Genomic DNA, 1093613 nt, shown 5'->3' with positions numbered 1-1093613 from the left:
GGTTTGGTATGGGCTAAATTCACTTCCCCGCATTAGTTTGTAACCTGTATTCAAGAAGGGTCAATCTGCGAATGCTTACTCATCTAATGTGGCTGTATGTGTTTGATGCGGCTGATTCTTCTACAGGTTTGGCTACACAAAATTGTGGAAACGGAGCAGAGCTCTCCTGGCTGTGATCCAAACTACCGAGGTGCAAAGCGGCTCTGGTCCAGAACCGGGGTAACTCAGTGCAGCGCTGCCCATGAGCCAACAAGATCTATGTAGGGTCTGGACTAGTAAACCACTCTAACTACTTAGTTTCCTGGTCAGAACTGATGACTTGTGTTTGACTGCTTAACTCGAAGACAATACAACTCTGTAAACTTGTCTTTGGCTTTTTTATGTGGTTAGATCAAGGACTTTGTATCCTTGTCTGTCTTTGGAAAGATTTCTGACATGTTTTGCACAAAGCGTCTTTTGCACGATTTTGACACCTAGACATCAGATAAAGGACAGCATTTGTTGTCCTTTGAAATCTAGACATGAAATAAAGGAGAGCATTTATTGTCCTTTGGAGTCCTATGGAGTTATCCATACTTATTTATTAAAAAGAAAATTGCCAGAACTGCAAGGATAACCCTAGATAACGATATGACCCTGTTCCTAGCTCTTCAGGAAATTGGTTTCCAACATGGTCTCATATTTTCTGAAGTGACATCTTATGTAAGATCAAGTATTGCAGGAGAGAACTGAAGGCTTAAATCTGCCATGGTACAAAAACATCTAAATGATGATGTAGACTTGAAACAAATGCTAGTCATGCTTGATCAAAGTGCTTTAGAGCACACTTGAGATTTCTTAGGGTTTTTTCTCCTAAAATTTTCATTTTCTTACAACGTCTTTCATTCTTTTCCAGGTTATTTGTTTCCCCTTTACTTCTCAGTACCCAGATTCGAAGCCTTTGGAAACAGTTGTTGTTTTCTGTTATGTTTTGGTAGAGTACCTAGGTCAAATGTGGTTGCAGCCTCCCCAGGTCTGTACACTGGTACAGCAGGCTTCTGGATCATATGAGCTGAAGCATAAACCAGACAAAGTGTCAGTAATGTCGGAAAGAGAGAAATGCATTCCTTTGCCCCTTTCCTCTGCCTCCTCCTACTTAAACTTGTAATTCCCACTCATTTACTATTTTATGGACATTACAATAATATGTTATCTATGTCATCACCATCTACAGATATGAATGTACGATTCACATCAGAAATTAACTAGAGGCATATGCACACTTGGATGCACTCATGGCTTATAATTTGGTATGGTCAGCCAAGTCTGCATCACTTAATTTCAAAGACGGCTGTCCATCTTCTTCAATGCTATAATAGATCAGACTTCTCAGGGATGATATTTCCTAATTCAAAGCAGAGTTAGTAGCAGAGATTAACAACAAATTCTTAAGATTTTAACTTCACATTGAAAAAGAAAAGTTTGGTATTAAAAGCAGTAGCAAAAATAGCAGTTTAAAAATAATTTTCTACACAGATTGAACAAATGGTGGGGACTTTGCAATGCTTCTCTGTAGGCAGAAATCCTATTCCCGATCTACCACTCTCTTTTCCTGCTTTCATTTTGTTTTCACTAGAGAAGCAGCATTAGTGGGTAGTGCTAGTGACAACACTGTCTAGTTCTGCCACTTATCCTCTTCAGGTTCTTCCAGTTTAAACATGGAAACCACATGCTCTGCTTCTGGGTCCTGTGCTGGGCAAACAGAACGTGTGTTGTGGTGGTTTTCATTTAACACAATTGAAAAGCTGTAGCATGCTGCAGGCTATCATCTTTGAAGACACCTTGAGGAGATCATCAAAAATGATAGCCCGGAGCTTAATTGTGCTTTTTAATTAAGACAATTTGAGTGAGCCAATGTGATAGATTGCAACCACACCTTTGGCATGCCAACACATACTTCTGAGGGAGCACTCTATATGTGCAATGAACAGCACTATGATAGTTTGCATGCTATCATTTTCAGCGCATGTGATGGGCTCAGGAAAGCAATAGCCCATCACCCAGAACAGTTGTCCCTCATGCCTGTAACACAGGAGCAGGACCACTGGCCGTGGCAGTTTCTAGACAGCTAGCACTGTTTAGTTCTACTTTGCACCTGAAAGGCATTTGAAGTATAAGGATAGAGGATGAGGGAAATGCCTAATGGACTATATTTCTAACTTCATAACTTTGTCAGTGATTAAGGGGAAGGAAGTGATTCATATCCTCATGGCATTATAGACATATCCATCAGTTCCTCCTCATATTGCTTCCAAACTTCAATCAAGGATGTGACACCTTCTGCTGCTCTGTCCATGATCTCCCACAAGTCTGGGTTCTGTGACTGCTGACAGGTTCCCACATAGTAGGTAAACCAGTTTTCCCTTATCTAGCTCTTCGCCTTTGTCCTTCGTAACCAAAGCACCTTTTGCAGGAGAAAACATGGCTATCCAGCACAGTGCTGAACTAACAACCCTCAATCTTTTCTCTAAGCCTAATGTCCACACCCTGACAGCAGCAATGCTCCTGAGAAGGACGGCTCTTTTGAGCCTTAATGCATAGTTAGGCCTCTGCCCATGGATGCTGGCCTCCTAGCTGTGATGGGAATGATAGTACACGTACTAATGACTGAGTGCATCTTATTCTGCCTGCACCACAGCTTGTCTGAAGAGGCCGTCAGTCAGCCTCAGTTTGACGGACCAGCTACCACCTGCTTTTACCTTCCAGCTAAGGCATGAGTGTTCCCCAGTCTGTTTAATGCAAAATGAGATGTGTAGCACTTAGGCAGTTTAAATAATGTTTTTGCTAATCTGGTCATTTTGGCTGGCATTAGGTCAGTGATGAGGGCAGGAATCTTTTCCACTGGAAGAAACCTTGTGTCTAACCCTTAGGAAACAGGTTATTATAGTTGTTGTGTACGCGCTGCTGAGGCACATGCAGCAAAGCAGATGCCATTTCACCAGTCAGAACAGGTTTGAACTTGTGTATGTGAAGAAGAGCCTAATAGTTTCTGGCCACCAAGGGCAGTTGGTCTAGGAAACAGAAACTGCAGGGCAGGGAGAACAAGGAAATACTGGCAAAGGCCAGCTGATGGGATCAGAGGGCTTTTCTGTGAATTTTGATAATGAGCAAATGAGCACTTTTTCATGCATGCTTATGATGAATCAGGTAAGACACAAGGATTATCTAAATTAATAACGTCTTAAGGATGAATTCCAAGAGTGGGTAATTGCTCTTTATCCACTCATAGAGAGCATTCCAAATATCCAGGGGTGAGAGGAAGCACTGCCCCCGTTGCTTCCCTGTCTCCCAGCAGCAGTCTGGGAAGCAGAGCTGAGTGGCCTAAGTGTCAGATTGCTCCCTTTCTCTTTCCTTCAGGTGAGATTAAAGTTAGAGCAGTGTGGGAGGAGAAAGCACATCAATCATCTTTCCAGATGAAATTTAGAAATCCACTCTAAGATTAAACTTTTCCCTTGATTACCTCCTGTTTCCTCTAAAGCTTGACAAAGTCGTATTTCTTTTTATTTCAGTGGGGATGTTTTGCAGGCAACTTGTGAAATCAGTGATTTTAAAGATAACTAAAAATTTTAGTCTTTTAAGAAATGTCAAAGGATGGGAGGCAAGCATTGCTTGAAATGTCTAATCCTGATTATTAGTGGTTATTAACTCCAAAGTACATTACGCTTCTTTATAAAACCAAACAATCTTTTATGTTTACTTTGTATCCAACAGTAAAATACTTCACTTTACAAAGAGAACATTGCTTTTTTTTAACATAGAGAGCATTTTATGTGACTATACAGTGACTATATATTTTTGTCATTTTGTGAATTACTAGTTTCACAATGGGATTGCAACAGTTATTACAGGAACTATGAAGAAGAGGGGAATGTAAAAATAATGTATAGATATATCCAAAGGACTATAGCTAATGTCTATTTTTATTCTGAATGTTTATTCAGAACACCTGTGTGCCTATACAGCCAGAGGGTGATTTCAAGCAGTGGCTCCCTTTGAGTTTACAATGTGGTAGCTGACGAAATCTTCAGCAAATAACAGCTATTTGGCCACGCTACCAAATGTGGTAGCCCTCCAAAACACTTCTGTTCCCTATAACAGTCACAAAGAAAATGAGGAACCTGATTTGGATGGTCAGATATTGATGAACTGTCATGGCTTGACTGCCTCTTTTACAGAGCACATAAGAATACAGTTACCTGTGCTAGTTCTCCAAGAAGTGTAAGGACCCGGTATGCTTCATAAATCCTGGCACCATCAAGAGACTTCTGCAATTTGTAGCTTATTTTTGAGAATACATCTAGTTATAAAGCATACATTTCCTGTGACGCACTGAACGCGAAAAGCGCAGAACCTTTAGTCAGCTGATCAGAATTAAAGAACGATCATTAAAATCAGGGTCAGAAGAATATATCCTACCTCTCACTGGTGTTTCCTACCCATGTCACCTACAGTTGTAGCAGTTGCTTGTCTGAGGTAGGGAAGAGCAAGGGAACAATTTTCAGTCCTGTATGATTTTTTACTTAACGATAATGTGAGGCTTTATTGGTGTCGTGGTTTAACCCGAGCTAGCAATACAACCATGATAGCTGCTCACTCACCCCCTCCCCCAGCCCCCCAATAGGGAAGAGAATTGAAAGGGAAGGGAGAAACTTGGATTGAGATAAACACAGTTTAATAAAATAACAAAATACTAATATACTACTAGGAAATATATACAAAATAGAAATAAAAGATACTCAAGGCAATTCCCCACAAACTCCATCCACACTAAGCAGCCAGTCCCAGGAAGCGATACCCCAGCCCTGAACAGCCAATCCAGAAGAGAGGGGGAAAAGAAAAGGAAAAGAGGCCTCTGCAAAATGGCAAAACACCAGACTAAACATCCCAAACCAAATTCCCCCACCTGCACCCAAGGGCAAACAAGAGTGTGAGAGAGAGAAGAGCAATCCAGAAGGTCCTGATTCTTCTTAAATAATTAGCATAATGCTAATGGGATGGAATACTCTTATTGATCGGTCTGAATGTCAGTCAAGCTCTGTCCCATCCATGCCCCTCTTCTTCAATGCCTCACACCTGTGGGCAGAGCACTCAGAGTGTCCTTGGCTCTCAGGCCAGAGCAATTAAAAACGTTAGCTCTGTGCTGGGGTGTTAGCTCTTGTTCTCAAACTAAGTCCAAATAATGAGCGTGCTAGCTATGGAAAAGGAAGTTTGCTAACTGCATGAAGAAAAATAACCCATTTTCAGTCAAACCAGCACAATTGGCAAGGAAAGATCTACACCAATGTATAGCGATAGAATCACCCAAGACTTTCCATTCTTACAATGCTTTTGGTTATATATGAATATGATGAACTTCAAAACTTCGGTGTGGGTCTCCAACATGTTTATCTCAGAATGATTTGTTCTTTTATTTTTCAGAAGAAATTGCATAGGTTTATCTAAAAAAAAGTGAGATTACAGCAAAAAAGGGCATTTGTCAAAACTGAACAATCCTTACCATTGTTTTGCTAAGAAGATCCAGGCTGACTCACAGAGGTGAAATTTAATGACATGTATGTAAATGCGATGGGACGGTCAGACAAACACCTTTTGTAGTATTTGGAACAGTTTTCCTAAATTTATCTGAAGAATGCATTTCTGAAAACTTATTTTTTTGAGAATTTATTTGTAGACTAACAAATACATTTTTCTGAAATCTCCACATACATTGAGCGGGACTGTTTTTTGTAAGCCTAGTATAGGGGCCAAATGTAAGGAATAGGAATAAATGAGGAAGGGGCAGGCTGAAGGAGAGCACAGCAAGTGATGTGAGAAGAAGGGCCAAGTTGTGAGGGAGACGTGTAAGAGGAAGGAAGTACTGAGATTTCAGTATTCTCCACCTGCAGGAACTACCATTACAAGGTCTTGTCTGTGTGAGAGGCAGGGACTTGTGACATTTGCACAGGTATGACATGCTGCAGAAGAAGCTGAAGCTATTCTGTAATCAAGCCTGGTACTTTTTCCTGTATTTAGAGTTTCCTTGTGCTGTCCTTTAATAAATACTACTGGTATAAGCATGAGTCGAACACTTACTGATGTTAGTGTGACAGCTTTTGGAGGTGAAAAGTCTCATCAGTCTAGCTTCAGCTGAGAATTTGGCCTTATTTCAAAACGAACATCTGAAAAATACAGTTTCATCTTGAACTGTTAGTAGGAATTAACATGCAGTTTTATAAAATCATACCCTCGGAATGGTACAGTACAGGACCTTTTCAGACTAACACTATGTAGATTTATTGATGTGTTAAGATACTCTTCAAAACTCTCAGAGCTGCTGTGATATATCAGGCAAAACTAAACTAGATGATCAGTTCCTAGATCGTAAGCAATAATTTGAGCTTTTTTCCATTCAGTCTGTGAAGTTCTTCTTTCAAATATGTATATTTTTCATAGGACTATGGCTGAGGGTTATTCATTACATCTAGGACCCTGTTCTAAACAGAGCTAGCACACTAGTGTTAGAAGAAGCATGAGCAGCCTCGCAATATGCAGATACATGATAATCATCCCTCATGAAAGTTTTAAACTGACCTGTGGTTAGGGATGGGATTAAGCTTTGATGCCGAATATTTTATCTTTGAAATCTATCATCCTAGCACTGAGTGGGGTTTTTTTAAACAATTCCTATGGGTTATAAAATAAATATGGAGGATTAAAGGGTTGAAGAAATCTCTAGCCTGCAAAATCTTTAAGAGCATTTGCCACCTAGCAACAGCCAGGAACGTGTGTCTCCTTCGAACAATCTGCAATTGTGTGATTCAGAAGAAACCTCCACAGTGTTTATAACTGCAATTGTGACTTATGTGGGAGGGGAAAATGCAGCAAAAGGCTCTGGTTACATCACTGACAAAAGGATTTCATTACCATAAGAAGTCCCTAACAGGGTGACAAATAATCAAGATTTAAAAGAATGTGTGAGACCAGCAGAAATGGAAACAATGATGTTCCTATTATAGCTGCGGCCTTTACAATAAATGATATGTCAGCTTTTTCATTTTGAATTGTGCCTGAATAACTTGGTGATTTTAATTCATCAGCAATTGAATACTTAGATCAGAAGCTATTTTCTTTTCAAATTTGCATTTGCTAGCTTAGTCATGCAATAAATACCACATTCCTTGAAAAGTTTGAATTTTCTGTGTATTATTTTTAAATATACTGTTTATAGATGTTAATGATTTAAAAATGCTGACAGATACTCTGTTAGTTTGCACAGATATGTGAGGAAAGTATGGGAATTATATGAGAGGAAGGGTAATTGCAACATGCATGAGCTGGCTGACAATCAAAATCCCATTGTTCTGCATTTTGTGATGCTAATAAGATAGTAGGAAAAAATTACACAGATGGTAGTGCACATGGGTTCTATTTATATTGCTCTTACGTATAAGACTTTGCAACATCTACAAAGATGTTTTACTGGGTATCAGTTACCCTAGTTGATCTATTTGCCTCCTTTTTTATTCACCTCCTTAAAGGAAAGAAACTGGGGATATCCAAGGACACAATGTCTTCTGTACCTCCCAGACCTCCAAACTGTTGACACTTGTTGTGGAATTTTACCCATGTGACATTGCTAAATTAACCTCAATCTGTTCTGGAAAAAATGGACAACTTCTGGACTTCTGGTCATACCATTACTTAAAATGCCCTAGTAACAGGGTGCTAAGAATTACTTTGTTTCAATATTTGTTCTTTTTAAAAACATGGATCCTAGTTTTTCAGTTAACAAACCAACTTAAACCCATCAAGGGCATTACTAACAAAATATTCTTAATGCTAAAATGTAGATGGTGTATTGTTGCTAAATTAGACTACTTGTACTATTTGGAGAAATCATTAGCCTAACCTCTTACAGGCAGCTGGTAGGATACAGTTCTGTTTCTGGCAGCAGGAGAGTACATGCTGGAGTATCAGAATTGGAGCAGAAAATTGTAAGTGCAGCTGAAATTGAAAGGGAAGCAGCAAGCTATTGCTGAGGGAACACAAGGATTTTTGTAGTAAGTACATTCAGTGAGTTTATATTGAATACAAAAAGTTCCAGAAAACATAATATAAATAACTGAAAATTTAGAAACCTATCTTTTTCAGTCGTGTTCAAAGTACTAAAAGTATTTCTTAGAACTTGACATTTGTACTGAATTGCCAGTGTAATATCAACCTTTTTTTCTTTTTGAAATATCATAACATAGGCAGGCCCTAATATGCAAAAGATTTGAAAGCAAAATGAAGTGTTGGAGTGCAAGGAGTATGTTGATAGATTATTTTTTGCTGCATTTACTAAACGTAATGGTAGTCCTGACTTGGCAACACTTTCATCAATGTAAATTGGTGTGGTTGCAAACAAGGGCTGCACATTTAGATGTGCTCAGGACACTCCAACAGGAACAAGCTTGCAAATCACAGGTGGACAACACTTCAGAGTCCAAGCTTTCTTTTTTCACAGTTAGTGTCTTCTAGCAATCAGAATGTGAAGTCTAATTGTGTGCTTTGGATAAGGAGAAAATAATTTCCTAATCAAATGTTTCTTTGTCGCTTCGATTATAAAGAATGGCAAAGTCCTACTTCTCCAAAGACAAGAGAAACCAATCAGTAAGAGACAATTTGTGTTTTCAGAGTTTCAGGCTTCTTGTCAGCTATTTAGCCCACAAGTGGCTTCAGGGTTCCTGGGACCTCATTTAGTGTCTATACCTATACATGTACCCATTTTGATTTCTTACAATACTATGTATCTTAACAGAGCAGCATAATTAGAAAAAGTCACTCTATTTCAAAACAGTGGGGTTTTTAAAAGTTTCAGCTGTCACAGAGTAGTATGTGTCAATGATTATGTCCTGCTGGAATCGCTCCCTACGCTGCATGTCATTTTCAAATACTAATACACATTGGGTAGGGAATCTCAGCTCTTTCAGCAGGAACTGTGCAACAACTGTATTTTATCTACTTCTCTGTCCTTCTCAAAAGTTATGATTAAGGTGCTGAGGGAATACAGCAAATGATAGTATTCTTTTAGCTCTAGCAGAGCTTGTGCTTGACTTTGAAAGATAGCTGATTAGGATTCATATCTTTTAAAAAAATGGTCGTGGCAGAGACAAGATGGAAAGTGAAAATCCACATAGATCAGTGCAGCCTGGTGTTCAGGTCACACATGTAGCACACAGAACCTGATTAAAATCTCTGCTCAGCCAGCTTTAGACCATGGTCTTGAAACTAAATTCCCAATTCCCATGGGCATGTTCAGCTGTGGATGTTTCAGGTTGGTGTCTTTTTTTGAAGAAGTATCAGATAGGCTTTGTCTTCATCCTGATACAAAAGAGAAACTGCTTTGTTCCCCTCACAATTAATTCTTACCTAAATCTAGGAGAAAAATAATAGATTCAATAGCAGATTTGCAGTCTTAGGATTTTACTAATGGACTTACAATTTCCTGCCCTTTTAACTTAAAGATAGAATTGAAACTATAAAGTGTGTTCTGGAACAGCTCATCTTACATGTAGCAATGTTCCTGCAGGTTTTCCTTTCGTCCAAAACAACTGATGCTAGAGTCCACATATGAATTTAAGCATAAATGTTTCATTCTTCACTCCTAATGTTCTTTTCGATATCTGAAGATGCTTTAAGACACTTCCCCCCAACACATTCCTAATGGAAACTGAATGAATACTTTTGTCTGCGAAGTCATGCATCATTTTGGTTCTTCCTCTTAAAGCCTTCTTAAAAAAAGTTATATCTGAAATGACAGTTTCAGAGAAAGTTCAGCATTCCAAGGGCACCTTATAAAAGGTGTCAGCACCTGTCTTCAGACAGGGATTTTGTGTATATAGGTTGATCCCAACAGACTTAACAGGCATGATGAAATTGCACTATAGCCATGCAGTTTGTATCTCTGTATTTCATGTCTGTTACCATTACTCTTTTCCAGTTAACATTCTCCTCATTTACATCTTGAGTTTGTTATCCCTTGGGGGATGTTTTACCCCATCTTTTACAGACCAAAACATTCATATGATTAGAATTAGATTATTAGATTATAATAGATTATATAATAATTATATCATTAGATTATTAGATTATAATAGTTTGTCGTATTCCTCATTTTAGTATAGCAAACCTGCTTATAGTTGGTTCTGCCATACTTGGTTGCAATCCTCTTAGCAGAGAAGAATAAAACCCAACCAAGGTTGCAATCCTCTTAGCAGAGAAGAATAAAACCCAACCAACTGTCTTGGTACCTTATACTTCTCCCACTAGGATTCCACTGAAGGAAATTCTTCGCTGACAGTCAAAACCCTTCAGACTCCAGCTTAAAACTGTTCCCAGGGAAGTCAGCTGTCATCTCCTGAGTGCTCTGGGTCAGGCCCAGGACAATGAAAGGCACTTTTGTGAATCGCCGCTTCCCGTAGCCCATCTCCTAGCGATCTCAGGCTCTGTCCTTCAGATACTGCTGTAGTCTGGCTTCCTACCACCTGATAACATTTCTTACTTGTTGAGGTATCCTCTGTTCAGCACTATGGAAGCTCTCGGTTTTTGGCAGGCTAATGTGGAAAGATTGCTAGAAGAAATGAGGCGCAGGCAACGTGCACCTACTGAACCCTACAATATTGATAGTCATTGTGCCTCTACTTTTGTCCTGTGCTTCTAGAGTTGGTAATAAGAGACATTTCATCCCTGTTTACTCAACTTTTTATATATTAATTCTGTTTCTAATGAGATGGATGTGAATCTGGGGGCATGAAGGAAAATCTTCCCTGCTCTCTGCTGATTATGTGGCACAGCTGCTCACCCTGGATACTGCTGATCATCAGGTGCCCCAGTAGCTAAAGGAACTGACTTCACCTTCTAATGATGAATATCAGTTTTTCATCTCTGCTTTTCAGAGATACAGACTCTTCTAGTCAAAGATCAATGACAACCTCCAACAGAGGGGAAGTAGATTTGCTCCTGGTAGATTTGCTCCCTCTTGTCCTCTCTTGGCGGTGTTGCTTCAGAAGAATTGGTCACAGATTATCTGGGGATTTTTTTTTTAAGAGCTTTTCCTTGGATCCTATGAATGCACTGGAAGCTGATGCAATCATAGTGTTCTCTTTTCTGGATTATTTATATGAGACTGCTGGGAGAAGTGATGTCTTCAATTCCCTGGATTTTACTTTCTATAGATCCCAACCCTGCAGAACATCCTAGGTCAGAAGTAGCCAATGGTGTTATTGTCCCACAGGACTTCATACTACTCCGAAAAGAAGAGAAAGGATACACACAGTTTAGCTGGGTGTTTAATGATTTCTACTTAAGGCATGCTGCTGTGTGCACTTTTATCCTTTTCCAATGGATAACAGACAAAATTTTGAAACTGTTGATTAAAGAGAAACTTAGAAGAGTTTGTTAGGTGAGAAAGTAAGACTGTATTAAGTTCAGACCTGGCAGGAGACAATAGAGGGAACTATGAACAAGGATAAAAGGCTAAATTTAGCCCATTCCTGTCAATTTTTTATCTGAGGTCAAGGTCTTGTTGTTAATAGCTGCCTTTCTTTGTGCTAAGTCATGTAATTTAGGTTATGTGCCTCCATATCAAAAAATGATCAGTATGATCCAACATGGACATTTAAACCCTTCATACTTTTCCAATCATGCAGCTGTTAAGCACCAACCAGTTCATCATAACCATTCAATCTGAGAAGGCATTCTTCAGCCAACTTGAATATTATTTCATGGAAGAGTTAGTATTTTCAGAGGCACATTTAAAATCTAGGCAAACAGAGACAGCCAAGCCTTCTCTGTTCCACAGCACTACAGCACAAAGGACAGGAAAGGCAGGCAGACTAAACAGGTTTAATAGATAAAGCTTTATTTTTAGAACAGTTTCTCTAATGTATTTTGCTGAGCTCTAGGTTGAATACACACGGAATTTTTTACTCCAGTATAAGGCAGAGCAAGGAACCTTCAGCTATCACCATTTCTGACTTGGAATTTAAATACTTGGAGAAAACTGTGAATCACCAAATCTGAAATTCAAACAAGAATCTGGACTCCTATAACAAACTAGGTTCCCAGATACTCTGTGAACATGAATCTGAATGTTTATATGTATGTAACACATCTTAGTTCAGCAAAATAAAGGAATACTGGATTAAGTTACAGTATCTAGTACTAAGTTACAAAGCTGGTTTTTCCTGAAAATGCTTTTGCATCTGAAACACTCAGGAACTATGTACCGGTTGTGGTAAGAAAATCTTGAAAAACTTTAAATTTGAAGTGTCTTCATGCAGCAGCATCTACTTGTATACCAGTACTATGTTCCAGACACTTGTGGTATCTTAGAGAAGACTATGAAGAGCATTAGCATTGTTTGCTGACAGTCTATGATATAATTTATAACAGCCCAGTGCAATGAATATCACTTCTTTCAAACTTTTTTCCAGTGTAGGCTTTACTGGGAAATATTGAACAACATTTTATGTAATTTCTTATATGCTGCTGCTTGCTATTTAAAAGCCAAAAATGAGGCTAACATTCATTATGGATTCCCTGGTAATTTCTTTTACTTGGTTGAACATAGAGCTTTTATCAGTTTTCTACAGTGAATATTTTCCAAAGTAAATTCAGAATTACTTTGAACAAATATGTCATAGTGAGACTGAAATTCATTTTATGCAAACATACCACAGATGGTACCATTCAAATGAATGAGTGTGGAAAATAACACATCAAATCGATGCATCAAAGGAATTTAAATATTTATTGAGAAAATGTATCCGATACTCTTTTCAACAGATTTTGTATCCTCTCATAAAAAATTGCCAGTCCCACAAACTTTTCTGGCTAGAGATTGGAGGTCCCTTCCAGCCCAAACTATTCTATGATTCCATGGAGTGATGTTCTCAAAGAAACATGTGTTTATGTCATGAAGTGTAGCCCTGCAGATCCTAAGCTTGCCTTCCCTATTAATTTCTCCTAAATATGTTTTTTAAAAGCCTCTGAGCTTATTTTCTTTCATCAACTAATGTGTCTAACCTGTATTTCTTCTCTGTAATTATTTTCTATATTTGCCCCATAATCATTTTCTATGTCGTTTATCTCAAGGGAATTTAAATGATGCAAACAAATAGACTCTATTTTGTCATTCTAATGATATTATTTTGATAATTTCTTTATCATTTACAATATGGTTTTATGGATCCTGTCATCCAATAATGCAGCCCACAATAACCACAAGCCTGCTGATGAAATCTCCCTACTTAGATTAGTTCTCTGACGTTTGTCACTTTTTCCATTAAATGATATTTACCCAGCGGTGTTGAGATATCACCCGATGCAGAAAGGTTGCCGGAGGACCTGTCTCTGCGGTGCTTCCGTCACCTGCCGTTGCTCGGATCATCAGGTGAGCGGCAGATCCATCACCTGTAGCAGATGGGTGGTGCTGCTGCCTTTGGAAGGGAGAGACCTGGGGAGGACCTTACCTGCAAAGGGCTGTTTACACCCACAGGGTTGGACTGATTCCCCTACGCACCCTCTTTCAGGCACAGCTTGTGACTTCCAGCTCAGTTTTTAATAAAACCATTACTCAAGTTCTAAATATTCCTAAACTGATGCTAGTTCTGTTTATTAACAGGTGCAGTATGTTCACTTATAACTGTCAGGTTACAAAAGATGATTATTTATTCATGGTAAGAAAACTGAGGTGGCTTTTGTATACTTTAAATATGCAAAATCCATGAGTACTTGCAATCGATACTGCATCCTATATTTTCCAGTTAAACTCTGCTTGACGGCATTTCAATCTCGACACAGTTCAACTTTTCAGTTACCTTTCACGTCCTGATTCTGCCGAAGTAATGCTGCTTTTTTTTTTTATTCTAGTGTGAGAAAAAACCCATAGCTTTCAGTTTTAGCTAGAATTATTGTTAACCAAAATAACAGTTTGTCATGCCTTTCAAATTAATTTCTCAGGCTGCAATGTGGTCTGTGCAGCTGAAAATGTGGCAATAAAACAAATAGACTTATAAATTCATGTACAAGATGTTCCAAGAAAGCAGTCAGAAGAGAAGCAGACAAAGAGGACTGGTGAAGGATAAAACACTGTGCAGACTCATTTGCAGTTCTACAGTGAATGCCTTTATGTGGCTGATGCCTTTCCTTTCCTCTCCTTCTCAAAATCAAGAGACTTTCAGGAGAGGCTGAACTTTAAATTCGTTTGGCATTTCTACAGGGAGGAATTTACTAGGAACTACAGCAAAAAGAGGGAGTGATTTAGGACTAACTTCAACATATTTGCTTTTCCTTTATCTCCTTAAAGGCAAGACTTTTCTTTTACAACGTAACTACACATTTTTTTTCTTTCTGTAGTTTGCAGACCAAGTTATGGGAACATAAAGAGTTCAATTTGCTTTGACATCTGCAGCGAATCTGTAGCTAAGTCAGAAACAGATGCCTGAATTCTTCTGTCCCCTGCTCTAACCATGAGGCTTACCATGGGCTTCTGCTGATACATACGTGATAGCTCATGGTTTTTGAACCGATAGCATTCTGAATAGTTAGGAAGCTGCCCAAGTAGAAGCTGAGTCATTGGTGGATTATATTTTTAACTGGTGTCATCATCTCACCATCCACTCTAGCCGGCATCAGTTTGGCTGTGTATTTCCTTGCAGCCCATCCATTTGCTTCTACTCCATTCCTGCCAGAGAGGGTTTCTCAGCTGCTCTGCAGTATGATCCACTACTTATCAAAATCTCTTAAGATACTATAATATCCTGCTTAAGAGAAGCTAGCAACTGAGAAGCTACATGAGAGGCAGTTAGGCATCATTTGTATCTATAATATAATTCTGATTATAGAAGCAAAATACGCCAAACATTATATACTCTCGAAGATAGTAGATGGCTCCTTAATAGCCGTATTTATTGTAGTAAAGCCCGAGGATGCTTCAGGCTTACTTTAACACTGACAATTGTTGCCATTAATGCAGTGAGAAACTATACCAGCCAAAAAACTGGAGAAGTTACCAGTTCCAAGACATTTTATAAAGTTTCACCATTACAGAAGGATCACCACAGAGACAGATAACAGCAAGGAAAGAAGCGCAGAGGCTGAGTCAAATCGCCGGGTTTTTCAGTTGTCAAGCAAATTGGAAAGCTGACTAATATAACAGTTACACTTCATTGTAACACAGTGCTAAATAGAAAAACACCCTTCAAACACTGGTATTGTTGAATCTCATGGGGAACCACTCCAATCCTTGTATAATACAATGAAGCAGATTTACCACCCTAAAACAAAGGAAACCCAGAGCAGATACTTTTAACAAAAGGATTTAACTGTTTCTTTCTAAAAACAAAAAGAAACAAAACAAAAACCAAATACCCAAACCCAGAACATTGGCTTTCCACCAAGCAATTCAACCTATCTAAAGGAGAATCGTAGCTAAACCTCCCTGGGAACTCTGACTCACAGTGTCGGTCGTCCTCCGTGTTGCAGAGGGGAAACAGCTTGCACCACCCTTTTTCCTGGCACGGCCCGTTTCCTCCTCTCCCACTCCGGGATGCAGCCCAGCTCACTGACCCATGAGCTTTACGTGCTCGGCCCTCCTCAAAAAGAGGGTAAATCAGTCCACCAACAGGTCCTTGCAGTCTCATACAGGACAGCAGGTAGTCCTTGCTCTTCTGTGCAGGTATTCAAAAGGCCTCACAAAAAGGCAATGTTGACAATTTGGAGTGATGCTTTTAACTTCATAAAATAAATCAAAATGCTACTAATCCGACTAATACCTTAGTGAATTTACTATTACTTTTTGGCACATTTTCAGCAATTTCAATATGGTGAGAACTATTGTTCTGCTTATCTCAAACATACTCTGTTAAGGGTGCCAGAAAAGGTGCACAAATTACTTAAATGCATCAAATATGGTTGCTGAGTCTGAGTGTATGGACAAAATTTTATGCTAGCCTTCCCAAAACTGACCTTCAGTTCTGGGTTACTGGCCTCCTCTCCTGCCCATTCATGGAACAAATTAAATTGAAGGGTACACTCTCAGTTCTGCTGTAATTAATTTTTAAGTAGAGCATCGTGAGTTCAGCTACTGATGTGGTATTGGTACTTTGTGGCACAAACTTCACTGTCAGCCCCTCTTCTCAGTCACACAAACTATATCCACGTCTGCAGCAGATCCCTGTAGTTCTGTAAGTTCTGGGAGCTGGACTAGGTGATCCTTGTGGGTCCCTTACAACTCAAGATGTTCTATGATCCTAAGTTGGACTGCCACCTCTGCAAATTGCATCCCTTTCTTCCTGTTTTCCTCAAACTCACAGTACTGGGAAAAGTGCTGCAGGTAGACCTAGATCCCATGGTTCTCTGGAATAGCACTCTCTTTCCAAAACTACTTTCAAACATGACATAACTGTCCTCCAGCCTCTTGCTCAGCAAAGAATCTACTCCACTCCCTTCTACCCTACTGCTTTAGGAGTCCTCCCAAGTGAGATCTAACTTTCTGCTCTCCTATCTGCTGGTTTAGGTACGGAATCAAACTGGGGACAGATCAAATGACGATGGTGATCCCCTCCAGCAAATATCCACATGTTGCCTGTTCACCCCACAGCTACGGCAACAACCCAGTTGTGACTGAGTTTCCAACCCACTGGGAGTCTGAGATTGTTACAAGATCGGTAGCTTCATTAAGTGGGATATTTTACTCTGAGCAAGGGTACTATTGCTTTCTGCTCCGCAACGGTTGGATGAGGATTATGGTTGGGGATTCAGAAGTGTTGCTTTAAATATGTAAATCTCTAGCTGGCCCATTACTTATTTTTATGAGACTGTATTTTCTCCTGTACTGTGATTCCTCACAACCGACGTGTTCAAGTTAGAGACTCAAGGGATCTAGTGGCAGTGCTCTTTCTGCTTTTGCTATTTGTTTGGAAGTGGATTTCAAAGCATGGAGGATACTCATTAGTTCCATCATTGTATTATAGGTCCTTTTTATCTACGTCTACATACCAAAGGAGATAGCAAGCAATGAATCAATTCCTTCAGCAATATTCCATTGCTATTATGTTTACAGGGAGTTGGAATCAGTGGTAGTCTCCAAATCTCAGAATCTAATTTCTGTTGCTTTTTGAGAAGGGAAAAGTATCTTTAATATTTTTTAAAATCCTTTTTCTTAGATCTTACGCATCTTGTGGACAGATGACTAAAATATACCATGGATTTGGCAATGACTTTACTGTTACTGCTTCCCAGTTTAAATTGTAAAACCTCTGACGTGCTCCATAAAAATATCTTGTAAGTTTTTCTCTTATGGTGAATTTTCATTATAAACTGCTTTATAAATTCATAATGAACATAAAAAGAAAAAATTCATGAAAGCTGAGCACACTATAAGCTGTACTTGGCAGCTGCACTGGGTAATATACATGACAGAAAAATGGAAACAGAAAAATTAATAGAGGGTGGATATGAATATGAACTATGTCAGACTTGTTCTAAATCACTAATGTTGAACAAAAAATTCATTTTCCAAACATAACTTTAATTTATTGGATTTCCGTCACTTTAGTATAAATGATCATTCCCTTTGAATATCTTTTTGAAAAAAAGAAAAAGCAGATATTAAAGGAAAATTATCAGATTTACTTTCCAGTTAAACTCCAATAATGAAACACCTATCTCTAGAGATGCATTTCTTTCTCGATGTAGGCCAGGCTAGTAAAAAAAATTTACATGATTTCTTAATAAAAAAAATCCAGGCAAAAATTGACACTTATTTCATTAGGAGATTTTAGGGGTGGCTGACTCAAATTGAGACAGCTTGGTTTGAAAGGTTTTTATTCCTTAGTTCAAATTAGTCTCAGCCAGGCAGTCTCCCCTATCATTAACCTGATAGATTGCACTGTGGGGGCCATGAGCAATGGCAAAGGCAACCTGTCTGGGAAGCCCAAACCCTTGAGACGAATGGAAATATGAGTCACATCTGAGGTGCCAAGGGCAGGCTTAGGACAAGTCAGTTTCAAACCAAGACAAAATTACATGGTTTTACATTTCTTAACTGAAATTTGCGAACTGAAAATGAAGAAATCAATCTTTTGGCTTTTGGTTATCATCTGTTTTTCAAAGATGGAATTCCCAGGAACTACAAATTCTCATTTTTAATAAATACTACTAGAAACTAAAGTATACGGTGGACCTCTTAAATACCTTTTACACAAACAGCTACCTAAGAAGATCCTCTCATTAAGACTTCAGCTCTACAGGTCACAAGGGAACAAGAGTAATAGCTCTCCAAATTGCTAGTGCTGTTTCAGAGGATTTATATCAGATTTGTGAAAGCTCTGGGTCCTGAGCAGCTGGGCTGTCCTGTGAGTCCCAAGCCAATGCTGTGGGGATTGGGATGGGTTAAGAACCTAGTCTGAGATAAAATGGCAGGTCACGGTGCAAAGCGCTGGACTAAGATTTAGAGGATCTGGATTCCAGTTTTGTCTTCCTAGGCTTGGCTGCTTGCTGGCTTCCTAAGCCTGTATGTCATTTGTAGAAAGATAAATGTCGTATCCATGACTGTGACAGCCAGCATTCCTTGTCTGTTGGAACAAGCTAGCAGTACTCCATATACAGCAGTCCCCAGAGGGTCTGAGGTTGTTTAGGAATGGTGCCTTGGCAAAGTGCTCTCATTTCTACAAGCAAAAGAATCTCATCAGAATAATTTTTCTGTTCAACATATTTTTATTCATAATACAGATTGCTTTTTATTGCCTTTTTTTTTTTTTTTTTCCTTCTGCCAGGGCCTTCCAATTTCTACATTTTCCCATGCTGGTGTAGTTAGACTTTGTGTTATTCCACAGCACCTGCTTTTTGGTGTGACGACTTGCATTCTTCTGTTGATAAAGAAGGAGAACGTGCCTGCAATATAAAGAAGAACTTTAATATATACATATAAAATCCTATTCTGAAGAATTTTACTTTTTACCTGTTTGATAATTCTGAGTATTTCACTTTTTAATATGTATGACAATAGAAGCTCGTATTCATAGACATTGCTATTAAAGACTACTGGCTGAACCCTTGCTGAACATTTTATTTTCCTTGTTTCCACTCAGCATGTGTCTTTGGATTCCTCTTTTAAAGCATTATCACACTCGCTATTAAGAATTACCACATGGCCATCACTGTCTTTCATAGAGTCTCCACAAAGACAAACTCCTGCCCAATGCAAACCAGCATGTTTTGCTTCCAAGGCCAATGATTTCTGTTTCTGTTTAAGAGAGGAAGCTCTTTTGTTCTTGGACATGAGATACTGACTTCCTTTTTCTTTGGATTATCTGTGTTTTTCATAGGACTGAGGTGGTGAGGAGAGGTGAAAGGACAATTGGGTATGGACTAGCTGAGAGGATGGCTGGGCTAAGTCTCAGGAAGGTCCTATGGCAGCAAGAGCATTGTGTAGGTGATGGGTGAAGATGAGGTACAAGCTGTTGGAGAAGCAAACGCGAGGTACTAGGGAAGAAGGAGCAAGAGAGAGATCAGAGAGAGGAGGAAAATGAAGAGTGAGATGAAGGGAAAGGAATGGAAGGGAAAAGATAGGTGTGGCTCTTCACTCAGCTCTCATCAAATTTTGGCTTAACACACAGCTCATGCTAAAGCCTGACGTATGCTTGGGAGCAGTGCGATCAGGTGAAAGTGAGAGCAACATATATGCCAGACATAATGGACAGGAAGAGATAAGGGCTGTCCTGTAGCCATTATCACCTGCAGCTGTTATCTCCTGCAGCCAACATCTCCTGCATTTTTGCAACAGTCCTTGTGGGCGGTTTTCACAGAGTCTGCTGGCTTACAGAGCCGATATAGAGCAAACTTCCAAGCTGGGAGGTATAAGTGTGTTGACTCACCCAAAAAACTTCCAGAGTGGATCCGAGAGCAGCAGGTCTGCTGAAGCTGTCATGCTCCCTGGTGTGATATCGTGAGAGAGGAGGAAAGAGGAGCACTCTCACTCTTGGCTGGGGACCTGTCTTGCACATAAGTGTGCAACGACATGTGAATTGGTACGTTTGTGAGTTAGGGAATTTGTGAATTAACGAAGTAGTGAATTAGAAACTTAACAAGTTAGGATAGTCTATTAAAAGTGGATTGATTCCTAGTTTGATTTTTACCTAATGAGCTCATGAACTCAAGGTTGGTTTGCAGAGTATGTTGTCCTGTAAATTTGAGAGTTCAGAACAAACCATGACATTAGACTGGCACAGTGTGTTGGGGGAAGACAAGCTGCCTTTGTATGCATGCTTGGGGATGCTATTGGTTGAGTGGTTTAATTTGACACTGACTGTCCTTGCCATTTTTCTTTTTGCTAGTGTCCAACAGCATTTTTTACAGGCATTTTGGACTTTGTAACTTCACAGAGCATGGGGGGACAGAATAGGAAATAATCCGACCTTACAGCAGGCAGCCAGAACTATCTTTTTTTTTTTTTTCCAAAATATTTCTTCGTACTATCTAAGATGGTGGAGATGATATCAGATATTTCATATTTCTGGGAAATGAGTCCGTATTTATGTTTGAAATTAGCTTCAACTGGTCAGAGGCCTGAGGCTCATGTAAAGGCGGCTGGAGGTTTTATTTTGCTGAATACTTATTCTCAGTTCTCATTGACATTAAAATACAGCTACTTATACTTGGAAGATTAAAGACTAAATAAACTACCCAAATGGAAGATATTCAGCGTTATAATGACAGAGAGAGGATGCAAACACAGGTCTCCTGGTTCTTTGGGGATAAGGCACCCGGACACTTAGGAGAAGCACAATTGTTTTCCAAGCACCCACTAGTTTATGCATTCAGATAATTTTCCCTATTGTGCATGTTTTTGGTTTTTTTGCATATTTGGTCTCAGACTGCCATTTCAAAGCATTCTTGTCCCCTTCTAGCATTTTTATCTACTGTAGCATTTGAAAATCATTACAGTAGAGTAGAATCATATAAGTAGTATTTTTTTGGTGTTTCATCAGTGGAGATTCTTAAGATCAAGTCTGATATGTTTCTATACAATTCCAACATACCTTCTCTTACAATTTAATAGTTAATCATAAATCTAAATTAATGAAACATGGCAGTTTTAGTAATGATAAGCATCAATTCTTAAGGAGCATTTGAGTGTCCGCTTTAACTCGTAATCTTTTTTAGCACTGTTCTTAAGAATCTTGGATTTTTTTCCTCAAAGGCCTTTCACTAATGTCTTTTTTTGTGTCATACTGTCGCCATTCTCATTTTACAGAAATAAATAATCTTCCTGTAACTGGCTTTTGGTATGACACTGACAAAGTTCAAAGCATTGCTGGTGATCATTATCCCTTCCCCTGATGATTGATACTGCTGATTAGTTAAATGGATGGCATAACTATTCAAAGCACCAAGAATAGTAAGTGTAAAATCACTCATCCCACATGAGACGAGCAGCTACTACTCCCATCCCATACTGATTCGTCTGAGGCATGTGAAGCTAGGATGCCTGCAGGAACCGGTCAGCTGAGAGAATTTTGTGGTCCTCCACTCCATGTTAGTTGCTGCTGAACTGTATTCAGATTTTTCCTCCAACCTGAGTTGTCTGAAGGGCTGCCATCCATCAGAGTATGGAAAGTGCAATGTTTATGTCACGGCGGAGGGGCTTTAGCTGCACTATTGCCTCATATGCTCGGTGCTCTGGGTTATGCTGCTGCAGTTGCATTGAACTTCGAGTACAGCTCTCTTCATGGCAAATTCCAGGTGATTTTAGAAAGCCTTCCCAGGATTTAGGAGACTGTGGATTAAATCCCCCAGAAGCTGGTGTCATGTACTTCTGCAACTGGAAATAAGAATGAAATTGTGATTTCCTTATAGGGTAAAACAGCTTCTGTTGGAGATTTGGAAATCTGCCATCAGGTCTTCGCAGCAGCTGTTGTGAAGTAGGGGGAAATGGTAAAGAGCTGGGAACTGAGACCAACAGCTGCAGAATTAATTTTTACAGCTGTCCTGTGCTCTTTCCCTTTGATGTGTATCTTTTGTTTTTGTGGTATTTGAGAACAGTTTCTCGTGACAAATCCCCATTTCTGGGTCTGGCATGTAGGGTGAGCACGCCTGAGTAACAAGAAGGTTCCCTGCTTTTTTTTAATGAGCTGCCTGGAGAGCACGTCCACTGGGTTGAGTGAAAACAACATTTTTTTTTCTGTGGAGAAGATGTGCAAGAAATAGTCATTGCACTTTTGGAGAACCCCGGTAGGTGATATTACCGAGGAAGACTGCCCAGTAAGAAATGAAGTGCAGCCTCCCCTGTCCTGTATCTGAATATGTACGATGTTCAATGAGATACTAATGGAAAGCTATCAACTCCTGAGCTGCCCTTGTAAAGTTGTTGCCCTCACTTCCCAAGTAACACCTAATTAAGGTACCAACTATGCCATGACAGAAATATTTAGACCCCTCAGATCTCCAGGTTTTGCAGGGAGGCATCAGTGGAGCCCAAATGTCCTTTCTGTGTGCCACCTCTAATCTCTTCCCAAAGTCCAAAGTACCAGAAACATATTGCGTTTCACAGGAATGATGTAGTAACTCATCATGGTGGTTCTTTGAGGATGTAGACAGAATTGCCAGACAAAATTTAAAAACTCTGAACTTTACAAGAGTAATTGAAATGGTGTGGTCACCTGTGAATGGAAGGAAAGAGGATAACTATGCAAAAACATCAGAAAATATTTTAAGCAGGAACTCTGTAAGCTTTAAGTATATGTTCACAGTTCCCTCAGATACATAATTCTCTACTGAATCTCTCAACAGATATTGTTCCTTATACATATTATTGTAAAAGAACCCAATTCCAGCCTTTTGTCACATTTCAGCCCTTCAATCATACTTCTGACATGTTGAAAATTGATATTTTTTCCACAGGAGGTGACTGAAAATTTGTTTACTGATACAAAAATATGAACTTGGGTTTCTGAAAGCTGAGATATGTTACCGCATTAGTCCCTTCTCACACCTTGTGTTTTGCTCTGATGTATTTCTTAGATAAAAGTTACCTCTATGACAAAAGAATTTGTCATCAGTTCTTTGTCATAATGCTCTCTGCAGAGAATGCATCATTTCAGAATGAAGCTGCTCTAAGATTACACCATAAAAAGACCTTTAGGACACTGTAAAAGAAACGTTAGTAGCATTCAGTTACCAAAAGTGGTTTTCCATCATCCACACCTTCATCACCTTTAACCAATTTAAAGATTGCTTGTGACAAATACTCACCTAACATACCGAGATGACATAGAAGCTGGAAAAGCTTTTGAGTTCCTTTCAATGGTGTTACAGATAACCACTTCTGCTGAATAAGCCTCCGAATATTTGTGTGTTCTGCTGACAAAATGAAACATATCCTGAAATTCCTGGACTTTCTGGCATATGACAGGGATTAGAAAGCTTTTTTGCGTAACTTACAAATAAAGAATTTCCAGTCACATATGTCATTATTTTATGCAGCACATGATCTGAGCAGTTAGATAGAAGCAAATATTCTTGAATTTATTCAGACAGATACTAGAATATTGCCCTTGTAAACCTATGATAATATGACTATGATAACTATATCATTCCAATTATCTAAAGTATTAGAGGTCACTGAGAAAAGCATGTCCTTTTCATCAAAGTCTTTAATTATTTTCTACTTTTAAAAAAAGAGCTATTATATTTTTTGAAATACAGAAAGCTTTTTTCCCTCCAAATTATAGGTGAGTCACCCACTTCAGATTAAATAATCTACTGTCACAATCATGATTTCTTTGCTTTTTATTGCTTCTGTAGAATTCGATTCTGCCTTTTTTTCTTTCTTACCAACGAAATAAGTTGTTTGTTAGGAGAAATGCTGGAATCGATTTTATCATTTTTTCTTTTACTATGCTGTCCTATGTGTGATAATGCAGCATGAAAAACTGGAGAGCTCTTATCTGTTTTGATCTACGTAGAATTCTACAGTGAAGGGGTATCTCCTGGCTTGCTTATGCGATGTTTTAGTCATCTTCGAAGTCATGGGCATCATGTATATAGGTACAGAATTAAATAAAAGTAGAAGTATATGAGCGACACAGCCAACTCTAACTCACAATCATTTTCATCTCTTTAGAGCCTGTGTACATATCCATTAGATAAGACAGCCATCATATATGACTGTACATGACATTATAAGCAGGTAGGATACCACAATCCTACAGAGGATTATTATAGAGGGTAATTTTAGCTGAAGACCTTGGAGGTAGACTAGAGCTTTCCTGGAAGATACCCAATATATGTTCTTACACTTCAGCAGCAGCTGAAGCTTTCCATATGAAGTTTATGCACAAACATACGAAATTTGGGGTTCAAGTTCAATCACTGACAAGTCTCAGTAGGAGTGAGCACTCACCATACTTTTCTCAACTGTTTCTAGTCTTTAGAAAACAGAAAGAGTTTCCATTTCATGTTTTTTTGAGGGACGTGGTCCACCTCTGCTGTCTCTGGAATGCTCATGTGGTCTTTATCGTAAGCTCAGAAGGGTCCCAGGTCACTTTCCAGTTCTCTCAAAAAGCCAAAACTCTTCTTTGTGATAGTGTATGTGGGAGAATACATCAGTGACACAGCAGAACCCCCAGTTGCTGAAATTCTCCTTTATTTATAGGATGCTGAGCCTGTTATGAAACTTCCATAAAGGTCTGGTAAAGCTGCTAAATGAAGAAATGAGAAATATAAAAACCAGAAGGGCTGGGTTTTTTTCATGTTTCTGCCCTTCCCACAGTACTCACTAAACATGTGCAATAAAACATATTAGACTTCAAATAACATTACGTATTTTCTGTTCATATAGTCCTACATGAAGACTTCAAAAAGTTTCTTTTTTTGCATGCCATTTCCCTAACTGGGTTAGAAATGCAGAAATAAAAGCATGAGGGAATATGAGTCTTCAATAGCCAACGACTCAAATACAACTCCACACCCATGACTTCATATTTCAAGTCTGTAATTCAGGGTAGTCACAGAATAGCAGAAAATTATATTTTTTCCTAGGCTTTGTCTTTAGATTTTTTGGAAAGATTTCATTTTCTCAGGCTGAACTCCAGCCTGAAACCAGTTTTAGTCAGCAATTAGATCTGTTGGTGTTGCCTGGCAAAACTCATGCCAGTAGCATTTGACTGACTGGTCCAGCCTTCTCCATATCCTTCCAACAAGTAAATAAATAAATAAATAAAGTGTCCCTTAAAGGTGGAGTGCACCCATGGTGAAAAAGATTCTTCTGCCAGCAGGGAGTGCTGACCCTCGTGGGGTCTCATCAGTCTTTACAGACTTGAGTGCATCAGAATCTGCTCATTTTTTACTTTGTCCTTAGAACCTACCTCTTGCCTTGCTAAGCCCAGGCAGATGGTGGCTCACTCAGAATGTGTTGTCATTAACGATGTAGTTCAGATCAGAATTATGCTTTTGAAGTGATCCTCCTGATTGTTTCCACTTACTGAGCTTTGGTTTGCATCACAGAGAGGTCTTGGCATGTGTGAATGAAGTCTTCCTAAGGTCTTTAAAACAAACCTCCTTTCGGATGAAATCAAACCATAAGTTTGGTTTGGTTTCATCAAACAGTGTGCTTCAGGACCGCACTAACTGTACTCCAGCCACTACTGGGCAGTCAGTCCAGGTGACCAGACAAAAGCTGAAACATGTCTGCTGTCAATGTTGGATTATCGCCACAACCTCAGATTGTGGTCCTCAAAGTCAGATTCGCTCAAATTGAATCACACGGTTTTCTGATGTAGATGTAGCCTTGGCAGGATAGCGCTGTCGGGATGTTTGCTTTTAGAGGTCAGGGGAAAACCCCTTTTGGGTCACAGCATCCTGTGTTCAGAGTTCATGGTTCTAATCATCATGCTTCCTGCATTTGCATTAATAGATTTTGAAATCAAAGAGGCTTTTGGACATACTAAACAGGGAAGACACTCTACAGTGTCAAGGTGGCCAAAAGACCCAAGCTGCTGTCTCTGACTCATGATGTCTACAGGCACATGCTTTCAGACTGGATGCTGGGAACTCATGGAAGACCTGCAAATAAAAATTTTATTTTTAAAAATGGGTCACTTCACCACCCCGTTAAAAGAGAGCAGCAGTGTGTGCATTGGACCCAACTTGAATGAAGTGGGAGGTCACTGCTGGCATATGTTTGCACCTGCACACCTTTGCTCTGAAATATTGTCCTCGCTTGGAAACAAGAGCACAGCTGACCTTCCAGGAATGGGATAAAAACCTACCTTCTGGGCTGCAATGTTACCATCATTAACAGTTTTGTGTGCCCCTCATTGGCCAAGTTTTAAGTAAAGAGTTCAGTGTCAGTGTTGTGTTGTCGAAGTTTTGATTTTCCCTTCTGCTGCAATTTGGTTTTGCTGCTGCACTGCCACAAGGAGCTTTGAAGCCAGTGATGGGCTGCAAGAAAATTTTATCATAGGGGAGGGAACGTGATGGGAAACAGATATTTAGCATAAAACCATGCGGCATCTTTTTGTCCCCATGGATACTCAGGTCATCCCTGATAAAATAAAGAGCCGGATATGTGCAGCAGCTATTTTTTGCTTCTGGAACAATCGTATTGGATTAGAGGAAGCTAGGTGCAAATTAGAGACCTATAACTATCTTAAATTTTCGAGGATTAATGACTCGTCTGTTAGCCCTAAGAAGGGTGAGCAGGAAGATGGAAGATAATCTGTTTTAGCAGAATTTGTGAGCTGCATTGTCGCCAGCATTTGCCCAGAAGGAACATTCAGTCACATCATGTTTACAGCAGCTGCTCTGAAGTCTGAACAATCAAAACACAGATTTCTCCCAGCACCCTGAAACTGAAGCAGGCCACACTTAAGCTCCAGTGCTCAGACAAAAAACCCCACGAACTCCCACCTATTATTTTCTGTTTACTTAATGTGCCTGTGGAACAAACCGTGCCAGCCCCCCGGTGACTTCCAGCCCGTCCCACTGTGCCTGCATGGGCAGAAGCACCACGGTCCCTCGCAGCGGTGGGAGGCAGCCAGGCTGCCAGCAAAGGCAATGTGGAACAGGGTGCTGGGTCTGTCACCCTGCAGAGCTCACACTGCCCGCAGCGAGAGCCAGGATTTCCAACCCGTGATGTTCATCAGGACGTTGTTTCCCATAGCAATCCTTCCCCAGGATGAGTGATAAGGGGGAGATTAAATTCGCAGTGTGATCCTGCTTTTGGAAACTTTTGAAGAGGCTGTGACGGTGATCGCTTATAAGACCTAGGAGATTAAAACCGGCTTCACTTATTTTAAAACGCAGAGCCACCACTCTGGTTATGGTGGACATGAGACCCGCCTGGTTACAGAAGAGGATAAGAGCTCACTTGGACTTAATTTAGTCCAGCGATAGAGAGAAGTATGATGAAATCAAGCATTTAAAAAACTAATTATGCCAGAAACAGTAAGCTGTGCCCAAAGGATAAATTCTGCACCAAAATTTCAAACCCTGCCTGTTTATGTGCATTCAAGAACAATTTAACATCAAAGCAATTTTATTTTTTTTAATGCTGTCTGAGTCAGAAGGCAGTGGGATTTTCTCTGTAGAGAGCTGTACAGCTTTTTCTTTAGAGAAGCAAGCATGGTTGTCATCTGAGTGGGAACTGGGAGAGCTGCCGGACCAACAGTCAGAAAAAGTGGGATTTCTCATCCAGATAAACCTGATTGTGTTAAAACCTACCAAGAAGCTCTAGTAGAGCAGTGGGCTACAAAACAATTTACCCTCTTATAGCTCTTCCAGAACTACAGCAGGTAGCTCCCACCCTGACAGTGAAATTAAAGGGCATGTTTCAGCCCTCAGTGCCATGAACAGGGAGTTAGAGCTCCTGCATCTCCTGGATGGCATTTTACAAAACCTCCTCTGTTTCTTTTGGATGTTTGAGTAACTAGACTAGCACTCCCAATCCATTAAAAGCCCAAGACTGTTCCATGGGCCACATGTAAGGTCCCTTGCCCTTGGTTTGCAGCTCAGGTTTAATATGACTGCAAAGACACTGCAAAGACTTAATATGTTTGTTCCTTGAGCAGGAATATCCACGAGTCAGTCTAGTTTCCTAATAACTAATGACCTTCTTATCTGGCTTACTTTCCTAAAGTAAATTTTCAAAGGCAAACTCTTAATTGTTTTTTGTTCTTCCATTGATTTGCCCTGTTCACAGGCCTGAAGGCTTACAAACCCTCTCTGATCATATGCTAATGAGTCATTAGTACTGACTGTCTGTTAATGTGAATAAATCACTCCTTCTTAGTCACTCTTTGTCCAAATAAAGAAGTCTATTCTGATGACAAAAACGTTACAACCAGCAGAGAATCAGCGAGATAAAATTAGAACAGCTCTTCCTCAGGGCTGGCAGGAGCAAGGCTCAGCTGGCTCTGCCTCTGCCTGGCTGGTCCTCACTGCCACCACCCCCTTGTTTTATTTATCCCCTTGTTTTATTTAAGCATACGTGTTCACTTAACTACACTGAGTCTAACATTGCATAATCGTGGCTAAGGAAGATTTTAACATCTTTAGATGGCTAAGAACAAAAGGTCAACACTGTGTTTAGCTGTGTAGCTTTACTGAAGTGTGACTTTTCACCATAAAACAGGCACAAGGTCATTTTAAGATATTTTTACACTTTCGTTAGCAAAGGGGAATTACCCATTCACTTCTGGCCAAGGTTAAATAGCTCACAACAGCTACAGGTTAAATATTAAGCCATTGGGCTTTCATTTCAAGTAAGAAACTGCGGTTGTCTTCAAAAACCCTTGAAAGTTCAGGCAGCATCTTGGAACTGGTACAAGGAAAAAACACTTTTCAAAGGAACTGTACAGATTTTGAGCCACACTCTACCGTCTCTCACGTTCATGCAACCCTGTAAGAGTAACAAAGGCCATATATTGCTGTTTGAAAGACTCAGCATATTGTTTCAAGTACCACCAGTGTTTGCTTGTGTTATATTCAGCAGGACTGAAGTTACAATCAGATGAGATGGCTAAGCTGACTTCACAGCTTGCTAATGCTAAAAAATAGTTATCTTTCTTATTTATTTTTCTTTTTCCTTTCCTGTGTTAATTTCTACCACTTTCATGAGCTTGGCTGCCTTCTTGAAAGGTCAGTTTGCACCAAATTAGCACAGGGAAGAGCTGCAGACCACTGGGGTGAGTGTAAGAATGAGGGCACCGATGACAAAAAGGAGGAGGAAGTGGAGAGAGTGAAGGACTGCTCCTTTTAGCAGCCCTGAGCTGCTGTTTCACCCTGTTTGGTCTGACAGGACCCTGGGGGTCCTACAGTAGATTTGCAATAGCCCAAAGTCTCTGCAGTTCAAACATTTAGACCCAGGTTCAATAAAATGTTTAGGCTCCTGGTATTTTACTAGACTTGTAATTTCCTTTTGATTTGCTTTTCAAAGAGTTTGGTAATAGCTAGGATCTATACCTTATTGTGTTTGGGTCTGTGGAATTATGATTATGGTGATAACTTTGAAAATCTAAACTGAGTTCAAGCCACCCGTTTGCTCAAAGCTTGCAGTAATAACTACCATAGGGGGTAAAAAGCTGTCTTCATTTCAGACAGGGGCTGTGTGCTTCTAGAGTGCATGATTTTGGCATTTTTTTCTAGAATGTTACTGAATTTAATATTCATACTCTAAAATGCACCAGCTCATTGCATTTGGCCACCAGCCATTTCTCAACCCATTGCATGGTCAGAACGTGCTTGCAGCTCAATTTTCCTTCCTTGTTTTCCTCACATGGCTTTCCAGGCTGCCTGAATTACATACAGCACATGATGCCTGAACTACTAAACCTTTACCTGACTAAAAGCATATGCCCTCATTTACTGTCCAACCATACTATCAGCCCTGGACTATAGTGTGATCCAGCTTAGCTCTTGAAATCTCCTTGGGGATGTGATTCAGAGGCAGTATTTCTAGAGGTGGCCACGACCAATGTTCTGCATGATGTGTGGCTTGAATGAGTAAGTCAGGCAGAAAGAGAGGCTAAAAAGGTGGCAGTCTGTAGCTGTTTAGAAATAGGGATTTTTTTTTTTTTTTAGCTGCACCAAACATGTGAAGGCTCCTATTTCATAACATTTAGAAGTCAAACTTATTGCATTGTTGCAGTTGTGTTTAAAAATTGCCTTGAAAAGAATCAGAAAAACTTAAGTGTCCTAGGATGGACCTGAGGAGGAATAACCCCAGGTACAGGTCAGGGGCGGACCTGCTGGAAAGCCCCACTGCAGAGAAGGACTTGAGAGTTCTGATCAACAATGGGTTGACCATGAGTCAACAATGTGCTCTTGTGACCAAGAAGACCAACGGTACCTGGGGTGCATGAAGAAGAGTGTGACCAGCAGGTTGAGGGAAGTTATCCTCCCCGTCTACTCTGCCCTGGTGGGGCCGCACCTGGAGTACTGCATCCAGTTCTGGGCTCCCCAGTTTAAGAAGGACAAGGAATTACTGGAGAGAGTCCAGCGGTGGGCTACGAAAGTGATTAGGGGCCTAGAGCACCTTTCTTGTGAGGAGAGACTGAGAGAGCTGGGTCTGTTCAGCCTGGAGAAGAGAAGGCTGAGAGGGGATCTCATCAATGCTTATCAATATCTCAAGGGCAGATGTCAAGAGGATGGGACCAGAGTCCTTTCAGTGGTGCCCAGTGATAGGATGAGGGGCAACAGGCACAGACTGAAGCAAAGGAGGTTCCATCTAATATGAGGAAAAACTTCTTCACTTTGAGAGTGCCAGAGCACTGGTTGTGGAGTCTCCTTCTCTGGAGACATTCAAGACCCACCTGGACACATTCCTGTGTGATCTGCTCTGGGTGAACCTGCTTTAGCAGGTGGGTTGGACTAGATGATCTCCAGAGGTCCCTTCCAACCGCAACCATTCTGTGATTTTGTGGTGGCCAGGAGGCTTAAATGGCCTCCTGAAGGTGACGTGCCTCAGCTCAATTTCGTGGTCTCCTAAAACACACCTGGTATTGACTGTGAGTCCTAGTTTCTTTTAGTTTAAACTAAAAAAGATGCTTTCCACATACGTACTTAAACTTGTGCTGAGATGAAGAGGGAACTTCCCAGAGATGAGATGGCTGTGTAAAGATCACTTAAAAGCTTTTCCTGATTGCACCTCAAATGCAGGTTGTTCCTGGCTGGCTGAGCGGTGCCTGGCCATGCTGATGGGCTCAGGGCAGCAGTGGGTTGGGCAGTGCACCGGGAGAGACGTCTGTGGTAACGCTGGATGTAGATGTGTTTCGATGGTGCTGCAGGCTTCGTGCAGTGGTAAAAAAATGAAACCTCCCTCTTGTAATGTTTTATAAGCAGCATCTACTGTTGCTTTGCTTTTAATAACGCGTACTTGGTAATTGTAGTAATTATTGTATTTGTTATTGTATTTATTATTATTTATATGTTAATTTACAGACTCTAGTGCAAGTTTGATTAACTCTGACAGATGACTGAGGATGTATCTCTTTCCAAATGGTGAGAGGTGCCCTGAAACATTGGATGGCTGCACTAGCCTAGGTTTGGGGGTGGTGATCACAGCTATGGGAGCGCTTTTTCTTAAGAAATACTCTAATTCATTTAATAATGCAAACGTGGTCCCAGCAGTGCAGCTTTACTGCATAATGACTAATTTCTGTCACAGCAGGATGCCAAGAATGAGTTTCTCTGGGAAGCTGTGGGTATGCATAATGAACAGCTATGCCTAATAAAGTCTTTTTAATCAGGATTCTTTCTCAGATCAATTGAGTTAAATATGTTTGCACTTTGTAAACACAAGGGTCCAAGTCTCTGACTTGAGTAAAACACCGCATCTACTCTGAAGTCAGTGAACATGTAAATAAATTGACGTCCTAGCCCTAAAAGTTAACTTTTATGCTCACATGTGTGAAAAAGAAAGCCCATGTAACTCTATACTGCCCCCAGTCAATGTACATAGAGTATGTGATACTGCTTTGTATGCATGTATTTGTCTTTCCAACAACCTTTGAACACAAGTCACAGCCAAGGATGTTGTATCTGTCAGTAAATTTCAACCAAACATATTTAAAAAAAAAAAAAAAGGATGTTTCCAAGGTGAGAGTTTCCTGTACGTTTGAAGAAAGTGAGAAAGGAGACAGACTGTATGTATGGCTAGTACTCTGAATACTTTTTTGAGTACTAATGTTTAAGCAAATTTCCATTTTCCCACTCTTACTGTGTGCCATTTTGTGTCATGGGGTGGTCTCAGTGTGTACAAATGGGTTTCCTTTCAGATGAAACTGAACTGGGACATGCTCTCTGGGACTGTCTTTAATGTACTTCACATGTCACATATGGGCATATAGTCCATGAAATGAGGCAAGGGATGCTCAAAAATCCCTGAAACGAAGATGGCAGAGACTGTGATGTCCTGTTCCCCTCTACAGACCTGGTCCTATTAGTCTGAACTTGCTTGCTAAGACAGACCCGGCCATCAGGTTCCTGCTCAAGGCCTCCCATCCTGGTTGACATCAAACAGTCTGTCAGATGATAAGTGCTCCAATTTCAGGAAAGCTTCATCTGTACTTCGTGCCTTACTAGGTGCTGGGGAGCCCAGTCTTTCATCAAAGTGTGTCTCTCTTGATTGCACCTCAGCAGGGAGATCCCACGGAAAGCAAGCAGGCTCCCTGAGGTCTGGTGTTCACAGGACTACCAGTTTAATAGAAAGAGCTCTGCTTCCAGTTCGGGATTGATACAAGTATAACCACTAGAAAAATCTGGCCCAGGAGTCTGGATCACTGCAGTTGTTCTTATGCATTAAAAAATCATTTCAGCAACACATTTCGTGTTTGCAAGGCTGTATTCCCTCAAGGATTTGCAATTGAATGTCACAGCATTATAATTAGACATGAGAATTGGTAAGTAAAAATGACAAGTTTGCCTGTGATGGCCATCCTGAGTGTCAAGACCCATAACCTTTTAAAAATACAGGCATAACAGACTGATCTTTTATTCTTAGCATCACCACCAAGGAAATGAATCTGTGTTTCTTAATATGACCATTGACTTGACAAGATTTTGCAGGTTTACCCCAAATTTGGGTGTATCTTTTCCTTATTTCTCTTGTTAAAGAGAAGGTAAGTCTGCCTTGTGCTCCAATAAGTGTAATAATCTAAATTCCCAGTACAGACAGACCCGGGAAAGTAAGACATTCTTCTTTTTCCTTGACTGTTTCCATGTTGACTACAGAGGTCAGAGCAGCCAGTCATAAAAATTCAGATGCTATTGTGGCTAAAATGACTTCATAAAAGAGGCTGGAAGCATCTTTTTTTTTTTTATTTTTTTCTTTAACTTTTTGTAGTAGTTGTTGTTGTTACTTATTTAATGAAGTAAGAAAGATAAGTTATTTTCATGCCAAAGACGCAAAGTAGAAAAGCAAGGTTGGTTAATAATTTCTGCCTACTTACAACACCATTTGCAAATACTGTCCCCCTAGAATTTCACACCGAACAGGTTTTATAAAAATTTAAGCTTCTAAATCCCATTGCTTAATTTTTTATCACAGATGAAGTGTCTGGCAGAGGAAAAGCCCATAGCCCACCCAGGGACATCACACTGGCTCTGCAGTTGTGCCGTATAAGCACAGCAGCTACTGCTCCCACTTTCTGATGGAAACATTCCCATCTTCTCACAGAAATCCAGCACAGCAAATCTACTTCTTCTGTTAAAAGTGGGTTTTGCCTTTATTTTCTGCTATGACAACAATTCATTTTTTCTCACATATTTGTCCAGTTAAAATTGTAATTATTACAAAGCCATGTCTGGCTTCTCTGGCTCTGGAATTTTACAAAGCAATTCACCACTAGGATGGGAAACCCAGGATGGTCTACTGAAGAGCTTATAAAAAGATGTCTAAATTTGGTTACACATAGAGTCAGAAAAGAAAAACAAAGGGAACCTCCCTGGGTTATCTTCTGTGTTCCTTCTTCCTGTGCTTGATGGCTAGCATAAACCTGAGGACTGTTTCAGAAGGCCAGATGTTTTTGCCTGAATTTTCGATAAAGTCATCTGGACCTAGAGATCCTTCCTGTCATGCTATGCGAGAGTCCATATAAGAACTATAGCAATGTGTCACCTAGTATAATGCTCTGCCAGTGAGGAGAAAGGAAATCTGGGAGGGACTACTAAATAAGGCTCAGAGAAAAATTCAACATAGATTATAAACCTGGTTTTTGGGCTTGTTGTAAAATTGGATGTGGGATATTCATGAGAGGGAAATTTAGCTCATGAATAGTATTTGAATTTTTCCATTTAAGCACAACCACTATCCGTTTATTTAAATGTTTAAAAAGGAGAGAGAGAGCAAGAAATTATTTCCGGTTCCCTTATTCAAACTTTTAGTTCACCCTATCTGAGAGACGTTCAAGGGAAAATGGACTTGAATCTACTCTTTTGTAAAAGCGATAATTGATAAACTGGTTTGAACTTCACAGCCATTCTCAGGAGCTATCTGAATACTGTCTGAAAATGAAATAAGACATTAAGGATATTTCTTATAAAGAGAACACCTGAATTTTGTCACTGAAGTTATGTAACCTAAATTAATTTGCTTGGCAAGGTGTTAGCTAACATAGGATCACTTGTAATGTTGATATTTTTATCTTCACAAACCTACATAAATCTACAATCCATGTAGCTTAAATTGTCACTTCAGCAGAAATCAAAGGTGTTAGTATATCCCTTCTGAGGATGGTGTATATGTTAAATGTCTATACTCATACTCTAGATTAAATTTCATAATCAGCAAGAGGCAAGAAGTTTTAAGAAATAGACTTGATGAGGAGGGTGACCAGAAGCTTTTAAAAAATTATGTTCTTTATTAATATGTTTAAAGACTGTCACCATGAGCAAAAAAGCACAGACACAGAAGTTTAAAATAAATTCTGTCTCTGCCCTGTAAAGACCAGCCTGTTCACAGCATGGCCAGGACAGGAGATGTGCCCGAGGTGGCTGATGATCACAGGTGAGTGTCTCTGGCAGGAAAACTGCACCTGAAGAGGGATATTTGAGCCCCAGTCTTGATGTGAGGCAAGGACCCGAGTGCTCCAGTTGCAAATCTGGCATGAGGAATAGTGGTGAGAGAAAAAACAGGAAAACAAACAGCAATTGGCTGGTTGCTGAGGGATGCTCTTCACAGGGAAATTCTTAAGTCCTCTTGATGCCTTCATAAAGACGATGTCTTTACAGTGCTTCAGGAGTCTCAGAGGTTGTTGGGGAAACTGCCCTGCTTCCACTTTCAGCACTTTCAGGAACCGGTAATGCTGTATTCCTTGGCAAAAAGCTTTTTTTTTTTTTTTTTTTTTTTTCCCCTCCTAGGGGCTCAAACAGATGCCATTTTGGATCCCAGAGATTCACAAACCCTAACTTCCATCATTTCTGTAGATTGCTAACACTGTTTACCATTACAACCAGGGTGGGAATTTTAGAGAGAATGCTCAGGCAGTACCAAACAAGAGCAACAAGAAATTGTAAAAATCTGTGCTGCAAGCATCTCACAAAGCAGTAAAGGTTGGTGGTAGTTAAGTGCCTTGCTCACTGCTGGCTGCAAGACTCTGAGCTCTGCCTCTGCACAGCCTGGCTCTTAGTTGCTGTGTTTTTTTAATTTAGAATTTATTTTCTTGGGCTGGGCTCTTGTCCAGGTTCTTTAAAATAATCTCTTTTGGATAATCTGATTGCTAAAATGATCTGAAATGCATTAGTCAAAGACAGTGTAAAGAAGAGAGCGCAAGCACAGTAGTTCTGCATGTTGTTTAGTAAAATGAGAAAAGAGACCTACGTTGCTAGAATATCCACATTATTTGAAAAAGGGTTCTCAAAGTACCTTAATCTCAAGAGATATAACATGGTGGTTCCATTTTACCCCTGGGCTACCACGAACTAGTGCCACACCTGACCTACCTTTATCATGGGTCTCTGTATTATGGATGTAGGAATGTCAATATTTTAAAATTGCCACTCCTCAGCAAAGTGAACACTGTCAGCCCCAGCTTTTATCAGGTCACAGTAATAGCATGTGTTTGCTGGATGCAATATAGTCCTAGGTTTTAGATGAAGTGTACCCACTGTGTCAGAGAACGCATAACAACAACAGCTTTAGATGGGCAATGGTGTTTGGCTTTGAAATATTCCAGACTTTGTCCAGCTTTTTCAAATTGTATTGTGAAAGCAAATAAATATTCACACTTAAAAATACCTTCACCTCTTTATTGCCACAACTCATTCTCACTGTACTCTTTTTTGTTGGAGATGAATTGTATAATTTATATAGAAAGCTGTGCTCTTCAGGAGAGGAAGCAATTTCCAATTACATATTCCTCAGAAGAGAAATATTAGAGTGATAGTGGTTCCTATGTTTAAATTTTCAAATTAATTGCATTGTGAGATTAAAACAAAACAAAACAAAACAAAAAACAACAAACCCAACCCAAACCAAACCAAACCAAAGCCAACAACAACAAAACAACAAACACAACAATAACGAAGTCAGAACATTTCCAAAGAGTCTCTCCATTAACCTGTCTGTAAAATTGAGGGGTGCTGACACTTGATGGTTATCTCAGGCTGGGATGTGTAGAGCCTTTGTTCACAATAAGCAATAAAGACAAACCTGAACATGTGCTCTTAAGTTTCCAATTCTCTCCATGTTGTAGAGGGTTGAGTGTTCATAGTGGGACTCTCCCCGTTTCTCATATAGTTATACCCAAAGTACTCCAGAACACAGTCCGGAATGTGTAACACTTCAGTAATTGCATTTACGTTGCATATTGTGGGCAGTGGTGGTGGGTGGTGACACAGGCTCAACCCCAATCACACACCCCACTAACTGTCTTCTGCTCCTACAGTCCCAAAGTTTTCTCCTGTGTCTGTAGGCAACTGTTTTGGCTGCTTTCTTCTTCCATCAAGTACATTCTTCCAAAGATGTAATACCTATTTTAGGTAATAATACTAAGAAAAGGACGAAGACACAGCTTTAGAAGTTCTTCTGGTTTTCCTGGTGTTAATAGTAGCACATGGTAGAAATAAATTTGCTATTAATTTACTTTCATGTCAAACACTCAATATAATAAAGCAAAGTGCCATTTCTACTCGATTACTTACTTTAAAATTAAGATGATGTGTAAACCAGACTCCTAATTATCATGCTAATACCTGTGAAAAGCTGTTTTTAGATTTCAAGCTTCACAGGCTTTTTAGTATCAGACTTCAAAGGCTCCTGACAGGAATTATGGGTAGGAAGGTCAAGACTTAAAGATAGGTTTGTTTAATGTTATCCTTTATGTGGGAGCGCTCGTTTCAGTTGTTAATTCCCTTTGCTAAATTTCACACATGCAACAAAGCATGACTATCGGTGTTATACTCGGGTACCATTTGCTCCACCTGCACAAATAAAGAAAAAGTAGTGTTCTCCCTGATACCAGCAGCAATTATCCAAGTGCATCACAAGAGTGATTTAAAACCTTAATACAGTTATCTGTGCTTATATTCAGAAAAAACCCTATTTGTGTTAGTATTAATTAAAGGCAAATTAGAAGAACAGAAAAATGAATCTGACTGAGGAAAACATCATCATGCATGCCATTTGCTTTGTAATTGTGCACATATGAAATTACCCTTCCATAGAGATGAAACATCAGAAAGGACTCTCAAAGCCATTTTGTTTATTATCTGCTTTAGTACAACGTTTTTCATCTATAAGCTATTGCATCCAACTTGTTTTCAATGTTTCAAGCTACTGAAAATTCTTTTTTTTTTTTTTTTCTCTCCTGGGGAAAACTCTGTTTAATCTTTTACAGACTGACCAAGAAAATGTTTCCAGATACTCATACAGCCTTTTTATTCCTCTGAGTCATCCAATCCCTCCTATATCTGCTGCTAGACTTCAAAACAGGATTATTATATGTGGCTTACAGCCTGCAAACTGGATATAGGATTAGCCATTTTAGCTTGATCCTACCTGATAAACTGTGAAATAGTAGTGGGAGAAGAAATATTTTTCCATGTAATAATTTTTCCACAAATAATGTCTCTTTAGAAATATTGTTGCCTCAAATAACAGGAGAAAATTCTAACAATCATTGTGAGTGGGAGGGAGGATGATCCATGCAAAAATTCTTTTTCATTAAAATGTCTTGAAAAGGTTTGAAAATCAGCCTCAGCTGAACAACAAGGAAGAAAATCAAGGAGTGGGGCAAAGATCAGCAAGGCTTCATCATACTGCATTAGCAGAGAATACGTGTGCCTTTGTAGCACAGCTAAAAGCAACCTAAAAAGCAGAAGCTCTTTTCAACAAGGGAAGGAAATAAGGAGATCCATTTGCCCAGTTTTAAGAAAACTTGCGATATAGCGCTTTGACCAGCCTGCTAGTGGGAGGCTGAAGACAGCCTGTGTAGACGGTACAAAAGCAGCTCTGGGAAGTTTCTAGAACATCTCATACAGTGTTGGGTGACTTGCTTTCATACAGCAAATAAAACCCAGGACTCACGACACTCCTACATTTAAACAAGAAAAAGGACTCAGCTTCTACTTTGCCGATTAAATTAATCTAAGATTTGTGATTAGCAAAGTTACAACTTCAGTGTACGGTGGTACAAGCCATGCTGAAGGCTGCACAGCTCCCACCATGCACCCTGTACATAGTGCAGCTCGCACAGGGGCCACATCAGCAGATGCAGGGCTCAGCGTGCAGCACATTCCAACATCTCCATTACCTCCTTCCAGGCTCGTACAAATGATGCTCAGCAAAATAAAACAAGTTTATTTTAAACCAACCTATACTCAAAGAAGAATAAAATAAAACCTGCACTTCTTAAGTGCCACCAAAATGATGAGTGTAAAGACAATGCTTTCTATGAGAGGTGCTAACATTAAATGTTACAATATTTACTAGACTCAGGAACAGGACCAAAATACCTCAGTGTCAGAACAATAGGTTTCCAGGTAGTGAAGACGAGCATCACATCCCTCACTTGGCTTTGCATGGGAGGGCAATTGCTCAAACAAATCAAATGGATCACACTGCTCAGAAGTGGAGAACATCGGGGTCATAAGTATTACCTAAATGATGTAGAATTACTGGAATCAATGACTATTTGAAACTAAATGACCCCATCCCTAGAAACATTCAAGGCCAGGCTGGATGGGGCTCTGAGCAACCTGATCTTGTTGCAGATGTCCCTGCTCATTGCAGGAGGGTTGGACTAGATGGGCTTTGAAGGTCCCTTCCAACCCAAACTATTCTATGAGTCTATGAAAAGATGGATATGCTTTTGAGAGCTAGATGTGCTTGTGCAAATTTGTGTTATGTCTGAGAAGCTATGCAGGCACTGAGGCACAGTGGCCCTGCCTACCTAGCAGTGGTACTCAAATACCTGACTATTGAATACAAACTGGATAAATCTATATTCTTCACCTCCAATGTCTGTGGATGAGATGGGAATGGAAACAAATGTATAACATTGTGCTTTAATTGAAAACATAACTGTACACTCCTTGAAGGAACTCTGTTAGCTAGTAAATGAAGAAATATCACATCTCATGATAAAAGATGCCAGTTCTGAAAATCTGTCTTATCATGTGGCTGCTGAAAAAGGAAACAGTACAGAAAATAATGTTTCTGACAGATAAGAAGCGTCCCCATTTGTGAATGTTGTGTCTTGGCTGGTTATTATATTTGCTCTATGGTTTGAGGGAATTGATGAAAAATCTCAGACAAGACTCCTGCAGCAATTTAGGAAATAACAAAAGGCACCAATGCACTCTGCACCTTGGCTGCAGGTAACAGCCCTCTCATGCAGAGCTGGTGGGACAGATGTGTCTGTTTGCTCAGAATTGCCGTGCAAAGCCTGACATCGTAAGCTGCATTCAGGTTCCTGGACTTCTGATCACCTTTGTTCTTGCGGGTTAGTATATGTGTCCCTGGCTTCACAGTCAGACAGGATTGATGCAGTGGGGTAAGGTGGAAGGGAAGAATGTGTTACCTTCCACTGTGCTCCTCTGTCTAGACAAGAGGCACCGGGATTGGAAGGATGGGCGGTGGCCCACCAGATATACAACTAGGGGACATTATACCTGTTGCTGAAATCCCTAACAGGTATAATATTGAAAAAGGAACATGAAGAACTTGTAAGAGTTGCAACGGTTGGCCTCTGAGATAAGCAAGAAGAGGAACCAGTTTCCCTGGTTGGAGCTGGAGAATGTAGATCTAATTAATGCTGCTACCATGAATCACAGAAACACAGAATCACAGAGTGTTAGGGATTGGAAGGGACCTCGAAAGATCATCTAGTCCAATCCCCTTGCCAGAACACCCAGATGAGGTTACACAGGAAGGCGTCCAGGTGGGTTTTGAATGTCTCCAGAGAAGGAGACTCCACAACCTCCCTGGGCAGCCTGTTCCAGTGCTCTGACACCCTCACTGGGAAGAAGATTCTTCTCATATTTAAGTGGAACCTCCTGTGTTCCAGTTTGTGTCCATTGCCTGTTGTCCTATCATTGGTCGTCAATGAAAAGAGCCTGGCTCCATCCTCGTGACACTCACCCTTTACATATTTATAAACATTAATGAGGTCACCCCTCAGTCTCCTCCAAGCTAAAGAGCCCCAGCTCCCTCAGCCTTTCCTCATAAGGGAGATGCTCCGCTCCCTTCATCATCTTTGTTGCCCTGCGCTGGACTCTCTCCAGCAGTTCCCTGTCCTTCTTGAGCTGAGGGGGCCAGAACTGGACACAATATTCCAGATGTGGTCTCACCAGGGCAGAGTAGAGGGGAAGGAGAGCTTCTCTCAACCTACCCTCGGTAGGGTGTTATTCAACACAGTTCTACAGAGTAGTTCTCCTTTTAAAAATATTTCACAGTGACCTTTTCTTCTCTTGGTAAATACGAAGTGTAATTTGGTCTAAGAAAGTTGTAGGTCACCAACTTGCCACTGACTCCATAATGGAAGAACTGCAAATGACCAAACTCAACCAGATTTACAGGATGGTGAGGAATTGTCATGCACAGGCCAAATCTTAACTAAGTATATGCTCAGACACAAAAAGCTTTCATTATCTGGAATGAATTACTGTCTGTGAACAAGGCAAAATGGCGAATCTCTTTATAGAAACACAATAATCTAAATCTCTAAATGGGGAAAGATCAGGGGAAATAATGCACCATGGGAAAAATGTAGGCTATGGGAGAACAGAATATGAAGAAGAGGTCAGGTCAAGTTTTACTCAGTGCTTTGCCTTTTAAAATTCTGTATGGAATTAAAAATTATTTATAAGGATACACAGAGTTTTGTTGAAAGGGTTTAAGGAGAAGAGAGGTTTGAGGTCAAAATTTAGGGGAAGGGAACTAGGTAAGGAATGCATGATTAAATAAGACATCATATGTAACAGAGAGCAGACAGAACAAGCTGAGGATTTCGGTGGAATAATGTGATGAGTGAGAACAGCTCATGTCCACACCCGCTGGGAGTTAGCACCTTTGCAAGGCAGGACACCTCTGTTTTGTGATGCTTAACTTGGATTTGGAGCCCAACTTCATGCTCCAAGGATGCGAAAACTTTAATTTTTTTTAATCTTCTTGTCCTGTAACTCAAAAGACACTTTATTGGATACTGTCTTGTCAAAGGAGGCATAAACCAACAGAGCAATCACAAAATAAACCCTACACCAGATTATCTCAGGCTCCAATGTTCAAGAGGGCTTTTGAGGTAAAATGTGATTCTCCCTTTATGGCTATTATAGATACAAAAACTAAATGTTGCCATATTATTCAGTTCTGTAGGTTAATACATTTTGTAGCTGTGTATAATATTTGGTTTGCTGCTAGATCTTATTAGAATTCAATCATACCAGAATGAAGCAGATCACTTAGCAAAACAAAATGCATGTTAACACATTTAAGTCCCTTAGACACAAAAATAATTTCTAAAGTTTTGTGAGGCCAAAATATATATAAGCTAAAAGCAGAAGGAAGTTCACAGACTAAAAAGTAAAATATTCGTGTGATAATGTGCTTGTAAGAATCAAAGAGGACATAAAGTAACGAGAAAGAAAGGGAACTACTCTGTGAGAAAATATGAACAAAAGGACAAATTATAGCCCTACGCTGTTTATTTGAACAAACCAGTAGGCTGTTCATACAAATAACTTCCTTAAAAATGTAGGTTGATGTTTTCACTTGGAAGTGAACAGTGAAATAATGGTAGCCCCCCGATTAGTCATTCTTTACTTATTAAAACTTCTTCCATCATATTGTCAAATTGCATCTAATGATCTCTTTTGAAAAAAAGAATAACTTTCTGGACAAATGGAAATAACAATAGGTGGAATAATAGTGATGCAGAAAACAGGAAAAAAAAAAAGGTGTTTTACAAAGATACAGGAAGATGAGCTTTTTTTAATATCTGGAAAGATTTGGATGCAATTATCTGTGATAAAAATAGGGAAGGTAGATCTTTTTTTTTATGCCATAAAAGCAAAACAAAACAAAACAAAAAAACAACAGAAAGGAAAAATACTGCCCAGGAGGCCTCTGATCCTTTTTTTCAATTTCATGAACACCCACCTAAAATTTATTCAATTTGTTTTTAAACTGGAGCACTGAAAAAGGCAGATCAAATTTCCAATATTCAGAAGAGGATTTTTATACTGTACTATGGCTACAACAAGATAGCAAAATTGATTGAGATCATAGTTTACCAGGAATATTGAACACTTCCTAAAGCAAAGAATAAAATACCACTTTCTCACAGCCTAGGTGCAAGCCCTCAGAAGATGCAAAAAAAATCAAAGATTTGCTCCAATAGAAGCACAACAATTTATACCAGCTTGGGATAACTCCTGTAATGTTTTGCATGTCTAGAGAGAGATTAGGTTTATTTTAGGAATTCTGTGAATCATGAATTGATTAAATAAAGGAAAATAAATTTTTCCTGTATGTGATGGAAATAGCAAGAAGGAAAACATTCTCTTCACAGATCTCATAAAAGTAGGATCATGTTTAAAACGTTTTCTCATCATTTTCTAGAACATCAACATCTTTCATACAATACAAGGAAATCTGTGTTTACTTCCTAACAGATGCTACATATTTGAAAGTGGATTAAAAATACTTTTAGGTATAAAGTTTGATATAGAAGGTGACAAACATACAAGATAGAAATCATGATGACTTTTACGTATCCTAGTGCTAATCACTACCTTCTGCCATAATTTTGGTTCTATGGTTTTAGAGCTTACCCGCTAATATTTTGGTTGTTTCTGTACTGTATTGTAAAGTAAGAATGTTGGTTTTGTCATAATTAAGTTAGTAATTTCTTCTACTAAAATTTGTATGAAGATGACTAATGTTTGATGCAGTTGGATGCAGGCTGTAATAAAGTCCAAGAAAATAACACTTATTTTTTTGTCCCCAGCACAAATGCACCAGCTTCTTTTTCACTTTTCCTCGAGGCTAAAGGTGTTGTTTGGTTTTGGTTTTGGTTTTTTTTCCCCTCCTTGTTATTATGCTCCAGTGTTCAAAAGGTAGAACTGTGCTAGGCGTAATAACATCTATTAAGCTCATGGTGTGTGCAGACTGTTACTAACCACCCCAGGGCTCCTGCTTTTCCCTGATATCCACCTGAGGTTGTCCTACCGCAGTGACCTTGGGTTCGCTGCAGGCTTAGTGAGCATTCTCTTGCTGGAGACTTGTGGTGGAACAACTTCTCATTAAGAATAAAGTTCTGCCATCTGTCACAAGCCTCATGTAAACAGCTGAACCAAAACATCTTGGCTTCCCCAGATCCTGAGTGCTTCCAACAAAAGTCAGGTCATGACCAATGACAGACAGGAAAAAAAACTAATAGGCAAAAGGCCATTGAAAACAGAATAATTTAAGGCATCCTCACAAAGTGCTAAACAAGAAGCAGAAAAGTGGGTGGATAGAAGTAATCTCAGCAGCTTCCCTTTTTCTTTGTTGCTTGATATACATTTTTGTGTGACTTGGTAGTATTTATCAAGCACAAGAAAGACCTGACAAAAAATGGCTTAATAGAATAGCAAGTTTTGTAAGATAGGATAAGAAGAGGAATACAGACAGTGAGTACATCTCACATCCCTTCAGACGTTGGGCACCCCGCGTGTGTGCAGCATCAGACGGGGCCCAGATGGATTTCCCCACAGCACGCTGCACAGAGCAGATCCTGTCCATGGAGAGATGATCTCCCTTGTTTGGACATTTTTGCTACCACAGGATTTCCTCATAAGAAAACAACCCTGTTCCTAAAGGACATTCACAAGAGAAGTTCTTGCTGCACGGTTAGATAAAGGCAAGGACACTCAGGAGGTGAAATTGTCAGTATGGTGCGGGATCTGCCCTCAGGTGGCTCTGTGACCATGCTGTGGTTGAGGTGACCCCACGGCCAGGGGACTAAGCAGCCCGGCACCGCTGTGCCCGCTCAGGGTAACAGCAAGGGGGGTCATAGAATCATAGAATCATTTTGGTTGGAAGAGACCCTCAGGATCATTGAGTCCAACCATAACCCAACTCTAGCACTAAACTATTTCCCAAAGAACCTCATCTAAACACCTTTTAAACCCCTCCAGGGATGGTGACTCCACCACTGCCCTGGGCAGCCTGTTCCAATGTCTGACAACCCTTTCCATGAAGAGTTTTTTCCTAATGTCCAATCTAAACCTCCCCTGGCTCAACTTGAGGCCATTTCCTCTCGTCCTATCACTTGCTACTTTGGAGAAGAGACCAACCCCCTCCATGCTACAACCTCCTTTCAGGTAGTTGCAGACAGCGATCAGGTCTCCCCTCAGCCTCCTTTTCTCCAGGCCAAACAGCCCCAGTTCCCTCAGCCGTTCCTCATCAGACTTGTGCTCCAGGCCCCTCACCAGCTTCGTTGCCTCCTCTGCACTCTCTCCAGCACCTCAATGTCTTTCTTTTGATGAGGGGCCCAAAACTGAACACAGGATTCAAGGTGGGGCCTCACCAGCACCGAGTACCGTGGCACGATCACTTCTCTAGTCCTGCTGGCCACACTATTCCTGACACAAGCCAGGATGCTGTTGGCCTTCTTGGCCACCTGGGCACACTGCTGGCTCATGTTCAGCCGGCTGTCATTCAGCATTCCCCCCCACCCCCCCAGTCCCTTTCTGCCAGACAGCTTTCCAGCCACTCTTCCCCAAGCCTGTAGCATTGAATGGGGTTGTTGTGACCCAAGTTGCTTGCTCCTCCATGGGCAGCCCTCTGCATCCAATTTACCTTTCTCAATGGTATTATAAGTTATGGATTACACGAATAGGCTGGCCAGTGAACAGGTGGTTATCCAACAGGATGGAAGGTCATCTCTGCCCTAGCACCCACCAGTGCAGCTCAGGCTCACGTGAGGCAGCAAGTTCCTACACAGCAGCTGCTCATGCTAACGAATGGGCTGCTTGAGCCCACATACGAGGCCTGGTGGAACAGCCATGTTCAGGATCGCGACTGCCTGGGAATGCAATGTCTCCTGCAAAGTGCCCCATGCAGAGGTCAGGGCAACAGAGAAGGGAATAGGAGAGAGGAAAAGCAGACGGGAGGGAAAAAAAGTTTGTAGAAAGTAAGGACAGACTAGGAATAGAGAGGGATATCTGTAGGGAGAAGATGGAGTAGCAGAGCTGAACAGACTCAGAATTCAATGGCTACAGAAAATACACTCAGCTATTAGAACAACTGTGAGAATTATGCAATCGTTTAAGCCGGATGTGATCTTTGAAGGTCCAACTCCTGCTATCGAAAGAATGTCTGCTGAAAGAAAGGATAAATTGCAGAGTCAGGAAAACATTTCATAAAGCAGGTGACAAGCAGCAAACAGATATGACAGTTTGTGCAGCAGTTTGTGCAGAAGGGCACACAGTGACTCTGCTCTGGACAGCATCCATGTCCTCAGCAAAGGTGGTGATGTACTGCAGTCCCCAGCAGACACTGGAGCAATTTCCTTGTAGCAGAATCACAGCATAGCTGAGTTTGGAAGGGACCTCTGGAGGTCATCTGGTCCAACCTTCCTGCTCAAGCAGGGCCAGAAGCCTCAGCACAGACAGAGCTCCAGGAGGATGCAGCTCTCCACGTCTTGGGCTGCAGGAAATGCCTAAGGCCTCTCATGGAGGCTGGCGCATGAGGAGATGGTTTTCTAGCCTGTAGGACATGTGTGCTCGTCCAGGATCTGTGTCAGCAAGCTAAGGACCTGTATGAGGTCAGCAGACTGTGCAGCATCAGACGTGACAAGAAAGAGAAGGACTGGATCTTCTCTGAGACCCCACAGCTTCAAGAAACTGAAGTAAGAGATTGGAATAGAGTGGGTGGATGCAGGTTTCTTCATCTGTAGAATATGGTCTGAAGCAAAATAAAAGTATTACTCTTGCTGATTACATGGGAGGTGGTCTTTTTGGATGGAAGAAATGGGAGAACTGAGGAAGGAACGATGATGAATGTTGCAATTCACCATGCCAGTATTCCTTAGTGAAATGACAATATTTCATTTACTCAAAATGAGGTAAAAATCCACTCTAGCCTTGTGTAAGCTTAGTTTTGTCGGCAGTTAATGCAGCATGAAAGGTAAACATCTACTCTCTCTCTTTTACTGCTGACTGTGCAGAATTTTGCTGCTCATGAGTGAATTTCAGCAAGCACTGCAGGCTTTTTAGTATATGCCCCTTCCGCTTGGTTCTTTCCGGAGAAGCTCTTTGCAGAATGTCCTGCAGGGCTCACGAGTGCAGCGATTGCTTCTGCCCTCAGCCTCTAGACATCTCTGCTTCAGTATTTTACTTCTTTAGATGGTTATATTCGTGACTGGAAATGTAAACAAAAATGAAACAAAATAACTCACCTCAAAACACATTAGCACAGTAAAGACCCAAGTGCTTGGAAATGCCAACTTATGTTGTATGTGATTGTCCAGATGATTAAACTGATGCAGTTTTTGTTGTTTCTATAACACGATCTTTCATATTTTTGAAGTTTCATGGTGTTTTCCCAATGCACTCATTTTAATTTCTTCTATCTCATCCAGTGACTCAAAGTATGTCACAGATTAAGATAAACAATGTAGGCACGCACCCTCAGAAGCATTTAGGCAATTGAATAGAAATTGGGTTCCTGAGTCACGTTGGTGATTTGGACCTTGATCTTAACATTTCCCTTCATTTCTTCAACAGTTACTTTGACAAACTTGGCAGGTTTCATCTCATGTGGTGGCTTTCTGCATTTAGGAGGTAGGAAACAAGAATGGTAAAAAAAAAAAAAGTATTGATCTATATCTTTGTTCAATGATTATTTCAGATATTTTTGGGTCTACTGTGTGGCTGATTACTGTTTAAAGTTCTTTTGGTTGCTTTGGCTGTATATTTTCCTATGTGAAAAGTATCTGTGTCATCTAATAAATAAAGTAATTTTGCATAATGAAAAGAACAATGGAGATACGAAATTTATTGACAGATGTCTTATTAAGTATCAAAATATTTACCCAGTGTCCAAAGAGTATGCTTTTTAGAATTATGAATCAGAACAAGAATGAACTCCAGCTTTAGGTGCAAAGCAGAACTTGCTACCTTAAATCTGAAGATGTAATGAAAGTTCCCATTCAGTACACCACAGCTTCCTGTATCTGGTATACATAGACTGATTTACCACTCATACTTTTTTCATGTTCAGTCAATATTTTTCTCTTCTAAATTTCTTTCCAATCAACTGTTATTCAGTTTTATGTCTCTGTAATAAAATGCCTTTCTTGTTAACAATGTTTTCTTAATGCCAATGTAGAATGAATTCTGCTTCTAAGCCGCTTATTTAAGGTGAGCCACGTTAAATAGAAAGCACCTTTTCCCCTCTTCAAAATATAATTATTTCCTCTCTGTTGCCCGTGGCATCTGTTCAGGCTGCATCCATTTGTGGGTGACAGAGAGGAAAATAATACCAGTCCCCTGCGATGCCAACTCCAACTTGAATGGCACAGGGTGCTTTGTGGCCATGTTTCTTACAACTTCATTTATAACAGCTGGTAGAGCAGTCCATTAAATTCTCTAGATAAATCGTTGGCTACTACAGAAACTTTGTGCACCAATATACTCCAATATTCACATTTAAAAAAAGAAAAAAGGTAATTTTAAAAAGTAAACTGTATTGTGACAGAAATTAGAGAGTTTTTCATTACCTTTCCCAGGAAACGAAGTTTTACATACCACGAAGAGGCCACTGTACCACCATTGAATACCCTGTGCCATATTCCCCTTCTTTCCCCTGCAGCTCTTGAGACTCAGCAGATGTTTGTGTTTGCACACTTGGCATTGGGAACGGGCATTTCCTCGTACAAACCTGCAACGCTGTTTGTATTTCCACCAACCCGAACCCCCTGACAGCTCCAGACTGGCAGGCCAGAAGGTTATTGCTGTCCATCCCTGTGCTCACCAAGTTACTGGACCTGACATAGTGACACAAAACAGGGAAGAGTGACATCATCAAACACATAAAAAAGGCTGCCAGCTCCCAGTGTCAGTGACTGGACCCCTGATGCAAAGCCTTATCAAATACTGGGAATCCCTTTGACCACCAAAGGCTTTGGATCAGGCTTATCCTTCTGGAGATTATTAAATAACATAGAGCTTGTGCAACAAACCCCTTTGTGCTCAAACTCATTATAAATATATATAATAGTGGATGTGGTAGCATTCATATACATATGTGTGTGTATCAAAAAAAATCACCCAATGATGTAATAGATACAATATTAATCAAACAAGTTAGGTGTGGTTTGTTTTGTTTGTGTTTTTGGCTTGTTTTGTTTTGTTTTTTGTTTGTTTGGTTTTGTTGTGTTTTTGTTGTCGTTGTGGTTTGGTTTTTTTTTTAATAAGCATGAAGAGATGTGTCAGGAGACTATTATACAACTTATTTTTTATTTTTTGCAATATGTTATTCTATGATGTGGAACAATATCCAATACAAGCCATACAAGAACTGCTACTAATACAGAATTTAAGTGTAAAACAGGGTTTTAACTATTCCAGATGGTGTTTCCAAGTACTCTTTCTTTTTTGTGTGTGTGTACATACGCCCTCTGAAATGCATGCCTATTATCATGTCTCCTTTTAGAACTTCTGCTTCAAAAATATACTGCATAATCAGTTTGATTATGTGACAAGCTGTTTCATCCTTTTCATTTTTTTTCCTCACGCAATTTTCTAGGTCGTTTGCACTAGGTCTTCCTTTAAAGAAAAAAAACAACAGTGATTTTCGGTGGAATTTCTTTCATCAAGCAATTACAGTTATTGTTTGGAGAGCTAATTTTGGTGATATTTCTAAATAATTAGTTTATTTTTTCTGTGGAAAATCAGAAATCCATTTAGGCAGTGGAAATGTAAGCCATTCATGGAATACTTAAAATACAGCCTTCAAGAAAAATGGAAATAGCTGTACTTAAGATTTATTCAGTTCAACTTCTTTCACCAGCATCATTCAAGTTTCAGTCTTCAGTGAGATGAATTAGAGAAATTGTCTCTAAAAACTTATTCTAAACATTTTAAATTAAATCTATTAAAGTGACAACGTCTGCTTTTTTTTTTTTATCTTAAGAAAGGTATTTTAAAAGAATGCCAGAGGCTTACATTATGCTCAAGATATACTGGAAATCCTGTTATTGAACGCAGGACCAACAATTCCAGAATCAATTAGTGGCAGTTAACAACCAGTCTGACACTGAATTGTAACGAATCCAGTCAGTAACTTTGGGAATGACACTTGCCCTTGGTCAGCCCTTGTGGGATCTGCGGGATGCAGGCTCGAGGGAAGGAAAACCCAGCAAACCCAGGAGTCAGGATTCCTCACACACTGAAACACCTTCCAAAGTGGATCCCACAGCTGACAAAAAGGAAGAGGCTGGATTTGTACTCCAGACGTCACCAACAATGGAGTTGTTCCTACCTGTTGTGTGGCATACCCCCTGCGAAGCCAGCAAGTAATTTAAACTCATCTCTATGTTTTTGGTCACTATTGTTTGTTATTTAATTTCACAGTGCTCCAGCCCTGACCCCTCAGGTGAAATCCTGACCCTGGAGAAGCCACCAGAAGAGTCCCAGCTTTGGAATCGGATTTCCAAGGTTTGAACGCTTGCAATCCCAGCTGGAGGTGACAGGTGCTGCGGGTGGTCAGCCCCTCTTCTGAATGCTGTTCTGCAGCTGCCACATTGGGCACTTCGTCACTGAAGAACTATGGTGCTTCTGTTCTGAATTCTGGTATAGGAAGAAACCGTCACCCAGAAAATGAATATAATAATACCCCTCTGCCCAACAGTGATATTATAGAGAAAAATATAATTCATACATTTTTCTGAGACATTCGGACACTGTGGTAGTAGAAGTCACACACAAAAAAGAGTCCATTAGGAAAAGGATAATTCTGTGCTAAGAATACTGTACAGCAAATTAGGCCTAGGGCTATGATATAACTAATGAAGAGAAACTAAAATACTGAATAGCTGCCTCATTCACCTGGCACTATTCATCAAGGTTGCTATTAGAGGCAAGCAACCTGCAGTAAAAACAGCAGGCAGTAATTTGAATGCGAGGTAACTTCATTAATGATTACTTCATAAGGCATGTATACAACGGAGACAAATAAAGATAGGCAAAGTTCAACAATTTACAAGAATAAGGCCCCCGACCTTTGACTACTTGGCTTTGCTAGTTTAACAACTTTTAAACATTCTTCTATAGAATTAAACAGCATATAATTGAACTTTAAACCTAACATATGATTGCTGCTTTTCATTATATCACACAGAATGACTCATGTCTATTAATACATAATCCTTCACAGCAACAAGATCCCACCCAATAAAGGAAAGCATAAAACTTTGATTTAATCTATCGAAGACCAGATTTCTTCTCAATATGCATTCAATTAACAATACATGCCATATATATCCAACACTGCCTTTTCCTCATAAAACAAGAAAAGAAAGATGAGACTAAATACGCTGTGTAAGAGGTTGGAAACAATCTGTAGGAAGTGAAAACATATTTTCCACTTTATTATATTTTCATGTCATTATTTAGACAGATAAATATATTAAATACTATATATCATTTTTTACTACTGTTGTATATTCTTAGTCTCTATCTAAAAGCTTGCAAGCATAGCTGAGTTGGATAGGGAGCACATGACGATCACTAAGCCACCTCTGCCTGCAAAATCTGACTTGTAGACATGAGTTCACCATCAATATGACTACTTTCCTACTATTTTGCTATTGGAATAACAGAAGCCAATACCTAACTGGTGAATTTATTTTAAACTGAAGAAACCTTCTGACAGTATAAGCAGCATCTCCCTTGTTGGAATTTGTTGATCTAACTCCATTGGCAGAATCAAACTTGGACACATGAAGAAGGCTACGGAGTGACTTCTGAAGTCTACTTAGGCACCATCACAACCTTTTCTGATGTTCAATGAATTGAGTTCTTCCTGTGCCTCAGAAATTACACCAAAGGGGGAAAAAGAGGAAGATTATTTTTACATGTATTATATTCCTGAAAAGTGAAGAAGTTATTTTCTGGGAATATGAAGAAAAACAGCAAAGGCAGATTTGAATTCAGTAAGGACATTTGCTACAAATGAAGACTGGCAGTTGGTTACTAGCCCAGAATATGTCCTTTTCCATCCTTGTAACATTGGTGACCACTGCCATTACTTCCTTATAATGCATGTGTTCCTAAAAGCCATATTGGTTCTAATTATCCAATAGTCTCAATCTCTCATACACTATTCTCCAGATATTTCAGTTTTCAGACATGAGTAGATCCTATAATGTCTGAACTCACAAAAAAACCCCTTTATTGGGTTAGAGCAAAGGCCCAGCATTCCATGTGAATGAGGACTTTGTCAGATGTAATAATGATGAAAAGAAACTAGGCTCATCTAGGCTGATCTGTCTGGATACAGACCCAGCTTCCTGATCTTTTTGGCCACACCACTGTGGTCCTGTTACAGCATTCCCCACAGCACTTTCAAGGCCACATTCCCTGTTGATTTATCTCACTTCTCTTGGTGCTATGAGGTGTCAGGGTGGCATAGGGGTGACAGTGTCAAACCTTCATGGCAGCAGGTGGCAATCACTGGCAATACCTGATGCCAGCAGCCTCCTGCAATGTCCTCCCTCAAGTTGCCTGGGAAAGCACCAGCCCTGAGGTGGTGGCCTAAGGCTGCAAGGACCAGCCCCAAAAACCCAGCAGCACAGGCTGCACTGCCCTCACCCCCTCAGGCATGATGGGCATCTCCAAATCTCTCTGACATAAGCAGCAAGCAGGGCCCTCTTCGGGGGGGTTATCTACCAGATGAGTAAACTTGTGCCCCAGGGGAATCCCCCGTGCAAATTGATCCAGGAAAAGCCCACACTTTGCCTACAATCACAGTCAGAGCCAGCTCCGTTCCCACAGCAACAAATGCAACTCTTGCAATATGTGGCAGCTTTTTGGCAGTGCCCGACCTTCTCCTGCCAGAGCCCTGACTCCGACCCTGGCAGGGCACACTGAGAAGGGGGTTGCTGTGCAACCTGACCGCAGCGTAGCATCTCCCAGGACAGCACTCTTCAGTTAAAGCATGCTTTGATGACTGGACCCGTGCATTTTTCTCCAAGGAGTCATTTGTTCCCTTAGCAGCTAACATTTCTGGCTGCATCTTGTATGCAATCAGGCACAGCTTCCTTCCTCTCATACCCACTGGAAAAAGCTGTGCTCAGCTGCAACGTTTTTGTGTCAGGTTACAGAGCTGCCAACAACCAGTATTAATGAATCTGCAGGCACATGAGGAAATAAAGGCCAGGCAGGAATGGTTTAGGGTCCAAGGTGTCCCCTGTGCTACGCAGAGTGCTTCCCCTGGATGCCTGCTTGCTTTCTGCTGCTTCTGTCCCTGATCCCAGTTCCCTGCACTCCCGTGTAGAGCTGTCTTCTCCCTCCACCACAGACTATCCAGCTTTTCAGTTCATCTTTGATATCCCAGGTGCAATCTGGCAGCAGGAAGCACAGGACAGCTGTAGGTACTCACAACTTTGTTTCCTCTCCCTTTCCACGCTTTCTGTCCCAGGGCAGTCCATTTATACTTCAGCCTGGCCTCTGCTTCAGGGCCTTCTGCGCGTGTGGGATTAAGCATCTGGAGGCAGAGTGGATGTCTTGAAGGTCCTGCTGAGACTCCTATGCAGCCTGTGGGACAGCAGGCGGCATTTGCATCCACCGCTAAGTGGCAAAATTCTTGAGCCTGTGAGGCCAAATGGCTGCGACAGTTCATAGCACATCCATATATTGTAATATCCTCTAAATGGTTTCATTCATTTTTCGGGCCAGTGACCATGCAAATAAAACCAGACTACTACTGCAGTATTTATCGTTCTTGATTTGATTTCAATCTCTTGTGTAGTGAGGGCAATAAATAGATCACTAAATAAATAAAAAAGCAACAGATGGAATTCTCTAATCCGCTATGATCTCGTCTTTTGTCCTGAAAAACAGAGGAACTTAAATATTTTCAGATCACCCCACTGGGGCCCTGGCCATTGCTCAGTTGCAAATTCGCATGATTTCTGTGACAGTTATTCCAGGACATCATAATAAACTGTAATATTAAACACAGCCTGAGCTCAGTGAGTTAAGAATGACTATCAGGGGGCTTTGCAGTGACAGAAACAGATCAGAAATGGGCAACAACAACATGATCTCTGATACTCAGTTCTGCTCTTTCCTAGTTCATGTGGAATCAACTTCTACACACACAAAAACCCATGAAAACCAAAACAAATAAACAAAACCAACCAAAACCCAAAACCCTGAGAAGTTTTGAATGTTTTATACCTCTGTTTGAAAAAAGGTGCAACAAAGATTAAACTCCCACCCCTGCAAAAACCCCTAGAACAACACTAATTCCCATCCCACTGATTTCTATGCCTCTTTTTAAGATCCTCGGCCGGCACGGGGCTGCTGCGCCCCTGAGGCCCGGCCGGGCCTTACATGGGTAAAGCACCGCGGAGCTCCCCGACTCCAGACCCAGCGGTGGAAGCCGAGAACCGGGCTCTCCCCACGGCCACTCGGGCTCACGCTGACTCTCTCTAACCCCACAGTCACCAAGCCAGGGACAGACCACCCCAGGCCGGGCCAGAGTGGGAGTGGAGCATCTCCCTTATGAGGAAAGGCTGAGGGAGCTGGGTCTCTTTAGCTTGGAGAAGAGGAGACTGAGGGGTGACCTCATCAATGTTTATAAATATATAAAGGGTGGGTGTCACGAGGATGGAGCCAGGCTCTTCTCGGTGACAACCAATGGTAAGACAAGGGGTAATGGGTCCAAACTGGAACACAGGAGGTTCCACTTAAATTTGAGAAGAAACTTCTCAGTGAGGGTGACGGAACACTGGAACAGGCTGCCCAGGGAGGTTGTGGAGTCTCCTTCTCTGGAGACATTCAAAACCCGCCTGCACACCTTCCTGTGTAACCTCATCTGGGTGTTCCTGCTCCGGCAGGGGGATTGGACTGGATGATCTTTCGAGGTCCCTTCCAATCCCTAACGTTCTATGATTGATTCTGTGATTCTGTGACCGGACCTGACCAGCCCAGCGCCCCCCCCGCCCAGCGGCCCCGCCCCTCGAGCCGCAGGCCCCGCCCCCTCGGGGGACCGCGCGTGGTTGTTGCTACGGGAGCCGCGCGAGGTCGCGCACGCGGCGGAGGGGAAGATGGCGGCGCCCGTGGAAATCTGTCATGTCGCTTGCTGCGCCAACCGGGCGGGCGGCGGGGCCGTGTCCTGGGGCCGGGGGGCGCTCCTCGCCTTCGGCAGCAGCCGGGATGTCGTACTTTACGAGCCGGCGGTGAGCTGGGGCGCTGTGGGGCGGGCCGGGGTCGGGGCCGGCAGCGCGGCCTGGCGCTCGATGCTTTCTTATAGAATCATAGAATGTCCCGAGTTGGAAGGGACCCACAAGGATCGAGTCCAACTCCTGTCCCTGCACAGGACAACCCCACAGGTCACACCATGTGTCTGAGGGCCTTGTCCAGTCTCATCTTGAACACTGTCAGGCTTGGGGCCGTGACACCCCCCTGGGGAGCCTGTTCCAGTGCTCCACCACCCTCTGGGGGAAGAACCTTTTCCTCATGTCCAACCTGAACCTCCCCTGGCACATCTTCCTGCCATTCCCTCGGGTTCTGTCACTGGTCACCAGAGAGAAGAGCTCAGCCCTGCCCCTCCTCCTCCCCTGGTGAGGAAGTTGCAGATCGTGATGAGGTCTCCCCTCAGTCTCCTCTTCTCCAGGCTGAACAAACCGAGTGTTTCTCTCTCCCGCAGGCCAGGCGGGTGGTCGCCGCCCTCCGCGGCCACGCCGGCCGGGTGAACTGCGTGCGCTGGGTCCGCCGGCGGGACGGCGGTGAGTAGCGCGGCTTTTCTTCTCCCCCTCGCCATCCCCTCGGGCCGGGGAGCCGCAGGCGGGGGCTGGGAGAGGTTCGCTGCGGCGGGGGCCGGGGCCCCTTCCCTGCGCTGCTGCTCTGCCCCTCGCTGGGGAAGGTGAAGCGAGAGGGTCGGCAGCAGAGGGGCTGCAATTTATACGACTGAAGGAAAGTCGGAGCTGCAGCAGCTCCTTCCTCTTTCCTATTGAGGATTTTAACAGGTGGGTCCGCAGGAATCTGACCCGCCACACTCAGGTGAGCGAGGAGATCCGGTCGGGCCGTCCACCCCGGGCCCCGCAGGCAGCGCCAGCCCGGGAGGCGGTTTTGCCTGGGGCTGCGGTGGCTCTGGGAGATCGGCAGCTGCGGTGCTTGTCATGCTACTGGGCTCTTTAGTAAGGGCTTGGAGTTCGGCACGATTTGACATTGTAAACTGCTTTGCAATGCCTTTTAAGAAATCTCTGACTGTAAAACTGTAAGTTGCTTAGAGGTCGTGTCCACGAAAACATCATCTTTCAAGATGGGAATGCTTGGAGACCCGTATGAGGCTTTTGGTAGTAACTCAAGAATTTGAAGTTGCTTAGTGCAGACTTTTCAAAGGCACATATTCTTGCCCTTAGGCATTTGTAGAAACTCACCGACAAAGAGAAACGGGGCTGTTGATTAGACTTGGTGCTTTTTTGGGAGAAAGTACTGAAATGAAAAGATTGCTTCTTAATAGTGTTATTACCTGCCAGCCTTTCAACTTGTTGCACTAAAACATTTTCTTCTTAAAATTGATTAAAAGTAATGATTTGTGGGGAACTTGGGAATTAAATTTTCATGTGAAAAGCTTTGAATTCTGCTTGATTGGATTTTTCTTGCTCTATTTTCCTGTCTTCCAAAAAGACCAAACAACAAAAAAAAAGAAAATATTTATTTACACTGTTGGATTTGAGAACATTTTTGGAAAGATATATTCATCACAATCATACAAAGCTTCAAATATTCCTGTGACTTTTCTTTTTATGTTGTCTTAGAGAATACCTTTGTTCTTAAGCTGTCTTGCACAGTGCAACTCATATTAGCCATCGTTTCTTTTGGTGAAAACTTTGCTTACAGTTGATACATGATATTTTGTGAGTAGTAACCTGTGTAACTGCTTATGTTGTTGGCTGCTGTAACAAAGTAAGTGTTTGCAAAACTTACCAAAATATACTGTTTAGCTTCTGAAACAGAGTTAATTTCTGGTGGATCTGATAAACAACTCATTCTTTGGGAACTGAATGGAACAGGAAAGTGGAATAATCAGGTAAGCAGGAAAAACCTCTTTTAAAATCTTCCCTCTCCGTGGTTTCTCCCATACCACAAATCATGTTTTTTCTGCATTTATTATTCATATCTCTGTGTTTAACTATTGAACCCTATGTGCATCTCTTTCAAATTGTTGGTAAACTGTCACGCTACGTTTTACTTTAAATGTTGTTTCTTCTTTTCTGTAGTTTATATTTTTTCAAATCAGCCTTCATTAAGAAATGAGCTAACCAGTCATCAGGTGGATTTTTCTAGCATGTCTAAAAGATCCCGTTTGTCTGTTCTTGAGTCATCAGCTTTCTGATGTCATGTAGCACTTCCCTTTAAACTGCCTTAAAATCTTCAAATAATGAGTTGACATTTCCTGTACCCTTCTTCCTTGTTTCTTTATATCGATTTCTAATGATTTCTGGTAAATCTCTGTGACAGCGTAGTGCTTGTGTGTAGGTGGTCTTACCAGGATGATATACAAGTTGGAGTAGGTGTTTAAAAAATAAGTAAATCTGTGCGACAATTTAATTTGTCAGAGAAATTGAGAAAAGGAGACATGATAATTTACTATTCATACTGTAAAATGTAAGGCAAAAGATGGAGTATGGTGTAAAAGAACCTTTAGAATGAACTGAGATGTAGATGAAAATATACTTTAATTTATTGTCTAACTTGAAAAATCTTACTTATTAGGCATTGGTTTGTGAATGGCTGTGTAGGTAACCCATTTCATAGGCTATCTCAAACTAGATTAGATTTGGTGTTTTAAAATGCATGACCCACCACACCATGTGTTGGAAAGAGATGTCAGGTGCATTTATGACAAAATTTGGATAAATACTGGACAACTTCTGGTTGCAGAATTAAAAGCTTCTAATTTTGCTCCTTGTGTTTATGAGGAACATATTACAAATGGAATCACCTGTTCATTAAGGAAGTAGGTACTAAAGTCTAAATTTAGAGTTTTTGTTTTTCATGTTGCTATTTTGAAGGATTAAAAAGCTGGTTTAACTTGTGAGAACACACTAAACATTGCTGCTACAGCTGCTGTAGCTGCTACTTATTCCATTGTGTTTTCTACTCTCCTTCACTAAGGTTCTCTAAACTTTTATGAGATATTCCTTAGGGTGAGGGGCAAGAGAAGGAGAAAAAAGAAGGAAAGTGCTCTTCCTAACTTTTCTACTATTTCCAGATTTCCTCAAGGAATGGTGAGGTTTGTGTAGTGTACACAGGAACATTTAATTCTGTTCATCTTTGAACAAAATCTTATCAAGTTAATATTCATCATGGCTGTATCCCTTCTCAGTGTTTTCCTGGAATATGCTGTAGCTTAAGCATAGCTTGGCAGATTCTCTGTCATTGCAGGCATACAACTTGTTTTCAGTATTAAATTGTTTTATTTCTTAAATGGCTTTAAAAATTCTCTTGGATAAGTTAGTGGAATTTAATGTTGTTTATTTGTATAACTTTGTAAAACTTTCTGATGTGTTCAGCTTGTGAAAAGCATTCCTCTCAAAGGCCATGCTGAAGCTGTTTGTGCTGTGGATGCTGTCTGCCAGTCAGATGAGCCTGATTCAAATCTGCTAGTAGCTTCTGCAGCTTCTGACTCTACTGTGAGAATTTGGTCTCGGCATGGTTCAGAAGGTAACTTTCTTTTAACATTAGGGACAACTTACTGGCTTAAAAAATGATCAATGCTTATCCATTGAAGTACTTGCCTAAATACTAACATCTTTTAATACAACTATATTGATTTCTCTTCAAACTGCGCAATGTGTTGGCTGAATTTACGTATTTCTTTTTAATATGTGTTCAGAATCTGATAATCTGAACCATCATTTTTGCTTGTAATGTGAGGGCAAACTAGCTGTATGTGTGCGTGAAGTAAAATTACTTAGTAAAATGATGAATGCTGGCATTAGAAAGGTGAGGTTAAACTAGTAACTTTTTTGTTACTATTGACTTGAGTCCAATGAAGTGTGGGGTAATAGGATCTTGACCCTCTGAACTAGGCCCTTGAATGGACACATGGGAGAACAGCTCTTTGAAATACATAGGAGATAAGTAGGACGGATAATCTAGATTTAAAGTGTTATTTGCTAGTTGAGTTGTACTGTCTGCATCTCTCAAGCTACTTTCTTCTTTATCTGGTGCACTCAAAGATTTCACATTGCCCTGCCTACAGGAGGGAAGTGAGAGTTGCCAGTCTTCAGTCCCATGTTCTGGAAGGCATTTCTCATGCTCCCAAAGAACACCATGAAGTCCCATCCTTTCCTTTTTGTCTTCCTGTTGTGGGTTCCGGTGGTAGAAGGACCACTTCTGCTTTTGTAGAGAGGTTTTTGTGCAATCCTGTTGGTTACTTTGATCTCGATGACTTATCAGTCCAGCCACTTCTAGGATTTCAGGGTATTTGCAGGAAGGTTGGTTTCTACTCATCTCTCTCTCCACTCTTGTAGAAAATGGATTCACTTTTAGCTTCCTGTGTAGTCAATGTTGTTGCCACAGGATATAATTTGCAATATTTATCGCTTCTGATGTGTTACCACAGTGAAGCTTTTATACAACTTTAATAATCAGTGGAGAATAGTGATTTATCTTCTAACTCAGCTAACTCTAGATGAATTTCTGTGGCCCCAGAGAAGATAACATTATTATTTAGGCTTCTGAAAAATGTAGAAGTTTTTCAGCTTCTTAAAATAAAATCGAATGGGAAATTTTAACTACATAATGTAGTAGGAAATGACAGCATAACTGTAATACTTATGATTAATGAGATCAATGCTGTCCTTGTTTTCCAGCTAAATGCATTGAAATTCTGCAGTTTGGAAATGGATTTGTTATGGATGTCTGCTTATCCTTCTTGCCTGGCAGCAATGGTAAGTACAGCTGCACATCTTGAATATCAATGCAGGAAATGTAAAATCTGAGAAATCCCCCGAATAGATTTTCATTTGACTAACTGCAGACCCTTGTGCCATATTTTTTGTTTTCTACAGAATCAACCTAAGCTGATTGTCACTGAACTCTTCTTAGTAATTATAATAGAAAATTACTGGCTGATTACAGTGTCTTCAAAATTATGCTCAAATTGAGTTTTTTAGTTGAACTCTTAAGACAGAGAACTTAAAAAGGGAGTAACAGGGCTATAAGTAAATGGGCTAGGATGATGCTTAGTTTCACCCGATCCTTGTGGTGCTTTTGTGTATGTTTGTTCTTGTTGTTTGGATTGAAGGACAAGATCTAGAAAAAGAATCTGCAAGCCTGCATCAAAAATTGCAGATTAATGGGCAGTCTTTATCACCTGTTCAGTCTTAAATGTGAAAAAAAAAGAGATGCTGAACAAGTTTAACCTGACTGTTCAGTATGGTTTATATAGTTTTCTATTAACAAAAAATGTCCATGTTTTGGAGCCTGCTACAGACACATTCTTCCATAGCAAATCTGTAGAAGCTTTTTTTTTTTTTTAAAAAAAAACCCCTAAATGTATCCTCAAGCCAGATACATATGTTGAATTAGGTTTGTGTTTAACCATCATTAGAGCCTTTCACCTGGATGGAGGAGTTCCGGACTCAAGTACTCAAGTTTCTCACCGTATCTGGAGTTTTCAACTGTTGGTTGCATGTGTTCCACACCGATATGTTGTTCAATTGTATGCCTCCAGAGCAATTATACAGAAGCTTATTTTATTCTTTGACTTGTGTTAATTCTGGGAGATATGAAAGCTCTATCAAGATGTGTTGTCCCATTTGGAAATGTTGATGTCCATTTCCAGAGTGTGTCTGATAACAAAAGCAGCATCTGCACCACTAAAGAACTTTAAACCTCTCTCTCTCTCTCTTTTTCCTGTAAATGTACTAACAGGTGGTTGTTGAGATGAAGTTAAAAGGCTTAAGGGTAAATTAAGATCATTACTTCCAGTGTCAATTTTCATTAGAAGTGAAGTTTCTGTGGTGCCAGTTTAATGAGTATAAAATTCATATTGCAAAGCAATAAATTATTTCTTCATGTATGATAGTGTACAGGTAAGAAATTTTCACTGTAACACTTTAGAGTAGTGCATCTTTTTAATGTTGAAATCACGTTGTATGTAAGAGAAGTGACCATTCATTTTGGAAAAAACCTTAAACAAAGATTATCATATTAATTCTTAAAACTAAATGCTTCTGAAAGCAAAATTGCTGGGAGTGCTTGAAGCTTCTTTAAATGGTGGCATAGCAAGCATTTCGTTTTGCTGTGAAAATTTCTGAGAGTCCCCAAAACCTGGTGTTACTTCAAGTTGCATTCAGAGCAGGATGATCCATTATTATGGCCTCTTCCCATCCCAATTCAAATTAGTTATTCAAAACCAACACAGTGCTCATAACCTGAAAAAGAGTACTTTTCTGAAGACCTGAAATTATTTTCAAATGAGAATTTATTTGCATAGGTTGTGTGCAGAAATTTTTTAAAAAGCCCTTTACATTTATGTTTTTAATGGCAGTTCCAATATGAATGATATGTACTGCTAAAATTGTCAAGAAACAGCTTGGATTTTGAGCCATAAATACATGGTTAGAAGTGTTTCCCCTAGAAATCTATAAAGGAGTTTCTAATATAGCATTGCCATATCCTGTGTTTTTTGCCTAAACCTGTTATAGTAGTCCTTTCAACTGAACTGTTTTTGTTCAGAGGGGTATGTTAATTCTGAAATAAAGTACCTTAAACTATATTTTAAAAAATCTCACTGCTGATCTTTTTGTCAGAAACATTAATCTGTAATGGCAATTTGGAATTTTAATGAGCTTCATGGAAAAATGATCTGTGATAATTTTAGGACTTGCTCTGAAATCTTTATGAAGGCTCTGTTGGTAACTGTATAAAGATTTAAAGAAGCTTCTCTCTTCAGGGCAATCTGCAGTCACGAATTAAAATACAGAATTACTTTTCTGAAAGTCATCAACTACTGTCCTGAACTAGAAGCACTTACAGTAACCTCTGATTTCACCAAGCAAAGAAATGTACAGCTTGCATTGAAAATAGATTAGTATGTAGTGGATGCTTTAACTTTCAAAAGACACCGAAGTTCACGATGCCCGACACCTTAACTGATTGTCTTTGAAAATAAATTATTAAAAAAAAAAGTTAACCATTTTTATGAAGAAGTCAGATGGGGAAGGCCAATAGACTGCTCATAAAAACCTGAACAATCATTTACAGCTGGAGTAGAGTGTAAGCGCTTTACTGGCAGCATCTTAGTGAAAGAGTTTCTTCACGGTTGTTTTCTGGGTCTGGAAGAAAAGCTTTGTACTGTTTTGTTTGGTTTGTTGCTTTTTGCCTTGCATTGTCTATAGAAACCCTGCTTCTAAAATGCTGGGAATAGGATTTACTATTTTATAGATCTTGGTCAGCTTTTTTGTCTTATACTCTGATTCTTCCTACCACCTGGAGAATCGTGGTGCCGTAGCTTTGTTTCTGACAAGTAAGAATCGTCTCCTCAGAACTGAATTGCAAGAGGTGGAAAAAAGTGAACAAACTTGAAAAAGCTTTGCCAATCACACTGTCCCCATTGCAAGTGGACCACAGTTTCCCACTAATTTTTTCAATTTCCTTTGCAGGACTTAATTCTAGCCCTTTATAGGGATGACATAAAGGTTTTTTAAATGAAGTAGCTGATTTTAGTGAAACTTAGTATTTTTTTTCTACCCAGTTTTGAGAAATATGAATGTCTAGCCCTGTTAACTTATTTCTTCATAATTTTCTAATTAATTCATTTTCTTTTGCTATTTCAGTCCCTAGCAGTACTACTTCATCCTTATGACCCAAAAAGAGTGGAGTAAGGGTTAACTGTTTTTCTCCATCATCTTCTGTGAGAGGGATGAACTAATACACTGCCTGATTTCTCTTGTTTTCCCTTTAAACAAAACTTTTTCTGGTTTGCTTCAATAGACTTATGTTTTTAGTGCACTTTCTAGATGGGTCATAGAAGTAAACTACTACTCAAGACTTGAGGAGGTGTGTAATAATGTTCATTGCTTTCATATCCTTATGTACAGTTGTTGGCGGTCTGTCTTCCTTTTTTGGTCTTTTTATTTGCTGTGTGATAATTATGCTGCCTCCATCTATATGCTTATTTCAGTTAATTTAGGACTTGAACTATATTAGTTCTGAGTAATTTTGTTTTGCTGCTTGCTCCTTCTGTATTTAGAGGAAGTGCCTGTTGATATCAATAAAATAAACAATGAATTAAAAATCTCTAATACTTGAACTTCCTACAGATACATGAGCTCGAAGGAAACTACTCTTAAGCATCTTAAGAATTTGTAGATACTATATACATGCCAAAATAACTTACGAGTTTTGTGTTCTTCAAATCCTAGTTTATTTCAAACAATATTAGGTGTCTAATTTGGAAAACAAAAAAGTGGTATCATGCTTGCCTGTCCGTTTGTATTAATATATTTATTGATGATATGTTCATTTTTATGTTATTTATATAATTTTTCATATTCTAGAATATTAGATTTTGTAACTTGAGCAATGAAGACTTTCCTTTTTTTTTTTTTTCCTTTCCAGTGCCAATACTGGCTTGTGGTGGTGATGACTGCAAAATACATTTGTTTATACAGCAGAATGACCAGGTAATTATCATTTTTGTCTCTTGCTCAGAACATTACTCAGTTCTTCTTCCCATAAGTACTGATGATTTTTTGAGGTTCTTCAATAACTAGTATCTGTTTTCAGAGAGTCGTCACATGCAACTATCTCAGTTCAAATAGTTCATTTTCTAGGTAATGATGAGGTGTACATACAGAATGTTGAAGTTGGATTCAGTGCATAAAAGTGTTAGGTTTTCTTATTTTTGCCCTGTGTGAAGATAGCCTGTGTTTTTGTTTTCAGTTACATAATGGGCACAACTGACCTTCTTTACTGAGCATATTACTTCTATCTGTAGAATTGTATTTTTGTTGCTAAGTATGGCCTTTGTGCTCAATGTTTCTGAATATTGGAAGAAATATTTGAAGGAGTGTCTGATCTTCTAAAACATGCACATTTTTCATGTATTATTTGAAAGCTGTCTCTATCTTTAGTTTTTCATACAGTTAAATGTTCCTTTGGCGCACTACAAAGAAATTCTGTCCTCTTTTTGATCGGTTCAGAAGTTTTATTAGACTCTAAAGCATGTTTTGAGTGACTGTCTTCCAAAACAGAAGTAAATGTCTTTTTTTTCTCTCTATTGCTCCCTGAAGAAAAACCTCAAACCACAAACACTGCCCCACAATGTACCAATGAACCTGAACATTCAGAACCCCCATTGAAACTAACGTATGTAGGAACCATGTTTCTGGATTTGTTCAGGTACAGTCTCCTTAGGGCTGAAGAACAGATTTTCTTTTTGGTTTTTGCAATAAAAGCTACTTTATTGATAATTTTGCCTGTTCATGCTGCAGCATACAACAATAAGGTTTCTTTTTTTGTTGTTGTTATTGTCCATAAAATAAATACTTCATCCTTTATCTGCTACGTTCAGTGTTTTCTCGACCACTAAGCAGGAAAGAAGGGTCACTTTCTTAGCTTTTTCTTTTTTTCTTTCTTTATGTAGCTCATGAGTTAAATCAGTTTAATGATGTTCTCTGGGAATTAGCCATGGCAGAATGCCACTCATGATTCTCAGTGTGCTAAAGAAAGACTTTTTTGTCAGGGGTTGTACAGTTGATTTTCCTCATTCAGAATCTGGAACTTGTTTTCTTGCATGGTTCAGATTAACAAATAATGTGCAGTTTCACTGCCGAGAGTGTTTCAGAAATCCATAACTTATTTTGCCAGTTGTTGACTAAACTTTTGAGTATAATAGCAGTCTTAGCCATTCTTAAATGCAGTCAGTCTGTGGAGAATAAAGGAAGATAATTGGAATAAACAAGCTCCATTTTCATCTTCATAAGCAAGTTTATTCTGCTGTCTTTTTTTGAAGGTAGCAAACTTTAATCATACAAGGGATGAATAATTTTCTCTTATTTTACATGTGTTATTTTTCACACATTTTCCTTCAATTTTAGGAAGTATTTTTACCAGCTGTCTTGGCAGAGTTTGGGTTCAGAGTCACTCTTTTTTTAAATGAGATGAGACGAGACTTCTGTTTGGTGTCTGTTGACTTTCCAGAACATCTCTTTTAACTAAGTAAACTGTACAGATCTCAAAGAGAAGAGCCCAAATTTAATTCCCTGTGGCTTAAAAGTGCCTGCATAGTGCATTACAGCTGTTAACAGAATGAAAACATTCTTGTGAGCCTTCTGACGTAAATTCCTTCCTAGCTGTGAAAGGGAGGTTCTCTTTAGTTGGCTTCTTTCAGATCTGCTGACACTTTTTTATGGCTTATGTAGCTCTACTTTTAGAGGTATTCGAAGGAAATATTAGTGTCATCCTGTCATTTTTTCACAAGAACTTTGTGCAGAAGAGCGATTAGAATCTAAACTTTTGCATCCTTCTTTAACTTGTAAAAGCCTGTAGCTCTGTACTGTAATTGTGACTCTTGGAAACGTCTTCCTTTAGTCAAAGTCCTGAAAAAGATTGTGTGGACCCCAAGGTAGAATATAAGTTAATAATGGGACATTCTAATCAAACTTGGAGCGGATTGTTACACTCTGAGGGAAGATGAGGCATCTTCAGTTAGCTGGAAAAAGCTGCCTTTTGGTAAGCTCATGAATTTTCCAGTTGAAATATATTTATTCATAAAAACTACTTAAAGGATTTGAAGCCTGCCCACTCAATTTCAAAAATTAAGACTCTCTACCCAGAGATCCCTTACTGTGTTAAGTAGTAGAGAGAAAATGATCTCTTTACTCTTCTGAGTTCTTGAAAGAGAGTATTGATTTATAAAAGTACCCAGGGAATATCTTTCAGAAACCATTACATGTCTTCCTGCTTGAAATATTACAGGCTTATGGAAGGGAAGTAAGTAAACCAGAAGATTAAAATAGAGCTTTAAAACAAAACATCTCTATGTTGAGCTTGGTTTCTGTGAGAAGATTTGCTGTTGCATGTTTGTTTCTCCCAAATAATTTGGCCTAATCGAAAAGCGGAATAAGAGACTCAAAGATAATTCGGGCTCTTTCTAATTCTACAAGACTAACAGCTGGATAGAGGAGAGATATCGCATTTAGTGTCCCCTGGAGAGAAACCGAGAAGATCTGAACATCTGTTACCTTATGTGAAAGTTGCCAAATTTGCTAAATAGCCTGATCCTGACAGACATGTACCCCAAGTGTGGGCAAAGTTAGTTGTGCAGAGTGTGCTGGGCATGGCCACAGACAACCAGGCTTCGTTAGTTCTGCCACCTGCAGAACATTTTTATTCTTTTCCTAAAAGAAAAGAGACCAGATTGCTGCTACATAAAAATGTTGAGAGATTAGTTAAGAGACATGGGAAAGCCTACCAAGTAGGTGACTCGGACCATGAGTTTTTGTTAGATTCAGCTGTTGGTACTGTAACTTCCAATAATCTTATGTATCCTGTAAGGACCAAGGGGAAAACTGAAATAAAGGAGAAAGCTGAGACTATAGAAACAAAATCTGTAAAAACGAGAAGAATGGCGGCTTAAAATACTTGCAAATATAACTTAGGCAATAATAAAAACTTTGAATAATTTAAAAATAATGACCACGTGCATCTGCAAGAATCTTTAAATTGATGCAGTTTTAGAATGGAATACATCTGAAGAAACTGAGTGTGTAACAAACACCAAGAGACACAGACTTCAAAGTAAACAGTAAAAACAATACAAAAATCTCAAGCTGAGGGGGCAGTTTCAGGGGACAATTTTTATTTTTATGGGAAACCGTATCTGGAAAATGTTGTGTGCTTTTCCTATAGCACAAAAGAACTACATGCTTGACTTAAGGCTCAGTAGTGCCTAGAAGCCTATTTGGGAAATTAATTAGAAACCTCAAAGTAATCAGTTTTACTCTCTTGAAGAGAAAACAAATATCTACTTTTCTTAATGGTACTCTTTGATGTGAAAAGATAAGGGTAATTAAAAAAAACCTTGAAATGAAAAATTACTAGATGTGTGTTTAGATTAATATTATAGTCAAATTTCACGAAATACGAACACTGTTCAATGTAAAAGGAACAAGCATGTTAGCAACAGTTCAACCTGAACCAGTCTTTCGGTTGGCAATAATTTTACTAAGTAACCGTGGCAAATGTAAAACACAGAGCATGATGTCAAAGATCATATAACTGAATGAATAAATAGATGTTTTTAATCTATTATCTGAAATGTGAAGTTCTAAAAAGATTTTTTTTTTTTTAAAGCATTGCCAGAAACACATAATGTTAAGAAGAACTTTTAGGTCACTGTTTGATCTTGTTTCTTGCACTGGTCCTGCCCTTATTTACACATAACCAGTTGGGTGTTTAACTCGAACAACTATCACACATGCAGAAGTGACAAGCCATATGAGACTTATGTGGCTGTGGGATCACATTTTTTATCAAAACCAAAACCTTCTGATTTTGAAGTTTCTGTTAAACTTTTCTGGTCACGTATCTCATATACGGATCATTCTGTAACATTACGAATGCAAATGTAGAACAAGGAAAGGCTGAGTAACATTTTTTGATGGGGAAGGTGATTTTGGGGAATGCTCAGGAAAGTATGGACCAAAGAGAAGAGGCGCTGAATTCTGAGTATGTTTAGTTAGCTGTAAAATTGTTTGGATGAATTACTGTGGCTGACTATCTTCTCTGAAGCTGAAAACAGAGATTTTGAGAGAACTTTTCTTATTGTGTTGCCTTTTTTTTAAAAAAAAATATTTTTTATTACAGATAGGGAAAGAAAACTCATTTGCAGTCTTGTGCTGACAGCAAAGACTGTTACTACTTATAAGATTACTTAACTGTTAGTAGGCCTAGGTAAGGGATTTAGCAAAACAGAATGCAAGAACTAATGTTATAATTACTCATTTGTACTAAACTACACTAGCATTTGAACTGTAATGGTTATTTTGGCCATTTAAGTCATCCTGGGATAAAAAATTGTCATGGAAGTAGAGCTTTTTCTGGGCAAAGAAAAATAGAAATGCTTTAAAAGCCAATTAAGCAGTAAACACTTCTACCATACTTGAATCAAAACAAGATAGTAATAAATGTTATGAATGAAAATATACTACTAATGAAAGCTCTTATAAGACGGTTTGGACTGTGTTTGCATTCCTGTGTGCTTGAGCCTGTGTTCATGTGTAGGTTTCCATCAGCAGATACAGTTCTTGATGTTTGCCTTCCTTAGAAACTTAGTTAATGAACTTAAGAAACACAGGGAATATTTCTGGCCCCATAAGTAATTCTTAGTAATAGTATTACATTACAAATTAATTATTGAAATAATTTCAAAACATCTACCCTTCTTTTTACACTCTGTTTTACCTCTTAATTTTTCACATCATCTGCAGTTGCATCTATTTCACACACGTAATAAAAATTATTTACCATCTCATAACCTGCATTACTTTATTTTTGTGTACCCCTATAAGCCTGATAAACTTAAAAAAAATTCATCTGTTACATAGACTGTAGCCTCTTGAAGGCGAGCACCTTAAATTCATTTTTTTTCCTGCTCATGTGTGGGAAGTGCCATGATGTGATGCATGTTTACCCAATGGTGGCAAAACCAAAAAGGCCTATTTAGAGTCTGTCAATAGATTACAATCCTTACTAGCAGCTTGTTTTTCCAGTTTCAAATAATAGAAGCTGTAAACATAAAAGACTTGAAAATCTAAAGCAAGTTGCTCATATGTGTGTGGTAATTAGGTGCGTTTCTATAACAGGAATTTTTATTTAGTTTCAGAAAACTTTAATACTCCCTGGCCATGAGGATTGGATAAGAGGCGTTGAATGGGCAGCCTGTGGTCAGTATCAAAGACGAATGAAATGGAATACTGGTGTAATGGCAGTACTGCTGTTTTACCCCTCCAACAGATGGGTTTGATGCACTGTAGTGCCTAAGCTCTTGTCGTCGTAATTTTTTTTCTGAGATGGTGGTAAAAATATTAAAGATCAAGATAGAACTTTGTCTTATTAAAACATAAGAATTGTTGAACCTGTACTACAGTTATATTTTAGTTATCATAGTTATGGATACAGTAGGATCGATGCAGAACACTTATACCTTATGTTTGCATCCCTCATTTTGTCTTGCTTGCTTCAAGTATGTTTACCTGACTGGTAGCTAAATGCAAACAAATAGGACTTTCAGCAACTTGTCCTTTTCAATATACAAATGTCTGTATCTGAGTGAGGAAGAGCTGGCTGCTTTTTCAAAGGGGAGATAGTAGGGGAAAATAGTACTTTTCTTCTCCCCACCCCTCTTTTTTTTTTTTTTTTTTTTTTTTAATTTTAAAGAATGAGAGATTAAGAGGAGAATCTATTCAGATGTTAACTAGTCAAATAGTTCTTGCAATGACAAAACTAAAATAGAATGAATTAGAGAGTACTACAATCCTGAAAGAAGAAAAGAAGGAAAGGAGTTATCGCTGCTGTCGGTTTTGAAAGTGGAGGCTATAGGTAGTAAGGAAGTATATGTACATTATGTACAGCATTTACCATGTCTTGTAAGTATAAAAATGTCTCTACTCAGTGTATTCTAAACTAGTGGAGAGTTTGAAATAGGAGAGTAAATTGATGTTGAAATAAAAAAACAGTTTATGATATTGCGTACAATAAGAAAAATTAGGATAAAGCTGTAGTACATTTGGACAGGTGGTAGGTTAGTCATGGCAGTGATTGCAATGAAAACATGGCCCTAAACTTTTTTTTTTTAAACCAAATAGATGAAGACCTTTTCTTAGCAAGCTGTGCTCAGGATTGTTTGATAAGAATTTGGAAAGTGTGTGCAAAATCAAAGGAACTTCTAGAAACTGAAGATGATTCCATAAGACTGAAAGAGAATGTTTTTACTGTCAAAGGTAGGTAACAGCTGTAAAATTCTCTTTCACAACTTCTCACTTGTGTATCTGTGGTTTCGGAGTGGCTAACAAGGTGGTTACCATTTAATTTGTTTTGTTTCTTGTATTAAAAGAATTTTAGAGCAGTTTGACTGCGTTATTTTTTATTCAGCTATTAGAAAAAGTGGAGTTATTGTTTTAAAGCTGTGACTATGTGAAGGTAATGATGTGTTAAAAAATGGTAAAGTGGTAAGAGACTTTAATATCAACATACCTTGTTACACTTACTGCAAATGCAGTACGTACTCAGGAGATAGATTTGTCTGTGGGAGGTAAGCTGTTGTGCAGTTATCCTTCAGTTTGATAACACACCTTTAGTTTTCTTTTGAAATTCAATGCATTAGGAGTTGCTACTATTACTTAAACCATTAAGTATGTGCAGGCTTACTTTTTGGTTAAACATACTGTTTGAGCACTGTAACATACGTAAAAAGTGCTCATGCTACTTGCTGCAAATCCTGATTCGTTGTTTGAAGTATCTTAATGGTTGTATTTACAGTCACTTGTAGATGTAAATACGCTGAAGTTAAGAGTACGGGTAGAACCAGTGTCAGAGAGTTTATTTCAAAATTGCTTGAGAGTTCGCCAGGAATTCCGTGATACCCCTCTGAAGCAATAGGCTGACCTGGTGTCAATCTGGTACTCGGGGCTTGCGGCAAAGTAGGTTTTCAAGGAGCTATTCAGTGTCAATAGACTATTGAGATACTGGTAGATAATGAAAGCCGTTGATTTTTTTCACTGAAGATATCAGAAACGACCTGGTCTGTCTTGGTTTTTAGAAAGAAATGCGCTTTTCTCTGTTTTGTGGTAGATACTGTTACAACATATGCAATTACTTTGGAGTCTGTGTTGGCTGGTCACGAAAACTGGGTGTATGCAGTTCACTGGCAACCTTCCTTTTCCAAAGGTAAAAAGATACCAAACACTTGGCTGTTATGTTAAGTGTTGTATACACAGAGTACAGTCAAATGTCTTTGAATTGTTTGCATGCTCACTTGTCACTGTGGACTACGAACATATTTAAATTCTGCAAATCATGTTTTGTAAGTAAATTAATGTTTTGGCTGAATGTGCCACAAAAGCACATCTTACAGCACAGGCTCTGTCTGTCATTGTGTATTGCATGATGCTCTGTCTTACTCAGGTTTTGATTAATGAATGAAATGAAATAACTGAGATATACTGGCTTTGTTGCAATTGATTTGCTGTTAGTGGAATAAAAATCGGTTTAATCAGTATGAATTAATAGTGCTAATATTTTACCTTGATACATGTATTTGAAATGTCTGTTCTTTGGAACATCAGCATTAACTCAAGAGCACTCCTTTCTTCTTCTTGGACTAGAAAAGAACAAATAGCAACATTCAGAAGATCAATCTTCAGTCATCCATGCATCAATGTAACATGCCAGGGATTCCTTGAGTGTCAGTTTTCTCTAGCTAGCATATAGCTTTAAGGCATTAATGCAGACTCTCACTGAAAAAATAATGTTCTTTACAGTTTAATTTTGCATCTTGCCCTAGTCTTTATCTTCCTTTTTAAATCCTTAAATTCTGACAGCCTTGTTTTTGGTACTGATTTGCTTGCATGTCTGCCTGGGGTGTAAGGGAAAGACGTTCTTGATTTGACATGCTTGTACCATCAGAATGCCCTTGGTATTTGTATTGACAAAGGATTTCTATTGACCTTTTTTTTTTCCTGAGATGTTTTAGAGTTACTGATGGCATGTGAGTTCACTAGTACAAAGCACAGCTTTTTTTCCAGTGTATATACAACATTTGAACAGTAGAGTGCAATTAAAATGTCAAAGAACCTGTAGTGAAAGCCACAGGACTTGCTTTAGAAATACTGGCTTAGTTATCTATTCTTTCACTTTTTTTTTTTTTTTTTAAATGCTAATAAAAGATTTTGCGTGTTAAGGCAAGGTTTAGGCAAAATAATCATGCAAGTCTTGCACTGCAATCTGAAAAGCTGTCCTGTTATGTCATGAAGTATTCCAGGTGTCTTACATTGCACTTCTGCATACGTGCAGCTGCTCGTATTCTGTGGCCTGCCCAATCTTGGGTTCCGCAAAATAGATTTTCTTCTTCGTTAGGGGCACGCTGCTCTGAGAGAGACATTCTCAGTGCAGAAGGTAGGAAGTTTGGTGTGACATAAGATACTGCCTCAGGAGGTGCCCACCAATGTGTCTGTTCTCAAGAAAGGTTTCCCAGCAGTTTTAGAGGTTTCCCAACTGGATGATGAACCAGATCCCTCTTCCCAGTTCTGGCTGTGTTGGGCAGTTGTCTGGAGTGTTTCACTGCATTTTGGGGAGCAGTTCTTCCTGCTCCTAGATGCTAGAGTCTGTTGAAGGCTGTAGCGAATGTAACACTTAATTTGCAAAAAATAACAGTGAATACTGGCATAGAGATTATTTTGTTTTAAACTGGAAATCTCTCTGTAAAAACTAATTTGAGGAATACAATTGCCAACTGCTATGCAAGCTCTCTGTGAAGCTCTAGCTTTTCGTCCAAATTACATTTGTTTCTATGTCAATTTGGAGTGACTAAACAGTAGAAGATGGTTGTTCTGGTTTATGTGTTTTACATTTCGTTTGAGAGATGATGCATGAAAAATACAATACCTCCTAATGAACACATAGTAAGAACATACAGCCTGTTAAGTCTGGCATTTAGGTACAGCATTCCATATCTCTGCTGAACAATTTTCTTAGTGTGTTTGGATTTCAGTATGACCAAATCATTGTAGAAAATATTCTCATAGGTTGTAATTGTTTTCCTTGTGCTGTAGATGGCAGCATGCAACAACCAATGAGGATATTGTCTGCATCAATGGACAAAACTGTGATCATCTGGGAACCTGATAAGGAATCTGGAGTTTGGCTGGAGCAGGCAAGTGTCAGTCTTTCTCACAAGACATACTGTATTCTGGTTGCTTTTCTACCATTGTGTGGTGCTGGAGGAAACAAAAACTCTAGAAAATTCTGGGAGAGAAAGGCAAAAGCATTTTCTTGCAAAAATACTCATTCTGATGCTGTGTTGCAAGTAAAACTATATTTTTCAAAAATCATGTGATGCAGTATGATTTTTATTGCATGTTTGTGCTCCCATCCTGAATTATTTGTAGTTAATCCTTGTGGGAATGTGCACCCAAACAGTTACTACAGAGCAGCTGACAGGCCATTCACAAGCCTGGTTTTACTCACAGTAACTTGTTTATGGGCTTTGTTGTTAGGTTTTAATTCCATTTGAGCTGGATACTCATGTTTCACTGTGATATTTTGAATACTGTTCTAATGTGGATCATCCTAAATGAACAAGTAGTACAACCAGATTTATCTAGTGCTTTGGTAGATGTCTTCGTTTTCAGCTGACCTGCTTTTCCAAATTGTAGTAGTTCAGCTGAAATTATTTGCGTTGGGTTATGCCAACCATTGTTTATTATCTTTCCTGTCACAAAGAAAGTTCTAATCCTCTCTTGGGAGAAAAAAAGATAATTACAGTAAGTGGATTTAATTTTTACCCTGTTGTATTGAAAAGTTTGTGTGCCCTTCTACTTGAAATAGAAATTAAATCATAATAGGGTGATCACAGAGAGATGCTATTTGTCACTAATTGTAATGCTTAGCTGTGGCAAAATATACAAGCTTCTAAAAATGGGTTGTGCAATAAAGCTTGTTGCAAGTTGTTACTCTTTCTTTTATGTTCCGTTTGCATTGGTTAGACCTCAAATGTGCAGCTTGCAGTTCAGATCAGACATTTTAACTGCAACAATCCTTTTTGCATTGAGGGAGGGAAACCTGAGCTGGAAGCCTGCAGCGAGGAAGGGCACAAGGGGAACATTTCATTTTCTCTCTCTTCCATTTTGAGATGATGAACAAGAAGTCTTCACAAAATCATTCCCCTGCTCAGAGGTGAGACTAGAATTCTGCCTCTAGCATGGTATATCAAAGTTACTTCCATATGAGTAGTATTTTTTGGAATAAGATGGACTTACTAGTCCACACTGCTGTTTAGAATGAGGTGTAGATTTATTTCATTGTGATCTTAAAAGTAGCTGTATAATAATGGAAGAATTGTTAAGAGTTCAGCTTGTAAGGACTTATGTTCTTATCTCCTGAATAAAACTTGAAAATGTAACTTTAGTAATCCTTTAATGTAATTAAAAACTTGGAAGAGCACTACAGCACCTATAAGGCATGTGTCTATTTATGCATATGTGTGTGCACAGTCACAATGGTGGCACAAAATAGAGGCCAAAATATCCCACAGAAGGAATGTGTAGCAAGTTGCAGGGATTCGTGGAGAAAGAGGAAAGTGGAAATATGGTAGTGACTCTTGGAAATTAAGGAAAAAAAAATAACTGGGTACCACTGTTCCTGTGGACCTTTTTTCCATTTTGTGCAAGAAAGCAATAGCAAGGCAACAGATGACAAATAGACCATTACATCTAACAGACTGGACCGAAACACAGAAAGATTAGGCTCTTATCTCATGTAATGTAGTGTTTTCTTGATTGAGCAAGATTGCATCCTTCTGTGTTTATGAGGGAGGCTCTATTAAAGTGGCATGCAGCTTTAATCCCCATAATATTTTAGTGCTTAACTTCACAATTAAAATACCCTTTAAATGTATTTTTATGTGTAACATGAACTCTTGCCTATAGCTAAATTTTAATCTCATGAGATTAGGATGAGTTTAAATGAATGGAAGGCCATTTTCGTGGATATTTCACTTCTGATCATTAATTCAGGTGCGGGTAGGTGAAGTGGGTGGCAATACCCTTGGATTCTTTGACTGCCAGTTTAGTCCAGATGGTTCAATGATCATTGCTCATGCTTTTCATGGAGCACTACACCTTTGGAAACAGGCTACAGTTAATAAGGTACGTTGTTGTGGTGTTGGGTTTTTAAATTACTATTAGTGCTTAAAATAATTAGACTTCTATGTCACTTGAATTAAGTTCTATTGTTAGTAGAAATGTGTAACAGTACAATTTAAAATTAATGACTGGGATTCTCTCAATATAGTGTTCTGTAGGAGTCTCGCTTGTGCGCAGAAGGGAGGTTGCAATCTCCCAGGCTCTAAAACCTGATGCTTCCCTGTGGGAACCATGAAGTCAGTGGAACAGGCTGAACTCCTTTGTGGTTATGCTTTGTTCAGAAGTGGTGGCTGAACTAATAACACAAGTTTCTTTTAGGCTGGATCAGTAAATCAGTATTTCTGTCTCTTTAGCCACTCAGAATGCTAATAATTTGCTGGTTTCAAATGTCTTTTTTTCTTTTTTTTTTTTTAATTTTTTTATTTCTTAGTAAGGGTGTTGATACTTCTGTTTTAGTTAGAATATGTCAGTTGGTCAGTTGAAAACTTCTTGCTTCTTTCGTGACTTTTTTAATAGAAAGAATGGACTCCAGAAGTTGTGATTTCAGGACATTTTAACAGTGTAGAGGATGTAAAGTGGGATCCAGAAGGAGAGTTCATCATCAGTGTCGGTTCTGATCAAACTACTAGACTCTTTGCTCCATGGAAGAGAAAAGAAGACACAGAGGTACAATCTTCAAAAATTTCGTGAGCTTGGTGGAGAGGGCTTGTCTGTCTTGAGTTTGGAAATAGTCACTTGAATAGAACTGAAAACTTAAATTTCCCCAAGCTATGATTTGTTCAAAACTGCTTGTGTAAATACTTGGTTTGGTCATTCAGTATGTGCTGTTTTAACTTTAAAAATACTAGTGGCAGAGTTTTAGCAATTACATAGCGTGACTGCTGTTTAATCCTGAGTTCACCTCTGGATTACCTTCAGGTAGTGTTCTCCCAGGGTTTTAAAACCAGGCTCTGCAGTAATGCACAAGGAGGAATACATGGCTGATTCTAATAACCATCTATTGCCCTTATTTAACACTTGGCTAAGTGCTGCTGCAGCTAATCATAAAGAGACTCAACTGGGGTTGTAGGGTTTTGGTGTTTGGTTTTTTTTTTTTTCACACAAGCTTTATCTAAGCAGAGTTCTCACTGTATTCTTTATGCTATTTTGTTTAGGACTGTGACCATTTTACCAGAATGATTATCTGAACTGCATGAGTACAGTTGGTACCTGCACAAGCAACTTTTCAGGAAGAGTTAATCCTGAACAACTTCACGTGTTCCAAAATAAGTCTAAATTTTGGTCTGAGAGACCCTGTGTAGGAATGCAAAAGTTCTGTTTCTAGTTGCATGTATGTTTTCCTCATCTACAAATACAGCTTTTTTCTGAGAGAACAGTGCTTATGTTCCATTCAGGAAACTGGCAGAAATGAGACTGATGGAAGTCACATAAGGCCCTGCGCAAGCTGTGCTATTTGTTGGGGAGGGCAAAGCATGGCCATTACAACTGTCTCATCAAAGCTGCCATAGTGTAGGCCAGCACAGGATGTCTGATGTTTTTGGGAGAGTGAATTTAGCATAAATTCCTTGATTTCCTTCTTCCAGGCCACACAAAAGTGGTGGCCGTCCCAGCTCAAGTGCTAAGCCTTGCTTGGTGTTATAGGAAGGACATCTTCAGTTTCCTTCCTTGCCTCTTCCCCTAATCTCCAGTCTGGAGGGTACAACAGCTCTGTGGAAAAGATAGTATGTTGGATTTGACATATGGAAACAAAGTCCATAACTAGCACATGATATAAGTTGGCAGCATTCAAAAGGGTTGTTGCTATCATGTTCTCTGTGACCTACTGAAGCACCTCTCTTCATTAGGTCTGAAGCGGTGTGATTTACCTGCACAGCTGTTCCTCTGTCCCAGAGACTTTTGAATTAATTGATTTAGCAGAGTGCTGGCAGTCTTTGCATCTCACTTTGGTGTGAACTGACTCACTGTACTTGCTGTTCTGACAAAGAGCAGCCACTTGACTGGTTTGACTAGGTGTCGATCCAAGTAGCGCTGATACTTGTTGCTGCGTGGGGTGTGGAACAAAGCTCTAGTATCCTGTCCGTGGGGTGAGGTGGAGAGTTGAGGTAGAAATGGGTCATTTGAGAGCCTGTGTTCAGGACTTCTGAACCCTGAAAATCTTAGGTGTTTAGTTCTGCTGCTCATGAGCTTAGAGAACACAGGTTTTAAAATGCCTTATTTTTCTTTACCATACTGAGTTTAACATCTGAAAAATTACAACAGGTGACATGATGTAATGATTTCATAGACTTTGGATATCTATGAAAAGTTAGCATTACAGCTCAGTATTCACATTTTTCTCTATAAAAATAGAACTGTTAAATGCAAATAATTATGCCTGCTTAAAATCCGAATTCTGATTCTGTACTGGGTTCAAATATTAGAAATAAGGAGTAATAGTCAGGTTCAATTTGTCATGCAAATTTACACCCTGATTTTTCTGGAAGGAGATTATTGCATGACTTATACAGCCCTCTCTTTTGTTTTGAGCTCTTAGTTTTTTTTGTTCCTGTTAAGTGCTGTGTTCTAAAGTATGCAAAGATGCACCTAGTAAAGGGTAAGGAGGGTCTATTGCACTGTTTGCTTGCTTGTTTGTTTGGGCGTGGGGTTTTTTTGGTTTTGTTTTTAGAATTAGGTTTTTTTTTCTCATTGGAAAATAAGCAAGCTGTTGTGAAAACATGAGATTTTGTAGGATCTCTCAAATACCCCCTTCAGGTTCTATTGGAAACTTTGATATTCAAATTTCAATTGAATTTTTAGTGTGATGTATGCAGTTTACAGTCAACATAATGCCTTTCCTTATGTTTCCTTATGATGCCTAATACAATGTAAAATCTGCCTTAGTTGCAGTTTTCCAGGCATTGTAATACTGAAGAAGCCTAAATTAATTCTAATTGATGAAATTAATTCTAATTCTGCCAGCTGTTAACTCAAAAGTGCACATCGTATTTTTCTAATCAAAGTATCATGTAGGAGTAGCAGCAAATGACACTTACTAAAAATCTTTTCATGAAAGTGTAGTTGCTAGAAAAATATTTTTTTGAAGAATCACTTTTTTCATGTGTAGAATGAATAAGATTTTTAAGAAAGCAATTGATAATTTTTTTTTGCTAATATTCTTTGCTTAGTGTGACTATAAAACTGACTTGTCTATCTAATTTCTGGTCAGCTGTTAATTGTGGCTTTCTTGGATTAATACTTGAAGTGTGGATATGAATATTTCAGGAAACTGGAAAAAAATAATACGTCAAATGAAAACACTTCTAAAATCAGCAGGGTTTTCCAGATGTTTTTGCTATAAGAAGCTATTTTGGTTTTGTCAGGTTTTTGCACAGCTCCTATTAAATGGTCTCACTAAAATCAAGAAAGGGAGGAAGTAGGAACCTGCAGCCTGCTGACAGCGGTGCTGTTGCTGTGCTTTGTGAAAGACAGATGAAGGAAGCAAAGTGATTATCACTACCTGTCTTACGTCTTTCAGAGCTACAGTTTTGAAAGTAGTGAGTAGCATGCAATCCTCTGTTTGCATAAGCAAATTCTGTCCTATTCCTGACTGTCTAGCATATAGAAGTCGCAGTAAGTGCTGTGTGCCCGTAATAACAAAGGTGAGCAAATGTATTAAACATACCTTTGCGGGGACACACTAATTACAGGAATTGTTTGGTGGAAAAACAGGATTTAACTGACATATGTGGGCATATATCAGTTTTATGACTGTCGGGAGAAGTTGCTATTAACATTCCTTTATGTTACTACAGTCCGCAAGGAAAGTATTAGTACCTTTTTGGAATTCAAAGTCTTGCTGCTTCTCTGGTTAAGAATTGTGTTTTAACTGTGTGTCTGTTCGTTTAGGTAACCTGGCATGAAATTGCAAGGCCTCAAGTACATGGGTACGACATGCGCTGTCTGGCAATGATCAGCCGGTTTCAGTTTGTGTCGGGAGCAGATGAAAAAGTGCTTCGAGTTTTTTGTGCACCCAAGAATTTTATAGAAAATTTCAGTAACATCACTGGTATTCCAATGGAGAAGCTGTGCTCCCATGTAAGTGTGCTAAAGCAATGCTAAATGCAGACGGTCCTCTTTCATGTAAATAAAATTAATGCTTTAGGAAATGTCAAGTTGCACTAAACTCCATGAAAATTCTTTTAATAGTTCTGAAACCTTAACCCTGTTTTTCCTTGCCCTTCTGTTTACTACCATGTATATTGTTTCATATGTATTTCTGCCGTGTTGTCTTATAAAACAGGTTGTGCTTGAAACTAAGCAAGACCTAATATATGAAGATTGCAGAGAGTATGCGCAAATTCTAAATAAGTCAGACCAAGTAGACTAATGTACACACTTGGTGATTAGAAAGCAAACAATAAAGCCCGTGAATGTGCTTCTCCGTAATTTGAGGGTGTAGTAGTCTTGTCTAGATGTAATTATTGTTGTGTGGTTATGTGTTGGGTTTTTTTAATTGTATGCTTGGAAATAGCGTAAAGCTTTCAGCACTGTTGTTAGTTGTTGCATATAAATATTTATAAATATGTAGTTGCTTATGCTTTAGATCCTCTTGGCACTGGAAATTTTCTTGTGAGGCCTTTACATCCCAGTTCTTAGTTGACAATAAATATATTTTCCTACACTGAGGAAAGATAAGATGGCAGAGTTGCTGTCCATTGCTCCCCATTCACTTTAAGATCTAATTTTGTTTTTCTCTGCATTTTGTAGAGCAGACCTCGTTCAGGACAGTTGCCTCTGTGCAGTGCCTTGCATGCTCTTTGCATTTCTGGCTCAAAAGTGCTGTTTTCTGTGCGGTTTCTCAGAAACAGATTAGCTTTTCCATTTCATTTAACAATTGAAATATCTGAGAAAAATCTACTCATTCTGGATACCAAGAAGTTACATAAGTAGCTGTTTAGCACTTTAATTCCGTAAGAGGTTATAAGCATTTTCGTTAATAACGTGCAAATAACACTATGCTTTTATAATGCTGGCAGATGTCATTATTTTACTTTTATGTAGACCTTCCTTATCAGCTCTTCCTCTGAGTGCTGTTTTTTGATCCATGATATCACAGTGTTTCACACAGGCATTGTTTGAAGGGGAAGGCTTTATGAGCTTTAACAATACAGCTACTCTTAAATAGCTTTATTGAATTTGTTTTCTTTGAATGCTTTTTTTCATTCAAGTGGCTCAGCTTTTTCTTTATTTAACTCAAATGCCTTCCCCAAAAAAGTACGTCAAACCGAAAAAGCCAGCTTTTTATTCAAAAAGGGTTGAATAGAATTATATTCAGTTCAAATCCATGAGATTGTCTTGTACTTTGGGTTATAGAATCACAAAACGATTTAGGTTGGAAAAGATCTTCTTAGATCATCAAGTCCAACCTTTACCTTTGCACAGCCAAGTCTACCACTAAACCATGTCCCTAAGTGCCACATCTACATGTCTTTTAAACACCTCCAAGAATGGTGACTCCACCACTTCCCTGGACAGCCTGTTCCAATGTCTGACAACACCTTCCGTGAAGAATTTTTTCCTAATATCCAATCTAAACTTCCCCTGCAACAACTGGAGGCCATTTCCTAGCACTTGCTGCTTGGGAGAAGAGACCAACACCCTCCATGCTACAACCTCCTTTCAGGCAGTTGCAGACAGCGATCAGGTCTCCCCTCAGCCTCCTTTTCTCCAGGCCAAACAGCCCCAGCTCCCTCAGCTGCTCCTCATCAGACATGTGCTCCAGACCCCTCACCAGCTTCATTCTGAACTCTCTCCAGCACCTCAATGTCTTTCTTGTAGTGAGGGGCCCAAAACTGAACACAGGATTCGAGGTGCAGCCTCACCAGTGCTGAGTATAGGGGGACGATCCCTTCCCTGGTCCTGCTGGCCACACTAGTTCTGATACAACTGATTGTAATGAAGAACCATTTTTGGTTTAGAGGCCTTAGACTTGTGTGTGTCTTTCATACATTTTCTCAACAAATTATATGAAGTGTAAGGAAGGGGTTTTACAGCTATTAAATCTAATCTTTTTCCACCTCTGCACAAAGGGCCTGAAGTTCACTTACCCTTTCTAAATTTTCGCTTCTTCTCCCATACTTTTGTGGAAGTATTTTTCCGTCTGTTGATTTGTCTTTCCTCTGTGCTGCTTTAAACAGCCGTGTACTCCAGTCACATGTCTGTGCTATGTACTGGGTTGCGTTTGATGTTGTGGGCACCGACATTCCCCCTCTGTCCCCGTTCCCAGAGTGCTGCTTTATTATTTCACCTCAGAACAGACTGTTTCCCTGTCCTGTTGTGTTAAAAAGTGCAGTGCTCTCAGTTGATTAATTATCATGTATATCCTAGAATAAATAAGATTGTGGAATAAAACCTGCAATTAGTGAAGATGCATGCTTTAGAGCAGAACACTTGAGCTGAAGCCTTAGAAAAGCTGTTTTTTTCTGGCAGAATACTGGTCTTTGTTCTGTCCAGGGTACGTTCTGGATGAGTTGGTAGTTTTTCAAAGTGCCTCCCTTCTCTTCTGTAGAAAAGTCTCTTTTTATCACATGGATTCCTTAAACTGTGGCCTTTGAAATCTGAACCTACGTGGCCATCTGTGTGTAACCTTTCGTGTTTTTTTTTTTTTTTTAATTCAGCAATCATCTGATCTTCCGGAAGGTGCAACTGTGCCAGCTTTGGGATTATCCAATAAAGCTGTTTTTGAAGGTACGGCTAATGAGAAATAATGGTGATGCAGCTTCATGTGGAAACTTTTTTTTAAATGATTGTTTTAGCGTATGGTTTTCGTTTTTTTTTTTTTTTTTTTTGTTAGGACCGTCCATTGTAAGCTTGACTGCAAGTTTAGAATCTAGAAGTAAAATTGTCCAAAGTGTTTGTTTCTCTGGCAGCACCTAAGTATGGTGCTTAAAAGAAAAAGCACTAGTGAGAATCTTTCCTCTGTTTCTCTGCATTTGGTTTCTCTCCTAAACATCCCTAATGTGTTGTGCAAACCCAAAATGCTCTTTCCTTGCCTCCCATACTTTGTCCCACAAGCCTGTAGGAAGTGACCCCACTCAGTCTGCAGAGTGCTCTTCATCTTGATGAGTTTCACGTGGATGCTGGTCTCATTGCTCTCCTGTGATGGGTCTGGGAGTAGCCAGGGCAGGATATTATCCAAATTCCTCCAGCTGCCTTAATTCCTCTGTTTTCTCCATCCCACTACCTGTGTCCCTGAGAAAGACTGGTGACTTTTAGCCAAAACAAAAATAGTGTTGAGTAGTGTACTGTGAAAACTAAGTTCAGAGTTGTTAAAGCAAGACTACCTGTTGCTGCTTGTGGTTGCTCTGTAAAATACCTTGACCTCTGAAGCTACATTCTGGAGTCCTTTTCATGCTCTTCTGAAATGTTAACATGCTTGTAGAGGCTTATAGAAGTAGTGCCGCTTTGAGAGGGATCAGTCACATTTTCTGTTCCAGAGAAAATAGCCATGAACCTTCTCCAGGTAAATGCTGCTTCATGAAAGTATTTAAGAAGGAAGGATTAGTTAGCCAACAGTAACTACTGTTCTGTCCATAAAGGCTGGTAAAGCACCAGATGAATTTCTTGGAGAGGTGGTGAGGATTGCATTGTGGGGGAACAGAGAAGGAGAGACAAGGATCTGTCTAGAAAGATAAAAATAACTGAGTAATGTCATGGTATTGGTGATCTGGTGTTTAATAAAGTCTGGTAAAATGCACTTACACTGCAATCTACAAATTAGGTCAGACCTGTTTTTTCTCTGTTTAAGGCTTTATCACAAGGTGCAAATTAAAAAAAAAAAAGAAGCATTTTAATAAGCTTTGTCTCCAGGGTTTTCAGTGGCGATAAAGCCAAATTTTCCTTAATCGTCTGTGAGAGAAAAGTAGATTTGTTGTTTGAAGTAACCAGTAAAATATATTTTGGCAAAAGCCTCTTTTTTCTGCTTTCTTGTGGGTCCTTCTGAGAGAGAGAAGGAAACTTCCTTTTCCTAGAGTATTACCACACACAGAATAACTAATTTTCATTGATTTCATGTGGCACACCCAGGAGTGGCACTATGAGTAGAAAAGCCATCAGATTTTCCAGTGTTGTCCAGCATTGCCCACCCAGTGCCATCAGCACCGATGGCTTAGGTTAAAGCCCCACAGACCTCTCTTCTTGCTGAATCTGCTTCATGGTGAGCGATGGTCTCAAGTTAGCTAAATGTTGCTAATTCCTTTTTCAAGGGGAGGGAAGACAGGATGAATGAGAAGACAGTCTTTCTGTTCTGCTTTTTCCGTATCTGCTTTTTTAAACTGCTGTATTTGAAATGTACATTTGGCAAAAAGTTAAATTCTGTCTGAGAGCAACTGTTCCCCAACTCTGTACCTTTTTCTTAAATAATGCCTTCAAAGTGAAGGACAGAGTTGAATTTTAACTTAAAATTAATGGAGTCATTTCAGTTAGTTCTGGTACTTTTGCCTCAAGCTAAGGACTGAGCCCTCAGCAGTTTTGCTGAAGTTTGCAAATTGTAGATGCACTTCTGCAAGTATGGCTTTTCATTTAGGAGTCTACATTAAATTTATGGATTCATCACTTGTATTTGACACTTTTGCCTTAAACATTTTCAAATACAAAAGGAAAGGTTTAATGTCGGGGAGGCACAAGTTCAGGTCCAGATTCTTTCAGACAAATCAAAGACTCTTCAGGAATCTCTAAAAGAGACTATGCTGATAGAGAGGTCAGTCTCAGAATGGAATTAGTCCTAAGATTAGATTTTTTTTTTTTTTTTGTCTCCTCTTAATTCCCATGTGTAGTAGAATAACTAGATTTTAATATTCATATTATTGTTACTCTGGAATATATTGTAAAAACAATATATGTTTTTCACTTGTATAATAAGTGCTCATATTTTCTCTCCTGTCAAGTATGTTCTCTCTAGCTAATGAAGTCCTTACTTTGAATAGGAGATATGGCTGTTCAACCAACTGAGGATGAAGAAACATTTAATTCCATTTCAAATCAGTATCCCGAGATTTATTTTCAACCCTTGATCCTTACAGGTATGAGATTAATTTCTCTTGTAGGAAATAGAGAAAGAGGTTAATTGAATATAAACTCGAAGCATTATTTAGCTGACTTTTAGATTATTTAGTTCTAAATTTGAATATGTTGTACAAATGTCTTTTAGCACCTCCTCCAGAGGATCACTTACTACAGAATACCTTGTGGCCTGAAATTCAGAAGTTGTAAGTTTTGTTTTTCTTTTTTATTTAATTTACAAAACTTCCAGAAAGGTACTGCCACATGTTGATGTAGTCTGGTCTTGTAACTCTTCCTGTTTTACTACCTGTTTTGACTGTGTACAGTGTCAAATAAATAAGGTGTATATAAAAATTAGGAAACAATGCAGAAAATGGCAGTTAGGACTGATGTCTCACAAAACGTTATTTCGCTAGTTGTTTCTATACCAGTGAAATATGTATGTGTTTCAGCACAAAGCTCTTAGTCTTTTGAGTTTGTAATGATCAAACTCTCATTGTCCCTTTGGATGTTTGTCTTTTGAAGGTCCGTTTAGGGCCCGGATCCCTGGGGTTTTTTGCCTCTTTGTTCCAAGGGAATAGTGAGGTTTCTGGTCTGCTGTAAGGAACTCTGGCATATTTTCATGGTCTTCTCTGTGCTGTGGAATGTGATACGCCTCTCTTTCCATGCTGCAGCTTTTGTTTATGTCTGCTCAGCACATCTGCTTAAAACCTTGCCTATGCTGAAGCTCTCTTTGTATAAGGAGTTCTCTGCCTCTTTCCAGTTCGTGCCACAGACTTGCAGATCAAGTTTGTCTTTCTGGTCTGGAAGTAAAGGCTGAGGCATCAAAGAAGGAGCTTCCCCCTAAATACTCACAGAGTTTTAAGATGCAATAAATGGAAGCAGCAGCCAAAATAGGATGTGTCTAGTGGTAGAGCAAAGTGAAGAATGTTGACTAAGATGGTTCCAAACCCAGTTTGGGTATTAAATGCTGACAAAGTGGGTTGTGGATTGCAAAGATAACAGGGTCACATGGTCATGACAATAATTGTTTTGAGGTCACAGGGTTTTAGAATTCTTCAGCCGTGTTTTGTACCCTCTTTTCTGAGATTCACAACAACTTGCAGCTTAAGGTTGTCACCTTATTTGTTCTCTAAGGATCCCAGTAACATTAGGCTACACTTTCGCAATTTTCAAAGTTTTAGTATCAATCTTCAAAGCATAGCACCAAGAAATCGATAGTCTCAAGCTCTTCTGGGTTTATTTATCCGAATCTCCTGAAGGAGTGGTCTGAGGCAGGAACAAGAAGAATGTTGAGCCTTTGCCGATGATTACAGCTGCCATTATACATTGCCAGTTTTGTGACTTTAGGTGGGGGGATGGGAAATAAAAAAACCTTAGGGAAAATAGTTTGCAGGTTGCTTTCATTTGGCCAAGTGGGAGATTTTGTGGGAGCTCATCTTCACCTTCAACTAGGCAGTTAATCTTTGTATGCTTTTAAGCTCTTTTACTGTGTTTGTACTCAAAAGTGCTTCTAAGAGGGAAGCTGGGGGGTATTAGACCATATCTGCACATTTAGTAATTTCTAACTGTTACATTAACTGCATCTCTTGCATTTGCTATGGCCGCTAATGCACCCACTCACATAAATAGTTTGATGAGGGATCCTTAAGTAGTGAAAAGGAACCAAGACCAAAATTTTCCTTCATTTGCCTTTGACATTTCTCAAAGTCTAGTGAGACGTTAACCTTTGATATTCTGCTATGGGAGTACTGCCTATCTGCTCTCATATCCTGCATTCATTAAAATAACCACGTTTTATGATGGTCTTCAGGTGGCTTATCTGAGCAATTTTCCTGGTTTTAGAGACACTGCTAATGATAGGGGTTCTTTTATGCAAGAGCAACAAGATGTAAGGCATTCATACATAGACTGTCAGTTTTTTGCTCAGGATAATCTTGAAAGAAAAAACATGAAATTGCATAATGTAGATTTAAGTTGCCATAGCAGCAGAAAAATGGTGTGAGGAACTGACTTGCTAAAAATAGCTTGTTTATCGTTGACATTTGCGTATTCCTAGCTCCAACTCGACATCAAATTTTGAAGAATTAGTGTTGCGTTTTGAAAACTGTTTGCCTCGAGTAGGTTTTATTATGAAGAACTTGCTGAATTTTTAACGTGATCTAATAACTTTAAAATAAAAATATGATAAATCCAGCAAAAGTATGCTAATCTTTATCCTTTTGGAAAATTACCATAGAGAGTTTATAAGCAGCAGGCTGCGATTAAAGCCTGAGTCTTGACATATATATTTGTGGTTATGTGTATGTACATTTCATGTAATACACTTGGAAGTCTTGATAAATTCTTTTTGACACTCGAAAATTACTGTAATCATTTGTCTGGACACTTTGAGAGTCCAGTCAGTTTGCCTGTGGATAAAAAATTGCTATGGATTGCACATTGCGAAGGCAAAATTGCTTGTGGTTATGTGGTGGGTTGACCCTGGCTGGATGCCAGGTGCCCAATAAAGCCACTCTGTCACCCCCCTCCTCGGCTGGACAGGGGAGAGAAAATATGACAAAAGGCTCATGGGTCGAGATGAGGACAGGGAGAGATCACTCACCAATTACCATCATGGGCAAAACAGACTCGACTTGGGGAAATTAATTTATTACAAATCAAATCAGAGTAGGTTAATGAGAAAGAAACCCAAATCTTAAAAACACCTTTCCCCCATTCCTCCCTTCTTTGCAACGCTGCTGAGCAAAGGAGTTTGTTAAGATAACTGCCCATCTCTTCAGAGCTCGGAGTCAAAGGACCACCCCTCCTTGCAACTAGTTATTTAGCTAATATTTGTCTACTGTTTATAAATTTCATCTCCAATTTTATTTCCAGTCTGTTTTGTGACCGATTTTAATTTGTGTTAGTCTGGTGGCATTTCCGCTTATTAATTAAATCCCTGTCTGGATATGTGAGCTTGAATTCCAGCAGAACTTGTGCAAAGACTGATTAGAAATGTATTTCTGGAGAAAACTAGAAGTTTATGCATATTTGGGTGGTTTTTTTCAGTGTTGTTTTCCTTTTCCAACATGATGATTGTCCTCTAGTTCAGGGTCTTTGGGTATTTCACAGAACAGATATCTTTAGACTGGGTTTTTGTGGTGTATGTTTTTGGTGATCTTCAAATATGTGGCTTCTGATTTTCGTTGGTACTATTAAAATTGCTTTACAAGCAAATAAGAGTACATTCAGTGCTGCTTTAGTCTCTTTGTTAATCATTAGTGTAGCTTCTGCAGTACTGATGCTTTAGAACTATGGCATGGGCTGGAGAGATTGTTCTGTAGACCATTCCTAAGTGTGAAAGCAATTATGCAAATATTTAAATTAAATGCTAAACATTAGGAATTATTTGTGATGTAATACTGAAACAATGGTGAGAAGTTCCTGGCAGGCGCCTTTCATTCTTGCAAAAGGATTTAAATTAACATCAGAACCTTGATATATACTGCAAAAATGACTGTGATGTGTTAAATATTTTTCACATTTATTTCAGGTATGGACACGGATATGAAATTTTTTGCATCGCTTGCAATAATTCTAACACCGTAATTGCCTCAGCATGTAAGGTAAGAAAAGATTCTAGCACCATCTAGTGAAAAGTGCCAGCAGATTTCTAGGGCTGACAGAGCAGGAGTCAGAATTCAGTTTGGGCTGAATCCTGTTCTTTCACTTAAAAGTGAAAGATTTTGTATAGGTGACAGTTGTTTTGCAAAGGTGAGAGTGAAGGCAGATAAGCTATTCTTTCTAAATTAGATATGATTCATTTGAAGATACTAGTAAGATGAATTCTAACAATTACAGGTATAAAACAGTTTCTTACTGATATGTTGTCAGCATTAGTAGAAAGTAGTGAAACAATCTTGAAACTTCCCAGAGGAAAGCTGATTCTAATTTGATTGCAAACCTTAGAACAAGCCTCCTAACATCTTAGGATTTTGAAACGTGTGACTTTTATATTTGCTTTCATTAATTCTCACTGATATTTTTTCTGTTGATATAGGCTTCCAAAAAAGAGCATGCAGCAATTATTTTGTGGAGCACTAGTTCCTGGAAGAAACTGCAGAGTTTGTCATTTCACAATCTGACTGTTACTCAACTGGCATTTTCTCCTAATGACAAATTTTTATTAGCGGTTTCTAGAGACAGGAATTGGTCACTATGGAGGAAACAAGACTCATCAGAGTCAGGTAAGATATGTGAAGTCGATATATACATTTGAAGACGTCATGGTTTGTTCATTATTTTTGGCTTCAAAATATTTGAAAGAGAATTGATAAAATATTTTAATGGACATTTTCCTTACAACTTTAAAGAATTAATAGTGTTGTAAACTCCTGTGGCTTTAAGAAGTGCAATTAATAGTGTATAGGAAAGCTAGAAAGGGAATTTAAAATATAGAGAAGAATATAGTCAGCCCTTAAATGCTGTTTAATTTATGGGTGTAATGAAGTCTGCTATTCTTTTTCCTGCCTTCTGCTTGTGATTTTATGTTTCAGATTTACTGAAATCAAGTATACATGCTACAGTGTAGTGCCTGAACATCAAACTGGTGTTCTGTGAAGGAACACCTTCATCTCGGTGTTCTGTGCAGGCAAGGCTGGAAGGTTCATCGTGACACCCATGGCCTGCATAGAGCTGTCTTGTCCCTGTTTGCAGGGCATCACACTTTGAGACTCTTGAGAGGATTAATCTCTATCTTTGGTGTGGCTTTCTGATAATCCTGCACAATTCATTAATTTGGCTAGGACTGGATCTGTCTGGAAAAAGAGCTGATAGTGAAGATTCAGTTGACTTTCTCATTAAGACTTTGAGCCTTGCAAAATCATGAGGAGGTTGCTGTTGAACACTAATGGATTCCAAGAACAGATGCTTGTGCTGAAAACAATTATCGTTGTACTGTTGGCTTAATAGCACATAAACACTACTGGGTTTTACAGAGTTTTCCTGGAGACCTGGCAGCGAGTTTTGGCCCCTTCAGACAGTGTCCGGTTCTATCCTGGCTTGAGATTTCTGTTCTATTCAGGCTTCTGTTCTAAGGCTTGGCATCTTGTCCGCAGTAGTTACACAATGTTTCAGGCTAAGGAGTGTGAGTTCTCATAGGATGCAGAGGAAATCCTCTTTTCATCTGCTCATCAACAACTTTTCTGTCTACAAAGAACATCATTATCAGTGTAAAGCAAAACTGCTGGTGTTGGCATCCAAAGAAGTGGTTATTTAAAGTCTATGCTCCAAACTGGCAGCCTTTTCTACTTAGGAAAACCATTTCTGTTTGCTGATCTGCTGATCAGGTTTATTGCCTGATGGTATGCATCTTGAAATGGCAGCCTGTCTCTTTGGGAACCTTTAGAATTAGATCATTATGGTTTGAGCTCTTGGGGCTTTACCGATAAATAGGAATGGTATTTTTGGGGATATGTGTACACATGGTAAATATTGCACTATGCTAAAAATTCTGAAGTTGTGTTCTTGTGAAAAACTTGTATAGAAAGAACCTGAAGGTCTTATACTTGGACTTAAGTTCTTCTGAAATAGATAGGTGTGTAAAAGATCAAACTATTACTACTGTTGTAGTGCTATAAGGGTGACTGATACAGTCTTGAACAGGTGCTAGTTATCATTGTGATAACTGTTGGAAAAAAATATTTAGGTGGTGCTAGGTATTCCCAATTGCTTTAAATATGAGTGGAATCATGTCCAAGTATTCCTGCAGTTCTTACATAGTTCACAGAATCACAGAGTGTTAGGGATTGGAAGGGACCTCAAAAGATCATCTAGTCCAATCCCCCTGCCAGAGCAGGAACACCCAGATGAGGTTACACAGGAAGGTGTGCAGGCAGGTTTTGAATGTCTCCAAAGAAGGAGACTCCACAACCTCCCTGGGCAGCCTGTTCCAGTGCTCTGGCACCCTCACTGTGAAGAAGTTTCTTCTCAAATTGAAGTGGAACCTCTTGTGTTCCAGTTTGTACCATTGCCCCTTGTTCTATCATTGGTTGTCACCGAGAAGAGCCTGGCTCCATCCTCGTGACACTCACCCTTTACATATTTATAAACATTAATGAGGTCACCTCTCAGTCTCCTCCAGGCTAAAGAGCCCCAGCTCCCTCAGCCTTTCCTCATGAGGGAGATGCTCCGCTCCCTTAATCATCTTTGTGGCCCTGCGCTGGACTCTCTCCAGCAGTTCCCTATCCTTCTAGTTAAGTAAGAGTAACAATTACTTTTAATATGTAAAGTAGTTGAAGCAAGAGTTTTCCTCTATATGTTTTATTCCAGGACTAGTCTTCAGTTGCTGTGCATACACAGACAAAAATACAGCTGTTCACAGTCGAATCATATGGTCTTGTGATTGGACACCGGATAGCAAGTATTTTATTACTGGCAGTCGAGACAAAAAGGTAATTAATATAAAAAGAATTTTAAAAGCCCAGAATTATTTTAAATGTATTTTACATTAGCAAGTGCTGTGTTCTAATGGGCCCATATTCTATAAATACAGAGAAAGCTCATTGTGTGTATTACCACACAAATCAGTGGTCTTTAATATGGGAAATAAAATGCTTGAATATGTGTGTACAAGACTGTAGTCTGACAGTGGGACTTCCTCCCTTCATTTTTCGTACAGTAAGACGAGCATATGTCACATAACGCTTGTGGGTCTCCAAGTTTTTCTTTATCTTTCATAACAGAGACTATTTTATTTGTCAGTATCTTTAATGCAATCAGACTCTCTAAAAAGTTGAATCTCTGTAGATAGACTTTTTTTTACTATTTTTGGGGTGTTACACTTTGTTCAGTGCCCTGTAAGTATTTTAACTAAGTTATTCCTTATGTTTTTGTAAATGCACTTACAAAAAAGATTAAAGTGAAAATTCCTGGATGATTCTCTCTCTTGCAGGTCATTATCTGGGGCCAGTGTGACTTATCTGTGACTAGTGAAGGGAATGTGTTGGATTCCATCAAGCCTTGTTCAACAGTACTGGATGCTGGGGATTCTGTTACTGCTGTCAGTATCAGCCATGTGCTTACTGCTGATGGAAGGTACTGCTGTGTCTCTGTAATGCCATTTTGTGTTTAATTAGAAGTTAGGATTTTTCCCCTTTAGTCAGTTTTCTGTGGCTAAAGAGCTCCTAAAATCTACCTGTCAAATATTTTGACCATTCTTTGAATGAATGAACTCTACCTTCTTTCTTTCCTAGCTGCCTTTTCAGGTGTATGGTGACTTCTGCAAACACTGTAACAAGATAAGAAAAAGGGGAGAGGGGGGCATGAACACACCTGAAATGCATTAGTTCTTCCAATAATATTGTCCTAAAAAAGAATCATAGAATGATTTGGATTGGAACGGTCCTTTAAAGACCATCTAGTCCAAACTCCCTGCCATGAGCAGGGACATCTTTAACTAGATCAGGTTGCTCAGAGCCCCGTCCAGCCTGGCCTTGAATGTCTCCAGGGATGGGGCATCTACCACCTCTCTGGGCAACCTGTGCCAGTGTTTCACCACCCTCATTGTAAAAAATTTCTTCCTTGTGTCTAGCCTGAATCTCCCCTCCTATTGCCTGATCCGATGTTGCAATAACCTTCTTATTTTTTTCCTAAACGAATATGTTTGCTCCTTTTTTATTGAAGAAGCTTTGATTTTAAAAGTGATTTTGTTTGTTTGTTTGTCATAGAAAAGTAAATATTGGTTCAAAGGGCGAGGTGCAACTCAGTGTTTGAGTGCTAGTTCTTTCTAGCTTGCATTAGAGCCAGCTTCCCTGAGCTGCCTACTGTAATCTCTTCAGAACTAATGAAGTTATTCTCTTGATAGATATATTGTTGCAGTAGGCTTAGAGAGTGGGAAGATCATCTTGTACACATGGAAGCAGAGTGGGCAAGAACCAGCACTAGCGGATTGGACCCTGTGTGTTGAGATGGATGACAGGTATGCCTTTTGGAATAAGTTGGGAGCAAGCGAGTATTATTCTTGAGACTAATAGTGTGTGAGTTCTGTTTGTATAGTAGAAAATGATACAAAACTAGTTTATTTGTATATCAGAAATTGTTATCCTTTTAGGAACAGAGTGATCCCTGAAAGTCTAAAGATGTCTTTAAGCAAAACCTGGAAATAAAAGTATTGCTTATTTAGATTTATTAAAAAGACAACACCACCACACACACACAAACAAAAACCGAGAACAAAAAACAACAAAACCAAACCCCGACGGAAACTGAAGGGGAGGGAGAGAAGTATTTGATGTGCCTGCTTAATGAAAAACAGCCAAACAAACAAAAAAACCTCCAACCTTTATTGCCTTTAGTCATAAGATGAGATGATAGAAAACACTGAAGAGTGGGGAAAAGAATCACTGCTGATATACATCAGCAAAACCTTTTGGAGTAGATGACAGCAAGTTTTCAAGAGCAGTTTCTAGCAGAAACCAAAGGAATGACAAGCTGTATGCAGTGCTGCTGCAGTGACAGCTCGAGAAGCTCTCTGTAGAGAGACACTGACTATTTCACTTGGAGCATTCTGCTGGATTCTTCCTTCACATACTGGCATTGGTAGTACCAGAAATGGAAGTTGATGGTGACTTTGGCCCATGTGTGCTTGAAGTGGATTGGAAAGAGACACCAGATAACAGGAAATCGCAGGCTAAAAGCCAGAAATCTGTCATATCTCAGTATCTGAGATGCTAGACCTGCAGCTTAATGGAGTAAAACTTGAAATCAATAGCTGTTTAAATTATTGATGAGTGAGAGGATAAAATGTCATTAGTGTTAATGGCCCTACTTATTTTAAGAACTTAATACCTGCTGGTTGTCACAAGTTGGTTTTTCCTCAGTTGGTAGTGTTAAAAGAAGAGTACTAATTATATAAATGTTGATGTTTACACTCACATGCCCAGCTGTGTTTGACATTTTGCAGTTATGTATGGATTTTTTTTTTTGTTGCAGCCGAAGTCACGCTCTTGCTGTGAAACGTTTATGTTGGAGACACCATGCAGGCAGAGCTGGACATAATGATCAGAACAGCAGTGAGTGGTTGCAGCTCGCAAGTTGTGGAGCTGATCACTGTGTTAAGATATTCAATGTCAACAGATTTGCTCTTTAGCAAAGGCAGCAGGCCTTTGAATCTGAAAAAACAGATTCACAACATTTTTTTTCTGCCTTTAGTCATTTTGATTGTTGGATTTTCTGTTTTCTGCTGTGGAAAGCGAAACATTTTACATGTAACTTATTAAAGCAACTTTTGTGCTAGTTTGAAATGTCAAATATTTTCCTAATTCTGCAGTTCCAGGAATACGAAGTACTTATACGTTTTGGTTGGTGAATATCCTGGAGGGATGGGAGGTGGGGCAGGGTGTGGGAGAAGGATAATGAGGTGGGTTTGTTCACCTGTGACTCCAAGGATAGGTGGGAAGCTGCTGGTACTTGGGTTCTTCCATGCTTGGGATTACAAATGGAGTACTGAATTGTTTTGAGCTCCTTACTCCTGTTAAACTCAACTGGAGCTGACCTGCCAGTGCTGACACTGCATGTCTAAGCATGTGCAGTTAACCAGAGGTCAGAGTTAAATATACAGCTTTCTCTGATCGCCTTCTGAACGTGTGTTACAGCCCTGATCCAAGTCTTAGACCAACTTACTTAAGAAGGAGTTGTTTGTGCCTGCGTGCTTGGGCAGGCCTGCTTGTTTGTTTTTCCTGCCCATGTTCCCCATTCTTCTGCTGTTCAGAGTGCTAGGCTCATGTCTCGTGGTCATGTGGGGCTTAATGCCCACCTCACAGACCACTTAAATCTTGTGGGATCTCCCCCATGAGCCATCTCTGACCAGAGTGCTATAGAAGAGTCACCTCTCACTCAGCTTGAGGGATGTCCTCTAGTTTGGACTGGAAGAGCTCACAAATATCAGTAGGTGGGAGCTGAAAGGTGGCAGCCATTCCTGAATCTGCCTTTGGACTCTTCCTGACTTTTGAGTGCTCCTTATCTATTCTGGTGACAAGTTTAACCAGTTAACTTATTTGTCTGATTCTTGTAATTTAAATAGGCTGATAGTAGACCTCAGCAGGCCTGTCTCTAGTTCCAAAATCTAATTGGAAATCAGTTAAACTTTGGGATTGAAATTATTTTTGTTCCAGAACCAATAACTACCCAAACTGACAGCGCAGAAATAACTGGAGTTGTGCTTAACTTTTTACTGTGTTACATCTTGAGCTAGAGAATATGGTTCATTCAGAATGGGCCAAATTCTTTTCAGAATAATTATAGATTATGTTTTAAAGGTTTTTATATTTTAGCTTTTTATTTTCAGTTCTGTTTTTCAGCATTAAAAAAAAATCTTTAAAACCTGTTAGGGGTATAAACCCCCAGCTTCTTAATAAAGATGCTTTGCTACGTTTTACTTGTACTTTACTTACATGTGTGTGTTAAGCATTTGATTAGTGTATTTTACTTGTCCAGGAATTTTTAAACAACCGTCGACTGTATCCTGGCAAAAGCAAGACATAACTTGTCATTCACGAGGCATCAAAGAGTTGTCAAAAGTGGAACTTTATTCTCTGTCACAACTGTAATTTGGTATCTTACCTACAATTTGATGATAATGTTGGAGAATACTTTCCAATACTAGTATGTCTTGCCATGCAGCCACTCTTGCCTATAGGCAAAAGTGAAATGTCATATTGTCCCTCTCTTTTTATTTTGTGACATGCTGTCATTAAACAAGCGTCAGCTATTACACGATTTAGTAATCCATTCCATTACTCCTGGGATTTTTGTGACTCAATCGCATTGAAAAATATACCTCATTGTTCCACCTTTGAATACATCAGATTAGTCTGTTGATCTCCCAAGTCTAAATGTTTGTAATAGACACGTTATTTTCAATGAAGTTAGAGGTTGTCAAGAGACACCTCAACACATGACTAATATATTTTTATGCATGATGTTATCTTTGTTCACATATCACTTTACTATGCATTTAGTGGGTGTGACTTTTACATACGCCTCAGTAAATCCACTGTTTTTTTCAAACCAGCATGTAAATCAGCATCAGGGTAACAAGTCAGATACTGATTTAATTGTCTTAACTAATATCAGAAAATTATTTGGATCAATGTAAGTGTGATACCAAGGAAAAATGAGTGTAATTATAGTGATCATTTTGGGGGTAGCATTGGCTACCTAATGAAGAACAGAGTTCTTTAAAGAACAAAGTAGTACCCTTAAAGATTATTTTTTCTCTTTTGTTTTGTTTCTTTTTTTAAAAAAAAATGGAGAAGAGCAAGGATTTGCCAGACGCTTACTATCTTCTTTCTACTTCATTATTCTTGTTTTATTGGTTTGATAAATCCTGCTGGAGTCAAGTGCCTTCTTGCTGTATTTCCTTTTTTCTTTTTCTTTCCCAAAAACTGTCTTAATTGGTTTTTCAATTGAAAGAATCTACTGTTTTTTATGCCTACTGAAGGGCTACTGCTTTTATTTTCTTCTATGTGCTTTTTTTTTTGTATATACTTACTCAGAGAGACTCTCTTTGTTTAGTTGTAGTGCACATGTTCATGTACTATTTCATACGTTAAAACAAAATAAAAAACTATGGCTTCAGTCTTATTTACCTGACTGACCTGAACATAGTCCTCTTTACCTACCAAGATGTATAACTGCTGTATGTGTCCATTTTTATTTCTACATTTTCTTTCCCTGGTGCTCTGTCATTGCTGTTCTCCCTTGTGAAGTGCCATGCCTCTTTCTATTCCTACCTATTATATTTTTCTAAAACTGTGATGATTTTTCATGGCCTCCCTTAAGTGAAATCTCTAGTTGTGCTCAAGAGTATTTTGGAAGATGGACTTAAGCTCTATACTTCGCATGTTTCTTGTACCACCCACTTTATAGAAGATAGTTCAGTGTCACACAATGAAAACCAAAGTCGAGGTAGGTGCAATATTACTTGTTTCTTCCCCTTCAAGACTATCAAATAAACCCTGCCAACTCCAGTCTTGGGAAGCTTCAACTTTTCACGACACAGCCTCTAATATTGCATTTGTTTTCCCTTAACAATGCGAGGCAAGATCATGTCCAGTGGTCAGAGGTAAAAACTCACTCTTTGGAATCATAATTGTCCCAGCTTTGTGCTGCCCTTTCCTGCCAGTCCTAAGGTCAGGCCTAAGGGCACAATTCCAGTGATGAAAGCCCGGAAGCAAATGGGACACGTCAAAATACACCCGTCTATAGCAGCCTAATCCTCTGCATGAATTTCTAACTCTAGTAGCATTACATATTTCTAAGTTTCTGGCTTAATTTCTCTTATCAGGTTGGCCAAGGGCAGTATGTTTACTTTAAACCTCTGAGATCTAGCAGAATGCCAAGCTGATGCAGCATCCCCTCTAAACTGATGCTCCTCTTAGTCTTATTTACATTTTACTCTCCCTTTTTTTAACTAACCTTTACATCCCAAATGCGCAGAACTGGGTCTGTGCAGGTTTAGAGAGTTAAGCTGCTTAGCGCCTCTGCAGCCCTCAAGTGCTACTTTCTGAAGTACCGTGGGCTGGTTGACATACGTGCTCGTGTACCTTGCCCCTAAAGAATAGCATACATTTAATTAAATGTTGCCATCAACACTGGCGCAGATGAGACCTTGTTTCCCACAGATTTGGGCGCTTTGCTGATTGTGAGTTTTCATTAGTTTTCCTGTGATTAGTTACTTTTTACTGCTTTCGGGTGTGGATTTTCATCTCCAGAGTGTGAGCTCAAGGTGCAGCTTCTTGTCTAGACACCGATGGAATTTTTTTCTTTTATCTCAAACCTGTAAAATCTATGGATTTTCACCTTTGAACACTCTACCTTTCAGACAGACCTGGGTTGAAATGATTCAGTTGATTAAAATAATGCATGAGGGTGTGTGCCCATATATGTAAACTGAGAAAAACAAGATTGGTGTACTCTCAAGAGACCAGGGTAAAAATCTAAACCAAATTTACAAATATGGAACTAAAGTTCTGACAGAATGCCAACACTTGCCTCATATTTTGCCTTTCTGCAATGAATGCTTTAATTGTCTTTTTTTAATGATGGTCTTTACCAAGAGATGTAAAGCTTGCATGGTACCAAAAGAAAAACACCACAGAGCATCTCTCTTTAAAACCAGTTTATTGTTTTGTCTGTATGGTTGCTATAGGAAAATATCACAATAGTGGTATCAGCTTTTATCCCAAGATCTCAATTCCAGGAAGCAAATTGCTTCCTACACTGCAGTTGGTGGGTAAGTTTCCCAATTTTTTTTTCCACTTTAAAATTATGAGCTGTTGCATCTTTCTGCATCAACTATCCCCATAAATGTATTTCAAAAGCCTGTAATCATCACAGTCTGAATCTCTGTGGCATCTGCTTTCAAATACTACACACCATAGTGTTTACTCCCACTCAAATTTTCATTGTAAAGTTATATTGCTGCTTTATCTCCCCTGCCTGATGCAAAGGCAATATGTTATAAATAAGCTGGTGCCAGTAGCATTTCCAAGACAGCCCCTTAAAGACCACCTGGCAAGAGCACCATTAGAGAGTGTCGTGTTCTGCAGGGGGAAATCTCGATTTTGACATCTTTATGTGGACAAAACAGTTCTTTTATCATAGCAAAGATGTTTAAACACTTCTTTAAACTCACAAGTTAAAGATCTAATATATAGGAAACGCAAAAGGAGAAAGCAATTTGTAGTTTCTCTGAGGCTTTTTCCTTTGTTTCAGTGAACATGTAAGAGCTTTTATGCATCTTCTGCTACTGGAAGCGAAGCTCTAGAGTTATTTAAAGGTCAAACTTAAAATACTTGACACTAGTCAAGTAGATAACTGAAAATTACTTTTTTACTGATGATAAAACATTATGCAGTAGAAGAAAGTGTAATAACTGTAGTGCTTTGGACTACTCTGAAATAATGCTTTAAGAAATTAACTGTTGGCAGTGTATGCACCGCTCTGAAATTCTCTGCTCATTGAGAATGGAGTTGAAAAAATTGATGGAATAAACGAAAGTTTCACAAAAAATACTCTAATACCTTTTGATATATTTGAGGTAAATTCATCCTGTCAATATTTTGGATGCACGCTATCAGAAGTATTTTACTGGCTTTATGCTTGTTCTGAGGAGGCTTCACGGCTGAGGATATGAACGAGGTGGTTGATGTAGTCAGACTTAAAGGAGGTAGGATTGTCTTGTCCTGCAGTAAAGGCTTCTGTGAAAAAGAAAGCAAGAAATGGTGTGATTATGGTGGTTTATAATCTGAGATCTATAACCAAAGTAAAATATTTATTGAGATTATCCAAAGCCATCTTAAATCTGTCAGACCAAAATGTAGGCATCCTCAAGCCTGTGTTGGACCGAAAAGGTGTGCTGACACTGACTTGGGGAGTGAGGACGCTGTGGAGTGCACTGGGACCTGAAGGACAAAAAACGAGCTGCTTGTGTAAACTGGGAAGGTGAGAGATGCCGACATTCAGCCCCAGGAACACCTGCCCAGGCTCCATGTGGCAGGCTCTCTAAACACCACTACGAGCAGCCAAGCTATCGATTGCGCCTGGTTTCCTATTATGAAATGGGAAAGAAGGAACAGGATCCACGTCATCCTAAGCCTTAACAAAAAAAAGAAGTATATTCTTCTGCTATCATCTGTCTTGTGGGCTGGGACTCCAGAAGTAACTAGAAGCTGGTGAAAATTTCAAGGAAGTCAATTACTGAGCTCTCAGCTATTGAAAACATCGCTTTGGTAACTCTGAGTAATCTCTGTTTTCCCAAATATTTAACGGGAAGAAATGAGGATGCTCTGAGGCCCACTGCCGATTGCTGCTACTGCGGAGATGAGGGAAGAGGAGGAAACAGCTGTGTCCTCGTTTAGACTTGAATTTCGCTTTAAAGAAGTGGCTTTTGCAAATAAGAAAACTTTAAAATAACTGAAATGGGAAGCAAAAATGTTGTTTGTTCTGTTCTAAGGAGCATCTGGAGCTGTACAAAGCCTGAGACAAAATCTCTGATGGTACAAAAATCAGAATTTGCCTTTAGTGCATTAGAAAGCTGTTGAAGGGGGGAGTTGTTGAGCACAGTTTAGCAATGCTCTACCACCGCTCTTTTACCAGCAGTACTTTATCAGGATCTACAGCGGTAATTTGGAGGTGGCAGGTCAGCTGTTCACCTCGTGTCTTTCCCAGCCCTTGACCCTCCAACCATTCCCACTTTTGCCCTGGATACCAGCACATCCTCATACGGTTGTGAGACCTTCCTTCAGACACTCCTGTTACCCAGCCAGGGGCCGCCTCCATGCCCATCCAACCACCAGATTCCCCTTATCGTGCTTCTACCTTTTCTGGCAGAAAGCCTGGAGGGCCATGGGCTCCATTTGTAAGTCCCTGATAGTTATGCTCAAGCACAGCTCTGGCTCTTACCTTGTGTCACCAGCTCTGGTGGCTGTATTTGTGTAGTGTGTGTTCAATGGCATTTTCAAACTTTGCTAGCATCATCATTTTATTTTCTGCAGTAGCTTATCTGTGCTGTAATGCAGTGATAAAACTAAAAATGATCTCTCACTTTGTCTGGAAGGAGTTTAGGGTAGACCACCTGACAAAGCCCGATGCCGTTCCGTAATAAGGGGGCTCGCTCTGGTACCCCAGGGTAACTGTACCAACCAGCCATGCCCTGGGCTTGAAGTCCTCCAAAGGAGCTGCTCCATGTAAATTGGTGCTTGCATGATTCAGCCAACATTACTGCTGTGCAGATGAAGAGGAGGTGTTACGCTTGAGGTAATTGCCACGTTATGGCAGTGTCACCCTTATATAGACTCTAGCTGATCCCAACTGAAATGACAAGGGATGCGGCAACCAAAATCTTTACTGCAAAGGAGCTATTTCCCCTTGAATCAAGAGCTTGTGCAAACAAGGATGCCTGATCTTTTGTTTTTTTCCTAAGCCTTTTCTCTGTTTATTCACCCATTCTTCTTCTAAGAAGGCATTTTGCCTTCTTAGTCCCGTCTCCATTCTTGCAGGCCCCTAAATCCTCATATAATCAATCCTTATTTTCTCAACATCCTCTTCTCTCTTGCTATTGTTCTAGTGAGATAATCCTATGCTTTTTAATACGTGGTCCTATAGGAGTTTATACATATCAAGCAGAACATCCTCTTGGTATTATTTTCCCTTCTGTCTCCTGTGTCTCTGATTCCTCCATTGCTGGGGTTTGGGCATATGATATTTACACAGCCTGTCCAGTGTCATTACCTCCTTTTTCCCTGACAGCAAATTACTGGTGTATGTGTGGGCAGCATACCCTTCCTACCTTGTTAGAGCATAAGTTGTCTACCTGTCACTGGGGGAAATTTTTCTCCTCTACAGAAATGAATTGACTGCAGTCTCCCCAAGGGAAGCTCTCCTAGTGCTTTTCAAGATAAAGCAATCGTTATGTTTGCCTGTCCATTTCATAATCTCGGAGAACCTCCATCCTAGGAGTTTTCATACAAAGGTGTACCTCTCTGAGAGAATATCTGTAATGCACATGCGTTCTTTTTAGAGCATAGGAGTTTTTGCTGTTTAAGGTCTTTGCTTTGACGTGGCAGGCAGTCTTATACAGGGCATGCTACAAGTCTTCACCACTGTCTGCAGAGAGCCCTGAGCTGTGCCACACGTTTCTTTGTCTCTGCAGAAGAGGCTCAGCCAGGGAGGCTGAAAAAGCTGCAGGGCAGGGAAGTGCCCGAGATGCCTGTGGGATGCTCTGTGTGGGTCTTCAGAGTGGGTCTGTCTGGCCTACGCAGGCGCTAAAGGTGCGAGGTAGGAACCTTCCATGGGTGCTCTGGTCTAACTTCTGCTTCTTTGGTGTGTGCCTACAGTCTGTCTGTACCACAAATGTTGCTGCACCTTCAGTGTGAGTTCCAGCTCGCTAAGCCCACTGGGATTAGTCAGAGTGGGAGCCCCTCTATGGCTGGTGAGCATCGATTCAGGGTGGTAGACGGCCCCTACAGTTATAGCTACACAAAATGTAGTCTGGTAAAGCTAATGAAAAAGTGAAAAGGCTGTGTTTGGTTAGCCACTACTAGGTGAGGGATAGCTGCAACTTTTTCTACCCATTAAAAAGAATTTGGGTATGTTTTATCATGCAAAAAGTACTATCGTATCTCCAAACAGGATTTATGTCTGGGATGTGAAATTCTGCAATTTGCATTAATTGATCAAGAGTGTATTTCTATAGGTTAGTAGTACTGAAAATGGTTAGCACAGAGCTTTTCTTAACTGACATAAAAATAGATTGTGGTTTACAAAGCAATAGGACATAGGATTATTAAAATTGGAAGGGAGCTCAGGAGGCCCCTAGTCCAAACTTTCGCTCCAGGCAGGGTCAGCTATGAGGTCAGACCAGGCTGCTCAGAGCTTCCTCCAGTCTGGTCTTGAAAATCTCAAAGGACGGAGACTCTGTGGCCCCTCTGAGCAACCTGTTTCATTGCTGTCTTCACGGTGAAAAAGTTTATTTTTATATCAGCTCTGAACCTCTCTTGTTTCAGCTTATGCCCTCTCTCTCATCTTCCTGCAACTCAACACTGTGAAGAGCTGGGTTCCATCTTCTTCACAGCCTTCTCCTAGGTGTCAGAGGGCTGCTACCGGGTGCCCTCAAAGCCCTCTCTCGCCCAGGCTGAACCAGCCATATCCCTCTGCCTCCCCTCACATGACTGCTCCTCCAGCTCCTTCACCACCTTGGTGGCCCTCTGCTGCGCTTGCTCCACTTTAACATCTTTCCTGTACTGGGGGACAAAAAGCTGGACCAGTACATATGGTCTTGTTACAGTAGACCAGTTTAAAGTCTATTATACAGTTTCCTCCCCTATGAAGTTCAAGTCTATAATGCTTTCTTCTTTAAACTAGCTGCAGATTTTAACACCTTCCCTGCACCTGCTGTGCAATGTACTCTGACATCTGCATTGATGATAACTTTCTGATGCAAATGGTGGAGGAGCCGACTAGGAGAGGTGCGCTGCCTGATCTCGTCCTCACTAACAAGGAGGATCTGGTTGAAGCAGTAAAGGTGGAGGGCTGCCTTGGTTGCAGTGACCATGAGATGGTGGAGTTCAGGATCTCATGTGGCGGGAGCAGAATAGCAAGCAGAATTGCAACCCTGGACTTCAGCAGGGCAAACTTTGGCCTGTTCAAACAATTGCTGGGGGAAATCCTGTGGGCAAGGCTGCTTGAAGGTAAAGGGGCCCAAGATAGTTGGTTAACATTCAGGGGCTGCTTCTACCAAGCTCAAGATCAGAGCATCCCGACGCACAGGAAGTCAAGGAAGGGAGCCAGGAGACCTGTGTGGTTATACAAGGAACTGCTGGGTAAGCTCAAGTGGAAGAGGAGGGTTTACAAATCGTGGAAGGAGGGGCTGGCCACTTGGGAAGAATATAAGGCTGTTGTTAAAGAATGTAGGGAGGCAACTAGGAAAGCTAAGGCCTCCTTAGAGTTAAACGTGGCAAAAGGGGTCAAGGACAACAGAAAGAGCTTCTTCCAACACATGGCAGATAAAACTAACACCAGAGGCAATGTAGGCCCACTGATGAATGGGGTGGGTGCCCTGGTGACAGAAGACACAGAGAAGGCAGAATTACTGAATGCCTTCTTTGTCTCTGTCTACTCTGCCGGAGGCTGTCCTGAGGAGCCCCGTACCCCTGAGGCCCCAGAGGAAGGCAGGGCAATGGAGGAGTTTGTCTTAATTGATGAGGACTGGGTTAGGGACCAGTTAAGCAATCTGGACATCCATAAATCCATGGGTCCAGATGGGATGCACCTGCGGGTGCTGAGGGAGCTGGCCGAAGTCATTGCTGGACCACTCTCCATCATCTTTGCCAAGTCTTGGGAAACGGGAGAGGTACCTGAGGACTGGAGGAAAGCAAATGTCACTCCGGTCTTCAAAAAGGGCAAGAAGGAGGACGCGGGCAACTATAGACCAGTCAGCCTCGCCTCCATCCCTGGGAAAGTGATGGAGCACCTTATCCTTGGTGCCATCTTAAGACATATCAAGGATAAGAGGGTCATCAGGGGCACTCAACATGGCTTCACCAAGGGGAAGTCATGCTTGACCAACCTCATAGCCTTTTATGAAGACATAACAAGGTGGATTGATGACGGCAGAGCAGTGGATGTGGTCTACCTTGACTTCAGTAAAGCATTTGATACCGTCTTCCACAGCATCCTCATGGCTAAACTGAGGAAGTGCGGACTGGACGATTGGGTAGTGAGGTGGACTGCAAACTGGCTGAAGGAAAGAAGCCAGAGAGTTGTGATCAATGGGGCGGAGTCTGGTTGGAGGCCTGTATCTAGTGGAGTGCCTCAGGGGTCGATGGTAAAACCAAACCAGCCCCTCACCCCTACGAATTCTATATTTAAAAAATACCCATCTTCTGTCTCGGGAGAAAAGAAATGGATGGTATTTTAAATGCTTAAACTGAGGTAATTTTACTGAAAAAATCAGTGTATTTGTTGCTTCCATATGCCTAGGACCACCAGGTGGCAATATAAGAAAAGGATAAATGAGCCTCTCCAGCACCTGCCATGTATAGCCCAAAAATCAAAATAAATTACAAATATATTCGAAGACAGGTATTTGGTCTCCTCTGAGTTGCTTAAATGCAATGTTTCGGTGGCAAGCATTTCTCATCAGGAAATACTGATTTTGAAAGCATTCTTTCTTCATCTTGGTCCTGCAGTTGGGAAACTGTACAACTTCAAAAAATTATGAGCCCCTCCTAATCACAGAAGGTCTTACTGTCTGTTATATACATTCCCCCTCACCCCAACATCTCCATCAGAAGAGGATTAAAAAAAAAGTTGTTTTCTTACTTCACATTGTTGAAGTGTAAAATGGAACTTATTTTCCTGCCTCTGTTTTACTGCTTCATCACAGGACTAATTGGGTTTTTTTTCACTGTCTCATTGTCATTACTGATTTTATAGACCTCTTGCATATTCCCCACTTGTGAATTTCTTTTCCAGTCTGAAGAGTCCCTTTTATGGCATCTTTCATAGAATCATAGAATGTTCTGGGTTGGAAGGGACCCACAAGGATCATCGAGTCCAACTCCTGTCCCTGCATGTGACAACCCCACAGGTCACACCATGTGTCTGAGGCCTTGTCCAGTCTCTGCTTGAACACTGTCAGGCTTGGGGCCGTGACACCTCCCTGGGGAGCCTGTTCCAGTGCTCCACCACCCTCTGGGGGAAGAACCTTTTCCTCATGTCCAACCTGAACCTCCCCTGGCACATCTTCCTGCCATTCCCTCGGGTTCTGTCACTGGTCACCAGAGAGAAGAGCTCAGCCCTGCCCCTCCTCCTCCCCTGGTGAGGAAGCTGGAGCCCCATGAGGTCTCCCCTCAGTCTCCTCTTCTCCAGGCTGAACAAACCAAGTGACTTTAGCTGCTCCTCATACGGCTTCCCCTCCAAACCCTTCACCAATTTCATAGCCCTCCTCTGGGCACTTTCCAGTAGCTTTATATCCCTTTTATCCTGTGGCACCCAGTGCTCCAGGTGAGGCCGCCCCAGTGCAGAGCAGAGCGGGACAATCCCCTCCCTGCCCGGCTGGCAACGCTGGGCTTGATGCACCCAGGACACAGGTGGCCCTCTTGGCTGCCAGGGACACTGTTGGCTCATGCTCAACTTGCTGTTGACCAGAACCCCTACATCCTTCTCCACAGAGCTGCTCTCCAGCATCTCCTTCTCCAGTTTGTATGTACAGCCAGGGTTGCAGTGTCCCAGATGCAAAATCCAGCACTTGCCCTTGTTGAACTTCATGCGGCTGGTGATTGCCCAGTTCTCCTGGAGAAAAAGAGGCAGTAAGTTCTCTTTCATCTCTTTCATTGAACTTACTGCCTCTTCCCCAGCCCTACAATATTTCTATCAAGAATAAGCATTTATTACTCTTTTTACACCTTTTAATTTATTAATATTTATCTGGGAGTGACTAGTAAACCAAACTGCTTATTTAAAGTACTGGCATTTGTTTGTTTGTTTGTTTTGAAACAAGTCAAAACTCACTTGTTTGAAGCATTTAAGGCATGCAATGTGAATTTAGAACTGTCTTTTGGGTATTTGCAACAGAGTGCAGCTTCTTGCCATTGGACCGTTTCTTTCCTCATTTAAGTCATAAATTGATTTTCCTAATATCGTTCTGGTCTGCAGTGTCAGAGGCCTCAGAATGGCTACATAGTGCTGAATGATTAACATTTTCTGTTAAAAAATAAATCGAATACTAAAATAACAGGGTAGCTGCAACCCAAAACTGAAGGTACTGGCAGCATGTTTGGGATATCTGCGCAACAGCTGACATTGTGTCTCCTGCATCTTTGCAGCTCCATCAAAGGATCAGTCAGTCACGGTGGTGAGAATTTCCTTTATTGATTCAGTAAAAATGGAGGAGGCTGGTGAGTGACTTCTCTGGTTCAGTGAGAGCCTTTGCAGCCATGTCAGGGATGGGTTTTCACACTGTGTGGAAGGCCTCCCAGCAGATGTGGCAGATGCCAGGAACCTTTCCCAGTTGACCTTGCCAACAAAATTAGCAGAGAGGAAAAAGTCTCTGTAGGATTTTACAGATTTAAAAACAAACAAATCATTGATTTTTTAAGTCCAGTGGAAAGTGCTGTAGATGTTCAGCTTGTCCTTTTGCATAACATAGGAGGGAATTATTGCACCCTGCCGAGTTACTGAGCAGTGCAGTGACTTGTGTTTTTTTTTTTTTTCTATGGCAGCCATTTGTTATCCAGGAAGATTGAAGTTTGAAACATCTCCTTGTTCCTCCGCAACTCCCTCGCTATAATGTGGGTAAAAGAGGTTCTCCAAAAGCAAGAAAGGGCTTGTGAGAATGTGCTGTTGGTCTTAGAGACTTGTTCTGTTACAGTGGTGGTGGAGTTGGCTGGTCATATATATGACACCAAAACATGGCCTACTAACCATCAAGAGAAGTCACGTGTAAAGGTACTAACCACTTGTCTCCACATGTCTTGAGGAAGCAGGAGAAAGTTTGGGTTTGATATGCCTCTAAGAAGAAACAAACATTAGCAAAACCTTGCCCAGAGTCACCCCTATCCCTTCCTCCCCCAATGGCTGTTTGGTTGAGGGTGAGAATTGGTATCCCAGACATAGGCAAAGAGCCAACCCAAGCCAGGCAAAAATGCTTGATTTCAGCCCAAGCACAACTTCAGTGTGTCAGAACCACAACAAAAGAAGACACCACAGAGTTTTGCGATGTGCCTAAGAACTCAGTGGTTGCAAAACCCCAGCCCCACCTGGGAGCAGACCGTGGTGATGACGTGTGCGTGGAGTCTGTTCTGCACCTTGTGCTTCTGTGTAGGTGTGGGAGAAAGGTGAACATATGCTTTTGAAGAAGCTCTCATATCCCTGTTTTCTTCTGAAGGTGCCATATGTGCTCTCTGAGTCACTGGGACGTAGTTTAACCCTGTGAGAGGAGTAGCTCTTGACGGTGCCACTGGTGCAGCAGGCACAGAGGTCAATATGGAGGCTGACGTGCTTTGGGATCTGAGATTCATATTCTGCACCGTCCCCTCAGCTAGTGCTGGTGACAAGCCTATTCTTCTTACAGCTGGGCAGCAGGGGCTTAGGGTCGTTCTTCTTTGGGGTCTTTTTCTTACAGATATCTTCCCACCTTGTACCTCGGCTGCTCACTCACTATTGTGACTGATGGAAACCCTTTTTTTAGGTATGTACAATATTTTGTCAACAGGATGGCATCTGAAACTGGCCAAGTTATGACTTGTAGTGTGACACCATTCCCATGTTTGAATCTCAAAGCAGTTTGACATGTCTCATGGCAGTGTGTCTGCAGACAACCAGTTCACCTCAGCTCCAGAAAGCACACTGTGTCCCAGGCAGACATTCTCTTTTTATATCATCAGCTGTTGGATAATATAAACAATATTCACTTCCCAAGTGGCACAGATATGCAAATGAACCTTTCATAGGATAATGGGCATATGAAGCTTTGCTAGCAGGCATTCACGACATGTGGAAGCATGCTGGTGCCAGATGCTGGCAGGGTTTTGGCTGTGCTATTCTCTTCTCCCATAGGATAGTCAGTACCAGGCTATTTTGGGAGATCTACTGCAGGCCTAGATCAATGATAGGTGCTTCTTTAAAAGCATCAGGCAATAACACTTTCCAGGTTGCCACACAGTGTCATTCTGTTTCCTAAATCCCCTGGCTTGCCTAGCTGCTATGAAATCTTTCTCATAACACCAAACCAATGCCATGTTGCAATGTCTCTGAGATGTGACAGTCTTTCATGACACAAACAGAATAATGCATCATTCTTAGTGAAACCTTCTGGAGAAATGTGATGTGATGAGCAAAGCTGTAGAAAATCATCAGATTATTTTCTCTTTTCAAACTAAGACAAAATCTTGTATCACTGTAAGTAGTCTTTTATAAGGAGGTAAAAGCCAGTCATACTGGTATACATGCAACTGTCCAATTTTTGCTTCTTTATTTATCAGGTTAAAAGACTGCCTGATATATTGAGGTCTGTTGCCTTATGAGATATGGGAGGAGATCAGTCTCCTTCCCCTTTTTCTTCTTTGAGGCTTAAAGCTCACCTAAAGTAGCTGAATTCAGTTTATAGCTTGGCCAGTGGCAGCTGTACAAATGAGACGGTTCTTTGCTTCCATTCAAGTTACTTCAGAAAGTGAGAAGGTGTCACCCTAATTGTGGAAACAGCACTTCCACTTCCATCCCACTCACTAAATGTTGCAGGGCAGCAGCTGTGGCAGGACGAGACAGTTCCATTGCTCTGGGAGTCCAGAAACTGGAACTGAATCCAAATGCCCACTGTACAGAAGATCTTCTCGTAATGCCCAGTATTGTGTACTGGGAGGGGAAAAGCAGTAGCTACTGCAATGCGGTGTGGTCCATACAGACTTCCTTGGGTGGGAGATGCACCCAAAGATCTCTCTGACTTTCAGCAAGTTTGTCATCAGGAGGACAGGTACAGGTCTTCTCATGAAGTGTCTTCTTGTTCGGGTGGCCACAAATGAGTTGTCCTGAGTTTCACCTTTTGCTCTGAGCAAAATAGAACTAACACAGACAGTGGGGACAGCAGGGGAGCCAAAATGTGTCATGATGGCACAGTGGTTTTCAGCATCCAAAGCTATCTGGAACTTTGGACTCTTCTCATTTCTGCTCACTGCAGAGCTAAGGCTTGCAGGATGAGGCTGCCAGAATTTTTTCATACATAGGAAAGGGATCTGTGCTACATCACCACCTCAGTGGAAAGATTCCTGTCCTAATACCTCTGCCCATGGAGCTGGAGGACCAGTGTTTTGCTTCCTTTTATGTGGGACTGTTGAGGGAAAGCAGAGCCCTGAGTGGTCTCTCCTACTCCACCCGCGTGTCCTGCTGTCAGGCACAGAATAATAGAATCATTTTGGTTGGAAGAGATCCTCAAGATCATAGAGTCCAAACATTAACCTAACACTGTCACTAAACCATGTCCCTAAGTGCCACATCTACTCATCTTTTAAACACCTTCAGGGATGGTGACTCCACCACTTCCCTGGGCAGCCTATTCCAATGCCTGACAACCCTTCCTGTGAAGAAATTTTTCCTAATATCAAATCTAAACTTCCCTTGGTTCCTGCTACTTCTTGTCTGACAGTCGAGTCCTTCACAAGTGCGCTGCTAATCATGCATCACAGAGCTGCTTTTCACTAGAACGTGTTTGCTCCATAGACATCTGTTTTAAATAGACTGGAGTTGACTTCAAGTAGACAGAATGTTTGAAGGGCCTTTACTTGTGTTTCTGACAATGCATGCAATTAATCCAGTGCCAGCACGACTGTTTTGTTTGCCAAATGCTGATCTGATTTATCTCTACATTAGCCTGAAAAGCAGTATAGCCAATGACAGTCAGCTCCAACATATTTTCATGATTGTCTATTATTGTCCTGAACCAGATTAATATTCTATTTTCTTTGTTAAAAATGTAAAAGGGGAAGAAGAGGTTGTTTTACTGATCAATATTGGACTACTGAGAATAGCCAGAATTCAATCTGCCATCAGGATGGCAGAACTACAGCTTTGCTTTTTGGTAGTGACTCACTACATGAATTAAGCAGGATGGTCCCCAAGGCTTAGACTTTTTATGCACTCTGCATCATGTTAGAAACATTAAAATATTAACAAACTTTGATCCCAGTGCAGCTGGATGCTCGCTCAGCTCTGTTTTCAAGCTAGAATGCGCTCCATCTTTGCAATCCGTAGTAAACTTCAGAAAACTTAGCCTGAGAGCCAGAGCGTCACCATTCAGCAGCATCTAAACTCCCTCTTCAATTATTTAAAAGCCATTCTGAGAGCCTCTTTAAAGTTGTGCTACAAATATTTGTTGATATTACATTTTTTCATTAAAAGACAGATCTCTCTGGCCATCACTAGTTCTTGTGAATGAGATTGTTACCATTTCTATGCAGCAATCCCACCATCTCCGTATCCTTAACACCTTGAAACTATCAGTATCCTTCTTGTATTTATGTCACAACGATGAAACCTTAATTATCTTAGAGGCATTACTAGGTAGCTAGTGGTTCTCACACATGAAAACCACTGAGGTCAAGTTTCGGGAAGTGGAAGAGAAGAGGCAGTTGAAGTAATATACCTTTTTCTTTCCCTGAATATTTCAACAGGAGCATCGGGTACTGGCCAGCTTGCAAAACCTTCTTCTTCCTCACACGTGCTTCTCCCTCACCGCCCCTCTTCCAGGGACCTCGGTGGTGGCTGCAGCGAGGAAGGGCCTCTGCGAGGAGGACAAATTAAATCCCTTCCAGCTTTGCCTCCTGCACCCATCTGTCCGTTCAGCACTGACAGTGTTTTCTTCACGGGCTCCTGCAGCTTCGCTGTGTAAGGGCCGTCATCCCAACCAGGCCGGGAGGGCCCAGCGAACATCGGCCGCTTGCAGTAGCAGCATTCTTAGCATTGCTGTTACCTGACAAGTGGGTAGTGACAAGCTAAAAAGCAAAGGGAGGGGTACAGGCCTGTGTTCCACTTTTTTTTTTAATTTTTTTTTTTTTTTTTTTAGTCTTCTCATCTCCCCACTCAAGGCTGATTGAGCTGTTCCTAAGGAATTTTAGAGTATTTCTGAAACTCATTTCATTTTGAAAAGGTCTTCTGAAAATCTTCCTCAGCTGCGGCCGTGTGAAATCACACATCAGAAAGAGCTCTGGTGTTGCAAAATGTCATGCCCATCATCTTTACATTTCTCTCTCTGAATGTCTTCCAGCACTTTGGCAATACCCTCGCCCAGTTTTAATTGTTGCTTCTCTTTGATCTTTGCACAGCAAATATTTTTTCAGATGGCCTCACCAGAGGAAGCTGACGTATCAGCTAAGGGTGATGGAGAAGGGGCTGAGGAATAAGTGCACATCTGGGACAGGAACTTAGGAGGAAATATCTCCCACTGGTATTTAGGGATCCTCAAGCAACTGGTAGCTCTGGACTTGTACGGCCTTCTGAGGGGCAGCTATTTTCACTCACTGGTGTGAATTTCCAGATCATCAGGCATTAAGAAGCCCTTGTCACTATGAACTGGCTGTGAGTTGAATGAAAATGAAACAATAATCAAATAGGCAATTCTGAGTCTTTTGTTGTCATTGGCAATCAGCTTACTAGCAAGTGTCTTTGAAGACCCTGGACTGAGAGCCGCTAAAGCTGGTGAGACAGTTAAGGAGGGAAGGAGATGTAGAGGACAACAGCTGCAGACCTCCTATGGGCTGAGTTGAATGCAGATCACAAGTTTTCCTTATTTGTATTTTTTTCCATCAGAAATCTTCAGTATGTCACTAAACCTCTGTTCCTCAGTTTCCTGCAGACAATGTCTCTGTTCATCCAACAAATTTCCACTTCACTCGAGGGACTAGCTGATTGCAATTTCAAAACACTTTATATATTTATTTTCCAAGTGATTACAAGATACCTTATTTAAAAATTATGACTTCCTTACTGTCTGTCTCGCAAAAAGGCTTGATTGTGTTCACAAAGGACATCTCTTACATTTAGAGGGATGAACAAGCAAGTTAAAGCTGCCTGAACAAAGCAAGTGACATTAATTAAAATATAAGACAGACCTTAGCAATTAGGCTAAGGAAAAAGCACCTGAAAGAATAAAATTGCTTTCTTGCTGGTTAAGCAGCTAGTCTCCATTCAATTCCCAGCCATGTGAAAAGGTGTATTTTCCAGCCTGGCTTGTATTTATTAGTAAATAAAATCTAAGACTGATCACAAGGTAGGCGACAATGTCACATTCTTGTCACAGGCAGAGTAATGCCAATGGCAGAAGCTGAATGTAAGCAAAGGACAGCAGTTCATCTGGCCCAGGCTGGCAGCATGGCTTGCTACATACATACCCCAATCTGCTGACAAGGGGCCTTGACATGTGGGTAACCCCAAAAAGGGCCAGGTGTATGTGTCTGATGGATGAGCAGTATGTGGAGCGTGTCAGGCACTGAAATGCAGAAGCAGGGTGATCAGAAAAGGTGTTGCAGAATCACAGTATGTCCTGAGCTGGAAGGGACCCACAAGGATCATCGAGTCCAACTCCTGTCCCTGCATGTGACAACCCCACAGGTCACACCATGTGTCTGAGGCCTTGTCCAGTCTCTTCTTGAACGTGTCAGGCTTGGGGCCGTGGCTGCCTGAGAAAGCTGTGAAGCAGAATGTGCACAAGGGTGGTGAGGGTGTCTCGCTGTGAGGATGCCAGCTACTACTTGTCCATGTTTGACAAGCAAGATGCCTGCCTGCCACCCACCTAGGTGAGGAAAACCTGAGGATGATTCAAGTGCTGAGCTGAAATCAGCAGGTCTGAGGATCCCTGGCTATGGGGAGAGGCAGAACACAGAGGAAAGAGAACAGATGTAGCTGCAACAAAACCTAACGCACGCCTTAAACATCTTCCCCAGGCTCAGCTTTTCACAAGGCTTTCCCCATAGGGCCTCTCTCTCTCTGGTGAAGTTGAGTTGCCTCCGCTCCCCACAAGACAGCAAGTGTCTGTGGGTTAATGAGTTGCACCTGCTGCTGAAATGAAGCTGTAATTATCCTGCATTTCTATGCAGAGTTGGGTTACCTGGCTGCAGGGTGGCTGTGGAGGTGTTGCTTTCCTGGAGAGGCTCTGAAGGCTGCTGTGGGTTTTGAAAGAAGAAAAGTGGTGGCTTACTCTGTGTAAGTGTTGACTGGAAAGTCTCTTGTGCATCTGAGAAACCCAATGGAAACTGTGAAATGAGATTTTGACAAGAACTCGATTTGAAAGGCAATGAATATGGACAATTCGGTGATTTCGAGAATGACAGAAGTGGACAGAAGGAATACATCATTGCACTTCTGTCTTATTGGTTTTGGAATTAGGATAGTTGTTTAAAGTCCATGGTATAGAGGGACAGACAGCAGAGATAACAGAAATTGGTGTGCGTTAGCAAATAATTTGAAAACCAATATAGTGTACCTTTCTGAAACATCTTTTATACAAACAGTGGCCCAAAGTGTTTTAAAAAAAATCAATATAACTGCAAAATTAAGTGACAAAGTTTACCGCTAGGAGAGTGTCCTATTTTTGGCTTAAAAGTTGATGCGCCTTGATTGCTGCTGCTGTGTAAGTGTTTAAGTTGTCCTTCGGAAACAGCAGATGAATGAGTGCTTCTGGAAACACTCTTAACTGTTTCATAGCCTCAATATTCAGCTTCTTTCCTCAACTACTGCTCTTGTCAGAAAGTACAAAAATGTTTTCATTTGGAGGATGAAACCAGTACATGTATTTTATTTGACTTAAACAGACATGTTGGGTGTGCACTGTTAAGTTCCTAGTAGCCCATGTTAGATGTGAAGCTGAAGTCCTGTGAACGTCGAGTGAAAAGCATTGGCTGCATTTCCACACTGCCCAGGAGAGGCTGTCTTTGCTTCTTCCCTTGTGTTTAGAGAGGGGAGAAATTGTCCTGGATCCCAGCCTGGGAGGGAAGTGTGAGGAAAGGGAAAGAAACCTGCCCATTGCGGGGGCAGCTGGTGACAAGAGACGGGAGCGGCAGGAGCATCACGGCGCAGGCGTTTCTGAGGGAAGGTGATGTGGAGGCAGAGGTGAATGGCTGGTGGGGCACTGGCTGTTCGTGGTGGGACTGAAGCCGATAGAAATCAGCTCGAGGTGAGGCTTTAAAATCCCTGAATGTGGCCACAGCAGGTTGGCATGAAGCTGAGCACAGGCTCCCTGTCCAGCAGGTGAGGAGAGCAGAAGCAACTTGGTGAGGGATCAGGCCCAGGACCAGTAAACACAGCCCTTTTACTTTTCAAAACAAGGCTTTCCTGACAAAATCTTGTTCTATGTAATTAAAATCCTTCACCTGAGGTTGGGCACTGATGGCTATTGTGGATGTACTGAGTTTAGCCATCAGCTGATCTTGGGGTCACGGGCAGTATCTCTATGCTTTGCTGCCCATGCTGTTGCCCAAGCACATGGACATGCAGAACTACGGATGCTATGTGGAACTGCTGTGCCTTTATCCATTCCCACCCTCAGCTGTGCTTCCTGGCAATGAAATTGTCTTACTCTTCAACGACAAAATCGATCAGCAGGCTCCTCTGGGGTCTCGTCGCCACCTTGACACACTACATAAACCAATTTTTAATATTCTTGCTTCTTTATTCTGCTTTGCTGCATTATATGTAACAATTCTGGTTAGTATTAAAAATGAAGAAAGAAGTAAAATGCCTTTACAGACCACCTAGACAGCTACAGAATCACCTATGATCCCATTTCTCCTCTGGTCAGCTATGCCACAGTAAAAGTCCTTGATAGTCGGTGTGAAATCACATCAGGATTTTCATCCAGGTGGCAAATCTATGTCCAATTAGGTGGAAACAAGTGTTTTCCTGAAAGACTGTAGAAATGCGGATTAGAATCCTGTATCTACACCACATTAATTGCTTTGTTTTTCTTTAAAAATATATAACCAGATGGAGTACACTGGGAATCTTGCTTCTGTAATCTGTAGCCAGGGATCAGAGTTGGCGATGGCTGTACCTTTGATACGAATGAATGAGAAACATAGCGGTTAAATTTTATTTGGGTCACTTGTAACATTCCGTTTTCACAGCCAGTTTGGTTGACATAATATTCGATTATATGTTTTTTGCATAATGAAGCAATGGAAATCCACAGCAGTTCTCCTCGATAAAAGGCAGTGGGATGATACATATTCTAAAACTCCGCATGGGCTTTCCTGTGTGAGGCTTGGGAAGAGAGGCTTTTTTCTTCTGTCAAAGCCAGTGGAATGGAGCTAGGCCTTTTCAAAGCTGTAATAGCCCTCCAAGGAAGAAGTGTAAGTTACAGTGATGTGACGGAGGCAGAAAAAAAATAATCCACCTTAAAATGCAGGTGTGTAAAGACATGTGAGAGCCAGTTCACTGAAACAGACATCAGGCAGTATCCACCTTCCTTTGCCACTGGAATAAGAACGGATTTAAATCTCATTTGTGCCATCCTCCAGGTCAGGAATCCAAGCTAAACGAAAGCATCTTCTGCACTATCGATGAAATCACAAGTGTTTTCCTTAACAGCTGCTTCGCTCTTAGGTAGACCTGCAATACAGAGGACTTGACTGCGCTGTGCCACCAGCCGGCAGCCTGCTCGGTCCGGGATGCGTGGCACCGGGGAGATGCAGCACCTGGCACCGACGCGCCTCGGCTGCTGGGGTCAGCTCCCAAAAGCACCTCGCTTGGCTCCTCGGAGTCTTCAGGGTGGGGGAAGCAGAAAGCAAGCAGGTTGCATAAATTCACAACAAAATGAGTATACTGAAATCCCAGCACTTCTATTTCTTCCTTCTGAGTGTGGGCATAAAAAAAGTCTACTTTTTCAGTAGGCAGGGGGTGGGTGTGTGAGAGCGCGGAGTGTTTGCTCCCCATTTCCACCATCTGGAAAAGGGTGGATGTTTCGGGGGAAAGGATCCTAACAGCAGAGTGTTAAGAGGCTGCAGAAGAGATTGTAGAAGGCATAGACGGAAAGAATATTACCAGATCACCAGGACTGGGAGATACTCGAGTCTCCTACAGAAACATAAGGCTGCAAGAACTGATCTGCATGTAGTGGTGTGCAACCTCTTTTTTAAAACTGGTTTGCTATTATAAAGCCTGGAGGTTATAACCATGATGCCAGTTTTTTAAAAACGCTTCCAAGGGAGAAAGGGGAAACGATAGGCTGAGAAACCTGACACCTGTGCTGGGAAAATTAATAGCAACTGTAAAAGTAAGAGAATTAGTGGGCAGGCAGTAAAAACGACAAACAGAAATGTTAGTGTGACTTTGTGCTGACGTCCTATCTCCCGAACATGTTGGAGATGTGTAAGGGTGGACTGATGAGTATAATCCCCTTGGAATTCTGAAAGACTTATAAGGAAACTAGGTTGCCTGGGAATAAGGAAAACTTCACGTCAGGTTTCCCAGAGCAGTGGTAAGAGATGGTGGGGCTGATGTGAGGGTGCAGCTAGGTCAGGAGGAGAGACTGTGCAGAGGGGTGAGTAGTAGGTGCGGGAAGTAAGGCGTCGCAGAGAGGGGACAGGTGCTGAGCGGGAATAATCCACGCAAAAGGACAAGGAAGGAAACCAGGGAAAGGAAAAACAGAAGTGGGGAGACAGTTGCTTGCCATTTTTTTTCTTTCTAATTAAGAGAAGTTGAAAGAGCAGGGGAGTGGTAGGAGCAGAGCTGACAGAGGCAGCCAGCAGAGTCTGCTGGGGGCTGTGTGCAGGTGTCACTCTGCAGGACACGGTCCCCTGCAGCAACTTGCGCAAGTATCCTTGGCACAGCTGAGGCCTTGACTCAACGTGACCTCCAGAGGGAGGATGCTGGTTCCCAGTGGAAGGATGAAAAGCAATGGGCATGAACTGAAATATGGGAAATTGTGTTTATACATCAGAAAAATCATCTTTGAGGTGAGGGTGGGTCAAACACAGGTGCAGGAGGACCCGAGGAGATTGTGGAGTCTCCCTCCTTGAAGATATTCAAAAACCATCTGGACATGGTCTTGAGAAACTGGCTCTGGGTGGCCCTGCTTGGGCAGGCAGGTTGGAGTAGATAACCTCCACTTCTGTGAACAGGAGGATGGGGCTACCTTCTGCTTGTGGGGAACAATGGGAAGAGAATAGCAATGGCGAGGGTAGGACCTTCCTTTTTCTGCATCTGTTGAAGTTTATTGTTTTGTTTTGGTTTTGTGTGTGGTTTGTTTTTTTTTTTTTTTTCCCTCAGGGGATGGGACAGAAAAAACAAGGACAGCATTTCCACTCTGCAGATGTGAGCAACTTTCACTGTAGAAAGGTCCTTGGAGTGCTTTGGTTTACTATGTCTGTGGTTTAATGACAGCTGAAAGAAGGGACAGGCAATGACTACAATGATGACAATGAAGGACAATGGGAAGTCAGCCACGGCTGCAATGGAGATGGGGTTACTTCTCCCCCAGTGCTGAGGGGATGGGTGGGGAAGGGGATGCAGAAGCCTTGTTGCTGAAGCAACAGCCCCCACCCACAGAAAGAGAGTGGGGTGCTGGCCCTGCCCCACTGAGAGACCAGGTCCTTGGGGAGACAGGTGGCAGGCTGACATCCTGAGGCCATTTTAAGTCCTTATTTCTGGGGTGGACATCTCAAAATCCTGATGTTCTTGTGACCATTTTCATTTACTCAGCTACCCAGTATGTACCTGTCCCCTTCCAGTTTGGGCTTGGATTTGGAACTGGTGTCTAATCCAACAACCAGTTAAGAGGGGTAATGAAAGAAGAAGAAAATATCCTTCTCTGTTAGGCAAACAGAGACGAGGGAAGAGATAGAGAGAGACTGCAGAGGTCCTGGGTGGGGTAGATGGAAACCACACCTGGCCAGTCTGTACAGCTTCACCAGGTGTCAGCAGGAAGAGGGTGTCGGTCAGAAACTCGATAGGGCTGATCCTGGCAGTTTTCCTTTATACATGCATAGAAGAATATATGGCGTTACTAAGTGGTAAGTGGCCTGCTGTTTCCACACGCGAAGCACTTGTGAGAGAAGCCACTTTGGTGGTGCCTCTTTCTGGTGAGGAAAGGAAACAGAATGCAGGTGGGTTGTCCTACCACAGATGGGCAGCCTAATGGGTGCAGGGGGGAAGCTAAACACCAGTAATCTGGCCCTTTTCACTCCCTGCAGCATCCTAACCCTTTCTGGATATCACCGCTCCCCTCTGTACTGGTGTCTTTGCCTAGGAGGCTGGGGCTGTTGGGGCTCGAGACTGCAGGGGTCTGTGTCCTCTGTTCAAGTCACTTCTTAGCCTACGTTGTGCCCAGTGTGCCTGGAGCTGGGCTAGGGTCTAGTGTTGGTTTTGTCAGTGACAGCAACCTGCTTGCTTGAGAGAAGAACCTGTAGGAAAATAAGTCCCTAAGAGGGATTTTTTTTTTTTTTTTTTTTTTTAAGGAAGAGTTTACACTCAGAGTCTCTGTGGCTTTCACAAAGAGCATACTACAACCAGTGAGAGCAGTGTAGGGGAAAGGGACCTGGGGGTCCTGGTGGACAGCAGGATGACCGTGAGCCAGCACTGTGCCCTTGTGGCCAGGAAGGCCAATGGCGTCCTGGGGTGTATTAGAAGGGGGGTGGTTAGTAGGTTGAGAGAAGCTCTCCTTCCCCTCTACTCTGCCCTGGTGAGACCTCATCTGGAATATTGTGCCCAGTTCTGGGCCCCTCAGTTCAAGAAGGACAGGGAACTGCTGGAGAGAGTCCAGCGCAGGGCAACAAAGATGATGAAGGGAGTGGAGCATCTCCCTTATGAGGAAAGGCTGAGGGAGCTGGGTCTCTTTAGCCTGGAGAAGAGGAGACTGAGGGGTGACCTCATTAATGTTTATAAATATATAAAGGGTGGGTGTCACGAGGATGGAGCCAGGCTCTTCTCGGTGACAACCAATGATAGGACAAGGGGCAATGGACACAAACTGGAACACAGGAGATTCCACTTAAATATGAGAAGAAACTTCTTCTCAGTGAGGGTGCCAGAGCACTGGAACAGGCTGCCCAGGGAGGTTGTGGAGTCTCCTCCTCTGGAGACATTCAAAACCCACCTGGACACCTTCCTGTGTAACCTCATCTAGATGTTCCTGCTCTGGTGGGGGATTGGATCTTTCAAGGTCCCTTCCAGTCCCTAACATTCTGTGATTCTGTAATTGGAATGAAACTTTTGTGGCACATGTGATTTGTAATAGCAGCAGATGAGGCCAAAGTAAGCCTAGCTAGTGATGGATAGATGAGTCAGATCATCAAGATTAGCAGCCTGGAGGACCAACTCTGATAAGGCTTCCTTACCTGTCTATGAAAGCAATTATTTCCTTTGGGCAACAGATTGATTTGTCCCTTATGTGGATTTCTTCATGTTTAGGCACCAAAGTGAGAGTATAATACAACCAGGGCTGAAAGAGGACACATTCAAGACTCTTACTGCTTCCCTCTAAGATATGAATGCTCTGGGTTTTAGGATTGATTCAGGTTTTCCGTATTGATGTGTTGTCGCCCCTGTTTTTCCTTTCTGATTGTTTAAAGTTCACCTATATAACACCAATTCTGCATTCAGCTTGTTCTTGAGCCCCTAGAAAGTACAATTTACTTCCAGATTTCTAGGTGGAAGCTTTTAGTGAAGACCTCTCAGAATAGAATCAGACATTTTTCTGCCAATCAGTACCCAATACAAGAGTTTTAGCCTTTCTAAAAGTCATTAGTTACCTTGTTTTTCCAAATGTACTTTTTTCCTTGTGTGAATGAGCCCATCAGTTAAATTGCAATTAACCCTATGTTCTGCATCACACTTTGACCTTGAGTTCATCTCTTGTTTGAAACTGAAGTAATCCAGAAAGCAGTTTAAGTTCTCAGATATCTTAAAGGCCAACTTTCTCTTGAGTCATTTGGTGACAACTACAATTGCTTGAAGCATTAAAACTGACATCTTACAGCTTAACTGAAGGAAGCCGAGATACATGGTATTTTCAACAAAAGAGACCTTCACCTCAGAAATAGCTTTTTATGCTTGTCTTCCAGGGACTGTGCTTGTGCATCTGAAGGTTTTGCTGCAAAATTTCCTGTGTGAGAAGAGTGGAATAGATCAGGAGAGCCTTATGGGTGAAATTTAGTGGGATTCATGAATGGTTGATGATGATGACATTGGCATATATGTGGTTATTTTTGTGTTTTAATGTATTTTACCTTTGAGCTCAGAGGTCTGGATGACTTTTTAAACACCTATTGTATGTGTAGTTTAAAAGCAGACAGCCTTGTCAGTAAGCCATTTAGCTAGAAACTTTCTTTAGTTTCCTACTTACAGATACCATGTGTTGTCTTTTTAGCCTAGACAGAGTTGATAAGAGCTAGGCAGGGCTGACAAACATCTTTGTATGAAGAGAACTTATTTTCCTAAATTAGAAAACTGTCTAGAGACAGCACATCCTCCCTTTCTTGAGAGGGAGACCTTAAGGTTTAAGAAATTCTAGGTGATTTTTAGATAGCTCTGTCTTGCACATCTGATTTCAGACTACTCTAAGGGTCAAGTGGTTTTGAAAACTGAAATCCCTTAAATACGGTGTTTCTCTTGCCTTAGGTTCACTGGCTGTTTCTCCTCATCCCCAACACAGTAGCTGAAATCATTGTGCTTTTCACCAGCAACTGTTGAAGGAATTAAACATATACACTGTTATATCCATTGTGGTAAGAATTCTTTTAAAATACGACAGGAGAAGACATCTGGGCTCACATATACCACAGCAAACATGAATGGATGTCTAAGGGAAAACTACTTCAGTAATTCATTCAACTTTCGCTGTGCAGTCAGACTGTTTGCTGGGGTCTGCCATCATGTAGAGCCCTCCCATCTGGCTCATCCTTTTGGTGTAGACTTCTGCTCTGTTCTCTGGATTTGGCTGCTCTAAGTATGTGTAGTGACAGAACCTAAAACCAGTGTTTTCATGTAATTTAGAAATCTTCCAGCTGCCTGACAGACTGTTACAGAGGTGAGGATATGTTACAGACCTACAAATACACAGTACTCTTGTAATAACAACAGAAAACCTATGTCAATTTTCTTCTCCCATTTGGCAAGACTCCAAGCATCTGCTGTCTAAGAATATCTGCTTCTTGTAGCAAACTGGTATACTGAAACAGAATAGGTTAAATTTTCTTTTTCCCTTAGTGACTGTAAAAAAAAAAAAGCAAAAAAACCCAAACCCAAGTTACTATCAGACAACAAAAGATAATGAGAACTATGAGGTCAGATTTATGTTCAGAGGTCAGGTCAGGTCAGAGATAACATGCTCTGGTAATAACACAGACATCACACTAGGTTTCATTAAAAAATAACAAAAAATAACAACAACAACAATCATTTTTTCCTCCTTTAAAGTAAGTGAAAATTGGGACAGGCAGGGAACAGAGCATCCATCTTACATTTTGGGACATGTTTGTTTGCTGGATTGTGCACACTCACTAGAGAAACTTGTATCTGATGTTGGGGCTGGAAAGGTCTTGAGCTTCAAGAAAGGACAAGCTTAAAACTCTTCGGGCATAGCTAGCTGTAGTCACCATCTGGTCACTTGGTCTCTGGTCCTCAGGCAAGTTACCTCTGCTTACTGCTGTCTCTCCAGATTTTCCTGATGCTGGGAAGCAGGGAGGGATCTGTGCCTCACAAATGAGTTGGGGAGGTCTGCTCTGCAGCCACCAGCATGGCAGGCAGGGGCAGTGAAGAGGTGGGTGGCTCCTGGTGGCACATTGTTCTCTGGGTGTTGGAGCAATCTCTGGAGTTGATTAAAGTGATTTCCCAAAAGTCTTCAGCAGCAGAGAGAAAACAAATCAAGCTGGAGCCTGGCTAGTGGGGCAGAGGAGGAAAAGGGGCAGAAATTATGTGAATTCTCCATGTGACAGCAGCTAAGTGGTTGAGGATAAAGAGAACCAAAGTCACGGCTGATCACTTAAATTGTGCCTTTTGGGGACTGCAGCTGAGGCCAATGATCTAAGTGAGAACCAGGCTTCACAAAGCAGGTAGTAACAACAGTGTTGCTGTTTATCCCGAGCTAGCAATCAAAACGACGATAGCCACTCACTCCCTGCTCCTCCTCGTCACTCCCCTCCCCATATAGAATCAAAAGGGAAGGGAGAAAACTCGTGGATTGAGATAAAGATAGTTTAATAAAATAATGAGATAATACTAATATAACACCACTACTACTAATACATATAAAATGGAAATAGAATATAGAAGATAAAATAAAAGATAATCAATGCAATTCCTCACGACCTCCATCCGCACTGAGCAGCTGGTATGGAGCTGGTTTTGGCTTCCTGGCTCCTCCAGCAGCCAGCTCTCAGACCTTCTGGTCTCCCTGCTATCCAGCCCAGACCCCAGCTGCTGCAATACCTGGCTCCCAGGTCCCTGCAGGCATGCCAGTTCCTCCAGTTGGTGGCATCACAAAAACATGGGCTCTGTGACTCATGGTCCCCAAACCCTGGTTGCTGGTGCTTGGGCCTCAATGCACACAGAGTAGAGAGACTCTCACCCCGGAAAATAGTTAGAAATTGAGCTTAATGAGAAGACAGGCCAGGCTGCAGCAATCAGGTACAGGGCATTGCCAGAGAAGTGTACTGATCGGTAACCTGTTTACACACAGTCACTCACATTTATCCCTTTTCCTGTCTTCTTTTCCATGCTTGTTCCTCCCAAACCACCTTGATTCCCCGCTGTCCCTGCCTCTGGTCCTTCATCTCCTGTAGTAAGTCTTGCACCATCCCTAAATGCTCTTCCCTTCAGGCAGTAAAGTCTGCAAGACATCCGGAAAGCCTCTCCTGCCAAAACCCATCTCAATGGGTTTCCCACCACAATGGTGGGCTGAGCATCCTCCCATAATGGGCCTGGGAGTAGTCAGGTCAGGGTGCTCCTCTCTGTCTGATTAGGACACTGGGGTTTAGCTGCCTGTCACCACTCCTTTGTGCTCCTTTCTGTTGATGGAGATGGACCTTCACTGAGCTGACAGCTGTCCGGGGATGCCTGGGCAGTGGCGATGTCAGGGCGCTCTGTTTCCCTCACCAGGTTGTCAGATTTTCCCTGCCTGTCATTGTGGGGCCGATTCTTCATTTCCATAATCTAACCAAAATGACACAAATATGGGCTCTCTTTTGGTAAACCAGTTCCAAAGTTGAGTTTTGATAGCAAAAAAAAAAAAAAAAAAATCTAGATAAGATAACATGCAGACCTCTACTTTTATAGGAAGGCTGCACATCCACAGCTGTCCTTGTAGTTAAGGGGAGGTGAAACTAATTAAAATTGCTTGGGGTTATTGCCAGCAAAATTACACAGAAACCCTGTGTTCATTATTTAGTAAGCTTTGTACTCTAAACTTTACCACATAACCTCACCATTATAAATCGTAGTACATTCAAAGAGTAGCTAAAAGGGCTTGGGTTTTGCCATATGGTTGTTTCTCATTCGTTTATTTCTTGACTCATGAAACTATTTTCGTTTCACACTCCTAAATTAAAAATGAATTGGCCCAAGGATGTCAATTGGAAGTTAATGATTAAAAAAACCACCACCAACAGAGTAAGGCAAATGTATAAAGGCAGGACAATGAAAGCTATTGACGAATTTAGCTCTTAATCTTGGCATGCTGTGTAGCAGCAATACAGGAAATCGTAACTGCTTGCTGGCATCGTTCACCCCACATTTCTGCTTTACCAGAATAGCAACAATTTATAAAAAATGTATGAGCCCGGAGCATCCTGTCAAAAATTCCTTATGTGATAAATCAAAATAATATTGATGTAATATTTCTTATCAGCTCATGTATATGGGTTGTATTAACTCTGTGTATAGAACTTCAATGTTCCAAATTTGACAGCAGGGAGGTTTAATTCTGCAGTATAAAATCAATGTGCTTGTACGCATGCAACTTGTCGATACGTCCAGACAACAGTTTCTGACGTAAAGCTTTGACTGGAAAATGTGTGGAAACCTATTCTATATTTCCTTATAATTTTCTGGAAGACTAACTGATATTCTAAACCTGCTTTTAATACATGCATCCATGCATATGTTTTCCCCTCTTTCCAGACTGTTTTGTTTTGCAGTAAACCCTCACCCTGCTTTATGGTTTTCCATCTGGGAAACCATATGAAATAACCATGGTTCAATATTGGATCGTCTTCTCCCTCTGCAAGTAACGTTTTCTGCCCAGTGACTGGCTTGACCAGGATAACAACTGGGAGAGGAGGGGTAAACAACTGGTGCAAAACTCACCGTTACCTTATTTTCTTGTAGTTTTTGTTTTGGTTTAGTTTTGCTGGTTTTGAGATGTTACTTGGGGTGATGTAAAAACTGAGTGTAAAAATGTTCTCTCCCAAGGAGAAAGAAGGGGGAAAGCATTCTTCTTCTTCTTCATGTATTCCCTAGTTATATATATATATTTTCCTTTGGTTTCTGGATACTTGCCCATGTTTAAAGTGTTGATTAAAAAATGACCATAATAAGGCAACAGTCTGCTCTCCCTTACAGACAAAATGAACTTGTTTCACTAGAGTAAACCTAAGATGAATTTACAGTGGCATAAACATTAGAAATAATGGTGAGTGCTCAGACAGAAGCAGGAAAGTACTTCTCATTGTTGTCAGCCTTTTTATGATGATTTCAGGGAGCATTGAATCATTCAGTTTATGTAACTCTGAGGATATAGACTTGTTTGTACAGAAAATACTTTGCATCTCACATGAGCTGGTGAAGTCCATGTTCTCTCACTCTCTGGTGCTAATGCTGGGGGATGAGAGAAGAGCAGCAGACACATGTTTTCTTTCAGGTGATTGAGCAACTTGAGATGAAAGAAATTTCACTTTTTGTTGGTGTTGTTATTTGTTGCGTTAGACCTCATGACATTTTTGTGGTTTTTTGCACTCATCTTTCTGGTGCCCTTCTGGGCCCTAAAGTCACCAGTGCCAGATTTCCTTTAGAAGAAAGAGTTCATGGTGAGCTACTGGTGACCCAAATTCTTCACCAGGAGGAGTTCGATGGTGGGAGTGGGCTCCCTTCCTCCAGTGCTGGGTTGGCTTAGGGGTGTTATCTTCCTATCTTTCTAAATAGTCTGTTTCGCCACTCTTGTTGGTGAGCTAGTGAGTTACATAATGGTCACTTTTAGGTTTTCTTAGACCTTTACCATATATAATTACACCTTTGGCAGTCACAGCCAGAGTTCTCAGCTGCCTGATCTACTGGTTTAAATCTTTGACAGGGGTTTTGTTGTTGGAATTCATGCCATTTCGTCTGCAAAAGACAGGCTAGCAAACTGTTAGGTGGCCAGATATGCTTGGCAGTTGTAACGAGCAGTTTTGGCTACCAAAGTAATCCAAAGGGATGAAAGTGAATAGCCAGAGAAATGCAGAGAAGACCTCTTAGGGTTTGAAGTTTGAAGCCAGAAACTCTCAGCAACAAGAGTGAAGAAAACAGAGGAGGATGCTAGGTAGGGAAAGAAGGAATAATGTAATTTATGGGTAGCCAAATGACTGCCTGACAAGTGCAAAAGCAAGTTAGCAGATTGTGGGATGTTTTTATGCAGAAAGGTCTGTCTTTGGGGAAGTGCAGCTCTGCCCACAACAATTGCATGGGGAACAGTGCCAGGGTGAAGGTAGGACTGTCATCAGCAAAGAGGCACTAAACCAGTGATCTGTGTATTAAACGTAAAGAAAACTACAGTGCACAAAGTGGTGTGTTGCTTGATGTACCACAAACGTCCAAATAAATCTTTGCCAATGAGGCAAATATGTCCCCGAAAAGGCACATGATAGGCTACTCTAACCTTTTTGTGAGATAACGCTACCTAACTGTGATGTGCAAGCTACCGATAGGAAATTTCTCTGTCACGGATCATAGAACCATAAAATCATAGAATAGTTTAAGTTGGAAAGGATCTTCAAAGGTCATCTAGTCCACCCCTCCCTGCAATGGGCAGGGACATCATGCAGGAACAGACACCTATCTTAGACCACTACAGTTCACACAGTGCAGCTTACAGCACATGTAGGTCAGGAAATATGCAGATGTATCTGAGAGAGTGGAGGAAGTTCCATAATGAATAAAATCCCCCCAGCCAAGGATGATTGTCCATTCAGCATGAGGAGTCTGAGGCTAAAACCAGCTTCAACATCTCACCGTGCCAGCTATGTCAGGAAAGAAGAGAGCAGTCTCATGTGGTGTAGCATCATGGGATTCAAGTGAGGTGGTGGAGTCTGAGGGAAGCACTTTTGAAATAAAAAGCTGTTGATTTACATTAACAAAGCTAAAAGATGACCTAAAGCTCTGGCATGAGGATCGCTGGTGACTGCTCATGTAATGAACTTCCTACTGCAGTGAGAGGCTGATGCTTTCCAAAGGGACACTTCAAGACTGGAATGGACTTTTGGAGCAAATAATGATCTTCATGAATCTCTCTCCCTTTGTTTTGGTGTTAAATACATTTTTGAACTTCCATGATAAATGTGAAGTCTGTAGTGTAAGTAAAAAAAAAGCAGCTCCTTTCTTCACTCCACCTTAGTTTTTCTTATACAAGTACAAACAGTATACTGTAAACACTGTTCCCCTGTAGGAATAGAAAAGGGGAAAAAGAAGATGAAGAGTCCCTATTTGCATCACTAGTGTAGTGCTAGTAGTTTAATGTCATCATAATGAAGGTAATATAACATCTATTTAGAACAGAGTAAAAGAACTGAATATCAGTAAAAGGAAAGCATTATTCCAAATAAGAGCGAAATTCATGAGAAACATCTTTTCATCATTTTAAATATACCCCATTAAATTAATTTGAGCAAGGCTGTCTAAATTCTGAATATGTTCATAAATGTTTCTACGCATACCAAGCTGAACTAGGTCCTGAAATCAAGAAAAGTGCCTTCCTAGACTCTCTGTGGATATGCAGCCAGAGCAGCAGGGTATTCATCAAAGCTGTAAGCAAAGTGCATAACCAAATATTTAATTCCTGAAACTGCATTTGTCTACAAAACTTTCAAAGCCTCGTGGAGAGGGCTTTTATGTAGAGTGTCTTACTGTAGCTTTAGAGTATGATGAAGTAAATTAATTCAAGGAATTTGTTATTGCTTGCAGTTTGCCTGTGAAGAGATCGGACTGCGTTTTCTTTTTGGAGCTTGGATTTTAATCTCTGTTAATATTCGCATCAACAGGGTAAGTTAATGAGGCCCAAGCTTGTTTTATTATCTTTTATCTGACTGCAGCTCTAAGCTTCTGCCCGCACAGCCTGAGATACGCACCCTGCATGCTGGATGAGGAAAGCAGCTTATACTCAAGCATTTGTCCTGCACAGACGTGAGTGCTCTGTGGTTGGTGTTCTCCATATGGGAAAGTTCATTTTGTTTCTGTCTTGCTTGAAAACAAACAAACAAGAAATCAGCAACATGACCATAAAAACAAAAAAGGCAGAAAATAAGGGGTATGTAAGCATGCCTACAAGGTCTGAAACAGAGCTGGGCGCACACTTTTTCTTTGTAGAACACAATGAGTGGTTTGTGATTGCTGACGTACACTGGGAAAAAATAGAGAACTTATTTAAAATAGGCACTTTTAAAATTCTTGAAACTATTTTTCTCACATTTAGGACTCCTGAAGTGAGTGTTTGCTCCTAATGATTTCTCAAGTAAGGGCTGACAGCCTTTTCAGAAGGATTTGAACATATCAGAGGTGCCAGTATTGGTAACTACACAAAGAACAAAGGGAGTGGCACATGGAGCTAAGCTGGTGAGGAAGAGGGGGGAAAGAGGAAGGAAAGAGGGAAGGGAGGGGAGGGGAGGGGAAGGGAAGGGAAGGGAAGGAAAAGGAAAGGAAAGGAAAGGAAAGGAAAGGAAAGGAAAGGAAAGGAAAGGAAAGGGAAAGAAAGAAACAATAAGGAGAGATGTGCAACAGTGCAGCCTTGCTGCACGTTGCATTGCAGGGAAATGTTGTTTGGAGCGGGTCTCTCCGGCTGCTGGACGTCCTGTCCCCTCTGCCCACCTGCGAGCGCACAGGATGCAGCAGCAGAGTCAAGCAGGTGCAGGAGGATGAAGATGTTTCACCTTTTTGGTATATTTAGAATGACTCAGCCAGGACGGTTTGTTAAAGTTTAGAAGCAGAGAGGAGGGTAGTCAGTTCTGCTGTGCTGGGATCAGGTTAGAATAAAACACGAAAACTTCTCTTGAGAGGAATCAATGGACATCTGATGTGACTGCTCCCGTGCCATGACAAATCAACCTAATGCTCAGCAGAGGGAGATACCTTTGGATTCATTAGTTTTCCATTCCTAATACTCTGCCACAGTCCAATTAAATACGTGTCTTTATATGTCTTTCCACTCTCATTACAGTTTTACTTGTCCCTAATAGGAGTAATTTTACATCAAATGTCAGTATCCTAAAAAGCACAATGGGATGGGAGTATCAGTGGGCTAACACAAAGCAAGTAAGGCCTGTGGATAATTCACATGTGCTAGTCTGAATTTCACAGTAAATCCGTTCACCTTCAAAAGTGTACAAGCCATTTTTTTGTGGAGCTGAGGGCAGCTTCAATAAGCAGTGAGCAAACAGGCCCCAGCAGGTGGAGAGTCAGGTTTGATCCCAGGTTGTGGCAACCTGAATCAGCTGCTCAAGGATAACTGAGAGCTGGCTTTGTCCATGGTCTGTTAAACCTGGGATAAATTTACTTGATTTTGTTTTGAAATTACTGTCATTTGTCCAAGGGAAATAGCTCTGAAAGTTTTGAACTGTAGCAAGGGCTCTTCTTATTTGTTTATGTGGATTATACTGGAACAACTCACGTGTTTTCCACTTTGCTGAGCTTCGCTCTTATCATGAATTGCTTATTTAAGCTCAAACATCAGTTAATTCTTAGGCAAATAAATTATTGGGTTTTAAAACTAAAAAAAAGTAGTAAATATCGAATATTAGCTGGGTGGAGGGGGAGGGCAAAGACTGAAAGGTCCTCAAATAATGGGGGTACTTCTTAGAGAAATATTCCCTATTACAACAGCAGTATAGCAGCTTTTCATCTGTGCTTTCATCTTGAAGTTGTAGAGTCTATAATCTCAAAGACAAATTCTGTGGAGACCTCTGAAAACAGTAAAATGTATATACGTACATAGGGAGAATAGTGAAATATGCCCTCTCCCCACACCCTAAGGCAGTCTAGTTAAAAGCATGTTTCTGTGTGTGTATAATAACCAGTTTCTGTAAAATTTTCCTAAGGACTGCTAATTTACGAACTTCACACTTTTGCAGCCCTTCAGTAATAATGAAAGCTTGGAAACAACCTAGGCTACCAAAGTATTGAATTGAATTTCAAACTTTGAGCCTACTACAAGCTGAGGTCAAAATCTGGAGGAAAGTTTCTCCCATTTTAGTTACTAGCAACACCGAGGCAGTCAGTGATGGTGTTGGCTTTGGTTCTGACAATTTTAACAGCTTCATTTGCACAGCTAGCTTTGTGGGATGGCAGCGACTATCTTTTGCTGGGGTGCTTGTATCCGATCCTGACATTGAAGTATCTTCTTCAGAAGCAATTGCAGCTGAGTCCCTTGTTCATTTGCATCTTTATGACTCTCAAGCCATCTCCTAGTATGTGTGTGTTGGTTGTTTCGGTATTTTTTTCCCTTTTTCTCCCACTAGTTCTGTTACTTTACTCAAATAGTGTCTTCCAGTGACCTAAGGATGGGTCAAGTAAAACCAAAGAGGATTTCTTTCCAGTTTTGAGAGTTGGGATGAGTTGTGGGGCTTATGGAATCGTTAACTTAAAGCCTTTAACCTTTTTCTCATCACCCTCCCTCCGCATGTCCAGTGTGAAGCTACTGTCCTTGCCCTCACTGTTATTGTCCTGTCCCATGTGCCTGCCCTCCACCTGCCATTCATCATGGTGAAGAGTCAATATCTTTGGAAATGTGACTGCCTTTAAGGTGAGCAACTAAGACTTTGCTTCCTTTTACCTCTCTTGAGGAAAAGCTGATCCATGCTCAGCAATTGGCTTCTCTGCAGCAGGTCTTTTAGAGGCACCTATACCTGCAGGTGCCCCTCAGAGCATGATGGGCAGGTGGTCCTAGAGCTGCTGCCTCACTCGGCTTTATCTCCTGAACTGCCAAGAGATGACTTTCATCTCTACTCTTTTGTCTGTGGCTCTTTGCTTCAGAGGCATCAGCTGTTGGGCACAGCTCTAGTAGGGGATAAAGTGAAGTGTTTGTCAGGTTGGAGGAGCAATGTTGTTGTCTGGGGTAGTAAGAGCTGTGCTGCTGCTGTTTTGTACAGAGGTGTCCGAAGAAATAGGAAGGCAACGTTTCCCAGAGAGAGATGTTCATTTGCTGGAGGGGAAAGCTTTCTTCTTGCAAGGCTTGTGCTGGTTTGTATCACCAGGTGATAGCCTACTTAATAAATACAAAATAATAATTATATCTACTAGCTTATTTGGTGAGGATGTGAGGTTGTTCCTTCCTACAGAACAGGTGTCTCTGTCCATCTGCCTGCTGGGAGGAGTTTCTGGTGTTTGGAAGCACTGAAGTAGCCTTAGACAGGACAGACTAGGAGCCACTCGGGTAACAGTGCAGCAGGGCACTTACTGTATGAGTACAAAGCTATGCACGTATTTCCTGCCTTCTCTTTTCTAGTTTTTCATTTTTGCTTCATGCTCCTTTTTCCTTAGGTCTGGACAAACAGGGTATGTTCAGCTGTGCAGTCCCAGGGTTTTGCACTGTGTAACAGAGCGGGCCAAGGAGAGTTAATTCTGAGCTGGGAACGACTTGTGTGTGTATATTCTTAGGATGGGTTTTGCTTTTAGATGCTTGACAAATTCCCAAAGCAGGAGGCACCATGGATGTCTCTGCCTTGGTCCTTATGGTGTTTTCCAGGCCATTAATGTTGGGCTGCTTGCTCTTGCTCAGTGTCCCACCAGTGCTCTCTGCAACATGCACAGCATTTTCCAGTCAAACTGACTTGCCAGAATGGACAGCTTCACATTTGTGGGTTGGTTTGCTACCAGTGGCAGCTCCCCTGCTCAAGCAGATATCCCACACTGCTGCCCGCAGTAGTAGGTAGGTGGGTGATGTGATCACTAAAGCAGCTACAGCTGTAGGTCATAAATTCAGCTGATACTTTTCTCAGCTTAAGTTACACATAGTGCACGTGGGTACAGGGCTCCTGCTGCATAACCTTTTGTCAGGAGATAAAAATCCTCTGCTCTAGTCAAAGCCTGTGTTTGCTGGCTCATGGAGAAGTTTGTCCTTTCTCCTTAAGCTCAAGGTCATATGAGCTCCTTTCTGCTCTGCTTCTGCTAGCGAGCCAGCCCAGAGGCTGCTTGCTGCTGGTACCTACAGCTGGCACTCCCACCTCCTGCTCCTGCCCTCAGATCCATTTGACCTCTACGGAATTTAGCCTCTAAAATTCAGTGATTTGTTTAAATGCTTGCGTGATGCTTGGCTCTGATGGTATCGGCAGCAGCCACTTTCTTGGGGGTGGTGAAGGACATGCTCAGTGATTGGAGATGCCCCTTGTTTCTCCTTCTGCCCGCCCTTCACTCTTTCCCTTCATTTGGCCCACATCAGCACCTCATCACCAGGGGAAAGAGCTTAAACCAGTTGCAGTTTGCAAAGCTGGTGGCTCGAAATGTCTGCAGGTGCGAGAGGTCTGTGGCAATGCCAACGTGCCAGCAGCTAAACACGGGCTCTGTCGTCTCCTCCTCACCTCTTCCAACGCAGCCCTAGACACGCTCGTGCTCCTCTGCAATGTCATTTAGTGCGTAGTGAGAAGTGCTGTAGAGCGCTGGCAGAATCCTGATGGGCTCGAGAGGCAGAATGCTCTTGAAAGTGTGCTCATGAAGAATGTTCATGCATATTAAAGTAATGGCCAGGTGATCTTTTAAAAGAAAGAGAAAACTGAAAAAGTGCCTCTCCTGCTCTTCTTACCACCCTTGATTTTTATTAATTATTTGAAAGAAGTGCTGCAACATTAGTAATTTCCCATTAATTCAATAGCAAGCTTACGATTTTATAGGAAGCGTATTTGCTGTGACTGTGGAAACTCAACAGGTCAAGTAAACTTGCTCCCCTGACATCTCCCTCTTATTTTTTTTCTTGACCTCTTAAAGCAATGTTTTGCTTTGTTCTGGTTTCCTATTATTCTTGAGCAACTTTAAGTTGCTCACATTCTACCACAATTTCTGGTTGAATATAGGTTTCATGATAAAGTCATTCCAGACTTTTTTTCCTTTCTTGAATGAGCTTTGATGTATCTGTTTGAGTTTCTCCTGCCATCTGCTACTCTGCGTTGAGATCCACAAGCCTTGCTGTTAACTCCTCACTAGTATTTTCTCTTTTGCATGTGTTTGGTAGGACTCCTAAGCTGCATCAGAAACCTACAGAAAACACATTTGTGATGTTGGTTCTGAATTCCCTCATCTTGGGCTTTATGTAATTTTGTGCTGGCTTGAGGATGCTCCTGTTGAAAAGCAAACAACTAAAAATGTTCTTTCTTCTTGCTGGCTCATTGCACTACATTCCCACCCTCCTCCTGTTCTGCCATCCAGAAGAACCTGGTTTAGAACACAAAAACTAGAAACTAGATGGAGAGGTTTAGTGTTAGCCTTCACGAAACTATTGGTGATTATTCCCAGAAACTTCCCATTTGCCGAAGCAGAGATTTTACTACAGAGCTAGAAGATGGGCTCAACTTCAATAATTTATGTGAAATAGTAAAATCTTTCTTTTCCTCCTGAATTCACACTCACTGTGGTGCAAGAGAGAATGGTGCATGTATTAAGTGTGGTTTGGATGTAAACATTCAGCATCGGTTTTTTATTTTCCCATTTGAAAAAGGGCTGAAATTTCACTTATGAGTATTGCAGTAATCGCAGTAATTATATTTCAGGGCAGAAACTTTTCTGTCTCTTTTCTCTAGATGTGAACCCTCCAACTACTAGGATGTGTATTTTGACTTTTTATTACAATGTGGTATTGTAATAGGATTCTTCCTCCTCCAGGGAGACTTTTATATTTCTATGCATGTTTATACACACACACACAGACACACATACACATATTAAAAATGGTTTTGCTATGGGATGAGGGCACTGAGTCCAAAAAGCTAGGTTTTATATATTTTATTCATAAAAACAGATTTGCAACAATTTATTAAAAATTGATCTCATGCAGTATAAGGTTATACAAGAAATTCTTCATTTACATTTTATTCTGGCAGTTCCAGTCTAGTTTAAAGCATTTGTGCACTAACATCATTGGAAAATGCCATTGGGGCACAGCCTCTTCATAAATTTACAGTACATTTTTGCTGCAGTATAAAAGAACAGAAACATTAAATAGCTATATTCACTTGGTTGGTCTTGTTATCTGCAGTAAAGTAAAAAAAATGTTATGGGAGAAACTACAGTATCATTGAGACAAAGAATGTACTGCATGGTTTAAACCTAATAAACGTCACACAGTCAGTATTCACAAAGTTACAGACACACACACACACTCACCTCCAATGGTCCGATACTTCTGATTTTTTTTCCTGCTAAATTGGAATAATATTTCTACAGAGATCTTTGTGTATACATTATATACAATATTGTAATTTTCTCTTTTTAAAAATTAACATTCCTTTTAAAATAAATCAGGCCCTGATGATATTAATAAAGCAAGAGAATACTGTCAACACACATTGAGTGACAAAGTCAGTGTTTAGTGCTTAAACAGAGTAGTAAGTTCTATTTTATCTGTGTTTATACTTACATATTTTTGTTCTAAAAGCTACAGGTATTTCCATAACCTCTCTTACTGTATGTGCCAAGTGAAATATTTTGTGATGCTCCTGATTGTAAGATTCAGATACATATTCACGTTGGTTTTGGCCACTATGAGGTGTCTTTTATTTTTAATGGAGATTTATGCTAGCTTGTCAAAGCTGCAGTTAAGTCCCTCAGCTAATGAATCTCTTCAGCTGTGCTTCAGTCATGGCTGATTTGTAAACCTTTGTAGGAACACCATTCCAAAGGTTTGGTCTGAGGTGCACAGGTGTTGGTTAAAGAAAACTGAGAGCCCAGTGGGTGCTTCATGTGGGTTTTGTATTTTTTTTCCCCCTGCTCTTAGCAAACAGCCCTGGCAGTGAGACGCCACATTTCCAGTCCCTTGGAAAAAGAAGCTGCAATGTGTATCTCACCTGTGCCTGAGGGTTTGGCTCCAGAGCTAGTCCAGACAGTGTGCCACTAGCATTCCTCCCAATTACTTTGGTTCAGGGGATGGAGCTAAAGTATAAAAACTGATGTTTTTTTCACAGTCCTTTTAGGATTCAGATAAAATATTCTATTGGTAAACTTGATTTGTCCTCTCTATTGTCCGCTACAACTGCCACACACGCGGGTACAAAGCAAACATAGTGTATATTCACATCTATGTGCTCTGCAGGCTTTGCCTGCAGCAGCAAAGTGCTGTGCCCCAGCCCCTCCCCCCCAAGTCCACTAAATTAATTTTATTGTAATTATGTGTGACATAATTCAAACAAACTATGAAAAACAATCCACTCTGTGACATTAAGACTTTACTACCCATCTGTCCTCAGCTTTTTGAGTTACCAGCCTTAGGACTTTTCCAGACAGTTTAGTACATTTTGGTTGGTGGTGTTTATTCTGAAATAGGTGCAGAAACTTTGCTAAAAATGAAACTCGGAACTGGAGCTTCAGCCTCTGCTTGGCTTTAATGTACAGCTGCAAGTTAGAGGTGACCCTGCTCACAGCACTGCAGAATCTCAATGACACCTGAGGAATCACTTCTCGCAATCCTTCTTTCCTATCGAACATCATCCCTGAAATGAAAACAAGCAAGACTAACCAGTGCAGAATGTTTCCAGCAATTTAACACAACTCTTGTAAAAATGAATGTATCTACTTCAATAAATATGGTATAGCTCAACCACTGTATTTTCCTTACATGGATACAGTATAGAATTGCATGTTCTCAGCAGCCACATAAAGCTCAGTGCCATTTGAGTATTTTGTTTTTCCCTAGTGTCTTTTTTGCAAGATCCGTATTTCCCAGCCTCCTTGTTGCTAGTAGAAATTTGGGAAGAAACATTTTTCAGTGACTTCTATGCGAAGAAATAAAAACTCCATGAATAAGGCTACAGATCAAACTCCTTGTGTCCTTCTCCTCTGCCTTCCCACACAAGTTACACGGGCACTCCTGTGATGACGGCCTCAGCAGTAGTTCCTCTGCGGTCAGAGCCAATGTTATATGTTTGTGGCAGAGTTCTAGGTCAGATGTTTAGTCCAGTCATTGAGTACTTAAAAGCAGTTCAGGAAGCACTGACGTCCCCTTCCTACAGCCCTGAAACCATTACTCGGAAGGAGGGCGGCACATGTCTGTGCCGAGGACTGGCGCTGGGGCTGACGCAGGGACTGGCACAGCTGGCGTCAACTCCTCCTATGGATGGCAAATAGGCATGGTGGAGAATGGGCAGCTGCAAGGACAGCCGGCGCTGTATGCTGCCAGAGAGACAGAGAGACACAAGCATTAGCCAAGAGCAAAATGTAATACGTATAGTCATAGAATCATAGAATCAAACCATAGAATAGTTTGGGTTGGAAGGGACCTTCAAAGGTCATCTAGTCCAGACCCCTGCCATGAGCAGGGACATCTGCAACTAGATCAGGTTGCTCAGAGCCCCGTCCAGCCTGGCCTGGAATGTTTCCAGGGATGGGGCATCTACCACCTCCCTGGGCAACCTGTGCCAGCGTTTCACCACCCCCACTGTAAAACATTTCTTCTTCATGTCTAGACTGAATCTCCCCTCTTTTAGTTTAAAACCATTACCCCTTGCCCTATTGCAACAGGCCCTGCTAAATAACAAGTCTGCTAACACATTACAGGCTTGATATGTTTGCAGGTTGCTACAAGGACATTTTCTGTACCTGCTGCTGTGACAGAGGGGGTTAATGCCAAGAGCATTACACTCAGTGCTGCTGAGTTACACCACCATGGTGTTATTTCCCCTTGAGGACTTTTCCTGCCATGCTAGACATGACAAAAGAATCTAAGGGTACGTTCTCATCATCCCACAACCTTTTGAAATTCCCAGGCACTTTCAGGTTGATCATTAGACTGCTGATACCAGAAAAAGGGAAAACCTTAACTTTGCAATGAGGACATATAGCTTTGCAACTCCCTGCCCCTTGCGAAGTGATCTATTGCACGCAGAGTCCCAGCTGACTGCATAGACATGCAAGAGCTCATGGGCTGAGTTTTAAGCCACGCATCATTTAGCGCAAGGATGTTAGAATTAAGGATGGCATTTTTGCAACTCCAGCTAAGGCAAACACAGGTGCACGGCGGGAAGGAATTCAGACTGACAGGTTTTGCCAAGTAGTTCCTCTTTGCAGTTTAGGTCTGTGCTTTTGAGGTGCTGGATGCTCTCCAGTTACCACAGTCAGTGCTGTAGGACTGAGGAGTTGGCACCCTAAATGCAGTCTAACCTTCCACCCACACCAAAATTGAGTATTTAGTAACCTGACATTCCATATCCAATAGTCCAAGCAGATTGACATCATGACAGCTGGTAGGTTATTGTGGTTTTTTGTTGTTGTTGTTGTTTTCTTTAAGGGATAGTAGATCATGCTCACAGATATCCTAACTAACCCCGCTCCGTGGAGAGGACAGTGCCATGCTGTGGATATACTGGCACCTTACACTAAATGAAAATCCAGTTGAGGTTTGTTAGTGCAAGAGATACTTTGATTAAGATGTTATCATACCAGGATTGCTTCTTCATTTGGAGACATTCACTCTCGAAACAGGGAGGAACTTTTTAAAGAGAAGACAGATGTCAAATTGACACAGCTGAACTGAAGACTGGCTTTTTTATTCCAGAAGAAAAATGGCCATACAAAGCATTGTATCAGTACAATGGAGTTTTAAATTTATATTTCCCTGTTATCTGATATAATGACTGGATATAGACAGGCCCTTGTAAGAAGTGTGTGTTTGAAAGCTTGTCTTTGTATGGCCTTTCTGATTCAAACGACATTTCATTTCTTTTTTTGCTTTGTGTTAGGAAGTGGAGACAGCTGCCAAGGCATCCATTGCACCGCTCAGGGACCAAGCGGTATAGCTTTCAAATTCAAATAGAAATGTAATGTTGCTTCTCTTTAGTTTCTTCACTACAAACTAAGGCTTGTTTATACAGAGATGAGGTGAAGACAGTTGTAGGCTGTCTAGCCAGGAAGACCTTTCTCATCTTTTCTACCCCCCCACAAACTCCTTTTAAAAGTTTGATGCGATATAAATCCACAGTGTCGAGCGTTGTAGTGCTGGCAATGCATCCCTGGGATTAGACAAAATCCATTCATTGTTATTTTGCTACTGTGCCCAACTCTTTCTGGTGGCATCAATGAAATCATGCCTTGTTCCCAAGCAGTGCAGAGGTGGCATGGCTCGCTGCTTCCATGCGCTGAATCCTTATGAGCCCCAGGCTGTGGATTGTCATTCTGTCTCTCCTTGCAGGGTCAAACGCAGAATTCCCCACGCTTATTTTCCCACCAGTGGAAATGCTTACTCTGTTCAACTGTTACAGACTTCTCATTAAAGAGCTTTCTGATGCTATTCCAAGGGAATCCAGTTGCATAATCAGGTGAATGGGATTTCTTTTTCACCCATTTAAGTGTTAGCCATACCATGGACAAAGCATGTTTATTTGGCTATGCCAAGAGTGGCTGCAGTGGGTGGCAAATTTTGCTTTAACTGTACTTCAAGTTTACTTTCACTTGAAAACTTGGTTTCTGGAACTGGGGCAGAGGACCGTAGCCTGGAGACTTGCACACACTTAACCGTTTATGCAAAACTCTTAGGGGAAAAACAAAACAAAGTAACAAAATCCAAACAAAACTGCTATTTTCTCCTTAAGTAAAAGCAAATCTTGTTCCTTGCCTTACTGCGTGGTTTTTCTTTTCCCCTCCAATATCAGTGCTTTTCTCCCTCCTACACCCCTGCCACATTTTGTCAATGCTTTTCAGGGTGGTGGCATATAATTTGTTTTGAGTTGTCCATACAATATAGATATGGCAAAGCATATCGTCAAGTATTTGGAGGAAGGAATGGTTAATATTAGTATTAGCGGTTTTCTACAACTGCCGAAGGAGTTGGAAAGGAAAGGTGGTGCCACACACAGAGCAGCCACTTATCAGAGTATTGTGTTAGAATAGGGCCGTATCCTCAGCTCTGTACAGAAATGCCATTTATTAGGGATAAATAAAATCAAGTAAAAGCTCGACTTCCAATGCCAATACACATAGGAACACAATGCATATGGGAACGCATGATGCTACAAAGAGGGCAGAGGCATTTGAAAAAATAATTTCTTTCTGCTATACAAAACCAGCGATGAGATCCATTGCTAAGTGGGGGGACTGGAACAACTCCTGCTAGAGTTGAATATCTGAAGAGCTGTGGGAGCATATAAAGCACGTCTAAACATTCAGGTACCTTTTCAGTTGATTCTCCAGCCCATTAATGTTGATTTTTAGCAACTGCTGGGAAACTGGAGATGTTCTAAGAGAGTACTGTAAAGCAAGATGTTGTACTAGCAAGTAAACTGAGCATTCTAAATCCACCTTATTTTAAGGACAGATTTGAGTAGGATTATAGACAGACTAATATGAACCACTGTTAGTGAAGAAACTCAGTAAAGGAGGCATGCTAATGCCAAGGCATATGGCTATAATGCAATAATCCAGTCATAACCAACTTTTTTTGATGAGAGTTTTTGGTTACTAAAATCAGCATAACTGGCTCCAGCAGGGTATTTGACTGTCTTTTAAATGTTGCTAAAAGCAGAGCTTTACCTCAAAAAAATATCAAGTTAGTTTCTCTAATAAAGGTTACACAGCAGTTAGCTGCTTTGAAGGTTAGAAAAATGACCACATACAGGAAATATCCTGCAAAAATTACAGGTTTTAGTGGGGTCCTGCAGAAATCTGTCATCACCTCTACTCAGAGATCTGGAAGACTGTTACATGTTCTTGCTGTTAAAATGAGGACAGTATAAACTTTAACGGTGCCAAAAACTAATTCACTGAATGTAGGTCACTGATGAGATGGGACAGCATGCAGGACTGAAGGTGCCCAGAAGAATGTCTTTAAGGGTCATGGAAGATCTCCTATTGAGTATATTCGTGTAGCCATCATGCAGATAAGCTGACTGATGCAATCTTTAGATAAGTAAGCAGGTCCCTATCAGGCTGGAATACAAATAGTATCCTGGTTAACATCTCAGCACACTGCACTGATAGAGCTGGTACTGAAATAACGTGTCCAGCTAAGGTACACCGATCTTATCAATGCTTATAAATATCTCCAGGGTGGATGTCAAGAGGATGGGACCAGACTCTTCAGTGGTGCCCAAGGACAGGATGAGGGACAATGGACACAGACTGTAGCATAGGAGGTTCCATCTGAATGTGAGGAGAAACTTCTTCACTTTGAAGGTGCCAGAGCACTGGAACAGGCTGCCCAGAGAGGTTGTGGAGTCTCCTTCTCTGGAGACATTCAAAACCTGCCTGGACACATTCTTGTGCTATCTGGTCTAGGCGAACCTGCTTTAGCAGGTGGGTTGGACTAGATGATCTCCAGAGGTCCTTTGCAAGCCCAACTATTCTGTAATTCTGTGATTCTGTGATCTTCTCCAGCAGGTCACACACCCACAGAAGAGGAGACACCCTGGCCTACTGGGAAATGAACTACTATATCTATTCTAAACTGGTTCGGGCTGCTTTCTGGACCTGAGATGAACTGGCATGGTGCAGCTCTCATCCATGCAGCTAAGCTCCCCACAAACAGGGTTTCCAAATACCAGACTGTGCCTCAGCATTACCTGGGAAAGCACAAGCTGATGCCACCGCGCTAGGAGGTACGCTGATAAGCACCACAGAAAATCAAAGTTCAGGGCTTGAGCCTGTGCACTGGCACTGCTTTGTCTCCTGTAGGAAGTGTTAATTTACACTGGGTAGCCAGTGTGAACAGGAGAGAAAGCAGCCAGCACTCGCTTTTTGCTCCTCATGTCTGATGGTCTGACTGGGTATGGCAAATTTTACATGGCATTATGGATAACCTACCAGGTCCTGCCCAGCAGGAAAGGGAGTAAGAGGCAAAGGGAATGTGAATCATCTATATTCATGCTCTAAGGCTGCTTTACAGTCATATAGACTGTATTTTCCTTAGGTGCGGGGTTTTAAATCTGAGCCAAGCACAAACCAAATGTTTATATAAACAACACCCCATGAACAAATGTGAAACAACTTCTTGCATGATTGAGCCTGAAGTGAGTGCATTCTGCTGTGCCTTCACTTTGGACACAACTGTAGGATAGGGGATCATACTTGCAGTTAGTCAAATGTATCACTAATGGGAAGAAAGAAGGAAAAAAATCCAAACTGAACTCTTTTCTGCATTCTACAAGAACTTTCATACTGGAAGATGTCAGCTCTCCTGAGTGCTGTCAATAACAGGAAGCTGGGATGCTTCTTTTTGCTATTGCCATTAAAGAGTTAACATTTTTGCATTATTATCTTAACGTCCTCCTTTCATAAGTTTGTGGCAAGGAGGAAACCTTTTTCAGACTAATGTCCTTGAGGTCTGTGTTCTTGAATAAGAAATAGGTTCAGCAGAGTGTGTGACTACCTCTCTTATCAGATGCCCTGTGTACACAGTAAGTGAGAAAGAGAGGGCACAAACCACAGCTTGTTTGTAACACTTTTTTTTTTTTCCCACAAAAATGATATATTTAATGACCACGGAAGGCCAGAAGTGCTGCCGAACAAATTGAAAAAAGCACATACTTGAGGAAGAATATTCTTAAAGAGCAAAAAGTTTGGCAAGAGGCAATCTTTGGTCAAACAGAGGGAATCACAAAGCCCTAGTCCTGAAGATGGCTACACTTCTCTCTGGCAGGTCCCCTGTGGTGGAGTGGTGAGGCTCTGGTACCCAAACTGCCAACACATCTTCAGGGCAGACATTGACTCTTGGACCTGGCACAGTCACAGCTGTGCAAGTGCTGAATGACACTGTTTTGATCTACCAGGACTTCATTAATTACTTTCCATAAATGTCAGTGACTATTCAGATTTGTACTGACTTGCTCTTTAAGACCTTCAGGAAATCTCAGTCTTCTCAACAGTTACTGCTAGCCTAGGGGAGGGTCTGTCACCACCAAATGTTTTTATTTTTTTTTTTTTTTTTCCTCTCTATTAAATCTATGTTGGGACAACTGGATTGCCTGAGTGTCTGTGTTTTTCTTAGCATCTCTCTTAATGTAAGGTGGCCATGTGCAGATGAGGCTGCATTCACACTACATTATTTCTGACAAATGGTGCTGGTAAAAGACAGACCTCTAATAGCTATGCATTAAAGCACTCTGCTGACCCCATAAAGTCACGAGAGCTTTCTCAGCAAGGGCCCTGCTTTTATGAAATAACTAGATACTTCAGCTACTGGGGGCTCTTTTTTTGGTGCATATGTGTGCATGTGTGTGTGGATCAGCTCCAGTGCAGGTTTGGGTTGAGGTTTTTTGGGGTGCAAAGACAGAGTTAGAAATCCACGTGCTTTCCTGCCCCAGGTAGTACAAGGCAGTAATTGCTATCTGAAATCAGGTTTGTTGTCACTGATGGAACATGTGACTCAGTCTAGTAATTTATTTAATTTATTCTGTTTTTAAATAAGCTTTTAAGTTGCCTGTGTACAAAACAGGAATCTGACAGCTATTAGCTCAAATCCTGATGAAGTGATGCCCGAGTAAGTTGGCTGCCTTGGGGAAAGGGCTGATCCAGGGACAAACAAGCACGGTGCTTCCCTGAGCTCTGGCCCACAGCAGGCTCTGCTGAGCTGGTACAGGACAGTACATGCATTTATTATATAGGTTCCTGGAGAGAAAAGCTGATACCATCAGACTCTTTCCCCTCCATCAATCCAGCAAGTGCTTTGTGCCATCCTCTCCTTGTAGCCGCAGCATTGTTTCTAAGGGAAACTACTCGGTGCAGGCTTTCCTATGCCAAAACTCAGGTCCAGCTGCTATGGTAACGCTGAAAAGCCCTAAGACTGTTTTTATTTCTCAGCTAGCTTAAGATCGAAAGAGAACAAAATGGCGATGTACACCATGAGCCCTTCTGGCTTGTGTGTGGAAGGACTTGGGCTGTTGACAACAGCCACAACACATGTATGCACATATGTACATCCTCTTCTCTCCTTAACATACATTGGTGGTTGGCCACAGCTTGTCCTGTAACTCTCTACAGAAACTTTAGACATCATGTTGTTTCTGACAAGATAAAAGAAATATGTTAGTTTGCCTTTGGGGCACCGTAGGACCTACTGCCCCTGATTTCCTCTAAATCTGGTGGGGATAGTGAGCTGGGGGCAGGGAGGCATCACAGTACAACGTTGCTGCCTAATGGTGCTTCAGGAGTTGGCTTTCATATCTTCTGTTGCTGATGGTCCAGGCTCCCTCTGTAGCTGGGGTTGGCAGAAGGGGTTTACAGTGAAGGTCTTCCATAAAAATGTATGAAAGAGAAATATGGGTTTTGATGAAATGTAATAATTTAAATTAATGTTTTGCCAGCAAGGCAGCTGGTGTCCAGGGTGGAATTTATGGATGAAACAGTAGAAAACATATGCACACAATCACATGCATACTCAAGAGAGCAGGGGTACCTCCTTCTCTACCAGTATGTAATGGTGTATACTTACTGTTCTGGTGAGTTGATGTCTTCTATAGGATCTTTGCTTGTTCTGGAAGGGTCTGATGAGCCCCATTGTGCTGGTGGATTTTGATCAAGATGATTTTTCAAAATGGCTTTCTCACCATCTAGATGGATAACACATTCAATTTTACTTTACTGTGACCAAGTGACCATTTTTACAATGTTTCATTTTAAAATTTCCCAGATGTTCTTAATGCCACAAAGTAAAGCCTTTCTGCCCATATTCCAATACAGTCTCAGGTTTCCCTGTGAGTCCTTGGTACTCTTACGCTTCGGTGATGTGCTCCTTCAGAGGAACTGCCATGAAGAAACAGAAAAGGGACAAAACCTCTTTTGTCCTTCCTTTGCTTCTGCCCCACCTTTAAAAAAACTTACACAAACCAAACCTTGTTTCCCACCTCTGTGTAGCCCTATCATACCCTCTTGCCTTATGCTCTGAAAAAATTAACGTAACTGCATCATCATGTTACCTTGCACTCAAAAATTGTCACCTTTTCATATGAATAAAACCTCTTATTTAAGCCTTTTCCTAGAAAAAACTATAATCTCATTGATGAATAAAACCTTGGTACTCTTGCAATCACACAAGCAATTAAGTGCCATCATTTAACTATTTTCTATCATTTAGCACAGAAATATGATTCATATCAGTCGCGCGGGTCCATAGGCTGTCTGCAGGAAGGACAGCTAATGATTTCATTAAGCTTTCTCCTGCAGTTTTCTTTTTTTGGATAGTGATAACGTAGAAGATGGTAATTTTCCCCGTAGGTAGCTTCACTTGTTTCCCCCAGGAGTCCTGGGAGTCCCTGGCAAGCTGTGCTGAAGCTGGTTGCATCGGTCCCCCTGAGAAATGCAGACAAACACAGCCATTTTAAGAAGGCTGTCTTCGCCGGGGATCCTTTCTGTTCCTGCCTGCTTTTCCAAAGTCTCCCTGCTGTGTTAAGCCAAATAAAATCACATGGAAAACATCCGAGTAATGAGGACAGCGCACAGTTTTCATAAATAATTACAGAGCCGCTCCAAATCCATCACCGGCAGTTGTTTGCCACACACACAGAGGAACAGTGATTGCTGCAGGCATTAAGGCAGCGTGGAACGGGACTTGAAGGTAAAAACTGGAAAAGAACACTGGAGGATTTGAATGTAAAAATGGGTATGAGGGAGAAAAGCAGGAAAATATTGAAGAGAAAATGAAAATAGCATGAAAATCCCAGTGCATATTGCAGGATTGAGATGCTTTTCTGTTCTACTAGTGCTCAGAAGCCCCAAATAATGCTCAGGTCCCAGCACACTAGGAATATCTACGTTATCAATGAGCGCAGTAAGGATACTGGTGGGCAGCAGAAACAGGAGTGACGAAAGAAGGTGAAAGCAGAAACAGGAATGTTTTGAGGGCAAACTCCAACACGCATAATTGACCCAGCGTGGTCAGCCCCGGCATTACTTTGTAGCATTCACTTTCTGCTGTGAAAAACCTAACAAGCAACTTGGGAAGAAGTGAATAGGTCAGGATGCAAAAAGGTGCAGGCATGGGGATCTCTACAGCTCAGAAGAGGAGGAAAGAAGATTTTTTCACTTATGTTGCACGGTACACAAAGGTCTGGGTGAGAAAGGGGGCAATCAGAACACATGAAGCTGCTTCTGTTGGGGCAAGAAAATGTCAGTAAAAGAGAGTTAAGGAATTCAGTTGCAAGAAGAATGCTTAAAAGGAAGATCTGACAGGATTCACTGGTGGTTTAGATGTGAAGGGAGGGCAGCAAATACTCAAATCTGACAGTGGCTAAAATAAGCAATGAAGTCTATAATCTCTGGGCAGCCTGAAGTTTGCTGGTGTGGCATTTGCTGTCACAAGAGTTCAGTTTTTCTTTTCCATATATTGCATTTCTATGTATATTGAGCTTGACATTTGCATAAAAGCCTTGTGACGTCTATAAACAGACACATAGAAAAGAACACTTTTTACTCCCATGATTAAAACCAGCATTCAGTCCTGAGCTGATCTGAGCTGACAATGAAAACTGCTGACTTTATGATAGAGACCAAAATTAAAATTTGAGTAATCCTTGTAATTAGGGATGGAAAAGGTGTATTATTTAACTATTTTAAGGTCCCAACTCCTTTGGCGAAAATAACCTTTTACAAAGCCACTGAGGATTACAATTCTTCATCAAATGACTGGAATATGCAACTGTTGGGCTTTGGAGTATGTGATTTAGTATATTAATCTGTGTTATATGCCCCTTAAGGGGTTTCTTGTGCTTTCAGTTGTGTTGTGAGAGAGAGAGAGAGAGAAGGAGGTGGTCCCTGTCAAAAAGGTGGGGGATTTAGTTTAAAGTAGACAGAAATTATGTATTCTCTGCCTACTCACCCCTCAACACTGACTGCCCATATCTCACTGTGTGTTATTCTTAATAGACCCTTCTCTATCACACTTGCAGATGACTCTCCCTTAACACACTGCATATATTTCTGTGTACAAGGTTACCATATACAAGTTTTAATGTACTAGGTTAAAAAAATACAGGCAAAATCCACCTAAAACTGCCACAATTTTGAGATTTTTCTTTTTCCATTGCTTCTTTCAAGATGCAAAATGTTGGGTAATTCTTATTTGTTAAGCTTTTTGGGAGAGGAGTTGTTGGGGTTTTATTCTGCAGCTATGGAAACTAGAATATATATATTTTTTTCATTTACCTTTCATTTAAATAATGAAGAGCAAGATTCTCACTTAGTCATACGCTTCCAGGAGCTGGAGCTTAAAAACACTATCACCATATGCACTTAAAAAACTGAAGGGTGGAGGAAACTGATTTTATATATGTGAACAACTGAAATAAAATAAATTAAGAGTAACGGTAAACATTTGAGTTCCCAGTTTCCCCTGGAAAGTGTAGCGCTGCTTTAAGTACTTCCCCATCTTTTCTTCCTCTGTCCATTAACTATACCACTTGAAAAATGCCCTTCATTCTCATTCAGCCTTAATAAGTTGCACCGGGATGATCTCACTACCTTCAAAATTGAATTTACATTAGCCAGAAGTACTTTGTAAGTAATTTTCACCTTCGCAGACCTCAAACCGGAACTCAGAAGTCTGGCTAAGTGACGCCTGAACACTTTCCGTTCAGAAAACCGCCGGGGAAAAAAAGACAAATAGGTCTCAAGGGCCTCGCGCGGTGCTCACTAATGGCTTCATTAGAAAACAAAATCCCGCTGCCCAGTGGTTGGTGAGAGCCAGAAGGCTTCAGCCCAGGACCTTTCCCTACCTGCAGCAGAGAAATGAGTTCCAATTTACAAAGCTCGGAGCTGGCAGATGCGGAGGGGCCGAGCGAGGGGGCGGCTGCTCCCAGCTGCTCTCCTCTCGCTCTGCCCTGTGTATGATCACTCTGCAACCCGGCGCTGCCAAAATTTCCTGGGCTGGCTTAAACGCATCATGCATTTTAATAACTCCTGTTCAGCTGCAGGTCGAAAGCACCAGGTGACTGCCACTGCTGCGGTTTCTTCCAAGATTTTTCGAAACTGTGTTTCTTTAACTAGAAGTTTGTTTCGTTGACGCTTGTACACTGCAGCTTTATTGAACATCTTCATCATTATGATTAAGTGGCAATATTCCTCCGATGGCTTACAACTTGATGGCAGAACCCACTGTTCATCTCATATCTTTCAATTCCACTGTTGTTTTCTCTTTACTAGAAAGCGTATTTTATGCTCCGCAAAGAAGCAAGTGTGGTTTAATAATGACTTAATAGAGCTGGCAGAGAGAACCTTGCTGATTTACTAAAGAATTCTGGAAACTGTAAAGCTAGCTAAAGGCGTATTTTTAAAAATCTACTGTAATTTTTCACACTTCTGTGGTTTGGACCATGAAACAACACTAGCTAGTTTCTGCTTTTTATGTGAACAGGATGAAAAGAAAGTAAAACGAAAGAAAAAATTAAAATGATCACGTTGCCTGCTGGGTATATCAGAAAAAGTTCTTCTGAACTTAGCTCACAGCACTAGGCAGTCTAAAACATGACTTCTGATAGTTTTGAAAGGAAGATTTTTTTTTAAAAAAGAAAAGCCAGCAAGATTCTCCTTTGATTTATACTACTTTAAATCAGAAGAAACTCCTTTTACTACAGATTTGTTTCTGTGCAAGGAAGGGCAGGCACTGAACCTCTGGTAGTTTGGTCTCCCTGTTGAAATAGAAACAATCTCCAATTTCAGGATTGGAATCCATTTGCTGGACTTCATAGAAACTAGTATACATATCTCTATATGCAAAGGATATAAAGAACTATACCCTTCCTTTAAAAAGAATTCGTTTAAAGTCTTGCACACCTATTTCTGAAAGCCTATCCTTTGAATCTGTGGTTTCAATCTCAAGTTTAGTGCTTGAATCGCGTCAACTTCATAGAAGTAATATTTCCTCCCTCTGTCACAAAGGAACACTGTTCTGCTTCGCATTTACAAACAACATGCTGAAATCTGTTTTCCTTTGAGCTGCTTTTACACGCAGAAAAACTAACACTAGGAAACATTGGAGTGGGGTGACAACTGACAGCATGTAGGCATATCTGACATGTAAATGAATGTTCCCGGTCCATTTACAGCAATGAACAAAGACTGTTTTCTGGCTCAGAACAGAAAAGGCTTTCTGCGCAAGCAAGAGCACCTGCACAGAGAGAGAACTCGCAAAAAGGGTTTGTCCATAAGTGGGGACTGTTGTAAGGCTGTCTCTTGCTTCTTATGTACTTTCCATAGTATGGCTGCCATTCATTCATTTTCCTAATGTGCTATTCAGAAATGTACCGGCAAAGGTAGGAATAAATGGAGATTCTCCTGCAAGATTTCTTCTGAGCTTGACTTTATATGAAGCTCTTGCGATCTATGAATCATTCATGTAGAAATAATTTCATGTAATAAAATATCAAATAGAAATCAAACAGAGTAAGATTGTAAGATTCCAAGTACAGCAAAATTAGCCAGCCCCCCCATACCACATAGTATCTTCTCTCTGTATTCTTCTCCTCAGTAACTTTTATCTCTGCAGGAACTTGCATGGTTGAAATAACTTCTACCTTCATGAAGTCTCTCCTGTTTCTGGCACATCGGCTGCATGGGTGAAGGGAGCCCTTTTGGGAAGCTCTGGTTTTGTGCCCGTGCCAGGGTGTTTCTTCCCTGGAGCTGTGCGACACAACCTTCCTCTTTACACAGCATCACAGCTGCAAGCATTTGTCCTCCTTTTTCCAAATGTCAGCCTGGAAAACTCAGCCCTGTCTCCAAGCTTGGCCCCCTTTGCTGAACGGCGCTGCCAGGAGCCGAGCGTGGGTCTCACCCACAGCCCGTCCCTGCCTTAAACCCCAGCTGAAATGCGGCCCTGCAGCTCCAGCAAGGTGAGCGGATCCCACAAACAGCAAGCTGGGGGAGAAGCAAATGTGGTGCTGTGCACAGAGCCGAGGTCGCTAAGCAGACACAGTGACTCAAAATCACCCCAGGAATGTATCAAACGAAGTTAAGGGGATGCCCTTTTAAATTCAACTGGAGAAGCCATTTCTAGAGCCATGGTCTATAAAGCACATTGGGAACTACTTGACCACACAAAGCTGTCTAGCAACACAGGCAAAAATGCATTAAAAGAAAAAAATCAATCAAGCCATAAACTACAAACCACATTTCCTGATTGCTTTTCTTACATAGCCAATTGCTGTAGATGTCTCAGGAACATTACACATTTCTGAACAAGAGATGAGTGTCTCAGATAACATCTCTCTTTAAATGAGACGTACTGAATTGAAATGTGCTGTAAAGAAGGAGTACAACAGGAGCTGCTGCTGTTAATAACTAACCAGGGATCCCAAAGTTATGAAACTTAGCCTGAAGTCAGGCAGTTACAGGAGTGCACAGTTGTGTCTATCTATTTCGGCTAAAGTAATTTAACTTTTGTGTCCTAAATCTGTACTTGGCATAAATGACAGTAGAGGGGAAGGAAGAGAAGAACCAAATAACCTCCTTTGGCATTTGGCTATAAGAGTTAGGAATTTTAACATGAGACAGTTTTTACAGATCAGAAAACTACTGAAGTGTGCTATGACATCAAAGTTTGATTAGGACTTGTTTGAGATGCATTGCATAAGTCCTGTGTTATTATCTGTTCTTTGAAGTGCAGTGCCCTGAGTTTGTGTACTCAATAGCAATGGGGATATATTACCTTGCATTCTCTATGTGAACTCCTTCAGAACAGCAACGTATAATATTTTATAAAGAGGATTGACACAGGATTCAGCCATGTCCACAATGGAAATGTGGCAAATGATCTGCTATGATTTTTCACTCCAAGTCATGCTATTTTTAGCATTCCTCTTTACTGTCCTACTCCTTCTCTCTCAGTTCACATTTTTTACAAGGTCCAAGGTAGGCAAAAACCTTGTCATCACCTTAAAAACAACATTAGACTGGCTTCCCCAGTTGCACGGTGGAGGTGAGAGACATAGTCACTTCTAGGTCATGCTAATAAATTATTTACAATCCAGAAGCTTCACTCAAGTACCATCGGGGACAGATAATTTCAAGGTTCTGTACTTTCATTTACAGATGAAATACATAGCTACAGAAAGCATAGTTATGTCAGTCAGGGTTAGCTTTCCTGCAGCCGTGAGGGCCAGAATTTTTTAAAATACCATTTAAGTGATGTCTGTTTGCATCTGCACGGAAGCAGCAGTGACTCAGCAGCATGAATTCTCCAAAACCTTGTTATTTTGATTGGGATGGCAAATTTAAATTAAGCACATAGGCTGACTATTGGGAATGAACACGGTGAGAGAAATAGAAAGGAGATTCAGACATGCAGCTAGGGGACAGGGAAATGTGGAAATAGAGAAAACAAGAGGAAGAAGAAACAGAAATGGAGGAACAGAAAAAGGCTAGCAAGGGTTGTTGAACATGGTGGCTCAGAGCCTGGAAGCAGGAATATTTGGTGCCATTAGGGTCAGAATCAGAATACTCCAGGATACTCATGCCTGGGGCATGTGCCACTGTGTCTGGAACCAAGCTTCAAACACCTGCTGCATATTGGGATCCAGGTATTCTCCATTCCCAGGTGAATGGATGCTCTAACCTATTCAATAGGTTATGGCCTCCCCCCCTGCCTTTTGTGTAGAGCTTGGTAGGTCCATTCAGAAAACTGTGCCCAGCAGCTTCAGTCTGCTGAAGAATATCTACCCTGTAGATCCCGGTAATACATAGTTCCGAGCTACTCTGAACATTAAGGCTCTGTACTTACAGGTGATTTTAAATACGTACCCCCCAGCAGAAATGTGGACATTGGGGAATTGTACTGGGGGAAAATTAGGAACACATACAATCTTGGATGCTCCTGCTTAAAGCAGCAGTTAAGCATTGATGTCTTTTGTAGATAGAGCCACAAGTAAGTGTGGAAAGGTTATATTTTTCTCCTTGATTTCTTTACCAGCATCCTACTGTTAATGGAGTGCAACCTACTGTGGAAAGCATCCCATCCTAAATTTATACCCAGCATATCTCTTGAGAATCATTTTTATTTCTCATACCCAAACTCAGATGGGCATTTGGCACAATGTAATGTTATCTTTTCTGCTTGAAATATTATTCATGATTTATCATTTCTCCTGGAGCATCTGACATGAGTGGAACATTCTATATGTTCCTTTCAAACACTTGGTAAAACTGCCTCATCCCACTCACTGATGTTAGTTCTTGCTGCTGATCTCAGGCCAATAATCACACGCCTCCAGCAGCTATTTGCGTTTTCCTTTTCCTCCTTTCCCCCCTTCTGTTTTTTTTAATTTTAAAAAGGACACTGGGAACTCTATGGAGCTCTTCTTTTTTTTTTTTTTTTTTTCTTTTTTTCTCTTCTCTCCACAAGTTACACAACCAAGTGTATACCCAGGCTAAAACAAAAGGCATATGAAAAAGTAACCTTATCCAACCAAAATTTCAATATACTTTAAAAGCATGTATGAGCTCTTGCTGTTCTAAAATTATTCTTCAACAACTATACTTGCAGAAATGGCTTCTGTTCCACTTAACCAAGATTATGCTGCCACATCAATAGGAATTCTGAGCCTAGTATTGCAATAAATATGCAAGGCTACAACTTCCCAACATGGGACAACTAGTTTTTCATATATTATAGTAGTATTCAGCTATACGAAGTTATTTGCCAAAAGTCACAAAGTAGATCAATTCTAGAGTCAGAAATGGAAGCTAGGTGTCCTAGCTTCCACTTTATTGCGCTATGCACCAAATCTTATTGCTTCCCAAAAGTGAAATAGATTTAATGGAAGCAATTGTTTCACATGCATTTCTTTGGGGAGAGATGCAAGAGACACAGTAGAAACAACTTAGGAATATTACAGTCGTCATGAAATCCTTTTTTATCAGTTCCTAGGGAAGAGTTTTCATACATGAGTGCCTTCAATTCTATATTTAGAGTCCAAATCAGCACTGAAATATTTACATGCTTCTCTTCTACGTGCTTGATAGCAGTGTCCAAAAAGCAGGATTTTAACATCCTGCTCAGAAGAGAACATATTAAACTGGGCTTCCTCCTGCTGAAGGCTGGCTCGATTAACTCTCACAAGATCTGAAATATTCTGTGACTTTCCTTCCTCCATATAGCACAGAAAACTTGACTTCTGAACACATGCATGCTTTTAAAAGTTTCCCACTTTACTATGTGTATTATAAAGAGAGGGCATACAATAGAAAACATAGGTACAGAGAAATAATTACTAAGTGGGTACCATGCAGCTTATTATATGAATCTGCATGCTTTCTGTAATGCAACCAAAATATTTAAAGCTCTATCTTACCCAGGTCCAAGTGCTCTGGAATCAATTCAGTGACATGATTGCTGTTCAAAATCTCGGTGGGTTAAGCTACTAATGGATTTTACTAACTCTCACCTTTGCTGTCTGTAAAGTTCCGTATACTAAGAATGTCATTAAGATCCTGATAGTGGTTCTGCTTAATGTATGTTGTTTTCTCAGGAGTGTCCTGAAGCTGCATTGTGACTTCCTCCAAGTCTTTGTCCAGCTGCAAAACGGAAAGAGTATGAATCTCTAAAAATTCAAGAGTCATTGCTTCAGGTTATCTGCAGTAACTGCATGGCTTTAATTAGACTAGAAGGCAGGTGGTAAAGCAATTGCCACTCTGTGACAAATACAGTTTTCCTATAGCACTACAACAATGCCTCTAAAAATCATGCTACAAGTTACAAACCACATTCAGCTGTGATACTGCGCACAGGGCATACAAGAAGAATAAGCTTTAGTAGTTTAAGCAATTCAGATGTACAGCTGAATGAGAAAGAGACAGGCATTAGAAAGCCCTCCTGAAGACCTCTCAACTGTTTATTATTTATGCATACAATTGTGGCATACATAGCTATAATCGCTTTCTTGAATCAATCAAGTTATCGATCATATACGAGAATATAAGGGAACTTTGGCATCAGGGGCATGTCCAGCCATGTGACTTACTGTGGTCAACTCCACCAGGAATGTTTTGTTTCCCTAAAGATTATTTTTTCTCCTTTTACCTTTCTTAGAGAGACAGATTCCTGTTAGACCTTTTGTTTGTACCTCTGTGTTTGTGAAATTTCAAAGAAAGTTCAACTCACAGTTTTTAGTTTTGGGGATGAGAACACTCCATACTTGCATGATTTGAAAATTACCTCCATGGTTATTATCTCTTGTGTCTTAAACTGTGCAATCTGATAGCTAGTAGTAAACTGCTATTGCAACCATAACTTTCTAAGAGGGGGAAGAAACAAAAATCCCAGTCCTGTCTCCTGAGAAGCGTCCTTTAAGACTAGCATGAGATGGAGAAAAGCACAGATGTTTTCTGACTGGAACAGCCACAGCATGAATGCTGGGTTGGTGCACCACTGGTTTTTGCACAGAGCTGAACAGAGGATGCTCTCCCCAGAGGCTAACTTGTATTCAATTAGCTACAGCCTCAGTACAAAATATGCAAATATAAGCATCTTAATGGTGATCTGGAATGGTCTCTGTGAACAGTTGTCCAGAATGCTGTGTCCAGAGTATGTCCCACTCACTACTGGCATAACTGAATTTTAAAAGTGCTGAATTTTGCTTTGCATTGTTTCCTTATAAAACGGAGACATAGCAACTCAAGGTAGATAAGCCGGAGATGTAGTTCATAGAATCATAGCATAGTTTGGGTTGGAAGGGACCTTCAAAGGTCATCTAGTCCAAGCCCCCCTGCAATGAGCAGAGACATTTTTGTGGCCTCCTCTGGCCCCCCTCCAACAGGTCCATGTCTGTCCTGTACTGAGTGCTCTGGAGCTGGACACAGGACTCCATGTAGTTGCTAGCCATGGCAGGGCATGCTCTAAATCACTTTGACAATGAAACTCTTATTTGGACCTAGTGGTTCTGGGTATTTAATCTATTTAAGCAAAAACTATAAAGAGCAGCCAGGCCCTGTGTGCACTAACATGGCTCAGTTGCCCAGACCAGCCTTACCTGTTACCACTGTCATGAGCCTTGTGAGGCACAGGCTGAGATCTTGTGATTTTGGAGGCTTAGTAGAAAAAACTGCAGTAGGATAAAAAACTGAGATAGCCAGTAGCCAGCTGAGCCTTCATTAAAAACTGCAATGCTGTCACGTAAAAGGGACCTGGCAAAGTTGAACTAAATTTCTTTAGCAAAGCAGAGATAACTTTTGGTTTTGGAATCTTTAGTAGTTTGAGTAAACACCTTTTGATTAACTAGGCAATTGTCATTAGTTGAGATCTGGATGAAGAAGTAATGGTTGCAATAGCTTTTCCTCAAGGCATATGACTACTTCACAGTCTAGGCAAGGAGAGGTTATTTTTTTTGTAAGAGATAGATCAGTTATGGTTATCTTGTCTCACAAAATGGGCAGTCTTCAAGGGTGATTTGTCATGGTTTGAGGTCTCCTGAGCAAGGATGGACATAACTAAAAATATAGATGATATAGCTCTAATGGAATTTATGGTCTCCATGCACTTAGACTTCCTCTTGGTGGAGACTGAAGAAACTTCACAGCCTTTGTGCCAAAAGGGTCAGCTTACATGATTGTAAAGGTCTTTTCTACCTCAAGAAAATACGTAATTCTATTTCATAGCAGATATAAAAATCTGTCTAGCAAGTTTTTGAGTGAACTCTCAGAGAGGTTAAGAAATAACAGCAACAGTCTCTGAACTCAGCCATGAACAGGAACAAAGAGAGCTCTTAAGTGCCCCTGGGGCTGTGGGTCTCTGTTACCTTGCATGTAAAGGTTGCACTTCTAGAGCTATTGCTCTATGGTGCTCAGCATGTCCATGTGAAGCAACAGGGTAATTTGGCTGTTACAAATAAATAAGGGAAGTTTCATTTAAATTTGCTAAGGCACATTTTCATTTTATCGCACCTGCTAAGTATTTACTGTATTAATTAGCTATTCATATAAATAACCTGTTTCCTATTATAAAATTTTTCTATGGGGAAAGCTATTTTTTTCCTCTAAAATGTGGTCAACATTTAAGCAGATTACAGAATTGCAACAAGAAAGAAATGCCTAGGCAGTGTATACAATAAACAATACCTCTGTAATTTTCATTCTCAAGCGGTGGTTCTCTGACTGCAGTCCTTCTAGTCGAGATGTGCTGGCCTGATTGACGCTGGTGACTGATGTTGATGTTTTTGAATCTTCTTTCTTTTGATTTTGAGTGAACTGAAATCGTCTGTTCTGTGTGGCTGCATCTGGATTTGTCCTCAGTGTGATGAGCTGAAAGGTTTAGAAGACTTAAGAAATCCCATAGATGGTTTTATTTTTGTATCTATTTCTTTTGTAGCTCAAAATATTGAAAGGCAAACCAAGAGCTCCTTTCTGGCTTTCAAGTACAAAATTCTGGAAAGTGAGCTCTGTTTGCTGTGTGCAGTACTTGAGAATAACTTTATAGAATAAGTTGAATCAAAACAATTTTGTAAAGGGAAGTGTTCAAAAAAATCAGGAAAAACTCATTTAAAATACATGTAACTGGATTTTAATTATGTTAAAAATAATTTTTAATATTTAATCAAACATATTTTTCTCCTTCATTTACATCTTTATACTATCAAAGGATGTATTCCTTCTTTAAGAAAAAAAAAAAAAAAAAGACCATCTCTTCCCAAGCAGTTTCATTTGAAATTTCCCCTTTCCTACTGTTACAAGTAACACTCAAGCAGAGAGAGGCATGAAGCAGGACTATTAACAGAAAGAACTCATGGGAGATTGCACTCTGGAGATAACAGAAACTTAATTAGGTTTTAGTGACCCAAAATAAAACAAATCTGTTCAAATAAATTAAATAAGCCACTTAAAAAAAAAAAGGTTAACCTTAAATATATTTAATTTAAGCAAATACAAGTAAGATTTAACACTCAGTGACAATGTGAAAATACTACCTCGATGTGAGGAGGGAAAGCTACTAGCTGTTTGGCAAGGGGGAGAGAGCATCTCAGATTACTCTAGAGAACACAGAATTTATGATTACTTGCCAAGCAGCATGCATATTTGTATATAGACAAAGCTGAAGGAGCTCCCTGCCCTGAGAGCATAGGCATGGCATTGTAAAGGGGCAATCATTTTGTAAGCACAGCACAGCCAGATTTTGTGGTATTGCCCCATTTTGGAATTGGTTCCTCTCGTTCTTCAGAGCATGAAGCTGTTCTGCAGCTGCAGTGGCATGAAGTAAGAACATGGCTTGATAGAGATCTGACTGATCAGACGCTGAAGCACTTGGTCCCTGGCATGTATTTACAGACCAAGTCTGCAGATCTGGCTGATGCCTGAAGACAATAAATTCCCTTTTTCAGGTGATAAAAGAGATTGAGAAGGCTGAGATATTCAATGCCTTCTTCACCTCAGTCTTTATTGGTAAAACTTGCTTTCAGAAATCCCAGACCCCTAGAGATGCCTACATCAATTGAACACAGGTTCATGTGACCTGAGGAGGTGCATCCCTGAGGACTAAGAGAGCTGCCCAATGTCACTGTGAGGCCACTCTCAATTACCTTTTGAAGGTGATGTTGAATGGGAGAGGTTCCTGAGGAGAGTGAGAAAGGAAATGTCACAGTTGTGTTCAAGAGAGGTGAGAAGGAGAACCTATGGATATACTGCCTGGTCACCTTCACGTCAGTTGAAGGAAGGTGCTGCAGCAAATCCTCCTGGGAACCATTTCAAAACATGTGAAGAGCAAGAAGGTGATTAGAAGCAGTCATCATTGATTTCTGAAGGGGAAATCCTGCCTGACCCACCTGATACCTTTCTTCAGTGAGATGGCTGGGCTGGTAGGTGGAGAGAGTTATTTTTCTTGACTTAAGCAAAGATTTCAACACTGTCTCCCATAATGTCTTCACAGTGAAACTACTGAAGTAGTGACTAGGCAAGTGTTCAGTGAGGTGGACTGAAAACTGAATGAAGTGCCAGGCTCAAAGGATTGTGGAAGCCAGCCACTAGTGCTATACCTCAGGGGTTCAGGCTAGGACCAGTTGGGTTTAACATCTTCATTAGTGACCAGGATGATGGGACAGAGCACACCCTCAGCAAGTTTGCAGATGATCCTCAAAGAGAAGGAAGGGTTGATACACCAGTTGACTGTACTGCTCTTCAGTGGGATGTCAAGAGACTGGAGATCTGGGCCAACAGGAATCTCCTGAAACCGAGCAAAGGGGAAATAACAAGTCCTGCTCTTGGGGAGAAAGAAAGCCCAAGAACCCACCCAAACAGGCTGAGGGGTGTTTCACTAGAAAGCAGCTTTTCAGTAAAGGTACTGGGTATTGTGGAGAACACCAAATGAAATATGAGACAGCAGCACCCTGGGCCAATAGAGATGATCCTTCCTTTCTACTTAGCCCTGGTGAGAGCAAACCTGGAGCATTGTGTCCAGGTTTGGGCTCCCCAGTACAAGAGAGACAAAGCTGTACTGAAGAAAGACCAGTGAAGGGCCACAAAGATGCCGAAAAGGATTGGAGTCTTTATGATACAAGCAGTGGCTGATGATTGTTTAGCATTGAGATGGAAGAGACCAAGGGGGACATTATTCATGTGTATGTATCCATGTGTGATGGGAGAGAGTAAAGAGGATGGAGGCAGATTCTTCTTGGTGGTGCCCAATGAAAGGAAGAGAAGCACAAACTGAAAACCAGGAAATTTCATTTAACACCCGAAAAACCTTTTTTTCTACTGTGAACATGGTCAAACACTGGTATAGGTTCTCAGAGAGGTTGGGGAGTATTCATCTCTGGAGATAATCAAGACCAAACTTCTCAAGGCCCTGAGTAACCTACTGTAGCTGAGTCTTCCTAGAGCTTCCTGCTTCTCTTCTCCCCCATTTCTCTGATTCTAATTAGGCTGGTTGTAGTGACTGGTATATCTAACTCCCAGAAAAAAAACTGCATTAAAATGAAGTTAAAGGTGAAGAACAGTAATTACACGGCTTCTTAAATTACCAGGGAAAAGTGTTACAACATAAAAGCTCTGCAATTTGATGTGGTCTAAGTTCAAACCGAATATAAGATAGGAGTATAGCCATCCATCAATTGACTCATCATCATCTGGGAGTTTATAGCTAAAGACTGGATGTTTTGCTACAAGGACATAGGCTCTAATGAATTCATTAACGTGATGTGGGTTAGATGGAAAAGTCCATGGGCAATATTGTTGGCTCACACTGTACAAGGAAAGGGGTTAGATTGGCTTTTTTCTTTTTTTTTTTTCTGACCATAAAGTCAGTTGAACTTGTGTCTTGCTGCCTCACTTACGTGCTGTTTCAGTTTCGACAGAGTCAATGCTGAATATCTACAAAGAATCAATGCTAAAAGACAAAAAATTCTACCAACACAGAAAATGAATATTTTAATCCTGGCCTCCTAGAACTGATTGTGCCTTGCTGCTCTACAGGAAACTGTATCAGAGTTAATGTATTAATGCCATTAATGTTCTGTCTCAAAAGGGATGGTGCAGAAAAAATGGAAGGATATGGAAGTTTGATAAACATTGATATGCAGCTTCATGAAGAGATAATATCTATTAGGATTGCTTCTTTTAAAGAAGTGATGAGTATGCTGAAAAATACTATGGACATACTGGCCCTTAAAAAGATAATTAGATATAGCAGTTAACAGCAAAGCCACACATAATTTATATTTGAATTCTTCAGATTTCTTCTACAAGATATCATTGAACCCAGAAATCTGTAGTAGTTTTAAAAATGTTTGGACATTTTTTGGTCGGATAACAAGAATGTCTACAGTTATTCTAAGTAGGATGCAGTATAATCGATATCAACACTTGTGTTTCAGGACAACTTTAAATGGAAAGAGTGATGAAAATTTTTTCTCTGATCTGTTTTACTCTACTATGGAGATTTTCCTTACATTTTTCTGAGGCACTTGGTGCTGAAAAAAATGGCAGTGGATGAGGTGGATATTTAACTGGAGAAATATAGTAATTGCCATGTTATAAGTAAATAAGATTAGTAGAGCTGACAAGAAGGGAAAAATATCATGTTTCATTCCCTAGTTCACCTACATTGTTGAATACTTGCCTGATTCAGATTCATAAAAGGGCTGTGGCCAAACTGAATTCCAGCACTGTTGGCCCAAGAGACTGCCAGTGATTAGTTTAAAGGAATGTATTTTACTCGGTATAGCTGAGAAGTAAATGTAGTAAACTGGTACAAACCCATGTTACTGTCTGGCCACAGTTAAATAAACAAAAAAGTGGAACCTTCCAAGTCTTCATTATCGCCTCCTGTGCTTGATGAGCCACAGGCTTTAGAATTTCACCAGCAATCCTCCTACGTCACCAAAATTGTACTAATTGACTACATATTTCTTAAGGGAAGGGGCTCAATGGCTGTCTCACACTGACACCTTACCTAGATGTACAAACTGGATGGCATTGTATTTAGTCTTCTGTGGGTTCCAGACAGGCTGTTGTGAAACCTGAGCTGGAGCAGGTTGCAGGAGAGAGCGCTTGCCAGCCGTCCTGCTGTAACGGTGGCACAGCACGGCGAGAAGAAATGTAGGGCAACATTACGAGAGCAAGAAGAACTCGCCAGCTGTGAAAGCACCCACGTTGACATTGGAAGCGCTGCTTTCCGGCTTCTGCTCCAACCCCCCCTTTTCTTTCTTTTTTTTTTTTAGTGCATTATCTAATGACCATTTTTAATGCAAAATACCCAAGCATTTGGAAACCTGATAATACGTGGAATGAGATGAAGTGCTTCATACTAGAAGGCTATGGTTCATGTTTGTATTTTGTGTAGAAAGAACTGAGAGGAAAAATGAGGGCAGGGTAATCAGGGTTTAAAAGAAGAGCAGGTGAAGGGGTTAAAAAAGGAAACAGAAAAGCCATTTCAAAGCCTGTGGTAGCGGAAGAGAAGGATGGGCAAAGGAGCATGAAAGCAAAGGGGCAGAAAAGCATGTCACAGCATTAATAATATTTTCTCTTTGAAGAGAGTTCTGACATTCTGTGGAGGTATTTTTGGCATCAGAGTTTTAATATGCATTTTCATACAGCTTACACGCTTAAATCTTGCAGCATTTCAAAGTACTCTCCGTTGCTATGTTTGTGAATGTTCCCTTAATTTAGAATGAAATTGTGATTCTTCCCTATGATCCAGAATAAAAATATGCTGATATATGTCTGCACAGTTTTTTAATATTTGAGAAGTGAATTACAGAACTTGTAAAAACATCCTGGTTAGGTGGTCCTAGAGAACAAATTACTTCATTTTTTTGCAGCTTCTATTGCCAACCTGTGCCTCTAATTTCTTCCAGAGGGAACACTTTGAGATAAATTTATTAGATTTTGCATTTTACACATATAGTTCTTGGTCCCCCTGTTAGAACCATCACCAGGGATGTCACTTAGCACCAGAACCTGTTCACTAAAATTTGCTCAATAACATTGATTGAACATGGAGCAGTAAAGAGTCACAAAATTTTTATCACTACTCATTTGAAAAGCCTAAGAACAGATTCCAGAGGTGAAAAGACCTGCATCTTGACTCTTGCCTTGCAAATGTTTCAGACATTCAACTGCATATGCATCCAATTTGGGATGATAAGCTATGTTTATGCAAGTCACTTAAAATGAATACAATTATACATTTTACTTCAAAATGTCAAATACATTCTCCAGAACTTGAGTCTTTGCTAAAGTAAGCTTATGCAGAAACCAGTTTTCCCTTCATTCAAGATCTGTCATGCTCAGGCCTAAAGCTTAACTCTGCAACTGAAATCATCAAGTTTCAGCCCTCTGTGGGTGTCTTCTCAGTTCTTCCAAAAATGCACAACAAGCACATTCTCAGAGCCCAAAAGAGGAAAACGAGATGAAAGCATATGCCTCCCAGTCTGTGCTTCACTCAGTCCATTAATATATCCATTAGCAAATATATCTTCAGTGTCAGCATTTTCAGCGTACATACAGTTTTCCTCTGATGTACCGATAAAGCCTGTCGTAACACCATACTTGAATACCTTAGAGGTTTCAACACAGTTGACCTTACAGCATGCTGGTGAACTAAGAAGGTGTTACTGTTTTGTAGGTAGAGAAGCAGAGATCCTGATTATCTTGCTTAGGGTACGTAAGAAACATGGCAGCATAGACAACTGGACCTTCCCCTCCTGAATCCATACTTATCACCCTTTCAAAAATGTTCCTAAAAGTTGGAAATGGAGACTGTTCCATATAAATTACAGAAAACGACTTTTGTTTCCCCAGTCACAGATTCAGTAAAAATATAGTAATTAGAAATGCATGAATTCACACTTCTGTAACTTTGCATATTCCATTTTCTCCAGAATCTCATGAAGCTTTGTTCTTCCTCTCAAGATCCAGAGACAAGAAACTATAGATGGGCTTGATTTAGGATTTACACACATCCATGTACTTGAAAAAGCAATGAACTTTCACATATTATATCATAATTACAAAACAGGAGGAAAAAAATCCAGACCCATGCTAAACAAATTCACCTACCTTAGGTACAAACACAAGGCAGAGAGTAATGGTGCTGCAGAATATTATGACTAAAGCAACGATGCAGAACTGCACATTGGGTTGGTCCCGAGTAAGGAATGAAACAGCAGCACCAATAATGCACATTATCCCCACGTTGTATACACTCATTCCGATGTACTTGCTATCATTCAAAGCAGGAATGCTGACATTTCGTGTCTCCCAGGCTAGGAAACACCCGAATAACTGAAATAGTAAAGGAAGAAAAAAAATATTATAAGAGGAATTGGCAGACATCCAGAAAAAGCACTAATTTAAAACTGGTATGTTTTCTAACTAGACAAATATAGGTGATATTACAATACAGAGATACACACCTACCTTTTACCCAATATCTAATTAACCTATGTGATTTGTTTTGCTCACTAGGACAGATTCTCATTTTCACAAGAAAAATATGAAACTTGGAATTAGTTGTGATGGGAACGAATTTCTCTGAATAACTATTTTATACTTATACTTTATAAAAGTATTTTATACTTTTAGTAATTTTTAAAGACAGTCCTTCCTGTTTGTTTTCAAGGATTCCAGTAAAGATAAAATGTGTGTTGTTCTTTTAGCTATTTTTAGCAGCTGTTCTCAGTATACTCTTATACAATCCAGTCATTCATTGTATGATTATCACCTGCATTAATAAACAGCAGTGCCAAGATGTGTCTCATGGGAGTCAAATATACCATGTAGAAAGTGTCACCCTAGTTGTTCAGACTGCGATTACAATGTATTTTATTATAGTGGGAGTTAGTAATGGCCTTTCAATTGCAGTTGTCTAATGATTTTGGGCTTCAACATTCTAGTGGCTTTTTTTTTCTTTGGTGTATTTTTAAGTTTTAGCCCCTTTGCTATTTGCAATATGCTCTTGCAATTTACTGGGTAAAGTCTTCAGTGTAAGTAAGCCATCCTCATGCCTTGAAATTTAATTAGATTCTTCTACAACATGAACTATAGCAAACGATTATTTTATTTCTTTTGCATTCCTCAGAGAAATTCTAGCAATGCAGCAAAACCATAAATGAACTCAAAACATTGTAAATATATAATCCAGTTTATGGCCTAGGCAAAGCCCAGTAAGAGTGTATGGTGCCATGGGAAGAATGGCAGATACCAGATGGTATTGGAGGGAAGGAAAGCACAGAGAGAGGAACCATCACTAAGACTCAAGACATGGTTTATGTGTTTTCTAGCTTTTTCTGACCACGCTGCAGGGACAGACAAGAAGGAGAAAGAGAAAAGGTGCTCTGCCATTGACCTTGGTACCCTTTCTCCCAGACCATCACATTTGTCCACTGCCATATCATGAAGATAATATTCTCCTTTATACAACTGTGATCAGTGAGGTAATCCAGGAAATTAGAGGTCTATGATTATGCCATTTGGGGATTAACTGCAGTTGCCTAGTAAAAATTTACCTTCTGCTTTTTTTCCTGTGTGAAAAATCATTTTAAAACAATAATAAAAAAAAATCACCTGGACTAGAAGAACACTGTCTGGTTGCCAGTCAAGCACAAGATAGTTGGGAAGTGACAGATTTATGTTTGTTGTACAAACTCAGTTGTGCCCTTACGTGCTTTCAACTGTAGTAACAACTGGGCACTATTAACTGCAAATTTCCTTGATTACTTACTTAGTTTTTTACATCAACTAACAATGGCAACAAACCCAGCCATTTGTGACTCAGCTGCTTTGCACTCCCACAGACACTAGCAGGCTGCAGCCACCTACCTACTCACCCAGGCACTTCAGGCCAGGATTTACTGCTGAAATATCAGCCCTGCCCGCCCGTTGCTGAGCTTGTCTGCTGGCTTATTTCATTCTCTTGCCTACAGCACTTATGTTTCCCTGCCACATGTTCATGAGCAGAGCCAGCTGGAGGGCTTTGGCGGATTAGGCATCTACTCTCAGCCCATGGAGTGTGGCAGGCTGGAGGTGCTGCCGGGTCCGGGGGAGATTCCTGCTCACCTGTTTTCCAGTGCTGCCATCACAATCTGAGTAAAGACATGTAGGTGGGGGTGGCCCTTCACAGGAACGGCACCAGCAGTTGCCCTTGCAATCCTTACCCAAGTCTTCCTCAGCACCGCCCCCACCCTACCCCCTCCACATACTGCTGCAGGACATGGTGCTCTCCAGGGCACTCACTCGCCTCCTTGTCACAGGCCTACCTCTTCTGTTTTGCTTCTTGTAGGACTAGAGCCCATACCTCATCTAGGTCCTTTGCCTCTTCCCCTGCCCTTCCCAGCAGCCTAAGAAGTGCAGGAAGAAAAGTAGTGGCTGCTGCAGGAGAATCACAGAATCACAGAATCACAGAATGTTAGGGATTGGAAGGGACCTCGAAAGATCATCTAGTCCAATCCCCCTGCCAGAGCAGGAACACCTAGGTGAGGTTACACAGGAAGGCGTCCAGGCGGGTTTTGAATGTCTCCAGAGAAAGAGACTCCACAACCCCCCTGGGCAGCCTGTTCCAGTGTTCCGTCACCCTCACTGAGAAGAAGTTTCTTCTCACATTTAAGTGGAACCTCTTGTGTTCCAGCTTGAACCCATTACCCCTTGTCTTACTGTTGGTTGTCACCGAGAAGAGCCTGGCTCCATCCTCGTGACACCCACCCTTTATATATTTATAAACATTGATGAGGTCACCCCTCAGTCTCCTCTTCTCCAAGCTAAAGAGCCCCAGCTCCCTCAGCCTTTCCTCATAAGGGAGATGCTCCCCCCATGGGAGGGGGCTGCTCTTGAGGGGTCGAGGTCAATGTAGACAGCTACCTGGAGGAGAGAGGGGTCTCCCAGCCACTCGAGTAGTGTAGCTGAGGTGGGTAAGCTGTTTATCGAGCTGGGTAGCTTTGTGCCAGAGAAGCAGCTCATCCCTTAATACATTTTGTAGAGCCCTTCAGGTAACCAAGATGATGCTTCCAATAAGGAAGCGTGCAGGCAGCACCCCTCTGGTTTTGGGTCTGGCACTGCGCACAGGTGGAGCAGGGAATGTACAGACTCCTTCACAGGCTCTGCAGAAGCAGATTGTCCAGCGTATTGACCTGGCTGCACTGAAGACATACACAGGTGAAACCTTTATTCAGGGTACAAACATGTTCCTCCCAAACACGCCACCGCCTCAGCTGTTGCCTGTTCTGCATTCCCTGCACTCTTGTTGCCGAGCAGCTCAGCTGTGCTGCAAATTTACACCTTGCCAGCCCCTGAACTGCCAAATAGGTTGGGCTGGGCTGGGCTGTTTTGAGGGGTAGAAGGAAACCTCCTGTGTGTGTGTGTGTCTATATCATGTTTTTAAAGGGAGGAGACCTCGATTAACTACGGAGACGATTTCTATCTTCTGCTGCTACAATTAATTATTAATGAGATATTTAGGGTTTTGGGTCATCCCTCACTCTCCCCCACTTCTCCTAACATGAACGGATTCCCTTCCAAAAGCATTATTCTGGGAATATGGCCAACACACTTAAATGAGGCGAGCACTTATTACAAATAATAGGCATGAATTTATAGCTGAGGCAGTTAGTGATCTAAAATATCAATTATAATGGAAAAAGATCATTTGAACAGTGTTGTAGGGATTATGGTTTGGCCCATTCTCATTTATAATTGAGAACAGCATGGAAAATGGTTAAGTATCTTCCAGATGAAAGGAAGATATATATTTATATGACAACTAAAGAAAGCAAGAGGTTCTTGCAGGAGTGGGTTTCCTCAGAATGATGCACTATAAATTTGAGAGCGTTGTTTTTAGTTTTTATTGGTATTTTGGGTAAAATGCTTGCCTCAGGAAGAGAGCTCTTCTTTTCTAGAAGTCACAGCTCATCTCTGAGCCTCAAACATGGGTAAAAGCTGAGAGTTTTCTACAGCCTGCTGCCACAATGGTGATTCCAGAGGCGCTCCTTGTTTGCCTGGTACAGGTACCTAAAGGGCTCCATAAAGTTGATAAGATTTCTCCTCCTGAGAGGAGAGCCTTCCTGAGGGAACATGACACTTTGCTTTCCCTTCATCTCCCCTTCTTACTGTCACCCTTCCTGAGGCTCAGCCAATCTGCACAAATTAAAGATTCGCTTTTATGACTGCAAAAATCCTGAAAATCCCTAAAATGGCTTGGTTGAGGAATGGGATGCAAATGTTGTCAGTGAAAGGTCCAGAGGATTCCTTGACAAGTTCTGAATATGAAACCTATGATCTCCAGTTAAAAACACGGACTCTCAGTAACCCAGTTCATCTGTTCTTTACTCCTGGTATCTAAACTTTAAACATTAATCTTCCCCAGCTATGTAAATCACGCTTCTCATTATGCTTGGGGGTACCCCAGTCTTGAGACTGTCATGCAATTTAAGCACTATTTGATATTTAAGGCCTCCTGCTGGGATTTGCAATGCAGCTGTCTCTCCTCCTATTTCTCCCAGAGGGCTCAAGCTGGTAAAGGCTTCTTAGGTCGTGTCTACTGGCTTGGGCCTCCCACAAAATACAGTGTCAGCCATCTTCATTGAAGACAACGATGCTGGTGATGACCAGCTTCATGTTTGGACAAGCCGGCACAATTCCAAATCTTGCCTGAGTAGTGCTCCCTAGCCCCAGACTAGAGGCTGTCTTCAGAAGGAGATCTCGAACTTCTTTCAGAGCTTTCAGATTTTATGTAATGAGACTGACTGCCTTAATTACTTGGGCACTTGCGTGGGATGTCAGTTCTGATCTCTGCTGAGAATTTTGATTAAACAGTGTTTAGAGAAGGCGTGCACAAACAAGGGGATGGAGGCAGGCAGCTCTTAGCAGTGCTAATGTGCTAGATTTGGAGAGGGGTAGGACATGTCTGTCCCCACTGTTTTATACCAACTTGCTTGCTGGCTGTTGCAGTTCCCGTCTCGAGGCTCCTGATGGATCCCGTGCATCACAGAAGGAGATTGAATATCTCAGGGCTATGCATTCCCCTATAGAAAGCAGTTATCTAAAACTTAAGGAGCACAATAGTCTACTGTCGGGTCTAATGGTCTAATTAAAGTCCCTTTAGAGATCTCAACCAAAGACACATTGAGAGTGCAACTAGGAAGGCTTCCTACATCATTAGTCACTAACTTAAAGCCTTGTCCCATTTTGGTCTACTAAATACACATTTTCCTGATGTAGAAGTGTCATAAAATGTTATTTTGGGCTTTCCCTGAAGATATGGGCAATACAGGCAAGACTGATTTGTTTCATCTTTTGTTTCAAGGTAGGCAGCTTCCATTTGACACTACATTGATTTAGAGTATTATCTTTGTAGCAGTTGATATGGTGGATTTAGACTGTGTTGTCAGTGCACCTAATAGCCTGTGAGACAATCATTGAATAAATCAGAGGAAAACAGTATCTGAAGACAACAGAATTATACCACTGTGACTGAAGATAGAATTCTGGTCACTTAGAGAAATCTATACTAAAGTCTTAGAGGAACAGCAGGACTATGAAGAATACAATATTTGTGTTTACAGAGTTTAACAGGCAAACTTCGATTTTTAAAGATCTTATACTGACTAAATAGCGATAGCTGGGAATATAATAAAAGTGTTTTAGCTGAAGTATTAGAAAACATTTAACACTGTTTTTCAAAACTCTGCTAGTTAGCTACTTTTAAATTTTGTTCGCCAGAATTCCTGCTAAACACAGTAACGATTGCTTACAGATCCACGACATATATTAATACAATCAAGTGTCTTATTTGCTATTGGACTGCATAGACTGGCAGATGACAGGCAGGAAATTATTTATACTCCCTTATTCCCCCCTTGCCCTGGACTGCCCTTAACTATTTTGTCTATATGTTTCATTTCAAAGTCATATCTGCTTATACTTTGAACATGGGTTAAAAGCAGTATTAGGAAAGAAAGATAAAGAGAATTACACTGAGGATATCAGACAGGAGAAAAGAAAACACAGAGGAAAAGCCTCCAATCTTGTCAGAAGTCATGCTTGCCAATAACCAGAGGGTATGGTTTTGGAAAGATTATGTATTGGACTAGGCTGCAGCTCTGCAGCTAATTACCGTATTGTAGTAGCACTTAGTGAGCTCACTTGTGGATCACAGCCCTGCTGTGCTGCATGAAAGAACAAAAGTAAGCTTTTACTTCAGAGATTTTACAGATGGCTTTTTTTTTTTTTTTTTTTTTTTTGTCTTTTCTGGCTAGAGTACTGGGAGATTTCCTCTCCTGCTGTCCTTTAAAATAAAGGCAGTTCTGGACTCTGGCCTGTGAATACCTCTCAGTCTGAAGTAACCATGATGCTGGAGTTGTGGGTTTTCCTATGCGTGTTCATTCATTAAATCCAGATCATCACACATCTAGGCACATTTTAATCTCAGTGAAACGGCTGCAGATTTTTTCAATGAAAATTTTCAAAACTAAAAAAGAAAAAAGATGCATTTTGATTTTCAGGTTTTCACGGAGAATTGAGGTGTAAAAACTACTGAGCAGTTTTCAGGAAGCCAGCACACCAAGGTTAACAAACTGAAAGACAAACTATACCCTTGTAGATCTCCTACCTTCACAGTAAGTAAAATCCGATATTAAACCATCACTCACTCCCCTGTTCCGGCATGAGTCTGCTCTGAATTTAGTTCATTTTCACAGAGGTGCTCTGGATAGACAGTCCTAAAGGGAAGCTTAATATTTCTATTGAGCGGTAGGACAATAGTTGAATATTTTTTAAATTGCAAGATATGGCATTTAGCTGTTCAGTTGATGGGCTTTCTTTGTGAAGGTCTTGGCAAAGTCTTTTATGCTGCAGGGTACTTTGTATGGTCCTGTCCAGGGCAAGATGGAAGAGCAGCTGCGCAAATGGACACTAACATGCATCCAGATACAATTTTCCACATTATACTCCAGCCTCCCAAATCAACAGGTTAATAAAATATTTTCCCTTCTTTCTATTGAGACTGTGTCTGACTTTCTTCTGTGAAAATCCTACTTAGTCATGAAACACATTATAGTAACAAAGTTGAAACAAATTTGCAACTGGTTATTAGTGAAATATCCATTTGGAATAGCTTTACATTGTCTCTGGCGTAAGGTTTCCACAGACAATCACAATACTGTAAAACAATCAAACATCTCTGATAATAACAAGTGTGTGGTACAGTTTAAATCTATTTCTGCTACATAAAAAGAGACATGTAAGGGAATACTGCAATATCTGCAGTATTTCAAGAATATATCTGAAGTTTATGGTCATAATAGGGAAAAATTTATCCTACAAAACCATATGGTAACTTATGTTTTGGATGTTAAAAAACCGTCAATGTTTTGTTAAAGATATAAGAAATATCTGGTACCACTACAAACTACCTTCCTCCACCATAAATCTTAACTATCTTCCTATCTAATGTTTGTAAGATGGGACAGATGGGTTGGTGCTAAACCCACCATAAATATGAGTTGGAATCATGCAAATTAATTGAGAAGGCAGCAGTCCCTTCTTCTGAGTACTCTTCTCAATCATGAACAGAATTAGGAAAGAATGCAAGTAAATGTCTTAAAAATCAAAGGTATTTTCAGAAAATAATTAGGAATTTTAACATAGTCTGGAGACTATTCAATTTTTCTACACATAAAAATCATTAATTTGATACAGAGATTGATTAAGAATCGACATATTGTTGATACACTGTCATAAGATAATCAGGAGGGATTTGAGGAGATCACCTAGTGCAACCTTCTGCTCAAAAAGCAGGCTCAGCTGTGAGGTCAGACCAGGCTGCTCATAGCTTTATCCAGTCTGCTCTTGAAACCTTCCAAGGATGGATGCTGATCAGCCTCTCTGGGCAACCTGCTCCACCGCTTCACTTTCCTAGGAATGACAAAGAAAGTATCTATATCCAGTCTACATTGAGTAAATACAGTGAAATGGTGAAAATGAGGAGTGCAGGTTGCACACCACAGCTCCTGGGTCTGATGTACAGAGAGGCCTTAAGCACCTGAAGTGGTCGTGAGAAGCTGCATCCAGCATCCAGCAAGGGCGGTCAGGCCATCCCTCAGTATCACCTGTAGGTGCCTGAATGCTGTTAGCACCCAAGTTCCTGCTTCTGTGCGCACTGAGGGCTGCCTGGCCTCTGGCTGGCTGTTTGCTTTCTGGTGCCTGTCACACAATCAGCCTCTGCTGGAGTTCAGAGAAGATGCATCTCAGGCTTGGGAGGTCCACGTACTCTGGCCAAGCTGCTCTTCCCTCCTGCCCAGCAAGGCAAGAGCACCAAGTGCTGACTGAACACTGCGCCACTGGGCACGGACTGCAGCCCAAACGCCAAACCCTGGTACCTAACTTCTTTTTGCAAATCTACTTCCAACTGCATGAAAACATTGGAAAAGTAATGTTTGTAGATCAGCCATCAAAGCGAAGGGAACTATCAGAGAAGGGAGCAGGGAAAGCAACCGGGATGTTTACAAACAGTCACTGAAAGATGTTCGGGTATTGCTGTAAACAATCTGCTCTAAACTTCATAAATGCAAAGAAGCTTTCCTTACCTTAAAAATTATTTGGGTTGTTGTGGAATTTAAAATAAACAAGCAATAAAATTGCCTGAAAACTAGACAGAATGTAACAAAGGTTTAAAAGAGGATATTCATAATAATGATTATGAATTAAAATTCTAAAATACAGATAGTGGAAAGGGAAGTTAAATATTTAGTAGAAAATGAATGGCTGGCAGCATTAACAGAATTCGTAAAGATTTCTAAAAATGTATGTGGAGAAAAAGGAATCCTAATAATGATTCATTCCTTGGAAGATGACGAATTTGATAGTAATGATGCATTATAAGCTATGCTTAATGAATATTTTTGTCCTATATTTACATAGAGATTGAACAATGCATTCACATCTTGCCAAAACAGTGAAATGCAGCTTATTCCAGCAGTAAGAGACCTCTTGAAAGTTCTGTCAAGACAAGGTGGTGTAACCAGATGCGGTAACTTGCATGCCGGAGTGTTAGGAATTGATTTAGAAGCTGTCTGGACTGCCGGACTTGATTGTTGATATTGGAATTCTGGCAAAGCTCCATTTAAGATATAAAGAGGCCATATGGGAAAAGAGGAAGTGGAACATCTTCAGTAATTACAGAGCTATTAAGGTAATTTCTATCCTAAGCAAATTAATGAAATGGCAGATACATGAACTCAAGCAATAAATGACAAAAAAAAAAAAGATAGTGATATAATTCAACATGCTATTATTTCTTTCAATGAGATTGCAAGACTGACTAAAGACAACCACATTTATGCAGCTTACTTGGATTTCTCAGTAGCATTTGTCTTAACTCGGTATTGTGATTTTAAAACGGTGTGTTACAAAATCAATACAACAAATTTAAACTGATCATAATCTAGGTGACAGATCTCAGTGCGTAACTATTAATGAGAAGCTACTGAAAAAAAGGATAGGTTTCCAAAAATTCCTAACGTAATGCTGTCCCTTATTTGTAATTTTGACTTGAAGGAGGCTACAACATCATGGCTGAAAATGATGCAGAGGCAGCAAAGGTGGACAATGGTAGAAAATTAAGAGATGTCATTTTTATAAAGCAACAAGATTTTTAGAAAAGTCACAGAAATTTGGCCAAACTGAGGGCAGTTTGCCTAGGAGTAAAAGCATCAGGTCATTTCAGAGAAAGACAGATAACATATATGCAAGACCCACCAAGGTTCAAGGTTTGGAAGTCAGAGCTAGACAAATTCAGCTTGGTGATTAGAGAGCCTCAGGAAGAAAAGGAATTCTCTCAAACTTGGAATTAAGATTGAACATTACACCAAAGATATATTTTACTTGAAATAATAGTTTCTTTGGTTCCATAAATCCATTATAGAGCTGTGCTGTGCAGTATGTCAAGTATAGTGACCAAAGTAGAATGCTGGAATATGAATCATCAGAAGGAATTAGATTTCTTATTCTTAGTAACCTTTCACAAGTCCCATGATGTATATGCATCAGTTTTTCCTATTTTCACCACAAAATACTGATGTTTTCATCCTTAGCAAGGTTAGATAAGGACGATCTGTTAAAAACTGTGTATCGGAAGTGGTCAGTAATATTAGTTATAGCTTAAAAACCTCTTAATTAACACTTACATGGTAAAAGTAGGAGTTGATATGCAGAGCAACAGCCAAACTGAAAATATACCTTGGCTTTGAAAGCCTGTTTCTCAGTAGATTAAGAATAGGTAACTGAAATAATACACCAGCAACACAATGAAACTTCCAACGTAAGTGCATCTTGAGTCTATTGTTAATTAAATGCATTACCAGGAAGAGGGGAATAAAACTGTAGACAAGTCTAGTGTGTGTGGTTACTAAGCAAAGTGCCCTAGAAGAGTCCAGTCCATCCTGAAGCTGATGGTGTTCTGGCTGAGATCAGAAAAATAATTTGTACGGCTTGGAAAGATATTGGTACACTCACTAATATTGCATCACTGGCAAGTTAAGATAATGTGATTTCTATCATCCTTTGGAATATATAAAATAAACGTACTTTTCAACCATGTCTACATCATCAGAAATCAAAAGCTAGACATACTGCAACTAATGGTAACCACATACACACAGACAGACCTTGAGCTTGTATGTAGCCTTTTAGGAGCTGAACCTGAGAAGGGAAATTAAACTGAGTCCCATATGTATGGTGGGACTTGGCCAAGGTCACCAAGAAGATCAGTACAACACAATACAAAGGCAAGATTTAGGATGGCTGTCTTCCTGTTATTCTCTGGTCACCAATCCTGAGGAGTGTGAGTCCAATAACTGGGAAGCCTTCGTGCAGTTAGGACGCATTTCCTCACACCCCTTCACAGGCAATGGAAGAATCGTGAATCCCACTTTTACTGTTTGCTTACTTTAATATACTCGCATCCTGGCGAGTAATGCCTTCCTTTATTTTGCCTTGCTTTGCCTTCTCTGCCCTCCTGTGCTCTGCCCTAGCCTGAGTGATTTATTCACTGCATCAGTGCAGTTAAGTAATCAGAATGATCAGTATTGCTCTACATCTTCAAGCCAAAAAAGAAAAGTACTTTTTAAGGTTAACTCATTTTTTTTGTATTCTCATTTTGAGACAGCAAGAAGTCATTGTAAATAATCTTGATCTGAGTAAATCCTTAAGCCATTAAACTTTAATTATTGCACAGTACTGTAATTAGCAGTACTAGCTCTTTAGTATAAAGTATGTTAAATTACAGATAAGTATTTTATTATTACAAACTGCACAATTTCATATTAGATAATCCTTTATAAAATGATACAGTAATATGCGAGGTTCTAGTTTTTGTTCTTAGGGCAAAGTATGTGTGGTGTACAGAAACATCTTTCACGATGAGATAAAATGCATCAATCCTGTTGTCCTCATATAATGCACCATACCCATTATTTAAGTGATTCAGAAAAATATCTTCCTTTTTCATAGGGATTTGTGTGTGCCACCGTGATAAAAGGGCACTGGAGTAATAAAAAGTGTATATTTCACTGGTGGTTATGAAACACTTCATGCCTGAAATAAGCATAGTGAGTAATGCCAAATGGCATTTGCAAACTTAAACAAGCTGAGTCACATATCTTATCAAAAACAGTCCAACATACATGCCAACAAACCAAACCAGGGCAAAGGACTAGTGAGAACCAATGCGGTTTGATTATTGTTGAGCACAACTCAAACTTGAAAGAAACTTCAAAGAAAATTACCTGAGAATGTATTTTTAAAATATATAATGTTATTTTCCCTCTTCAATAACAAATCATAGATTTTTACTGAAAACATTTTTGAAGTTATTTTTGCAAAATTATGCCACTATTTGTTTCAATCCTTCAGTATTTTTAAAGGAATTTTAATTTGATTTGTTGATTTACACAGCACTAAGTGAACCAAACATTTACTTGTTTACTTTTCAAACAGAACCACAGAGAAAAATGTCTTAAGTACTTGTATAAGGAACACTGGCAAATTCTATCTGGGAGAACACAAAATGAACTCTTCAAAATTTCTATACAAGGAGATTGGAAAGTAACAAAAGTATAGAGAACATTGTTCCTTTTAACAAATTATCTAAGAAAAATCTTGTAAAATGAAATACGCAATGTAAAAAATACTCTCCTAAGTGAAGAGCAGGAATTTATTGGCAGATATGTGAAACCAGTAATAAATTAATATACTAGACAAGGAATGAAAAATTAAGAACTTCATCCATTAAGATGAAGAAATGATCTAATGTATACAAACCATCACAAATATTGCAATAAAGTTAAATACCTTGTCAACAATTGGGTACTAAAGCTATGCTTTCCAGTTTAGCTGTGTCTCTTTGGAAGATTTGGCTTAAAAAAAGAGACAAAATCAGAAACCGGCACTATGCACATTAGGAAGAATCAAACAAAGAAATGTAAGTAGGAATTTCAGAAGCTCCCAGCTCCACATGGGGACTTGCAGACAGGCCCTGCTATGGTACCAGGGCTTTGACAGCCCGAAGGAGCCTTTGTTCCCTTTATTTGAGGTGATCTCTTTTGAGCTGGACTAGTTCATTCAGTGTGCAAAGATGATCCACATACAATGTACTGGTACAGTTTTGGGTCAAGTGCTGTGTTTTTGCATGATGTTTTATGCCAATGGACAGTTAAATCTTACGGTCAAACTGTGGCCCCGGTGCTGGTCAGTAGTCATGGCTCCTGACTTGTGGTGTCCTCGCCTTCAAAACAAAAATCCCTCAATGCTGTGCTATATGTTGAGGTTACTGTGAATCCAGAGACAGTCAGAGCTGCCCAGTAAAAAATGCTGAGTTATGGAATCTCTCCTAATTCCTGATCCCTTTGGGAGGATTGAGTATGTCTTAGCTCTTGGTTTCACAGCCTGCTTGGACATTGTCCAGAAAATAGGCACCTACACCTTAAAGTTGCTACTTCTTTTTTAAACAGGAAGGTGGGGAAACTTCCTTTTGGCTAGTAGCTCCAGGATCAGAACTTGCACCGAGGAACCAGAGAGACTTGGTGCTACTCCCTTCTCTGCTGCAGGCACTCCCCAGCAGACCAGTAGGACCACAAAGCTACTGACTACTTAGAATTGAAAAAAAAAAAAAAAAAAAAGAAGCTCTCATCCCTTCCTGTTGAACTTTGTATTGCATATTTAAATATCTTTCAGCCTGAGAAAAGCAGCAGGGCTCTGCAGCCCAGCAGAGCAGTCATTCGCTGTAGAGAGGGAAGACGTGTCCTCCAGGCACCAGCAGGTCCCTCTCCCCGGCTTCCCCCGGGGCAGCAGCACCAACTGGCCCAGCCCTTCACGGGTGTCCTGACGAACAGGCGTGCTACAAACACACAGAACAGACTGAACCCTGTGGGCAGTGTAAAATAATATTTATCTAGGTTTAGGATCCAGATGGGGCTCAGCTCAAGATAGGTGTCCAGCTGGTCAGTGCTGTCAAAATTGCATGTTTTTAAAACCTCGGGGCTTAGGAGCTTTTAATCACTAATAGTCACCTTTACAGTTTTGTTTGCCTTTTTTTTTTTTTTTTTTGACTGTCAAGGTTTAGGATTCCTTCTTCCTAATGTCCATTTTATAAATAAAATCTTTTTCTGGAGCTGGGCCTCAACAAAAGGGTTACTTTGATTCAGGCTCTGAATTCAACTTGCTTCTGCAGCTGTTCCTGAAGGAGGTTTGCGACTCAGAGGCAAACATCTAGAATACCCTAGTGCCACCTGTCTCATTCATAGACCCATCCTTTCACTATTGAATTTCTTGGTTTGTGGTATATCTGTAGTGTTCAGTTTAAGTTCTGTTAGTGTCTTGCTTATTTTATGTGTTCATATATCCACATACTACCACCTAATGAACTTTAGAACAGGTCCTATTATAAAATATGTATTCAAGGAAGATTTAACTAACTCCCAGCTACCAGGAAAGCAAAAAAAAAAAGCAAATATCAGCTTGCAATCAGTGTTGTGCAGAACGAGCTATGCTTACCATCAGCAGCCCTTTATAAGCGTAGACAATCCCAAGCCAAATTGTCATGTGAGTGTTTTCACAGTGCTCCAAGATGGGTCGGATGGAGATATCTCTGCCTGCAGGGTCCGGCTGCAAAAATAAAATGTGAAATATTTGGATTCATTTGTATTCACACCTCAGAGGTACTTAAATCTATTCTCAGTAGATTGAGGATGTGTAGAAATCAGAGTGGACAACTTTAAAGTAACTTGTGATGACTGCAGACCCAAGAACCTGCAAAGGAATACAGCAAAAGCAAATATCAGAGGAACCAACTGCACGATAACTACCACCACCTCTACTACAAACCAGAAGGGAAATGTCTGAAGTCACTCTGTTTTTAACAGTGTCAGTCACATTTTTCAGCTTTAGGACATCCAATTTTTCTACAAGGCAAACAGCTTGAATGCACAGGCATGAAAATAAATGTGCTTAAAGTCATCCTTCCTTTCACCTGCGGCTCTTGTGTCACTGGCAAATGGCTGATAAACAATGTATGAAACACTGCTGTGTTTCAGGTGTTTTTTTCGTTGATAATCATGAGCTAAATCAAAGACCATTCACTATGGTAACTATATCAGTAGCTTAGAAGAGAGTGTAAATCATCAAAAATCTGGAAAAAATGACCTTCAGAGCAAGTGAACCTCTACGCCAAATTTAATACTGCTGAAAGCTTTGTAACCTTCCATTTCTTTTGAAAAGGAGATTGTATTAAAGTGCAGAATGAAGAGGACTTGCAGACTACTAGCACTGTTTGTATGAAGGAGAATTATAACTAAGACTCAGAGAAACCTGCAAGAACAATCTCCCACAATCTCCCTCGCTTTTTTTTTTTTTACACAACAGGAAGAAAGAAAACAGTTGCCACAAAGAGCAAACAGGCATTAGCCACGATGTTTTCTACAATTAGAATATATATTAAAGTATGGCCCAACCGCTTTTTACTGGTGTACATTGCATAAGAACACAAGATGCCTCTTGTATGTGATTCTGAGAGATCCTGTTTTAGGTACTGCAGAACACTTCTGTTTGTAATTCTGAGATGTGTGTACTCACAATCTGTTTTGCTTTACAGAATACACTGAAATGATGAAAGCTATTTTTCCTTTCTACTTTGAAACACTGGATCTGAACTTCAGCTAAACTAAGATCACCCAGACGTAACATTGTCCCAGGGCTTTGAAATTTCCCCTTTCCCCGTGCAATTTTCCACGTATAAAAATCTATGCAGAAGAATAATGATTATTATATGAGCTAAGGAAAAAACACATTTTCGCCAACCGAAACATAGAATTATGTGTGTAAGGACTTTAGAGATGTCTGAATAATTTCCTAAAGCTTATCTTTTCCACCTCTGATGCCAATAAGAATTTTGCTATGGATTTCAGTGGCCACAGCATCAAACTGCAGCTTAGTTTCTTCCATCAGTCTTTTTATATGTGAGACTCTGCCCCTGATCTCATACACTGTCAAAAGATAATGTAAGAAACAAGAAGTTAGACACACAGAGGGAAAAAAGATCCAAACAACCTTCTGCTACGCACTGCACAAAGGATTCAGAAATTTCTTTGCAAATCTTTCAGAAGGCAAGACATTAACATTTAAAACCTTTTCTTCTCCTGAACTTGTGCAGAAACCCTGAACAAGGGAATAAAGATCTTTGAAAAAAGGTGCTCTAAAATAAAATAAGATAAAACCTGAGAAGGTGATATTAACTCTCCCAGAGAGCTTAAGTCTCCACCCTAACGGTTGCTGATGACAAGCAAACAACCATTAGATGAAGAATTGAAATGGCTGCAAAGATTAAGTGGCATCACAACGTTTAAGATGCTGCAGATGTTTGTCCGGGGATCAGTTGAACTACCGCATTCACTCTCACCAGTGACAAAAGGCTAATGCAAAAATTTAGGTGCACTGAAGGGAAAGTATCCTTTCATGCCAAAGTTTCCACCTGCAATGTGCAGCAACATTTTTGGTTAGTATGATGTAAACTTCACACGACAAATCACTCAAATATAGCTCTAAGTGTGTAACTGATTGTGAACAGGACTGTACTACAGAAATTCTGAAATTCTAATCTACATCTGAGACTGCTATAAAGATTTTTTTTCCATCTTCGATCTATAGTATGCTAACAGTCGCATCCCTCATGATCTGGAATTATGAAAATGACATCAAATTTAAGCTTGTGGCCATCAGAATGTGGTGGGGGTTTTTTGGTGTAGATTTTTTTTTGGTTGGTTGGTTTTGGTTTGGTTTTGTTTTTTTCCACTTTGGGGAATGAGTACAGGACTGTCTCTTCATTTCCCCAGCTCTAGGTCCTTTCTGCCAGGTATTCCATCTATTTCAGTTTCATTTGTTTGTAAAACAAGCAAGTTTATAAAGAATGTCGACTTCCACTTGGTGCAACAGACAATGTCATGTAGTTTTTTTCCCTTGTCCATGGGTTGAAACCTTCACTCACAGTGAGACTGAAGCATTCCACCACTTTTAACCAACTATGAACAATTGGAATCATTCCTTATTTCATAGAATATGACTGAAATGCAAACTCTTATTTGGTCAGTGGCAGGTTGTCTTTTTATTTTCACTATGTGGTTATTCTCTAATGCAAATTTGCTTCAAAATTGGAAAGCATACATCCATTCATTACTCAAAACTGAGAGACATGGGCAGAAAAACGATGAAACAGAAAACATAACTTGTGTTCAAATCTTACTAGAGAGGAAGAAGCTGCATAATTTCCTCAGTAGGAAGAGCGTCAGATTTTATAAGGCCATTGATAGCTTAAAATATATGTTAATTAAATAAAACAGTGTATTCAGATTTTCTATGTGAGAAAATTTTTGTGAAGTGCTCTAGGGGGAATAGGAAAAGAGAGAATACTGACTGCAGCATCAGCAAAAGTGTGCATGGAGCAGTACTTCTTTCAAAGCACTTTCTTGATCTGCAAGGTGGTAATATTTTCAACAAAATTTTGCTGAATACTTGTGCATGTGGAGTTAAGCACTGGCAGGTAGCAGTAATTTTACAGTAAACTGATTTTGATGATTACTTATCACTACTGTAAAATGGCATTCCTATTTTACCGCTTTTAATTTGCCATTCTGTTTCTTCACTGATTTTGCATGAATTAACTAATCAGCAAAAAGCTGGGTTAAAAAAACATACTTTCTGATGTCAAAAGAATTTTTAAAAACTCTACAATTACAGCTGAATGGAGCACTTTACTGACCTCTCTAATCATCCACCATTTGTGCACTTTGTTACTGCTTTAGAGAGAATGACAACATAAATGCTACCAGTGATTATGTGTGCACTGGAAATTTGCCCTTTCCTTTTATAGAAAACAATCTAAATGTCCTTCAGATGTCATTCTCAAAAGCCTGAAGACCTCCTGTCTTGTGATGAGGTTTCCTACATCTTCTGAAACCTAATAAGGTTTCCGACATTGACATCAATTTCTGGAGTGTTTTCAGCAGTTGAACATAAACAGTTTAATCTGTTCACTTCACACAAGAGTTTTGTATCATCACCAGTAAAATGCTTGTTTTACACAAGATTTGCTAGGTTTAGAAAGCAACCCAAACCAGTAACAATATTATCTGCAGAACATTTGTATCTCCTCTCTCTGCATGTTTATATTATTATTAGTCACTTTTATAGCTTTGTTGCCTTTCTTTGCTCTGCAGTCTGCGGGTGGGCTGACAGATCCTCGTTGTGACAGGTGAGTGACGGCTTAGGTGGGTACTGCCAGAGGGACGAGTGAAGCTTAGAACCACCTGGAACCAGAAGGAAAATTTGCAGGCCAGACCCTGGCATGGGCAATGGCCGAGACTGCCGAGTGCCTCCTGCCTTCCTAAACCTCTTCAAAACAACTGAGCAGCAACGGCACTTCACATATCCGTGGATTGCAATACAAAACCACAGGCCCAGTTTGAGCTGCTTTCCAGAGAGGCCCACATTAGGGAAGCAGAAAGGCAGTGCTTCAAGAGCAAGTGCAGTTTTTGTGGAACAATTATCTCAGTTCCTTTAAGATCTGGCTCTACCTGAGCAAATGAACATATGCAGTGTGATGGACAGCTTGCCCTATCTTGGGCTAAAGTGTGGGAAGATAGGGCAAACCGCCTAGAGGCACCTGTGCCTTCTGGGCATGATGTTATTTGATCCATATAAAGACAGCCCGTGTCTCCTTTTTAAATCTATAATTCTGATTTCTTAGTGGCTATTATATTAACCAAAATCCCTTTGGAAAAGACTCTGCACAGTGGGAAGATATTTGTATGGCGATTAATGTATCATTAACTTATTTTGTGTCTTTATTGCTATTCCTTCTCCGTAGCTCTGCACGGGTCTCAAGAGGAGGAAGGGTTCATGTTCCATGAGGCATTTCATACAGCAAATGTCTGTGAAGAACAGACTGGACCACTGCGCCGTATCCAAAAGTCCTTGACCTTCCTAGGGTACTCCTATGTGGTCACCTCTTCGGGTCCCATTGCCAGTACAGCCAATGATTCTTACTTGCAGAGTTGTGTTGCTGCTGCGTGACACAGCTCACGGGTAGACAATCTCAACAAGCTCTCTAAGAAACTTTGCAGCAAATTTTGCCATTCCTGCAGCTGCAGTTTCATCAGTAGGAAAATCAGAACATTGGGCCTCAGTCTTTTCCAAAGATGATTATGAAACATAAGGTAAATAGTTGCAGCTTCTGTTTACTAGCTTTAAAATAATCTGTGCGGTTCCCATAGTACAGGAAAATACAGGATCATACTCTCCTGTCACACTGTTGAAATGGTCTTCATATACCGTCCCACTCTTTGTTTTATCTTCCCTTTAAGTGGCTTCCATCTAACTAGCGTAATGACTGTATGCTATCACTAGTCTGCAGCATGAATTAGACATCTCTGGCATTTTTAATTTGGCACATTTAACAGTCATATGGAGCTCAAATGTGATTCCTTATCTGAAAATCCAGACTTTGCTAAATTAGAAGATCATCCTTACTTCTTTTTAAATTCACTTTTTTTTTTTCCCCAAGATAATTATAGTTAGTTTATACTATAAATTGTGTAAGAAATTGAATTTACTTGCACATTGTAACTGGCCCTGCTCTGTGCTAAACTGCATATCAATACGGAAAGGTGTTCCACAAAAGGATTTAAACAGTTTCCGCATGCAGTGTACTGTAGCCAGGCTCTCAACTACTGATGAAAAGAGAAAGGCTGTCTACTTTTCAATTACTTAATAATTTGAGCGTATTTTTATAGCAAAACAACTGTGATATGCAAAAGAGATTTACCAGGAAATAAATCCCTTTTGTTTAATATTTTACTTTGTGTAGTCATACCTTTGTTGAATGCAAAATAGCGAATGCAAAATAGAAAATGCAATACTAGGCTGGGGTAGCTCACTTGGAATGTCTTCCCATTTAAAATTTGGTGGGCAACCTAGAATAAAAACTTCTTTGTCTTTGCTCATGTTTGAGCTTGTGTTCAAATGCGTTACGAATCACATTGTAAGTTATAGAGCAGCTCAGCTGAGTACAAAACTGTTACTGGATTCTTGCAGTCCAGTGACCAATTTCATTTCTCTTCAAGATGAATTGAGAAATTTGGCCATTTCTGTAAGAGTCTGGTGATCCAGGACAGTGACTGATTGGAAGACTTTTTCTTCCTGTATTTTTGTTTGATTCAGATTCATGGGACAATTTGAGCATGGAAAATAAAACCAGCTTTTAATTGGTGAGCACAGTACTATTTCCTATAGTAAGGGCTGTTTTCCAGTATAGGAAAGCAGGATCCTGTTAATAAAAGCAGGCTTTACACCTGGCCACTCCATAACTTCTGCAAGACAAATGAGAAACACAAATCTTCTGACTTCAGTAGAAGGTAAGTATGAGGTTCTAAGCAACCACATCATCCATTGCATTCGGTGTGCATACTTGATGCTCTCTCATGGAGGCCCCAAGGAGAAAATGATTTGACACTAGAATTTAGACCATTAAAAAAAAAAGTTTAAATAATGTATTTATATTTGTAAAAACATTTACAGTTGATGACCATGAATACACAACTGCAGCAAGACAGCATGCTACATCAGTTCCTATCTGAATAGAAAAATTTCTCATAAGGATCAAAAGTTTAGGAAGGTTACTGATGATGATGATGACTATTATTGTTTTCCATAATCTGAGATGGAAGACAAAATTTTATTTCATGAAATAGTTGCGACTGCTTCAGCCTCTAATCTGTGGATGTACTTACTTTGTACTGGAACAATGGATTAATGCTCATGACACTATCAGAAAGGGAGCTGTTACCTCATTTCTGTAGATGAGGAGGAGTCATCATATGAAGGTTAAGCAAATTGCCTAAGAAATCTGAGAAGAATTCAGTCTATTGTGCCTTACTTCTTTGAGATAGAAAAAAACACCTTCTTTCTGATAACTATGATCAGTGTAAGAATTCTCACTCCAGTTTAGAAGCAGTTTTTGACAGTAAACTTCTAATTAGAAATTATAATTAGGATTTTCTAAAATTTGAATTCAAATTATAAATTTTAATTAGAAATTTACCAGAAAAAAGTTGAAGAAAAATGTTTCTATGTATCTTTTTTGTTTGAAAAAGGATCAATTTACATAAACTTAATGACTTGAAATTACATTTAAAATCAGGTTTGCAATTCTTTCAGATGTCCTGCTGCAGAGTTATTTATAATGAAAATGTGTGATTTTTAAATTGTCACTAACTTTTAAAACAGTATTTATAGCAATTATACAGATTAAAAATAAATTACTGGCATTTCAAATTGATGCAAAACAACAAAGAAATGGTTCTGTGTTTTGTGAAAGTTTAAGAAACCTGAAGTTTATCTTAGTTTGTAACTGAGAAGATTCCAGCAACTTCAAACATGTTAATGAATGAGGCTAAGGATTGGTCTTGAAGTTTCCAATGGTTTCACAGTGGTGATGAGTACTGCAGCAATGCAGTATTATTCCAAACTATAATCCCACTGTTTAGGCTTCGGTTAGAACTGTTTAGGACAGCAGTCAGCCTTAGGTCCCGTATGTCCCTTCTTCCCAAACCCACAACACGAGTGGCTCAGTGGAATCCTCCAGATGATTTGCCCAGAGCTGTGGTGTGATGTGTGTCAGGACACAAGGTTTCTCACCTAGATCTGAATACACACCCCTTCCCCCTGTGACATGAAGTAAATTATATCTTTACATTAAACAGGATGATTACAGGGTATTTTCTCCTTCATTCCTTTTCTTGTTATACTGAAATTCTGCTCCCCCATCCCACCTCGGTCAGTGGACCGGACTTAGGCATAATCTGGCTTCATGAAAACTTCAAACATTAAACTCTTCCATCAGATCAGAAGAAATCTTGTTTATGTTGTAACTCCTAAAAAACTCCATCCCAAGTGGTATTTTAGCATAGCATACATATGGGCCAGTAATCCTGTAATGGTTGTCTACCTAGAAATCATTACACAATAAAATGACATTTGCTGGAATGCCAATGTGTATATACCTTTTTTTTTTTCCCAGTTTTGTTTTCTAAAACACAAAAAAGATGTACCATACAAACCAAGGTAAAAAGTACTAACATATTTTGGGGCTTCAAGGATATTAATGTAGTTATTTTACATCACTCAGCTTGCTATAAATACAGAATCCAGGTCCAACTTTACAAGTGGATGGGAGTGAAGAAAGATAGAAAAAAGAAAAAAAAAGAAAATGTGTTAGAGGTAACCACTGTAATTCCTACTACTCCAAAACAATAAGGTTTAGTATTGCAGTCACAGTGATAGTCACACTGTGATATCTTTACAACAAGCCTACTTTCTAGCTCCCCATCTGTCTCTTGTACAAAAAATTCCAGAAAGCAGTAAGCATACGTACTGTAAGTTAGTGTGATTGAAAGATGATAAAATGCCAGAAGAGCTATTTATAAGCTCTTGTATTGTGAGTGTATCCATACATTTACTTGTAAATAAAATCTCTCAGCAGCATTATTTATAACATCACTTTACTTAATGATTTTTGTTTTGCTCTTGTAGTGCTTCATTTTTATTTAAAATGAAACTAGATTTTGAGAGCCAAAAGCTTCTCAGAGTTTTCTTGGTATTTTTATTAATACTATCCCCTAATCTGCACAATTTCATTTATTTGCATTAACATAAAATACAAAATAATAGATTAGACTGAGGAAAGAAAACCCTCTGATCCCTGCAAGCAAATGCAGACTGGCAATGAAAGGGAAAAGGCAAAATTCTCTTGTATCATTGAGTGTTTCAAACAACCATGACTAAGTCTCCCCACTCTGCATTCAGGAATCTCTTCAGTAGAAATTTTACATCATATTATTTCCTGAGAGAATGTTGCCCCAATTACATATCTAGGGACTGGATAATGAAATGTTTCTGCGTGTGTGCATGGAGGCAGCGGGACAAGTGTTACAAAGACTTAATAAAGCATTCTCAGCAGTAGAACGTGTGTTTTTCTTTGAAGGGAGGGCAGAAGGCCAAGAAAAGCAGGTTAGAGGAATGAAGACCTCCGTTACTATCCAGACCCTCCCGTGTTACACAGAATCTTCCAGAAATGCTCACTTCTTGGTATCAGCTTCACAAAGCGAGGAAGAATATTTCCCCCTTCTTTCCTGTGAAGCTGCCCAGAATCATGGCTGGCAAGATGGACTTTAAGTTTTTTCTGGGTTTTTTTGTTGGTTTTTTTTTTTTTTTTTTGTGTGTGTGTTTTTTTTTTTGTTTTGGTTTGGTTTGGGTTTTTTGTTTGTTTTTTGTTTTTGTTTTGTTTGTTGGTGTGGTTTTTTTTTCCTTTCCTAACTAGATTTTCTGCTACACTGGAGGCCATGCCATGATTTAGCACTTTTCCTGTAAATAAGCCAGATTTGCACCAAGCAGCTAACAAAATCCATCATTGATGGCTCCTTCCAAGAAGAAACACTCTCAGGTCCTTAATTGTCCCCAGCTATTTGGGCCAAGGAGGGCAACAATCTCACTTCAATAGTATCTTCTGTTTAGTGTTATAATTCCTTTAATGTATGGATTATAACAATATTTATTATCATGCCTATTTGCATTGTAGTGACAAGAACAACAAATGGACACTGTCTTCCTGCAGAAAGTGAAAAATCCATTCCCTTAGAGGATTTAAAAACATATATATGAGGTGTAGGAGGAGAGAGAAGCATAAAGTAAGGTTTTATGATGTTTTCAGAGACAAGTATCAGTGAAGACCAGTGTCCCTCTATGCAGGCACTGGGCTGCGGCAAATAAAAAGGGATTACTTCTCAACATGAAGGAGAGTTTAATTTCCTCCTTATTCTTTTATTTTCTCAAAAATGGCTAGCCACTACTGGAGGATTTTGCTGCTATTTTTATGACTGCATTTAAACAACATTCAGAAACTCTTGAATTAAGTGGAGGTCTTTCCTTTATCTAAGAAAAATGATAAAAATTTTGATTCATAAATGCTAAGACTACCTTAATAAGTATATTCTCATGATTTGATTGTAATAGTTGTAGCAGAAGCACCTACATGTCCTCCAAAGTCTTTCTAGAATTAGACAATTCAACTTCCCCATCAAAATAGTTGCTCTGCCTAAAATCAACTCCTAATTTCTTGTTGACAGTCAAATGTAAGATGCATCTTAACATATGCAAGTACAAGGAAACACTTGCCTCTCATAAAAATTTTGAATATTTAATTTTTTTTTCTCCTACCTTGCAAGACTAGTAATGTCTCAGATATAAAAATTTTACATACAACCATGCAAAACCTGAATGGATGAACAAATAAACAAACATCAGGTCAACAGAAAAATTTCAATTACTTCAGAAGATTTGATTTGTTCTTGACCTTTTAAAACCGTTAACCTTATTTTATATAAGCTAACTTCATTTTGAAAAGAAAGGTCACTTTGAATTAAAAAGAGATTTTCTTTAGCTAACAAAGGTCAACAAGAACATTTTAGCACTTTTCTATGAAAATAATTCTACATGGGGAAACTCACTGAGACCACCTTTTTCTTACAAGTATATCAATCTCATGACTACTCAATGTTTTCTGAGAAAATTATCTCAATACCTAAGTTAAGGAATATGAGCAGCAAAAAGATTGTAAATCCATGGTTTGGACAGATTACTTCTGAAGATTCACACTTGATAGCGTAACCGACAATGTATTACAGCATTGTGATACCAGTGATTGAATCACACATCTTTACAACTTTTACTGGCGTAATTATGCCAGCAAAGCCTGCAGACTGGAGGTGCACACAGGTGCACTAAAGGAACACAAAGTATGCCTTCAGCTTTGCTGGAGTTCTGCTTCAGCTGTGGAAGTTGTAGCCCTTCGCAAACTAAAATAACTTTTTGAGTCTCAAACTGATGCATTTCCTGCCTTGAAGAAGGAATCTGAAATGAGGCTTAGGATTCCATATTTAAATTGGTGTTACAGTTAAATGAGACTTTTGATGATTGTCTCATCTTCAGCAAAACGCGGGACGTAGATTTGACTTGCATTAGCTCCAGTTTGAAATAAAACATATATTTTAGAAAAAAAACATTAAGTGATGATGAACCTATAGAACTCTTGCTGAGTCGATTCTGTTGACTGAAAAAAACCCTGGTCCTCATTTGGCACCTCATTTCTAAAATGAATTTAGTGTCAGGTTCCCTCAGTTCTTACTATGTTTTGTCTAATGAATTGAAAAGCTATGTAACAAAATTTCATTCCTATGTTGGTATTTACAGATTTTGGCCAAGTAAACTCTTAATGTAGTCCTTGATAAGTTAAATATTGAGCTTCTAGTGTTTTTTGCTATGGATATGTTTTATCTTTCTTTAAGAAGTCTTATTACTCCTCATTGGACCATTGCACCAGCATGTTTCCCAAATTCTGAAGAGCGGAATGTAGCACACTATGCTGGTCACGGTTGCCCTGGAGCCATATCCAGGAATAATACCGTTGTACCATTCAAGATGAAGTTAGACCAAAGTATATATATAAAACCACAAACGCCATAAAATTTCCGTTTCCTCTATTCTAAATGAATAGACATATGTTAAGATAGTTTAAAAACTACAGAAAACAGATAATCTCGAAATCTTATTCACCACGTATTTCTTCTGATTTCATAGGAATACCTGACATGAGTAAGAACCAATAAGAGTTGCACTAAGCTACATGCCCCCAAAACACAAAAACAATAGCAGTTACACAGGTTTTTGATTTTTCCATTACGTCTTTCTTCTACAAATAGCTATTTCAGTGTTGCCACTTCTATTGACGCTAGTCAGAGCAAAGCAGCTAGTCATGGGAATTTTTCCTTTCTCTCGGTTCAGTAAAACTTTTATGCAACATTTTTCTTAAATAATTTATCTTCTTTCAGCATCTGTCAGACCAGATTTCATTTAACACAAGTCTACCACACCCTTCAAATGTTGCAGGTCCTTTGCTCTGGTATACAACAGAAGAATTTTCAGTTAATCAGAAAGAAAGTGAATGTGAGACAAAACCTAGCAACCATGAAATCTATTTTATATTTCCATAGAATTTTTTTTTTACATTGTTAAGCTCTACACCATATAGTTGATTTTTTTTTTGGCTTTTGAAGCATATGTTTGACATAGGTGTAGTACAAGTAGTACCTACTCTACCTTGCAATTCCTACATCTTCTTGACAAAAGTAGTACTTTTGCTTATTTCTAAGATTATGTTTCAGTGAATTCTTGTATTAAAGTATCTGGATGAGACAATGCCTATTTTCAAACTAAAGAATTGCAGGAAGCATTGATCTGTAACCGTCGTCTGATATAGTTTCATACTTTTTTCTATAACTAAACATACAGTGTATATCTATAGCTGTACGTTTTTTTCTCTTGTCATGTGATCTTCAAGTTGTCTTGGTAGATACAGGTGATCCTACCTACAAGCGTCTTCCCAGTACAGATGTGTCAGGCATCAGTATAAAAGGATTCTTTCAGGATCCTGTATTGGTAGCAAAGCTTGCAATTTTTGCTGGCCTTGAAGAATGCATTGAGGTGGTTATTTCTGAGGTAAAGTGCTTCCACTGTCCTCTGAATCTATCCGTCCATTGCTTGTTTTTTGTTTTTCTAATAGGGTATACTTAGGGATTTTATCATTCTTCCCGCTATATTTTAGGAGTGCCTATTACATAATTTTATTTTAGCAGATGAGCATATGCAGTTCTTCTCGAGCACTTCTAGAGCTGACATGAGAGCCCTCGAAAACTTTCTCAGCACAGTCCCTGACAGCTTACATTTACACCCAAGTTTTCATTGTTGAGATCAAGGCATCAAAAAGAAACAGTAAGCGGATCGGTGCCTTTGTTCTTCTGGACCATTTTTCACTGCTCACTGGAAGACAGGCAGAGGACGAGATAAGGACAGGCAGACAGGCAATACCCGCACGAGGGCAGAACAAACAGCGTATTTCTGAATGGTGATGGCTGGTATCAGCTGGGTTTGTCTGACTGGGCACTCACCTGCCTTGCGGTATTCACCTACAGCCGCTATCTTGTCACACGTTTCAGGACAAACCTCTCCTGTTTGAGCTACCTGAGCAATTATTACTCTGTCACGATATCCCCTTTAAGGTATTATAGCAGTGTGGCAAGACTTTGGGAGAGGCAGGAGCTGTGACCTTTTGGCTCTTTGCACTGGGCTGTGTGCTGCAGTGCTGGAGGACTTCCTTGGAGCAGGACCAGCCTAAATAACCGGGTAAGATTAAGCGGCAGCACAATGGCCCCAGGAAATCTCAATTTTATTGATATGCTTTGAGAAGATAAGGAAAATGCAGTGTTCTGCTACAGAGCTCTTAGTTGATCCTCCTCAAAGTAGACCTACAGTGGGGATCTCTGGAGCAGCTATGGCAAGAGCCAAATGATCCAGCTTGGCGAGGTTAGACATCTTAGCTCCTCTGTTGGAAGTTTTCCTTACCCATGAGAATCTGAAGCTTGAGCTTGTGTTCACAACTCATTCGAGGCTTGAAAAACTGTCAGTGGTGACAATTCTTGAATGACTTGATTCTCTATACAGCAGAGCAGACTTTTGTTAAATTAATCAGAAGATGACATAAAAGTCTCACAAATACATCAAGGATAGAAATAAACTTTGGGCCAGATGCTGAGATCTGATGGAACAAGGGGAATATTGAAAACTTTAGAAGACTGAAACATCAGATCATTTTAGTTCAAGATGACTGCGGGGAAGAAAGGAAATCGTGGTGAAAATATTCCCTTCTGCCTGCCAAACTAAGAACAAACAGAAGAAGGGGCTAAAGCAGAAAGTGGCCGGGTTCACATGCTCCCCCTGAATAGCATCTTCTTCTGCCACTGTCTGTGACAGTGAGTGGGGTATAAACTGACTCAGCATCAATCCCTTACATAGTCTCGCAGCTAACATACATTAAGAAAAAAATAGAAAATATTAATTTCTGTAACCTGATCAATATTAAAAAAATAGATCTTTTAATGAACCTTTATAAAAGTGATTTTTTCTTTTTGAAATGTGTTTGTGTAAGTGAATGTGTATTTCCATGGCAACAAGGCCCAATATTCCCACAATTACCTTGACATCATGAATACATCAGGCATTCAATACAACAAATTAAACAGTAGCAATTATTGGTTAGAAATGGAAAACAGCTTTCTCAGAAGGTGGTTGAATGCTGTGAAATTCACCTCTATACAAATCAGAAACTATATTATTATTTTAGAAACAGGAACTCCTATCAAGGCAAATACAAGTGCAGTATTTTGATCTTGACTTAAGAAAAACAGTATCTGTGAGCTTGAAAAATATCCATCCAGTGTTCCCATTCAGGGAAGAATGGGCAGGGAAAGACATATGACAGTTATTCATATGTTCCTATATTTATTAATAAAGAAGTGTATCCACCACTGAGCAGTGGTAAGATATCATCAATGGGATGAACAAATGTAAAAATTTGAGTAGACAGTCATTTAGCTAACTTGTTAAAACTCCAAGATTTATATGTTACATAGGGGGAATAAGTAGCATCATTTGTTTGCATACAGTTTAGAGATTAGAACAACTAATGTTCATCAAAAATTTTATAAGAAGCACCAAAGTAAAGTTGTTCCAAAGTACTCATAATATTATTTTCAGGGGAAAAAATCTCCACAAATTGTTACCTTAAACTTCAGAATATTAGAGTTTTCATGTTTTTACTGGGACTTTTTCATCAGAGTTAAAAATTATATGAAACCATTCCTTACAGACAGTTTATGATAGCCTTCCTCAATTAAATAGTACCATATTCCACAAATAGCTCTCTCTGTAGTAATTAGGGCAACATGTGGAATAAAGTATAAGCTAGAGCTTCAAAAGCAGATAGTTCCTGTTACCCAATTTGCATGTTAAATGGTACCTTAGTGCTGCATGAGCAAACTGTCACAATCTGGCCTTATGCATTTAGATTTTTATGGAAGCATATTAACTTCTTATTGTTCTTCAAATACTTTTTTTTTCCCCCCAAAGAAATAAAGTCTGTGGTATCTTGATTACCGTATCCGCTAATTATGACTAAATAAAAGGTTTTAATTTTCCATGAAGTATATTTAAATACACTGCTTTCAAGTATTGTACCAAATATGAGTCACAATATGTAATTTGGATTGAATCAAGTGACCATGAATCTAAACATTGACATACGTGAGAATCAAATGAAACCTGAGGACCAGTGTCTCTTGTGACAAACAACAGCTTCCTCCTGTACTCTCTGATCTATATTAGCTGTGTTTTTATGTTCTTTTTATTTAAAGAGTATATTCTCATAATGCAGATATTATAGTCTAATTTCCATTCCCAACATATTTTCACAAATATGGCTCCTGATTCTCTCTTTTAATAGGCTCTATGTTTGCCAAAATAGTCTCAAAAGAATCCACTGATGCTTAACTCTATGGTTAAAATCATTTGCCTATGATGCCACGGGTTACGAAGACACAGCACGTAGCTTACAGACTGACATAAAATTCACCAGGTACCATTTGTTGTTTCTGGATTTTTTTGCTAGAATATTTCACCTTGTCAAGAATTACTATAAATATATATGGAATCTTTACTGGCATCTCCTGGAAGAGGACGTGAGGTTATTTGCACATGTGAATGGCTGTCTTCAACCCCTAGCATCCCAGCATTATCTAAATGAAACAATAATAGTAATAATAAAAGAAATAATAAATACACAGATGAAGGACATGACTGAGTATACTTTTTTTTTACTATCATCATGCCACTTACTAACAAATGATGAACACTCACATCTGTACAAAATAGTGTTTAAAATGGCTGTAAAAGACAGGCAGATGCAGGTTGCATTAGCAGAGGAATTTATTTTGTGCATATGGACAGCAGCAAACAAACAAACTTCGATGTTATTAAAGCTATCCATTAATGTGACTGTCCAGCAAGGTTAATGTGTCTTTACTAAAGGGTGCAAAAGGGTGTATTTTTCTAGCTCTGCAGATAAATGCAGTTCAGATTATACTATGACTTTAGATCCAGTGGCCATATCTAAAAATCGATTGCTGTAGTTGTTCATTGTTGTCACCCAGCTGCCAGGGTGCGAAGAGTGCCTACTCTAGGTATAATACGCCTTCCCTAAAGTGAATGGAAATCTTGTTTTTCACTTTAGTATAGTCAGGATTATGCCTGCGATGTTCATTTTACAAGCTTGATGGGGTTCCTACAACTGCAACTACTTTGAATCACCATCTGTATCCCTTCGTAGGCTAGGCATGCCTATTCCAACGAAGTGCTGTGGTCTGAATATCCATCAGTGGATGGAGCACATCAGGCACACTTGAAGCACACCTGGTTCAGTTTCACTGAAAAGGACATCAGTTCTGGTCTTCCTCTCTGAGAATTATTCCAGAAGCATATTCCCAAATCAAAATGCTGACACAGACACCAAGTTCCCTGGGGAGGGAAGACATTCCATATCATAAGTCAAGACTTAGATCAAACTGAGTAACTTGTATCACCAAATGTATTTGTGTGTATGTGTCTATAGTTTCATATGACATTTCTTTAATATAGATCTTTTTAAAAGACGAAATTGACATTTAAGAAGCTGCAAGCTGAAGACTCAGAGTTTCTCTTTTAATTTGCATTAGAATACTGAACTATAATTTAACAAGAAGATCAAAACAGAAAACCAAACCACCTTACAAAGGCTGTCTTTCAAGCATGTAGAGACTCAGAATGTTCCTGAAAATTGCAGTCTTCAGGCTGATTAGACATTCGCCACAACAGCATCACCACAGACAGAAACCTGGAGGGTTTTTTTAGCTATACTCTCACTCTAGATCTCTATTTTTTAATGTATGTCAAAAGGTGATAGCATAGTATCTTGTATGATAAGACTGATTTGTGAGGGTAGCTCCCATGCACCATAATAAAGAACAGTAGTCATTCTTGGTAGTTTCTTAGAGGCTTTGCATCCATCCAGTCACTTGTGATACTGTGGTATGTGCAGGTACGCATGTGCATGTGCAACAAGTCCAGGACTTACTGAAGATGATCAGCAGAGAAGCCACAGTGTGCTGTCTTCTCCTTAGTGCATTGAACTTACACAGCTAATGGTTTGAACGCCTAGAAAGAGCATGACCCCCAAGGATTCCTTCTTATGGCCAAAGGAGCATCTTGTGAGGTAACTGGCAATATTTGGAGTATAATGCAAAGTGCTTACTTTCAAATATTCAGTCCATGCCAAATCCACAGTGCACAGAAAATGGGGTTAAGGGAGTGGAATTTAGCTCAGTGTGCTTTCCTGTCCTTTTCACTTTATATCTACATCTTATGAAGAACATGGGTAGCTCAGTGGACAGACTGTTGGAAGGGCAACACAATATCAGGCTATTCACATATCCCAGCTTCAGGGAACCAGAGAATAGCTGAAGTCATGAGGCACCTCTGGAAGTCATCTTGTCCCCTCTGCTCCACACAGGGTCAGCTATGGTCAACCACATACTGTGATCTTCTGTAGTGGTATGCAGGACCTTTCTAGAAGGGACTCCATATTCAGCTTGTTTGCCCAAAGCTGGCCAAGCTGTAGTGCTGAAAGCAAAGACAGAACACCTGGTGGCACAGTTAGCTCAGGCCCAAGTTTCTAGCTTGTCCCGAAGTTTGCATAGAAATAGTTCGGTATCCAAGTGTGGGCTGTGGTCTGCAGTCCAAATGAAGTATAGACATGCTAGTGGAATATTCCATACACGGATTTGCAGGAAAAAAACATCCCATGTCTTATCTTCTGCTTAGCGTTCATGTATATGGCTTTTCCCCTAACATATGTCCCCAATCTCAAAGTGCTGGGTATATTGAAAATTTATGCATGCTTTACATTTAATTTAAGCATTTCCATAGCAACTGCTAGATTTTGGGATGATTTACGTTTCTCCCAAGATACAGAATATATTCTTCTCAGAACAATTTCCCAGGTTGTGTTTAGCCACATTCATACGACTTTCTACAATTCAATTTTCAATGAAAATTACCATATCATCTACTAGAAGCAAGAGTTTCAATAAACAGATTTACTTTTATGACTTCTTCCATCTTACTCTGTGTTTAAACAAGTAGTTGTGCATCAAATGAGGATAATGAAGTCTGATTGCTCAGAATCATTGTTTTTGATTTATAGATGCAGGGGTTTAAGAAGGTCCAAGTCCCAACCGACATGTTCTTCACTCTTGGAATAGATCAAAGATGTGTTTCCTCCTGTCATTCTCTCTCCCTCTGCGTCTTTTACACAGATGTTTTACTGTCAGGAGAGCCTAAAGGATGAAGATGGCTACCAGAAGCCTGATGTTCAACCCGTGTTCATAATGACATGAAGATAAGTAAAACAAACGTATGATTGTCTGTGTGCTGAAGCCTGGAACAAAATTAAAGGGACTTGAGATGATACATGGTGCACCTAGCAGTAATGAAGTGATGACCCATACTTCTGTATGGGTGACCTTAAATCACTTCTAAAACATCAGAGATTCAAGTATGAATAAAAACTGCAATACAGGTAACAGACAAGACACATATACAAATAAAGGAAAACAGGGGAGGTATGGGAAAGAAGATCTTTCTTGTAAATATTCACTTCTTTCTCATCTGCATTTTGCCTTTCTAAATGTCACTTCTGAAAAGAATTCCACAGCTGCAAGCTATTCTTCCTGCCCCCTTGCTGTCACAATGGCAAACCTTCATCACACCTGACTCCTGTTCCAGGACCACAGCTGGTACAGCATGCATCTTTTATACTGGTACACCTCCATGAGCAGTCAGCATAAAGCGCAAATCTAATGGAGAGTAGGTGAATGAAGAATTTCATAATTCCCATCAGGTTATGCACACATCACCTTCATCTTGTGCAAGCAGCAATGCCTAAGCCAGGTGGCGAACGATCAGGCTTCCTACCCTGTCAGGCAGCAACCTGACGCTTTACTTGCCTGATATGTCACACAAACCTGAGCTGCTATGTAAACAGCAATAAATAACAGAGAAGTGGGTGGTGATACATTTGCATTTGCAACTTGCACATTTCTTCCAGTCCCATCACTTTCATACTAGGAAGCAAGAGAGGCAATAAACAGAGAGATACTCTCAGGATCCTGGCAGGCTCCAGGATATAACCATCAAATAAATCAATTAATTTAACTCTAATGTAATTATATGCTTTAGACGAAGGGTGATTTTAGCTTGCTGAATTCGCTTATAAGATCAAACAGTTATCCTAATAAGTTTATACTGTTCTGAAGATGGTAGTATTCTCAGTGGCCCTGGTACAACTCCAGTGGCTTGAGTAGAGATGCTATACACTTAAATAAATGAGAGCAGCTTTCAGTCAGGCAAAAAGGATTTGATTTCCAATTAAAAAATAAGTCTCTGAAAATAAAGCCCACCATTACAATTAAACTGTTGTTGGACCTACAATGTGTACCTCTAGCATTGAAATTATGCTCCATTTATGGATAGAAATTTCAATAAGAGATTCAAAATCAAAGCCATTTCCTCTGGTTTCCATGCCCAATCTGTTGTCAGTTGCAATGTCCTTGGGCAGAGGGACTGTGGGTGAGGTTCAGAGTAAGGACATAGGATATTAAACATTACAATCTAAAGATCTGCTGTTTATTTATTTGTAAAAATGGAGTAGTGAGGAGGAACAACGTCAGACAGGGATTCATAGACACTGACCACTTGGTTAAAAGGATGTGGTATTCTCAGCTCCTGATCATGCAAACAGAAAGGCCAAGGTACTTTTCCAAGAAATGTGCTAAAAGACAGCAGAAAAATGTATAAATGTGCATTCCCACAAGTTTTTAAAGAGACTACCACTGCTGTGGTCTCTATTTTGAGTCCTTTAATGCAGACAACGTGCTCCAGTGGTGCAAACAGAAGATGAGCTGGAGGAGTGCTCAGTCCATGAGCCCTGGCACAGCAGGGGAGCCCAGCTGCTCAACAGCAAACAAGGCTTCAGCAGTTCTCCCCTAGAAATGGCACTTGGGCATCTGAAAAGTCTAAGAGCTGGGATTTCAGAAGTCCACAAGGAGAAGTGGCAACTATACTGAGGTTGTGAGGGGGTTAATTTGCATTTAGGTGCCTATGAGGTATCTAAGCAGTCAAGGATTTAGATTCATTTGTGGTCCTGGCTCTGTATCCCCACACACCTCCTGATATGCTTTGGCTATTGCTGGCCTTCCATGAAGAGTGCAACTACCAAGCAACAAATATTGCCAACTCACAATCAAGGTGTGTGCCACCACCAGCTCCTTTTCTTCTGCTTCCCTTCTCACTGTTTATCTCCTCCTGTCCAAAGGAGATCACCTCCTTAGCTCTGAACATTCTCCAGGTAGATGATTCATTTAATTCCTTGCATCCCTAGTGTTTGTGGGCACATTCCCTGTTTCTGATTTCCTTCCTTTCTGGCGATGGAGGTGAGAGTGAAGCAGCCAGCTTGCTACAAGGTGGAGAAAACCTGGGAAATACCAGAGAAGCAGCCACATGGCCCACACGGTCCAGGGCAGCTCAGCCTATGGGAGGCTGGGTGACAGGCAATCCTTTACTTGTAGCATGTGAGAAAGGGAAAAAGATGTCTGAGGGAAGGCTGTTAACAGTAATAATTGCCCACTGCATCCAGAGCCCCCCAAGACAAACAGGAGCTATAATGTGTAACTTCAAAGCTACACCTGGTATACAAAGATGCCAGGTTATAAAGATTGGTCTCCAATCACAAAAAAATCTATTGAACGTGTAATACCAGAGGAAATAAATGGCAAGTGGAGCTAATAAACTGTTAATAAGGTATTATTTCAGCTACCCACACATAAACTGGTCAAAAGTCATGCTGGGACAAAGTTTAGAGAATAAATTTCTTTACAAATTAAATTACTGCCTCAGGCAAGACCTAGTTCTGAGTACTGAGTGGAAAGCATGAATCTCAACCAAAAAAATGACTTCAGCTAAAATGAATTTGGACATTATTATTCTGAAACTATAAAGGCTACGCAGATTAACAGTAAAATAATCAAAGGTAGCAATTGATTTAATTATTTCAGTTCATGTTTATTTGCAGCTCAGTTCTCAGTCCTAAAGCCAGAAGCAGAAGTTCATTTTAGCAGTAACTAGAGTTGAACCTTAAATAATAATTAAAAGCAATTTCCTTGGAGGAGAATAGATAAGGATACAATGCAAATCCTATTTATATCTATCATGAAAATTCAAACCCATCTCAAACACAGCCATTAGAACATAAAGAGCAAATGGGTATATAGACACAGGAATAAATAGCTGGCAATTCTATTAAATGTGTTAGATGGAGGACATTTTATGCGACCATTCTCACCAGGACCAAAGACAACAAAACAAAACGATTAAGGCGGGGAGAACTGTCACAAAGACGCTCAAGGCTGTATTTACAAAGAGGACAGGGGTGCTGGGTTTCAAGGATGCATGTCCATCATTTTGGTATCACTAGCACCTGTGGGGCAGGACAGCTCTGTAGGGACCTGATCCCTGTGACACCTGAGTTTCCTCTGCAAATATTTCTAGTAGGGACCTCCATTTCTGCAGCTAGGTGCACATATGGCACCTCAGGACAGACTTTTTAGCAGGGCGTGTTATGAGAGGGCAAGGGGCAATGATTTTAAACTAAAAGAGGGGCGATTCAGGCTAGACATGAGAAAGAAATTTTTTAAAATGAGGCTGGTAAAACACTGGCCCAGGTTGCCCAGAGAGGTGGTCGATGCCCCATCCCTGGAAACATTCCAGGCCAGGCTGGACGGGGCTCTGAGCAACCTGATCTAGTTGCAGATGTCCCTGCTCATTGCAGGAGGTTGGACTAGATGACCTTTGAAGGTCCCTTCCATCCTAAACTATTCTATGATGCTGTGATCCAGAACATCCATTCCCCTGTAGCCTGTCTCATAATCAGCCTTACCACAAAATGTTTCCCAGCTGGCTGACTTGTGGGTTCTGAGTTGGTTAAGCTGCTTGGGCAGCACCTATCCCTGTGCAAAACACAGCTTCTGGGAAGGAAGGGGAGGCATCCTTTCCCTCTTCCTTCCCCCCATCCTAACATCTTTCACTTGAATACTCTAACCTGCTGGAGCACAGTAGAGTTTACAACCTTGTACACAAATAGGGAAGAGAGGGCATGAGAGAAGCTACCACCTCCTTGGGTACCCCACACCTTGATGTAGAGCTGTCAGCTGGAGATGCAGAAACAAGGCACTTCAAAACCTGATTTGGAGACAGGAATTTTATTAACTGGTGGAAGTACTTGAAAATGGACCCGCTTCTCCATGTGGCTGAGCAGCAGTGGAGGAAATGGGAGGAAGGCGGCTAGCCAATGGCAGAGTATTAGGAAGGAGGTTAAGAAATTTTGAGATGGTGTACAGAAATACAGAAAACATTGGCCATTGAGTGTCTCTAATCCTCTTCTATTTTTGGTCTAATATTTCATTACACATGGCACAGAAATCAGCACTGACAGCTGTTTTGCTGGCTTAAAGAAGGACAAAACAAGCTCAAAACGTGGTAAAAGTCAAGGTAAGTTAAACATTTCTTGACAAAACATTGTATGAGTCCAATAACAAAGAAGGTAATAAAATAAAGAGACAGCATGGTCATCAACACTCTGAACTATCATCAACAGATCTCTGCATACTTTTAAAATAAAATTATCTTCAGTGCCTGCCTGCACACGGTAGACAAATAATTTATTCTAAATGGGAATAATGCTATCATACATTCATATACTAGTCATTTTTTGAAAAGATGGTGACAGGCAGATGCGTATGTACTATCTACATTGACTTTTTGAAATCATTCGTTCAATCAACAGTCAGTGCCTCTGATTTGTTTCCTGAGGATGAAGACAGCTTCTACACCTAATCCTGACTTTAATATTCTAATCCTTCTCATACACGGAGAACACTTGATTACAGGTAAGCTGCATTTGGTAGCATATCAAACTGCTCAGTTATCTGTGTCGTCACTCGACTGGCAAAAAAAAAAAAAAAAGAGGAGGACAACCATGTATTTTTCACAGGAATTTTGTAAGAATAACAAGAATTATCACAAAGACATTTTACCATTCATCTTATTATAAAGCAATAAAGAATAACACCTTTTTTTAACTCCCCTATAGAGTGAAGAAAATAGAAGTTTTTCTAGAAGAAATATATATTTTACTGAAATTTCTCCCCTCCTGATCCTGGCAGCAGAGTATCTCCAATAAATCTTGAAGAAAAGAATGATTGTCCCATATTAATGGTGGGAACTGTGAAAGTGAAAGGTTAAACAGAGTGTCCAAAGTCACAGAGGCAGTAACTACACTCCAGTAGATCTAACTGAAATCTGGAGTTAGTTATCAGACCATTATGCCAAACTACTACCCTGGTTATCAACATCTTCGAAGTATTTTGTACTGAGTATCATAAGATTCCACCTGCACCTTGCCGTAAAACACTTTATCCTGGCATAAATGATATTTTTTTTTCTATTTAAACTGAAAAATGGCAGATTTAGATTAGCTATAAGGAAGAAATTCTTCATTATGAAGGTGGCGAAGCACTGGAACAGGCTGCCCAGAGAAATTGTGGATGCCCCATCCCTTGAAGTGTTCAAGGTCAGGTTGGATGGGCCCTTGAGCAACCTGATCTAGTGCAAGGTGTCCCCGCTCATGGTAGAGGGGCTGGAATTAGACGATCTTTAAGTTCCCATCCAACCCAAACCATTCTACGATTCTATGATTATTGAATTAATATCAAGGACAAATCTAGTAGAAAATGAAGTTTCGGCCTTACACTTTGATATCTAAAGTGTTTCTGAGAACTGAGACGGGGAAGGAATGACCTACCAAGAAGTGTCATGACAACATTTAAGCAGCACAAACTGCTGCTGTGGTAGTAGAGTTGCTTCATTTACATAACAAATTGATTTATTGCTGCTAGTGAAGAGCATTTCATTTCATTTAAGTGGACTTTAAATAGAACACTACGGAAAAAGTCAGGTCTTCTCTTTTGCTATTGCTATTTTGAAGTAGTGCTCATGTTTCACGAAGACAGGTGTGAATGTGCACTTAAAGACATAATTTCTCTCAATGTTTTTGCATTTTTTAGGATAATTAATATATCTGCACAGCACCACAGCAAAGACAAAGGAACCGTCACTGTAGATATGACCACTATCCCAGGTAGCTGCTTCCAGAGGTGCTTTGCAAAGTGTGCAAACCTCACTAGCTAACTGTATGTCCAGGAAAAAAAAAAAAAACAGTCCTACCCTCGAGGTGCTGGAATTTTGTTCTTCTCTGAAGGAGTGGCAAAATCTTAATTACTTGTAAAAAGGGTAGACTCTTTTTTATTTTTTTCTACTGCACCTTTTTCTTCTGTATTTCTTACTGAAATGAGTTCAACAGGTTAATCACACATAGTTTGCAAAGTACACCCTTTATCTTTTAAAAATGTGTTGATAAAATTAAGGCTTCTGCTGTCAGTTTGCTTATGTCACATTAGAAAGAGTAAATACACTGTTTGGCCTTTTTGACCATTAATTATTTTATATATCGCTATCATATTAGCTCCTGTGTATTCTCTGAAATTTTAGAAAGCAAATTAACTAACCTATTTTAAGATTTCCATTGCCCACCTGTTGTTTTAAATTTCTCTTTCATCTCTCTGTTCTTGCCTTCCTTTGTTTTCCACTTGCATCACTGTGTACCACACATGTCTACCATTTTTATCAGCCAGAAAATTGCTCTCCAGAATGGAAACTCTTACATTATGCTTCTCTTCGCTGCACTTTCCTCAGCCCTTTTAAATTGTCTCACAACTTTCCTAAATTTAACCAAACCAATTAACTCATGGTCAGCTGTAAATTTTGCTACCTAAATATTCATGACAACTTTCATATCAACTTGTTAAGTAACTGTGATCTTCACACTGATTTTGAGGTATTTCATTGTTAGATCAAATCTATACATTTGCTTGTTTATTTCTAACCAACAGATGTATGAAGCCAGCCTTTACTGAACTGTTACGTGCTTTTTGAACTAAAGGAGCAGAAGAAATTAACCATCCTCTGACTGTCACTATTAAAATGTCAGGTAATAATACCACAATGCATTTTTGGTAACAAAGTAATGATTACCTGGATCCTCAGTTTATGAAAGTTCTTTTCTTGTGATATACTTACCACTTTTTGTCTTGCGGTAAAGAGATAGATACTGTAAGAAAACTTTTTGAAAATGTATGCAATTGCTCAAGTCTGTGTACATTCAAATTTTGCTGCTCTTCATACTTTTTCTCAGGTGTTGTTGAGAAGAGACTATTTCAGTATAATCTATGTACGTACAAAGTGCTGTAAAGAATACATAAAGGACAGGAACACTTTGCTGGTTTTGTGATGTCTGGAAGGAATGGTAATCTCGTATTATTACAAAACACCTAAAGAGTGTTTGAAAGCAGGCCATTCACTTTCTGCTGTACTTGAAAACTGGAACTCCAAAGGTATCCTCATTGACTACCACACATTTTATTTATTAGAATTAGATCTCTCTCTAGACTTTATACTTGAAAGTAGGAGGTTTGTCCTACAAAAATGTTTGAACATTTCTGCCTTCTCCATATATGTCTATTAGAGCATGTAGGTTATATTTAGTTTCTGTTTTTTCACAACTGGATGTAGTGACTCACACTTTGTGGCTGTTCTCTCCATTTTCATAGCAATTATTCCTGAAAAGGCTCATATACCAAGGCTGTCAGCTAAATACTTCTTATATGCCTGAAAAGAACGGGCATCTTTGCAGAAACCCATCATTTGATAATTTGCTGGAGTCTATGCTAGTGTTATATTTCACTGAATATTTCAATTTGGATTTTAATCATTTTTCTTCATAGGTACTAAGTTAATGACATAATAAATCCAGGATCAAAGTTGTCCCTGACAGAAGCATAGACTTACTACCTTAAAGCAAGTCTCTGTTTATTCACAAAAACAACATCAAGAACAAGAAGAAACCTTCAGGGAGCACTTCACTGAAATGAACTTTCCTGTACCAAGTACTTAAAGCATACAGAAAAGAGAAGTTACATTTAGAGCTTGTTCTGCAGTCACTACAAATAACCTATATTTTAAATATGTAACTCAAAAGTACATGAAATCTATAAGCACATATCATGCGGGTCTTTACCCTGCTGGCTGGGGAAGAAGAGAAAACTATGACTGCGAGAGCAAATTGTCTGGAAGAGTCCTTTCAGACCGAGCAGAAACAACTCCACTTAACATGAATCTTACATCTAAATAAAATTAAAATAACTCCATTAAAAGCTCCAGAAATCTTACAAAAACATATTATGAGCCTTAAAAATATTTGGTTTCTTTATGCGACATTTTTCGAAAAGAATGGTAGAGGCAGAAGCAACCCATTCTAGTGCATAGCCAGTGTTACAGCAGGACGAGACACTTCATGAGTTCCTCTTGTCAGAACTTTCTATTACTGTAATTATTCCTTCCCAATGTCGACCTTACTGTAGACATTTCCATGCCTGTGACAAGGAGAGGAAATGATATTCTCCTGTGGCTTTAGGGATCATTAGGTATAATCATGGCAAAGCTCCTTTATCAGAACAAATCCAGTTTAGCATGACATCTTTTGGAGATCTCTTGAGATGTCTAAACCTTAGAGGTATTCTCAAGTAACTCTTACTGTGTCAATATCGCATTTATGTTTCTGACATACTGTTAGACAGTTTTCCTTTAAAACAATGTATCATAGGTTCACCGGAAAATTCTAGTTGAAAGGGACCTCAAGGGCCTGTCTCTAGTTTAACCCACTGCTCAAAGGAGGGTCAGCTATGAAATCAGACCCGGTTACTCATCCTGTCCAATCTTAAAATGGACAGAGACTGTACAAACCTCTCACAGCGAAAAAGCTTCTCTTTGTGTCTAGTCAAAGCCTCTCATTTCAATTTGTGCCCATTGTTTCTCATCTTCCCACTATGCACTCCTGAGAAGCAGCTCACGCCATCTTCTCAATGACGTCCTTGTAGGTGTTGGAAGGCTGATGTTAAGCCACTCTCAAGCTTCCTCTTCCCGAGTCTGAACAAGACCCATTTCCCCAGCCCCTCCTGCTAGGTCAAGAACTCCAGCCACTACCATGCTGATGTCCCTCTGCTGAACCTGCTGAACCTGCATCCATAACAACCTTATGGATGTTTAGAATGTGGTAGTGCTTCGCTTTGATTTGATTCCTGCAATAGTACAGCTCTCTACAAGTCAAAGAAATGGTATTCCAAATAAAATAGCATTTTTTTTTAATCACCAGTGGTATAGGAGGCATGCGAATTGGAATTGTAATCGCATGAATTTTAGACATTAACAGCAGGAATTTTACAACCACAAACTGGCTCTGTCCTAGTTTCTCGCTTCATCAGACTTAAGATCACATGTGACCTAGCTCACAAAAGAATGTTAATTTTACAATCTCCGTTTAATGTGAATTATGGCTTTGACAGGTGGATGTGCATGTTTGTAAAATCAGCAACTCTTCTTGAATGCTCACAGTGAGTAGCTGATTCTGTAAGACAGAACTGCAATAAAAGGCTTCTGCATGCAACAAACTAGGTGAAAAGTACAAAGCAGTTAAGTTTTATTCTGAAGCATCTGCCATGGTTTATACTTTATCTGAGATAAGGATTTTTAAAGTTGATGTCTAACATAAGAAATTATCTATTTTATGCCCACAAACGCATTTTTTCATTGTGTTTACAGTGAAAATAGTTAGCAACAAGGTTATATAATAATTTGAAACATGATGAAAGGGCATAGTGAATTCTCTATCTTTTTTAAAAATTTTTTTCTGAGAAGATGATACATCTTGTTGAAAGAACTTCTAGACAAAACAGCAGCTCGTGTATGAAGTAGAGGAACTACAGCCACTGTTACTCTGATGTTCAGATTAGAAGTGCCTCTGACATAAAGTATATTAATCTGAGAATGTATTTTTAAAAATGAAGGAAAGCAAAATGAAACCACAAATACGAAAGAATTCTTTTGAAGGATCAGTATTTTAAAACCTGTAAAATTTGAAAAGGCTAGATGTTAACTCTGGACTGACTTTTGTTCTACAAGTTGGGTGTTTGGCCTGTGCTTCTGAGGCTGTGCGCACCCTGCCAGGACACTCACTCAGCCCATGGCTGCCCCAAGTGCTCCCAAGACCAACAAAGAAATGGGTCACAGAGCGAAAATATACTTTAGACCTTTATGGTGAATGAATCATAGAGTAATAGAACAGTTTGGGTTGGAAGGGACCTTCAAAGGTCATCTAGTCCAACCCCCCCCTGCCATGAGCAGGGACATCTGCAACTAGATCAGGTTGCTCAGAGCCCCGTCCAGCCTGGCCTGGAACGTCTCCAGGGATGGGGCATCGACCACCTCTCTGGGCAACCTGGGCCAGTGATTCACCACCCTCAGTGTAAACAATTTCTTATGTCTAGTCTGAATCTCCCCTCTTTTAGTTTAAAACCATTACCCCTTGTCCTGTTGCAACAGGCCCTGCTAAAAAGTCTGTCCCCATCTTTCTCATAGGCCCCTTTTAAGTACTGAAAGGCCGCAATAAGGTCTCCCTGGAGCAGCCAGGTCAGAGCAGCCAGACATGTGCAATGCAATTGATCCGAGGATTTGCAGTCCGCCCCACACTTGGGGAAAGCAGAGGGCAAGTTACGTAGGCCCAGACTGAGTTTAATGAACTGTGCTCTGAAGAAAGGGATGAGGTGAGCTGGGAAAAGGATGTGGTAAATAGCTCTCCCCAACAGTGCAAGAAAGGTGGATTAGCTTTCTTGAAGGCTATCAGAAGGATATAAATAAGCATTTTTTCCAACCTCTCTTCCAATGAAAGACCTACACTATCTAGCACACTCAACTCTCTCATAACAGTTTTGCACTGCTAATTTAATTAATTAGATAGAGGTGATAATTTAAAACAATAGAAAACAGAATAACTATACTTGCCATGGTTTTCTGCAAAGAGATAAAGCTTCCTAGGTGTTTCTCAGGCTAAATGATGCTTGAAATTCTGAAAGAAGCTTCTGTTTGCCTGCAAGACTTGGAAACTGGAAAATTTTACTGCCTGAATTTCCAAAACTCTCTTTAAATTCTGATGCAAAATATAGGTGGAGCACTTTCTGGATACTCTTTTTGAAATATCAGTAGGAATATGAGTATTTAATAAAATATATCTCACTTGGAATTAGGACTGTGAGGTTTTTTTAAACAGCTGAATTAAATGAGATTTGAATCAAACATGCACATTTGATGTGGATCATACAGATTCTTCCCACTTTTTCTCCTACTGTGCCTAAAAATAAAGCTCATTTTCTGTTAAAAACCAAAACAAATAATTTCCCCTTAGGGAAAACACTGTTTCAGAAACTTGTTAAAAGAACAATGTCAGAGAAAGCCTAGACTCACCAAACCAAGAAGAAAGGATGGGTTCGTTCAACCATTGAGGGATTTTCAGCTCAGGAGCTCCAAGCTCAGTTGTCTCCTTTGCTTGAGAGAATCTGAATTCCCAATTCCTACCTCCCCAGAAAGTGCCTTATCCTGCTGCTATAATGGGCACTGTGCTTTGCATTTCACCTGTTGATGTTCTTTCACTGTACTAATAGATACTAAGTGTATTAATAGATAGTAACTCATGTGAACACTGATGCATATACTTCCTACACAGCAAATGTCCCAGCCACATGGCTGGAGAATCAGTCTCAGACAGTACTCATTTTTTTTGGTAATTATATCAGTATTTAATAAAAAATGAAACAACCTCAACAGGGAAGAGTGAGGAAGCCTTTGTTTAGAATGTCATATAATCTGATTATCAGTACTTCCTCCTCAACCTGCATCCGTCAGTCTTGCAAAGGGTGGATTTTAAGAGACCCAAATCAAGCCCCTTCCAGTCTGCCACAGTGCTTGAACCCCCGAGCCAGCAGGCAGAGAGATACTAATTCCCCTTCTCTAGCTCAAGCATGCATCTGGCTGAAGGGTTTTTTTTTTTTGGTGTGTTTTGTTGTTGTTGTTTTGTTTGTTTGTTCATTTTTCTTTTTTGTTTTTGTTTTTTTGTTTTTCGCATGAAAATATTTGGTGAATTGGGTTTACATCTCTAAGATATTTCAGAGCAAGTTAATTTGCACTTCAGAGTGATCCCATTTCTCTGCCACATCAGTTTGTCCAGTGCTTTCATAACCATAAGCCTCATTAGTGAATACTGTTTGGCAAAGAATAAACACATTTCCATGCCTAAAAAACTAAACACAAAAACAAAACCAAGAAAAAACAGCATTAAGAAAAAATAGGAGGCCATGAAGATTTTGCAAACAGAAATCCTAAGAACAATAACCAAAGGAACATTGCAAATAGAGTATTTTGGGTTCTGCACATGAAGACAGCAACGCACTGCTGCTAATACCCACCAGGTGGCTCTCCCCTCTGGAGCACAGCAGGTTGTAAAAATCCCTCTTCGCAAGAGAAAAGGGCTTGCGGATATCCAAAATTACTAAGATTTGCTTTTGAATCTAAATAACCACCTCAGCTGCTGAACAGATGCTCAGCCTAGGATATGTTGTGAAAGCCTCACACTGAATTCTTCTGTTTATTTTAAGGTTGTTATTTTTGAATTATTGTTCTGGATCTGGAAGGGCTGTAACCCTGTGCTTACTCTACACCATATCCTGCAGTATATTCAAATGGAATGTATGTGTGAGTTTGCTGGATGCTTGTCTCCTCTGAAAAATAATACAGCTAAAGTCTTGTGCACCATTCATATCCTAATTAAAGGATCATGCAGTCTGACCTTTAAACTGTGGTTTTGCTTGCTGGCTGAAACTTGTATTTCACTTGAAATCTTTTCTATCTTCACACGTGACTACTTCAACTGTTTCCACGATTTCTCTGAAACAAAGTTCCCATTCCCTAATCATGGAATAACTTGCCACTTTATTATGGTGGCAGGTATTTATAAGATGTTGTTTTCTTCCCTGCCCCTGCATACCTGAGATAACAATGATTATCAAAGCCATCATGCTAAACTGAGATGTCATTACTGGGTTAGAGTCTGAAAAGGATGCAGCAGAGAAAATCATCTTTATGTGGACCCAAATCCTTCTTTGATTGAAGGGCATAACACAATGGCTCCTGTTTCACTAACTTTAAATGACCTCGGTCTTCTTCATCATTTTAGAGGACGACACAGTCCTAAACTCCAAGAGCTTCCTTTTTTCATACCCTACAGTATTACATAATTTTTTCCCCTCTGCCTGTTTAACAGCAAGGTTTTAATATTGAGAAACAAGCTTTGTTTGAGAGCAACAGCAGTGGAGACACAGTGTTGTTCATTTTCTTTCTCATCCTATTTTTTCTTTTTGTATTGATTCCTCATAACACTGGCATCCAGACAAAGAAAGAGCACTTTGCAGCCTGGCATTCCTTCTTTGTGGGGTTATCGCATCGTCCTCATTTCAATCTTTACAGAGCAGTTGCTTGTAATGTAAAATGTTATCACCAAACCAAGCTAACAAAAAGAGATTAATTTACTGAGAAACCAGAGCTTTTCTTACAAAAATAGGAATATTTACTGATATTATGGGATTGATGTGAAATAAGATGAAGTGGTGAGTATGTGAGGAGATAATCCCTGAACTAGCTCACAGGTGCTGCTCTTCTCAAAATTCAACCTCAAATTTCATAATACAGGGAAACCTGAATCTATCCTCTAGGTATAATGTGTTACATAATAACCACAAATTTAGAGAGAGTATGTATTTATAAATACATCTTTGTAATTAGTATTTTTTTCAAGTGAGAAGACTCCTAAATTCAATGCTAAAATGAGGAGCACAAACTGCTTGCAGCTGAAGACCAGGTTCTGATATCCCTGTTTCTATGGTCAAAGACTCATTAACTTGCTGTATTTTTTACTGGGTAGATCACCAAGAATTATCATTCTGGCACGTTGATGTTACACACAAGGAAGCAGAAAGTACATCGGCAATCTCCTGGGTGAGCAACACGATTGCACTCTTCTCCACTCAAGGATGCTGAGAGAGAGAATGTGGCCATGGCAACAGCAATGGGATGGATGGGGCCTGCCTCCTAGGAAATGCAGAGAAATCCCTCTGCCAAAGAGCAAGTATGTCTCAGATGGTAGTAGCATGGGCGACCCAGGGATACTTTCTGCCAGCAGCAACTGTGTTTCTACACATGCACCCCAGCCCACTTTGAGGAACTACAGCTGACAGGATTTTGAAGTACAAGATTTCTCTCCCAATACTCCATTCTACCTTAAGGTGCAAGGGCCAAAGCAAAATGTAGTACCAAAAAACTTAACTGATGTCCCTAGTTTATCCCTACTTTCAGCTTAGCTTATGTATTTGTAAAATATATACGGTATTGACTTCACAAGCACTTAAAAAAACTTTAAAAATATATATATTCATGAGAAGGCTACATATGCCATAAGGATAATTATGGGGACAATGAACAAAGCAGCAGTCCCACATTTTTTAAAATATGCAATGAAGAGCTGACTGTAATGTCAGGAATGAGTTCACTTCTAATTTCAAAGAACTATGGCCATGATAGATATGTTAATCATGAGAAGTATCCTGTTGAAATTAATAGGATAAAGAAACTATTTTGAATAAAGGCAAAATTTTTCAGGAGAGAAGATAAGAAAGCCAAGAAAACCCTCAAAAGCACAAAGCTCATGATAACATCATGAAAGCTGCAAGGCAATTGGCTGATCTTTCTTATTTTCTATTACTAAAACCCATCTGGACTTACAGATACATAACTAACCATCTTTAATATTATCTGGTATTATTTGTGAAGCTGGAATACTATTTCTTCACTTTCTACTTTTTTAGTGCTTTTAAATTTGTGATATGGATGTACTAATATAGTTTTTGCATTCGTTCTTCTTGTTCCTTTGCATTGCCATGAGGAAAAACAGAATAAGATAAAACTTTCTGCAATTCTAATTGTTACCAACTCAACAGCCCATGGGGTTGTGCTCACAAAAACCTCTGGATGTGGGTCAAGTTCAAACTTGTCTCATTTTGCCTTGAGGTATTTTCCTGCAAGGCTAATTCTATAGGGCAGAAGCGCATAACATTATACTCAGACAGACAACTATTTTTAGTGGTTAAAGACTGGGTTTTTTGTTTTTTGTTTTTTGATTTTTGATTTTTTTTTTTTAATAGAAACTCTGCCTTAAATACAGTCCCAGTGTTTTTCTGTAAAAGCAGTTCCAGCAGCAGCCTGATGTGGAAGTTCTTCTTACAATCAGGTCAAACACAAAGAATGCAATATTTTAATAGTGAGAAAGGCTAACCATGCAGGAAGCACTGTTTTGTAGCGTAAGTGCTATTAGGCAGTAAACATTACAGCAAATTACCACAAAGAATGAACAAAGCTGGGTTTTGAGCACTTATCAAGTGCTTTTTCCAGTCCCTGCTGCCATTCATTATATCTCTGGGAGATGCTCTTATAAAAAAATGGAGCTTGGGAATTTCATGTCTCCAGCCAGCAGAGGAGTATCAGAGGCTGATAACTGTCAATAAAACTGATATTTACAGCAGAATAAAACATGATGAAAACCAAGATACAGATGTGTCTGAATTACCCTTGGTATCCCCAACAAGGAGCTAGAATGGAGCTCTCCTACCAGACAAGACTTGCCTGCTGATCCAGGAGATAAGCATTTGAAAAGAGGCTATCAAAAGCCACTCATGAACAGTCTTTTCTTCCAAAGCAATTTTCCTTGAGGATACAGGAAATCAAGTGTTCATTGATAATATTTACCTTGTAAAGGAGTCATGTGGGCCAGATTATCAGATCTGCTTCACTTACTTTTCACAATTCAGCCACAGGTAGGGTTTAAAAATGAGGCACATTTTGCCAGCTAGGGATTCTTTTGGTACAAGACAGTTCATTATCATCACAAACACAGTAGTATCCCACTATTCCTAGCAAAGGAAACATGTTGGAAAGGGCTGCAGTGTTCTTGCCCTCTGCTTAGTTTGGAAAACAACTCCTTTAGGCCAGTTGCTAATTAGTAGTTTTCAGAACGGCACCAAATCCTGCAAACACCATAACCCACGCAGAACCATCCCCAGAATCAGGAACCAGGCAGTCTCAACCATGATCATCCTGAATGTGAAAACAAACTTGTTACAGGAAGTTGTTTTGTTAAAAAAAAAAAAAATTAGATGCTAATTCAGAACAAATGCAAATGTTAAAATACCTTACTTTTTTTCATGACAGTTTTTTTCCCCACAGCCTCAATTGAGATCCACAGCAGTGTTGTGCTTAATAAAGCTGTATAATTCTTCCCCTTGAATTGCAAAGGTGATCTATTTTTTTGTTTTGCATCAAGAGTATAACATACAGGTCATGCACGGATACAGATTTTGTGTTTGTGTGCGTCTCATCTATATCTTAATTATTGATTTTTAAAATAATTTGAATTTGGGCATATGGATTTTTCACCTCCAAGCATTTGTGTGACTGTTTTGGTCATAATAGTTGACTGGATATCAATCACCTTTTCAGTGCTATTGAAAGTCATTTTCAGACACCTCTGATTGTATTCTTGAAAAAATTATGCTGTTACCAAGAACAATTATGAGTGGCTGTTTCTTTTTCCTGTCATTCTACTATTTTCCTTTAGTCTCCTCTCCTTGCTGGATGAAAAGATGGAAATTACCCATGATCTCAATTAATTTTCTCACTCTGCAAATTAAACTTCCTGAAAATTGTTCCCTTAAAAAAGAATTTATTGCTTCTGCAACTACAATGAGTCTGCACCCAGATAATCTTACCTTCACTCTCTCACACAAATACCTACTTGGCCAGGATGGTTCCCCTTTGTTATGCCCAACTATGACACTAGGATGGTCATGCAGAAGTGGTCTCATTCAGAATAAGACGTCTTTTTTTTGTTTGTTTTGTTTTAAAATCTGATCCCTGTTACAAAGTAGGAATGTGCTGTTTGGAAGATACTGTTTGGCTATGTGGAGCTTCACAAGCATTCGTCAGATGCTAAAAGTTACAGTCTGCTTGATGTTGAGACAGAAAAGGGTGATATTTGACCGGCAAGATCACCAACATGAACAGAGCTTCTGCATTATGGACATGTAACCTCTGTCTACTATCCTAAACATAAAAAAAATGTTTTGCTTTTTTCTACAAAGGACTGGAAAATGCCTGAAACACAGTAATGTGTTTGGAAAGGGCCGTTGGTGGACTTGCTCCATCACCTTCACAGGGATTAAGGTGAAATTGTCTGGACCATAGTTTCCTCCATCCTTCTGCTTGCCCTTATTGAAGTCAGCAGTGATCTTTGTTTTTCCAGTCCTCTGGGACCTCCCCCAGTTACCATGATCTTCCAAAGACCATCAAGAGTGGCCTCACAATGACATCAACCAGCTCCCTCAGTCCTCATGGTGCATTCAGTCAGGTCCCACAGATTTGCGTATGTCCACTTGTTTTAATGTTCTCTAATGTGATCCTCCTAACTGAGCATAAAACTTGATTGCATCAGATTTTTCCACTGATCTCAGGAGCCTGCATTTCCTCAAGGCAAATTCTATCAGTAAAAACTGAGGTGAAGAAGGCATTGGGTACCTTAATCTTTTCCATTTCTTTTGTCACTAAGTCCCCTGCCCCATTCAATGTCAGGCCCTCATTTTCCCTAATCTCCCTTTTGCTGTGGAAAGACCTGTACAAGTCCTTCTTGTCTCCCAAGATTCAACTGCAGATGGCCTTTAGCCTTCCTAATTTTATTCCTGCACACTCAAGAAAGTGTCTCTATATTTCTCCTGGGTTGCCTTACCCTGCTTTCAGTTCTTGTATGATGCCTTTTTAAGTCTGTGCTGTGTAAAGAGCTCCTCCTTATTCATCCATGCAGACCTCCTGCCACTTTGGCTTGATTTCCTTCACATTGGCATAGACCACTCTTATGCTTGGAGGAGGTGATCCCTTAAAATCAGCCAGCTCTCCTGGTCAGCTCTTCTCTCCACAACCACCTCCTTCTAAGCAGATCTTTCAACAGGTCAAAGTCTGCTGTCCTGTACGCCAGAGCGGTGACCCTCTTATTTGCTTTCTTTTCTTCTCTCAGGACTGGGATCTCCATAATCTCACCGTCACTGCAGCCAAGACTGCCTTCAACTTTCATATCCTAAACATTTCCAAGTTTGCAAGCATCTGGTCAAATTGAACATCTGCCAGTGTCTGCTAGGAAGTTCTCGTCAATGCATTCCACATATCCCCAGGCCATGTTGTCACCTAGCTGTTATTAGGTTGCCGACAATAAACAGGACTTGTAAACATGAGGCTTCTTCCCCTTGTCTGAAGATGGCCACATCTTCTTCCTGACCAGGCAGTCTGTAGCAGACATTTTCCACAGCACAGTCCACAATGGTCTGCCTTCTAATCCTAACCCTTAAACTGTTGACTGGCTCGTCATCTGTCCCAGGGCAAGGCTCCATGAATACCTGCTAGTCTCTCACAAAAAGCTGAATGACCCCCCAGCCTTCCTCACCTGTCCTTCCTAAAGTGCCTGTATCCATCCACTGCAGCACGCTGGTTGCAGGAGCCTTCCCACCATGTCTCTACAAGGTCACAGTACTGCAACTGCACATGTGCTTTTGATTCCTCCTGGTGTTGCCCCATGCCACACATGTGCATTAGCATAAAGCCACTTCAGAGAGGTGCTCCAGCCTGCTGATTTCTCAGAAAGGATGACAACTCCCATCATGATGCTGTCCTCTTGGCACTTCCCTGTGTGTGTGCACGTGCTTGAAGCAGGCCTCCTTCACCCTGCTTTGTCATGCTCAAGCTCTGTCTTGTCTACCGTACCCTTCACACTTTCTTGCCAACGCAGCCCACCACTTCCTCAGTGGACTTTGGGTCATCGTCTCCCTTCGCCCTCTCATTCCTGGCTTCAAGGTCTCCTCAGCAGGCTTTGCTGCCTGTCTGTCGGCAGAGATGCTTTTGCCGGAATTCACCTAAGATCTTTTTTCTAGAATCCACCTAAGTACTAATTCCAGACATTTGCATTACTAAGTAGAAATCACACAAAAGAAGCCTCTCAGGCAGGATGAAGTATACCCAGCTCACTCTTGATGACACATTCATCTAGCGTGTCCTCAGAAATCTCCAGTGAAGCAGACTGCACAGTTAGCACGTTCCAGCACAATCTGTCCCTACATTTACTTTCACTTGGCATCTAGCTTAACTCTTTCCTGGGTAAATTCAGCTAACTACATCTGTCCTATCCTCAGTGGATAGGAAGAAATTCCGATTTCTCGTTGTTGTAATAATCTTAATATTTCACTGTTCTTTTTTATTACAAGATTTCTCATACTCATTTATTTTAGAGCAAAGAAGGCCCAACAAATTAACAAATTATCAAACCTCCCTCACAAGCCATTTTTTAAACCTCTTATACCTCTTCTAACTTTCCTCTGGACTCTTAGCAATTTGTTTACGTTTTCCTGAAATCCAAGCTTCCAGCATAGTGCTCTAGTTAAAATGTCACTTGTAAAAGAAAATACCTCCTATTTCTTGTGCTTTACCTACAAACACTGCAATTCATGTGCTCCTTTTTTGCAGCAGCAGCAGTATTAAACTGTAGTTTCAGATTTAGATTGTGATCTGCCCCTGCCTCTTTGTACACACTCATTAAAATGCCCAAATGGAAAAATTACATCTTCCTTAGTAAGTACAGCACTTCTTTCATGTCTACTGAATGTAATTGTATTGATTTCAGACCACTTCTTCAAACTGCCATGACTTCTGAATTTTAATCCTGTCCTCCAAAATATTCCCTTCTTTTCAGAGGGAAAAAAATCATAACTTTTTGATGAGCATTTTCTGTTCATTAATGAAACTAGAACACAACATAGGAAAAATCTGTTAAGTACGTTATATAAAACACCTTCCCAATTTCATAGTGCACTATCGTAACTGGTTTTTAGTACACTTCTGCAGCAAGTGGGTGCACTCACCAGATGGCAATTTCATCCAGAACATTTCCCTAAGTTGCTTATGACAATGTAACTGGTAGTGTGTCAAAAGCCTTATTAATGTCTCAAATATATCACATCCACTGCGTCCTTTTTATCCATTAGACCAGTTATACTGTCAAAAAGGAAAACAGATTGGTTTGACTTGATTTGTTCTTGACAAAGTGATGTTGGCTGTTTCATATCACTTTGTTATTTTGTTATCTATGTGCTTGTAAACTGATTATTTAACAATTGGTTTTGGTAACTTTTTGGCTATTGAAGGCAGGGTGACTGATCTACAATTTATATTTTGTCATTGGCAATATGTTATAAAATGATCATTTCTGTTGTAGTCAAAGCATTCTTGAATGCCCAAGTTCAAACTCAACAATTTATAATGTAATCGTAAATATTACACACTGTTTTAACTAAATTACAACTTCTAACAAGAATTTGCGTATCTCCGTCTCTCCTTTTAGATTGGGGTTATGTCTTCTGTTTCTTCTAGCATTGCTATTGTGCCTGCTCCAAGCCTGTTTCTTTACTCTGCAAGAAAAAGTAATGAGGACCCTACAGACACATTTCTGAATTCCTTCTCTGAATGGGACCACAAATCCATTTTCTTACCCTCCTTCAAAGTCCTCTTCAGGAAGATCTTTCTTCATTATCTTTACACAGAGTTAGCAAAAAAAAAGTAGTTTGCTATGGGCTTGTCTGCAAACTCCTAACAACAATTAGCAAAACCCACCGACTGTTGTTTTATCGTTCCTTGCCAATTGTCTTTGCACATCAGGAGCGTTCAGGAATCCAAACATCTCACTGTTTGGACAGTGCAGCCTGACAGGACTAAACAAGAAATTCAGCGGAATCTCTCTACAGCAATCTCTATTATAGATCTGCTTTTACCTCCAAACTTTTTCTTCATGTTTAGCCTGACTAAATAAACACAAAGTGAGAAATCTGTAACTTCTGAGGGCCAACAGTTTTAATTAGCTTGTAGTACAATACAGTGCAGCAAAGGATTGTTAAGAAACAACAAACTAGAAAGTGTTTCAACCTTGAGAAAACCTTGCTTACAGATGTTGATACAAAAACCTTCAGTAACAAAACACTTCAAGGTTGCTATAAAAAATCTGGATGCTTTGAATGACAAGTTAGACCATTATACTGTGGACTGCCTGGTTTTATCCATTATTCCTGTGGTACACAGTCCTACAGCTTCATCTCGTTTGAAGCTGCAGGACTAGCAGAAGTTATTATCCAATACCTGGATGAACATTGCACTCAGGTGCTGCACAGTTAGCCAAGTCTGAAATAGCATCTTTCCAATTTATATCAGCAACCTATTTTGAACAGGAGTAACTCCTTTTTGTAACCCAGGGCCTTCTTCTGGTTGGCCAGGCTGTTCCTGCACTCTAATGCAGAGACTAGTCCACTCTATGCTGTTTCATGTCCGCTGCAGGATTTGCCAAAATAAGGTCTCTGTAATACACTTTTCAGATAGAGCTTGCCTGGGATGCCTGGGATGTTGAAACCTGGTTACATGGAAAGATGAGTAGGAGTTAAGCCCATTACCCTCAGCACCACTGCACTGGCCTCCAGTGAGCTTCTGAGTGGAAAAGGGCAATTTAAATCAATAAAGCCCTAAATAGTCTGACAAGGATCTAAATAATAATGGCAAAATCCACAATCAAAATCATTATTCTGTACTGCACCCTCTGAGGGTACCAGAGAAGCAGTGTCTCTGCAGAAGATGTGACAGTCAGCTAGGATTTTGCCCTGAGACATCTTCAGTTTTACTCTCCTCACCCATGCCATTTGTTAACTTTTAGCATGCTCTAACAACCAATATTCTTGTATTTCAGAGGAAAAGGCAACATCAAAGTTAGAGAAGGTGGGGAATAATTGATATGAGTATACAACAGAGCGTAGAATTATGCATTACAATTTATACAGTCAGAGCACAGAGTATGTGGGCACCTGTAACTATTGAGTGAATCCATGTGCTCATGCTTTCCCATTCCAACATCTATGAAAACTATCTATCCAACTTACAGATAACAAAGTTCCAAATTTAATCCCAAACTTATTAAAATGAGCTAAATCACATTAATGCCAGTTCACAAGCATTTCCTCAGTCATGTTTCTCTCTCTTCAGATCTCAGACAAGCGATATAAAGACAAGACAGTTGATCAAAGTAAAATTTAACCGCCTGTGGCTGAGATTAGGGGAAAAAGTAATAATTGCTAAATGAGAGAAGGCACTTGCCTGTTAACAGACACACAAAAACCTCAGGTCTTTATTTGAAATGCTGTGGACTTCACAAGTTGGGGGAAGGCTCGCATGACATTAACTGTGTGCTTCTTGGCACCCAATGGGACAGAAATGCTGCAACAAGTAAGTATTGAAAAGGCTTTTTTGGTGACTTGAATTCAAAATTTCAGTTGCTGTTTTAATTACTGTGAGCGGACAGGAATTCCTATGAAACGGACTGCCAGGAAACTGGCTTGTTTTCAACACCCTTTGTGTTCCTGTCAAAACTGAAGTGGGATAACTCCATTTGTCAGTCATTTTGCATTTTATCAGCCCTTTCCTTTTGCTTTCTGCTTCTGCTATTTAGAGAAGTAAAAAAAAGAGCAGACAGAAAATATTTTTTTCTCTGTCATCACTCTACACTCCTTCTCATAAAAATCTGCAATTTTGAACATAATGCAATTTCCACAGAGAACAATATAATCTAGTAATTCTTCTAATGTATAATACTTCAAAATGTGTTTACCATGTGCTGATGCTATCACTTGTCACTCCACAGGGAATTGCAGGAATTCCAACACAGAACACTTGTGAAGTTGTTTTTGCATGGAAACGTAGCTTGTGCTGTTTCTGACCACTCAGAGCTGTTTAGCACTGACCTCCATTGCCAAAAGAAGAAACAAGTCTCAGTACCTCCTTCAATCCCTTAAATATACTGTTATAACATATAAACATACTTATGAATAGAAGACATGCATTTTCTTCATGCTTGTTTTAAGGCCAATGTATGCAAAGTTTGAGTCAGGTTTGCCAAGTTCATGTTTCTTTGCATACCATGTAATCCAGAACAACTCTACTGTGTTTCATAGACCATATTAGCATGAACAGACCACGTTTAGGAATCCAAATACACCTTGGAAAACAACGCACTCAATCAGTGTTAGAATAAATGCTCTCCTCTCCTCCAGCTCACGGTTTGCCTGTCTCTAAGATCCCAAGGAGAGGATATCAACAATGCAGACAGATGGAATTAGAGAAGTTTAAAAGGAACATGTTGCCTTTTGAGATAACTAGTACTGATACTTCTTACTTCTTTTTGACCTTTACACCATATTTTTTTTGGTACTGATTTTCTTTTGTAATGTTTGTAATGAACAAGCCAGGCCTGGGCTGCACAAGGCTGTGACAGTCATGTCAGTGTTTCTGAACGGAGGAGGAACAGCCTCTGGTCTCCCCGGGATTGTGATTCTGCTCTTCAGACTGCACCCTGGTGATGAAGAGTTTCCAATTAATGCAACTGAGGTGCCTGAATTAAGAGCATAGGGTTCAGATGTTGTCAGTGGAGGCTTTACAAAGTAACTGAGATGGCACAAATGCTCCTGCCTCATAAGAACTCTTTAAATACAGAAATTCAGATGACAGCTTGTATTCTTCTTTCATGCTTGCAGGTATGAGGCTTATTGTGAATCCACACATAATCCAGTCTTCTGACTTTGACATAAATACCTTGCTATTTGTACCATGGCTCTTCACTTATTTGATGATTAACAATGGATTTTCACGCGAACAGTATTTTTCTTGAGGAGTATTATGTTATAATGAAGATCGTGTTCCTTTTTTAAATCAACAATCCTGTTAGCATAAAACTGAAGAACTCAAGTTGTTAAAAGAGAATAATATTTTGGAGGATGAATATTAAGACTGTACATAACAAAAAACTGGCAAGCAGACTTCTCGTCAGAGCTTGATTTTTTTTTTTTTATTTTGCATTGATTTGCTAATCTGAAACTAACCAGAATATCAGTTCTTCTTACTGAACACTAGAAAATTAACATCTACAGATAATTGTTCTGCAGCTTGGCAATGCAATACATCAATCTGTAACCCAAGTTACACCAATTCCTTTGGTATTTCCTTATATTCTAAATAGAGGCCACATAAATGTATCACAATATTGTTATGATGGTGTAGATACATTACTTTTAACAGCATTCAGAACTGTATGGAGCTCATTTAGTATGTCTCCCCTTTACAGACGTCTGATAAGACATCCATGTTTATTGTTGTGTAGAGCTCTGAAATAAAACACTCATTCCGCTTCCAGAGTGCACATTTTTAACCTGATTTACCTCAGCAAAAATTAGCTGCCTTTTCTTTTAATAACTGTGCTCTTCTGAGGTCTGCCCTTTCATCTGGAAACATTACTAGTGTCTGTGTGTGCACACAACACATGCAAGGCAATACATGCCTGTGTATATGTATGAGTACTATGTAGCTGTAGGGTAGAACATAAGTAATCTGATAATTACTAAACACAATGAAGTTCAAGAAGAATGATAATATCAAAGAGGAGAAATTCTGTAGGCTGATCTGTAAATGGTATCTTGTGCCAGATATTACTCAAAACCTGTCCCTCAGTGCTCTGCTGAACCACTGGATGGCATCAACCTATAACATAATCAGTTGCTGCTGCTTTTATCTTTTTGCAGTTCTACTGATTATTCAACCATTTGAAACTGCTTTATACAATCTGTGCACTCTCCATCTAAAAGCCCAGTCCTGTGAGTACATCCCTTTGGGAAAAAAGTTAATACAGTTTATTATCTTAATAGAGATACTAACTGTGACCTTATCACCATTTCAATAACTGATTTTAATTATACTACAATATAGAGCACTGGCTGCACAATAACAGAATAGAAATATTTTGTTCTCATTTATACAGTTCACAGAGTCTAATAAACTCTTTAAGGACTCATGTTTCTTTTACGCTGAACAGACTTTAAAATAAAAATATAGTTTTAGAGTATGAAAGCATGTACTGCCAAATAAATTTATTGTTTTATATCTGGCAATATCTGCTGGTAAATCAGGAAAAATATATCTAGTCATATTCTATGAAGAAGAAATACTGCTTTTTAAAAATTTCTGAAATTCAAATACGGGAACTTTTACTGAATACTCATTTCTAATGGCTGTGAAAAGCCATGCATCTCATGTTCAAAAACCTCCCCTCTTGTCAAAGGTATTGATTTCACAAATCTGTACATCTGGCCATAAAGTTAATGCTGTCATTGGGAATCTTTGTAGGCTGAGTTATTCACATGCACATCACTCTTTGCAGAAATGGAGCCTTTATGGACTCAATTCTGCCTTCAAGTGTAGCTGAACAACTCCATTTCAAGCCAATGCAAATTACAAAGAAGAAGTGAGTGCTGTCTGTATAGTTCGGCTTCACTGATAGACTTCTAGTAAGGAGAGGAAAAGTGCTTGACTGGGACGGCCAGATTACTATAGATATATCTTGAAACTCACTAGCTCAGCTGTAATTCAGCACTGTCAAATCTGTACATGAATTTGTACATGCTATTCCAGCTAAGCTATGTACATCTGGCCTGTGGCACTTGCATGGATGGTCATTAAAAAAAAAAAAAAAGCAACAAGCAATCCAAAACCCCCAAACCAAACAACTACTAAATAGGACTGACAGTATGTCTTACATACTCCCTATAGAAATTACAAGCTTTTTCACTGCCCATACAGAGTCTACTAGCCAAGATCTACTGGTAGGAGCCTCCTAGTTCTACTTCATGTTCCCTATTGCAATCTCATGCCCATCAGTGTTTATTCCCTCATGCTGTTTCTGCTTCACTTGAGGGCAGGAGTTAGCTTCATTTATCTCTGAAATCTTCAACAATGAGCATCCAGTAACAGTGCCTATAATTCATTTTGGGCTGTCTTAATTAAAATGAGATTTATTAGAGAGAAGAATCAAATTAAACTTTAAGCAGAGTAAAAACATAGTCAGATTAATGTCATGGTAAATTTAACTCTGTAGGCCAGACTCCTCTTTTTTTTAAGGTTGCAATTTATTAGATAAGAAGGAGTTTAAAAAAGCTACATTTCATAAAGTTAATTTGCTGTTGCCCAACACCAATGCTCTCTCAAAGCTGGATCCAATAAATGATGATCCCAAAAGTAAGGATAGGGATGGCTATCTTTCCAGCATCTGCCTTCACAGGTTTGGTGGCTAGGTTCCGTATGTGGATGTAGATAGATATCCTCAAATAGGAAGCAGAACAATTAGTATCTTGAGTGGAAAGCTGCCTAGACTTAGGCAATAGGATAGCAGGATCATTAAATCTTGCCTTTTAGGCACATCATCTAGTTTTCTCTTTTTTTCTCCAGCACAAAATCCACTCATCAAACATAACTCTGAGCTCTTCTTTAAAAACAAAGCTAACAAAATAAGTGACTTTCCATTTCCACATAAGAATGACTATCTCAGAGCACTGATCAGGGACAGAGGAACCACTTCCTGGTTCATTGAATAAAATGCAAAAAAAAGTAACTTTGAGATTAGGAATCAATCATCTACAAATACAGTTTGTGTCTCCAATCCAATAATGCAAAGTGACATAATTTTCCAGGATACAGACAAATGTTCCTGCACAGAAGAGTCAATGCCTGGTGATTAGGGCATTGATTGATGAACTGGGAGCTTCAATGCTGAGAAGGAAATTTAAACTGGTGTCCCAGTTCTTGGGCAAACAAGCTCACCAGCATCTTGTGCTGTTTAAAGTGTTATGTTTTACAAGGAAGGGGCAACTGTCACAGAGGCTTTTTTTTTTTTGCTTTTTTTTTTTTTTTTTTTAAGTCTAAGTTTGTCAGAGTGAGTTAAACCTAAAGATGTCTGGATTAAGCTGCTCAAGCAGCTTCCCTCCCAAGTACTGTTGTAAAATAGGGTAAGAGTTCACTCCATTCTGCCAAGGCTGAGGAAACTCATTGTATTATAATTCTGAAGGATTTTAAAGCAATAAATGGAGTACTACTGGTTTAGGTGACATCTGCACAGTAGTTTTCAGCAGTTTGGATTTAATGATACAATTCTGCTCAAGTTCAAGTCCCAGTCAAGGTGCTTGAATTTTTTCTCTTTAATTTCTGTTTTTGTTGACCTTCTAGTTTGGTTGTGGTCTGTTTTGTTTTTTCTTTTTTTTTTTTTTTTTCTTCATACTGCATATCAACTCATCACTTCAAAACTAAGAACAAAAGAAGACAACCAGGATATTATTCTACAGGCCTAAACTTCTCTTCACAGAGACTCAAGTCTTAAAACAAAATTTACTCATCCTTAATATAACTCAGTCTGTGAAGTTGGTTGGGCTGATATTTATGCACAAGAATCCAAGGTATTTGGACTCACGAAGCATCAAACGGAGCAGCTTTAGCACTGGCTGAAATAGGTATCAGGGGAAGAGAGAACCTGGTCTTCCTGGCCCCAGAGATTGCTGGTGTGGAGGAAGAGAGTCCCACCTTCCGTTTCCTGCTACTTTTTTCCATCACAGCATGGAAAAGCCACTGCCCCTACTCGCAACTATTCAAATAAGACTAAGTAATGCCTGGAAGGATGCCTGGATATATCTACACCAATAAATTTCTGCAGATAAGTACTGCTGGAGCAGTGGTGTGCCTTTTGGTTTGAAAGGGAGTTATCTCTCAGAGAAAAAAAAAAAAAAAAAAAAAAGCTTTATAGTCTGTTTTGCTATGATGACTGACTTCAGATGATGCAGAAGAGGCCCATACTGCTAGTGTGCAACAAAATATCATGTGTGTCAGCTGGTAATGTGCTTCGTGGTCCAGAATTCCCACTATATTCACTTCTGCATAGCTGCCCTAATTGACTGCATATCAAGGTCCATATTGTTCTTTTTAATAACAGTACAGTTAAAGACATGGCCCTAACTACACTATGAGAGTACCAGAACATAGCATTGTGAGGTTTCTGGGAAAATCTTTTTTTGCCTCAAAAGTCAGGAAAATGCTTATCTCCATATGGTAAGGAACCCCTCTCCTCCATTTCCCCACAGGAGCTATCAGTAGGATGGAGGATGTGCAGCAGTTTTAGAAAGTGGCCTCAGAATTCAGGCATTCCATTTTTAGGCTGGATTTGAGACCATTAAGGAATTATGGCCTTGTATTTTCATCTCGGCTATGCAATCTTACTCCTATATTATTTATATTGGGCAAGGGAACACAGATTAAAAACAGATTTATACTGAATAGACAGAGACCAGATTAAAATAGCCTATCTGAATATTTTATCTAGTCTGACTCTCTTGAAGGCTCATCTAGATTGGTTTGGTTATATTGAATAAAAAAAATTACTTTTCTAAGAAAGCACTTTCTGCCCTTTGACCCTTTCAATCTCTCATGCTGTCAGTTACTTCTGGATTAAATCCACTTTTCTCCTCAAATCCCAGTCCTGTGAGTCCATGTCATTTGCTTGTAAAAATCTGACAGAATTCATCATCCTATCATCAGAGAAACTCATTGTAACTATCACCATTCCAGTGACTCAGTGTCTGATCGGGTGCTCTGTTTCAAGTAGGTAGAATAGTATTTTGTTCCTGGTAGATTAGCTGTGTCTCTCATTTCTGCTGACATACACGTCTAGCTCTAGTTGTACTCCCCAGTTCCATCAAAATTTAATATTTCAAATGCACCTGCCATGCAACTGGTATGTTGCTCAGCAAAAAGAGGTCAAGGTGCAGGGATCTTGCATGACATTTCAGTTATTCTTGCCTGAATACAAATCATGTGGTTTGTCTCTGTATCTTAAACTAAAGGGTCCATAACCCTTAGATTTCTGCCAGCATGTATTCTTCTCTTTATTAAATATGAATTATTTATAAATTTCATAGGTTTTAATCTGTCATAGTGTTGAGCAGTTTCATGTAAAATATTTCATTCCAACATCTGCTGAACAAATACGTATAAATGCCAGCACCTTCCCTCACACCAAAATAACCTAAAAACAAATAGCCAGTTACTTATCAAAACAACAAAGAAATTGTGTTTTCTTATTTATTGCCTACCACATGAGTACTGTTTGAATTTCCTGCATGGATGATTAATACTTTACAAACAGGAGAGCGACTAGTGGATAAGCACTGTGTTGGAAAAACAAATTTGCTCTATTAATACCTATTAATTGTCATAAAGTTCACAAAACTTTTAGATTTTAGAATTACTTTGCTAAGTATTTTAAACCTAAATCCAGTATAAATAAGGGCCTCAAAAATCGTAGAAATATATTCAGCTAGTTAGGGAAGGATTTTCTAACTAGTACAGTAACTAACCCATTATAATAATTATAATAACATCAACATTATAAATGTCTTTGTAGCAGTGGTATAGCTTGACAGGAGAGACACCAACAATCGCAAAGATAACATTCAGCTTTGCACACAGATAGACTCCAGAAAAGGGAGAGGACATCAAAAAGAAATCAAATAATCCAGGTTATTTCTGTACAACCCCTTCTCTCACTTAGCAAAGCAGCTGACACATTCAGATGTTCACTGAATTTACTATAACCATAGTTTTCTGAAATATTTGTCTCTATGTATCCCTCAAACATAGGGATACTTTCATATCCCTTATACTCTTTGGCTGGTGCGTACATCCAATGATTTCACATGTCTCAGAGATATCAGAAACTTGTATTCCATCTGCCGCTTTCAGTCACCCTAGAAGCATGGCAAGGTGATGCTGCAGAGATGAAGAAAAATTCCACATAGACAAAACGTTTTGAATGACTGTCATTTCTTTTAACATCAAATAGGTTTGGATTCTAGTAATAAACATTTTTTATAAGGATGCCAAAGGGCATCTCAGAGAGGGCCTGGAGTGTGGCCTCTTATGGTGCAAAACAGTATGTTTTCAACTCATTACTCATTCTCCTTCTTGTTTGGGCTGGATTGGCCTTTCACATTACCTGGCAGCCTGGGGATTGTTGACTGTTTAAAACAGTCTGGTGGGTGGTTGTTTACACCTGGTAACTGCTGTGCTGTGTGAGTTATTTCATGCTGAATGTGCAAGGTTGAAAATTTCTCCCTTACACAGTGAATACAGCCAATGTAACAAGCACGATACAGTTTGTCAGGATGTGAAGTGCCTCTTTTAGGAGAACAGAATCATTGCAGACAGACTGGATTATCTGAGTTCCAATACATTTTCAGGAAGACTGGACGACTTTGCCTTCTGTTTGCATGTGTTGAGGCATCTGCTAAGACCATACATAGAGAAATATGACACTGAGACTGTATGTTCACCACCCCTATGTGAAGATAGTGCTAGAGAAGTGATAGTTAAATGCCCATATGATGCTTCGGACTGGCAGCCTGCTCTGAAGTAACCTTAGGTGGAATCTTGCAAGTGAAGCCATGTGAGATGGTGATCATAATTACATTGTGATGCAAGGATTTATGGTGACCATGTTGATGATGTTGACCTGAAATCCTGTTGAAACTACTCAGAATGCCAGGGCTGCTTCTATGGAACAAAGAACAGAGCTGAATTCAAGAGTTGCAAAAAAATCCTGAGATTCCCAATGGGCACGAGCAAGGCCAATGTCACCATCCTGGGCTGAAGATCCACATGGGGAAACTGACTGAACTACTCTGGTTATAGCCTCCCATTTTCTTTCGGAGGTGCAGTAGGAAGCAATACAGCTGGCAACAGAAAGTTCATCTGAAGCTCTGAGATGGAAGTAAGTTATGTCATTTCTTCAAGAAGCGTTGGTTTACAAAATGTATTTGCAAATGATTTCAGGTGTTGGAGAAGAAGAAATGGCAACTGCAAAATGTGGGAAGCAAGAGGTAGGGCTCTTATTAACTTAGCTAAACATGTTCCTTTTTCTTAGAGGCTGAAAAGATCTCATGTCTTCTGTCTTGCCCTGTTTGCAGGATTCTCTTAGGATCACCATTACTGGTTTGTGTATCAAAAAAGGTTCCCTTTATCTGCTCCATTAATTGAAGTGCTGGCTTGAAGTCTATCAAATAATAAATGTTTAGCTGTCACAAAGAACTTTCAACCTTTCACTGACATCTGTCATTAACTGGAATGCTTCAACAACTTTTATCTATGAGCCATGATGCATTACACAATAACTACAGGGAGAGAAAGATGCATGCACATAGATGGAAAAAATAAGCGTGCATATTTTTTCATTATTTTCAGTACTTCAAAAAGGTTTCTTGAAAATGTTGGGGAAGTAAGCGTGACTTTGAGCTACATCAGAATAAAGCATTAAGGAAGAGGGACAGAGACACTAAATGCAGCAAAACATTCCACAGTAAAGATATAATATCAATGTGATTGACATTATCATGTCAATCCTGGGTCCAGAGAGATGTAAGCAACAGAACTGATAATAATTATCAGATATTGCAATGCTAAGGAATTCTGAATCCATCTCCTTTCTTTAGTTGTCTGATCTGTAACATATTTTCCAAGAAAACATCTCTATTTAATTGAAGCAGGATTTCCGTAGGGCAGAAAAATCCTACCTTACGGTAGCCATTATCCTTCTACACTGTCTGGATACAGTGAGATGTAGAAAGAGTCCTGATAACTGAATTGCTATACTGAAGGGAATTTTAATGGTAAATCAGAATATGCCTTTCACAGAGATTGAACTCTCTAAGGAGGAAGTTACAGAGCAATTAGAGATGCAATTACAGTAAGTCATCAGGACCAGATGGTATTTCATTCAAGGACTGAAAGGAATAATGTGAAAGAATGTACTGAAGAGGATATTTATTCTGCAGCTTCCAAAGAGGCAGGCTTCACTCTCTCAGCAGAACGACCAGTGTACTGAATAGTCACTGACAGTTGTCCACTGAGTCCCTGGTGACACAAGAGTGAGCTCCCAATTCTGGGTCCTTGCTGCTCCCTGAGTAAAGGAATGAGTCTTCCTCTGTAACTCTGAAAGTCAACACATCTGGACTCTGACAAAAATTTGACTTTCACAGAGAGTGATTTCTACTGAGAAAACAGGTTTCAAGATGTCAAGATGAGACTCAGCAACTTAACCGCCATCTCAGATAGCAGAATTAATACAAATGCAGAAGGTATTGCATTTGTTCCTTCCTGAAATAGGTAAGACATGGTTCAAGCTAGACTGGTTGCATCTATGAAGTCAAAACAAAACTCTAGCAAGTAAAAAATGTCCCAGTGCAAAGGACCAAACTGTGGCTGGCGTGTAACGTCCAAACAGGTGCAACACACCTCTTGTGGCAAAGGCATGGCACAGGATTGCAGGATTACCCAAAGAATATTGCCTCATCCCAGTGTAAACCATATGATTCTCCTTAGGTAAAACAACTGCTTCCCTGGGAGTTGACCCAGTTGAGCCTGAAACTCCCCTTGATTCAGTCAAGTGTTACACATTTTGTGGCTGTTGACCACAAAGAATTTTGTCGCATGTGGTCTGGAACCGGGCTGTTTTTTGTGCATTTGTTTTTTTGGCCACCCAAAGTTTAGCAGAAGCCTCTTGTCTGATGAAGAAGAAAACTTTAGCTGAATGTAAAGGAAATAAAAATAAATACATAAATGCATAAAGATATTCAGAAGTATCAGAACATTTCATGTGTCATACCTTATCTATCACAATAATCCTAGAGAGGGACACTTAGGGGGATGATATTTTAATTGGCATTGTACTAATGGTTAAGCAGTCTTGGGCTTATGATGGCAATAATGAAGTGGACCTAAGTCCAAACAGATAGCTGCATATGACACAATAGTTTTGTATTTAATACCAAAGACTCAAAAGGTTTATTGGCTAAAAGACAGAATAGATGAAACTGTTGTTAATGTCTGGCATGCAGGCCTTCAAGACGGGTAACAACTATTTCATTAGGTAGAATATATAGGATTTTACACTGAACGTGCATATATTTCAACTGTGCTATGCTGGACAATAAGAACTGATTAAAAATTGAAGATGAACTCAACCCCTAACGTTTAACAGTTAGAAAACATGTTTTCTTTCTTTTTCTGGGCACTTCTGCATATTGAGCTAGCTCTACCACATATGAAGAAAACACTGTGCATAATCCAGTGCAATTAAACCTACTGTTTATGCAAGTTATTCTTAAAAGCAGCAACTGTTTCTAAACATAGCAAAGCTGCTCTCAAAAAGAAAATCTTGGTAACTGTAGACAGAAGCAACTTAAATCAGAGTCAGGGAAACTGTCTGAGAATCTAGTTGATAAGTTAGCAAACCACTGCTAGATAAAATTTGAGATGATTAAATTATCATCTGATCTACCAGATAAAACAAAACAAAGCACAAACTTAGGCACATTTTGTCCTCCCTGAAGTGTGCTTATATGCGGGGTACTTTTCTTGTGTGAAGCATCTCTGCAGCAAGCCCCAGTAGTCTCTACCCAAAAAGCCAGTCCCACTCCTGGGTGTCCAAAGTATAGCTGATAAATCAATAAAGTGACAATGAGTGTGCACACAGTAGCAGAAAACTGCCATTTTCACACTATTCAGCAGGGTGAAAGGTCAAAAGTTTATATCCTTCAGAGCTAATATAGTACCTACTGTAGATATTTATATAAAGACAGAACGGAGCTTTGCATTAGTAAAGTTTGCCGATTGTCCTAAATGGTTTCAGGTATTAAAATACTACAAAGGACTTAAACCACAGAAGGATTTGCACAAATTGGGGGGATTGGACTGTCTTACACCAGATGTTACAGATGCCTTCTGAAATCACTGTGCCAACATTTACTTTGCTTTGGGTTGTGAAGGAGTATGAATACATAAGCTTTTGTCTCAGTTTTCCCACCTGTGTCATAAAAGTTATGCTGGCGAATACTGCAACAGATTTTTGATTCCACCCATCCATATCCCTCAAGAACACTATCCATATATTTGTAATGTTGAATGCATAGCTGAAACTACAAGATGGAGCTGCAAGGTGCACATAAACAAGTCTACATTTCTAAATGTATTAACAAGACCCAAATCTGTGGCCTGCTGGAAGGGAAATAAAACTTTGGAGTGGGCAATACATAGTTCACCAGCCATTCAAACTCTGAAGTCAAACTAAAAGCTGTGTACTGTTGGTATTCTATTAAAATCCTTCCTGTCTCCTCATAAAAAAATGCTGAATATAACCGGAAAAATTTCAGAACATCTGGGAAGGAGAACATGTTAGAAAATAAGTATACGTAACCAGTTTCATTTAACAATTTACCTCTGTTTACCTACGTGACCTGCAGAGGTGAGCAGCTGAATGCTTCTGTGCTTCGACAGTCAATTGGGATGAATCCTTTCCTTTCTGCAATACGTGGAAAGGCAGAGGCTGGCTCTGCCACTCTTTTTCCAGGCCTGTGATAGGCACAGCAGTTTCAAATTCCATCTGATGGAGGCTGAGCGTAGATTAGTACATCTGTTCTCTGGCTTAGTCCTTCCCTGTCTTTGTTCAGCTTTTTCAATTTATTGGCTGGTAGGATGGCCTTCAGTTCTCCAGGAGAGGTGGCTCATGGATAGTTTGTTATGCTGTTACCCTATATTGAGTAAGATTTCCTGAAACCGTGCTTCCTCAGTTATCATCCTCACAGTCTGTTCAGCTGGCGAAATATCACCAGCAGCCAGATGAGACAGAGTTATTTGAAAGGCTCGTTCCTGAGACAAGAGACTTCCACAGAAAGTACTGCAGGGAAAAGGCCATGAAATGACCACCCCAGGAAATGTTAGCGGCTCTAAAGGAAAGACTGTAATCCTGATATTGTCGACGCACAGTGAGGACTGCAATAGGATGCCTGAAGCTGTTGTATACCCATGCCAAAGGATGGTTGAACTGTACCTGAAGTAGTCCCTAAACTGCTGCAGAAAATGGTCTGACAGACACTATATTTTTTTTCCATCTTCTGGGCTGCAAACTTCATGTGTGGTTCAGCCACACCTGCTTTGGAAGGGGCAACACCTGGGGCTAGGGGTCGGAAAACTGCTAAAGGCAACATGCACATCTGCCGTATCTGTTAATTCACCCTGTGTCAACTCAACTGGATTAAAGCAGCAGGGAAGAACAGTAATCAGTGCGCCAGCCTGGATGAGGAGCTACACATTGTTTCTCTATTGCGTGAACTCGAATGCTGCAGGCTAGTTCATCAGTCTGTGAACTGGTGTAGGCAAAGCACATAAATAGATGTTTTGCCAGCTCTCTGCTCTTTTGCACAACAGGGCAGGGATCTTCTAATGTGATCAGCACTGTAACAGGCCTGTAAGGTGTTTTTAACTGAAAGCTAATAACATGTAAGGATGGTCAGCAGCATCTTTTTTTTTTAACATTCACAGTGTAATCTTCTGTTTGTAAATGACAAATATAAACGATAATATCTTTCTGTCCTACTGTAAAACACATAAAGCATTACAAATCTCTAAACAGTTTTGCAAACCTTGGCTCTAGGGGTGCTGTGGTATGGCAGAGGAGGATGTTGGTCTGTGTCAAACTATTTAATTCAGTCCTCATATTATGTTTCAGGGTGACACTCAAACCAGATGCAGAAATACACCTCACTGTAGCAGTCTTCATAGTGATTAGAGTAAAATTTCAGCTACAACAAAATTAAAATTGCTATTGTAAAGGAAGCTGTGAGTAGCTTCCAGAGTTTGGATGTTCATGTGTGCCCCTGGCATAAATAGAAACAATATTACTGCTTATCTTTCAGGAGTACTGGGAAACAAATAAGATGATTGTAATTCTCCTTGATTTTTTTTTTGTTTTTCCATAAGTCAAAAGTTAATTACTTCACAGATGGCGGAATGGCAAATAGAATGAATGCAGTCAGCTTGCCTGGAAAACTGGATTCCAGGACATGTGCGGTGAAATTGGAATGAAAAAAGGGCTCGCAAGCAATAAATATATATTTCTTTTTTTTACTTTAAATAGACTAAAAGGTCAAGAGAGATATATTACTGATATTTATCCAAGGAAATAGCAATTATATTACTAGTTATATTTGTCCGCAAGCAATCTCAGAAAGAGAGATGAGCACTAAATTGGCTAGTAAAAGATATCCTTCCATAATAATAGATTTCTTTCATATCCTTTAATCAGAATAGGTTGAGATAAATAGTCCTAAGGTTCACTGACATTCTGCCCTTATTGCTAACAGTGATAGAGATCAAGTTTTTATGACACATTTAAGGGATATAAACAAAATATTTTCATGGTTTTTAAGAGTATTATATGTAGGAACACTATAGATAGTAATTTGCAGCATTCATGATCTGTACACATGAAACACTTAGTACCTATAGCAAAAGATTTCCTTTTATTGTTTTGTGCCAAAGTTGTATTCTACCTCAATGAAAAACGATTTAACATTGACATCCTATTAGTAAACTATATTGATAATGAGAATGGCTAAGGCATCCCAGAATGAGCTAAGCTAAAATATTAGGGAGCTAACATTAGAGACAAGACTCTTAAATCTGCAAAATAATGTGTCAGTTTGGGCTAAATTTGTCAGGCTTGTCCACACAATTGCACTGGAAACAATGGATGCAAGTGAGCACCGGGTTCTTTTTAGACCTTAACTTAATTTGCTAGGGTTATGTTGAATACAATATTGTATGGTTTTATGCCATGGCCATCAGAGCATTCCCAAGGAAGTCTACCACTTCCCTCATGCATTGCTTGAGGTTAGGGAGAGAGTTTATTTAAAATCAGCTGTGTTCAAAAAGCCATACACAGGTGATGCAAAAGATGAATGAATGAATGAATGAATGAATGAATGAATGAATGAATGAATGAAAAAACATCTACGGTCTGAATCACACCACTTTATCATTAATTTTATTTAAATTTGTTCATTACCATCACAAGACTTCTTAATTTATGACCTGTAGGGAGCCCCAGCTCTGAACTGCTCTTGTATGAACTTGAATAGGCCGAGTCTTGCATCAAAAGCTTTGTGCTAAGATTTGTTAATGTACATGAAATATTTTCCACATCTACTTTGCAACAGCAACAGCATTTACATAGCCATCCGTGGATCTCTTACAGTACTGATGGAACAGTATGATCCACCATAAAGGGGTTTATTTTGATTTGATACTTTGGCAGCTGAAATGATGTGATTTACACTCATTTCTAGCAGTAAATTTTTTCATATGTGATAAAACATCCATTGGACTCTGAAGTATACGTACTGATTCTGTTGCGTTCAGCAAAACATCAGAATGAAGCAAAATGTCGATGCAATAACCAAGACCTACACACAAGTCAGTGAGAGTGACACATCCCTGCTTAGATGACCTCTCAGGTACGGCAGCACTTTCAGCACCTATGAAAACCTAATGGCAGGACATGGTGTGCTGAAGAGTAGGGAGATGAAACTGGCATAGTCCCGCAGGGACCCCAGGTACTCAGCTCAGGCTTCATGCTCTACAGTCAATCATTCTTCAGCAAACACCTCTTAAAACGGCAGATCACAGTTTTCATTTGTGTAATAGTCACCCTCAGTACAACAATTTGTAGCCTATTATGAAGTCTTTGTCCTGCTGGAATTTCACTGTGTATGTAAGACTACAAAAGAATCTGAGATAATTAAGTGCCTGATTCCCGTAGCTACCAACTGGAACTTCAGCGCACATTTTCTTCACATCCCTTAAATATTGTAGTCCGGGAAGAAAAGAGTCTGTTTTGGAAACAGATATACTTAAAAAGTAGTTACAAAAACCAAGTCCTATTTAAGCACAACCACAGTTATGCTTGTATTTTTAGAAACTCCAGGGCTTGATCTTGGCAATTCTGGGCCAATAAACCTCACATCTAAACCTGGCAAATGGGTTGAAATGATAAATTAAGCAGAATGAAAAGAGACCTGAGAGACCAGGCTTGCTGGCATGATCTAATTGGCATGGATTCTGCAAAGGAATTCTCTCTTACTGTTCTTTCACTGTAAATAAAATAGTGGCTAAGGAAGAAAAAGTTAATATATTTCATTTTAAAATTCAAGTTTCTACAAAAGAGGTTACTGCAAAGCTGTAAGGTGATGGGCAAAATACGTGCAAAACCAATGAACAGCAAAAAGATGATACCAATATGCACATGACACAAGAGGCTGACTGCAAAAAAACCCACCCAGTAGTGATGTGGGGTTTTTTGTGAGATCATAGAATCATAGAATGTTAGGGATTGGAAGGGACCTCAAAAGATCATCTGGTCCAATCCCCCTGCCAGAGCAGGAACACCTAGATGAGGTTACACAGGAAGGCATCCAGGCAGGTTTTGAATGTCTCCAGAGAAGGAGACTCCACAACCTCCCTGGGCAGCCTGTTCCAGTGCTCTGGCACCCTCACTGTGAGGAAGTTTCTTCTCATATCTAAGTGGAACCTCCTGTGTTCCAGTTTGTATCCATTACCCCTTGTCCTATCATTGGTTGTCACCGAGAAGAGCCTGGCTCCATCCTCGTGACACCCACCTTTTACATATTTATAAACATTAATGAGGTCACCCCTCAGGCTCCTCCAAGCTAAAGAGACCCAGCTCCCTCAGCCTTTCCTCATAAGGGAGATGCTCCACTCCCTTAACGATCTTCATGGCCCTGCGCTGGACTCTCTCCAGCAGTTCCCTGTCCTTCTTGAACTGAGGGGCCCAGAACTGGACACAATATTCCAGATGAGGTCTCACCAGGGCAGAGTAGAGGGGAAGGAGAACCTCTCTCGACCTACTAACCACCCCCCTTCTAATACACCCCAGGATGCCATTGGCCTTCTTGGCCAAAAGGGCACAGGGCTGGCTCATGGTCATCCTGCTGTCCACCAGGACCCCCAGGTCCCTTTCCCCTACAGTGCTCTCTAAATTTTTTTAGATTTTTTTTTGTTGCTATTTCAAAGAGAAAGTGAGACAAAGTACTTGAGTATTGAAGACTCTAAGTTAGAAATTTAAGTTCCCAGTGCAGTCAATGGCAGATTTACAGTCTCTCTGTGGTCTCTGGGAATTCATGACGATTCAGGAGGTTACCAACTTGAGCTGTTTACCTCTGGCACCTCTGGCACAGGTTATTGCCACTGTAGCAGACATGGCAGGATGGATGATATACTTGCTGCAATTCAGTGCTCACATCTTAAAATCACTGCTGACTTTCTTTTAGGTTAATAACTTATGTGGCACACTGTGGCAGCCAAAATGTCATTCTGTCACTTCTGTTAACAATCTGGAGAGCCCAGTAGATATCAGACTTGGATATCTGGTGGCACTAAATTGCCAAAAGACCATCTGCTAGAGCACAGCTGATGGTAACTGAGGTGCTTCTAAAAGGCATTTCAATGCTCTTCCGAAGTGGAAGCCACCCTAGAAGGAGTGCGAAGATGTGCCTGATCACTGACCCCTCCCAGGAGCTTCAGCTGGTGAATGAAGATTGCAAGGTAGGCACTTCAGTCTGCTCACATCCAGGACTGAGAATCCTCTTCTGCAGCTACCTGTGTCTCCTTTCAAACACGAGAAAGACTGCATATACTGTAGGCAACAGCACCGAGTAACAGCAAACTCTCCAAAAAGGAGGAATTCCTAGTATTCTTCTTGTTGACATGGACCTGTCTCCTCACAAACACCAAAGAAAGTAAAAATCCCCCGGTTAGCTAAAATCCAAGATGAAGAGAGCACAGCTGGATTTTGACCCTGCTCCCAGAAGTCACTCTGCTTTATATCATACAAATGGGCAATATAATATACAAAAAAATCTGATTTCATGAATGGATTATGTTAAATAGATTACCATAACACAATCTCATTCATCTGCTACAGTTACATATAAAGAATGCATATGCAAGAGAAGCAGCAAACAATGGTACATCCGAATCTAGCATCCGTGCAACAAACCCCTGGTTACTGTACCAAAACCTGGTATTACTCTGTCAGTCTTCACAGAACTCAAATATAATAGGTTTTCTCTGCAGAGGACTGGTAGAACTCTTCATCCAGACTTCTAGCTACATAGTGAAGACCATATAATTTGCTTGTGGTTGTATAGGGTCACGTTACATCAGCTTTGCCTCTAACCTCTCACACGTATATAGAAAGAAAACCCACAAAATGTAGCTTCATGCCTCACAGACAGGAAATGTGGAAATATGTCTGGTGTCCTGCTCTTCCTCACAGTGGAATATCAGCATTTTTTTGATATTCATGCTTTCCCAGCATGATTTTAGATCCAAATCTGGAAAAAAAAAAAACCCCACCACTTAACCATATGCTTCTCTCTAAGTATGAGTCACCTGTTGACTTCAGTGTGACTACCCACATGCTTAAGGTGTACAACATATTGAAATACTGTCTTGGTTTGGAACCAAAGTTGGTAACAAGACATCTCCTTCTTCTAGAGACCTGAAATGGTATGAGGTTCCCCATGTGAAACATTTACATATTGTATCAGGATAATGAAAACCAGAAAATAATTACCAGTGTAAATGGGAAGATGAAAAAGGAAGAGATTACAGAATGGCAAGGAACTTTCTATATTCTGAGATGACTAGAAGGAGATTAATTCACAGTAATACAAAATTGGATCACTATGTCTTCTATGGTTTGAATGCTACAGAACACTCTTATTTCAAGTTTCTTACCTTTTGCCCATAGTCAGTAAATAATTCTTCGAGACTGAAGACTCACCACAGTGAAAGTTCTTGGCAGATAAACATGGAAATTTAAGGTTATAATGGTATCCTCAAGGTTAATTCCTAATACATACCAAAACTCCCCAACCCCAAGGTCAATCCCTTCAGCTAAATCAGTACATGAAATTTGAAAAGCAAACAAGTAAAAGTTAAGACGTCAAATAATATTTGGAGTACAACTTCAATTCTTTCACACTGGTCATTTGAGATAAAGTCCTTTAGGGAGAATATAACTGAGTCACAGTACAGACTCATAGCAATAATGAATTACAGTTGCAAAGGTGTAACGGTAGAATGTTTCCTTCCCAATTTATTCTAAGATCAAGGTGACATATTGAAATGAATTCATTACTGTGAACTCTTATTAGCAATGAAATAGTCTGCAAAATCAGTAAATATGAAAAACATTGTATATGAGAGATTATAAAGTTCTAAATCATTTTATTAGCAGACAATATAATTTGTGTCAATTATGGAAATATCAGTTATGTTTGTTCTATGAGGAAAAACAGTAAAACACTTAGACTTACTTGAGTAAGCTAAATATCTTATATTTAGTCTAACAAAGAAAACTGTCAGATTCCTGTCTTTCTATAAATCATACCAATGTAGGCATTCATCTTCAACTTTAGTTAGGTAAGCTCTTGACTGTCTCATCAAAATAATGAACATAACAGGCAAATTCTGTGTATTAATCAGTACCTCCCTTTTACTGGGTTGATGAATGTTACGTTGATGCTCAAAGCACAGAAGCTATATATTTTCAGACCAAAAGAAAGCATTAGAGTTAAACAATCTGTCCTGTTGCATCAGTGAGACATCTTTTATCCAGTAATACCTTCACAGAAATAATTTTCTCTTTTATTATGCAAATGAAAATGACCTGCCTAAAATACATTTTGTAGAAAGCTATCTAGTTTTGAATTTAAGGTTGCAAAGAGAGAGGAATTTACTACATGACTAGGGTGGCCGGGTGGCTAATTACTGGTCTATTTAAAATGTTCTACCTTGCTTCTTAATGTGGGCATTGATAATTTTTATTGTCACTCAGTAAATCATGCCCTTTTTGTTTGCCAGATCAAAAGGTTAGATAACTTGTATATTTTCTCTGTATACAGGTATTTCTGAATTTGTCTTAATATTGTACTTGAAAATAAGCAATTCGGATTGCAGTAACTGGCAGAAAAGTTAGATCAGGCTCTAAAAAGCTCAAAAGCACTCGATAATGCAAGATAGCAGGGTTATGAATTGTGTGTATTTGGGCATTTAAAAATTGCATTTGATACCTTTTCCAAAAGCTATTTATAGCTCAGAGGAATTCTCACTGAGCTGTACAGCCCTGGCTCTCTCACTTACATATGGTAAGATTTCTGAACATTCAAACTCATTAGTGTCAGTCAAGGTCTCTTAGGGCTATTGTTCAGGAGTGAGTACAAACACTGTTTTCTTAAAAATAAGACAGGGTCTTATATTAATTTTTGCTGCAAAACTTATTACTTTTTTACATGTATAGCTGCCTGGACACTATTTAAATTGACTTTTTTAATGAACTGTAACTAGGCCTTATATTTTGAGCATCCTCAAAAATCCTGAAAAATCATGCTAGGACTTCGTTTTGGGGTAGGTCTTATTTTTGGGGAAACAAGGTATCATGCATTTTACTCATGAGGTTACATAAGGTTATTTTAGGCAGAGCTGAACATAACCCCCATTTTTTTAAATGAAACAGTTACAAGTATTTTCCCTTGCTAAACTGCACCACAGAACAAATTTCCTAAAGGATAAGCAATATTAGTGTTGTTCTAGCTCTAGTGGTTTAATCACATAAGAAAAGCAGGCCTTGTAGAAGAAGGTGATATATTTTGTTAGATTCACTGGAAAAAGGCAGATAAATCTATGGATTTATGAGCTCATCGTCAGGTCTGAAATGGAAGCAAAAATTTTAAACTAATGCAGGAAGAGAAAAAATTATCTGAGTTGAACTTAATTTTGTTATGTACTTAAGACAACTTGAGACAAATGGATAGTTAGCACTAATGGCTAAAACAGGTATTTTTATCGCTTGCTTGTTCCTGGATTGAGGAACACAAGCTAGGCATCAAATTTCTCATTTACAATCTCGGCATCATTTATGATTGTACTTCTTACTAGCCGCTGTGCTATGATTCTTCTTATGGCACCAAAGGAAAACATTTGTTCTGAATATCAGAGATCAGAAAGTGCAAAAACTATTTATGACCCAGGATATTAGACATAAATGCAACAAGATTGATCTAAGGAGTACCTTAGCTCAAGCACTGCTCTAGATTTTTATTAGCTGATGATATCTCCTGTAGTCTTTCAAAATTTACTTTATTTATAAGTGACACTAAACTAGCATTTTCTATTTTGGTCTCATTGGCAATAGAACATTTCCTCTGTATAATATCAACTGTACTGCAACCCAGTTCAGTAGGACGCTAGAGCCGTTCTTGCTTAAAAGACCCAGGAGGCGATGTCGTTGGCTGTTGGATTCAGCTCCCCTATCTATCAACATGGTCTGCGTGCTCACTGAAAAGCCAGAGCTGCACAAATCATGATGTTTTAATGCCTGTTACCTACAAAAGAAGTTCTTTCTCCCTCTTGGTTTTAGTTTGCTTGTAGACCACTGTAGGAGAAAAAATCACCTTAAACCCAACCAGTAGACACAGAGCTTCAGTCACCAAAACTACAAACTGGTACTCTTTCATCAGTACTAAATCTGTATGAAAGAAGGTAATCTTCAGAGAAATCTGCAAATTTTTAAAAAAATCTGTAAAAGAATTACTGGTTATTGCATAATGCAAGTCACAACTGTAGATAATAGAGAGAGCTGCTCTCATTACCTTGGGATTCTTTACGACAAAGGACATCATACTACCCCGCTTTCAGAGCACCACTAAAAAAAGATCTACCCTGTCATGTATCTGGAAAACATCCAGATCTCTGAAGGACTCAATTTCTGTTTCCAGCCTTCATCTCTGGTCCCCACTAAACTAGATTATTCAATATGGTTACACTGGCAGTATACACCTGACTGTCCTTCTCAGTGCAGCAACCAACCACAGTGAATGCTGAAAATCAGCCTGTTATGAAATTCCTTTCCCTTCCAAGATTCTTCCTTAATTCCCACTGACAACTTGCTCAGTCTCAGGAAGGGTGAATTTATATCTCCAGATTTTCTCAGAAATTGTCAGAAGTATGTGTGGGGAAGTAAACTTTCTCCTTTCTTAGAAACAGTCCAGATGATTTCTTTACATCTAACAGACAGATTTTAAACTTGTGAAAGCAACAAACCTCAGAAAAGCAGCTTTGAGAAGACTAATTAACTCATTCTACGAGATGAAGTTTGTGTTTTCTTAGTATATAATCTATTTTAATTAACCATGAAGTGGAATGTTAATTATTGTTGTCATTTCATTTTAGACAGTCACATCAGTTTCAGAATGGACTTCAGCGGATGTTATTGAAAACACATTTCAAAATCAAACATGTGACTAATTAAAGTGTATTAAATAAGCACCATCCAAATTCTATTCTGCAAGGAGGTGGAAAATAATTTTGGTCTGCAGCCTAGATCCTGGATGTCATGTCAGTGTAAGGAAAAGCCTCTGTGGCAAGGAGATTAACACACACAGTTCTTTACTTTTCCAGTTAACCAGGATTTTTTGCAGTAGACAGAGGCTGCATGGACACAGACTGGAAGGGCAAAAAGAAGAGGGGTATTTCTAGACAGAAAGCTTCCCTCAAGAATTTTGGAATATTTTCTTGTACTAGCACATGCATTTTCTTATCTTTACTTTGCAGCTGTCTAGCAGACACTAATGAGAGATTCCATGTTCATACCAATTACTTGAAATATTTAATGTCCTTCTTAAGGTGCATTTACACATCAAAGAAATTACTCGGTCCAAGCATCCCACAATTCTGCAGAGGGGAAAAAAAAAAAGTCCCCATTTAGTGCTGAAGAGAAATGACTTTGACTTCTCCTGTAGCTAAGGCTACATCATCAGTTTTATTTTAGACCTTCATTTTCAGAGGTTGATAAGCCAGGGCAAAAGCGCTGTATCCATACAATGCTGGGTAGGTAGTATATCAGGTAAACACTAAAGTCACAGCCTTCTTGGCCAGTTAGCGACAGTTTTAGTTGGGCAGCAGTCAGGATACCCAAAACAACTTGGTCTCAACAATAGTGAAAGACATAGTGTGTAACTAATAGGCAGGTGGACGCTGAAGCAAAATAACCCATCCTATGTTATGCAACTAGGGTCTTGGAGATCAATTTTTAAGGTCTGAGACAAATCACTAAATTTCTCTTTCTGTAAACACACCCTTCTGGGAATAATAAATTATCTTTCTGTATTGGTTTTGTCAGAACTCACTCAATGACATCCATAATTTGCTTTTATGAAGAACACTGGGTGCTAATTAACCTTTTACCATTTAAGGAGTTAGGTTTCAATTGCTGAGAAAACTATAAAACATGTAGGTTAGGTTGCTAGAGATGTGGTGCAGTGATCGTGGCCAGTAACTTTGGTAGCAAGTCTCAAATGTATAAGATTTTTAAGGTTTTTTTTAGCTTATTTCTTTGGTTGGTTTTTAACTGCTAGAAAATATATTCAGCCATCTCTACCATAATTTGCATGAAACCAAAGAAAACTGGGGTCGTTGAGTGAGAGGATACGATTAACTGTATATCAATGTCATTTTGTGTACTACTATCTTACTAAAAAATTCTGACCACGCAGCTCAGGGTGGTTGGTTACAGGTCACCATTGCCTACATGTGTATTAACCTGCCCCCTGCCTAAGCCTGTCTACACCTACAGCATTTCCCATTGGTGAGAAGGGATGTGATCCATACAGAAGGCAACAGATCAGCTGGGTGCTGAGTGGTGAACCCAGCAGTGTCTGAGTGAAACACCAGGCACAAGAGCACCATGAGGCTACCTCTGTCCTGCCATTTTCCATCCAAACAAATTGTTGTTATTGCCAGAGATTGTTGCTTACAAAGACATCTTAGCCTCAGTACATAAACATTATGTGAATTTAGCCTCACATCCGTTAAGGTCTTATTAGATCTGTCACTAGTAAGGAAACATCTTTAGATGTTAAATCAAATAACATTTTCCTAGCACACACATTTAAATGGCTCAGTTTGGTTCACACTCTACTGCTTCACTCTGTATATACTTCTGCCTTTTTAAGAAATACAAGTTGGCATTGGGAATACATTTTCAGCCTTAAAATAGCTGAAATTATAATTGTAATTATTTTTTGTTTAGAATACTAATACAAATAAATACAATCACAGACATGAAGTCTATTTTGCATATTAAGAGAATGTTTAAAGAATTTGAATATCTGTAATTGTCTCCCATTTTTCAGTGTATTTAAGAGAATTTAAAATCTTAAACTTATAAAAATTAAAAATGAAAGTGTTAATCTTTGAAAAACAATATAGTTCAAAGTATATAAAAATACTGCATTTTATTTTGATGGGAAAGAGTTACTATTCAAAACAGCCTAAGATTATCTTCTCTATACTAAGACTGACAGTTCTTTTTTTGAGCAAAATACATACTTGTCATTCCATTTAAAAAATATAGTTGCTGAATTTGGATGAGGAGATTTGTTAATATTAGTGTGGGCGGTCTTGCTGTGATTTGTAGGTCAGATAAAAAAAACAGTCCCTTTGACATTGTCACTTTCATGTTGAAGCCTCTTCTTCAGTTAGTTAGTACTCCCTCAGGCCAGAAACTATTAATCTTTGAGGCTTCTCATTCCCAAGAAAAATTAGCTGTTGGTACTTAACCTCCTTTTAAATAACCCTTATTTACTTTCTTGTGATGAAATACAGCTGAAATGGTTCAAAGGTGCCCTTTAACTTTTGTGACTGTGTGGTCAGCATGGTTCCAGGCAGAGAATAAAGAACATCCACAAGTTCCCCAGAAAACATCTGTATCTTCATTCAGAACCCAGATATTACTCTGTCAACATAACATTAACATTTCTACAGAAATGTGCAGCTGCAGAGGGAAACCAGACAATGATGTGTGTAATTTAACAAACAGGTGTGTGGGGTGGTGGAGTGGGTAGGAAGAAAAATCTACTAAAAGAGGTTACTGAAATTACAAAATCCTGAGACTTCAAAGGAACCAGGAACACAATTGTCTCTAGTCTTCAATAAGACCTGGGAACTAAATCCTTTAAGGTATCCCTTTTGCATATTCAGCTGGAATGGACACAGGACATGATGCATCCATAAGTCAGCCACAGACTGCTGTGGCAAAGAAATGAGCTCTCTGTATGGATACATAACAGCATGATTTGTGTGTGTGTGTAACTTTCACACCATCTTCTGAAGCATCTGACACTGCCTGTCACAGAAAATTAAAATGGATCATATTACTAGTGTAATTATAGGAAAATTTGTATGTACACCAAATCTGGAGTTGATACAAGACTGTGAAGCGTTGCTATACCCACAAAAGGAAAAAGAAAGCTGACCTAAGGTACATGCAGAGGATGATGAGGGACATGAAATACAAGGGAATAAAAAGGTAAAACTATCCACAGGATACCTGAAATACCAATGCCAATACAAATTCAGCAGGTCAAAACCTCATAATATTAAGAGGAGAATTATGGAGTCAACCAAGTGAATAAAAGTTTTTAGTGAAATGTTAACAAAATCTTCATCCCTCTGCTAGCTTTTAATGGGGAAACCACACTTCCTAGAAGAGCCATGATGGGATCATCAGTGTATGGCTTTCTTTGTTTGGAGACAGAACAGTTGATGAAATAGAAAGAGCAGTATAACAAAAAGAGAAATGATCATAAGATTGATAGGACTGTCTGCAAAAATTTAAAAGGAATCAACTTCAAGAAAGTATTTATTTATACTGATGTGAATAGTATCTCTAAAAAGCATTTACAAGTAAGCTAAACAAGACTCGAGGTAGCTAAAAGCAGATACTGTATGAAAACTGAGGTGCCTCCAGCTGTGGAATAGTCTTGGAGGTACGATGATGTTGGAGGACACTTTACACTATGTGAGTCTAGCATTGCTCTGTTTGATCCTTCCAAGCCCCAGCACGCAAAGGAAAGACCCGACACAGGGAGGGGGCAGAGGTGGGAAGTGATGATTAAGAAGTGCAGGTAATGTCTCGGTGACTCAACAAGAAGAGAGGACAGTCTCATCAGGGAATTTGGCATGCCTGGAGCCCATCAGGTTCTCCGAGTTGCTCACTGCAGCAGTCCATCCCTGCCTCCTGCCAGCCTGCCTGGTTACTGAGCCCATGGCAGGATGGGACTGCCTCAACCTGCTGTGCGCTGAAAGGGGCAGAGCAGAAGCATTTAGTGTGAAGCGCACTCCTGCAACGCACAGTAGATGAAAGAGATGACTCAAGCACCGTCTTTCAGCCTTCACTTTCTGTATGTCTCAGATTAAAGACATAGAGGTGTGTCATGCAAAAGGACACAGGCACAGTGTGAGACTCGGCATTGCAGTGCCTGGCTTTGAAACGGTTGGCATCTGCTTCTGAAGCGCAACCCACAGCCCCACGTTAGCCGCCTGTGCTCTCGGCAGTGCTCTTCCAAATGAGAACCAAAGCAGCAGCACCCTGAGCAGCGAGCCACAAACACTACTCCAAGGAAAAAGCTAATGAGAGAGGTGTGTCTGAAATTCCACCTTCCTTCAGCTTTGGACTCCCAGAACAGGATTAGCTGTGCTAGGGAGTCACACACTGGAGTCTCCCCAGTAGAGTAAACCATCTTCCTAGCTTTAGACAAAATCTGTGGAGAGTCTACTCCAAACATTTTAGACTGGGACACCCAGTCAGTGTAGCTGCAGTAATCCCCAGTTGTATAATACATGTCTTATTGAGGACACAGGGAACTGTAGACATCGAGAAGCTCAATCACCATCATACTTGCAGTCCCACCTGCAGAAACTGCTGTTGGTCCTAACAGAAACCATGCTGGATAAGTTCGGCCCCAAAAAGAAAGAAAAAAGTAGCACAGCACAAAAGGTTGGCTGATGGGAACAACCCAGTTTGGATGGCTGAACCAAGAACAGTTCCTCTACTTTTTCAACAAAAGCATCTGATACTGCTTTGTTTTCAGTGGACCTTCTTCTACTCATATTTATTAGACTTGCTCTGATGACATGCACTAGACTGAATGCCTGAAGAGACATATGTAGACGCAGGCCTGAGGCACAACATAGGTGCTGAACTTCTGCTTACATGCAGAATTTTACGTGTGAGGGAACTAACTGGTGAAGCTGAAGTGTCTGCAGACCAAGGGGCAGGGATTTCTAAGTGGAGTATAAATACTGCTAAAGCTCCCCAGAAAGGGTGCAAATCCTTTTGTCTTCTCAGAAGATGGAATTGAGAAACAGGAAAGGGCAGAACAGAAGGAAATACCAATCAAATAATGAAGGGTAGTTTTTTTGTTTGTTTGTTTTTTTAAATAAATACCAGAGATGCAAACTATGGTGTAACTTACACGTGAAGTGTGAGTCAGACAAATAGCTGCGCTGAGTACTGCAGGCCACCAGAGCCTGCCCTCAAAGGCTGCAAGGTAAATACGTAACATTAAACAGAATAAGACAAGACAGAAAAAAGCAAATGTAAACTCCTAAAATACAGTAATGGCAAAAAATCATCTCTATTTTGGCTATGAGAGCACTTCAGAAACTGATACAGGATCATATGCCACTGTGAAGAGTGCTCCGCACATGGGCAGAATTTTATTCTTGCTTTCTAAGAGTTAAGCCTATCAAAAAACCTAAATCATATACTGATACATATGTATTTTACAAAACGTAAGAATTCGCAAGTTGTAGATCTCATTCATTCACCTTTGCCAGTTACCATAACCATCAGCACCATTTCTGCTCTTCTTTGTCTATATTCTTCCTAGTCCTCACTTGCACGCTCCTGACAGCTGTCCTCCTTGTGCAATGAGGCATACAGATGTGCACCAGCAACCAGGAAGACACTTCTCATAATATTCCAGAATCTTAACGATAAAATAGAAATAAAAAGCTAAGGAAAGGAGTGAATCTTAACAGCAGAATAATAAAAGTGATATTTGGCAGATTCTACTTTAGTGCATGCACATAATGCTCCTACATTCACCTTATGTACAAAACATCCCTGCATTATAAAAGGCCAATAAAGTTGCAAAGTAGTATTTAAAGGATAGGACTTTTATCTCTGTGAAAGACTATGGGTGTGATTTGTGTTCCTACTATAGCTTGAATATTGTAGCAAACTTTGCTGTTACTGGTACAGCTTGTTCTGTGTTGAAAAGTCACAACTTAAAACCGAAATCCAAACACTGCTCAAAACCCCACTAATGAAATCAGGCGGATGCCTGATGATTAATTACTTCATGCAACAATGGTGTCAAGACAGAAGACACAAAACAAATACCCTAGAAGAATAAAGGAGAGCACGATTAACAAATCCAATTACATTTGCAACAGTAGGTGACAGGTCCTTTCCCTCACAGGTCAAGCTCCTAGGTCAGCAAGTGGTACTGTCTTTGGTAGGAGGCTTTTCATGTCGGGCTACTGAACAGTGCTGACACTGACCTTGCTTGACCATGGTCATTAACTGTGCTCACCACCATGAATTTAACAGCACTTCCATTTTATGCTACCTTCTCTCACCCGTTTCTTCTTGGCTTCTCACTCAGACCTGACTCATGATTCCTCTTTGCCAGGATGAAGCCTCAGTGTCAAGTTTTCCCAAATGTTTGTTTGCTTTTCAATCTATGACCTGGCCTGGATGGCTAAAGGGAAGAGGCTCAGCAGTCTGTCAGGTCTGACAGTTCCCCCAGGCTAGAGAAGCAGACATGGCTTTTTCAAAATGTATGAGAGTACCAAGGGGAGTATTAAAAACAGAAAAAGAAGAAGGGGAAACAGTCCACTGGGTCCTACTTTCTAAGCATGCCGTGTGGGAGAAAACAATTTGTGTCTTAAGTTTGAGAGACTAAACAGAGAAGCAAGCTCTCTATGGGAAAATAAAAATGTAGGTTTTCTTGCATTCATAATTACAAAGCATAATTATCCAGGTAGTTCAGCTTTTCACAATATACTTTTTTTTTAAAGTAAATTTCCTATGTTTCTCAACTCAACTACTAAATTATTAGATGCAGTCATGCAAAATTTCACACTAAAGAGAGCTAATTTGATACTGTCAGTGGTTAAGTTTGGTAGATGAAAAATACGAAGCAGTAAGAGAGGAGACTTGAGTAAAGTGAAGAAGATAAGCACCATGAAATGTCACCCCTTAAAATATCATTGGCTGAGAAATCTCTCTATTGTTGGGATGAGCTGATCACAGTGAGCAGCAGAAATTCCGTAATTCAGGAAAGGATAAACAGGTTTTTCCTTAAGTGTCAGCTGCTTGGACTCTAATAATAAACATGTATAGCTTAATGGAAAGAATGCAGCTAGAACTGTCAAAGGTGGTTGGCTCTACAATTTATAATCTGGGTGTTATTTCTAAAACTAGGAGGTTCTTGGAGCATAAAACAGTCTCCCTTGGTGCTCAGGAAAGCCTTGCCAGTGAAGAGTCTCAAGTGAATTATGACGTTCTCCCATTCAGCAGTGAGGATGAAATCAATAGCCCATTGTTCAATGTTAATCTTTATATAACATCAATTAAAAAAAAAAATGACAAGAATATTTATGAAAAAAATCTGATTTATCGCACATCAACAATATGCTTTGCCTGCAGCAGCCATCTGTCTATGCACTTCACAGCTCTGTTTTCTGTAGGAGACAGGCTGTCATATGAAACGTTTCTCTCTGCTGTTTATTTTGGGGTTCTTAGTTTGAAGATCAAGTATTTTGTATATTTTTTTCAGCACAAGAAGACATATTTGAAGGCTGACACATGAATCAAAGGCCCAGAGAAGGTGTTAAGCTTGTATAAAAGTTTAAGTGGAAGTGAAGATTAGGTCAGACAACTGTCAATGGCTGGAAAAGCTTTCAAGCAAAGTGCCTTAGAGAAGGATAATACCAGTGTTCAAATCTGAATGAACCACTGTACTGAGCAGTTCGGAAAAACAATCACACTGTCTGCTCCAACAGCAATATGACCCTTTCAACTTTGGACAGTGCATCTATGGCAGGAGTGCTCACTTAGAATTCTCTCCAAATAAGCATTTTTTGCATGTATGAACATTTATGATGGAGCTCTATGAAGAATGTGTATTGTGAGCTGTCTAAAGATGAATGCCTGCCCTTGGCTTTTTATTTCTATTTTGTTGTTAAGATTCTGGAATTTCGTGAGAAGGACAGTGTCTTCCCAGTTGTAGGTACACATCTGTATGCCTCATTGTTAACTATATCTATATATACATGAAAGGCAGTCCTTTGGAGAAAAAGGGGGGAAAAAAAGAATAGTTTCAGAGGTTGATAAAGATCTTATCTGTATTGGATTTAGATGTTTCAGGGAGAAAACGGGGGTTGTGCTTTTCAGCTTGTTTTGCAGCAATATAGTCAACTTCAAAACACCAGCAACAAAAAACCAATAGCAATGACCCTAACGCTTTTGCTGTCGAACCATATTATGGATCAGTCAGCTGGGCAGTACCAGTGCACACCTCTCTAGATACAGCGGTGGGGTAGCGGAAAAAGAAGTACTCTAGTTAACCAAAACCAGGTATGTCCTCAGCACAGGAGAGAAAGACGAACATTTTTCCTTGAAGGAGGAGTAAATGCAAGCTCTCAACAGCAAAAGCTGAGATAAGACATGCAGCAGGTTAAAAATGAATGAATAAAGAGGAAGGGAGTAATCTGGAAAGCAGGCAGCTAAAATAATGAAAAGATAAAATGAAAAATATACAGATAAAGAGAGAGAAAGCGTGCAGATGAAACCAAGGAATGAGGAGGAGAGAAGAACATTTCAATACTTAACTGGATTAGTCCAAAGCCACTGATTTCTGTAATATTTCTTCATCAGTTTCAACAGGCATTGGGTCGGAGTTATGACTTGAGTTTATATTTCTATTAGATGTGCAACTGCATGCAGCAAAAGGAAGAGAATTTGCAGGATCTGATTCCTTCAAGATAAACAGGAATGCTGGTCTGACAAGTCCAGGGGAAAATAATCCTGCCTAAATAAGCAATAAAATGTCTTAGAGCATGTCCTGGGTTTATGTCTGTTTTGCATGGGTTCAGTTGGAAAGACTGTGCAGATGTGGTGAGTACACACCTCACTGCTCCTCTGGTGGTTATGTTGTTTTGGAATAGAAGTTTGTTTAAGATGATTTGTATCTGGGAAGGAGGAACGTTCTGGTACAATTTTGTCAGATATTTGCAACATAAAAGAAGCACATTTATGTTGAGATGGAAATGGCCACTATAACTGTTACAAAGGGAAGAAGGACTTGGACGCTAATGCCTCCTCAGGGCTTAGGTACACAAAATCCATAGTTCCTTCGGTTTAGCAACATTTTAATTGTTTATTTGTTTGTTTGTCCTTTTATGCAAATAGGCAACCAAAATTCAAGACCCCTAATCTCAGGCGAGAAAGTCTCGGATTCCATCTTCCTTCAAGGTCAAATCAAATAATGAACCAAAAGGGCCAAATTCCTTTTTCTGAGAGTTTAAAGGAGACTCATTATGTTGCCTCACCAAAGTCCACAACTACCAAAAACCTAACTCAGGAGCAGATGTAGTTTATAGTGACAGTGATGGAGTCAAACTTTTCGTAAGTGGCAGCAGGGCTGCTTCTCCCCACACTCCACTGCCTGAAAAATGGATCCCACCTTTCTGCTCCTTCCTCCTGTCCTCTATCTGTGCAACAAGCCGAGGGACACGGTGTGTAGGAGGAAAACAGGAAAAAGAGGGAGATGGCAGCCTTCACGGGAGGCATCTGATCTGGAACTTGCCATGGTGCATAATTATTTGTTGAACTAGTGAATCAAAAATGAGTGTGGGAAGAGCACAAGCAGCCTAGACTTCTTATCATAAAAATACCCAGTGGAAAATTAAAATCTGTAGTATATGAATAACATGTGTAAGAAGATGAAAGTTTTCTATGAGTCACTTCAAAATATATTTTCTCAGGATGACAGTCTATTCTGGTTTTGGAAGAGCGACAGCACAGCCTGGGGACTGCTGGAAAGAGCATTGACCAGGCTGAGCTCCTGCACTGAGTGCCATTGTACTTGCTCTAAATTACAGGAGGCAATCCAGCAGGTACATCTGCAATCACATGAATTTTGAAGTAGAAGTCGTGTTCTCCAATCACCCTGTATGTTTTATGGCTAGGTAACATGTGATAACTACTTTAAGTTAGCAAAAATTTGTGTTAATCATCTTAGTGCCCCAGCCAGGCGAGTCACAGGCATTGCCATAATGCTAAACGAAAAGGAAAAAAAATATATACACTTTTTCGTGCCAAAACATGAATATGTGCCAAATGTTTTTCAAAATTTTAAAAAGTCAAAATACACAGAAGTGTATTTTTGTGTTTTCAAAATTGCTGGATATTGGGAAGAAGTCCTGATAACAGACATCTGTTGCATTAAAAAAACAAGCAGGAAAAGAAAAAGATGGATTTGGAGTTTGCCTAAACAAAAGTCTCTGATCATTTCTGTTACTCACAGCTCGTTCTTTCAGCAGGTGATATCACTTATGCTATAGCCCTTGTTCCATCAGAATTACCCCTGGGGCAAATACTGCAGCCTAGCGAGAGCCTGATAAATGGTGATCCCTGCATACCTAAGAGCTTCACTCTGCAAAACTAACAGAGAAGGTGATAAATCAGAGGGTCTGCAGCTGTTCAGCTATACCAGCCAAAACACAGAAAACAGGTCACATAAGGGGCTACAGCTATTCCGTAGCTTGAAGACCTTGGAGACATTCTCTTGGGATAATCCACTCTTTCTAGAACGATGAAGTGAATTGTTTTCACCCAAATTTCATGTAGGTCCATAACAAATCAGCAGAAGACTGGTTTTCACAGTCTATAATCGCTGTTTGATGATGCATGTAATTTACAGTGACTATGGTTCTCAGTGGTTTCTGAATTCCTGAGATATTCTGTTTATTAGAAATTCGTTAGAAAAAAGAATAAGTAATACAAAATATTTCAGCCTGCTTTTAAGTTTCCTAATGCTTTCCCTTACAACACACTAAAATTTTTGGTAAACAGCCTCTTACAAAATTTTCCCAGTAGTTACTGACTTTACAATATACCACCTTCATGGTTTTGCTCTCTGTAATTGCATTTCAGTCTTAAAGCCCTAAAGCAGCACTTTTTCACCTTGTCTGTCTCAAGTTAATATTTATTTTCCTTGATGAGAAGCAATACAAATAGTGAAAGAAAACAAACAAGCAAAAATAAATAAAAATGAAAAGGAAAAAAAGGAAAAGAAAAAACCCCACCACCTCTCCTTGAATAATCTTCAATTTCTTAATGCAGAATATAGTGGTAAAAGGAACACTGCATATGTTCAGAAAAGCCACCATTCAGCCAGTAAGCACATGCTGGTGGATGTGCAGAAAAGCTTGCTGAGTCAGGGCCTGAATCAGCAGTATAACTGGGAAGAAAAAAAGGCAGAGACCAAAAATCCACAACATATGCTACGAGGACCTGCTTCATGAGACACAGATGACAAAATACCACTCTGTACTCTTTGTGTTAAGGACAGGCACTTCTGCCAGTAGTTTTGCCCTATTCTTTGTTTGGTTTTTTGTTTGTTTTGAATACTAAACATTAGGTACAATATTAAAAAAATATGCAAAATACCAATCCAGACACTTTTGCATTCAAAGACATACTTCTGTTATTTTCTCAAGCATTCAATGAAGTGAGCAAGAGTTTTTGTTTTATTTATTATCAATTTACCTTATTCAGTCCCTTGTTCCCTTGAGAAACTACTTGTAGGCTTCATTACTTGATTTCTTCTGCTTCTCTGCCTTTGGTTCCATGGCAACCAAGGTAAAATTAGTAGCAGAGAGGAAATCCCAAGCAGCCCTGAGCAAGAATCTTAGGAAATTCACCTTTTTATTTCACAGAATCAAAGAGTCACGGAATGGTTGAGGTTGAAAGGGATCTCCAAAGGTGATCTGGTGCAACCCCCCTGCTGAAGCAGGGCCACTTAAAGCAGGTTTCCCATGACCATGGCCTTTGAATATCTCCAAGGATGGAGGCTCCTTCACCTCCCTGGGAAATGTGTGCCATTGCTCAGTCACCCTCACAGTGAAAAAGCGTTTCCTGATGTTCAGAGGGAACTTCCCACACTTCAGGTTGTGCCCACTGCCTCTAGTCCTGTCTCTGGGCACCACTGAAAAGTGCCTAGTTCCATCCTCTTTGCCCCCTCCCTTTATTCATTTATGTACATTGATAAGATCCCACTCAGTCCTAGCTACCTAAGCTTCTCCTCATAGGAGGGATGTTCCAGTTCCTCCTTCATTTTTGTGGCTCTTTGCTGGACTCCCTTCAGTATGCCCATGTCTCTCTTGCACTGGGCAGCCCAGAACTGGATCCAGTACTCTAGGCACAGCCTCACCAGTCCTGAAGAGAGGGGAGAGATCACCTCCCTTGACCTGTTGGCAATACTTTGCCTAATGCAGCCCAGGACACCAATACCTGCCTTTGCCGCAAGGGTACATTGCTGGCTCATGTTCAACTTTGTGTCCACCATGACCCCCAAGTCCTTTTCTGCCAAGCTGCTTTACAGTTGGTTGACCTCTGGCTTGTACTGGTGCCTGGGGTTGTTCCTCGCCAGGTGCAGGACTTCGCACTTTCTCTTGTTAAACTGCATGAGGCTCCTGTCAGCTCATTTATCCAGCCTGTCAAGGTCCCTCTGGATGGCAGTACAACTCCCTGGTATAACAGTCACCCTTCCCAGTTTTGTGTCACCAGTAACCGTGCTAAGGCAACACACTGCCTCGTCCTCCAGATCATTAATGAAGATGTTGAAACGGGCTGGACCCGGTTCTGACCCCTGGGGTACACCACTAGCTACTGGCCTCCAACCAGACTTGGTGCCACTGATCACCACCCTCCGGGACCAGTGATTCAGCCAGTTTTCAGTTCACCTCACTGTCTGCTCATCCAGCCCCTACGACCCCCCAGCTTGTCTATGGGGATATTATGGGAGACAGTGTAAAAAGTCTTGCTGAAGCCTAGGTAGACAATATCCACTGCACTCCCCTTATTTACCAAGCTGGGCAGTTCATAATCAAGTTTATTCTCCTTATATAAAAAGGGAGATGTTAAACTGAATTTGTGGTTTGATGAGATAACTAGTTACATATCAGGATTTATGTGGAGTGAAAATTACTAATACACCTTTAACAATGAGTCCTTAAAACACCACAGTGCTTGAAGAGCCACCGAAGCTAGCAGAGTATCAGGAGCTACAGTTTCAGGCCAGTAATTGTTGAAAGCACTTGGCCAGCACTCATTTGAAAAACCAAAGCAAAACTAAAAAATCAAAGCTGGAAGAAATAGAATTGTCACCATTTAAACAGGTTAGGATGGAAAACACATTTTAATCCAAAAATATCTGTAACTAGTTAGTTTTCTTTGAATTTCTCTGGCACATGAAGCCACCGTGAAAAGCTTTGCCATTGCCATGAGTATCACTGCCACATGACAAGATAAGATTAAAACTTTTAAGTATGCGGTTGCAGGGAACGGTTTGAAATTTCTGTCCTTTTCATTAATCAGGCCATGAGCTAATTAGTTGGAATAAGTAAGAAAACTTCCCTCATGGCATATTAATTCACAATGCATATTCATGGGGGTTCCTACTCATCCTCTCAGGAACCCTGGACTGCCTGCTGAGAGGCAGCATGGTTTGCCCTCCAGCACTGCCCTGCAGAAAAGTGGGTATAACACCACTTACTGTGTTTTGATGTCTAATTAGCTGTTTGCAAAAAAGAACTGAGGTCGGCAGATGAAAAGTGCTTCAGAAATGCAAAATATTATTATTACTATTATTAATAATAGTAAAGAACATGCACCAAGTAATTATCATAGCAAAACCACACTGATAATTTGATAAGGTTCCCAAACTGTATGAAATGGATGTTAAAGGGAAGTTAGGAAAATACCTTCTTTTCCTTCAGCAAAACCACTCAAATAACATTGTTTCTGGTTTTTAATAGATGATGTTAATAATACAACTGGCATTAAATGTTATGCATAAGCTAGGTCACTTCTCTAAATAGAGAAAATAATATGGCTAATGTTTTAAAAACAAGTCCATATTAGGTTAACAAATACTGAATGTTAATCAGGAGATTTTTCAGATTTTCAAGCACTGAATTGGCTGGTCTCTTGAAAAACATGACCTATTTTTAAACACTGATCTTCAAAATGCTCTACTTACAGTCTGATGTTCAAAGTATTAGGTTGCAAGGTTTGGAACAATCTTAATAATTGATGATCTTCTAATCAAAAGGGACATACATCAAAGAGAAAAAGCTACAGTTCTGTTCACTGAAAGACTTAGGCAAGCATGGAAAAAAGGAAAAGGAGGGTAGTGACCGAAAATGTGGGCAAAAAAATACCTAAATCACTACTGACTGTTTTTTTACAGACCACTCCTATCATAAATCACAAAAATTGTTTATGATGAATAATTCAGTTGACAATACCAAGAAAAACTGAATGCCAAAGCAAACTAAATTTTCACTTGATTTCCATAAGTCATACTTTTTATCCCTGTGTACACAAACTAGAAATAGATCCTAGTGCAAGTATTCAAATGTCTAATATTTCCAGACGCAGAGCCAGATCAGAGAACCAGATTCCAATCCTCCAACTTATTCCACCTAGAGTGAGTATGCCTTTGTGACAGGTTCCTTGGAAATTTGTGTTTTCCCTAGATAACAAGTATCACTGGCTTAATTTAAATCAGTTAAAAAATATTTCAGTTAAACTGGTGAAAAAAATTTACAGAATTAGAAATTTGTTTTACATTAATAGCTGTACACTGGCAAGAATTCTGATGTGAATTACATGGGTATAAGCCAGGTTGAAATCAATTTAGAGATGTCACAGAATATGTCCACTTTAGAACACACCTTTTCTTAAACCCTCCTAACTTCATATGTAAATCACATCCAGGGATACAGAGACATCTTAAATTTTTCATTACCAATGGAAGTAAATTTCCATGGATTCTAATTTTATACAAAAAGGAAATTAGTATCCATTTCACATAGGTGTGGGGTATTTCTAATACAGAATAAAAGATCCTTTAACGCAAGAGTGTTCTTTTTAATTAATGTTTAGTAACTGCACTAAACTACTCCTACTTCCAAAATACACTCCAAAACCTGCAATTTTAATGGCTAGACTTCATTAACCTTTTAAAAAGAACCTATTCAATTACTGGTTTGTATTCTGTGTCTGAGACAATAGAAAAATTATCTTAGTATTTTCTTTACAGATCTGTCTTGGGTATGTATGTCCAATCACAGTCATTTTCACTGGAAGCCACATATTTTTGCCATGTTTTCTTTTCTGGCTTCTGGGACTGTGATCCAAAGGAAGAACAGTCTGCTCCTCTTTTTTCCTTAGGTCACCCTCAGCTTCACTCCTGTTTCTCATGTTTTCGGTCCAGTAAGATCAATAGAAAAGGGTTTCTTGTTTTTCCGTATCACTTGTGTATATAGGCAACCTTATCATACAGAAAATTTTTAAAGATTCTGAATCATCCTAACATTAAATTATTTTAAAAATATTAATATGCAGTTTTCAATCTGTTTATGGGTTAACTCTACCATTACAAAAGTAACTAATTTTTTTGTCCTTTCTGGAGCTTTTGTGCAGAGCTTCAATAAGGCTATATTCTCAGTGAGCTGAATAGGGTGCAAATGTATGATGGAGAGTCTATGCCATGGGATGTAGAACTGCAATCAAATAAGTTTGCTTTGTATGAATAGCTACCAGACACCTGGTGAGCTACATGAAAACCAGAGAGAAGGAAGTCTTGATAGTACAATTCCTACACCCTAAGGCAACCACACCCATAATAATTAATACAGCAATTTGGAAAACAAACTTCTCCTGAGGAAAAAAAAAAAAAGATGAAATTAAATTTTGTCCTTTACAGGATACAAATACAGAATGCCTTGTAGAGTTTGGATACAAAGGCAAAATTTCCTGCAACTCTCCTGCGCCCACCACCAGCATAAAATATAAATGCAAATTTTCTTCTAACTAGAATATTTTACAGGGTGAAAAAAAAAAGTTCAGCACCTACACTTGGCACTTTCCCTGACACACACATACATGCTTTTCCCTTTTATCCCTCTAAATCACTGTCAAGCTTTGAACAGCATCAAAATAATGAGTGGCCACTTGCTCTAGCTGTCTTCCCTCTCAGAACTGGAAAATAAAGGAAGATAGCACAAAAATGACTAGTGAGTTATTAAGCTATTTTAGAATATGGGCTGAATGATAGATGCTAAAATCAGATTTCATTGCCAGACTTGAAAAAGGAAAGGTCTTGGGAATAGAGACTGGACAGTCTAATAGCTTGGTATATCCCACATCAGAATCGCACCCAAAGACTAAACTACAATCTTTCTTTGTAAAAAGAACAAGTCTAAAGATCCACGAAGTTGCCTTTTATCACATTCTTGACCCTTAATAATAATACACTGAAGGGAAAGTCAGAGCCAGACTTGATTTAAAAATGGCACACACTTTTGACTTTTCTCCAAATGGATCAGAATTGGATGTCTTAAATGAAATACTAGGGTTCTGTTGCCATCTGAAGCTGAACAGAGGGACCTAATTAAATTGCAAGATTTCCTTTCAATTCAGGATGTCAGCATGACACTGTAGTTAACAATGAGGCCTGTTGGAAGTGCAGAAATGCAAGATATAAGGGGAGGATGTTCATTTACAACTCAAGTCCCTTGGCTTGTAGCTCAGTCCATTTCCCATTAGATCTCAAGGGAGGCAATACTGTTCTTGTCTTCTCTACCTGCTCCAAAACATGCAAGATAAATTGCTTTGTCATGAAAGCAATTAGCTTAAAAATGATGCCATTTTCTATAAACTTGACAGTCATGAGAAGTCGCAGCAATATTTGGTTGTAAACATGAGGTTCGTTCGCCAATGTACCTACTAGTTTGCTTCGAACACAAGACTGCTAAAAAGAAAATGAAAATACTTTCCTTTAGCCCCTTCTCATGATTCATTTATGAAGTTCCTGACAAAAATTGGAGTACACTGCTTCTAGTTAAAAGGTGGCAGCTCTTTGCTGAAGAATTGGTTGCCACTAACTATTAAACACTTCTGTCACACAACTGGAAACATCTTAATTCTAAGTTTAGATGAGCATGCCTCTCTTTCACCAAAGGTTAGACAAAACTTGGGAACTTGTTGTGACAATTGTGAGAATTGACACAGGCCTGTCACATTTTAAGCCATATATTTTCTGTAATTTGCCTTGTCTAACTTTTTCTATTAGTTTCTACAATGCACTGTGACATTTTGATAGATTCAAAGCCCTAAACCAGGAGTGTCAAACTCATTTTCACCGGGGGCCACGTCAGCCTCGCGGTTGCCTTCAAAGGGCCGAATGTCATTTTAGGCCTGTACAAATATTATACAGTCCTAAAATGACATTCGGCCCTTTGAAGGCAACCGCGAGGCTGACGTGGCCCCCGGTGAAAATGAGTTTGACACTCCTGCCCTAAACTAATTCTTAGTGCCTTCTTAAGTAAATGAACTATTTCAAATAGGTTAAATATATTTACACATGCACATATACATATATAAAAGAGGTTTTGAGGTCCCCAGATGTGTATTATTCTATGTTGGGCTACTGAAAACTATCTGGGATCTAAAAGAAACTTTATTTAGCCGTGCTTTTATTTCTCCACATTTAGTACAGCCTTTTATTAATACTTCCCTAGTCAGCAGCATGCCACCTGCTCTTTCATTTCCTCAAAGTAGGTCAGCAGTCAGCCATCAATCTTTCATCTTCGTTACAGCTAAATCCTAAAGCCTGAGGCAAATGAACCATTTTAAAAGAGATGCACTGATAGCTGTGGTGTTCTCTCTCGTGTTAGTCATTTTTGGCTGAAAGAAATCGCAAAATCCAGATGAAGCTAGCCAGGCTTTAAGTGGAAAAGAACAGGAATGCAAGCAGTTTTCACAAGTTCCTAGTAAAAATCTGAGGCCCAGTTCATAAACACAGAAGCATGAGTCCAGTCTCCATATAATCTCCTTCATATGCTTACTAAACTCCGAATTTCAAATGTTATATAGTTATCCCCCTACAAAAAGACAATTCTAGATATTCAACTAATCTAGTGCCTTTAAAACATCTTATCACTTCCAGTTTCTGTTTATTCAAATCAATTTTTAGCTATTTTTTCATGAGTCAGCACTGACATACAGTTTGAATAGTTCATCTCCCCTTTTGGTATTTAATATTCCGTGAAATTTAGAAATAATAATCATATCTCCTCCTAGTACCAATTCTGCAAAATTAAGCAAACTGTAGTTTTTTAGAATTCTTTAGTAAGAGAGGTTTGCCATTTTTTTTAATTAAGCCAACATTTATTGCATGTACCTGCTCCTTTATGAGTTCATTTTTTTATCAGAGGTGACCACTTTTAAACAAAATACCATTATTCAGAATTTATTTACAAAGTTTGTGGAAATTAGCTTTTTGTCTAATAATTGTATATATTTGTATGTCAGGATGATGTTTTCCCATGAGTAGGTACTACTGTGTCAGGATCGCACAATCACCTGGCATTTACATTCAGCTTCTCCTATCATTTAATTTTCACTGAAAACAGAAATATTGCTTGGGATTTAAATTTATTAAATCAATGTCACAGCGAGCTGCGGAAATGACTTGTCAAAGTTCATCATTTTAACTGCTTAAATAATTACTTTGGTAATTTCTGATATGATTGTCAGGTCAGACTAATTAAAATTTTATCAATTTATTAAAATCCCCTCAAACAATGGCAAAATAGGAAAAATATCCAAATTGTTACACTCCTGTTCCCACAGTGATCTTTTCCATCTTGCTCCAACCTAATTCCTTTGTAAAGCTGTTTCTTATAATGTTGTTTGATGATCCCCCATCACACATATATTTCCACCCTGAATGTGTCTTCATAGTGCTTTAACTGTCTGTTCTTTCTTCTAGATTAGTACATGCAAATGAACAACATGAAAAAAACCCTTCACTTTAAAACTTTGCTCATAGCATTATTGTAAGATTAGACCCCAATGAAAACATTAAAGACATGTGTCTTCAACCTATATAACAAAGCTGAAGAACACCTCCACACTGGTAGTAAGAAATTTTCATTTTGCTTTCATCTGCTGCACAAAATTACGTGGTAGCTCAATGGTATTACAGCAAATAGAAAATTCCACAGTAAATTACTTTCTAACACTAGCTCTATAAATTATGATGTAGGTGTTCTGTTCTACTTTTATTTGCAACAGTCCAACAAGTGAGAGGGGTCTGATCAAAGCAGATCAAAATTCCTCTTCTGCAGAGAAGTAACCAGGACACAGAAATATATAACAGGGAATATCCGTTTTTTCACTTATCACAGTCAGAATCATGGGTTGTCTCAGTTATATTCCATAAGAGATTCTTGAAATTCACATTCAAGACTGCCAGAAAGCAAGAGAGAGTCCCTGGTCTTTCTCTGTGCCTCTTGGAAAAAATACATCTACATTGTTTTAGAAAATTAAAAGGGAAAAAAAATAAAGGCTTCTTTCTAGTGGGCATTTGTCCATCTGAGTTATCTCTGACCAGATACCAGAACTGAAACATTAACAGTCAAGATATTAAATACATATGTATATGTATATGTAAATATGCACACATTCATACATGTATATATACCTATATGCAACATACTGAAATTGAATATTTAGAGAACCATTTTTTTCACAAATACATGCCTTTTTGAGTACCAAATTTTGTAGTACACATCAGAAGAATTTCTTCTACGTGCTAAGAATTACACAAAACTTTATTTGTTAATGAGAAATTATGCAAAGGCAGGCATAATGATTTTGAAGTGTAAAAAGGGCATTTCCATAGAATGAAAACTCTAGCTTTGTAAGCCCTAACCTGACATAGTGATAGTACTAAAGGAACTATCAACTGCTTTAGAAAGATTCTCCGATCTCTAAAATTCTTACTTGGGTCAAAGATGCTGAAAGCAATAAAATATCTCAGAATGAATGGAAATTATTGAACAAAACAGCAAAACTAAAAAAATCGGTATACCACAACATTTAAATCTGGAATGCTATTTGAGATAATCAGTGCTCCCTTATAATATAATCATAAAAAGGAATTTGATACAAAAATATATTGGAGAAGAAATGATATGAGAAAAATTAAGATAGCTAATACAGTTTTTCAAGAGTGAGTAGCTAAAAGACAACACTGAGTTTCTTTAAACGTACCTGAAAAATCAAAAAATTGGATCCATGACATTGCTGGAATTGAGGTGAGATGACAGAAGAATGAAAACTCCATATTTTCGAGTGAGGAGAATGCTGGCAAAATTCTTATACCAGATCTTTCTTTTCAGGTAACAAATTAATTACTCCACTGAGATTCAGAAGATTTGAAATAAAGTGATATATTAAGTATTCATTATAAAATGTGTGCCCAGGTATAACATTGCTGTTTAACTGTCAAAAATAAGTTAACAAAAAATGTAGCTTGACAAAAACTAACAAAAATATATAGTCTTTTCATGCAAATTACTTTTAAGGCAGAAGGTTAAGCCAGTAAGTGCTGCTCCTACTTTTTAAAGGCTTTATGGGACATGGTAAGAGAATGATGTGTAGGAACACACAGAAGCACTCCTGTAAGGTGTGAAATGACTGCTCTCACACCGGGATGGACTTAGACCCAGATTTCATAAGCAGGGTGGCAGGACAGGTAGGCAGCTGCTACAGGTCACAGAACAACTCCTGTGAGGTGCAGTACTCTTGCTGCCTACCTAACCTATGCAAAGAGGAGACAACGTGTGCCGCATAGACTACCACCAAAAAGAAGGAGAAGGAAGGCTGCTAGGCAGCTACAGCTATGGGGAGTGGGTCTCCCCATTTATGAGGCACTTTTTCCACATCTCTCGGGCACACAATCAGTGACAGCGGCAAGCCCAGCTCTCCTCTGTCCCCTCCAAATCTCTTTGACTCTTCTTGCTTACCATTGGCCACAATCGCCTTCCCAAATTCTGCACGACCTTCACCTTACGCACCATCCCACCCTCCCCCACCAGGAACTCGCTCCACCACTTCCACATAATTAAATTAGTAAACATTTATACTTGCTTCTTACCCCAAACCATTAAATTAGGTCTTACTGGGAAGCCTTGAGTCAACTGTCCACAGGCATGTCAACATCAGCCTGGCAGTACCTAAGCCATGGCCACCTGCAGTCAGGTCCTTGCCAGTCTTTAACACAGGCAGTTTCTGATCTAAAACTGTGCTGACCACAAGTCTGCTGTCCTTTCACACAGCCAGTTTTATCACTGACCTGCAGGTTATGGTAGGGCCGTTTGGTGAGCCTTAGAGTTTATGAACACGGGTAGGAGGAAGCACGACAGGAGGGCAGAGAAGCACAGAAGGAAGGCATACACTTCTCAGAGTACAGATGCAGCTGCTGGCCATAGAAGAACAAAGTTTGGGAAGTGTACTTTAGGTCGATTCAGGCCGTTATTTAAAAAAAAGCCCCCAGTTCTATAGCTTTTAAGAATATATACGTCACTGAAGCATTGCTAAATGCATATTGGTCCCATTAACAATGTGATTAACAGCTACTACGTGTTTCTTGCCTTTTCTCCAGGGAGAGAAGAACATACAGCAGGATGTGTTAAAATAAAAGTACATACGCATAAACATATTCTGATGGATATTGATATTGGAGAGAGCTAATTCAAAAACAACCCTTGCTGTTGTAGGAGTGAGTAGATTTGTGATAATGCGCGATTTTTGTAGAAAAGTTCATTCTAGTGTTTGGCAGATCCCCAAAAAGCTTCTTCTCACTTACATATGAAATATATGCTTGAATTTTTAGAGTATGCTTATGAGAGAAGAAACAACTTTACCCTCTAAGGGGAAGCAATCTTTACATGCATAAAATATAGGCATTTACTACTGTATGGGAAACCCAAGTAAAGAAAGGCCTAAGGCACTTGCTGTAAATATCCTGTACTAGTACTAGGAGGTTTTTTAAAATGGTTTTCAAAATATCTATATTTTCATGTCCAAATATATTGTATTGGTGTTTTGCAGATGATAAGGTATAAACAACTATGACTGCATTGCTTTGCCAGGGTGGGACAGAGTCTTCAAGGTTTGGGTACAAATATCATACAGTATTACTTACGGGTGCTGCTCTGTAAGAGTGCTTAACAACAGTGAGGAATCCAGGAGAAATAAATACAGAAGTGAAATGACCTGCAGTGCATAGACATAAAGAGGATGGCTTTGTGCATGAAAGTTCTTCTTCAGGCCCTCTCCCCATCAGCATAAAGTCTGTTTTGCACAGGTTAAGTTTCCAGCACTTTGCTATCTGCTTTCCACCTATGTGTGTCCATGCTGTCTAGCTGGCTCACCAAGCATCTCCCTGTGTGTGCCAGAAACAGAATTCCTCCATGTGGCACTTTGTCTCTAAGTAAAAGTACATCAGTACCTTTGAAGTTTAAGCAGCACTGAAGTGGTTATAGTGCAAAGCCAAGGTGCATCTTTTAGATGAGAGAGCATTACTTCATGGTCAAGCACTGCATAAAGACCTTGTGGCAGGTGACTAGTGGCTTGCTTCTCCTCAATGACAGCAGGACTAATCCATCACTGCCATTAACATATTTCAGTACAATGTCTTGGCCATAACTCAGGACATTCCAGGTGAATGACACTGACTATAATCACTATAATATAAGCTGAGGCTTGCCTGCTCCATAAGATGGCTCATGACTAAAGATGCGGTTTTAAAGGAGTGCCAGGATGTCCAGGGTGTATCTTTTCAGTAGCAGTCTGTTAAACATTTGAAAGAACAAGGGAATATACTTCCCCCAAATAAACATTAATTACATTAGACAATTTGTTATCCTAAATAGCTATATTAATGCAGAATTTGCTATCTTCAGAGAAGTCTGGTAAAAGGAATCCATGGGTCTCTATTGCAGCCTCAACATATTCTTGGAGTAATTCATTATGTGTCATTTCATCTGCATCAGCATCTGTTTCCTGACATAAGCATTAAAGTCCGCCTTTGTCTATACAGTGGCGGTTGCTTCCAGAAAACAAAAGAGAAATGTTACAGGGCTAGAAAGGGCTGAGCATTGAATTCTCAGGATAGAATGCAATGAGGGACATTAATCAGTTCCTGGAGTCTGTCTTCTGGAAGTTTTTCACAAACAGGCTTTGGCATTTGATGGAGGGAGAATTTTCTTGCATTTCTTGCTTCTGTTACTAAAAACAATTCAAATCATTGACAAAAGAGTAAAAATGTTCCTGGCTGGCTTATAATGCCCCTAAACAAGGAAAGCGTGTGAGCGGATGAGCTCCTAAACCCTTGCAAGCGTGGCGCTGCTGAATGAATGCTGAAATATCCTAAAGCCAGGTATATTGCTATTTGGTAGTCAGTTCCTGACTGCCAAAAAGCATCAATGTTGTCCTAGAACAACTCTGTAGCTGTTTGTAGTCTTATAAGGGAGCATAAAATCAATGTTAACTTTGCCTCTGGCTTCAGCCTTTAGAGGAATAAATCTGCATGAATGTATCCTATGTATTTGAAGTCTAAAGTGAAGAAGTGCCACTGGGTCTATCATATACTGAGCCTCCTCAGTGAATGAACAAAATTGGCACAGTGCCTGCTGTGTGAACCAGCCAGCTATCACTGATAGATGATATATCTGTTGCTTTTTATAATGATTAGGTTGTGAATCATTTACTGGTAGTCTCACACTATACACAACAGTCTCATGAGTATTGTGACCGAAAGTGGTAAATGGGTGCTTCTAATCCACACATATGTAATGACTTTACTGGAGTTATGTACCTGCCATCTGATTTCCTTTCCTGCAATAGTCTATTTCTCTTAGGGGGGTTACACCTTGAAATCGCAAAGGGAGAACAATAGTCTGGATTGCCAAATGTGGTGGAAATTGGTTGGCTCTTGTTGGGTACCTCTGGTAGCTGAGTCCTCAGAACTGGAGCACCTACAGCACAGTGTTCACAAAGCAGCAGCAACATGCCAGAAGTGTGACTACATAACAGGAACACAAGTAAGAATAATTATACATTAAAAAACAACAACAACAACCCCCCTCAAAAAAACCCCAAACCAACAAAACAAAAAAAACCCCAAACAAACAGTATCATGCTTCCATGTTCCAGAGTAATACTTCCACTCTAAGAACCATAATCCCATACTAAAATCAGTGTTGCTCAACAGCACAAGAAGCAAAATATGCAGACAAAAATTTTGAGGCTTATCGAGTCTTTAGATTTGTGAGGAGAGTAACTGAGTAGGCCACACAATGACAAATGGAACTTGATTTCAGTAACTGTAAAGCCATTTTCACCTGAAAACAGTGGAACTATTAATACATTTTCTTGGGGTCTTAGTGCCTGGAAGTGACCTGGGAACCACTTTGGCAGTAAAGTCCTAAATTCTGTTTAATGGTGAACATCAGTGAAATACACTAAACATAAGGAACAGGACGAATAATAGATAAAACCATTACACAGATCTTCTAAAATATGCAACATTAGTCATCTTAACTATAAAAAGATGCTTTAGAGTTTCTATGTCATAGGAGAAAGTGCTTAATAAGATTGTGACTGTCTACCAAAGATAAGAGGAAAATAAGGTTTTATAGTAAACATACAGCTGTATAGTAATGCATGGTACTGCAAAAGTAGATATGGTAGATTCTTTTCCTTTCCTAAAAGAATAATGTATGTTTAGTGGGACTGAAAAGCAACATTTCCAAAACTGAAAACGGAAGTTCTTCACACAGTGCCTAACTAGAAGTTACACTGAACTGGGAAAACTTAGCAAGAGTCAAAAGCAACCGACGTTTATGGGAATAACAAAAGTATTCAAATAGTGAGTGTATAAAACAGTTCTCAGATATACACAACAGTACATTTGAAGTCACTAGTCAATTCGAACCATGGCTGAAAACTTAAGGGTGACAGGTGCACTATACGTTTCTAGGATCTACCTCTGAAAGTGTTTGTGCCATTGTGTCGTTTTTGCAAACAAGCGGCTGAACAAGATGAATTAGAAGTCTGGTCAACAACAGTGGTTCCTACGTTCCTGAGGTTGGGAAGTAGCATTTATTGGGAAGTGAATAATGGAGCCAGAACTAAAATCGGAATTGCTTACTGAAGAGGAATAAATACCAGCAAGCTTCATCTTTTTAAGTAGACGAAGCGGCAGCCATCCATCCTGCCATTTTGGAACTGACCCTGCCCTGTTTCTTTATTTTTGCCAGTTTGATATGTGTTTCCATGGGAACAGAAGCAGGACTAGCCACCAGCTGAGTCAATCTCAGCTGCTGGCTCCCAGTTCTCACGTTTTGTTCCGTTTCCTTGGAAACGGATGTCAAACGAGAATGAGAAGTAAACCGGCTTTTGGTCTTTAATATTTACCCTTTCTTCGGATCTGTTCTAGATCCTCTGTGCTGGCAGAAGGTTTAGAACTGACACTAATGGCCATTCATTTTCCTTCTCTCTGGCATGGCTGCCAGCCACCGGTGGGCCCCAGCAGATGCACATAAGAGTTCTCGGTTTCAGCTATTGCTGGTGGGCCACCTGCTGCGAGCTAGAATGGCAGGGTTTGAAAGCAGGCTACAGATTTCAGGAGACATTTGGCTCCCTCAGTCTGTAATATTTCAAATTGGAAGGAAAGAAATTAAATTTATTTAAAAAATAGTAGGGGAAACAGATGGGCGTAATGGTATTTAGAGAGCAAATTGACTAACAACCTCTAACCTGCATTAGTCTGAACACCCCCAGAAACTACTTCACCCAATTATAGTCTTCATTTCACAATGTATGTTTGACAAAGTTCCCTCTAATCCAGCTGTTAGCTGACTGAATAGCCTAACAACACAATATAAACAACACCCCCTAAATACATCTGTTTATGCATGTATACGTATGCAGAAAGAGAAAAGAATATGATCTGATTGTTTCAAAACAGCAAAGAATCTGCACAAATCTACGTAAGCAGTGAATTTGAGCCAGACATCTTTACTAATTCCAGACGTATGTTGCTTCTACATTTTTAGCATGTGTGTACAAACAAATATACACCCCCTTCCCTGTATATAATTTTGGACTAGAGTTTTTTCAAATTCTTACAGTGACTGTGTCATGACTGAAGATGCATATTAAAGAAAAAATGCAAAAAAATGTAAAAGAATATTAAAGAATATGAAATAGCCCTGGGAAAGCAGGCAGCCAACTAATCTTTATGAAAGGCAGGTCCTGCTTGACCAACCTGATCTTCTATAACAAGGTGACCCACTTAGTGGATGTGGGAAAGGCTGTGGATGGTGTCTACTTGGATGTTATACTAGTAAAGAGTTTGACACTGGTGCCCACAGCATTCTCCTGGAGAAACTGGCTGCTCATGGCCTGGACAGGCATACTCTTCACTGGGTAAAAAAACTGTATGAATGGCTGGGCCCAAAGAGTTGTGGTGAATGGAGTCAAATCCAGTCAGTGGCCAGGCACACGTAGGGTTCAGTATTGGGGCTGGTTCTGTTTAATATCTTTATAAATGATCTGCATGAGGGGATCGAGTGCACCCTCAGTAAGATTGCAGATCACACCAAGTTGGATGGGAGTGTTGATCTCCTGGAAGGTAGGAAGACTCCACAGAGGGATCTGGACCTGCTGCATCATTGGGCTGAGCCCAATTGTATGAGGTTCAACAAGGCCAGATGCCGGGTCCTGCACTTGGGTCACAACAACCCCAGACAGCGCTACAGGTTTGGGGAAGAGTGGCTGGAAAGCTGCCTGGTGGAAAAGGACCTGGGGGTGTTGATTGACAGCCGGCTGAATATGAGCCAGCAGTGTGCCCAGGTGGCCAAAAAGGCCAACAGCATCCTGGCTCGTACCAGGAATAGCATGGTCAGCAGGACTAGGGAATTCATCATCCCTCTGTATTCAGCACTGGTGAGGCTGCACCTCAAATCCTGTGTCCAGTTTTGGGCCCCTCTCTACAAGAAGGACATTGAGGTGCTGGAGTGTCTCCAGAAGCAATGAAGCTGGTGAAGGGTTTGGAGAAAAATCTGGTGAAGGGTCTAGAGGAAAAGTCTTAGGAGGAGAGGCTGAGGGAACTGGGGTTGTTTAGCCTAGAGAAAAGGAGGCTGAGGGGAGACCTTATTGCTCTTTACAACTATCTCAAAGGAGGTTGTAGTGAGGTCTCTTCTCTCAACTAAGAAGTGATAGGACAAGAGGAAATGGCCTCAAGTTGCACCAGTGGAGGTTTAGATTGGATATTAGGAAAAAAATTATTCGTTTTGGGTGTTGTCAACCACTGGAACAGGCTGCCCAGAGAAGTGGTAGAGTCACCATCCCTGGAGGTGTTTAAAAGACATGTAGATGTGGTGCTTAAAGACATAGTATAGTGGTGGACTTGGCAGTGCTAGGTTAATTGTTGGATTTGATGATCTTAAAGGTCTTTTCCAGTCTAAACAATTCTATGATTCTATGATTCCAATCTAGGACTTAAGTAAAATTTTCTATGAAAATGATACTTGATCTACATCTGTGCAGCTGAATCCCAATTTTCATGTATCTTTTGCTTAAAAATGTAGAGACAAATCCATTTCATGAGACAAAAGGCTGTCATAAAGAAAAGTTTTATATTTGGTGGCCTCTGGTTTTAGTTAACTAGTTTATTAGGCTACATAACCATACTCACCTTGGACAGGCTTTTACTCTTTTCTTTCACACCTAATATATGAACCCCTTCCTGAGTTTTATTTATATCACATCTTAGTTATGTTCACAGAACTCTTGCTTATCAGTGGCCTGACACTACTACTGTGAGAAACTTCTAGAATCATATATTTAGTTGAATTCACATACAGTCCAAATAATATCTCTGGAATATTCATTCCTTCAGGTACTACACTAGGAACAGTCTCACAGAAAAGACAATCAGATACCAGGAAGAACATTCATTTCTCCAGTCTTGTTGCAGTTGCATTCATCTACTTCAAATATACTCAACATCTCTGGGTGCTCAGAGTTGCGTCAAGCTAGCTAACATTGTGATTTTGTTCTTAGTTATGTGAATGATGAACTTAGGCAGATGTAATTTTTTTAAGTCAGGCTTATTCTGTCTTATTCAAAGAGATGTAAGACGTACTGAATTTACCTAGTCTATTTATGGGTTTCCTCCAGCAGACCTTAAAAACAAAATCTATAATCTCGCCTTCCTCTTTGTCAGCAAGACTTTGCATAGCAAAGAAGATGATAATCTCTAGGTTTCTTGTTGCAGCTGCAATCAGGAAGGACCATTTAACTTGATGTTGATCTTCACAGTGTTCCCCCTGAATTCTTCACAATCAGTCCTAATTTTTATTTTCTGAAATAACTTACTATAAACAATAAAATTCTGTCATCTTGTCATTCACTTTCTCTTCCATTGAACAACACTGGTCCCAGTACAGAGACTGGCACTTGTCCTGAAAGACTCTACAGGTTACATCCCTCTTTTGCAGAAAATGAACTTTTATTTATTCCTTAATTCTGTTTCCTTGTTCTAAGGAATTTTATATCCATTTCAGGGTTTCTCTCTTATTCCATGGCTATTTCATTTTCATGAGAGCATTTGATGAAAGAAATTGCTGAGTCCTTTTTGGAGAGCTAGCAGGCTGTGTCAGCTTCTGTTCACATGCCTGCTGGATTCTTCAAAGGAATTCACTGAGTTTTTGAATAATTTGTTCCCTCACAAGTGCCATGTCAACTCTCCCTCAGTGTAGCATATTTATTTCTAATTCCACTCCTGATTATAATTTTTTATAAATTGGCCTGCTACAGATATTAACTTACAAGTTTGATGTTTCCACTCTGTCTTGAAAACACGGCAAGACATTTGCAAATTTTCATGCAGATATCAAAGCAGTTCTGAGCTAATGATTACATACTGCTGTCAGTAGTCTGACTATTACTCCTTTGAATTGCTTTAGAAAGCCTAGGAGAATATAACCTGTTTCCACTGATTTATTTCTGATCAGTTTCTCTATTCCTGCTAGCAACTCCAGTCACTCCTCAGTCAGTTCATCAGAAGGGTTCTAGTGTAGTAATCTACACAAGCTCTTTTACAAAGAATTTTGCTGAACAAAGCAGCAAAGCAATCATTTAACCATTCTACACGGCTTTGTTTTCTGCAAGTAATGCTCTCATATTCTAATCAAATATTGTCCCCAAAGATTCCCTGGCAAACTTCCTGCTACTGATATTTAGAGAGAGATTTATTATTAATTCTTCTGCCTTTTGCAATATTTTTTTAGACTGCTTTATTGTGTTCTACATTTAACTTACCAGACTTTACGATCCTTTCAGTTTTCCTCATTTGGATACAACATTGGTTTTTTGAAGGATGGCCTCCTGCTGTTTTGTCATGCTGAGTCTCTTCTTTTTCAAGTCTTACTTGATGTGAGACATGCATTTACTCTCTGTCTCCAATACGATATTCTTAATACTGTCTAGACCACCTGCAAAGATTTAACACTCTACAGTGTCCTCTTCAGTGTCTCTTTAAGAGGCTTCCTCAGTTTCATGTTGTTCCCCTTTCTGAAGTTGAGTACCACTCTACTGATCTTTTTTGGTTGTTGCTTCTTCAAAGCTATCAAAGATAAGAATGATGTATTTGCAGCCACAGAAAAGTCCTTCAGCTATCAACACTTTTGAACAGATGTATGCTATTCAGAATGAAATCAAGGGTTAATTCTCTCTTTGTGGGTTCTCTGTTGAATTACAAAGCAGTCACCGCTCCTAAGTGAATTAGTCTGAGCAGCAGATTTGCCCAATTTGCACAGGCCTTTTTTGCTCTTGCAGTGTTTATGACTCCCTCAACGTATCAGTCAGAGCTGACTTTCTGGCTTGTTGCTTAGTAGTATGTGTCCAATAGCGCTTGGAATGCATAGGTATTCTGCCTCACTCATTGAAATGATTAATCTGTTAATCTGACTTCACTCCAAGTTTTCTTTAACAGACTGCACTACAATGCTACTGTCAGGCCTACTCAATCTTTCCTGCAAATTGATGTTTTTATTATAGCAATGTCCTCACATAAAGTTGGGCATTTTTAGTTTCCACATTTTATTTCTATATGGGTGCTAGAAGCTCAAATAGGATGCTGTCTCACTGGTCTGGTTTTTGGTATTCTCTTCTGTATCTTCTAAAATAGCACCTTTTTTTTTTTTTTTTTCCCCTCTTTTTCCTCCATTTTGTGTTTATTACCATTCCAGGACAATTCAGTGTAAAACTTTAAATACTGGTATACCAGATACCAGAATGAAGTCTATTTTTAAATACTGATAATGACATCATATGGTTGCACAAGAGGAAACATCACAAAGATAACTACATAACTGATACTAAGATATCAAGGAATGCAAAGGTTGCTGCCCTGGATAAGCAGGTTTTAAAATTCTAGAAGAGATATTGGCATCCAGTATGCTAAGTATTACTTTTCTTGAGTCTAACGCACCTTGGGAACTATAAAAACTAGTCCATTTCCCCTAGTCTACAAGTAATACATTTCATAAATATATTTATTAAACATTATTATTGGTTACCTTCCAAAGCCCCAGTGATGCAATCTGCATCACAGATATTTGTGTTGGGAGAAGACAAGCCAGTCAGAGGATTTCAAGCTAAAAGAATCATTACACCATTGTATTAGGAGGGAAAGGTGAGTTTGAATGTATATCTACAAACAGACTTACTGAACTGTAATAGGTACGTAATTGAATTATGACATGGCTATTGCACATGGAGAACAGATTCCACTTTGTAAAAGGATTTTGCTGTTTGAGATTGGTTTCCTTCCAGTGCAGGTGTATTGGTGAGCAACTGAAATTAGAGCAAGCTGTTTACTTATGTATTTTCGTCTTGTGGCTGGATTCTTTGTGTCTAATTAAGCATAGAACTCCCCTATAGCAGGTCATTTATAATGTTTGGTTTTAGGCAGAGGGGTAAACTCACTCTGACACCTTCTTCTTAGGAAGAGGCGAACTACCAGAGCTTCTCCTCCACACAGCCAGCTGTTTCCATCAAATCTGTAGCAGTGCTATGTCCTTGAGAGCTGTATCTGCTCGGTCAGGTTGGACTGAATCTGGCAAAGTTTATTATATTAGGCAGTAGTAAAAATCACACACGGCACTCTCACACATCAGCATTGCCTTCTTAAGAAACCAGGACAAAATCCAGATGGTTGGAAAAAGTGGTAGAGTGCTGCCACTGGGGCAAAAGCTCTTCCACAGCTGCATAGGCAGAAGCACTGTAATTCCTCATGGCCTGTCAAGCCCAAGAACCCGGTTAGTGGGACGGTGAGGGAGGATGTGCTCTGGTTCACACGACCTGGAGTAACTTAGTCTGGCACAAACCTTGTCGAGATCAGATCATATCCGCAGAGCATTTTGATTATGACAAAAAACCGTGAATTACAATGAAAAAAACGAATTCCAAATTCAGCCTAGGAAGAAGCTAGTGAGAAAAAAACATGACTGGTCTCTTCACTGGTCTGAAGCATCAGCAAAAGGAGAAACACTACACCCGATACAACATGCAAAACAGGTGAATAGAGGTAACTTTATGGATTAATTTACATTTTTTACACTGCTGCATGAATTTGAGAAGCATTTTATGTCAGAAAAAGCTTTTGCGTTATGTGAGAATCAAGCCTACAGTATCTGTATAAAGTGTACGTAGGAGGAACCTTAGTTTTCTCTCAGAGATCAGCATACAGCAAAGGAAATTTTAAAGTGGTTCCTGACTTTATCTGTAATCTATTTGCTTTTCTCCAATAATTTTGTTGCCTATATGTCATATACCAAAAACCTGCCCTATTGATGGTTGGAGGATCTGGATATTTTAGGGCCCAAGTCATTAAAACTTTTACCATGATGTCTTATAGGAGCCATAGATGTGCTTTTCACAAGGAAACCTGATATCTAGGGTCAGGATGCCAGAGACGAGTCTGAAAACTCGACAGACCAAACAACCCACCTGACTTCTTCCTTCTGTCAGAGGCAGAGAGTCACCATAAGCATCTTCACATCCCTTTGTGTTTTTAGACGTGGACTGCCTGTCCTCAGCTTTTAAGGCATGGATAGCTTGACTTTACAAACAATTCCAGGAAAGGAATCTGGATTTTTAAAAGGGCCTTGGTAATTTGCTGGTGTTGGTGTTCAAATGAACTATTTTGTGAATAATGCCAAACAGCAAAGGACACTGTCAGTTTTTAGGCTCCTCATCTTGGTTACTTTGATTGACATGTTTATGAAACATAGTTAACAGAGGACCACTCGATAGTGGCCAAATGCAGAACTTTCACATAGGAAGCTGATGAGTATTCATTGTTAAAACAGCACTCAAATGGTTCATTAGCTAGAATGACTGATTGTATTCATAAATTTGGAGCCTAGTCTCTCTCACTTGGATCAATTTTAACTGAGATGAAATATCTCTTTAAAATGATTTCATAGAAGCAAGTGGGTCAAGGAATATACGTGACACAATATTCTTGAAATAAAAGAGAAACTTGCTTCCAGTAGTGTTTACTTTGTGGTAAGTACTTTTTTAACACACAAAAGACAATACCTGCTGAGGCAAGCTCAACTAAAGAATTCACCACTACAGAATGCATTTAAAAACCCTATTTTTTTTAAAAAAAAGGCAAACTAAAATAATTTTTAAAAACAACAAACACAACTGTCATTTGCTTTTACAAAGGAGTTTTTGAGACCTGAAGAGGTCTGCTTCAGGAAAGCAAATTGCAGTTCACCTCACTGCTTATATAAGACAAAAACATATGTACAGTATTTTAATGACCAATTTCCTTGCATAATACTTTCATTTCCTTCCCTCCCCAAATCCATTAGCTTAAGAAAACATTCTGCATAACTTATAGTATTAGCAAAGAGCTCTAACAGCAAATTTAAGTCAATTCTATGAGTGTTCAAAATATTACACATTCACATGTGTGCATTCAGTGAATGTGAGTTTGCATGGGCTTACATAGTTCCCAGGGAATCCCAGTTCTGATACAAAGTTCAGGCAACTGGTGTGCAGCCCCATGGTCTACACAACACTCAGCATGGAACAGGCACACTAAGTTTTTAGTGGTATACATTACACAACCAAAGAATATTCACTGATAGGTTCATATGGAAACTGCAATAATTTAAAACTTGAATAAACATTATTTTTCAAACACCTGGTGTTTATGGTTTGATAACTTCACAGTTACTGCTGCTGTCTACAGAAATCTAACTTGAGTGATTCTGCGAAGATGAGATATCAGGATCTTTAGTTATGGCTTCTCTCTGATAAGGCAAAAAAGTAAAAATCCTTCTAACTCATTCACCCACAGCACTGAAATGAGCATTATTTCAGTTGGATTTTGTTATTACTCATCACATTATATTTGGTTTTATATGAGCAATGAAACAGTTAAGAACACTGATAAGTGAAATATCAGTTGCAGTGCAGTTGGAATGAAATGAAGTAAACAAGGCTATTGACAAGCTGCTATTGTTTCAAGCTCTACAAACATACAGCAGAAGTGTCTCCACAAGACAAATTTCAGTTACATTTTTCATTTTTTATTGACAATTGTAATAACTGCAGAGTCTCTTTAAAAAAAAAAAAAGGTTCAAACTCTAGAGAATGACCAAGAGGTATCTTTTCAGACTCTGAAGTGATTTCATGAAAGGCACCCTGTGCAGTTTAGGAGGCATCATTCTAAGATATCTCCTACAAATTACATTCAAATAGTAAAATCTTCTCCTAATAAAATTCCAGAGCTATACTGCAAAGTAAGAACAAGGTAAAACCAATGGAAAAAAAATCTTGTTTTCTTGCAAATGTTAACATCAGAAAACTACCATTCTGTTTCATACTGATTGCCAAGCATTGGAGAATAGAACAACAATTCTAGATTGTCCTCATATTATCTAGTTCTCAGATATCACCAGTTGCCAGGTTTGAGGTAACAAACTCTCAAACACTGCTAATCTGCATACAGATAGATTTTTTTTCTAGTTCTGCATTGTTACTGCCATGTTTCTTGCTGTCAGTTTGTCCAGAAACCTACCAGAATGCTGGAAAATTTCTACAAGAGACATTAAGCTATTACCTCCACCCTGTAAAAATGTCTGGCATGACCTTTCTGGGAATGACATTAAAATAGGAACCATCAGTATGTGTGTATGCACATGCTATTACTGAAAACAAATATAGCAGTAGGTAACATTATTTCTGAACATCTCCACGAAGAATGCGGTCTAAGCAGTGACCTCTCCTGAACTTATCTTGAATAAGCTCTTGCTGAAATCTGCTAATGGGTTTTGATAATCTATTATTTATTGCAACAGACTGCTAGAGAGTCTTAGCAGAGGACTCTCCTGTGTTTACAACACTTTCATCTAAAATCTCTCACAAGTGACACAAACATGGCACCTTCAACTACAGATACAATTTCTTTTGGTTGCAGTAATTTCGTTCCTATGTGCTTTTAAAAAACAGAAACTTTCTTCCTCCCAAATACACAGCTTGATCTGCTTTCATATAACCTAGTGCATCTTTAGCTTGGTCTTACAGAAAGCTGTAGATACTGATATGCAGCCAGAAGTACTACTTGGGCTTGAGGACATACCTCCATGTTATACTTTTCCACTGTCCTTCTCAAAGGATCCACAACCTGCCAGCAAATCAAGATGCAAAGATCAATCAGTAGCATCCCTCCAACTATCACCAGTAGCTTCTGGTCTTTAATGATCTGGAGAGACAAAAAAAACAAAAAAAAAGGGAGGAGATTCCCATGAGCCATAGATAGAACCCTGTACAGCTTTATTCCTATATAGGGAGAAAAACATAGGTTGCTAACAAAAAGGTTTTTTAACAAAGAACAAAGAAAAGTTTCAGAAATATCAAAAGGTGAAAGCAAGAAGACACAAAATTATTTTAGTTTGTTTCATGTTTATCAGAAGTATCTAAAGCGCATTCTGACTTCTAAAAGGAAACTGTGAGGACTCTTAAATATTAATATTGAAATCCAGGTCTAATGTTAACTCCTCGAAAATGAAAAAAATATATTCTGGAGTGCCACAATTGTGTTGCTGTATGCAAATGTGGAAAAACGTCCGTTGCATCTTGCAGAGCAGCAGGAGTTAAGAAGGAATTTAGTTTTTGTTAAGATTTACAGTGTTCACTTTTTCATAACCTTCTTGGATGTGGAAAACACAGTTGCAAGGTATTAAAAGATAAGTTAATTTTTGAGGGGTTTTGTGTGTGTTTGTTTAACATTTGCCTCTGTTACTCAGGGAGCAGAAAGGGACAATGTATTTTTTCTATATTACTGAAGTTAGAGGCTTTTATGCACATGCAACTTAAAACATGTTTTTAATTTTGTATGAATTTTAGGTTCAAAAAAAAGTTAGATTTGCTAATGAAAAGAACAGTCCAAACCATGTATTACAGTCTCATATAGCCGCATGCAATCTCTATATTATTTCTACTGTTACACAGATAGCAACACAGAAATAAATACACTGCAAATACATTATTTCAGTTGCAAAGTTGTAAACATGTTCAAGGATCAGGCTTCAATTAACTTTATGTCAGTCCTCTTGTGCCTATGTTCATGGTTTTTAAATTCATATATACCTCTATTACGAACGAACGCTCGCCCAGTATTCAAAAGAAATTACCAAATTGTTTTAACATGGACAAAACCACAGATTTTTCCCTAGCTTTGATTCTCAGAAACAGCTGGTTTAATCCAAATGAAATATTCAAAAATATTAAGCCTGAGCAGCTTAATAAAGTCGTGATTATTTCATTTCAATTTGATAAACTTGTTAGGATTTTGAAAATGCATTACAAAGCCAGAAGTGTCAGCTAATCTTAATACAGGCAAGGCTGGTACTCCTGCCTAGAATAAATTGTATTTGCATTGAATTCCTATTAAGCTTAAAGAAATGATAAAAATGAATACAATTTGAAATAATGTAAGAGGAACTTCAGAAAGTGTTTTTTTTTCATATTATTTTGTGAAACATTCTTTATTTTGAGAGACATTTCTGCAATATTGTGCACCACTCTAAGTTAGCCTGCCAATTTATTTTATATTATAAATCATTTGGAGTAAACTAAGTATAGAACTAAGGCTAGAAATCAGAATGACTTAAAGGACTTGATGCATTATTTTCATTTCCTGAGACTAGTTATTTAAATCTGTGCAACTCTCATCATCATAAAGGACCAGAAAATTATGAAAATGATGAAAAGGTGTCTTGGTGGGAGGTGCAGGGGGAACTGTTGCAATGTGTTTCCTCGTTAAGCCAAAAGGAAAGCAGATAATAAGCAGAGATTCTCAGAGACAGCTTGGTCCCTTGTCTTCTTTAGGAAAACAGAACTATGCCTAACCTTTTAGTCATTTACTGAGTTACAGTCAAAGCTGAAAAAGGACTGTTAATTACTGAGGTTGCTCTTTGTAGAAAAAACCCATGCATTTCTAATCTCTTTTTGAATGCCTCTAAACATGACTTGGGTGAAACACACCAAGTGCAGCTCCTAGCATGAGTAGAGACATAGGAGAGAAAAACACGGGGAATCAAGTCCAAAGACAAGAAATTTAGACACCTCAAGTCAAATTAATTTTTCTCCCTCTTAAGTGACTAGGCATTTCTTTTACTAGCATATTTTGGTTGATCTTTCTTTTTAATTGATGAGATATACTTTATTGAAGTTAGCTGTTTAAGCATTATGAGTCTAGCCTCTCTCAGCAGCCAGTGGGCAGAGACAGAAACCTTCAAAGGACAAATCATCCCACCTATCTTGGTTACAATTTAGTATCAGAGAAGTTAATGTTCTAAAATGTGTCCTTCCCTCCTGCCCTATACCCCCATGAGGGTGTGAAGACAATTAACTTAAGCTAAAAATATGCATTTGAGAAACTTAAAGCTATGTGAAAAGAATCTGCTGGAAATGTTTGCTCTACCTAACCATAACATTTCCTTGTAAAAAACACCAAAACCATCAGTCATGATGCCCTACCTTTCTAATGAAAATAGTGACTATTTTACCTGGGACAGATAAAACAGGAGACAATTAGCCACTGTATTCTAAATTTATACCGATTATATTGATATTGAAAGGAGGGTTGCATTAGATGCAACACCTGGCAAATATTAATGAAGCTGCTACAGCGACGTCAAAAGCAAAAGAGTGAAAGGATATTATTAAAAGCAGTAATACTGATAAACCACTCACTGACAGGGTCAAAAGCAAGCTCATTTTAACACTTCATATGCAGGATCATGTTGCTAACTGCCCTTCCTTGCACCTGACCTTGCACTACTGCAGGTCAACATCCATATTTTAGTTCACATATAAGTTGGGTAACCTCTTCTTTTGGGCAGGCAATTACTAGAACAAATAAAAGCAGAAATCCAGTGGACAGTGGAGCTCTTCCTTAGACGCCTCTTGGCGCGTTTTTTCCTGCGTTACATTGCGAATGGCCCTCTTCTGCACAGAAGGGGAGAGGTGCAAAACAGCAGCTGTCACTGGCAGCAGGTATTATTCATCCCTTACTCCTGCCAGACAGCCAGGGGGAAGGCAAGCAAGAGAAAGCCCGTAACATGACCCGAGGAAGGGATTGCACTGCTGCAATGAGCTCTGTAAAACACAGAGCTACTGACGCTGCGTGCAGGGTGAGCGGGTTAAACCAGGGCTCCTGAAGCTGCCTCGCACACCCATCGCGACCCTGCTGGGGTCTGTCCTTGGCAACACGGCAGCAACGCAGCTCTGAAGCAGAACTCTTCACCAAAGCACAAGCCTTTCCAAATGAGATGCTGAGATCCAATGAGTTTTCTGTCAGGTATTAGCAGTTTGTCCTAACATAAATCTACTCTGAGAAACGCTGCTCTTGTACCACCAGCAGCAACTCCAAAAGGCCTGCTGATCTGCCCCCCTCCCGCCCTGGGAAGCCCAGCTTTCCCTCTCTCCAGCCATCACTCCCACCCACCCGCACTCCTCGAGTTCAGTACGTTCACTCCCTGGGAAACACCAGATGCACTGAAGGAGTCTTGACTCAGATCTTGTGAATCCAACAATTTCTCGGTCTGACAAAAGAAAGTCATGAGCAACTGAGGATCCTTAAAATCAAATATATAATTCTTCCAGAGAAAGACTTTTATTTTTTCCCGTTTACATCCTCCTTCTAGCACACAGTAAATCAGCCTTGGGAGATATGCACAGTAGCTAATAAAATCCATTTCTGTGAGTGTTCCTGACTCCTCGCTAAAGCCAAGCTCTCATACAGCAGCATCTGTGAGTAATATTTTCTACCATCTGCGACTGGATAGGTGAATCCGTCTCATCCTGGCAGATCTGCCCACTGTTATAAATGCCATTGCTACCAGTCTGGACTATATATCTGGATATGAAACTGTCTGTCCTCAAAACAAATCCACTCAGAACAGAAACCGGTAGGGCATTTTCTTCTCAGCATCACTGTGTGAGTAAATAAATTTTTTTTCTCAAAACATGTGACCATGAAGACAACTTCAATATCAAGGTCCTTATCTTCCATGGACCTTGTGGTCTGATCATAGGAGATATAAAATCTTTCTAAAGCTCTGGGATGAAGTTTCTTCTCATGAAACTCTTGAGGATTTTCTGGAACTATCACAGGCTGTACTACCTGCCACAACAACTTCAACTGTCCATTTCGTTACCGTTTCACACACTTTTTTTTTTTTTTTTCATTTGCTTCTAATGCACATCCATTGTGCCCTGCAGAACCCTATCCTCAACCAGTTTATGGGATCACCTGGCAATTTGCCAAACAACAGTAATTAAACATTAGGTTTGCTTTTTGTAGTTAGGGCTAAGGCAAACTTTTTGTTATTTCTTACCTTATTAGAAACCCACTCTGAAAATGTATATGATATGGACCTTAAAGCTGAACTCTGTTCTTAACCAAGCACAAGGGGTCTTATGTATGACTTAACCCCTTCTCCAGAGTGCAACATCAGCTTTGTACTCTCTGAGTTCCACAAACAGCCTTCCAGCATGAATTGAATAGTTCGCTTCCTCCTGTGTTTTCTTGAGAGTTACTTTCTTTTTTAGCAGGAACTTAACCTTCCTTTGTCAAAATAAAATACCTTTTAAATTAAAGGAAGATAAGGAAGATCTATTAGCTAAATCTTGGTGTTGTTTGTTTTTTGTTGTTGTTGGTTGGTTGGTTTGGTTTGGGTTTGGGTTTGGGTTTGGTTTGTTTGTGTTTTGTTTTGGTTTTAGTTCATTGAATTCCTAGGAGCATAGAAAGGCTGGGAGTATTTTTGTACCCATTTATAGATTCTGAGATAAATATATGTTTCATTTTTTCCTTGAAAATTTTGATTTTTTTCTGTTTAAGATGGCAATTCTCTTTGTTTCTCTTATGTAGATCGATCCCTTCTAGTCTAGCTGACAGATCTGTCCCTTGCCTTCTGGCATTATCTGGAAAAACACTTAATGCTATTCGGTATCATTTTTTTTTCAGTTGTCCCTTCCCCAGAATCCTGGGACAGAATCTGTAGAAAGAAACTCTCTTTAAAGGATCCCTCTGTGAAGCTTCCTAGACCTTATTACCTTAAATGAATAACACTGACAGCAATTATTGAAGCCGTCAGAAATCTGAAACTCAATGTTCCTCTCACTGGTACATACAGAAATGATGCTGATAGGAGTCCTCCCTCTGAACTGGAGGGGAAAGAAAAAAAAATGTGGGGATAAAATGATAAAGTCTGCATAGCTGGAAAAAAGGACCATACAACTACTCCTAAACTTGCCTTCAGTATATTCTCTCGATTGCATAGACTACCCTTTTATTTCTCCCAGTATGATTAACTGGGAAACAACTTAGGGTTGATCGTCTACATTTAGTGGGGTAGCACAGGTAGGATGGTGCCATGAGGATGACGATGCAGAGTCAGATGTACATAGGTGAACTTTGTCATACGTGGGCCAAGGGTGATATCTATCTTTGATTCATTAAAGTCATTAATATTTTAGAGGACTATTCTGTAACACATTCTTAATTTCTATTGTGTAATGGAATGTGAAAAAAGGACTATTGAAAACACATTATGCACTTGTTCCCAATAACTCCACAATGTTTTTTCAACAGCTATTATGAGCATTTCCTATAATAGGTTTTATGATTAGTATTGGGAACACTTTTCATACTGCAATTACATTAGTTTTAATGAGTGAATGCCAACATTTAAAAAAGCATATTTTGTAGCAGCAAGCTCTTTTGACCAGTAAGTCAGTTCCAGTAAAAAGCTAAGCTTAAGACATTTTACCCTCTTAGAGGTACTTTGATAAAAGATTTGTATATCTACTTATAAATTAAAAAAATAAATTTGTCTATTGTAAGGATCTACTGTGACCTGTGCAGTCTGAGAACTTGATTTTTGCTGCTTTCCAGGATAATGGAGTGCGTGGTGCTATTCATAATAATGGGCAATTGCATACAACCAGAAAGTTTAGGTTTGAGAATTAAATAGCTACAGTCACTAGCCTGCTGAAGAACACATTTTGGAACATGTCCTCTTTGCTGACTCATGCTCAGAATAATCGTAGAGCATCTTTGGGCAGACTCACCCTCTCAGTAACTACACTGCAAATGTGGATGTGTTGACTCTACGTCTTGTTGCCAGGAGAAGCTATCCATTTAGAAACACCTTCCCCCTTTTCCAAGTCATATAAAAGACAGGTGGAACATCCTGGGGGAATGCTCCCTAGGGGGAGCAGAAGATAGAAATTTTACAGGGGTTAGAGAAGGGGCAGGAATCAGCAACAGCTTAAAGAAATTATAAAATTCCTCATCTTTGAAAGCCTGAGCCTCAATCATGGCTACAATGCGCTGGAGAATTGGAGAGATGATTGTTTTACTCACATTGCTAATTCAGCCTCAGGGAGCACACAGAGTGATATAACACGACTAGTTTCACAAAACTCTCTTGAAAGGACAGAAATGAAAAACACTGTAGTCTTAAAAACTAAAATAGCACTGAAGAACTCAAGCTTGACAGCGTTAGAACCAACCATTCTTGCTATACAATGTTTTGGAGAACAGTCTTAGGAATGGACCTCAGCATTGTGTTAGCTTCTACACTCTACTGTAAGTAAAGCTCGGTATGCTGCCTTGAGCTGGTTATCCCATCAACAAAGCAGGTCGCATTCACCTTTGAGAGAAAAGCATCTGCTGAGTCCATGATTGCATGGGCCATAAGAGTGGAGAAATTTCTACTAGGGATGTGAATTTTCATCTGTAGTGCTAAAAGGGATCCCAAAATGCGCACAAAGAATTTGAATGGTCTGGAAGAAATGTTCTGATTTTGTTTGAGATAACACTAAAATATCTAGAATTTAATATTTTCTTTAATGAACAATTCTGTGGGAAAGCACACTACATTGTTACCAAATAGCTGGAGACATCAATGCACTTGATTGCATTTACAATCTAATTTCAAGCTATTCAGGAATAAATTGCCTCATACTATATAGCGACATGTTCTTTATTTCTCTGTCATCCATTAGTCTCATAATACATAGAAATTATGGCTGTTTATGAGCAGTTACATTTCACACAGAGTTCTCATTGTTTCCGTCGCTACCGAGGTTTAGCCTTATCACACTGTACCATCCAGAAATTTACATACAGAAATGACTTCAAAAGCAGATTTTTCTCCTAGATGTACAGTTCATTAGCTCAACTTCTTTCTGTGACAGGAGCTTGAGATTTAGCTCCCCGATCCATATTTATATGAATGCAAATTTTAGAAATGTGATTCCTATTGTTCCCTGGCTGGCATTTTGGGTGATCAGCTCTAACAAAACACCAAGATGCTTATTTTACATCTAAATATGGATTCTAGGATTACACTGACTATTTTTGAAGCTTTGGACTTAAAATTTATAGTTACAGCTATTTGGGGAAAAAAGTAATAAAATAATTTGGTTTCTACTTATATTGCTTTAGGAAGTACTATATCTGTGTATTAATAACCCATGAAGCTATACCTGAATAATTTACACTGCACTGTAAGTATCATGGATTACTTGGTCCTGTGATAAATATTCATAATGAAAATAAAATAAATCCCAAACATAAGCAAATTTCACACTGCTGTCTTCTTTCTTACCGTCAAAGACTGAACAATAAAGCTGAACGTTTCTTTAGGTATCCATATGCTGGCTCATTTTCAGCAGATGGCCCCTAATAGATTGTTGTGCTGTTGGTATGGTTACCCAAAGCAAATTTTTGGATCCTGACAAATCTTTTCAGACTTACGATCTCTCATATATACTAAGTGAAATATGGGGAATCCAGCATATAGTTTTTTGTTATGCACACAAAAAGCACTCGCTAGATTGAAAAAAATGTCTTGGAAATGGATAAATATTTACAGTCTGAACCCTAACCTGGGAAAACATTTTATAGTAGCAGTTACAGAAATAAATAATTAGGTAATACGATCTACATTTATGCTAATACAGAAAGAACTACATCTATAAATGCATTTAAGTGAGTAAATAAGATGTGGCCTGTGAAGTTCTGATCCAAAACGTTTGCCAATATCATACGGAAGACTTTGCTTCATCCATTTTTAAACTATTAGGATCACGAGTATATTTTTTAAAACCTCTTTAGCACTTCTGTGAGAAAGACTGTAGATTACAGTAGATTCTAAATTCCATAAGTGACTTGAAAAACCTACAGAAAAGTTGAGATTACACTCATCCTATAAACTTTCTTGCAGAGATTTTCAAATGAGGCATGAGGATAGCAATGAACAGAGACTAGCTGTGCGAGGAGAAGGCGGCAGCACACCAGCTCATAAGCATGTGGAGTCCAGCTGGTTTCTTCTCTCTGTGTGGTGTTGGGGTTTTTTTCTTTGTTTTGTTTTGTTTTTTGTTTGTTTGTTTGTTTTTGTTTTTTGTTTTGTTTTCCCCACCAGGACACACAGCCAGCTGCTGCCCACCTCAACTGGAGGGGCTGGGACCAGGCGCTGCTCAGAGCAACCCACTGCCCCACTCCCCAGAAAGAGCATGGATGGTCTCTTACTCTTCCCCGTCTTCAGTGTGCCACAGTTTATAGACCATTAAGTATATGAATTAGGGAGGTAGGGTGGCCAAATTTGGGTTAAAAAATGGAGTGGCAAGGCAACAAGCTAAAAAGTTTGGGAATTCATGCTCTGCTTCACTCAGGGAATAAATTTGTTTCTTAAAAACAAGTGCTATCTTTTTTTCTGAAAACTGTGCTCAAAGAGTTTTCTAAAGCATAACAAATAATTCTGGCAATTAATTATTTTTCTTCATGTTAGCACTTAACTGTCTTATACATGAGACTACCTTTCTCTAAACTCCTACTGCCTTTTTTGTCATGTATTTTTTTCTGGTTTAAGTGAAAAAGACTGGAACAGAAAACTGGGTCTTTTATTACACAGTGCTATTGCATGCCCAGAGCAGACTCACTGTGTCTGCCATGACACTGGCGTCCTAATAATGCACATGGGGGAACAAATCTACATTGTAGACACTCCAGCAAGCTGTAGGTTTTCAATGATTGACTTTTTAGCCGCAATGTAAGCCTTTTAACATTTTCATGAGCCCATTCTTTTCAAAGAAAATGGAAAGACAGATAATTCAATTTTAGAGAGAGCTGCACATATCAGTAAAAGGAACATTTAGATCTTTTCATACCTCATCAGCTTGAGCTAAAAGAGTAACTAGAAGCTATCATGAGTTGTACAACAGCATAACAGTTAGACAAAGCACATATTTTACCTGTAGGTTTTACAGATACATAGTAATAGAAAAAAGAACAGTGAAACTCTAAAATCCTGTGTTTGGTTTTTATGCGCTGTCCATGCTTCCGCGCCACCATTCCAACCACTCCTAATTTCAACTTTTTCTTGCCTTTTACTCCTTTTCCACTCCAATGTTCCTTTCCCAGTCCATGTCCCCACCTTTCAGGCCTGCCAGACTACCTCTACATTTCAATCTTAATCTTATTTTAAACCAGATCTAGTAACTCAACTGGAGTTTGCCACTTGAATCTCAAACTTGGACTCTATATTCTCCCACATTCAGCTTTCTTCACCACTTCTTACATCCCTCCCTGCCCTATTCAACTATTTGCTGGCTCTCAATCTTATTTTAACTCCCAGGGAATTCTTATCCAAATTCAGCCTCCCTCCTCAACTCCTTCTCCCAGTTTATAATCCCAAGCTTTTCCCTATTATTTTTGTCTGGAGAGGCTCCCATTCCCTCTGAAGCCCTTAGAAACTAACCCAGTTTCTCACTCTCAGCCTCTCCCCTGCTCCCTACCTCTCAGCCTCACATATTTTCAGAAGTCTTTTAAGGATTTAGTAGGCTGAATATAAGAAAATGTTTGCCAGACTGCAGCCTAAGAGGCATAGCTAAGTCTTCTAAGTCTGGTAAGTCATTTTTCTCTGTTGTGGTTGGTTGTAGGTTTCTAACCTTGTGATATTACTGTTATCTTTTCTCAATACTTCTTAACCTCATTAACCCTTTGTCATCTGTGAAAACTCCACAGCCACACAGTAAACGTAGAACAGAGAAAAGCTTATGAAATATCATCAATGAGTAGAATGATGTTGGCAAAATGATAGCAGCGGAAGTCTTAAGAAAAGATGCTGTTATACATTCCTTCTGCAATTATATTCTGTATTTACCTTGTAACAACATTGTCAACATAAAGACATATGCCACCGGAAGCCTACAGTGGTAGTAATAACTGAGTACCCTGACAATATTTTCAGTGAAAGTTAAACATAAAACATCCCTCCCAGTTATAGGATTAAGTACAAATGGACAGAGCCAGAATGTACTGTTATGGGTAAGACAAGTCTATCCTAGCAATGTCAACCAAGAAGTATCGTACTTTCAAATATGAACTACAAAAAGCAACATTGTGACCCAAATCATCATGCTTTATTGGTATTCACCCACAGACAGTCAAATACTTGTCTTTGTAGGAGCAGAATATATAAGGTTTATGGAGGCTTTAAAAAACACTGCTTTAAATTTGTTACTATTCTGGTACTTGTCAAAAGTGAATGGTCCTTATTTTGGCACACTGGAGTGGTGCAGGAGCAGTCACTATGCAGGACTGCTTTGATGTCCCCTAAAATCTAAGACAATGCAGCTCCCATTAAAAAGGACAGCTTCACAACCTTCTAAATTTTGCCAGAAAGGCTCGCTTCTTCAAATGGTTCAGCTAACTAAAGCTTCCCTGGGACACCACCTGCTCTCCTGCCACATTCTTCTCTCCCTCCTCTCATCCACTGCCATTCCTCCTCTGCTGGCCAGGGAAACATAAAAGCCGTCCTCACCTCTCACAAAGCAGAAGATATCCTACTGCCCAAAACAATAGAAAGGAGACGTATCAGAACTGGATTTGCACCTCAATTATAAGTGTTCCAGTTGTTTTTAATACTAATTCTATTCTACTTTCCATTATCTCCGCTAACCTCTTTAAAACTCAAAAATAATTTATTTCTCCCTACAGATTTTCTAATTTCCATTTGACAAAAATTGATTCCCTTGCACCCCTCTGTTTCAGATCCAGCTAAAATTAATGCATTTTTAATTTGTTTCCTTTGAGCCCTATCAAGATCAAAGATGGTAACAGATCTTGCAAAATTTGTCAGTTAGCACCTTGATAGCAGGAGGAGTATATCTTGAATGTTATTGTTTATTTTTTCCAATAACAAAGGACTAGATATATAAATGGGTGAAAATAAGAGAATTGTGAGAGGTTTGTACACTAAAGTTAACAAAAATCTTCACATAATTCAAGACATCCTACATAATTTAGTTCCACTCTTCACTGCACTGAAATGGGGCTATATTCTATTATTATTTAAAATTCTATATATTTTCTCACAAGGAGAGAGAAATCCACTCGTCTTTTCACAAAGCTATGTTGTACAATTAAGATAGGTGTCCAGTAACATTTTGGATGAAGGTAAAGAGATTGACTCATTCTGTTCTCTCCCTTACTTAATACCCTCTTCAATGAACTGAATGCACCAATATTTTTCACCTTTTGGAAAATTTTTCTGATGAAAATATCCAGGATGAGAGGCAAAAGTGATATACCTAAATGTCAGTTTTTACTGTCATATGCAGGTGGAAAATGAAGCATCCACAGATGAATAGGATCCACAGTACTTAAATAATTTTGGAACTTTGTTCTTCTCGTATTGAAATGTCAGTCTGCTCTGTCATGGCACAGCTAATTTGAAAAACATTAATGTGCTTTTTCTTGCAGCACTACCTTTGTTTATTTGTCACTTTAGGTATTGTTTGCGAAAATTTCTACTATCTATGCTTCCATAGATACAAAATGCTTTGTCTGTAAACTACATCTACTGAAAATGGAAATGTTGTTCTATAAAGACATAAGTAAAGAATGCCACATTTTTCAGTTTTTCAATCAACTCTTAAAAAGAATTTTATCTGTCTGGGCAAATCAAAGGGGAAAATGTATGCCTAGTAAACATTTATCATGGATAGCTAATTTGTTTTGCTTTAAGAAAACTGTTGTCTTCTATGATTCATGCTTGTGCTTTGGAATGGGATATCCAAATAAAGCAATCCAAGATAATTCTGTGCAACAGCCGTCCTTTAAAGTTTACAGAGCAAAATGTGTTATTTACTCAATTCCAGAATATTGAATAAGATCCCCTAATAGCCTTGACATTTCCAGTATCATGTAGAGTGGCGCATCTCATTGGTCAGCATCCAGATGTCTGAAAGTTTATTGCCGTTATACTGATCAGTGTCTTTTTAACTGATCTTAAACCATTTTTAACATCCAGCTGTGAATAAGCAATTGCAATTTGCAGTTGTTGATGGGCCTGTTGGAGAAGAGACACTATATAGAATTTGAGGATTATTTTTAATTAATAGACTATGAAATTTCATATTGAGTAGCAACTTGAAGCCATAAAATGAAATGTTTTCTAAAAACCAATAAGGCAAATACCTAGTGACAGTCCATTGAAGTACCTGTTCATTTCTATTTAGAATAGTTTGTATTGTAGGAATGATAAAATTCTCAAGATAATAAAGGTTATTAAGTAAATACTTTCATATATTAACTAGTGTCACCTCGTGTAACTTCATTAATTTGTAGTTTTGTACCAATACAGCTGAAAACATCTTTGCAATATAAAACTTCATTTTTCAGGAAGGTAAAACACAGTCATTGAGTAAAAAGTCTAATATAGGAAGTCTAAGATCCTTTAAAAGTATTTAATGGATTCTGGTAGCATAAACTGATAAGTCATAGTGGGCTATTTGCACAGGTGCAGAAAGGATGGTCTCCACTTCTCTCCATCCAGAACGTCCCATTTCCGGTACAAAATTTCTTATAATTTTACTTGATTTTAAGAGATTTGTTATTTAGCATTCATTATTTTTTTTACATGTAATGATATTTGAGATTTAATTAACAAATATTTAAGCAAACCTGACATGGCTGAAAAGTAGAGGGAAGGACTAGGTGGCTGTAATGTTAAGGTGCCAGTGTTCCAGGTCCAATTCCAGCCATGGCATGTATTTCCTTCACAACCTAAGACAAAAGTCCTCTCAGAAACCAAGTTAACACAGTCTACCTAAAGCCCAAAACTTTTTAGGGATAGGTGTGTCATGTGATGACAGCAACTCCTTACATGTTGCAACTGTAGAAACAATAACATAGTTAAAAAACCAAAACCAACCGACCAACCAAAACAAAACAAACAAAACCCCCACAACCAACCAAACAAAAAACTCCAACAACACCACCACCAAACAAACAAACCAAGCAACCCCCCCAAACAAACAAACAAACAAACCCCACAAAAACCCCCAGCTCTTCCATGAGCCCACATAGAGGGAAAAAAACAGAGGAATCTGATGAAGGTTTGGAATATTGTTCTACTTATTTTGGGTGTAAATGACTCTTCCACTTATTAGAATAAACCTATTCAGCTGCATATAGGAACTGCATTTGGCACTGCTTCTCATTCTATAAATTTTTTTTTTCTCTTTCATGCACATTTATCTTAATGTTTTTTTCCACCAAAATTATTTCTATTCACCAGTTTTCCATTATAAAATAAAACCATCCGATTAAAAGCACTCGTGTGAAAGGAAGCTCCAATTGCTATACTACTCCTAAGCTGAGTCTAATTGTTTACAGAAAATGTTCCGTACCAAAAATGGCGGAGACGACCACTGTGGTTCAATTGCAATCAGTCTTGGGGTAAACTTATGCAATTTCAGTCCAAATTAGAAATAGAAACCTGTATAAGCAGCACTGTCTCTTGCTTCCTCCTACCAACCCATCAGAAACTTCTCTGTAATACCTGTATCCCAAACAGACGCATTGAGAAAACATTTCATAACAGCTGTGAATCTACCAGGAAGAGACCTCTGGATGCTGAAACAACATAATAAATAAGTGTGAGGATCCAAATACACTTCTACAGCCTTCTCCACTATGTCTCATTAAAAAGACTGAAGGACTGTTGCTTGACTCCAACTCTCAGAGACTGAGACCAAGAAAGCCTCTACATCAAACCATTCAAGATCTTTGAACAGAGTCAGCTCAAGTACGGCCATCCAGGAAAGGCAGCAAAACAGTTAGAAAATTATATTAACAGAGCAACAAAAAAATCGTTTACTTCCCCTCACCTTTTTCTTCATTTTTACATTTTTGAAAATTGCATGAACTCTCCATGTTTTTGCAAACATTGCTCCAAATGCAGTTGTGTATCCCACTATAAGAATCCATGTTCGAACCTAGAAATATATATATATAAAAAAAAGACAAAGCCATTTAATTTTAAGTAGACAATGTGGATATCATAATTTCACCCACTTTTTTTCTCAAGATCTTGAGAAAAAATATTCAAAGAACTTCACAAAAATGTTGACATTTCAGAATTGTCTCATTCATTGCTTTCTTGCCTTTTTTTCTCTTCCCTCTATCCCCTCTCCGAGTACAATAGATCTGGATGCTGAATTAACAATCTTTTCGATATATAAATACATAACACAGTTACAATATTGTTCATTTTTTTCACTTTTATTGTGTTCTGTGCAGGCAGAGGAAGGAACTAGTGGAGGAAAACAAGAGGCTGAGACAATAAAAACTACCCAGGGAACTAATATTAACAGCAACGTTTTGAACAGAAATTAACAGAGAAGTAGAGACATTACTCAGACTAATTGAGAGGAAATTGTACTACTTGAGGTATGCATCACTTAGTGCAGACCCTGAGCATTCTGGAAAGATAAGAAAAACTGACATTAAAATTATCATATAGGGAAAAATGGCAAGACAGGAACATAGCCTTGGTGGGCAGGCCTTGGGGACAAGACCTGAATCAAAGATAATACCCACAATATGGGTCTAAGAAAAAGGAGGTGGTCAGTTTACACAGAATGATGGAGCAATGGGACCTTGAGCTGGCCACAGCTCTGACACAGGCCCATGTAGACATTTTCTTGATAATGAGATTCCCAGAGAAAACCAAAAGATTTTTGAACTAAAAAAAGGCATTACATCTTTAGACTAAAAACTAGAATGACTTGTTTTGTAGTAGAAAAAACTCCTGTTGACCAGGGAGGAAAGACTACAAGTTACAAGAAGCTTTTTGTGCAATTCCCCACCTGCCCATAGCACCCTTGTCAGTAGGCCCTTGCTTTCAGACTTGGTTTCAGCCAAGCCTGTGACTTTCAGAGGTGTAGCAATCTCCACATGCCCCCTCTAATTCATTGGAAGTTTCCCTTTTCACCACCCTGGAGGTCTGGCTGTTTGAAATCTCGTGTGTCTTGCACAGGCTATTTTCTTTCCCAAAGAGGAAGTGGGGACTACAAAGTGTAGCAGGTGGAACACCACGCAAGAGGCACGGCAGGGAGCTGGAAGCCTACAGCTGAATCAGAGAGGCTGAGAAATCGCCAGGAGGAGGAACCAATCTCCTCCTCCCTCTAGAAACTCCACCTGGGCCAGCTGTCAGAAAGGGAGACTGCACAAACCCGAACAAAGAAGTAAAAATAATATGAACTGTATATTGCAGGTGGAAAATCTGGAAGAGAGATAATGGCTAAAGACAGGGAAGGCAAAGCTAGAAAAGGGGGAAACAAACCTTCTCTTGGCCTTGTGGACTATGCATCCTTGGTCGGTAGAGCTGATTTTTGATATTAAAAAAATCTGGTTTGTGGAAACCAGGACATTCTGAGAAAGGATTTAAAAAAAAAATCTTTAGATGGCCCAAAGGCAAATTTTTTCATTGGAAACCGGCCTGGTTTCACATCTGACTTCTGGACAGTTTGGGATTTTTAATTTGTAACTTTAGGACATGCATAATGATGAGAAACTAGATGCTGTGGTAAGAAGCAAAACTTGGGATCAAAGATCAATATTAGGAATAATCTAAATGCTTCACTTCTGAATACATGTTATCTAATTTTTACCTTTCCAAACCTGTTCAGAAATTCCATTTTTGTATTCAAAGTGTAATTTTTTCCCCCCAAATTTTCTGTAGAATAGAAATTCTGATTTTTAGTAAGCATTAATAACTGGGTATCAAGTTGGAAAAGAAAAATAAGATATGGCTCATTCAAAAAATACTGATAACACACTAAGAGACATAACATGACTACGGTTTCTTATATAAATAAATTGAGAAGATATGTATGGTCATTAAGGGTGAATTAATGAGAGAAAAGTACACATAGAATGACGGATAGTTAAAAAACCAGCCTGTTCCAGTGCTCCACCACCCTCTGGGGGAAGAACCTTTTCCTCATGTCCAACCTGAACCTCCCCTGGCACATCTTCCTGCCATTCCCTCGGGTTCTGTCACTGGTCACCAGAGAGAAGAGCTCAGCCCTGCCCCTCCTCCTCCCTTTGTGAGGAAGCTGTAGACCATGAGGAGGTCTCCTCCAGGCTGAATATACCAAGTGATTTTAGCCGCTCTTCATACTGCTTCCCCTCCAAACTCTTCAGGGTCTAAGAGGACATATGCCCCAAACCAGGTAACACTGTGGGACACACACTTCAAGTGTGCAAGTGTGAACTTGGAGGTTGCTGTCTCACTGGTGAGGGTATTACCAGGTAGGGAACCCACATCTCCTTAGAGGACGGGTGTGTATAGGGGAACCTGCAGCCCCAGAAGAAAGGTTGTGCTGGTAACCCAGGTGTCCTGTGAGCGGGAGGTGTCTCCATGGAATTTGGCATGTTCATTTATTAGAAAATGTTGCAATTATGTGTGGAAAACCGTTTAGATATTTGTATGTATATATTAACATTTTATTAGCATCTAATATTGTGGTTTATCTGTTGTATTGCTGACACTGAACACTGAACACTGGTGTTCACTGATTGCTGGTTAACCTTGCCAATAATAAAACCAGTAAACCAACTGCAATTAGATTCAAACCACTTTGTGACATTCTTGAATGTTGTATTGAAAAAGAAACCCGTAACAAAAAAAGGAAAAAAAAAAAAGATTAGATATTTAGGTCAGCAAAGTATTATTTTTAACTTATATACTTTATATAGTCTTTGATTGTTATCCATTACCATGCATTATGCTAATAACTTCAGTAAAACCACAGTTAGACCAATTCTGAGTGATTTGAAAAATACGTTTCATATCAACATGCTCATATTAGCCAGTTACTTCTTTTTTTGACTTCACATCAATTAGGTTGTGATAACCACACTTAGCATTCAATCTTTCTGCTGCTATTAATAAGTATTCAGCTCTTTTCTGTACCATTTAGTGATATATTTGGCAAACAGATACATGGTATTTCCATGTCTCTAATAAGACTCTGTTTTGTTCTCAATGAAACAGTAATTGGCTCTTGGGAATAGTAATAAATTCAATTATACTCATAATATGTTTGTAACCAGATATTCAGAAAAAATGTTATTTCTAGCACGTTTGGTTCAAAAAGTTTTATGCATTCCTGATCTGGATTGTGCAAATTAGAATAACATAACTATTTGTTATAGTGGAAGCATTCTAGCTTAAACATAGATTTTGCCAAAATGAGATCGCTGTTGCTAAGAATGAGATAGTAAGTTTCAGATGAAAATAAATTTTTAATTTTGAAGAAAATGACCTCGAATTTGTCTGCTATAATTCATTAATGCAGCCAGCAAAATGAAAAATTTAGAAAACGGCAAAAGCCTCTGAAATTCATATATCTGCCCATTTATATTCTTAAATGTATTATACCTCCAAATGCAACTCATTTGAAAGAACACGATAAAAATAACACTGATAATTGGTGAGCATGACCATGATGTTACACAATAAATTATTAATTCTTCCATGTTGGATGTTTTTAATGATGAATTTTGACAGAAGAAGCTGAGGAAGATCATACTCCTCCAGTACCCACCAAACAAACAGGAAAGGAGCCTCCTTAGAAGATGGGAAACTTGCATTCAAATCCCTACTCCAAACTAGACACAAAACCTGAAAACACTCCTATGCTCATATAGAAGGATAATTTGCAAAAGCTACAATTTACCTTTTTCTTAAAAGATTAGGTCATTAGGAAATTCCTCAAGCCTTCACCGAATTTTAGGATATACCTTCAATTATCTGCTTATATTTCTTGGTTACTTCTTTTTTTTGAATAAGCTATTTTGACTAATTGCATATCTCCTACAACTTTTTTGTTTTCTATCATTCAAAGACAATTCACAAGTGTTAAAGGAGACAATATTGTTTGGTATACAACAATCAAGTATATCTATGCAGATGCTAAAATGCAGTTTCTTAGTCGTCTTTTATTTCTACTTCCTACACTGTTTTGGTTTAGGGTCTGAAATTACTACATATGCACCCATTATTTGAATTTGTGCCTTTTATAAATTACTAAGTTACTTGATAGAAGCTTTTACAGGTGCATTACATGTGACAACTGAAAAAGCTATAAATCGTTTATTTAGTGGACAATGCAGTTGGCGACCACGAAACACTGAAAGTGTTTCCACAAAGAAACAGGCAATTCTGGGTCATTTTCCAGACTTGGAACAGATATGATGTTTATTTAAAACAAACGATCCCCCACCTTTGTTAAATATTAATGTAAATAAATGTTCTAAGGTGTTTAAACAAATGTTGTAAGGTTCAGCTAAAGAGTCACTGCATTTATGAAAAAGATTCTCCTTACATCTTGTAGGAGCATTTCTTTTCGACTTCCCTTTGCAACAAAATCCTCTGTGTTAAACATATCCATAAGGTGCTAAAGATCTTTTATTTTTTTTAATTAAGACTATTCTTCCATCATGTAATAAGCACTGATAGATGAACAGCCTTATATAAAGTTATTTCCATCTGAATCAAAGTTCCTCTCAACCATGAATTTTGGCTGGCTAACCTATGTTTTGAATGCTGCTATTTGATATCTTCTTCTATATAAAATTATAAAATAAGGTTATCTTGGAAAATGGACTGAATCAATGAATGGCAGAAAGTTTCACTTTTATAGAAGTTTCATCATTTTTCTGTATTTGACCACCATTGCTTATGCATTCAGAAGACCCCATAGTCATGAATTGATGATGAACGCCTGGAAAGGTCTTGAGCTCGTGAAAGCAATAACAAAAATTTCAAATGCAGTTGATCAGGAATATGATGTATTTTACTCTTCTGTTAAGTTGAAAGAAAAAAAATATTAACAACCATCTGAATACAGTGGACATTCACATTTTTGAGTTGCAGCTTTAAATTTGCTATACTAATCCAGTTTGCCCATATCAAGCAAACAACATGAAGACTTGGAAGGAAGAATAAGGAAAACCAAGTGTTAGCACAAGGAACTATGAGTTGCAAAAAAGCTATAAACTTCTTATCACCTCTCCAGTTATTTGAATAGAGTAGTGAAACAGCTTTATTCTTCAAAATATTTTGCTTCAGTTAGCAAAACATCTAGATGATGTTCTTGCAGAGGAATCGCTCAGGTTTAAGATTCCTGAAAAAACATAATTTTTACCATCTCAATACCTTAATTTTAATGGTGTCATTTTAAACAAAAACTTTCAAATATTTCTTTCGCAGGACTTGACACTCCAGACACTCTCCAGTTTAGTTGATAAGACTTAGACTGATTCATTTGGGGAATATAAAAAATTATCCAATTTTGCACATGCACTGGTTTGGAAGCTGTGGTGCTCACAGGGTTAGGCTGCAGCTGCACGTTAGTGCTGAGCAGCTTAGTGGCATCTTAGTATTAGACTACGGCACTTAAAAGTGATAAGCTCGAGAATAAACCATGCTGTGAGTTTAGCCCTGGAGAGAACAATTATCATTGAATAGACAATTCTGTTGATTTCTGTGGACTACTCATGAGTTGAAAATTGAGTACCTTCTATTTTTCTTGGCAAACTGGGGATATAAACAATAATTAGGATGAACAAAAGTGTGTCATGTCAACAATTTTTCGCTGGGGCTTCATCTTGCTTCTATTAACAATGGCAAAATCTCCAGTGCAGGTCGCAAAGAAAGAGTTCATCCATTTGAATTATACTTTTCTTATTTATGTCAAACATTTTCTGACATGCATTTATGACTTCTAACCCATTCTTTAGAATCTGTGTTGCACCGGCACAGTTCTTGTAAAATGTAAGCGGCAATAACATTAGAAAATTGAAACATGCTGTTTTCACATAAATTAAGTACAGTGGTTCTCCACATGCTGTGAGATCTCCTGTAGTGATTTCTTAATTTATTTCTGACCATGGGTAATGTAAGAGAATTGCTCCTGACTCTATTAGGGGGCTTTAAAATCTGGATGTTGTCCCACTGAAGGAGAGACAAAATGTTTTTAAAATATTACCTTAACAAATGTCTGGCAAGGCTGTGGTGTATTTGCTTCAGTATATGAAATAATTTTGTTTCAAGAATCTGTTCAGCCTTGCAACTTTTGTCTCTACTGGTTTTTTTTCTTTCTTTCTTTTCCCCAAGAAAATGTCATTTACTAAAATAGAAGCTGATCAGGCTTATGTTAAACTCAGTAACAGAATTGCCTTTGAATTAAATAGGATTGAGATCAGTCTCAGACTGAATGACAGTGAGGACAATTATGGAAGTGATTATATAGAAAAGGGAGATTAAAATTAACGGCTAAACAATTAAGAAGGAAATAAACTAAAGAATACACGCGGAATGAAAAGGGCCAGACTAAAAATACAAACAAAGGCTATAGTTTCCAGAGACAAAGAAATGGATTAGAGGTCCAAATCCTTTTGCAGTTCAGTATGAGCTGAGTGTCTATCTGTTGCTTTTAAATTCCTGGTCAAAATTAAACAATTTGAGGAAAAAAAATATGCAAATTTAAAGTCCAAAGGGGCAAAAAAAACCCCAAACCCAAAACCACAGCAGTGCCTGAAGAGCATATATGAATAAGAAGCACATCATCAACTACTAACCAAATATCAAGGCTAGCACAGAGTCTAGTCCAAGTAGGTCCTGCCCACAATACACCAAGACAGCCTCAGCTTCTAGGTAGCAGTTGCCCAGACATTTTCCTTTTAGTCAGTTCTCTCAAAAGTGGTTAAACAGAGAAAACTCAAAGTGACAAGGGAAGACGAAGTGGAAATAAATAAACAGACAGCAGGCAGAAGGTTCACACATCTGCTCCCTCTCCCTGTTTTACCATTAAAGGTAAGTCCTTCCTCCCAGAGCTGCTCTCAGCCAGGTCCACAACTTGGAGAGTTTTAGCAAATTTCCCAACATCCCACTTGCCCTGCAGTCTGTTCCCATCCCCAGGAACCTGTTCCATGATCTCTCATCCCTGGCTTTTCCTCCCTGCCCCTCACTGCAGCCTCTCAATCTCTGTTAGATGTAATTTTCAGGATATCTCCTCACTATTACACCACCCTGCATTCCTCACCTTGCCTAGGTTCAGGGTTTCCCAAGAAAAAGTCCAATGTGGACCATGGAGTTCCAACTTGCCTAGCTGTTCTCTCAGTGGGGCAGACATAAGATTATTAAAAATTAGTAAAAAGAAAAAAACTTGCCTTTCACATTGTTGCAAAACACAGAGTCAGAAGTGTTCATGATCCATCATTAATATCAGATGAAAAAAAACCCTAAGTGCTTTAGAAAATCTGGATACACTTAAAGGTCACATTTTAAAGTACATCTTTAAGAAGATAAGGTCTATAACGTCTATTGTTGCCATGAATGTACACGTACTCAGGATGTCTGATTGATGCAAACACAAAGTCTGGATAGTCACACACACTGCAGCAGGTGGCTGGATTTTATCAGTGATATCTCTGCTCTTCTGTCTTTCTGTGTTGCTACCCCACCCCACTGCTTGGTTCCTTCCTTCTTTCTAACAAAGCCTATTTCCAAACGCCTGCATCATGGCTGACAGCAATTGACTGAAATCCGAAAGCCTGAGCACATCCTGGGATGGATGAGGGCAGTGCTGGACACCATGGGTGTGGAAAATCTTCATGTGCCCTCCTTACTTTATCCAAGGCAAAACACTGATGGGGCTCAGTGAGATCGCCAGGAATCACAAAATATCTGCCTGGTTTTGACAATTCATATCAAGTATGCTAATTAATGAGATAAACAAGATAGAGCATGCTTAATTTTAGCGACTATGAGAATCGCATGACTGGACTGTAAAGGAGACTGGAAGACAACTGCTGTCTCCAGAACAAATCTCTCTCAGAACACCATGAATCCTACATTAAACTGTTCCAAACAGGTCATTTGCCCCTTTCTTGTTACTCCCATCACCCCGTGCAGCACAGTCTCTAAGAGAAAGTCCTGCTATCCATCAGGACGACCAGGACAGAGGAGAGGCAGAGTTGTTCAGTCTACTATTACCTAATGCACTAGACCTTTCTGGGTGGAGACTATGGGCATTTTATTGCAACCTAGAGTACTTAAAACAATCTTCTTTCAGCCTTAGCCATGTATCCGGAGAATATGAACACCATTTTATTTACCTACTTGAGGGAGATGCATAACAGAGAAGACACTATGCTCCTCCTTAGGGCCATTGTAACCTTTCATCCCATAGCAGTTCCAACTTGCAAAGACATTACTCATCTTAAATGTAAAGCATGAAATTCTCAGTAGAATGTATTACAGAAGTCTAAACGTTATGATCATATCTAATATTCTCTCTATTTTAAGTACCTCTATTTAGTATGTCAGCTTAAGCTCTATTCATAGGATATGTCACTGGCGTTGCTAATTTTTAGTCTCTCTCTTCCATATAATGAATGCTTTCAGTTATTCTTCCACTTGTTTGCATTTTCCCAGTTGGTATCACATCTAGTTTCACACCCTTACTTCTAACTTCTTTTTTGCTATGATACCATGGTAATTCTGAGATTAAAAACAAAGATAGAACATTCTCATTCCCTCTCATATCTGAAGCACTTTCTACTTTGGCATACATATGAATTTAATGAAATGTTGTATTGCTTTTCCTTTTTCTGTACAACCAATGAAGTTGCTATCGAGTAAGACATGATCCAATGGTCCTAACTGACCACTTTCTCAGAATTCACTGCTTTGGGTAGTTTTAATTCTATGTAATTAGAGTTTTACTAACCTCAAATTCTGACGTGGAACTAAACAACACTACATTTATGAATTCTTACCATTAGGAAATGAATTATTATGTATTTAAATATATGTGATTTCCTTTCCATAGAAAATGGGCATACCAAGGTAAAAAAGAGTTTGGGAACCAATTACCCACTTTAGCACAGAGTCAACACTATATAATTTCAAAAATCTATATAATACTCCTATTCAGCAAATTATTTGACGATATGTTTGAAGTGCTTTTCTGACTCTCAGATACATTTGACACTTGGTTCTGTGTTTCAGCATATTGACTTATACCACATGCTCCCACAACCAATGCCTTAGAGAGTGGAAAATGGTGGTACAACTTATCGATGAAAGCCTTTGAAATTTTGGGGTGTTGCTGGTGTAATTTTGGATCATGTTTCAGTGTCTTTTGAATATTACAGCAAAAAACGTATGCCATATGTAGAAGTCAAAAAGACCGGAGACTGCATAGCACTTCACCCTCCAAACAATGCTACAAACACTGTGCTGTAGAGGAAGCACACACAACAGATTTGGAATGTAATACCTACAATTTGGAAACCATTTTTCCTGAATTTTGTGCATAGATTAAGGAGTATTGAAGGACCTCCTGTTAGTGTTGTCAAAAAATTATCATAAAATTAAACAGAGACAATATATAACATAACTGATTAAATAATGTTGCTGTTGTGTATGTACTGCTATCCTGTGAGATCCAAGGGCTTTTGAAATATAGAAGACAAAGAGGGTGATTACTTGGCTTCGAGAGGGGCTAACACTAATGACAGCTTTTTAGTTTTGTATGTGCTTATAAAAGTTGAATCAAAAGTTTTACCTCCCCACAAAAAAAAAAATAAATCTCCCTTCATTGATGTGGCTCTACTCTGTGCCTGAGATATAGTTGTTATATCCACATGTTCTTGGCTCAATGACTTCTTATGATCACTCTCCATTGTAGCTGGTTCTTTTAAAGACTAAGCCACAGTCCTGCATAAAGTGGGAATTTCAAACTAATAAGTAATATGGTTAGAATGGGTAATCAAAATCATGCCTTTCCAGGGAAATGGACAATCAAGAGATTTGCACTGGCCTGATCCTATAAGAACTGATTTCTCTAAGTAGTCCTTATGAAACCACTAAGCATATTGCCCATATGGAAATATGGATGTTCGTGACATGGAGCCAAATGCACAGGCTGTACCCAGCACTTAGTGGTTATTTTGGGGAGAAAGGAGGTGACACAGAAGAGTTACTGAACAGAAAAGTGGGTTTATCTCCCATATTTATGAATTGTCTGGCATTAATTCAGAGTTTTCTAGATACAAGGAAAGTGTATTGCCACAGTCAATGGTGGCCATGTAAAGATGATTTCTAACAGAAGAATAAACTATCCCACTGAAAAAAATATAATTGGAGCAGCAGATTTTATAAGAATTGTTTTAATGAGCAGGAGGTTATAAAAACATTTCCTGATAGGTTGCTTCTGAAGGGTTTCTTGCATCTATGAGTGTAATACTAATCGCTGACAGAGCTGGGATCCATAAGATACATCAGTAGCCATGTGCAGGAAAATACACTCAGAAATGCCTCTGTAGTGAACTGAAAACCTGGAATGCCAAGACTGGGGAGAAATCTCACAGACTCTGCTCTGTTGATATAACATTAAACATTTAACTATGTTAAAAAAAAAATCTCTACATAAGGCATGTGGTGATATTTCTTAATCAAAGTTTGGCTTTAAGAACACATTCTTTTCCTCCACCCCTTTCTTTTATCAATCAGTTGGGTAGTTATCTTACTGAAGTGCCCATGCAGACCTTTCGCTCTATGGCAGACAGACAAACAAACTTAACAAAATGTGACAGATACAAATGGAAAAAAAAGAAGAGGTATGTAAGATAAGACAGAACAAAGCAGCCCTCACTTAAATTTTGTTGCATTTAGAATATGACAGTAGTGGTTACATTTTGAGAAGCAAAAAATCAAACAGCAGAAATATTCTGGCACAGAGGCACAGGATTTTGGATGTTGGTTAATTTTCCAGAGATAACACTGAGCTGTTTCTCATTTAAAGAGGGACTTAAATTTAGTTTTATACAGCTAAATCTGGATGGAAACCTGTTCCTAGAACAGCTCCGTGGTGATAAGTACCTCTGGTTCCCATTTTCTTTCCTTCTGTTCAGCAGTGCTTGGCTGCTTCAAGGGGAGGGCTGTAGCCTACTTGTACAAATGGCCTGAGCTCTGAATACAAACCCCTCAAGGCTGAGCAGACATCAGGACCTAAAATTTGCACCTCCTGACACTAGTTTCTTCTGCAACAGAGGATGAGAAAAGAATGGGGATTGACATCAATAACACTTCTGCTCCATTAGAAGCTGTTTCACAAATAAGGGCATAATTGCTAGGAAAAAAATGGATGCTGGCATCTTCCACTTCCTGTTGGCCCCTATGTATTCAAGGAGTTATATACTAGTTTGGGAGAGGTGAATAGGATTTTCCTTTGAAGTCTTTGAGGCACCTCTTTCTACTAGCTGTACAGAGAATTTGCACTCTACCTGTAGGAAGAATGGATATTGTCTCCTTCTTTCTTTTGCTGCTAATGGTTAGGTGTCTAAAATACAGCTGTGTCCAGGCCCACCTAAGGAAGCTGAGACTTTGCACAGAAAATCCTACATGTTCACCTATAGTACATCTTCTAATGCATCTTGGCACATACTAAAGAGGTCTCCAGCGTTTTGAAATGTTATAACTGAACAAGTCACATGATATTTCACTTCCGTAATTGTTCTAGTCAGTCTGGAGGATTTAAGTTTAAATATTGGGATGTGTATCCACCAACTGGCTTTAGGCATCCAACTTTCATGCTTTGAATTATTCTCTGGAAGTAAAGTTTGTCTCTCTCCAATGATGATGACAGAAATTCAGATTCCCCCCAAAAAGGTGCTGTGAACTGCATCTTTCTAGAGACCTGAAGAAGGATCAGAAACATAGTGAAGATAACTCCTGATGTTCTTAGGCAATAGGCTAAGCATAGTCTTAGGAATTTTTGAGGAGAAAGTAATTCATACATTTAAATGCTGTTTGTATTGGTTTTGGAAGGAATATTCTTGAAGTGAAATTCTTTCCCTTTCTTTGAAATGGCCTCTGTAAGTCAGGCTGCATATTACAGTAAGCAATTAAGACATTGCAGGCTTCTAGGTGGACACATTTAATTTTGTTTCAGAGTTGCTTGTTTTAATTTAACTAGAACATATTCTACATGGATCTAGGCTTTGTGAGCTTATAGTGTATTGTGCAAATAGTAGTAGAAATCTTTGGAGATTCAGCCAAAAAGACTTTACTCAGTCTTTTTACTCAAAGACCCGGACAAGCAGCAGTCATATGGAACCTGTAAAGAAAATATAGTAACTTCGTAGATAATACTAGCTGCCATGCTACGAACACAACCTTTTAATAATCATCTTCATATATATAATTTCAAAATAAGAAAGCACATCTACTCCTCTATTCTGAGGCCAAATCCCAATGCACCTGAAGCTTTCAGTAGTAATAATAACATAGCTTTGTGCATGTTTCAGAATTTAGTCCCAGAAAACATCCCAGGAAAGAACTAAGAGAATAAGTGATGAAATGGAATGAGACATCCAACTACTGAACTCTTCTGTTTGCATTTCTCACAGAGCTTCCTGCAAGACTATCTTCAACTAGAATATATGGAATTACTTACTGTGCAAAGTGTCTCAAATGTCTTTTCGGAGACAAAGGATCCATCAAGACCAAAAAGAAAAATAGATGCATAAGAAAGCATCCCTCCAAGGATAATAAGGTTGTTCATGTAGGGACTGGACATCTTTATTAGTCTATGGACAAAAGGTGATAGTGCATTAAACAGGAAAAGACTACTGCTAGGCTATTATAGCAGTAAAGAAGAGCTTTTTGTAACCTGGCAAACAGACATCCTTTCTTGTAGAACTCTACACCATCTATAGGCATGCACACTATTTGCTGTTTTATGAAGTCTAGCATTGTTTCAGGTTTTTGAATGTTTAGTAAAAAGACCTTCTATTTAACTGATGGATTAATTAGCTAGGGTTAATATTAAGAGTAGACATTCAAACATGAATAAAGAAATTACACTTTCTAGATAGTATAAAAGAAACTGTTTTAACAGATAGACAATCTGTTCCAATGTGAATATATTACACAGTGATTTCAATTAAATAGTTCTAAAATATCATCTTTCCACAGTTTTAACATTTTCCTTTTATATATATCTAGATAGGCGACAGACTCTACAAACATGGCATTCAAATACAAAAGATGTAGTGATAGAAGTAACATGAATGTCTTACTTCTGATTTCTGTTTTTGATGTTAAAGAACAAGAAAGCACTGGCCATTATCATTCCTAGGATGGTGAGGGCAGAGAGGATGCTGTAGAGAGGCAGGGAGATCTTGCGTAGTTCCTCTTGTATAATTGTTTTGTCCTTCGGAGGCTCAAGTCCTAGAATCACAAGAAGCAAAAAAAGGCTAAAGCTCAGCCAGATGCAGAATTTCTGTAAAAAGATTTGCCTCTCCTAAGTACTATACCTTGACTTAGCAACTGTGAACCACATCAGTAGCTGATGAAATAATTTACTTTGACAGACATATGTTAGTCACATTGATTGACAAGATGGCTTGCATTTCTGGAACACATAAATATCCTCTTTGGAAGAAAAACCACACCAAAACCCTAATGCAGAACCCCATGAAATGTATACTAACTATCCTCATTTTAAAGTACAAATAAACACTAAAATGCATACTATGACTCTAAATTTTACCAGGAGGTTATGCTTTCCTGAAACAAGTGACAGAGCAATAAGGAGAAAACAGAGAGCATCGTTCCGCTGCATACTGCTATTATTACCAGGGCAAATTCAAACAGCCTCTCTAGGTACTTACCACAGCCTTGGTGTGGCATCACTGGGGCAGGGACTGACAGCCCTGGGGGGCTGAAATGGGGTCCTGGGCTGTGGGCAGGGTGGGGGATGCCCCAGGAGGGGTGGGAGGCAGAGCTGCTGATGCCCTCAGGACTGTACAGAATGGAACAATATGGAAAAATGGATTGCAAAGGTTTTACAAGGACAGACCCACTTTGCTAATCCTTACAGACGTGGATTTGAATGTCTGAATTTAAAAACTATATTTGAAGCCATGTACTTGATTGACAGTCAGCTCTCATTAATTAAAGGCTTCTTGGTTTAATGAGAATTACTTTCCAACAACTGCAACAAAGCTCTGCATCCCTTACTTCCCACACTCCGTTTTACCCGCTTCCTACACTTTCTTGGTGCAGGGGATTGGCACAAGGCCTTTTGCATCGCTGCCTTCTTTCATTAAGAGATTTGCGTGCCCTGCAGTGCCTGGGCCTGCCCTTTCACACCAGCTCTCCGTGGGGCTGTGAGGATGACCCCACGCAGCCGAGCAGCTTCATTCCGCACCGTGGCTGCAGAGGCAGAGCTCTGTGCACCCGCTGGTCAGAGAGCTGTAAGTAAGGAGCTGACCTAGCGGCTGCCATAGCTCAATTTCACATCCACTCTGCTGCTTTTCAAGGATTTATAGAATAAAATAGCTTTATCTATACCAGTTATGCTGAACCAATTGAGACAATGGAAATTTGCTATCCTTTGGACTTTATGCCTGACATTTCTGCTAAAAAATTTCCTTTCAGGTGGTCACAATAAAGTGGTGGTCAAGGGAACTTTTGCCGATTTGGTATTGGAGAAAAGTACCTGAGATTTTAATCTTTTCCCCTTCCCACCTCAGAACGTGTGTTCACAGTGCATGATACTTCACAAAATTAGGCAAGAAGTAACAAGCTAAATACACAATAAAGCACATGCCTGTATTAAAAGAACTAATACTAAAGAAAAAAACCCCAACACCTTACTGTATCAAAAATATACAGAGTATATTCATGATTTGTATTTATTAAATATAAACAACCAGTGATTCTATATGTAATTCCCTATTTGTGCAATGGCCATTCAATTCTGTTGCTTCTAATATAATGAATTATTGTTCTCTTCTGTGCAATCTTAGGCCATGGGTTAAATGGGGCTACATTTACTACTCCTCATTTCAAACACTTAAAGTTACTAAGTCTTTTATACTACCTGCAAGACATAACAGCTATGTCCTCCACATTGAATATATGACTGCCTCAATGAAAATTTAAGGTGGGTAAATGGAGAAGGTTCACTCTGACTCACGTAATGCATCTTAAGACAAATATATGACAGGCTATGAGTGGAAAGAACACCAGATGTGGTTAGAATAAGAACTAGGAGTCTGATCCTGAAAAAGGCCTGAAGAGAGAATTTTCCCCATCATCTACTGTCCATAGAGGCATGGAGTTATGAACAAAACCTGTCTCCTGTTACTTGCTTTATCCTATATATGTTCTCTGGAAATTATGGTATTGAACTAGAATTCAACCACATCATCAGTTCCTCCTTGCAGCAAAAATAATCTGCTGGGACCCAGACTTCAGCAAATGGGACAGATTCTGCACTCTTCATTTCCAAAGCCTCATTTTCCAGACAGATGTAAGAAGAGCACATAGCTGTGCTCATGCAAACCTTGGGTGCTGGGACACTGAAGACGGGTGTGGTAGAGAAGAGGATGCAGCAGCTTGAAGTCATCCACCACTCCCAGAGAAGCCACAGAGATCTCATGAAGACAACTTTACTTTCCATTAATGAATTGCACTGTAGCAGAGCTTAAGATTAAATCTTAATTATTAGCTTTAAAAATAACGTATATGCCTAGATTCAACACGAGAGACACTTAAAACTAATTTCAGCTGACATATGTCTGCATTGATCATAGGTATGCTCAGAAAGCTGTGGGTATACTCATGTTCCAAGTGCTGTGAGGGCAGAGGAAGTCTCCATGTTAACTTTGGAGCAGCATGGGATAAAGAATGGGAAAAAGATACAGCAACACAGGCTGTTTGCCTGCTGTGGACCTTGGGAGTGCTGCTGGGCTGGACACCCTCTCTGGCCCTGTTTCAGATGGGCCACCTTAAAGCTAGCCTTGGTATTTTGAAATCCTATTTTCTAACTGCCTAACAGATACCTCCCAAAGGAAAACAAGCACCTCCTCCTCCTTTGTGCAAACACACCACCCAAGAGCATCACTCAGGTGAGATGAGCTGGGAGAGTGGGAAATGGGGACGAAATTAGAACATTATTGATCAGTAGAGATGAAATAGAAGGCATATCTTCATCTTGTTGAAGTATCAAAGAACATTTATGTACATACATGAATTTGAATTTATCCTGGTCATTGGAATGAAAAACAAGTATATGATATCGAAACACTGCAAATTTCTGTTCAGAATTCTCCTTCTATTTTTTTTGAGCACAGCTCAGTTCCCTTTCTCTTTATACAGTGTCATAGTTTTTTGATATTAAATATCCTAAACCAGCTCTTTAACAGCATGCAGTCTTACAAACTACATACAGCCATCCATGTCATTGCTGTACTTCTTTCCAGTTTTCTCTCCTACCTTGGAACCTGATGCTGTTGTTGATTATTTCCAGGGTGTCAGCCACAGCATTGTACTCTCCCACCTTCACTTCCTTTCTTTCTGCAGAGAAACAAACACGAGTGATTGTTTATGGCAGTTCACACATTCTCAATTATTTAACTGATTTTGCCTTCTTTTTTGACAGTACGTCAAAAGGAAAAGAAATGTGCCTGAAGTGCATGAATTATTAAAGCAGAATGCGAGACAGCACATGTCATCAAAAGAAATATTTCCGATTCTTTAAAAAAACGCAAAGTATTCTTAGGAATTAATTTACATAATTAAGGAATTGTTGTTACGGGGCACAGACATCTCCAGGTTAAAAATCACACATTTCCTTAGTGTCTCACACCATGCAGGACATTTTGCTGGGAGAACAGACATGGCTAAATCACACATTCCACTCTCATTTGAACAACTAGGACATCTTGCTTAGTGAAGTATTTCCCGGGGGAGTCATAGCAGCAGGCTCCAGCCAGTATGGAGTAGTCTGGCTAGTTAAGAGATACGCTGGGAATCTAATCTCTTATTCTGACTGGGAATAAGCAACTCATTAGTACCCTGACTGGAAAACATACTATGTTATGTAATTAAAGCCAACACGCACTTGAGCTAAAATGTTACTGTTACTCTCATCTGCTATTTTGGGACTATCGTCACATGTACGGCGTTTTTGTACCTAATGGACTAGAGTAGCGCAGATATAGGAATTTAATTTGTTTGGCTGCTGCTTTGGCCACTGTAGGGGGAACTCCAGCACATGCTTGTCCCACCCTTCTGATAACATCTGGCATCAGTTAATTTCTGCTGTTTCTGTTGGGGTTTTGGTACGTCTTAGAAGTGCTGGAACTTACTAAATTATCGCTTTCACACCAAAGATGAGAGATTTATAATCCACAGACACAGTGGCGAAAGTTTTCTTTGATAAGCTGGCTCAGCAGAGTAAAAAATTTCTTTTCCAGACTCTATGTCTGGGCATGCACAACCCAATTTATATTTAAATTCTGAGCTCATGACCCTATTTGTGACACTGATTTGGGGAGCTGATGATCTTGAACTAGATGGCAAATTTGAAAAGACTGTGTTTCATCCAACAGATCCACATTAACCTTTTCTCCTTTCTCACTCAAAGTGATTGAGCCTGTTCAGCTCTGCTGAATAGAGCAGCTAGCTCCATTTTAGCAAAATCTACAGCTGATTAATACTAATCTGAGAGCTCACAGGAGGCAAAAGTTTTCCTTACATAAACCACACTTCTTATTGTTAAAATTGTTTACACAGAATTGCAAACTGGGCTGAAAATCTGGCAGAGATACACATTTGCTATATCCACATCAAAAGCTGGAGTTTGCTGTTCTAAAAACTGATTTGCCTTTCACATGAGCAAGATCCGCTTGTGAGGCCCTAAGACTAGTTTGGAATAAAAGCACAATCCCCTGGTGTCCAGCAGCAGTTTCACAAAGCCCATCCACACAGCACTACAGACTCTTAGGAGTAAATATAAGCTTATACTTTCTGTCACTGGCTGAAAATTCTCTGTGAAATAGATATATGCATAAATCCTTGACAGTCTTAAACAATAAAATCCTCCCAGTAGTCATCTAAAAGCTAAAATGTTTACTGCTAAAAATCAAACCACTTCACTTCCATCTGTGTTTGTAGCATAACAGCTTTTACCTGTATATCTAAAACATCAAAACGCCATCTAGAGAGATGAAAGACAAACGCTAGTATGTGTATTGACATACAATTTGCACATTAGATGCCAGATAGTCCACAGCATCTACTTATCCAAGTGGGGAGGACACGTTCCTTGGTGTTGGTCTAGCCACAACTCTACAGCAACAGGCTAAGACCTGATAGCTCTGATGAACAATGAAGGGAAAAGAGTAATTGCTCCACAAACTTTTGTGTATAGAGCGCTTACTGGGACTATAGTAGGTGTGAGAGGCACATAATAGGTGGCAAAGCACACACAAAAGGGAACATCTGTGGTTTAGTTGATTAAGGTACTGCAACTAAAACTTTTTCTGTGGTTGCCTCACGTGACATACAATGCCATTCCTTTTCAATATTTATAAATTCTTACATGGCTTCCTTTGCAGATGAAGTAACACTGAGAATGTGCCTATGATGGCAAGTACAGCGTAGTCTAATACGGATGAGGTAGCCTGCCACTAGCTAGCCTGGGTACCAGGAGCTGGTCCTCATAGGAATGGAGCTCATTGAGAGAAACAAACCTCCACAGCAGACTGAGCTGAAGAGTGAGACTTTTTTTGGACTTAGAAAGGCAAGAGTCTGTGGAAAAAAGCATGTAGTAACTAGGAACCACATTATCAACGCCTCACCCTTTACAAATACGAAAGGACAGTTCATAGAGCACATGCCAATGTTTATCAAAGTCAAGAAAAGACATAAAGATATTTGATATCTCAAAGTAGTTACAACTGTGGAAAGTAGTCTATGAGGGAAATACATTATATTTTTATCAAGAGGAAGGATGTCGTATTCATTTCATAGTTTGATGATAGGGGTGCTGCAAGGGAGACGCAAACATTCTTTGTGATCTTTTGTCCTCCTGTTGTTTTTTCAGTTTCCCAAGCAGAAGTGCTGTTCAGCGACAAAGTCACCTCCAGATATTAATTAAAGAAAGCAGAGAGGCAGCACTATAGCTAAGGATGGGACTGCAGGCTCTGCTTCTCTATATGCCATTACCTCGAGTTCCCTTTGGAAATTCTGAATTATTCAAGTCAGTATACTGTTTGTATGATGTAGCTCATATCTGTCAAAATCTCTGTGTGTTCAACAACAAAAGGACAGGGGAAAATGGATCTCCTTCAAACAAGAATACCAACAAAATGCTTTGCACAATATTCAGAATATGATGTTGGCTTCTTTCTGTAGTGCTTTCATTATTTTTAACCTGATCTTTCCATACTCATGATAGAGAGATTGTATTGAAACCTTCCTGCTCAGGTTAAAATCCAGAAGCAAAATATGATGGAAAATATACTTGTTTTGGGAGACAATGCTTGCTAATACCATGACAGGAGTGGTAGCATTTTAGAACTTGAATCTGCAGCTGTTCTTTCACACAGGAAGAGAAAAGTATGAAAACTAACCAATCAAAGAAAACCGGACCAGAAATATGTGACTGAAAATTATGGCTAACAGAATTATAAACAACTAATCCTTGTCATTAATTGTCACATAATAGATTACTTATATTGCCAAGATGAAAGCCTTTTGCTAACAAAGAACTGAACTACTCTTAAAGGTGAATTAAAATGGTTACCTCTACATTATTTATTACAGAATTTTATAGCTCATTTTAAGCAACTCCTGACAAATTGACACACTACCGCTTAATTAATTGTGCCATATTTCATAAAGTTAATACAACAGATTTTTTAATTGCATATGAGGTAGTTACATGTTCTTGTTGAATGAAAGCGAAAATAAATCTGCATCTGACATCAGCTAAGTAAAACAAACTTACCAAATCACAACAGTATGGCTGTTACCCACATACACTGAGAATTTCCAGATGAGACTATGCTTAGTTTCAGTTCCTTTCACTATATGTCATAATACCCATTTCCACTACATTTTTATAAGTGTACTTATTCACATTTCATGAAGATAGTTTCTACTGAGAGATGTTTACAGATGAGAGAAAGCACTTGCAATGCAAAAGAGATGGGACAGATGATTTCCTTTGTTTTTCTCTATGTAGAGAATGCTGGCTAACTCCTAATGATGCTAAAACTTTGTCTGTAACTAAAGCTTGCAGCACCTTGCAGTATGTTAGTCTACTGAAATGGTACAAATAATCCTAGTGGTGATGCAGTTAAGCCAACATAAAAATGGTTACACCAGTATAATCACCAGTATAATTTATGCTTATAATAGTGATACAGGGAATTAACTAATTAACACTTAACTAATTAATATTTAGAGAACTAACACTTAAGGAGCTAACGCTTAGAAAGCAAACCCTTAACCCACAACACTTAGAACCCTTAACCCACATTACAATTGCCTAGCTTTGCTTAGCCTAGTGTAAGAGAAACAAAAGTTTATTGACGACTTTACAGGCCTTGCAGGGAGACAAAACCTTGGGTGCATCCTTGGTGCATCCTTGGGTGAATTAGATAACCGAAACTTGGGCGGGGGACAGGAGATACGCCAGTTCTAACCAACTCAGCAGTCTGAGTCCCAGCCAAATCAGCACACCAGGCAAGAGGTGAACGTGTACAGAGATGACCCCAGTTCACAATCACTGTGCAGGTGCAACCAGGAGCGGCCAAAGGTGGAGACTATGGAAATGATTTCCTGGAACTCATTGTAATAAGGACCACCTTCTCGGGGACAGGTTATGAATATGTATAGGCGTTCCTAGAACTTTCATGAATATGTAACACTTCACAGCATTTAACCAAGCTCACAGCTACTGGAAATTTGCACACGTCTTTGGTGGAAATTATTTCCCCGTGTGTCCAGTGCTGAAATAAACATACCTGCTTTACAGTCTCACAGGTTGTAAGGTCAATTACCGCGCCTCAATAGTAAGGGCACTCTGAAATAATGCAGTATCCTATGAAGTTCCAAAAAGATAAATATTGGTATGAGAATGGACTCATGATTTCCTACACATCCAGTTGGTTATACCAATGTAAAAAAACTATGCCTAGACCACCAGAACAAAGACAAATTAACGGTTCTGCCCTAACGTTACCATGATCCCCAAACTTCATGGCTGTAAATGAAAACTAAGGACCTCAAATCTCAGCTTACCGTAGCTTGACACTACTAATACTTTGTTATGTCACTGCAACTCTTTATAAAGTTAGAACTCCATGCAAACTACAAACACATGCAAGTGATGAGTTTTCACCTTCCAACATATTTTAAAGTAAATGTAATAAACTTACTATGTAATAAACTTACTATCTCCAGATAAGCTAAGGGTCACTGAGGTTACTAAGGACACTTAGGCTAGTCTCAACTTAGAAGTAGCAGAAAAAAGACAGAACCTATAGCTGAAAGTATACACAATATGTAGGTCTTAATTTGTCCTCAAAAAATATCCCTGCCTAAGGGGCTACCTCCATGTCTCTTTCTTCTTGAAAAGTTGTTTTTGTTTGTTGGTTTGGGTTTTTTTATGTAGCTCCTCCTGCTTCTCTACTCAGGACATTATCATTGTACTCCCTGAAAACATTCCTTTGGCATCAGTTTAACAATCCCTTCTCTCACTCTTCGTCAGCTGCCCTTCTTGCTTAACCATTGTGATTCGGTGGGAGTGATTAGACGCTTAGCACATTAAAAAAGTCTTGCTGCATATTCAGCACTTAGCAGCCTATCCCAGAATCCAGTATTATTAAACCTTATCCTACAAAAGAAACATTTAGCTCTTGCACATTGTTCCTCATCCATGCATCGCAGCCCCACAGAACTGCTGGCAGCTATGGGGAATATTTACTCATCAGATCTCAGAAGAACTTTGGAAAGTGGCCACCAGCAGGTGAAACTGAGCAGGGACCATCCACACCTGAAATGCTTCAAGATCCTTAGGAAGAGAATGACACTGTAATTTGGAAAGGCTTTAATTTCAAATTTCAAATCAATCTCCTAGATATGAACAAAAAAATCATTCCACTGCACGGGTAATCACTTTTTCAAAGACACAGCTAACCTATCTGGAAGTTCACCATTCACAAGCTATTGGCAACTCATGGACAAGGTTCAGTCCAGAGACAGGCCGAAGGATGCACGCACACACTACGCTACGGTGTCTTGAGGCCTGCCTTTCTCCAGTTTGGCTTCTGGCCACATTCCCTTCTTAAGGAAGGGAATGTGAATGTTTTCCTTTAGCACTTTAAACTGTCAGTCACCTAGCAATCATTTGGCACTGACAGGCCTTAGCTCTTCTTTCTCATTCCCTCTCTTGGCTACTGCGGTGGCTCCTGAAGAGCTTATGTGCCACACATTCTGCGGCCAAGGATATGCAGAGAACAAGTCCCAGGAAAGAAGATGGGCCAAACACAAGCAGTGAGAAACCTAAAAACTGCAAACTAACGGCAAGCTTGAAGACACTTCCCATATTTCAGTAAGTCCTGTGCAAACTGCCTGCAAAGTCTCTTCCAACCCATCTTACCATAGTCTCACTCATTTTGAAAGCTCTTTCACAAAATAAAGTCTACCACAAAAGCTGGAAATGCTGTTCTAAATGCCTTTACATCACTGAATTAAACCAAGCATCATGAAAGCTAATTTCCTTCCGAATAAATACAGAAACATTTCATGTTGTGGATCCTGTAGAAATTCTTAACAAATTAATGTAATCTTAACTTTCATAATATATCCGTGTCAAACAGGACCAGGAAGCTTTTCAGTTATCGCATACCAGCAATAACCAATACACGTTGAAAGCTTTCAAATTGAAAAAAAAACCCACAAGTGAAGTTCATAAATAATGAATGAGCAAAGCCTTTGTCATGAATTTCTATCCACTTGTAGGCAACAATTCCTTTGTTTAAAGACAGAAATGCTGAGATTAAGAATCACAGTTCAAATAAGGAAGAAAATGTCAGGTCAGATAGAAGATTATTCTTCAGCAGAAGCTGCCAGAAAAGAATGAATCGAGGAAGAAAAATATGTTACCTTTGCAAGGATTTTAACTACCACAGTTTTCAGCCCTTGTAATTAGAATTAAAAATCTGGTTTGCCCCAAGAAATATTACCTTCATCTTTTAACTCCTGTGTAACTATTTCCTTCATCTGAAGTTCTTGTCTAGTGCTTTATTTCTGAAATCCTGGATTCCAGTGCACACAACATGCAGGAAATCCTGAATTATGAAAGCAAATTATGAAAGCAAATGATAATTACTCTTCATTGCCAGTTCACAAGTCCTAGCTTTCATTCATCCACAAAGCAAAAGACAGAAAGGTTAAACCAGACAAAGGCCAAACAGTGTATGTCAGGAGTATGCAGCCAGGATAAAAGCTAAGAAATCTTAACCCTGGGCTTATTTCACTACGTTAGTAATGATATTTAGTCAACAGGACATATCAAGCAAGTAAGCAAGCAGCACATAAAATGTCATTAAGTATCCTGAACTCATAAAAAGTCAAGTCGTTTTATAGCCCAAGAAGATTTTTCCATAAAAAGTTCAAGCATCTCAATTTTTAATTAATTTTACAGATTCTTTTTAACCTTTGTTTTTACCTTCCTGATTTTATGTCTGTCTCCCATTTTGCTTGTTAGACTGGCATCTAACTTGACATAGAAGTTTAGTAATATCGTTCATGTGGATTTAATACCTACATTTCTTAGGTATCGATATATCAATTATATATCAAAAAGCTATACAATGAAACAAAAAATAATCATTTTGGGTTTACAATAATTATTTCTTAAAATCTGAATTGTTTAGATCATTATTTTACACCTTTCATTCAGGAACCTGAGAAAGATATAAACAATTATACAACAATGAAGGGAGATTATCTACGAAGTAGAATGACTGGTGTGATGAAACAAGTGTATAGAGCTTACATTAATTCCTCTAAAAAGAACTTTCTCTTTCTTAGGATGCTTAATAAATTCCTTGATAGTTTGAAATGAGTTTGCGTATGAGATCATACCTTTTTGGTTTTCATACTTCTAGCATAAAATCTTAACTTAAGAATCATAATCAGACTCTATAACCACTGATACATATGTCAGTAATTTGAATTACCTTTAACTCCATTAAGGAAGTTAACAGATACAAACATATTCAAACAGGTAAGGTATGATTCCATTTTAGGATACATGCATGTGCAACAACTGCAACATCTCAACCCAGCTACGGGATTTCCTATTCTATTGTTCATCCTCTTTTATGATTTGATTAACTTCTCAGAGAATGAAAATCCTCATCATTTTGAGAGTTCATTTGCCAAAGTAAATGATTCCTTGAAATCATACAGTACATCGGAGTGTAAGCATACCTATGAGTTTTTTTAATATTAATATTTATCTAAACATAACATGGTCTACAAATAAAAATTGGAATTGAATTCACTTATCACTTGGAATCACCTCTTTCTAGCAGAGTCCAAAACCAGTGAGCTTTTCTTGGCTCAGAATTTACAGTGGGAAATAGCACTGCATGTGTAAAACTACAGGCAGCCAACATGAGAAGAAATTTTCTCAATTATCAAATAATAACAGAACTGTATTAATTGTTGTGTGCCTTTAAGAACCTTTACTCTAACACACTAGTCCGTTTTCTACAGCAGGTATGCTAGGAAATCAACCTGTGCAGACACACAGGCTTGGGCTGGCTTCCCGGGAGACTTCCCAGGAGATTTTGGGGTTTGAAGGGCCATCCAGGCAGTGACAGGTTTGGATGCGGATGCCACTGATCTGCAGAGAAGTCCCCCTGGCAGCAGCCCAGGGCCCAGCAGCAGCTCCATCTGTCAGAGTCTCTCTGGGAGAGGAACAACTGAAGCCAGGACTGCGCAGGAGGTGGAGGTGCCAGTGAGAGAGGCCGTGGCCACGTTTTGTTGCCTCTTGAGCTCCATTTTGGAGTGCTGAAGCATCAGAGACCGTGAGGCACAATTCAAGATGTACCATGATACTGCACTAATTCAAAGACAAGGGCCAGCAAACCATAGGATGGCAGCGTATCCATTTTGACAGTTTATGACACTTCCAAAGAAACCCAAGCTGACAGGGCAGTAATGTTTCCAGATCTCTTATCCAAGGGGAATAAATGCAATTATTATCTTGCTGGTGCTCTGGAAACTGAGTCTCAGTAGGCACAGTGTGCACTATCAGGAGAGTCTGGCAAAAGAAAGATTTGAATCATTATCACATTACCAGAGAATGTTTTTTTTAGTTAACCCAAAGGTTACTCACGAACTTAAGTCAAATTCACCAAGCGGTGTCATTTAGGGAAGAAATGACTGGGAATAGAACTGCTGTCAGTCTGTTCTGATTCACCAGGTTAAAGTTCATCTGAAGCTGAAAAATGCATGACACCCAAGACAGTAGCCTAATCCTGGCTTCCATCTGCTGGCTCAGCATTTAGGTTTTCCATACAAACCTGATGGAAGATGTGGCTGGCCACGACCAGGGGATGTCCTGACAGGAAAGACAGCCCTGGAGACACGGATGACCCTGACTCCAACCCAGCTGCACCCTCTGGTTGAATCAGACAGAAGATCAGGGTGATATTTCCCTCCTCCCGTATGTTTAATATTGGAACATTTAATTTGATTTTCTCACGGATGGTCAAAAGAAATGTTTCACTACACTTACCTAAACATATTACTTATCTGAAATTTTACATTCTGTTTAAACTGGAGTATCGCTTATTTTTTGCAGCTGAGAAGACAAATTAAAAAAACCCAAACCAGTTACTTAGAAAACCCTGGATGGTTACCTCTTTACCAGAGAGGCTTTTCTTGTCAGCGTGGTGACGCACAGCACAACCCTTGACAGTAGCTCCAGTCTGTGGACAGCTTGAGCTGACCTGAACAGTGCTGCCAAGCCTCTGCCACCGTGCTTTTGGGGGGGTGCTCAGACATACAGAACAAGCTGCATGATGCAGTCCTCCTTGTGAGAGCTGGGTGGCCCTTCCTAATTTCTATGATAACCAAACTTAAATGCATAACATGACAGAAATAAAAATGTCCTCCGTGACAGAAGACGCCTGCTGGCCCAGAGGATAGGAGCGAAGTAGCACGCTAGCTATTGCATGGATGTGAAGAGGTGCCACTTAGCAAGGCAGTCTGCGCTTTCTGGTAGGCTCTCAGGAGGCAGGAACAAAACAAAGGCTCCGTTATTGCACATTTGGATGCATACCTATGACTACGTGCTGAGGGCCTTCCCTGGCCATGTGTCGGGGTTGTGCTTCCCCTTCCCGGGGAGGGCTCAGCACACCCTGAGCAGTGCCTTGCAAGATGCTGTGCCTGGTCTGCTCCAGCTGAGAGGTCAGAAAACGAGATGCTCTGGCTGCTTCCTTACGTACTGCATCCTTAAACTTTCTCAGAGTTAGGAGTGCATTATTTAGAGGTTGGAGTTTTACAGTTACCATGCCTGAGATGGGAGGAGAGCAGCAGCTGTTGTGCATATTACAAGTGTTGGATCTGAACTACTCACTATGTCCTTGGATATCAACTCTTGCCATTACACCAGGTGGCCTGTGAAAACACTGTAGCATATAAAGAGCTTTGAATATCTTCTTCATGATTCAGAGTCAAAGCCAAAGGCAGAATTCCCACTGCCCTCATCCTAAGATACAAAATAAGATAGCTGAGGCAGCACTGAGCACATTTATACAAAGCTGCAAACTCTATGCTCTTTTCTGTCTTGTAATTTGTGCAGTAACTGTCAGGGTTTTTTTCCTGTACAAAAAGAAAAAGCAACTTTTGACTCAGCCAGGCTGGCTTATTCTAGATACTTTATTCAGGAAGAGTAGGGGATGCGTTCTTGAAAAAAAATTAGAGCAACAAAGAGCCCACTTGTATAATAACCCACATCTGCAAGTAACCTCTCAATGAGATATAGGGGAGAGTATAAAGGCACTCAAGTAGTGATACTTCCCTAGATCACTCTTCCAGCTTCCACTGCTGAGGAGAACAAGAGAGCTGTCACTCAGAGAGCTGTCAAAAGCCACAGACACCGAGCCCTTCAAGCTCTGGCCCTCTCATGACAATCAGCTCCCCATGCAGTAGCCTGGCTGGAGGCTTGGAGCCACATGAGATGACAGATTGCATTTCCCTGTCCTCGGGGAGGTACACTCCCCATCAGAGACAGGCTCGTCACCACCACATTTAGGGATGACACACCAGAGAGCGAGAAACAAGAAATGTTACACAACCCCAGGACGCCCATCTAACCCAAAAATTGCGTGATTCAGAGGGTGAGAAAAGTGCGTTTGGGAGTGCTACTTCGGGTGTTTCTACAAGCAGAAGTTGCTGCTGAGAAGTTCCTCTTGGTAGTATTTGTCTCTTGCCTGTCTTTTTGACTCCCAAGAGGCTACCTGAGAAGTGCAAGTTTGGGGGACCCACCAAGAGGAGGGGTGCTGTGAGACCATAAGCACACAAGCGAGGAACCGAAAGCCTGGGGCTTTGGCCGAGGGGTGCAGGGGTAAGGCTGTGCAGCCCCATGGCCTGAGGGCCTGGAAGACGTGAATTCTCTGTGCGAAACAGAAAAAGTGCCCATGCCCTGCTCAGTTCTCACAGGCTTTAAGAGACAGATCCAAGAGAGGGATCCACTCACTGCTGATCTACAAAAGAAGAGGTGGGGTTTTAAAAAAACAGCATTTGAAAGGTTCTGTGTACCAGCCCAGCCCAACAGGCCCCTGCAGTGATACTTTTCACTTTATGAATTTCCATTTGACACCCTTTTTTTCTTGGTTTTTTTTTTAATGTAAGTGTATGTGCATTGTATGTCAGGATGAGGCCAAAACAGTTTTGGAATGTAAGATAGTCAAGAATAGCCAAATCAGAATTTGCCCTCCTCCACCCTGATACACATTTCTCATGTTGGTAGAGATGTTTGGCTTCCTTCATTTACTACCAGTAAATTTTAGTAGGATGCATTCTAGTCTTGAACTTCAATATTTACCATGACTAAACTTACAGGGAAGAAGACCAATAACATTTGCAAAAGAAAGCTCATTCAAGAAACTACTTCGGTTTGAGTTTGTGTGTGTGGTGGATTTTTTTTGTTTGTTTGTTTATTTGTTTTTTTAAACCTGTAAGCTGATCTTATATTCAAAAGGAAAGAAACATACTCCAATTGGAACTTGCTAAAAATCAAAGTTCCAGGGAAATACATAAGTTTTCCTGCTATTTCAGTGAATCTATGCTTGCTTTAACCTGTTTTGAATAATCTGTTTGTACTACTAATCCACTGGAAAAACCAGAAAGGACGAAAAAGAGCCAACACTAATCTCCTCTTACTATTAATTAGGAACAACACATATTTTACTGAGAGCAAAGAGAATGGTGTAGAGGACTGATTAAGATACAATGAAGAGTTTTGAAATGATAGTCCCTGATTTTATCTTTAATGATTGCTTCAAAATTTTCTTGAAATATGGTATACTTCATTGTTGTGCTAGTTTATTTAAAATTCTGATTTATTTTTCCTTTTATTTCTTCATCTGGAGTTTGAATAGCTACAGAAAACAGGCTGTATTAAGAGAAAAAAATCTCCCATTGAAAGCTACAGCTATGAAATTATAATTACTCTAAATAATAAAGGATTTAATAATTAATATAGAGCAGTTATATAATACACCTGATAGACAGCTCTGGAATAAAGTTGCCTGGCAAAGCACAGCCAGAGCACACAAGCATAGCTTTGTTTTTGTGCATAACATTAAATACACCCATCTAAGAGTTTCCAGAATCAAAACTGGTATTTTAGTTACTGAGAGAAACAGTTTGACAAAACAATCACAGTTTGAAAGAGTCTGTTCTGACCAGAAAACTGATAGCATACAGAAATGATAATTTTACTTTGAATGTTAAGTTGTTACAAGAGGACAGGATTTATGCCTATAGGAACGAAATATAATAGAAGGCAAAAATCCTTGAAAAGCTGATTAAAACTAAAAAAAACAGAAGTATGCATTTTTTTCTCACGTATCACTGTATTGCAGTATGACAGTGAAGAACAATAGAGACTTTACAATTGGCTGGGCTTAAAAGACTATATTAAATAAACTCCGTGGATTCACAAAACTCTGGAAAACCACTGTACAAAACTAATGTCATCAGTTTTTCATTACAACTGGAATCAAAACTTGAAAAAATCTAGTGTTTCAAATGTGAGGGGTATTTGTCTCCCTGTTCTAGCATAATGTTTTGCTTTTTGTCTAAGATGTTAAAATTGTAGATGTGTGAGTAAAGAAAGCTGAGGTTTGTTTGGAGTAGGAGAGCAAGAGGAATTCTGGAAGCAGGAAATGCCAAAAACAGTCTCAAGAAAAAAATATTTCGAAAAGCTTTCCCCTGAAACTGTTAGCAAAGTACTACTATAAGCTATCTATAAAAGTCAGTTGTCTCACAAACTTCAATTGTGACAAATCTGAAAGTAAAAAATAGAGTGATTAAACTGAAAAGGGGATTTAAATCTTACTTGAAGTGAGTATGTATCTCAGTGCACACGTATCTAAGCAACTGCTACCAACCTCTTGCTAGTTACAGCATTCACTGGAAATTTAAAGGACAGGATATCAGGAAGAAAAGAAAGATTGAATGGACCAGAATCACAATCTATGTCACATGTTTAGCAGAATTAGTTAGCAGAATTATGAAAATAAAGTACTTTATGGATTTGACCATAAATCTTTAACCCCTCAAATTTTAAGAAACTCAGTACAAAACTATGTCAGAAAAAGACTACTTAAACGTACAGTTTTTGTCTCTTCACCTTCTTTTACCCTATGGCTTCTTCTGCAATAGCTGTTACAGATCAATGGGAACTAGCAATGCAAGTCAAATGCTCTTATTAACTGCTTTTCAGTACAAGATGTAAAAATGTTGTCTTGCTTTCTTGTGGGTAGGTACAGAAAAAGTTAGCACCAATCTCTTGTTTCTAGACTTAATTAAGTTTGATTTAAGCAAGAACAATAGGATGTAAGAGAAAAAAGGTCAAAAGTCACAAGCACGTAGCAGCCAGAAACATGAAACTTGGCCTAGAGAGAGTCATGCTTCTTGTGTGAGACCAGTGCCTGGATCCTCACTTGCATATTTGGAAACCTGAGGCCCCCAACTTCCAGCTATAGTCCTTTCCTTATTCCTGATGCCCTCCTCACCTCAAACAGTGTTACCATCTCAGCATCTAGCACCTCCTGACGTTCTCGAAGGAACAGAGATGTCCCGGTCTTGGTCCTACACAGTCCTACAAGGACCAAGACCAGGAAAGAGAAGGGACAATGAAGGGGCCAGAATTTATAGAATATGTTGCATGCCACAAAATGCGCTAAGGCAGGGTTTGCTTGTGCCAAAAGCCCACCCTGCTTAAACCACTTTTTCACTCAGCTAGACCACATTACTCCTCATTGCATCAGTAGCATGTGTAAACACGGAGGAAAACACAGCTGCTGAAGAGAACAGCGCTCGTGTGGCATCTGTCTCTGCCCTGGCCTTGCTGCAAGAGGAGTCGATGACTCCTTTCCAATCACGCCATTCATGGGAGCGTGCTGATGTTTGGCAGCGCCTCTGTTTCCCACGTACGGCACAAACACTGAACTGTAGCTTGCTTCGCCTTGCTCTGCTGAGTAATTTGTGGAACCCAGCAGCGGATATATTCCTAGAAATGGAAGTTTCTTACTGAAGTGGAAAATATTCTGTAACTCCCATAGCCTGTTCTAGGAGACAGGCTGTTTCTGCAGATGCTTTTCATACCTGAGCTGTAGAGGATAATGGTGTTGCAACTCATACAGTCAGGGTGAAAGCAATTCTCACTTCTGCAACCGGTATTGAGAGCTTGTCAACTTGCTGTGTCACTTGGTTTTTTTCTTTCCTGTGTAGCGTGCCCTGAGTTGTTCTGGCAGACTTCAAAGCTGCTATTTTATTCAAAGATAGCACATCATGGGGTTTCTGGTATTTCTTGTGCAAGTATGTGGGAAGGACATTAGAGCTACCATGAAAATTTTATGGACTTTTCCGGACTAGCCATTAACTACACATTCCTTTCCAGTTCATGCTACTACCCTCAAAATACTGAATCCCTTAGTGGCTTTGACAATCCCCTCAGCCCCAATATAACCAAAAAATCATGTTTATATGGCAATATGCCTCAACTGTCCCTAACAAAGTCAACAAAAAACTTAACCTGTGGCAAAATTTCCTTGTTTTTCATGTTTTCTTTTTAAATTTCAGCAAGGTTATAGGGCTGACAGGGAGACCAGAGAAAGAACAGAGAACAGGCTATCACACGTAGAACTGCAGGAAAGACAGAGCTCAGTGGTCAGGCAGGGCAACCAGGCTAAGCACAGCGATCACAAGGCACAAGTGGTGGGAGGTGCAGAGAGATGGTGGAAGGACAAGGACACCACCTCACCATGCTTCATTTCCACTACTTATAGCAGCTGATCTTGGAGCCCTGAGAAACAGCCACGTAGATCCATAATCCTTGTATAACCCAAAAAGAAATATTATTTATGGGCCTATCATTAAGTCCTTATCTTTTCATATCTAGAGAGTCAAAGTTCCTTGAAACTAATCAAGTGCTTTGGGCATATCACTATCATTTTGAAGTTTTCCAGAAAAGAACCAAAGAGTCATAAGTCTCATTCAACCAGGTCCAGTTCAAAAGCATTAATTTACCACCAGAACGGGGTACCTGCTCAGTTTGTGATTTTTGTTTATAAATCTGTCCTATTGAGTTTCCTGATTTTGCCTATAAAAATGAAGCAATGAACAAGCAGATGGAAAACATAAACTGATGCTGCATTTTTTAAAATGTATAAAATCCATGATGACTTTTTAAACTAAGGGCCTGATGTCCTCAGATGTGTTTCTATTTCCTTCAGTGAGGCTTTCCATATCTTAGAGGGTTTTTACAAGAAATACTGTAAAACCTATACTGCTGAAAGATAACTGGATGCAACCGAAAGCAAAAACTACATCAGTTTTATGATCTAGCTTGTACATTTTCTGTTACCTTCAATAGTTAATACTGGTTTTGTGAAGACCTGCCCACTGATTTTAGTAAGAGAAATTGAGTAAGTCTATTTTGAAGTGGTCCAATTGCCTGCTCCTACTTTCTTAATAAAAGCCTCCTTCGTAACACCCCATCCAAACCTTTCATTGCACTTAAACACGAAATTACGTACTATCTGAAACCCAATAACATGCTTCTTAATTATCTAATTCTCATTCACTTAAAACAAATGATAATTATTTATTCTATACCTTGACCTAGCACAGAGTGTAATTTAAAAATCAAGAGAGCACTATACCTATAATTTGGTGAAAAAAGAAGTATCTTGAATTTCTCTCCCTCCTGCATAAGAGATTTTCTTAGAGGAATCTGTGTATGACTAATTTAGTTCTATATCGAAAAGAAAAGAAGCCTCTTGAAGAGCAAGTTGTACAAAATTATCACAACTAATTTTTGCTAAGAGCATGTCAGCTCAGATGATATTTATCATGAAATCAACTTATAGTTCTAATTACCGTATAAATGATAATATTTTTCTTTTCTTACTAAAATAATCTCTCAATTTATTTGATTTACAAGCAAAATCAAAAAGTGCAAAACATAACTTTAAAAATATTTAAATATTTTTCCCAGGCATTAAGCATTTAGCAAAATTTAGTAACTTTTAACAAATATTAAAAAAGAGAAAAATATTGCAGAAAATAAAAAAATTAAATTATATATTTACAGCAAAGCACAGCGTAAGTTTTTAGATTTTTAAAAATTTTTTTCCTCCACAGCTTTGATTGTTAAAATATTCTGTGTTGGTAACAAATTTGATCAGAGAGCGACACAGCAGTTAGCTCTGTCTGTACTCAGGCCACCAGATACCCAACTGGCTTACTGCACTGAACAGCAGGCAGCGTGGAGGGACAGAGTCAGGCACAGCTGTCCACCAAGTCCAAGGCAACAAGCCATCAGAGAGGTGCTTCAGGGAGCTCACAAAGTCTCCAAAACCCTGGTATGACACTAACGACTTCTGTGCTCTTAAAGTTCATCCCAGCACTGAACTCATCAGCCTGAGATGATGCATCCCACAAGATGGCTTGGACAAGGCAACCTTCTGCTGAAGACACACAAGCTACCACATCTGAGAAAGTCTCACCATTTCACAAGCTGTTGAGTCCTTAACTCAGCTACACTGTTCAGGTACAACTGAGCTTTGGCATCATAAATACACATTTGAAATAATTTCTCACAGCATTATCTACTACAAAACTGATCTGCTCAGTTTTTGAAAATAAATTCTTTTTCCCAACCACCTTTAAAGTCAGTCTAAAGGCTGAAACTTGACGTTAACAAAAGTCCTTTTCACTTGTGAATGGATCTTCCCGTTCAGAGTTCGACATGGAGGGAGTAAGTAGTGCAACAGAGCCTGGCATTAAAACTCTTCCTGAAAGCTTCCCAGTTTATGGATGGTGTAGCTGTTTGGAGTTTACCATGATTTGCATGTACAGGAAAATGTTATGCAGTATGTAAGAGAGGATGCTAAAGCCCCATTTTTTCCCTTTGTCCTGCTAGAATAAGTAATTCAAGGTGATATCCCTACCAGTCCTGCTCTGAGGAACTAGTGTTTAGATTTGCTTTGCTCTCCAAATTACTGTGTTGGGCAGCGGGAGGCGGGAGGATGGGGGGGCGGGAGGATGGGGGGATGGGCGGGCGGGCAGCATCTAAAATGAATTTAATCTTAATTTAATCTTAATTTAATCTTAATTGGCATTAGTTTGGACTTTCTCAGTAAGGATGCTGAGTTCTCAGATTTACAGATTTAATTTTGTTTGATTTACTCCTCAGCAGCACCAAAGTATTTTTGTGAGATCTAAAGCCAGTCAATAAGTGTCCGAAATTGGTTATTTAAACTTTACGAGAAGTGACTGCAGATTTCAAACCTACAGAACAGGCAACTGAACAGTGCTTGATTTTAGCTCATTATTACTGTTGTTAATTCCTCCCTTTCATAGCCACTACAAAGTTTATTAGTTAGAATAATATTTAGTGGGATTCATCTGTTATCTTCCCCCTCCACTCTGCCCTGGTGAGGCCACGTCTGGAGTACTGCATCCAGTTCTGGCCCCTCCAGTCTAAGAATACAAGGAATTACTGGAGGGACTCCAGTGATGGGCTATGAAGATGATTAGGGGTCTGGAGCATCTTTCTTATGAGGAGAGATTGAGAGAGCTGGGTCTGTTCAGCCTGGAGAGGAGAAGGCTGAGAGGGGATCTCATCAATGCTTATAAATATCTCAAGGGTGGATGTCAAGAGGATGGGACCAGACTCCTTTCAGTGGTGCCTAATGATAGGATGAGGGGCAACAGGCACAGACTGAAACACAGGAGGTTCCGTCTGAATATGAGGAAAAACTTCTTTACTTTGTGGGTGCCAGAGCACTGGAACAGGCTGCCCAGAGAGGCTGTGGAGTCTCCTTCTCTGGAGACATTCAAAACCTGCCTGGACACATTCTTGTGCGATCTACTCCAGGTGAACCTGCTTTAGCAGGTGGGTTGGACTAGATGATCTCCAGAGGTCCCTTCCAACCCCAACCATTCTGTGATTCTGTGATTCTGTGATCTGTTCAAACTTCAATGAGCATGGTGTAGACTTCCATATCTCATCCACCTTGTCCAGGCTCCCTGTCAAGATGTTGAAAGAAATGGGCACTTCCTGTAGAGTATGATTTGCTTGGTCTTAGGTACTGTAGACACGTACCTAAGGATAAGATTGAGTTTCATGCTGGAATTACCTGTATCTTTCTTTAAAGTGGACCAAGACAACTTGCCCAGGCATAAATATCCGGGTAAGTTATTTGACTTTACATGGATACCAGAGGTGAGACAGATTTCATCTTCTGAGATGACCATCTTACAAAAGAAAGATGAATGAAAACAAACATAGATCTAATAAATTATTCCCTTAATACACACAGATGCATCGCATGTAGTAGCATAGCTTTAAAAAGAATTACAGAACAAATGTTTGGAAGAAATATTTGTTAAAAGGCTGCTAAAGAAAACAATACCTGCTAACAAAACCAATTCCTGCTGTCAGCTGAACCTGTACAAAGAGAGCTGAGCACACAAACAACAGAAACTGGGTTCAGTCAAAGATGACTGCTGTTGCACTGATATGTTTGGGCTTAGGCTATTTCTTGAAATTTCCTATCGTTTTAACTAGTTTAAGATAATTGTTTAGCTTTTCTCAGTAATAAAGCACTTCAAAGGTCTATGACTGTTGAAATACAAGTTAGGGAATTTCCACTTCTATTTCCAGTTGTGTTGGCCAGGAGTTTTAATGAAAGGACTTATCACAAACCTAGGCACGCAGGTCAAACACAAATATAGGCATCATTAACAGTGCAAATATATCCCAGAACCAACCCAATACTTTTTTGTGACAAGAAAGAGGATTTCCTGTTAGTCCCATTTAGCCCCGCTAGGTCAGTCACAGGAACACTCCTCTGAGATACAGTAAAGATGAGTTTAAGTTCCTTGTCCAAACAATTTGGATGAGGGATCTAAACTCAGCTCTCCCCCGCTTTAGATGAATGCCCCAGCTCCTGGACTGTAATTTTGCATTTTCTTTGTGGTAAATTAATATTTTGTTATTTATACATAGCAAAAAAAATCCAGCATGAAAGACTAAGAAATTCACCCCAGATGTATCTCAGGATCAGTTCAGTAACTTCAAAATAAAGAGAGGTTTTGATGCAAATCCCTGCTCCACATCAAGCAGAGGATGGAATCAAATCTGAATTATGCACCTTTCCGGTGGGTGGTCTGCCTGTTAGGCACACAGATGTCTTGAGCAAAACTGCACCTGACAGGGTAATTTCTTGGACCTGCACACCACCCAGAAATGTAAGAAAACACCTAGTTTGTCCTGAGGTACTAGGGCTTAGATGTGCCATATTTTAGTGTGAGTCTGGAGCAGACAAATGCAGGTGTAAATATGGGCATGCAGGGAGTTCAAGACCAGGCAAATGTCTGAGGAACAGCTCTGAGGATCTACATGCTTTATCTTATTTAGCAGGGTAAAGCAATTAAAATCACTTGCAATGAAGTCTGAAATATGCAGTTACTGAATAAAAATTTATCATCCGAACCTAGAAGGTAATTTCCACCTGACAAGCACAGTCAGTTGGTGCACGTATCAAAACCAAACCAAAACATTAAAAATGACATGTGAATAACTGTTCAGGCACTTTTGCAAACATTAATTTCTGTGCACATCTTTTGTATTTGTACTCCTGTGAGAAGGCATAGCAGCAGACTTTCACATACCTAGTACATCTCAATATTTCTTCAAGGAAATAAGGATTTGTATTTCATATAACTCAATAACATATTTTCTGTAATTGGGTACCTATTATCAATATTGGTTCAGGTTTTTGATTATAGAATGAGATCAAAGTGGGCTGTGGAACAATACCTTAAAAATTAAAACCAGCTAGAGCCCTAGATGAATAGCTAAGATGTGTAAAACAAGGACTGACACATTGTCTGTCAGATTATAGGTTTGATTGCACGAGATGCTGAAAGTCCTGAATGTCTAATCAATTTAACGTTTCAGGATCTACTCAGAACTTTGCTGGATCAGGCTCAGAGTTTACAATGGTGCAACTACACCGTCTTCATAAAGCACGTGTTAATTAAAGTATTTATAAACACAGCAGTAATTCATCACACCATAAGCTATTGCTGATTAAAGCCAGTAAGCTGGTTTTAAAACCCTGTGCACTCATTATAATCAAGTACGGGAGGATTCCTGAAGGCTTGACCCAATTCCAATGCAATTTGACCCAATTCAGTATGATGCAGCTCCATTTATATTTTATCTGTTGATTGGGTTCTATCCATCTACCAGATCAGCTATTGATTTCTACAGAACAGCACAATGTGTAGAATAATTTCAGATGAAAAGGAGAAACATGTATTGTTCAGTTTTGTTTGTTCTTGGCCACTCCATCATCTTTATGAAAAAAAAGAAAGCTAGCCTGATCCGAAAAACGAAATGTGGATGCCATAACCTTCCTGGCAGCTTGTTCTACTGCCTGACTATTACACCCAATGATTTGGCTGACATTTAATCTAAACATTCCCTTACATCTTTATCTAGCCTCGTAATTATGGACTAGAGCAAAAATCCTATCCTTGAGAATGGCAGCTAAATTGTAGTATAGAAAGGGAAACCTACCACGTGTACAAGCCAGGAAGCTTTCACCTGTTTTAGATCTTTATGAGGAACACACAGCTTTTTGTTTAGGTAATCAGTGGCGATTTCTTGAACTGCAATTCACAAATCTCAGATGAGGACAATTCCCAGTAAACTCATATTATCTGAGAAAATGGAATTCACAGGAGAACGTTCTAGTCAAAGCACAAAGGAGTTTACCAATATTTGAGGGATTGATTGCTACCAGCCCTCTACAAAGATGGGAAAATACACACATGATGGTGACAGAGGGCATGCTGTATGTTGTTTATGCCGGGTCTGAGAGAACAGTACATGTACATCACTAATTTTTATACAAAATTTAACCAATTGTAAAGTTCTTAGCATTTGTACCAAAGGAAGAATTGAACCTAGTTTGCAAGGTCTAGTTTTCTAGCAGCCCTCTGCCCTGGGGCGATACTAACAAAGATCAATACAAAAGGATTGACAGAAGCGAAATTCAGAGAACCCTGTAGCTTGTATCTCCTTTCTGCCCATCTTGGGCAGCTTTCCTGTTTCTATATTAGTCAAGAAACTATTTGTAAATGCTAAGTGGCAAACCATTTGACTGAATTAGAGTAACTTTACGAAGCATTTCAACTCTGTGTTTCCATCTCCATCCTGAGCAACGTAAAACAGGGACAGAATTTCACTTTCATAATGCAAAGTGACTAAAAGCCACTCTATGACTTAATCTTTCACCTAGTTAAAATTGGGTCTGTCAGCATAGAGTATTCCCATTTCTTTATCAGGACCTCGAATGAGCTTACCTCAGCTGCTTGTGACTTTCCCAGTGCTAGAGATTTTCAGCATTAGTCATTTTATACTTGAGAATAGAAGGAAAAAAAATTGTGAGCTTTTACCTTTGATCTTTTAATTGCTGCCTTTCGAGTGCTTGATTTATGGCATGCAAATGCCACATTTCACTCCCTTATGCCCATCTCCCCCTTTTTTACTTGTTTTTAATAATAGTTGCAAAGCTAAAAAGATGAAAGGAAAGCAAGCAAATGGAACATACCTAGTCTTAAATAAAGCACTTCATAATATTCCAACCTAAATTTATCTAAAATGATGAGCATATAAATGCCACCTGGAATGCATACTGCTTGAATGAGTGTAAATTACAGAGAGTCATGAAATCAATTATATTGTAATGAAGGATACTGCTGAGCCACTTTTGCACCTGTTCTTTTAGTCTATACATTAATGAGGTGGTGAAAGCACAAAGCAACAGATATCATCTCTTCTCTCACCATCCTTTGCATCTGCAGCTTGCAGTTCTCTGGAGTTCAGGAAAAGCACTGCAAATTCTGGCGTTCAAATAAGCATAATTTTAATGCATGCCTGCCAGAAAAGAGGCAGCGCACATTTCTGCTGGTATCTGCTGTCCTGCACAGGGAGGTATGTATGCAGATTGTGAAGGTTCAAAGTTATTCTTCCAGTACATCTGCCCACAACCCTATGGAATACAAAGTCCTGGCAGAAATGCTAGCTGAATGGCTTTGTATGGCTGCATCTCTAGGCAGCAAAAATAACCTTTTCTTCCAACTTCTCTGGCCATGCAAGAGCAGCCAAGGCTTTGCTAAATGGGAGAGCCCCAGGCCAATTGCTGTAAATAAATGGAACCTGACAGATCATTTAAGATAAACTTTTATTCCTTTTAGAGTCTTATGCTGAGAAAGTCTCAGCACGAAATTCCACAAGGCAGACCTGAGGAACTACCTAGACTGTTTTTCTTTTTTAATTCAGTAAAAGAGCATGAAAACATTGCCACTATTCTGCGAGACCCCTTTTGTCAATCACAATGATGTCTAAAGGGAGAAAAGCTTGGAAAACTGCTTACATGCTCAAGTCTTCAGTTACAAAGCTGAGGGCAACACATTTATCTGTCTACTTTATCTTACAAAACAGGTTTCAGATTTGCTCATTTTTGGGAGAATCCATTTTTGGTAGCATTTTCAAAAATGCCTGAGTGATTTAGAAATATAAGTCTCATGACTCAGTTGCCTTTCCCCCTAACATTTTATCTTTTATATTTCTTACATTTAGACAGCCTTTTCCATACATGTAGATAGATCATAGAGGGCTAACAAAAAAATAAATTGAACTTTGGTTTTAAAAAAATATTGAAATATAAATCAATAAGAGAAAAAGAAAAATCAGTCTAACTGAAGCCCGGAGGAAGGATGGAATATTCTATGTACCTGCTGATCCATGGCATCAATAGGGCACTCTATACCCATAGGGCACATGTGTATATATTTATGACTTGTGAATCCAGAGTCCTTCCTAGAACTCTTGCTTCTGTGAATCCCACTAACTCCAAAGCCAGCCCACAGTTTGGGTTATGCGCACCACTGATTTTAGCTGTCAGTACATCATTGTCTGGCCTAAAGCTGCCTGAGTGTTGGGAGGCTTTCAGTGATTAAAATACGCCTAGAGTGCTGAAAAATGAACCTGTAACACACAGGCAATAATCTAGCATTTGGCTGCAGGTCATCGCTTAGATTGTCAACTGCATTTATCAAACCTGGATATGAGCAGTTAAAAAGCTTTTGATGATCTATAGCTTCTGTATACAACTGCAACCTTAAATCTAACTTAACATTTCTGGGTGTAAAAATTCATGAATGATTTTTCAAAACTTTCGCTCTCTTCTCTGAATTCAACAAACCCTTCATGTATTTATTGACCTTTGTGATTCACACTTCAGGGGCTTTTCGTAGTCTTTCCCTTTGAAGGGGGGAAGCACAGCCTAAATATGCAAACAACTCTCTCCTTTTTATCAGGCCCTCTGCCATTTACTAACACAACACTACGTTCGCCTGCTGTCACATCACAGTGCCACAGCCATGCTCCAAATGTCACATTAGCAAAGTCAGGTTAAAATCACTTTGTGTTATAACACTTTCTGCACTGACCTTTTGAAGGGCCTGAATGAGAGGAAGGCTTATTTCCCCTTGCTCTGTGCAGGGATCCTCTCCTTATTTTCTCTTCTAAATGCAAGAAGCATATGCTTTGTATTCAAGAGCCTGTTGGAGTTGCCAGCTTTTCCGAATGTGCAACATCCCTTCAATCCACTGAACGCTCTGCGGCTTCATCCTATAAACTATGTGGTACAAGCAGTCTTGTAAAAGAGTAAAATTGATTGCTCAAGGATTTGGGTCTCTGTGTATGTTAGACACCTTGTTCTTTCCAATATGCAGACTGAGGAGCACAGGAATCTGCTTCCCCAATGTGCTCAGCTTTTCATTTTAACATGTTCAGGGCAGAACATGGAGATATTTGCCTCACCAGGCTTACAAATAACCTGACCTTTTAAAACAGCCAGAACAGGGAATCTGTATTACTAATTTGGGACCTATAGCATACTTTTAATTGAGGCAAGGATCCACCATCTATCTATCCATATTCCAGTAATGATGTATCGAAACATTGTTTTTACAGCAACTAAAATGTCAGTTTAGAGAACCAGGTGCCAATACAATGACTGCCTGATCAGCTATGACTTGAAATTATACTAGCACTTGTAATGACAAAACAAAAAGAAACTATGATTAGGATGCAAAAAGGGGCACTAGTAAATATGAAAAGCAATTTGGTCTTTTGTGCCCTTAATAAGGAGGTACTATCTGGATTAAGATGGTTTCCATGCTGTCAAAGGTTTAGTACCATTGCCTGTATGAATTCTGCAGCACAGGATTCACAACTGCCTTTGGTCACCTACACTGTGATCAAACCCATCTTTGCTATTTTTTTAAAAATTGTTCCTTATTCATCTCCCTCATCTATGATAGGTCTTCCTGTCACCTTTGTTTTCTTGTAACACTGTAGTTAACATTGCCTACCATCCCAGAAGTGGTTGTTTAAAGGAAATTTTTAGTCAAATATTCTTCATTATGAAATTCCATTGACTTAGAGATCTGTCAGGCATTATAATCTTATCTTGGTATCTCTAGCCTACAACTACACAAACCTTTACATGCTGGCATGGTGTATTACTAAACAATATTCTGCTTTTGTCTGTTCAAATGCTGTAATGGCAGGTAATAAATCTATGTCATTTTAGTGACCCAGATACACTCCGTTTTCTTCTCTTCCATTCATCAAGAATTAAAGTTGTTCTCTTTCACTGGTTTGTACCTCTTGGGGAAATATTTGAACTACAGGTGGGGGATGATGTCATTCCAATAGACCACATTCTCTATTAATTGATAGAATCATAGAATATGAGGTTGGAAGGGACCACAAGGATCATCTGGTCCAACTTGTCTTGGCAAAAGCACAGTCTAGAAAAGATGGCCCAGCAGCCTGTCTAGCTGAATCTTAAAAGTGTCCAATGTTGGGGAACCCACCACTTCCCTGGGGAGATTATTCCAATGGCTGATTGTTCTCATTGTGAAAAATTTCCCTCTTGTGTCTAATCAGAATTTCCCCAGGAGTAACTTGTACCCATTGCCCCTCACCTTTTCTATGGGACTCCTTGTAAAATAGGACTCCTCATCTTTGTAGCCACCCTTTAAATACTGCAACATGGTGATGAGGTCTCCCCTAAGCCTTCTTTTCTCAAGGCTGAACAAACTCATTTCTCTCAGCCTTTCCTCATATGGCAGCTTCCCAATCCTTTGATCATCTTTGTGATCCTTCACTGGACCCTCTCCAGCCTGTCCATATATTGTTTAGAATCATAGAATCATTTTGGTTGGAAGAGACCTTCGGGATCACCGAGTCCAACCATAACCTAACCTAACTCTAGCACTAAACCATGTCCCTAAGAATCTCGTCTAAACGCCTTTTAAACCCCTCCAGGGATGGTGACTCCACCACTTCCCTGGACAGCCTGTTCCAATGCCTGACAACCCTTTCCGTAAACAAATGTTTCCTAATATCCAATCTAAACCTCCTCTGGTGCAACTTGAGGACATTTCCTCTTGCCCTGTCTCTTGCTGCTCGGGAGAAGAGACCAACACTCTCCATGCTACAGTGGACGGTATAGTGGAGACCAAAACTGAACATAGTATTCCAGGTGTGGCCTCACGAGCACTGAGTAGAGTGAGATACTGTTTTCTTTATCTCTGCTGGTGATGCCCTTGTTGATGCAACCCAGCATCCTGTGGCCATTCTTTGCTGCAGCAGCACACTGTCATCCACCAGGACCCCCAGGTCCCTTTCCATTGAGCTGCTCTTCAACCAGGTAGATCCCAGTCTGTGCTGCACTCCTGGATTATGTTTTCCCAGGTGCAAGACATTACACTTGTCCTTGCTGAACTTCATAAGGTTCTTGTTAGCACACTCTTTGGCTAACCCTGGCTGTTAGCCCACTCTCTAATTACATCAAATGAAATATTTTCCCACAATATATAACAGAATCTGATGGATTTCTCATAAGTCTTCTGGCTCCTTTCATCCCCCTGGAGAAACTGTATTACATGCTTTCCAGAAAAATAGCATCTTTCCAAGATGCCAGGGGGAGAAACTTGTAAGCACACAGCTCTGCAGAGAGCAGCAGGTCAGGGCAGCTCCGCAGCCCTTAAAAGAGACCCTGCCTCTCTTCAAAATGTGAGGAGGACGAGGTGGTAAAAAAGTGGGACAGCATTGCACACCACCTGAAATGAAACATCTGAGTGAGTTACCTCTAGTAGAGGTAGGATTCTGAATACTGGTTGCCAAAAAAAATTACGTATTTTTGAAGTTGTGGGAAAAGTAGGAGAACTCTGAAGGAGAGAGATGACAATTCTTTCAGGTCCTTCCCACATGTCACTTCTTTAGCAGGGTACTACTTTCTGTTAACTTTATGGAGCTGGATACTTCAAATATTAGTAGAGATTAATTATTGTAAAATTATTTTCTGTTGCTTTCCAACTTCTTTCTTTGCTGTTAATTTTGAAACTTGGTCCTTTTCCTTGGCATTTAAGACAGCCCCTAAGACATATTTGCACAAAATAGTGACAGAAACTTATCAGTTCCTTTGAAACACTTTGTGCCTCAGAGTATGCTGGATGACCTGAACTAGAAGCCTATAAAAACTGCAGCTATTTCTAAACCATGTGCACTTTTCCCAGTAATAATTATTTGCACAGGCCAAACCATCTCTCAGGGGATGAACTGCTCTATAAAACACAGGCACAGACACACAGCGACAAATAGGTCTCCTCTGCTCCTCACACCTGCCTGCTGCTCGTGCCTGGGGAAAAATAACTAATCCAGTTCTTCCCAATGATTCTGTCTTGCTTACTGCAAATTTGGGTGGCACGGAAGTACCTGGCTAGTCCTAAACTGGCTGGCTTGAACACTGATAGCTGCAAAGCTGTGCTCTCCCATAGCTGTGCTCCCATAGGAAAGGTTACCTACCAAAATGCTTATTTTGCTCCTGGGCAGATTTCCAGTTTAAAGTCTGCTCCATGTTATTGTTGCTACACTGCTAGCAGCAGCCCAGTTCACCAGTTTAAAGCTAACTCAGGTAAAACAAAATAAGCCGCTGTGACAAGCAGCAGCTGCAGAATCAGCGTGCCCTTTCAGTGCACCCTCCCTGGCCTTGCAATTTATATCCACACAATACGATTTGTTCCAAATGAGGCGACTCTAGCAACTCCACACACTTAATCCTGCTTGTCTTTCTTTATAAGTAATACCCTAAGACCCCAAACAATTTCTGTAGCTCTTATCTGTGCTTTCTCCAGTTTGACACCACATGTGCGCAACTTAGGTACCTGAATCTCAATACGTTATTCCATGTTCATTTATTAAAAAACAAAACTAAAAAACTAAAACAAACAAACCAACCCCACCCCCCCCAACACCAACAAAACAAACAAACAAACAAACTACCAAAAAAATCCAAACAACACTAACTACTAGCAAATCATACCAATAGGACAGATTACAAAAGAAATAACTGGCTCAGGGGAAAACACTGCTACTTGCTACTAGTAGGTAAGGAACAAAAAGAGAAATTGAACAAGAAATGTGTTCAAAATAATCTGACAATAAAAGGGGAAAATAGCTATAAATATATATAAAATATAAGCTTTGTGTTTTCATCTGACAGAGCACTCGTATAAAGGTGCCTGAGATACGGATAATGAAATGGCAGGTGACATTCAGTGATAGTAAGGTACAAAGTAAAATAAAAGAGAAAGATAATATCAAGTATACATAGTGGTTGGTACTAATTAATAGCATTCAGGATAAGACTCTGAATTTACTGTGGTGTGTTCTTTGAAAACATCAGTGCTATGTTCACTGGTGGCCAAAGAGGCAAGGAGAGGATGAATGTTATAGAACAGAATATTGGGAAAGTAGTTAAAATGACACAAAAAGGTCATTCAGCAGTGTGAGGTATGGAGGTGGATGTATCAATGCTACATGTGACTCTTATTATGCTCTTGCAAAAAGGGAATAAGAGTATCAGACAAGGTAGAGGATTATTAGAATTCTAGAGCAGTTTTATACGATAAAAAAACCAAACAGATGACAAGGACTTGCATTTCTAAAAGAGTCATTGATTATAGAAATCTGTAAAATATGAATGATATGAAGAAACTGAATAAGACACGATTATTCACTACTTGTCACATTATAACAAGCAGGACATGCTCAATGAAATTGTGAGATAGCTGATTTGAAACAAACAAACAAACAGATGGAAGGCCTTAAATCATTGCATGCATAATTATTTTGTTAAACCCATTGCCACTGGATGTGTTGGAGGCCAAAAGTGTAAATGGATCCATGAAAGGTATGACAAATTGGTAGAGGATAAATCCACACGCAACTGTTAAATCTGATGGTCCAAAGACATTTTCCAGCTCTAAAAGTCATGAAAACTTTGGGAACTGAGAGTATATAATTGAGATAAAACAATTCTGTATGTCCCTGTTCTGATACAGATACCCATAACTAGCATATGCCATGTCCTTCCCTCAGTATCCACTATCAAGCAGATACTGAGCTGGACAGAGCTTGTTATTTGACCCAATACTGTGATTCTTCATGCACTAGATATAGAAACAGTAATGGTCAGATCCAAACAGGTTATCAGGTGTTACACCATTAGGCACTGAAACACCAAAGTCTCTGCACTCCAGGTCCCAACACTTGGTACACAGACAATGAAGAAGTTTCACTTTTCTGTCTGGGGTTGTCAGGATGTATGTCTTGATAGATTTCCTAATTATCAGTGGTTTTTTTTAAATGTGTGTGTGTATGTGTGTCTGTTGTGGGGAGGAGGAATTACCCTTTTCTGTTAACCGACTGGGAGTCCCTTCTTTAATACACATCAGCAGAAGGGCAGATGCAGCACTTCCCGTTCATAAAGTACCTATTTAGATATAAATGGTTGGAAGAGTTGTCATATGCTTGGGAAATCCCAGATTTAGTTCACTTCATGCCTGAGGAGAACTGTAGTTTTTACCTCTTCCTGTTTATGACCAGCCTATACATATGTCTGGATAATGACTTTCACTATTTGCCTTGCTAAAAATCTTGTACAACACAGAAAAAAAATCAAGACCGATAGACCAGAAGATAAAGGGTCAGAGGGCCTGACACTATAACCCAGAGATGTCAAACTGATTTTCACTGGGGGCCACATCAGCCTCACCTTTGCCTTTGAAGGGCCGAATGTCATTTTAGGACTGTATAAATGTAACTACTCCTACATCCTGCTATAATCTATTTGTAATTATGATCCTCACTTGGATGAGGAATCCAAGCTCCCCACTTAAGCATTTTACACTCAAATAACAGGTTGGATTTAAAGGGAAAAAAACTGGTGAAACATAGAACTAGTGTTAGAAGAGGAACCAAAGTTAAGGTTTTTGGCTTATCTTATGTCTCCAACTAGAAACAATTCAAAGAAATAGAATACATGGTATTAGTAGAATACAGAAGACAGGTTTTTTTAAGTAGTGTCAGAATCACATAACATACACTGCAGAGGACTGACAGCTTAGAATTAAATACAGTTGATCCAGCAGAGACTTTAAGATGTAATAAAAGTCACCTGTTTGTCTCAAGGCACAGTGAATACATCCATGCCACTTCAGAGGTCTGTTTAACTCAAAACTTCCAGAGGTAGCAATTTTATGCACTTTCCAGTATTTAAATATCATTTTCATTTGAAAGTTTTTACTAATTTGTGGCTTAAATCTGCACTGCTACTATTTAAATCCCTTACTTCTCAGCCAGCTGATGAGGACAGGACAAGCAAATGTTCTGGTGACAATTGTCATGTATTTCAACTGTCTTCTCTAAGCAGTCTAGATCTCACGCTTCTCCTAATGAGGTATATTTTTAATCCTCTGTCATCTATACATGTTTTCCTTAAATCAGCACTAGACACAGAAGTTAGCTGTAGCCTTTTGGCACTGGGTAGATTAAAAGGATACTATTATTTATACATCATAGTACAGAATTTTTCTTTTTTTACCTCTTCATGTTTTTGCTTACTCATGTTCAGCCTGTGATCCACAGTAACCCCTAGCTCCTTTTATGTGTAACTATGGCCTGGTGAATTGTTCCCCATTTTGTATTTGCACAGCAGTTTATTCCCAATGTAGCACCAGTCACTTGACCTAAATAAACTGCATTCTGTTATCTCCTGATTACTTCTTCAATTTGTTAATATCTTTCTGAATTCTTGTCTAGTCCCCCTTGTGCTTGCTGGCTCCCTCAGAGACCATTGTGCACTTGATAATTACACATTCTAGTTTATCTTCTTAATCAGCAATGACAATATTCAGTGACTCTACATTTAAGGGACATCCTTTCAGGAGCCTACTTGGTATAGCTCTCCATATCAGAAGGCTATTCTTTTCATTGAGGAGGGACTCTAAGTCAGTTTTGTAGATACCTGGTAGTTTCATATAGATAATACTATCCCAAATTACTTAAGAAAACATCATTGCCAACAAAAGAGGGAAGTGGTACTCCACAGAGGTAGCGTGACTGAAATGCCATGCCTAAAAAATTTGTCGAATCAGTGTTCTACATGACAAGCTATAAGACAAGATAGTGCCAGTGGGTTTTTGTATACCACAATTCAGACTATCAGGATGAAATGGTGTTGAAACATCTGGTAGCATGTAGGAAACCATTATTTGGGGGGATTTCATGTGGGAGGGACCTATTAAAGGTTCCACGTAGTCACCACTAACTACCCTGGAGCTGAAAAAGCAGGTTTGGGGCAGTGCCAGGGAGGGGTTCATGTGTGTGGTGTGCTGGAAAATTGCTACAAACTACCATGGGTAGTGTTTGACAGACTGAATTCGAGAAGATGAATTGATCACTAAGCTAAAAAAAACAGAGGTTGTTAAGATATGAGTGGCTACAATCTAACTCTACTACTCACATGCAGATAAAATGGAGTGAATGAAGTACACCAAGAAGTCTACCACACACGTTTTTGTGATTGCAGTCAAGCACTCCCGTTAGGATGTGTCGGAAGTTAGATTTCTGACTCCTTAATTAATTCCCTTTTTTTGTGTGCTAGATCATAGTCTTTAATGACAGAGCAATCTTTTCCAGAAGAATCCCACTGCCCAGGATAAGCAGCACACAGTTTGTTTTACATATTTATTGTCCATTCCATGATACTATCGATTGTTTATTGTTCACTAATCAAATTCTGCTCAGCCAACAGAATTCTGTACTTCTTTATTTACTTTTCCCAGAATGTTAGGGATTGGAAGGGACCTCGAAAGATCATCTAGTCCAATCCCCCTGCCAGAGCAGGAAAACTTAGGTGAGGTTACACAGGAAGGCGTCCAGGCGGGTTTTGAATGTCTCCAGAGAAGGAGAATCCACAACCCCCCTGGGCAGCCTGTTCCAGTGTTCTGTCACCCTCACTGAGAAGAAGTTTCTTCTCACATTTAAGTGGAACCTCTTGTGTTCCAGCTTGAACCCATTACCCCTTGTCTTACTGTTGGTTGTCACCGAGAAGAGCCTAGCTCCATCCTCGTGACACCCACCCTTTATATATTTATAAACATTAATGAGGTCACCCCTCAGTCTCCTCTTCTCCAAGCTAAAGAGACCCAGCTCCCTCAGCCTTTCCTCATAAGGGAGATGCTCCACTCCCTTAATCATCTTTGTGGCATACCCAGCTCTTCAAAGGTACTCCTTAATCTGTGAAAAAAACCTTAATATTTATAAAGAGATTTTATTCTCACTTTGTAAGTATGCTGCAGAAGCAGAGAAATCTGAATCCACTGATTCTGGATATTTGACACCACAGATTCCAGATATATGACATGAGATATTTCAAATTTAAGTTTTCTGAGTTGTCACTATATATTTTCTGTTTATTGTATTGTATTCCTTCAATATTATCACAGAAAGAAAATCCACAAACTGGTCTGTAGGGTATATACTGGACAGATATTAAATTAAAAAAAAAAAATTCAAAGGCAATTAGTCTCATTATTTATATGAACCCTTATGGAAGCAAGAACCAAAAGTAGTTAAGAGTTTGCTGGATTATACTTACAATAATAGAAGGAAACTTTTCCAGGGTTGGATTGATGACCCTGGGGAACAAGATATTGTATCTGTAGGTGATTCAGGAAAATTGCTAATGTATCCTTCATTGAAGCAGTTGTGGACAGCAAACAAGTCAGAACTAAGTAGATGAACTGAGGTTCCAGGAAAGCAATCCTGGATTCTCATGTACCCTGCTCTTGACTGTAGAATAAACATTTGTTTGTCTATCTGTTGATTAAACTCAGAGAAGAATATCTGAGGCTTTTACCACAGAAATTCAGTAAGGCCTTTCCTAAGAAGACCAATGGTGTTACACTTGACGAGCCATGCTCCCGCTTGCTTTGTACCCAGATCAGCCTTCGACACTAACAAATGTTGTATCGTATTACCAGGCTAAATGAGTTGGAACTCCTAAATTCTTTGCAGAAAGACACAGCAGACAACCATCCACTTTCTTCAAGTTTTCTCAATATGCAGTACCACAGACATTTGTTCCTATCTACAAGCAGCATGATTCATGCACATTTCAGCTTCAATTTTCCTTTTTCACCTATTCCAGCACAGCAGTCTCTTAGGTTTTCTCTAATGCCTCACAGAAATAGGAATATGACTGAAAGCAAAACGCCTAAAGGCTCCAGCCAGATTAATCAAAAAAGATCTGCCAAAGTGAAACACTTTGAAGGACAGGTGTGTTACTCTACTTGCAACCTCCTGCATTACAGCAATCTACAATCTGTTTTGTTGCTGCTCTCCCTGCTCCCAGATATGTACACAACAGTTGCCAGGACCCTCTTTCAGCTCTTACTAGCCAAAAGATTTTGGCCATCTCCTTCAACTACTTGTTTGACAATGAGAATAGTCCTTTAATTAGCATCTGTGGAAAAATTGACATTCATTCGGAAGGATGCCAGCTTCAAACATCACTTGGATATTTGAGCTAGACTGACAGACTGCTCTTTATTTGCCAGTAAGGTAGGGGAAGAAAATGCTGTTACATGTGCTTTGTATCCCTTGCTGCATACTAAATCATTCCTGGGCGATATTCATGATCTATAAAGCAGTGAGTAGCTCGGTCACAGCTTTCTCTGATACCATCTGTTTGACCACTTGCAAAACTAACAGGCTGCACAGAAGCTGAAAAAGCAACACGACTAGCATGAGCTTGGGAAAAACTATATCTAGATTCAAAATTAAACCAGCTATTCAAAATTTTATCACAGCATGTCAGGCATAGTGCAGTTACCCTCTGAACCCTCGCAGGCTGGTTTTCCCTTGCCTCCGGCAGACACGGCTATCTGATTTTTCCATAGCCAAAATGTTTGCAGATAGTCTCATTAACACAACAGTTTCCATCAAAGAACAGAAAATGAAGGTCCTGAGTCTACCCAGATGATTTTCTACCCTGGCAAATGAGGAACAGTGGTTTTGGCCAAGGAATCCTACTTCTAATATCTGATTACCTATTTACCTGTTTTATTTTTCTGCACTGAATTATTTGTGATAACTGTACATTTTCACTCAAATTGTTAACAAAACCATAAACCAGTGTAGATGAAGAAATGACTCTTTAGGTATAGAACACTAAAACTGATGATTCCCAGTTATGATGTTTAGATAAAAACTACTACCACATTTGATACATGCTATAATCATAACTACAATTAATCACATAAAAGCATTTACAAGACTTCTTTGATGTGGTATTTCTTTCCAAGAAATCATCATTATTTGTAATATAGAGTAAACAAAAAAACCCAACCAAACAAACAAAAACAATGAGTTGTATATCTATCTCAAGCTTGATAGCACCTAACAGCTAAAACTACAAAGGAAAAGCCCCTTTACCATTTTAAGTAGTGGACTTAATTAACTTCTTTGCATTATTAGAAACTTACCCAATGGTACAAGATTTATTAAAAGTTAATGTGAATGTTTCAGAAAGCTTCCTAAATAATTTTGAACAAATTAATGATTTCTACAATTATACCACAATTATTGAATATAAAAGCCTTTCATAAAGACAATACCAATGCAAAAAGAACAGAAAAAAAATCATCCTAATGGTTAAAATATAATTTGTAGTTTAAAAAAAGATAGATTACTTTCACCTATGTTGTTTAACTGTTCCTTGTTTCAATTTCTTATACATTTTTGTACATGCTTTTCATTTCCAAAATTAGTAAGAAATTAAGCAAAACTTAAACCAGGCTTCAAATGTGTCGGCAGACTATTGCTTGCATGAGAGATAATCCAGCCCTTCTCCTGCATTTCTCCATAGGATGTTTGGGTTATTTTTTGCTGTAGGTCAACTGGAAACCTTTAACTGATTAGCAAAATCCCAAGTGTGTGCCTGAATCAGTTCTGAAATAGTAATTTTTCATTGCAAGGAATTATAAAATGGGCGACTGTCTCCTTATCTTCTTGTTGACCAAGCAGCACTTCAACTGATGATAAAACCGTTGGTGTTAAATAGCACCTGATGTGAAACTGGAAACACTGTAAAGAAACTCAATTTGAATTGTTGCAAACAGAAATCTCTATAAAATCAGCTATCCTGGACTTCTATCGCTCCTCCAGATCAGTTCAGAAGACACAAGTTGCACGTCCCCATGATCTCCAATCACATCCTTAATGCACAGAGGGAATCCTCCTCACTCAAATGCTCTAGAAGGGTCCATACAGCTGCCTTAGGCATAATGAGTAAGGGCTCCTTCAGACTTCTGAGGAATAAACACCTCTTGTAAAATCCCCTTACGATATTTTCTCATGGTTCTTTCAAGCGGCTGTAAACATTGCTACCATGAAAAAATGGGGCAGGAGGGGGAGAAGGGAAAGGAAGAAGAGGAAGCAATCAGTATTAATTATTAGTGTTGAGCAAGAATTTCTAAATTATATTATCGTGAGATGACGTCTGCAAAGTTTTAGTGGGTAGAAATGCTTCAAGGAACAGGAGTTAATAGCATCACTTCAGAGTTGTGAAGGCAAGAGCAATCCCAAAGATTGCTTCAGTAAATAAGAATGAGTAACAGATCCCCTCAAGTGTATTGCTGTTCATTAATAATAACGTCCACACAGCAGACAATTTCTGTTTAAAGGATGAGCCTTTGTAACATGGTCAGCAGGATTATGTTGAAAGTGATCTCCAGAAGACAAAGGGAGTGCAAGCCTCTTCCTCATGCATTGTCTGAAAAGGATTTGCCAGCTTTCTCACTACTACTCTCACGAGACCATCCAAATGCAATCGTCTGCAGTTTTATCGCAGCCTAGGAACAAAAAACATGAATCGCATTCTATAAACTGTAGAAGCAACTGTAGCACATCTTTTATGAATCACCATTTCTGCAGAAAACTCTCCCAAGCAAGTGCCTCATCCCAGCTGCAAATGACCCTTGACAAGTCCCCGTGGCTGCATTCGTGATCTCTGATGCTGAGATCATTCCCTGCAGGAGCAGCTCGGGCTGGGAGAGTTGCACGGTGGGGTGTCTTGCCTCCAAGGGACTGGGTTGGCAGCTTGTGTCCTCTGCACGCTGAGGGACCAACTCCAGAAGCAGCTTCTAGCAAACAGTTGCAGAATGTCAACAGCGAGTCTTCAGAGAGCACAAACACTAACTTGAAGGAGCTTAACAGCAAAAATCCTCTTTAAGTTCCTCTTCAGATTGAGCTTGCAGAAACAACTGTACTAAGAAGTGGATGCTTGGCTGACCTGTATGGTTTTTCCAACAGCTCCTGGGTGTTACAGATCAGTAGTACTTTCTACAAGTGTGTGGGTTTTCTTCTAGAAAAATTCTTGGAAATATCTAGGAATATCTCAGAGCACTCAGGATTCAAAACACAATTTTTTCAATAGGTAACAAAATTTTTTTAGTACCTTGATGCATCTTCCAAGCAGTTCCCTTTCAAAATAACTGTATATTTAAAACATCCTGAAACAAACACAGCTGATATAAAAGTTTGAAACTGCATACAGAATTATAATGAAAATTAAATTGTTTGCAACCTACCTTGGAATTGCGTAAATTTGATGGTTCCCATCCTCTCTCCATTTCTGAAAACAACTTGACCCTAAGTAAAATAAATAAATACCTTAAAAGTTTTATAAATCTCTCATAATATAATTTCATTAGCACTGCAATTAGTTTCCATTCACTATTAAAATTACCCAAGAAAGCTTTAAAATTAAAGTTTAAAATAACTCAGTAATATCTCCCTAAAGCTTTCTTCCACAGATTTCAAATGGCCTTAGAAACTTAACCAGTGTTATCACTCACTTTTCATGGACGGAAATGAAGGTACTTACTGAATCTCAGATGAAGACAGATATGCAAACAATTGATTTTACCTGTGTGACTTTTTATCGAGGATATGTAAAAGCTATCAAAGACCACACAAAGAAATTGTTCCCATTTCATTCATCATATGGTTCTCCAAATGGCTCTATTATCTTACATTAATGATTATGGATATCTGCAGTTTCTGTGGCTTGGTTTTGTACTACATCAACATCCATGTCCTAGTATTCCTCTTCAATGAAATGCCTTTAAGTCAGTACTATTCTTTCTTGTGCTACATGTTATTGCTCTTCAAAATAATGGTCACGTAATGCTGAAACCTCCTCACATATTCCTAGCAAATTACTCCCATCTTTCATCCCATTTTTCTGACTTAAATAAAGTTCCTGTTTAATTTCTTCCTTACTTCAGCTATTTCATGATTGAGTATGAAAGAAGAGGTTTTCATTCATTTATGCTAAGATGTAATTCTAATATTTTGAACCTGCAGTGGAGTGCTGAGTGCTGTCAATATAGATTGCTTTTTTATTGCGTCCCCAGTTTGGTTTTTTATTATTATCTCCATGAATCTTTGTTTTAGCAGACATCGGGATAAGAGAAACCAAACAATAAGCATGTAAGGCTATAAAACATTTCTCTGTGCAAGCCAGTCCCTTTTTGGATAATCCTTTTTGGTCACCAAGGGGATGCACTGAAGGCAACCATCTGAGTCAGCTCCCTGCAAAGAACTGTACAATGGATGTGCAGTACAGCACACTCACCCCACAGCCCCTGCAAGGCATAAGACACCATTTCGCCTCGATAAATAGATAAAGACACCCTTCAACAAGTGTAAGCTACCTTGTGCTAAGCCTTAAAAGCCAAAAGCCCCAGTCTGTGACAAAAAGAGCAAGGGGAATGAACACTGGTCATGCTAAGTCTCATCCAGTGGCAGCTGACACAACCCCAGGAGAGAATGTAAAACATTAGTAGGCAGAGCTTTGTGTGCACCTTAGCAGCCTTCATCCCGATCTCCTTTAGTTTGCAGAAGTAGTATTTACTATCCCTTCATTTGTTTGAAGATAATTATAATACACTTGGCTACTTGGTTTAAGTGAAAAATAGTAGAAAATATTAAAGAAGAGAGCTGTAAAGGTGCTATGCGAGTATCACTTGGTTCACATACATATATCTATGGTCAGTCCAGTCTTGACCTTACTAAATTCCTGGGTTTGTGACCTCTGTCAGAGATTTCTATGGATAAATTTTTCACTGTGTGGTAAAATTATTTTTTTCATTTGATTCTAAATTTACTGCCTTTTATTTTAACTCTGTCTCTTCTTAGTCTTTTATTACAAGATAATAGGACTGTAAGTTGTAGTCGACTAGAGTGCTATTTATAGATAAACATACAGCAAGAATTACCACTATCATCTATGATGACAGTCATCTATGATTGTCATCTATTATTAAAAACATAATATACTAGCTCACAAAATTTTCTATATTCTAAGTGCAACTGGTTTGCAATATTATCATTGCTTCTTGTGAAATCACCATTTTTATCACTCAGTAGTACAGACATAAACCATATGCATCTGCTGACTGTAGATAACTACATACAGTCTCATTTACACGTCCTGAAACTACAAACAAAACATAAATCAGGTCTGAATGCTCTGAATAAATGTAAAAATTTGGACAAAAAACTATAGAACAGAGTTATAGATTTAGAAGTATTCATTTTTATCAGCTTCCCTTTGTTAAGATTTATGGCTTACACTGATCTAAGTAGTAGGTACATAAAGATATGGATGATGGTGATGAATTATGGAGCAACTCATGTGAAAACATCCTTGTTATCTGCAAAATTTTTAAATCACAGTATTTTACTTTCATTAAAGCTTACTGGAAAATGCTAAAAAGTCAAATGGGTTATCAAAAGGAATAAAAATTTCTAAATACTATTTTATGAGTTCTGACATTGTCCTGGGTATTGCTCACAAACTACAGAGTCTGTATGTTACACACACAGATACGAAGAGGAAAAAACCCACACAATTTCGAGAAACTGAAATTGGCTATTTATGCCTTGTCTATTTCAAAGGTAAAATCAACAAAAAGCCATATCAGTTAGAAGTCGCAAAGCAGAAATCTGAAAGTGCAATCCACGACGATGACAGAACATATTTATTATCCAGGCATCAAAACCGCAACCGCAGCTGCAGTTACCGCTTCGGTCTTTGCTCCTTGGGAACACACCGCTTCATAATAACAGGTGTCAAGTAGCTACAGCATCTCAAGTACCTTAAACCCCTCAAGACTCTAAAATTCTTGTGTGCTGGGTAAGGAAACACTATTAGATTTTTACTGGGGCTTCAGGTAGCCCCAGCAGACATGGACATAATGTTCCTGCTGCAGTATTTGGTTCTGCCAGTGTGGAAGAAAGGAGCACTCCTCATGAACACCAAGAAATCGTGTAAATAGAGATACGTCTGTTTTGCTTTTACAAATATTAATTTAAAACAGGAACAGGAAGGAAACTAATGCGAGTCAGTGATTACTCTGTGCTTTATGAAAAAAAGACAATTACTTTTGAGTCCAAAAAAGTGATATAAATATACAAGAAAATGTGATCGTATTTAAATTTGTAAACTTAGAGGAATGCTAGTAAGAAGTAAGTCATTCAGTTTTTCAGAAACGTGTTTTGTAGAAATGGTGTGTTCATTTATGGCATGAGAAGAGAGTTATAATCTGATGATCTATGGCTCATTGTCATTTCTTTGCCACCAAGGTAACATACCATAAGAGATAGCTAGAGTTACCTTCTTTAGACTTGAGATTCATAAATTACTCAGTGTTTTTTCTTTATTTAAAGTTGAGGATGTTTGAACAATAGATATTCTTAATACATGCATTAGGCTCCGACATCACAAAAGCAAATCTTAGTACTACTTCATCCTTTATTTTTGCCTCACCACATACTCCAGCACATCTGCCAGTACAGGCTGCAGCTTATGGTATGATCCACCATAAAATCTAAATCTTATGAAATCCATGTGAATATAAGAACAGACAAAATCCCTTTTACCTTCCATTGTGTTTTGGTGACGTTGCATAGGCATGTTTAGATACTTATTAGCAAAAGGATCAGTTAATATACAGATGAGAAGTATTGTTTTAAAGAAAAACAATATATACTGTTCTAAACAAAAATACTAGAAGTAATGTCAATACTGTTAGTACTTCAGAACATGATTCTCAGATTCAAGCAATATTTCCTAGTCAAATAATTATTTTACTTTCAGAGACACAAAATATGATCTCTCTCCTTCGAATCAACTACAGAAGTGAATTACTTAGTTCAAACCACATATTTTACTATTTAAAATAGTTAATCAGCAAAGCTTTCCTCTTCTTTATATGGACACCATACCAATGGAGACCAATACAAACCACATTGGTATCTTAGTGTCTGTTTTATTTTCTTCAGTTTAACATCTACAGATTTTTTCTTCTTTCTTTTAATTTTTGCCATTTACAACAGTGATACTAGAATAAATACCGATTCTATAACCGATCTACCCAACTTTGAGCTGTGAACGGGCACCTTCACATCAGCAATTATCCTTGTAAAGCTGATCAGGAGGAAAAAGAAAGTATGTGGCTTGGAGTCCAATAGACAGGGACATGAACAGCGGGTAGAAGAGAAGCTGAATGAGCTCAGCCTGGCACAGCGTGGTACCCCCATATGTTGCTGCTGGGATGTACAGCCACTGCTGCACACAGCATCACAGCATCACAGCATCACAGAATCACAGAATGTTAGGGATTGGAAGGGACCTCAAAAGATCATCTAGTCCAATCCCCCTGCCAGAGCAGGAACACCTAGGTGAGGTTACACAGGAAGGCGTCCAGGCGGGTTTTGAATGTCTCCAGAGAAGAAGACTCCACAACCTCCCTGGGCAGCCTGTTCCAGTGTTCTGGCACCCTCACTGAGAAGAAGTTTCTTCTCAAATTTAAGTGGAACCTCTTGTGTTCCAGCTTGAACCCATTACCCCTTGTCTTACTGTTGGTTGTCACCGAGAAGAGCCTGGCTTCATCCTCGTGACACCCACCCTTTATATATTTATAAACATTAATGAGGTCACCCCTCAGTCTTCTCCAAGCTAAAGAGACCCAGCTCCCTCAGACTTTCCTCATAAGGGAGATGCTCCACTCCCTCCACTCGTGGCCCTGCGCTGGACTTTCTCCAGCAGTTCCCTGTCCTTCTTGAACTGAGGGGCCCAGAACTGGACACAATATCCCAGATGAGGTCTCACCAGGGCAGAGTAGAGGGGAAGGAGAACCTCTCTCGACCTACTAACCACCCCCCTTCTAATACACCCCAGGATGCCATTGGCCTTCTTGGCCACAAGGGCACAGTGCTGGCTCATGGTCATCCTGCTGTCCACCAGGACCCCCAGGTCCCTTTCCCCTACACTGCTCTCTAATAGGTCATTCCCCAACCTATACTGGAACCTGGGGTTGTTCCTGTCCAGATGTAAGACTCTACATTTTCCCTTATTTCATTAAATTTTTCCCCGCCCAACTCTCTAACCTGTCCAGATCTCACTGGATGACAGCACAGCCTTCTGGCGTGTCAGCCACTCCTCCCAGCTTGGTGTCATCAGCAAACTTGCTGATAGTACACTCAATTCCCTCATCCAAGTCGTTGATGAATATATTGAATAGTATTGGTCCCAGAACTGACCCTTGAGGCACTCCACTAGATACAGGCCTCCAACCAGACTCCGCCCCATTGATCACAACTCTCTGGCTTCTTTCCTTCAGCCGGTTTGCAGTCCACCTCACTACCCGATCGTCCAGTCCACAGTTCCTCAGTTTAGCCATGAGGATGCTGTGGGAGACGGTGTCAAATGCTTTGCTGAAGTCAAGGTAGACCACATCCACCGCTCTGCCATCATCAATCCACCTTGTTATGTCTTCATAAAATGCTATGAGGTTGGCCAAACACGACTTCCCCTTGGTGAAGCCATGTTGACTGTCCCTGATGACCCTCTTATCCTTGATATGTCTTAAGATGGCACCAAGGATAAGGTGTTCCATCACTTTCCCAGGGATGGAGGTGAGGCTGACCGGTCTATAGTTGCCCGGGTCCTCCTTCTTGCCCTTTTTGAAGACCGGAGTGACATTTGCTTTCCTCCAGTCCTCAGGCACCTCTCCCGTTTCCCAAGACTTGGCAAAGATGATGGAGAGTGGTCCGGCAATGACTTCAGCCAGCTCCCTCAGCACCCGCGGGTGCATCCCATCTGGACCCATGGATTTATGGATGTCCAGATTGCTTAACTGGTCCCTAACCCAGTCCTCATCAACTGAGGCAAACTCCTCCATTGCCCTGCCTTCCTCTGGGGCCTCAAGGGTACGGGGCTCCTCAGGACAGCCTCCGGCAGAGTAGACAGGGACAAAGAAGGCATTCAGTAACTCTGCCTTCTCTGTATCTTCTGTCACCAGGGCACCCACCCCATTCATCAGTGGGCCTACATTGCCTCTGGTGTTAGTTTTATCTGCCATGTATTTGAAGAAGCTCTTCCTGTTGTCCTTGACCCCTCTCGCCAGGTTTAACTCTAAGGAGGCCTTAGCTTTCCTAGTTGCCTCCCTACATTCTTTAACAACAGCCTTATATTCTTCCCAAGTGGCCAGCCCCTCCTTCCATGATCTGTAAACTCTCCTCTTCCACTTGAGCTTACCCAGCAGTTCCCTGTTTCACCACGCAGGTCTCCTGGCTCCCTTCCTTGACTTCCTACGTGTCGGGATGCACTAATCTTGAGCTTGGTAGAAGCAGTCCCTGAATGTTAACCAACTATCTTAAGCCCCTTTACCTACAAGCAGCCTTGCCCACTGGATTTCCCCCAGCAACTGTTTGAAAAGGCCAAAGTCGGCCCTGCTGAAGCCCAGGGTTGCAATTCTGCTTGCTATTCTGCTCCCGGCACACGAGATCCTGAACTCCACCATCTCATGGTCACTGCAACCAAGGCAGCCCTCCACCTTTACTGCTTCAACCAGACCCTCCTTGTTAGTGAGGACGAGATCCAGCAGCGCACCTCTCCTAGTCGGCTCCTCCACCATTTGCATCAGAAAGTTATCGTCAATGCACTGGAGGAACCTCCTAGACTGAGGCTGGCTGGCTGAGTAGTCCTTCCAGCAAACACCAGCATCTGGCATCCTGTGGGTCTTAGCTCTGCAGTTACTAAGCAGTGAAGAACTACAAGCTGTAACTCCCAACCTTTTCCACCCTCCAAACATCACGTCTAAGACAGCAGTGTTTATAGAGAAAGGGAATGTCGTTTAGTCTATCTAATGATATAGTTGAGAGTAACCCAACAGGCCTTTAGCTCTGCAAATCTAACCTCACTTCTGAAACAAAACAGCAAACTTCCAGCCATGGGCAGCTTGTGCACAACTCTTCAGATGAGGTTTCAACCCAGTTACATCACTCAATTAGCTGAAGACAAAGAGATGAGCACAGGAGATATGAGCACAGAGCAAGAGAGGATACTCAGGAGACAGCAATAAAGTTGTCACTCCCTGTGGGATGAAGAGGCAGTTGTTACCTTTGGGACAGTGAGAGGTGAGCAGAGGGCAGAGGGTCCCGAAAATTAAAATGCTTCGTAAAACCAAAAATGGTCCTGAATTCACTATTTTATATCCTTAGACCACTGTGGATAAAAATGTTTCTAGAACATTTGATCGAAGCAGATAAAGTGACTGCTGCTTTTCAGGCCTTGAAACTATTTTCAGAAAAGATGTTTCTGTCAAAATTTCAAGATTCAAATTTGAAATATTTTATGATCCAAAGGGATTTTTTTTCCCTTCCCATTTTGTCTCTGATGATATTTTCTAAAAGATTTGGGTAACTCAACAGTGGTGCCTGGAGAGTAGCAGCAGCAGCAGGGCAGGTATGAAACATAACTAAAAATCTGGTATTGGCTAACATTTTCTACATGAAGCAATACCACCATTCTCATCTAAACAAATACTTGTGTTCTAGCTATGACAGTTCAGATATAGAACAGTGGAAAAATGAACACGCTTACTTCTAAGCATTAAATATCTGTCTGCACCACAGGAATAATACCTGAAAAATATACTTACAAATAGGTAAGTTTCCCCAAACAGGAGAACATGGATTTTGGAGAAAGACAGCGGGCAAGAAGGAAGATCGATTGATGGAACAGAAGTGCCCAGAAAAAAAAAAAAAAATCTGGTAGTCATGACAGTGATGAAAAAGAAGAGTGAAGAACCAGCATTAATCAAATTCCATAATATTGGAACTAGGAGGCACTCATCAAAGCTATTTGTACATCGGTCTAAAACAGTTTTTCATGTTGTTCCTTTGTAGAGCAGGTAGTGAACTTCTGAAATTTTCATTGAGTGGGGATTGCTTCTTTATTTGTTCTGTTTATAAAGAGAGGACTGGGAGGTGAACCTGTCTACTGACCTCACGGGTCACCTCATATATTATCATGTAGCTTCTTCTCTGAACTCTTGGTAGGCAGAAAGGTAAATGGAAAATCAGCTTTATCTCAGAGTTCAGGAAACATACATGATTCTTTAAATAGGTTACAGAAACTGCTTCAACATGAGTGAAATATGAGATAAGCAGATGTACAGGTTAACATCAGAGGCCATTTGGGAATACCGAACACAGGGAAGAGACATACAAAAGTCACTTTTTAATTTTTTTTTTTTTTTAAGGTGAAAAACTGTTCGGGGAAAAATTATCCAGCCATTTTAATAAAAAAAAAGGGCTTGGTGCCTCATATTTGCCAAAAGAAGATTTCTGTTAATAACACCTGATACAAGTAGTCTCTGGCATTAGCCAGTGGTGCTCTTTGCTTTGGGACACATCTCCCTTAAAGGCCTACAGAATAAGTAACAGTTTCTAGAAATTAAAACAAATATACAAACTCCCTAGTTCCTTTAGTGTGAAACATCTTGAACTACAAGCATTTCCCAAAAACAAGTTTCGTCAAACAAAAGGCTACACAGTGTGTCTCTTAATATCATGACAGGAATGACAGAGCTGTATTGCCTTTCATAAACCCATGCTGGCTGGGCCTGATCACCTGGTTGTCCTGTATGTGCCGTGTGATGGCACTCAGGAGGATCTGCTCCATAACTGTCCCCTGAATTGAGGTCAGACTGACAAGCCCGTAGTTGCCCAGATCCTCCTTTCAGCCCTTCTTGTAGATACTGCCAACTAAGTCCCTTCTAAATAGAGTTTCAGTCCAGTCAGTCTCTTCTTCACAGGAGAGGCTTTTTTCTTTTTTTTTGCCTATCTATACTCTTTAATTCCCTTTTTTAATTTTCTTATTTGTTTCCTGAGGAATGCTATCCACAACTGAAATACAGCTGCTCTTGCTATGTAGCAGGGTGCCTCTATTTCTAACATTTTGTTCTCTGAACTTTACCACACATTGGGCAGAACTTCATGTCTTTTTTCAGGGAAGTGCAGGAATCAGATGGGGAATGGACGGAATTTCTTTGGATGAAATTTCTTCTCTCCATCTCAGCGGCATCCTCTGTCAGCAGCTGTCTTTGCAGAAAAGCATGCCGTTGACAGCACAATGACATGAGATAAACCCAGATTATGCTGTTCCATTAGATTAGCATTTAGATGCATATACACAATTTTGCACAGCTATGCTGAAATGAGACACTGCAATCATAGCATTTTTTTTCAGCAAAGCAAGCGAAAATATGATTAGTGAACATCTGACCTCTCTGTTTTACACACAAAAGCAAGTCTAGGGGAATAATGCTCCTGACAAGGTACCAGCAATTCATAAGCAGGTTAAGGTGTGGAAAAAGGATACTAGCCAGGAAATCATGCATCAAACAGTGTTGCACTTGCTGGCTACTGCAGGTGAAGAAAGATGAAACCTTTATTTTTGTCAGTCATTAATGTGCTTTTACACATTCACCAGACTTATGGTTTGCACCAGGCAGAGCAGTTAGGTGCTCTTTTTTGCCATTCTTTCTTGCCATATCATTTGTATCCCATGGGAGGGTTTTTCTGCTATGTGAGCCATTACCTCCAGTGCCCATGTAAGCTCTTTGCTGGCTGCCTAAAACATGTTCATCATTAGTGATCTTAAGTTTAAAAGCATGACAAGAAAGAAATTAAAATGAAAGATATACACTTGACAAACTTTTTTGCAAGTTTTTCTGAATACTTTGGAAACAACATGACAGGCACTGCAATTGTTTGCAACAAACGATTTCAAGTCTGGTGATACGTGTAATTGAGTGCTGACTACCAATATTTAGCCAGTTTCCTCATCTGTGGTTGGCTTCTGAAGCACAAGCAAAATAAGCCCTTTAACCTCGACTCAGTCTCTTTCAGATGTGTGTAAAAACACTGATGTAAACAACCTGTCTTTCAGGGTGGCAAGAGAAGAGGAAATAGGCTGAAGCACTGGGACTAGGAACTCAAGCCCTTTTCAGTGTGTATAAAAAAGTAAATATGAACTACTGAGGTGACATTCAGAATTGTTCTTTTGAGGATGAGTCCCTGATGATTTCAGTTTCTAGCTCTTTGTGCCTGTAGAAACAGCATAACAGCCTATTAGATTCCACCACCATGTTTGTTTGGTTTTTTGTTGTGTGTTTGTGGGGTTTTTTTTCCTACCGCTTTTGTAAGAATGACTCAGAATAGATGGCATAAAGCCTTCTAAGGACACTGTATTAAGCAGCAGTTCTATCTCTTCAACAGTGCAATTTCAGATGATGTTATGAAGTAATTTCTTCCATTTTCTTTAAACTACATTAATCCCAGCAGAGAGCACAACCACACAGGCTGCATTTCATTCGTTCTGATGATGACCTGAAAGATTGTACGAGCCACTACCTCTTCTCCGCACACTTCTTTCTGCTCAGGCTCTGTCACATTGGCTGGATGCAGGAGATTACTTTACTATATTCTTTCTAATGAGCAGACAGCCTATGTTATTAACAAGGTCTTTGTGTCCAAAGCAGAGCACTCTTGTGGTTTAACCCCAGATAGCAACTATGCACCACATGGCCACTCGCTCACTCCCCCACAGAAGAGCAAAAGTGAAAAAACTCATGGGTTGAAATAAAGGCAGTTTAATAGGTAAAGCAAAAGCCATGTGCACAAGCAAAGCAAAACAAGGGACTCATTCACTGCTTCCCGTGGGCAAGTAGGTGCTCAGCCACCTCCAGGAAAGCCAGGCTCTATCACATGTAATGGTTACTTAGGAAGACAAATGCCCTTACTCCAAACTTCACCACCTTCCTTCTTCTTCCCCCAGCTTTATATACTGAGCACGACATCATACGGTATGGTCAGCTGGGGTCAGCTGTCCCATCTGTGCCCCCTCCCAGATTCTTGTGCACCCTCGGCCTACTCTCCGGTGGAGTGGTGTGAGCAGAAGTGTGAGCTGACACCGGTCAGGAAAGAGTATTTGGAATCAGCTAAGGGACTGTCTTTTTGAGTGAAGAGCCACCCGTGCGTAGAACACAAACACTGATTTTCCTTCTTTACCCAGCAGGAGCTCTTACACAGGTTCTGAAACCCTTTTGTTCAATATTCATGAAATGTTTCTAGTGACAAGAAAATTTTAAATCTTTTTTTGGCAAATCAATTAAGGTAGCTCAAGGCACACAGGAACTGTCCAGGACATTCACTTTCTAATATGTATTTCCCAGTGACAGTCACTGAAATTGGCCAGTTTTCCATGTCATAACGGAATAACAATAATCGTTCATCTAAATTCACAGCAAGCTTCAAATAGCCTTTTATTTTAGCCTAGTTGTAGTTTTGGCTTTACTTGACAACTGTCAGAATTACTGTGATGTTTTAGGTGGCTATTTCTGCAAAGCTAAAAAGCGTAGGCTAAACTATTTCTAATCCTAGGACTCTTAGAATTACTTTTCTTGAAAATTTCAGATTTTGTCTATATTGCTTTCCATATCAGAAAGCACTCCTGAAGACAGCTATGTTTGATGATAATGAAGTGGATGTTTCATCCACTTCCAGTTCTTTAGCGCTGCATCCCTCCAGGTGATGCTTTCATCAGCATCAAATTCTGACTGAAAGCTGCAGAGAAGAGTGTTAGCATTGCTGGGCACAGAGATCTGAAAAGGCCTGGCAGTGTCAGGAAGGAGGTCTAACCAATATACTAGTCAGAAAATCAAATTCAGCCCTTTTCATTGTCCATTTTAATCCTTCAGGCTGTTCTAAACTGTGCCAACAGCAAGCAGAGAATCAGTGAGGTATAATTGGCATAGTTTTAAAACTTTAAAGATTCCCTATTTATATCCTTGCAGCAGTTCTACTGAGGAAAGACAGCAGTCTCCATGTTCTTCAGAAAACAGTCAGGTCCAAAGATATTGGAAGAGGCTCAGTTTGGTTTCTGAGCTGTGATTGATCAGTGTCATATATCCTTAGAACCTACACAGCAAAACAGCATCCAGCTGGCATATATCAGAAGTCTCAGATGTGTAGCTCTCTTCAGACTCTATAAAGCAATGCTTAGAGTAAGGATGTTACTTTGGGATCACTTTTCCTACATTTTCAGAACAGTAATGTTAAGGCTTACTGATATTTAAACATCTTCACACTGTGGTGGATGCTTTTAAAAAACATTTGTTAAATACTTTGTTGTTTCAAACACATTCTCTGCCTAAAATGAATTTCAAATCAGTGTCATACTAAAAATTTGAGACATATCTAGAATGCACACTCACTTAACAGAGAAATGGTGTATTTTTTAAAGAAAGATATTCTTTGTAAACTATTTGAAATTCCCTACAGACATGATGATGGAAATGAAAACAAGGCACCAGATAATATTTCACTGTCAGCCCCTAAGTCACACTAGCTAATTTGCAGAAATGAGAAGAAATGCAAGTTATTAATATTAGTAAAATGAGCTCTCTTTTTGCTTTTCTTCTTACTCAAGGCAGTGTGCAAAGTCCAATTAATGACATGAAATAGCTCAGGGGTAGGCATTTCTCTCTCTTTTCTTCTTCCCAACATTCTCATACCCAACATGGTATCTACACCATGTGCAGACTAATTCAGATGCACCCGGGAGAGTGAACTTGTAAATTTACATAGGAAAACACGATCAGGTTGAATCTGGAAGTACAGTCAGATTCCCAGACTACCAAGCTGGGTCTAATGAATCCCCTTTTCTCATCTCAGACACAATTAAACTTCTCCTGGACAAAATAAAATTCAAGAGGAGCACACGCAGAATCAGAGTCAGAAAATTTGGAACTGGAAGGGAATTACTTCCCATCAATGCATTTGCAAGGGGCTGTATTCATATCTAACCCCTTTCTTGGAGTTATAAAACTGAGCATGAGAAGTTTTTCACTTCCATTATTCACATCAGAAGGCTGCTTCTTTTCCTCTATCTAATAGGTTCCTCTTATTTTTGGCCATACACTTTAAGGCTCACAGTATGATTTGGAGTAAACATCTTTCCCCCGTGTGTTTTTGGCTAATATTTATGTAGAGAACAAGTAGTTCTCTCAGCATACTAAGTATTCTCTGCTGTCTGAACCTTGGACACGTACATTCTCTTTTAATGCCTCTGGTATGTGTAAAAGCAGATGGTTGCCTCTGTTGCCTTCCTTCCATTTTTTGCTTTTACTTCCTCCAGTGTCTCTTACTGGAACCATCAAGATTCTTTGGTTCTTCCTACATGGTATTTTAATTGTCCTCTCAAACCCAAGTTATCACAAGTTGCATCAATAGCACTCCTAATTTTAGTGTGAAGAAAAAATGCACATATTCAATAATATAAGTCCAAGAGCTAACACTGATGTCCTCTCTCCTAGCCCCTTCAGTCCAGCCTGGGGTCACCTCTCCTACAGCTTTATTCTAGCCGCCTTTTTCACTCATTTTTCTTGTGACCCTGCATCAAATAACTACATGAAAACTAGACAGAAATACTCTGCTACATTTCCCATGAGCTCAGACAGCCCTGCCCATGAGGTAGAGCTGCCTGTGTTTTGGGCACAGTTCAAAGAACAGAGACCCTGAACCTCTAGTCTTAGGTTTGATATAGTACATTTTACTAATATGTAGTTTAATTGATGTCTAAATGTGGGCATTACTAATTAAATTGTGTAGTGAAAAGTTGTGTCTTGTCACTTGCTCACTGAGTAATGAGGTTATCCTCTGCTAATCTGGCAGAATAACACACTTGAGTTATTTCATACTTCAGAGACTTTGAAATTGGTATATCACATACTTACACTTAGTTGCATAAAAAAGGGGAAAAAAATTAAAAGAGGTACAAAAAATGCTGGAAAACAGGAAAGAAACCACAGAATTTTCTCACATGGAAAAATGACTTAAAATCAACTTTCAGATGTTAAAAATACTTTACTTGAAAGGAGAATATGAAATGTTTTCTTTTGAAAATGTAAACCAAATTTTCTACATTTTTTAAGTATTGAAAATATTCAGATATTTAAATTTTGAAAAAAAAGTGTATATATCAGAGGACTGATAGTTGCAGAATATCACTCAAAAGAACAGCTGGTTTTTGATGGACTCATAATTGCACTCTCTAGAGAATAACATATACAAATGCACACTAATTTCCCTAACTTCTATTCAGAAAGGACTGCGCTCATTTGAATACAAGGTGAGGTTTCTTTTCTCCCTAATTAATGTTTTAACAGCAGGACCCCAGCTCCACAGCCCTGCACCATGCTGAGCTGTGCTGAGCTGTGCTGAGCTGCTACTGTCAGAGCCCCAGCAGGATGCTCTAGCAGCCCAGCAAGGCAACACCAGTGCAAATCCACTGGGACCAGTGCTGGCGGCGCTTCAGCTCGTGCTGAACTAAGTCCTGACGCTCTGTTCTGTGGAGGGTGCTGAACTGATTTCAGGATATGACCTTTGAAGACAAGTCCAGGGGCCCATCCTTTGCTTTTCCCATTTTCCTGTTCCCAGGGAAAGAGAAGGTTGCCTCATACTCAAAAGCCCCCTGGGTCGGTGCCAGAATAGAAACCTTTATCTCACCAGTTCGGCTGCTTTGTTCAGCCCTGTTTGAGACATTAGACCGTCAAGGTCTAGAAAGCATTATACTTGAAAAAGAACTCACTGTAAAACAAATTGTTGTTTAAAGATGCAGAATTCTTCATTTTCCTAGAAAAGATTCAACACTACAATTTCTGAATAAGTGCAATTTGTTGAAACTCACGCTGGCACTTCTGTAATTAAAGCATTCCGGCATCAGGCGCTTGACTTCTTAGAGGGGAGTACATGAAGAAAGACAGCAATAATATCTAAACAGCCTGAAGGAAGACAAATGACAGATTCCATTATTTTCTCTGGCTATCAGCAATATCGTAACCTTTTCCTTATCTCGGTCAACACACTCACACTGAATTGAATGGGACTAAATTTCTTTTTAATACTTTAACAAACTGCACTGCTCTGTACAATAGCAGCAAACCTTGTATTCACAGCTGCCCTTAAAAATCAGTTACTTCTATTTTTTTAATACTTGTCATCAATCATCTATGCTAATTGGCCAAGTTTGGCATTTCTATAGTGTATTAAATGTCCCAAAATAACTAATGAGAAGCCTTTTATTTCATCTGTCTCAAATGAAAGTGGTATTAGAATAAGAAAGTATTTCCTTCTCTGCCGCTGGCATGCAATGAATATTTATGATGTTTTTCACTATATTGCAGTGATCTGACAATGTTGAATTCCAGCTAGAATGAGGATATAGCACTTAAAAGGAGATTCTACTCTCTTTCTATCACTCATAAAGGGAATTAATAATTGCAAAACAACTAACACAAACAATTGCTTCTCAAATTAGATCATATTTTATCTTCATATTCTAAGCTGGAAAAGGAATCTCAATTTGTAGCAACAAATATCTTTAAAAACACTAATAACATAAACCCACTTATTAAATATTTGTAAAGCTATTTTATGCACGGTACTAATGCTGACTGATCAAAGTGTATGTAATTAATGGACAAGAAAGCAATCATTGCAATAATGGAAATCTCATTACCATCTAAATTATGTTGTTTTCAAAAGCTTAGATTAACCATATAAGGGAGATACCTCTTCTATCGGACTGTTTTTCTGAAGCCATTAAACCAAGTCAACTGTCCTGGAAGGGACATGTTGCTGAATCTCATGGTAACAGAACAAAAAAATTATCTTCTGGACAGGAACTCATAGGAAATCACTAAGAAGCTTCAGTGCAGGTCTGGGTACCAGGTGGTACTGTTGGGCTATGTTACTGCCCAAGTTAGATAGAGGAATTTATGCAGCACTTGTTTTCAATCCTATTTTTTTCTCTTCCATTACTAGCCATCAGATAATGTGCATTGGTAACCCCTGGAGACAGAGAGGGCTTTATTTATCAGCCTCTTCCTTTTTTCTCATCAGAAGTCTTCCCTCTGCAATGTGGCTGGGTGACTGTACAGGAATAGAAGAGGTGAGACATTTGCTGATGAGGATGTGACTTTTTCAGTCAATGTATTCAGGAGAAGGAATTTTACTTACTAAACGCTGAAAATAATTCCTGTGGCTTGAAGCCAGGAACAATTTCCACTGCTCTCTGATTTATCTCCCAGGGTGGACAGTCTGTCCTAAAGATGAAGACACAATGTTCATATTCTTGCCAGGGTATGTTCATGCTCTTGAAGGGAAACACAATGTTCAGAGTCTTACACTGTAAAGACTGAACTTTATTTTGCTTCCTATACAGTGATGTGCAAGTAGGGAGTAGTGGATCCAGTGATAAAGTTGTTCCTAGTTGCAAACCTTTCTATAAATAACTCCTAAGGGACTATCAATACCCTATTTAGAGGCAATGTCTGGGGTGAAAATTCATGTCTCCAGTCATTCTAATCCTTATTTGATCAACAGTATCATAGAAAATATCTGAAGTCTTCTACTGACGTGAATGAAGTTTAATTAATACAAATTTCTGTCTCGAGGCAGCATTTGTCTTTTCTTTTATGTCAAAATGTGTCCAAATGATTACTATTTTTACCCAGAACATGCACTACTTATTAGTAAAGACCATAATTTGGAGGTTTTCTGAGCCTCTGAACCTCTTTAAGATTCATTCTCAGAAGTTGAGCCACTATTCATTCCCCTGAGTTTTTATTCATGGAAGTATTCCCATGGAAAATAATGAGCTAAATATTCTAGAATACATGTAAGCAAGAGAAACTTTCTTGTTAACTGCACTCAGTGAGAAGGATGAGGCTTTTTATTTTGTTTGTGGACTACCATAGGCCATTGCAACCTCTTTGTCCAAACAAAATGCTTTTTACGTGAGGCCACATATTCCCACTGAAGTTACAGTAGAAGCCGGCTGCTGTCTTTATTCAACAGTGCCTAATTTATACAATTTACACATGCAATAGAGCACTATGATAACTCTTTATTCCCTCCTGGGTGAAAATGATGGTCAGGTGGTTACAAAATATTGCCATTTTAAAAACATCTAAGTTAAAATGCTTATAAAAAATCAGTATGTCACACATCACAAATATACTGAATATTACTTACAGGTTAGGAATAGGGAAATGGCAGAGAAAGTATTCTCCATTTTGACTGTTTATATTTAATGAAATAATTTTAAACTCCATGTTATGATAGTCTAGTAGTCCAGCACATAAAAATGATAAAAACTATTATGCTATTTTAGTGTTACAGAGTTTTCCTTCAGAATTTTCTTCTTGTCAGAAACAGTTTCCTAAAAGAATAGCTCCAATTATAGCTTGAGATGAACCATTTTTAGCTCAAATTTTATCTAAAGGAATCCATGGTAGGAAAAGCAAGTATGTTTCAAATGCACAATCTCCTACTGGAGTTTTATTTTAAAAGTTTCTGTACTTCAAATGCTAGAAACCTCTTTCTCCTGATTATCTTATTACAAGTAGATATTAGTTATAATAGAATCGTACCTTTTTTTCGCATGAGTATTAAGTTTAATCATGATTGTTTGGTCCCTGTATTCAACCAATCAAACTTGGTGTAACTCAGAGTGGGGCTAACTGGGGAGACGTTATCATTCCACAACTTTAGCCCACCCTGTAAAGTCCTAAGTGTGGTGTCGTAGCAAGCGCTTCACGATTCTTCGGGCATTTTGCCTTTTTCCCCTATTACTTATCTCTTTTACTCAACGATGTAAACAGAAAATCAGCCAAACAAAAATACTGTAGCTCACGGTTTGAAATAAACGGCAGAGGTACATTCAACAGAGCTAAAGTCTTGGGTTAGTTCTCTACTTCTTTCCCCATTTCACCCGTAACCAGTGCAGAACTTCAACAAGCATCAGATCCACCAAAAATTTTCAAGTTTTGTCAATTCTGGCTGCTCATTTCAATGTGCAACAAATGCAAGAAAAATTTTTTCTTGCAGACACACTGCATGAAGTACCATGCATTAGAAAGATAGATCATGCAGATAGTTGTCATAAGAATATGCATTCAAATTTTTGCTGGCTGCTGGCCACGCTTGTAACACACTCTACCACGCTTAGAGCTGATTCTTGTGTCTGACCTTTGGAAACAAGCCATCTCACCATACAGGTAAATTATCAGAGCCTATCACAGAATATCACCTCAGGCAAAGTTGGAAATGGTGTCCAATTCATAGCAACGTGATTCACATACTCCAGTCCAGGACCACTGCTGCTGGGTTACTCTACTGCTACACTGAGAAACAACCTTTTGAGAGGCAAGGGAGCAGGTTTTTTGTACCCTCGGTTTCCCATTTGCTGTCCAGCATAGCGGGTTTCCTGATTTCACAAAAGTCAAAAGGAAACAGTAAGACAAAATGGGGAGACAGCTGAAAAGCAGGCCTGAAACAAGAACATGAGACACTTTTCTTGAAGATGAATCATCTTTTTCTTGTTTCATATCCTGGATGGCTAATTTGAAGAGAATTATGAACCCTTCTGCTGAAGCAAAGAGTACCATCTGGTTTCTAAGCAGGTTTTATTTTCTCTTATTGTCACCTTTTTTAGCAGTGTGGGGATATATAGCCTCTGAAAAACTGATGGTTTGCAAGTTACATCATCTTTAAACTTAACCTTTGCTCTACAGTGAAATCAGGTGAGGTTTTGTTTCTTAAGTAGATTGTGAAAACAATATTTGCCAACAGCTTCCACAAAGTAGCACACAATATACAGCTTTCCTACGTAACTAATAAGAACAAGCTTCCCTGTTTCACCTGTTAGTTCATGATAAGTCTTGATAACCTATTTTCGGGTTCAGAGGGGTTTTTAAAGTGGTTTTCCCTTCACCCAGACAGACACAAGTAGAACACAAAAATGTCAACAATAGCATTTTCATTAGATTTGGGAAGAATTTTGACACATCCAAGTTTTGAAGAAATATTTAGTATTTTTAAAGTTAAATGTCTGCAGTCAGTGAGTAGAAATGCATGCTAATTACTGCACATTTTAGAAGTACTATATAGCAAATATCAGTTTCACTAAACGGCTTTGCGTTGCCTTTATTAACACTAGAGAGAGCCAAACTGGACATACTCTGTCAGTAAAGGCATCCTTGTCCTGTAGGCAAAGAGACCGCACAGAGGAAAGCCAGGGAGGATCCCACCTCTGTCAGTACTGCCCTCCTGCAGTTAATTACAAGATTAAACTAACAAAACATCCAGGCTTCAGGAATCTGGACAGCAAAGTACTCAGTGTTTACAATAAAATAAGGTAGATCTAAACAAAATAATATACAATCTAGAGGCAATGAAGAAAAATGGTGAGGAGGAGAAGTGAAAGTGCCCATGTCTGCCTGGAGTAAAATTTGCAATAACTCACATCAAGAAAACTCCTATCACTTACAAACACTGCGACTGCAGAAAGACATGAATCAATGAAGGGAAATTCAGAAAGCTGCAACACAAAAGCAGCTTTTGCCAGCATTGTGCGTGTCAAGTACTATTTCCCCTCTCAGATCACGGCATTCAAATCAACGGCCTGCTCACTGCCACATCACTTCTTAACGTGCATTGGTAGAGGAATTTAAATCAAATTAAGCACATAGGGATTAATTTCCTGGGGAGGATTAAGATCTTTCCATCTATACAGAATGGTTGAATAACAAGTAAAAAGAGATATTGCCACAAATATTTGAAGGAAGCAACCAGCGAAGAAAATGCTTTTTCATTTAGGTACTGCAAAGGTAATTAAAGAAGAACTATAGCAGGAGAAGCAGATTAGATATACAGCACAAAGAAGGCTAGGAGAGAGAAATGTGTCTTTAATATAGATTTCAAGCTTTGGTCATGACCAAGAGGATTCTGTTGCAAGTACAGAAATATAAGCAAAAGGCAGTGCCATCTTGGAGTGGAAAAGAGACAGTGGTGAAGAGCAAATTGTGGGTGCAGGGCTTCAAAGCTGTGCACCAAGTGTCTGCATTGTAGCTCTGTGAACCAAACCATGTGCATTTGATTAGCTACAATCAGTGTTTTAGTCAAACAGACAGTGTACTCTGAATTATTAATGTAAACTGTGCCTTATTTTGGGTGCCAGTTAACAAAGGTGAAAGGGACATGAACTTAAAGTTGCATTTACCTAAAAGTTTGTGGTTATTGCAAGTAACTTTTCTCATTGCTATAACTGAAAGATGACCGAAACAACAACAAAATCTTGTGAACGTAACAGAGGTTAAATATTTCCCACGATGAGTTCATTCTTTCTACAAAAATGTGGAAAATAATTTTACCTTGGCAGAGAAAGATAACCGTCCCTTTTTTCCCTTCCTAAAATCTCATTAAAGCATGAGGGAATTGCTGTGTTTCAAAATTTTTTAATTGTTCCCCTTCCTGTAGGACAGTCACTGCTGAATGAGATTATTCTAGTGACTCATGGGGCGTTTGGACCAGGTTCTACCCTGGCTACTGCCTCCTTTGTGCTGCCTGGCATTACTGGGTGTTGTGCAAAGCAGTCTGAGACATGGTTGGTACAAAAGACACAAGAGAAAATAAGGTTGCTGTATGGTATTTGGATTGCATCACATACAGCTGCGTTTTGTTGCTGAGAGGAGTTCATGATTTCTGTATTTTAAAAAGCATTTGCAGATGTCAAAGAATAAAACCAAGCTAACACTGAAGTTATTATTGTAATTTTATTATCTCCATTTGATATTCCTATTTATAAATTAAAATCACAAAATACATGCAGTCTCCAAAACCTAACATGGTAAATCTCTGCTAGCGTTGTAGTTTGGGTAGCGGCACTACCTTGCATGTCGCTCAGAGAAGTGAAAAGCATGTCACAAACTAGATTTTCAGCCATGACAAGCCCCAAGGGCTATGGCATGCATTTATTGAAAAACCTAAGTCTGACATGCCTTTAATTTCACTGAGATGCACATTAAAAATTGTATAATACTCACATTTTGTATAACAAGTTTATTCTCTCTAACTGATAGTATTTGTGATATTGTAAAACAGTTTCACAAAGAGAGGTTACCAAATGTTAACTCTATATGTTTCTTTAACTTAGATACAACCTATCTTGCAAAATAAAGAACTTACTCTTTTAAGACTTGATGCAATATAGACCTTCACCAGCCCATTTGGAATACACATGCTTAATATTCAGTGTTCTCTTAAGCACTTCACTTAATCTGAGCCTAAGAGAAATACCAGTATAAATAGTTTGAATACCTCAGCGAAAATATTTTTCAGAAATAAAATATGAAATTCAGCTATTCTGCCCCGCTATTTTTAAGTACATATATTTAGAAGCACAGAAAGAATATTCTAAGTTTTTAAACATTAGGTTACACATTACGTGTTCCCTGATTTACAGTGGAGAAATATGTAGTCTGACATTTGAAATAGGCAATAGTTATGTTCTTCAATCTTTATTTTATAATTATTATGGAGTTCTTTCTAATACACTCTTTTCCAGCACTCATCATTGGGTGAGCCTTTAACAAATTTACGCGTTCATCAAAATGCCTATCTAAAATGCCCTGAATGCATAAGGCAGATAATACGATTACCAAGATATACATAAAGTGCATCATTCACTTTCCTGTGGAAATAATCTACAGATTTATTTCAGGCAGAAATACAATACAGTATGCTTATGTTTAAATACATACTAAATAATAAGTTGCACAAGAAAATCAATATTCTAGGTGCTTAGTTGTATCTTTACTTGCCTGAACATTTTAAACAGCTGACATTTACTCACTGATGCACCATACAAATACAGAAATCTAAAATGCCCAGCTCTTAAAAACCCCAAATGCCTAAATATAAAAACCAGATCTGAAAAGAAATAATTGGCAAGGTAGTTACAACATTTTCCTTCCTTTTTTCCTTCCATGTGCATGCTATTTTCTGTAACAGCTACAGAAATTTATGAGCCCAGTGGCTCAGATACCACTACTAAGGTTTTAAGGAAAGGTATGCTTAATATTTCTGATCCATAACACTTACTACTTGTCCAAATGTTTTCTGAACCACATCTACAGAGACTTCTGTTCCCTTTGCCACAGCCTTTCCTGCATCCCAGGAGCAGCTGGCATGTGTGCAGAAGTGCCCTGGACCAGGTTCCCTCCACTCCCTCACTGGTGTGGCGTTGCCTCAAAGTGGGGAACCAGCCCTTACTATGTTCCTTGGGACTTAACAGCTGTGTTATGGAAAATAGACCTAATGCAGAGGAAAATCTTAATTTGGTCTACTGCACTGTTAGGAAATACCCACTAAAGGATATCTTTCTTCTCATAAACTTTCACCTTATTTCTGCATGAGGAGAAACTTGACACGAACATACACAGGTCTGAAACATTAGGCTGAAAACTGAGCACCAAATCTTTCCTAGAATACTAATTGTGGCCCTTTGACCTCTATAAAATAACCTGCATCTTCAACATGGAAACTAAGAGCAAATATCTTCTATATACAGAGAGATCAAAATTTCCACAGCACCACACTCTTTGCATTCAACGAATAGGGTATAGGATAAATCCAATTAAGTAGCTTTAAAATCACACAAAACTTTACAAAACAATAAACTTCAGAGTAAACAATGGAAAGGACTTTAAAATGGCTTTGAGATACATCTGAGGTCTACACAGAACTCACAACTACCAGTATATGACCCAATATTTAATGTTGTGTTGGTTTGCTTTGCACGCATCCAAAGGGACCAGCAAACAATTATTCCCCAGCTGAACGTGTAGCTTGATTGATTTACTCCTAGATGCAAATTAAATGATCTCTCTGCTCTTTAAGGTATCTGAGGCAATTCATATTTTTAATCCCCGATCAAATTTTGTGGTGTCATAATTTGTTTTTTAAAATTTTGCTTTTCTTCAATATCAATTAAACTGTCACAATGGAGAGGAAATTTTGCAGCAAGACACCAGGAAAAGATTTTCATTTAAAAAAATAAGAAAAAATAATAAATTAAATGACAAGATAGATATTTTGCACCTCAAATATCAAGCTTCAGGGTCATTCCTAACAAAAGCACCAATAAAAATATTTCTGAGATGTGAATGTGATCTCAGAAAACTCAATATTAAGAAAGTCTAACACTTCCAATTAGAAAATATCATTGCAGCATCTCTTGGAGATGCTCACATGCTTCTCTGGTATGCAGCAAACATCTGAGTTCAGCAGAACAAGAGCCTCTGGGTTACAGAAGTTTACCTCTGTCTCACAGAATTCACATTCAGCTGAGATGTGCACTTCTGATCACTGTAACTTCTCCCCTTTGTGACTCCTGAAGCACGTCTTAACTCCTGAAGAATATTTCAGCCAAAGCAGCAAAATATGAACATGCTGAAGCTGTAGCCCCACAGTCACCAGGCAGACGCAGCCCCATCACCTCCCTGCATCAGACAGCACGTCGAGCAGTGGCATTCAGGACTAGAAAGCCAGGTGAGGTCAGACTTTCAGTCCCTGAGACTCCACAAATGGTTCAACAAGCTTTGTCCTCCTAGAGGCACCATGTGGAGCAGGACCCTGCCCTTCATGGAGGGTGGCTGAGGGAGGGAGAATTGCCAGGCTCTCTGCTGCTGTCTCTTGCACCTGGGGCGATATTCTTTGCAGTCCCTAGCTGTGGGTTTTAGCTCTGCATATTTTGCAGCACTGATAATGATGACTGCTTATGCAGAACATCATTCTAATTACATGATCAAGCACAACTGAACCGCTGTCTAATACAGCAGCTAGAATGAATGAGGGAGAATTGAGATTGCACAGGCTGAAGAATTTCACCAGAAGTTTTTGAGGCACAATTTACAAGGTGTAAAATAATCTATAACTGTGTTTTTCAGTTTTCCCATTAAAGGACTTATTGATGCCTACTGATAATACATTCGACAAAAACCCATATGTCAGTCCACCATAGGTGGAAAAACACTATAGTTTCTGCTGATTTTGAAATACAGTATGTGGCCAACTCTTTCTCCTAATCATTCTCTATAATCTCTTGATTTGCATTGGTTTACTTTGGAATATTCTTCAGTTTTTCAGTATTACAGTGACTCTCAGAATTTTACATGTCACCACACAGCACATAGAGTGTTCTCTGTAGTGATAAGGAAATGTCAGCCTTGGACAGTTTTATTCACATGGTCTGCACTATTGTTTAACCATAAGTTCACTCTTTGGATTTCAGTTATGTTGTTTTGGTTAGAGCAGGGTTGTTTTCATCTAAATTACCTGTTATTACACCTACTGATACTACATGAGTGGCATGACACAGAAACTGTGCAGATTATGCTTCGAGTGAAGGGTCACTCAACCAAAAAGGTGTGATCCCACTTCAGCGAGAGAGCTGGGTAAAGGTTTGCTTATCTTAGTTGCATACACAAGATTTAGCATTATCAAAGCAGTCCAATAAGTTCTTGGATGAGAGGCAGAAAGATGTGTTACGAGAGACAATATGGTTTCTTTAAGCTTTGGCTAGATGTTGGAGGCTGAATATATCGAAATATAGATACTATTAAAAGGATCGACAACACAGATGCGTGAACTTCTCTACACCATTCTCTGAAAGAATAACCTGATCCTAACAGTGGTTAGTGGGTATGGTTATAATTTTCATGAAATCATTTTGGTTAGAAAAGATCTTTAAGATCATCAGGTCCAACTGTTAACCTGACACTGCCAAGTCCATCTCTAAACCATATCCCTGAGAACCTCATCTACATGTCTTTTAAATGCCTCCAGGGACGGTGACTCCACCACTTCCCTGGGCAGCCTGTTGAATGTCTGACGACACTTTCCTTTAAGAAGTTATTCCTAATAGCTAATCTAAACCTCCCCTGGTGCAAATTGAGGCCATTTCCTCTTGTCCTATCGCTTGTTGCTTGGGAGAAGAGACCAACCCCCTCCATGCTACACCCTCCTTTCAGGCAGTTGCAGACAGCGATCAGGTCTCCCCTCAGCCTCCTTTTCTCCAGGCCAAACAGCCCCAGTTCCCTCAGCCGCTCCTCATCAGACTTGTGCTCCAGACCCCTCAGCAGCTTCGTTGCCCTCCTCTGCACTCTCTCCAGCATCTCAATGTCTTTCTTGTAGTGAGGGGCCCAAAACTGAACACAGGATTTGAGGTGCGGCCTCAACAGTGCTGAGTACAGGGACAGTTTGAGGTCACTGAAAATTACAGAACTGGCAAAATTATTGTCACACAGAAATATTCAGCAAATGAAGCACGATGGGACCTAGATTTGACTAAAACAGCTTATACACTGACAACTTCAGTTGTCATTATGGAGCAGGTATAAAGTGCGTGGCAATGCAGAAGGTAGAATCCTGGGATTATTTTCCTAAAACTTCTAGAAATATTCACAAATTGTTCAAAAGAGGGGGTCAAGGAAAAAAAAAAAAAGGCAGCTGAATTTAATTTACAAAATGCTGCCTTTGGCCACTGCCTGTTTTGCCATGGCAGGGATGAAGCTGGGACTCAGCACAAGCAGAGCTCTCCTAGAAGGGGCCTGGTGGCTTTTTGTGCTTCCTCACCTGCCACAAGTTTCTTCATGTGAAGGACTCCACGGGAGAAGTCCTGCCATACCTCATACTCTACTGAAGTGCAAGATCTTTGATGCATTATGAAAGCTTAAAAAAAGAACACTATCTTAACATTCCTCTAACAGAGGCTAGATAATTTAAAAAAAACCCTAATCACCAGCAACTGCTAAGGCAACAACCTGCTGCAATGCTACGAGGAGATGGTGGGGAGAAAAGCAGAACATAACAAATACATAAGTCCTAAAAGTTCATTCCAAAACTACCAGGAAACTATTTAAAAACGTACTGTGCATTTGTCTACAATATACTTTCATTTTCCTGCGTTTCACTAAAATGCTCGCAGGCTCTAAGAATCCTATTTGCAACTGGAGCACCTCTCCAAGGAAGAAAACTAGTTCATCATAGAAACCATGACTGCCAGAAAAGAGGAGCAGTGATGTATGAAAATATAATCCATTGAACATCAGAACTGACAACCTCAGAGCATCTCCAGGCTAAGTCAGCTAGTAACACCATTTTTAATATTACAGGTGGATTCACACTCAGCAAAACGTTATATTCAAGTTAAGGAATATTTTTGCCTTGAGCTGTCATAAAGATTAACAACAGTGAAGAGCATGTTAATTGTTAAAGCCAAAATCTCAGAAGTACTGCAGTATGAACAGACAATTAAAATACAGTTTTAAATGTGGTTGGTTCTTTTTTTTTTTTTTTCTGCTGGTCAGAAAGTAAAAAATGTCACATTGCAAAATATTCCACAGGGAAAATTTTGCTCTAAGGTGCACAGAAAAATTCCCATCAGGCTAAATTCTAATACTTGTAACATCAATGTGGGTCAATTTCACTGAAGACAAAAAAGACTCCTGTTAAAAGCTTTTTAAAATTGACCATTGACAGTGTAACCTAGATGAAAACAGAACATAAATTAAAGTTTTCCATGCAACTACACAGCAATGAAGAGAAACAGTCCAATTAACCTAAATCAACAGATCTTTGTAAATATGACATAAAAATTGTCATAAAAATGCATTTCTCTTATTTATTTTCTTAAAGTATCCAAATCAGTGGTGTAAAGGATTAAAATAAGCAGTTTCGAACTAATTTTACACTTTATAATTTATTTCCTGAATGATTCTTCTTTAAGATTTTGGCATATTTAGAAATATTTTTATCATTTTTGAGCTTTAATCATTCTCTAAACTGTCAATACTTAATATAAAGCAAAAAAAGGAGGAGATTTTAGAGTAGTATGATAAAAGCTCTTCAAAGAGCAGTAGAAAACATGTTGAAATTTTCACAAGTGGTTTATGAATAGTTGTCAAGTCGCTTCAACCTTCATAATATTATCTGTACCCTCTATGAGATTTCTCCTTTATCTTTTTTCCATATTGCAATTTCATATTCCCAAATATCTGATACCCAGTTAAGGATTACACTGTTGTGCCAAAAGAATATATATAATGAGGACAACTGATCACTAAAATATTCAATGTTTCTTCGACTTACATGATCTGCATTAGAAGTTGCAGCCTTTTCTAGGCATCACTAGATGTTATTTTTTAAATTGCTAAAACACCACCACATTATTTCAATCGCTCAGAGTTATTTGACATCTGAGTCATTGAATTCCACACAGTACACTATCTAGAGGCATTCTCCAAATGTGCTTGAACGAGCTTGTGTCTAATCATTCCTTACTAACTTACAGCACTACAACAGATTAGCACGCTTAAAATATATTAATTTATTCTAGAAAGCATTTCAGAATCATTTTTTTTCTAAATTTACAGGGAGCAAAAAGGATTTTAGAATAACATTTGGCATTATATTCACAATTTATTAAAGCATTTACTAGGTAGGAACCTTCCCCTGCTCACAATGAAGTTAAAAGAGATTTTCCACTCATTGAAACAGGATCAAATCAGTTAAATCTTACTATACTTTGCCTGTACAGTGGAATAATAATAAAAAGCAATGTCTAATAAAAGAAGTGAGAAAAATAATACTAAAATTTTGCATTGGTTCCAGAAGAGTCCTGGTGTGAGGCTAGTAAATGATAACTTCCTTCTCCATCTGAAATTTCAGTGAGAGTTTTAGGTACACAGAGTGGCATTAGCAGAGCTGGATCCATCCCGAGGCAGCAGGCCTAACATCTGTTCACATGGAAAATAAAACAAGAACTGTAATACTCTCTCGCGCTCAGGAATTCCGTTTTATACCATTTCTAAAATACGTTATCTCTAAAATTATAGCGTTTTTTAACTACAGAGTCATGACTGAAAGGCATTCACATCTCAAACTTTAGGCTAATTCAGGCTCTTCTACAGGGCTCTCTTCTAGGACGGAAAGGAGATAAATCAGAGGAAGGTCTGAGGGAAGAGTTGGCAGACTGACGCTGGTGCAGAGTAACTAATCGTGCTACTTCAACCACTGCTCATATTGAGAGAATATATAGCATATGAAGGCTCTACTATGTTAGGTGAACTTCATCCTCAAACCCTGGGCAGCTGAGGGCTTGGAATATGAGCCAGCAGTGTGCCCAGGCAGCCAAAAAGGCCAACGGCATCCTGGCTTGTATCAGGAATAGCGTGGCCAGCAGGACTAGGGAAGTGATCATCCCCCTGTACTCAGCACTGTTGAGGCTGCACCTTGAATCCTGTGTTCAGTTTTGGGCCCCTCACTACAAGAAAGACATTGAGGTGCTGGAGAGAATGCAGAGGAGGGTGACGAAGCTGGTGAGGGGTCTGGAGCACAAGTCTGATGAGGAGCGGCTGAGGGAACTGGGGCTGTTTGGCCTGGAGAAAAGGAGGCTGAGGGGAGACCTGATCGCTGTCTGCAACTGCCTGAAAGGAGGTTGTAGCATGGAGGGGGTTGGTCTCTTCTCCCAAGTAGCAAGTGATACGACAAGAGGAAATGGCCTCAGGTTGCGCCAGGGGAGGTTTAGATTGGATATTACGAAAAACTTCTTAAGTGAAAGTGTTGTCAGGCATTGGAACAGGCTGCCCAGGGAAGTGGTGGAGTCACCATCCCTGGAGGCGTTTAAAAGATATTTAGATGAGGTTCTCAGGGATATGGTTTAGAGGTGGACTTGGTAGTGTCAGCTTAATGGTTGGACTTGATCTTAAAGGTCTTTTCTAACCTAAATGATTCTGTGATTCTATGATCTCTGAAAGATGTCTTTCTTTGTAATTTCCAACAGAGACATAGCAGATAGAAGCAGCGGCATCTTTTATTCTTCTCTTAGCAACATCAAATGCAGCAATAACTAGAACACTGAAAACCACTGTTACCCTGGAAGGTCCGTAATTCACAGATTTTTGCCGATACGTCATTGCGACATCTGCAAAAATTCTCCTGGAAGCATGGTTCAGCTGCGTCTGTGCCAGCCTGACCTTGTTGAATTCACACATCATCTGCCAAGTAACCATAAAAGAACCTAGCTGGTTCTTCAGGACCATCACTCTCCATGTGTGTAAACACTTACATGGCCTATCTAGTAAACACATAGCCCATGCATATATGTCTACACTGGACGTATTGCTATGAAATGAATATAATCTGTTAGTGATCTGCTCTTCGACAAGGACAGTAAAATCAGTTTCAAGAAAAGCACAGTCAGGTGAGAAGATGTTCATTAAGCTCTATGCACTATTAAACAAGTCAGAACAAGAGACACTGGAGACTGGAAACTCAGAACTGCTCAGTGATGCAGATTATATGAAAGCCTTCCAGGAAAACTTTTCTCATTATGTTCTCCTAAATACACCTTTTCCTGCAGTCTTACTTTCCAGACTCGTTGTTAGAAAAAGTTGTGTGGGGGCTAGGGACATAGCTATGGATTCACTTCTCTCAGGAACTCCCCATCTGGATCTCAGACCCTGCTGACTCTTTGTCCATCCTCTCTTCACTTAAGACATTTCTTTCTTGGGGAACATCTTCCTTTACAGGCAATAATACTTGAAAGGGGTTTGAAATAATTTTAATCTGTGCTACAGTTGTTTACTAGGCTACTGTATTAATTGACATATTATGTTCTATCACAGCTACCAGGAACTGCATCAGATCCCAGGACAACTAAAGCACCCTTGACCTTCTCTTCTCCATCATGCTTCACTTCCCACCCGCACCTCCCTTAACATCAATGTTCTAGTCCTTCCTCGGGAGGTTGCAGCCGCAGTTCCAGTGAAAGAAATAGCTAATTTTCACAAAGAGAAAATTAGAAATTGGCAACATTGTCAACACCACACACCTTGCACAGTTTCCATTTTGGATTATCATTGCACAAGAGGCTCTTGGCAAAACAGTTCTTATAGCATGCATTGCAAATCCTTACTATTTACCACAGGTTTGCATATAGAGAAGAGAGACGTGCATATTCTCTTGCTGATATGGGACCATCACCAGAGATCCACACTGATGTGTCATCAGCCTTTGATCATAGGATACTGACATGGTTTGAAGCCACAGTACAGGTGGATGGAGCTACTCCACGTTTTATAATACATTAATTTTCAGAGATGATATTTCATTGATGCACTTTCTGCAAGAGGGTCACTTCTCCATAAGTCTCTTTAAGATTTTATCCTATACTTCTTTTTCAACAGGCACATGAACACTATTACCTACCTCTTGTCAAAAAGAACTTGGGCAAGTGAGGGACAGGGCTTTACTGCAATCAAAGAAGGTATATAACATTTTTCCTTATTTTTCTACCACATGCTGGAGGGGTGGCAAAGGAATACCTTATCTATGTAGTACTTCAGTCTAAACAGCACACAAAATGGGATCTAGCCATCAGGGAAAAACATCTCCTACTTATGCAAGAGGTACCAGAACCTGTAATTCCTGTGTTGGTTGTCCAGCATTTATAGGCTCTCCCCTCTTTTGGTATACATATATATATATTTTTTTTTAAATGGCCCTCCATACCAACCTCAGATAAAACCAACTGGCAGAGGAAGAAACTGTTTTGAAAACTCTTTAAAACCACTGATAGCCTCTCTCAGCTTAACTGCTGATCTTGAGCAAGACAGAGCTTCCAAATTTGGTAAATTTTGTTTTTTCTTTAGTCTTTCAGCACTAAAGTTCAAAGAATACAGAAAAGCCAAACAAAAGAAACCATACCCAAAAAAGACAAAACAGAAGTGGATTGGAAGCAGGAAGCTACACATCAGAAAAACCAGGGTGATGGAACTACTGAAATGTGCTTTAATTCTTCAGAAGCCTAAAGGAGAACTACCTGGTGAAGCACAAACCCACACCACCAGTTAGCCAACGCAATCACCTTCAGTAGAGCTTTGTTTCTATATTATTTGTAGGGCCTTCCACTCTTTTACCTGAAGTAGCAACAAGGCAGTGTCTAGGGCATATTATGTATTATGGTAAACACTATCTAGATACAGAGAAAATTAAATATAGAGCAGAAGAAGCTAAGAGATGTTAGCCAGATCATCAAAAATGTTTCACTAGGTTTTCTGTAAATGTATGTTGTTCATTTATTTTCATCAAATATCCACCTATTAGAATGACAGAGTAATAAGTGTTCTACGAGTTCAGACTAAAGTCTTTTTTTTTTTTTGCCACCTACTATAACTATTAAATAGTCAACTGCTGATTAGCTTGAGGGCTAATCTTGAAATGTCACAGTTAATCTCAGTTCTCACTTCAAAAATTTAAGGTTTCCTTCCATACACAGTTTTACATTGTTGGCAGATGAAAACATTTGCACTGAATTTTCCCAATGAGCAAACATTGTTTATGACCCTATGCAGACTTGCTGATGGCTTACTTTAGCAGCTCTCTATTTTGAGGAGTCTCCTAAATGAACTGGCCATACAGAGAGCAAATTATTTCACCAGCCCTGTGTACCACTCTCAGTTGCTCATCTCTGTTGGATAATACACAGAAGTCAGGAGGGAGTAAGGAAGTAAGAGATTCACCACGTTTCCACCGAGGGAAGCTCAGATTCAAGATCCAGGCAAAGCAAAGAGATGTAGGAGGTCTTGCACACAGCCAGACCCCAAGTATTTTTCTTTTTTTTTTTGTGCTACACAAGAAACCCTGTAACAGGAAGCAAGTTCTGAAAAATCAAAAGGAAACACAAGGCATTCAGTTCAGAGTAAATCACACTCACAACCCATAGGAAAAGACTGACGTCTGACAATAGTCAAGTGGGGTTGTGACCACATGCATGTTTGTGCATACATATATACATATCTATAGTTTTCTGACTATGCATTTTGCTAGCTTATTGAACTCCTTCAAATCACCCAATTAGGGAGAATGGCCAAATGCAAATTCTTGAATGCTGAAAATGAAGACCAATCACATTTGATGGAACACTCAAACATATTTCTCAGGAACAGACATCTTTATAGTGTTAGGTATTCAACTACACACTAAACCTCCCCCCTGCCCCTTTATAAAATTAAATGTACTTTTAAAGCACTATCCTAGATTAACATGGAGTTACTTGATTAAAATTTCTGCCCTCCTCCTAATACTTTTACTATCTGCCCTACCCTAGCCATGCCAACAAAGAAAATTTGACTCCAGCTATGAACAGGTCTTGAGGCTTAATTCAGAACTGTTCATGCAAAATTAACTGCAATGATCAATGCCACTACAAAAATCTTTGTTAGTTTCCCATATTAAGCATAGGTTGGCTCTGCTGAAGTCCACCCTAATTCCATCTGATTTTTTGCCAAAGATGGACATATTCCCAAATTTAACAGTCTCAGGGTATGTTATTTTTCCAGGATGACAAGAAATAAATACTCAATCCCTGCTCCTATTCTGATGCTAAAAGCTTCTTTATTTCTGAGATTCCTGTACACCAGACTGGCTACTGAAGCCTGGGAAGTGGAAGCAAGCTGCTAAAATTGATCTTCAGAAATAATCAGCATCAAAATACAAAATGAACTTCATATCAATAAGCATTTTTCCAATTATGAAACGTGACTGGATCAATTCAAATGCAAGATGCCAGGGACAGACCTGAAAGCTATTTCATGGCTGTGGTTTCAATTGTGCAGCAGCTACCATGATAGAATTCTGTCCCACTGTGCTAGAGTCTCTGGCTGACATGAAAGACAACACTGTATTTAATTTTCTCCCTCCTCCACTGTAATTCTTTTTCCATTACACACAAATAATAGAAGACCATAAATAAATTAACAATTCTGAAGCCTGATTTATAATCACAGAAAATAGCAATAAACTCAAGCAGCAGAATACCCCACCACAACAGTTAACAAGCCTCCAGGCATAAACCAGGCAGAATGGTAACATTTATGACATCACATCAGTGACAAAGGTGAAGCGATTAAAAAATTAGAGGAAAGCATTTTTTAAAATAATGTCATGTTTTGCATAAAAAGTAAATTAAAAATTATCTCCAACACACATTGTGTTTTTTCCGCCACCTGGCTACCCCTTGGAACCAACATAAACTTCTACCATACTGAGAACAAATGTGGTGTTTAATGTCTTTTCAAGTATAACCAATTTTTGCTAACAAATATAAACATTGCTGTAGTTGTAGGGTACTATGTAACCATCCACAGCCTTTACAAAGAGAAAAACAAAGGAAAAAGATTACTAAAACAAAATCCTTCTATTTTCTAGATGGATTTTGATTCTGTATGCGCTAAATATGACTCATTATCCTGAGAAAACAGCACTAATTCTTCACCAATTATCAAGCATACAAGTTATGCTATGGTAATATTACACAAAATAGAGGTTTTGCCTTTTTTTTTTTTTTTTTAAATCCTTTAGGCGAACAATCTTGCTTTAGGAGAATTATTCTAGCTATATGGAGAATTCTCTTTGGTTTTCACACATACATGATGGGCGTGTTATAGGTAGTATGCTATAAACTGCTGTATAATTGAAATGCAGATACATAGATACCCTAGAAATATTTATTGTTTCCCATCACTTTATCACTCTGTACTGATTCAAAGTGGTAACACTGCAACAGAGACCTCCGTATTCTCCAACTCTAAATTATCTCCAGGGGCTCTACCAACGACATGAGAGGACTCCTTGGACATCTAAACTGTGTCGAAATAAAGAGTGTGAGTACTTCTTTTCTTTCATTTGCTGACACTTAGGTTATCAGAAAGAACGTGTTCTATATGAGAAGAGGGTTATATTTAGCAAGGAAACAGGCATCTGGCAGTTTACGAACCATTAGAGTGGCAGGGTTGCATTCAGTTTACAAAACTGGCTTTACCTGGATTAAGGAAAGTGGAAAAAAATGTCCAAAATCCTTTAAGAGACTTTTTGTTGTTGTTTCAGTAACTTTTCCGTTAAAAAATAAGTGCTCTGATAAGCAAGGAATTAGAAAAATATAAACCATGAAAACCAAGTTAGTCTTGTATCACAAGGACTCATGCTGAAAGATGGTCATTGCAGACGGACCATTCTAACCACACGGTGCCTTATTCAGTTTGAAAACAGCCAGTGTCAGGGGATCTGACTGCAGAATTAGGACATTCAGATTAACAGAACTGTAGGAACATCCCTGCGGGTCTTTTGTTTGTTTGTACTGCATTTCTCATCAGAAACAGTATCCATTTTACCTTTGAAAAAGCGTAGCAGATAACTGTATTACTGTTTTCTGATAAAACACCAAATACGTTTCCTTGCTCTGGGTTCGAAATACATGAGAAAATTACGTGGTAATCAACATGACTATACGTCAGATAAGCATGAAGGTAAAATAACAGAAGGAACCATTTTGCAAAAAAGACCAGAACCTGCAGGATGTTTAAGGAATAGCTGCAATTTTATTTGCCATGGATTTCTGGCAGTAAAATTACAATAACACCTATGTACTGAGTTTCTGATGCACAAAAAGAGGATTAGTCCTGTCAATCTTTGGGCAATACCCTAAACTATTGTCTAAATGTTGTCTCTCAGAAAACAAACAAACAAACAAACAAACAACGAACCAAAACAAAACAGAAAAAAGAAGAGAAAACTGAAAGAATGTCACTCTGCGTAACCAGGAACTAGCACACTTCACTCCAGCAGGTCTTTCAAAAGTTATTTTAAAAATTCCACCAAAACCACCACTCAACAGTGATTTTTTTTTTTTGTGGTTTACTATAAATAATTTCAAAGAAAATGAAAATTGGGTAAAGGGATTTATTATTTATGACATGACAGTGGTTTTGATATCATAGTAACAGAAAGCATAAAAATGCCTCTTCTTTACAGATTTTGCATTTTTAGATTCTTGTCTACAGCTTGTTGTCTACCTTCTCCTCTTACCTAATAATTAACAACCTATTTTACTATATCACTAGATGAATTTTTGAAGATTGATCAGATTTAGTCCTTCTTTTCATTTCTTCTTTTTTTTAGAAACTCATTTTATATCTTGCATATACACTCTAGAATGAATGAATTTCTTTTTCCTGTTTAGAATAAGTTTTTAAAAATAAATTGTAAAAATTTTATACCAAAATATGTTTTCTGGGAAAAAAAAATAAAATGAGGTCTGGCACTCTGAGACCTAAAACAGTGCAGTGAAAGTTTTAAACTAAGTCACAAATGACAGCAATTTATTAGACTGAAGAATAAAAAGTTTAAAAATATTTCTGGTAAGAATCAATCTGTTCCTCCAACTTCCTGAATATTTCAATGCAAAGATCTTAATATCTGCTATAAAATGCTGCTTCTTCACACTGTCTGGTAAAACTTGAGTATTGTTTGTTCTAATTATATCCTAAAAGGTGTAGCTGCTATAGGCTTTCTTCTCTCCATAACTTTCTGATTAAAATATTTTTGTTAATGTGTTATAAGGAACAAGAACCATGATCCTTGCGAATACCAGATTTGGGCTATGCATTGTCACAATGACTTGGTAGACCAATCTTAAAGAGAAATGTTTCACAAACTGCCTCAGAGAAGCGCTAAATGCAGTGAATAATTGTGCAGTAATTTCTATAAAAACCATTATACCTGAAGGAATAAAGTACACAAACACGACTGAATATGGTTGGTGAAACTTTGATTCATTCCCTCCCTGAAGGGATGTTGTTCATCTGTGAGGTTTTGCTGGTGTCTCTGAAATTAATAAAAAAAGGACCTTCTTCATCTTGGAGGTTTTGGGGTTGTTTTTGGAGGGAGAGCAGTGAAAGGCAATTAAGCAGTGCTAATGAAATCTATCAATTTTACCATAATTGGCTGTCAAGACTAAAAAGCAGGCAAAAAGGCTAAGAAGGGGAAAGAAAAAAGAAAAAAGAAAAAAGAACTACATAGCAATATACAATTTAAATCACATTGAGAGATGCTGTATTTGGAATAGGACAGAGATGTCTGAGTCCCTGCAGAGTCTGGTTCACAGCTGCTACTGACTGAAAGTTTTCTCAAAGATCCAGTCCTGCTATGGATGCAATGAGATACCCCATAACTGCACAATTATTTTACTGAAACCTTCAGCCAAATTCATTGTAAAAAGAAAGCGAAATTCAAATTTTACAGGCAACTAGATTCTAGTATTGTCTTTCCACATGATTGTTTTTACTTAAAAATCCTAAATCAGTTTCAATTGTACTGGGATACAAAACATAGGCTTCTTCAGCAATTAAGGACACGAAAAAATCGAGTGTGCCTTCATTGTTGATATCTATACAGAGGCATTTAATTCTTGAACCAATTTGTGACATGTGTGACAACCTTAGTTCTGCTACTTCAACAGGTTTTGAGGCTAACTGATATCCAAGACAATTGAAATTAACGTGGGAACAGAATCTGACAAGCAGTGGCAGAAATGACGCCAACCTTTTGTGTGCTCTCACTGCAAGGAGGTGCCTAAAAGCACTCGCTCCATCCACCACCGAAATACACATTTCTGCAAAACTCTGATTTCCTTATCTAGCAACGTTGCCGTCCAAGTACACTGCTTCACGAAGCCTGTCCCTGAAATGGAGTCTGCTCATCTCTCTTGGTGAAGGAGTATGTCTCTGCACACTCCTGAACACATATGTGCCATTAGCATCTGACTGATGTTGCCATAAACACAGTTAAGTAATTAAGAAGTTTTAGGGCCATACTCCTATTGCCCATTTTACTCTGCTGAAAACTAGAAGCAATGTCAGTAAAAAAAAATTACTATGAATTTGCAATGGTGCAACTGAACGCAGAACGAGGTTATTACTGTATGCGACCAGTTTTTCTTCAGTCACGCTCAACATACTTTGAACTTGACTGTGAAAAAATACAAATTATAAATACACTTAAATGGCAACTGAAGTATCTTGTAACAATACCTGGTATGTACAATACTGGAGTTGGAGATATTAATGCACTATAACCTACCATGAAAAATAAATGATGGAATGAAACAGGAGGTATTTTCAGATCATATCCCAGCTACTCCTCAACTGCTAAAACAGTTACTTATAAGGTCACTGCAGCTTGCAACACTTGGTGGTTACCTTGAGACCACTCAAGCACTGACACTGACCACTGAGTTGTTAATTCAGGTGACACCTGTGCTTAAAAAAATCTCATAACTGAGGAAGTGTACAGTGTCATCTCTTGGCATCAGAAGACACGAAATGAGCAAGAGTCTCAAGGCAACAACATTAATTTTTAAGATAAGAACTGTGGAAGCTCTGAAGATATAAGAAATACACAACTATGTTTCTTTTTCAAGAGTATTTAAAATTTAATGCTTGCTTTGGCTACTGACTTAAAATCACAAGCCTTCTCCACCCCACAAACAGCTGATTAGGACTTACCGTTACTCCAAAGAAGTTGGTTTCATTCATAGCATCCAGAAAAATTTTGCCAAGTTTATGATTTGTATAGTTAAAATCTTCAATTTTTTGGTGCTTGTTGGTGGCATTGAGATACTTCATTGCCCGTTGCAGAGTCTTGGCAATCACCCATATTCCATCATATGCATAACCATGAAATTTGCTGGACTGCCCATCACCACGCTTAGCATTATATTCCTTTTCATACTGCTGTGGAGTCTGCAGAGGAGAAAAACCTCAGTTGTAATTCAGTACTTAACATTTTACAGATTTGGGTCCAAACCTATGCCTTGAACCAGACTCTTCAGTTCAAAGACTAATACAGTAAAGGCTGCCAAAACAAACATTAAGAAAGAAACAAATTCAAAACCCATGTGCTGGCTAACTTAGAAGACTGATGGTGAGACTGGAGGAAGACCTTCTTTGTATGAATGACAATTTGCTTTATTTTGCTTTCATACAAAAGGCTTCAGTACAATCAAGGCTAACAATATATTGGTGAGCCATACTAGAACCGAGAGTAAGTCTGCATCTCTGCAATTTAGTGGTCTGATTACACTTTAAAGGAGAATGCAAAACAAATAATCTTTACTTGAACAACTATTTACTTGATGTGAAATTATTTCAATGGCAATTTGTCTATGTTTTATGAGTTTACTGTGTTGTTTACAGTGTGCCATCTTATCAGGAGTGGTCTTTTTATAAAACTGTTTGTTGTGCTCACTCAGCAAGGCATGAAAGACAGATGGAAAAAAAGATGAAAAGCGGCAAAATCAGGCATGTTTATCCACTGGATAGAGTTTGCAAGCATTTGTTCTGTGATAAAATGTTATGTACTTTATGGAAATAACACATAATTACATATGTAAAATGAGCCCCACGCCCTGTCCCCTAGTTCCGAGAGGCACAAATCAGCAATGAAATTAGCCATTTGGAGGATTGGGGTTAAACATAAAAGCTTTCCGTTTCTGCGCTCAACTATTTAATTTGACATGATGCAGCAGGTGATATTGCAGACTATAATTCAAGCTTTACTGTCCATTTAACTGTAATGTACACACAGAGGAGGACAGATTTGAGACAAAGGACTTTACTGCTTCCTTACCCTGTAGAGAACTGGAATTGATTTCTAAATATTTAAAAAATGCAAACCAGTGGAAAGATGAGACTAACCATGACGACTGCCAGTCGTCTTTGTAGAAGAACCCTTTAGCTTCACCTCCCTCCTCTGTGCTTTGGTGCGTCAAGACACTGGTGAGACAACTGATTGTATAATAAAACAGTTGAAGGAAAAATACTAACCCTTCCTGATATGGTCTTGTTCATTTTTGAGCTTAGAGGCTCAAAATCCACTCCAATATAACCTTCCATGGCTGCAAGAAGATTTTTGCTGAGACATTGCGATGAATTAATCCAGGATTCCCACCAAAGGTTTTCATACCACCCTGGAATAATCCACTGATATTTGCTGCCATACATTTCTTCATCATAAGCCTAAAAAGAAAGAAAAATACAAAAGATAACAGACATCATAATAGACATATTGAACATAAAAGTAATTGTTTTCTGTTCATGTTTGGGTTTTTTTCCATTATTAATGAAATTATGGCATAATTGAAGGATACACAAGTATTTTGAACAGTTTAGAATAATTACTTGCTAATAATGAAGACTGCTTTCTTGAAGATTCCTGTCTTAAAATTCAGACCATGAGAAGAGAATTTACTAAAACCTATTTTGTTTTCAATATACCATTTATTCAAAAGCAGAAAAATAAAATACTGAATTCTAAAACCACAGGGGATAAAGAGGAACACTGGTAGAAGGCACAACATTTGCATAAAAAATTCTCCATAACACAACCAGGATGAGTGGTAGGACCACCATGCTACCACGTTTAAATTAAATTATTATTATTCTAATATCCTAAAGACCACATAGAACAGGTTAAGGTTAGATGAGAAAACCTTGATCCTAGGCACCACTAAATCACAATGTTGCAAAGATGAATTATGTGACTGTGCTAAAATGGAGACCACAGGGACGTTAAGTAAGCAGTTTTTCTGAGAAGCATGAATCAATAGCAGCCTGATATGGCAAGCAAATTTCAGTGATTTCTTTTTTTTTTTTCCAGAAAGAAATTTCTTCAGCTGAAATTCTATATTGAGTACTGAATATAGCCCACTGGATTCCAAGATACTAAGATGATTGTTATCTCCTTTCAATAAATAGTGGATACATAAAACAGGAAACAGAAATACTTCATTAGTCAGGCACATACGCTGTTGTGCCTAAAAGCTGATCTGTTCACAGTAGATACTCTATTCCATTGTGAAGAGTGTTCTAGGATAAAGCTAGCAAATTTTATCTCAGATGTTTCTCTGTCTTGTAACTAGATATATTTCTTTTGACATTTCAGTCAGACTCCATTTCAAAACAGCAGATTTCATGCTTCTTTGGCTCCTAATATAAACAATACTGGAGATACAAGACATACAAGATAAAAATTCCAATTTTTAGACATATATGCTGCAACCTTAGCACTCAACTGGAAAACTGCTACATCTTCACAGAAAATGTTACAGAAAGAGGAAATTATGAGAATGTAAACAGTACATATCAGTCATTCAGAACATAACTTTTGAAAAGTATCCTAAAGATTATACCAAAAGGCTATCAGATTAAGATGAATAGCAAAAAAAATACACAATAGGATAGTCTCCTAAATAAGTTAACACCCAAACTAAAATAGGGCTTTAAATCTGTGAAGGCTATTATAATGGTGTTCATAAATGTATTGTGCACAAAGCAGATTTGTTTGGTTGCAGAAGCTTTTGTTCAGCCAAAATCAAATTTCATGCATTTGTATACAATGCCATTTAAAAGCGCTCCAGTCTGAAACCCTGTGTCTTGCATCTTGTATCTTACTTTTTCCACTGTCCACATAAATTGTTCGTCTTTCTATTGCTCATTAATTCTATCCTTCTGGAAACACATCTGTTTTGCCTTCCTGCACATCTCCACTCTGGCTACAGCTACGGCAACACTGCATCCCAGGTCCATCTGCCAGGAAAACGGCAATCCCGCCCTGCAATACTTTCTGGTGTCTAAAACGGTTTCCATTACACAATGAGGTCATTCAAGATCTTTTAGTGAGATACTGTCTTTTATTTGACAGTTTTCAAATCACTGAGGACACAAAGTTACACCGAATTGTGCTTTTAGAGAAGGACAATCATCAGTAGCTTCCCCTGCTCTATACAGATTAAAGTATCAAATTGTGTGTTGCAAGAAAGTATTGGCTATTAATATTCTGAAACGGAAGCTGCTGGAATTTTTCTGTTTGCACTTGAGCCTGTTTCCTGCGTAATCTGTAAATGTTCCGGGATATGGGCTCAAGATTAAAAATTTCAAAATAGCCAGAAATTTCATCCTGGAAACAAGGGATCATTTCCGAGGGATCATTTCGCACTGAAACTTTCACATTACTGCAAGAATTTGATTACATGTCTAAATTTTGCTTTAACAAACAAAACCCAGAGGCTGACCATTTTCATTGTTGAAGTGTTAAGTTTTGAGCAAAATACTCTAATTTCTATTCCATGAAAAATATCACATTCTTCTGACTGTGGTGAAAACAGCATTAGAAAACTATGGTTTCCCATAGAATTAAAACTGCTAACTGTTTTTGACACTAGTGTTAAATGAACATCTCAATCTGGTGGAATGGTAAGATTTGAAGGGCAATGTGGTGTCATGTTTTAACCTGAGCTAGCAATACAACCGCGATAGCGCCATCCCCTTGCCCCCTAACAGGGGAGAAAATTGAAAGGGAAGGATTGAGATAAACACAGTTTAATAAAATAACAAAATACTAATACACTACTAGTAAATATATATATATATAAAAAATAGAAATAAAAGATACTCAAGGCAATTCCTCACGAACACGCTGAGCAGCCAGTCCCAGGAAACAGCACCTGGTCCCCAACAGCAAAAAAAGAGGAAAAAGGCAGAAATGCTCAGAGGCCTCTGCAAAACGGCAAGAGGCCAAACTAAATGACCTGACTGAACTCCCCCAGCTGTGCCCCAGAGCAAGCAAGAGCAAGAGTGCCCAAAAGAGTGAGAACGAGAACGACCCAGAGAGAGAGAGAGAGAGAGAGACCGGAGGGTCCCCATTCTCCTTAAATCTGAAGCATGAAGCTGATGGGATAGAATGCCCTTATTGATCAGTCTGAATGTCAGTCAAGCTCTGCCCCATCTCTGCCCCCCTCTCTTGCTGCCTCACACCTGTGGGCAGAGCACTCAGAGTGTCCTTGGCTCTTAGACCAGAGCAATTAAAAACATTAACTCTGTGCTGGGGCGTTATCTCTTGTTCTCAAACTAAGTCCAAATAATGAGCGTGCTAGCTATGAAAAAGAAAGGTTGCTAACTGCATGAAGAAAATTAACCCAGTTTTCAGTCAAACCAGCACACTGGGGAAGGCAAAAGGAGGAACAAAATCAGCTCCTGCAAAGCTTAGTACCATCTCCATGCAGTCACTTTTCTAGTGCCAGCACAGTTGTTAGTGTTCAGACACTTCAGTGTTTGGGTTCCAGAAGACTTATTTCAAAATAATGCTTTCTGCCACCATTTCCTCCCTGTTGATTCTGCTCAACGGAGATGATTTTGACACTTAAAAGACACATTTCCTTGAAAAATGCAGATCTTTCTAAAACTGTTTGAATGCACACACACCACTTCTTACAGGTTTCAGTTTCTAAGGAGAATATTTGTTAGTACACAAGAGCAAGGCAAAGGTTTACAAGGGCTTTACACCATCAGTACAGCACAAAGTACTCATGTCTTCCCTGATCTTTCCTACGTGCCCCACCTAAGCTGCAAAGCCCAGAGATGCAGTCGAGCAGCCACGAAACTGTCCTGAATATTTTCTGCCTTCCTGAGACTGAACTAATTTATTTTTTTAACACTTTTCATTCTTGTTTGAATCTGTAAAGAGATGCTTACTTACCACAAATAAATTTATGTAAGAGATCCCTTTATGTGTAGTAAACAATTACTATCTGTTTGTGTAATACAGCCTGCAAAACCTCACTGCAAGTGAATTTCTGTTGTGTTTCCAACATGTTAGTATGGACACATCCTATATGCTACCCCTACAAGAATGCCTGTAGGCTTCTGAATTGCAATGAAAAGCCACCTGTTTCTCATTAAAAATCAACGGTGCCTTTAATTCTGAAGCAGACTCAGCAGTAAAACTATATCAGCTCAAGAAGAACAGAGTCCAGTCCTTTTGTATCAACTGTGCTGATTAAGCCTGGCTTTAGTTGTTATTAAATTTTTACTAAAACAGCCACCTGAAGTTCATTCAGTGACCTATGCATAATAGTCATCTTCCTTAATTGTCTTCAGACAAATAACTGTATCAGCTAGGCATCAGTCTTGATGTGTTCATGGCTATACTCCATTATCTCTACAACTTAAAGACAACATGTTGGAAAAATTCCCACTAACAATTTTTTAAAAAATAACATTTTCTGCAGAACTGAAGTTTTTGTTGGGAAGATGCAATTTCAAATGAAAAAAAGATTACGTCTATCCAACAGTCACCCATTTTGATTGTCAAAGTGTTAAGTTTTGAGCAAAATACTTTAATTTCTATTCCATAAAAACTATTGCATTTGATCCACTGAGCTGAAAACAACTTTAGAAAGCTAAGACTTCCCATAGAACTAAAATTGCTGGTTTTGACACTAACATTAAATGAATAGCTAAGCTTATTTACATCATTGTAGGAAACACCTGCTAACATTCACTTTGGCTTGAATTAGTCATGTCATGTTTTCAAAGTTTTCCACTGAATTAAATTGGTTTTTAGTTCATATATCTTTGAGTTGTGTGCTCTGCATCTTGTGTGTGTGTGTCTGTGTGTGTGTGTGTGTTTAGGGGGGAGAGGGAGGAAATAGCCAGGCAAAATGAAAATGAGGATGGATGTCCTGAGGAAACCTCACAGTATATGATTGTTGAATCCAGACAGAAAATTGAGGCAGGCTTTAAAGATTTTCCCACCTACATAGATCACTAGAAAATAATATTCAGATGATAATCACAAAAAAATCCAACCATATTGCACTAGTACAATAGCACCTTCTTTTAACAAACTGAAAGCCTTTCATAGAATCATAGAATCATTTAATTTGAAAGAGATCCTCATGATCATCGAGTTCAACCATAACCTAAGTCTAGCACTAAACCATGTCCCTAAGAACTTAATCTATGTATCTTTTAAACCCCTCCAGGGATGGTGACTCCACCACTTCCCTGGGCAGCCTGTTCCAATGCCTGACAACCCTTTCCATGAACAAATTTTTCCTAATATCCAATCTGAACCTCCCCTGGAACAACTTGAGGCCATTTCCTCTTGTCCTGTCACTTGCTACTTGGGAGAAGAGCCCAACCCCCTCCATGCTACACCCTCCTTTCAGGCAGTTGCAGACAGCGATCAGGTCTCCCCTCAGCCTCCTTTTCTCCAGGCCAAACAGCCCCAGTTCCCTCAGCCGCTCCTCATCAGACTTGTGCTCCAGACCCCTCACCAGCTTTGTCACCCTCCTCTGCACTCTCTCTAGTACCTCAATGTCCTTCTTATGATGGGGGGCCCAAAACTGAACACAGGATTCAAGGTGCGGCCTCAACAGCACCGAGTACAGTGGCACCATCACTTCCCTAGTCCTGCTGGCCACGCTATTCCTGATACAAGTCAGGATGCTGTTGGCCTTTTTGGCCACCTGGGCACACTGCTGGCTCATGTTCAGCCGGCTTTCCCTGTCTGATGTCAGCCACCCTGTGAAATGTAACAGGGAATCACAAGTGAAACCTGTCTGAACATACAGGTGGGAAAAGGGGTTAAAAAACTGGACATATCTAACTTTTTGTGCTCTTAGACACATAGCTGTAGTAGTGCATGAGTCAACATTGTATTTTATGACTAATAACGAGCTTACTGACGTATTGTAGTTTATTAATATATAAATGACCTATTTTGAACTGCCCTCTCCTGCATTCAGTCTCCTGCTGAAACTCATATAAATATATTTATACAAGCCTAAATACATGATCTCTCAGATTTCTCCAGTCTCCAGGAAAATCCACCTTAGTATTTTTGGCACTAATGTACTTCAGAAGTAGCCACCGCTCTATAAACTGCTCTGAGTTACACACACTTCCCACGTTCGTACCAAACTGTTGCCGCAGAAAGCTGCAGTGGGCATTTGTGGGAAAGAGCCATCCCCCACCAAAAATCCTTCGGCCTGGCACAGTGCAGATAAGAGGACACCCTGCCCCTCCAAGGACTTGTTGGATTTCTTCAGTGTCCTCACAGGCGTATGGACTTGCGAAACAACTGTAGAGGAAGGCAATGAGCTACCAAGGGCAGTGGCAGGAGCGAGGCCAATCTCTTGTCTAACACTGGGTTGGAAGATGGGTCACACCAAGACCCCTCAGCTGGGGAAACCCAACCCAACCACAAGAGATCTGGGGAGGAGCTGGGCCACGGAAGGACCATTCTTTCAGGAATGGAAAAATGGGAGATTATCTCTGTCAATCCAATTTAAATGGTGGAACAAAGCGATCTATATACAAAGACTGATCAAAGATGAGAAGAATGAAAACGAAAAAGAAAATAATGCTTTCCGTTCCCTTTTGGATGCAAACAGAATTTGTTGCTTCCAAATATACTCCACAATCTCCTTTCCAAAATTTGCTAGCAACTGGGACAGCTGCTGAGGATGAGCCAGCAAGTGCCTGAGGCACATGGAGCACTCAGATTTTGAACTTCTGCCTTTTCTTTCTTTGTTTAGATAGGTAACTTACTCTCTCTAAGTGAGCATTAAAAAACACCCTCTCAAATTTATATGCCATCATTATTGCTTTCCTTTTATACTTATTGTGTTGTCTCAAACAGGATTAATCTGGTTATTTAGACTAATAATTCAACAACAACACAAAATCCAGGCCACTAAAAATCTCCCTGTTTGGGGATTTTTTTTTTAGTATGTACAAATAAAGATCCACATTTTAATCCTACTAATTTCAACAGCAATCTCACTCTATGTGTTTGCAGCACATTCATACACACAGACAAATAGTGAGGATATGGAATTTTATCTATGCTGGTCTTACTAGATTTATTTTAATTCAAAAAACTTTATTTTTTACAAAGCAATATTTGCTTTCATGTAATAGATAAAATGTACAGCAGTCAAAAGGGAATGAGACCTGTAAAATTAGCAACATTTTGAGTAGCAGAGATTATTAGTGTTGGCTCGTTAGCATATGTAGGAACTGCTTGAATTTCTTGTTCTTTCAAAGCAAAACACGCAAAACTACATACATGCAGACATTACCACTCGAACGCAACTCTTGGACAAGATTCAAATCTTGTGGTTCTCTGTATCTACTGCTATATGTACGAGTGCTTCCCTGGATCTAACATGAAGAAAAATGCTCAAGCTCGATTTGGAATTTAATTCCACTACAGGAAAACAATAAGAAGCTAACCATGCAGTCCATGCCTAAGTTCTACTGAAGTCAAGCACAAAATATTTTATTGAAACACAAATTGAACTAGGCATATGTAACGTCTCATGAGGATGTAAGCTTTGACGAAGCTGAACCCCATGAAGAAATTTTTATGCTCAAATGTATTTTTTATTCAAATGTAACTCATTCTTTACTCTGACAGGTAATTAAATATATTTACTTACACAGCAGAAGACTTTCACAGCCATTTCCTCATCAAACTGGCCAAGGATTATCCGAACGTCATTACCCTGCAGATTAAATGAGATACGTGGCAGATAAATTCAGTCACAGCCTTTCCAGAAACCACTTCAGTTGGCCATTCAAACCGTGTAGAGAGTTAGCAGAGACTGCAGCTGCAGACAGCAAAATTAATGCAGAACTATTCCATTTTCTGTAAATTCAGGAACTTGAAATACTGCAAGAGACAGCAGCTGAGGTGTTTGAAGAAAATGATTAAGCAATGGGACTCACCAGAATAAAACTGTAATGTTTATCTTGTCAAACATTACTATTATATACTATAATATTACACTAAAGTATCAAATATTCTTTTGATCCCTTGCAAGAATTTTTGTTTTAAAATTTTGCATATTAAAACTAGCTGAAAATACATGCTTTTCACTGCTTACATGAACTAATCAACTAACTACATCAACTAAAGTTGAGAGACTAGACATTTGTGAGATAAAATGCCTTGATATTATGCCCGCTTTAGTAATTTTTAAAGATTTTACTCATACAACATCTTCTCTACCCTCACTATAACACATTGTCAATTCCTCCTCTCCTCCTCCTCCCACCCACATCCACACATTAAAAAAAAAAAAAAATTCATCACACTGTAAGAATCTGTGTCTGAAGTCAAAAGAGATCATTTTACTTTCATGCTTAGGAACACATGAAGAAAACATTCCTAAATTCAGGAGCATATGCAGAAAAATATTTCTTCAAGAACTGGGCTAGCTTTTTTCTCATGTGAAGAATTGCTGCTAACATTTATAAAACACAGAACAGATAGCTTTTTATGACTTAATATTACCTTTTATTTCACACAAAAGCTGAGTTCTCAGCAAAAGTTTGAGCAAATCTAATTTTTCATTTATTTTATAAAACGCTTGGTTAGAATTACTAACAGATCTTCACCTCTCCAAGGAAAAAAGAAACAGATGATTCAGTGTGAATTTCAGTGGCAATAAACATTTCAGTTTTAATTAAATCAATTTATCAAAGATTTTCAGTTTAGATAATTTCAATGTTTATTTCCTGTTCAGCAGAAAATATTATGATGGACAATGCAGAAAGATACTAGAACTCTTCTGCAATTAAATGCACGAAATTAGTATCACTCTTAGCATGGTTATAGTCAGAAAGTACGTAATATGCTTTGCTCATTCCGAACCTGTGCATTTGCAGTAAGCCTGCTTCTCTTTATTTTTATATTTAGCCACAGATTGATAAAGTAACATAAATTTTATTGAAGCAAATTCGATTCTTTTAAAACAAATTTAACAGGGTCACGTGAAACTAAATAAACAAATTAGAGCAACAGTAGATGCCGGAGCAGGAAATCTGCAAGTGTGAGAACCACATCTGAACCACATTCTCGAGGATCCCTGATGCACAACCGGAAAGCTTCAGAATGCTAACTTGAAGATCAGCTGTGGCTCTAGAATTTGGTGATCCCTGATGTTCTGTCATCCGTGGGATATATGATCGAGCCAAGATGCAATAAACAAACGTTCTTTTGCCTAAATTAATGAGTTTCCAGGTTGATGCATAAATTATTGAAGCATTCAATACAGCAAGGAGGACATTAATATGTGTTCACAAAAAATTTGGACACTATGCAAACATGAACTGACTAAAGAAGATTAAAAGAAATATTCTACTGCCACCTATTAAAGTCATAAGTCTTCCATTTAAAGTATTATGCCATTGAGAACTACAGCAAAAGAAGTTGAAATCTGATTTTTTTTCAAAATACCTAAAAGTTATAACCTTTATAATCTTATTTTCTATGTATTTTTATGTGCAATATGCTAAGAAAATGAAGGTTTCTCTGACAGAAATATGAATCTTCGGTTCTCCTCCACACTTGTCCAGGTATTAAACCTTTGAGAAGTGGGGAAAGTCACAATCCACATACTGTCATTATCCAAGAAGGTGATGCTGAAAGTCAGTAAATAAGGTGACTCAAAGTAGAGTCCAGTGAGACAAAAAAGGGCACATGGGAAGGAGAAACAGACCCAATAAGGAATTCAGGTAATGAGTGCTTTTTAGGCAAAGACGGAGCACACAGCTGGGGAAGTAGCATTGGCCCTGAAACCAGCATCGGATGAGGAGCTTGGGAGGGAGAATTAGGACTTTTCAAGAGTATGGCAAATAGGAAGCTTGAGAAATAGCTACTATTAGGACAACTGCAGTCTCAGAAAGTAAGACCAGAAGAAAATGGAAGAACAATTTAGACAAAGGTACTCGGAGATGAGAAATCAAAGACACAGAACACAGCACTGGGCAAGCAAGGAATTTCAGACGGGGATGAAGATCCAGTGTGAGGCAGGGATGTTGCTGGGTTAAGTGGAGTGTAAGTACAGGATCAAGTTGACAGTGAATATATGGCTGAATATCTTTGTCAAGCTTCAAAAAGTTGCCTCATGAAGAACATCATATATAGTTCTAGTTGGTTAGTCATGTATGGGAAATCATAAAAGATTCCTCCTGTTTATAACCATGCAGATATCAACTTGATGCTGTGAGAAGCAGTGTCTGGGGTTTTATGGCTTGCTGTTAAAAAGAGTGGAAAATTTAGTATGAAATCATGTAACCAAAGAATTGTACATTAGAACACATGCAGAAGGAACTAATTTAGGAAAGTCTGTACAATAGCTTTTTCTTTTCCACAAGTAACATTTTCCCTCTGTGCAATGATGCACTCCTCAGTAAGCCTCTTTCTCTCCAACTCTGCTTTTTGCATTCCATTCCACATTTTTCCCAAATTTGTTCCTGAAGAATTGCATTCAAGATGGTAAAGAAGCCTCGATCCATTTGATGCCAGGCTTGGGTCTGCTGGCTCCATCCTGCATAAGAGACACTGAAGCTTCAAATTCATGCAACTGGACACAGCTCAAATCCCTTGCAGAGATTTTATCTGGATGGATAGTCAAGTCTGCACTGAAGGTTATCAGAGCTGGGTTCATTTCAGTGCTTAGAGGTCAGAGTATATGTCCACATTATATTCTCATGCAAAGAGATACATCAGGCACTTACTGGGGCATAATTTTTTCCCCCTTCAGTCACAATGTTAACTATCAATCAGTATGATTTCCCGGCAGGGATATACTACAGGGTATTTCAAAAAGATGAACTCAATTTGAAATCACTATACCTCTGTAACCAAGAACTACCCATGAATTAAACTGTCATCACTTGAAATGGCAGGGCATAGAGTTTCAAATGATTACTGCTAGATGACTCTCCCAGTGTACAAACAGCCCCGAGTCTCAGTCATTCGCAAGATGGTGAATGAAATTGGGTCCATCTTTTTGTAACACCCTGTATTCCTTTACATCAACCCTCAAGGGACTGACGTAAATTAACACAGTGTAACTCTCCTGTACAGATTAAAGAAGTCACCCACTGGATCCCAGCAAGTGTCAAGTATAATACTTTTTCTTTCTCATAGAGGTGGAAATTGCTTGCATGGAGCTAAAGCGTATTTGACAGAATAGTTTTTAATTCATGGAACTAGGCAGGTGATCTATGAGATGATTAAAAACATCCCAGGGGGAAGGCAATTCCCCAAACTGCACTTACATAAAAAGACCAATGTTTAGACCGTTTGCCAGATGGTGAGCTGTCATATTTACTCTTTTCAGAGATTATAGTAGCAATATCAGCATTTAAGCTTTGCCCCTCAGTAAGCAATACATATGTTCCCATATGGACTAAAGTTCAAACAAGAAAATTAATAACAGTTACAATTCTTTTACCCACAGTTATGGTGGACTCTTCATAAAAAACATGTTTTATAAACGAAGACTACAGCATGGCCTCAAAAATTAATGACTTTCTTGCTCCCTTCTTCCTTTCTTATAGGTGAGGATATTATTCATCCAGTAAATATAAAGCGTCTTTGGCATTACTGGAAGCTGAGTAGCATAAACCCTGAAGACAGTGAGGATCAAAACACCTAAGATGGTCCACTGAGGGATGAAGAACAACTTGTCTTCTCCACTGCCATTGCTAACAGCCTCAGATATGAGGCACTCTTTAGCCTTTTCAGAGTTTTTGAGTGCACATTATGCTAGAATAGGCAGCTTTTTAAAATTCTTCCTTGGCCTGCAGAGCTTCCATTCTGTGATCAGATTTTAATCTGCCTCATTTCTAATGAATAACACCACGATGCTGCATTACACGGCTTTCCAAAGAAGGATTGCTACAATATCTCATCTGCCAGGAAAAGTCAATGTCTTGGCAGGCTTTTTATGAAATATCTAAATCAAACAGCTTCAGATACTCTGTCATATTCTCTACCATGTATCTGACAGTCAAGATGTTATCAATAAATCTACTCAAACCTGGGTAACTTTGTCAATAGAAGCATCCACATGTTCTGCCCTTTAAATGCCTGGATGTCCACCTGAAGAACTACAGATGAGTCCCAAACTTCAGCTATGGAATCACAACATGCTGGCAAAACTGGCTGATGTCTGTGCTAGGGTGCACACCATTTACTTAGACTGAGGCTGTTCCCAGCCCAAAAATTTAAAATCTAATTAACTTGACTATTAAAATAAGAAATGGTGTTCAGTCAGTACCCAAAACACCTGTTATGTTTGGGAAATCAGATGGAAATGATTTGCTTGAATTGGAATTCATAGATAGCATTTTTTTGGTCCTAAGTGCAAAATACAAGAAAGTTGGAAGCAGAAGTTATATAGCTCATGCAATTTGCCTATGTATGCTCAGAATTTTGAAATATTTAAGTTGCTGTAGAATATATATCCTCCAACATCCCTTTCTCTAGACACAAAAATTGGTTTGAAAGACACTCTTAAGCCTAAATTTACTTTCCAACTCTGATTCAAAGAGACTGGTGTCAATGTAGTAAAAATTAAGATGTTGCTGGGAAAAACATAGAACATATATTTCTGCAAATCATACCAGATATTTCTGTTTTGTACTGCATAATCATTAATTTCATTAATTTAAACTGTGTTTACGAAAAGGAAAGGTATTTATGCCTATTTTAATCAGAAGTACAGTAGGCAGATACTGGTTTACCTATATCAGGTTTATATCTTGAAGGAAGGAATGAACATTTTCAGCATCAGATGGCTAAGCTGTGTCTGACATATGTACCTAAGGAAAAGTAACCCTACATTCTTGTCAAGAATAAGCAATTGTCTAGATAATTGCTTATTTATTGTTGTAGTAATTTGTTCTGAAGAAGAAATCTAGAGCTAACTAATACATTGTTTGACTGAGTCTTCTGGTCTTCCCTATAAAACAAACAGCACACTGTTGACATACAAGAAAGCCAGAATCTCATTGCTGCTTCTAAACTTCAGCCTAAATACACATGCTTATATGCATTTTTTTCTTGTTATTACATCATCCATTGGTTTAAATAGCTCTGCCTTCAGTATTGTTAAGTTTCTGATGCCAGGGGTTAAAGACCTTCTCAAAAATGTGGACTTTACTGATAACATACTGGAGTCTTTTCAACTCCAGATAGGAAATGCAAACGGGCTTAGACTGGACAGACACAAATGGCTTCCTGTAAATATAATCTTTATTTATATTTTAAGCGTCCAGGCGTGCATCTCTAGTCTGTGGGAATATTAAAGCGCACTTAGTTTACTGTGCTTCAGACGTTCTCCTGTTAGCTCCATTAGTGGCCTAGTCTTACACAGGTTGATATCCTTGGTTTAATTTTAGGGTTTTTTTGATATCGTTCAGTTTACTAGGGTTTTTTTAAACCTGTTTTACACATATTTAAGAATTTTCAGGGTTGTGGCTTTGATCGTGTGTCATACATATTTGGTGCCAGCAATGATTTGATCTTCAACACTTAAAAGTGCTTTCTCTTGCTGTTCAATCATCGTTTTAATGTTCATATGCAGTTTAAGATCCGTATCTCCTATGTCTAGTTTATTGTTGGTTGCACTGCACGGTAATGCTAAAATATAGTTTTAATTTTATGAGATGCCAGGAACCTAATAAATCATTGTAATAAGAGAAGGATGGTAAATTATTATGCTATAAAATTTATTTTTCCTTTTTTTTCCTATGACTCGTGAAATAATGAAGATAATCATATGCAAATAATTCAACCTAAAATGTGTAATGAAGCTAATGGAAAGATGCTTAATACTTTTGCTACATGATAATTTACCTTAAACGGGTTCTGGTTCCAAACCTCAAGAGCTTTCACTCATATATCACTAAGACTGGTGCTTTAGGTACAAACATTAAGCCAGCAACAACTTGCTTTACTTCGTGTCTTTAGCAGGAACTATAAAAAATATTTACTATATGCATGGACATTCATTGAGTTAAACAGGACTAGGTCCTCTAAAAGCCATTTGTCAACGTTACTGTGCAATGGAATGTAGTAGTATATCATTCTTATGAAAAATTTGTTTTATTAGTCTTCTTCATACAGAAAAAAAAAGAATTAAATGCCATGACACAATCACCACTTTCTCTTTATTCTTCAAATAGCAGCACATACCTTAAGCTTCTTTACACTTGTGCAAGGATCATTGGAGAAACTCTCAGTATCTGAAATTTCAATGTCTTCACCGTACAGGACACCAGTCAGATCATTCCTCACCTGTCAGGAGTTGAGAAAAAGGCAAACCAGTGAACTGAGATTCAGTGAGGAGGAAGCAGATGGACTATATTTATCACACTGCAATGACAAGCAAGGATCTCAAAGATGATATATGCACCCACTTTTTTTTTTCCATTTTGCCTAAATTCTGATCAAGACACTATTCTTTTACCACTATAATCTTCTATCAACAGGTATACTATGTAAAGAGTTTTACTATGTGTGACAAAGTTCACAGTGGGCTCCCATTTTGCATCATGGGGATGGAAAATTTTTGTGCATTTCCAATACTGTTAAGACCAAAATCTTTCTTGTAGCCAAAGCGATGTTTGAGACTGTATAAAGGGAAAAGACTCATCAAGGAAATTCTTACACATTCTCACTGCTGAGGGCTGATCCGAAACTACCATCAGCTGGTTCTAGCATGAAGCAGCAGTGCTTAATTTAGATCAGTTAGGGACTAGTAAATCTTCATGAACTCCTCTGTGCCCTCCTCTTTGCTTTGAGCAGGCATCTTGCTGCATGGGGCAGCAAGAGGTACAGTTTGCTTCAAGGTGACACAAGCAACCACCTATCAACAGATTTTCTCACCTGCTTTTTTTATACTGGCAAGACTCTGTCCTCTTTGAGCCGCCTAATAGCACGAAGAAGCCAGATAACATATAAAGCAACCTGGTTTACGGATTTAGTTTTGGGGTTTTTTTTCCATATAACTACTTTAAGGTTTTCTGTCTTAATCACTGCTGGTGTTCTTCCAGCCACACGACTGCAAAAACAGAGTTTCACGTTACTATTCCTAATAGATGACCAAAAATAATTTTAGCTGGATATAATGTGGTTACAGACTGAAATGAAGAGAGTGGCACTCTGATTTTAATTTAATAAAATTATGATCACAGTCATTGCGCTGATTGTCTTTTTAATTTGTTTGTTATAACAGAAATATGAGACGCAAATCACAGAGTAAAATAGGTATCTCAAATGCAAAAACAGAAAACGCAATACAAGAAGAAAAATATATTTGATATTAAACAGGACAATTTAGAAATCTATAAATCATTAGCGGATAGTTTCCAATGACCTGTCCATTCAAAACAATCTAAAAATATTTGATATGCAGTGGCATGGTCAAGTAAAGAAGAGGAAAGGGTATCTGGCCTTCAGGAGTAGGACTTTCTTCATTTGACTTGAAATAACTATAAGGTTTATATCATGAGAAGACACTTTATCCATGCAAAAATAAGACCCAGCTATTGCTAAATTTCCTCTGCTGCAAGTCTGTCACACTCATGCCTAAGTACACAGTAAAAGTAAGGGAAGGCAACGAGATGTGAAATGTCACAGGTGCAACTTCTGCATTCTGCTGGCAGCTTTACTTTCAGGACAAATTCATCTCTTCAGAAATCCTTCAGCATTTCTTTAATATATGTCTGTGAGCATCCTTCCAATCCGTGCATGTTAGTGGCTCTGTTGGGAGTATTTAATGGTTTTATGTTTACCATGGAACTATTTTTTTTTTTCTGTTTTAGATAGCAACACAGTTTTTCGCTGAAGAGAGAAACGTTAAAACTACCTTTGTACTTTTGCAAATTTCTTCAAGGCAAAGAAGCATAATCTGGTTTCTGCAATGTAGCAATTGCATTAATTGATCCCCACACAGCATTCCACCTTTTTGCTGTTCCGTTTGTTTTTGCCATGTTTCTTGGTTGACCAATGAAATATTTCTTTAAGATCATTACTACACAGGCTGCCTCAATTACTTCTTTCATGGCCTCTGCTTCATCTTATCCCTTTTAGCCATGCTTTAAAATTACTAAGACATATTTTTAAATTATAACCTTTTACAATGGTTAAAACAAACGGACATATAGGTAATTTTTATTGAAAATCATTTTATTCTACAGAAGTAAGTCAGAATGGTCAGTCCAACAAGATTTGAGTCATATCCTTCAACCTTTTGTGATGTTGTAGTCATTTTTCAGTGGATTTTGTGAAAATTTATTCAATGACAAAAAAATGACCAGCAGTGACTCCTTTTTCTGCTAGTATACTAGTAAAACGAGTGATTGATATTTTAGCTCCAGCAATGTCATGAGCTGCTTGTTATGATACAGGTCTTGACAGAAAGAAAAATTGCTTTTTTGAAACGAACTATCAGTGATAACAAAATAAAATAGACCTCTCTTGATCGTAGTTTAGCTGATGTTTGAAATCCTTCTAGTTAGTATGAAAGTTCAGTAAAAGTATCATCTGTTACTTAGAAAAAGTAAAATTTTCCTTAGCTAACAGAACTGTATTTTCCAAAGGCATAGAACCTGTCATATACTTCTACTGCATACTGTCCTATCTTCTTCTGTAAAGCACGAAATTTTTTAGCTGTAGGTTTGCTTTTCTGGTTTTTTCTTTTTTTTTTTTCTTTTTTTTTTTTTTCTGGAGCCATTTCTAGTCATTATTTTAATCTCAGAGAGACTAGATTAACATTACTCAGCTGATCCGAGTAGAAAAAATCTGAGTCGCCAATCTGTTTAGTCAAGTTAGACCATTATTAACATGAGAAAAATTATAAAATACACATTAAATATTACTAAAATAGACCAACACTTAAAGATAGGCTTCAGCAGAGGGCACAAAGCTGACACTTGATTAGACTTCAGACTGTCTACTGATTTGCTGTGATTCCTTCCCTTCAGAACTTGTTCATGAACATTGCAACTGAGATATTCAATTGCATATGATTTTTTTTTTCTGAGCAGCACTTATTTAAATTCAGCCACTGACAAATTTCTTTGATACCCCATGGCCCCATCTGCTAGAAGCCAAATATTCTGCAGCTTTCAGAGCTCATAGACTTTTCACTGAACTACCGATTAACCTCCCAAAAGATGCACCTCATGAGATCTGGTGCCAGAAAAGTTGGAAACATTTTCTCTTCACTGCCACAATCAGATATTGGATGATTTTCAGATGCATCTGTTGTGGAGATTTTGCCAAAAGAAAGGTGTTTCTTTCGCATTATCACAACAAAACATTAGGAGCTTTTTTACAAGGTTTACATTGTTTTTTCCAGAAGACTTAATGGTTTTTTCCCCCTTTCAATGCTACGAGCACTAGTCTGACAAATTTTATCCTGTGCCTGCTCTGGGGGTATTTCCACTATATTTTCCAGTCTTTTTTTTTCCTATTTCCATATTTCTTTTTCACCATCCTCAGGTTCTCTTCTTTCTTTCTAAATATTCTAAATATCTCACAGAACAGAAACTTGTGTTTTTCTTCCTACAGAATTTATTAACTTCTTTCAAATAAATTTAACTATAGAATCTTCTGATTTGGATTTGGGTCCAACATCAAAATTCTCAAAGCCTTACCTCCAGTTCTAGAGCAGCCAATTCCTTTAGCAAATGTTGCAATTCTGGATTAAATTTGTGAAATTCTGAATACAAAATGAGGCATGTTTTATTTTAGCAGATGCAGATGCTTCATTCCACCAACTCTGAGCAAGGAAAATTGTAAAATACTATACTTCTGCTTCTTTATAGTGTCAAATAGGATAATTTCAACTGGAGGAAACTGCTGTAGAAAGTTGTAACAAAACTGAATTAAGCTCTGGTGGGGATCTGCAGTTCCTAAGTAAATCTTGAACTGACTTACAATACAGAAGTAGTATAATTCCACGTGGTATTAGTCCCTTGTTAACAATTTAATGAAGGTTGTAGCTCTATGTGTGTTTCTATAAATTTTACACACTCTAAGGACACCAAGATTTCATTTTTTCCAAAACAGGGATTACCAGACCTGATCATCAATGAACCTGGGAGTTTCACAAATCACTGCTTAGAGACCCTCATCCTCCACCTACAGAAAAAAAAAAAAAAAAGTTCTTCTACACTACTCTGCACACAAAGTTAGATGAAATCAGTATTTCTCCATACTACATGTTTAACAGATCTATGTATGGTCAACTTCAAAAATTACTGGGGTGCAAATATGTTTACCCAGCGGCAAGCTCCAAAAAATGAAGGGTTTCTATCACGTGTAAGGGACACAGTTGCAGGAAGAAGAGGATGGCCCTTGTGCTTGAGGCACAAGAGAAGATGGGACACAAGAGAACTTGCTTTTACCTCTGCTTCTGCCAGAGCTGCTCTGTGGTACAGCTCATATGACCAAAATAAGGTTTTAAAGTTTGCTAGCAGGTCTGGCTGTACCTTTTTTTCTGCGAAGTGGGTGGCAGCAATACTGGCCTGCCTCATAGCTGTTGTATCAAATTCAGTGATGTTTGAGAGGCAAACAACAAAGTCCCTGACCCTGCACCTGCCAAGGAAGAAACACAAGGGTTTTGAGGAGCCAAGAACTTGCATGGCCAAGGAAGAAATGAACTTCTTTAATCTCCGGCAAACTGAGAGAGTAGACGGAATGACCAAACAGGCTGGGGAAAAAAAAAAAAAAAAAAGTAGTCTAGATGGGACCAAAAACACTTGTTGTCTGTACCAGGAAAGATGGGTGTAGGTTTAAGGAAAGGAAGGCCTAAGGAAGAGGGACATGAGTGTGATAACATAGACACCAGAGGAGGGACTTCACCAGCCAGTGTCAGGCTGGAGAAAACAGCCAGTATCAGCCGTGAGGGTCGACCTCCAGGCACGTCCACAGTGATAAGGCAGGTCCTGGGTAAAGCTGGGAAGTCCACACACAAGTCAGGGACAGAATCAGGTCCGGTGAGAGCAACCAGGCTCAGACACAGTCCCATGATCGGTGGGAAGGTCTGTACTGACAGGACAGGTCCAAGGACAGCCCTGGAAATGGGTCCAGACCAAGAGGGTCCATGCCAGGCACGGCTGTGGTGGAGGCAGGGACCAGCAGGCCCACAGCCCCGCTGGGGCAGGGACTGATGACACCGGGCTGAGCTGAAACAGGGCCGTGGGCAGGGCAGGACAGGGGGAGCCGTGGGGGGACAGTCAGGGACCTGACACTGAATTTTAGTTGTTGGCACGTTTTTTACTTCCTATGTGATCTCTGTATGGTGATTCTCTGCATACAGTATGTAAATGACCCCCTACCTCACAAGGATACAAAAGCTGCACATGTGTTGATTTTGTTTTAGGTGAACGGATCTTGCTCACTTCAGTGGGATTCTTAGTGCAAGCACCTGCTCACCAATATTAAATAGCTATCATCCATTTGACCGAAATACTTCGTTTTTATCAAGCCAATTTTATCCCTTTTCCAAGGAAAACAGTAAAGAAGAGATATTTCTGATGATCTTCAATCTGCTGATGATAGTTTGAGTTCAGGGGCCTCCACAGATCCACGGTTCAAACCAGGTTTCAGATTATACATTTAAAGGCACAGTTCACTTATTTAATCCTAACTCTGCCAGTTACAAAATAAATTTAATAATTTTTAGATTAATCTTACTACTTTGCTTTTAACAGATATTTCTGATGACCTTTTGGTTCACTAAAGCTGCATGTAAGTACTGCAAGCTAAATCCTTGTTGTTCAGGGCAGTCTAATCCTACCAGATGTTGATCATAAGAGACTCCTAATGAATGAGAACTGGTCAGACCAGAAGGATTATACAGTCAGATATTTTACTAAGATTTCCTGCTGCTGAGTTTTATACTGTGTACTTTAAAATGTTGTACTGTAGGAGTTTCAGTACAGAGATTAAAATACATGTGTACAAAACAAATGCATGAATTAGAAGAAAAAATATTTCCTCATTACATGGACAAAACATAGATCATGAGTAATTGCGAAGAAGAGATTACAATTTTGGGGATTAGTAAAGATAGAGAGATCTCACCATATATGATGCATTACAAACAAATACAATTATCTCCATTTTCATTCCAATGAAACACGTTACTCATATTTAGAGTTTTAGAAGCACAGAGTGAAACTTACTTTCAAGAAATGTATCTGGAGAAGAGAAAGTGTGCAATACTAAATACTGATACTTGTCGTTGCTCTTAGACATAAAAGAAAATTGAGCAATACTTTCATTGATACACACATCATTTGGGATTACAAAAATGAAAGAGGAAGTAGAACCTTACTTTGAGCAGAGAGACAACACAAACCAAAAGATAAAGCATAGATAAACCAAAAGGAAACAGTAAGCTATTATTTTAGGTATCAGCAAAGAGTCTCACGAGAAAATTAAGAAGCTAAATATACCTCATTGCATAAAGGAGAAATAAAATCAGAGGTGTGTTGGATTTCCTTTTTTGTTCAATAGGAATCAGATTTTTTAAAAAAACCACACATTGTGTGTGGTTTTCAGGGTGAGAGGAAGGGAAGAAGGAACTCTGTAATATTGGGGTTTTACTTGGGAAAACTGTCGGCACGGGCTTTCAAGAAAAATACTACTTTTTCATTAAAGTCAGACTCTAGCACATGGATCTAACCTGGAAACAAATGCAATCAATATAACTCTTGCCTGGAAGAAATGCTTGAACGTTTCAGACTGAGTGTTTTGGACCAGAGTAATAAAAATAATACTAACAATAATAAAACAAAAATAAGATATTGTACTGTTTTATATATATATATATATATATATATATATAATTACACCTTCTAGTTAAAAAGTGCTAGTTTTTCTCCTTTCTGCCTGGAATGCCAACATGGTAAATGTGACTTCACATAAAATCTACATGTGCATGACTACCAGACAGATCATACCTATTTAAATATAACCTTTTTAAAGTCACATATAAAATGGGCTAATTTCCCTCCAACTTCTCTAAACTAGAAAAAATTCCTTCTGGTGTTTTTTGGTCTCAGAAGCTAAACGTAACCATGAACTCTGATGTTAAACCCAATAGCTGTGGTTAAAAAGAATTAATAGGAATCTTGTGGTAAGGAGGATGTTTATTAGGAGTTTTTAAGGTGACTTCCAAACAGTTTGAGTCAGAAGGTGATTTCTCTGCAACAAAAAGATAAAACCAAACCATCTTATAAAGAGGTGGATCACTCGATGTTGGGTATTTGAAGATGCCAGAATTTACAGTGAAAGAAAAATTTAGCTAGGAAAAAAGAAACAGGGATCTGCATTATGACAAAATATGAACAAGCATGTTAAGGACCTGCACAATAGTTTCAGCAGGACCTCAAGCAGCCTGAACAAACAAACTCTCTTCAATAAGACTGGGTGCTAAGACAAGTAAAACACACAACCCAGTAGTGCACCAGAGAAGAAAAAGGGATGGCACATTCCTTATAGGAAAAATGCGTAATGCATTGCAGAGCCAGAAAGGATCCCAAAAGGTGTAGGCAAGGACTGAAAGTTAGTGATATATGCTATAAGAAATAACAGCAGTTCACATTAAGATTTCAGGGGTGCTGATGAAAACAACTGGTGAAGAAAATATACACAAAATATGCTTCTGGTTTGTTCAGTGTGAGATACCCTCTACAAAACTGAAGGCAATGTGATTCTAGTGGCTTCCAGATAAATAAGAAAACCACTCTTCTACAAATATATCACACTTCACTCTTAGAGAAGGCAGAACAAAAGCAAAGGGACTGGAGGTTGTAATATTCTACAAAAGTAATTTTCATGCCAGGTATTATGAATGTCATTAGGGGCCATATTGAGAATAGATTATTTAATAATTTGTAAATCAATGCCAGTAGCACAAGTAATTAAGCAAGAAATTAGAAACTAATGTTTATTAAAGCAAGTGAATGTAATAAGAGTACTGAAAGTTGGTGCAAGCATTCAAGTAACTATGAGTGCTGAAATATTGAACACTTTATGTTGGCAGGAATGTAGAGTCAGACAAATAAAAGCGTATGTGGGGTGTAATTAGAACATAGAATATATCTGGATCTTCTGACAAAGAAAATTTCACAAGCATTAGAGTATGTGTTTAGATAAAAAATACTTACAGAAATAAAAAAAATCTTTTAAAAACTACTTAGAATACATAGTAAATCTTCTTTACATTGGTGAATTTAGTCTAGATTAGGAAATAAGAATAGAACAAGGTGGAAAGCCTCATGCTATCACAGAAAAAAAAAGAATAAATCACAGCTTAGAAAACTACCGTGAACTTCTTTTGAAGATCACATACAACCCTCAAAACCACTTCTGTAGTAGTTTTCATGTAGCAAATAGGCTGATGACTGAAGCAAAAATTAGGGACTCGACATTTAATTTCATTATTACAAGTGGACAAGGTATAGTACTCATTAATTCTTACATACATACACATTTGAAACACATTTGTTACTGAAAAAGAGTCCTTTACTAAAACAATTCTGAGCAGAATTCATCGAGAGGGATAACCCAAATAAAGCAACATGAATGATAATTAAATATTGTTTAAGAAATTTTTATCAGTGCCAGAAGAGCAGTGATTTATAATTACAAAAGGAAGTGTCTGTATGTAAAATCCTCCTTGATTAAGCAGAATGAAAGCAGCAGTAACATTTACACATTTACAGTCTCTCTATCTGTGATGGATGAAATATTTTTTATTCCAACACTAACTAGGAAAGGTGTTACATGGATATTTCCAAAGTTAACATAAATGGGCATTTCCAAGGAATGAGTCATCCATAAATAGATGTCTAAAACAGGTGAGAAGAATTGCACCCTGGAAGATCCTCTCTCTTTTCTACGTCAATATTTATGAAAACCTCTGTACCCAGGAATTAGTGTTGTTGTCAACTAAAAACTATGAACACAAGCCTCGGTGGGAAACTAAAAAGAAAAAAACATTTATCTAATATAAAAATTGGATCACAAGTGATAAAGGGGAGATTATGGAAAATATACCTGTGAGAATACAGATGATGTGAAATTATTACAATTTCAATAATCCTCCAAAATAGCAATCCACATTCCTCAGACTTCTTAAATGCAAAAAGGTCAGCAATAACAAGCTAAGACGTAATTCTATTCTATGCCTGAACTAGGGGAATAGTTGTCCTCATTGCAATACACTGGGGTATTTGGGCTTTAGGCTTTTTAGGCGTGGAGGGATCGGTTTGCTTAAAATTCAAGAACAGTTTAATGAAGTGTTTCATTAACTTACTTTCCACTTGGCAATGTGCTGCTCCAAAGAGTTTGTTTAAATCAACTTCGTAAAAAAACCCGTCATTTAAACTTTGTAAATCCATACCATTTGGGGTTGGTTTGTTTGTTTGTTTGTTTGTTTTTCCGGGTGAAAAGGATAAAACAGACACCGCTTCAGGGATATGAGATCATCACATGATAATGTTGCACAGAATTATAATGCTAGTATAAATAGAGAGGAAAATTTTACCATATGAACCATGCCTCAGCCCCATATTCCTTCCTTCTGGAAAAACACAGGAGAAGTTACCTTCTATCTCTTCTGACCCAAATAGGTTCTGCTACACTAGAGGACTAAATCACATGCTCACTGGAGTGATATTACTGAGCAGAGGTAACTAATCAGGAGATTAAAAACAAAAACAAAACCAAAAAAACCCACACAACCTTTTTTTCTCCATAGTGTACCATTTACATTCAAAGAACTTTTTTCATTTGCACTTATCTCTTAAATTGTGCCGTCCTGTTCTGTTTTCTTAAGACTGGAATTTTGTAGTACATTGTACTGAGGACTGTAACTTTAACCCCTCTGGAAGCTAAAGTTAGAAGAAGCTAAATTGAAGATATTAATAAATGACACTGAAGTAGTAACGCATTTCTTACAGCGTTATGCATTGAAATTTCATACTAAAGTTTAATTTTCAAAAATTAAAAAAAATCTACTGGAGACTTTAACATAAGAAGCATAACATACTTATTAACTTTCTTCTGTCTTATATACTCAGACGCTCACTAATACCAGTCCTGTGATCACTGGCATTATTATCTGAGGGAACAACTGATTTACAAATTCAAATGCCCACCTTCTGCGCATGGAAGCACTGCGGATCCGATCATTCTGTGAAAAACCTTCCGCATCACCTGTCTGTGACAGACACCATCTTTGCTTTATTCATTTTTAAAATGCGGAAAACCAAAATAATTTCACAACTAGTTCTGAAGCACAATTTTCTTCTGCATCCTCTCTGTTTGTGGGACCTGGCAAATCAGCAGCAGCTCAGACCTTCCAAAGCAGGAGTGTGAATCTGGCTATAATTGTTGGCATTAAGAGTTTGCACTCACTCATCTGTACTGGAGAAACTGAGGAATTATGAAACCATGACGAACTGAGATACTTTCAGTGTTACAGGAAAATACTTTCCCTTCTCACTTTCAAGCCTAAAATGCAGAAGGACGTTGAAATCCACAGTTTTAGTAGTGGCAGTCTTCATAATGAGTAACATCCTTCCCTTTGGATTACCTCGCGCTACTCCATATTTCAAATAATATACATATTATCTTACGGTCTAGTTGAAAGGCTACATGACCTTGTATATGTGAGGAAAAAGATCTTCCCTAGATGTACATTCATGATTTCATCTACAGAAAAGACTTCTGTAAATTCTGTCTCCAACTGGTGCCCAGGTCTGTTAACTTAGCTGTTACTATAATACATTCTTATCTATATACTTTATATTACTTTCTACAATGAGCTATAAAATTTCTGATAAGAATACTTGATAAGTTCACTTTTATTGTCATTTGATGCTGCAAGAAGGTAAAAATGGCCTAACACAACTGTGTTTTTTTTCTATTTGGAAAACCCATTATTCAGTGCAGCAACCTCTGACAGTGTCACTTCAGTGTATAGTGTTGTGAATGTTCACAGAACCTCCTGTGGTATTCATTCAAGTAAAACTGTTCCCTGTGTATTTGGAAGACATCTTGTAATGAAAAATTAATGCTTCTATTAAAAGTATTGTAGGATGCAGGTGGCCCAGCCTTTAACTGTATGAAAAAGAAATCCCTTAAAAAGTATTTTCATCAGTGGTGGAACAGACAATTTTGAGGTAGAACACTGCTTTAAGAATGAGTCCTCGATTACTTGACTCTACCAAACAAGCTTACACATGAGTAGGCTGAGTGACTTGAGACCATTATATTGTCTTGAGGATGAGCTTTAGATAAAAACCTGGACTTGTTAAGAAATTTGAGCTGCTTACCTAGGTCACCCTTAGTATTCTGATAGTTATCAATAAGATTAAACTGGCTAAAGATGAAGCTCCTGCTCAGGACATCACGAGAATATGCAGGAAAACAATACACAATCAGGAACTGTTTTTAATAAAGAAACAGAATAGGACAACGGATGGTCAACCATTTTCAACAGCTCCAAACTCTTCTGTTTCTTAAAGCAGTATATTCATATGTAAGATATTCTAGGCCAGAGCAAGCGGGCCAGGAAAAATAAATGTCCAGAAAACAAAAGTATTAGGGTTGATACCCTTCATATAGGCTTAAAGCATACTGCAACAGAAGATTCGCTCCAGTAAAAGCTAAAGATCCAGATACCACAGTGATCTGCTTAAAGTAAAAGTAGCCAGTACAATCAATGTCCTTCCCTTTTCTTTTTTGAGCCATCGGTACACCTGAAAATACCAATTAAGGTTTTAAAAAAATTAGGGGTGTACCTTCAAAACAATTCTTCCTCCATTTCGCCTGCAAATTAAAATCAAGAGTTTGTTGACTTGTTCAATAAAGGGTTGTTAATCACCTCTTTGAGGAAGAGACATTAACCTCAAGGTCTGATTTAGGTGGAAGCTGACTCCGTAGAAGGAAGCAGCCATGTAGGAGCTGTGTGCTGGCTCCACATCCAACTTTGAGTACTGCTGCTACCAAAGAGGGACAGCAGTGGCCAAATTCTGCCCTACTATTAATTCACCAACTCTTAATCATTGTAGGAAAACTCACTTGAGTCTACCTATCAGTAAATGCTTCCTGAAGAAATGTCTTGATTTTACTGTTCTGTTTCTGAACCAAAAAGAGGAGAAGCAGACCTAGAAAATGTCAGAAAGGCACATGAAGTGGAAGTGGAACATGTGCAATATTAATGATATCTAACATTAAGTTAGCGTGGTAATGCCACCTATTGCCTCAGGAAAAAAGATAAAATGAAAAATAAAGCTGGCAAACTCAAGACTAATAAAAGACACCCAGGCATAAGATTTCAGCTTCTTAAATGTATTTTGAAAAGGTGCCATGCGCTTGAGACAAAATCAAATTGTGCTTTTAAGGGAGGCCCACAGAGATGTCCCCCTGCCCCTTGCAGGCAGTGGCAAGTTGAAGTTCAAGGCTGCTGAAAGGAATGAGAGAGAAAGTTGTTAAAAATCTGCAACAGGAAAAATAGTTGATGTTTAGATGGCACTCTCTGGCACAGGGTGAGCTACAGTGCTTGTTGTCACCTGGGGAGAGGCAAGTTACAGGCCAAACTTTTATTTTTGCTCCTCTTCCTCCTCCTCCTCCACCTAGGCACTGATAATGGCACTATCATCTGTAACATTGCTGATTCTCCCAAATTAATCATGAGAGACACGACTGTTCTCTGCTGAAGGTTTTGGAGAGTAACCACTTCTGTTAAAAACAAACAAACAAACAAACAAACCCAAGCAACTTAAACATGTGCAGAAACCATAACCACAATCTTTTCGGAAAGCAGGAAATTGCATAAGCAAGCTAGTTAATAACTCAGTTAACCCCATGCCAGTTAAAGCAATCCAGTTAATATATGCTGTGCTAACTTTAAATTACATTCACTTTTTAATCTAAGTTAAAGTAAGGTACAGTAAGATAAAGTAGTGGATCTATTAGAGCATTTTCATCCTGTTTCTAGGACTGCTAGGTGATTAAACATTATTTCAGAGTCTGGGGATTATCCCTTGGTCCTCCAAGTTTAAAGAAAATACAGAAGCTATCTTAACATTTTTTTGAATATTGAAGAAAACCTTGCAGCAACATTCCCCACAATGGTGTATAACTGTTATTTCACACTTTATTTACTTCAGAATCCTCAGAAGGATGCCATATGGTGACAATAATTTACTGTGCTTTAGTGTCTCAGTTTGATTCACATACTTCCTCCACTGAGATTTCAATTGTCAGCTGAAGCTGTACTCCAGTTACCTGTGAAAAGTCCTTCTAGAAAAGAAATTTTCCTTGGCTCTTGTACACATCTTTTTGAATCCTTTAATGCCTCAGTTAATTGCTTTTGCTCTTTCTCTTCTCCTTTGGCAGACTTCTATGTTACAAAATTTCTTCCTTCTAATACCTTTTCCTTAAGCTTTTTAAATCACAATAATTCTTGGTATATTTTACATCAAGTTCTTTTTAAATCAATTCTGCACATTAATTTATGTTATTCTGAATGGCATTATGATGCATCTTGGCATATTGTCTTAAGCAGCCTTACTGCGGTTACACTCATTCTTACAGCAACGTAGTTAAACGGTATTAAAAATACCATGGTGGACCCTTTTAATTTCATTTGTTTCATACTCTCTTTTCCTGCAGAGAAATTCTCCAGGCTCACATTAATATAACACAAGCTATTTGGTTTAAGGAAGTAAAGCAAATTTTATATGACTGGAAAATGATACAAAAACATAAGTATTTTATCAGTACTGAGATTAAGTCCCTAATTCAGCATGGAAACCAGAAGACAAAATATTCTAGGTTACCTGAGAAATACTTGAAGTATTTTACACTACAAATTAGGCAAGTAGTTTCATTCTGTGTCATTGGGCAACTTATTGGCAACTTCAGGAGGTGAAAATTTTGCGTGTTTGTTATGGACTGGCAATCATCTCCTTGACCATGTGCGCTAATACTTTTTACTGCCACTTGCCTTTTCATTTTAACATTATGGATTGTGCATGAAATTCACAGAACACCTGGAATCAGACTTTACCCTTCTGTATCCCCCCAAGAACTCACAACAGTCTGGCACAAAAAAAGTTCTGTACCTTCAGAAGCATATGTAATTATTTATTTTAGTTCTCTCAGGGAGGAGACAATACTTGTGGCGTCATTAAGAGTTATACATTTGGCTTCACTGGAATTGAGCAACCCCCTTAAAAATAACATCTATTTCTGAGTTTTAAGTGCATTCCATGTCATTTGTTACATGTTTTTAATCGATCTGAAAGAAAATACCATTTAGCATTTTTTTAAATGTAACATTCATAACCTATCACATTTATCTCCCTTCTTTAAACAAGAAAGAGACCAAGAAGCACAGGAAATGATGCCAGCAGCCCATACAAGAAAACTCTGTTCTGGCAAGAAGAAGTTGTACTGGACTGGGAGTCAGGAGAAAGTCAATAATTTTGTTTAGATTAAGTCTTTTTTTCTACAGAACATTTCTGTTAAAGCTGTACAGGCATATTTAGATTTAGAATTGTTGATCCTACAACCTGAATAATTCTTTAAAGTTTCATCTGTGTATCAATTTTAGTACTCAGAGACTTTGGTGGATAGTACTTGGAGAAGCTTGTTTCCATAAAACCAGGGGCACTCCAAAACGGCCAAAGTGTAAGTGGTATGAAAGCTTTTAAGAAACCACCATGGCAAGTCTACAGGAGACATTTTGCCATTTCTACTGACCATTCATCACTCATTTTTGTGAATAAATTTTGTAAATATCAATCCATTGACGTGGAACCAGATTCTTCTCCACATTACATGAGTCTATCAAGTTAAGGTGAACATTAAAGTTACTACTGACATGGGTCTAAAAAGGTATAATGGAGGAAAGAGGAAGGGAATCCTCCCTCATCTCCTCCCCTCTCCACCTCAATTCCCTAGGTCACAAGATGATATGATCCTCCTAAATATGGCCCTAAAGGAGAAGAGGAATTAAGAAAGTGAGAATATCTTATATTGCAGTGCATCTCTTAGCCTCCTATTCTTTCTCCAAACTGTTATAGGACAGAGTTTAATAGATTAATTTTCATCTTCACAAGGGGAAGCGACATGCGAGTGTCTTCATAGAGTGCCATGGTGTGAAAAGAACCTATAGGAACTGAACAGGACTTTTTTACTAAGGCTATTTATCCTGGTGAAAACAATGATATTCAAAAGCAGAGCAACTGCCCCCACAGAAACGATGCTGGATTCAAGGGGTACTTGGATCATAAAAAGGGCAGAGCTGTGAACATCTGTAAAATTCATGATGCATAAACATAGTATCTCATGTTATGTCTCTGACAAAAAGGATTAGTGGATTTTCTTGGATTTGCCAATACAGAGGTTGCAATAACCTCATTATATAAGACAGATAAAAAGTATTGTGCTGGAGTTTCTGGTCTAGTCTGGGCATTCCCAAGGTATTTTTCAGACAAGTGGGAATGTGCTCTGCCCATACTTTTTGATGACCAGCAGGAACTTCAATCTATGTAACCACAATGAGAGGCAGAAAGGAACTAAGCTAACATTCTGTGGCTCCATGGCAGTGGTCTGCAAACTTTTTTGATGATGCACCTCTATTAGTAAAAAATGTTTGAGCATGCATCCCAAATATATGCATATTTATTATTTTATAAATTATATAGTGCTCTTGCTACTGTACTAATATATTATGTTCACTATAAAACATACACAAAAATAGAAATTAAAAAGGATGATGCGACACAGATTAAATAGCATTTAAAAATTATTTTATTTATTAAAGGTATAAAATCTCCTTTTTGCTCTCACTAAAGCACAATGTAATTGAATATCCTTCATTATTTTTTAAAAACTTGTTAACAGTGATACAGCAATTTCAAGGTCTGCTTCCAAGTCCAGTTTATTTCCTTACTTGGTTTTAATGGCTGCTAGGTGAAAATGCTACTTCACAAAGATATGTAGATTCGAGTGGAAGACATATACCACTGGCTAGACTTAAAAATTAATACCGTGGTTGAGTAAGTCCCATCCACCAAGGTTTTTGTTGAATTTTGGCTAGAAAGTTTCCATCTTCCCTGGTGTCAATCCCTTGTTCTTGAAAAACTAATCAGAAGTTGTTGCATTTTGATACATTTAACACCTGGGTTCCGAACTCACTGAAACTCTTGTTGGGATGATTTTTGAACAGGCTGGAAAATCCAGTTTCCACTTTTAAGTGTACAGATATGAGAGTATTTATTAGGTCACTGGCTTGCACCAATCTTGGCAACAAAATCACTTAACAATCAAAACATTTCCAAACTTCTGTTTCTGAAATGCTCTCTTCATAGCACTAGTTACCTCTGAAAAGCAGTGACTTACTCACTGTTAAAGTATCCCCTTCACGTTGAAGGAATACATCTAGCATGTTTCTTTTTTTGAAAATAACCTGCTATGGACTTCTCCTTGTTGTCACAGAAAAGGTCAGAAAGTTTGGAACACTTGACTTTTTGTAAAAGAAAAATGGGTAACATCCTCAAGTTCAACAGCAATTTTAAGCACCTCACCATAAGAAAACCAGTGAAGCTCTGTGGGGTGCAAAAGATTTTCGTGGTCACTCCCCATCTCATTACAGAGTATTGTAAATATTCTACTATTTAAAGGTCGTGTTTTCATAAAATTAACCACATGGATAGCACCCTGCAGCACTTCATGCAGTTTTGGCTCCAACTTCTTTGCTGCAAGAGCTTGTCTATGACTGACACAGCGAAGGAATTTCCCATGTGATGCTAGTTCTGTAACCTTACCCTGGAATACATTTTTTGTTCTAGTCAATGCAGCCCCTCCATTAGCAGTTACACAGTTTTTCCATAAAACATTATTCTTATTAAAGAAGTCATTTACTGTCAAGGATGTATTTTCTCCAGTACATTTTTCCTTTAGTGGCTCACAAAAAAGTAGTTCTTTATCTGTTTCATTTTTGAAGCAGAATCCAGCAAATACCATAAGCTGAGACGTTAGAAACATCTGTACTTTCACCCAGGAGCACAGCAAACCTCAGACACTGCGTGATTTGTTCTAGTCTCTCTTTCTTCAACACTTCTATGCATCATCCAACAGTATTTGATGACAAAGAAATGCAATTTAATTTGTCACCATATTGTTTTCCATGCATTGTTTCAGCCATTTTTACTACAGCAGGAAAAACAGGTGTTTCCCCAATGGTACGTGGCTCTTTGTCTTTTTCTATTAAGCAAAAAACCTCAGAAGATGCTTTGAAACATTTATCAGTATGCCTAGTCATGTAAAGTACTGGACTGAGTATCATGTGACTTTGAACATCACCGAAAAAAATTAAGAGGTTTATATTCATGTTCTGGATGCTTAATTTTGAAATGTCTTTCTAATAATAATGGTTTCATATACTACTGACGGCTAATGTCTCAAGGCACAGTATACATGTATGACAAAGTTCATCATTAGTCACAATAGCTATAAATCCATTTTTTAAATAGTCGTCTTGATCATTTTGCCCTTTTTTTTCGGCCAGCTTCTTGTCAGATCTGGTTACCTTGTCATTGCTTTTACCTATGATGGGGCTGATGAAGAGCTCGTACTAGCAGTAGAAGTGTCAGCTCTGCCATTTTCTTCTTGTTTGCTTGTACTGGCATTACCAGTATTATTTTCAATCTGCAGTTTCTTTGCAGGAATCTTTTTAAGCCACTCATCCATTTTGTAGTTTAGTAGAAACTAGATAATATAATCCACAAATCCACTGGGCACGTGTAAACTGTAACACATCGCAATATGCTGAAAGTGAATGAATGAGTGAGGATTCCGCTGTCAAACCCTCCACGTTGTGGAGCATCCACTCTTCCCTTAGGACACCTCATGTACCCTATGTGACCATCTGACGTGCAGACTGACTAAATTCACCAGTGTCAATCTGTATGTTAAATATTAGTAAACCTTAATTTCTTCCTTATATTTTTAGATAAAAATAAATGTAAATTGAAGTTCATTTATTTTCTTCCTGCACCCCAACAGATCATCTTGCAAACCCCCTGGGGTGCAGGTCCCCCCATTTGGAGACCACTGCTCTGTGGGATCCTTAGCCCTAGTCGCAGCTGGCTGGGCACAGGTCAGAGTTTGTCAGCATCTATCTGGATTGCAGCATGGATTGAAGGCAATCTGTGCCCACCTGCCAAAAGACATACACTTCAAGACGTATGTTTATAAAAAAGACATATGCTCAAAGTACCTACAGTCCTTATACACTCCTCTCCCAAGACTAGAGGTAGCCAATTCTATCCAGTTTTTCGACTAAAAGGAATGCCAAGAAAAAAATCAAAATTTAGAGGAAAACCATATGATTGATTTGCAATTTGGAAACAGGCTGTACAGTAAGAGAGTAAATGAGCTCTAAGATGGATTAAGACAGAACTGAATCATGATGATACAGTCTGTACATGATAAACTACCTACTTGAGGAGATTTTCGAACTCCAATCTCTTTAATCTAGAAGACAAAATTACATAAAATATAGTGACTGGAAGTTAAATATTACATAAGACTTTTTTTTTAATGTGCATCACTAGCCATTAGGACAGTGACAAAGAATATGGTAAATTTCTCATCCTTCTGGTGTTCTTGATCATGAATACATGGGCAACAACAGGATTATTTTCTTTAGCAAACCAAGAAAATATCTGGGTTTTGACTGGGGAACAATTATTTCATGCTAGAGATATAAATAAGATTTCATATTTTGAACTTCCTACTGGCACCCACTCTAGCCCCCATTCCAAAAGATAATCTTCCTTATTTGCATTTCAGTGCCTAGCTCAACAAAATGAGAATAAACACCCATAGATAACAAAAATATCAAGTTCTTTTCAACTATTTAAGATCTATGGATGGAAAACACTGATAACTTCCCTTTCACTGGCAGAAATCTGAGCATGAAGCAGTAACATGATTTGCTGGGTGTGGCTGGAATGAAGTTATGAAGTCAACTTTTCTTCACAGCAGCATGTGTGGTGCTGTGCTTTGCATTTGTGGCTAAAACAGCAATGACAACCCACCAGTGTTTTGGATATTGCTGAACAGTGCTTGCACAGTGTCAAGGCTTCCTCTCTCCCACCTGCCCTGAAAGTCAGTAAACTAGGAATAGGTAAGATGTTGGGAGGGGAAACAGCTAGGACAGACGACCCAAAGTGACCAAAGGGATATTCCCTACTTTATGATGTCATGGTCAGCCATAAATCTCAGGAAAGAATTTTATCTTCTGCTACACACACCATATTAGGATCAGCTGGTGCGTAACAGGCTTTTTAAAGAAAAATACTAAGATTTTAATGCCAGAAGGAAATGTATCTATCATCCAGCCTGAACTTCTGCAAAATAGAGGGCATAATGCTTTAGCCAGAAAGTACTGCATCGAAACCATGTAATGGAGTTTGACAGAATCTCAGCCTTAATAAACAAAATCCTTGTTGAAAGTCCTTTCTGTCTTGGAGACAGGTGAGAACTTTTACTTTTTATTGCAGATGTATTCTCAGGATCATACTTGGAATCTCAAGTCCCATAGACTTTACCATTTGCTTATCAAATAATTATATTTAGCTTCTTTTTTTTCAAAGATAAAAGTTTGTAGATAGGACTAACTACAGCTGAGAACGCTTTCCTTCCTTGCATTGCTGACTGAAATGTAAACACCCATACTGTGTTCATCTGAAAATACTTGCATTATTTTTCCTTTCCTTCCTTCATTCTTACATTAAATTTTACAGGAAAGAGGTCTTTCATACTGATAATTGAAAATGTATATTCATTCAGTACTAGTCCATTGTTTTATTTTAAACTGACATAGAATTTCTCCTGTAGTGTTAAAGGATCTGGGAGCCTTGTTTAAGGTTACTTGAATTTCTAGTAAATGCAAATAACTTTATCATAAGCTTGCATCCATCCACCTCAGCCATCCAGCCATGCAAATTTTCCCACGATCGCTCAGTTATTCCAGTGATGCTCTTTGGTGACTCCACATGCGGCTCAAGTTCCTCCTGCCTGTTTCCCAGGCTGCATGCATTTGTGTACATTCGAGGCAGGTGTCCCTTCACCCTGCTTTATTGTTCCTGAAGTTTCTCCTGTTCCCATCACTCTGCACCCTGTGCTTTTGACACCTGTCTATCATTCTCTCGATCAACCATGGGTCATAATCTCCCTCCCATGTGGTTCCTAGTTTAAGTTAGTCAATGAAAAGCAGGATGAATCTGGACATTATCTCTGATTTTTTTTTTCTATTGAGACACCTCAACTTAGGGTGAGAGGTGCCTATGAGCTATAAAGGGAACCTAAATTATTAGTTTAAGCTTGACACCACTGTTTATGTGGCTAACATTACAAAAAATGAATCCCAAACACAGAGCAACTCCTGGGAGCAAAAGGTGCATTCTGGCCTTGAGGAGTCAGTTATACTGGTGTGTTCTCAGCTCATCATTAAAGCTGAAGCTTTACATGGGTCACACATCTTTAGTACAGTGAACAATTAAGAGGACCAAATCTGAATGTAGTCTTCTTTGCAAGAATGATGGAAAAAAGTCTGTTTTACCAAGCCTATTCAGAATCAATCTTTACCTAGGTCTTGTAGTTAAAAATTTGCATAAGAGTATTGGTCAACAATATACAGGAATACTGCTGAGAAAGAAAGGCTTAATCAGAGGTAAATTTAATAAATTAATGGCAAACATTTTATATGGGAAAAAAACCCAAAACAAAACAAACAAGTTATGCAGAGCATTTTAAGGACACAAAGTTTAAGCTAAACAAGGCAGTCAAGGTGGTGGGGAGATTTCTTTAGATTTGTATTTGTAGAGCTGCACAAAGGAAAAGTGATTCCAAGAGAAGAGAAAAGCTAAAAACAACTAGTTTCCAGGTGAAAGAGTGTTGACAAGTCCTTGCTTTTTCATTTGGACAAGCATTTGTCCTAAAGTGTCTAATATTAATATAAATAAAAGCATCCATGAAACCATGGGTGGTGGAATCTATCACAGAAATCTTCATAGCAAATATCATGGGTTTTCATTTCAGCAAGTGGACGAGCAGAGCAAAGCTGGTCTGAGGGCAGACCTCAGGACCAATTAGCAGAAGACTGACAAGGGTAACACAGAGCACTTCTCTGTTCCACCAGTGCAAGAGCAAACGCTTTTGAAATCATTAGACCTGACAGAGGCAAAAAAAATTGAGATTTTTACTAGGCTGTAGGCAAATTAGTTTGCTAGTACATCAGAACATCATACAGGCTGAAATTAAACAAATAAAGCTAAAGTGAGGAAAACTACTGGAAAGCAATACAAGACCTGAAGGCTACACAGCGTATCATAATCAAAAGATAATTCATATATTTCCCTCTTCTTCTTCTCCAGGGCACACCATTTCAATGCTTTACAGACAGTCTTACAATCTCTGGTACTACAAGGAGTAAAATTTTTCAGTATAGCCAAAGAAATATATTAGAGCTGGGAACTTTGCAAGCAACACACTAGATGAGCGTAGCAATTTGGATCAGTGCTAGCCTAGGGGTCTCAGAACTCTTATGAATTTTTACTGTGATTGTCAGAACTGGATACAAAACCCTACAGTAAAAATGCAGATTTATATAATTTGTTCTAAGCATTTTGAACAGATTTTCATCCTTTATACCTTTCTACTAGTGATTTTAATGCAAATATAAATTGCTGGTTTACAGTCTTAGAGAGAGAAGACATCTTGAAAAGATGTGGACATCTTGGTAAAGCTGGGCAATGATGACAATTACTTGGAGGAAAAGGAAGGATACACTTTTCATTGATAAAGGTGCTGGAGCTGGATTTTGTAATCCCATTCTGTTTAAAATTTATATCTCATATACAGAATCTCTTTAGATGGATGAAGGATACCGTAGACCATACCCTCTACTACATGTGACCTCAACTGACAGCAGGATCACTGAAGGGAAGTCTTCCAGCTGGAGTCAGGACAAGATTCACAAAGCAAGGGAAGAAAGTGGGACGAGTAAGATCTGGGAAAAACATTCCTGCTTCCTTCTGAGTGAGGGCAAACAAGCTTTATTGTGCCCTGTGCTTGAAGGCAAGAGAAGCTGTGGAGGAGTATGGTCCTAAATTGAATAGGAGGTTTGTTTTGTGGATGGATTCTTGCTTCTGCAGGAAGCCAAAGTTTCAGCAATCACCATGCAGAACAACTCTGGATAACTGCAAAGCCATAGCCTCCTGGTTCCCACACACACTTTGAGTAATGCACTTTCCTAAATACTCTTGTTTATTTACTTTTTAGGAAAGGTAACTGCATTCTAGGGTGCACAAATGAGACTGTCTAACAGCTTCTCCCAGTCCTTGATACCTGCTTGTTCTGTCTGTCAAGTTGCATTTGATCACAGAGTATTAAGGGAGCTTTAGCCTTCCCATTAGGACCTACTAATACTATATATTGTCTTGTCTCTTGTAGCGCAGTTCTAGTTTCTTTTAGTAATCCCTATTTAGACTGGAGACGCAAAACATGTCAGAACAAATCTCCACTGTGTGTATATGCTGTAACCAAAGGCATAGTAAAGATGCTCCTGCTCATGTCACATTACTAACTGTGTATATCTAAAGAATGACTAGAACAGTCTCCACAGGAGAAAGACCAACATCTGCTCATTTCCAAACAACTGCCAGCTCAATGGCCATACAGAGGCTGAACCTTAAAAAAAAAGTTTTATAATTGAAACGTTACCTACAACACTATCTAATTCTGTTCTGTAATCCTCCTTCCTTTAGTACATGTGTACTTTGCAGAATAAAGTGGAGGAATTCACCACCCACCTTCCTCCCTCAGTGCAGAGCAAATATAAGCATTTCTTGTTACGCATCTGTTTAAGAGTATCTGGTCTCACTCCTTGTATTCCACCTACACCGTACCCTTCTGAAATGGGCTGCGCTCCCATTTATTACAGTAGCGAAAGTACTTGGAGTTACTGCCAGAAAAAGACGCAGATGTCTCCCACTCTACCGATCAGGGCTCTGTCCTGGCGGTGGGCTGATGTGAGTTTGAATTCCTTTCAAGAGGACTGAGAGAGAAGGGAATGAAAAAGAGAATTCCCACTTCCTTGGTGTGTTCTCGAAGGAGAAGCTAAGACAAAAATATCATTAGCAGAGGTGGATTTCTGAGAGAAAACTGACCTCCATTTAGCCTTTGAAGTACAGGTGGTAGCACTCTGGAGTCCAGAAAATGATTCAGGGATGTGAATCCTGCATGTACAGAAGCAAATTTCTATAGCCCCAGAAGAAAGCTTAAACTCTCTGGAAAGTGGCAGGTTTTATAATACACGGAAATCTTAAGGCTGACTCTTGGCTGGTTCCTTGGCCTCTGTGCTGCCATCTCTGACTGTTTTTGGGAATGCATTCAAAATCGATTTACCCATTGCTTCGTCAGTTGTGTAAGGAGGAAGAATGACTGAACTTCACAAGTCTTGGAGCTGGGCACAAGAAGCCTAAACACTTTTACAGACCAAGCTCTACAGGCTTCCTTAAAACTTCTGCTGGTGTCAAAGCAATTGCGAAGAGCTCTGAAGATGAAGCTGAGAGAGCCACTGCAGTAACATTTTTAGTGAATTTAACTCCTATTTAACATGTATGCAATTTAGGTTTTGACATTTACAAAAGGTTTGTCTCGAGTTCTCTTTAACTGTATTGACTGTGGTCAAAGTTTAGAAATGTGTGTGCTGTAAGCATTTATGCATGCATTTGGCCAGGGAATACTAATACAATGTCCAAGTAGCTTGGCAGATCTGGACTAGAAAAGAGGCATTTGGCAAAAATCATTCATAATGAACTTATAACATCTTCAAGTGCATCTTCAGTATCATAACCATATGATTATTATCATAACATTTTCAATAACCATCAGACTTTGATTAATTCTGTATTTTCTAACAAAAATTAAAAAAATATTTTTATTAAACTGGTTATCCACAAAGTGAAAGAACACTGATTAAACAAATGAAAAATCTTCACTTGCAGAAGGACCTCATGGTTACAATTGTTTGATTAGATCTAGGAAAGAACAAGGAAAAGAGATACTTGTTAAGAATGGAGTGTGCCTAAAATCCACAAGAACTTATCACTGAAAGAGACTGCCTGGGACAACCGAACACTTGATACATAGATTCAAAAAATCCACACATGGCATGTTTCTTCATGTGCTGTAGGCTGTAAAACACTTTCCAGAATCAAAACTTAAATATATAATAAAATATTAAAGGCTACAACTATAATGTTCCGAAGGAAGAGAGTTTAAAAGGGAGATAATTTGATAGCATCACCAATGTCTTAGGGTCCTGCAATAGCTAGGAGCTGACAAACTAAAATCCTAGAAATTCTAGGAAGCTTACCACATGTAAAGCCTACTGTATGTGAAGTTCTACACTTCATTTTCTTATTGCTGGTAATAAGATCATACAGACCATCCTTTATGATGATCTATTTCTTCTTTTTTATTGGAATTTCTTTATTTCCTGTGTCTGTCATCTATAGCTTTCACAAGTTTATACTTTGTTCTCCCCAAAGTAATGAATTAATACACTGAAAACAATTGGTCCCAGGGCTCTCACTGCCAATGTCTCTATCCCGAGAATTATCTTTATAATAGTATTTGCTACAGTGTTCCCTCTGGCCATGCTTCTGGACTGCCTTAGAACGCCCTGCACCCATCCTATCTCCTCTGTTCCACACAGGTTGGGCAGGGCGCTGTACCAACCAACTTAGATTTCAGGTAAGCATTAAAAGTTACTCTAGTAGTTCTAAGAAATCAATTATCTTACTATCTCTGACATAATCTTCCTTTGATAAAACTATGTTGTGTTTTATCTTTCCTGCCCTCTGCAACCCTGCTCACTCTTTCCTTCAAGACTTCGCTATTCCCATGTCCCATGCAGGCACAGCAGCCTGTGAAGCAGTCTCTAGGCTTTGCTTTGGGAATCTTTGGAGACAAGGTCCGGGATCATCAGTGAACTCTTGGGAACTCTCTGAGAAACTTGAGGGTGCCTGCTGGTGTCAGGGAAGGATGGGATTAGGGGAGCCATAAGGGTCTGGGCCTGAGGAATCTCTAGCATCTTCTAAGGAACATGATCATAGAATCATAGAATGCCCTGAGTTGGAAGGGACCCACAAGGATCATCAAGTCCAACTCATGTTCCTGCATAGGATAACCCTAAGATTCACACTATGTGTCTGATGGCATTGTCCAATCGCTTCTTGAATACTGTCAGGCTTGGAGCCTTGACTACCTACCTAGGGAACCTGTTCTAGTGCTCCACCACCCTCTGGGGGAAGAACCTTTTCCTAATGTGCCAGGGGAGGTTTAGGTTGGACATCTTCCTGACATTCCCTCAGGTTCCATCATTTTTCGCCAGAGAGATCAGCTCCTACCTTTCTTCCTCCCCTTGTGAGGAAGCTGTACACCATGATGATGTATCCCCTTAGTCTCCTCTTCTCCAGGCTGAACAAACCCAGTGATTTTAGCCGCTCCCCATACAGCTTTCCCTCCGAAACTTTCATCAACTTTGTGCCCTCTTCTGGACACTCTCCAGTAGCTTTATAACCTTTTTATCCTGTGGCACCCAGAGCTGCACCCAGTGCTCCAGGTGAGGCCGCCCCAGTGCAGAGCAGAGCGGGACAATCCCCTCCCTGCCCGGCTGGCAACGCTGTGCTGGATGCACCCAGGACACGGGTGGCCCTCTTGGCTGCCAGGGACACTGCTGGCTCATGTTTAACTTGCCATCGACCAAAACCCCCAGATCCTTCTCCGCAGAGCTGCTTTCCAGCATCTTGTCCCCCAGTCTGTATGTACAGCCAGGGCTGCCATGTCCCAGATGCAAAATCCAGCACTTGCCCTTGTTAAACTTCATGCGGCTGGTGATTGCCCAGTTCTCTAATTTGTCTATATGATGATGCCCTTGACCTAAGGTACCTGGAGCCTTTGTTGCAGCTGCCTTCTAATTACAGAGGATCAAGAACCCTTTCAGATGACCCTGCAAGGCTAGAGGCTTTAGCCCTCATGGTGCTTTGGATGGTGGATGCAGCCCTCCATGTTCCAACCTGCACGGAATGCCTGGACCCTCTCTCTGCTGCCAGGAGAGATGGACCTCTGCCCTGCAGGAAGTATGCTGTATTTGAAGGGCTGTGTCACCAAGTAGAAGAGTTACAGGAGAAAATCATCAGGCTGCACAAGCTCAGAGAAGATGAAAGACAGAGAGGCTGGGTCTTCTTGCAGACATTACAGTTTGAATAGCCCTGGACTCCAGACTGCACTAGAGATGCAGGCAGTGTCCATTCCAAGTTGGTGACCTCTGGCACCAAGAGGAAGGCTCCTGCTCCACCTAAAGGCTTATAACTATGAAAGAGATTCACCACCCTCAAAGTTGAAGAGCAGCCAGATGTACTTTCAAGCAAAATATCTGGGACAACTGACCCTAAACTATTCAAGACCACCATGAAGAAGTGGCAAGAAATAGTAACGTGTGGCTCCCTTGGTGCAGAGAACAGAGGCACCCATCTGTGGACATGACCTATCATCTAGAGAGGTTTGCTGCTTGCTGCAGACCTGGATCCAGGATGTTGTGGAGAAATAGCCAAAGCTTGTCTGATCTTTTGACTGTTACCCCCTGTTGTTCTTCCATGTGGGCACCAATGATGCTTGAGAGTATCCAATGTGACTTCAGAGCTCTGGGGGCAATATTTAGAGGCATGGGGGGGCTAAGTGATCTCCTCCTTCCTCCTGCCAGTGAGGGTAAAGGCTGTGAGGAAGAAGCAGCTGATAATGCACATCCACAACTGGTTGTGGAGCTGATCTTGGCAACAGGATTTTGGTCTCTACAACTATGGGACCCTGTTTGCAGATCAACATTTGTTTGGGAGAGATGCGATCCTTCTCACTAAGTGGGGCAAAGGTATCTTTGCCAGTAGGATGGCTGACTTGGTAAAGAGGCACTTTGAACTAAGAATGACAGAGAAGAGAGAGTTACAGGCAGCCCTTTGAGGGAGTGATGGACAGGGAGGGTCAATGAACAAAAGGCCTGGTGTGATGTGACCAAAAGGGATCACAAAATTAACAAAACAGGGCTTAAGCAGGGTTGCCTCTGCACATAAGCAAGGAAGAGCCTACATGGCATCGCTACGAAGAAATCTCCCAAATCCTTTCTGGGATATTAGCACACTGGGGTGCCTCTCTGAAGTGCCCATACGCTAATGTATGCAGCATGGAGAATAAACATGGCAACTCAGATATCTGTGTACAGTTGCAGGGCTACCATTTTATTTGGCTCACAGACGAGATGGGATGATCACGTAACTGCAGTGCTGCAATGGAGCGATACAGGCTCTTTAGGAAGGAAGCCGGGAAGATGAGGAGGTGGAGTTTCCCTTTATGAGGGAGAACAGCTGGAGTATATGGAGCTCTTCCTAGGGATGGATGATGAACCAGCTGAGGGCTTATGAGTAACAATTACTGAGCACGCCGATATGGCTGATACCATAGTGGGTCAATAATCTTTGAACAATCATGGTGATTGGGAAAAGTGCCTGAAGACTAGAGGAAAGGAAATTTCAGGAAACTACAGGCCAGTCAGCCTCAGCTCAGTCCCTGGGAAGGTGATGCAGCATATTGATTACCTGGATTTCAGCAAGGCTTTTAACATTGTTCTATAGTGTCTACATAAAGAAGTTAATGGAGCATGGGCTGGACAGGGTCCCTTTCAACCTCAATCATTCTGGTATTCTGTGAACTCCTAAAACACTACAAACATTACTGATGTCCTGCATGTAGTTACCTCAAACAGATATTGGACATCTTCAGATACAGCTAAATCAGATTTAAAGTCATCTCTCGTGCTTTAGAGTAATAGTTTAGGTTTCAGAATGTTCCTATAGTCCATAGGTATGTTTAAACTGCTTTGGAAAATAACAGTATTCTGGGACTTGGAATTAGACTGGTGGTGTCAACTTGAAGTTTTTCTGGTGCAAGACCTAAGGCACAAGATACGGAAAGAGGAAATGTCTGGTTGACGTGTCCTGATTTTTGTCAGCCATAATTTGGAGCTATTTTCCAAGCTACGAAATTGTTTAGAAAGTAATTTTCATGTGTAGCATTAGCCTAGTGCCAGTCACAGGCAGCAAACAAGCTCAGAATATGCCAGCAGCAAACAAAAATTCATAAGAAAAGGCGTGGTAATAAGGAATGTCATTAAATTTACCAGGTCATCTCTCTCTAAGACACTTTCTCATTCAGATAAAAGACATTCTGTTTAATGATGTAGGATACTTCTCACCTGCAAAAGACCCCCTACTGTGTAAACGAATGTGCACAGACAATTTTCTTTAAAGTGGGACAAACATAACCTAAGCCTCTCTGCTTTCTCCACATTTCCTATATCATAATCCTATGACCTTCCCATAATCTCATGGCGTTTAAATACTTACCAGGACCCAGAAGAACCATGCTAAATCTAGTCATTCAGCAGCATTCAAAACCTCTAGAAGTCACGTAACAATGACATCTTCTCCCTGTTTAATTTCCATCGTTTTGTCATCATTTTGCAAAGAACAAAGGAAATTCACCATGGAAACACTCTTCCTTAGCAAGCAGAAATATCTAGATCCACTATGAGGCCCACTCTCTCTTGGAGGTGAACAAACTTCTCAAAACCAAAAAATGTTTTCACACTGGCTGTCACACTCCCACCATACAAAATCTTCACTCTCCACCTTGAGTGGTGTCACAGAATCACAGAATGGTTGGGGTTGGAAAGGACCTCTGGAGATCATCTAGTCCAACCCACCTGCTAAAGCAGGGTCACCAGAGGAGATCGCACAGGAATGTGTCCAGGCGGGTTTTGAATGTCTTCATAGAAGGAGACTCCACAACCTCCCTGGGCAGCCCGTTCCAGTGCTCTGGCACCCTCAAAGTAACGAAGTTTTTCCTCATATTCAGATGGAACCTCCTTTGCTTCAGTCTTTGCCTATTGCCCCTCATCCTATCATTGGGCATCACTGAAAGGAGTCTGGTCCCATCCTCTAATTATGTCCAATAACTCTCCATGAGGGTGAAGTTCCCACTTTTCCAAAGGACATGAGAACTGAAGGGAAAGTTATAATCACAGAGCCTGAATCACCCTGCAAATGGAAGATTAACTTTTGTCAGACAAGTTGATTCATGACATGGTGGTATAAGTGCTAAGATTGGGTGCAACAGAGAAGGCAGAAACTTGGAGGGGGAAGAGGACTGCCCCTTTCATCAGCTGCCTGCAGTTAAAGGAGAGTAAATAAAACATGAAACTGCACTGGAAGCCAAACTATATGCAGATCAATCTGCCTGCTCCAGACAAATGAAAAACATGGGCCAGATGTTAACAGCTTAGGTTCTTATTTCTCTGGGAGGCTGTCTGCCTGAGCCATATGCTACAGAGTGGTGCACATCACCAGTTCACTCAAGATCCCCAGTGCAACACTGCAGCACAGATAATCAGAGGACGAATTGCACCGTATTCATGTCAGGTCAGATACATGTTTTGGGGATGAATGAGAATATGTGAAAAAAAAAAATCTCAGAAGAGCAGTATTAATCCTCAGCTTGGACCCTCTCTACCTTCTCTATACAGCAAATTAATAACATGAAAAAAGGGCATAATTGTGACTATGTGACACTACATATTCTCCTATATTTCTAGATACGAAGCCCAAGAGGGATGACTAGGATGTCTTCCCTTAAACTCTTTTCTTAGGGAAAAGGGTATCCCTCGCCCTGCAAAGGTTCCACTCTCCTTAAAGGGCAAAAGAAGTTCTGCAATCTACTGAAACTCCATTCTGAATCACCACAAAAAAGCAAAAATCAAGACAGAGAAAATATGGTATAAATTTCATTTGGACACAACCAGTATTGAAATAATCACAGTTCTTAGGAAAATATTTTTTAAAAGAAAATCTCTGTAAATAAATATATCCATGAACAGACAACAACACTGAAAAAAAGACAAAAGAGAACTTAAAAAATAACTCTCATATCCTGAGCTAATTCTAGCTTTAATCATTCACAGTGAAAGTGATAGGAGATGGACATGTTTTTGAAATAAAACTTCAGTAACGGCTCCAGTCCTGCAAATGCTAACTTCAAACAGTTTAACAGCTGCTTTATTTTCTTGACTCCAGTGCTTGCAGATTACCTTCCACAGGGAGTGGATTCTATTAAATTTGCATACCTTTCCAGGAAGGTTCATTGTTCCAAAAGACATTCCATGACTTTTCCAGGATTTTATTCTAACCTCTTAGCAATCAAGACCCTGAATTTTGATAAATTGTTTCAGAAAATGTTATTTCGGTGAAGTGAGCTTACTCTCTTCTGATTTGGTTAATATCACATTTTCCTGCTACTCATCTACATCATGTGAACAACTGTGCCCACTTTTAAATTTTATCACTGCACCATCAATTTTAATTTGAAAATATCCTGCAATTGCCTGATGAATGGAAGATAATTAGATACTCAATCAAAACTATTGTGTGGGGGAAATGCTTACAAGCTCAATCACTGTTTAGAATCATATTTCATCCTTGTATTATCATTTTCAAAAAAAAAAACCAAAACCAACCCCACACCACCACCAAAAACAACCACAAAAACAAACAAACAAACAAACAAAACCCCAACCCACAAAAAAACCAAACAAGCACCAAAGCATAGCAAAACCCAAAACAGAACTAGGACAATGCCGCGGTATAAGAAAAAACAATTTCAATGTGCAATCCTAACATCTGTTAAAACAAGCATTGTCTTGGAACATTTTTTCAATATAATCTAAAAGGGAATTTTTTTCTTTGGCTCTAGATTACTATTAGTTTCAGATAAAGTGATGATTTTTGTATTAGATCCCCTAAGAAACTCTTAACTATACAGAGATTCTCAGCCATGAGGTATAGAATATACCTATCATTCCCATTCCTTTATCTTGTGTTGCAAATATCACCAACCAAAACCAACCTATCACATATGCACGATACCAGGTTTAAATATGAAGGAATGGTGAGCAGTTCTCTAAAAAAAAAAAAATATTAAGTTTGATTTGGTTTTGTTCAAGACACCTGAAGTTTGACAAGGACTTAGTACACGGGAACCCTAGGGCCTCTTAGAGTGATAGCGGAGTGTGAATCTTCAGTGCAGGAAGACACAACCACGTAATACCAGTGTATAGCTCTCATTCTCTGCCAAGTGATATTCTAACCTGTTTTCTTTCTTTTTTTTTTTTTTTTTTTGGGTGGCGGGGTAGAGGGGTGGGTGGGCGGGTGGTGAGGTTGGTTTTGGAAGCTAAAATATTTAAGAAATCTATTTGGAAAAAATAAGAAAAGAAAAATATTGGATAAAATACTACTGCCATAAGAAAAGTTTCCTAGCATGGATGACATTTGAGCAGGCCAAAAAGACATTTATGCATGCCCTCCAGAAAATTCCAGTATGTGGCCACCTATATTTCATGTCTAAATATCTTCCTTTCAGATTCAGAAATTTCTTACTGAAAGAAATGTCTTGGTCGCATCCATGTTAAATTATTGCAGTGATTTTTTCCCCCTTAAACCACTTAATAGACACCAGCAAAGATACAGTTTCCTATTTATAAGGGATGTATTTATATATCCTGTGATATTAGCACAAGTCACTTTCAGAGGCTGCCTTTCTGTGAAGATCATAATGTATCAACTTGATCATAGGAAAGCGTAATTGTAAGACAGAATGGGAATTCATTCTCCTTTCCAAGCTCAACAGAACTTGAAGTCAAGCTGTTCATACAATTTTGCACTACAAATCAGGCAAGAACTGGGAATAGGGCAATGTGAAGGAAGATCTTGGGCAATTCTGTGCCTGTACTTCTGCTTTGCAGGACCATCTAGATACCACTAAGGAGGACGGAATCTCTATATTTCTGTTTATAAAACTCACTGAAACGATCTTTGCGAAAAGAAGATTGGGACTTGTTGAGAATAGGAACCTAAAACACATTGCAAAGGAAAAAAACAAGCAAGCAAACAAAACCTCATTTCTTCATAATGTGTGAAGTTGGATTAAATACAGACTTTGTTTTGCTAGCATTTTTGACATCAGTAGTTCAGAGTTTTCAAGGCATGTATCCAATCTTGGTGAAAATTTTAAATTTTTTTTTTACTGATTTAAAAGAAAGAAAAATCAAAATACCTCTTTATTTGATACAGTATGTATTTCAACAAATGCTTAAAGAATATTTAAGGCCATTTCAAGGCATCTCAAGCATTCTCCAAACACAAGAACAGACTGTGTGAATAACTGTCCAGTAACAATGGGAAAAAAGACAACTTTTGCCTCAAAAACTTCATATTGGTATCCCAAACAAGGCTTACCGACTTATTTCCAGTTGGCTTTATAAATAGTATTGAATACTGGGCAGAAGTTATCTGCTTGTTTTGTCCCAACTATAGAAATCTATGTTAGGAAAAGATTGCTCCTTCCCCAAAAGCAGATGAGTACATGGATGTGGGAGAAATACCTGGGTGGAATGTGAAAGGAAAGACATAAGAGACAGAGATCTTTTCTTTTTCTTTAGGGTTCAAAATATGAACCAGTAAAAGCCATCTGACACACTTTGTGAAAAGAATGAAATTATGCAGAAAACAAACAAAAAGAATACAGGAAAAAGACACAACACCTTGAAAAAATGAGAAACAGTAGGAAGAGACAGTTTGAAAGACTTCTAGAGTTAAACAATGACATTTATAACATCTCAGTTTTCCTTCTCTCTTTCTCTTCTCTCCATGCTTTTCCCCATATTTTTCTTTGACTGCCTTCTGTGTCTCACATCTCTTCTACCTCTCTTTATGCTTTTCTGCTCTCAAAGTTGAGGGTACAGGACTCCTTCTAGGATGAAATCACTGGGTATTATTCAGAGCTTCCAGCTTAAACGTTGCTGTTATCTGGTAAATTTGATGCTTCTAAACCATTCTTGGAGAGAAAGTAATATTTTTCTTGCTGCCATAAAACCTCTTTGAAACAGTGATGGAGAGTGGAAATCTCTGCTTTTCTGTCTCTCCTCAGAAGCCAAGCCTCAGAAGTCAGAGTGCAACAGCACCTTGAAGTCTGCACAATGCATACCTACAACCACCAAAAACTGGTGTCTCAAGGTTGTTTTCTGGCTGAAATTTAAAGGTCACCAGATATCTCATTTCTTTTCCCTTCCTAATCCCTCTCAGCCCCTCAGTAACTCTCTCATTGCATCTGCTCATCCAACAAATTCTTATCAGAACTGACCACTAACTCAGATCCTAGTTTGTAGACTCCACAGTGAAAGTACAAGGTTATAATAAATAAACTTCTAGATTAGACTTCTACCTTGCGTTTTCTACAAGAATAGGCATATACTACATTGAGAAGGCTTGTTTACTAGCTGCTTTTCATTGGAATGATTTTCTTTTTTTCCAGTATTAAATTTCCTGGAATGAGAACTGGCATTTATGGATGCTAAATGCTTTCAATTTAGGTAAAATGGACCCTGACAACCTTTCTGAAGTAGATGTCACTGCACAAAATGTAGCACAACTTTGAGAAATCCTGCAAGTGCTAATCATGTCAGTCAAAAAAGTGCTATTTTGTCCACTCACAGGGGATACTTCTTTTAAGTTTTTGTCACCAAGGTATTTTTAGATTATTAAACTCCATGAAGATTGTGATAGAGTCACTAGAGAAAATATTTTATCTTTTATTTTTCATATTGTTAATCCATTTCATTAGCTTACGGCACACTCCTCATTTCTTCTGTCTTTTTGAAATGCCACCTACACTGATAAAATTACATTAAGAGTTCTCAATATTTCCAAGAAGCAGCAGAGAAATCACATAAAGAGATGACTATTAAGAAGTAGAGAAAAACAAAGAGTCACTTGAGACGATCACAATTTGACTTGTTTTAAAAACAATCTCAGACAAGATACTCAGTGGGAGGGAAATATATATATTTTTTTTAAAATCTAGAAATATCACGAATATGGTACCAAATGTGAAGCTAAAATGCAGTTTCACTGTATTTTAACATGACAGCGAAGCAAAAAGAAACAGCTGAAAACAGTCTGGAAGAAGCGTCTTATCACAAAACAAGGAAGCAAGAATCCTTCTGAGTGTAATCAAGCGCTAACTTGCAGTTTGAAACATATTATGAAACAAAAGGAGTGAATAAATAAAATGACCAATATGCAAGAAAGAACAGTAAAATACTGAAGTAAGATAAACTAGAATTACTGATTCGCAAATACAGCATTACTTGAAAACTAGTACATGATTACACATTTTTCTGTTTCGTTGTCATATTCTGAAGCCTCTTATCTTCTATAATACTGGTGGCTCCCAATAGTTTTGAGTTATTGATAGCTAAGTGTGACTTCATTCTCGTGACTCTCCGTACCAAAACATGTAGCTCAGCAAACACAGACCACAAGTTTGCCTAAATCAAAATACAATCCCAAACAGGTAGTGCTAGACAGCAGCAAAATTGGAGGCACCAGTTAATGCAAAATCTCCAATCAGCTGAAAGCTCACTTGGGAACTAGAAAGAGGACAGGGTCAGGACTTTTCTGAGAGCTGTGTGTGCAAAGCTGTAATTCTTCAGGGATGATAATCATTAAAGCTAGCCTTGCTTTGAGCAGCAGGTTGGACCAGACACCCCTGCGAGGTCTCTTCCAACCTATATTATCCTATGATTATATACCATAGCAAACACTTAAAGCTGAAAATCCTGAAAGTATTTTGTAACCTCATTTATGAACCTCTGCCACAGAATTATTAACTTTTTAAACAGAATCTTCTCCCAGAGGATGAGAATAGGGCAGCAGCCCACAAAATCTAGGACACAAAAGCACAATGGCTATGAGTTTGTCCTAGTTTAGTAACAGAACTGATGCAGTTTGTGTATTACCCTTATACCAAGACAACTTACACAATTTAAACATTAATCCAGTGGAAGAGACATTTCTGGTTGTACAAACAGACCTGAATAACTTAGAAACGATACTAATAGTGAGCTGTGCTATTGGCAAGCATGGAATTCAGGTCACCTGAGAAGTCATAATGCTTGGGATCCAAGAAAGGGAGTCTCAAGCCATGCTAGCAGAGTCAGATATACAGATATTGCCCATGTGCTTCAAGAACTGAAAGCATGTTGGCATAAACATCTCCATTCTCTCTACCTTCCTTTTGTCTCTCTATGTGACCTGGAGAATAAGGAAGATGTAATGTTTATAAGAGAGAGTTTTTCCACCAAGTAAAAACAACTGGGTGATAACACAAAGTGTCTAGGGAGAGTTCCCAAGGGAAACGACTGAAACAGAAGCAAGAGATCCTCTGTAATTTTTGCCTCCAGAGATTAATTGGAGCAAGACTGACAATCTAAGCAATTGAGACAACTGCCTCATTACCAGGCAAGGTAAACCAATAAACAGCTTTTTAACTTTCAGGATCAGCTAACTTGTGGACAAGTTTGGTAAGCTTTAATTACCAGGATATAAGATCATAGTACAAATTGCAAAGAGACAGCAAATGGTAATCCAACTAAAGAAAAAAGTTATCAGCTCAAAAAACCAGAAGTTAGATGGCAGCTGAAGAGATGCAATTGGAGTTCCTGTTGACCAAACCATACGAGTATGAAGTCTTCTCTATATAACGTGAACAAGAAGGCAGTATCTATCTCCACATGTGTTTAGGTGGAAGGACAACTGGAAGAAATTAAGATGGACATGCAAATTGTTCTAGTTTTTTTTTTTTTTTAAAAAAAGTCTTTCTGGGAGATGGAAAAATGAGAGAGAGCATTGTTCTCTCTTGCTGCAAAGAGTAAACCCATCTGAGTTAGTGCATAGGTTTCTCTTAAGACCCCATTAGTTTATTTTTGCTTATTTTATATGAGAATAAACAGAGATGACATTCAGTTACTTCTGGTCTAGTGGCTTATAATGCATATTCAGCACAGAAAAGAAGAATCATATTCTAAACTCAGTGGCATTTTACAACAGAGAGTGAAATTTTAGATGTTATTCAACAATGTTGTCACTTTCAAAACATGTTAGAAGGATAGTCTTGCCTAACGTTCCTTTAGAGGGAAAATTCTGGTTTCGGTGGATGTACAGAATCAGTCACAGAATACCAGCTTGGAAGGGACCACAAGGATCATCTGGTCCAACTTATTTTAGCAAAAGCACGATCTAAAGACAGCCCAGCACCCTGTCCAGCAGAATCTTAGAAGTGTCCAATATTGAGGAATCCACCACTTTCCTGGGGAGATTACTCCAATGGCTGATTGTTCTCATCATGAAAAATGTCTTCACGAATAACTTGTACTCATTATTCCTCATCTTTTCCATGGGACTCCTTATAAAAAGAGAGTCTCCATCTTCTTTGTAGCCCGCACCTGGAGGTCACTAACAGGACTTCATTGTCCCTCTTCTGGGAACTCCACCCACACCTTTAGTCCTGTGTCTTCAGCCTCTGCCATGGACCTGCTCAGCAATCACTAGGCCTGACCCTAACCTGCAGATTAACTTCCCAGCTTGGCCTGGGACCTGCCTCCTCGCCATGGACTTACTTGTCTGACTGGCCTGCACCCTTGGCTTAGCCTGTCCTCCAGCTCTGGGCCTGCCCTTCTCCCTTGCAGCGGGGCTGGGCTCTGCCCGGCCGTTGCGTGTTCTCTCTCTTCTCTGCTGCTGCTGGCTCCCACCCCTCAGTGCTCCCCAACAGCCAACTACTTATTTCCTCCAGTTCTTCCTGTGCTTTCACTGTTTGCACAGGGAAGGAATAAATTCTGCAGGGAGCTGAAAATGAAGGATGGAACCTCCTATAATTTCAAAGACTCGGGACTCAACATGCTCTAGGAAGATCACTTGAATTCAAGGAAGTTCTAACTGTATCGCTCATTACCTGAAGGCTTGAATGAATCACAATAAATTGAGTTTACAGTCTGACACAGGGAGTTGTTGCTTACCTTTCAAGAGGAACAGAAAAAACTTTGAACTCAAGTGCAGCACCCTAACAAACCCTTGGAAGCTGCAGTTTTAACATTTAAGTGACCCTGATAGACATAAGTCCATACATCTGGAAGACCAAGAATCCCTATGTTGCGTTTGTTCAGTCTTAGCTTAATAAACTCTCCATGATGAAGGTTCAACAACCTTCCCAGTCTATTCTACTGTTTTCCACTTTTAATCTTTCTCATTAAGCCACTTTTAATCTTTCTTCTCTTCAAGAAGGAAGTAGATCAGAGACGTCTGTAAAAACATTCAGTTATCTAGAAACATTTTACGGATGTCTCTGATCTTTTTCCTTCTGGAAGATGATACTAGACTGAGGTTCCAACTTACATCTGAGAACTAAGAACTGTTGAAGTTTACTCTGTGTGTTTTAAGTGTCAATATTGAATTACATTGAGGGTGGTGAAATGAGAGCTGTTTGTTTGCTTCCTTTTCACAGAACGTCAAGCAGTTTGACTTTCTTGACCCTTACGCAGTTCATGGTTCATTGTAGCGCTTCCTGTATCTTTCTCTGGAGATCTGCTGCCCAGATAGCCATTTGCACTTTTTCACTAATGCATTATTTATATTAAAACCTTTCTCTGCTTGTCAAGATCATCCTGAAACCTAATTCTGTCCTTTGCAAAGTGCTTGCAGCTTTCCCCAAGTAAGTATCAACTGCAGATTTAATAAACATTTTCTCTATCCCACTATCTAGAGAAAACCTTATCTCTTTCTAGAGAAAAACACTTGACAGAATCCCATCCTGCTTGTTTGACACTGAACCACTGATAACTGCTCTTTGAAATTATAATTCCAAGCCAGAGAAGGATAAAGCATATCTTGCTTTTTGGTGACTTTTTGCTTCAGCATTTGTTTTAAAAGCAAATATTCAACTGATCTGATGCCAATTAACCCTGGTGGCAGAGATATGGGTTAAACACTACTCTTACAGTATCATTCTCAAGATCAAGTTTCCCTACCTTTCTTTAGGAACACCTTTAACATTTTGAGAAGTTATAAAACATCACACTTATAACCTACTCCATTTCCTTGAGACCTGTTATCTTAGCACAAAGGGAAACTAGATTTCTTTCCATGATTTATTCTTGTTAAATCCATTTTAGCTATTGCTTAGCATCTTTTTATCTTCTGGGTGATTCCAAACAGATTATCTACTCAAGTGTCTTTCCAGGAATTAAATTTAGACTGACTGGTCTGTAACTCCCTGGGTCTCTCTGTGTTTTGGGGAAAGACAGACACAAAGGTTTCTTCTCTCCTCCTACAACTCACTTTTTATCTTTTAATTCTCAAAGCATGTAAGGGAAGACTCTTAAGATTTCTTAAGTACTCCACAATGAATTAACTGTGCCATACAATTTGAAAATATCTGACTCATCTAAGCAGACTCCAACCTATTCTTACCCCTGTTCACTAGTTTTAATTATGCTAGTCTTCAGAACTCAGGTTTGTTTGTTTTTTTTTTTAAAAAAAAAGAGTGCTGAGGAAGGAAAAGAAAAACAACAAAAACCAAAACCCACACAATCACAAAACTGGCATGCCTCTATTAATTTTGCCTCTCTGCTAATTAATGGGCCAACTCTGTCCCTTGTCTTGCTCTGATTACTCACTTATAGGATGTTTCCTTTTAACTACTTATAGTTAAAACCACGCTTTAAGCACCTGGTCCACACTTTTTTCCAGTTTCTGTGACCAAAATGTTGCTCAGGGTGAAGCTCATAAGATTTGGAGGGTGCATAATATGTGATCTTATCACTTCTGGGGCCTTCAGTCATTTCTGTGTCAGTAGGCTCCTCCAGTATTTTCCACCATAGACTTACCACATTTTGACCCTTAAAGTTCAGACTGATCAGATTGATGCTTATAATATAACTAAGCAAAAAAGGAACACAATGACATGAGATTTATTCTCTCTTTTAAGCGAACTAACATCAGGACACAAGTCTCTTTCAAAATCATACACTTTGGCAAGCCAAAGAATATAAAGGAATATTTGCTAAAAAAAAAAAAAAAAAAGTTTTTCTTTTGCACTTGGGTGCAATGATCTTGGTGTAAAAAACAGTAAAGGAAAAGCATGGGTGTTTTTTTACTATAGACAGTCAAATAAGCCCCAGAAAGGAATTAAGTTTATTCAGTATAGCAAATGTGACCTAGTAAGACAAAGCCAAACAAGACTGAAACAGTGGGTCCGTTTCTTTTTACTTAATTGCTATTAATGGAGGAACTAGCTCCTCAGAAGCCTGATATTAGTACTTCTCTTTGTGTACTAGAAATATGTGAATCTTACCTCTGAGAACCTTTGTACATCCTGGGTTAAAGTTCCTACTCTCTTCCACTGATAATATTTGAGTAGCTTCAAAATTGCTGGGTTCACTGCGTTATCAGATGGCACTGTCCGGAAGAAATAAGGATATTTTTTCTTATCAGCCAACTCTGGGGTTGTTGCTGCAAATGAAAGCTGAAAAAAATAAAACAACAAAAAAAATGAAAGTCACCATAAGTCATCTATCATCCAGAAGAAAAACGTTGCTCTTCTCAGTGCAACAAGACACAGCCCATGCATTGTAGTCATGTACAGAATTTTCGCCATCATACAGCTTGGAAGTCCTACCAGCATCACTTACTAATTTACTTTTAAAGTAATTACTTTCAAAAGAAATACCTTAGTTATATAAACCACCTGCTACAAAATTAAATGAGGGAATCTTCAAAGTCAATGGTGTACAATCAGAGCAAGAAGCTCTAAGAGAGTAAATCTCTATGATTAACTCCCCATAAACTTCCTTCTACATTTTATTTACAAAAGTTGAGAATTGTTCCAAGGAGATTTTCCTATCTTTGAATTAAAGAGTAAACCTCTAGTAGCCCCTCTTCTTATCTTCAGGTAGGTACCAGAAATGGAGGGAATAATTACAGCAGCCAAGGCTGCACCTCAGAAGTTTACCTGGCTCCCAGTTTCCTCCACTGAAGCAGCCCCCTGTGATCTCTGTTATCAAAGAGGACTCAGTGGCTAATTCTGTGCACCTGAAAACACCAGAATTTGTATGTGGTTTCAGAATGCTTATAATGAGAGAAAAGTCAAAACCTGTTAACACTAAAAAAATCAGGAAACTGCACTGAATTCTTCTGCACAAGTTAAAGGCAGCATATTTTTCTGTAATCTGTTCTATTCTGTTCATTTTTGTGAATGATTTTCAGGCAGTGTTGTGAAGGGAATGCCTTTATATTCACTTTCTGAAAATATTCCTATTCCAGATACTTGTGGTTATTTCCTCCAGTATTTTTTGAGTTGCTAGCAATGTGTTTCCAAGTTTATTTTCAGCCATGCATAGCAATTGAGCTTTTTTTGAAGTACCAATTTAATGCAAATTGGTGTGACTGTTGAGAAATAGGCTCTCTAATACAGTTGTGTTAAGTCTTTCAAAATCAATAGTCAGAAAGTATAGGGGAATTCAAGCCTATATAAGTACTTCCAACCACAGTATTAAGTTTATACCTTTTTCAATCAATCATACAATACATTTGGGCTAGAAAACCTCTTTTGAATTTCAGAACAGAAAATTTTAATCTGAACTAGCAGCTTTAACTTTTTCTTCATGTTTATAAAATCTAGATTTTGCCTGTGAGAGAAAGAAATCCTCTGTTTTATTTTAGACTCACAAAGAACATATTACATTGTTATAACCTCCTAAACCTGAATAGAGTTTATTTTCTTAATTAAAATGCCTGAAATCCAAACAACTTAAAGTGTGTATAACTGGACAGTTTACATGTTATCATTCAAAAAGAGAAGATTCTTTCTCTTCACCAGTCATTAGCTAGAGGAGATTTTTTAAGACCTTTGGCTGCCACGTAACTCTAAGGTAAAATATTTTTAAAATACTAACTGCTCTTTTCTTAGATTTTATGAAAAAAGTAAGCTAAGAGGTACGGTGCTATTGCGGTCTTGATTTTCCAAAACTGTATTGGTTGGTTCACTTAGAACTTCCTAATATTTAGTAATCACCAGTGAGTTTGTGAAGAGCTGATTTCAAGGGGAAAAGAATGAAGGGCTGCCAGGTAGACCGAGCCAGCTTTTCTGTCTAGCCTTGTAATGTTGAACATCATGCATCCACTGCATCATGGAAGTGGGAATAAGGACCTCTATCCTCTGACTGAAATAGAAAACTTGACTTTAGAAATCCAGGATGAAGAGGAATGCCTCTCAGCAGCCCAGCTACTTGCAGCCTAGTGACTGCAAAGGACTTGTTTTTCAAGTTATTACGGTTTTGGATCGAATATAATTTGATTGATCCTTAAGTAAAAGAAGTCAAGAGAAATGCTGACACAAGAGTAGTGAAAAGCAACATCGGCAAGGTTGACAGATTGAACAGTATATTTTTCTTATCAAAAAATCCCTTAGTAACTAGGATCATCTCTATAGCCGTGAGCTGGCTTTAGGGTGGAGATCTGTGATAGAAGCAAAGGCAATTCAGATCCATCCTTTGACATTTTAGTGACTCCAACAAAGTGCCCAGATTAGTATCCTAATTGACCACATTTCCTTGGGAAACAATGAAGCAAAACTTTACCTCTTTTCATTGATTAAAGGAAGATGAAGACTCATAACTTAGATTTCTCAGCCATGTAAAGTGAGGTGAGATGAGATGAATCCAGGTTTATGTGTAATACTAATGACACCTGAATTACAAAAGAATGTTCCTCCTAACTTTCTTTTTGAAGAATGGTTTTATTAAAATATAAAATGGAAAAATTTCATGCCCAAACAGGTCTTGGAATGTCATATATGTTCGGAGGCCTTTCAAGCATCACACATAACATGGTTGGTCTCATTCTGCATCACTTTGCCATTTTAATAAAACACTCATGAGAGATGGATGAATAACCTGAAATAGTTATGTCAACGTTTTTTGTTTTTTTTCTGGTTTTTTGTTTTTTTCTTTTCTTTTTTTCTCTTCTTTTTCACAAAGGTTAAGTGATTGAAAAGATTTAACTTTTCACAAAATCATCCCTATGAGAGTTTGGGGACATGCAATGAATTTAACCCAACAATCACTGGCACTCAATCGTATACTTTGAGAGGGACAAAGAGGGAAAAAGAAGAAGAAAAAACTTATTACATTTTAAAAAGTGATGATGAAAAGATCTTGTTAATAAATAAATTAACACAATGTAGACTCACTAGAAAGTCCATGGTATAGCACAGCTATACAGACATATCAGTAAAATATTCATAATAAAAACTTTAATGAACCTAATAAAACACCACAGTCCACTCACATATGCATTGAGATGATACAGGCCTTGCTAAATGAACATAAATACTCTGTATTTTAGGGCTAAAGTTGTTTATTCATTGCTGATTTGAAACTTGAATCTATTGAAAGGTGAACTTCTTAGAGTTTCTTGACTTCATTCTGCAGGACTGAAAGCCATAGAGATCTGATTTTGCTTTTTGTTGTAGGAATTTCTTATAACTTTTAGTTATTTAGTCAAGAATCTGGATGAATGGCAATGCTACTGCTCATATAACTTTTTGCAAACCCCAAAGGTACTATTTTTTCACATTACTATATTTTTAGAGCATACATATTCATGCATTGCTAAAAAAAATTCTTACAGGTGTTACATAGCTGCCTCTCTGCACAGAAGACGAGTGAGAGATAAAAAAGTTATAAGCAGGACTATAACTCAGCAGTAAATGCCTGTGCGGGGTATAATGTCATTCATTCACAGAAAACTATTTTACATAATTGCTAAAGGTGATGGCCAAAAGTCAAACTTCAAGAAGCAATGAAAGGCAAGAAAATAAGGGTTTTTTCAAACTGCTATAAAATGAAGGACACAGTGGACATATACCAGGTGATAAATCATAATTTTCTGTGTGGTGTTTGTGTATGTGAATTAGCAAACAGATTCTGTGCATATGTGTTTGTAGATCTAGAGAAAAAAAAAATCATTTGTATTTATTACATATACATCAGTTTTAATAGTGTCAGAAAAATTGAAGCTACTTCTCAGGTCATCTCTGAGAAATCTCTTTCTTTAGAATATCTGCTTATAATTTGGTGCAATTTGTGAGCAACTGCTTCTGAACTGAAAGTGAGTGTATGTAGGGAAACGTATGTAAGCTATGAATCAGATGGAGATTTCAGGGATGAAAGAGAGTTTAGAATTTTTAAATTGAAAAGAACATAGCATTTACCATCCAAGTAAGAATAACCATAGTACAAACTCAAAACCAAATAGACCGAGGTATTGAAAAGCTAATGTTTATTTCTTCATAAATGTCATAAATTAGTAAAAGTTCTGCTGCTTAAATATGACAAGTCTGCTCAAATTCTAACATGAAAGACTCTATTTAACAGCTAAAATGCACTCTTTCTGACTTTTTAAATGATTCTTACTTAGCAGTTTTGTTAGAAAATATTTTGTCTGCATATGTTGAAGAGAAACAATAATGTTAATACCCCAGAAATCATTCAAATCTTGAGTGAGTATGGAAGGAATCAATGTAAAAGGACTTTCAAGGATGTCACCTGAAGCTGATTTACTTCTACAATGTTTAGCTTACTGTGGCATTCTCCCTGTCATATACCCCACAGACCATGTGGCAGCAAAAGCACAGCTGACTGGAGCAGTCCATAAAGGGTGACCACAAGCTGGTATTTCAGACAAAGTTCCAGCCCCACCAAGTCGGTGCCAAAACTTCCACCAACTTCCTCAGAGCCCAGTTTTGAGCCTGGGATCTGAGTACCCAGAAATCAGATTTACTTAGTGAGATTTAACTACACCAGTGTAATTGCACCTCTGTAGGTCATCCTGACATTTTGCAGATTGCCGCCGCTCAGATCTGTAGTAGTACAGATTCTGCTTTTTTAAAAATAAAAATATACAGCTGGCTCAAGAGTGAGCCAAGCAGTTGTGCTTCATTGCCAGGAGTGGAGAAGCAGAGCAGGAAGGCAGCGAATGGCTTTATCTTACCCTGTGAATAGAAAGGAAGCAACAAATACCAGTTCTTGAATGGGTCCAAAGCAGAAGAATTCAGGAAATGGTGTGAAACAGAAAAAGAAAAAAAACATTAAAGAGGATGCAGAAAGGATCTGATGGCACTATGCGTGTAAAAGAGTGTCTTATGGTAAAGAAAATGTAGTAAGTTTTTGTACTTCAAAAAAGAAAGGGCTTGGAAACTATCCAAAATTGAAAAAGCCAGATTTTACTTTCATACTAAAAAACCAAAACAAAACAACCCACAAAACCAAACAAACAAACCCCCAAACAACCAAACATTATTCCACAGAAGTCAAGGCAATTTCTTTGGATTCATACTGAGAGCCGAAGTAGACTTTGGTAATGGAAAAGAGACAATGTTATACAAGTATTGTGAAAAATACTTCAGCCCAATATGACAGATGGCCAGGGTAAGGAATTTGAACTGGTGGACTTTGCTGAAAAACTGTAAAATAGACAGAAGGATTTTTATTCAGGAGGTCTTGGGGTCAGGTATATGTTTTGATAAATTAAATTTTCTCCAGAAGGTGATACTTATTGAAACAGGAAAACATTAATTTTGTTGAAAATCCATACAGTTGCTTCGAAGGGTTGTGGGTAACACTAGATAGAGTGAGGTGAAAAAAAAAAAGTTAAAGCAAAGTGTAGAAAGGAACAATGCTGCACAAAGGGAGTAGAAGCTAGCTCTATAACCTCAGATGAAGGTGAAATGAGGCATAGTAGATTAAACCAAAACCATCAATCTAAAATGCTTTCACATTAAAGCAAGTATGTTCCTGCTTTAGGGAAGTAACAGTGCATTCCCTTTAAAAAAAACAGTACAGCAGTGGGAATGGTAAGATGATAAGCTCTAGCATTCATTTAAGAAAATGGGATGCAACGCTAATGAAATCAATAGGAAAGACTAGGAGTTATGTAAGAGAGGATGGATATTAGAGAGATGAAACAAAATTAGAAAATGGAACAACACTATGACTGTGTATGTTCCATATAGATGTCCAGAGGCTGGAAGCTGAAAGGCTGAAGCCAGTCTGCAGTTCCAAGAACTGCAAAAGGAAGCGAAGTTGCCAGAAACAGCAAGTGGTGTTCTGGTGTTCTTACGGCTTGTCTCTAAGAAGCATTTATGTTTAAATGTTGTCACTGTAATAATGTGCAGAAGTCTGGTTAAAATAAAAGCACAGAACTATCCCTGGGGTCACCCTAATCTAAGGCAACAGGTCTGTTTAAGAGTCACGTGTACTTAAGAGGACTGCATTAGCTGAAGTAAATCAATAACAGAAACCCTTGGCAAAGTTACTGTAAGGTCCACAATGCCAGTGGGGCAGGAAACTGCACCCCTCTCATAGAATCATTTTGGTTGGAAGAGACTCTTAAGATCATTGAGTTCAACCATAACCTAAATCTGGCACTAAACCATGGCACTAAGAACCTCAGCTATATGTATTTTAAACCCCTCCAGGGATGGTGACTCCACCACTTCCCTGGGCAGCCTGTTCCAATGCCTGACAACCCTTTCCATGAAGAAATTTTTCCAACATCCAATCTGAACCTTCCCTGGCGCAACTTGAGGCCATAGCGTGACCTGTGGAAGATCAGCAGTATCTCCCACTACAGACTTCCCAGCAGCTCAAAGGAGCCCCCCTAAAACCTGGCAGGAGGTACCAGAAGATCTGGATTTGTTAATCCCAAATTGAGAAAGAGGTGTTACCCTCACCACTTGCCTCTCCAAAGGAGCAGGCTGTGAAACTAAGATACATGCTCTGTGAAAAGAGTATTATACACTGAGGGGGGAGGGAGGGAGGGAGAGAAAGAAAAAAAATAAAAAGGCAGTCTTAGGTAACAGGGTAATCTCCCTTTAATAAAATGTCATCTGCTAAGACAAGTGATTCATGTTTGCAAATGGGGAAAATTAGCTTATTGAGCACCAGAGAGGTTAGCTTAATTTTCCTAGGCTTCTGCACCCTGGCTTATACAAGTATTTTATTAGTGATCCCGAGAAATTTAAATCTGCGTGTTTCTACAAGACTAATGTTGATGAAGAATTTTTTATATATGGCAGATATCACCCGTATTTCCTCTACCTTTTCTAGAAAGCTAAATTATGCTGATAAATCGGCATGGCTAAACAGGATATTAACTGCTGATTCAATTGAATGGTGATATCATTTATTATCATCACAACTGAAGATTGCATGTCATGTATCGTTAGAGAGGAAGCAATATTTCCTGTGAGAAAGGAAAGTACAAATAATTATTTCCAAAAAGAAAGCAGAATGTCAGAAAGCTCCACAGAAAATACTCTTACAATAGTACAGGACTGCCCATATAGAATCTCATAATACAAAAATAACAAGGATGAAACTCAGGAAGATGATAATTTGTGGCAATAGGTACTTGTGACACCACACACCATTCTTTCTTGTGCCTTGCCAGGAGCTCTAATGCTTTGACAAGCCTGTGCCAACAATAATAATACTCGAGCGTGGGCATGTGATGACTTGATGGTCCCAGGAGCTAGAAGGACCAGAATGGAAATTAATGAATAATGAAGAGTTAAAAGATTTGCCTGCTGCAACTCTTGAGACAGCCTTAGACAATTAAATTGCATTTTTAATTGAATGGTAATTGATGTTTTGTAATAAATATTAAAAGACGCAAAATATAAAGATTTAGGTTAAATGTGAATCATCATTTAAAGATTAACAGTAAGCTTACTATACAAGCCAATTTGCCCATGTGCAGTCAAACTACCACTGACCTTGATCTTACTGCTAGCCAAGTTATGAATAAATTTTAATATAGTAACAGTACTTGGAATACAAAAATAGTGATATATAATCAAGAATATTAAAGAGAACCTTAAGAAATACGTTATAGCATGGAAAGTAAAAAAGTGACATACTTGACTGCTCCTTCCCACCCCAATGAACACAATGTATCATTTAATCAACTTTGATGGATGATTTAGAGAAAAGGTGTGTGAAAATAACATTGCAAAGATGGTCACAAACACCTATATATTTGGAAAATATTTCAACATAAGAAGCTAAGTGCAGCAATTTCATTGACGAAGGCAGTGCATAAATCTTCAAAGCCAGTGAAAGCAACACACGGCAATACAAACCAAGAAAACAAGATAATGTTTCTTGACAATTTGCCTGCACAGCTGCTGGTGACAAGAGTCGGACACAGACAGGGAAGGAGCTGGTTCTGAACCTGACCTAGGAATCAAAGTGGCAATCTTCCCTGCTACCTGTACTCTGATACTGATCCTCAAACAACACGGGTGAGGCACTAACCATCCGTAACACACTACCAATCTGATTAGAGCTACTGTTCCTTTTAAAATCAGATCTTTTGCTAAATACTCCTGTGCCCAATATCATCTGCCATTACCTTCATTAATTCTGTGTCTGAAATTGCTTCCACTGACTGCCTTTTGGCACCTGGGAGCTTCCAGAAAAAGCACTCCCAGCTGGTCTCAAGGTTGGAAGGCACCCACCTCCACGCTGCTGGCATTCCAGAGAATTAATCCAATCACAATAACATTGATATTCAGCTGCATGCTGCTCTGGAGACATTGCAGGAAGCAATTCTGGCTACTGAACGAATGTTTTAGAGGACAGAAACTGGTTTAGATAAAATAAAATCCATATGAGAAGTACTTCAGCTGGAAGGTGTGTGCCTACAGGCTTATGTCCTGTTTGCTTCCCACCTAAGTAGCCCGACTGCTCCCAGCACGACTCGGGAGGAACAGCAGATGTCTGAATGTAAGACATCAGAACAGAGGATGAAGTTTGGTCTTTTGGCATTAAAATTTCCTACTCCAGTAAAGTCTGTGGGTTATGTTGCAGAATAGTGATTCAATCGATCCTCAGCTGTATTGTTTTTCTTTTTCTTTTTTCCTTTTTTTTTTTTTTGGTCTTCAAGTAATGGAGAGAACAAATGCTAGATGAAAATTGTAGCAGATCTGCTGAAAAAAAAAAGAAGAAAACTGCCTAGACATTAGCATTACTACTTCACCTGCCTCTAAGGCTGGAAGATTAAAACTTCCACCCACCTGTTCACACCAGACAGAGTCTACATTTAAGAACTTTGTAGAAAAAATGTAAGTTAAAGGAATTCCTTGAACAACATTTCAGGTGAAGAGAAAATAGAAGAGTTATTAATCTTCAGAGCAGAATAAAGTTACAAATCACATCCAAAGCCAAGTAATGAGATCCATTTTAAGTTCTAATAAATACTGCCTAACAAACCTAATGCATTCACCTTACTTCTGAGAGATGCCAGAGAAGTGTATCAAGGAGTTATGGAGAGCGTTCTTCAATTCAGTGGTTAACAAGTGCAACTAGTCAAGTTGATAGAGGCTTTGTGATTTATACAGTGTTTCAGGAGGTAGCGAGCTGCACATGAAGCACAATCATCTCAAACAGATTCCCATATCCAAAAGTAAAAATTTGGCCTCATTAGCATTAGGCTTCACTCGAGTTTTTCACTATTAATGGAAAATAAAGAACTGCTGTCCCTTTTTCATTCCATATTTCTTCTGACCATTCATTTGAAAAAGCCTATTACAGTTCGAAGCAGATAGATGTTAAAAAAAAAGGTACTAAGGGAATAAATCTGGCAATCATGAATTGTTTTTTCTACTCTCTAGAAAATATTTTCAGATCAATATCAGGCACAAATCTTTTACACCTAACACAGGTGTTTTGCTTACTGCTAGAAGTTTACCAGAGCACTGAAATTAAATAGCAGATCTATGGAAGTTGCAGCAAAATTTGTTTTCTTTTCTAAACAGAATAAAAGACAAAATCTTCTGAGCATTTTAACAAATAAAACTGCATTGTGAAAGAGGCTTGTGCATATCTTTTCCTGTCACACTCAGTTGCTTAGCATTTGGCTACTGGCCTGGATTATAACAGAATTCAGCTTCAAATCCCTGCTCTGCTTCAGTCAGAGCATTACTATTTATCCCAAATCAAGCAGAGTCTCCTACAGGCATACTCTAGCTACCCAGCTTGCTTGTTTCTTGTCTGTAACAGAATCTTCTTAACATTTACTGAAAATCAACAAATTTGTAAAATATTTCACCTTTAATAAAACAGGATATATTGCCATAATCCATTAACAAAAAAAAAAAAAAAATATATATATATATATATATATATATTTCCAGACCTATTCCCAACAGCTTGTTCCTGGCTGGCTGCCCCAAACTATTACCATTCTATTAGTATTGTTTGCTTGTCAGACTTCATTCAGCTAACACATGTTAAAACTACAGCTGTTCTGTCTACATTTGGATTTTAAATAAGATATCTGTTTTATTATTTTTCCACCTCTAAATGATGAAAAGCACGGGAAAACTTCCCCAATAGACAGTTTCATTGTGCAATATGGGGGAGGTGGCTTGTTCTTGTGAGTAAATCAACCTTACACTCTTGTTGGAAACAGGGAGAAGGATCATTGGTGAGATTTAAGATGAGAATTCCCCTGTTATTTTTTTCTTTTTTAGGAGTGGACACCCTGATACAGTCCCAGTTTTGTCCTTTCCATATCTTATTTCTCTTGTTGCAAATATGGCATCTGAAGAAATAAAAGCACATGATCTTAACTCACGATTTAATGACATCCTTACAAAAATATTTTTTGCACAGCCCCAAGTCATTAAGTTGTGGTCTGTTTATTTCTTCATTCTCTGGTTTCACACCTCAGCAAGATATCCCAGATTTTTCAAGCCAAAACAGATGACAACCTCACTAGGCAAAGTAGTGATACATAGAGAAGCTGTTCACATAGAGCAGCACAGCTCAGAGATGCCTTATCGGGTCCTGGGAGCAATACCATGGCACTAATTCCGCACATTGCCTGGGCTAATTTGCCTTTTCTTTCAGCTCTGTAGCTTTTCTGATATCTCAGCACTGCATGCTGCAGTCAAACCCCAACAGAAGTATTTAGAGAGTAATCTGACATCATTTGCTTGGAATCGCACCTTCTCTAATAACGGATAAAGAGGGGTTATGCTACAGAAAACATGGGTTTGCTAGAGGGGAGAAGATGAAATAAAACCTGATAAGAAAAACAGGGAACTTCCCTTGCCAACAGACATTGCCAGGAAAATAAGTACTGCTTGCCCAGCAGCAAGGGCAACTTGGGTTACATTGCCGCTAAAAACCTTCAGCAGAAATGTCAGTCACAATTATGATTATAATATACTTGGCATTAAAATGTCAGATATGTCATTGATCCTCCTCTAAGAAATAACCAAGGTCACACACACTTTATCTGCAGTCAATACAGATTTTAACGGGTTGCTCCAGATAGAAAGCTATGTGTAGAAAACCTTTTACTAACATATGCAACTTTGACATGCTCATGCAGATATATTCAGACAATCTAAATCCCAAAACTATTTGTCAGCTTAAACCTGTATTCCATGCTTTCTAATCTATGAATGGCTGTACCCAAAAAAAAAAAAAATCTTATGAGGCATTATATAATCTATTTTCATAAAATAAAAAATGTCAAACAGTCTTGGTTCGAATGCAGTTACAAACAAAAATCCCATCTCTAATGTCACTGAGAAAGTGGAAGAAAACACGAGTGTTTCCTCCTGGTGCTGCTGCCTCCAGGACATCAGTTAATTGTTGCCTGAGTAACATTTAATGTGTTTTTCTCAATACCTATGCCTTGCAGGTCAGCTGTTACTATTAATTTAATAAGCGTTTCTTTATGTTTGCATTTGATTTTAAGTACAGTACTTGCCCCTGGTCTTAGAATGCATGCTGGGTAGAAAGCATTATCTACACCATTTAAGATTAAGTACATTTCAATTAGATCTCTCAACCATTTTCCCTAGAATGCTGCCATCATCCTAGTTCCTGCAGGTTAAAAGCTGAATATTTTCTCTAGTTGTTAGTATCTTTTTTGTCACTTATTCCATAAAACTGTTCGCTACAATCTCATCTCTTTCTGAAAATGGTCCTTATCAAATCTGCTCTTTTTACAATATTTTCCATAACTTACATCCACCCAGGTGAGATAAAAACTGAACTAAATCACTCCACATCCATATGCAGTACTATAATAAACCAAATGTAGCCTTAATTTTTCACATGCAAGGAATATCTTTATGCTTGATCTTTGTCACCGAGCCAGGAAAGCCCTTAAGAATACAGTTTAATTTTAAATATTTAAAAAGTTATATTGATTTGAGAGAAGGAACTCGTATATGAAAACTCAGTATGTGCATTAGAGTTTGGTAGTGCTTATTAGTTTCCAAAGGTTGGTTTAAATATCTTTCCTAATTCAATCACATGTAATTAATTATTTATTACTCACTCATCATGTGCAGCGATTAAGTTGTGATTTTTAAAGTCACTTTCCTCTTCCACTTGCCTCTTCTCAACCCTCTCATTTACGAACCAACATTTTCTGAATTACCATTTATTTTTATATAACATTTCTGACCAAATTATTGCCATATCCTTGCTCTTCTTTTTGGCTTTTTTTTTTTTTAACCACATATCTTATGGCTTTGTCTACTTGGTCACTTTGGCTTCTGTTATTTTAGGTACTGCTGGGCTTTTTTGGTCTTTTTCAAACACTGCTCTTGGACATATTCCTGGCAACTGTGAACACATCTACTATTTTTACTGTCTCTACATAGGACAAACTCATGACAGAACAAACATTTAATCAGACAAACAGCAGGGCAAATGGAAAGCACCTTTGACAAAGGTGACCACTGTGATTTCAGAGCAGAAAATAGAAACCATCAATTTTCAGCTAAATATTTCATAAATTAAATTGGTGGTCTGGATGGCTTTTCCTGAAGAATTATACTTTACTGCATACTAACATACATTCACTAGGAATTTTGAAGTACCTCCTGCAGTTAAAATAAGGTCAGCTTTATCAAGAATGCTTATCAGGAGATAAACAACCTATATGAATGTGCTGTGCATCTGAGTGAAAAACACAAGAAGATTAAATATATTCACTGTCTTTTTTACAAGTAGTTTATTCAGAAATTCCCTGAAGTTATATACAGGGTGTTTCAAAAAGATGGACCCATTTTGAAGTCACAATATCTCTGCAACCATGAACTATCTTCTCAATGTTGTCCATACAGGAGGTGGAGGAAACTCACAGCATTCATAAAAACATTCATAAAACTTGATCAGTCGTTAAACTGCTTGTAAATTTTTGTGCAATTGTAACATATTGGGTCCATCTTTTTGTTAAATGAACGGCAAACGAGTCTGGGTATGTTTTGTTGTTGTTCTTGTTTTGGTTGGGGTGGTTTTTTGTATGCGTTTGTTTGGTTTGGGGGGTTGTTTCTTTGTCGGTTGGTGGTGGTGTGGTTTTTTTGATCTTTACACTTACTAAGAGAACTATGTCTTTGAGATTTGAGTCTCCTGGTATATTTGATGACTTATCTAGTAACAAAAGAGAAGGTAAACCACAAGTGACTCTGTCTGAACAGTAATAAAAATGAAGATACTTTTCACAGAATAGTTGGAGTCAGAAGGAGATCGTCCAGCCCAGTCCAGCCCCACCACTAACGCAGGTAAACTTAGAGCAAGTTGCACAGCACTGCGTCCAGGCAGGTTTTGAATATGTTCAGAGAGGGAGAGTCCACAACTATTCCTAAAGAGTGTATGGTATCTTTGCAGCAAGTTCACAGAAAGTCCTAGAAATTGAATTAATAGGGCATTCTTTTTGTTTTAATTTCTTTGTTGTTGGTGGTGGTTTTTAATTATTTTCTTAATTTGATTATCAGATTCATTCAGCTTACTATCCCTAAGTTAATGGAATTGCCAGCTTTTCTTTCTACAATAGTATTAGTTTATTTATTCTCCAGCTTCCCAGACTCCTGACTTTCCCCTTGTAGAGAGATTCAGATTACTCTTAGCAGAAAAGCACCTCCTAGAGTACAGATGAGTGATCAGAAGGTAGCCAGCTTGAATACAACCTCTTGACTCATTCCAAAACAAGGCTCTTAAGAGAAAAAGTGGGGAGGAAACCCTGACAGGAAATAAACAGCAGTGCAAGAACTGAACAAGAGACCATGAGACAGACAGACAAATGACAAAAGAGAACAGAAGAGATGCTGCTCAAGGCACAGAAGAAGACATACTGCAGGACACAGAAAGAACAGACCAAAACAAAACATGGACAGACACAGAGGACAGATAAAATGAATAGGAGTAATCTTAGCCTTATTTATAATCTGCTGAAAACTTGGCTTTGTGAGTACCTGGGCTGACATGTGCAAACACGGGCATCTAATGAGCTGCACAATTACATGTCCACATGATCAATGAAGGAACTTCAGAGATCTACAGCCACTGAAAAACCTGCGTCACTTGTACCTCAGAGAAGAGCAAGAAGGGGATAGCATATACGTTCTAAGACTTTCCTTAAGTCTACATGAGCAACTTTACCTCCCAGTATATTTACAGCAGTGTAAAGCTTCAAGTTTGATGTGATTTATATTGGTACCTCATAACTTGCCTGAGATAAACCTTAAGGTGAGATGAATCATTCCCTAGAAGCATCTGCTTCTCACTGCTGTAGGCACTAATGGGAGACCACAGTGACTGTATCAGATGCAGCCACCTACGCTGCACTTGGTTGAGTGAATCCCATAGGAGTTATCAGATCTATATTGATATTTAAGTGTGTGAAGAAGCGGTGAGGCACCTAGAAGGCACTTTGGCCTCTTAACCCCAGAGGATTTTTAGATATATGTTCTCTTTAAAAGTTTAAACTAAATGGTAAGTCAAATTGATGATGCCTTAATTCTTCAAAAACCATATTGAAAGATAAATACAGTTGTTACAAAATGTTCAAGTGGATCCATATCTTTGCTACCTGGAAAAATTCTTACCATAGTGCTAAGGTTTAAGGTAACTGAATTTTCCCTGTAATTTCTTTCTCTTAAAAATACCTGAAGAGTCCATACACAGAATTCTCCCTCCAATACATGGACTGGGAGAATCAAGTGCCACCCACTGTAGGAGAAGATCAGATTTGAGACCATCTAAGGAGCCTGAACGTGCACAAGTCAATGGGATCTGATGAGATGCATCTGTGGGTCCTGAGGGAACTGGCAGATGAAATTGCTAAGCCACTATCAATCATATTTGAGAAGCTGTGGCAGTCCAGTGAAGTTCCCACTAACTGGAAAAGGGGAAATATATCCCCCACATTTAAAAAGGGAAAAAAGGAAGACCCAGGGAACTACAAACCAGTCAGTCTGACCTCTGTGCCCAGTAAGATCATAGAGCAGATCCTCCTGGAAACTATGCTGAGACACGTTGAAAATAAAGAGGCAACTGGTGACAGCCAACATGGCTTCACTAAGAGTAAATCACACCTGACAAATTTGGTGGCCTTCTACGATGGGGTTACAATGTTGGTGGATAAGGGAGGAGCAACTGTTGTCATGTACCTGGACTTATACGAAGTGTTTGACACAGTCCTACAGGACTTTAAATTGGAAAGATGTAGATTTGATGGATGGACCACTCAATGGATAAGGAATTGGCTGGATGGTCGCACCCCAAGAGTTGCAGTCAACAGCTTGATGTCCAAGTGGAGACCAGCGAGCAGTGGCATTCCTCAGAGGTCAACATTGGGACTGGCTCTGTTTAACATCTTTGTCAGCTACATGGCCAGTGGGATCGAGTGCACAGCCAGCAAGTTTGGCAATGACACGAAGCGGTGTGGTGTGGTCAGCATGCTGGAGGGAAGGGATGCCATCCAGAGGGACCCTGAAAAACTTGAGAGAAGGGCCTGTGCAAACCTTATGATGTTCAACAAGGCCAAGTGCAAGGTCCCTGCACATGGGGCAGGGCATTGCCAAGCACAAATACAGGCTGGGCAGAGAATGGATTGAGAGCAGCCCTGAGGAGAAGGACTTGGAGGTGTTGCCAGTGAGAAGCTCAACATAACCGAGCAATGTGCACTTGAAGCCCAGAAAGCCAACCGTGTCCCAGGCTGCAACAAAAGAAGAATGACCAGTAGGTCAAGGGAGGCCATTCTCCCCCTCTGTTCTCATAAGAACCCACCTGGAGTACTGCATTCAGCTCTGGGGCCTCCAACATAAGAAGGGCACAAACCCGATGGAGCGAGTCCAGAGGAGGGTTACAATGAGGGTCAGAGGGCTGGAGCACCTCTCCTATAAAGACAGACTGAGAGAGTTGGGGTTGTTGAGCGTGGAGAAGAAAAGGCTCTGGGGAGACCTTATAGCAGCCTTTCAGTCACATAATCATAGAATGTCCTGAGTTGGAAGGGACTCACAAGGATCATCGAGTCCAACTCCTGTTCCTGCATAGGACAACCCCAAAGTTCACATCATGTATCTGAGGGCATTGTCCAAATGCTTTTTGAATACTGTCAGGCTTGGGGCTGAGACTCTCCCTGGGGAGCCTGTTCCCAAATCATTCTATGATTCAGGCCAGATGTGTCAAAACATTCTTAACCCTGTCCTTCCCACATCTTTCATCATAGTATAATACTACCACTATTAATTAAACAGCTCAAAGCAACTTACGGGGTAGCTGTTTAATTTGTTGGATTTGCCATTTGATCTAGTGATTTTTTGCAGTATCATTAAACAATTTATATGTCATCTCTATTTAACATCCCTCTATGACCAGCAAGCTCATTTAGCTTAAATCTCAAGCAATAGCCAAACAAAATGATGCTCATATAGTTGCACCTGCTCCTTTTAAGCTTTTGTACATATATTGATATGGCTAAGGCTGCAGACAGACTTGTGGCACACACAAGCCCAACTAAAGTTTGCTGCTAAGTCTAAATCCAAGAGGCTAGAATTTTACCCTACCCCTTTCCACACTAAGCTGCATGGCTTTGCAGAAGTAGTGTGGCAAAATGGAGGGAAAGAAGATACCAGACAGATACTGCAGTCAAACCTAATTCATTTTTGGTTTGAGGAGTCAGGCATAATTATCCCCTTATGACAGTCAGCTAAAGATGGATGAGAGGCAGATGGGTAGAAGGCTTTCTCACTGTTTCTTACACAAAATGCTGCAGCATACATGTGAAATTTCCCTGGACAAAGTAGGAGTCACAGCCACAAAAGAAAACCAGAGTAAAGCCTCAAAAACATATGGTCTGGAAATATTTTGAATTGGTGGATCTAGAAATAAGAAAAACAGATGAAAGTATTATACTCATTTTCCCTATGTTGGTTATAAAATATGTTGATAGTGTCAGGATGTCATTCAAATCATAGTTGTTCCAAGTCCTTTTGTGTTAAAGTGATGTCTACTTTAAAATTATTAATCAAATGAAAATTGAATGTCCTCATTGCTGATGGAAAGTATTTTTTCAGTATTCACATAGAGTACATAATAATTCAGAAATTTTGACGCTATTATTTATTGATGTTATTGAGAACCCATAAGCTACACATAAAAATCAATATACATAATTTTTCTATGTTGAGAGCCTGTATCTCTCACTGCCAACAAAACCACACATTCACTGAAGTTGTGAGCCTGCAGGACTCGGTTCAGTGTGGTGGCTGGGAGCCAGTCGGGAGGTGACAGGGGAGGGCAGCAACTCCAAAAGGCATATAACAACTTCCAGGTATTTCTGGGTTTCTGGGTGCTTCTTTTGGGTAAGCACAGCACTGTTTCACAACAGCTTTCAAAGAGCGAGAGGCCACTCTAGTTTTGGGCAGGTGAGGTTGGGAACAGACGTGTTCCTCATAAGTCTTCCTATCTCTCCTGTTTCTCCTGCAATACAAGATATTTCCCTCCTTGAGAACAAAGGCAGAAAACAGGCATCTCTCTATCCCTGGCATAACTTCACTCGACTCCTCTTGAGCTGCCTGGGAGAGTCAAGAATGCTGCTCCCAGAGGAGGTGGGGTAGAAAGGTGAGGCTGGAACAAGCATCCGAACAACTCAAAGAGCTGGAGAAAGCGGTGCCTGCCCTGGCTGATCTGCTCCTGACTTCCCTCCTGCAGTGATTCCTCTCCCACCCTGTGCCCCGCAGCTGCCAAAGACCACCTGTCAGGGAAGGAGCAGATACACGAGGGTGGCCTGTCCCCGTGTCCTGGTGCAGAGGCGAGACAGGCAGCCCCACAGCACCTCTGCCTCACAACTTCCATCCAAACCTAGCGATAGTGGCACACGCAAGCTGCTGCTGTTGAGCATGACTGGGATTCGTAACCACAGCCTGTTGTGAGTGTGCAAGCAATGCCTATTTTTGTTTTGTGCAAATGAAGTTGTTCATGATGCCAAACATGGTCTTCATTCTTATAAAATGGAAGTATTAAAAAAAAAAACCCTGAGGATTGCATACAATATAAAATATTTACACATATACATACACATTTAAGATCTCCCCTGAACCTTTTCTTCTCCAGGCTAAATGACTGTAACTCATGTCTCTCTTGCTCTGGGGAGCTCAGGCCTGGACACGCCACTCCAGATCTGGTCTAGCCAGGGCTGAGCAGAGGAGAAGACTCACCCACCTCCCTTGACCTAATGGCAAGGCTCTCCCTGGTGCAACCCAGGTGCTGCTGGTCACCTGTCCCGCAAAGGCACATTACTGGCTCATGTTCCTCTTGATGTCCATCAGGACCCTCAGTGCCTTTACTGCAAAGCTGCTTTCCAGCCAAACACCCCCGAGTCTGTATAGGTTAGTGCCAGGGGTCTCTTCCTCCCCAAAGGCAGGATTTGGCATCTCCCCTTTGCTCTGCTTCAGGAGATTCCTGCTGGCCAAGATCTCCAGCCTGCTGACATGCCACGAAATGGCAGCACAAGCATCTGGTATATCAATCAACCCTCCTACTTTTGTTACAGCTGCAAATCCACTGAGAGTGTTCCCTGCCCCCTTATCCAAATCATTAATGAAGATGTTAAGCAGTATTTGCCCCAGTATTGGCTCCTGTAGGCTAAATATTAAATAATGTATTTTTAAATGCATACATGCATGCTTGAATTCCATGCTTGTCATCTTCTGAAAATATTTTTTATAAAAATAAAACAGAAAATATAAAACCAGTGAAATAAAACAGTCATAAAGATGACTTTTAAAAACCACTAAGGTGCAGTTTTGAGTTAAAGCTCTAAAGTAGAATAATATGTATGGTGTATCCCTCTATTTTCCTCTTTGCCAACAAATTGATAATAGAGCAAAGACATTATTCTGTACGAATGATGCCCCCTAGCCCTATTACTCATATGCAGTTATACAGAAAAAATCCTCACAAAATCCAAACTAACAGTGTTCGGCCTCAATCCTTTGTATTGTTTCTGTATACGCAGTTACTGTGCAGTATTTCAGGCTCAGGCAGCCAGCTTACTGCCTCATTATTTAGACGGCTGTCATTGAAAAAACAGTGTTATTTGAGTCACATAATTCCAATACATGTTTTCACAAATGCAAATTCACAAATCCCACAAATGCACTTATCTCCTTGCTTCTGCACTCAAACTGCCATCCATCTAAGTACTGCAGATAAGAGAGTAGCTTTAGATTTCACCTAAGATAATCATCCATGAATTTGTTATCACTTCACTCCTCTTCATAAAGCTCGAGAGTTGACAGTCTGAGGAGATGAATGGGAAAATTCACACAACATTCAGACTTATTCATTCAAATTTATTCAATCAGGTTATTCACAAAGGAATGCAAACACCTATGCTTGGGTCCACTGTGCCTCATGCTCTGATTCAAAAAAGCTTAAGAACATATCAAGTGAATGGCCACACCAGGTCAAAGCAAAGATATGCACCACTGGTTCCTTCACCCCTGCACCTGCTCCTTCCTAGACATCTGCTCTCAGCCACTCTTTGAGACGTTCCCCCAACCTCCAGAAATTTGTGGCTCACCGATTTCTTTGGATCTTGCTGATGTCTTTGCATCTAATATTTCTCATGCTTTTTTTCTTTTTCCTTCCGTGAATTTATCTAGTTCAGCTACTTTTTATGTTGTAATTTTTGGCCTGCATAATAACCCACAGCAAAGGGATCCACAGCTTAAACATACTTTACTTGAGGATACACCTTTTCTACTTTGTTCTAAACCTGTTTCTTTTACATTTAATTTTATACTGCATAGTTCTTGCTTAGAGAAAGAGTGAATACACTACTGGCTTGGTAAAAGTTCACCAGAACTCATTTTAATCGCAGAACAGGTAGGAAAACTGCCTACATAAGCAATACAGTGTGCTCACTATCATCCTAAAGAATATTTGTATTTAATGAGAAAGTTAGGATTTCAAGATCTGACTACAATTGCTTAGCCGTCCAGTTTTGGCAGAGACAGTGGAAATATTCCTTCTACTAACAAAAAAGTACATGTTCATGGGTAAATACTATTTTTTCACCTGTTACAATCCTACATGAACCAGAAATTTTGTGTATCCCACTGGCAATTCTATAAATGTTATGATTATTTATTTAGCACTTAACTCCTGTATGGCAATAAGGTGTATCAAATAGTGTAGGACAACTGGCCTATGCACTAACATTTTATATGCATACAGGTTGATGTCTTTTAAGGTTTATATTTTATTAGTAAGTCTTCCTATATTCACTGCAGCTCCCCACACAGACGACAAGCAGACGGTGGACGCTACTGGCACAATGCTGCAACTCTGGCAATTTTTAGTTGGAATCTCTAATCCTAAGGCTGCTTTCAATTATTCTGAGATGGGAAATAGCATGGAACTGCTCCCAGGATAAAAATTTTATAGGTGGTTCCGTAAAGGCCTAGCCCCACCCCCTGGCAATAAATAGAGTATGGCCACAATGAGAATCCAGCCTTATTCTTTCCTGAAAATGCAAGGACAGCTGTAAATTACAAAAACAAACTTAACATTTTTCATGCATTGAAACTTATCTGCTGATTTGCCAGCAGAAATAAACTACGCGGACATTCTAAAATTCCTCAGGTTTTATCTTGGTAATTAGGTTTCACAAGAGCGGAGCGAAGACGGACAAAAGAGAGGATGCTGCAAGTCCTGCATTTCAGGTTTTGAGGCTGTTACAGACATGGCTGGGGAGGCAGCAACACCTGCAGCCATCAGGAGTCCTGCGTTTCAGAGCTCCTGGCTGCTCCGAGCTCCGTCAGGCAGCCAGCAATGCTTCGAGCTGACATTAATCACCTACTTTGGGGTTCACAGCTGTTGCAAGCAGTTCCAGCAACTTGGCAGTGCTCGTAACAATTTATTTCACTTAGCGACAAACGCTGGCAATATGGGTGTTGCTTATAATTTCCAAGGAGCTTTTTGCCAATGCCATTAGCTTCCACAGTCAGCTGGGGCTACAGTAATGGGAGATTTAAGACGTTTTAAGAATATTTCTAACAGTGGTGCCCAACAACAAAGAGTACCTTTGGCTATAGTAACTGTGCATACAAACATTGCTAATATGTTGGCAACTTTCCTAATAGTAACCAAGTGCCTGATACTACCTACAGCTGTGGAACCATTAGTCAGTGCTTCAAAATGCTGCTGCTATGTCAACAACATATACAGAGTTTAACGAGTAATTCTTACGGTATCGGGAGATGTTCTGCCAGAGCTTTGTGTCGCAGCTAAGTCCCTCAGCAGGGTATATTAGCTCAGTCTCAGCACTGTGCTAATAAAGACACACAGACTTTAAGCAACGTGAAAATATTGAAAGCTACACTGCTGAGAACACAGGATGCTGAGAACACAGAAAGAGGCTCTGCTGCTGAATACTGAAAAAAGTGTTTAACACAACTGAGAGACTGAATGAAAATTTTAATTCACCGCCATTATTCATTAAGAAATCTGTAGATTTAAAAAAAAAAAAAAAAGGAAAATGCTTCATGTCTTACAAACAAGTTGTGGATTTACTCCATCATGTCTTAATAAAGAGCTGTTCAAGGAAATCATTCTCAAATCAACATAATATAAAAGCTATGTTGTAATTCAAGCCCTGAATCCTGTAACATAGATGTGTATTTTGACATTATTCTACTCCAGAGCAGGAAAAAAACTGCCAAATGCTTCCTTGACTTCAAGTTTCACCGTATCTGCAAATTCCACATGAGAGTTTTTAGTATTTTTTTTTAAATGACAAAAGACAAACATCTCTCAAAATTAACGAATACTATGAAATTATTTGTTAAACTCTTCTTAATAGAAAAAGTATATTACCTTTAATTTCCTCATTTCATTTTGAAAAATTTAAACATTTTCTTCTACAATTCTTTGGTTCAGCTTGGTTTGCATTTTATATACTATACATCTAAATATGTTATATTAACATTAATGCTTTGAGATGCATTAAGTTATCTTATAAAACATGTCTAAAGGTAATTTTGATTTTTTATATTTTGGACAGATCTGAAGTACACAATTTTACTGCATAACTGACTCTGTTTTCAATATTCTTTCCTCTTCACTGTTGACTCCTGCATAAACAGCAAATCATGCTAAACCAGTCAGATCATCTTTTTTGACAGCGAACAAACTTTGTACCTGAAGAAGAAAGAGGAGAAGCCACATATTTTGTTTTTAACAAGGCTTTTGACACCATCACATGATATTTTCTAAGCAGGATAACAACTACCCTAAGAAGGCTGAACTTATGTTCACTTGGTATATAACTAGCATAACCTGCCAATTGCAGTATAAAACTAGACCTTGATCATTAAATCCCATTTCAGCAATTGCAGGATACCATGTAGTAAGAAGAATCTAGAGAACATGTGCTCCAATAACCCAAACCTACAAAATATTCCCTACACACTTAATTAAACTGAAAACTTGTAGTAAAACTCCCACTGAGACAGCAATGATGTGCTACAAAACGAGAGCATGGAAAGATGAGAAATACTGCCAGTGCCCTTGACCTACACAGAAACAGGGAATTTATTCTGTGGAACTCTTAATGACCTTTGTTAGAGTTGCTGAATCTGGTGGCCCAACACAGGTGAGGCTGCCACAGCTCCGTGCCCCCAGGTCTAGTCAGCAGTGAGGCTGAGCAGGTATTCCCTGCATAGGGAATACACACATACGCGTATATACATGCACATATACATATGGCCAGCCACACAGATGAACACAAAAACCACAGAGCTTGCGAAAGCACAGACAGCACCAACAGCCTTATCCTCTTTCCCTTTCTGGCTGGTCAGAATGAAAGTGCTTTAGTGGCATATATATATATATATACATACACACAACATGGACCCCTCCAGTAACTGGGTTTAGACACTCAGTCTGCCCAGCAGCTGTCTCTGGACACCCAGGTCTCCCCAGCTTCTGGCACCTGGACATACGAGCCCCTGAGACCCACAGCCCCGCTCCAGCTGCTGGTGCTCAGCCACACGCATCTCTCCAGCCACTGGCCTTAAACCCTCAACCTACCCAGTAACCTTCCCTTCGATCCTCTGGTTTCCAGGTGCCTCAGGCACAAACACACACACACACATCTCTTAGCTGTCTCCTATGTCCTACAGTCTATTTTGTAGCTGGTTTTGGTTTTCAGGTTCCTCCATCAGACAGCTCTCAGACCCTTTGGTCTCTCTGCTACTCAGCCCAGACTTCTGGCTGATTCAACACCTGGCTCCCTGGACTCTAACACTGCTCACTGGCTAGTCTCGCATGGCGTTTGCTGGTGGTCATACACTGCATACAGGCATTTGCTTCAGTTTCTGGCACTGCAGACACATGGGCCCTGTGAGCCATAGTCTCCACTCCAGGTGCTGGCACTCAGACCTCCTTACACACAGACATGCACAAAGTAGAGAGCCCTTAGCTAGAAAACTAGTTAGAAATGGAGTTAGATGAGAAGACACAACAAATGGTCAGGCACAGGGAATGGCCAGACAAGTGTACTGACCAGCAACCTGCTTACACAACAACCAGCTTCTTTTAACCCCTTCCCCTGGCATTTTCCTATGCTTTTTTCTCCCCAATTCTCCTTGATCCCTCTCTTTTTCCCTGCTTGTGGTTGCTCCTCTAAACATCCCATAATATTATAAGTCCTGCACAATCCCAAGACGCTCTTCCCCAGCATTCCATAAGGATTCCCACACCCAATAGGCAGCAACCTCCCTCTTTTCAAAGGTGGTCCCAAGACACTCTCTCAGTGACTGATCTTGATGAGTCTCACACTTGGACAACGGGACCCATCGAGTGCAGCAGACCCGTGAGTGGCTGGGACAAGGTGGTCTGTATGCCTGATAAGCTTCTGAGGTTCCTCCACCTGCCATTGTCCCTCTGCTACTGTGTGCTCATGGACAAAAGCCCTTTATCTCATACTGTAACAACCTGAAGAAGTGGGCTATGTCTCACATGGCAGAGGAGTAGAGGAAGGGGCAGGAGTCACCACTAGCCTGAGGGGGCAGGTTCATGATCCTGCTCCCAACCAAGGCAGCCACCTGCACTCATGAGCAGGACACACCAAGCGAAAGAACTGCTTCTGAATAGGAAGACTATTATATCATGCCTTGTCCTGCTCTCTGTCTCTTTCTGTAGCCAGCTTCCAATGCTTAAAAGTAAGGTAATGAACAAATTAACAAGCAGCAGAAACAACAACAAAAAAAAGTTTTTTGTCTTAGAGGTTGAAATACTTCCTGGTCCTTGAGGGCACCTAGGAGAAAACCTTAAGTAATATGAATATTTACGTGATATTCGTATAATAATTGTCCAAATCACCACAACCAACAGAACTCAAAACCTCTTAACTCTTCCTGGGTTTACCAACCAGTCAGACATTCACTGACTCATTCTGACCCTGGCGGTTTCACCACAAACTCTCCAGAGTTTCTCGCACTTTCCCTGTATAAATACAGTAACGCAGTCTACAGACTGAGACTTCAAGGCCTTGGGACAAATGGTGAAAGAGTCTGGGGCTCAAGTTATCTTCTCTTCCCTCCTTCCATTTTCGGATGATGATGTGGGACGGAATAGAAAAATTGAGTCCGTAAATGATTGGCTTCGGGACTGGTGCTACAGGCAGGGCTTTGGGTTCTTTGATAACGGCTGGTTTTATAAGACACCAGTCCGGTCAGTGATATGTGGGAAAGGTTTATCGCACAGGGGTAAAAAGATGCTGGGACATGAATTAGCAGGGCTCATTTGCAGGGCTTTAAACTAGATTCGAAGGGGGATGGGGTTGTAGCTGGGCTTGCATCAGTGGGGCAGCACGCTGGAATCAATAAAGACCGGGAGGCCCCCCAGGCCCCTAGGGTGAAATCGGTGTACTCGGCTCGCTCCCTGAAGTGCCTGTACACCAATGCGCGCAGCATGGGGAATAAGCAGGAGGAGTTAGAAACCTGCGTTCGGTCAGGAGATTATGATCTGGTGGCATTAACAGAGACATGGTGGGACAGCTCACATGACTGGAATGTGGTCATGGATGGCTATGCCCTTTTCAGGAAAGACAGGCCAGCCAAGCGTGGTGGTGGAGTTGCTCTTTATGTGAGAGAGCAACTGCAATGTATAGAGTACTGTCCAGGTGCGGTTGAGGAGCAAGTTGAGAGTCTGTGGGTGAGAATTAAGGGGCAGGCTGGCAGGGGTGACACTGTTGTGGGAGTCTATTACAGGCCACCAGATCAGGGTGAGGAAGTTGATGAGGCCTTCTACGGGCAGCTGAGCGTGGCCTCACAGTCACAGGCTCTGGTTGTTATGGGGGATTTTAACTACCCTGATGTTTGCTGGAAGGACTACTCAGCCAGCCAGCCTCAGTCTAGGAGGTTCCTCCAGTGCATTGACGATAACTTTCTCATGCAAATGGTGGAGGAGCCGTCTAGAAGAGGTGCGCTGCTGGATCTCGTCCTCGCTAACAAGGAGGGTCTGGTCGAAGCAGTAAAGGTGGGGGGCTGCCTTGGTTGCAGTGACCATGAGATGGTGGAGTTCAGAATCTCCTGTGGTGGGAGCAGAATACCGAGCAGAATTGCAACCCTGGACTTCAGCAGGGCCGACTTTGGCCTTTTCAAACAGTTGCTGGAGGAAATCCCGTGGGCAAGGCTGCTAGAAGGTAAAGGCGCCCAAGATAGTTGGTTAACTTTCAGGGACTGCTTCTACCAAGCTCAAGATCAGTGCATCCCGACGCGCAGGAAGTCAAGGAAGGGAGCCAGGAGACCTGCGTGGTTAAACAGGGAACTGCTGGGCAAACTCAAGTGGAAGAGGAGGGTTTACAAATCATGGAAGGAGGGGCTGGCCACTTGGGAAGAATATAAGGCTGTTGTCAGAGGATGTAGGGAGGCAACTAGGAAAGCTAAGGCCTCCTTAGAGTTAAACCTGGCGAGAGGGGTCAAGGACAACAGGAAGAGGTTCTTCAAATACATGGCAGATAAAACTAACACCAGAGGCAATGTAGGCCCACTGATGAACGGGGTGGGTGCCCTGGTGACAGAAGATACAGAGAAGGCAGAATTACTGAATGCCTTCTTTGTCTCTGTCTACTCTGCCGGAGGCTGTCCTGAGGAGCCCCGTACCCCTGAGGCCCCAGAGGAAGGCAGGGCAATGGAGGAGTCTGCCTCAGTTGATGAGGACTGGGTTAGGGAGCAATTAAGCAATCTGGACATCCATAAATCCATGGGTCCAGATGGGATGCACCCGCGGGTGCTGAGGGAGCTGGCTGAAGTCATTGCTGGACCGCTCTCCATCATCTTTGCCAAGTCTTGGGAAACGGGAGAGGTGCCTGAGGACTGGAGGAAAGCAAATATCACTCCGGTCTTCAAAAAGGGCAAGAAGGAGGACCCGGGCAACTATAGACCGGTCAGCCTCACCTCCATCCCTGGGAAAGTGATGGAACACCTTATCCTTGGTGCCATCTTAAGACATATCAAGGATAAGAGGGTCATCAGGGACAGTCAACATGGCTTCACCAAGGGGAAGTCGTGTTTGACCAACCTCATAGCCTTTTATGAAGACGTAACAAGGTGGATTGACGATGGCAGAGCAGTGGATGTGGTCTACCTTGACTTCAGCAAAGCATTTGACACCGTCTCCCACAGCATCCTCACGGCAAAACTGAGGAAGAGTGGACTGGATGATCGGGTAGTGAGGTGGACTGCAAACTGGCTGAAGGAGAGAAGCCAGAGAGTTGTGATCAATGGGGCGGAGTCTGGTTGGAGGCCTGTATCTAGTGGAGTGCCTCAAGGGTCAGTTCTGGGACCAATACTGTTCAATATATTCATCAATGACTTGGATGAGGGAATTGAGTGTACTATCAGCAAGTTTGCTGATGACACCAAGCTGGGAGGAGTGGCTGACACGCCAGAGGGCTGTGCTGCCATCCAGCGAGACCTGGACAGGCTGGAGAGTTGGGCGGGGAAAAATTTAATGAAATATAACAAGGGGAAATGTAGAGTCTTGCATCTGGGCAGGAACAACCCCAGGTTCCAGTACAGGTTGGGGAATGACCTATTAGAGAGCAGTGTAGGGGAAAGAGACCTGGGGGTCCTGGTGGACAGCAGGATGACCATGAGCCAGCACTGTGCCCTTGTGGCCAAGAAGGCCAATGGCATCCTGGGGTGTATTAGAAGGGGGGTGGTTAGTAGGTCCAGAGAGGTTCTCCTTCCCCTCTACTCTGCCCTGGTGAGACCTCATCTGGAATATTGTGTCCAGTTCTGGGCCCCTCAGTTCAAGAAGGACAGGGAACTGCTGGAGAGAGTCCAGCGCAGGGCCACAAAGATGATTAAGGGAGTGGAGCATCTCCCTTATGAGGAAAGGCTGAGGGAGCTGGGTCTCTTTAGCTTGGAGAAGAGGAGACTGAGGGGTGACCTCATCAATGTTTATAAATATATAAAGGGTGGGTGTCACGAGGATGGAGCTAGGCTCTTCTCGGTGACAACCAACAGTAAGACAAGGGGTAATGGGTCCAAGCTGGAACACAAGAGGTTCCACTTAAATGTGAGAAGAAACTTCTTCTCAGTGAGGGTGACAGAACACTGGAACAGGCTGCCCAGGGGGGTTGTGGATTCTCCTTCTCTGGAGACATTCAAAACCCGCCTGGACGCCTTCCTGTGTAACCTCACCTAAGTTTTCCTGCTCTGGCAGGGGGATTGGACTAGATGATCTTTTGAGGTCCCTTCCAATCCCTAACATTCTGTGATTCTGTGATTCTGTGACAGACATTAAATATTCTCTCTCTGCCCCCACCACCTCCTTGGATGTCAGCTGTCCCAGAGCTTCACTCTCTTCGGATGTTTAGAAACTTTTTAAAAACCTTCTAATCTAAATACTTTATGACCACTGTATAGGCATTTGCTCTTTCAACAGAATGAATTATTCTTCCTCCTTGATAACTAGTCTCAAGGCTAGTTGGAAAATATTCATGTACTCTCCCATCATCTTTTCAGTAAACAAGTTAGGACATTTTTAATCTCCTCCCTCAAGATATACCTTCCATTCTCTTATTCAACTCTTTTGGGCTGTTCCAGTTTGAACTCTGTGAACATTTTGGCCAGATTTTTGCAGAATATTCTAATGATTTAATGAGGTATTACCGATGTCTTGTACCATGGCACTAATTGTTTCCTGTTCCTATGAAGACACCCTTACCATGGCAAAACTGAATAAACTTCTGCACATACATCACACTGGTGGTCTACAGTTATAGATGACTCAAGCCTCACGTCTGTCGGAGAATTTTTGCAATCAGTTTCAGGATTTATTGTTTTGCACTATGTGTTCTTTCTCGTCATTTCTATTGCTCCTTTCAAAAGTCCATGTCTTTGTTCTGGAACTAAGAAAAGTCTTCTTCAGTGATACAAAATGTGACAGCTTTGGTGAAGATATGTAACTTCCCCCAAACTGTTGAACACTGTCAGTTTAGGTGGTCTTTGTGAGAAGGTGACAGATATGCATATGAAACCCTTCAGAAGAAGGAAGGCAGTAAATCTGTATGTTGCATGTTATGATTCCCAACAGTTTTAAAGGAGATATGTGTCTGTGCGTAAGCAGAGCGGAGGAAGGATAGCAGGAAACATTCAGGTATGTTGGACAAACATACTGATATTCATTGCTAATGTGGAGACAGTGTAATTTATTGGGATGGTCTAAGTAACGTTCTATTTTGGGGGATATTCTGATTTGTCCATTTTGACTGCAGGGCATAAATACAGCAGTGGATCAGTGTGATTGGTGTGGCCTTTTATCTTATATTTATCTTTTATAGGAAATTTACAGAATATTTAGCTTTGTTAATATGCACTTAATCATGGTGCTAGGGAAGATCTGTTGATTTTTACTGTTAGAGGTTTTATTTTTATCTTTTCCTTTCCATTTTTATAAGTCCTTCTGATTTGCATGCTAATAATTTCCTTCAGCAGTATAATAATGAGCAGTAGTCACTGAAGACAACAGAACATACAGCAGAGACAAACATGAATAATTTTTTTATACTAATTAATTACAAATGACCAATTAGAAGATCCATTAATTTCATTTTGTGGCACCAAATCAAATGGCCCATGTGTAAAATGAGAAGAGTGCTTCTTGCAGGGGCAGGAAAAGAACCAGGCCATTAGGTTATAATCTGTTAGCTTTCACATACACAAGTCCTAGTGAGGATAAAGAGAAATCTGTCTAGCATTCAGTGGCAAGATCTGTCCCAAATTTGCCTAATTGCTTCATAAGTGCTATTGAGACAGGAAATATAGCTGCTACTGCAGTTGTAAAATGAAAGGAAGAGAAGGAAGATGGTTATTCAGTCTATTTTTAAGCATGAAAAAATGCACTCGCGTAGTACAATGATGCAGACATTCAGACATCCTAGAATGGAAATATGAATAGTACAGTGAAAGAACTGGCTTGTCTTACATTTCAAGATAATGACAACCACCCTAGACCTACACATTACAAGAACACCATGGCTGAATAGCTTATAAGGTTTAAAGGTTAGTAGAAGCATCCTGCAGATAATATTTCATGTGGAAAATATACTTTTGAGAATTTAATATTATGTTGCAGTTTAAGAACTAGAGGGCTACTTTCCTGTCAGTTCACATAACATAAAGGCTGTAGATACTTTCCTGAGGTTCCTTTAGTTGGAGAAACAACTTACCTTACTGATAGTGGCCCTTCCAAACAAAAAGTGTGCATTTTGACTTTTATTTTAGGTCCTATTATAGTGATAGAAATTTTTTAAATGTGCTCTCTTTAAGAGACATGTAGCCTCAGAAGAAATGTTTCTTTTTTCGTTACTCACAACATGAGAAAAATCACTGTAATGTACAGGAGAGTCTGGCAAACCAGTTGTGTATGGGTTGCCCTGAAATGCCAAGCTACAACAACAGAATTGACCAATGGACTTTATCACAGAGCTAATCCCCCCAAAATGGACAAATTGGACATGGTGCTGACACAGTGTAATGCCACTGAAGGGTTTCCAACTACCATTCAGAAGGGCTTTTAAACAAAGAGAAACTGTCTACTGAAAACAGATCACAATCTCCCCACGGCTATTGCAAAATGCTTCTTCTGAGTGGTTTACCGGCGATGAATCTTGACTGGCGTGGAAAAAGTATTTATCATTGACAGAGGTATTATCTAAAAGAAGCCATTTTAGCAGCTAATCTATTACAATTAGTCTACCACTGCTGATGGAGATAAGCAGATCAAGAAAACAAGCCCTCAGTAATGTTTACAGTACTACCAACACCAAGCATTAAAAAACCCACTTGTTCCCTTCCTCAATTAAAATAAGATTAAAAAGAAATTATAGTGGCATTCAGCATTCTCTTCCCCTGCCCCCTCCCACCTCTGTTCTGTAAGTTCATACTTCAAAAGCTTGACCCATTCATTATTTTTGTAAGGAGGATGGAGATTCTTGCATAACAACAATGCAGAAATCAAGATGTTAAGTAAAACACCAAATATCACAAGTGTTGCAATTGAATCTTGAGGGCTGATAGCTCTGTTCAGTTCATGTCTCCAGGGCCAGTGGCAGCTGACAAGCTGGGGCTGAAAATGAAGGTGTGTTTGTGTACGAATGAGAATCTGATGATATGTACCCACTAGCTATCTTGTGGGTGATGACTCAACTAAGTTTGCTAATCACTTCCTAATAATGAAATTCCATTGTAAGTCAATCCTTATCTTCCTAAATTACTTACCTAGATTTCAGAGAGGTATCTTAAAATTAAAAGAACATCCCTCCACAAATGCTTATCCTATCCGTGGGCTCACCGAACCAGCAGGTTGAATCCTGCAGGGTTGAAAGAGTCCGCTTTCTTCACACCTCCCTCAAATCCTGCATCTGTCAGTGGCTCTTTCAGATTCAACCACAAATTACTGTTGTTTCAAAGTCATTCTAACAGTCCTCAAGACTCTGCTGAGGTAGCTGCAAATCACAGCAAAGTGGAAGACCCTCAGTCAGGAACCATTCACTGCTTCTCATTTGCAGTGCCCCCAGAAGCGTTACTGTGAGTTGTGAGATGCAGGAATAACAGACACAGATGCCTTCAGATTAGCAGTTCCTAATCCTGTTTTGTGGGTATGTGGCCCAGAACATGGATACGGCCTTTGGCTTTTAGTAGAGAGCATGTGAGAAGACTCGGGCACCTCAGAGCACTAATTTGTGTAACTCTTAGTAGCCAGAGGGAAATGGCAAGCAGGAAAGCAGGAACGAAACTCTGCCTTTCTGCCAAGATTATGTCTATCCTCTGTGTGCAAGATCAGCAGATCTACATCCCTCTTTAATTCCAGATGTTCTCATCTTCCTTTCCCAACATCAGGGATATGTAGTGAGTACATTAATCACAAAAGTGCAACCACACCAAGGAAGGGCATACTACTTAGACGACACAGCAAAAGGTCATCACAAGCCACGCAAGGAGTTCATACCTCCCTTTCTTGGCCCAGTTTCCTCCTCTTGTTACATCTTGGGAGAAACTGTGGAATCCACTGCATTTCATAATAGGCCTGACCACACTGATGTGGCATAGACATTTTTACAGCATGACTGCTGGTCACTGTTCTCAGGAGATTTATGCAAAAAACAACGGGTTTTAGCAGGAATCTCAGATTAGAGCAGTTCAGGGACAAGTACAAGCAGAAGTGTCAGTGCTGGGAGAACTTTAAGCTAAATGGGAACATGACAACTGATTGTAGACAGAGCCCCCATGAAAGTTCAACTTCTGCAGCTTTTGTTTTAGGTACTCAAATCCTTCCTACATCCAACATTAGATGTACACACTATCTCATATTTGAATTAACCCATAAAACTGTTGTAGCAGCTTGCTTCATATGATAAGTGGTTTTCTATTGCCTTGGCAGAGTTTATCAGTTAACTAGTTACATCGAGAGCAGAGAAAGAGATTGAGCTACTAACTCTCCACTTGGTTTGTGACAGCCATTTCTGTGGTAATTAAGCGGACTGAGGGAAATGGTGGCTTTATAAATACTCAGCAGAATGTACACTAATACTTCGTCCACTGGAGGATTTCAGTCTTTGCCACTGCAATGCTGTTCTACACCTAAGAGAAGTTTGGGAGAAACACAGAGCATAACGTTTGAAAAAGCTGATATTTCTAATATCACTAAAGTGAAGTTTAAGCTTATTTTTGCCCATTTTATGTCTCAGGTACTGCTGGAAAGATCCACAGAGATTCTGACTTAATGCTGACCATCAGTAGAAAAGCTACAGACAACATCACCTGCAAAATGCCTAGAAGGAAATAGAAAACCTTCCACCCATTGGAGGAAAAGGGCTATACATACTAAAGGAGACAAAAGCAAAAGAAATGAAATTATACCTCAAGAACCAGGATAATATAAGGAGAACACTAGCTGCTTTTGTAAATGTTGTAAAAGGGGAAAGAGGGAGTAAAGAATCTGCTGTTTTGCCAAGCAGGATTTGTTTGTATTTCCTCACTGTGAATGGGAACTTGGTACAGCACACAAAGCAGAAATTTTTTGGGGGAGATAATAAGAAAAATTAATTTCTGAAGAACATTAGCCAGTGATTGCAGACTTCCTGTGAAATGAGGCTAGAGGTTTAAAAAGTATCTTTCCATGATGATAAAAAAATCAAATCATTACAGAAATGCATCTACAGAAGAAAAAGAAGCTGAGGAACAACCTTTAAACATGCCACAGCAGGAACAAGATAGAGAAGGAAGTCAGGTACAGGAGGATGGTCTAACAGGAGCCAAGTCAGAGAATCCTACAGCGCGCTGGAAGGGACCTAAGTTCTTCTAGCAGACAGACTGATCCATTTCCTTAGATAATCTGACAAATACTTAATTAAGTTGGAAAGTTGTTGCTGAAATCTGAGCTGAATCTTTCTCTCTGCAGTGGAGGAAAGAACCTGCCTCTACTTTCTTCCTCCTGGCAGTCACCTCCGTCATGCTTGAAGCTTGTCTCCATTCTTCCTTCCCATCCCTCCTTGAAGAACTTCACTTCTTCTGGCCTTTCTTTGCAGGCCAAGTTTTCTGGACTAATAATCACTCTCATTGCTCACCTCTGAGCCCGTAACCTTCAAGTGTCATGCTCAGATGTGGACACAGGCTCCACCGGGGCTGAGTGCCTATTCCATAGTCACATTTCCCCTTCCACTTCTCCCCTTGGTCGGGGAGCTGAGCTAATTATTTGAGCTTTATTACCTCGTTTCCTTTAGGAAGGTAATGAAAGGGTCAAAATTCAGACAGCCCTTGGTACATTAAGACTAACTAGGTGAACACAGAACAACAGAGCTGAAAAGCTCATGAACGTGTTAGTTTCTGGACTCCTCAAGGACATTCTTCCATGTTTCTTCAAAAGCCAATGTGTTTCTTGCTGTTTGTTAGCATTTTTGTTCCTATCTTTAAATGCTTCAAATTCCAGAATCACCCTTCCTGTCAGAGAAATTGGCAAACCAGAGAAAACTTGCCAGTGCCCACTCATCAGGCAGTTGACTCAGAGGGGCAGTGAGGCCATGCTGTATTTCTGAGCACACCCATGAGATATCAGGAGATGGAGATTCTGCTGGAGATTTCTATTTCTTTTTATGCCACTGCTACTCCACATTTGCCTGAGTATGGGATTATTGCTTTAACTACTCAATAGCCTTCAAACACAGAGCATACTTATTAAATCATCAGATAGCACCAAGTAAATCACAGAATCATACAATAACAGGTTGGAAGAGATCACAACGATCACCTGGTCCAACCTTTCTTGGCAAAAGCACAGTATAGACAAGATGGCCCATCACCCTGTCCAGCTGAAACTTAGAAGTATGGAATGTTGGGGAAGCCACCACTTCCCCAGGGAGATTATTCCAGTGGCTGATTGTTCTCATCGTGAAAAATTTCCTTCTTCTGTTCAATGAGAATCTCCCCAGGATTAACTTGTTCCTATTGTCTCTCATCTTTTCCATGTGACTCCTTGTAAAAAGGGATTCTCCTTCTTCCTTGTAGCCACCCTTTAAATACCAGAACAGATGGGCTGTGAGCAAATTAATAGTTGATCTCCACAATTTGAAGAAACAGCTTGAAAATAAATCAGGAATTCAACAGAAATATGGGCAAGCTATCACATTTGCAGGCAGAAATAATCGCCTGTACAAACATAAAATGGGAAATGAGTGGTTCTTCAGAAAAGAACATCAGTTCAGTTTAGGGAATCACACTTCAAGTAGGCTGTGGACCAAAGTGAGGGTGCCCAGAGATGAGCATAAGGAATGACCAGAGGTCCAGAAAACAAACATTTTGAGGGAAAAACTGGGGTTTAACCTTGCTGGAAAGAGATAATTGATCTGATAAGAGTGTTTAAGAATATAACAGGCTTCTTTCATAAAGGTAGTGAGAATCATCATTATTCTTTTTAAAAGAGAAAGAATTATGAATTCAGATTGGAGTAAGAAAGATTCCAGTTAGATCTGACTAAAAAAAAAAAAACAAATCTGCTAGCTAAGCACTGGAGAAGGCAGGTTGCGCAATCACCAATTTGCAAAGCTTTAAAGCCAGATTTGTAAAAGAACTTTACCAATAATGGTACAGATATAATTTCTTTAACTCAGAAGTCCATTACAACCAGGACTGCCACAGTGACAGGTAACGATTTCTGATTTTTTTTCTTTACTGTGATTATTAGGTTAAATAAAGAAATAAAATTAAACTTCATTAAAGATGAAATATTCTACTGTATGGATAGTCCCAGTGGCTTGACAAGTGAAACTCAACTGCCCAAACACCAGAAAAATCTTGGGTTTATATGACCAAGAGAATCCTGGGACCAGTTCTGTCTTTCAGGCTTACACCTGTAAGTTCAGGATGATCACTAACCCAGTGTGAAAATTTTGTTTTATCCCTATGTCCGAATTAATGCCCCATATAGACTCCCATAAGCCCATTCCTTGAGCTGGGAAGCAAAATTTGTGCTATCTCTAGAAATCAGAAAAATTGAAATGAAAAATTGTTAAATGAATAGAAACGAACATACCAAGTACAAGCAGAAAGTTGAATAAGAAATCATTCCAACTGATCCACTCTACACCTGATGTAATGTAGAAAGAGCACCAAAAAAACCCCTCGATCTCCACTTTCATGTATTGTCTAACCTACATTTTTGCATTTTTTTGTGTTACATAAATTGTATGCAGAGAGCTAGTCAAATATTTTATGTTAAAATGTGAATGACAGATGTATAAAGATTTATATTTTTATCACTTCTATTTCTAAGTATAGTCATCTTGATGGTATAATGAAGCAAGACTTGTAAGCTTAGTTAGCTTCTATAAAAAATATATTTTGTTTTCCCCAGCAGTGCAAACCCACACTGAATACACAGTTTACAATCTTTGGGCAGTGGTTTTAATTATCTACACATTTCTTTAACTTTTGGCATCATACAACAAATTTTCCATTATCTAGGTTTTCTTTCTGTGTCACTGGATAAGTCCAACTACTTCTAAAAGAACTGAATGTTTACCCATACTCAGAAAATATACAAAAGAATCACATCTATGACGAACAACACAAAAGTCTGAAAAATTGTTTTAACGTACAAGACCTAAAATGATTGGAATGGCAGATTGCAGTTACCTGGTCATATAGATAGCATTTCTGCATCTCAGAAAAGCAAAGGTACGTTCCCCTTGGCCAGATGAACAGCAGGTTTGGGATTCTTTTCATGTGTTTGTTTTGTTTTCAAGATACTGGGAAAGTCATGTAGCAACTGAAACTTGACTCAAGGACAATACTAAGAGCAGATGTTAACTGCCATGAGTTTTAAAGTGAGCGATAACTGGTTTGTCTTTAACAGAATATATAAAATAGGTTAAAAAAAAAAAAGATTGTGCCAAATATTTCCTTTATCTTCCAGTTTTTCACATCTCAATTTCTTTTTAAGCAAGAAAAAGAATAAAGAAGATTGCTACCAACACAGTTTAATATGATTGGTAGTCATAGCAGATACACTCAACAAAATATCCTAATTGCTGCATATTTCTTCAAATACATTACCCAATGTAATTGGTCTTACAGAACATATTTATCTAAATGAGTAAAAAGACAGATTTTCTTTAATATGTTTTTATCCGATAATGTAAGATAAGTTGTTTTTTTAAGTGATTTGGAACTAACATGCATGTTTTACTTTCCCATCTGCCTGCAGGCGTGAGTTGGCATTTGCTCTACCATGGTGTCTGTGGTAACCTACTGAGTTGCCATCAGGACTGCAGAGGATATGTCACGTCAGGCCAATAGTAAATGTAACCAGATTTTTAATTAAAAATAGCAAACCCAAAGATGATACTTGTATAAATATATGCAAAATTAATAAATACATATGCAAAGTAATAATCCATTGAAGTACAGTAAGAGCTTTTTTGGCGTTTCAGCGGGAGGAAGGATGGGGGGGTAGAATAGGTCTGTTTATTTTCCCTATCCACCTTTCTGTTATTGTCTGCTTTTAAAATAAATTCTCACTGAAATAAGTGGACAAAAGTAATGTTGTCTCTCAATTAAGGCTGTAGAAGTACACTATACATAAACCCCGAGCTCCTTTTTTCATAGGGGAAAGCCTTTTGTGATTCTCCTTCCTTAATGCCTACAATGTACTTGATATTTTCAACAAGTATGGGCAAAATATATGTTACTTAACAACATGCCACTTTTCCCACGACCTCATAGCCTTTGGAATAAAACTCTCTAACAGGATCAGTATACTTAACTTTCGGGCAACCCATGATGTGGGAAATTTTTCTGCAAAAAAATGACTGCCAAAGTCATGCTACAGGCTTTGCTTTTGCCTGCAAGTTTGATGCATATGGGACACATATTGCCTTTGATATTTGTCAAAGACAGATCCTTCTGTGTGTTGTCATTAGCTACTGGTGAAGCAAAATAAATGTCTGCAGAAATTATATATAGACATATACACATAACACACACAGACAGTCCAACACTGCAAATGCTTTGTAAACACCAATCCCTGATCACTGAAGTATGACACTGAGCTCTGAAGGTCACCATATGCCTGCACTTTGTGTTACACCATGACTAAACATTCAAGTGCACTGATGGAGTCTGTCCTGCCTGTGATGCGTATCCCTGAAAAGAATGCAGAAAAAATGACCGTGTACTTGTTTTCCTGTAAATCTCTAGCCTTCCATAACGTAACCAAGGGCATTACTGGTGACTTAGAGAACAAAGTGGACAAAAAGTGGTCTTGTAAACTTGATGTCATGGTAAAATAATGAAATATTCACTTACGTCTGCAGGATTAAAGTACTAACAGATTTCTGTTGAAATTACATTTACAAGCAATCAATCATGGCAGACAACTTCACACAAGACTGCAAAATTTAAATATGGAATGTATGGACTTAGGCAGGGTATCTGTCTCTAGGAGCCTTGCCTTTCCACTGCAATGCATTTCAAGACAATTTCAGAAAGACTGAGAGACGTTGACTGAAGATTAATGATAAACTCCACCTAACTTCTCTTCTTTTCTGCTTCCACAGTGAGAACAGACTAGAAAACCATTAAGATGTGACTTCCCTGAGAAATGCACCCCTGTACCTGTATACATTGACACCTTTGATAAAGAAAGAAACAATTAATTAATTGCAGCCAGCCAGAACCCTCCTCCTCCTTTCCCAGCCAAGCAAGATGTTCCTGGATGTGGTACCTGAAGAACATCTCTTCCCCCAGGTAGCACAAGAAAAAGGTGGATCTCCTTCCACAGCATTAGGAATACACTGCTGCACAGATCTACATCGTCTCTTCTTAGAAAAAGTGCTTTTAATAAGAACTAGAAAGGAGCAGCAACAAAAGCCATACGTGATCTTCCTCAGAGGTTGGGATGGTTCAGGAAAAAGGTGAGCTGTTATTGCAACAGCTCAGGCCCTCAAGTAATATTCTGTTCAATGTTTAATTACTATCTTATTAACTAGGTGTAGAGCAGTCATTTTAGAGACAACTGAATGTAAACTTAAATTAATATATTTCAAACAGCAAAAAATAGTGAAATGCTCGGTGTGATAGTCGTTGTCTTAATATCTTTATCTTACCAAAACTATGGTCGTGGCTACTGCCTTTCCCATTTTCTGTGAGAATGCATGCCAGTTAACCTTTTCAAAATACAATTCTATCTATTCTTTAACATTAAAACCTTTTTTTATGTTTAATAGAGTTAAGTTTTAAGTCCCACTTGCACCATATCCCTTTAATGTAGGATTTATATGTCCCTGAAAAGGTTAATGCACGGGGCTGCAATGCGCTTTATTAACATACTGAACTTCCCAGATTATAGCCACTTGCACATGTGAAATTATGTACTAGTGTGGATGCCCTCAGTTCGGTTAATGTATGATAAGGGGAAAATTATGGACCAACTATTTTCTTTTTATGCAGAAGAGAGGAGCAGACATGCTAGGCAGTTTTAGGTGCCCAGGCTATGTGGAAATTAAGGACCTGTATCAATAAGTAATTAACAGTTGCATTAGGCAGGCTGCTGGTGCACCCCTCATCTCTCTTAATGCACATTATAGCACAGCCAGTTGCTACTCATTTATGGCGCTGGTGCAGTAAATTCAAACAATGCTTTAAAATGTCATTAGGAGTTGTGAAGCCTAGGTTCATTGAAAGAAAACAACAACAAAAGAGCTTTGGGGGATTTATTTGTTCCTTTTCTCAATAACTTTTTTCCTAAGATTATCCTACTTCAATATGTAAGTTTTCTTCTTTCCTATAAGACTTTCGAATACTAGTTAATTATGCGACAATGATTTTTAATTCCTTTTTAATAATGAAAATTACATTTGGCAAAGGATATCTCTCATTCTTATACTATAGCTTTCACTCAGAGCCCACTTTTACAATTTACATCACAGGAATGGTGTTTTATACCCACAAAAAAATTTCTTGAAATCTCTCTTCTGGGCACAAGGTTTTAACTGAGCAGTAGCATTTATTATGCCTTTAATTTGTAACAGTAGCTGATAGGCTGAAAAAATATCTGGATGCTAATAAATAGAAGTTGAAAGAGGTCCTTATTCTTGTTATTTAATGACAACCTGTTTGTCACTTGTGATAAAGTGCTGGATTGAATGAGGGGTTTTTTTTCCTTTACCTTCCCCCACCCAAGCTGTTTCTTTGTAATACTCCCTCCTTGTTTTCCAAGGCCATCCATGATCAGGTTTTATTCACTGGAACAGATTTTGATACGTCAACAGAAAAACAACAAGGGCATTGCTGTACGCTGTTGCTACACAAGTGTTATTTTTTAAATGCCGACACTCATCTATCATGATAAGGACTTTAAAAATCATTATTCCTAAGCTGATCTTACTGCTTAATTCAGAACCTTTATTTCAATGCAATCTAGACTGTATAGCTAGAAAACAAAACAAAGATTAAATATATTCACTTATCTGAATTTCCTTCTGTTCAGATACAGTATTTCAGCAAATGCTGTCAAATGGCTACACGCTCAAACAATTATTACATCCTGCTAAATATTCCCTACAAACTTAACTACTTGTGGTGCAATTTGTGACCTTTCTGTCTTGGTGGCGTCTATACTTCAGTCTCAGCAGAAAAATATCTGGATTTTTAGGAATACATAACTAAAGATTTCAAACCAGCTAAGCAGTAGTTCCCTCTTTAATAAAGACAAACATAACATGAGCCAGCAACGTGCTCTTGCAGCAAAGAAGGCTGGTGGTATCTTGGGCTGCATGAGGAGTGTTGCCAGCAGGTCAAGGGAGGTGATCCTTCCCACTCTACTCAGCACTGGTGAGGCCACAGCTGGAGTGCTGGGTCCAGTTCTGGGCTCCCCAGTACCGGAGAGATGTGGACATGCTGGAGAGAGTTGAACGAAGGACCAGGAAGAAGATTAATAAAGGACTGGAGCATCTCACACATGAGGAAAGGCTGTGAGAACTGTTCAACCTGGAGAATAAAAGGCTCAGGGGAATATCATCCAAGTATATAAATACCTGAAGGGAAGGAGCAAGGAGAATGGAGCCAGGCTCTTCTCAGTAGTGCCCAGTGACAGCACCAGAAGCAATGGGCACAAACTGAAATAAGGAACTTTTCTGCTCTGAGGGAGACTGAGCACTGGCACAGGTTGCCCAGAGAGGTTGTGAAGTCTCCATCCTTGAAGGTATTCAGAAGTTGTCTGGACATGGTCCTGGGCAACTAGCTCTAGGTGGCCCTGCTTTGAGCAGGGGCTTTTGACCAGATGGCCTCCAGAGGTCCCTTCAAACCCCAACTATTCTATGACTCTGTGCTGACATAAGTTTTCTATCAGTTATGTATTTTAATAATGTTGAAATATATAACATCATGAGATCTATTGTAAAAAAAAAATGGACTCTCTTTTCAGGTAACTTTCATTTAGGACTCAAACACTTCCAAGGAAAACAAAATTTTTGTTAATTATCTTAAACTGTGTTTACTTTGTGCTCTTTTATGTCAGAAAGAAGCATAATTAATTCAGATTAGCATTTGAACAGTCTGTTACAACTTTACTGAATTGTATCCTTTTCACTTTCAGACTTTTTTACCAACTTTCTTCCGTCTCCTAATGTATTTGTCAAATTTTCACTGTTGCCAAGCTTTCCAAGCAAAATAAGAGCTGAGTCCAAAAGAGGACCATGCAGAAGACTGTCTTAAATTTCTACATAATTGCATGACTACACTTTTTTTTTAGCATAAAACAATGTGCATCACATTCTAAACTAGCTGATGGACTACTAAAATTTTGAAGTAAGAGAATAACATGGATTTGTTGGATCATCTGTATGACATCCAACTTCACCCAGTTTCTAGGGGAGCTGAAGAAATCTTGATTAAACAATCCAAGTGATGCTGAGTTTAAGACATCACTCTGCTCCAGTTCCTAATTATGTTCTGTTAAGCATTTGTATCTAATTCTTAATTTGCTAATTTTACTTTCTAGACACTGAGTACTTATATTTTTCATTATAAAGGGGTTTACTTAATATCTTTCCTTGTATGCACTTATAAGGCCGTAAATGAGCCATCTCTTAATAGGCACATTGATTAAGGAAATATCATATTGTACTTTACACTACAGTACTCATACCTAAGACGACACGAAAAATGCAGAGGATTTTTAAGCTAATTTAGATAAGACACTACATTCCTGATCATGACACTGAGTAGACGACCAGGCAAACTGTTTGACTTCATAAATCAAATTATTTTCATTTTCAGTTGAATTGTTTTCTGAATCAGCTTAAAGAATCGTAATTCTTAAAAATACTTCGTTCAGCATGAAATGGAATTTCTTAATTCACATTCTCTTTTTCTGAAGAATAGCACATCATTGTGAAGTATATACTCTCAAGAATGAAATCACCTGATAAGTTTAGACAAGAATACTAGGAATAGACACTTAAGCAGATAGCTACCATCCTCATTCTGACTTTCAGTTATTTTAGGATTTTTTTAGGGCAAAAGGTACTGTACATGCACTGCAAAAAGAACAGTTCTAGTGAACTGTGGAGATTCTCTAGCCTGTGACAAAACTCGGTCATTTTTGAATCACAAAGACTCAGAAATATGTGGTTACTACTGGGTGCAATGACAAGAGCTTTCTAAAAACCACTCAGGATATTTTCTGAAAACCACCTCAGAAAACTGTGGAATTCGAAGAACATCCTTCCCCTAAAGCATACCTTGCTCTTTCTTCAAATCATATGGCACACGACAAAAAGAGTCTTTGAATTTCAAGGAAAGACTAGCCAAGACAAAACTGCTGCTTGCTTTTCCCTTACTGCAATTAAAATGTTATTTATAAGAAGCAACTGCTCTGAGAAGCTAGACAAATTAATTATTGGAAGATTCTGGGAGATGAGATGAGGGAAGGGAATATTTATATTCTTCTGGCCCAAAATAAGAGGAAAGGCAAAATATTGCATTAGCTACCTTTATGCAGCTGAAAGGACTCATCTTTGCTCAGCGTTTGTTTTGCAGTTACACATACACACACATATATATATATATATATATACACAGCATGGTAGGATTATCAGATATGAAAATACAAACACTAACAAATGGCACAAGTATATTTTTACATGCTGCATTGCAGATACTCTAAAGACTTCTACAGCTGATACATTGCAAAGGTTGCCAAACCTGTTTCCTGTCTAAACAGACTATTTTTAAGCTTATATTAAAAAACTAGAGTTTTCATTAAATTCCTCACTTGTTGCTTTTACATAGACTGCAAAAGATATAAAAGCTTTACTATAATTTTTGCACTGTAGTATTGTTTTAGTGACTTTGAAATGTGCATATTTTAGTTTTAAGGAAGACACTAATAAGGCATTACTGTGATGCTAGAAGAAATATTAACTCTGAAAAGCAATAGTGAAAATAAAGCAACAGTGGGTTAAAAACAAACAAACCAACCACCAAAACCCACCAGACTAGAGCAAGGACTCAGATTTATAGTGCATGTCACGGAAGTATTGTTAACGCCAATCTACATTTGCTTCATGTGCATGTTTGCATGGAAAACAGCCACTCTCAGATGCACAAAACCAGGAGGTATAACCTAATTGATACAGCTCATTACCCTAAGTGTGGGCAATATGCAGAAGAGCACAGGACTAAAAGCTGTGAACTCAATTTGAACAGACAAAGTGCAGCACCAGGCTCAAGTCCCCAGCACACTGAAACCAACCCAGTGCGACACTGAGCTCATTTACCTTGCCTCTCAATAGGAAAGAATTTGTGGGGAAAGCTGCGTGGCGGCACTCGCAGTCACCTGGTAGCTCTGCCATTCCCTGCTCCAGAATTAGCTTAGCCAGGGTATTCCTAGGAATTTTGGGGCCTCCAAGATGGTGAGGTCAAAAGAGTGTCCTAAAAACAAGGTGATGGAATTAATAAAGACGAAGTGGGAAGTCATTAAGTTTTGCATCCTCTCTTTGTCCTGCTTCAAGAAGGAGGAACAGAAAGACAGACAAGATTACAAGCCAAAACAAACAAACACACACAAACAAACAATAGCCACAAAAAACCCCCCACAGAATCCATGACTGGGGAAATCTAGTTGACCAGAAAAATGAGCTGCCGGGACACAGCTGGCGTGGAGAGAGGGCAGTGTTGGAAGAAAAAGTGGCAGGCGAGTCTCCAGGGGAATGTCAGTGGGGAACCTTATGCAACATGGAGTTACAGTCTTCTAAGATGGATTGCCTCTCATATCTCAAGGGACAAAAACAGCAGTCACAAAATATTCCTCAACTCTACTGGTGGTGAATTTATTATGCCATTTTTTAACCATTGATTTTACTTCTGAATGTAATACTTCACTTCGATAAATGCAGACTTTTTTTTTCTTTAGCCATCTCCGCTTAAGGGTAGCTGATGTTGAAAGCACTACTGTGATCTCTCCCTCTGGTTGTAGTCATGTTGCAATTACGTATGCTTTTCTTTCCCTGAGCTAAATCATTCTTGTAAAATACAAAGTCATCAAAACTGGCTATTGACTCAAAATGAAGTTGCTTAGTTATTAAGAAGACTTTTGAACGATTCAACACCAATTACTAGTATTACAACATTTAATGGATAACCAAGCCATAGTGGTCTCAGTTACAACACCTCAAGTAGTTTAAGACCTTTCCACTTGACAGCTATTCCAGACATATCGTATATGTTTCAGGGATACTCAGAAAAGTTGTGGCATTTTCTGAGAAGACAAATTCATTGTAGATTCATTTTCCACTTGGGTAGATTTCTGAGTCCAAGCCCTCTGAGTGGTTTCCATTCTTCTAGAAGGAGCAGGCTGAAGAGATTGGGCTTAAGATCTGCAGCAGCTACAACGCTAGCCACTAGTTTGGAGAAACAGAAGACATTACTGTTCACCTATTTCTTAAGTTAATACAGCCTCTGAAACTTCGTTGTGTCTTATTTTACATCACTGCTTACAGTCTCATCCTGTTGACAGCTGATCAGAATAAATCACTCTCTAGGACACTGTCACCAAGGTTGTAAACAAAAAGCAAATACTAGACATATTAATAAAGTGATAGCCTAACTCTATTAACTGAAAGAGGGAAGCTTCAGAAAGTGGCAATAACAAACTAGTGTTTAAAGAGAGCACATTTCAATTTTTTTCCACACTAATAAGAGGAAATTTACTGTGAATTCAAATTTCCATCTGCTACACCTGGAGTGTTTCTGTCCTGAAGATCAAAATTATGATATATGAAAATATAGCATGAGATAAATACTGATGCATTGTAAGGTTCTATCACTATTCTGTGTTCAGAGACTACCCTGCAATTAATAGCATTTCTATATTCTGTTAGACTTTATTCAATAAATCACTTGAGAACAAGACATAAATTTCCTAAATATGATTCTCCTTTCAGCATTCACTTTATGTCCATCAACTAGAACAGTAGGTAAGACAACTAAAAAAAAAGAAAAAAAAAAATTAAGAAATCCAATAAATTAAATCTAGTCTGCTGCCTGAAAAATGATGACATTGGAACATCAGAAGACTGTGGAAGAAATTAAAAACTAGGCTATATGCATGAAGCTTTAAATTTGTTTAAAAATTTACCCCAGCTAGTGACATATTATGGCCTGAAATTTAGGGGGTTGCCTCACCTACATTTAGGGTTTACTCTTATTCTTCTCTAGAGCATGCAAAATTGTACTCATGCTTCAAACAAACAATATTTTTTTAAAAAAATAGTTATTGCTTTTAATGATAGCTCGAATCACTAAGTTTTATTGAGTGTTAAACACCAAAGAACATACTAGAGCTGAAAGAGGGTGCATTGGACCCAAGCAGCGATACCCAGCTATGTAAATAAACAAGCACTAACAGTGGGAATTGGAAGCAAGGGAATTGTTGGTGCTGTTGGTGGGGTTATAGGTTTTGTTTTCTAGGTCACAGTTTAAAGAGTGTAAGGGATTGAGAAAGGAGTTCTTTAGGTAAAGGATGCTGATGTTCTCTGACAAAATAAAGCACTGCTGCCTAGTCTTACATAGGACAGTGCTGTTTTCTTTCAGTTGACTTTAATTGGGTGGAGTTGTCCAACTTCTTTGTTCACAGCAAATAAAAGACACTTTGAGTTTCACTTCTGGATTTCTGTGGCTTGTTTGATGTGAAGCATAACTAGGCTACCCCAATTTTAAGATCAGTACTTTTCCATTTTACTTGATGTGCATTTGCAGAAACGTAGAAAGACGACTCCAACTTTATGCATATCAAGTACAGATTCTGGAACTGTGTTTGCAATAAGGAAATGGCAATCTGAAAGAGGACTCATTAGAATACATCACTTAAATTACAAATAAGAGAGTGAAAATAAACTGACATTTCTGAAGAAACTGGGCTGCAAGAAAGATATGAACTTTGTGGAATTAGTCCAACAAAGTGCAGCAAGGACAATTAGGGGACCAGAGCATCTCTCGTATGAGGAAAGGCTGAGAGAGCTGGGACTGTCCAGCCTGGAGAAGAGCAGGCTCTGGAGGGAACTTATCAATGTGTATAAATACCTGATGGAAAGGAAGAAAGAAGAGAGAATCAGAGCATGCTTAGTGATGCATAGTGACAGGACAAGGGGCAATCCACACAAATGGAAACACATGAGATTCCATCTGAACATCTGGAATTTTTTTTTACCAGAAGGATGACTAAGCACTGGCACAGGCTACCCAGACAGGCTGTAGAGTCTCCATCCTTGGAGATACTCAAAAGCTGTCTGGACATGGTCATAGGAAACTGGCTCTAGGTGACCCTTCTTGAGCAGATGGGTTGGACTAGACAATCTACCAAGGTGCCTTCCAGCCTCAACTAGCCTATGACTCCAACAAAAGTGACTGGAGTTGTTAGCTGCTGACACTACAGCAACATGTCAGAAACTTACCAGCTCATACTGAAGAGAAGACTAATTAGTTAATTGGTCTCAATTTAAAAATCAGTAGGTGGGAAGTACATACATTCTTTAATCAAAAGCTATATGGATGTGTTATGACGATTACTGGATTAAACAGCTTGTGTCACACAGGGGGCAAGTCTAAATGATGATAATAAAAATGCATAGATTTCTTTGCTCATAAAGACCTTTTAGGCAGTGTTTTAAGTTAATTCATTCCAACAGAACCTTTATTTTACCAGAAATCAATTTAGTGAAACATAAGTAATACAGAAAATGTCATCTGACACTTTACTAAAATTTTGGAGTTCTAAGCAACTTTCAAATTCTCACTTTTGAGCTTTTAAACCTCATAATCTTCAGTGACTCCAGTAGTTGCTTGATCAGAGAAACAACAATCATAGGACTTGTGCAGGGGTGTCAAATGTAGGAGTAGTTACATTTATACAGCCATAAAATTACATTCAGCCCTTTGAGGGCAACCATGAGGCTGATGTGGCGCCCAGTGAAAATGAGTTTGACACCCCTGGTACTAGTGGGTACCTTTACAGGGTAAAGGTAAAAGTCTTAACATCAGTATAAAATCAATTCTTACTATAAAAGGGAGGACCAACCATCACTGTAACTGATTTATTTTCTAGAACAGAAGTCAATTGACCATATTACTGCTTTATGGATTATATCTAAAAACAGAAGGCGCTGCAGCCCCAGAAGAACCACTTGGGACATTCCAGGCCAGGCTGGATGGGGCTCTGAGCAACCTGATCTAGTTGAAGATGTCCCTGCTCATTGCAGGGAGGGTGGACCAGATGATCTTTAAAGGTCACTTCCAACCCAGACTATTTTACAATTCTATGATTTGCAATGAAAAAAATGTATCAAATCAAGAAGGCAGATGCATTTTCCCATGCTGGTTGGAGTACTGGTTAAAGATAAGAGAATGAAGAGTACAGGCAAAACTAAGATGAAAGCAAAGGATCATTGTTAGTGATGTGGTGAGAATAGTTTTCTTCTCCTCCATTTACCAGGACAATACATTTTCTGTGACTCCCACTTTCCAAGGAGCATTAAGGAAACATTTACATTTCTGACAAGCCAAACGCGCTCTTAAAATATCATTCAAACTACTTGTTTTCATAACCTAAGTCCAGAAAAAACATGCTTTGCTAGCCTGGAAACATGTCTGGTTGGCTAGGATGGGGGATGACTTTACAATTCCTACTTCAGTTGCAGTGATTTAAGTTTTCATTTAACTGACTTGGTTTTGCAGTGCTACTTTTATCTTCTTCTAATTAAACGTGGCAAAATATTCAGTCTACGCCTCGCAGCTGCACAGGTGATAGTATAATAACAGGCAATAATTACATTTTACTGTCTCAGATGTTATTAACACTTGTATTCAAAGTTACACATAGTTTTCAGCTGTCACCTTCAGAATTAAGATTGCAACAGGTGAGAACATCTGTGCCAGTAACTGCCTTTTAGCTGCAGAGTTCTCTATCAGATTTGGAGGTTTTGCTTCCTTATTTATTAACAACTTAAAAATGCAGCATTTCACATAGCATCATAAACTAAATTAAAAATGCTTGCATGTCAGTGTTTTAAGGTCTCTCAAGAATTTGTGAAAATGACAAATAATCCCTGCAGATTTCTCTGTCCACATAGGATAAACCGTGCCATAAATATTTTTATGTTCTGCAGGCAGAGGAGCAAGTTTTAGGTGGACACATTAAGTGCAGTACATCCGAATATTGACAGTATCTGTGCATGGGAAGTCATATCCATGTAATAAAACCAAACAAAACCTGCAGCACTAATTGTGTATGAAGTTGCACTTTAAAACACTAATCATCGCGTGTTTATGAAAAGTAGGCATCTGCAGACATCACATTAACATTCCATGGTAGCCACACATTTCAACAGAATATTAAGAATTTCTAGGAAAAAACCATAGCACAAAACAAAGGACATCCTTATTTATATCCATGATGCCATGTTACCTAGAACACTGACTGTTTCCAGTTCTCTTTTTCATATTTGACTTCAGAAATTAGACAGTAGAATCAAAGTAGGTACAGCCAAAGGGTGCCAAAAATCATCAAAATCATGGAATAGTTCCCACAATGTGACATTAAAGAAACCAGCGAGACACACAAATGTGTTTGCAAAGGAGTTACGAAAACATAAATGACAGCAGAAAAGATGATAAGAAAGAAAGTGGAGAGGGAAAAAAAAATAAGGTAAAGTGAGAGAAGTACAATAGTTCTCTAAATTCTCAAGATCAACACTTCCAATACGTATGCAGAGATCTGAACTTCGAAGTGTGCAGGTTAAAAAGAAAAAAAAAAAAGCCAAACAAAAAATACCATTGCTTATATGCCCCTTCTCCCATGCTTTTACACTTCCACAAGGAAGGAAAAAAAAAAAAAAAAGAAAAAAAAAGAAAAAACATGCAATGCATTAAACACTTGAGGTAAAATCTTGTCAAATATTGTGGCATTCCACTACATTTTGTTGCTGTTGTTGTCTTCTTCTAGCACCGCATCTTATAGTATAAGATATCATTATAGCTGTGAGATACAGCCCCTCAAAACAGAGCAAAGAGAGTGGAGTTGCTCTTTACGTGAGAGAGCAACTACAATGTATAGAGTACTGGCCAGGTGCGAATGAGGAACGAGTTGAGAGTCTGTGGGTGAGAATTAAGGGTCAGGCTGGCAGGGGTGATACTGTCGTGGGAGTCTATTACAGGCCACCAGATCAGGGTGAGGATGTTGATGAGGCCTTCTACGGGCAGCTGAGCGCGGCCTCACAGTCACAGGCCCTGGTTGTTGTGAGGGATTTTAACTACCCTGATGTTTGCTGGAAGGACTACTCAGCCAGCCAGCCTCAGTCTAGGAGGTTCCTCCAGTGCATTGACGATAACTTTCTGATGCAAATGGTGGAGGAGCTGACTAGGAGAGGTGCGCTGCTGGATCTCATCCTCACTAACAAGGAGGGTCTGGTTGAAGCAGTAAAGGTCGAGGGCTGCCTTGGTTGCAGTGACCATGAGATGGTGGAGTTCAGGATCTTGTGTGGCAAGAACAGAATAGCAAGCAGGATTGCAACCCTGGACTTCAGCAGGGCCAACTTTGGCTTTTTCAAACAATTGCTGGGGGAAATCCCATGGGCAAGGCTGCTTGAAAGTAAAGGGGCCCAAAATAGTTGGTTAACATTCAGGGTCTGATTCTACCAAGCTCAAGATCAGAGCATCCCGACACGTAGGAAGTCAAGGAAGGGAGCCAGGAGACCTGCGTGGTTAAACAGGGAACTGCTGGGCAAACTCAAGTGGAAGAGGAGGGTTTACAAATCATGGAAGGAGGGGCTGGCCACTTGGGAAGAATATAAGGCTGTTGTCAGAGGATGTAGGGAGGCAACTAGGAAAGCTAAGGCCTCCTTAGAGTTAAACCTGGCAAGAGGGGTCAAGGACAACAGGAAGAGCTTCTTCAAATACATGGCAGATAAAACTAACACCAGAGGCAATGTAGGCCCACTGATGAATGGGGTGGGTGCCCTGGTGACAGAAGATACAGAGAAGGCAGAATTACTGAATGCCTTCTTTGTCCCTGTCTACTCTGCCAGAGGCTGTCCTGAGGAGCCCCGTACCCCTGAGGCCCCAGAGGAAGGCAGGGCAATGGAGGAGTTTGCCTCAGCTGATGAGGACTGGGTTAGGGACCAGTTAAGCAATCTGAACATCCATAAATCCATGGGTCCAGATGGGATGCATCCACGGGTGCTGAGGGAGCTGGCCGAAGTCATTGCTGGACCACTCTCCATCATCCTTGCCAAGTCTTGGGAAACGGGAGAGGTGCCTGAGGACTGGAGGAAAGCAAATGTCACTCCGGTCTTCAAAAAGGGCAAGAAGGAGGACCCGGGCAACTATAGACCGGTCAGCCTCACCTCCATCCCTGGGAAAGTGATGGAACACCTTATCCTTGGTGCCATCTTAAGACATATCAACAATAAGAGGGTCATCAGGGGCAGTCAACATGGCTTCACCAAGGGGAAGTCGTGCTTGACCAACCTCATAGCCTTTTATGAGGACATAACGAGGAGGATAGATGATGGCAGAGCAGTGGATGTGGACTACCTTGACTTCAGTAAAGCATTTGATACCGTCCCCCACAGCATCCTCACGGCTAAACTGAGGCAGTGTGGACTGGATGATCAGGTAGTGAGGTGGACTGGGAACTGGCTGAAGGAAAGAAGCCAGAGAGTCGTGGTCAATGGGGCAGTGTCTAGTTGGAGGCCTGTATCTAGTGGAGTGCCTCAAGGGTCAGTACTGGGGCCAGTATTGTTTGATATATTCATCAATGACTTGGATGAGGGAATAGAGTGCACTGTCAGCAAGTTTGCTGATGACACCAAACTGAGAGGAATGGCTGACACACCAGAAGGCTGTGCTGCCATCCAGCGAGACCTGGACAGGCTGGAGAGTTGGGTGGGGAAAAAATTAATGAAATATAACAAGGGCAAGTGCAGAGTCTTGCATCTGGGCAGGAACAACCCCAGGTTCCAGTATAGGTTGGGGAATGACCTATTAGAGAGCAGTGTAGGGGAAAGGGACCTGGGGGTCCTGGTGGACAGCAGGATGACCATGAGCCAGCACTGTGCCCTTGTGGCCAAGAAGGCCAATGGCATCCTGGGGTGGATTAGAAGGGGGGTGGTTAGCAGGTCGAGAGAGGTTCTCCTTCCCATCTACTCTGCCCTGGTGAGACCTCATCTGGAATATTGTTTCCAGTTCTGGGCCCCTCAGTTCAAGCAGGACAGGGAACTGCTGGAGAGAGTCCAGCACAGAGCCACAAAGATGATGAAGGGAGTGGAGCATCTCCCTTATGAGGAAAGGCTGAGGGAGCTGGGTCTCTTTAGCTTGGAGAAGAGGAGACTGAGGGGAGACTTCATTAATGTTTAAAAATATATAAAGGGTGAGTGTCACGAGGATGGAGCCAGGCTCTTCTCGGTGACAACCAATGATAGGACAAGGGGCAATGGGTACAAACTGGAACACAAGAGGTTCCACTTAAATATGAGAAGAAACTTCTTCTCAGTGAGGGTGACGGAACACTGGAACAGGCTGCCCAGGGAGGTTGTGGAGTCTCCTCCTCTGGAGACATTCAAAACCCGCCTGGACGCCTTCCTGTGTAACCTCATCTAGGTGTTCCTGCTCTGGCAGGGGGATTGGACTGGATGATCTTTTGAGGTCCCTTCCAATCCCTAACATTCTGTGATTCTGTGAAAAATGGAGGGAGGGATGTTTCCAGAAGAGAACATTGCTCTTATCTTTCAGCCACATCCTTGAGGTTATCTAAGTTCACTCCAGAAGCATTCCAGAACATGGGCCTCCCACTCCTGGTTTCTGTGCAAAGGCCTAATCCAAAGCCAAGAGGAGCCTTTACATTGCTCTAAGTAGATAAGATCCTTTGAACTCAAAAATGTGTGAATACTGCCACTTATTCCAGCCATTTTGTAGAAGATAAATTGTTGCTTCAATATTTTACAGAATTTCAAATGAAGGGCAAGTTCTTATCAAACAAATGTAGTGAAATAAACGCAGTTCACATAACATTTTGCTTCCTCTGCTGTGAAAGACACACTCATACCATTCAAATGAAGGTTTTTCCACTGGAGTTTGCTCGTCTCTTTCAATTCTATAAAAAGAAAAATCACTAAGGAGCAGCTGCCTGTTCTTCAAGAGCAAAAACCTGCAACCTAATCTAAATTCTGTTTCTCTTACTGCGTAAGCATTTTTGATTCTTGACTTGCATTTTAAACTCATTTAGCTCTAAACATAGATTTAACACTAAGCACGTTCAAATTTCCACACGAACAATCATATTAAGTGGTTTAACAATGGAAAAAGACAAAATACTTTCAACATCTAAAAGCTAACTGACCTAAAACTAAACTTTACCTATTGTCACTCTCTGAAGTGATTTGGTAGATATCTATCTGCTGCTGTCTTTATCGACTTATCTTAATCGAGTAACTTTAAGGCAAACCCTGCTAAAACATCCTAGAGCAAATTTTTAAGACTGGTGCAATTATTGCACAGATGCAATACAAAGGCCCAGCAGCAAACCTCTGTGAAAAAGCAAGGCACAAGATGTGTCATAGTTGTAATGGAGATTTTTCATGGCCCAAAAGTCTTTCTTGAATGTCAGAAATGTTTGATATAAATGAGGTCTTTTTTTCTTCAACTGCTCAGCCTGATTCAAGTTAGGAAAGACTGCAGATTCATTGTTCCTTATACAAACTCCTTTCTTTTTTAGCCACTCTTAAAAAAAAAAAATAAAATCAAGATGCACGCACTTTCATATTACCATATTCACCAGCACTGCAGAAACATCTGTGCACCACAACAGGCTTACTTGCAGCAACTCTTTTTCTTTTAACTGACATTTTTTGCAACTTTTACCTCAGTAGCTCTTACACCGCACACATCTTGAAGCATTAAGTTCTTATTGCTAGTTATAAACAGAAATTCTTTTTCTCTTAATTGAAGGTCACTTAAGGAGTTGGAGACAGTTCCTGTTTTCCTTAGTTCCCTATAGTGTTTAAAATCATCATATATTATCTTCTTGGGGTTTTTTTGGTTGGTTGGTTGGTTTTTCCCCCCTCTAAGTTGAATAACACTAGCTCTTTTTAATTGCTTATCTTTTTGGCCAATAATCCTCCTCCTTTTTTTCTAGGAGATCCTCTCCAATTTGAATACTTCTGTTTTGTAGGTATCTACTGTATCTGCTATTGTAGAAATATTTATTCCATTCAGTACAAAAAAGTAACTAAGAAGTTATTCCTTTAAAATAAGAGAATGAACGCTCCCAAAAGATTAAAAGCCTGAAGGCTTTAAAATTAGGGTCCATGATTTATGCATTTTAAAAGCTAATGATCTGCATCAACTACGAATGCATCAAATCACTGAAATCAAAAAGCTCTATTTCTATTTTTACCACAAAGTCATTGACAGAACAAAGAGACTAAAAGTAGTGCAACATTCATGAATGATTTAGTAAGAGGAGAAGATGCCGATAGCATCAAGATTCAGACGTCAGTATCTGTCAGCCAAATGGGACAGAAAGCTCCTTATAAATGAACCATTACAAACAGCTGCAATAAAAAAATTAAAAAATTACCAAAAAAATCAAAGGGCTGCCAAGAATTTTTATTCATTATCTATAGATAACGCAAATGTCTAGTATGTTATTCTTGTGTCTCATAATATATTTTCTTCTGTTTGCTGCATCTTTTCATGTGAGACATAAAAGGATATCTCTAACATGAATGGAATAATCTTCATCTGATCAAATGTATAGTCTATACCTCTCCATTCCTATTCAGTATAAAATTAAATCTTTGAAAAACATAAACACAACAAACATACTAGATTCCTTTTCTGTAGAAGGCTGATCACGTCTCTCTACCATATGTTTCAATAGAAGTGCCTGGACCGTACATAAGGTTACAATTTAGTAGCACCTTTCGTAACTTCATAATTTTAATTATGACTTTCTAAAATATGGTTCTCAATACTCTAACTTGCTCTAACTTGGTAATACGAAGTAGCTCTCTTAGACGGTTTTCGTTAATTTTTTTACTGTTTGCATTTTGTTCAAAAATTGAAATTAGAATTACATATTATATTCTGAAAGAGACTGTAAAATTAACTACTCAGCAGATACAAAATATCAAAATTAAACTGCTGATGGAAGTAGTATGTATGACACAGTATGTACTGACTGGAATTATTCTTATCATGTGGGGCTTAATTATGTTCCACTGAGGGGCACTCTTTAAAAAAAAAAAAAAAAGTTTAACTGATCCAGATGTAGCAAACTAACTTGGAACTAAAAATACAAAAAAACCCCAATGAAATCTGCTGCAGAAAGATTTGCAAATGGAAAAAGGTCAGCATAGCTATCCAAGCAAAAGCAGGTCAAAGTGTTGTATCAGTGATACTAGGATAAAGTAAATTCCATGCCCAGAGAAGGGGAAAGGCAGATGTCTGAAAATTATTGAGGGAGCAAGGGGAATTTCAACAAATTCCTAAGAAAATAAAGTGGCATGATGTTATGTATGATGGTTAACTTGAGGAACTAGAGCCATTAATTCATAAGAAAATAGATCCTAAAAATGGATTATAAAAAACACTAAAGCATGTCTCCATTTTCTTTAGGGACAAACTAAAAGCAGAGCAGAGGATTCCATTACACCAACACTATGAAACTCAGGAACAGAAGTAGATTTTCCTAATATAATACTATGATCCACATCAAGACTTTAGAGATTAAAACGGGAAGACTTGAAGAGAGCTTGTAAGAAAACACATATAAGTAGCTGAAAAAACACAGCACAGCATTCTGTAGATACTTTACTAAAGTAACAGTAAACCGGAGAAACACGCAGCCACTTTCAGGTACAGCTAAATGAAATATCAACTCATCTCAATCCCTGCAATGCAACAGTAGCAATAATATTCAGATTCAGTGACCCTTATGAATTATTTGAATTTAACAAGACCTTTCTCTAGATTCATAAAGTACATCAGAGGAACTAACAGTTCCATCTAACTGTGACAGTCCCCAATTCTGAGTTATCTCCTAAAATTAAAGAAACCCCCAAAGAGAACACCTATAAGTCAATATGCTTTACTGAACCAACAGTCTGAAGATGTAGTTATTTGATGTAGTTATTTTGCTTCCATAAGATACAGTCTAGGTTTTAAAACAGAATCAGTTTTGCTCGTTGCGGTCATTAAAGTCAGTGAATAACTGCCCAGCAGGTGACCGAAGAGATGTTACTTGTGACTTTGGCTGCGCTGTGATTAGCACCAAGACATAGAGTCCATTTTTTAACCATATCCATTTGTGCTGCATGCTAATTACATGGTGACAGAAATAGAGCACTTCAAAATCGAAGAATTCCATTTGAATCTTTCAAGCCAAAAGGCATGATTTTCCTGCCTTTTGATTCTTTCCTAGGATAGCTGAGGTGACATCCTCTCACCCTCCTCCCAAGAAACATGACAGGTCTCCATTTAATACCAGTGGGAACAGTAAAATGACAGAAAACAAAAACTACATGGAGTGACAGAATTTGGAGAATGACTTATAAAAGATGAGCTTATTCTGGATACCTGCAAAGTAACGAAATTTGCAATTGTGTACAAAATCTTATTTTGGGCGAGCTGAAAAGTCTTATTTTAATTTCCACTTTTTATATTTCATTGCTATACAATGAAAGAACGAAAACAAAAAGTTTTAAAATGACAGTGAACTTTCTTATTTATAAAAATATTTAAATAACTAATTTTGTCCATCCATTCTGTTCTCCTAAAACTATATTGCTAGTTTTTCTAAAAAAAATTACCTTATATCAGAAAAACCTCACCTAAAAACTCCTGTAGTGTTCATCCACTTTTATAAACCATTTAATTTTGCCCAACTGCTTGCTCCAACAATGTAAGCTTCTCTGGTTTGCTCTCCAAAAACTGATGGTCTGTTAGAAATTTTTGAGTGACTCACTACTCAATGATATTTGGAAGCTCATAGTCAGGAAACAACCCACTTTTATTTATGTGAAACCAACTGCACCATAAGGCCCCGAGTTATGGTAAGCAACTAAGTAATGCAGCTAAATCACATCGATGTGGATTAACTGGAAATGAAATTTATTTATGACAAAATTGAATCTGAATATAGCAAGGTTACTTTCGGAAATAAACTTGGCTTGGCATGAAAAGCATGAACTTAAAAGGTACATGAAAATAAAAACGTTACATGTAGGAGAAGAATGAAAACTTCCATAGGTAAAAGTGCAGCATTCCAGAGGATAAAAAAAGAATACAATCATAAGCAAATGAAAACTACCAATTGCAGATAAACAAAATAAGTGGCGGTTCTGCAAAAATCACACTTTCAACCAGAAATTCCAGCCTTTTTCAACTACAAACTAGAAACAAATATTAAAGATTCAGTACACAAATGACAAAAAAAGACTCCTATGCTGTAATTGCAGAGACATATTTCCTTCTGTTCTTCAACAAAAATATAAAATCAATATGTTTTTAAAGAGTAGGTTCTGATATGGGAAATAAACAGAACAGCAATTGAAATTATGTATCGTAGCACACTCATGTTGTTAAAGGAAAACTGTTAACACAACTTATGGTACAAAGAATAAAACTCTGTGGCTTGTATTTAAAAGGTATGTCATTTTAAGTGAATTGAGAGAACAAATAATTCCATGATCTAAAGCTAAAACTTGTAATGTAAACAGTTATACGGATATACATTTCTATAGAACAAATGCAAGCATGTGAAATTGAGTTAGTTGTTTTAAGAATACATCGTATCTAGTATATTGTAGAAAATTCAGGTTTTATGTGAAAGTGATGGCTGATCTTAGATAATACTGAACATAGGTCTACAAGGTAGATATTCTGCATGTGTGTCGAATAACTTTCATTTTAAGTGGCACTTCAAGGGGCTGTTTTAAACTAAATAATATCAACTGGGTGTGCAAGCTAGAAAGAGCACTGAGCTCCTTGCAAATTCCTTTTCAAATAAACAACATGCACTAAGAGGCTAAGTAGTGTTTTACTGCCTCCCATGCAAAAGATCCCTACATTTTTCTCAAAAACTAATTCGGAAACATTTTCAGTTACATTCATGTATTAATTGAGACACTCATGGAGAAGATATTTTGACTAGAAGCTGAAAAGCTAAAAAATAAGGATGAAAAGGTTGTGCAGGTGGAAGGTGAATTTATACCACAGAAAAATTTCCAACATGTTGATCTAATTAAGCCTTCTTAATGAATTAGAAATCCAGGCTCGTCACTTAATTTATTTTAAGTTTCTCTAGCCTTCTTCTGCAGTCCATGGAGAAAGACCCTTCTTGAAGGCAATGTCCAACTCAGGAGCTGATCTTGTTCTCTAGAGGGCATTCTCTTGCTCTCTCTCTGCACCGAGTACAGAAAGAAATTAGAAGGATTAGAAATCAGCAGCACCCCTTTGTTAATAACCTAATTCCACGCTAAACTGGTGTGTGGAAAGATTGGCAAGAGCAATTAGTTTGAGAAATTAAATATTGTCCCTGGTATAAAGCTCTACTGAAATGTTTCAAGTTTAACAAAGAACACAGGATATCTGTTAATGCAACACCATCTGCAGGTTGGAAGGCTTCTTCCATGATGAATAACCAGTGACACATTTTGTTAAACAGCGAATAAAGCAAAATGAAACTATTTTCTTATAGAGAAACTAATACTAGAAATTTATCTTTATGTTTGACAAATGTTTACCATTTGAAATGTATTGAAAGCAAAACAAACTAACCATTAGAAATCACTTTATAGGAATTCAAGTGCAAAGGTCTGTTGAGGTCTGTGAAACACTATGCCAGTAAGAAATTATTACACACAAATTTCAATGGCGCTTTGCAAAAATGAAATTAAGAAGCTGTAGGAAAGGAAATTTTAAATGACTCATAGCATCCTGTCTTGTAAAAAAAAGTGTGTGTGTATATATATACATATATAAACTCAGAGAAATTCCAATGGCAAACACTTTTTCAGGATCAATGATTCTGAAATTTATGCAGATTAAAGTGAGAGAGAATACATTTAAGCCAAAATCTAACTTGCTTCTTGACTCAAAACCAGAGTTAACCCTAGAGGAGATTACTTACAAACCAATCACAACGAGAGACAATGTTAGATATCAAACAGCATTTGGCAACCTGCCGAATAGCAGCCTGTGCTAAGGTTGTATGTCCTCACTATCTCTTAACTGCTTTGCTGCACAAATAAAGGACATCTAAACTAAAAAAAAAAAAAAAAAAAAAAGCAGCTATAAGCTGACTCTGCATTTTTGAGGGGCTGCTGTAGGCAGAAATAACTCGTGCTATCTCCTGAGGGATTAACAGCACGGACTCTCAGTGCGGGTGAACCAAGAGACTCTTTATTTCTGCAAGGCACTTACATTTATCGTTAGTAGCTGTTGTACATGCGTTTAACTTTCTGTTTTAATTGGCTTATGCTAGCTGTTCACACACTTGAAGTTATCTTGTGATTGGTTTACTTAATCTTGCACGCACTCTGGCAGTTTGGCTAACACATTGTAAATATCTTTTCTTGTACAAAAACATTCTGGTTTCTCATTCTATTTTGGTCAAGGTCGTTCCAGTAACTCAAGATGACTGTCTGTAAGATATTCCACAATCTCCTCCACTGAGGGAGAGACTAAAGGAAGGTGGCGAAAGGCAAGAATAAGATACAGAGAACGGTAAACAGTCAAATGTGAGAATTAATATCAGAAGTTCAATGGGGCAACTTATCTCTATTCTGTCAAAGAGGAGCAATGGAAAGAGCAAACCACATTCAGTATGAAACCTCTGGAAGACGGGACTATGCCCATGTGCTGGCTGGCACTGAAAACTGGCATCAGTTGGCAGGGGAAGGAGGGGAACTGAAACCCAGTTATCAACATGCCAGCTGGTAAAGGTAACGGTGATGACCTCCGTTCTGTGGCAGTGGGGTTCATCCCTGAAAGACACGCTTTTTAAATTCTAGTCCTGGCAGCATTTTTTTGGTGGAGGGGTGGGGGAGTGTTTGTATATACACACACATTTATATAAATAAATATATATATATAAAAAAATGTACAGTACAGCTGCAAAAACCTTCAGAAATATAGGAAGCTCGATCAGGAAGGCCAGGAAAAAAAAAAAATCTACACTTCTTGGCTGGAAAAGTCACCTGCCTTCTGTATCAATTACACTGGCTAAATAATAGAAAAGTCGTTTTAGGGATGTTTTATCATCTTTTGAGACCAAGCACCATGTCTTTGCGCTCTCTCCAATGCCCTGTGTTACTCAGGAGCAAAACCACAAATTCTTGATCCATAGGAAGCCAGCCAGGTATGGATGAATTAGCTAACATCCCCAAAACAGACCAAAACAACTGGTTACTGTCTTTTACTCCCAGGAAGGCTTAAATAGTTACCTTTAGTTGTTCACACCCAAAATCTAAAAGGTCAAACCTGTGAAATTCTCTCATTTCTTCTATTTAATTCTACCACAGCAAACAGCAAATGTCCTTATCCTCTAAAGGCAGAAAAACAGCGACATCATCACCAGCACGGACATTATGGTCCCAATTATACGTTGCACTGCTATGCCTGGCAGAACTTGGGAGCTGTTTGATGTTCTTTTGTCTTCCTGAGTTGGCAGAGAATAAAAAGTCTGAGATGTGAGTTTCCCTGCCCTCGGTTAATCTAATTGGGTTGTTCACTCATTTTAAGTGCCGGCATTAACTGTTCAATGATCCTGTTTTGGAACGCAGTTGTGAGAGGAAGTGGAACCGAAGCACAGGGGGATCAGCTGGGAGTTCTCAAAAGCAATAAAACACAGAAGGAAAAAGTAAATGAGAAACAGAGGATGAACTGGAAAGAAAATGCTAAGAATGCTAGGGGGGGGAAAAAAAATAAGAGAAAGGCAATAAACGGCAGCTCTAAAATTGGCTTTCCAGCTCTTTCTGACATTCAGTCTCACTGAGACATTTACTCCGCGTACCAGCAGCACATTTAGATATTATTATTTATTTCATCTTCTCAAGAACTTTCTACTTACTCTACTCAAAAATCTGCTGGGGGGAAGGGGAAGGGGACAGTTCACAGGCTGTGTGCGAAGGTTGAAGGTGGTCTTCTCTTGAGCCTGTGTTCAGTTCCACTTTGTAATGTAGAAGGACATTCTAATTTTTGTTAAATGCAAACCAAATTTAAAATGTTTACAGTGCTCTAGGCATCAAGTCAAGCAACATGTGCTTTTCCAAACAAAAATACTTTCTTGTCTGGAACCCACAAGAGCAGAGAAGGCATAATAAGCTCTTGGCTTTGAAGGACAAGTTAAGAGAACTGTGTAATAAAGAATACACAGTTATCTGTGATGAGATGACATGCAGGAGAAAGTAGAAAACTTTATCACTTACAATGAAAAATAAAAAAGGGGAGGTGTGAGTTTGCAGCACCTGTTGCTAAATCCTGCATACTGGGCCATGCTATTAGTACAGCAACAAGAGAGTTTTATAATGTTTGCTAGTAAATTTATTTTTGACACTGCTGATAGCACCAGTCAGGCAATAATCAACACTGCCTAATAATACAGACAACTGTTCATTAAGCAATAAGAAGAAACTGAGCTAAGTATTTTAACATAAATGAGTAGCAGGCACCTTTCCAATGTATTATGTTACCGTGAGGAAAGCTGTGGGCTTACAGGCATGTTTCAGTTCTAACATACTGAGGCACTGAATGATAGACAAATAAAAGGAAAATTTTTTATGACTGCGAAATAAAAGGCATTCCAGCAAGCAAACACTAACCAAGTATTGCAGAGAAATAAGGATAAATAAAACACTCCTCACTTGACATTCAGTTAAAAATATTCTTGACTTCAAAGTTTTGCTGATTATTAAAGTGAATGACAGCAAAAGCAGGGCTCATCTTTTTTGTATATAAATAAAGTGCTGATTGTCAAGGGGATATCATTTGGTACCTTTGATATCAGAAATGGAAACCTTCCACTGCAAGTATTAAGCTATGGCACTGAAAACAAATCAGGTATTTGAATTAGAGTGACATAACCTAACAGTTGAAAATACAGCTAAGTAAAAAAGACAAATGTACTTTATTGAGATAAAAAATTGATTACTGTTAGAAAAAGAAAACAGAAAAATCATGATCAATATTAACATTTTCATACATGGAAAATGTATAAATGTATAATGGGTTACACAGAGGCTACCAGAATTAGCTGATTACAAAACATCTTGTTATAATTTACGTTTATGCATATCTAATTATTTAAATCAAAAGAATTTGAACAACATTTTAAAGCAAACGTATATCAAACTTTGTGAGCGTAGAGAGAAATCTAATTTTTCTGAGAACTTTTTAAATAGTCTTACAGTAAGAATCATAGTACATGTATTCTATTTTGCGTTCCTGAACCTGAAGAATGGAAACTAAATACTCAAAAACTCTCAAAAATATACATCAATAACGACTTTTGTTAGTAGGATTTTACTGTAACTTGGCCCTTTATTCTCATGGGTCACCTCAGCTGAACAGCTCATTACGAACAGTGAGAATATTTCTGGTAAAATAACTGAAATTAAATTAGATTCCCATAAACTAATACTGAAAGTAGGAAGGAAAAAAAAAATCATATGCAGCCTTTACAGTCACTTTCTCAGCGAAGATTCAAATGTCACCACAGGCAAAGTGTTTCTCTGGTCAGAAAAACAGACATATTAATATGTCTGTATTTTTTTAGCCTGCTCTGAGGAAAGGAAAAAAAAAAAAAAAAAAAAAAAATCAACAAAGCCAAAAATGAAAATATCCTATTTAAAAAGGCTGAAGTCACCTGCTCTAAATAAGCAAGAACCTGACGAAGCTTGTTTATCAGAAATTCATTCTATAAAGCAGACTTAGTCTATGGTGCCAAAACAAATTTGGTAAGAAATTTGTAGTGTGTTTTTAAGGACGTATTTATTATTTACAAGGGCAATAGATTTGCCACCAGGGAAAACATGTCTTCTAACTTCATTTAATTAAGTAAAAATTAGTTAGAAACTTAGTGGAAAGAAATTACACGACTTTCAGTAGATTGTCTGTCAGACTTCAAACTATTGTTCTGGTTATCCTAAATATACTGCCACAAAAGCAAATAAAAGGTAAAAATGAACGATATCAATATAAGAGTTTGGGTACCTAAGCAGTAGGAAGCTGATATTACTTTCCCAACTTGATTTTATTTGCAGTAAAGGTATATAACATAAGACAACTAAGAAGCACTTCGAAGTCTCTGAAAGTAATTCAATTACCTTTTCTAGTGTCTTCCTAGCAAGTTGCTTTTCCCTTTTTAGTGTTTTTGCTTGCTGACAAGGCCCTTTTTGTACTCTGTTTTTACTGTAAGAAGGGCAGCAATAACTGCCCAACCCTCCTGCAACAATTACCATGCAGTTATTTTAATGGCAGATGCTGAAAACTGACAGAGGATATGAGATACTTCTAAATCGTCTCCTTAGAGTACATCATTCAGTGTTTGCGACATCCTCCTCTATGATATGGTTAACAGTCCAGTTTTCTTCTTCGTGTAACCATAAGAAAGTAATATAGAGAAAAACTGTCACAACTTGTATTTTAAAAGCCCCTAACACTGTCGACAGGGAGCACAATGAGAAATGCACCTTCCCTACTGTCACAACAGATGTACAAGAAAGGCATTGGGAACAGACAAGCAAACAGAAACCACCCGTTCTAATTTCAAACTTTCACCTCTACCCATCAGTGTCATGGTTTGGAACAGGCCCTACAGGGTTAACATGGAGGACACACAGGGCATGAGGCCTCCTCATACAAGGTGGGCAAGAGAAGGTTGTTCAACACTTCCCACACCAACCTCCAACCACTTGTGCTTCACCTGGAACACACCATTCAGAAGACTTCCAGTAACAGCAAAGCTCCCAAAACTCTTTGGAAACTGCAGCAGGCCCTTGCATATAAAGAACATATCTCCTATACATAAATTTGAATTTTTGTAGCTGAGCAAGGGATCACATGTTTTGTCTGATCAGTCAGAGAAGGTCATAAACCTTATAAATCAACTCCTTTGATACAAATCAAGTTCTCTAAATCTTTATTTGATCTCAGAGAAACTAGATTGAAGAAACAACATGAAAAAAATGCCAAAAATGCTCCCAGTCACAGCACCATTTTCACAAATTTAAGTTTTTAGGTTTTCTAATACATTTAATACTTGAGTCCTCAAACTATTCTTCTTACAGTTTCTGCAACACAGGTACAGCAGACAATTCAGTAGTTCCACCTGTGCTGGAGTTAGAAGTAAATTCATCATCCTTCTTCTGTGTTTTCTTGCATTTGCTTTATTAAAATCATGGAACCATGTGTTCAGTTCACCTACCAAGACTACTCAAATGACTTCAAATTTACTGATGCTGAGTCTTCACAAGTCTTTACACTTGATATGCAAAATGTATATAAAATTAGGATCTACTTTATTACATTTATTCCAAAGAAGCAAGCTTCGACACCATTGTATTACATGTCAGTAAAACTCCCTTTCTTTTATATTAAAAAAGAAATTCTAGACCCCATAAATCTAGATCCCATATATGCGTATGAAGTTAGAGGGAAATCAGACTTGAAAAACCTACTATAATCCAGAATAGAAAAGACAGTGATGTCAAGAGCTACAAAAGACTTGAAAAGAATTGTAAAGAAAAAAATGAACATTATGAAAAAGACCAAAGGCATTAAATACTCAAGAATGTACTTTTAGCATGGGCTTCAGCATGAAAAAGGAGAACTCTTATTTCAAAGATAACAAGCATTTCATTTCATGATTCATGTTCTGTCAAAGAATGATACACCAGAATTTCCTCTTTCTTCAAAAATTAAGTCCCGTAATGTTGGAGCATACCTCAGCAGGTACCTAATTTCCCTCCTTCTTGTAATCACACACTAAAATCTACCAACAACAAGGAAGCTAAATAGCAGTGAAGAGACTAAATTTGTAGCATGAATTTGATACGTGTGGTCTGCACGTTTGCCAGAATTACAGCTCTGAATAGTGACTTTTCTCTTCTTGCCTCTTTCCATTTTAATTATGTTGACTTGGTAATTTCTGATTTCACTATTTGGCCAGAAAGTAGACCGGACAGGACCTCTCAAGTCAGAATCTAGGGCCTTGATATTACAGGTCTGACTATTCTTAATAAGAGATTGGTCCAGAACATCACTACTCTACTGGTGACAAAACTTCTGATTTCCAATGTAAATATACCAAAAAGTTGTGTAAGCTAAAAGATAATGTTTTATCTTCCCCGTTCATGGAGAGAAAGCAATCAGCCATTCTTGTTTGCAGCTGACTCTGGAAGATTTGCCCGTTGAGCACTTCTGACTCAATTACAATGAATAGTTCAAAACCAAACACTAGTGTTAGGTTTGCAGAGGGAATAGGAAGAGCTGGAAACACTGGCCAAAAACCTCAGACGCACAACTGAAGCTCTGTCTTCCACAGGGATTCTTACATTGCACTTTGCATCACAGACATGAAACAACCTCAGAAACAGGGCAGTAGTACTGACTTGTGGAAGTCCTGAAGAAGAGCTGCTCCAAGAGGCTTCACGCTTAGTCTCTGGCACATGGGAAAAAGCAGGTTTAGATGGGGACTGTGTGTGGTCTCAGTGATCAGGGTCTAAGAAATGCGGCCGTACTGCTTGGAGAGCATGTAAAAGTAATTGCTGAAAATATTAAACCAACATAAAATTTGTTTATTATTTTCAGCTATGAGTCATACTTGTGCCTTTGAAGGGGCAGAAGTGAGGATGAAGAAGTGTATCACATAGCAACAAAATAAATTGATATTGGCATGGAATTTAATGGCTGCCACTGCAAAATACAGAAGTTGCTAACAGAGAATTTGATGCCCTTGTGCAGCAGAATACAAATGACTTCAGCTACTTTTCAAACTATTTGTATGAAAAACTTAAATTCATAATTCGCTTGCAAGACCTTCAAACCACAGAAGCGTATTACTATACTCTGACTTGTTTATTTATGAAAAGATAACATAATTCAAATAAAAATATTTCCTTCTCAAGGAGCTGGATGATCATTTTGTGTAAAAACAAAACAAAAAGCAACACCACCAACACCCCCATGACACACAGACATATAATTATGTAAAACCAGTACACAATCTTCAGCTTCTTTTTTTTTATGATGTACCAAGTAGATTCATACAAAAATCAAACCACAGAAACAGAGAACTGCATCCCCATCATATAGAAAGTCCATTAGAAATTAATAAGCATTGTGATTTTTTGAGATTTTTGCAGTTGAGACTACTACTACCAAAAAAAAAAAATCCAACATCTCCTTCAGAAAAAAAACACCACTACTTTGTTCCTACATAAAAATAAGCAAAACTGTGTACAAGAAAGATGTTAATGATGGTAATAATAATGTAAAAGAGACAAAGATGATAATTCAGATGAAAATATTGGCTTTACTTTAGTCACACTAATCTTGAGAAGACTTTGGGAAAACCAAAGGGAGGCAAAAGAGGAGTTTAGCAATAAATACCTGAAACATGGTCCATAATTGCACATGGACAGACAGCAGAAAGAAAAAGAAAGCAGTCATGGAATTACAACAGCTGAATTGCACGGTTTTTTTAGTAACCATATTCGATCAAGTACTTTGATTATATGACTACTGCTGTTACCCAAGTAGTTGAAAATTTTGCTGAAAACAAGTTTCCTATAGGCACATAACAGCTGAAATATTTGACCTTGCTAAAACAAGCACTCAAGACAACCAACCAATCCACCAGACATATTGTCAACGATCAGTATAGCTGAAATGCACTTATGTTCCTAACAATGTCAATGACTCTTGACATCCAATAATTTTGAATTAAGACGTGTACTCAATGAATACTACTGGGTTCACTTATATGCCTAAAAGTTAAGCATGTAGTTAATTTATTTGCTGAATCAGGAACTTACGTAACTAGTTTATTTTTATCAGACGTATATCAAAGAGTATTCTATTAGAGACATTTATGAATTTGAAGGCTGACAGCCTGGCTTCCCAAATTTAAAAATTTCCAGACTTCATGGTTTATTTATAGAAAAATTACAAAGACAGGCATATCCTTTGTTTGATTAAAAGGAATGAATTAGGTAATAGAATAATACTTGTTTAAATTTTGTGGCAATACACTGTGCTAGAATAAGAGATTCATTTTTCTTTTTAGCTTGCACATTGGTTTCTCTGATAGAGGCAATATTTTGTAATGGCTAGAGAACTGCGAGGCAAACTGCAAGTGAATAAAAATGAGTTCTGTTTCCTGATTGCTAGTGTCTGTGTAATTTTCAATAAATGCAAACACCATGCCTTAATTTACTCATTTAAAAAAAAAAAAAAAAGGAAAGAGTGGAATTAATTTTAGGCATCAACATTTGCCCAAATGTGACTGCCTGTCAAAAGATCAAGTTGTGAAATTGAGATTTAGTACCTGCAATACAGAACACAGACAGTTAAATCTTGGACCTAATTATAATACATTTTTTGTTGCATGTCAGCAAATCTGCCAACTTAGACTACCAGTTCATTAACACACTGCTTCACAGGCAGTATGTGCCTGGGTGATACGGTCAAGTGAGGACCTGCTGTATGTTTTGGATCTATTTGCCTAAGGACAAGGTGCTTCATTGGTCCAGCCACTACTTTGTGGGGTTGTTCCCCAAACATTGAAGACAGTAATTTTCAACAAGCTTCACACACATCCTCAATCAGGTGGAGAAAGGAGCACTTATCAGGTTCCCTCAATGGCAGAAAGGCTGAAACACTTGTGTAAATCAACTTGTGGTTTTACCTCACAGATTCAAAGAAAAATTCAGAGTGGAAGGGACCCCTGAGATCATTCAGGTCAACTCCACACTTGAAGCAGAATCTTCTAGATTAAGTATCCCTTCACAGAATCACAGAATGTTAGGGATTGGAAGGGACCTCAAAAGATCATCCAGTCCAATCCCCCTGCCGGAGCACGAACACCCAGATGAGGTTACACAGGAAGGCGTCCAGGCGGGTTTTGAACGTCTCCAGAGAAGAAGACTCCACAACCTCCCTGGGCAGCCTGTTCCAGTGCTCTGGCACCCTCACTGAGAAGAGGTTTCTTCTCAAATTTAAGTGGAACCTCTTGTATTCCAGTTTGAACCCATTACCCCTTGTTTTACTGTTGGTTGTCACTGAGAAGAGCCTGGCTCCATCCTCGTGACACTCAGCCTTTATATATTTATAAACATTAATGAGGTCACCCCTCAGTCTCCTCTTCTCCAAGCTAAAGAGCCCCAGCTCCCTCAGCCTTTCCTCATAAGGGAGATGCTCCACTCCCTTCATCATCTTTGTGGCCCTGTGCTGGACTCTCTCCAGCAGTTCCCTGTCCTTCTTGAACTGAGGGGCCCAGAACTGGACACAATATTCCAGATGAGGTCTCACCAGGGCAGAGTAGAGGGGAAGGAGAACCTCTCTCGACCTACTAACCACCCCCCTTCTAATACACCCCAGGATGCCATTGGTCTTCCTGGCCACAAGGGCACAGTGCTGGCTCGTGGTCATCCTGCTGTCCACCAGGACCCCCAGGTCCCTTTCCCTTACGCTGCTCTCTAATAGGTCATTCCCCAACCTATACTGGAACCTGGGGTTGTTCCTGCCCAGATGCAAGACTCTGCACTTGCCCTTGTTATATTTCATTAATTTTTTCCCCACCCAACTCTCCAGCCTGTCCAGGTCTTGCTGGATGGCAGCACAGCCTTCTGGTGTGTCAGCCACTCCTCCCAGCTTGGTGTCATCAGCAAACTTGCTGATAGTACACTCAATTCCCTCATCCAAGTCATTGATGAATATATCAAACAATACTGCCCCTTGAGGCACTCCACTAGATACAGGCCTCCAACTAGACTCTGCCCCTTTGACCACGACTCTGGCTTCTTTCCTTCAGCCAGTTCCCAGTCCACCTCACCCGATCGTCCAGACTACACTTCCTCAGTTTAGCCGTGAGGATGCTGTGGGGGACGGTGTCAAATGCTTTACTGAAGTCAAGGTAGACCACATCCACCGCTCTGCCGTCATCTATCCTCCTCGTTATGTCCTCATAAGAGGCCATGAGGTTGGTCAAGCACGAATTCCCCTTGGTGAAGCCATGTTGACTGCCCTTCCTCAGGACAGCCTCTGGCAGAGTAGACAGAGACAAAGAAGGCATTCCTTAATTCTGCCTTCTCTGTATCTTCTGACACCAGGGCACCCACCCCATTCATCAGTGGGCCTACATTGCCTCTGGTGTTAGTTTTATCTGCCATGTATTTGAAGAACCTCTTCCTGTTCTCCCTGACCCCTCTTGCGAGGTTTAATTCTAAGGAGGCCTTAGCTTTCCTAGTTGCCTCCCTACATCCTCTGACAACAGCCTTATATTCTTCCCAAGTGGCCAGCCCCTCCTTCCATGATTTGTAAACCCTCCTCTTCCACTTGAGCTTACCCAGCAGTTCCCTGTTTAACCACGCAGGTCTCCTGGCTCCCTTCCTTGACTTCCTACGCATCGGGATGCTCTGATCTTGAGCTTGGTAGAATCAGACCCTGAATGTTAACCAACTATCTTGGGCCCCTTTACTTTCAAGCAGCCTTGCCCATGGGATTTCCCCCAGCAATTGTTTGAAAAAGCCAAAGTTTGCCCTGCTGAAGTCCAGGGTTGCAATCCTGCTTGCTATTCTGTTCCTGCCACACAAGATCCTGAACTCCACCATCTCATGGTCGCTGCAACCAAGGCAGCCCTCCACCTTTACTGCTTCAACCAGACCTTCCTTGTTAGTGAGGACGAGATCCAGCAGTGCTCCTCTCCTAGTCGGCTCCTCCACCATTTGCATCAGAAAGTTATCGTCAATGCACTGGAGGAACCTCCTAGACTGAGGCTGGCTGGCTGAGTAGTCCTTCCAGCAAACACCAGGGTAGTTAAAATCCCCCACGACACCCAGGGCCTGTGACTGTGAGGCCGCGCTCAGCTGCCTGTAGGCGGCCTCATCAACTTCCTCACCCTGATCTGGTGGCCTGTAATAGACACCCACGACAGTGTCACCCCTGCCAGCCTGACCCTTAATTCTCACCCACAGACTCTCAACTCGCTCCTCATTCACGCCTGGACAGTACTCTATACATTGTAGTTGCTCTCTCACGTAAAGAGCAACTCCACCACCACGCCTGGCTGGCCTGTCTTTCCTGAAAAGGACACAGCCATCCATGACCACATTCCAGCCATGTGAGCTCTCCCACCATGTCTCTGTTAATGCCACCAGATCATAATCTCCTGACCGAACGCAGGTTTCTAACTCCTCCTGCTTATTCCCCATGCTGCACACATTGGTGTGCAGGCACTTCAGGGAGCGAGCCGAGTACACCGATTTCACCCTAGGGGGATGGGAGGCCTCCGGGTCTTCATCAGTTCTAGAGTGCTGCCCCACTGGTGTAAGCCCAGCTACAACACCATCCCCTTTCGAATCTAGTTTAAAGCTCTCCAAATGAGCCCTGCTAATTCCTGTCCCAGCATCTTTTTGCCCCTGCAAGATAAACCTTTCCCATGTATCACTGTCCAGACTGGTGTCTTATAAAACCAGCCTTTATCAAAGGATCCAAAGCCCTGCCTGTAGCACCAGTCTTGTAGCCAATCATTTATGGACTGAATTTTTCTATTCCATCCCACATCATCACCCGAAAATGGAAAGAGGGAAGAGAATATCACTTGAGCCCCAGACTCTTTCACCATCCGTCCCAGTGCCTTGATATATCTTTCTTCATTCCTCTCAGGCTACAGGATGCAGCTTCCTCCCCACCTGCCTGGAAGACCAGCAGTGGGTAGTAGTCCATTGGGTGCACCAGGTTGGGGAGCGCCCTGGCGATGTCCCTGATCCGGGCTCCGGGTAGACTACAAACTTCCCTATGATGAGGGTCAACTCTGCATATTGGGCGCTCCGTCCCTCTCAGAAGGGAATTGCCTACTACAATTACCCTTCTTTCTTTCTTATCAGAGGCAGTCTTGAGGTGTGGAGTCAACTGCCTCTTCCTATGTGACCTTGTAGGCAGGCCTTGCACCACATCATCATCTACCTCTCCTTCAAGATCCAGGGCCTCAAACTTATTACGGAGGGGCACCTGGGGAAGCAAAGCCTTGACTATGCATGGTCAAAATTTTGAGCACTGCCATGGAGAAAGATTCAAAATTCTATCTGGGAACCTATTCCAGTCTCTGATCATTCTCATGGTAAAAAAATAAAATAAATTTCTTTATATCTAACTGTGTTCCAACTTACATCCATCGCCTCTTGTCCTACTATTGCACATCCCAGGCTGGAAGGCCTGGCTCTACCTCCACACTACCCAGTAGGTTTTTCTAATTTTATCATTCAGGGAAAAAAATAGCTTTAGTTAGTAGTAGCTGCAATAGGAACCGCTTTCTGAGACATAACTGATTTTTAAAAAATTATAAATAACCCTATTATAGCTCTCTAAAAATGATGGCAACTGTGAGGTAACAGAAAGGAATGCTATTCCAGGGTTTCTTCATTTCAACTTACAGCCAGGGCTTGGTAAAAAAGTTCTCTCCGTCTCTGGCATACTCAGTATATATACTATATACTATATAGGAAGAACAAAAACAGTACCTCTCCTTTCCTTGTTATTCCCCCGTGACTGGAAAGAACTGAAAACAAAGTGATGTTTTAAATTGTGGTTTCCTTTCTTTTACAGGATTTTGAAAATGTGTGTCACTTTTACTGAACTATTTTCCCAAGGGCAGCAAAGTTTCAGTTTGCAAGCACCTATGCACTAAAAGATTTTTCAGTGGCAAGCAGCTCCTTGACAGACAAAGGCACAAAGACGAATGACTGGAGACTGAAGCTAAGCAAAGCCTGACTGGAAATATTTTAAGAGTGAGTGCAATTAATCAATGGAACACCTCACTTAAGGGTATGCCAGATTCTCTGTAGAACATTTTAAATCAAAGATGAATGGGTTTTATAAAGATACAGTCTAGCTTAGCCATAAATTACTAGTCTGTACAAAGATTTACGGTAGATGAAAAATTTTGGCCTGAGTTTTAATTGGATGTCAAGCTAAATATTGCATTTGCTTCTTCTAACCTGGAGATTTTTGGACTCTGCAAACAAATTACTTCCAACTTCTACAAAACAGCAGTTTCAATAAAAGTTTGGAAGGCCCAGTGTGGGAGTGTGGAAGGCCTTAGATACATGATGGGATAAGCTCTGTCTCATAACTGCACCCATATGGTCTCACGTCCCAGCCTAGTGAATATTCAGGATTCTGGTTGCAAGATGACTCTTCAGGCTTCTAAAGATGCAGAAGGAAAAGAACAGAGAAGCTCGAGAGCTGTTCAAGAGCAATATTTACCAGGCACAGATGACAGCAGAAGGCATCATCCTTTCCTCCTCAGTAGTTTCTGCTGTTTCTGCCACAGAAAGGGGACAAGGATCTGCTGCATGCTTGCAGTTCTGTCAGGCTGTGAGAACATCGGTGCGCAGTGCTAAGAAGACCTGACCTGCCTAGCACAGCAGTTGGTGCACAGGACTCGGTGTCCACTACATCATACAGATTAGCTCTAAACTGGTCCTGTGGGTAAGCACCAGTTTCTGGAGGAAGAAGAGCTAGTTGTGTTCCTGGAGCACATGTGGCTCTTGGCTCTTCCTTGTGGGAGCTAGGCCATGCATTCGAACACCTCCCCTTGGTAAGAACCAAGGCATGGTAAGTGGGGACAAAAGTAGGATTTATTTCAAAACCACACTCCAGATGTGAACTAAAGTGCTAATGTAGGTATTGCCTTACAGTGCTAGCCAGCTGGGCCCAGAAGCAGCTGAAAAGCACCCAGACAAGGAGGGTACTTCCATATCTTCATAGCTGCAAAAGAATCTGTGGCATCTCTGATGTCTTGGGGCATAGTAACAAACTTTTCCTCACAATACAAAAGCTAGAAAATCACTAATGACTAAAACAGAGATTTTTTTTTTTATTTGATTTAAGGAACTGATGTTCAAACATTTAATAAGATGATTTCTGTTTTAATTTAAGAGCAAAGTAAAAAGTAAATTTATTTATATAATTCCTTCCTCTGCCTGCAAACTAATGTAATTTGTAATGCTACTTCCTTCCTATCTTGCCCCAGAAAAGAGATTCACATGAACGTGTTTTCCAGTTGAAAATGTAAAATATTCTGTTTCCTCAAAAGGTCAAATATTGTATCATTACTGAAAGACTGCCTCTAGACTGTCCTCAAAAATCAGGACAGAATCATTCACCTTTTTCATTGTGGATTTTTGACCAAAAACATTCTCCCCAATTACTAAAAGATCCAAGCAGAGAACGTGGTCATGCTTTTTTTTTTAATTACTTTATCTTGTTTACAATGAACTGTTAATATCCACTACAATTTCACTTCCTGTGTTATAATTTCCAGATGAATGATTTCCTTCTAATACTTTTTCCTTAATTTAAGACAATAGATAGATTTATTTCTTATCTAAGGATGGTTTTCTGATTTTTTTAAGGTCACTTTCCATGCTTTCATACTACAAATCATTACACTTTAATTTTCCTGTAAAAAGTTCTGTGTTCAGCTGACTTGTAGATAAGGCTGGACCGAATAAGTCTGAGGCTTTAGAATGACCTCATATGCATGACATGCAAGACACCGCCCTGAATTGCATTTTCTTTAATCTACAGCAGAAGCTTAGAAAAACATTTGCTCGACTTGCTATTAAGATAGAATCAAATGAAAGCTTCAGCAAGTTGTTCTATTAAAGATTTCTGCTGTTAAAAATGTATACCTTATTTCTAGCCTTATTTTGTCTAGCTTCCACTTTGAATTATTCTTGATATTTTTCTTTGTAGTCTGAAGTGGTTATCAAAAGTTTGTATACAGTTTGGCAGGCAAAATTTCACCATCATCTGTCTAGGGGTCTGAACAGAATTATTGAAATTTCTCCTTAAAAGGAGATCTTTTTACTGTATTTTAGCTATTTGCATAGCTGTTCTCTGAAAATTTTGGAATTTATTAATATTTTGTGATGTGAGCACCAGAACTGGACACAGAATTTCTTCTACAAACCTCCCTGTTTATCTGCCTATCCATCCAAGAACACTGTTTTGTTGAGTAAAGCATGACACTGTGATGACAAGCTAATCATCTACTAAGATTATAGTTCTTTTCAGGAGCACTGCCTTCCAGAAGAGATGAGTATGATCCAGAAGACAGGACTACAAAATGTATTAAGTCATGCTGTTCTCTCACTAACCAGGATCACTCTGTGCTATTAACTTGTTCTCATTACTTATAATTCCCTAACCTTTGCAAGGCAAATACCTTATGAGAGATTACTTGGAAACTAACTCAAGTTATAAAAAAAATATTTTTTTTTTCTTAAGAGAAATTACAATTTCGTCAAAGCAAGATAAGTTTGGCAGGAGGTAATTTTTCATAAATCTATACGGGTCATTTTTCTTTTCCCTCTGTCTGCACCTTATTAGTCAAAACCTGTATCATGTGTTCCATTTTGTAGGACTCACTTCAGCCTATAGCAATTGAAACCATCCTTTATAGCCTTTTAACTTACTAACGCAGTGTTAGCTTCCTTCCAGTTTCTTTGACATTCTTCAATGGTCCAAAATATTATAATTCATCACAAACAGCCACAAGGTTCTTTGACCAATTTTTCAGAAAAATACAAAATTGTTTAGAACAACTTGGTTTAAAATATCTAACCTAACCGCCATGCTCACAAGTTACTGCAGAAAAGCTTACGGTATTTGTTTCATCATCTGTTTCCCCAAAACTGATACAGAAAATACAAGAACATTAAGTCAACAGTTGTACTGTTTATAGATTGTTACTGACAATACTATTTCTTCCTAACCATGAGCTAGTATCGTTAGATTTCCTTTGGTTCCCAATATACTTAAACATGTTTTACTGCTATGCTCCTTTCTCTGACCATCCTAGAATCACAGAATAATTGGTGGGGAGGGTTCTCCAGAGGTAGCCTGGAACAAATGAGACACATGAGATTGCCCAGGACCTTGTTACATTCCAAATTTTCCTCCTTCTGATTTTCATCAACTGTTATCACTTTTTCCTTTTTAATTTTGTTTTATTATATGTCAGACAGTAAGCTAGTTAGCTTTTCATTTGTTTATTTTTTTTATAATAAGGACAGCCTGGAGATATCTGGATATGGAGTAATATTATGAAACAATTCACAGTTATAAACTGTGTTAATTTAAACATAAATCTCTATGTTCAATATTCCTTTTTTGTTGTTGTTGTTCAAGAACTTTACATTTCTAACATATTTAATCCAGACTGCAGTCTTCCCTCATACATCTTCATTTTCCCTTGTATATATCATAACTATATCCTGAGTTCATCGTCTTGTTTTCTAGTGTGACCTGATGGTCTCCTGCAAATATCAGGAAATAACTTTATATTGATTACTTGCTTCATATTTCTCTAATCTGACAGTAATCCCTTAAATATTCATTTTCTTTCAAGAGGTCACTGACACAGCAAAAAGAAATGCTATTTTTGAGTGCTCCCTCTTGACTTTTACCCACTTGATCTTTCTTAAAGAGGCTGTGACTTGAATTTAACACTCCAATTATGTCAATCTTCCCAACAGGATTTGGTAATACGTATGGTTGAATTTATTTTTATAGACAAGCAATTATAGTTGTTCTCATTTGAAACTCAAGTATAACCAAGTAAAGAATGTCTTGACCACTGATATTTTGACCAACTGTGCAAAATATCATTTTGCTTTAAATACGTACTCTTCCTCTCTTCCCTGTATTCTTTTTCACTTTCAGTGCGGTGATCTTTGACCATCTTAGTCAACCTATCTTCCTCCTGAGTTTCCATTCCTGTTTTAGTGAACAGGAAGCCACACAACTTATTAAGTCTCTGCTCAGGATAGAAGGCAGCCACTGTTTCATTATACTATTTCTGTTCACTTCTGCCTGCTCTCTTCTTTGGCTTGTGGGCTTAACGACATTTTTGAAAGATCTTTTAAATGTTACTGTCTGTCATATTTTTTGAATGTCAGTGATTGGTCATTTGGTAACTAACAGAGGCCCAATAACTTTGCTTTTAGAAGAATAGCTTTAACACTTTAGTAACCACCAAAAGCCATTATGGCAATAGATGTTGTAAGTTCTGTTTATCTGAATATAAACGCCATTATTGCCATTTTTGGAAAAGTGCTTATTATCAGCTGGGAAGCAGTATGTTTCAGTACTGTGCACAGTTTCTGAAAAGCAATTTTCCTTGTTTGAGGATAATTTTAAGCCTACATAAGCTCACATTACACGCTGCACACATTTTAATATTAATGTCTACCTGCCACAGAGAGTTTTCTGAAATCCACTTACTTTGACAACTTTTCAGTCTTCTTGTCAGTATACTCAGCAAGAACTTATACCTTCCACATCCAGCCACAGAAGGCCACATGTGTATCCAGAAATGATCATATGCAACTGAGACAAACAAATGCTTTCCATATGCACCAAAAGCGGATCATAAAATAAGCAACTCTAAATGCCTATTTTAATTTCACACTTATTCGAAGTGTAAATTCCTAGTTTGAATACTTGATAGGAGTTGTGCCTAACTGCTGGTAAAGCACTATCATTTCCACAGTTCAAGAAAAGTTTTAGAAGTGACTTCACGACAGATACTTTGCTCTCTTGAAAGCCATTGATGTTGTAGGAGTTCTCTGCTGGAACTAGTTCAGGACTTATCTAGAAAATGGCACTGGATTAAAGGTTTCATGGATCTGATGGCAGCTCAAACAAACAAACAAACGAACAGTGATGCATGATTTATTATAGAAATTAAAATTAATTACTGCAGAAAAGCTCTGTATGTGAACTGATACTATCCCTACTTTAGAGTTTATTCCCCTCTTCCCAATACAATCACTATAAAAATCATTACCCCCTCTACAAAAATAAATATATATAAATCATAGCACTATGATAAAATAAATCAGCTATTTGTATATGAAAACCAACCAAACAGATCACATCACAACGACTCCACTCCCATCTACAAATACATGAACCCAGAATGAAAAGTTTCGATGCTCTGGCAATTGCCAATAATGCCTACACTTTCCAAATTATAATGTGTGAAAGATAAACCATCTTTAGTGTTCTAAACCTAACAGGAACTGCCATGGCTCAGCAATTTCAGAATCACAGAGCAACAGGGAGCTCGGGAGATGAAATAGTCCAGCATCCTGCTCAAAGGAGGGTCAAATCTATGTTATTTGTGTTATGAAGATCTTTGTTTTTCAGAAATACTTACTTGTGCATGGAGTCGTGTTCAATTCAACTCAGAGGTTATAGCTCCCTGTTTCATTATTATTGCTTTTAAAATCTTAAGGGGGATTTGGAAAAAAAAACAGTAACAATAAATGCATACTGAATCAAACAGGATTAAAATAAAATCTGCTCATAGTTTTTAGTTGATAAGGGAATCTGTAGTGATTTCAGCCTATCAATGTAATTTCGATCCTCTTACTGCTATTTTTTTAGTCTACTGTACAAAAATAAAAATGAAGAATGGGTGCTACATTCACAGAGTCACAGAACAGCTGAGGTAGGAAGGCACTTTGGCACATTGTCTAATCCAACCTCCCTGCTCAAAGTAAGGTCTACTCAAGCAGGTTGCTCAAGGCCCTGTCCAGTCAAGTTTGAGAATATCTCCAGGAATGGACTTTCCACAATTTCTCTAGTTTTGGTCACTCCTACAATGCCATGGAATTTCCTGCATTTCAGTTTGTGCCTATTTCCTCCTGTCCTTTCACTGGGCACCACTGAAAATAATCCAACTCCGCCTTTCTTCACTCACCCCCATCAGGGATTTATACACATTGACATGATCCCCCAATCCTCTTCTCCAGCATAAACAGTCCCAGCTCTCTCAGCCTTTCTTCATATGGACTCATACCAACATGTCCATGTCTCTCTTGTACCAAGGAGCCCAGATCTGGACACATCAACACACCACTCCAGATGTGCTCTCACCAGGGCTGTGAAGAGGGGAAGGATCAACTTCCTCAGCTTCTTGGTTACAATCTGACCTATGCAGTCAGGCCCAGGACACCAAATACCTCCAAGGGCAAAGAATGCACACTACCCCTGGGAAACTTGTTCCAATGTTTGACCACTTGAATGTTAAAAAATTTTCTTGCCTATCTACTCAGAAGTTCCTTTATTCCAACTTTAAAGTATCCAGACTAGGAAAAACATTTATGCTAAAACTAGAGAATACATCTAAAACAGGATCTCATTTGTGCACTGCAAAGATAGCTCTAATTTTTATGGTTTTAGATATTTCAAGTCTATTTCTAAAGAAAAAATAAACTTAGGGTCAAATAGACATAGGACATCAGTATATAATGTTTGTAACCTCTAACTACAATACTAAGACATTTCCCCCTGAAGGAAGAACCTTTTGATAACTGTTTTATGCAAAAAGTTATTAAGAAATTACAACTTAATCCAAGAGAAATCTATATAGACTAATAAAAACACAGAAATACTGGCAGATCAGTATTCAATTTTGCTCAATTTCATTATAATATACTTATATTAATAAAGACGTCAATTTTTTAGCTCTGTTCTGTGTGTTCCATCATACTTTTACAGTGCAGAATTTTATACTTTTTATGCTCAAAGAAAAAAAGACATACTACCATGGAAAAAAATCTGGAGGTTCATAGATATTTATTTATACATAATTAAAGTAGTGCATAGAATTTAGGAATCAACATACAGAGACAAGTATCTTGAAAATATGGAGATACTTAGTCTCTGAATGTGCTTGAAGAAAGCTTAGAAAACACTAAAATTAATTTTCTTTTTATGTCTAGGTTTTGAAATATTAGAGCTTGTATTTCCAGATTGCATACAGAACCAAAAGAGCTAGAAGATTATAATTTTTTGTACATGTAGAGTACTTTCATATATGATGTCATGACTCCCTTAGCTGCAACTTGTGGTAAAATACGGAACATTATGATTTCTATGTTAGGGTGGTGAAGAATCACTACAGTGATTCTGGAAAACACTTGCTCTGAATTTCCAAAACTTTAGAGTAATCAACACCTAAATTATATAATATTCTTCCTTTTTGAGTACATTTTGAAAGTTATGCACTAGATTACAGATAAACTAAAGGTTTCCCTTACTTCATAAAAAAAGTTCCAGTCACTTGTTCCTGTAAGACAGATAATTTGAGTGTCCTATTCTGAAATGACTCCAAAGAATTTACAATATTTTACATGGATGTAAGTTCAGATATGCAAAATGTCACATCCTACATTTAATAAAACTTAAAGCTGATATGATCAGTCATATACTCTTTAAGTTACATCTTCAGGAGAATGGGGGATGGATTGTTCCTCTATACATTCCTGGAATCTTTGAAAATGAGCCCTAAGCTATAACCAATAAAGCAGCTATTTTTTGGTCCTATCCTTACCGTATGTTTCTATTGTACAACGTAACTGTATGTAGCATAGTGAATATTAATTCAGATATAGAAGAAATTAAGTATCCCAATACCCGCAAGTTAAATACTGCAGAATACAAGTTGTGGGAGCTGGGTCCCAGAAGAGGACCTTAAACTCTGTGCACATTTCACCTCCTTGTAACATGAACTGGAAATTATGGTGGTGCACAAACTCAGTTGAAAACGAGCCATTTACTAAGCAGGGCATATCAGGCTGATGAGGATGCCAAGGGTAATGGTGAATACCTCATCCCTCTCTCTGCAAAGACTGGGAACATCAGTCAAGGCAGAAGATCCCTAGATACATCCCTGCAGACCACAGGCTGAAGGTGAGCACTGATACCTGTTCTGCCAAAGCAGCTGGCTACAGTTCATTATTTTTATCTAGACACGCTGCCTGCCAGAGCGTAGGAGCACTCATATTTTACAGGCAGTACAACACTGTAAGTCCTGTTCAAGAGAAAGGAAGCATATGTGGGGTACCACCCTCAGCTTGAGGCCCTGGTGCTGTCTTTACCATCATCCTAAGCTCAGGGTGCCAACCACCCTGTGCAGTCTTCTCCAGCCTCATGTCAGTGGTGCCCCACTGCACACCGAAGTACTTAAAAGGTTCATGTGACCAGAAAAACAGAGCATGTGAGGGACAGTGACCCCATAACCTACTCGTTATGGCACTCAGGTGTGATTTTGACTGTCTTAGGGGAGGACTGTAAACCTTCAAATTTCTGGGCAAGTGTTCTGACTTTATTATTTTAACAGTCATAAGCACCAGCATCTTCTTTACTGTCTCATCTGCTGGAAACATCTTAAAGAAAAACAGTATATTTTGTTAAGGCCTATTTCTGGTGCTAAGTGACAGCAACTCACATCAACTAGAGCAGTTCCAGACAGGATGCACAAAAGCAAATTCATACATATCCCGCCTGGAACCATGTGAGACAAAAAAGGAGCTGCCTTGTACATTTAGGCTTTCCTGAAATCTGGCAGAATCTCCACTAAGGGAATTTTTTTTTCAGTCAGTGTGCTGGTCTTCAATGTGTAATATTGGCTTAAAACCTCAGTAGAGGCGTACAACTTCCTCTGTGCTGAGCCCATAAAGTTGTTATAAAAACTTTGCAGAGATTTCTCCAGATGACTGTTAAATTGCAGAGCAGGAAAAAAAGATTTGGGTAATAACTTTTCATTTTGTTCATTACAGCCACTTCCACAGCAGCCAATTGTGATGTTAAAATTAGAACTGCAGTTTTATATATGGCGATTAACCACAGCGAGCAGTTGCAGTGTGATGGAAGACCAGATATGGTTTCAGAAATACCTGGCAAACACATATACTCTAAGAAAAATCAATGCTTTTTCAGAGCAATGAAGTACGAAGTTGGGCTCTTAAGCTCACTGTGCAGCACGTAGGGAGAGTGACGTGCCTCAGGATAGGACTCAAAGGCAACAGCCATGCTGGGCATGGAGGTGCTTAGAGCTCGAGCAGTGAGCCATTCTGGGCAGAGAAGCGCATCTGAAATCCCACCCTCCACAGGGCTTAGGCAGCAGACTTTGTAACTCCGTGTTCTTGGGGACCAAGGCATGCTTTGATAACGTCTACATTTCATTCTTTCCCATTCTTACGCTTTCAGGTAAACTTGAAAGTGGATATGCTTATTATTCCGTATAAATATTGGTTAGAGCACTCCAAGAGAAGTGAAAACCCATCCCTCTCTTCCATGACACAGGTGCTCAGACAGAGAATAGTTAGATCAGTAATCACCAAACGAGAAGCTGAGACAGTACCACTTCCAGTCCATAAATATTAATTTCACTAGGCTAAGCACTGAGCTAGGACCATCTGAGACAAATCACTGTACCTTTGATGTTTTGTGGCAAGACAGAATTGCCTCTCTCAAATGCCAAAAGCAAAGGTGGCAAAAAAACCCCAGAAATCATGATACTGGCCACAGTAATCATGATGACAATTCAGAAAAGTGACACTTGTGTGATCTTTTTTCTGATTTCTTGGGTAATGACTGTAGAAATTGCAGTCTAAAATACTGGACTGGACTGGAGCCCTCCTGACAGAACCAAGCAAGCCATGGAGGCCTTTCTGGTTGGCTACTGAGAAGACAGGCAAAATAGGACATTTGCACTCCAAAGCAGTGCAGGATGAAGGGCAAAGTCTAATGAAAAGTTTATGAGGTGAACACTGGGACTGGGCCTCTAGGCATCCTCATACAGTGAGGTTACCAAAACTCATTCCATACATGGACAAGTCTGAAGCTCTGTGGAATTCATGTGATCCATATTTCATTATTCACTTAGGGAGCTGAGGCAATAATGTTATGCTTGAGGGTGAGGTTTGCTTTCTGGGACCATAAATGTTATAAACTCAGTTTTTGGGGAACACATTCAGGTAGAGTTAATCTAATCTCTGGACAGGCAGCTAAGACTTCCAAAGCAGCACTCTCAATCCACATATTGTCAGTAAACATGAATCATTGGATTTGTTGCAGAGTGTCCCTCCCCTTTACAATTATGCTAACGAAGTCATACTCCATGTGAATTCATTTGTGACTGGAGACACAAGCTGTCTTTGCAAGGCGATTATAATACTATAATATAATAATCTGTCTGCTGAACAGTGGAATATTGGGCAACAACATTTAAAGTTTTATTTTCCTGGTTCACATAACCAGTTACACCACTGAACTAAGTATGAAACTGCACCCTGTTGGTTCATCTGCAGTAATAAATGTGGACTTCTGGACATAAAATAAACGCCTACTGTTCAAATGAGCAGTCTGCAAGCCATAACTAATTGGCAACTTGTTGCCTTTACGTCCTCCTAGCACTGCTTGTGGCAATAGGAAGTTGAGAAGTTAAAAATGAGGTTAACAGAAAGACCAAACTACAGAATTATTTGTACAAATATTCTTACTCAGTTTTGTTGTCTTTCTGTTTTAACGATTTAAATTAAAAACAAACAAACAAAAAACAAACAAAAAAAACCACGAACAAACAAAAAAACCCCCACCAAACACACACAACATCCACAAAAAACCGCAAACACCAAAATCATCTTTTAAGACAATGTACGTAGCAGAATCATAAATCTCTTATTGTGGTCTAGCCATTGGATGGTGAATAGGAGACAAGTCAAGCCAGCACAAGCACATTTGTTATAAGGAAGGATTTGTGTTATAATTGAGGATATGCCTCATGCAACCTTGAGTACAGTCTCTGCATAAGGTGACTCTATGATAATTACAGCCGCAAAAACAGCAGCTTGAGGTCTTGATCGATAAGGGTGGATGTGTCAGGCAGTGAAACTCAGGGCCCCATAGTTGTACCTTTCTGCTCTTTGCTCTAAAACAATAAAAGAAATGAAACAATTGTCTGCATTCTTCTCCTTTCTTTCCAAGTCAAAACCAGCATAAAGACAGGAGCTTATCACATTGTTGGAAAGTCTCCCAAGATCAAGGACAGAATATCATTAGTCACGAGAGTTTTCACACTGACAATTCAAAGAGTTCATTATCAACATTACTGTTAACATCATTAAGCATTATCATATTTGGCAACTGTAACATTACTGAATTTTAATAGTAAAGACATAAGGACTTGAAAAGATTCCATGAAATTTGCTAGGTAGAAATTGTTTCTTAAACTTCTGTCTCTATAGCCAAATTTGTTCCAGACTGGCCCGACTACAGTCTCTAATCTTATGACCTCCTGTATCAATATCCACAAATAACATGCAGGAACTTTATATAAGAGTAAACTCTTGGTTCTGATCCTTCCTTCTCTTTCAGATTTGCAAATTTGATTTTTTTTAAACTTCTCATAAGCAAGCAGAATAATGCAAAACAGGTGAAAAGCAAAAAGAACTGGAGAGCAAAGAGTCACAGAAAAACATTTCAAAGCAGGTTGCTTATGTAGCACCCCACCTACGCATGTCAGCCACACTTCTGAATGTAAATTAATCCCAATGCAATATAAGAATGCAACTACATTTATCTGAAACATAACAGTTCCCCATCAGCAATAGACTGAGCCATAAAAAGGACTGAAGGCAGTTTTAGGTAGTTCTAAACATATATATATATATATGTATGTGTGTGTACATATATATGTAGATACACACCCAAGAGAATCAGCACCTTAGTTTTCATCCTTTTTGTTATTATTTGATTCTCATGTTGTTAATAAGAGAGAAATATAATACTGATCTTCTCTATTGCTTGCTCAGTCAATCCTCTTTTCTCAGTAGCATTCAGAGCCTTCAAAAAAGAATCAATAAATATCTGCTTACCTAAACAAATCTTTGGGTTGATTCTTTCAATTAACAAGAGACATTAGGAAAATAATCTCTTTAGCATGAGTATGTCTTTACAACAAAAACCCCACATTATTATCACTGGTGCAAGTCTGTCTCAGAACTGATCTTGTCCTTGCAGCTACAGATATTCTTAAACAGAATAATGGATCCAGTTTGAGAGTTTGTTTGCAAATGCAAACCCCAGCATTCAGCTTTTGATATGTAAGTGTAGACTATTTCAAATTGAGACTGTCACCACTCTTGTACAAACTCTTATTTTCAAAAGGGTTATGACTAAGAACATGCTCTGTTTTAAAGAACAAATTAAATCTTTTTTATGGCAACATGGCAACATTTAATAATGTATACAAAACTGTAGCTCCCAAGCACTTCATGTGATACTTTAGACTGCTGAACTTGAGATCGCTCACTTGCCAATCACATATTTTATTGTTCCCTCATCTGAATATTGAAGGATTTGAAGAAACCTTTTAGAAGCTGTGCCACTAATCTTTTTACTTACAGGAATAAAAACAACATAATGAATCCACATCCTGATACATATTGTGCCCTCATCGCAGCTTACTTATAAATGACCATAGAAGGTTTCCTAGCTTAGCGTGGTAGTGTAATACAAACAAAGTTCATAGTGGTTATATTGTCAAACCTGCCATAGCTTATCAATCAGCTTGTGATAGCCTGTCTATCGAATAGCAAAGTCTAATGGAATTATGCAAAATAAGGAAAGATGAGGACTACACTTCACTGGGGAAATGCTTTCCTTTACTCTGAGAATTAGGAGTAGAATGTGTCACAGCTTAACACAGAGGTCAGAAATTTCAAGCTACTCATCTCCTCAAAAAGAATGAAACCAAAGAAAGACAAGAAATTAAAGTAAATCCGGATTTGCAACTCCAGTTAGGATTTACAACACAAATAGCCAAGAAGAGATTCTGAAAGACCGGAAAGGTGCAATTCTGGAACTATTTCTCAGTAACAAAAATAAGTTTAGACTCAGTTACTTAAGCTTTCTATAGCTATAAGTCTTGAATGTGATGAGAAGTAAAAAGAAATGCCTTATTACAAGTCTATGCTTAAGAACTGTGCAATACGTTCCTGTTCTGAGTCTAATCCTAGGACGAAACCTTCTTACTCCAACCACATATTGTTTCAGCAGCACTTTTGTATACATTTATTCGGGCTTTTCCAGCTGAACCTGGAGGCCCTTCAGCTACGGTGATCATATTTACTTTCCCTGACACTGAGACCTTGTTTTTGCTATCTGTGGTAACTAAGACTAAAGGAAATAAAAGTGTTTCTATAATTTCAATTAGAACATTACTATCTCTTGTTTTATAGGCCTTATTTTTCCCCAGCTGTGTTAAAACTTTCCTGATGCCTTGAGACCTATAAGTCTCCAGGAACCTCTCTAGAGGTATGGAGTACTGTGAGTATCAAGAATTAAGGTGGATGCTGTACTGGTCGTAATACTAGATAAATCACATACCAACAACACTACAGTGCACTTGAGAATCAGGTCCTTAGAAAAGCTTCTATTACATAAGGATTTGTACTTCAGCGCTTACTTTTCTATAAACATATCAGCAATGTATTACGTCTTCAATGGAGCATAATTAAGCTTTTTCCGGTTTTGAAGGCAAATGAAAATTTTATTTCAATTTTAAAATTATGTAAAGGTGCTTTCTTTTTGCAACTGGGTGGTTTATGAGCTTCTTCTTCAATCTGTGCCCAGGAGCTGCTTTTGCTGAATTTGCATGCATTATGCCGTCCCTCAAAACAAGTAATTAGGTAACTGCTGCCACAACAGCATACAGGGGAAAGCAGGTTAATTTACCACATGAGAAAGCTTTCCTTGCCCTGTTTTAGGACAGTAACATGAAGAAAAACGTCAAAGGAAGAGAGAATGAAATGAAAAAACAGATTTAAAATTGTGGGAACTGTAGTATGAAGCGACAAATTTTATCAAAGCAATTTTGCCTTAACTCGACATATTTACCTTCTTACTGTGGCCACATTTTTATGTTCCAAGGACAGCAACAGCTAAGGCAGAGAGTGCTTTTAACTTCATATAGGGCCACTCAATCCAGGCCGGTCAAAGGGACTGGAGAGAAAACAATCCTTGGGCTTTGCAAGGCAGCTGTTAAGAAACAGACCAGCAAGCTGGTCTTCTAGAACACACTCAATGCCGCCTTTCAGGAAAAAAAAAAAAAAAATTAAGCAGTCACTCTGACAAACAGCATATCAAAATAATCAACTCCAGCTTTCCAGAAATTACAGGTATGGTACAAATAGCCAGAAGCTCCATACTTGGGGCACTAATGGTAAAAGAAGCTTCAAACCAACCTTCTAGAATATTTCTAATGTCTCAATATTCAGAGAAATGCAATACCACAATCTGAATGTTTCTGAGTAAATTAATAATGATTGCCAGGAACCAACCAAAAAGTGAAAAAGTTATCATATTTTCAGTGAAGTGAGACAGTTTTCAATCAATATAACCTTTAAAGCAGAAAAATCATATACAGATGGGCAACGAATTAGTATCTCTTTTCCCTGAGCTAGCTTTCAAATAAGAAACATAAAACCAAGATTTGTATAAAGTCATGCACTGGGAAAAACACAAAGGGGATCTCAAAATTCAGTGTTGCAATAGCCAAAAAACTGTAATAATGCTCCCACCTAACAATGGGAGATTTCAAGCCAGGTTTGTGGGTCCCAAGGTAATAAAAGCAATGGGATTAAAGAATCAAAGGATGATTCTTTGGGCTGGCAGAACTTTAGGTAGAAACAAAGAGTGTCATTAATGGAGTGTTGGTGTCACACAGTTATATCCCCACAAATCGTATGACATTTCCCAAAGGAAGTCGAGAAGACGCACTGACCAGCTGAGGGTAAAAAGGAAATTTAGTAGCACTACTGTCCACCAGGTTGGACTATACAGGAAATGGACATCAGACAAGGTACCAGAAAACGTGCTATGAAAAAAAATCTCAAATCTGAAAAAGAAATGAGCGTATATCATAGTCCTCCGTATTCAGCATAGTGAAGATGCCAAATCGCAAGTCATTTCCCAAAGAAGCAAACCTTAATCTTCCTATCGTATCAGGACAGGGAGGAGGAGAGAAGAAGAGATGGCAACCAAAGCTACCCATCTACTTCTCCAAACCACCTCCATAAAAAGCAGCAGCAAATAGAATTAAACCAGCATGAGGGGACATGAAGGGATATCTTTTGCAGCAGTGAAGGAATTTTCAGCAATAGCTGCAGGGTGCAATGTTGAGACATTTTGGTAACTGAATAAGATTCTACCTGGCACGTCTATTCCAGCTGAGGGCCTGTGAAAGCCACAGAATAAAAGACCTCAGCCTTCTTTTACAGAAACTACAAAAAACCCCAAAACACAAACAAGTAGTGAGACAGAATACTTAGATAAAAATTACACAAGGGAAAACAAAACAAAGCACACACATCCATTATTTATTCTGATAATAAACTAAGCTGGGGTATTGTAAACACCTTGTTTGGAAAAACACCAATGCTTGTCTGTTACACTAGGGGTATGGGTTGTTGGTTGCTTTTTGTTTGCTTGTTTGTTTTATGTATTTTATTTTTCTTCAAGAGACTGTTCAGATTCAAGAAAGGAGTATATGGAAGAGAGGGAATATCTGATTTGTTCAGAATTAAATGTGTTTTCCCAAACCCAAAGTATACTGCATAGCAAAGTGACACCCTTGCCTTTCAAGTCTGGGTCTGTTCCCTAGACCATCACTCATTCATTCCATATCATTGATCCAACAGTAAGCAGAAATGAACGAATAATTATGGGAAAACAGCTAAGAACAAAAATAACCAAAAAGATTTTTTTTCTGTCAGAACATGCAGTCGTAGTTAGAATAAATATACAGGTTCAGACTTCGACAGCTTTCACCTAACTCAAGAGCCATGTTAAAATACTTTTATTCACACTTTCTGTAATGAACTGAACGTGCTGACGTTAAATCAAAGGGAAAAAAGTAGAGTGTATACTGTAGCTTATTGTTTTCTCCAACAGTAGAAATGCAAGACAAACGAGATGAAAAAGAACAGTTAATCATATTTAAATAAAGTGAACACTGGAGAAAAGCCAATTTCAAACTGAGGGAAAGCCAGGTGTCCTGGTTTTGTTAAAAACAAGTTTCTCTTTTAGTGAATTTCCCTGTCAGCTAAAGTCTTCTTACTAACTGCAGTTTTCCTGAAAGTTAGGTACATGTTTTGGTAGACATAGCAATGGAATGCGAGGTCATTGATAATGATGCATCCCGTGAGATGTGCAAGCAGGAGGTGAACTGAAACTGACCAACTAAAGTATTCCATCCCATTCACATCATACTTCATATAAAAGTGGGGGATCATGAGGATCTCATCCCTTTTCCTTATGGCCAACATTGGGAGAGGACCTTGCGAGTTGTCCCTGCGAACTGAGGCCCAGTGACAGACTGAATCCAGCTCCGGTTGGCTGGCGAGTCCAGTCCAGGACTTCGGGTGCCGGCCCCACATCTGCCGGAGCAGTTGCCGGGACTGTCAAGATTGGTTTTGTATATTTTGTATTATTTTCTCTATTTCTATTAGTAGTATTAGTAAAACATTTTTCATTTTTTCCAACTCTCTTCTCTCTGTCCTTCTTTCCCTCCCAATCGCCTGTCCTTAGTGGGAAGGGGGGAGAGGGAGGGGCTAAGCGGGAAAGTGGGGGGAGAGGGGGTTAACAATACATCTGCCACAGTTTTATTGTCACCACGCAATCAAACCACGACACCAGGTTAAGCCAACTCATCTCCCTATAAATCAATTTCATACATTTAAGCAGAAGACAGAAAGAAGGGAAAGGAGGATTCTACTAAATCTTGCAGCCCATTTGGAATATAGGATGTGCATTTCTTACCATACCTCAGCCTGGAAATTTTCTGAAGTCTTCAGTTTAATCTTTGTCCACCAAATTTCTACTATTAATGACAATGTAATACTAATGTCTTCTCTGGGGTACAAATGAAATAATGCACTGGGAATCAGGGCCAGTGGTTTTATCACTATGAAAGAACATTCACCACCAAATTTATTCTTCTGCTCTAGACTAGTCTCCCCTGGTGCACTGCAACATTCATTTCTCTAAGTCTAAGGGTGAACATACAACTAACTTCCCAAATCTAAGTCTGCTCTACATCGTGCATGCCCACATCCATCCACACCCAGAGAGACACAGTCTAATTAGGCTGATCTCTTTCAACTCCCCATGTATTTTCTTTCCCACCAGAAACCACAGAGCTTCAGGAAGGCCAAATCAATAACAGCAGAGCTCCTGCTGGCAGCTTGTATCAAGGGAACGACTGGCAGAACTAAAAGGTCTGTCTCCCTCCAAATTCACCAGAGCTTCTCTCAAATGAGGAGAAACTTCACATGAAATTATGCATGAAGGTCAGTCCTGCTGTGCTTCCTTCCCGTTCAGGAGCTCCCAAGCATTCCTGCAGTGAGGTGAGCAAAACTTCCTTTTGTGCTCAGCTAAGTCCCGAAAACAAGACAGGAACATCATCAGGTTTGCACCTTATATAAGATGACTTTAAGAGGTGTTTCCCTTCACACACTTTGTCTGTTAAAAGAACAGCACAAGTACAGAAAGTCTACGAAAATCCCTCCAATCCCAGGAGATAAAATAGGAAAGCAAAGGGGGAAAGAAAAAAAAAAAAAAAGGAAAGAAAAGAAAAGAAAAAATAGGATTATGATTATGATGGTGAATTGTGGGCCAAGAAGCTGAAGACTCTAGTTTTGTGGTGCATTGGGTCATCCCAGTGGGAAAAAGGCCTGCTCAAGTGGGACCACCTGCATCTCATAGATACAAGTAGCTAATCTTCTTAGTCAAAGACTAGTTTAAATGCCCTTTTCATTGCTCAAACTAATAATACATGGAAATTGTGCAGTGAAGGCAAAAGTAGCACAAACTCACTGTGCTGGAACAAATGTGACAAAGAACATTTTTAAAAAAAAAAAAAAAAAAAAAAAAAAAAAAAAGCCCATGCCAGGGCTCCGGGTAACAACCATGAAGATTTAGAAAATTCAGGTATTACCAAGAGGAAATTTGATTCAGTGGCCAGTATAGAAACCCCTGTCATGACTTGCATTATTTAAGTGTTAAAAAATACCGTTTAAAATCTGCATAGAGTTGTGAAATTCTGTATTAAAAAGTATTTGGATGAGTAAAAGAGTCAGCTAATCAAGCCTGGTTTCCTACAGATACATGTGGCTTAAGCTTCTAAACACACAAACCAGCTCCTACTTCATATCCTTCTGGGCCTCACCTCTCCTCTGTATTTTCTCAGCTTTGCTTCTGCTGCTTTTTTAACTCTCTTCTCAACACAATCAGTCTCCTTCCCATAAGCTGCAGCCGGACAGAGAGCACTGCACGTCATGGCTGGGCCAAGTTATCTTTGTGCTCACACTGCAGCCTCCCTTCTGTTCACGTGGATCCCCCTCCTCAGCAGTTCATTTTCACAGAAATGTATAGAAGCTAATAATCTTTGGGCAATCCTTTGTTAAAGTTTGGTTGCAATCGGGTGGTGGTCAGAAATCGTTAGGAGGAACTGATCATGCAATCGTATCAGCCTTGTTTCAGTAGGAAATGAAGGACAAGAGACATCATTAATTTTCTTAAACAGTCTCAGTCTTTCTGCTAATTCAGAGATGGGATCTTGAATGCCTATGGATCTCTGGGATAATAATACAAGTCTCAGGGTAGGCTCTTTAATATTCAGTTACATTTAGCTTGAGAACTAAAGGAGTTTTCCCATTCTAACATGTGAACTCGCTCTTTATCAATATGAGAGACTTATATTTGCTGGAAGTTGGGCCCATAAAATGAGCTGAATCCAGAACAAGGTTTTTCTCTCTCTGGAATGTTGTTACAATCTAATCACTGGATCACTTGTATCCGTTACCTGCCTAGAAGTCAGCAGTTAAGACTAGATTACATTAAATATGCAGAAACAGAGGATATTCTAAGGAAAAGGTAACATTTATGCTTTTTTTCTGGCAGGGGCTTATTTCCAGTGATAAAAGAAATTGGAAGAGAAGCAGGTTGTAAGGAAATGAAAAAGGCACAATGAAAGAAAAAGACAAATCTCCAAAATGAAGAGTTTCCCAAATAAAGAGAGCTGGCCAGTTTGATAAAAAACCTCACCCTGGTTAAATGTTAATATCAATATAGCAATCGGGAAAAGTGAGAGATGACAATGGAAAATAGGAGAAACAGCAATCTATACAAATTGGACACTTATGCCACTGAAAGAAATTCACATGGAGAGGTAAACAATTGATGGATATTCTGGAATAGAAAACTGAATTGCCAACTATCTCCTCTGTTTTGCACTACCTGGATACTAACAGGAAAGCTTCAGTGTATGAAATAAAAATATATAACTGGCCTTTTACAACACACTGTAGATACTGTTAATGATTCTTCATTCTGCTTAATGGCCTTGAAAACACATGGAAAGGGAACAGAGATAAGACAAATCCTGATGTATTTGACATTGACATATGAGTATTTGACATATTGGGCAACTGCCTGATATTAGACCTTCATGTCTGTATGACCTAATGTCAGATGCACAGAATATTATTGGCACTTTTTAACCAAAATACCAAAGGTTCAAACTGATTCCACACCGTCGACTGGACATCAAAGCTGCCTGTGCAGCCTCCAGCCCATGCTCAGACTGTCACTCAGCAAACGTCTGCTGGCACACAGAGATTACTCACAGGGAAGCTTTTCATTTAAGAAGCTAAGGAATGGGCGTCTCTATCTGTCCTACTAAGAACGTGCATTCAGAAAACAGTTGGCAGGTTATCACTTACTATCCCTCAGTGAAAGTCCTTAAGGATGACTTAAGTGTTTGCAGGCTAAAGCAACTTGCTCTTTCCACAGATAGAAAATGCTCCATTAAAAAAAAAATCATTAATTTTGTTACAGTAAAAGATAATTAAATCAGCCAGCAGTTGAAGGCAGACAGTTGAGAACAGAATCTCCTGTTCTGTTGCTGATCATAAGTAAAACAACATTTATCAAGGTAGGGGAGGAAAAGTACCCTGTCTTTATATTTGGTACAGATACAAAGCAAGTCACCTTCAGAGTGAGACTCTTCTCAAGCTCTGATAGTCTCCCCTATTTCACATTGTTACAGGCCACCAGTGAACTGAATTAACCAGTGAAGTCAAAAATGCAGTGTCATTATCAACAGTGTACAGTGAGAGGAGTAGAGACTGAAGCTGTCTTAGAAAAAATTATTTCCTTTTTTTTTTTTAATTCGCCTCTCATCACTGCCATAACATCGTCTGAGTAGCAAATGCAATGTGATGATTTCCATCACATTTCTACTCTTTGCCTTTTACTTTGTTGCATGTTTTTGGAGTCTTTTTTACTGGAGAGAATGAGGAAGAGGCAGAAAAGAAAAATTACCCCAAGGAGAGGAAAAATAGTCACACAGAAGCCTTGAATTCAGGGCTAGAAGGCTTTCAGGAAAGTTTTGCAGGCAGTCAATCTCATATCATATTTGCTAACAAAAGTGAATCTCTTCTTCCCTATTCCTCCCAGTACTATCAGTATCATCCTGCATTTCTCTTGTGTAGAAGACAGTCATCACTTTGCTCAACCACATGACACCTGTGTAAATCAAATCAAATATTCCTGCTAAGGTTAAGAGCTCAGTTTTTGTGACTGCCTGCATAGGAAAAAAACCGATAGAGTCAGACATCAAAATGCATATCCTCTATTAAATAATACAATGTCAAGTTAGTTTTTGTCTATATGCTTTTTTTCTTCTTGACTGCAACATAAAATAACTTCATCATGATCACAAATTCATGTAACTCACTCCATGAGTTTGCTGTGATTACCTGAAGTGAAGTTTCAAATTTTGAGGGAGGACAGTTTTGTCTTTTATTGGTCTGAATGTTATTGCTCCACTTCCAAAAACTACAGATTTCTATCTATTTCTTCTATTCAAACTATGCTTTTAATCAAAGATGTTTATGACAGTCAATCTAGAGGAGTGGAAGGATTTGTACTCTGTTTCCCCACTATCTTATGCATGCTATGTCTGCTGATTTGCAGATGCACATATTGCTGTCACCGTAGGACATAACACTTCCACAAACTGTATTTAGGCTGTTTCCTCCTATACCATCCAATAAGCCTCACCACATTTCCCAGCCATGCCATCATTTGTGTTCTTTCATCATTCAGTCCATCAATTTATAAAAACCTGACACAAAGTGGAGTTATGCCATGTGAGGATTTATCTAGTGCCTGCAGGATACTAAGCCCAAGCAGCAGAGAATCCCTTGATGTACTGATATCATTAATAATGTTTAAGACTTAGTCACAGCTGTAGCGGTTAAATACAAAGAAATAGATGCTGTCTGGTAGCAATGCTTCATATCATTATATAAGTTAACACATACATTGACAGATTCAGGCATTTAAAAGCAAACAGAAGCTTGATACTTGCCCTTTCTTATTGACTGAGCAACTGCATTAACAAATTGATTTTCAGACTTTAGCAGCCAGAACTTGACTGCAAATGAAAAGGATTTAGCACAATGAAATCCAACTCCTTAAAACATCCTACATCATCTGAAAGTTCCATGTGACAAATTCCAAAAAAAACCAGAGCTCCAGCCACATACTTTATTACAGGCCATGGACTAGGCCATTTTCAAGGGAGAGCGTTAAGCTAGTAGTTTCAAGTTTTCTGTTGTTTTATCCATTCTGCCCCAGAGATACACTATTATTTTGTTTCCATAGTAGAACTGATGTTTTTCATATCATAAAAAATCCTGAAGCATAAGAAAAAAATATCTGATATGACAAGCATTGCACACACAGTTAACAAGCTACTTTAATTATCCTCCTAAGAGTTTCCCATTTGTACTCTGATCATCATCTTCACAAACTTAATTATGCCTCATTTGTTCGTTCTGCACTAACTTCAGTGAGTATTCCAGGTGGAAAAAAGGAGCCTGTTTGTAACTGAAACCTCAGGTAATTGTTATATTTTATTGTTTTATTATTTTGCTATAGAAAGTTTTGTTTATTTTAATAAAAATCATACAAACTTATCTTTAGGCGATATGAATAATGAGTAGGAAGCCAGGGCATTTCCACATCTGAAAAGCAAAACTGGCTTCCTACCGTGCGTGAACAGCCATCAATCCAAAGATCATCACTGGGCAGATGATGGAAGAAATGAAGAAAATCATGCTGTTATCATCTGCATTTTAAAGATTAGTATTAATAAATTCTGATTCCTCAGTAGAGGGGACCTTTCCACAAACTTGACCTTTGAGAAAGTCAGAAAGAACAGCTGGGAATAAACGTGCTTTGTGAGTCAAATTCTGAGATACATACCCAGTTACTACTTAAGATTCATACACTTCCAACACTTTTAAAGTCAACAGGAATTATTTCATTATGACTGAGTAGAGACTGAGTAAAGATCCCAGCATATCATAATTTAAGGCCTGTCAAGTTGTTTCCTCTAACTTTGGATAATTCGTAGATTTGCCCAGCTACCACTACTGAACTTCATTTCATTTAGGGTGCATTTTGAGATACATTAAATTAATTTTATTTAATTAATCTACTGAGACACACAACTGCTGCCCCATACTCACAAGCCTGAAAATCTAGTACTATGTCAAAGTAGCTGTTCTTTTTTTACACATAACTTCACTTCATAATAACTTCACACATAATCTTCAAAACTGAGATATAGTTATTACACAAAATATTAAGCTTGAAAAGTATCAAATACTAGGTTTCTAAATTAAAAAAACAAAACAAAAAAAACAGAGATACAAGATAGTCAGCACTTGAATACATTCCACTCCGTGTCTTACCTGAACCAAATTCCATCCCTTTAGAGATTCAGCGATGATAGAAGTAACTGTTGCACATACACCACCAAAAACCATCAGATGATTAGGTCCATATTTTATTGCATCATAGAAGGCTTTGAGTCCTTTTGCATTGTCACACTGGGGAGAAAAAAAAATAAAGAGGCAATGTTCAACATCACAAATAACATAAATAACTAAGAAATAAAATCAGGGGTTGCACCGATGTAAAAATTGTACAATAGATAACATCTTAAGAATCAAACATGAAAAATTGGAGCACTCAGTTCTGAACCTGTAATGTGCTGTAGTCAAAGAACAGGAAAGCCCTTCCTTACATTATTCAAAACCCCTTATTTCTTCCTTCCAAGCCACAGCTGCAGCATCTGAATTTTGATACTACCATTTGACAAAGAATAAAAAAGCCCCAACAAAAAAAGGTTGACTGAAACCTCTTCTTCATTCAGAACTACTATTTCCTAAAGCAAAATTCAGAATGTAAGACCAGAGGTCAGCAGGACTTCCATAGCTGGAGGAAAGTTTTACACTACTCATGGTCTCTGTAAAGAAAGCTCTGTCTCTAATGAAGACTGCTAAGTAACCTCTCCTTAAGGTCCAACTTTAGTATTCTGTACAAAAGCATATAGTAGAGAGCCTGTTATTTAGAATGACAACACAAAGTCTTCAAAAAAATATCAAAATAATACTCCTTTGAATTGTTAAGGATTTATTGGTCTGCTCTCATAGCCCACCCTGCTTTGAGCAGAAGACTGGGCTAAATGACCTTCTGAGGTGCCTTCCTATCTGACCCATTCTGGGCTTCACTGATAATTAGTTTGACTGTTATTTCAGGTGTAAAGAATTTTACCATAAACCGAGACCAGGACTGAAAACGAAGAGTGATGCTAGTCAGTATTGCAAAAGATTATTAATAACATACCTTGAACAGAGTAGCATCAATCATTCATAACTTATGTAGTCATGGTTTAATTCCTGATCTTGGAGCAGAGTATCAATAAAACATATACCTGAAGTTAAGAATTCAATTCCAAGCTGTACTGGAAGTCAAGAGTGCCAACAGGCTATAATGGTGGCTGCCATTGCTCCAGCAGCAGCCACTTTTTCCTCTCTCTTTTTGAAATGAAATTTTCTGCCCTCTTTTGCCTTCTCTACAAAGTCCCCCTCAAATATAGTCTTTATAAGAACTATCATACTCCAGCCTCCAACATTTCTTTATGATGATTCAATAAAACAGTTCATTTACTATCAGCATCCAAGTAGTAATTGTCTTGCATTCTTCTGAGAGAATAAAGATTTTGACTAAGAAGTTTGCAAGCTTATCTTAATCTTCTTACTGAATTAATATGCTAAAAGAAAAACTATTCTATTTGCATTCTATCTGCAAGAATAAAATTATCACTCCCACTTCTTCGAATGGATACAGATTTTTACTGCATAGACTTTTAAAAATTACATAATATAGCACCAAAAAAAAAAATAAAACCAACACACACACCCCATATTCAGTATGGCAGAGGCTCCCTCGGTGGAGGAATTCAGATTGTGATTACCAGAACAAGCAACATCCTCCAGTCTTACTCCTCTACTTCCCCAGAATTAGAAGCCTCAGTTACTTTTTTACTTTTATAAGTAGCCAAGGACACTAGAGTTTTCAGCATCTGAACTGACATTTAGCTAAATCTTTGACCTCATTCCACTTCACCATTTCAAGCTGCAGCAGAGATTGCTCAATTGCTTTTCATATAAACCTAAACCCAGATAATACTTTTTTTTTTTTTTAAATTTTGCATTATATCATGTTTTCAAGGTATCACTCTGTAACAGTTTAAGAAGAATACAAGTCATATATGAAATAAGGAAGACATCGATAGTAAAATAACACACTTAGAAGCTGTAGCCCATGAAGTGCTATCCACATAAAAAGCTACGGAGAAATAATATTCTATATTCTGAACTATAAAGACCTGCGGTCTGCTAACTCAAGTAAAATTCATAGTAAAATTCAGTCTTACATCAAAAAACACTGATGCATCTTTTAACTATTATTTGCCTACAGATTATTTCTCACTACAGTAAAGTAACCTTATGCAGTTAAGGATCCTCGTACGTTGATTTGCTGGGAGGTCCAGAATTGCTATTACAAGATGGCTTTTTCTTTCTTATTTATTTAATCTTTTCATGTTTATGAAAATACTTGCATGAAAACAACACTTTTTCAATCACACAGTGATCTCTTGGGAAGGTATGCTGAAAGCTTTATTCATCTCTCCCAAAGTGAAAAGTCCACACTGGTGATATTACTGATCAATCAAAATTATGTACAATAACTTGTGGGCATCTCTTCAGTGTGATTGAGTTAAAAGCCTGCTATGTTTTCATCTTCGTACTTTCTTCATAACTAGTCACTAGGCCAGCACAAATAATTACAGGACTCAGTCTGCTCCTTGAGCAAAACTGCCAAAATAGTCCAAAGCAGGTCTTGGAAATAAAGCAAAAGCACTTAACGCTGTGGCTGGCCACGACTAGACAGAAACAAAAGGAAAAATGAGAAACATGGAAGAAAGCAGACTTTCACATTTGTTTATCGTCACATTTCAAAACACATAACTATGTATAACATTCTTCCCAGTAAGCAACAGAACAATCTGTCACAAATATTAAAAAAATAAACATTCAGGTAAAAATAATAGCCCTGTCAAGCCAGACAGACAAGTAGCAAGCAGTTGGAAAGGTTTCTTCCTGCCTCTAGTCCGAGGAACGTATCCTTAGCAAACTCCTAAAGCCCTTTTAAGAATTTGACTTCTTCAGAGACCCCAGAAGGCCATCATTGCTGCTCATGATCTTCTCTTGTCAAACCGCACATATATAACCCTAAAAGTAGGCAACCTCTCTGAAAGACAACAAGCAAAGATGCCTCTGAAATTCCCACCATATAACAACAAAATGACTTATTGAATCGAGTTGACAGGTGACTACAACTAGGTACAGGAACAATGGTACGGCATCAATGTAATTACAGTAAAACAAAAGACTGTAGAAGAACCAAAATCCACATTAAAAAGCAGAGGCTAGAAAGTCCTGGCCACGTGTAGATGACAAGAAGCTGACAGACTTATTAATGGGAGCATGACTGACAGCAATGAAGGTGAAAGAATCCCTCATAAAAAGTCACAAACTTAAATGATGGAAAAATATCACCCGAAGGAGCCAACACTGCTTTTGCTAGATAGTTTTGCTCTTTCATCTAAATTGTCATCAACATCTCTATTTTGCTGAGCTGAACTCTGGCCAGCTCACTTTCGACTCATATAAAATGAAACAGCCATGCCGTGCTGTTGATCTTGGCTGCAGAGTGGAACACTGAGGATGTTTGCAATGCCCTTCACTGGAGAAATGTAGTTTTTACCATAACTGTAATTTCAAATACAGGCTGTTTCGAAAAGATGGACCCAGTTTCAAGGAGCATAAAACCAAATTGGGTCTTTACCATTTGATTTGGTACGTGCTACAATTTTCTTCAGAGGAAGGGGCTGAGAACTACGCAGCCCAAATACACTAATTGCTGTGCTAGGTCTCAGCCAACAGCCAGTAATAAGCAACATATAAATAGCATACATATTAATGAAATAATGAAATGTATCTCTTAACATACTGATTTGATACAGATTGCATAGAAAATTCACAAGGAGAAATACCAGCAAATCTCCAAGCAAAGGTCTGTACAGAGTCCTATATCACACTGTGACAAAATCATTAATATCACAGGTGGCACCTGACAAAGGCATAGTTTCCATTTCCAAAGAAACAGAACCACTTATTTTAATTAAGAAAAATAGCCAGATGAACTGCTGCATAGGAGAGGAATTGAATGAGTTTGGGGACTGAAGCGTTAACCTTCCTGAACCCTCTTGAAAGCAGAGGCTGGCAAATAAAAACGCTTACCCTCCACCAAGAAAGGGATCTGGATGCAGAGGGAGGAATTTCTGCCTGAAGTATACAGGGTGCTTAAGGACAAGCAACTTTTCTAGAGAGAACAGAGAAGCAGCCAAATACACAAGCAAGACCTTCTGCAAAGGCCCTCTGCAGCTGAGAGGAAGGATGTCCCATGTGAAGGACACACGACTCAAGTCAGGAGAAGCAGCAGAACTGACTTGTCAGGGTTGGTGGCTGCCAGGAAGGCTGTTTGGCAGACAGACATCAGGGTGCATCCTCAAACCCTCAGGGTTTGAGTGTGACACACTGCAAATCCTTAGTGCACAGAGTGGGAATTCATATGGGTCTGATACGTAAAGCTTTGAGGATTCCTGTAACATTGACAGGTTTGAGTAATTACAGGAATAGCAGGAAGAGCAGATACTTGTAATGAGAACTATTGTGAACTGATGGACTGGTCAGATGCATGATTATATTTAGATTTCTAGCTGTTGGATAGCTATGCCCAGCCATTTCCCAGTTAGCTATACTCTGGCACAACTCTGTTTGTCTGAGTAAAAGTAAACCTGAGGAACAATTTTGGTATCTATTGAGCTACTGACTACTAAGGTTAGAATTCCTTCATGATAAGAGAGAATAACCAGCAGCTGCACCTGCATAACGAAATACCAAACTTTTTCAAGTGATACAAGGGCTTTCAGCAGCACTGAATATCATCAGAAAGAGAAGCAAATCCTTATAAATATATGATGAGACTTCCCTGAAGAAAGACAACAGAGATACAAAGCCTTATTCCTATCCTCTGCAAAATCTTGCTTGAGAACTCCACATTAAACTATCAGCATGAAAAGGGCTAAGAGATGAGAAACACCAAAATTATTTTTGTCCCATTTTCAAAGTAATCAAGCAATACAGATAATAACATATGGACAACTGTGCTGACTTACAACAAAGGTCAATAAGGTGCCTGGGTTTACAGGCATGCTTCTCCTGAGGTATCCTCTTTGTTTTCAAGTATCTGCATTTCAGGTACTCTTAGAGCCAGCAATTCTATTTCTGCATCTAATCGCAGTAGCTGGATTTTTCCTTCTGTGAGTTTGTACAACTGCTCTTAGAAGCGCCACTCTGACAACCACAACATCCAGTGACAATGTAATTATCCAGCAAAAGAAAAAGCACTTCCTTTCATTTATTCTGAACTTCTTCACACTGTGAGAAGTAGGTGTGAAACAACTTGCCAGGCAATGTTATGAATGTTACAGAAATACATAAAAAGAAATTGGACTCATTCATAGATCAAAAAACAATCCCAAACTTCTTAATACAAAGACAGTGATTTCCTCAGGAACCTCCTGAGCCACAGATCATGGGTGGTTAGGAGAAGTTAGTTATGGGTAAACAGGATTAAATGCTTGCCCTGTCCTACAGATCATCTGCTCCAGGACAATGCTGAGTACTTGCACTAAGTTGTGCTCTGAACCACTGTAGCCATGCCTGTGTTCTCGATTTGAAAAACAAAAGCAACCTTCCCCAACAACTACAAACTTCTGTATCTTAAAACTGAAGTTAATTCATCCCAAGCCATGGACTCTTCTGTACATGATTTTTCTGTCGTTTTTTAACTACTACTAATCAGATTCCATTTTGGTTTAGAAGGAACGGATACAGCAGAGGAGAACTTAAATTCTTCAGTAAAATATTTCCCAGTAAATTAACCCTCTCACCTTGACACCTCTTGACACACTTTGACACACTTCACCTAGCAACTCCCTTATCTGATCCTGCCTGATGTACAGGGAACAGTTCACCACTAAGTTACTGGTGCATGGCATCCCATTTAACAGCTTATCTTCTACCTCTTAAGTCACAGACTCCACAGCAAGGCCGGCCACTCACTCTTCTGTCACCTCGTTCCCTCAGAGACTGTCTAAACATCTTCTCATTGAGCTTCTTGCTCAATGTCGTTTTCTTTTTCTTGGGTCACTATTTGGGAACTGAGTCCACCCAGCAAGATAAACAAAATTTTTCTGCCTCTCCTTATAAGAGGAGTATATATACTTTCCTCATTTTTTTTCCTTTTTTTTTTATCATTTATATGACTTATGTTTTCTGTCTTGTTACTATTTCTTTGAGTATATAACATTTACACTGGAGAACGCCAATTTAAGAATTGCAATATGAAATGGAGTTGGAGTGTAGCAAGTGGATAAATCCTGTGTAATCAAAATTGATTCTGCCTAAGTTTCCACTAAATATGTGGCATTAGCAGAGATCAAATTGACTCCCCCTTTCACAGTAAACTCTCATTCACCTTGGAATTTGAAGTCTTTCCTCAAAGAAAGTTGAAGCCTTTCCTTGATCCATAACAGTTACACAGAGAAGCTAAGATGACCATCAAGGAACATTTTGCATATTTGTGATATGAAGATCACTCCCTTTCATGATTCTGTATTGCGTTTATGCGGCAGAGTTTTGGTAGCAGGGGGGCTTCCATGAGAAGACATCAGGAGCTGCCCCCTTGTTCAGCAGAGCCAGTTCCAGCCAGCACCAAAACAGACCTGCCGCTGCCCATAGCTAAGCCCATCAGTGACATTGGTGGAACCTCTGTCATAACACATTTAAGACAGAGTAAAAAAACACTGCATAGCAGCTGTAGGAGAGGAATGAGAAAAATGAGAGAGAAAGAGACTGCAGGCACCAAGATCAGTGAAGAAGGAGGGCAGGAGGTGCTCCAGGTGCCAGAGCAGAAATTCCCCTGCAGCCCGTGGTGCAGACCATGGTGATGCGGGTTGTCCCCCTGCAGCTCACAGAGGTCCACGCTGGAGCAGAGATCCACCTGCAGCCCGTGGAGGACCCTACACCTGAGAAACTTTAGATAGGGTCTACTGGACCTTTTTTTTTCTGGCAGTAACACTGATCAAATGCAGAAGTTGTTCTAGGGCTGTACAGTGATGAAATTCATAATTCAGGTAACACTGGCCAAGACTTCTGTAAGCTGGTGAATGTGAATTCAAAACATTAACATCTCATTCTGAATTGCTAATGGAAAGCTAACATTTGGGCCTTTGAGAGTTCCTATTGTGGAACCCAAGCAATTAGTCAGATCCCACAGTATAAGTTAGAGTTCTCCTGGATTGTTCTGCAGCTGGACCCATCATCTAATCAGAATCAAATTGGTGTTGACTCAAATATTCCTGGGCCAGAAGGGATTTTATACCATCCACACTATATTTGCTCACACGCAGCATACAGTACATTTCATTTAACTCATTCATTCCTTCATCAGTCCAATAATATTACACAAGATGGTTTTACAGAAGTTTTCTAATTACTAGCATTGATTAAAATGGATGAATGTTCACATACACAATGCTATCTTGAATTAGATTTTTTTCCAAATACCGTTAAAGCTTCATGTGGGCATTCTCATTCCCAGTTTTATAGTGTAACTGTGTAAAAAGAAAAACTATATCTTACTACTGTATTGTTTTCTCTGACATTCCACTGCTCAAACACTGATGAGATATTTTGGTACATTCAGTATTGATGGCGAGGCCAATGCCTTGCTCACTTCTGCTTCTTCCTCCCTATACTATACTGCTCCATTGCTATTAAGTTTTATGAAAATAAGTGGAATTATGGAAAAGTATAAAAATCCAAAGGAATAATGTAGGAAAACTAATATATATAATGATGTTCTGAAAACAAATAATGTTCTGCTGTTGAGAATAAACTGCCTTAGTTTTCTCCAGCTTTTCCAATTTTTACCAAAGAAGTTCAACATTATAATGATTTCTAACAAAACAAAGAATTAATTTTAATTATTCAACAAATGAGAAAAATCTCATTTCTTTATTTGCATCAAAAGGCTTTTTAGAAGTCCCCTAGGGAATCGGTTGTGTTTTTGCATTTAAATAACCTCAAAAGGTGCTAATTGTTTCAGACACTTGAGCCCCAAGACCATTATCACTTAAATTTATTGATGCAAACTACTTACTATTTTGTTGCCTCTCATTTTGAGAGGAAGATGTGCTGTAGTAGATTTACAAGGCATTTGCCAGTTGCGGCTCAAGTACGAAATGAAGAGCTAAGGGAGATTGGCAGGCTCAACACAGTCACTAATGTCAATTGTTCAATTTTGTACTTTCCTCATCTTTCTTTTTCTCCCTTTCATTCATCACCATTTTTTATTACATTACCATAAATAGCCTATGTTTTCATAGATCATACCAGATCTAGTCATACTTTGTTAGACTATCTCAGATTTCCATTCATTTTTCCATTCATTCCCTGTGTTTTTTTTAATATAGGGAAGAAGTCACAAAAGTGAAAAAGAGGTGTGTGATCACATTTAAATATGTTTGGTTTCCTTTTCCAGATCTAGAGTATGAGCACTGCAAAAAAATAGGATTTTCAGCATTAACAATCAAAAATAATAAATCAAAACAATACAGAAGTACTTCATTCCATGTTTAGTAAAATAATTCTCTAATTGCCTTTAAAAAGTTGAGTTTACCAATGTTCTCCTCTTCTTATGTCTACTATTGACTACATACTTGTTTTTAATAGGAGGATTGTTTTTTCCCAGGTGTTCTGGTTTTGGCTGGGATAGGGTTAATTTTCTTCATAGTAGCTTGTATGGGGCTGTTTTGGATTTGTGCTGAAAACAGTGTTGATAACACAGGGATGTTTCAGTTAGTGCTGAGCAGTGCTCACACATAGTCAAGGCCTTTTCTGCTTCTCATATCACCCCACCAGCGGGTAGACCAGGGGTGCACGAGGAGTTGGGAGGGGACACAGCTGGGACACCTGACCCCAACTGACCAAAGGGATATTCCACACCATATGATGTCATGCTCAGCAATAAAAGCTGGGGGAAGAAGACGGAATGGGGAAACATTTGGAGTGATGGCATTAGTTTTCCTAAGTAATCCTTGTGCATGATGGAGCCCAGCTTTCCTAGAGATGGCTGAACACCTGCCTGCTGACAGGAAATAGTGAATGGACCTGTTGTTTCACTTCGTTTGTGTGCACGGCTTTCACTTTACCTACTAAACTGCCTTTATCTCAACCCAAGAGTTTTCTCACTTTTATTCTTCTGATTCTCTCCCCCATCCCACCGGGTTGGTAGGTGAGTGAGCAGCAGCATGGTTCTTAATTTCTTAATTACTGGCAGGGATTAAACTGCAACACCAGGTCATTTTGGGAGAAGGAAAAAGCACCTAATGCAGGGAAAGGTCACCATCTCTGAATTATTGACTTGCTTCTTTTCAGCACATTGAAAATTGTCGCGTACTAAAAATGGTGAAACTCCTTTTAACTGTAGCTATGCTCTTTGCAGCAAATAAAAGGAAGGACTGAAATAAGAAGAGAATATAGAAGGAGAAAATCCAAATTTATAAGTAACAATCAAGAAGCTCCATCTTGTAGATGGAAGAAGATGGAAGCGTACTAGTGCAAAAGATTTGAAGTAACAGCTATATGCCTGGCATCCCGCTCTTGAGTAATAAGCTGCAATTGAAACCAAGACAGGAGTGCAATAACACTCCGAAAAATCACTTGGCCCTCAGCAATCATCAAGAATCAATTATGGAGGAAATCTGATATATGACTTATTTCTCTCCCATCACGTACTCGCTCCTGAAAAATACTCCAGTTTAAAAAACAAAACAAACAAACAAACAACTTTCTTGATATTTTTCTGACATGAAGTTAAAATCAGACATTATTCTGAGTTTGAGAAGATATAGAAAAAGAGCTCTTCAGTAGCTTTCTGGTTAAGAGTGTCATGTTGAAATAAAGTCTCCTGTATGTGCCTCAGTCATATGGCAACAGGGCTTGTCTCTCAGTGCGTGCAACCACAGAAGTTTCTCAATAAACCTTCACCAGGGATGGCAAAAGGCACAGATGACCCTGAGGTCCTTCAGAAATGTTCTTATATTATAGCTTCTGAAAGTCATTTACCTAGAAAACATGAGAAGATCTCTTAAGCTATCACAAGGATGTCTGTGTTGTTTTTGAGAACGAATTTGAATTTTAATCAAAGGTCAGAAAGCATCTGGTATTTTTGGAAAATAAGATTAAACTCTTTTCCTTTAGAGGATGATGTTCTTCATGAAGAGTGCTAAGCGGTACAAGTAGTTCCCAGTATGGCTTTTTCTGAAGTAATATTGTTTAATTTTTTTTTTTTTTTCTTTCTTTTCATTCCCCAACAAGAATTTTAGAAACACAGACACAGGTCAGAAGAACAATACAACTGAAAAAGAGTTTTAAAAAGGGCTTAATAAATTAAGAAGAGCAAAAATAAATTTCTTGACCCGAAGGTGTAATATTCTTCAACGCACATCTATGATTTTTAATCTTTCTTTGATGTAAAACAGTTGAACTTTGTCTATAGTGAATAAAACTCTGCTAACCTAATTTAAGGAGGAATAACGTGTGATTATTTGGATATGCTACCATTTAAGGTAGCCCATAAAAGCCAAATTAAGTTCTTGTATGTTTTAATTTGGCTGAAATTAATGTAGCACCAGACTACAATAATTCATCATTTTATAGAAGTCTCAGACTGGAAATGGATAGAGTGCATACCAGCACAGGTAAGCATCATTGATGCTTTTCATTTAATGCCTGGTAAAAGACATAGTGTGGAGAGAACATAATTTTATTTTAATCACTGCCCAGATGGCTTGACATTCAGTGCATGAGTAGGCACAGTGCTTCACAGTTGACAGGTACCAAAAACCCTCAAAATCCAAGTATCGGTTAGGACCCTAGCTCCTTTTTCCCCAAGACCAGAGTATCTTCTTGCTCCCCCAGGCTGAAAACCAGATTTATGCATGGTGACTTGGGCTTGCCTTAGCTATGCTTGACAGTGGCTTTCTCCAGTAAGTGGAATATGCCTGCAATGGCTATCGCACTCTAAAACTTTCTCCTGACCCAATGGGCCATCATATTTAGAATATAATAGAATCATTTCAGTTGGAAGAGACCCTCAGGATCATCGAGTCCAACTGTAACCTAACCTAACTCTAGCACTAAACCATGTCCCTAAGAACCTCATCTAAACACCTTTTAAACCCCTCCAGGGATAGCGACTCCACCACTTCCCTGGGCAGCCTGTTCCAATGGCCGACAACCCGTTCTGTGAATAATTTTTTCCTGATATCCCATCTAAACCTCCCCTGGCACAACCTGAGGCCATTTCCTCTTGTCCTGTCACTTGCTACTTGGGAGAAGAGCCCAACCCCCTCCATGCTACAACCTCCTTTCAGGCAGTTGCAGACAGCGATCAGGTCTCCCCTCAGCCTCCTTTTCTCCAGGCCAAACAGCCCCAGTTCCCACAGCCGCTCCTCATCGGACTTGTGCTCCAGACCCCTCACCAGCTTCACTGCCCTTCTCTGAACTCTCTCTAGTACCTCAATGTCCTTATTTCATGCAGTGCAAATTGTCACAATAAACTCTGTTATTCACAGGAAAACTACACATTTCAAATATCTTCCCATTTCTTGGAATGTTTTGGAAAAAGAGGGACTTTTTTAAATTAAGGAAAAAAAAAAAAGTAGCAAATTGATCTGAAGCACCTGAGAGACTGAACGCACTCCTGGTTCAAACCCACTGTAACAAATGGTGTCACCATATGTGACATCATTGTGCCGCAATGGTGAACTATCCATTTCCCACACACACAAGCAGTTCCTGTGTGCAGAACAAGGCAGGAAGACAGACAGGGACACAGGGACTCCTACTGGAACTGGCAGACTGACACAAACCTGAGGTGTCACAGGCTTAGCTGCAACAAGGAACAGACTCAGAGTTGAGCGTCAGAGGCAAAGAAAAGAAAAAGAGCAGCCCTGGAAGTACAGAGACACGTTGGAATGGAAATATGTTTAAAAAGGATTCAAACTTCATGAACTCTATGGGCATGGTCATCGCACATATTTCTTTAAGCCTGTTATTTAATAATGTGCCCAATATCATTTTAGTTTTTCCTACTTAAAGGCTCACCTTGATCTAGTTGGGTTTTATATTCCAGGAAACTAATTAGTAGAGATTAGGAACCACTTCAAAAGCATGGAGTGGTGGTTCTGTCTGACTTGTGGTCCTGTCACACGTGGACACTAAATTTCTCTGGTTTTAAAGGTACGCAAGCAAGATATTGCCTCCATGCTGCAAACTGCAACCTGGTTTAAAAAGAGCTGGTCCTTTGCAAGATCAAGACAGGCTAGCAGACTGCTAAATAAATCCTCGATACTCACGCTGAACAGCATAGTATAGAATTTCTGTAAGCAGAATGACCAATGCTCTTCTCTCTTGGAGCACCCAGAGTGAATCTTAATTAAGCATGCCAAGAACAGGGCATTACTCACCTTGATGTATCAACCCTTGGGGGTTCCCTCTTTATGCTCCAGAAAAAACAGGACATGTTGAACAAAAGTCAAGTAGAGCTGGGCTGCATGCAGGTGAAATGCCCACAGAGAGCACAGATCAAATCTACAGTCAGTCCCAGATCAACCTTACAGATGTTTAAAAGCAAATACATTCAGTGCAAGTCTGGAAACTGCAAACAATCCATACTAGAAGACAAGACCTCCTAGCTTGTCCATCTTATCCTAATTAGGTCATCCTAATTTTCTTTCTTAGTCACCTAGTTCAGTTTGTTAAATGTGGTATATGCTTGCGACACATTCACAACTCATTTGTTCAACTCCTTGTGTGCTTGCCACCCAAGGTGAACTGTAAAAGGTGCTACCCAGAAAAGAACCCGTTTTGTTTCTGTGTGCACTATTCACCTTTATAATAAAATCCCAACACGAACTCCCTCAGACATGTCCCACTGAACTAGTAATTCCTGCGTTTTGTGTCTAACCAAACCATACAGAAGTCTCATTAACATGTACCATGAAGAAGTTCCAGACCACCAAGTGCTCCACTGGTTTGTCTGGTTACCTTCACACTGTTGTTATATTTGGCACCTCACTGATCGCTGCAATTAGTTTGGCACCTAATGCTCTGCTAGACACTGCTACCCTGTAGGCAAAGCTCATATGCACAAGCAGAATTCACAGCTGTGTAAATTGACTTTTTTGGACTTGTCTAAACTCTACTAAAAATGGCTCGACCAATCTCTGCTAGACTCTAAAATAACTAAACTCTACTAAATCATCATAGTTGTAAATTCTCAGATCAGTTTTTCTTCTGTCTTTTCTGCCTTAAAAATCTCCATGATTTTTCCAGACTCACATAGTCCTAACTTATAATATCTCATGAAAATATCAAGCTACTTGAAACAGCCTGCTTTCTGTTACAATATGTACTCCAACAGACCTAAATTGCTTTAAGATTGCACAGGAAACTGATCAGATTCTTGACATCCCTTTGCTAAATAAGTACAGGCTGTCCCCCAGAATCCTAACAGGTTGAAATGGTATAAAACACTAACGGGACGATTTCAATCATTTTGTAAAGTGTGGCTGACACCACATTGTCAAGTGAAGAAAAAGTACTTTGTACAGCTCTGGATCAATTTTATTTCTTACTATGACATGAGAAATGTAAAAGAAAATGTGTGAATGAGTTAAAATTTTCTTGTTGTTTTTTTTTTCAGCAACAAACTGAAGGAAAATGTGGAAGTCCTGACCAGGTGAAATATCAAATTGACAATGAACCTGCCTAGTGAAACCTTTCTTATAATGAGCCAGTGCTCTGGATACCTTAATAGATTTTAAATATCTTACTTAAGTACAACACACAGAGTGCCTCAAGGGGAGGAAAGATGTTACTGTTTTCTAGTACAAAGTAGTGGTGTAGTAAAAGAGACCTAAATAGGTTTTCTGTTGGTTACCTGACGCTGCATAAAAATTGAAAACTGTGGAAAGTGTTGGTGCAGCAGGGAGGCACAACATCTATTTAAGAACCAGTAGAGAAAATGCATACTAACAAGCCTGTACATAGGATTTCAAGGTTTTGAGAAAATACAAGAGCAGACACACTCCAGTGCTGTAGGCCAGATGGCACAGTAGCACCAAGAAAAACATTTTCTACTTAGGCTGTGGTCAGAAAACATCACCTGGCTGCCACCCTTCCACATCTCACTGGGAAGAGTCAATGTGAGTGGTTCCCACTGCAGGCAAAGCAAATTTGACCAATGACAGTTGATAATGATCGATGTTCACATACAAGTCAGCTGACCTCACACATCATCCTTTCTACTTTGGCAAATCGTGATGTGTATGTACGTGTGTGCGTGTGTTGGTGCATGAATGCAGGAGGAGGGACAGATGGAGGAGGACGACAGCATTGCTGGTTGCCACAGATCTTCCTGCACCATTAATTCAACCGCTATGCTTTGAGGGTGAATGACAACACAGCAGTCAAAAGGACATTCTCCTTTCAACACCCCATATCTCAGCCTTCAAGAATGACAGTTTACCAACAGGCTTGTACATACTAATCATAAAAAAGAAACACATGAGCAAACAAACAAAACCCAACAAACACATACAAACCAGAAAAAAAAAAAAAAAAAAAAGGAGAAAAAACACACCACCACACAGACCACCCAGCCAATGTCTCCCGCAAATGGAGCTGGTAGCATGAGTCAACTTGCTGAGCTAAGAAGCACATGGTGATGACCATGAAACAGACCCTTCCTCAGGCATAGTAGCTACTGTATTCCTTAGCAACACTAAAACCAGTAAAACAAACAAGGCTAGATTCTCCCACTGCCTTCTGCTGGCATTGCCAGATGCAAACTGATGGGAGACTGAGCGAGCGCGGGCTTCCAGCATGCTCAAAATGTAGTTAAAGCTACTGTATGAGTTGGAAGATAGGAGACCCACGCCAAAGGAGGAGAGACAGGCAAAGACGGATATTAATCATAAAATGCACAATATTAACATGGATTTGGGTGGCATATGGTGTGTTAGCATGCAAACGTGTGCCTGAGTTTAGGGGGGAGAGTAGGGGAAAAGTGTTGTGTGTCTCCCCTAACCACACAAGCTTATTCACTCCTTTAAGCTCAGCCTACCAGATTTTTTCCAACAGATATCAGTTAGAAGTAGATATGATGAAACAACTACGCCTCCAGATTTCAGTGAATTTAAAGCATGAGAAGTTCTATGATAACAAAACTCTACTGAGGGAAAGGAAATAGAAAATTCGTCCACTGCTTTCTTCATGGTGGTGTTTGTAATCACTTCTGACAATTTATTCATAATCAGTGTGTTCATCCATAAACATTAGAAACAAATATGAACATATTTAATTAAGTAAATGAGATCATAATAGAAAACTCTTGAATTTAGAAAAAATTTGACTACAAGAGTAATTTGCAGTATTACTCTGAGAAATTATTCCTTGAGTTTGTATTTTAACATTCAATTAAAATACAAAAGGCTTTTCAGTAGTTAAGACGTGGTACACAGACTACTGATAATCAAGTTCTGAGCACTGTGTGCTTCTGCTCTATACCACAACATATGGAAAACAGATTATCTCACAGTTTACAAAATACTAGTTCTTCTTTTGGCTAGCTCCTGGCAATGTAAAAGAGATCCTTTAAAGTAATTTTGGTGGTTTTTCAACTTTTTTGTGCAATAACTCTATCAGGTATATTATAAGCAACTTCGTACTTCACCTGCTTATTCCTCACAGAGTAGAAATCATTTGCCTTCTAATGCAATTGTTTATCACTTTCAGTGAATTTGCACACACACCTTGAAACGTCATTTAATGGTCTAGTTTGGTCTTTTCAAAAAAATTTAGCAGCATTAGTTCCTATACTTTCTCATCTTCAGTAAACATCGGATAAGTTCCTAATTTCAAGTTCTCAGGGTCCTGCAAATAGCATGCTATGATTCCAAAGGCCATTTAATTAAAAGCATGTAAACCAGTACTACTATTTTATGAAAGACCTGTGAGAATTAATTTAATATGAAGTATTATTTTAGCATAGGACAATCATTTTTTTCCAATAAATCACATTCTTACACGGTATCTGCATTAAAAGTAACACACAGATTGTGCCAGACTGTGCAAAAGAATGCTTTCTGTTTAGGAATAATAAAACAGAAGTGATATTGGCACTGCTTTAATCAGTTATAAATAATTTAGTTGCCTGCCATTTGCAAAGAAGTCCCATTTTAAAACTCTGCAGAGTTTCTGTAAGCACTCCTATTAACATTATTCACTCTGGGACTTCAAACTTAAAATACTTATGATTGAGTAATGTCTTTGAAAAGATATTTCTTCCGCTTAATGAAAAACGCTTATTTTGTGTGGGATAATTTTGTTTCCTTTTAATATAAACCACAAAAATGAGCATCAAGGACCTGAGTAGAAGATACCTTTTTTCCATCTGAGCATCTAGACAGATTAACGGTTTGAATTTAACTCAAATAATTTCGGGATGCCTTTAGCAGAAAAAGAGAAGCATACCTTATCCAGAACATCTTTGGCCTGGTAGTTAAAAAACTCTTCTGAGCGTCAGGACTGAATTACCTCAAGCTGAGAAGAGACACAAACATGAGGCTCTAAATATCAGCTAATGCTCTAAACACAAAGGTCAAATTCAGCTCAGCCTCCTTCTATGCTGAGTCAAACCCCTGCCAGCGAGTGCTTGTCAGACTAACCCTTTTTAGATTCGTATCTAAATGCAATAACTCCTTGATGCCATTGATCCTCAAAGAAAGAGTTTGGTGATGTACAAACATAAAACTCTCTTTTGATGTCATTGATTAATTCTATAAGAAGCTAGCACAGTAGAGAATATTAGCTTAGAATTCAGTAAGTTACAGTAATGATTCAGGAGCTCCTCAGAAAGTTCCAAAAGGCGAAAGCTGAATGAGATACAGGGAACATTAAGGCCACACCACAAACTGTGGACACAAGTGGAAAAGGACAGAGGCCAGGACTTCACACCTTGCCGGATCTCTCAAAGACACAGTTTTCTCCTTCAGGGAAGTTATAGAACAGCAAACTGAAGTGCTTAGCTCGTAACTCATTTACCCAAGCTCAGCCAAATTAAATTGTTATGTTTGTACACTGAAGGGCTGGACTGCCCTTCAGTGGGGCCTTGACAAGATGAAGGCACGGATTGACAGCAGGCTCATGAATTTCATCAAGGCAAATCCAAAGTCTTGCATATAGGAGAAATGAGCTTTGTGCAACAGTTCAGGCTGGGGACTGAGAAGCTATGGAGCACTCTTTGGGAAAGGAAAGTGGGAGTCTGGTGGACAAGAAGCTGAACACAATTCAGCAGTGTGCCTGTGCAGCAGCAAGTGCCAACTGCAGACTGGTCTGTGTTAGCAAAAGCATAGCCAGTGGTTTGAGGAGAACAACGATTCCCTTCTAGTCATCACTGCTAAAGATGCATTTCGAATTGCGTGCTCGTTTTTGAGCCTTCAGATACAGAAGAAATACTGATAAACAGGAGAGAATCCAAGGAGAGGCAGCGAGATGATGAGAGAGCACACAATGCATGAGAATGGCTGAGGAAGGTGGGCTACTTCAGCCTCAGGAGGATACGGCTATCATGGTCTCTAATTACAGCCTTCTGGTCCCTAACAGGGGGAATGCAAAAGGAGCCAGTCTCTTCTCATAGGTGACCAGCGAAGGAGGTCACAGTCCCAAGCTGCAGCAAGACAAATTCTGATTAGATTTAAGAGGAAAAGGGGCAAACAGTGATCAAGCACTGGAGCAGGTTACCTAGATAACCTGGGGAATCTCCATCCTTGGAGAATTTCAACACTGAACAGGAAGAAGTCATGAGCAAGATGATGTATCTTCAAGAGCAGCACTACTTTGAACAGTATGTTAGACTAGATGACCCCCAGAGGTAGTTTTCAATCAAAATTAATCTATGAAGTTTCAACTACAAGTAGCCATAGGAGCCAAAGCAAAGCAAGAAAGGCAAAATCAGCCTCACAACGCCATGGCCAGTCACAGCAGCCTCTAACGTAGCACATACCCTAGCTAACCCAGCAGTAATTCCAACACCAATACAACAAAAGTCTGCAAAATTTTGAGCACCACCCATAAGCTCTGAAGAAAATAGGATCTTCACCCCATTTTTTGGGATAAAGCTGTGTGGTTAAAGACTGGAAGATTTCTAGGCTAAGGCTTGTATCACACCTTTCCACTGACAAAAAGAATCACTTTGCATTGGGCAAGCTGAAGATGACTTTGGCTAGCATTTACTTAAGACAGCAATAAAAACATATCTAAAATGCTTGAGAAAAATTGACATGGTTCATTTTCACAGAACAGAATGATCTCCTGCTCTCATGTAAGATTTTATTTGAAATCTTGTTTTTTTGTTTTGCTTTTTTAAATTACGTTTCCATCATGATTCGTTCTCTGCTAGCATAAAGAGCATTATTTACAAATTGCTATGGATAGCTGGACAATTGGTATCATCTGCTGTTTCCTTTGTACTAGCATCAGACTGTTTTGCTGCAATTTTTCTAACTAGATGAATTTCAATTTGTGTAGTTAAAAACTTTTTCTTTTTTCTTTAAAACATTATTTAGTCAAGCAAGTGATGTCTATGTTTTTTTTTCATTTTTTATGCACTTCTTCATCCAACAACGTCAAAAAAGCAAGGAAAAATACAATATGACAATATTTAGTCCACAAACACAGGATATGTCACCTTTTGCTGAGGTCCCAGGATAATTCCTCTCAAGTCAGAGTTTGCAAAATCTTGTAATCATTTAAAAGAAATATTGAAATACTATAATAATTTAAGGTATGCATAACTTAATGTAATTACAACTTCCCCTAGAAAACATCAGATTGTCTAAGCTATATTCCTGGAAAGAAGGCATCTGCTAATCTTGGTAAACAAAGCGGAAATGTAGGATTTGATTTAGATTAAACATGCTTAATATCCATTCATTGCTTTTCTCAGGACTATTTCTTGAACTGGGACCAGCCCCAGAAGTTGCCAACATATGCTACACCCTGTGTAACCAAACCCTTGCTCCCCATCACTCCACTCCCCAGCTGTAGAGTGCACGGTGTTTCACACTGGAGTTACTACTGGTCAGGAGACATACAGAAACCTGCAGCTACAAGAGAACAACACTTAAATGTAGTTCCTGTGTTTCAGCATCAGGGTCTTGTCTTTCAGGTGAGTACTACACTCTATAGAGCAAGGAGGTGGAAAAATAGGATTGGAAAGATTTAGTTTGGGGTGGAAAAATGGGTGGGAACAGAGAGATGGTAAAGTTCGGAAAGGTAAGGGAACCTGAAACAGTCCAGCCAGACAAGAATGGCACTGAGTGAATCTGGTGAAAATACCCATCATCTAAATTGTGTCTGTCAGCCCTTGTCCTTCAAGTGAAGCTCTCATTTGAATGACTTCCTTTAGGTAAACAACTAAAATGTCATTTGATTTCCTATCATGCAATTAAAATAGGCAGGGAAATAGCAGATGACAGTTGTGCGTGCAAGAATGTACTGCCATGCAGAGTTCCCATCGCTTCCCCCAGTACTCCATAGCCCTAGCATCACTTCTCCCCTGAGACATCCCAATTGTTTTTGCCCCAATCCTTCTCTGTCACACTCTGTTGAAAAATCTTTCCCCATTCGTGCTTGCCGCATTCTTTTATCCGAGGGCTAGGCTTACTTACAGAACCCAATTAAAAATAAGTGTAATCATAATCCTTTCTGCTAAAGAGTGACAGATGTGTCTGCCTATACAGCTTCTAGCTACTTCCCTGAGAATCCTGCAATCTGTCTTAGCCATATCTCCCAGCTCCACTAATACTTAGTCCTGAGCTCAGACCTGTGTCTAACCCAACACTCGTGGTACCTTATCAATACTTCTGTCCTGCATTCCCACTGACTGGGAAAAGAGGGAAAAGAGGACATATTACAACTTTAGTTGAATTACAAGGCATGCAGTTAGCCCAAATCTTAAAGTATAAGAGGCAGGGCATGCTGCTGCAGCAGGTGAATATACAGCAAATATTCTCTGAGAAATCACTTCTGTGATGGACTTTTGAGAACTTATTAAATACTTTTCTAAGATAGCCTTGTTGTATTGCTAATTTGGATTTTTAACAAGCATCCAAAATTTTTTACTGAGCATTCAGTATCATTTTCACTTGGGAGAACATCATGTATGTTGCCTCATTATTGTATGCTCTGTTATTCAGTGCAGTTTATACAAGGCTTTTTTCAGATCTTGCATTCTTAAATGTTGGCATTCAAATAGAAAGGAAATGGTCCAACACATAGCAGTAGCGCTAGGGAAAATGTATTTTTAAGGAAATTTGCATTTGAACTTTTTTTAGTAAATGGTAATGAAAAACAGGACACAATATCCCTATGCTTTATATAGTACTATAAATGTAATCTTTCCCTTTTTTTTGTTTTCCAATAAACATGAATGAGATGCTAGTCCCAAATATTCATGACATTGAGACTAACATACTCTCTCGAATGTAACATACTTGTATTGATTTGACTGATAAATTACCCATGGAAGATAATTTAGAAGCTTCACGAGAAGAAGTATCTCACGCTGGATGCCTCCTCTTGCTTCTTCCTCATCTTTATCCTAGGCCACTGACCATAAAGAGAGGAGGATACAAGTCCTCGCATCAGCAGACACGTACAAAGCCGATGTAATACAAGGACCTTTAGGACTGTCACCAGCCAATTACCTCAGCATAGAATAGCAGCGTGCAGCAGCCGTAATAGCTTCTGTACAATTATTCCCCTTCCTCCCCAGTATTCAGCAAACACTGTAAGACCAGAGAGAGAATAACTGTCACTTTCTTGTATTCAGGAACAACCAGCTTTCTATCATCCACCTCATGCAGGTAGTACAAGTTAAAAACTTAAAATCTTTAAAAACTTTAACTAAAGGACAAGTAAGAAGTATGGCCAGTCAGCAGATGGGCAGCAGAAGAGTGCTGTAAGCCCAGCATTAAAACTCAACTGATAAACTGCAGTGCATGAATTCCTTTGCCTGAATTATCCTCTGCAAGAGAGTAGGTAATATTGTTGCATTCCTGATTATCATATTGACCTGTAGTTTGCTATCGGGCCATGCATTTTATTTCTGTATAGACTGAATTAGGTAAACTCCAGCCTTTAGTTGCTAATACGGTGGATTCAAGTTCGACAAAGTTATATGTAGGATCCTAATTCATCGCTAAACCCAAGGTTGTCATCAGCAAACACCAGAACAAACATTTTTCTGGGCCCAGAGGAGAAGATTAGTTTCTACACTTCCTAACATTTTTAGTTAATGGTGGTGATTAATCACTGGCAAAGTTAATCCCTGCTCACACACAAAAGAAAATAGCTTACTTCTGCTACCAGATTTGTCTTGTGCACTGTATATTTTTTTTCTCTTTTCTAAACATGATGCTGTCTCTTGTCAGGAGCCTGCCCTCTGAATTGTTCAAGGTAACAAAAATCCATTTCAGCCTATTGCACAACGTTGTTTATGAGCAGTCAACAAACACCAGGACGATGAAACGCATCCAAACCAATAAATCTACTGCTACTATTTGAAGCCTATGCCAAAATCTTTTCTGATAAAACAAAAGGGGAATGCATGGGGAAATTACACAAGAACTGATGCTTGAAGTCTAACTGGTGAACAAGAGAATAAGAAGGATGAACTACTGTCACTCATCACTCCATTCAGCCATCCTTAAGAAAGATGCTGCGAGGACAGATTGAGCAGCCTAAGGAACCTGATAGACTGAAAAGACTGGATCTCACTGTCAGAGCTCCCACATGCTGGAGGTGCCCAAAGAGTGAGCCAGGGCTGGGACAGCCTGACCAGGCTGGGCAAGAAGCAGATAGCACCACCATGGGAAATACATGATACTGCCACCTTCTCTGCCTTTGGTTAGTTCATGGACACCTGGGATGTGACATCTATGTTCCTGCTCTCTGGGTCTGTTACCTTCTGCCACTTCAGTGTCTCATGCCCAACAACATTGTCCTCACAAGCACAAGACTTTTAATAAAACCACCATGAGTCTGTCCTCAAAAGGGCAAATGGGAAGCAGTTTGTCAGGTCACCAAGATCTCCCCTGACAACAGTCTAAACACCCATACTCATTCATGGCAAGAAATACAGGGGTTCTTTAGGGTGAAGGTCATCTTAAATGGAGGTAGTTCCTTTGCTGCTTTTTTGAGCCCTTACTTAGAATTCTTGCCAGTTACTGAAAAATGTGAAGTTACAGTGAGCAGAAAAAGCCTAAAAGCTGTTATAACAACCCACATGCACTTTTTCCACCCATGCCCTTAACACAGCTGAAGGTACAGCTTATCCAAATGACTTAAGCTGAACTAACATCTTGCTGCTGAAGAGAGCAGGAGGCCCTGACCTTCTGCTCCTGTCACCCTCTCGGTAAATCTGGTTTTGACAGTCATCCGATCCCACGGTGAACAGACTGAAACTATAAAAGAGCAGAAAAGTATACAGGTGATTTTCTTCCATCTGATCAGTGGGTTAAATCAGCTTACCCTGAAATCAGGGGCAACCAGGCAGGGGGAAGGTTCACACAGGGAAGGCACAAGGAGTCCCCCCTTCTACAGCACTGCAAATGTGCCCTTGACCATAATTACAAAGCTGCCTCCCCGGTGTGTTTGATAACAAAAGGCATGTCTTCACATCTGCTAAGGCTGTACTCACACCTCTTCTCTTGTTTGCTGACTTTCCATTCTTTCTGCCCTAGTTTTTTTTGAGTGCTCACATACACGTATAGCCTTTCAACATACGCCTTCAGCTTCCAACTGTAATAAAAAATAAAAATTCATTTTCAAAGAACAATAATCTGGCTTTACTAGGCATCCAGCTAACTTCTGCCGTGTCTAGGCATCACTGTGAAAGAAGAAGGGCATTTAATTCCACTTAAATTTAGCTTGACAAAAAGATGATTAAACACGTAACTGTAACTAGACCCATGATTGCATACACATCAAATGGGCAGTGTTGGTAGCCACTGACACTACCAACAGTAATAGGGATTTATTTTCCTGGCAGCATTTCTGAAAGTCTTAACTTAAAAATTAGGCCACAAGATAAGGTTTTCAATAGTTCCTTGTAAAAGTAGTTTCATGAAGAATTCTTTTAATATTACATATACACGTCTGATCCTCCTTTTCCTTACAGCAGTTATTTGCTACAGTAATTTCACTATCTTCAGAGGACTTGGTTCTAACTACATTAATTTAAGTAAGTTAAAAGTAGGCCACAGAAACAAAATGAAGCATGGGCAGAGTGCAAAAAATCTTCAATAGTCTCATTTAACTTGACATATAAAATAAATATGGATTTTATTCAGGAGTATATTGTCATCTTCAAAAGATTGCTAATCCTAGAAGTCACTTTATTGAGTCTTTGGTTGGTGATTTTTAAGCAATAATTTACTTCAATTAAATGACAGCATCTTTTAATCTCAAGGAAGTGACTTGGCAGACAAGCAATTCTGTCTTTGGAGCTTTCATACATTTATTCATCTGCCTATATTTCCTAAGACTTCGGAGTTCAGTTGAAGTTTCATCCTGAATTAATGATTTGGGGAAAGCAATCTTTTGTTACAACACATAAGAAGTTAAACAAGGTGAATGTTAGGGGGAACAAGAGTAATGCGATAACTTCAGGCCTCAAAAAGAGCAGATGCAGATGCACCATAATCATTGGCCAGTGCACCTCCATGTGCCAGAGTAAAAATTAGCCCATAATAGCTATGATTTTTATGTCAATAAAACCAGAGACTTCCCTGAAAATGATACATATAACATACAAAGCTGTTAAGAGTCTTTCAAATAAGCAAAGGAGTTCAACACTGCTGATACAGTTAAGAAGTATTTCTGTGCCTAGGAGATGATGTTTAACATCACTTGGTCATAAAATCACACAAAATCATTAAATGCAGTATCAGGCACCAGACCCTGGTACACACAGCAAACTGACCATTCCTAACAGGGCTGGAGAATGCACAAAGTTCCATTCACTTGCACCAGGCTGCCATGAATTACTGTGCCCTGCTATAATACTCCATTTTTAAAATCTTTTTGCCTGCATATCGCTGGAAAAACAACAACAATGCCTGAAGCTTTCTGGTAATACTTTTTTTCCCCCCACATATTTTTCAATTTGGAAAGAGCCTTAATAGCTCCGTTTTCTATAAATGGAAATCAATTGGCAAAGGAGCAGCCCGCAGAAACCAGAGGTCTTTTTGTTTTGTTTTTGGTTGGGTTTTTTTTTAATTTTTTGTTCCAATGAAAATTGTTCAGCTGGAGTACATCAGGAGCCATTGAAATCTCCTTACAGAGTTTATCACATTTGCTTTCTAAAGCCAGCAATGAAAATAAGTTAAAAACCCAAGCCATCCACTTAGAAAGAAGTTTCATATTATTATGCCACACTGCTTTAATGATAAAAATTCCATACAAAAACCAAATTCCTGGGTTTATTAAAATATTCTTTTCATATGTTATACCCACAGATCATTGATCCAAACGAACTTGTTGCTCTGTTGCCTTGCCATCACCCAAGAACAGAGTTAGGAAGTACAAATAAATGGATTTCAAAATGTGCAGCAGTAATATCCATGAAATTGTTTAGCATGCCATAAGATAAAAGCATTTAATGAGGCTCTCTGACCACATCTCTTGCCATCAATCCACACGTACACCTCCACACTACTTAGCCTAACAGTTCAAGTTTCTATTCTGATCCACACATCTGTCACAAAAAAGAAGGAATTAAGCCAATCTACCATGAATTTTTCTCCTCCCTGAATCAGGGATTTCTCTCCAAGGTATGTGGGAAGCTGGGCACTGTACAACACTGAAATCCTGAAAAGCATCAGGTTCATTACATAGAGGAATTAAAATAAAAGAAATAGCGACTTCAATTGTGTGATACCTTGATGTTTGGATTTCCAGATAAGCTATTTTAATCGTAAAAAGAATGTGGTAACATACTACTAGGAGCCCTTGCTACACCTAAATAAGCAGTGAGAAATGACTTAGGGGAAAACTCCATATTTTTAAACTCAAGGTCCAACCAGCAGACAGTCCTATGATATTTTACCTTACAAGAGAGGTCATGGTGCTGTGACACAAAGAAAGAAAGAAAACAAAAAAAACCACCACAGCACACACCAAAAAAAAAAAACAGTCATCACCCTGAGAAACTGCTATGGAATCTGAAGCCTAGACAGATCTACCGCTTTTTGCTAGCAGCAAGAAGCTGTACTAAAAAAGAGGTGTAAAACATCCTGCAAGCAGGATGAAAGAGTTAGAACAGCCATTGGGATTCTCACTTTATGCATGCATACCAAGCTGAATTAGAAACTCCAGAGCCAAATAATGAAAATAAACATTCTTATGGCTATAATATTCTAAGTGAAATAACTGTGCTTATTTAGACAGTGTGTTCGTAAAATCCAAGAACTTTAATCTCTAGAGTGTAGTCCTTTCCAGGTTCAGCTTACAGCATAGGTCAGAAATTTAATTCTGTGCAACCCCAAACATCCCAATTCTTTCATGCTTACAATCTTTATCTGCACTGGCAGGTGGAGTATCTGGAAAACTTACTCATTGAGCAATGAGAACATTTAAAGCGTGTTTACCAGCATTGTCAACTGAATGACACTGAAATAAATTAGACCCAAGTTCAAAATTATTTTCTTAGCAAACTCTGAGATACATCTTATGATTGCCTACAGTTGGTTTATATTTTTAAAGATTGACTTATTTGAAAGAGGGAAAAGACAATAGGTAATAGAGACTGTGTCCATACTTTTTCCGCTTATTGTTTCTATTGCATGTGGACATGCTTTATTTTGCGGGGGAATACCTCTAAATTGTACATTAAAACATTTATAATAAAATGTATGTAGTATTGCATGTATTTGATCTATTCCTTTCTGTGGATTCTAGTATTGTATCATAAGAATATTTATATTTGGTAATAGGTAGATCTCTTCCACTTTACAGTATAAAACTGGCCATATTTCAACTTGTTTGATTTCCTAGAAGTTATATAGTTTTAATGGCTATCATATTTATATGTTTATATATTCCGAAAATATTATGTAATTGCAAACTCTACAAATCATGAGGTTACATGTACTCATGTATCTTGACATTTAGAAATTGTTATGCATTCTAAATACTTTCCCTCTCTACAACATTTAAACATCTCCAGAGATTTCACTATGATGTTTTCAATGTATATCAGATCACATTTTACAGATCTCAGTAACACAAAAAATACTACCATCTCTGTGAAGAGCTCCAAATGCACAATTTCAAACTTACTCAAACTACAGCAAAAACAAATCTCCTGATCCTTTCCCAACAAAAACTTACATTTGTTTTTACACTCCTCCAGCCTAATACTAAACATGGATGATATCTTAATGAATAATTTCTTCAAGCGCACTCTGTCTCTCATTTCTGCCACTATGTAAATCAATTTTACTCCCATAGAGAATCAAGCAATCACTTGGTTTCTCATCTGCCATTGCATAGCACCCATGCAGCAATCACAGAAAAGGCTTATTGGTACATTAGCAGAATATTAGATTACTTCATCTGTGTTTCGATAAGGCATTTCAATTGGGGCATGCTTCTTTCCTTATATCTTTCCTTGCTGCTTAGTTTCCTCCAGCTGAAGAAGGGCTGCAAATCAAAACCACAGCACTGTTCCATAAAAAACCCATGGGTGGCATATCTTCCAAAACACAGGTGCTGCCACTTACACAAAGCACATAAGCAACTCATCAGTATAAAAGGAATTCACTGGAATTAGGCCTGTAGGGACCGATCTTCAACCACCATCAATTCTTTTATATCCAGCGAAGTAAGCCCACACCAATAGTTTGCTTTACCCTTTAGCCATCTTAAACACATTGAATTATTCAGTGAAAAATCATGCTTCATAACTGGCAATAATACTGTGCTCTCTGCTATCTTCCTTGAAGTCAGTATTTCTCAGACTATTTTGCAGTTAGGTCACAACTGCTTATTAAATATGTCTTAAATATTGTAGCCTGGTACAAATAAAATAAAAGTAACATTTACTTCTCTTGGTCTGGTTAGAAAAACCTCTACTTCTTGAGTAGCTCAGGAGATATTTTTTTCTTGACCATTAACTTATCTTTAGAATTTAAGCTTTAAACCTCCTCCCCTCCCCAATTAAATTTTTGTAACTTCAGGTTAAAATAATGAGACTATGCAATATTTTACATTAGAACCTCAGTATGTAGGATAGAGTGGTACCCATTAAAAAGTGTTTAAGCTTGCGTGTTTCAAAAATGCAACAGGCTGACTGCTTCCATGGCAGTATCACACACGCATTGCTACTGCAGTAGATCAATCCTTTGTCTCTCCAGAAGGCAAGAGGATTGTGCAGCAGCAAAAATATAAATGCCTCACGGCACAGGATTGCACACCACACTGGCTGTTGCTAATAAAACAAGGAAGCAAGGAACTGTCCCTCCCAAAGCTTCCACAGTAAATCTGTGACTTTTTAGCCATATTTATCTGACAAGCTTTTACAAGCATGGCTATTTGTACTCCACTCTACCCACATGAAAAAATTCTTCAAAGAGAATTTGGTCCTTCACTGCTGGGGGGAAAAAAAAAAAAATCTTAAAAAAAATCACACTATTTGTCATTTAATTTTATAAGTGCAACGCACTGTTGCAATATTGTGCACAGTTCTGGGCAACACAGGATAAAAAGGATATAAAGCTACTGGAGAGTGTCCAGAAGAGGGCTACAAAGCTGGGGAAGGGTTTGGAGGGGAAGCCATATGAGGGGCAGCTAAAGTCACTTGGTCTGTTCAGCCTGGAGAAGAGGAGACTGAGGGGAGACCTCATGGGGCTGCAGCTTCCTCACCAGGGGAGGAGGAGGGGCAGGGCTGAGCTCTTCTCTCTGGTGACCAGGGACAGAACCCGAGGGAATGGCAGGAAGATGTGCCAGGGGAGGTTCAGGTTGGGCATGAGGAAAAGGTTCTTCCCCCAGAGGGTGGTGGAGCACTGGAACAGGCTCCCCAGGGAGGTGTCACGGCCCCAAGCCTGACAGTGTTCAAGCAGAGACTGGACAAGGCCTCAGACACATGGTGTGACCTGTGGGGTTGTCACATGCAGGGACAGGAGTTGGACTCCATGATCCTTGTGGGTCTCTTCCAACTCAAGACATTCTATGATTCTATGAACCACTAAGCCAGTTAGCTTATGGTGGATGCTGTACAAAATGAGAATGTAGTATTACAACATACTGAAGCCGATGGTCAGTACTTTACAAAATTAAACCTGAAGTTGTACTATGATGAATATGTCATAAATATGTCATACATTAATTCTACATTAATCTTTTGAGCAGGCCTAGATGTCTATCCCTTAATCCTTCAAATTAAGGACAGAAACACCACAGTGTTTAAGACTGTGCATGCCTCACTGCCAGCAGCAGAGTCCTTCCCAGAGCAGGTCTCCCAGTTGTGTTGAGAAATACAGAACATTTTCATCGGAAAACTCACAGGCTCAGCCCCAGCATTACCTGCGATACGGGCCGTCTCAAAACACATTCATCACAGTTGTATTTTGGAGCTACTAAGTAAAAATTGAACATAAAAGAACATTTTCTTTCTTCCAAACACCTCCTTGCCCCTTTCCCCAAGGCTACGTTGGCCTCCCTGCCCAACCCAGGGGATGCCTCAGCTCTGCCACAAGCCTCTCCAACACATGGCTCAGGCACCTGGCTCGGGAGCTGCCAGGCACACACAGCAAAGCTAAAGTAGGTTAATTCTAGGAGCCTGCTGAAGTCAAATTACAAACTCAGATAGATTTAAGTGAGCAGAATTGATGAATCTCACTGTTTCTCTTAGCGGCGTTGCTCTGATCTTGTTTAAGCACTGAGTAGATGCACCAACTTCTGTGTGCCTACTCAGCTGACCTGAAGGCAGCCACATGAATATATCCCTGAAGGAAGGCTCTAGTCTCTTCGCACACAAGTGATAACCCTTTTTCTAATAAAAGACACTTTGTTGCTGAAACTGATGCCTTTATGAGAATCTTAATTATATTGCCATTATCTCCTATCACTCAAGCAAGTTATTTCTATTTATAAATAACAATGTGAAACTCAGTTCCTCAGATACAGGTGGAGGTAGACCACTGCAAAGCCTAGGAAAATGGGGTAGGACACACACCACAAATCTCTTTTGTTTGCCATGCTCTGTTTAGAAGTCTCTTGTAATCACATCTTATCTCCTTAAGTTTATAGTGATGCTTAGATCCATCCACACCCCAGAGCAGGACAGTAACCAAAGAACAGAAGGTGAACAAGTTTTGACACACTTAAGCTTTCAACACCCTCGCAAGACCATGTTATAACAGAAACCATGTTTCACAGTCAAGGCTTATCAGTTCAAGTCCACATTATAATAAGGTATATAAGTTCATAACAAGCACTTTACATAACAGTAAACTAGAGGAGGGAATTTGGCACAGATCTAATACTGCCAGTGAGAGGTCAGACAGGGAACCCAGGTGGCAAGGGAACTGGATGCCAAACATTCACCAAATGGATCCAAGACAAACGCAGCACCCTTTAGCTAAAAAGGGTTTTCATGTTTGAGTCACGTATCTTGCTTCTGACTCATTTTTACTGCCCCATTGCAATCCGTGGTTCCTGCTTCTCCACTACTGTACATCCATCCCCGTTCTCATTCCCCCAGCAGAAGTGATCATAAGCCTATTAGTAATGCATACCAACATCAGTTATTTCACTTGAAAATGCCCCAAATTTCTCTTTTCATTCTCCTCTCCAGAGTATAAATTTTCTTTTATGTATGGAGTAAAGGACATTTCAAGTTTGTTTTGAAAGTGTTAGGGCAGAAGCTTACTTTTGATTTAACATGAATTTTACACTCAGAAAAATTTGAGCATACACTCCTGATGCTAGCCATCTACCAGCATAAATCTGTCCTGTAACTCTAGATTAATATTTCTACCATGAAATAAGAATAGCCAGAGAATCTAGGTACCGAAACAACAGATTAAGGGCTATATCTAGTTAAAAGAAATAAATTTACTGAAGCTGAATCACACAGAGTTGCTTCAGGAAGAGAGGCAAAGAAGATGTCTCCCATTATTGTCATTTGTCACAAGAAGAATACTTTTCACGTAAAATTGTAACGATCAGATTTTATCTTTTAAAGAAAAGATTAATTTAATTAATTATCACCTTGTACTGTGTTATTATACAAGATAACACAATTAAACAGCTTTATTCAGTTGAGGATGTAATTTAGAGGGGGTTTTTTATATGTTTTCTCAATAAGATTAAGATCATCTCATTGCTCATTTCGATTAAAACATCTTGATTTACAAAACTGAAAAAATGGTCTTCAGTTCACTCACAGAAAGCAGTTCTGAGGTTATATTATGACAAAAGGCCACAGCCATAGCAATGAATTGGCCTTAGGTAACAAAATGGAAGAGGGACAGAGTTCTTTTGTACATTAAAACATAGTGTCCAGTTAAAAACTGACAAGTGTGCAGAGATGAGATAATTAACAGCTCTTAGTTCTCTTTTTGGTCTCTAAATTACAACCTTCTTCCTCAGGCTGGCACACTGTTAAGGGTCATTTTGTTCCTGCAGCAAGTTAGACATCTGACACAGCATTACTTAGTGGTGGCATTTATAACAACTGGAAACACTATAGATGGAAAAATTACCCAGGCCAGTTGCTGTCAGTTAAAATGTAAAACTACACAGTTGTAACACAAAAAAAAGTTGTTGCAATCTTAAAAATAACTGAAACAAGGAATGAAACTAAGGGCTTTCACATAGTGGAAATGGGGGATTTGCAGATAGACTCTTTAAAGTCTTAAACCCAAATTTTCAGAGAGTATTAGAGATTATTGTTACCTCTGCACCTCCAAATTGACATATACAAGAGGACCCTGAGCATCAGTAGATCAGGGCTTTATATTTTATCAAAAAAAATATCCCTTAATCCCTGAAAATTTCCAAACTAACAGAAACCAAATTAAACATTTTTTTTAGAAATGTAAGGTTTGCATTTCTAAGTCACACTCCTTTCCCAGTTCCTATGCTCCGCATTTGAAATCTGCTAGTCTCTGGTTCCACATATACCACACCCAATGTCACTCTTTCTGTCTCCATTTGCCTCTCATTTAAGTTTTCTTGTTACTCCATCATGTTTCTGTTCCAAATAATGTGAATTTTAGTTTCCTGAAGACATGCTACCATGGGCAAATAACCTTAGAGCAGAGGTGCTGTTTGAGGTAGACACTGAGAGCATTAAACCTATTAGACATCAGATTATTGGACACATATATATGTTAAGATTTAGGACTAGACAGTCTCCTGATTATAGTTGCACTGACAGATGTGGTTGGGTCCCTGTTAATACATTAAGTTATGCTGCAGAGTCTAAATCTGCCCTTAGGATTTTGACTCTTGCAACTAATTCTTCCTATTGGTGAAGTAAAATTAAGCAGAGGACCCTAGTGTGCTTCTTGTACAACTATAAGAAACCTGGTATTTCCTTCTTCTCTTAACCTCCTAAATGAATGCAGGAAAGCAAACGTTATGCAAGAAAGATATTAAGAGAGCAATTTGATTCTTCCATTGTTTTGAAGGAGAAAATGGACCATGAGGGGCAGAGCACCCAGGCAAGTAACTCCCTTGAGACTGATGGTAAGGATTCTCCTACTTTGAAGACAAATACATGCCCTGCAGCAAAGGGCTGCACAGCATATGGACAAGCTGGCTATTATCAATTTAACTTGCAGAATAACAGTCCATCTTGATCAGCCTTGCCTTTATGCTGGGACTATGAATACTTGCTCAACAGCTCATGCTTTTTGCCCCAGAGCATCACTGGCTTGCACCCAGGCTGACTACATAAACCTGCTCAGACCGGGCTTAACAGGATGCAAACACACTTCTGACTACAGCAGGCACCATAACTAACCCAGAGCTAACAACTGGACTATATAACATACCTGTACACGTTCCATATGTAGGTGAAACGTAATTTACTTGGTCTGCAGAGTCTACAGAGAAACCCAACAGTTAGACATGGGATACCGCCTGTATTTAAGCACGCTAAAAAAAGCTTTTCTTTTTAAGTGACTTCAGGGTTTCCCCTTGTGCCTTGAGACTCATTACCCAAGGAGTTCTGTGTCATTCACAGGTAGGTGTACATTACTTTCTTATTTTAAAAGTGTTTTCTAAAGGTGAGATAGCAGTTTTATATATCATTTATGCTTTCTTCCTTGAGTTACAATATTGTTAACAGGACAGCTTTGCAGAAGGAAATGATCAGTTCTTTCAGTAATCGCAATAATTGGTTGTCTTCATCAGCACATATTCATCCACATTCCCGCAGCTTAGGGTCTCCCTAAGCATGAAGGAGCACAATGATTGAGGGTGAAGGTGGTTTGGGGTTTTGTTTTGTCAGTTCTGAGTTTTATCCTTTGATCTTTCAGCCAACACCAGCCTGGGTTCCACCATGCACCGGCACCCATCCTGCACTAGGCAAAACAGTGGAGCAGGCCCTCTTACTGATTTTCTACCACACCATGTAACGTAAAGTGTGAGCTTCCTTAACAAATTGAACTACATTATTTCACCTATTTCAATAGTCTAGCTATTCACTAAAATATTACAAAATTAAGGAATAACACAATGAAGCACTAAAATTTAGCAGAGCCTAGACTTACACTTACAAATGCATAAAGCAGAAATACAAACTTTAATTTGGAGATCATTGCTTGGAAATAGAGGAAAAAACATTTGAATTTAACCACTAATCACGTTTAGGTGTGAGAACAACAAATGCAATTTTAAAAATTATCTACCAAAAAGTTTCCAGACATCAATGGTAACCCAAGAAGGACTACCATGTGTACCTCAAATGTTAACATTTGAGAATTATTAATTCATTTTGCAGTAGATGCAGAGAAAGGCTTCTAAAATAATAGCGGCAATGGAAAGCCTATCTTAGAGGAAGGCTAAATGAGCTTGACTTATTCATCCCACAAAATAAAAGGTGCAGAGAGTAGTCCTGTTTCTTTGCCAGCTACATTGAGATTGAATTAAATGAGATTAGGAACTTAAACTCCTGATAATTTTTATTTCCACATTCTGTTTTGAGCATCTTGAATATTCCGTCTTCGAAGAGATCACAACTAATGATTTTCATTGCAACTCTGAAAATGGGAAATAATACTTTCCTTTTTATACAACAACTCTAAAATATCTTTCAGAGAATATAGATACATCACGCAGATCAGACCTGGTCCAGTATGTGAAGAGCATCACACTTTCACACACAGTAACTAAAATAATTCGGAATCATGTCAAGCTGAAACCTAAACTCAAAGACGTTCAGGGAAACTAATATGCCTGACAAAAAAAGAGGCATGAAATGGAATAATTTGAGACTGCAGAGACAATATTGGAACATAATTGGTTTATATTTACAGCACTAAAATACTATATAAATTCTGGAGTTTAAACTGATTCATTTAATTTTAAAGCATCACTTATTAGAATACTATGTCCATTATCCAGAAAAGCAATTTGTATACTTAAGCGATTTGTATGATTCAAATACATGAGGACTGAAACTCTTTCTTCCCAAAGAGAGTAAGTGCAATATACTGCAAACATGAAAAGCCCCCAAATAGCTCAGCCATCCCTTCTGTACAAAATGTAACTATTTATTAATTGAGAATTTTTAGTGGATGTTTTCCATATGGAGATCATAGGTACAACATGAGCATTTATTTCATTTTACCCTCTCATTGAGGGATGGAATATTTCTCTTGTCTTCCGGTAATAGTCTGCTTCTAGAAAAATTTCATTTATGTGATCAGTTATAATCACAGAATTGGTTGGCTGAATAGATATGCTGTCATTATATAGCACACATTCCTCCTGCAAAGTGAGCTAATATTTATGAATGATTTCAGAAGAATTTGTAAATAGAAGGGGTCTTTCCCTAACCCTTCATCCTGGGGAATGACATATGCAAGTTCTCTATCACAAAGCAGCTTCACAGAAGTATTTATTAATGAAGCACTGACATGACAGTTCTTGCAGAAGCAAACCCATGTTCTGTTTTAAATGCAGAACTACCTGGTATAGACCTGATACTGGTTCTTTACATATGCAGCAAAAAACCTTATAATGTTTCATGCTCATATCAAAGTATGGCTGCAGTATAAATCACAGAAACAATTTCACTCAGTGGAAAATTCATTAAAAAACAACCCTGCAGTTGTCATAGCTCACAGTTTAATGAATTGGTTCTTTTCCTTTAATTTAAAATCAAGCATGAGATACATAATAAAATGGAGATGGTTATACATGTTATTTCTGCTTTAAGGTTAAGAAATAAATATGCAAATAAGGAATTTCAAATTTCTTTAGAGACCACGCAAACAGGCAAGATTTATAAACCTGAAAGCAAGTCAGCCTTGGTGAAAACTCATGCAGCTCCACTGACATTCTTAGTAATACGTATTTTTAGAAACATATTTCTACCACTTCCGTTAACACTTTGGGATCTGTAGATTACAAATGCACTTGTTTCCATATTCATAATTTCCTAAATTCTGCCCTATCAACAGTTTCAACATGTTCCTTCCTTTCATGAATTACCTAGAGCTGCTGGTTGTGACTCTTCCTTCCACTTTAAGATGAATTTTAAATTTGCCACTATTTCAATGGGATGGATTTTTCTTTTAGTGTTATTTCTCCCTTCTCTATACTGTTCTGTGCTTGTTATATTATTTACAGACTCTGGTTTTGTGCCGATGGTGACTGAAATCCAGAAAGGATCATCCCGTTCCCAAAATGGGCAAAGTCCGAATCCTGCCCTGAGGATCAATCTGTCACTCCTAGCACATGTGTTAGCACAGGCTCTCCTCTAGACTGAATGCATTAAACACAGGGAGGATTTGTCCTAGATGTAGCAAACAACCACGATGAGGAAAAGCATTGTTTTAGTCTTCAGGCACTGAATTCTAAAGCTGCAAGAAACACCTCTTGTTCTTTGTTGTATTTTTTTGGCTGCTTTTGGTTTTTTGTTTGTTTGAGGTTTTTTTTGTTTATTTCTGTTTTTGGTTTGATGGTTTGGGTTTTTTGGTTTATTTGGTTTGTTTGTTAGGGTTTTCAGTTGTTTTGTTGTGGTTTTTTTTCACTTCTTGAGTGACTTCCTAAACATACCTGTTGTTTTTAGCTTGAATCTCCAGTAATTCATCCTCTCCTTCTAACCATCATTGTCCTTTCATAAAAACAGCCCTTCAAAAAGGTGAAGGTTTAAGTTGGATGAAAACTAACGGCCTGGTAACAGTCAGATACAACCTAGAGCGCTCTGACTAGAGAGAGTGCAGAGGAGGCGATGAAGCTGGTGAGGGGTCTGGAGCACAAGTCTGATGAGGAGCGGCTGAGGGAACTGGGGCTGTTTGGCCTGGAGAAAAGGAGGCTGAGGGGAGACCTGATCGCTGTCTGCAACTGCCTGAAAGGAGGTTGTAGCATGGAGGGGGTTGGGCTCTTCTCCCAAGTAGCAAGTGATAGGACAAGAGGAAATGGCCTCAGGTTGTGCCAGGGGAGGTTTAGATGGGATATCAGGAAAAAATTCTTCACAGAACAGGTTGTCAGCCATTGGAACAGGCTGCCCAGGGAAGTGGTGGAGTCACCATCCCTGGAGGTGTTTAAAAGGTGTTTAGACGAGGTTCTTAGGGACATGGTTTAGTGCCAGAGTTAGGTTATGGTTGGACTTGATGATCCTGAGGGTCACTTCCAATTGAAATGATTCTATGATTCTAACTTGTGAGGTGGTCCAGCACCACGAGCTCAGTCACCTGCCAAGGGGTCGGCACATGGGCGCTGTCTGGCCACAGAAACTCCACATGAGCCCCAGCTGCCTCTTGCCAAGGCATGAGGGAACACAAGGAAGCTGGCAGCGCTATAAAGGCTGAACAGAAACAAAATCACAGTGGACATAAAGGAAGCTTGAAATTATATTTATCACAGTTCATGTGAAGATCAGGCAAAGGGAGAGACAACCCCAATCTCCAGCACACCAGGCTTTATGATTGTTTGTTTTTTTTTTCCCCTACAGAACAACTCTTTTCTGATTGGATTCTACACATTTAATGAAAAGTGCAGTGTGGCTACTCCTTTTCTCCACAATTATGTTACCAGTTACTGAATACCAGGATCTTTTTTTCTGGGGAAAAAAAAAAAATCCAGGAAAATTTAAGATATCTTTGAGTACTTACTGTGTTTTTCCCATTATTTGCACAACTAGTTTACTAGCATCAAAATCCTAGACTGTAATATCTGGCTTTATAAAATGATAAAATAGTAAAATCACAGCTTCGCACTTCTGAGCAGACACACCTGCGTGTGTGGAAGGTGAAATCAACTTCTCTGTTAATTGATTCTGTGGAATCTCTTAAAACAGAAATATGGAGACGAAAATAACCATGGTGGGAGGCTGAGAAGTCTCCATGAAGTTTCCTTGCTGTGAAACAGCACAAAGTTAGAACCTACAAAGCCAACATCCCATCTAAAAAAAAACCCAACTGCTCACCATTATGATCCAGTGTGAAATTCATCCCAGTTGCATTCCTAGCCCTTCTTTTTATAACTTCGCAGATAGTAAACCAACAACCCTTAACACTATTCCCAGAGTAGCCTGGCCATTCTGTGCCAGTCAAACACAATACTGAGTAAACTCAGACTTTTTCACCACATCCTAACATTTAATTCATGATTTTCTGGAAAGTAAAATTGAAAAGCAGCTTATCTTGTCTCTATTGTCAAAGCCTACTTAAAGCAAGCAAAGTTTAAGGACAATGAGAACTTCATCTTAAATGCTATCATACCCTGAGAGAGTAATAGTTATATAGAAGTGACATGCCAATTTAAGGTATTTGTAAAGACTGCTGGATAGGAGGTCACAAAGCATTTCCTCCCCTTCTTCCTCCTACACTCACAGTTTTAATTCCCAAAGTGCTTCAAAGTCCTCCAAAATCCAGATCTCCCTGAAAACATGCATAATCAACTGAGACTGAACAACAATCAGGACCATTCAGTGACAGATTATCAAACTGCTGAACATCACAATAAAAATATGCAAGATAAACACAGACTGAGCTCTGCCCGAGATTTACTGATTGCAGATACCAGTCAGTATATTTACTCCAGAGCATAACATCTATGTTCTTTTCTTATAAACTCTGTAGTGGTAACCATTACAAAGGCTGGAAGCAGCACCCTTCACATGTCCCAATTATTCTTTTTCATGCAGACACAAATTTTGTGGAGTATTTGATGACTTAAATTAAGGAAGAGAAGACATAAAGCAATGATAGTAAGAGGATCAAGAGAGAGATTGAAAACAAGCTAGAGACAACCATCACAACTGCAAGGCTTTCAGCATTAAGACACTCGCCTGCTGTGGACTCGCAGCAAGGAGCTTTTCTGCTTTCCATAATTCTCTAAAACTGGACAGGTAGTAATTTAAGCACCACAAAAAAATACTTGGGAACCATCCATCGTCCTTTCCACCTATGAGAATTATTCGTACCTCTTCTACTATCTCCACTTTTGCCCAAAGTCCTTAGGTATGTCAGAGTCCATGTTGCTTCCTGCATTGATGATTTGATATTAAGTGTTACCTTAATTCTACATTTTCAGATTTTCTGTTGGTTGGGCTAGGGAAGTGGGAGGTCACGTACACACAAACATCTTGGAAACTCCCAGCTACCAACTTTCATGCTCAGAAAGTATCTGGGATGCAGACGAGCAGATCCACTCCTCCAATAGAACAGTTTTGAGTAACGAACACGCCTTTGGCTACACCATCAATCAAGTCATGCTTTGACACAAACAGTCTGCCAAATCTCAAACGTCTCTACTGTGATTAAGGTCATCGAGAAGGCACACCCATTCCTGAAAGCAAATACAAAAGTCTCTGTTGATAAAGTTTGCAGCTGGCAGGAAAGAAAGATTAAAAAACAGGTGAAGCATTAATGATAACAGCTCTATAACAGCTCTCTGGAGCACAGAGATGGGCTGAAAAATGTGAGTTTCAGTACTGCTAGACCAGCTGACTTGCCACATAACCAGGAATACACCCCACACTCAAGGTGGGGCACTATTAGGCTTGCTTTTTCTACAGCTAATAATACCTAGACTGTTAATATTTCAATTATATTACGAATAAATGCTTGGTTTTATTTATATAAAGTATACACTTATTCTCTTACTTATATGCGTCCTCCTTGCCCATAAACAGGATTTTCAGAATAACAGAAGGTCAGACTTTTTCAGCCCCAATCGACAGTGGCCACTGGGTCCACAGAACCTGTTTGAGTAGCTGGAGTTGTGGATTTGCATGTCCACCTTTGTGAACCTTAGCTTTGTGGAAAGCACAAGTGCCGTGTTTCCTTTCCTGGGAGTTTGCCAGTTCTGCACAGGATCTATTAGAAGCAGCACATGTGTCTTGCAGATGAAAATGACAAATATGCAGTGCATATTTATGTGTGTATAATACAATTTCATGTAAATGAAAACCAGTCTTTCGCATATTCATGGAGTGTCTTTCTGGGCTCCCAGCTGAATAGGAACATCTCGTGCCCAGGAACTGGGCCACCTAGGCTGCCACCTGCAAGGGCAAGCCAGGGCAGAGAGCAACCTAAGTCAAAAAGAAAAAGAACAAATTGAAAGTCTGCTGGAATAAGGTTGGGTCATCCCTCCTACCTCTCCTGCATCCAATTGCAAGAAGAAAGGGACAAAGAAATAGGACTGAAAAGGAATTGATGCAGCTGGGGCACATGGTGATATGACTGAAGTCAATTTGGGGTCCCAATGTGGAAACCCCTGAGTCCAACCTATGCTGGTCTGCCCCTGTGGGCAAAGCTCCTTGATCGCTGTGCATGACTGCTCCTCCATGGTCCCCTCCCAGACATCCCCAGCGGTTCCCCAGCTGCACCCTTGCCCCAAAAGCAGCACGGCAAGCAGCCTGCCCTTCCAGCAGAAGGATCTCCTCCCTGGCTTCAAGTGTAGCAGCCAGCACCCAGCCCACAAGCAGTTCTCCCCTGCCACCCAGGTCCAGTCCTGGCTGGAGAAGATATACTTCGAAAACAAAAAAAAAACCAAACCAACCAACCACCCACCCACCCACCCACAACAACAACCAACCAAAAAAACCCCACCAGAAAACAAAAAAACCCCACCACACATGCAAAAAACCCAAAAAACCAAAACCAAACAACAACAAACCACAAAAACAAAAACCCAAACTAAAACAACAAAAACACAAAAAAAGCCAAAACCAACCAACCAAAACAAAAACCCACACACAAAAATTAAACCAGACATTATTACAGAATAAATTATCAGCATGAGAAAAGGGTGGTATCTTTCAATTATACATTGACAAAAAATGCAAAGAAGCCTCTGATGCAGGGGGTGCGGGTGGTTCACAGTCACCCAGTTTTAGAATATGCATGGAGTACACCCAAAACCAGAAAGGATGTAATGTGCAGATTAGCCTTTTATCCAGGTGTCACAAGCCTCTGAATAATTACACCTGATGCGACAGGGGCTTACTTCTCATACATGACTTTCTGAATAGCTGACAGTCCCATCAATAGAACCACTGTCATTGTGAGATTGTACGAGTGCAGGCACAGATGCAGTTCTCCAAAACACTCTTATCTATTTGCTTTTTCGAGCAAAACAATTTCTTATAAGAATATGCTGGTTTATATATTTCAAGAGTCTGAGCAGTGCCCTCCTCCTGCCTGTTACCCAGGGAGACTATATGATGGCACGGTCACCATGGAAACAGTGGACAAACTTAAGATGTTTTCATTGCTGTAGATCAAAGCCATCTGCATTATTTTCTCATTTCTGTTTCTCACACCACCAGCGCCGACTCTCAAGCCAAGCCATAGCAGCTGTGGTGCTGTGTAGCAGCCAGGAAGCATGGACTGCTCCCAAAGCATCATCCCCACCCCATCCCCGCGCCTGCATCCCTGGGCACAGGGAACAGGGCAAAAACCACCTACTGGTGATCACGTGTGATTGCAGCAGGTGCCTGCCCTCCTTCCTCCCTCATCCTCATAAGGGTTGACTCGGAAGACATTTTTCTGAAAATTTTCTGACCTCATTCCAATAGGGAGAAAGTACATAGTTTGCCTCAATATGCAAAAAAGGTTGAAGAGTGTTTGTGTAGGTTTATATAGAATCTATTCCAACTCAGATTTTGGTTCTTTAACTATGGTTCTGAGTTATCTCAAGAGAACATTTTTCTCCCATTTCCATTCCCCCACATTATTCAAAATGTAGCCCCTTACTATCTCCACAAGCTTCTAAGTTTTAGTTCTGAGATCTTACACAAATGTGCTTTACTCTCCTAAAGACACCATCTTCTATACGTTGGGAACAGGTCTTAGTTAAACACACCCTACCTTCCATCAAATAATTTTAATAATAGATATTGCAAAGAAATTCCCACATAAACAGGAAACTCTGGACCCATGCCCTGATATAATTTGGGCTACGATTTATTTGTTCAGTTTTTACTAACACAGCATTTCAAGGCTGGGACCCAGCCTTGAAAATTCAAAGTGGAATAATAATTTCAATTCCATTTTTTTCTGATTCTGGAATCAGTGATCACTGTGAAAGGTCTTGTTCATGGCTATTTGGCATATTGATGCAATCTCTGTGATTATTCGGGTATAGATAATCAGAAATTTATAAATAATTCTTTTTCATTATACCCGAGCTGAAATTCAGTTAGCACTGCAAAGCTGTGCTGTTTCTCTGTGGCTAACAAATATTATATTTTTTTCTCCACAGTAGGCTGAGATGACTGAATACAACCAGAAAGACCTATTAATTAAGCATCAGATTAAGTTTCTGCAGTTTATTTCAGACAACAACTGGATGTTCTACTACTCGTAATTTATTTGCTGGAGATTTGAGTTTTGGGTTGCTGTTCTTGCAGGCTTTTTGGGTTTTCTGTTCCTTACTAGTACCAGAACTTCACTGAGTTCCTGTTTTCCTAGTCATCAAGCCGAATTTGTGACATTGTTACATGAACATACCCTTTCCACGTATTGAAAATTATTGTAAAAAAAAAAAAAAAACAACCACAATGGCACTTCAGTTAAGATGATAGACATCTCAGAAGATGCTTCTTGATTTCAGTAATCATTTGTAATTCTGTTTTTATCTTTCAGTGGGTAGAAACATACTGTTTTATGTTACATGCCTGTTACCTGCTTATGCTGTCTGTTGCCTATAAATCCTCTGGCTCCTATCAAAATAACAGTATGAAATAATTTTTTTATTGGATTTTGTTAATGTTGGGACTTTCCTACCAAATCAAGACCTGCCTGTAAGTTAAAGACAGTCCCAGAGGGAGCAGCTGGTGTTCTGGACAGCAGGACTTTCTTTCCTGCTTGTTTATAGACAACTCTACCTTGAACAACAGTCTCTAAAACAATCCTGCCCCAGGCTGCAATTAGGTCACTTCTTAAGCAACTCTTTAATAAAATAAATAGATTTTCTTCTTCTCTCATGTTAAGGTTATTTTTCCAAATGCCACATCATTCTCATTGATTTCTTTTTATTTTTTAAACTCTGAAGCCTTTCCAGCTTCTTTGCTGAATGGATAAAACTGAACTGAGTATACCCTTGGAGTAAAGGTCATAATGTTCAGTTAAGAATAGCTATAAATGTTCCTACTGCTGCTTCATGTTCTCATACAGTCAAGAATCACAGATATTCGTTCAGCCATCAAATGATTCCCAAATCCTTCCTCAAGTTGCTACATCCATCTTCGTTATACTCAATTTTTATACCAAATATCCCACTGATATTGTACACAAAGCATGAATACAATTAGCTGTGGTAGCTCAACACTCTGAATTAAGAACGGAAGTAAATTGCTGTTAAATTATTTCAGATCCCAACTTCAAAACATAACTGATTTAAAGTTTAAAATTTATTAGACTTTCAAATCAGTGACACAGCCTGTAATCAGTTGACAGCCAGAACTATCTAGCTTCCAGAAAAGGCAACATAAGCTCTAGAGAAAAGATAACTGAGACTGGGGGGGGGGGGGGGGGGGGGAAAGAAAAAAAAGAATAATATTAAAATATATGGTTTGCAATCTTTCTGCCAAGATTTGCCAGTTCTAGATTATTTTGTTTAAATACATGGAGGCAAACAAAGGATAAAAGAAAGCTCTAGTACAATGGAGTGGCATATTCATTCAGGTAAAGAAACCATCAGTGGCAGACACAGGACACTGTATGCTTTGTGTTTCTTTATCAGCCTCATAGGAATGCAGTATTCAAAAAATATAGTAACAGGAAAACAGCTGCAAGACATTAGAAAATGTTGGTCACTGTGAGACTTCAGTCTCTATATGCTCCTGAAAGAGTGTGTCTTTCTTAAGCAGGCAGAGATCAGAAAGAAGAAAATTAGAGTCTCCATAAGATGTTACAGTCTTTCCTCCAAAAATATTTCCAAAACAGAAACTGCCCTTAAGATCATCCGTCCTATAATGTTATCTATCCAACGTTTTTGATTGATTGATGGGTTTTTTTGTTTATTTGTTTTTTTCCAAGATACTCCATAGTAGCTGCAAGCAGGGACATTCATCATCCATTTTGTGGACAGGATACCATAATTATGACCATCCTCACTAATACAACCTATAAACTTATTAAGTGAATGTAGCCTATACAGGCCACTGTCAGTGGTAATGCCTAATAGGTTTAAATATCTCTTTCCATTTATCTTGTCAAAGATGAAATCAAGCAGCATTTTGTCACAATTTGTAAATGTCCATAGGGAAGAAAAGATTTGTATTTAGAGATCAATCTACCAGCCAGAGTGTAATGAAATCCAATGGCTTCATATTGTACATAGAAGTGAAAAAACAAACAAATAAACCAACCCCTTAAAGCAAAATTAATAAGTACCTTTTCAAATAACTTAGGGATATGACAGATTCTCCGACATTATCAGTAGTTGATTTCGCAAGAAACACAACCTAGTTCAACCAGAATTTATGGCCAGGGATAAATGATTATTGGGTAATGTTCTAGGCTCGAATTACACATTATTTTCAGTCTAACAATTTCTCACTTGGGTCTGCACCAAAACAGCCCTATATGCAACCCTGGAGCATCCCTCATGCCATGCAGGTTCTGGGGAAATCCCTGGCTGGTTTCTTAATTCTGCTATCAAATCTACATGATCAGGCATCATATAACTGATTTATTTCAGTCCTTGAAGATGCTTACGGGGATGCAGAAACGCACATCAGAACAGACTGCTCTACTGTCGAACACCTCTGCGTCCAAAGTTGTCCGTTCTTTCTGAGTATGCTGAGCTATATTCAATCCCTCTTAATCTGTTTGTTTGGCTCACTCCTCTGTGTGGGTAGGAAATAATACAGAGCTTTTCTGGGCTCCCTTATGTACTTTATGGAGCTGCAGCAGACAACATACAAGCTTACGACTCCCTCAGTGCAGTAGAAGTGGCATGAAGATTTGAAATTGAAGCATTTGTGATGGGATTTAGTTCGTGATTTGAAATTTTGTCATTTGAAATATAAAATTTTCCTCACTCTTCAATAAAACTTCTCTACCACTGTAGAGGAACAATTTGGTTTACAAAAATTCTTCGGGATACAGGCTAAATCAAGGCAACCAAATGCTTTCTCTCCAAGTTTGTTTTGCTGCAAGCCAAAGCTGTAACTGGAAGGCCGGCTGTGGAGCAGCGATGTACATTTTGGAAGTTTGATGAGGTGCAGAGCAGGATGGGACAAGCATAGAGGTCAGGGTAAGGGGGTGACAACAGACCAGTAGAAAGAAGGAATATCTGAGGAGCTATTACATCTTTAAGAAAGAAGAGGTAACCCTGGCAACTGTAAAAGCCAAGAACACTGTAAGCAAGCAAGTCCGGGTAAGACAATGTCTACAGAAAATGAGATATGGTGCTCTGGAGGGCCTTGCAGCAGGGTGCTCGAGAAGAGCTGTTGCCACTGAAATGGCTGGACAACTGCTCTGCCTCATCTAACTAAAGAGGGTTTTGGATGCAAAAGACCTCCATCAACACCATGACTAATTCTGAGAAAGCAAAGGGCAAGAATGGGAAAGAATGGTTCAGTAATATCACATACAACATTAGGAACTAGTGAGAAATACAGAAACATTAATACTGCTTTGGCTCGTAAGTACATATGCTAAGCAGCTCTGAAAAACAAAAAAAAATAAAATTATATTTGAGCACTATTTTCCTCCTGACATATGTTTTTTGCCACCTTATTCTGATAGCAAAGTGAGTGCTTTTAGCCAACCAACACTTTTTTCTGTTATCTTTTATCAGAGTATATTTCTTGTGGTACCTGACACCAAGAAAACCCCAAACTTATCTCCTCCTGTCTATTCTTCCCAAAGAGTTGGAATTTCTCTGTTTATCTGCTCCTACACCCAAAAGGTCTGTTGAAACAGTTGCAATGGTTGGTTGGAAAAAAAAAAAAAAAAAAAAAAAGGCTTTTTAATTACAGCATAGCTCCCGAAAGAAGGACTCCTGGAGCTGCCTGTGTCTCCGCAGACATCCCAGATCTCAGGATGATCTTTACATCTATCAGTTTACAAGCATGCTTTCAGAATTCTTCTAAGGATTGGTAGCTCTATGTGTCTTAAAATATAGGGCCATTACTTTCAGTGATAATGCAGGCTTGTGACTTAAAAGGACAGTCAAGCCTTTAATCCTTTAAAATTACAAGATGAAAGAGAGGATTGAAGCAATATTTTCAAAAATGTCAAAGTGATTCACATGTCTAGTTCTCTACTGAAATTTTGAGAATGTAGGCTCTAAAGTTGCTTGACAACTTATTTTAAGGGACCTAAATCTTTAAATAACAATAAGTATGCTCCAATTATGTACAAATGAAGAGCGCACATTCAGAATTGATTCTTAAAAATTTTTAAAGAAATCAGAAGATAGAAGAACAGAAGTGGTCATATTTTTCCAAAATCTCAGTACAGAGCAGCATGTATATGTTTCTATAATTGAATGTCACACATCTCATAGAAATGTAAATTGTTTAGAATCAAAAGGATTTTACTTTTATATTTCGAATACATATATATATATTTTATATTTAGAAAAATGATAACCAAGTTAGTAGAACCAAGTTAGCCCATTGCTGAATGCCAAACAACAAGGGAGACAGATGTCTGGAGACGACCCAAAAAAAAAAAAAAAAAAGGCAGCTTCATTCTTTTTTAACACTTCTTTCTGCTGATTTACTCATCCGTTCTAACAGAATGATAATCAGAATTTCAGACTCCTGAGCATATAGCCTTTCCTCATACCATCTGCAAGCTCCTATGGCCTAGCTTTCCTCTGAACCTTGATACAGGAGTTTCATCCTTTACCTCAATCCTCCTTTCCTCACCTGATGTGGGAGACAGTCTGGTTGATCTCAGAGATTTTGCTCTTCAAATAGACATGCAAGTATTTCTTTATTACACGAAATGTTATCCCCTGCGCTGGACCAGTTACTAAGCAACTCCTTGCTGCAATGAAAGTCAAAATTCTTGCCTTCCCATTTGGTGGCTATTTGGCTTCATGCAGCAGCAAGGAATGCATCTGTCACTGAACCTTATGGTTTATATCACTGTAAATAAAAAATAAAAACACACAATACAAATATTTTAGCAAGCTAATTGTATGTAGTTTATCACTAGCTCTTGACTGAGACCAGATGTGATGATAATGAGAAACTTTGGGGTGCCAGTAGCGTTGATGATCATAGGCTTCCTACAGAGGATAGGAACTACCTAAATCTTACTACTTGACTACAAGCCATATAAAAACAAGGCTGAGAAGAAAGTAGTTATTTAGCAATCATCCTACATATTGCGTTTTTCCTCCATGTCTCAAGGGAAAGCTGTTCTTTTATACACAAAAGTAAGTAGTATATATACAGGTCTTTTCTTCCACACATTTCTAACTACTCAAAGAATTCAGTTAGATCTTATCAAGTTGGCATCCAGGCCACATCTCTATATGCCATAAAGGTTATGTCTATTCATTTTGCAACTCATCTTCATTGGATCAAACAAAAATTTACTAGGTCCATGAGCCAGCTACTAGAAGGAAATCATATGTTAATGCAATGCGAAAGCCACATGTACTGAAGAGACATTTGCTTTTTCTCTGTCACAGGATATCAACAAAGATAATTAGGTAATCACCATTGCTATTTGAACAAACTGAAAACAAAAACCACACCAACCTCATCCAATCCCCATAACTCTTAAATTCTAGTTTATGACAGAATACTTAATTTTAATAAGTTTTCTATTCAGTTGATTTTATAATCAATAGAAATGTTTAAATAGATAAATTTTAAACTTTAACACAGAAAAATAATGCTCTAGAACATACCAAACCTAGTTTAGAATTCCAGGACTAAAAGGCCTCATGAGATTATCTACATAATCCCCAGTCAGTGTATATTCTCGGCTTGATATATATTCTTGCACAATTACAGGGATCTTATATAGGAATAAAAGGAGCCCTATTTTATATATACATGAACAAGAATGAGACAAGTCTGTTAGTTTGTTTTGTCTTTTTTCCACCATTCTCCACTACGTGATTTAAAGCTTTTTGTCTGATCTGAGCAGAATTGCAACCCTGGACTTCAGCAGGGCCGACTTTGGCCTTTTCAAACAGTTGCTGGAGGGAATCCCGTGGGCAAGGCTGCTTGAAGGTAAAGGCGCCCAAGACAGTTGGTTAACATTCAGGGACTGCTTCTACCAAGCTCAAGATCAGTGCATCCCGATGCGCAGGAAGTCAAGGAAGGGAGCCAGGAGACCTGCGTGGTTAAACAGGGAACTGCTGGGCAAACTCAAGTGGAAGAGGAGGGTTTACAAATCATGGAAGGAGGGGCTGGCCACTTGGGAAGAATATAAGGCTGTTGTCAGAGGATGTAGGGAGGCAACTAGGAAAGCTAAGGCCTCCTTAGAGTTAAACCTGGCGAGAGGGGTCAAGGACAACAGGAAGAGGTTCTTCAAATACATGGCAGATAAAACTAACACCAGAGGCAATGTAGGCCCACTGATGAACGGGGTGGGTGCCCTGGTGACAGAAGATACAGAGAAGGCAGAATTACTGAATGCCTTCTTTGTCTCTGTCTACTCTGCCGGAGGCTGTCCTGAGGAGCCCCGTACCCCTGAGGCCCCAGAGGAAGGCAGGGCAATGGAGGAGTCTGCCTCAGTTGATGAGGACTGGGTTAGGGAGCAATTAAGCAATCTGGACATCCATAAATCCATGGGTCCAGATGGGATGCACCCGCGGGTGCTGAGGGAGCTGGCTGAAGTCATTGCTGGACCGCTCTCCATCATCTTTGCCAAGTCTTGGGAAACGGGAGAGGTGCCTGAGGACTGGAGGAAAGCAAATGTCACTCCGGTCTTCAAAAAGGGCAAGAAGGAGGACCCGGGCAACTATAGACCGGTCAGCCTCACCTCCATCCCTGGGAAAGTGATGGAACACCTTATCCTTGGTGCCATCTTAAGACATATCAAGGATAAGAGGGTCATCAGGGACAGTCAACATGGCTTCACCAAGGGGAAGTCGTGTTTGACCAACCTCATAGCCTTTTATGAAGACATAACAAGGTGGATTGACGATGGCAGAGCAGTGGATGTGGTCTACCTTGACTTCAGCAAAGCATTTGACACCGTCTCCCACAGCATCCTCACGGCAAAACTGAGGAAGTGTGGACTGGATGATCGGGTAGTGAGGTGGACTGCAAACTGGCTGAAGGAGAGAAGCCAGAGAGTTGTGATCAATGGGGCGGAGTCTGGTTGGAGGCCTGTATCTAGTGGAGTGCCTCAAGGGTCAGTTCTGGGACCAATACTGTTCAATATATTCATCAATGACTTGGATGAGGGAATTGAGTGTACTATCAGCAAGTTTGCTGATGACACCAAGCTGGGAGGAGTGGCTGACACGCCAGAAGGCTGTGCTGCCATCCAGCGAGATCTGGACAAGCTAGAGAGTTGGGCGGGGAAAAATTTAATGAAATATAACAAGGGGAAATGTAGAGTCTTGCATCTGGGCAGGAACAACCCCAGGTTCCAGTACAGGTTGGGGAATGACCTATTAGAGAGCAGTGTAGGGGAAAGGGACCTGGGGGTCCTGGTGGACAGCAGGATGACCATGAGCCAGCACTGTGCCCTTGTGGCCAAGAAGGCCAATGGCATCCTGGGGTGTATTAGAAGGGGGGTGGTTAGTAGGTCCAGAGAGGTTCTCCTTCCCCTCTACTCCGCCCTGGTGAGACCTCATCTGGAATATTGTGTCCAGTTCTGGGCCCCTCAGTTCAAGAAGGACAGGGAACTGCTGGAGAGAGTCCAGCGCAGGGCCACAAAGATGATGAAGGGAGTGGAGCATCTCCCTTATGAGGAAAGGCTGAGGGAGCTGGGTCTCTTTAGCTTGGAGAAGAGGAGACTGAGGGGTGACCTCATCAATGTTTATAAATATATAAAGGGTGGGTGTCACGAGGATGGAGCCAGGCTCTTCTCGGTGACAACCAACAGTAAGACAAGGGATAATGGGTTCAAGCTGGAACACAAGAGGTTCCACTTAAATGTGAGAAGAAACTTCTTCTCAGTGAGGGTGCCAGAACACTGGAACAGGCTGCCCAGGGGGGTTGTGGATTCTCCTTCTCTGGAGACATTCAAAACCCGCCTGGACGCCTTCCTGTGTAACCTCACCTAGGGGTTCCTGCTCTGGCAGGGGGATTGGACTAGATGATCTTTCGAGGTCCCTTCCAATCCCTAACATTCTGTGATTCTGTGATCTATTTTTAAATGTCTCACTTCATTGCTTCCACTTCCATTAAGCAAAAATTTTCTTTACTCTGTTTAATCCAATTATCAAAAAAATGTTAAATTAAAAGGTTAGTCAGGGGATTAAGATGGCAGAAAAAAAAGACTGTTCAGCACTTCGTTTCTTGTCTAAACTTCCATTCGTATCACGTTTCTATCTATAAATATCACTGATTGCACACGTCATGTTAGGTCCAACTGAAGTAAGATTTCTGCTTTTTAGAACAAATGAGTATGTGCTATTCCCAACTTTCATATTTCATTCCAAAAGCTATTCCACTTTCTCAGGAGGAAGATGCATCTCCAGCGTCTACAGGGTACCAAGTCAGCTGCCAGACTTTGTACAGTGGTTCTGAACTCTTTTACCTGGACTGTAGGGGTTGGATCGTGGCTGTGCTGAACATGTGCAACCAAGGAGCACAATTCCTCCCGCACCTGAGACGACAGCTTGGAGAAGGGAGCAGAGCAAGAGGTGCCCAGCACACAGCGAGGGAGCACGGCTGCTGCTGCTGCTTTGTGCATCAGGCAGCAAGTCCTGCCAAGACTAGAGGTCTGCAAGGGCAGTAACTTGTCTCTGAAACAGGGACGCTAGAAACTGGGAAGTCACCCCTGGAAATGAGAGTAAATCATGTATTCTTATGGATCTTTTGGAGAAGTATACAGCACCATTCTACCCATAGTTTACTGCGTAGGCTTAATTTAGCTTTACATAAAATCACCCTCTGCAAGATGCCCCTAAACAATTTTTTTGTCTCTGCAGCTTTCCACATATAGTCCATTCCGGCCAACACACTGACTAGCTATGCAAACATTTTTCTATCACATTTATTAGCTGGTATTGTTTCAGAATCAGTGCCAGTTTGTTTTCCAAGTACATCATCGTACCTCAGTACGACTCAAGAGCTAAATTGTCATACTTGAAACTAAGATTTTAAATCCTAGCTCTGTTCCTGAGCTACTGGATTATTTTACACAAGATGCTCAATTGCCAGAGCTTCTACTTCCCCACTTTAAATCCCATTATCAGCAAGGTTGGACTCTTTCCTTAAGGCTATGAGATCCATAGCTGATAAGGATGAGTCTTTCTAAAACCTCTGCAGACTCATGTATTTTTCTACTTGAAATTTGAATGTAGAGTTTACTAAGGGAGATTAGGTGAGGAGAACTCTGAGCCATTGCTATGCTCCTCAAATTCCCAGTTAAGTGCTTTGTATGTTTTGTTTTAGCCTCCTCTGCCCTGGCTTAGGGGTTCAAATAACCTCTTACATGCCAGGTAAGCCACTGACAGAGGTGATAAGAAAAAGTCTGTTTCATTGTTTCAGTACGATCAGTTAAATGTAGGAATTATCTTCTAGAAGGTGTGGAAATCTGAAAGGAAGGAGATACTGCACAATGATCTTCACGTAAGTACCTAATCAATTGCTTTATCAATGTTAGGAGGCTTACAAAAAAGTGTTAGTGCAGCAAAGATAAACACAAACGTAGAGCAAAGTTATTTGCCTGCAGGAGAAGTAAAGAGTTTACTGGGAATACTACGAGTTTTCGCATATTCACTGCCAGCAATTTAAGAACCTCATGTAGCTCATCTGAATAATTGCCACTAAAGAAAGTCATAGACACAAAAAACTTCAAGGTCCTTTGCATTTTCTTTCTGTGTTTATGTGGTGGCTCAATGAGACTAAAGATGCTGTTCAGAAAATGGCAGCTAATAGCTGTTCTTTGTTCATCTTTAGACAAAAACAATTCAAAATGGTGAGAAATTTGTAAAGTTATTTTTGACAATGACACCCCACATACATGGGGACATATTCTATTAAAGAAAAACAGCTATTAAAAAATGAAGTAAAAGATACACTGCTTTGAAAGACAGGTTATCAAACTGTTTAATGAAGGATTCCATATATTGCTTGTCTGAACTGAAGATACTTGTTGCTAAGATCTCAGTGCTGACAGCCTCAAGTCAGAACTTGCAAACAGCTTCTTTCTTGAGTACCATATCCCAGATGTCACTCAGCTGGGAAATGGATGGTATGCATGGACACAGAGACAGGGTTCAACACTAAATAAAGCCACAGAAAACTTAGTCTGCAAGAGTATAACAGAGATAATTTTTGGTCTGAAGTACTACAGCCAAACATAGATGCACTGTTTTAAATAGCAGATGAACAGAAATGTCTTGTTCTCACGAAGGACGTGGCTGGGTTTTGGGAAGAACCGAGTACTCTATTACCTGCCTTCTTACCATAAATACATCAAAAATCCACGTGCACTTGTATGGATATGGGTCTATGAATGCCATTTCTTTCACTGTGAAACCACCTGACAGAGCCATCCTAAATCCTCATGTGAATTACAGACTCCTGTTAAATATATTCCAAGTTGATCTTCTGACACTCTACTAAGTTAGAAATAATATATAAGCCTAACACAATCAACATTCAGCTCCTTCTAGGAGCTCCCATTAAAATCATGGGCCTCTATTTTAACTCAGTAAGAACAAATGCAAATTTTACACTTTTGGAACTTCACATGTAGGATAAATTACAGATGTTTCAAAAACATGGACCCAAATTTGAAATCACTATGTTTCTGCAACTACGAACCACCTACAAATGAAACTCTTACCACTTGAAAGGGCAGGACATAACAGTTTTACATGATTACTGCTAGATGCGCCTCCCAGTGCACAAACAGCCCTGAGCCTCAGTCATTCACAAGACATCATGAAATATACTGCTTTGAAACTAGGTCCATCTTTTTGAAACACCCTGTACTATGCCAGGAAACAAAAGAGAGGCAAGAGGCAGATGCAGATCTCTTTTGAACTGATGATCTATCATATACTCAATAAAAAAAGCAAGCACCACACTGTAGCATACAAGGAAGAGTATTGTCTGTAAGACAACCAGAGCAGTCCTTTTGCTCTGTGCGGCACTAGCAAGGACTTTACCAGCACGTGCAGTTGTGGCTGCTAAAACCAAAGAAATACGTGGACTCTCCAGAGCTGGCTGTTGGGTGAGCAATGGGACCAAGCACAAGACTAAAAAGCACAGGCTGAAAGGAAAGGTGAAGGGAGTTGTGACAGTTTGCCCTGCAAAGTGAAAAGTGGTAATCATTCATCAGAGTCTTCAAGCATGTAAGTGGTAAATTAAAGGAGCACGAGTATTTTTTTCTCCTCCATGTCTGCTGGCAGCAAAGTATGGGCTCGCATCACAGATTTAAGGCGGAAAGTTTCCCGTGCTCAACACTAAAAGCTAGAATAGACGACTGGAAGAGCATGTGAATCTCCATCACAGGAGGTTTTTAAGAATAGATTAGACAAACACTTATGAGAAGTGACAGTTACAATTGATCTATTTATATTTGGACAGGTATATGAAAAACACAGCCTCTCAAAGTCCCTTCCAGCTCTCTTCTCTCCAATTTGCCTGTCAAGGATTCACAGGGTTTACATCACCAGCATAACTTGAACATCTCACATTTTTCCCATGCCACAGCCAGTTTAACAGCAAAGCATATGCAGCTTTCAAGAAATTATTACCCAGGTAAACTGGGATAAGAGACAATGAACAGCAGAACTAAGATTCACCAACCAAACAACCAGGTAGCAGCACCGTGCTGCACCTTATTTCACCATCCACAGTTTATAGCCCACAGAAAATTAGTTTATGAACCCAGCACTAACAAAAAGGTGAAGGAAAACATTTAAGAGCTGCAAAGATGTGACAGGGTATTAAAAAGCTCCATTCTTCACTGACTGCCAGCTGCTTGCAAACAGCACCACAGCCAGATGAAGAGAAACGCAGATGCAACACTACAGGACACTAGTAAGTGCTTTGAGCACAGGCCAGGACTAGAAACCAGTGAGAACCATAAGGCTGAGTTTACCAGCAACTGACATTCAAACCTTGACAGATTTGCCCAGTATGAAAGTCTTTCTCAGGGATAAACACCAACAAAAAGCAGGAACAGCAGGAATGAGAACAGCCAGGATTTGAAGAAATTTTACAAGAAGAGGTGCAACAAGGGCTCTTTCTATTAAAAAAAAAAAAAAAAAAGCCAGCATGTAGAAAAGCCATATGCTGCCGTAACATTATACACATTTCTGAGCAAAGCAGTAGGCGTAATACAGTATTTTTGTTAATCATTGTGTGTAGTTTCCTTTCCACAACCATTACAGCTACCAGAGAGCCATGTAGCTTCTGATCAAATCAGAGCAGATGAGCCTCTACTTTAATTTGAATTGGGTCAAACCAGATGAATTCATGGTGACTCATTTCAGACAATATAGCTTAGCAAAGTAATAAGAAAAGCTGGCAGAATTTATTCTCCCATCCGAGGTAGTATTATTACTAGGAGTTAGAAAGTCTCCTTCACTTGCACCTTACTGAAAGCATGAAATCTTTCTTGTGACTATGCTGTCCCAGTTTTCAGGTATTGTCATCCTGCTGCATGGGGCGATGCTTGGAATCATTTCAAAGCTGAAATTCAGGGAAACAAAATCCACTGTGTTGTGGGAGAACTCAGAATGGTTATCCAGGGTTTAGAGCGGCCTCTGCAGAAAACTGCTAAAGTATACTCAGTTTGCTGCCAATTAAAAAAGCTGATTATCTATTCAGGGGCATACTGCCAATGCAGGAAATAGTTTTCTTCACTGGTTTAAAGGTATCTATGCATATTTTCACACTTTCTTCGTCTGTTGTGTACTAGATAACATTGAGTTTGACTTCTCAGATTGCAAATCCTGCTGATGTTCAATATTTGAACTGTTTAGTCAGTAGCATGAATAATAGTTCAGCTTTAGAAAGCATTCTCTAGACATCACATTTTATCAGATATTGATGCTCAGTTCAGCAAAAGCACTAAACCCACAATGAGTTTTTCATTGATAATGTATGGACATAAAAAAGTCACTGCATCAATCTGTGATCTAATAACACAGCAATAATAAAACCTTCAGCAGGGTAGGAAGGGTGGGCAAAAGCTTTAAAAGTCAGCATTGGAGTCTGACACTTGGGTTCTAGTATGAGCACCAAACATGGTACCCAGATGAGCCTTAGCAAAGAGCTGAGAGAGCAAGACATGAGCTTGTATTTCGGCTCTTCCTGTTTGCAGTCTGGCTTATCAGAAACCCGCTCTCATCAGAAAACCACTCTCATCAGCACTTAAGTCTAAGATGGGTTAAGAAATGGGGAGGCTGAACCACAGATACTTGCCTCGTTCTTCCAACTATAATGAAGATAGCAATTTTCAACAGCCAAGGGAAATCTTAAATCAGCACAAGGCAGATCCATCAAAATTCACCTTCTAACTTTAAAATGAAATGAAATGCAAAACTGCCATAAAATCCTAAGCACAAACAATTATAAACAGGCTGACTGAAATTAGACACATGGATACTAATCAGAATCAGCTACATCATTTCTTACATCAGTCACAACTATGCAAAAGAAAGAAAGTGCAAAACTTTAAAGATTCCTTATCCTTTGCCAGGTCACTCTTTCCCCTCTAACATTTTAACAAATAAAAGAAACACAGCAGTTCAGGCACACAGATGGTTTCTTCTCCTATCACAGGAGGTGACCTTATTAGACTGCCACATCAATGATTCTTTGATGCACCTCTGTACCTACACTGTCCTGATAATAAATCAAAAACATCAATAACCACAGAAGCTAGAGATAAACCCTATGCCATGTTTTATACACTTTCAGTACTGCTATTTATAAGCTACCAGCAAATTCTTAAGCTAAGGCTTTGACTGCGACACTCCCCGGCCAATACAGCAGGTCCTTTGCATGAGACCTAACTGGTCATAATATTCTGTGTGAATTTATAAACCATGTTATGGTCCATGACAATATAGGATCTCTCTTTGCACTGGAGTGAAGTTCATTCCTTCAAGATCTTTTCCTTCTCACTGACATCACCATAAGGTAGTAGTAATTCTAGCGAAATGAGTTACACAACATGGAGAGACCACACCTACCCTTAGAGTTTCCAGTACACATTTACACCATTTCACATAATTCTACAAAAAAGTCAGAGGGAAGAAAAAAATAGAAGTTACTCTTTGTCCTGCCCTACTTCATTCAGCATACAAGTCTACTGCATTCTACTTGAATTCTCTTTCTGTGAGCTCAACATGAGTTCATACTGAAAGCAACTAAATTCTCCCATAATTTCTCTAGAAGTCCATTTTTACATCTACGTGCTTTATATACTTCAATACATTTATTTTCACAACATACCTGCAGAAAGAACAAATTATATCATCTTTAACATTAAAACGAGACCCAGATAGAAAGGTTAAAAAAACCCAACCAAACAAACAAAAAAACAAAACAAAAAAACCACCACTATGCACTTACTACTAATTTTGGGTGCTCAGTCTGAAAGTGCTGAAAACTGCTTTTTGAGAAGACTTGTTTCGTGGTACTCTTCCATGTTCAAAGCCTATTAACTGCAGCTGCAAGTACTCAGTGCTTCTGCAAATCAAACACTGAGGTCTCAAGTCAGCAACCCAGAAAATGAGAGCCACCTGTGAAAAGCTCTCTTTCTCTGCCTTGACTGGCACTGCATTAGCAGAAATGCTTCTTCACAGCTGTTCAGCTGTGACTAAGGCTAGGCAAGATATCTGTTTGTTTTGTGGAGGAGTTATTTTATTTTTAAAGAAAATAGTAAACTATTTACAAACTCAGGTTGATTTCGGTTAATATTGAGCTTGACAAGTAGGAAAGCTCTACAGATGTCTTCCCTCTGAAGCAGCCTTGGCTGAGGGGTGCAGAAGTACCTGGAGCAGCCAGCTCTGCTGCTGCTTGGGTCTCAGCATTGCAGGGACTTTGACTTTGTGTGAGGAGGAATCACCTGCTATCTGCCCATCCTTCCAAGGAGGAAGCAGGGTGCAAATTGCTAATTCAAGCTCTTGGAAGTCATTTGTGTTTCCTGCCTCTGAACAATTTCCCTTTTCACTGCAAAGTTCAGTGGTCTCAACTGGGGTGGGCCATGGAGCAGGAGCTTGGATAGCTGCTGCAGGCAAGTGGCCAACAGGGCTAGTAGTGACTGTACCCAGTGGGATCTGTGCCAGCTCGCACGGGCATGGCTTTGCTTCCACGCAAAAATGGCACTTAAGCCACCTGAAAATTATGAGCTTCAAGAATCTGAAAGCCACAAAAGCTCGTGTTCAATACACAGAAGCAACAAGTTAGTCATTCTCCCATTAGCTGCTTACTGAGGGAGCTCATGTACTGATTCCCTCCTTAAAAGAAGGGGGAAAAAAAAAAAAAAGAAGTGATATTAGTTGGATGTAAAGTCTGTAGAGGTTTTTAGACCATTTTACAAGCCACCCATGATTTTATTCCAGGTGATGTTCTTCATTTCATGATTGCCTTCAAGATACTTACATGCTTTGATTTTTATTTTTCTTGCATCATCTTTGCCACAGCTCAAGTCTTCTAGGAAGTAAAACTATCCTCATAACCAGGCAATAGGAATAATTCAAATAACTCCCTAAGGACAACAGTATAGTGTTTATTTTTTCATAACTGTGGTTGTAGAGGTACATGACTTGCACTTCCATTATATCTAACCTTGCTGCTACTCGCTGTATGTATACCTTGGCTATAAATCTCTTGTATCTGTCATTAAGTGCTGGCCAATGCCTCTGGCCACAAGCAATAAGGAATTACAGTAGTAAAATCTGGTTTATTTCTGGCAACATGCTGAAAGTAAAATTTTCAGAGGAAAACTTTTCAGTCCAAGTACCTATTTGAAACTTATAAAATTAGATGATGCTGCGTACTCTTCGCCTCTTCTATTTCCAGTCTCTTTAATAATTCTCTTTTTATTCATAGGTAGATAATACACAATTCCATAAACAGTTGCATAAAATATTCAGCCTAATGAAAAGCAAAGCATTATTTTATGCTAGTAGGCTGCTGTCCTTTACATTCATTGCTTCATAAAGGACATATTTATTATTTCTCATACTGCTTTTAGTGGAATACAATGAAATTTTTTCACTTACAAATAAAAGCTTTACAGTTTGCTTTATTCAGCACTTCATAGGATTTTATTTTCTTACTTTTTAAAATAGTTTCCAGGCTGCATCTATCTTGGTAAGTTGTCTGGAATGATTTTATTGCCTTATCTTGGTCACCTTTTCTCAACCCATATTACAAGGTAGCTGCTGAACCAGTCACCTGCACATTTGAACCTGTCACTTCTTCTTTGTTGCTAGAAACCAGTCTTGCATGTGCATCTTCTTGTGCCTTTCACATTTTAACTCTGTTTATAGATGCTGGTTGCATTCTTGGTCAGCAAGAATGTGGCAGGTCCCAGGATTCTGCATAGTAATATTTGATTTGCTACCACTGGCTTGATGCTTGCAATCACATTTTCAGCTGCTGCTGGCTGCAAAGCTTCATTTGCTATAAACAAGATAGTCCATATAAGGTGTGACATGAGCTATACTGGAAGGCTGGCTTTGCCTTCTGCTGGTGTTTTTCTTGAGTCTACTAATGCTTTCTCCAGGCTTCGTTATTCTGATATGCTCCCACTTACCTATCTCTCTTCATCTGGAGGAGAGGAGAAAAAAAAACAAAACAAACAAACAAAAGCAAGCAAACAAACAAAAAAACCCCACCAAACCCAGATTTTTGGCAGTCCTGACAATTTTTTCTGCCTTGTCATGGTGGAAGCTGTGCTGCAAAAAGGATGAGATATGTTCAAGCTCGTGACAAGAGAATTGAGGCCCATTAACTGTAATAACACTTGACGTCTTCCGTTGCTCATTGTGCTATCAGGTTACAACCAAGAATTTCCTCAGCCAAATGTTACAGTGTCATCTGTTTTTGTATCTAACCCCTCTGGGACCTCATACAACTGATGCTATTGGCACCTCTCGGGCCCTAGGAAAAAATGCAAAATGTCTTTCAAAGCCAGGTATATCAGCCAAAAGGCATGCATAAGGTCAAAAAAATAATAGTTGTTTGAGGGGTTTTTTTGTAAACAGTTGCTTTAAAGTGTTCTAAAGGGAAGCATCTAACACTGCGTCCGTTGTCTGTGTGACTGCTAGCTTTTTAACAATTTTCAGTTAGGAATAGTTTAATATGAAGTGAAAAATCAGTGAGCCAGTAGCTACAAATTTACCTGTGTCTCTGTAAAAGTTATTACACCGCTGATTCCATCTGAAGATTCTGTGATCTTATTTTAAAGCTCCTGCTTCCCCCAGGCTATCAGTTTGGTTTGATTTCTTCTTCCAAAGACACTGCTGTCGTAATATTTCTGCAGGGCTGATCTCCTAGTGATATTTTCAAGCGAATCACTTCAAGCTTTGCCTAATGCATCCAGGTTTTTTATAAAGGACAACCTACATTACAGCATGAGGTCATAACTGTTTCTATATATAGCAGACATTCATCATTATTAAAGTCACAGGCCTGGACATGCCTCTAGTACTGATATCAGGTTATTACCCCACTCATTCTTCTCCCTTCACGCATTCTGGCAGATTTTAATTCTTTAACTCTGAAATTGATGTCCAGATCTTTATTTGTACAACTACTTTTTCTTCTTTGTTTTACAGCTCCACCCCAAGGAGTAAGAAGCTTGTGCTAGTTGAATTCATTTCCCATTAACATACCCTTTATGTTTGCTTCTGCTAGTAAGGGAATCACTGTTTAATCCAGACACTGTACAAGCAGAGTTACAAAGATGTCATCTAAGGGCTGGCCTGGCCTTCTGAACAACGGGATTGCCAGCAAGCAAATTGTTTTCCTGTTGCATTTGCACAGATTAGCCACACTGGGTATAGCAAATAGCATCACAAAGCAAAAACAAGTTATCTAAAGCAGTTGACTGGCTTGCATGACAGTCATTGCTTCCAGAAATGAGTTATTTTTGTCAAGGTAAAGAGAGATGCTTATAAAACTATTTTAAATGGTTGTAACTTGACCTCAAAATTTGCATCTGCAGTAATGCAAATACTATTATTTATTGATTTATAAACCCTAATTTGCATGATATGTGTATTTATATACTTTCAAAAAGATGCTGAAATAATAAGGAGGAAAACAACAGTGTCGCAGAGTTTTGCACTCCTAGAAGATAAGCATCACATTATCCTAGAACATAAACATTTACAAGTAAACACTTGCTTTGACTTGGAGGGAAAAAAAAGTCTGATAAGAACTGAGCAACCCAAAAACCCACTCAGGCCACCACTCAGGCCAATAACCTGTATTGGGCAGTGGCCAGGACACATGCCAAGAAAAACTGAGCTTGAGATTGGCTTTGGTACATTTCCAACTGGCAAGTGACAATACACTAAAAGTTCCAAAAACCAGTAAAATCTTATTAGACTGCAATTAAAAGTTTTTCAGCACAATCTTTCCTACCTTGCCTTTTCAATTTTGTTAACAGAAAAATTTTAGATGGCCAAAGTTAGGGCGATCGCATGTGCGTATTAAAATATTTTTCTGTGAAGAGGCACTGAAAGAGCAGTAAATGGTCTTGTAAGAGTCATCCATCACCATCCAACCCATGTCATTTTAGGGTGGGATGGGGCCCAGGGTGCACTGTCCCATCAGTCCTCTTGTGCTCTGATCTCTGGTGGCAGAAGAGCTGACCAAAGGGCTTCATGTGTTTTACCAGGCTTCGCGGTGCCAGTGCGTCAGAGCGTGAAGCAAACGCGCTCCTTAGCTAACATAGAGCCTGCGAGTGCGTCCCTGCAATGAGAGTCTTTGCTAAGCAATACGAGAAGCCTCTCAAATCGAAAAGTCATGTTACCCTCACTCACAGCATCACAAACTCTACTGGGACATTTGAGGAGGTGGAGGAAGCGTTGGTATTGTGCTTTATCTCAAAAAGAGCCATGAAAATGGTACTGCGACCATTGTTTCAAGAGAACTTCCCATCTTCAGCTTCCCATGAAGATTTTGTTTCTTCCAAAAAAATGTAATCTGGAAAAATTATCTGAAGACTGGTTTCAGTCATTCTTTTTTCAGTCACTTGTTTTCACTGGCAGCTGGAGTTAGAAATTGGCACTTTTAGTGGGCACTGAAAACAGTCAGTCAAAAACCAAAAGGCTTTTTGTCGAATGGAGATTAAGGAAAAAGTTGAGAAAGCAATATTTGAAAAAAAACCCAACCAAACACACAAAGGAAAAAAAAAAAAACCAAACAACCACCACAAAAAAACCCAAAAAACCCAAAAAACCAAAAACAACAACAACAAAAAAACAAAACAAAAAAACACCAAAACACACAAAGAAAACATTTTTAAGTATCAGTAGTTGCTATTGCATTGGAAGCATCAGTACTTTGAATCTCAAGATATATTTTTCCATGTTAATTGTTTGGCTGGTGTATTCAGACCCATTTGACTGGGCTGCATTGTCTGTCTTTTGAAGCAGGGGAAGGGGAAGATTAGTGTAAAAGCTACAGGGACTGCTACAGCCCAGGTAGAATCTATATCTATTTAAAAAATGGGTTATTTTATACAGCAGAGAAAGGGATGATAGACACAATTTTCTGACTACATTTTTAACTGACTTTATTTTCATAACTAGTACTGGAAGTATTAAGACAACATATTGATTGTAGAGTTACATTCTGGAAAGAAATAATAGCTTGACACAGATGCCCTCAATCATAGGAAATCATCGAGATAGTTGAGAGAGACAGCTTCTGGGTCTGCTTTAATTTTATTGTTCTCACAACAGCAAATGTAGGCAAGTCCTTGCTTCACAGCCCAGTCTTAGCCAACTCAGTGACTTTCTGAGTTGCAGCAAACTGTGCCCAGCCTTCTCTCTCTCTAGGAATTTTTTTCTGTCATTTCTGTCACTGGTGCTCTGGTGTCTGCTCCTCCCCACAGCCTCCCAGTCAGGTTTTATTCCATCCCCTTCTTACCTACTGATTTTTCAGTCTGTCAGTGCACCTGGGATAGTTCTTTTTCTTTATCAATCCCCCCACCTCATCCACCCAATCCAGAAATTCAACCTTAACTTATCATTTCCTCTCTCCTTCAACTCTTACCTCTTCATCTTTCTCGTCTTTCCTCGCCCTACAGCTTCTTCTACTCAATATGACTCTCAACTCAGTCCTCTCTTCTTCTTAAACAAACTTTTGATTCTACTTGGTCAATCAGTTACTTCTTTTTGTTTGTAAGATTTTCTGCCACATGGAGTTTTGCAGGATGTAAGATTGACTGGAGTGTTCTGTCACGTAGTCAGATAAATCAAATTTCAGTAATGTAAAAAAAATCAAATTTTTGCCTTGCAGAAAATTATGTTTTCTATGTGTATGGGGGGAGATTTTTCCCTGTAAAAATGGAAATTTTTAAATTCTGCTCTGAATCCAGAGAGGGGGAAAGCTGCCTAAAGTATAATTTCTCCTTCCACCCTCCTCTCATCAAAAATGTTTTTATTTAGTTATTTTTTTATTATTATGGTTAGCTCCTGTTCTCACTGTCACTCGTTACCCCATTCACTGTATAAAATAGGGGCCTGGGGGGTTCCCCCTTTAGTGCTGTTACAGTTTATAACTCCCCAAATAATTCGATATGTAGTAAATGTATCAAGTCTTGTCTCCTTCCTGTCAACAATAGCAGCTTTTTATGCCCAGTTGTTGTCTTTCCTACAAAAATCTTCATACTTCCATGCATTATGTTACAGAAAAATGTCTATGTACAAAAATACACTCTTTCAAATACTTCCTTTAAATCTGTCCTAATAGGGCACTTAAAAATCCTTATGCACCTGTCAATCTGTTTAACTTTTTTTCTTACACTAATTGCTTGTACTTTTCTACCACATTGGCTGCATGCCACTGTTATCATACATCTTATACCAAAAGAAAAAGATTTCTGGGATAGGAACATTTTTTCTTGCTAAAGTTACATCATATGAAAAAATACTCTTTTCAGGACCCTTCTTGTTACCATAATGTAAAAAAATTAAGCATTTTGGACACCGAGTCCTAAACTGTTTTGTAATTACAAGCAGAGCTGACCCTGTCTCTATGCCAAGTCATATTTCATTTAAACCCCAGGTCTGATCTGGTTGCTCATGACAAATGCCTTTCTAAAGGACCAACATCCATTAAACTTGAATTGAAAGAAAAAGAAAGCAAAACCGGAAATATGTTTCCATTTTTTTATTAAAATGACAGTTGTTGTAAATGTCAAACTGGACAAAGGACTACAAAGAAAGTCAAGAGGTTATAAGCAGTTATAGAAGATATTCTGCTCAAATACAATGCATGCATAGAAGCTTACACGTGACTTACGAAGTTTGTGCTAGGATGTATCTACTGTTTTCTTAATGTCCTCAAAAAATATGATGTGTACTGTATGGAATTAAATGGGTTCTGCAGTCACTCTTTTTTGAGTAATTAATCATCTCTGCTTTAAGCATACAATTTTTTAAATAATATCGCCATTAAATTAGACAACTAAAAATGGATGCCGAAAGTAGCAGTGAAGCAAATCTCTTATATCATCTTCAATACCTTTGTGGACACTAAGCAATATCTCTTGTGGAAAATATGGAAGGCATTTGGTGTGCACAGAGAGATCACAGATCTCCCTTGTGCTGTCTTCCCTGCAAACAGCAGTGCAAGACGTGTATATATATACTTGTCTTGTGAGTCTGCAGCCAAAAAGCAAAGATGAAGCTAGCCCGCAATCACCTTCCCTGTTGCCTTCCTTCTGCAACTTAACCAAGTGTGAACTTCAACTTGTTTGAGAAAAACAGGCCTTGCATCTTAAAGCCTTTTTTAAAAATTACAATAAAGAAGACTCATGCATTGATTTCTCAGATCTATGTAGTACTGCTTATACTGGCACGACTTCTTGAAAGTATACCCCATTTTTTGTGGAACTCGTAAGAACAGCATTATTTTAGAAAATATCTTACCATATTTCTCAAACATTTCTCAAACACTGTGACATGATGCAATTAGCCCGTAGTGTAATTAGAGGTAATTAGACTATAAGAGGGAAGATATTATTCTCTTCTACTTGGCACTGTATCTGGAATACTCTGTCCAGCTTTGGGTCTCCAGCAAAAGTCCAGTTACCAGGATGGTCAGCAGCCCAGAGCATACAGCCCAGCAGGCAGGGGTTGAGGGAGTTGGGCTTGTTTAGCTTTTGGGAGAGCAGGCTGAGTGGCGACTTGAGAAGAAGCTACCAAGAGACCAGTCCTGGCATATGGCAGATGTAAAATACTAGCACAGGTTGGCCAGAGAGGTGGTAGATGCCCCATCCCTGGAAACATTCCAGGCCAGGCTGGACGGGGCTCTGAGCAACCTGATCTAGTTGCAGATGTCCCTGCTCATGGCAGGGGGGTTGGACTAGATGACCTTTGAAGGTCCCTTCCAACCCAAACTATTCTATGATTCCATGATTCTATGACATAACAGCAGGCAATAGCTATGAACCACAGCCTGGGAGATTCACTGGACATCAGCAGTAATGTTTTCATTAAAGCAGCACTGGGGCTGGTGGCCCGGCGAGGGTGTGGAGTCTCCACCCTGGAGACTTTTGAGGTTTGGCTAATCACGTCTGACCTACTGTAATGAGGGCAAAAGTGCTACTTGTAGCAGGAAGTTACAGTAGATGACTTTCAAAGGTGCCTTCAAGCCAACGTGTCTACGATCCTCATGAAGTATACACATAACTCTTCAGAGCTCATACTATCATAATTTAAAACAGACTCCTACATAACAGTTAAGTATGCTACAAACACCTATTTGCAAATACCTGTGCATATTACAAATATGTTCAGAAAGCTGGTGAAAATGTCTTCTAATGTATTTCTGCTTTAAGGATTTTTTAGCATTTCCCATTCACAACTGCCAGTTTAACTGTTTTACAGTAGTCAGTTCAGCTTTTGTTTGAAATTTTCATCTAATGGCACAAGGTAGGAAGGAACCCGAGAGAATAATTTTTAAAACCATAAAAAGTGCTGTAGACCTGGACTGGTAGTTATACCTCTAATAAAAATGTACCTCACCTTTGACCAGCCCTAAAGATGTACTTTGAAAAGTGAGCACTGTCATGGAATCATAGAATGGTTTAGGTTGGAAGGGACCTTTAAAGACCATCTAGTCCAACCCGCCTGCAATGAGCAGGGACATCTTCAACTAGATCAGGTAGATCAGAGTCCCATCCAACCTGACCTAGAATCTGCTTTAATACCTCTGTTTAAAATTAAAATGGAATAAAATCATTCTGAACTGGAGCTGGAGTTATACACCTCCTCACATTGATCCTCATTCAGAAAGAATTAAAACATATTTATAGCTTTCAATGGTAGTAATTTCTCTGAAGACTGATTCGGAGATTTACGTAAGCGGGTCTACACAGACACTTAAAGCCAGTTCTCATTTGTGTTTTCTACCCCGAGCTGCTTTAATTTTCATTCTTCTTTTTAAAGGTGTGTGTGTGGGAGGCACGTATGATATTCCAGTCGCATTGTGGCTTTGCCATCTACATGCTATTCATATTTTTAAAAAACAACAAAACAACATACTAGCATAAATCCAAATGGTATACATTCACCATTGATAAAAAAGGCTTGAAAAAATAAGAAGTATGTGCACTGTCTCTGGAGAACCAGGGAAAAGGTCCATCATTTTCACATATATTACCCTTGTGCTACTCCCTGAAACAAAGGTACACATCATAAGTACACAATAAAAACCATCATGACAGCAGTACTAAAAGTTGAAGAAAGTATATCTCAGAACACTCTCTTTTTAGTATCTATCATTTCCCTTACTCCTCCTGAACTTGCTCCTTCTTTTCCAGATCTCTTAGCCTTTCTATGAATTACTTGAGCATCCAGGATGCTCATGTCATAGTTTTCATATCACAGTACATCTAAAGTAGTGTAGATAATACACATGACAATACTCATCTTAAGGGAAGAAGAAAAGAATCTGCTCTTCTTGGGAGATCCAGAAAGGTCACCATTTCAAGAGATCCGAAGGAAACCATATCCACACCTGATGGAAACTTTTTTATAATTTCTGTATTTTTTTTGTCTTTGTAGCACCATGGCATTTGAAATTCAGAAAAGAAATTTTCAGGGAGCTGACTGTTCTATGGAAAGCAGGTTTGCCCAGAAAACTGGGCAAAAAGTAAGGCCAGGAGATGCAGCTGATCCTATGTGTGTATCCGGCAGCTCAGAACTGTTGCAAGCTGTCAGTAATGACGATGTAATGGAGGCTTCCTGCCTTACTGAGAATCATTACCATGGATACAGAAAATATCTCAATTCAAGGTTTTTGGCTTTTTTTTTTTTTTTGGCCAGTAAAGTGCTTGCTGTGCTTCACTGCTGAAATCACAGAAAGTTCTAAAACCATGTTGCACTGCAGCTGCCAGATATAATGATGGAGTCTGATGCGTAGCAGTTCAGCTGGAAACTGCCAAGCAACAAACAAGAGAAAAAATCAGTGCTACATTTGCAGATACACGATTGCATATTGTGTGCAAATGGTTGCTTTTCCATACATGTCTATATAGTCATTTTTCAAATATTGCAATTTAACCTAAATGATTTCAACGACAAGCTTGACATTCTCTTGCTTGTCAGGCAGCAACACCTTTCAACACTTTCTGGTAGTGTGCACTAATTAAGACTTTGAAAAACTGTTTATATATTAAATATATAATACATAACTAATATGTTATATATGTAATTGTTCTATTTCTCCTCTGTAATGATCTGGAGCCTTATCTCGCCAAGACCCAACTTTGCCAGTGCCAAACAACAATTGGCTCTTCTGTGTGTGCATCTGTATATATATTGTAGGAAAAACACCAACGGGAACACTTTTTTATTGTATACATCACTTCAGAAATGCAAAACAAGATGTCCATTTGGATGATGCAGCAGATGGAGTACAAGCCACTTAATGCTACATTTTATCACAGTGTAATTTTTTTCCCTAAATTAATCTGATGGGCAATTGTAGTACAGAACGGGAATGCAGTAAATTATCCCACCTCTATCTTACAGATAATGGAGCAAATCATTGCCCACTGTAAATGAGTTTTAATTTGTTACAGCAGAGGAAGACAATTACAGGTCAACCGGTCAATACAGTAATTTGAGCAACTAAAACTAGTTGACCTTTCTGGTGTTCCAGGACCAGAATCGATCCCCTGCTAAGCACCAGCAGATGGCCAGAGCAGAGCAGTTCTGCTTCCCGGGGAAAAGCAATTTTGTTTTCAGTATTGTTAGGTATGTAAAGAAAGAAGATGCAGGCAAGCCTTTATTTAAGAATGTCAGCCCAACACCAATGGGGCAAGCAAAGTGGATTCCGCTTGAGGTTCGGCTTAACTGAGTCCACCTGCAACTCACACGCTGCTCAGGCTCCTCCTTGGTCTGGGTTGTCCACCTCCACCCGAGCTACCCAGAATCGGTCGTCATAGCCCACTGCACATTAGAAACAGCATGTGCCAGTGTCGTAGCACAAGAATAGAAATGGTGGAAAAGAACATCATCATTGAAAATTTTCTTTGCAACAGTGACAAAAAAAATTTAAAACAAAACCTGAGGATGGAGAAGAATGAATAAAAATCTCTTAAGTGTGGCTAAATAGTTTTCTCTTACATTTGTGGATTCAAAATAGGAGATCTGGAAGACAACCCTACAGTAATAGTTTTACTGGTCAATGCCCCAAAGCCAAGAAACAAAAAAAAAATTTTACTTCTGTCCTCATATATTAAAACACAGGATCTGATTCAGCCCACTATTAGTCTGCTTTTATTCGGTTCAAACTTCTTTTTGCCAGCATGAAAAAGAAGTAACACTGGTGAATTAGAGGAAGCATTTACAGAAGAACACTGATGCTATCCCAAATAAATGCCTATTTTTACCCCTAATATTCTGAAGGCATGTGGTCTTCAATATCAGCAAATCACTTTACTGACCACCTTAAATATGAATTTTCTGAAATCTTTATGTATTATATTGAATACAGAATGGCAGTGCATGATTGTGCTTGTATCTTAGGTTGCCCAAAAAGTACTTCATGCTAAGAAAAGATTCATTTTTGGAGGTAACTTTTTGGAAATCTACACTTACTAATAATCTAATATTTTCTTCTTTAAGCATGCTGCATTTTTTTTTTAATGTGAGATGATGATACTCTGCCATTTGGGCCAATGGTATTTTGTTAATTTGGTTGTTTAATGTTTTTTAAAGTCAAGCAGAGCAGGTTCCCTAAAATAACTTGTTTAAAAGGAATTTGTATTCAACAGTGCTCATAAATAAACAGAGCTTAAAAAAAATCCACTCATTAGTGGTGAGTGGGAAGCCACTAATTCCCTGTTGTAGGTCCTAAGCCAACAATTCCTGCTAGTTTTAAGCTTTCATTTTTAAAGCTATTAAGATTAATCCTTTTGAAGCAAATAAAGCATTTCAAATGAATGTATGAAAACCAAAAAAGTGAATTCTCAATTCTGCGAAGAGCTTATGCACTACTCACAGTTTTACCAATAAAGTTTCTGATCAATTTTGCTGTTATGCACTTGAAGATATGCAAAGAAAAAACTAATTATCAATACTCCTATTATTCCTTAGACACACGCACTTGATGTGTGTAGAGCACAAGATCAGTTAGGAAAGAGGCAAAGAAATTAAGTTCTTGTATTTGAACCTCTTAGCTCTGATGGATGACCTACAGGGTAGTATTAAGTCGCTTGTTTACACTTAGCCATCCATGTAAGAGGCTCGTCTGGCTATATGCACTTTTGGCAAACTCTTCCCAGGCAGATAAATGGATTTTCCAGAAGGAAGTGTTAACCAAACATTTATGATCTGCAGGCGATACTTACCAGGTCAAAAGTCCAAAAAGTCTTGCTTCCCAGAACGATGCATTAGCTTAAATTTATGCTAAAAATTCTTGCTACCATTGACTTTATAAGGCGTTGTGACCAAAATTATTGCTGTATGTTGAATCCCCTGCAGAGTGCTCACAGACATTAATCTCACTAATTCCTCTTGTGTATGCATAAGACTTTACACAGTGTAGCCCAAAAAAGCCTATCTGTATTAAATTAAATTTGTAAAGCAAATGTCCAGGATAAAATGACCAAGCTTAATATACCTTACATCTGGTCTTAATAATAAAAGACAGAAATAGGCTAGAACATAAACTTAACCCATTCTATGGTTGGCAAATGAGGCTTTTGGGGAAAATAGTACTGTCAAGCATGTGGGAAGTTTGTAAGCATGTATATGTATATACCTAGACAAATACACACAGATGAAGTGCTTGCTCTGAAAATTAGCTACCCGAGAGTTATGCAGGCAGTTCATGTTGTAAATGCTTTAACTAAAAACTTTTGCCACACAGGTAACAACCGGAGAGTCTGTTTCAGGTCTTCGCTTTAAGAAAATTCAGAAACATTGCAACTGAGGAGCATTAAGGCATTACATACAGTCTTTGTTCTCTAACTTCATTTTCTTTGCACATATGAGCCATCTGCTTGGAGGAAAATGGGAAAATGCCACTTTTAATAAACATACAATGCCTGTGGCAAATTAAGATTGTATTTGACAATCCTACAAAACTACAGAGGAGGCAAGTTTGTTAATGCTGATTATCTTCCAGATCTTCAATAGATTTTCAACAGCCATTAAAATAGGCATCTTCAAAGAACTTGTCACGGGAGAAGTAAAATACGGTTATGTGGAACAAATTCCTTCATACAAATACTCTTTTTACATGGCTTCCTATCCAGGATCATCAGTCTTTCAGCAAGAAGAGGAGAATGTTTTGGATCATCACATTTCCTATTGCATTTGCAACGATTATTGTTTAATTTTGTGACAGTATTCTCTTAATTGTCAAACATTACATGTCATTTTGCACTTCTTATTGCCTGAGCAAACACACTACATTTTGTATTTCAAATCATCCATCTTGAAAGCAAAATGGTACATGGACTTTAACAGACTGTGCAAATACAAAATTATACCTGAATCTGGTAACATATAATGAAGTTATTATGAATGGGTCAATTTAAAAAAAATCAGCACAAGGTTTGCTATAGTTGCTAAATAACTTGTTCCTTAAGAAAAGGGCATCGGACACAATGAATCTGTGAGGTTTCGTTATGCTACAATGTCTGCCAAAACCACGCTTCGATCTTCTACCAAAACCTTTGATCTAAGTTTTGTCATAACTTCCACTTTATAAAAGAATTTGTCTTTCTGACACATTCATTAGAATTAAGGTTGCATTAAACCGAAATAGCAAGATGAGAAAAATGTTGAAAACTAGCTCTAGATCCACATCATCTGTGTGTCTGGACTTAGATCTCTGCAATCCAGCCAGCAGTCAGCGAACAACTACTGAACAGCACCCTGTGGAAAGGACAAGCTCTGCCCATGGTACACTTTGCTTGCACTGAAATTGCTCCCAAAACAGCCGAGACCAGCTGGGGAAGAGATGTCCCTTTGGCAAAGAGCTTGACTGAAAACACTTCCATTTTAAAACCACAGTGAAGTGATCAGAAAATATTCTCGGGTCAAAACCAAAACCTACATTCTCAAAAAGAGACATCCTGGACATTCCTGAAATAGAAAGATAATGGACAAGCTTTTTGTTGCTGGCAGATGAATTGGTGCAAGAGCACAGCACTGCAACCTGCTGATGTAATTGCTTCTCCAGCAGCTCAGTGAGCTTATACTTCTGATGCCAAAAGACTTGGGTTCAGTCTCCAGAAAGGACCTGAAGGAAGCTGGGCAAGGAAACTGCGAAGTAGAACCCTTCTGCTGCCCTCCAGGGCACGAGTAGCCATTAAGTATTCCCAGAAAGATTTTAACCTCTAAGAGGGCATGATGATACAGACACTTTCAGACAGTGCTGATACTGTCAGACTCGCCTTCTGTTTTTCAGAGTTTTTGGTGAGGACAATACGTCCATTCTGATAATGAAGTGATTATCCATGTCCTTCCTGTTCTCTTTCTATCAGCTCATCCCTGAGTGACTGAGAAACTAGTAGTAAAATAAAACTGGTAAATAAAGTAAAAGTGGTAAATAAATTCCAATTTTGGCTCTCTAATATCTGTCTTCAAAATCATAATGTTTTGCATACCCGCTTCAAACTACAGCACTACAGCAGCATACAAAAGGAAACCTAGTTCTCATCAAAAATGGAATCATAACCACCTTTGAGCTATCTTTCTGTATTAGCTCACATATACATTCAGAAAGAAAAAACACTCTAAACCAGTTCCTTAAAGACACTTGAAGGTCTGAAGCCAACTCTGACACTATTACTTTATATTACTATTCTTTTATTTTATAATAAATACTACAATATAGTATATACTATATTCCATGCTACTATTATATACTCTGATATATCAACATATGTTAGAAGACAGTACACCAATAAGCGCATTATAAATGACAAAAAAAAGTTCATGAGAGCAATACAGCAAACATCTCTGCATAAATCTCTGGCTGCCATATCTAATTTTTGCCCATTACTTTAGTCTTATGGGCAAACAAACAATCGGACCTTCTGAGCAGCTATCTGGCAACTCTCTGCATTTTTCATTTGCATCACACTTTCCATGATAAAAGCCATTTCCTTGTAGATGTAATACTCTAAAAGTGATGTAAAGCTCGTCCCTGAAGAAGTGTCCTTTGTTGTGTAGAACTGCATATAAATATTGATATACATAAAGCAAATCTATGAAGATCAGATTATAAAAAATAATTTAGTTTCACACCAAAAAACAAACCAAAAAACCCAAAACAAAACAAAAAAAACCACCAAACAAAACACACCAAAAAAACCACCTAGGGCTTGGGGCTTCAGTTCCTCCTTCATCGACTAGTGCAACATATGAATTACACTCATGACATGCACCAGTCTACAGAAAACATAAACCTTCAGCAGGAAGCAAACAGCTGCCTCTTTCAGTGAGGCAAGAGGCAAGACATAGATGACTTTTTTTTTCTTTCTTGCTGGTTTCAGGAGGTTTGCATTTTGCTTTGTTTTAACCAGTGTTTCTCCCTGTCCATTCCTCAGTAACACCACGAGGTCACATGCTACCTTAAGTCCAAGGCTCTATGAAGTTCTGTTCAGGAGCAGCAACACCAAGCAACCCCTTGAATATGGTCTGGATGGGACAGAGTATTCATTAGCTATGTGGACAGAGAAGGAAGGTCTCCATTTCTTCTGTTCTGCCAGTGATTTGGGGCTGAGAAGGAAGAAAGGTTCAAGCAAGGAGGCCCTGGCCTGAGGTGTTTTTACACAACTAAGAACAGTGAGATGGACTGTGGGCAACTGACATTTGTGGAGCATCATATGATAGACTAAGAAATGGGAACGTGTAGGAAGAAATATACAAAAGAAGAGTAAATGACATCTAAATACTTACCGTAGGCCCTGAAGTGGGATCATCACTCTTCTCCAGCCCCCCCACCTCTGCTAGCCCACAGCTTGGACTTTTCTGGACAGAAACAGAGCCTTTCTCTTTGGGCTTGAGGAGCTGGGAGTTTGCTACTTGCAGCTGGGAAGCAAGAACGGTGATTGCTGCATTTGCAGTTAGACCATATTTTCTATTTGAGTATTGTATTGTTCTGGTCCTCTTCCCCACAGAGAACAAGGAAAAATCCATCTAGCAGGACTTTTCTGCTTGACAAAAGGTTTTGCTCATGATTCCTAAAAAGATCTAAAACCTCTCTATAGGGGCAAATAAATGCAACAGGCACTGCTTGAAAGACACGTGGAGGAATTTGCAGGCGTCAGGTAGCAGCAAAGATGTACAGGATAAGTGTATATATCTATTCAAAATTTGGGAACAGAGCTGCATGCAACACAAATCAGAGTAAATGCAGAGAATCTCAGAAGAAATTAAGTGGGAAGGAAAGAGAGTAGAGATAAAAGCATTTATATGTATTTACATAGATTAAGCTGGGCAAATTGACAGCAAGCCAATATGTGCTTATGGAAGCGGCTGGCAACAACTGATTACAGGAAGAGGAGGAGAGGAAAATAAGAAATTTGCAAGTGCTTCTAGGATATATGCATCCATATAACAAGATGGAACAGCTGAAGAGAACAAAGTGATTTTGCAGAACCACAAAGAAAATCCCTTTAGTAGAACATCACTTGTTTGGCCCCAGGGAGAACAGAAGTTAGATTACACATACACACTCTATCCTATGCAATAGAGAGAATATAGCACTAAAGAAATGGAAAACTGACTTCAGCTCTGTGGATCATATAAACCATTTTTTTACCATAAATTTCTCACACATAAACCTAAAATACACTTATATATTTTTTTTTCAGTCCTCATTACTGTTAAAAAAGCTTTACTTAAGACCTGCTTTGCATGGAGATTTGACCTACTCTTCTGAAGAAATGAGCTTCTGCTTATGGACTAAAGTGGCTTGAAACCCATTCTTGTACCTTCTCAAGTGGCCATAGTCAGAAAGGGACCATCCCAACATGCTGCAAGAGGCAGAGCTAAGGGATACTGTAAGATTAGAAACAGGCAACAGAGACAAAGAATTATTTATTACCTCCTATCCTGAGACTGGCATCATCATTTTTTTTGTCTATGTTCTGCCTTCTTGCTGTGTGACAATCTGCCTCTGCTGTGACTTGGCTACTTGGACAGGACACTTCTCAGCCAATACCCTCTGATGTTGTTATCAGCCTTCTTCAGATACCTAGGAATAACATCTCTACATAGATCTATCAGTACCACTTCAAAATAACACGGTGAAACACTTCTTCAGGCTCTTGCAAATCATAAGACCCTTGGCATGGCTCTTCCTTGACTGGCGCACTTAAGCAGAAACTTACATTGGAAAGTTCAGAAGAAATAATTGATTTACACATCCTCTATTCTGGCTAACATTTCCAGATCTACCCAGGCATGTCTCAGAGGTCCCCGTTCTTGCAAAGCAGCTTGTAACAGTACTCCAGACCTTCTTCTTTCTTAGGGCAAATCCCCTAAGTTATGACAGCCCTCTGTAATCAAGTTTTTGTCTTAACTTTGTACCTCCCTATGGTGTGTTTTTCTTTTAACGCCACTGCAGGAATGCACAAGAACTGGGTTTGTGTTAATCTCCAGAGGCAGCAGTCCAGACTCGTATTAACCTGCATCAGCCACTGCAAGGGTTACACACTTATTTACTTAGTGCATTTTTTTCTCAAAAACAACAATTGTATGAAATAAACAATAAAAAATAATAATGCTATAGATGATTAGGATGTAACACTGAAAATAAGAAGAAACTTGCTGGTCAAAATATCATCTTTGGTCTAACCCTCACTCTGATGCACTGTCTCAATTTAAAAGCATGTTGTTGATTATGAAGTCATTTATAATAGTGTCTTGTTACACCTATGAAGATATATAAATATATTCATTAAAGTATGTAGATTTCACTGATGCACACATTTTGTTCCATGAAAAGATAGCAGCTGGACAGATTGCCGCAGTGCTAATAGAAGCACCCTGTTCCTTCTTCTTCCCGTTTTCTTAGTTTTAGCAGGAATCTCTCATTTGACCTTGGGCAAGGCATTTAAATTCTCTGTGCCTATGTTCTCCCATCTGTAAAATTGAGGCTATAATGCCTACCTACTTCACAAGAGGGACAGTGTTAAATTTAATGTATTAATGTTTTAAAGTGTTTTCAGACAGCTGGATCAAAACCACTACTGAATGTAGGTTATTATTAAATTATGCTTCACTGAGTTAATGCTGTTGCATTACTGTATCTGATTAAATAAAGAAAAACATTCGAGTGACACCTCCTGGACTTTTTTTTTTTTCCCAGAAGATGATCTTTCACCAGCCTACAAATGGACTTGAAGGCTTATTTTGGAGAAAGAAAGGGCAGAGAAATGTAGTAGTCAACAGAAGTGAAAGGGTCCTGCCGAGCAGATGATTACGAGGGCATTTAAAGCAATTGCGAGGTAGAACAGAAGGCAACTGCGCCTTGTGCCCCACTGTGACACATCGGTCTCTGGTAGCAATATGGTCTCTGTTCATCTCCATGCCAGTGGGACAGGAGCACCCCCTCTGTACCATCACATCAACTGCTGCATTTGGCCTCTCCTCGGAGTCATGAAGTGCAAGATCTGTAGCCTGGAGTCGCTTTCCTGGTGGAGCCGGCCAGCTCTCAGGCACAGTTCAGATATTTCAGTCATGGCAGCTAATCCATCTATGACGAACGTGGCACATAAAACTGTCAGTTATAAAAAGGGGGATTTATCGCCGGAGGATTGTTCATACCTGATGCCTCTCCTACATATCCTCTTGACCTGATGCGCAGATGCCTGGTCTTGTCCTGTGATCTCACATCAGGATCTTGTTGTGTGGGGGGAAGGGGAAGGTGTGTTTGGAGCAAGAGCTGCAGGAAGATGAGAAGGGTTTTTGACAGCGTGTTGAGGTGGATGTTGTACTGGTGTTGATGCCGCTGGTCCCAATGCCATCAAGGCATCTCTTGTGGATGACAAGGAATCTAGGAAAGTAGTGATTAACATGCATATCAGTGTGATTGTCAAGCTATGTTGTCTGCTTTGTGCTAAGGTATTGCTTGGACAACACCTAGGCATATCAGAATCAGCATATAGAGTACAGATTTAAATAAGAAATATTTAGCATCCTACCCAAGAAATAAAGAAAAACTGTTTGATGGATCTAAATGATCAATAGGCCATGGAGATCAGATTCTGACTGGCGAGGGAACGTTTTCACCTCAAAGGGTAGTAGGCAACTTTCTTTCAGATTGCAGAAAGACAAATTCATTCGCTTTCCCATTCCTCCACCCCCAATTTATCACTCCAAAGACAAGACAAAAGTAAGTACAACATTAGGTTTGATAACCTTCTGACAGCAGTGTGCTATTAAATATACACAAATCAGGGAGCTTGAAAAAATATAAGCAGGGAGCACATAGTCTACCTTCCAAATCTGCCAAGAAGACTGAAATTGAGGTTGCAAAGTCTAAGATTGTATATATTTTATGTCTTTTCTGACACCATGCTGCATACATTAAAGTATCCATTCTCTTTTTTTTTTTCTTATCAGATCTGCAGAGAGGCTAGACTACATGTTTTATTACTATACCAGTCAAAGATCGCACAGCTTTCTAAACAGCAATGATGCTACTTCAATTTCTTGAGAAAAATCTGTGGGACAGAAAACTTACCACAAAAGCAGTGATGCCACTTTTGTTTGCTTGAATCCCTGCAGAACTGCTGCTGTGTAACATGCGTGTGGTAGGTTCTAGGACTGACTCAGTATTTTAACTTTACTTTCTGTTGGTATTACACGCAAACGCTCCTTCCCAATTTTCCTCTCTTCACCAAGGCACATGTAAGCCTTTCACATTGAATTTGCTTTTTTTTTCCTCCACCTCACTAAGTCAAGTGCCTGAAGATGATTTCATAACAACATGTGACTTTTTTACTTGCTTATTTGGCTGACCAGTAATTTTTAAGTCCCTGGTACAAATCTAACACATGATCATCCAGAATCAGCCTCCTGCTACCAAAAATTATCTGTGTCCTTTGATTGAAAGATCAGCCACTTCCCTTGGCATTTTCATGACAAATGTTAATTCCGGATCCTCTCTCAGCAGCAAAGAGGTTACATCTCTAATGTAACATCTCCATGTAACTTCTACCAGCTGATTAACTGTGAGGATCTGAATAACCCTATCCCTGAGTGGTCAGCATGAAAATTGATTGTCAGAACATCCTCAACTAGGAGATCACTACCTGATCCCTACTGCAGCAAAACAGTTTTCTTTCACCTCTAATTTCAGCGACACTGTATCTTCTAATATTTACAACTCTACCTTGGAATATCTAGTTTATGCCTCCCAGCGAGGCTGGCTGGAGGAACAATGATGTGATTTATGTGTGAAAGACATTTACACAAAATAAACTATAGTAAAATAAAGTATGCTCATAAGTGTAATTTCAGACTACCATTGTCAGGAGAAGATAAAGTCCGTAGATTTGTATTTCATTTAGGAATAGTTCAGCAATTAATGTTTCCAGTAATATTTCATATGACTGATTCAGCAGGCTGTTGCAGGACAGTAGGACTGTTGAAGTAGCAGGCTAATTTTCTGATATTATTTTTATGCACAGAACATAAAACCTTACAGATAATTATTTGGCTAATTACAAGGGCAGCGTGTGTGAAAGGTGTAGAGAAGGAAAGAGAGAACCAGGCGACAGAACAATTAAGCAGATAACAGTGAAAAGTAAGGATGTCAAGTCATGAGCAGAGTGAGAACACAGAGGGTTGCTGTCAGAAGTGAAAGGCACAGAAGCAGGAGCAGAAAACATGATCGCCCTCTAAATAGGTAAGAGCGTAGCCCCCTACTGTGGACTCTTTTTTAATGATCTAGAAATGAACTGATCTGAGAGATTCCCATGTTTCGCTACTCCTGGCACAATAAAAAGCCAGTATATTTAATACTTTTAAGTTCCACAGGTTGAACGATCTGTTCCATAGTTTTTAATCTTCTTCCTACCTGTTGCAAAATGAACAAGGAGAGGGAATGTGGGGCTGTTTGTTCTGTATGATGCAGCAAGTACATTTATACCCCTGGCATTTCCTTTCCCTCGGCAGCTCCCCCACAGAACGCCCTGTGCATGGAGAATATAGAAGCAGCAGGACAGAACATCACAGCGATCATAAACCTCCTGTGTAGGTGAAGCTGAGATGAGATCTCCAGCACTAAAGCTAAGAAACAATTTCAGTGACATCTGGCAGAATTTGCCAGATGTTAATATGTGAATTCATGCACGGTAAGACAGGAAGAAAAGCAGATCTTCAGTGAATGAGCTGTACAATATTGAAGAACTGAGAAAAAGCAGAAGAAATTAGTCAGAAAAGAAATAAGCAAAGAAAAAAAATACTAGCATACTTTAGATTTAAGTGAATATTTTTATAGGTCTTTGTTCTTATCAGATTACAACTTCTTACAAAATTTTGATGCATTTAAGGTAAGAGATCTTGACTCTATATATATAAAAAAAATATATATATATATATATATCAATTAAGATGTAGGGATACTCCGGGTAGCTGATATATTACAGCCAATGTAAATATGTGACAATTCATGTAGAAAGAACTGATAGTCCCAAAAGTTCTCTAATCATCTTTTTTGATAAAATATATGTCCCCTTGTCAGTAATGAATAAAGCCGTATTTAACGCTTCACCTAAAACTGAGTAAAACTGCCAAATTAAGTCACATGCATCAAAGACCTAAGACAAGCAAAGAAAGTATTTATCAGCTTTGCCTGTTGCTAAGGCTGGAACTCTGCACTTGTCTGTATTGTATTGTACCTGTTTTTTCCAGAATGTTTCTCCAATTCATCAAGATCATACTAAATTTTAATCCCATCCTCCAGCTAACACCAAGGAAAAAAAGAAATCAACACAAATCTACAGATCATGTCCTGAACTTTTGTGCACGTGTCAGACAGGAAGAACATCTTGCATTTTTATTTTTAGATTCCAGCAGAAATGTTCGCAGTTTATGGCCTCACATTCCTCTCCTTCTGACTTTCAAAAGGATTTAAAATATATTACTCTAAACTACTCAATTCATTTCAATAGCTATAGAAGTCCTACCACAAAAGCAACTTGAAGCTACAGGATACTAAAAGTCTGCTACCAGACCTGTTATGTATGAAATGTTTAATATAAAAATGAAGCAGACGCAGGTCCCACAAACTCTTTGGTTTGGACCAGGCATTCACCAGACAGGATACATCTATAGGTTTTCAGGCTCTAGCCACACTGGCGGAATCTCCTTCACACAATTTTATGTTTGCTTTGTGTTTCATTGATAGACCCATTTCACTCTCCAAACACCGTCCATACAAGCTCCTACCAGACTTGTGTAAACCCATTGCTAAGTTCTCATCCTGCAGTACTCCACATAAGAAGAGTGTCAGATCCCACCTCAGGTTATACCAGATGATGGGATGCCAGTGCCATATGCGAAGCATTGAGTAACTCTGTAAACTTCTGTGGACTTTGAGGAAGCCCACAAGAGTATCCACCCAAGCCACTGATTGCAAACCAATGTGTACCAGTACTGGGAGCTCACTTGTACAGAGGATATGAACAGTACTCATCTGACAGTCCAGGATGATGGGGAATTTAACGGCTCCTTCTCCTCAGGACTATATGTTGTGTGAGAATATACTATTGCTACTACTACTACTCCTACTACTGCCAGAAACAATAAATATGTAATAATGATCTCCCTTTATATTGAAATGCCATTTTTTTTCAGATTTAAAACAACTCTGACTTCCAGACTGGATACTCTTTCACAATAACCAGAAAAGTTACTTTTTTTCCCTATAAAATACCTTGATTTCAAATAATAAAGATTTTTCCACAGGTTTGGTTTGTTTGTTTGTTTGTTTGTTTTGATGTATCTTTAAAATTCTGCCCTAAAAACATTTGGAGCCTCATGATGAGTAACTGATTCTACCACTGTTAATCTTACATATAGATTGACATTTGAGTCAGGTTTAATATAATAGATGAACCCAACTGCTGACTGGTTCCAGTTATGTTAAAATGTTCAGTGACCTGTAAAAGCTGCAAAAAAATTACTTTTCTGCCAGGCTGAGGAATTAACAGCATACTGAAACACAGAACTCTTCTCAGGTTGTTTGCTTTGTTGGGAACATCTTTTCACCTGCCTGTTATTAAGACAACTTGTTTATCTGCCAGATGACCACTGCAACACAGGGTGCAGTAGCAGTGAACAATTCACTCATTTCCTTCACTGTGCTTTTGCAAAATATTTATGGCAAATGTAGATTTGCATAAATATTGGCAAAATGCAGGTTTTACTCATAACTGATTAACATCAATACATTTTAATTTCTACTTTTGTTAAAGAATTCAAGTTATATATAGATTATAAGAATGTAATGTCCCTCTTTGTATTCATTTCCCTATGCACTTTTTTCCCTTGTCTTGCCATTTGTTTAGGTGTTGGGCTTTTTTAAGCTCTACCATTTCACGTTACTAAGACTTTGCAAATTTTAAGCTGGAGTGGAGTAACATGCACAACTTTGACTCTTCAGCATGGTTAAGTGAAATATTCAATCCTTAGCAATTTCAATTATCTTACAGGTTTCCTATGAAAGAGTAAATCTACTCGTACTTAGTTCTTATATGGTGTTTTACACGATGGACAAAGCATGAAATTAGGAGTCTGACAATATTTCAGATACCCAGATATTCCTGAAATTCCTTGAATGCTTCCCACTCAGGCTCAACTTAGCTGATCTTGCTAGACAATCACAGAACCACAGAATGGATGAGGTTGAAAGGGTCCTATGGGGATCATCTAGTCCAACCTCCTTGCTCAAGCAGGGTCAGAAAAATCCAGCTGTCCAGGACTGTGTCCAGCTGTGTTTTGAGTATGTCCAAGGATGAAGACTATACGGCACCTCTGGGCAGTCCGTTCCAGTGTTCAACCACTCTCGCCGTAACAAAAAAAAAAAAATATATATTCAGATAGAATTTTCTGTATTTCAATTTATACCCATTGCCTCTTCTCAATGGGCAAGAATGAGAGGAGTCTAGCTGTTTCATCTTTACACCTTCTCATCAGACATTTACAAACATTGATAGGTTTCCCCTTGACCCTTCTCTTCTCCAGGCTATATAATCCCAACTCCTTCAGGCTCTCCACATATGAGAGATGCTCATCATCCTTGTGGCCCTTGCCTGTACATCATGTGCTCCAAAGCACCTAAACATCTTGGTAACCCTCTGCTGGCCTCACGCCATTACATCAATGTCTTATACCCAAGAGACCCAGACTGGGTCCTTTCAACTCAATCTTGTTGAGTTCCCCCTGTATTAAGCCCTGCCTCCAGTCATCGACCATTCCTTCAACCTGATGTCATCAACAAACTTGCTAAGGGCGCACTCCATCCCATCCTCCAGGTCAATAATATAGGCATTACACAAAATCAGCTCCAGTGTTGGCCTGTGCCTGAAGGACACCACTTCTAACTGCCCAGTCTCCTCAGACTTTAGGAGAAATACATTTAGTTAGAGGGATAAGTTCTAAGTGACATGTTTTAGACCTGAAAAAGAGTATTTATACTGTGTTTTTCTATTTAAGGGTCTTTTCTGTATTTTTACTGACTGATAAAATCCATTCACTATAGCAAAGTTTAAGTATAAAATATTATTACACTACGTTTTTATTTTCAGAAATTTTGAGGGCTCTTATCTGACCAACTACATTCTTTGTTTATGAATTACTTGATCTGTTATTCAATTAATTTCAACTCATATTTCTGCTTTATCATAATCAGACCTACACAAATTGCACACTGTTACCAGAGGTAAATTAAAAAGCCTCTTAAGAAATATATGCTCAATCTCTTACCATTATAGAGAAGAAACCCAAAATAAAGTTTCAGATAGATAAACTAAATTCATTAAGATAAGTCTGAAGTGGTTAACAAGGTACATTTCTCCAAAGTCAAATGGAACAATATAAAGAAAACATCTACTCTGCACAGGAAAAAAGGTGGGAATTTAAGTTTCACAGCAAAAGGACTGACATACTATGCTCCTCACTTGGCTGCTACACATTATGAATCCCTTTCATCTTTCTTCCATATCATCCATTACAGACATTCAAAAGTCATGAGTCAGGCTCCAAGATATCATGAAACCAAACCTAATCATAATAAATTTTCATTGCTTATTTGCCTTTTGATTTCTGAATGCTTTCCTATTACCTTTTCAAGTTTTACTCTGTAACCACACAAGAGACTTTAAGTCTATTTTTAAATGAAAGCATTTGAGCAGCTTCCTGACCATCCATCACACCACCTTCCTCACCACTGCCAGCACTTACTTCAGAGCTCTCTCCTACTTCTTTTTGGGTTTGGGGGGTTTTTTTTGTATGCTATGGAAAGTCTCCAGGACAGCAGCTTCATTTCGAGGACCCAGAATTTTCCCACACTGCCTTATGCTCCAAAAAAGCTATGTTTGTGCAATCCTGAGTCAAAAGAAGGCAGGTATGATCTGGGGCAACATGAAATAATAATGGAACCAGCAATGTTATATATCAGTTCAAACAAATTAGAGGAACTAGTACAGGACAGAACTGTCTGGGTGTGACTCACCTGTGCATTATGCATTGGGCAATACAAAAAGTGGACTAACAAACACTCAAATAAGATAAGAATCTACATGGATATTCCAGTGAGGCCAGAAACCACAGTCACAGAGTTCTACTTGTGATGCCTGGGCCAATGGATATTTAATTAACCCAAGTAAAATGAAACAGTAAATAAAAAGAAAGTTTGGTGGGCATTTTTTTTTCAGGGGAACTCAGCTGAGTAAATCTCCTGGAATGTGGTACCTGGGATTGGCCTCCTCTTTCAAATCAGGCAGCACAGGGATTTGATCAGATCCCAGTTGTGCAAGCGTCTCCTCCAACTGGAGCATTCGCAAGCCTCTGACCAGCCTCATCGCCCATCTCTGAACCCATTCTGTTACTCTTGTATTCATATTTACGATGGAGTAGAGTACAACTCATGTATAGACGTATCTCTGATTTATCCAGTATCTGTTTATATTGTATTCACTATTTTCAATTTCATCTGTTATCCATTGCACTTTGGTTTTAATGTGTTTGCTTTCCTGATGCATCTGCCCACTGAGTTGGAATTTTAATCGAAAACTAAACTTGAAGTGAGAATATCTGAAGCTTAGCATATCATTTTATATTATCTCACCAAATTAATTACATATGATTACATATGTGTGACAGGATGGTCTGATGATAACAACAAATTGCTAAATTTGGGAAAGGTGATTATGATTAGACTGTCAAAGGATCAGTGTTAAAACAGCCCTGTTCAACATTTTAATTTTTATATGGAAGGAATAAACAACTGGTTAATTTGCTGGAAATTTGCTAATGCTATTAAACTGGGTGCTACTGAGAATACTAATGAAGACAAGGAAATAATAGCAAGGAATTTAGTTTAGAAATATGTTTAGAAAATAATAAAAGAGATTAAATTTTGGAAGCTGTAAAATCATTAATTAGCCAGAGCATTCTGCAAAATGAAGATATTCAATAACAAAAACAAATCTGAACACAGTCCTAGCAGAAGCACTGGAAGCAGAAAATTAGACAAACATGAAATCTAGAGTGGAGGTAAACAGAACACGTATTAGGTAACACGGGCTGATGCCGGGAGGTAGCAGTCCCTTGGGTGCAAAGATGTATTACCATTAGTGGGTTTAATTCTCAGACACTAAATGAATGGTCTCTTGTGTAAAAACCTAGGGGGCATCCAGGAACTGAGTTACCATACACACAGACTTGAAGGAATTCCCTGGATTAACAGATCAGCTCATTAATAGGAAAGAGTAAGAAAACTCTAAATGCACAACTTAGCAAAGCAGCTGATCTAGAAGCTAATGATCTTCATGTATCTGAACAGTACAAACAACAAATCCCTATCTAAATGACCAGATACATAGTGTGATTCATTTGACAAAACTTAAGACAGTTACGCTAAATATTCTGGGTTAGTTTTATAGACACTGGAAAGAAAGCCTCTGGAAAAGCCTCTTCTGGGACAGGATTCATCTCATCCTAAAGCAGATGTCTAAATGTCTTGTCTATAAAGGCTGACCAGCTCAGACACACATATCTAAAAATAGGTGTGATGAATCAGACATAATCTTTATATACATCATCACTTAGTTCAGTTCAGCTTTGCTGGGTCCTGTCCATTACATATGGATCCTGGTTACGGATCAGGTCTTAAGAAAGGAGATAAAGTATTTAGGAACTTTCTAAGGCTAAACTAGCAGTACTCAGATAAAATTAAGAATGAAAGAATTCTTGATAATTATCAGGGTATAAAGTCCTACAGGTTAAGTGCATTAGAAAGTAGTTGTTTAATTAAAAAGTAATGGGAGCTTTCGAAATACCATCATTTCAAATTAGATAATTTTATTGAAAGTAGTTCACTTCCAGTGATTTAAAGACATGTATATAAAGCATAAGAGCTCTCATATAGGACAGATGAAACCCGAAGCAAGAAAACAGTCATTTGGATTTTGTATTCAGAATTAGCCACAATCTCACACCTTCTCCTATAGTACGACATAGGTACACACATTTACACATACAGGCCTTTTAGGTAAGCTTAAAGTCAAAGTACATATGTCTGTTGTGTCATTTCTATTGAGAGAACTGCATATTTGTATATTCAATGTTCTGTAAATAAACGATCTTTCACTAATATGTGAAACACTGTAAAATCTTAAAATATTCTCAGTTTCTCATGCTAATGAGGGATTTTGTCATCAGGAAGACGGGTTTCGAAATTCTCTCATGCAGAAAAGGTCATACTGTGGTTCTGCCTATCAAGAAAATTCAGACTGAAGCAATTACAGTTTGAATTCTCTATACTTTATGAAGACAGCCTGCATTTCAGCATTATTCCAAGGGGGAGTAAGTACTCTCTATGTGCTGACAACTCAAGGACATGTCAAAGTTTTTAGAGACACTTTTTACCTTCATATACAGTTTAAAAATAAAAAAGGCTCTTTTCCTCTATCAGATTTGTATCCCTCTTGTTCTTTAGACCTCAGCACGTCAGTAGGAACAGCAGAGCCAATTGCTATGGGAACCACGCTCCTGCAGCGTGAGGGTGAAGTACAAATCAAGTAGGGGAATGGAGAATGTTGATACTCTTCTGCTCTCTCTCCAGAAAGCTCATTCAATGAATGATATAACTCCTGGAAATTCTGCCTTGCAGCAAGAAAATTAAAGCACTTTGTCTGTTTATTATGGCTGATAGAAAGTGCTGAAATGAACATGATCCACAATCAGCTACAGAGAGATGACAGTATGATATTAAATCTAACAGATATGGCATTATATATTACAACTGAAGTATGAAATCAGTGAAGTTTAACCAGAAATAACATGTGAAATTGCCCATTGGTACAACTTTGCAAAAGATGCAGTAAATTCATCACCCTTGGAAAGTTCTGAATAAAAATTGCACATCGTTCAGAAAGATAAATTACAGTTTGAGGGAGACTGGTGAACCTGACATAGGAATCGCTTGATGGATAGAGTAGGTTGTGCATGGAAGTTCAGGCTAATGAAGTCAAGATTTACGTATTTTGCAAATTAATCTGCTGGTAGGTTTTGACCGAGTTAGGACAGACAGCAGTAACAACAAAAGTTAGAAACAAAGAACTAGCAGTTTTGTTAGAAGCACACCACACTCAGACTACTAACACTTCTCCCACCATGCTCATCATTGCCAAGGTTATTGTAGTCAAACTATTATTGATATACTAATATCTGCATGCAAGTATCCCTTGCAAGGCCTACATATTTTCTTTTGGTTTTCAGTCATCCAGTTTTCTCTGCTGTTTGGTAGGTAGGTTGTGCTACAAAGGAGAGACTTTCTGATATTCCTGCCAGTTCCTCCCATGTTTTCCCATACAGAAAGTTCTCCACATGACCTCTTAATAAATAGATCTTAGTCTCAAAAATAAAGGCTTGGCACATCACTTTGCCTAAAACCATACCTGTATGCTTATGACTGCAGCTACTGGCACACCAAACTTAAGATGAACAACCCTCTGACTTTTATATCTTACCATTGCATTTCTACCCATTCCACAGGTTGCCTTACTTTATTAATACTGGTTTTCAAGTTTTATGGAGACAACTTTACAGTGAAGTTCATTCTTCTGGCTGTAGGTGTGATTACTGGCTATGTAGACCTAAAGATCAGATCTTTATAAGGCAACTTTACCTTGTCAGCATTAAGTAAAACAGTCCTTTGTATAAATGAGAACAAAATCAAGAGTGTTTTTCCCATTGTAATAAAAGTACCTACATGATTGCTTGTATCAGTAAAGGTTTAATAATTTAATAGGTATCACATAAATATTATAAACCAATTCAAACTACCTTTCATATGTGCGTTTGAGTTCTGTTATGTATTGAGGAATTCTTATTCCTATTAGTGTTGGTTCAGAGTTGGAACACAATTGAAAGAAAATTGTGAATGCAATTCAACATTCCCGCCTTCATAGTAAAAAGGAACAAATATTTAGTTGGACATCAGTTAATCGCAAAACTGAAAAAAAATCACAAAAATCTCATTATTTTCCTTAATGCATTTAACATCATTTTCAGAAAATTTTCCATTCCAGCCTGCAATCTGTGAAATACTATCTGTAAAGTACTGCAGCAATGCCGGACCCCCTAAGCAACAAGAAGTGAATTCCAAACAAAACGTGATTAAAAATGCATTTATCTGTTCTTTGTGTTGATAAATACCTCTGGAGCTAACATCCTTCACTACAGCTTCAAACCCCACTTCTTCAAACACAACACTTAGTTCACCGAACATTTGGGTCTTTGAATTTCTTGTGATTTAGATGGTACCAAGCCATGCACTCCTAAAGGATTCCGGTGCTTGGAAATTGCTCATAAGCTATTGGGGCAACACTTTATTCCTGTTCTTTTTAAAATCCTGTGAAACGCCTCCTTCCTCTTCACAACATTTCAACAGCCTCCTGTTGATGACTCCTCTCTGTTGGATCCCTGCCTCTCCCGCTCACTGTGGGCAGATGAGAAATCACAGGGTGCTCGGAGTCAGCGGTCACAGGCAGGAGAAAGGAGCTCTGGAGCAGTCATGATGTGATCCCAGATAATGCACATGCTAACTGCCAGCAAGAAGACCCTTGCGGTGGGAAACGAGGATAAGAGCCACAGACGTAGCAAAGGGACAGCAGGACTGAGTACTTTGACTATGATGACATAGAAGATTTGGAAAATAACCAGAAGAACTGGGTATGAACAGCCTCAGAGAACAGCGATTCGTTCCTTTTTTATTTCAGATTCCTTCTGTACATTTAAAACATTTACTGTACCTCTGTGTCAAACAAGAACACGCTTCTAATGGTATGGAATCAGTTGGTATCTATCTGAAATGGATTGAAGGTACCCGAAAGCAAAAGGCATTTTTGTTTTAAAAGATTGTCTATGCGAAAAAATGAATAAACTTTGTGATGCAAAACCAAAATGTTTAATCTTTCAGTGGAACTACTCAAATCGGTCAAGTGGTCTGGCCACCTCTTACTTACTTTGAAAGAAACGCTGGTTTACTTCTCCTGACACTGTATGAGCTGTCCAGCAGTTCACCATTCTCGGGGCAGTTTGTGAGGCTGCCACACTTTAGCCTAGCTGCAAATGATCCAGAACTTGCCTTCAGAAGCAAAACACGTGCCTGCATTGTTTTATCACTGCTTTACAATGAAAGCGAAGAAAATTGCAAGATGTGTCTGAGAATGACAGCAGAATGAAGACATCACTGGTAGTATTTCTTTAGAGGCTGACTGCACAAGTCACAAATCAAAATCATGTAAATTGCTCCAAGAGCAATAGTATTCACCAGAGACTTGGATTCATTCAAATACAACCCATAAGCATAAAAACTTGCACTGAAGCTGCCCTAAACGAAGTGTACTTAAATGAACTAATTTCTCAAGAATCTGATTATTCGGACAGATCTCCATTTTTATGTTAGAATCTGAAAAGGAGCATTTTATGAAACTTTTACAACAAAGATTACAAAATATATATCTGTGTAGAATTTCACACAAGCAAAATATTCATGAGACATGAGCAGGGAGGTGCAGAACAGGAGCAAGTGATTCTGTGAAGAATTTTGCAAGGGGTTTTCATGTTATTAGGAACAGAAAAACCCAAATATTTAATTTCTCCATGAAAGAGAACTCTGGAAATAACCCATTTTGTGTTGACTGAAATGTTTCATCTTCATAAAAACAGCGATTTAAATTTTGACTTTTTATGTTGAATGTTAATGTGTAATGTAGTTCAAAACTCTCTACCATCTCAACTGAAATTAATTTCAAATGGAAAATGTAAGCATATGTAATTTCAAAAGTTATGTCAAGATTATCTAAACTATCCTTCCTTTGGCTTTTGAAATTAAGGCTCGGTGATAGTAATGTGATTTCACAGTCCTTGTGACTTTGAAAGAAATTGCACTCTGAATGAATAGTTCCCCTCACGATTTTCTCCTTATACAAGAGTTAAAAGCAAGACTGGAGAGTGGTATATGTTTCCTCAGCATCACAAAACCCCATCTATGAAAAAGCTCTAAATGGGGAGGCACAGCCATGCCACATCCATGCACCAGGTGCCAGCAACAAGCCCTTCATCAGCTCAGGTTGAGGGGTGGCCTGGGCGCCCACACTGGCTCAAGTGGCTCAAGTGAGGAGCTTCCTGGTCTTCACTCCTGGCCACAGTGCTGCCACCACCCTGGTTTCCAGCACATGGTACGCCTCTGCTGGTCTGGTTTCCAGGTTTTCTGGCTAGACACGAGAGATCAAAGGATTTCTTGTAACCGATAAAGATGAAATAGGAGTGGTGGGAAGCAAGTTATCTGGGCTGTCTGCTGAAATCCCACTGAAAGCCAGAGGTGATGGAAACGCACTGTTACTACGACTTTTTACATTAAAAGTCCCACAGACATCTAGGGTAGTCTCTAGCTGACGCAATAGAGATCTCCACGCAGGAGACATCAACATCTACACTAGCCAGCTGAGGCTCCCTTTATATTAATACTTCACAGTGAGAAACAAGCTTTCTCTAGGATACAATTCTTTTTTTTTTCCTTAAAATAGCCACCTAAAATAGGCCAGATGATCTTTTCCACATAGAAGTGCCTGCTCCTTGACGGTACAGCAAGCCCCACCACACCACTGGAAGGGAGATATCCCCAGCCCAGACCTCCAAACCCAGGCCCCATGAAGCCCGGGCCTAGCAGAGCCATTCTGCCCTGGACATGCCTGGATACACCCCTGGCTTCGCAGCACCAAACCCATCGCCTGGGCTGCCAGCCCGCACTGGATCCACCAACCAACTCCTCTGCTCAAATTCCTTACAGCTCAGAAGCAGTAACGGGAAAACAAAAAATGTCAAGCCCAAATCATTTTTCTCACATCAGATGTCTGCATATACACCACTCATATACATAAAGTACATTATACTGAGCAACTTCAAAGGCCTGAAATAAATGAAGAGTGACACTAAAAAGATACAGCAAAAACATAGAACTACATCAATAAATAAAGTCCTTTGGGGCCAAAAGGTGCGAAAGACTACATTTATTTTTGCTGTATGAGAATTAGATCAAATAACATTTAGAAAGGGTTAACATAAGGCAACTGTTGTGTACCTTTTGTACATCCCTGAACCTCTGCTGCACTGAAAAGTGAAATGTTAGAATAAAACTGAAACTGAATACCTTTCACAGCAGTTCTCAAGAACAGCTTATAGGGAATTTAGCCAGGCTCATCTACTTATTATTTTTCTTAAATATATGATCTGGAAAACAAAGAGCTTTGCCAGGAATCATAATTAAGACTTTTGTGGGGTTAAAAATATAGATAACAGAACACTTCTTCTTGTTTTCAGTTAGACAGTTCTAATAATAGGGATAGTGATATGGCAGTTTAGGAAAGCTAAAATTAGCATTTGACAAGTATTTTATGGTTCACAATTTTCATGCCTCTGATACTGTACTGAAAAACTGCATTCCCTAAGAGGCAAAATACAATACCTTGCTCATATGAATGTTACATGTCAAGAACTGACTTACCAAACACATGGCCTGCTAATAACTTCCTAGGACACTGATTTACAAACATTTCCAAAATGTCAAGTCTTTAGCAAACATGAATGACATGATGCTTTTGTTTCCTACGCCTGTGGTTTCACAGAGCATCTCAGAAGTCATTAATGTACAAGATGTAGCTACAGATCATAGATAATGAGTTGCACACGTGAAAACCAATAGCTATTTTTTATTGTTTATGAAATGAGAGTCGAATTAATATGTGAAGTTCTATATTAATGCCATTGCAAAATGTCTATCTTTTTACTTGCTTTTAAGCAGAAATTCCTGTACATGTACAATCCAAAAAACTTGGTGCAACACTCCACTTTACTGTGCCTTGAGCCCAAAGCAGAATTTTTTTTCTTATTTAGGTAAGAAAACAATCATGCCTCGAAATTTTCACTGTAGAAATAATCTGCTTATCAATGTCACTTTCAGTGACTGTTCCATTGCTGTTTGTTTTTCTTTTTTTAATAAGCACATAAAGCTATGCCTTAAATAAGCTGACACACAGCTATCATGTTATTGTGTCATGCCATTACAAAGGAACCAGTTTATTACCAAAGAAAAGACAACCAGCCTTGAAGTCAGACTGGGACATGTTGTATCATCCCTGTCAGAGACAACACACATTAGGATAGACTCAGCCGAGTGTCAACAAGCAATGTGAGTGCAAATCAGCACTGCTCAGAAAATCCCAGTGGCAGAGTTAAGTCTATTTGTAGGCTCAAGCCATGTCCCAGTTACAGGACGTGAGCATTTCCTGTTAACATCATCATCGCTAATTGAATGGCTGGCTTCTCAGTCCTTGTATTGGCTACTAGCTCACAGAAAACTAGGTAGGAACAGAAGAATAACTTTGAAGGACCACAATATTGATCTTTGTCCACCAGTAAGACTATTTTTAGATTTGCCTAAGCCTGTAAGAATCCACCAGCCTGGTCACCCTGAGGACAGTGTAGAAGGAGAGCCTCCAGATGTCAGCCATATGGTGAAAGACAGAAATGAAGTGATACCCAGACAGCTCAATTATACCTGGCTGCCCACTCCCACGGGGAAAAGTCTCAAGGGCATAATTTCCCCTTCTGCATTAAAAAGCTGCTCCATGGTTGGATTCACAGATCTGCAGAAGCAGTCTGCCTGCCTTCCCACACCCTTCATCCAACACTTCAAGGATTAGGGCTTTGCAGACAACTCAAGTTCAGCCTTGCTTCAGTTACACAGGGGAAACACATCACACCCCTCTCCAAGATGCCCCTGCTTGGGGTGGCTGGTAAAGAGGGACATAGCAGTTCTGTTAACCCCATCCTTCTGGTATAAATAAATAAACATTTCAGACATAGATGTACCATTCGAGGGATAAGCAGTCATCTACCAAACTAGAAGATCATTTTCATTCACTTGCTCTTCATTCTGAGTGAATATTTCAGCTTTTTTTTTTTTTTTTTTTATGTGGAAGTGCTACATCATGAGTGTTCAAGGGATTCCCACTTCCAAGGAATTGACAACACGGTAATTAGGAAACACATATTAAATCACAGGAGACCTGAAAGAAATCAGTCAAAGAAGGCATGCAGTGCTCAGCTCAGTGCCACAGCCACCAGGTTATAAAGTACTATGTTAAAGAAAGTTTTCCCAAAGGCTCCTGCTGAAACAGCTTCATCTAATACAAAGAACTCAGCTCTTGCAAGAGTGCTCCCTTTGCCTCATAGTTACCATTCACATTCTGAAGTAGTGATGGCTTAATTAGTTGAAATAAAAGAGTAGCAAAGCAAAAGACTGAGAACCCTCCCCAAAACACCCTACCATGCAGTAGGGCCGTGCTCTGTCATGGGAGGCAGAGGACATAGATTCAAAACCCCAGGGGCACAGGACAGAGTACAGCCCCGCTCCTCTGAGCTCATGAATGAAGCCACAATGCTGTTCAAGCCCTGTTCAACATCATACATCGGATGACATGATTTCTTTCCACTTCTTATTTCACAAAAGCCACGCAAATATTTTTGGATGTAACTATTCTCTCTTCCCAGTTAACTGTGCCATAAAGTCAATTATCTGTCCCACTCCTGAAGGATCTTGCCATCAAAAAGCCAAGCACCTGTGTTTTCTACTTAAAGCAAAAGTTAATTGAAAGGCTGTATAAGGTCACATACGTCAGATCTGGGCTCACAACGTTAACAAACAGAATCAGCTCTCTCGCATCTACACTGTCCCTGAGAAATTATTAAATCCAAAGACCTCTGTAGCTTGTCTACAACCAGGACTTTAAACTTGAGACTGTATGCTCTACTCTCAGAACCAGGAAGAAAAATCAGAACTCTAATGTCCCACATTTTGTTAATCTTTTAAAAGCCGTGATGACATGTTTGACATGACAGAGCTTGTTTCAAAAAGATAATTATAGATTACTTCAATATTTGAATTCGAATTGTAGAGGTCAGTGCAACAGAGCTGAAGTTCTGCAATTCAAATCTATTGACTGTTTATGTGGGGAAAAATATTATAGTTTGGAGTTGCTCCTAGAACTGGAAACTATGCAAACATGATTAACTAATAGACATCCACCTACACTCCCTCTAGCCCAAATGAAACAGGATTAAAAGCACTGAATGTGAGCAAATACCAGTAGGTTTTAATTGCTGCCCACTTAAACTCACATCTACACTTTGCAGTTATTTAAGTCGAAATGTTACTGCACATCATCTTTCTACATAAGAAATTAACAAGTATGCATTTTTCAGGACTGCATATCTATAATTACATTTCCAATAGGTACTTATAAACAAATAAATAAAACAGTTAATTGTATTAAAAGTAATTTACAAGACAAAGGTTTTCTTAATGCGTACATGCAGTTGATACATTTGTATTACATCATTAAACATGGAAGCTATCCTCAGGTAACTTTATAGCATATGGGATCGTGTTTGTTGTATGTTAAGCACTTCAAAAATTACACATAACTGCTTATGTACCAAACGCACAATTAAAATTACATTAGAATTTCTCCCTTGGATAATTTTCTAGAGCTTCAAAAGAAGACATATAATACCTTCTTCTCGTTACATAATGCAATGCAACTGTTAGTGGTGTAATAATGTCAAATTTTAATAACTTAATCATAGCGGTATAGTCCATGTTTAAAGGTTTAAAGATAAGCAAATGTGTCTAGATGCACTATTTTGCAATTTCAAAGTATTAAGTAGTTTACTACTATATATGGAGCCTGTATGCACATATGCATGTAACTGTATGAATCTGAGGGCACCTGCCCCACAACACACCTCCAATGCGGGAGACCGAAGTTCAAATCAGCGAAAATCTCCTTAAGAACAGGTTTACAGTGCCAGATCACCCTGCTACATGAGTCTGTCCTCTTAATTTTGCCGCAATTGTTTTAGCCAGCCTAAAAGACAGGCCTCAAAAATTGTCTGGATTTAATTACTGCACAGAAGATAGATATCTCAGTCCTAGAAGAAAAAGGAAAAAACACGGCTGCTCTCAAATTCTAAAGCATTACTATGACAGACATAATGTCAATACTCTTTATGTCCAGCTCCTCACAACCCTCAACTCTTGTATTAACCCTTAATTTTTCACCAAACCAGCAAGCAAGGCTTTGCACAGGCAAATGCTCTGCCCCGATGGCACAGCTCAGACCTCTCTCCTGCTCGCACAGAAGCACAAATAGAAGGCAGCGAACTGTAGAGCTGTCACCAGAGACACAGAAGAAAGTGCAGAATAACGGAGCAACTCAAGAAGCCATCTGATTTCAGGCACACTTTCTGGGTGCCTCAGAAACACCTGAAGAGCCATAGGTGTTTGCCATCCCTCCTAATTCACCCGCTCTTTATTCCTGCTTCTAGAAGCAGCAGGGCACAACCGCACTGCAAGATCCCCGTCACAGACAGGCATCCACCTGACAACAGCCCAAAGTTTCCAGACGGACACATTTGCTGTTATTTCAGCGCAGCGGGATTCGCCAGGAAGGGATTCAGTCGCGAGCTTTCGAAAGGGTGATCACAGAGGAGGCTCGAACGTTACACAACTCTACGTCTACGTCCATTTACCTGCGTGTCGTGGAATGACACCTGGAGTTCATAGTTCTTCAACATCCATGAATGTTTGTGTAGATGTTTCAAGGCTAAATGGACAGCGGGCAACACGCCTGCTGTTAGGTTTCGCTGATTAATCAGGCAGCTGGTGGGTGAAAGCCCGAGAAGAGAGAGGCGAGTGCGATCCAGTTCTTCAGAGCACCTGATTATTAGTAACACAAGCAGCACCAGCGTGTCTAGTTTCCAGTTCCAGAAAACCATCTTTCTTGGTGCTTTTCTCTTTTTTCCTTCCCTTCCCCTGCGGCCCACATCCCTGAAGAGCAGGCCTTAGATTCCCTGGTTGCCCGACATCTTGCAGCTTTCCTTTGCTTCAGTCAGCTGTGTCCCTCTAAGAAAGAAGCTAATTGTTATTAAAGGATAAAGACCTCTCTACGACTGGCTTTTCCAATTTGGACAGTAATCCAGCTCACAGCAGTGCTGTGAATCAATACTTCACAAGAATAATCTCTAGGCAAATTGCTCTGCCAAGTCTAATTTTAAACATGTGTCATTTAAAACATTTCTGCAGCAGAAATATTCATCCATAGGTGACAAATCAATAAACAAACTAGTATGATTCCTTTGAAAAAAGGGTATTCTAGGGACTGATCGAAGTGGTTGAAGATTGCTTCAGTTTGTTTTATCTTTCACATATCACATTTTCAATTGGCTTTACACAGACCAAACAGAGAATACTCAGTCTTGAGTATTGATAATATTTTATATACTTGTAGTGCAAAAGCTGCATCAGCTCAAAGCTGTATATCCTCTGCCTGATTCTGCTTTTCTCAGAAACCCCATGCTTCCCTTAAAATCAATGTGAGTTTTGAGCATACACAGAGTTCAGGCCTGTTCCTCCCATCCACAGTCACACAGCTTTTGACAGGCATTTCACATATTGTCGCAGCTAGCTAAGTGATTTCATCACACTATTTGCAGCTTTCCAAGTAATATGCCAGGCTACCGAATGGAACGGATGCTGTGCATGCAGAAATGCAGAGAAAAATAGTAACGCTGGAGAAAATCTTATTTGCTGCGGGATAACCAAAGCTCACCAGGGGGAGAAGGGAATAGATACGGGGCCACCGCATGGAAGAAGAACCTGTATCTCTGTTACCCAGCACTCAGAGCCCAGCTCACCCCTTAGGCGAGCATCATCCTCCCTGCCTCCTTCACAGCAGCAATGCTGCTCTACCCCCCTGTAAGCAGCCACCTGGCTGATCCCTTCTCTCCACACAAGCAGCCAGCTCTCCCCATCCCACCCATGCACAAAAAGCCCCCGACATCTACTGGGATGCTGCCATAGGCAAGGGAGGGAAATGCAAGAGCCAAACCCAAGGAGAGGGAAGGGAAGAACATCTGGCCTGGGAAAGGCTTGTTTGTCCAAGAAGAAAAAAAGCTCCGATTTTCAGCTCAGTGTCATTATACATACAGCTGAACAACAAATTGTTTTTCCCATCCTGTGGAAAATCAAGATTTCAAAAAGAAATGCCCTGTGCCAAGCTGGGATGGAAACCCAAAACCTCAAAGGTTTTCGTGACTCAATAATCTGAAAGGAAAACACATGGAAGGGCTCATAGGCAGAAGTTTGATTTGGTATAAATCAAATTTGAAATTATATGTTCAGAGCTTAGCAATTTATTTTGTGAATAGTTGACATTTCAAAACAAAGTATTAGCTTGCTGCAGAAAGGGTGGTGGTTTTTTTTCATTTTAATTTTCAAAACAGTGTTCCAGGTCAATAAATTATTTTGAAACTGATGTGCAACTAAAAAGCTTCTCCAGAAAATCTCCAAATAAAGTCTAATTATGAACATTCTAATTTATAACTATAATCTATATATTGCATGGCGTGAGGGCATGGAAGTAAATAGATAAATAACAGTTAAAAAAGCAAAATAATACCGAAAAAAGAAGCAATAAATGTCTGCCTTGGGGCCAGGGAACAGCCCCAAGCAGGAGATAGACTCAATTTATTACTAACTGTCCACAGCCACTCTTCTACCAACTCACTTGTGCGACTGGTTGGGCAAGAAAAAAGCCCAACCAGTAATTATTCCTCTCCATGTATTCTTGGACACAAACACAAAGTAAAATATCTGATGCTTTTCCCTTGCTTTTCTTCATCACCATTGCCTTTGTGACTATATCACAAAGCAGCGAGGCTGCATGGGGAAGGAGATACTGCTTTTCTTCTTGTAGAAGGCTCTGCCCACATCAAATGCAGCAGGGTCAAAATCTATTATGGGAATTCCTTAGACTGAGAAATTCAGCACAATAGCTGGGCACAACAGCAAATAGGAAGCACACCCTGGTAGCACAGTCCTGCATAGCAACAATTTAACACAATGACTTAATAGGTATTTTCCCTTGCTTAGTCTTACGATTCTATAATGTGATTATTGAAAATATATGTTTTAAACACTTTTTAAATTCAGGATGAAACTCTTCCCTGAGCAGAGGGCCTGTATAGGCCAAGACGTTGCTTAAATCCTATTTAATACCTTTATTAGAGGCTTAACCAGGATTTTTTTAGTGAAGAGTCCTTGGACCAGCCTTCTTTACCAGCATTATTTCAATATTGACTACACCAAGAGAGAGGAGAGGAGGGAAGGAGGAGGCATTCATGCTGCCAAACCTCAGCAGCTACGGTGCTCTGAACTGCTCTTCGTCCTATGCCTCAATCTTTTCACCAACTGAGTGGGAACATGGGGTTCCATGAGTCATAGCTTTGAATTGTATTTAGGTAACAAAAAAATGTGATTTGAATATCCAATATCCTCGTCTGTGTTCAAAAAACAAATCTGCCACCACACCTCATTCAACCCCCATTGCTCATCCAATGGCTTCAAATTCATGAGAGAGCAATGCAATATCAGAGGCTATGAAATCATTTTCAGCACCATATAGATGGACATACATTTTAAAGAAGGACATACATTTTAGGGAGCATCACCTCATTCTATAGATATGTGACTGGTTTCAACCAGACCAGTCTGGTTTTTCTCCTTCTGCTACTTTTGGGTCCTCTCAGCAATGTTGCATTTAACCCATGTCTGGCAAAAGAACAAACAAGATCATGTACTAGTGCAACCTCATGTTACTTGCTTACTTAAAATTTGCTTCCTGACAGAAACATCTGGCTATCTAACTAGACAATTGTTTCTTATATAGTATTTTTACTGCTAATTAATCCTGTGATACTTGTGTCAAAACATGCCCATCTGTTTACATTTTGATTAAAAAACTAGCCATGTTTGCCATGCATGTGATTGATCATGAAAGTATAATTTTCAAATTTAGAATAGCATGAGGCTTAATACCTACAAAAGCACATTGTTATGCCCTTGCCACACATTCCAAGACAGTTTACTCAGCACCCTCAGAATTTGCTAACAAAACATAACATCTGTAAAATGCTAACCTGCTAAATCAGTTCATTGCATCTTGCATGCACTTCTCAAATTTGAAGCTGAATTTCCACAATTATTTGAAATAGTACTAATTTTGAAATTTTATTTTAGTGTCAGAAAATGAAGGCAGTTTCATATTAAACCCTGCCTTCCCCACTATGTTGGGAGGTTTTACCAAAGGTAGATGCTTGTTTTTCAGCATGCTAAGGATCGGTATAGCTTTTGCAAGAGTTTAGGACAGAGCTGGTGACCAGATGACTCACTGTTGGCATCTCCTTCATGAGATCTGCACAGACTGAGTAATTTTCAGAGAGGGAAACTGTAGGAGGAAATTGTGCTCCCTCATAGGAGCACAGTCCCTGAGAACTTAAAAAGACCTGAACACCTGGCATAAATGTATTACCTATAGCAAATACAATCTAAAGGCAAAAGGAGTAATCTTTTCAGTATTGTCCTCCTTACCACATTATCCTCTGCCTTTATAGCATTTTCAATTGAGTTCTCAATCCCCCGATCAGTATTTCTGAACCATAAATCACTTTAAGAGTTATTAGCTCATGTAAAAGGTTGACTATACAGTGTATTAACTGTGTTAAAGGCTGGCTATATATTTAAGCTATATGTCACCTCACGCCTCCCACACAAAACCTCCTCCCCCTTGAGTAACACCCATTAACATTTATAGGATCTTCTAATCCCAGTCTCAAATGTTAGTTTTTTTCAAAGTAGGTTATCATTCACCCTTCTTGTCCCATGTGTCTCTGCTCTTGCTGCTTAGTCGCGCAGTGTAATTAGAGTGCAGAGCACTCACACATCCTAAGAAACCTTGGTTATGCACTGGAAGTCATTATGATTTATTTAGGATAGCAACTCCTGTTCTTACATCAAGACCAAGCCTCTACCTATGCCAAGAGTAGCTTCAATATTGAGACACTATTATCTGCTCTAGCATATAATCATAGAATCTTAGAATCGTTTCAGTTGGAAAAGACCCTCGGGATCATCGAGTCCAACCATCATCTAACTCTAGCACTAAACCATGTCCCTAAGAATCTCATCTAAACGACTTTTAAACACCTCCAGGGATGGTGACTCCACCACTTCCCGGGGCAGCCTGTTCCAATGTCTGACAACTCTTGCCATGAACAAATTTTTCCTAATATCCAATCTAAACCTCCCCTGGCACAACTTGAGGCCATTTCCTCTTGTCCTATCACTTGCTACTTGGGAGGAGAGACCAACCCCTCCATGCTACAACCTCCTTTCAGGCAGTTGCAGACAGCGATCAGGTCTCCCCTCAGCCTCCTTTTCTCCAGGCCAAACAGCCCCAGTTCCCTCAGCCGCTCCTCATCAGACTTGTGCTCCAGAACCCTCACCAGCTTCGTTGCCCTTCTCTGCACTCTCTGTAGCACTTAAGTAGCCGGCTGTGCAGCTAAAACTATTTGCCCTCCATGGCATTACCCAAATGACTAGGCTATCTACTTCTGACTGCCCCACCAAGACTGACCATATTTGCTTGTAGCTGGTGAGATTAATCTGAAAAAGGCAAATGAAAACTTATTTTTTCTGCAAATCCTAGTGCCTCACTCCCGATATGTAGCCTCAAAATATCATCTCTGCTTCCTTTCCCTCTTCCCCAGCACTGCAGCACAAAGATCAAATTCATTTCCTCCATTCTGAACAGGAGGCTTGAAGAAGAGAGATAAAATTACTAGTATATACAGCATCAGTGAGATTATTCCTGAAGTAATAGATCAAATTCTAGTGGCAGCACTTTGAGAATGAAGATGACAAACTGTGAAAGATTCAGAAGAAAGCCACAGGAATGCATAAAAAGCTGGGGAAGGGGAAAAGAAGAAGAAGAAAAAAAGCAGCTCAGTCTATCTAGTGTAACATTCAGAGGCAGCTTAATCTGTAACTTGTTCTATAATGGATGAAAAAATTATTTCTAATAATACCAAACTTTCAAACTCATTGGTCGAGGAAAACACACTTCCAACCCTTCAGTAAACTATCCCCTTTAAATGAAAAAACCTCTATTAGATCAGTTGAAAAGAGCTGTTTGCTGCTCTAACTGCGCCAAGGGCTTCTGCTGACATTGAGGTAACACCTCCTGATACCCACCAGTGACATAACTGTGCCAGCCATGTAGATCTGCCCTGAGTAACAAGGCCCTAGGGACATAGTACTCCCACCGTGTCACTCCTTTTGTTTACATCATACAAGCTGTTATTTTTGCCAAGGTCAAACGTACAACTTCCAGATAGGTGTTAATTACAAAAACAACTATTTTTTTAATGACTGTTTTTTTAAAAACACCTGTACCTTGCATATTTCTCACCTACAAGATCTTTGAGATGCAATAATCTTATTCTAAAAGTTATTTAATTCTGATAATACTGCACCGATCCTGAAAGGACCTGTATCCCAAAGGCTGAACAAAATCTGCCTTTTATTCCACCAGGCAATTCAAAACTTTAAAGCAAGTAACTATGAATGCCTTTGGTCTTAATTAAAAGTGGCAATTCTAGGTCTCCTCTCATAGAAGCACGTTGCATTTTCATAGGTGGGCTGGCTTTCTGAAGTGCTAAGCATTCAGCAATTCCCACTGATGTTGACAGAAAATGCAAATCACTCAGTGCTTTTGGAAAGCAAATCTTCAGTTCAGGGACATAACTTGAAACCCCCCCCCTTTTTTTTTTTTGTGGGGGGGAAGGCAATCTGGAGCTGATAGCATTAGCATTCTTCACAGCAAGAAATCAGGAGTGGAGGGGAGTTTTCTCTACATAGTGGTAGCTATTGCTATTGAATTTCTTTTACTACATTGCACAAAATCTTCCTGCCACTAGCACATCCCTCTACGTTGGATTCTCACCAACAACATGGAATTTGGTACTGCTTTTAATTTTTAGAAAGGAAGAAAGTGGAAGGGAAAAAAAAGAGAAATTTGGCTCTATATCTCGGTCAACCTCCTGTAAATTATTAATACTTAGGGCTCTCCAAATTCACAGGGGAGAGGGGGAAGCAAAACCCAAGGTGCTTTTATAGAACTATAAAACTACACAAAATACCCCACAGAAATGCAGCATTTAATATTTTTATACTACATGCGTACATTAAAATATCTCTATATGATGCTGTTAAGACACACAAGAGTGTGTCTGATAATCACAATGCTTGAAAAATGTTGTGTTCAATTTTGTACCACACTAATTGTTAATCTTTTAAAAACTGTGACTTTATATAGAGTAAAAATTGTAAAGATATGTGTTCTTTGCTAGAAAAACATCAAATTCCATCTGAAAGCAGGAGCAGTAAACAGTGGAAAGGAAGTTAATTAACATCCCAAAAGGGTCTTCTTGCTACTTCTCCCTGGAGGTTTTGGATGTAAAATGGTTACTTAGACACGTCTTGTGTGTATGAATCTTCACATAATTCTGTAGCTCAGTGAAGATGCAGCAGAAGCTGAGTGCTACCATAGGCAAATGGTAAATTGAAATATATAATGACTTTAAGGAAACAAACGATTGAACAAATATATTATTTTAAAGATATAAGGCAGTGTTTCTTTAATAAAAAAACCTGAGATTCTGGAAATAACTTAACCAGACAGACGGATGAACTCCTTTAATGGGCATTAGGGCAAAATGGTCTTACAAAAAAGGTGCACGTAGAGAAGAACATGGGGTTCAGCCAAGAATTCAAAAGATATTTTGCAAAACCGGCTACTCAGTGAAGGAGCACACGAATCCGGCAGACCCGTCTTGCCAAGAAGCATGCTAACAAGGCTTTCACTTCTGGTCGGGGACAATCTTTAGAAGGGAAGAAAACCAGATTCCAGCAGGATCTAATCCATCTGAGTCCTTCATACAAGGCTGGATCCCCTGGATAGCCATAAAAAGCTGGAAAGCCTTGGTCACCCCGCACAGCCCACCTTGGCGGTGATTTCCCAGCTCTGCAGCCGGGAGGGCATCGCAGGGGCAGCGGCGCACGCAGGAGCCGAGAGCTGCTACTCACAGCATCAGCGGTTACGGGGTCAGCAGAGTTTAAGCTGGAAATAGCAGTGGACTTTTAAAGGGATTTCAAGCAAATCAGAGAGAAAAGTTTTCCAGGGAGGAGGATTTGGGGGGATCCTAAAGACAAGATCGGAGGGCTTTTTACATATTCTAGTTCATAGTAGAGCAGGCAGAAATCCCCAAGTGAAATATATGGCCTATATTGTAAGAGCTGGATAATCCTAACGGTCCTCTGATCTTAAAAGTCGTTAATTATTTAAGAGAAGTACCATGGCCATAGTAGGAGACTTATGTTTTCTAATCCTATCCCTCAAACTTGTGATGTTCACTTTAAAGCAATTAGCCCATTATCTGGGCCTTCATCTCTCAGAAGCCTCAGTAACAACTTGGACAGCCCTGCTGAATTAGCCCTTATATTCTATGTTCTTTATTACCATTATTTTCAGAGCGAAGGTGGATATTTGCCTTTAATTTGTTAGCTTTCATTTTCATGTTTGAGAATACTGATGTGGAAAATACTACAGGTAAAATTGTCAGAACTAAAGGCCGATGATAATGAAAAGTTATCAGCATAGAAATTGGACATCAATCACCGACCTGGCAATAAGGTTACATGGCTATTACATCACAAGGAAAAAAAAAAAAAGAGAGAAAAATAAAAACTGTTTTGTCAGTCAGAATGTCCCATCCCTAATTAGCAGGTAGCATCAAGCAGCCCTCAAATTCAGCAGACCTTACCCCACAGCAAAATCCTCTGCAAATAGAGGAATCCTTGCCTAGGAAAGAAGACTCTGTCATCCCACAAGTCTAAGTGGTACGGCAAAGGGGGACACAGCAGGACTGAAAATATATTCCAGCTATTCTTAGGGACACTGCCTTCTTTAAGACAGAGTGATGCTGTGGCTGAACCAGTTTGCTTCAGGAGTCAGGCTACTGGTCCATTAACGCTGGAGCCAGGGTCCCACGAAAGTACTGCAAATCTCTCTTGTAGCTATGCTAGACCTACAAATCAGAGAACAGCGCATCTGCCTTCCAGAAAGCTTCAAGGTCTGTCACTGATTTAGTTCCAGGGTTCCTAGTACAAAAATAAATTCCAAAAAATGTGATGTATGTGCACTGTACCCTCTCATCTTGGAAGCCCACAGCCTGAAATAGAGCTTCTGGACTATATGGCACTGCTGCGTATCAACACACATCTCCACAGGACTGAGTCACACAAGTGCTGACTGGCCTCAATGTACCTCTCTGCTCACCCCAGCTGCTCCAAAAATTATTTGAGCCAAAATGGATCACGGAGGATTTTCCTCTGTTAACTTCCCCCACTTGATTCCCTGAGCCAGACCTCCATATGAAATGGTTCAGCTCTCCCTAAGTAAAAATATCTGCTACTCTGCAACAGCAAGGACCTCCACTTGCGTTTCATGAAAAAGCTGTTTGGCTCCCAGCTTCTGCATTTTGCTCAAATGCACTGTTATTTCACCATCCGCCATGAAAAAGTCCATAAAGCAATGAAACTGAAAGCAAACAACAGAGCTTGAGACACGCATGCACCACCATGCTTGGATCATTACTGTGAGATGGTGTTTTGTAGCCTTGACATGCAATGCTATTAATGCTGTCAGCCCAAATAGTTAAGTGTATGTAATTAAAACAATATAAATATTACACTGACAACTTGTCGTCTGAGCCTCATCACTAAATCTCTCTCTCCTGGCACCTTCTTCTCCCTTTTCCTATCACAAATATTTTCTTCGCAGTTACCACCAGAATATTACACCCCATCTTTTCTAGAAACTTGAGTAATTCACTCTGGTTGATAACCATATCAGAGGATAGAACCTTCTCCCTCTTTCTTCAAATGGACTTCCTGGACTTATTAAAAAAAATAACTTTTCCTGCTGATGGTGTGTGTTTGGCATTTGAATCAAAAGATTCCGTTACAGTGTGTTTTGCAGTATGCATAGGATAAGTTATACAGGAAATTGCAAGACATATGCCAGAAAGTGATACACTGGCTTTAATCTCTTTGCAGAGATAGAGGATATACATTCTGCAGGTCTGGGATCTGCACCCAGAGGAGTGGGTGCAGTGAACACATGATTTCTCTCCTCTCCCCACCCACATCTTAGCACCAGCAGAGAAGCCAGCATAGAATTAACATAAACACTTAACTTTTGGATTATTCCCTCCAAGTTTACAAAACTCTAGAGCAAAAGGAGGGGATGGCACAAATGGAGCCATATTACGCAAAAGTCAAAGGGCACAGTGACTATCTGAAGAAGTATGTCCCTTCCAAGCAGAACGTTGCCAGCAGAGTAGACGGTGAACGTCATCCATACACACAGTGTATTGCATTTTAATGCTACTCTTTGCATATATCAGACAGCACAAGTACTTGGTAATATTTAAAGGTAAGAAATGACCCAGCCACTTCAACATATGCCAGACACAAGCTCATCAGATGATACAAGAATAAATGTCTGCTGTAAAGGGGGCCCTCTTTTAGACCCTGACATCTTCCAAGTATTCAGCGGACTGCTATTCTTACATGACCATGACAACATCTCTCTCATTTTGACCACTACTTTAAAAAGCAAAGCAAGGCTCCAGACAATTCAGGACTCAGAGCATACACCAGCGTGTCAGGGCTCGCCCCCAGAGTCCCGACTTGGCTTTGGTGCACCATACTTCCCCATGCAAATCCAGATGCTGTTGGAGTGACTTGAATCTGCACCTCCTAAGACAATGGGCCTAACCTACACATGGTGTGATTTCTTTCTGGAGGGGTGCGCTTGCTCACTTCTGTCAGGGCAAAGTTTGTCAGATGGCAACTGGTAGCTCTTTGTCCCTCTCTGACAACCATCAGGTGCTACTGAACACTGAGCTCCACTGCCCCTGGACAGACACCTTATTGTGCACCACTGACACCAACCTGCTCTCCTGTTTCCAGAATATATTCCCCATCCTTAGTAAGCGTAAATGTGACTCTTACTTCAGCTTGCAGGAACACGACATGGGTCGCCTTTGTCGACAACATTCATGACTGGACTTTCCAGAAACGGCATCTTTATTTGGAGGCTGAGGGTCTTTTTGAACTTAGAACAGCTGGTAGGAATGATCAAGACTGGTCCACGGCCTGTACAACTTTCTTAAACTTTGAGGGGGGAGGGTTTCACTGAAAATACAATTTTTTTTTTTTTTAGTAAAAGAAGAAAATAAAGAGAAGGTCTATTTATAATATGCCTATACTGTAACTTCCTGTCAGATAAACTAAAGGCACTTTCTGCTGAGTTACAGGAGTGGGCAAATATGTATTAAATATCAATAAGTTCACATTTTCCTTCAGATTTCATGGAACATGTGCATTTTCCAGAGCTCACTCTTCTATGCCAACCTGCTATTTAAAGGTATTAGTGTGTATTATTACACAAAGATGAGATTATATCAGGATTACCACAAACTATCTGTAGTAGTTAGAGAAAATGAAATAATCTTATCCCCATAGTATGAATAGTCTTCCCTCTTTGTGATAATAAACCCTGCTCACTTCTGGAAGGTATTTTTTTCAGCTTATCAAGACTCATTTTGATCTTCAGAAACAAGTGACAGAATTCTAACTTGCCTACACAGCTTTCTTGACTATACATGTTTAGATTCAAAACAAAATCAGCCTCTCTGTGCACCACTTGCAGCACTGCTCCTACAAGAAATCAGAAAATAAATACCATCTTCAAGGGAAGATGTCCAGATATAGAAAGGCAAATATCCAACTTCCATTAAAGCCCTTGTCTTCTTCCACTATGCCTCTTCCTCTAGTTTCTGCATGGTCAGTTTTCACCTCATGCAGATTAAATACAGTTGAAACTGATAATATTGTGTACTAGAACATTTAATTCCTTTATTTTAGGGTTATTCTGCCTTTTTTCCCCCCTCTAATAGATGTGTGTCAGAGTGCTTAAGCAGAAATCATCTTTCCTGATTTCCATGAAGTCATGAACTACATCTATTGTATCTAGAGCTTTTTATTTCATTATTTTGCAAAACATTTCTTTGCATTTTTGACCAACTGAAGTTATAATCACAGGGATGGGAAAAAGAAGAAATATTATATTACTGTTGTTGATCCAAAGCCATAAACTATCAAGCACTCTTAACTTCTAGGAGCTGGTCCAAGGGCCGTTGGAATCACTGAATTACTGCCATTAATTTCAATGGGTTTTGGATGAGGCTCTTTACAGATGATCACTTGATAAGTTCTCTAGTTTCTAAAATAACGTTATTATGAAATTTTGCCTAAGAGTCTCATCTAGAGTTTGCTCCTGCTCTCATTGAAATGAACGGCACAAATTAAAGTCACTCGTGGGGACCAGAGTTCTGCAAATGCCTACACCTGAGCTGTGTTTTATTGACTGAGCCTACATAGAAATATCCAAATAGATGAAGACATGCCCAGGGGGTCGCAAAACAGAGTTCACTGAACTGGATCAGGACAACTCCAAATACATTTAACCATCAAAAATACTCAAGACATGTGCTCAAAGGCCAACGAGTTCAAGTGCTGACAAACAACAGTCTAACTTAGAAAGCACACTGTGGTTCTTCAGATGGTTGATCAGAAAGTAAAGGTGCTATAATGCTTCATTATACAAATCTGAAATATCAAGCAAAATAAAATATTCAGTTCTATCCTCACAGAAAATTACCTGAATGCATAATAAAAAAATCCAATATTTTTGTTTTCATTATTATCTTTCATGACCTTTTAAAGATAAAATATTACGCAAAATTGCAATACAAACATCAGATTGCAACAATGAGAGATTTTGGAAAGATGTGACGAAGAATATATGAGTTTCTGAATCAATGCCATACATTTCCTAAGCATTATAAATATACTACAATTATTTCTCAAGCTATTAAAATATCTCATGTGTTCAAGGCTCCACATTCTCTTTTCAAGAGCCAACAATGTCACAAGCACCACCTGCAAAGCCCTGAGAGAAAGAACGACTCCCTGGTCTGTGATTATGCAATGATAAAGATCCAGGCCCTTCAGGCGTATCTGTTTATTGGCAACCTCGGAAAATAGGCTGAGGACCAAGTGGGCATGATGAGCCATCTATCCTTCTGCTTACGGTAACTGCACTGAAGGAAGAAGGTAATGTCTAAAGTGAGTGAAAAAGTTTGCACTGCCATTATGTATTTAGCAGCTATTCCAGCCATTAGTCTATTCCATTTTGGTGCAGTCAATCTAGTGCTCTTCATGAACACTATGTTATTTACTTGTCACTATTAAGCATGCAATAATGATCCAACCGTACTTCAAATATATGCATTCACCTGACTTAGCATTCCATAGCCATCCATTTATTAATTGCTTAAAAGCATTCAAAGCTACAGAGCAAATTTGCAACATGACCCTGATTCTTTGTGTCCCTAGAGTACAAAACAGTAAAAATGTAATTTTTAAGAAACCAATACTCACTCCAGAACAAATAGGGCAATTTTTTCCTGAATATTTTAATGTTAACTACCTCGTTCAGAATCCAAAATCCGTAGAACTTCAAAATATTTTGACTGCAATAAAGTGCAGCACCTTATTGATTATGATGTTCCTGTATGAAGAGGAAAGATATTGCCTGGGCTTCTCTACTTCTTATACATGTGTTATTTTTGTAAAAATTCCATCCAAGTGAAGGATTGAAATAGAATAATGTAATGAAAACAGGATTAGGAGAACTGTGACTTTCTTCTAAAAAGTACCTCACCTTATGAAACAGGTAATGCAATTCAGAAAATCCCCCACAATTCTTTTTATTATGATTGCAGAGTTCCCTGAGATTCATTTTTTAAGGAAATGAACAGCTACTCTAGGCTGATCTTGCTTGTATTCCCTTTGGATATCTCATTCTTGTTCACAAAACGCAACACGATGGTAGCATGCTTTCTCCCAAATTACATCTTCGGCAATATTGCCCTCCATGCATTTCTGCTAAGAGATATCTGAAAAAAAACCCCAAACTATGGCAAATGTATGTCACTAAAAAGCAGCCACGCTAGAAGGAGAGGCCTTTGTAATAATTTTGGGGACGGAGACAGTGTCACAAAGCAGTACGGCCTGTCGCTGCTACTCTCAGCTTGCTCCCTCCGGATCCTGAGAATCGAAGGGGAGAAGAGAGGGGCTTCCTTAAATTACAGCCAGGAAGATTTTCAGTAGTCGCTTGCTTTGCCGGGGGTTGTCTCGGAAATGAGCCCCCGACACCAGCATTACACAAGAAACGGCTGCCATCTTCAGGAAAGCCTCGACGTTGAAGCAGCACGTACCCTCCGCAAACACTCTGGTTATTGAAGTTGTGACCAAAACCAAATGCAGTTGTGAGTGGCTGGCAGTGGGAACCCACTTAACCAAGCCCTTGCCTCGCTGCCTGCTTCTCTCTCTACCGAGTGAAGATGTTTCCCAGCTCAGCTCCGCGCAGGGCTCCTCTCCCAGCCCGGCCCGTCCGCCGGCCCCGGGCAGCGCTCCGGTGCGGGGCACCTCTCAAGCATCCTTCCGCGCTGCCGGGCGCTCCGCGGGGAGAGAGGCTGCAAATTTAACTCTTTCCGAGGAGCATCTCCGCGCCCCGGCGCATCTCGCCTGAGCCGCGCCGCGGCCCACCGCGCACCCCGCGGGCGGGCGTCCAGCTGCTCCCGCCGCCCCAGCCGGAGGAGAGGGAGACCCGGCGAAACCCTGCCAGAGCCTCCCCATCTCCTCCTGAAGCTGCGGCTGCGGCCGCTGCCCTTCGCGTCCCGGCGCTGCATGGCATAAATCGGGATAGCAGCGTGTGCCCGGCGGCGGAGAGGGGGAGTAAAGTGGCCGGCGTGCATCTGTTGCTGAGCGGGCAGCGGCTGGGAGAGGGATGCGGCCGCAGCTTTGCTGGGCGAGGGAGCGCCAGCGAGAGGCAGCCGCGTACGTGGGTGCCAAGGACAGCGCATCCCAGCCGCCACCAGACATCTCCCACACACGGGCACCCTCCCGCGTCCACCCCCGCGCTGCAAGCGGCCCCTGCCGCGCCGGGCAGGGGCGCCCGAGGGGCGAGCGGCGGGGCGAGCACCGGCTGCTGGGGGAGCCGCTCCGGATATGCGGGGCGAGCAGAGTACGGCCCGCCACCTCCACTTCCTCTCCCTCCACCGCCGGTCCCTCCACATCTACCGGCGGCTTGCGGGGCCGGGCGGGCAGAGCGGGCTCGGAGGCGCCCGCGCACGGCCCCGCCGGCAGCGACAGCCCCGGCTCGGGCGTCCGCGCTGCCCTTGCGCCCCGCCACCCGCAGTGCCCCGGGACTGGGCGGCGGCGCCACCTCCCCCTGCGCCCGGCGGTGCGGGGCCCGCGGCGGTCCCTACCTCCGTGTCGTAGAGCCGCAGGTCCAGGAAATAGGGGTTGAGCAGGGACTCGTTGCGGATCTGATCCATGGCCAGCTGCACGGCGGGCAGCACTCCCCGACCGATCTTGCTCTTCTGGTCCTCCTCGGACTGGCTGAGCGGCATCAAGCCCATGATGGAGATCGGCGTGGTGGCGTTGGGGGGCAGCCCGGCCGCCCCCCGGGAGCTGCCCCGCGTCCAGCCCCAGCCCGGCGGCGCCCAGCCCAGGCACAGGAGCAGCAGCAGCATGGCAGGGTTGGAGGTGGCAGCGGCCGGTCTCCGCGGAGAAGGATGCATGCTGCTGGATGGGAGGGAGGAGGAGGAGGAGAACCGGGGGGGGGGGGGGCGGACAGAGCGGCGGAAGGGAGCCGAGCCCCCTCAGTCCGGGCGCATCTCCTGGCGGCAGAAGCCAAGGCGGGAGGGAAAGAGCCGCCTGTCTCTGCTTCCTCGGGAGCCTCGGGGTCTCCACTGCCTTCTCCCCTTTCCCCTGGCAATAATCCTTCTGGCAATGGCGCCTACTCCTTCCCAGGTCTGCCAGCTGCAACCACCAGGAACAATAAATAAATAAATAAAACCCCACCACCACCACGCACACACAGACACACTCCCCACCACCCTCCTCCTCGCTCCCCAGCGGCAGAGCAAGGGAGCGGGACCTGCCTCTGCTTCTCCGGCTGCTCTCCCCCCTCTCCGCTCAGGGAGGGACAGCACCTCTGAAGCGCGGAGCGGGGGCCCGAGCAGCGCTCGTTGAACACCTCCCTCCTTTCCCCCTCCTCCTCCTCGAAAAGGAAAAAAATAAAAAGGATGCTCCGGCAGAAAACGCCGAAGAGGGAAAAGCCCCCCCTAGAGCCGGGGAGGAGGGGAGCGGTGCCGAGCCGAGGCGGGGGTGCTAGTGCCGCATTCCCCGGGAGCCGGGGCAGCACAGCGGTCGCAGGCGCCCCGCGGGCCGGGCAGCGCCCGCCGCGGGCGGGAGGTGCCGCCTAGCGCCCGTCCTTCGGGTCGGGCAGAACCGCCGAGCAGGACGGGCAGCCCGGGGCCGGGGGCAGAGCAAAGTGTGCCGGGCCGAGCTTCCCTCACGGCATCAGCATTCAGCGCCCGCGGGTCGGGCACCTTCTCCAGGTGGAGCTCCCAGCGCCAGCGCCGGTGGCGGCGGGGCCGCGGGGGGGCGTTCCCGCCGCCGCCGCCCACCCGCACAGCCGGCAGGTGCCGCGCGCCCCGGAGCCCGCGCTCTCCCCACGCGCGGAGGCGCAGCCGCCCCACGCGCGACCCGGCAAAGCGCGCGCGCGCGCGCCGACCCGCTCGCACGCGCTGCCCCGCGCCGCCACAGCGCGCCCGCTCGCCCCCGCGCACACGCGGTTCGCGAACACGCTCCCACCCCGGCGCGGCAGCTCCGCCAGCCGCGCACACGCACAGCCCGCGCTCGGGCAACTCTGCGGGAGCCGGGCGCTCTGAGAGAGCAGAAGTCGCGATTTTTAATTTTTTTTTTTTTTTTTTTTTTTTCCCCCGCAGAACTGGCGGTTTTCTGGAGCCCGCCGCTGCGCGCGGCTGCAAAACACTAAAGCTGCAGCAGGACACTGGAGTTCCCCCGAGGGGTCGCCACAACTCTGCGAGTAGCCAGGCGCAGATGAGCCCTTCTCACGCCTGTTCTCCCAAGTGCATAACCCCCGCATCCCACCTCTTGGCCAAGGCTTTCTGCCCCGCTCTCAGCGTGTCTCCCCACCCCCGGGAACACATCCGTGCTGCTCACCCACCACTGTGGCTTGCAAAGACCCTGACCCACAGCCAGACGAAGAGACCCGGGAAGCGACGCAGGTCACCACGCATTTCATGGCAGGTGGACCCCACGCAGACGGCGTTAGTGGCAAAATGCAAAGCTTTGCTTAACCCTGCCTTAGGCACCTCACTTTTAATACATTTGTATAATTTTCCTGAAGTCACACACAGCAAACCTTTGAAGATCATTCTAATACATCTAATTTATGTCACATACGTGGCAGTGACATCTGTGCAATAAATTGGAAGGAATCTTCATAGGTTAATAAATTCTAAGATCATCATGATCTGACCTTCGGCTAAAAGGCCTCAATAACACTCACTGCTTTACAGCCTTTCCCTCAGAATGACATCCAGCAGCGTTGACTTAAAGGCATCAGTAATGAAGAGTCCACCACATCTCTGGATTTACCATTTCAATCATTAATTAGTTTGCTAAGAGGTGTATCTCATCTTCAGTAAAAATTTGTCTTTTTTCCAGCTTCTAACCTCTTATTCCTATCATGCCCTTATTACCTGAAGAGGATACAGTGTCAGCGATCTTCTCCCATGTGCATGAACTGAGATTAATCACTACATTTTGCTTTTTAATAATCCCTCACCTCAGGGATCATTCTTGGAGGCATTTCCAAGGCATCTCTCCTTCCTCCACTTTATGTGTGAATTAGCCCTTCTGACTCTGCAACCTGTCAGTGCTGGGCCATCAGCAGCAACCTCAGCACCGGCCACTTCCGAGGGCCAGGCAGGTCCGGAGAGTCAATCCCTACAGGCAAACCAGCCAATCTGTTGTCCCCGTGGGGCTGCCCCTTTATGGAATCCTCTACACTGTGTTTTGAATCCATTCTGCCTAAAAGCATGACCTCCGTCTTTGCTCCTCTGCACTGGACCTTGCATCAGGATAAATCAAACTATGTGCTTTATTTGTACAACTGACCTGTCCAGCAGTTTCTTTGTCATCCGCAAAACAGTGCCTTATTTTCCTCCAGAAAACTGATTATCATGATGCCAAGAACAGATCTGCCTAGGACGCCAAGAGGAACAGGTGCCATATTGATTTTGTATAATGTTATTTTTAATCAGAATTTCATATGCTAAATGATGTTTCAACATTCTCAACCTGATCTGCAGCAGATACCAAGTTTGTCAAAATCTGTTTCACAGAAAATCATTCTTCACTGTTTCTATCCTGTATCGTTCTGTGATATTCTCCAGTGCTTGGCTACCAGGACTACAGCTACTTGGATCACTTTGATTATTTTACAATATTGACACGATATTAACACATGCACTCACACTGTCTCTGGAATGTCATCAGCTTTTTCTTTTATTTTTTTAAGCAATTGCCTGGCTTTTTAAGAACTCACTCTGAAAGAAAGCTTGGGTCCAAGTTATGTGGTACAACAGGATTAATACCTTGAATATTACTAACAACTGCTTGATATCCTTCTGTGCTACTGATGCAGCAGCAAACACGCTTGTGTTATTTTAAGCATCAAATGCACCTCCTCGCTTCTTTCCAAGCACAGGTTGGAAAGAATTATTGCACAGTTCCACTCACCATAAAAGTTGAGGCTGGTCCTCATGTGGGAGGCTGAGCCCAGCTGCTGGTGGTGCCCACACTGCGCACCGGGAAGTCAGGTGTGGGGGAGCTGGGTCGAAAAAACACACCTAGGAAGTGCCATGTCATGGAGCTAACACCATGGAGTACAAAAACAGTTCCAAAATCAGGCACAGGAAAACAAGATTTACTGCCATTTGTCCAGAAACCTAAGGCAGACTTTTCAGAGGTGATCTCTGATGATACCTTCCTCATTTTTGGGGTGCTTGGCAGGAGATCCTTTCTATGCATCATTCTGTGCATCATTCTGCCTGTAACGTGTGTCTGGGGTGACTGTTCATCCATCTGAGCATTTCTGGTGTGAAGCTGACCACCTTTGGTCAAATGAATCCCAGCTCCTGTGCCTGAACTGCAGAAGGCTGGAGTATTGCTGGGTATTATTTAAACCAAGCAAAGCTACACTTCAAATTAGAGTATTTAATAACGTGGTACTTCTGACCTTAATCTTTTTGTCACTGCATTCCCTGTCAGTAAGACAGGGGTGCTCTTCCTTCATGCTTATACTGTGAAGACAGAATGATAAATATTTGGGAAGCACTAAGACACTGTAGCATTCAATTTCCATTTAAAAAAAAGGCTAGGAAAATAACCTTTATTTTTCAGGCTAGGGATTTACTATGAGGAAGTAAATAAGGCCATATATTGAACAATGAGGATTAGGCAAAGTAAGCCTATCAAAATCCTTCCTGTATACTCAGTGAGGCATGACAAAGACAGTTTCCATATCTTTTGCAAAAAAGCAGGGAACGTAATGCAAGCAAATCATGTTATTAAAGACAATAGTCCAATAGGTGCACTGAGGCTAAATTTAGATTTAACAAAGAACTGTATTTCTGAAACTTCTAAATATTCCATTTGCAATACTATCCAAAACTTTCCTATTGTATGCTTATAAGTTTTCAACATGATGTATACATGTATTTTGTGAACCCTGCTTCTTTCCAATTCTCAGCACTGAGAAATTTCTTCTTTCATAGGTACTATCCTTTGTTTATGCATAACAGATGCCCAGGTAACAGCTTATTTTAAATAAAAGGAGGCCTAACGGAGAATTGCACCAAACTGCTTATTAAATATTGTGTCAGACTCAGCTGACTTTTTTTTTTCCTTAGAAGTTCCTGGTATGTTTTGCTACCATGAAATCGATAAAGTGCATCCCCTAGGATGAAATCCTCTAAAGCAGCACACAACCTTTATCTGTCATGCAAAATACTTTATGTTCTTATTTGGGAGTCTACACCAGATACCCTCTGTACATGTTTATTCCTTGTTAGCTAAAATATCAGTTCACAAGAACTGTAAATAGAGCTCTTTGCTCAAAAATCAAATGTCGCTTTCTTCCCAGCATTTTACCCAGTCACTTCAGCATTTCAATTATGTGAATCCTTTGGCTATATTTCAGTAAAAACAGTTATGTCAAATACCTTCCTGCTAATGATCATTTCCAATTTCTCTCAGTTACTATTAAGTCTTCTCACAGTGTATGCACAGTTAACATTTTTTGTGCTTTACATATTCTTTATATTTGATTATCACAGAGTACCTAATTCATGAATTTCAAGTCTAAGTATCTGTACTGGTATGACTCCTTTGACTACTTTTTCTTCAGCTGCAAGCTAAATACCTTCAAAGCATGGATAAGTTCAAGAAACCTAGAGAACTGATTTTTCCCTTACCACCAAGAAAGGAATTGCATCTGCTGCAAGTCCTCTCCCCTGCTGGGAGATGGTCTGATGCTCCATGAAATGTCACGCTACCTAACAGGCCAATGACTCACTTCCCGCATCTTCCATCTTTTTTCTTCTTGTTTTTGGAGTTTGGAGAAGTCACTGAGAAGGTCCTGCTCTGTTTTTGTCTCCAACCCCCTCTGGAAAACCTGGAAGCCTCTAAAAGTATGTCATCTACAGCCACATCATTCCTGTCGGTGTTGACTAGTCTTAATAGGCTTTCTCTATTCATATAAATGTCAGTGAGTAATGGATTGGAAAAAAAAAAAAGATTGAAAACTGCTGAGCTAGGCATAGTAATTTTAGTACTGCATATACATACATAATTGTTTTCCTCTGTAAATGGGAAGTGGAAGAATACTGCAGTGCTTTAATTCAAAGACGGCTATTGCTCTTGCAGTCAACTGCTAGCATCCTGACAGAACAGGGGGAGCTCTGCTATCGCTCTCTTCCCTCCCTCCCAAGGACTTTCCCACCTACCTCAGCTAACTTGCTAGCACAGTCAAAATTTTGTCTTTGTTACGAGCCTAGACAGCATGCTCAGACACTGCCAAAAAACCCCACAGCTGCACGAGTATATCCACAACTGCATGTTCCTAACCCTGTAGTCCTGACATCTGGATTGCTACATCTTTATGCCAGTGTATCAGAACAAAGTTCAATTTCGAATGAGCCTCCCAGTCTAAAGGCTTTAAGAGAGACAAATGAAATTAAAAGAACATCAGTTTTTGACTTACCAACCCAGCAGTATCACTGCCCCTGTTTTCATACATGGGGAATAGAAACACAATCCCATCAGTTCTGGTGTTACCAACCAACATGAATTTCACCTTCCAGTAAATCCTATCACTTCCTATAAATATAACTAAAATTGAACACAGTTTTGAGTCTTTGTTTCAGCTGAGCTAACAAGAAATGCTGCTTCCAATTCATGTTGACCGATGCATATACAGTGATGAGTGTTGTTCTAGGTGTTTGTGCAAGCTCTAACAATGCTCCACCATAATGATTCAGCCAAGAGTGCACGTATAGAGGTTTTAGAGAAAGGCTCATGTACTGCCTTCTGTTGAAGTGAAAATCCAGTAAGTTCTAGCCCATGTCAAAGATCCACAATGTTTAAACACCAGGAGGGTGGTAGAAGAATAAAAGAAATAAAACAGCAGAAGTTACCTGATGAGATCAAAGAAATATGATAATTAGATACCAGACTGCAATCTGGATTGCATTTTTTTTTTAAATAAAGGAATATAAAGCTAAAAACTAAACATTTTATTTTTTTTTTTTTAAATTCCAAAAAATCAGCAAGTTCAATCAGTACTTACAACCCCAAATTCTCATTTTGGGGCTAATACCATCAGATGATTTATTAAAGGTTAAAGACTCTTTGCACATTACTATTCTCCTTACAAGGTGTATTCTGTACAGAGGATATGGAGAACTGGGAAAACGTTTTGCACAGTTTAGTTCTGTGGAATACTTCTCCTGGCTTAATCTTTTGTGCCTCAACTGTGCCCAATATTTTATACAAAATTTTATACAGCATATTGTGCACTGGGACAACACCTTCTTAGGACAATCTGTTCAGTTGATCTCACTGTATTTTAAAAATGTCCTTGTTTTGAAGAGTGGTGATACAGAATGGAAGAAGGACCCTCGAGATTTCCCAGTTTGTGCTGCCAGTATCCCATTACTTTAAGGTTATCAATAAGCTTGAGTTGCACGTTTTGGTTTTATGGATGCTTCACATGGTTAGTGGCAAAAGGGAAAAAATGCAGCTGTAAGTATAAAAGAAAGATGAATACTAAGAAAGGGGAGACCTACTGGTTCTTGATTTGGACCATCTGGAAAGTGTTCCTCTTTCTCCTTCAAAGAGAGCCCTAGGAGGCCAGAACCAGATGAAGTATAGATTTGTGACTGAAGTCCTCCAGTTTTTCTGTTTCTGTGAGGCATCCAGCCCCTTCTCTGCTGAGGAGAAGCCCAAAGTCCAGTTCATTTCACAGCAGGTAGCCCTGACCTCCCACAAAAGCAAGTTTCAAGACAAGCATTGTGAGTCAGACACTTGATGGAGTCCTTCACCCTTCAAACCTGAAGCCAGACATGAATACACTTCCAGTGAGTTGAGAAGAAGAAAATATCAAGGAGAAAAACGGTAAGTAGATGGACTAAAAGGCCAGCACAGAAGGAGAAAGCTGGTGACGTTACTGCATTTAGTGTCTGCTTTTAAACTCAACATAAGTGTGTTTGCCTAGCAAATATTCAACCCAGGCTAGCAGGTTTGCTGGTACATGAGAAAACAGCTCAACTGCACCTAACTAGAAGCCCAAAACATCAATACTTCTCTCTAAACAAGTGCAGAGTGGGAAGACGTATGGAAAACAATTTCCAGTTACTAAGTTTAACTTTCATACCACTACTTGGTGATGAAGTCTTGAAGTCCCAAAACTAAGAAAACCTCATTGATCATGAAGGTCAATGGGAGTTTTGTCTACAATTACAATAGCTGGACTATCATTAACTTAGTAATGTAATTCAATCAACAGTCAAGAAGGCAAAGCAGAAATGAACAGAAAAAACCTGCTGTGTTGCTGGACCTCTCACGGTTCTCTGATGCAGCCACACAGTTTTGATTTGTGGCTCCAGAAAGTGCACACCACTGCTGCTCGCAGGTGAACAGAAGCATTAGTCAGTTCAGGAAAGAGAAATTCATAGACCATAACATGAAGCAGTCTTCTCCTAAGTGCTGCAGAGGTCAGAGCCCAAGAGATCAGGGAAATGATTAAAAGAAAACCACTGACCATATGAAAAAAAGTTGTAAAGATAGTTCCCACTCTTCTGAGTCATAAAAAATATTTTATTAATTCTAACATCAATTTCATCAGTCCAGCCCATAGAGACAAAACTTTAAAGGTGCTCACAAAACCAATCTGTCTACATGGGTTTGGAAATACCTTGGAAGAACCTACATATGCATCTCTAACAGGCAGAAACCCTCCCCCCACACTCTAATCATATAAATATGTATGCCAAAATGACATGAGCTTATGAGGATTCAAAGACAAGGCTGCACATTTTTTACAGAAGACATGAACAAAGGCAAATAACAGAATATATCCAAAACTAATCAAAACAGATGCCAAGATTCCTGAGGGGAAAAAGGTCGAAATCTTCATGCTTCTACACATAAGCACACCTCCAGTTGATATAGAAAAACACTTTTCTTATGAGCTGAAACCCTTTTAATCAACATTGTGATGGTCAATGACCAAATGCATTGCTATACACACTATTCGTCTGGCTGGGTAATGCAGATCCCACACACCACAGCAGAAAACATCTCGTACCGCTGCAGATTAAGTCCCACGTTTTCAATGGCACTATTTGTGTTGACATGAACAACTTATCAGAAAAGGAGTTCCCAGACTCCTTCAGATATAACCCCAGTTATATCTGAAAGACAATTCTTTTTGCATTAATTTCAGCTGCATGTCAATTAGTTGCAAAACCATTTTTGTTTCTATAATCATTTACAGTTTACAATTTAAAGATATAATTTCTTAGATTCATTTTCTCTAACTGTAATTTTGAAATTCGTCAAAATAATTATTGCTAGTTTGATGCATGCTGAAAATCAACATAATGTCAAAGTCATGCAGTCTGTGACACAACTGCGCAGCTAGATCCATGTGAATCCAAACAGCTTTTCCCAGAGCATTGCCTTTAAATATCGTTGCCTTATTTCTTTAAGAAAGAAGAGAAAATCCCCAATTTATTCCCAAACCAGACTTCAGCATGATTAGAAACCTGTCATGTGCCATGAGCACTAAAAATTGCCACAACGTTTTATGTATAGTATTGTCAAGCATGTGCAATCTGTATGCATCTAGATTGCTATTTGTGCAAAAACATGCAGACCCACTCTGCCTTCATGTGCAAATCCACACTGTGTTCAGTGAGGGTTTTGTGGTAGTCACTTAGGGCAGAATCTGGCCTACGTTTGTTTACCTTCTTGGTATTTAAAAGATAAGAAGAATTATTAACAACTACCTGTTAAAAGCCCCAACTGCAGAATGTTTTAGTAGAAAAATAAACATTTTAAGTTATTGGCAGATAACAGTAGTGCAATTACTTTGTCTGCCTTACTTTCACACAGTAGGTTAAAAAAATATATTGTCACTTGTGAAAAGAACCTAAGACACAGCAGTTATGTAGCTGCCAAATAAAGAGAAGAGGAGCAGATTCTGTGCATGATATAACCGCAGCACTTTATGTAGCTCTCAATGCTTCGTGCCTTTTAATACTCCAGAAAATGAAATCCAAGGCTTGTAAACGAATTACAGTTCTTTCCATACAAAAATATATCACTTAGGTGATTTTCAAAAGGCTGATTAACTGCTGACTAGAATGTCTTCATATTCAGCTATATCCTAGATGACATCTGGATCAACTTCTTTCTTTGAAGAACCATTTTTGGTAGTCCGAGTTGGTACACGGTTGTAATAGTGGTGCTGGGTTTCCATTATAAGCGTTTGACTCGGCTTGTACACACTTCTGGGTTTGTATATGAAACAAAGTACCATCCTACAAAAGACAGAAATAATTTTTGCTTTTCAGGTCTTAAAAATTGCAGGCATATCACTGTGTTTTAAAAGCAACAGAAGACATTCATTACAAATAAATATCCTTCTCATGGGGCCATGCAGTGAAGCCAAAATGCCTAACTTGAGGATCTCTGAAACTTTATCAAAAGACCCTGCTTTTAAACTTACATTAACATTGCTTTAGAGTGATTAGTGTCTTGACATTTAAAGCTGTAAAGAATGTGCTAACTTCATTCACTTCCAATACCTTTTGTTACAGCACCAGAATAGGGGCAGAGAAAACTAAAGCCACGTACAGGCATTACCTAAATTCACCAACTTACTGCACATCTTGCAAGTAAAATGTAAATGTTTTTAGTTAAGTGTAGATGTTAGATATGTTTTAAGCAAAAAAAATTTCTCTTCCTTCAGAGGGTGTATTTTTAGCAGAAAAGGAAAAAATATCTAAGCATGCCCCTTGCCAGCAGATGTGTGTGAAGCCAGCTTGCTTTGCTGGAGGGCAGCACAGCTGTCTCTGAGGTGTAAGGTCTGACAGGCCTTCACAGTCAGATTCCCTAAAGAACACATTTTGAGGCCTCAGGCCCTCCTATTATGGGAGTCTCCAAGAACATTTCATCTCCAATTCACGTCGCTCGCTCCAATCCAGGAGTGCTGTCAGCCAGGAGAGCGAGCTGCAAAAACACGGCGTAGCCAGCTGTGGAGAAATGCCTGCTCCAAGAGCCTTCCTTTGGCCCAAGTGACATCCCCACACGTAACCAAGAAAGAAAGATGTCAAGACCCTGTTTCTGAGCTTGCTCACGGGCCTGCTGACAGACTTAGCTGCTGAATGACTTTCCTGTTTCCATCACGATAATTCACATTTTTGAGTGGACTAATCAATATCTGCCTCGCTCATTTTTGACTCAGTGACCGTAGGAACTTAACACTTGCCAGGCTGCTGGGAAGGCTGTTCAAATCTCTGATTATGCTGCATCCATGAGGACAGCTTTTCCAGTGACTGGCACTTCTCCACATAAAGCAAGAGAAATGCAGTACTGACACCTCACCCATCACTTGCCTTGAAAGGTGGGGACTGGTGATTTTGATTTAATACAATAGAAGAAGAGTAATTGCAACACACCAGTACGTTTAAATCACACACAGACACAAACTGATCAGGAGAAAAAGAAAAGGGGGAAGGAAAGGGGGAAGGAAAGGGGGAAGGAAAGGGGGAAGGAAAGGGGGAAGGAAAGGGGGAAGGAAAGGGGGAAGGAAAGGGGGAAGGAAAGGGGGAAGGAAAGGGGGAAGGAAAGGGGGAAGGAAAGGGGGAAGGAAAGGGGGAAGGAAAGGGGGAAGGGGATTTAGCATCTGAAACTTTAGGAATTATTTTTGAATTTAACGGTTAGGAATGCAGTGGAAACAGCTGTATTCCAAAACTGTTTTCTCAATTATTTCCTGAAGTGAAATAATGAGCTTCATTAAATACATGTCATCTTAGAGATTAATGCATATGACCTTGACAAAATTTGTTAAAAGTCAACATTAAAAATGAAATGTCATTTATAAAGTCAGCCTTTTAAATATTTTGTTTTACTCAGTAATATCACTGTGAGCTTCAGTCAATAGACAGTGGTTTTCATATTTTTCTTTAGAATTTACTCTGCTGTCTGTTACTGGTGGTAGTATCTAAGCATGAAATTTGTTAACCAGGGAGCCTGTAGAGTTTAGATGTATTATGCAGACACATTATGTAAATATACCATTTTGATATATTATGTGACCTTTTCCCTTAGCCAAATAATAATACTCCAGAACCTGACCAAGGCCATCATTTTTCATTCAATTTTTTTTCTCTCAAGCATCCAGGAACTCCCTCAGAGATTTTAAAACTACTAAACACAAGTTTTTCTAAGATCACATGCTATGTTTATTAAATATACTCCATACTTCTCAGTATTTCTCCCCTTTGGGAGCAGGCATTAAGGCTGAAGAAGAGAGGTACGGATTTGCTGAGTGCCCACAACCAGTAAGATGTGTCCTGTGTAGGGGCGGGAGTACGGCAGAAGGTCTTTTATGATGGTGTATTAAATGCAACGACTGCACATTACATTGCAGAAAAGCTCAGGGAGCACTTCTGATGCTCATGAGGAGGGTCAAAAGAGATGGTCTGCAGAGGAAAAGTAGCTGCTCAAAGGCAGGGGAGAGCGTAAAGTAATGGTGGTATGTGAAGTACTGGGGATATATGGTGGTATGAGTACTGGGGAATCAGAGAAGTCAATGAAAGGAGAGCAGAAGTGGGCCAGCCATGAGACTGGCTGGGGAAGGGGGATATGGAGGCACCTCAGTTCTCAGGAGAAGACAGTAGGGATGTGATGTGAGAAAGAACTGAGCAGCCCACAAAAAGTGCTAGATGTGGACAAGGCAAAGAGAGACCTCTGCCAACCTTCCCTACTCCTCTGACATTAAGAAAGGTGCTTTCCTTCCTCTCGTCTTCCTATTCTTTATGACTGGCATACTCTTCAACTGCACGCTGCTGCTACCCTGTGGTTCTATGCTCAGATATTAAAAGCCAAGACAGCATATTTCTCCCAGAGATCTACGCTGACAATGTGGCCTGCACAATGTGTAGGCAGTAAGATAAAAATTAAAAAACTCACCAATTCTGCTCCCACCCACTCACTCTCCCCCAAAACACAATTCTCCTCCAACACCCCCAAAAAAACAAACCCCAAAACAAGCAGGCATACTTACCTCTCTGAAAACAAATTTCTGGTTTTCAGGAACATTGTGGACATTTTCTTGACACAAGTACATTGTCAAGTAGTCAGTCCCTGAATCGACTGCTGCACAGACTTCTGGCTGCCGGGTGTTGTAACGTATTTCATTATGGGATGTGTACTCAAAAAACTGCAAACCCAAGAGAAGAAATAAAGGACAATAGCCATTTCATATGTACAGAAGAAAGTATTTATAAGGTGGATATACTAAGATACTATAATTAAGTTCACACATTAAAGTTGCTATTGTGGAGAGAAATTCTGGTAAAAATATTCAGGGAGCCTTAAATGCTCCTGTTTGTTTACTATTTTACAGAAAATCAATCTCACCACAGCACTGCTTTACTCTGGTAGCATTTAAAATGTATGAAATGCTGAATAAATGCTCTGGAAAACAGACGTTCCAGCACTAAAGAACTTACAAAATTTGACTGTAATATTCTCCTTTCGCATCCTAGATCACCCTTAAAAATAGTTTACAGCCTGACATTATGCCTTCTTAATTCTGTTGTCACAAAATGATGTTATTTTTAATTAATGAGTTGCTCTCTGCATAGTACAAATGCAGTTTGGTCAAGGTTCATTTCTAGTTAAAAAGGACTCAGGGTGCATCATGATGAGCATTTTGTTATATAACATTTTAAGACACTTTTTAGAGCAAATCAACTGCAGCTGCTTTTAAACAAGAACAGAACTTTATAAAAGACAATTTATTGGATTTGCTTATTGCACAATATTCTACAGAGGTGTTCTGAACATGCTCTAAAACATCTTGCCTTTTGTAGCAATTCTGCTGAGGACTTCCTTAAAATTTTTATATTTATCATGGACACTTGCCAAATTTTGGACTTCATTAAAGAGCGGCAGAGTTTCAGAGTTGTTTGTATTTAGCACGCTTGTAAATAATTTAGATGACGATAGTGCACGGATGTGTGTTTAGATCTGATTTAGATTATACTCAGTAGGGCAGAAGAGTTTTATACACATCAGAAAATTGCTTGTTATCAATAACACAGTTGCATTAGTGGAAAGCAATAAAAGCAAGAGGGAGAGAAGGAAAACTCCTTTGTTTTGTATCACCCCTGAAGAATGAGACTGCAAGGCTTTGTGAAGAGGGCTGTATCAATTCAGAAATGTTGCATATACTTGAACTTCCCACAAAACCACCCTTAGCAACCACCAAGGCTAATTAACCTTGAAAGAAAAACTGGAAACGGAGTTTTAATGTAAACAGGACTGTGTGATTACAAAGTCTGCAGTCATCCATTTCCAGCTGTAAGAGCTCTGATCTAGACTATGCTGATGGTGGTTGTTCCATGAAATCTCCTCTGCTCCTCCTTCTATCAGAATCAGGAATTTCTCTGCCCAGGTGGCTGTTGCAGCCATACGCAGACCAACATTGTCCACTTGTGGTGTCAGCTTGTGGTGCTCCATGGCTCTTCTTTGGGCAGTGATGTGAGTCCCCCTCTCCCCCAGAACTAACCTGTTCGCCGTCATTCATTTGTGGTAAGCCGCAAAGGGAAGTGAGTGTTTTGAGAAAGCAACTTCAAGATTGAAGTTTATCTGCTGACATAGCGCCCAGGAGACACTGATTTCTCCTTGAAACCTATTGCTGGGAACTCTTTCTATGATGTCGGCTGCACTGCCTTTACAATATCTGCTTTATGCCAGAAATGTCTCATCGTCAACAAAAGTCAAATGTAATCTTTCTGGCCAAAAGTTTTTTAATTATTATTTTTTACCCCAATAGGCATGGGCTATTCCCTGGCCTCCAAGCTTTAGCTCCCAGGTTCAGTATCTGACTGCCACATGGAAAGCCTGCTACTTTGGGCACCAGAGTGAGCTGGAAGGGCACTCATTTTAAGCCTATGACTTGTGAATAAAGAAAAAGCTTCATTCCTGCTCATTTGTGTCTGTATGGACACTTTTTTTACAGCTGCCACTTTTACAAGGCCACATTTAGAGTCTTGCTCATTAGTGGGTTTATAAGATACAATAACTCTTTTTAGCAATTTGTATTCAGTATCAGTGAAAGCCTGCAAGCTGTGGATTGGACCAGATGCATCGAGTAGATGGAGCAGCTACTAGGTCAGAGCACTCATTACTACTGACATCTTTCCTGAACAGCCTCTCAAGGACTTGCATTGACTGTGGAGAAGAGCAAGTAAAATGGTTAATTTCTGGATAACATTAAGGATTTGGCTTATAGTATTAGCAACCAAGCACTACTGCTGCCTCCTCGCCCAATGAACATTACACAGTTCTTTACCCTGTACTGCTTAAGTGGAATAAATACTTCAGGCTTTTTCAAGCATTTTTTAGTGCTCTTTCCTTGCCTAGTGGGTTCTGTGGGCAGAAAGCAAGCATTACAACAGAAAATATTTCATTCCAGTAACAAGAAAACAAGAATCAGCATTTCATTAACATGCTGTCAGGGCTCTGACAGAGGAGAGACTGATTTATATGTCCCTGCTCATTGCAAGGGGGATGGACTAGATGACCTTTGAAGGTCCCTTCCAACCCAAACTATTCTATGATTCTACACATGAGGGAAAAGCTGTGGATGTTGTGTGCTTAGACTTCAGCAAAGCCTTTGACACCGTATGCCACAGCATTCTCCTGGAGAAGCTGGCTGCTCATGGCCTGGATGGGTGTACTCTGCAATGGATGAAGAACTGCCTGGATGGCCGGGCCCAAAGAGTTGTGGTGAACGGAGCCAAATCCAGTTGGCCGCTGGTCATGAGTGGTGTTTCCCAGGGCTCAGTATTTGGGCCGGTTCTGTTTAATCTCTTTATCAATGACCCGAATGAGAGGATTGAGTACACCCTTAGTAAGTTTGCAGACAACACCAAGTTGGGTGGGAGTGTTGATCTGCTGGAAGGTAGGATGGCCGTACAGAGGGATCTGGGCTGGCTGGATCACTGGGCTGAGGCCAATTGTATGAGGTTCAACAAGGCCAAGTGTCAGGTCCTGCACTTGGGTCATAACAACCCCAGGCAGTGCTACAGGCTCGGGGAAGAGTGGCTGGAAACCTGCCTGGCAGAGAGGGATCTGGGGGTGTTGACTGACAGCCAGCTGAATATGAGCCAGCAGTGTGCCCAAGTGGCCAAAAAGGCCAAGAGCATCCTGGTTTGTATCAGGAATAGTGTGGCCAGCAGGACTAGGGAAGTGATTGTGCCACTGTACTCGGTGCTGTTGAGGCCGCACCTTGAATCCTGTGTTCAGTTTTGGGCCCCCCATCATAAGAAGGACATTGAGGTACTAGAGAGAGTGCAGAGGAGGGTGACGAAGCTGGTGAGGGGCCTGGAGCACAAGTCTGATGAGGAGCAGCTGAGGGAACTGGGGCTGTTTGGCCTGGAGAAAAGGAGGCTGAGGGGAGACCTGATCGCTGTCTGCAACTGCCTGAAAGGAGGTTGTAGCATGGAGGGGGTTGGTCTCTTCTCCCAAGTAACAAGTGATAGGACAAGAAGAAATGGCCTCAAGTTGCGCCAGAGGGGGTTTAGATTGGATATTAGGAAAAAATTCCTCACAGAAAGGGTTGTCAGGCACTGGAACAGGCTGCCCCAGGAAGTGGTGGAGTCACCATCCCTGGAGGTGTTTAAAAGGCATTTAGACGAGGTTCTTAGGGACATGGTTTAGTGCTGGAGTTAGGTTATGGTTGGACTCGATGATCCCGAGGGTCTCTTCCAACCGAAATGATTCTGTGATTCTATGATTCTATTTTCAACCTGATCCAGTAACTAGTAGCCTTACTGCATTTTTTTCCTTCAGAGAACAAGTAGATTACCTTAAGTGCTACTGGGTAACTTGAATAGGCCTTTTACCCAGTGCCTACCACTTCTGGCTGATCTACAGGATATGCCCCAGCCGCATCAGTGCTCTGTGGCACCAGGGATGGAGGCAAATTTTGGCTACCTCTCTAGACCATGAAACACTCTCGTCCCTCTCCCTGCCTGGCTATTACTCTTCTGCACGCAGCAAGAAGCTTGCACAGGTCTGATACCCCTTTTGCAGAAAACCCAAGGACTTTGCTAAGCTCTTTGTTTGCCACTCCGTGTTCACCTCAAATCTATCAGCTGTAAATGGGAACATTGCGGGGGGAGTACTGTCAGACAAACCCGGCTGCTCCATGGTTTCCCATCCTCTTGCCACACCAGGTCAGCTTCCTGCCATCACACATCGGGGCCCTCTGTGCTGCTTCCCATCCATACCAAGAAGGGTAATGAGCTTTACTGGTGTTGAATTTCAAAGCCTTTCATTCTTGTCTACCAGGACAGACACATCCACAAAACATCAGCAGCCTGAGGTACGAGCATTGGGTAGCCAGTGTTTTGCATATTTTCTGCCTCTCTTCCATATACACTCAACTCCTATCACCACAATCATATACACCTTCTTGCTATGATGAACGCATTAATTTTAAACCAACACATAGTTAGCTTTCTTACTGCTTGCACAAAAGCAACTCAAAAGGACTAAAGGGAATCCTCTCACTTAGGCCATGGATTCGAGGAAAAATAGCAACAAATTACCAGGGTTTTCTGAGAGTGGTTTTACTTGCTGACACATAAAATGGGAGCAGGTGCTGGACTTCATAAATAATCGAGAGCACGGAGCTCTCTCCTCTCGGCACAGTGCACACAGATATTCAGAGGTCACTCTAAGTGGAGAATTGCTTCTGGTGAAAAGAGCTTTTGCAGTTGTCCCCTACATAAACAGCCACCTGCCACTAGTATATCATGCCAGAGGATGGGTGTACTGGAGTGTAAGACACATATGGTTGACCAAGTTAACCTTCATTAATGTTAAATCCTATCAAGACGCTTTTGGAATAACTTTACTGAGCTGTACTCGGGAGAATAAACTTCATTTCTTTATACCATAAGACAGTGGATGTGCAGCAGAGAGTACTATTTGAGGAAGAAAGTGATGAATGGTGGAGCAAACTCTGCGGAAGAAGGGATAAGAAGAAGACCAGAGGATTAAAAATGTGAGCCAGCCAGGAAAGAGGAGAGGTATGTGAAAAGGAGTAAAACATGACTAGTTTGAGTAGTAAACTGGCGGGAAGAATAAGTGAGAGGAGAGGCAGAGCAGGGGCATTAGACTGGGAGCCAGCCAGCATGGAAAAGAAAGTGTTAAATAGCATGGTGTGGAGAAACTGGAGCTGTTTGTGAGACGTGGTGCAGGGTAGGGGATTGGAGTGAAGCTTTGTAATAAGGGTTTGCTGCTAAAGCTGTATATAGGGTAATGTGTGGACTGATGAGAGCAGACTGGAAGAGAGCAGGCAGAAGAGCTTGAGATTAGGATGGCAGATTCCCTTTCCAAGGACAAAACGGAAGTTAAAGGCTGCCTCTTGTCAGGAAACATCTGTGTGGTGAAGTACCTGCTCTCCTTAGTGTTGATACAACTAGAGGATGACCGTCACCATCCGTTCCACCAGGTGACAGCGGTGGATGTAAATGTGGGAGATTTGACTGTTTGGGTTCTGCCGTTGTCACCTGCTAACTCAGCTGAGAAATTCACATCACCAGGAGCAGCCTGTCATCTTTTAAGAAAGACTGTCAAAAGGGCAGTGGGATGGGAAGGCAATGGAGAGAAGTGTCCCTCTGGTAGGTTTTGCAGCTATTTGTGAGCCAGAAAAAGGAGGTGCAAGTTCAGTAATCCTGACTTCCATTTCCCATCTCACTTGTGCTTCTACGTCATGTCTTCTTTTAGTGTCCCCCTGTTCCCATACCCACAGTTCTTCCCGCTGTCCACTCTTTCTCTTGCAGCTACTACCTGTCACCCCTGCTCATGCCCCACTTGGCAGCTGGTATCTCAGCTCCCACGTTCAATCCCCCTGCTACTAAAGAGGTCTCCAGTGACTCTGCTTGTTTCATGCTTCCTCCCTGTAGCCTGTGACTACTCCTTCCTCTGTCACACATGCCTTGCTCCTCATCTGTTGCCCAACCTCTGTTCCAAACAACTTCTGCCCTCTGTCACCTTGCCCCCCTTTCCCTGGCTCCTGTCAGCCCTCTCATGCCTTGTGCCCGTTTCACTAATATTGTTTCACCCCTTTCCTGTGTTTGTCCTTCCTTCCTCAGGCTCTGCAATTCTCTTGTGTCATCTCATATTTTCTTTTATCGGTTTATATTGCAGCCAGGTAGTTTCTCCGCTTCTCCTTCCTCTGGCTGCCTGGATGCCAGCAGAGGGAGCATGGATTGCACAGCTCTGAGAGCATCGCTGCTCTCGGTCTGGTGCCTGATATCCAGGTACGTGGACATATCACACCATCAGCACAGAGCATTAATATCCCATGATTTGATATCTTTGCAGTAAATTCAGTTAAGTCTTTTAGTGCTAGCTAAACAAAAGATAACTTCAAAAATGTCACCTCCTAAGAACTATTCTCCTATGAATTATACTTGTCTTTTACTTTTACCTTTTACCCTGTGCCTGACCTCAAGAGCCATCAAAATTAAAAGCATCCAATGCAAGAATCAAAATTAGATGTAAGATCACCTCACTGTAGGAACGTATTTTTTAAGCCCTACTGTCATGCTTTTTACCATACTTTTTACATTACAGCCATAGCATTGGTCAAAATTAAAATAAAACACAAAACTTACCTGATTTTGTCCCATGCCATGACATGGGTACAGTATGATCCTATGTCCAGTTACTTGATGTTCACTTGGAGGGTTATAATCAAAACAGAAGTTTGCCATTCCTCTATTCTTCAGCTAATCAAAACAAAATAATATTTTAGTGTTAATCTGAAGTAAGGGAGATACACTTTACACCCACCCTGTTGGGCTATGAGTTCCAGAGCTGGTTCAAACTAGTTGGAATAGATCAAATGGATCAAACGGCAACACCCCTCTCAGACTAATGTGGAATAAAACTGTTGGATCCGTCTTGACTTTGTGTATTGAAGCAGTCAGACATGATGGCTTCCCCAAGGAATGATACCATGTTCTAGCATACTTGCAAATGAAGCAGGTAGGAACTATGAAAAGTTGTGTTGAAACTCAACAAGCCAGCAAATCATGCAAAACAAAAGAATCTGCCATGCCTTTAACTTCTTTTTTTCCCCCCCCCAGGATCTCCTTGTCCAATTTTCTCATGAAAAGATGACTACATACTTTTCTCTTTTTGTCAAATGGGAGACATTAGAAGGATTTGTTCTCCAAAGGACTCCAGTACCCTCTTGAGGTTGAACAAGCAGACAGACTTTAAGATCAGAAATCATGACAATGGGTAAGATATATCTTTCCAAAGGGACACTGGGTGTGATTTTAAACATTCTTTCCTAGTATTGCTGATCTCTGACACGATAGGTACATAACTTTTAGATTAAATTTTAAAATATTGTTACCTGATTTTTAAAAACATCAGGCTAATTAACACAGGTTTGCATTTAAGTATTCAGGAGGCAAAAGTAACTGAAAATAAGTTAAGCAATGCCATAACAATTACTGACTCCTAGTACTAGCCACTTAGCTAAATTTAAAATTACACAGAGCAAAACAGGTTCTGCAAACATAGGTTCAAGCTGAATGCCCCTGTTACTGAGTGTAATTATATCACAAAGAATAAGCAGAGTAAATGTCAGGAGAGTTACTTCAGCAAGGTATAATTCCACTGCTCTTCCCTAGTCATGATAACTGTATCCTCAGTTCTTAGCATGGAGAATGAACGCACACGAAGGGATCGCAGAAAGCTAAATCCAACCAAACAAGCCAAACCCTGCAGGACCCAAACCCCCCACAGAGCAAACCACACAAGTTGGAAAATTAAATACTTGTGTTCTACGTATATTTTGCTTTCACAACTTCTGGTTTTACTGCTACCCGACCTCTTCTTTCCACTGATTTGTGCCCGCTCCCGCTGAAAGGCAGCCAAGCTCTCGGTGCTCTGCATGGCTGGGCTGCTGGCCCAAGGCAACAGCAATACATTGTGGGGCTGGGGAGGACCACTGAGCCACCACGGCTTGGGGCCCCTTGCAGAGCTGCTGGGGCTGTGAGGCTCTCCGGTCAGAGCCAAATGCATAAATGTAGGACTGAAGCCCTTACCCTTACAGGTTTGCCTCTTAATTCCTCTCTGAATATGCTTCCACTATGCATTTGGTGTAATTTTTCAGTCCAGGATAAACTAATATCTGAATTTGGTCTATGATAAAATTTATCCTTAGTTTTCGTGTCCAAGTTTGCCAGAAGCAAAAGAAATCCCCTGGGCACCCTTTCTACAGAAAGCCTTGTGTGGTTTGATGGGAACACACTAGACCGCTGCACCCCTCCCTGAGCTGTCAAAAGAAGACATTTTGTTTACCTTCACAACACTAGGCAAGAATTACTCTTAGAAAAACAGGAAAGTGTCTTTTACAGATTATTTTTAACACTACCATGAAACTAGATAAACCAAACAATACGCTTCTCATGTTTTTACATTCTACATCAAGAAATGTCAACCTAAAGTCATAACCACTTAAGAATTGTAATTGTACCTCTAAAAACATAAATCGGCTTTGGTTGTTGTCAGCAGCTGTCATCAGGATCTGAGGGTCCCTCATTAGTATGTTTAGCAACATATGACTTTGCCTGTCTCCTGACTCCAAGGGAAGATAAAGGTACAAAGCCCTCAGCTGAGGTGCCCTTCCAGACAACCCAACGCCTTCGCCACTGCTCCAAGCATGGATTCTTTGCTGTCAGCCCCAGCACGTGCTCCCTTTTGTGCTGCGGAAATTTAAATAACCTCTTTTAAAACACCGTGCACCACTAGAAGTACGGTAACTCTCCTACGCATGTTATGCAATGCCTAAATACAGGCAAAAACCCAAAAGCTGTGTAAAAGATTACTAACTTAAGCTTCATTTCAGATGGTTTAAAACTGAGCCTGTACTCCTGGGATGCTACCATGTATGTTCTCTCATTTTTCTCTTTCATTCATAAATGCTTGTGATACATGGACATATTCCTAAACATACATGGTCCATACTTTAACCTGTTCTTTTTTTAAATTTTGTTTTATCAGACATCAGTAGATGTTCTTTTATATCCACACTTCATCGGGAAGCCTAATAGATATTAAAGACCTAATTTTTGGGAATAGTGCATACTAAGCTGTTAAATGACTTGATCTGAAATGACAAAGATTTGAAAATAATCAGATTTGAAAATCTGACTGCAGCATCATTTATAAAGAAAAGAAAACAAACAAACAAAAACCCCACGATCTGTTCCAAGGCAGAAAAAAGTACAAGAGAATTTGTGAAAGTAATATTTTTCTCTTGTTAAATGAGAATACACAATTTAAGTTCCTTTTATGTACAACAGCTCTATTAAAACAGTAATCATCCATTCATTTCTGAAGCTTTGTTCCTATATCCACCATACACAAGTCATGCAATAAGAACAATTTTTTTCCATCACTTACCTTAATTCTTCTGCAGAATGCTGCATTAGAGAAACAGAAGCAAGAAAAAATGTTGATCACCTTGCCATTGAAACACATCGTTCAGTTCTAAAAAGTTCTGCCCATACAGCATCACTGGCTGCATCTTTCTACAACATTTGCCTCTTATTGAAATGTTGCAGGTGTACTCTACAACGCCATTTAGTTCCCACTCTGGAGGGTGGGACAAGTAATAAACAGCAACTACTGAAATATCCACCTCAGGCCTTTATCCCTTACTGCTTGGAGAAATTTAAATCTGTTGTTTCCTAACATCTGGACACTTGCATGCAACAACACAATACAGGTGGTATTCTGTAAAGAATTCTTAGTTTTGGGGGTATTTTTAAGATAAAATCCATTTCATATAACTTTAAGCAAAGCATCAACAACAGATTTTTGACATTAAAACTTCATTACATTAGTTGATAAATGCGGATGGTGGAGCAGAGCCAACCTTTCTCTTCATCCACAAAATAGATCAGAATCCTCTTTATTCTGCCACAGTGGCATTGGTGCTGATGCATTAGTGGTATGGGCAGATGATACTGTGGGACACAGTAAGACAGGGATTTATAGCAAGCCAACAGCTCCATGGTACTGACCAGGCATAAGCTTTTACCTCAAACGTAATCTGAGGAGTCACAGGGAATGATTTTACTGAGTGTAGGCCATTTTCATATCAGGCTTTTTGGAAAAAAGGTTGTGAATACCCTCAGATTTATGTTAACTACTTAAATGGAGTGGTGAAATGGGTATGCACCACTGATGACTAAGATCCTTCAAAGGAATCGATGATGAGACACTGCTGTTGGAATTCACTTGCTCATCCCAGCGAGTCCACATCTCTCTGGGAGGCTGAAGAACATACAAGAACATGTCTCAAGTGACAGTGTGTTCACTTGAGATTAACACCACTTGAATTTCTCCCACTTGCTTTAAAAAAGTCTGTCTCAAGCTTTCAGAGGCTGTACAGACAAGGGAATGGTGCATATTTTCCTGTGATGGGCTTCAGATCTCCAGGTCTAGTCAGCCATAACCTTGGGTACCAATTCAGTCTCAAGTGGCAGCTCTACCAATTGTATTATTATGCAGTCTAAAGGTATACCCTAGAGGGCCTCATACCTCTGAGAACTTGTAACACCAGACATGCAGTAGTCTTTTTTATTGCATAACTTAAGCCACATAGCTAAGATCTCTTCTGTAAGCCTGTCCATATATATCATGTGTTATTAGATAATTTACAAGATGGTCTCTTTCATGTTCCAGCAAAATTCTGCATACGTTTAAAGGCTTAAAATCTTCCTTCCTGTTCTTTCTTTTTTTTTTCCCAAGGATATATCTGGTCTAAATTAAAAAAAAAAATATGACTAAGCATTTGGGAATTCCTTGAAGACAAGATGGTCTTGGGGGAAAATGTGGAAGGAAGTTGCCAATAGAAGAATTCAAGTTTTTGTTCTCCCAACTGATACAGTCAGTCTCAGATACCTTTAAGGATATGTGGTGAAAAGAACCATCGGCTGGAGTGTCACAACAGACATCTATCAGCTTAGCAGCTTCACATTCAGCTGGAAGATAGATCAGCTAGAAGCTGTTTAAGAACAAAGAAAAACTCCTGTGTCCTGGGGTGCATCAAGCCCAGCGTTGCCAGCCGGGCAGGGAGGGGATTGTCCCGCTCTGCTCTGCACTGGGGCGGCCTCACCTGGAGCGCTGGGTGCAGCTCTGGGTGCCACAGGATAAAAAGGATATAAAGCTACTGGAGAGTGTCCAGAAGAGGGCTATGAAATTGGTGAAGGGTTTGGAGAGGAAGCTGTATGAGGAGCAGCTAAAGTCACTTGGTCTGTTCAGCCTGGAGAAGAGGAGACTGAGGGGAGACCTCATGGGGCTGCAGCTTCCTCACCAGGGGAGGAGGAGGGGCAGGGCTGAGCTCTTCTCTCTGGTGACCAGTGACAGAACCCGAGGGAATGGCAGGAAGATGTGCCAGGGGAGGTTCAGGTTGGACATGAGGAAAAGGTTCTTCCCCCAGAGGGTGGTGGAGCACTGGAACAGGCTCCCCAGGGAGGGGTCACGGCCCCAAGCCTGACAGTGTTCAAGCAGAGACTGGACAAGGCCTCAGACACATGGTGTGACCTGTGGGGTTGTCCTGTGCAGGGACAGGAGTTGGACTCGATGATCCTTGCGGGTCCCTTCCAACTCAGAACATTCTATGATTCTATGATTCTATATATCAGAATACAATACGGTCTCACTGCCAAGCAATCAAACTTAGAAAAAAAGCATAGATAAAAATCCTGATTTGTGTGTCTTTTGAAAGCAATCTGGATGCCAAGTCCAAAGACAAATTCAGTGATAGACCATGAATTTCTCCTCAGATATGGACCCTGAATGCCAGATATACTCAGCACACTTCAGAGGGGAGAAAAACCCTGAATATTCCCTTGCTTTGCAGCTGAGCTTTTCCACAGACACCGGTAACATGACAAGATCACAGCACTGCCCAGTTCCCCTGTCTTCACCCAAATGCACAATGCAGCAGTGTCATAGTGCTAATACTAAACACGCACATCCTCCCTAATGGTGTCCACGCTGTCCCTCTCCAGGGCAGCCAAGATTTGGAAGCAGACTTTAGACTGGGCTATCTAAGTGGACAACACCACAGACCTACGATTCAGGTCTAAGATTTCACACCAGCTGAAGCACAAGTACAGCACACACTTTGGTGGTAAGTGCATGCTCAGGGATGGCCAAATCAGATGCTACGTCAAAAAAAGACAGATATCAGTGCACTACTCAAGAACCTAAAAGGGATTATCAGCCCTTCCAGAAACACTGACATCTTATTATTTTTAACCCACTAAATGCCTACCAGCTTCACTCCCACAAAAAAAAAAAACAACAAAAAAAACCCAAACCACCAACAAAAACCAAAACCAAAACCAAACCAAACCCAAAAAAAAGCCCCAATCCCACACCAGAATGTTGAGTTCACGTCCCACACAAAGTTTCAAAGTCACATGGAGCCCAAGGATCAGAAACACTGTTTGCACAGGTGCCCAAGGCACTGTATGGCTTAAAAATGGCAGCTGCTTGAGCTAAGCAAGGAAATAAAATGATATAGCCACAGAATGGTTTGGGTTGGAAGGTACCTTTAAAGATCACCTAGTCCAATCCCCGTGCCATGGGCAGGGTCACCTTCCATTACATCTGGTGGCTCAAAACCCCACCTAACCTGACCTCAAACACTTCCAGGGATGGGGCATCCACAGCTTCTCTGGACAACCTGTTCCAGCACCTCGCCGCCCTCATTGTAAAAAACTTCTTCCTTACATCTATATATAGATATAAGAACATGTCTATGCCCCTACCCTGGCAGCTGAGGTGCCCTGAGAAGAAATTTAATGCACTCTCATTCAGAGCTCTGGGAGCTTCTACTTTGCCTTGCTTTAATACACCACTGCACAAAACAATACTGGGAGCTCAGATGAGAAGTTGGATTAATCTCTACAAATGTCCTTTGCTCTTTCGTTACAATAGTGAATAGGGACTTACGATGTGCTCCTACAAAGATGCTTTGCAAAAAAGGGAATAGCCCTTGAAGTTCTAGCAATTTATGTTTTAAGTTGCCCATGCAGTTATCTTTCTAGCTAATGTTGCTACCCCATACAGCACTATATGAGATTCGATTTTGGAAAATACTTAATGGCCTCTGTAGCCTTAACATTTGAAATTTTATGTTTTGAACTTTACTCCACTTTTCCACTACTGGAATATTTATGGAAAAATCTGACTTAAGTTAAAAAAAAATATGAACGAGAACACTTGTAATATCGATAGTATTCCTTCTAAAAGCACAATTTTGTTCAGAGTACTGAATGAAATTAGCATTGTGGCATTCTACAGTTATTGATGCTATATGATGTTGGTATAAAGTGTACTAATTTTACTACTAAAGAGACTTATTTCCCTCATTTCTAGGCCTTAGTTTATAAGAATGCAAACAGCTCAGGCAAAAATATTGAAAATTCTGTACGTTTAAATGAAGGTTTAAGCAGCTAAACTTTTAGACAACCAAGCTTAGTACAGATAGGAAAAATTTATCTACGTATCAGGAGAAAAATTTTAGCAACCTGTCTAATTGTAAGTGCATGCCCAATAATTCTTGCATTTATTTCAGGAACATATGGCTGACCTGTGGGCTATGTTAGAAAGATTTTTAACTTCAGTGTAAAGATTTTCAAGGGAGGGAGAAATTCCCATATCCCTTTGCAATCTCTCTGAACAACTAAATAACCTCACACTAAGCTGAGCTGTTAACAAAGCCAACACTTTTAAACACAGTATTTTTGTGAGCCAGAAAAGTACTACATGGCTAAGACAGGAGTAAAGAACACGATCAGTGATTCACTGAAGTTAGCGGATGAGATTTAATATCCACAAATCAGTTGAATCAGTAGGTGTCATTTTTGCACTGTCACTTCTTAGAGTATAACTGTACTTTAATCACATTTTAAATTCTTCCTGCCAAAAAATGGTGTATTCTTATTATACTCACAACTAGATGACAGTATTTAAGAATTGTTTTGGAGAGATATATAGAGCACACCTAAATTACACCCTAGATACCTCAAGCAGCTCTGAACAAGAATTATTATTTCTAGGTATTGCCAACACCTTTCTTGAGGATGACACGTGCAGTTAAATTGTGAAAGAAACTGCAGAAATTCCTTTCCCTCCCCAAAAGGTTGAAGCACTATCCCTGCTACCAGTCTAGGCTTTCTGTTGGAGGGTGAAGGATGGAGGTGGAGGGGAGGATAAGGTTACTGAAATGATCCTGGAAGGTAAATCTTATAGTATTTTATTGCTTCAACTGTCTCTGACCTTGTCAGTCAGCGATCCAGCACAAAACAACAGAAAACACACCAGTGTTGTACCATGGGCTATTTAAGGTACTGGATAATGGCGGGTTATTACCTTTCATGCCAGTGATCACCCAGAGGTACCAACTCAAGTGCAAGCTCCAAGGCAAAGGGAGGAGGGCAGCTGCTCTCCCAAAGGTTCCCAAGGGCTTTGCTGCCAAGTGATACGCTCCCTGTGGGAAATGCAGATCCCCAGGGGAAATGCAGCTTCCCTGAGGAAACTGTAACATTCCCACATTAGGGAAGACTGCAAGGAGAGTTGGTTCCTGCATGTTTTGTACACCCGCAGTGATCAGGTTTTTTTCCAGCATCAAAGGAGATCCAGCAGAGACTAACTGAATAGTTGAATTGTTTTGGTTGGAAAAGATCTTTAAGATCATCAAGTCCAACCATTAACCTAACACTGCCAAGTCCACCTCTAAACCATGTCCCTAAGAACCTCACCTGTGTGTTATTTAAACCCCTCCAGGGATGGTGACTCCACCACTTCCCTGGACAGCCTGTTCCAATACTTGTCAACGCTTTCTGCAAAGAAGTTTTTCCTAATATTCAATCTAAACCTCCCTCAGATGGCAGCAAGCTAAGACTGTTGTGATCTGGGCTGGATGCAATGCAGCGTGGTGGGAACGCGACTTGGCCAGATCTGCAGAGCCATTGAGTTACCAGCAAAAGTGCTTCTAAGTCACTGTGGCACTGGGAACCAGGAAGGTATTTTATACATCTTTGCCTGGCAGAAAGTTGCAGTCTTGTCTTCCTAATGAGACATGCAGCAAATATCTGCTGATTTTTCAGAGGAAGCAGGTATTTGCTGCATCATCTCTCCCTTCATCCCTTCCAAATGAGATTAAAGTAATGTGATAAACATGGAGCTATAGTTTATATTTATTGGTAAGCTGCAAATAGCATAGACAGTTGTTGACTCTTAAAAAAAGGAGAAGAGGATTCTGACACTGAACCAATGAAAATCGCTTGCAAAGCTGCGCTGGTCTAAAGAGACCTCCAGATTAAAAATTAACATGTTTTTGACATGCTGAATCCTATATGACCTGGGAGCACACAGCACCAGCTTTTTCCTGTCATCAGAGCATCACAGTTTTCATTAGATAAAGTGTGCAAACGTGTTTCAAAGCACACTCTTTCTATTTTCAAGTTGTCAACTAAAACCCAGAAAACTTTGGTGCTCTCTTTTTTTGCTATGCAACATTTTAACAAATCAAAACGTCATCCTTTGCTGCCTTTAACACTCCCAAGACCTCACTTGGAAGGTGAAATTCATGACATTACCTGTCCCAACCCTTCCACAGAAATTTTTATAAACAGCATCCACTAGAATAAAGATTCTTTAAAGCCTACCAATTCTAACTGAATTCTATCAAAATCCCAAACACTTTTCAGCATAAAAACACCTTCATACTGAGTTAGTAGGAGAGCTCAGAGAACCGTGAATAGGACCCTTCTCAGCAGTGACGTACCATTCCATAGAAGCCTGGTCTGTCCTCAGGTACATGAAGCTCTGGGTACACGTTCTCCAAGAACCATTTGAAGTCCTTACATTTCAGCTTCTCTCGAAGGAGTCTCCTTTCTGTCACATCTCCATATGGTTCCTGAAAGAAAAAAAATAAAATGCTTTCAAAAACCCCAACTGGAGCAGATGCTCTCTCTTAAATTATCTGTATACATTATTAGGAACCGTATGCTGAAGCAATGAGTAGGACTTTTAGCCAGGAAAAATCCCCATGTTTGGGTGCTGGATTTTATTTCATTATCCTTACATTCGTTAAATGTTGACAAAAAAGAATTGGAGCAGTGCATGTAAAACTTTAAAATATTCTAGAAGACAGTTTGGCTCTCAAATCTGCAAGTAAGGAAGTCTTTGCATACAGCCTGCTGGGAACGGTGAAGGCGTATTGGAAAATAAAACTTCCTTTAGCTGGATAATTGAAAGTCTCAAAAGCAGTGAATGAATCAAGAATTTTAAATTATCCCACCATCCATTTGCAAATTACCTGTACAGACAGTTTTACACTTAACTGATGGAATTTGTAAAATCTGCTAATGTTTCCTTTGAACTTCATAGTTTTGGGGGGTGGGGAGCATGAAACCTTAAACCTCCAGAGAAAAGCTTTCATTGCAGACTTTTCCCTGTCTATAGACTGGAGCAGAGTTCACACCTTTTCACGTCTGTCTTCAAAAAATCTCTCTTTATATTGACTAGGGACTTCAGACAGTCAGGCATGAGCTACTGTTTGCAGCCCTCAGATTTTTACAGGTCACTTGCCACACTCCTTCATGAAACCACAAATATATTTGCATTTCTCAAAGCTATGGAAATACGACTGAAAACACGAAGCAGATGTAAAATAGAGGCAGAAGATGCCTGCTTAAATAAATAAAGAGCATGACACAATAGCTCCGAGGTCTGAATGTTAATCTTGAAGAGAAACTTTACAGAAGCAAGTTCTGCAGCCATAGCATCAATCATGTTTCCATTATGGAATTTAATACTTGAGTTAGATTAAGTAAAAGGGACTGAACTCAACTGCTGCAATAGGAGGTACACAGAGTATTAGGGAAACCAGAGTGCATGGGCGGCAGCTTTGGTACATGCAAAAAAACCCACACGTATCTCAGCTCGCATCCACTGTGTTACAATAAGCCAATATGCAAAGCTTCTGATACTAACACACAAATATCCCTTCAAGTTGAAGTTCTGTCATCACAGATGTCAGCTGCCCAGAACTTTACAAGAAAACTTGTTGGCATTTATTGTTTTCCCTTCGCCTCTGGCAAGCAGAATCTGCCTGTGAGCTCCCTTCTCCAGACACAAAACCCCTGCTTCTCTCAAAGTCAGACTGTAATAATAAAACCTAAATGGCTTTTATGATGCTGAAGTAAAACAATTATTACAAATGCGTAGACTATAATAATCTAATTACCCAGTTTAATCCAAAGGAACACGAGATGGAAGCTAACCAAATTCAGCTTCCCCAGTGTCCTCCAGCCTATCTTTTAAAAGTGTAATGGTTTCGAGAGCATTTTTTCCCCTGGCATGCCTACTGGGGCAAGGCCACCCAAACGTGTGGGGAGCTCCCTGTCCCCCTGCCTGGTCCTCAAGCTCTGGTCCAGCATGGCCAGAGGTGGGTGCCCAGCAGCCCACCCAGGGCAGGTCTCTCCTTTCCATGCCAAGAGCAGAGCCTGGGGAGATCAAGCACCTCCAGAAACAAGCAAGAGCAGAGAGTGATTTCTTTTAAGCTTGAATTTTGGGCTTTGCGTCAGAGGTTCATATAAGTCATTTGTAGATACTGTGAGGGTATTTCTGTGTTATTGTCTTCCAGCCTACAGGCCCCTCATGATGAATATATCCAATGTATGAATTTGCACACTGCGTTACTGTTCTGATCTACTCAGTTTTCACAGTATTTATCGTCTGAAAAATTTTGCAAACAATCGATGTTTTATTTTCTTCCTCGTGGAAAATAAATATATTAACTTCACCCTCCCCCAAAAAAACAAAACCAACACCAACCAAACAACAAACAAAACCCCAAAACCACAACAAACCAACCAAACAAAACCCCACAAACAAACAAAAAACCAAACAAAAACAAAAGCAAAAAACCCAAGAATTGATACTTCAGACATTTTATTAGGAACATTTTCATCTGAATTCCCAAGACTGATTTTAACTAATCTTTGCAATATTGTTTTGGTACTTTTAAAAAAATTTAAACCATGTGTTATGCGGCAGTAAATCAAACGGAAAAATCCATTCTGTCTTACATCAGTCCAAAGTTTTCCAACTATCATAGGACAGGTAATTTTTATTATTACCATGCTGTCCACTTAAAGATCTACTGTCCATCGAACCTTGCTGATTAGCATTCACTAATTGTGTCTCTCTCCTGCAATTCTTTACTGATAGAATCCTGTATCAGCTGTTTCATGGAGATGCACATTCTAGGCTAAATGGCTCCTCCTTACTTGGGTCACCTTGCTAAACTTTATTCTTTCATTTATTAATTCATTCATTTAATATTGACACAAATGTGGCCTCCTTCTCTAGCCTTAGAGAATTTCAGATTTTTTTTCAAGAAATCAAAAATCAAGTAGATTTACACTTACTCTATGTTTGGGAAAAAGTTTCAGAAGAAATCAGAAATAAACACAAAAAGCACTTCATGTTAAATACCAGCTAAATTAATAGTTTTTTCATTGAAAACAAATTCAATTGAAATTCCAAGAACAATGGACTTGAACTCACCAGGCGAGCATGTGGGTTTCGGTGGTAATAAAGTTCTTTATATTCATCCATCCACACTTCAGCTGCACGCACGCTATTTGCCAAAGCTTTGGAGCGTGAGTACGGAGCTTGTTTGGGGAAAACGTGACCTACATGTGAGCAAGGGTGGATCTCAAGACTTCCTCCACACTGCCAGATCTGAGCAAAGAATTGACATCGTGCATCATTAATTTGAATCTTTGCAAGCAGAAGGATACAAGTGATGATATGTCTTTGCAAGGATAATACCTTCTCAAGAACATCAAAGCATATTATAAGCAACACATACAATAAGTGTGTGTTTCATTTGATGAGATTAAATGAATCCTTGCAAACACTGAGCAAACTACTGGGAGTAACAAGGAGACAACCTCATCTCTGGTTTTATGTGGTGTGCAATTGTCCCTTTCTTAGCTTTACTTTCTCTGAAAGTAAATGGCCCACAATATTTCTGCAGGTCTAACAATGGTCTACAATTCAAGTTATACAGGCATTTTTAAAAGAGCCATATCTCTAGTCCAAATTAGCCATACAAATAGCCTCCTCAAAGACACTGATGACTGATTCCTTACCAGAAACTTACTTTTGTATTCTGCAGGAAAGCTAACTTGAAGAAACATGTAAACTCATCATATTATTAGAGAATGATAAGTTGTGTTTCCATTTCCATATTCACCATTTCAGAAGAGAAGTATGGGTGCCTGGTGATGAAATGTAACTAACCCTTTTCATTGGAAAGATGAGAAAAGAACCCAAGACCCAACATATGAAAAGGAAAAGCAAAGTAATTCTGCAACTGATCCATGGTGGTCCAGCCAAGATTAGTGAAAAAAATCTCTCCTAAAAATCTCTCCTATCTAAACCAACATTCCTACTTGCTGCCAAGGAAAGTACTTGGACCTGAATGTGGAATTGGCAGAACTCACTCTGCCCTCATCCTTATGCCTCTGGCTCTCCAAGTCAGGAAATACATGGCCCTGACGATAAAGCCCATGCATGACCACCAAGCAGGGACACTAGTCTCAGAACTCCGTGTCAATTTTTGTAATTATTCCCATCTCCTTTGTAAATTGTGGACTTTGAGCAGCTCACCCATACAGCCACTGACCTCAAGTTTGATGTAATGAACGGAAAGCATGTCTAGATATTTTCCAATTAATACTATGCAATGTGGCAGACAACCTGTTTCTGGCAGGTAACTGAAACAAGGGTTCTGAAATGGTCAGATGGGAGGAAAGGCAGGATATGTTGCCGCCCTTGAATCAACTTGAGGTCATCACCAATGGCTCTCATACACTTCTCGTGGAAGCTTTTCGAGAACTAGCACTCCAGTGAGCCGATTCCCCTCATGTATTCAACCGCGCACAGGTGACAGCTCACCTTTCCTTTGTACATGGAGGACAAGCAGAATTAGCCGAGATGTGCTTAAGGGGTAAAGGTTTGCTCCCTGACAACCTTCTTGCATAACAAACACATTTTAAGTTACATGTTATTCAAATTACCACAGCGGGAGTGAAACCTATGAGGCAGCAAAAAAAATTTCTGTACTTAAGAACAACAGATCAGACAGGACTTTTTCTGTCTCTCCTCCTGGGACTTTCAGGGATCCAGAAAGTCACTAGAGATGGCAGCTTTCAGCATACACAAGATGGACGTTGTCTTCAGAATGGTTATTTTAGGGGTTGTTTTTTTCTTTTGTCTGTTTGGTTTCTGTTGTTGTTGGGTTTTGTTTGGTTTTGTTTTGGTTTCTTTTGGGGGGTCGTGTTCATTTTTCGTTTTGTTTTGGGGTGGGGTTTTTTTGGTTTTTTGTTTGGTTGGTTTGTAGTTACTTAGGATTTCTCTCAAATTTCTTAATTTAGAAACTAATGAATGTTGTCTCAGTTGATTCGGCTTGGGATAATGACATCAGACCTTTACATGTGGCACCATACTGTGCTTAATAACAAAATTGTAAGCACTGTAATACACGTTTATTTTTATAAAAAACCATCTCCTTAAAGGTATAGGTAATTCATTATTCAACTATAGGGAGCACTGGATAATCTTCCTGGATTTAAAATTTTAATTTCTTGCTTTTTATGAGTGGTTTCTCTCTTCTTTTTTTGTTGCTGTATGGAGAAGCAGTATCTTTGCAATTTGAACAGAAAGATAATAAAAGAATTATACAAGAAATCTAGAATTCTGAATTCTATACTGATCTTTAAGCAATTTGCATATCTTTGCAGGTAAGTTGCACTACTGCCATTTTGAAAGCTGCTATGAAACCAGCTATTTTCGCTTTAAGATCTTCCTTTTTGAGATCTGTTTCAAAACAATAGCTTTCTTACATTCTAATTTCTACATACAAGATTACTTTTTTTAAAGTTGAAATGTGTCAAGGAAGACCTGTTTGTCAACAAATGTTAAGCATCATTAAATTTATTAGACTTCAACAATTTCCAGATTTGTTTTATTCCATATTAGCATTTTTTTAATTGATTATTACTACTTTGATCAGTCCGTTCTGAAACAAGATATGAGGAATGGACCATAAAGACTACTGGAGTAAAAATGTACAGTTCAGGAGGGAGCCCATTCTTCCACTCTTCCGTGGTAAAGTCTGATTTAAACGAACTAAAACAGACTGACTTTATCTCTGTTAAACTGCTGCCAAAAAGAGAATTCCATAACAGCTGATTTTTCAATAATTAAAATTCTGAATGTCTCTAAAAAATAACTGTAGGTTGCTAAGCAATGGTCATTAAATTCTGCTTCCTCTATTAAAACAGTTCAAAACTTCTCTTGTCTTCCTATTTAAAACACAATTAAGTATATTTCAGCTAAACAATTCCTAAAAATGTTTGTTTATTTTTTTAAATGGAAAACACATTTTGACCTCTATATAAAATCAGGTGCAAAGAACAAGGAGAAGAGAGAGAAAGCAAGGAATTCACTAGAGAAAGCCAAGTTCACTACTAAGTCCTAAATAAGTGACTCTAGCGAAGGTTATCCCGTAAAACTAGTCACACTTCCTTTAACAGAGAAGCACATTAGATTTCATGTATATTTTGCATGCTCATGTACATGAAAATACGTTTCTTTACTAGGTCTGGCTACCTTGCAGCTCATTATAAAAGCACACTTTTTTCCTTCAACAAGAAAAGACGACAAGGTGACATTCATCTTTACTTTCACTTTCATCTTGATGCATGCAGGCTATCGAATTTTTTTCTTTTCAGAGACAGCGCCATTATGAAAAGCTGCAGTAAAAGTACAGAACTCACCATGGGATCTCCATCCTTGTTCGGGTCTTTGGACAACTGACCTAATGCTGGCTCATTGAATGCTAAATAAGAAAAGCTCTATAAGCTCTACCACCTCCATTCTAACATTAGAATAATAATAACAACAACAACAACAACAATAATAATAATTATTATTATTTTAAAAATGGGTGCTTCCTCCTGAATAAAGATAAATTGCAGAAAACACTGTTCGTGCCCCTCTCTCTGCTGCAATTTTGCTTGCTGGCTTGCAGCTGAGCCCCCTGCCAGCTGCTCCTGCAGGATCTGCTGGAGCTGGGTGGGCAGGGAGGGCCTCCCCACCTGCATGAACCCATCCTAGCTGCTCCCACCACAAAACAGATTTCCAGATCCAGACAGAAAGAAACAATACAAAAATATCAGAAAAGAGAAGACCCCAGGCAATCGGAGGAGTATCATCCAGGCCTGCGGGCAATGAAATTTCCAACAGAAGTAAATAGTTTTGCCTTTTTGCACATGCGTGGCTTTTCCTCGTGTCGTGACGGTGGGTTGAAGGACAGACTGCGGGTGTATCGAGCAGTGGTCCCCAGAAACAAACTTACATTGCAGTACCACTAGCAGAGAGGGGGAAAAAAGACGCAACCAGTTCCCCTCGCTCCATGTACAGGAGGGGAAAGACAAAAGGGCATGTTTTGCATCCCTCAGAAAGAGGAGTTTCAGTGTCCATTATGCCCATGAAGTGAAATGTTATTCAGCCAAATTGTATTAAGCAATTCGAAATCAAGGCACATTGACTCGATCCTGCATTCAGCATGCAGCCTCCATCTCTCTTAGTCATCATGCTTTTAGCTGAAGCTTTGTCCTTGTTGCACCTCTCAAAACCACAGAGAATTTCTCCAGTTTAGAATAATTGAAATATGAGAAAGAGAAGGCTTGAGGACAAGTCCTTTCATGTCATCAGGAGACTGTGGTGTTTTCAGAGTTGAGAAGAACAACGAATTAATTCACAGAGTTTTTCAGTATCTCTGCTCCTAATTTTCAGGTCTGGCAGGTCTAAAAGCCACAGAGACAACAGAATTAACACTGATTTATCCCTCTTGACCTTCTTCAGCGCTCTGCTGTCATCCACCAAAACACTCACCACAAGAAGTGCGCGTACAGGGGCTTGAAATCAAAAAGAGGAAAGCACGTTGAACACAATTTGGATCCAAATGCCTACATCCTACCGGCAACATGCACTAATAAAATTAACACGCCCAGGCACACTCGCTGGCCAATGCACAGCCTGTCCTACCAAACCGTTGGCCTCCCAGAAGAGAGCCTCTCACAGAATCACAGAATGTTAGGGATTGGAAGGGACCTCAAAAGATCATCTAGTCCAATCCCCCTGCCAGGGCAGGAACACCCAGGTGAGGTTACACAGGAAGGCGTCCAGGCGGGTTTTGAATGTCTCCAGAGAAGGAGACTCCACAACCTCCCTGGGCAGCCTGTTCCAGTGTTCCGTCACCCTCACTGAGAAGAAGTTTCTTCTCATATTTAAGTGGAACCTCTTGTGTTCCACCTTGAACCCATTACCCCTTGTGTTACTGTTGGTTGTCACCGAGAAGAGCCTGGCTCCATCCTCGTGACACCCACCCTTTATATATTTATAAACATTGATGAGGTCACCCCTCAGTCTCCTCTTCTCCAAGCTTAAGAGACCCAGCTCCCTCCGCCTTTCCTCATAAGGGAGATGCTCCACTCCCTTCATCATCTTTGTGGCCCTGCGCTGGACTCTCTCCAGCAGTTCCCTGTCCTTCTTGAACTGAGGGGCCCAGAACTGGACACAATATTCCAGATGAGGTCTCACCAGGGCAGAGTAGAGGGGAAGGAGAACCTCTCAACCCACCTGCAGCCTGCAGAGCCCCACACCACAGCTCCCACTCTGCTTCCTCATTTAATCACCTCTTTTACCCCCCCACAAGCCACATTCCTGCTCTTGGCCCGGTGCACGAGACGCCATAGGCCTGTGGCCACTGACAGAGCAGCCTGAGCCCCCGGGCTGGAGCACCCATGTCCCTGCTCAGCCCCTTCGGTGTGCACAGCAGCGTGTCTGTGCACAGCCCCCAGCACACTGGCTCTGGGGACTCTGCTGCTGCTCCTTTTGTGCTTCTCCTGCCTGCTACGTAGCCTCTGATGCTTCCTCCAGCCCACAAGAAGACCACATTTCTCCATGTTGAAGGAGCAAAGGCACTGCTCGTTCATGCTGCTGCGCCCCACGGAGTCAAACACCTGGTTGAGAGGAACCAGCAATGTCAGAAATCAGACTTGCTGCCAGAGCCTGGTAGAGGTCACCAGCAATTTGGGTCTAAAGCAGCAGCCAGTGCAGGGGCAGTCCATGTTGTACAGGGCAGAGGTATGGCTTCTCCTGTCTGCACGCCTTGGTCTACCAAAAGCGAGGCATGAAGAGCAGGAAGCCAAGAACTGCACGCAAAGAGGGCCATCTTCGAGACTTTCTACAAGGAGCTATGGAAAGCTCCCACAATCCATCTTGGAGGAGAAAATCCCTGCCATCTGAGGCGGTGCTATCCCTAACTCCGACTGGTTATGGGGCAACTATTTTGGTGCCACCAAATCTGTGGCAGCCACGGTCACGGAAGACATTTCAAACAACATGAAGTAGATCCTGTAATGCCCAGTTCTGTCAACTGTGGCTGTTGTTTCCAAGCTTGCTAGTTGGAAAGACGTGCAAATTTCTGTGAAGAGGCCAAGCATATAGTACGATTTTCAAAAGCAGCATCCTTGCCATCTCGCGGCTGTTCAGTCTGGTTGCACATGCACTAGCAGACACAAACAAGTGCCTGCAAGAGCCAGACTTTCTCAGTAGTGCATGCAACATGCTTGCTACTGTTACACTACATTTGTGGGAGACAGTGTCATGCTATCTGATGTAGTTTGCTGTTAAACTGAGTCTCCTGTCTCTGCTTGTTTGTCTGCCACAGTAGTATCAGAGATCCAGCAAGCCCCAGGTCAGCAAGCATCGGTACTCAAAATGCATGACTCCCTCATTGTCATCACCCTTTCCAGTCCCTCGGTAAGTAAGAAAAACAATTTTCCCTCACCAGAGTTAGCTGGGGATGGTCAACAGGCTGCTTTCCAGCTTAACCTACATTGTGTTGTGACTGATGATGAGCATGATTGTTTCTTTCAGCCTGCCAAGTACAAACCCAATCTATTGCTACCTCTGGCTCCCTGAACAGCCTCTCAAAAAGAAGGCATAAAAATAATTTCATCCAGAGCTATTTCATAACTCCTGACCTTGTGACTGAACAATTATCCCACAGAAAATAAATTCCTTCTAGTAGAAAGAGGGGACCCACTACAACATACACATCAATGTGGGCTACACTGGAACTGGAGGCATCTGAGAGATCCCTGCTTCAGAAGCTCACAGAGCTACAGAGGTGGGCGAGCAGCTTTGAGCTTCAGGCGGAGGCCTGCTGACCAAGACAAGTAGGCTGTGTGTTTGGATTTACATGCTGGAAACCTTTTCCTGTGTGAGAAAGGAGGTGATCATGAGTTCAGATCAAAGAGTAATCCCAGCTGAGAAATCCCCCTCCAGAGAAAAAACATGTCAGCTTTAGGTCCGTGCTTATTATCCACCGTAATCCTTTTCTTTCCTTATTTTTGTGCCCTCTTTGCTAGGATTCCTACACTACAGGCAGCAGGAGACAGGAACAGCAGCCTGGAAGACTCCAGGCTTCTCTGGTTAACAGGTAGACATCAAATGAGACAGCCTGCTGATGCTTCCTTTCTCAAGAAAGCGGTTTTGTAACATTAAAATACTATTTATACCTGAAATCTGCTGTCACCTGGGGAAAAAACAAAACAAAACACCACAACAAAACACACACACACAAAACAAAAAACAAACAAAAAAACCCAACCAACCAAAAACCAACCACACACGCACACAAAACCAACGAAACAGCACCCTTCCTGTCCCACAATCCCGTCCCACAATCCAGTGACACTCAAAAATGCTAATATGATCATAAAACATACCTGATAATGAGCAGAAAAAGCAAGGGAAATCCAGCATACTAAGGTGTCAACTCCCTGCAAGCCAAAACCAGCTCACAGTGCCCCTCTTATACCACTCTGCGTCACTTCAGCAAGCTAAGTGTGTGATATGGGGCAAACCATAGGCAGCCTGTGGTCAGTGGGAACCAGCAGCATCACAGGTAACAACAGAGTTGAGGAGGACAAAACTGTTTTGCTTGTCAGTCTGGACTGTCTTGTATCTCCTCTCTCTCCTACTGCAATAAATCCTTTTCATTCCAGCTACCTATCTGCCTCACACCTGAGCACTGGTCTGCCCTCCAGTGGGGTACAGCTCTACAGTTCCTGGAGATTTTCCCCATCATCTTTTATAACCTTTATACAAACTTTTCCTGAAGTGAAATGGAATAAAGCCTTAAAGAAGTGCAGGGGCTGCCCTGTCCAACCCCACTGGTAAGTGCCACCAGCTGCCTCTTGCTCAGTCCATCAACCGCAGTGAGAGCTCCAAGTCACACTACAGAATTAAAAATGTTTCTTTCCAACAATCCTCTTCAAGCCATAGAATGTAAACTTCATCTGCTAATATCGCACCACTACTTCAACTCTATACTGGCATTCAAAACAAAAACATGTTTTTAAAAAATGTTTTAAAATACCTATTCAGAAGGAAAATAGAGCTATAACAGTGTGAGAACAAGGAAGAGACTCATATAAATATCTCCCAAAATATTATCTTCTTAATATTTGCTTACACTACAGCTATCTAAGTAGAAGGGCATGAAGAAAGAAATAAAAAATTTGTTTTTATTCTCAGGAAAAAAAATCTTTCAATTGAGCCACTTACCCTAAATGAGAATTCAAGGTTTTCTCCTCCCCAGACTTCCATTCCTGTGTCATATGAACCAAGATAATCAAAATACTTCTTGCTCACAGAAAACAATCCACCTGCCATGGTCGGAGACCTATGAAAGAGAAGAGTAATTCTGAACTGAATAAAAAGCAAAAAACCACAAACTAACAAACCAATGCAATGGATAAAAAAAAGCAGAGTAGATTTTTATTTTCCATTTTCTGGATGCAAAGTAACAGACACTGATCAGTTTTCATCAAGCCATTTAAATTTAATTTTGTAGTAAAAAATTGTATCCGAAACAAGCTCCAGAATGTATGAAAATAAAAATAACAATGAAATCAGAGAAGATAAACATTGTGTTAATATAATTTTTTGCAATCATAGTGTCTTCGTGAGCAAAAATAAATGACTAGTCTCTTACATTCACATAGTAGAACATAAGCTTTTTTGTGGCAGAACTATACTAGTCAGCTCTGAAATTCTAAGTGCAATATTTTACTTAAGTAATAAGTAAACAAATATTTGTGCTTTAGTAATTAATAACAACATTCCTGATCCTATTAATAGCCAGTGGAAAAACTCTCAGACACCAATTGAGAAGAATTAAGTAAGTATAGCCCCTAAAGAGATTTTTTTTTCTTTCTAAGATTTGCCTAACTGTATTTTTAAAAATTTTTTACTAAGTTTGGAAAAAAAAAAAATCAGGAGTCAATACCAGATCCTCATTGAAGACCAAAAGGCCCAGAGTGACAGTGCACTTAGGGGATGTACTTTCAGTAGGGTAGTGCATGTACATATACATAAACCTGGTTTTGTTCAGTATTTTTCCTAAATGTTTACAGTCTTAGAAAATTACCCTCTTTAAAGTGACAAGCATATAATGCTGGTTGGAACTAAGTTCAGCTGACACACTATGAATTTTACTAAATTGCTGTTGAGGTAAATATTAACAAACGCTAGGCGCAGTGATCAATTACTCCTAATCTGTCAAAATGAATTTTACCAGTCATCTTTTTGAAGCAACACTGTTTTACACTGTCATATGTTGTTTCAAAGAATGGAATGAGATAAGACAGAAGTAAAAAAACCCAAACTCCATAATCAGTCGGGCTCTTCTGTCTCACTCCAAATCTCATCTTTCCAAGCGCAACTATGGGTGACACCGCTCTCAGCACCATTGCTTTCTCCAGACACTTGCCAAGCCCACAGTCCTCGGGCTACCGTGAAGCTTTATCCCTCATCGTTTTCCCCTTGGCATGCCAAAGACAACTCTTCTCATCATGGAGAAGAAAAGCATTGTATTTAAACTAAAGGCTTTAAAAACACTCACTGTATTTTGAAACTTTTCTCAAGGAGGATGTGGACTAATATATGCTGAGAAGGACTAAATTATTGCCTCACTTTTCCCATTAAAAAAAAAAAATGTTCTCTCTGTTGAGGATGAGTTCATTATATTTGTGAAGCACTGAGTATTGTTATCATGATAAGCGACCTAGAAAAGACTGAGAAAAATTAACCATTCTGTATTTGTTATAATCACATTATAAGATCACATTATAAATAAAAGCAAGGACTAACAAAATCGTGATGTTAAAAATGCCAAACAGCTGCTTTGTTTCTTACAATACACTGTTGAAATACAGCAGCTTCCAAGTTGAACACAGCAGGCCCTCAGCTATAAGGATTTTGTCGACAGTGTCCATTTTGCAGATGCACTGTTTGTACTCGTACCTTACCTCTCCTAAAAATACAGCATGGAGTGATAAATAACAAGTTACTGACTGTAACTTGTCTGAAAACAAAACAAAACTAAAACCCACAAGGAAGATATCTGCATCAGCTCCTGTGAGTTAACCCTTCATAGAAACTGCGGTGAGTAGAGCTGTATCATTTCATCCCCATAAAGAACTGCCAGACTGGTTTAACTTTGAAAACAGCACAAGGAATCACCACTATCGCTACAGCACAGATAGTCTTCAAAACTACTTTTGCCTTCTTACAGTTGATGATTTTTTCCCTTTTTCATCGTTGACCATGATACATTTTCTACAACGCGGATCTCTGCTTTGCACAGGGGACATGCTTCAGCATTAGTTAATCAGTTACAACCTTTCCGTGTGCTGATAAGCGCCTGAGGGAGTTTGCCTGCAGGAGTCAAGAGACTCCTGCAATAAGGATTCCATATGGAAGATTACATGGGAATTTCAAATTTTAGAGCAATATTTTTCCAGGAGCATGGTAAGCAGGAGCTATTTTGGGTAGGAAAAAAAAAAAAAAGAGAACTAAATGAAATATGTAACTTTTACTAATATGCTTGTTTCTCAAATATTTTTCAGCATCCAGCATTTCCAAGTCAAATCAAAACCACTTAAAACATTCACAGTTTCACAAGATGCATAAAAATTAACCTGATCACATCGGTCTTGGACTTCCTCCGGTTTTGTTCTCTTTCAGGTGTACTATGCCAAGTGAAGACCAGCCTCCAGTCAAACCCACCGATCTGTGGCTCACCAGCATTTCCCAAGTACTCAAATGTATTCCAGTCAATAACATCAATAACAGGGCACACGACGGCTGATTCTTCCTCTGCAATCCTAATATGTTTTTAAAAGAAAAGGGTGAATCCCATTAGATACTTCACACAATCACAGAATGGTTTGGGTTGGAAGGGACCTCTGGAGATCATCTAGTTCAATCCACCTGCTAAAGCAGGTTCACCCAGAGCAGATCACACAGGAATGTGTCCAGGCAGGTTTCAATTGTCTCCAGAGAAGGAGACTCCACAGCCTCTCTGGGCAGCCCTGTTCCAGTGCTCTGCCACTCCCAAAGTAAAGAAGTTTCTCCTCATGTTTAGATGGAACCTCCTATGCTTCTCTTAAAAACTAGAACTGTCAAGAACAGAGAATGCTTACAAATACCCAATATGAAGTTTTGCTCTTTTTCAAATCATGCTGCAATACAAGGAAATAATAGCTACAAGAATAAACTGGAAGATTGATGCTTGTCAGGTGCCTACAGCTGACTCCATCCTGATGCATCCCTAGCAAGCATCAATCTTCCTGGACAGTGGAAGCAAGGTATGCCAGATGGCTTGAGATAACGCATTCAGCATCTGGCTTGGCTGCCACAGCCAGCACCACATTCTCAACAAAAACATCTATTCTGTTTTGTCAAGGTAGCTGCATTTAAGATATGAAGAGAGCAGCATGATGGTATAGTTCTGCAAAGATGAATAATAAATCAGCTAGCCTCTTGGCCCTTAAAGTCATGGTTGTTCTTGCAACTGCGATCATTTGCAAACAAAGTTATACTGAATACTACAACAGTAATGCAAAAAGAAGCCATGAGCTTAAACACAAAAAACCATGCAAAATGAGAATTAGATAGCCAACAGTGAAGCACACATCAAGAAGGCCTCCAGAAAGCCTGGCAACATAGGAGATAAAAAGGAGAAACAATGTAGTACTGCAGAATGACATACCTATCAGCAAGGTTGATCTAAAGATACTTAAGATCTTTATCATACTAAGATTACATCAGAGCTGTGACATTTCTTGCAGGTCTACTTCTGCAAGGAGATAAAGCCCTTCCTCCCATTTCTTAATGCCATGCAGGGTTTTCTGGATTCCTTTCCAAAAGTGTTTGCCCTTACGAAAAGCAACGGGATCCTTTGCCTTCACCTCAACTTCTGGAAAAGCCTGTCTCAGTGTTAGGAGAGATCAACTCTAAGCACAAGCTCAAGCTAAGGTCTTTCTCCTACATCGCTCTCTAGTAATCTTCTCTACACTGGTCTTAGACATCTCCTATTAGTTCAGTGAAACAAAGTGACTTGTTCAAATTTACAATGCTGGTACTTGTTTTAGCCCTGCATCTTCTGATTTGCATATTCCAGAGGAGAAGGAAAACTGAATGCATTATATTGCCAAACAAGGAAGAGATGTGATGTATCTGCCATTCAAGGGGAGCTTATTCTTCATGGGATTATTAAATTTAAAACCCGCAGGCTGTCCGAGGGGCTCTGACTCTGAAATCAGAGCAGCTTGTGGTGGTTAAATGCAGCAGAGAACAGTCACAGTTCCATAGAAGTATTGTCTGAGCTGAGAAAGGCTGACTTAAGTATGAAACGGTCTTGCATCGCATCTTCCCTCCAGCAACACAACTGTTTTCTTCTTTATGATCTTTCATTGAAATCCTGTTTGGTGGAGCACACAAAAGGGCTTATACAAATACTGCTATCTCCTGTTTGACTTGCATAAAACTTATGTACAAAGCAATGAGAATGATACGTACACAGAGGAAAAAAAATCCCAATAAAATGTAAAAATGCTTTGTTGCTCCTGTAAAGGAAAAGGAGTAAAAATTAGGTAGCTGGCATATTATTTCAGTTATGAAAGGAATAAAGTAAATGAATAGTCATCACCTTTTCTGTAAGTTAAAAATTAACTAGATGGTACAATGCATAGGCAGCTTACAAATACAACTATGCATTGCAAATTGCTAACACTCTTGTATTGCTCCCATACACAAACATCTCCTTAGAGACGTACATCTGCATCTGCAGCAAGAAGGGAAAAAATTCCAAGACACGACCAGAACTAACTTTTTACAGAAGGTGATTTATTACACATAAAACTATCCAAATCCTTCCTTAAGATTGCCATCTAGTGGTTCCCTAAAGAAGTGAAGAAATTACAGAACAATCTCCACAGATACGTACTGTTTCCTCAGAGGACAGTCGTTAAAAACCATGCCTATTCTTTGATTTTTATGCTTTTTCCTTTCATCATGCTATCTATACTGTTCATGGTTAACCCACAGTTACCTGGAATATACTCATTATGAAATTTAGAAACAAGTTAAATATGACAATTTTAAGGGAAAAAAAAAATCCAGATACAATTTCAAGTGGACATGGGGAGCCTGAGAACACAATTTCCACCACAAATCAGGAAGACTTGCATGCCTCAAGACAGCATCTGCTTTTGGAAACCTTCCTCCAGTTTGCATAAGGACGTTTTCTCTCATCCTCCTCTGAAGTCTGCAGTACCTGGTAGAAATCTTTACAGGATGCAAATCGAACCACTGCCCTTGAGGAAAGGAATTTTTTAGAATTATGTTTTAAAGACAGCTGGTTTTCTATATACAATATCTAGGAGGTCTGATTCAGGTACTGTATCTATCAGTATCTGCTAATGGCATCCAAGGGGGTAAAGACATAATCTGTCAGCAAGAAAAGTGATACAGCCTCCTGCATGTGATGGCGGGGCGGCATGGTGCTGCAGTGAGGTGTACCAGCCGCAGAACCGACAGCAGGAAAAGTGCATGTATGGCTGCTGACTATGCATGAGTGAAGCTTCAAGAATATCATAAATATTCTAAGTTGTAATAGAGAGCTAGCATACTGGGGTTTAGGGGGGTTTGTTAGAGTTTTTTGTTCGGTTGGCTGGTTTGGTTTTAATCAATGGAAGTTTTCTGAACTGTCCAACAGACATGCAGTATAGATGAAAAGCTACATTGCTGTAAAATACAGTGTCCCAGGACAGATGGTGTCCAAGTAAAAGTCAGTGCTGAAGTAACATCAACTCCTCCCTATTCTACCCTGTGACGCTTTACATCAGAACCAGTTTGGAAAGATGGATTCACTCAGGACTAGGAAGATGGAGTTTGTTGACTTCTATTCCAATCTGCTTATGTGCACATTCCCATGCAACAAGGGATGTCGCAGGGCATGCATCTTTCCAGACCTTCTCATCCACCACCCAGCCTGACAGAAGCAGCCACCTTTGCCAAGGTAGTTTCAAAGCTGGGGGAAGATTCCTCTTCCTGAAAACAAATTTTTCCCTTTTCTGAAGAAAAAGAGCAGCCTGGTCCTTGGGAGAAAACAAAAATCCACCTCCTGATCTTCCACACTTCCATTTGCTGCCCCACCACCAGGAGACAAACACTGGCAGCGCCTCAGGGACCAGACTGCGGTAACCTTTGGTAAATGTCTGCAAAGAGTCATTTTTCCACTGAAGTGTGCCAAACCATCTCTTCTTCTGCAGCGGGACAGAAAACAACCCCAGAGCAGAACCTCACCTTGCTAGCAGCGGCTCCAGCCAGCCCTCGTGGCATTCGCAGTGGCAGTCCAGGAACGTCAGGATGTCGCCTTTGGCCACGGATGCCCCCAGCAGCCGGGCCCGAACCAGCCCCTCTCGCTTATTTGCACGGATAAGACGTACCTTGCGTAAGCCAGCCACGTAATTTTCCAGAGTCTCCTTTAAATGTTCTGTAACAAACAATAAAAGAAAGGAAGAATATAATTCTGGAATGATTGGTTTACGTCATGCTACAGAAAGCTGTTTTTTCAGTAGCATATTAGTTATAGGAGTGCTTTAAAGCTACCAGTATTTTGAACTCTGATTCTGCTATACTGTCCATGTTAGGAAAGGACAAGGGAAAAGCATAGAAATTGGATGGACACAAATCATGGTTACTTTTAAGAAAGTGAATGCTTTGTATTTGCCTCTATAATTCATTTCCAAATTGTTACATGAGTCTCAAATGTTGCATAAAGCTTTTTCCATGGAAAAGTTTTATTCTTAACACAATTCAGGCATGGTGGAAAATGCCAGCATTGTTTTGTGTCTCAGAATTCAAATGAAAACAGATAACCAGGTAGCTCCTTACTATACCTTATGCCAGGGAAACCCTGAAGCAATCAAAACTTGCTCAAATTAGGAAACTTGAAATGCTCCAACCAGACTGTAGTTATCTATATATGCTAGCACTCATGTTACAACACTGCAAATATGGTTCCCCATTCTAAACTAAATTTGGTCCAGAACTCAAGATTTTCACTGGCATGCTACAAGAAAATCCATTTTCCAGTTAGATGCTGTCATACGATTTTATGGTATGTTACGCAGTGTATCTTTTCCTCCTGTGACTGGCTGGGCAGAAGACCTCACCAACAATTAGCATTATTTAGAATTATTCCTCCTACCTTTGTCGCTGTAATCATCTACAAGGATAATTTCTTCCAGAAGTATATCTGGAGATGTCTCAAGAACACTGTGAACAGTTCTCAGAAGTGTTGACCAAGCCTCATTATAAAACGCTATCACAACGGAGGTTTTCGGCAGGCTGTAATAATCATACTTCTTCTCTCTGCATCTGTAAGGGAGAGTATTACCTTTAGTACAAGTGCAAATGCATTTGTTAATTTTTCAGAATAGTATCCTCAAATGAAGAGTTCCTATGGTACTTATTAACTGTAAACAAGAACATATAAAGGTTTTTAAAGGAACTGTATGTACACGGAAAAGTCATGTAAACACTTCCAGGAAGCCAGTCTTCCAGAAGTCTCATTTTTACAGCAGCATTATGACTAAAATTCTGCAACCCCCGAAAATGTCTAAAAATAAAAATAATAGGAGGTACTCTGGGCTGGTGTACGTGCAGTAGCTGTCTTTGCACAAAATTACCCAAAGTAGAGGAACAAGCAATTGCCAAACCATGCCTCAGATTACAGAAAGAAAGACAAGAAATACAAAACCTAAGTGTGGTAGAAACAGCAGCATACATTACTGGTAACTTGTGCTTGGGAAGAACAAAACAAGTGCTAGACAGTAAAAATATAACTGTGAAGGAACCGCAATACATATAGAGAAAAAAAACCCAGCAACAGAACTGAGATGTATGTACACTGAAGCAGAATATGGGAAGACCACATAACTGCCAAGATATAATAGTGAAATCTGCAAAAAACACAGACAGACATAGAAATGCACGTTTTTGGCTCTATGGAGAGCCAGAAAGTTTGCAAACTTTTGGATTAAGCTCCAGAATGCATCTCCTATAAATATATATATGAACTTCCCTAAATGAATATAAGTACGCCAAGAAACTTCCAGCTGAGCCAAATGTGTAAATTGTTAAAGATACCCCTGGTCTGAAAGATTTTTTTTTTGAAATGACAGTATTTATTATTATACCATTTCTCCCTTTTCCTTAGAGCATGGTCTGTGAGCAGTTTTGTTAAAAACAAACAAACAAACAAAAACCAGTAACAATTTAGAGATGTTTGAACCTTCTTACGCCTCCAGCTTACTGCCTGGCGTCATCGGGGCTTGTACGGGACAGAAGGACATTTTTCAGCTTCTGTAGGCTACTAGGTCACGATAGACACCATAGCAGGTAGGCCATCCCTCCCAGCAAAATATAACAGCAGTGAGTCCTCCAAAAGCTATGCTGTTGGGAGTTGAAGATGGAAACTAGAACTGCTCAACAGAAAATGTGACAGCAAAATCCCTCAGGTCAGTTTAGGGGAACTGAAATTCCTCAAAACATGCAGAAAATGACATTAGAAGAAAATCACTTACTAATAGCACATTGGGATCTATTTCCTGACCAATTAATGATGCTGTTAGCAATTAAAAAAGATGACTTCTAGGTTTCGTTAAAGATTAGGCAACGTTTATTAAGATCTGTTGTACAGAAAGAAAAAAAATCTGAATCTGAGTATTCCTAAAATCAAAATTCTTATGAGTAACAAAAAAGTGTATAGAGTACTTTTATAATAAATACCTGGATATGAGGAAGCAATGAGGAGAAATGACACTTGCGAGAGCAGGCACACAGAAGAGTGCCTCTCAAACATGAAAGCAATGCGATGCAATGACACCCAGTGTATATGATGCGTATATATGCACGCACACATACAGATGTACATCGACAGGTACATACACACGCATTTTTACAGTGAAATACAAAAATGTCCATCCCTCCAGGCTGTAACTTGTTCCGAGGCAAACAGGGGCGTCCACAGAGAGCTGCCTCACACCACTGGCTGGTGACAAAAGTGATTGATTTTGCCAAATGTTCATGTATTAACACATGAAAAAGGAGTGACATTTTAATCACCTTTTTTTTTTAAGCAGAAATACCTACTGTATGAATGCAATTTTTGAAATACGTATTTACTTTAGCCTATTGAAAAACATTTATGCTAAGTACTGCCAGTAAAATTCTTCTTACATATCACAGTCACTTGTACCAGTAATTTCAGTACATTTCTTGATGAAAATGGGATCTTTACCTACCCGTTTTAGAAAACTGAAGGAAAAAAAATGAAATAAATAGAAAATCTTCACGAAAGCTTTCTTTGGAAAATATCTCAGAAAGATTCATGGAATAATAATGTTGCACTCCATTATTTAAAAAAAGGAAACCCAAAATGTCTAAAGAAGCTTATGAGCCTCGTTATAGATTAAAGACTTCAATGGATTTGCCTGAAAATTACATTCTGGAGACGGGAAACATTAATTTGGCACAGAGCAAGGCAATCCCCAGGCTGCTTGTGATTCACTGTGCGTTGCTGCCTCCTTCCCTGAGCACACACCCTGCATTGCAGAAAAAAGGTCACCCTCCTGCGGGACGCACCACAGCACATGTTTCTAAGGTTTCTGAAGTCAGGAAAGAGGCCAAAACTGAAAAGGGCGTTTTATTTACTAGCTCCGTGGTGGAAGGCAGCGGGCGAGTGCAGAGCAGGGCGGGCTGCTGGCCTGCATGGCCGCCCTGCCCCAAGCAGGGCCTGGACCCCTGTCAGGCCGCTTCCCCAAAACCGGCCAGCTGGACGGGCCTTCCTGTGTAACCTCACCTAAGTTTTCCTGCTCTGGCAGGGGGATTGGACTAGATGATCTTTTGAGGTCCCTTCCAATCCCTAACATTCTGTGATTCTGTGATTCTGTGATTCTGTGACACCCCGCCGAAGAAAGAAACCATCGCACCTTGCATGCTGAAATACACAGAGCATGGCCGAAAGCTTAGCTTTTTAGTACATTGTTTCGGGGAAAACTAATCGTCACGTACAGACCAACTGGAATTTTGAAACTTTTACTTTTAAAAAATGGGGGGAAAAAAAAAAAAAAGTTACTCAACTTCTATGCAGATTTGCATGTTCGTCCCAGAAATTTCTACCAAGACATATATTCCTTACTAGATTGCAACAAGATCTCAACCCTTAGCAGTCTCAAATATTGTCGCTAAAATGAAACACACGTCTCCTTATCTTTCTGTACTGAAAGAAATGTCAATGAGTTTTGCTAAATCTTAAAAAATAACCCATTGGGGAGATTAGAAACCCAAAGCATTTAAACCCTGGAACAACAATAGTATAAGAAAACCTTAGAAAAAACAAATGAATCCCTGAAATGGAAATGCTTAGAGAGTTGTTGAATAACAATTTAGCAGCATGCATACGGACACTAAACATTACCACTTCACAAGATACATAAGCTTCAAAAAACCCACTACGAGTATGAAACCTGACTTAAAGCCTAGTGGTCATAACTCAGCTTTTCCATTTCCCAACTCTTATTTACAGCAGAACCACTTTAGCAATGCACCTTTTGTATTCACCTTTGCAAACTTCAGGATGTATTTTTATTCTCTGTGTGTCAGCCAAGTATCCAAGCTCCTACTTTCCAAGTGAATCATTTCACTGCATGTCCGTAAAGACAGATCCAGAAGGCGATTCGCCTCACCCTCCATTTATCTAGTGCAGACAAACAGACCTTTGTGAGCCCCCACCTCCCCCTTGTCTATAGAGGTTTAACTATAGAGCAGATGCTTAACTTTTCCACAGCTGCAGTTAAACAACAGGAAACTACCTATAGTCCCGACTGGTGGCTGACTGATACACTCCCTTGAACCTAGTTATAACTACCAAATGGTTTGTAAAAATGTAACAGACATGAGGAAATGAGTTACCTGTAAACATGACATTTCCAAGCACAGACAACAAATGCAGAAGCACTGTCATTTGAAGTCAGACATATTCTTTCACTACTCTCATTATCTTATTCGACCACAGGAACTTTACTATTTACATAGGTAATAATTATATATATTAAAAAAAACCCCAACCCTTAAGTTTAAAAATGGGTTAATTTTCTTTAGGAAAGTACACGTATCTCTGGTCAAGCTGATTTTGGAAAAAGTTATCAGATAACAGGATCAGTCACTGCGGAAAAACCTATTGCCAGCACACGTGAGCAGCTTTTTCAGACTCAACAAAAGAAAGGCATGGAGTTTTAAATATGACTTGGATCTAACTGAAAAACACTCATATATAATGGATAACAACAATAACACGATGCAAATGAGTGACAACTGCTCAGCCTCTGCTCTCTGATGGCTCCTGTTCTCTGCAGCCTCATTACAAAATGCACCGGTAGAGTCCTTGTGCACAGGGGAGTTGCACCCAGAGAAAACGTGTCCGGGACTGGCCCCACCACCTCCCGGGGAGTGGGGCTGGGACATTGCCCTGCTCCAGCAGCCGCCTGCTCCACCATCGTCCTCTGCTCCCTGCAGGCACCCTCTGCCACACTGGGTGGATGTTCCAGGAATCCTCCCCGCTTGATCACTATGGCTTAAGAGACATGTATAAAGCAAGAAATGCCAAAATACGAAGCTTTTCTTCATCAATTTATACTAAACCAAACATCTCCATTCTAAAATTCTAATTGTATTCATCCATGAATCTAAATTTCTAGACAAGAAGAGAGAATAATGCTGGTACGTACCCAAACAAAAACTTAAAACCATATTCACTATGTACCATCTTTCCTAGATCTTTCACTACAGTATTTACTCAAACATCCAACTCCACAAAATGCACACTGAAGCACAGCATGTAGAGGTGTATCATCATAAATCCACATTCCTATGGGTTCTTGGTTTTACCTTTTTATACTGCATTTGCAAGTCACAGTCTGAGACTATATGGCTGACAAGTTTAATAATTTAACCTTGGAATCTACTGCACTACAAAATTTTCTGTTAGCAAGTTTTACAATAGGTTATTTATTAGAAGCTAAGGAGACATCAGTCAGGAAATGTCTAAACAAAATTAAATGGGCTATTTTGGAGAACATTTGTGTCAATTAATGTAATCACTCAATTTATTTCATTGTAAGGAACTGTTTCTCTTAGAGATGTGTATCTATACACAGAGAGAGAGAGCATGAATGTGTGTACACCGGGCATGCTGCCATCAGTTAATTAGGAATGGTTGCTGACATAGTTTTATGTGTTTCACCACAACTGCAACAATGATACGGCAAGGGAAAATACATTTTTAATCTCCAAATTTGATGTTCAATATGCACAGTTACTCATATTTTAAGACAAAAACATGAAATGTTCTGTGAGTTTTCAAAGGTTCGTTAAGAAATTATTTGTTCATAAATTATTTAATGCTTTCTAAAGGTATATAATATCTACCTTATATACTATATAAGTCTTGCTTTTGAAGTTTCAATGTGAATGCCCGAGAATATAGGCAAGTTTAAGAGTGCATAGCTTCTTTCAAGAGGTTCAAAACAGCACGTCACTGCTATATCTGATTTAATGTGATTTACGTGACTGTGGTATGTGACATTGCCATATATGCAGTACCACAGCATCACCTAGCAAACACTGTCAGAATCCTGCTTCACGGTTGCACACAGTGGGCTTGCTGGGTTTGTTATGGTGGGTCACAGACTCACCAACACAACACAACCTCCTTTTCTCTTCCTAATTCGAACAGGGTTATGACATTGAATTAAACTGCAGATGACCTTTTAGTAAGAGCTGTGCTCAAGCATGGCATTTTGTAGGCTGAAATTAAATATGGCTGATCTGGAGGAATGGCAGCAGCCATGGGCATCTCCATCCAGTTTAACCTTCTCCACTCACCACCCCATAAACTGCAGAGGCAGCAATGTGAACTTGGGGGTCTGCCGGGCATCTTCACCTGAGAGAAAACACGTCCCTCCTCCCAAAGCCACGGCAGAGGACACAGCTGTGCTGGGGTCCTCTTGTCCCCCCTTCTCTACTTCTGCCTTCCCTTCTGCTCCCAACAGCAGCTTAGGGTTCAGCAGGTCCATCCACAAGCATCTCAAGCTCAGCAGCACCACACAGCCCTGGTTTCTGAGCCACCCTGCAGAGTTACTGAGGCCGTGTCGCCTACACCAGGCTGAACCCCAGTTTGAACGGCTGCTCATCACCCTTCCGTGGCAGAGAGCAACCGACGGATAAAATCCACGGTGTGAGCCAAAAGCAACACAGTTCTATTGCATCAAAACATGGGATACGGAAGTGCAACATCTCCAGTGGAATTAAAGGATATGATAAATCAGATTATTCTTATCTCTTCTAAACACTACCTAACTTTTCATACTAATTTATATTTTCCCACATAAAACTACCCTGAACCAACTGTTCTTTTTTTTTTAAAAAAAAAAAAAAAAAAGAAAGTCTTAATCTGAGCATGGAAAGGCTGCACCTGATTTTGCACACCTACATACCCAACATGCACTTGGATATTGTAGAAAAAGTGCTGACGTTTACTGAAGGTGTGCCCTGGTCCGATTAGCAAAGCAGATATCAGCAAGGTGCTGATAACCACCAGAATGGCCGAATTATTCGGGACAAGGCTGGAACACGTCAGCAGCCCAAGTTAAAGTGATGCTGGCCCACGCTTTCCCACCAGCTGCTCCCTCCCTAAATTGTGTCTGTTCTAAAAAACCTCTTCAGGAAAGAGCCCCCCAGGATATAGTTCAGTCTATGACACTGTGATATGATCGAGCATTTGAAAACAGAGGCTAGTTGGATTTGTAAAATGGTTTCCCAGATTATTTAATGTTTTAAAGAATGATTCTCCCAGTGACAATAAGGTGTTGACAAGACAGACTGCCAAACACTGCTTTAAGATTTCAGATAATAAAGGGCTGCACTGGCTAGTAAAAAAACATTGTAAGAAGCAAGGAAGAAAGCTCAGAAGTCTGAAATAGAAGAGAATATTTGCAAAGAAGTTTGAAAAAAAAAAAAAAAGAGGCAAATCTGTTTAAGACAGATTAAAAATACATTAAGAAAAAATTGTCTAGAAAGCCCACCTATATGCGTGGACTAAATCTACATCCTAAAGTCCATGACTTTAAGAAATCCATAGACCCTCCTAATTCCAAATTGTTAGAAAAAGGCAATAGAAGTTCCTACCTAGGCCAGGTTTTAGATGTGCAGATGAGAAGCCATTTCTACATGTGTCCATGGGGAAAAAACAAATTTTATTTTATTTTGTTGAAACACTGGTTTAATTTTGCTCAATTGGTTACCCATGTTTGCAATTTTCTTCAAGATAGCAAGACACACTTAACATTTGCACAGAGCCATATGATTTTCTGCATCTGCATTCAGAAACTTACTTTGGTGCAAGTAATTTGATTCAGGACAAGAAAAACATTTTGCGAAGTAACACAATAACTGAAAGAAGTTACTGTAACCATCACTGATAGCAGGGTGTGGGTGCACCTGGTCCTTACAGACAATCGTATACAGTAAAAGCACTGTTTGAATAAAGAAAAAAATAATAATGATAATTTGTGGTTACTATCACTGATCTGGGAACTTTGACAGGTTAAAAATGAAATCAACCAAAGCTAAGCATGCATCTAGACATCAGAGGAAGCTGAGGATCTCTACCAGAAGCTGTAATGAAAAATGATAAAAAAATAATCACGTGAGCTCTTCTGGAAAATGTTTGCAGGTGATGATTAAATGAAAGAATAACAACAAAGAAAATTGACATATTTTTACAGAGGACAGGAAACAAAGATACTAAAATATTCTAAATATCAAAGCATTTGTGGAAGCTTGCTTATTACACAAAAAAAAAAAAAAGCAGATTTATTACTTCCCCACTTAACTGCTTTGCAGGCCTACAGTCTGTTTATAAATGCAAGGAATCCTGCCAAACAACAATAAAGTAACGACTAAAAGGTATTAGTATTACTATGAATGTAGTTACCAGTAACCAATTATTCATTCCAGATACACTCAGAAAAAAAAAATAATAAAACAAAACAAAAACCACGCAACCCCGAAACAATGACCATAGCGTTACAAAACTACTAAAGCAAATCCACCTACAAGAGGAAAGGGATGCGCCGGCCTGGTCAAGCTTCCTCAAAGAAGCACTCCAAAGAGTTCACTTTTACTATATGAACTGCAAAAAAAGTAGTCACTGACATTATTTCACCTTTAGAAAAGAGCTGAAAGCAAAGCTCCAGGGCGAGGGCAGGCGGCCACGGTGTGCGGGGAGGAAACAGCCAGCGGCCGCGGCATTTCCTGCAACAGGGTCAGGTTAAAACTCCTGGCAGAAGCAGCGTGCCCATCAAAATCAGATCCTGTGATTTTTGGTGCAGAAGAGGGACCAAAAGCTAATCTTGAGGATTATGCTGGGAATTTGCTAGTGAGATACTGCGGGGCGAGCAAACCATGGTAGCAAGTGAGATTGTAAGAGAATCACATTCAAATCTGGGAACGGATGGGAAAAGCAGTTTTAAAAGTTAGAAGAATCTTATCACAGCATTGTTAGGCTAAACTCAAAGACAATATCCCAAAAAATATATAATATTACAGGTTTAGATGACGGTGACCGAGGAATTTAAGTATTTGTGTATATCTATCTATATATGGATACTTAAATATATATACACAGATACTTACATATATATACTTTATATATGTGTGACTTTATATATATATAAATGAGCTCTCTTTCCAAAACACAGAAAACTATATAGAATTAAAGAACAAACCTCTCAAACTTTTTTTATAGCTGCTAATTATTATGCAAACCACATTCAATATTTTGGAGGCTCTTTTGGCTGCTTAAAATCATTTGCCAGGTAAGAAAAGACATAAAAGACTTACAAATCCATCTGCTTGTAAGCACAAGTGAAATGAGGCCCAAGGGCTGATTCTGGCCTCTGTCATGAAAGAGACAACGTAAAACGCTGAGTCAGCACAAAAGTGCCTATCCCTGCCTTGTTCCTTTTGTAACATGAGTCAGCCAAAAGAAGGCTGGGGTGATTTTACAGAAACCATCCCTGAAATAAACATGTAATGTGCCCCTACTGGGAGAAAAACAGAAAGGGGGAAAAAAAAGGAAGGTAGAATGTCTAAAATCAGGAACAATGCTTGAGAACATTCCTTAACCTAGAAGAACCCAAGCAGAAAAACTGGAAATTTATATCTTACATACTGTAATAAGCTGTAAAAGGCTGTCTAAGAGACCCTATCAGTAGTCTGCCTAATCCTGCATTCCCATAAAAGGAGCACAGGACGAGAAGCCCGGCAGGAGGGGATGCGACTGTGCTGTTGCGTGGGGGGACGGCACAACAGCGGCCGCCAAAATGCAGATCCCAGAGCTCATCCCGCTGCACCTATAGGGCATCAGCCCCAACACAGCCCTCCGTAAGTCCATGTCTGACGGAGGATGCTTGCTTGTTTTAAACCTGCTATTAATATAATTGCTGTTTCTCGTATGTGTATAAACTCAAGAAATGAAGGACAGACATTGGGAAGACAACCTGGGCCATCTAGACGACATCATGATTGGGGTGAAAAAAAATTCACTGTGGCTGCGATGTTGCCTTGAAAGAGGTTCCAAGAGAGGCTGTTAAATCTCCATCCTTGGAGACTTCCAAAATTTGACAGGACAAGGATGGCCTTTAGCAACAGGCTGTAACACTGAAGTTGTCGTGTTTCAAGCAGGAGGCTGGACTCCAGTCCCACCCCAGAGGTTCCTTCCGATCTCCATCATTCTCTGACCCTATGGCATATTTCACTGCTAGCCTTGTACAAACTGTATCACCATTTAGTAATTTCCATACGTTCTTATGCATAAGATTTTACCAAACCAACAATTATAGTTTGTTTATATATACATGTTTATTTAATTTGTTTACATGTATGTTTAAATATATATATTTTAATGTAAACATGTACGTATACATATAGGTACATATATCCACAGACCCAGCTCCAGCCATCAACAAAACTAAAGAGTTTCTGTGTGATGAAACACAGTATTATCAGTTACTGACCTCAAGCGCAGACAGTTAAAGGAAGCAGGAACTGTCTAAAGGAAACAATAGTTGTCGAGTTCTCCAGGTCTCTGTTTCAATAGAAACAGGATCGGTTCTCAGAAAAAAACATGTTACAGTGGTCTGTGAGAACAAGAAGGAATAAAGGTCTTCTGAATATTTACATTGGCAGGAATGTATTAGTAGGAGAAATACCTAAATTTGAAGAAACTTTAAAATTAAGTAAATAACATCTCTATAGGATTCACAGTCAAATGACACCAAACAAAACACTATTTGGGGGAGTAATCTCAGTCAAACTATTCTTCTTCTGTTCCTGCACAGAATTACCAGACATAAGCATTAGCCAATAATTACTGCTACATTCCTGGTCTGATAGCAGCTCCAGGATGTACAACATGTAGCAGTGGGAAAAGTTTTTTTGTCATCAGTTTCTAATAAAGCAACATCTTGTATCCATAATTTTGCAGACCAGGTTTAAAGACTTACTGATTCAGATATTCTCAACCTTATTAGCAAAATCCTAGTTTTCCCTACATTCGCATTTGTGATTTTCATAAATTCACACCCAGAGAATGCGTTCACTGATGAGTGTGAGAGGGCATTAACATTAAAAGGAACAGCAGGGCATCCAGGCGGTAGGGATGTCACATATCTTTATTTCCCTTTTTTTCATCCTCCTATTTTCCTGGGATCTAAAATTTCTATACTTACCTCCACACACATAAGAATATGCTGAAACAGACGAAAAGCCCATAGACTGGAATGAAGTCTTCAAGCATAGTGTCTGTTAATATCTCATGAATATTTGTTTTGAATCTGCTTTACAGTAAATGGATTTTTGGAACAAGGAGGTGGAGGAATTTGTGTTATCCCCTTCATGCATCAACCTAGTATTGTAGCAGCTCAGCAAGAGGCACTGTCCTAGTAACCTGTCTGTCTTTCAGTCTGAAGAGCTGTAAATTAGCCACTTCTTTATGGAGGCCATGCCACAAGTTGAACAGCATTGGGTCCCACACAGATTTGGAGGGGACTTTACCAGTAGCCCTCCACTATTAAAAAAAAAAGAAGAAAAGAAAACAAGTGCTTCCTAGCTTTTATCTAGTTATTTATAAATGTAAGGAATTTCAACCTTGTTTCACAGCTGTTTAAGGAACTCATCAAAAGCCTTTGAAAATACCAACACACTTCCTTATCCATATAATTACAACCTTCAAAGAACTCCACTAGGTTTGTGAGACACGTCATCCTTGACAAAAGCCAAGCTCTTTCTTAGTAGATCACACCTGCCTACCCACTACTAATTCTTTTCCTTACCACAGTTTGTAAATAATATGCCTGGAAGAGATCCAAGGCTTGCCAGCATACAGTTTGCTGGTTCTCCTCTGGGAGTCCGCTAACAACAACAACAAAAGTGTACTTGTCACCTTCTGGTCTTCAGGTACCGAAATTGTTTCATTGATCACATCTACAAATTTAGCCTTTGCATCATTTTTGTTTACCATTACTACTTATATATTACCATTGTAGCCTCACCCACCACTCAATGTTCATTAAAGATCACGAATGGTCACGCATCACAAACCTTAAAATAAAGAAACTAAATTGACATTTCAACCTGTAAAACCTCTAGTCTTACACTGAACAGCAACAAATTTTCTATCACCACAGGCTTGGGGATATGTTTCAATGCTGTTTTTTGTTTTTACTTTCTTCTCTTACATAGTCTTCCTTCTTAAGAGAGGTAGTTAGCAACTTCATTGCAAAATTGTCCTTGGGGAATTTTTTTTTTACATTTGCTGTGTGAGTTAGATAGATGTTCTGTGATGTTTCTGCCATAATTCATATTTAACTGTGTGAAAAGGCATAAAGCACCTGCCAGCAGATACTACAACAGTACAATACAGCCCCAGCCTCAGAAGGAAATCATCTCTGAGATGATGTCACTGACACTTTGCAATCCTTCTGTTTTGGATACATTTTGTCATTTCAATATCCAAATCAAAAAGGATGCGTCATTGGAGAAAAATCCATCTCCCCATTATTTTCATTTCAAGAGTCTCCCCACCCTTATCTATAATGTCCCCTGCTCAACAACTATGATCTTCTATTTCCTCCAACATCCTGAGAGAAATGGCAGGAGTCCAAAACAATTAACTGAAACGATTTAATTTTTTTCCGTAGAAACGCAACTAAAATGGTCCTTCTTAGCCTATAGTCTACAGACTGCTTCTAAGGGAAGAATAAAAGATAACTTAGAAAAACAAGCCTAGCATCACACTTAAATTTATGATAAAAAGGCCTTGCAGTGCAATTTTTTTAGGAGCTATCGTAGAATGCACGTTTTAGATTCAGCACTTACAAGTACAGTTGTGTGAACTATCAGGCAGGACACACTGACGTGAAGCAAACACATGGTAGAGACAGAGCCCAGCTTTTTCTACAGCTCTTTGCTACCCCTTTAGCTGAAGGCACGTACCTGTAACTACTCAACCCATTCCTCTCACCAGCTGGCTGCTCTTCTCACAGGACAGCCCGCAGTGAGGTGAACCACTCAGCTACACTGCTTATGTGCATCAGGCCAGAACTGATCTTACAGTTGGACCTGCTGTGCAGCACTGACTTCACGACTGCACTGAACTGCTGCCAGCAAACTAGAAACATCTAATCAGAGTCTAATCCTTAGCTCACAATTGCTTATGCCATCATCCAGCAAATTGTCCCAGCAACTAAGCGTCCCGAACAAGTAAAGTCCCAGTTTAAAAGAATATTGTGCATCTCTGTGAGCATTTCTATATCGTGAAACAGCAGCACACTTCTGGTAAATCTGATGATAAAACAATGCGCTTTACACTGCGTGGTGTAAGACATTTCAATGCAATGCGAAGCTGAAATCTGGGAAGCATAACGTTCCTAAAGCTGGGAGTGACTGGAAAGCACGCTGCTGCCTATGGTGACCTACCCAGGGGTCAGCAGCAGGAGAAGCACTTCAGCTTGCCATTGCTGAAGGGCTGAAACCACACTGCAGGGCTACCAGAGGAAAGCGACCTTTCCCGGGTTGCATATGCACCGCCAACGTGCTACTTTTTCTGCCTTTTGGAGGAGCAGGAGCCAGGCAAAACCATCGACGGTTTTAACTGTGTTGAGCAAACGCTGTGATTTGAAAGCGGTTGGTGGGGGGGGGGCGGGCAGGTGGGACAGAAAGTTTTAAAAGCTTCCACGTTTCTGGGTGAGCTGCAGCTGCAACACGATTATCCCGCGCTGACGGCTGCCACCAAACGCTCCTCTGTTGGGAAGAGCCGCCCTAGCGAGCCGCGCCGGGAGCAGGCACGGCTGCCCAGCCCCGTCCCCACCTGCCCCCGGGGTCACCCGGCAGCGGCAGGCGGAGCGGCGGGTACTCACAGCGGGTGCCAGCGCTCGGGTAGGCGGCGGTGCAGCGAGATGCGGTCGCTCAGGTAGATGTTGATCTGGTGCCGGCGGATGCTCTCCTCCTGGAGCTGCTTCTCCGCCGGGCTCAGCTCCAGCCGCACCGCCCGGCCCAGCTCGCCCAGCGCCCCCGGGTCCGGGGCTGGTTTCGCGTACACCGGCTTCCGCAGCAGCTCGGCGTCGACGGGCGACGGGGGGGCGCGGCGGGCGGCGTGGCGGGGCGGTGGGCCGTGTCGCCAGGCGAGGAAGCCGACAGCAGCCAGCAGCCCCAGGGCCACCAGCGCGCCCCCGCCCCGACAGCCCCGGCCCCGCTTGCCCCAGCACATCCCGCGGCCGAAGCGGCCGGCCATGCCGAGCAGGCGGCGGGACCGCGGGCGGCCTCTCCCGGACCCGGACGCGGACGCGGACACGGGCGCGCCTCCGCCCCGGGCGGACTCGGCGAAGTTCTCACGAACCTGCCCACGCCGCGCCGGCCGCCAGCGCTGCCCCTGCCAGGAAACCCGCCCGGTTCCTCCGCCGGCGGCTCCTCCCTCCTCCCCGCCCCGCCGCCGGCCAGCCCGGAGGGGCGCGGCGCGGAAGAGCCACGGACGAGCGCTACCGCGGGACGGGGAGCAGCTCCCGCCGGAGCTCCCGGACTGTGAAACTTCCCTGTGTGCTAGAGAAGAGGGCTGCACCCGTCCTGCTCCCCAGCCGGCTCCCCGGGAGCAATGCTCCTGGGTTTCATGGTGGTTGGCAGGCTGCTCGGCGCCGTGGGCCCCAGCACCCCAGGCCAGGCGCACACCTCCAGCTTGCTCCGGGCTCTCACTGGGGATGCAACCGGTGGAGCCAGGTATGGTCCTGACCCAGCCCCGGGTGCTTGTCCTGCGGCTCCCGAGGCAGAGAGGGAGCAGAGCAGGGCCAGCCTGGTGCTGCTGGGTCTTGCGCTGCTGGGATGTGGGGAGGAAGGGGGAAGGCATGTCCCCTTCGCACGTTTACTGTCACCCTTCAAGGAAGAGGTGATCTGGTCATCCTGAAGCTCGAGGGACTTTCATGAACACTGGTAGCTGTGTGGCGGACACGCAGGAGTACTGACAGCAAGAGAAAGTATGGCTGACGCAGGGCTGGCATAGCCACAGCAAGCTGTGATGGCCATTGGAGGTCACAGGGATGGCTCCAGGGTTTGCTTTCTCCTCAGGGACATTAGCAGGAGGACAGCAAGGGAGATTATTTGCCTCCAAGGGACTAGGAAGAACTTTGGGGCTGAACAAACAAGTCAGTAGGAAACCAGGCTTCATCCAGTCTGCTGCCTCTGGAACAGCATGTGCTTTAGAAGTAAACAGAACATGGGCCAAGAAGCTATAGAGTTAATGACAAACTCCTCTTTCACTGGAGAAAGCAGTGCTCCTGGATGGAAAAAAAAAAAGTCTACCAATGTGGCCTCACAGAAAGAAATCCAGAAAACAGGTGAAAATCTGAAATTTATTATCCACATAATGGGCAGTTCACTTTACGAATTGGTGGAATTGGGGCGGGGCGGGGAGTGGAAGGCAACAGTGGCATTTAGTCAAAGCTTTCTAATTTTTTTTGTAGTCAACATCACATTTGTGCTACTTTTTCACTTCACCCTTAACAGGATTCATCCCTGTTTGTCTAAACCGGGGGTGTCAAACTCATTTTCACCGTGGACCACATCAGCCTTGCAGTTGCCTTCAAAGGGCTGAATGTAATTTTAGGACTGTATAAACATAACTACTCCTACACTGTGGCTGATGTGGCCCCTGGTGAAAATGAGTTTGACACCCCTGGCCTAAATTTAAGATCCTGAGGCCATGAGATTACATGAGAATTTGTGGGTTTGTGTCTGCAGAAACATGAGTGTAACATAACTGATGCAGTTTATCTCTCAAGATCAGCAGGGAGCTGAAAGTCCAGTTCTGAGGTGCCGTTTGCTCTGTGTGTTTGACAAAGAGTATTTGCTGCGCTATCCTCTGCTGTTGGAGATCAACCTGTCAAGATCAGCCTGCAGACGACTCTGGTCATCCCCAGAGAGCGACTTCAGCCTGGTAAGTGGTATTGGGTGGTGGTCACCAGCATTGCTGAGAGGTGGATGAAAACAACACTGACGCTAAAGAAGGGGAAGAACCTTGTCACTACGAGGCCAGGTCACAGCATACAGCTATGAGCTGTTTCTGATTTTAGTTGCTAAAAAACGGTGTATGTGGCAACAAACACAGAAGCGGTCAGCTACTGTGGAGACCTTGCTTTAGACAGAAGGATGATGAATGAGTCATCCTGATGCTGGCAAACTAGCATAAATCAAGTCATGGAAATGGATTTGCATATCACTGCATGTGTTTGTGTGTATAGATATAATTTCATTATTTCTTATTCAGCTATACAGTTATCTATCACAGATAATTACATATGCATAAAATTTAGTTTCAAAGCACATGTACAAGCCGGAATAACAGCCATAATAGTGGTTAAGTACGTGTGTGTAAATATGGTTTGTAGACAACTATTAAATACCAATCTGCTGGACGGAAGAATACAGACTGTGTACAAAGGAAGCTGTGTCTAGCAAGCTTGGGATCTGAAGAGTTAGGTGGCAAAAGTAATTGGAGGCCTGGCGATTGCGTTGTCGCCTTGCTCGCCATCCTTCTGGAAAAAAAAGAAGCCCAATTAGTGTCATTGGTATTGGTTCCCTAGTTTCCAGCTGGTGGAGGATTAAACTCTTAAGATATGGCCAACATTTCTGGAACAGGTTGCTGGTTTAGATCTCGTTGTCTCAAACAAATGTTCTGGGTTTTTTCTCATTGTGTAAGGTTGCGAATTATTTACAATGCAGTAATAGACCTGTTAATCACGAGGAGCTCAAAATATACGTTTATGTAAAATACATCAGCTTATTGAAGGAATTGGTCTACAGACAAGGAAAACTTAAAGCGGTAAGTTAACTATTTTACACATTCATTATTGCTAAAAGTTATTCATACTTTGTAGTGATGACATATGCATTACAGAAAAAAATAGAGGTATTACATTTTGCAAAAGCTTTAAAATTTACCTAATCCAACGTTTTGGGGTTTTTTTGGTGTTTGTTGTTGTGGGTTTGGTTTTTTTTTAGATCTGTACTTTCAGTCAAAATGATGCAAAATGCTAAAATGGAAATGGGGTGTGGAGGAGTATCAGCTGATAGAGACTGCATTTTTAATAAACCCAAAGTTCAAATACCTTCCTAAATTCATACTTTCAGGGGAAAAAGAATGTACCCAATAATATGTTCCAGAATAATGCTTCTAATTTTAGTAAGTTACTACACTTATGTATTCTAAAAAAAAAAAAAAAAAGAAAAAAATCAGAGGAACATGATGTACAAATACTTTGCTGATAGATAGGAAATTTGCTCAAGGAGAAGAAGATTCAGCCAAGTTATAAAACATACTGGAGCTGTGAGTTGTTCACCATTGCATTAACTGGGCATAAAATAGCATTGCTCTGCAAAGAAACAGCCCAGCCCCGCCGCCCCCCAAACTCCCACCTTGGCTGCTCTTTCTCTCCTTTGTCAGTACAAATGTACCTGTATTTTTAAAATATTCTTACTCAGCCCACTGTCCTACCAGTGCCAAGGATTTTTTTAATAATGTGTTTGTCTTGAAAGTGTCATTATTTGAGACAGCTGTGTAGCACAAGCAAAACATGAAGCAGCTGTGCCGGAGGGTGGGTGTTGGGGTCCCCGGTGCTTCAGCGGGGACCCCGTGTTACAGGGCAGGCTTTGGATCAAGGGTGAAGCTGGGTGCTTAGTGCAGAAGCAGAGCATATCAGGAATCTAGATGAGAGGAAGAACAGTGGGTACAGAGACGTAAATATAAAGCAGATTAAAAACACGGACTTGATGAGTGAGATAGAAACTGTCAGCTCTTTCAGGGATCTTCTGTCAGACTGATGAATGCTGTGTAATTCTCATACTGACAGGCCAATATAAACAGACTGCGTTCAGTGGACGCAAGACCTAACCTGTACCGTAGTACACGTATGTCCATATATATGTCTACATATATGTACACATACACACACACACAAAAAATATCTTTTTCAAAAGGTCATATGCAGGCCATGATATCTTAAAGGTAGTAAGGATGTGCATGCCAAAGGCATCGATCAGTGTATCTGCTTGCTATAGGTATGTATCGTCAATATATGAATGTTCTCCTTAGCTAAATAGCAAGCATGAACTGCAGGCAGTAGAATAAATATCATACATAAAAGAAGCCATGGCCAGAAAGCTTGGCTGTCAAAAACTATTGGAACAAAACTGCAGTTCTGTGTATGGAATGTGGTATAACGTGACGTGTTACTGTAAGGACTGTTCAAGGTCTGTTACACTGGAAACGTGACTGATTTTCCATACATTCTTGTGCAGACACAGTGAATTGAACTACTGAGCTGCAAATAATTTTGGAAGTTTGATCAAAATTATGGCATATTCAGGAACATGTAAATGAAGTAATTTCATTACAAAGTCATAGCAGCTGGCTATAGTAGACAAAGTGGAGACCTGCTATAAACGTCATCATTAAAATTCTGAACCAAGACCTCAAGGGGCTATTACATAGTGGAATTAATCTTAGTCATCCTATACTGTAGGCACTTACCACCACTTTTTTGGTCTTTTATCAAGGTTATTTCTTTTTCTATGCCTGAAAGGACCGAAATTCACATATGAGTCTAATGATAATGGAGAAACATCTGCTTTTCTGATGGTATGTCTAATCTACATGTCTATGTTCTTTAAGACGGAGATAAGAGTCTTCACACAAAACACATGCTAAAGCTTTCCATTTTCTTTTTTCTCAACAGTATGGCTTCCTTGTGATTCATATCAGTGAGGTTTTACAGTAGAAAATAAGCCTTCTACTCCTTGAATTGCCATGAAAATAATGCCATCGTATTTGGGGATTTGAGATGCCATCATTCCCAGACTTTCATAATGAAGATTATGGCTGAGTCAGCTGTCTCTAGTTTTCTGGATTTCTTTGGAACAGATTGATTGAGTACTTGCATTTTTCCATTTCTGAGATGCTTTTGATTATGATGGTCATTTTACAGTCTTCCATATTATGTGATCTTGAATTGTATATGAGGTAGAAATTAGCTTCTGTATGATGGTATGAGGATATGTCCACATATATTACATCCTATTACTACTGTAAAAGCAACAGAATTTTTTGTCATGTTACCTGACCAAGTTGCAGTTCTACATCACTGCACATTTGCCATATTATACTTACTTTACTAGCTCTACAGGTACATTACATGCCCTAATGGTTTCCTAGGCTTTGCTTTGCAAATGATGAGCTCTGCCTCTTGCAGAACAATGGCTCTAAGTTTATCTCCTTTATGTCACCTTGTATTATGAGTAGCTTTAATAAAGCTTACATTGGCCCATTTATCTCCCTGCTGGTGTTTTGATATCATTTGCAGTGGAGACTTCTGTTAGAAAAGTTTCACAAATGTTGCCCTCCCATGTTTGCTTTTGCCTTATCTGCCTTTTTTGGTGGGCTGTTCTGTTCCTTGCACTTTTCTCATCTCCTTTAGTCTAAAGTAATTTTTTCATTCAATGGGTTTTTTCTCTGTAATTTTAAATTATATTAGCCTCAGAGCAATCCAACACTGACCTATAAAAATTAACACATTGGTGACGTGAAGGAATTTATTGTCAAAAGCAGATTGGACAAACCAGATGCAGTTCGGACAGACCTCCCAAATGAGTAATGCACAATCTGCACTTGAGAATCTTGGTTTTGTTTTCTCTTATGTTATTAATATCTTCCAACCTAAGCTTTCTCCATCATCTTACCCTAATGAACAGTTTGAAAGGCTTAGGTTGCTCTTTCACTGGTGAAGAAATCACTGAGCAATCATATCTGTATAAATGCCTAGGATGCTGACTGAAGTTAGCAATGGCCATCATATGACAAGCAGCATTTAGCACAAATAATTTTCTTTCTCATTTTTTAAACCCTTACAAATATTTCCTATTGTTTACTTATGAGTTTCTTTAAATAAGAGTTGCATCTTGCTGTTTGGTTCCTAATTACATTCATGATATCTTTGTTGGAGTTTCAAACCATTAGCAGAGTTTGATAGCATAATCATCAGCTACATAACATAAATTTGTACAACCAACATGTTCAGTAGCTTATCTCTAAAATAAACTGGAGTGATCATGTCACTAATTTGACTATATCCGAGCTTGCACTTTGATATGTTAAGTATGACCCAGTTTTCTTGAGTAATGAATAATGTATTGCATTAATCACTCTTGCCATTCCCTTCTTCCAGGCTCTGAAATTCTTACACAGTGAATTGCACCGTCCAGCTTTATTGGTAACGGCAAGCTCCTCATACCATCATAATGTAAAAATTATTGTACTGGCTAGACCAAAAGTCTGCTTAGCCATGTGTCTTTCCTCTGATGATGACCACCATAAAAATCTAAGGAAATTATTTAACATAAGTTAATACGTTACATATTTACATGTTTTTCATGAGTTAACACATGGTATCTATACTGGAGGACACATCACTGAATATTTACCCTGCCTAGGAGATTGTCCTATCCTTTCTGTAATAGTAAATTTGCAAAGGTGTAAGTAATTTTTTTTTCTTTGCTGTGAACAATTTTTTCCCAGAGGACTGACATAAGTGGCCATAAACACAGCTCTTGTTTGCTGGAGTCTTCCTCCAAGTGTAACTTGTTTGGTCCTTTGCCATGATGGTGTTGCAAACTGGGTTTGCAAGTGGATCAGAGGAAGAAAGGCTTCATTTTAGTGGCATTTGGTGGTTTCATTACATTCCCCATAATCTCTTCTAGTCCTCTCATCCCCAGACCCTGCACTACTGTATTAAGTGCCACGATCTGCCATTAAAGTAATCCAATTTAATAGGTAATGACCTGCCTGAACTTATAGGGACACAATACAATATCCTTAAGTGACTGGTCAACTGCAGTTCAAGAATTATTTCATCAGTGCTTTATGGGTTTTTTTTTCCCCCTCACTTTGTAAATCAATATAACCTGGAAAAGATTTCAAGTTACCTGGGAGGCTCAAGCTAGGGAGAAGCTACTTAGAAATGCCACAAGAAATCACAATTTTATGTTCAAACTCTTTAAACCAAAAAAGCATAATGGATTTGTGCTCTCAGGAAGAAGGAAATTCACGATTTTTAGGGAATGACTCAACTGTGAATCTTGTATCTCAGTGAAGGAAGAGACTGGTTTTGAGCTGAAGAGAAAACCAAGCAGGAAGGTGCAAGTAAGGGCTGGAATATCATGTAAGCGGAGAGGGACCACACCAGGCTGTAGAGGTCACATTGCAGGAAAAAGGGGCTGTGGTGTTGGGTGAGACCGAATAAACCACACAGCGAAGCCTTGCTACAATGGCCGAGTGCACAAAAACATGTCATGTGGAGACACTTCATAGTATGAGAGTCATAGAATAGAATCATAGAATCATTTCGGTTGGAAGGGACCCTCAGGATTATCAAGTCCAACCATAACCTAAGTCTAGCACTAAACTATGTCCCTAAGAACTTAATCTATACATCTTTTAAACACCTCCAGGGATGGTGACTCCACCACTTCCATGGGCAGCCTGTTCCAATGTCTGACAACCCTTTCCATGAACAAATTTTTCCTAATATCCAATCTGAACCTCCCCTGGAGCAACTTGAGGCCATTTCCTTTTGTCCTGTCACTTGCTACTTTGGAGAAGAGACCAACCCCCTCCATGCTACAACCTCCTTTCAGGCAGTTGCAGACAGCGATCAGGTCTCCCCTCAGCCTCCTTTTCTCCAGGCCAAACAGCCCCAGTTCCCTCAGCCGCTCCTCATCAGACTTGTGCTCCAGGCCCCTCACCAGCTTCGTTGTCGTTCTGTATCAGTAATGGTAGTCGGAACATGTGGAAAACGGCTACAGCCCAGATGTGAGGGGATGCCACCTGGGGAAGGGGCAGGGTCCGCGATGACACCGTCGGGACTACCAGCGGGGGGTGGCCGGGGTACAGAGGCGGCGGCGAAGGCTCCTTGCCGGCTGTGAGGGCGGGCGGCGTGCGGCCCAGGCCGCCTTCCCCTCCCCGCCTTGCGAGAGCGGCCGGGGCGCTGCGGCCGCCCTCCTCCCGCCGCCGGAGTCCCCTCCTCCCCGCCGCCGGCGGGGGCGGTGGCGGCGGCCGAGCTGCTCGGGGCTCGCCGGCGCTGCCCATGGGGGAGTGCGGGGTTCCCCCCCAGGTCCAGCTCTTCCTCCGCGCCTGCGAGCAGGGCGACTGCGAGACCGCCCGGCGCCTCTTAGGCCTGCCCGGCGCCGCTACCACCGACCCGGCGGCCGCCTCCTCCTGCGGTACCGAGGAGGCGGCGGCCGCAGCGGAGCCCCGCGGGGAGGCGGCCGCCCCACCGTCCCCCAGCGTCCCCGTGGACTGCACGGACGAGGCCGGCAACACGGGGCTGCAGTTCGCCGCGGCGGGAGGCCACGAGCAGCTGGTGCGGTTCCTGCTGCGGAAGGGGGCCTCGGTACAGAGCAGGAACCATTACGGATGGAGCCCCCTCATGCAAGCGGCCAGGTACGGGGGGTCTCCGGCCGCCGTCCCGCCCCACCGCGGGGCACCGGCCTAGGCAGCGGCAGGGCGGCCACCGCGCCGGCGGCAGCCCCGGGGCGGGGAAGGGCGCAGCTTCGCCATTCCTCCCTTCCCCGCCCCGGGGCTGCCGCTTGAACCTTTCGCGCTCGAAACTCTGCTCCCCAGGCCGGGGGAGGGCGCCCCGGAGCGCCGGGGGCGGCTGCAGGCGGGTCAGCGTGTGTGAGGGCGGGCGGGGAGGCGCCATGTTGTGGGCCGCGGGGGGAACCGAGGGGTCGCCTCTGGTCTTCTCCGGGGGGCGGGTGAGGAGGGGTTGTCGAGTTTAAATGTGTTCAAGTGTTACCCCTGGGGCATTAGGTTTTTTTTTTTCTGTATTAAGGATGTGGTGACCGAAGCTGTGCATGCTGTTTCTTGGGTGAAGCCGGTGCAGAATCCCAGTCAGAAGTAACCTGAACACAAAACCACTGTTTTCCTCTTTCCTTGTGTGGAAATAAGATACTTGCACACCCTTACTTCATTTCTGTTTTTTTTTTTTTTTTCCGGTATGCATTACCAACCTGTTGAAAACTCACTGTTGATGCAAAACACACAGAAGTAAACAGAAAAAATTCCTTTTACTTGGCTTTTTCCATATTTTCCTGAATGGCTCGCTGAAGGACATGGGAAATCATTGCTGAGGTTTTTAATGATGAAACTGGATTGCTTTCTGCATCAATGACACTGTGCTTCGTGTAACCCGCTGCTGGGTTGTGGGAGGTTCCTGTGTTCCTAATGCTCATGTTTGCGCTTATCTTTATGTATACAAATACCCTATGGCTTTACAGATGGGTTTTGCAAGGTTGGAGGGTAGTGTTTTCCTGTAATAATTGCATGTTTAATTGAGAGGATAAATGTTTTTTTGGGGTTGTTTTTTTCTTGCCTCATAACAGATTAAAATACTAGCAAGAAAAGAGTCTGTTTCAAAGTCAACATTTCTCTTCAATTAAAGCCCATAGAAAGTTCCCAAAGAATGAGTCACACAGCTGGTTTCCCAGTAAGGGCAAGGAGACAAGGTTCAAAAATCTTGTTATTTTATAAAGGTTAAAAAAAAGGAAAAAAGTTGCAGAAACATTCTTAGATTTTTTTTTTCTCCTTAATGGAAACCATACGTTTATTCTATAAAAACAATAAACTCATATCACTACAACCCTCTCACTGTTTCAGAGAAATTACTTGCCCCCATTTGGAAAGTACTGCAGATATCACTGAAACCTGTGGAGAAAGCTTGAAGTGGAAAAGTGTGTTTCTTTTTAATGGATAACCAAAAAGGAAACCTAGTGTTGGTACAAATGCAAGTTCCAAACTATGTACATGTTTAGTTTTCTAGCTGTGGTTAGCCATGTTGACATTGGACAGGAGATAATATATACGCATAAAATTCCTCATGTGTACAGTGCTTGCAGGCTTCACTGAAGTGATGCAGTGAAGACTACCAGGATAGACCTAGGGATTAGACAGGTCCCAGAGTCTTTCTTCTGTGACTGTGTACTTTTTGAAAGGAAACTAGGGAGTTTTGGTCTCATGTCTGCTGTTAGTGATTACCAGCATTCTTCAGGATATCCTCAACAAGCATTTGCTTTGCTGCAGTGTACCAAGGTAGCCTTCAGGATCAAAGTTTGATTGTGTTAAACACTGCACAAGCATAAAGTAATGCATGATATCTGCAACAGCACAAAGTACTCATCTTGTCAATGCATCATATTTATTAAAATGTGGGATTCCTCTGCTGAGGAACAGTAATGGGTTTCCATTTTGTTATGGTTAGCTAGCTCATTGGGTGCATGGCTTGCATGGTTGTCTTTTGCATGCTGACAAACCACCAGAGCCTCTGGTAGTCAAGTGATATCAAAACTGTGTTACTGGTGAAACTGGTAGAAGAGTTCAGTACTCTGTCCAAGTTCTTTTAGATATTCCACACAAGAAGGGTTTAATGCTTTAATACCAAGTGTCCTTGCTGGAAGATATTTGATGTTAGACGGGGTTTTGATTGAGCCTAGTGAGACAGCAATCTACTGAAATCACAACACAGGGCTAACATAGGAACGGCAACACAGAGTTGAACCACAAGATAAAATGTGCCAGTTACCAGTTCCTGGATGCTCACCATCACAATACTGCATGTCCCCAGTTGCCAGGAAGGAATATGTGGCTGGAAGCCAGTTCAAGCCCCTTGCTCTCTTCTGAATTATTTCTGTTGGTTGCTCAGTTTTGGTGCTCTGTGTTGGGCAGAGCTGCATAGACGCTTCCCCTGTGCTGGTCTGGCTGACTCGGGAAGATAATACTTTCTCTTGATTGTTTTAGGGAAGGCCATTCACACAGCCAGTTGTCCCACTCTGCTGAGAGAGCTGTTTCTATAAAAAAAAAAGAGGCCACCCTCTGGATCTCTTTGTGCTGAGAGAAGTTCAGCTTTCTCTACAACAGCTGTGACCACTTGCTACATTTTTCCCTGAGCTTCATGGGCACATACCTGTCTTTGAACCTTCTTCCATTGTGGGGCTTTGTTAATGGTTCATAACTGGAAAGCAAGGGATGATGCAAAGACAAAGGATTGGCTATGTAGTTCATAAAACAGTTGTTTTTTTTTTTCCTTTAGCGTTGACTCTGAAGTTTGTACTCGTTCAATAGTAATAAGGGTACTTAATTAAGATCTCTGCCAACAAATTGGCTTTGATTCGTGAATGTGATACAGGCCTGGAAATAAAAGGATGAAAGCGACTTTGTGGTTTGTGGAAGTTACGTGCTGATGTCACGCAGTTGAAAATGAGGGTATCATGTTGGTGCTGTGGCCAGAACATCCTCTTAAATTGGTGCCTGGTTTATGAGGAGGGTCACTAGTACATATGGAATGGTTTAGTGTACAGTCCTTAGCTGTTGATTGCTCCCCTCCAGTAAGGTAACCAGTGTCACATTCAGCAGTGTGTGCACGATGCCACATAGTGTATTAGTCAATAGGCAAATTTATTAACAGTTTTCTGTGTTCAGAGTATGCTGGTTTTTGTTGAGAAGTCTCTGCCATCCAGAGTGTTAATTCTCCTTGTTATCTCTTTCTCTCAAGGTTCGGACATCTAAGCGTGGCTCACATCTTGCTGGAGAACGGCGCTGATCTCAATGCACAGAATAAGTTAGGAGCCAGTGTCCTCACAATGGCCTCCAGAGGTGGCCACGTCAGCATGGTGAAATTGTTGCTGGAATCTGGAGCTTTTGTAGACAATTATGACCATTTTAGCACAAGTGTACTTAACAGCAGCAGAGATGATCTTCCCGATATCACTCCACTAATGGCAGCCGCTCAGCATGGACACGAGGCAGTGGTACATCTGTTATTAGACTGGGGAGCTGATTGTAATTACACTGTGAAGACTATGGGCTGGAGCCCTTTAATGCTGGCAGCTGTTAGTGGGAAGGTGAGTTTGGCACAGCAGCTCATGGAGAAGGGTGCCAATCCTGATCACTTGAACGTACTACATAAAACACCTTTTGAAATCTCTGTTGGCTTCAAACACAAAGACATGAAGGACTACCTGGAATCTCTCACAACAATCAGACCCCAGGCAGGTATGGAGTGTTAGTTGTTTGTTTCTCTGTCTTGAAGTTTTGATTGCATATTCAGAAATTGAAGGGACTATTTTGTGTGTACATTACGTTCTTTATAATTTGTAACTAGGCTCCCTTGTAAACGTTTAGAGTGGGTACACCTACCTTGGGTGAGGCAGGAATGCCCAACTTCAGCACATTTCCTCCATGTTAGCATGACAAGATTCCTGTCCTGCAATAAAACTCTTGTGAAACATTTTAGAATGTTTTAATGTTTTAAATGTTTTCTGCTTTTAAAACACATGATCCAGATGCTCATTTAGGAAGAAAATTACAAAGGCCTACTTAAAACGATGCTAAAGAATGGACAGAAAAAACAGAATAGAATATCAAAGAAAGGATATTGCAGACTCAGACAAAACCTAAAAGATAATCAAATCTAGAAAACCTGCCTTGTAAGGAGGGATGGAAGAAGTTCAATCTGTCTAGTTCCATGGAGAAGTGGGTAAGAGGTGTGATTAATAAAGCGTCCATGTTAAGGACAGGAAGTCCAATACTGGAGGGCCTTTTTATATGGCAGCCGAAGGAAAAAAACCCACAACTGTGAGTATAAGGTTAGAAGAACTTGAATGGGAAATAAGACACTATGTTTTGTGGTAAAGCTTAGACCCGGAGTGACTTAGTAGAGGTGTGCAATCTCTAGCCGTTGCAATCAAGGTTAAATGACTTTCTGAAACTCATCATGGAGTTGTCTTCATTGCATGTCACATACAAGGCCTGTGACATGCAGAAAGCCAGATGATGTTAACCTAAAGGTTTCTTGTAGCACTCTCTGAATATATTAAACCTCTTTAAAGTCCTTTGATAGTGGACTGTGTTTTCTAAGAAAACCAAGTATTAATGTGGATGAATAGCAAGTCAGCATGTCCCTTTTGTTCCTTGCAGGAGAGAGGAATACTTAATTAACTTCAGGACTTCATAAAATTTACAAGCAACCTCCTTCCTTGAAATATGAATATGCCTGTTTGTGTGTGTACACACCCACCAATAGGGACACATGCCATGCTTGCATATATACAAAACTAGATTAAAATAACATTATTTCAATGCAAATCTCAGTTAAAATGAAGTTAAGAAATGCTGCTTTTATGGTTTTTAATTGTGCTCTGTAATGCATGATTATGTACATTGAGACAAGAGAACTGATAAAGAAACATTTGGTGACCATGTAATTAAAGAATGTGTGGTGGTCATGTAGCTGTAGCGATGAGCGTAGAGGGATACAAGAAATCCAGGATTTTGTAGAGAGCTTGTATCTTGTACTAGGGGATCTGAAGGCTTAGGAAGGTGTGAGCAAACTTAGACTACAACATTTTTCCTTCAGTTTTAGCCAGTATATCCAATACCATACACTCAACCAAAAGTACAGAATAGTATATATTGTGTGTCTTTACCAGTAATTTTCCAATTTTTTTTAATTACTAAACAAACTTGCATTCTGTTGACAGTTTTTTGTGTGTAATTTCCTAAGATCTTTGTTTTTATTGAAGATAAAGGTTAAACCTGCTTGCTGTCACCTGTCAGTTTGAAATGTTAATGAATTTAGGTCTAAAATTTTTTACTTATTGCAGATGTCTCTCCCAGATATCTTTCCAAATTAGCTTTTCTTTCTAGCTGGTTCTATAAAATAATGTTATTAATGTCTTATGTTAGGTTTGTTAAAGTATTGTGGATTTTCTTCCCTTTACTTCTCCACAAGTTTGTTTATGCTAACAGAAATGCATTAAATCTGTTCCTGAAATCAGACAGTTTAGTTGGGGCACTGTGTTGGACATTGGAATGCAAATAAGTCATTTCAGAGGTTGAGACCTTATTCTGTATGTGGTTGTTTGGGGCTGCTTTTTAAGGTATCACAGAATCACAGAATGTTAGGGATTGGAAGGGACCTCGAAAGATCATCTAGTCCAATCCCCCTGCCAGGGCAGGAACACCTAGGTGAGGTTACACAGGAAGGCGTCCAGGCGGGTTTTGGATGTCTCCAGAGAAGGAGAATCTACAACCTCCTTGGGCAGCCTGTTCCGGTGTTCCGTCACCCTCACTGAGAAGAAGTTTCTTCTCAAATTTAAGTGGAACCTCTTGTGTTCCAGCTTGAACCCGTTACCCCTTGTCCTATCATTGGTTGTCACCGAGAAGAGCCTGGCTCCATCCTCGTGACACCCACCCTTTATATATTTATAAACATTGATGAGGTCACCCCTCAGTCTCCTCTTCTCCAAGCTAAAGAGCCCCAGCTCCCTCAGCCTTTCCTCATAAGGGAGATGCTCCACTCCCTTCATCATCTTTGTGGCCCTGCGCTGGACTCTCTCCAGCAGTTCCCTGTCCTTCTTGAACTGAGGGGCCCAGAACTGGACACAATATTCCAGATGAGGTCTCACCAGGGCAGAGTAGAGGGGAAGGAGAACCTCTCTCGACCTACTAACCACCCCCCTTCTAATACACCCCAGGATGCCATTGGCCTTCCTGGCCACAAGGGCACAGTGCTGGCTCATGGTCATCCTGCTGTCCACCAGGACCCCCAGGTCCCTTTCCCCTACACTGCTCTCTAATAGGTCATTCCCCAACCTATACGGGAACCTGGGGTTGTTCCTGCCCAGATGCAAGACTCTACATTTTCCCTTGTTATATTTCATTAAATTTTTCCCCGCCCAACTCTCTAGCTTGTCCAGATCTCGCTGGATGGCAGCACAGCCTTCTGGCGTGTCAGCCACTCCTCCCAGCTTGTTGTCATCAGCAAACTTGCTGATAGTACACTCAATTCCCTCATCCAAGTCATTGATGAATATATTGAATAGTACTGGTCCCAGTACCAACCCTTGAGGGGCTCCACTAGATACAGGCCTCCAACTAGACCTTGTCCCATTGACCACGACTCTCTGGCTTCTCTCCTTCAGCCAGTTTGCAGTCCACCTCACTACCCAATCGTCCAGTCCACACTTCCTCAGTTTAGCCGTGAGGATGCTGTGGGAGACAGTGTCAAATGCTTTGCTGAAGTCAAGGTAGACCACATCCACTGCTCTGCCATCGTCAATCCACCTTGTTACATCTTCATAAAAGGCTATGAGGTTGGTCAAGCACGACTTCCCCTTGGCGAAGCCATGTTGACTGCCCTTGATGACCCTCTTATCCTGGATATGTCTTAAGATGGCACCAAAGATAAAGTGTTCCATCACTTTCCCAGGGATGGAGGTGAGGCTGACCAGTCTATAGTTGCCCGGGTCCTCCTTCTTGCCCTTTTTGAAGACCGGAGTGACATTTGCTTTCCTCCAGTCCTCAGGCACCTCTCCTGTTTCCCAAGACTTGGCAAAGATGATGGAGAGTGGTCCAGCAATGACTTCAGCCAGCTCCCTCAGCACCCGTGGGTGCATCCCATCTGGACCCATGGATTTATGGATGTCCAGATTGCTTAACTGGTCCCTAACCCAGTCCTCATCAACTGAGGCAAACTCCTCCATTGCCCTGCCTTCCTCTGGGGCCTCAGGGGTACAGGGCTCCTCAGGACAGCCTCTGGCAGAGTAGACAGAGACAAAGAAGGCATTCAGTAATTCTGCCTTCTCTGTATCTTCTGTCACCAGGGCACCCACCCCATTCATCTGTGGGCCTACATTGCCTCTGGTGTTAGTTTTATCTGTGCTTTATGATTCAAACCAGTGCTGGAAGGTGCTTAACAGGAAGGTTTGGAGAAGCTGCGCCAGGATTTTTCAGCTTTGGAGTACTTGCTATGAAATCTAAGGATGTGACTAGCTCTAGCACGAACCTTTTCCAGGTGCTGCCACCCATCCAGCCCTTCTCAGGGCTGTTTTCAGTAACAAATTCAAAACTACCTGAAGTGGCCTGGGTATTGCCTGTGTTCTGTCCCAGTCCTTGCTTCAGCTCACTCAGATGACAGTGCTTCCTTCTGGAATCTCCTCGTGCTCTGCTCCCTGAGGCTGCGTCTCTTCCAGGCTTTTCACACCCCAAGTACGGAGTCTGGTCCTTTCTTAAACTAGTCTTTTGAAATCTGTTTTCCAATTGCAAGCTCATACACAGTTAGTTCTGTAATATCAGTGGCTGAACCAGGAGAAAATGTAGGACCCACAGCTCTCTTTGCCAGTCTTAAAATAATAGTTTCTCATGGCTTGGGAGGGCTTTCCAGCAATTGTTTTTGTTTAGCATTTTCAAATTACTTCCTTTGGAGTCAAGCTATGAACATTAATCTTTTCTGTATTATTATAAAAACGACAGAATCGGGCTCAGGAAATCTCTCAACATCTCCTTCTTTTCCTTAAAATTTTTTTACCCCATTGGTTCTGTAGTGTCAGTAATGCTTTGGATGATGGAGGAGGGTTTCTGGCTTGAGTGGCAGGTGCAAAATATGTCACTATTTTTTCCTCATCTTACATAGTGTCAGCAGTTTCAAAGCACTTTGAAGGCATGTCGAAGGAAAGATCCTTCACTAAAAATGCTAGAATTTGTAATAATTACAGTTCTTATTATAAGGATGATGATCTGAGAGCTGAAGGGTATTTATTAATAGCAAGCTGTGTAGTTAAATCATCACTGTTATTTTTGTGACCTTCAGAAATTAAGCTGGCAATACTGAAGAGGAAATAAAAATGGGACATCTTGTAAAACTCCTTTTGAGTCACCTTTCAAAATGATCCTGTTCTCTGTGAGTGTTTGCTGTTACACGGAGGATTACATGAGACCACAGAACCATACTGTGGTTCTTTAATTGATCTTTTAGTCTTCCAGGCAGGAAACATGGAAGTTTCCAAATAGAGTTTCCTGATAGAGAATGGAAGCTGAAAGGCAAAAGCCTGTACTGATGCTGTGTTACAGTTTGTAGCTTTAACTCTGCACAGGGAACTAACTGTACAGGTGAGTCATTCTTCCCAAAGGGAATACAAACATTATCAGTGTTTTCTGTTTTCTTAAAAAATGTATGTCCAAACATGTGTTTTATAGTACCTTTATGTAAATTTTTAATAGTTTTTGCTATAAAAATGTTACTAGAAATTTTTACTTTTTAAATGATTGCTAATAGAAATATCTCTATTTCTTTCAGATACAGAAAAGAGGCAACCTGATGTCTTTCATGCTTTGAAATTGGGTAAGTACTGACAAGACTTTTCTACCGGGTCTGGTTCTCGTAACTTCAGAGCATGTTTGTTTGTTAACATGGGAAGCCAAGACATGTTTTGTTTTTACATGTGACTTTGTTTTTTTCCTTATTTCGCCTTTAGTTTCAAAAATACATTTATTTTTGTAGTTTATTTTTCTTCTCATTCCAGTATAAGGAAATCTTTATGAACTCGTTGTAGTGCCTTTCATGCCAAAATGGTGTGATTTAGTAGTTCCAGTTATTTGACGACCATGCTACCTTTAATATGATTTTTTTTCTTTCCTGATAAACTTGAAGTTATGAAAACAAAAGTGCTAATTAGTGCAGAATATATACTGGCCTCTACCCTGTATGAACATTGTAATTGCATTTTACAGTTGCTTCAAGAAAAGAATAAGTGTCTCAGATCTTGCCTGTTCTTTCATGAGCACACAACTGGTAAAACTGTTCCATGGCAAACATGAAAGAGCCACTGCCGTCCTGTTGATGTAAATTTGGTCCAGGCTCTGATGGGTTGCAGCTGAGGCAGACGGCAAGGTGCTTTTTGGTTACCTGTTTTCCTGGACCTTCCAGCACAGGAAAAAGTGCTGAAATGATGGGTTGGGCTTCAGGCTCACTGATGGCTTTGGCATGGGAAACAGGACTATTCACTTTTTGCTGAGGTTCCTGATAATGTCACAGGTCAGAAAACTCTGCACTGTTTGCAATTTCTTTGACAGGTTAGAGAGATTCAGTACTTGAACCGTATCTGATTACTGCTCTTACAATTGGTATTTTACCATTTATATATATTTTCAGCTATATGGTAGCACATTTAGCCTATTGCCAGCAGTCCTAGCTATATAGACAGTCAGAAAAAAATAGTCACTCAGTAGTAAAGTTCCTGATGGATCTATTTAATTTTTTTTTCAAATATTGGAATGTGTCATTCTCGTGTGAGATTAAATCTTCCATCCAGTGAAGTCATGAGAGGTGTTCCATGAGACCTAAGAGGTTTGTTTCTTCTCTAGTCAATCTGCCCTTGCTTGGGACTAATATGCCCCAGACAACAAGGAGACATTGGTAATACAGCCTTGTGCATGCGGTGGACCTAATAATCCTTACTGGGGCTATGCTTTCTGTGGCATAGAAAATCTGGTCATAATGCACTGAAAGCTGCCTTTACCCCCCGCGACTGTGATACGTGCATAAAGAATAAGTAAACTTTAGGGTTGAGCTCAACTACCTCTCATTTCAGCTTTTATGTCCAGGTGTCGACTCCTGACTGTAACATAATCATAAAGCTTTTGGTGTGGTTCACCTTCTTGCTTTCAACAGGGAGCTGCAACCTGCAGAGAGCTCTGAGTTAGCAACTTTCACAGTTTCTGATGGATTTTTAGGTATTTTTTTACTATTTGTAAATGAGTGATTTTCGTGAAGGAAAATACCATTTTTTCTCAACATCCATCCGAATGGATTTCAGCAATGCATCTTAAAATCGACAATTGTCTTCCAAGTTTTACTGTTACAGCATTCCTATTGAAAAGTTAGAGGTGTGTTTTAAATGGTCAAGCCTGGCCTTAGTCTTCAGATCCCATCCTGGTTTTGGTGCAACAATTTAACAGTTGCTTTTCAATTAACCATCATAAGTCACCATCTCAGGAACTTTATGGTTTTTCAGGCTGCCAGAGCTGGAAATGGGCAGACGTAATAGAGGAGGAGAAAGAGGTGATAGGTAGCAGTATGAGGAGCTCTCTCTTAAATGTCAGCTCTTCACATATAAGCTACCAAAACCTTTTCCTAGGAAGGCCTCGGATCTGTTAGATTTTGAGAGACTTCAGCTGCCCTTCTTGTATCCCTGTGACTTTTAGCTTGAAATTTATAAATGTTAGCTCTGGGTCAGAAGGAGTCTTGGGGGAAAGCCAAATGAATGCTGGTGAACATACTCTTTTTTTTTTTTTTTTCTGAAATACTTGGCTATGGATGGCAGCACTGTTAAAAAACCCAAATCACTAGGTTAAGACATGTCCAGGCCAGAGTTCAAAGTCAGTTCTGGAGTCTCCATAGGTTCCAGGGTTTCAGTTTAACAAACTCTGTGATGCGGATCTGTGTTAAAAAACCACCTGCTATCTTTTACTAAATTGGGACTTAAAAAAAGTAGTTCCATGCTTTCGTGTCTTTCCCGTTCCAAGAAATTAGCTGAGTGGCACGTGTGGGTGGTAGTGTCAGTGAGTGCATTCAAGTGCCTGCAGGGATTGTCTGGGATTCTGGCTGACTTTCCAAGGAAAATGTTCACGCTTATGATTGAGTGGAAGGCAGCCCATGTCACGAAGCAGTTTAACATCTGAGGGTTTTTTTAAAGATGAGATTTTTTCAATTTGCATGGCAGTTGATGATTTGCTTCTTCTTGCCTTTGTTTCTATGGTGGTACATATTCAGTCACACAGATGTTTTTTCCTCTTAGTTTCTTCCCTGCTTTTGCCTGCCATATGTCATGAAAAAAGTAAGGGAGTTGGGTGAACTTTCTGCTTATGATGACCCTGGCTATCTAATACATTTTGAAAGAGTGCTTGTTCCTAGCTTTATTAAGATTTAGAAAACAAACAAACAAAAACTAAACCACAACCTGGTTAAAATACATTTTTGTACTGTTTTTTGTAAGTTAGACAAGAACTCAGTGACTACCAGCCTCTTTATGTGGAAACTTGAATTTTAGGTTCACTTTTAAAGAACTAGAAAGATGACAGGAATAATGCATGACTTCTGAGCCAAGAGCAGGGAAGTTTTGCACTGGAGATTTAGTTTAAATATTTGAGAAAGAATTTTTTTTATAAAAACCTTTCTGAGTGTAAGAAAGTTCATCACTGGAATAGATTAATTAACCTTGGGAGGTTGTGGAATTGTAACAGTAGAGGTTTTTAGAATCACTGAGCCATCTTTGTAAGAGGAACTTATGGGTCAGTGTGACATAGGCCATTTATCTGCTTAAGGCAAGCGATGGCCTCCACCACCTTTCAGAGTGCCTTTGTATCCACTCTCTTTGATTCTAAAATTGTTGCTTTCTCTGATATCAGCCTATGGAAATGGAACAGGGATCTTCGTCCTGCTGAAGGACAAATCGTGTTGTTTCAGCATCATCAGTTTTCCTTGCGTGACATGGTCTTATGATAATTTAATATAAATATTCCCCACTTGTGTCTTCACATGTGGGATACACTGCAGTTTTTACAGACTTCTTAGCGTAGTTGTTCATTTCAGAAGATGATTCTTGTTATGGGATTGCACTGTAAGTGTACAGGTAGGGAAAATGAGGGAAAACAGTGCTTCCTGCTTATGCTACAATTTTATATAGCCTATGAAGATGTACTAATCAACTAAAAGACCAAAAATCAGTACAGATATTTTGCTTTACTGTTGCTGTTGCTCTAGTACTTTATTACCAAATGTAGACCAATGTCAGCAAATCAAAATACATATTAATTCACTGGCTAAGAAGTTCTCTGTTGCTCATGTAGATTATGTTTTATCACTGTTTTACAGGAAACTTTCAGCTGGTTAAAGAGATTGTTGATGAAGACCCAAGTCAGGTCAATATTACTAATGTCGATGGTGCGTCTCCATTAATGATTGCAGCTGTAACTGGACAACTGCCCCTTGTTCAGCTCCTTGTTGAGAAAAACGCTGATATTGACAAACAGGATAATGTTCATGGCTGGACAGCACTCATGCAGGCCACATACCATGGGTAAGATACGTGCTCTCTTTGGGTCTAGCAGTAGAGAAGTTTCATTCTTCTTACATTCCAATAGAGAAAAATCTTTTTGTTACTGACTCTGGAAGCAGAGGAGTCTTACAAGAAATTGAGAGATTTGTGACCTCAGTTTTCCATGACTTGCATTGCCCTGAGCTTTTCAGGGCAGACCTGAGTGCCGTTTGGATTTCAGAATGAGAGGCACATTTGGGAACTTGAATCTTGCTCAGCAAGTGCTGGGAACATATTGCTCCAGGCAGGCACTAGTTGCTTTGGTGCGGATTTCAACTTCCATCCTTTGATGGTTTTAGTGATTTGTATGATAATATCACTCCCTGCCAGGATTGTAGCCCTACATCAATTTGTGAAACTTTGAGGCAGTCACCCTTTTATGTGCCATATTTTCCAGTCTTAAAACCATTCTTATGTTCCCCTATTCGACCTTTAGTTTTCATAGAGTTTTCTGAAAGGTGCTCACTAGAGAACTGATTGTCATTTTCTCTGAACCTGTTTTATAAATGCAGGTATGCACGTAAAATCTTGTCAGACCCCAGAAATTGGCCTGGTACTTGTTATGTGATCTCTGCCATATACCTGGCATTGTCTGAATACATGATATTTGGTTTAGGAAGGTGAACTTTTCTCCGTTTTTGTAGGTGAGGCCCTCAGGAAGGTGAAGATTCACTTCACTGCCTGGTAATGCTCATACTAATTGTGCAGATATTCTGCTCCAACTTTTATTTTTACTCAACAGATCTCATTGGACTATGAAAGTGAAAGTAAGAGGAGATCAAATTGTCATCGCTTTGTGAAAATTTTCTGAAGTAGTTCCTGGGACCTACATAAGATGAGATTCTCTGCTTCCTCACTAATACAGTACTGCTAGTAGTAATTGGCATTTCACAGAAGTGCTTGAAGATGTTTTCCATCAGCAGCTACCCCAGCACACAGCTGGAGTAGAAGCAGCAGCAGCAGAAAGTGATGTGCAGGGCGGCTGGCACGTCCCCTTGCCAGTACTCAGGCACTCGGATGTGGAAGTGCAGAGCATAACTGAGTGCTGCATATGTTCAGATATGGCATTTTCAGTTTCTTGGAAGACTGGGTTATGAAAGTTCCCTTCCCTATTAATCAGTCTTTATAGTATGAAAGCGTATTAACTTTGTTAATAGTTTTCTTTGTAATAGTAATTGGAATAAATTTATTAGGACACTTAAGGTTCGAGGTAGAGGAGTTTTACTGGGGACTTTGGCATTGTTCATGCTTAAGTAAAACAAACTAAAGGATACTAGCTCAGTGGAAGGACTAGAAGGGACATCCCAGCCCTGAAAAAAAAAAAGACTTGGCTTCTTAGAAGCTTAGACCTGTCCATGAAGGATAAAAGATACCCGTAGTCAGCCAAGATAATGCCAGTGTCATAGGCCCTCTAACATGTCTTTGGAATCCTCCCAGTATTGTCTGGCATCATAGCTAAATAATGATAGCAGGACTGACTCCTGGGACATCTGGATCAATCAACAAGCAGCAAGAATCTTGCAGAAATACAGTTGCTTTGTGAAGTTTTATTATGATTCATCATTGGTAGTGTGGGTATTAGTGATAAGTCAAATTGTGTTGTACCTAAATGCTTGAAGGGTACAAGAACCCTGTGTAAAACCACATTTGGGGTGCCCCAATTTTGCTGAATAAGTACTTACTCCTGTAATTCTATACTTTGCATGCTAGCCTTTCTCCTTGGTCCTCACAAGCCAATTGCGAATTTTCATAACAACTGGAAATCTTGAACCTCTGCAGAGCCTCAGCTTACCCTTTTTCAGGAGCAACAGTGATGTGAAGGGTCTCTAATTTGAAGGAGGGAGCAGGCCAGGTCTGTGTGAACCAGGGCACTACAGAATTGTGTCTCCGTGTACCCTCAAGGTGAAGGACTGGCAAGCAGCATGGGGAGATGACACAGTTTTAAGGAAGAGAAGAATAGTAATGGGAAGTATGCAGAGGAGCTGTGGTGGCAGTAAGCAGAATTTTTGTTTGAAGAAAGGAACATTCCTCCTCCATTTTAGGTTGACTTTATCTGGAGTGAGTTCAGAAGTGAAAGCTTCATCTGTATGATAAGAAGTAACGCTCTGAAATGGAGAGGTTGAGATCTGTTTGTCAGCCTCAGTATTAGAGCTTGCAGTCACCTGTTGCTACTTAACAACATTTTTGCTCATGGTGCTCATGGATGTCAGAGTTTGTTTTTATACAAGGTCAGTCTCTGCTCAAGAGGAGTTTTGTATTAAACATATTTTCCCTAGCTTTGTTGTCCATTCATTTATTTTGTAAGCTGAATTACAGTATTGTTTTTAACTGCTGAGGCCAGTCCTGCTTATTTGTTCAGGTGTGTGAGAGGGGAGAGAGACTAATAGGAATGGGGTGGTGAGTTCCTTTTATGCAACTAGCTTTTATGAGCTTTTGTTGGAAGGTGTTTGTGTTGGTTATTATTTAATGCTGATTGGTTTTGCATTTTAAACACCTCAAGGAAGTGATAATGTGCTTTCTCAATTATGTAATTTATATTTCTAATGAAGTGAAGTACTGTTTGATGTTTATAAATTATCTTCAGCCAATTTGGCTTTTCTATGAGCAGTTTCTTACCTGTTCTGAATATGAAGTTGAGTTGAAATATTAGTGATGGTGTATGATGACTACTGGACTGACCTTTGTCTTTCCATCTGCTTTTTTGCCCGAGGCATGAATGGCCTTTCATTAGGAAGGTGTTTGGCAACAAATTCCAGAATCCATTCCAAAGGGTCAGCTTAAAGAAACTGACTGTTCAAATCAGGTTTTTTAGGCTGACTCTCTGCATGTCGATTAGTGTAATTCATAGTGAGTAAACAGTGACTGACAGTGGAATCATGGGAGCTTCTGAATAGCTTGTCCATAAATTTTAGACTTGGTTAGCTATAGAAAAGGTAAAATTCTGATCTCTAATTGAGAGGCAATGGTATAAAAGGGTGAAAATGGAGTATTAGCATTTTCTTTTTTGTTTGGTGTTTTGTTTTTTGACATGAGCAATGCCTTTTTTTCTTCCCTTAAAGAAACAAAGACGTTGTAAAGTATTTGTTAAATCAAGAGGCTGACGTCAATCTTCGTGCAAAAAATGGATACACAGCTTTTGACTTGATAATGCTGCTCAATGATCCAGGTATGTTATTTCAAAGAGCACTGAGGAAATGTACAACATAAACAGATAAACATCCCTTCCAATCTAGAAAATACATTAAAGTTGCAAGAAAGTATCCTCTCAGATCCAGGCTGGACTGGACCAAGAAAGGACACTGCCTGAGAATGGTGGGGTATGAGTTAATTGGTTAATAGGCTTTTTATGGGATAACAGATTTTGTGCATTCCTCTTACCTTTGTTTTTAAAAATGCTCCAAAATGTGTCGTTTGTGTTACCAGAGCCAGTTCAGTGGCATTTGTTGACTGTGGTGGCCCAGGTATTCTGCGTGTCATTAGCACAGAGCTGTCAACTGGAGCTAGAAATTTCCACTCAGTAAACAGCAGTAAAGGGACAGGACAAAGAGACTGCAGTCAGAACAAAACTAGTGAAGTCCTGGCTGAACCTCTCACTAGGTCTGTGAAGGCTGAAAATAAATCACACTTCAGGGTTCAGGTGGTTTTTATGGGAGTGCATTAGAAAAAGGCAGCATGTTTTGGGGAGACTTCAATGAAACACATTTAGTTTTTGTTGTAGTTTGTTTAACTTACATAATTTGTTATTGTTAGCCTTGCCTGGTACCTGACTGGTTTTATCTGAAGGCAAGAAACACTACAACACTGCTGCTGATAGAATTAATGTTTGTTTTCTCTGTATTTACTCCTTATGGTGCTTTTGTTCACTAGTGGATACCTTTCCTTTGTCAAAAGTAGATCACCAATAGTATGAAATTTTAGAAAATAAATACAGTGAATTATTTTACCTTACAACTAACTTAAACAATAGAGTAGTTTGTCTTGTTACCTGTCTATATATATGTGTATGTATATATAGGCTAGTTCTGTCTGCCCTTCTGAAAGCCTTTCCTGACTTCTGTATAAAATACAGACTTAGAGAATATTTTTTGCTTCCCTGTCCTCATCTCATGCTCATTCTTTTTTTCTTCCTCGTCCTTTCTTTTTTTCTTACCTTTTTTTGTCCACTTTTTTCTTACCATGTCTTTTCAGTCCCTTCGTTGTGCAGGCTGAACATCTCCTTTCTCTTTGGGATTTAATTTCAAGCTTCTTTTCTGCAACCTACGCTTGAAGAAAGAATATTCATTTTTCTCTACTCTCTTCTGTGTCAGGTGAGAAAAGGGAGCATGACAATATTGTTCTTAACTTCTACACAGTGTGTGAGGAGACAGTTCACTTGGTCACATGACTGATTCTGACTGAATATCATGCTTATTTATATTGATAAATACCTTTAGAGTGATGGTAAGACTGCAGCCCACTCTGTGGGGAGAAGGTGTGGGAAACATAGGCCAAGAAAGAAGGTTTTAGGGATTGATCTGCTTTATGTTTGAGAGGTAGATCAACTACTATTTATATGGGGTATATAGGGCAAGTGTCAGTGTATGAGTCATAATTTGGGAAAGCAAAACACTTTAAACGGTGTCTTAATTTGTTTTCTTTTAGACACAGAGCTTGTACGATTACTGGCATCAGCATGCATGCAAGTAGGCAAAGACAAGAATAAACTGAACAACAGATCGTCTTTGCCTTGTTCCAGAAGTAGGCAATCCTTAAATGTCCCAATGTTGCCAGATGACAAAGGAGGTCTAAAGGTAAATATATTTACTCTTAATAATAACCAGTGTGTTGTTTCCTGTAGTGTATGATGCAGAGAAAGTAATTGCTAAGAAGTACTTTGGATCTAACATGTAATATTTTTTTCAGGGGGGGGACAGACTGGGGGAAGTGGTTCTGAATTCCTTGTTGACAATACTGCCTGTTTTTACGAAATGAAGCATGGGTTCAGCTTTCTTTTTGTCAGATGGCAAAGCACAGGGAAGACTTTTAAAGGAAGAGTTCTTATCAAATCATTTCAGTGGCTAGAGGTAGATCTCATAGCTAAGTAGTGGAAGATACAATGTTTATAAGTTTGAAACTGAATTTCTGTTATGATGATCTTAATTTTAAATCTGCCTTTAAAATGTAGTCCAATTTTAGTAGACTGTTCTTGTACCCACGGCTAATATTTTTTTGTTCTTTCAAATCAAAGTGGATATGTTATGGGGATTTGTTTTTTCAGTGATGTCCTTTCAAGTTAAGCTTTTTGGGCAGTAAATTTTTGGATTTTCGTCTTTAAGGCAAGGGTGATTACATATTTGCCTTTTGCCTAATTTCTTTAACTTCTTCCATCCTCTTAACTTATCTTGAAGATAATCAGTATTTGTTCAGAGGTCGTGTTGTCTATAATGACTCTAGGGTAATTTTAATCAGTCTTGTCTGGTTTTAATTTGTGTTAGCTTATTTGAATATTCTTAGTCTGTTAAGCAAATGCACATGTATTCCTACCTTCCTTCTGTTAATGGTATCTGCACTAAAATATCTGATCACAAGTAGACTGCTTTTGAAGTTCAAAAAAAACCAAACCCTTTTCTGTCTCCTGTTTTATCACTTTTGTTATTAACTGATAGACTTCTTCTTTTGTTGTGTGTTTCTTTTATTTGTAATTTATGCATAATATAGGCCCTTGTTCCTTTACCTACTGATTATGTAGTGGATAACCATGACTTGAAAACAAAGTTCTGCCTCTTCCATATACAAAAATTCTATTTCCTCTCTTTTCTTCCTGTGCTTCTTCAGCAAGTTATTCTCTCAAGGTCAGTATTAGAGCAGTGTGAATTATCACATTTGGTTTCTTTTTTAGATTAAAGTTGTTTGAGGGCAGAGATTTCCAGTTCTTCCCCTTATTCTTTTGTTCCTAACACTGTTACTTAATGTCTAAAGTATTTCTCAAGTGGCAACACTATTCTTCTGGTCTTTGATACTATTGCCTTCTCCCCTCGCCAGGTTTCAGCCTTTGACAGGCACTATTTTTAACTACAAATGCATTTTTGTTCCTTGGCTGCCTCAGTGTGGCTTAAAGCCCATTATTCCATACATGTGTGATGTGGTAAGGTATATGGAGATGCCACAACCCTTCTGCAGCAGCAGCAGATTGGAAACTCCAAAGCTCATACCACCATCACTCTGAACATCAGAGGGCAAGATGAACCTCTGCACTATCACTCCGTTCTTGTCCAAGAACAGTAGTTTTTTATATGGTAGCAGAGTGGCTGTACTTACTCCATATTGGCTTAGTTTGTGGCGCGGGCGTATGTTAAGGAAGTGGAAGCGCCGTAAAGAAGAGTAGCAAAGATGATAGGTACTTAGAAGTGGTCCTTTTGTTCACTGAATGTATCTTGCTCTTGAAACAAACCAACCACATTGTGCAAGCAGTCTCTTTTGTAAACTCATTGTGCTCTGTATTAAAGCTAGATGGATTATTTTGCCCTTTCAGTTTGTTTTGGAAGGTGAATAAATACTGAACTCTGTGGTTTTTATTGCTTTCTCAGAACTATTTGTCTCTCTTGCCTTTTTCTGTCAGGTCTTTGTTGCTGAAAGTAGTGTAAATCTTTATTAGTTATGACTCCAAAGAGACACAAAGGTGTGAGAACTCTATCCATTACTAATGCTTTGTGCAGATTTAAAATCTTGTTAATGATCATCTGCTAGAAGGATTGATTTACAGGGAATAAGTTTACAGTTTATATTACTTAGTTCTACTGTATGACAGTTGGGATGACATATATCAGTAAGCAGTTGAAAAATGTCAAATGAAAAGAAGGGGGGATTATGTATGGCGAGGAGGAATGGCTAAGAATAAAGATTAGACTAGGAAAGTGTGTTATCTGAATTGGTTATCTCATAAAGCTGCCTTCATGAAGTATCATCACTTTTACATTACTTTGTTATTTTTGTAAAGTGTTCCAGAAAGGGAAGAAGCTTTACTAAGAAATAATCAAGATATTTATAATCTGACTGACTTACCTACCAGCCACATAATCATCAATACGGATTGTATAGGTCTTCTCAATATAGCCTGTAGATCTTTTATAGTCTAGAGAAGTGGCCTGCTAAATACTGGAAGCATCTTGCACTGTCTGCCTGTAAAAATGTATAAGTCTGTAAATACTTGGATACATTTTATTTTGAGCAAAGATGGTCCTCTTGTATAACAGTCTCCACAAATGTGTCACCTGTATGGATTAAAGTCATACGTGCAGTTGTGTTGTTTTCACAACTGATATTTTCTTGCCTTGCTGTTTTTCAATTTATAGTCTTTCCAGTCTGGCAGTGTTTAAGTTATCTGTATAGCAGCACTGTGTGGATTGTGGATCTTTAGTTTGACAGGAAGATTATCAGAACTCTTCTAGTTTGCAACTGATTTTGAAAATCTTAAGGAGAGGGTTTCGTGCAGATCAGTTAAACATCTATGCACAACTCTAAAAATCAGAAAATACACATGCTGGTTTATTGATGCCAGAGAGTGTCAGAATGTACCATGAAATCGGAAGTTAATGGGAAGATTATATATTTGCCATGTAGCTGTAAAAATTTACTTTTCAAATTGCCCAAATACTTTTATCTACCTTGTCTTTCCAGATAGTGTGGAAAAATACCGTAAGGCATTTGCCAGATGAAGAATAAGGAAAGAGATTAATCATATGCATACAAAGTACGATGAAGCATTCCGTTGATAATTGCAAACCACTTTAACATTGCTTTTGTAGTTTATCTCAAAAACTGCTTGACAGATTTATCACTGCTGTAAGGATTACTTAATTGTACATTTCTTTCCCTCTTTTTTTCTTTTAGTTGGAACTAAATTGTTGTGTCTTCTTATCAATCTAGTCCTGGTGGAGCAGGATGTCCAACCGATTCCGCAAGCTGAAGCTGACTCAGACATTGCGCCATGGATTTCCTTCCAATCAGTTTGTGCCTTTTCCTGATGAGCCTGAACCATCATTAAGTTCCACCATAAAAGCAGTTTCACAGAGTGATATGGACACCTCTGGAAACCTCGATGCTGCTACAGCTCGGATCACAAATAGCAAAGCTAGTGGTAAAGCCAGAATTGTCGTATGGGAAGTGACCTCTCATGGGATAGTCAAGATAATACTATTTCTAATTTGTTGATTTAGTTTTTATTTAGCTTAATCTAACTGAAAAGATGCATAATTTATTTCATCTACATAGTTTGTAGTATGTAGCAAGAGACATGTTTGTACTCCTGACTTGATCATGCTGAATGTTGAGCGCAGCATCGTTTAAGCAGGAAAATACTAATATAACAATGTTATTGTTCTGTAGCAAGCACCATTACATTGGACAGTAGAGAGGGGCCACTCAAAAGTTGTTAGTATCTGTGATAAACTCATTTATGTAATGAAAACAAATTTATTTAAATAAATAATTATGAGAAGAATCATTGGAAAAGCCCAAATCATAAAGCACATCTGCTGAAATTGTACAGCTCCCCATGCAAAGCCCCCGCAGTTTGTGATGTGAAATAGGACTGTTGGCTTAACTTTAATTTAGGTACATGACAGTGTCACTGGAAATCTTGGTTCTGTGTGCTTCGTGATGGTAAAGCTGTTGAATGTTTGAAAACAATAAGTTATCCTTGAGAGCAACAGTAGGAGACTGTAAACAATAAAACATAATTTATATATTTTTCAGGTGTAAACACTGCAAAAGGAGGAAAGGATGATGAATTATTGACAACCATGGTATGTCACAATGTTCTTGATGTGTTCAGCGCAATTCAGAAAGTCATGCAGCCCCCATAATTTTGGTTTTTTACCTTCTATCCAAGTCACCATTAGAAAGAGACCTATAATTTCTTGATAGTCACTAGACAGGAACTGACAGGCTGTGATACATCAATAGTTTTTATAATAGGAAGTATTGCAAGTACTACGGTATGGAAGCTGTTCACAAATACTGACTTTTTGCAAGAGTTATCCGTACCTTTGAATGATCAGCAATGGATTAGTAAAATAGATGGAACAGCTGATTAGTTGCTGACAAGCAGTATGCTGTGAGGAAGACATGGATGGAGCATGGTACAGGGTGAAAGTCAGCAATTGCTAGTAGAAGCAACCAGCAACCATTAAATATTTAGTTTGGTATGTTTATTTGTATTATTTTATTTCTTTTGTTATGTTGTAACTTTAAATTCCCTACACCTTACACTCTGGAGACATCATTAAATTTGGCTGGTTATCCTTTATGTTCTTTTTTAAGAAGATTGAGTAACTTTTGATTGGACTGACTGACAGAACTCCAGGGAGCCAAGTCAGTTATGTTGATTTTTTTCTCTTTCTGGAGAACACAGGCAACAGGAACAGGCAGTTGTTCACTGTTTCCACATGTCCTGTCTGGGAATACAGAGAAGATTACCTTGTTATTTCTTTGGAAATTAATTGTTAGCAGTTGTGTTAAAACCAATTTGAAGCAAGGTTCAGCCCAATGAAGGAAGAGACAGTTTCTGCTACTTATTAAGCTGTATTCATTGTATCGAATGAGTGTACGGAGGGGTGCCAGAATGTCTATGGGATTCTCTCTGTTATTAAGTGTTGCACATCTTCACGAATACTATTTTTCTGTCTCATTTCCACTTTATTTTGTTTAAAAATGCATTTGTCTCCATCTTTTTATTTGACTTACAATTTTGAAACTGTATCATCAGCTCCCAGTAATCTTTCTTAAAAAAAAGGCTCTTCTCTTTTTCCCTTTGTTTCCCTCTCTCAGTTGAGAAGCAGTGCTCCGTTCACCAGGCTGCCCAGTGATAAACTGAAAGCAGTGATACCCCCTTTCTTACCGCCCTCAAGTTTCGAGCTCTGGAATTCTGACCGAACGCGACTCAACAAAGATGGCAAAGCTGAACAGATGAGAACGGCCTGGCCACAGAGAGCAATCAAGCACGATTTTAACAGCAGTGGAAACTCTGATGTAGTAAGCAAACAAAATTTGTACGAAAATAGTGTTATGTGCAGGCCATGCTGACTGGTGAGCCACACTGCGTTTCTGATGAGAAATGACTTTAAACCCACTGTCTCCGTAATGGCTTGTTCTTTTAAACTCTGCTGTTTAGGAATAATATACATCTCTATGGAAGGAACATAAATGGAACAAAAGTTTTGTATGTAAATGAAATCACTCGTTTGCTGTTAACCAGAATAAAGTCAAGCCCTAACAAATTTGCTGCAAACTGCTAAAGTGGCTGCTGGTTCTACCTACATATTTTAGTTGCTAAAGTAGGTACCGTCATTGGAGTGTGGCATACACTGCTCTGATTTGGAAGAAGACTAGGGGCAGAAGAAAAGAACGAAAGTTTCTCAATTTTTAGGCCAGTGGTGGGGGGAAGAAATATCAATGAGACATAAATATACAGACATTCTGAAAGATTAGTAATAGATAAAATTGTAGCAATTAGTGATCAGGTGGGCTTGAAGGCGTACAGCCTTAACGTGCAAGTACTGTAAAAAGGGAAAAAGTCTGAATAAATTCTATTTTTTTAATAAAAAGAGCTCACCTGATTCTACAATGTTTTAAGTGAAAAAGCAAAACCAACAGCAAAATAGCTCATTTGTATTGAGACAGGAATCGAACCTTGACAACCTTTGCTTTCGTAGTTAGTAGGAGAAAAAGGAGAAGTGCTTACTCCCCTGGCTTTAGGCTGTAGTCACCAAGTGTAGAGAAGAGTTTATTTTTCTAATCCAGAACTGTATTTCATGTCAGTCCTAGAAATGGAACAAACATGACAATTTAGGAGGAATTTTTTTTTCTTCCTTTTTGACGTGAAAGTTAGCTAAATACTGGTAGAAGCGATTTAGGTGGAATAAGGTGGAGTATTAGAAGGGAAGTAGTAGATCACGGGAAGGCAGATGTTCATCATCCTAAAAAAAGGTGTTTCTAATTAGGTGGATAATTGACACCCTTGTATTAAGTGAGGGACGGGGGAGTAGGGGAGGGCTAGCTATCAATCCTTCTGTGGGGAAAGAAGGGTTTTGCGAAGGGAATAGGGAGAAAGAAGGAAACCTAGTAAGTCAGAGCTGGAAGAAGTTATTTGAGCAACAGGATAAGAAACATGAAAAAGCTGAGCTGCAAGGGCCATGTGTCAGATGGCTGGCAGTGGTCAGTGGTGTAAAAGCAAAATAATTGAAGGAGGACATGGGTGTGGCTAAGGATTTGGCTAGCATATAGCTAGATCATTAGTGCCTCAGTTAATAGTCAATAAAATGGTGCATGTAGATGTTTAGATTGAAGAGATATAAAGATATGAAAATGCAACTGGAGGAAAGTTCATGCCACTTGTTGCAGCTTAGTAAGAACAGGGATATGATGGATGAGAAGTAGGTGGTACGTGTTTTATGTGGGAGAGACAAAACCAGGATTCTGCAGGAAAGATGTTTCACATGTGTTAAGTTTGGTTTTTTTGATCTTTTTATTTTTTTCTCCTCCAACTGCTCGTAATATTGTGTGTATTATATCTCTGGTGCATTGTATATCCTCGTTTTCTGTTGGTCAAAGGTTGAGGAGAATTAACACCTTGATTATGGTGTCATTTCTTTTTTTGAATATCTGTATTAAGTGTATTTATATAAATATATATTCAATATATTTGCATATGTAAAAGAAGATTATTTCTGATATCCCTTTTGTTCTTCAGTGAAAATTTCAGAACTTATGATAAATAAAATAGCAGTTGAAGTTCTGTCTTTGTTCCGCCCAAACGAGATATGTGAAAATTATTTTTCTTTTTGTTTTCCAGACATCTGTTAGCAAAGGTACCAGACCAGTCAAATTACCAACATTTGCAAGAAGACCTGCATCTCCTTCAAATTCCAACAGCTTCAACCATTCTCCTCATTCTTCTGGTGGATCTAATAACATCACGGGAATTAACAGGCATGGAGGAGAACTGCATAACAGATCAGGTACCATGCTGCTTTATTTTTAATAAGAAAGTAATTACTATTTGGTTCAGCTGAAAAATTAGAGTTTGAATGATGGTAGAAAATATTAAACCTTTTCTAAGGGGTCCTACTGCTGTGTAAGCAAAACTTCTTTACATTTTGTTGGGACGGGATTGGACTTTAAACACCTACATTAAGGGAATAAAAGCCTCACATGTGTTATAGAAGTCTCATAGGTTATCTTCTGTCTCAGAAAAAAACATGTTGATTTTATTAAGGCCAACCACATGGATCAGGTGGATGCTTGTTCATTGCAACATACATTTCATAGAGCTGTCTCTTACTCATGTTGCTTGATTTTTGTTTAAAATAAAAATCAATTTTAAATTAAAACTAAGCTGCAACCGTTGTATCTGGCAGCTGTAAATATGGTGAAGCAGCTCATGAAACCTAAATCCAAGGGTGTGAAATTCAGCTCTGTGTATGTATAGTCAAAGCTGGATTCTCTCTTCTCCTGCAGCTGATTTTTGTTCCCTTTCCTGAAAGCTGCTGAACAGGCCTGAAGTTCACAATTCTCTCTCTTACTTCATGCAGTCAGTTTTTAAAAGAATGTGAGTGGTGGAGAGAGGTGGATTGAGAATTAACAAATAATTTAAAATGATCGTTTCCTTGACTCTGCCTTTATTTTTTTCCTTAGGTGGCAGTGCAGATAATGTTTTATCTCAGATTGCAGCCCAAAGAAGAAAAGCAGCAGGCTTACCTGAACTGAAACCCAGCCAACAGCACAGTCCAGTCCAGTCAACTCCTTCATCCACTCTGTCTGATTTGCAATGTGCTCAAATCATTGGCAATGGACATGTTGTAAAGGTAAAGTAAAAGTAAAGCTGTAAAGTAAATTTTTGTACTTCCAGATTGGCTAATTTTAGTGGGTCATGTCTCAGTCATGGCTGGTTGATAAATATAACTACATGACATTGCACAGACTGAAATTAATGGACACCTGTTACAGTAGTGGAAACGCTTCAGCTCCACAAACCAGCTCTACAAACCACAAGTCTACAAAGGATCAGACCTAATAACAAAACTTTATTTTGCTTTATTACTAATTTCACTCTACCTTAAAAACAGTGAATGTAATAATTGATCTTAGGGTGCATCTGCACTGTTATTTTGGTTTCTCCTTATTGCCTTTTATGACCCTGATTTAGTTCAGTGTTCTATGTTAGTTATTCCTTGGCTTTCTTGTGAAGTGGTATAGCTAGTTTCCCTCGGGAAGCACAACCTGAGTGCAGAACATGAATTCATTTGTACCAGAATCTGCTGAGCACAATATACATGTATCTTTCTTTGCACCTTTTCATGAGTTTCTTCTTGAAGTTTTGCCCAAAAAACCAAAAATGGTCTGAGTATAAAATTACTACATTTACTGTCTCGTTCTATGTTGTCTTAGATGGCAACAGTAAGCAGTATGTATATTTAAACAGTAAATATCAATGATAAATGAAGTTACACAGTTGTTCATTGATTTAATTGAAAGTTAATTAGAAGAAAAATCAGAGAAAGAAAGGTGTGGAACTACCAGTGCCAAAACAGTTTCCATGAACAGTAACTTTGTCTCTGATCCATCAGTCCTGATTCTAAAGGGACTCCTCGTTGCTTTTCAAAGATGAGATTGCAAACTAAAGTTTCTGACTCTGCTGGACCCCCAAAAGCTATGGACTCATACTGATTCTTTGGCATGTGATAATCTTTCCTCCCTTTCTATCCCATGTAACTGCTCCCTGGGTTATAAATGATCTGTCACTTTCTTTCCTGCAGACAAAGACACTTTTATTATCCTCTTCCCTCATTAAAGTCTCCTCTACTGAACAATGCTGCTTCTTTCAGAGGTGGTCTGACCAATATATTTCTAATTAAAGTCTCAGCAGTTCCTCTCAGCTTGTTTCTATCTTTTAAATAATTTCAGAACAGCTGGTTGTGTGCCCCCAAAAATCTTTTTTTTTTTTTATTTATTTATATTAGCCTATCAAGAGATAATACCTGTACCTGTGAGCTCTGGGGCCTGTTGTTACAAAAATACTGCCACTGAGAAATGTAACTGCTATTCCCACTCACAGTGGAGACATTAGGGGATAAAGAAATAGTGAGGGTGCAGTGTCCTGCAGATCCTCTTCAAGGAGGGCAGTTCGTCATACTTTTGAAAAGATTTTAAAATGAAAATCATGCCAGTGTGTTGGGAAGGCAACAGCTCTTTCAGTGCTCTTTGCTTAGATGTCTAGATGAATTTCAGTCTATCCACCAATAACAAAACATCTAATCAGTGTGAATCTAGCCATAGATGTTGATGTATCACATGTCAGGTGATTTTTGGGACATCAGTGTCTGGGAGTACACAATCACATACGGATCCACACTGGCTGCAAAAGCTTAAACAGCCTACTTTCTTGTTCTAATCAACAGCATAAATGCTGAAAATTTAATGTTTATATCCATTGTTGGAAATGCTTGTGCTCTCCCATTAGCATTATACTGTCTAAACTTGGAAACAGCTGATCCAAAAATGGAGCCGTGTTCCTCTGATCAGTTTTGCAGAAGTTATCTGTGAGGGGTGGGATTGTACAAGCCTTAAAGAAAGGAAAAGAAAAACTGAATAACAATTTACAAGGTGATGTAATTTAAATAAATGCAGACAATGTGCTAGAGAGGGAAGACCATTCTGAAACACAAATGGCCAATAACAGAATACAGGGAGATTTTGGACAAAAAATTGAAATGAGTTCACGATGCTCTTCAGAGACCTCTCAAATTTATATCATGCTACATTACTTCTAGACAATTCAATGCAGGGCTAAGGAGGGTAGTACATTCTGGCATAGGTTAGAGCAATGGAAAAATGTTACCACTCACATCTAGTTTTATCTTTTTAATTTGCATCATTCATTAACTAGAAAAGTCCTATTTATGCCACAGCACAGAAGCAAAATTGCAGAGAGGCAGGAGCCACTAGTAGTTCTCCCTTCTTGCCTTGTTACCCGGCTCAGCTCTTTTCTTGCATTTTTTTGTAGCAGCCTGACTGACAAAAGGTATTTTAAATTAAACTCTGAATTCAGGAATCCAGGAGAAAATCACCTACATATATATTCTTATTCCTCATTTTAATTCATCTATTTTCCTGTTTTCCACACCTCCAAATGTATTAAATATTTGCAAAATATTTAGTAAATTTGAAGTGTTTGACTCAAGTAATAACAAGTTTAAGGGTTGACTGGAAACTTTCATTACAGTGCAGCAAGGGATTTAAATGCACCTGAAACTTAGTTTATGCTTGCTACATGTTTCTGGTTAATCCAGCATGAAGTGCTACTTTAAATTAGCAGCTGGTATGCTTTGAGAAGCTTTACTTGAGGCTTTATTTATTTAAAAATCTGAATGAAAAAGACCTGTTTTCAGAGCCAAAGTAATTTCAGCATTTCTAAGAAATAATTTTCTTATTCCAAAATTACAGCCTTAATAAATGTATTTTTCTTTGTGAATTTGAGGGGACAGACTCTCACCTGGGATAAATCAGTATTGCTCCAGTTATTTCAATATGAATCAAGCAGAAGCTTCTGGTTGTGACCAGAGATAATATGCAACTTAAGTACTATTGAAGCATCATGTATAGGTAAACAATTCTTTTTTTTTTTTTTTTCCCTAACTGAAGTAGTTCTATCATTACAGCAAAAACTGGAGACGAACAAGAGACCTCCATCTGGGACTTCATCTACGTCTAAAAGCACATCACCGACTCTCACACCTTCCCCATCGCCCTCCCCATCTCCTAAGGTTCACAACACGGAGTCCTCCCTCTCTTCACACAGACAGGCCAAGAGCAACGGTTCCAGCAGTGGAACTATTACAGAAGATGGTGAGTAGGTGTCTGTAATTATAGGAGATTCATTCATGAGGAGCACAAAGTGTTTAAAGCTGTAACTCTACTTGATTACTGTGTATCTGCACGATAGTGAGGACTTTATTCTTTCTAGAAAGACTGGCATTTCTGTAGTAACTGGCTATTTCTCTCCCAAAAGCTGTGTTCCCTTCCCTTCGAAGGGACATTGGTACCATCTCAAAGCTAGCATAGAGCATGTAGGTAGGCCACTCTTACATAGCCTCCTTCCTTCCCCTCTTTCTGACTTAAATTCTGTTTTTCACCCTTTGCTAAGAGTAGAAAATGCACTTTCTCCACACTAAAAATGATTTTTTTAATAAATGCAGTGAAGCACATTACTACAGACACAGAATTTTGATTCATAGCAAGTCATATCAACATGCAGTTTATTTTTAAGAGCTATATTGCATTTATTCTTTTAAATTGCAAAAGTAGCCTTATTTTGACCTTATTTTTTAACTTTAGGTCATAAGAAAGGGTAATAATGTCATTACTTCTCCAAAAAAATTACTGCCTTTTAAGTTGAACTTTTAGGTCTAAATTACAACACTTTATTTTAAAAAATCATGTTACTGCATTTGGAAACAGGATAGTGATTACTTTGGTTTTTTTTATTTTGAGATGTTTACAGAAGAAAAAGTGAAAAAAAACCTGCGACTCAGAATCTTTTAAATAAGAGATGGAAGTACCTTATATCTGGTTTCTCCAAGAGGCATTGTGTACTATTGTGGAGGTTTTTTGAAAGTGTCTGTATTGATTTTGTTTATGCTAACCTTGTCCTTTGACACTGTAGCTCCATTTGGCACGAAAAAGAGGTGATATTTCACCTGCTTTCTGTCCTCTCATCATGGCTTAGCTGTAACATATTGTACCAACTGCTGGAGAAAATCCTTTCACATTTTAGTTAAGGCCATTTTATAGTGATGGCTTGATAACATAAGAGTTGTTGGTTTAGAAATATACGAAGGGAAGTGAACTCACTGTCAGATAACAAGGGGAATTCCCCAAGTTGTCAGCTGTTCTAGTCTCACCTGCTGAAGGTGGACTTTGTGACTGTACCACTCATACCATGAGACAGTGAGTTTCCTCCATAGCAGAGGAATAGTTTGTCAGAAGCCTAAGAAGTTCTGGGTTCATCATGCTTGTAAAATTTACAGTTCAGTGGTGCTTTAATTCAAGGGCTTCTCTTACTGTGGTTTGATCCAGCAGCAACAGTACAAATGCTCATATGCCCAGCAGAAATCAGAAGAATAAGTACGGAAGGCCTGCAGTGTCGACTTTTCTCTTTCTCTCATGTAAACTTAAATGAGTTAGAAAATTGATTTGCATTGAGTATTAGTGCGAAGGAACAGTAGGCAGCAGGGTTCAGAGGTGTGCATGGTTTCTTTTTAGGCAACCACTTGGTGGACCATCAACAGCTTGTCCCTATTCTGAGAACCAGTGATGTAGAGAATCATGAAAGACAAAACCATGTGAGAGTAAAAGGAGACTCTGAAAACTTGGAGAAAGGTAATTTTACTCTACTATGACAGAGCATTGCAAAAGAGGTGCTAAATAGGAGGGTTGTTAGCGGTTTGGTTTTTTTTAAGATCTTTTTAATGAGGAAGAAAGGACAACACAACAAAGATTTTATCCTAACAAGGTAAGACTACGTGGAATTACAGTGTATCAAAGTAGGTGAGAACACAATAATTCAATATTTTAATTTCTGATGCAGAACAAATGTGATTGGGTATTTGTCGTCTGTCACTGTGTGGAATATATGTTTTAATATGTGTTTTCAGCAGTTAACAATCTAGAGTTCACTAAAACCTTTCCTGATCCATGAGGTTTTTTTGTACTTTTTTTTTTTCTTTTCTATTATTACAGATGAGCTGACTGGCATCCTTAAAAAATTGTCACTTGAGAAATATCAGCCTATTTTTGAGGAACAAGAGGTACATCTTTTTTAAAAGATTTCTTTTTTACTGTTTTAGAAAGAGTAGAGTGCTACACACATTGCATCAGAATTGTGATCCAGAATCTCAAATTTAAAGTTCTGCAACTATTTCTGGTTGCAGAGAGGACCTTGAAACATGGACCAAGTATTTGTGGCATTCTCCAGGTTACTGCAAATATCAGTGCCTTTTACACCGAACCTAGAATTTTTATGTAATAGGTGCTTCAGATATTTTTTTTAATTTCTGCTTTTACACACTACTTTTTCTATATATGTCTATATCCACTGTGGCTAAACAGTTTATAGGACATACTGTGTCATCCCTGGATTCACAGCTGGAACCTTATTTGCAGATGGAGAACAGCAGGGTGTGAGTTACTGAGATGGCCGTTTTCTCTTCTTTATCTGCTATGAATATGCAACAGGAGAATTAAATTGGGGACCCTCAGCATCATTGTAGATGAGGCTTGTGACAGTGACTTACCTGAAGGATGCAATGAAAGGAAACATTGCTGAAAATAAGTAAAATTAATTCATTACGATGTTTAAGAGAGTATCAGATGTGAGTGATAATTGTGTCTTTGTTTGGCCAAAGGCAGACGGTAGTAAATGGACATACAATAAATTGACATTGCTGCAGAGTTCAGGATTCAGCACCAGAAACACAGATTATTTATCTGCATCACAATACACTGGGCTTATGGCTGTTCCCCCTACCTGATAGGGAGGACAATATTCTGTAGAATTGAATATGCACTGTGCGTGAAGGTTATATCAATATGAAAAGTTTCAGATGTTTGTTCTTATCACAGCCTTATGGATTTGTTGATATAATAAAAACTCATACATGAAAAAAACCTAGGTTTTCCTCAGAAGACATTGGAAAAGTACACACTGTATTCTGAAATTCCAAAAATACTTGAGGGTGGGGAGGGGGAAGAAAACAAGAGAGAAATCTTAGACTTATTCAACTAGCTGCTACTGTAAATAGAGGAATTTTTGTGACAAGTATATATTTTGTATTGATAGAGCTTGTGTGAAAAAAAAATTAAAATCTGTTAATATTTTAAATATACTATCATAATTAATTGAATTATTAACAGCAGATTTAAAACCTGATGACAGAGTGGTAAAAAGGGTACCATTTGGTGCTGGTCATTCATGAAAAATTTTTGTGTGCACTATATTTACAGTAAGTCCATACAATTAAAAAAACCCCCACTGTTAACCTGTAATAGTGAATCTTTGCCTAGGTAAATTTGTCTTGTCTATTTTCATTTGCAGGTGGATATGGAAGCCTTCCTTACACTTACTGATGGTGATCTGAAAGAGCTGGGTATTAAAACCGATGGATCAAGACAGCAAATTTTGGCAGCTATTTCTGAACTGAATGCAGGAAAGGTACATTTGGAAGTACTAAGTAACTTAATTCAAGATTTGCTTATATTGTTAATTCAACACACATTTCAAAATTCAGTTGCAGATGTTAGTTAGAAAAGCCAAACAAATGTTTTCCAAACAAAATATTTAATATATTTAATTAGTGAAGAATATCTTCTTTTGTGGTATTCTCTGTTCTCTTTCATTAACTCTTTCCTAGTTCAGTGACTGTACAGTTCTTTTACAGAATATTGGAAATTATATCAGAAGCTGCTGGTAATGTAAACATCGGCAATATTTCTATTACTGAGTACTGGTTTCAGTCATGCTGAAAAGAATCATCTCGCGACTGTAGACTATCTAGAGAATATAATGTAAAAGTCTCTTTTGTTTTGCCTAACAGTTTTTGATTTCTTTGTGATTAGGTAAATAGCACTTCTGCCATTCCTTACACTTTTATTGCCTTTTGATTTTATATTGACGTAAACAAATTTGCTAAGAATGGCATACAGTAAGCAGTGCTCTCATCAGAGGTATTGTGAACTGGGGCATCTCTTTAATTAGGCATGCTGACACTTCTCAGCTGCTTTTTCAGTTTTGTGGTCCATTCTCTGATACTGGAAGCTCGGATAAACAAAACATAGTTTCCCTAAGTTAAGATCAAGAGGTGAGCAGCAAGTGATAAGGCTAAAAATTAGGGGAGGTGGGTGGATGATGTTCCATCCTATGAAGCTATGAAGAAAATGATGGAAATTTTTCCATTGCTGTCTGATAGTTTCAGGAAAAGATTACTACAAAGTTTTCTACATATCTGAGAGGTAAGGATTTGTTATTATTCCTAATAGTGTACTGTGACTATCTGGGCATATTTACATGTTTTTATATGAACTCTTAATAAATTCATTTTTTAAACAGAAATTTAAGAATACCTCATTGTAATTTGTTGTGCTTTTACAGGGACGAGAGAGACAGATTTTACAGGAAACGATACACAACTTCCACTCTTCCTTTGAGAGCAGTGTTAGTAACACACGACATCCGGGTCATTCCCAGTGTAAGTAGCACCTGAGATTAATTGAAAAATGTATGGATACTTTTAATTAATACTGACTAGAAGACAGAATGTGGCACACAAGCCAGTTAATGGCTTTCTGGGTTAATGACTGATGCATGTCTGTCTCTTTTGCTGAGACTGTAGAGAAGATTTCAAGGTAAAAAGGTAAAGATATCTGTAAGATTTTTATACACACTTCAGTTACCGTCTGAAATAAGCATAAGATTTTTGTTATGCATTACTAAACACAGAAAATGGATGTAAGTATAGTAAACTATAATATACATTATACTGTATAAAGTGTGTATATATATATAGCATCAATGGGAGGTATGTTTCTGTATGATACATAACTTCCTTTTGCATACTCTTTAGAGGAGACCATTTTCTTCAGTGTGATCAAGCAGATAAAATACATTCAAGGTTTACAATTTACTATACTGGTTTAGCTATATTAATTATGTATTTATGTATGTATGCATTGAGTTATTTTGTATAGGTAATATTTTGATTTGATTGTCTATAGTCAGTTTCTTTGGAATACATCTATTCCAACCACCAGTGTTAGCTGCCAGCCATTGCTGGAGAAACTACCCTTTAAATACACTATAATCAAAATGTACATAAAGGTGTTGCTGACCTGTAACAAATGGATACAGTTACTATAGTCACCTCTAGATATAAAAGTTGCAAATCTCCATCCTGCCAATCACCTGAGCCAAAGGCAGGTATGTGTCTGTTACTCAAGCTTAAGGAATGGGGCAAAACCTACTCATATGTGTATTTCTGGATCTGTGTTTTGGAGGAACATGAAAGCCATTGAATGGCCTTGAGAAATTCACCATGTTGAAGTGCCTCTTACTCTTCTTCAGTTACTTATTTTGCTGCTTGCATCCAGTCACAAAATAATTTCATTTGTTTAGTGGTTGTGTTAAATAATATTTCAGGTATTGTATGCTTTAGGAAGCCTTAGTAATGAGCAAGTCCCAGTTGTTCATGTCTCAGTCAGCTGAATATCACGAGACATGTGAAAGCAGGTGCTAACTGTAGTCCTACTGCTGACTTGGGCAAAATTGGGCATTTCTTTTTCTCCTAGGTCATTTCTTAACCTCATTATGAAAAACAAAACAAAACAACCCAAAGATTTGTTGGAGGTAAAGCTAACTGCCAGTTGGCTTAGTTTACCTTATAATATCAAGTTTATTGAAATGCTTGAAATAAAAAGATGAGCCTTGTCACTTGGTATAGACATCTAGCTGCTCTCCCCCACCTAAACATAACACTTCTGTTGTAACAGGTGGAAAGAAAAGAGAACACCCCAACATCTAGCAGGGACACTGAACAAAGAGGGGATTTAGGTATCAAAAGAATAAACTGAATATTCTTCAGATACAGGTTAAATGAAGAGTAACTGTGCCTATGATGAAAAAAGAATATGATTTCATTCAGTCTATAATTCTTTGTGGAAATTCTGGTCTTCCAGTTTCTTTTTTACATATGATAGTATGTTGCATATTGATACATACTTACACATATGTATCTGCGGATACATATATAGGTTTTTCAAAAGCTGTGACGGAATAAAGTGGAAGAGAGTGGGGAGTCATTTGTATATCTGCTTTCCACTTTTGGATTCAGAGTCAAAAATATCACGTGGAAATTACCCAGAGGAGGGAGTTACAGAGATTGTATAGTGAGACGTAAAATTAGGAGCAAAACCGATATAGACTTGCAAATAAAAATCATACAGGATTCAGGTAGCCACTTGCTGGAAACATACACATGGAGAAAAGATTGATTCTGGAAAGGTTTGTGGCAGTAGGTAGCATTTTCACATGTGATTTTTGATTTTTTTTATACGTTCTCCACACAGGAGAGGGGTTAGGATGAGTAAAATTAATTACAGGGTCAGATTGTTGGAGTCTGGTATAACAATGACATTGTGAAATGTGGGCCTGTTTCTGGTAGTTGTGGAATTACTCTGTCTTCTTTAAGTGAGTATTGCTGCTTGCGGTTTTTCAGATTTTGTTTGTTTGTCTGTTTTACAGCACCTGGCTGCTCTGTCAAACCACAGGAAGCTGTTCCTCCTAAAAGGTAGCTACTGGGAAAAAAGATTTTATTTCTTGTGGTGAAGTTTGGCATCTGGCTGAGTAGATCCAAGTGTACAAATGAAAATTTGAAAAGTTAGTCCTAACTATATTTGTACAGGACTTTGTGCAGTAATGTGCTTAAAATTCAAATCCCGGGAAGAGTCAAAAAATAATGAGGAGATTGTTCTTCTCAAATCCAGACTGCAGATGCCTTGAACAATTCAACATTTAGGCTGAACTATGAAAGCAAAGTCAGAAGAGCAGGAAGAACGAATGACCATGTAAGAAGATTCCTGTTTTCATTCTACTCTTGCCCATAGATGAAGACCCCATAGGAGGCCTGCATGGGCACAGTCATGAACAACATAAGCGTGGAAGAAGGCATGACAACCACCACGAATGATAAGAGATTCTATATGGAGAAATATATGAACTTGAAAATGCCTCTATTGACTGGATATAGATAAAGGAGTCCAAATTGAAAATGTAATGGTTTCATGAGAAGGAATATAAAGGAAAAGTAATGCTGTGTTCTTCATTAACCAGAATACACTTTATCTATTCAATATTAAGAGGTTAGAACAGCAGTAAAAGTAAATATGAAATACCTATTTGTACAAATAGCACTTTATTTAAGGTAATGCGTACTCTGTCACCAATATTTAAACAGGAATAGTGTTAAAATATTTTATATTGCTGATTGGTTGTTTTGACAATAAAACCATTTAACTGACATTGGCTGGGTTTTTTTGAACAGTAACACTAGCAGAGCCTTCAAATACATTTTTATAACTTGACTTTTGTAATAATTTTGAAAGGACTAGTTAATTATGAGTGGAAATAATTTTCTATTTAGTAAACACAGTTTTTTGTTAAGCAGTTAAAATACAAGTCATCGGAAGCCTCTGACGCTATATTTTGTCTTTCTGAAGACTTACAACTTTACCACTGGCTGAATTCAGTGTGAGCCCAGGAGTACTGATGCAGGTAAAGTCAAGATGACCTTGGAGCTCCAGTGCAGAGGGGTGATCTCAAGTAATTATGTGTGTATAGAGCTAAAGATTTTACATTTCTCCACCCTCCTCACTGTAGTGGTTTTCATGGAGTTTAGCAAAAACAGGGATAGCAGTGGGTGTGGTGATAGAGATGATGGTACCAGTGAAGGTGGTGATGCCACTGTGGTCCCTCAGGTGTCTCTGAGTGTGTCGGCTGGTTCTGTGGTGGCTTCGTTGGTTTGGCCACCTGAGGTACTGCTCCAGGTCACCGACAGCAAACACTGCATTAAGCAGCTGTGCTATGTCGGAGCTGGACTTGAACATGAGTCGCTACATCCCGAGGAGGAGAAGATGGTTATGAACTGATTAGGGCAATCAGAGCCTGTTAGTACCCTGAGGTCCCTTGGTGGTCATGCTATGAATATTTCAGGTGTTAATAGTATAGCCATGTACAAAATAATTTTGATTCCATTTTCCTTTTTCGGTGTACATATGTCAACAAATTTAAAATGCTATCGACTTTTAGCATGGTATTTTATGTTTCTGATGTCTTATGCCCAAGAAAATCCCTCCCTATGCAGAATAGTGCTTCAGGATTGATTTCAGCATTACATAAAAATATGTGATCTCTGCTTTCTCAGTTTTCAAGGGCTGCTACTAAAGATGGTATAGCAGGACAGACCTACAGAAATGCTGGGTGCAAACTATATCATATTAAGCTAATAGCCCTGTCCTTTCCTGAAGAAACATGCAGTTTCGGTTAAAATACTTCAAAATGCAGCAGTCTTAGGAAGAGTAGGAAACAGTTGCTACTTCTGAGCCAAAAATATGCAGTGGCAGCTTGGAGCCCCTCTCAGTGTAACTGGGAATAAGGGATCTGTAATGAGCCGAACCATTTGTCTGCTACCCAGTGCCTATGGGCCCTGCGGCAGCACAATTTCCCTGCACAGTTTTGTGCTCTTAATGCAGCGAGTGACAATCCAAACATCCAACGTGCTCTGCAGAGTTACCTCAAGCCCGCTAATAGGGAAACCTCAAGGTGAGAAGACTTCAGTTGTTGCTGTGGAGGGCTTGTGGGGCTTATACTTTCCTGTAAGAAATTGAGCGGGTGGGTGTTAATTTTTTAATTTTTTTTTAAATATTCTTTTCAATAGGACATTGAACAATAGTTCAGTGTGAAAAACACTTTGCAAGGTTGAGAGATGCATTCTTTCTATAATCTAAGAGGGTTTAAATTCATATTTATCACTTCCCCAAAGACCGTAGGAACCTCAAGGCTATAAGGCAAGGTAGGGTCATGCTTCGTTCCTCTGGCTGAATCTGTCTCACTGTGCAGAAAATAATTCAAGATTCATGGAGTGTGGCCCCATAAGACATTGGACTAGGGTGGGGAAGAGTTAGGCTTTAGTTCCTCTAGTTATTTATTTACTGATTCCTAAGCTGTTATTCCTAAACTTGAGGATAAACAGTGCAATAAATCTGGAAGTGTTAGCCAAAGCGCATCAAAGAACGAGCAGCAGAGAGATTTAAATGGAACAAAACACTGTCAAAGGAGACTGACTGATGCACAAATATAGGTTCTTTGTGTTTATACAACAGGCAGACTGTACCATCAACAAGTCCCACTACCTAAGGAGTTAAGCTTTATTAATAGAGAAACAAAACCACAGTTTTAGAGTTTGGGAACCTTTCCTATCTTCTGCAGTTATTTCTTAGAGGTGGTCTGTTCCTTCTGCCTGATTTAGCCGCCATCGGAAGTGGAGTAACAAAGCAATTTGCTGATCATGGCTGCTCTTTATGGCTCTGAGATAAGGTAAGTTTGTGTCTGATGCCTACATCTGCACGTTTACATGTTAGGGCTGTATAAGCTCCCCTGCGGACAGTGGAGGTCTGGTCAGCCCAGTCCCTGGGGCCTCAAAAGCCCTTGTCTGACCAGCCTAGACCAGGAGCTTGATTCAGTTGTCCAGACACCCCCTGGCACCTGCATGCCCTGAGGCACCCAAAGTACCCACACAGGGTGCCAGACATGGCAATCAGTGCAGGTTACAATCAATTTGTTTCTTGCAGTCACTTGGACAGAGACAATTGATCAATTTGTTTCTTGCAGTCACTTGGACAGAGACAATTCGGAGATGGGGATGATAATTTCGTTGACCTGTCATAATCTGTCACAGACATGCAAAGGTGGAAAGCTCCTTCCCATTTGCTGTTCATTCTCCATGTCCTCCTTTTTAGTTTAAATGAAAATATTTGTTAGCAAAATTTGCTTACTTCATAAAAAAAAAAAAAAGAGAGACCTTCTGGGTTTTGCTGAAGAAGTAAACATTACAAGAAACAGTTCTTGTTCTGATTCAGTCTAGAACTATGGACTTGACTTATCTGTAGCTGTTAACCATAAGATGTATTTTGCTGAGGAGTACTGTTATTTTACAAGAACCTTTTATAAGGTTCTTCTTATTACTATTTTTTTCTGCACTTTGAGCATTAATCAAGATCAGATTTTAAATAAAGATTCTTTGTTATCTGGAGATGATTCAAGCAGTCATCTGTAGTATTTCTCATGCTTCAGCAAATGCTTCAGAAGCCAGATAGCTTCTCAAGGGAACAACTTTGGTTTCCAGAGTGAAGTGGAACATAAAAGTTTGTGCAAACAGATTTATTTAATACCAAGATCACCGTGGTTTAAAATTGCTTGGCTGATCTAACTCTGACACTAATAGCCTCAAACTTGCCACTTCCAGGTTTTATTTTATTTCAAAGCCCTCTTGGCAGTACAAGGGTACGTTTAGTGGGAACAGGCTTTGTCCATTAAACCTGAAACTTCTTATGCTATATTTAAACTTCATTTGGAATACTTAATTTCCAGTCTCTCGGAAGTTTGTATTGTTGAAATAAACTGTTAATGCAATGTCCTCCTTACAGTGTCACAGCAAAGAATTGTTTCAAAGCGATTTTTGCCACTTGTCATTCACAGCATTCCAGTGTGCATTAAAACTTAATTGAGTTAACAAGCAGTTGTAAAAACAAAAGCAGACAGATTTTTGAAGTATGATTGCCATATTTGCAACTTTGCATCTATTGCATTTTAATTGGCTTCTTATTCCTCTCAGTTCTCATCAGTAGGTCTGTACAACACTCAAAATAGGCCTGTCTGGTCTTGAAAGTGCCAAGTCAGGGTTGTTAGCAGAGTCGCTACTGCAGGATCGGAGCAGGGTTCTTGAGGGTGATAAGCGGCTAAATGTGAATGTGGAAAAATGGGCCCATTCAAGGCACCTTCTTCTAAATGGTCTAAAAATATTCTGTGTTCATGTGTATACTTGATATGTGACTGTGAGTTCTTGTTTTTAGTAAGCCTAAGTGACCTGTAGCACCACAGAATCAGTGGCCTGCAATTAGCTGGAGCAGAGATTTCCGTCTTGCTGACTTGCAGAACAAATTCACTTTGGACAGAGAGCAGCCAGCAAAGTGCAATGGATTTGATCACCATGGGCCTGACTTCATTTGTTCTCAACAGATTTCTTCATGCTTATTTTTTTCCAAGTCACTTTCTGCTGCTAGCTTGTTCTCAGAAGGGGAAGATGGCATAAAACAAAAACAAATTGAAAAAAGTTAGGGATAGAAGCACAAGTAGTATCTTTACTAGATTGGGATTACTGGTTTTCTTTCCAGGATCTGCCTCTCCCTTAGGCTGTTTCTTGAATAGTCAGAATTAATATTGAATGCCCTAGGACTCTCTTCAGCAGCTTAGGACTCCAAAGTACTCACTTTTCATCACAGACTTGGTTCAAAATCTGTTGCTCACATTCCTTTACTCCGACCAAAGAGAAAGCATCATTCTCTGTGCTGGTAATTAAATGCTGTACGCAGAGGTCCACCTTTCCAGCTTTCTGGGCCACAGAATACAAAACACAGCTCCAATTTATAGACACTCCTAATAAATTGTATTATTTATCTCCTATCATGCATTTTAATTGTTTATTTGGTGTATGTATCAAGTGCACACACAAGCCATTGTCCTTGACAATGCCACAAATTCATTTCACAGAATCACAGAACAGCTCAGGCTGGAAGGGACTTTTGGAGATCATCTTGTGCAACCGCCCCCCGCTCAAGCAAGACACCTAGAGCTGGTTGTTCAGGACCATGTCCATTGAGCTTCCTTTATCCACTGAGACAGTCATCACAAAAAGCTATCAGGTTGGGCAGACCTGAGTTCCTCTTTGTAACTCCATGCTGGCTACTCCCAAGCACCATCTTGAAATATTTGGAAATGATTTCCAGGATTTTTTTCTCCAGCACACTGCCCACAATCAAGGTAAGGCTAATTGGGTCTGGTTCCCCTGATCCTCTTTCTTGCCCTTCATGAAGACAGGGATGACACATGCTTCCTTCCAGCCCTCAGGAACCTTGCCCATTCACCATGACCTTTGAAAGATAATTGAGGCCTTGCAATGACACCAGACAGTTCCCTCAGTCCCATGCATCTTCTGAAGTATCCTGAAACGACAGCCTTGATAATCAGACAAAGATATTGACTTATAATGTTAATATTGTCAGTTTCTTGCTCAGTTTAGAGGACAATGGTGGTCTTGGATTAGGCAGTGTCCTGTGACATCTCCTAAATGTGCTGGGTTTTGTGATAGCACTGCATAAACATACTAATGGTTTTCTACTTGTGGCAAATATGCTTGCTGAGAAGTTCTTACAAAAAAAGAAACGTCCCTTTGTACCTTCCAGGAAATAAGTAATGAACTAAAGAGCTAAATACTGGCCTGGTTTGTACTGGTGTAACTCCACCAAATCCAAAGCACTCTGGTTTTAAGTGCAGGGAACTGCGACACAATCTGTGCTGAGATCATATAGGAATGGAGCATCCCACCCACCACGTTGGATTGCACCATTCCTGTGCCAGCATGATGGGTACACAAAGAGACTATAGATATGTTCTTGGGCAAGTAGCTGAAGAATGTGCCTGTTGTGTTCCTTTAGATATCACTTTAATTTTTTGGAGCTCATCTCCCTGTTGGCACTCACTGTGCCTTTGTTTAACACCTTGGAAGGCTGAGCCACGCTCTTATCTGCTAAGTAGTAATTTGATAAAACAAGTATTACAAATGTTAAAAACTGACTTGCTTTATGTTGCATTTCTTTTCTGGTGAATCAAAGCAACATAAAGAGCAATTCATAAGTAGAGATGAGGGGACAGAGAGGACAAAAGAAAACTAGAAACAACCCCACTAGAAATTCCTGACTTGGTTGGGTACGGTAACAAAACTAAGTGTCTGATTTAGCCTGTTTATTATGTGGAAATGAACAATAGCCTTGTCATATGTTAGCCATTATGCACATGTGTATATTTCAAATTAATTTGGGTGAACTGCGCATGTGCGCAGTATGAATAACACCTACTTTCTGTCCTGGAGACAACATGTAATATAGGAAGGGTTGCACAGCCATTTCACAAAAGGATTCTTGTCTTTCTGCTGCAACTTGCTTTTTCATCACAAGCAGGAAAAGCCAAAGGAAAAGCAAATGCAGAAGCCAGAGCTGATGATGGGATGGAAATCCATGTTTATGCCTTTTTCACCTTCTGTATATGGTTCCCCATGTTATGCTGGATTCCTTCTAGTGTACTTCCACATAGATATAAACCCTCTAGATTCTCTGTTTCATGCCTTTAAGAAAACTTCTGGCAAAGACATACCTGCAGTTCCTTAGATGGGGCAAGGATGATTCAGGAAGGGAAAAAAAGAAGAAAGACCGTCTCCAGTGATTTTTGCATTTTCAAATTAAAAATTGCATAGAAAGTCCTGAAATGTGAATGGAAGCTCTACAACTACATTTCATTTGAAACGTGACATTTTTAAAAATCAAAACAAAACCCACGAAGGCAGCCAAGCAGTGCAGCAGGTTGCCCACGGGGCTGTGCAGTCTCCAGTCATGCAGGACTTTAAGACCTGAGTGGGTGAAACCCTGGACGGGCTGCTCGTACCTCTTAGCTGACCCTGCCTTGAGCAGGGGGCCAGATTAAGGCACTAGACCTCCCCAAATCCCTTCATACCATGGATCTGCCATGAATGGCTTCCACCAAACGGCAAGCCACCCGCTCCCTCCCGCCTTGTGTCAGATCCACGAAAGGGAAGGTTGGTATTTTGTGGAGGAAAAAAACGCCAGACATTACTGGGTCCTTGCATCCTCCAGCTCCATTTCAGGAAAGGAGAGGGTGTGTTAAGCATTTTAGGACGTTTCTGGTTGGAAACTGCTATGCGAGACCCAGCTGGTACAGGCAAGCGATGCGTCTGAGGTCTAGTTTAACAGTTTCCCCTTTACTTTGGAAAAGTTTGAGCCTCCTCTGATCTCTCGATTACCTTTATCACGGGCACCTCAGCCTCCGCGACAACGCCTTGAATTATTCATGGCTATTGACAACCAGAGAAATTAACGTTCCCTCGGCAAAAATCTCCAAGAAAGCTCTCTGCAGCACCGTGATAATAATGATCAAAGATGAGGAGAGATTACCCCTCCCCGACGGGGACGCCCCGCAGCCCCCGGCCCCGGCCAGGCCGGGAGGAGCGCGATAACGCCGGCCGCCCAGGAGGGGGCGCTGCCGGCTCGGCGTTGGGGTCGCCGGGAGAAACCAGCCGAGATGGGCAAGGGCTGGGGCGGGGCGGGGGACAGCGGGTGCCGGGCGGGGGACAGCGGGTGCCGGGCGGGGGACAGCGGGTACCGGGCGGGGGACAGCGGGTACCGGGTCGGGGCTAGCTGGCCGCCGGCATGGCCTCTTCCTCAGCAAACTGCCGAGGAGAGGAGCTAACGGGCTCCCCGACCTCTCCTTGCCTGGGCTGGCCGCTGCGCCGTGTGCCCCGGGGGATGGAGCCCTCCCCTCCGGCGCGATGGTCACTTTAAACGCGCGGGTCTCCGAAATACAGTGCGGGGGGTGTGTGTGTGGGGGGTGCGTGGCGCGACCCTCAGCCCTGGGCTGTGGCCCGAGGACCAGACAGGAGGCCAGGGAAGTGTCACTGCGGCCAAGGCATGCGGGTCCCCCGGCAGGGAGGATGCCGTGCACCCTGGCGCCAGCTGCCCCGGTAGGGACAGCAGTGACTTTGAGTGGCGAGAGAGTCTTGCACAGCGTTTGCAGCGTTCTGTTTTGCTGGGCAGAGTCCCCAAGTTTACTGGGAGGGGGCAGCTGAGGAGCCGACCTGCACTGACATAACTGCTCAATGCCGCCGTCGGCGTGTTCCTGGCAGTTGCTCTCCCGTTTAACCCAATTGCGGCAGGTGGCGTGAGGGGCTCACGGCTCCCCAGGAAGCCGGGTGGACTCACCAAATGCTCCCTGAAACAGATGCAGGGATCTAAGCTTCCCCCTGCACGGGAAAGGAGAAAAGGAGAACTCACAAAATAAAACTGGTCGGTGAGAGGCAAACCAAATTTTAAGTACTGTCTCAAATTGCCCGTGTGCATTGTCAGCTCCAGTTGTTACCATTACTGGGGCTGTTTAGCCTGGAGAAAAAGAGGCTGAGGGGAGAACTTATCACTCTCTACAACTACCTGAAAGGAGGTCGTAGCACGGAGGGGGCTGGTCTCTACTCACAACTAGCAAGTCGTAGGATGAGAGAAAATGGCCTCAAATTGTGCCAGCGAAGGTTCAGGTTGGAAATTAGGAAACATTTCTTCACAGAAAGGGTTGTCAGGCATTGGAACAGGCTGCCCAGGGAAGTGGTGGAATCACCATCCCTGGAGGTGTTTAAAAGATGTATAGATGAGGCCCTTAGGGGCACGGTTTAGTGCCAGATTTAGGTTGTGGTTGGACTTCATGATCTTAAGGTTCTCCTACAAACAAAATGATTCTATGATTCTATATATATATTCACTGTAGAAATAGAGTATATAAAGCTCAAGGAAGGAAAACGTAATGGGAACAGCATGTTCCCATGTAGGCCTCAAAACACACCAGTGTTGTTCTCCGTTGCAGGCAGCATCCCCATTACAGTGGGAAGAAGTTTAACTCATCTGAACCTCCAGATTGAGTATCTGTTAGTTTAAGCCATATGAATCAAAATTTTTTTGTGGTAGTGAAACATCTCTGATCTGCTTAAATTCTTCCAAATTTAGGTTCTGGGTTGAGTTATCATTATTTCCTGTCAAATAGTTTTGTGAAGTCACCCAAAATAATGAGATGTCGCTTGCCTGGATACATTAATAATTAGAAGGATTTATTGTAGCAGGCATCATGGGAAAGTGTAACTTTCCCATTAGATGTCCTTAATTAGAAAAGAATGTGTCAGATTTCAGATCAACATAGGGGAACTACAACTATCCATTAAAAAGAGAAGGACAAATAACGCAACTGACAGCCCTTGCAGAAGTACAAAGATTTAAATACTTTATAAATTAAGGGGATTGAGGGTGCTCATTTTCGTCATTAAAGCTCTATGACCTGTCTTCATCATCAGAAGGATACAGTCTCCAAACTAAATTAAACAACATAAAGAGGAAACACTTTATATGATTCTGACAATAGAATATTTGTGTAATCAGTGATTATTCCTTTTTATGTCTTTCAGCAATGTCTTCTTAGGGTGGGCCAAACTGCTCTGGAAAGTGTTCAAATATGCTAATAGGAAAATTTGATAGTGACAATGGTATCTCTCGAACCACAAGAACTGTGGGTAGTACATTTGTTCAGCTGGTGGCAAGATGTGGGATAGAGAGGTGATCTGACTGGCTTTTAGATAAAAATTGGAGGGCTATTAGGAATCGTAACATATGGGAGGCATTACTGTAAATCCAAGCAGAACGAGGTATCTAACTACTCAGGCAGTGCAAAGGGTTAATTTAAGTACCTGGCTTTTGTGACTTCCTTTTGGCTGTCAATAATTCCTCATAGACCCAGGCCAAGGGTTTTACTGGGCGGTACACAGAAGCTAGAAAGTAAGCCTTACAATACTTACGTTTACTTGGAGCCACGAGTGGAACCAGTTTACACTCATATTTCTGCCCAGTGTTTGCTTAACAAGCAGGCATGTATTTTATTTATGCAGTCATAAAATCATGCCATGGGTGACATCAAAGCAGGAGTAATTTAAGAAAAGGGAACATGTGACCACAGTTTATTTCAGCTTTCAAACAGATGATGCTCCAAGGCGGGGAGGCTACAGTTCTGCGGCATAAGCAACCTTCTGCCTCTTGGACATCAGATCCATTCATCCCATGGCAGTTACACCTGAAAGTTACTGCAAGCTCATGCTTCTTCTGCCACCTCTGTGAAGTCAATCAGTAACATTGGACCAGTGCCTAAATGACAGGTGGCCACATTACCACGTTATCAGCTCATTTGCTGCTCTTGATAAGTGTTTCATTAGGGCTGATTTTGGTAGAAAGGCTGATTTTTTTTCTTCTAAAGAAAGGAAATCCTTTCACAAGGAGGCTGAGCCACACAAACAGGGCCTTGTTAGATAAACTTTTCCATTTGAGTGACCATTTTGTGTGGCGTTTTGCTTGAAAAATATGTTTCTGGGTTTTATGACTGTTTAGAAGCATAGTTATGATCACTGAGTTTGGATTTAGAAACGGATAGATACGGTTTACCAGAGAGCCTGGTAGAGGTAGGTGCTCAAAACTTGTGTACTTCAGTGGGACTGAAAAATGTGCACGCATTTGACTCAGAAATTAATTAAAACATGAAGTGTAGGTAGAACTACAGAGGCATGTCATAAATGTCCTTTTGAAGTACTGACGGGAAGCCTTTTTTATTTAGCCTTCTCTTTTCTAAATTGAACCTTCCATTACATATTAAAGCCTAAGAGGGCTAGGGAACATGAGGTGTGTTCCAAGGGGATACATAAAAATCACCTTACTTCCTTAAGTCGTTAGCATCCAGTATTTGTGCTTTTAATGAGCTGGAATGAGAGATCTTGTAAACTAATTTGAACAAACTACAGTGTCTTACTCGCAACAAGATGCCTCAAACATCAATCAACTCTTGAAAGTTTGTTTGTGAGATACTTCTCTGAGAATCTTTCATCCTAAAAATGACACTTGAAAACTCCACAATAGATCTTGACGAGATTCACACGTGAATGCCCAAAAGATAAGTGATGCATTGTTTTACTGTGGAAAGTGGTATAAATATTTCACTTCTGAAGCTAGGTCTAAAAAAAGGTACCTGCTCATTAAAACGTAATGAAACCTAACTATTTTACATACTGTTTTCCAAATTAGATTTCCTAAAAAGCACCTTTATTTTCAAACCTTCTTTGAAAAACCTCTGAGGATAAGCACAGTTCAGTACGATAAAGAAAACATTTTCTTCAGCTTTAGGAGCTGGAATGCCTGCTTCAGAAGAGTGTTATGTCAGGTGGCTACATGCCACACCATCAGTGGAGCTGACTATTCTGTTTGGTAGCAGTAGTATTTTTAGTTTTCAATTAAAATCTGCCTGAAGCCACAGATGAGTTCTCAGCTCACCGCTCTCTGAATAAGGATACAAATCAAAACTGGCACTTTCCTCAGAAAGCCCCTTTGAAGGTTAGCTGTCCACTTGGGCTGAGTGAAGAACCTTTGATTTCAGGAAGACTGCTCTGCTGCAGGTGCTTGCAGGCCTGGATTGCCCTCAAGTGCTTCAGAGCAAGAGACTTCCACTGTACCACACAGTAGCTGTTTCGATTCTTTAAAAAATGGGACAAGTTATGCTAGAGAAGGAGACAAAGGAACAGACTGAAGCTGGATGAACACCTGTTTATGGGGTTTTTTTGTTTGTTTGGTTTTTGTTTGTTGGTTTTTTGTTGGGTTTTTTTTTGGCAAGCAAAGGTCTTCACACTTCTGAATAGAATAATTTTAGGGTTTTTGGATTTTAAGAATCTCTGCCACATGAGTTCAGATTGATGAACCAACACACCTGTTTGACTTCTCATGTGTTTAAATACATGCCCAAATTAATTTTGCCAGTAAAGGCAATGTATTGAACAGATTATACATTGAAAAAAGGTGTCCAAACCAAATAGATGATCTAGGTATGCCTGCAAAGATTGGAAATTCAGTAATTCAGACAGTTTAAGGTACAAAAATATGCAGATAGATGTTTCAGGAGATTACAAAATATGCCTGATGTCCCTTGAAATCAAATCAGTCAGTCTTGCCTATTTTTGGTGATACACTCTGTACAACAGTCATGAATAAATATAAATGTCATTACGTACGGGTAGCCATATATAGTTATGGACATCAGAGACCAAACACCTTCCTGTTTACTGGGCGTTCAGGAGCTTGTTGATACTAACAGTGATAAGAATGATAGTAAATAGAGTAAAATAGAGTAAAAACAAGGCTTCTGCAGGGTCACTTCAAGCATTTGTATGTAAGCAAGGAAGTGCTTACAAGGCATCATTATGAAAACAATCAAACAAACAAACAGACGTTTACTAGGAAATCAGCATCCTGGGGTCCCTCTCTGAAGTGCGCGTACACTAATGCATGCAGCATGGGGAATAAATGTAAGGAAGCAGAGATCCGTGTGCAGTTGAAGGTCCATGATGTTGGGATCACAGAGATGAGGTGGGGTTGCTCATGGGACTGCAGTGCTGCAATGGAAGGATACAGGATGGGAAAACAAGGTGGTGGAGTTTCCCTTTATGAGAGAGAATGGCTGCAGTACATAGAGCTCTGTCTAAGGATGGAGGATGGACCAGCTGAGAGCTTATAGATATCAATCACTGAGCAGACCAATATGGGTGACATTGTAGTGGGTTTATGCTATAGGTGGCCTAAGCAGGAAGAACAAATGGATGAGGCCTTCTGAAGACAGAAGCAGACTCATGTCCACAGGCTGTGGTCCTCGTGAGGAGCTTCAACCACCTTTATATCTGCTGGAGGAACAACACAGATGGGCATATGCAATTCTGGATGTTCCTGGAGAACATTGTGGACAGCTTCCTGACCCAAATGATACAGGAGTCAAAGAGGATGAATGCTCTGCTGGATCTTATAATTACAAACAAGGAAGGGTTGGTTGGGGGTGTGAAGGTCAAAGGCAGCCTTGGCTGCAGTGACCGTGAGATAGTAGAGTTCAGAATCCTGAGAAGAAGAATCAGGGCAAAATGCAAGATCACAGCTCTGGACTTCAGGAAAGCAGACTCTGGCCTCTTCAAGGATCTGTTGGTAAAGTCCTATGGAATAAGACCCTGGATGGAAGAGTGACCCAAGAATGCTGGTTGATATTCAAGGATCACCTCCTCCAAGCTCAAAAATAGTCCATTGCAATAAGCAGGAAGTCAGGTGAAAATGTCAGGATGGTTGAATTAATTAACAAGGAGGTCCTGGCAAAACTCAAAGATAAAAAAGAGAGACTGTCTGTGCATGCAGAAATGCTGTTAGCAAAGCCAAAACCCATCTGTAATCGAATCTAGTGAGGGATGTTAAAGGTAACAAGAAGAGCTTCTCAAAGTACATAAACAGCAAAAGGAAGACTAGGGAAAATGTGTGCCTGCTGCTGAAGGGGCAAGGGACCTGGTGACATGTGACATGGAAGAGACTGAGGTACTGAAAGCTATCTTTACCTCAGTCTTCACTAGTAAGACCCACCTTCAGAAATCTGAGGGCCCAGAGACCAAGGGGAAAGTCTTGAGCAAGGAAGGCTTACCCTCGCTGGAAGAGGATCAGGTTAGAAAATAGTTAATCAAACTGGACACACATAAGTCTATGGGCCCTGGTGGGATGCATTCATGAGTGCAGAAGGAGCTGCCTTATGTCACTGTGAGGCCACTCTTGATAATCTTTTAATGACCACAGTGACTAGGAGAAGTGTCTAAGGACTGGAGGAAAGCAAATGTCCCTCCTATCTCCAGCAAGGGCAAGAAGGAGGACCCCGTGAACTACAGGGCAGCCAGACTTACCTCAATCCCTTTGAAGGTGATGGAGCAGCTAATCCTGGAAACAATTTCCAGGCATACAAAGGACAAGAAAGTCACCAGGAGTAGGCAGCATGGATTCACCCAGGGGAAGTCATGCTTGACCACCATGATAACCCTCTACAATTAAATGACTAGCTTGTAGATGAGGGGAGAGCAGCCGATATTGTCTACCTGGACTTCCGTAAGGCTTTTGACACTGTGTCCTGTAAGATACTCATAGAAAAGCTGATGAAGTATGAGTTAGCTAAGCAGAAAGTGAGATGGACAGAAAACTGGAGAGAGTCCAGTGAAGGACAACTAAGGGGATCTCATCAGTGTCTACAAATATCTGAAGAGAGGGTGCAAAGAAGATGGACCCAGGTGGCTGTGGAGTCTCCATCCCTGTTGATATTCAAGTCATCTTAACACGACCGTGGGCAGCCAGCTTTAGGTGCCCCTGCTTGAGCAGGGGGGTTGGACAAGATGGCATCCAGAGGTCTCCTCCAACCTCAGCCATGCTGTGAGTCTGTGAATTACGCCATGCTCTTATTTCAGGTGTGAAAACAAATTAAATAAATAATTCTAATCTGTATTGACAACCCAATATCTGAATCACAAAGTGTAAAATGAAAGTGAGGAAAAGAGCTGCAGAAAGTCAAGACACTGCAGCAAGTGAGGTTGTGCTCTCTAAACAGTAGTTTTATTGCCTCACTTTGGAATTGCTTTGAGTAAGTAAAATGGCTAAACAGTATCCCAAAAAAATGGGGAATTAAACACCCAAATAAGATACGTATTCATTACTGTCAGTTATGGAAAGAGAAAAAGCGAGATGTATAAGGGATGTCAGAGGGAAGAGATGGTACTTCCAGAGAGGTCTTAGTGTTGCATCAGGAGTTCTTACCTGTTGTAGGCAGGTGGCAGAGCCACTGCAGATCTTTTCCTGCTCTGCCAGCAGAGCTGCCCTTACTGCTCACTGACACAGAAGCTCCACACCAAGATTCTGGAGCAACCTCGAGATGGGGCAGAAGTCCATGTGTTCACTCCTCCCATTTAAGTCTTGATACTACTTACAAAAGAATTTTAGTCTGTGTTTTCGCAATGAAGAAGAGGTCTGAAAACTGGTGCCAAAGGAAGATTTGTATAGCCATATTGATATAGGAGCACTTGAGCTACACCAGTTTGCAGTCCTCTACCAAGAGGGCCTCAGACTATTGGCCAGAGGTGCAGATGGGTGTCGGTCTTAATCCAGTGAGAACTGAGTTTAAACATCTGCCTCAATCCCGTAGAGCAGAGAATATAGAAATGCGCTTACCAAAACATTGTGGGACAAAAGTGGCACATGAGAAGAATTTTGGAAGGAGTCAGTCTTCCTCTGCACTGATTAGTGAAGCCAATAGCTCTTTGCTCCTCAACACGCTTTGCTTTTGGCAAAGGCCAAAAATGGTCTTTATCCAGAGGTGGGGGAAGTTGATGGAAACAGTTAACATGTGCCCAGGCCTTTTTTATCTGCCTGACTATAAACATCCGTGGATGTTAGCACAATTTGTGTATATTTTTCCAATTACCATGGAAGTGAGTATTTCTGCAGGGTAAGCATTTTCATTCATTTGTCTTTTGAGTAAAACCAAGAAAAATAACCAATAACAGAACATTGAAAACACTGCAAAATCAGGAAGTGTTCATTACAGCTCATACAGATGTCCACTTTGACCCCTTGTAATGCTATGAGTAAAGTTCTCAGTATTTTGGCAGGCTTCATGTACCTGGTTTCGTTATCATTTTAATCAAATGAGATTTCAGCTGTGGAGGTTTTTTTTGTTAGTTTTGGTTTGGTTTTTTTGTGTGTCCAATATGAATGTGAGTGAAAGGATTGCAGCTTTTTGGTGTATCCAGGAAACATGGTTGGAATTGTCTTTATATACTAAACAGCTCAAATATGATTACAAATATGAACAAAGTCACCAAAGCATTTCCTATTCCATGTGACCAACAGGGCTGAATTGCCTATCACTATGCTTGATGACTGAAACTTCTGCTTTGCATCCTACATTTTTTCAAAGCATAATGCAGTTTCTATTTCCCTGTTGTTATGATTGTATGAGACAATCCCTAGCTTTAGAAAAGGCAGCAGCAAGTCAGGGCATTAAAATTAAAGGGGAAAAAAATCTACACAAACCACTTAAGCACACTCATTATTATGGCCCTTGCTACCTCGGGCCACTGGAGAACTTATAATTTAGTCAGCATTATGCAGTCTGAAGTGTTTTATGTTCTGCATGGGAGCAGGCTGCAATTCAAATATCAGTGGCCATGAAAAATATGCACATATGTTTAGTATGAAAATCTCCAAGGGCATAACAGAAGAGACGGGCACATGTAGCTGCAGTGTGATGGAGAATTTCTGTGAATTAATCATTTGGACATAGTTTATCACCATTTTATATTTTGCCAGAGACACTTCCTTGCCATTTGTTGGGAAAACTTATTATACATGCACATCGTAAAAAGATAATAAGGCCAAAGCCTTTGATGCTTAAAGGCAACAGGCTTTGTTAGATTCTGTTATGACACAGACAACGTCTCCACTGACAGAGCCATTCAGATAACAAGAGTAATTGCTTATTTTATCGAGTTTAGGGAATTGTGCTCCATTCTCCCTTCTTGCCTATTAAATCAGCTATTATAACCCATCTTCTATCATAATTTAAGGGGAGTGGACTATGTGCATTTTGAAAGCTTTTCTTGAAAGAATAGAGTGCTGTATTTACACGTTTCCTTCATTACCCAAAAGTGCAAATACTTTAATGTATTCCTTTCAAAGAAACAAGCATCACCTCCTCCAAGCTCAGGAGTGATGCATCCCAACAAAGAAGAAGTCAGGCAAAAACACTAGGAGGCCGGCATGGATGAAAAAGGATAGCCTGGACAAACAGGTAGCCTTGGAGGAACACAGAGAAATTGTCTGAGTAGGTGGGGAACAGGTTAGAAAAGCTAAAGCCCTAATAGAGTTAACTCTGGCCAGGGATGTCAAGGACAACAAGAAAAGCTTCTATAGGTACATCAGTGATAAAAAGAAGACTAGGGAAAATGTGTGTCCTCTCCAGAAGAAAATGAGAGACTTGGTTATCTGGGATAGAAACACCGGAGAAAGTCTTGCGGTGTTGGTTGATGAGAAGCTCGGCAATGTGTGTCTGCAGCCCAGAAAACCAACTGTATCCTGGGCTGCATCAAAAGAAGGTTGAGATCTACTCTGCTCTTGTGAGACCCCACCTGGAGTACTGTGTCCAGCTCTGGGGCCCTCAACATAAGAAGGACATGGACCTGTTGGAGTGAGTCCAGAGGAAGGCCACGAAGATGATCAGAGGGCTGGAGCATCTCTGTTATGAAGAAGGCTGAGAGAGCTGCAGTTGTTGAGCCTGGAGAAGAAAAGGCTCTGGAGGGACCTTATAGCAGACTTCCAATACCTAAAGGAGGCTTACAAGAAAGCTGGAGAGGGACCTTTTACAAGAGCAGGTAGTGATAGGACAAGGGGTAATGGCTTTAAACTGAAAGAGGGCAGATTTAGATTAGACATAAGGAAGAAATTCTTCACCATGAGGGTGGTGAGGCACTGGAACAGGTTGTCCAGAGGAGTTGTGGATGCCCCATCCCTGGAAGTGTTCAGGGCCAGGTTGGATGGGACTTTGAGCAACCTGGTCTATTGGAAGGTGTCCCTGCCCAAGGCAAGGGGGTTGGAACTAGATGATCTTTAAGGTCCTTTCCAACCCAAACCATTCAATTATTCTATGATTTTATGAAGCAGGGTGACATGCATGTGCATGTGTGCATCTGTTTATGTGCCTAGGTGTTTGTGTGTAGTTTACTGTCTGGAGTGGGTAGGCAAATAAAACCGGTTCATTTAGTTGTTTCTTTACACTCTCTTCTGACTGGAGACAATACTATTTTAATTGGTATTAGCAAACAGAACAATCACTTCTGATACTTTAAAAGAACTTTATTGGCATCCCCAAACACATGGGTAATTTTAAAGTAGAACTTCTCTGTCTGTAAGGCTTGGTGCAATCAAAGGTTTGATAGCAGCTCCAGATTACTGAAAATGAGGCTACAGACCTGATTTCAGCTCTTTTTGGGGAAAAAAAGAAAAAAAAAAAGCCTTATTTGTGGTTCATCCTTATCCTCACAAAACAATCAGAAAACTAGTATTGCAAGGAAAGAACTAGAAAAACTAAATAGGTGCTTTCAAATTTTATAAGCCATCCAAAGATTTTTAAAGATACAACCCCAAAATTTCAGTGTAGGATTCAATATCTGAAAATGCTGCTGTGCTCTATGTTTTATTACCTACAATAACCAATTTTCCCCACTTCTAAAGTGTAAGTCTTACAATACGACCACTATAGCAACGTCATGAAAAGGTCAAAGTCCAATTTCAGAAACAATACTAAGCAATACTGACGTTAATAGAAGGACAACTTTCAAATGGAGTTGGGAGTTAAATGGAGAGCAAAGTGGGTTATACCTCTTTTACTATATAAAAATGTAATCATTTTCTAAAAGAGTAACCACATACAAAGGCCAGTTCTGAGCAAATTCTATCAGCTATTTTATGAAACAGGAGCTCACAATTTTTTGCCCCAAGCAGGACAGTGCACTTTTATACTCCAGAAGCACTAGTGAAGAGGCTGCAACTTGTGAGAACTTTGTGTTCATCAACATTTGTTTCCCTGGTTTGTGTGAATGCCCTGGTAAAATATCTGAACTCACTAACCTGGCATTGCTGCTATCAGCTGGGTAGACTGGATGCCAGCTTAATTTCCCTGATGCTTGTTCTGCTTTTGTCTCCATGAAAAGGTCTTGTTAAAACATCCACCTTTGTGTTTCTCATATTTAAATGTGCAGCCACATTCTTACTTTTGGAAGGACCTTTTCATCATCTTTTGAAGTCACTCCATGAGACTGGCAAAAAATGAGATCTCGCCAGCTATGGAATGGGTATTAAAAATGAATTTTCCACAGCAGACATTCACACGTTTGTCTTGTGGTTGGCTGAGAGAACACAACTGTGTTCTGCATCTCAGTGGAGCAGCTGGCAAGATAAGCAGAGTGTCTGGATTAATGTACTCTGCTCTAATTAGCTCTGTAAAGAGGCAATTGGCCTAGGCAGAGGGCTATGCCAGAGTAATGAAAGTACACTTTTTTTTCAGGGCACTCTCTCTGCATAGCATTGATTTGTGTAGATAGACCAACTCATTTGTGTCAGCTTATTTATGACTAAACTATGCTCTGTTGTGCTTGCTGCTTTGTAATTTCCAATTGCAAGATCAAGAGTGACATAACATTTCTGTAGATTTGATATTCTCGGCAAAACTGAGATTTACTCACCATGCATTCATGCGGTTTTGTGAAACAGAGGGAAATAGGATAGCAATTTGATATTTCCTTTCACAGATACTCCATCCTTGTTTTTCTTTATAGGGAAGTTGCTTTGGTTTGTTTCCTGCAATGGCAGCTGCTATCGTCTGCACCTCTGTGACCATTTTGACTGCAGGGCTGTCAGGTCAAAAATGTGTTGAGATTCATAGGTAGGTTTGCACTGTCTGCAAAGTCTTGTCCTGCTGCTACCCTCAAGTCAGTTGTATGTCCAGACAGTCTGCAAATGGCTCCGCAGCCTGGCTGCAGTGCAGGTGGGACTCCAGTTGCCCAGCAGCTTAGCACCCAGCTACATGTCTGTGCACACTCAGTGCTGTGCATGTGCAATGATACTGACATACTGGTGTGCTGGTTTGACTGAAAGCAAGTTAATTTTCTTCATGCAGTTAGAAACCTTTATTTTTCATAGCTAGCACTAGCACTAACATAGCATAGCTAGTTGTTTGGATTTAGTTTGAGAACAAGAAGATAACACCCTGGATTGACTTTTTTTTTTTTTTTTTTTTTTTTTTTCCCCAGATAACTTGCCAGTGCCTTTGGCTTGGAACAAAAAGAATGTAAGAATTTACTGTTATCTTAGTTGTTGTCTGGGAGCCAAAGACTTTTCTCAGCTCTCTGCCCACAGGTGTGAGGCATATAGGAAGGTGGGCATAGATGGGGCAGAGCTTGACTGGCACCCAGACTGACCAATAAGAATATTCCATGCCATTAGAGTAATGGTTCGTATTTAAGGAGACTCATATTTTCCATCTAGGGAGACAGAGATGGAGACCCATTTGTTCTGCTCTGTTTCAGTTGAGTTTCGTTCGTGAGTTCTTTTAGTTCAGCTTTTTGCCATCCTGCTGTTTTGCAGTTGGCCACTGGCACTTTCTGCCTTTTTTCCCTCTTCCCCCAGGACTGACTGTTCGGGACCAGGCTGCTCTGTCTCATCCCAAGATTGGCTGCTCAGTGTGGACAGAGTTCATGAGGAATTGCATCTTCTCTTCTATTCTATTCTATTCTATTCTATTCTATTCTATTCTATTCTATTCTATTCTATTCTATTCTATTCTATTCTATTCTATTCTACTCCATTCTAGTCCAGTCTGTGCTAGTCTATTCTATTCTATTCTATTCTAATCCAGTCTGTGCTAGTCTATGCTAGTCTATTCATTTTCCTTTATATATATATATATATATACACACACACATATATTATTAGTACTGGTATATTAGTATAATTTTGTTATTTAAATAAACTGTGTTTATCCCAATCCACAAGTTTCCACCTTCCCTTTATATTCCCACCTGTCTCCTGTTTGGGGGTGGGGAGTGAGCAAGCAACTATTGTGGTTTTGAATTGCTAGCTCGGGTCAAACTGTGACAACCACTCATGCCAGGTTCACCAGACATGCAAGCTCTGTGTGTGCCACAAATCTGACACATTGTGGATTCACTGAGCTTGTGCTGTGTGCCCAGATTCACTCCTCTGCACCTGGGTAGTAAATCCAGAGTACCATGCATTCATGCAGTAATCATTTGTGACTGAGTTTGGGGCACCAGGCAAGTAGTTCATGCTACCACTTCTGCTCTGACCTGTAGTCTAGTACAAATGTCCGAATTCCTGTTTTCCTGTGGGAACAGTGGAAACTGCTCCAAGGAGAACAAGGCATCGTATCTGGCGAAGATCAGGCACATGGCAGGTATATTGAAGGTAAACAGATCACCAATCAAGAAGAGTGACCGAGAGCCACTCTTCAAGAAAGACAGACACAGCTGTTGATAACCCATTGTACTGAGATCAGATTGTGTTTGACCCAGTTTATTCTTGACAACATCGTGAAATATTCTCTGGGTGTGGAACATTTTGCATTACCTTGCCAGCTCCCATGCTTCATCTCCTAGGGGGTCCAATAGTTAAAGTCCTACAGAGAAATGGTGTTAATAACTTTTTAGGTTTGCTAAGAATTAGCCGTGTCTTCTGTATCAGGATGTTGTTTTACAGCAGGGCTATTTCAGGATTAACTGAAGTGTTGGTAACGCTTTACTGCAGCTACTGTTGAGTTTCCTGAAGTTATCTGGAGCACATACTTCACTGTTTAACCTTCTCTTCTTTCCCACTTCCTGCTCATGCCTGCCTCATCTCCTCATTTCATGTTTCTTTTGAGATGTACTGCTTTCTGTTTGTATTTATTGCTGGTAGTGAGAGTAAATGAACAGCAGTAAAAGAGGAAATGCTCACGTAGCAAGCAGTGAGGGACCTGCCAGGACCGCCCTCCCCAGGCTTCCCAGGACAAGGGCAGGGAGAACTGGGCAGAATTTTTGACGGAGAGTACAGGAGAGTATTTCTCTCTACAGTCCTGAGCTGTGTTTCAGGGCTCTCACAGCCCGTGGTCTTTCTCTTACTTTTGATGTAGATTTTTCTTTTTAGAAGCAACAGCCAGTGAGTGTATTTGGAACAGGAGTCTCTGAGAGTTTATTAATTTTTTCATGTTGCCACATCCTTTCCACTGTCACCTCTCTGCAGGGAATGCATTCTTTCTAGTCATTTCTGTGGTCTTTGCTGCCCAGCGTCTCACAGTTACTTTGTTCTCTGTTGGCTCAGGCTGGGCTCTAAATAGTTTTTTATGCCTCCTAGTTAGAAGTTTGGCATTGTATGTTGCTGTTTCTCCTTCTCTCCAAATTATCTAACTGCCACTTTATAGATTCTCTGAAAAAATGGAAAATCCAGGTCACTTCTGTAACCTGAGAATAAAGACTGTAGTGTAACAGAGCGCGAGGCCTACTAGAGCAGAAAGCCTGTGGCCTAACTCGATTGCTTAATCGAGGTTATATATATTAATAACAGAAACTGCAAAGGCAGCAGAAATTGCAAGTAGGGACAGACAAGATCAAAATGGCTCTGGCAAAAGTTATTTTAGTCAGGTAGGGTTTTTTTAATTTATTGCTTGGGACAAAGTATGAACGCAAGCTAAAATTGCAAGAGCAAATAACCCCAGAGCATGGCAAGTTATACTTAGCCAGCATTAAGGTAATGTCATGTAGAAGCAGAATATTTGTGGTTAGCTAAAATGACAAAAATACAGCTGCACTGATATTAATCCTGTATTAATCTTGTAAAGAGATGGGATTTTGAGAAATAGAGGTCTTTGGAAGGGACCTACCTGCTTCCTCTGCATAGACTAGTTTTCTCTTTTTAGGCATTAACTGAACTTGTTATTCTGATTTTGTTGTTGATAACCCAGCTAAGTAGAGAGCTAAGCTTTCCTAGTCACTTATCTGTGAGTTTTATGAGTTTATGTGAAATCCTTGTAATAGCCCTTAAATTCCACTGATTATTAGAGGTCTCAGTTTGAGAGTTTTACTGATGTTTTAATAACTGGTCAGTAATTCAGATGTGTTGTTAAAGGTGCAGCTGCTGGCTAAATACTTTTCAATTGCTATGTGAAAATCTGAATGGACATAATGTGCTTTCATAAAACACGGTCCTAACTCAGGAAAGGATGAAATGTTGAATGCTTCTGAATCTATTGTATATATTTTAAAAACATACCCTGGCTTGAGAGCAAACATTGCTGGTGGCATAATCTATTCTGCAGAGGGCAGTAGTATATATGCATGTATCTAATGCATAAATACGAACAATACTACTACTACTACTCATTATAAAGTCCCTTTCACTTGGAAAAGGTGACAAATCATGTAGTAAGTAGCTGTTATTCCATAAGGCTACAAAATTTGTTTTTGCTGAGAAATAAACAGAAAATGCTAATATTTGAAGTAATTTGCTGTAGAAATAGGCTAAATTGAATCTGTGAGAGGACAGTCAGCCTTTGCAATTTATGCAATGCTATTATATGTTATAAAAATTAGATTTGAACTCTAAGGTATTTGCAAGTTCAAACTTTTGTTGGTATAGGAGAAGTGTAATAAACTGACCTTGAGAAGGGGCCTTATATATTTGAACCAGAATAGCAACTCTCATATTTTTACTTTCTACTAAGGGGTTAAAAAGATCCCGTTCTGTTGTCATCTCTTAGCATTTATTTTAGTTCTTCATTTCCCCGGGAAGCGTTTAGGTGAGAAATGTTGGTAGAGAAATAGAGACAGCTTGGATAGATCTAGAAACCCTTGAGCTTACATTGCTGGACATCGACCTTTCTAACTAAATAACTGCTGAGCAGCATTTGCACTCAGTGGAATTTTTTCCATGAGTAAAAGGGGAGGAATCATGATCTTCAAGGTGTTTATAGCTTTGGCCAGTGTTCTTTTTCCCTTTTCCAGTTTCCACTCATGCCACTGTGCCTTTGAATCTTTTTTTCCCCCAGACAAACACACTCTGCAGTGTTTAAAAACCATCTGCACCACAGTTCTTTGAAAAACTGGTGGCTGTTTGCCTCAGATCTTTCATTTTCTGTATTACTGGATTCATGGTTATTGTGTTACTGGATTACAAAACCAGACTGGTGATGAACACTGGGTCGTTCATGACTTTCCCCCTCCAAGGGAAATACAGTGCCAAAATGTGGTTTCCTTCTAGTGAAGCAAATGTTGCAGGTGTCAGTTGAGTTTTCAAAGCGAAACTACATAGCAAATTTGTGACTTCTCATGCCTACACTGTAATTTAAAAAAATGTAACATGGATATCCAGCATAGATGTTCTAATTGTATGTCAGGTATCAGACCTCATGGAATTTAAGTACTACAGAGGGAAATGCTATTTGGTTTGGAGTGTGTGCCTTAGATTGTATTCTCTATAGTTTAAGTGAGGTGATTGGTGGGAGGATATTGGATAACCAGCTGTTTCACATGGCTTCCCTTGCAGCCTCAGCTGCTGCAGGATGAAATAGTACTTGAGGTGGGGGGATTTTCAAGATGATTCATACTTTAGTAGGATGAGAACATGTTTTAGACAGCTGTACAAAAAAAAAAAAGTCTGCAGGACTTTTTAAGGTGGTGGTGCATTTACTGCCACGTTCTGACCAACTAGAGATGCTGATATTTGCTCCAGTGGAGGCTTTCTGGTAGTAATGTAATTGGTTAATTTATTGGCTGCTTAAATGTCTTTAACATTTACTTCACTAGAAGAAAAACTCCTATAGTCTCCATCCTCCCTTGACTTTCACTCACAGCACTATCTAGCACAGCGAATGCATACTCAAGTTTGTTTCAGTTTTGGCTTGTTTCTGTTAAATGATATGCAAATTCTGGCCAGTACAGTGCTATGGATCTACCGTGTTATTTTTAATAAGGTTTCTTAAAAAAATGAAGGAATTGGGAAAGTGGGTTATTCCAGGTAGCTTGAAGAAACATTTAAAGAACAGTGGGCATCACAGGAGAACTAGGAATTTTCTGGTAAAAATGAGAATCTGCAGACAGTTGTTTGGACTGCTGCATTCCTCTTTTGATGTGGGTTTGGGTACTTGCCTGATTGTCACTTGCTTCTCCACAAGGCAAGGGAGGACATTTCCCTGTTGCCTGTGTAAGCCACAGAGAGAGGAGAAGAGGATGGTGACTGGCTCTGCCTTAGTTTTGGGGAAAAGATAGAGCAAATGGCTTCCTTCTGATGGAGCTATTCCTTATTGACCAGATGAGAAGGAGAGGAGAGATACTAAGGATTAACAATCAGATATGTGTGCAAATTGACTGAGTCTTCTGGAGGGACCACCCATTCAGAGTAAGGAAATCATTCATGTTCCTTGTCCTCAGTGTTGGTCTTGCAAAAGAAACACATATCTGAAAACTGGAGGAGGCACCTTCATATTTCCATGGCTAGTGAGCAATGATAAGATCATTGATGGTTTTTTTCCCAGTGTTGGTCACTCTGAGCTAGATTTAAGATATATATTTAACATCTGCATCAAAAAAGGAGTTTGAAAACTGTGTCTTGATACCAGCAGGTATTAGAATTAAAAAGAATATGGAATCAGTCATTTTGTGTTACTTCTCTTTGTTTATAATGTAATATGCTCGTAACAGTATGACATAGTATAATGTCATTGCAACAAGATACAGTGCAATAATATCTTCTTCAAGGTTTCTAACGAAAACATACCAATATCACACAGACTGTGTCTTTAATTTTGTGCTACAGAGTTTTTAGTTGTTGGCAAACACAGGTGAAATCAGAGAACCTTACAAGGAAAGTAAGGAGAATATAAATGAGTATTGTTAAAGAACAATCTACAGTATCTTTAGAGTGGATGGCTTACCTACCAGATTGCACAGTGATCAAAGTTTTCTTGTTCATGGTAAACTGCTGTTTTATTTGTGCTTAGAGGTGCTGATTTATGGTCTTTATAAAATGCAGTATTTTCTAGGGTGATTAACTGAGGAAAGTCTAATACATTCCGGGTGCTAACCACATGCCAGTCGCTGGAGGCTGCATGCAGTGTAATCCTCTTGCAGCCATCTCTTTATTGGAGTTTTTATGTGAGAGTGAAGCAGAGCATGTAAGCAAGAAAAAATTTCTATTGACTTCAGTGGATAATGGCTTATGCACCGAGAGGTTTGTTGTAATAAAGAGTCAATAAGAGAAAAGAGAACAGAGAAAAACCTGAGAATGAAAGATTTACCACAACTTCTATGACTGTAGATGTACAAAAGACCAGTGAAATGCTGACCTCTCCCTGTGTACGACCCATTCAGGTCTGATGTAAAACCCTTAGCTGAGGAGCCACAGGTCCAGCCTGCACTCACTCTGCAGCTAAAAAGAGATGTGTTTTTCTCAGAGCTGTCAAGCTATTGCCATTCGTAAGCAGTAAATTTAGACAAATTAATTTTAAGAGATGGAAAAGAGTTTGCTCACAGGTAACACATTTGGACTTCAACAATGTGAAAAATTTAAGAGCAAGTAAAAAGAAAAAGAGTGAGCAAGCCATATTTTTCCTTATATTTAATGAAGCACTGTGAATTTCTGGCTCTTTGGCAAAGGTGTATTACTAAGAGTCATTAATGGAACCTAGGCTTAAAACACACTCAGCTGAATTGCTGACTGAAGAAATGGCTGTGTAAAACTTAATGTTTTCCTTTTTGTGAATATTTTAGAATCTTTAAAAAAATTTTTGAAAGAAAAAAAAAATCAATGTTACACTTCTTACCATTTGCTTTAAAAAGGATTTTCCACTTGCTCATTTCCAGAAGGTCACCTCTGAGATGTACAAGCTAGCCCTTCATTTAGGTCTCCTCTTACATTCATATTTAACTTTCTTTCATTCTGTGGCCTTTATTAGCTGAGCTCAAGGAGCTTGTAGCACATTTTAAACAGCAACACTGGGAGGATGTAAATGCAGAATAATGTATCAGGACTCAAATTTGCATGGTCAAATGTCAAAAAAATTAGGCCTTCCCCAGAACCATGTCAAGAGAAATAACATAAGTGGCCAGCTCAACAGCAGGCATGCCATTATCAGTTAGTTCAACCTGTCATCACTGACTGGGAGTGGAAGCAGTGGTCATTAGCTTTAACTCTGCCGGGGAAGGTTGCACATCTTTTTATTTTATTATATATATTTTACGCCATCTGACAGTATTTCACAGAGCACCACAATGTTATGGTTTCCTCCTTGACAGGGGAAGGAGAGGGAGGTGGAGGGGAGGGAGTAGGGAAGAACACTTGCAATCATCTGTTGTCAGCTGGAGGGGGCAGGAATTGCATTGCCTATCGGATAAATACTCATTTAGAGTAATCACTTTATTTCAGCCCTGTAATGACATTAACAAGCTTGGAATACAGGGAATTACACGAGTCAGAACAAATAATTGAATATTCCACTGCTAGGGAATGCAGCACAAGTCTGACTTAATGTCATGCCATCTCTGAAGCCACCACCAGCATGCAATTAGATAATAAGCTTAAACAGCATATAATTGGCACTACTAGTATGAAACCCATACTATTAATTGTTAATATTAATAAAATTCTTACCTGCTTGTAACTTTCATGAAACAAAAGTATTTTTCATGTCTTTTTAAACAAAAAGAACCAGAAGAAATATTTCAGTAAGTTTTTAAGAAAATAAAAGTCGCTAGTGAAGAAGAAGGGAAGAACTCGATCTAGAAGGAATGACTTCAACATGGAAAACTATGACGCTCCTTTTTTTTTTTTTTTTCTCTTAGGACAGGTTGAAAAAAGAATGAGAGTTATTTAATGTATGATATAAAATGCTACCATATTTTATACCCAAAGAGAAAGCTCCCCATTTGTCCTGTTTTTCCTCAGTACATTGGATCAATTCACTGTTTTGTTTCCAGATATTGTTGTCCCACAAACCTCTGATCTCACAACTCTAAGCCTTTTTTTCAGTCACTCATTGCTCTTGGGATGTCATTAATAATGTAAAGACCTTTTTATAGAAAAATGCCAAGGTATCCAAAACTACTCTGGGTGTGGCAAACAAGGAGGTGGAAGAATCTTAAAGTGATTCATCAATACAACATCTCATAATCTGTCTGATTTATCACCAAAATCTATGTTTAACTTTTGACTTACTCTTATAACATCCCAAATCAGTGTCATTTGGCAGGTTGCATCATTTTAACTATCAACTAACCTGACTTAATTCATCAAATTATACACTCTGTGGTAGAAAATCAAAATGATTCAGTTGTGTATATTGTGTTCATTGAATGATTTGATAGCAGTTGCCACAGGTAGCACATTTCCTTAGGTGTGTGTCAGTTTGGGTAAAGACTAATGTTGAATGGATAGAGTGTAAATGCAGAAGCAGCATTGTGTCCATCGCCTGCCTAGATTAGCTCTGAAAATCAAGCTCTTTTCCAGCAGATAACACATTACACTTCCAATACTTGAACTAAACACAGTGGAAAATTTCTCATGTTTATTATGAAGATGAAAGGAATAGACTGTCTTAAAACTAAGCTCCTGTTCTGGATCTTGGCTTTGATTTCAGTGGCGTTGGACCTTCCTTATAGTTAAAATAAGAACTGTTACTGCAGTTGCTACTTGTTTTTCTCACCAGTCTGTCATCAGGTGACTACTGACCCTTTTGTTGAGACTTGAGCAAGTACTTCACTGCAGGAATGTGGCAGGTCTAGGGACAAGCTCCTTTTTCTAAAGGAGGTTTGTGGGGAAGCCCAGGCCCTGTGTAGCAGTTCAAGCTGGCAGGTAGGTTTTGTCTTCAAAAGGAGAGAGGAATCCAAGCTGATGGTGAATTGTGGGTTCTGATAAGAGAAGCTTTGCATGGCTAGCTGAGTCTCAGAGATCTGAAACTTGTCATGTTGAACACCTATTTCTGTTTTCTTAACAGAACTGAATGACCCCACCTCTTGCTTTCCTGAAGATAAGGCATTCTGGGTGATCATACTTCAGATTATCACTGGCATTTGGAAAATGTGACCCATGTGTTTGACAAGTTGGCTTGAAGAAAAGCTGACCGTAAAATTGCAAGAACAAGCTTAGATTAGAAGGTCAGGTGAAATATCTACTATAAAGGGATGTAGTTGATCCCCAGATGGAATCTGGGTATGCCACTCCGGTAATGGTGTAGCTTTGAAATATATGAAGCTTTTTGAAAAGGAGATATTGGTCCATTGCTACAAATCAGTGATACAGTTTTAATCACATTTACATTATGGCTTTTACTTGACAGATGGCATACTCTCAAGTACTTCCATTTATTCTATCAATAAGAGTACCTGCAGACCTCATATCTCTTAATTTTTATAATGATATTGCAATTAGAGAATGTATTTGCAATTGACTTATTTAACAAAATCTAGCTTACTAAAAACAATATTAACATTTAAAAAACATTGGAATTACTATTAGCAATCTGAACATTTTTATTAATTTCCTATAATTTTTTACCTGTTTGTATGTGCATTTATTCCAATAATGCATTTTTTTTTAGTATATTTGTATTATCCATGCATGTGCCAAGATTTTACATCATTATGCTGGTTACTTTTTTCACCTTGGAACTGTACTAGCACCCTAGAAGAGGCAACTGTGTTAATTTATGCCAGAGTAGGAGTTCGCAGATAATATTTATAAAAGCCATAAAAATATTAGGAGGTACCTACAGAAGAAAGATAAATGAATACAGCACTAGTTTCCGAGTCACTTCTTAACTATTTGTTGGGTCTCTGAGTCTACCCAGTCTCCTCTGCAGCTTTGGCAGCCTGGGCTCAAGGTCAATGCCTATCCAGTGCAGCTGTGTGGCCTTGGATCCAGCTGCTGTGAAAGAAGTTGTGTGAGAAAGAGCTGTGAGAAGTCTTGTTGGGGTTTGTTCCCGTTTTGCTCAAGTGCTGTGTTAAATCACAGACCCTTGCTCATTGCTGCTCCCTGTCCTTTGTTGGAGCTATGCCTGTGCTTGGCCACATTCCCCACTGAGCCAGACACAAGCTGGTTTGGCTGTGGACCTGTCTTGACGTTACAGACTTGCCCAGTAGTCTGGACTCTTGCTTAACCTGACTGCTGCCACCTGATCTGCTTTGCTCTTCTTGTTTGGGTACTGTGGGTCTGCATCCTTGCCGATGAAGCCTCTGCCTGCCTTGCTGTCACTCTCATCTCCTGGTTGCCCTTCCCTTATGGAGCAGCCAGCTCTTGCTGCTCCCTGTTGTTACCTTGGACCTTCCTGAGCCCTGAGCCAAGCACCGTGGAGCCTGGCCTTTGGGCTGTGCAAAATGTTTCCCTGACCTCGCAGTCTGTGTTCAGGGTCCTGACAGCATTCCCTAAGTCCTTTACAAAACAGATAATAACTTTCATAGCAATGTAAGTTTGGGAACGACTTCAAGAAGGCCAGCTGGTGCCTTTCCATTCATAGACACATATACCTAACCCATCTCTTACATGTAACATTTTCTTCAAAAGCTTTAATTCTGCAGCTTCCCAGGTGACTTTGTCCAGCGTGAAACTTCTTAAAATTTCACCTGAAAGTTAACCTGAGTGTCTTCTGCTACCATTGAATCTGGTTGCTTTTTGTGTCCCTCTCACTGAATAAGAAAGGGTATCGATCACCTTATGTTTCACTACTAATCTTACAATATTTTTAGAGATTCTCTTCAGTACTTTTTTCCAAGACTGGGCAAACAGAATTCCTTCGATCTGCTTTCACAGGCTGTGTTGCCTAAACCTTCCCCCATTCTTCTCCTGAGCGCTTCTCTCATTCCTCTGCTTTTTTGAAGTAAGGTGCCAGGGACTGTCTGCTGTGCTCCAGCCAGTGCTGACTGAACAATGAGTAGAACGATCTTTATCACTTCGGTCATCTATATGACAGTCCTACCATTACATGCTAAAACTGATTTTCCTTTCACAGCAGCAACATAACCATGTTGAGTCTGTCAATTTATGGACCATAATAACTCCTCACTGCTCTAACTGTGCAGTTATTGTTTATATCATATTATGCACTTCTTCAGGCTGCAGTCCTCTGCATTTGCCTATTGATGTCTTCCTGACTTATTAGGCTCTTTTCAATACCAATTCTGTCTCTAGTGTGAGGCCTTCCAGATCACTGACATCTGCAAACTGGTAATTTTTTTTTTTCTTGGCCGTTTGAGTTTTAAATTAGTGTGTTGAATAGAGTTTGGCCAAAGACAAATTCATATTCTACCCCAAGTGGAATGTATTCCCAATCTGACACTGATATTCCTAATGTGAACATTTTCTACCGAGTGGTCACCCTATTGTAACTTAATCTCCACTGCCTTTCCTGGTTCGCTGACAAGCTTATCATGAGAGAAAATACCAAGTTTTAGAAAAATGAGTATATCACATCTGCTGCATCTGTCTTTCCATTATGCCAGTTATGGTACCAAGGAAGATGAGGGACCAATTAAGCAATCTGGACATCCATAAATCCATGGGTCCAGATGGGATGCACCCGTGGGTGCTGAGGGAGCTGGCTGAAGTCATTACTAGACCACTCTCCATCATCTTTGCTAAGTCTTGGGAAATGGGAGAGGTGCTTGAGGACTGGAGGAAAGCAAATGTCACTCCAGTCTTCAAAAAGGGCAAGAAGGAGGACCCAGGCAACTATAGACCGGTCAGCCTCACCTCCATCTCTAGGAAGGTGATGGAACACCTTATCCTTGGTGCCATCTCAAGGCATATCAAGGATAAGAGGCTCATTAAGGGAAGTCACCATGGCTTCACCAAGGGGAAGTCGTGCTAGACCAACCTCATAGCCTCTTATAAGGACATAATCAGGTGGCTAGATGATGGCAAAACAGTGGATGTGGTCTATCTTGATTTCAGTAAAGCATTTGACACAGTCTCCCACAGCATCCTCGCTGGTTAATTGAGGAAGTGTGGTCTGGACGATCAGGTAGTGAGGTGGACTGTGAACTGGCTGAAGGAAAGAAGCCAGAGAGTCGTGGTCAATGGGACAAGGTCTAGTTGGAGGCCTGTATCTAGTGGAGCCCCTCAAGGGTTGGTACTGGGACCAGTACTATTCAATATATTCATCAATGACTTGGATGAGGGAATAGAGTGCACTGTCAGCAAGTTTGCTGATGACACCAAGCTGGGAGGAGTGGCTGACACGCCAGAAGGCTGTGCTGCCATCCAGCGAGATCTGGACAGGCTGGAGAGTTGGGCAGGGAAAAATTTAATGAAATATAACAGAGGCAAGTGTAGAGTCTTGCATCCAGGCAGGAACAACCCCAGGTTTCAGTATAGGTTGGGGGATGACCTATTAGAGAGCAGTGTAGGGGAAAGGGACCTGGGGGTCCTGGTGGACAGCAGGATGACCATGAGCCAGCACTGTGCCCTTGTGGCCAAGAAGGCCAATGGCATCCTGGGGTGTATTAGAACGGAGGTGGTTAGTAGGTCGAGAGGGGTTCTCTTTCCCCTCTAATCTGCCCTGGTGAGACCACATCTGGAATATTGTGCCCAGTTCTGGGCCCCTCAGTTCAAGAAGGACAGGGAGCTGTTTGAGACAGTCCAGCGCAGAGCCACAAAGATGATTAAGGGAGTGGAGCATCTCCCTCATGAGGAAAGGCTGAGGGAGCTGGGTCTCTTTAGCTTGGAGAAGAAGAGACTGAGGGGTGACCTCATTAATGTTTATAAATATGTAAAGGGTGAGTGTCACGAAGATGGAGCCAGGCTCTTCTCGGTGACAACCAATGATAGGACAAGGGGCAATGGGTATAAACTGGAACACAAGAGGTTCCATTTAAATTTGAGAAGAAACTTCTTCTCGGTCAGGGTGACGGAACACTGGAACAGGCTGCCCAGGGAGGTTGTGGATTCTCCTTCTCTGGAGACATTCAAAACCTGCCTGGACGCCTTCCTGTGTAACCTCACCTAGGTGTTCCTGCTCTGGCAGGGGGATTGGACTAGATGATGTTTCGAGGTCCCTTCCAATCCCTAACATTCTGTGATTCTGTGATTCTGTGAGGAGCTTGAACTGATGCTACAGGTTCTTGATGTGTTGCCAAATTCTTTGTCTTCTATGTGCTTAAACACTGATTGCTTAATATGCAATTCTAGGGTCTTGAAATCAGGGTGTTTTGTAGCTCCCTCCATCTTCCTTTTCTGTCCTTTTAGATACTCTTTTTCACTTTTGTTACTCTACGAATGTCTTCAAGTTCTCAAAAATGAGTGCTTTAGAGATCACACTGACTCCTAAATGCTGTAGGGCATAGATTCCTCACCAGGAAAGCTGGTTTCTCACCAGGCGGTGAGAGATAAGGTGGCAGGGATATTCTGAGGTGGCAGGGATATTCTGAGGCAGCAGGGATAAGGTACTGATTCCGAGCTAAGAAATCATTGCCAGACACATTCTTGTGGTAGAGGAAGCACAGCAGCCATGCTGAGACAGATAGCAAGGAATGACAGGCCAGAAGCTCTCGCTGCAGAAGTCTGAAATGGTGCTAAATTTCTTAAATATCTCTTCTCAAATGATTTCTGCCAGGCTCTGTAGATTTGAATACATCCAATTTCTTCTTTTTTTTTTTTTTTTTAATGTGTGTTTGTGTGTGTGTGTGTGTAATGGGTCTGGTATTTTGTCTTTGATGAGAATTAATTGTATTTAAGTTTTGGAAATGACTGGTGTTACAATGAAGAGTTTGACTGTGCTCCTTTCACAGGAACTGAAGAGAAGATTCCTGGAGAGGCAATTAAACTTTCCTCCCTGCTTTTGTTTTGATGTTTTTCAGAGGAGAAGCCACCTACATGTGCAGTTGTTGAATATTCTGATTTTCTGCTATTTCTCCACCTCTGCCCTGCAGTAAGCAACCAGAGCAGCTTTGCTTCCTGCTTATCCTCTGATAATTCAGCATTCAGTGGACTAAAAATCTGGGTATTGAGGAAGACTGGAACAGAAAGTCTGCTTGCTGACAAAGCATAAATAGGCTTTAGCTTGGTACTTACAAACAGATGTGTGTAGCAGCTGGATCTGAAAGAAGATTTGGAGTGCTCAGCACTCATTTGAAGGCTGCATCCATATATGGTTTTCATGTCTGGATGAGCAGCACTTTGCGTTGTCAAATGCTGCCTGGGGGAGAGAGGAAGATATTCGGGCAACATTTGGTGCTTAGCTGTGAAAAGGCACCAAGGCCAGAAAATATTTCGACATCAAGTATAGCGCCTTTTCTGTACAGGCTTGAATAGGACCCAAGGTGTCAAAACATCAGATTCTTGTTTTCACTTGACAACTTGTGGAACAGTGGAAAAGGGACATCAACACAGGAACAGAAGAGTTTTAAATTTATAAATTAAACCTTTCTTTTATTTGGAGTGGCCTGTACCATGTAGTGTTAGGCATGATTAATTATGAATCTTCTTTGGCTATTCAGCTGTTGGTTATTATAAATTCTTAAAGAGAAGGAGCTTTTGCTCTACAGACTTTGTTTATTGCTAAGTTGTCTATACCCTTACAAATGCAAGTAGCTAGACTGATCACATGCCACAAGGTAAGCAGAGAAATAAGAAACTTTTAATTTCATATCTGAAGACAAGATGATTTTTGATGCAGTTATGAAGTTTTTGACAAGAATGTCAACATTTAAAATCAAAAGATATGTTATCTTAGAGTGCTCTTACAGCTGGAAGAGCCAAATTTCCTTAAGTTCACTTCACCACAGATGGAAGTGACATTAAGCTCTTTTCCCTCTTTCTCTGGAATGGGAGTAAACCCACCATTTCTTTATAACTTCTCAAATGGTCTTAGCAGATTCTAGTCCCCTGTTAAGGAAGGAGTTTTATGGATCAATGTTGCTGAGAAATGATGAGGATTAGAAGAATAAATGGAAAAGTGTGGGAATTTGTATTTTATTTTATTTTATTTTATTTTATTTTATTTTATTTTATTTTATTTTATTTTATTTTATTTTATTTTATTTTATATTTTATTTATTTGCCTTTCTTGCTGATAATAATAAAAAATACTCCCAATAAAAAGTAGTTTCCAGCTGGGAAAGAGGAATAATACATTTGAATGTTTACAGTACGTCAGCAAAGAAGCATATCAACTTAGAACCAAAAAGTAATCCAGTTCCATGATACAGACAATATGCATATGGTAAACATGGAGCTTTCTGTGGTCACAGGGACTTTGGATACATTTCTGAATAAGGGCCGGCAATTTTTACATCAGTGTTAGAATGGCAAAGGGCTGGTGAGATGAGAAACACTCCTGATGCATTTACCTAGACAGATGTTTAAGAAGGCAGCACTTCAAAAACATGTGCATCTTCATGGCATTCTGAGGTTGTGCTGGTTCACGGTTGGTTCTGCTGCTAGTTCAAAAGAGGCTGACAAGGCAGATAAGTACAGCATTTGACTTACCTGCTCTTCTATTTTTCCTCACCTTGTAGTTTATTTTAAACATTTCTCTGACCTTGAGAAGATTCGAGAGAAGGGATTTTAAATGTTATAGTCCTGATTCTATCAGGTTGAGTGACCCAGTGCATATTCCTGCAAATGTCTTTGATATGTCTTCCTTTAAAAACCTGTGTATAAATATCTTTCATGTCTGTACCTTAACGTGAATGCTGCTTCTTCCACTTTGCAGACTCATGTAAAGCTTAAGCCAGCTTTCTTCCTTTCTCTATTTCTGTAAGCAGAAGACTTTTGTAAAACATACAGTTGTAAACCCCCTGCTATTAAGTTGGTTCCTATAGATTCTGAAGAGATGCAGTATTTGTTATGTTTATGATTTCATTAAAGGTATTTCCATCTTCTAGTATAGATCTGTGGAACATCCAAACTGCTAATACGTGAGTCATGGTCTGTTTTGTGTAAATTATCCCTGGTATTACAAATGTCATTCTGTGGCAGTGTTAACTATCAGCCCCAGGTTTGTCCATGATTTGAAGTGGGTGGCTCTGCTTAGGAACTCCAACACAAGCCCGTGGAGTTCAGGGTAAAAGCTGTTTAGACACAGTGATTTTATTTAGCCTAAAATCAAGACCATTATTAAACTTGATTAAGATTCAGCAGGCCATTACTGATGTTCTGTCCTACTGATTTCGGTATATTTGTGTAATGATTTGTAGCCTTTGAGATCCCCATATGTTAACCTAGAAACCATGTTTACAGATTGTAATCCTTTGTGCACTACAGGCCTGAGTAATCAGATTACAATACACCAACTTTGAAGAGACTTGCTGTTTAAAACTGAACAAATTTGAGGCAAGAATTCTGGACCGAATTTCTTGTTAATATTTTTCCATCGACTTGTTGAACAGTTGTTACAACAGGACATTGCTACGGTGGTCACAAGGTGAATAGGCCTGAAGAAGAATTGTGCAGCCTGAAGAGGCTGGCTGTTAAAACTAGATTATTTTTACATTTGTTTCTCATACATTCTGAAGTAGAAGTGCTGTTTTGAGGACATCTCTAATAGCTATGGGGTCTTAGGAGTTATAGTTTGTGATGGGTGCTTAGGCAAATGTTTGAGAAAACGTACAAAAAATTACTATTTTGCACTGTTAATTTGAAAGCACAATTTGTTGTTAAGAGTCCATGGGCAACTGGAACCTTGGGTAGGTGGTAATGAGATTTTTAATTAATTTTGAAAGCACCTAAAGCACATTTCTGTGCTTTTACAGTTAAAAGTATAGCCCTCCAGGACTGCTGCTTTGTATGTGGCCCTTGCAGTTGCTTTCAGTGCAGGTATCTTCCTTTGCTACAATTCAGTCTTTCTCATTAGAATATAAGACCTTTTCAGGCTGAAGAAGTTCAGGGACTTCTACCCATGAGTAGCTTTAGAATGAAGGCCAGTTTTTCAGAAATTAGTTTCTCATCAACTTTATTAATTGCTGTTACATATTACAACAGTTGTAGTTTCCGAGTTAGCATTAAAATGATCCTTACATTGTCTTTCTACAGTTTAGTTCAGCTGATTAACTCTATCTGGTTTATCGCTATGCCATCCATTTAAATTAACAATCTGCAAAGAAAGCAGATAAAATGCTTCACATGTCCCATTACCGGGGTAGTAATAGTTACTCAATTAGGAACCGCTACTTCAGTTTCCAATCTGTTCTTTAATGGTCAACACAAGACGTCAATTAAAAATATTATTAACCAACAAATCTATTTAAAGAGATATATTTTAGCGGGTAGAAACAACATTAATGGTGAGAAAAACATGCTATTTTCACTTACTAAGCATCTGCACTACAATTGCTGTCATATCTATGAAGCAGTGCAGTGTCACAGACTTTCTAATCGTGAACTGTCATTGCAAGAGTGTCGCCTGGTCGATTGCCCATTGACTTTCACAGACAGTGAACTAGGAACATTTCTGAACAATTTTTCCCATCATATGGATGTGGGGGATGGGGACCTGAAGGTGGGGACAGTCTCAAGCTTGCTATAAAGTTTATCTAGCATTTGATGTGTTTTGGGAACTCCTGTGAAATAATGGTAATAATTAATCTTTAACAGTTATTTAAGCAGCTGCTGTGTTAGCAATCTGATAACAAAATTGGTCATAGGGAACATAGCTCAGAGCAGGGAGACATTAAAAAGACAGTTTGATGACATATAGCAAATCCTGTTCTTGAGCATTAACATTTTTGCACACTGGAGAAAAATAAAATGGAACATACTGAAAAAAACTCTGACAGTCTTTCTGTCTCAAGAGCACTACTTTAGAGCTGCATTTATACCTTAATACACTTCCAGTATATTCAGTGCTACATTAGCAAAATGGTAGCTTCTGACTTGGAGAAATACTTGGAGAAATGTTCTGTCTGTAAAATGTGAAAAGCATGACTCATTAATAATTTTAATATTTAAAAAGTGGAACTACACTCCCTTTTTACCACTCTGTAGATGCTGCAAGCATAGGAAATCAAATGTCTTGGTACTTCCTACATACGTTCTACTAGGATTCTGAAGCTGAGTGCTTCTATGAACATTGATTAAACATCATACTAATTCTGCACAATCATCAGCAAGTTACACAGTTTTTGTAGGTGGGTAAACCAAAGCATGGAGAATCTGATTTGCCCAAGATTACACAACTAAGTTGATACCCTCGAAAACACTGGAAAAAGAGTAAAGTAAAGAAAAAGTATGTGGAAGCATGAAATTGAAAAAAAAAAAATTTACCTTAGCAACTGATAACTGGAAAAACATTTTGTGGTTTATTGAAACTAAAACATATAATGAAATTTTGTGATGAAATGAAAGGAAAAAAGTTAAAACTCTCTTGAAAAGACAGATATTGTCAGACCACATTTGCTTTTCAACTTGTCTCCCTGTTGTATCCTTGCAGATATAATTTCAAAGTAAGCCTTTTTATCAAACATCTCATAATAGTTTAAAATGATTGCTAGCATTATTATTCACAATTAAACCCAAACTGTGCTTGTCAAAATAAATGAACAAAGTACACTCTGTGATGCAGTATCCTTGACTTTTTAAATCCTGTTTGTTTTTTTAACACACTAATTGCAAAAATTGATAATCCATATGAGGTCACCTAGGTCCATGCAAATGAGTTTTTACTGTATGTTCTGATAGTGTAAATATTTATTTAGCTGTCCAAGTTATTGGAACTAATCACTGTAATTTTTCTGTAAAGGACAGATTTCTCTGTAAGAGCTTTCTGAAGGGGAAAAGAGTAACAGAAGAATTGTCTACAGAAAGGTTCTTTTTAATGTTAACATGCAATATTATGTGTATTTTGTATAGTTGTATAGTTGTATAATAATATGATTGCATGCTACCATCCATATATATCATGGTATAATATACCATGTCATAACCAGTCTTATTTGCTGTATTCAAACAGTGAATTGAAAATTTGAAACCAAGTTGCAGTCACCTTGATGTTTTGGAGGAAATATATGAAAACATATTTCAGCATATTTCTGTATTTTCCACTGGCTCACTTATGTGCTAGACAAGCAGTTTTACAATGGACTGAGGCAGACAGAATCTCAAACATTGTGGAATGTAACCTTTTTATCACAAAGTTGTTTCACGTGCCATATATATTTGATGAACATACACTGATATTGTCAGAGATTCTTACTTTTAGGAATAAATAATGACTTACAGAAGTCATTAAGCTTTTTGTCCACATTTTTATCTTGGCAGGTTGGACTTCTGTAGGAGATTTAGAAATATCATGGCTCCTTTAATCTTTCTGATAATTATCCTTAACATTTCTGTTACAAACAGTATGGTTTATATTAAACATACTATGTGGTTTATATTAAAATTTATCTATAAATGTCAAATGCTTATTCTCTCTGAAATATTTCAGGCTTCATTATGTGTAACAATGCAGAATTAAATGGTCTTGGACTTATGTATGTCTCTAGGCATACTCATAAATTAATCCTTAAAGGAACTACAGTTTTCCTGTTAGAAAGAGGTGTCAGACCTTCTTTTGTTTAGGAGAGAATTTCAACCAGTTTCAGCCTCTGTTTATGAAATATCAGGTGAAGCTGCAAAAATGATTCAGACAATTGGATTGTTTAGTAATTATGCTGAAGAAAAAAAATGATAAAACAAGATAGTAGAAATGTAGTTGCTCTGCTGTTCTACAAGAAACTTCAAGATTCTGAATCTATGACTTTGTAATAAAATGCAGGCATTAATTATTGTATTCTTTTGCAAAAGAGAACTGGAGATATTAACCAGACTGAGAGTACAGCACATAATAATTTACACAGACTGTTTCAAAATCAGTTCTACATGCAAATATTTCAATGTAAGTATTTTAAAGCTCATTTTAAGTTAATTTTAAGATTAAGATTATAAAAGAGCCTTCACTGTATCTGCATTGATATATTACATCTGCATGTACATCTGGGGAATATCTGCATTCATACACATGAGTGTGCTCTCATTCTGTAAAGTAACGGCTGCAAATCTCTAAGTGTTAAGATATTCCCTGTAGTGTTAAAGAAACAAAGTGTGTGTGGACTCAGATTTGCTCCATGGTAGACACAAAAACAAACACTAGCATTTGTGAATATATTCCTTAACCTCTAAATATTGTGGAATTGTTTATGGTTAGTTTTTGGTCTCAATTTGTTGCTGATAATGGCAATCTCCTTCTTCCCCTTGGCTGCTAAAATGTATTTTGAGGACGAAACATACAGCGTGTTTTCTGTTGTTAAAACTTTAAAATGTCAGATGTAATGCTACTGACAATTTAAGTTCCATATTCAGCCTACTTAATTCATACCGTTGACACACATGGGCTTCAAGTGCCTGTCTGTAACAAAAATAACTTTTTTTTTTTTAAAAAAAGAGATTTTCTGTGGTTTTTGAACCACAAGCAGACAAGATCCTCCAATCGGTTTCAGAGGTGATTGACTGTATGTTATCTGGTCCCAAAAATACATGGAATCTATACTACGAGAAGTGATGTCATGCCTCTTGATCCTGCAACCTAATATAACACAACTTTATCATGTTTACATTGGTATAAGCTTTACACATAAACAGGAACACAGTCCCCTTCTTCCTCTTTCTCATCTGACAGGATCAGGGAGCTGGGGAACATGAGCTTTCTTGGAGAGAAGCTTTCTGCTGAAATCTGCTGGAGAGAAGGGGAAATAAGTGAATAAATAGCCATCAGTAACTAGTTGAGACATCATTCCTTTGCAGGAAGAGTGAAGTCACCAGCTTACATTCTTCTTCTGCTAATTTTATTGTCTTTCCAGATAAAGATTTTAAGTTCTTAACTTCAGGTACTGTAGGATGATAGTTGTGGGGATGAGACTGTTGGCAGTTCTTTTGCCATCTCAGTAATATGGTAATTTGTTAGCTTTGGTTTATTCCCTGTTGAAGGCACCTCTGGAGCTGGAGGTCTGACATTTGTGTTGATTCTGATCCAGTGTTGATCTTTTGGCGCTTTGTGCTCTACTTGACCAGAGATGAGTTTTGTTGGCTACCCTTACTGCTCATAATTGCCTTGCAGAGACAGCAAGTTCCTTGAGAATGGTCTTAGGCTCATATGTTGAACTCTTCCTCCCTCAAGTCCAGAGGCAGCAGCCACAGTCACCTTTCTGAAGCTTCAGAAGTTACATTCTTGGAAAGTGGAAATGTACATAGACTTCAAATCCTTGTCTTCACTATTTCATTATTTAGCAATGTCTTAGGTCTGATATAAAAACTTTTGCTCTTCATTTGTGAAGATCAGAGCTGTTCAGACTAATTTCTAACATGTATTTCATTCCACCAATTCTGTTTGCAAATTGCTGAGTACAAGTTCCTTGTTTATAGATATGATTTGTTACATGGACAATTTTATAAGAATAGTCTTTGAGACTGAATTGTTGAACTGTTTGCTTCAGCTCTTCACTCTGTGCTGTTCATTTCTCATGCGTAGTGAATGGCCACCTCAGCTGCCTAGGACTGAGTTTGCTCCCAGACTGAGTAACTGAAACTTTCAAAATGCAATCAGAAATGAATAATATATGATAAATGCTCATGTTCACACATGGATAGCCTGGTTTGCATGCAAGTGTTGGAATTCAGATTGTTCTTGGTGTTTTAGAAAATCTCTAGGAATGGCCTGACAACAGGAACTCTCATGGTGCATTATTTTAAGCATTCGTACCACATCACTGTTAAGTGTGCTCTCTCTCCACCAGACCTTTCATGATCCTGCAACTTTTAATGGGGATCCATATTCTCCATCTGTCAACCCAGTTAATAAAATTGCCTGTAGTTTTGTTTCATAGTAGAAGATGATAGTATTGCTCCGTTGCTACTTGAATACATGAAAGTGATGGCGACACCAGAGATCAGGTGGCATCATGATCTCTTTTACTGCTGAGCTCAGAGTGGTAATTTGTGTTGTTTTCTAGCAAAGAGCTCTTTTGCCTGATCTCAAGGGAGAAATCTGTTCGATAAAATGGCAGTAATGAATATATTCATATATATACATACGTAAACAGACACACAGACACGTACATATATTTGCACGTGTGTGTTTATCTCATGGTGGAGAAGACTAAGAAGCAGCTATTGTGCAGCCTTCACAAGTAATTTGGAATTCTTTATGCTCTGTGTAAATATCTAACTGCACTGTCACAAGTACAGTATTTTTTCCCTGGGCGTCCTTCCCTGATGCTCATCGTAATGGGCTTCTGGGGTTGTGAAGCTGGCAAGGCCTGTTAGGGAAGGTATGCAGTGCCTTCGCCAAGGTTACTGAGTGTGAAGGTGTTCCTTAGGATGACATAGTTCCTGGTGTCTTCGTTACAGGCTGGTATCTTAGAGGTCTGAGACAACCTTCAAGCAACCGTCCTGGAAATACTTCTTCCACTGCAAATTTGAAATTGTTTTATCTTGGAATTAATTGTCCTGGCTCATCACAAAGCCTTAAATCTGCAGAGGAAGCTTGTAGCAAGTTGAATTTCTCAACCAGTATGGACCTAACACATGTTTCTGTATGTCTTCAGATTAAGCCAGAAATCCAGCCTGAGAAAATGAGAGAAAAATGCATGGTACAGATGCCATTCACACTGCCTCTCAGAGAAGAAGCAACTGGTAAGAGAACTGGAGGTTTGAAAATTCTGGCTCAGTAGTGTAACCTTTTCCTTCAGAAGCTGGGTATAATATAATGTCTAGAGAAGCTGCTTCATCTTTTATAAAGGAGATTTCACCTTCTCAGTTGAAGGATATAACTATTCCCTGCATGTTCCATATTTTTTGACATTGAGATGTTTTTAGTTGAAAAAAGTAACTGAGTCTACCCAGAACATCTGCGTGCCACATGGGATTCCTGTGGCCTTACCATCTCTCTTTACGAAGAAATCTACATGATGCTTTACATTATACATATTTGTGCAAGCATACTGCCAAATAAGACCTTTAATTATACCCACATAAAGAGGGATACAACAGCTATCAAACATCAAAAGTTTTTACCATCATGTGCATTCCTATCACAGCTATCTGTTGACTTCTTGGAGTGTTTTTCCTTAGTACAATATATCTATATTCCATATGCAAATTCCACTGTGAGTGATTTGCCTGTTTTGTAAGCTAGACTGCACCTGTAACATGTGGGATTGAGTTAAAAATGACAAGCAGACAAGCACAAGGCACATTATCTTGACAAACTCAGCCTCCGAAAATTAGCCTGTGCCTGAATTATTAAAATAACAAGGAATATTTCACTCAGCTGTGGAGAAATGCTCCTAATTGTCCACTTTAGCCAACTTCTTTCAGACTTCATGATCGGTCAATTTACAGTAGCGGCTTGCAAATTCCTGAACTCCCATTAGAGAAAAGTGCAACAGCAGTCCAACACACCCTCATTTATTTTAATAACCTGCCAAGCAGACATGAAAATGTTAAAGTTGGAAGGCTATAACATGACAGGAACCTGACTTGTCACAGCCACATTATAATCTAGTTAAACTACTTTCTTTCTGCCTTTCATGTCTTTTCAGGTAAGTGGAAAACTAATTGTCAAATTACTAATTTTGTTGGCATTAATATCAATACCAAAGCTAGAGAAGCATGAGCAGATAGGCTTGTGGTTTTTCTTCATATTGTGCTTGGATGCTGGAAAGCATTCTGAAAATACAAAAAGATAAAATCAGAGCCCAGTCTTTCTATCAACACTGACCTATTTATTTTAAGAGGCATTGAAGCTCTATGAAAAGGCTAGTTAAAGTCTCTGGGTTCTTTTATTATTATTTAATGCCTGGAAATCTTGTTTACTTCAATCTTGTTTCCTTTGTGCACAATAGTGTACCTGATGTAACAAGGCCAGTATTCACATCTAAAGTATTAATGGCAGAGTCTGATCTTGTAGCAGAATACAAGGAACTGCACTACCAAGAAAAAAAAATCTTCAACAATGTCAGGGTCACACTCTCTTTCAAAATCAAGTGTAAGTAGGTCATGCTTCAACTGCTGGCAGGGTTGAGAATATTACTGCAAAAAGTGCTCGGGGTGGTTGAGGAACATGTTGAGAGAGCCGGGGAAAGCCCAGGTGACTGGAGGGAGGAGCAAATCCTGATGAACTTGGAGATACGAATCCAACTACAGACATGCTGCTGGACCCTTATACCTACAGGGGATTATTTGCCCTACTGACATGGCTCCCGGGTGTTTTCTCAAGGCAGGACTGAATCTGTTACCTATGTCTTCAATCTATTTTTCTGTTTTGTTTTGTTGTTGTTGTTGTTGTTTCTTTTTGAGAGGGAGTTGTTTGTTTGCTTTCTTGCTCATTCGTTTTTCTTGCCCATTTGATGATAACATTTCTGGGATGTAGGGCTTGGCTTCATAAGTGTTTGCACAGATTTTGCTGGCCAAGGTAGCTTCCTATGAATAATAAGCCTTCCATAAAGAAACGTGAGATGCCTTAATAACAAAAGAAGCACAGCCTTTCTCAGCAATACATGGAAGCGTTTCCTACCAAGTACTTAGCCTTGCCTTTATTTCATCTGGAATGTGCCTCTTATAATGGGTCTAGAGTACAACAGCAGGTCTTATTAGCTGTGGTTTTGCAGGGAGTTGAGTGTTCAGATTGTAGAAACATTACTATTTCTTGTACAAGGTGGGACTGAAGTTATTTTCCGTTGTCTTTTACCTGCTCTTTCCCACAGCCTCTTAGGCACTTCAGATCTGTCCCAACTGGAACCAGAAAATGTAGCATCAGAAGAGAAAACTCTTGTTATTGACAGGATTAATAAGAGTGTGATTGCACTCAAGTGAGTCCTCATGGCTTTGTAACTAGCTCCTTGCAGAGAGTATGAACATCATAGACAAACCCGTAACAGCACTGAGCAGTAGTAGTTCTGTGCGGGACTGAAAAATGAAACTCTGAAAGATTCTTTGTACCTCTTTCTTTATCCTCTGTTCTCACCATTCTGACTACACTTCATGCAAAATGGGTTGGCTAAGTCTGAGCTGTGACACAAATATATGCAAAGTGGTATTATTGCAATGAGCAAGAAGAGAGGAGAGGAGAGACGAGGAGAGACGAGGAGAGGAGAGGAGAGGAGGGAAGGGAAGGGAAGGGAAGGGAAGGGAAGGGAAGGGAAGGGAAGGGAAGGGAAGGGAAGGGAAGGGAAGGGAAGGGAAGGGAAGGGAAGGGAGGGGAAGGGAAGGGAAAGGAAGAAGTAGGTCTGCTGGAAGGCAAGCAGGGAAGGATGAGCTAAGTGCTACAGTTAGCTTTTCAGTTCCCTGAAGATAATAAGGATCATGTGCAAACTTGGGATGGTAAACAAAGCAGCTAAGGGTATGATAGCAGTCAACCAGTACTCAGACTGGATCTTATGAAGAACTGATTTTCTGGTGTTGCTGGCAGAGCAGGGAGAGTTTCTGTATTTTCCTGAGAACTGGGTCACCTGGGAGCAGCTGTTGCAGGGCTTCACTCAGAGTAAGAAGGTAGCTACTTCATGAGATGTTAAACTGACTTTTGAGAAAACTCACTGATTCTCAGAAACATTGGTGGTTTGAGCTGGAAGGAATTTTTGCTAAATCATTTTTCTGCCTAATTAAAGCTTTTTGAATAATTAGAAATTAATAGAAATACAAGGATTTTGTGTCAGTGACCCTGCCTTTATGTTCACATGTATGTGTGACACATACTCTACTGTACTTGATTCTTCCTGTCAACAATCTACAAAATACTTATGAATGTGCTTTTTACATTTCCCATTGTCTTTTAAAAAGTGTCCTCATTCTGGGAAACACGAAGACCACTGTGAATGTTTAACTTGCCATTAGCATCTATATTTTATGTCTGAAACATTTAAAAGCTTCTGTTTTAAATGAAGATAAACACATCCCCAAACAGCTGTGCAATGCATGACACAGAACAATTGAGTAAGCATCAAAGTGCTTAGAAGATAAAACAGTGCTGGATGTGGTAAAATAAACAGGACTTAATCCCTTTATAACTTGAGTAAATAAATACAGCTTTAATTCAGATACAGTTTTGCCTTCAGGTTGCTCTGTTCTGTTAACACCTATCTGTCAGCAGTAATACCATGTAAATGAGCCACTCTGAGCCTTTCCCCTTGCATCTTGTTTAATCCTCTTCCATTCTTCTAATCATCCTACACACAGAGGCCAATATCTATTTTCATCTGGCAAGATAGGATCTCCTAAGGAATTAAAGACGGTTTCCACTTAGCTCCACAGTAGGCAAGGGCTGGGCTGTGATCTAGGGCTTTAGGGACTTCTTATAATGCTCTGGTGCTCGCTAGATCGAAGAATTGAGTTCTGGCTACCGGATTTTTAATCCTCCTGTGGCTGATGTTGGGAGCTCCAGTGATTTAAGATCTTTGATTGCTCAGAGCTTGGCCCTTTGATTGAGTGAACTTCTGAAGACAGAGTGTGACTGATTTCAAGTTAGTGGTTTTAAGTAACTACTGGAAAAAATAGATAGGCAAAGCCCTGTGATTAAGATGCCCTGCCTCTCTTTTTAATTGACTTTCTGAAGATATCTGATGCTATACTCTCTATACACAAAAGAAAAACTCTATAGATCAGTATTTGTTCTAATGAAGAACTCAAATGTCACAATATTTGTCTGTACTTGTTTGCAGGGACGTGTCTGTTAAAACTGCAGACACTAAAGGATATATTCTAAAAACATACTTCTCACAGGGCATGCATTAGAAGTAGCAGCAAATACAGCCTTAATGCACAGGGCTAAATTTAGCAGTTGATATAATTACAGTTTTAAATACATTTTCAGATACTGTAATATATATTTGCCATCAGAAGAACTGTACGTGCATAAAGGTAAGTAGGACTAATGGAAAACTGTTTATGTTGGCAATTTGAAGTATTAGCAGCTTGTGAAACTGAACGTAGGTGTTTTGATGCATCTAGCCATATTCTTGCAGACGTTTAACAGTAGTCTTTGCTGAGAAATGTTCCAATAACTTTTGCCTTTTTTGGAAATAAAGCGGCTTTTTTCTGTACAATACAATTTTAGTGCAGTTATCTTGTTTCAGTGTGGTCCTCAAGAAGAAAGAATGCAAATGTTGGCTATCTTAGATATCTGTTGAAAGCAATGATACCCTTCTTGTTTAAAAGGTGGGATAAAATACTGTTACAATTTCAGTGGGAGCACGGCAGGAAACTGTTCAGTTATATCTCTTGTTTGAAGGTCTCACACCTCTACCTTGAGAAATGAAAGAGAAAGTAAGGGTAAGAAAATTGGCTTAGAAAAAAGAGTGAATATGCGGGGGCCAATTCAGCTTGCCTGTTCATCTTATGGGTGAGCTGCAGAATTACCAAGAGGCATTAGAGAGCTGTGGAGAGGTCCTGGATTTATTTTTATGTACTTAGTAAGATTTTAAATATGAAGGGAGTGAAAGAGACTGTGTCTCTGACTCATTTATATCAACATCATTTAGCATTTAGGTTCACATTCAAGCAAGCCTGAACTCTGGTCACTTTTTTGGAGAAGAAAGGGAAAGAGCTGGGAAGGATATTACCTTCTCAGTGGAGGGCTTGGCCATGAGAGAAGAGAATGGACAAAGACTTCTTCAGAATACTGTACATCAGGGTTTTTTTTTTCCCAGAACTAGAACCCCATGGATGCATGGAGCATCTACGCAAGAGCAAGTCCTTTTAGTCTACAGTATAAAATCATAAGCTAAAGCTTGCCCTTATCAGATCTTTGCTAGCTAAGAGCTGAGTTTTCCTTCTCCTGCTTTGCCACTTAATTTTGAGGTTCACAAAACATTGCAGAAGGATGCCGCTTTTGTTCAGGGAGTCAGACACAGGGTGTTAACCATGTTTCGGGACAGCCCTAGCAGTTATAGATAAAGTTCCTATGCATTTGGTATGTGATTTCTTTATATTTGTTAGATCTGTCTGCAAAGACAATAGCATCAGGATCCTTGCCTTAAAGCAATACAGACATTTCAGGAATGCACCATGAACATCAGGTTGCTTGAAAAAGTATAAATGACATTGCGTCTCTTTACCGACCTTGTAGATAAAGGGGTTCTTGTATATACCTATGTAGGACATTTTGTATGTTTTGTGTGTGTTTCTCTCTACTAACCACATGTGTGCGCATCCCCTCATTCCCATGTATGTGTTTAAATGACTGTAGTATCTTCAGGAGCTATGACAATGATTATAATTTCTCCTTTAGCAAAACAAATTCTTGCTTATCTCCTCCAGTGAGGGTTTCTGGTGTATTCCCTTCACCCAGCTGTGTGTTCAGACCACAACGTCAGGTTTTCCTCCATGTTTCACTCCCTTGTTGCTTTTGCTTTGTGCAGTCTCTGTTAGCTTACTGCTTAGGATGTCTGTCTCACAGTAGTTTTATGTCTTCCCACAGTTCTCTTTCACAAGCTCATGTTTGCAGTCCTCCCAGATTTCAGCTTTTCCATGGGAGCTGCACCGATTGGAGAATGGAAGTGTTTGATGCTGATACCCTTTTGTTCTACGTGAACATCCTCTGTAATCTACTTGAGCAGGCTTTAGGGAATACACAGCTTTGCTTTTGTACTTGAAACTGGGCTGCGTGAATATGCTAATAAACTGTACATATGAGTTTGGGAATCTCATTCCTATTGTGTAGACCGTTCTGCTGCATTTCCGATGGGCACATACTTGGCCATTCAGGCATGCTTTCATGTGTGCACATGGTGTGGCAAATCTACATAACCAAATATTGAACAGTATAACACTCCCTGTATAATCATTCATTAATTTTATTAAAGGTGAGCTGAGACTGGAATGAGGATTAATTAGAAAAAGTAAAAAGCATAATTAGTAACATACTTTCCTCTCACAGCTTTCTTTTTCTCTGGATTCTTTTTCCTGGTGCCCTGATTATTTCCCATCTTTTAAAATTCACTTTAATTTCAATTTAACTCTCCCTAGGCATGCAAACTTGACAAGTGTTGTGTTTTTTTTTTTTTCTTCCTAATGATTGATTGACAGCAGTTTCGAAACTGTCACACTGCTAATTAAAACCTTGAATATGTGTCTTTATGAAGCCTGAAACACTCTGCACTGCTGCAAAATCCTGGATCTTGTGTTTTGAATGAGTTTTTTTTAACAGCTAATATGGAATCATTATAACTTGCCTTTCCTCAGGCTTGATAACCCACTCTCTCCTTTGCACTTTAGTTATCACTGAATTTAGAGCTTATGTTGACCACATGAGAAAGAGAAGCCCTCCCAGGCAATGACACCTGCTCTGTCTAGCCAATGTCATTTTACACTTAGCCTTTTCCACTTGGCAGAGTTGGCCAGAGTTGGCCATTACCTAAGTGCCGCACAGTTTGACTCACAGTCCTGTGGAGACCTGGGGAACTCATGTTAGGGATACAGTCATATTTTACCATCTCTGGACTGACTGACTCTACCGGAACTATGTTGTCAGAAATCTTCTTCCTTACATGCAAAAAAAGAATATCGACAGCATGAGTCATTGATTGCTATATGCACTGGACTTGGGTCCTGCTTTTGAGCCCGCAAGCTTTCTGGAGACCAGAGTATTCCCGTAACCTTAAGAAAGGTAGAGCTGGAGGCTACGGCAAGTATCTGCCATTAGGCCACAATTGTGAAGGCAAGGTAGAATAACAGGCCTTGCGTTGAGTGGGAATATGTCTTCCTTCCTCTCTCTATCCATTTATTAGTCAGTTTTCCAGTAAAGCAAAGAAAATTATCTTCTCTTCTCTCTGGCGACCAATGACAGAACCCGAGGGAATGGCAGGAAGACGTGCTATGGCAGGTTCAGGTTGGACATGAGGAAAAGGTTCTTCCCCCAGAGGGTGTTGGAGCACTGGAACAGGCTCCCCAGGGAGGTGTCACGGCCCCAAGCCTGACAGTGTTCAAGAAGAGACTGGACAAGGCCTCAGACACATGGTGTGACCTGTGGGGTTGTCACATGCAGGGACAGGAGCTGAACTCGATGATCCTTGTGGGTCCTTTCCAACTCAGGACATTCTATGATTCTGCAATCGTATGGAGGCAGGGTGAGGATTCTGCATCACTTCCTTTACAGCAACCAGTAGAAATTATTAACTGTGCAAAGCTGTGTGAGGAGAAATCCTGTGGCAAGCATACTACCAATCCTGCTCAGAAAGTCCAGAGAGAGGCCTTGCTGCTTCACATGGTCACAACAGCACTGTGGGTCGTCTTTGCAAGTACATTTCATTTCATACAATAACATTTAGTGTGACAATATTGATTCTGTGAATAAATCTAATTAAACTGGCCTGCCTACTTCATGTTTTAAGAATCTAGTGAAATATGTTGCACAGAAGCATTAGATTAAGTAATCCTTATTGTGAAGTTGTGGTTCTTTTGGTTTTGGCTTGTTTTTTTTTTTTTTTAAATTGTCTATCTGAATCCAGACAGATGATATGTTTGGATTTTCTGTAGTCTTACACAACAGTTAAATGTTGACTCATTTTTTCTTTCTGTTTCTTGTTGATGTTCTGAAAGATTGCTGTATTTAAATAATTTTTTACTTTTTGATACAGATTGACCAAAACCAGAAAATATTACCCTTATTTAGTGGAAGTATTATTGTACTAAATTGTGTGACAATTGAAAGTTTAACATTGTCTGTTTTCAGTTAAGTTGATCCTGCTACAGGTGGTAACTCTTGCAGAAACAAAATCAAAATTTAAACAGTTCGGCTAAAAGTTCTTTCCTCTCAGATGCTCAACTTCTGGTTCCTTAACTTTAGTAGTCTTGTAATTGTTAGTTCTCCCAGCCACCATGCTGCTTAGGCCCTGATTTCCCTATTCTAAATGTACAGCAAATCAGCAGGGTCACCTGCTGGAGAGGTTCTGGCTTTTCAGTGCCTGAGACCTTTCTGAAGGTGATGCACTCAATGTCAGACTTGGCCACCTCATCCGTGGGCCTGAGTATTCAGTGTAAATGTCTTAGTGTGACTGCTTTTGCTCTCTGTCTGAATGGCTGTGTTTTCATCCTCATCGTCTTCCTCTGCTGAATCAGAGGTCAGCAAGGCCATCCAGAGGGGAGGACAGAAAAACAGGATAGTGACAAAGTTAGCAGACCTCAGTATGAATGGATTGGTGAAGGGTGATTTCGAAAGATCTCAGCTACTGTAAAACCAGCCACTAAAAAATCCAACATCTCCTCCAGCTGATGATAAGGATGATCTGACTTCCTACTTCTCCATCCCCCACTCCATGTACACTCTTCCTATGTATTTAAACTGTATATATTTCTTAAGTTGCTGCCAGCATCACTCCTCTGTCACAGTAATTTTCATGGGAAAAATTGCTATCCATCAATTTGTGAGCTGTTGGATTTTTAGGAATACATCATAAGCATATCAGGGTATAGAGAAGAGAGGTGAAAATGCATTTAGCTATGGAGGGGAAAAAGTAGGTGTCAATGATACAATTTTCCCTTCCCTGTGCAAAAACATTCCTGGCAAAATTATTATAAGGAGCTAACACAGTTATTCTTAAGCAGCGGCTTTTGCCATATATTTTCAATCTTGTATATAGTGGCTATTGCTTACAGTTCTGATTTTAATATGAACATTTGCACAAGAAATTCTGTCTGTTGATAGTAACTGCCTGCTGTGTCGGTGATTGTGACTAATTGCAGACAGGAGATATCCATAGGTCCATCCCCAGTCAAAAGCTGCTCATTTGGGTCTCCTCTGCTAATAGGAGTGGAGAGGATAATCAGATTTTGACTCCTTTTTACCTCAAAGGAACCTTTATCAGTCCCTGAACACTCTGCACTTTTTCAAATAGAAAAATTACAACCGCTTAAATATAAAAAATATGAATTAACTTTCCCCACTTTTAAATTATTGCTAGTACTTCTTATAAAAATGCTCTGATTAAGAAGCGCTAGGTTCTGTGTAGTGTAATATAAATATTCTTGCCTGTAAATGCTTATAAGGTAATTTTACGACAAGCACAATAAATTATAACCAGCTAAATACAGGATGGGAAGGTGGTAAGACAGCATAATGATCTTGTTTTGCATGAAAAGCAATAATCTTAGTTGATCACACTCTGAGACAGACTATAGTTCAAAAAAAGGAATAAAGAGTGTTAAATAAGACAGAAGATGGTAATTTATTTTTTCTGAGCAGGACTTTCTTATCAGCATGCAGACACTGGAGGCTCCCTTCTTCTCTTGATGGGTATCAGAGTGCAAAAGGTCTAGCTGATAAAATTCTTTAATGATCTAAAGGTAACTTTGGGAAGTAAAGGATATCAGATATTGGAGGCTGAACGAACTATTGCTCTCTGTATAGTAGCAGTGGTTTATCTCTCATACAGTGATAAAAGTGAGCAAAGTTTGAGGCAGGATGACTGTTTATTTGGGTTTGTAAACCTGGATTTAAACAGCAGGTGGAATGGTGAGAATAGTGCAGTGGGAACCAGCATGGTTTTCATCTTTCCTCAATTAATTTGTTTCTGTTAGTGTTCGTGGACCAAAAAAAAAAAAAATCCTGACATTGTTATTAATCATATTTGTTATTTCAGTGATTAAGGATCAGCCAAGTATTGATCCCCATTTTACTAAGCTATGTACAAACACAGAGTTGGCAATCTAAACAGACAAGTTGCAAAGAATACAGAGCGTAACTGGAGTATACTGGTCGTAGCCCACCCTATCTTGTCAGTCCCACAATTAATTTTAGTAGGAGATGAATCATTCAAAAAGAAAAGCAAAAGGAAGTTGGTTAGGGAGTAATGGAAGGGCAGTAAAATGAAAAATGAGGAAAAAGCTAAGCATCTGTCAGTCATAGAGCTGCTTACAAAGAAATAACTGCATTATTATTAAGAGACGATCAGCTATTGTGAAGTCACCTCTTTCCTCCAGCACAGAAAATTGTAGTCTCATGATTGACGTTACATCTTTGTTCAGAACCTCATTCAAACATACTTTTACTGAGAGCAACATACTTTTTGTGTTGCCAGCAAGCAAGCAACTTGATTTTGCCCGTTTTTACAACATCACGTGGTAACCTCCAGAACAGTTGAAGGGAACTTGAGGCTGAGCACAGCTTTTCAGCTCCTCTCCACCCTGTTCATGTTTCCTGTATCAACACAAGCCGATTTATAATTTTCCAGATCAGTTCTTTTGTATTGCTGACCCTATTCTGTCCCTTCAGACTAGAGCACACTAGAGCACTTCTACAAAGTCTTCTTAGGTCCTGGTGTGGCCACGAACTGCATGTGGTTGCAGGGCCTTGTACTCTTCAGTTCTTGTGGAAGCGTCACTACTCCTGTATGTAGCCACCTTCTTGGGAACCCTCTGCCCAAGCGGTCCTGCGTGACGTGGAGCCCCACATCACTTACTGCTGGAAGAAGAGGAAATCCTTAACACCCCAGGGGCTTTCAGACACGTCCCATTGTTTGCACTGGTTTTCTAGTACCATTCCTCCGTTAATGCACTGGAACAGTTTGCCTGGACAGGTTGTGAAATACTCATCCTCAGAGAGCTGCAAAATGTGATCGGACAAGGCCTTGGGCAATCTAGTCTAGCTTTGATGTTAAGCATGCCTTGAGCCATATGTTCGACTGGATGGCCTCCCATGGCCCCTTCATACCTAAATTAGTCTGTGACGACCCAAATTACTCTGACTGTAGGCCAGTAAAATCTCTGGGCAAAAATTTTACTTTGTTCATCTTTTAAGTATTTAAGGAGGGATGGAAAAATGAGGCCTGAGCTGCCTCCAAGTGATAGCACAGATCTTCCAAAGCTGCATTTGAAGCAACTGTGACTGCTCCAAAAAGCTTGTCACTAATGTCAGAGGCTTTTTTATTTAGTTTTCTTTTGTGGATTTACTTTTTCTTGTCCATGGAGTTTAAAACAGCTGATGCACTATTCTTCATTATAGGTGACATTTTATTTACGGACTTTGGTGGATTAAAGTAGTTCTCTACACGCCTTAAGTTTACATGATCTATTTCACAGGACTTTTACTAACCGCTTCTATATGTCTCATTCAGAGTTTCAGGAAAATGGTTTTTGATATTTAGAGTTCTAAACTTCTAGCTACCAACAAGTAGTCTTTTGGCACAAAGCCAACAGATCATCTGGCAATGTATATATATTTACAAAAAAACTTATCTTAATTCTTTCCTTTCCTGACATAAAGAACTTTTGTGTTTTTAATGCAAATAGCTTCAGGTTCATTCACAATGCAGCAGAATTTGATCAATTAATCAAAACTCTTCTCAATATTAGCCTGTTTGTGCCTTTCAAACCTGACTTTCTAGTGTAATTATAAAGTACTTGAGAATATATTTTATGCATGCAAGTGGTTAGCTGTTTTTTTCAGGAAATGTAGACTGGACACAGCATTACATTTTTTCTGTCCTTATTCAAGCAGAAGAGAACAAGACCTATGAACCACTGATCAGGTAAACACAATGATATATATATATATATATATATGGAGGCATATAATACAGATGACATATGCATGTCCATGTGCATCCAGTCTCCTTTTAGTGTGCCATGTTCAGTCTTCTTGAAAGAGTAATTTCCTCAAGAGTGCTTGGTTTTGTCCCTGAATATGTAATACTTAAGCAGTGAGATAGATCCAAATTCCACTGAAGTCAATGAAACAGTCTGGCCAGCTTCAATGGTCTTTCATTCTAGGTTCTGGTGATGTGTTGACAATAACTCAAATGCCTGTTTCCTGTTCAGTGATGTTATTTTTTTATAAAATAGGTGCAACTTAAGTGTTTCTTTTATTGAATGGCCACTCCTAGGTGGAGCTGTATGAAATATGAGATTCTATAAGCAAAATAATTATGAGGTACAAAATAGATACTAGTTTTGGCTGAACTCTTTGTTAGGCTCCTCTGCGAATTCCCTAATTTATTGGTACTTATTGGCACCTGAAAGCTGAAAAAAAGTAATTAAAATTTTCTGTTTCTTTAAAAATCATGTAATATACAAGTATTATGTATTTCACATTTCTCAGTAAAGAATTTTCCGAACATACACTAAAAAAAATATCTTGTGTGAGTAAGATCAAATTATTTTCTTGAATGAGCTGAAGGATCAAACATATGTGAAATTAGCTACAAAAATGAGAGAATAGCAACTTCAGCAAATGCCGTCCATTGCTTCCTGTTAAGGTCTCCATTACAGGAATGCTGCTTTTTTTTTTCTGGGATCTTTCCCTTTTAGCTTTTGATGCAAAATCAGGCTGTTGATATAGCAGAGTGAGTGGTGGAATAATTCTAGAGGCCAAGCCTCAATGAAGAAGGGCAGCATGTGTGGTTCAAATTTGCTAGAGAGGTTTATGAAGAGAGGGGAATGGCGTGCTGGATTTCTTTGCAGAGCTACAAGGTTCCTGGGCTTCTCCTTCCTGAGGAGACACTGCGTCATGCAAAAGGTTTTGTTTAAAAGCACTGACAAGTACCAGATTTTTCTTTATGAAAAATTAATAATGATAAGACAGGAAGTTTCAAAGTTAGGTGTCTAATTTTATATTTGACCACCTAAGTGAGTGAAATTAGTTTTATTTATGTCAAACAAGTAGAATATTTGAGCAGAATTTGGCTTCAAGTACACTTCTTAAAACAGTTAATTTTATTTCATGTTAGTGTACTAGGCACTAAATAATTATACATTACTGATCTGTGCAGCCAGTCTTCAAAACTGCTATTAATAAAGAGATGCAATATTTGAAGAGAGAGTAGTTTTGCTCTTTTTAGTAAACCAGAAGTAAATTGTGAATTTGCTTTCTTGTCATGTCCAACCTTTAATAGGTTATTGTATGTTTCAAGTTCTTGAGGTTTTGGATAAGGTAAGAAAAAATATAGGTGTCACTTTTGGAGTATACAGTAGGTAGTTTACTTTGTAAAAAGCCAATAACTCAGCTTTTTTCTTCTCCCTCCAAAATATAGGTGACAGGTTATTTATAAAAACACACCTTAGGTGACTAAATTGAACCTCAGATTTTTATATTCCTTTAAGTGTCATTTTTTCCCTAAAGGCTGTTATCAAAATAATCTAAATCATTTTATTTATATTAATCAAAGAATTACAGCACTTAAATTTGTAGTTGTCGCTCACATAGTTTGTGCCTAAAGCATTTTGAAATTGTTTTGTGTGGTCTTTTCAATCACTGTGGTTTTTTATTTTTTTTTTTCTTAAGACATTGTCAACATGCACAAAGAATGGGATCACAATTGTAATGAATTTCAGTCCTTTGGGACTTTGAAGGTGAGGTCTAATCTGATCTCCAAGTGTTTTAAATAAACTAATCATTGTTTCAGGAATTCTAACATTGACCACAGTCAACAACTACTCAGTCATGGACTATCTTTTCCAGCCAACTGAATAGTAACAAAAGCAAGAGTTTCTTACTCGGTTCAACAAAACCTAATGAACTCTGTAAATGAACATCTTTAAGAAGTAGTTTCTAGTTTTCATATTAAAAGTTCAAACACAGTTAACACCTGATCATTACTTTGGGAATTTTGTATTACAGCAAAATTCCTAAATCAGCACCTGCATTATGACTTTATATTAGATTAGATCATTCATGTTATTATTACTAGGAATTATTTGTTCATGTCATAGAAACTTGGGAAAACAAAGCATTGCTCTACTAGAGAACATATGAGTTTCTTGAAATAAGTATTTTTGTCTATAAATAACAGGGACTGAGGAAAAAGATAAATGGTTCAATGACTGAAAGAATAGATGCATTTGATTATTGGACAGTCATGCATAAAATAAATGTGAAAATAATATCTCTAATACAGGCTAATGTAAACAGTTTAGTAATTTTAAGTAGGCTCATAAATTAGCTGGACATTGTTGAGGTCTAACATATTTATCTTTGACTCTGTATATCTTCTTATTAAGCTCAAATTCATCGAACAATTAATCTAAAGACCTATGGGATAAATAAATATAAAATTTAGCACAGCCTCTTGGATATGTACTTTCTGGGTTGATATAGACATTTTTTATTACCTCTGAGTGAATTTATGAATTAAATTGTAAAGGAAAAAAGGGAGGAATATGAATTATTATGTATTAATAGAATCTTATTTCAGGTCCCTTATAAAAAGTCTGTTACACAGTTTCACAGTTAGCTTAGCTTACTGTAGTTAAGACAGTTAGCAGAGACATAATTCATAATAGAAATAGTAATTAGTAATGATTAGCACTTAGTGTGGTGTGGTTTTGAGCAAATAAATATATATAAATTATCCATTGAAGCTGGCCACCAATTTGTAGTTACATTCAGGGTGCTTATCTGTGACATTTAATCTCCTTAAGTTGCACTGAGTTCATTTAAAAATTAATTGGGCAATAAAATCAACAGTGGTAGGAAAAAGCCCATGGAGGAATTATGTTTGGATTTGGACAAGTACACTGAAAGAAATAAAAATATAAATGAAGGAAATAAATGTATTCTTTTTTTCTTCATTTTATTCAAAGAACAGCCAGAACTCTTGGGTAATTTCCTCCACCTTTTTGACAGCCCTGACAGAAGTGAATGTTGTGGTTTGATGCATTTTTTTTTTTTTTTTAATCAGAGGACAGCAACTAAGAATTTCACCCATGACAGCCAAAGAGTCAGAACAAGACAAGAAAGGTAAATTTCCTCTGGTTACTTTTATAAAGTTACATGCAAGTCTTCAAATACTGGAAACCTTTATTTATTTTATGATTTTCCAACTCTTTTGTTGATGATGCAAGAAAATTGTAGATTAGAACAATGAAAAATAAATTTCTTGGATAACTTGCACATGTCTTTTACTTCTGAGAATGATGAGATATTGAAGCTACTTGTTTAAGTACCTTCTTTTAATACCTTGTTTAAATTGCTAAGTTTGGAAGCCTTTTGTATATTACTGAAGAGGTGGGGCAGTTCCATTCTCAACTCTGACTCTGAGACAAATCACAATCCAAATATTAATAGTGGCAACTTAGTTATTTTATATTAATTAATTATATTATATTATTTATATATATGAAGTATATTATATTAATAGTAGCAACAAGTTATTCTTATTTTTTTATTTGTTATTTCTTCTTGTTTTAGTAGCTCATTTGAATTTGTTTAACTAAGTGATCTTGCTTTTTTTTTCTCAATTTCTATATTTTGTTTCTTTAATGATGCCTTTGATATCTTTGCATGCTATAGCAGGGAGAGAGAAAGTGAGAAAGAAAGAAAATGTGCAAGTGAATGTATGCACTGAGGAAGAAAACTGAATCTGGCATACAGTTGAATTAACTGTATTTAGTAGGCGGCTTGCATCATGTTATCCTCTTCCCACACACAACCCTGGACTGCTCTAGTGTATTTTAAGGAAGATATCTGAAATTGCACAAAGAATTGAAAGATCAATAAGCTAGTTTAGTTGCTCAAGCAGTAAAAATCAATTTTGTGGTGTCTTGTTTTCTAAGCAAAGTTTGTGGAATTACACTGTAATTATGGACAAAGTATGCAAAAAAATTAACCTCCCTGAAGGAATGAAAATATGCAATTATTTGTTTTTTCTTTAATGGTCAGTACAAAATTCCATTCTTAAACGACATTTTCACATGGACAAAAAAGATTATCACTTAGTACAGTTACCTACCCAGTAAATAAAATAGTTAATTTTCTTCCAATATATATTTTATTTCCATTATTATATTATGCATATGTAATAATATGTATTCATCTTCACCCTTTGTGTGTAAAAAAGGAAAAAAAAGTTGTGTTTTTGATTTCAGTATTTATTCTGATTTGAGATGATAGAATCATTTGAGTTGGAAGAGACCTTCAAGATCCTCAAGGCAAACCATAAAGCCAACACTGGCAAGTCCACCAAAGAAAGACAGACCTTTCCAGTCATGAGTGGAACAGATACACTAAAGGGGGCAGCGGCCAGTTCATGCTGATTTTTTTTTCAGTAACTTAAGAATGTATCCATACCAACAGTGTCTAAAGAGAATGCATGGTCACACGAAAAGTCTGAATCTCAGGTCTGTTGAGTTTGGTGAGAGACTCTCCAGTGACTAGGATTCAGTAAACAATGACTACAGTGAGATTTGCATCAGGTGCTGTATTTTTATATTTCGAATCCATTGCACTCTAAAAGCAATGCAGAGGAAGGTTAATCGTGCCTCACACAGTCCAAGCATGCATCACACCTATTGGTGAATGTGGAATAACAGCTGCTAAGTGACCAGTCTGGGTTCGAAGGATTCTGGATATCTTCATGGCAGACAGATGTCAAAACTTGTATCACTTATAGGATCACCTTAGCGTAGACTACCTAGGAGATACAGGTGCTAGTCCTTAGGCTGTATATATAAAAGGTTTGCTCAGCATTTCCAAGAAGGAGATGCTATACCTCTTCCTAGGATTGTTTTACAGAATTGTCTTGTGAGAGGTGGGGTCAAACACTTGGCCCACCCAGGAAGAGGAAAGCCTGACTGTTCTTACCTCTCTGACAGGAAAACACTGCTAGTAAAAAGTCATATATTGCATATACAGCACTATCACCATCACTGTCTAACTATTATGGTTTGTGTGGAGTCTGAGAATGTAAAAACAATTAAAGTGAACCATACGCATAAGATAGGCAGAGAGGCACTGAGTTTGAAATTCTGGCTGATGTGTGAAGGAGATGGGTAGTGATCTTCACGGCTGGTTGCAAAAAATTACAGAACAGCATCAACATCACTGAAACCCTGAGGGACTTCTGTATCTTCAGATTTGGCAACGAAAAGGGGAGGGGACAGGTAAATTTAATATCTGAATTTTAGAGTACACAATGGCGCTGAGAGTATTGAAAGCTAACTCAAAGCTGATGTGGATGAGGAAGTTCCCTCCTCCCATACGGACAGTACTGCAGGTACCGTGTACCGTGTCCTACAACCACGGGGTCAGAGACTCCAGGCTCTTCATCAAGCTCAGTCTTTCTCCCTGTCACACTTGCGTTGCTGCTGCAAGGGCCAGGGAAAAGCCGTGGCCCTGTCTGGGGGATGCAACTGGGAATAGGAGGGTCTAAGCCCTCTGTTTCTCTCATCTAATGTTTTGTTTTGCTTTTTTTTCTCCTGAGAAACTTCTATTCATATAACCTGATGGAAGAAAAAGTGTGACGGTGGGTAAGATTCATAGTTCTAGGCGAACATTTCACATATTTAAAGAAGTGAACAAATTGTGGTCATCAAAATGTTTTAAAAGTCTTAGTAGGTTTGTTGCTTGTGTTTTTAGAACTTAGTTTACTTTAACTCCAAAAGGATTTTAACAGAATGAAAGTTTCACAAGTAGCATTTCTTAGCATGTACAATTTAAGTGGCCTGCTCAAGCCAATGCATCAATGAAAAACAAAAGCCAAGCTTGCCTTTTAGAGTTTTTAAACAGAAAGACTTATTTTGATTGTAACAAAAACACCCATAAATCTATGCACATATATATTGATCTTTCCTTCCTCTTAAAAATGACTCTGTCCCAGTAAGTTGGCATATTTCATAAACAAACCAACAAATTATCGATCCATCATATACTCTAAACATCCTGTGAAGAATCTAGGTTGCTTTTAAGTTCATGCTGTACCTGAGGGAATGAGAAACTCCAAAATGAAAAATAGATATTTAAAAAGAAGCACAAATAATAGAAGATGTATAGTTACTTTTACTTCTGCTTAGCCTTTCATTGTAATTCACTCTCTGTTCATCGAAACTATTCTTTATGAGCTAATAGGTAGTGTAAGGTGGTAATGTGATTGTTTGTGGTGGCTATTAGTTATTAGTTATTAAAATAGTTATATATCCCTGTAGATACCCCCATTACTTTTTGGCAAATTCTGTGGCAGTGCATATTTTCTTGAGCAGGAATCATACAAAATTAAAACAGCCTAGGATCTTGTTGCTGAAAGCAATGTTATATTCAGTTTGGATTAGAAAGATTCTAGTCACCTGTCCTTTTGAATGGAAATGAAGTAGATTGCATACGTTTATTAGTACTAAGTTAGTGAACAATGCTGTGAAATGTTAAAGTCAGGTAGCTTTTCAGTTATTCAACCGATCTTCCCTACATTGTTTTGAAGAGCTGACATGACACACAGAATCACCAGGAGTTTAACCATGAATGACTATCCAGGGAGGGGTGGCAGTAGGCAAATATTGCCTTTCAGAAAGGAGAGAGAATTAATGATATAAGTTAGTGGTAAAATAAGCCATTGTTAGCAGCTATTTATTCAGTCACTGATCCATTGACCAAAAAGGTGCAATTCTTATCCATTAAAGCGTAGTAGCAGGGCTGCAGAAACTAGGACTATTTTTGCAAAACATCTGCGTTGAAGCAGCTGAAATTCCTCTACTAAGGCAAATATCAGGCACAAAAAAAAAAAAAAAAGCTTGGATACACCTTGATGCAAAAGTGTGGTCTGAAAAAGACTTCCCTTAGCAGTTGTCTAATACTGGAGTTGCTTTCCAGTTTGACCTGGAAGTTCCTCATGTTCCTGCTCTTCTTCTTTTGCCCTTGTGCTTTGGTACTTCCTCTCACCTGCACAGATAGAGACCTTCCTCTGATGAGGCTGGAAACAGTAACTCTATGAGCAGTACTTAAATCCCCTGTTCGATCTTTACCAGTAAGCATGCTATAAACTCACCTATACACACTCACAGGGCTGGGCGTGAATCACTTGTTCCTATCTACACAACGCACAGCTTGTGTAAGAAGAGTAGAAAGTGCATGCAGTTACTTTCTGCCCCCTATTCCTTTAATTTCTTGTTTGTGTCAAACAAGCAATGCCTTACTTTTAAGGCTTTTATTTTGTCTGTTATGTGAATAAGAGGAAGGCTGAAAAGATCAATCAAACCTCTGCAGAACAATGCAGGAGCTGTTTAAAGATGTTTTCAACTGCAAGTGTAAAGAAACCTTAAGTTATGCTAACCACAAAAATTAAAACCAAAACAAAACAGAACCCAGAAAAATAAAAGCTTCTTTGCACTGATCTAACAGCACACTGAACTACCTGAAATATGAATCGTGGAGCTGATTCATGAGAATGTAGTTGTTATAATAAATGTTTTTTCCCATCTCTTGCATCACAGTTGGGTAGAGCTGTGCAAGGAAGATGCCTTTGTGACTAACGGCAATGTGAAATGCTATTGTTTACTGTTTGTGTGCCCTCTGTATTTTATTGCAAAGATGAGTAAGCATTATGAGTAGGGGAAAGCTGGTTCTTCTGATTGTACTTTTAGGGATCAAGGGCCTTACTAGAGTTTTCTGAATTGTCATTTGACTTTGCCAGCCTGTATACTGAAGGAAATCTCCAGCCTTTCTGGAGCCTCACTCTATTGTGCTGCTGCTCAGAGTGTTGTAGACAGGAGTTTTTGAGCTTTGATGTGGAACTGGGAAAAGAAATTGGCTTTTTCTGGGCTTAGAGTAAGGCCCAGCTGAAGTTTTCAGAGAACTATGGTGAAAAACTTCCTTTAAGCTGGATATAGACCCATTTATTGAGGCAACATGAGGAGAGAAGCATAAAGCTTTCCCTCCACATGTCTGAGTGAGAAAAAAAAATCTCTGCACAACAAACAGGGAGAAGTATTATTAGTATTCACTCCATCAGGAGTGATATCAGGATGACTCAGACTGAGAACTGAGCTGCTGCTCTGAAGACTGCTTTGTATTCTCAGCCCACCTGGCCTAAGATCAAGGCTTCCCAAACATGAATACTTTACAGTCATAGGCTTAACATACTATATATTTGCACTGACTTTTTAAAAAAAAGGATCTTAAGAAATAATGTGAAGCTATGAATACTACTACCATTGAAATTAAAAAAGAAACATTCGAAATGTATTTGTAGAGAAGTTGTTGCATACTCAACGTGCTGAGTATCTAAAGGTGATTATGTTATATTTATTTATCATGAGCTATCTTATTTATATTTTTCATATTGGTTTTTGGGCACAATACTTGGAATGATTAGCTCAGTACACCACGCACTGTGTGATAATGATATGAAGCTGAGGCTAAGTATTATTTAGGTGTTTTGATTTGGTAAATATGAGTGTCTTCCTTCAAAAGCAAAAGGAGACTTCATTGAGCGAAGAAAGCTTGAAGGCTGCAGATACTTCAAAATATAGAAACACCAAATGTTTCTGATAATTGTTCTGTATGATATGGTCAGAAGGTACCTATATTTTACTTGATTATTTTTGAGGAGAAATGAATGTTGCATTTTCCAGAAAGATCAACAAAGTATCTTCCATAGTAATAACTGTGACAAAGTTTACAATGATGGAGAAATAGTTACATATTTCTTCATGAAAGACTGTCAGATGCAAAAAATTACAAACATAAATCATAAGTCAATTTAGCTAAGAACACAATGATTTAAACAGTGTTGCTACCAAGAAAATTGTAAGACATATGCTGCCAATCACTCCTACAGAGAATCTATGTATAAGTACAGTTTAGTGAGGGTTACAAAGCTGTGTTTAAGAAGGAGAAAAATTTGTGTATTGTCAATAAAATGCCTGTTCCTCTTTCAGATGAGGAAACAATTATTAACTTGGCTGAAATGTGAACATTTCTCTATTGCTACAAATACTTCAAAACAATTGAATTATGTAATGTTTCCAACAATACGTAAGAATAATCCACCCATCCATATTTGATGATTCAATAAGTCTAAGTGAATTAGAGGTTTTTTTGGCAGTTTTTCATTATTTAGTGCCTACTATGCTACTGTTAATTTGGAGAGGAGAACAGTTTATGATAAATAATGAAAAATATTTCCTTCTAGCTAATTACTTAGCTCATATACTGCATAATGCAACAATGTATACGACAGATTAGTCATCATTTCATCATGTACAAAACAGAACATAAGTTTTCAATTACAGTGTATAGCAATGAGTTTTCTAGTTGCTGGGAATACTTAATTTCCCTAACTATAAATGTATGGAAGTGTTGAGCTATACCACCCTAAGATTATCTTTATGAGATTGAAAGATCCTTGATTATTTCCCAGCTATTAAAAGTTAGATATCAAATGCCAGAGGAGACTGAGATTTTTCAGTTCTCTGACAATGAAGGAATGAGAATGATGGATTCACATATGGTACCTGAATATTAGTCATTTATTTTTCAGAGTATGTTAAAAGATAAGTCAGGAAAAATGTAAAATGTCTCCACTTAATGATATACAATTGCTCTCAAACATCTGACTTCACTTTTTGATTTGGCAAACAAAACAACCCTTCACTGATCCAGTCACCTTCTGAAAAAAATGTCAAGTATTCTTGAAGGCTTAGTAATGAAAAAGATGGGATATAGAGTGTTTGTCAGGAATATTGTAGTGAGCTGCTCAGTAGAGCATGCATACAGCTTCAGAAGTGTTGTGTTAGGGAACAACATTTCCATCTTCAAATCCTGAGTATCTTAATTACTTAACACCTGTGGAATTTGTGTTCACTCTAATACAACAGTAAGAATAATATTTTCTTGAGTAAACAGGCTTGCTAAAAATACAGAAATCTGATAAACATGGATTCTGTAGAGACTGTTTAAATTTAAATTTTATTTCACTTATACATGACAAAAGTTTTACGAATTGATTTACAGTGCCTATTTGCATAGAACTGTATTAAGCAGATATCATTTAAAATTTAAGCCTACAATACTGAATTGTATGTCTGAAGTAAAAGAAAATGAGCGTGTGCTCACTGGCACACATACATATCTATATGAAAAACACATTAAACTAGGTGGTGTTCCCTTAAATATTTATTGAAACAAACTTTTCAAGGAGAAGTAATTGTTTTCCTCTTTGGAGTCTCTTGATCAGACACTTTTGGGGGGCATGAGAAGTAGGTGTTTTAATCTCTTTAAGTTGCAGAGGTCTCAGAGTCCATTCTGCTGCTTCTTGGGTGCATGCTGCAATTTACCGCTGAAGAGTCTTTGACTTCTGCAAGACCTGAGGAAGCCTTTCTGACACCCTTGGCAACTTAACAGCTCAACACACAACCCTTGTTTTCCCAGGTCTGGTGTCCCACTCAGCACAACCCCATGCTTGCCGTGTGCTCATTTCTCTCTCCTTCTGAAACACGGTCCCACAAGGAAGTTCTACTTCTTCATGGCTTCCTGCACATCTGCGGCTTCCTCAGATAGCTGGTGTTGTCCCATCTCCTCCCACACATGGCATCATATGGAATAGCCAAGGCACCACGAATGATAGCTGTGTGTTGACATATCTTACTAGGGTGAGAGAGGGAAAATGGAGATGGGGCAGGGTGAGGGGTCCAGGCCAGACCTGGCTTCCTATCTGATTGATCCCAATAACTGTTTCTTCCTAAAACAGAAGTCACATGCCTTACAGCTTATGGAACTGTGAATAAATCTGTGAACAGAAGATTCTTCTTGTATAGACAGAGTACTTTTTCTGAGTAATGTCTGCCCTGGCATTTTAAAACTAACTTTCAGATGTCTCAAATAGATATGCCAAAGTCACTATAGAGAAGCTATACCCCATGTGAGTTTCTGCCCCACGAGTAGGAAAATATATGCATAATGCCTAAATTTTGAGAGTCAAAGCTACAGTTGCATTTCTGGATGGATGTAAAATCTCTACCTCTGCTTTGGGCTATGCCTCAAAAATATAATTTTACTTACTAGTGGCGTCTTTTGTTAATTAGAAGTTCCAAAATACTGGGTTGGACTGAAACTTCTGGAAAATTTAGATCTTGATTTTGACCTAAGTTTAGATTTACTGACATTTCCTTTCCATACGTTTTTATGGTACAGAGATACTTCCCTCCCCAAAACCACCTTCTGTTTTGTCTAAACATTACACCAGTGAAAAAAAAGCTCAGAAATTACTAGAAGAACGAACAGTTTGCCAAATGTGTGTATCTGAAATTCCCTGGGTGGTTTTAAAAAATGTTACTCTTTCTTTGTACAACATCTTGTAGCTTTGTCCACTATTCTAAGCTCTTATTTAAAATCCTGTCTAAGCTGATCTCTGTAACTGTGCATGAAATGTAACACACATCATGATTGCTTGCAGTGTCATCTTGCTGCTCACATATGAATTCTCAGCCACCCGTTGATACAGAAGACTCAGTGGCCACCTTTTATCACGTTTCCCCATTGCTCCATTCCTTAGAAACCCTTTTCCTAAAATAGTCTTTAGAGCTTTACTGATGTGCACTTGGCGTGTCTCTTGAATATTTGCCAACCAGTCTTCTTCCTATTATTGCTGCCAACAACAAGACTTTCAGGACCAGACTTATCTTAAATCCTGTAGCTTTTACCTCCCCCTTCTCTTTTGTTTTAGTGGGTATTTTGTCCCCCTGAAGCATCCATTCAGAATTTGATCTCCCAGTGGTTAATCTCGTTAAAGATAATCCCATGTACTGAAAATCCTTCCAACAGGATAATCTTGTGAACAACTTCCCTCTGCTGCCTTCTCACTGTTCTTTCAGGGGTGAATCATTTTGATCTGCTAAATAAATGAATCTCACCTCTGTATACATAGTTTTCCTCTAAGACTGCTTGGTTGGTATGGAAGAACCAGCCTCATGTTTTGCATCCAGTCTAATTTCTTTATTAGGTGACAGAGAGCCAGGCTGATGTTTTGGTCACCACTGACATATATAAAAGAACTACAAGATGGAAAACTAAATTCATACTCAAAGACTGATTACGAAAGGAGGCACAGGCTTCTGAAAAATATTATTACTCAGTTTATTAATGCCTGTCTACTAGCTGTGGAATATGAAGATAGCAATTCTTATAATAATTTCACTGGAATTTAACTACATGTAAATCTAAATGTCATCTTTCAATGGGTGTGTACAAGAGTATTAATTTATACCTGGATCTGTATGTGTATATACTGCACAAAGTACATTTAAATAATAACATTTGCTCCAATGTTAAAATGCTTTCTATAGGAAAAAAAATCACGAAGATTGTCACAGTAAAAAACCCCAACAACTTAGGTGTTACATCAAAATGTGATTACTGTTGATAAATCATTAAAATTAATTTTCCTAATAATTTGTGTACTATATTAATGGTCTGAAAGGTAAATAGCACAGCTGGATAGAAATATTATCTCTGGTCTGAAAGATACACAGGTATAGATATGTACACAGCCTCTTTCTGCATGTATTTTGGGTATCTTAACATGTGTAAACAGCAGTGAAAATATGAGTTTAAAGCTCTGAGCAGTCTGAGTCTTTTTTCTGTCTGGGTTATCCGAACTTTATCTGACAACTGGAGAGTTAGTCAAATGCCATAAAGCATGTGCAACTTACCAAAGAATAAGGCAAATTTTTGTAAACAGACTTTTAATTATTTTTAATTATGTGATGTCTTAGATTTTATTGGAATTTAATGGAGCTTGCCAAATAGTTGAAAAAATATTCATCAAATAAATTATTCAAGTAATATTACCATTATACATAGATTAATTTATTCAGTGAATAATATTCAGCCAGCTACAGAATTGGTCAAAAGCTGCTAGAAGCTATTTGCTGAAGAACGGTTTTGATGAATAACAGCAGTACTCTTTGAATAATACATTTAACAAAGCCTGCCTGACCAGTTCTATTTTTATCAGGTTAGAGATTTTGAAGTATTACAACTGAGCAGCTGAAACTCTAGGTACACAAGACCATGTGAAACCAAATTATTTGAGTAGTTTGCTAATACAGTGAACTAGGGAATGGTGAATATTTTGCAGGATTTTGCATGCCATTAATATATCCTGAAAATTAAGTTTACAGGACTACTGACTTCACAGAGAAACCATCTGATGGTCTTGGCTATTCAGTGTAATGCTTAGTAGACTTTTTTTCTCTGATTGTTTTTAGTGGCAACCTGGCTGCATCCTCCAGGAGATTCAGGACTTTCATCTACCCAGCAGCTCCAAGAAGACAGTGGAAGGCATGGAATTCTTAACGACTTTTGCAAAACAAGGGCATTTCTGGTTGTTTAGATCCAAACTGAATCGTAAGTCTGACTTCAGGCTCTTAAAAAAAAAGTGTTATAGATGTGGAATCATTAGCATGTGCAACACTGGCCTGCTAAATTCAGAAACAGTCAAAAGCAGGCATCAAAGAGAGACACGACCCCTCCAGTCCACTGACCGTGAAATTTAGAGGAATTGAAACTGTGTGAACGATCAGGTTTACAGTTTACGTGAGTTGGCCCTGGAGCTTCATTTGCTGCAATCCTTATGGACATGAAGTAAACTGCTGCTTTCGCGGCAGCAGCAGGGTTAATTAATCCAAGCCAGTTCAGACTGTGATTGCCTAGCTATTCGACATTGTACTTTTATTTAATTTAGAAGACCAGGACTCCTCACATTCCACTTCCTTTTCTGTGCAGAGGGTTTGTCCTGCCCAGTCTTTAAAGATGGACTTATTGCACTTGGTCTGTTTGCGTGATACTGCACAGTCTGTTTGAACTACAGTCAGAGCTCATGGACGTAGCTGCAGAAGCTGGATGTAAAATAGAATATAAAATAAATACATTAAAACCCACCTGGGAAGCAGGGTATTTAAACACGGATCTATGCCTTACTGAGCTATAGCTGCCCTGGCTGTCCTGGTTTTATATGCAACACTCCACTGACGTAGCCTTACAAATCTAGATAGTTAAAGTTTAAGCATGTCAAGATGAACTGTGCTCAGAAGTTGGGCCTATAGACACACCTTCACAGGCTATGTCACTATTAACCACTAAATTAGTCCAGTGTAATAGGAACAGCCTTCTGAGGCTAAAGGATCCAGCATCCCTACTATACACTTTCCTATGGGTTTTACTTTTGGCTAGTTCCAGTCTGATCCCATGGTCTGAATGCCTGATTTCATGTGACATGCATTAGGTGTGCTGCGGGGGAGTGAGCATCCAACAGTTTAACTTCATCCAAATAGACTCTCTGAGACTGCTGCACAATACAAATGAAAACACAGCAGCTTGGGTGGATTGAGAGATCTGCTTCAAAACTGCATTCCTCAGTTGAACAAAACACTAACATAGACACTCCTCTTATTGCTCATGGAAGTAGGCTTGCTGTGTATTAGGTTTTAGATAACCATGGAACCAAATTAGAGTTTTATTATACTTTCTCATTAAAAAAAGCAGAGAGAAAAGCAGCTGCAGCTTGCCGAGTTCTACCTTTCAGATTTCTTCGAAGGAGCATGCACTGGTGAGTGCATTGTGCAGAGGGGGTGAAGTGAGGTGTTTAAGATTTGAGAAATATATTTATTTCACAAATTAATTAAATTTGGAATTACAAATGTGTCAGTGTTTGTCAAAGTCCCACAGCACTGCAAATTATGTTAACCATTAAAATGTATTAATGTTAGCATCTCTTCTGATCTGCAAAACAATGTTATTAGGCTCAGTTACAATGCCAAAATAAATATATAATTTAAATCCTCATTCCTACAAGTTTGGTTCTCTGTTTTATGCTGTCTGTGAGAAAATCCCAAATGGTATGATGAGCAAAGACCTTTAAATCTGCACTCTCTCTGGAGTATAACAGTTTTACTGTAACTGCATCCATGAGTTAGAAATATTATGGGTCAAAAGCAGGCTTAGGAGGCCCTTAAGTCTGACCTAATTATCTACAGTACATTTCCACTTCTCTCCAGATACAGTTCTATATCTGGAGGCCAATTAATTTTCATGCTATGTACAGTGGAGCATATTTCTGTGTCTCTTGTAGTCTCTTGGGACTTGAAAATACTATAATATTTCATTATAACAACACAACATAACTGAGATATTGTGATTTAGTAATATAATAAAGAGCTCAGCATCACAGCTAACTACTGTGTGAACCACACCAGAAACATACAACTGTATGCCTAACATTTTAGACAGAATTTGGGGTAAGGAACACTAAAAGCCAAACCTCTTCACTCCAAATCTACTTTTCTCCATTTTGGCTGTGTCCTATATAACACAATGGCCATACTGCAACGTGTGAACATGCTAACCAGGACTCAGCTTGATCTAAATGCCCTAGAAAACCATTATTTAACTGTCTTTATGATTATTCAGCTGTGTAAGTTGGCACGAGTCATTTAAATCTTCTATGCCTCTGTGTCCTGGTGGCAGCATTTGGTTCTGATTTTACAATGATTAGACCTACCACTGTGGACTAGCAATGTACAGGAACTAAAACTTACTAGTAAATCATCTGAGTTATTTCCCCCTGTATTATAAAAAAATGATAATAATTATAACTAATTCTATGAAGCTGTTTCCATTCCTCTATCTGTGGAGTGAGTTCAAGAGGGCATACACAGTACTGCTCACCAGGAGTGAGTGACACCACTTCTATGCTGGAGCATGTAGGATTTGAGAACCAGAAAAATAATACTTCAGTGAAAGTAAAAAACAAAACAGAACAAAAGAAACCCCCAAACCCACCAACAAATTAAGGAATGAACAAGGGCAATCACATTTAAAAGAAGAGAGACAAAACCAAATCTGATGACACACAAATAGAAAATGCAAAGTGCTATTTCTAAAGCACTGAACATTGGATTGGTGCTATTGCAGCAGCCGATACTTCCAAAGCCCCATGTAAAGTTTATTCAAGTGCACTTTATATTAGGTGCTGTCTACCTTGCCTGCTGTGGTGAATTAATGCTATTTTAAGTATAATATACAATTTCTTAATGTTCAGCCCATATAGCTTGTCCATTTGTACATGTATTATACCTCAGTCTGGCATCACACTTGCTTACTACTATTATTTTAAAATTCTGTGAAAAACAGTGCGATGAATAGTTGAATTATTCATTTTGCTCACTGAATACACTCTGATTTGTTAACTAGCCTGTGACTGGGCAGCACGTTGTGTTCAGGGTCAGGGAAGCTCTAGACATGTAGCAAAGATTGTGCCTTTCCTTGAGAATAATCTTGTTGTGCAGCTAGGAGAGACATCTGGGCCGTGAGGTTGTGCAGGTTGGGGTGGCTGGAGGTGGGGTGGATTTTAGTGACGTGGGCTTTGCATGAAAGGAGGGTAGACGTGCAACCAAGCCTTGAGGTGATGGGGATGAAAGAGGCTGCTGTAGAGCTCCAGAGGGTACTGTGAGATTTGTGCATGTTAGGAGTTTGTCAGCGCTAAAGGGAAGGGCATCCCTGCAAGGAAGAGTAAGTACAGGTTTAAAACCTCTGCTTTATTCGGAAGTCCTGAGATGTTACCTTAGAGCTTGTACTATATTAAGCCCACCTCTAGTGTGAGGGAGCTTCCCAGCAACCTTGCTGAGGGGAGGAGGTTTCTATTCCGAGTGCTGGATGGGGTTCTGTTTCAGGCTGGTCTAATTCTGCATGCAGTTCTTGTGGAGCTTTGGGGCCAGATTACATGATATTGTGGGACTTTGTTGAGTAGGGGACAACTTGCTTATTTTAAGGCTGTTTAAGTTTTAGGGTGTCCACTGAAATAAAGATGTTATTGATTCTTTTACCATATCTATTTCTGTTTATTTTATATTTGCTGAAAGAAACAAAATAGCGAGTGGACATTATTGTTTAAACACTCTCATGGTTTTTTTTTTTTTCTCTCCCCAGCTCCATAGGTGCCAATATTATAGAGAGGGATTTTGCTGTTTCTTTTGATTTTCAATTTCTGAGTGTCCACCAGACAAGTCATTAGTAAGCAATTAAAAACTAAATAAATGAGTATACAGAAAATGATACTTCTTACAATGCATGGGCCTGTAATCTCTGTGGGAGAAAAAAGAAAGTGCTCCTGCAGTTGAAAGCCCAAAAAGAGATGGCTGCTGAACTGAGTCAAATGCTGCCTGGAACATGAGAAATTAGAAACACATACGTGACAGCCCTTCACCTAGAAGGCTTTATTTCAGCTGTTCAAATCCAGTGAAAAAAACAATAAAATTGGTGACAGCTGAGAAAATAGTGACCAATGTTACGCTGTCAGAGATTGGGTAAAGTGTAAGCAATAAGTAATACCGAGAAATTGGGAACTGAATGTTATAAGAACTTCAGGACGCCCAAAGCTGTGTATTTGTAGTGCTGGCAAGACTGAGGTGCCAGGATTGCTACAGACTGTTCTCTCGCTAATGAGAACAAGTAACTTGACTGAAACCAGGCAAGTTCAACTGAAAAATAAGGCACACATATTAAATGGTGAAATGAACTAGCTGATGAGCAATGCAGTCTTGGTCTTCAAATCAAGACTAACTGCCTTTTGGAGGAAGATGAATATGAGCCAGCAGTCTGGCCAGGTGGCCAAAAAGGCCAACAGCATCCTGGCTTGTATTAGAAATTTTGTGGCCAGCAGGACTACGGGAATGATCATCCCTCTGTACTCAGCACTGGTGAGGCCCCACCTGAAATCCTGTGTTCAGTTTTGGGCCCCTCACTACAAGAAAGACATTGAGGTGCTGGAGAGAGTGCAGAGAAGGGCAATGAAGCTGGTGAGGGGTCTGGAGCCCAAGTCTGACGAGGAGCGGCTGAGGGAACTGGGGCTGTTTGGCCTGGAGAAAAGGAGGCTGAGGGGAGACCTGATCGCTGTCTGCAGCTACCTGAAAGGAGGGTGTAGCATGGAGGGGGTTGGTCTCTTCTCCCAGGTAGCGAGTGACAGGACAAGAGGAAATGGTCTCAAGTTGCACCAGGGAAGGTTTAGATTGGATATTAGGAAAAACTTCTTAAAGGAAAGGGTTGTCAGGCGTTGGAACAGGATGCTTAGGGAAGTGGTTGAGTCACCATCCCTGGAGGTATTTAAAAGATGCATAAATGCGGCACTTAAGGACATGGTTTTGTGGTGAACTTGGCAGTATTATGTTAATGGTTGGACTCAATGATCTTCAAGCTCTTTTCCCACCAAAATGATTCTATGATTCTGTAAGATGTCTTGTAGATGAATGTGTCTAGCCAGAGCAGACCATATCTGAGTAAAATGTAATACTTTGTATTAGACTGAGCTAGTTCCTTCTGGTTTTAATATGTATAAATTCTCACCTTTTTTGACTGCACAGGGTGCAGGTGTCCAGGCACTGACAGTGGGGGGAGCTGCAGGGGCTTCTGTGAGGAGCGGTCAGGGCTTCCCGTGCAGGACATTACCAGTTCCACCTGACCTGCCACAGGGCACAACTGAGCCACCACAGCCAAGATCGTGGCACCTTGTGGAAAGCCTGTGTAAGAAAGGGTGGAAAACACCATACAGGCAGGTTTCTGAAGGACTGCAGCCCATGGGGAGAGCCCATGGTGGAGCAGTGGAAAAGCGTGAGGGCGAAGAGCATCAGAGAGGAACCGCTGTGTCGTGTCCACACTCTTCCACCATACCCTCCTGTGCCACTTGTAGGATGGCGGGTAGAGGAGCCTGGAGTGAAGGACTTCATGCTGGGCACAGGAAAGTGGGGAAGAAAGGTGTCGTGTCAATGTTTGTCTTTGTTTCTCACTACCTGAGTCTGTTTTAAGAGGCCATACAGTAATTGAAATTTCCCCAAGTCAAGTCTGTTTTGCCCGCAACGCTAACTGGTGAGCAATCTCCCTGTCTTTATCCTGACAGGGAGATTTCTCATCCTATTTTCTCCCTCTGCCCCACTGAGGAGGGGGTGTGGGTGAGAAGCTGGGTGAGTATGTGGCTGTTAGCCACAGCCGACCCAGACATTGACACAGAGTAGTGAAAGTCTGAGTATGTGACATGAATCTAGGGTATGCTTCTAAGCCATAACCTTTTGAGGGGTTTTCTGCAAAAACAACGTGCATAGAATGTTAAGTCTGGTGAGATTTCCTCTAAATTTGGAATGCTTATGTATCACTTACTGAATTAAACAGGGTAAAAAAGGATGTTGAAATTTCATGTTCAAGGAGAAGTAATGTGGGTAAGGATCCTAACAGAGGACTTGGATAATTTTGAAACTGGCCTAAAGCAGGGAGGGTCTAAAGTTTTCCTGTAAGATGATGCCAGAAAAAACATTGCTGTGACTATAAGAGTGGCTGGAGAACATGATATTGCAGGTCTGCATGTGTCTATTTCCATGTAGATGGAACAACTACAGTCTGTAAACAAGACGGCTGAATTTATTTGAGAAAATGAAATGAAAAATGAGAAGTTGTCCTGCCTGTATGATGTAGAGACAATCACATAAATTCGAACCTATAAGTACGTGTGGTTTTGGTCTCTCCACTATCTCTTTGAAAGAGGAATTATTCCACTTTGCTATTATGTTTTATCCTGGCAGAACCAAAAGAGTAATGCAATGTGGAGGACTTAGACAGGAAAACCCTAACCAGAACATATCCTAACTGGTAGAGTAGTGATCTTGCAAACAATCAACAGAAAAATAAAAAAAGAAAACAGAGATTCAAGAGAAGTTTGAATGGGATTTTCCTTGGTTAAAGTTAAGGTTAGGTTTTGTTGGCTAAATCTGTATGTTTTTTCTGATAAGTGGCCACAAAAGTGTTTGTGACATGATGTGTTCTGCGCTCTGTCCACCTCATGGGCATTGCAAGCAGCTGAGGAAAACCTTGCCTGGGTATGCCTGGCAGCGTATTAACCGTACAAAGCTTTCTGGGGACCTTAGGGAAATAGATTTCTATGTGTTTTAGAGGATGGCCGCCTGCTTTGCCTAGGGCTTCATGTCTGGGGTTGCTACCCAGATAGATAGTGAATCTGGGATTGAACAGAAAGCTCTTTTCAAATGACAGTCTGGATGTATTATACTTGTGGGCATCAGATTTTCATCTGGCAGGGCTGAACTTGGAAACTCTGGAGTAGTTTTGAACAATGAGCAGTTTTGCATATTAAAGGTTATGGACCTATAATACAGCATATTATGTTCCAATCACAGCCATTCATTTTACAGTTTTATCAGGTTAGGCACTGTAAGGTGTCTACTGCACTCAGAAGATATTCTAAAGTTATTTTGAGTTTTCTGGCCCCTAAAAGATGACAGTAATACGTTGGCCAGTTGATATACATGTACTGCAGAAGCTGTAGTAAAAGACATTAACAGATATTGGAAAAAGCAAGGAAAATGGAAGGTGGGATTCCAGGTGCTGGAAACAATATTACATACAAAAAAATATTGCTGTAGACACGTGGCAATTTTGCCTCTGGAGATGTATATATATGGCAGGATTCTAGGGCATATGCTCAGTCTCCAACATTCATGAATGCTAAAATCCATCAAATTTTTGATATCATCTCTGTCAGACCTCAGTGGTCGTTGAGGAAGAGAATTCTTTTTAGCACTGTAGCTCTAAGAAAAGGGATAAAGCAGAAATGTTCAAACACCTTTAAGTACCTCTCTCAAGAGAGTCATGCTTAAGCCATCATTTAATCTTTGTTATGCTGAGACTAGAGGTCTGAGAAAGAATTTTTGTTTAAAGCAAAATTGGTGAATTTGTTCCTTTGCTGTGAGGACAAAATTAGTCCATCCTTCCAATGCCATTGTGAAAAAATAACTCACATATTTTGAGACCAAAAAAAGCCAAGATGGCTGCAAATACCAAGTTTAGTTTAAATACAACAAATCTATTCTAGTAACACTAAAAAGAACAGTTTAAAAGGCAGTGTCTCAGAATTCAGAGACACAAATGTAGTCTTCATGACCCTTGTCTTTGCTAAAAAAGGTTTCCTTTTGCCTTCTTCTGAGTATTATAGCTTTGTGTCTTACTGCTGTCTTGTTTTCATGTGAGTTGGACCCTGCAGTCAGCTATCATTAAACTAACCTGAAACCCAAGGTTTTTACTGTTTTATTAACCAGAACCCAGCTTCCTGGGGAGAACTCCCAGTTGCAACTTTTTTTCCCCCCAAGTAATTTTTTCCAGCTTTCATAAAGCAACAGAGTATAGCTTTTATTAAAACTCCTCCATGTAAGCTCTATGAAAACATATGTGCATCAGTATCAGTGTGCTAAAACCCTTTGATATAATGGTAATAGGTATGCTGATTTCCCCAGCTGTACCCAAAGACAAAGACCACAGATTGTCAAAATCTGTAGTACTTTGTGGCTGACGAGCTACCTGGGTATGTTGTTTAATTGTTAACAGCGAGAAGCAATAGCAGATATCGCCATATAGCAAAACAATTGGCAGTTACTAAGCAGCAATAGCTGCACTATAGTGGCTGGTGCTGGTGAAGCTCTGCAGCTTATGTTTGATGGCTCCTGGCTCACTCTTTACCTGCCTGCTGAAAGTTCAGGTGTGGGAAGGCAGCCAGCTCATGCCAGGGAGGCCACACAACTGCTGCTCCGTTGCAGCGCAGGTAGGAGTAGGAAACACGAGACTGTATGAAATGGGTGATTGTTGCCAGCAGAACATGAAAGGGGCTAAAGATTAGGAGACGATGGGGGGCTGAGAGACCCACAAATCATGCAGGACATGTACTTGCCGAAGTGCTCCAAATCACAGTTTCCTTCCTCACCTGCCATATGGCCAGGGTGGGTATTTATGACAGATAATTTGAGGAGATGCATTAAGTTTGGGCTGTTTCTTCTGCCAGTTGTGGGTGCATCAATTTCTAAAAAATCTATTGCAGCTGAACATGTTTTAAACTCATCTCTGGGCAGTAACAGTCTGCCACAGAAGAGGATTTTTAAAGCTCTGTCTATACCATACACATTCCAGGCTTGGTAAAATACATAAAACAGTGCTTTGTGGCCCCCTTCCCCTCCATAAGGACGTGTATGCGTGTGTGGGGTAGAACTGCCGCTAAATAGTCTAACCAGATGCACGACCCTTGTACTTCTCAGGCTCCTTTCTCCCTAACCTGCTCTTAATTTGAAGCTCTTCATGGCTCGGTCACCCTTTTTGAAGTGTGGGAGTTGTCACAAAAATCGATCCTCCTCTATAAGAGTTTTAAAGTGCTGCAGATTGTCTGCAGTGTAGTTATGCTGGTGTACAGACACATCCTCCTGGGCTGGCATGTAATGTGCCAGTCAGTTAGCATGTATTACAACAAAAAGTGAGCAAGTGTATTTTATTGTGGTAATTATAGCAGCCCCTGAATTGTCAAAGTTATTTCTTCTAAAATTTGTCTTTACGTGCTCCACTTCTATTTGAAGGAGGGTATGAGTGAAGCACATACTATGAAATTCTAATTCTAAGAGTTTATATTGAACTTGTCGTAACTGAAATAATAAAAACATTTATTTGGTGGATGATTTCAGGGAATTTTACTTAAGTGAAGCTTAATGTTTTGGCCCTTTTTTTTTTTTTCTGAAAGCTTTTCAGGCTTTTCTAGTGTATTCTTTTCTTTGATCTTCTTTTGTAATAACATGATAGTCTCACATTTCAATAGAGAAACTGGAACTAAAGTATACATGAAAAAGTCCATAACAGCTCTCTTGCTGTTTATTTCAACAATCTTAATTAAAGAAAAAACTAATCCTACAACAGACTTGTGATTTGCCTTTTCTTTGAAGCACAATTAGTTTTCATTCATATCCCTTGATGTCAGTGAGGGAAAACTATTGGTGGGCGCATCAGTGCTGATGAGGTTCAATTAATACATTTTTTTCCTGAAACGTATCTCACAATAAAACCATGCACAGAATGCACGGGCACACACACACACATATGAAAGTAAGCTCTGTATTCATGCTGCCTGCAAAGCCATGTCTAAGTCTCTCTTGGCTGCTAGCCAAGGTCTCTAAAAACCCATTAAGGCTATTAGAGAAATTATTTCTCTTCCTTTGTGAGCTGGGTAAATTTCACAGTTATCATTGCAGGAGGAAATGAATTGGGAATATATCTGTCTGGGGATGGTTGGCCCTTCGGTGGGAATTAAGCCAAGTCAATGTAAAACAGCAGCTGTGTGTGTCAGTGCACGTACTTGCAGGAGAGAGTCAGTGGATGGCACTGTAATATAACTATTGTGCCAAAAAAAATCTTGGAAAATTGTAAATGCTGGCTGGTATTTGTGAGTAAATTCATATCTTCTTGCAATTATAGGCTTTATTGGAAATCAGCTTTTGCTTTAAAATTATATGTAAACCAATATTTCCCATGTGTTGTGCTTTCCAGATGCAGGAGAACTGAGCAATTCATTCCCCAAATGGTGCAGCAGCATCAGGTATGGCATTGCACGGTGACCTTCTCAGACCATAATAACAATATAAAAATATACAGTACACATTCGGGAGATTTAGAAAGACGGCTGGACTTAGCCTGTGTCCTCTCTTATGCTTTGCAGTTTTTGCATTTGGAATTACTAGTTCTGGGACAGTTCTCAATCAGCCTGGAAGTCAGAACTGGCAGAAATTCCTTTTGATTTGTGAGTACAGCTTACGCATTCTGGCATGTCAAAGTTCACAAGAGGATAGAATTGCTTTTCTTGTTTTTAAAATCCCACTTTCAAATACTGTGAGCCTAAACTTTGGATTTCTGGAATCAACATGTCAGATATATGGTAGAACAAGTACAGCAACACAAGATAAACCTTCAGCTTTGTACTTAGTCACAGGTCTTTATCTATCAAGTGAAAAAAGCAAGATATGTTTCCCAGCTTCTTTCCAGTATTCGTATTAGTGATTTTGGAAAGGAACTGTGTTTCCTTCCCTACATCATATACTCTTTCTGAGAGGGTTTATTTATCTTTATTTTATTTTTCCCTTCTTTAAATCCTGACCTACTTTCTTCATCTGTTTCTCTTCCTGGCTGCTAGCAACTAGCAATGGTCTGTGCAGAACTTTTTTACTGGTCTGCTTTTAGGAGCTGCAGGTAGCAGAATGATGCAGACCATCTCAAGTTATGTCCTGTCTACCTTCTGGTACTATAAGATTTTTCAAACCCTCATATGGCAATCTCTTAGAGGGATTAGCATGTTTTCCAAGGTTCTCTCTTAGATCCACAGCTGCACAGGACTCAAAGGAATAGAACAATGGCAATCGAGCAGAAGTGAAGCCCTCACAGTTTCCATTTGAAAATGTAAATGCATGTGGGACTTTCGAAAGAGTGCATACTTTTTGTAGGCTGTGTTGTAAAACTACCTGTTTTGCCTAGGTCTGACAGCAAGATATTATCCCAGTATGAAAACTGTCTTTTTCCCCAACAGGTTAGCTTTAATAGCTACAGGAAATGAAATGTGTGAACCACTTAAAAAAAAAAAAAAAAGGTAGCAATAAGTGTGGCTTCTGCAGTTACTAGGGTAATCCTTGGTACGATATTTGCCCTGAATATCTTGTCTTTTTTCTCTGCTTCTATTCCATCTGGGTTTTTTTTTCTCTTTGTGCTTCGAGTTTGCCATTAAACTAATTCCAAAAAAAAGTTTTCTATACAATTCATATATCCTTTCACATGAATATTTGATTATTCACACTGATTTTTCTCTCAGTGGTTCACTGATCTATAAAAGTGCAGGCTAGTTTTTCAACCTATACTTTTGAAAGATGTAGTAAACCAGTGATAATTTCAAAAGAGGTAAGTCACCATGCCCAAATGGTATATACCCAAGAGTTTTGAAGAAGTTTTAAGTATGACTTATCTGAATTTCTAACAAAACCAGCCATTTGCTTAAAAATGGGATAACTGCCCATGTGATAAGAGGGCAGAAACGCTGTTCATATCTTTAAAAGGTTCTAGAGGAGCTCTGTGGGACTACTTGCTGATAAACCTTACTGGGTACTTAGCTAGAGTGACACTGAAATAGAAAAAGGAGTTAGAAGATAATAATCTATAGATAATCATATAGTTCTACAGAACAAACTTTGGCCAGCTAATGTCATAACATTATTTAATTGTGTCAGCAAATGAATAAAAAGGTTGTTAAGTATATCTTTCAAAAGGCTTCTGACACCGTCATAGGTGAGAGACTCCTCAGCATTGCTAACTCTTGGGATTTTCTCTTAAGGCCCATATTACCTGATTTTGTTTCTTTTAATTTCTTAATTATGGAAGTCAAGCAATGGAATGAGTTTTTGTAAAAAAAGAAAAAATTCTAAAAAACCCCCACAAACAACAAAAAAAACAACCAAACAAAAAAACCCAAAAACCAAAAAAAACCCCCAAACTTAGAAATCCAGGAATTAAAACTCATGATTGTGAATCAATTTAGCTCAGAAATTGGACACCAGTAGAAACAGAATTGTTATTATGTCTTAATATGTCATGATTTGTAAGCTATCACATGATTCTGTGGCTAGTCATGCATGGATTTTTGAAGGTTGTGGATTGATAATATCTCTCCTAAAAGAAACCAAGTGGCCACGAGTCAATGTAATATCATGGATCAAAAATAGCTGAGAGGCAGGAGAAAAAGCAGGAACAAATGGTCCGTTTTCATCATGGCAAAAGGTTAATAGCCGTAAGTTTCTGTACCAGGTCTGTTGTTATGTAACATATTTGTTAGTTATCTGGAAAGAGGAAGGAGAAATGAGGCAACAACACCATGTTATTGGTAGATAACCTCTTTGTAGGTTCCTTGTTAATCAAATCCAGAGAAGCTTTAAGGAATTTCACATGGGCTCAGATGGACTAAGTAACTGCGAGGTATATTCTTTTTGAAGAAATACAGAAAAAAAATTAAAGTAAATCCATAGGCAGTCATTGCATCAGCCAGCACTGTGTTTTTATATAAAATTTATTTGGCATTAATAGAAAATCCATATTGGAAAAGAATATTGCAGAAATGGACAGGCCCACATAAAAGTAGAGCGAAAGGTTAGTGACGTAAAAGTATCTGAAGTGATTGTTTACCTGAGGAGTCAGATGAGAGTAGGAGTGATAATGTATGTGGTTTAAAAAAAAAAAAAAAAAAAAAAGGGGTAAAAAATAATGCAGCACAGAACAAAGATCAGGAGACTACAGTTTTCCCCATCTCTTAAGAATAAAGGAACAGTTACCAAAAGGTGCCTATATAGACTCTGGAACTCATGGGTTCTGGATGAAGATGAAATCAAAAATTTTGCAAGCTTCAAAGAGGGAAGGGGCATTTATATGGATAACAAGAATATCCAGAGTTATGATAGTAATTCTAAAAAAAGAGTATTTGAAGGGATAAAAACTCTCATGCATCAGGATTTAAGGGAATCTATAACTAAAGGGATTAGGATGAGACCTTCAAGGGAGACAGATTATCCCACATCTGTGGGGTTTCTTGTATCTTTTGCCAAGGCATCCAGTGCTGGCTGCTGCTGGGGACGGTGTAATAGCCCTCGTGGGTGACAAGCCTGAGCCAGAACAGCAAGTCCTGTGTTCATATCTGAAATACACTTAGTGTGCATCGTCTGTGTTCGTGTCTTATTTCCACTACAGTGGGCTTTGGCTTCTGTTTATTTGCGTCATGATTTTGTACTACTGGTAAAACTTATGCTTGAAACCATTGCAATGAGGAAGTTGTGTGAGCTAGTGGCATCACACAGCTTCTGAGAAACCATTACCAGGATATGCAGCCAGTCTTTTTCTCTGTTTCTGCTGCTGTCAAATGGAAAACAGTAATATTTACTTCCCGAGGGACTTATCAAGGGGAATTAATTGTCAGTTATACTTTGAAGGAATAGTAAAGTAGTATAGTCAGTACCATTATGTCCTCGCTGTTATGTCCTGATTTCTTTCCTAGGACTGTGTTTTGATTGTCTTCATTTTTTTTTTTAATTTACTCAGCAAAACACTTAAAAAAAAAAAAAAAGAATCACACAGAATCACAGAATGTTAGGGATTGGAAGGGACCTTGAAACATCATCTAGTCCAATCCCCCGGCCAGAGCAGGAACACCTAGGTGAGGTTACACAGGAAGGCGTCCAGGCGGGTTTTGAATGGCTCCAGAGAAGGAAACTCCACAACCTCCCTGGGCAGCCTGTTCCAGTGTTCTGGCACCCTCACTGTGAAGAAGTTTCTCCTCATATTTAAATGGAACCTCCTATGTTCTAGTTTGTATCCATTGCCCCTTGTCCTATCACTGGTTGTCACCGAGAAGAGCCTGGCTCCATCCTCGTGACACTCACCCTTTACATATTTATAAACATTAATGAGGTCACCCCTCAGTCTCCTCTTCTCCAAACTAAAGAGACCCAGCTCCCTCGGCCTTTCCGCATAAGGGAGATGCTCCACTCCCTTCATCATCTTTGTGGCCCTGCGCTGGACTCTCTCCAGCAGTTCCCTGTCCTTCTTGAACTGAGGGGCCCAGAACTGGGCACAATATTCCAGATGAGGTCTCACCAGGGCAGAGTAGAGGGGAAGGAGAACCTCTCTCGACCTACTAACCACCCCCCTTCTAATACACCCCAGGATGCCATTGGCCTTCTTGACCACAAGGGCACAGTGCTGGCTCATGGTCATCCTGCTGTCCACCAGGACCCCCAGGTCCTTTCCCCTACACTGCTCTCCAACAGGTCACCCGCCAACTTATACTGGAACCTGGGGTTGTTCCTGCCCGGATGCAAGACTCTACATTTTCCCTTGTTATATTTCATTAAATTTTTCCCCGCCCAACTCTCTAGCCTGTCCAGATCTCGCTGGATGGCAGCACAGCCTTCTGGCGTGTCAGCCACTCCTCCCAGCTTGGTGTCATCAGCAAACTTGCTGACAGTGCACTCTATTCCCTCATCCAAGTCATTGATGAATATATTGAATAATAGTGGCCCCAGTACTGACCCTTGAGGCACTCCACTAGATACAGGCCTCCAACTAGAATCTGCTCCATTGACCACGACTCTCTGGCTTCTTTCTTTCAGCCAGTTCACAGTCCACCTCACTACCTGATCGTCCAGTCCATACTTCCTCTGTTTAGCAGCAAGGATGCTGTGGGAGACTGTGTCAAATGCTTTACTGAAGTCAAGCTAGACCACATCCACTGTTTTGCCATCATCTAGCCACCTGGTTATGTCCTCATAAGAGGCTATGAGGTTGGTCTAGCACGACTTCCCCTTGGTGAAGCCATGTTGACTGCCCCAATGACCCTCTTATACTTGTTATGCCTTGAGATGGTGCCAACGATAAGTTGTTCCATCATTTTCCCAGGGATGGAGGTGAGGCTGACCGGTCTATAGTTACCCGGGTCCTCCTTCTTGCCCTTTTTGAAGACTGGAGTGACACTTGCTTTCCTCCAGTCCTCAGGCACCTGTCCCGTTTCCTGTGCTGCTTCTTTCAATTTAGGAGTACAAACTGTAGGGGTGAATATTTCAAGTTACACGTGGGATGGCTTTGTCCAGCCCAGGCACTTCAGCACAGTCAGGCTTTTGGTATCTTCCAGTTTTGCAATTTCTTATCAGTGTCTTAAAGGAAGACAAATATAATTCCAAAACTCAGTATCAAAAGAATGTTCTAAACATTTGTTCATAGAAAATCTATCTTTCTATTTGATTTAATTGGTTTTTTCTGACTACCAAATGTATCTGTCAGAATTCTGTGGCTATGCCAATATTTCTAACATAAATTTAATTTTTATTGCTACTTCATTCGCCAATGGTGCTTTTCTTTTGTATCTTCCTTTTTAAAGGAGTATTTTTCTGTAATTACTGGGGTTTTTTAATTCACTTTTAAGTTTAATGTCTTTGACTTAAATCTTAGGAGTCATCTATTTCAAGGGGTTCTTTTGGGCCATGAGTCAGTAAGACCAGAGCATGAGTTCAACTGCAGAATAGTAGGAAATATTTGAAATTCCATGTAAGAGCTAAACAATGGTGCAAAGATTTATTACATCACATTTTTATACAAATGTATAGCAAAATAAGTTAGTATTTGTCAAGCAAGCTTTCTATTTCCTAAGTTTCATGAGGCTTTGGTGTGTTTACATACAGTGTGTGATGTGAATTAATTCTAAAGGTATCACACTTAATGCACAAGGTAATTGCACTAATTAGGCTTTTAATGAATGACATAACATCTCATCCCTATGACATAAGATCTACAGATGCTGTAGCATTCTGTGAATTCTGAAGCATGTGTTCACATTTAAACTTTCGAGGTGTCCGTGTGCTTTTTCGTCCTATCTCCTTTAAGTTTTCATGGCTCAGACATTCACCATTAACCATTGTTGACTTAGTCATCTTTTACTTTTAATTTTCTTTTTCCCCAAACCACGATGGTTTTTAGTTTAAACATAAACATGCTACCTTATTTTCATTTAAATCAAACAGATTGTTGTGCACATCTTTATCAATTTGCGTAAGCACATTTGCAGATTCTTTTTGTGAATTAATTTGTACATTAATTGTCTTGTCTGGGAAGCGGTAGTGAAGTCTGGCAAATAATTTTGTAAAACTTCTACAAAGAGTGAAGGAAGTTCGGCTTCTATTAAACTGTTTTACAATGGCAAAGTTAGTAAAATAGGAATTTGTTTCACTTTTAAATCTATTTTGTCTCAGTGGTGAATTCAGGTATTGCAGTCTATCTGGCAGAAGTTGCAGTCTGTCAACTGTTTCACTGGGGTATATGACCTAGTTGGTGGTAAGATTTTAGGGTTACACAGACTGATTTGCACCCACTTGTACTATGCCTTGAACACTAAGTATCACTTACATTATTGATACAAATAATCTTTGGAAATACCTGACTGCTTTTGAGAAAACCTGTTCAGACCTTGCTTCTTTTCCTAGGTCTTTCATGTGTTTGATGAAGCCAGATAACAAGTCAATAGATTGTGTTGAAAAATGGCAGAACAATTTCACTGAAATAGAAACTACTTCAAAATTTTTACCTTTAACGCGATATAATATGGAGAAACTTCTATCTGATTGTTTTTTTTTCATTTGTGGAAAACACTGTAGACTGATGAAACAGCAATAGCAAAATTATGCAGGCCTAGCATGTTATTTTCTCACCCTTATCTTTCTTCCTGCAATGAAATTGATAATATCTATTATTTATTGTCTTCCCCCTTTTTTTTCCCTTTACTGCTCTGCAACTTCACATCCTCTTGCAGTTTTAGGAAGTTGTAGAATAACTTAAAAAAAAGAGTTTAAAATACCCAATTGTCATTTTTAAATTTTATTTTGAATAGGAGAAAAAGAAAAGGTAGAATAAATCCCCCTTTTTTTTTTAATCCCATCTTTGACATAATTTCAGTTTGAACCTTTTGTAGCTACTTTAATTCACCATTTCAAAAGCTGAGATATTTATTGCTCTGGCAATATAAGAACAAAAAAGTAAAGACTTTCTATGGAGAAGTGTTAAAGCCATCTCAAAAATGGGCTGGTTTGGAGGACAGGTGTTGTGCAGGAGGTACAGTTATCCCATATTCCCTTTCAACACTCTCAGTGCTATATGCAGTCTCTCTTGTATTATCTGTAGGGCATATATTATATTTCTCTTGTCATCCTTGTAAAAATATGCTGCCCTGGTAGCAAAGTTATAGTCATCTTTCAGTGTAGTTCTTTGACTAATAGTCAACAGTGTTGTAGTTGAAATGAAGTTGACTTTAACCCCTTCTCTGGAAGAAAATTGAAATTACTTTATTGAAACATCTTTTCTTAGTTGTTTTTATAGATCATGTAAGTAATACCTAAACTGATAGCACTGAGAACCAAAGGGGAAAAAAACATGGAACCACTTATCCAAAATCCAAGGTTAGATGAGGAATAACAGCTCTTTTAAGCTTAAACATGTGGGAGGGCGGGGATGTACAAAGTGGCATTTGGTGTGTGGATGTTAGATATTAAAATGTGAGTCCAACAGTAAAGAGTAATTAGCTACTATTTAGTGCAGTGCATACTCCTGTTCATAATGGTAGTGTTTGAAGAGAACTACAGGACAAACCTTGTCATCATTGCCCTTGCTGGGATCATGTTCTGACTCGTGGAGTAATCTTGTGATGCCAGGGCCTGGCTTATTTTCATAAAGATGTGTGTCTGCGTGTTCTCTCAGAGAGGCTGGCTCACCTGTCGGTTACAATAGCATCTGCTTCACTAAGCACCAGCTTAGAGCACACACCAGCAGCTTGGAGAAAGCATGGCTACTTGAGAAAATGCAGGTCAGAAATGCCCCCAGAGATGCCAGTACAGCAGTACTTCTCTTGGCAGACACTTGTTTTGAATATAACCTTCCAGCAGCTCTGCGATCCTGGCCCTTGTGGAGTCCAGTAGCTCTGGGCATCCTGAAAGAACGGGAAGTCCTTTAACTTCACTTCATTGTGCACACTGCTTGTATCATGCCTGGTTTTCCCACGCTGATGGATGATGATTTTTGGCACATACAGTAATCCTAACTACTGTTGTACAGTTCAGTCCTGTCCTCATTGCTCTTAAAGTAAGTGCCAGATTATATGTGTGTCACTTTGCTGTTTCTGCTGTAAGTTTCTCTCTCCTGATTCTTCTGGACTTTGGGGAAAAAAAAAAAGTCCTGTATTATCACTTTCTTCTTCCTTGGGATCCTATGTTGTCCTGTCTATGACTGATTAAAAGTAAAATGTTTTCTATGTGTACTCTTTTTATTAATAATCAGCACTCCATGTATAGGTCGATAATGGTCTAACTGAAGTTTTCCTGTTTTGGAACAGCCTTAATGACTCACAGTAGAAAGAACAGACACACACACCTTTCATTCTTCTGGGATTGTTAAAAACTAAAATACCTCATTCAGAAGAAAACCAAGGTTGTCCTGTATGGGATTAGTAGTCCAGCCTTTGGATTATCTCTACTTCTTGTCTTTCTCAGCTGAGAGCCCCGGTTTATAGTTTCTTGCTGCAAGGAGAACCATCTTTTCACCTGGCTTCATCCCACCAGCGAAAGACAACTAATTTAAACAGCTCTCCAAATTCAAGGTGAAGACTTCACCTTCTTGGAAAGATCCAGTCTAAGGGAAGCTCTGTTGTAAATCCTGAACTATTTTTTACTGCGATGTGCACCTTTAAATCATGCCATAGGGTCACCCATTGCTGGTATCAAATGAGTTGGCTGCATACCAGACCCTGTCAGTAGAACTAAAGAGCTTGCACGGTGAGGCATGCTAGTTCTTCTGCTATGCTTATGGGGCAGTGCTTGCTTTTATTGCACCAAATACAAACAAATTTGGAGCTGACTCAGTACCCTCTAACACATGCCCAATTGTGCTGTGTGGACCTGCTTTTCATCACCTTGGAAATGTGGACCTTTCTGAACCACATCTCTTCTCCTTCTATATAAATATGTTTTCTGTTACTGCCTATGGCCTCTTCTGTTATGTGCAGAATTGGCTGTGAAGTGGAGAGGACTTGTGATTTTTCTTGAGGTGTGGTGCTCCAATTATAAAACCATAAACTAAATGAGAGCCTTAATTATAATGGAAAACAGATTAGAATATTGTCATTTGCCTTGCTGGGTAGCCAAGGGGACATTAAAAAGCCAGTGGCCTAAATTTATGTTATTTGTATTTCTGTGAGTCAAACCTCAATCATGTAAAATAGCCAGTAGGCCTGTATTAATGGGAGCGGCCAAGAGAGCTGAATCTCAAAGGGCTGTTGCCCTTAGGACAAGGTACATTATGATAATGTGATGAAGAATAATTACCAAATGTGAAATATATATTGTCAAACATAGGAGCAAACTATTCCTTACTGAAAATGAGAGTGTGAGAAAGATAGTGAGTTCCAGTCAGCCAGGGCTGGGTTTCTAAAAGCATCCCCACAAAAACTGGCTGTTGAGGTGCTGAACTGGCCTTCAGTTCTTGCAGGTAGAGGCAGGTCGGTGGAGTGGAGCAAGCTTGTCTTGTTTGTGTGGAAGCCCGATCTTAAAGCTTACTGCAGATATTATAGGTTTATATTTGTGGCAGAGACAACAATAGTATTCTTGATGATGACCCTTGTTATGATAAAGCCCGCTGAATGGCAGTGATGACAAAAATGTAAGACTTCATCAAATGATATTAAAAGATGAAGCAAAACCAGAATGGGAGCATTTATATGCATATGTGCTACTGATAATGGTTATTTCTGACAAAATACATCAGTGCTTTCTTTTTCTTCTTTCTAAGTGTTGGAGGATTTTTTTCAATAACTCTTTTTGTGGCCATTGTGCATGATGTCTGCTTTATTATTACGTTTGTGACACACAGGGTGGGACACAGAGAATGAGCAGTCCTCCGGCAGCTTTTCTCTCCATACTTGTGTGGTGCCGAGCAGCAGTATAGCCTCTGTGCCATCCTTTTTCCTGGCACTTTTCTTCAGGAAAGCCATACATTCTGCACTGGAAGATTTGTTCTTGGTTCTTCAATCAAAATAGTAGCCTTCTTTGTGGTGTGGTGTAACTGGATTAAAGCATGGGGCAACATTGCAAACTTGTGACTTTGCTCAAGGGACATATATATAGGTGTTACCTTAAATGCATAGCCAGCTGGACTGAGTTCAGTGAAATTATTTTCATGCTTCAAGTTACGCATGAATTAAGTGTTTTTCTGGATCAAGACTTTATTATGGGTGTGTGTACAAATTCTGAATGAAATCTGCCCATAAAAATTCAGGTAAAAGTATAGCTTAAAATAAAAGCATGTCCAGCTAAGTTGTTGTGGAGGTCATGGACCAAAACCTACTCATGACAATGAGGCAAAATTAATTTTAATGAATTTTCTGCCTTGGGAGAGAAGGGTGATTTAGCATTGGATATAACCAAGTATAGACCAAATTTGTCAAGTCTGTTTTACTTGTTCATTTGCCAAATACCATATTTGTGAAATAACTTCCCTTTGAGATATTATCTGTTTTAGGTGTTAGATTGTTGGTGTCCTCAAAACTCTCAAAGCTGCTAGCTGTGTGCATCATGTTCTAGAATATCTATATACACATACTACTACTGCATCGTAGGATGGAACTGTTGGCCGGTTTTAAAGATGGACAACCAGTGATCAGCTTGCTGAAGCTAAACTAGGAAATTTCTAGCAGAGAAGACCACTGAATCTATGCTTCAGAATGGCATTCAAATTACTGCTTTCTCTGCTTCTTTGACTATCTGGTGGATAAATGTCATCAATAAATCACTAGAAAGAGCTGCTTTCTGTTGTTAAACTAAATAGCTTATCACTGAGCCTGATGAAAAGTTAGTATCTCGTAAGAGTTTTTGCATGTCACTGAAGGAACATTTTAATAGTTTTGGAATCTTACTGCTAAAGAAAAGTACAAAAATACGTATCAGTACTTTTAAAATCTAGTTATCACTAATCTTGGATTGCCCAGATGTATGGGTCACAAGATAGACATATAAAATAATGGAACAATCAAAGTAAATGGGCACTTCTGAAAAATACTGCCTTCTTTTAAGCAAAATATAGAAATATTTAGTGAAAAGAAATAGGGGTAAGCCTTAAATTTGTACATCAGATTTTGTATACTATAGGCAAAAACAACAAATGAGATTTTTAAAGACCGTACCAAGTATACACACCTTTTGCCCCCATTCACTTTTCTGCATTTCCTTTACAAACCATAACAGCATGATTTATAGCTAAAAGGTTAAACCATAGACAGGGAAATATTTCCTCTTATTCTCTTGAATTTTCTAATGGTAGCATTGTAATGTAACATTGACTAGATCCAGCCTTCACCTGCTTCCAGCACATAGGTCTATTTCTAGAGTTGTGTTGTAGACACAGCATTTCATTTTGTTTTTCCTGAGTTGAATAGGAAAGAGGGATTTTCTGTTCCGAAGTCTTCTAAATGTTACAGTACAGCTGAGAGAGGTAGGCATTGAATAAAAACATCAGGAATCATGGAATTCTGTCCACAATCCTCTTCCTCTGCAGGCAAGAGTGATAAAGCAACAGCCGTAATATATACTTTGGTCTGAAACCATCTCTCTCTCAATTTGCCCTTAGGCCAATGTTAATTGCTGAAAAGCCAAAGGGTATGAGCAGGTTTTCAGAGTACAGTATTGCTGAAAAATAAATGTGTTAAGAAAACAAGATAAATATCCAGTCCTAAGAAATGATGATTCTCTAGGTTTCCTCAGTCAAGCAATATTTATCAGGTGCATTGATTTAACTAGCGGCTATTGGCAGTTACAAATGGATGATGACAGGAAACAAAAAACCACCTTCATTTGCCATAAGGGGGCTTTTCATTTTAATCTAATGCCTCTTGGAATTACCAGTGTCCCGACTACATTTCAAAGATTAATGAACATCATCCTGTCAGATTTAATATATCATACTTCTCTAGTATACTTGGACAGGATACTGTTCTCATAGATTCCCGGAGTTTTCACCAACACTTATGAGATTTTTTTTTTTAAGACATAAGTTCTGAGAGGAACTAAATATTGAGGAGTTTAGAAGAAAGCAAACTTTCGTTCCATTCTGGATACACAGTAAATACTATAAAATTAATTTATGTCTGTGGAAAACAAAAATCTATTAAATTGCTGCAGGATCATGCAGAAAGTTGCATAGAGCTGTGTCCTATTGGCCTGGAAGTAGAACTGTATTGTGTAAGTGGAAGGAAACAAAAAAATTACTCTCAGACACCAGGAATCATTTGACAACCACATTAAGTCTCATGGGTCTCTCTTACAAAAGTAGGATTGAACGAGGACAATGCGCTCTTCATTTTTTGTAATTTGAAGAATACAGCACAGCAGATCCAAAACCTGATATTACAGCTGATATCAAGAAACAAATTCAAGTTGGAAATTTAGTATTTGAAAGTCATCATGGTTTAAACTTAAAATTATTTTGTTTCAATGAGTTTACTTGATTAGCCCATAAGCTAAGAAATCACATAACCACAATTTTCTGACGTAAACCATGCTATTTTATGCTGTTATGATGAAATAATATTAAGCATGCCCCCCTACAAAAGAGAAGAATTTTCTTTTTCTTGAATAAATACTTTGATTGATAGTCTAAACACCATTAACCATTGCTTATTTTCTGACACATATGAAAGCATATTCCAAAATAACGAAAATGAAACCAGTGGTATTTGTTACACTTCACAAGGCAATATTTTTTTTTCTTCTTTTACACTAGGTAATATCTTAATTTCTGAAGTGAAATGGAGTAATTTTTCCTGAGTTATGTCTCACAGGTCTCATTAATAAACCTGGTATTGAATAGAGATTTTTTTTTTTTACCAGTGGAGTATCTCAGAATGCACACAAAATTTGATCTTAGAAAAACAATTTCCAGCGGATGAATATCTTCCAAAATTATTATAATAAATACAAAATTAATTGTGTTATGTGTGTGTTAATTCATGTGTGATTTAGCTGTTTCTTACCGAATGTTTCATTAAGTTCCTGTAATGTATCAACAAATATGCTATGGAAAACAGGAAATGCATATGCAACTTGATATTAAAATTAGCTTCATGTTAATGTTAAGATTTTTTTTTTTCAGGGTTGATTTTCATGTACAACAGAGCACCTCTGATGCTCTCTTTTTTTGATTTGCATAAATATATACGTACTGTACTATATATATATACATACACATATATGTATAGTAGACACAATCTTAACAAATTCCAAAAGGTAGAAAGTCCCATGCATATGGGTAGAGGCAACAATAGAAACTAAGTATATAGTTTTAAGAAAAAAATGAAACACTAACAAATATCGATAAATGTGGTGGAATTTTTGTAACTAGGTTTTCAAATTAACATCAGATATCTTATTAAAAACTACTTTTGTTCAACCACAAGTTACTAGAGTTGATGCAGAAATGATTTTGTGACACTGTACAGTCTGACTTATGCAGGAAGTTGAAATACAGGATCATGATGACCCCCAATCTTAAATAGCTGAATAATACCTTTGTTTTGATTAGCAGAATATAAATGCACAGATGGATTAATAGATTTTGTGGTGTTTTTTGGGACAGATGCATGATAAATTATGATATACGTGGGCTGATTTGTTAATTTTGGCTTCTAAAATTTTTGTGTAAAAAAAAAAATACAAATTGGAAAACCTTTTTATCACCTGTCAGTAATTTTTTGTTAAAGCTTAAGTGTGGTTTTTGGTTTTGTTAAAATTAATATTTTGTCATCAGTATACAAAAATAATCTGTGATCATAACATCTAATGCAGCTGAAACTAAAAAATCTGGTATGTTTCACTTCAAAACTGTCAAAACCATTACTTTGGTTTATAGTTTTGAAATTGCTAAGGAACTTATGGAGTTAACAAAAATGCCTGGCAGAGAATTCTTACTCTAAACAAGCTGTTTGGTGAGCTCTCTGAGAAACAAACTTCGTCCTTTGACCGCAATACTCTGCCTTAAATAAGCAGCAAAGCAAACTGCAATAAGACTGATCCACAGGTATGCAGGTTGGTTAGCGCGCAGCACTACTCACCTTTTTTGGGTGGAAAAGCACCTGGTCCTTATTCCTTTTTACAAGCACTGATTTTTCAGAAGGCTCCTTAGAATTTTCCCATTTTTCAAATTGAATTCCACTTTCAAATTGGCTGTTGGAAATTTAATGGGAGAAGATGGATGGGAAAGAGGAATCTGATAGTGATTACTCATAAATTTGGTTTGTGTTTGGGAAAAGTCTGATGCATCAACATGTGCTTTTATTTTTGTAGTAATTTTTTTTTGAAAAAAAAAAACCAAACCAAAACAAATAAAACATCAAAAACCAGCACAGCTTTTTACTAGACATACTATGTTATCTGGGACCATTCTTTGTGTGTTTCAGAATCTGGAAATAGCTCTTAAACTCAACAGAATTGCTGGAAATAGCTCTTGAATGTCATTTATACTTCTGCTGTGTAAGGCTCGCTTTGCCCTTCAAGGTGGAAATACTGATTATTTCTTCCATTCCAGAGTTGTCCAGGAGATTCTCCACAACCTCATGCTCTTGAAGAAGTTCATCACCTCTGGCCTTCCTCCTTAGCCATCCCTCATTCACCTCTACTCTGCACACACAGTGTTATTAACTGTGATGAGTGATGAGCCTCCTTCCTGTGCTGTGATGCTGTGGTGTTTCATGCCACGTGGCATGCCAGTTGCAGAAATCTGTACATGCTGTGGTTGGTAATATTGCTTCCAGGAGGTTGAAGTCCTGCTCCCAGCCCTGCCTTAGTTTTCCTATAAGACCAGAGGCAAATCTTGATCCGGTGTCTCTGAGGTGTAAGAAAGCGGTTAATCTTCAGATGTCCATCAACTCATAATCAAGCAGAGCAGGAAATTGAGTCTTTCACTTGTTCCACCATTTCCTCCTCTCTTCTGCTAGAAAGTATTTGTTCTTTTTACTCAGAAAGCTGAGGTCATCTGCTCATGTTTCTCAACTAAATTGTTAAAAATCTCCTGTGTAAATAAGTGACTGTTTCTAGCTTTTGTGCCTTGAGCTAGTGTACTGTAAGTTCTTCTGGTGTCTTGTGGAGACCTTTACAGCTTTACTCATTATTGTCACCACTCTCAGTGGTGCATTGAGATGTTGAAGACCTAATTTTATCAAATCAAAGTGACTTTATTATGTTCTCTAGCTTCTTATTACAGAAACAAATCTTGAAAAGTACTAAACTACAAGTGTGTTCTGTTTCCTGGACTCATTTTGAAGCTGTCACTCTCTTCTGCAGAGTTCTTTGAGATTTCTATTTTGGGCTACAGTAAAACCTTCCAAAGTTTTATGTATGGCTTTCTAAAGCTGAGATTTTTTTAATACCAGTAGAACCAGTAGACTGGACTGGGGGAGGCCCACTTTCAAATCCTTTTCTTGATATTGCCATACTTTCATTTGTAGTAAATTAAAAGCTAAACCAGAACTAAATATAACAGGAAATACTTTGTTTGGGGTCTTGGCCCATATAAGGCAAACAATTTTCCCAGATATACCTCAGAATGGTCACCAATATTTTTATGCGAGTTCAGACATTGCAGTAAATAATCTGTGGGTAAGAGGTGAGTATATCAACTACTTATATGTGCTGTGCACATTGCTGTGTGCCTAATATTAAGAGTGATTGGAGTGAATACACATATGCATATGTAAGTTGCCTGCATTGCTCTAATTAATTTGGAATATGTGACCGTGTCACTCCAATGAGGTGATGCATTTGGTCGCTATATGCCTGTTCAGTGAGCAGCCTCTTTTGCTCATGGCATTGACTTTACAGCATTCTCCTTTCAAATGCATTATCCATCCTGCACAGAACACGAACAACATAAAAACCTAAGAAAATGATTCTTCCCTGAAAGATAATGCCATATAATTGAGTCTCTGTGTAGGTTGTTTGGAGACAGTAACAAAGAAATGTAAAACAGGATCCCTGAAACTGGTACAGCTTGTAAAATCTTGTTAAGCCATGTTAAAAAAAATACATTAATGCTCCCATTAGAAGCTGCAGTTTATTTATTGCATCCTATTCTTCAGCCCTAGTAGGCACAGGCTTTTTTTTAATCTTCCATCCGTCCTTCCCCCTCCCCTTTGAAAGTGCACTCATTGAACTCTTGGCAATTAGTGTAATTGAAATTTATTGACAATGCGGCTGTCTGCTGAAGCTTCATTGTTCCGAGTGCTTAGTGCACAGCGCGATTGAGCAATGCCATGGCAGTGTCAGACAGCTCATACCTTGCTCAATTATATCAATGGACCAGTGACTGCCAAAGGTTCCTTTGGGGGTACGAATGTTACTTAGTGATAAGAGCCTTTCGAAACAGAATCCCTGGGCCCCATCTCTAGTGGGAGATGGAAATGAAATATGTATTTCTCTGCTGTGGAAAATTAATGTAATTGGCTCCCTTAAAAAGCTTTGACAAGTTGACCTGTTTGAAATCTGAGGAGGGCTTATACTGCGGTATCATATTATCTCCAACATAAAACCCCTCCTTTGGTGGCAGTGACAGTGGGATAAAATGGAATTTGGATAGTAATATTAAACTTCAGCTCCATTGAACATGTTCATATGTTTTTCCATTTATTATTGCAAGATGAGGTCTTATAGAAATCCTACCTTTTTTGTATTGCCAGATAATCATTTTTGTTTTGATTTATACTAGTATAGGAGAGAAAACAATGTGTGAGTAAGATCTTTATACTTAGCCTTTCTTCTAAAATGTATATTGATGGAAATTTAAATGATATGTCAAATGAGAATGTTTGATTCAGGCTAATTCTGGAATCGGAGTTAAACTCTCAGGCAAATTAATCAACATATTCCTTACATGCATAAAGGTTTAAACACCAAAAATAAATAAGAGCTTGGCACAGCAGTGAAAGAACAAAGATGACTATCCAAATATGCATTTTATCTTGTGTTTGAATATGGATGCATACAACAGTTCTGTGTTTTATTGGAATTAAACTGCCATGATAGAACAGGAGGCATTTATAATAGAGCATATCCTGCCCAGGTGAAAAGATCATGCATTTCTGCTAAATTCACTGCAATAGCATGTTTGAAAATTAGGCAGATTTGAACTAGTGTTTTTTTAATTTCTGTTGATACAATGACTTGACAATTTATTTAATAGAGTATTAAAAAAGAAAGAAGTTTGAATGGGAAGCCTCCACACACAAGTCCATGCTTTTATTAAATTTTTATTCATTTACTTTCTATTTGCCTTTTTTCAAAATCAGAGCAAAATCTCTTGTTGGTAAGATACTAATTATTCACGTTGTAAATTTTTGCATTAGAGTTGTCTTTCACCTTCAGGACATGGATGAAAATCTACTCCTTTTTTTTCATGGGAGTTCAGGGAATATAGAATTCTGGCTCTCCTATGTGGCTTTTTTGGGCTGTAAAATAATCTTTTGTCACCTAAAAAGATTTGCCAGTAGTGGAAGGCATGTCTGGAAGACTGAGGCACCTGAAGTGGCAAAATCTTGGTTGAGAAAAGTGTAAAACAGAAGGGAAGGGGGAATTTATTTGAGGTAAGGAAAAACTTCAGCAGAAAAGAGAAAAAGATAACAAGGTAGATTAGTTGTTATTGCTCTTAAAAAAGAAAACACTCAAAAACCAAAACCAAATACCTGACAACCAAAAATGAGATAAATAAAGTGAACAAGTGTCCTTTAAATTGTGTGGAGACAGAGCTCGGTTATTACTTTGTGTTATGAATTGCTTCATCTGAATCTACCCATCTTTGCCTACCATGACCTGCTAAATCGGAAAAAGCTCCTTTCCTGGTTTCAGTCTGGATGCTGCCAAAATCTCTTGAGAATATCTTTCAAGATGTAGAGTAATATTAAATCTGAATTAAAACTCTAGTCAGAATTTGACCACAGGCCTAGAATAATCCTGCTTTTCTTCCAAATGACTCTCCCTTAGCTTGTAACTGCTCAGAACTTAGTAGCATTTGAACTCACTGATATGTTTCTACTGCTAAAAGCTTTAGAAAGAACTCTAGACCTAAGTAGCCTATAATTTAGCCCACCAGATATAAAACACTTCAACAAATACCCTTTGGTGTCCAGACTCAGCTACTTCTTATTTCGGAAAAAAACATGTGGAAGGAATATAAGAATTTGAAGAATTAAAGTGTCAATATTTGAGTGAAAATACTTTAAGCAAATCATTTTAAATGAGGAAATCTTGTTTTTTTGTTTGATATTTAGTATTATCGGTATGATTAGTATTTAGCATTACCACAGAATGCATTTGTATTTAGTTAACTGGAAATCTACCTTGATAAGCTAGAGTTTGGTATAGAGTCTCTCTGAATTGTGCACTGAGTGAATTCTTTATGTAGTTATCACCCCTTAATAGCTGGATGGTAAACTAGTTAGTAAAAGACTAATCTTTTATATCTCAAACATAAGATGTAACCAAAGCTCAATTGTCAAACCCGTCTTCCATGAGATCTTCCAGTCATGATCATCTTTCTTCTGTTTCTCCACAAGAGAATCTTACAGAAGATGAATGTATATATTATACTGGATTATTTATATAATTTTAAATAATTTCCTTTAATCGCATTAAACTTCAGTGAATGTTGTGCATGTGATGGGTTTTAAGCTTTCATCCTGACTTCATAAAAGCTCTTTCAGAGCTTGTGCTAGAGAACGATCATTCTGAATTGCTACTAACTAATGTAAGTATGCAATTATTTTAAATGTTCCTCCCAGGGATTCTCTTGGTAAAGTATTTTAAATTCATATATAAAAAATTAATGGCAATGTGAGTTTAACTTCCTCTGAATCTGGGCTGACTGCAATCATTACATAGAAAAAATTGTTCAGATATCTTTATTAAAAGTGTAGTATTGAGATGCACGTTTTTTTTGCTAAATAAATTGCTCTTGTATACTTGATTATATTGCCATACAGTGAAATATACCTTACTTTTCAAATCAATAGATTACCCAATACCTGTTTAAGTAGTCTATACTTAGTCTCAGGAACATATATTGCTGCTTTCCTTCCATGCATTCTGTATACTGGCAGATATAATGTTTAGGCAACTTGCTGGTAGATTTAGGGGATAACCGTGGTCTGAAACAATATATAGAGGGCTGGAAGTATTTTAAAGTACTATTCATTTTTTTAATTCCCTCACTGCTGCAAAAATAATATATTATTTTAGGCATTTTGTGGATTAATTAAAATGTCCATTATCAGCTCAAGAAACGTGTGTGTTTGTGAGTGTGAGAGAGAGACAGTGGTGGGGGAAGAAAAAGAAGGAGAGAGCTGAAACTAAATAAGAAACTCTTGTACATGAGTGCATGTACATCTGGAAGAAGAAAAGGATCCCCATAGCTCTAAACCTGGTTACATCTGTTCTAAAATCTCATAAATTTCTGCTTAGCAGCCCAGCTGGGCAGAATCTTAAAAGAACATCAAATAGATACTCATCTTGATAAAGCAATTATGTTGTCAGTTCCCTTGATCAGCATGAGCTTGACAAAGCATGCTCCAAACTTGAAATTTTAGCCTAGAGCTCACAAAACTTGAAGAGGTGATCTATGGAAAGGAATGAATTATCTGAAGATATGGGTTTTTGTGAATTGTTCCTTAAGTGCCAAATCTTGGCCTGCAGTTATTCAAAAGATGGGCGGTACCAGCCCTAGGGTGGAGAGAGAGAGAATAATATTTAGGAGTGAATGTATTGTTGCTCCCAGTTGACAGCTCCATACCATAACTGTCAGTCGTGACATCTATCTTAAGAGCGCAGTACTTTTCAAGTTCTTTTGTGACTGTCATTCAACTGTGGACATGCTGTGTGAAATCCTGGCCTTGCAAACAAAACTCTTGCTGAGTGCCTGGATTTCATGCCCTCCCTGTGGAGTTGGGGGAGGCTGGTTCTGCTGTGTGTATTCCTGGAGTGAAAGCCCAGGCCTGCAAGGACAGAGTCTCTGACCAAGATGAACGGGGACATGAGTTAAGCAGCTGGGCAGTAAAGAGGAGAAGAAAACTTTGTAGGAGTTTTCCATTTTGTTCTTGGACCGAGGCTGGGCTGGGCAACTATGACGTACTCAATGAAAGAGAAAGAAAAACTATAGGAAACACTCTGTATGAAAAGTGTAACTTGTAGTCATGAGATATATGTCTAAACCAACAAGAATTTGGAGGGAGTAATTGATATCCACATACTTACCTACTACTTAGGATAGGTTTTGTATCTCGGAGTATCTATGACAGTTAGAATTGTGGAGGTTTTATTGTTTTGTTTTGCCTTATCATCCTCCTGGAATTAGAAAATAAATCCCTAACAAATTTCAAGTTGAAAAAAAAAATTCAAATTATATTTTCTAAGCCAACATAATTGAAATATTAATTTCTAACTTTCACCTAAGTCTTATTTAAACATCATGAAGTTAAAAATATTTATAGAGTCAATGTAGTATGTTTTGGATTTTGTGACAAGAAATGTTTCATGAGACCAATGAAAGACGGCAACTTGACAGAGATACACATAACAAATTGGAATAGTACTGTATATTTTCCTTGAAGTTTTGCTAGTTCACTGCCTGGTGCTTTTTAATTCATGCTAGTACATAAATTTGACACATTGAAGTATTGAGTATTCAGCATTAGGTTTCTGATAGAGCAAATGCAGTCCCTTGGCTGTCCAAGAGTATAAGTGTTTTGAAACATGATCACAACGGCTGGGAGAAAATCTTCTAATAGGCACTAGAGAGGGTCGACATTTTTAAAGGATAAAAGCATATGGTAGTCATACAAGAAGGTGCTCCTTTGAGACAGAATTAACATGAGACATTGATAGTAGTTCTTTCAGATTAACCTGTTGCATAGTCATTACTAGTTTCGTTTGCATTTACTTAATGCATTTCTTCCAAGGTACTTACTTTCTCAACAGGGATTGTCTTCTAATAAACACTCTGACCAAATGATGTGTGATGTAAGATATGTTCCAGCATATTCTCTGAAATACGTGCTGGAAGGGCTGAAGTACCGTTGTCTATTATGAAACTGTAGAAATAACCCGTTGAAAGGTTAAAAAGTCTGTAGAGTTCTTTTAAAGATATATTGAAAAACCTACAGTGGAGTGGAATAGTGGGATTTCTAAGGGCTCTTATGTTTTGGGCTCCCATCATTGGAGTAGATTTTACATTTCCCTGTGCCTTTGCAAGCTGCATTAGAGCACACTGTTAGAGTGATCTTTGGTAGAAGAAAATGAGAGAGGCAAAAAGCACATCACAAATTTTACAACAAAATACATGTTTTGTTTAGTAAAAAGTTGGTAGTGCTTATTAAGCAATGAGTTTTGCCTTCTGGAGTCTAGAATAACATTTTCCAATTAATTGAACTTACACAAGACAGAGTACTCATAATCTGAATATCAGCAAGGGTTAGTATAGCTCTGCTTCATATTCAAACCTTATTCTTTGTGCAACCATTTAAGAAATATTGCATTGTTCTGAAAAACACCCTGATGGCTTCATGACAAAATAGAAATGGAAAAAAACATGTAAATAAGTTTAAGCAATGTATAAACTCCTGCTAGTGAGAGCATTTTTTTGTTTCTTTTTTTCCTCATGCCACAGATCTTTTGCAGGTCTATGTCCTGAGCTCCTCTCTTCTACCCCGTTTTAGATAATCAGTCCTAAAACTCTGTTGGCACAGAGTCCTGAACCCTTATTTCTTCTCACAGAGCAAAAGGAATAGGAATTGCATTCCAGACAGGGAGTATCATGCATTGTGCAGGGTAATATGCGTTATGGAAGGGTGATATTAAAAACTGGAAAAGCAAGCAAACAAAATCACCTAATATTTATAAATCTACCTAAAACTAAACCAAAACAAAACAAGCCTTGAATCAGTCAAATAAAAAAGAATAATTAAAAAAAAAAAAAGACAAAGAAATTACAACAAAAGTACTTGGCATGTTTCTTTTTTAGGATGTCCAGGGCAATTGTGTCATAACTGAAAATCTGGTCAGTCACCATCTGTGCTAAACAACTGTGGTGTGTAAAACAAATCTAATGAGTTTTTTTAAGTTCTGTCTTGTTTTGCTAACTCTGATAGGCCCTGAAATAGTTTTCTTTCCAGTTTTGTGCTGAGAACAAGAAAGCTGTTCAGGTTTGCCAGACAACTACATCATCACTTTCTCTATAACTTCCTGCTGTAATTTGAAGTAGTCTACAGGGTGTGTTGCGTGCCATAATGTATAATAAGTAATAAAACCTAGTGGTTTCTTTACTGTGTGTCTGTATTTGCTATTACATGTTGGTGTTGGCAGCATTAGCAATATTATATGTTTTCTAGTATATGAGGCAACTAATGGTATTTTTTAGTGTTTCCCTGATTTAAAAAAAAAAAAAAAGGAAAATATGACCTGCACTTGAAGTTCTGTGTTAACTGATTAGTCTTGATTTGTAAATTACATTCATTTAGAAAGGTTTTGCCAGTCCTACTCTCAGTAAAGTAAGTTGCAATGCCGATTGCTTTGAGGAGAGGAGAAATAGTCCATCATATTTTCAGTGTGTCTTCTCCTCAGTGTCACTAGAGAAATGAGAATAGTTTTGAAAGAGACAGGTGAATTCAGAAATCCCAAAGAGAATATTTATAGCCATTTCTTAGTGTACAAGATTTTTATATGAATTAGTATAAACAGTGCTGGCTTGCTGAGGTGTGGATTACAGTAAATTTACTGATTTTATGTATAAGCAGCCTTACTTATGTAGGAAAACAAATGCATATCAATGTGACTAACGTACTCTGAAATTTCTCCATGTCATTCTATAGGAACTATAAATATGAAGCAGAATGACGTTAACATGATTTTTTTAATACCAAAGGCAGCAAGTGGAAAAATGTCATAAAATCAGATTTTGTGTGACTGTCACAACTTGTCACCTACGTAATTTATGCTGTAAAAATATGAATACAGCAGGATATTATACATGATTTATAAAGATATAAATAGTAAACAGTGCTTGAAATACATATATTTTTTTCTTGCTAGCTATTCTCTAACTCCACTGTCTAATACTGAAAATTGAACTTGTTTCACAATTTTTAACTTTTTGTCTTCAGCAAATCATTCACATTGGAAAGGGCATGCTGAAATGGCAGGCAACTGCGAGACCAGCAACATTTCTGAAACCTAACAATCAGGGAAATTTAAAGAGTCATGTAAATACAGCCTCAGAATTTTAGTAGGTGGCATTGTTGACATATTTCAAACCATAAAAGTTTAGAAATTGTAGGGGCTTTTTGACAGGTGATATTTTGTCTGTGTTGTAGAACTCTGGCTGTACTTTCGAACAGTTTGAATTTCCTAAGTCTGGAGATGAAGTAGAAAAAGGTGTGGTTTGGGCAGGGTGAGTTAGGAGAAGGAAACCGCCATAATTTTTAGGGGTGCAAAACTTTGTTTACAACCTATGAATGTCATCAGTGTTGCGTATGCTATTTTGGATATTAATTGAGAATATATTGGTATATATAATACTAGATTGTGTCTCTGTAGACTGATATGCAGCTACTGATATGGTATTGATCACGAGATCTTTCATATTAGGGATAGGAAGTCATGTCAGTAAGTAAAGTCCAATCACTGTGGTTCCCACGTGAGTCCCATTACTGATTTCTACCCAACCTTTATATGGTTTTATTAGGCATTAAGACAAGGTCTTGGCCTTAGACATAGACTCATTTCACTATATATTTTGTGATTTTTTTTTAAATGCTCTTTAACCAGTCTGCCTGTTTGGCTTCCCAAGCCAGTCCGAACTACTATTATTATTATTTTGTTATCATTATTATTATTTTGGTTAGGTTTCTTGAGCTAAGGTATCAAATACTGTATGTCTTGGGAAATATTTTAATGTCACATTATTTCCATCTCTGGGTAATCATCTGTCACTTTAAATACCAGGGTCAAGTAAAGACTCCAAGTCCCTCAGGTCAAAAAGCTCAAGCTTTCCTCCACTATAAATTAAGGCACATTAGGACCTACCTTCTTTTACAGATTTTTGTTTTGTTTTTTGTGGGTTTTTTTATCCTGTTCTTGCTGATGATGGCCACCCGAAGAGAAGTTCTACCTTGAGGTACCTAACATTTAGTCATTGTCTAATTTGTGGAGGAGAAAAAGGAGGCTTGGAGGATACCCTGACATTTGGAAAATGGCCAAAGAAAACCTCCTGTTGTCTGTACCACAGCTGTCTCTAAAGGCTCAGGCCACTGCATTGCTACACCCTGGATTGCTCGCTCCTTTCCAAGGAGAGCCTCCTAATACAGACAGGCTTATTGCCAGGTGCAAGACAGAGGTGATGCTACTAAGGTGATGCTACTAAGATGATGCTCAGCTGAGTGGAATACACTTGCTTTATGACAAAGATCCTGAGGTCTCTCTTTTTAGACATCTCTCTCACTTTCGTAATCTCATGTTGATAAACCACACAAAAGTCATCATGGAGATAGGCTGGAGGTGTTACTGGATAATCAGTGTCAGTGTCGATTGGTTATTGCAGAGTAGTGGAGGTGCCAAAATTTTGTCAAGTGTGTAGACAGTGAACGTTGTGAACTTGTTCAAAGCTGCTTGTAGAGACACACATCAGGTGCCACATCAGAACAAATCCTTCTCTGTGAAGTTCAAATGAGCTGAAGAAAATTATTTATGTGGCTGTGTGGAACTGCCCATTCTTCTGAGGAAGACTCTCTGTGTTTGCTAACATAACAACTCTCTTGCCTTGCAGGAAGTCTGTCACAGTCGACATGTGGTATAACTTTGATTCTGGCCTCTGCTGCAGGCACCACCAGAGAAGCGCCAGCCTCCAGGCCCATAAAGACCATTCATCTGATTGCGTGACACCTCTAGTTCCCCAGTTTTCCTGGAAGTGACAGGTAGTGAAAGTCATTGTGCTAAGCAGGTATAGGTCATCCTTTCTCTTTTTCCCATTAATGCCAAGCCAAGCCTGGGGAGGAGAAGAGGATAAAGGAGAACCTCTGAAAGTGCAGTAGGAATGAGTACGTTTCTCCCAGGCAGACATGGAAAGCCATGTAGGAACTGAGAAGGTTGTATTAATTATGGATCTTTGATGGGTGTATGAAGAGCAGAGATGCTTCATGCAGATAATATTTCATTGATTAGTAGTTTGAGATTTGATAAGAAGATGTAAGTTCTATACTACCTGTTAATCAGCAGGAGTTTCTAAAGCAGGGCCAGGTTTATATTTTATGTCAGGCAAGCCGGCAGAGTAGCTTGCACACACCTTCCCTAATGGGAGGTCAGAAGACTTGCCAAATGTGTCATAGAAAGACAATATTTTTTCAATGAGATTTTTGCATTGAGGTCGTGATTTTTTCTCTTGTTTGACTCATGATATTTGAGTGTTTGAAACTGGTAGTAGCATTATCAGGTGAGAGATCCCCACATCTCAGGAGGAGCTAAAGCAATACACCAATTATGCAAAGGATATTCTTTAGCTAAATATCTCATTTTGTACAATAACAGGAGAACTGAACAAAATTGGAAGGTCTGGGACATGAACTAAAACAGCTGGTGATTCTTTCAGGTTTCCATCTGTTCAAACTGGTGTAGATTACACTTTGTGGCCATGGTTCTTCCTTTTATAAATGTATATGAAGAGAGGTCTCCTTTGCTACATTTCTCCAGTTGTATGTTTAAAGTAATGACATTAGTTTTTAGGCTTAGCTCTGTGAATTAATTCTGTCCTGAAGCAAAATGAACTGCTCTAATGAATATGATCAAGAACTTCACAGCAGAATACGCCAAACAACTAGATTATTAGGAAGCATAAGACCTGGATTCATCCTTGCCCACTTCCCTGCTTTGCTTTTTGACAGCTCTATAGCAGAATACTGAGTCCAGAGTTCCTGAAGTGCTGGCTATATATAAGCACAGGATGTGTTGAAAAGATCAACATTGTTGCAGTATATTATTTATGCTATTAGCCAAAATTAATTGTTGGTGTTTCAGAAACATTTTAGATCAGTGCATTAAGAATGAAGGCTACTTCTGTGGTGACTGAATACAGTCTTCAGAGTTACTTAATCTACCATTCCACAAAATTACACAGCAACATAGTGCACATGCATGAATGAGTTTTGTTACTGCATGAGTACACTCATATGTTTGTCTTGAGATGCCACTTTTTTTCAGCATGGTGCTGAGTGTATGGCAACCTTTTTTCATGCTGTTTTTACCTGATCTGTGACTTTTCTATGGAAGTTCTCACAGGTCTGGATCTCAGGCCTCTAGGGCTCTCACTAATACTGCAAGAAGACAAGTCAAGACAAATAAGGAGATAATGTACTCCACAGACTATTAATGTGATATTTCTGTGGTCTCGATAGGTATACTTTCAAAAGTATTGCTGGTGTCAAGAACAAGTTGTCTAGGTGACAGTTTTTTAGTCATTCTTTTCCTGATGTCTTCAGCTAAGTCATTTGTATGGTTTGATAAAAATTTATCTTTCAGGGCAACTATGAAATTGCTTCCTGACTCCTCAGACCGTTGAGGCACAAGGCAAATCTTAGAGCCACCATCTAAAGGAGTACTAACATGTCAGAGATGCATACTCTATAACTGGAAGCAGCACTGGAAGCACTGCAACCAGGAAGAGGAGGTCCTGAATAAGTATATTTTTGGTCCCATATAGATGAACTGTTTTCTCCACTGATCAAGAAGTTTTGATGTGTATAGCAAGGAAGAGAAAAATAGTGATGAGCTGCTGGACAGGACTTTCATCCCTGGATCCTATTTTTTAGCTATCAGTAGACCGTTTGGTCTGTGGTCCATAATTTACTTGCACAGACCAGCTGAGTGAGGTATAAACTTTCTTCCAGCTTGGCGAGTTGTATCCATTAAGGCAAGTTGAAGGCTGCTGTACTCACAACATAAGGACAAGTGGCACTATACATGCGAATGACAAAGACCATGCCTTTGTACATTGCTCTTCTAAGGCTTATACTACAGCCCGCTAATACTATAATAAAAAATCCACTTTGTCTTCTAGCATGGAGATAAGTTTGGGAAGCCATAAAGTGCTGAGCATTCAGGTTTTCTACAACTATCTGTGGCTAATTAGTGCAGTAGTGCTGTGGAATTCCGTTTTCCATGTATGTTTAGCCCATGTTTTGGCTGATTTTATAAACAGCATAATAGATTAAAAATGTTTAATATAGATTAAGTATAGAGGATTGTTGGAGACCTTCTGGAAAAAATATTTAAATATGTATTTAAATTATTCTTCCCCTAGATCTGTGTGTGTTTTAGAGTTGGTTCTCTTTAGTAGATAATTATAAGTCAGTTAGAATTTTTCCCTCAGGGGGTTTAAAAATGCTAACACCTACGGAATCTGTATTAAGAACCATTGTCTTCATCGTCTGAATATTTTGTAATCTGTCTGAGCCAATCTTCAACTTAAAGGTGGCTTATTTTGTACATCTAACATCAAAAGAGGTTTCTTTGGTAATATTTAAAATATGTACTCTGCTTTTAGTTTTTCTTTCTTTCCCATTGGCACAGTGCTAAAATTATTTCAGTGGAAGATCTTCCCTTTAGAAACTCACTCTTCATATATATGCCTGAAGTCAAGAAAAGCATACTACTGTTTATTCCATTAGATCACACAGCCAATTAATCAAGATTTGAATGGGTATCAAGATGTAGCCTTCATTCTGTCTGCTTATTAACTTTCATTATGTGTAAATCTAAGGTGTAATTGTTAACAGGATGGATTATGCTGTAAAGTTTTTTTTCCTATAACAGCATTCCTTCACAAGTCCCCTTATGAAAGCATACCAAGGGTGATATATTATGTTAAGAAGGTTTAAAACATAAGGTGACAATGACCTTCCATTTAATTAGCTATGATGGAAATAAAGGTGAGAACAATGATGATGAAGCTCTGCTGGAGACCATAAATCATTTACTGCACTGGTTAGACAGGACACAGCTACAAAAATAACCTTGCAATTCACAGGTTAAATGGCTCTTCCATTGTGCTGCATTCACTACTGTTTTTATTTACATACATACAGATAACTTTAATTTTGTGGCAGTGTAAAAAATGTTTTTGATCAAACAATCATTTATTTTCTGAATATACCTGAAAATACTTAAGTATTTTGTTTGTTAAAACATTATTCAGTATTCCAGATTTTAAACAGCAAAGTGGTATATGCAGTAATGGAATATTTCTGTGTTTTCCTCTAGAAACCTGTGTTGTAAAGGACAGAAGGCACTATAATGTTTTATTGTAAGATAATTCTTTGTTTCTCCTAATGATTCTGGGCTTTCGCCATACTATGTGACATAAGATTGCCAATCATATTTTTCAAGATCTGAAAATGACTTCTAACTTATTTAACCAGGTTTAAGACCATATAACATGCTCTTAGCAATAAGATTACTTCTTTTTCTAAATACATCACTTTATCTGAAAATTATAGTCCTGTACCATTTAGTATAGCAAACAGAATTTGAAATATAATGGGAGCAATTAAATTTGAATTACAGGTCAAGAGGAATTATAAATAGATTGACTAGTGTCAACTGCTGCACAATAAAGTAAACAAGACTTTTGTCACCTTGACTATCACTATTGCAGAAAGGATATTAAGGGCTTCCTCTTCAAGCTGATATGCATTGGAAAACTCTGTAAGGTCAGAATAGATTCAGAAGCCTTCCTATTAGATTAAAAAAGCCAACCAACCAACAACAACAACAAAATGACAGAAACTAATGAAAGTACTACAGAATATTTTATACTTCCTTTACATTTTATACCTCTTGATTTCTCCATGATGTCATCTCTCAGTCTTTGAGACTGGTAAATATAAGCTTGGTAGACAGAAAGTCTGGTGGAAAAAAACCAAAAAAGTCCTAGAAGATTTCACAGGGGACATTAACAGGCATTAAATAACAGAATTTTGGGATATTTTTGCAAGTGGTAAGACAGAGGTAGGTCTTGTAGAACTGAAAACACCTGAAAAAAATGAGTATAACAGCAGAAAGCCCAGAATTAACTGTGTTCTTTTCTGTGTTGTAATGCCAGCAGGCATTGCTGGGGTAAGTTGTGGGTGGTAACTTTTTAAAAATTTGAAGATAGGAGCATGGACTTTTATCTTAGGCTGTTTCCCAGTTGCCTGAATTTAGCATGTTAAGATAAATCATCAGAGCAGTTTTGGCTCTTTGAAGTGCTGAAGCACAAATGAAGGGATCATGGATGGAGAGCTAGCTGTCTGGGAATTACTTTTGAGTAGATGGACTTCCTAGGGCAGTGAAATGTTATGTCGTTAAATAACATTGGTAGATTTGATTATCCCTTGATGTGTTTAAACAGAGTGTGTAAGGAGGGAAATAATAATTCTTATTGCTTCAGTATGTCTTCTACGTAATACTTCAGTGGAACATTCTTTTCTTAAAGTATGCAGCCTGTGCTAGTCCTTGTTCTGCATTTGCATGTGAGTGCAATGTGTGTAGGTCTTGAGACAGAGGAAATATTGTTGAGCTTGAAATCAAGTTTATTTGTGTGCTGGGAAATGTGCAAGTGATGCACTCAGTATTCTGAAATCATCTTTCTCTGGATATCCAGTCCACAACACAGTGGGAACATCACTGTGATATTGGTTTCTCTGGTGTCTGCTTTCACATGTTGAGCAAGTAAGAAGAGTGATTGGACATCAGTAGTTCCAAATATCTCAGTGATATTAGGGAAGTGGTATTTCCAAAGATGCCTCCAAATGATCCCAGTATTACTCTGTAATGGTGATAATTCCTTCTCAGCACACCTTTAATGCTCCATGTGATGCACGCTGTTTAATCAAGAAATATCACACTGATCTGGGCAATGATGCTCAGCATTCGCTGCAGTGAATTTCACACTACTCAGTACCCTGCCTTGGTCAGTAGATGGTCTCCAATTCTTCTAACCTGTCCTGACCTCAACACAGACAATGAAGGAGGAGAAAACTCCTTTCCTTTTGAGGGAAAGTGAGAAATTAATTTGCTGTTGCTATTACCTCTTCTGCTCTGGATCTGTAAACCTTTTGGCTATTGTGAATCAATTTCACCCAATCTTTTTAGGGAATAATGAAATTTTTACCATTGGTGTTAATTCATAATAAGAGTGCTTAGGTGTGATTCCCTACTACTACTTTATTGCCTTTTTGGTTGTCTTTTGTATTAGAAGGGATAGCTTTGTACAAGGTGCTTTAATTACCTCTTTTTCATAATCTTTCATTCATGCCCTGACCTAATTAAGTGGTGAAGTTCCACAACAATTGCTTGGTATTCCATAGGCTTCCCACAATTCCTCACTAATCTTTTCTTGTCTGTATGTTGTCTCTACTTGGCCCCTAAGATGTTCTCAGTATCTTATTTTCCCATTCTGATAAGTGCTACAAGACTCACACCCACATTGGAGCCAAAAGTCATTTGTAATTAATGTGGTGAACCTGAAAACGATTTTTTTCTCGGTGCTTCTTTTGACTTTCATGTTTTTAATATTAAAGGACGTTGTTGTTAACTTCTATATTGGAAATCTGAAAGACACGTGGATAGTACTGAACAAATGATAAGTAGTATAAAGAGGAGATATAAACAAGGGACAAAGATCAGAAATGAGGGATTGAGGGTGAGGCTACAGTTTGAAAGACATGGTCGGCTTGTTCATGACAAGAAGAGGGTAAGAAAAGAGAGTAAAACATTGTTGCAGGTTTACTCATCTAACGACCATTAGAAACCTAGGAAAAGTTCTCATGAAGATGTATAAGTATACAGTTAAGAAATGTCGTTAGACTTGTTAAATCTAAAAAACCCATTGCTTATTTCTTTTCTGTCAAATGAGAAACTTTTATTTTTGATGACTGGGTTTTTGTTTATTTAGCTTCTGATTTTTTTTTTAATGGATTTGAAAGAAATTTTCTTGTCTTACACTGGAGTCCCAACTTATTAAAACACATCAAGTTTTGGGCAGCCAAACTGAATACATATTTATAGGTACATTTAACTTCCATAACGTTTTATGGAAAACAAAACAAAACAAAACTAGGCCAAGAATCTGATTTGGGTCATGTCATTATTTCTTCCCACAGAATCTGTGAAAAGACAGGAGCTGCATATGCAGTTAAGTGGTAGAACTCTGTTTTTACAGTAGCTTTAATGAAAGTGGTAACATCTCTTGCATTTTTAGAAGGGTGTAAAAATGGTAAACAAACTTTTTGATGCTATGCAATGGGCAGTTGCATAATGTTGTCGATCATATCTCAGTGTGTTGAGTTCCCTCTGTAAAGGGGGTCTCAGCCAGCAGGCTGAGGACCCAGTACATTCATTGCATACTTGATCTGCGCATCTCTGGGAGATTATCCATTGCATACCCATTGAGACTAGATTATTGGTACATAATATACATATACTATATCTACATCCTCCTGATTATTTAAGATGAATTAGATGCAACCACTGTTTTAATGTTGGACTAGGTTCAAATACATTTTTTCAGGTAAAATGTTACTGTCTAAGAAATGCCATTCACCTCACAGAATTCTGTAATGTAGACTCATATTTAGGATTTGTAATGAAATGAGAAGTTGGATTTTAATATTGTGGAGGGAAGAAGGTAGATATGCACATTTGATGCTGTTTTTTTCAGCTTCTGTTGAGTCCTATTTAGGACAGAGAGCGAGAAGCGTTAGTTTCATAGTTTACATTCTAGATATCATTGTAAGAGATCTTTTAGGTAAATGGTGATGTTTTAACATAACTTTTCTTACCTTGTGCTTAACAAAAATAATTTGAGGGTTAGTATTTAAATCAACAGATCCATCCCACCCCCTTGAGCTTTCTGAAATATGATTGAATTTTGTTGTAACTTTTTGCTTCGATTCCACACTAAGAAAGAGGAAACCTTTATGGATTGTTAATAAAATGGAAGACTATTGAAATCACTGACTTTGAATCAATCTAGATTTCGAAATCAGGAATTTTGGGGAGCTGCCAACAATACATATTTTCTTTAGTTAAGAAAGTGGGAAAATGGGAAAGCCTCACTGACTGTTACACTCTAGGAAAAGGTTACCCTTACAGGACGTCCATTGTCAAAGTTTCATCCAGTTTCCTGACTTTGGGATAAAAAACATTATTCTAGGCCTTCTCTCCAGAAGAATTTTCAAGAGTCTTGAAGTTTTTCTAGGGAATTTTGAGACTTTGTTGAAAATATGCTTAGGAAGCCTAGTTGTTTCCTAGTATAGTGGTTGAAGATTTTCATTTACATGCTTTTTTTTTTTTTTTTTCCAGTCATGAGCTGGTGGGAGATTCAGTCAAGTGGCTTAGAATGAGAAAAGCAAAGGGCAAAATAACAGCGTGATTAGAGAGTCCAGTAAATCAAAACCTCCCACCCAAATCCTCAAGAAAATCATCAGCATTATAATATTTATAGCTGTCATGATACCAGTGTGTTAGTAAGAAATTCTATTCTGAATCATTAATTAAAAACCAAAACAAAACTAAACAAAGCTGGAACGAACTAGAATTTGTGGCTGAACAAGTGAAAGTCAAATCAATTTGACTGGATCTTTTTAAAAACAGATTTTACCAGGTTTGTTACCATTTTAATTTTTTCCCATACTTGGTGCTAATCAGGCATGACAAATAGGCTCACCTCTGAACACACTTTGCACTAATAATGTCATAAAGTAACTCCCTTTAATTAGTACCTCAGGCCACTGTCATCAAACAAGCTCATAAAAGAAACTAGTGACAGCTTTCATTTCTGCTAGATTTATGAAAGACTTCTCACCTATGCCCAGCCAGTGTGTATTTACATTGCTATTCTAGGTTTGACCTTTGATCAAAGAAGCAATATATTTTGTGTTCCCCAACAAACTCACACCATCACTTCAGTTCAGACATTTATTGTTGCAGTTCATGGTGATTGTGAAAACTTTACACCTAGAAAATACAAAGGGCAGTCAGTTTACAGTCAGGCTTACACTTCACTATTATGTAGTAAATATGTTTTGGAGCCAAATGCATAATTTGAAATTAATAATTTATTCCACAGTTGACATTTGTTCCTTCACAGAGTGTATAAGCAAAGACTCTCATATGTGCTCATTATTCAAAACTATTCACCCGATCACTTCAGTGAATAATTCTTGGTCTTGGTCTGTAGCTCATTCTCAAGGATCTCATTGTGAATATTTGATCATCGAAATTCCAGCTCAGTGACTCATCATCTAAATCATATGGTATGCTTCTGCCAGGATGGAGGAACACAGCCCTTAATTTTCTACTTAATGATTCAGAAAGTGGTGAGCACTTGTCCTCTGAAAGTCAAGGCCCTTTATCAAATACCCAGAACTTGAAGTTTTACCGTAGTCATTGGTTTTAGCAGATGTTGGAGGTAATATCAGTAAATGTAGATTCAAATTTATTTATTTTTTTAACTATTGAATTTTAAATTAGATGCTTTACTGGGTGCTTCCACTTTTACGTTCTTCTTTTCCAGCAAGTATTCCAGGCAACTAACAGATAAGAGTGAAATTATTCAAAGTGCGTTTCTGCAAAATATAGGATTTATAGTAGCAGACATTCCAGCTAACATCCAGTAACACATGCTTATGAATTGTATTATGAAAGTAAGAGTTTATTTTCTGCTTTACAGTATAATTTTGTCTATCTTTATTTGGAATGGTTCACAGTAGAATTTCTGATCTTGATTCATATCAAATTTCAGAGAATGTTTAGATTTTGATTTCCAGATTCTACAGACAAACACTTGTCATCATGATTCCTTTAATTTTAGAAAGCTAGAAAAAGGGTTTTATTTCAATTCTAGTTCAACTGTGGGTTTACTCTTTAAAGAACACTAATTCTTCCAATGTTAATTTGTTTTGTGATGTAAATTTTGTGTGAACTGCACATTGCCTGCACAAGTACTTCCTCTTAGTAATGAATATTGCTAAACTAGAAATAGATTTATTAGGTTTAAATGAAGGTGGTTTATTTGATCTGTCCATAATGCCTTGGTATTGGATCAATTTGCTCTCTTTCAAAAAACTTTGTTTCAGAGGTTTTCCATACAGCGTGGGCATTTAGAATGAGTGAATTCAGCAAGCAGTGCTATTTATGACTAATAGAAATGTGCCTTAAGAGTTAACAGTGTGTTTGGAATATAATTGTGCACCCATTTGTCATTTGTTCTATACGCACGTCTTTATAGTTGACTTTCCTGCGTTTCAGGCTCTCAGAGTTGATAGGGACCTAAGTTAGTACAATGTGGACAATATCAGAAGGGAATTAATGATTCTTGGAGTCCTACTTCTTCCTCTTTTCCCTGCTTTCTATAGCAGTGAGAAAGTTATTTTAGTATTTTCTAATTTACCTATCCATCTGCCCTTCTCTTGACAGCCTGTATAGATCAGTTCAACTTTGGTTATACATAAGTTGTGACTCTTTTAACCTCTCTAAGAGAATACACTCCCTGTCAAATACATAAATGTACTATCAAAATGACAGTTCGAATACTGTGTTGAATGTTGTTTATAGCATTTTATTCCCTATCAGTGACTTCTGTTTTATAAACTACCTGAAGCTGCTGTGTATTCTTATTTACTATCTTGGTAAACTGTACATCCATCAAACCTAGACCTACTTTTAAGCAGAATACGTATCTATCATAAAACTATGCTAATGAATGAAAGCATTTTCGACACGTTTCGCAACCATGTAAAAAACATTATCTACTCATTATAGGAACATGTATTTTTGAATAGATATATTTGGAACATTCTGCAGACCATGGTGTTCAGGAAGAAAAATATTAAAAGATCTTGTCACAATTTGAAACATTTCTAGATAGATTTTAATGGTGTTTGGAGAAAAGGTGACATAATGACTCTAAATGAATGTCGTAAAAATAGCTTGTAAGTTACTAGAGACTCAACATAAATATAGGATATATTGTTCATTTCTTCCCTGTGGGTAGAACTTTTATGTAAAATGCGATCACTTGCATAGTTTATACTTGATAGAAGTTTCAAGCAATAGCTCTCCATTTTGGTCCATGTGCAAAAACTTGCAAACCAGTCAGGTACTTATATAAGTTATGGCAATAGACACATTTTGGGAAAAACTCTCTCAATAATGCCACAAAATATTATTTCCTAATGTGCTCTGAGGTTTCAAAATTCAGCCTTCTAAATATGTGAAAAGTCAGTATGGAATAGAAATATCTAGTTTTTCGTACTGAAAAATTCAAAATATGCAGTTAAATAATAGTTGCCTTTAGCTAGATGAATTCATTTGAATAAGTTCTTTCTCAGATCCAGTAATTCCCAAATGAGGTTTTTGGTCTGTTTGATTTATGATAGATTTAGTGAAAAGACTGGAATAGCTTAAGAAATTCTGTCTTCCTTTTTCTAATGAATTTCCTTGTTCAGTGTTAGATGAGATTGACTCTTTTCTGTTGATCAGCACAGTTTTCAAACACGAGGCCTGACTTCACCTTCTAGCAAATAGATAAGAGCGAATGAAAGGAGGATGATGGAAAGATTCTGCTTTGGGTTGGGGGAGAGGAAGATTAGAATGAACAAAATTGAAGTTTAAATTCTCATCACAGGGAGCAGTAACTGTACCTATCAATATAGAAGGTGAATGGCAAGTAGCTTGAAAGTGACCTCAGTGGTTACGTCCATTTGCAAATTTCATTTACTTTGCAGGGCTTCTTACTAGAGAAAGACGTGACGGGAAGGGACTGCTAAACAGGAAGAACAAGGTGCTAACTTCCTGCAAAGCCACTAGACTGGAAAAGAGATAATTTTGCCTGGATTTATCCTGCTTCACTAAGCCAAATGGCTTGAAAATCTACATTGTACTCTGACATTTTCCTGTTCTAATGTATTCAGTTGACATTGGAAATATGATAAAGAAACGAGTCAAGGATGCCTTGCTTTGTAAAAAATGCAGTAAGAAACTACTCTTAAGGATTTAGAATTAGAAGGTAGTGCACTAGTTTCTTTTTTCTATTAACAGGCACAGTTCATGGAGTGAAATTTCAATCTTCATTAGATGTATGAAAAACAAAATTTGTTTTAGCTTAAAGGATTTCTCTAAATTGCTCCAGGAGAAAAGGGATGTTTCAAAGTTAATATAATAAAAACCTGTTTTCCAGATATAATTCAGTAGAGGTTTATCATGGACGTAGGATATTTTGAGTGTGAAGTTAAAGCAAGGTAAAACCTCTCCTATTTCCTCCCCTTATTGAGTCTTTCCAGAATCTGTTTCTCTGCTGGGGCAGATGGCTCCTTAACTTCAGGGCTGATGCAGCTTCAGATCACAGGGGGAAAGATTTTTGGAGGAAAAAAATCCCACCAAACAGATGGTGAGCATTAAAAAAAAAAAGTTTTTAAGCATCCTGGTGTGTCTGCAGGAGAGCAACAGGGAAAATGGTAGGTAATGGTTTGGGCTGGCTTTACTCCTCTTACTGAGGAGGATGAAGTTGATGCAGTGGGTCATGGATTTCCATCCTTCCCTCTTTTATGGCAGTGTGCGACTGCAGGTGTGGCTTGTGCAACCTTTGTAGCTGCAAAAACTACCTGAAGGAGAAATTCCTTTCTTCTAAAGCTAATGTGATCCAGTTTTCAGGTGGTGTCCAGAAAAAGGAATATTTGTCCTTTGATGTTTTTAATTACACGTACTTAGAGTAATGCTTTCAAATTCCTTAATTGTAAAATTCCCTCCGTAAGTATCTAAAAATTGTTTCCCTTTGATGAACGCAAATATGATAAAATACTTAAAAGTCAGTTAGCATTCACAACTGCTATAAACTTGCTTAAATACTGTTTGCAGTGGATATGATTCATTTTTAATATATCTACAATTTATACTTCACTTTTTAAAAGGTGGTCTCAGTATATTCTTCTCATAATAGTTTAAGCAGATTCTGCATCCCCACATGTGTTCATACAAGTAACAGAATTCACACAATTAAATCCATTTATTCCAGTGCAGTACTGTGAGAGTTCTACTACTGCATATCCCTTAATTATAACTACTTTTTGTCTTTTCTGTATTTGTGCTGTGTCATAAAGAAAATCAAAATACAGGTCCAAGTGCACATACTTAAACACTGAAATAAAATCTCATTGTTAAAAATGTTTTGTTTAGATTTCTTGCTCCCCTCTCCCACTAATTACGGATGTTTTGGATTGTTTTTCTTGTTTTTAATCTCAGGTTGCCTACCTATGTTGAGGGAAGTGCCTTTGTCCAATATTTAACTTACTTCTTTCTGAATATATTCCCAGGTTTCTGAAAAAATACATGTTAAAAAACCCAACCAAACAAAAACAAACCAACCCTTCCCGCCGCAAACACCAAAACCCCTCAGAGTAAGCAAAATAATTGACAGTAACTTGTCTTTTTTTTTTAAATCTGCAACCTCAGTAATCAGTCATAAAGGAACAGTTTTAAGTGGGTTTAGTGTTTTCACTCGAAGCTTGCAGAAATTATTACCTTCGTCTCCACAAGTGTCAAAACATTAATTTGTGTCAAGAACATATGCTTTCAGTAGTTAAAACAAGCTTGGTTTTGTGCTGTTGCTCTGCCTTGTTAGTTCTTACACTTCGATTGTCTGGAAAGGTTGCCCCCTCTACTATACAGAAGAAAAAGGGCCAGGCATAATTTCACCACCGATTGAATGCATGTAGCGAACAGTCATTCCTGGTGGAGAAAGGCTGACCCTCCTGCCATTGTTCTGGTGACAAATAGTGAGTGTCCTCCCTTTCCACTGCCTGACCTTGACTAATTGTGCAGAATTGGTGCAGCTGTCCCTGGCTCATTCAGCACTGCAACACAAGGGCATGTAGGAAACTTTAAGCTGCCATCATAAAACTCCAGTTTGAGGACTTCATCCCAATGCGCGGTGCTGGCTTTTTTTGTTGTTGCCGTTTACTTCCTCTGACGGCACGTTTTGTAGCCACGCTGTGTTTTCTTCTCACTTGCTTTTGTATATATTTGAGAAACCTGTAGAGAGTGGTAAGACAGTATTTCTAAAATAGCTAGATAAAGTCACGTGGAAAAACACTTCTAGAATCATCAACTAAAAAATGATACGGGCAATTAAGCTTATCTAAAAAGTGAGTGGACCAGCATGTTTGCGCTTTTCTTTTTCCTTCTTACTGGCACGATCTATTGCTGGAAATTCTTTCAGTAGGAAGCTTCAGTACATTAACTTGGAAACTGAAAAATATAAACAGAAAAATAAGTACCATGTGCATATTACTACAGGTATAAAATTTTCCGGTGCTGTTTTTAAATATTAGGCCTAACTGAATATTTTAAATATTGTGTATATCAAAGCGAGCAAAGTATTTTTTCTGTACAGTTAATTTTTCATAGTACAGATGGTTGTTAAATATAAATTAATGATAATATAATAAATAGGTAATGTAACCTGGAAATTTTACTAGAAACCCCTTGAGATTTTTGATTATTTTATTTACTTAATTAGAGTGAAAATTTGCCTTGTAAAGAGGGACAATTCAATATATCTACACCACTTTCAGGTCATGCTTAGCTTTTAGTAATAGGGTTAAAGGGACTTGTGTTTAAATGGTAAACAGATGTTGTGTATGGGTAAATAAAAATAAAATTCAGTTTGTCATCTACTGTGTCTTTTTCAGTCACACTGCTTCTCAGCAACAGTTTCTTTTGGCAAAATAAACAAATTTCTACAAAACACCATACAAAAGGGGCCTTATTTGTCTGCCCTACCTATATTGTAAGTCTCTCCAAATAAAGAGAACTTCTGGGTCCTTGGATTGTGTTCCTGCCAACAGCATAAGTGTTCAAGTTAGGCACATGAAATAAATTAAGAAAACCACGTAAAACCTCTGCGAGAAGTTATCTGGAGAAACATAAATCTCAGATTAGGTGGCAAAATAGTTATTGAAGGAATGTTAGTAGGAGTAGTAGATGAATTTTCGCAAGTGATGGACATTTGGTGGCTTATATTGACCCAGGCATGTCTAAGTCAGACAAGGCTGGTGATATAACACTTTAGCCCACGGACTGTTTTCCTGTATCTGCTCCAAGGAGTGTGACGTGCCACAGTGAGTAGGAGGACTTACGTGATTGTGTTCATGAGATCTTTCTTCCACAAGTGCTCTGCCGTTGTTTCCTGTGTTGACAGGCAAAACAGGTGTTCTGCTTGGCATGTTATTACTTGTGGCAAGGAAAGAGTGTCAACGTGTGGCCTGAAGTACTGCGGGCAGACATTTCAAACACGATTGTTTTGCATTCCTGGTATTGCAATGTGTTAGCAGACACCTAGAATTCTCTTTAAAAATACCTGCCCCCCCATCCCTGCTACTCAGGCCTGTGCTGGAAAAGCACATAGTGCCAGCTTGTGACCCATTTGAAACACTTCCAGTGAAATTAAAATTTAGGAAATGTGTTGCTTGGCCAAAACGTCCAATCTGAATGAGACTTGGTAGTCTCACAGTGACGTCTCACAACTGCGATGTTCAAGTCCCTCCTTGGTTTGACCTGAAGGCACATAACCTTGATTTCTCTCTGACTTCTTGTGTAATGGAGATAACAACCTCGTGTTATTTGATGACCTATTTTTGATGTGCTTATTATTAGTGCTTATTTGAAACTTGGAGCAAGCCACATTGAAAAGCACACTGCCAGATGTTGAAGGTTGTAGGGTCACATTTTTATAGCTCATATGTAGAAAACAAAGCTTGCTTTAATTCGTAATATAGCAATGAAGTAAAAGACATCTAAAGATAATTTTTATTAATGACGACCTGTGGTATCCCTTAAGAGCAGCTGAGACATCAGGGCCCTGGTGTACCCATGCTGCTGGAGGTGAACTGACCACTTGGGGACACACTGAGAAGTGGAGCCCAACTTCTCGGACTCCCATGCAGCTTCCTAATACGGACATGAACAGTGTGGCCCTGGCTGTAGATCCACGCTGTGTTGGCCTTCAGTACCAATGCCAGTTTAAGTCCTACTTGCAGATGCAGGTTTTTGTTATTGTGTGGCAGTGTGCTGCCTCCCTGCTCGTGCAAGCGCAGATGTTGTAGGCAGTGAGCTGGCTCAGGGACATATCAGAAGCCAGCCAGTGAGGATTACCCTTATTCTTCTCTTATTTTATGGGGAGCTAAAAAAGATAAAGGGCTGGACTATGCTCAAGGATGAGGGATATTTTCAACCCTGGTCACAGTGACAGTCTGGCAGTTGCAAAAGGCACTGCTGGGGCGTGTGAGCATGTTGCACGTGCGTAGTAACTGGAAGGTGTTTCGAAGAAGAAATCTTTAATCTGATCCCAGCCAAAGACCTTGTTCTGTGAAAGTGCACACACTGGATGGTTTTAACTGCCAGTGTTTCAGATTTTCTATTGTGTGTAGTTTAGAATATTATTAGTAAGACACCACCCTCATGCTGCCTTGTCTTCAAGTCCTGTGTGGATCTTGATTTCAGGCACAAAGAAACAAGCTTGCCAGGTTTTTGTTGTTGTTGTTTTGGTTTTTTCTTTTGTTTATTTTGTTGTTGTTGTTGTTGTTTTGTTTTTTAAATTTTATTTTATTTTTAAAATTTCATTTTGCCTTTGCGACTTCTGTTTGCCCAGCAGCGAGCTAACATGTTTGGAAGAAACAAGGGAGCAGAGTGATGGTATTTCAGGATTGTGTGTAGGTATGCCTTTGCAGAATTCTCATCAGTGCCTGGCAGTGTAGTACTGGCTGAGTGGTATCTGAGTCAGGCTCTCCTCCTTGGTTTCCCAACAATCTTAGAGATGTAAACCATCAAAAGGGATTTGCTGGCTTGTGACTGGAAAATGGGACTCCTTGAGTGTTTTGTTGTTGTTGGTGGTGGTGGTGTTCTGGTTTTTTTTTCCTTTCTAGAGCATATGGTAACTAACAGGAAGTGTTGCTTCCAAGAAAATTGCAGGACTAAGATAAGTGGGACAAGAAGACAGAGGAAGAGACAGAGTAGCCATGTTATTCAAAAGAGGAAGATGGGATAAGGATAGCTTTTGAACTTGGGCAAGTAGGATCTTTCTTTGTCCGATGCCTCTTCTGCTCATTTTCCCTTGGGTATCTATTCACTGGTTCTTTTCATTCCTTCCTTTTCTGATTTCCCCTCCCTGCCCCAGTCAGAAGGGTGAGTGAGTCCTGTTTCAGCTTCTCTAAACTCCCCTTGCCACAGGGGGGAAGAGACAATCCCGAGAGACCTAAATCACAGCAGCAGTGAATGCAGATTATGGGCAATGGTGGAACAGCTACCACGTTCTACAGTTTGGCACAGTGTAAACTAAAAAGTGTTTTGCTTTTTTTTCTTAAAAAACCCAAAAACTAAAATCCAACCAAACAAAAATCAACCCAAAACCACAAAACCAAACCCAACTTTAAATACAATCTTTCTATTACATGACTCAGAGAAGCTTGTTTATCATACTAGTAACTCCCCTGCCTCTGGTTCCAAGAGCCTGGTTTCAGTCCTCAGGAGTCTGGAGCAGGGCTGCAATCGTGTAGTGGGACTTCCGACAGGCTTCCCAAACTCTCTAGTTATGCTGGGAAGTATTGGTGGAAAATATTGCCCAGCCGAATTCTAACTCATCCTCAACGAGTTGTATAACCCTCCTCAATGCTGACTGTCTGCTGTGCATATGCATGTCTTGTTTGTGTTTGAAAGGAAACCCAGCCAGAATGGCTTTCAGAACACAGCACAGGAGCTGCAAACTGAAGAGCTCAATTTTTATTTAGAAATGAACACTGGCATTAATTAGTTAGGCCTTGAATAAAATAACAGGTTTTATGAGCTTATTGTGCAGCTGGACACATCAAAACTCTCCTACCTTAAGTGTTTCAGAGCAGCTTTATTTACCAAGCAGAAGTGGAAATCAGGAAGATCACATTTTTTCTTGGCATTATACCGCATGCGGTATTTATGGCATCCCATGCACAAAGACAGATATGCACACAAAAGCAGGGATAACATGCAAAGGATTACAGAAGAGCTAGCTAAACTATTTGATTTTCGTATGTACAGGCACATGACAGGACATGACTTTAGTACAATGACTCTGTACCTTAAGATCCTATGTACTATATTAAATAGAAATTCAAATAAAGCCTTGCCTTTGCTTTCAAATAGAGGAGGGATTGGCATATTTAGATTTAATGCTTCTAAATTCTCTTCAGGAAAACAAAGCACCAAACAGGGTTCACGTGCAATTTTCTGAGTAGGAAGACAGTGCTGCTCAGAGACAGAAGACAAATTATTATGTGTCTGATTTCTGCAAATCTTGCTTCACAGGAATTGTAAAAGCCAAGTGCTGAGGAAGACACGCAAGGGTTAATATGATTTCCATTCCAGCGAGTTTTGCTTGCCATTATTTTCTTTTTCTTTTCTCCCTTTTAACTGATTCATAGCATAAAATCTTCCTGGACACCTAATTATCAAGCCAACTCACAGTCACAGCTGTCTGCTTGGAGAACCCATTAGATGCAGCAGTTGAAGCCTCCATAATTCCCCAAACTTCCCGGTTGTGAATATTAAGAAAAGATTTTTACATGTCATATGCAATTCGGAGGTGGTGTGAATGGCGTTGGAAATGACGAGCTCTGAATGCTTGTCCATCACTCCATTCACTGGTTACAGGTGGTCTCATTTTCCACTTTCAGATATCGGCTAGCTGTGACAGCAGGCACTTAATTTGCATGTTCGACAGACAACAAACGGCCCTGTGCATGTCAAAATAGGTGGTGATGCGTGACAGTTCCTACACAATACTGTCTCCTCTTTGCTTGACCTTTGACCTCCCCACATGTCTTCTTTCACAATCAGAAAAAAATGCACTTTTCGGCTTTGGAATAAATTTGATACCAAATTGATTATTTTATTTTCTTCTTTTTCTTCTTTTTTCTCCTCCTCCACTTTTAAAGTATGCATGCATCCAGGCTTTCATCTTAACGGCTACAAAACTCTGCCAGAAGAGTCTCATAAAATTTAAAAATAGGTAAGCAGTGAGGACAGGAAGCTGCCTTGTTAAAATTCATTGTAGTTAAATTGCTTCGAAGTTCTTTGTAAATGCAAATGTAACCTTTACAGAGACCTTAAGTTTGGTTAATATTTGTTAAAAATAAAATTAAGTTTCAATAATACTCACAGAAGTGCTTTATATTCATTTTTCCTCAGGTTGTATATCCATCTTTATATTTGCAAATTGAGTAGTTTAGTACACATTTCATCAAGACATTCCTCCAGTGTTTGTATGGCTGCTGTGACTTAAACTAATGCTTAACAGAAAGAATCAGTCTTTTAGCGTCATTAGAAGCACACTTAGAGTTTACAGTTTTATTTAAGCCAAAATACTGAGAAGTGATTAAAGCACAAAAATGTTTGAATGAGGGCAGCTCTGTGCAGTTTACTGGGTTATTCAGTGTTTGGTTCCCAGGAACTGTGGCTTTTTGTGTGTGCTGCCTCCTGGTTAAATCATATCAAAGGGAAAACTAAGACGAGCTGGATTCAAGCACAGTTCAGCATTGCAGAGTTCACCCAAGCACCTGAATTCTAATTCCAAAGATACACGTTCCCCCTTGTCTAACCAAGAATGACCATAATCTTCTCACAGATCTTATCTGAGCTGCAGCTCTTGTTTTAATTAAGAATTAAAGCATGACAGCAGATAATCACACCTCTGGGGTGTTACAAGATTTGAGATGTGGTTGCGTACCCAATACACAAGGGCGTGATTATTCTGTGATAACCCCACTCCTACCGAGTCGTCCTGTCTACGGCCTCAGTAATGAGCAAAACATGTTGCTGTTGGCTACAAGCATTGGGCTGGATCAGCAACACAGAGTGGGCTGATCATATGCAATAACGTACTAGCACATTTTTTCTGCTGTTTTTTAACACATCTTACCTTTTTCTTTAGGCTTTTTAGACCATTAGAAGACTTGGCAAGTTGTAGTAATTTCCCCCCCTTCCCAAAGTAAAAATCTCCTTCATGAAGCAGCACCTGGTAAAATTTGGCTGATATGTAACTTCGGTGCTAATTTATGATATGAGATGGACTCTTCAGTGTTTAGCTGTAGTTCTTACCACATTACCTTGGTGAGCTCGGTCTGACTCTCCTGTTGTTCTATGACACCTTGCTGCCAGTTTGAACAGTGGCTGAAGCCAGCTGACCAGGTCCGGCTCCTTGGGAGCACTGAAATATTTGAACATCATCGATCAGTTAAGAGCTCAGTCTCATACAAAAAATTTACATATGATGGTAGTTATAATCTACAGCAGGACAATCCTCTTACCACAATCCATTCGTATTGCTAGTGTCAATCATGCTAGTGACAGGCAGACTCTCGGAGCCATGTCACCTAAACACTAGTGGTGTAGGGGATGGGGAAGGAAGGAACAGCTGCTGAGAAATGAGGTAGTCCCAGACTTTACCTCCAAGTGGTGCTGGGGCAGAGCTGTAGCAGAGCAACTGCTCTGCGTGGTTCAGTGTGTGCAAATGCTGGTTTCCTCTCAATGGAAAAGTTTGCCAGGAAAAGCAAAATGGAAGGGAAAGTAGGGTGGCCATATCTCCTGTCAGTCACATTGTTTGCTGACAGCTCAGGAAAGCATTTTATTCTTTACCTTGCCTCTCTCCACTGGCATTAGCAAAGACATTGTCTGAGGCAACAACTGTTTTGCTTTGAGGGAAACAGTTGTTCAAGCTGGGGTACTCTTCAACAACACTAAAGAGTTGACTGAACTGCTAGCTCTGCTCTAGCCTAGGCAGAGACTTATTTCTGAGATTAGATCTTAGACCTTGAGGTCCGATGACCAGTGAGGCTGCAGTAATTTATGATAGGGGAAGTTTTGTGGAGGAACCAGGTCCAAGGCACATGGACTAGCTTGCTCTGCTGATCACTGTAAGAATAGAAACGCTTGAATTGAAAAAGACTTGAATGTAAGCTCTCATTTTCAAATCTTTTATATTAATCTTATTCTTCATATGTCAAGGCATTGTTAAATAATAAGGTGGTTTATCTGATGTACGTACTGCTGATATATGATCATGGATTTCTGAACAGACATTTCATAGGTGCCAATATCAGCTTAACAGGCTGTACAAGAGCAGCTGATGCACAGGATGTTGTAGAGGGAGGTGGAACTGAAGTATCTGTCTCTGTGAACATGGGCCAGCAGCCGCTAGTGTCTCAGTGGGGCTTATCAAGGGTCATTCAGTGCTCTGCTAATGGCTCTCCAGCCTCTGGATCTGGCTTGTTTGTGTCCAGCCAGCTCAGAGCACAGGCAGAGGAGGGAGGCAAGCACATGCTGTGCAGTGGTCCATCCAAAGTGGATAGAGGAGAGAATTATATCCTCAGAGAGCACAAGGTTTATTCAGAGAAACAAGGAAGGGTAGTGGGATGCAGCCAGACCTGTAACCACGACAGATAGTTTGTTTTTCTCCCCTGTTTTCCCCTACCCTATAGTGACCCATTCAAAGGGGAATTAGGTGGAGCATCAGTGAAGAAATAAAACCGACAGTGAAGTGCAAAGAGTCTGTGCTCCATCGGTTGTGTTTTTTGATGCATTGCTTTGGTCTGCATCCTGAGGTGCTTTAGATGGGTAGCATGTTTTCCCAGTAGAAATTCACATGTGTATTCAGGAAGAATTCCTAATGAAACATCAAAGCCTGAGTGAAGTCCCAAAGAAGAGAGGAATTGCTTTTCCATAAAACCCTTCCAAAGTGGTGTGATGACCAGCTTCTTTGTTTATGAAATTGTATTTCTTCCTTGATTTTTGTGAATAAAGGGTGCAGGACCAACACTCAGCTCTCCAGTCCTTAAATGGGTGACCATTGCTTGAAGATCTGCCTTTACATATAATTTCCAGGTTTGTAATTTCTCAGCCTTTCTTGGGAATATCTGACTCATGAAGGCACAGGTTTTTAAAGCTTTTTAGAGTTGGATGTCTCATGAGTTGTGTAAGGCTTTCTGGGTGTCTGAGGCTTTGAAGTAATGAATTTTTCAAAACTATGGGAGACGTAGGCCTTCTCACTTTAAATAGAAACAAAGCTGAGAAGATAAACTTACAATCTTTAATTCAATTAGTAGAAAGCGATACATTAAAGCAATAGGAATCAAGATTAATGTAGTTTATTTTCTTCTCAGGTCTCAGGACTATGGTTAAAAGACTTAAAAGTTCTTGATAATCTTCCTGTTACCAAAAAACACCCTTATTGCAATGCTCTATTTGTTCCCACCTAGTGCACTGAAATACAACATTTAGTAGCATTCCATTGCTCCTGGATATATTTGTATGTGATTGCTTTTCATTGTGCAGTTTTTCTGCTCATTAAAAGTGGGTAAATTATATGGTCTGTTTCCTACTTTTTCTTTTTTTTTTTTTGTGTAACCTTTCTAGGTGAATAAAGAGGAAAGGTAAACAGTATGACAATTGCTGTTGGATCCACGAATGACATAGTTCCATCTACCTGTCTTCCTCCTTTCCATTTAAGGATGAATATCAATTCATGATTAATTGCTAAAAGCTCATTAAAATGTCTTGTACCATAAGTTTGACATATTTCTTTTTGATTTCTTTTTAATTATAATTGAATAGTAAATTCAAATTAGTAAACCGTAAATTTACAGTGTACTTACATGCCAAATATGCAGTGCACATACTCTTCAACATTGAAGAGGACTAAAGGAAGAGAGGTAACAACTATAGCATCCAAAAAGGATACAAAAAAAGATTTTGGTTTTTATTCTGTTTGATGAAAGTTGGCAAAACACAGTTGTAAAACAACTGCATCTCGTTTCAAGTTAGACTCTATGTTCCCTTTTTTGATATCTGGAGTAGGCAGAGTCTGTCCAACATGTAGCTCAATGGAGCCAAAGATCTTGAAAAAACTTTTCATCAGTGAGAACAGTCTCAAAAGTTTCAACTTGCCCTCAAAAACAGGCCTAAAGCATATTTCTGTATCAAAAGGAAAGATTTTTTTTAGTTGCTCTAGCATAGTTGAGGTCTGTTTTCACTTGTTAAGATGATAAGATCATCTCTACTTGTCTTTATTTGCATGCATGGTGTGAATGAAGGAAGTACTTCTGTTTCTCTATCTTCTCAGAGTGTTTGACGAAGAAGCCCTAGAGCATCATTCTCAGGATACCAAATCTACTGTGTAACAGCTTTGGGAAACTGAATCTGGAACAAAATCCAGAATTTGAGTAAGAAAACTCTACTGTGCATAAGTGGGACTTATCTAACACATTTTAAAGTCGTGTCAAATTTAAGTTCGTTAAGCTCCTTCTGTAATGAGGAGTTAGAGTGTGATTTGTTTCAAGGAAGGGTCAAAGACACCTGAGATAAATCTACCATTGCCTAGTGAGGGAGTGTAGACCACTGTTTCAGACTAGGTGCAAAACATTCAGATGGGTGTCAGGTCATACAAGTTCTCTTGCACACATTTATTTTCACCGTTAACAGTTGGTACTACTCTGTAACAAGAAAGCCCTGAACAGAGTACATGAGATACTTTGTCATCATGGAATCACAATAGTTTGTTGGGGTCCTATAGTTAAACTTACATGAGAGGCATGGGAGATGCAATCACAAAATGCTTGGGAAAGGGCAAGCAACAAAGTATTGTAAGTTGCACTGTTAAAATACACCTTCTAGGGTTGTTATGATGTCAGAAAGTCTGATGATGTCCTTATTGTAATTCCCAAAGGAGGCAAAGGACTTCTCCCTCTTTGGGTGTGCTCCTTCTTTCAGGAATGGAAAAAGATGCAAGTTTTGCAGGTTGGTTTTCCCAACCTGAGGTGTATCTTTATCACTGTTTACTACTGAAACACTGTGTCTGGCTAACTGAATTAACAATATGTAACTGTAAGAGCTCTTCACCAGGGCAATGGTTCATACACATAAGCAATAAATTCAACTCCCATATCAGCCCAGTTCGCACTTCTGAACATTCACCTGAAAAGCACCAGGAGTTTCAGCAATGGTCTTGTCAATTTGAAGTTTCTTCTTTTTTGTTTATTTGTTTGCTTTTTGAAGCAGGGCTCCATTTTGGCAGCACATTTAAATTACAGTAGTCCTAGAGCTGGTCCAAACTTATTTGCAGATATTCTTTTTCTTTGTTTATTGTTTCTTGGCTGTTGATGTTTCAACTGTCAGCATGCACGTAGCATGAATATATATATATTTTTTACATTGGAAAAAGAGATAGAAGCCTACTTCTGACTTTATTTAGTTATTTTTTTTAAGTGTGATATGTGGTGACAAGTAAATCATGTAAAAGTCAATCTGTGGTCAGCCACATCTAAAACTCAAAACTTTACAGCCTCACGTTGCAGGAGACCATGACAGTCCTCATGAAATAATCTTTAAATGCATATTCTGTGTATGAACTCTCAGGAGCTCCGTTCTGTGAGTGTAGCATTGCAGCATGTTTTCCATTTGCATGTGGTCGTAGAACACTAAAAAAAAAATGTATATAAACATATGCACTGCAGCTACCTACTCATAATCTGTTTGCAAGACACATAAAGCCTTTGTGCTTTAGGGACAGTGGTGATTCTAGTTGTGCTCCATTGCCGTATGAGGTTTTAAGAAGGAATTAGGGAAGGGAGCTTCTCCTAGAGTGCTTCTCCCTTTGCTCCAGCCAGGATCATAGGTTGTAACGGAGCCTTTATGACTGAAAAGGCAGAATGTCACTTTCTTTTATTTCCTTTGCCCTTTAATTGCTTTTTGTAAGAGAAGTGTCCTACAGGGGAGTGGAAAACTTTCAAGTCTGTTCTTTGGTACATGAATATTAATGCCTCTGTACTACTAGTAGTGACTATGCTATTGCTATACTACTAGTGACTGTAACAGTGAGATGAATATAGTGACTTTGTACACCCAGATTTGGTCCTCCATTTGAAAAACTTTACAGGGAAATTAGGAGCCTGTGCTCTCTTAAAAAAATAATTTTAAAGGTCTCTTTCTCAAATTCAGTGCTCTAAAATGTACAAATGTACACTTGGAAATTACAGTTGCTTTTAAAAAAATTCTTGCCCTTAGTATCTTGCCTGGCATGTTTAATTACAGAGTGTTACTCAATGAGTGCAGTAGGTCTTATTTTTACACTTTAGAATGCTATCTGAAAAAGAGAAGCTGATTTTTAAATGAAATTCTTTACTTGTAGTTTGATCAATTATTTCCCAATTTTCTAAAATTTGGAAAAAAAAGAAAAATAAAGACATATTTCCCAATGTTTCACTGGGGGGAAAAAATTAAAAAAAAAGATAACTGGAGATATTTTAAGTTTTTCCTCATCCCCTTTTTTGCCCTTATTTTTTTTGAGAGATATATTTTTGCACATTTATGAACTACTTTGGAGAATCTAAAGCCTCTCTTCCTATTGACTCCAATAGGGAAAAAGCTGACTGCGTTTCACTTTTCATTTGCAGCCCAGTCTAGGATCAGTGAGAGCAACCATGAGCAGCATAAAAACTATTTCTCTTCTAGTTTGGTAATCAAGACCATGAACAAGTGGAGAATTTTCCAAAAGGAACAGGTTCATACAAAATCTGTATCCTTATTTGCAAACCAGATCGGGTAGAAAAAAGGTGCTGATGAGCTTTATTTCCAATGATTATTCCTAACCACTTCCTTCAATGCCAGGTTCAGATAGTAATCAAACCTTTCAAAGTTAATTCCTGGTTTAGTGATTTCAGGTAATCATCCACCCTTTTGCCTTCATTTGGAAACTTACCTGCAATACAGTTTGTCACAGCTGGGCCCTGATTTTAGAAGAGGTTTTGTGATTAGAATCTCAAGATGCTTCAAATCAGTGAGTTCTGATTTCAATTTTGCCACCTCAAAGACTATTAGAGACTCAATTCTCCTTTTCAGCAAATAATACCATACATTTAACTTCTTTATACCAAGACATGGAACCATAGCCATCCAAAAGGCGTTTTTTTTCTGATGACCATTTTACATCGGTGTGAATTTTTATATTAATTAGAAGTTCCTTCCTTATCTTACATCAACTAAGTTATGAATTTCCTTTTTTTCCATAATATGTCAGACTTTATGTGTATGACCCAGGGCAGAATTTGAGCATCTGAGAGCAGATCTATACACAAACTCTCTGTGGCACTGTGTCACCTCAGATTTAGGTTTCCCCTGCTACATGTCCACTTGTGTACAGCATGGAGTTTTTGACATTGCCAGTAAACTCTTACTGGCACAGATGGGGCCTAAACTACATTCCGAAGTTTCTGAGATGACCATATGGCTGATGAAAAAATAATTTACCATTTAATAATCTTTCTCCTGTAGCATCTAATAATATGAAATCTGATAAAGAAAAAATAATCAGACTAATTTTTTAAGAGTCAAAAAAACCCCAGAAAAAAAATCCTGCAGCTCTCCTCTAGAACTTCTAATGTGATTTATTTCAGTTCTCCTGAGCAGTAAAAATATATCACCAAAAATTTATAGTTCTTCCATGCCTGTTTCCATCTTCTACTGCAACTCCAGAATTAATTTTAACCCTCAGAATCTATGGTGGAGTGAAATGATTTTTAGTTGTATTTCATTGTTGAGAGAGTAAGTAATTTCCAACAGGAAAGTTAACATTTCATAATACGGTAAAATATAAATATGAAACAGAGATCTTAAACCACAAGATATTTCATAGTGCTGGCAGCTAACTCCTGTATCAGATTTGAAGCAGAAAGAAGCACTTTTTCTGAATCTCAGGTTTTACTTTTTTGTTTCTCTTTTATTTTCACATCAAGTGCTGCTTTTCCTATCAGAAATCTGTGGTCCTGTCTTATAGAGTGAATGCAGTAAGTAGATATCATTGTATTTCCCTTCCACGCCCACACTGTCTCTAGTCTCCTTTCTCCAAACCTAAAGGATGCATCTTTTATTGGAAAATATCTGTTGCAAATAGTGTTATTAAAGTAATAAAGATAATTACTCTTATTTCCACTGAAAATATTAATGAAATATCCAGAATCTCTAAGTAGAGCTACAGTATTCAGGGCATTTTTAATAATTAATGGCTGTGTGATAACACAGACTTTAGTGTTGCAGACACCTCCATGATCTCTGCTTATAAAAGAGTTTCCTGTAGCAATACTGAAACATTGTTATATTGAACTCTCGCAACGATTGTGTAATTTTTTATTATATACCAAACGTAGAAAGAGAAAGATGAATGAAAAATTTAAAGGCAGAATAAACATAGCCCAGTCGTAATTCCTGCTGTTTTTATGTCATTGTGTTCAACAGCAGGAAAAGCAAGAGATCGTACACGGTTAAACTACTCGAAATATCATTATCACATATCATAGGTTACAAGTGCTATCCCTCATACATATGATATGATCGCTTTGTAGCCATACTTTTTTTAGCTTTTATTTGTGCTTTGTGCACAATTTTTTATCATACCAAGCTGGGTTTTTTGTGTCTCCTGTTAGCAAAAGTCACACTGAGAATATATGAGGTTTCTGGGTTGGAGAATGTGGATTTAGGCAGAGGTGTCAGGTGAAACCACCTGCAGTATTTCCTTGAAGTGAAAATGCCAAAAACACCAGAAAGGACAAAACTCAACTGCTTTTGTTTCGATACAACACAAATTGAAAAAGTGTATTTTGAAATAGAGGTATTCACAGCTGGATAGTCGCTATAGACCAGATAGAATCCCAAACAATTTCCAAAATTAGATTTTTGTTAAAAGAGTAAGGAAAATCTGTGGTTTAATCCTCTTATTTTCTGTATTTACCATCTGCAGCTTTTCCAAAACCTTAGTTTAGGTGTTACACCTCAGACTGAGATTGTACTGGTGACATTAAAAAGCATAAATCAGAGCAAGACCATAAACTTAGCTAATTAAAAGTCCTTAAATTACTGCCAGTCTATAAAAATGTTATAAGGACATACATAATTTTTTGTTCTGTGCTAATTTTGTTAAACTTTGATTGTAGATACAGAATATTAAAAATGGAACAAAACTGCAATGCGTGCATTTAAAGCTATGAAATTATTTTAAATTGTTTTGTACCAAATCAGCTGCATAAGTGGCAGCATTTTTTTATTATATAGTTTTCAATAAATTCAGTCCTCCTCCTGTTCATGAAATTGTATTATTTGAACTGAATGGTATTATCATGCACACCAAAATTAACTTTGAATAAGATTTTTACTGGAAGCTAAGCAGTTATAAGTTTAGAAATGAAATAATTAAAGAATGAAACTAAAAATTAACATTTTGGATCTCAGAGCAGCTGAATGAACATGCAAATATGTGTGCCTAAAATATGTGTGTAACAACAAATTGGAAGAGTTTGCTGTAAAGCCATGCAAAAAGATAACAGGTAGACTGATCTAGTCTGAGATCACTAAAAATGCTTCGAATTGCCGACACAACTGAATCAATCTCCAGTTGGAAATGCTTGTGAGTTTTTATCAAGAATGTTTTGTACTGATACTGAGCAATCCAGTGGCATTCTTAAACCCATGTGTAAAACGATGGGATTAAGTGCAGAATTTAGCACACACTGGGGTTTCTTCATCAGTACTCTTGACCAATAACTGGGAAGGTGGGCTGAAAGGGTTTTATTTTAGAAAACATTTTAATTTTTTTCAGATAAGTGAAGTATCACCTGAAGAGTGTGTGTGAGGGGGAAATGGCAGGATGGCACAGGAGAGGAGTTCAAGTAGTTACAGTAATGTGAAACCAAGTATTTGCAGCCTTGACTCCAGCAGGTAGTTCCAGACACCTGGTGGGATCCTGAGTTATTATATTTGATTGTTAGCTCCCGGGGGGAAAAGAGGCCAGATAAGTTCTGGAGGCCAAATAGTTCTCAGCAATTTATGTGGCGACTCCTGTGTCTCAAGTGAAAATAACCTCAGGCTTGCTTTCCATTTCTGTGTCATGTTGTTACCTGCATTTTGATTACAGTAAACCATGACAAGGCTGAAATCTGAAGTATCAGAAGATGAGACACATTAGGGCTTTGCTCTTCCCCATATCTTTTTATCAAACTATCTTTATGATTTTCTCATCTCCTGAACCACTCCCTTGCAGGAGCTGGTTACCCACTGTTGTTTCCCGGTGGTAGTTGTGGTTTTCATTACCTTTTGTTGGATATGTCAAAACTACATAAACTTAATTTGTTTGTGCAGCTCAGTCTTAATATACCCTTTCATAAAACTAGTTAAACAAACGTAATTTCAGCCTTTTGATCTTTTATCTTCTCTAATCCTAAATACTTTGTCTTCATATAAATTTGGCTAGAAATGGGAAGTATTTCTTTCAGTGTCTTAGTCTTGAATATCACACTGCTTTGTCAACACTGTCATTCATTGTGATTTTTTTAAAATTACATTGAATGTGATTTCATGAGCACCCTATTCTTCCTTTTTTCCTATTTGTACTTCTGCATGCACAAATATTCACTATTGGGTTATGTGATAGTGCTACCTCTCAGGAACTTGCTTTTCACATTATGCTGTTTCTTCTGTGCTTGAAACTGCAATGCGGTGCCCTGAAGGAGGGATTTTCTTGTCTGCCCAGGCTCAGTGATATGCTTTCTTTGCTGAAAAGATGCAATATTATATAAGAAACACATTTATTTCTCATATTTTGTGTGGGGTTGGGGTAGCAGATAGCAAATGTGTATGTAGTCTCTTGGATCTGCTTTGTAAAAAGCTTATTTCCTGTTTACTGTAAATTATGCGCATGGGTTAACTTCGTACCTAATGAATGGTGAAGTTCACACAGTACTTGAGGTGGTTCCTAGAAACAGAAAACAAGTTCTTTTAAAGTTCTGGTGATTGCCACTTAATTGGCTATATTTGATAAGGTACACAGTGGTTCTCATTTGTGGCTCCTGGCTGCCAAATGCACCAAGTTATTTTTACACCAATTCACATTAGTTCAGCCCAGGAGTTTTATCCAACAAGATCTGTTACATTCAGGTCTTGCACTAAATCTGACCTTCCTTTCTTCAAACTGGGAACACAAAATTTGCTGTGCAAGAGGAAGGGGTGTATTGTTCCTTGAGCAAGGCTGCCTTCGTGCCAGACCAGGAGCTCTGGTTCCTCAGCACTTGGCCTGTATGTACCTCATTTGTTAACATCTGCACAAAACTTTAGCTCTGTCAGCATGTGACTTCTAGCAATGAAAAGGAACGTAGAGACTCTTCAGATATCTCATTGACATTACTAATGAAACAACGACTTGGCTGTGGCTCAGTCCTCCGTGCCCCATCCACACCTGCCTGTCAGCGTTGCAGGAAGAGCAGCTATTTCTGCTGTGGCAGGTGTGTTGTTGGGATGTTGCGACCATTCAAGCTGTTTCTCCCACTCCTCTGAATCTGTTGTGACTGCACCTTGCCAGTCCGTGGACACAGCCTTGTGCAAAGCTGGGCTGTATGTGTAAGTCGGGCTGATTTCTGATTTTAGCTTGGCTGCTCAGTAGCAAAGCTGTGGGGAAGAGGTGTATACAGCAGGCTGTTGCTGTAGCCTTGTAGTTTCTTTCACTGCATGCTCAGCTCCAGGACTGACTCTTACATGCCAGAAGTGACTGAAAGCAACGTTTCTTAATTTTGATTCAGAGCTTTTTGTTCTGCAGAAAAGCCAGCGAGAGGCATATAGGCAAGAGTTAAAAAAAAAATTAAAAAAATCTGAAGACTTGTTGCTTGTGAAAGTTTCTCATCAAAGATGTTCAGTGCAGAAGAATTTTTGTTGGAAAGATGAGGCACTCGTTTTTCTGCTGCCCTGCATTAAATCAGAGTGGTGCAGAGTTCTGTTCTGATAATGTTTTTTGTGCACTCGGGTCTGACATGAAAGGAACATCACGCAATCGGGCAGCTGTTTTGAGATGCCCTGCGGCACACAAATCTTGCCTTACCAGTTCTTTGCCCTTGCTGCTAATTAAGATGTTGCTGAAGAAATTCTAGAGAAATAACTCTTTTTAATAAATTATATTACTAATTTGATCATTCTAAACCAAGAGTGTCTTTATATATTTTGTATTTGCAGAAAGGAGCAAAGAAATATAGGGAGTGCCAGCTAAAACAAATAAATGGGGAAAAAAATAGAAGAGTATCTTAAGATAAAAAGGCTACCTAATGCTTACTTTTCCAGAAGAAAGTAATCATAAAGAGAAGAGAGGCAATGTAAAATGAGAACTTGTGACGCCTCCTGCCATCCTTATTTCTGCAGATAACAAGAATTTCAGAAGGAATGTGTGGACCGCTCAGTGTGTAGTTAGATTTGGAAGCTAGTATATGAATCAGCTTTTTCAATTTTTTCTTGTAAAAAATTATTTTTTCAGATTCCATCACAGCAGCAATGTAAAAGTTGTGTCAAATGTAGGAGGCATGTTTCTGGGAACAATTAAGAAACAGGGCAGGAATACATTTCTAATCATCATAATTTTAGGAGGAAAAAAACTTAAACACTAAATGTTGACAGCTAAATATTGTTGCCTGCTTTCTCTTCAGTTGTGCTGAGAGCGAATACGAGAAGATGAAGTTCTATTATAAAGCTAAGAAACTTGAAACGTCTTCCCCCCACCCCCATTTCAAAGGAAACACTACATTACTGTAAATCAAAACTAGTATATGGATATTTTGGTTAAAGATGAGGTCTTGGGAGTTTTTCACTTGGAGAAATCAAGTACCCATTGTTGGTCTGATGGTTTTTATATTTATGGTGCACAATGTGTCATGTTTTACACTTTCTTACTTGTGGCTCTGCACAAGAAAATTATTTGACCCTCTTTTGCCATTTATTAACAGTTATGCATATATTCTGTGAAAATGTGGTTTTATATTAATGTATATTTTATGTCCTTTCATTCTTTGATATTTTGTAGAATGTCAGTCTTCATTTTATTAAGCCTTAGTAGTTGTTTTGTGATTGGATTTTAGTTTTTAAAGCATCTCCTAATAGTAGATTACTTTGTGATATTTTTAAATGCTTTTCCTTAAATGATTACACTTCTAAAAAAATTTAGAAGTAACTCCAAAATTTTTCCTAGGAAATGGTTTGAATGCGGTGCTATCCAAATAAATTTATTTAATTGTGTTCACTTGACAGGCTTGTATGTGTGTATAACTTGTGTGCTTAAAGTTTCGCTGTTTGCATTTCAGATCTGAAGAAGGGCTTGTGTGCTTGAAAACCTGTCTACTTTTTCAATTGCGTCAATTAGTGTAATAAAAGGGAATAAAATAGAGTCTATGATTACTATGTCCTTTACTGCAGATGATACAGAAGTGGTGAAAACTACAGGATAATTTGTTTACAAGGAAAGCACTAAAACGAAACTACTGAATGTACTTCCATCTTATTTTAACAGTATGCAAGAGTGGGAACGATGAAGAGGCCAGCATGATGCAAACATAAAGCATCAGAAAATGCTTCATAAGAATAGTAAATGGTAGTACACAGTACTTTAGAAAGAGATTGTGCAAGACATTACAAAAATAAAGACAGCTTGGAATTTCCTTGTAGAAATTCCTTCAGGAAGGGTTCTTTATAAAATATAAGACTGCCTTTTAAACTTTACCCTTTCTACACACAATCACATGCTAAACTATGTGTACTATTTAGACACGTTCTGTATGCATTGACCATTGAATTGACATCTGCTTTAATCAAAGCAGAAACCAAGAAAAACTAGTAAGATCTATTTGGATACAAGATCTCACTGAAAAAAACCTTTGGCAAGTGAACTTTCCTGAGCAATACTTGTAAATATGATGCAGATGGTATATCTCTTGCAGCATCAAATTCTCATCAAACAGATATTAATAGATTTAGGTGTGTATAATGGGCATCAGAAGCAAATTAGTAGTCAAATAATGCAGCAGGTGAGGTGATTCAGCAGTATTCTTGAAAACAATGTACTCAGGAGTTTTAAATCCTCAAGGCAAGTGATTTTGCCTGACTCTACATGGACAACATCCAGGCCTGATCTCAACTTGAGGTTTCTCAGGAGTCCAAACAGAAAAATAACATTCACTATCTCTCAAAGAAAGATGTAGATTCCACCTTGAAAATATATATAGTGGGTTACAGATGTCACAGAAAACCAGATTTTCTGCAGCTTCTAGTGTACAGAAGTCTGGATTTTTTTTCATTGAACGGGGCCCTTAGCTAGTAAAGAAAAGCAGTTTAAAATGTACTTTGGCAGCTTTAGTATGCTCAAAATGTACACTTATTGCCATATCATATCAAACACATTTGTAGCCTCTTTCACGCTAAACTTTTCTTAATGTGCTTTACAGAAACAGATCAACATATTAAAGGGACACTGTTAAGGCTGTTAGTCCTAAAAATTGACCTACTTTGACACTGGCCCCATACTGAAGCTTTTACCTCCGAGATTTGTTCTGTGTGCATCTTCCTGGATAACTGTTCTACACAATGGCTAGACATATAAACAGACATTCAAATTAGTTTTGTATTAAAAGGGGAATTCGAGGAAAGATGGTGTTATGGGCAAAGTTTAATTTTGGGGTCTTCAGCAGTGTTTTTTCTTAAGGTTCAGACAGAACTGTTGTTGCTATTGATATGAGATTTCTGAGAAGATCCCAACGCAAATATAATGTGTGACTCAGAGGGCCAAATGTTTATGTGTTGGCAGGTTAATACATACAGCGGCTAAGATCTGTTGAATGCTTTCATGGAGTAAGATGTTCATTCAGACAAGAAGTTTTTTTCTGGCTTCCCAAACTTAACAGCCATTTTCCAAAAGATGACTTAACTTGCATTTGCTTGGAATGGGCATTGTTTGCTTTCCCACAGATTAGGCACTGTATTAGAAATGAAGTACTAATTAACAATTTAAAATCTTGGACTTGCCAGGAGCTTGGTTGTTGTGTACTGATTCAGTAAAGCATTCATACAAGTAATTTTTTACCAGACTGGTAAAAATAATATCATAGACTGTTAAATTTGTTGCCATGACTATTTTGTTCAAATCCTAACTTTTCTCTAGTGCTTTACAGTCTTAGGGAATATTCATTAAAAATATATATATATACATATATATAAAAATATATCCATACTCTTCAGAAACAAATATCTGTTAAGAAAATGAAATAGGGCGATACGCCAGCAACTCTGGATTGCACATGAGTACCCAGCTCATACTGTTTGCTGTTTTCCTCCTAATGGTCAGTTATTTCATAATAGATATTCTGAAGTAAGGGCAGACATACTTTTAAATACAACATATACTGATCCAAAAGGTGGGCATTCATTTCAAAATCCAAAGTTCATATTTCTATTCTGGGCAACTGTGTTACAAAAATGCAGTCCTGAGTGCATGGCTGCACGTGACTGACATCTCATCCCCTCTCTATTTATATTGGCTAGTAATATTAAGAAAAGAAATTACTCATAACGGATGTTTTCATGACAACAGACCTGATGTTTTTACAGGAAAGCTGACATTTGTAAAGTCTTGTGCCAAATCCCATGCCAAGTCCCACATCTCCCAGGAGGTGTGATCTGGCAGCAGTTTTGCTGGATCCATACCAAAGAGAGAATTTAGCATCCTCTTGGAAATAATTTGCAAGCCAATGCTGCTGGAAAGCAAGTGAGCAGTACCTATTCATCTGCATTAAGTGGTTTAATGTATTTAATAGAGAAACATTTTATTTCATTTTTCACTCATCCTGCTTCTCTGTCACACCTGTGTAGCTAGCGGAAAGACCCACATTTTGTTTCAAAAATCTAGTTCAAAGAAACAGAACATTATTGCTAATTATTCTGCTACTCTATTTCTTCAGTGGTTCAATGTCTAATAATGCTTCATGGTACTAATATTTGAGGATTTGGCTGTCATCAGAAATGAACTGCTGAGGAAGTTCTTATTTTAACAGAGGTAGTACACTGAGAAGGGTATGGACTAGCACTTCATTTTGTAGTGTCAGAAAAAATTGCTATGTTTGATTTTTTTTCCTTTGCTCTCTTCTTTGGGGAATTAATTTCTACAACAAATGGACATTACAGTTGGATTTTAGAACAGATTCTCTGCAGTTTTCGTGGACGCCTCTGGCTAGCTGAAGGCTGCCATCGTATCACTGTTGCTACCAGGCAGGCTACTTGGTTGGTCTTAACTCTCATTTTTCACCCTTCCCCTCAGGAAAATTCACCGAAGTTTGTATCCCTCCTGGCTACCCCCGTAGCTCTCTTAATAACTTGAAGGCTGTCCCCAGGCTAGCTGTCTTGGCACTATCTCATCCTCTGTCTTGTAAACCCAAATGTAGTTAATGTGACTTCAGCAGAGGGTCAGGGTTATTCTAGGTCTTCTGGTGACAATCTTTGGGTTTTCTGAGCTGCTTTTCGTCCTAATACAGAGCTTCAGCAAGAGATGTGCCTAATTTCTGCTAATATCTTCATGCCATTTCTGATAGCTCTCCTGTGTCCATCCACGGTGTGAATGGTTGCTTAGCACAGGAAAGAGGAAAGTGATCAATACAGGGTTCAGACACAGTTGTGGGCCAAATATATAATGTAAACCTTTCACTTCACTTGGAATTTATCTTAGGATGAACAGTTATGTTGCTACGTTCATGGCACAGATGAGAATGAACATGCTATTTAGCTTTCTTTACCAGTTCTTTGAAAACCCTGGAGTACAGTCTCCCTAATTTGAGGTGCTTTATCTCCATAAGAAACCAGTAACTGAACAAACATGATTTGAAACCCAAACATAAATATACTGAGGGGCATTTTTTGAGATGTTTTCAGTTCTTTCTGTTTATCATCCTTGATTTTTGTAACTCCATCCAAGTGCGGTCGCCGTTATCATTTCTATCTGTACTCTGATTTCTCCTGCTTTTTTCAACACTTGCCAAAAAAAGTCTTTCTTCAAAAAGACCTGCTTCAGAGTGTGTGAAAATTGTGTTGTAGTCCCAATAATGTGCACACAAACTTTTATTTATCTGTCCCATTTATATATTTCTTATGTCTGCAATTTATAGTTCCAGTCCTTTTTTTTAATCCTTTCTGACTCTTTTTTTTCTTTAGTAATTGAAAGGGTTAACAATATTTAAGAACAATCATGTGTGACCCTGTTACACCAGCTTCTCTCTGTTGCTTATCCCCAAAGCTACTCTCCAGTTGTGAACCACAAGGAACGGCACAAGGTGAGGTTTATAGGAAAAAACCCCATAGTAGAATCAGAGAACAGTTGAGGTTGGAAGGGAACTTTGGAGATTGTCTGGTGTAGCCTCCTGTTCAGAGCAGATCTAATTTTACAGTTAGATCATGTCACTTACCTCTTGTTGTTCATATTTATTGTTTATATAGTGTTTGTGTGCATAGTTTTTTGTATATAATGCTTATTACAAAGGTCCTTGGTCCAGAATGTCACTGTGCATTTTTACTGTACATGCATAAGCTGACACACCTTTTAAACTGTGGTGTATCCCTATAAAAATATTAAATATAATACAAAACCATGATTGGTTTACTAGGACTGTGAAAAGTGATTACAATAATCCTGGATGTTACTCCTTTAACTAAGATTTTTCAGCTTATTTAGGTAATTTATTTTCTGATTTCATGGCCTTAATGGCTGAGATCAATGGCCTTCACCTAAAAGGATTTCCAAAATGCAGGGAGCTATGTTTCATTACTTGCAAGTTATTTTTTCCCGATGCTTTCCCAAGTTTCTCAGCTATTAATTATATTTCTCTTCTGTTATTAATTTCTTATTTTAAATTATTTCAAATTTTCTTTGAGTTCCAGGTTGATCTCTGTCTTGCTGCTGGAACATATACCTGTCATTGGTGAAACTAGAGCACGAGTCATCTTACTTGTGTCTCGTTTTCAGCTTATGGAATGCCTGATCTTCCTCTGAGTTTTTGTCTCAGTGTAGGACACCTTCCTGATTTAATTTCTTTTTTTCTTTGTCTATCATGTTCATTTATTCACTTGTTTCAGTTTTAATGCCCTTTTTGCAGCTGGACTGGGATTTGCGCTCTCCCGAAGTGGTCAGAGTGCACTGTGCTGTGTCTCCAAGACAAACGTATCCAGAGAGGTTTCTGAGAAAAGTGAAAGCGGTTGTAGGAGAGAAAGAAATGGCCACGTATTTGCAATGATCCTAGCTGAAGTATGCTTGCTTCTGTTCATGTATTTCTAGAAGAGAGGATTTTTGCTTATATTCCAATGGAAAGAGTAAGAGATGTTGTTCTGAGCATGCTATTCAAAGACAGATGTTTCTCTTTCAGTAAAAGGGTTCTGGTAGCCCCCTGTGACAGTGACGATATAAAAATGCCATTTACTAGCTTTTTAATGAAAGCACCGAGTACATATTTCACAACCACTCAAAGAGAAGAGCTGTCTTAGTTTTTCTATCCTGTATATTCACAAGGAAATACAACTGCATTGTTCTGAGGTCTGACTCTGCACTTTTGCCTAATCAGAGCAATTTTCCTGCTTGTCATACATAACATTACTACAGCTTTAAGCAATTAATTGGATAGTTCTGTACTAAGATATCCCCAAACTGAAGACTTGGGAAGCATAATAGATGAACTGTCTGCATCAGAACTGCAGCCTTAAAGATGACAACCTGCAACGTCCAGCAAAATTTCTTTCTTGAGTGGCAGTCCTTATTGCTGACATACATTTGATGTATGCTAAGCACCATCCATTGCATGTCAGTTTATAGACCTTTAATTCTGCAGACTTTTCAAATCAGTTTTGAAATTCTCAGTATGAGTTTAGGGATAAAACTTCATAGAGTGGGATGCTGCACAGCTCTGCTTGAAGATTACAACCTCATTATAAACCTCATTTTGTAAAAAGAAGAATCTGGGTGTCTTTGACGAAGTTTTCTTGTGTTATCATGAAATGTGCTATGTGCTGACTGGCTGTCACTCTCAGCTTGCAGGAACTGAGTTTGTTTAAAGCACATCGTAATGGTTTTGGTAGGGAGTGGTAATAGATGGCACATCAGTAATGATGAAAATTGTGATATAAAATGATCCAAGGTATAAGGGTTAATTTCTCTAACAGCTCAGAGTTTCTATGAGCTTATGGCAAAAAATGATTTCTAAAAATTTTTGCAGCTACTGAACAGAGAACAGCCCATTGCTGTAGCTCCTGTTTGTGTACCATCGACCTTTCAATCAAGGATTAGAATCAAAAGCTGTCAGAAAGTAAGAGCAACCAATCCCCCCAAACTCAGCTCATGTGTAAATCTCTTCTTCCAAAACTGCCAAAAACCAGGTGTGGGGTATACTTAACCCCGATAACAAAATTATTGATACAGATTATGTGCAATTGTTATTATTTCAATAATTTTGGTTACTAAAACTTCTCCTTTGAAAGTCAGCCAGCCTTATTAATATCATGAGAAAAATAAACATTCTGAAGATGTGTCGTGACCAGCTTAAAGATCAGGGAAGGTCAAAATTTGGGATTTATTTGTATGCATTACTGCCCAGTCTTTAATTAAATTTGATTATATGGATTAAGATTCTGTATTTCCCTTGTAATAAGTGGTAGCTTTCTCTTTGTATTCTCATGAATTATGCAAAATAGGTATGAGTGATATACCTGTAACTTTTCTATGAGTATTACAAAATCTGATTATCTGCTTTTGCTTTCAAGCTTTGATATCCATATATGCTGGGTTGCATTCATGTTCTCCCACTAGCTTTTTTGTCGTAATATCACATATTTTTCATTTAAAACCATTTATATGATAACTACTGTATTTTTCTTAATTAATACAGTGATCTGATAGGCTTTTTAAAGTGTACTAGTTATTTCAGAACAGCTTTAAGTAGACTGAAAATAGAATAAAACAGTTAAATAGCCATAAATATATTTTGGATCCATATACTGGGACTTTCCCTTTAATCCTCAGATCTGCGGTGTGTCGTACAGTTGCAGATTACCATGAACTTTCTGTCCACATGTTTCACATACTTGATTCAAAGCATGTTCAGGACAGCCTACAGCAATTTAAGGAGCTACATGCACTTAGGGTAGTTAGTTCTGGCTTAGGCTGGTTCCAGTGTTCCAGGATAAATGGGATTGTGTTGTGGCCACGTAGATGCTGAGAGGGTAGAAAAGGCTCTAACTGGACTGCTGAGGTGTTGCCCAGAGAATTTACAGCTTGCCAATATCCCACTGTAACTCTTTTGAAACTCTTGATTGAGGGCAGCTCTTGCCACATTAAGTCAAGTTCCTCTCAGCAATTAACAAATTGACTAGTTTCAATAGAGCTCATCCCTGGCTTTACAGTCCTGTTTTTGGGAATTACAATTGTGTTTGCTTTCAGCCAGGATTCATGAACTATGGGTAGAGGAGCGAAAATTAGACAGTGTTAAGAAAAATTGCTTTTTCTTTGTTTTGCGAATTAGAAAAATAAAAAGTTTTAATGAAGAAAAAACCACAAACATAAAAAGTAAACCAAGGTAAAGAAAAATACATAATTAATCTCTTATTGCACATCCTAATGGACAAGAACTACACATGCATTTTACATATATGCCATTTTTTCTGCAAGATTCAAATTTTTGTGAATGTAAGAAATCTTTATGCCAACAAGACTCAGGCCTACATTGCCATCTTTTTTCTTTACAGGTTTGTTCTGCATAGTTGCTGCTTCTCTTTCTGGAAGAATTTAATTTACAGGGTCAGTGTGTGTCTGTTTTGTCCTGTCCACAAGTGGATAGGAGAAAACTGGTAGTGGCAGGGAATGAACAGAGACATTTGCTTAGTGATTAGCTAAGCTTACCTACTTGTGTTTACTCCTCGTCCAGATCAGCAATAAAGTTGAAAGACAATCTAGAGAGGGGTCCCATCAGTGACATTGCCAAACATTTTAAGAACTAGAGGAAAAATTTAAGAGTACAGAATCTCTTGCAACGTGCAACATTCTAGTAAAAAACAATTAATATGCCTTCTAAAATAGTTATGATGTATTTTAAAATAAGTATTCAAATAATATTTACTGTAATAAGTACATTAATAAGTTTTAAAATTCAGAATTTTTTTAAGAGCTGGAGGACAGTAGGACCTTTACAGATGCACTAGACATTCAGGACAAATGAAAGCAAAGATGCTTCTTTGCTTTCAGCTTTTTTATCATAAATTCGATTAGTTCATGGGAATTAGTTTTCTATTTTACTTTTTTTTTTTTTCTTAACAAAGATGAAGTGATAGAGGAGGCTCCTCAGGTCTCTGAAGTGCTTCAGGTGACCTAGGCAATTCAAATGACTTGGACATCTTCCTGTGCCACAAGGAACCCACACTTGCGGAGGCCTCACATTGCTGTGAACAGTCAGTTGATGGGTTGTCTGGTCAGTATTCACACTTTAGCAAAGGCTGTTGGGAAGTATTACAGTAGAAAAGGTTTTGTTGTGTATCATACTCCAGTATCTATGTATGCAAGTAATTACTGGCATACTGGCTTACTTAAGTAACCACTGCCTTCTAAACAAAATTATCATAACCCAGTGAGAAAAGAAAGAAATGGAGAAAACATAAATTACAAATAAATTAGTTACATCTTAACAGGAGATGCTAATGAAATCTGTTTTGTATCAACTTCTTGCAAATGAACGCTCCTGTGAATTGATTAGCTGTGATTAATCATGTTTTTTCATCACTGTAAACATTGCCATAAACAGTTCTTATATTCATTTAAGGCAAAATGAGTAAAATGTTGTCCTTGGTAAAAAGAGTATTACAAACCCATGTTTCTCATTTTTTATTCGCTGCAGAAGTTGAGAGGAAAATCATTAAAATACACTAAAGTGAAGAAAAAAATGTGATTTTAATCTCACTTTCTCTAAATGAATGGTGTATTTTAGTGTTTAATGTTAGAAACTATTGGTATCAAATCATAACCAACTTCTGACTTTCATGAGAGACTATGTATCATACAACGTGCTGTTAGTATATTCAAAATACCTGATGAAATAACAGATGTTTGACATAATAATGGGACCTGTTAATAAAGGAGTGAATATTAATTTATTCCTCAGCACAAATATTTTGAATGTGTAAAGTTCATGAGTAGGCTAACAATTTATGAAATAAAATAGAAGAAAATCTACAAACCCTCCACATGATGGCATTTTTTGTGGGGAGAAGAGGTGTGGACAACCTCAAGATTTAAGGGGATTTCCTGACATGCAGTTTAAGGTGCAAGGCCAAGAAAGGCAAAAACAAACTGGTCAAGCTTTGCTAGTAAGTGGCACCTTTTTGCCATTACTGTAAATTTCTGTAGTTTAATAGTTAAATAGTAAAGTTAAATAATAAATAGTTAATAGTAAAGAAGAAGCTTCTTGTGTCACTATTCAATAATTGTAGAACTAGTACTTTTTTGGGGGGGTGACATGTTCCTTGCTGGTGTCATCTAATCTTCGTACATTGTCGTAATCTACATTTTGCTCCTCTTGCTTTGCTGTGGCAGTAAGTATTTGTCACGTATCATCTTTTTCTGCCCCTGCTTCACAGGAACAAGAGTCCAATCAGTTCGCTATTTTTGTTTGTGCACGTAGTTCTTTTCCAGTCGCTCTGTAGCACCTGACACTTTGCTTTTCCCCTTCCCCTTGTCTGTCTCTCTTTTGTAAAGGACTGAGTTGTGTTTTATCCCCTAATCCTTTCAAAATACTGTGTACCTTTCTAAATGATGGCAACCTTCTGACAAGGCAAGAAGATGAGAAAGCTGGAAGCCACATCAGGAGGACCTGCTAAGTCTGTTGTGACAACAAGGGAGGAATGCTCTGACTTGCTCCATTTAGGTCTGAAGGTACCTGTGACGTGTTTTTGACAGAGAGTGAGGCTGGAGAGCTGAACTGCTGGCCCTGTTGTCTGCTGCCACTCAGTCCAGCCTGCATCCCTCTCCTTCCTTCCCTCTCTCTTTCTCTCCCTCTTTCCCTTCCTCCCTTCTTCCCTCCCTCCCCTTCTTCCTCTCTCTCTCTCTTCCCCCTCCCTTCCTAACCACTGAAGAAAGAGTGAAATGGCAAAAGGCTTTGCTGGGAATTCTGCAACTCACATCAAAATAAGCAAATTACTCTTTCCTGGCGAAAAAAAAAAAAAAAGCAGAGAGTGTAAGAGAAGCTACTTTGTGCTTGTGCATGTCACGGGCACTGTGTTCCTGGTTTCCAGCCTGGATCAGTTGTGATTTTAGGGATTTTAGACCTTCTTTAAAGAAAAAGCTACTTTTTTTTTTTTTTTTTTTCTAGGAAGGTCCTCATTTACATGGAGCTGTCAAGTGTTATGACATTTTATGTTAATAATGCCACTTTCACTATTTTACTGTGTGTCTGCTCCACACTTATAAGAACCAGTGGTATGAAACATAAATGTTTCTCATGGTACTGTCATAACCAGGGACACTGAAAGAAACTCGGCTCAGATGCATGTTACGGGTACCACAAGAAAGGCAAACGCCTTGCTATCTCTGTCACTCCATATTTGTGGGACAACACTCAGACCATTGTTTCTTGCTTTGCAATAATATTCTCTAATGCCGTTCTCAAAATCATGCTTTTGCCAACAGTGATAACTATAGAAAACTTAGACTGAAGTGCTCAGACAGTCTATTGATGCTATTGCTGAGGAATAGGAAGACAGCTTCAGACTAAAAGACATAATCATAATCTCAAAGATTTCGTTTAACCTGCAAAATCATAAAAGGAAATCTGAAGGTAATTTTATGATGCCAGAACTTAAATGATGAGCCAAACAGAATATATGAAATGTATGCAAGCCTAGATACTGACAAACTTAAATACAGTGGTATGATAAGCAAAAAAGTTTATTTGACTCTTCATATTGTTTTTCTTTTTCCTACTCTGGCCAGTCTGGAACTTCTGGTTCTGAAATGCATTAAGAGGCAACAGCATCATCATGTTTGTTCTGTACAGTAAAGCACATGCAATGGGTTATGAATTCAACATCCCAGGAGCTCTCTTGTGATGGATAGGTAGCTTTATTTGTTTCATCTTACAGAAAGAGAAGATGTGACAGGAGGGTGGTTAGAAGACTTTTGAAAAACAGTAGTAAATCCAGCATTATAAATCAATGTTTTTCTATTCTTTATTCTTTGTCCATTCTAGTATATGCACTATGCCATGAGAGAGAGCCTGTCATCATAAAATTCCAGCTCAGGTTTGACAATCCAGGTGTCCTGGATAAGCATAAAATTTTGCATGCTCCCTTCTAAAGGAAAGTTCAAAAGACTTAGAGATTTTGTATAATTGGGATAAGCAACTAGAATTTCATGCTTATCCAAATAATGCTAAACCTCTCAGTCTTTGAACTTTTCCTCAGAAGGGAGCACCATAAGAAAGTTAAAGGGATGGGGAGCGATGTACATAGAGGAGTTCAAGGAAAGAGAAAGCACAGAAAAAAGAGAAGGGGTAACTATGTGTGTGTGTGTATGCGTGTTTGTCTGTGTGTATGAATATAGAAGTGTATTTTGCAGTGGCAGGGAAGATTTACTCTGAAGGCAGCAGAAAAGAAAATGATCATGGAAATATTGTACAAATAGTCCAGCATTGTACAGGATCAAGCCTGTAGGTCAAACATTTCAAAGGAGCTGAACTTTTGTTTAAGCACATGTGTATATTTGGTAAGTTTATAAAATTGCTTGAAAGTCAGTCTATGTATAGTACAGTAGATTGGGATCAGACTTCAAATTTGACCCTGAAAATAAAGAATAAAATTATGAAGTGGCAACCTAATTTTCTTCATTGCCTTGGAAACAACAAAGTAATTATGATAAGATGTGTGCTAGTAAAACAAATGCAGTTAAGGATTGCTTGTCCTTTAGCATGTTTCTCACAAATGCAGCTTGTTTGCAATGAAATATGGGCTGATGATTATTAATCAGAATAGAAAGTCTAATAAAGTGGTTTTATGCTCATGTTTACAATGGCTAAATGAATGATTTCAAGACAGAAATAGTACATCAAAGTAAGAGTCAAAATTATTTTTAAAAGGCAAACATATTCAAATCCCATATCAAAACAAACCATAGCTGCTTTATTCAACTCTTTATTAGTTTGGGAGTCAAACTGGACAGTCTAATGGAAACTCTGTTTCTGCTGCTGGCTGAATGAAAGTAATGAATGTAATTCAGAAGTTTGAAGCTGTGATTAAGTTGAATGTCCATTTAACTGAAACACATTTAATTTAGTTGAAAACTGTTTTTCCAAGTGGTGTTTGTTCATAGCTAACCATATTATCTGTTAAATATTCACTGAGAACCTGATTCTGATTTTCTTCATGTCGATAACAAGGTTTTTAGTGAATTCAGTGATAAGAAACTTGTGTACTTTTCATATTCAAAGCAGTTTATAACTCCCAGAAATTAAACTGTTTAATATCAGAACAGAAATAATAACTCACATTTTTGAGGATATATATAAAGTGTGCTAGAAGTTATTAAGTCTAACTGTATGGTAAATCAGTGAACTCTTTAGGTTAAATATGTTAAGGTTTATGAGTTGAAAATTTTTACCGAAATTTAAGAGTTTATTATACATAAGTTAAAATAACTGTGACACCAACTCAGTAAATTAATTTAGGTAAATTCAGTTGCCTGGTGCATTGCAGGCTCAAAACCTTCCTGAGAAACTCAGGAAACCATTTGCAAACAACCTCAAGATGCTGTGTCTAGACTGATTTTGGTGTTGGTACTAGCTAGTGCAACATTTATGTACAGCTGTCTTCTGTAAGCAGTGCAACTGCAGGGGGAATATGCTCTTATACATGGATTTTTTTGATTATCTGCACAAGACTTTTAAAATTATTACTTTTTAAATACCTGTAACTAGGGCATCTAGTTGCACTTTAGGTTGCCATTGTTGGTCAGCCAAAGTATCAGTGTCTTTTTCACTGTGATGGTTGGTTGTGTTGGCTTGAAGATCTGAATGACAAGAATCAACCTGAACATCAGGTAAGCTTTATGTGAAGTGACTGGACACCAGTCTTAATACATGAAGCAATTTATGTTCCAGCTTCTCAGAAAGAAGCAGGAAAAATTGTCATCTTTTTTTTTTTTTTTCTGCCTGCACAGTATATATGAAAGTGAGATAATTGCTCTGAACATTCCCTACTAACATCTTACATTTTGCATTCACTAGGTCTGTGTTTGTCACAACATTTAAGTATTTTGTACTGGAACAGTGATGTAAACGTTCCATAAATTCCCCCTAATTTTGTAGGTTCTCCACCACCAAGGGTAGACTGAGGACAGAAACTTAGATGCCCATCTCACTTGTAGACTCCTAAATTAACCAGCAAATGAATCCCATCCAAAATGTTGTGGTGATGACTGTTAATGTCAGCTGTTAAGTGGCTTATGAATGTCTGTGACAGATGAACAGCAAAGTTGCTGTCTTACGAAGCAAGTGACATATTGAATGCATACACTGAAAAATGTCTAATGTAAAGAAAAACAGGTCTTTGTAGACAGGTCAAATATATCAACTCTGTTGAACCAAGGCTCAGGTACCTCTGACTCAAATTCTGTACCGTACTCACAAAACTAGGTCAAAAATAATCTGTAGGAACTTTATATGTATAAGAAAGCTGACCTTTTGGGTAATTCTTTCACTTTCTTAAATTGCTGACATTTTGACAGCAAAGCAGAATGTCATGATATCCAATTATTACAGGATTTGGCATAAGATTAATTTGGGCATTTATTTATGTCTCAAATCCCATTATTTTCTTAATAAAAAACTTTCCTCATAAGATTATCTTCTGGGTAGTGTGTAAAAGTTCTTGGCTAGGTGCTACAGGTCTTGCTTTCACTTAGATAGTCTGAGTGCACAGCAAGTAACTTAGGAGTGAGGAGGGAATGTTACCAGATATTTCATCTCCTCTTCATCGTTCATACCAGACTGTATCAGGTGAGGACAAGCCTTTCAGCTGAAAGAGGTTGTGTTCCTTCACAATTTTATTTAACATGCAGTTAGGTGTCATTTCTAGTTGTTAGTTTGTTGTCTGAGATGGTAAGAGGAGCCAACCAAACCTCAGGTTACTCTAGACACTATGGAATGAACATCATTCCCTCCCTCAAGAAGGCATGATCTTAGTACAGAAGATAAGACAAACAATGGCAAGAAGTATAGGGAACCCACTTGGTGGCAGTATTTGAGGATCATTCCAGCTCCACAATAAGAAAAAGCCTTCTTTGTTTTTATTTTGGGGGATGATTAGCTGAAAGGAAATCAGAAGGGTAAGAAAGGAGGCAGGGAGGGCAGAAGAGGGAAGGGAGGTTACATCATAATTCCCTTCAGGCTACTTGGCAGCCTTTTTTTTTTTTTTTTTTTTTTTTTTTCTGATTTGACACCGAAGGAAAAAGCACTTTGCAGGAGTGTACTTGTTTCATAACAGTATCAGGGAACTTTGAACATCTCTCTTCCTCAGCTTCCATTGGCTCCTCATACTTCCCTGTAGTTGTTTGCCTGAGCATCAAACAAGCGGTTGTAGTTTTGCTTACTCTTTCCTTCACAGCACATCAGAGAGAAGTCATCTGGCTTTCTCCCCATCTCCTTTTGGAAAAGAGCGTGTGACTGGGATGAAGGTTAGTAGTAGTAACAGTGCAGTGCTCTATTTTGCTTAGGATATCTTTTGTCGTTGCCACCCCTCCCACCACCTTTTTTTAATTTTTATTTTCAAAAGCTTAAACACCCTGTTAAATTACTGCAATGATTGTACTCCTGTAGTACACAGATTTATCACTGAAGATCTGTTCCCCTGTGAGCTGGCACCTCCCTGTGTTTCAGTATTGGCCTCCCCTCTCACAAGGCAGCAGTTGCACGGTAAGATGCTGTGAGACATCTGCTGTGATACAGATAACGTATCAAAATAACATAGATCTAGATATTTCCAGTCAGCCAGGAATACTTTACTTCCGTGGCTAAATTGCACATCTAAATAAGACAGCCACGTTGAATTGCACCATCTTACTGAAAATATATTCCTATAGGAATAGCAGCTCTTTGCAATACTCTTAGCAGCAGACACTTATTTAATTGAATTTCATACTTTGGCTGGGTTTGCAGCCAACAATGTTATTAGCAGTCTATACAGAGAAAAAAATAGTATAACTGGTGATAAGGTGTAGGAAGGGTAAATTTATAGTCAGATTAGGGTATTTTAGAGTTGGCATGAATTTAGTACCCTGAGAAACACAGATTTACTGCTTCGTTATTAAGAAGCGTTGGACACTGCCACACTTTTCTTTCACTTCTATTTCATCCATTTTTCTTTCTGGATGTGTGAGGATACTTATGGTGAGATGATTAAAAAAATAAGGCATTGATCTCCTATCATTACTTGTCTTCTGTGATTTTTACCCATCTTGCAAATTTTTCTTCGGTGAAATGATACTGAATTATAACGTGTTTTACTGAGATGCGGCTGTATCATATGTACTGACATAAGGGATAATATCTAGCTCAATCAGAAGGATATTAAAGATGAACAACTATAATTGTTAAATAATATTAAGCCCTAAGCATATATGCAGAATATTGAATTTATCTCTAGTACTTACTAATACCTAAATATATTTACATGCATTAAAAAGTCATCGCATACATGCAGAATAGGACGCAAAGACATTCAAAAAATAAAATGAAAAGCTAAGTTATCTCCAGTATTGCATACAGAAATATATTTTGTATCTATTGTATTATGCATATGCCCCGCCACTATGATCTTTGGACTCCAGGAACATGTTAGTCTTCAGAAACCCTCTCACACTATGTATACATTCCATGTTATACAGATCTTTAAAACTGCTTTTCATCGCCATGCTATCTAACTAGCTACTAATCCATTTTTACTTCAGGGAATGTTTTTGTGATGCTACTTTTATTATTTTGTTTCTCTCACTGTCATATTTTCTTTTTCTTTTTTTCCGTTTAAGGTGCCAGAAATCAACTCCAAAGACAAATAAAGAAACACCACAACAAAACCAACCAAATATGATCTCCTGTTTTTCCCTGACGAAATTATCTCTACTGATATCTCTACTGTGGTTGGTTCCCGAGCAGTGTTAGTTCAGCCAGACTGCATACTTGCATTCTGCACAGTTCATGAAGGGCTGAAGCACCTCATTCTTAGAAAAGGTACTGTCATCAAATTGTAATTTTTCTTGCTTTAAAAAAAAGTGTATAAAATAACGACAATTTCAGCAAGTTAGAAGTTTAATTTCATAAATAGCTCAATTTTTTTAAACTAGCCAAACAAAGTCTGGAAGGAATTATAGTTGATTTGCCTCTGAGCAATAGTCAACACTGAGGGGACAAAGCTTTTAGGTTACAGTGGTAGCTAAAAAAACCCAGTGCTTATAAATTTACTTGGAACCACATAAGATTGAAAATGAGATTTCTAATCTTTCGGTGAATAAGATTCTATAGGGGCAGTGGAGGCCAACCATCAGAAAGGTTCAAAGTAGAACTTGTTCAACTTTTGCAAGGAATTGTATTAAGTCATTTAAGTAGATTTGATAAGCTTCGATAACCAAACCTCATTCCTTCAAGTCCCATATGTTGCTTTGGCTCTGTGGCTTTACTCATTTTATTCTAACCTGAGAATGTAAACAGATGGAGCATAAGGAATAGCATAAGAACAGCACGTGATATTATTTATTAGGCATATTATTCCATGATTCAACAAACTATGGCACAGGGTCTTCCTAATTACATCAGTCATGAGCTTCCATGGATTGATTTGGTCATTTCTTGCATTCATGTAAATTTTAGCAGCCACAATTTCTTATGGCACACAACATGAGTTGTATGAAGCAATCTCTTTTGTTGTTGTAGTTGCTGTATTGAATATGCAATCTACTAATCTTGGTTTTTGCCCCTAGCTCCTGTACTGATGAGAAATAGTGAACAACTGTTCTCAGTTCATTGTCTTCTGCACGTTTTGATTTTATAGAGCTCTGTTATGTGCTTTTTCAAGCTAGAGTCATAGTCTGTGTATTTGTTTTTCTTCACAATCTATTTTTGAACACTGAGCTGACATTTTCATAAAGTTCTTAATATATCCTCAAGAATTTTTATCTCGTGGTCACAGTAAGTCAAGACGCTATCCCTAAGTTCGTGTATGAGGAAAGTTCTTTCTCACTTCTTTTTATTATGGTCATCTATCTTGAAGTTCATCTGTCATTCTGTCACTACACATAATGAGGTTAGTCTGTAGCTCTTAGCAGTCAGCCCTGACGAGCAACAATAAATTTTATCACCTCATCCCCTTTCAAGAATGTTTACATTGCATAACACCATCCATGGCATAGTTCTTTGTCAGGCTTCTGTTACAGCCACTTGACACAGTCAAAACTGCTCATTGTTTCCTGCTTTTTTAAACGGTTCCTTGGTTTTGTGTGCAGATACATATTGTCCCATTGAATTTTAGGTTCTTTAAAAGCCTTTAGTGAAAGACATCATCAAATGAACCTATATAACTGTCTAACTGTATTAACATCCTCCTCCATCCACGTTTGTTCTACTGATAAATGTAAACATTATTTTTTCTTGTATGCAATACAAATCCATTACAATTTATCTCATATATTTCAGTATTATCAAGATTAATGCTTTCTACTTTATCAAATAAAGCTGAACCATATTCTACCTAAGTTAATGCTTATATCCTATGAAAAGGACTGAGTCCTTCTCCTCTTGTTCCAAGTCCAGTAGACCTAGGAAGAAGCTGAACCATATTCTGCTTCCTGCAGGTTCGTGGTAGCTCCTGAAGAGTTACAAAGCACAAAGAAATGGACATCTGGGCCTGGAAGCTGGACTGGTAGGACTTAGTAAGTCATGGGAATATTAGACACAGAAGTGGTTGCCGAAGGATTTGCAAAGTTTGCAAGAGTTTGCAAGAGAGTATCCTCTTAATAACACCTATTTTTTTCTTGTTTGTTTGTTTGTTTTTATTAACTTTTCAATGTCCTGGCTCCCAAGTACAATGCTGATTAGTGACTTGGCCTTACAAGTTTCTGCCCTTAAGACAGCACTTACAGTTACACAGATGTGCTAGTACTTTTTAGCAAGCCTCATTGTTAGCTTTGTGTTAATTTTAATTAAGTCAAAAGCTACAAATACAAAATTCTTTACTTCTGTTTTGTTTTAGATTTGAATCTCCTGGAGAATTTTTTTTTTTTTTCTGCCATTAGCAAACAAGCTAATATCCCTTCGAAGAAAGCAAAGCACATAATTACTTACATGAAAAGCAAGCTCTTTGGGAGAATTCTCAACTAAACCTACCCCTTAGAGGAAAATAGGAAGGGCACTTGCAATTAGATAAGCTGCACTTCAGACATGAACAAACACATTTATCAGATAATTAGTAGATAGTTTTTTAGGTATTTCTGGCACCGGGATCCAAAAGCAATGCTAAGGCAGGTAAGCTTATCTGATGAGAAAAGCCCTGTGGCTGCAACAGACTGCAAACTTGAGAAGAGAAATGCCTTGTATTATAACTCCTTGCGTGCTTCACGCATTCAGGATTTCTTGTCTTGAGTCTTCAGCCAGTGTTACCTGTTCTCCTATCATTAGCTGGTAGGCAAGAAATATCGCTTTCAAAGAAACAGCAGCCTCCTGTGAACAATCTGCTTATTGCAGGGGAGAAGCCTCACCTTGGAGAACCTGAGAGAGGTGTTCTGGGTAGAGTAAGGTGAGGGAGCAGACACACTGAGCAAAATTATCCAGAAATAAGTTCTAGTTCACATTTCTTCTTGGAAATGGGGACTGGGTATACCATGCTACAAACTCAACTATATTGTTTTGGGAGAAGCTGGCCTATCAGGGAGTTTACTACTGAGATGGATGGCTCCAAAGAGTTGACAGTGATCTCTGGAGGCCCCTGGATTTCTGTCTGGATCACAAGGGACCTTCAGAAGCAAATTCTGTAATGCTTTTGTATGGAGAGAAGACAGTTAATGTGTTTGTAATGATGGGAATGTTCTGACGGTTGAAGTAGATAATGATGGAGATATTTATTGTCTAGTCTTTACCAGTGATTAAAAGAATGAAAGATAGTGCAGAGATGTTGTAATTTCTGTGTCATTATTTATGTACTTATAGATGTGTGTGTATATATATATAAAGAATACACATGAAAAAAGTCCGGTTAGCTATGTTCATTAATTAGAGAATGATCCTTTAAATAATCAAGTTAGTTTGAACAACTAAGTGCCTGAATGATCTGACATTTTCCTTCAATAAATTAAGCATTCCAGACTAGTCAATACCATTGTGAATAAATTTGTTTTTTAAAGTACAAAGCACTTATGATAGTTCAAGGCACAAGCTCAAGGCACATTATGATATAGTCTTTGAAATGTTTTTCTCCCAGTGAGTTATATGTATGCAGAAAGTTATTAGAAACATTTCTCAATGATCAACATAATAAAACACAATTGCCTGAAAATTTTAACACAGTCTCCAGTGCTGCTGGCTCTTTCCTCTGAATCTCTGTGGAGATATATATATATATATTTGTAGATGTGCACATTATATAATGTATAAAATACATGCTTACCTAATAGTATACAACTGTAAGGGCTTTTTTGACACTTGAAATTAAATGTCATTTTTTCACGAGTACAGATATAATATTAAAAAAAATTCTACAATAATTTTGATTTTTATTCTAATTCAGAGCAAACACTGTGTTCAAAAAGTAAATGTTTTAAAATAATGGTGATGCCATCTAACTGTGCATAGTATACTATGATGGAAAAAACAATGTCTTGTATGAAGTTGCAAACTTTCCTCCAAGTTGCATTAGAAATATATTTCTTAATTTGACAAGATTTTAAAGTATCTCAGCATGTCTGATTTTAATCTTCTGTTATATGATAATAGCCAATCACAAGTTGTACAAAACCAGCATGGTTGTAATTTTAGCACGGCTGCCAAGAACCTTTTCCTCCAGAAAACAGCAACAGTCTGAGAGCCAGACACAGAAGGTATTACAAAAATGCCTGTGTATGAAGGCTATGAATGTTACTCTAGCTGTGTGGCTTTATAAATAATATAACAAAGAAATGCTTTATTCAGACTGACCAAAGAAATAAGGCTTCTCTAGCATGTTAAGGAAAAGTTAATTGTATTGGGAGAGACCCATTACCTTCTTTGCATGCATCTGTACAGCAGTTTTAATACATGTTTATTCTACATTTTTATTTTCATTTTGGAAGTGAGATCACAGGACTTTATAAAATATCTACCTCCAAATACCTATTCAGAGTGGTATTTGTTTAATGTAAAGTTAGCTGTCTGAAAGCTAGACATCTAAATGCACCAGTCATTTGTTTTCTCTCTGTAATCAGCACCGAAAAACATACATCTCCTCAGGGAGTTCTTGCTTGGTATACATCAAAACTAGGTGGGATGAAACACCCTCTGGAGATGTCTATCTGCATCCATTAACTATAGAGGGATCCTACTTTAGATTAGCTTTATCTATCTAGAGGTTAAAGATCTAACGGAGCCAAGGCTCTCGCTTACTGCTCCACTACTGAAAGACACTGCCAACCCCTCCAATTATTTTCTGAAAAAGAGGGAATGAGACCCCGGCCCTACCAAAATCAATGACTTCACAAACTTCAGCAAGGCCACCACTGCTGCTTCCAGGTTCAAGTCTGTTTACATGTGTGCAAAATATCCAACTTCCATCTAGTCTTTCACCTCCTTGAATAAAAGTTGTGATTGGGTAAAGTTATTTTACAAGCACGGCATGCTTCTGCAGCTACAACATAATGAAAACATAACTGAATCTAGGAAGAGCTCTAATTTATGTGATGTTTGTGCTTTACCAAAATGTGTGTTTATTTACTGCATTTAATTATTTGGTTATACAGTTCAAGTAAATGCCTAAATATTTCATGCCTTTGTTCAGGTACTTAAAATGCTGATAGTCTGCAAATGAAGACAAAAGTAGAAACAGTAGACTAACAGATAACTTGGGCCAGCTGTAGATGGCACTTGCTTTGTTGTAATAAAAAACAGGTTTTGTCATCCCACACATGAAAAGCAAGTAAGTGACTTTTTCCTTATCTTTAAAATAACAAATTCAGTTTTAGATACTGAGAAACTTTGGGCAGGCCAACAAAACAATGGACCCCATTTTGGTTTCCAAGAACTTCTGTCTCCTGTGAAGGGTGCTGATGAATGCAGGCAGGAGCAGACACCTTGTCTGACTTAGGCCGTCAGAGACAATAGTCAGACTTGTGGTAAACAAACAGAGGAGATAATGGACTTTTACAGAAGTGGCTTTTCTATCTGATTAGTAGAGAAAAAATTATGCCTTCACACATTCAGCTAGCATTGCATTACTTATATCAAAGGGTATCTCTAAAATGGGAAGGGTTATTGAAACACAGAAGACAGCAACATCAGGTGAAACAAGAATTGCTAAGGAGTTTAGAGTAAGCCTCTTTGCAGAAAGAATTGAGCAAGTAGTAAATACCAACATCAACAAAAAATTGCAACGAGAAGAAGTGTACCCGTTATTTTCTGAATAAAGAAATCATCCAGTAATGTGCACTGATTTCGATCATTAGCTGTGCAATAGATATCAAGATATGTACAACATTGAACACAGAGGGGTGCAGACTTCCTTTACTTCCATGTTATTCTGTCTAATAGAAATAGAGAAGCAACAGGAAGCAGATAATAAACTCTTAGTTCTGGAGCCTGACACCAGCATTCGTTCATGGCTACTCACTCCCTTTCTTCAGCTCTAGGATGCCTCAATGAAAATCTTTGGGAAGTGAATCTATCATACAATAACACATCCCTGATTCAGTATATTGTTATCCTTTTTCAGTGTTATCTATATTCAGTCAATACATCCTTTACTCAGTATTTTGAGGTTTCTCGAACTGGCTGCTTTGGTGAGTTTTTTGAAGACATGGCATGTCATAGAGTCAAGGCAAGCTTTGATGAAATTGCAGGTAGTTACTCATGAAAGATATGCATATATTAATGACATAAGCAGTTAGTCTTACAACAGAATATACTGGATGACCTTAAAGGTGATGGTACCAGATTGATTGATTGATCGATCGATCAGTCGATCTATCTATCTATCTATCTATTTATCTATCTATCTATCTATCTATCTATCCTTAAGCAAGCTGAGGTTCATAAGAACCACTCTATATTTTAGCTTTCTACTTTCTAAACCAATAAGACTCTTACTATCTTAGGCTGTAAACACCTTAAGAGCAAACTTACCATCTGACAGAATATATAGAGGAGGCATACAGTTATTATAGTTTTCACAGAAGCCTTTACAGAGCTAAGAAAAGCTCGCTTTTTAATATTTGCAATTGCTGGGAAAATCTCAAAAGCAGGGAGTTTCTGAGAGCTGACCTGTCTTGCCTTTAAGGAATAACAATGGTAACAATTTTGGTGGCATTATTTACATTCCATCCTCCTGCTAAACGGGTGCTCTGATAAATTCCCATCAGTTATAAGAGCTCATTTTTGCTCCTTTTGTGCGGACCTTGCAAGGCTCTTTAATAGCCTGTGGTCCTCAGCAGCAGATTGTGTGGGGTCAGGAAGGTCAGGATGATTTGCAAGCTCTTCCTTGTGCGACAAGTTAGTTTTAGCCGCAAACGCACTCAAATACCGTATTACGCACTGATGGCTTTCTGAAGTTGTTCTGCCCCCACACCCTGAAGAAGATGGATTGTTCACGATCTGTGTGTGAGATGCCGCTGCTGTATCCTGTCTTCAGCTCCAGCTCACATATCTCACCTCTGGGCAACAGCACTGTGTAATTGATGTTCAGTGTGCCTCAAGGGGTTAAAAGATTAATGCACTGCAAAGGTATCGTGTAAGCCGCAGTTTTAAGGAGCTAGACTCTGATCTGTAGTATTAGGTTTCATCAAGAGGTTAAAAAAGAAGTTGTACCAGAATGTGTATCAGGCCAGCAGCTGTAACTAGTTGAACAGAGTCATAACTTTCTGAAATTTTTTGTTGCTTGGGTATATGATTTCACCATAAACACTGAGTAGGATTATATTTGACAGCAATATTTTCTTTAATACAGGTAGTTGATCAGTATGCAATAATGGCTGTTATTTTAAGAATTTCAAAACCATTATGTAATGTAAGAATTTAAAAACATAACTGACTCCAGAAGCCCTGATTTTCCTGCTTAGATTATAGCAATTTCTTATGGCTTCAGTGAGAAGTTGCAAATGTCCAGAGCAGAACAAAAAATCAACTCCAAGGGTATCTGTGCTTGTACGTACACACACACCTATATATATACACACTGAGAGAGATATATATATATATAAAATATATACGTCCTATCACCCTCATTTCTGATTTTTTCTGGAAATGATTAGCTTTGCGAACATTCTGTCAAGGACACTTATAATAGGCAGATAAAGTGTTATTGCAGTGATTGTATGAAAAGCTGAGTAACATTAAACTTTGAATGTGAATGGATTTTTTTCCAGTAACAAGCTTAGATTTCATATCTGATTCAGACTTAACAATAGCAGTATAAGGAAAAAGATTAAAAAAAAAGCGCCTTTATGTATATTCTGTTTAAATTAAGTGTTCTGCTTTTCAAATTAAATGTGTAGAAGTTATTTCACTGAAGCTGGAAATTAGGTTCACTGAAAGCATTTGGCAATTAGCATAAATATCATAGAGGATGACACCAAAAAAAAAGTTAAGAAATGGCATGACCTGAATAAGCCATTAATATTAAAGCTGCAGTTTGGTAGATATTTAAACAATAATGAACATCACCCTTCTGGCCTGTCTTGCTGGAGAAGTCTTCAATAGAAAAAGTGGTTTTGGTTTCATCTGAATCCAGACTCAAATCTAACTATTTATATATAACAATAATGTGGTCATATCTAGTGTAATTTATTCCGCATTCTCAGGGAAGTTCAAAAGCCTGATTTAGAACAGGTATCCCTGTTCTTCAGCCCAATGAATTGAAGCAAAGAGTGTTTCACATGTTGGCATAAAACCCAAAGTTGATTAATTCCCAGATAGCCCAGTAGATCTGTCCTACCTCTGCTTCAGCTACTGATCTTTAGACATAATCCCAATTTCTGTCAATGTTTGGTCTGGTTATAGGCAATTAAATACTTGTATAATCCAGTCATGTTTGGATAATTTGTCAGCTTGAATTGAGTGAAGTTTCTATTTTCTTTCAGTATTTAGTAACATTGAACAGAGCTGGAACAAAATTGAACAATGGATCCATGCATAAGCAAAATGAAGAAAACACTGATCTCATTGCTAACAATTGATGTTTAAAAAGTGCTCTGTTTGTAGTGAAGCTTTGGGAACACTTTTTTTTTTTCAGATTTCTGTAGAAAAGTGTAGGATGAGATGATCACATTTGCCTCATCTTGAATTGGCTTGAATATTCTGTGTTTGAAAATTCTCTCAGTGAGTGAATGAATCAAAATGGCTAGAGAAATGGAGCAGAAAACTTCAGAAAAGAGAAGTGGGTTGAAAATAGGAGCAAAGAATTGACAGTGTGGGAAAGTATGGAGACTGTAGTATATAAAAAGGAGACACCTAGAAAAATTTAAAAACCAGCCTACTATGACACATGCAGTGCTTAGCCTCTCTTGATGTGTGAAAATTTTCCTGTTAGAAGCTTCTATGTATCTAGAATTTGTTTATATGTGAGAATGTATAACATATTCACAAAAACATTCTGGTTTGGAGGTCAGAGAGATTGCCACTACCCATTTAAGTAAGGTGGTTCTCTTCAGGTTGACTCAGCTTCCACTTCAGTCTCCCAGCCACAACAAACTAACTTGCAAGCCCTCCAGACATCATAAAGTTCACAAGTCTTCAAACACCACATGGTTTGACCATGTCAAAACCAACACGTGCTACTTTGTGGTAACAAGGTATAAATCATATAGCAGGTTGCTTGAAACAATGATAATTACACAGTAAGTTAATTATACAATTATCAGGAGATAGATAACCTGCCAGTGGTAATGTGAGTCATATCGCCACTATAATGCCAAGGGATATTGCAATCTGGAGTTGACTGGTGTTATCATTATAAAGGCACCAGAATACAAAAATCTGAGTGGACAAAGTATGGAAATTGAAAGACCTTGAAGAGAAGAAGACCACAGAATTAGGACAAATGGGCATCTCTGCATGATTAACAAATCTTGCCTAATCTTGTCACATTGTTTGCAAAGCAGATTTTAAAGGCATCATTCAGTTTGAATGACAGGCTACAAATTACACAGAAAATGTAAAAGTGAACCTCAATATTAGCTAGTGCTTAGTGCCTGACTTTTTAAAGTTTTTTGTTTTTTTGTTGTTTTTTTTTAAATTCTTCTCTTTTTAATTTTCTTTGTTGTCATTTTAAGAATCTATCCTAGCTTGCCCATAAAATTCTACATTCATGTGACATCACCGGAGGCATTAAAAACATAGACCTTAGTTTATTTAATGAAATTAAACCTAGCCTTACCACAGAATTAAGTTTGAATGAAATGTTCAAGAACCTCTTAACACATCCCTTAGTTTGTAAGGCATTGGTGCTGAAACAGACTACTCATTTCACTATACACTCAGCATCAAGCTCATACTACTACCTGAACACTTTTGCTGCAGTTGCCAAAGATTTTGAACAAATTCAGCTGTACCTTGGTGTGAAATGAGATAACAAGAATTATAGTATCTTCTTCCCTTATCTTTGGTCTGATTAAGTTTATACTGCAAACTCTGCATTGAGGGCTGTTTATTATTATTTCACTTGGGACCTGTAGGCATGATTATAAGCAAGCAGTAATTGCAAGCAAATAAAAATATAATTTTTAAAATGTCGAATGTACTCCATCAGATGTTTTGTGTTGATTTTATGGGAGTGCTTTCTGAGAACTGGGAGACTTTTCACATCCATCACTGCAGTACTGAGAGGGAGAGAGTGAACTTGTGGAGGATCTGTGAATCGTAGCAGCTATAAGGGCTGTGGCTGGAGGAAGAATGTGTGCAGAAGGAGCTGGAAGAAATTAATTGAGGTTCAACATGGGCAATGAGGCAGCTCAAGGAGGCAAAGTATCACCGTGTCTTCTAGCAACTTCAGGGAAGAAGCTGGAGCAAGCTGGAGGAAGCTGGAGGGTGTTGAGGAGTTCAGGTTGAGGAGGACGAGACACTACAGGAAAATAAATTCCCTCTAAGGTGAGGAGAGCTTACTGATTTGTTTATTCTTACACCAGTGAGCAATATCACAGAATCACAGAATCACAGAATGTTAGGGATTGGAAGGGACCTCAAAAGATCATGTAGTCCAATCCCCCTGCCAGAGCAGGAACACCTAGGTGAGGTTACACAGGAAGGCGTCCAGGCAGGTTTTGAATGTCTCCAGAGAAAGAGACTCCACAACCTCCCTGGGCAGCCTGTTCCAGTGTTCCGTCACCCTCACTGAGAAGAAGTTTCTTCTCAAATTTAAGCGGAACCTCTTGTGTTCCAGCTTGAACCCATTACCCCTTGTCTTACTGTTGGTCGTCCCTGAGAAGAGCCTGGCTCCATCCTCGTGACACCCACCCTTTATATATTTATAAACATTGGTCAACCCTCAGTCTCCTCTTCTCCAAGCTAAAGAGACCCAGCTCCCTCAGCCTTTCCTCATAAGGGAGATGCTCCACTCCCTTAATCATCTTTGTGGCCCTGCGCTGGACTCTCTCCAGCAGTTCCCTGTCCTTCTTGAACTGAGGGGCCCAGAACTGGACACAATATTCCAGATGAGGTCTCATCAGGGAAGAGTAGAGGGGAAGGAGAACCTCTCTCGACCTACTAACCACCCCCCTTCTAACACACCCCAGGATGCCATTGGCCTTCTTGGCCACAAGGGCACAGTGCTGGCTCATGGTCATCCTGCTGTCCACCAGGACACCCAGGTCCCTTTCCCCTACACTGCTCTCTAAAAGGTCATTCCCCAACCTATACTGGAACCTGGGGTTGTTCCTGCCCAGATGTAAGACTCTACATTTCCCCTTGTTATATTTCATTAAATTTTTCCCCACCCAACTCTCTAGCCTGTCCAGATCTCGCTGGATGGCAGCACAGCCTTCTGGCGTGTCAGCCACTCCTCCCAGCTTGGTGTCATCAGCAAACTTGCTGATAGTACACTCAATTCCCTCATCCAAGTCATTGATGAATATATTGAATAGTACTGGTCCCAGAACTGACCCTTGAGGGGCTCCACTAGATACAGGCCTCCAACCAGACTCTGCCCCATTGACCACGATTCTCTGGCTTCTTTTCTTCAGCCAGTTTGCAGTCCACCTCACTACCCGATCATCCAGTCCACACTTCCTCAGTTTTGCCGTGAGGATGCTGTGGGAGACGGTGTCAAATGCTTTACTGAAGTCAAGGTAGACCACATCCACTGCTCTGCCATCGTCAATCCACCTTGTTACGTCTTCATAAAAGGCTATGAGGTTGGTCAAACACGACTTCCCCTTGGTGAAGCCATGTTGACTGCCCCTGATGACCCTCTTATCCTTGATATGTCTTTAGATGGTGCTGCTGCTGTCACTGATGCTTTTGGCACTGAAATGATACTGTGGTAATGGGAGCACAGTCAGTTGTCAGACTTGAAGCAAAATGAAGAACACCATTTCGTTCCTATCTCTAGAGTTGTCACCAACTATTTTGTTAATATTTTATTGTTATTAGTCATAAGTACAGCAAGGGAGCCATTACAAGTGAAACACTAGAACAGACTGAGCTAATAGTAAGTTAAAACAAGCCTGGGGCAGCAATTTTTTTTTTTTTTTAGTGTTTTGGCTTTCTGGTTTCTGCTTGTGATGAATAATGCATCAAAAGAATCTCTGAACTCCTTTACTGATTACTAAGGTTGCTGAACCAATGATCTGGAAAACCATCCAACTTTGGGGTTGATTTGGAAATCAATATTTTCTTTTTGTTAGAACATCCATGTTAGCCTGATCTTTCAGATCCTTAATTCGGCTACTGAATATACATTTACTTTTCCAAATAATGCTGAGCTCCCAACAAGAAGGGTGCATGTATTTGGAAACCTCAGTCCTAAGTATGTCAACAAACCCCATTTTCCTCCCACTCATTTTATGCTCCATCACAAGTTGAGTAAACCTCAGATTTTGACACCTAATGGCAAAAGAGTGACCCTGACTGCTCTCCAGCTGAGGCACTGGTGGAAAGTCCATGTAAAGAGCTGTGCTTACTTCATAAGGACAGGCTGAAAGAGTTGAGGCTGTTCAGCCTGGGGAAGAGAAGTGTCTGGGGAGACCTTATTGCAACCTTTCAATACCTGAAGAGAGATGGGAACAGACTTTTTAGTGGGGCCTGTTGCAATAGGACAAGGGGTAATGGTTTTAAACTGAAAGAAGGTAGGTTTAGATTAGATATAAGAAATAAATTTTTACAATGAGGGTAGTGAAACACTGGAACAGGTTGCCCAGAGAGATGTTAGAGAAATTAAAAAATTTCTTCCAGGATGTGTCTAAATTTGTTGCAAACTTCAGCCCATGTGTCTACATGAGCTGTAAACTTTCAGTTTGTGTATGCTGTTACTTGCATTTTTAGGTCCTTGAGCTGGTTGTAAATGGAGTTATATGGACTAATGCATGTTTGGAAGCCAAGAGCTCCTCTATTTCATCTAATGAAGGATTTCAGAAATTAGTTCATATTTTCTAGCTATGCTGGCCATCTTCATAGAAGATATTCTCTCTCCTGACAGTTATTGCCTTACTGATTTCTGTTGACATGATGCATAGTCTTAAAGCAGTTACATAAACTCCTTACAAAGTCTATTTAACATCTTTATTTTAATGTTGTGAGAAAAGCAACTGACAGGCCACAGCTCCTCTACTCTTCCAGTGTTATTGCACATATAGGAGACGATTACTACTGTTTTCTACACGTCCTTTTGGATCATGTAGCTTCCATGCTTCACTGCAGTTAGCCCTCTCTTCTGAATGCCGTGACTGGAAGGGAAAAGCAGGCTGACATTAGTGGGGAAAAGGACTTTTGAAAGTAAGTTGGCAGCACAGACTAAAGTGCTTGATAAGCTTTTTCCAGTCAGAGGGGCTGCTGTTTTCAGTGAAAGCCACCACCTTCTATGAGCTTTTAGGAGACGACAGTACTGGATATGTTTCTGTTTTTTCATTGGTGTGAATATTATTTCCAGTAGTAGAGTTCTTGTGGGGACTGTAAAGGGTTTCTCTGGGCAGGGTGAAGCTTGCTTTCTGCATCAGACAGCAGTGTGGTTGTGGAAAAGATGACATTAGTCTCCGGAAACGAAGGACATTTGAAATAGAAGAATTTCTATATGACACAGCAAATAATGAGCTATTTTCATAAAATGACATGAGTAAAACATTAATTGTTAACTTAAAAAGGGATTAAAAATAGAAAAGTCTATTAGGCTAATTTTTGCATTGTATAATTTTTCAAGTGAAATTAGCAATTTTTTTTTTTTCTGGCTGAATTGTTATGAAAGCAATTTTCAAATTTTCTGAAAAATACAAATTTGAAATCATTGAAAATCTAAGAAGAAACTGCAGATAAAAAATTCTTCCAAGTGAGGTATCTTTTACTCATTCATTCTGGTTACCCACAGGTACAAAAACATCCATAGTTTTAGAAAATATTCACTTTTTATTACCCAATTGAGTCAGCGGTGGGAGAGACAGAGAAATCTTCAGTGAACAAAGTCAGATAGACACAACAATCTTAAATCCATTCCATGTGATTCAGCAGGGAGACAGGTATAAGCAGCTGCTTTATTCTTACTAATGTTCTTATTGTGTTGGTAGACTATTTCACAAATGAGTCAACAAATTAGCCAGTGTTTACCATTTAAAACATATTGCTCGTCCTCCTGTTTTAGGAAAGGTTTGGTTACATTTAATCCTTCTAATCTCTTGATTGTACAGAATTATTCCAAGACACGTTGCCTTCCTCCCCACTAAACTCAGCCAACATGACACTATCTTGGTTTTTCTGTAATGAAAACCTAATGGGAACTCTACAAACTGTTCCCTTCCCTCTACCCCATTCTTCTCCACCTCCCTCTGAGGCAATCACACTCTGTAATCATTAGAGAGATTAACTGAGACAACAGGATTAAGATCCAGAAGCTCATTGTAAGCCTCCATTGGATAGTTATCTCTAAATAGGCCAGAGATGGAAGCATGAGTAAGTCAAAAGTTATCTAAGAAAATCATAAGTATGAAAGAAGGATATAAATGTAGTTTTTGGTAATTACATTAGTTTTCTTTTTCTAAATGATACATGTTCTTTTAAAAATCTACCACTGTTTACATTTGGTAGTTGTTTGCACTGTGTTTCTTAGCTGTCTCATTGCTATGTAAGAATTCTTTTTGTAGGTGTATTTAGTGATGGTCTGGCAGTAGCTTTCATATATATGAATGCTTATTCAGCAGAAGATGTTTCAGAACCTGAAGTGTAAAGTGTATTAGAAATATTCAAAAGCTTGTGATGCGTAAGAAATAATGTATATAGAGCACAACTTGAGAAGAAAAGGAGAATCAGCTCCTGGTTCTCTATACATCTGAGAGAGCCTGTCCATTTAGGAATGGTAGTCTTTTATAAAAATACTGTTTAAATATGAAGAGATGTGCTCTGCAAACGAACTGAAGGAATAAAAGGAAACAAAGGATCCAAAGAGGCTGGGGGAAAATAGCTTTCCACTGCTTATCGCTGAAGATGTTAGAACTAAACAGCAGTTTGGATTGCCAGAAAATCCTTATAAACTGATTTATTGATTTATTTTTTAAAGACAGTATGTTTATAGTTGTGTGTGCTTCTAAAACAAAACAAATGTATAACAAAATCTTTGAAAGAAGAAAAAACAGAGTGTTGATCTTTAATCTTATTTTAATCATCCATACTTGCATTCATATACATTTATATATATGTAGATATTTCTGGAGAGAGAGAAAATGCATGGGGGGGTATGCATGTGTCTATTTGTGTGAGAATGTCAATATATCTTATGTGAATGGAAGATGGATTGACTGTGTGTATAGTAGCTGGTAATAGACAGTGGTAAAGGTGCTGGCCAGCGACCGATAAAAAACCCAAAGTTTCAGGTTTTTTTTTTTACAGTATTTAACTGTCGATTTATTTTACAAATGTGTCATGGTAATTCAATAAATTTGCTAATTTAATGCAAGGGGTTTTTATTTATATCCATAAAATATTTTACTGTGCACATCTGTGTCATGGAGAATTTTGCCAATATGCTATTATTTCACTCATTTCAATAAATTTGTTACAAAAATATCAAGAGGAAAGAGTATCTGCCATGTTAGGAAACTATAGAATTGCTATGCTAACATGCATAGACATGAGAGAGTATTAATAGGCTCCGCTGAGCAGGTGTTAATGACTTTAAGCCTGTCAAGAATGTCTCCAGCTTGTACAGCAAAGACAATTCAACGGTTTAATAAAAAGGTGTAACATTTCCTACAGGTGAGCTCAAGTGATCAAAGGATATAATAGAGCTTTTGTTACTTCATTCAAAGAGTGCATTCTGGGGTTTAACCTTTGCTTTTGATGTAATGTCATCTTTGAATGCTAACAGCCCTTTGGAGGAAAGATTAAGTTGTTTGAAGTGTTTTTGGTCTTTATTTAGGACCTGCCTTTGGAAACTAAAGAAAGTGTGGAGTAATGTGCTATAAATCATGGAAAGGCTTTGAATAGTAATATCTAGAAAAATAATTAAAAGCCATGCAGGAGAAAGTCAGGACTGGATGGTTGAGTTTGACCATACTAGGTTAATGTTCAACATAGATGCCTAGGGTTTACTCATATAAGAGGTCAGTAGCCCTTCCAGATGGGAATATTCATGAAATGGCAACAACTAGGTATTTTTTTGTGCTTACAGTGTACTTGCATTGCCATTCCGCAATAGAACTTGTAGCACACGAACTGGATAAATAACAACAGATAACAACAGCAAAGCTGAAGTTGTACAGGCCCAGTATCTTCACCAACTGTCTTCTTGAAGTAGAGTTTTCAGCTCAGCATTTATATCAATATTACCAAGCCTATGACTGTGGCTGCTCATAGGCTATGCAAAAACGTCCTTGCTTTTGGGGTGGTGAAAATTACATTGCTGGCAAGGAACGATTAATTTTGCCATCTTGTTTTAATCCTACTTCAAATACCTGTTAGAGTCTATGGTCACATTTTCACTGTACTGGCAGATGCAAAGGTAGAAGCCATAGCTTCATTGGATCTACCCAGTTTAATACACTATCTGTTTCTACTCATGAAAATGCAGCCCAGCAAGCAAAGCTTATGCTGTGCTGGTACAGGGCAAAGCACAGATACCGAAAAGTAACATAGGACCTGACTTTTAAATGAATTTAGATGCAATGGTGTCTAAGATTAAGCAAAATATATAGGAAAAATGAACAGAAGTGACAGCAGGAAAGAGATGTTGGTGCTTTGTTCCTGAATAGTGAAGCCAGATAAGCAAGGATGATTAATTCTAGTAGTTATTATGAGTTAGTTGACTGACTTGGGCTGGAAGTACTAACATAACTCCATCCTCTGGAATAAGGTGGGTCAGGTTGTCTTTCAGGAGCAACGGTCTTGACAAAGGAAGCATAAGGTTATTGAGGGTTAAAGAATGGTTTTAGGCAAGGGTGAAATTTGTGGGAAACTTCAGAAATGCTTTTCACATTTTGAAAATACTACTTTGGCCTGAGACAGGCAATAGTTCCAGGTTATTGGAGCAAGTTAAATCTTCAAAATCTGAAATGGAACAGCATGGGAACAGGTTAGTGAGCTATCTTTTGAGAAAAGTTCCCTTGTCTGATTTTGGTTTCTTGCCTGTCCACCCCCTCCAAACTTTCCAACACAGGAGAGTAGATGGTGAGCCTAAGAAAACAACCGTAAGAGACACATTTTGGATTGCCAGAAACAGTTGCATTGAGGTACATTTTAAAGTTCAGAGTGAGATGCCCTCTCTCAAGTCACTGTCTTCAGTGAGAATCTCAGTTTTGCTACTGGCTTACAGTTAGCACTGGAACTTCAGTTCAAGCTAATAAGTCCCTGGTTGTATATAAATACCCGTCCATTGCCATGCCTCTGAAGTGTTTCATAAAGAAGCAGTGGAATTTATTTGTGTCTTTGAAGTATTTGCACACAAATGAAACACAGATATGAGACTCCATTCACCACTACTGGCTTGGGAATGTGCAGGCTGCTGGGTCAGGACAACGTGGAACTTTGCTGAAGCTCTGCCATGGGTGGAAGGTACACTATGGAGCTGTTCTGAGTGAAGGACACAGGTAAAATGCAGTCAGTTCAGATAACAGAATTCTTCACAAAACTGATTTTTTTCAAGAACTCATTTCATACATGACTTCTTTTTCCAACTCACAGATTTCCTTTGAGGAAAGGCTCTCTTTCCTCATGATAAGAATGATTTTCAAGGGAAGGTATTCAGGCTTCTCTGGAGCATCTTCAGACTTTATGGAAGAATGCCTTTTTCAGACAACACAGGCTAGAAACAAGTGTCAGGAGGACTGGAAGAGGGAAATGAGGGCACTGTGTGACTTCTCTGACTGGTGCAAGAATCATGAGGCTGTTCAGATACATTCATTTCATTTCTTGGGGGACATCAAACACAGATGAGGTGAAGGGGTCCAAAATAATTGTGCTGGGCATCCAGATGTTGCTCTAAGTTTCTTACCCAATTTTTACTGTGTGATAATTTTTACTGTGGCCTGTGTTAAATCAGAAAAATACCACATATTGTTTGTGCAATATTTTTAACAATCACATCAGAAAAAGTGTTCCAAGGGTAAAATGTTTTTTTTTTCAGGGAATTAGAAATATTGACACAATGGACATTTTATAACTGAATATAGTCATTTTGTATACTACTTAAAGCATATATATGTACCTATAGAAAGGCATAAATCATTCAGCAGTCCATTCAAGAAATCTTTAGGCAGCAAATGTTATTTCTATAATGCATTTAATTCCTTTTTTCTTTTTTTTTCTTTTTTTTTTTTTTTTCCCCCTATTCCTGTTCCTCCAGCATTTAGATTAAAACTGATCTTCCTCATTTAGCTACAGTGTATTTCTTCGGTCCATTCACACAGACAACAGCAGTAGAATTTTGGGAAGGAGGAAAGTGTTAAACATTTAAGGAAAAAAAAATCCCTAAATTTATGGTATGGGCATATGTAGACAGATATTAACATGTGAAATGGATTAAGTTGTATTTGCGGCATGTCTGTCCACAGAAACATGTAATTTTCATAACAGATGGGAAAGATGAGGGAAAATACTATCTCTTCTGAAACCAGAGTGTGCAGGATATCACTATAAAAGACTTCTCCATAGCTCTCTTGTCAATGCCAGATGGATTACTTGCCAATGCAGACATGCTGAACACCACAGAATAACACATATATATATATATATATACACATACGAAAGACCAGAACGTGTATATTCCCAAATTCATGGTCCAAGGGAATGAATCCCACTTCTACAATTCTCAGAGTCTCCAATATTTTCATTTACAAGGTCTTCTCCAACACATGATTGTATTCTGTTTAGGATGCTTATTTATTTATGTCCCAAATATATATTGCCAAAATATGTTAGACAACATGTCCAAAAGTATTTGTTAAAATTCTTGGTCTCAAAGAAGAAAAATACAATGTGTTCATTTCAAATATCAATTCATTTCCATTTCCTTAACTATTAGGGAAAATAGCCCTCTACAGGATTAGAAATAAATTAACATTTCTATCGCTGTTAGCTATGATTCTAGTTTTTAGGCAGTGCATGCTTATGTGTAAGTTTTAGGATCACATACTAAAACGTGTTTGTTTTCTTCTGGTAATATTGACAAATCTATATAATACTGCTCAAATGAAGCAAATGATTTATGATACTCAACTTTCAGGAATTAAATTGTTTTAAATTGAGACATTATTAACCATCACATGTATGTGGAGAAGAGAAGGCTCTGGGGAGATCTTATTGCAGCCTTTTGATACTTAAAGGGGGCTTATAAGAAAGATGAGCGACAAACTCTTTAGCAGGGCCTGGCGTAACAGGACAAGGGGAAATGGTTTTAAACTAAAAGAGGGTATATTTAGACTAAATATAAAAAAGAAGGTTTTTTAAATGCGAGTGGATCAAGTTGCCCAGAGGGGTGGTAGGTACCCCATCCCTGGAAACATTCAAGGCCAGGCTGGATGGGGCTCTGAGCAACTTGATCTAGTTGAAGATGTCCCTGCTCATTTGCAGGGGGATTGGACTTGATGACCTTTAGAGGTCACTTCCAATCCAAACTATTCTATGATTCTGTGATCCATAGTAATTCATCTTTGTGAAGTCTGTGTGTATTTCATCAACAGTATCATTTTTTCCTCATTTTATTGAGTGGAAGGTTTTATATGAGAAGACACTCTTGATCCTGTGAAACTATTTGAGGGAATAAAATGAACACATATCCTGAGTGAATGTGTTATTTATTTTATGAATAAATCTATACTATAATTTTACTTATAGAAGCATCAGTGAATACTAAACAGTATTCACTTCTTTATATCTTTACTCATAAATTATTAGAGAAGTGGCTGATGTTTCTGACCAGATAATAAAAATCCTGACAAAGAATTGTGAAAACTTCCTTGAGGCCCACTTGCTGAACTCATTATTTCCTCCTTTTACTACTGCTGTTGAGAGAAATGGTGGTGGTTTTTATATGTTTATTTCATATATATTATGAAAATCAATGTTTTAATGTAGTAATTGCCCTTAAACAATGCCACAGGGATATTTTGTTCAGAAATTCCTACTCAGTGGAAGAATAAATGGTTTTACATTACAGAAATTCAAATAGCTGTGCTTCCTGTAGAAAAGCAAATTAACTGACTGGAATGTCCCAACTTGTACACCAAATGATGATTTTATTGTCCTGGTCACACATTCTTTTTCATTGTATAATAGAAATAAAGTGCAAGTAATAAAATATACTTGGTTACCAGACGAATCTGTATACATCCAACTGTATAATACAAGAGCAACACTATAAAAACTTATTTGGTATCATAAAGTGCCTTATGGCGCTGTTTCTAAGAGTGATTTTAATCTGTACTACTTTAAATTTTAATCACTGTACTACTTTCTGCTAAAAATAGTAATTTGGAAGACATAATGGTGTAACAACGTCAATTCTTTATCTATTACCAAAGGAAGAAAAAGAAATATGCTCAGGAATCTGATCTGTGGTACATGCCATGCTAAATTAAATGCATTGCATTATAAAGTGGAAAGAGTACCATTGGATTTTAAGGGTAGAGTATGCCAGACTTTCTTCCCTGTCATACGGCCTTGGTGTGGAGCTGACTGATTTCAGCAGGAATTCCAGTAGCAGCATTCAAAATATGAATGAAGCTTGAATTTATGATCTTCTGCAACCTAACTGCATGTGACCACATCAGGCTCAAAAATCAGATGCATCTGCTTTTCTGAGTCCTTACACGCAGAGTTCTCCAGAACCAAAGTCTTTGTGTAAATGTACCTAAGGAAACAGACACTCTCACTTATGAACTGTAGTTGAGGCTTGCTTCTGTGAAGGGAACACCTCATTTTCTTTTTCCTGGATGGTGGGTTAGGATTTACTGATTTGTTCCGAGGGCAATGTCATGTAATATCATAGTCGGGGGACCAACTGATCAAGAGTAGATGCTGTTTTTCCTAAAAAAGTTAAAAACCTTGCATCTAAAAGCTTGAAGCCTGGAAACCAGCAGGCAGAAAATCAGAAACCTATTCATAGGGATCGTGAGGTTTATTCAAACTGATGTATGTCCCCTGAACATTCTGCTGTTGAGCAAATTTTTATTTTCTGGCACCACGTCCTTCCCCCATCAAACGACAATTTTGAGTGAGCTGCAAATAAGCATTTTTCCTCTTGCTTGCGAGTTCTTGATACCCTTGAGGAGGAAGGGCATCATCTTACAATCCCACCTGTCAGCAGACATTGAGTGGGACAAAAATACAGTCTCAAGACAGCAAAGTACAGGATCACTCCAGCTTTGATGAGAAGGTTTTGCAGAGTCTGAGCCTCAGATGATGCACCTCTTACTTTGTGTGCAGCAGTAAGTTCTTGTACAAAATGTAGGATTGCAGGCCGTGGTTGCTTCCAGTGCAGAGGGACAGGCTTCCCTGGAGCCTGCTGTATATCGTAACATCAGCACAGGTTATTAGGCTTCTCTGCTTGAAGAGGGAAGGCAGCAACACTCAGGAATGCAATTTGCTGGCAACTTTCACTCCGATAGAGCTCTGAAGGAAGGTCAGCTTCTCCTTTCTGTCCCTTCCCCAGTTAGTTTGGACTTTGGGGTGCCAGCTAGTCTGCAGAAAGGTAAAGGTCTTCAAGAAGTGTTTGTGACGTAGTCATTCACAAAGTAAGACAAATTAGCCTTTATTCTGTCATTCACTTTTCTTATGAGATTTTTTCATGGTCCTGCAGCCTCTCAATACATCATATCAGCAGAGCATGTCACTGAGGTGGGGTTACATGACTATGCCAAAACCTGTCTCTCACCCATCAGGTGAGACTGAGATGCTGCAGACTGCCCTGAGTATTCAGTAAAGTGCATTTACCCTCTTCTATCAGAGAGGTTCAGTAACAAATGCAGGTTTTAAAATAACAGTATTAGGAATTGTTTTGTGCCACAGCTACAGTCTTCTAGCTCAATTAAAAACTCAAGGTGTTGATAATGTCCATAGTGTGAGAGAAGGTAAATCCTATCATGGTTAATATCAAGGGCTTTATGGTCATTGCACCTGCTAAAGAGAGAGGCCTATAGGGCCTAAGAAATTGGATTGAAGTTGTGTCTCTAAATCCTGGTACAGAATTGTTTTGAAGAGAACTGCTGGCTGATTGCAGTTTTGAGGTGTTGCAGATTTCAATAAATGTAGTATGCTAGATTAAGTCCATTTGGGGTCATTGGGAGAGCATGTCAGGAAGGCAGAATAATAGGGCTATGTATTTGCTGTCCTAAATCACTGTGCAATATTTCTTTATATTGCTAAACAGCTGTTCCTCTGCAGGCTAATGCTAGATGCTGTCCTTAAGCAGCCCAGTACTTCTCCAACTGATGTTGCAAACCAAAATCCTAGTAGCTTAATGGGAACAGGATAGCTGATAAAGTTTGTGACATGCTTAGGACCTCCTGGGCTAAAAAAGCAGATGTTGAAACTCAAAGTTTAAGCAGTGATTTACAAATTCACAGACCATTCGGGGTCTGTGTTTTATTTGCTCAGATATAACATTTTTTTCTAAGCAGAGATAATGCAGTTTTTGAAAAACAACTATTTAAAAGTAGCTGCCTATATATTATCCGTTCTTAAGGAAGTTAAAGTGGGAGGCATTCCTTCAGGTTAGGTCATTCTATGGATCTGTTCATCATAGCTTCTCTCTGACAAAGTAGGGCAATTCTGGGCAATGTGAGAGGATAATGGGAGATGAGAGAGACTATAAAGCTTTTCACCTGAAGCAGAGGATTTTTTTTCTCCCATAGTTGAGTTAAAACATGTTTTCAGCTTCTGTGATTTTTCCTAATCCTGTATATTCCTTTCAGCTGTTTCAGCATGCAGAGCATGTTTACAGACAAGATAATGTAGGCAAGATCACTAGCTGGTTATAAGAGTTATTCATAGATCTGTGCATAAGTAAGGATAAACAGAAGAGTTTATTTTCTTGACAGGATTCACTGTGTTGTAGGAGGTGGAGTGGGTTTAGAGCGTTGTCTTAATCCAGCTCTTACAAACAAGACATTTATTCAGCAAATCCCTTGCAGTGGATTAAAATCTTAACCTTTTGAGTCCCTTAGCATGAAGATAAAATCACAAACAAAGGTAGCCTTGAAAATATTTCGTGGTGATATATAAACGTGTGAAAAGATGTTTCTATATCTCAAACTAAGATAAAGAAAAGGTCTTGCAGTATAAAAGATTGAACATAATGACAGAAAACATGTATTTGAGTGAAAAATAACTGATCAGAATAGAACTTAATTAATTATTCTCATACATGTGAATATTAATGGAGTCTTTCCACTGAAATCTACAAAATAGGACTCACTTAGGACTTAGGTCGAGAGGAGCTACTGACAGCTCAGGGTAGCACTTTCTTGTATAGACAAATGATTGAATTAGGCCTTTGATCAAACTTTTTACCCCAAATTCAGGGTCACCACGGCTTTTACATCTTTAATAATTAAATTCCCTCCAGATTAAATTTATTCTTATCTTCTTCTTTTTCCTTCTGAGCAGGTGTTCTGCCATACTGCATGTTAGAAACATGTTATAGTTTTATACTGAAGACTTTTTCTATAAGAGCTTGCCTCAATTGATTGATTTTTACATTTGTTTTAAAGCACATTTCAAAAAGTTTCAGCCATGTTAACTAATGTGATTCCCTCTTGGAACAAGTGATTTTTTTTTCTCTTAAATACCAAAGTTTTACTCGTGCAGTGAAGACCAAAGTTCATGGAGGTAATGTATAACTATATTTATTCAGTTATAGAGTCAAACATTTGAGATACTAAGCCATATACTAGATGAAAGTGAAGTTTCCATAGAAAATGTATTGCTGTGCATCAAAATGGGAGACTATGGGATTTCAGGAAATAATCCACGATTCCAGGAATCATTTAGATATTGCTGGGTGCTATGTTTCAAATGGGTCAAGAGAACACACAACTGAGTTCCCAACAAAGGTAGTGGTAAAAACACCATGCCATAAAGCCTGGTAACTTTTTTTATGTGTCAGAAAACCTTTCTTTCCAAAGCTAAACTAGCTTTGCTTAGTTTTTAACCTTGCACATGTTGGTTACAAAATTTCTCACTTTCCCTGTACAAACTCTAGATGAACGGATTTGACCCTTTTTTTCTGTCTGTGGGTCTCTTATTCTCCTGCCCAACAAGGGAAAAAACACTTGATATGCAGTCAGCAGTCTGGTATGTGATATAGGAGAGATCATGTGAGTAGCAAACCCCAGTTTCAGAGGCGGTATGTGAATAATTACTGTTGAGCTGTTGGAGATGCCAATCTGGCACACAGAACGGTGCCTGCTGAAGAGTGCAGCCGTGCTAGGAAAAGTCATCATTCCCTTCCTTGTCTTTTCTGTACGCAGGGTGGGGAGATTCCGGTACCCATTAGGCTTTTTGTTCACTATCACTATCACTCATAAGCAGCTGTCACATATCGTGTTTTCCATCCTTTCAAGCATCGGATGTGGTACTTCTGAATAGCTGCAGCGCATTGATTCTGGAGCGGTGGTTACGCTGGGTTGCTGAGTGACTATTAGCTGTGGCAGGTCGACAGACTTCTTCCCAGTAGTACTCCTAAGGGGGTCCTCAGTAAAGAGGCAGAATGAGTTTTGAAGTTTCCTTTTCTATCTGACTGCCAAGAGCATCCAAATATAACCCCTATTGCTCCTGCGATTAGAGCTGAGGCTGGAGCTACGCACTTGGGGAGCACTCGTCGGGCTCAGCGTGGATCCTGGCATTTCAAAGCCAGTGCTGCTCCATGTGTAATTCAAGCAGAAAAGTACTTACAGCCCTTGCCCTGCAGTTGGCTAGGCCAACTGTCCTGATGAATTTACAGGCTTTAACGTTTCACAGCTACTTAACATTAAGCATGACTCCTTCTGACCCTCAGCCCTCCCAAGCTGAAATAACAGGCTGTTCAGTGCCTTACCTAATTGGTAAGGCAAGATAATAATGAGAGTAAAAGAGACACGGAGACATATCATGCGTAAATGAACACAGGGGAGCTTAACCAGCAGGAGTAAGAATAACTAAGATCTTGTGCCCATTGTTTGCATAACACCCTGTTTTTATAAATGCAGCTTCCTATCAACACTTCAGTCGTACTCTTAAATGCACGGAGAAGGATGAGTGCAGATGCTTGTGACACAGTAGGGATGAGTGCACAACATAAGCGCAACCGTTGTATATCTTTTCAGAACAAGGAAAAAAAATCCTGCACTTTTTTTTTTTTTTTTTTTGCCAAAGACCCCAGTACAGAACTGCAGTTTTTTGGTGGTGTTTTTTTTTTTTTTTTTTTTAAAGAGGCTAATTTAGCAACACAAAGGAAATAAAAAATCATCTTTGGACATCTAAATTTATTTTAAAACTGACTCTGCAGAACCAAGGTCTCTGTAACTCTTATAAAAGCAATATTCTAGCCTTTTTGGATTCCTTAAAAGTGCTTATCAAGATGAATGAGAACAGTAGTGTGTAATTTCAAAAATATAATTGCTTTTCTCTCTAGATTTCTCTAAGCATTTTCAAGGTCACCCATAAAAAGGGACAGATAAACCTATAATCTAAGTCTTCTCCTGGTGTTCCATGCCAGCACATATTACTCGCTGAATAAAAGTCTTGTAACTTTTTGAATTGTTCACTTCTACTTTCTCTCTTTCTTAAAAGAGAATATGGAACTCCTACCAGTTTGCATATCGTGTCATGACATTAAAATTCTGAGTGACCATGAAGCAACATATACTTCCATGTATTTTGAAGAAGAGCCACAAATGGATGAAGAAAATGTATTTCCTTATCATCCACAGTGTGTATCATAAACTCTGTTTTGCTTCTTCAGTCTCATATGTAAAGAATGTGCCTCTTGATAGGGACTGCTGAATTCCAGCTTGACTCCCCTGCATGGAATCTGCAGGGTTGCTTGCAGAGGAGACTGTTGCCCTCCACTGAGCTTGTCCTCCCTGTGACTTGGACCACATTTGAACAGCTGCTGTTGTTTTCATTCTCGCAACAGGGTCCTTCTCTGGAGGGTCTCAGGAACGGGGAACCCCAATGCTGCCCTGTCCCTATAGCCACCTACACACAGTCGAGAGGTCTCCTGGGACAACATCCCTCAGTGTGCAACTACATTGGACCCTTGTGCCAGACAATGGAGACAGGATGCAGTAGGAACGGGAATATGTGAGTGCTGAGGTGAGCATTCTTTTTGTATGTAGAAAATGTGACTAAAATATTTTGTAAATAATTACACAGTTTTATGTCACTTGGAGTGTGTGACCCGTTACTTGTCTTCTGCCAGCTGATGGCAAGTGCTGCATGCTCATACAAGGAAGCAGGGAGCCTAACACTTCTCTGCTGCACTTGGCATTGCAGGGCAGCAGCTGCTACAGCACTAGCACTTAACTTTCCTCACCAGTTAGGTGCAGAGTGGCCAAGTCACTGTGCCCACTACAATTCTGTGGTGACGCACTGGTGTGTGAGTTGCACTTGAGTCCTCTCTTTATATTGGTGGCACAGAGTCGTGCACCTTCGTTGAGGTGGTTTGTAATATGCTGGTCCAGACTTCTAGAGATTATGTCTTCTGCACAATCTCCAAATACTTGCTTTGATTTTCTTAGATTACAGGACACCTGTCTTCAGGTCATTTTAAGAGAGAGTGAAGACAGGAATCCTGGTGACATTCTCATTATATAACTTGGGATTTGCTTCTTTTTTGGAAAGCATCTATCAAATACGAAAACCTGCTTCTAGAAGAGCCACCAGATGCAGTCACACTCTGTGCAGAGGTTTCTTCCTTATCCTCCACCTGTCCTTGCTACTCTGAAACTGTGACAGTGAGGTTGTGGTAAAATTGGCCCATCAGGATCTCTCTCATTAGCTGCTGAACCTCTCTCCTGAAACATGAAGGCATTCTCCTCTCCTTGGCAGGGAAAGGGTTACTGACATGATTACCACGCTAATATGCAAAGCAAAACATGTACAAGAAGGTACACTCGTTGCAGCAGTTTCCTCATGCTCCACAGTTCTCTTTACTGAAAGCAGGTGGAGGAAAGGCAGGAGTAATGTTCTGGTGCTGGTTCCTTTAGACTCTTTGGACTGTTCCAGGGGGGATTTCATTTTCCTTGTCCTACAAGTGCAGAAGGACTTTTGGAGCATTGTCATTTTCCAAATGTTTGGCAATGTTGCTGTGCCTATTTCTGCATAAACCTGTAATAAATGCAACTATTTTGTGCTTAGTTTCTCTGATGGTTTGTAACTGCAGATTTTGTGATAAAGTCATATAGTAAACCTGAAAAATTGGCTAGGAAGGCAAACTGGATAGAAATAGAGAAGTGGAAACAAAGTAGATTTTTCTATTAAGGTCCCTTCTGGGATTTACTTCTTTGATTGAAAATAAATTTTGTGAATAGTCGTATTTTTGTAGGTAAAATTTTTCCTCAGTGCCTGAGTTCTTCTATACCAGCTGCTGCTTTCATCATCCTGTGAAGGGTCTATGAGGAGGAAGTGTATTGCTATCACTGAACATTGCACCTCTTGTACCCAGGAGGTAAAAGAAGATTCAGTGCCATACATCGAGTCACTTCAGGTACCCTAGGCTACATTTCTTGATTGTGCAGAGCATACTATGCTGCTACCAGTTTTTTTATTGATGATCCTTCTCCTACTTGTCTTTTTATTCTGGATTTGCATGTGAGCTGTTCTTTTCCATGTGCTACTGTGGAAAAGAGCAAGGCACATGCACTCTTACATAAAAAATGTATTTATTATGAAAGCAATGTAATTTCCTTTGGGACACACAGACACGCATCAAGCCAAAAAAGTTAAACAGTATTAACTGGAAAGATAGCCTGCTTTTAGTGTGCTTTCATGTAGAGATGCATGAAGCCCAGAGATATCATAATAGCTCATCATTCTCTTGCTATTGCAGTGAGCTAAATGTAAGTTATCTCTCCTGGTGTACCTAATTAGACACTTTGCCTAGGACTACAGGACGAGCATATTTTCTGTTTAGCTGTCTGCATGTCTGTAACAGATACCACATTAAAAGTCTACCAATGTTACATTCAGTCATCAATTCTAACAACAAAATGAATAATAATAAAAAATATATTTAATGAAGACAACATATAACATTTCAGGATTGACGTTGGCTATTTTTTTTGTCTTGGAGTGCAACTGTAGGCCCAGTTCTCCTTAAGGAACTTAGGAAGCACTCAATATTCTGCAACCTGGGAACATGCTTCTGTTACTGTGATCAATAAAGATATTTCAAATGGAATTCCACTGGCAAAAACTGCACTTGGGCACAGGCTACTGGAGGGGGTTCTTCTGGAGAACTACTTGTTCCTAATTTAGTAACTCACTCTGATCTACCAGAAATCTGATTCATTAATCTTCTAGACATACTGGAAAATCCCATCTATTTTAATAACCACAGGAGAATAGAAATGGTTGAGGGTCCCCTGATTATGATTGATCTTTGCTAGGTAATCTATGGAAGACAGTCTATTAAATTATGTTGATCGACAGTATTTGAGTTTATGATGTTCAATTAATTTTTTTAAGGGTTCCAAAGCCTGGATTGCTGTCGATTAGCATTGTTGTAAATGGATATAAATATGTTCCACAAACAGTAGCAAATTGAACTTGGAGATTTTTGTCAGTGAAATTATTCCTAAATCAATTATTCATAAGTAGTTCAAATGATGATCAAGTTTAATGCAATGCCTACTCCACAGAAGTAGGAGAGCTATCGAGAAAGTCTTCTTTGAAGAGCCAGTTTGCCTTTTTTCATGGTAATCTTAAATTGATTACTGGCCAAATTACTCTGATTTTCTATTATATTTCATTGCTTTTGCTTATGTGCCTTATATTTCATTTGCTGGCAAAGATTTCAGTTATGGATTTTCATGAATTTGGCAAGGGAAGCAGAAATAATTCTCTTCCATTGTGGCTGTAGCCAAGGGGATCCTCACAAATTGAAACTGTCAATAATTTTTAGTATTGTTTTCCACTTTCCCAGAAAGCTATTGCTCCTTCTAAATGGAGGAGATTTAGGGGTCCCTACAAGACAAAACCTTCTGGGCTTCTTTAGCACCAGGTGTGAGGCCATTACTTGGAACTCAGCTGCTCTTCACAAAACTCTCTGGCATTCGGTCTCAATGTCCAATTTGAAGATTGTAAAATGATTACTGTTTCAGAAAGCAGCATTAAGTTATCCCTTCTGTTTCTCACGACAAGCACTGTAATGACAAAATAGTGCCAGTGCATCTATGGGGGCAGGTGACAAAGAGATCAATAGTGTTGCAAGAAAAGAAGAAGGTGTCATTTTAGGTATCATCCACTCTATCCTTTGTCATTTAGGAGTGAGAACCTCATCTGTTTTGTCTAAACTCCTGTTGGTAGAAGAGGGGATTTTTTAAAGAACAGTAGGGTTTGCAGGGAGTATCTTCAAGGTTGAACTGGGATCAAACTCTTTGCATTTTGTGTTCTTCAGAACATTCAAAGCTATTTCCAACGCATGGAAATTCTTTCTTGTCCAGGACTAGAGAAAACTGAAATTTCCAACTCTGTTCAATCAGCTCAGCTGAAAAGGAGCTTTTGTCTGAGATGTTTCCCATGTTAGCTGGAAGTATGTCAACCCCAAACAAAGAAGGGACAAGAAGACACTGATATTCTATCACTTAGATATTTGTCTACCTCTAAAATCAGATGACACAGTGCACCTTCACAAGCCAAATTAATCAACGTAATTATGAGTATCTTGAGGGGATTCATTCTACTAGAAAGAGCCTGCTTACATCATGCTTTTCCAAAATAATCCTATCAGTGCATTTACTCAAACAGATGAATCTTGAGCTGTCCTCTGGGCTTCAAAAAATATGTAATAACTTGCTGTAATAATATTAACAGAGAAGCAGGGAAAGGTTCAGTTACTAACACTACACAATCCACCTCAAACCTTGTTTTTTAAAAATATTTTTTCAAATCAGAAGCGTAATTTAAGGATAAGACATTGTTAGCTATCCTGCCTTGCTTGGGGCTTTGCTGCAGAGTGACAGGTCTTTCTTCCTCTGTAGAGTGAGTGCTCTAATTACACCTACTGTAAGTCAGAGCTACACTACTACAGCATCAATGCAAATGTCAGATGTCTCTTCACTTTAAACTGTCTAATCTCTAATAACTGTCTCATTTTCAGGAAGAGTTTTTAGGAAATTTCTATATATTTAGATACCATTTGTCTCCATCTTTATGTCACTAATTGTGTTCTATATCATATTTCTTTTCAGAGGTCTGACTGCAGTGCTTTGAAAGTTTATATGTTAATTGCCAAGGTCAAAATAAAGAGAAAACATGCTTTGATTGTTTTATGACAAGTAGTGTGATTCAAAACAGAAGTTTAATGGAATGCTCTGTGACCGTTAATAAAAAGTACTAATTCAGGGACATTAAGCATCTACAATTTAATTCAAACCCAGCCAGTATATTGCAACAGGTTTAAAAATACTATTTTAACACCATTTCCCCCCCATATTTCCGTACAATTTGAAAGCTTGGTGAAAGCCTCGCAAGCAATTTGGCCTGATTATGCAAGCCTTTGTTCAGGAAAGTCATCTATAATGCCATTCTTGCATATGCTTGTAAAGCTGTGCTCTTTGATATCTTTTTTTCTGCTGCTAAAAGCCAGTGTCTAAAGCACATGAATAGATTTTCTTGCCATTTCTGCATCTCTGTCAAAGATGACGACTATCTTTGGTAAGTATAAGGGAATTCAGCATTGGCTTGTTATCATCTCTAAGAACCTGATCCTGCCTTCACTAAAATCAATAGTGATATACAATACCTCAAGCAGAGGCAAGATCTGTATTGCTACATAACATTCCATTCCATTACACAATATTGAAAAACACTGCATAGAATCATGGTGTATTTTGCAGAACAAGAACATTTTTGATCATAGCCAATTCTCCCCTCATTTGGTTCCTGCAAAACAATGTAATTAATCCAGTTTCTTGACTTATTTGTATCTTGTTTGCAATAATAGGTATATTAAACACATTTCAGTATGTACATCACCCATAAGGTGTTATCTTATATATATTAGAGATGAAGAATTAAGTGCTGCACTTTCAACTGGTTTAATTTATTTTTTAATAGACATATCTACAATCTGTCTACTCAATAGGAATTCTATGGTTCAGTTTGAATAAATAGCATTCAAACACCCTTCATAAAAGGTTTCCTCTTATTGAGTGATAAATGTGTATGCAAATCTATTCTTGCATATGCAAACCTTTTGTTGTGTACGTAGTATGTGTGTGTATTAGAGGACTGTGTCTTGTTCATTCTACATTCCTGGCATCTAAGAATAATTTCCAGAAAATAAAATAGTTTCCTCATTGTGTTTATCCTCATCAGAGCTCTGGCACAATGCTATTCTACTGTTCCCTGTAACTGTTTTTCTACTTTGGCTTTCAGCCTCAAGTATTAATGTTTGGGATAAAATTAAAGGAATTCTGATTTGTTTTTAAGAAAGAGAGAGCACTCACTTGGCTTTCAGCCCAAGCAAATATAAAATGTAGTATGAAAGGCTCATATGTAAAAAAAAGTTGATCTGGTCTTCCTTTTTCTGTATCTAATGCAGTAACTGAGCAATTAGAAACCTGGAACAGCTGACAAATGTGTGCCATGAAGGTAACAGTAGATGTTACCCATTGGTCAAATACGACTCTCACTGACTTCTGCTGCAGGTGTGGCTTCAGAAATAGGTCACTGCAACTTTACTTCTGAAGAGCACTGTGCCTGACTCCAAAGTTCTCATCTGTTCCTGACGGATATACCAGTGTACATTTCTTCAGGAGAAAGTTCTACTGACATGCAAAAGAAATATACCAACCTGCTCACAGCTCACTGAATAACAGCCTGTTCTCATAAAATATTACGTGAAAGTGACATTACAGTGTTTAGTACATAATATAACATAAACAACACATATATAACATAAAATATCTCTATTTTCCAGAATTTTAAAAAATGCAAACACTTTTTTCTCTGTTTCCCTGTACCTGCAGCCATGTATTCCTTGTGTAATGTCTGCTTAACTGTAACACCAGTAATAAGCTAAAGGCATGTCAGTAAACACATACCGGGGTGGGTTTTTTTGTTTGGTTGTTGTTGGTGATGGTGTGTTTTTGGGTTTTTGTTTGGTTGGGTTTTTTTGTTGTTTTTGTAATTTTTTTTTTAGGGGGTTACTTTTGAAATTTTAATTTATTTTCTTATTGCTGAGGAAGAATTCTCCTTTCCTAAATAGTCCATAAATATAAAATATGTGTGTTTTGTTGGGTTTTGCTTGTTTGTTTGTTTTTTAAAATTCATTTGCTTCTTTAAAAGAATAATGCATGTGAAAACTTTATCCTTTTAGTGTGAAGAAAATACCCCTAGAGACAATTTATCATGTGTTCATTGTAAGATGTTTCTTGCAATCATAGAAGTTGCATTTATTTGGTAGGCAGAGTAAAAGGATGTTTCTGCTTCAGTTTGCAACTTTTCTAGAAAAAACATGAATTTCAGTACTAAGTGAGGACTTTCACATAACAATCATCCTTGCAGCAGCTCAGAATTTTTGGTAGCAAAATTCACTTTGGCAAAATGAAATTCAGATGAAATGACGCACTTTTCATTCAGAAAACAGTTGTTTATTTAGAAAAAAATGTTTATGTTTTTGTAAAGGAATTCCACTGGTTGGAAATTTCTTGAAAGATTATTGTTCATTACCATTTGTCATTGGTCTTGCTTAAATTTCAATAGACAGCCTAGTGTTCTAAGTTAGGCAGGCTTCTCAGTGGTCAGTATCTTAAATTCTCTGAAGCACAGACAACAGATTACATTTGACCTTCCTCTAATTTTTAAACTATTTCCTAGCAAATATCACTGATCAAAAATAAATGCCTTGCAGTCATTTAAAGTTAAGAATTGCAAGTTTCATTCTTATATTTTCAGTTTTGGAAATGGGAAATACCATTACAATGCATTATAGAATGGCCTTTTATTACCTGTCACGTTCCTCGCCGCACCACTTCATGTCTTGAACTCGGATGAGGCCCAGACACAAAATTTAAACTGAGACTTGATCTCATGGATCAGTCTTATCTGAACAAGGAAATATTCAGATCTGTATTTCTGCTCTGATTCCTTTATAATCTTGAAAATCAGAGGCAAGGGAAGTCATGTTTTTCCATTTGGTATCACGATTGCCAAAGCAGATAGAACTCGTGCCAGCTGTTAGTGGCTCGATTACAACATTTGACAAGAAAGAATTTTCTCAGCAAGAAAAAATATGAACACTCTCTTCATCACTTTTGGAAGTCAGAGTTGAAAGGTATTTAAATGCAGATTTTAAATCAGATAAATTCAACTGAAGTGCAGAAATCTACATTAGAGGTAACATGTTTTTTAACAGTCAGGCTGATAGTTCAATTAAACTATTAGGATATACTGGAAGTTTAGCATGGAGTTGAAAGTATTGGTATTTTGCTTTTTTTTTTTTTAGAAAAAGAAAACTGCTCTATACATACATTTATTATTAACATATATATATGTAAACAATATTTAGTCCATAACTTTGTAACAGCAGATAAAGGTAACCTTTAAATGCTGGTGTTCTTTTGGCAGTGACTCTTAAGATGCTAAAATATGCTATAGGTATGCAATGTTTCTTTGAGAAAGCAGTACACAGCCCACCAGAAACTTCATATGTGAGTGAAAACTGCGAGGGCCACTGGAGTTTGGGAAAACATGTCTTTATATTTCAAGTGGGCAAGCAGTTCAGAGAAGAAAGCAGCTGGCAGAGAGATTCAGGATCACTTCAGCTAACCTAAGCAACAACTGAACTGTGCCATTCTCTGGCATTTTAATTGTACTGTTATGTAATTTTTAAACAGCCACATCATTATGCAAATGTGTTGTTTGTTTTTTTTTTTTAAATGCACGGCCTTAGGTACCTTAGCTAACCATCAGGGCTTGTCCTTTGCTGGAATTGTTACCCTTAGACTATCTGCCTTATAATGATTAAACAAAACGTAAGAAATTTAGGGATTTAGGCTAAATAATTGCTACAAGAGGTCCTCCAAGGGCACCCTCTCTTTGTCTCTTGCTCTGTGTTGGACACAACTTTCTCATGATTAAAATTCAGGTACAGAGTCCTTAATCAGGCATAAATAAACAAGAATTACAGCTGTGCTGGGCTGACTGCGTGGGAGAGCTGGTGGGTTTACTCTGAGGACAGGTACTGTTGCCACTACCACATTCTTTCTTTAGGATCTGCCTATTGGGTTGCTGCCGTAGGTCGATACAAGCACTTACACAACTAAAAGCAGCTGTCGCTTTCTGACTTGGTCATGTGAAGATGGGTTGGCTCCTGCATTTGCTGAAAGTTGAAAGTATGCTGTGTCTTAGTGCTGGCCCTGTTGTAACTGCAGCACAAGCAGATATGATAGTTGTATGTGCAGCATATGAACAAGAAAATTCAGACACATTTGCATGAAAGTGCAGAGAACAGAGATAAATGAAAACTTGGGGTGCCATTGTCCTAAGCAGTCTTGCACATATGATTACACATAATCAAGATTTTGAGGGAGAAGGGTCAAGGTTGTCTTTCCAAAACATCTTATGACATTTTTTAATGGCCACTTGAAATCGTGTCTATGTGTCTGTGTGTGTGTGTCTGTTTGTGCTGAGAAGAATAGCACACACGGGCTACACTTAGCTGGTGAGTTAATTTTGAGAGTTCAACTGGAGATTACCCTACTCAAACAATTCTTTGCATCAGATCCTTCTTCACAAAGAGGCCCCAGGTGATGTGAATGAACCCACACACCGACACTGTGCAAGCACAGAAATGGCACAAGCAAGACATTGCAGAAGCCCCTGCAAAGCCATCCCTGGGGAAGGGGAGCTTGGCAGGGCACAGACTGGTCAGGAGGCCACCTCAAAAGCCCCAGAGAGACACTGGGAAGTGTCCTCCTGCCTCTGTGCTGTTGAGGACTGTCCTCACAGCATACTGATGCTTCTTGCAGCCTCTCTCCCTGTCCAGTCACAGCTCTTGAATGAATCTGAGAGGTGGATGGTGCTGTAGCAGATGTCAGGATACTTTTTGCACTGCTGTACAGCTGGGCAGCAGGAGTAGTTGCCAAGGCAGCTCATCCCTTAATTCAGCGCTTCTCTGCTTGATGCTTGAGTCCTACCCAATATACAAACATACAGAGCGATCCATAACCTGCATTGAAAATGCTGTTGCAATGGTTTTTTCCCACTTTTTAGCTTGAGGTAGACAAATCGTTCAATGAAAGTAGTAGGAAGAATTCACAGACAGAATATTTCTTGAATATGTTTAGGTTATATTAATATTTTTTTAAAAAAACTTTTATTAATCCTATTTTCCTCTGTGTGTATATTTATATGTACATTTTAATGCATTTATACACGTGTATTTGTGTGAATTTTATAAATAAGGCTTATTGCTATTACAGGAGTTTTCATTAGGACAGCTTGATGTGTAAGTTTTTGTGTATTTATGGGAGAGGGATTTTTCATAAGAAAACCATTTTCAACAGCCTGATAACTAAGCAATAACGGGTATGTTGACAAGGAGTGTACTGTAGTCCACAGCCCTACAAATGCTAGGAGTAAAAGCTCTGTTTAGAAAAGACATCTATATTTAACAAAGTCAAGTAGTAGCTGTCTAATATTTATCTTTGCCTTTCCTGCAAGTGATAATGCTGTTGCACGCAGGACAGGGGGTTCTTGGCAGAGAAAAAAAACCCCAAAAAATGACAACTCCCAAATGACCCAAGTAGGTCTGAGAAATTTCCCAGTAAATGTTACAACCTCAATGAGTAAATGCAAATTCTGTCAGGTGATGAGAACAAAACCAGTGTTATTAATCGGTTATTTGCAGAAACCGTGAGGCTGGAAGAGCAGAGCACAGCCTGGAAATGAATCTCAGCGGAGGGTGAGACATCGGTAGGTGGCAGCATCGCCCCAGGCCTGGCAGCCCTGGCCGGGTGACAGCCCTGCATCCTTCCCTCTGCAAGTGTTACATATGGAAAGTTCTTTGACCTTTCATAAATTTATCGTCACCCTGGTTGAGTGGCACTAGACGCGAATAGTCCGCCCCTCCTTCAGTGTTTGGCTGTGACTGGGTCTGGTAATTAGAGATTTCCAGCTTTCTGCGCTGCTCAACTCATTTGTTCCATTCATTGTTTTTGCTACGTGACACAACCTAAATTCTCCAGCTTGTATTTACATAAGCTGGTTCTCAGCCTCATGCAGAGAGGAACTGGGCTGCAGTCCATTATAGCTGTGCGAGGATGGGTTTATGTGAGGAGCGTGGGGTGGAAGGGAAGAGGTTTGGGCTTGTTCATGGCTGTCCGTTTTAGGCATGAGTTTGATGTTCAGAGCCAGCATTCAAGTACTGTTGTTAAAATCAGTAACCTGGTGCAGAATTATATCTGTATACTTACAATGAATGAATGAATGGTCCTGACCCAGGCATTGTAATCTGCCACCTAGCTTGCCTTCTTTTTTTTTCCCCATATATGAAATATGCCCTCTGAAGAAGGGTACATCTTTTCAGTTTTTATCAGAGTCGGGAATCAAAGGTCAAGCCCAAGATAATGCATCTCACCTACAAATTTCAACTAGTTAGTTCACGGTGGAGTTAGTTTATCTTCAACTACAAACCAATTAGACTTTCACCCCTGACATGCTAGTGAAGTGATAGTATTATTTTTTTTTCTTTTGATTGTTTTTAATCTAACTGCTACTGTAGACACAGAATTATTCAGCCTTGATTAAACATTTTCAAGCTGTCTCACCAAACCAATCATGTGCATGTACATTTTCACACACATTTCTTACAGTAAATTAGTAACAATTTCTTATATGGTTAATAGTTCAGAAAATGAAGTTCTTCCTTCAGAGGTGTATTGTACTGCCATAATGTATGCCCCAAATTGACACTACATAGTTGTGTATGCAGGTTCTACTTAAAGTGATGGTAGGCTGAAGCACCAGGATTCATTAAATTGAGCAGAGTTTCTCATTAAATGTGTAGATTGACAGTCAGAACTGACTGTCATTTGTTTTTTTGTAGCTGTTTTTTCATACCATCAATGCTTTATTTAGAGTGAAACTTTACCACCCGGTGGCTGAGAGGTAGCTGGTTTGTGGGGGAAAAAAAACAAGTAGAAAAATATTTTGCATGATTATTTTTCTGGAAAAGACAAGTGAAAGCTTTTCAGATTTAAGTTCTTGATCTTATTCTCTCCTTATTTTTTCTCCCTGTGTCTAATTTATACTCTGAACAATGTATGATATCTGGTTTGCAATGTGCAATATATACATGTACATTTGTTTTCTAAAGGAAACCCAGTTAGTCCTCATCTATTTTCTAATATAAACTCTGCAAAGGTGTTAGTAAGTATATTTCATTTTAACTGTGCCCTATAAATCCTTCATGGAAAATTCCAATTAATATGGCTATGCAGCAAGCTGGGCCAAAAAATTAACTGATCTGTTCTCGCTCAGCAAAGTGACCTGATGAATACAGGAATGGAACAGACTCAATACAAAAATACTCTTTCTCTTCAAGGAGCAGGAGTCACCAGGTGCCACTGTTTTGCATCTCAACATAAAAAATCTATAAGACTGCACCTTCTGGTATTAATAGATAACACCAGAATGCTCTACCCTATGGCAATTTGCTGAGATGCAAGATATCAATGTCCCGAGACTCTCAAAAGATTTTTTTTCTTTCCATAAACATGGGACCTCAATCATTGAAGAGCATAACTTGAGGAAGCTCTCTCACTATGAATCAGCCTTCAGGGAGAATGCTGACTTAAGGAAGAGAAATTATTCATGGGGGGCATTCATGAAATGGAGAACTTGGTAGGAACATCCTTCTGAAATGGAGGGAAACCTTCGAAGAACACAGTCCTTTTATTATGGACACAAAAAATGTGAACTCTGTGGAACACTGAGTGAGCACATAACCTTGCGAGGAAAAGTCTTCAGGGGACAGGCAACCAACAGCATGCTGCCTCTACCTCCCATATCTATATGTAGTCTGATGGTCTCCTGGGAAAGTCTAGGAGACGTGCATACAATGTTTGGCTTTCATTACATACCTATACTTCTGACTTGGGACATATTTCACAGAATCACAGAACAGTTGAGGTTGGATGTGACCTCTGGAGGTCATCCAGTCTAACCCCTCAGCTCAAGTAGGGCCCTCCAGACCAGGTTTCTCAGGAGAACGTCCAGACATCTTTTGAATACAAGGATAGAGACTCTGTAACCTCTTTGGGAAACCTGTGCCAGTGCTTGGTCATCCTCAGGCAGAACCTCCTGTGTTTCAGTTTGTATCCATTGCCTCTGGTGCTGTCACTGAGCACCACTGGATTCCTCTTCTTTGCACCCTTCCTTCATTAATGCAATCCCCTCTGAGCTTTCTCTTCTCCAGGCTGAACGGTCTGCTGTCCTCCCATCATCTTCACTTTCTGTTGCTGGACTCTCTCCAGTAGCTCCACCTCTCTTGTACTGGGGATGGACCTGGACATACCATCCAGATGTGGCTTCCCCAGAAGGATCGCCTCCCTCAAAGTGCTGGTAGCACTCGTTGATCACCGTTACCAGACAATCTGCATCACCAAATAGGCAGAGGTTGGAACTGAACAGTGTAACTGAGCTACTCCTCTTGGTTCACGTGAAGTTTTCGGAGCCTTCATTTTCCCACTGTTGTGCAGCTAATGGCTCTGAGTGGCACACAGGACACAAAAGTAACTTTCTCATATTCAGAAGTTCTCAGAGCCCATACAGACAGAAGGGTGAATGCTAGACCAATATTTTCAAGATGAGAACTGCTTCCACATGCCATTTCCATACAGCACATCTATAGTCTGGAGTCCTGATTTAGTTTCTAATCAAACGTCATAGTTTTCTAACTTTTTACATAATACTTGTCTTCTAAGTATTCTGAGAAAGTATGGCACCACTGCACTGGACAAAATATCCCCAACTTATGTTCCCAAGTAGAGTAGCCAAAGCTACTTTTGATGAAAGAAGTGCGTTGAAATTGTGAAACTGAAATGTCCTTTTTTCTGGTACTATTAATTATGTTTTTTAAATGGGAATATTTACAAAGTATTTCAATTCCGTAATTAGAAAAATTAAACCAAACCAAAACAACCTCACTTTTAAAAAAAACCTTTCACATTAAAAAACTGCCAAGTTAAAAAGGAATAACTCAGGAATATAAAAAGCCAATTTCCACAAGAAAAAGGACCTATTCTAAAAGAAATTTTGCTCCATTTCCAAATTCAGACCTGTCAGATTTCATAAGCCCTCATAGGTTAAGCTTAATTGTGTTTTAAGAAGTCATACTAATGTTTAAAACATGTCCATTGATATTGGTCATGCTTTCTCCTGCCAAGATTTGTATCTGCACAAAACTTAGTTACAAACGCGTAAGTAGCATTTATATTAAGTCAACAAAAATAATAACATACTAAAAATAACAAGCTCTCTGAACATGATGTGAGGAACTGAGAAAATAACATTTATGGAACTCCTATTGAAAATGTAGTCATTGGGAAGTGGACGCTTTGGATGGATTCAGTTATTAGGAAAACAAGCAAACAAACAAAAAGATTACTTAACACTACAACACTTAGAAATTAAATAAGACCTTTTAGGAATAGATTTCAGTGTGTTGATTTAGGTCCCTGAGTTTCTTCTACATTGACTCTGGCTCTTTTAATTGTCTTGATTGAGCTTTAATAAAAAGTGTCTGAGCTGGACCAAAAAGTAGTTTGGCCTGAATGGTTTCAAGCTCACAGCTTTCATGTCACATTAGAGATGCAGCATAACCAACAGGATTCATAATGCTGGCTGAAAAGTACTGATTCTCTGTTTTCTTGTTGAAGCTGGTCAACAGAGCAGTTATTAATCCTTGGGTTCAGAGAAAGTGAACACAAGAGGGTGTATGACTTCATGACCTGGGGCCAGAGAGCTGTGTTGGCAGAGGGGAATTGCTGGAATCCTCGTGTTGCGTACCCAGGGCTTATCTGCCTTCTGCCCAGGACTGAGTGCATCATGGTCCTCACCATTTCTTATTGGTTGATTTAGATCCATGCTTGTTCAGTTTCTGGAATTTGTGAGTTCCTTTTTAAGTATTCATTATAATATTTTGCCATATACACAGGATACATAAGCCACTCTTAATTTTGGGGAGTGGAGTGGTTCAATTTTGATTTACTTTGCTGTACATGTTTGCAAAAATAAATTTAAAAGGGCTGTGAAGCTCTTTTTCTCTCTCCATAGGAAAATAAATTAAAAAGAAAATATGTGCTGAAAACTTGGAAAGCAGTGATGTTTTCAAGAAGAAAAAATAATTTCTTAGTTCGCTTAAGGTATAGTGTGTGCTGTGGAAAAAAATCTCAGAAGGAGTATGAATAGCAGAATTATCACCACATTTCTACATTGACTGAAAAATTCAGGAATGTATTCCTAAAATGCTTTCATATATGTTGATGGTAATTATTATAGCTTTTTAGGGTCCTAATTAATTAGAGCTAGCTAGAAAACGATTATCATGGCTTCATGTCTGGAAATGACATCTGTAAGATAAATTTGAAAGTACATTACCACACACAGTTTTGTTCATCTATGTAAATATTTTTATATCTGCCAGTAGTTAGCATACACTGCATACTGTTTTGGAAATCAGCATGTGTCATTAGCATATTACAGAAGATAAAGTTCTCCAGGCATTTCTAGCAATAAGAAGCACTTATTATATGGAGTCTTATTACATAATTTCTCATCCTGATCATGTGTTGTTTAGTTTTGAAGATTTTGTTCTGAATCAGCTTACTGGGAAAAAAAAAATCATGTAAACTTGTTTGGTTTTGGGTTTTTTTTCTTTTAAATTTATTTTCTGTTATCCTGCTTCCTTTGTAAATGCTGGTTCACTGTGTGCTTTGTGTTTGTTGGTCTTTGGATTAGTGAAAGGATGATGCTAGAGAGTCGTCGTAGGAAGTCAACATTTACTCAACATTTGTTCAATGTTTTACTAACAGTTCTCTATTTGGGTAATTTTGCTGTAAAGCACAGAATGCAGTAGTGAGGCATACTTGGGAAAAGGTGGTGGGTCCTGGGTCAGCAGAGCTGAAACAAGGGTCACTCTCTAACTTCTGTCTACCAGAAGTGCAAATGCTCTGACCAAAGGGACATCACATCTGAAGAAAGTCTGGCAAAGGTTGGGTTCACTTTCGTGGCCCAGAAACATACAGAGTTTGGAGGTCTCGCAAGTCGTTGTTCCTCTGTGCATATCTGAATGCATGGCACTGCTTTATCTGGACTGTCTTAGTAGACAGTACATTTCTTCACTAAATCCATGTCCGTCCTGCTCCTGCTCTGGAGCCAGAGCAATCTGCGAAGGTACTGGTTTCATGTCTTGCAGACAAAGCCTACCACAGAGGAGGAGATTATGTTGTGCCAGGTGGTGGTTTATTTCACAACTAAATGAGAGTACCTTGTCTTCAAAACTAGCATAGCTGGTTTATTTTATTCTGAAGAGTTACATCTGCACAGAGGCCTGGTGAAATATATTTGGTGACTTATGCTATTATCACGGTTTCCTTAAGGGTTATTTGGCTAGGCAGCATGCACAAAGAAACCAATTTACAGCCTGTCAATATCGCCATATTTGTAAAGTATCCTGGAAGTCTGACTTGCTTTCTAGGCCTTAGCACATCAGCACATCAGCAATTTGCCTCAGGATCTGGCTCCTTAAAGATTATGGTGATGACTACAGCTTTTAAGTAAATGATCTCACACTTACATTTCTAGATGCAAGCTCCAATTTTGCCATAAATCAAAGCAGCTCATGCTCTGCTTCCTGGAGGTCACAGCAAAGCTAAAGTGGATTTACTTCATTTATGGTTACTGAGGTACGTGAATCTGTATTTTCCCCTTCTCCCCCAGTGCCCCTGCACAATCAGTGGATGCATTACTCATAGACAGTGCTTGTACACAGGTGTGCCAAGAGGGATACCAGCTTGCAGCAAGTAAATTTTATAAATACCATATTCTTCTAAGTTGCCTCTCTTTATATTTGAAAATAGGAAATAAATTCCTTTGCTATTTCCATGAACACACAGATATTTTCTTGAGCTTTGGAAGTAAAACAGGAGGGAAGGGAAGTGCATGGCATAAGGAGTATTTCATCCCTTGTTTTCCATTCATGACTTTCCTGTGCTACCCATTGCTCAGAGAAAAGAAACTCTAGCCACATGCTTTAGAACAAAAAACCGCTGTTTGAGAAGGCAGGATTATGCCTAAGTTTGCATTTTAATTAAAAGAGAGGCAAAAATCTCGGGCAGAAAAAGCCTAATTTTTTCTTCTAACAGGGCAAGAATATGTTTCCTCAACAGATATAGGCTATGTGTGAAGTGCATAAATACCTATTTCTTATTACTGAAGAATTTATACAAGGTACCTGAATGATTCTCTCTAAGGCATTTTTTTTTTCCAGGGTTGAAATACTATACAGCTTCTCTGAGGGAAAATTAATCTACGGTTTTCTATAGAGTACCATGGGATAAAGTAAACACTACTTTAATATCTCTTCTAAAGGACATACTATGAAAATAAAAGTGACACATTTTTTACTTGTTTTGAGTGCACAATTTTTCACACCACAAGGAACTATGTAATTTATTGGAAATTACACATTTACTTTATTCATTAGTACTTGTAAAAAATAAATGAATTACTTCTAGCCTATTCTAGTTTTATGGAAAATGAAGAATGACTTGATTCAAACATTATTAACTAAATTAAGTAATTCTTTATGAGGCATTTATTTCTAGACTACCAGGACTTTCAGCTGCAAATAAACCCCTTAGACCAGGGTAGAGATTAGTTCAGTGAAAGCATTGAGCTTCCCATTCTCACTTTATAACATTCATCTCTTTAGGTCATGCAAGATCTGTAACTTTCAATAACAGACAGAGAACAAGAAGTAAAGGAAGAAGGCAGACATATGGAAAGCGATAGAGAAGGAAAGAGCTTTCCTTTATTTGTGTCATGCTTTAAACCCAGATGGCAACTAGGACCATGCAGCTGCTTACTCACTAATCCCCCAAGTAGGATGTGGGAGAGAATCAGAAAGGGGGAAAAAACACCTCATGGGTTGAGATAAGAAAAGTTTAATAGGACAGCAAAGGAAAAGGAATAAATAAATAAATAAAGACATTAATAGAATATACAAAACAAATTATGCACAATGCAATTTCTCACCATCTGTGACACCGATAACCCATTCATTCCCAAGCAGTGGTATTTGCCTCTCATCCAACTCCGGTTTATAAACTGAGAATGACATCATATGGTCAGGAATACCCTTTTGGTCAGCTTGGGTCAGCTGTACTGGCTTTGTTCCCTCCCAGCTTGTTGTGCACCTGCTAAAGCATGGAAAGCTGAAAAAAGTCCTTGACTACCCAGCAATAACCAAAACATCTGTGTATTATCAGCATCCTTCTCACACTAAATCCAAAACGCAGCTACAAGAAAGAAAATTAAACTCTATCCCAGCCAAAACCAGATCAATCTGTAAGAAACATATCAGGCCGAAGCTTGGAAAAAATATTGTAAAACAATATGTTTGTCAGTTAGAAATGACAAACATATTCTACTGGTTTGTTAACAGCTCACTCTGCCACTCTTCTTCCATGTTCTCTCTACTTACGGATGTGCTGTAACACAAAGTCTACTGGAAAGTATGGCAGCACACCACAAGGTAGTCACACAGTTAACACTAGCAAGTGTCAGGGTAAAGAAAAAGTCTACTGTAGGGAGAGAGCACTTGAGAGAGCTGTTCTGTAGGTGCAGTAAATCATGTGATCCAGGTGAAATTCACCCTGTGATGCTCAGAGATCTGGCTGAAGCAGTTGTAGATCAGAAGCCGTTTTCTCTGAGACCTGAGAAAATGGCAAAACAGGTCATTAGATATAAACAAGAAAAGGAGGAAGAAATAGGAAATATAAGGTAGTTACAGAAACTTCCATTCCTTGAAAAAAAATGCTCCTAATACTGAAAGACTTTGCAAACACTTCAGTGATAACAGAAAGAAATAAATACCCAACAGGGAATTGTGAGGGGTAAATCATATCAAAACAATTGCATGATAGATGAAAGAAGAAATTGACAGTGTGTGTCTATTGGTAAGATGTTTTTCACTGTGGTCTTATAAGAAAACTTGGCAAATGTGGTTTAGGTTAAATTGTTACTAGCACAGACACTGATGGCCAACCACACCCAGTTTATAGCTATTAGTAATATATTCTCAAAATGGAAGACTGCAGTGAACAAGACTTGACAGAGATCTGTCCTGGCTCGAGTTTGTCACTAGAGAATTGGGCAAACGACTTGAGAGGATGCTTAAGAAATCTGGAGATTGGCTGAGGCATGTAGTGCATTGGTGGACATGATCAGAATAAAAAAAAAAAGTTCCTGACAAACCGAATAGATAAAGACACTGAATCAGCAGAGCACTGTGCTTAGATAAGAATAAATAGTTGCAAGAACAAATACAAGCTGACTAGGCAGGTGGACTGAAGAAAAGGCTCTGTGGAGTTGTAATGGACCCTAGCCTGAGTCCACAATGCCAGCATTGTTACAGAAAGACAACCACCACCTTGAGCTGTCAAGAACATACCCTGAAAAACATGTGACTTAATGCTTCTGCCCTGCTCAGTGTCAGAATGGTCCCAGAAGATGTACCATGCTCAGTTTGTTCATACCGTGCTTTTAGAAAGAGGAAGATCAAATCAGTAGAGGAATGAGAAAGATCAGAAATGTAGAAAATGTGACCTATGATAAAAGGTTGATTGAAATGGCATTATTTAGCTTAGAGAGAGACATAGATGTAGTTTTTCATGTGATGGGAATAAACTTGTATCCTTTTCAGCAAAAGACATATGTGTTCTGCATTAAAACAAACAAAAGAAAAGAACCTTCTCTTAAAGGAACAAGTGTGCAGTTCTGCAAGGGAGGTTGAGGGATCGCCATTATAGGAGTTTCCAAAAAGAGTTGGAACAAGTGTCTGTCATGAATGGTGAAAGTAGTGGTGGTCCTGGAGAAGTGGTAGGATGAGATGACCGTGTAGGTTCCACCTTTCCAATTTTATATGACTTATGTAGGAACAGATGACCAAGTAAATGGATGGCTCACAAATCAGTAGATTTTATCATCACAATAAATCATGATTGCTGGAAGTCAGAGAACTACTCATAGAGAGGAAAAAAGCCCTGTGGCCTAATTGTGGTTTTTGTGAGACCTTTTATGTCACACTAGTGAAAAGAAACCATAGGAATGTGAAGAAACTATCAGCCTGAGTCCACCCTTAATATCACAGGCCACTGCACTGCATTATGTAAGTCTAATTAAAAAAAAAAATCTATTTTTTAATTAAGAGTTTCCAACTGTTTGAAGTTTCAAAATATGAGCTGGTTTTCAAAAATCAGCCACAATGTACTGAAAAAGAATGGAAAGAAACAGAAAAATAGCTACAGCTGTTATTGGTAGTCATGCCTGATGTACAGCAATCTGAAAAGCATAAAAGCAGGAATGTTCCAATGTTCCTCATTGCAGAGACTATAATAAGTAAGGATCTGTTTGTTTTGTTTTATAATAATAGTGTATCTGTGTAATAGTCTGCATGCATATGCAAAACATTCTTTAAAAATGCATTACAAAAATATATTGCAAAAGTAAAAACTTCTGCATTAAAACCAACCTCTTCTTGGATAACTGAGCTTGCTTAAGACATATCTTCAAGTACAACCCAATCCATAAAAAAATCTTAGGTGGACAAGCAAGATTAACAGCCTGAGATTTCGCCCTGTTCAGGGCTGACAGACCTTCATGAAATTTTCTCTTAAAGTCCAACTCATGCCCAATCCTTGCTGCTACACGGTTGTTTTTTCAGAGCACACAGCATAGTTTGGGTTCCAATCTAGAAGGGACAGAATTTAAATATGTGGTTCTTCTAGCTGAACATTCCTTGAAGCCATGCCATGGATTCATAGATGTTTTTTCTCTTTGTGCTTTTTCTTGCTCTCCTGTCAATCTGACCTCAAGAGAGGTCTAACAGAGATGCCTATTCCCAGCTGGTTTTTTGTTAGTTGTTATAGTTCTAAGGGGCAATAGGTTGACCCCAGCATCTTCAAACATTTGGGAGTCAGTACTTCCATAGCAAGGTGTATTTTTTGGGTTGGTACAAGGCTTGTGCTTCTGTAACTGGAGGTATCCCGTGGTCCAGAACATGGCCAGACTTTATGACCGGTTTCAGTGTGTATGTGAGTTTTATGTTGCTGACACAAATTTATTGATTAGAATATCTTCTGAGAGAGGGCCATGTTCATTAGGTATGTGCTTTTTACAGTGAAGAATAAGCCAACATAAAAGATGTTGTAGCATTTAACTGAAATAAAGTACTGGAAGATTTGGAAAGGATTGTGGGTAATACATCATATGACATGTAGGGAAGGAAATGTGCCTTCTAAGTCTCTCTGTGAAGCACACTGTGTCATGTAGTTTGAAAATGAATTTGAGTTATTTCTTTAGCTCACCAATAGATGAAGAGGAAATGGGGATTTTTATTAATAATTGTTGACCCAGAGCTTATTTGCACTGTTGCAGGGTTTTAGTTTTGAGCAAACTTTTAGTATTTGTAGTGAAAAAGTGGAAAACACCACATTATTATGGTAGTATGCTACCTGTCTTCTGGCAAGGAACAGATAGCTAACAGACTGCTTAGCAGAAAAGTTGCCTTTAACCTCATCTACCCTAAAGGCTTGAAGTCATAATCTATGACCTTCTGGTCACAACTTATACTTGAACTATCTAAATAATTTTACTTAAAATTATGTTGTTCCACATGAAAGCATTCTTTTGAGAATGAATATGCTCACCATTCCTGATTTCAACATCACTGGGTTACTGCCTGAAGATCAGATTGTCTTGGTTGTAGAGATACTGCAACCAATGAAATTCAGCCTCATATCCCCTCCCTGTAAGAGACAAAAGCAGATACAATTGGGAAATGGTATGGTACCATCAATTTAAAACAAACACTGTCCATATTTTTGTGCCCCACCCACTTGTGTCCTCTCAGGAGATTTCCCCAACAGTTTCCTATTGCTGCAAGGAGCTGTTGTAATCCTGCAACACAGGTAAAGCGATGGAGTCCTCCCAGTTTTGTGCTTGTTTGTCGACTTTTTTATGTCTCACAAGAAAGCCCAAGACAGTGAATACAGGTGGGTTTCTTTGTTGAGGTACAACAGAGGTCGTCCAGAAGAAAACCAAATACTGTGTCTGTCTCATGTTGTGGCCAGGCATGCAAGAAATCAAAACAATCTGCTTGCACATGCTCTTCCTTATAGGTTTTCCGAGGGCAAATTGACTAACATTACATAATGATCGTGTCTGTAACATTTTAATGACATCGTAAAATTTCTTGTTCATTACAAAGGATCACTTTATGATAAGTTCATCAAAGGAAGCAAAATGTTCAATGAAAAATAATTAGACTTTTTATTCTGTATAAATACTGGTTTGACAGTATTCTGCATATTCTGTTTGCCCAAGATTGTATTAAATGATAACTAGCATAGAATTCTCAAATATCATCAGGCTTTCATCTCTGTTAATATTGTAGAAATCCAGGAAGATCTTGTCCCGTCTTTATGAGTCCATGTTAAATGCTATAAATTTTTATAAATTAGAACTGTATAGTCACCCTAAACCCACACAATTTCTTGTCTCAAGCATTAACATTTCACTGATAATACTATTTTCATAAATCTTGGCATTGCTGTTAAATTATTCATATGATGTTATACGAAAACACATGACAATTTTTAAAAATGTATTCGTCAAGCACCTTGCAATCAGCTAAGATGACACTCTGCTGGTTATTTTTCTGAATCTTGCCATCTGAATGCTCTGAATAAATTTTATTTTATTCAATAAGTTTCACTCTTGTTTCCAAGCATTTCTTCTATGATTTCTACAGCTTCACTTAAATTGTATTACCCTTCTATTTTTTTTCCTTGTCTTGATTTCCCTTTCTATCTGCCGTGTGCTCTATTTTACCATTCTTGCAATCTATCATTTTAGCTTTGAAAAAGATATTCCCTATTATCTGATCTTGCCTGGATGTACTTAACTTTGTGACATTCTTCTTCTCTGAGTGACCTTTGTAATATAAACTTTCATTGCTTCCTCCTGAAAGTGTATTCTGACAGTGTGGCGGATGCGACAGACAGTAAAGGCTGGCACACCTTTAATTCTTAAATACAGAAACCATACTTCTTGACATTCCCATATCCCTCTCCAATGCTTATATTTCAGCAATATGACAATTACATAGTGTTACTACATTACATTGTACATTTTATTTTTCCTCTTTTGAATTGTCATGCCTTATTCCTTTGGTGTTGATCCAGAATGTGATGAAATACAGAGTCAATTTTCAACTGGGAAAATAATTCAAGGCCAATGAAGCAAACAAAAACCAAATTCAATAATAAGAAGAATCTTTGTTAACATGGGGTTAAATTGCAAATATCTTTTGGTCATTTCTAGCATAGACCTCAATAGTATATTCCAAGTTATTATCAAAAATCCAAACCAACTTACGGAACATACAACAACAACATACGAAAATGACGGGTAGTTTCACTTTGCAAACCGCTCAGAGCATCGTGAATATGAAGAGGAGCAATCAAGGTAATGCAAACAACCTTAACTCCCTTCTTACCACATCACTTTGAGAAAACTAGTGAAACTTCAGAGAATTCTATCAGAATGCTGTTAGTGTACACCCCAACAGTGATCACAAGCCAATGTTACTTTTTAATAAACCTCCTCAAGACTTCAAAAAATAAGAGCTCGACTGCACAAACCAGGAGCTTGTTGTAGTTTCAGCTTATACTTGTAAGATTTTCTATAACAGTCTGGGACTGTTTTGCAGCCCCTGAAAGTTAAGAGGGATCTCTTTATTGCAATTGCTAAAGTTCAAATTAGGAAAAATACATTGTTAAAAAGAAAACAAATATAAAAATCAAGGTAGTCTAAAGAAATTTCAAGGTATATTTCACTTTATTTTATGATACTTTTTCTGAAAGAATACAAACTTCAGACTAGATTTCCAGACGATCATAGAGGTGTGAAAAATTGGTCTGAAAATCCCCAGTGATGATCCTTGAATCAGAGTTTGTCATGTGTGTTTTAAGTATGAAGTTAACATGAGTGAGGCATAGGTTTATCTATGTTTTTAAACAGGATGAGTGGGGAAAGTAAAGAAAAATTCAAACAAAAATAACTGAAATTAGCACTGTGTTTAGCTCTGGGGCTCCCACCATAAGAAGGACATGGACTTGTTGGAATGAGTCCAGAGGAGGGCCCTGAAGAAGATCAGAGGGCTGAAGGACCTCTGCTATGAAGACAGGCTGAGAGAGTTGGGGTTGTTCAGCCTGGAGAAGAGAAGGCTCCGGGGAGACCTATAGCAGAATTCCAGTACCTAAAGAGGACCTACAAGAAAGCTGGAAAGGGACATTTTACAAGAGCATGTAGTGATCGGACAGGGGCTAATGGCTTTAAACTCAAAGAGAGTAGATTTAGATTAGATATAAGGAAGAAATTCTTCACTATCTGGGTGGGGCACTGGAACAGGTTGCCCAGAGATGTGGATGCCCCATCCCTGGAAGTGTTCAAGGCCAGGTTGGATGGGGCTTTGAGCAACCTGGTCTAGTGGAAGGTGTCCCTGTTCACTTCATAGATTACACATCAAGCTTGAAAAACAAAACAAAACCCTCAACAACAGTTTCTTGTTTTGTTATTACTTTTAATTTTCTTATTCTTATGCTTTTAGGAAGTTATTCCCAAAAAGCTTTTTATGTGCCTTATTGTGGTTTTGTATGTGATTGGTATCAATTTGTTCTTTTTAAAAACATCTTCAGTTGGATGTGACTAAAGAGAATGTGTTTTTTTCAGATTTGCTATTGCCTAGTTTACCTTTTCTGCTCGACCATATGGTTTCCTATGGAACACATGAGAAATGTATTTTGATGCTGGGGGTGACTCATTGTTATTTTGAATGTCTAATACATTATTTTTAAAAGATTTTTGTATCATTTGTAGATATTTTATTCTTTTTGGTGTTTGTTTTAGTTTAATTTTAGCTAGCTGCCTTGTTTTTGGAGAGCTGAATTATTTCTCCTGGTCTGAGCTGCAGCACAAGAAAAAGTGTCAGGTAAATGTACCTCAAACAATGTAGCACTCTGCTAAGTTAATATCATCACTTTTAAGTACCCCCAGAAGTCATATCTCCAGAAATCCCTACTTTTAGCTATCACCACAAAACTGTTGGCAATATTGTGGTTCTCAGGACACCAATAAGCTTTTTGTGTGATACACTAATAAGCAGATGACATCATTACCCATTAGTTTCAGTTTGTCTGGTCTCAGCATAAGGGTTAAGTGGCCACTAAAAATGTTCAAAATTAAAATCTTTATTTATTTACTGAAATGCTATACTTTGAGATACTTTACTTAGACCCCAGACTAATGGCAAAGGAATTTTATCATGGACAATGGTAACAGACTTCTTAAAGTAGAAAGAAGTAGAAGAAGAAAGATTTATGTGACATTCAGAATTCCCTGAATCACAGAATCACAGAATGTTAGGGATTGGAAGGGACCTCGAAAGATCATCTAGTCCAATCCCCCTGCCAGAGCAGGAACACCTAGGTGAGGTTACACAGGAAGGCGTCCAGGCGGGTTTTGAATGTCTCCAGAGAAGGAGAATCCACAACCCCCCTGGGCAGCCTGTTCCAGTGTTCCGTCACCCTCACTGAGAAGAAGTTTCTTCTCACATTTAAGTGGAACCTCTTGTGTAAAATCAGAACTGAAGAACTATCATCTCAGCTACGATGCAAGCTGAAGACAGAGGTTCCCCCAAAATAAAAATTGCTTTAAGTAACCACGTATTAATACAGGATGAATCAAAAGACACATGAAAAAACATGGCCCTTCCCTAGTTTCAGGCCTCCCAGTATATCTCGGCAACGTTTTCAGTTAATGCTTGGAAATCGTGCAGCTTCTCTGTGGTTTTGTATCAGGATACAGGACAGAGCATGAATCTGCCTGGTTTCAACTTAGAGTGAGGTAGGACTTGATTGTTTACATGAGTTGAACTTCCAGATCCCCTTCTCTCACCCGAAGGAAAATATCGGAGTTAGCAAGCTGCTGATGATTGGTACAAAACATGACTGAGAACCTCTACGTAGTTTAAGGGGAAACTGCAGGGCTGGAGCTGCTGGGACTCCTGGTATGTTCCTTTCCAACTTCTCAGTCAGTAGAATTCTGTTCTGCTTCATTGTATTGGTGACGAGCTGTTGTGGAAAATTTAATAGCGTTGTCTTATGCAAATAGTGTGCTCTACAAGTAAAACAAATAAAAATGAGGAAATGTACACATTGTACCTTTGAAAGGTTGCAAGCAGTGGCGCAGAAGACTTGGGTTACAATAACATCTGAAATGAGCCTGGGAGTGAGAACGTAGCAAGGCTTGTTTCAAAGGGGAGCCAGTTCACTGAACACTGGAGTGATTTAATGCACCATCAATTATTTCCTGCTTGTCACTTAAACAGGCTCCACATATGCATGGCAGGTCCATGAGTGCAAAGAGGAGGTAGAAAGCATGATTTATTGGCTGGGGCAAACACCTGCGAATTAAGCAGCTCAGAAATTAGCCACAAGTAGCATATTAGTGCAGCTAATCAGGCACGGTTCAGTATTTCAGTTTCTTGATTTGCTCATAAATAAGGCTGTATGTGGCTGCCCTAGGGCGTTCTAGTGATTAACGGCCTTGACCTACAGTAAAGTGTGCAATCTAAACAATTTATTGGGGTCTGCAGGTGTACACTGTAAGCTTGTTGCTTATAAGGCTGCTACATTCAGTATGTAGAAAGCTCCCAGTATCTGAATGTCTTGCTCATACTTTTTATCACACCATTTAATGATCAATTTTCTGTTCATTCATTTACCAAAGCCTGGTAACATTAACGAGTTTTAAACTATGAGGTACTGATGCACAACTGTGAAACCCAGTTGTCTTCATTGTCTCATTGAGATGCCAGAAAAACGAGAACATCACTCTTTGCAGTGTGCTTTCATATCTCCACACCACAGTTGTTGACTTTCATCACAGCTGAAATGACAAGTTGCTAGTTCTTTCAAGATCTGTGGTTGACTAAGCCTACCTGTTGATTGCTAATGTAAAAGAGTTGTGTGGAGGAGCCTATACACAGTCAACAGCAATCTGCTGTTCTGATTTTACAAAGCACTGAAACAAAGACAGAAATTTTTTGATCACTGCATACTGACACCTTAAGCACATATACTGAGGGAGGTTTGAAGCTCTCTTGAAACAGTATCTGTGAATTCATATAAAGCTCAGCAGTAACTATATTGACTTTAACTGTTGAAAAAACGGCAATTATGAAGAAGGAGGAAAGACACCTCTTAAATAAGCAAGATACTGGATAAGGCATCCTGCTTACCCAGAGTACTCACAGTAGAATACTAATTCCTCACCTCCAAAAGAACACATGAGGACACGGAAAAGGATGAAGGTGAATGACTGGTGGAAAAGTTTTGTCATATAGCATTGTTTTGAGGGAATGACACTGTGTAAATCCAGAAGATGACTGAGAAAAAGCAGGGTGACCACTGCTATTTACCCTTTTTCCTGATTTAAGAACAACATGGTAGTGCTTCTTGGACCAAAAAGTAACAGTTTTTTTTACATAATGAATGATTAATTACCTGAAGATCCCATTGGGAACCCAGAATTATTTGATGAAGAAGTATTCAACATAAAAAAGTAAGCACATTCATAGATAGAGTACACAGCTATGTTTCATAAGGGAAAACTTTACTTACAAGGGATATTACATATCTTGTTTCATATTTAAATATTAAATTTAATTAATGCTTTTTTCGTACTAGGCCAGTTCACCTTCCACTACACTATGCCATACTGGTGACTTGTGGGATATGTGACTAAGTATGACACTGACCTGATCCGCAATGCCTTCGCTTGTGGTTATGGACTGGAGACATCAAGGCCTACGTCTTTAAAAGTACTCATGTGCCTATTTATCTCTATAGATACCCAATGCTGTTCTCAACACTGCTTCCTAGATGTCACCCAGGGAGATGGAAGGCTCTGATTGAAGAAGTTGACTATTTTCTTGCTGAAACAAAGAAAGGAGTTGACATCTTTAGCTCATCTTTCCTTTCCCCTGCTATAGGTTGCTTCCCATGCAGTAGGAGTGGCTGAACAGTGTTCACTTATGAGCATGTACAGTTTACAAACTCTGATATTAAATACACATCTATTTAATTTATAACCATGTCAAATCACCAGCTGCAGCTTTCGCTTCGTGATCCTTGCCAGACTTAGCATAGGCTGTTGAGGGGTTGCTTCTGCTGTTTGGCTACCCAATTATCACCTTTGTTACTTGTTTCAGAGAGTCATTGCATTTCTCTGGTACACTGAGTGAGGGTGGGTAACATCCATGCTGCTCATAGCCAGCTCCTCTAGCAGTGTTTTGACTGCTCTGCATTGCATAACTTCTCAGTGATCTCTTGTTTGCTACCTGTTTCATAGACCTTTGCACCTACACCTGTAGGACACTCATGACACTTGCAGCATATGCCTGTTTTGCTACATGATCATAGCAGCTCCCACCTTAATGGAGGCCATTTTTTGATTTTTACTTAGAGTTGTACTGTTCATAACCCTCAGCACTGAGAGATCATGTCCCAGCCTTCTCATTATGTCACCCTGTGCCCGGCAACTGGGATAGATAGAAGCGCTTGTCAAGGCTAGTTCTTCTAGGTCTAGAGTGTCTTTTTCCTGGTGAGACAGAGACACTTTAAAATTAGCTTAAGTTTCATTTAGAATTAACACAAATTAATATTGGAACAAAGATAGTTACAGGGCTCCTTTCTATCACTCCGTATTTCTGCTTTAATAGTGTGATGCCGAGGAGGGTATGTGTAATATCCAGAGGAAGGTGAGATGAACGTGTTTTTCACTGTAAGGTGTTGGCAGGCTGGAGTGGGCAATGGAGCAAGGTATCTCACCCCTGTACCTTCCTACTTAAGTTTTGAGCCAGGCCTGGGGTCTGCCCAGGTAAGGACCTCATCGTTCCATCCCGAGAAATCTCTCTCAGTCCTGAGGTGTGGCTCATCAAAGAAGCAGGAGCTTAGAGTGAAACTGAGTAATTAAACCAATGGTGTTGGCACACCGTCTGCATTTTTCAGCTTGTTTTCTTTGTTTAGTTGAAGCAGGAATGAAATGGGATGAAATGGTTTTGTTGGTTGACATGAAAGACTACTTCTCTTGGAATAACTTCCAAAAAGCGCTCTTTCCTAGAGCATTTTATTTAACATGTTGTCATCCTCATACCAATATATTATAAAATCCTCATGCATTTATTAAGAGAGGTAGAGAATTAAAAACATAAAAGAAGATAATAGAAATAATAGATGTAGTGGAGAACTTTACAATATTGCTATATACTACAATGAGATATGGTAGAGTTTCAAGGTGTGTGTGAGAGAAAACACTCAAGAGTGTTTGCAAGTATTGGTAATAGAATAAAAAATTATCAAAATATAATGCACAATCTAGAATACAAAGATGGCAGTGCAGGGACAGAATCAGATCTATTAAGATTCTTCAGATGCATCACAGGATTCCAGACTATGTCTTCAGAAAAGTTAAAGTAACATTTGAAGGTCTATCTATGATTTTGAAAAGTGTCTAGTATCAGCAGATTACCAAAAGTGTCAGAGCTCTTGTTATAAAACAGCCTTTGCCTTTTGGTAAAGGGGGTGTTAAATTTCAAGTACAGCAAACTCAAAATGGCTACATAAAGCCAAGCACAAGTTAAAAAAAACAGATTTATTGTGAGAACTCTGAAATGATATCTAGATGATCCCTTGAGCAGCCCTTGAGATGTCAAAGATGATAATACAGTAACAACATTTGGAAGTATTTCTAGTTTTACACTTGGCCTTTTGGCAGGAATTTATTAAGACAGAATAAGCCTGTGACTTTTCAATTCCAAGTACAATTTGTTTCTCTAATATATCTGCAGGAGTAATGTGTGATGGAATTTTTCCTTTGCTGGACCCAGTTGTGGGTGATGATGTGCTATAATAGGTTCTCACAGACCATATCTCAACAAGATAAAACACAACACATGTACATCTGTGGCCCAGTGTCAATGCCTTAAACGTACATCAGAAATGCATTAAATCTTTTGATTGCTATTTTGTTTGTACAGCTTGTTGGTTCAGAGTTTCCTCTGTAATGTACCCTGTTGATTACCTTGAATTATTGGCATATCCTTGGTAGAACAAGCACACCTTGTTCAGAAATACAGCATTACAGATGTGGCTTGAATCTTTTCCTTTATTGGTGGAACAGAAGAAATGTTCTTCAAGTTATTCCAATATGCTTCCTGAAAATATGTATCTCAGAATCAACTGTGTCCACTAGTGCTTTGGACCAAAAGGAAAGGTGTGTGATACTGCATCAGAAATTGATCTACACAGTTGTTTGTATGTGTGCATCCGTGCATGTGTATAATGACATAGTTTAGAAAATAAAGTGTTATGGACAGCTATGGAAACTGGTGCATCAGCAGATGCACTTTTAGGTTTGGACACAGTTTCTGGGCCAGGTTCTCAGCTGGTTGAAAACTATACTTCTCATATCAGCTTATTTGCTTATATGTTGGACTTCTATTTTTGAAGAAAGCAAATGATTTAGAAGTAATCTTGAGCTAAATGTTAATGGAAGCCATAGTATTTTATAAAAATGAAATAAATATATAAAAAGCAGCTCAAGTCTCTAGTGTTCCCAAAATACCATTTCTGAGCTAAGATAGCCTGCTGAAAGCATGTACTTGGGCATCCTTAGGGTTTCATTTTAGGTCTAACCACATTGTAATGTGTTTGGGGCAAGATGGTGACTGCTTTTGTGAATATATTCTCCCTTTTTTCCATTTGGTCGTCAACATGAGTTGTGAGAATTTTGTCTCTGTGCCTGTGTTGATCCTGTGAGGTTGGTATCTGCTCCATGAACTCCATGAACTTTGGACTCTCCAAATTGGAGAGGTTGCTGGAGTGGCTCTTTTCTCATTCACATCCCTGGGTTTCTTTTCAAAGGGCATCATGGGAGAGATACTCAGGGTACAGCAGAGGTGTCTGCCTGGGGACAAGCTGTCAGTCCAGTTACACAGGATTTGAGATGGAAGATTTTTGGTCAATTCCACACGTTCCATATACAAGACATTCTGTTAAAGTAGGTCTCAATCTGGGGAGATAAAAAGCAATACTCTTCCATTGTCTGCTCAAAACCATTTTTTAATTGGTTTTATATATGAATGTAAAGTAATGTATACTTAGCATATATGTGGCCCTTCTTCACTGGAGTTCACAACTTCTCATAGGTTGATGAAAAAGTCACAGCGCTCAGGCAAGGAGTGAGTACTGGCTAGTATACCACTCATTCCCAGCTGAACAGCTATTTTTCACAAGAGTGTAAAGCGGTCATCTTGCTGACATTTCTGCAAGTCAGATTTAGTTCATACTGGTGTTTAGAGAATAACTGTTCTTTATGTAGATGAATGTATTATTGCTGTTGTGGCTATACTAATTACTTCTGATAAATTTTTAGTTATTCAGTTGGGAAGGTTAAGTATTATCGTATCAGATAAACGTTGCATAGAACAGTCAAAACATCATTCTTGACCACTCTTAAAACAAATAAGTTTTTGTAAACTTGTCATTGCATACGGGTGAGTGATCATTATATTCCTAGAAATTGAAATATGTATTTGTTCTGTATTTGTTCTATATTTTATTAAAGTTAATTGGACTCTTTTTAGAGGTGAAGATTACAGAAATTATATCCTAGCTGTAACAAATCTATTAAGTATAATAACCAATAGTTCCTATTTCTGAAGGAACTGAATCATTTTATTGATATGCCAGGTCCCATGGTTGTTGAACATGATTTTTACATCAACTTCAATAGAAGTGAGAGGGTAAGGCAACAGCTAAATAAAATAATACTTATGTATTTTAGTACTAATAATACAGATTGAATTACTATATACAAACAAACAAATACAGCTGATATGACTTAATTTGGAAATGCAGATTTAGTTCTCTCTAATAAATGTATTCTGAAGTGAGCGAAAGGGTATAGCTGTCTTTCAGTAAGGAACAGAGATTAGGGGAAGGCAGACATGTGTCGGTCTCAGGTTGGTGTCAGTGTGACTTTCCTTGCAGGAGTCCCTGCAAGCTCCACTTTGAATGCAAATCATGATCCAAGATATTGCAATTTTATATGAAGATTTTATACAAAAGTAGTTCAAATTTTATTTTTTGTTCTTTTAAAAAGTGAACCGTAAAAAGTGAAAGTAATGTATTTCTGTATTTGTAACAAATATACGCTATACATCAATTTCTTTTCATCAAGCAAAATGAAACCCATTGTAAAAGTAAATCCTGTACTGCTGTATATATTTACTTGTTTTGTAGCTACAAACATCACTAGTGAAAAACTGAAGCTAATATGGGAGATGAACATTAATAACAGTGTTTAAAAGTGACCACAAGGTATCATGAATAAATTAATAATTAGGTTAAAACTGCTGAAGAAATGCGTAATGCCATTGTTGTATCACGAAGCAGGTACATTGGTTTAAAAAGTGGCTATTTATATTGCATAGACATCTCAGTACAAGTGAAAAAAAAAAGACAGTTAAGCAGATTATAACAGAAATAACTGGCTTATTTAGGAATCTGAGCTACTAGATAATTTGCCAAATTCTTCTGGTTTTTAACTCTGTTCACTGTGCATCTACTAGCACATTATACTCTCCTATTTACATTAATGCCATTTTACTAGTTCTGCTTCCAAAATATTCTTAATATGCTTAAAAAAACTGTTTTAAGGTGCCTTTTCATACTGTCAATTCTTTTAGTTAGTTCAGTCTATACCATTTGATTTTATTTATATATACATGTCTCTGTGCATGGGTATAGTGTGCAAGTTCAAACATGTACATATGTACATGTGTAGTTCTAGGTAATTAGCACACAAGGAGAAGAGAATATCAGCAGCTAGTCCAGAGGTAACTGTACTGCAACACTCATGGTGTCGTATTTAAAATTGCGCTGTGATTATTTATTTTGTATCGAGTTGGATCGAGGCCACAGTGCATTTTATTCACTTCCACAAAACACTCAACACCTGATTAATTCATATTACCGAGGCAACAGAAATATGATTAACTTATTCTTGTCTTACAGTTAATAAACTGTGCTACAGATAACAATGTGAGCCATTGCTGATACTTTATTTAATAGGTCAGCTTTAGGAACATCAGTAGAGACCTGCTTTTTCTTTAATTATAATCAAAGTTATTTGGAAAAATTAGTATATTTCTTAAAACTGCCACTATACTTGAATAAAATGCAATTTGCTGCAGTATTTTAGCATTCCTGGAAGAACTGAAAAACTGTTCTGGAAAACTGTGCTGGCACCATTTTTAGGTAATGTTCCATAAGCTTTTCTACACACTCCTAAGTGGGTGAAGTATATGACACAGTGCACTCTTCTGGGCTGTCTTCACCAGTACTTTGTTACTGTGAAAAAAACACAAGGAAAGCGTTCTCTATTGAAAAGATGTTTTGTAAATATATCCTTACTCTCAAATTACAAAGTGCTCATATTGGAAAATGCAGTGACAAAATACAGCACCAGTGCTTGGTCTCTCTCACAGTAAAAGAGTGTTTCCTGATGTTCAGATGGCACCTCCTGTGTTTCAGTTTGAGCCCATGCCTCTGATTCTGTCACCGGATCCACTGAAAAGAGCCTGTCTCTCTTCTTTGCACCCTTCCCTCAGACATTTGGACATTTTGATTAGATCCCCTCTGAACCCTTTCTTCTCCAGGCTAAATTGACCCAGCTCTCTCAGCCTCTCCTCATGAAAGATCATCCAGTCCCTTAACCATCTTCATAGCCTTTCACTAGACTCACTCCAGTGAGTCCATATGTTGTAATGAGGAGCCCAGAACTGGACACGGTATTCCAGATGTGACCTCATGAAGGTTGAGCAGAGAGCAAGGATCACCTCCCTCAACATGCTGGCAGTACTCTTCCCAGGGACCATGTTGAGGCTGACTGACCAATAGTTCCTTTGCCCTTATTGAAGGTATAAGTGATATTTACTCTCTTCTAGTATTCAGGAACATCTCCCGGTTTCCATGACCTGTCAAAGACAATTGAGAGTGGCTTCACGATGACATCAACCAGCTCCCTCAGCACTCATGGGTACATCCCATCAGGGCCCACAGTTATGCATGTCCATAGTTAGGCACAGGGTCAGTTTCAAGGAGATGATGACTTTTCTTCTTCTTTTGAAGTATGATAGGAAGTAAAGCAAAACCAAAATAAACTCAGCACAGACCAAACAAATTGTTCTTCTGGAACAACTACTTTACCATCCACCCATGTGAACCTCATGAAGTTCAACAAGGACAAGTGCAAGGTCCTGCACTTGACCCAGGGCAACCCTCTGTATCAATACAGGCTGGGGAATGAAGGGATTGAGAGCACCCCCGTGGAGAAGGAATTAGGGGTACTGGCGGATGAAAAATTGGACATGAGCTGGCAATGTGCACTTGCAGCCCAGAAGGCCAATCTTGGGCTCCATCAAAAGGAGCAGGGCCAGCAGGTTGAGGGAGGCGATTCTGCCCCTCTGCTCTGCTCTGGTGACACCCCACCTGGAGTACTGTGTCCAGCTCTGGAGCCCTCAGTACAGGAAAGACATGGACCTGTTGGAGAGGGGCCAGAGGAGGCCACAAAAATGATCAGAGGGCTGGAACAGCTCTGCTGTGAGGACAGGCTGAGAGAGTTGGGGTTGTTCAGCCTGCAGAAGAGAAGGCTCCAGTGAGACCTTATTGAGGCCTTTCAGTACTTAAAAGGGGCTTATAAGAAAGATGGGGACAGACTCTTTAGCAGGCCCTGTTATGGTTTTAAACTAAAAGAGGGGAGATTCGGGCTACACACAAGGAAGAAATTTTTTACAATGAGAGTGGTAAAAAACTGGGACAGGTTGCCCAGAGAGGTGGTAGATGCCCCATCCATGGAAACATTCCAGGCCAGGCTGGACGGGGCTCTGAGCAACCTGATCTAGTTGAAGATGTCCCTGCTCATTGCAGGGGGGTTGGACCAGATGAGCTTTGAAAGTTCCTTCCAACCCAAACTATTCTATGATTCTATGATTTGCAGTGATCCTTAAAGTGGGTTAGTAGGAACACCCTGTGACCCATTACCTAGAGGTATTGAAGGAATTATATCAGTCAATTTGAGGCATTTCTGTGAAACCACTTTAGGCAAAGAATAAAACAAATAGTGTTTTTTCCGGTCAGATATATGAGGAAAGGAAACTGAAATATAGGAACCTGTAATAAGGTGAATATACCAAATAGAATAAAGTGAAAATATAATTATTGCATAGTGCATAAAAGTGGATGATAAATTCAAATTGATGCTAAAATGAGAAATATATACACGCAGTTGTATAGCTACAAGTTGTACAGCAACCAGGTGGCCCATATTTTTGTAAATTTGGGGAGAGTCAGTCTCAATGGCGTGAATGCCAGAGTTCTGAACTGATAAGATAGAGTATGTAATCAGTAAAAATGTACCATTAAGAGAGGCCAACAGTTTATCCTGAACTATGATAATATAATACTTGTTGTTTGAAGAGTTGGGTTATTGACCACGAATAATAACTGTTAGCAAATTATGGCTTGCAAAGAATTCACAAAGTGTATCTGACATCTAAAATATATTAATTTTCCAAAAGTATTTTACTTTAACACATCTCAGGGTTATTTCTGAACAAAACATTCTGAATTGTACATCTTATTTACAGTACTGTGGTATTTTGAAAACCAAAGCATAGAATTGTTTCCATTTCTAGAGAAGAACAGAGCTAACTGACTGACAAACAGGAAATACTGGTCTTCTGGTAAAGAAGATGTTGATTAACAGCCATTGTATTAAAGTTCAGGAAAGTATGAAGCCTCCAAAATTCAGAGTTAGTGGTAATGCAGATGTGCAAGCAGCAAGTTTTACTTTAGTTACTGAAGGAAACATGATTTGCCACGTTTCTTAACTTTTATAAATGAACCATTCATGCACTCACTGTCTTGTTGTAAAGTCCTAAGAATGCTTTGGTTTTATTTTTGTTTTAAAAAAAAAAGGTTTTGAAACTCAAAATCAAGCCACTGTAGGATATATTTTATACATGTGTAAAAACTTTGGGGCTAATTATCCCTAGGTCTTACACAAGCACAAGAGAAAGAAGAGTGTTTAACAAAATTCTCACTCCCTTATTTCCATCTGAAGTCCAGGGAAAATTGTGATCCCCCTTCTGTGCAGATAGGGACAGGTACTTCTGGTGTGGGCCACTGACAGTTAGAAGAAGGTAATGATGGGGGCAGACCTGGATCTCCTGTTCCTTTTTAGCCCATGGAGCAGAACTGGAATATTGAAAGAACTATCAGGTGATTTTGTGTGTGTGTGTCTTTTGTTTGTTTGTTTTTGTTTGTTTGTGTGTTTCGGCTTTTTTTTTTCTTGTTTGTTTGTTTGGGATTTTTTTCTTTTTTGAGGTTACTAGATTAGCAATTTAGAGGTACACCCAACAGAGGTCATTGAATCATTAAAGTAGTTAAAGTAGGACGGCAATCTCTGAAATTGAACCCTGTGCTCAAAGCAGGGCTAATTTTAAAATTATATCAGGTTTCCTGGCCCTTAGCTACTTAAAAGTGATATGCTGCAATGAGAAAAATTTGGGCTGTTTTCCATTAACCAAAGAGTAGAATATTGTCCTAGGCAACTAGATTAGAGACTTAGAGTTTATGTGGGGAGTTCAGTGTTTCAGAATCCCTAGCAGACAGCACATTGTGCTGATCCTCAGTGTGCAGCCACATGAATGTAATCAACAGAAAATGGGAAGAAGAGGAACCATGTCTGAAATTTGAGGGCCATTGTGCTCGGTGACAAGACTTATCTAGGACTTTGTGGAGAAATTATCATGCATTTGGACAGCCTAGTATCCTTTCCCACAGTTGCCTTCCCATTTTCCTTCAAAATCCTGAGCAACACTTAATCTCTCTTTTCAGAACATGGTTTCAAAAATTGACAATACCCTCTTTCTCATCCAAGCTTTCCAGGTCTTTTCATTTCAGCTTGCTAGTGACAAAATGGCAGACTAAAACTGATGAACCAGTCTTTAGTTGCAGTTAAAAACAATGTTTCAGTGTTGCAATTTTGGAAATAGATTGCTAAATCCACCTATATTCTACTTCTTCAGCTTTAGTTCTCTTTGGGTCTGGGCGTCGGATGGTAATGTCTCTGCAACAGAGATATTTTTCTGTGTGACGATTTTGTGATTCCTGGTTTGTGATGTGGGCTTCTGGAGACTACTGTGAAATTGGTTGTATGTAACAAGACAATAATGAACTTCAGCAGCCATTGTGTTCAGCTCCGAGAGGTAATCTTCACAATATAAAGTGGTTTGTATAACCCCCACGGAACATGCCTCACTTCCCTCTCCTTCTGGTTGTGCCTAAATGCAACAAGAAAGGCAGATGATTAGAGTTCACTATTTTGCACAGTCCTTGTGAAGGAATGTCTGCTTTTGCCTTTAGTACTACTCAGTTACTTGCTGAAGTTTTCTTACATAAGTGACTAATCTTCTTTTCATATCCTCATTCTCTCACAACAAAAAAAAATGCTCCCTCTTTTGTAGAGCTTCATATTTATATGTCAAGAAAAAGTCATCATGATAAAAAGTCAGTTGAAATGAAATTGAGTGTATATGTAATGTTAATAATTTAATTCCATTGCCTTCCACTGTTATTTTTTAAACTGATTCATGAGACTCTTTTTGCAAATCTCAAAGTACTCTATGAATTACAAAATATGGCTCTTAGCTGAATTATTGTAACCATGCCCTATATTACCACACAAGAAAAACTTCAATTACAACTGAAAGTGAACGTGCCATTTAATGGTAATAAAATATTATAGTGATGATGTAGCTATTCTTAAATCAAAGAAATAAGTTGCAGTCAAGAGAAATCCAAAAGTATTAGAGTACAAACCACCACAAAGAATTTGCTTTTGATCTCTGGTGATGTCTTGCAGTGGTCAAAACCAAGTGATTACAGAGTACTAGCCCTGGAGATCCAAATTCCATTAAAAAGTTTTTTAAATTGTTACATTCCTTCCGTCTCCTTTTAGTTCCTCCCAAATGATAATCCCTTCTTTGTAACTAAGGAAAGATCTGTATCAACTGTAATTCTGAGAGGCTCTTTCTGTAGGGTCAAAGTTTCGTTACAAGGACCATAAATGAAGGACATGAGTAAATCCAGTAAGGTAATAGAGGTGGACATTGACATTCGTGTCTTTCATGTGTATAAAGTTTTAGACAACCTTGATCCCAAAAAGCTTGTGTTTTGGTGTCAGTAATTTAGAAGAAAAAGCAAGTAATACCAGGATTGTATGGTTGGTTCGTTTCTAAAATAGGTGTTCCTACAGTGAGCTTGGATGGGTATATCAAAAAGATACTTGATAACACTCCCTCCCCCGTTAGCCCCCAAAGATGGACATAGAGTTGTGGTGAGTAGGACTGCATTTGGCCAGTCTGCAGGATCTCTGTGGGAACTTCTGCTGCAGTCCTGTATGCATTCCAAATAAAGCAATTTCGTTTAAGAGCATCTGCTTTTCCCTGTTGCAAGATACTGCTAATCAGCCAATTGACATTGTTTCGCCTCTGTAATGCCAGAGGCTCCTGAATAAAAACATTAGTGCTGCCATGCTGGATCAGATGAAAGAGTCCATCTTATCCCGGTTTCCTTTCTTCATTGGTGACCAGCAGCAGATGCCTAGGGAAGCATACAGTGACAATTCCCTCTGTGTAGCCTCCTAGCTGCCAGCAATGTGTGGACTCGGTGAGTCAGAAGCTGTATCTTTCTGATTTTTTTCTGTGAACATATCTAGGATTTTCTGCTTTTGCGTTTTGTATTTTGCTCCTCTTAAACATGCTATTTCATGATTTTGATTCACCCAGGCCACCCTTGATTTTATATCACTTTCTCATAAATCTATTTATAGACCTTTGTTATTTTTCTTCCAGATGGTATATTATTTCTTTAACTGTTCTTTGCACGGAAACTGTGCCATGCATCCTTCTCTCTACTTCTTCCAGTGCTATTTGTGGGACCAGAATGGCACCTGATTTCATTCTGTCTTTTCCCCTTCATAATGGTTAACATTTATACTTGGCATTTCCTTTTATCTATTCTAACTTGAGAACATGGATTAACTTAGTAATATCACCTTCTGTTGAACACTGTAGATGTTAGTGCAGGTTCCTACCAGACTCCATTGTTAGCCTACTTCTTCAGAATCACCATTTATCCTTCTTTTTGTTCCATAATTTACAAATGGGTATTTGTGTGACCCCTTAGAATTTTAATTTCTTTTAGAGCCTACCAAAAGAGATGTGGCAGATAACTTTGGAAAAATCCAAACATAGTGTGCCAAGCAGATCACCCTCACCTTCAGTCCTACAAAGATCTTTCAGAACCCGTAAGCATGGCACTTTTCCTTCCCGCTGAATCACGTGTGTCCTTGAGTCCCTTGTTTCTATACTTTATTAATAGTTTCTACTGGTTTACTTGGGTTTGGTGCCATATTTAATGATCTGGACTTTCCCAGATACTTCTCTCAACTGGAGTAATTTTGAAAATTTGTCATCTTGTGTTTACAAACTGTTACACTTTTTAGAAATTGGTATGACGGAACACAACTCTTGACAAATAATGATGTGTAAATCAATGTTTGGAATGACTGGTACTGATTTCCTGGTAATTTAATTTCTTCCCTTTCTTTTAAGTGCAGTGAATCCCATTTACTTATCGAATTTTTTTTCTTTCCTAGATGTAACATTTTAATCACAAAAAATTGTGCATTCAGTCAAATTCTTCTGTCGAAAGTCTTGTCAACAAAGGGGTAGAGTAAAACAAATACTGTTTTGATAAAAGATCTTACAGAGAGGGCGTGTCATTGTATTACAGAGAATTTTTAGAAAAATAAAGAGAACCCTACAATATTCCTTTTTTCTTTTCAGATATTTTGGTAAGTTTGTTTCTTGGGAATTATTCAGTGAACAGATATAAAGCTACTTAATTTCCTTGAAATATTTGATATTTCTTCAAAAAGGTCTGTTTACATTAAAAATGGGTGCATGCTTTGTTAAAAAATTCTATAATCTTCTGACAGGGAATGGGAAAAGAATTGAATGTGGTTGACACTAGGTTAAATTTGGTAGTGAGCCAAACACTGTCTGGATGTGAGGAAGAAGTACCTGGCTTAACCTTTGCTCAAGGCTCCCAGAAATGTAGTGCCATCTCAGCGCATGGAACACCTAGAAATCTGTGAGTACATTGTTCTGATGCTTCCTATCTGCCCTCTTTCTTAAACTCAGATGTAATGGGGTCATCTGGTCAGTTATGTCAGGAAGACAGAGCAGACTTGCAAAGTAGCTGCAACAGTTTTATGGAGAATACATAATGGCTCTCTAGAAGTTGGCTTCCATTAATGAAGCTTGGAGTTAATAAAAGAGTTTGCATCTTGAGAAGTGTGAAAGTTGTTTCAGCTGAAGCTCAAACGTTTCCTCAGACCACGTAGTCAGACTCAAGCAAGATGACGGAAGAAATGAAAAGATTTCTTATAATCTTATTAACCCAATCTTGTGGCCCCACTAAAGCTACTTTAAACTCCTTTTACATTCCTGAAAGTAGATAAAGTAAATAAGTATATCCATGAAAGAGAAGTCATGCTGGCTTAAGAATGAACAACAGAAGTCTGTGGATCAAGAATCCTCCAGCTTCACTCAGTTCTTCCACTTTCAGTTTGGAACAAAGAGAGTCTTTGTTGGGATGATGCATATTAATAGTCTGTGACAAGTTATAAATACATTGTGGGTGAATGGATTTTTTTTTACAATGGATTCTGACAGTGTTTCTCTATCAGAACTATATGCATGGATTTTAAAGGACCTGAATACATTTTTTGAATTATATCTCCAAAAGTTGACATGATGGGCAATAATGTGTATTTAAGATGATACAATGTAAAGTAATTTGGCAAGTCTATGACCCAGTAAGGTAGAAAAGGAAGTATGCTTAATAAAAAAAAAAAAAGAAAGAAAAAAGACCAAGTATTTTTTTATTATGAAAGAGATTTGAGAAGTTCAAAAATGTCAATTTCAGTCAATTTTCACTACCATTTGTGACTTGAATTTAAGTAAGGAAGAATAAGTGGTAGTATCCTGATTTAATATTCTGTGTTTTCAAAATACGTCAGTGAAAAAAGGGTAGTATTGTCATACTTCCTTGACAGTTAACCCACAGTTATCATTTTCTGTAGGGACAATAAAGTTTCCTTCACAGTACTCTCTTAGTTTGCCTTTGGAGGAAGCATATTACTGATTGAAAAGAATAGCATATGACTTTTATTAATTCCTTAAAATTAGCAGGGGATTTTTTCTAGTGACACTTATTTGGATCATTTGAGAAAGCTTAATTTCTCAGAACTCCTTTAGAATCTCAGAGAATGAACAAATGTTGAGATGACTTCATTTGTTTCCAAGGCAAAAATATGGGCCTGCAATTTGAATTTTATGACATCCAGAAACCAGAAGACTTTGCATATGAAAACCAAAGGAAAAAAACACCTCACGAAAATACAGATTTTGAATATTTTTCCAGTGATATATTTTCCTGCAAATACGAAAAAGAAAAATGCAAAAATTCTTTTAAATCTTAAATAATTACATTTAAAACTGTCCTCTGAATGAAAAATTTTAAAAAAATTTTCATAATTAATAACATCTCAACTAGTATTCTGTCAGAAACCTGGGTTTGAGCTCTCTCAAAACATGCCTCTGGCTGAATACTGAATGTATTAAATGTATATTAAAATGCATGTTACTTGAATACAGCCATCATGCCATGTGATCTGGATATCTCTGAATAAGTGACCTATTCTCATAATTATTTTTAGTCAACCAACCTCTGTGTCATCAATAACCTTAATCAGTTATTTCTTAAGAATGACAGAATTACGGAGTACACTGATGAGTATTATTCACTAAAAATAATCCCAGCAATTACTTTCTCGATATGTTTGGTTATGACATCTGCCAAATGGTTACTTTTCAATTCATATAGCATCTATTCTTTTAATTTTGTATACAGTAGTTATTTAAATAGTGCTAATATTCAACAATATTTCAAACATCCAACAAAAAGAAAGTATGTAACTTGATCACCTTATATTTTTATAGCCATTTTCAACTGTCTAATTATGTTTTCTCGGCACCAAGTAGAGTACTTCTGAGCATATTCTAAAAAATAATTGATTTTATTTAGTCAGTTTTTTCCTAAGTATGTGAGATAGAAACCTAAAAGAAGGAAGACCCATCTGTAAAATGTAAAATGACATCTATTAAAGGTTTTAATTTTAGTTGCAAGACTGCAAATCCCTAGTGGGATATTTTAAGGTAAATTAACAATACTGCCTTCATCAATTTTGGCAGTTAAGAGTTTGGGAAGAAAATGTCCATAACCACTTAAGTATAGATTAATGTAATAGTTGTCTACTTAGAAAAAAAAATTAAAATGTTATTTTGTTAGTTATTAATACTTAACTTGCTTTGGGGAAAGTGGAAGGGTAAGGGAATGGTAGTTTGTTTTACGAATCTTGCTCTTAACCTGTTGAAAACATTATCCCTGTCTGGTAATATTTAATATTTTAGTTCACAATTTGTGATCCCCACAGATGGTATGGTGAATTAAGTTTTTCAGCACGTAATCCAAATTGACTGCTAAGGAGGGAGCTACTGAGGACTAGACCAGACAGAAATTCTTGAGCACATGCATATGCCTGTCTCTCTCCAGAGCGTGGGAACCTCATCCACTCTGGAATCATAAAAGAGAATTTTAAGCTTTCTTCTGGAGAAATAGATTAGATTCACTCCTTGAAAATATACTAGAAGGACATAACCTCATGGTTAAAATCTTTGCCCAGTGTGTGGGTGGCCTGAATTCCTCAGCCTAAAGCTGTCCAGACCAAGATATTCTACTCTTTAGAGGGACCTGAACCACCAGACTATGATCATTGCCTTGGGCTGAAACCATTCCTCAGTATGAGAAAACTTTCAGTGTTCACAGTGTGAACATTCTCACAGAGTGAGAAAGAAGACAAGAGACAGCAAGTTCTGTAACTTGGCATTTATGCAGGATACTTTGAATTATTGCTTGGCAGCCCTTGCTTCCAGGATTGTTTGTGCATTCTACCCAATGACCATATAATATATGAACATTGGTATAGTATCATTTTATGGTACTAGGAATTTTCAGAGAATTACAGACTGAGAAAGGTAAAAATAATTTTCATGTAAGGGACATATGATCTGACTTGCAAATTAAATATGATTTTGATCAAAAAAGAAGATTCTGAATAAAGGAAAAAAAAAATCTGACCATTTAAGGGCTCATCCCTAAAATACACGAACAGTTCTTAGACAGTGTTAAAGATTAATTGGGGAAGGGACACTTTGTGTCTTGCTTTTAAAAACACACCAAAAAAAGTCAGCATATAAAAGGGTACCTGGGATGGGACACTAGTTTATTAACTATTTAACCTGGTTTGTAACTTGGTATTTGATATTTTTTTTAAAATTGCAAAAGCTCAGCTTAAGTGTAACAAGTTTCCTTGTTCTATATCAAAATAGTTTAATAAACTACCACATTGTGTATTTTCTGTCAGCAACTATGCATTAATACAGGTTTGTTTTCATATGAGTTTGGATTGATTTTAAAGTCACCTTAGATTTTCCTAGAAACATGTAAACACTCAGAAAAGCTTTGCAGGGCAGTGTGACAGTTTTTCTGAAGGCTTGTAAAAAAAATGTTTTCTGTTTTATTTTTGTATTCTAATGTTTAACTGTTATTGGGTTACTGAATGTTTTGATGAATTGGTGATTCTTTCACCATGTTTTTGTTTTAGCATGGAAAATTAAGAGATTCAGGGTGTAAACTGCTTTTAAATTTTTCATTTACATAGGAACATAGGAAGTGCAGTGTACAATTACTTTAACAGTTTTGGATCCTTTTGCGTTTTATAAAAAAATAGTTCTTTTCAGGTGGATTTTTTTGGAGGTGTGTGTTGTGCTGGTTTTTTGTTTGTTTATTTTGTAATGCTAAAGACTGTTACTTCTTCTGGATCTTAGTTATGACCTACAGGGCATGTGGTTCCTTTGACATGAAGTTTATTTTTCTAAACCCACAGCTTGATATTCTAGCACTTAATTTCAGAATGCAACTTAAATCACAGAAGCCATAATATGTCAAATGATCCCACACTTGCAGGGGAAAACAGTAAGTAATGAAAAAGCTATGATTGCTTTTCTGTCCCTCCAAATGACAGTTATCACCTCAGTGACCTGCTCCGGGCGGACCCATCTAAACATGACACACTAAGGGATAACGTCATCTAACAGGGTAGTTACAAAAATCAATACAAAACCCATTTCAAAGATACTCTGTGTAGGAATCCTGGTGTAACGTTCATTTATTGAATAGGCCTGAGGGAAAAAAAAAAAGAAAAGAAAAGAAAAAAAAGCCAAACAACACAGAACAAAACAAAAAACAACTTTTCTGATATATAAGCTTTACCTCCCAAGCAAAGGAATTCTGTAGGTAAGCAATAATTGTATTTTTCAATCTATTATTTAGTCTTGCCAAAGCTCAGCCTAGACTCTAATATGTGGATGACTGCTATAACTCAATTATAAAGCCTAAGCAGAGCTCTAAGGCATCTCTAATGCAAAAAGAACATAACAAGACAATTGACTGTACTTTTAGTTGAAGGCTAGCTGTCTGTGTTTGTGCAGGGATGAGCAAAAACAGGGAGGGAGACTGCAATATTGTATTTTTCACTGAAGGATTAGGAATGTTCTATAGTTATCTTCACTCATGAATATAGAAGATATGGTTATATCATTGAAACATCTGCTGGCTCACAACTGACTGAAAATACTTTTTGATTGTTTGCTTTCTCAAATGACATTAATACTGAAGGCTGGAGCAATTTCATCCAGTTATATCCCATATTCAGGGGATGCATTCTGATTGGTTAAAAGGTCACTTAAGAAAAACTAGTATTTATTTTTCTTATGTTTATCAAAGTCTTTTCAAATCTGTTTGAGCTTTATTCCTTCGAGGAAGTAAATAATAAATGTAGTATGGAACTTCAGTTTCGATTTCTTACAAAAAGATGCAGTATAACTTGATAGTTTAAAAAAATATGATATTCATGCCAAAACATTATGTTTGGGAAAATACCTTATTTTAGCAGGTATCAGGATTTTTTTTTCTTTTTGGTGTTGTCTTTTATTGCCACTTGATCACTGTAAATATCAGTATTTTTTAATATTCAAGTGACTCTTGAAGTATTTTGTAGTACAATATGGGATCTTACCTACCTTCACACTGAACACAATTCTGGCAATTCCACACCCATATTGGGAGGTGTTTGGTCACTGAAATTGTTTCACTGAAACCATCTTGCACACTTTGAAACAGAAATTTAAGGAGCTGATTAAAAGAGGAATAGGGAGAAGAATTAAGAAAATAATGTAACAATTTCAACCCCATGCAACATTACAAGCTTGGGGAAGAGTGGCTGGAAAGTTGCCTGGAGGAAAAGGACCTGGAGGTGTTGGTCAACAGCTGGGTGAATATAAGCCAAAAGTGACACTGTATGTGGGAAGTGAGATCTTTCCAGATTGCTCAACGTTTTCATGGCTGCTGTCCTAAGGCTGGATATCGTCTGAAAAGATCATAGGATGAGACATTTTTGGGACTAGTGTTTTCCTTTACAGTAGTGAAACACCTGTATGGGAACAGGGAGGGCACATCAGGTTTTAAAGATGCCTTTAATTAATGCATAAAGTTTCTCTTCAAGCAATTAACGTTAGAATTTTGGTTTAACAAGGTCTCCATATTAATAAAACTCTTATGAATAAAGGACTACAACAGTGTGCTTGCCGAAATGTCTTAAATCACAAATATGCAGCTGGAATTGATGTTTGGAAAAGTTGTTACAGGCTTTACCAAACTGTGAGTTCAAGACAGAAGTAATTATCGTGAAAGTGCAGCTAACGAAAAATCAGTCATAGTCCCTTCTAGCTGCGATCTCAAAACCCTGTGAAGGAGCAGAGGTCTACAGATGTGAACCAGCCCAGTAAGTAAAAGAGCTGGAGCCTGCATGACTGATTGTCCACAGAAGGCAAAGAAAAAATGTTAGCAGCTGTTTTTCTGATGTGTCAGTGTGTCCTTTGATATGAATAAACAGTTCTAGAGGAATAAGCAGGGGCAGTATCAGGTGTTATTTAAGCCAAGTAGTGTTGCTTTAAAGAAACCTCTCTACAGTCGTTCTGCCCTGCTGTGGAAGAGAAGCTGCTTGTCATACAGAAAACTGCAAGAGCAACTTGTAGATCTTGGACCTCTCTCACAATAGCTGTAAACAGAAATCCTAATTGAAATTGGAAGGTATGCACTGATGACTGGAGGAACAGGCTGATTAACAGGGCTACACTCATACCTTGGGACAATTCTCCAGAAGTCAAGTAGTCTAATGGTTTTAATTTTGAGGTGGACATTGTCTAATTGAAGTGACACTTCAGGTTTGAGGAAAAATTGCTTTATGAGGTCTAAGTGCTCTTGGGGCACCTTAGTAATGTCAGAAGTGAGGAACGATAGAGTCCAAATTTTGAATACTGGAGTCCTCTTTATTTACCAAGATGCCTTTGTTTGTTTCAAAAGCTTTGGGGAAACATCTGTGAGAAAAACTGTGGACTCTGAAAAGTGCTGGCTTTTTCAGTGAACAAATTTCATCAACATTTTACCAAAGGGGCTCCAGATTGTAACGTTTCCATTTCTCTAGGAATGCTGTCAGATGCTACACCTGCCATCTTACTGCAGAGTGCAAGGATTAAAGGAAACAATCGCAATTACATGACTGAAGCACTGGGACTTGGGTATGCCACCAACTCAGAAAACTGCATGTCCAAGAGGTCAAATTGCAGCAATATTAAAACTCCTTTTCTGTTCTTATTAAAAAGAGATTTGTGCTGATCCTTGCATGCTTGGATGTTATTCTATAGCTTGATGTCAGTGTTGAATTGTTGTCTTATTTTGGCATTATATTGTTGCCTTTGATCAGAGTGCCAGGGGGATGCTGTTATTTGCTGGAGCTCTTGCAGATTTTTTTCGATAAGTGCTTTGATTTCTATATATGAGTATTAGAGTGTTTGCATCACAAGCAGCATTGTGAAAAATGCGGAGACTATAGAAAATCTGACAAATGATAAGGCATTCCTGGTTCTCATATCTTGGTAAAGATGGTCGGTACTAAATTCTTCCTCCTAAGCTGACCACTCTGTTCTCTGGTGTCTGTCTTCCTGCATGTTTTCTTTCTTTCTTTCTTCTCACTTACTGTCACCATCTTCTCATGCACATGCACACATACACTCTGACCCTTAAAAAATATGTAATGGATTTTAAAATCTCGTTAATTTATTTCAATCAAATAGCATTAAGTTTCCAACCATGTCATACCCTGAAAAGTGCTGCAGAAATACTAAGTACTGCACTAATATTTAATACTCTTCAAAATAAGCACCACATTGTTTTCATAGGACTGGTCTATGTGATGAGAGTGAAGCCACTGTAATTTCCTGGGATGTATGTCAAGACATTGGCAAAACAGGTCCTATTAAACAAAGGGGAGAAGTAATCACAGCACATATGGAAAGTCCAGGTTATCCTTAACCAGAAGTTCCCAATCAACCAGTAGAACTAAATCCAGTTGCATTGAGACACGGGTAGGTTGGTGGTGGTCTCTAGCTAAACATTTCTGGTGGAGGAACATCACAAGATTTTTCAAGTATTACAATGAGCATCTGGCTCATATTTGTGAACCAGAGAGAGGGACTCATTTATATTACAATTGTGTGTTTGCACTTCTGCTCTTGTTAGCTGAAAAGGAGGTGATATTCTACAAATAAAGTATATAACCTCATTAGATTAATCACAAAGCGTGCCCCTGTAGTTTTAGCTGCTGTTTAGGACCAGCATAGATATTTGCGTTTTTGAAAGGTAAAATTGGGGCCAGATTGGCTGTGATGGGGTTGGGCAGGAAGAGTGAGAGAGGACTGTGCAGCTGAGCGACAGGTCAGAGTCACATGAACTGAAGCATGCAAACTGTATTAGGTCATGGTGATTGAGGGGGGAGATATTCAACTCCCTTTGTTTCCTCTCTTCACCCTGTAAATCCATGCTTGAAAAATATCAGCTAGACAGATTTTTTTAGTTCTATATGTATTTTAATGCATTTGTGAGTTTTTTTGATCTAACCAGGGATACATGCAGAACATTACAGTCATCTGTGTATTACCAGTGTAGCTGTGTCTGACTACCACAGTACCTTCCTGTTGTACACCAGCATTTTAGAGTAACCTTTTCAGAAATCAGAGTCGGCCAAGTCAGATCAGGTCACAGTGTTAACTATACAGTATCTTGAGGGAAACTCAATCAAACTCAACCAAACTTTTTATAAGGCATCACAAATCATCCTGTATTAGCATCACATGGATTATTTATGAAAATGCTGTTGCTTGTCTGACAACCTAGGTGACATTACCTCTGGAGGATGAGCATCACCATGGCAAAACAGACATGTCACCATTAGACATTAGTCTACTGTAACTAATTTATAAGGCTGTCCTGTAATTTGTTTTGATCAGGCAGCCTGCATATAGTTGAAGGGGATGAAAGGGAGGAGGAAGTGCAGGGAGAAAGGAGGGAGAAAGAAAATCCAATAATATTATTAACTAGAAAATTCAAAACTGTAAAAAATAAAGTGAGAAAAAGTGTGGTATTTTTTTTTCTCTTCCATAACTTCTGTCTTTACACACAGACATAGGTCAGAACATCTAATACAAGTTTTATTTCTTGTTTGTGAAAATTTTCCCAGAATATTTCTAACTACACTTTCTACGCTTTTAATTTGTTCAAGACACTATATGATATCCATTCTTCTGATTGCTGTTCTTTTTTAAAAAAAGTATGGATATACTCTAAATGCGACTCTGTGAAAATGGAACCAAAGTTAATACTGTTACAGTAAACGTCACATAAAGTCTGTCTGTTAGGAAGAAAAAGAGAGTGTTTCAAACTGTGAGAGTAACAAGCTGAAGCAAACACGTAACAGTCAAGCTTTGAGCTGTGTCCGGTTCTCCAGTAGAACTTAAATCATCTTTTCTAGTGCTAGTTAATAAATAAAATTAAATAAGGAAGAAAGAATCAATAGGCTACGTGTGAATATGAAATACTATGCATTTCTTCAGCCATAGTTGATAACTGCTAAAAACAGATGGAAAGTCGTCATAATTACATAATAATGTCTCTGACCATAAATGAACTTGAGAGGGTCCGAGTTAGCACACACCCCACTTGTGCTTCTGCTGGGATAGAAAGCATTTTGGGGGGTTGAAGCTTGCACAGCTTCATCCCATCACTTATTTTCAAAGGAAGTTTTTCTCTAACAAAACTGCAGATTACTGCTCTAAAACAAAAGGTATTCTATTCAGTCAGGAACAACGAAGGAGGATACCAATGTTTAATGGAGATTAGTAATCTTTAAAAGTCTGCAGAAAAGGGCTTTAAAATTTACTAACGTGTTCTATAGAAAATTATTCTGTAGTCTAAGAAGCTGCAGTTGACACAGAGACCAATGACTGTGGAGCCAGCAGTCCTCTGTTTAGCTGTAAGTTTCTCTCTAGAAAAGAAATCAGAAAAAGTCCAATCTTTCTTTTTGTTGTTGTTTTTGTGGGTTTTGTTTTTACAGACAACATCCACACCTTTTCTTTAGTTTTCTTTCTCAATATCACTGCTGCAGAGTAACCAATATTATAGTACTATATCCCTATTAATTAAAGCAATAGTAAGCAGAGAGTTAGCAGAAAAACACAAATGAGCTTGGTTTTGTATTTGGAAACTAGTATGGTGAGGAATAACAGACAGAATAATGAGATCGCTCATTTGGGAGATTTCTCCCTCTGCTTGTGAGCAGAACATTTTTGTTTTAAAGAAACCTGTCAAACTTTACTTCCCCCTTGTCCCAACCTTTACTGGACATTGTGCAAATCTAAAGGAAAAATTTCTTCTGTTAGCATCTACTCTAAATAGAAAAATGACATAGCGCATAATAGAGATGAAAGTTGGGAGGATAAACAAAGTATCAGCAATAAGAACTGCTTATATTAATCAGATTTACTTTTTCCTTGTTTTGTGATTGCTCTGATGAACTCGGGAGGAAAGCAGAAGGACAAATACATGGGTGTAATTGATCTGATGGTAATGTCAGCTTTTGCTCTATAAAGACGTAATGACTTCTTTTCCTGTGTTTACCTGCTAGTGTCTCAGTTCCATGCTGTTGTCTCTGCCTCCTAAAAACATGCCTGTAGTGTCTCAGCTGTTTAAAATCTTGGTAGGAACATTTGAAAGGAAAATAAGGGGACTGAAGAGGAGGAAGGGCACTCTTGATGCTGGCATTTTGTTTGCGTTATCACTTTGAGTAGTTATAAAAACTATTTATTCTATTGAAATAGTGTTATAAAATGCCACCAGCTACTAGAGCTGGAAGTCATATTGTTTCCATCATAATCACTTGTTTCTTGGTTTTAGTAGGTCCATTTTTTCTCAGTCCTTCACAGATTTTCCCAAATGCAATATTTATCTATCCTCCCAGTAAATAGTTGGCATCATTGAAAATGATGCAGTGTTTTCTTCTATTTTTTTTTTCTCTGACAGCAAAGTATTCAAACTACACAGTAGCATGGTATAAATGTGTTTTCCTCCTGCCACTTCAGCCCCTTCAATTCTGGTCTACTTGCAGCACATTTTGAAAAAAGACTAGCAAAACCTCCTGTACTGTGACCATCACTTAAGGCTCCTCTATAATATCAATTAATCCATAGTAATAAGAAATTAATATTGCCATTCAGCCCTGTACAGTCAGCATTTTTCGAACATCTTCTAGGAAAATATTTTAAAAGCCAGGCTTTCTTAACTCCATTACTGACCAAATTCAGCTGTGTTTCTGAGAATTGCACACAAAGTAACATTGCTCCCAGTTAGTGGGATTCCAAAATCCGAGTTTAAAGTTATGACATATCCATGGTTAATATATTTACTCTTTAAGGAAAATTATTGTATTTCATCACCATTCTAAAGTGATCTTTTCATTTTACAGAATGCAAATTGTAGCAGCAACAATAGACCCTATAGCAACACACTGGTTTAGTAGTTTTCTTGCCTTTCCTCATATTCTGAGCTTTCATTTTTGCCACTTGTAAAACTTCATAATGAAACAAGAAAAATTCTTAAGTAAAGCATGCTTTATGCAAGCCTTTTCATGCAAAATTCTAACTCTGTGCATGTTTTCTAGCATTTAATGATGAAGTCATACACGTAGTAGCTTATATACAAGCATACAATGTTATTTTTAATCTTTGTACCCAAAAACTTCAGAAAAGTAAAGGTATGCCTACTACACTGTACACTACAGTGAGGCAAAGTAAATTAGTCTTCATGGAACTCCATGCTGTTGCAGTGAGATTAATTTCAGTTAATAGTTGAAATAGTTTGCTTGAAGTTAGTCCAGGTATGGCTGCAACTTGAAGTGCCCGTATAATATTAGAAATATAGTAATACTTCTAAAGATCTTTATTATTTTCCATTCTGTAATAGCAAGATCCATAACTGGGTTTTGTACCAATTTTTACAGTAAATTTAAATAAAATATAAGCTGCTTGTGCTATGCAAGTTGTCTTCATCATGTTTCACTCTATAGGAAGATTATTTTATTTAATAACTGGATTGTAGGACATTTATGTAAAGGTGCTGGGGGTCATAACAAGGTTGAGGAATGCAAACAATATGTTCAGAAAAGCTTTTTAATGCATTTTAACAAAGCCATTTGTGGCATGCTGTAATTATCTTTTTAAGGAAGACAATATCAGAGCTTGTGTTTATGGAAGATCTCTTGAGCTTGAGGTGTTCATAATGTGAGAAATACTATAAATGTCTAGCAGCAGTATGACATGAAAACGGTGCTTTGTTTACGGTACTGTGTAATAGAAGACACTGTCAGAATTATTCCTTCCACAAATAAGAGCTATTATAACTGTCTTTAGTTTAAGGCTCTTTCCCAAAATTCATGATATAACATTTCTGGCAAAAACATTGGTGATCAAAGTATTTTTACTAATGAACTAATTTTACAAGCATCAACTGAAGGACAATGTGTGTCTAAAAAGAGATGCTTGCGGAAGGGGCTTTTATTTGTTTTTCTTATCCTGAGTCACTAAGTAGGGTTTGTTTGTTAACTGTTTGGTTTCTCTTGGGTTATTTTAAAGCTAAACTTTTCTTGCTCTTCATTTTAAGACCTCAGTAAATCTTTCAGAATGTGAGATGCTCATTTATTTTTCTCTATTTCAATTAGCTGTACTGTGAGCTGTAGAATATCTTCTCTTACAGAAGATGCAGGTTTGTAGAAAGTAGCAGATAATGTTTCTTTTAGACATGTTCAACAAGGTATCTGAGATTTGAAAGTCTCCTCAATGTAGAAATTCTGAAAACTGTCATTTACCCCATTAGAGGAATGTGAGAAGAAGTGTTCCTCTCTCCAGGCATGGGTATGTGAGGAAAATCTCCAGACTCCAGCCTTGAAGATGTAACTCCAAGTAACTAGTCAGGAAACCTTTTCTTACAACAGTCTAGTAGAAATGCTCTTTGTATTTTTACAGGCAAACTGGTGCAATTGGCTTGTGACTGAGTGCTTACAAAGGTGTTACCAGTTTCATGGTTTTACATAATGCAGTAAGACAGCATTAGGCCTGCTGGGCAGTTTGGTCTTCATTCAGCTGAGATTATTTCAAGTGAGGAAAAAAAATTTAAAAGTTTACATCATGTCCTTAATTTAGATGATTTTTGTAGTTGTTCAGCATCCTCTATGATTTGAAATTCTGGTGATCCTCTAAACGACAAGGGCTGGAAAATATGCTAATCCTTTTTCAGAGATGTCTTTCTCAAAATAATACTAGGAAAATGAGGAATTAAAACAAAATAAAAAAAGGAAGGCAAGGTAATTCAGTGACTAAGGAACAAAATAAACAAAACAAAATGAAAGACAAGACTGTTGTAAATTGATGGAACTTTACTATTGTTTATTCACTATTGCATGTGAGACCTCCAGCAAAATACATTGGGCTGCACTGTTCCCCTGTACACTCCCTCCTCTGCCTTAGTTACTGTGGGAAGGGAGCCCAGTCCAAAAAAAAGCATAAAGGGTGTAAATATTCTTTGTAAGTAAAATTTCTCTCTGTAGAATAGCTGCCATGATTCAATGGCAATCACAAAATGAAGTAATTACACACAGTCTCTTCTCTGGCTGGACAAATCCATTTCTGGAAAAAAAAGAACCGCTCACAGTTTCGGCATCCTTCCCTTCACTCCCAATTTAGTTCACATTGTCTGAAAAAGCACAGCATGGAAATTATGACTTACTGGGGTGGCAAAACGTATTTAGAAATCTTCATGTGCCCCACTTCCTCCAGCTAAAAAAATTAGGCAAAAGTATTTCCTGAGCCCGAAAGAGTGCTCTTAGGTAATATCCAATAAAACAATGTCAGGGAGTGGTTTGGTTTTTTTTAAGTACTTGAGAAAAATGGTAAGAAAATATTATTTATTAATCAAATAACTAATTATTTATTCATCAAAGGAAATGAACCCAGAGCTCCTGCATCATGTATTAATTCTCTGTTTCATATGCTGGTATTTCTAATTAGGAAAATAAATAATACTGGTTTGTCTAGGAGGTGAAAAAATGTCTCATTGCAGAAATGTAACAAAATTATAATTTTCACTGTAGAAATGATTTAGAATGTAAATCTAAATTACAGGCAAACCATCACTGACAATATTCAAAATCATATATAAAACAACTTTCAAGATAAACTTTTTTTGTGGACCATAATGTCTTTATACTCCATTTCTATCTGAAACAGATTCTTTGGTGTCAAGAAAACATTTCAGCTCAGAGTGCGATTTTCCCTTTAGTGGTGACACTAATTTAGATATTTGTCTTTACTTTATCTGGCTGTCTCTATTAATAAAATTTGAAGGAATTTAACCTTTAAGACCTTAACCTCTGAACTGAATTTGACTAAAATTGGCCAATTGGTTCAAAAGTTATTGTAAAGGGAGGGACAATTGATGGCCAGATGTATAAACAGGCACTGCAGTCATACAGGCTCACTTTCTAAGATGTAAAATGAAAAATATTGACCAGTTATTGAGTTATGTTGTTGGTTTGTGTCAGGACTAGTCTTTCTGGCTCTTCTGGCTCTTTTTTTTGGTTTGGTTTTGTTTTGGTTTTTTTTGGTTTTGTTTTGGTTTTTTTTTTGGTTTTTTTTTTTGTTTTTTTTTGTTTTTTTTTTTTTGTTTTTCCCCAATAAGAGGCATACATGTTCAGTTTGTCTCACATAAAGTAAAAAGTTATTATTACTCTTATCAAATGTGATCTTTTCCTGTTTTCCGTGCTACTGTAAATGCAGTTTTGAAACAACTTCAAAACACAGGAAGTGCTCAGGACAACCCACCACAGATTGATTCTTTTTCTTCAGCAACTGCTTCGATAGACCAGACTAGTAATAATACTGTTGCAATGGTACTGTCAAACAAAGCTTCCTTCAGAGAACCAAGGAGTTTCTTATACTTAATCTGAAATAAACATGTATTTTGAAGAATACTTTTTCCCAGTCTAACTGAAATGGCTATTGAATTTGGACCAAACATTGACAAACACACAGGTTCAAGATCCATAGGCTTGGGAGGGACCACTTAGCACATCAGACTCATTTAGGTCACCAGATTGGTCCAGAACGGTAAAAAGAAGTCATGCAATTAGGTATCTGTTTCCAAAGAGCTTCTAGAAAAGGTCCTTTCTATATGAGACACATGCAAGTAGATAGAGTTGTGTACTCTGCCGTACCTCATCCTCACCCCTGGCTAATTTCTAATTCTTCAGAAATAGGTGAACACCTCACTTTATTTTCCTTGTCTTTTATTAAAACCATTAACGGGGAGGGGGAAAAAAAAAGCATCACTGGCTCCCACAGTGAGGTAAACCAATAAATATATCCCCATCTTATGTTGTACTCGTTGAGCAAGGTGATCCTGCACATGAAGTAAGCAGTTTGTTTCCTCCTTTTAACCAGATGACAGTATTGTCCCTTCTGTTGCTTTCATTCTTTCCTTTGGCACTTTTATCTCCTACACCTCTGACAGGGATAGGTTGGAAACAGGTCTTATGAATTTAACAATTGATAGTCTTTAACCATAAATGTGTTGGAACAAAACATTTGAGGGTTCACAAACATAATTGTGTTCTTAGGAGAAAGGTGGAGGAACAAGTTCTGTCCCATCTAGATGTCATGGGACAAACTGAAAAGTGCTGTAGATAACTCTAAAGACAGTCTTCCTGTGTTCTGAAACAGTGCAACACAGGAACCGCCACAAATTACCTGAAAACAGGTCTATCTACTTAATTTGTTACATCATCCAGCATGTCGAGCTCCAGAATTTTCTCAGAATAATATACAAAAGCACAGGATTGATTTATCAATGTATGAACTGTTTTAAATGTTCAAAAGAGAAATGTCCACACTAAGCAAAATTACTTAGCAACTGGGATTTTATGTGTGTGTGAGAATGGAGGTTTAAATCATTTTATCATTATTCTCTAATTCATAGAAATGTTTTTTGTATCCTGTGAAGCATCTGACGCATGGGTGCATTTCATCAGTTAATGATGTTGCATGGAAATATAATACCATTTTTCATCTTCAAATTTGTCATACTTAAAATTATCATCAACTGATAATTTAATGTCTCCTTGCTATTGAATTACGAAAAAGGCTGCATAGAGGTGCTCTGTATGTCTCTTTTAAACTAGTCATTACTTTGTCACATTTTACTCATTTTCACTGTGAATTAAATTATTTCATTCATCTCAGTCACTCTTGCTACGGACTTCCTACTGAAATGACCACATTTTTGATGATTTACCTTGGTTCTCTGTGTAACTGCTTATTTTCAGTGGCTGAGTCTCTTGGAGCTCCATATTGTGCTGTCATACAAGTTTCTTCCTCTTTCAGCAGATTCGAACATTTGCCCATGCGATCAGGATGATGCACTCCTATGCACACAAAATTCACATCTGAGGAACTCTTGAAGCCACCAGTTTTGCAGGGACAAACAAAAACCTATTCCAAATGCATATATAGGACGTTGAATTGCTATTATGCATGCAGCACTACTGGTACATGTCAAATATATGTACATTTATCTATATATACGTACCATTTTCCTTGCAAACACTTGGAAGCAATTGTATTTCTCTTTGTATTTTTGCATATGTCTTCAATGTATAAAGAATAAGCCTAGGATTTTATGATAATCTTTGCTTCCAGCTCTGATAGTCTGACTGACCTGAGATTCAAACAGCACATACTTCAAAGGAAAACAAATGTCTGCAATTAGTTGTGTACTGAGTACCAAAATTAAGCTGTTTCCATATAATTATCAATCATTGCAAATGCTGACACTGGTAAAGCAAGAGGTATGTGTAACAAAATTAGAATGAAATTCCAAAATGAAAGCAGAACTCAAGGAAAAAAGTAAGTAGCAACCTGTGAATTGAGCAAGTTTGGATGGAGGGATGGAAAGATGGAGACTGAAGATATTGACCAGTTCTCAGTTCCCAGATAATTAAAATGCAATAGAGAAGAAGTGTTTTCTTTATCTGCTGAAATCCAGTATGCAGGCAGCTGGTCCAATAGGCTGACAGGAAGAAAATATTATCTGTCTGCACTATCTCTGTTCTTTTTAGATATTGACCCAACATCCAGGAATGAAATCTATATAGTAAAGGCTCCTACCTTTATCACAAGTGCAGCCTCTTACCTGAGAAGCTAAAGTGGCTTCCTAAAGCTTGACAGTGTTTAAATTACAGAACAGAATGTATGTTGGTGTGTTTAGGATGTCCTGCCCAAGGGTAAATCAATGGAGCTAAGCAAGACTAAGGTAAGACCAATGATTTTCTGAAAAACAGTGGGATGTGTTAATGGTGAGGGCAGACAGGGTGTATTAGAGATAAATCTTAATAATTGTCTTATTCATAACTGAATGATTAACTTGCTAACTACGCATATCTATTATCTACTTCCTTTTACTATCTTATTCCCATTATTTAACCTATTACCTATGCAGATTCAGATCTTCCCATTGCCCCATAGCAGTTTCTTTCCTTTGGCATCTTTTAGGCCATTTGGAAATGTGGATAGATTATATTCTCCAGATTTCCTCATCCTTATATGATCATCCTTGTTCTTGTAAAGAACTCCAATAGCACTGTGAAGTAAGACTTCAGGCTTGAATTCCATGAACTCTGCAGCATGTATCAGATCATCCTGATGATAATTTTTTCATTTTTTTTTCCACATTCTTCCAGTAGTTCAGCATAAGCAAGATCCTCTTATAAGGCCTGCATAGAGAAGGAGTCTTTTGGAGAATCCTTGGTATGCTTCTTCACAGGGAAAAGAGATGGAAAATATTTGTTAAGTTTTCCTACTATAACATTATCTTCTCTGAACGTTCCTTCTATGCCTTGGTTACTTACTGGCCCTACCAGCGCATTGGCAAGTTTCCTGCTACTAGTGTGTTTAAAATAGGGTTTATTAATTTTATGCCTTTCGGTCATTGTCCTTCGAGCTCTTTCTTCTCTGCCTTTGTGTTTTCAGTTTTCATTTGTTGTGTTCAGTATGGTGTCTTAAGTCTCTACAGAAGACTACCACAGAGCTAATAGGATTCACAGTAATTTCAGTTCTGCCTCAAGGACGGATGCTCTGAAGACACACCTTTGCTGCTCCTGTGGAAAAGGAGTCAGTGATAATTGCTGTAATAAAGGTATAGATTTTCCTCCACTAACACTTCAGTGGCAGGAAAGAATTTTGTGTAAGAAACTGGTATTTGTGGGGCTGAGGAGTGATGACTAATTAATCAGCACTCTTATATTGAGGGAAAGCTGGATGAAGTTGATCATCGGGCTGTAACAACTGTTGATGTGTGGACCAGAACCAGCTTGCTTATGTTTTGGACAATAGACACCTTTGTAAAAGTGACACGTCTATAGTGTGGAGGGTAAGAATACATTAAAAATTGAAAGGACAGATCAAGCACAGTCTCACATTTAATCACTGCTTTAATCAAATCTGTGACTTTAGCTGTCTCACACATGATTTTGAAATTTTAGGGCTGGCAACTCTGATATTTGTATATTTAAAATAATGAAGTCTTGTTAAAGTGTTTCACAGCTTTCTTAAGTTTTTGCTGACTTTCAGACTTGTCCTGACAAACATGCTTAGTTAACCGTACACTGCGGGAAAAATTGTATTTGACTCCAGAAAGTATTTAATTTTTTTGGTTGTTTTGTTTTGTTTTTTAAATGTTTCTTGCTTAATTATTTTGTATTTCTGTATATGCTGAAATTTTTAAAATTCTAGTCATTATGCAGTGCCAAAATTATAACTTTGTATAGGTTTGGCCATTTTTTTTCATTGTTGATAGTAGTTAATTATTGCCACTTTTTATTACTTTTTGGATCATTAACAAAATAAAACATAAACAATTAGCATAGCATTTTTCCTGATTTAAAAAACCCCTACTAACAGACTTCAGAAAAACACAAGAGGGAGCACAAGGCAGGACAAAAAATGTATTTCCCTGGAATATATCGTGAGACAATGAAATCTGAATATTGCCAGTCCTGATCCCCACTGGGATCCCCGAGTCCACAGAATGATCCTAATTGGATTTTCCCTGCCTAATTGGAGTATGCCCTGATGTGAACCTGCTTTGAGGATGATGACAGGATGGGACATCTCAGAGCATCACTTGTGTGAGACCCAGGGCCTTCCTTCTATTGCCTCTATTATCTAAACAAATAACCTTGGACAAATCAATTTACATTAATCCAACCTAGTGGTTGAAACCCTTCTCCTTTCCTTTAAAATGTCTCAATCAAGATTCAAGTAAAATTACTTGAACACTTATCTCTTAAAATGTGCCTAACAAGAGAAATCTGTAATTTTTTATTAAATATATAGAGAAGTTTAAAAGGATAATTTAATGTATGGGTTACAGCAAGCTCTTTCTGCTCTGTAACACCAAGCACAGAATTCTTTAGCAACGCTTGTAGTTTTATTTATGTTAAAATGAGTGAGCAGAGTGAGATTATTTTTTTTTCTGTTTTCTTCTTTTGTTCATTGCATGAAAAACTTAATATTTCAACATTTTGTTGCATAAAAGTAAAAATCTGCATCCACGGTGAGCTTCATGCCTGTTTACTGCAGTAACCACACTGGATTATTTCTTTATGATGTTTCCTGTGTCAATGCACTTGAAATAGATAGCAGTTTGAATAATGATTATTTAAATTTATGGGAAAGTTGTTTGAAACTTAATGAATTTCATTACTGTATTAGATAATATGACATTTTTCAAGTCTTTCTTTTTTATTATATGAAGGATTTTGTCTAGAAAATAATCTAATTTAGCTTCCTCTTATTTTGAAAATTACAGATCAGAGCACGATTATTTTCATACATGCCCTGAGTTAATCCATAATCCTGTGTTTGTGTAATAATTCTAGTATTTTATAGACGTTATAATAGGTTTATGCATAGGAATAGTCCTGTTGTAAGGTAAGCTCCTGTGTATTGTCTATTTTTTTATTTTCTTCTGATTTTATATTCAGTGAGTGGAGATTAGGGACTGACAAGGGAAGCTAAACACAGCATTTAAGAAGTAACTGTTTAACAAACAATGAGGTAAATATTTAAGATTTTTTATATATGGAACTGTGTTCTTATTGTTCGTACCTGCTGAAGTTTTTGTAGTCAAGATATGAGTTAACAATCATACATCTTACTCTTTGCCTTTGCCTAAATTGTTAATTTTCCTGCTTTTGTGGAGATGTTGAGCTGGATATTCGTAGCACAGATCCACTTAATATAATGTCTGTAAATTTACAGAATATTTTGTATGAAGCTGCCTAGGATGGTCAGATAAGTAAGCATGCCTTTTTGAAAATATACTGAGGAGTGATAGTCTACTTGGCTGATGCCCTTTTAAATTCTACTACATTTTGTTTTCAGGTTGTTATTTCACCATGTTTCTATGACAATATTGAAAACAGTTTCAATTGTTCAATTGCAGTTGAGATCTGGGTTTAGGTATCTTGACTTGGAAAGAAAAAATGGTTTGTAATGCAACTTAACTTCACACCTAGGAAAGGCAGTAATTAAAATGAAAACCAGCACATCGATTTGCTTAGCACATTGCATGCAGGCTATAAGACAGTGCACGACATATTATTTTAAAGACCTTATCTTTCTGATTTTTATGGCTAGGTCTTCGTGCTGAATAGCCAGAATTGTTCAACGCCAAATGCCCCTCCCTCAGACATCTAGGCCAACCCCACTGCCAAGGGCAGGGAAATCTTCCATTAAATCAGGTTGCTCAAAGCCCCGTCCAGCCTGACCTTGAACATTTCCAATGACAGGGAACACACAACTTCTCTGGACAACCTGTTCCTCTGTCTCATCTCCCTCATTATAAGAAATTTCTTCCTCATGTCCAATCTAAATCTATTTTACTTAATTTGAAAACTCTTGCCCCTTATCCTATCACTACAGGCCTCTCTTTCTGTCTTTCTTATAAGCCCCATTTATACATTGAAAGGCTGCAACAAGTTCTCACTGGACCCTTCTCTTCTCCAGACTGAACAACCCCAACTCACGCAATCTTTCTTCACAGGAGAGGTACTCCAGCCCTCTGACCATTTTTGTGGCTGTCCTCTGGACCCACATTATTGTCTTGTCACTTTCGAGTTAGAGCAAAGAAATTCAGGCCTTATCACAAATATTTTTACAGACACAACACAAATTCAAAAATTTTCTAAAATGTGAAAAATTGAATCTGTCATTGCTGTGCTTGCGCTTTTACAGCTCTTTTTGTCACTTCTGAAAGAGGAAGTATTCTTTGGTTAAAACCAAAGTACTCATGGTTGAAAATTTTATATTGGCTTGTATTGTTCTCCCTAGTTAGTTCAGCTTTCATTATGTTTTGTCAGAGTGACCCTAGGATGTTCTTCAGTGACCCTTCCCCATTCTCAAACTCCGACTCTGGATTGCATGTAGCAATCAGTACCCCAAATACATTTCTCTTGTGTTCTGGGACAAATACAAACCTTGAAAACCCTTTACTGAAGTCCTTCCAGAATTATCTCAGTAGTTAGACACAAGGCGAGGAGTGAGAAAGAACCCAGATGGGAGAGCTGCGATCACCCTGTCCCCACCAGGCTTTGTACTGCCATGGCTCAATAGCTTCATATAAATCTTGCTCTAGTAGCTCTGGACAGCCTTGCAGACTGCAGTGCAAGCATAAGCCAAAATTATTATCATAAACCCCTCAGTTCATTCCTTTGTGCTGCACTCTAGTCTCTATAGGGAAAATTTTATCACTTCTCTCATATTTTAATTGTAGCCATTCTACAGCTGGCACCAAGATGTCCGAACAACTGACATGAGTTGACAAGCCTTTCAAAAGACTGAAGTGACTGGGTTATATCTATTGGTGTGAGAGAGAAAAAATGAGAGTAAATGAGAAGAAAAAGTAAAAACAGTTTCTTCCCATGCACTTTTCTCCCAAATAAAGCAAAAAGGTGAAGATTGTATAACCTCTCTAGCCTACTGCCTGTTTATGCAGTAAATCTATACCAGTAGGAGATTTATTAATTTAACTGTGGTCTTGCGTATAAGAATGATATGGGTAGTCTCAGATCATATTTATTCACTTAATGAGGGATTTATTGGCAATGTCTGATAACCATATTTTGTAGTTTAGATCATTGTTTTTCCTTCATATTAATAGTTTCTCTCTATCTTGCTATTTAAATAAGAGATCTTTCTAGTCCTCAATATCAACAAAAAAATGTCTTTAGCTGGATGACATAATTTGGCAATCAGCAAATTAGAACATCATGTAGCTTCTGATGAAAAAAATATTAAATGTGCATTTCATAACTCTGCTGCTGAGGTTTAGTTAAACACATAGCCTTTATTTGAACTTATCTCATTAATCATGGGCAAAAATGTAGCTATTTCACATATGGGACTGTGGAAAAAGATAGCATGGTCATTTACCACTGTGGAGTGCTCACTCCCCAAAGAAGATAATTTCTGTAGGGAGAGTTGACAAGGCGCAGGTTAAATACCCATACTGGCTTTCCCATAGAAAGTTCATGAAAATGACTACTTTATTTCCCTGATAAATTATAAAAAGTTCACCTTATTAGAGGTTGTTAAAAGTTATTAATAAGACCTCAGTTTTTTGACGAGTTTTTTTTTAATGTGACAGCAGTTTCCTATTATGACCCCAAAAAAGTCTTCATTTGCAGTAATTCCTTCATTTTTGCTTCTACTTAACTCTGCAGTCGTCAGTTTCACACAGACAACTGGGATTTCAAGAGTTTGTCTCAGGCAATAGGTTTTTACCAAGCGTAGTATCCCACTAGCCCATTGTTTTCCTGTCTCAGGTTTTGCAGCATCCACCAGCCACCATCTACTCGACTTTTTTCTAGCGACCTTTTATTCCTGAGTGTTAGTGGCTGACTTGCTGCTATCTGTAGAGTCTTGCTAGATGCTGTGACCTTAAAGAAACTGATGCCCTGTCAGCATCAAAAATGATCCTGTGCTCCTGAAACACTCCTTATATAAGCCCTCCCCTGAGGGGCGAGCACGGTACAGTGTTACACTAAAATGCTGCCATTTCCTTCCGCTGAAAAATACACAAGGTCCAGGATTCTCTTAACACATCAAATACCTGGCTCAGTCCACTGTGACACATTTGGAGATTAAATTTCATCCTTCCGATGACACGGGAATTCGGGAAATTAACATTCAAAGCTTCTAATTATAAGAGGAGCGGTGTGCCTGTCAATTTCAAATGATGACATGTGTGATAAGACTGTGATCTTATTGAGTTTTCTTAGGAACCCAAAGCATGTGTACATTAGATATGTACACCTAACACTGATCATGCCCCCAAGGTAATTCTCATAGGCTGCTCTCCCTCTGTGAGGAATGTATATGGGGGCTGTAGGTGAGATGTGAGACTATTCAGTCATAGGATATAGTGGACAATGTCAGGACCACCTTCTTCTTCCCTTTTGCTGCAGTTAGTAACAACGCTGTAAATGTAAATTGCTCCAAAAACTTATAGTACCTGGAACACCAAAATCTACAATTACGAAATACGAGATACATTAGTACTCTAATAGTACTAGAAACATAATTTTTTTGGCTATGTATCTCCCTTTTTCATTTGCTAAATTAGCTGTATGTAAGTACCAAAGCAGGCCCCTGTGCCACTGGTAGACTGGGATGATAGGAGCAAAGATTTGACTATGCATCACCTGGTGAATGCTGTAGCCAAGATCTGGGTCTTCTGCAGGAACTGCTCCAATGATTAACTGGAAACCAAGTATTCAATGCCTGTCTTTCTCATTCCAGCTGACTGATCCAATCTACAAGGCTGTGGATTCAACAGCTTTCCTGTTGGTCTCAGTAAATGTTGAAAAACTGATGTAACATGGTAGAGTTCCAGTGAGGCAGAGAATACTGCCTGCAACACTCCCCCAGGACAGAGATTCACGTCTGTCCTCTAAAACAGAGAGAATGTCCATTGGAGTAGGGGTCTCTACCATCTCTGGTGACTGTTCTTACCATGAGTTTTTGGCAGCTCTGGGACTGAGCTTTCTCCTGCTGTTTGCAGAAGGAGGACTTAGCACAGCTCCCACTTAAAAAAAAAGCAAAAAAAATCATTGTGGAAATAGGTGCCTTTTTTCTGTTTTTTAATACAAGAATGTTAGAATATGTTGTCATACGTGACCACGACACCCTTGCATGTGACTTCCAGGGCCCTGAAGGTGACTCCCAGTCTCCAAATATTGCTTTCTTTTCCTTTCTGGACAGCCAGAAGGAAATCAGCAATTAATTTGCAATGACAGAACATTTGAGCCAAGATTTGAATGAACCTGGCAGATGTGAGTCAGCTGCTGTCTTCACACACTGTTCAAGCAGCTGCAGCTCCATAAAGCACCTAAAAGCCACATACTGAGAACTACCTATGTGTCCTGTTGCGGGGAACAGTGCTAGTCTTTCATTTGTTTTCAATAAGCTACTACGCATGAATATCATATTCAAAATAAAAGTAAATATATAGCCACAAGGTGATGTTCGTTTCCTGTCTCATAAATATGATCAGGTTCCTACTCTGCAACCTCCTGCATATACACTGAGTGCCAGGCACCAAAAGCTACAAGGAGAGCAGGCGAGGCTAAACCACACGACTGCCAAAGTGTTTGCATGCATTGATAAATTCCCAGAAAGCTCTGAAACATCACTGCAAGCCCAGAGCTGGTGACTGCAACATGTACAACCCTGCAGCCTCTGGAAGTGGCTGTACTTAAACCTGTTCAAGTTACCTGAATCAAGGCAGGAGTGTGCACAGCAGGTGGCATCACCTATAGATTTTCCAAGAGAGATCCAGCTGCGAAAGACCACTAAGGGGTTCATATCAGCATGGGCGGAGGCTTCAGGCTGCAAAAGAAATGTGCTGAAATATCCTGTCCTCTGTCCATCTTGGCCATTATTCCCTGATTGTCAAGACTCCTAGGATTTGGCTGTTATAGCTGGTGGTAGCCTGTTTTGGCAGACCTGTCACTATCTGCTGCCTAGTTGCATTGAATCATGGCTGAAACTGTGTTTATCCAAAAGACCACATATATAGTTTTGTAAATCTCAAATTCATCATTTGCTCCCTTTTTGCCTGATATCTGTGAGAAATCAAAAAGAATCAAAAAGTCTTTAACATAACTTAGATTGTGTCTGTTAAAATAGATCAATGGGATGGAGACATTCTTTTCTTCATAACTGAAATGATTCAGAGAAAAGAAAAAAGACATAAAGATATTTTTAGGTTTCTAAGCAATTTTAATATACATAGTATCAGAAGACCATACATAAATAAATGCAAGCTTTTATGCCTAGTTCAGAAGCCCTAGTTGGTTTTCCAAAGCTCATGAAAATTATTTAAAATCATTCCCCAAAATCTCTTGCAGTAAGCAGCAACAGATGTGTGGGTGATGATGTAGACAGACATCTGAAACTTGAAAATCACTGCCCAAACAAACCCATTGGCTCACACTTTGAGTCACATCAAGCTGTGTTGTGGATTTAGAGACAATTCAAACATGAGAAGATGATTTATTACTCTAGTTTATTCCAGTTTCACCCAGTACAACAAGTGAAATCATAGGGTTATTTGTGGTGATGAAGCTAGAGGAGTTGTGTCTCATTTCCACTCTCCCAGGCTAGTCAGATGCTCTGTCTGATGTAGAAACTCCTTGAAAGGCAGGTTAAAATTAGGGAGCTTTCTGCAAGAGTCTAAGATGTGTATTTGCTATGAAGCGTAAATTCTTCAGAAATAAAATTCCACACTTAGAGAAATATTTGTAATATTTTTTGTTATTCTGCTTGAAATGATCTTTAATACCTTTACCTCTCTGTGAATAGTGCTTGGGTAATCTTTCAACTAATTATGCTGAACCACTGTCAGGTTATAAATAACACATGTGCTAGATGACCATTGATTTTTCTGTTAGTGATCTTAAGAAGAGAGAAATTAATTAGCAAACAGTGGGATTTATCTGCTCTACACCTCCTGCCCAGTCAACTTTGAAAATGTCTACTGGGTGAAACTGTTAATTAGGCAAAAGACAGGAAAAACACTGAATGAATATGTAGGAACATACTTCCTGTCAGAAATATTTCAGTTTTGATATGAAATGTGGCTTATAAAAAGTTATTTCAACATTTAAAGCCACTTTGTTAGTCGAGTGGAACAAATAGTCTAAAAGTAAACACAAAAAATATCATAATAAAGGAATTAGCATAGTCCAAAATCTGAAAATGGTTGACTATTAAATGAGTTGTTCATGGGCATTGGAAGAAAAAAGTAAATCATATGTGAAATGCGTATTTGCACCCATGGTGTAAGTGGTAGCTGACTCTCTGTGTTGAGGTTTGTCCATATGGTAGTATACAGGTAATTGAAGAATATACACTTCATTCTACCTTTTAACCCACTGAAAGCTGGTGCTGTATGTCCTGAGCCAGGGTTGCACAAACAGCTGTTTGCCTTTGAGATGAAGAAGCACTAAGCCTCTGAATGAAGGGACCTGGGGCTTCCACGTACACTGTTTCAATGAGTTTCAGCAAAGAGAACTGAGAATGGAACTACAGTGTTGTGTCTAAGGTGCTTCAGCAAAGAAAGAGGACAAAAAGAGGTAGGAATGATAACTTCCCTATCCTTGCCTTTTCTGTCAAAAAGATGTTGGAAATGCTTTCCCGATCAGGCCACATAAGTAAATTAGGAGAGGCAAAACTTAACTGGTGAATCATAGAACAATACAGTTGAGCAGCTCAACATAATGAAGAGCAGATATTTTGGAGCAAGCCTATATTCTTTGAAGACCTTGGGTATTTAAATTTTGAAGCACAATAGTTTCTGTCTTTATGCCAATTAGATGGCAGCTGAATAATGGCATTAAGGTATCTTTGTTATGGGCCGAAGTAACAACAAGAGCATACCCTGTCTTAGTCTCACTGTGGATCTAGCCCAAATGCTACAGTCCTTATTCACGCTGAATAGTACCTGTTCACCAGAATGAACTAATTTGAAGCAGACTTTCCCCATGGGAAAACTGTAGTAAAAAAAAAGGAAAAAGTAAAAATACAAAGAAAGTTCATTTGTGCTAATTAAAATAAAAAGTAGTAAGTTTAAAACAGAAATAAATTAGGATTTATATTTAGTTAACAATGAGTTATCACAAACCATGCCCATATATTTCCTGATGGTTTACCATTACATAACCTGCTCTGTATTTATAATGTACATCTGGCATACTGTACTTCTATTCAGATCACTTTAATTAAACCAGCCTCCAAGCTCCCATATAAAACAATGGAAGTTCTGAAATGCAGGAAAACAGCAGCACGAATTCATGAATAGCCCTGTATGTGAAGGCAGGCAATCTGCAGATTAGCGTGGTGGTTTCCTGTTGTTAACACCATAAACTTGTTGAACTCTGTTAGCTAAATTCTTCTAACTTCAGCCCAGTCGCTGGAGCTACCTCAGAAGAGATGGGCCAGAAGAGAAAAGGAAAAGATGAATAGCTTTTTTAGATTTAAAAGAAAAAAAAAGAAAAGAAAAAAAAAAGAAGCTAGCTTTGTGGCCTTGAAAAGAACCGCAGCGCTTTGGAACTCTCTGACTAAAATTACAGTATCAGTGTTCCCTCTGAAAGACAAAAATTGCTTAAACCAAATAATCAGTAATAATAGATAGGCATGAGAGGCCAATGTTGAAACAATTTCTAAAACAGGCTTGATGATTTAGACTTAATTTTCAGTAAATGTCTTGCTTAGCCGCCAATCTCAAAGGGACTGAGAAGTTCCCAGTAGGCAGAGCTCTTCTCATGAGGACCTCAATTATGTGTATTTAAAAATAAATGATACTGTAGTGTTTGGGTGCAGAAGGTTATTTCCAGTCTCTAAAAATCTTGATATCCTAACAAGCTATTTAAAATCCCCAAGCAATTACCAGAGATTATTTTTAAAAGCTATAGGATTGATATAACTCATTATTTTTAAAGCTTGTTGCAGGTCTCTAACAAATTCTCAGTGTGGATTAGGGCCTCTGTACAGACAAATAAGTCAGCTCAATAAAGGCTTACTTTTCTTAGTTATTTTTCATGAATGCTGCAGAATCTGTGAACGACAGTCTAAAAAAACATGAAAAAACATAGGATAGCAACTGTTATATGTTTATCTTTATAATATATATTATATACTTTTTATCTTTATATAAAAATATATTGTGAGTGTATTTAAAATAACTATAATATCATAATATTCTATTACAGACTCATAGAATCATAGGATAATCCAGGTTAGAAGGAAATTTAGGACGATGCTAATCCAACCTCATATTCAAAAAAGGATAGAACATGAAATCGATAGTTTCTCCAAATAGATATCTGCAACTAATAAAATAAAATACAGCTGAAACCTTTCTACAGAACCTGGCCGCAATGTATCTTAGTGGTTTTAAAATGTTGGTAAAGTTCCTTTTGCTGCCAATTGTTTAATTCAGCTGAAGGTGGAATTAATTAGTAAAGGTTACGTTATCTAATTAGTGAACAGAATGTGTGCCTTAAGCCATCAGATGAGTTCTTGCTATGAATGCTCACTCTATGAGCTACTTGGTAAGTAACTAATCCAGACTATAGCATCTGTTTACAGTATATTTCTTGTCAAATGCTTTGCCAAAAGGTGCAGTTCTCATTTTTACCTCTCTTTGCACATTTTTATCCTGTTCTTCCCTTCCGAGTGTCATAAACAGAAGACCATAGACATGAGTTTTGTTTTCTGATATTTTGAAGAGAAAGGGCTGATTTCACCAAGTAAATTATTTGCAGTGCTTAGTATGACCAGTGCAAATAACCCCATAAACCAAAGGGAGATAAGTTTCTTCTTTTCCCGCTGCTTCTGCTTTTCAGGGAGATATTGACGTTTTAGACATCATGAAGATTATCCAAAATGACATTAGTCTAGTCACAACTGTAGCAAAATCCTCCTGTGTTATACAAATTAGTTTGCTGTGAAAACCTGTATAAAGAGATTCTGAACAAATAGAGGACTACTGAAATCTTACTCTTCATTGTACAAATAAAATTTGTAATTAAGATTTAGGAGGGGGAGTTTCTATTTTTGCTTCCAACAGCCCTTTTTCTGCACAGCACTGATATCCTTTGTGTTTAAAGATTCAGGAGTTAGAGCATTATTTTATTGTAAATTACAGGATAAAAGAATTAATGGCATAATAATTCCAAAGAGAAATAATTTTAAGGTAATGATATCATATTCATGTAAGGCAAGACTCTGTATGGCTGTGTGGGGATGTAAGGTACAGGAGATGAGGAGGGAGGGGAAAGTGGAAGAAAAAGGAAAGAGGTCAAGAATTAGGATGCTATCCCTATATGTAAATGTATACGGCAACTCAGAAGGAGCAATGGACAGACAAGGATCCAAATGCCCTACCCCTATGGTGGCCAGCTGAGCAGGGCTGATAAAGTGTCTGAAATAAGAGGCAACTGCTGTGTCCTCCTGCCAGTCAGAGACCTCTGCAGAATCGCTCCTTGTCCTGCTCTGTTCCCCAAACTGCTGGTGTGGACCCACCCCCAGCAGCATGGGCATTGTACTTCTAATTGATACCTAATGAAGAGAAAGGCTGCAACTGCAGTGAAGAAAATATAGCTATACACAGCAAAGTATGAATTTTCTGTGACATTACTTGGCTTGTGATGGCACAAGCTGAACTTATTCTGGAAACTGTGAACCTCTATAGCTCCCAGGGTCATAACGAAACATCGACACCCAAAAGGATATGATAGTAATTTTAATTTGCTTTGAAATTCAAATTCTAACACTGTCTAATTACTGTCCTAATATTAAATACTGTTCAACAGTCACTCAAGAGCAGGGTGAACAATGCTGATGTGTGGGTCCTATCTGTCATAAAGGCAAAATGGTATACAAAGCTCTCTCAGTGTTGCTTGGTCATCTTGCCAGGTATTCAACAGAGATGAAGAGATGTCATACTATATTTTGTATACATAGACTTTAAAAATGCAACAGTGAAGACCTGCCCATGTTACTGAAGCTAATTCATTAGTTCGTGTGGGCTTCTAATCAATCGAGCTAATCAGTGATATAGTCCTTCTAGAATGGGAAAAACAGGTCCTCTAGAGAGAATGGCAATCATAACACCATGAGTCTAGGTGCAGAAGTCACCACTGATGTACTGGGAACAGTAAGAGAATGCAGAAGATGAAAAACAAAGCCCAGATCTGTAAAAATAAATGACTGTGTGATCTGCAGTAAAGAAAATTAGGGTACTTCTTTAGATGAACAGTAAAGCCCATCTGCAGATATTTTACAGTGCACTTCAGAGTCCCAGGGTAGTGGGCAGGAGAGTAGCAGCTGGGACAGAAACTGCCAGTGATCAATTATTAGACAGTAACAGAGAAAAGCAGGAAAAAAAAAGCACTTGTACTCCTACAGCCTTGCAAACAGTGTGCTATAAATGCTGCTGTTTTCTCCAGGTATCAGTCTTTTTGTTTTCACAGGGAAAAGAAATCAAGAAAAACATGGAAAGGATCATGTGTAAGTTATGGCCATGTAGGGAACTGAAAGCTCCCTCATGGACATATCGGTTGACTTATAATAACTGGAGATTAGCTGTCCAAATTCCTTAAGATGTTTGAACATTTTAGTCACTTAATTAATCACTGAAGCTAGGAGGGGATAAGGTACGCTTGCTTCCATGCAAAGAACCATAAGAGGGTTTTCTGTGATTGACACAGATGTTAGATGTTAGATACTGAGAAAGGTTTCTTTGGGCTCATTGTTTATTTGATGAAAATTGCAGCTTTAAAGGAAATATAAGATTGTAAAGTTCCAGATTTTGTTTCAACATTTGGAAAATAAATTACTTTGATTTTTGAAGTGACACTTCATTTCAATATTGCCTGGATTTCATGCACAAAAAAGAAAATAAGTCATTTTGCGCATACAGGTGTGCTAATAAGATATGGCATTTTTATGGATTGCTGGGCTCATGAGGTTTTCAAGGTCTGAAAGACAGGCAAGGCATAATGTACTGTGTGGATCTTCTAGCTATTAGCTTGTCTCCATTCCCAGCCACAGAATGGGACATTTATCCCACATATTTTAATCTAAGATTTGCCTTTGACTCTAAGAGAATGAAATAAACATGCTTGCCAAAGAAATAAAATTTTACAGTAGAAACTAGATAATTTTAAGTTGTGAACAAAGTAGCAAAATGTGGTTAGCATCCCAGGGATATTTTGCCATACAATTATATTTCCACTAACACTTTCAAGCAGAAGCAGTAGCAGCAGCAGCAGCAGCGATTATAAAGTTTTATATTGTACTTTGTGTGGGGAAGACTTGACTAGAGAAGACACCTTATTTCTTAGAACTATATTTGGATTAGCTCTTACATGATCATGCTGAATTACCTGAATTTCATTAAACATCTTAGCATGTGAGGAACTGCTACAGCAGTCAGAAGATGCTGCATGAAAATCAAGCAAAAGGGGCAGGTTGAGCACAGCTGTGAATGGGAGTGAATGTCTTTAGAGCAACTTTTTTTTTTCCAATATATTCTTCCTTATTTTAGTTTTTTTTATTGTTTTATCAAGTAATTTTTGCTACTTGTAATGATGGTTGGAAAACTGCAAATGTTGCAATCATCATCATGTATCCTGAGACTCTGTGCTATTGATAAGCCCAATAGCCAATTTTATCTTCTGCATAACATCGAAGCATACTTGATATTAGATTGTATAGCTATTTGTACATTACAAAATTAACCACATTTTCAAAAATGTTAAAAATCCAAACAGAGGTTGGCCACAAATTACCTAATGTGAGGGAATTAATTCATCAAGCTTTGTTCACAGTTTTTCTTCTGCCTTTTTTGTTTTGTTTTGTTTTACATTTTGAGTCACTAAAGCTCCATGCTGCAAAGGTCTAATACCTGTGGTTTACAGACATCTGTTATCCATTCATTAGAGGGACTTCTCTGAACCACTCCTTTCCCTGCCCAATACTGAGGTTTGAGAAACAACCCACACATAAAACAATCGCAGTCAACAAAACAATCAACCCCATTGTTCTCTGCAGGGATTTGCTCCAAAGAGTACATTGACTGGAATTATTTAGAAAACTAAATTACTGCAAGATGGAGTCAGAAGCATATTGGCAACACTTTAAAAAATCATCTTGACTGTTCTCTGCTTGCTTTTAAAAAGTATCCATTCATTAAAAAGATAAGTGAGAAAATATTAAGAGGAACATTAATGTTAATAGCAATTTCAGTGTAAGAATGAGAGCTTATTACTTGACTTTCGTGGTCTATTGTAATCCTGTAAAGTTTTACATGGGATTTTTCATGAATGCAAATCTTTCCATTTGAACACAGTGATGTATAAAATCACAGCTAAAACATTTTCCCCATCTTTGCTTGTATCATAATTTTATGGAAAATATAGTAAGAATCAAGCTGAGCTAAGGTTAATGGTCAGCTCTTTAAGTCCCTGGTCCCTAAAGCAAGTTGTCTGGCATTTCTCAGGTTAGTCAAACATAGCAAAGAGAATAAATCCCTGATGCTTTTAGAGATGTTTTGAAAAATCTAGTCCATGCTCTGCATGTTAGCAGGTGATGTCAGAAACTGGCTTCGCACAAGACCACCATGAGCATGAAGACACAGTGTGTGCTCTCGGTCATTTATTGAAGAAGGCAGCTATGTCCATATTTCCACTTCAGAGAGTCAGAATGAGATGTTGTTATCCACAAGAAATAAAAAGGCCAAAAACTCTCATTATCTCATTATCTCTCATGATCAGGATTTCCCTCAGAAACTAATTTCAGTTATGACACTGCTTTACACATAGTTACCAGTCGCAATTAGACAGTCAAGAGAGGTCAGTACTTATCATACGGATATATCTGAGACAGGTTTTTTCCCTTCTTATTCTAATTCTAGTTAAGCCCGGAAGATAACAGTTATCACAAGATGAGGTTGCCAAAGTCATTTAGATTACAGTTCTCAAACTTGAGAGACCAAAATTAAGCATTAAATGCATGTTTAGGTGCCAGATTAGCCGTGAGTTGCTTTCAAGCCTGTCTCAGTGAAAGATACTGGTCTAAGCTAATGATTTAGCTGTCTAAAAGAGATGGGAATGGTTAGCTAGCCAAACAACAAAAGTGTAGTATAGATATTTGGAAAATTAAATACTAGGGAATTAGTACTTGCAGTAATAGTTATCTTTTAAAGAGGTGATGATGTGAAAAAAAATCTAGCAGGTAAAGCAATTAAACAACTTTGGGATTGAGCACAAGGGCAATTTGCTGTTACTGGATTTTCTTTTTTAAAAAAGTTAGATTTCTTTTTTTTCAGAAGTCATTTGTTTTACACTTGTGCCTATGGCATGCATGAAGTAATTAATTTCATCTGTAACTTCATTGTGAATTTCATTATATGAAATTATTGCATGTGACAACAATCTATGCTGGAATGTCATAAGTATATCCCAGAAGAGGGTACTTATTCTCTGGGTTGGTAATATTTAGAGACCTTCATGTGCAGGAAAGCTACCATGCATAAGAAAATTAAAAGTGCGCATGGATGTTCAACATGATGAGTGAAGCTGATAAATCTACAAGGATAACTCTCTTTACTTCCAAGTCTCTTTTTTTCTCACTTTGGATACTAAAGCTTCATAAAAAAACAAATATTCACACATTCAGTTTCAGTACTGTTAATCTCATAAGAGAATTTTATGGTTGCAACTACACTTTAAATAAATTAAAAAATCTGTTCTATTAATTTCTAGTGATAGAGAGTGTAGGGATTTTACCTGCTTGCTTAGCATCTTCTCACAGAAAATTAGAAGATTATCACTCTGATATTCTGATATTTTAGACTTTTTTCCTCCCCTTCCAACAAAATTTGCACAAAAAAGTGATTATATATTTAAAGTAGTCTCCACATACACAGCCTTTCACTACAAATCTTCTATCACACATCCTCAAATAAAAAGTGAGTTTTCTAATACAGAAAATTTCAAACTTAGGGTGCCATAACACCTGAGAATGGAAGACCTTAATACATCATAGTCAATGACAAATGCCAATGATAAAAATAAATAAGGTACCATAATACCTAGTTCTAAATCAAACATGAATAACTTTTAAAGTCACAGATCTCTATAATGCAATATATAACATATCTATAGAGATATAATAAATAATACTAATAACATTTCAGTGAGTCTGAGTTAAAAATTATGACCAGAGAAGACCATGCAAAAGATTTGTAGGAGTACAAAGGTACATTAGCCACCTATTGAATGATAATAATAAAAAAAATTACAAAAGACATACTGCACAGATGCAGACAAATTTCTGGTATTTGGAAGCAATAATCTGATCAGAAAGAGCAACAACAAAGAAAGGTTATTTTCTGTTCCATGAATGACCATTCCTTGGGACAGCAAGTACCAGAAAAGAGAATGTCATATATGTATTGACTTTAGACTTACTAAAATCCTGACTCTGATACTGTATCTCATGATGTTCTTATGAGGAAATGGTGTCTTATTAGGTGCACTTTTGGATACTGCAAAATCAATTGGAAAATCATTGATAGGTAGTATTTATTAACAGGTTTCCCCTAAAATGAAAGGAAGCACCCAGTCTGATTCTGCATATGATTGTTGGGGATCTGGCACATTTCGTGTTTTTCTTGATGACCTGAGCTATGGGAAAAGAATGGTAAAGAAATCCATAGGTGATGCTGAGATGGAATGCACTGCATTACACTGATGGATGAGATTTCAGCTCAAAAGGTTCTTGACGGATTGAAAGCATAGTCTGAAGAAAACCAAAATGCAGCTCAAGAGGCACAAGTGAAACAGTGCAGATAAACAGGCCTAATCAGGCACACAGATTCGGGATCTAGAAAAACTGGCTGAGCAACAGGCCAGTAGACAGGGATTTAAAGGTATTAGTAGATCACAAGTGGAACGCGAGTCAATAATGTCATGCTGTTGAGAAAAAGATAAGCGCTGTGCTGGGAAGATTAAAAGGAGCAAAGTGAATAAACATATCTTTCTGCTCTGCTCAGCATTTGTAAGGGTTCAGGAGGAGGACTGCATGGGCCATTTCAACAGAGGTGTGGGAGACTCTCCAGGAGAGAAAAAGAGAATGGTCAGAGTTCTGAAAAGCATCTCCTGTGCAGACAGGCTGAGCAATCTGCTCTTTAATGTGTGAAATGCACACAAAAGAACAGGGAGAGTGTTTGACTCATACTGGCCTTCAAAAGCTGCTGGAATAGAAACAGAATTGTCTTTTCTGCATGGTCACAGTAAACAGGAAGACATGGGCTCTGTTTAGCAAGTATTTTTGGTTAGACACCGAAAAACAGGACTACTAAATGTTGAAATAAGTTGCCCAGGTATGTGTGGGATCTTCACCACTGGTCTGTACGGCAGCTATTAGAGACTTTATTAACTGTTTCAACAAGGGTCTGTTGGGAATAGTGTACTTAACATTATTGTGTGGAAAGCCAAAGGACTAGAAGAATCCTTCAGAAATAAAGTGTCCAAAGTTTTAGTGACTCCTTGTACGGTGTGACCTCTTCAAAAATGTAATCCAAAGTATTTGGTGTGAGGGTGGAAGAAACAAAATGATGATGGAGTGGAGGATGGAGTGGAAAGCAGTTTTCAGAGGCTTACTTTAGTCTAATATTCCCTCACACTGGTAAATACATTTTAAACCATCAAGTTAAGAAAAGAAAATTTATTACAAACTATCCTTGCACTTACCATTGTTTGCATTCAATCTTTTGCTGCTATTTCAGTTGTATTTTTGCTGAAGGTAAAACCGATAATAATGATCTACTTACATGGCCTGTTCTCTGTATATCTGTCATATTAAAGTCCATGCTGTTTGTTTATCATGCAGTGATCTATAACTCTCTATTAATTTAATTATACTAAAAGATCTTAAAAGCCTTGGGCTAAGTAACATGTCAATTACAAATGAGTTTAACTTGGAATAAATATAAATGAATACTTGTAATTTATTTATTTAAATATAAACAAAGCCCTTACTATGACACAGTCTATTATTAATTGCTCCAGTGCCCCGAGTCCAATTAAGCAAATCCATTTACATTTTCTTCAGAGGAAGTCGATGTTCATTTCTCATAGGAAGTGTAAGGAGTCTACCTTTCCACTTCTTTTAAACCCCCTAATGCAACAAAGCACTTCTGTGTTTAATGAAGTGTATCATGTCGGGGGTGAGGGGACTGCTGGTGGCGTGGGAGGTAGAGTCATGTGGGAGGGCTCGTATTTCCTTGAACAAAGCAACTTTCAATCAGGTATCTGGTCATACATTATTATTTCTTGAAATATAAGTAGTGAATGTTTGTCTTCTAGCTGAAGAGTTTGTATTATCTTTTTCCAGTACCTTTTCAGTAACAAGGAAAAGCCGTTGGAGTTATACATGAGTATCTGTGTATACGTGCATTATATATGTTCAACAGAAAAGTACCTTAAACTTGTTAATATTAGTTATAATTGCATATATTAAAGTAGCTAAACTTTTTTTTTTTTTTTTTAATGCGTGTGAAAATGTGTACATATAAAAATGTCAGCCGCTGTGCTGAGACCTCATACTTCATGCCTGGGGTAAAATTTTATTGCCTAGTTATAAAAGAGGGTTTATAGTGGAAACCCTGACACAACATTAACTATGGTTATGCTATCAAAGGAGTGCAGCATTTAAGAATTTAGGAACTATTTCATTTGTGTGTGTATAGGCAGTCATGTGTCTGTGTCTAAAACTTCATCTTGACTTACACATGCCTTTTACATTTATTTTTGAACACTTTGAGAAGCAAAGTCACAAACTTGCTTGGATAATATTTTCATATGTGTATCCTTCTTGCTAGTTGTCTATAAACAATAAAAACTTTTCAAAAAAATGTGAAAAAGATCTCCAGTAGAGCGTGTATATCTTAAAAGTGGATGAGCAATAGGGTTTTTTTTCTATTTTTTCAAGTTAGGGTACTGAGTAATGCACAGTGAGTTGCAAGAAATCACACACAAATCAGTTAGAGTTGGGACCAAAGTAAGAATCTTCTGAGTTCCAATCCCATACTTCATATTCACTGCTTCTGTAGTGATATTAATGAAACACTGAACTGAAATGAGCAGACTGGAGGTTATAAACATTTAATGCACAGAACCGAGATTTTTGGGGCATGAGCTCAATTGCACATCCCTGTGGTGTCTGTCTCTCTATCTGCATCAAATGGAATGGGCCAGACAGTCATCCTTGGACCTATCACTCATCAAGTTATGATAAAGATAAGGGTTGTATCTATAAACTTGCACTGGGCTTACGAAATTTCTGATGGGACTTGCAGCTAGTTAACTGACTCCTCTGAAGATGAAAGGTTGAGTGGGAGGAGTAGAGACCATCATTATTGTTGCCTGTAGCAAGAAAACAATAGAATCTGGAAAAAATGCAGGTTAGGTACTATTTCAAAGGCTCTCAAGGAAATTAGGTGCTCTAACAGTATTCAGTCTTGGTGCAAATCAATCTTATTTCCTGGCAAATAACTCCTGTATTTTCTTCTGTGTGACAATGCTATCAAGAAGAAAGAAAAAAAAATTCCCATCACATTTCCAGAAATCTTGGTTTGAATCTTGTGATTCTGAAGGCTAATAGTATAGCAGAAATGCAAATATAAAAAAATGCTACTTTTTCCATCTTATGGTATGTAACACACCAATATGCCAACCCACAACAGGCAATATGTTGAATTACTAGCTATACAAGAGTAGCTGTGTTTAAGCTATTAAACTATATTAACATGAAGTTTTAACTGTTGATCACACGGATCTTAATGAAAATGTTGTAATTCGCGATCTGCTCCCTGGGGATGGCCAAGGTGAGCGAACCAAGGTAGAGAGATACACTAGCCCCAGTGATGTTAAATAGCTATATCCATACCATTGAGATACCCGTGTTTGAAATGCTGTCCTCATATTATTTCAAATATGGCTTCGGAGTCACAGACTCATAGAATGATTTAAGTTAGGAGGAACCACTTGAGGTCATGTAGTCCAACACTCTGCTCAGAGCAAGTCTAGTTTCTTAAAAGTTGCTCAGGGTCTTATCCTGTCAAGTCTTGAACACCTACAAGGATGGACACTCCACAACCTCCCTGGGCAGAATGCTCTAGTATTGGACTACCCACACAATAAAATGATTTTCTCTTTATCTAGTCAGAATTTCCTATGTTTTAGCTCGTATCTGTGACCTCTGGACTGTCATGGTACACCTCTGAGAAGCTTCTGGCTCTTTTATCCGCATCGTCTGATCAATGCAGTATCAAACTGCAATAGAGTCTTCTTTTAGCCTTTTTTTCTCCATACTAAACAGACATAGTTCTCTCAGCTTCTCTTCATATATCACATGCTGCAGCCTTAAACCATTTTAGTGCCTCCAGTAGACTGGCTCCAATAAGCCAATATGTTTATCATACTGGGGAGACTGGACGAAGCACTCCAGATACAGTCTCAACAAGCATTAGATAGTGGGGAAGGATCAGTGCTCAAAATCTGCTGGTTTCACTCTTTGTAAAACAGTCCAGGATGCAGCTGGTCTTCTTTGCTGCTTCCTTGCTGCTGCACTGCTGACTCACGTTCAACTTGTTGTCCACCATGACCTCCAGATCCTTTTCTGTAGAGCTGTTTACCAGACAGTTGGCTCCCAGACAGTATTGGTTTATGGGAATTCTTCTGTATCAGGCACATCAGACTTCATGAGGTTCTTGTCAGCTTTCTTCCAGTTCCCATTAAGTTTATTCCAGTTCTCATTAAACTTCCTTGATTGCCGTGAGCTGTAAATGATGGCACAATATCATCATGATGACATTGGCCAACTCCTCCAACACTCTCACATACATCCTATTTGATCTCACAGACCTCTATGCATACATTGTAATTGAATGATCAGATGTTGTCTAGTAATTTCCATTTGTATACCTATGTTTTTCAGCTGCTTCAGAAATGTCCTCTTTCTTCCGTCTTGGTAGTAATATAAACATAGTTATATTTAGACTTGTTTAATGGCTTCTTCAAACAGTCAAAGCGCTGTGAAGGCCTTTAGCGTAGAAGAGAATACAACTCTCAGACTGTAATTAGAGGAGTGTTTCTTTCCATGGCATGCTGTCTAAGCTGTCCTTACTTCCACTCCTCCCTGTCCTCACCACTCCTCCCTGGCTCCAGACAAGCTTCTCCATTGTGCTGGTACAATGATTTGTGTGGGTGTTTGGTGAAATGGATTGCAGGAGTTAAAACTAGTCTTGTTTTTTTTTTCTGTAGGTTTTTAAAATCCAGCTCCTTCATCTTGCTCCCACAGAATGGTCCCACTGCCAGAAATGAGGGGAGGAATAAACATCGAGGTGCAGTATTGAAGAGGAAACGACAAGGTTGATGCTGAAATGCTTGTCATGATGCATCCTCAGAACAGGAAATAAGAACGAAAGTCATATAAGGTAGGAGAAAGAAATAAACTAACAAAAAGTAATCACACTGTCCTATTTCCCACCTTTATTGTAGCATCCTGCCATTCCGGCCTACCTAAAAATCTCTCAGCATAATGATGACATTTCAAGTAGCAGGATCAACTGGTTTTGTTATGGTGCTTGTATATATGCGATGTATATGCCCAGTAAAACCTGATTCCACATATATTGTTTGGTAATTACAATTTATGAAATTCCTAAGATAGAAAAGTACACTTTTTATTACTCCATTCTAGCTGCTGTATCTTAGTGAAATAGCAGGCACACAGAAATGTGTAAATTGTAGTCTGTTCTGGTAAATGTGAGGTGCTCTTGAGCTGAGCCCGTGTGCACCAGTGAGATGGACTTTAAAAGGAGCAGAGGTAAGGCAGAGAGCAGATTGAGCAATAAAATATTCACAGAATAAATGCCACAACCACAAATAATTGAATTAAGCAATAACAAGGCAGACACAGGGCATTTCCTGGCGATTAATGACTAGCTGGGAGAGTTGATGGTCCACGGCGGTCATCAATTCCCCAGGAAATGTCCTGTACCAAGGTCATCGTTGCTATTATGTCCCCTTTTTCTTTTCTCCAGCAAAGAAAAAGAATCCCACATTTTACCTATTTTCACATGGTGTCATCACTCCTTTAGATGACTGTGGAACAGATGGGTTTGAATGGCAGAGCTGCTGAAGGATTTCTGTGTAACTGATGTCCAGTGCCACAACCAATCAAAACTACTTTTTCACCATTGAATTTTTAATCGAGCTTATACAATATCTCAGTTTTTGACTTATTTAACTGTAGTGAATCCCCAAATAATAATTTTATTTTGTTGTGAGCCTGCAAGCCTGACAAATCTGTGTCTGTATTATAGCTAGGTGAGATGGAGGAAGCTGGACATATTTTATTCCTTTAGAAGTTTTCTTGTGGCACAAAGAACCTGCTGAGAGAACTGGCAAAGAATTTATGCATTCAGCCTGCTCTTTGGCAATAATGTGTGGATTTATAACATAAAGTACTTGGTTAGAACAGGTCAATAATGGAGATAATTAAATCTGCCTTTGCTATTCAATAACAATTATGAATTAAAATTCGTTATGGCAGGTTTTTCAATACAAGCCCTATCATGGCTGGATTCCTCTAAGTCATAATTTTATCCAGACATGTTTAAGATGTTATTCTATACCAAGTATGTAAATCTTTAAAATCTATTTTTCGAATAGTAAAATAAAAAATAAAGCACTAAACCCAAAGGTCCAGAAGATAAAGGAGCTTACGATTATCTGCATGCTCTTGGGTCAAATTTATTTTACAGTTATGCCAGTATTCCTTAACTCACTTATCTTCAGGATTTGTGAATCTTAATCTGCCGCTTTTTTTCCCCTTAAACTAACATTTCATATTCAATTAACCTAATCTTGAAACGGAACACTGTAGTCTATACATTTTTTTAAATTACTGTTTATGATTTTTATTCATGTACCATTTATGCGCGCTCTCTGTTACTGTTGACATTTGCATAGTTCACAGTGTGCAGCAAGTTGCTCTTTCTTCACTTCAGCATGATGCAGTTAAACCACTTATTTTCACATGCCTGGAATTTTTTGGCTCCATATACCCATATTAATTTAACTGGCCAATTAGTTGTTATTAAAATATTTTAAAAGAACATACAACAACATATGCACAACAAATTATTTCTTTCCACAATTTTATTAACATTTTTGTAGGTAGTTTCCAGTTTCTCACCTCCTTTTCCCACCAAGAGAGACTCTCCAAGTGTAGGAATACCGACTGCATGTTAGACTCAGGGCCCCACTAAGTTTCCTTGAATTCCTTTAAGCTAAGTTGAGAAAATGGAAAAAATAGGCTGAACTAATGAAAACTTAGATCTCTTTCTTGTCTCAGTCTAACATTAGGAGTTGATGTCACCCTTACAATATGATAGATTCAGATCATCCATGACAACAGGCTGGTGCTCCAGGAATTTTTAGGAGGGGGTGAGAGAATATCATCAGATTTAATTGACTGACTAGGTGCAAGTGAACAACATATTAAAAGGGATGCAATGTCATGTATTTAATCTCTGGGTTTTGTGTGGTTTTGTTGTTGTTGTTGTTGTTTTGGTTTGGTTTTGTTGTTTTGTTTGGGGGTTTGGGTTTTTTTGTTTGTTTGTTTTTTTTGGCCAGATCTAGCCATTTACCACATGTTGTTCACAAAGATGACTGTAAGAAGATAAAAATAGAACTGGTCTTTAATACTGAGGTTTTAACTGTCAGTTCAGCATTTGCAAGGGGAACGTACCTTAAATTTGCTTTGTAAACTTTTTGCATCAAAAATAGCAGCTTTGTTTTGTGTTTGTAGACCATTTGGCTCTTAACCTGTGATTTGGACTGCCAGATAAAATATCAACAGCGAACTAATTTAAAATTAGAAGTGCTAAATAATATAGCCAGTCCTTCACAATTTTCCCTGACCAATTCAGTTCTGCAGTACCACAAACAAAAGGAATCCCTTTAATACAGAACCGTATTGCTACCAGATGTATCATTTCCCATTATACTAGCATCTCTTCTCAGAATTAATCTAAGCTGGGCGTTGTGAGAGAGCAAAGAGGTAACAGAGTTGAAAGCTGAAAATACTTACCTCTCTCTCTCCCTCTGTGTATTAGTGTACAGGAGTCACTTATCTTGCTAAATCTTTGTCTAATGATAATATCCTATTTAATATATGGAATTTACAAAATAAAATAAAATCTTTTTAAATATGGAAGAGAAGAGCTTCAGATACAAGTAACACAATATCAGAACAGTACTAAAGTGGTATCAACAGAAAATCTGTATTGAGGGACAAGCAGCTAAAGTATAGTAGCTAAGAATTTAGGCTAAAATAGAATCTTTATGTACACTTCATGGGTTTACACATTTGGATTTAGTGCTATAGATGAGGTACGGCCAAGCTATTAGTCACTGGAAGTCAAGAATGTAAAACGTCAGAGTGATTTAGTATTTTATATTTTTTTTCTGTAAATATTAGAAGTATCAAGCTCAACGTTTTATTTCTGGAAATGAGAAGAGGTACATATCTTGTCTTAGGATATCGTATTTTACCTTTGTGGGACAGATTGCCAACAATGTCAAGGCCAGGGTCCTGCAAAAATCATTGTTTCCAAATGTAAGAACAGTTACTCTAATTGCCACTATTACTTTGGTTTAGCTTTAAAAAGGATGATGTATCAATAGACTAAAAAAGAAGCCATGTTGCTTCAGCATTGACCAGCGAACAAGAATCTCTTAAATATTGATTCCAAAAGTATAGTCCTCTGCTCCCTTGCTGCTAATATATATAGGTAAAGATCATATTTCTAGATGTCCTTTTATGTCTCCAGGCTCTTCCACTGTAGACAAGAATGGCAGTTCAAAACTGCTCTATAGTATGGCCCAGAGGCAGGAAAAAATGTACAAATGCTTTCCCACCAAAATTGTTACTGTCCAGGGAACTCCTGGATTGACAAATGGATATACACAAATACACAATTACAAGCAAGATTGAAGGATGCCAGTGAGGTATTCTTTATACCAGGTGTACCATGAACCAGCAAAGCTGAGTGTGGAAAGAAGGAATGCTACAGACTAAGCGAGGGCTGTTTGCTGGTGGGAAATGGGATGTGATTGACTGGTTGTATGACAGCCAAGTACTCTTCACCCTAAAACAGCTTCTTAGCAGTTCTGGCCTACATCAACATGCACAGAGGAGAGCTCTAAGTGTTTGGAAACCCCTTGTGTGCTGCTGCCACCTTCTTCTGCCAGTTCCGGCCAGGCAGTTCCCAGACAATGGATATTGGTGGCAGCGTTCCGGTGTATCCGGCGATGCCCATGGCTGCTGCTGCTCCCAGCTGCTAGCTGAGTCTCCATGTGCCATCAACATCAGCTCCTTCAACTGGAACACTTTTCCTTGTCCAGAAGCGCAGACACAAAAGCGGACAATGTGGGCTGGCTGCTCCCACCATAGGCTGCATGGGTCATGCATGTGTTTCAGACCCAGCAGCAGCAGATTTGTCAATCATACAAAACTAATGAGCCAGAAGAGTTGAAAAAGGCTTAACTTTGACTCCACGCTTAAAGCACTTTGATTTAAGTGATGGAGCACAGATGTTGCATGCAGAGCAGGCAGAGCTATTTCTGAACAGGTGAATACACTTGCTTGTTAACCATACAATTACTTCTGGCAATCTTGTAAGCTACTTTTATACTGTTCTTGTGTTAAAGAAAGCTTTCAGTTTGATAAGTTATAACATCACACCTGTGTAAACATGAGGTATGATACCATAAGCTTTACTTACAATTACAGTTGTTTTTCTTAAATTACATGAAGTATAATCTACAATAAGACACTTCATTGTTGGCGGTTATTACAGATGTATCTCTGAAAAGGCTGATTGCTTAATTACAGCTCTTATTATGACTATTCTGGCAAATTTCTAAAAAGAATCTCTAACGAAGAACCGGATGAATGTTTCTTCTGTATTCTTCAGTTTAAGTTTGATTGTTCAACCTTTAGATTTATTGAAGTCAATCAGTTCAGCTCCTATTTTCTACTCAGTGTAATTTTACTTCAGGCAAATTTCACTTATGTGGTATTTAATCCAAATAAATAATATTATTCCAAACCCTCTTGCTTCCTATTGCACAAGGTTGTTAAACAATTGTCTTCGAAAACTCCAGTCATTAACTTTGACAAGTCTCAATGTTAACATGTTATTGTTAGCATTTGAAGTAAATTACTTTTCTTACTCATAAATACTTGAATTAAATATTAATAAGATTTTTTTTTAAAATAACTCTTCAGTTAGTTTTTACTACAGAAGAAAAGAGAACTTCCAGTTAGGTGAATGGAAATTTAAATGCTTAAGCAAGTGAGGATTTGGGTCCATGCAAAAATGATACCAAGTGTATGTGTACCTAAATTTGATCTTTGTGTTAGAAGCCTGATGAAAATGTCATAATCTATGTAAAGAAAGCTGCACATGATTTAGAAAATAAGAATTAATATATCTCTCTCTTATTTTATAATCAGATAATTCTTACCTTCCATGAATAGAAGTAGAAATTATGTTTAAGGGTTTCAAAAGTATTTCCTTGATTTAATTTCATAGGGATTTTTAGTAGCTGGATTACTTCTGTGGAACTACTCCCGATCCCTGAATTTAATCAGACATCTGAGTCTTTTCAGAATCAAGGCTACAGTAGAAATATATTTTATCATTACAGGAGAAAAGACTGCTTTGATGAGAATATTCATGAGTGTTTCTTCTGAATGAAGGCATGAAAAAAATGACAAGAAGTCTACCTGAAACCTCCTACTCAACTAATTTCACTCTTTTCCTTCTAGACTCTTAGTAAATTTCAAGTATTTGTGAAATACTCAGACAATATTATTTAAAGTGCTTATCATTATTGATGTGGTCCTACTCAGAACTATATGTATGCAGATGTCATTCTGTAATGAATTAGTTGTCTTGAAGTAGCCACTATGTCTCTTTAAGCTGTGTTTTCGGAAGAATTTCCACTTTTGTTTTTCTGAAACTAGAGACTGGAGATGGTTAAACTCAGCTGGACAAGACCCAAATCAGCATTACCTAACCTGCTTGGAGCAGGAGACTGGACTAACTGAGGTCTCTACCAACACGAATTATTCCATAATTCTAAGATGAAATTTTGTGTTGGTTGAATACGAGAAGGACTACAGGTACCAGGGCCCAAACAAGCTATGGCGGAGAGAAAATCTGCCTTCTTGTGACTGAACAATAGCCTTATACACACACAAAGCTGCTTAGGAATGACATAAAACAGAAACCAGCCAAAATGAAGACAAAAACAATAACTGCAGTAACTGCAAATCCACCGTTAGTCCAGAGAATCCCCCTACACACATCTTCGTCCTATCCCAGGGCCCCTTGGTAATAAGAAGGACAGAATATACTTTTTAATGCATTCTCTTCTTATGTGCTCAACATTAGAAAACCCTAGAAGGTAAAACCAAACAAAATTCAAGCCAAATTAACTGCTCTGAGTTAAGCCTGTGTAACTGTGAAAGTGATAGCACGTATCACTCAGCAGAAATAGATCCAAAAAGTTTACAAAAATGCTTCTTAAAATACACATAGAAAAGTAATGCTGACATTATTCACTGACATCCTGGGCTGCTAGGAACATCGCCAACAGCTACTATGGTTCATAATACAATGATGCATTTTCTTACAGCAAGGCAAACATTTTCCCTGGCAGCTGAAATAAAGTGTTGACTCTTCTTTAAAATTAATTGATACAGAAACACAACAGAAAAATGAAATTCTTATTGTTCCTGAAGTTTATTCTGTAAGGAAATAAATCATATGAACGTATGAAGTGTGCTCTCCTGTACTTTATGATTAAGTGCTTATAACATAGACAGTCTCTAAGCCTCAGCTTTTGCTAGGAAGTTCACATCAAAGGTGAATTAAGTCTTTATTATAAATACATGGTAAAATATAGAAACTGGAACTGCTTTAAGTTGGGAGATCCTCTGGTTTCAGTAGAAAGACCTTTCTTTCTTTTTATCGACTAATTTTACAAGTGATGTCCCAAATTTATGCTAAGAACATTTTCATGAAGCTTTTGCTCTCCTCTTGGCAGAAGGCCTTGAAATTTGTGTCAAATAAATTAGAACTAATGTCTTTGGCTAAAAAGAGAAGCCTGTTAAAGGGCAGTAGTAATCAAGACAAGATAATCATTTATCTGTGATTTTGTGGGTATTAGTCTAATATCCTGTCTATTCACAGCATGTCAAAGATAAGAGCAGTCACCGGTTTACTGTTTTTCTGCCCTCTCCTTCCTCCCTCCCGTCATCCCTCAGGCCTTGGGAGATAAAAGATAAAAAATACATATTAGGCCAATTGCAATAATACCCCACTAAAAGCCATACAATGTTACTATTATAAATTAATGCTTTAAAAATTCTGACTAAAAGAAACTACTATTAGGTAATTATCTGTCCCTCAGATAATTATGCACATGAGTAATTTTGCCTCTCTGAAGAGTTTATAGGATTTACTAGAAGTCACTTGAGGTATCATCAGTCACATGTGAACCTATTTACAGGGCTGTGACTGTATTCCAAAAGGCAGTCATGATAATGATTCCCAAAAAATTTTCAGGGTGGAAAATTATCAAAATAGATACCTCATGGGTATTTTTGTCAATTATTTTGTTCCTACAAGTAGTAATTTAAATGTTAGGGTTTAAATCTGATACTTGTGCTGGCTGCTACAGATACTATTGGAAAAGAAGGATCTCAAATGTGTTGTTGAACTTCATTCACTCTAGGTGCTTGCCAGTAGTTACAGATTCAATCCTGTTGATTTTGTCACCTTGCAACCTTTGAAGGCTCTCCTTCCTGATAGGGAACCATATCTAGAGGTCAAATAAAGCACATAAGTGTCCATTCTATAGCCTTTATAGCCACTTTCCTGTCATGCATTGATACAAGGCAGCCTTGAGAGCTTACTCTAAGAGCTTCTCCTGCTTGCAGAAACTTTAGGCTCATGCTAGATAGAGAAGAAAAAGCAGTTTTCAACCTCACAGTTTTTTAGTCTGCTTTTTGGCATAAGCCTGAGTATTCTCCCTTAAGTATGTTGGGAGTTGAGGCTCAGTTCACCTCCTAATTTATTAAGGCGAAGTCATTTATTTAAAATTAAATTATTTTGTTATTATGCACAGTGGCTAACCTTTCACATCTGACATATTGTATAGATCTTTTATTTTATTTACAAATGTCTTTTTAAAGAAATGATTAGTTCTGTAATTTGTTCAGCAAGGCTTCTTTATAACAAAGCCCTCCTGGGAACTCTTATGCAAATAAAATCCATCTGGAGATTGGAAGTAATGCAGGTGAAATTATAAACAATATACTTAAGTTTTAGGAGGATTTAAAGGGATATAAAAGCACACTTCATTTGAAAATCCAAGCTACCAGCACATGTCCTAGTTACTGTTTTACATGAGTGCTCCTACATACAGCATCAGTTTCCTTTGAGGTTCTCCCTTAACTTTTGAGATCTGCCCCTTAGTATATATGCATACAATTTATGTATTTATTATTTTTCATAACTTAGTGACACATTTGGCTGTTTTATTTGGAGTAGTGTTATTCAAATAAATAGAACACAGCAAAATTGCTCTTAGTGTTTCCAAATTATCTGTTTTGAATTCTTACAGCTGCAATTGTAAAGAAACCATGATTTCATACATCATTGTCCATGTCTGGCAGTGAAGTGCCACATTAACAGTCTTCTACTCCAGGAAACTTCCGGTGAACCCAAATTTTGAAACTTTCAGGGCTTTCCTGAAGTTGTACCAAGAAACATGAGGTACAGGAAGCTGCTTTTAGAGAGGTATAGGAGGCAGACAGAAAGTGAAAGAACCTGTGAAAAAGTGAGGTAGAAGAGGAACGGGAGGAGTGTGTTTTACAGGCAAGGTTCAAATAGAAAATGTAGCCGTGCAGTGGTGATCTGGTCATAAAGAAGAAGTGATTACAGCATCCAAAGAGGTGGTAAGAGTACATTTTCTATGAACAATCCTATGCTCCGTAGCCTGCATCAGTTTTTTCATGTCTATATATGGTGGAGACCCTGGTTTGCTCAGAAAGCTGGTGTGCTGGGAGCAGAGGAGAAAGAAAAACCTGCTCATAATTAGTAAAATTTTCATTGCTGTCAGTAGTTCATTAGATTACGTATTCTAGCAGACCAGAATCTATTACAGCTATTAGGAAGTTATTTTATTTAGTTTCTTTTATTTCTAAATTAAAAATGGCACACGAGTGGATGTTATCAGGATTTGTATTATATAAATTAATTAAAAGTTCATAGCTATTGTTTTCTGTAGCTATGGAAGTGCAAAACAGCATAAAAGGAATGTTTTAGTTGTCTCTACTTTAAAAGTATATATGCCATGGAAATTTCAAGTCACAGAGTGTCATAGTATAGCTATTGTGTGAAATTTAGAAACCAGACTTAATTCTGTAAGCTGAAAATATGACTCTCAATTCCTGCCTTTTAAAACATGTGGAGTCTATAGAATCTAGTCTTGCTTTATCACTCCATCACAAGGTAAACCCGAAAACACTATGGACCTTTTTTTTTTTTTTTTATTCCCATGGAAAGAAAAGAAAGGAGAGAGAAGGGAAGGAAAGAGAAAGGACAGGAGGAAAAAAAAAAACCAAATCACCAAAACCCCACTAAAACTGCTGACATTTGCAGGGCAGAAGCCTATGGGAACCTCTCTTTCGGGAGACATTTTCACTTTTCTATGATGGGCTTTGTCCATCATTAGCAGTGGCAAAAATTTAAAGAATTTTGAAAAGTTCGATACATTTCTAAAGGTAAGTGCATAAAAAGGAAAAAAATGTGACTTTCTTTTGTGCTTGTGAAGACTAGCTGAGTTTGCTGGGTTTTATCTTAAAAATGAGAAACCAGAACTGAACAATTTGGGCAGTTCTGACAGTGTTACTGAAACAATCTTTGTTCTTTTGTTTGCTTAGAGTCACAGGAAAATAAACTTTTGGCATCAAGAAGCACCATTAGCAATATCAACATTTTATCAAAAGAAGAACACATTGTCTAACTGGTGTTTTAGCTTGAGTATTGAAAGACATTCACTTTTCTCTTCTTGGGTTAGAAGTCATTCCTTTTCCAATAAGTTCAACCTCAATAGTTTCTTGATTTGTTCAATGTAAGAAAACATACCATACATTTCAGGTTACAAATAATGTTTCTTGGTAAAAAAGAGGTATGGGGTTGTGCTTCTTGGACTTTTGTATAAAGTTGTGGTCTGTGCCAGTTATCAGAAAGGCAAAATGCATAGCAGAACCACCAGCAATCAGAATAATTCAGAGAGGATAGAAGACATAGCCAAGCAGTGTTATCAGAGGGAGGCACACTATTCTTGCAGTTTCTTGAAGAAAAAATGCTGTAAAAGGAAAGACAACTGTAGTCAGCCTGTGTCGTCAGACAGTGGGGTTGCAGTCATGGGATTCTGGCTTAAAAAACTCCTAAATTCAATCAGATCTCTCAAATCTTGGGCTATATGAAAGATTTGTGGGGTACAACCCAAATTTCTTCTGTAAGGCAGCAAACCCCTTCTCATCAGGAGTGAATTCAATGGAAAGTCCAAGAGGAAGAATCTTCTAGGAATTTATCTTCAAAAAACCATTTCCAGGTAAAGATATTATCAATCCCTAAAATGCTTGAACTGTGAAGCGAACAATCCAAAAGAAGAAAATGTTAAAATTAAGGCTATCTGTGAATCCTTTGTATATTTCCTTCACAGCACGTCTCATCTGAGACCATGGAATATCACACAATGTTTCCCTCCTATGGAGAACATGCCAGCTGGTAACGTCATGCTTTCTTGCTTTCTTTTTAATTGCAATTCAGCAGTGTGTTGCCCTTTATGTCACTGCCCATCCTTAATCTCTATATACATTATACCATGAAACTTTGATTAATCTTTTAAATATTCTTTCACATGAAAATACTACTTTTTTTCTTTTTTAGTTATAGCTGCCTGTGATGTCAATCGGAGACTGCAGTTGTTTCTGACAGTTCCTAGGAAGCTGAGCCAGGTGTCATATTTGTTTTCTATTTGTAATGCATTTCTCTGATTTATTTCTCTGGGTTATGTATTATTATGTATATTTATGGGCATGTGTATCTCTATGTATGTATATATGTGTATGTGTACATATAACATTTCTTTGTTATATATCTGTATAGATATTACATCTCTAATGTGTTCACCTTCTTTCTTCTTAATCTTACCACAGACTTCTGTATAGAATATGTTTGAGTCTGTAGCAAAAAGAGAGGAAACAAACAAAAAAAATTTTTTTTCAGTGGTTCGCACAGCACACAACACATTTTGGAAGATCCTAAATAGAAACAGTTTTGCTACATGTAGGATAAACTGCCAGGGTATCTGCTAATGGACATCACGGAGCCTGCTAGAGCATGTGGCACTTGCATCTGAATTTCAGGCCTGCTTTGATTTCTGCTGAAGTCCAGTGCAGCCCTTCCTAAGCTGCCTGTTTTCTAAGCTTAGGAAAGAAAGTCTTGTGCAAAATGTACTGCAGGACTGCAGCCTGACATTGTGGAGTTCTACCGTCTCATATTTCAAATTTCCAACTTTAATAATTTTCTTTGCCATACTGTCCGAGAAAGTTTATTATCACTCGAAGGTTAAAAAGCAAGTTTTTCACTCTTCCTGTGACTAAAAATTGCAGAACTGTTCAAACTTTTTACTCCCTGGTGATAATTTCAGACTTAAGAAGAACTGGAAAATTTGTTTCTCTTAGGTGTCTATTGAGAACACATTCTGGAGTAGAAGAGTGATCAGAAGAATCAGTACTAACTGACACCTTTGTTGGACATTTCATAGATAATCCAAAGAACAACTGGATATAATGAATAAATTCTATTTCCTTCAGAAAAAAGTAGTTTCTTCTGCCCAGGTAAAAAGTGTGTTTGCTCAGCAGCGAAAGAAACTTGCAGTGTCTATTCTGTATGTAGGCTGTCAATAAATAAAGTAGCTCAATTTCCAGGACTGTTAATAAATATATTATGTATGAGGTTTTTCATTATGTTCAGATGTAACTCAAGGTATTGTCTTTGCCTTCTTGGAACTAAAGCTATTTTTCTCAACTAGAATAGAATTCCCTTACCACATATTTGTAAGTATGCTGTTAATAAGGCAAAGAATTGCTTTTAAAGACAGCAAACAGGTTATTTTTCTTTTCTCTTGATTCCTTCTGGGTGCTTTGAGTGAACGGAAAGGCGATCTTAAACTTTTCTTTTACCCTGACTTCCTATACTGAGAAATGCAACGTTTATAGATAAACACTCTCACTTTTAATGAAAATTATTAGCTATCAACATTTTGCTCGGAGGCATAAGCCATAGCCCAAACTCCATTCAAATCCATTAAATATGCTTGAGACCCAGCTGTCAATAGGCACAATGAAGTAAATTTAATTTTCAGAGTCAATACAGAGCACAGCTGCATTAAGCATAGGATAATTCTGGCACGTTATTAATTTGAATGGCCATGTAAGGCATTGTCTAGACAAGATATAAGCCCAAGTTTTCATAGGCAATCTGTACATAAAATGAAGTATGTCAAGGTTGTAAAGAATACTAATAACACAGATCTGGCCTATTAACCAATATTGATTGCTCTTACTGTGACATGGTCCAGTAACTTTAGAGGTGAAATAGTAAGATGTTCAGCACTACTGCTTCTTTTTCAAAAGCAACACTAAGCATGGACTTTTTCAGACGAAGCTTGAATGCATGTGATCTCAAATGTTTACGATCATTATGCATGATTTCTAGTAGTCTATTTCTGTGGATTGGGCCATTTTAAAAATTGGAGATTCAACACATAGCCATTAGTCTTGCTGGTAATATGAGGCATTTTTATTTCAAATGCTGTCGATATTTGATTTTTTCACAATAACTGTGGTTGTGCTCTGCATAAATTATGTCTGTTTTAGAGGGTTAAGCAAATTTATACTTGATACCTATACTATTTATGCATAGTTTTATAGAGTCCGTGTAGCATTTCCAAGAGAAAGAAATCAAAAGGGAAAATTAATCTTTTGAAAACTATGCAACTCTGTAGTAAAATTATTCCAAATTATTCCTGTGGTCATGTACAAACTCTGTTAAAAGACGGAGTATTTTGATGCTTGCATTGTTCTGCGTGCAAGCAGGCTGGAAGTTCTTCTAAAACTTTACTGAGGGAAACCCACTTCAGTTTCAGATGATACTGCAACTATGTTTGGTCTGTATTTTGTGGATTCTTTCATACACTGAGCCAGGAGGCTTCTATTCATTACTGCTAACTCTAACTACATCCTCACTAACAAGTAACACAGACCAACAGGAGCGGCTCCGGAGAGCACAGCAGTTGGTGCTGAGAATCAACAACCTCATTGCACATATTTCCTGTATGTTTTAATTTGGACTCGCTCCGGCACGGTCCCCCGGACCGAATGCCCTGTTGCAACTGTAATACTCTATAAGTGCAACCCAGGGTGCATCTTCCAGTTTTGTTTCACCCAGGTTGTCTGTCCCAGTGTGAACTAAAGTACAGGAATGGGGAGGAACCTAGGACATAAATTTCAGGAGCTGAACTAAACCATTGATGTGGATGAAACCTTTGGGTTCTTAGCTAAGAGGACAAAGGAACATAGAACAATTTGGAGGGTAAGTTAGGTTAGAAGGGACCTCAAGAAGTCCTCTAGTCAAATCTTCTAAGCTAGCAACCTAAACTCACTGCACTGGAGAGGAAGAACCAAGAGGAATAACCACCTTCACAACAAGTCAACAAATGCTGTGGTCTGATACACTGCTAATCCCTTTTTTTTTTTTTTTTTGGTACTGTTGAAGGAAGACAGGAAAAACACGACTGGGCACTTCAGGTTAGCTGGGATGAATGCTTAGCATTTAATGCATTAAAAAATACCTATAATGCCCAAATTTGATCACAACAGAATAATTCACTCTTTCTAAGACTGATGGGGCATTTTATTTTCTAAATATAAGTATGACTAACACTCCTAGTTTTACCTTAGCTAGTGCAATACCAGAAAATATTCTTGATGAAATTATGATTTTATGGCCATTTATACTTTTATACATAATCATATGCATAAATATGGTGTTTATTTAGGACAAAATGTACTGCAACAGTGAATCCCAAAAGTAAATTTTAAAAGTAGTAAATTGTTTCCTTGCACTTCTTTAAAATTTGTGTTTCAAGGAAATCAAGTGTTCCCTTACTCTTTTATTATATAACATTTAGTTAGTCTCATCTGAAATGAAGGCTTACTGTTAAATTATATGCTAACCACTACCTAGCTTCTTAGTCTTCTGTTTTACAAACAACCTTTTACAGAATTCTTAGTCTTCCCTCACTGACCAATGCAAGTATTCAGGATTCGTGAGACTGAAGTAAAAAAAACCAAAACAACTAAATAATGAAAAATATTTTCAACACTTAAAACATCTTTTTTAATTGTTAGATGAGATTCTCAGGAAAAAGTCTGACTCCAGGAATATAAACTTTGAAAGGGACAATAAATACTTTGATATTTGCAACAAAATCATGACAACTGGAAACACTTAAAACTTTAATTCTGCTGATAATCTTCTTATAAGGAATCTCACTGTTGGTTGCTGCTCCTTAGGACATGAAATAAACCTTTGGTCTCATTGAATCTCAGTCACTCAAATGCACCGTTGTAGTCTGCAGTTTTAAAGAGAGATTCAAGTTTTCTGAGCATTTTGGCTTGCTAACATTGCACCTCTTTTAAGAACACCTCTTTCTATCATACAGAACAATCAGATCACAAAATATTTATTTTCTTTGTTCCTTTGTTCATAATAGCCTTTTGGTATGCCTTGAAGTCTGCAGTTAAACAATATTTGTTATTAGAATAAATATAGTTTCCCTTTTGATTCCTGTATGTATATATTTTCCCCTCTAGGATTTTTTCCTTAGAACATCTTCATCAGGTTAAATATGATTGCATTTTTTTCCTAAATAAGTTCAAATTGCATGCAGGATATTAGTATATACTGATATAATTCATGATAAAAAGCTTTGACTTACATATTTTGAATTCCATAGTAATAACCAGCTGTTTCTAGCCTGACTGGCTATTGAAAAATCTGCTTTTCAGGTTGTTTCACATACTTTTTTGTCCTCTGTCTCACCTCGTAATCTTTCAAGAGTAGTTAGTGGTATCCATCATTTTCCTGCAATCATTACAGCAAAAAGGATGAACTTACCATTTCTAAACATCTCTCCTTTTTGATCTTCTAGTTTTCATTTTCATAGTTAAGTAGACCTGTTGATTCCTACATGTAGTTTACTTCTGCTAAGGGTTTCAGGTTTTCATTTGGTTTGATAACTGCCTAAGTCATCAAGTTTTCCTTTGGGCCTCTTTATCCCATTGTTATCCAGTAAAGAAAATCTTTGGAGGCCTGTGAAATCTTTGGAGGCTCCTGCAAACTGGCTGGGTTATTGATGTGGATGAGAAAGTAAGGGAATGGATGCACTCATTTCTGCTTTCGTGAGAAGGAAATTCTTCTGGACCTTCATCTGTAATAGCAAGATTCTAGTATCTGTACTGTTACTGCAAAGCCCTTCTCAGAAGCAGGGGAGATCTTCTGCACAGGTAGGAGCCTCTCTCTTTTTTTTCAGTAGTGTGTGACCTGAAACCTTAGATCTGAACACACGTGAATATTGAAAGAGAGTGATTTTGATGCAAACCTGGACATTTTGGCTAAACATAGCTACGATTACGTTATTATTATTATTATTATTATTATTATTATTATTATTATTATTATTATTATTATTATTATTACACATGAGAACACTTCGTTTAAAAAGAAGTGAAAGTTTTGTACTGTTCTTAAACAGTGATGGGAAGTGTCACACTCACCTGGCCAACCTGCAGCTAAAGAATCAGAAGTCCCGCTGAGCAGAGAAAGAATCAGAAATAGAAGACGGTAAAGATTTGTTCAATGACTCCTACTTGTATCAGTAGCTTTCAACATGTAGTGAACTTCCTAACATATTGAACTCTATAAATCAATTTACAGCAGAGCTCATCAAAATTATGCAAATGGGATACAAACCCAAAAGGTATTTTCTTCTTTGAAACATATTGAAACCTTTGAGATGAATATTCTCCTTGTATTTACCTCCATCTGCCAAATGGTCTGGAGGACTGAGCTACTGCCTGGCATTTAAAACTGCAAGAGAGAAACTTGCTAAAATAAAAGTGCATTAGTCTGCTACACCAGTATTACCACTGAACATAACCAATACAATTTGCCATATACCAACATTGTGTTTGCATTCCAGTAATAAGAACAGGAACCCGCTTTCTTAGCAAATGTGAACTGTGGATATTGCAAAGAAGGCTCTATGCTTTTATCAGAGTAGAAAAATTTTCTGACTGACTTATGCAAAGGCAGCTGAAACTTTAAGGCAGTTTAAAAAGGTGGCTACTAAGAAAAGAAAACACAATCTACTATTGTTTTGGAGAAAGTAATTTGAAGTGTCTTCTTCCTGCAAAAAAACAATTAATAAAATAATTTTAAAATAAACCAGATAGCTTAATATCTTTTTTTATAGAAGTGTTATCTCACAGATGCTCTCTGTGCACAGCAATGTGATATTTTGACAGTATGGTACCTTGTAATGGACAGACATTGCTTACATTTGAGATGGAGGAGTAGGAAAAAGCTGTGGGCTGACTTAAAAAAAAAAAATTTAGACCAGTCCCAATAGTGGTTTTGTATTCCTGGATCTGGGAAAAGCTTAGATGTGTCTTGGAAATGCCTTTCGTCCCTCTCCTGCTTTGGTTTCTTCTGCCAGTAGAAATCCTAGATGTATAAACTGGCAGGAACCACAGCATACCCCGGGCACCTCTCTCCACTGTGAACTACAAGAAGACTGGGAGTGGAGAGCACCCTATTGAGTGTTGCCATCGCTTCTCCTGTTGCAGTGGAGCCCACAGAGCCCTGGCAAAGTGTTCATTTTCCTTTCGTGACAGCCAGGCACAAAGCACAAGGGGAGCAAGTGAAGAGAAAACAACAAAGAATAAGACACTAGCAATTAGTTCAGGTATTTTTCACTCCCATTAAACATTTTGGAAGGTGACCCATGCTGAGAAATTGTCAGCACTTCACGGCTGCAATTATGGCTTCGGTGGAAATCTTAGTGAAGCTAATGAGTGCTTTCATGTACAGACGGGCTGTTGGATTAGTGTCATTACTCACTGTACAACCTGGGAGAGCGGCTGCAGCCCAACCAGGCTACACACTACACCAGCACATCGCAAAATGCAGACGTAACCCCCAGTGTGAGTTCCTTACAGGCAAAGGAGAAGGAAAGGAAGCACCTCAGAACCCTTAACTCCAGGCCAGAGCTCAGAAACAACAAAATAACGCACTGAAGGTCACACAGACAGCCTGTGGCAGAGCAAGAAAGTGAATGCAGATCTTCCCAGGTGAAATCCAGTCATTGCCACACCAGACTGTTGTTTACTCCTCATCATTCACATGAGCAAATAAAGAACATTTTTTGAGCAATGCTGTACGGGGATTGAGTCTGCCCAGCTGCTATTCTTTCTCACAGCATATCTCTTTCATTATGGTTTTCTTTAATAGACTAAGTTACTAACTATATGCAGGTAGCAATAATGAATGACATAATTAGCTAGATAATTCTGGTTTTCTTCAGTAAAAGCTTAATAGTTTGTATAAGAAAGCATCAGATTCCTTTCAACTGTTGTTGTTATTTGCATATGCTGAAACCACAAAGGACATTGATTATTTTAACTATGCTCAATTTGCCTTTGAAACCGAAATTCGAAAAAGCAAAAGAGCTTAAACAAACATGAAAGTAATCTAATACTGACATAAACATGAAAGATAATAAGATTACTATGAATTGATCTAAATATTACTTAAAATAATTAGAAATGATTTTCTCATGGTATACCATTTAAGTTAAGCTGCTTGGTAATGTTACTTAGAAAAAACAAGCAAAAAAAAAATACCTTCCAGAATTTTAGTTGTTGTTTATGACATTCAGTAAAACAATGGGCAAATACGCTTTTCTCTTTATTGCTTTATATTTTGCATGCAGTTTGTAGCCAACTAGTCTAATTTTGCACCAGTCAATTTTGTAAGGGCAGGATTGTTGCCATTTTAATACTGAATCATTTTATTACTTTAAATCATGAACCAATTTTTATTTTTTCTTTCTTGGCACCATTTCTACTAGTTAACTTTATGAAAAACAGTAACAAGAAGGAAACAAGCCATGCTAATAACCCTTACAGCCACCAAAAAAAATGGCATGCATAGAAAAAAATACCAGTTAAATTTCAGTGCTGTTTGTCAAATTAGCTATGGGGGCCAACCCCTAAATTAACCCGGTTTGGCATTGCTTTCTCTACCTCAGTCCCAAATGATTTATTGGAAAGCTGGGTCTTGTAAGAAACATAGTATTTGCTTTTTTTCGTAAGGATTATCTGAGTAATCTGAATATAACTAAATTTTGGAAAATAGGATTAAAATCTGATAGCACCAGGTTTTCTTTCAACATTTAAAGATCTACCTGGCTTTAACCAGTCTGGCAACTGTTTTCTCATGTAATTTAAGAAGTACTTTTCCTGATTAGAAGGAAGCAAAAAATACAATATGGATAAACATTTTTCCATTAATCAGTTGAATATTTTAAATGCTAAAGTGAATTTAAAAATAAATTCATGGAGAAAAGATATCTGGGTAGTTTGACAGAATTATGAGGACTTCCATTGTATTTCCCATTCAGGTCTTCCATCGGGTTTATGAGGTTTTCCTCTGAATGCCCAATCTAAGAAAAAGGATGAATGCCCTTTTTGTTTTTAAAGATTGCCATTTGCACATATTTATCAAGGTGTTTCATTACATGTAATTATAGTTTCTCTACAGCTGTATTTGGAAGTCAGGTAGGAAGGGCTTGGAAAGAGATGTCAACAATTGCTTATGTATCACAAAGTACAGAAGCAGTTTAGAAGAGAGAAAGGACCTCAGCACATGGCAGCTGCTGTTCATCTGTGTGCGGGAAAGAATAATTGCTTCTTGGCACACTCTTTCCTCCAACTTGTCATTTGACTTATGATGTTAGGATCCCTCAGGATGAACATTTGACTTTCCCAGAGCAAGCAAAGGCAACAGCTTTTAGGCCTACTGAAACATAAGAATAGCCTTATATCGAGATGACTTTCAAGGCAGCGTTATCACAAAGGGAATCCCATGAAACTGTCCCTTATAGCAATTGACTTCCAAGGTCAGGCATGGAATGCTTGTGGCAAGGAAAACAGAGGAGAAGACAGAGCCAGAAGTGTACACAGGAAATGAAGGGGAAAAAATAACACTATGTTGCCATAAATTCATGGGGGAATACAGAAAAACCCTCTACTTCTTTACGAGACTCAGATACAACATTTAGATTCCCACCACCACCTTTCTTAATGTTGGAGGTATCTACACTTCTCATGTGCTCGTTTCTACTAGAGAAACTCCCAAGACTCCAGAATTTCACAGAAGGGGCTGTCACTATCTTGCTAGAACTCAGCTGTAATGCTAGTCTCATGCTCAATATATCACAAGCTTAAAAAGCAAGATGTGCTTCTGTCCATCCCACTTGCAAGGTCAAAACTTAGCCAGTGGCCAGAAGCAGAGTTTCTCTCTCACATCGTGGAGGTGAGCTTTTACTGCCTAGGAGTGCTCATCTTTTGAGTGAATTAGGATCAAATCCTAACTGTCTCTGAACACAAACTTCCCACAAAGGTGACTTAATCCATGGGCTAGTGAATAGGTACCTCTTAATCTCTCCTGCTGGAAGTGCTCTACTTCCAGTGCATAATTAACATTCGTCTCAGTAGGGACTGTGACTGGATTCTCCCACATCCCAGGAGAGTGCCCTGACCATTGGACTGTAGGATTTGTTTGTCGTTTCCCCTTCTCTCTTCTAGACCAGTGAACATTTCATTATTATTATACACAGGCATGCAGATAAACACACAGAGAATCCTACATTCACACATCCATAGAATAATGTCCATAATTATAGTAATACATGCCTGCTTTCTACAACTGGAGAAGTGCAAAAAATATTGCAGATGCCTGGCACAAGTGTACTTTGTTCACTGAAAACAAAACAAAACAAACAAGTCAAACAAAACAACTTCAAACAACAACAACAAACTCCCACAAAACTCTAGAATGGAGGAATGAAGAATTTTTATGCTAGGAAGCAAATTTTTTACCTATTAACATTACTACCTCACAAGTGGCCGAAACACAGCCTTGGCCTATTGAAATGACTCCCAGTGTGTGTATATTGAAGCTGTGCAAAAATCTTAAACCACAAGTAAGTCCCTGGGTTTCAGTTTTCGTTATAAGCTCAACACTCAGTTCAGGTTCACTTAAAGGCCATTACAAGCCTGGAAAGTCCACGAATGATGTAATACAGACCTCTCATATGGCCTACTGTGTTGCACAGCACAGCATATTGACAGATAGCATTTGCTTCCTATTGAGGGATTACTATCACTGTAGCACTCCGAAGATGCAGAGCTGCTTCATGTAGACATCATTAAATGAAGACTGGTTTTACATTGACAAAATGCAGCGAAAAATATGGAAGCAAGAAAATTATTATTTTAAAGTGTTTGAAAATAGGACAGAAGAGTGATGCTTAGGTGGCAAACTCCAGAAAGAGCAAGTTGGGCAAGGTGAGCTTTATGCTACGTTGTGAGATCTTAATTCTGCTCCTGTGAACATCCAGTCTGTGCTCTGAATGAAGCACTCTGATGAAAAGATATCCTGCCACTACATAGTTAAGGTCTGTAGCATAATACTGTGTATGGTATAGTATAATGTAGTATAATACCTAATAATTCACAAAAGCTCAACTAAAATTTGCTGAGACATTTTCTATCTTCTTCCTTCTGAGATGAAGCGTAAAGCCCTGTGAATTTTTAACCTAAATGTCTCTACTTACGAGTACTTCAGTTTTTTAAAAAGAGGTAAAAATCAGCAGTTTATATGTAACTTCCATATAGCACCATGGAAGCTAATTGCTACATTTTGGACATTAAAAAACCAAGCAAACAAAACCAAAACAACGCATAGGTGGTTGCTATCTCAAGGTAATGTTGTCCTACACCAGCTTTCAGAAAGATGGGCAACCTAGTAGCTGTCAGAACATACCAGCTGATCCAGGGGCACACAAACAGAATTTTCCTGAGGAATCTAAATTTAAAACCAAATAATTCGTGAGAGTTTTTAACTCAGCTGTCCATGGGTGGACTATCATGAAAAAAAGGAAATCTAAGTCTTCAGCCTATAGGCTAGGTTCCGGGTTTTTTTGCTTTTGAGTTTGTGTTTTTTTTTTTCCAGGAGGTTGCTTTACCTTACACAAACTATTCAGTTGCCTGTCACTAATACTGTACATTTCACTAATTCTTTCTCAGAAATTTTATTGTCTCCATGGACAAGTCCTCAGCCACACGGGAAGTACTTGCTGAATAAAATGAGAACTGAGACAGTGAGAAAGTGGATATCTTCATAATTATAATGGAGAGACACTATGCAGCCCTGCAATGACTATATTTTGCTAGTCCAGCTGCACAGGAAAGGGAATATCTGTCACATGGTTGTGGTGGCAGATACCTCAGTTCTACCCTGTATCTTGGCTTTGTAGCAACTACTTAGGAGCTTTCCTGAGTTGGACACATCAGAGCACACAGGGATGCTCCCCTTCCGCAGCCTCTTAATCCAGCTCCTTTCTTTAGTCAGAGAACAGAAGAGTAGATTTGTCACTAAAGGAGGTACAGTTTGCCTTCAGTCATCTCAGAAGAGAGCTACCTTTGAAGCTTCTGTTTCTTTATGCCCCCGGCAGAAAATAGTGGATAAATTTAATCTAAGAAATGAATTCCTGCTTATAACTGTTATTAGATAAATCTTATTATGCTGACTATTCATCAGAAACCACTCCTGCACGGTAGTTATTATTCTCACACAGTTCTAATCCATACCATGTAGCTTTTGTACACAGATTAGTATTTTATTATATCTAAACTAAATATTGTTTGTATAATCTAATAAGATATTTTGCAAATAAATATATTCTGTCTGGACTTACGCTATCTGAACAGTAATGTAAAGGTCTGAATACTTAAAGAATAAAATGGTTGCTTATCAGAAACTTCTGTTGCAGTAATTAAAAATACAGCTAGCTTTGCAATTATTGAAGAACCCTACTTAGTCTCCTTTATGTGTATCTCATTTCCTTTCTGTAAAGTATTTTGAGAAGATGCATGAGATAAAATAGCATTACAAGAGGGGTGTTTATATTTCAAAAAATATCCTGCTAATGCTGAAAATATTGACATTTCTTCCTGAGGTTCTGACAGAAAATACAATACACTGTCTTATGTCACTTGAATAATTAGAGATTATAGTAATTCCTGCAAGGCTTTTGCATGTGGCACATACTGAGAAAATTTCAAAAGATGAGATGTGCGTAAAGGTGGGTGTCAAGAAATACTAGATGCTTTTTCTCCTGCAACAATGAGGTCCTAAAGAGAAAAAAATTAAAACTCCTCTGGGGAAAAGTGCTGGCAATTCTAAGGTAAGCGTTGGGAAAGCCCGAATTGCAAGTGGAGAAAGGAGTTGTCAGTGTGCTCCACACTACGTGTGGGAAGTGGTACATGAAGACAAAACCGGAGCATTTAGCATCTTTGGATTCAAATCCGGTAATGAAATAAAACGATAACCACTTGCAACAATTTACAAGATCACTTCTAAAATTCTTAAGCAAAAATAATATATTTGAAATATCAGTGACTCAATGCAATTTCCCCTCTCCTTCTTCCCTTTAATATTGTGTATGCATTTTATGTGCATTTTATATACATTTGTCAGGAGAATATTAATGTTCTGCTTTATGATTACCACCACCTTTCTAATCATTGCTTTTTATTATTCTTGTTCAGTACAGCTTAGCCGCCGAGCATGAGCAATGAAATGGGGGGAAAAAGAAAAGCAAATACTGTATTATATCATCATCTGGGGAGCGTGATTGTTTCTGCTGTGTTAATTTACACTAAAATCTATGACCCAGTGAGTCTGATTGATTGCCAAGGGCAGAAATCCAGCCCCTGGCCTAGTTTATTTTGTGAACTGTAGCCTCAGATATCGCTGCAAGCCACAATGATATTGATTTGATATACACTAGATGGCTCTTTATGCTCTTTGGGAAATTTATTGTGCAGAGTCAGAACTCAGACAGATGGGGAGAAGCCGCTCTTTAAATTGAAGAGGGTTATCATGGTTTGACTCCTGGGTCACTCGGGTTACCAAGTGGCCTGAGCGTGGCTGGGTCGGAGCGGGCTCGAGGGATTAGCGCTCATCAGTTTTGAATGTCAAATCTCCTCGCTGGACTTGAGTTATTGCTAATAGGAACTTGCTTGGGCCTATAATATTTGGATGGCCTATAAGTTAAACATCATAACCCTTTCTTTGTGTCATGGGCCTTTAAATTATGGCCGAGCGCACCACCTTTGCTCTGGACGTTTAGCAGGAGATGGGTGTGTGTTAGGGAGAGACTTGCCTCCGAGGTGGACGGCCTGGTTACAGCCGCCGTCTGCAGAAGAGCTGTACCCCCACACTCGCTCTCCGCGACAGGAGATACAGCACAGAGAAAGCACAGCTCTGCCTTTCCCTGAATTTGGTACTTTTCCTTTGAGGGGGCGAGGGAGAGGAGGAGATCTGGGTGAAATCTCTGGTTGTAGGACAAAAAAGACCGGTATGGTGGAAAATCCCATGTTCTTCGGGCAATCAATGAGTGAGGAAAATAAATGTGCTTCTAACTCGAGATAAACTGCTCTTTCAGGTTTAAGAGACTTTTCTACATAAAACAAGGCCAGGTCTGCTATGATTAGCCTAAGTCTAATCAGCATTTTCACTAAAGCACCGCTAATTGTTAACCAGTATTTCATGCTACAGGAAATGATGAAGAGATTAATTTAAAGGGAGGCATTATTTTTTATGTCATATTACAGCCACACTCTTTAATTACCAAAGAAGAACCTCACTACATTTTAAAATGTACCTCCAACAGAGTTATAAACTGTACACAGGCCACACTTCCACACTTAGTGTGCTTGTATCAGCATTTGAACTGCTTCCTTCAAGATCAAGAGAAAGATTTCCAGTCTCATTCAGAGAAGCAGGGAATTAGCCCAAATGGAGTACGTCCCACACACATCCAGGAGATGGGATAGAGATCCACATTGACATTATAGTGAGAAAGGTAAGTCTATTCCCACTTTTATGAGTAGCTGCTGGCTCCCTACATACAAAAATTACAAGTTCTCTGTTTTTCTTCAACTAGCGTTTGATTCACACATGAATGGTAGAATGTAGAGATTATTTTTCTTAAGTAGCTGTTTCCTTTTCTTGATCTGATTTTGGTGATAGTTTCCCACAAACTAAAAGGGCAACATTTATTTCCATGGGGAAAAAAAGGGAAAAAAAAGAAAAAAAGAGAGAACAAAACTAAGAAAGAAAAAATAAAGCCTCCTAGAAGCACACATCTATTTTATTCCATTTTGCATACCTATCCAAAACAAAGAAATCTCAGGAGGTTAATGGTAAACAGCTTAGCCTGGCCTTTTGGACTCTGTTCTTGGCAATACACTGCAACTCTAGCTGCATATTATAGATATACTATTACCATTTAAACATAATACTGCCTGGCTTGTGGTCTGAGATTCCTGGGATTTTATTCTTCATTTGAAGTGAATACTAATTGAGAAAGTTACACATTTATATAGCTCCTGAAGAGTAACACCCACTTCACCTATCTCTCTATTGTAAATTAATATGTAGCAGATGGTGAGCTGAGATAGTTTGACAGCCTACTTACAGTACCATCACTTTAACCTCTATCTGAAAAAAAAATCCCATTAGCTTTTCTGCTGTTGGGCTCTTAACCCCCCAAAGTATCCTTAGTTATCATATCATGGGATTTTCTGCTATGCCAAGGAAGAAAATAATTAAAGATACCCTCTTCCATTTAAATGCTTGTTCTAATTTTACTGGGCATATCTTTTCCTCTTAACTTCTCCAATAATTTCAATTTAAATCTTCATTTAGAATGAGATTTTTCTTCCAAGGGGGATTTTTTTTATCTTCAGGGACAACTTAGTGCACTGCAGAAGCAAACACAGAAGCCCTTCCATATATTATGATTAATGTGGTGTAAGGAGCTCCCCTTGCTAGAAATGCAGAATCAAAGGAAGCAGAGCCCATAAGTAGAATTTAAATTCAATACACATTGGAATCTTATAGTTCAATTCAAAGTGGCTCTAAAGGAAGTAATTAGACACTCACCAAGGCTTTCAGAAAGAAACAACTTTTCCTAAGAAGGGTCTACTCAAAGTCTTTATTCAAAGCACTCAGTCACTTTTTCTCCTTTTACTCTTTCTAATAGAGAAGCGAGAAGGATTTTTTGAAGACTTGGAAATTCATGTTAAGAGCTTTAAATTTAAGTCTCCTTTAAAAGAAATGGTCTAATTGAATGTTTTCTTCTTGTGGGCTGATAGAAGTATTTTATTTGTTGCAGGATATAAATTTATAGATCATTGTCAGAGATTTGCAGGAGCACTGATAGTGTGCATTTAGAACTCTTCCACATGGGTTGAAACGTTATTGTTCAATCTGATAGCATTGTTCACGTGCTGCTATAATATATGTGGCTTTTGAAGTCAAAGAGGAAATGCTCAGTGACTCTGGAAGTCTCAGTCTTGCAAGATAACAAGAATGCCCTACAATATGTGGACTTAATAACACAATGGACTACTTAGACCAGTGCTTTCAGCAAAGCCTTCAAAATGTTGCCTTAACTCTTTCACATTTTACAGCAAAATGGACCAAAACTTTACTTGTAAAAGGGTGTGATTTCCATTCAAATCTCCTCTTCCATGAGACTATGAATGGAAATAGTCAGCTTTATTATTCAACCCATCTCCACAGATCTATGTTACTTTGGCAATTTTAATACACACATACGCACACAAAAACAGAGGCCCATATAGATTTGTTCTCTCTTTTTCATCTCTTACAAATATTTATAAATGCTGACTTACACATGCATATACTAAAGACTCCATGTCTTCCACACATTTGGAGAAGGAACTCACATTAAAATTATCACTGACACTTTCTGTTCAGATGTATCTTTTCCTTTCCATTTGTGAGTCAATGTAAAAGGTCTCTGCCCCTATGTCTGACACCTGGAAATCAGGGATATTCCAAATCATTGCCACATCAGTGTCATCTACTGTGGCACAATCAGGAAAATGTTCTTTTTTGCTATTTTTTAGCTCCCTTGTGCAGTACGGAGGACCTTTTTCTCTGGATAGATATTCAGTCAAGGAAGAGCAAGAGAAGTTATAAACTGCACTCGCAGAACACCAAGCAGAGCTCAAATCCTCATAAACGGCATGGAGAGATCACTGCTGCCATTCCCAACCAGGTGTTGCTAAGGCACAGGGGAGAGCAGCTGGTTGGGGAACTGGAGCAGCGTGGAGAAGCCGCGAGCCTCGGACTGGGAAGGATGAATTGCACCTCACCAGTCCCTTTACGCAGCCATTGCATAGAACCCCAATTACTCTGGCTCCATGCGACTGCGGGGGATTGAATTTCACCCAGAGAGTTAGAAAGACAAATAAACATTTTATTAAATAATTAGAGCCCATAATTGTGGATTACCTTTCATTTGTATTAGAGGAAGGCATGGTACAGTTAGACCCCCAGAATCTTGTTTGGCGTTTACGTCCCTTCTTATTGCTAACTGACATTTCAGGATTGTTTATCTTCTTTCCTTCTAGATTTTTTTCCTATTTGAATTGATTCCAGATATCAGAAATATAATTTCCCCTCATCTTATATTGAGATAGCGGGCTGAAATAACAGATTGAACACAACTTTAATTTTGTTTCTAATAAGAAAATACTTTACTTTTTAAATTGTTCACTTTTAATGCTTTCTCTTCGCAAGTCTGAGAGGTAAACAAAATATTTTTTAGTTGTTTCTTAATTTTATATACTATGGAGAACAACAGTAATGTCCTTTAACACACAATCAAGTAACATCATAAAACCCCCATCATATTTCAGTGTAGTAATGTCAGCAGGAGGCTGACAATGTTTTCAGCCTCTTTTTTTTCTAATAAGGGAAATAGGTCTTGATTTTTAACCACACTTAAAGTACTTGTGGCTGATTAAAACTTTATTCTGAAAAGCTTAATTTGGATCTTGATTCAAATTTTTAGGTGAAGTCCTGCTGAAAGATTTTCAACTGCTGTCTTTTACATAGGGCTGTCACTGTGATTTCCTGGGAATTAAGGAGGAGCAGGGACTTGGTCACTCTTGGAGAGAGAGTGGAAAGATCCCACCATTTCTGGGAAAAACTGCTCACAGTCAGGTGTCTCCTGGATTTTCTGGCTGGAGGGGAAGATAGTGAGTTGTCTCCTGCTGTCAAATACCACAGGCTTGTGAACTGCAATCTGAGCAAAGCACTTTAAAACAATGTAGTCTACTGTGAGGCTTGTGCTTAGGACCTACACATTTTTTCAAGCACCTGGAGAGAGACTTGAATCCAAGAAACAGATCAAAGAAGCCAGCTAAGCCCCCCAGTCCTAGTGCTAAGCTTTTAAAATGGAAAAAAAAAAAAAAAAAAAAAAAAGAGAAAAAACCAGAGTCCATAATGGTTTTTTATGAACTCTCGTTCTAGTCTATTTTCAATTTAAACTGCAATGAATTGCTAGAACAATGCCACCTGAAGCATTATGGACAACACTTCAAATCCCCAACTAGGTTTGAAAATACAGTATTTGCGATTAACTGTAATGGTTATTCAGAGCTGCATTAATTGCATTACCTGTCAAGAAAAAAATCCTTCTCATACAGGTAAATCAGAATTGAATGACCGTAGCCTCGCCTTTGCTAGAAGAGTGAACGAAGGCATTAGCCAAGAGCACATAGAATTCAGAAATAATACTAACGGGTGAGATGATTTTGTATGGTCTTTTGTGCAACATAAACTGCCCCTGAATCACCTCTGTCTGGCTCTTTTCTGGGGGAAAAAAAAATCTAATAAAATAAAAAGCAAGTCACCAAACAAAATTTTAAAACCTCATATGTTAGAGAATCAGCCCTTAGCAAGTCGTTCCAATATATATATATACTTTCTTTACTGAAAATATGTTTTATTTTTCACTCTGAATTTACTAAGATTTAACTTCTAGCCATTTGATCTTATTACACTTTTGTCTGGTAGGCCAGAGTGCTCTGTTATCAAATTTCTCTTCATCTTGGTGCAGTATCATACTGGGAACTCTTGTTCAGCTGATTATCTCCCATTGACCTTGCCTTCACCCCAGGAGTCCTTTTCATCATCACCACTTTATACAGTACAGTCCCCCATCCCGTAAATATGTCCTTCACTCTTTGTGAGTACAGGTAGGTTTTTGCAACTGGCTACATTAAAATGACCCCATATTGCTGAGCAATCCAGATAGTTCTGCAGCAGCGACTTATCTTCTTTGTTATCTCCTGTACCTGCTGCTGTTGTGTCATCTGCAAACTTTATTGGTTACTATTTAAAGTTGTCTTCTTGATCACTGATAAAAATATAAACAAAATAAAGTATAGAATTATTTTTTTTCAGACCCCATTTAGAAGCACAGGCATTTAATAATAATTTCTGCTTAGAACTACTTTTTGAGACTTAATGGTTAGCCAGTTTTTAATCCACTTGATATATTACATGTTGATTTTGTATCGCTCTCATTTCTTAATCAAAGTGTTGTGTGGTAATAAGTGGAATGCCTCACTGAAATCTCAGTACTCTATATCAACTTGATTATCTTTAGCAACTAAATTTGTAATCTTATTAAAAATATATTAAGTTAGCTTGATAAGATCTATTTCTGGTACACCCATATTGACTGAGAGTATGCTTTTTTAACTCTCTTTTGATTCTTTATACATCAAGTCTCCTATCAGCCATCCCATCATCTTTTTCCACTGTTATTGTCATGATAGCAAGCCTGCAGTTATTGACATCATCCCATTTTCCCTTTTTAAATATCAGTAGTTCAGTGGCTTTCTTCTAGCCCTCAGGAGAACCTCAATATTTTAAGAATTACCGAAAAGCAACAATAATAATCCAGAAAGTCAATGCTTTCAAATTATTGGAAGCAAATTATTTAGAGCTGCTGATCTCAAAATGCCCAAGTTCAGAGGCCTTTTAATATTCTCTTTCATTACTATGGGGATGGAAACTATGTCATGATCATGAGATGATTAATACTTCAACCTGTTTCTCCTCACAATACAGAGCATTCCTGTATTAATATTTACACACCTCCCATTTCCATCTGATAATGTCTCTGTTCCTTTACTAGGATTCCCTTTATTCCTAAGCTACTTTCAGACAAGCTCTTCTGTCTTGTCGTTAACTCTTTTGGTCATTGATTATTTTTTCTTCTATTCTTTGCTTCTGTCTTAGTTTTGTACAGTTCCTAGTTTATATTCATTGCTCTCCACTTCTCCTCCCTTTTACTTTCGTCTTTTTTCTGTATTATTTTTGATTCCCTTTCTTTATAGCTGCTTTCACTTCCCCACTAAACTAGGCTTTTTTTTGTTATCCACATATCCTTTTCTGTCAGATATGAAACTGTGGCATTGTGGACATCTAGTAAAACATTCCTAAACTGTTCCAAGCTGCCATTAACGGTTTTCTCTTTGATTTCTTTCTCTGGCCTGATATGCTTTGTAATTATTTTCAGCTTTGTGAAATGGTCTTTTAAAAGCATCAAGTATGTATATTGCATTCTGGATGCCCTTCTGACTAGTCTAGCCAGCCTGTCTCCAAGAACATTTAGTTCTGGTACTAAGATGGAAACCATCTTAACTCTGCAGTGCCATATCTTGTCACAGATGGTGAAGCAATTTTGTAAAAAATAAAACCTTTTCCACATACTCCTTAATTGATTAGCTATTAAAGCTATTACTGGAAATTTGTTGTCAGAATTTTCTGCTTTGCATTTCCTTTCTCTTTTGGTATGGGATACTTTCTGTCACAAAAATGTTCTTCTCTTTCAGCACTTGCCTTACTACCATTAGGAGCTGGCAAGCTGGGAGGTGTCATGTCTACAACAGTGACTATTTGACCTGCAGTATTCACTGATCTCAGAGTCACATTTCATCTCCTTGTTCTCCCAAAATAGAACTAAATATATTTTCATGCAACATGTCCCATGCACGGTGCAGTTTTTTAAGGAAAGAATCCCTAACTGGGACAATTCCATGAATCATGTCTGAACAACATGAATATATATGTATACGTATATGTCAGACTGGGTTCTCAGATGCTTTTCTGTAGTTTCCGTAGTTTCTGTAGTTTCCATACTGAGAAGATGAGTGTTTAACTTTAACCGTGCTGAGTTTACTCTGCAACTCCTCTAGTGAGAGTCAGCTCTAGGTTAGGATTCCTAAATGTAGGAAGGAAAATCCACAAGAACGTGTCTATGTGTGCTTCAGGTGTCTGAAACTCCTACCCTAGCGAACCCATGTCCAGGCAGCTCTGCCAGTGGAGCCCAAGGAAGCAATTCAGCTCACCCTAAAAAATCTCTGACTTAGTAGAGTGTATTGAAAAATTAAATCCTGATGTATCTGGAGATAACGATGCATTTCTGAAACTCACTGAAAAATGACAGGGAAGACTTGGAACCATTTTAATGTTACCTTATCGATAAGATCACGGGAGCAAGAACTTTCTAGCTCACTTGCAAACTTGCTCAACCCACCACTTGATTTGGTAAAAGTTTCAGTGTAGCTCTGTTGTAAACACAACACCATCAATAAATACCCTTGCGATTTTAGTGGTTGAGAGTACATCCTTAAAAGTGGTTACAACCATGAGGTGAGAAACGACATGTCAGCCAACTTTAATAATGCATTGCTCTTGACCTACATTGTTTAACAGCTACTTGGTAGCAAGACAAAATATTACTGTGTTAGGGGATCTTGATTTTAATTTTCATTAGAAAACAAAACAAACAAGTCTAAGATAATGTTAATGAAGTCAGCATCATGTTTAGCACCTGAATGTTGGTATCATTCCAGATCTAAGAACCTCTTTGTATTTTTTCTTTGTTGAGAATTGAGGAACCGCAAGACAGGTGTGGAACAGCTTCTGTTTGGAGAATCACTCAAGGTGTCTAATGATCTAGTTGGTTTTCACTTTTAATAAACGTTAAATGATAATCATTTTTCACTCTTCCCAAATGAGACAGTTAAAGCTTTTATAGTGTGTAGCTATTATATTGCATTTAATTTAGGCAAAATACCTATGGGAGGAAAATTTGTGAGGCCAGGTGCAAAGTTTATAATCACACTACACATTAAAGAGTCATTTCAATACTCTCCTGCTTCCTTTAATTTTTATGTATGAGGAATATATCCATAGCAGCCTTATCTTCCTGAGCTTAATACCAGCCTGGAGACGGCACTCCCTGCTGAAAGCAAAGAGATTTATTTCTTTGATTCTTTACTTAATGTTTATTTCTTCTCTGTACCTCTTAGGTCTTCTTTAACTTGATGATTTTAGATGCCTGGGCTTCTGCAGCATCAGTCAGACTTCTCGACCTACTGCAGTTTCTTTGCATCCTTCATCATGAATACCAGAGACTCACAACATAAAGTGCTTCAAATATGGCAAAAAGCCACTTTTGCCCGGTATCAAAACAGGAAAACTTACCAGGCCTGATCAAGTTATTTGTTCATTGATAGAGACTGAGAGCTTTAGACCTCTTTTCCCCATGTTTACACATGAATCAGCAATTTAAAAAAACCTGTGTTGATTTACTTTCACACACTGAACAAAGCTTAGGAACGTGGAAATCATAGTTATTTTAAATGAAACCAAAGGAGATGGAAACATAATTTCACCAGGCTGTGTTACACCTGACATGTTTTCTTAAACTGCTGTTCATTATATAATAATGAACATACATCTTTGTGGTAGAGACTGCTTTCTAAGCATAAAAGTAAGCACAGTTTCTAATATAGCTTTGTCGTGGCTCTTGACTTTGAACCATAGATACAGACACCATTTCTTTTGTGAACCTACAATGGTAATTGGTGGTCAATGCATATTGAGTTTTATATGATGAAAATTGTTACATTTAGCCAGTTAATTTATCCCTCCTTTAACTTCTAATAATTTTAGAATTACGCAGTCTAGTTTTTGCACAGTATCATTAAAACTTAAGTCCCATTTAAAAAGATAGCATAGAAATTATGTATTATTAACAGCCAGCATGATTTGCCTTGCTCAGTGCCAGATTTGAAGCTGCATTTGGGCAGGTAGGTGCCGAGCTGGCCTTTCAGAAGCAGCGAAATATTGAACTCCTCTAATCAAACAGCCAAAAAACTCTACAAGACTCCTTCCTAGACCCATTCAGTAAAGATTATTTTCTAGCTTGTTGATTGACTAACATATATAGAAGCCCTACAGGTATTTCGAAAGCTGAAAGTACATGTCTGTACCAGGAAAAAAGAACCAAACGAAAAATTTTGGAAGTGAGGAGTCTCAACATCTCTGCATTCCTTTCCAGGAATACAGAACATCTGCAGCATTGGGTCGTGGGGCAGAGTGTGGGTGACTCCGAGGAAACATGGCATTAAGATTGCTCTCCTGCAAACCTCCTTTGCCTCTATGCTTACTGATGCAATCTCTCCCAGCCTGTCATTTGCAGGAGGATTAAATGGATATTCCTGGTTTGAGTCATGCTACTGAAAGATGTTTGGCCTCCTTCTGTGTAAAAGTTGATGGATCATTTTTAATAAATCTGTTTCCAACTGGGCTACACAATAAGGGTGTGGGGGAAAGAAAGCTGGGGGTAAGCAGAGAGGGTACTACAGCATATGGAAAGTTTGTATAAAACTTATGATGTTAACATGACTTTTTTCACCTAAGGAGAACCTATAAACCTACCTATTTTCTCAGCCTACAAATTCCTTAGTATTTCCCTGGGGATAGTGAATGGTTCAATTCAAAGGATTTTTTTAATTCTTGTAACCCTAATCTTCATCATTATTTCTAATTCCTCAGTACGAAACCAGAAATATTGATGATCTAATACGTTTTACAGAGCAGCACACAACCTTCTTTATGGCACTTACATCATTATGTAATATGTTATAAAGCAACTTGCATGTTGTAAAACTCATTAAAAAGATATATTTTTTTCTCTTAGCTTGAGTTCACGATGGCCAAAATTGAGGTGGAAAGCTATTAAAGTTCCAGAAATCCTAGCAGTACACGTTCCTTTCAAATGTTCTTTTCTGCCCTCTTACTTGGTGTTTTCTGTCACATTTTCAGTATTTCTGATGTGGGTCTATTGAGAGGTAATTTCTCGGCACGGCAGCTGAAGTAAGACTCCTATGGGATTAGTAACACAACCTTATAAATCGTTACCTGGTTTCTGTCATTTACCCTGATTTGGTCAGGACAGTTGCTAACTGAATGAAAGTGGCGTAATCCAAAGTGAAAGAAGAATGATACTGAAATATAATATAAAAATATAAATTACACTTTTGGCATAAACGACTGGATAGATTTTACCACTTGTCAGAGCTTTATCACCTGTGAAGTACTAGCCGATTTGTTGGGGAAAGCCACAGAAAAGATTAGTATGTAGAGCATTTTAAAAATTCATTGAGTGCTTTTAGCCTCTTGTTTTCAGCATTTCTCAGGTTCCTCTGCTATTCTCTTGCATACTGTATATGCACATCTTGTGCTGACTTTGTGGGATTTCTGGCTGCAAAAGAAGACAATTACCAGGGCACACGCTTACTGCTCTAGTGGTTGGGAAAATTAGGGACTGTCATTACATTGAATTATCAGCAGGCATACAGTTCAGTTCTGTTCCCATTGAACTGGCTGATTCCAGAAGAGCTGCGTTTCAGCCTTAGATTGTAATTTGTTCTGCTGAAAATGGCCACCCTGCCAACAGTATCCCACTTCAGTTGTCACTTTAGAACCAGCAAAGCCTGTCAAAGCTAGCAGCAAGGAGTCAAATCCTGCTTTTGCAAAGGTAGAGCAGAAGTCACTTAGCTGAGAGTAGCAGCCCCCTGTTCTCTGTGGTGGTCAGCCCAAATTGTAATACGAACTTGCTCATAGAGGCAACAACAGAACATTATTGCTGTGTCTTCCATTTAATTTGGAGATAAGTGAAAGGTAAAACACAAGCTGTGTTGCATTATTAATTTACATGCCATTTCACTCATTTTTAATCAGGTTACTGAAGAGACTTGTCTTCATCTGGGCATGTAAAGACCCTACAACTTTGTGAACACTACCCTAAGTCCCTATAACCTTTGGATAGGCAGTGAAACTGAGACAAGTCTTTGCACTTTCCCAAGCCTTTGCTGTTGAGATTAATTTCTTACTGTCAGTCATGAAAAACATAAACTGCAGGTATTCACAAAAGAGAAAAAGCTCAGGTATAAAGCAGGCCTTTATGTAGGATTCCCCTTGCTGGGCAGGGAGATAAATGATTAAACATATTGCAGTGTATTTGGAACAGGAGTGCTGTTTCTGCTTTCGGAGAGACATTGCTGCTGATTAAAAGCAATGCAGCTGCTTGGAGAGCTAAATAGATCCAATAAACTACAGGCCATACCCTCTAAGTGCTAATTAAGGTGTTAATTAAGAAATGTTATCTTGAGGAGGCCTGCTTGAGGTAAGGAATCTTTCATACATTTGTGTGTACCAGTAAGCTGAGGATAAGATATAGTAATATACTTATTCCTAGATTTTTTTAAATGAGAAGATTGATGGTATTTATTTCTTTAACTAAAGCCTTGGTACATAGAGCCATTTAGCTGCAGAAAAAAACTCCACCTATTGTTAGTGCTTTTGTGACTGTGAGAAGAAGATGGAGTACTTTGGTGTTTTCTGATCACTGTTTTGTTTTTATCAATCAAACCCAATTTGGGGAGTGTGGTGGATCTCACCTACAGCTGTCTCACCAGGAGATGTGTTCTGGTGGATCTCAGTCTCCCTAGATCACCACGAAGCAAAAAGCCATTCCACCACAGGAGACAAATGAGTATGAGGGAGGTGACTTCTCTTTTCCCTTTCATGCTCTGTAAAATATGACTTTTTCCAGACAGGTAGGAAACCTGTTGGTTTGAGAAGACAGGAGTAATAATTTGTTTTTAGCTTGCGTAAGAAATACTAATTATGTTAATTGGCTGTATAAATTCATGATTCTGGTCTGAATTTTATCTCCATATGGAACTGGATACGCATATAATGAAAATGGTAGAAAGACTCTGCTGTTCAGGTGAGGGATGGGAGGTGACCTGAGCAAACAGGAAGACTGTACTAAACACCTGTAATCTGACTTGCCTAAAAATAGCAGCTGTCTCTTATGCTGAACCTTCCATTCGGAGGCCTTCCCTCTGTCTCCTTCACTTTAACATCATATTTGTAAAATACTCTCTATTTTAATCCATATCAGTTTCTAGTACTTGACTGTAGCTAACTGAGTTAAATAAGATTTATGCGGTGCAACTGAGGTTACAAAATGCTTCAAAAATAGTTTTCGTATAGATGTAATGGCTTTAGGGTGCTTGCAAAGAGGCTGCTAAATTGGAGTTAAACCCCAGTGAGCCTTTCCTGCTCCCTAGTTAACATTAGTGCTGATTACAAACCTCTCACCGTCACCTGGCAGAGGTGAGGGACTCAGTGGCTGGAGTACTCTGCGTGTGTGACAGGGACTGTCACTTTACAGAAAGTTTACCCTGAGCCGGGTCTCGCAGTTTCTTTGCAAATGTGCCACGTCTGTAGACAACATACCCCAACGCCTCTTATTTTAGATTTATCGGGAGGGAGGATGAGAGTTGCTGTTACCAGCCGCTCCGTCCTTTGTGTGACCATTGCTGTGCTAAGATGCCTCTTTAAGGTTCGCATCTCTCCCAGCCTGTTGTTTGTTGTTGTTGTTTGTTTGTTTTCCACACAAACCCTGCGTTAGGCTGACAAGTCTTTATTTATTAATACTGACTTAGAAGCTGGGTCATTTTTTTATTTATTAGTTAATTAATCTACGGTCAGCCTTCTCCTGTTTATTGCCTGCCTCTCCTCAGCCTAGGGCCAGCTGCAAAGCCACCCTGCCGACTGGCGAAGGCCGTCAGGATGACAGGAATCATTTGAGGGAATGCCATGAAAGGGTCTTGTTTGTTTGGGTTTTTTTTTCTTTGTATTGTTGTTAGGATGTTGTTTTCTTTCCTCTCTCGCCGCCCGCGCTCTGTCCCCCTGAAGTGCGGGCTCCGGGCTGCAGGGGGTGCAAGAGCTCCACCGACAGCCCGCCCGGCTCCGCAGGTCAGGCACCGCGTTCAATGCGCCTTTTTGGGCAGCGGGGAGCCCAGCGACCCCCCGAATCCGGCCCTGGGAGAGGGGGTGAGATCCGCCTGGGCTGTGACAGTGCGAGATGTGCTATTAAACCGGGAGCTGTGAGTGAGGAAAGGAGAGAGAGAGCGCCTGTATTCATCCTGCGACTCTCTCGACCCCCCCCCGCGCCCCGAAGACCACAGCGTGCCAGGTCGGCACGGTTGCCTTGGTGGAAAAGGGTATTCGCCCTGAACAGGAGTGCCAAACTAGTTTCTTCCCCAATTAAATGTAAACAAGGGACAAATCCAATATATTACCCATGCAGAAAAAGGGAAACTAAAAAGAAAAAAAAAAAAAATGTTTCTGAAGAATAAGAAAGCATTTTTGATGAGGATTTTCTTTGTAATTATAATTCTAGCTAGTATTTGCCTTTATCCTGGGAATCAGATGAATGGTTTTAAGGTTTGTGGTGTGTTGGTTTTGTGTTTTGAGGATTTTTTTTCCCGCTTTTTTTTTTTTTTCTTTTTTTCCCCTCTGTGGTGAGTTTTATCACTGCTATTCACTTATTTTTAAGCAGTAGTACATTTAACTTTTGAACTCGGTGTTTCAGTGTGCCACTTAAGAGGCCGCTCTGCTTAAGTGATTGTCACTCAAATTAGTCCTGTCGCTTTGTGATACAGAAGTTGTCTTCTATACCGCCTGGATTAGTCAGTGACAAACATGCATTGTTTGTTGTTAGAGTCTCACATGGGAAAACACATGTACATCCAGTCGGGACACATGCATTTCCCACCAGAGAGAGAGGGAGAGTTTTAGGAGACTGGTATTTATTGCTTGTTCTTGCATGCATGTTTTGTGTGTTGGGTATCACAGCTTGACAACAGGAAATAAGGTATTGAAGAAATGTTCAGGCATGTAAAGATGTGGCTCTCAAAGGATTAACAGAGCTCCTCTGCAGTTAAAGTATGAACTGATTATTTATAGCTCTGGATTTTGTAACACTGAAATTAGGGTTAAGCCTGAAAGTAACAGGTACAAAAGGAAGGATCTAAATCTGTGCAGCTTGAGTTGGCAACGTTTAGAGGGAACTAAAGCCAACGGAAGCTGTGTGAGGCACTTGAAAAAAATCATTTTGTTCCCACAGAAGTGCAAAAGCATCAGGAGAGGAAATTAATTCAATACTTGTATTTGATGATATGATATCAAATATTTAGGAAGAACTTTAAGAAACATTTTATATATTGAAGACTTCACCAATTAAGCATATTTAACAAAACCAATATTCTTACAAAGGAATATTATAGTAATTTTCTTAAATATTTTCAGTCTAAAAAAGATTGTTTGCACTGTGCTAACTTTAATATTTGCTATGCTAAAAAGTGTAATTTCTTCTCTGAAGTGAGTGAATTTCATAATGTGCTTCAATCCACTCTTCCTGGGTAGAAAAGAACCCCATTCAATTTCTCCTCACTGTTATTTGTAACTTTATTCCAGAACAAAATTACAAATTCAGAAAACCTGTCAGAAATAAGTTTTTTGTAGGCAGACAACTCTGGAAGAGTCATCTTTGTAATTCTGCACTGCCTTCAGCTTTCCCAAGATTCCTGTTGAAAAATGAATTCCAAATAATAAAACAGTTTTTACTGTCAAAACAAGGAGGATCTTACTGTAACATTGTAAGAGGTCTGAGAAATATTTGTATTAATTGTTCTGTTATTTTTCCCATTGCAAATGGAATTGTACAAAACTGATCTGACAAAAACCCAGGTGAATAGTCCAAATAAATTTCCCCCAGCACTTCAACACAATTTTTCTCTTATTTTTCTTTTTCAGAAACTTCCCGTGTTCTCTTCTTATAAATACTTACAAAAACCCCCGTGCGTTTTAATCTGGCATATTTTCCTACACTACAAAGCAAATTTCAAATGTGTTTTCTGTGATCATTCACATAAAGAACAGATATCAAATCAGCCAAATGAGAAAGCAAATAATATCGCTACATACTCCATTTCTGTGGGTTTTCAAAACTAAGCAACACCACTGGAATTTCAAGTGTTATTTTTTTTTCTTGATTATGAATCCATTACATAAAATGTTCCTAGGTAAATAAGGAATTGGATCTATTTATAGACACGAGCATAAGGTAAAATATGAAAAAAAAAAAAGAACTGAGTTCTCAGGTCTGTCTGTTTAAATCAACAGGACTCCTACAGTACGAATTAGGGCTTTTACATGTACGTGTTACCTACGATGGTTATAGGGGACGTTCTTCATTAGTGTATATAGCTATAGTCTTGGTTTGATCAAGATTCTGTTTCTTTGTTTTTGCATGGCAGAAATACTGCTTTCAAAGGCATGGTTTTTATTACATCCCAGAATTTCATCTGATGTTATTTTTTCCTGGAAGTTAGAATTGTTCCCCATATGCATAATTTCATTTGTAATTTTTTATCAGAAGCTGCCATAAAGTACATTCTAATCTTATTTATTAAAATCAGTTGCCTCTTATGATGAAACTATTTTTTGACAAGGTGACACAGGCTTTTCTCTAGGAACTACTCATGTTAACAGTGACATTGGTTTCAGAGAATAAAATCGTTCAGAATGAATCATGAAGTTATTAATGATTTGCTGGATGAAAACACATCAAAATAGATTTTTTTTTTGAAACTTGCAACTTTTATTCTGTTTTAAGTTTCTTTTGCTCTGCATTGAGCTTGTGAGCAGAAAGCATTAGGAGGACTTTTCATCTTGGTTAAAGATTAACGTGCATAACTCTTCGTGCACCGAAATGAAAAGATGCCCCTTAGAGCAATGGCACTCGACCTTTAACAGCCAAAGAACCATTTAAAATCACAAAGAGGCACACAAGTCAAAAATACAAAAATGCATGTGACAATTTTAATAAAAAATATGGATGAATGCATTCATCAAAACCAGTTAAGAAAATCCGAAGGCACTCTGCAATTTGTGTCTTAGGGCAAGGTAATTGATTGGGTAGATTGTATGTTTATACAAGAAGTAAAAAAGAAACTTTACATACGTAAATGGAAGGAAATGGTGAAAGATATCATTGAACAAGTTTTCAGAATCACTGAAAAGAAACAGAACTGAGCCAGCATGTCATACGGTTTCTCACTCAGACCCATGATAAAAGCTCTATACAGGCCTCTGAAGAATGAATTCCATAGGTTGAGTACCACTGCCATTAAATACTGTAGGTGCTGAGGTTGTTTTCATTTTCCTTTACTGTTCCTTTTGAAGTTATCCACTGTGTGAATATCAAGTAACATTTTTAATGTCATGGTGATAGATTCTGCTTTTAACAGAGTATTTTGCAACTAGGACAGCCTTTCCGTTGCTGAATGCAGATTTGGCTGAAGGGGAAGGCAAATCTCCCTTCTCTGGTTATGTTCAGTTGTCTAACCTGAAAATCGCTGCTGCATATTCTGCATTTGTTCTGTATAATGAATTCCCATTTGATTTCCAGAGTAAATCTGCACAAAGGCTGAGTCAAGAATTGCAATAGCAATCCACAGTGGAAAGGAAATTCTTCCTACATGTGCTGCTGCTGCTGCTGCAGGCTGCATCACCAGGATGTCTGTTCTGAAGCACAGAGCCAAAATGAGCCTTCTGCTACCTCCTTTCAGACCTTTTTGAACTTGGTGAGGCTATAGAGGGTAAGGAATTTGGGTTTTATTCATTATGAAGCTGTTTAATGCAAGATGTACTGCAAAGAAGTACCAGCTATGAAATGTAAATGCTGAAGAATGGCATGACTCTGTTTAACTCCTTGTTACTTTACAATGCTGTGGACAAAAATTGGAGCTGACATTTCTCTTTGATCTTGTTTACCCATCTCGCTCTGCTGCTATCAGCAGTGTGTGACAGCAGCAGACATTAGCTAGGAAAGAGGGAATAGGGAAGAAAGAAATGTAATCCTCCCCATGGCCTTCATGGGAGAATAGTGAATTAGAGCCAGACGCTACACTTTTAGGTAGACTTAGAAAACAATGCCCTTCTCTCAGCAACTGTATGTACATGCCAGGATATTGGGGAATACAGTCAAATGGACTTATTTATTTGCAAAATTAATAAAGACAAAAAGACAGAAGGCAAAATTGAAAAAGTGGAATACACCTGAACCCACGCTGAAAATGTTTTCTTTCATTCTGCTTAGATTACATAAAACAAATCAGGATGTGCACCGTCATGCATCTTCTCCGTCCCTATGTCTTCCTTCCATTTGAATTTTGCCATATTTTTGGTCTGTGTAGCAGAGAAGGGCAGAAAGGATGGTCAGAGGAATGGAGCAACTTCTGTGTGAGTAAAGACTCTATTCCCTTCAGCTTTGAAAAGAGATAGCTAAAAGGAAATATGGTAGGTATTGACAAAATTGTGAGTTATTTGGAGAAGACTGAATAGGAAGCAACTTTCAGTATTTCAGCACGAGGTTTTAAAGGCACCCAAAGAAGTGATCAAAGAGCAGATTTAAACCACATACACAAAAAATGATATTATGGACTCTCTAATCAGAGAATTTAAAAAGGACTGAATGCATTCAAGGAAGGTTAGTCCAGTCATGCTAGAAACTGTCCAGCCTTTCGTGCTTTCCTCTCTTAATTCTCCATCAGGTGCCCACTACTGCTCTTGGTGAGGACCAATATTCTCTACCAACTGACTGATCAATATGATGGTTCTGACATTCCCATTATGATTTCAGCAGTTTCAATACGGGTTACTCAAAAGTGTTACCATTTCTAAGTCTCAAATCCATCATGCTTTCTTGTGAGGGTTTACTTGTGTTAGTAGTTTAAGGCACAAAATACAAAAGCTAGCAATAAACTTTGTTCACTGTTTTATCTTGACATTATGTATTTAATTTTAAAAAATGTTTATGTTTGCATAACTGTCCTTCTACTTCTCTGATCACTTCACAGCTTTGTGATGATTTCTAATGCAGAACATTGCATCCCAAATGCTGTAATTCATTTACCTGATGCCCCTCTATTTTTTTCTGCTACTCCCCATTTTCATTTTCCTTATGTTTGAAGAACATTCCAGACTACCAACAGAATTAAAACAATTTTAAATTATGATTGCTTTTCTTTATTATGCCATGATTTCTAGCATGTTAGACAGTCTGGTTTACTAAAGTCAAGCCTTATATTTGGTTGGTGAATCAAAGAGGAAAAGGAGACAGCAAACTTCTTTCCCTTGTGATGGTTGAATACTGTAGCTTCCAGTCATCTTTTGTGATAAAGGACATGGAGAAGATTGAGGTACTCAGTACCTTACTTGCCTCACTCCTTTGCTGATAAAATTAGCCTTCAGGAATTCCAGGCCCCTGAGGCCATTGGGAAAAGTCAGGAGAAAGAAAACCTTGCCTTTGGTGAAGGATCAACTTGGTGTGGACTTAAATAAACCGGACATAAATGAGTCTGTGGGACCCAGTAGTATGCACCTAGAAATGCTGAGAGAGCTGCCTGATGTCATTGTGAGGCCACTCTGGATTATCTTTGAAAGGTCATAGTGACTGGGGGAGTTTCCTGATGACTGGAAGAAAGCAAATGCCATCCTTATCTTCAAGAATGACAAGAAAGAGGAACCAGAGAACTACAGGCCAGTCAGCCTCACTGATTGTGTGCAACATGACGCAGAAATAATTCTGGGAAGTATTTCTGTACATAAGAAGGGCAAGAGGTGACTGGGAGTAGTCAGGATGGCTTTAGGAATGGGAAATCATGCTTGACCAACCCGTTACTCTTCTATGATTAGATGACCAACTTGGTGGGTGAGCAGACAGCAGTGGCTGTTATCTCGACTTGAGTAAGGCTTTCAGTGCTTCCACCTGTGGCTTCCTCATTGACAAAGTGATGATTCACAGTCAGATAAAAGGACAGTGAGGTGGACAGAAAACAGTCTGAACTGTTGTGCTTGAAGGGTTGAGGTCACAGGCATGAAGTCCAGCTGGAATCTCGTCACTAGTTCTCTACTCCAGGCATTGATGCTAGGGCCAGTACTGTTTAACACCTTTATTAATGACCAGGATGATGGGAGAGAATGCACCCTCAGCAGATTTGCAGATGAGGAGTGGCTGATACACTAGGTGGCTGCACTACCATTGAGTAGGATCTTGCGAGGTTGTTGAAGCAGGCCAACAGGAATCTCCAGGGCTGAACAAAGAGAAATGCCAAGCCCTCTCTGAGGGCCCCAGGCACCCACACAAACAGGCTGAGGGCTGACTGACTGGAAAGTAGCTTTGCAGAAGAGGTCCTAGGGCTGCTGGTGGATATCAAGTGGAAGGTAAGCCAACAAGGTGCATTTGCGGCAAAGGCAGCCAGCAGCAGACATATTGCATTAGAGAGAGCTTCACCAGTGGCTCAGGGTGGTGATTCTTCCCCTCAGCCATACTGAGAGCACATCTGGAGTGGTGTGTCTGGGTCTGGACTGCCCAGTGCAAGAGAAACTTGAACGTACAGGAGCAAGGTCAGTGAAGGGCCATGAAGATGCTGAAGGGATTGTAGCCTATGACATATGAGAGGCTGAGAGAGCTGGGATCGCTAGAGAAGTGAAAGCTCAGGGGCAAATCTTACTAATGTGTGATAGAAGGGAGCAAAGAAAATGGAGCCAGTCTCTTCTCAGTGATATCCACCAAAAGGTTGAGAGGTGAGTGGCACAAAGTGAAGCACAGGAAATTTTACTTAAACATAAAAAGGAAAAAAAAAAATACTGTAAGGGTGATTGTTCATTGGAACAGGTTGCCCAGAGAGGCCATGGGCTCTCCATGAAGTGCTACATAGGCAAACTAAGAGCATACATGTGCTACTCAGTAGAGTGTTGTACGTGGTAGTGATGACCAGCAGCCACAACAGGACATCTACAATAACCAGGTTTCTGCTTAGTGCTGCACTGTACTATATAGACGTGTCATGTTTTGGCAGTGCTCCTCCCTGATTTGTGTGATATGGATATAGCTTACACAGACTTCAAAATTCAAAAAATGTCAGTGGAAGATAATTTTTGAGTGCACTGTATCTAGAAAAGATTCCGGATCTAGTAATATTAAAGACTTTGATCTGGAAGTACATACAGAACTGCAGTTGAAAATATTGGGGGGGATTAACAGTGCTGGGCCTAGGTAGTCAAATCTTGATGCATTAGTGAAAAAGATGTATTCATGTGGGGCGGGACAAGACATACAAAATTACATGTCAAGGAGCACTGTGTATAGCTACAGTATGTAGAGTTACATCCTGAGAAGCAACTGATCCTGACAGCAGAGTGTTTGAATGGCAAAGTTGAGTAAAAAAGGAGAATATTCTCCTTGAATATGATAACAGTGAAGAAATGAACAAATATGTAGGTGTATCTGTGCACTCAATTTTAATACCCACATTTTAAAGCATGTCCAAAATTGGAAGGAAGACCCACAGCGGTTATTTGAGGCTCAGGAGGAGGCATTTTACTGCAAGAAACATAAAGATCATTCTGCTTATCGTATTAAGAATGTCAGAGGTGATTTGATCTCACTGTAAAAGTAATGTCAGGAGAGATAGTGCGGGATACTAAGGGCTCTTTAATCTAGTAGAGAGAGGCATAATTAGAACCAATGGCTGGAGGCTGAGGCAAGGCAGAGTCATCTGAGAAATCAAGTGCACAACTTTAGAGCAGGTCTGAGAAGCACTTGAAACAGAGTACTGGGGTAAAGTGGTGGCTTTTCCTTCTCATGGTGTCTTCAGCACAGGCATGGATGCCTTTCTGGAAGACATGTTACTCCAAGCTATTGTGCTGCATACAGTGAAAACCAGATGAAAGGCAGGCTTGTTATTAGTCAGGGGGTCAGTTTGGATCGACTAATAATGTATGCCCTACAAATGAGCTCTATTCTGCTCTAACTGGGGAATGAAACTCTTTGCCCTGTTACTGACTGTGTGAAGTTCTTTTAACATGAACTGGATGGTACAACAACATATTTGCTTTCAGCCTTAAAATCTATGGTTTGCATTAGATGACTGGAAAAGCTCTTTACTATGTATTTCTAACCTTCACTATCCTGCCCTGCTCTGCCCCAACAGCTGTAAGGCAACAACACAGCCACAAGCTCTATGGCCTGATCTGGTTGTCTTCAAACAAAAAGGGCTGTGTATATTAAATGTTAAATGTATTCTAAATATTGTATAAACTGAGTTTAGATACACAGAACTGAAGGAGCAGTTTCAAGGCACTTTAGTTAGAATAAAGGTGATAGAACTATTATGCTCTATCTAAAAATGAATCCATTTTAATGCAAGATGTCAACAGGTTAATATTTTATAGCATAAATACCAGCAGAGAATCTCTGCATTCTCCTCTACTTCTTGCATTTTCATGAGCTCAGTAAACTGAAACAATAATCTTAATAGTAAGAAAAAATAAGGCTGAATTACAAGTCGCAGAGGCTATTGTCAATTTTACAAATCCAACAATAGCCTGCAGGGTTCCAGGTTTGTTTCTAGCTGCTCAGGAAGCTTGTGTGATTTGCTCACACGTTTTTTCTTATACCCCAGAGCTGTGCATCAGCTGGAGTCGGGGATCTAATATTCTCTTTGAACTTCCTTAGCATCCTAGTGCATGCTGTGATCCATAATTAGTGCATGCACACACACATACACACACACTAGCTATATTAACTCCTAAATGTCAGAAGTTTTACTGTGTCTAGCACCTGGTTTAGGTGCTGCACAAGATGAATACAACTCTTGCTCTAACCTTGAATTTGAAAGTCTGCAATAGAGAACGTTTTTGTTTTTCGGATGTGATACTATGATACAGTTTTCCAGATGTGAAGAAGTACCTGGGATCAAGGAGGAAACTGCAAATCACACAGAAACCTAAACTGTTTAGAGTTCAATTAGTGATAAAAGATGTGACTGCTAATGCCCCTGGAACACCAAGATGCTTTGTCTGTCCATAGGGCAGCATGGCTGGGATGTGTCAATATGTATCACTTCTGGAGAGAGATCTTTGGACCCAGAAGGCAGTTTGGTGTTGTTTTGGTGTTGTTCGTTTGTTCGTGTAAACACTTGGACCCTGCAATTGGTGGGGTAAGAATGCTGGTAAGTCTGACAAGTTGTCCCATTTGTGGGCATTCTTACTAGGGATTTGAATGAGTGTGTACCAACCTATCTAAACCAACTGGATACAAGTCACCAAATTCCATGGCAAAGTCTCCATTCGCATGGGAAACCGAGGTCTGGGAGGGCTGCCCGGTGCTCCACTGTCAGCACTTCAGAGGTTTCTTAGGGAAGAGCAATGCCTGTGGAGTAATTGCTCTCAATTAGGAGCGCTCTCATTTCTGTTAATGACGGTGATTCACTCAAACCTGCATTTGTTTTGCAGTGATGAGCAAGACATTTAACACCTCATATCCTTGAGATATCCAGTCTGTTTCAATGGCAATAAATAAAGAATAATGGGAGGAGGGGAGCAGATGTATGGAGGGGCGCCGATCAAAGATTAGTAATGGAGCATAAGCAGTAACATAGAGGGATCATGCCTGTATGAACTTGTAGAGCTCGAACTTCCTAGTTACTGGTGTGTTGTATTTTAATTGCACCAAAATAATTGTTATGTTCAGTCATTTTTAGCGACACAGTTATGGATCTGTATTCCATCATTGTCAGAGACATCCCAGCAGCTAAGTTTGAAGCTTTGCAGCTTTTTTCAGAGATGGAAGAAGGACGTCTGTGAAAGATCTTTGTGATGATAAACTGTAATGATAAGAGAGCCAAGACCCCAGGTTAGCAGAAGGCTGCATACTGAACAAGGAATTCCCTGGTCAAATTGGGTTAATATCTTAAATGTCCAAAACAATCACGGGGCTATGTATTTAGATTCCTGACACTGGTTTTATTTTTTCAACATGCCACTGAAGTATGCCAGGCTGTCACTAATGTACCACAGTAGGTATTTGTGTGAAAATTACTTTACAATATTTTGCACCAATTTGCTGTTCTGTCAGAAATATATTTTCAACTCTGTCTTAGAAATTTCCTGATGCAGCAGGCATACACCATTACTTCCCAGATTATTAGAAAACCTTAATTCAAGATGAGTTTGTTGTTACTTTTATCCGTTCTTCTCTGATTCAATTAGCAGGGCTTTGCATACATACCATGTAAACAAAAGGAGAAAGAGAATTTAACTCCACAAGTTCAGGCCTCTCTGGTTAGCAGATGGCCCAAATATCTAGTGAGACTTGTGTTGGATATAGATATCATGTGTGCTTAGTTTTCCAGGGTGAACAAGAATGGTTGTGTTAAGCATACTACCCATATTGTTCCAAGAGATGAGGATCACAGAATTACAATTTGATTTAAAGCCAGCTCCATTAATGAATATCCAGGTGTCACAGGAAGATCAGAGGAGGCCAACACATTTCTGGAACATGCATGAAGTCCTGCACTTCCCCACTCTCTCCCATCTCCTTGAACCCAAGCTGTAGCTGGCTGTCCTACAGGTCAGGCTCTCCCACAGGCCTGGCAGAGAAGGACCTGAGACTGGTGTATTGGTTTGGTTGCCTCTCAGCTGAGATGCAATCTTATGTTAAGCACGTTTTAAAGATGTGTTGAAATGCAGTTGTTGCATGCTGTAATCACAGGATTCTTAAACTTATTTACCAGCTGCCACTTTTATACAATTAGCGTATAATAATCTATTCTGATGGCATATGTCCAAGTTAAGGTTCTGCTTCCTGCAACTAGCTGCAGTAAATATTTAGGACAAAAACATAGCCACTTACTATTATAATTATTTATTTATGCTTTTATAGTACTACTGAAAAGTCCTACGTGTGACCAAAGCCAGTTTCTCTGTAGATTGCAATTAAACTGTCTTCTAATCTGCAATCCTAGACAAGAGGAAAAATAAATAGAGTTTAAACATTGGTTTAAAAAATTATTTTATCGTGTTATAACTGGTGCCCTGGTGTCAACTGGCCCTGTTCATATTCTGATTTCCTTTGGTAGTTGTTAATGTTAAATGTGATTGCCATTGCTCACCACAAGGGCATGCAGATGTGAGACCAAGATGCTGCTTGGAGCATCTAAGATTCAGAAACATGTCATCTGCTCTTAATGATGACCTCACTTTTGCTTCTGTCTGGAAAGAGAAAGGAAGAAAGAAGTTCCTGCCACATTCTCCTTTCAGTAAAACACAGAAAAATACGGATGTATACAAAAAATCCTTTTGTTTGAGATTAGAAGCCGTTATTAAAACTGCTAAACATGGGTTAGATTGATATTGTTGTGAAAACACCAGTGAAGTAACAGCTGTGATAAATTATCAGCTGCATAATATACTAATTGAAGCAGAACAGTTTTTTGGGCTAGAGTTATTCTGCTATCATGCAAGAAATGCAAATGAAGTGTCAGAATACACAAATGAAAAGAAAAATGTTTTAATATGAAGTCCTGTAAGTCACTTCATAACATAAGACAAATGTATAGCAGGTCTTATTCTTTTTAGAATCATTAAGCAAAAAAGTACACTCTTCTACATGTATACGCTTAAGATACCAAGTGATCATAACCTCAAGATAAAGCCGTTAGAAAGTTTTTGGGTGGTGGGGGTGTTGATTTGTCATTTTGGTGGGGTTTTTTTTGGAAATAATCATCAGCAAGAAAGCTACCTAACAGCAAAGAAAGTACGGTATGGTGCTTTTCGAACTAAGTGCAGGTGCACAGGGAGCTTTAAACTCTTTTCCTGAAGATTATTTCTGTTCCACTGCTCCGCGGCAGTTCAGACCAATTCAGGCTGGTTTTGAGGAACTTTTGCAGCATGAGTATTTAGTCCTGCCTACCACATCATCTTCCACTTGTCTCTGAAATGTGGATTAGGAGTGGTTGATTTGGGTGCTTGCAGTTGCTGGAATCATCGTAAAGCAGTAAAATATCCCTCCAAGCTCTACTCTGAAACAAGGCCAATAAATATATTGCAATAGATATTAACATATTCTTTCTCTCCCTCTCTCACATGCTAGTTATTTCAGTTTGCTTAGAAAATACAAAATTAAGCTATTTTTGATCAGAAAGTATATGTGCATTAGTTCTGCACATATATCTCTATTTACATTTGTTCTACAGTCCTTTCAAAGTGCACAGTGTGAGTGTGGATATCTGCTAGGCTTTTAACTCCCTAAAGCCTAAACTAGATCAGTCAAAGGAACCAAAGAAGTTTCCAGCTTTATTTGATTCAGGGAACCCGCTGAAAATTTCCTTTACAAGTACAGGACATTTGGGCCTTCAGCTATAGTGAACTACCACTGGAGAACGATAGTTTATCATTCACAGCAGTGAAAAAGGAGGTCATACAAGGATCACCTCTCCAATGACATAAACATGAGACTTTTCTCACAAGCTGTCAAACTTCAATTGTTGGTGAGATGTGTTGTGTCAGTGTTTCATAATAATTGCTTCTAAGTCTTGTTAAGGGTCTAAAACAAATTACCTGAGTGACATGCTTTTGGCACCAGCGAAGGAACAGTGAGGGGAATATATATTGTGTAACAGACTTGCCTATCAAGATTTTCTTTGAGTTTACTGCAGCAATTTTACTATTACTTCCCATTATTTGAAATACTGTGATAAAAGTTGCAAGTTGTCTCATGCTCACAAGGAAACATTTGTTCTCTGGATTACAGTCTAGCTGGCCAACATAAGCTCATTCATAACAATAGACTTCTTTTAAGAAGCAGCATTTTAAACAAACTGAAAAAAAGTTAATCCGTTCAGTTATGGAGGCCTTTCTTTAGATTTAAAAAGTAATATTAACCATCTTTGCACCGTAAGTCAGGTACAATTTCTTTTACATGATATGCAATAAATAGATGGCAGTTTATATATATCGATGAAAACCAACAACACACCTGTCCTAACCTACAGAAACACACTTGCCAGCAAAAATAGGTCAAATTAAATATATATTTTTATAAATAAAATGCATATATATTTCCTTGATAGCAGCTGTAGAAGAAAGTGAAACGACTTTCTACTTGCAAAATGTTTCTCCTGTTTGATTATGTATAATGAGATTTATATAAGAGTGTGGAAAGGGGTTCCGGGATTGAATCTATTTATTTTTTTTAACATTGACCAAACATGCAAACAAACACCCCACTGAATGAAGAATGGGTCAGCCTGTCTCCTTTTTACTCTCATAAGCATATTTCATACAGGAGGTCAGATAGGTGAGCACTGTACCTTGCAAAACTTACAATGTCAGCAATGAGTCAATTTAAGTGTAAAATAACTCAGAGGCAGACAAGAGGGACGAATATGTGATTACCTACTTGTGACTGCCACTTCTTTAGGCTTTTATTTAAAAAACAACCAGCCAAAACCCCTCTCTGCTTGCAGGGCCAGGTCTATTTTTCAGGCACAAACTGCTTTTTGGATTTGATAAACAGGACACATCAACTAACAATTTAAACTCCAAAGCCATAGTAATAGGTATGTGGCTATTTCCCAGAGGCTTGAAGTTAAAATGCTACAAGTGCTGCAGAATGGCAGCTAAACACACATCCCTTGGGTTCTGCAGGGCTTCATTCTGCACAATGATGGAAATGTGAAAAACAAGTTGAATGCAGATTGGGCCGTTTCCACCAAGCTGCAAAAGCCTAGGGGATTTTGAGAGTTATGTCAGGGGATCAAGCTCTCATTGCTCAGTTTAAAGCAAAAGGTTACTATGCTGAGCTTCACTTTTTACTTTGTCCAAGACCGAATAAATAGAACTCTGAATTAGGAGCTTGCAGACATGATGTTATCCTTAAAATGGGCATATTACATTTCATAAAACAAAGTGACTTTTTTTTTTTAACAGCTTTTTTTTGTCTGTCAGTTTTTCATTTGGGTTATGTTGTTGGTGACTGATTGTTTAAATGCCACCCCGGTATTTGGAGTTGATGCGGTCTCCTTCGCACTTGTGCTTATACAGCAGTGCTTTTCACTGGTACTTGTTCCTTTTAGTTCCAGAGGACTGAGGAGTCACCTCCCTGGTCCTGTGCCTCCACTCCAGCACAGCCAGGGCTTGGGATGCAGTGGAGATGCTCTCTGACCTGCACAGCACAAGCTCTTCTGAGTATGCCAAGGTAACTAAGGGTTTTCTGAACAGCGCTGCTTAGTTAGAAAGATGGAGTCTCTTAGGTGGAAGCAGTAGTTGAAATTATTCTATTTTTAATTAACAGCTATTATTTTAAGGATTTGTGTAGTCATATAGTTGATGATTAGCAAGCACGTAATTCCCTCAGAACTGCATTTGCTGGATGCTGGTAACAGTACGGGACTAAGGTTTGCACTTGCAGCTTGCTTCTGCCTTTGTAGCCTCCTGTAAACAGCATAAAAGCTGTAGTGTGTAGGGACTGATTAGTATTCTAAAATAGTTTACAAGCCCACTGATGGGCCTCCTTCACATATATTGTGTAAGTCATGAGTACCAGCACCAAAGGAGACATAAATTAAGCCATATATGTTAGCGTGTAGATGGGAAATGCAGTTATATGGACCTTTCTTTGGTAATATATTTTTAATATATTGAGTCAGCAGTAAAGATACAACAATAGTCTTTCCCACTAGGTATAGAATGCAATTTCATTATGTGTTTGCTCAGTACAGGAAGAAATGTAGACCACAGTGCGGTCTACATTCCAATGGGGGTTCTGAGTATTATTGCAAAATAATGCTAATAGTGCGAGAAAGTGGTTTATGTTATTATGGTGGCAATGTGTATGTGAAGTTTCACAAACAACTCTTCCCATAGTCCTTGGCATCAGACCACCATTCTGCAAAAACAAAGTTATTCCACTCCATTTCCAAAATAAGACAAAGCCTTCCCCTCTTGCTGAGAAAACAGTCCTACAAAACTATGCATCATTTATCACATATGGCTTGTCAACCCAAACCAAGCACTCTTCTTAACTGCCCACAAACTGACAGTGAGAAATACTGTTCTGTCATATTTTATTCTCCACATACATTCTAGAAACAACCCTATTTCAGATCCATTGTTCAGCTATGATGTGGACAGTCCAAGATACTCTTCCCACCCTCCAAAGTATATAGTGGCGGTAAAACCACACAATGGCTCCAAGATTTACCTTCTGATATAGACCAAATACCACACTATAAGAACTTTATGGTACATGAGGAGTTTTGTGCCTAATTACTGTATTTATGTGTGCAAAATTAGAGGCTCACTCTAGAAAATCTGGCTCTAAGTTGTTTCAGAACTCGTTTTTAAGAGCATGGATTTTCGTTATTATTATTATTATTATTATTTTTATTATTATTATTAAACTCAGATAGGTTTAAACTCTAGGGTCAAAGTAATTCTTTAAGTAATGAATTTTACTTCAACCTTTCTCATGTTCTAAAAAATATTTAAAATCTTAAAGTTAGTTTTATTCAGGTAATGACATATATCTTTATTTGAGAGTCCAGAAGAAGGTCTTTTGCAGTTATTTGGAAACTAATCTCCGTAAGTCTGTTAAAAAATAATAAAAAGAGTAAACTTCTGTGATACAACAGGTAGTCTTTAAGTTTCAAATTTATTTTTCCTATTAAGTAGAAGACACATGTTCTGTGAAAACTCCTTTTGGGCCTTTTTGATAAACGTGATTTGCAGAGAGCTGAAGGCCAGTGAATTCTCCTTCCTGCATGCTGGGCTAGAGGAATGGCCATCACCTTTCACACCCCTGCTCTGCTGCATAAATTTCTGAGTAAGTGCATCTCTGTTGTTCATAGACTCCATCATTCCAAACCGATTCTTCCAGCAAGGAGCCATGGTGAAGAACAGCTATTTGTCATGGTATTGTCCTGTTACTCATCGCCTAGCATTGTGTGGCTGGCTCAAAGATAAGTGGTCCATCCAGTAACTGCTGAGATTTTGGGATTAGTTCTTATTCCAGAGTGAGCAGGCTGGCTGGATAAGTGAGGAGGGCTGATTACGTATCTGTGACACTTTTACTAGAGTAGTTCTGAATCTCAGACCTGAAAGTAGTGTATTTTTGCCCTATGTTTGTGAGGGACAACCTTTCCTAAAATAATCTGAAGGAATGATCAGGTAGGCCACTGAATATCAATTAAGTCCTATTGACTTCAGTGACACGGGATAGAACCATACACTTTCTGTGATTTATATGGTACTGTAAGCTAAAATATCTTTTAGAGAATGACGATCAGTGCAGTTTTCTGACAGCTAATTATGAGACTCTCACAATTTGGAAGTACTACACAAGATTTCTGTCATAAACAACGTCATAAATCTAGAATAATTCAAGTTTTATTTTAATGCATTACATGGAAGTTTAGATCATCTACTGAGGTTCCTTTGTGTCTTTCCTTCTCTCTGCACTAGTGGATTTGTGCTGGCTGGGTCTAGGCCTACCGTAAAATGCTGTTTCTGCTCTCAGAAATGCCAGGTTCTACCAATAAAATCCTGGGAAACAAAGAAATTAATTGAGTTTGTAACTTTGTCAATCCATCTGAGTTCAGGAGTTTCCCTGATATATAAAAATGATTAAACAGCTTATTTTGCATATTATTATTATTTTTAATTAATGAGTACAATTTAATAAAATATGCCAGTGTCAGAGCTTTTGGCTTTGCTTGCTTCAATCCACTGTGAAATCATATGGACAATGAGTATTATTTGTGTTTTTTTTACAACAGAAATCAACATTGTTCAAGTTTGTTTTAGCTTTAATTGAACACTAATCTCATGCTGTGACCACTTAAAACTTTTAAGACACGTTGTTCATACAAGCTCGCTAATCAGGTATAAGGCACCATAGTGTTTACCAGATCAGCCAATCAGATGTTTAGGAAATTTATAGGCTAATGAAGTCAGACACTGCAACTACAAGGCAATTTCCTTTTCTGAATTGAGATCAATATTTACTAGCTTTCTACAATGTTGCCTATGCTTGCTTGATCAGCATCTGCTTCTGAAGACCATTGATTGTCCAGAAGGCCTTTCAAAGGCAGATAATGCTCTTTTCAAATACACTTTGTATTGATCAGCAAAAAGAAAGTTTTTGATGGTGCAGAGTGCAAAAGCCATTTATAAAGATTAAGGACAGTGATATGTCACTGTGGGTCACAGTGAGGTTAAATTAATATGGGCTAATGCATGTTCTACTTTTGAAGACAATAGACAAAAGTATTTGAGGATTTAAGTGATAGTATGCCGCCACTTGCAAAATACCTGCTATACTCTCTCCAGGGAATTAAACCTTTCTCCTTTAAAATGAATTGCTTGTACCTACTCTCCAGTCTCTTCCCACATGACTGTTTATGTTCTGTGTCCTATAACAAATTAATATATTAACTGGATGGACCATGGAATTTGATAAAATGAACAAAAAAAATTATTTTAGGTACTTTAAACCAGTATGAAGTAAAGAAAGATGAATGCAGTCAGAATTTTTATGGCAAAATAAATAGTCTAGAGTAATAGAAAAATACCCTGAGCTTTCACAAAAGAAACAAACAGACCCCCACAATATTTATCCAGAACTAAATTTCAGAGACTTTCATAAGCTTTACTTTTGATTCTTCTGATTTTTCACGTTTGAGGAACATAGTGCATCTGACTTTATGTCCTAGAAATGTGTGTTCTGAAAGCCAGTGTAACATCCCAAAAGAAAAAAGACAACAGGATATTCACAGAGGTTTTGGTGTAAGAGTTGGTGCTATGAAAGTTTAAGACAGGAGATAATGCTAGGAAGAATTAGGACAGCTTCTTCAAGGATGTCATAGACTACTTATGCTTCTAAAATAAACAAAGTGGAAAGAGCGTGTGTGGTATGGTGTTGTCTCCATCTTTCCAACAATAATAACTCCAGCATGTCTATGAAATAAGCATTTGGTTTCCTAGCTGGAGTTCTCTGCAAATGCCAAGGTTGATCACTGGAATATGGCACATATCTCCCATTAAAGTAAACAGCAGTGACATATATATTCAAGGACAAAATTCTAATTCGAGTCTTTTAGCAACTTCAGTAACATGTATTTTACATACAGAAAATATGTGCCTCTCCTGGGCCACTAGTCAAATCTCTCTTTACACATGTGAATACTCTTTGCAAAAAAAAAAAAAAGTGATCTCTACAAAGGGCTATTAACTTTCCATTGTCTAACTAAAGAAAATTGGTAATGATTAAACAATTCACTTGCCAGATCACTGAAGTTCACACTTACATGACTTCTCTGAGCCTTTTTGCATATTGTGGGGTTCTCGACTCCTTTAACAGCCACTGTCTTTCCTCGTTTGGTCATGATACATTAAAACAGTCTTTTCTCCAACAGGCAAAATTTGCTGGTGACACTTTCAAAGACTTCAGGTACAAAGTAAACTAGTACTAAATTTCCCAGATATCCCTAATAGTCCTCACAGAGCAACACCTTAAGATGTATGTAAAACAAAGAAAATACAAGCTGGAGGTTTGTTAAAAGTTTGAATTTTGTTATGAATGTCCAAGGAAATAGATTCTGACCTAAAATGCATGGTCACACCATAACTGAAGGAGCTTGGGAGGGCCGAATTCTTTCTGGAGCGGCCAGGTATACCTGTGACAGAGCTCGACAGAAGAGGTTACTTCTGTTTGGCTTTCTGCTCTTCTCATACAGAAGTCAGGGGTTTTCCCAATTTGACCCTGAGGCTTCCTTTGACAGTTTATTTTCACTCTTTTAAACTCATTGAGCTTTTTTTTTCATAAACTTTTTGTGATTTGCATCCACCTCAGGTCCCTGGAGGAGGTCACTGCCTCCAAATGTTTTAGCATTCCTTTTCCTGTCATGCTGTTATATAATAAATTTAATATGGAGGAGCCTGTCAAAGTGAAATCTAAACTGTGTTAATCTGAGAGTTGATCCTTTATGGTTGTTTCCTACTGTCCAGTTTGGGACCTCTGAAGTTTATTTGTTTACAGCTATGGTTTTTACTTCTTTCCTAGAAGGATGGTATGTCCTTATCAAATCACAGTTTATAGCCTCAACCCTTTCTTCAGATGTCAGCTGATACTGTGACTGACATTATTTTTTTCTAAGACATAGCATATTTAGTTAAATTAATTATTCCACTTCTGTATGCATACTTTATCCTATTTAGAACAGAAATTTTGTTTCTTCACACCCTTTAAGATATCTAGTGCCCTTAAAATGATTTTGAGTTTATATGAGAAGAATTTCTTGAGTACACATGCATTTCACATTTTTAAAAGTCTGTGGTCTTTGCATTTAACACTTTTGTGACTTTCAAAGAGGACTCCAGTTGGTGTGAGAGAAAAAACATCTACCATTGGTATCAATATTTGTCATATTATTTTTTCCATGAAGGTTTTCTCTATTTTGCACATATCATACATGGCAATATTAAGCTCTATAACAAATTTTTTAACAACTGTATATCTCATGTCAGTGAAAAAAGTATCAGATGTCACCATGATTAATGAGCAAACTCCAGTGGAAGAAATAACATGAATACTCCGCACACAAAGAGGTATTGCAATACAGATCTTTTATTACCCATGTTTACAAATGAACCAAATAACTGCACACCCCCATAACATGTGTTTGTGGTTGATATAATTGAAGAAAATATGCCAAGAATTTCAGTTTTCACAAAAACAGTAAATGTTTCTTGAATATGTGTTGCTAAATTCAGTGCCATTTAAGACTAAACATCTCAAAGAAAAAAAAAAAAAAAGAAAAAATCCCCAATCCCCCCAAAAAACATATTCTGCATCTTGGCCGAAAAAAGTAATGGATTTTTTTTTAACTAAAAAAGACATCTGAAGACAGTGCTAGTGTTATTATTGTTGTTGTTGTTATTTTTGTTATTATGCCATTTATATTCTATGAAGTGATATGGCAAAATAATGTAATGTCAAACTGTATTATTCAAGAAAAGCAAGTTTTTACAATTCGAGCAATGTGGGTTTTTTTTGTCTGGAGAGGAAAACAGGCATTGTTTGTTAATGGGGCAAAGAAGACAGCAAAAAATATTGTGTTTTAATTTAAGAATTGAGTAAAAAAATAAAAATAATAATATCTACGTTGTAACACAATCTATGGTTTTATTTTTGTTAAGACTTGACTGTGTGGTAAGCAAGACATATAAAAGACTCCTTGACATTATTGTAATGAAAAGCCATTTAGAGGTATTACATTTTGAACAACTTTTTTCCTACAAGTATTCTCAGACCTTCTTAATAGAATACTTTAGATGCTCAAGAATTAGTCTTACAGACTTCTCCTTTGTAGCATTTTCAGGGATTTCTTTCACAGTTCTTTCTTATATTAAGTCAAACATCCCATTAATTCTCAGCTTCTTCAAATCTACCTTAGCAGTTATATGTCAGAGGCAGCAGCCGGTGGTGAACCACCTCTCCATACACAATGAAATGTTTCCTGCTGAATGTTTCTGCTCCATGGTGTACAGCTTGAGAAAGTCTCATGTAATATATGTGATATAAGTTTCTATCAGACTACATGTGTTCAAGAGGTATTTCATTCTCACTCAAAGTAAAGTTCATTGCTTTCCGTCAAGAAGATCCAACCACTGGCTGGAGGAATGTGTAAGTTGTCAAGAAGTTTCCCTTTGACAATGGAGAACACTCTGCTATCCTCTCAACTATTAATACTATTACCTCCCCAATTCTTTTCTAAAGCCTGAATTTCAGTGGAGCTTGTTTTCCATTTGACAGAACACTACAGAGATATAAGATGAAAATTTGGATTGCTTGTTAAAAGAACTGTTGATTTTCAGGAGGCCATGGTTTTACCTATTGTGTGAAAATCTCACCTTGTTTAAATTCATGCAGGGAATGTATGTTTTTTCACAGAGCAGAGACATGATCAGAATAATTTTTAGTCCTTTATTACCCATTATGAAGATAAGGCCTCCTGAGAGACTTAGAAATAGTTAAATTGGAATCATCTGGGGCTATGTTTTTCATGGCACTTCTCCAGATCCAGAAATGAACATGTGCCTTCTTGGGCATGACTCAGAGGCACAACTGCAGCAAAGTAGGTGTACCATAAACAGGTCCCAGGACAATATTTCTTAGAAGGATGTATGCACCTGGTTGAAGCAGAAATGGATTGCAGCCACACATCATGAGAAGTGAAAAGCTGCTGGAAGGAACAGTCCTTCTACATCACTGCCCTCCTCCTCCCAACTTCAGCTCATTGCATTTCGTATACAAAGTGTTTGCACCACTGAAGTTCCTGCTCCAACATTGACAGCTGAACATCCTGACTGATGTTGCCAGGCAATTAAAATTTGCGTAATCTGTGAAGGTAAATAATGTTCACTTGTTTGGGGCCCAATCCATATTTCTGGTGCATGCTTACCTGATCCTGTCGTACCTGCTGCCAGCTACCCTATGGGGTGCTTCCAGGTGCCTGCTTAGATATGCAGTTCTCCTGTCCCATTATCGTTAGATGCTGGCCTGACTGCATCTGTGTATTTGAGCAGCCAGTCCATGTAAAAACACCCACAAACCAGAAAATATCTGAACAGCAGTGGGGGCTTTTTAGGTTCCACAACTATCCTTGCAATATACAAGATTCAAAATCCTGCAATGTGAAGCCTGTACGTTTCTCAGACATTGCAAAGCCCACAGCCCTGGAAGGATTAGGTTCAAGCTGGTGCTTTTGTTATAGGCTTGGCTTCTCAAGGTCAGAAGCTTGGTCTGAAAAATTGTCTTTCAGGAAGCTGGCCAAGACGCAGAAGCAAACTTGGCACTTTACTCGCACTAAAAATGTCTCTATCCATGCCATAAACATCACTGCATGCTGGAGATGGGGCCAGCTGGGCCCTTTTTGCTGACTTTCTCAAGGACAGTCTTGGCAGGGTGGCATTACTGAAACTGTGTCTCGCTTAGTTCCTTTCTGACCCTTCATGGACATAACTGAAAAAGTACAGACCACTTGGCCCAGCCTCTTCGTTGCTCACAGACACTATTTGCTCCTTTTTTTTGGGCACACCCGGCCTTTGAGAAAGGAGATAGGCATGGGAGTGGGTGCAGGCAGCCTGCAACCCAGTGAACGCAGGGTATGGCAGGCACAGGTGGTAGGGATGTTATGCAAGGCTGCTACTCATGGATCCCAGTTCCTTGCTCACATTTTCCCTTCCTTTTGGTTTCTGCTAGGAGGCATGGTGGAATTTCATAGACGGGGTAGGCCAAGGAGCCTGTAGAGCCCTCTGAGTGCAGGGCAGTATGGCTGTGCCAGGCTGGGCAGGGCCGAACAGCCCTGATGTGGAAGTGTGAGAGCAGATCAGCTTAGGGCATTTCCATTGGGGGCAGCTTTATGGTGTCTTGACGCATGTGTGTGGACATAGCCACAGCAAACCTTTTACAGTTCTTATTTGGAGGCCCCTGCCCTTTGCTGAATTTATTTCTAACTATATCATGTCCTTCACCTTGGCTTCATTCAGTCATTACTGTTCCTCACTTTTCTTCTGTCTCCATTCTTCTTTTCTTTCCATATGCCATGTCTGTGCTTAATAGCCTCCCATTCGCCCCAATAAAAGCAGTCATGGGTTGACATTTGTTTCAATCATGCTGTTCAGTTTGCAAATTTTATTCTTTCCGGTCATTTTCATATATCTTGCTAATTTAATTGTAAGCTGTTTAAAACAGGGGCAGCTTTTCTGTGTTCATACAGTGACTCTCTCTATGTGTCTGTGACCTTGATAATTACTCAGGTGCAATTATAATAAAGAGTTATTATCAGCTACAATAATTCTAGGACCAAGAAAAATACTGTCATATCCTTAGTGCATTCCTCTCCGGTTCTTGAGCAATGAATGAGCCTGAACACAGTTGTGTACTCTGCCCCGTGTATTGCAGTGACGTTGTTTTGGAAATGTTTTTGAATGTTTGCAATGAACTGTTCAGAAGTTCTCATCCTGTGAAAAATGGGATATTAACCCATTGCTGAGCAAGGAATAAATCTTACCATGTTATCTTGTTGTTGTCATCATTATTATAATTATTTCAGAGATCTTTTGAGGATGTTTGCATTTTTGACCTGAGACATTTTTCAGAAAATAACGGAGGTTTGAAACTACTTAAATGGCTAGAATAGCAGAAAAAAGTCCCAAGTGCAGGTTGGTAAAGTTGATGGATTTAACACAGGCAAATACCTTCTGCCCTGTGTCTTAACAAGACAGTGCATATACATCATCTCATGTATGTGAGGCGCATAAAGCTTATCAAATTTTCAAAATATATTCCTCAAATGCAGAATTTTTAAACAATAATGTTGGCAAAGAACTAATGTAGTTTATTTACAACTTGGATGCTGTCCCACAAGTATTACTCTTTGTAGAAGTGGCTGATGCAGAGAAATTATTCCCAAGTGCTGTAGAATTTGTTTGGACTAACCAATTTTAGCAGAAGAAAACTCAGGATAAGATTCAACATACAGTCTGTGTTTTTCCATAATGCTTTCCTCTTGTGTTCTTCTGCAGGTTTATTTACATGAAAAGCAGAACTTGTTGATAAGTACTCCATAACTGATGGTAGCAGCTGGGTGAATACTCAGAAGATACTCTGTTTTCTCATGACATATGCTACCACACTCTTATCTTGTCTGAATGAGGCCCAAATCTCATGCTCCCATATTCACTTTGTTTTACTGTTGACTGGAATACTAAGCTAATTTGCTATCCACCTCACCACCCTTACAAACCAAAGTGAGTCCCAAAATGCGTTAAGCATAACAGGTGCAGATTTCTGAAGATGAGTTATGCCTTAAAGATAAACAAATTAAAAATGTGGGTATTCTCCAGAAGCCATTTGAATAATCTAAGTGATCTAGAAAGAAGGGCTTGTTATAATATTCAGACTCTTGCTCACTTCTCAGGGAAGATTTTAGATGTGAAAATTCCTAATGTTGCATACACTGTAATTATCAGCTCTGGATGACCATTACCACTCTAGAAGGAGATTTTGGATTTAAGACATAGTTCTGTGAAACGTCTGTTCAGTGCTCAGTACTACAATGGGTCCTAATCAAATGTTAGGGTTTACCAGAAAGAAAACACAAGATAAAACACAAAACATTACACCATTGTGTAAATACACATGTAGATGTCCTGTGTCTTGAACACCATGAACTGTCAGATCCTTTCTGTCACCCCTCCTCATTTCAGAAGAGATCAAATATAGGGAATAACTCTGCATAAGGAACAGCTTAATTGGGCGGGTCTCTTCAGTTCAGAGGAAAGGGGGAACCTTGAAAGAAGATTTAACTGACGTCTGTGAAACACTGGAGAAGGTCAGTAAGGCTTGATTATTTGCTTGATCTTCAAATACAAGATCTAGGGGCTGTCAACTTAAAATGACCTGGGACCTCTTCAAAACAAATGGTGCAAACATCTGTGTTATTTTCACACCATATATCTAGTCTGAGCAACTTACACCTGGGGATGGTATTAGTGCTAACATATTTACAGGAATTCTAGAGGTCAACAGATGAGTCAATGAAAAAGAGTGAAAAAGAGAATGTAAATGAAGAAGATTGTTAAGTATGAGGATACTACCTCTGTCTCAGAAGTCTCATGTTGCAAATTGTTCAAATCTGGAATGATACGTTTGGGAACTACCACTGTGCAGTCACTATTCTGTTGTGCTTAGGCATCCACATCCATTTCTCGTTCCCATGAGATACCTCTGGTCTGACCTACTACACCAGTTTTTATATTCTTTTGTTAAATTCTTATGAGAATGGCCTAAAACTTCATATGTGGTCAGAATCGGGCACTGGTGTTTTTCAGAAATGTTTACAAGGCTTAAACATGCCTTTAAATGACACCTTTTTCCGGATTTCTCTGTTAGCTCAGTATTTGTGATCAATAAAGACAATTTCTGACGTATAGCCTACCAATGATGTTGTAAGAGCTCCTTTCTTTACTTATATACTTTGATGGACTACATCATTGTTATGGTACTGGAAAGACAGATAAAGAATTACACTTGCAATACCAGAGATCTGTTAAATTATTTCCTAAGCTTTATACACACATATAGAGCACATGGAAGGCAGTGGTTCCAAACCTTTTTGTTTCCTTATATTATCTAATTCCAGGAAGCAAATGGTATAATTATCAAGACAATATGTTCTCACAAATATATTGAGTATTCAAATTATTTCTTGATTAATAGGCAGGATCCATTATGTAGATTTGAGCTGGTCATATTTACTAGTAGTTTGATTATAGGTAATAAAAAAATGCCTCATTCATTTTGTGAATATTGTAAAGCATTCAGATAGTCACCGGGGGGCTCTACTTCTGCCAGTTACAATGGGTTGTCCTCCTGCTGTTCACACTCTGGTTGACATTCAGGCACTTCTGCAACTGCTGTAAAAGAGCAGTTGCAGAAACAAGCTAAGTCTAAAAGAGTTGGTGTGAAGAAAAAATTCACAGCTACATATTATTCACATTCTTCTACTCTGAAGTGGAGCTGCATTTGTACTCAGTAACTTTTCTGTTGTAGCTGATCCAGCACAAGGCTTTCTAAAGCTGTTATGTTCCCATGATAATAAGAATTGTTACTCTACAGGAGAAGGCCCGTTGCAGAAAAAAACTGTGATGCCAAGCTAGAAAAATGTATTCTGTCTTCAAGATGAGTTCAGAATCTCTTCTTATGGCAGAGCTGATGGGTAGAGTTGCAAAATTACTGGCGTTGCAGGGACTGTAGACCCGCCTCTGAGATTTGAAAATATTTAAAAGCTAAACCATATGGGCAAAAGTAATGTGTTCATGTTTGACTCCTTTTTCAGTAATTATGAATTATATAAAAAGGGATCGTTTGTCCACAGATGAGGCTCAAAAAGGGCTTTTTTTAACAACAATGACAACAAAAATGTAAGAGCAAAGAATGATACCTCTTTCAAAAAGTAATTTTATTTGGCACTGGCTACTGATAAATATAAGCTTACAACTTGACCTTGTCCTGAGGTCTGAGCCATTACCCAGTGAAGACCAAGACTCCCAAGCCAATGCTTCTCCCTGTTCTTGTGCTCTGTTCACATGGTGGGCTTTTGATACTCCCTTTCTCCCTTTCTCCAGATAGGCGTGCCTGCTAATCTCTGTTCCCACAGTCTGAAATGAAATGTGAATAATTGCTCTGTAAGCACAATACGTGTTCAGGCTTCTTCCAGTGTAGGAATTGTGAGCAGCTGAAGGATGCCCAGAGGAGATAGGCTGCTGAGGGCATGAGCTTTTTTATATCTATGCAAACTGAAGTTTCCAGAGATCATATTTGGGTGAGCAATTCTAGTAAGAGCAGAAGATAAACCTGCAATAGTCGCACCAAATTCCATGCTTTGCTACAAAATCTAAGGATGCCAAGTTTTAATGAATGATGTAACAGTATGTGTATGTGTTTATTGTTTTAATGTACTTAGTGTAGCCAAAAGAATGCATCTTCTGAGGCCATTCTCAAAAATTTATCTTTTATTTATTCTTAGACACTGCATTACTGATTCTTTTCACCTTCATGATTGATTTCACTCATACAAATCCCTTGATTTGAGAGATTAGATCAGACTTTATTCTGCTGTGAGAGCTGAAGCAGACTCCACATTCATTTACTGCAAAGTGTTTCTAAGATCAGTGCAAGGTTGACGTGAGTCTAAACTGAATGCTTGTAATACCTAGTTTAGAATTGTTTTTTATCTCAGTGTTTTCTCACTGTGGTTGTACATGGCTTGCAACACGGCTGGGTCTGAATGTGTGTCAGCTGAGAAGCAGGTAGGCACTATTACCTTGCTGAGCCAATGCAACTTCCCCACTTTGGATGATTAGGGTTGTAGAACTGTGGTATGAACTCCTGAGTGCTTTTGCCCTAGCAGATTTGCAGAATCAAGCACCAGTTCTTTTCTTACTGAAGCATCCAAAGAACAAGCATGTTCTAGAAGGCTTTAGTCTGTCTAAGTAATAATAATAAAAAACGTTGATTAGACTTTAAAAAGTCAGCATATGTCTTTTTCAATGATAAGACAGCATATTTATATCATAGAGAAAAATTAGTCAAGAAAAAAACAACTCAATTTTTAAGATCTGTTTTTGCACATCTGTTATGTTTCCTGGAAAATTCAGATTATGTAAAGATGAAAGATTCTTGTTGTATGATTACAACAAAGCTAAGTGTTCATTCTTATTTGAAAGAAGTCAAAATAAGGTCTCTTCACTAGAAAAAGATGTGAAGAAGCAGTAGATAATCAGACGTATCTGCCTTGGAATTCCAGTGTACTCTCAGTGTCTGATTTGATTTGTATGAAGTCACTGTCTGGAACTGATGTATTAACTAGTTTAAAATTTTTATAATTTAGCACACAATTAGGTACATCCCTAAATTCTGTGAGCAAAATAATAATAAAAACTCTTGATGCAATAAAAAATATTGAAATGCAATAAAATAACATTCCCATATAGTTCTCATTTGTAAATGTAACTAGAGTTATTTTCCATCCCAGACACTCAAATTTAGCAGGAATTTTGACTTTTAATGGTGTATTTTGCATTTTCCTGCTCTCCTGTTAAATTTAAACTCAAGAATTCCTGGGACAACTTTCACTTTTACTATAATATTATCAACTGGATTATAGACTGCAGGACTGCCAATGTATTGATCGATTCCTACACAGATCTATACAGAGACTAGTTAATACTGGCAGGACATTTAAGATTAATGAAACAACAGTAGTCAGTGAACTCTATTACTCTCTTATTTTTCTGGGTCTGTGACTGTAGAAGGAAAGGTTTCCTGTCATACCTTTGCAGTGGTCATTCTATCTTCAAACTCTACTGCTTGGGCTGTAAGAAGGCTGTCACATGCGTATGACCAGAAAAGTGGAAGCAGTAGTTATTTTCTCAGTAAGCCTTAAATGCGCTTGAAAGCCAGGCAGAGTGGTATTAGAGATGCAATGTTAAACACCTCGCAAAAGCCATTTTTTTAATCATTGCTTTTTTGTTTATAAAATGCATCTTAGGATGAAGTAGGACTTACAAATGGTAGGAATGAAATTCGAGGGAGTTATCCTAGTCCAGCTCCTGAAATCAATACAGATTTTTAAGGGCTGGGTTGGTATTTTAGATTTCGGCTGTAAAGAGCTTATAGCTGCAAGTCCTGATCTTGCTTTTACAGTGTATAATTTAGTTTATCAGAAAATACAGTATTTCAGACTCCAGTGGATCTTAGTAGTTGCATAATGTTAAGCATGTATCTGCAGAATTGGGACTTAAATGGATTTCAGCAAGAAGTGCAGAGAAAGAAATAGATTATAGCAAGCAGAGCACACAGACGACGTGTTTGTCCACTGGTTGTTTTAAAATCTTTTCCATTTCTTGTTGCTTGGAGGGGTCCCACCAAAGTCAAAGGGAGATTCATCACAGATTCTGCTGGGTGCTTCTGGACCACCACAAGGTTTTGTGGTCAGGCTGCCTTTTTATTTTCCAGATCTTTCTTCTTTCATTAATACAGTCAGTTCTTTCTTGTATTTGTAATTTTCACTATTCTTTCCGCTTACTTATTTAAAAGAAAACAAAAACTCCAAACCATTATATTAACAATAATAAGTACTTGTTCATCCCAGCCCTCAGCATGTATGAGTAAGTAGTCCAGTCCAATTGTTCTTTCTTTGTCTCAAAAATCCTCCATCATTCTAATGGGAGGATGAAGACTTGTGGCTGTCCTTTTTCACTTGCCAATGTGGGATCTGACACTCTTCATCTATTTCTCGTGTAGTTTCTGGAAGTCACTCCAGATTTTATTCTCATAAAATTCTCTGCCAGAGACCTCTCCAGATGTGGTCCTTTGGTCACTGGCCAACTACAAGGTCATAGTATGGCTCCGCATCAGAGCTGCAGAAGTGTTTGAAACTCAAGCTTGATAAAGGATTCAATGATCACTGAGAAAGATAGTTTACAGAAGACCGGTGTATTTAGGAACCACTGTTGTAACCAAAAGGCTGTTACAAAAGAGGCGGTCACCGACCTCCTCTGACACCTATGTTTTGTGAGAAAGGGCTGGATGGGAAAAAAGAGGTTATGGCTTTGAGTATCAGAGATTCACCTTTTTCCCAGAAGATTCCTTAAAAGGGCTCAAGTCACACTGTCCTTGATGCTTCCCACTGTGCACTTTCAGCAGCTTCCCGTTTAGCAAGCCAGCTTTTGCTGATCACATTTTTTTCTTCTTTGCTTTCTCTTTCTACTGAGTTGGAAGCCTCCTGCTTCCCCTTGAGATGGTATGTCTAGTATTGCCTTTAAAAATCCTACTGGAAGCTTTCAAACAGGGCTTCTAGAATTACAGCGAGGTTCCCTGACAGTTCTATCTTTTTTTTTCTTCACAGTATGATGCTTTTATTCTAGAACATATTCACATGATGATACAACTGAGAAAGGGCTTTTGTGTTTGCTTCTCCCCCGCTCAGTTTTCAAATATGCATCAATTAGTACAACATTTTCATTATATTTTAAGTTAGATAAAATGCAATATCTCAGGTGGAACAAACTGTTCCCACCAAGATGTGTTCCTGTTTCTTTTGCTGAATCATTGCTCCTGTCTTGCTTTGCTTCCTCTTACTTCAAGGCAAGTGGCAGTAGTACATCACCTTTTCCTCTATGATATTGGTTCTTTTGTCTGCTTACTCCATACAATAAGAGAGTAGCCTCTCTGAGTTAGTGCAGATGTCCTGTAACTGTACTTATATTTTGACATGCTGTTAGCTGGAGGGCAAACCTCCTGTTTTGTAGGCATTTAAGGGAAAGTTAGAGTGAATACCCACTACTTAAATCGATAGAGTACTCTGTAATCACCTCAAATAAAAGCTTTTTTTCATTCATGAATCAGAAAAGCACTATTTAACATTCTTACATTGCATAATGTTATGTTCTGAAAGTGACTTATCATGAAGAACAAAATAGTTGTGTTCTTTTTTTCTAAGCCAGACTGATGCCAAAATCTGTTAGCTTTGCTTACGAATCAATAAATTTCCTATTTCTGGAGTTTTGGGCAAACTTTTTAATAAAAAGTTTAGTTTAGAAACACATTCCAACAGACTTATTCCTTAGTAATTTATAGTCTTTCTTTTACTTAACCTTACTGAGACCGCTACTATAAGCTGAGGCATCATGCATGTGTCATAGTAGTCACTATCAGTGTTATTCAGTCTCCCCAAAATAGTATTCAACTTCCTTATTACAGTACTATAAACAATCATCAGAAATTGAGATAAGCATTAGCATATATTACGTATTGTGCAGGTCCTATTTGTCAAAAAAAAAAAAAGAATCCTATAAAAGTCTGTATTAAAAGTGAATTGCACTTTCTGTTCTTTCAGTTTAATAGCTGATTTCATTAAGAGGAGTTTCTAGCAAACACAAATGCATTTGTATGTCAAATAATTTCCTTATGAGTTTAGGAGTATATAGTATGACATAGTTAGCAGAGCTTGCTTAAGAAAGGAAGATAATCATAGAATCATAGGATCGTAGAATCATTTTGGTTGGAAGAGACCATCAAGATCAGAGTCCAACTATAACCTAGCTCTGTCACTAGACCATGTCCCTAAGAACCTCATCTACGAGTCATTTAAATACCTCTAGGGTGATGACTCCACCACTTCCCTGGGCAGCCTGTTCCAATGCCTGACAACACTTTCTGTGAATTATTTTTTCCTAATATCCAATCTAAACCTCCCCTGGTACAACTTGAGGCCATTTCTACTCACTTGCTACTTGGGAGAAGAGACTTGACAGTTTATACTCATGAGTTACATACACGATCCTATATGTGTATGTTTCTTCGCTACTGAACACATCTCCCACAACTCCATCACTTCCTTCATTGTCCAAAAATCAGATGTTTGTGTACCATTTTTATTCTGTTGTCTTCCTATGGTGGGAGGGATGCTGGCTACAGTCTGACTTCTGACAGTCTTAAAACACCTGCCTCCATCCCTGAGAGACGTAAAGCGGGTGGCTGCTGTAGGAGTCTGCTTCTGCTTTTAGAGGTGACTAATGAGAAATATTCAGAGCTGAAATGGTGCTACTTCTGCTCTGTTTTATTTTCCTTTTGTCTTTTGATCCACTCCTAAACTTCTTTTTGTATTTCTAATATTCTTGTACAAGGATCAGATAAATGAGAAAGTTGTTTAAATATCAGGCAGTACCACAGACTACCTTCACAGAATCACAGAATCACAGAAAGTTAGGGATTGGAAGGGACCTCGAAAGATCATCTAGTCCAATCCCTCTGCCGGAGCAGGAACACCTAGGTGAGGTTACACAGGAAGGCGTCCAGGTGGGTTTTGAATGTCTCCAGAGAAGGAGACTCCACAACCTCCCTGGGCAGCCTGTTCCAGTGTTCCGTCACCCTCACTGAGAAGAAGTTTCTTCTCAAATTTAAGTGGAACCTCTTGTGTTCCAGCTTGAACCCATTGCCCCTTGTCTTACTGTTGGTTGTCACCGAGAAGAGCCTGGCTCCATCCTCGTGACACCCACCCGTTATATATTTATAAACATTGATAAGGTCACCCCTCAGTCTCCTCCAAGCTAAAGAGACCCAGCTCCCTCAGCCTTTCCTCATAAGGGAGATGCTCCTCTCCCTTCATCATCTTTGTGGCCCTGCGCTGGACTCTGTCCAGCAGTTCCCTGTCCTGCTTGAACTGAGGGGCCCAGAACTGGACACAATATTCCAGATGAGGTCTCACCAGGGCAGAGTAGAGGGGAAGGAGAACCCCTCTTGACCTACTAACCACCCCCCTTCTAATACACCCCAGGATGCCATTGGCCTTCCTGGCTGCAAGGGCACAGTGCTGGCTCATGGTCATCCTGCTGCCCACCAGGACCCCCAGGTCCCTTTCCCCTACACTGCTCTCTAATAGGTCCTTCCCCAACCTGTACTGGAACCTGGGGTTGTTCCTGCCCAGATGCAAGACTCTACATTTTCCCTTGTTATATTTCATTAAATTTTTCCCCGCCCAACTCTCTAGCCTGTCCAGATCTCGCTGGATGGCAGCACAGCCTTGTGGTGTGTCAGCCAGTCCTCCCAGCTTGGTGTCATCAGCAAACTTGCTGATAGTACACTCAATTCGCTCATCCAAGTCATTGATGAATATATTGAACAGTATTGGTCCCAGAACTGACCCTTGAGGCACTCCACTAGATACAGGTCTCCAACCAGACTCTGCCCCATTGACCACGACTCTCTGGCTTCTTTTCTTCAGCCAGTTTGCAGTCCACCTCACTACCCGATCATCCAGTCCACACTTCCTCAGTTTTGCCGTGAGGATGCTGTGGGAGACGGTGTCAAATGCTTTGCTGAAGTCAAGGTAGACCACATCCACTGCTCTGCCATCGTCAATCCACCTTGTTACGTCTTCATAAAAGGCTATGAGGTTGGTCAAACACGACTTCCCCTTGGTGAAGCCATGTTGACTGTCCCTGATGACCCTCTTATCCTTGATATGTCTTAAGATGGCACCAAGGATAAGGTGTTCCATCACTTTCCCAGGGATGGAGGTGAGGCTGACCGGTCTATAGTTGCCCGGGTCCTCCTTCTTGCCCTTTTTGAAGACCGGAGTGACATTTGCTTTCCTCCAGTCCTCAGGCACCTCTCCCGTTTCCCAAGACTTGGCAAAGATGATGGAGAGCGGTCCAGCAATGACTTCAGCCAGCTCCCTCAGCACCCGCGGGTGCATCCCATCTGGACCCATTGATTTATGGATGTCCAGATCGTTTAACTGGTCCCTAACCCAGTCCTCATCAACTGAGGCAAACTCCTCCATTGCCCTGCCTTCCTCTGGGGCCTCAGGGGTACGGGGCTCCTCAGGACAGCCTCCGGCAGAGTAGACAGAGACAAAGAAGGCATTCAGTAATTCTGCCTTCTCTGTATCTTCTGTCACCAGGGCACCCACCCCATTCATCAGTGGGCCTACATTGCCTCTGGTGTTAGTTTTATCTGCCATGTATTTGAAGAAGCTCTTTCTGTTGTCCTTGACCCCTCTTGCCAGGTTTAACTCTAAGGAGGCCTTAGCTTTCCTAGTTGCCTCCCTACATTCTTTAACAACAGCCTTATATTCTTCCCAAGTGGCCAGCCCCTCCTTCCATGATTTGTAAACCCTCCTCTTCCACTTGAGCTTGCCCAGCAGTTCCCTGTTTAACCACGCAGGTCTCCTGGCTCCCTTCCTTGACTTCCTACGTGTCGGGATGCACTGATCTTGAGCTTGGTAGAAGCAGTCCCTGAATGTTAACCAACTATCTTGGGCCCCCTTACCTTCTAGCAGCCTTGCCCACGGGATTTCCTCCAGCAATTGTTTGAACAGGCCAAAGTTGGCCCTGCTGAAGTCCAGGGTTGCAATTCTGCTTGGTATTCTGCTCCCACCACAGGAGATTCTGAACTCCACCATCTCATGGTCACTGCCACCAAGGCAGCCCCCCACCTTTACTGCTTTAACCAGACCCTCCTTGTTAGCTAGGACGAGATCCAGCAGTGCTCCTCTCCTAGTCGGCTCCTCCACCATTTGCGTCAGAAAGTTATCGTCAATGCACTGGAAGAACCTCCTAGACTGAGGCTGGCTGGCTGAGTAGTCCTTCCAGCAAACATCAGGGTAGTTAAAATCCCCCATAACGACCAGAGCCTGTGACTGTGAGGCCGCTCTCAGCTGCCTGTAGGCAGCCTCATCAACTTCCTCACTCTGATCTGGTGGCCTGTAACAGACACCCACGACAGTGTCACCCCTGCCAGCCTGACCCTTAATTCTCACCCACAGACTCTCAACTCGCTCCTCAACCGCACCTGGACAGTACTCTATACATTGTAGTTGCTCTCTCACGTAAAGAGCAACTCCACCACCACGCTTGGCTGGCCTGTCTTTCCTGAAAAGGACACAGCCATCCATGACCACATTCCAGTCATGTGAGCTGTCCCACCATGTCTCTGTTAATGCCACCAGATCATAATCTCCTGACCGAACGCAGGTTTCTAACTCCTCCTGCTTATTCCCCATGCTGCGCGCATTGGTGTACAGGCACTTCAGGGAGCGAGCCGAGTACACCGATTTCACCCTAGGGGCCTGAGGGGCCTCCCGGTCTTTATGTATTCCAGCATGCTACCCCACTGATGCAAGCCCAGCTACAACCCCATCCCCCTTCGAATCTAGTTTAAAGCCCTCCAAATGAGCCCTGCTAATTCCTGTCCCAGCATCCTTTTACCCCTGTGGGATAAACCTTTCCCACATATCACTGACCGGACTGGTGTCTTATAAAACCAGCCGTTATCAAAGAACCCAAAGCCCTGCCTGTAGCACCAGTCCCGAAGCCAATCATTTACGGACCTAATTTTTCTATTCCGTCCCACATCATCATCCGAAAATGGAAAGAGGGAAGAAAAGATAACTTGAGCCCCAGACTCTTTCAGCATTCGTCCCAAGGCCTTGAAGTCTCTCTTCATTCCCCTCAGACTACGGGATGCCGCTTCCTCCCCATCTGTCTGGAAGATCTGTAGGGGGTAATAGTCCGTTGGGCGCACCAGTTTGGGGAGGGCCCTGGCGATGTCCCTGATCCGAGCTCCAGGTAGGCTACAAACTTCCCGATGCTGAGGGTCAGCTCTGCATATCGGGCCCTCCGTCCCTCTCAGAAGGGAATTGCCTACCACAATTACCCTTCTTTCTTTTTTCTCGGAGGCAAACTTGGCTAAATGTGACAGAGCATTCTAAAATAAAGTAGAACAAATAAAAATGTCATGATTTGGGGTTTTCTTTGGGTTGGTTTTGTTTTTGTTTTGGTTTGGTTTTTTTTGGTAAATACTACTGCTGTCTCTCTCACTGTACATGGAGTCCATGGTACCATACATATTTATATTGCATCTTTGGTATATATGACTGTCTATCTTCTAGTTACCCAACACTGCATACTATTTAAGAACAATTTTCATGTAGAAATTCCTCTTTTTGATATGGTGTTAGTTTTATTCCTATGTATTGACTTAGACTTTGTAAACATGATAGAGAAGCAATTGTTTTCTGTCCAATTAGCCCGATCTTTGCCTTGGCCGTAAAACTTTATGCGAAATATTCCTTGCAGTCTTTGCAGTCCAATGAAACAAAGATAGACTTATAACTCTCAAAGATTTTTTGGCAAACTGCTAATAAGAGCTTTTTTGAAAAAATATAAGACCTTCAGCTGATGGAAAAGTATAAGAAGGAAAAAAAAAGACTGCAGTCTTGCACAGGGAGTAATGATGACAGCACCATTAATAACATGGATCATTAAAATTTATAAAAAGCTATTCTTAATATAGGACGTAAATACATTTCTCAGGCAGAGCTATGAAATTTATAACTTTTTTATTGTCACCAGAGGACCTTCCTGGTGCTCTGCACCCCTCCACTGTCTGCCCTTGATCATAAATCACTGTGTGGTTAATAACCAAGATTACAACTACCAGTTGCATTTACAGAATTAAATATTGACTATGTGAAAATGTTATTACATTTTTACTGATCGGAAGACCACAGAACAGCCCTGCAGGACATGTAGGTGGACAGAAATATCAGTGTAATCTTTGTTAGAAACACAGTTATGGGATGCTTGGTAACAAGTGACAGAGTTTTCAGAAATAGAAAAGAGGTGGTGGAAAGTGGACTCCTTAATTTCACACCAGGCAACATATGTCAGCCAGAACAGGTTATATATTAAAGGCCAGCTCACTTTTGGCTGAGAAGTTTCAAGGCCAAATACGTGAAGTAACTTTTAAAGGTAAATCCCTATGCTGGCAGAGATGTATATCAAAACATCTAATAGCATTGCTCCTCAAGTCTGAGGACTTGGTAAAACTGAGCTGCCTGTATGTCAAGTAATGGAGCTTCTGCCAGGTTGGTTGGGAGACTGGCTTAGGTTGAGTACTTAATGAACTGTTTCTCATCCAACTTCATGTCTTTTTTTCTGTTTTCTCATTGGATGAATAATTCCAAGGACCTCTTGAATTTCCTCTTCTTCACAACACATGAATTAAAATGACTATGAGAAGAAAAAGTAGTTTTGTATCAAAATTAATTTAAGGTTTGGTCCATGCTATTTATATTATTAATTGGTTTAATCCTCCCTCAGATTCCTTTGCTATCGTTTCATTATTAAAGCATTTTTTTGCCAGGATTCAATAAAAATATGTCCAGATAAATTGCCATTTTCCATGTCACTATCACATTCCTGAACTTCTTCCTTCCATCTGTACCTGGTTTTATTTGGTTTCTTCCTCCTGAGGGAAAGTTCAATAAGCCTTCTGCCTCACATCATGAAACCAAACAGAGAAAGGAAAGTTACTTTTGAAATTTCCCAGACATAATTCTCTCCTGCACTGGAAACAAATCCATGCTTTTCTGCTGCAACACATTGTAGTAATAATTCCAATACTACTCAAATTGATTAATTATTTTTCAATAAATCAGGTATTTGAATATTTCTTTGTCAATTTGAAATCTAAACAAGGAAGTTTTTTATTTACCATTTTGACTTGAATTTCCACATGATACCAAAACTTTTATTAGGCATAAGTCTTTTTTGCCTCATAATATTTTCATGCTTATCTCCAAGCTGCCTTTAATTTGTCAACAAATTCTCTCTTATCCTGCTCGTAGACTAACATCAGTACTAAAGGAGGTTATTCATTTCATTCATAGGTGAAAGGAAGATGTCCTCATTCTTTATGATATGTATCTCCCCAAATTCTTCACAGTCTCAAGAACAAGTTAGAGTTTTCAGTCTGTAATAGAACCCAAGTTTTGCCTTGTTTAAAGATTTGTAATGAACTCTTGCTGCATCTCAATGCAAATCATATGGCAAAATGTCATCACAGTAATGATTGTGGAGAGATCACGTACGGTATTCCTTCTCCTGTTAAAACTCTTCCTGGATTGAAAAAAAGAGGGCAGTTATTCTGGACAGTCTTCTTGCAAAGGTGCCAGATCTATGAAGTGTTTCATTTTTTGCTTTGATATCTGAACCTGCTCATAACAGTCCTGGCCACTTGACTTTGATTAACTGTTGTTTTGGTGTCACTTTCTGAAATTTATTCCAGGTTAAGATGGCATGGAGTCTGTAAGTGAAGCTTTACTGTAGAATGGTTTCATTTGTAGTAATTAACAACTGATAAAGCATTTTCAGAAAGTTTTCCATTTTCTGCAGGTTAACATATTTTAAATTAAATCTTTTTACTCCCTCTTCAATAATAATAATAACAACATTGTAATACTACTTGACTTTTCCCAAGTTCTGTAGCACATTAATACAGTTCACTTTCATACCATGGGGCTATATAAAATCTATTATCATTGCAGGAGTTGTCTAAATTTATTCTACTTTGCATGTAGTTCCTGTTAGACCAAGTGTTCTAGCATTATGTATCAGCGAAGAGCCCGATGGAAAGGGATAGCAGCCATATTTGAGAGAGCAACAAAGAAAGAATTAGAAACGTGAGCTGTTGTTGAGTGGTTAGAAATACAGAATTATTCACGACAATAAGGAATTTATATCCCTCCAGATACATGCAACAAACAGTGAAAAATTCTTACCAGAGAGAAGAAATGCTTTCCCTGTCTAAGAGTCCTGCTGTCACACAGTTCTCTGGCTGTATATAACAGTATGGAAAACCTTCCCAGAGATGACCTTTTTCTCCCAAGTGGCATTTTTTATCTCAGTCCTTGAGACAATGACGTCTGAAAACCTCATTCTGTCTTTGCATGGCCAGGCTACTTGCTTCAGTGTCCTTGTGGTCGTGGTAGTATCACAAGAGAGGGACATATTTACAGAGCAAAAGCTAAAAAATAGAGGTCAGGATGAAAAGTAAGAAAAAAGATACATAAGGGAAAATATAAAAGCAGTATCATAATTTTCACATAAAAGGAGATGTCAATGTTTTGAAGCTCTGGAACATGTCATGTAGGACCTTCTGGAGGACTCAGTCTAGTCAAAGCATCTTTTAGAACAAGGAGTATGCCAGCACACTCATCTTGAGCCTCAAAATCAAACTCTTGCTTCCTTCTCACTAGGATTTTTAACCGAAGACTATGAAAGTGAGTGATATACTGAATAGCCAATTTTTTTTCCCCCAATTAGGCTTATTGTCCTTATGTAAGCCATTTCTCATATTTCTTTGAATTACTTGAAATGTCCCAACATGTTATTAAAGTGATTATCCTTCTTAGTTTGAACATGTTTAGACAAGGTGGGGAAAATAGATAGAAAAGCTTTATTAGGTATCATGGTGCCTTGTTTTTACATGTCTTTTAATGTGTAACAGAGTCAACAGCTCTGAATTAGGCACCAGCATTAGGCAAATGAAATGTCTAAATATGGTATTCAGACATTAAGGCTTGTTAGCAGAGTCACCAACACATCCCCAGGAAAATGCCAAAGAAGATGCATTGTATATCAAATCTAATGCTCTTTAGTCTTATAATGGAGGTAGGCATATACCAACCTACATATAGTAACTCAGGGACTAGGGTATAATGTAGAGAGTTTCAATTTACATCTGCCAAAGCGAGTGCCTTGGCCACCAGGTAAAGGAACATTCATAAGAAAGGTTGTGACCCACTGGTTAGGACTTTCACCTGAGAGAAAATACTTGAACTTCGAACCCCGCTCCAGTGCATGTCTCCATAATTCAAGTGTATCAGGTATACATTCTTCCAGAGCTAGGGGAAGGTAAGAGTGACTCTCAACAGTCTATGTTCTGCCCTACAACACTAGATGTCTTTTTGTAGACCTTTTTAACTACTGGCTTTTAAAGAAAATGCAATGTGATCCCAAATTTCAAAAAATGTGTATTCTGAACTTGGAGGAGGAGGAAGAAAACAATTGTATACCTCTGCTCCCCCACTAGGCACAGGTAAAAAGGCAGAAGATCTAAGACCTGTCTTGTGCTGTTTAACTGGAAAGTATAATCATACTAAGGCACAGAGAACAAAGACTTTTGGATGAAGTATGCCAGCAAAATCACAACATGCTGTACCAGGATGAAGGTAGGTTGGGATTCGAAGGAGCATGAGGGTGTCTTCATTTCAGGAGGGGAGATAGGCAAAACAGTGTTTAGAAAGACTTTTGCAGTAGAATGAGTAGCCAAAGGTAAGCCAGCAGGCTGGCCGACTTGATTAGGTGGGTTTTAACCTGAAGGACTCAGAGAGTGAGGTCCAAAGTGGCAACACTCATGCCATTGCAACTAACTGGGGAATAAGCCAGGCCAACAGGAGTAGCATCAAATGTTCCTTAGCTTCCTCCCAAGATGAGAAACAGAAGACCAACCACCTCAAGTGTATGAATACCAATGCATGCAGCCTGGGGAGCAAACAGGAGGAACTGGAGCTCTGCACCTGGCCAGAAAGTTATGATATCATAGGGATAACTGGAAGATGGTGAGACAACTCATATGATGGATGGCTATAGTCTACTTTGTAAAGACAGGCAGAGAAGAAGAGGAGGAGGAGTCACACTCTATGTTAAGGAAAACCTTGAATGTATAGAAGTCAACTACAGTGATTTTGGAAACCCTATGGAATGCCTCTGAGTCAAGATCGGAGAGGTCGTCTCCAAGGAAGATCTTAGAGTAGGCGTCTGCTACTGACCTCCCAACAAAGATGGTAAGGTCAGTGAAGCAATATTTGGATCACTTAAGCAAGCTTCTAGTCAACAGAACCTGTTTTTTATGGGTGACTTCAACTCCCCAGACATTTTTTGGAAAAACAATACAACAACTCACATATCATCCAGCAAGTTCCTGGAATATGTAGAGGACTGCCTCCTCGTACAAATGTTAGATGTGTCAACTAGGTATGAGGCACTACTGGACTTGCTACTCACAAATCAGGAAAACCCCCTTTGTAGTACCTCAGTTAGTGATAGGCTTGGCTGCAGTGATCACAATATTGTGGAGTTTGGGATCTTGCTGAGCAAGCTGAAGGTTAGTACTAAGACAAAGGCTTTAGATTTTAGATTTTAGAAGAGAAAACTTCAGCTCACTGAGAGCTCAGTTGACGGGGGAGGGATTCCAGGGGAAGCTTCCATGGAGGATAAAGGAGCTAGCGAGTGCTGGGAGTTTTTCAATAATGTTTTTGTGGAAGCACAAAAACAGTTCATCCCCTTTAAACGTAAGGCAAATAGGCAAGAGCAAGAGACTCCCTTGGCTTAATGGTGAGTTTCTGAGCCTGCTCAAAACCAAAGAGAAGTGTACCAGAGATGGAAAAGCAGATGAATACCCATTAAGAACTACAAAGGGATTGCCAGGGCATGCAGAGATGCAGTTAGAAAAGGAAATCTCAGCTAGAATTGAAATTGGCCAGAGATGTCAAAAACTACAAGAAAGGTTTCTTCAGGTATGTAAAAAACAAGCAGAAATAAAAAGAAAATACTGGTCCACTGTTAAGCAGGAGACGTGAGATAGTCACGAACAATGCTGAAAAGTCAGAGGTTCTCAACACTTTTTTTCTCTTCTGTTTTTACCAGCACTGTTGTGCCCCAGACCTGGAGAACAAAAACCCAGGTTTCGTTTTTCATATTAGAACAATAATTTTAAAAAGTTAAGAAACTGTAACCCTGAGATGAAAGAAAAAAAACTGAAAGAAAAAGCCAAGAGTTTTTCCTGCAATTCACTTTTTCAAATACTCATTTTCCATGTAATTTTCTTTCAAAAAATGTACCTGGCGTGCAGTAATATAATCCATTTTAACGTCTTGAATAGCTACTTTACTACTTCATGATGGTAAACTTGTATTTATTTGAACTGTAAGAGTTCTACCTGTGATAATCATCAAATTTCCACTTAAGACATGTTGCAGAAGAGTTCCAACTGACTAATGCTAACTATTTTACTAGATTAAACTATTCAGCCCTCTTTCTTTTTTTTCCTAATTTTTTAGGTTTTGGATGATTTTTACGGTAGGAACTTGAGACAAGCTACATAGCAAGGTACATTAACCATTAATGTCTTCTCAATACAAATAAAACTCCATAAACAACCTGTTAGGTTTTCTATTTCTAGGTAGAAGTATGACAAAGTCCAACAAAATCATGTATTGAATGCACTTATTCTTCAAAGCTGAATAATATTTTTTTTTCTTAGAAGATAATACATGGATATTTATATAATGACATTTTCGCTCTTGCTAGAAAATAGACTTGTAATGGTGACTGTTAGGAATTCATTGTTCTGCTTCTGTGCACGGTGGTCTTCAATAGTGGCCTTCAACTGAAAAATATCACCAAGAATTCACCATAAAATATTGGATTTTCATGAGAAAAATCAACATAGAATTTTTGTCAGAAGTTTTTCTTCTGGCATCAGAGATCTTTGCCTGCTTGCAGACTCTTCCATGTGGCTAGGGACATAACTTCTCTGTTTATGCAGTCCAACAACTGCAATTAGTGCTTATGTATTTTTTTCTGTACAATATGAGAGAAAAAAATACTTCATATGTAGTTCAAATACATAAACATACAGAACTATTTAAAGACCTATGAGATCAGCAGAAAAATAACAGTTGAATAAAGACTAGTGCTCTTTAAAACACAGTAGAAATTTGCCTTAACTTTATGGGACCAAACAGCAACAAAGCAGCTAAAGGAAAGTTCTGTCTTAATTTTAGTGCACAGTGCCCATTCTTCTTTTCCATCACACAGACATCTGGTTTTACAGGTGTTGATTATTAGAGTCTTTCCTGATATAAATGTAATCATTGTACCTGATTGACTCTTGACAATTTTCCCTCTCTTCTCCACAACTTTTGACAATTCCTCCCCTTTTTTTTTCAGTACAAGACAATGTCTATATTCAGTAGACCCTTTCAAGGACAGGTCTTCGACAGATATTTTTATTGTTTCCCCTCTCCTTAGTCTTTCATATTTACCCATTAATCACTTGGTGAAGCTAAAGTATCGTCTCAACATCTTTAGCACTTTCTTGCACAAGCTTCGGTTCAGACTATCTCAGATCAGAGAAATATCTCCTCAAGAAAAATAGATATTCAAAAGTAACAAGTAAAATCAATGCAGTTCTTACAGCATGGGAGGAAAAAGCCTGTAGAAATAGCTGGTTGATTCTTCACACGGCAGTTAATAGCTTTTTCACCTCCAATAAAAGATGCAGAGAGTAGGATATCTATTGGACAACTGAGCGCAGTCAGCTCTCAATTTCATTTTCATAATGGTATCCCATTAAATGGTATCCCATTAAATGGTATCCCAAAGTAATGTTTGTATCTCTCTGTTGTTATATTCCACCTAAGACAGCACTATGAGCTCTTTGCATGATCAGTAGAGTTTCCCACCACCTGCTCACTTTCAGAGATGAGGGACGCAAACAGAACCAGTGTTCTGCTGACAGGAAGGAAAATATCTACCTAGAAAATGATAGGGAATGCAATAAAAGTTGAAGCAAAGCATCTATTCTAAGACAGACTATGTGCTGTGCTAAGTCTTTCATATCTCTTGATAGGCTCATGATATTGTGTTCAATTCAAAAAGTATCACAGATGAGTGCAGAACACAAAAATAATGCAAAACCTAAGCAGTGAGCTTTCATTTACTCTTTGGAGACCTTCCATAGCTTTTGGAGCCATCTCTTTCTGTATGCATGTGTGTCTGCATGTGTCTCCACATAGAGAAGCATGTAACAGGAGAATTACAAAATAATCTGTGTATTTGTTTCACCTTGATTCAGTCTTCAAAATGAGCCAGTTAGCTACTAAATCTTTTTATTCCTACTGGGGAACTCGTCCTTCATAAAATATGATTTAGTTCATGAAACACTAAAACTACTGAGACTTATTTTTTCTTCCAGAACCTGAACACTTAAGCCATCTGCATTCAGCAGTTCTACCATGCTGTTTATTCAAATGAAAATTCTTAACAAAAAGGTTACTTCATTGGGCCAGTTCAGCTTGTTTGCCCAGCAGGAGCTCAGCACTTTATTTAAGCTTTTAAACTCCGTATCAGTAGCATGAGCTGATGTTTAGTGCACAATAGGGATACAGTATAGCCTAATATATGCATTTTTTCCTGCAGAATTCTAATGGTTTAGTACTGAAGGAAATTTACACAAGCCTTATAGAAATTAAAGCAAGGCATTTATTTCATTCAGAGAATGCAGTGACTTCCAATGGTTGCACTGCTAAGGACTCTCAGCTTTGAAAGAGACCTTTTATTGTGCAGGAAGAAAGCTCAGATATAGCACTAAGCGAAAATTTCAGAGTCCAGATTAGCATGCCTAGCAACTCATTGCTATGTACCGTTTTTTCCCAGTCCCCTACTAGCTGAACTCTTTCCGTACATCTTTAATTGATTGGGTTAATATAAACCCTCAGCACTACCAGTGTTTGTGTGGCCCCCATAATAAGGCTATTGTGTGCTTCTCTCTGCTCTTGTGTTCCCTATTTAGGAATGTGTCGCTCTGAGCAGTTCAAAAGTGTGAGCAAATGAAAAAAGCCACAATCACTTCATTAATGATTTGTAAACAGAATATCCAGTACTGACGCCACCTGCATAGGCTTTCAGAAGAAAAAATACTGGATTTGCTGAAGCTCTGTGTAGAATCACTGTGGAATTTAATTCGGCAGAGTAAATAAATGCCCCAATTAACACTTTTACACTCAACCAAATGGTAGTATTTAGAGGAAACAGTTTCTTTCTTCAAGGAAAAATTCAAAGGGGACATGGGATAAAGATAAAAAAGAACACCCCAAAAACAAACAAACAAAAAATAACCCTTAAATCTCTCCCAGCAAGTTTTACACAAGATGGCACACAGCAGTGGCTGAAGTTATAAAGGCAGACAGCAAAATGTGTTTAAAAAAGGAATGTAAAGTAAGAAAAAAGTTCACTGAAAATTTCAAAATAGCAGCAAATGTGTTTATAACTCCAGTTTGCTGCTGCTGTAGGCCTCATTAAAGCAAGCCTTTGTTTTTTCCTTTTCAAACACTACCTATTATGACAGCTCGAAACAGCTTACCAGCTGCATACTGTCATCTTGGCCTGCCAAGATATCATGTAATCATTCTCAGAGTCTGAAAATGGGTATCCACCACTGGCTTTGTGAAGATGTCAAAAAGCCTAAAATTGCTCTGCATGCATATAGTTTTAACTACACTGCATAGCTGTTGATTTAAGAAAGACTTTTGGTAAACCCTACTGAGGTAATATTTATCTACTGTATCTATCTAAATTAGAGGCAAGCTTCTTACATGGCAGCAGATATGCACAGTTTTAAGACCTGTCAGATACTGTGAAGTTCCTTCAAATGCAAGGAAAGAAAATAAGAGTCGGGCTTTTTTCTGAAATGCCAGACATTCAGTCACTCACAGGGGCCTGCAATGACAACGCAAGCCCTGTCAAGAGCAAGGGGGATCACCTGGCTCTTATATCTGATCTTCTATCCTTCTGTACTCTGCCTGCTGCTAAAGGAAACATGTTGCAAAAGGAGGAGACATGAAAAGGAAGCTCTGAGTATTTTATCCTTTGTTTCTAAAACTGTCTGTCTCACGTAACACCACAACATCCCATGAGTAAACAGTGGAGTGGGTCCGCATTTTCATTGGAATGGGTGAGGAGAGATTTTGACCATGGTCAGAAACATCACATTGCAGAGGGAGTCTTTTGTGGGGAGAATGGCCTCCGAGCCAGGCATGGCTTTTACACCAGCTCTGTTTTCTTCCCCATAGCCAGGAGAATAAAGATAGGATTTCTCCCTTCAGGGAAGGTTTTTGAAACACTGATTCTTCTTCTTCATGGAGATGAAAAAGCTGCCCATCCTGAGGTATATATCACCCCTCCCCACTCTTCTGTTTTGCATCGCTCTGTACGATGCACTTGTGGTCAGGATGAAATGGGCTCTGGCACCTTGAAACGCAACAGGAGAAAATATTTTCTGCGAAAAGATCAGTTCAGAGCTCAGCCACAGCCAAAAAAGAGCACACAGAATCTCAGGACTTTTTAGGAAAGAAACAACAAAGCAGACAATGTTGATGTGTTGATTGAGGCGAGTGGGAGAGAAAATGTGTTTTGAATATTGTAGGCAGTGCTCCTCCCGACCACCGTTCATCTGAAACAAGAAAGGGTGCAGAAAGTAAGAAGAAGGTTAACATTTTAATTACATACTTCCACCAATTAAAGAGTCCGTATTAGGTAGAAAATGACTTGGAAACTCCTGAAACCCTGCAGGAAGATCATTTATCCTCACTGTGTAGCATGAGATGCCGTCAGTTTCCTGAATATTTGACTATCACTGATTTTAGTGGTTTATATATCATGGACTAACTGTCCCATACAAAGCTGTAAAGCAGGAGTAACATAAATGGAACATAATTCTAGGGTCCAGAGGTTATATGTGCTTGCATCAAGAAAAATATTGGCATCATATTACTGTGAAGCTCTTTGTCATTATCGTTGGCTTCACTCTCAGTTCTCATATATGGGCTCTTGGTAGTTTTATGATCTCCTAAACTACGGCTCTGAAGCATGTTTCTGCAAATTTTTGGGTTCCACTTGGAAGACTGAACATTGTAAACAGGGTCTAAAGGTCCACAAAACAACTCTAATACCTGTGCAAATTATTGACCAAGGAAAACCCTGAGGTAATCTGAACTAGTATTCGTTGCGGGAGATGCAACAAACAAAGCAAATAGGAAGAGTTAGAGGAAACATGAGTTAAAGGACAAATAAAGCTGACGTGTCATTAGCAATTCAGTCTTCCTCTAAAGATGGAGGTTTCTAGACAGAATAGTTCTGGATGGCATATTTAGAAGTACAGCTGGTTTTCTTGATTTCTGTATGTAAGAATCGATGATGCAAAGCAACTGCAGAAAAACTTGTGCTGTTTGAAAGGTCTCACAAATGTAAAGGCATGACCATTACTTAGCCTACTTGCCAGAAGTCCACTTCATCTCCTATTTTAAGCAACTGTCGCCAGGTATAAGTGCCAATTTAATTATCACACATGGCTCCAGCACCATTATAAAGCAAAAAAGATACATATAACCAACATCATTCCCACTTTAGGAATGTGTGCAAAATAGGCATGGAATCTGAGGATCCTAAAGTGAGCAAGCTCACTAGGTGCTCACTTGGTAATCATGATTATCATCTCAGAGAAGTATGTTCTGTGACATGCTTTCAGTTTTAAATTCTTGGTGCATTTGTTTGGATTGAGACCTATCCATACAGCAATCCTCTTGGTTGCCCGGATTCTTTCAGGAGGAAATCCACACATAGGTAGGAATGAATTTGCAGTGTGTTCCCACTTTAGCTGCTGAAGAGACCAGGACAGGAGGAAATGCCACAGAGCCCACCCTCCCGCTAACTGGACACAGATCACATTTTTCTGTGTGGTATGTAGTATACATTCAGGAAAAATGCAAGAAGATTTTTCCAGAAACAGTACTGCATCCCTAACACACAGAAATGACCCCACTGCCCAACAGTATGATTGTTGCACAATTATTCTAATAAACATTATTTCTGAAAAAAAGGCAGTCAGAGCCTTTGTATGACAAAATATCTGACAGCAGCATATGCGTGCCTTAGACAGGATGAGCTGCACCAGCATTTTCTAGAGCATGTACTTGCCTGTGTGTTCAAAAGACTTAAGATGCCCAGTGTGTATGCATCCACTAATATATTTTGACTTTGTTACATGATCATCTTCGTTCCTTTAAGAAGAACATAAAATCTGAACAGGACACCCTGTCCTCCAGTTTGATACTTGGCCATATTTGCTGAGTTGTACCTTCTCTTTCAGTTTTAACCTGCCAAATATGGAGTTTCTTATAGATAACCAAATCAGTGCAACCCTCTTGCCCAGGAGAGTTCCGATTGTTGTAGTGATATACTCACTAAAAATAGTGAGTTATTTGGAAATACTTTAGAATGAACAACTTCTGGTGCTTGTAAAGTGTTGCTGAAACATAGTATTTAGGTCTTTCAGGACAAACATTCAAAAATAGATAAGGGGCTTCCTTGTAAGTTTGTGAATGTAAGCTAAAGCTTCTTATGAATCAGTATTACTAAAAACTATGCATAGTGATAACTTTAGAGCTCTAGAATGACTATGTAATTTTTACACTTCAGTAGGCAAGCAAAGAAAATTTAAAGTATAGGGAGTGTGATTCTAAAAGTAAATGTGTGGGTTTGGGAAGAATGTTAAATATCATTGTGACCCAAAATATTTGTACATCTTCATTTCTTTCATTAAAACCCAAATATATCAAACTAGCCTGGTGGTAGTTACTGCCTTTTTAGGAGAAAACACAGAAATCTGATTTGCAGAAATTAGTGGTGGTGGTGGTTGTTGTTGTTTTTCTTTTTCAACTCTACCTTTTATTTGGACTTTGCCAAAACTGTCATGTTCCCTAGAGTATGATGAGAAATTATATTTGCGGGATTTCAAATTATAGTAAAAGGAAATTGCACAGTGACCCTTCCTTATGTGCAAGCAAATCTTATAATTTTCTGCTGGAAAGAGAGCGTGTGAGAGTGTGTGATGCCTTTGAGAAAAGAAGCAGCCTTTGGCAGTGCTAGCAAGCTATAGCCTACAAAATAATTTCATGAAGATGAGCATTTGATTAATTTAGGAACTCATACTCATCATTATTTTGAAATTTGATAATTCCTGTTACACAATCTGTAAATACCTCAGATTAGGCACATACTAGAATGACAAAATCAATTCTCTGCACTATAAACTTGGGTAACTCATTTTTGAAAGAAACCAAAAATCTTAGCTTGCTTAAGGAGTGCACTCAAAGATTTACAGTTCCACATGGGAATGTTTTCTAATCTACCACTGAAGGTAAATGGAAAATTAGAGACAGATTTTTCCATTCCAGAGAGGCACTGAATAGGGAGGAAAAGCTGCTGTTCTTTGCAGTTGTGAATAGCAACAGCTAAATTCACTCATCTCCCTTCACTTCCTTCATCATGTATTCATATTACTTCACATATTTCTGTGGCTTTTGTTGAGATGTAGGCAAATATAATAAAGATCAGAGAAAAACAGCATCATGAAAGGCATTTTTCAAAATGCATGTCTGCTCTAGTGTTCTTTGTGACTTACTTTTTATTTTTCACGTTGTAGTACTATGATTCACAGCCATATTCTGCCTGATGGACTCCAGAAATCTACTGAAACTGAGAAAAAAACCAACTATTTCAATTTGCGGAATGATTTTTAGACATATCTGATCATCTTGAAAATGCCTTTGCAAAGGGAGGTGGTGTTTGATGGAAAAGAGTTTAAACTTGTCTGACTTCTGTTTTTTTCTCACAGCAATGTAATATTTCATCAATAACCCAGTGTAGTGGTAAGAATTGGCTATTTTCAGCTTTGACTTAAACTATGAAAAGGACATTCATACTTTCCCTGTCTCATTAATAAAGTTAATGCATAATGATTATGATAATAGCTAAACTTTACTTTTTTTGTGTGTGTCTTATTTAGATGAGAATTGCAGAAATGTTGATTGACAGGCTATTAATAGTACAGTCAAACATCAACTTGACTATTTCTGTTCACTTCCACACTGAATAAAATTAACAACTAACAATATTTAAACAGGACTACAATAAATTTTCCCAAAAGCTAAGACAAGCTTTTGGTCTGAGATGGACACGATCACTGTGGGGCACAAGGCCTTCATATAACTACCAACCTGGAGGTGGCCTTGGTTCCCTCTGAAGCAGCACCTTAATTTGTTTCACAAGCCAAAGAGGGTGCTATCGACTGCTGAAGAAATTGCTCCAGGAGCAGGGAATGTGTAGAAAGTGTGAACTGAGTTAATTATTTAATTGTGCTTTGGCATATATCTGCTTTTTTGTTTTGATCCAGATAAGTGAGAATGAAAGCTTGAAGATAAAATATAGATTTTTTTTCTTCAGTATAAGCAGTTTGCAGCACCACTTAATATACTACATAATAAAAAGATTGTGAGACTCAATATATATCTCATTTTTTTAGATTTGGCAGGTCTTAGATGTTTGGTTGTGCATTCTGTATCTATACTTTCTTCCTGTGAGGGTTTAGACTAAATGTTTACTTTATATCTGTATTCTGCATCTCAATTGTCAAATGTATTTGAGTGGTAGAAGCTGTACTGCCACTATATGTCGAAGGAACTTGTCTTTCAGAAATAAGGGAAAAGCAGTAAACATGGGCCAGTGCATTATTTTTCCCCACCAGGAAGCAGACATCTGACATTTCTGTGTTTGTATTAGGAAGTATTTACTTTCTGTAGCTTCACTAGAAAGCTCATTATTCTTCAGGGCAAGAAAGCTTGAAAATAGCATGCTTCAAATGAATTTTACTTTCTGATAGTGAGTGGCACTGCTAGTTTGATCCCTATGTGTTAAAATATTATTGCTCTTTTCTTACCAAGAGTAGACTCTTTCAAAGATGAAAACTTAAACATGGTTTTTACTTCAGACTTTTTATTGTGACCCTTCAAACAGGAGAAAAAAACCCCCTCACCATGCAGTTTACAATGGGAAGAGTAATCAAGAGATCTTTTCTATTCATATTTTTATCTAGCTTTTGTCTTTTTTAGCTGTTTTGGTGACATTTGCTTTGAAAGTGTAGGTCTTTGTTTTTATCCTTCTTGAAAGATTATAATTGATTCGGTTGCCGTCTATGTGCGCATGATGAGTATTTGTTGTGTAGATGGAATCAGTACTGGCAGAATATTGCTGCATGCTGCATGTTGCATTATTCACTTTCATCTGCATGCAGCTCATGGCTGGCAGGCTCCTCACAGCTACCTTTAAAGTGGCTTATCCAATATAAAGCTCTGGCTTGTTCAGTAGGAAGTCGAGTAGATCAGTTGTCACACTGGAAGCCTCCTGCTGAATTCAGGAGAGAATACAGGAGAAGGGGCATGCCAAGGTCTGAAAGAGGATTGTTTCAGATGGCATTACTGCGCTCCAAGAGCTCTGGTCATTTCTCTTCAAGTTATCACTTTGTCTGAAGAGCAAAACAAGGTTGAATTGAGCAGGGATAAAACCTGGGATAGAAACAAACTGTATTTTCCCATTCATTATTATATCCTGTGCAATCCAAAGAGCAAAATGGTATCTTGGAAAGCAGGTATTGGGAACTCTGTTCCATAGAGCATAAATACCTAAAATAAATCCTGGCTAGTCTCAGATTTGTGCATTTGACCTTCTGTGAGAATCACCCAACTGACTTCAAAGTGGTGGTATAATACTGAAAGTCAATGGTTACGCTATTTAGTATGACACTATGCAGTCTGAAAATTTCTTCGCAAGATCATTGTGTTAACTTGAGGATTTTTGCTACAACATTGAAAGAAGACCTGTGAAGAATTTATAGGCAGCAATTTGGAGTGTGTAGCTGACTTCTCCAACTGTGAGGTTACTGCCCCCACTGCAAAATGGGAACACGTGTCTGGACCTCAGCTGCATCAGCAGGAAATCTCAGGGCTTACATCACCAGTGGCGGTGGGCTGATGCTAAGCAGCCAAACTTCTTACTTGGTCAGCTTTGCCCTTTTACTGACTTTGTTGTTGGGCAAGAACAGACCGGTGGGATACTAACATCTTAAGCTTCTGCACAGCATGACCTGGAGCTTGTCTAGTATTGAGTCTGGAAAAGGTCATGTGGGAACAAAATGCAGTAAATAATTTTTGCATTGGAAAGTGTTGTTAAGCTTTGCTGTTTAGCTCTGACTGTGATACTTAAAGCTTACTTACATCAAACTTGCTCTTATGACCTATGCCAGCCGGGAAGATTACAGTTTTGACAGTATTTTGATGTTTTTGCACTGGCAAAAGGACTTTAGACAACATTAAAGACTAACATAGGACTAACTGAAAAAATCCTCTTTCAGCTCCTGCATATAGACTTTTCTCTACTCGACTGCATTATGGGAATTTGTGTACAGGGGGAGCCCTTAGTGTATACAAGGTATGAATGAAGCAGCGGGCAAAAAAAGAAATAAAGAAAAATGAAATAGTAACTTGCTTTAAGAAGGTTTGGAAACAGTAGGTTGACCTAAGATATGAAAGGAAGAAGGGAATTTATGATGACAGAGATTTTCAATGCTAAGTCTGTAATGCTTCTTCCTTACACTGAATGTGTACATGCACTATATTTAAGTCTTTACCTGAGCCCTAAAAGTGGATTTTAGTTGTTTCTTTTACACAGGTATGTTAGTTACTTCCTGAAGTCCTCACTGGTGAATTAGCTGCCATCCAGAATTCTCCTGCTCTGCTGGTCGTCTCGTTTTTGTAATCTTGACCTAACTCCTACCTGTTTTATTTACTGACAGTGTATCGTCTCTTTTCTGTGTAACTATTTTGCAACAGCTGTTTTTACAGCTTTTTCTGTGTTTGGATTACATTCCTTTCTTTCATTCTATTACATATTCTTACATTTTGTTTCAAAATTAATGACTAATTTTCTCTATGAAAAAAAGTACATATTTAACACTTAATGCTATTGCATGAAATGTTTGCAACTAATAATGTTTCAGTGGTAGGTTAGAATAACTAAATATGCTATGGTATCCTGACAAAAATATTTGTTCAGTACAGATGGAATGCTAACCACTAGAAATTTTCAACAAGATACCAAATATCTTGACTTCAGCTGATAGTTTGAGTTAGTTTGCCTTATGATATGGTACTAGTTACATTTGCAAGTTACACTTTTTGAAGGATTTCCACCACTGAGAGGTTACTATCTAGATGTCCTTCAAAATGTGTTTTTTTCCCTGGTATTGTTGTTATTGCCTTCAGTCAAAAGTATGTAATGCAAATCGCAATAGGGAAGGAAGGAAATATTGTGTATAATAAGAGCAAAAAATGTTTATTCACAGATTTCTCAAGGGCCACTCAAGCAAGACACTGGCAGGATTTTTTTTTTTGCTTAAGGCTGAGTTTGTAGCCTTAGGTTTTTCAGCTTTGCTCCTCTACCCTGCAAAACTAGGATACACTGAGATCTGAAAAAATCTGTTTTCTTTTCCTGTAATTAGGGAAAATAATTTTGATATATCAGATTAGAATTCAAAAGAATAGCTTAGGTAATTAAAAAACTGATTCTGTTACTACTTTTTCTAGTTTCTTATACTGTAATTAACTTGCATACAGATTAGTGTTTGTCTGTTAAGGGTCTTACCATAAAAACAACATGCAATACCTTTTGATCTACTCATGATCTGGCCATTCCTGTACAAGTTTGGTTTTTTTTTAAGAAAATGGAAAATTATTATTCTCAAGACACATATTTCTTTGCCATTTGACCACTTTCTTTTTTTTGTTTGAAATTAAAATTATTTTTAAATACAATGCGTTCCATTAATAAGTGTGGGACAGGAAAAACTGTTGTCTAATCATAAGAAGTGAGAAGTAGGTATTTTCTTTCATGCACACCAAATACAAAGACTATGAAAAAAAGAAAAAAACAAAGCTACTGTGAGGATTTAAGTGACCACAAACTACTAAAGAATGAATAATCTAAAGAACATTTGCTAAGTTAAAACTGTTTCATCCATTTGCATTTTTCAGAGAAAAGTAATGGCTTAAGTGCTATATTTCCCTTTATCTGTGGGAAGTTTCATTTATTGCCTTCTAGGCAAGTGATGACAAGAAATTTCCAATGTATTTTCAGTATTGTTAGAAATTAATAATTCATGTTGGTATTATTATTAAATTGCTGTCAACTAAGGATGACTGATAATCATTTTGCCTTAAGGAACACATCCTGGCAGTCTATCTATTTGATATCAAGGTGCCAATTGACTCTTAAATGGAATATTTGGACTTCTTTGACAATTCATGGATTTTTAAAGATCTATAGTATTTCATGAAAATTTTGAATCAGTTTTTGAACCTTCCTCTCAAGAAAGTATGCATATGTGAAGGCAAATCTCATAGTCTGATCACAAAACCTGGAAAGTCTTGTCTATCCATACACCAGGACTTTTGTCTCTCTTACATATCATTGAAAATTTTAATCAAAATGTACTACTAGAATATATGCTAAAATGTGTACTAAACCTTTCAGAATGGTTTCTCTGTCTTTCTTTGTGCTTGATACAGTACTGAATCACTACCAGTGTTACACCCAGTAGAATAACAGGGAATAGATCAATGTCAAACTCTCTAAAAAAGTTTTTGTGGAAATCATACAATGTTCTAATTTAATTTACAGCACTATAAGTACAAAACTGTGTGAGAACATAATATTTTACTCCAAATGTGGCGTAAAACCAAAAATTGTTTTGACATAAAGATGTCAGGTTTTAGAATGATAATGGCAGTTAGTTATATTAATACGCTTTCTGCGTTTCCATATTGTCTTTTGCTGTCTAGTACTGCTGGGATTTCTGTAACCAGACCCAGGAAAAATTCTGGACTAGTGAAGTGGAAAGAAAAAGTGTCTTGTTTTAAGCTCATAGGAAAATTATTTCTTACTTTACCTTATTCACCGACTTTAATTCTAGAGATGTTAATTGCAAAGCAGAGAGTAAGACCTCTGTCCACTGTCACCTGTATTCAGATCCTCTCCTGCCATTGCGGTGACAAGGCTGAGCTATGGGAACATGGGTTGCGCTCTCTGATCTGATGAGACCCTACAACAGCATCGTGGATTAAGGGGTTTTTTTTGAGCTTTGTTTCTTTCTGCTGACCTAACAGAGCCATTTGCCCTCATTTCTTATAGTTGTGTTATGTTGTAAATATCAAAATATATTCACAGAAAGTAAACCTCAAACCTTACACGGAGGGAGATCTTACCGATTCTGAATGTGTGAGCACTGGTTTGTCTGCAGTGTAGTTGGCAGCTTGAAACGTGTAGTTTTCTTTAGTTGCTAGGGCAGCAGATGTGTTTGTGTCTGTCATTTCCAACACACTACTTCGAGTTTTTCAATAGAGGCCTGGAAGTCACAGCACATAGTTGTTGCTGCTTGGAAGTTGTCCCCTATCCTGAAGGTGACACATACCCAAGACTGATTCTGTGAAGCCTGTATAGGAGGAGTTGAATGGTGCTAACTCTCCAGAATTTTATTTACAAGCCTTAGATGCTGCTCTGGAGAGAGACTTTGTACTGAGCTACAAAAAAGTCAAATTAGCAGGTAGCAACATCTCAAATACCGAAGTCAGTATTACATACACTGTTGCTGATCTCTTGTCTAAATAATTTTGACCACTGAGGGCTAAGCCTAACCTCTTCATGTGGCATGCAAAAGAAAGAGGCATTTGTCATTCTGGTGTTTCAAAGAGTGTTTCTGAAAAGCTATCCTGCTTCAGTCTCTCCTTTTTCCTATAGAAAAGCACTGCTAGGCAGAGTTAAATGGATTAATTACCTTTTCAGTGTAAGAGAAAAAAGAGTCTTGTCTTTATCTCCTCTGATTTCAGAGGCTGACTAGAGGCTTTTCAGATGCGCATATCCCTTTAATGACTTAATCATCTAATTAGGTGACTTGCAAAGGCTATTGGCAAATGAGCAGAGGGTTATTTTCTAATTCCCATGTATCCGTTGATAGAGCAAAGGATTCTGGTATAGTCACTGTCCTTTTCCCCCATTCAAGCTTCTGGAGATAAAGATTTTAGATTAAACATGAACAAGCTCTTTGAATAGGAAATGCAAACTGGCTAAGAATGTGTTATTTTTATTTTAAACCTCTGCAGATTTAGCTGCAAAGTTGGCTTAGAGGGTAGGTTTAAACCACTTAAAACAATCCCTCAGTTTTAAAGTTGCCTTTTCAATGAACCCACTTGATACATGTCAAACCGGCTTTAAGTTTTCAGTTGTGTTCAGCTCATGCATTTCACTGTGTTAAAATGGGCAATTAATAAATGTTCTTTACATGTGAATACTGAATCAAAATACAGTCGGAGTTCTGTGATCATTGGAAAGCAGCGTTGCCTAAAGCAAGTAGCTAGGAAACATAATTTGAGTTTCTATCTAGTTTAAGCACCAAGCGAATGCTACCTTTGTTAGTTTGGGTTGTGTAGGCTTCATTATGTCTTGAGCCCGGTATCTGTGTTTACTTGTGGCATTTCTAACATATCAATTTCACCTTTACAGCAAATACTGTGCCCTTCGATGTTGTTTTGAAGTCATGCATTACTGTGAAAATAACACTTACTGGAGGGGGGCAGAGGAAGTTGTCTAAATCATAACTTAGCAATATAGATGTTAAAATAATTCATGTGTGTTTAAGGTCATAGTGGGATATTTTCACATATGAAGCGAACTCTCTTTATATTTCTGAGACTCAGGTGATGCTGCTAGGTATGTGACATTCTCAACACTGATTCATTAGTATAACTTCTGGAGATTACTGATATTTCAACACATTACTCTATGGACCACTGTCACAAAAATCAGTCTAAATTAAACAGAGTACATGTAATTAAGGAATGAACTTAGCCTTGTGTCTGATATGGTGACTGGAATGTTGTTTCAGAATGTTTGAACTGAAGGAGCTACAACTGTTTATGAATTGATACAGACAGCTCATGCATGGGATAGATAGAATTGTATCTTAGTTGAATCTTCGAGTTGCACAGGCCTGTAGAGAGGTCAGCTACAGCGAGTTTTAATAAGTTCACACATTAAGGAACTCTCCAGCTCATCTAGCACCCATCATCACCATTCTGGGAGAATGTGATATTCAGTCTTTGCTCTGCCACACTGTGCAGGAGATTTCCACCTTTAGCCTTTCTGCCAGGTGGTAATGTGGTTTCATCATTTTTGCTGGGCAGTCATTATTCCTTTTTATGGGATTTGCCAACTATATTTGACAGACTTTCCCTTATTTAAGATATGGTGAAATGCCATCTCCTAAACTGTTTAAAAACTATGGATTATCAAACTTCTACACACACTGAATGTTCACTTGCACCAGGAGAGGCAGTTGCCCACTAATACTGTTGAACATGATTTAGACTTACGACTTCTACATTATATTCACCCAAGTTCCTTATCTGAGTCATAGTTTTAGACAGAACATGGCTGTGGTGCAGTTTTGTAACACAGATCCCTACAGTCCAACTTTGCCTCAGCTGCCAAGAGTGGCTCAGTATTTACAATGCAGCCACCCAGCTCCATTAATCAATCACTCTGATCAGGTTTTTGTGTGCTTTTGGTGGACAGATCTGGAAAATAATGCATTGTGGGTAGGCCAGAGTGGAATTCCAATTTGAAGTGCAGTGATTTCTGTCTTTTGTGTTTGACCCTGTATGTTTTACATGTTTGGGTTTCTTTTTCTGACCCAGAAGCTGACCAGAAAATATATATATTTTTTTCACGCAAAACAGCTGTTTTTGGCAAATTTACTTTTTGTGTTAAGCCTACTTTGTCATGAATTCCTGTTAAACCTCTTTTAATGTGCTTTGTCCACTGCTGTCTGTTCTAGAGAATTATTTTGAAAAACTGAAACATTAGTGTTGTGATGAAAGCAGCCACTGTTTTGGAAATGTCAACATTACTTGTTTCATTCCAGTTCAGGATGGAAAGATTAAAAAACATATCGTAAGACATGTATGAAAGAGAAACTCCTACTTTTGTCCAGCTTTAGTACTTTTTAGGTTGTAGGGAAGAGATAAAAGAAGTGATTAGAATGTATACCAGTCAAATCTGTTTTTCTTTTGTTAAGTAATGTAAGTCTACAACAGAACAAATTATTTAAAAACATTAAAAAAGCTTAGTTAATCTGCTCGGGCACATCTGTCCCTTCTCTTTCATTATTGACATCAGTGGCTTAATATACCATTAAAATAAACTCTGTTTTAAAATATATATGACCTGACTCCTGCAGTACACTGAGGGATGTCCTATGAATTCCAGCTTAGGCCTCACCAGCCATATGGACTCACAGTGCATTGTTCATTAATATTGAATCAAAAAGTTCTCAGTAAAAGCTCAGACACTTCTGTTTCTCTTGGTACAGGAAAATAGCTTATCTACCTTAGACATTGTCAAGCCTAGAAGCCTGTTGTCATTATAAGTAAATAACTGGGATAATACAAAATTTATGTGTTAATGTCATTAGCATTAATAAGTTCTCTGATAAATTAATCTACAAGATCATCTGGGAAATGAGGATGGTCCAGTAATTTTTATTTTGGGTGTATCATCAGCTGATACCATCTGCTCTTCCTTATATCCTACCCTGATGGTGCTCCCTGTCTGAAGTCTGCTTGCCACAAGTGTTCTTCCATACCCTGCTGTTGATTGTGATTGCATTTTGGTCCTGCTTTTTGATGTAGGGCGAGTCTCTGGCCTCCTATCCACATATGACATGAAAGAACAACTCTCATCTCACGCAATTCACACACAAGAGGTTGATATTGATAGGAGAAGAAATGTTTTAACATGAATGCTCAAAATAGTGACCTCCTTCTCCATAGCTAACAGAAATAGATTTTGCCTGCCTTTTTCCCATGGGTGGTTCAGTTTAAAACTGACTGCTGAGGAAAGTCTTGGTTTAGTACTATGTATTCATTTTTTAGCATCTGGAAGAAATAACCTGTTCTCACACCTTGAAAACCCATTTAGAAGCACAGGCACCGAACTTCAATTTTGGCAGTGATGAGAGTGAAAATGTGCTGGGAAGAAAGGTGTACCCAGGTAATTCCCAGGCATGCATCTTCCCTGAGACTGGGAGGTATTTGGGGAAAGCATTTTTAGATGTTTTGTGCAACAAGGCCTAAGCGTGCCAGTAGTGCCAAGATCAATAGGAGAGAAATCCATCCGAGGTTATTGAATACTCTGGTTCACAAAATCATTAAGCTACAAATCACTGCAAGTGAGGAAGGTATTCTACGGAAGTATTACTATGTATTTTTTGACATGTATGCTGCATTCTGGAGAGGTATTATTCTATGTACCCATACTTCTCCCTGGCCATCCCCCATATACAGCCATAAGAGACTCAGTACTGAGATGCATCACTAGTCTGATCAAATATGGTAATTCTTGTGGATTTTTTATCCATTCGATTGTTTATTTTTTAAAAAATATTAACAGTATTGGAGCATCTGCACAAGACCTCAAACATAATCTGCCTGCCTGTGAGAAACATACCTAATTTAATAAACTGTCATTACTGTACAGTCCCAAGGCCAAGTATCACAGACCCATCACATACTTCTTAGTGACTGTAAGTTTACAACCAGGGATGTCTGCACTTAAGTGAAGTGGTAGAGGCATGCATTTAACTAATTATTGATGGGCAGATTAAAATAGCATCTAAAAATTTCCATGTAGCAAACTGGTACTCTCAGAAACATTTGCTGAGTTTCAGAAGATGCTCGGAAAGACTGAAAAAGGGTAAAGTGTACCTAAATGAAGATTTCCTTTTTGTGGGGTGCTGGGAGTGACACAGGAGAAGCCTGGTCCCCTTTGTTCCCTATTGAGGATCCTCCGAGCAGGAGCACTCAGACTTATTTGAAGGATCTAATATCCGATGTGAAACAAGGAGCACATGTATTGTGCTTGTCGCCAGCGGCTCTATTAGAAACAATCGGTCCTTTTCCAAGGCTACATGGCGCGTGATGTAATTCCATTTTCTTCCTGACTGCAGGAAAGGGAAATCAAGTAATTAAATGTGAGAAATCACCAGCCAGGGGGTCCCTTTCTGCTTGGGTGGATTTCCCAAGACAGTTGCCCAGCCGCAAAAGGCAGAAGCAGGCCTGTGGAAAGACAGCACGTCTCTGGACAAAAGCATGACACTGCCCATGAATGCACCGCGTACCAAACACAGTTTGTTGTCAGGAACTGACAAGCCAGCCATGTCCAGCTCAAGTGGTCCTACTTCCCATCGGCTTGAAAAGGCCTGCCAGTGAGGAGACTTTGGTCACAGCGCTATGCTCTATACTCCCAGCCCCATTGTCCCAGACCTGCAGGTCCCGGGTGGGAGGCGTCACCACCCCACCAGAAGACGACCATGGGTGGTGGGACTGGGGGTTGGAAATGGGCTGAGGGATTGGGAGGGGGTGGTCCTGAGCATAAAGCATCCTGCAGCCAGGAGCAGCCTTGGTCACAATGACCTTGTCTCTCAGTTTTAGCTTCTCAACCTTTTGTGGCTTTAAAACCTGTATTTGAACCACATCTCCCCCTTCTGCAGTCTACAGGACATCACAATTATGGCATGCATAAAATCTTAGTGCTGAGAAGTATTTATCTGGTTTTTGCGAAAAACCTGTAGCAGAATTCAAATGTTATATATGTGGAAAATAAAAAGTCTTATCATGATGCATTATCTATCCAGTTAAGTCATTAATCACCAGTCTTTGCTTAGGTGGACCAGTCAGCTTCACTCAACCTGGAAAAGGAATGTGTACTTTTATATATGTTTGGTAAATAGCTTTAACTTTCAGAAAGCCCACACTGCCTAGACCTGAATGAAACTCTGCAAACAGGCAATAAACTTGTGGAGAATTTGAACCACAACTTTGGTAGGAGAACTAAAGTTGTTTTAGTTCACTTTGATTACTCTTTTTAATAGGTAGCTTACGAGGAACCTATCACCTGTTTTTTATAAGTAACTATGTTTGACATTTCAATTTCGTTCTTACAGCTTTTAATACATTTTTTATCTTGTACTCTTCTACAGATAATTTACTTCCCAGTGTTTCTTTGTAATAGCAACCGGAATGGAAAAAAGTGTTCTCATTTATGTGTAAATTTTGTTAACAAACTCATCTACATAAATCACATTTCTTCCCAAGGATTTTATTGTGCAGTAGCTGCTTTTTCACTAAAGTTAAAACTTTAAAACAGCTTTCAAAATCAACTGGAAAGTAAATTCTATTGAAAATAAGATCAACACAACAAAACATTTTTATTTTGTCTTTAAAAAATAGAGGAGAAATAGTCAAGGCAATAAAGGGTATTAAGGCCAAGGAAATTGTTTAGTACATATGTGCTTTTTATAGATTTTTGAGGGTATAAAGCATGTGACTCCATCCTTGTGCATTTTTTAGTAACTGAAATGTGCGATCTAATGTGTTTTATTTAAGGATACTTGAAGCACATAATATGGAAAAAAAGAACACCGTATATCTATTTGTTCTCTCCAATTCTAGATGTAAGATTAGTTAACACAGAACAAGTTTCTTTGCCAGACTGGCAAAATTACAAAAATTCTGTCTCAGGTCAGGACTTTTTCTTCTATTGCTTTCATAAAAAGTGTGAAACTGTGAATATGAATCAAAATGTGGATATTTCAAACTGTAAAGCAAATTAATTGGTACTGTAGTCAAGGCTCTTTATTGGTGTTGCTGTTACTTGCTCAGAGGTTCACCGATTCTGGCTGGAGACACAGGCTATGGAAATCTAAAATCATTTTGGTAATGAAGTTTTTTGTTGCCTTTAATATTCTGTGTTTCAGCAATCTGGGAAGGAAATGAGTAGGCAGAATACACACGGCACTGTGACTGGCACTCGCTACTTCAGGCTTCAGGTAATCCTGTGCAGAGTTCTCTGAGCATTGAGCAAAGATGTTAATTTAAGACGGTTTCCACAGATCTCTTTGAATTATCAGTAAATTATCCCATGTGCCGATTTCAGAGATGGGCATATCATTTGTCCACTGCTTAGTCAGTGGAAGCAGAGACGGATAATTTGAGAAACTCACAGTTTCAGGTATCTTTTCTCCTGATCAATAAATAAATAATGCATCCCTGAGTGGCAACACCATTAATTCCTGGTAAACACAGCAGAATATGCCTTTTCATGTACAATTTTACCAGGTTAAATATAAAATGCTAATGTACAATATTGTGGTGAAAGCCGCAACTTCATGTTATTTTTACGTATTCATAATACCGACTAACAGTTTTGAATTGCTTAGTATAGTAGCCAGTCTTTCATGTCTAGAAATGCACAAAATTCATAATTGGCTTGTAAATGGTTTATTAGAAGCTCTACACTTATTTCCTCTGTAGCCTTCAAAGATCTAGCATAATGACTATCTGGAATGAATTCTCCTCCTTGTTTTAGCAGAAGCTGCATCTGTGCATGGTTAAACTTAACTGTTAAATGTTGCATAGTGGAATTACTTTTTAAATAACATAAAAACATAAGAACTTTAGCTGACTCTCATTCAATGTCCCTTTCAGAAAGCAGTCATTCAAAATACCTGATCTGTAGAAAGTCAGACCTATGTTCTTAAGAATCTTAGATATTTATAAGAACTATTTCACCTTGGTAAATGAATGACTCAAAGCATGTTGAATAAACCAAGGATCATAATACTGACCAACCTGATAAAAAATTCCATGTCGTCAGGGACCGATAGTCATCAGAGGGTCAGTACATTGACTGTGAATATATTTTGGTTGCTGTAGGAAGTGTGTGGAGGCTTTGCTGGTAATCTAGGCTTGGACAAATCAAAGTTTGGACTTTGAAAGTCAGGCAACACTGTTCCGTGAGCTGGGACTTACATGTGTTACCTGGATGCTGATATACAGTAGAAAATACTGTACCATGACTGTCTTTTTAAGTGATTTTCATTTTTTGTGACTGTGGCTCCATGAGCTCCTAATGATTATTTGTCTACGTTTCTCATTTGCTGGATCAAAGGTGGAGGGCAGGCATAGGAGTCAAACCTCTCCTGAAGTTGTCAAGGACAGTGGGCAAGATATTCCAATGTAAAAGCTAGAACTGCTGTGACATATGTAAGACTCAGGGGTCTCTAACTTCTGTTCTGTATTTTGATAAACTCAGTGTGTGATATTAGAATTATTTTTTGTTACTATGTGTGTGATATGAAAACTGATTTGTCTTACCTGTGGATTACCCAACATAGTTTCTAAACACTGTAGCATTTTGAAATATTTAGAAATGCAGATACCACCTAATTGACAACCAGAATATCTGTGCCTAAATTTTCGAATTTTTTCTCCTGTAGATTTTGCCCCAAAATATTGAACAGCTGAATGCTGCAAGGGAATTTATTGTTAATTAATCTTATTTTAGAACAAATGTACATGTGTATTGTACTGAATGAGAGATTGGGATAGTTAGCTCCATGAAAAAATATTTAAACAAATGGACAACAGTCTGAAAAATCTGACAGCGATAAACTGTAATTAATCCAAAACATTTACCTCTATGACCTGACTTTAGTTTCTTTATGCTTCATTACTGCCATTGTTATTATAAACTTCTAAGTGATTTTAATGAGTTTCCTTTAAAATATTTTTTCATAGTTATATTTTCAATTTTTCCTTTCAAGTGATTCAAGCTCTCTCAACCATTTTGTCCTTCTCTCTACAGCCTTGCACCATGCAAAAGTTCATGGATCATTTCCATATCCAAAACACACTGGAGTGGGAGGAATAATGTCTAGAAATTCTACCTTAAATCAAATGCAAGTTTAAATCTAGTTGTTTAAAAACAAAACACTGACAAATGACAGTGTAAAACAAAAGACCGGTGAGAGATAGGATCTAGTTCCTAAAATCCATATTAAGAATCTATCAGTAGCCAAGTTTCCAGATATGATGAGCCATCACTGCTTTTTGTTAAAATCAACCCTTTTGGGGAAAAAAAAAAAAAAAAGATGGCTAATCTATATTTTCATTTTGAATTTTTTTTTTAAATTCAACATAATTAAACAAGGATTCCTACAGTCAAATTATAGAATTCGTGTTAGAGCATTTGGTTCTGAATACCTGTCTTTTCCAATGACAGTAAGAAATACATCCTAGAAAAAAGACAGCACACACTACCTTTTTTTATTATTGTTGCTGCTTGTATATGTATTGATGTAAACAACTGTTGTTTTTCTTTATTGTGAGCACAAAGGAGAAGGCTGTTTTTGCTGGCCATAGAAAAAGAAAAGTAGACTATTATTTAATTTTTTTTTTCTAAACACTTTCTTTTTAAAAACTGGAAATGGCATTTATCTTTAGGGCAAAGTAAGATATATATAGCTTTCTTGAAACCATGCTTCAAAATTGGCTTCTCTGCCATTTGTTTGCTATTACGCACACTAAGCAAATGTGACTTAAACACAGCTCAGCTCTGCGTCATTTATAGGATCTGGTGTGTCACCTCTGAGCACAAAGAGCATTCAGTGCTGCACTGAGGTTACAATGCCATGAGCAGTGATGATCTAAAAGCCTTCAGAAGAGTGTGAAAGAACGAAGTAGAAAACCAGCCATGAGGAAATGAACTTCTATTTATTTATATAAATACATTGTTGAGTAGGATACATACAATGAAAGAGAAGAAAGAATATCCTCTTTCTATGTGTTTACCATTATTGCCTGAGTCAACTTTAAGATTTCCTTTTCTCCTTCAGTATGTGATCCAACTGTTTTTTTATTCACAATTGTCTAAGTTAAGTTATAGTAAGAAAATGAAAGGCAGATGTCTCACACCTTAAGTCAATCTCTAAGAGTATTTTAGAGCTGTTCAGCACATCCAAGGTTCTGACCTTCCTTGGCAAATCTTCTTAATTTCCCACACCTGCAGCTTTACCATCTTTTTTTTTTTTTTCCAGTCTCACAATAAGCATAGCTAAAACAAGCATTCCAGTGTGCATGAATAGAGTGCACAGTAGGCAATTTGGGGACTCATTCATCACTGATCAATGGAACTGCTTGGATAGTAGATGAGATAGCAAACCATTTGATTTATTACGTCCAATGAAATAATACATGATTTTAAAAGAAATTAAACCCACAAACCTAAAAGCCTTTATCTTATTTATTAACCACTGATAGAAGTAATAAATAAATACTGCCATTTCTTTAAAAATATCAGTCAGCTGTGTCTGTAAAATGTGATATCTTTTCTTGAGAGGTGTAAAAATCATAAGGCTTTTGAAATTATTTGGGGTTTTTTTGTATGTTTTGATATTTTTACTATGAAGATGCTGCTGCATACAATCAGCAAAATGACTATATTAAGAAAAGACATCATCAGAGATTCTACATGTGCTAGAATATACCAAAACTCTTTGGTCTCAGTTTGGTCTTACGGAATAACTTATACCTGTTGAAACCTATGGTTCTTTACCTTAAATGGAAGACTCATGTCCAGAACATTTTTCTCAAGACATTAAAAATGCCAAAAAACAGAGACCATGAGTATGACACATGCTCCCAGGTTTTTCATCTTCAAACTACCCTTAATTTTAAAACAAGGTGACTGTTAAATATTGCAACAATACCTCCCTGGCAATCCGAGCCAAACTAATTATTTTACGAGTAAACTGAGGAACTGAAGGTGCTCTCATATTTTTCATGTGTGTTTTGGATCAGCAGTGCATCCCAGCAGTGGTAACCAGTATTTGAAAAGCCAATGAGGTATTCAGTCACAAAGAACAGAAACCATAACTAATGACATGCCTAGCTTGTGGTTTTAAACAAAGACATATTATTTTTCATCAAAAATATCTTTAAAAATGAGCTGTTTTGTTCTAGTATTTCAAAAGTGACAGAATCAAATTTTGCAGGAGGGAGGGAGAGAAATTCTCTGAAGACAGAGACGAATACCAATACCAAAGCTAACAGATATTAAAATAGATATAACTGCAATGTATCTGTCACATGTAATAAACACAAATTATATCGTAGAAGATCTATTTATTGCATAGACAAATCTTAATGAATTTTGAACTTATCCAAATTATTTTTTCTCTAATTGTAAGTGGTCTCTGAGTAAACTTGGACACAGTCTTTTACCTGAAACTTCCCTGATGTTTTCAAAAGTGTACTAAGGTGAGAAGTTTTTTTCTACTAAAAATAAGTTCTTTTGTCACTTGATCTCTATGTTTTTTTACGGAGAGATTTTTTAAACTTCAACAAAAATGGCTTATTTCGGTATGAAAAATGCCAGGTAATGCACTTAACACAAAATATATATATGACTATAAACAGCTAGCTAGGATGGATAACTCTCATGGAAATCAGGCTCCACAAAGGAAAAATGGTCTCGACTGTTTTCCAGGGAAAATATATTTTGGCACTTTGGTGACAAGACTAAAATTTATATGCTGCCTGTGAATGGGTTTTCAAGTTTGTTGTTGCTATGAGGTTAATCCCGCACCAGCTCTTTTCAGTGATGCAGTAGTGACAATACTTCTCTCTCCAGTGGTACAGAATCCGGCGCCAGACCAACAAAATGCCCTTTGGGGTTGTTGGTACACATGTACATAAATATAATGGATTTGTAGAATGCAAATATCTTAAGTGATCTACTTCCAAACATGTTAGAACGTTATAAGATCTCATGAAAATAAACTCTTTCAGTGCTCACAGAGGAAAACGTCCTGTGCCCAAAACTCGAGTAGGAAATTTTGTCTCATTCTTTGCTGTTCAAACTCATAGTTTACTTAACCTAGACCTTTGGAGAAATAGTTCTTTTTTGGTTATTTTCAATTAGTACTCAGCTTTTTATAGAACACAGTGAATATAAAAACAGTGTAGTTTTCCTAAAGAGCCTTCCTAAATGGCTCAGAAAAGATCTTGTTGCTTTGAAAATGCCTTAGAAAATAACTGTATTTTTTAATTTAACATGATGGTGAGCAGGAATGTTTCTGTGTAAATTCTTTCTATAGGAGAGTAGAGAGAAATATGACTCTTCTTTCACTGTCATATTTTCAATAACAGTGATGAAATGAGAAATTGCAGGTATTTTTTATTTGCCATTTGTTTTTAATTCAATTTGGGGAAACAAAATACTTCTGATGTTTTTAACTGTCTGCATTCAGTGGAGCCAAAACTCTGTGTAGTGAGGGCTCTGTTCATTGATCAGTTTTCCCATGAAAAGTTTTGAACTTGGTGAAACATTTTTTGAAAAACTGCTTTCTGACATGATCTCTGTTATATCAGGACTAGCTCCGTATTTTCATTACTAGTGCTTGGTAGACTCCTTTGAATTAAAAGAATACAGTATAGTGTGGAAGTATCCTGCCATCAGGTCAAATACTGCTGGTCCTTTCTTGAAGAACTCACATGACAGTTTACTCTGATTACCCATTACTTTGTTGTCTGAATAGTATACCTATCCTGAACAGACTGTTGTATTCAGGAAGCTTAAGAGCTGATTAAATTGTTTTATAGGAAGGAGCTAACTTCTACTGTAAAAGACATAGCATTATAAATGCTGCTATATTTGTAATGATTTATTTTATGCATACCAGATTTCTATACAATACATATACAATGACCAGAACAGAGAAGTGTTTAGAAATTTAGAGATAAGTATTTATGAAATAAAAGAATAGGCTGGAAGTTCAAGTTCAGCTATGTGAAAATAATTTTAGCCATAGTACAGGATATTGCTTTTTTTCTTTGACTTCATTATAAAGTGCATAACAAGTCCCGTTGAGACTAAATTGGCAGAGTTAATTTGTGGGCAAAACTGTAGTGTTGCTTTTTTATTTCAGAATCCCTGAATTTATTACAGATTGATATAGATAAGGACATTAATGCTGGTAATAAGAAAGATTACATGAGTTTAACTTTAATTATGTGAAAAATGACTACTCTTTTACGGTACATCTCTCCCACATTTAAAATCATTTGATACAGCGTATATTCAGTTAACTGATACATATGAACTGAAGATCAAATGTTATTTGTAATATAACATGCTCAAAATATTTTTTTTGAGTAAGAGAAAAAATAGTACATTCTGCCTACCTTATTGTTAACCAGTTGTCTACACATAGCATCTGTTTACATTAGTAATGTAATTGCTGTGATAATAAGCTCATTGATTTAGTATCTAAGGAAATAATCAGTCAGGACATCACATTTGTCTTGCTTTACTTGACAACCTATCTTCTACACTGAATAGACAATGTCAATTCTTGCTATTGTTTCAGAGAAATAAAGCAACAAAAAACCCCAGAAAGCTCTCTTCTCTTTACCAACTATTGCCATAAAAATGTTTGCTGAAGCTAACTGGTATTGGACAAATTTAATTTTAACAGTGGCACAAGGCCAGTACACTTTAGTGTAGGAAAATTGTATTTCTTTTGTTATTCAGACAGTATGACAGCCCTATCTTTCACTTGACAGTTAAGCAAAAAAGGACTGTGAAAAACTAGAACTGAAATAAAACAAAGAAACAACTGGGAAACTTTAGTTGGCTGACTCACTAGGAATTTTTTCATTTTTCTAAGCATTTTTATATGAAAATGTATAAACAAGGTCTCCTTACTAGGAGTTAAGAAGGACTGTACAAGATTTTAAGATGTATATGTACTTGGGTTTACTTCCCAAAATCATAAAGAAAAAAAATCAATCAGGAGAGCCAAAAGAAAAATATATTTTATTTTCTTTTCTTTTCTTTCCTTTTCTTTTCTTTTCTTTTCTTTTCTTTTCTTTTCTTTTCTTTTCTTTTCTTTTCTTTTCTTTTCTTTTCTTTTCTTTTCTTTTCTTTTCTTTTCTTTTCCTTTCCTGTCTTTTCTTTTCCTTTCTTTTCCTTTCTTTTCCTCTCTTCTCTTCTCTTCTCTTCTCTTCTCTTCTCTTCTCTTCTCTTCTCTTCTCTTCTCTCCTCTCCTCTCCTCTCCTCTCCTCTCCTCTCCTCTCCTCTCCTCTCCTCTCCTCTCCTCTTCTCTCTCTTCCCTTCCCTTCCCTTCCCTTCCCTTCCCTTCCCTTCCCTTCCCTTCCCTTCCCTTCCCTTCCCTTCCCTTCCCTTCCCTTCCCTTCCCTTCCCTACCCTTCCCTACCCTTCCCTCCCCTCCCCTCCCCTCCCCTCCCCCCACCTCCCCCCACCTCCCCTCCCCTCCCCTCCCCTCCCCTCCCCTCCCCTCCCCTTCCCTTCCCTTCCCTTCCCTTCCCTCCCCTCCCCTCCCCTCCCCTCCCCTCCCCTCCCCTTCCCTCCCCTCCCCTCCCCTCCCCTCCCCTTCCCTTCCCTTCCCTTCCCCTCCCTTCCCTTCCCTTCCCTTCCCTTCCCTTCCCTTCCCTTCCCTTCCCTTCCCTTCCCTTCCCTTCCCTTCCCTTCCGTTCCCTTCCCTTCCCTTCTCTTCCCTTCCCTTCCCTTCCCTCCCCTCCCCTCCCCTCCCCTCCCCTCCCCTCCCCCCACCTCCCTTCCCCTTCCCTCCCCTTCCCTTCTCTTCTCCTTCCTTCCCTCCTTCCTCCCTTCCTCCCTCCCTTCCTCCCTCCCTTCCTCCCTCCCTTCCTTCCTTCCTTCCTCCCTTCCTTCTTCCCTTCCTCCCTTCCTCCCTCCCTCCCTCCCTTCATCCCTCCCTTACTCCCTTCCTCTCTCTTCCTCTTTCTTTCTTTCTCCCTTTCTTTCTCTCTTTCTGTCTTGTGTTACCTTAATATGTCCTTCCTGCTGCAACTTTGGATTTCACAAGTTTTCAAAAATCCATGGTCAACAGTACGAGTTCATGGGCTGAAATCTTAGAGGATCACGTTGTTTTGACCCTACGTGATATTTAAGCTAAGGAGGTGGACAAGAGTCTGTCCTCTCCATCTGTTTGCCGCCCATGAAGACAAATATTCACTACAGGGCATGTCAGCAGCGTTGCTGAATGACTTCTGTGCCTGGACTTTATTGTAGATGGAATGGGGAGCAGAGAGCAAGTCTCATTCCCCTGTGGAGGTGAATCTCTATTCATCAGTTTATAGACAGCACAACTGAATTCATATTATACACAACACCAAACAAATAATACTGCTCTCATTACATAGCACCAATACATTCCAAGACCTCTTGTTTTTGAAGGATGTCTTAAAAATACTGCTTGCAGTTATCATGTACTTCACAAAGAAAGTTAATCTCTAAACATTTTAGGGAGGAAGGGATGGACCATTCTTCCTCTTTTATGGATAAAATTTAAAAATACATTTAAAGTGTTGTGTACCATGATGTATTCTCCAGGAAATGAACCAAAAAAAGGAAATTTACCTCACTTCACCTCCACATCAAAAAAAGTTCAGGTCTCCTCTCCTCTGCATAACCTTTGTTTTAATTATAAGTGGGAAGAAGACTTACACCATGGAAGAGTCGGTAGAAATTAAGATATGCAAAACTAAGCCCTTATCATGCAGTGTTAATTACCTGTGCGGCAGTTGTACTTACAAGATGAGAGCAACCAAAACCAGGTTGTTCTTTGTTTCCAAACCAGATGCAGGGCAGCAGAAGTGTGGCCTCATAGCTCATCTAAATTCTGAATTCCGGCAGGCTGACAGCTGCTTCCTTTCTGCTGATTAAGAAACACTGACAAACATTTTTTTTTTCTTCTTTTTCCTGCAGAAAGACTTTCTTGTCTGCTTATACTTGTAAACTCAAAAATAGACTCTTCCCAGTCAGTGTTTTCAACTATGATTACTAAAAAGGAGGTATTGTTAAACTGAAGAAGACAGACAAAGGTTTGGATGAGATGCTCTGGAAGGTAAAATCATATACCATGTATTTACTGATCTATCATAAAAAATGCCAATTCCAATTGAAAAATGTACTATTTTTTTTTTCCATAACTCTCCTGGACAGAAGCCTTGAAAGGTGTCTCCAAAACCAAGTCCTTTCTTTTCAGACAAATGCAGTCTATTCAGTTGTGGCCCCTTAGGGGACTGCTGGCAGAGTTGAGAGCTGACACAGGTCCAGATCCGTTTCTGCTCCACGCAAATAGAAAATCTATGTTTCTGTTTTAACTTGCAGGAGAGTGTTCTAGGTCTCTTGGTGTTCTTCCACTTCTCAGAAAAGATTCAAAAGCACATGATGTTGATGCTGCCCAAAACAGTAAGTTTGAGAAATGTGAATGCTTGTGGATATTGCCTCAGTGTGGACAATATGCTGCTGTGGATCTACATTCACTTGTCATCTGGGAGAGATTTGGTAGAATTCCTTCATATTAAGAGTTGCACATCATTTGTATTTGCACAGATGTACTTGTTCTAATCCCAGCTGAACATTTATTGTTTCTCTAATAATATTTCCTTTTGGACAGAAATGAGGATTTGGCAACATGTGAAGAAGTATTTTATGTTTGTCACCATGCTAATAGCTTTCACTCTTTCCTAAAAATGAATTATCAAGCTTGAGGTATATG

General features: G+C 39.1%; 4 protein-coding genes across 4 annotated transcripts; 2 read left to right on the top strand and 2 right to left on the bottom strand.

Annotated features, from left to right (window-relative positions):
* Positions 1-54783: 54783 nt before the first annotated feature.
* On the top strand, positions 54784-93030 carry ELP2 (elongator acetyltransferase complex subunit 2). Its single transcript, XM_065627766.1, has 22 exons — positions 54784-54953; positions 55424-55502; positions 56724-56809; positions 58296-58446; positions 59601-59678; positions 63355-63419; positions 68618-68684; positions 69606-69740; positions 70591-70686; positions 72570-72670; positions 74532-74663; positions 75177-75326; positions 78546-78734; positions 81317-81386; positions 83624-83719; positions 83848-83905; positions 87235-87307; positions 87742-87928; positions 90012-90133; positions 90634-90776; positions 91546-91659; positions 92673-93030. The coding sequence occupies exons 1-22, from the start codon at positions 54822-54824 to the stop codon at positions 92827-92829; spliced, it is 2481 nt and encodes an 826-aa protein (XP_065483838.1). The 5' UTR covers positions 54784-54821; the 3' UTR covers positions 92830-93030.
* Positions 93031-134110: 41080 nt separating this feature from the next.
* GABBR2 (gamma-aminobutyric acid type B receptor subunit 2) lies at positions 134111-630038 on the bottom strand. The gene is made up of 19 exons (XM_065629246.1): positions 629724-630038; positions 522111-522248; positions 428554-428724; positions 389287-389388; positions 382733-382798; positions 375273-375464; positions 373953-374189; positions 336879-336939; positions 300456-300536; positions 297251-297401; positions 296626-296758; positions 283978-284085; positions 269867-269989; positions 173538-173648; positions 159558-159782; positions 153129-153311; positions 150461-150590; positions 141523-141640; positions 134111-134276 (listed from the first exon to the last, which is right to left on the bottom strand). Exons 1-19 carry the CDS (start codon positions 630036-630038, stop codon positions 134111-134113), a joined length of 2811 nt encoding a protein of 936 aa, XP_065485318.1.
* An 8417-nt stretch (positions 630039-638455) lies between these two features.
* GALNT12 (polypeptide N-acetylgalactosaminyltransferase 12) lies at positions 638456-689668 on the bottom strand. Its single transcript, XM_065629007.1, has 10 exons — positions 689295-689668; positions 675962-676131; positions 675055-675244; positions 671385-671570; positions 668968-669085; positions 660823-660999; positions 658034-658165; positions 648822-648935; positions 642188-642343; positions 638456-639437 (listed from the first exon to the last, which is right to left on the bottom strand). Exons 1-10 carry the CDS (start codon positions 689666-689668, stop codon positions 639300-639302), a joined length of 1755 nt encoding a protein of 584 aa, XP_065485079.1. The 3' UTR covers positions 638456-639299.
* A 7859-nt stretch (positions 689669-697527) lies between these two features.
* Positions 697528-733505, top strand: ANKS6 (ankyrin repeat and sterile alpha motif domain containing 6). Its single transcript, XM_065628391.1, has 18 exons — positions 697528-697915; positions 701022-701521; positions 706605-706649; positions 710181-710385; positions 713463-713569; positions 715045-715193; positions 718309-718519; positions 719137-719186; positions 720211-720414; positions 722234-722399; positions 723076-723245; positions 726099-726285; positions 727702-727818; positions 728179-728246; positions 729533-729649; positions 730586-730682; positions 732731-732776; positions 733093-733505. The coding sequence occupies exons 1-18, from the start codon at positions 697560-697562 to the stop codon at positions 733094-733096; spliced, it is 2799 nt and encodes a 932-aa protein (XP_065484463.1). The 5' UTR covers positions 697528-697559; the 3' UTR covers positions 733097-733505.
* The last annotated feature ends 360108 nt before the right edge of the window (positions 733506-1093613 follow it).

Source organism: Caloenas nicobarica, chromosome 2 (genome assembly GCF_036013445.1).
Source record: "Caloenas nicobarica isolate bCalNic1 chromosome 2, bCalNic1.hap1, whole genome shotgun sequence".
Lineage (NCBI taxonomy): Eukaryota > Metazoa > Chordata > Aves > Columbiformes > Columbidae > Caloenas > Caloenas nicobarica.
This window is presented reverse-complemented; position numbering and strand designations above follow the sequence as displayed.

Bases quoted from the DNA above. Each gene is read 5' to 3' on its own strand.
- GABBR2 (XM_065629246.1), bottom strand. From the start codon at position 630,038: ATGCATCCTTCTCCGCGGAGACCGGCCGCTGCCACCTCCAACCCTGCC. The intron at 382,799-389,286 runs GTATGTGCTGCT...TTTAATCTGCAG, and splicing joins CAAGTGTAAAGAAGCTTAAG to GGTAATGACGTTCGGATAAT. The intron at 374,190-375,272 runs GTTAGTATTTTT...TCTCCTCTGCAG, and splicing joins ACAAGACCATATCAGGAAGG to ACTCCACAGCAGTATGAAAA.
- ELP2 (XM_065627766.1), top strand. From the start codon at position 54,822: ATGGCGGCGCCCGTGGAAATCTGTCATGTCGCTTGCTGCGCCAACCGG. The intron at 87,308-87,741 runs GTAAGAAAAGAT...CTGTTGATATAG, and splicing joins TAATTGCCTCAGCATGTAAG to GCTTCCAAAAAAGAGCATGC. The intron at 91,660-92,672 runs GTATGCCTTTTG...TTTTTGTTGCAG, and splicing joins TGTGTTGAGATGGATGACAG to CCGAAGTCACGCTCTTGCTG.
- ANKS6 (XM_065628391.1), top strand. From the start codon at position 697,560: ATGGGGGAGTGCGGGGTTCCCCCCCAGGTCCAGCTCTTCCTCCGCGCC. The intron at 715,194-718,308 runs GTAAATATATTT...TTATCAATCTAG, and splicing joins ATGACAAAGGAGGTCTAAAG to TCCTGGTGGAGCAGGATGTC. The intron at 722,400-723,075 runs GTACCATGCTGC...TTTTTTCCTTAG, and splicing joins AGAACTGCATAACAGATCAG to GTGGCAGTGCAGATAATGTT.
- GALNT12 (XM_065629007.1), bottom strand. From the start codon at position 689,668: ATGGCCGGCCGCTTCGGCCGCGGGATGTGCTGGGGCAAGCGGGGCCGG. The intron at 675,245-675,961 runs GTAGGAGGAATA...TGTTTGTTACAG, and splicing joins AGATGATTACAGCGACAAAG to AACATTTAAAGGAGACTCTG. The intron at 669,086-671,384 runs GTTAATTTTTAT...TCTCTTTCATAG, and splicing joins TCCAAGACCGATGTGATCAG to GTCTCCGACCATGGCAGGTG.